The 1,153,433-nt window shown below is 38.9% G+C and overlaps 6 protein-coding genes and 7 long non-coding RNA genes across 27 annotated transcripts; 6 read left to right on the top strand and 7 right to left on the bottom strand.

The window, feature by feature from the left end:
* Positions 1-17,728: 17,728 nt before the first annotated feature.
* Positions 17,729-35,752, bottom strand: LOC311435429. Its single transcript, XR_014692134.1, has 3 exons — positions 35,126-35,752; positions 19,309-19,472; positions 17,729-19,036 (listed from the first exon to the last, which is right to left on the bottom strand). It is a non-coding gene; the product is annotated as an uncharacterized lncRNA (long non-coding RNA).
* Positions 35,753-36,064: 312 nt separating this feature from the next.
* Positions 36,065-38,364, bottom strand: BBS10 (Bardet-Biedl syndrome 10). The gene is made up of 2 exons (XM_084516360.1): positions 38,126-38,364; positions 36,065-38,044 (listed from the first exon to the last, which is right to left on the bottom strand). Exons 1-2 carry the CDS (start codon positions 38,341-38,343, stop codon positions 36,094-36,096), a joined length of 2,169 nt encoding a protein of 722 aa, XP_084372486.1. The 5' UTR covers positions 38,344-38,364; the 3' UTR covers positions 36,065-36,093.
* Positions 38,365-38,424: 60 nt separating this feature from the next.
* On the bottom strand, positions 38,425-127,945 carry OSBPL8 (oxysterol binding protein like 8). 6 transcript variants are annotated; one of them, XM_084516327.1, is made up of 24 exons: positions 127,844-127,945; positions 99,535-99,640; positions 94,870-94,906; positions 89,531-89,668; positions 67,841-67,911; positions 63,524-63,604; positions 62,541-62,642; positions 61,140-61,343; positions 56,512-56,596; positions 55,085-55,256; positions 52,998-53,232; positions 51,398-51,582; positions 50,787-50,868; positions 50,063-50,161; positions 49,590-49,686; positions 49,117-49,215; positions 48,070-48,167; positions 46,629-46,718; positions 45,934-46,070; positions 45,405-45,590; positions 43,763-43,850; positions 43,245-43,347; positions 42,544-42,649; positions 38,425-42,270 (listed from the first exon to the last, which is right to left on the bottom strand). In XM_084516327.1, exons 2-24 carry the CDS (start codon positions 99,574-99,576, stop codon positions 42,135-42,137), a joined length of 2,673 nt encoding a protein of 890 aa, XP_084372453.1. In that variant the 5' UTR covers positions 99,577-99,640; positions 127,844-127,945; the 3' UTR covers positions 38,425-42,134. The 6 variants fall into 6 exon arrangements, with proteins under 6 accessions (XP_084372453.1, XP_084372454.1, XP_084372456.1 ...); XM_084516328.1 differs by having other exon boundaries at positions 89,531-89,665; XM_084516330.1 differs by lacking the exon at positions 94,870-94,906 and having other exon boundaries at positions 127,844-127,879.
* Positions 127,946-129,569: 1,624 nt separating this feature from the next.
* On the top strand, positions 129,570-131,914 carry LOC311429853. The gene is made up of 2 exons (XR_014688414.1): positions 129,570-130,209; positions 131,176-131,914. It is a non-coding gene; the product is annotated as an uncharacterized lncRNA (long non-coding RNA).
* A 21,856-nt stretch (positions 131,915-153,770) lies between these two features.
* LOC311424630 lies at positions 153,771-157,423 on the top strand. The gene is made up of 4 exons (XR_014686138.1): positions 153,771-153,861; positions 154,425-154,501; positions 155,486-155,583; positions 156,151-157,423. It is a non-coding gene; the product is annotated as an uncharacterized lncRNA (long non-coding RNA).
* A 19,950-nt stretch (positions 157,424-177,373) lies between these two features.
* ZDHHC17 (zDHHC palmitoyltransferase 17) lies at positions 177,374-249,069 on the top strand. Its single transcript, XM_084516308.1, has 17 exons — positions 177,374-177,480; positions 196,205-196,308; positions 205,427-205,549; positions 210,720-210,797; positions 212,194-212,338; positions 217,521-217,585; positions 218,338-218,500; positions 223,065-223,190; positions 224,811-224,953; positions 227,159-227,261; positions 235,152-235,274; positions 238,291-238,353; positions 239,245-239,338; positions 243,236-243,319; positions 243,722-243,879; positions 245,979-246,073; positions 247,745-249,069. Exons 1-17 carry the CDS (start codon positions 177,418-177,420, stop codon positions 247,881-247,883), a joined length of 1,869 nt encoding a protein of 622 aa, XP_084372434.1. The 5' UTR covers positions 177,374-177,417; the 3' UTR covers positions 247,884-249,069.
* A 6,798-nt stretch (positions 249,070-255,867) lies between these two features.
* Positions 255,868-262,887, bottom strand: CSRP2 (cysteine and glycine rich protein 2). The gene is made up of 6 exons (XM_084516298.1): positions 262,775-262,887; positions 259,578-259,696; positions 258,106-258,274; positions 257,109-257,241; positions 256,300-256,393; positions 255,868-256,168 (listed from the first exon to the last, which is right to left on the bottom strand). The coding sequence occupies exons 2-6, from the start codon at positions 259,687-259,689 to the stop codon at positions 256,092-256,094; spliced, it is 585 nt and encodes a 194-aa protein (XP_084372424.1). The 5' UTR covers positions 259,690-259,696; positions 262,775-262,887; the 3' UTR covers positions 255,868-256,091.
* Positions 262,888-296,893: 34,006 nt separating this feature from the next.
* Positions 296,894-306,320, top strand: LOC311435374. Its single transcript, XR_014692088.1, has 4 exons — positions 296,894-297,008; positions 302,261-302,354; positions 304,329-304,437; positions 306,271-306,320. It is a non-coding gene; the product is annotated as an uncharacterized lncRNA (long non-coding RNA).
* Positions 306,321-322,953: 16,633 nt separating this feature from the next.
* Positions 322,954-341,733, bottom strand: E2F7 (E2F transcription factor 7). Its single transcript, XM_084505685.1, has 12 exons — positions 341,646-341,733; positions 339,472-339,747; positions 337,320-337,488; positions 334,823-335,104; positions 334,044-334,202; positions 332,876-333,013; positions 332,335-332,529; positions 331,604-331,688; positions 330,240-330,780; positions 329,097-329,367; positions 327,507-327,925; positions 322,954-326,240 (listed from the first exon to the last, which is right to left on the bottom strand). The coding sequence occupies exons 1-12, from the start codon at positions 341,730-341,732 to the stop codon at positions 326,064-326,066; spliced, it is 2,799 nt and encodes a 932-aa protein (XP_084361811.1). The 5' UTR covers position 341,733; the 3' UTR covers positions 322,954-326,063.
* A 37,884-nt stretch (positions 341,734-379,617) lies between these two features.
* Positions 379,618-382,515, top strand: LOC311431160. The gene is made up of 2 exons (XR_014689291.1): positions 379,618-379,726; positions 381,970-382,515. It is a non-coding gene; the product is annotated as an uncharacterized lncRNA (long non-coding RNA).
* An 18,377-nt stretch (positions 382,516-400,892) lies between these two features.
* LOC311436817 lies at positions 400,893-403,855 on the bottom strand. Its single transcript, XR_014693099.1, has 2 exons — positions 403,657-403,855; positions 400,893-401,565 (listed from the first exon to the last, which is right to left on the bottom strand). It is a non-coding gene; the product is annotated as an uncharacterized lncRNA (long non-coding RNA).
* A 28,736-nt stretch (positions 403,856-432,591) lies between these two features.
* NAV3 (neuron navigator 3) lies at positions 432,592-990,077 on the top strand. 10 transcript variants are annotated; one of them, XM_084516198.1, is made up of 40 exons: positions 432,592-432,619; positions 575,816-576,206; positions 798,353-798,470; positions 799,182-799,234; positions 826,590-826,662; positions 830,032-830,209; positions 844,106-844,174; positions 846,855-846,994; positions 853,343-854,381; positions 864,181-864,296; positions 878,151-878,259; positions 878,653-879,036; positions 883,858-883,977; positions 889,978-889,998; positions 920,855-920,993; positions 925,019-925,295; positions 927,347-928,052; positions 929,586-930,074; positions 935,565-935,606; positions 937,909-938,069; positions 939,947-940,135; positions 942,668-942,720; positions 947,833-947,856; positions 950,101-950,178; positions 959,365-959,448; positions 961,179-961,290; positions 962,595-962,716; positions 964,541-964,713; positions 968,482-968,635; positions 971,742-971,916; positions 975,441-975,538; positions 976,188-976,283; positions 976,610-976,778; positions 977,508-977,743; positions 979,706-979,860; positions 980,809-980,880; positions 981,284-981,480; positions 982,030-982,148; positions 984,841-985,044; positions 987,334-990,077. In XM_084516198.1, exons 2-40 carry the CDS (start codon positions 576,135-576,137, stop codon positions 987,451-987,453), a joined length of 6,936 nt encoding a protein of 2,311 aa, XP_084372324.1. In that variant the 5' UTR covers positions 432,592-432,619; positions 575,816-576,134; the 3' UTR covers positions 987,454-990,077. The 10 variants fall into 10 exon arrangements, with proteins under 10 accessions (XP_084372324.1, XP_084372323.1, XP_084372318.1 ...); XM_084516197.1 differs by lacking the exons at positions 432,592-432,619; positions 575,816-576,206 and adding an exon at positions 718,479-719,191 and having other exon boundaries at positions 929,586-929,740; positions 929,861-930,074; XM_084516192.1 differs by lacking the exons at positions 432,592-432,619; positions 575,816-576,206 and adding an exon at positions 718,479-719,191 and having other exon boundaries at positions 853,346-854,381.
* On the bottom strand, positions 437,968-453,988 carry LOC311435370. The gene is made up of 3 exons (XR_014692085.1): positions 453,860-453,988; positions 445,133-445,197; positions 437,968-439,398 (listed from the first exon to the last, which is right to left on the bottom strand). It is a non-coding gene; the product is annotated as an uncharacterized lncRNA (long non-coding RNA).
* Positions 990,078-1,153,433: the final 163,356 nt, after the last annotated feature.

Raw genomic sequence — 1,153,433 nt, 5'->3', positions numbered from 1 at the left:
TTCATTCCCATATTGTCTGGCCCCAGGGTAAGGCTAGAATTGCTGAAGAGAAACCCCAAATTTTTAGAAAACCGTACTAAAGTCATACGCTTCATCTGATCACAAGAGGGTGAAGGGAAAGAAACAGCAGAGGTCTGTCCTAACTGAACACTGGAGAATCAAGGGATGTTTGTTGAAATAGCTTTTCCTAGTGGTTATTATGTTCTCAGAATGGGGGAAAAAGCCAAAGAAAAATATTAAAAGAGCCTGAATAGAAATGTAGCTATTTCCATTTCACTGTGATGAATTTTGAAAAGATGTTTCATCTTCAGAGCAAGACTAAATTACAGACAGGATGACAGATGGGTTTGGGGCTTAGCACAAGGCTGCAAATCACTTAAATGGCTCTGCTAACATCAGACTGCAGGGATGCTACCAGTTTTGAAATTTAGAAATGTTACTATCCAAACAGCATTTATTGATTAGTTTGCATAAAAACATAGTTTGATAAAATGCCTTTTCTTCATAGATGAAGCGTGTGTGATTTCCTCATCAATGCTGAAAAGTGCTTAAGCAAATACAATTATCTAAACCTTGCTCTGGCAACACGGCTGCTTTGCTTCTCCTTCTGTGGTCTCCCCAGCTGTGCTTGCTGCTGAGCAGGCTCTCCGACCTGATCCCTTGGTTCCCTGCCACACCAGGGCATTCTCTTCCACCCTGGAGCAAAAACTGGGATGAGCCATGCAATGAACACATGAGCCCATCCTAACACATCAGTTACATCACGCAGTGCTTCAAGTTCAGGAGAAAGAAGCAGCCTTCTTGTTGGGTGCTGTGAGCACGAAGCCCCACTACCTGCAGCTGCTCACAGATCCTACAGGCAGCTGGGTCTGGCGTGTGAGGCTGTGGGTGGGAGCTGAAACCCGAGGACAGCACATACTTCTGCTTCCACGAGGCTCTGAGTCAAGAGACAGCTTTTGGCCGACCAAGATGGAGAGTTTGGTCTTCCCTACCACAGCCTTTATGCTATTTTCGGAAAGGTCCAGTGCTGAAGAGGTCCTGTTGTCATGTCATTCTGTCAGGCCTTGCTTCTTGCTGCTGTTCATCCTTCTTCACACAGACCTGCCCGTGTCACATTGGTAGGAGGTGGGGAACACCACGTTACCAGCGGAGCAAGGCGAGACAAGAGGCAGCAGAGCATGGTGCAGAACACGATGGGCTGCTGCCCGTCATTGGGCCATAGGCCACCCAGCCTGGCCACCATCCCAGCTGGGAGCTCCCAGACCTGAGACCACATGCGGTGGAATACAAGAAACAACATGAATGTTGTCTCTGTACTGAAAGGCCATGGTGATATTGCCCCAGGGAACACAGAGGGAAGGAAGATGCCCGCATCCCATCCCTGAGCACTGGGAGAGGAGGAGCCCTCGTGCTGAGAACTGAAGGGGTGCAGGAGGCTGTTTCTCAGAGAGCAGTGAAATCGCAGCCCCTGGTTATATTTGGGTAAACAAGGGCCTTCTTCATGTGGATCAAAGCCTGCAGCAATTTGCTTTGTCATCCGTCAGTCAGTTATTATAATAGGAACAGCAATATAGGACAGCGATATACAGCATGTATCCGAGATAATATTTTAATCATCTTAGACAGAAATCAATTGGTGGGCCCCAGACCTCCAGCTCTGTCATCATTCACCTTCAGGGTCTTTTTTTTTTTTTTTTTTTTTTCAAATGCTGGCAATTCTAAAGGAGTTCAGGGAACAAATAAAGGAGTTGAGTTAGCATGGAAATGCTCCGGGTTTGAAGCACCGGTTTAAGAAAGGCAGCCTGGTGATGAAGTTGCTATTTTAGGAAATCAATTCAGCACCATTTTCAGGTTCATAGATATTCCAGATGAAAAAGACCTATTAGGTCATTTGTCCACCCTTCCTGCCAAGAAAAGACTGTGGTAGTCATTGGCATCTGAAGCTGTGTCAGTCTTTCCAGATGCCCTCTCTGCGGCGTCACAAATATGTTGGCTGTGGATTGCTCCTGCCTCGCAGCTTCAGAAACGCACCCGCTAGCACTGCTTAGGAAACAGTGCCCACGGAATCGGGGAGCAGCCGGATGCAGCTTTCCAAAGGATAGGGGAAATCTGCAAGCAATAATTTTCCTTCCCCCTAATCAGGCTTGTATACTCACAGAGGAGAACGAGGAACAAGAAAGGCCCGATGGGTGACAGCTTTATGCTTCATTACCTTCCTGGTGCCTGCAAGACAAATCAGTTTTTTCCTGATGTTGGGAGGGGATGTGTTAGGATTAATTCTTGATTTTGTTAGCCAAGACAGATTTCCTGGACTTTTAATTCCATCCCTGCAGTTGAACGAAGCAGCAGCTATCTTGCCTTTACATGTTTGAACATCATTGCCTCCTGGGTACCGCCAGTGCCCGTTGGATGCTTCTTGAATTTGGTTCTTAAATTGCTTTTAGGAAGCACTCAGCTAGAGCTCAAATCGCGGAACAGAGTGTTTGCTTTGTAATGCAAATACTTGGACTGGAACAGACAGAAGCAAGAACCTACTTGCGAGCTCCTTTACACCCTTGTACGTGACTCATCGGAGACAATGAGGGTTAACCTGGCACAAGGCTGTTGGGAAGGAGAAGCTGAATGGGCCCCCCGTAGCACACATTTCTTCTTTTCCTTGCTGAGTCTTGTTTCCTTGTGCCAACTTTTCCTTGCCAGCAGCTAACTTCCCTTCCAGATTCCTCTAATGTTTCCCCAGCACAAGAAACCCCCAGCTCCTGACAGAGGCCACTGTGAGTGCAGCCTCCTGCCACCTCCCCAGCAGAGTCAAACTTCACTCACTTCCCCTCACTCCGGTGGGTCATAAAGTTTTATAAGATATCTTATGGTGGCAATGCCTTTAGCCCAGCAGCGTGGGCAGGAAGCCATAAAACAGCAAACAGGAGAGCTGTGAGTGTGCCTCCCCTCATGGAGCTGCAGCTGATGGGTGTGTGGTGGCCAGGGGACAGCCAGAGCCGGCGGGGCAGGTGAGACACCGCAGGGACCAGACAGGGATCCTGCAACGTGGGTTGATGTTGGTAATTAATACACTCAGACAAAGCAACTACAGTGAAAAGGCAGAGATTGATGCAATTACCCTGCCCAGCAGCAGCTCTAAAAGGACTAGAGGAGCACAAGAGGCTGACCAATAGCTTGGATTTTTTTTTTTTTTTATTTTTTTTTGCAAAAGACAAAAGCCCTTTTCTTTAATGAAATATTCCTTTAAATTGTCGCTTGGTTTATTCAGCCAACTGAACAAACACAATAGCAGATGGAGTCCCTGTTTCTTCTCCCAGCACGTTCACAGCTGGAATGTGCAAAGCCTCCATCTCCATTTATAAGAATATTAGTAAATATATTTGCATTCAGTGTTGCTATGGTGTCTGAACGGTAAATAATTATGATCTCAATATATTAAGGTGGTCGGCACGGTATTGGTGATCCGAGCTTCAGTATCTTTCTGTAATACTGTAGCACAAGAAGATTTCTTTAGGAAAATACCTGCTTGATTCATTAATATGTACAACAAAATATCGAATTTTACCAGAATAATCCTGCTATATAATCCTGAGTTCTTTTATATGGATTTAGTTTTTAGAAAGAACGATTCATAATACGATCCTTTCAGTGTGACAAGGCATAATTTGCCTTGCCAGCGGCCTTTTAAGGACAAGAATACTTTTAAGCTATGGTTTGGGGGACAGTGGCTATCTCAAGGTACTATAATAGCTTGAAGCTATGAATTATTAACATCAAAAACACTGCAGGCTATCAATACACCGAGACTGAGCACTGCCTCCAGGGTGGTGCTCCTGGCATGGCTGTGGCCACCTCCTGCCTGCAGGGACATCCGCCCGAAACCTACATCACAGCCCATCCTCCAGCTGAAAAGGAGCAGGTATTTGGGGAGCTGCAGGCTGCCTCATCTATTTCAGGCAGCTGCTTTGGGATGAGACGTAGCGTGCCCTGGAAGTACCCATTTCACTCCATCGCCAGACACCGACATCTGCTCGGGGGACTCCCACCTGCAGCCCGTGGCTCAGCCCTGCAAATGCAGCCCTGCTGGCTGCAGGGAAGTTTTGCTAGGCAAGCACATTCCTCTGCATGCATAACTGTCAGCATTTAATGTACAGAAGTATTTTAAAAATTCTATTTATTTTGGGGGAGGTATTATTTACTTTGTATTTTGTTCAGTGTCCCTTAATGGGCTTGGAGGGTGAATCTGCAGTGTTTGAATCTTTAAACTGCAAGTATCAGCTGTACTCATTTAAGTACTCTTGCTTTTAATTACTGGGTCAGTTTGTACACTTATTTTTAGAAAACTGAGAGTTTTCAAAAATGATATAATAATTAAGGGATTTCTCGCCTTGACCAAATAAAGCAAGCTGGCTCTGGCTTTGTGAAAATCCCAGTCTCAGATTTTGCATCTCATTTTGACTGAACAGCCTTCTTGCCAGTACGGCAACAACTGAGGAGAAGCCAGATTTTTGTACTGCTAGTCTTGGATTTATGCTGGCTACAGGAGATTCTGTTGCTGCTCCATCCATCTTTTGTAAGGGATTAAAGTTCAGATTTTGACGGAAGGTGCAGTGCCCACGTGCAGTCCTGATGCGACATTGCCTGTTGGGGCATTGGAAACCAGGTTTTCACCTCCAGGCAAATTCCCCAGAACAAGCAAAATTGGGAACAATCAGCCTGTCTATTGAGGACCAGGGCCAGGGACTGAAGACTTGCCTGTACTACCAAGAGAAAGCCACAGTTTTACTTGGAGAACAGGAGACGAGAGTGTGTGTGGCTTTTTTTTTTGTTTGTTTCTGACTGCAACCATGTCCCTCCATTTAACCATGTTGAAATGCCAGCTTTGTCCCTAAATGAGCAAAGCAATACTGAAGCATCGTGGTTTGTACATTAGCTTCACCATCTTTGACTCCCAGCCCTGTTTCCCTCCAAGCCTTGCCATCATTTTAAGGTTTCCACGTGTATTTAGTTGGACAGTTGCTCAATGTGAGTGGCGGTTCAGGCATGCACAGTACCTGTGGGGCAACACAGACTTCGTGCTTCTTGTGCTGGGGTCACCCTGTCAGCTGCTGCAGTGCCTGCTTTCCTTTCCCTCCCATCAGAGCAGGCAATCCCCTATTTGTGTGGGCAAACCCCAGTCGCTGAAGAAGTCCTGCTGAAGTAAACAGCTGCTCCAGCATGAGCAGAGGTTTATGCAACCAGGCCGATCGCTCTGCAAAACTTTTGCCGTCAGAAGAAAGGCTGCTGTCTGGATCCCTGCTTTTCATATTCATGAAAGACGTCAGAGCTGCAGAAGAATGAAAGTAAACACCATGCATAATTTAACAAATATTCACTGCAGAAATATTTCTAAGATCACCTGCAGAAGCCCCAGAAAGATGTAAATAATTAATGTCGTGTGGTGCTGAAGCCAGCAGAGCCCTCACTGCTTCCCGTGCTGCCCCGCTCTGACGCAGCTGCAGCAGCACTGCTGTGGGTGGTGTTTTACCATGTGCTCGTGGTGATTTCTGTGAGATGGCAGTAGTCGGGCTCACCAGCTCACCTGCAGCAGCGTTCCCACTGGCAAGCAGTGCCCCTGCCTTCCTCCGTCCTGAAATCCCAGCTGTGTGCTCAGTGGAAGCCAGGCTGAGGTTGGGTTTTCCCAGGATCTGCCTCAGTGCCTCAGGCGGCTGCTGCTCGCTGTGGCACAGAGCTAACGTGACTAGATGGATCTTCCTGATGGCCTGAGATTTGGGGTGAAACATGGGTTGGATATTTTAGGCTGGATATTAAGAAGAACTTCCTTACTGAAAGGGCTGTTAGGCATTGGAATGGGCTGCCCAGGGAAGTGGTGGAGTCACCATCCCTGGAGGTCTTTAAAAGACATTTAGATGTAGAGTTCAGTGATATGGGTTAGTGGAGGACTTGTTAATGTTAGGGCAGAGGTTGGATGAGGAGATCTTGGAGATCTCTGCTAGATGATTCTGTGATTCTGTGATTCTATGGATAGAAAGGAGCAAGAGTGAAAGCCCTGGCAGAGCACAGCATCTACCTTACACACCTGCTTTGACATAAAAAGGAAAAACACAGAAGGCAGAGTATAAAACGCCAGATATTAGCAAGGAGCAGAGGTTGAGCAATACGGGCTGGGACTGGCATGCCTGTGAGAGCAGTGTCCTCTGCCTAGCCCAGCTGCTCCCAGGGAAGCACAGGAAACCTGGATGCTGCTGTTGTTGGGTATTGCTCCAGGTAAAGCTCCTTCCATACTGCTTATTAAGTGAAGGGGTATTATGCCCTGAAGAGTGAATCTCAAAACTCATCTCATGTCTTTTAATTCTTAGCAACTAACAACTTCCAGCAACATGAATGGAAACAGGAACCTTTCTGCAAGCAGGTTCCTGTATTTCAGTCCGGGTATGTGGCTTATTTGATGCTCTTAGAGCTTCAGGTTGGTAAAAATAAATACTTGTTGTGAAACAAAGGCAAAGGAAAGCAGGCAAAGCTAAGGTAAACCCAAACGAAGAATTGTCCTCAATAATTTAATTTGAGACATGAAAGCTCCGTGCTGCAGCATGCAGGGAGGAGGTTGTGCCCTGCTGGGTCAAGGCAAAACTGGGGGGCACTGTGGGGGCAGCCAGCCTGGCTGCCTCCTGATGGCCTCCATGTCACCTGGGCGTGCTGCAGGGGAAATGCCGAGGGAGCACGCCAGGTTTGTTCTTCTGGGAAGAGCCACCGAGCTACGGAGAATAAAAAGTCACTTGCTGTCCTTCTGATGGGGTTGAAAAATGCCCCCTCGATGGCACGGGCAAAGAGCAAAGCTGGCATCACCCTGGGAGGGCTGCAGTGGTCCTGGGGGTGCTCCTCTCTTCCAAGAGAGGAATCAGAAAAATTAGCTGCGCTTTTAAAATGCTAACAGAAACAAGCACAGGGTTTTCTGTTTGCTTTATTGTAGCACTGGCACTCCAGTTGTTAGAAGAATGTGGAAACCGCCATGGGATTTGTAGGAAATTTGATCTTACAAGGCACCTCTTTCAGTAGTGCTGCAGGTAAATCCTCTGGAGCGCCATTTAATCAAATGATTGTAGCCATGAATTATTTTTCACTAGAAGCCAGACACATTTAAAAGAGAGAGATGCTGAGTCCTGAGCACTCCAAAAAAAATGGTGAACAAGAACTCCCCAGTTGCTTGAAAATTGCCTTGAGTTACACAGCTGTAATTAAAATTTCAATTTAGCAAAAAAAAATAAAACAAAAAAATCATTCTCCATTTACAGAGAGCTATTTTTTAATTAGAAAATCCACTTTCTGCTCAGCACGCTTGAGACTCGGCTGTGTGGAGTGCAGCATGATGGCCACCAAGCACAGCCTCTGTCCCTGCAGTGCGGCTCCTCCTGGGCAGGAGCTTGGCAAACGTGACTCAGTGTTTGGGGCTGAGATCATGAGGCAGGGCCAGCCTGACAGTTTGTAGGCAGCACAGAGGGCTGAAGGATTGAGGACTGCCTCTCAGCCTCCTCCGTGTTGTGCAATGGGGTGAGACGAGCACAAGCAGCACGCCTGGTGCGGCCAAGCGTGGCCCTTGTCCCAGCTTCTCCCCCGGAGCATGGGTATGGGCAGGTGGAGGGACCGTGGCACCTTGTGGGGCCAACGAGGGCTGGGAGAAGACCAAACCTGGTGCACGAGGAGGTGGCTGATAGCTGAGTCCAGCCCAGGACACCACAGGTTGCCTCAGCCACATGTTGCACAGCCCTTTTTGTCCTCCCAAGGAATGTGACTGGGCAAAAAAAATGTGTGCAGGGCAGAGAAGGCCTTTTCCCCCATTCCCACTGCAGGGGAATTATGACATATCCTTACGTTCCAGGCGTGTTGTCAGGCTAGGGGCACAGGAACCCAGGTGCCAGCCAAAACACAGGCCGCTATCCACACAAATACAAATGGCAGAGAAGGGCTCATCCCCCCCAAAATCTCCTGCTATGAAGAACTGGTCCCGCTGCACGTCTGCGATGTGGAGATGCACGTGAGCCCCGGAGGGGGAAGAGCAGAGCCCCCCTGGGAAAAGTCTTTTTCTGTAATTCCCACGTCATCCGTGTTTTTCTTCCAGCATCTATTCACTGTTAATTATTGTTTCAGGCTCTACCCAGTTCTCCTGCCTTTTTCCCCAGGCAATTGCTGTGAGGCACTCGAAGGTTAATGGGCCGTGGGTTTATTTTTAGCTCTACATCTCTTTAACACAGGAGAACCTGGCTGATGGCAAAATAAGCTCCTCTAGCCAGCAAGAGCAATTCCTGCCTCCAGTGCCCTTCCAGATATTATTTCATGATATTTTTTTTTTTCAGTGGAGCGATGGCAAACACCTGGTGACCTGCAGCACAAGGCACAGCACGAGGGGTTTCCAGCAGGCACCTTAACCAATGTGGAATTTGCCAAATGAAAGCAGCCTCCTGGTCCAGGCTGTGCATCTGGAGGACAACTTGCACATAGGGCTGTAGGGTGGCACAGGATCCATGGCACTAAACAGAGCCCCAAAGGGACACCCGAGCAACCTAGCTGTGTGCACAGTGGCATAAACCCCAGAGGTGTCCCCAAAACATGTGTCCCACCCCAAGGAGCCAGCAGGCGTGCAGGTGCTGTGTGTGACCTGAGGGTTAAAAAAGGGGAGAGAAAACATCCAGCCATGCCAGGAATACCAGGAATATAATTTTCTATGATGGGACATGAGTCTGCAAAAAATTGTCACAAAGGTTAGCTCTGAGTGACCGAGGTGCCACATTCCCAGCCCCTGCTATAGGTGTATGGGAAAGTCCTGAGTGCTAGATGGGACTTCTTTGAAGGTATCTGGTTGTCTGTTCAAAGGAACTACTGGAAAATACGTTACAAAGACTGAATCTGGGCCTTTCGATTTATTTTAATTTAATTCCTTCAATTTTCATAAGGAATTGAGAGGCTGGTTGGCTGCGTCTCGGTGCTACCACAGGCCTGGGTGCCTGCTGGTTTGCAGCACGAGCTGCCATGCCTGGCTGCTGGGGGTAGGGGACAGCAGGGACACCGTCCCCAAGGAGAGCACACGAGGGCACCCCAGGGGAGCAGAGCAACTCCCCTCCTCGGCCACCCTTGCCTGCCCCACCATGGTGGGCATCCTGCCGAAGTGACACCGTGGCCCGTTTCTGCCTGGCAAAATGTCTTGCAGTGTGCTCAACGTAACCCCAGCGTGCCCTGACCTCAGGAACACGAGCAGCTCCATGTCAACAAATATTAACGCTCTTTGAAAGCACACGTCAGACAAAAGCTGCACCAGCTGCATGTTTTCCTTCATGGCTGCTCAGCGCAGGGCGCTTTGGCCGGGCTGTGACAGGCCCAACATGGCCGTGCTCTGCACCCGCACCTTCTGACAGGGAATGCTCCTGGCCACCTGCCTTGGTGCAAGCAGGCCAACACCAAGGGGGTGCACTCCTTCAGCAGGACTGGTTTTCCAACCACAGCTCCTTGCCAATGGCAGGGACAAAGCCTGCAGGGCAGGAGCGGTGCCCTGCTCCCCTCTGTGGGGTGGTGGCTCTCTGCGGCTGGCCACGGTGCAGTGACCATTGCCCTGGGATGCCCTGGGATGCTCGGGGTGCTTGTGCTCTACAAGCCTGAGTGGTGGCCACAAGGAGAAGTGCTTTCTGGTGAGCTGCTGCTTCAACCAGGAACTCTACAGCCTTATCTTCTGCCTTGAAGGACTCTGAGAAAGGAAAAACACCACCTGTGGCTGGGGAGCTCCTGACTCCCTGTTTGCCTCTCTCAGACTGGCTCCAGATGAGAAAGGCAGGAAGGGCAAGGACTGCCTCTTAGATACATCTCAGTAAAGAAGGAGAGAGGATCAGGAGGCAGGGATATGAAGGAGTCTCCTTCTTTGGAGACCTGCAAAAGCTGCCTGGACTTGGTCCTGCTGGCTCTGCAAGGGAATTGGACCAGGTGAACATCAGAGGTCCCTTCCAACCTCAGTCATTCTGCAATCCTGCGACAGGAGAACAAACCTGTTGGAACTGCTTTTGTCCATAGCAAGGAGACCTGCATGAGCCTTGCACAGGGCTGGACATGGCTCAGCATGTCCTTCCCACTTCATGCCTGGCATGTGGCTGTGCAGGGCCTCTCTGAGAGGGCTTGGGCAGAAGGGGCAGCATGGGTTTGTGCCACCAAGGGTGCAAGCTCTGTCTCAGCTGGCACCTCTGGAGACAGGTGAGCAGAAGGGACCAGGACAGGGTACTGGGAGCTTAGGCTGGGGTAGAGCTGCTGATGTGCAGGGACACGGAGATATGGAGATGCTGAGATGAGGAGATGAAGAGACATGGAGGTGCAGAGATGTGGAGATGCTGAGATTAGGAGATGAAGAGACATGGAGGTGCAGAGATGTGCAGATGCAGAGATGTAGAGATGTCGAGGTGCTGCGACGTGGAGCTGCAGATATCACTCCTCCTGCCCCGGAGCTGGAATAGGAAGCATGAGTGAGCCCCATCCATTTTTGTTCCTGCAGTTGTGGGTTTTTAATAATGCATGATGCAGGAGAGCACTGCATACAACTATTACTCATAAAGTCCATCCAGCACATGTGAATGAAGACCTAAATATTAAGTTTGCCCTTAGCCCTTAATAAGGAACACGTTAAGTCCCATTTGTATCAGTGATTTCAAGTGAGAGTTCAATGGCAAAATGCTTTTGACATATTTGCCAGCTCCGTAGTTTGCAGAAGTTATCTGCTGCTGCTGTGTTTTCAGCTTGCCTTCTGACTCCGAGGGCAGAGTTTGCAGGCGTGATCTCCAAGAAGGGACATCCCCAGTTACCTGGTTGCTGGAGGCTGCTCCAGAATGGCACGGTGCAGACATTGGGAGCTATGTCCCACTGCTGGCTGCTCTGGGGAAAGCCCAGGGACAGGCAGGAGAAGGGCAGGGATTCATCCACTCCTGTTGATGCCAACCCATTTCCCATTTCAGGGTTTAACCTGTACGCTAGGAGGTCCTGGGTGCAAGCTCATGACTGCACTGACAGGACATGAGATTGAATGCAAAGCCCTTCCCTGTCGGGTGGAGATGTCACAGAACTGGGTGGCTTTGGTTCACACTTCATGTCCACATCTCCATCAGCTTGTGGGATGGAAGCTCCCTGCTGGTGGAGACCCCTTCACTCTGTGAAAGCTGCTTTGCCAGATTTCCCAGTGTGTTTTATATCTTTTTGCATTTTTGAAGCAGGAGCGCTCCACCACAGATACTCTTCCATTTTCTTGTTTTCCTTCCCTGCCGTTGACAGTGATTCAGATCCACCGAGGGCAGAAAAGCCACCCAAGAACATAAATTGTGAAACGTAACGCTCAGTAATTAAATAAAAACTTGCATGGAGATTAGCCAATTTTCTGTGATTAATAACAAACTATAAGCTTTATTAATGAGCATTTCAACCAAGGAATGCATTTTCCAAGTCTATAAAATATCTGCTATGGTTTCCTGAGTTCCTTCATAGTCCTATAATTATAGAAGCCTGACGTGTTTTTATCTCCATAATGTAATTGTCAGCTGGGATCAGGAAGAAATTTGTCCTTATGTTATACAGCCCTATCCCAGGTGTATTAGTGAGGGGGGTTTTGCTTCAGAAACATGCCACTGCTGAAGAGATATGAGACTGGTGGTGAGTTCTGGTATCACAGTTTGTTCACTCCTGTGTGATCAGGGCATGGATGTGGCTGTGGAGTCCAGGCCTCTGGGTCAATGGGATCTTGGTCCTTACCCGCAAATCTGCTTTGTTTGCTTTGTTTTCATTCTATGCACAGAGAGAAATGAGAAATGAGGAGCAAGTGCCTGACCAGAGGAGTATCCTGGGAGTTTCTGCTGGGGCAGGCCTGCACCAGCGGGCTGCATGGCTGGGCAGCAATATAAGGGGAGCTGGCTGACCATGACCAGGTACAAGGTGGGCTCAGAAGCAGGGAAGAAGGGTGTTGGTGGGTGAGGGGCTTCCACCCCTGCAGCAGCATTGCAGGGGGTATCAGCAAGGCCAGGGCTTTGCCAACAAAGGCCACAAGTCAGGTGGCTCCTGAGGGCCACCATCCTGCAGCATCAGCATCAGGGATGTACCTCTGGCTGGAGATGGATGGTGCTGTGAGGGGACACTTGAGGGCAAAGTCCTTCCCCCTGCCCTGATGGTCCCCGTCAGGTCATTGAAGGAGGCACAGCATCCGTACGGCCCAGTTCCTTGACACCTTCCCAATGGAAGCAAGCATTACTTAAATGGACTGGAGGTGTTATGAGGTGATTCCCCAAACTTAAGATGCAGATGCTGTAGGAGAAGTTAGTGATAAATAAATGATGTGACAAAAAGGAACAGGAGTGCGTGTGCCAGCGCTTCCCTGTCTCACACACACAGGCTCGCTCGCCTGCACAGCACAGATTTTCCATGCCAGCTCCTCACAGCCTTTCTTTTCTTTACCCTTTCTGCTTTGTACTCATACGACCCTTCCAGTTATCCCTTGCATTGCAGATTGCTCAGACTGACCCATCTTTCAGATAATTTACTTACGCTCTTTCTTTGCAGTGCTGATCTTAGCAGAAATTGCAAAGTGCCTGTTTTTCTGCCTGTGCAGCAGCAAAAGGGGGGCACAGCACTCACGGAGCTGTTCTCACAGCCCTCAGACACACAACTAATCCTGCTGCCTTCATGTAAATGAAAACTGCAGGAACAGACCCTTAAGGGCTAGAAAATACTCCACTCATGTTAATATTTATTCATTCTCATTTGGCAACTCAGCTTGCATGTTGATATGTAAATGCGGGGACGGAGGCATGGGGGGAGCAGAGCATCTTGCCAGCTTGGAGCTGGTGAGCACACAGACCAAGCAAATGGTGACATGGACATCTCCATCCCCACCTGATTTTCCTGCTTGGATTGCAGACTCCTTGGGGCTGGGTTATCAGCTGAGCACACCTCTGTTACGGCTGGGACTGGAGATAGCCGATAACAACAGGTGGTATCAATTGCCCTGAAAGTTAATTGCTGGATGTTCATCTCCATGGGTAATTCATTATTAATGGTCTCAGCATGAACATGGCTTTTTTTTTTTTTCCTTTTTTTTTTTTTTTTTTTCTTTTCTCTGTAGTCCCTTTTAAATTCACTTACACAGATATTTTTTTTTTCTTTTTCTTTTTTGTACAGACAATTTGTAGAAAAAGAGTTGCTGAATGAACATGTCACTGGCTTGTCACTTCTCCATTCTTCTCCCTGTCTCTGCCCTTCCTTTAATAGTCTGAACCAATTTTGGAAAAGTCTCTGATGCCATTGATGATACATTGCCTCAGAGAACCAGCTAATAGTCAACGTGGGCATGCTGCTTGCTGCACGGTCACTGCCAATGAAAGAGCAATGTGAGCATGGGCAGCACTGGCAAGAACCTGATTATGAGTTGTACATGCTGCCACTGCTGTTCAAAAAATCCCATTTTTAGTCCTTTTATTTTTAACCCTATTAAACTGACATGCTGCTGATAGATCCCACACCTTTTAAAGAGACATTTCAGGCTGCACCAAAGGCAGCTATCATGTACAAAGGCACTGAACATGTGACAAAAGAAAGAGGTGAATTTATTTTAAAAAATGGTGGCTTACAAGGAGAGTACTTCCCATCTGCTCAGGGTGGCCCAGCCCTGCTCCCAGCACTCCTGCTGGAGCAGGGGGTTGTCCTCACCGCATTCGCTTATGCAGCAGTAGCAGGGATGACAAATGGCCAGCCTGGTACCTTTGTCTCTTCCATCAGCTTCCATGAGAGTGAGGAAAAACTCAGGCAGGATGAATCTGCAAAATCCCAGGCTGCAGTCCTCTGTGGGTTTCAGCATTTGACGGATTGAGAAGAAAAATCAACACGTGAAACCTAGCCAGGCTTGAAAGATAGTGAGTAAAAGTGAGTGGTGTTACTTAGGGATTGTATTGGGTTATTTAACATCTTCTTTGCTGGTGACATGGGCAGTGGGATCAAGTGCACCCCCAGCAAGTGTGCCGATGCCACCCAGCTGTGTGGTGCAGTCCCCACGCAGGAGGGCAGGGATGGCATCCAGAGGGACCTGGGCAGGCTGAGAGGTGGGGCTGTGTGAACCTCGTGAGGTTCAACAAGGCCAAGTGCAAGGTCCTGCAGCTGGGCTGGGTCAATCCCAAGACACAAACACAGGCTGGGTGGGGAATGGATTGAGAGCAGCCCTGAGGAGAAGGTCTTGGGGGTATTGGTTGATGAGAAGCTTGACATGAGCCAGTAATGTGAGTTTGCAGCCCAGAAAGCCAGCCGTGTCCTGGGCTGCACCAAAAGCAGTGTAGGCAGCAGGGTGAGGGAGGGGATTGTCCCCCTCTGCTCTGCTCTCCTGAGACCCCACCTGGAGCCTGCGTTCAGCTCTGGGGCCCCCAGCACAAGAAGGACATGGACGTATTGAAGAGAGTCCAGAGGAGGGCCACAAGGATGCTCAGAGGGCTGGAGCAGCTCTCCTATGGGGGCAGGCTGAGGGAGTTCAGCCTGCCCCCATAGTGGGGCAGGTAGGAGAGCCATGGTAGGAGAGGCTCCGGCTGTCTGGAGGCAGGGCTAGCATCACGCTCAGTGCCCTCTGCTGTAGGCAGCTCCTTGTCCCGCCGCACACTGCAAGGTGCTGCTCAGGCCTCCTCACCGCAGGCTGCTCTCAGGCTGGCGCAGGAGGGCCACGCGCTGCAAACCTCGCAGTAAGCGTGCAGGCCTCTGCAGGGCAGCTGGCAGGGAGGCCTTGGCTCCTGCCCCATCTCGGAGCCACCCGACCAGTGTCAGGCTGTGTCACCTCACAGGGCAGGGCCTCTGTCACCAGCCTGGGGTGCCAAAACCCAGCAGGGGCCCTTCTGTCACAGCACCCACACAGAGCAACCCCAGGGCAAGCACGCGGATCGGCAGGCAGCTGGACGCTCTGCTTCAGACACACCCATCATAAACAAAAGCTCTCTATTTTATGGCCGACCCTCCTCATTTTACAACCGTAAATGGTAATTTATCTGTGGAGAGACTTATAAATTCGTGATACCAAAGCCATGGCTGTGGTTGGCAGGAGACACGTGGCAGCGGGTGCTTCGGCTCCTGTGCCTGGCGCAGTCGGGTGGCCTTCCTGCCCGAGTCACAGCAGGGCTCAGAAAAGGTAAATCTGAGCCCCAGCCCTGCCAAACATTTCCCCCTGATCTCTGCAAGAAGGCATATAAACACCTGAGCTGCTGAATGGATTAAAAATATGACTTATGCTCTGTCTGGTCTGCTTAGACTGACCAGCCACTTTGGGACAAGAGATGCTTCTGAAGAGAGGCTTGTATGTCTGCCCCCGAATCTGGATGAACTCTTTTCTCCATCTATGACCATATACGACAGCCCAGGGAATAAGTGGTGCACTCCTCCTGGACTGCATTCATGTAAAAGGCTGCATAAAACATCTCTGCAGGGCGCAGGGCGCAGAAGCCCTTCTGCCAAACGGGGCTTGCAGGCTGGGACAGGCACCGCAGGCAAGCAGCTGAGATGAAAACAGGCAAGCCAGATAGTACACTACTAGTAAGATATGTATGTATATATATAAAATTTATATTTAAAAAATATATATATATTGCATATGCTTTTATACAGCTGGAGATAAAGTTGATTGGTGATGGCTGTAGAAAACAATGAGGAAACAGAGAGCTTGCCTCTCTTCCTGCCCCCATGTCATGCCCTTATGCATTGCCAGCACCCAGAAACACGACGTGCAGCTTGCTCCTGCCCATTTACCTCCAGTACCTGATGCTGAGGTGCTGGGACAGCTCGTGCCAGCCAAAACTTCATCCTGCTGTTGCAAGCCGCAGCGTGCCATCGCTGCAGCCTACCCCAGGCACAGGGGAAATGGTGACACCGGCACCTGGCAGCAGGTGACAGCTCTGCTGGGTTTTAACGTGGCCTCCAAATGCAGCTGCTGAGCAGCTGCTGCACCGCCCTTAGTCAGGCTGTGTTTGCTGAATGTCACGTCAGAGAGCTTTGCTGTTTTGTCAGGTCGCTGATCCTCTGTGTAACAGTTCTGCTTAGTGCTTGCTTGCTATGTCAGTGAAATGCACTGCAAAACAGGCATTTGTTCTTCTAGGGGTTAGTGTGATCCAAACACAATCTAGCCCCATTTTATATACATTTTTTAAGAACATATCCACAACCTTCTGCAGAGCTGATAAGAAGAGACTTCTGGAAGTCATCAAGCTCCGTGAAAAAAAAAATCTTAAATTATTCCATTTGGGGAATTTCACTGGTAAGATGACACAGACTGATGCACTTCATTCAAGTGTCCTTGAAAATACATTTTTTTTGCATCACTTTCATGTCAGGAAAGTGCTGAGAGCGCTGCTGGAAAAATTCCAGTATTCAACCTGCTCTGCCTGAAAACAGAAGCTTTCCAGCAAGAATACAAGAGCAAAGCAAAAGCCTTGATTTTTATTTTATTAATATTTGCATGAAAATCCTCATCAGAAAACACTTAGGGGTGTGCTTGGAGATACCAGCAAGCTCTGTATGGGCAGTGGCCAGCCAGCGGTTGGGATAACATTTCCCAGTACAAAAAGGCTCTGAATTAATATTTTTGTCCCTCTTCCAAAGAAGCAGCAGCCCCTCTGTGAGCCAGCCAAAACTGAGGGCTGAGGCAGGAAACCTTCCCCACGTGTCCTCATGCAGGGTCTCACTGCTGCAGCCCCCTCCCGATGTGCCGTTCTCCCTGCCATCTCCGAGCCTCACCCGAGCAGGAGAAACACAACTCGCTTCTTTGTCTAGGAAGTGATTTTAATTAACAGCAATTTACTTAATAGTTCTCATTTGAGCAGTGAGAAGGATTAACGTCATGCACTGAGAACACACTCGAGTGACAAATGCGTTTCTGTTACAAGACAACATCTGACGGTGTTTCAGTTCCAGTGGGCACGGGAGGATCAGGCTCTAGTAAACATGGTCCTGACCCAAAGCTACCTGAAGCAGGGGAACGTCTGTTCACACCACTGAGGTATTAATTACCCCATTAGCCCCACTGAACTCTCCATCACCTCAGCCGATTTCCTGGCAGAGTTTGGGTGACAAGACACCATGCGTCCTGCTGAGGGGCATCTTCATGTTGATGTCCCCAAAGCCACGCTGCCCCACAGAGGCTGCCCGTGAGCCAAAATGCGGGTGCTTTAGCCATGGTGCTTGCAGGAGGAGGGCTGGAGGAGCTCCGAGGTGAGGAAATTGCCTCCTCAGAGGTTTTGTGGCTGTGGTCACAGAGCGTGAATGAGAAGCGAGAGCGGCACATGCTGCAGGACACAGCCCCGTGTCCACGTGTGCCGAGTGAGGTGCCATGGGCGTGCTGCCCACATGCTGTGTTTTATAGGACTGTGCCCCACCCCAGTGCAGTGTTCTGGATTTGCAGAGGCTTTCTGCTTAAATTCACATCTTGCTAGCTAGCAAACATCAACTGTGCATCTTCAAGCAGCAACAGCATCCGCTGGGCAGCGGGTGAGCGCTGGTCAGTGAGAACAGAACGGACTTGAACGAGGACGCCCCAGTTGTTCGGGCTTAACACTGCTCATTTCAGAGCAGGAACAGAGCCATTATCAGGGACAAAAATAAATGCCAGTTGTTGTTCAAAGCCTTCAAAACAAAAGCAGGAGCAGGGCACAGCGAGTGCCCTTCTCTTTCTGCTGCCATGAAGCAGGGGAAGACAGGCATGTGCACCCTCCGGACACATTTATTTTAGGAGCCAAACTCTGGGCTGAGCTTCAGAGATATAAAACGAGAACAAGCACAGGTGGCTGAGCTCTCTGAGAGCATGACAAGCGGTGTCTGCTGCCCCTTGTTGCAGGGGTGCTGTGTGGTGCCCGGTTGGACCTGAAGCCCCTCCAGCCCCATGAGGTGGCTGCGAGCCCCCTGGAGATGCAGGCACCAGGTCAGGGAGCTGCCTGTTGTGGGAGAAGGATGGGCTTGAGGAGCACAGGAGCTGCTGGGGGGAAGGCTTGCTCAGTGCCCACCATGGGACAGTCTCCAGGGCTGGCTTCGTTGCCCCCTTGCTTGCCCTGATGCGGAGGAGCCAGGCAGAGTTCAGAGCTGCAGCTACCCACTGACCATCAGGGTGGGCTTGTCTGATCCCCAAAAGGGTCCTCCTGAATCAACAGCCTCAGAGCACATCACATAACCATCTGTGGCCTCAAAAAAATAAGCCAGCTGGTGCATGGTCCTCCATGCACCTGGAAGGAAAATAAATCCCCCTGTGCTCTTATCAGCAGGAACATAAGGAGAGAGCTTGAGGTGACTGCACGACAGTCAGGCAACAGAAATGACACAATTCTTTAGAGATAAAGGGGGAAAAGAAACAAAGAAAACTTTGCCAAGGCAAACACCACTGGTAGAGCACCTGGGCAAAGCAGAGCAGAAGGCATCTGGGGCTCAGGATGGGCAGACAGCGGTTGCTGCTCGGCTCTGACTTCTCCAGGCAGTCCCTGAGCCCAGAGGAACCCAGTGGAGGCTGCTGGTCGCAGGTGGATCGTGAGCTCACGTTTCTGGCTGCAGAAAGCAGAGGCCGAAAGTACAGGGGCCAGGGAAGCAGAGCAGCTGTGAGGGGCTGCAAGGTGAGCTGCTCCTTTGCACTTCTGGGGTTTGAAGGATGGGATTTGTTCAGACCTGGCTGGGTTTCCACAGGAGAAAACCCCAAATGGTGCTGCTCCAGGGCTGTGATATACTGGAGGCACAGTTCCTACAGCTGCATTGCAACCCAAACCAAGGGCTCTAACTCGCTGGCAGGCAGGCTGTGGCTGAGTGGTGTCTCCACATCTAGCACCATGAGGTAGCAGCAGAAGAGGATTTTGGAGAAGTCCAGTCCTGAGGACTTGTGGCTGGAGCTGCGCCCCCAGCGAGGCTGTTTCCATGGGGTTTTGGAGCAGCTGGCTCTGCTCTCCTAAAGCTTTGTTCCAGATTCAGTTTCTTAGGATGAAAAAAATCATTACAGCGGCTGAGCTCCCAGAGCATAACATCTGCTTGTCATCTGAGGCCAAGAGAGATAAGGAGAGGAAGAGAGAAACAGAAAGCCAGGGGTGCACAAGGCAGGGAAAAAAAATAAAATAGAATTAAGCCAGTGCAGCACTCCCCTTTCCCAGCTGCCCTGTTGCCAGCCCGGTGCTCACGCAGGAGTCAGGTAGGCAATGCAAAGCCTGGCTCCTGAGCAGGATCTCTCTGGAGCTGCCCATCCTGGCGTGGCTCTCCAGCCAGCAGTGATGCCCCCGGCCAGCAAAGCAGAGCTGGATGTTCTCCTCTTACCTGCTGTAAGAGATCCTGCGTCCTCCGTCTCCTTAACTGGTAAAAGCTGCCTGCACGTGGGTGAGGCACCTGGAGAAACTCCCGCTTTTTGGGGAGATTTTTGGTTGCAAGCCACCCACAGGTGCCAGCTTGTGACTCCCAGCTCTGCCCTACAGTCAGCTCAGCTGGAAATGGACAGAAAGATTTACTCGTTTCACTCTATTTTCTCCGTTATTTCCTATTTATTCAATACAGGCAGCATTGCTCATCCTATAACATTTCTTAATGACAAGGGAGAAGGAGCATGACAGAGATTCATTCACGCAGAGCAAAATTTATGTGGAAGTCTCTGTTTATTTACTGTGAAAAGAATTAAATTAAAACCAGAAGGGAAAGAATCGAAACTGAGAAAAAAATTCTCCAGAGACTTTCTCCTCCCTCGGAATAGGACGCCTGACTGTCCTTTCAATTTACTGCTCCGCTCTAAGTGACTGCAGCAGATTTATGCCAGTGTAAGGGAGCTATTAATTAGCCCCTGAGATTTATTTTCCTCTGGAAGAATGCAGTGTCTGGCTTTGTTCCAAGAGGGACAGGCCTCCTCGCGGGTAACCAGAGGCTGATTACCAAGACGCGAGATCGGCTGCTGCAAGAGGGCCTGTCTGAGGGGGCAGGCTGGGGAAAACGCAGTCCTTTTGAATCAGAGCCTTGCACAAGGCGTCGTTGTCACAGAAATCCAGTCGAGTCGGAGGCAGGGAGGACAGGCACCGTGTTGGCTTAGCTCTCCCACCACCGGCTCAACAAACAAATGTTAGATGTTGCTCTGAGGCTCCTCGCACTGTCCACTGGCCACCGCACGCTCCCATCGCTCAGCTGCTGGTCCTGGTTTGTGGTGTCAGCCAGGGTGTTCCCCAGGGCTGATGTGGCAGCAGGACCAGGTGGGAACAGCCTAGGGGAGGGTGGACACAGCTTCACCTGAGCTCGCAGCGGTGACCCGAGGGACCTCAGCTGCGTGTCGCAAGAAGTCATTCTCCCAGTGCATTCGGTGCTGGTGCAGCCTCACCCTGAATGCTGTCTGGGCCCCACAGTACAAAAAGGGTGTTGAGCTGATGAATCTCTTTCAGGCATGCATTCACCCAGGATAAGGCCAGGATAAAGTCAGTGGAGGTGATTAAATAATAATAATTATAATAAAGGATAAACCCTTCTTTACACATGGCGAGAAAGTGGCTCTATGGACATCTTTAATTAAAATTTGGGAAGGAGAAGTGGCTGGAAAATACCTGTTCAAGACAGCCATATGCCTGTTCAATACCCGTTCAAGTAGACAAAAAGCCTAGAATACATGAATAATTGTAATTAAAAAAAGTTTAATTACTCTCCAGAAGCCACCTGCTGTGTGCTGGGCAATCGAGCTGTAGCAGAGAGGTAAAGCCTGTGGTTTTCTGGGGCCAATGCAGACTCCAGTGCGAGAGCTGGATGCGAAAGGACATTGGTGCTTCCCTCCGTGAATTAAAAGGCTCCAGCACATGGCAAGCCTACAGAAAACTCCTGTGCATCTGCAGTTCTTCCATCAGCACTGAATCAGAATGTAGGTTGCACCCCTGGTGTGATGCTGATCCCCTGCACCTCCCTGGCCGGAGCAGGAGCAGCACACAGGAATGGGGACAACCTGCATCTGGGAGAGCCTCTTGTGAAAGCATGCTGCCGGCTTCCCCTTCTGCCCCCACTCCCTCTCTGAAGCCACTGCGGGACTGCTGGCAGATTACAGGGAGAGAAACAGGGAGATTTTTCCCAATAGCTTGGAGGGGAAGCGGGGAGAAGTGGCTTTTGTTTTTTCAAAAGCTGCTGTGCTTGATACACACAGAGCAAAACCACACTAGGAAACTGGGTGCCTTTTTAATTTGCATTAGCATCGCAGGATCTGACAGATTAAAATGCTACAATAAACAAGGCAAATATACTTTAATACATTTGTGGTTTGGCTATTAAGAACGTCTTTTTGTGATGGAGAAAAGTCCAGAGTAAGAAATGTTTCCAGCAAGATGCTGCTTTATGCGATTCAGCAGAGTGAAGGAGAGCCTGGTTTGTGCCCTGCTGTTCAGTAACAACTCGCTTGCAGGCCCAGCTCGCTCTGAGCACAGCAGCAGTGCAAGCTGCTTACCCAACTGCTGCAAAATCCCGTGCCTGCGGTCCTACCTGAGGCAAAGCAGAGGCTCAAAGCCATGGTTGTGAACCTACTTCAGAAATGAGCAGGGTTATTCCTACAGGAGAACAGAAAGCAGCAAACAAACACCTCCTCCTACCCACAGCTACTGGTGGTGCAGCTGGACCAACTTCGCCTTTCCCGGAACAGCAGAAAAAGGCTGGGTTGAACAAATGTACGGGGGCAGGTTTAAATATCGGGTTGTGCTCTAAGAGACTGGCTGGGGAGAACAAAAAGAAGCTGCAATTAGGGAAAGGGCCAGTTTCTGCCTTCCAACTGGAGGATATAATATGCAATATTTTAAGACCATGAGTAGGAGTCCTTTTGTAGGATAATTCACAGGGACTGCTCATTACCTCCGCTGGAAAGCACAGCAATTCTTAGTCAAGCTACCGAGTTACTTTAGGACAGCACAGTGAAAAAAAAAAAAATAACAAAAACCCAACAAAGAGCCAGGTTTGCAGTATGCATCTCAAGAACTGGACACATGCCAGTCATTTAAAGGTTATTCGATCCAGCAGCTTACTCGATAATTTTGGGAGATTTGAAGCTTGCTGTTTCTCCGCTGAGGAGGGGCTGTGCAGGAGGCGAGGCACGAAGATGGCTGCAGCACCTGGCTGCGGGGCACGGCCCCACGTCCCTCACCCAGAGCCATCCCCGTTGTGGTGGTTTTACTCGGGTGGGCAGCCGAGCTCCACCTCAGCTGCTCTCTCACACCTCCACCTCAAAGGGAAATGGGGAGAAAATACAATGCAAAGGGCTCAAGGGTTGAGATAAGGACAGGGAGATCACTCAACAATTATCGTGACGGGCAAAACAGACTCAGAGTAGGGAGATAGTAAAATTTATTGCCTATTACTAACAACCTAGAGAAGTGAGAAACAAAGGAAAGAAACCAAAAACGCCTTCCCCCCATCCATGCTCTTCCACCTCCTTCCCCTGAGTGGCACAGGGGAATGGGGGTATGGGAGCTGCGGTCAGTCCCTAACGCTTTGTCTCTGCAGCTCCTTCACGGTCCCTCTCTGCCCCTGCTCCACGTGGGGTCCCTCCCATGGGATGCCGTCCTTCTTGAACTGATTCTGCCTTCACAGGCAGCAGCTCTCCAAGCGCTGCTCCCACACGGCTCCATACCATGGGGTCCATCCCCCAGGAGCAAACTGCTCCAGCACGGGTCCCCCACGGGTGGGCGGCAGCTCCCCCCAGACCCCCTGCTCCTGCGTGGGCTCCTCTCCACGGGCTGCAGCTCTGGCCCGGGGCCTGCTCCTGCAGAGGCTCTCCATGGGCCACAGCCTCCTCCAGGCCACATCCACCTGCTCCACCGGGGGCTCCTCCACCCATGGCAGGGCTGCAGCGTGGAGATCTGCTCCCTATGGGACCATGGGCTGCAGGGGGACAGCCTGCTCCACCAGGGGCCTCTCCACAGGCCGCAGGGGAACTGCTGCTGCCTGCCTGGAGCACCTCCTGCCCTCCTGCTGCACTCACCTGGGGGCCTGCAGGGCTGCTTCTCAATCCTCACTCTCCCAGCTGCTGTTTTGCAGCATTTTCTCCCTCCCCTTTCTTAAATCTGCTCTCACAGAGGGGCAAACACCACTAATTGGATCAGCTCTGGCCAGCAATGGGCCCTTACCTAACATGGGGCAGCTTCTGGATTCTTCTCATAGAAACCACCCCTATGCCCCCCCTGCTACCAAAACCTTGCCACATAAACCCCCCTACACCCATCCCCTCCAGGGTGGCCAAGCTCAAAATATCGGGGCAGCCCTTCCAGGGGATCCTGTGCCAAGCACCAAGGTCTGTTTTAAAAGGAAGCTGTGTGGAAATGACCGGCTGCTGGTGACCACGGGAGCTGAAGTGACACCCTACTGCCTCTCCAAAAAGGGACTTTTGACAGTCAGACAGTCACTGACAGTCAGACACAAACCCTGGCTGTGGGGAGGACTTTCTTCGTCTACTTCGTCTACTTTCTTCGTTCTACTTCGTCTACTTCGTAGAGCTTAGGGATATGGTTTAGTGGAGGGCTGTTAGCGTTAGGTTGGAGGTTGGACTCGATGACCTTGAGGTCTCTTCCAACCTAGGAAATTCTGTGATTCTGTGATTCTGCAAGAGCTTTCAGCAGATGACAGCTTTATCACGTAACACAAATTCATTTGCAGCTACCCCTTTTTGTACTTTGGGGCTTTTATTCATTACTTTTCTGCCTTTTAAAATTCAGTTTTCAGCTTAATTCTTAGCTATTACTCAATATTTTCATCGGTGTTAACTAAACCCAGGGAGCATTTGCGGTTTTAGCCCGGATTAAGCCTTTATTCCTCATTGTTCTAAATGCATGAAAGTCAGCCGGGTTGTTTTGTTTGATGCTCTCCATGCCACAGTGAATTCTGTGCAGCTAAGACTGTAAATGGGCCACATCACTCATGAATTACTAATCCCCGTCACTCACATTTTCTGGGGAATATATACTATATTTAGTCCTTAGGCTCGGAAAAACAAAGCTGGAGAAGTTTGAGGCTCCTTTTCTCATTAGGAGTCTTTCGAATGCTCCCTAAAAACTGGCAAGATAATTTCACCGCCATGTATAAGTGCAATTCATTAACTGTGGTGGAAATTAGACCCTTGAATTGAGAGGCTAATTAAGATAATTAGATATAAAGCCTGAAAGGAAACTACACAGACATTTCTTAAAATCTCATTTATACTTATGTAAATCTGGACCAACTCCACCGTCATTTTTTGGATTTATACCCCAGTAATTGAAATCACTACTGAGCTCTTTAAAGCTCTCAATATCAGCAAAAGGCATTGAAGTAAAACAATTAGTAGATAGGTTACGTTTTTCACTGTTATTTTTAGATGAACTTAATATCACAATGCTGTTATTTCCAAAGGTAATTTGCCATTCTGGTGGGTTATTTATTAAAAAAAAAAAAACAAAAAAAAAACCTTTGATGAATTTAGCAGGCCATCATCAATTTAAAGAGCTGCCAACTTTTACAGCATTAGCAAATGAAGAGAGCTGAGAGGTTTCAGCTTTGACTGCTGCCTCTTCCAAGATGGTCATTACTTTTAATCAGCGGCCTCTGCTGTGCTTCTTTCTGCCACCAACTGTACTGAGACCAGCGCTTACAACAAGCGAAAATACTGAGTAAAAGCTCTGCACAAACCACATAGAAAAGTGGACAAATTCAGCTGGGGGTGGACAATTTAGCTAGGAAGAGAGATGAAATCAAACAGCGTGCCTCTTTTGTGCAGTTGGCTGCTGTGCAGTCCCCAGGACCATGAGCCTCTCCTGGCTTGTGTTTAGCAGGGAGCACTGGGCAGATTTCTGACGGCGTGACCTGCCCTCCCCTCATCCCATCAGTGATATTTGGTTGCAGACGGAGCTCTGCTGGTCTGTCTTAAATGGAGCTGATGCGAACTGAAAGGCAGCCTGCCTAGCCAGCAGCGAAACACCGAGCCCGGCAGTCTGCCTCTCCCTTATGCCCCAAATCCAGATGACTGCATAATTGTCATGAGGAATATGGAGAGTTTGTGGCTTGAGGGCACACACCCCTATGCCTAAAACCTGGGATATAACAACAGGGATTCAAAAAAACAGAAAATCCAACCTCTGTCCATTAAAAAAAACAAATCTACAACAACAACAAAACACTGACAACAACCTCCCAACCAAATAATAACAACAAAACCCATGCTATTCCATGTTTTGGAGCTGTTTTTCCTGTTAAGCCAACAGCCTGCAGGAGACCAGATGCTTCCTTGAAAGCTGCTGGCAATCAGGTTACAAAAAATGTTAACAGCAAGGCAGAACAGGGATAGGAATAAGGGCAGCAGACCATAGCAGGACAGCCTTTTGCCTGTTGGTTTACACCCCCACAAATGTGGCTGCAAAATGTCTTGGTTCTTCAGGTCCCTTCATCCATTCCTTGGTGACATTTCAAGCAGACCAGCAGGGCAGGGAGCTGCACCACCTCCACTTGGTAACACTGAATGCTGTGATGCAGTGTCTGGGACAGTAAGGAGGGAAAAGGAAAAGGGAGAAGAAGGGAAAGAGGGAAAAAAAAAAAAAAAAAAAAAAAAAAAAGAGGCTTCCCTTCATCCAGGGTAAAAAAGAGGTAGAGGGGAGCCAGCTTTCTTTTGTGCAAATGCACCTGCACGGCTTTTGTATAGGTCATTCAAGAGCATCCAGGGCACGAAGCAAATGTGGCAGCTGAGGTCAACATCTACTTTTGTTACTGATATAAAGTGTTGCTTTTCTTTTTTATTATTATTATTTACTTTCTTTAAATTTTCTTCTTCACAAGCCTTTCCAGAGCCATTTGCAGCAACCGAAGAGGGGCTGCCAGTCCCAGGGTGGGGGCTGTGCCCCCAGCAGTGCCGGTGGCTGGCCTCTGAACGCCTGCCAGTTCTGGCTCCTGCGGCTTTGGCAGCTCAGTGGGAATGGGCGTCATCGCCCTGCAGACAGCAGATATCCTGAGCTGGCTCCACAGGCTCGCTGCTCTCACTGAAACCAGAGACGAACGCAAACAGCCCCCCTCGACCCAATCCCCACCTCCCCTTCCCGTTGCACATCAGTGAGAGCCAGAGTTAGATGTGTTGAGTCAATGCAAGCATCTTGTCAGCGTTGTGAGTTTAGGATCAGCCCTTCCCAAGTGTCCTTGGCCTCATGCACCTGAACCCTTCACACCTCTGCCAGGGAAACCTGCACTCTGAGGAGTATCTTGCATGTAGGACACAAAGAAAGAAAACATAAAACCTGAAAGAGGTCTCCTTTTCACCAAATATGCAGGGGAGTTTAGACTCCAGGATTGCATACCCTGTATCCTTTCCATTTGTGTCCTGGCATTTGATTTTTATTTATTAGGACAAACCACTGCACGTGACCCCTTTCAGCATGCAGTGAAGCTAGGCAGCTTTCCAGCTATGTGTAACCCAGGGCATGAGACCACTCTGTCCTCCTGTGCCTCCTGGGCAAAGCCAAAAAAACCCTTCCCTGCCTTCCCAACTCCATCAGTGCTCTGGCATTTAATGTCACCTGATGACACGCTGGCATGGCTGTAGTTCTCTGGTAAATCTCCTTTGCAGCAGCAACTGGATTTTAACCAAAATTTGTCATTTGTTTTATGAGCAACAATATGCATCAACCATTTTTTTGAAACAGAAAATAGGGGTTTCAGTTGCTAATGGCACATGATTCAGTTCTCTGACTTTCCCATATAACCTTCAGGATATTAGTCAGCTTTTTAATACAGTCATGGCTCTCTGTTCTTTTACTTGCTGCTAGGATGCTCTGTCAAGGTACCCGTGGAAATTAAAGTTCTGAACACATTAAACTCAGAACATGATGGCAAGCTGACTACACCTAACGTGTCCACTCCCATGAATAAACACACAACACCCTACGTGTTCAGGAGGGCTATAGAAGTGGCAGCCTGTGAATTATGGATTAGACAGCTGTCCCCCAACCAAGCTAAATCATCTTTGATACCAGAAAAACTCAATCCCCAAAACAAAACAAAGGGTTGGTTTTGGCCTAGTGGACAAAATCTGAACAAATTTGCTTCTTTCTCTTGTGTACATTAGGGCTGATGCATTGAAATCGAAGAATTGTGGATTAGGATCCCACAAAATATCTGGTATTATTTTGAACCAGAGGTTTGGGACGGACCTGTTGTTAGTAAAAGCACAGTGTCCGGTCTGTTCAATAAATGTGATCTCCAGTATCTAAGGGGAAAGAAGCAAAATTCCAGAGATACATGAGTAACATGTACATATTGGACGCATTTTAATGGCAGCAGTCTTCCAAAACGTAGACTGTTTTACAAGGACCATGAAGGTTTAGCAGTGAAAGCAGAATCCCAACACTTTTACCCGTGCTGGTGATGCACAGGAGCACATGTCAGAATTTCGTGACACGCACAGCCCACAAAACGGTCCCCATCCCTGCGCATTTAATTCTCACTGCCCTCCCGTGGGCCAGTGGGCTCACAAACCCTCCAGACACGATTCCTGACAAAACCCCGGCACCAGCACCCAGGTGTGGAGGCCAAACAGCGAGCTTGGAGCCCATGGCAGCACCTGGGGCCTGCTGCATGAGGCCTGCCCGTGCCCTGCGGCAGGCACTCCTGGCAGCCACCAGGCCATCTGCAGGCCCTGTGCCTCTCCTGAGGCTGAGGGCGAAGAAACAGGGCTTTGGCTTTGCTCTGTTTCTATTTCCTCGCCACAGCGAATGCCGCATGCAGCAGATGGGCGCGTTCCTCCCCACGGCTTGTTTGTGCCAGATACTCCACTCACAGTTTGTTCCCGGCTGCTTGCAGCTCGAGCCTTGTTTAGTGGCTCAGGGAAACGGGGGAACAAATGCGCGGCTGCAGCGAGGGAAAGGGCCCGGCTTGTTAAAAGCACTGCATTTTAAACATTTCACCGTACTGCGTGCAGAAATCCTTTATGAGGGTTTTTTTCTTTCCTTTATTAGGAAGAAAGGAACATAAGAAATTGTGTCAGCTTCCTTACTAACATCTCAGTTTTCCTACACATGTCAGAGGTAAAAATCAGAACAAAATATCAATCCGAGATCCCAGTAAAAAGTTTTCCACAGCTTATGAAGATAATTGAGACTCTGAGTGGAAGTCCAAATACATTTCTTTTATATTTTTAACACTCTGTGATTGCATACACAACCATCTTTGGATTCGCATATTTAAAGCATGGCCTGAAACCTTTATGAATACGAAGCCCACTACTATCCCGTGATGAAAATTTAATCACAGAGGCATTAAGCGACTCACCCTAGGCTTTGCAGTAAATTAGTGGCAGCTATAATAAAACCCCAGGGTCTTAATATCTGTCTCCTGATCAGCCAATGTCTCATCCCATGATATTTGACAACCATTCCTGCAGAACACCAACTGCTGGTTAGTCATTTCCCTAGAAATGTAGGTTGCTGTCTCACCACTGCACTAACTATACCAATGGCAAACTACTTATAGGATAACACTGAACAACTATAAAGACACTCTGGGAACTTTTTGGTAAATAAAAACCATTTTAGGAGAATCCAGCTATGATCAAGTCTAAGCCATTAATTACAGTGAAAAGTTTGAAAAGTTCTCAGGACTTGCCTTCTTTAAATTGAATATTCATACCTGCTGTTCTCTATTGAATCATTCAATGACTCTCGTACTAAAATAATTTCTGAACAGGGTAATTAAAATATATGTGAACAGATAAGTAATAAGTCAAGAGACATTCTGACATCTAAGGTTTTAACAAAACATGACAACGCTCAACCTTGAGGAAAAAAATATGCATAAATAATGGCCAGTGTCACGTGGCGCTTCAAAACAGCAGAAGGCAGGCAAATCAGAGAGGGAAAACACGACTTGGCGCATTATGGAAGCTGAAGAAAGGTGCACACACACACACACACACCTTCCTACAGATGTGGGTGTTTTTATGAGTGGAACAAATTTATTCAAAGCTGAAAACTAGAGCGTTTAGAAGCTCACAATGACAAGTGCAGTAACATTAGGAGCTGTAGAGGCAGCATTTCAAAGCAGGAGCATTTATTCTAACTTCTGATGTTAACACCCACTCGTTCTGACAACAGCAATCCAGAGGGCATAATGATGAGAAATTTATTTCTCTGCTTTTCGATATAGATTCAGACATTGTTATCAACCCGAACAGTACCAAAATGTAAAGGTAAAATTGTTGAAAAGCTTTGCAGTTTATGAGATACTAAACACAGCCTGCAGATGCTGCTGATCTGGGACCCAGTTCTAACCTCAGGCATACATTGTTATAAAACTCTAGAAGATAAAATTCATTGTTTTTTTCCCAATGGTTTGCAGTAATAGATTTCCAAGATATTCAGAGGTGTTTGTCACATTTTTATTTTAATTTGATCTTTGCAGCTAGAGTGTTACAGCCAGAGTCAGGCAATTCCTGAATCAATACACAGTTTTAAAAGTCAGATATTAGTCATATTTATAAAAACCTCCAGACACCATAGAATGAAAGGTTAGAACTGAAATATGTTTCATATAAAGCAAGATAACAATTTATGATCTTGTTTATGCATTTTAATATTTTTGTACTGTGAAAAACAATTAGAAGTATTAATTAGGAAAAATGTGTAGATCTATATAACATATAATACAATATAACAATAAAATATAATTAAAAACTGTACTGGTCTTCTACCCATAGGTTTGGTATCTTCAGTTTAAAATCACTTGAATACATTTGGATTAGAGGTTTGGGCATGAAGACGCAGAGGTAGATCTCTGCTGTTTTCAGCAGGGATAAACCACTAGACCTCTTTTTGTAGGTATGAGAGCCAGCTATTAAATAAACAGGACACTATCAATAAGAGAGATTGGTATATGAGTTGCTAAAAACCTGTGATTTCAGAATAATTTTTCCTCTTGAAATGTTTCAGTCACATGAGGAGTCAGAATGACATGAAAATATTTTTTTTTTTCATATAATTCAATAAGGAGACTAAAAGCACTGAGTTCATATATTTCACTATGTAAAATAAACTTAAATGTCCTAGACAGGCTTTCTACACCTAACACAAGTAAATTTAGATTAATTACCTAAGGCCTAGCAAGTGGCAAATTTATCAGATGATTTATGAGTTCAATAAGAGTTTGTGCAATTATTTTCAAAGCAATAAATCCGGTAGCTTCTAGGCTCCATGTCTTCCCATTTACCACATGCCTGTAACATAAGCTTGCCGAGCATTTCCCAGACACAAGCAGTCACACGAGCTCAAGCCAGGAACCCCTTGCCACTGAGGCCAGGGAGCAAACCCCAGTTTTACTGACGACTTCAGCGCGTATCTTGTAAAAACCTGAGGATCAAAACCATTCCAGAGGCTCAGAGCAGTGAGGACAAGCTGTTCTATCTCAACAAATCAAATCCACACCCAGCCATTTCTGCATCCACCCCTAGACTCCTTGAGCTTCAGTAATAGAAATCTGAATCGTTATCTCAGGGTGTTGCAAGTTTATGGCCCAGACTGCTCTGGTATACGCGGATGGGCTGTCTCTGGGGCTCCTCCCAATGCTTTCTGAAGGAGCTACTTGCATACTTCAGCACAGGAGAAAATTAATTTCAGGACTTTATTATTATATTTTTTTTTTCCAATTTGGCAACCATCTCTTGCCACTTTTCCAAGCAAGCAGAAGAATATGATGTCTTCCCCTTCTTTCTGCATCCTCAGGGAAGGCAGTATAGAAGCTGTGGCTGCTTCTTCCCATTTATGTCTACCACTATATTTTTCCTTCTATATGACAATCCTTGTCTATGCTATATTCGTCATTCAGTTTACATCTTCCCCTCTCCCTGCCTTTCAAACTGGGTCTTATTATCTCCTGTCTTCTCTTATTCTGGCCCCTCCCTCTCTCCACCCACACATCCATGCAATTACCCCTAAATTATACCGTCTCATGATCTCTACAGTCAAGCAGAGAGTAGAAGCAATGACCCAGTGATACAGGAGAAGGAATTTTCCCTTTTCCTGCCTGTTTACTAATCATCTCCTTCTCATTGATCCAAGCCATCTATCTTCTATTACACTTAGGATTACAGCCAGGATGGCGAACTTTTGAAATAGGATATGTCACTGGGACACAGTGATGCTGATAGCACTCGCTAATAACCATCAAGGCTCAGAAAGTGCCTCTATGAATAATGTTGCATGGTGCTAGAAATGACTCAGATTGCAGCGAACATACTACACATCCTGATTTCCAGTCCTTGCTGCGTTTCAAGCACTGGTTGTTTGGAAGTTCCACAAAATCCCTCCACTTACCCACACTGTAGAGTTTGTGAACTTTACTGAATTGGCCATATCCATAAATACTGTGGTAAGCTGCGCTGTCTCACATATAACTAAGGCACAACAGGACCCTTCTTATACACGTTTGTGAAGCTTTCAGATTTTTCAGTCACCAAAATGGATCAGGCAAGGAGACAGCCCAGCAGCACCTGGTATCAGACCCAGGACAGGAAGCAGGAAATTTGGCTTCAGATTTTTTTTGCTCCCCGGCTCACATCTCTTTCCAGCTCTCTCAACAAAGAAGAAACTGCAGAACAGCCCTCCCAGCAGTGAAGCAAGGGGACTGCAGAGAAGCTCAAATACAAGATCAGATGAAATTAAGATGAAACAAAGTATTTGTTTTGTTTTGTTTTTTCCTAATTCCTTTTCCTGAAACAATTGAACTGTTTGGCCGAAATTCTCCAGGTATGTCAGCAGGAAGCAGTCACTCCTTGCACAGTGCGGGAAAACTTCTGCCCAAGAGAATATCCAGGCTGAGTTACAAATGCTGAAAACTGATTTTTGTTATGGGAAGCACAAGTAATTGTAACCAAGAATTGTCCTTAAAGTATCACAGTTCTAAACCACTCTGGCTTTGATGTGTAAGTTATGATAAAAGGCTTCACATGTACAAAATCATCAATCAGAAAATCAAATAAGCTCCCCTTGACTTTGTTCTGCGAGCTAAGAATGCACTGATGAGAGGCAAACAACAGACTTCTGGAAGCTCCATGTACCAGCAAGGCTTAGAAGTGCAGCAGCAGCTCCGTGCTGGAGAGCAAGGCTGAGCTGCTACCCCCAGGAAGTGGGGGATCCACTGCCACAGCTGCCCCAGTAATTTAAACAAACAAACAAACACTCTTGCCAATAAACATCTCTAACACAGTCAACACCGACAGCAGATTATATTTTTTGCAGCACTGTGTAACTACCCTGCACTTTTTTCAATACTGCATCAGTTGTGAAGAGCCTCAGAGTATTTCTGGGTTTAGGAAATGGATCTGTGTCGTTTATTTGCCTCATGAATATAATCCAGCAGCTTCTACAATGACTTTCGTTGTTCCAAAAGCCTAAATATAATCCTCATACATGATACCAGACACGTATCAATCCTAATGGTAAAATCTCAAGAGACGTAACTCTCATCTGGAGCTGCCTTTTCCCCATGTACACACAGAAATCCCTGCCATGTGTTCACTCTCTGCATTTACATTTTAGGGTAATATTGAAGCAGATGCTTAGTCTGGAAAATGAAGACTCCCACTGAAAGTAGGTCATGATAATTACAAAAAGAAAGATCCCCGTGCTGAATTGTTTTACGGGAGATCTCAAAACAAGAACGGGTTTGAGATTCTGTTCTGTAAAACAACACATTTTTTAAATACCTTAAACGAAAATATTATCCTTTGTAGTGAGCTCTGCTGCAGGTGGCTTAGGACGCAACCACACAGGAAGCAATATTACGCATGTGCCCCTAATCCTGCACTGAATCAAAGCTTCCGTGTAATAGTCTTTTATCTGCTGGTGGTTTCATGAGAAATAAACTGTCCACTGAACCAGTGTTTTCTGTCAAAAAACTATTTGCTACTCATTCTGCCAGAAGTGTTTTTAAACAGAGAGCACAACTCAACTCTTTTTTTTCCCATCTACCACAGGCATAAGCATTACTTCCAAAGTGTTTTACCAATTTATGTAATAATGAAGCCACTACATATTAAACCTATTACATATTTGTGGTCATCGTTTTTAGTCTTGGAGTGCTAAAATTAAAATTCTTACTCCTGAAAGCAACAACAAAAAAAGTAATTTCTGTATTAGATCCAAGCATCTATTTCTAGCTTCATTAACGGAATACAAATACTGCCTTACACAGAATGCTGCAGCAGAATTATAATTGTGTTAATTGCAGCCAGCATATTTCCAAAGCCACTGTTTACAAATTCAGACATTACTCTCTTGATTGGTTCAGTCTTAATCGTAATAATGAAATAAATAGCACAGTAAATACAGCTTGTACTCGATCTTAGTTTTAATGGTGATTGAAAAATTTAAGTATTTCTTAGATTTCAAGATAATTCAAGTGCAAAAGTCTCTTCACTTTAATATTGAGCTAACTTCTCTCTTGAGATTTAAAAGAACATTGAAAATAATAGTAATAAAAAAAAGACAAGGGGACAGATTAACCTGAACACTTGTAGAAAAAAAAAATAGTAATGAGAAAGATAAAAAACAGAAATGCAAAAGGAAGTTTCTACAGCTAATAGAAGACTTGTTATATAACAAAAAAAAAAAAACAAACCTAGTACAAGCTCAGGTGAATACAACTGTAGTGCAATTCTAGTGCATATAACAAGGAGATATATGCAAGCGAAGAATTTAATCTTCCTTAATCTTCTCATGCGGTATGATTAATCACCCCCCTGTGGACTTTGGAAGACAGTTATAAAGATAACAAGAGAAACAGTATAAAAGTACTGCACTACACAATAAAAAGCAATTCACATTCAGGGCTGTTTTAAGATAACCACAGAAAGCTTTTGGTTTAGAGGCAACACAGAATACACCTTTGTAGCTAGCATACTTTAGACGTAAGCACAGTAAATGAAGAATGCAGCTGACTGATGATTACATCTTTAGTATTAAGGCACCCAGTGACTTCCAAACAGCAACTTTCATTTGGAACCAAATCTGCAATATCACCATGGTACCTATCTCCTATTTAAACCAGTGCAGGAGAAAGTATCTTACTGATTTTCTGAGCATGGGCCCTACTGTCTACCATAAGGTAGGTACCATTTCTTCTTAAAAATGGCTCCTGCGTTTTTGGACATTTATGCTTCACAGGATGAAAAAAATCCCTTATCATTTGATTCTAAACATATAATTTTCTCACAAATAAAATTAATCTTTCAAATATGTTTCAGTGACTCATAAGTTGTTACATATTCTTTGTGGCAAGTGCTTGTTATTAGCAATAACATATTATCTTGGCAAGGGTATGCCTTGCCTTGCCTTTCCTTTGCCTTACCTTTGCCTTGCATCATACTATATATCATCATGCCATATATAAAAAAGCATTGCTGCCAAAACACCTCAAACAACAGCAGTAGATACACTATCCTGAAGAAGCTCAAAAACAGAAACCAACGGCATAAACTAATGGGAAAAAAATCTGATTTCTAGTTGTAAACATCTCAGCTACAGCAGACAAAATTTTTTGCCCATGATTTTAGATATCCTCACTACATTTTACTGAATGGTAAATTAAAAAACAAAGTCAATAAATCCGTTATTGCAGATATTACACAATACTCTCAACGGGACACAGAGAACCACTGTGATACATCCATCAGCTGTAGCCCTTCATTTACAAACAACAAGTTTTTCACACAGCACCAAAAGAGGTAAATTCACATCCTGGTAATACGAAGCTTAGAGCAAATCTTACCAGGGTGAAAATGCTGTGTGAAAAACAAACAAAAACAAGCAGAAAACAGAATACTCCTAGTAATTAAACTTGGAACTTAAACACTATCCTAGGTTTTCCACACAAAACTGCATTATTACCTGTGTAAATATTCTCCACGATTACACAGCCTGCTTCTACAGGAGCACAATTCAGCCCAGAAGACCAAATACTTGTACTAAATAATGTCACGTAAACTAACTTGCCACAGCAAATGCTGGCCAGTCACTCAGTGATTTTCCTCTTTGCTACTAGTTTGGCTGATGCCAATGGAGCACAAAAACGCTGCATCTCACATGAGCTGGGCTGCCTTTGCTGGTCACCAGGTACCCACATAGCTGCTTACCTCACTGCCTTGCCTCAGCAGAATGGGGCAGAAAACGTGATGGAGAAAGCCTCGTAGGTTGAGATAAAGATGAGGAGATCACTCACCACTTCCTGTCATGGGTAAAGCAGACTGGGGTGGAGGAAGATTACTTTATTGTCAATTAATAACAAAATAGGACAATGAAAACAAACAAACAAACAAAACCCCTACATACCTTCCACCCCCCCTTCTTCTTCATAGACTCAAATTCAGTCTCAATTCTCTTCTACAATCTCCAGACCCCAAAGGGTACAGGAGAACCAGGGCTGTGGTCAATCCCTCACTTCCCCTCCACCTCTCCTTCATGGTCACTCTCTGCCCCTGCTCCCTGTGGGGTCCCTCCCATGGGATGCCGTGCTTCCCCAACTGATCTTGTGGGGGCTGCCCACAGGCAGCTGCTCTCCAAGAACTGCTCTCACATGGCTCCACAACACGGGGTCCATCCCCCAGGAGCAAACTGCTCCAGCACGGGTCCCCCATGGGTGGCAGCTCCCCCCAGACCCCTGCTCCTGCGTGGGCTCCTCTCCACGGGCTGCAGCTCCGGCCCGGGGCCTGCTCCTGCGGGGGCTCTCCATGGGCCACAGCCTCCTCCAGGCCACATCCACCTGCTCCCCCGGGGGCTCCTCCACCCATGGGGGGGCTGCAGCGTGGAGATCTGCTCCCTGTGGGACCCATGGGCTGCAGGGGGACAGCCTGCTCCACCAGGGGCCTCTCCACAGGCCGCAGGGGAACTGCTGCTGCCTGCCTGCAGCACCTCCTGCTGCACTGACCCTGGGGGCTGCAGGGCTGGCTTTCTCTCCATTTTCTCACTCCTCTCTCCCAGCTGTCACACGTCATTTTTTACCCTTTTACCTAAAACCAGATCTTTTCATTTCTAGCACTGAATTTTGAAACATGACCACTTCACAGGAAAACGCATCATGAAAAAACATTTTTTATTTATGTTTTCAGAAATCATCATCTGAGTCATTATCCTCAATTTTTTGTAGTGGCCGCTTAACACCGATTATTAAATCAATACTGAGAAGCTCTGCAACACAATGAAGAACTGAAATTACTAACTGGTATTTGCAATACACTGACTCCAAGCCTTTCTCATTCACAGGCAGGGGCTGATTTTTCCTGAGGGCATTTGTAGTGTTGAGATAAAATTTGGCAAAGCTGTTCCCTTCTGTGGTCCCATATAAAGACTTCGGAATAATTAACAAAGCATCAGCAACTACGCTGGATATGACAGTTACCGCTGACTGCTGAAGCTGCTTTGCGTAGTACTGAATATAATAATGTAACAAGATTTCAAAGTAACCTCCTACTGGCAAAACTGATCCTGCTTCTATGATGGAGCTGGAATATTTCTGAGCAGGACTTACACAACCCTCTTCAGTTTTGAATGGAATTCTACCACAGCTACCTTTCTCTAGATCTTTACCGACATCTAGGCTTTCACACACAGTAACTGTATTAGTGTTATCTGTTGTTAATACAGCAGTACTATAATTCTTATGATGGTCCACCAGTAAATCACTTTCATAGCCCTTGTGCATTTCACCTGAACACTTGCATTTTGCATGTGGTTCTTGTGCATTGCTTGAAGAGCCAGCCCCTTTGCAGGGAACACTTAACTCTTCGCTGTGTGAGGCAGGATTTGAGGGTGTCTGCAAAGCTGTTTGCATACCTGCTGGATTTTCACTTCCCTTTAGAGCGGAGTCTACAATTTGTGTCTCTGTTTCACCACTGTGTGTTTTCAGCTGATGTTCAGAAACCTGATTCCTGTTACAATAAATATTTTCTGTTGTAAATTGTTTCTGAGTAGCTGAAGAATGCCTGCTACAGACATCTGAGGCATCATTCTGGCTTTCACCTTTGGACCCCCATTCCTCCCTCCCATCAACTGTTTTAAACAGCTGTTGTAGCATCGTGAACGCCCCCTGTACGGCAGCAGCGTGTTGCTCATTAACACCATCCACCGGCCCACAAAGCACGAGGCAATGAGGCTGAAAGGCACATGTGCTGCTGGCAAAGCCGATGTGAACGTATCTGTTGGAGCCCAGCAGCAAGGGCCAACAAAACGTCGCCACTGCAGTGTCTGTGATTTCACCACACCCGTGATCACCAGAAGGCGAGTAGGGCGAGACTCCCGTCAGCTCACGGATAAGGTCAACTTCTTCTGAGGAGAGGCACTCCACCAGGGACACGCCGTGCAGCTTCGCGTAGTAGGCAACGGCATCGTGCTGCTTCACGCTCGACAGCAGCAGCTTCACGTTGCTGCTCCGCAAGCGCTTCACCACAGCTTCTGTCCTGGCCTCGCACCAGCGCCGGGCAGCCTCATACTGACCCTCGGAGCCCACAACGAGCTCGACGCCGGCTGCAGAGAGGGCAGCGTGCAGGGGCTCGCTGACCAGCACGGCCCCCACGGCCCCGCTGCTGGGGCTGTAGGCGGCGAAGTCCCTGCGGACGAGGACCCCGGGCAGCACGGTGGAGCCCTGGAGGGGCAGCCCGGGCACGGCGGCGTGCAGCGCCCCGAAATGGCGGCCGAGGAGGCGCAGGGCGGGCGGGCTGCGGGCGGCGCAGCGGGCGAGGAACTCGCAGCACAGGCGGGCGAGGCGCGGCCGCTCGCCCGGCCCGACCCTGCCGCGCAGGTAGGCGTCCAGCAGCGCCTCCAGGGCCGCCAGGTCTACCCGCCGCTCCGCCTCGCCCCCGGGGAAGGCGGACAGCAGGTGGCGGCGCAGCCCCAGCGCGGCGGCCGGCTCCAGCACCGTCCTCTGGAAGTCGGGCAGCGCCCGCCCGGCCCCGCCGGCCGCCCGCAGGCCCCGCAGCAGGGCGGCCAGCAGCAGCACGAACGTCTTGGCTCCGTCCCCCGTCGCGCCTCGGTGCCGGCAGGCGGCGGCCGCCATCGCCCTGCGGACACGCAGAGCCGGTCAGCGCCCGCCGCCCGCCCCCGCTCCCTCCCCTCCGCCCTTCCCCGTCCCCCCGCGGTACCTGGCCGTCGGCGGCTGCAGGCAGAGCGCCTCCAGCAGGCGCCGCCCGTCCCTGGTGAGCAGCGGCCGCCCGTCGGGCCGCAGCACCAGCGCCCGCCCGCCCCGCGGCCCCAGCGCGCCGCGCACCGCGCCCGCCATGGCCGCCGCCTCCTCCGCCAGCCGCCCCGCGGCCGCCACCGCCATGGCCGCGGGGGGTGCGGGGCGCATGCGCGGCGACATGGCGGCACCCGCCCGCCTCACGCAGCGGTTGCGGTCCTGAGGGGCTGGGAGCGCGCCGCGGCGAGAAAAGAGACACAAAGGGGAGTTTCTGTGTTTATTTCACTACGCGAGGGAAGCCGGTTCTCAAACACACAAGCCTTGACAAAAGGGGGGCGTTAGGTATGGCACAAAGTCGACAAACCGTACACCCGCGTCTCGGAACAGCGCGAAGCCCGTCAAGAAGGCACTGTTGACAGTACTCGAGTATCTGCGACATTCTCAGTGGTTTCAGGAAAACCCTTCAAAAAGGATCATTAAAATGTACAGAGGGGCAGAATCCTTGCGATACATCACTTACATAAACGGTGGGGAAATAACAGCCTTTAAGAAAATAGACTACACGTCGAATCCAAAGTCTGTTTCATAAACACTAGTCCGGCAAATAAAATAAAACAAATCCCAAAGGCACAGGAGGGCAACAAACAAATAATAAAAAAGAAAGAAACCACCATCATCGTATTTGAAAGGTAGACCTATAAAAGAATTTCTTTACAAGATTAAACTGGAGGCAAAAACCCCAGGCTATGCCCTCAGTAAGTAATGTCACCTACTTCAAAGTAATCGACATGTGAAATGCAAGGAACGTCACCTGCTGCTGAAACTGCTACTTGCTATGTTTCACATGGCTTATTTACTCTTTTTAACCTTAGGTCATCCGTACCTAACTAGGCAATCTGTACCTAAATGGCAAATTAAAGGCTTAGAGTGCGTTTGAAAACAAAACAGAACAAAACCACATGGCAACAAAGTCTGAAATACTTCCTGTACAAGAAACAACAACAACAAAAAACAACATTTGTAAATCAAATGTGGAAACAAGTGCTGTTTTAAACTTTAAAAACCAGTAGGAGGCTACAGCCCTCAAAAATCTGCAAACTGTACAGTCAAGGTAGCAACTCTGTGCAGAGCTCAGTGTTAAGTACATAATATTCAAGATCAGCCACACGTCATGGTTAAATGGTGATTCTCTAGCAGTGGTGATGTGCAAGAGAAAAGGCTTTGTGCACCAGGCCGGTGACCAGCTGTACTGTAAGAGTCAGGCAAGAAATTGCTTTATTCTACTCACATAAGGGAACATCATACAAAACCCTACCAAATGCTAGATTTCAATGTACTTTTTAAAATTTAAGAAATCTGACCATACCGTCAAGCAGAGGTCTGCAGTTTCAATTGTAAAAAGTTTCATCACGTCCTTTACCTTCCTGGACCATGATGAAAAACACTTTCACAACAGAAGTAACCTCTAAAAAGTAAGTTGAAAAGGAAAATAAGCATAGGCATTTTGTTTCGCTCTGTTCAAGTTTTTCTTGTCTTGAACCACTCATGAATTTCAGATATGGAGCATTTGTTTAGTCTGATGCTGTCTGATACCATACAGCCTGCCAGCTAGCTGTGTCAAATCCACATTCACTACCATGCAGTTCATGTAGAAATACATCCAGTCTGTGTTAATAACTGATCTTGAATAGACATGATTAAAATCAACATAGAAGGGCAGAAGGACATTTCTATTTACAAGGCAGATAAAAAGCTTTTAACTATCATTCAGGAGTTTCAGCACCACAAACTTAGCTGAGATATTTTAGCAGATTGAAGTTATTGCCCCAATTCTGATTTATTTTTTACCTCGCTCATTTCCTCTTATATTAGCCCCGTGTACAGAGGGACCTGACTTGGATTGTAAGACAGGTGAAGCTTTGACATTTGACCACTATAGTGAATGGTCAAATTTCATCCTGAGAAGATTACAATAATACTATAATATTAGTAGTTTGCCATTTTATATATGGCAAACAACTTCAGTTTCTGTTAGAGAGCTAACTTAGGGATTGTTTCTTTTTATTAAAAAACAAAACAAAACAAAACAAACACCAGAAAACGTAACAGTGAGGGACTTTCTACATTCACAAATTCTGTCTCATCAGTTGTAGACATAATAGAGTCCCCATGCCTGAAAAAGACTTAAGAACTAGCATTTCTAACATGAAGCTGTAAGAAATAAGCTGAAGTCGACTGCTTAAGCAAAGAACTTTTACATCACTGAGGCCCAGAGAAGGGGAAAGGTAAAACAAAGTGAGGTGCTGTGAAGATGTCAGCTGCAGGAATGTAAGAGCTTGAATGACAAACAGCAGTAAATAGTATTTTCACCAAATACTGGACAAGACTGATGCAGAACAGAATATGACATCACTTGGAGACTCAGTAAGGCTGTCCATAGCAAAGGGATTGACAGGACATGCCAAAAAAGCCAAAAATGACCTCTGAACTTTCCACCGTGCAGGATGGATTTGATTTCTGACAGGATCCACTGAAAACAAACCTGGTTGCATTTTGCGTTGTGCCTCCCATCCTCCCATTGTCTCATCTGGGTAGCTGAAAGTAGCTTTACAATACTACAGCTCCTTTCTGACTTTATACAAAGGTGGAAAGGCTTGACTTGTGTAAGGAAATCACAAGATAAACACTGGCACTGATTTTTTTTTGGATGAAATTTTACAAGTTCTATACATGCATCTAGTTCTTCAAATGAAATGTTGCAAACCCTGCTTCTAAACTGAAACTTAAGCTGCACATAAATGTGTATGGCTCAGCTTAATGAACAGGTGCATCGGGGTGTTCAGTTAGCAGATACTGTAGGAAGGACAAATCTAACAAGCAGTGTTTCCCTATTGTTTGTTCCGACGTGTGTTGTTAGCTGTCCCACAGTTCCTGAGGCTGGTTCCCTTGTAAACACACACTTCTCATTTGCAAGTGAGATGTTAGTGGCCAAATTCTGTTCTACACAGTCTTTCCTTTGGGAAGCTCAGCTCCTGCTACATACTATGCATAACTTTGCATCTTCACATTTTGTTTCAAAAATAAGAGAGTCCTGGCATCAGCAGTCTGTCTTCTTACTGTGATATGGCGATACACAAACGTAAATTCAGAGCTGTTCATTTATCAAGGCTTAAAAAACATAGCCTAAGTCCTCAACATGTGCAATTCATGAATATGAGCGGACAGTTACCTTTCCAGGTGCTGCACTAGTAGAAATGTGCTCTGTACAGGAGATGCAGGAATGTAATTATGAAGAGTCTGAAGTTTTAAAACTACAGAATTAAAACAGCTGGTTTATAAGCCACTACAGTTATTCAGGATAAAAACCGTCATACCTCCAGAACAAACTAAGGACATTAAATTTCACAATTCCCAGAAACTTCAGCTTTTTACTCAACAGTTCCTAACATTCATGACCTTTGTATAGTAACATATTTGTTTGACCTTAAAGAAAAGTTTACTTCCAAACATCCAACACCATTTACAAAAAATGTTGGTAAGCATGGCCGCTTTTGAAGTCACTTCGTTACAAAAATAATAAGTTGAAATGTAACAAAGTCTGCTTGTTTATTACTCTACCATACCAGGAATCATGTCCTATCTACAGTGCCTGACCTCTGAATTTTCAATTTGATCTATTCCGTGGTGAAGATTCATCAGTACAGCGTGTGACGTGATATAAAACACAAGGCTGATGTTGTATGTCTGTGAAACAGAGGCACAAACCAGGAGCAAGAGTGTACTGGCACTTACACAATTCTTACTTCAACTGGGTAGACGGAAGGATGATTCTGAACCATGGACTCTGAGGCAAAAGTTCTGTAAGTTGTTGCTACAGGGCTCTTTTAAATAATATTGCATCATTTAAAGTCCAGCTTAAATATGGTCCCCAGTAACTGATCATTCCAGTTCCAAAAGGCCCTTGTTCACACTTCCTATTTGAACAAGAAATTAATGATAAGCTGTAGCAGAACCAGGAGTAAAATGAAGATATAGTGCTTCAGCTGCAGAAACTGGTTGTCCACAGTCGGTGAATTAGAAGTGACTCGATTTCGTAGAGCCATAATGTCCCTGTAAGATACAGAATAATATCCTGTAAATTACTATCTAGACATTTTGGCATTTCTAGTATTTTAAGGCTCTCTATAGACCACAAACTGTGAGGAAAACTATGAAATACTGATGAGTGACACTTGGGAAGAAGTATAGTCGAACTACTTTTCCTACTCTTTCAGTGACATCAAGGCTCTAAAGCAGAAAGATAGATACACACCAGCCTCCCCTCAAAAAAAACAGAGTAGTAGTATTCTCTAAACCACTTTAAATCATTTTATTCAGTACTACCTCTTAATGTCTTCTTGTGTTTCCTTTATAGATTCAATGGCACTCTGCAGTTCACCAAGATCTGCCCCTTTTTTCCTTATTCTTGTATTATGCTTCATGAGTTGTGCTAGAAAAATACAGAAGACAGATGTAATTCCCAGAATAAGTCCTTAGTCCAAAACTGAACAAACAAGGACAAACTAAACGCTTTGCAAAAACCAGGAGGAAGCTTTCTAATCAAGTTTCTAGTGAAAACTAAAGCTTTATCCTAAAGTCCCGTATAGCACAGGGCAGCAAGTTAAGCGTTAGAAATATCTTACAACTCTCACTGTACTGTTAAATTTCTGCAAGCATTCTCAACAACAAAAAATCTGTCTCTATCAACATACTGATCTACAAATTGAAACAATTCACCTTGTTTTAAGAAAGAAAAGAGCTTACAAACGCAATTTGTTTTCCAGATACTAAATACGTGCAGCACTGAAGCCTGCCTTATACTACATATTGATATTTAAGAGGACAGGAAAGGCAATTAAGACCAAAAGCAGCCATTCTGCTGCTTTTGTTTTTCTAGAATGTGCTTTGTACTGAAGTGTTATCTAAAGCACATATTATTTTGTAATACAAACATCTTGAAATAAGAAGAGTACGTGTGACTACAGAATGCTGTTTAACTGTCAGATAAATGTATTATATTTGTACAAAAACGTATTTTTTCCTACCTTCACTTCCAGAGGAATCCTGATTATCAGGCTCAGGGGATGAGAAACCACACTCCCCCTTTTTCTGGCTGGTTGGTTTTCGCTTGATTTTTGGAACACTAACCTACAATTAAGCTTATGAATTATTTCCAGAGAACCAGAACTGTAGCAAAAGCAGCACATTCTGACAGCAATAGTTAAAAGCACAATATCTTACAGAAGTCAAAGCTAAGATTGTTGATAGAAACACAACCCGAAGTTTGTGCATCTTTCTGTTTAAGGGAAAGGTTGTATTAAACTGTCGAGTTCAAGTTTGCATTATTTCATATCCCTACCCAATTAAGTCATCCCTACCACTCAGGATGCATTACAGAAGTGAAAGACTATGGACCAGATAAATTACATTTTTGGATGGTAAAAACGATATTTTCTAACCCTCCCAATGCTCTGAGGACGTTCATACACATCACGCAATATATCCGAGCACTTGTATATATTGTGTGAATCTTTCTGTACTTGTTAACAGAACTGCTACATACCATTGGTGTCCGGTGCCGAACTTTTGTTTGGATTGTGCCATCTTTTTCAAATTGGATCATATCATTCAAAGGGTCCCATGGCCTGGTACTAGACAAGGTGAATACAAATGATTAATACCACAGCAGTTTAAATGAGAAATATTTTCTTGCTCAGAAACTAGTCAGTACGTATAGGTTAATGATCTTTTTCCCTAAGCAGTGTTACGAATACAAACCGTCATATTAACCAACCGTATTATTATGAAATCATCTGGCCAGAGCTATGTACTTGTCAACATGGAGAGGTTTTCTGCATAATGTAGTTATAATTCTAGAACTACAGGGAAATGAGGGAATTTTTTTTATTATTATTACTTTGGGCTGCTTTTTTGCCTTTTTTTCTTCCTTTTAAAAGAGCAAGGTAAAGCAGTGGATACTGTATATTATTGGCTTCCATAATAACTCTAACACTTTTGTTTTTGTGTTTGCCAGTATGCTTAGGAAGAAGAGATTAAGACTCAGTCACCCCTCTGACTGCTTACATTCTAAAGTGGCTAATGGTAATCAACACCAGCCAAGAGGCAGCACTGAGCTACATACAGTTTGCTTGTTCAGATTGTTAAGAATGTTTTTCCAGGTGCAGGTAGATATAAAAGGAAAAAAAAATATATCCAGGAAAAGACAGAGCTCATTGGAGAATGACAAGTAGCCAAAGGCAAAGACAGACATCCTCACTGAGCACGGCCTTTCCAGGACAGAAACTGCAAGTCAGCTGCATGGAGATCATTCTGATGCGCAGCTTCAGCAACTGCAGATTAAACATGGATTTACTTTCATCTCTTCCTGTATGCCTTTTAAAACATTTGCATCTGTTTCAGATGTCGTAAACATACACCTGCATTTACATCTCAGCTTAAGTTGGCTTGAGTTAAATGTCACCTAAAGTTAACTGGGTAAGAACAAGGCATTCCTCTCCCAAAGGTCTTTCAAATCTGCAATCCAGATACCTATATCCCTAATCCTGGCTTCTAATTCAGGTATCTTAAATTCCACAGCTCACTGAACACATCTTCACAGTGAGCATTAAAGACTCTGCTCTCTATATGGACCAGGTGGTGAGTTGGCCTCAGATGCAGAAAAAGAGTCAGAAATTTATTCCAGAGACAGCTGACAGCACAGACTGCTTTCTAGCACATTCTAACACTTCTGTGGCACGTACTTGAACCACAAGGCCACAAGGAGACAAGAAATATGCACAATGCATCCCAAAGCACCATGCCCTAGAAAATTCTAGAATATAGCATGAATGTGTAGAGGCACATAACCAAAAAAGAAAAATAAAATAATAATAAATAAAAAACAACAACACAGAAAAGCACATTGCAGTGATTACATGAAACATATTTTCCTGATTTAGCAATCACCGTCTTTTCAGCATTATTTATTAATGCCCTCTCTTTGGTGAAGTTCAGCCCAAATTCAGCCAAAAAATTATGGATCCTGGTTGAAGCATATTACTAGGAATATTGAGTAGCACTGCATATTTGTCGAGTTTAAACTCAGATAACTCCGAGTTGTTGTGCTCCCGGACACATAGCAAGAGCTTCAGAGGCACTACCCAGCATTTCAGTAGTAGTTTTGGTATAAGCATTCCAGCACTCACTCAGCGTATTTATAGTGCCATTCTCCTGTGACTGAATCCTGATCGAACAGCTTGCATGTCCACTCTTCACCCTTAACTTTCCTCTCTCTGGCACTCCTTCTCTGAGCTTCTTCCAGAACATATTTCTCTTGAGTAGCTTCTGTTTGGTCTTTATTATTTATTGCTTTAGTCACTTGCTGCCAAAGCCTGACAAATAAGGAATACAACGAGTTACAATCTGTTTATAATAAGTGATTGAAAACACTTCCCTAATTATAGGCTAAGTGAGGGGATCAACCTCTAAAGAAGACATTACTGTATTGTAATATACATTTTATCTACATTTCCAACAAGACCTTCTATGATTATAAGACTTAAAAATAATAAACTTTTAGTATTTAACACTATTGCTTTCTTGTTTAACAGCTCAGTATCAACAAATACATGAAGGAAGGAAAACAACTGCTACTGGCTGTTTTTTGTAATTTGGAGCAGACAATGAGTTCTATTTTGTAAAAAACAGTTGTAAGTGCTTCCGAAGTGAACTTACTTCTCTGACTCAAAGTCATCTTGCTCTTCGAACTTCACGGTGTATCTAGGTAACCTACGCTGCTTGACATCAGACGTTGGGTTCCAGAATGTCTCCGACACATCTGTTTTCTTGTCCCTAATAGTAACTTCACTGTCCTGTAACAGATCGAGTTCAGTTACCTTCACTGTAGTAATCTCAAATAGTGTCAAAATAATACAAACAGAAGGAATAGTCAACTATTTTTCCCAACAGAATTTCTTTTGTTTCAGATGCATGCAGTTAAAAGTAATTACATATGCTAGTTACAAAATTTAATTTCTGCACTCTGCGCTGGCTCTACCTTGGAATAGGTACACAATGGAACCATTAACCATGTCCAACAGTGGCACCACTGTCATCTCACCAGAACTAAAATTTAAAAATTTCATGCTGATGCTGTAACAATTCTTCATAGTACTAACACTTATATTAAAACATTTTACAAGTTGGAAAGTATTTTCATCAGGAACTACTCAAACACACTCAACTTTTCCACCTGTAAGGGCTGCAATTAACAGTACATTGAATCTAAGGTCATTCTTGAGAACCAGTTAAATATAAAAAGGTATTTTCAGTGCAACTTTTTTTTTTTTTTTAATTTAGTTACGAAAAAAGATACCTAAGTGTTATTTTCACTTGCCAGACTTTACACAGCACTATCACTCACTACTTACCCAGTGACCTTCCAAAATAGCCAGAACTTCTTTGCCAAGCTTTATTTTCCCTGATATTTGATTAACACTGTCATTGTTACCTAAAAACGGCTGCAAAACAAAACGAAATGCCTCCTGTTTATTTTAATAGCAAATTACTGGCATACATGTTGAGTGTTAAGGAACAAAGTGATTTAAGCAATCTGATGTAAACAGCCCTGATTGCTTTCAATATCACAACCTCTGTCAAATAATCCCAGAAATAAATTGTTCTCTCTGTATTTTCTCAAAAGCTTTGCTGAACAAAAGCATATGAATAGTCTAAGAAATCTGTAAAGAAAAGGGCAAATAATGCAGAAAACAGTGACGTGATGATATCTTGGAGGAAATTGTCATTTGCTATACAAATCTCACCACTTTGCCAAGGACTCTTTGTTACTAGAGATTAACTCTGAAAAAAAAAAAAAAGAGCAACAAGAAAAAATGATTGCCGGGAATTTTCTTCAGCCTTTATGATAGTCTGCACATGTATCCTGTGCGTGGCTGAGGCAAAACTTCCATTAATACAACCTCCTAACTTTTAAATTTCCTCTATAATCTCAGCCGAATACAGTTTTCCTCTCCATATGCGCATTTCTCTTTAATGGCTATTTGCTTAATTTTGAATCAGTTTCTGCCTCAAAGATGGCAAACATATTTTTCAGAAGCTCAAGCTATTTACATGTAGTTGAGAAACCTTTGTTTAGCCTTTACAACTGGGTGGGTGCTTCTATACAGCAAACAGAGCTACCAAAAATAGCGCGCATAACTCCTCCTTAACGCTGGGCATTAGGCTGATCCGAATGTTAGCAAAAACCCTTGCACCACCTTTGTTTAAAGTTTTATTCAGGGTGGATGGAAGAAGGGAACCTGAGTTTGAGCTCTCCAGATTAAAAAGACCCTGAACATTTTCAGAGAACTAAAAATCTCCATGAAATATTCACAAGACATAAAAAACTGAGCTGCTGATCAGTTCCTGTGCAAGGTGCTCCCCTGCTCTTGCACACTTTCCCAGACACACACAGATGCCACTGCTGGAAATGAGACCAACTGTTGCTTCCTCCTGCCCCTGCCCTAGCCAAGTTGTTCTTCAGTTTCATAGCAGTATGTTAGCACTGTGACAAAAGTATCCTTATGACAAGAGGTTAAGGCAGAGCTCTAAGTTTCAGTCAAGACCTTTGGACACAGAAGAGTACACTAAATAAACAGATGACAATATAATTCCCTTTTTAAATTTAATCACTATTTGCTAGATACACATAGCTAGATACATGGCAATTAATGAGAATTCTTCAGTTTCCAGAGAAGACAATTCCATATTAAAGACAAGGAAATGAGACTGTATTATCAAGCCAAGCCTTAGATATAAATATATTTAATATTCTAACACTTATTCTCATGCCCACTCGCAGCGTTCACTGACCTTGAGTTTGAATTCAATTGTTGCACTGTAGCCTGTTTTTTCACAGGTGATATTGACCGTTCCCCCAAGCTCTAAGGTCATTGTGCCATACAGAATTCCTGCAAGAAAAAGCCAACATGTAAATTTCTAACCGGACAAGATAAAAATTAGTTCTTTGGGCCCAATTCCTAGAGTGGGATTCTCCTACAATCCCACATCTGAAACACTGAGTACATTTTATATACAACAGATGCCTATGCAAGCATGTGCACGCTGAAAAAACATTCTCCCTCCCTGCACATTCTTCCACCTTTCTCCTTCTCTGTCAGCATTACTAGTCACATTAGTTCTTCTTCCTGTTTGGTTTGATTTGATTTGATGCATGTAAGGTGCTTTTTACCTGTTACGCATTATTTTCTCACCAAAACCATACAAAAAAAGAATCCGATAATGTTAAAACATCCACAAAAAATACAAAAAAAAGCCTACCAAAATAATGTCAAGTTACATAATTCTGCGAACTCATTCGCCATACATCTCTAAGAAATCTTAGAGTTGCTGATTCTGGCTTCTGAAAAACAAATTGTGGCAGAGAATGTGAAAGAAGAATACCCAGCAATGCTGCAGTGTATTTTGTACAACTACTCACCTTCCAGAAAGGAACTACTATTTCCCAACAGCAAAACTAAAGACAAATGGTCATGTTTTGCACTCAAATCACACAGTGAGGTGTAGATACTACAGACTTTTCTAATAGGAAAATATTGGAGAAACTCAAAACTATTATTTAAAAAAGAAAGCAACTCAAACAGTAAATTCTCATGGCATGACAGACAGCTATATATGCTCTTAATATTTATGAAAAAAATCCATTTCTATGCCAAAAATAGATGATTGCTTAAACTATATGGAAGCATAGAACGACCAATGTTGCCCGGGTTTAGAAGATTCTTCTAAGATGACAAGCTCGAATCTGACACGGTAATAGAATTTATAATAATAAACTATTGATAATGATAGACTTCTGTTCTCACAACTTTGCCACCTAGAGAATGAAAAAACCAGTACCTTTACAATGAGCATATGGCATAGTCATTACATAATCCTCTCCCCTGTTTAGGAATGTTAGCCGTCCTTCTCCATCTAGTATGGCAGATAATGAATTCCCTGAAATTCAAACAGAGAAACCCATTTCACACCCTGCAAGACAACAGTCAACATTTCCTAATAACTGAGCAACAGAATTAAGAACATCAGTATATTTAGCATTGCAATATATGCTGTCTGGTGAAGCCACCATAATATACAACATTACCAATTAAAAAGTAAAATACTGTAAAGTAGAAATTAAAATTCTAAAGATCAGTAGTAAAAACTTTGTAAGACAAGTATAATACAATAATCAAAACCCTGATTCTTCCAAAAGTCTCCCTTCATCCACATGACAGAACTCATTTGCACTGCTTTTATACTCCTCAGTAAGAGTACAACCAAAAAAAAACCAACCACCAACCAAACCAAACAACCCCCCCGTTACTTACCATAGAATTTCGATTTGGCCAGAATGCTACCACTAAGGCAAAAACCATCTTTGCGGTTGCTAACATAGAAGGCAGATATTGGAGGATGATGGGATACCTGTTGAAAAAAAAACACATTTGAGAAAACAACAGGCAATGTAATATAAACCTTGAGCTAATAAAGACAGAACGCAAAATTCAAGTTGTACCTAATAGAATACAATTAATATATGAGACGTGACTGTAATCTTACAGATCAATATCAATCAAACATTTAGTGAATTTCAAGAATTAAGAAAACTACCTGACTTATACTAGAGGAAGACAACAGAAATGGTAGAACCACCTTTCTCTCTGTCTAAGAACTATGCTCATCAGGAGAGCTTTTAGGATACTATGCATCCATATAAATACTGCCACATCATTTGTCTAGCACAAAAAGGTCTGACACATTTATTTTTCTTAAAAATGTTTGTGCTGGTTATATCAGCTACCTGTTCTGCAATGTAAAATGTCTTGCTATTCGTCCTGGGATGAATCCACATGCAGCGGAAAGTCTCACCAAGTATAGGATTGTACGGCTTTTTTAATCCCTAAACAGAAAGAGAACAGACAGTAACTATACAATGCAGGTAGGGAACTCACAGAACAATTTACCAGTCTGTCACTGAAGATTTAAAAAAAAAAAAAAAAAAAAAAAAAAAAAGCATAATACATCTGCTAAAGCACATTGTACTTGATTTTGGTATTTGAATATTATGCTCAGTTATTCTATTCATCAAACTAAGGAAACTAGCACAGAAATCCGTGTGTCTGCTAAGCCACTCCAGGCCAGAATTTAAGCAAGCAGAGTTTAAGAATTGTTGCAGAATTAATGTAGACATTGTCCCTGAAGTTGGGTAGTAAGCAGTCTTATCTTTCAGTACTATTTCCTGCCAACATAATTGTAAAGAGTATTTAGTATACAGCTATTTCCACTATAGTGCAAATATTACCCCTCCAACCACACCATGCTATCACTGAAGAACACAGAAATGGCTCAACTTTATGCCAAAATGTCCATGGACAAAGGTCCATGATGCATTTGCGCAAATGAGGACTTAACCTTGCTTTTAAAAAAAAATGTGTAACAATATAATTAAACAAAAACTCCAGCACATCCCCAAGGCCTCAAACTAGAGACAACCTCTAAAGACAAAATAATATGTGAAAAAACACCTTTGGTTTTTTGTAGAATCCGGACAGATACCACTTCACTACTTTTTTCATGCGGTTGTAAGCATTCTCTTCAAGAGCAGCTCTACAAAACAAAGAACAAATCAAATATCGGTATTGTTTCAATTATAACACTATTTAATTTATTAGCTATAATAATAATCTAATTTGTTATAACAATATTTAATTTATTAGCTTTCTTTAAACAGGTAAATAAATTCTAAATCTTAATGGAATTTAACAATTTATTAAAAAAAAAAGGCTAACTGATACTGATCTACCACTATAAATATGCATTCCAGAGAAAGGAAAGGGAAAAATAATAACAATTTTGAAAATTCTTCCAGTCAATCTCCAAAACAGCCATGTTTGCAACACAATTAGTATTAAATTACTAAGAGGGAACAGACTTCAAAATGTACCATATAAGCTCTTAGGCCATTAATTTTCAGAACAGAAGGGCATTTGACAATTGATCAGGCAAGCATTCAGACTAAGCAGTCCATGACATTATTTAAGTAGACCACACCAAGCAACAAAGACTTTGGTATCTCACTGGTCTCTCATTTGAGCTTAAACAAAAAAAAAGAAAACCAGAAAGAGGATTGACTCACTCGGAGAGGAAGTCTGCATGGTAGTAGTAATCAGACAGCTTGTCAAGGAAAGAACGAGGTTCCAAGATAAACGTAGGCAGTACAACCTTGGACAAGTCCATTCCTGGACGGACTTGCTTCAGCAATGTCCAGATCAGACTTTTGTTTTCTTCTGACACTACTTCTGTCTGAGCAGCCTCCCCCGCCTAGGATGAATGAAAAACTGCTTACAGAACGGACAATTAAAATAATCCTCCAAGAGACAGGTCAGTCAATACATTCTAAGGATGCAGTAAGAATGGAAAACATACTCAAAATGAAATGCTCAGAGAAGTAGAAAAAACAAGTTGCTATAAATATACTTCAGATGCATATTTAATGCAGGATGCTAGATTTACTATTCAGCATGAAAATCTGCATTTGTTTTATCAGCCCTGAAACAGAAAAAAATGAGGTATTGTTCAAAAATATCTCCCTTAGCCTTTTCCTAGACATCAACTACGTTTTTCTGTGTTCTCACACAAGGGATTTATATAGCAAAGGACTGTTCATTCTGTCATCTTTTCCCCACTGTAGAAGTTGTTATATTTGTGCTTTTCACTACCTTGACCAGTCAATAGTATCAGCAGTTTTCCTCAAAGAAAACCACTGCTTAGGGGTAAGTAAGCATAAACAGCAGCCACACAGGGATATGCTCTTTTTTCCCCAAGGAGATATTCTTCCTTACAGTCTCTGAAATGTAAAAACAAGGGCTGTAGGAAAAACACCTCTCTTTCCAGAACAGTTCTAAAAATGCATATAACAAGAATTCATTGTCAACTTGAACTCCTCAGCTTTTCCTAAACCACTGCTTTTCCTAGAAATAATACCGGAAAGCAACAAAGCACAAAGTTTATACATCCGGTAGATAAACGCACACACGCGTGTGTGTATATAATATATAAAACGAGGATTATGTAATAACTCATACTTAGCACTTGAGAAAAGGAGAGAGATTTTAAATAAGTTCATCTCAATTTCTTCTCCAATTTTTAGTACCTTTATAGCAAGTAAAACATTCAAATCTCTCTCACATTTGGCTGTGTAGGTGTGTAAGACTGTCTGCAGAAGTGGAACAGAAACTTTGGGCATCATAATAGAATGCAAGGGGAACATCAAAAACACAGCAAGCCTTCCACTGAATTCTGTAAACTCCATAGCTGCTTAACTTCCCTCTTGCAGTAAAAAAAATAGATGTGCCAGCTTGCATTAAACTTCAACTTGAATATTTTTACTTGAAGAAAAAAAAACAACAAACACAACAACAGGAGTTAATAAAAAACAGAAATAGTAACAAAAGTATGGGCAGATATGGGCAACTTCTGCTGCAGGTGGCCCTTTCAAAACGAGCTTCTTTTTTTCTGAGGAATACTCCAAATAATCTCATTATCTTTTTTACAGACTCAGAAGCACAGAAGTGGTGTAGTAGAGCAGAACAATGGTGGACAGATTTTTTCCCCTCAATATTGTTGAAAATATGAAAGGCAGCTTTCAAAGTCAGCTTTCAAATACAGTGTGCCCCTTAAAATATCAGCTTCCATTTGGCAAAGCAGCCTGCTCACTACATAAACAGCACTTTTACCTCCCCAAGTTCTTCATGACTTTGTTCCAAATAAGTAGTTTCCTTGATATCAATTGGTTCTGGATCAACATAAGAATCATCCTGTCGCTCTGATGTGTCGCTGTCACTTTCTTCGCTTTTCCCCAATCCGTCATTATCAGATTCATCATGATCATGATCATTTTCCTTATCAGATTTATCAGAGTACATATCCTGGTCTTTAAAGTGATGCCTTTCAATTTCACTGTCATTTAACCTACAAAAAAATACAAGCTAAATTAAACTTTCAGCTCCACACAATAATCTAATGTTTCCTGATTAAAACAAAACAAAGCAAACAAACAAAAAACACACACAATAAAAGTACCAATATTAACCCTGATCTGGCAGCAAAATCAAACTTGCTTTGCTGGAAATATACAGCATGCAGTGTTCTCACTGAACCGTTAAATGCACCAAGGTTAGTTTGCTTTTACACTTAGCTACTATATTCTTAACCTCTGATTAATAAGGAGGGGAAGAGACCCTCCGCTGGAGATGAAGAAAGATAAAGTGAAGAGGGGATTCCATAACTGAAGTGATACTTCACCCGAGGCACTAAGTGGTAGGTAGAGAACATCACCTCCCTTCCCACATTACAGCAGTATAAATAAATAATGATTTTCAATTCCTCATTAATTGCCCAGCATAGTTCCTTCTGCAGGTATTGCAGTTGTTCCCAGGAAGGCTGACGCACCCTCTGCTGTGACATCATCAACACATGCGAAAGGCTGAAGCTGAAGTGCTTTCACCTTTTCCCCCTCTCCTGTCTACCCTGCTAAAACTACGTCTGCAGTTTTTATTGCTTAGATAGTTAAGCACATTGAACACTCTTACCGTATGCTATATCCAAAGATCTGTTTAATTAAACTATTAGTCTTAATTAGACTTAACAGACGTAGCTAATTGCCCTAATCGTAATCTGGGCCATCTGATGATATTAAACTATCATTCACAACCAGAGACCTCCAGCTGAATTGTACGCAGAGGTTTTATTGTTTCCATGAGACGGGAGAAGGAGTAAAACTCGACCTGGGCAAAACACTGCATGGTCATCTTGACCAGGCCTTGAATCTGGACTTGAAGCAACAGTTTGCCTTTTCTCAGCTTTTCTAAGACTACCTATGCCAGAAAGAATTGCATTTCTCCATATGCATGCCCTTACTTTTGTCTCAGATACAGGAGTGTACTCTTCACAGCAGTACCGCAGTCCTGCCTGACCAGAACTGACATAAGCAGCTAAAACTTTGTGTAGGAGGGATTGTTCAAAGTGAATTTATGTCAGTCTGAAAGGATACTGAATTGGTGGAAGATCACTGAGAAAAACTGGGCAAAGTGCAAGCTTCAGACCCAATTATTTCAAATAAAGGACTAAATCTTTTATATTTTTCTAATGCCCTTTGGTGCTACAACTGAAGCGCTTAAAAGCACCACTCATTCACCATGCTTGTTGTTGATGTATTTTCACAAAAGCTTTTATTCCCCCAAATCTGGCTGAAGTCATGTATTGAAATGAACGGAGTTAGCTATTCATGGGCACTCAAACATTTGATACAGGTAATAACAGATGATTTCAACTTTTGTTTAATTTAATACAATAGGCTGACTGAAGCACGATTGATCCTTCTAATGATTCAAAGCTGAGACATAACTAAAACCATTTAAATAACTTTAGCATTATTCATACTTTAACCAAAGAACTGCAACTTATATTCACATCAGCCCACTTTTGTCACACAAACTAAACTTTTTTTTTTCATGTGAAGAAAACAAGAGAGACCGACTTCAGGATAAATAAAATTAAACTTTAACAGTTTAACTGAGTACTTAAACTTACTGATGTTATAAGCAACTTTGAGTTACTTGGGCAAAGCTGCCCTCTGTGTCTGCTTTGCACAAAATATATTTTATTTTTTTCATTTTATGCACTTATAGAAAAACAGTATAAATAAGGCATATAAAGAGAATTTAAGAGCAAAAGGAACTGCAGCCTTAAAAAGAGATCCTCCCTTTGGAGAAGTGAAGTTATTGCTGCCAGAAGAACCAGGTTTAGTAATTCATTTACTTACGGTAAGTTTTCTCCACTGTTTAAGTTGTTAGCACGAAGCAGACCATAGAAAGAGACATGAGCACTGTCTGATGAAGAGTTCAAATCATGTTCTTTACCTTCCCTAATCATTGTACGTTTAAGTAGACTTGAACATTTCAAAGCCAGCTCCAAAGCATCCATCCAACACCTGCCTAAAGAGAAATTTATTATTAAACAATGTTAAACTTCAGTTTCCTAAATTCACAATCCTTTTGAGTCTGTTTACTTTATCCTTTGAAGACGCACTTTGGAGCTGTTCTATGTTACGTGCACTGGATTTTATGATGTGGTAGGGGCACAACAACAGCTCACAACTACCCAGTTCTGGTAGAAGATATTTCAGGGCAGGCCAAGCAAGATAAATCATGATTCAGTCACAGCATATTCTAGCACTTCTTCCCTAATGCAAGTATGGCTCCATTAAGGCCCTGACTGTTGAATTTCTTCAAACTTGCCTGCAGCCCTGCTCTACTTTTGAAGACTAAGTAACTGTGTCACATAGCTTAGCTTTTTGTTAGTGTAATACAATAACAATATGGAAAAGAGTTTTAACAGTATATAAATACCATTTCAATATTGGATATTCTATTTTTTTAAAAGCATGTTTTATCCTCTCATCTCTTCATTTCCCCGTATGTAATCAATTTTCCAAAGTACTAGTTTTTCATAAACAATAAAAAATAGAAGCATTTAAAATTTAAAAATGAAGACAGTACAGTTTTACACTTAATGATAAATAGAGTATATAATCCCAAAATATTACTTCTATTTCTCTTCAATACACTACATTTAAAAATAATTATGTATTGATTTGAAGGCAAATAGTTTTACTTTTAAGGTCTTCAGGGACCTTAGGTTTAATTATCATTAGAAGAAAAGCAGCTGTTAAGAAGGTTATACAAGTCTTAAATTGTTTCCATTTTGCATCCTTTCAAGATGGTTGCACCAGTATTAACCACCACCTTTCCTCACCGATGGGGTTAAAATCCTATATGTAGAGGGAGCTCTTCCTACTAAAACTCTGCAAAACTGTTGCACTTTATAATACAACAAATACTTTCAACACAAAGAAAATACATCCACATTTGTGTTTTTGAAAGCAATCAGCTTGAATATTTAGAAATAAATTCATATAATTAAGTCTGAAACAACCTCTTCCCCCTCCTCAACCCAGCCACAGCTGGGGAACTGCAAGGAGCTCAATGACAATTTACTCAGTTCAGCCTCCTTAATGACTACGAAAAAACTGCCAGTACCAACACAACCAAAAGTACAAAGCTAAGGGAGACCTTTTGCCAGCATGGAACTGCAATCGCAGTGCTGTAACAGACAGTAAGACAACCGAAACAATCTCTTTCTAATAACTGCCTGCTGTCATGGTGGAAAAATACTGAAGTATCTATTTACCATCTGATTCTGAAGCGGCTCGGATGATCAAATAACTGCTGGGTAATGGCTGAGTTATAGAACCAACTGCTTCACCTTTCGGACCCTTGAAACACACAAAACAAGCAACAGCATCAGACATTTATATTCAGTTTTAGAGTTTATCATTCATGTAATAAGCCGACACACTGCAGGGCTATTTACTGTCACTCAGCAACATCTAATGAAAACATGAATGGAAAGATGAACAGCCCTCTTTTACTGGGTTTCTTCTTCAAAGACTTCATGCTACATCTAGCTCCCAATTCATCCCCATTTTAAAGAGAACAGTCGTTGGGATTCAAATGATTTTTTTTATTTTTGGTAAATTAGACTTGCCATAATAGCTTGGAAATGCTCTGCTGATTCCACTTACATCAAAAGGACTAAAGCATCAAAAGCAATGCTACAAGGGGTCACATTCTGGTGAACCTCACTTTCAAGGGACTGCAGATAGGTACAGAGAGATCACATGGGACAAGTTATTCCTCTTCAACTGTGCATTCCAGATGAAGAGGTAAGTTTGAAAACAAAAGACATGCCTGTGGGATGATTTAAGGGAGCTGATCTACAATCAATGCCGTCTAGCAAAAGACCCCACATTTTTAAGGTTGCTAACTCTTCCCCCTCTGATCCTCATTCCCTCTTGATGAGGGCAGAGAACCCCACCAATTCCTGAGAAGATGCCATGGTTCAGAAAATGTATAAAGACACAAGGGCAAGGCAAACCACTGCAGAGAGCAGGCAGCCCTCCTCCATGATTCGCTTCATGCTTATTTTACATGAGAACGTGTTGGGAATCTCAGCAGCATCCTATGCTCCAGCACTGCATGACTGTTGCCTGTCTTTAGATATGAGTCAATGACATTTGATGAGACAGATGAATCTATCAATATTTAAATAAAATGGAGGTAACTACTCCCACCCAAACAGTAGGCATTGCTACATGAACCCACTCTTCCTTTCTTGCTCCCTCTTTCCCTTCAACCTCTCTACCACCTGATAGTTAATTCCAAAAAATATTTAGATGCTTAAATGTATCTAGATGCCTAACTGTACACTTGGTATTTAAAAAAAAAAAAAAAAAAAAGATGATGCCCAGGCCCATAAAAGATTTAGATGGTTAAGTCCCTCAATAAAGAGAATCAGCAGGACATCGTGACATTGAGTTCAACCAAAAGAAACACAGAGGACGTCAAACACCAAAGTTTAATTTTCACTATCAAGTTTTTCACATTCAGAATTTAAAAGATAAATCCCAAAGACCCTTCTATTTTTTTTTCAAGCTTTGCTTTGAAATAAAATACTATGCAATCATTTTAAAGCCCCTTCAAAAACTTTTACCCATGGGAACATCAAAGTTACTGATAGGCAAAGAGGGCTGTACTGAACACACTTGAAGCTATTGTTGACAGCTGGGTTAAGCCTGCCTAACTCATGAGTTATCATACTTTGGTCTTGATTGATTTCCTCACAGAAGCCTAATGAAAAGCCAGTACGAGGCTTGGAAGAGGGAATTTGAAAGCCAGCAGAAGTTTTGAGCAAAAGCAGAGAACAGCAGATATTTTAGAAGCAAGCATATGGAACAGCCAGAACGTTTCTGAGGGTGAGAGGCAGCTAACGAGGAGTCTTGGTGGTGCTTAAATACCAATGCACACAGGCTAGCGCTGGTGTCAATGATGTTCAGATACTTCTGAGTAATACAGAGTAGAAACAACCTGGGTGTGAAAAGCGAGATGCTATGTTACAGTCTCCCTTCAGAGCGAGACGAAAGGTGCTCCTATGCCAAGTGGTTGGTGAAGTGGCAACGTGAGGATTAGGAGTTAACAAGAACCAGGAGACAACACCATGCAGAGCACGCCTCGTCTTGAGGGCGGGCCACCAAGGACCTGACATGCTGTGGGAGGCAAGGGCGAGGTTTCACTGGGCCCTGGGGGACAGAAGGGGTGGGAGAGGTCCTGTGGTGCTGCACAAAGGGGATGGCACGATCCTATGGCACCGCGCCAACGCCTCAGCCACCAGAAGGCCTCAGCACTGCCCAACCAGAGGGCAGAGGCACAGGGCAGCGCTCTGCGCCCATGAGAACTTTGTTTAGGGCTATACTGGGGGCAGACAGGGTGTGTTCCTCTGTAACAAACAACTGAAATTTAGAGATGAAGGCTTTTTTTGTTTGTTTTTGTTTTTTGAGAAACCTATACTCCCTAGATGCAGGGACAATGCGACAATTAAAACTGAGTTAATAATTTGACTAAACAAATAAGTAGGTTGACTTATTTTGGAGTAACTGCTTGTACATTATGATTTCCTTTGATTAATATTCCAAAAGCACTGGACATTTTTCTTTGGTATCACTCATCGTGATTTCAAAATCAATTTTCAGAATATTAATGTTCTGTACAAGAGAGACATTAGTTTCTATTTGTTAGGTGACTTTGTTTGAACTGATTGTACAACTACTCCAATGCCAGGTAATGGACAAGTCAAAAGTTCCACTAAATTAAAGGAAAACTTTGAAGCTTACTTCAAAATTACTTACAGAATATTCATGCCGGCAAAACTCAAGTGCCATGAACATTCATAGAAAACAGCAAAATCAGGTAAGCAGTCACACGTAACTAAATCTATTTATGAAAATTTACTTTTGGTGACTTTCTAGTTATTAATCTTAGAAAACTGAGATGGCATCAGGACTGGGCATGTGAGGAAGAAAGAACAAAGTACAGTGCATTGGGTACCTCAGAGCGCAGAAGGAACAGAAAGGCCACGACAATGAAGGGAGCACGTTCAGTGACTGGCTGCAAACTACTGCAGACGAGAATTTGCAATCTGCCAGAAGGACACACTATGGGAAGTGCATTCAAGCAAGAAAATCTCCTGCAGTACTTATGACTGTGTAAATATTTCTTGCAATGTCATCATCCTACACTGGTGGCAAATACATTTGTCTTAGACTCCTCGCTTGTTCTGGTGTAGCTACTCTGTAAATCAGCCAATTGCTATTATGCTCATCAAAGTTTGCCTCACAATAATAAATCCGTAACTAGGAAGTTATAATTGACTGAGAAAACAGGGCAGAAAATAGTTTGAAACTTTAAGGCCTCTCATCTAATTAAGTCCAGTAATTCTCAACTGCAAATAGCCATACCAAAATGAACAAACGCCACTCCAGCTCTCAGCACATTTAGAATGGACAATATCAACTTGTTCAGGTTCAAAATTTGACCTACCTTAAAAAAGTAAAAATCTGGTGGGGCATGTCCTCTAAATTCTAAATATCTAGTTAAAAAAACAAACAAATCCATTTCTCATTGCCAAACAATAAAGAAATATAAGACTGATTTGTGATCTTCTGCAGACAGGCCACCACTTGGCAACGTAAGACCATAAATAATTAAATCACAGTAACAACAAACCCTGTATTTTTGAAAAAGGATATGAAGTTTGTGTTCTGCGAATGTGAGATCACCACTACGTAGTGAAAAGTCTTCCTAAGCAGCATTGAAATTATTCAAATGGTACTACAAATGATTTGATGCAAGTTTAGTAGATTTAGATAATACTGATAATGAGAGTAATTCAGCAAGAACATCACAAACATCAGGAATAACACGATCTGACTTCCCAGTTTGATGTAAGGAAGAAACAAAACCAATGCAGCATATTCTCTAGATGTAGCAGCACCACATATATGATTCATAAGAATATCAGTCATAAGATACATTCTCACAACTAGTACTTGTATTATGATGTATGTTGCAGAGACAATAATTAATTTATTATGACAAGGATTCTAATATTGTACAGTAATTTCATCTGAAGCAAGATCTCATTTCAGGAGGTAAACACGGTCACTTGTGCTGCACTTCCGCACTCCCTCTCCAAATGGAAAATCAAAACAAGAACTACAATTGTTTAGCAAAGTACAAACAATGAGTAATAGTAAACGTTAAAATAAAAATGCTTACAAGAAATTGCAATAACTCTTTGCGGTGCAGAACACACCATGCTTTTCAACGCTTGCAGCTAATAGCTGCTGACAATATTACGCCATGTATGGCAAAGCAAACGGACATCAGAAGGGAAAGGGAACATTTATCTTTCTAAAATTTAAGCCCCAAACAAACACTACAATTAGATAACTAGTTGCAGTATATGTTGTTATTATACAAGGAAGCTATTTGAATTTCTACTACTATAAGCAAATTGAACTAGGCTGACATTTCATTACATGAAAATCAGGTTGGAAACTAGGAAATATTTATAACATATCTCGACTCTTCCATTTTTTCAATCACTTTCCTCCATAATTTCTTAGATTGATGCAGAATGCAGTATCATATTCTCATTCCTTCCACTTAGATGACTGTCAGTGACAGCATTAACTTCTTTAATGGCATCCCTCTGCACATCATGTCTCAACTATATGGAGCAGCAAAAATCAAACACTTTTTGTGATGAAGAGGACTACGTGTTAAAGTTTTATAGTCTGAATAAACAAACCAAATAGAAGTTATAAAAGAAAACTCAGCTCAACTTTTCATTAAGGTTGACTTTGCTCATTGTTGGCTAATATTAGTCACCCTTTAAGAACCATACATGCTACCACTAACCTTTATAGCCCAAATGGACTGCTCCAAAGGATGAAAAAGTTTGAAACAAAAGCCATCTTTTTTAGAAGGTCTCTCAATGAGTTCACAAGCGTTCAGGAGCACTGTTCCTACCCACTGCCCGTTCTTGGGGGTTTTGTAAACAAGCAACACTCCGGGTTTCAGTACACACCACAGTTTGGTCCAGCTCTTCAAGGTGCCACGAATCTAGAAGATAAATAGTTACAGCTCTTTAACCCAGTGCACCCAGTGCTAAAATCATGCCCTTTAATCAAATGGAAATTAAAATTGAAATTATTATTTTTTATTCCAAGCAGAGTTTACCAAAGTCTATTCAAGTTTATCCATTATATGAAAGACAAGAAAAAGGTATAATTTCGGTGCTCATTCTTCTACTCTTTCTTGGTGAATCCTTATTCTGCAGAAGGATATCCACACATCAAGATATGTGAAGTATTCATCAGTATGGAGATTCACCTGAAACCATCATGAGTTTTTCTACCTCAAACATATTTTATCACTAGTATAAAGATACAATAATCTTTGGAAACAGAGTTCCTCTGAAAACAGGACAGACATCTGATCAGAAAAACAGGATATTCACAAAATAAATCAGATATATTTAAATTTCGTAGATAAAATCTCTCATAAGCAGCTGTTAATATCATCTCATATGTGCTATGTAATATCCTTTCAAGTCCTTGAATTTGCACATCTGGTTAGATTGCTTGAATCAGTTTTGTCAACTTTGGGTTTTAGTTTCTTCTGTTTGTAGGGCAAAATGCCAACTTAACCTCAGAACAATGTTTTAACCTGTTTACGTAGACTTTGCAAAAACCCGAGAAACTTCCCAGACAAGCTATTGTTTGGAGCGAAGTATAAAATGGGTAAGAGATTATTTTTTTATCTTGTACAATTTCCAAGGAATACATCTAAGGAATTATGACTGCCATCTTTGACAAATTAATTTCTCACCTTTTGTACAAGTATTAGAGGACAGTTAGTTCTTAGAGAGGAAAGGAAAATTACCAGAAATAAATACAAAGAAATAGGTATTCATATATCTAATATGACTTAACCACTTCCACTGCTGGTAACAGATACAACAGGGCTTTAATTCAAATCGCAAAATAAAAATGGCATTATTGGAATTGTAAAGTTAACTTCTAAGAAGTTGATAGCTATACATTCAAGATGCATGTGACTATGGCGACTGCAATAAACAGGAGTAGGTTCCTCTATTATTCCCCTAGGATGTGAGGACAGAGACTCTGGGACGCAATTAGTATCTGCTGTGTTTATAGAAAAACATTAACAGCAACTAAGAGATCAAGCCTTTTCTATTCTGGTCAGAAAGCAGCAGCTGCTCGATCTTTAACTCGGGTTTCATGTTTAGGTTCTGACCTTCAGCCAGTCAGCCATAACAATGACTGATGGGTCTGTGATAGTGCTGAGTAATTCTTTTGTAGCTCTCTTCTTTTCTTCTCTGTAATTTTTCTTTTGAACCTGTAAATAGTAACAAAAATATTTATAATGCCAAAGACATAAGCAATTAATCAGAGCTCAAAAAGACATCTACAAATGCAAGTTGAGGTAAAACCTGCTAAATTCCATTTGCAAGAAAGATAGAGATAAGTAGCTTTAAAACACAGTATTTGATCCCAAAACGTAAACAACTATTCCATGCTCTATTTCAAAAGCTGCTACCAATGCGATCAAATTCAGATTCTTCTGCAATTTGCTTTTAAGACTGAGGACTGTGAAACTCCTATTAGAATCATGGGGGGAGGGGGGGATGGGATAGACCAAAACAAACAACATTCCCCTCTTCCTTTCCTGGTGTAAAACGCAAAACCAAATTTAGGGTCAGATCCTGATTTTTACAGGAACCTTATCTGATGAGTAATTTTTCTCCACCTCTTACTTTCCCTCCCCAGTAGAAATTCACAGCAACATATATTCCTCTTTTAGTGGCAAATAATTTAACGTTTCCCTGACATGGTATTTTCCAAACTGAAGAGTATGGACTTGTTACAACACAGGGGTAACAAGTCAGTAAAAAAAAAAAATAAGGACTGCATGCAAACTCTAACTTTGATATTACAGTTTGTCATTTCATTGCGTGTAGATGTCCTGAGGCCCCTGGCAACCTGCATTATTTTATAAGTTTCTGAGTTAACCTACAATTTTATGCATTCTCAAAGACTACGCTATAAAAGCCGATTCTCAAGTAACAGTCCAATGAGATTTGAAAACTGAAGAGAAGAAGCAACACTAATTCTCACAATACTTGGATGTTTCAGAGATCTCCTCACTACTAAGCATTTCTCTTCTCAATAGAAGTATATGGTAAAACTTTGTACACATATTTATGGAGATTAATTCACCTTGAGAGATTCTTTTTTGGTAAGCTTGCTTGAAGATAAAGAGATGTCCTTCTCGGAGCCATTGAAAAGCTTGGATTCAGACTGAAATTCACAAAAAGGCCAATAAAATAAATAAATGGCGACAGATATGAGGCCATATCACTGTTTCAGGCACTTCTTAAACTGTTTGAAGAGTATAATTACGTTTGTAAGTTCCCCATTCCTATTTACTCTTTGGCCGTTTCTCCCACTCAATAAAACAACAAAGCCAGTAACATGAGCTGTTCAACACCTGTTTGAGTCATTTTTCATAAAGGTTTTGGGGGAAAGAAGCCTGCAATTACTCCAGAAGCTGAACTATATACAGTAAATATTTAGGCCTTGATATGTCACAGTCTTGGCCAGGTAGGTATTATTTCAGCGGAGACAAAAGGTTTTAGGAGAATCCTGGTATTTAAACACAGGAATCGTTCCCATGTCTGACATGTGAATCCCATCATCTTCCTAACTTGCGAATTCCTCAAAAATCGATTGCTACAGAGGCACTTACCCTGTGACCCATGACGGAAGATACAGCCTCTTCAACCTAGAATTCAATGCTAAGTTACCAGAGCACAACTGACCACTACTGACACTTGTTTCCGCTCTTTCCTCCCTAATTCCACACTCTGGTTACTCTATAAGTCATCTTAGAGAAGCTCTCTGTGGTGATAGGCAGGGGAGGACGACTCAAGTTTATTTATGAAACCCAAGTCTTTATTCATGGCAGAACAACATGCTGCCTCAGCACCATGTGATTTCTGCTCCACAGCCTCTCCCCACATCTTATAAGGTTCAAAGTTTTATTTCTTGGCATCTGTTGCCCACTAGTTGAAAGGGAACTACCAAAGATTCACCCTGGGATACAGAGCTATTTTTTAAAAACAAGAGGAGGCTATCACAGAGTTATCACATGCCACTCCTCTTCCAACTCAGAGAACACTGTATAGGCATCCACTATACGTAAACTTCAGATAAATTACAGAGTTAAATTTCTTTGTGCGCTGAAATGTAAATCTGATGGACCCAAAGTCTCTGCCTGGTCAAAAAAATAAATCAATATAACCTCCTGAACTGTATAAATTCAAGGGTAGGTTTCTGAGTACTGCTTCTCAAGCTGTTCAACGTTTCTGACTAGTCATTTCAAGTTTCAGACTACAATGCAAAGTTAATTCACTGAATTCCTATAAAATGACAGTCAAAAAAAATATTGCAAATTCTGAGTATGGTTACTTTAATAACAAGAACAGTGCACTTGGGCACTCATTTTTCTTAATGTGCATTGCTCAAGCCAAAGAAATTAAAATTAATGATTGACAAATGAAATAAAACAATCTAACCTTGATGTCACACTTTACAGGAGTATATTTAGATAAAAACATTAATAGTATGAAAAAGACAAGTGCAATAAATGGGAAAAAGTAATTTTAACTCCAAATCATTTGTATGTAAGTAATCATTTACCCAAACTGTAAATAAGTAAATGTTCCCTAACTTTGATATTCATCTTGGAAGCTGGGGGCCATCTCTTCATTTTGTATTAAAGATATGTTTTTAACAGTCAAAACATTTAAGATGAGCACGCATCTTGAAATGTAATTCCTCTGTCTAGAAGTTAGAGGATATACAGAACTTTAAATGTAATAACAGAGGGGGGAAAAATGCTTATCATTGTCAAATAGGAGGTAATGGACTCATTATGCAAGGAATAATGGAGCAACGTAAGTAAAACATTCATAAATACTCTAGTTGCTCACTAACACAAAACTAATGCAATCTAAAGTCCATGCATACAAAAGCCCCAAAGCAGTGAGTATCACAGGTCAGAGACTCACTTCCTCAGTATCAGTTATAAAGCTCACAAGCGTGACACTGAGTGAAGGTCTGTATTTACCTGTCTAATGGATGATGAGACAGATCGGTGATGCGGTTATTTTAAGCTAACGACCTTCTCAGTGTTACATCCACACACAGGGAATAGGATCAAAATTTACAAGAAATCCTTATTTAGAAAGAAGGCTTGCTACTTCACCTCCACAGCTGGGACAGCCAGTTGCCATCTCCTGCTAGCCTGAAGTTTATTTGTTGGGTATAAAGGAACCACTAGTCTTAACAGGCCCCATTGAAAAATTAAGGATAAAAAATCATTTTTATTAGGAGAAGTAGGAATATCTCTATCTCCTCCTTAATAGCAGAAAAACACAAGTAGAAATAACAGCAAAAATCATACAAAGGCTTAAGACCCTGGAAAGAAAAGAACCAATAAAAATAAGGAAGAGAAAAAAATAGAAAGAGATGAATGAAGTTTGAAATATATGTAGGTTAAAAGAAAGAGTATTAACTTGATTTCCAAGCCAAAAATGATTTAAAGATTTCTGCACCAATGAAAATATTTTGATCTGAAATGAGCTGGATGGTAAAGTATGCTTCCTTGATCTCCCTGAATATGATGCTGAAAAACTGGAACACTCACAATTTTGTGATTTTAAGTCAGATGGATGATACCAACTACATGAGATGCTTGGCTCTGACATCGCAGAATCGCATCAGGCGCAGAAGCTAACCTGCTCTCCCACTGTGCAATTCTGATAACATGATTTTAGAAGGGGACTGTCACTATAACGTTTAAATCAGATCAATTTTCTTCAGTTTCTGTGTAACATTTCTCCTGAAGTCTCAGACACATGAAATACTGCAGAAAAATTTGTGTCAAGGCCTCGAGTGCACTCCCCCCTACTCCTCAGGCTGTGGCTGCCTGTACCTACGGCCAGCTCTGATGCACCACACTCATGATCCAACCTTGGATCGGGCTGCTGTGAAGAGAGCTGTGCCAGAAAGTAGCCGTCTCCCCCACCTCACCTGGGAGGTGGATGCAGTGAAGCTCGGCTCCCAGCCCTTGCTGCCAGCCTGATCTAGGCTACAGCTGTGCCTGGCTGAGCACCTTGCTGACCCACAGATTTCAGCTCCTGGCTTGGCCTCAGGCCTGCCCCTCACTATGGATTTATGCCACAAGCTGAGCCTAGTTCTCACCGCCAGCCCTGCTCTGCTCAAGGTGTCCGGCTGCACTCCTGGCACTGCTCCTGCCTGCCGTGCTGCCACTCCTGGCCAGCCCAGCCCTCCCTGCAGAGCTGCTCACTCCTGCTCCTCCCTGGCAATCTGTTTGCAGGGTCTACTATCACCTTTTTCCTCCCTGAAAGCCAAAAAAGCCAGTGGATGCACTAGCAGAAAATACTAAAACATGTAATTGAATGATTTAAAGCCTTTAAACTCTATCCCATAGTGATGCTAGAATAAGGAAAGCAATTTAACTTAGCTACTCAATTCAGCAATCAAATTATACAGAACTTTCTCCTCCACAAAACACTATCTTTCTCCTCTTTAAAGTCTTAGGGAGAAAAAGACATCTGTTTTAAAAATTAAAAATATTTTTCTGGAATTTCACATTCTAAATATATAGAAATAACTTGATAAAAAATTAGTATTTTGACATACCAGGCACTTTAAGAGTTAAAGGCAATATATAAAACATGTTGCATCAGAGCAGCCTATACAATGTTTTAGCATTTAAAGCTTCTGTAAGTGTAATGTATGAATTTAAAAGGATTTGGGAAAGGAACAGATAGGTAAGGTAGGTTTTTTGCTATATTACTACAATGACTTTTTACGTTATATGCATACTGTATGAAGACCATCAAAAAGAACACTTCATTCTGAATGAGAATTTTATTGCAATCCATTTATGTAGGTAAATGTGATCAGAACAAAATAGTTCTGGAGAGAAAAAAAAATGAGATCACTATGTAACAGGAGTCTTTTTGGTTACTGCCACGTGTCTCCCAACTCCATTTCATCCGTTCTTGGTTTTCACTGCATCTCAGCACATCTTTCTCATCTTGGGACTACAATATCATGATTATGAATTCGCATGGCTCCTGCTTTTTCCATTTCTATTAATAAAGACAATCAAAAAGCATAAACATGCACTACCAATTATATCTGCTTTAACGTACTGCTGATGGTTCAGCTGTACATTACATTTGGTGAGGCAACATCTGCACCACGATCAAAGTGAGAGGACTCCACGTTTCATTTTCACTAATTTGAACTGTATACTTTCATGTGATGTCATCTTGAGAACTACATTAAAGTTCATTTTGGTCTTTATCTACAGCCACATCTGAAGAGTAATCTCCAAGATTACTTGCAATGAAAGTCTAATGCATTTGCATTTATTAAAATAGACACTCAACTCCTTTGTATGCTGACATTTTAAACCCTAACCGAGGCTGCTTTCCTTACCTTGCTTTTTGACATAGAATGTGCTGTATCCTCTTTATTTTGTGACACATCATCCTTCCCTTTGTCAAAACCTTAAAGAAAAGACAGCATCATTGCAAATGATTTGAGTGCTTTACATTTTACAAGAGCTAGCCTTTGAAATAAATTTTCAAATTGTATTTAACATACAAAGCACAAGCAAATCAGATTTTCAAACATCATATACATACTAGATCATCACATCAATTGAAAATGTATCAGTTATTGCTGTATAGTCTAATTTAAAACCCTCCAAGAGGTTAGAACAGTCCACTGCATTTGGATGGTGCTGCACCCAAGCCAATGACCTGACCAGCTGAAAATATGATCAGCAGTGTCTGTCCTTTCAGCTCCCCCACTCCCCTACCCACACACACAACACCAAATAAAATCAGTTTGGGTTTGTTCATTTCTTTAGCTACAAATAATGATTAAAATCCACACATGTGAAAGCAAATCTACAACATGGATTAAGATTACCAGTCGATTTCTTACAAGTGCGTATCTTGTAAGTACATGAAACAGATTGCTCATATTAGCCTCGAATTTATACTTTTGCCTCAACATACCTTATATTTAAAGTTCAAAACCCCACACTAACGTGAATGACTCACAACACAGCCCCACCAGTTTCTCAGCACCCACAGAGCACAGTGAGTCACTGATGGTGGCCGGGACGTGTGTGGCAGCAGAAGGGGGCCCATGACCTGCAGAAATGCTGCTGTGCAGCCGCCACGTCCCATGGGACAGCACGCGGGGCTCTCTTTCCACATTCAGAAAAATAATCTGGTGCAGTTACCAGACGGAACACATCAGTGACCCATTTTCTTTGAGAAAGTTGGTTCTAGCATAAGCTCTTCCAGAGTGGAATAAAACAAATTCCTCGATGCATTTATTTGAGTCGAAATGCCACCGCTTGGATGCCCCCCAGCCACACGGCACAGCTGGCTGGAGGTGAGGAGCAGCCCAGGCAGCTGAAAGCCCGGAGGCCGGGCCCACCAGAGGGCACCACACCCGCACAAACTGCGGGCAGGAGGAGGCCCCAGGCCCCATCCCAGCTCCCCCTGCCCACCCAGGCCACAACCTGGTCGGAGAAATTTGCCCTAACTCCTCTGACATGACAGGATTCACCAGAGAGTTCACTTCATGTGCTTCAGGGGAGTGCATGCATGGGTATGCATGTGTGTGTAGGCTCTGTGCGGCTCACAAGAACTTAAAGTTTCTGTAGCAGTGTTGAGTAGTTTGTTTAATGAGGGATTTTTTTTATTATTATTATTTTTTTAATTAGTATCTTCACCCTTCCACCGCTTACACTACCCAGAAATGCTAAGACAGCACTAAAACCTCTATCACAAATACACATCTGGGGAAGTTTCAGCGAGTTATTGGGAAATCAGGTTGCTCTTCAGGTTACGTGAGAAATACAAGATTCCTCTTAGTTTTCATTCAGTAACCATTTTTTTTTCTTGTTATTTTCTTCTTTAATTTATTACATTTTGCAGAGATTCTGATGAAGAACAGACTTAACTATATATATATACTGCAATACAATTACATTTTATGTCTGTCTACACAAAACTTTACATGTCTTTACAGAAGCCCTTATATATGTACCCAGTTCATTAAACCCTTCCTTTTGACATGCTTTTAATGCATCTGTGAGGGCTTTGTTCAGCTAACAAAAATGTATAATGCAGAAGGCTATTTGGCCACAGGGAAGAAGTACCTGTACAGGCAGAAGATCTGTAGTACTGGGGAATATGGCAAAAAATAATAATACAAAAATAACAGAGGTGTCAAGATCCATAGCCCAGAAGACATGTTTCATACGTAAGACCAAATACTAAAGCACATTTTCTACAGGACCAGTAATTAGGTGCTGGAACAAAACAAAGGCCACCTCAAGCCTTAAAGGACAGGCCTACGTTCAGTGAGAAGTTACTGGATGTGATGCCAGTCTCAGGCAGTCATTCACGCACTAGAATCACAGTAATGATGTCTTATCCTCACCCCACACCCAAAACAAATCTCTAATTAGGAACCAAGTTCCACTGAAAATGTAACATAGGGACTTCCTAATGACCTTCCAGGTTTCATTTATCTATTTAAACACAGGCACAAAATACCTAGTGATGGGAATTGCCGAGGAAGTGCTATGTCAGGGTTGTGCTAACAGAAGAGAAGCTGTAATTCACAGCTTTCTTTATAAGCACAACAGCTTTAAGGACTTTATACATCCTTATCTAACATACACACATTTTGATTTTTATAAACAAGCTTTTCATCAGTATCACCAAGCAGAAATAGAACAGAGCAGCGTCAGAGGTGAAGACCAAAGCTGTGTTCCCGAACCTCACCTTCCCACTCCCAGTGCCTCAAGGCCAAGAGGTACACGCACTTGCTGCTTTACAAATGTGCCACCACACTTACTGATCCCTCCCTTAGCCACACGAACAGCAAAATGATGTCTGGGGACTTGCTGGTGAATCCAACTACTGAAGTCACAGTGCTGCAGACTCTGGATCACTTCGCTCTATCTTGTCTCAGTTATTAACAAAAATCCAAGCAGTCAGCTCCATGTCCTGATCTATCCTTCTTCTAGCTCCCCTCTCAGTGGAAGGAATAAACTAACCCAGAATACAGCAGAAAGCCTTTCTCTCCATGTGACAAAATATATGTTAAAAAAAAATAAAAAATCATTATTCAGGTGCTACTCCAGTCACAACATTCCTCAGCGTAACACACACTTTTGCCAGTGCATTTCTGTAAAGACAGGTGCATGTCCACGCAGTAAATAGTTTTGTTTCTTCTGAGAATAATTTGAGATGATACTTGCAGGGAAATCTGTACTGAAACATCACAAAAGGCTATATACGGGCCCAAACTGAGGACAATACACTCTGCTGGACAAATACTTGGTCAAGGAAACAACAACATCCAAATAATTATTATTGATTCTGTGTATATTATAAATACTGTTTTCTCCCTTCCTGCTACCAGTTATGAACTAGAAGGTTCTCTATGGATATCTGACAAAGATAACAGCATAGCCAAGAACACTGTGCCTCAAAATGATGCTTTGTGTTATTGCTCTTCTTGTAGTTTTGTTAGCCCCGGAGATACTAAAAGTTATACCTGATATTAATAAACACAAAAAAGTCATTGAAGTCACTGCCTGGAGCATAGGCTGCGAGGGCAGGAGGTAGTCTCTAATAAAAATAAAGTGTTTCAAGTTTTTCAGTGTTTATCATCAGTGGTTTGAGACTTAATATTTTAGTGTTCTTGCTACTTCGAGTCCTATACTTCAATAGGTAACTCTTTAATAGGGTAACCTTAGCCCACCTTTCACAATGCAGAACTTCAAGTGATGAAGTCCTTTTCTGTCACTCCTCACTATTAAATCTCTTGGATTTCTCTATCATTTTTTAATTTAAACTCATGAGAGCAATCTTCAGATGTAATAGCAAGCAAATGCAGTCTGAATTAGCCTTCAGAGCTGCAGATTAAGCCCCTAATATTATTTAAGGCACTTGCAGATTTATTTATTTTTAAGCACAAGTTTCACTACTGTAGCCTCTAAATCAATTCTGGATAACAGAGTTTGTGTTCAGAGCAACACTGTGTTTTAACAGAACCAAAACCCAGTGAAGTCAGCTATAGTTTGTGATATGATCTTAGAGTCCAATGAAAACTTCCAATGACTATGTTCCCATTGGGTGCTTCTAAAACTTGTAGGCTTAAATTTAGATGAAAACTGACAATGAACTTTCAGAAAGATAGGAGAGTCGGACAACTGCATGTCACTTGAACAACCAGAACTTCACATGTGCAAGATGATGTTTTTGAAACAAAAACCAAACGATGCTTGGCAGGGGGGACTGGACTAGATGATCTTTAAGGTCCCTTCCAACACAAACCAGTCTTAGAATTGACACACTGTCAATACCAAAACAAAAACAAGTTCCCAAAACATCATCTTTGACAAAAAATTATGAGTAGAAACACTGCAAGATTAGTGTTCAAGAATCTTTAGGATTAAGTCTATGGTAGGGTACATTTTCAAACAGAAGTGTTTGGTTAAGAAACTTTGATTTTGAAGGTACCATTCTTTGAATTCGTACCTGCAATCTGTCTCTTAATCAATCTCAAGGGAAGGGGAAAAAACAAGCAAACAAACCATGCAATATCTTCTGTATCTCAAATATTGCTTTTGTACCTCTCAACAAATATCACCTGCAGCTAGAATACCATAGTGAGAAAAAAAAAAAAGAAAAAAAATACTTCTTAATACTAAGTCTATTTTATCCAAAAAGTAAGAAAGAATTTCTACCCACTGGAGGTGTTTGTTTTTTTTTTGCTGGTGGTGGTGGTGGCAGCATTTCTTTTTTTCAATAGACAGAAGAACCAGTAAAAAAAAAATAAAAGCAATAGAATGCATGGAAAACCAGCAAGCTAAGCAACAATACTACTAACTTGCACATTAAAAACAAGGAACAGATTGATTTGCTTACTGGTGTAATGTGCAGTTCTGAAAAAACAACTTATTGAGCTGAAAAATGATACGCTTCTGGAAGAACAGAGTAAGCTAAACTTTCTCGGAGGTACCAGAACTAGTGCTATTTAGTGAACATTGAAAAAAATAAAAGGAAGATCTTTTAGGATTCAATCACAGGAGACAAGTATTTTTATCTGAGTGATTTTCAGAAGCTTATTTTGACAACCAGTTTTAAGAATATAATCGCATACTGACTTATTCAGATTCCTCCATGGATTTTGAAACTGAAGTAATCAGAAGAGCAGGCAAAGCCCTTTAACCTATCTTCTCAGTCATATTTCCTTTTACAAACACCATAGAAAATGAAATCATCATAACCAAAGAACTCCCTCAATGTTAGGCAATAACTACTCCTTGCTTAAACCAAAACTAAGAGTGTACCTTCCAGTATATTAATCATTTAAATTGCTCATATATATGGAAGATTCCAGGAGAGAACACATCTCTTAGTTATGTGTTAACACCTGATTTTATTAACTAAAAGCTCATTTCCGTTTGTTCTGCATTTTAAGAAGTCATTCATTGTTCACTTACAGACGCTGATCAGCTTTGATGTACAATCCCATACAGGAAGGAAATAAATAGGAAACTCATCTGTTTTTATTTCACTAATTTCCAGATTGCATGCATTTATTTTAAAGGGAGGGAGGATCTGTCTAGCTGCCAACTCCATGCTTTCAAGGTTTGAGACCTTTTATTTCCTGAGCAGCTTTAATAAGACACAGTGTTAGATTCCTGGTAGAAGGCTGATCATTTCCTGACGCAGATGGAAAGGAAATGTTATATTGTAAAACAGGAGGGTTAGGAGAATGTGGTCTTCCAAGGGACTGCCCCCAGCTGCCAGTGGCTGAGCATGCCGCTCTAGTGATTCTGCAAGCCACGAGCCAGTGGTTCAGACAACTCCTAAATTGCCAGTCCACAACCTCCTGTACACTCTGCACCCCAACTCTTTTCCACAGCTTTGGAGCCAAAACTTAGGAAGTCAGTGAGATATTCTGTGGGATGCACACAATAAGAAGTGAAAGCTGTTCTTTTATTCCCAGCATTCTGGACCCATGGGACTGCAACAAACTGTGCACGTGCACATGCACAAGACAAATCACACACAGAATCATTCTGCTAAGAACGCACAATTTTTACAGCGTGGCTTTTCAGAAAGAGGTGACCTTGTATGCAGTTTCAAGGATTGAAGTTTACTGAAGTAAACTACTGAAATTCAAGTATCAGCAATACTTATTATGGACAACAAACCTCTACATTTCACTTCAATATTCTAGCACAGACTTTCAGGAGACAGCAATCTGACCAAAAAGAGAATCAAGCCATTTCTGATGTTACATTTCTTTAAAGTCTTGCAGTACAGAGTTTAGCAAGGCTGTGGTTCTAGCCTTAATTCACTCTATCTTGTCATTATATGTCAAACCACTAATTACAGGCAGGCAGATTCTTCAGTAGCATAAAATCCTTATGCTCTGTCCTGTTATTTCAAGGAAAGTACAGGGAAGGAAGAGATTTATAAACCACAATACAGAACTTCAGTCATAAAAGCCCCAAAAATCAAAACAAAATACTCCAGTCAGCACCAAGTAAGCAGTACCCTTTCAAACAAATATTTGCTGCAGGGTAAGCAAATTTGTTTGCCTATCTACAACAGCTCTTGCTACTACAATGAGCTATTATCTAGATGCATACAAGCAATATTCCTTCTGATTTCTGTTAACGGTGTCTACCAACATCTCAGCAGATTACTTTCATTCAGGTTGGAAAATTTGATGTGGAAATTGTATTCACTTCTTTACATTTTAAGAAATGCAAGACCAAAACAAACCTGGTGCAGCAGGAGAGAGTTCATAATATCCTCCAAATGAAGCATTCCGGATAAGTTTTCGGCCATCAGCTCTTGGAGAAAACACAGATGAAATCCCAGCACATGAGGAAAACCTACGTCGCAGTGGACCCTCTTCCTTCATGAGTTAAGGTGTTTGTGTAAGGATTATGTTCTCTGTGAAAGCTGGTTAGCATTAGCTGGTTGGAACAAGAGTGTTGCAGTAACAGCCTTCTACCTCATATTCTGATGAGTAAGATACAAAAGGAAAGAAACAAACGAAGGGCACACGTGAAAAATGCAGCGAAGAGACAGAGGCTGCCAAATCAGCAGCAGCCAAGCAACATTACACTGTCCTCATCAAAGCCATTAGAACACTTAAAGCAGAACGGCTCTGTTTCAGCTTCGCTTCCCCACAACAGCAGCACGTCTCGTTTTCTTACATCTCAGTTTTGGTCCTACTCAGCTTCGCTTTCTAAGCGCATAAAAAGAATCATTATTTAGGTTTTACGGATTCATAATCTCCCTTTTCTTTTTTTTTCTTTTCCTGTTAGTCTTTCAAATCCCAAACTAATATTGCACTCAAGAGCTAAGGTGGCTTCCTTATTTGATATCTACTATGGGTACACTATGGGTACCTCAAAATAGAATTGATGTGTTGCTTTATCTTCCTTCTTTAGGCACTTGCCTAGCTAGTTTTCATCAGCTGATTGCCATGGTTTCTATATCATCATTTCTTATTTAATAGCTGAAATTATAGCTTTTTCTAACACTCTGCCATATTTATATACGCAAACTGTGTGACTCCTGGAACAGTTGCACAAAATAAGCTCCACAAAAAAAGCTTTTATTTTTAATGCCCCAAATGTTTTATGCAATGAATACAACAGTTAAACTAATCAACTTAAATTTTAAACACAAAAAAATCCCAGTAAATTGTGCTTCAAGAGTAGGAATCAAATGATCTAAGCAGATCTAATTGATCAGTGCCAGGATGAAGTCAAATAAGCTCTCCCTAACCCCCTTCATGCATTGCTCATCTGATGGGCTGTTTCTTTGCCCTGACAACTAGCGTGCACGACCACTTTGTTCTATTCCTTCCTGTCTCTGCTAATTCCACTTCCTCATCATACCACCTTTCTGATGAAATACACTTTGAAACCTACTCTGTTTGCTGGAAAGTAGAAAAATAAAACAATAAGAATATACTTGAAAACAAGACCTTATGCTCTCCCTTACTCCTACAAGAGGTCTTCTCTTCTTACAATGTGAAATGCATCCCCTAAATCAAATTAGTGGTAACATGAATTTGATTAATCCTTTAATAATACTGTTTACTCCAGCTGTTTATGTAAACAAGTGCACTATTTGCAGATAAATAATTTCAGTTCACATTGGCTAAAGAATAATACAGTACACTGAAATATTCTATAACCTCTACGAAAGGTTTTGACTGTGAAGAATGGGCGTTAGTACATCTGGTAAAGTACGTACAGAAACCACTGAAAGTAATTTTTCTGATTACGAAGCATAGTAGCTTCTAGGATGCTATGAATTGCTTGAATTTCTTCACGTCTCTTACCAGAAAAATGTTCCAGTATATGTCAAAGAATAGAAAAAAAAGGGGGAAAGATGCAGCTGAAATAACCAAATACAAGCCATCAATAGAAATCGTTACCTGTGACATGTAACCTTCACTTCTTTTGTAGGAGAAGTGAAAAATTATTTACTTGAGCACAGTATTGGGAGAAAGTAGATGAGCATGTCTTGTATTAATGCCTGTCTCCACTTATGCATCATTTCATTTAAATAAACACAGCACCACATCAGTTCTCCAAGTTTATCTTCCGGGCTACAAAACAGTGCAAACCACCATGGTATGAATTTTATTTTTTTGTAATTAAAACCAAAAGAAACCTACAATAGAAAAACTCCCCTTGCACACAGAAAGAAGTGTACCATCTTATTACAGACCTATCTTGCCCAATTAATGTCTGTGTTAAGCACTATTTTGACACTGGGGCTTTGACCCTGCCCATGAATACTGGTCTCAGAGGAAGCTTCCCATATCCTGCCCTGGCACAGGAGGGTCACACAGGCTGTCAGGAGACTACCATCAGCCCTCCAGACCACTTCTGCATCTCCAGCTGGCATGCCAGCTGGTTCCAGAGCCACTCCCCAAAATAATCCTACCAGGCGAATAGATTCTTTCCCTTTGTATTCTTCTCTACCACACTGTGTTCATTTTACTGAGAAGTGGCTAGACATCCAGGGGTTGGAGGAAACAATATAATCCTGAAGGTTTATCCCTCATTTCTTTCCATGCTCTCTCAGGTCCCTTGGCACTGTTCACGTAGCCAAGCTGTAACAGAGTACAGACTAAAAACCTGTTTCTCCTTCCTATGTCCCTTTCTCAATTTAGAAGCAAGCCTAAAATCTTTGGCTAGAATTCCAAGCATGATAATGTTACAGTCATGTTTCCCCTCTCTGAAGCTATCTCCCAAACGGGGCAGCTGCTGCTAAGAAACTTTTCCTTTATTAACAGCAATACAGCAGAGGCAGACTGTGCCTTTTGCCAAAGACGACTGTCTCACCATCACAATGAGAGGGGGAAAAATAATCTAATTTAGATTTTCTCCTTCATCTCCCTCTCCCCCACCGTGTCATCTTCGTATTTCACTTAAACCTGCAGTGGTAAACCAGTTCAGGACATGGTTTGGCTATGAAAATTCACTAGATCTGCACTTTTGCAACAGCTTGTGATTGATTATGCCCACTAGTACTTGGACACATATGTTCATTTCCTTCAGTTACTTCAATGCAGTACACACTGCTGGAAAGATAACTGATACACAACAGAAAGGCTGTTAGGTCAAAAGAAAGCTGAAACTTTTAATTAAATGTTTATTATGACTCTTGAGAATCAGCCTGCAATATTAAAGAGGTTTCTGCTCTCCATGCACTCGGTGTCCAAAGCTTCTAGATACCCTCCTCATTCCTTGCAACAAACTTGATTCCTGAAGCCTCCTGAAAAGGTATTTCGAGTCGTTTGGAATTGCTGCTGTTCGCACGTTCTACAGGTAACAATGGCAACGTGCACTTCATCAACCACCATATAAAGAAAAAAAAAATCCTTCTTCTCTCCAACCCCAACCTGAAAATAAATTCCTATGAAATGAACCAATCTATTGATAAAAATCAAACAGCCATCATTCATTAGTCTAGCATCACAGGAAAGCTTCTATTCTCGACAGATTTGGTTCTTTGTACCTTAATAATTTAATAATTGACATAGAAAGTGCGTTAACATACAAAGCTTGTAAGTTTACATGGTTTCAGAATATTCACAAATAGAACTACAGCCAAATCCAGCTGCAGAAGGCAGACTTATGTAAATGTCTGTGTAAACAGGAAAATACTTGCACTCTAGCATCCAGGTGCATGCCCCAATGTATCTGTGCATGAAAAAAAGGAAGATTCTTCATACGAAAAATTAAGTTCTTCGTAAAGGCAGACTTAAATGGAGAAAAAAAGTCTTCTGGTTTCTGCTTCATGTAATATCTACATCAGTAGAAAGAAGAAAACGCCCATGACTGAAATGGTTTATTTATCTCAGACAAAAAACAAACAAAAAGACCACAAAAACCAACCCCCATCATAATGTGTTAAACATCTCTTTAGAGGAGGAAAATTTATACCTTATATGTATGTTCTAAAGGACAGAATGCCTTTCTGCTATCAGCTACTCAATTCAATCAGGGCTTCTTTAGTAATAAATGCTGGCTGAAAACCAAATCATAATCCTGTGCTTAAGACATTCTTTCAGGATATTGCCTGAGGCAAAACATAAATCTCTGCACACAAATGAAAAAGACAACGCATGCCATTCCAACAGCATATGAACACTTTTGACAAAGCCTGGTTTTAGTTTTAAAACATTTCTCCAATTGATAAGTATTCACAGCTGAAAAAAAAAGCACAGGCTTATTAAAAAAAGACCTCTCTGAGCTGCACAGGTATGAGTCTCCATGCATGGAAATTGAATTCTAAAAATCAAATCACATTCTGAACTATCCTACTGAGGAATTTTAAACACTGTAAGTTTTTACATAGATTTTAGTAATTTAAAATGATGAACACTGAACAAACTGATACTGATTCAATAATACAACTCAGGAGTACATCTAGTAATGCAGAGTAAAAAATACTCCTTTTCCCCTTAGAGTTGTGCAAGCAAAGCCCAAAAACATTCATGAAACCAAACTCTGTACAAGCTAAAGGGAGAAGCACAAAGAAGGAAAACTGAGAGTGTAGCAGAGAGGACAGAAGCTTTTTAGACTCACTCTTCAAGTCTGACAATCATCTGCTCTGACATCTTGACAACACGTTTCCAGCAGGATCCTCCCCCCAGTTCAACAAACGAAAAGCCCATAGATAATTCTCTATGCGCAGTATACACATGTTCCATACAGTTTGCAGAAAGCAGGAAAAGCAAACTGCTAGGCTACCGTACCTACAAGTGGGTTTTATCCAACATAGGATTTTTGCATAGGGACTTTAAGCAAAAGTGTTTTTCTCCTATTTAACAGAAACAGATAGTAAAGATGTACTTGCCTTCAGACACCACTATTTGATTCACAGAGAGACATCTGAACCACGAGGCTACAGGTTGTGGTAGTTTACAGTAGCAAGTTTCTTTCACCAAATGCTCTTCTGTTGTCTAGTATTTCCGTGTCAAGAGCAGCCTAGCTGAGGAGTAATTCCACAGGCATGTCTGAGAATGGTTTATGAACTAACACCAAGGCTCCCAGCACCCCAGTGGCAACTGTACTTGCCTCCACCTCCCTGCTTGCTAACACTCCTGCTCAGCTCCACCCACCCAAAGTAAATAGGCTTGCTCACTGCTCAGGTTTCAACACTTTTCTTCTCAACACTTGCAAAATTCAAGGTCACAGTTCAGGTTCAAGTACGCCAGCTTTGCCGAGATTTACATGGAAAAAAAAAAGAACTTGTTTGCGAAGTTTCACAGTAATCAGCCCTGTTGTGCCCTTCCAACCCAGCACCACACTTTCACAAAGCCACACAGAAAGGAGTACATGTAATTTACGCGAGCCACAAGTGCTGGGTGGAGCAGCATTTCAGAAACAGCAAGTTTTAATAAATGCACAATGACTTGCAGAGGAATGTGCCAGAGAATGCATTACAGTAAGAAAGCAGGACAGCAAGATAATAGATGCAGAAGACTAACCACACACAGCACAACTTCAAACATTCACATTCGCAAGAAAGTCAGTCTGGCAACTCAAACTGAAAACAAATTATACAGGGTCAAACTCTTCCTTCTTTATTGTGAACAAACCTTATTCACATCCTATTTGACACAAGTGTCATTAAAGCTGTCCCAAGTAAGTCGCAGATTTACAGAACTGGGGCTTCACCTCTGTCATACTGTGGCACATGCATCAAAAGACAAAATAAGACAAAACAAAATACCTCAGCAAAAGAGACCAAGTAATAGGGGTTGCGAGATTTTAGACAAAATTCCCACATTGCACTCAAAAGCAAGAGTGTTAATAAGCCTTTCTAAGATGTTAGCTGCACTCACTCTATACAGAAAGGTGCCTAACTTCAGAAGTAACATTTACTGTTAATGTGGAATTGTTAAAAGGGGGGGGGGGAGGCAGCTTGACAGGGAACTTCAACAAACCCTCAAGCCGTTTCCTTTCTGGTGCTGAGTCAGTTTTAAGGGAAGATAAACTCAGGTAAAATCAGCATGACATAATCAGTAATAAGTGGCTCGTACTGGGTCAAGGTAATCAATTATTTAGCCATTCTTCAGTTTCTCTATTCAACAAACAGATACAGTGGAGTGAAACAGGAGATTGCATCAAGTTATTTGCATGATTAAGTCTGTCAGAGAAAAGTCAAAGGAAATGTGAGAAGAAACACAGAAATCATTATCAAAAGACAGTCATGTCTGCAAATATTGTGTTTTCTTGGTCATCACAGCTCCCAAAGGCATCTCATTCCTCCAGCAGTTAGCAAATTTTCTTCAGGAACTAATGCTTAGAAACACGTATTTTTCACTCTTCACTTTCTTTCTAATGCAAAAAATAGTTAAATGTGTATTTTCTCTCCAAATGCAGCATCTTACAGACCAAAATCTGTAGGATTTTAGTCCTTCAGATGTTTACTCCAGAATAAACACCCCTAGTAAAAGCTCCACACAACCAAAACCACCCTTATTCTCCCCCTCCCAAAGCACTTCAAACTTCTCCTTTCTATTCATTATGATTTCATGATCATTACTGGCAGACCAATCATTCTGCTTCCACTGTCACAATCCATCTCCCTGCATCTAAACCACTTCTGTTACTAAATCACATAACACAGCCTACATTTTCATCTAGTGCAAACTGAATTAACAGCTGCTTCTTGGAAAGGAGGGGCAGATCCTACCTCTTAGCTCAGCTCAAGCTCCTTCTGGAAAGACTTGCCCACTGCTTAGCCTTCTGTGATGAGCATGCACTTAGTCACACAGTAAGTCAGTCTAACACATAAAACAACCAAACCCTTAAAGCTGAGCACAAAGAGAATTGTGTTAAACACAGAGCTGTTAATTTAGCTCAAAGGTCTATGTTTCGATAAAATATTTTAGTCTTTGTCATCCTAACGTACTTTTGCCAGATACTACTCACGTTTTCACTCCCTCTGCATCTTGTTGCAGCCGTGGATAAAGATAGGAGATGTTCTGATGGTTGATGCATTCAAATTGATGAACTTGTCTGCAAAGGTCACTGTTCTCCACATGAAAAACAGAACCTAGAGCTCCAAAACCCTAATGCATTATCTGCTGAGTTGCCAGCTGTAAAGTATAAGCTACAATATTGTCCACATGAGCATCATTACTGTTTGTTCCACTGGTTTGTTCAGATCAGTTATCCTGATGGTACTCAGCCTCCTGACCTCAAAGTCTGGGACAGGGAGCAGAATAAACGCCCCACGATTCAGGTGGAAGCAGTTAGAAACATGCTACTCCACCTGAACTGTCTGGCAGACATGACTCCCAAGCCCCTTTCCATCATCTATCAGTGGTCATGGTCAACCAGAGAGGTCCCAGATGACTGGAGACTCGCTAATGTGATGCCCATCTATAAGAAGGGTTGTTAAGGAGGACCCGGGGAACTACAGACCTGTCAGCCTGACCTTGGTGCCAAGGAAGGTGATGGAGCAGGTCATCTTGAAATGCAATCACACAGCATATGCGGGACAACCGGGGGATCAGGCCCAGCCAGCATGGGTTCATGAAAGGCAAGTTCTGCCTGACCGACCTCATCTCCTTCTACGACCGGGTGACCTGCCAGGGGGATGAGGGAAAGGCTGTTGACGTAGTCTACCTGAGCTTCAGCAAGGCCTTTGACATGGTCTCCCACAGTATCCTCCTGGAGAAGCTAGCAGCCCATGGCTTGGACAAGCACACACTTTGCTGGGTTAAAAACTGTCTGGGTGGCTGGGCCCAGAGAGAAGTGATGAATGGAGTAAAATACAGCTGGCAACTGGTCACCAGTGGTGTTCCCTAGGGGTTGGTGTTGGGACCCATCCTCTTTAATATCTTTATTGATGATTTGGATGAGGGAAGTGAGGGCACCCTCAGTTTGCAGATGACACCAAGTTGGGGGGAAGTGTCAATCTGCTGGAGGGTAGGAAGGCCCTGCAGAGGGACCTGGACAGCATGGGTCAATGGGCAGAGGCCAATGGGATGAAGTTCAACACCGCTAAGTGCCGGGTCCTGCACTTTGGCCACAACAACCCCATGCAGTGTACAGGCCTGGGGCAGAGTGGCTCAACAGCTGCGCAGAGGAAAAGGATCTGGGGTGTTGGTCAATGCTCCTGAACATGAGGCGGCAGTGTGCCCAGGTGGCCAAGAAGGCCAACAGCATCCTGGCTTGTATCAGCAATAGTGTAGCCAGCAGAACCAGGGAGGTGATCGTCCCCCTGTGCTCTGCTCTAGTGAGGCCACACCTCGAGTACTGTGTTCAGCTTTAGGCCCCTCGCTACAAGGACATTGGGGCCCTGGAGCATGTCCAGAGAGGGGCTACAAGGCTGGTGAAGGGCCTGGAGCACAAATCCTGCGGGGAGTGGCTGAGGGAACTAGGGTTGTTTAGTCTGGAGAAGAGGAGGCTCAGGGGAGACCTTATTGCTCTCTACAACTACCTGAATGGAAGCTGGGGGGAGCTGGGGCCGGCCTCTTCTCACAGATAACTAGCGATAGGACTAGAGGGAGGGGCCTCAAGGTGCAGCAGGGGAGGTTCAGGTTGGAAATAAGGAGACATTTCTGCTCAGAAAGAGCAGCCAGGCACTGGAACAGGTTGTCCAGGGGGGTGGTAGAGTCACTGTCCCTGGGGGTGTTCAAGGAAAGGTTGGATGTGGTGCTTAGGGACATGGTTTAGTGGGTGACATTGGTGGTAGGTGGATGGGCGGACCAGATGATCTTGGAGGTCTTTTCCAACTTTAATGATTCTGTGATTGTTCCTGTATAAGTCTGGACGATGCTCCCATTATCGCAGCTTGCAAATTAAGAGTCCTCATTCAAATCCACAAAAATCTAGAGCAGCAAAACTTTCCTATATTGAATGTTGTGAATTTTGCACTCCTCTTCATGGATTTTCAGTTCCTTACACTCTTAAAAAATAAACTCAGACATTATATCCTGAAGAAATAAATACACGTGCATGCTATGAGCAAGTTTAAAACCAAAAAAGTATTTCATCATATGCACTTTGTAACATATACTCAAAGCACATGAAGAACAACAGCACAAACTCTCATTAATTAAAGCCATAAGGATACAACACAAATAACAATAAAAAAAAAAAATTAAATGTCTTATTATAGAACTTTTAATATTACAATTTGATTAGATTTCTGTCTTTTCCACAGGTACAGCTTATTAAACTAAGTTGTTTTCATAACAAGTTTGAAATATGTTTTTACTGCATATTTATGAGTTGGAAGATATTAAAAACCATTCCTGAGGAGACTGGTGAATTTTTTCATGTTTTCAGTGATCACTATTTCTACTTAATCCATTTTATCAAACACAAATAAAGTGATATTCTGATGTAAGTCTAAATTAATAAGATTTACAAGAATCCAATTTACCAGGGATAATTTCTGTAACAACATAAACAGCTTACATCAGCAAGCACAGTTCTGCTTTACAGCTTTTGAAAAATGCAATCTTGAATTCAGTATTTTTATGCTCTTTTTTTTTTTTAAGCTGCAATAAAATACTTTTGTCAAAGATTCGTTTTTGTTGCACTTGCATTAGGTTAAAAAAGTGATGATCTTGTCTCATCACCAAAAATAATCTCAATAAAAGTTTAGTAGTTTTCCCACTAATGGTTAACAACATTTTCAGTTATAGAACGCAAGCACAGAAAATGAGCTAAATTAACATTCTTCAATCTATGGGATGACTGCCAGAATTGAAAGTTGTTTTAGCAGTTCTAAAATCTGTTATGTGCTATCCTGTTACAAAAATATGGTCTTGGTGAGGTGGCAAGGCCATGCTAGCTCACTACAGTGCCTAAAAATTCAGTCCTCCAAAAGTACACAAAGCTCTGCTGCAAAAAATAACAATCCAAATCTATCAAAGTTTCCATCAAAAGGCTGCTGAACTGTTTAAATTCAATACCAAATCTGTCTATTCTAAAAGGAAGATTAAAACAGTATGATCACTTAGTATGTTAAAGGCACAGAGAACTAGGAATGTTTCATTGCCAATGCAGAGATCAAAAGAAAATGTATCATCTGAATATGAGATATAATGGAGGCAACATTTACATGCAATGTACTGCATTGATAAATTAGAGACAAGCTTAATTTGGCAGGTATTATGAAAGGATAATTACAAGGACTTCAAAAGTTACAGTTAAAGACCGTGTAGGGTAAAGTAAAATTTGCTTGAAAAAGTTTGATTGTGCAAATTATTGCCAAATGTTTATTACTCTTCAATCTCTTCCCACCTCAATCTGAGAAGCAAAGTAACACTTTTGAGTGAGCTGTTGAATGCGAGAATCTAGAAACTGCTGTCCTAAACATATACAATGAAAAGTGGTGGGGAAAAAAGTCAGTAAACATCTTCAAGATGAATTCAAAGTGGAGCTGCTCAAGCCCACTCTCAGAAACAGCCCCTCCTGAGTTTCAATGCTAAGGTCCATAATTGGAATGCTTTCCTCTGTGTATCTGATCTTAGAGCTCCCACAAAAAGTTGTATTCTTGGCTTTCTAGAAAGTCAGCTCTGTGCCTTTACTAAATCCTTTCTTGCATGCTGTGATGCAAAAGGCTAGTTTCTATGTTTGCTTTGATGTTTCTTGAATCTCAGCACATGAGTGTCTCAGTCTTAGCACTAGATGGCACTTGGGTTTTAGGTACTACCCAACTTAAAGCCACTGACATTTGCAGGCTCAATACATTTTTCTTACAGAACAAATTGTAATTGTAGGGTTATTATAAAGACTGGCTTATTCTGACACTCTGGATAACTACTAGATGGGCATGGCAGAAATAAATTAAGTCCACATTAATTAAAATTACAAGTCCAGCTAAGAACCAAAACTACACAGAGCTGAGCTGACTTCTCAACAGTAAAGCCCTGAAGTTGCTGTGTAAACTGGTGAGATAATACAGGCATAATCCCCACCATCAGTATTTCTAAAACACTTTTGTCAAAAAACCTTGCTGAACCTTTCAATGAAAGCAAGTCTCCACGACTTTAAAGGTCTGTCTGTAGCATAAATGATAAAAGAAAGGCTAGCTGGAGACATGAACTTTCGGGGCAGCCTTAGTGCAGCAACCATGAAATGGCAAGGTTCAGGATCTTATGAGGAGGAAGCAGGGCAAAAATAGGATCTCAACCTTGGACCTCAGGAGATCAAACTTTGGCCTCTTCAGGGACCTACTTGGAGGAATCCCATGGGATAGGGCCCTAGAAGGAAGGGAGGTCCAGGAGAGGTGGTCAATATTCAAGCATCACTTCCTCCAAGCACAAGATCAATGCACCCTTATGAGCAAGAAGGCAAGCAAAAGGGGCAGGAGACTTGCATGGATGAGCAAAGGATTCCTGGTAAATCTCAAACAAAAGAAGGAATTACATGGTGTGTGGAAAAAGGGAAAGGCCACTTGGGAGGAATATAGGGACACTGTCAGAGTACACAGGGATTCAGTGAAGAAGGCCAAGACCCACTTGGAATTAAATCTGGCAAGGGATGTCAAAGACAACAAGAAAGGCTTCTTCAAACATATCAATAGCAAAAGGAAGACTAGCAAAAATCAGTGACCAGGATGATGGCACAGAGCACACCCTCAGCAAGCTTGCTGATGACAGGAAACTGTGAGGAGTGGCTGATACCCCAGAGGGCTGTGCTGCCATTCAGAAGGATCTCCACAGGCTGGAGAGCTGGGAGGTGAGGAACTTCATGAAATTCACAAAGGCAAGTGCAGGGCCCTGCACCCAGGGAGGAATAACCCCAAGCACCAGTACAGGCTGGGGGGCTGAGCAACTCTGCAGAGAGGGACCCGGGAGTCCTGGTGGACAGCAGGCTGACCGTGAGGCAGCAAAGTGCCCTTGTGGCCAAACAGGCCAACAGTATCCTGGGCTACATTCAGAGGAGTGTTGCCAGCAGGTCAAGGGAGGTGATCCTGCCCCTCTATTCAGCCCTGGTGAGGCCTCACCTGGAGTGTTGTGCCCAGTTCTGGGCTCCCCAATGTAAGAGGGACATGGAGTACTGGAGCGAGTTCAGAGGAGGGCTATGAAGAAGGCTGGAGGACTAAAGCACCTCTTCATACAAGGAGAGGCTGAGAGAACTGGGCCTGTTTAGCTTGGAGAAGGCTGAGAGTGGATCTTATCAATGTGTATAAATATCTGAAGAGAGGGTGTCAAGAGGACGAGGCTTGACTCTTTTCAGTTGTGCCAAGCAACATAAGAGGCAACGGGCACAAACTGAAGCACGGGAAGTTCCAGCTAAACACAAGAAAACACTTCTTTATTGTGAGGGTGACAAGGCACTGGCACAGATTGCTCAGTGAGACTGTGGAGTCTCCTTCCCTGGAGATACTCAAAACCTACCTGGATGCCATCCTGCGCAACGTGCTCTAGGGGACCCTGCTTGAAGGTGGTTGGACCAGATGATCTCCAGAGGTCCCATCCAACCTCAGCCGTTCTGTGATAAACACACTACTCTTCAGCTTCAGAATGAACTACATTGCGTGTTCAAGGATCTTAAAAATATTACGTAAAATAAAAAGGCACAACTTCTATGTGCAAAGATTATGCAGAACATTGATAGTGTATATAGACTTTTGCTGACTGCTCACTGCCAGACAGTGCTGTACTCCACACTGGATTACAAAACGACAACAGCTGGTTTTGGCTTAGATAACATATTAAGTTCCACCTAAAATACCACATGCAAGTCAAAGCTAAAGAAAAATAATCTTCACTGAAAAAGTAGCAGTATCTTCTCCTTCACTCCTTCTGAAGAGATGAACATTGCTAAATCAAAATTGACAGTTTGCAGTATTTCCCTGAATTTAAAAGGGAAAACCTTGGAGACATTTTCAAGCATTCATTTTTTTTCAACATTTTGTCAGGTACAATATTTTTAAGACAAGGTGATTCGTTTTCCTACTGCACATATATACCAGGTAACGTGCTCAGAATTTTGTTATTTAATACGGAGCATAACGCACACGAGCATAAATGCACTTCATGCAAGTCTTTGAAACTAAAACAGGTGCCTGGGCCAAGCTAACTGCTCACTATGTACAAGAAGGAAAGGAGCAAAGAAGGAAGAATTAATGTTTTAAACCAAGAAAGCAAGTACAGGAAAATAGAAACTTTCTAAAAGCAAGAGCTACTTTCACATAAATAAAAACCCTGTATTTATACACAGAAAGACTTATGAAATACACACCACTTACAACTTCACAGTGGCATGCTGTATGGCTCACCCTTTGTTCTAAACAGGAAGCCAATAGCCCAACCTGATATTTGAACATTAAATTTTAATACAACAGAGTAGAGGTAAACATTTAAGTTCTCATCCACTTTCAATCGTACTTGTAATACTTGCCATTGGATCTTACTTAAGACATGAGCAGAATACACTAATTAACTTATTCCAGTAGATGAGCCAAGTGACAGATCTTTGCAGACTGTGTCATACATTTTTCAGTTCCAATCCTATTTTATGCTGTGTCTACTGTGCTTTCAGACTGTTTACATTACCCACCTCCTAAAGGTACATTCAGGTGCCCGTGACTAGAAGCATCTCCACTTAGTTCATAGTAAATGCCTTTAAATACTGTATCTAAACATTTCCCATATTTCGGCATATTTTCATCATACAGTACTATGGGAATGTTCTAAAGACCCTTTGCTCATCAGATGTTGTCAATTAAAACAGTCAGAGTCCAGTGCTCCACCATTTTAAACTGTGTTCCACTTCACGTTTTCAGGCTTGCACAGTGTCTTTTCATCCCTATGTAACAAGATCACATTTTCATCATCACTGTTATTTCCTTGTAGGAATAACCAGCACAGAATAACCACCCAACTTCTAAATGTGGGTCAACCAAGTCCATAAAAATCAAACTTACACCTCCCAGGTTGCAGATATGCTATAAGTCAGTAATTACAGGTTGCTGAAGCCTAGCCCCATATTGTTTCACTACTGAAATTGACTGTAAGCCAAATTCCTTGTTTCACAAAACTACAGGAACATTTCTAGTAGCATTCGTGGAAGACAAAGGCTTAGAGTGATGCTAAGAGTCACAGATACATTTAACATCCTTAAAATCACTTATAAAAGCCTTGGAATAATCAGAGTTAAAAATCAGAAGAGAAGAGTTAGTAACTACAAGGAGACTGACATAGTACTATCAAGTATATTGGCGATTATAAAGCCCATTTTCATGATTTTCCTGAATGAAAGCCCTTAAAAAGGCAACACTAGTTTGACTTCATAAATTAGTGGGAATAGCAACGTTAAAAGGAATGTGTTTGCCAGAATATCCAAATAAACTTACATAACTACATCCCTTGTCAAGTAAGGGATAAAACAGTACACATAATAACCAAAAATCCATTTGAATAACATAAAAGTTACAAATAAGTAATTTGTATATGCTACAGAAAATATTTCCAGACTAAGCACCATGTAAGCCAGAGAACGTCAAGCACTGTTCCAGTGAGATAACAGCAGCTTTTAGAAAATATATCAGAGCTAGCTGTGCACTGAAAACACTACCGTAATTCTTAAAATATGATAAAAAGACTACCAGATTCAACATTGTAACAACCATATTTGTATTTAAACCATTTCCCTCTTATTCGAACGGCACTGAATGGGAAAACAGCAAAATGATTCCAAGATGCCTAAGCAAGTGACTTTATTGCTATGACAGACTAATAGCATTACTTTGACAGTACAGACTACAGGAGTCAGGGAGGCTTGTACCAAACCACCTCAGAAACAAGAGCTAAAGTAAGCACAGATGATTAGCATGGTTGTCAATAGCAAAGAGGAGTATAAATTTTAAAAAGTTTTCACTAAGGATTTCAAACACTATGACAAACACCTACAGTTATATTCTAGGCAATAAAACAAACATTTTTAAATACAAGTAAGTACAAGGAGAGCAACTGCAGCTTGTTTTATTTTTGCCTTTCAAACAAACTATGAGCAGATCAGGTTGACTGGCAAATTTCACTTCGGATCCAATCGCTTCACACAGATCCATGTTTGTTTTCAACAGGTATAGCAAAACAGAGGACTGTTTGAAGACTGGCAGATAGTGCTGAGATTCTTCCCTTTCAAAAGGAGAACAATCTTTCAAGAGAAGTCATTGTCATTGACCTCTATAACAGGTTCCATGCTTAAGTGGTGTATCATAACACTTCTGCACAAACACACAGCTTAAATACTTGAGACGTTAACATGACCATCAATTACTGAATTATACACAGATAATGATTTACCATCTGGTGGACTGTTCTCTCACAAGTCATGGCATACTTTACTGAAGTAGTTTACCACACATTGAGCTTTTTTCTGTTTCAGATGAACACATGAGGATACAAAAAAAAAATTGCCTGCAGTATTTTAATACACTTTCTTCCTTACCTCTTTATCATGGAGGGCAGTGTTTTTGAACCAACACTTGAAATAGTAATTAATGTCAGCATTTAAGTTCTTTAAAACCTCTGTAAAAAATAGCTGTGTCTTACCATGGCTGTGGGTAGTTGCTGGGCTGAGAGATGGTTGGAGTAACTCTTTGGTTGGAGTAAAATAAGCTTCTTTTCCCTGGCGCTGGCTCATTTTTCCTGGAGTTAAAAGCTGTGATTCATCGCTGTTTGCTACGACTGCTGAAATACAAAATGGATGCTCAATGTTATGTACTTGTGCATAGATTTCTATTAACAAGTTCACTGCTATTTATGACACTGGTATTCAAATGCTGACTTGAAAAATTCTTTCCAGAAAGTGAGGATTTCCAACCAGAGATTTGCTTCGGAGGGAATGGCAGAAAGGAGCCAGAAAGATTGGTCTAAGATGTGAGTCAGAAGATGAAAACAAAAACTACTGTGTGTAGGAAAACTGCATGCTGCTACTGAATATCACAGTCACGGCACTGAGCTGTTACTTCGGAAATCCTGCTTTCTTTGCCACTTTTTTGACTTGGTTTAACTAGCCACAAGACAGCTAATCCAGGAAACAACTTGCCAGATCAAGCTGCACCACCACTCCAGAAAGCTAAAATGAATGTATACATGTACATCAAAGAAACGTGTCTTACTAAGGAAGATTACGTTGAGACTATACCAAGGAAAAGGTTTACATCAGAAGAGTTTTTCTCCTTGAACCTCATCAGTCTGAAAAGGACTTGTTTGGTCTCTTCTAGCTATTTGTAAGATCCACCTGTGCAGCCATCCTGCTTATGATGTTTGCGCTTATCCTTAAGCTGCACACAACAGAGCTCTTAACTTTTTTGATAGTGGAATAATGACTGCCTCTGTAACATCTGTCCTGTGGAAGTAGAGATATTGGCAAAAAAAGATTAGAAGGAAAACAGAAGATGCTTACTAAATACAGCCTGGCTAAAAAAATTGTAATTTTTAATGCTACTCACTTCAAGAGTTCTCAAGCTTTCCTCAAAATAGTTTTAAAAGGTCAACAGAAGAGTGAGTCAAAACAGACAAGGTCAGTTTTCTAGATAGAAACCGCAGGTACAGAGGCCCTGTTAGCTTCATTACTCCTATTATTACAGTAACTGAAACATTTTTTAAGCAATATCTAGAATAAACACAAGGTAGTGTGATGAATGCAAGGATGCCAGGATACCCGCCTGTATTATTTATCCGTATCAGACAAACCATCTAAAGCTCCACTCTGGACGAACTACACCATCAGCAGACTGGTGCTTAGGAAAAGTAAGAAAGGAGGTAAGACAAGCGAGGCAAAAAGCTCATTTCCCTAGCTCAGAGTTCAAATTTGTCAGTGACAGAAAGTCAATACTTCAGAGGCGGCTGGCATTGTTTTTCTTGTAGTACCAAATTAGATTTTTATTTTCCTACTATGTACTACAAGAAAAGGGAGGGAGGGTAGAGGTAGGGAGCAAATTTCTAACTTTGGGGAATGATTGCACACACACATTTTGGAGCTAGCGTCCAAAATGAAAAAAAATAAAAGGGGGAGGCTAAAAAGTGACTGCTTCACAGACTAACACAAAACAGGTCCCTGTAAAGGAGCGAGCTATACTGACTTGTTTTAAAAACATTCAGGATGCACTGAAGTTTCACCAAGTTAGCTGAAAGCTGCTTTTGGAAAGCCACCAGCCCTCTAACTGTGTCAGAACCGCCTTTCCCTGCCCAACAGGACGGGGTTCAGGGCACACCAGCAGCAGGCAGTACCCCGCAGGCGGCCTCTCTGCAGCACAGACAATGCTTCCTCAAGTGACCTTTGCAGAAGGATCTGTTCTCAACAAGCAGAGTGCAGTATTACTAACTTTTTAACCTTTAAACTTCGGAAACTGTGAAGATGTAATCATTTCTCAGACAGTATTTGCCAGTCACTTAGTGGAAGCAACCTCTCTACACAAGTTCTCCAAACTCATGAACTGAACTCAGTGATGTTAACTCAGTAACACCTGTAAGGGTTGCAAGCTTGAAATTCCCTGTTAAACTCATGCTTCTTCCTCAGTCTGCAGACTCAATTTGGGTCTTGAAAAGACCACTAGCACTGTTGGAAATGCTCCTTCCCTACAAAGAACAGGTTGTCTATCCCCCAGTGTATAGTATCTTGTGGCTGAATTTCTTAAATCAAGTGGGCTTTTTCAAAATTCAACCTGTAAAGCTGACGGATGAAGAGCAGGAGTTTTAAAATTTATTTGATACAAATCATTATAAAAGTATTAAACAAATGGAAATAACTCAGTTATAAACATAAATGTCTGCACATCTGTGCTGTAGCAGCCACCAGGAAGTTGTCCCCCTACTTGCAAATTCCTCATCCCAATGTTCCAAGACATTTGCTCTATGGTGAGGGGGAAGACATGGACAGGCAGAACACAGAATCACAGAATCATTTAGGCTGGAAAAGTCCTTTAAGATCATCAAGTCCAACCATTCATCTAACACTACAAGTCCAGCACTAAACCATGTCCCAAGTAACATAGTGGTTACATGGAGTATGGGACAACGAACACCTTTACTGAGGACTTTCATCTTTTTCTTCTACAAAAGACAGATTAATTATATGATTTTTAAAGATGCCAGCATAATTACAAATGTACAATCAGTAAGACCTTCAGATGGTTGGCAATCTACATAAAGATACACCTTAAGCATCTTTTGGCAGGAGCTCTGGAACCTTAGAAGACAGAAACAAAGAAAGCTATTTCAAGGAAAAAGTAGTTGGGAAGGAGTGAGGAGGAGACGTTATGCTAATAATGAACCTGAGTTTTTAAGGTGTCATTAAATCAAACACCTACCACTTGGAAGCAGATCTTTTATTTAAGAGAGCAGATTTAATTATTATATATTAATAGATAACAGCAATTTGGACAGGCTCTTTGGCTGCTGTTTATAGCTTCTGATGGATTGACTTTATGAACGCTATAAAAATTTATGGCACGTACTTAAATTATCCATTTGCTGACTAGGCTTGATGGTCCTGTAGCTAATTTTTAACTCACTTGAAGCGAAGAATGATTTTATCTGGGAATTTCAGTACATTCACAGAATAAAACCAAGCAGTTTCTCTCTCTGAAAGAGAGCAATGGTGATTTATACTAGTGGCTTTGCTCATTTGTGGAATAAAAGTTAAATTTGAATGAATAAATGATGCTCTTAGTCAAACATGTTTTGCTTCTCATTTGCAAAGATATCAGACTTACAGCTTTAAACTTGTGTGTCCACAGGTACCTGTAGTGAAATCTCAGCAAACTAATCAAATGTTATAAGCCTCAAAAACATCACTCGTTTTTTGACTGATCTTCAAAGCACTCACACTTGCCAGTGAGCGCGGTCTTAGCTTCCTCGTCATAGCAGTAGGTCTTTGTGACATGCACAATATATATGATTTTTCTAATGTTCCTGGGGAATGTTTCACTTAATTCTTAGGTTTCATGTGCCATCTTTGCAACTTGAAAGATGATTTAGTAGGTACACGCTTAAAATGTACAACAAAACCTACAAGGGCATTGCCAACCACTCCTTCCACTCGGTGGCCTCAAAGTGGTTATGTCCTTTTCGAATTTAGCTCCGGCTTCAGGGTGCTCATCCAAGAGAGTGATGATCTTGGTTCATCCCATCCTTTACCTGAGTAGGTTTAAACTCATATCAGCTATCTCCTTGAAGCTGAGCAGAGTGCTATTTTAAGGAAGAAACATCAAGCAGTAAACATCAAAGCCCCTTTGCGAATCTCCGGAGGGCACATTTGAATACCAACAGAACAATTAGAGTTGATAATTCATACTTTGCTCTATTTCTTACTACTAGCCATCAAATTAGTAATTATAGTTTGTCAGTAAGATTTATGCATCAGAAGAAACACAAATTGAGGTCGTTACAGCCAATTTATTTCATCAGATGAAGTTATGTAAAAAAAAAATCTCTGAAGTGGCAGGCTCCCAATTTTTCCACTCCATAATGAGCATGTTAACGAGCCTACCCACTTGAAAACAGCACAAGGACATGAGATACAGGAAAAGGTTTATTAAAATTCAGTTCTGCGTTACTTTTGACTGTCTTTAACTAGCAAGATCAGCCCCACTTACAGGAAAAAGCAGCAAAATGAGAAGTCGGTAAGTTAAAAGTATTTTTTGGGTGGTAGTTTTTAGCAGTCAGCTTTTAAATAACCTGCTTTTAGGAACCTTCCAGCACCTAGTATGGTTACTTTGTTCATCAAAACAACTTGAAAAAGAACTTCAGGACCTGGGAAAAAAAGGTTTCAGGAACTCCATGCATGAACATGGGTACACTCTAGTAATTGCTAGCTTTTCAGATTGCATATTTATATAGCACAGCTGTTGGATCTTTTTTTCCACAGAATCACAAAATGGTTGAGGTTTGAAGGGACTTCTAGAGGTGGTCCAGCCCCCCAATCAAGCAGGGACACCTACAGGAGGCTGCCCATTTTTACAACAGATTGTGAGCTTCCTTGCAATAAAAAGTTTGTGAGACTTCTTGTACCTCCTATCTACAGCCTACAAGAAACAGGACCTAGCAGTGCCATTAACTGTACCATCGATTCACTGAAGAGGCCAACAGCAGCCTTGAGATTAATCTGCAAGACAGCATTAAAAACCTCAACTAAGTTTGCTTTGTACATCTATTATAATGGAAAGGAGCAGGATGGATTAATGTGAATAAAAAGAATGTTTGAATGCTAATGGAAAGAACTCTTTCCATTAGAAAATCTTATTATTTCAACAATGAAATACCGTTTTAGCATTAAAAGTCTGTCTCATCAAAAATTGATCTTCAGAAAGAGTAAACCTCTAAGTGGTATAGGGTAATTGAACAGCCCGCAAAGACTGTTGAAGACCATGACTGCTGCACAGACTTCTCATGAAGGAAAAAATTTTGCCCGCACCTTTCCCTTCCTCGCATAAGCAAACTCTAAATCCCAGGCAAAATTATTCTGCCAGTCATATGATTACACTAGCACACATGAATCAATTGCACTAATTGAACTTTGACTGCATGTACATACAGCTGAAGTTTTCCCTACCAAAACACCAGAGAACATCTTTGAGTATTACAGTATCTGCACCTGTTGATTTCTGATGATGTAAATTTATTGAAATTAAGTGAACCATACAGTGCTATACACAGGCAAGCTCAAAAATTCAATTATTTCTGAAGAACTGCTCCCATGCCTTTATTACCTACATTACAGTAACATTTGAAGCATTTATTTTCAACAGAAGATTTTCACTGTATTTCAGCTTCTCAATTTGAATACAGAAAACCAAATATTTAGCCCAGTGGCCTATTTATAAAGAAATATGTTAGCTATTATGAATATATGTCCAAAATACTGTAGTAAAGGTGAGTTCACTTACTTGATGGTCCATGAGAGTCTCTGTTATCCCCATGATGCTGCATACACATACAATTGAAGAACAGCAAACAAAAAAATCCAGGCCAGGAAGAAGCAAGTGCACAAAAGCAGCAGCAGCAGCGGGAAAGAAGAAGGACAATGAAAACAGTGTTAGTTCATGACTAAAATACAACATGCACCTCAATACCAAAGGCGAGACCTCAAGAGACTTCACAGTTCAGGAAAGTCGAAGCAACAAAACTGACAAATACACTAATAAAGAAGCCAGCATTAGAAGCCATCGTCGTATATGGTTAGTGAACAGCAACTGCCCCAGCTGCTAATTCGGAGTGGAACCTCTCAGTGTTCCCATGGTTTGATACATAACATATCCTATGAAATTTTCAGCTGAAACATTTTCAGAAGACTAAAGCTCCGAAGAAAGTTGAAATAACACAAGATTCATTTCCAAAACTGCTCCACTTTCAGCCAAGTGCTTTGGAAATACGAAATATTTTCAGTGATCATTAATGTTCAAATAAGCACTAAGGCCGTATCAAAGCCTGGTGGGTTTGGCACACAAACATGAACTTAGAAGCCACGGAATCAGTTCAACAAAAAACAGCAGTAACATTTTAAATTGTTTAGGATGCAAGAGAAGCAGAGCAATTTTAAATGTAAGAAAACATTTTGTATCAAAGTATTCCCCAAGAATTTATTTGTATAAAAATAAATGTCTCCTTCCCATTGAAATGCATCAAATACAGGCACCATATTAGAATAATTGCATAGTTATAGCTTGCACTTCTTTCTGTTGTTTGAGTTGGAATATTTTATAAATCACTACTACCCAAAGCCACAATGGGGTTAAGATCCCACTGTGCGCAGCAGTGTACAGATACAAGGTAAGTTCCACCTGTCTCAAAAGGTTTGCTACATTTGAGACACACAAATAACAAAAAAAAAAAAAAAAAAGGAGAAAGCAAGCATACTGATCAGCATGAACAGACATTTCCTCCTTAAAAAAATAAAATCCAAACACGCTGTATCTTCTATACCTCAAACAAAAGTCTTGTGCTCCATTTCCATAAAGGAGAGAAATCCTTGCCCTGCTTTAAAGAGGATCCAATTTTGCCTGTGATCAGGACTAAACAAGAGGAAACCTGAAAAAAAAAATCTTAGCAAACAGGAATCTCGTCTTACACTCGTGACCTTAAAACATGGATTTTTATCCCTCACAGCTGCCTGGGGCATTACATTGTTATTGCAATGCGTAAATGTAAAAGATCGCACCAAGAATCCTGGAACAGCAGTACAAATCACAGGGAAGATGAGGGAACCCTTCTTTCATAATTTTGTACTTCGTGGAAAGGGACTTGATTGAACAAGAGAAGCTGAAATAAAGTGCACTTGGTAAACAACCTCCTGCCCCTTGCCAGGGACTCTGGGTCAGAGGGAAACTCTGCTAACGGAACTCATGGACTCACCGGACAGGCTTAGATATTAGCGTATGAAATGCTTTTTTTTTTTTTCTTTTTTTAATGTGTGGTAGTAGCATATTGCAGACAACGAGAACATTTCTGTTTGACCTGCCTATATTACCCGATGCTGTTTTAGACTGAAGAGAAGGACTGACGAGAGCAAGGAAAAAGAGCCTGCAGTAACTGCACAGAGATCCAGCAAGGGACTGAAGGGCTGGGAACACCAATGCTCAGCACTGGTCTGCTTTACTTCACACCAAAGTGGGAAAGCAGGAGGAGAGAAGTGGAAAAATAAATTATTAACAGGCACACAGGTGAGAAGTTTCTGATGCTCAGCATGTTCGCTAGCAGGGCGTACTTACACATTGAAGAAACACAGTGAAGCAGCAGCAGGCTCTGTCTCACTGCTTGCCTCTCAAGAAGTCTTGACCAAGACACAACGTGACACCACAGAGCAGGGCAACTGGTCACCCGAGATGATGCAGGGACTTGTATGTAAATATTTTAGCATTGCATGGGTAATCCTATGCACTGGTACAAACAGCTCCCATGCTGGGGACTGAAACACAAGCCTGCCTAACTCTGTCCCTGATCTCCCCCACTAAATATTCTGTTTACACATCAAACTGCATTCCTTGCTGGTCAACACCCCCTTCCCTAGAAAGATTTGGTCCTGTGCATTTACCTAAAACCAGCAGAATAGGTATTTGAATATGATGCAAAACATTAAAATACTGAAATTAAATTATTTAGGCACAAACAACCTCTTTATTTTCCAATAGCCTATTGCACCTCACGCATCTGCAATTCATATCACTGCAGATGAGGAATTCAACCCCCCCAAGGAAACAAAAAGGGATCATTTCACTACCTCGGTGTTTGCTCTGAAAAGAATGCATTCAGGGCCTTCCTGTTCATCATCTCCCACAGCTCTTACTTTAAATATACAGAATTAAGAGAAATAAATACATATTCCCAGAGACGCAACCCACCCGTATTTTCACATTTACTTAACTGATGGCAAATTTCAATTACCGAGTAAGTCCTCTTACAAGGGAGGTTCTCAACATTAAATGATTTAGTTAGCTTCTGCTCAGGCACATTCAATTAAAAATGTTTCTGCCAAAACATATAAAGCCTAGCCCTCCTTCCAGTAACATTTTAAATATGTAAGACTACAGAATAAAAACAGCAACATAATCCACCACATTAAACAGCAGCACTACTGCTGTTATCACATAAAAGCTGCTCTGTGCTTTAGAAAAACATTATTTTTAGATTTCCATTTCTCAGGGATAAAGCTCCTAAGAACTGCTACTAAACCTAAAATTACATCTGCCAACTTGTCCTATAGAACAAAATCCTTTTCCTGTCAAAGATTAGGGCAAAAGCAAGAAACACATGTCATGCTAGCATGTCTCAACCTCACACCATAAAAGATGAATTTGTTTAAAATGTTTATTAGGTTTCCAATCTAAACCTACAACTAAATTCTTAACAGAATTTGAATGCACATTCCAAAGCCATGTTAGAGTTTCTATACCCTGCTGAAGATAGACTTTTCCAGGGAGCACTCTTTATTACATATCAATCATTCAGTTTAATCATGTCACATTTAAATTCAGGACCACTGAGCCAGCCTTCAAAGCTTATACCAAAAAAAGGCCAATATTCTATGCTTCAAGCAAAAAAGGTACTTTTATGGCTGTTGATGTATTTAAATAGCAAGGACTGACTGTGCAAGTTTATACCAAAGGCACCTCATTTATAAAATACCTCTTGGTAAAATTAGTCAACGAGAAAGTCTTTTAAAAATAATTTAGAGAAAAAAATGGTTTACAACAAACATTCCCATGATATGTTTTGTATTTTGTGCCAATTAGGCTTGTTCAAATTATATTAGTATTTTATAGAAAAATAGTCAAAAGCTGTTTTCAAGCAAGAAGTTAAACCAAAGTATCTAGAGTATTTTGCACTACCTTAATAGTGTCAAGTCTGTGATAAAAAGTTTGTTGAGCTGTCCTAACATTTGTGCTCAGATACAGTACATTTCAACCTAACCACTTAGGATAAGCAATCCGTATAAAACTTTTCTCCCTAGATTAGATTCTGGAAAGAGAAGTCCACAATACTGAGTTCTGTGATCCCAGGTACCTCCTATAAATGCTCCAAAGGATTTAAATTGTGTAGCAAGATGTTGATCAATGCTCTTTGTGCATGTTCGCAGTTCAAGTATTTCATGAACTGGACAAACGGAACTTGAAAAAATAGGTATCAACAGATTGGAGCTAAAAATCTGGAATACTGAACAATCTCAAAATTTTAAGAATAAATCTGATCTGTGATTAATGTAAAAAACTTAAACTTTTTAGTAAAAAAAAAAGTCATAAAGTATGTATTTCAGAGGTAGCCTAGAGGAAAAAAAGGTATGGAACAGACCGACTCATCAAATGCAACTAAGCATGGTTTGAACTGTGAACTACAACTTTAAATTCTTTAAAAAATATCTTCACTAAGAACTTATTCAGAAGTCCTGTTTGTGATTAATTACTAGTTCTGCAGTAGACCCTATGTGTTACTCAATGCTGTAAATCATTAGCGGGTATGAAAGCAGAGGAAGCAAGAATTAACCTAAACCTAAACATTTAGAATGCTTTCCATATAACGCAGCTTGTGGAAAAAATAAGTTCATAAATAATTTTGGCAATGTGATGATGATGTGTCCCAGTATCCATGATCTTTTCCTGGTTTTTAACTTGTTCTTAGAAAGAGAGCTGGTAGTTTCACTACTTCATAAAGTTTATTATGTGCACAGATTACCAACTTTTACACATGAAATCATCCTAAGAATATATAATTACCACTCTTCCTTTTCTGCCTGTCATTCCACCAAGAAATACATTATTTTCTCTTTGTCCACGGCCAGTAACTAGTAAATTGCCGAGTAGTGAGACTGCCAGGAATATCTTTTTCTTTCGGGACTCAGAGGCTCCAAGTATCAAATCCAAGAACCAAATGCTTCTTGACATCCAGCCCTCTTACGATAAGAATCTATCAAATTATAGATGATACTACATAATGTTCCAAGTGCATTTACCAGAAAAGCAGCAGTTCAAACAGAAACAATTCAGGCTGTTTAACCCTTTTCCCCATAAAACCATCTTTGCCTTCATTTGAATACATGATGCTACATTTAAGTAACTCACTGAATTTCTATCCAGTTCCCCGTCAAGCAGAACAGTCTCCATACTGGAAGAGCGTGTTGCCTCTCTCTCCTTCAGTTACAGGTCTTCCATCCTGATACTCAATATCCTGGAGGAAAAATAAAATAAAATAAATAAATGAATAAGTCATTTCAGTGGCTGAAATCCACTGGAAATTTTCACTTTTGTAATCTCCCAAGAGTATGAAGAGTTTCCTACGGTACGTTATGGTTCCTTGCAAAATGCACACGCTAGCTCATAAAACTCAGCCTTTTAGGAATGAAGGGAGAGAATAACTTCCTATAAAATGGCCAAAACAAGAGCTATTCCACACACACTCAGAGGCAAGCCTTTACATTTAACCACACTTGCACCAAATGAGGAAGAGTTACACTGGAAAAAACATAAGCAAAAAAAAAAAGGGGGGGGAAAGACTACAGATCCATCCCCCCATCTTTTTCCCTTGGTTCAAGACCCCAGCAGCAGCACACCACTTCCAGCCTGTAGACACAAGCACACACGCATGAGCTGCTTGGGTACATAACAGTTCTTCTGGAAGAGGAAGAACGCAAAACTTCGTGATTTAACTTCGGAAACGGTCACCTTTTGATTTGTGCAGCTACAATGGAGAAATTACATTATTCACGCCAAACAGCACCCTCTGTGGCACTTCTGGACATTCAGCTTGTGGTCACCATGCTGGCAGCTGGAAAACAATGCCTCATTCTCTAGACACTTCCTATTTGCTTTTCTGATAGAGAACGGGAGCTGTAAGAAGCCTCAGTACTCACATCACATTTAAAGTCACCGATGAGACAAGAAAAGGGTTTGTCACCAAGCATAGCTCACTGGGCAGATGTGTGCCCTAACCATTCACTCAGTGGGTTCGAAGAGGAAAGCAGATGAAGGTGAAGGGAAAAGAAGATGGGAAAGGAGAAGATTGGAGAACATACACCAACAAGACTGTGCAGTTCAATGCCTGCCTCAGGAAATACATACTCATGAAAACAAATCTCACCATCAAGAAGAACCCACTGTTTTAAAAGCTCTTCCTACCCTAGTTTTTGTTCTTGTATTATGTGAAGTATATCAAAATTAAAATTCCCTTATGATGAACGGGTAGAATTAACGTACCACAGCAAGCTGAAACACTAGGTTACCAGAACCTGTACCACCAAAACACAAAAGGAATCATTAAATTTTTAAAACCGAAAGACATAGCACGACGTAGTGCTAAAGAAATCGGAAAGGCTAGCGTTCCCTGTGACGCAGTTAGGAGCAGCAAAGAGGGCCGTGCTCAAGTACCGGAGCAATTCCTGAGATGACACATAACCGGGAAGCGTATGCCTAGATGCTTTTATTTAAATTAGAAACAAGATGAATTTGAAGGGAGATTATTACGAGCCATTAATTCACGTTACTGAAGCAGAAGCTAACATTACCACAGGAAGAGTAATTCCTCGCAGCAGCTTTATTTCCAGGAGCAGCAGGCGCAGCTTCCATGCTAACAGAGGGGATGCAGAGCACCCAGGCACGATTAATGTCTCTTGGAGGCGGCTCCTTTCATCTCTTCACCTCCACTCCCATTTCAGGCTCTGTTATTAGCAGGCTATTCAACAACACCAGGATGGCTGCAGACACATTCAATTTACGGAAACACCAAGCTCTCTTTAAACAGGATGAAAAACGAGTGACACTGCAAACAGATGTATATGCTGATATCTAAAGCAGTTTGCTCTTTGAGTCACACGGACTTGCTGTCGTGCCCAGTTATCCAAACAAACAGATCTTTCCTGAAACAGGAACGCTCACCCTAAAGCTGTTTTCAACACATCTTTATTTTTAACAGGTATTTTTAACTTCTGATTTTTACTGGTAACGCTGCTGGTGGATTCTGGTCCTCTCTGTTCACGTAACTGCAGCCACTCCGTCCTTCCTCATGTCAGTCTCAAGGGCAGCATCGTGACAGGTACCTTAATGTCCAGTGCTCAGCATTCGTTGTCTTCCATGGTCACCAGGAAGCTAATAACCATCAGAGCCCAGTACAATACAGACAAGATATCTAGGAGGGGATGAGAGAAAATACTGCCTGCTGATGTTTGAACAGACACCCAAGAATAAAGCAGATGCAGAAATGGTTAAGGACTGCATCCCCTCATGTTGTTTCACTTATGAGAAGACGGTGAGCCTGGCTTATTTTACTTGGCAGAAGGAAGGCTGAAAGTGAACAATATTGCTGCTGAAAGATACCAAAATAAACACCAAGGAAGGGAAAGGGATCACTAACAAAAGGATACTGCCAGAAAGGACAAGTAAGTATCAGCTTTGAGAATAAATTTATTTTGAAAATTACAGACATAAGGAAAGGGAATTCATTTTTCAGCTGCAGCCAGGTCACTATCAGGGTGCTTCCAACAGTAAATAAGATCTGTTCTACAGATTCACAGAATTGTCTAGGTTGGAAGAGACCTCAAGATCATCGAGTCCAACCTCTGACCTAACTCTAACAAGTCCTCCACTAAACCATATCGCTAAGATCAACATCTAAACATCTTTTAAAGACCTCCAGGGATGGTGACTCCACCACTTCCCTGGGCAGTCCATTCCAATGCCTCATAACCCTCTCAGTAAAGAAGTTCTTCCTAATATCCAACCTAAACTTCCCCTGGCGCAACTTTAGTCCATTCCCCCCCCAAAAAGAAGCACTCACACAACCCCTAAGAATCAGCAAGAGCTGTTTATTGCCAGACAAGCCTGTGGGATGCCCGTGGTGTTTGGTGGCTCCAAGCTAATGCTTGCAATGGAGCCTGAGCACCAAGTAGGGGGCTCGCCGGGCACTCCTGCGATGCTGTCGGTGCTCTCAGATGGCAGAGCACAGAGACATGCCGCAGCAGTCCCAGGTCTGTTGTGGCAGAGGTGGATCCACTTCCATCCGTTCCTCCACATCTGGTGGATCCAGCTCCATGAGCTCTATGGTGTTGGGCAGAAGGCTAAGCCAGACCTTGCCCAGGACTGCCCAAACGGCAGCTGTGTTGGGAGCGGCCTAGGAGATGCCCTCACATGGACAGGGAGGAAGGTTGGGGGGGCTGAGGGCCCCTTTTCTGGGGCTGGCTCCCCCAGGCCATTTGGCTTGCCAGAGAAAAAGGCTGTCCCTCAGTCACAGGGACTGCCCTGCACCTCCCATCCTGTGCCCTGGGTTTATTTTTAACTGTTTTTTAGGTAATTTCATTCTATTATTTACGGAAAAGGCCAGAAGCAAGGTGCATCTTCAGCCCTAATTCCCATGTGTGCTTTGTGCTCCGAGTGAAGAATTTCTTCATCATGTCACATCTAACCTAAATCTCCCCCCCAATTTGTTCAAAGCCATTACTCCTGGTTCCACGGCTACCCTCCCTGACAGAGACCCTCTCCAGTTTTCTTCTAGGCCACTTTTATGGGTAAGGTTAGGCAGCAAAAATGCAGGACCTAGCAAATTGCTGCCTTATCTACCTCGTTCCATACATTCCACATGACGTTTGAAAACACAACCCCGACATTAAATTACTACCATTTTAGCTTTTGGGAGGCATTTATGATATGCCTTTTCTGTTCTTGCCAGCATTGGTTAACGTGGAGATTTGTTTGTCTGCCTCAGTGGTTGGTTTGGGGCTTTTACTTTACAGATGCTCCTACTCTATCACCACGACTCTTAAGACCTTAAATGTTCAGAAGGGCACACAAATTGCAATCCCCTGAAGAGAAATATATGACAATGATCCAGCTAATCATGCTTCTTTTATAAACAAGAGTTACAGAAAGGCACTTAGCTGTTGCTCATTTTAACGCAGCTGTATCAGTCAGACAAATCTTGCCATAAAATAAGCTATTTCTCTCCAACTGTGACGATAACCTAGGGCCATCACCTCAGAGGCATATATTTAAGGCAGAAGGGAGGTCCCACTTAGCACCTGATCAAAAACCTGTCCTGCTAACATCTTTATTTCATTCTCAATATGTTTGTTTTCTGTTTCATCAATGGACCAAGTTACTTGAACACTTGCAGACTGTATGTTATAGGTGGGTTTTAGCTTTGTCCCTAAGTATTATCACCCAGTCATCAGATACTCCCTTTGCACCATGCTGCTGTTTGTGATCTGTTGTAGCATCACGGCAAGCTCTCTTACAATCCAACACCTTAATGCAAGTGTACAGCCTTGTCTGTGACCTGCTACGGGGCTGCACTGAGGGCACGCTGAAATGGATACTGTGTGCTGCTCTGGCCTGTCCGAAAGGGAAGAGTTCTCCAGGGCCTTAAAATGGACCTGCTAAACTGGACGCCTGCCTTTTTTCTTTAAGGCCTAGAATAAGTGAATGCACTGAAAATGCCCAAGATGTGTATCAGCTAACAGTACACTCTAAATGTTGTTATGATGACACAGGTGCAATTATGCGACTTCTAAGTTCAATGAAGCAACAACCAGGGACAGGCACGGTAGCAGAAACAAAAGCCAGTTGTTGTTTATATTGGCATCAGGAAGAGAAAAAAAAAATCACTTAGATCCTTGCAGAGTCACAACAGCACCTGAGAAATGCTGCTCCACAGGCAAATCACCAAATCACTGATGCTGGCAGGGCCCTCAGGAGCCCACCAGGCCCAACGCCAGCCCAAGCAGGGCCACGTCCAGGCAGCTTCTGAAGGTCTCCAAGGAGCCTGTGCCAGTGCTCCTTCACCCACGTGTAAAGAAGTGCTTCCTGACATTCAGATGGTACCTCCTGTGTTCCACTTTGTGCCCATTGCCTCTTGTCCAGGCACTGGGGACCACTGAAAATAGCCTGGCTGTCCTCTCTCCACCCTCCCTGCGGGTATTTGTAGACACTGATGAGAGACACTGCCCTGAACCTCCTCTTCCCCAGGCTGAACAGGCCTCTGAGCCTTTCCTCCTAGGAGAGGTGCTCCGGTCCCTCACCATCTTCATGCCCCTTCACCAGACCCTCCCCAGTTACTCCATCTCCCTCCTGCCCTGAGGAGCCCAGACGCAGACACAGAGCTGCAGGATCCCCCTGCCAAGATGCTGGCAGATCTCCTCCCTTGCAGCCCAGGGCACTGTTCGCTGCCTTTGCACCAAGGGCACATTGTTGGCTCATGTTCAACGTGGTGTCCACCGGGACCAGCAGGAGGCCCTAGGTAAGCACTTCTCAGGTGTGGTTATCGGCACATTCAGTTCAGTAAGGTCTGTAAGGAAATTTAAGACAGTACCCTTCAGAAAGGTAGAGGTACGTAAAAAAAACACTACGTATTTCTTAAAAATTAGGAGCTAATAGGAATAGGACAGCTTTTAAGGGAGTCAAGAAAATCTAAATCTCAAATCTAACTAGGTTAATCAAACCAAGACACTCAAATAGTCTCAGTGTCATTCAGTCACACAATAGGGTGAAGGCACTTTCATTGTGGGAGACAAGCAATAACACCGAGCTGTGAAGAGGCAAGTGCCCTCCATCTGAGGATCCTGAATTCAGTGCAGCAGAGGACAAAATACAGCCCCCCGGCTGCAGCACAAGACCACACGCCACCTCCTTCAGCTCATAAATCCACATAGCCAGCACGGCGCGTTAACAAGCTACAGATCGGGCCAGGTTCTTGCCAGTGACACAATGTCACCTCATGCCAGGGACCGCGTGCTTGTGGAGAGCAGTTCTGAGAAAGCAGAAATTGAGACGGAGCTACTGGTAAAAATGGTGCCTGGCCAACAGGGTCAAAAGATTGAGTAAAAGACCTCTAGTTAAAAAAAATATATATATGTATATATATTTATAAGCCCCCAAGTACATAATGATTATGTCATGTTGTAAGCCAACAAATACACCCTTATGAAATGTTTCCTTCCCCCCAAATTTCATCACCTGCCTTCTCATTTCCTGAGTAAACAGCTCACATGCAAAGAAAGCTGTTTCCTCTGTTTCTGTATTGCTCTTTTCAGACAGAACAAAACAGGAAGGGTGAAACACTTCAGAAAGACTTGAAAAAATTTAATCTAGAAACAGCTTGGAAAGTAGAAGCACAGTCCTGATAGCTCAGCTATACTTTGAGAGCGATAGATGGCAAGAAAAAGAAAAGAAAAAAAATACCAGGCTTCTGAAAAGCAACTGCAAACTTTAATAAATTGCTGTCTTAAACAGGTGTCCCACAGGGAAACTCGTCCTGGTAAAAAAAGACAGTGCACAGAGAAGGTGGTGAAAGTCAACAACCCCCTCAAATTTGAAGTACTCTGGAGCCCTTTTGTGCTTTACAGGGCAAAATCTCCCCTCCAAGCTCCCCAACCTGTCCCAGTCTTCTGCAAGTTCGCTCCCAACATTCAAAGGAGATGTTGGTTTTAATGGTAAAAGTGGCTATTTCTTCACATAAGGGATGTGTAGTTATCTGGAGTGTTCGTCCCGTTGCCTCCACAAACCAGTTTTATCTAAGCTCCGTCTAGCTTTTGAGCATAAGAATGAGAGGCAGGAGAGCACACAATATGAAGCACCACAAAATATTAACAGGAGTTGTTCTGCTTTGTTGTGATGATGTAGGGGAGGAAGATTTAATCAGACCTTACATTGGCACATCTAGCACTTCATTTTTACATTCCAAGATGCTGCAGTACCAACCAGCAACATAACCAAGTGGATGCCAAACCGACCTCACCGCAGAGATACTTCTATCAATGCTAGCACTGCTTACACGAGGTTACATCAGACAAGAACAGCCTTTGTATAAAGAATAAAAAGAGGTGCTCAAAGCACCTCAAAACACCTTTGAAAGTGTTTTCCTTTCAGAACCCCACCCTGGGACTTGAGGGCATGTTTGCTATTTGGCCTTTGTTACCTTGGGCAGGGGAAACACAACTAGAAAAGGTTTAACAGAGTAACACAATAAATGTAATCATTTCAATTTAGGGAATCCTACCTTTCTTCTAACAGCGTTAGGAATTTCTTTTACAATTGCCAAGGTGCTGCTAATGCCACACACCCCCCTTAGCTGGTCAACTCAGGTTCATCTCATTAGAGGCTTGCAGCAGAAGCCAAGATACTCCAATTAATAACCCCCTGCGCTGAGAGGAGAGGCCAGCTGGAGCTCCCTCCAATTTTGGCACCTGTACAAGGCTGCAGCACCACGGGTGAGGCTGAGACAACCGGTCCTCTAGGCCTGCACGCCTCTCTGCAGGCTCCCTCACCCCCACCACCCACACTGCTGTGCTTTATTTGAAACGGACACACAAAACGCACAGAAACTGAGCTAGGGCAAGCCACCCTTTACCTGTTGTCCTGCTTGCAGACCTGGCACAGCCACGGTGCAGGACCACCGAGGGGCATCCAGCCTGCTCCAGCTACGCCAGTTTGTGCACGTGGGCTACGTTTACATCGAGCCACCGCCAGGGACTGCAGACTAGTGCAGGAAACGAAAGGAGTCAAGCCACGGGAAAAGGAAAAGCAATGTTTTTGTTAAAGGCTTTTTCAGAAATGAAAAAGTAAGATAAGTCAGCAGAGATGTTTCCAGAGACAAGATGGATAGGGGGCAGAACATTTCCTTCCAGTTCTGATGCCAAAGTGGAATCAGTTGCAGCTCCGATACACCGGGACAGATCCGAGTTTCCTTTGCGTGGAACTTTCCAAAACAAAATCCAACCTTGCTTCTCCGAAAAGGAACATTTTTCTGTTTTCCCCTTGGCAGACGTTACTGTCAGACACAGAGTCAAAGCATTAAAGAGGGTAAAATAGAAACTTACTATTTCAAGCCTATAAAAAACATTTTAGCCATACACGGTAGGTAATGAGATCTAACCCATCATGCTGAAAAAGCCTCAATAACGGGATGGTGAAAGTCTGTTTAAATACCTCAAATACCTCAAAGTCTGTTTAAATACCTCAAAAGAACAATATCCTCAGTGATGAAATGCTCTTAAACATCTGGGTTACAATACACTCATAGATACAAAGTCTCACCAGCTGTCCAAGCACCACTTCTGTTAATTTTTTTCATCTTTCCTCTGCACTGTGTTTTGCTGCCTCTCAGAACTGAAAAGGATGACAAACTCATTTTAACTGTTCCTATATTTTCAACCCTGTCAAAAATAAACTTTACATTCTATAAAAGTGGGGTGAGAGGGTGAGCAGTCAGTCCCACACAGGGAGAAAAACCTCAAAACGTGACTTGGTGCCTCACTAACACCTGCCTAAGGAGAATTCCATGTTTTGAACTCTGAGTGTGCTGCCATTGAACTCCAGTCATTTAGAAATAACACTGGGCTAGAGACTTCCAAAAATCTAACAATGGAAAAGCACTTTTTTCCCTTTAATAAGCACCGTTAAGGAATAACATTAGTATATAGAGAATAAAAGAGACCATCCATCTTTCCTTATCCAGAGCTACCAAAGACCTCTCAGCACAGAACTTCTATAAGCAGCAATTTGGTTTAACCAAAGAAAGAATTGAGATTATTTCTCAGCTCAAAAGAACCATGAACAGACCTCCACAGGGTTCAGATAAGAGACCAGTTACGATCCTAAATTCTGATCTGAGATGCATAAAATAGAAAATCAATGCAAGATGTAAGCCCTCTTTCATGCTTTTAGCCTTTAACAGAGAGGAACCAATCTCAGGTGAGCTGTGCTTGCTGCCCCCCGGATACATTGTGACCCGGAGGTTTTCATGAAATGGACATTCTGCAGGATTAAAGGTGGTGGGAATTTCAAACAGGAACAAAATGTTTATTTTCCAGTACAATTTAGTTTTCCGTATCTTAGCAGCAGTGGCTCTTCTTGATATTAAAATAGAGTTGGTGACATAAGAGGTGGCCTTCACTCCCATTTCTTTAAGCTAGTGCTGGAAGGTAGTTCCCACAATTTCAAGGCACAGGGTATCTGCATTAGGATTTAAGAGCAAAAGGTCAGAGAAGCACACTGAAAAGGGAAAAACCCTAAAAGTTCTAACTTAAAGTAGCAACAACTTTAAACAAGTAGTGATAGCACGTGGCTTACACATCCTGGTTTATTAAAAGGACTTTGTCTCATTTAGATTTCCATTGCTTATGCCAAGTTCAGTTTTTTGTTTGCCTAATTAAAATTGGTTGATGCACCTAACTTTGGCCTTTTTGTGTGCCAGTCCTTTTCTACGTGTTTGCAATTCAGGATCTTCCATACGGCTGCTTTGGTTTTGTTTTCTGTTCTATTATTATTTTATTAGCTATTTTATTTAAGTTGTGAACATATATATCAAACTCCCTACGTACAAATTTAGGGATGACCGGTGCTTTTAGTGCCAAGCATTCAAGCTTGTCTTTCTGAAGCGACTAAGTCACTTTGATTTGGAAGTGTTATGGAATCCCATCCAGCTTTTAGTTTAACAGGATGAACAACAGCAATTAAACAATACAACCTGGTCCGCAGGATCTATCAAACACCGCGGCGTTCCGGCCTTTGTCAAGTGATCCTGCACTTATTTTTTGGACACGTAACCTTCTCCTTCAGGGACCAGTGTAGAAGATATTAAATTCCTTCAAATGGAAAAGTGAGTATGTGCCATGGCCAGGACAACAGGGCTCTTTCCTTTACCACCAGAGAACGGTCATAAGGTCACTTTACACTGCACAACAAAGCCTTGACGCTTCCTTGGAAGTTCTTTGAAATGCTCCAGAGAAAACAAACAGAGCAAAACCCAGTGTCTTGTTCTAAGGAAAAACTATTCCATTAATGCCCAAGGAATGCTGAATGGAGAAGGCATCTCCGCCCTCCCTCCCACCTGTCTACTCACCTCCTGGGTATTCAGTTTGCCATAAAATGGATTAACGTGGTCATCAGAGAGCTTGAGCAGGTGATGTAAGGGAATGCTGTCCTCTGAACGGCAGTCCCATAGGCCGGGTAACAGGAAGCTTTGAATCCTGCTTGCCCATCACCCTCCGTCCCCTCAATAATCAGCTCATTGAGGGGCATCAGAACACCAAGGTCCAGGTTTAGTTTTCAAAACAAAACAAAACAGAAAAAAAAAAATGACATCTTTCCCTTCACAACATTACCTCAGTCCAACATGGTCACCAAACCCGACAAGACGTCTTATCAGTTTTTAATGGCATGCTATAGTTTACTTCCATATATAAAATTGCACCCAATAGTGAGATATCATTATCTTAACTACCAAGATAATATTAGCTGCAAGCAATTCGAGACGTGTCTCCCTGCCACGGCAGTTCAGCGCGCCCCCAAGCATCACGTTACATGCCAGGTTCCTTTGAAGGTCACTCACACACTTATCTCACAGCCTGGCACCCAGGCAAAGAATAAAACCCTCCCTCCCCTCCTGCATTGTGCAAATGGATCTGAGCAGTGATGGTTCAGGTGCCAGAGCCATAACAGACGTGTCCCTGACGTCCTCATGGTCATGCTTCCCTCTCCTTGGGCACGTACGGTCTCTGACACGTTTCCAAACACAGCACTGACACGTCAGAAGAAGGAAAAATGAATACATCGGTTTAGATTTCCTGCAGAAGTAGCTAGAAGAATATCTGGAGCTGTGTTTCCAACCACGAGTTATGCCAAAAGGGGCAACTGGAAAAATCTGGTGTCACACATTTTTACTCCTTTTCTGACTGAGAGCCCAGACTGAGTATTCAAAACCAGTGGTCAGAAATGCAAACCAGGGAAGCTCAGCAGATACACCACACTTATAACTAAAGGCTTTAAGTTTTAAAAGCTCTGATTTCTCTAAAAAGTCCCATAACAAACATGCTTTCTTTGTCTTCCCTAAAAAAAATGCATGAAAAATCATGCATAATAGTAATTTCAATGAAAGCAGCAGGTTTGCAGAACCCCTTAGTCTCAAAACCACCTTGGCATGCACAACTTTTCCTGCAAGAAAGTATTTCCTTCCTGCGTTTTGCAGCCCTCAGCAGAATTCAGGGAGAGGTGAGCTGCCTTCTCCTCCTAACAATCACAGCTTGGGAAGAAATAAGATAAATGAGTAGTTCTCAATGCAATGCCGTGTTTTACTTTCCCACGACAGCTTTTAGAAGCCTCTGACATTCATAAATTAAGCTTTTCATATCCAGATTATGTCAAATACACGTGAAATATAAAGTTATGATCTGATAACTAATGCTATTAATTAGGAATGCTATTAACTTCAGAAATTCCAGATCAGAACCGAAAAGCCATTTGGGTATTTCAATGCCGTTTATAAGCACCAAGTGTAAACCAACCAACAAGCTTGCCCGTCCGAGCCACCTACCCAAGACACACATAGAAGCATTCCAGTCACATCATGCAGAAATAAGCCACTCGCCCCCCCTCCACGAGAAGAGCACCGTGCCAATACGTGCTATACAATGGGGCTGACGGTTTTCAGATGGTGATAAGTATAATTAACCTTCCTAACCCTGCCTGTGGCCTTGAACGTTGAAGCTGAATTCATCTTGAAAACCAATTAAAATGCTAAGCAGTCTATACTCTTTGGGACTAGAAAATGGCATAGTGCATTCAATAAAGAAAGAAAAGAAGAGCACAAGTGTCTCCTTAGCATTGAGGATTTGTTGATTAAGTAAAAATCATAATTCTTAACTAAATCGCTTTTTTTCAATAACTGAAGAATTCTCCAGTTCTCTATTAAGACCCTGGAACATTTAAGGTTTACGAAGGGATTAATCTCTTCGATCCCAACACAACTCAAGTTTTAACAGAAAAAAATAGGCATAGAAACAAAGGATAAAGATAAGTTGGGTGTGTTACACAGCTGGATTCTGCCCTCCTGTGCCCATCCATAATGACAGACACTGGCTGTATCAGCATGGGCCAGCTCTCGTGGCATAGTTCACGTGTGGAGTTTAACTTCATTCAGCCCCAGCAGGGTGGCCGTGTTCATCCTCCCCTGCAGAACAAGTATCAACAAGGAAAGACATGTAAGATTTATGTTACTGAAATGGCCTTTTCTAGGGCTGCTGTATTAAAATTAGCAGAACAGCTAGACAGGTAGATGGATCTGGAATTTAATTTTTCTGGCTGCTGCCTTCAAAGATAAGAAAAGCATGGAAAATCTTGGCCTACAATACTTAATCGCAAACTAAGGTTTCAGACAGACCTCGCAGCCAGCTAAAAGACTACGGATTGAAAGTGTTTTTTTCTTTTTTTAAACTATGAAAGCACATTTAAGAATGGTACAGTCTCCTTGGAGATCACCTCTGTAAATCCAACTAGCTTTAAAATAGTAAGAAACGCCCCAAGATCATAAGCAACCACCCATTTTCAAGACTATTTCTAAGAGCTGCAGCATTCCTGTTTAGATGCACAGTGCTCTAAACTGGACAAAACCAGTTCTGAACTTTTAAAATATTTTATTGAATATTAGTGCTTTTTTTAATCTCATTGAGACAAAAGCGTTTTTAGGAACTTCACAATGGATATCATATATCCACTTACAAAATAACGATAAATCATGTTGACTTGCCAAGAAATTCAGAAGTTAATGGGTCTCTGACAGTAGGCTGGGTTTCTTTTTTGGATTCTCTTGCAGCTGGGGCAATCAGTATGTTATTCCATTACCACATCATGGAATAATGAATAGAAGATTACAGTCACATCCCTAACTAATGAAGGGAACAAAAGATTGCAGCACACCAACGTCCAGACACTTAACAGAGCATTTCAGAATACACACGCCCTGAACAAGTGCTATTTTGCATGTCAAAATACCAATACTGCCACGGGTGGAGAGCAAAAGCACTCTAGCTTTGCTTGAGAATGAATTACTATCATCATTTCCTGCTTTCCACCCTTCCTGATTTGAGCTTTGAAATTTTAAGATTTTAAACCAAGTATGAAATTTTGCTTATTGAGTAATGTCACAATTTTTCAATGCTATTCTGTACAGGAGGCTGCCGCATCATTTCAATGGAAGAAAAATCCGTGTATCTTTCTCGTTTCGTGTTGCATCCATTCCTTCACATTAATCATCATCATTATTTGCTCTGACACTAAAAAATTAACTCATGGTGTTGTTTTTTTGTTTTGTTTTTAATTAAAACACTAGGTAGAACCATTTTCTTTATTTAACAGAAAGAAAAGCACATAAAGTGATGTCTGATTCTGCAATGAACCTGAGCTGCTCACCAACATTTTAAAGTTAATGCTCAGTTCTCACAGCAGAACTTTACAGTAGCTTGACAAAGTGTCTAAAAGTCTTCCCAGAATCTTCCAAAACTTCAGTATCACATTAAAACCTATTCAAGCATTTAACCCTGATGAGGAGTTAGTTTGATTGCTGTTACCTTAGACTACTATCGTACACAGTTGTGCTGTAGATGGCAGTGTTTTATACAGCTCACCTCTCCACCTTAACTTCAATAGTGCAATACAGAGAACGTACTGCGAGGTTGTTGCACGAATCTTCAGTTCAAGCATTGGCAGAACTTACCCTCTGTAGTAAGCAGGTACACAAAATGCATCAATTTGAAAAAGCAAAACCTTGGTCCCTTCCCAGCTGGCTTGGTAAGGACCTTCACCTTAATTCTGATCAATCATAAACATTTCAAGTTAGTGCAGCTGACCGAAGAACATCCTTCAAAACAGAGACCCACAAACTGTTCATGTGTATGGGATCGGACATTTTACTTCAGCAGACCAAAATCAAAACAAGCTTTCTGTACTAATTTAAATCCTCTGCGTTTCCAGTTCCCCTGGAATCAGGGCACAGACTTCCCATAAAACATTGGCCTGCACAGCACTTGAGTTTCACTCTGAGCTTTCCAGCTCTTTGCTTGAAGATGACCCTGGCCCGTCAGCCCCAAGCTTTCCATGCAGAACTTCCCAGGAGTGACCACTGCTGTCTGCAAGTTACCCTTGCCCACCTCACGACCCATATGGCACAAGCTTTGCAGTGTCAAAGAAGCAATAGAAGTCAATTTCCTAATGGCTAGCAAAATGGATCAACCACCAGCCAGCCAATATCTAAGGAACCACCTCACCAACAATTTCAGTGCTCCCCAGCTAAAAATCTTCTGCTTGTCTGCATCCCAAATCCTGGAACAGGCCTCCCAGTGAGGTGGTTGATGCCCCGTGCCTGTCAGTGTTCAAGGAGCATTTGGGCAATGTCCTCAGTAACATGCTTTAACCATTGTTTAGCCCTGAAGGGGTCAGGCAGTTATCTCAGGCTGGTCTCTGAAGGCCTCTTCTAATTGAACTATTCCATGTGAAAGAGAAGTATTTAAATGCTAGCTCAAAGAGGTTCTCTGAGGAGACCGAATATGCAAGCTTACCAAAACGCTCCCATGTCAGAATTTATAACACACCATCACTTCCATTTCACATGAGAAAGGACAACCTGCTTCTCTTTAGATCAAAATTATTGTCATCTCTACTCAGCAAAACATTTGCAGGGAACTACAAGTGCAATGAGACATCAGGAATGGTGATGAAGGACGGGCAAAAGCCAAGACAATAAAATACCATCCTTGTTAAGTCTGCAATCATGAAGTCCAAGGCTGCACTGGAGAACAGACTGATACAACTGCGTTCTGCCAGAGTATCAGCAGTAGGACTTCTAGAAATGTTATTTTCTTAGCAAATATGTTTATGTTGATAGCAACCTCCCTGGACATAATGCACACTGGGAGGAGCAGGGAATTACTGTCGTTGCTTGTACAGCTCACATTTGTAGTAATTTGGCTGGAGAGAAAGGGAGGGGGCACTTGCTGACATAAGCACCTCCACTGCAGCTTCTCCCACAGAGTTACACCAGCATGATCTCTGCAATACAAGTTAAGCAGCAAAGATTAAACAGCACAGAATTCAGGCAGAAACTTTCAAAATCTCGCAACAGCACAATACACACGTATATTGCATGCACAAACCTTACATACACCAGTATTGTTCTCCAGAAGGTGATGAAAAGAAGGCAGAAGAATGCCACCAGGTGTCTGAGTTGCTAAGTCAGTAGGCCAGCAGCCAGGAAGAAAAACATACATAATATCATTACTTAACTGAAAGAAGAAAAAGGATGGTGCATGCATGGGCTTGAAGATAAAACTGCTACAGCCACGGATGATCTGAAAGAAGATAGGAAGACGTGGCAGTCGTGCATGGTGCCAAACAATGCGGTCATCAAAGCAGAAACCTGAGAACAAAGCTCAGACGGAGAAAAGGCATTTAAGAGTGCCAGACAAACGTGACTGAAACAGTTAACAACACAGGGCAAGAGTCTGAAAGAAGGCTACAAGACAAACATGGAAAATAAAAAAAAAAAAAAAAAGATTTTTTTTTAATCAAGAACATGAACTCCAAGCTCTCCTGACTCTGTAAGAAGGTGGAGAGCAAGTCCATAGAGCTGAAGTAGGCTTTTGTTCAAATAGGGATGGCAATAGTAACATCACATCACAAGAAGAGGGCAGGTGCTGAGTCAAGTCAGCAAATTCTGTCTACTACATCCTGAAGTGAAAATATAAATGCCCCATTGTCTCTTCTCTCCTCCTTCAAGACTCAGGTCTTTTCTAGGACCCCTCACACTAGAGGAAATGGGGCCTGGGGCAAGGGGAGAATTCAGTGAAGGCTTTCAGACTGAAAGTTAAAACCCTGGTAACATCCACACACATTCCTTCCTTCCCTCAAGATGTTCTCCAGCTTTTCATTAAGATCACACTTGCTCAGAAATTACTTCTCTGTTCTCTCAGATCTCACTACCCGGCCCGTTCAGCGCCAGCAGGCGGGGAGCAGGCTGCAGCGGGGTAGCTTATATCGAGTTACAAGTGAGGAAAACACCAGCTGCTCCCTGACAAGCACAAACAAACAAAACCAAACAAACCAAAAACCAGCAACACACCACAACAACGAAAACAAACCTCTCTTCCTTCCCTCCCACCAAGGGTTCACAGATAAAGGGGCAAATGCAAACATCACCTCTCTGAAGGCACAGAACTATATTCAGAAATGTGTTTTAGGAGTGAAGAGCTTGCTTCTCCAGCACTTCCCCCGACAGCGTTCAGAATTATGAATCACAACAGATGCTACTCGTCCTTCGAGACAACCTAAACTTCTCGAGTCCGAACTTAAGACAGAAATATCCTCTAAGGGAACAGTTTATGTTTCATTCGCCTACAAGAAACTAACAGTAAAAAAAGATAAATCATGAAATGAAATAGACTGTTAATGCTGGAAGTGAAAGCATTTCTTTCAAAGCCTTCACCGATGTCTACAAAGAATAGCCCGGACTATTGTCACGTCTCAGATGCTTCAGCTATCACTTCTGGACACTATACGTGGAGAGTGATGTCAAGTCTCTGTCACTCTAGCTTCTTCCTCTACTGGGAGCACCAGTACCGATGCTTTTGTACATGCTCTCTCCACAAAAGTTCTGCTGTCAGACAGTATTCCACGTCCAGATTTTAAAAGACAAAATTGAAAACTTTAGTCTGTAGTTGTCACAAACAACAGACAAACAAGCTACTTTACCTAAGATGCAGCAACCCGTCATTTCCTAAGTTTAAAATTAAAACCAAAACTGAAAGACCCCAAGGTTCAAGAGCCCTAAGCCTCCCAGTCCTACCCAGCAATACCACGTGCTCATGGTGCTGCAGACAAGTCACAGGTCTTGTTCCAAAAGCAGAATACACCATCAATAGCTTTATTTTTCCGCTGAGTCTTTAGTAACCTGATGAACAAGTTATCATTGCAAGTTGAAGAAGAGCTGATGTATTAAAAAGATATTGTTTTTATCTATCCACAGCATGAGAACCACAAAGACTGTAAGAATTTCAGAGGCATAGGCAATTCTTGTACATGTGCTAAGAGGACAAAAGACTCCCCAGTTTATCATACAGCTCAGCTAGGGAACGGAGTTCAGAAATAAAGAAATCCATGTAAAGGAACAAAGAAAAGTCACAATGAAAGAAGATAAGCAGAGAAAAACCTGCTATATCTATTTTTGAGCTTTCTGTTGGCAATGGAAGTCCTGTTCATAAGTGAATGGTAGTTAGAAAAGCAATCTGTCAATCAGAAGAAAAAGTAACAAGATGAAAAAGCAGTTTTGTTCTTATTTTAGTTGTACTTTCTTTCATTAAAAATAAATATCATTTGATAATAAAATACAGTCAAAAATGTGTATAAAATATGTTCTGGCCACTTTTTTAATTACTTTATAAAAATAGCTATTTATACTCACTATAAGCTGCAGCATTTATTCATTACTTTATAACTCTTGAAAATAATAACCAGCTACAGACCTCTACTCTTCCTGTTGGTATAAATCAAGCTCTGTTTGGGAAGAAAGTAGAAATCCACGATAAGATATACAAGGACAACTTTCAAAAGTTCACTGAAGAAAAATATTGTCTGGGTGCCAAAACGAGGAAAAAAGCACTAAAGCTTGTCTTAATTCAACGTAAACATGGCTCTTAAAAGCAAAGCAGCACAATTTGTAACCTTGTAGTGGGTTTACGTGGCAAGGTTTTGGTAGCAGGGAGCCATAGGGGTGGTTTCTGTGAGAAAGATCTAGAAGCTGCCCCATGTTTGGGAAGGGCCCCATTGTTTTCCAGATCCGAGCCAATAAGCGATGTTGTTTTGCGCCTCTGTGAGAGCATATTTAAGACAGGGAAAAAACGCTGCGCCAGACAGCAGCCGGGAGAGTCAAGGGAGTGAGAGAACAGCCTTGCACCAAGGTCAGTGTAGAAGGAGGGGGAGAGGTGCTCCAGGCGCTGGAGCAGAAGTCCCCTGCGGCCTGTGGTGAGGACCATGGTGAAGCAGGATGTCCCCCTGCAGCCCATGGAGTACCACGGTGGAGCAGGGTTCCACGCTGCAGCCCATGGAGGAGACCACGGTGGAGCAGGTGGCCCTGCACCGACGGAGGCTGCCGCCTGTGGAAGACCCCTGCCGGAGCAGATTCCGGGCCGGACCTGTAGCCCGTGGAGAGGAGCCCACGCAGGAGCAGGTGACCCGGCAGGAGCTGCTGCCCGTAGGGGACCCAGGTTGGAGCAGTTTTCTCCTGAGGGATGGACCCCGTGGACCCATATCTGGAGCAGTTCTGGAAGAGCTGCTGCCTGTGGGAAGCCCACGCCGGATCAGTTCATCAAGGACTGTATCCCGTGGGTGGGACCCCACAGCACAGGGGACGAGAGTGACCGAGAAGGAGCGGCAGAGAAGAAGCGCTGTAGACTGACCATAACCCCCATTCCCCCGTTCCCCTGCGCCGCTCGGGGGGAGGAGGTGGAAGAGGGTGGATGGGGGGGGAAGGTGCTTTTGTTTTTTTTTTCCTTTGTTTTCTCGCTTCTCTCGCTTGTTAGTTGTAGGCAATAAATCTTACTATCTCCTTATGCCGAGTCTGTTTTGCCCGTTACAATAATTATTGTGTGATTTTCTCGTCCTTATCTCAATCCTTGAGCCCTTTTCACATATTTTCTCCCCATTCCTCTTTGAGGAGGGGGAGTGAGAGAGCGGCTGTGGTGGAGCTCGGCTGCCCACTCGAGCGAAACCACGACAAACCTACCAGCTGAAATGGCAGTGACCAAAGCAGAGGCCTTCTACAAATAAAAAACAAACAAACAAACACCTTGCACACACCACAGGGCTCCCTGCCTTACACCTCCTGGCTTACAGAAAGCCTGTCCTCCTGTTCCCAGCTGAGCATCAAATGGCATTGGTGACATTGAGAGGAACTGACCATTAGGCTGAAAAGGAAATATTCTGGATGTTCATAGAGGAGAATATCAAGCACAGCTCTTTAAAGCACTGTAATAAACGTGTACCATTAATATCCACTGCAAGTAGCCAACACGATACAGACCTGTCTGTTCACACTCTCAGATCTATTTTCAGCAGTTTTTCCCCTCATTTTACAGGGCAGCTCTTCACGCTGTTTTCTGTCTTGATTAGCAAGCATAAGCTTGATGCTCAGAGCTTCTGTACCTCGACGAGACTTTCTCTTTTAATGGAAGGAGAGCCTTTCTCAAAGGAGGGCAATTCTTTCTGGTTGACAAGTTTGAAAACCTGTCTTAAAACTTCTCCTTACACTCAGTAGTTTGTGCATTATTCAAGGAGACAGAATCTGCATTTTGCTTGTAAATATCAGAGGCCTTAAAAGAGTTTCTATTGCTGGCATGTTAACGTAGCTGTTTGCATTACGATTTGTCCACTGTCTTCTCGTGGCAGCACAAGTCAGGGACAGCTCAGTGTAACTACAATCCTATTTGCAAGTGAGAACCACGGTACTTGGCTTTACAAACACCACGCAGCAAATCTTTACAGCTAGGGAAGCACGGGGTCCTAAATTTGGCTTACAAAACGAGATTCAAATATTAGCTTATTGGCTTCTCTCTACAATCACAGAGACTACATTTTTTTTTATTACTGATGAGAATTTCATTTGATCAGAAAAGAAACATCACAGAATTGTAATTTCAGTACAGGAGAAACGTACTGTTACGTGAATCTCTCAGCCTCTACCTGGCCAAAATAGCCAATCTAGTAAAATCTTGAGTAGAATAATTGAAGCCAGAATTACTGGCTTAGGATTGCCACTTTTCATATATTGTGCAAACTCAATTTAGGAAAGCTTTTTAAAGAGACACTAATCAAAGCAACGAGTTATCTTCAAAGCCTACAATTTGCATCTTCGGGATTATATAAAGTTGCTTTGCGTATCCATACAAAAGCCTCTTTTTCTAAAGGAGCCTGCAAGTAATATGAAGGACTTTGGGTCACATTAACCCTTACAATTGCATTAGCTTCAAGCCCTACCTAGCTGCGATCTCCAGGTTGATGATGGTCAGCTAGCTGTTCAATGAAAGTTATCTGCTTCTAGTATTACTAGCACAGCTCTTTTACACACACAAATATACACATGCTCACACACAAATTATGTTCTACAGGCTTAGCCTCTCCTTGCCGTAGAGCAGATGCTCCACAGGCCCTGTCTGTATCATATGCAGACAGCAGGTACCAGTGGCTCTATACCACCTGCAAGTATAAAACTAAAATAAATAAATAAATAAGAATCCACCACCTAACCAAAACACCAGAACCATGCTGTGACAAAAAAAATATCCTCCCACCCCAAACTAGCAGCCCTCCACAGCATCTGAGCTATCAAGAAGGAACACAAGGTTATGATCATGCCCCCTTCTAAAACTATTATCTTCTGTAGAAAGCTAAAGCTTTGATTAGTCATACGGTGCCCAGAGTTGCGAGGAATGAGACAGAAAATTCCCTGCAGCAAGTTAACCACGGTCTGTGCAGGAGACCAAGGCAGGAGAAAGATGACAAGGAATCAAGGAAATCAGAGTGGGCAGTTTAGCTGGAGTTGCAGGAAAAAGTAGGCAGGTTGTATATGACAAGAAAAAACAATCCCAGATGTCCTTTCCTCAATAAACTAACATGTGGAAGGTCCTCACCATCCCGCTCAGGCAGCACAGAAGAGAAGAAAACAGGCCACTTTGACTCTGGACAGGGAAGGTCCACCAGGTGTATGCACATCTGCTCTTCAGGAAAGCTGTGCAAGTCTTTTTCACTTCCAAGAGATAAGTGATGAGCACCCACCTCAGGCACCTCCCATGTCAGCCACTTGCAGCACAGTCAGGCACAGTCACAGTAAGCTCACCCTCTCACCCTACACGCTGCTGCAGTAAGGATTTTACAGCCTTCCTCAATCCTCCTTCTTCCCGCTCCTGCGTCGCTTTATCTTTCCTAGCTGCTCCAGCTAGAAAATAACACAAACAGAAAAAAAGTAGCGATACTGCAGAGAAGCACAGAGCACTGTGAGCTCTCCCCATAACAAAATCAAACAGCAGAAGAGCACGTCCTATTCCGAGACTACTATCTGGAGAGCTGGAAGACACCTAAGTCTGAGCATTAGTATTGATCCTGAAATTTCTTCCTGAGGACCTTGATCTTGGCTCCCCCATACAAGATCTAAATTCGACTCTTGATGCACCGACCCCTCTCCTCCCTTCCCAAAGGTTTTCTATATTGAATTCTGCTGGCAGACGACCGGTTACTCAATTCTATAGCTCAAAATGGCAAAATGAAACATTTTCAACAATTAGATAAAACCTGGCATGCTATACGCAAGACAGAGGTTGGCTTTATAATGCATGTAACAATCCCAGAGGCTGGTCAAAGCCAAATTATTACAGCATCTGCCCCAGGTTTGCAATGCAAAGGCTGTTAATGGTGTAGCTTATGTGCAGTACCTCACCGCCTCACTGCCAGCTAGGAGGAAACCGAACGGTCAGAAACCCTCAACTCACACCAAGGCAAAGCCCACATCCATAAAACTGTTCCGATTTTCCCTTCCCAATCACATGAGCCACTATTTGAGTCTTTGACAAGTCATGTTTGGTTTACACTTCAATTTATTTTTCCTTTTAATTTCGCTTCAGCTACTACACAAACTTTGTTTCATCTAGACTTGGATCAAGCACACTAGTAATAACTCAAAGATCAGTGATAATGTTTGCTAAACAGCAGGAGGTGTGGCACTTGTCTTCAGTTCTTGTCATTTTCATCACATTAATAATTCACCTCAGGGCTACTCCTGTATTTTTAGGACTAGTATATCAGGAAAAGATAAAACTTCCCTTTGGTACCATTCTCATACATCATCCTAATGTCCTTGGATACTTTATTTACACGTGGACTATGCCTTAATAAAAATCAGTGTTTTTCAAATATTTAAAGTACATACACTTTTTTTTTTTTTTTAAGTTAGTCTTCCAGATAATAAAAAACATTGAATATTGAGTGCTCAATAATCCCTCAAAGAGCAGAACAGCAGCTTTTAAGACTTGTAGAAAAACATGGCAATACTGCACACGTCTTTTACCCCCAAGCAGCTCAACTAATGGATTTGGAGAATGCTTTGTGGGAGAAAGACTGCACCTCTGCCCCTCCCATTAAAAGGCATTTATAACCTAATTTATTTTTCGCTGTCTTGTGAAAAATTAAGGCAGCGCAACTCCATTTTTCATATAAGCCAAGAGCTTACTCAAAAAAAAAAGCAGTTAATTATCCAACTTTGCCATTACAAGGCAGGACATCAAGCAAAACCCTTCCTTCCTGAGTAGCACCTGGGTGCACATGCCCAGTGTTTGGGGCAGACTATGCTACACCTAAGAGATTTGCTGCAGTGACATCTGTCGTATATTGAAGTCAGGAACTTCAGCAGGCCCCTACTAGGTAAGTTCATTGCTGTCTTCTAGGGTTCTAACTTACGGCCAATCTAGCTCAATGCTTTTGAAGTCTTCTTAAGAAAAAATAAAACAAAAAATCACATTTCACACTCTAGGAATTTCATTCTTTACTGGAACGATTTTCTGGTACATTATTTTCATCCAAAAAACCTACGCAAAACAAATCACAACAGGTTTTTTGGCCAGACAACAGAAATAAACTTAGCCCCGTTTTGTTTGCTTTTTGTTGTTGCTTTGCTTGTTGTTTTTAATTACACAGGCTGTAATCAATTGAAGTTGACTGAACTGACTACAGTGAAATATTAAAAACTATCAGAATGTCCTTGGAGAGCTGGATTTATTTCTTATAATAAACTGAGCTGAGTTATTTGAATACATATTTATAGTTCATTCATTACATGCACTATTCATGCAGATACTTTAATTAACATAGCGCAACGTTATGAAGCGTACTGTGGGGTTGGGAAAAAAATAGCAGAGGCAAGTTTTCTAAAACATGGAAATACTGAGCTCCAGCAGTAGCAAAATTGAAGCTCAAGGCAAATGGATTCAGGGTATTACATCAAAATCCACACAGGAGCAGCATCAACAAACAGGTACAAAATAGGCCAGTGGAGATAAATTGAGAGCTGTTTCACAAGCTAATTTTTCTCTCTTGTCACAGCTTTTTTTTTTTTTTTTTTTTTTTGCTGAGCACTCCAGAAGACAACTGCTTTGAAGATTTTACAGCTAATGTACTGCTTTATAAAACATGTGCCAACGGCAAAAAAACAGCCTTGGAAATAGCGTCAGAACGTAGCTTTGATTTGGACTATATGTCACGCGTGCCAGTACAGTTGTCCAACACATAAAATACATGGTTAAAAAGGTAAAAAACTTAAAGCTGTGATTTTTTTTTTTTTTGGCCATACTCCAAAAGCTGTCTCTGCTGTCGACAATAAGCTCCACCACCCAGTTTTCTACAGAAGTTCATTTAGCAATGGAAATATATCACGTAGATGCATCTTGCACAGCTTCTACAGAGATTATAACCCTTGGAGAGCGTGTGGCAGAGCAGAAGCCACCCTGGCACAGCCTTCCCTTCTTTGTACTGAAGCTCTATGGCTGTGTAAGAATACTACTGTATAAAAGAGAGTTTTAAATGTATAATTTAGAGCACAGAGCAGGTGACTTCTTCCAGAAAGTGAATTTGTACATCTACCTACTGAGGGGAAGAGAGGTCTGGAGGCGCCTGGCTGACTTCGCAGGCTCTCTGCAGCTGGATAAGGCTGCAGCATGAAAAAACTTTCCCCACTCCACCCATGAAGGGGCCTAGCCATTACATTGAGCTCGGATGCCACCTGTAAAGCCAGGGAGCCAGGGCTGAATAAAGCACACACACACGTGTAGCTTTGATGCAGCTGGAGCACGGATGGCAGCACAGACAAGGAGCAGACACCGCTGCCATCCTCCCATGCGAGCAGCACGCTCATCATCTGACCCTGTCTGCAGGCACAATGGGACACTCTAAAAGGGACAAAAAGCACAGTGAACCCATTAAGCAAATGAGTTGCCTCCATTTTATGCTACATCTGAGGGTATTGATAAGTGGGAAGAAAAACTTAAATGGTTGGCACTTTAGAGTCAGGCCCGAGTAACATACCTTACCTTCTGGCCATTGCACAGTAATATATTTGTTTCAACCAATACATTTCTGTGCATTATGTAGTTGATTGCACTGCTCTAACGGGATATCTAAACTGGCTCAGTTCTCAGCAGGACACCAATAAACTAATTCTTGTGATGGCTTCCCACTGGAAAAATACCAAGAGAAACATCACGAGAGCTCCTGGTAATTCAACAGGAACTCCTTACATAACGGAGCTCTTATCGGGCACAGGTAATGTCACGCGAGTAAGGAGAGCGGCCGTCTCCTAGGGGCACGTTAAATATTTGTTTTCAGGCTGCAGCCACGCTTAGAGTAGTTCTCCAATGACAAATAATGGGAAACCCACTCCCCTGGTACAGCACAGCAAGGCAATTTTTGAACCCCACAGTTGCAAAACACAGAACTGGAGCTTAGGCAGCCAAACCGTCTCAATGCCTGCAGGATGTCCCATCTATCCCTCCTGTGCTTAAGAGCTGCACCTGCTTTACGAAGGGTACAGGCTCACTGCCACCCAGACACCTGCACGGCGAAGGAGGCCTAGCAGTAACATCCACCAGCTCCCTCAGCACTCGTGGGTGCACCTCATTGGGGCCCTTGGATTTGGGAGTGTCGGGTTTGCCTAAAGGACCTGAAGTCCCTGACCAGATCTAATTCCTCTTTGCACCCCCACACGCTCTGACAACATTCCCATATTCCCCCCAAGCGACTTTTTCCATCTCCTAACTACAAGAGGGAAGCTGAGCACTCAGGTAAGCGAGTTCCTTAACTCAGTGCCACTTGATGAACATCTCATCACAGACTTAGAGCATCATCACACGCTTCTGTGAACCTTCACAGACTGCAGGAATGTACGACCTGAATGTGTTAACCAGAGCATGAGATCACTCGGGGCAATACTTGAGCTTCACCCAGAGGACTCGCTTCACCTGTGGAAGCATCCTTTTTTACTACGTCTTAACAGTAATTAGAAAAAAATTTCCCCATAAAATCTCAAGCGAAGGAACCTGCCACGTACCTGCCAAAAACTGTTTCACAACTCTTAAAATGAATCATTTCTGCTTTAGCACACAGCCAAGAGCCTTCAATAATTTATGAATTAGCCAGCCACCAAACCTGCATTTACCACACAAATCTCCCATTAATAACACTCCCACTACTTCACATCATCAAGTTTTGACTAATGTGCTGTTTGCCTCAACTCTCCAAATCATCTGTAAAAATACAACACCTAAGGAACACCTCTTCGTGGAAAACATGCCAGCTGGTGAGATGAGGCACTGTATAGGTGTTTAGAGAAAAGCCTACTGTACACGGGACAAACCCTGTGTTGGAATGATGTTTCTGCTGTTTGAAGAGTCAGGTAAATCATTTACAAGCTTTGTTGCTTTGGGGGAGGGGAGAGGGCAGGGTGGAGAGAAGAAGTTAAAAATGCTATTTAATTTATTAAATCTATTCCTGATAAAAAGATAAATAAAGCCCGAGCCACAAACAAGTATCCTCTTTGGTTTATTGACCACCAGCTTACTAGCAGTTTCAGACAAATGAATATTAAAACCAACGCATAATTCCTTAAATAGACACTGATGAAAAAATTACCTACAATACACATCTCCCTAAGCTGTGTTACAACACTGACTTTGATTAAAAAATATATTTTTTTTCCATGGGTTTAATGATGACCAATATAGTTCCCCTCCCAAACCCAAGCCTTTTAAAAAGCAATCTTCTGGTCTTCAAAATATCGTGGCTTCTGTCAGCAGGCAAGGAAAAGGTAACTCTGAAAGAAGCAAGCTGCTTTCCCTCATCTCACCAGAATAGTCGTATTACCATCTTTTGCAGTACTTCAATACAAACACTGGGTGACAGGACTATTGCACTGGAAAAACGTGTGAACATGCAGATAGGGCATGAACTAACCCAAGCTTAGATGCTGAAAGAACATTAAAACGAGATATGAAGGGAAACAGTTGAATGAAAAAACAGAGGAAGATCGGATACGCACACTCCAGCATCGTGTCAAAGTCACTGCAACCTCAGGAGCTTTCAGAGAGACAGATGTGACATTTTTACTGGCTGAAGGACCAATATTGCACACTGAGGGAAAAAGCTAACGGAGCTAAAACTCCCATCTACAACCAAGGGTGTGAGGAAAATGAGGATTATTTATTCATCTTGGACCATAAGTAAAAGCTACTTCTTCAAAACGAAAATCTCGCTTCCCAAATGCCTCTTACCATCTGTCAAACACTTTTAGCTGCTCTCAAGAGGCTTTTTATGCTACCATATACATTACATCTGCAACAGATTTTCTTGTTGTAGAGTACAGATGGAATAAAACATTGTTTTACAACAAACACAGCAAAACACTGCATGGGACTTCGACTGTGTGCAATCCAGAACCAGCCACGCCGAACAGAACCCTTCTGACTAACATCCAACCCTTCTGCTAATCAGCACCCTATTACAACAACTGTTTCCTAAACACCGCTCAGTTCACAGGGTTCAACACCTGACCTCTAAAAGGAAAGCATGCACATAATGGCAATCCTCAAAACACTAAGCTCCGTCAAGTCAACAGTACGAAATTATAAAAATGAATTGGCTGAGACAAACCAGTTGGAAAGCGCGCGACTTGCTGTTACCATGAGCCGGCCAAGTGTTTCTTTAAGATAAAGCCACGAGGAGCTGCTGCTATTCTGCTTCAACTGATGGAGTTTGAGGCAGAGAAACCATGTCCTTGAGCAAAAGTTAATTTAATAAAAAACACGTCCAAAATTATGCAGATCGTACAAGCTTGGGGTCAAAGTAAGCACAAAGTAACAACATATTGTCTCTACTAATTCCCAAGATTGTAAATGTTATTTTTTTCAAAGGAAACAACTTACTTTTTGTACTTTCTGGCTACAATTTAGACCTTCTGACACCTAAAAAACTTGCAAAAGCCATGCTAGTCTCAACATCTGCTCAAACATTTTCCAGGGAAGTCCCAAGAGTGCCACAAGGCCTGCTGCATTGCTCCAGCTGTAAGCTGAGCTCCACTCCTCATTGTGTATTAGTGGAGAGCTGTCAGCAGCAGAGGGAAGGAGGCAAACCCCGGGCAGGCTGAAGTTAAACAGAAAGGTTATCAACTTCAACCACAACACAAGACAACAGAAAAAGAAATCACTCAAGCAAAATCCAGCAGCAGCCCTCTAAAAGAAACTGAAGCCTGTGGGAAAACTTGTCCCCCTCACCAAGACTGTGCCCATCACCTCCTGCATCTCAGAGGCACTGCTGAACCATACAGCTGTCAACTATACGTTATAACAAAACCTAGCTGAACGGGCTGTTTAACAAAGTAGAAAAGCTTTATTAATTTGACATCAGTACAACCACGGAATGGGAAAGGAGGGGAAAAACGACGGTACCGTTCACTCAGGGCAGAGCTGCTCGACATCCAGCAGCTGTACTTCTTACTTCCTCAGCAGCGTGCCGAAACAGCCTAGGTGAAGAGCCATGGTATTTCGTTTCCTGTCATGACAGGGACTGCGCAAGCACCTGCCACAAAAACCTCTCAGCTGTTGCCCGTCTCTTCAACAGCACATCGGCCACGCAAGCGGGATCTGCATTAACAGCGTAGCATATTAAAAGCTACAAGTTACCTGACCAAGATTTCCGCGTTACAGTTTGGGGGATGCCATCAAACTTTGATGTTTGCAGGGCTTTTGTTACACTGAGCGCAACTGAAGAAAACCCCGCGCTTTGAGGCCGTCAGACTACCCGGTTTCCTCACCGTTTCTTCACTCAAGGTCCTTTCACGTTTCCTTTACAATTCTCTCGCTCGCTGAGCACCACACGTTGCCGTTCTGCTTTTAATCACAGACCTGATTACCTCAGAGCTTGATGTAGGCTCGTAAAAAAACGCTGCCTGGCCCACCCGGGAGCTTCAGCTCCGCGATGCCGTGCCACTTCTGCAACAAATTCATCTTCTGCTCCCTAACAAAAGGCCGAGAGACCGGCACCAGAAAGCACCGAACCCCCTAGCAGGCTTCTCGGTCACTTCGGCATGACATTTACAGCCCATAGGCACATCCCCAGCGCTTCGGCTTCCTCGGGAGCGACACCCCGGGACCACGCAGCAGGACCCCTGCCCGTCCCGACTCCGTTCCCTGCCCCAGCCCCGCATTTGGCTCCTGCAGCAGCACGAACTCCTCCTCGCCCGTACAAGTTACGGAGCCCGAACACCGCGGGGAACCCCGGCAGCGCATCTGGGGCGCCCCGGGGCTGGCAGCCGATGGCCATTTTCTGAAGGCGCCGCGTTAGGGCGATTTCACGGGAAAACGGGATTCGCAGGAGCTCTGCCCCTTACTGGGAGGGAAAAAGGGGTCTGTTCGGCACGGCTCCTGCATTCATTTTATTTATTTTTTTTTCCCCAAAATTTCCCCAATCGGGTCGGCACCGAACGCGAGTTAACGCCCCGCTGCCCAAGCCTCGCCCCCCGCACCCCGCTCACCTCGCCTGCACCCTCCGGCGAAGCGGCTCGGCTCGGCTCAGCCCGGCCCGCTGCGAGCAGAGCAGAGCGGCGCCGTGCCCGTGCCCGTGCCCGCGCCCCTTCCCCTCCCACCCCCGTGCTCGTGCTCGTGCTCGTTCCCGTCCCCGGCGCGGCCCCGCCCCGCCCCGCCGCCGGCTGCTCCCCGGCCGCGCGCGCGCACGCGTAGGCGCGCACCCCGCTCCCCGGTCGCCGCTTGATCCCCTCATCCGCCGCCGCCAGCGGGCGAGGGCGAGCGCAGGCGCGCCCCGCCCCGCCCCGTCACGGGGCTGCCGGCGGAGGGCCCGCCCCGCGGCTGAGGGGGCCGTGAGGGGCTGGCTCCGCGGTTGTTTTTTAAAAAAATCGCACAGAACCATTAAGGTTGGCAAAGACCTCCAAAATCATCTGGTCCAACCGTCCCCCTACCGCCAATGTCACCCACAAAACCATGTCCCTAAGCACCACGTCCAACCTTGCCTTGAGCACCCCCAGGGACCGTGACTCCACCGCCTCCCTGGGCTGCCCATCCCAGTGCCTAATTACTCTTCCTGAGCAGAAATATCTCCTCATTTCCACCCTGAACCTCCCCTGGCACAGCTTGAGGCCATTCCCTCTCGTCCTATCACTAGTTATCTGCGAGAAGAGGCTGACCCCCAGCTCCCCATCTCATTACAGGTCCCCTCATAGCAGTTTTAAACGTGTCACTGGCAATATAAAACCACAGTGAGCAGCTCGCATATCACATTCCCATCTTTAAAATAAAATGAAAATGTACCTCAGTTTTCATCACCTGCCAGCTGATACAACTGGAAGCAGCTGCAAACTGCTGAGTAACTTTTGGAAATGCTGAGCATCTTCTTTCCACTTATGTCAAGAGAAAGTAAATGCAGGGCATTCAGAAGCGTTTGGCACCATTGGCACTGCCCAGATAACTAACGATGCAGAAAGTTGTCAAAGGATTAATGTTTCTGACCCCAAAAATAAGACTTGCAGCTCAATCTATTTTTCAGAGTATTATCTGCTGTACCTCATTATGTAGCAGTGTCACCAGGAGTCCATTATCTTGGGCTAATGTTCCACTCACAATCTTTTCATTCTGTTCCTTGAATAATCCAAGTTAATTAAAAGGCTGAGTATCTTTCATCGGTGCCTTTTTTTCCCTTTCAAATACTTCTGTAGAAATGTCTTGTATGTATTCCTGGCTGCAGAAGATTGCTTTTTTTTTTTTTTTTTTTCCTCCCTTCCACAGCAATTAGGTACAAACTGTTGAAGAATACAGAGAACAATTATTTTCATTATTATAAATTATTTGAAGTTTCTTTGTACAAAGCTTTCTATAACTAAATGCTACTTCTCCCCAAAGGAAGGCTGTGGAACGAGATAATTCACTCGTTTAAGAGTTACCCATGCAGGTTTTCTCCCTGTAGAGCTTTAATTCATGAGTTTGGTTGTGGTCTGGCTAACGGGCTGAGCATGGCTTTGGGCAGCAGTTCTGGCCGTGCATGCAATTCGTGACTCATTCCCACCTTGCCTTGTGGCAGAGCTCCTTTCTTTAACAGCTACTTCCACTGTCACCAGATTTGCCCAGTAACACTCTGAGAGCTCCAGGAAAAAACGTGCTCTTGAAGTCGTCCTGAACAGCCACGGCAGGTCACAGTGTCCGACACAAGGAATATGACACCGGGCAGGGGGGGCAGCTAGGAGTCGGTTCACTTTGCAAGTGCGCAAGGTGAATCCATGCTGCACTTTTTGCTTCTCCTGGAGGTCACCAGTAAACTCCTATTACTCATTCCCAAAGTGCTTTCTTAGCATTACAGTGCTTGTATTTTGATCGGTGATAGAAGCGTGAGGCTGTCAGCACACCAAAACAGCAATCATTTATGGAGAAGCTCAGTCCTCTGCTCACATGGCTTAAACTGAATCGAATAAATGCTGACATGGGTTCTCAAAGGTTGCACAATGGTGGATTATACCACAGACATTTTGTTTAGGGACCTCTTATGGTGAGGGGAAAATAACCACAAACAATATTTTCACATTTGAGAACTTGGAATGCTAATAAATAGTGGGAGTTTGTTCCTCACGCATTTGGACTGTCAGGTGGAATAAACACTTAACTGGCACCACAAATACATTGAGTGGTGAAAACATTTGCCTACATTGCATGTGCCTGTGTAACAGATCTGCTGTGAAGCATGCCTGTGACCGGGTATCATGTAGTAGAGGGGTAACAGAGGTGGCAGGGCAGGGTCCGCACCAGCCAGGTTGCAGTTTCACAGCACCCAGACAAGACAGACCTGGAGATGGTGGCCATGTTCAGCCAAGCATCCAGGGAATATCACGGTGAAGAGGTGGGTTGAAGGCGAAGCCAGGAACGAGATGCCTAGGCCACAGCTGGATCAGGTCCAGTGACTGCCAGATGAAACAATAGCAGTAAGACTGAGGTGAGGTCCAGCGAGGAAGTCAGCTCACACGCTGCGATCTGTATCAAAGGGCTCTGTGACCAAGAATGGGCAAAGCTGTAGCTATCTGCAGAACTGCAGTCCTCTAACACAGCTCCCACAAAGGGTGGAGGCCCAGCTCTGAGCCTAAATAGAGATCCTGGGCCCATGGGTGTGGGTGGAGGCTGCTCAGGGCCATTAGGGCTTACTGGTGCAGTCAGGACACACGGGTCATCTAGCCCATTTCTTCTTTGCAGAATAAAAATTGCAATAATACGTTGGAGCTAGCCTTTCAGTAGCCTACAACTACTCTGGCAGAACTCTTATAAAAGAAACAGTGAAATGGTAAACTGGGGAGACGTACTATAAGCTAACATGATGCTCAAATTCAGGCATCAACAGCCTCTACCCAGAGTGTGGGAGCTTAGGACAGCGCTGCCATGTCATAGTTCCTTCCTAAGTTCGTGTGTTCTCTGCTGTGCAATCCGAAAACAAGATAAAGTGCTTTACAACATAAGCAGAACATGAAAAAGGCAGAGTGTTTTGCTTTGTGGTTGTGCCTATCTTTGTGGGCTATGCTTATGGCCTGCAGATGCTGTAAGAATACAAACAAGTTCTGTGAAGAAAAGAAGATAAGAAAATTTGCACTGGTTTCAGATAACATACTTGCAGAGTCACTAGAGGATAATTCATTGTAATCCTGCTAAGTGTTATCTTATTATCGAGTGGTAACACATACTGCATGGGGCTTTACTGGGAAAATAAAACAGAGAAAAACTACTAAAGGCAACGCTAGAGCCTGAAGTAAAGCGCGTTTTCTGCATTCCTGATGAGGGAGCTTTCTGCATGCTGACTCTTTTTTTTTTTTAATTCCAGTTTCTCTGAAGTACACAGCATAACTTCCTGCCTCATCTGGAGGTGCAGACAGCTCTGAACATTAGAGGAAAAGAAGAAATTAGCCCACATGGAAATGAACTGGAAATATTGTAATATGAATCATTAATATGAGGGATAGCAACAGATTTTTTATGTTTTCAGGGCAGCTGTTTCTTCATTGCTCTTCCTAGAAATTTCAGCTTCCAACATTTCTCAAAGAGAACTAAGGCTTTTTTTTTTTTTTTTTTTTTTTTTTTCCTTCTCAGCTTGAACACGTTTTTACAATAAAAGTTAAAATTGTTCTCTTGGTTATAGTTAAAAAAGAAACAACAACAACCTTGGTTATAATTAAAAAGCGGCTGGGATTGGATGGGGCAGAATAGCAAAAGCCTTCTAGCTTAATGTTCATTGAAAATATTTTCAGCCTCCTGCTTACGAAAACGACTTTCAGAGAGTCTCCGTTGCCCTCTACGGGAGAGCCTTTGCATTGCTTAGAGAGCTGTCAGCTCTGCAGCCACCGAGCTCTTCTTGCTTCGCTGCATTTCCCTGGGATGTTTTGGGGAAGTTATTTGCATTGCGACATTATTAAAATTCGAATTAAAATGTTAAAAGAGTTATTATTTGGTTCCCAGAAGATTTTTCTTGATAGAAGTTAATAGTACCATTAATAGTGCCATCTTTTTCACAGTGCTTGGTAACATAGAGTCATTTTAGAATAAATGTTTTGAAACTACTTACATTACTAATAACAGCTTTTTTTTTTTTTTTTTTTTTTTCTGATCAGAAGTCTGCACTGAAATTAGAAACAAGATGGCATTTCAACTTCTAAAAGCTGTGTTAGAGGTAACTGATGTGTTTCCAATTTGCATTACAGTAATTCTCATTGTCTTCAGTAGGCTGGCAGTTGTGATTGCTATCCTTGTGAAATGACTTTTGTCCACAGTAACCCAGAAATTACTCCACTGACACATGGAAATAATGTAAAAATCCCAACTTATTTTTCTGCCGTTAGATCACATTTTCATTTTATAATCTGCTGGAACTGCTCATTCTGTCATAGGCATTGGCACTCCAGAATGCCATTACATATGTTCCTCCTTCCTTTTGATCTGAGCTTGTCTCTGTGAAATATGTCAGTCCTGCTCTTCTGTGTTATATTTAGTTATTTAGGAGTAAATATTATTTTTATTTAGAACTTAATTATTTATAGCATTTGGGGGTGGGGGTATTCAACTAAGGCATTTTTCAAGTAACAGTATATTTTTATTCTTTTGCATCCGCAGTGTTCAAGTATTCTTAACCCTGATCTGGTTAGTCATTTTTGCAGGTTTCAGTATGCTCTCGTCTGACAAGTCCTCTTTAAAAATCTGCTGGATCAGCTCCTCTGCTGTCTTGGAAAAAAAAGCTCCTTCTCTCCACGTGGCTCTGTGGCTTCCATTTTCTTGCTGAGTGCAATTATCTTTTCTAGCCTCCAGCTTCCATGTGGAGAATCTCACATTTGTCATGCACAATGAACTGAGCCTGATAAGATTATATTTAGCTGTATGAGTAGGATTTTAATCCAGTAATCCTACTGAGAAGAAGTTCTTGGCGGCAAGGAGACCTAAGGCACCTGTTTCACCTGCTATTTAGTTTGTATACCTCTGTAGCCTGTTTCCTCAGAGCCTTTTGTATTAGTATTTGGTACTGTGACAAAATGGCTAAAGGTACAAAAAGGATGTAAGATGTAAAGGGACATTTCACACAGAAAGCCATCCATTTCCTGGGTTTGAATAATCCTTTACAGTAATGAACTTCTTAACTCCATATTATAAAGGTCTCTGCCACTACCAGGTGCCTCAGACTTCAGTGACACCATCAGGATAGCTCTTCTCCAGGTTCCAAACTTTTAGTTCATTTGTTTTGGGAACTCCCTATTGAGCAGGTTCTTGAAGGAGAGGTGGGGAGCAGAGAGGGAGTAGCAAAAAGCACCAATGCACTTGTTAGCATACAGCTGTATCTGGTCGACAATAGCATGGACTAGAACTTGTTCAGGCCAAGACTACACAGTCATTAGTGAGTCCAGATCTGAATTGCACAGCTGGGGAGTATGGAGCTGGATCTGCACCACCACATGTCATTGCAGTTGTTCCTAGGTGGAAACGTAGATAATTCTTCCCCTGCCTAAGAATAGCTATGTGATTAATATTGTCCTCCCCTCACCCCATCTAAAATTATAATCTGAAAGAGTTTTGCAGTGAGAAATCAAAAAAAGATCCTTGCTGGAGAAATAAACAAATCTCTTAAAATATGAGATACTTATTGCAGAGACGGAAACTTCTATTCCTTATAATGCTATCACGGGAAACCAAAGTGCATTTCAGAACTAGACTAGTGCAAGGATGAGATCAATCTAAGCTCTTTTCAGCAATTAGCTGATGCTGACAGCATGGGATTCTTGCAGGTGCTGTGTATGCCTCTGGAGAGTCTGGTCAAAGTCAGCTCTGCTGCTACCAAGGGGACTTTTCTGTGATGACTTCTCTGAGGTGCCAGTCTTCTCCTTGTCCAGGACCTAGACACATATCAGGTTCAGGCCACCACAACTGGATTTCCTCACAAAACATTTCCAAAGCTTACCACTTAGCCCTTCATTTACCTACCACACCCTGTTTCAAAGTCACTGGAATGTTAGAGAAATATAAATCCAGCACTTACTCCAAACTTGCATGGTTTGATAAGGGTTTATAGCAGCGGTTTATACAGAGATCTGTGGGATTGCTGGAGTACCATTGACACAATTCCTCCATCTTGTGCTAGCTTTAAGGAAAGATAGAAGACATGCACACATTTAGCTCCAGATGGGACCTTCTTTTCCAGAACTTCTTCCTTGCTTCTTTGTGTTTTCTTCTTCAGTGAACAGAACATGAGAAAACAAAGTCATAAGTCTGTTACCTCCTTGTAGGGGAAGAAAGGGACCTCCATAGCTGTGAAACTTCTTTCTGGTTCCTCATTGAATCAGTGGATCATTTAATCATATCTGCTGTTCCCCCAATAACAGGATTTTTATCAAGGATCTTGGTGTTCTTCTGTTTAGGGATAGCTTAGGGATATGGTTTAGTGGGGACTGTTAGCGTTAGGTCAGAGGTTGGACTCGATGATCTTGAGGTCTCTTCCAACCTAGAAATTCTGTGATTCTGTGATTCTGTGATTCTGTTTTTTTTTTTTTTGGTTGTTGTTTTGTTTTTTGTTTGTTTTTTGTTTGTTTGTTTGTTTGTTTTGTTGTTGTTTGTTTGTTTGCTTGTTTGTTTGTTCCCTGGGTTGACTCTTTCCCCCTGTTTTTTCATCAGATGTCTACTATACTTGATGGAATACCATCTGTGACCTAGCTCAGGACAAAAGTGTTTGTAAGTTGGAGTGAGTGTGGGCCCTTCCTTCTCCTAGACCTTTCAACAATTTCTGGATAAGCAATCCCATTTGGCTAGACCATGACAGCTACAAATACAGTCCCCTTGTGACTGGCTGCTGAGACTGATGCTTTAGGTGAAGCAGCAACTGCAGCTGATCCTTAGCAGATTGCCAATTCAACTTTCTATCTTGCTACAAGCCTCCCTCCTGACCTTAGATTGCTAGCTCAGCACATACCCATAATGTATGTATTTCTTTTGTGTTTATCTTGGATGTCCTTAATGCATAATTCTCAAAGCATACTCTATTTCCAGGCCTCATCCTAACCCTAGGCAAGGCTAGTCATGTCTCAGCCCCTTCATTTTCTTGGTAGATAGCTGAGTTCAGTTACCGTCTAAATGCTTGGTCCCTACCACATCATTACTGAAAACAAAAGTTGTTTATTCGTGTTCAGAGTGCTTGGGGGATTTTGTCGAGAAAAGTCTACTGCCACATTTGTTTTTTTCTTTCACAGACAAGCATTCATTAATTCAGAACAAAACACAGGCATCTCTCACGGTCTTGTTAGGATTTTATTTAGCATAGGTCATTGAATCAAGACTCCATCCACCTCTGCAGATGCATATTGTGATTATGCAGTCCATAGCCTGTCAGAAACATTTTCTAATCAGGGAAAGGCAATCAAACAATTTTTTCTCTATTTCAGTTCTTGTACCAAACAGCTCTTGTATTATCTGACACTTATTGCTGTCATAAGAAAGCCTGAGATGTAGAAAACTATGCAGAAGCAAATCATCCGATGAGTTTCCATGTTATACAAGACTGTTTTTCATTGTTCACCATGTTTTTGTTACCTTCTTAATATATTAAAGGCTAGTGTCTCGCATCTGGACCTTGACAGGCTGATGCTGATAAGCTGAGAGTTATGCCCTCTATTTTGACATCTGTTTAATAGCTATAAAAAAATGAAATACGTTGTGTATAGCTCATCATTGCCCCAGCTATAGGAAACTTCTTGTCATCCCTCTGTGCTGCAACCTTGCAGTCTACAAATTTAGTTGGAAGTTGCCTGGATGGTCCTGCATTTCTGTCTCATAAAATATCTGAACTGTCATTTCTTTTTAGGTGTTATCTGTGTGAATCCAGTTGTCATGAATCTTGCCTGAGAACTGCAGCCCAAAAGACTCAATCCCTTTATGTATTTGCAGAAGAAAATAGCTACAGAACAACTAATGATAATTCGGGTAGCCCCAGACATCTCAATATTGTGTGTCATATCTTACCTATAGGGATATTTGTGAAGGAGGTGATAAATTGGCCTTGCTATCACCAACTGTGTGTGCATAGTTCAAATCGCACTGCGGGAGCTAATGTATTATATCATTGAGGATGGAGGAAATTCTAGAGGCGTGCAAAATGGAAATCAAAGTGCCCATTTTTGAAAGTATAGATAGCGAGAAGAAGACAACCAAAGGAATTACACTTACTTCACTTGCTGTTTCTAGAAATAGACAAAAATAAATTATCTACTTGTAAGCACTAGAAGGCAACAGGGTAATGAGCAACAGCTGACATTAATAATTCAGAATAAATCATGTCAAATTAATTTCCTCTATGTGAGGAACTTTCTGAATAGGGGGACAATGTGATACATCTTAAGTATTACCTTAGTAAGTATGAAAATACAGTCTGAATAAAACTTCTGTAAAGGAGGAGTAAAAGGCTACCCTTAAATCTCTGGTTTGAAAAACAGGAAAGTTATCAGTGGTTCCTGTGGGTTCAAGAAAAAGGTTAAAGGAAGCATGAGAGTACCATTAATTCCAAGTTCTCTGTTGAAATGAATCTGTGAGTTCTCTGGTAGTGATAGTTATGCTGGCTTTAATTTTTCTCTGTCATTAAAATGTGGAAAGTAACAGCCCCGACTGAAATGAAATTATTCTTCCACAGGTAGCACACTGAGCAGGTGTTGTGAAAAACAATCTTTTGAACATATTAGAATCTGTGAGTAGACTGTTAATAGAAATTATTGCTTAGCTTGAATAGAGGTCTTTCCAAAAAATGTAATTCAGTGGGAATTGTAATTAAATCATCTAACTAGCACAGTAAGAACAACAACAACAACAACAACAAGCTATATTGTAAATTTCTGATAGTATCCCCTATATGATTTTTTTTGCATCTTTGGAACGGTTTAGAATATTTAATTGTTTCTTCACAAAGAAGTCCAACGAGAAACAGAAAAACACACAGGAACCCACCAATCTTAATTTAGCTCTGTGAAACTAAGACGGAAGAAGGCTGAAATCTGCTTACATGTTTTATTGAATTCAAGCATTTTGCTAATATAACATAAACCAATTTCTAATAATAAAAGTTTTCTGAGAGATGAATAAATGGAAAGAATGCAGAGGAAGACTGGGAATATCTGCCAGGCAGGTGGAGCTATGAAATCCCACACAATGCAGGCATACTATTCCTAGTTTTGAACAAACTCAACTATATCCAAGAAAAATGTTAAAAACACTCATTTCTCACTTGTGTTAACGAAAACTTCATGAAGCCAAGTCTGTGCACAGTGTTTGTCAGCTGAGTTTCAACTGTCTTCAATAGCCATGAAAACATAAAAAAAAAAATGCTCCATGGTTGGATACTTTTTTACGTGTTCTCTGGTGTGTGTTTGTAGCCTAATTCTGCTCTGTGACACTTCTATACCAAGGAAAGGAAACATCCCCTTCCAATTGAGTTGCAAGTGGGTCCAGGCTCAAGCTTACTGCATTCAGAAAGCTGAAAACAGAATTTCATGGCCTGATTTTGTGTGTGTATGTGTGTGTGTGTGTGTGTGTGTGTGTGAAGGTTTTAACTTATCAAATAGCTCCATTGAATAACGTGTCTCGTCACCAAAAATTGCTCTATCTGAGCCTAGATGATTACTTCCAGTAAATTGCAGTGGTCACAAACACGATCCTGCCTTCATGGGTAAGGATTCTGTTAAATCAGTGGGATGATCATTGCAGTATAACCATGGGCTGGATTAAGATAGACCACCCCTTCCCTGGCACTTCCCCTGCTCTCCTAACACTGCCAGCTAGGAGAATGCCTCCTGCCCTGGCAGCTCTGCAGCACCTTAGACAAATGACATGGCTGTAAAGTACAGAATGAAAAGCAACAGCAGAGGGAGGCATATGAATAGTTACAGGACAAAATACGTGGAAATGAGCCCTGAAAGCAAACGAGAGGAAAAGAGAAAGCTGGCAGGACAGGGGGAAAGAGAAGGGTAGGGCTGCACAAGTGGGAGGGGGAAGAGGTTACTGCACTTGGGAATCTCAGCAAAACCAATCCACTGCTGGGATTAATTAAAGGTGGGAAGACAGCAGTTCTGAACTTCCAGGAATTGCAGGCAGGAGGTGGGGAGGCTGAGTTTGGGGATTTTTCTTTGGGTCCTGTTGCAGGCAAAACACTCCACTTAAGGGAGTTTCACTTACTTAATTGCCATGGAATTTCTCTTTTTCCACTGTTTCTATCCTTTCTATTTTTGTCACGTAAAAAGGTAGCTATGAGGATACTAGTTTTGGGAAGAACGTTATGGCAGCTTTCCCTGTGTGGATTCACCATGGTTTCTGTTACCATTGAGGGAAAGAGGACAGCAGACAGCCCTTACATGTTAGGCTCCCTGGCTGCTAAGCAGAGCTGTAGCTTTCACAGAGAGAAAGAATCTCAAAACACTTGTGAACCCTCAGACTCTCTCACGTATTGATTACTTTCTAGTTCTAATACATCCACATGTTGTTATATTAGAACTAGTGTTTGCATCATTTTCTAATTTCATTTCTCATTGAATATTTACCAAAGCATGTACAGTCTGTTCATAGCAGATAGACCTGACAATGCTCCAAATCTACATGAAGCAGTGTTAAGGTGTAGTGTGAGCCATACCTGAACTATTACAATTTGGACCCATCTCTAGTGTGCATAACCAAAACAGTGTTCAAGCACGTGCTTCGTATGTCCTAAAATATGTCCCAGTGAGCTTTCAGAGTAATGTGCAGTCTATTGCACTGTAGAGTGCATTTGCCTGTTAAAAGCAAGATACAAAGATAAAAATCTCACAATATCTATATGAGGTGAACAAAGTATCTTTATTATTATTTTTTTATTGATGGAAATATTGAAGTAGGGAGTCAAGCAATTCGACCAGAGTTACAGAGGATAAACATGCCAGGATTTATGACTCTGTGTCTCAAGCATAGCAGAGCTTTGCCCCGATAAGAGCAGCATATCTGTGAGTCATACACTGGGCTATCACCTGCAGGACCTTCCTTCTTCAGCAAAAGATCAAGGTGAGCTGCTCTTCCCAGGCAGCTTAAAACTTTCATTACAGCTGCTCACATTACACCTCTGCTGTAGCTCCTTGCCATTTGTGTAGTGAGGAATCCTCTTGCTGGTGTCAAATCCAAATAAAATGAATAGACTGTAGAATCAGCGCATCCAGCTTGCAGATGGCTCCTATAAACACTCTCACTTATCTTCTGTTCCTGACTATGCATAAATCACTAGCTCCATCTGCCTGCTGCTTCTTTCAGTGTCTGGGGCATTATAACTCATTAGGAGGTTGCAGGGAAACTCATCTCAGGCTGCAAAGGTTTTTGCCAAAAAGCACAAGACACTGAACCCAATCCTCAGGAAAACACACGCGTCAGCATTTTGCTGATGATTCCTTTGCAGAAAGAAATGCCTGGTTTATTTTAAGCTCCTGTCAAGGTAGAGAACAGGCTATTTGAAAGCCTAGGGTATCAGGGAAGAAATCTTCATTCCCTATTTTCCTGTGCTTCACAGTGAGAGGCAGTGATGGCAAGCACATATCCTGACAGATTTCACCATCATTCTTCTTGGCCTGGAGTCACTTTCAGTCCCTCCTGTGCCTGTGCTTGCCTGCTTACTATAAATAACATGCTCTCAAGAAAAAAAAAAAAAAAAAAAAAAAAGTAGCTTCTTAGTCTGTTGCTGGCAATGGGAAGCTATTTTCATGCTGCTTGTCAAGTATTTGGGGCTCTGGCTTGGATTTCTATCATCATGCCAAAAATAAACAGATTGGTTGTGCTACATGTTGGGGGTGGTTGCAATACACCAGGTGAAGGAAGGACTTAAAAATGCTCAGCCTCAGAGGGGGAGCAATATAGGATGATACAGCCTGAGGCAGAAAGAGTGTAGGAAAAAAAAAAAAAAAAAAAAAAAAAAGAGGGTTAAGCAGAAATCCTTAGGGTTTGGGAGGAAAAGAGCTTGTGAGTGAGGGGAAGACATCTGTGATGGAGAGCGGCCAAGCACAGTGACTGTGGGTGACAGTGGCCCCAACACACTGAGATGGTAAAGGAGCTCTTGGGTGAGAGTTCTCATTTCTACTTATGGGTGGCTTTTTCTTATTAAAAACCTTCACAATTTTTTTACTTACTTGAACATGATTTGGAAATTGAATGAATATTTCCCATCTGAATGTTATTACTAGCATATGTAGCTTGTTAAAATGTCCATGTTTTGCCCTGAAGGCACCTATTTCTTACTCGCTGTTGCTCAGTGCTAGTCTATCCCAGGGCAGACACATCCTCTTTGCTGTGCCCAGCACAAGTTGGGATCTGAAAGTTTGGCTAGCTGCCACACTGGACTTGTCTCCTTGGTCTGATGGAGTAGCTCATGGCAGGGATATTCTCTCTGCAAAGGACAAGATCTAGCTGCTCTGGCATTTCATGGTAGTTTGTTGAGATCAGGTCACCATTATTCATTACAGATTTGCCTTTATTTATTTATTTATTTGTTTGTTTGTTTAAACTCCCTGTCCTTCAGAGACATGTGTTCTTACCGTAGGACTTTCCTCACCTAAAAGGTGGCTGAAGAAGCTTCTTCTAAGCAGTTGGTTGGCTGCCATGAGGTTGCACCCTCACTCAGTTAGTGGACTGGCTTAACCCAGGCCAAGAGGTGAAGCACGATCCTTCAGACAAAGTGACCATCTCACTGTGCCAACGTCTGAAGCCTCGGGGCTCGGGGTATGAAGCAGCCTATTCAGTCCCTGCCCTGTCAGGGCCGGTGCAGCCATGTCCCTCAGAGGCCTATAACCACTGGTAGAAAAACACATTTTTCTTTAGCTTCAGCTTCCAGAATGATGGAACTGATATAGGCACATTCCCCAGAAGTATTTTTGCTATTTTGATCAATTATGATGCAGTGAGATATTTTAAATCTTATCCTTACACAGAATTTAATAACAATTTAAGCAGTGGTTTAAAAATAACTGCACAGGTCATTATGTAGGTTCCCTTAGGATGCTCTACGTTGATTTTTCTAAAACTGGTTGTCCAGACTAACAACTGATAAAATAACACTGATAGCTGTATGGGAGTGTTACATTAGATAAAGTAATTCAAAGCATGATTTAGCTGAACCAGTAGGGGTGTGTCTAGTGTGATTTTTCTATCCTCACTCAAACATCATAAGAATTTGCTGTTCTAATTCTTCCAAGTGTTTGTTTGTTGTTGTTGTTTTTTTGTTTGTTTGTTATATTTCTACATCTTTTGTGCATCCTCCTGAATAGCATCTCAGAATTAGATACACGCAATTTAAATTATTTATCATATTGATCCTTTCTGACACTCCCTGAGAAAATCCATCGTGTTCTTATTTAGCCTACTTTATGCACACTGAAGGACCGATTTTGGTGTAAACAAATGTTTTTTTCTAGCACTTTTTTTTCATCCCTGTGTGTTTCTCTAGATCCAAAGAACGCACTTCCTGTAGAACCTAAAGCATCACCAAATTGCAGCCTTATAATCCTTTCTGGTTGTATGGCGCAAGGAAGGTACAGTCTACAGCTGTGGGAACAAGCTGATAACAAGAAAAACGTCCCGCCAAACGCCCAGCACATTTCAGGCAGGCTGGCTGGCTGCAGCTGTGCATGAGGTGTGTCTCACAAATATTGCTCCAGGCTGTGGCTTTGTAATAAAATCTCCCAGAAACCTTGTTCTCTGTCAGCTTTTACTTGACTTCCTTTATTTAGAAAATACCCTGGGAACCCGATGATCTGCCAGAGTGAGATTACTCAGCCTTTGGATGCACTGTAGAACTCATCTCGCCCTTCGCTTTTCCCTGGCTGCTCAAGCATCAGGCTTTTTTTGATTTTCACCTGTTCACAGAAAGGATTTTGGACCGTTAGATGTGGGTCCTTTGCACGATTTGGAATCCTTATTATAGGTGTAAGACACACAGAATCCAGAGCAAAGCCTACTGTTTTGTTTTATGTACTTGAAGAGGTAAATAATATACATGTATATGATCAAAGATACTTTTTCTACTTTCCTGGATTTTTATGTGCTCCTTTTTGTTTTACTGTTTCATAATGCAGACAGCTACTTATCAGGCTGTAATCATTCTGCTTCTTTTGATGGTGTTGCTGCATACACCAAAAGCAGAAAAGCAGTTCAAAATATAGGTCACTTTTCTTTTGGTTTCCTTACTTTACATATAGTAGAATGAATAAAATATGTATTTTTTAAAACTGTGACTTACAGACTTCTGGAAGAGCTGGAGTTTTATACAGTAAGATGATAATAAATAGTATTTGAAAACTGGGACTCTAGATATGTGTCAGACTTTGGGGTTATATATAAATATATATGAATTATATATTTTTTCACTAAACAGTAGAACTGAGGGAGGATGGGGGAAAAGCTTCTCTGTATGCCTGGTGTCAGCTCTGGGTTTGTTATGGTACCTCACTGCAGGAAGGTGACATTCAGCTTACCGTGCTTTAAGCGTATAAAGGGCATGTGCTCCACTCTGGGCTGGGGTCTGGAAGAAAAGTGAGGAAAAGTGCCTGCTGTGACAAGTGCCCTGCTCAACCAGCTCAGTTCACCTGCAACATGGGCTGGGATTTGACGTGCTGGCTCGAGTCGCTTCTGTGCCGGCAGCAAGGCACGGCTAGGCTGGCTGCCCACAGAGCTGCACCAGCCTGCAGCACTGCTGTTGGCTTACTGAGCTTCTCTCCTGTTCCAGTTGGCACGAGAAGCCTGCTTCCCAGAAATGCACTAGATCAAGTCACCTTTGACCTCAAGAAGTGATAAAAACTTGATGAAGTAAGCATTTTTCCCCCCAACATGATGCTTCTGAATGAGGTGAGGCCGTGTTTGCCTCACCGTGAAACAAAAACGGGAATTAAAGAAGGCAGGGAACATCTGAGATAACAGTGTGTGGGCGAACACAACATGACTTAGCTGAATCGTTGGGCACACGGGACTATTAAACCCTCGCCTTATTTCACAGAATCACAGAATCACAGAATTTCTAGGTTGGAAGAAACCTCAAGATCATCGAGTCCAACCTCTGACCTAACGCTAGCAGTCCCCACTAAACCATATCCCTAAGCTCTACTTGAAACAATAGGGAAAACAACAACAACAAAACATCATCAAACAGCAAAAACATCGAAGCAAAAATGAGACATGACCACATAAGATGTGGGAAGATGAAGTTACAGCTACAGAAATCAGAGCAGATTTTCTTCTCTCCAGCAGGTGGTAGGATTTTCTCAGCTACACGCAGGCAGTAGCAAGAAGAATCACTCGAATCCTAACCTCTGAAGAAGCAATCCCCTGCCTTTTTTGATTTGCAGATTCCTAAAAATTTCCAGTGGAGTCAAGGATAACAAACTTAAGCCATTGGAAGAGATTTGCATGCTGCCTGGCATGACTGCTCTCAGTAGTCCTTGTAACTGGGATTTAAACCATGTGATATGGCTTTTCCATACTATGTGTGAAAGCCCACAGACAGCATTTTCTCACACAGTTTGACATGCAGTTAGGGAGATCAGATAAAAAAATGTGCCCTGTAGAAGGTTACTTCAGCTTTTGAGTCTGAACTTTTCTGAAACCCTCAATGAAGGGCTAGTCTTTTGTTCTCTTAATGTAAGCAAAAATTAAAATAGATGGAAATTCAAGCATGTTTTCCCACTCTTCAAGAAGGTAGTAGAAGAGGATTGAACAAGGCAGTGTGGTTTCTGCATGAGTACACTCATTCTTTTCAAAATCAAGGTCAGTAGAACAGAGAAAAAGTCACTTAAAAATTGGCTTTTGTATTTTTCTTGTTCTTTTAATGAGCCAGATAAGATGAGGGTAAGGAAGAACCAATTCATCCCTACAGATGTGGAGGTTTTATTCATGCTCTTTGGTTTCTGGGTGAGTCTTACTGTCTGTCTTTTGTGCAGGCTTAGAATTTGTGGATCAGCAGAATTCAGGGGTTGCCAAAATACTTCCCTGTAATAGCCACTCCTGAATAAATAGATATTCAACCATCTGCCATGTACAGTGTTTAAGAGGTGGCCAAGTCACAGTACTGGCTCTAGGCAGGTAAGATGCCCGGAATAATTTTTCTGCTGCTTTTACTGTGATCATTTGCATCTATCTGCAGTCCCTGGAGCATCACGGATGTCCCCGGAGCTTCTAAATCTATTTTCCATCTGTTGCCTGCTCACCTACAACAGCACTAATATGCCCCAGAAGATTTTGCTGCTTTTGTTGACAGCAAGAGCAGCACTTGGAGCCTTCTGCTGCATGCTAGTGCTGCCGGGAGCTGGCAGGCAGCAGGAATTAACAGCTTCAGAGCCCTGCAGATAGGGTTAGGTGGAGAGTCAGACCGTGTTCGAAGCCATCTACTTGTGCAGGGAAATGAGAAGCTCACAAACAACCCGAAGGGCGCTGCTGGGACCTGACACCTGCATGTTCAGAGCTGTTAATGTGATTGTCCCCTCCTCGTGTAGCTGGGCTGAGGGCAGACTTGGATCTCCTTGCTGGTCAGAGCAGCCAACCCAGCAAATAAAAAGCAATTTACTGTGCTGCACCCAGGAAGAAGGAGGAGGAGGAAGGGTGAAAGCAGATTAGCTGTGTTTTCGGGGCATAAACATCCATACGACGGCTTGTTGTCCCCTCTGCTGCTCAGCCTAGCAGCTGCAAGCACAGCCGAGCTCCCTGCAAGGAGCAGGGGAATGGGGAACTGAGGGGATGCTTCCTCATGTTGGGGGGATACAGCTGGGGGCAAGAGGAAGGAAGGAGCTCTCAGAGCTAGCAGAGGGAGAGATTTGGGCATAATATCCCCCCAAAGAAATAATATCTACTGATTAATTGATCTGTGCTCTGCCCTGGGACACAGTTTTAGAATTTATTAATTCCAAACTAAATCAATAAATTCTAAACTATTAATTCCCCTCCTAGTGGGACACTGGAGGATGTTGCCATACTGCCTTTTCTGTCACAGCTGGATTTATGGATCCAGGCTTCACAAAGAAGCTGTTGGTCATGCACAGAAAGCAGCATTTGAGTGATCACTCCTACTTTTCCCAGGTACCAAAGTGCATCACCAAACAGCCAGACAGCTATTTCTGAATGTTACTTTTCTGTCTAAATGACTACGGCAGTTGTGGTATTGTGTGATTGAGATGATGTGATGGGAAGGCATCAGAAACATATTTCATAGAAGCAGAGACATAATGAGTGAGTCCGAGAGGCTGACAAGTCTACTGCTAGAAAGGAAAGGGATAAATGGAAGGGGAGCCACCCTTCCCTGGTTTCAGGAGCCAAAAGGTGAAGAAGTAAGAGTAGCTATTTAACAGAGCAGAGCTGAAAGTGCTGTGGTAGGGATGTATGACAAATCTTGTGCCATAACAAAGCAGCAGTAACTGTTGCCACCACCATTTGATTCAAGGTCACTTTGAGAAATAATCCAGCCCCCTGCTGTGATCCCAAGAGTCTCCCTTGGCAAACACTGATGCCCAGGTTATCCCGAAATTCAGGGCAGCCGCAGTGAGGCCTCCTGCTGCGGCCCAGCTGGTCGCACAGAAGCTCCTGGTCCTGGCAGCCTCTCCTGGCTCCATGGCAGTGGTGCTGTTCCGTACCTGCTGTCGTTGTGCCTCTCCTGGTGACTGTGGTAACACTTCCTACAGTGCTGTGAGAGGCGGCCTGAGGGCGAAGACGGTAGGGAGATGATGCAGGCTTGGAAGGCTTCCTGTGGGAGAGACTGACTCAGTTGGAGCCCTTATCTGTGCCTCTTGCACGTGTTGTACAAGTGCCTGCTTGGCATGGGATGAGCTCCCCAGGGGCATCGTTGCACAGACAGGTTCTCCTAGTGGCTCTCCTGAGACTTAACATCTCCTGGGGCCTGTCTCTGTAGGTGTCATCATGCTTGCTGACACTGACAGAAAGAGCTTACCAGTGTACACATATGTTTCGTTACAGGAGTCTCTGTGCTTTTTTAAGCCACAGTGAGAGAAAAACTTCATTGCTTTTGGTATTACTGAGGATGGACTAGTCTGCATGCATGGACTTAAGCCCTATGACGAGCAGCTGAGGGAACCGTGTTTGTTTGGTCTGGAGAAGAGGAGGCTCAGGGGAGACCTTATTGCTTTCTACAACTACCTGAAAGGAAGGTGTGAGAAGCTGGGGGTTGGCCTCTTCTCTCAGGTAACTAGTGATAGGACCAGAGGGGATGGCCTCAAGTTGTGCCAGAGGAAGTTTAGGTTGGAAATTAGGAGATATTTCTTCTCAGAAAGAGCAGTCAGGCATTGTAATGGGTTGCCCAGGAAAATGGTGGCATCACCATCCCTGGGGGTGTTCAAGGCAAGGTTGGACATGGTGCTCTGAGACATGGTTTAGTGGGAGATATTGGTGGTAGGGGAACGGTTAGACCAGATGATCTTGAAGGTCTTTTCCAACCTGAACGAGTCTGTGATTCCATGACTTTGAAACCCCGTTGTGGCCACAATATGTGGCAGGACCCATCTGCCCAGCAAGCACTGGACAGACATGCTGAGATCTTCACAGGAGCCACGTCCAGCTCCCTGACCACACGTTCCATTTCCAGGTGCAGCTTGCACTAGCTGGGCTGGCAACAGCCTCAAGAAACTTGCATATGTCAGCCAGGGACCAGCAACACTGGGAGAGCATTTGGGGTGACCAGGTTGGGGCACAGGAACCAGTTTTATGCTGCCTGAAGAGCTGGGGAGGTATTCCTTAGCCAGTTATACTCCTTTCTTGTCAAGAAGAACAAAAATGTAAGCAATTTCAACTGTACTTTAAAAATCAGCAAGATAAATTTCTGAAAACAAGAATAATGGAAAATACATTTTTGGTCCACATTAGAAATAAATTCTCTGGTGCTTTACTGCTTTAAAGATTGAAGTTGATACTTGGCAGGGGGATGCCCTCAAGTCAGAAATCCACTATTTTCTTGTCTCCTGACAATAGACCATTTTGAAAAGGTTATAAATCGCTGTGATAGCTCAGCCAACATGCTCTCCTTAAAGATTTGTCAGTGTTTGGTACCCATATTCCCAGGAAATCTGATCTGCAGCAAGCACATATGTTGCCTGAGCTGAGGTACAGGGACTAAAGCCCTGCAGCAGCTGTTTCTGGCTGATGCAGGCTTTGTGGTACTTGACACCAGGGCTGAGAGCAACAAGGCTGCCTTGCAGGGATTCCCAGGGCTCCTTCTCCTGGAGCAATCCTGGCAGCAGCAAGACAGGAACTGGAGAACAGCCAGGAGCAATGGGGAGGTGGTGGAGAGGGGCAAAAAGGTGCAGAGCACCCAGCAAGGAGACTGGAATTACTGGAGAGCGCTGACACTGGGACCTGTAAAGTGCTGGATAAAGCTACGGGACTTGACTCAGGTGCTTTGAGAAAAGAATCTGGAATGCAGGAAAACTGAGGTTTTCCCAAGGAAAAATAACCATAATGTGACATGATGAAAAAAAAAAAAAAAAAAAAAACCACTTTTCAAATGGAATGGAAGCAAAATTCACAATATTTCATTAGTAATGGGAATTAAAAGATATGGGAGACGAGAAACAGAAGAGGGAGTAGCAAGAACGCTGAGCTGCAAGTATGTTGCTGAAAGCATCTGGATACTGAGGGGGAGGGCAGAGAGAAGGGAAGAGGAAAGTAATTTAAAATGTGAGTCTGGTCATGGATAGGAAAAATAAACATGAAGATGCCAAGTGCTCTCATGAGTCTTTACAGATCAGCTTTACAACCTGAAGCAGCAAGCTCCTTCACACCTACAGGAGTGTGCCACATAAGTACCTTCTCCTATACAACTGCTCTTCCCATAAGACTATGCCCTCCAGCTTCCTATGCTAATCGTTGTTGTAGGACGGTTACATCCCTATGATTTCTTTTATGGTGTTAGCAATGTAGAGGAACCGGTAATGTTCAGTCATCAACAAAATCATCAGAAGCCTCCCGTTACTTCAGAGTGCTCCAGGCACAACGAACAAAGGAAGGGAGTTCAATTAACAGGGTACTGGTAGCTTCAGTACTCTTTCTACATAAAGTGCTTGCAGAAGGACTAAACAAAATTAACTGCGGAGATGGAAGCTGAAGTGGAGAATGAAAGGCGAAGAACAAAGAGAGAGGTGAAAATGGACTCTAGCATGTAGCTATCTGATCAGGCATTATGTTGTATCCTGTGTCGGACCAAAAGAAAATCCATCCTCACTGTTAGCCCACTGACTACCGGGGACAGAGCAGTACTGAACATAGCCCCAGCATTCTCAAATGTATATTCTTTTCACGGTGAGCATCTAATTGTGCCTATGTAGAAAAAATGTGGGAGAAAAATGAGGTCCTGCCAATGAGGTTCTGACTGGCCAGAAAAATGCTGTTTATATGGTTAACTTATATATAGGATTGCCTTTCTGCTGAGACTGTGTTCATTGTGCCAGGCCAAAGATGTGTGCTCTGGGACTCGGGGAGTCCAACATTGCCCTGTGCTGCGGAGCACAGAGATGGAGCGAGCTCTCTGTATGGCCCAAGGTCAGGAGTGAAATTTCAAAAGTAGAAGTGTTTGTGTTGTGAAAAAAGATCAGGGCACAGCACCTTCTCTTGCAGCTATTGTGTTTTGTTTCCTGCTGATAAAAGGGCTCTGTGAGAAACCACAAATGGCACGTGGCTCCACCACAGTTTTCAGTGCAAGCAAGAGCTCAGAGCGGTCCTTTTCACTGCCACTTCTGCACTTCACCTGTGCTTCATTCCTCCTGCCAGAGGAATACTGTATGGTCTCATCCATGAATGGCTGGAGCCCTTTGATCTTTGGAGGAAAAGCTTTACAATGACAACTGCTGCAATCCGATATTAATCTCTGGATGTCCAGTACAGCTGGGACAAGCATTTGTGTGCATTATCCAGTTTAATAAAGAGCAATGTAGTATTTTCAGCAGATCCCTGGATGACCTTTCTAGGCTTTAACAACTGATAGATACAGATTTTTTATGCTTTTGCAGCACCATCTTCTGCTAATATTTTCTCCTAGACGGGTAACCAAACACCACCTTACTCAGTCAGAAGTTTTATTTGTTTAATATTGCCAGTCCTGTCCTGTCCTGAGTCAAAATCTCATTTCAAATAGTAGACTTATATGAAGATGCTTTCACTTTTTTATTATTATTTTTATTTTTAAATGCTAACTTGTTTGGGTTCGATTAGGACCACACGTATTACTTGGCACTAAACATTTTGCATCAGCCTAAAGCGTCTACCATGTTCTTAAGACCACAGAAACCAGCTTAAATCATCAGACTTCCCTGGATGCTGTTGCCACTCTACTCTCTAAACAGAGAACATTCCTTTGGTCTCTTTGCAAATCCACACATGCAGATTTAGTTATGTACCTGCATAGGTTTCCAGGGAGAAAGAAAAATGTGATAGCTTGGAAAGGCAAACAAGAGGCACACATGCCTGAAAAGAACAATTATTGCTAAGTTAGCAGGAAGTGTGTGCCAAGGTGCAGTTGGTAAAGAAAGGCCACGTCTGCCAAAAGGATGCCTCACTACGGCACATGCCTGGCTGGGTGATAACTGGACCAATAGCAGATGTGACACTGATGGATAACTCGGTTACACCGCTGACACAGGTGAGGAGGAATATCAGGTATCTTCATTTACCTACAGATACAGGGCTAAGCCTGAGATGTGCAGGAGTGTGTCATGTAAGTGCAGAAAACCAATGAGGGTCTGCAAATGCATCTCTCACATTAACTTTTAGCCCTTTCTCAATTTGGGGTGTTTCCATAGACAGACCAAATATTTAAAAATGGGAAGTCAAGCTAGAAGACCCTTCAAGTTGTAGTCTAAGAAAGGGACCTGTGTTTTTTAGTCTTTCTGTTGCCTTACATTTAAAATGCTTAATTCAGGCAGGTTATCAGCTCCCATTCTCTCACTGCAATGTTAATTTTTCAAGCTCTTCAATAACATTTTTCTTCCCCCTGGTCTGCAAGCTCTGTACCACGCAGTGTGGATCTGAACAGAGCCTTGAGCAGACCAAAGGAAGCGAGTGCCCAGCTGTGTCGTGTGTGTGGCAGAGCGAGGCTGACTGCGTTACTCGGTGAAGGGAGCCTGGGAGCTGTTAGGTAATGTGATGGAGATGTTTGACTCCTTCTGAGGAGGAGGAGGGCACAATTGGGTCAGAACTGCTGGGGAGAGAGACGCTCGCAGAGGCTTTGTATGAAGTCATCAGGCAGTGGGATACTGACTGCGGCATGGAGAGCAAATTAGGACCCCGTCTGTAATTGGCACCAGTGAAGTACCGTAGCTTGTAAGTACGGGTAGTCACACCAGCTACTGGAGCAAGTTCATGCTAATAATTTGACCCTCTCAGCTCATTAAAAAGCAAAACACAAGGCAGAGAGCAGCAGAGACGTTGAATAAGACTGCTCATTACTCAAGTCAGTTGAAACTGGGTGAAGAGCTGGAATGTATTCCCCAGAAGTGACAAAGAGAAGGCAATAAGCATGACAGCAGATGTGCTAGGCACTTGCCTCCTTTGTAAGAGGAAATTTCTTATTCACACAAAGAAAACGAAATGCAGGAAATAATGCAAGAAATAAGTAGTCTGGGATGGTCTGAGAAATCTCTGTTCCCAGGTGGGAACAGTTGCTTTCAGTAGTTCTTGTATGTTACAAGGGCCTTGATGCAGTGTTACGTATGGCAGGATGGCCAAAGAGCATTAAGGTTCCTTCTTATGTGGCTCCTGATTGCTCAGTGAGTAAACAGCGTGCCATTTTTATGTATTTCTTACTGCAAAGATCCTGGATCCACAAAACTTAATTCCCAGAGCTAGATCCTCAAATCCATACCTGAAAGTAGGAATCAGTGCTTTCAGCATGGGGAGCTGGAAGTTCAGAAATGGGACAAAGAGAAGCCTGTGTGCTGATAAGATGGGCTGAAGGAACTAGCCACTAAAATACATACTGCAGGGGGTGTTCCTGAAATCCCAGCTTTCTCCTAATGCCAGGACTTATTCCCTTTTCTCACAGGTGCCTAACCTGACTTTTGGGCACCTTCCTTCCTCTTTACTCCTTTAAGAAGAGCATGATATAGATGAAAATTCAGCATTTTGGGGTCAAGGAAGAGCTTGGACATAGCTTAATGAGGAGAGAAAGACAGGGTGGGAAATGGGCTCCCATTTCTGTTCCCAATCAAATCAAGTTTTTTCTCACTGGGCTTCAGGTTCATGTTTTCTCTTGTTTTCTGGTTCCCCTGCCCTGGGTATTTTCATCTTTGCAGCAGGCTGGTCCAGAATTAACAACCACATTCAAGTCACCTTTATTTATTTATTTATTTATTACCATCAGTATCGTGGTAAACAGGCATGTAAACACTGCTAGCGATGAAAGATTATTTGCTTGGGACAACCCATCCAAAACAGAGACTTTAATAGAGGTCTTAGTCTGCCTCCCCAGCAGCTGAATTGCAGAGTCCATCTCTAGAAATGTCCTGACAAACTGATCTCACTCTAGTAAATCTTCAGCTGACTTAAGTGTATTACCTTACACCAAGATACAGCTCACACTTAAGTAAGTTTTCTTTGAAGAGTCCATCTTTGGAATCCTAATACAAAACACTGATTTTTTGTATTATTATTTTTATTTTTGTAACCTGCTAGCAGTTGAAATACCACTACAAAATAAATCAGTAAATAAATAAAAGTTGAGTTTAAAAAAATAATTGAAATACTGTCATTGTGTCATCTGGTACCTAACGGGTGACTTTGTCTGAATTAATGCACATTGGTGTTTTAATAACTACTCCATGACACATGTTCTATCCTCTGCTTGGAAGGAAACACTCCTTCTCTGTTTAGTTATTCATTTATTTTAGCAGGACCTCTAGCAATAAAATCAGCTGTGTATGTTTCATGCTGCTATAATCAGAGTTTTCTGTACTGGTTTCAGAAACTGTATTTGTGAAATAATGGCTTAGGGCTGAAGAATAAAAGGCACCCAGTCTTCAGAGATGACAGAAAGGGGGAGCAAATGTATTCTTACTTTGAGTCAAGTCCCTCAAACTGTAAGGATTCCATAACCTGATTTTCTTTTGCCCTGACTGCCCACAACACTTCTCAGCACAGCAAACAGAGGCGTACTTGGGCTTTAATAATATGCACATTAAACTGCAAGAGATCTGCTTGGACTGTTCCCTGGGAAAGCTTTCTCAAACAGCAGCCACTCTGGGCTGGAGCAGCAGAAGCTTTTGTTCGAATTCAGCAACACTTTGGGACATGTAAGAGTGGCTTAATTATGTGCAAACAGTAGCCACTGTGTTTGTAGTTGGTGGTAGCTGAATCCCCTTCCCACAGCCACCATCTATCACAATGTCACTGCAGCAGGCTTACCAGTCTGAGCTCTTCCTCTGCCCCTCCAGCTAGCAGCATCCACTTATACCAAGGTCACCTCCACTAAAACTGATTGTCAGCACTTCTTGCAGAACAAGACTTTTGATGTCCTCATAGTTGAAATGTTTGTCTTCTGCAACAGAAGCACAGCAGATCTGATATCATGCTACAGACAATCGTGGTTACATCTGTACCAGCACATCTGCGTCCCTGTCTGCAAACTGAAGGTATACAAAATAACAAGAGAAGCTTGTACCAAGCTTTCACAATATCACAGGGTATTATTCTTAATTATATGTGCTTTAAAAGCATTGGACAGTCCTCTGGATTTGTTCAAATGCATAATACTATTTATTTCTACTGATCAAAGAAATATCATTTTATTTTATTTTATTTTATTTTATTTTATTTTATTTTATTTTATTTTATTTTATTTTATTTAACCAATTTCTCCATCCTAGCAGGTGAAAAGCAATTCTGGTTCTACAGAAGCAGCTTATCAGTATTCACATGCACAGAAATATCTGGTGGAAGCAACACAGAGGCGAAAGATTGTCCAGAAGACTCTTTTAGTACAGAAAAAAGGAAAGATTATTCTGTGTGGCTGGAAGGCAGGGTTTTGTGTACCCAAGCCACCACCATAAAATAAATGAATTGGCAGCTGTTCTATACAGGGTGGTAAAACTTGTACAGTAATACCTAGAAATATTAATTGAAATACACAATTAAAATTAAAAATGAAAAAAAAAAAAAAGAACAATGCTTTGATGGTAGCTTTAGTGTTGTTTCTTTTATACATATCTGTAATGGTAAAGTGTCATAAAAGATTTTCAGTGGAATCTGTATTTGTTTGAGGCCATTCATTAAGCATCTGTTGCTCTGATTGCACAAAGGTGTAACTCCCCAGCATGCAATGAGACTTTTCCCTTGTGCAGTTTGCATTTTTTGTCTGCTTTCTATACTTCAGCACTTACTGCACATTTATCTTTTTAGATAATTCTAATCAGAAATCAGAAAGTGACTTCCATGCCAGAGTTAAATAAAATAACTTTTTTTTTTCTTTTTTTTTTTTTTTCTTTTTTCTTTTTTTTTTTCTTTTAAAGCAGAACTCTTTGCAGTGTCTGTAGTCCAACAGAGCACTTATCTGAGGTTTGTTTTGCTGGGTGTCTGTTTCTAAAAGAAGAGACAGTCAGGAAATGACAGGTAAAAACACACAAATGAGAGCAACAAGCAGAGTACTCAGAGATATCCAGACACGTTTGACATTGGCATCCACTAACAAGACTGTCAAGTGCCTGTCGAATTTCAGATGTTTTTGTTTTGAGGCTTGGCAATACCTATAAGCACTGCTGACAGTTTGTTAAAAATAACCCCAAGAGCGCACCCTTTCTGGGTCAAAACCAACTGTAAGCTGAGTGCACTGTAATTACAGTGCACTAAATGAGTTACAGCTTGAGATAATCACACCCCACTGCACTAAAAAGCTGTAATTACACAGAGATAATGTGAGCTTGGCAGCATCTCCTATGGCAGTCTATGGCTTTGAGTGAAGTTTGATGTCCAGGTTGCTGGTCACTGCAGGCTGAGCCAACACACAGTTCAACAGGTAGAATAAACTGAAGCTTGTGCTCAACTAAGAGGAAAACTTAATGGTGTTTACCTAGAAAAGTTGATATAAAGAAAAGTTGAATGGCAAATGTACTTGAAAATTTGCATCCAGTGAAGGATATTTCTCAAACCAGTGAATGTTAAGCTGGTTTGTTGCAGCAGGATGCTGTTCTTTGAAGGGAGCTAATATAGTTTACCAATGTATCTATGTAAAGAATTGGGGCTTCTGTACTTTTCTTGTATTTCACATTCTCCTCTTATGTTAAAGCAGGTGTCTGAATGAGTTACTGGATTTAGGGCTTCACACTTAATTTTTAGTTTCTTGGTTTTCCAAGTTTTGCTTTACCATGACTTTCTGGAAGGGTTCAAAATACTATTCAGGCAAATTTAACCTTGTGCTGTCAAAGCTTTTCATCATTGATTAATAAATTGATTACTTTGGCTAATTTGTAATTAATTTTGGCCTGTGTTAAGAGCAGAGTATTTGGCAGACAAGTCATCCTTAGCACCATAGAAATCCCAGGGAGAATGGTTTACAGAAGTAACTATATAAATTTTCAGTAAAATGCCAGATTGTTGGATTTGTTGAGAACCTCACGGTCAACGCTTCTTCCTGATGGAGTAAAGCCTTAATAAAGGTAAGTAAGAGTGAAGAAATTTAATTAATATTACACAAATATGAAGATAAGACAGAATAGAACATTCATTAATAAAACATTAGGTAGTTAACCTTGCAGAGAAATGGTGTACTGAAATACTGCACACGAGAGACATGGACATACTGGAAAGAGTCCAACACGGGGCCACCAGGATGATATGGGCCTGAAGCATCCCTCCTATGAGGAGAGGCTGAGAGAGCTGGGAATGTTCAGCCTCGAGAAGATGAGGCTCAGGGAGATCTTGTCAATAAGTAAAAATATCTGTGGGGAGTGTGCAAAGAGGGTGGAAGCCTACTTATCAGTGGTGCCCAGTGCTAGGATAAGAGGCAATGGGCACAAACAGGAACACAGGAACACCATCTAAATACCAGGCAGCCCTTCTTTATGTGCAGGTGAGAAAAGCACTGGCACAGGCTGCCCAGAGAGGCTGTGGAGTCTCCTCCTCGGAGACCTTCAAAAGCCACCTGGACGTGGCCTTGGGCAGCCTGCTCTGGTGGCCCTGCTGGGGCAGTGCTTGGGCCTGGTGGGCCCCAGAGGCCCTGCCAGCCTCAGCCCTTCCATGACTGTAAAATTACATTGCATGAGGTGACTCCTGAGCTTCTAGCTGGAATATTGCTGAAGACCTGGGAGACTGTGCTCTCAGTAGTGATGACTTGTAGTCTTCATCCACAGCTTCAGCTGAATTTAAGAGCTGAATTTAAAATTTGTACTCATTTCAAGTAGTATCATATGCAAACCATTCTGCTTCAACAGTAGCTACAGAAACTGTCTGTCTACTGCAAATATCACTGTTGCTGTTAAACACAGTCTGATAGCTCAGTCAACTAAAAGCCAGCTTTAAACACGGTGCCTGAAGGCACTTCTATTCACTGGGAGATGTTTCAGTGTCACGTTTCTCCTGCCCCCTCCCGCCCTTTGGCTGTTGGATCTGTGCAAGAAAGGTCACTCTAATTTTCTGGAAAGCATCACTTACAGAAAAGGACTGGATGTTCCCTGGTGCCAAAGAGCAGAGGATAATGCAGGAACACCAGCCTCCAGGAACAGCGGCTTGAGGAGGGCAAGTAGGTGCAGAGTGAGAAGTTCTCTCAGAGGGGCTTTGTGCCAGGATGGGTTCTGCTGAGTTGCCTCTGTTCTGTGGTTGTTGTAACCCTTCTCATTCTGTTTTCCTTTTTCTATAAAGGAACAACACAGAGATTGCATGTGAGGTAGGAAGCCTGTGCACAGCTGAAAGGCGATCACCAGGAGATGGTGACACTTCCTTCCTCTGAGTACTGCAAAATGCACTACGCTGGGTTTAAACCTGTGGCCTTGGTTTAACTCTCCTTTATCAGTGTTCATCTGCTGGAAATCTCTGACAGAACAATATCAGGGGCTTAGAGAACGTGATAAACCTGGGAAGTAGCTGGTTTCTTGAAGAAATTTGGACCAAGGAAAGAACATGGGGAATGAGAGCAAGGGTTGAGGGGGATTTTCACCACTGTCCCTCAGGAAATGAAACGAGTGACCATCAATAAAATGCCTTGCTGAGCGCTTTTCAATCTCACAGTATGGGAACTGCAGGGCAAGTGGGATGAGCTGTCTAGCTTTGTTTTGCCAATAACTTGAAGAATATTACTTTTTCCTTTCAGAATTGATATCATATCGTCTGGAGGATTTCTTGGGTGGATAAAAGTGAAGAATGCCAGCGAGCTGCAAGAGCCCTCTCCAGCTGGCTGCTGAGGGTAGCAGAGGGAGGGGAGGAATCCAGGCCACCGGATTCCTGTCTGGGCTGTTTGTTACCCACACCAGCAAGCAGTTCCTGCACCTGGTGGTGCACACCAGCTTGTGCCCACTCACTGCAAGCCTGGGGCCTGTCAGCCACCCTGGGGGAGGCTGCTCCTGCGTGGCGGGTGGGCAGACCCTCCACCACTGTGCTGCAATGGTTTGCTTTTTCCTGCCCCTGGCCTCTTCAGCATAGACCGTGCTTGTGTTATGCCTGAGATATGCATGAGACATAGTCAGACCAGCTCTCTGTATATGGGAACAGGCCAAAAGCCTGGTCAGTGGCTGCTCGATGCTCAGCTGCAACTGCAGTTGCAATGTTGCTCAGTAGTGATGCTTCTGAGGCCTGGCATTGACCACTGCCATCCTCTGAGGTGGTGCCAGATAGGCCTCTGCTGGGTACAAGCCATCCTGAGGGATGAATGGAGGTGCTTAATGCACAGGGAAAGATGTTTCCACCGCTCCCATTCTCCAGATTTAAGTCAGAATATGGTCTGTCTTGCCCACAGGAGGTTTGGGGCTGGGGGAGTAGTATCAGCTGGTTAAACTACATCACTCTGCAGCAGGGGATAACCAGCAGAGAGTAGGGGGGCCATGCTAAGGTCCCTGTGCCAGAATCCATGAATTATCTTACCAGCACCCAGGCCCAACAGGCAAAGGGCTTTTATGTGGAGTCACGCAATTATCAACTCTTACCAGCTGTTGAATAGTGATTTTGGAGTCATTAGGTTTGCTGTAGGCACAGAAGGAGTGATGTCTCTGGAAAACCTGCTGCAAATCCTTTGTCCCTGTCTTGTTCCTGGTGAAATGTATAGGAGAATAGAAAGAATTCCTTAGCTGGAAAGGATGTGATAATTACTGAGATTTTCATGATGCCTCAGTGGAAATGAGTGCCCATGCATTCACTTCCTTAGCAGAAATGATTGGTTAGGAGCTTGGTTCATTAAATTGAGTTTTTTCTTGTCTATATGTACTAAGGTAAAAGACCCAAGTTGGAGTCTTGAGAATGAAAAGCACAATATAAATACCAAATACCGTATGTACATATTGATACTGTATTTACATATCTATATTTTGTATATTGGATTTATCTATTTGTAAAACAAAGAAGGTAACAAAAGGATGTTTTTCTTAAAGCCACCTGCCTATGACTTTTCCGTTCTTTAATCTCCTTTAAAATATGTGGCTTCATTTGTGTGTTCTTATTGTTGTTAGCAAGGACTTCATCGAGGGAGCAGTGGTAACTTTGCGTTCTGTCTGCTTCTGCCTTCCTCGGGGGTAGCCTTTGCTGTTAGTGCATAGTGCAGCAGCCACCGGGAGCACCCAGGTGCTACCCCAGCAGCTGGAGCACTGCTGGCACAGATGGTGCAGGGTTGTCAAGGCAGCTCCAGTCACTGCATCACTGGGGACCTGCCTGGTTTTGTACGGACCGTAGTGAGAACAGTGCAAGATGAGATTCAAACTTCTCCACTCAGTCACAGCAACGCAGAAAGACTGTACTCAGCATGGGCTTTGAAAAGCTGGACTCCGAGGCTGAGGGCAGTCAGGCACTGGAACAGGTACATTGTGGGCTCTCGTCCTTGGGGAATTTCAAAACCTGATTGAACTCTGAGCAACATGCCCTAACCTTACCTTCCTCGAGCAGGCAACTGCACCAAGTGACCTGCAGAGGTCCCTTCAAGCCTGACTTGTACTTTGGTTGTACGACCTTGTCAGATAGTCACTCTACTGCATCCTCTTGAACATGCATGCAGATTTAAATTATTTGTAGGTTGCTAACGAAACATGCTTTTATTGCCTTATTTGTTGGGAATACTGTTGGTTTCTTGTATCCGAACTCTCAACGACCTACACATTTTTGTCTGTCTCCTGCTCAGGAGCTTACAGAGGTGTCTGAGATGCAGTATCAATATATATTGTTTAATTTAAACCCTGTACTTCAGGTCCTCTGCAGGGCAGTGCTAACTTTTCCAATTCTCTCCTTTACCAGGGCTTGCAAGTGTTTATGTCCTAGTCTACCTAATGCAATAAGCAAATTACTAGTTGAGTTTCTGAAGAAATTCCTAGCATTTTAACAGCAGTGGTCAGATTGGAAATGCTTTAGAGAATACAGCACACATTATTTGGAGTCATAGACCATTATGAGAATCAATGACATAGCTTTGAAAGCATTTTTTTTTCTTTTTTCACTTGCATATTCTTTATATCTACATCAGTAAACTATTTCCATTTCCCTTAAATGAACGAAAAAGTAAGATTTTGTGGTGTGTTATTTTAGTGGGGTTACATCTAGGGTGATGTTGGCCCTCTTTCACCATCAGCTGGGGAATATCTCAAACCAAGACCCCAATTAAGTACACAGTATTCATGAGCTATGTCTACATTGTTTACAGGATTGCACTTCATTAGTAAACACAATTTTGTGCTGCATTGTTAATGACAATCAACATAATTACCATAACTTGGTAGATGATTGCTTCTCAGTTATAATGACAGCTTTATAAAAAAAATTACTCCAAGATTTGAGATAATAGCTTTATTGGAACATTCTTCTTTTTTCCCCCAATCTTCAGTAAGATCATTTAAGCACTTCACCACAACGGTGCAATTTAGAAGACAGTAAGAAGCAAAGTGGAGGACTGGCAGGCTGGAGTTGGCTCAGATAGTGCTTTCAACACGCCCAGGTGTCTGGCTCATCCTTACTACAGCTGCCAAAGCATTACCAAAATACAGAGAAGCTCTGTGTGTGTGTGTGTGTAAACATATGCATTTGTGTATGTGTGTACAGAGTAGCATCGGGCTGATGTGTGAAACATCATGGCCAAGTCTCTATGTTCTATCTCCTTTAAATAAAAGAGTGAATTATTCATTGAAGCTGTTAGCAAAGGTACTTCGGTATCACTCTAAAGAACAGATAGCTTCAGCCTGGCATTTTACAGGAAAAATATGAGAAACTACTGACTATTGTATACAGTCATGACAAAATTCACATAGCTCAAGACAGTGTAGGCCCATCGATACAAGGACCACATCCTTTCTTTGTTCGTGTTTCTGTACCAGTCATGGAAGCACCACCAAAGGAAGGCAGCAGAAGTAATTCACAGAATCACAGAGTGGTTTGGGTGGGAAGGGACCTTAAAGACCACCCAGCTCCAACCCCCTGCCATGGGCAGGGACACCTCCCACCAGACCAGGTTGCCCAAAGCCCCATCCAGCCTGGCCTTGAGCACCTCCAGGGATGGGGCACCCACAGTTTCTCTGGGCAGCCTGTGCCAGTGCCTCACCACCTTCTGAGGGAAGGATTCCCTCACCCAGCACTACCCGTACAGGCAGGGACCTCACATCTTCAGCAAGCAGATCAATCATGTGCCCACAGCCCCAACCCTGGGACTGACTCATGCTCGTGCAGGTTTTTTTTTGCTTCTGCTTCTGCGTCTCACAGATCCATTTCAATCATCTCATTTTATCAGAACTATTTGTGTGATTAACTTTAATTGTTAGGTTATTTCACAAACTGCATACAAACAGTCACATTTAATTTCACATACTGCGATCCAAAGCTTACCCAAGCTTTTCATTGCTTGTTTCAATTTACAAAATAAATGATTTTTCCTGAAACCCATTTTCCTTCCTTCCAGAAAGAAAAAAACAAGCATGCTCCCCATCTCTTCCTTGTTACAAGGAAGCAGTCCTTAAACTGAGACCTTTGGAACTAGCATTAAGCAGTAAACCAAAGCCAAAGGTAAAAGTTCAATTCACTTTTTTATATATTCTTTGATGGAAACTTGGGCTAGATTCCCCTTTTTGCTTTAGTCAGCGTAGGACTTACTTGAGGATGATTCATGGTATGTTTTCAGAATATATCATGAATGACAAGCTAAAATTTTTCATTTCTTGTTAGTACACAGTCACTACAGCTTGTCAATAAGCAATTTGGATTTTTTCCCAATTCTTGTAATGAAATGCTGAAACTTCTTGTTTGGACGAAAATATTTACTCTGCACAAATAATGGTATATTAATTACATACAGATTCTGAGAAGTATGCTTGTTTTGGGTTGCATTAATTTTCTTCCCTAGCTTAAAAGTGGTTTTCGTTTTTACTTTTTCCTTCTTATTTACATTTCAGGCATATATTATAATTACTTCTTTACTGGACAAAGCTATCTTTTGAGCATGTTGTTCAGTGACACTTTGTAAACATTTTCACTTCCCCTTTGTTTGAATTTATGTAGTGGAAAAAAAGTTAATGATGTTTTTAAATTTTCTTGTCAGATCACTCAGGATGTTTGTAACAAGGACAAGCAAGAGAGGAAGAGTATACTCTACTTTGGCAAAGTTCTTACTGTGAGCACCCTCATGAGGAGATACTAAAAAATAAATAAATCCAAGGGAAAACAAAATAAAAAAGGCAACATTTCAGTTTGGAGAAGGAGACAAGTGGAGAGAGACGAGTTTGGGAGTGATTAGCACAGAGTTGATATTCAGAAAGTTTTCATATCTGGTTCTTCAAACTGGATGAGTAAGCAGAAAAAGGGTAGGAGCTTTTATTGCCTAAGGAAAAAAATCACACCAGCTTAGGTGTTGGAGACAATGTAGCTGCAGCCCGGTGCCATTTGCCTGGGATTTAATGTATCTGGTTTCTCAGCAGAGCTAATTAGCTGAGCGAGAACCATCAGGAAGGGAGCTGCGCTCTGCACAGCTGAATGCAAGTCAGCACTGGTACATCACGCTCCACTGGGCTTCGTAGACACAGGGGATGCATCTGAAGAAATATCTGAGGGATTCCCTTAGGGAATCTCTGGCTGAAAGCAAACGGTAAAAAAGATGATGCTCCACCAAAGGAGAAAGCAAAGGAACAATCTGGAAGGAAAACATAGCACCTACATGGAGTGAAGTGGCAGCATCTGTCCATGGGATTTTGAAGACAAGGTTACGTTTAGCAGCTCTGATGGTGGTACTTGCTAATTAGTGCCAGATACAAATATCCAACATCTGTGCATTCCAGTTCAGTGGAGAACAGGAGGAGAAACAGGCTGAAAAATGTTCACTCTCAGTGTAAAACAGGCAGCGGTCTCATTTGCTTGGTAGCTGGTCAAAGCTGAAAAAGCTTTTGAGTGACCAAGAAGAATATTCATGGAGAAACAAGGGGCTGTTTGGAAAGCACTGCACTGTGTGGCCAGGAGGGCAGCCAGGTGGAGGTCTGTGACCTGAAAACTCTTCATTACAATCAAGCAATACTAAACCTTAAAAAAAAAAAAAACAGAGATAAAGAGAGATTGCTAGGGTTGTACTGGCTATCTTAACCCCCTACACTGAGGGGAATAAGGCAACCAAAAGCTACCAAAATTCAGAGTATGGAAGTCAAACTGGGTGCTCCTGGTTGGTGAGGAAGAGGCACTTCAAACAAAATATAACTCTTCAAGTCTGGTGGCTCATCATCTGAGAGGAAAACTAGAGGAACAAGGACTCCAGCCCTGTACATAAATAAGAACAAAATTGTGGATCCTGCAGACAGGATGCTGCAGGTGCCATGAAGGTCCCATCTATGGAGGGGTTAGACAATTTTCAGCCATTTGGGCTCTCACAGGATTGTCTTAAAAGGACACAACTCTACTCATCATTTCTACTGTCACGTGGGAAGGATGTTCACATGGGAAATTGTTGCTGCAGTTTTAAAGGCGAGGGCACGCAGGTGGTGTAAGCGCAGGTACAGAGCGGGAGCTGCCATCAGGCTCCCCTCCTAAAGCTGACCATCTTCTGTTTCTCCTGTGGCCAGGAGATACATGCAGGATCTCAGAACTACGTACAGCTCAGGCAGACTCTTGTGCGGACCACTAGCTCCTTGAAGTCCAATGTTCTTCTGGTCAGGAACACTACGGTTGCTTGCTGCATCTGATTTCTCTAACTCAACAGCCAGCTTTAGCACTTCAGTTACCATATTTTTATGTGATTTGGCATCTTCTATGAGCAAACCAGAAGAACCATGACCACAAGCAGCAAATATTGCAGTTGCATGTTATATAGAGCAGGTATTTGCCTAAGTCCCGCCTGCAGTTTGCTCAGAAGGATGATGTATTCACCATGTGTGGAGAAGGAACTTTAACTGAACCATAAGGGTTGGAGAGGTTAAACATGGTTGCTGGCAGGTTTGGATACTTCTCTCTGGAGAACCTTTAATAAAAAGCCTCGTATATTGGTCTACTCATGCAGTGACAGCAATAAATATGCCAAGTGAAATGCAAGCTAATTAGAAAGCACTTATTCTAGTCCTCCAGAGTGTATTAAAATGGAGAGTTTCACTTTCAGGCTACAAATTCCTCCTTTCATATTCAGACCCATTCTTTTGCTGTTGTATTTCTGAGATTTTCTTCTCCATTCAGTGACAAGGCAGAACATCTTGCGGGCTTTCCAATGCAGATTTCTTTCTGTGCTGAGAAGAAGGGGTCATTGTCTGGGAGAGTCATTCACAAAAGTCCTTCAGGAAGTGTAGCATCAGCTTCTTTGTCCATCCCATCAATTACCCCTTGCTCCCCTTCCCTTAAGAAAACACACACACGTCTTTAAAATTCAGAACTGGTAGAAATGGGCTACCTCCAACTAGAGCTCTGGGACTTACCAGGCTCAGAACTGGTATTAAATATCCTCTAGTGTTATATCTTGCTCATCACTGGGGACCCTGACTCCCCTGCTGCTGTGTTAGTACTGCTCAGTAAATTTTATTGGTGAATTTGCTGAAGAAAATAATCTAAAGAGAGCAAGTAAATGTACTTAATGACAAGCAAGCTACTTGGAAATAGGATGGGGAAATTGAAACTGAGAAGAGTGACATGAAATTACAATATAGCTTGACATTCTTCGACATTGTTGAGATAATAATAACAAAAAATGTTCTCAAGTTTTTATAATAAAACCAACCTCTTCTACAGCTTTACCCTCACCTGTGCTGTAGTTGCTGGAGTGATATTTTACCTTAGGATGTGACCACGGCTTAAGTTTAAGACAGATCTACCTGAGCTATTCCTTATAAGTGAAATTTTGTCTCCACTGAAGAGGGTTGGCATTTTGCTGCAGATATACTTGGAAAATGGATTGTCTGTGTACTGATTCTATTTCTTTTTAACCAACCTTGTAACTAACGGCCCATCTCCCTTGTTTGAATTCCACCATTTAGGAAGCAGAAATTAGCCTCACATCAGGCTGTTTGAGTCTTAAACTTTCATATTTTCAAATTTTGGAATTGGAAGGGGACTCTGGCCTTTTTTGTTACCCTTGGTTGCAGTTGGAGCTAGAGCTGTTGGAGGGAGGTTTTTTCCAGTAGAAAGAGAGGACAGCAGCTTTTGAGCTGGACAGGCTTTGGTCTGGGTTCATGGCGAACAACAGCAGAATGGTCTACTTGGACAGACGCAATAGGCAGGGTGTGATGGCTGACCTTGTTTTATTGGGTTTAGGTACAGCACTGCTAGGGTTGGCTGGGGTTGATATGCAAGACAGGTTTTGATACCTGACTCAGAAATCTCCTGGGTATAGTTGCCATGCTTTAGTCTTAAAATATAGGTTGCAGAAAACTGTTAGGAAGTTTCGTGGCTCCCAAATACCCAGTTAGGTGATACGGGAAGGGTTACAGGTTCTGTGTCAGGTATAGGGATGATGCAGCAGTCATTGCATTGATCAGGCCAAGGTTTTGGGGCCGAGGCATAAATCTTCCACTCTGCTGCCAGCTTTCTGGGAGATCTGCAGCTCTCAGGTCTGGCCTCGAGCAGGAAAGAAGGGGAGAAGTGAAGGAAAGCAGTATCTTGCATACATCACAGAATTTCAGCTCCTTATCACTGATATCCCCTGTTACAGGGGATATTTGGTAATTGTGCTGCCAAGAATGGGCAGAGAGAAAGGTCTGCGGATCTGCTTTCTCTGACAAGTTATGGATTGTCCACAATTAGAACTAGACTGGGACAACAGTCTGACAAACTTCTTGGGTTGCTGGCTGATGTATCTTGCTTATATTCCCAGGGTTAAACTAACTGACAGATTTGGGGTTAATTTGAGGATTAATTTTTTGGTTGGTGTCAGATTGGCAGAGACTGAGCAGCTTTTGCTTTCCTATGGGGCATGATGCAGGATCCATCTGCTAGAAATTCTCCAGGGATGTTTCAGCTAATGGCAGTGCTGTGCATGTCTTCTGTTCTCTTTCTGTGCCATGGTGTAATTTTTGAGGCTTTTTGCCTTTTGTACTAATGGTCTTGCGATTGTTACATGCTATCAGAGACTGCTTTGTGGTACGTGATATAGATGGGGACGCAGATACTCTGAGGATCCATCTGAGCCTAATGTCAGCTTCGTCACAGCATGATTGCAGTGAGCTGCATTCAGGGACCCTGAGGTTCCTCTCCAGTTCCACACTCTGCCTCACACCATGTCAGCTCAGACAGATCATCTGTCACCCTTTCTGTCTCATTGTCCTCTTTCTCTGCTGCTCTTTAGTTTTCTCCTCTTTATACATGCATATATATATATCTGCTTATGAGACTACATCATAAGATAAAGAAAAGAATAAGAAATAATTAAATATGATAAATGATACCATCCTTTGAAGCTTTACTATTCTGATAATTCTCAACCTTATCTTTCAATCCCTGTGTAAGCTTTGGAGCCAATATTTCCACAAACTGATGGAGGTGGAGACCAAAATTTCCACCCAACTTGGAAGTTGTCCTATATTTTCCAATAAAGCATGTCACTGTTTCAATGGTAAATCATTTGAAGGCAGCAGCCATTAAAATTGGGTCAGAACTGAAATGGATCAATGTGAGCAGAGAGGATGTTAATGAAAGAAATGTGATTTTTATCTTCACAGTCTCATGAAGCACTAGGCCTAGAAAACAAACTGCTGAACATCTTTGGAGGGATGTAATGGGTGATGACCCTGCTTGTGGTGAGTACCATTGATTTCCATTCCTGGTGATCCCAAGTCATCAATAGTCAATGGCTTTTCAAATCAGGCAAACTTGCAGGTCTTTTTCTGGTCTGAGCAAGATGTTTTCTGCATCTCACATGCCTTGAACCACCTACTTGACATCATCCATGTGAAATAAGACTAGTCAGCAGGAGTAAATAGAATTTTAAATAAATATTTTTTGTTCTCCTAGTGTGGGAGAGCAAAAAAAAAGCAGACATACACGTATAAGAGGAATTGCCTACATGTGGCTTTCTTTTAAAAGGCTTACATGGGGAGTGTAAAGCTCTTTTTAACCATGCACTTCTCAGGAAATGGTACTAATTGCACACTGTGCACACAGTCTTCAGTTTTAATAGCATCTGCTTGAGTAAAAAGGAGGTCTATTGCCTGATTTTTAATTCTGTCTGCATTGTTTTTGGAAATACCCTTTCTGTGCAAAGCCCTGGGGAAGAAAGGCATTTTTTTTTCCCATTTTTTGAGTGCTTGGGATTTGTGAACACTAAAAACAGGCCAAAGCCTCGATGCTATTCTTGACATTTCAAAGTCAGCTAAGCTGAAAGTCAAATACTGCTTAGCCACAGAGAAAGAAAAGACTATGGCTAGTATTTCACTCCAAAGGTAAAAGATCCCATGGTTTCCTTGCTCCCTTGCCCCAGCCTGTAGGTTGTATACATTCTGTGGGAGAAGAATTAAAAAAAAAATACATCAAAAATTAAATAGCAGCAACTTTATGATTAACCAACACTTGATGAAAAAGAAAAAGAAATAGTTTCAAGAGATAATGAGTAAGAAATGCCCCTTTTCTTTCCCCACTCACCTTTTGCTTCTTTGATACCCTGCTTTCTCTATCTTTTACTGCCTGCTTTAGGCAGTAAATTGTTTCTCTGCTTGTTATTCTCCGTTCTCTAACTTTTTACTGACTCATATAATTTTCTTTCTACTTAGGGCTCTTTTTTTTTGTTTTGTTTTGTTTTGGTTTGGTTTGGTTTGGTTTGGTTTATCAGATATCCCTGTTGTCTACCCTTTCATTTTGCACCTTGGCTTAGTCTCTTCCTGTTTTTCCTTCTCCACCTATTTATTGAGATCACTGCCAACTTAACACAAAGCTATTGGCAAAGGGCAGGACCTGGCTTCACTCCATGGATGACCTCTTCAAGAAATAAGCAGTTTGGAAAGTCAGCAGGCTTCAGTAATTTTCACCGTGCCTTGGAGATGGAGTGCTGAGGTTCATTAGTGTCTAATGCAATAAGAACAAATATGGAGTGAATACATGTCACTGGAGCAAAAGGGGGGAGCAGACTCCAGATACAGCACATGGAGTGATGGAGAATTTACTAATTTTGTTGATATTCATGGACTTGTACTGCCTACTTCAGTGATTGCAAAGATACTCACAATAGCCACTGTCCCTGTCTCTTAAGAGATGATTCCAGCAAATACTGGACCTCATTCACAGTTATTTTTGCTAATAATGAAGTATTGCACCACCACAACTTTACTGATGTCAGCGGAGATAGGCCAAGTTTAGTGATATAAATGAGATCAGGAGAAGTGAACTTAGCCCATACATTTTCTCTGAGTGCTTTCCAAAGTCTTCTGTTGTGTTTTGAGAGTCTCTGCATTTCCACTCAAATTCAATTATTCATGTTTGACAGAACCTGCTCCAGCATTTACTGTGCTTTAAAAACTGGAAACTCCTCCAAGGTATAATAGAGAAAAAATAAAAACCTCTCTTGTCCTTGAAAGGAGCATTGAAAGGTTGTTGGTTCTGTTCTTTCAAGCAGACTGATAGATTTTTGTCCTATTGTGTCAGTTCATGGTTGCTGAATGTATTCTAAAACATCTCAATTACTCTCTACTTTACAGACGTTTTTATTAGATCTATAATCTCATGCCTCATATCCTCAGAGCATCCTCAGTGTTCTGCCATTGCTAAACAATTATCAAGAGGATGTATTTTCTCCCTGATGGATTCTAAGCTTTTCTTCCAGAGGCTAGATTTTACTGCAGATTTTATGTCAGGACAGCCGAGGCTCATTGCTTCTTCTTAATTGTTCCCACTAGAAGTCAAAAACATAAATACAGAAAGAAGAACCAGACTGATAATCCGGGCAAGAGACAGAGTGGTTTTGGGCATCCAAAATACTCATAAAAATTCATTGCATGTTCCTGCTGACCTCCTTGTTGATTCATGACAGACAAACAGAACGCCTCTCTCTTTTCTCCCCTGTTAGGATGCATCAGAGAGCCAGGCTCACCTCTTAGCCAGCATCTTTACTGCAGAGTAACAGGCTACTGGATGGCAGATAGTTTTGCATGTCTGCATACTTTAGCTGTTCTTTCTGCTCATGTCTATTAACTCTATTTAAACTTTAAAAAAATAGAAGATATTCCCAGTTTTCATATAAAAATGTCAAATTCATTAATTAGCTTTCTAAGTAATATTAAGTCTAACCTTCCATTCCAGTCTTCACTTCCTGCTTTTCTCAAGGCTTTACTTGAAAATAGGAATATTGAAAAGATGGCAGGAAAAGATTTTCTTTATCGTTTCAGTAGCAGTGTCACAGGGAAAGACCTTGGTAAGAAAGGTACTCAGAACTAGAGGTTTGAAGTGCTCAAGGCTGGTGCAAGACAACCTTCAACTTCAGATGATTACAGGTATATCGTGGGTCTCCCAGAGTATTGCTTGCTTTAAGGAACAAAACAGATGCAGCTGGATCCATTCACTGTGTTTTGCATTTCTGCTTGGCCTTCCACGTGGGTTTATCCAGGGTTTAAGGCAGGAACTGAACATTTGCAAAGGGTGAGCTACGAGCACTGAACGAGTTCCTAATCAAAGAGCACCATGCTTATGCCATGTAGCTGGCTACTTGTGCTGGTGTGTGGCAACTCGGCATTTCAGTACGTGAAGGGCTGGCTCCAGCTCCGTGTAGCCCTGCCCAGCAGGTGGCTGCTCAGCTCCTCTGCCTCAAGGTGCAGGAGCTGCATGGCCCCATGCTGAGCAGCAGCGCTGGGTTGAACACTGAGAACACCAGGCATGGGCTGTCAGGAAAAATGAAGACATTCATAAGAAGCTAAGCATATGGCTCTGTGGTCTGCATTATGCTTCATTTCTCCTTCACAGAATGACGCTCTGTCTCTCCTGGAGACTGGCGGGGTTATACAGGGGAGCTCGCATCCACCAAGAGCCAGAATAGGCTCGGTGCTGATCTGCAGCTCTGTAGATGAAATTGATGAGTTTTGCTCTCAGCCCTCTCCTTCCGTATTTTAATAGGGAATCCAATTTTATGGTGTGGCATTCCCTACGGATATTTTGTCGTTTGTTTCCCAGACATGCTGGAAGCATGTATGCGCTTCTAGAAAAGGCCAAAACCTAAACCAGACAGCTCATGAGTTAGCAGTGGCAGCTTACACTATAATAAATGGCTTAAGCTTTTGCTGCCGTATAATGTGTGATCACTTGTAACAGGTTCAAAGCCCAGCTATATACTCATATATTAAATACCTTTGTCTGCCAAACCTTTTAGTTCCACTGTATTAAAGTCTGAGCAAATCTTTTTTATTTCTTTTAGAGACTGATAAAAAAGTCAGCAGTAAATGAAGTCCAAGGGGACCAAGGTCTTGATCCCACAAGTTCCTGAGCATTGCTGCTTCCCATTAACATCAAGATGTGCAGTTAGAGTGCTGGGAAGTCTCTCAAGTGGTGGCACTTCTCAGGACGGGGCCTGAATGGGTCTTAAACTTCATGGCAATTCCAGGGAAGTCTGTCTTAGTACACTGTAGGAATCATCCATGCTATTTTGACAGTGTTACTTCAGCATATATAGAGGGAGAGAGGGAGATAACACAGTCCTTTCATTCAAAATGTCTTAGTATCTAAAGGGTCTTTTAAAAAATGTATTTATTTATTTTCAGAAAAGATTTTGGAAAAGGGGGTTTCCTCTTTCTGGAATTATCTTGTTATCCTAATTGTCCTATTATTCTATTCCTTTTTCTGGAGTTAACTGCATTCCCAACATACTGTAATGTTTCTGATCATGCATGGTTTTTGATTTTCATCTGCATTTTCTCAGAAAGGCAGCCTTGGAATAGCACATCTACAGATTCTCCTCCTCTCCTAACCCAGATCTTTGCACAGCAGATTAGAGCTGCGCAACAGCACTGTCAGCCTTAACGTGACAGCTCAGTTCCCTTGCATTTATTCTAAAAATGGTGCCACTAGCTCATTCCCTACAGCTTCATTATGCTGGCTATACATGTACACCTCCGATACATGTCCTCAGTGATTCCCAAGTGCACCGTCTAAACATGCAACTTTCCACCCTTCAGTATTCTGTTTTTTGTTTGTTTGTTTGTTGTTGATGTTGTTATTATTGTTGCTTTAAAGAATAAAATTTCATCATGCAGCAGTACTGAATATTAACAATGCATATGAACATTTGAATTTGCAGTTCGGATTGAACATTTTCATGCAAGCCTCCTTAAATTTTGCTCTGTGTTAGTTTTCCTTTATTATTTATTTTATTTATTTATTTTAAAGCTTAACTATGGGGTTTAATTCTTCATTTATTAGCTTCAATATTCTGTCAGTTATTACGTGAATGACTAATCTCTAATACAAGAAATTCAACCCTCAAACCTTGTCCATTTTTTTTTCTGCAGATGAATCAATGAGATGGTAGACATTGCTACTGCCTACGTAGCCTTTCTTCGTCCAGGGCAGGTAAATGTTGGTGCTACCACTTCAAACATAGCGTAGTTCATATCAGCACCTGTGAATAGAGTGCTTGCCTGTAAGTAATGATTAATGATATTAAAAATTAATTATTATTCACTACTAATTAAGCAGAAACCTAAATAAGATGGTGATTCATGCAACTTTTTCTGTCACAGTTTTGAAAGCTTATCATGAGTGGCATTGGCTTACTTTGTCCTTAATTCCAATGCTATGATAAATCTAAAGTATATGCATGGTATAATTTAAATACTTCAAACAGCCAATTAATTGTCCTCTACAGAATTAAATATAGAAATAAAACAACTCCCATTAAAAGAATGTGAACAATAGAAATATCAGAAGCATTCTGCTTTTAATCTTTCATTTTCTTTCTTACTACTTTTGATGAAAGTTTCCTTGGTTTATATATTGTTCCTGGTGCTATTCCTTGTTTTGTTTTGTTTTACATGTATGCAAACAATCTTCCATGTTCAGTTAATGGGCAGGTCCATCTCTGGCAATATGCTGCCTCTGAGAATGGTCTCTAGATGTTTATCTTGATGACTACCATGATGAAAATGACTGCAGTTCCTGAATAGGATTACAACACATTCTATCATCATGCTACTTATAAAAGTATCTTATAAAAATGCCTTATAAGTATGTTTGGGCACCATCTTAATCACTGAAAATTAATTCAATCAGGCTAACAGATTTTAGTTTATAAAGGAGAACAGTATAAACCTATCACGCTCCTCTGAGCTTTATTTTGAACAGAGAGAGGAAAATATTTATATCATTTGATTTAAATTACCCAAAATAATTCATTTATTGGCTTTCAGCCAAAGATGGTAACTTAAACTCCTGTGTTCTGTTTCTTATTTTGTTATTCAGCCTGCTTCAGATTCAGTTCTTGAGGAGCCTATATTTCCATGAAAGGGCACTGTAATTGAGTATTTATTGCTTTACTTTCATTAATATCTCTCTAAAGAAGTAGCATGGCTATTTATTTTATTTTATTGGTCTGTTCTTGCTTTTCAGTTTGGCAGTGAGCTACTCCCTCAGCAGTTACTGATGTTTCAGTAATACATCCTTTGGACATGTTCTGGACCTTCTTCAAAGGCAGTTGGAATAATCAGCCCAATGTATGCAAAGAGAGGTCTGGGAGAACAAATGGTCAATGAAAAATGGAAACAAAGTTCATGAAGTGTAAGCCAGTCTTCATTTTGAAGTCAGTTCATCTTCCCTTACAAATATTAAGCATAAACCAGAATCAGATGTTCCATGGGGCTGCACCACAGCAGTTGTAGGTTTGCCCCAGTTAGCAGAATAAACTGGTATATGTGGCAAGCTCCTGGACGCGTTAAAGAAAGAGCTCTAGGGCAAAACTCAAAGGAGACTAACGGGTACCTTAAAATATGTTTTAGTAGACCTGTTAGACATATTTAAGCATTAGGCAGTCTAAGTAGTGAGCAACCTAATAATAGTAACTTTGGCTATAATGAGCGTAGAAAGATGAAACTTGCTTTGACATTAAGTATAGCAGCAAAGCCTGCTAGTTATGGGTATAACATGAGGCCAGATGTTCAAATTAAGATGAGTGGGAAAGAGGTGCACATTGTCTTAAAGAAAAAAAAAAAAAAAAAAAAAAAAAAAAGAAAGAAAGAAAAAAAAACAAAAACAAAAGAGGGCATAAAAATGTTGTTAGATAAAGCCATTAATTTTCTGTACTTTTAAATCATTATGAATCATTGAAGAATTTGTCAGCATGTGGAATTGTGTCAACAAAAGTAACCACCTATAGAAAGAATCTGATTGTTTTATATTATTATATTATATTATTGTTTATATATAAGTTATACCTATTTGTTGGTAGTATGATTATTTTGACAGGAAAGAGGTACACAGTAAAGTTACAAAAATACCAAAAACCTAAGAGTGAGGTTGCTATGCTTAGTAAAAGCCTAAATTTAATGTTCACCTCTCTGGTTGTGTTCAAATGCTAAATAATGATTTTATTAAACAAATAAACAAACAAACAAAAAAACCTGTACTAAAACCAACCAACCAACCAAAAAACAAACACCAGAAAGTGAAAGAAGCTTTTCAGGAAGAGATGTTGTATTGACAGGTTGAATTCCTTACTGTTTGAAATCACAACTTCAATAGCAATTAACTAAGCCATTTAGGATTCCAGAAATATGTTTAGCATCTTGTGGTTTGTCACTGTCATATATATCCTTATTTCATCAACATTATATTTTAATGACATTACTGGAGAAGCCCCTTGCATTTAATTCAATGTAGAAATTTGGGGTTCAATTACACTGTGAGAAGCTACAAGTAAAAAAGCCTCCCTTCAAATGAAACGTGTAACATCTTTTAGTGTTGCAAGGGGCTTTCCAGCTTCCAAAGGCCAGATGGAGAATTTGCTCACTCTGGGAAGGTGAGGGTGAAACATCAGCAATATATTATTTTTCTGATGCTTTCTTTCAAACACCATACTGAGCCTTTTTTTAAGACACTTATCTCCTGGAGACTTTCTGCAGGAGAAAAGAGGCTGCGCAGGGGAAGAGCTGATCCTGTTCCATACCAATAGTCCTGAAAAACAGCTATCATCTACAGAGCAGCAGCCAAAATTATGGCTTGCTTTCTCATCAAAAGAAGCTTCCCTCAACAGATTTATGCAAGAGTAGTGAGGAAAAAGGTGGCTTTTTTTCTGTTAGTACCACTGTCCATTTTGTGTTTTACAATTTACAATGGTTGAGGGAGCACCCAGACATCAGATAATAGTTAAGCTGGGATTTTCCCACCTTTTTCCCCCTCTTCTAGGGGGATTGCTGATACTACATGGTATCTAAAACTGCCTGCCTTGATTTGTGGTAGTATTTGAGAAGTAGTAAAAGTAGTATACACACTGTGTCTGACTTTCCTCTCTTTACAGCAGTGTAAATCAAGAGCAATACTGCTGAAACTCAGAAACGCATCATTATAAAGCTGGAGTAAGAGCACTGTCAGGCTCTCTGATGGGATCCACAGAAACAAACTGCCTGCCACAACTGCCTAATGCAGCCACTGTGGCTATTTCTCTGTGCTGGCCGTGCAGAGCAGGGGAGCCTGGAAGTGCATGGTAGTAAAGCAAAGCACGTCACTCGCTGATCTCTCTTACTCACAGCTCTGCCTGACTTGCAGTGGCACATTACAGACACACAGTCACACACTGTCACCAGCCATCCTCATCAATTCACTGTCTTTGATTTCTGATATGAATTCCGCATGCTTAATATTCTCCTAATGTGCTTGCTTTGAGATCATTTTCATCTGGATTATATTTTTAAAGACAAATTCCATGGAGCTATTTGGGCAGAATGAAGCAAAATAAACTTCCGATTTCCCCACCAGCTGTGGCTCTCGGTGAAGATAAATGACTTGGATTGTTCTTATAACAACTGGCTCTAATTTGACTTCAGATATAATTCCCTGCCCAGAGTGGGGCAAGAGCTGTATGTCATTGGTTTAAGTATTTTTCTCTAAATTGTTAAACTGAGCATTTTGGAGTATCACAACCTAACTACAGGAAGGTAGGAAAGGAAATCTGGTAATGGTGTCACGATCCTGTCTCGGTTACATTCATATACCAATGGTTTCTTCTGAATGCTGAAGACACCTCTCCTCAACAAGAAAATGGTCATGCCGTACATTATTGTTTCTCCGTTTTTTTTTTCCACATTGGATGGAGAAAGGTCATTTGTGAATGAAGTTTTTTTTTACATTCTCCCTGCTGTTGAAATTGGCTCACTATTTTCATCTGAAATTTCCCTCCAGTTGTCTCCTGCTATGCAGAGATAAAATCTAGTGAGTAAGAGTTTCTAAAAATGCAAAGGGCCTACAGCATGGGATTTAAAATGAAATAACTGAGGCAAATTTCATGGTTGGTGGCAGCTGGCCTTCCAATAGCAAAGAACAAAATGTGAAACTTTCATGAAAATGCAGGGTGCGAGGCATGTTGTCAGAGCCAAAGGAGTGAGGTTCAACCAGACAGACATTAGAGCAACTAAAAGGTGCTGATCCCCACAGCGAAGAAAAACCTACACAGCCTTTAAAGAATGGTATGCTTCTGAGCCCAGTGTACACTTAAACGCCCAGTTACATGGTCATGCTGTGGTAGTTTGGCCTGCAGGAGCATGTTGTATAAACACTTCAAAGAAAAAGTGTCCTGAATGTACCCAGAAGGAGGCCACCTGGGGTTAGCTGTAGTCACAAGCTTTTGGCAACTCAAGCTGGTCAAAACCGTGTGAGAACCGTGTGCTCTGCATCTAGAAGGGAATGTGGAGAGTAAGCTCAGACTTGGATAAACCCAAGCGAATTACGTGCTTTGTGTGCTCATACACATTTAGACGGATGGATGCAATTACCGCTAGAGGAAGCGCAGAGTACATGAAGTAACATGATTAGAAAATGCTGCGTGGATAGCTAATAACGAAGATGTAAAACCTCGGGCCACAGGAGCGCTGAGGATGTCGCTCTAGCGGTATTTCATTTTTCTCTGTTAATTACATTACTTGTGCTGCTCTGCAAACACACCCAGAGAACAGGAATGTGATATGCTCCCAGGGATATTTCAGCCACTGTCACTGAAGCTACTTCTTAGGGTGACTAAGCAAGAGAAAATTTCAGAGAGGCAAAGTATGGAGGCAAATCCATTTCGTGGTGTTTTAATTAGAGTAGGATTAGTGAAAATTACGTAGGAGAAGTGAAGGACAAACACAGTTCCTTTAACGATGTTCATTCTTGTAGAGTTAGGAAGGGTATTTTTGACTTAGCGCTTATTTTTGTGCTAAGACGTTCCAATATTTTCACTACATGTTTTTGCCTGCCAAGAGCGCAAACATTTAGCTTGAATTGTAGCATTTAGTTACAAAGGTAAACATTGTGTAATTGCACTTTTAGACATTTTAATTGGTAACGCCATTATACAAAAATACTACTAAGACATGTATATCTTTTATTTCACGGTCACATTTCACAGTTTAGTAGAAGATCCAATCTAAAATAGCTGCAAAATAATCCTTTGTACTGAAACCTGTATATGGGTATATTATATTTATATTATGGGTATATATATGTATATTTTACAAATATATGATATCTTGTCTCTGCCAAAGGCCAAGGGTCCATGGTGTTGGTGAACTGTGCTTTCTTTTGTCAGACTAGAATCTAAAACCATTTTTCAGTGTGCACTGTGTTTAGCCCCTATCATAGGCACGTCCCTACTGCGTATTGAGTAGGAAGCACTGGATAAAACCTTTGGTCAATATGAAAAAAAATTCACACATCAGCTACTGATCATTCAATGAAACCACACAGAAGAGCATTTTCTGCTATTGATCAGTAAAAATCCTGGCATTTACAAGGCATTTTTAATCTGAGAACTTTACGTTGCTCTGCAGCAATAATAAATTCAGACTACCCCTCAGAACTAGGTGTCATAATACTTGATTTACAGATGAGCAAAGCAAAATGTAGAGGAGCAAAATAATTGTTCAAGGTCAGGTAACAATTTTCTCTCAGAATCCAGAGAAACATCTAACCTTTTTACATTTGTGGAAAATAGGTGCAAATGCATCACCCCAGCAGGTTATTAGGTTTGTATCTGCTGTTGGCTTACTCTGCACAGATGTTAAGTGTGTCCAAAGTGACGATGTAAGACAGTAAAGAATCATGTTTCCAAGCGATTCTGTTACGGATTAGGAAATGATTCTGAATAAAAGGGAGACTCCGTTCTGAAGAAGGAAATAATGGGCTGCACGTGAGCTATACAGGGCCTCAAATTCAACAGCAAATATTCTCTGTGCAGATGTCTCTCAGAACAGAGTCAGTTTCAAGGCGTGTGGACCTGTAAGGAACAGAGTATAAATAGGGAAATGGCAGGGTTTGTGCTTGCAACCCACTTCAGAGCAGAAACTGAATGTGCCAAGGGATGAAACATAGCTTGTTTAGACTTGTGAGGAGAAATAATGTGCATAGTAAAAATACTATAAGGACTTTTGGTTATTTTATGACCCTTACGTTTATTATAAATAAACGAAGAACTGCAGTGATTTACAGGATTTCTATTTCTGAGGTTTGCAGGAGGTTGAAGACTGTTCTTCAGGCAAATCAGATTACAAATTATATCTAAACTCTCATACGTTTAATAACATGCACAGTTAAAAAAAGATCCTCTTCTGTATACCGTGTGTTGTGTTCTGCTCTTTTAGCACTTCAGTACCTTAACATTTCAAGTCTGTGCTTTTGGACCTGCTCCACACTCGCGGTTTCTAAATCTTATGTCATCCTTCTTCCTGACAATTTTAATCTTGTATTTATTTATACAGCGAAAAGATATTTATGGTTTAACACTTTAATAATGCTGTAGTCAAATTTTATTAGTGCTTCTCTGTTCCATTTTATATGAGATAGGAGTGCAATGAAGAACATATCATAGTGGGTTTTTAGGCTTATGAGCTTAATGTATTACGATACAACACAATGTATTATATAAAGTCCCTTTCTCAGAAAGGCAAATGAGAGCACTATAGATATGACAACATAAAGCAGCAATCAAACCAGCAATAACACTCTGTAATTGGAAAAACATTTTTTATAAAAATGTAATTGATAATGGCGGGCATTTACATGAGTTTGAAATGAAGAGCTTTAGGATTGCTCATCTTGCCTGTGTGCATGTTACACGGCTGGTAAGAACAGCAAATGCAAACAAAACACGACAAAACCTGTTTTCCTCCCCAGAATCTAATCCGACCCCTAAATCCTCAGCATGCGGGTTGGCCGTTAGGGTAGTGCGCGTGGCAGGATGTAAGAAATCATCAGTTCAGTTAGGCACCAGTGCTTGGAATGGATCCTTTGTCGACTTTCTGAGCATGGTGATGGTTTACATATATATTTTTAAATTTATTTTTTATTTTTGAGCTGATAGTGGAAATGTTGGAAACCTCTCTTGCTCTCTTTGCTACTAGCAGGCATGTAGGTAACTTCCAGAGAACCGGGCAAGCGCTAGCGGGGAAATAAACCAACATAACACACATAGAGGAGTCCTCATTTTGCTTCAGTTCCAAATAATAACGAGTTAATTAATCCAGCTGAAATTTCTCAGAAACCACACGCCGAGAGCGGCATCCCCAAGCACCAACGCGCTCCCAAAGGGCATCGAGGCACGGATACCGCCCACTGCCCGTTAGCAACCGTTGGTGCCCGTTAGAGCAGGCTGGTGCCCGTTAGCACCCGTTAGAGCTCGTTGGTGCCTGTTGGTGCCCGTTGGTGCCCGTTAGAGCCCGTTACCATCAGCGCCCCCCCCCTCCCCTCCCTGCGCTGCCCTCAGCCGGCAGCGGGGGCGGGCGGGGCGGCGCGGCGGCGGCGCGCGCAGCACCCGGCATGCAGCGGGCGGCGGGCTCGCTCCAAGATGGCGGCGCCGCTGGAGGAGTACGAGAAGGAGGCGGGCTGCGTGCCCATCCTGCACCCCGAGGTCGGGCCGAGCGCGGCGCCGGGGCGAGGCCGCACGGGGCGGCGGGGCAGGGCAGGGCACGGCAGGGCAGGGCAGGGCACGGCAAAGCAGGGCAGGACACGGCAGGGCACGGGGGCAGCGAGGCGAGGCGGGGCTGGCAGCGAGCGGGGCGGGAGGTGCCCCCGGGCGGTGCCCCGCCGCCCCCCCCCAGCCCCGGGAGGGGGGAGGAGGCCGCCTCCTGCCGGCCCCGGCGCTGTGGGGCGGCTGTGGGTCTGTCCGGCCGTGTGTCCGGCCTGCAGGGGGGAGTGGGGGCAGGCACGGCGGGGGGGGCTCGCTGTGTGCTCCCGTGTGGGGCTGCGGGGGTGTTGGGGTGCGCAGCGCCCGCCTGGGGGAGAGGGGGGAGCGTGCGCCAGGCGCCGGGGTGTGCTGGGCAGGTGGCACGCGTTTTCCTTAAAACAGCGTCTTGAGGACACTTCGGGCTTTGCTGAGGACTGAGGAGGTGCTGTAGGCCGCTGTATGCGGCTGTGTATCCTACCCGCTCCGAGCCGCGCTTTCCTACGGCTTTAAAACAGAGACACATGTTCTGGAGGTTAAAGAGCAAAGCGTGCACCCCAAATACGTCCTGGTTATTATTTTTAAGCGATATGCACAGACAGACACTGCGTGTTTCTTCAGAGTTACTGGCGAGGCACTCTCATTTCCAGTGTCTGATGTTCTTCAGAAGTGACAGAAGTTCGCAGTAGCGACCCAAACTGAAGGCTCTGCCTCAAAGGAAATATCCCGGGCAGAGGGAAAGACAAAAACTGTAAAATGGAATAAAAAGCATCTGCACTCTCTTAGTCAACCATAGCATTTTATACGCTGTGTATTAGTATTCATTAGGTGAACTTTTGAGTAATTGCCACATAGCGGGTGAACACGTCTCAGGTTAAACGGAGGCGTTTTGCTAGCTGGGTGACCTGGTAGAGTTTATTACTTACTCAGCTTTGTGCACCAAAGGAATGTGTTTATGAAGGGTGAGGAAGGAAATTAATATAACGTTGTACCATAACACCAACCCAAATGTGTCAATTTGCAGTAAACACCGCGACTCTTGAGGTTTTGTAGTTGGATTTACCTGGAAGTGTTGAGTATCGGACCAGTCAATACAGTCAGGTGCTCTCTGGCTGTATATAAGGGCAGTGTTTGCGTGGATCTTAGTGGGTGTTCCCTCAGTCCTTAAAATTCCTTTATGCAAATCAGCTTTCACAGAGAAGGATGTTTTTGGTGTTGGTGGCTGTGAAAAGAGTGTTTCTGGAGCATCTTTAAAAGCATGAGGATCCTGTCCCGTGGGGGGCTGTGCTGCCACAGACCCTGTGGTCAGTGGCTCTTCTGAAGGTCAGCGGCCTTCGTGCTCGGTGACTTCCACCTTTTAAGAAAATAGCACCATGTCCTTATGTAAGTGGTGACGTTGGAGCATATAATCGGTTCTTACGTTTGTACACACAGAAAAGTGATGCTTTTTATAGGGCTGTCATAATCTTTCCCAGTTTCCCATGTTTCGTGCTAGTGTTATCTCGGTGTCATGCATCTTTTTCAGATATCTTTCTGTGCTTTTTAAAATTAGTTTTGTTTCTGACTGTCTTTTTGTTTGACTAATTTGAGCTACTTTCAAAGTTTAAGGGGCTTTTTGGGGGAGGGAGATGGTTGGTTTTTATGTGGGCTCTCCGGCTTTGTATTTGACCATGAGGTATTTTTGAATGCTGTCAGTGTGGATGTCGTAGGAAAGATGGTCTTAGAAATTGTGAAACAGTACTTAAGTACTAAGGCGCTGAAAGATTTATGTATTTGTTTATTTATGAAAGGCTCAGCATAAACAAGTGACCCAGGTAATTTTTGGTAAGAAGAGGTAAAAACTGTTCTGAAAATGTGAATGCTTAAGGAAGCTGATTATGCGACTGGTTTTTATGGTGTGTTTTCTGCTTTTTTTTTTTTGTTTTTTTTTTTTTGGACCAAGTTTGTGGGTCTTCTACTCACTTGAAAGCCAGCCTAATTTATTAATGGAAACTTGTTTCCGAGGGTATTCTTTCCTATCGAAGTTCAGTTTGGTAAACTACTGCTGTAGAGCATACAAACATCATCTTAGACATGAAGTGCAATAGCCAACAGCCACTTTGTGTCGTATGAGCACTGTGTGGTCTTACAGCATATGATAAAGTTAGCTGGGCAACTATTAGGTCTCCGAAGCAGTGGCTGGAGGGAATTGTTCCTGAAAGCCTTGCAGGAGCGAACCTACTAGACTTGAGGCGCTTTTGTGAATGATTTGGAAGTAATTACAAAATTGCCGTTAATAAAACTTGCAGATGAACAAGGTGGATAGGTATTAAGCAATGAGGACAGAACAAGTGTACAAAACCATCTCCCACTCACATGAAGGTGTGCTAGTAAAGCAAAGTCCACCTTTATGCAGCCGTATTCTTATGTGCTGAAGATAAGGAACGCAGGCATGGGACTGTATCCAGAAATATATTGACTGGTGGGATATAAATATGAGCAGTTCTGCAGAAGCTCAGTATAATTCTGTGACTAAAAATGTGCAGTATATTCCTTGATTATTTTTTTTAAAGGTGGTTTACTGATCCGGAGCAAGGAGATGATTTTTGGCTGAGCATGGGGTAATGCTAACAGTGAAGTGTTGCCTTGAAGTTTTGAGTCTTTAAAAGTGATTGTTGAACACTGGGAAGTGGGGGAAGAGTTTAAAAACTGACTTTAATAATGCCTTATGGTGAAAGGCTTGGAGAAAAACGTTCACATTGTTAGAAATAGTGAGAAGTGGCTTTTGGCAGCGCTGTTACTGGGATGCAGCGCTTTATTTAGGATATACATGACGAGATCCAGTGGCTGGAACGTGAAGCCAGATGGGACAGAGCTGAAATGCACAAGTGGTAAACAGCGAGGGTGACTAACAAAGGAAGAAGGGAAAGGAGGCATTATCCAAGCCCTGATGCTTTCAGCTGAGTTTGGGCACCTTTTGGGAGGCTAAATGCAAACTTTTGAACTGGGCACGCCTAGGGCGCAGATGGCATCGGCTGCCCTGCAGTGTGGTAGCTCTCCTGCAGGAGCTGGGGTGCACACGTGGAGCACCCCAGCGTGGGGCATGGCACTGGGCTGGGCAGTCCCTGCTGGTTTGTTTCCTCCTCCCACTGCTCAGGTCGCCCAGTGATGGCTGCAATGCAAGCTCTGCTTCCATCTGTTTGGTGTAGCACTGGCATGGGAATGCTGCTTGCCCTGTTTGCACTTGGACTAAATGGTCTTAATAGTCCTCGCCACCTTCCTTCAGTTCAGAAGATCTTCTAAACAGTTCTTCTGACGCCTTCTTGATGGTTCGGTGGTAGGTGATGATAGGGTTGGATGTTTCCTTTTGAAACAAAGGAGTTGTGGGGGAATATTTAGGAAACAGATTTTGTTTTTATCCTTCCTTCTTCTTGTTTGCAAAATATTCCTTGTGTGTGAGCTGATACTGCCTGACCTGCCGAAGGTATTTCAGCTGTTGAGGGCTGTGCTTCTCCTGACATGTGGAGCACTCTTCCTGGAGAGGGAGCTTTGCTTTGTTAGACCCATGGAGCCTGTTCTCCAGTGCTATGAGGCTGTGCTGGGTGGAAGGTGGAAGCGACTGGTAATTAGGAAAGTCTTGGCTGTAGGAGTTGATTTTTTATTTTTTTTTGGCTTACTCTGGTTAGAAAAATCTTCTTTTTAGACTTCAGAAGTGACTCTGGAGCTTGGTCAGGGTCTCTCCAGAAACTAAGCTTACATTTGTGATCTCATTCAGTTGTTATTTATTGCTTTATTTGAAAAAGGAGGATGGAACTGTGATGTCTCAGAGAAGTTAGCATGTTTGATATCGGAAGTTGAATCTTGTTCCATGTGTCATGCTTAGCTTCATAGGCTGTGAGGCCAGAGGGGAAAGCAAGTCTAAATTTAACCTGCCTTCTAATGCAGGCATGGAAGATTTTTTATGAAATAATTATTTTTATAGCCAGGATACTACTTCTACAGTAAAAAAGAAAATCTTGCAGTAACAGATACTACTGTATGGCTGGGCGAGTTGCCCTGAAACTTAATTATTCTGTTAAAGACTTAAACCTACCTCTAGAATGAATTTAATTTGTTTCAGATCATTAGGTCTTGAGAGATATCTATCCAAATAAATACATACAGATCTATAATATGCAGATGATTATCAGATCCCTACACTAGAGCTGTGGTCTGCAGTCATACTGAATCTTCTGAGTATCTTGTTGAGACGTTTTTTGTATTCTTTGCATGTTTTTATGGCATTATTCTGAGAGCAATATAGTAGCAGGCTCGAGAACAAGCTGCAACTTTACTGCTGCAACTGGCCCTGTGTGACTGCTACTAAAGCAGCTGGGAGGATGAAGAACCTCACACTGCAGGAGAAGATCAGGTTTGAGACCTCTAAGGAACCTGGCGGTGCACAGGTCTATGGGACCCATTGAGATACATCTGTGGGTCCTGAGGGGATGGGCGGATGTAGTTGCTAAGCCACTGTCCATCCTTTGTGAGAAGTCAGGGTGGTCTGGTGAAGTTCCCACTGACTGGAAGAGGGCAAACATAACCCCCATTTTAAAAAGGGACAAAAGGAAGACCTGGGGAACAGTAGGCCAGTCTCACCTCTGTGCCCAGCAAGATCCTGGACCAGATCCTCCTGGAAACTGTGCCAAGGCACATGGAAAATAAGGAGGTGACTGGTGGCAGCCAGCGTGGCTTCACTAAGGGCAGATCCTGCCTGACAAATCTGGTGGCCTACCAAAATGGTGTTAGAGCATTGGTGGATAGGGGAAGAGCAACTGACATCATCTGTCTGGACTTGTACAGAGCATTTGGTGCTGTCCCTCATTGTATCATTATCTCTAGACTGGAGAGCCATGGATCTGATGGATGGACCACTCACTGGGTAAGGAAGTGGCTGGGTGGTCACCCAGCTCTTTAGGAGTTGTGGTCAGTGGCTCGGTGTCCAGGTGGAGACCAGTACTGAGTGGTGCTCCTCTGGGGTCAGTACTGGGATCAGAACTGTTTGTTGGTGACATGGGCAGTGGATGTATTGGAGACATGGATGCATTGGAGAGAGTCCAGAGGAAGGCCATGAGGATGCTCAGAGGGCTGGAACAGCTCTGCTATGGGGGCAGGCTGAGGGGAGTTGGGGTTGTTTAGCCTGGAAAAGAGAAGGATCTGGGGAGACCTCATTGCAGCCTTCCAGTACTTGAAGTGGGCCTACAGGAAAGCTGGGGAGGGGCTCTGTTAGGGAGGGTAGTGATAGGATAAGGGGTAGTGGCTTTAAAGTTTAAAAAAAAAAAAAAAAAAAAAAAAAAAAAAAAAAAGGTAGATGTATATTATACATAAAGGAAGAAATTCTTCCCTTAGAGGGTGGTGAGGCCCTGGCACAGGCTGCCCACAGAAGCTGTGGATGCCCCATCCCTGGAGGTGCTCAAGGCCAGGCTGGATGGGGCTTTGGGCAACCTGGTCTGGTGGGTAACATAGAGGGTTTGGAGCTAGGTGGTACTTAAGGGTCCTTCTAACCCAGCCCATTCTATGATAACTTTCACTTTCTTACTCGGTGTTCTCCATATGTGCAGCCCCTTGTAGTGGTCTTGTTGGAAACTGCATCACCTTGGAAGCTTGTGCCCAGTTGATTGTCTATTTCTGTCTCTTTAATGCTTTCTGGCTAATTTCCTGGCTGGGTCCTCATTTTATACGTGACCTTACCTTTGTTGGTATTTAAAAAACCTTATCATGGCTGGTCCCGAGCTCCCCAGGAGATACAGTCTGCATTGTATCAGAAATAATTGTTGCCCTTTTTTTGCTCGCCATGAAAACTTGCCTCTACGCGGTGTTTGTTCCTAGGTTGTAGAGCAACATGAAACAGGACGGGGTCAAAATATAAGCTCTATGGGATGCTTAGTGCTCTTGCAGTATTGCTATATAGACACTGCGCTGCAGCTTTAGAACAGGAGCTATTGAAGAGGCTTCTTTTGGCCAGCATGGATAATGACAGCACGTGTAAGTTACCAAACCAATCATAAGAATGAGGCTTGTCTAGTTTGTGATACATCCAAGATAGACCACGTTAACTTTCTTAATGTTCTGATATCTTAATTAAAATATCAGACAATACTGAATGATATACTTAGGGCATTAACTCTGTACTACTTCCTTATGAGCTGAAAGTGCTGAGTTTGTTTTCCTGGGAAGCCGTGATATCTAGCATCACTAATCTTTGCTTTTTCTCAATAACCATTTAGAATAGCAACCCACGTTGTCTTTTGTGTAGACCACTGGAGTTTCCTCAGGCTCAGATGGAAAACAGCATTCACATCTTTGGGGTGACACGGCTGGCCTTAACATCCTGTACTTTAAAGGAGTTGGAGAGTACCTGTGATATTAGAAAGCATTTGTATTGTGGCAGCGGGATGCGATTCCAATTTCCCATTTTTTCACTCAGCTGTTTTTGTTTTGCATTTATTGAACAGTTGCAGATGTTGTGGTTTTGTTTTTATTATTGGCAATTCAATTGTTCTTATGTACGACAACTTTTGCCTGTCTGGCATTTTTGGGTATTGGTATCCTGTTTGCCCTTCTAGGGCCAGGGCTCTGCCGTCTCCTTCTGCTTGCCTTTCAGTTTTTCATATTTTTCTGACTTGTTGCATTCATTGCCAGTGCTTCTCTTGCAGTTTTTACAAATGTTTTTTCTCTTTTTTTTTTTTTTTTTTTTTTCCCCCAATTGTTTCCGGTCCCCTTGTAAACCATGCACTTTTTCATCCTTGCAGGCTTTTCCTTAATAGCATCATTGTGGCTTCTCGGGAATCTGGTAAAACAAACTGTAAATAGTTGAAGCATATTTTTTTTTTCTTCTACATGTTTTCTTCTGAAAATGCAACAGTAACTGATCTTAACTTTCTGAAGCATCTGTGGTAAATGTCATCTTTGACCTAAACTTGTGTTGACTCAGTTAACGTGGTAAGCACACACTTCATCTCTCTCAGATTTCACAGAAGTTTGCTCCTTCAACAGCATTTATTTCACTGTGTACCGTTGTGCTCAGAAAATCAATGGGGCATTAAAATTATGGAAGAGGGTACTGGTGACTTGTCAGAAGTTTAGTTTAAGGGAATAAAGAGGACAATGTTTAAAAAAAGTTTGCTAGTTGCTTTAAAAACCGGGTAATATTGTCATTGATGCTGATGTGTAGATGAGTGCAGCCTTGGGATTTTACAGTTCAGCATTCACACTGTCCTGTGCTGCTTTCCAGAGGCAGTGTGAGGTACGGATTTGACTTCCAGAGCATCCTTGCAGTTGGGAGAAACGCTGAAGCCTGTTACACAGATGCTGTTGGAAGCAGCAGGAGCGTCCTCTGAAGTCAGAGGAAGCTGAGTGGAGCCCTCAGGCTGCCATGCCCAGCCTGATGTAACACAGGCTGCAGTTCCTCTTGTGCAACTTTGTGATTCCTTCCTAGGATTTTAGGATGCCCTGAGGTCATAGAAGTGTTTCCTTGCTCCTCCCTGCAAGGGAGGAGGTACCAAAAGCAGAGGGTGGTGGCAATGTCAGAGCTCCCGAGGCTCCTTGAGGCAAGTCTGGAGGGAGATGGTGGTTGACTTGGGAAGGTGGGAGCGTGGTGTAAAGGGGAAGGGGACATCAGCATGCTTTGAAAGCATCGAGGAACCCAGATGTAGTCCCTTACCCTTCCTTGGCCAGTGCTTGCAGCGTGTGGCCAGGAGGTGACTTGGCAAAGCCGTGAGAGCTGCTAAAAGAGGCAGCAGGGAAGGGGTGGCTGGGACCAGGAGTGTGCCCCCCCCTTCTGATGGTAGGTGGCCATGAAGCCTAGCCTTAAACACTTCCAGCTGTGCTCATCTGCCACTGACACTCATCGCAGAATAGAGCATTAATCCCATATAAAAAAAAAAAAGTGAAAAACTTCCTGTGAGTTCACTAGACCTGCTCGTTGTAGGGTCAAATGTGCTGCAGTACTGAAGGGAGATGGAGGACGGGGTGCCATGACCAGCCGGGGAGGTCAGGAGTCGCAGAGCAGAGGTGGATGAAGCTGCCTCACATTGTGCTTTGCTGTGCACTGCTGCAAGTTGCATTAATGTTATTTTTTTTTTCTCTACTATGTGCTAAGGAAGAAGGAAAGGGTTCATGGCTTGGCAGACTGCTGGTTCTGTGATGCGCACTTGCCAGTTCTGTAATCCTTGATTGATTATTTTCCTACTGTTCCACAGAGATGAGTTAGTTGCAAACTCACAAAACAGAGTAATTTAGATTTGAAGTGTGTGCTGTGGCAAATACTTGTTGAACAAGGCAGAGCCCTTGCTCTGCTGGATTTCCATTCTTTGGAAAAAAAAACAAACAAAAAACAACTATGTGATATTAGCAGACTTTAAAACTGCGTGAAGAATCTTCACCATTGCAAATTTTCTGAATATCCCTTTCTGGGATTTTTTTTCCCTCCGAGTAGTTGAGTATCAGAATTCGGCTGTATACGTGCTTATGTGCGTTTCGTGGAAAAATAAAATAGCGAAATTTGCAGTTGGTTTTAAGTTTTTCTTACGATGGCTGATTACTAATGTGAAGTCTCTAAGGGATTTTTTGATGTTAAATGAGAGGTCTGCAAGCTCTCACGCTCTGAGACCTGGACCTGGTTAAATCACTTGGAAAACAGTTGTTTCTGTTAAAATACTCGGATTTGGGATGCCAGTGCAATGCAGAGCTTGTAAAAGAAAACAGAAAAAAAGATGTAGGTACATGTTGATACAAGTTGCTAAATTAAACCCAAGTTCTATGGACTTCCCTTGCTAGGAGGAGAAAAAATAATTGTGGAAGAAACAAAATCTCTAAGAAAAAGTGAGAAGAATTTCAACTAGAAAAATGTCAGTGCGCTTTGACTTGTGAACATCTGTAGTTATTACAATCTTGAAAGAAATTACAGGGTTGAGACACGATATGAAAAGGTTTCTGTGGACTATACAATTATTTTTGTTTTCTAATTTTTTTCTTATTGGCATGTGCTTGTGAGAATCTTCAGGTAGCTTCTATCAAGTCCTATAAGTGCATAAATATAGCAGGGGTCCAGAAAGCAGCCCCAAAGCACTCAAGTTCCTGAGGTGAGGGTTTCAGCGTGCTTACGCAGTGCGTGGCCTGGCCTGACAAAACTTTGGTACCAGCATTTCTGGTTATTATCTGTACTGAAAAAAAATTGTTACTACCATCGCATAGAAAATGCTCGTTTTGAACAGAGCATGTAGTCCATTTAATATTTTCTAGTGCTCAGCAGGTATGTTTTGCCTGTTTTGCTTTTTGTTCATGCTCCTAGGGGATAAATGGGATTTTTTTTTCTCTATGTAACAGCCTTCTCTCCAGCACGCTTCTGCTGCTGGGTTTCACTTTTGAAAGTACAGTTTCATGCTGAATACTTTATTGTAGAGTTTTCTGCTGCTAAATGACAAAGATGACAATTTTCTGTTATTTTAAATTATTTTAATAATTTCATTTGAAATCTGCTCATCTGAAAAGGAACTGAGGAGGTAGGTAAGGGTACAGGCACAAAATACCGTAGAACATAGTTCTTTAAATCTGGGTATAATATAATAAAGCACTTTAACTCCCACTTCTCAGTCCGCAGTAGTTCACCTGTGTACCTAAAGTATGAGATAGCTGCTGATGGATGGATGATACTTTTGTATTTATAAATCTCAAACTTGTATTTACTGTTTCTGAGAACCTTTTGCATGGAAATCAATGTGATTAGGTACGTTGTAAACCTTTTAAGCTTTTTATTGTAAGCTTTTAAATATTTTAGCCATTACAAATGCTAGTAAATGCATCTGTCTTAACGCCTGCTGGCTATACATGTAATGCATGTGCAAATAGAAGGCCTTCTGAAAGCCCTAGTTGTGAAGCTGGTATTGACTAAACTATGACACTCTTCAGTCCAGAAGCATCTGTAAGTACATGACGAGGAAGTGGTCAGTTGCTGTTGGACGCTTGCTTTGGACAAACAGGACTGAGCTGCTGCCAGCTGTTAAATCACCTTAATCCGCAAGATCTCTGGCATCTGCATGCAGCAGATGGGTGGAAGGCTCTGGCTGAGCATCTCTGACTCCTCGTTATGTAAAAATGTAAGTCTGCAGCGGAGTGTGCAGGGTTACTCGTGTTACGTGATGGCTGTCGCTTGTAGGTGGAACTCTGCCTCAGCAAAAGATCTGCTTTGTCATCTTTGGGATGAAGCCTTGCTCCATTGATCTCACTTCTTTTTAAAGAAAGCATTCTCATTTTCAGTTGTAACCTGCTTTCAAAAGAAAATCAGGAAGTTGTTTTAGGTGCCTTTTTTTTTTTTTTTTTTTTTTTGTGTGTGTGTGTTAATTCCATAATTAGCTTCTCCAGGGATTTTCATAAATTATCTTACTTTCGATGGGCGTGTGAAGGATCTATGCAAACAGGAGGGAAACCATGAAACAGACCTACTAAGATGCTGTCAAATGTGAAAAGTGATGGAAAGCAGTGACAGAATTGGCATTGGATGGAAGATTTTTTTTTTGTCAAGTCATACTCATTTTGTGTAAGCTAATGCTGTACTAGAGGGAGGGGAGAATCCCAGCATAAACTGTGTATGTCCAAATAAAATAAGTCTATGAGTGTGTATTTACAAGCCAAACACCAAACTTTAATTTTTTAATATTTTTTTAGTGTTTTATGTGACCAGCTAGGATTCAAATGGAGGTGGCATTGCACATCTTTTCCATGGGCAATGCCATCTGGTTTAGATGCTTGTTTTCCAGCATGTGAAAAACTGAAGGTCTATTTGCATCAACCCGAATCAGCACTCTCATGCTCATGGTTGTCTCCTGAAGCAGAAGAACCTACACAGCCCTGCAGGATTTCTTTCTATCTAGGACTTCCTCATGTGGATATAGGAAAGAGCGGACTGCTCCCATCTGACAACAGCTGGCAGTTAGGTTAGCTCTTTCTGATATCACCTGAAGCTTTACTGCTGTTTCTGGAGAAGAAAAAGCTGTTCTGACATGATTCTGCCTAAAATTAAGCCATGGTAACTTTAGTCTCTGTTTCTGTGGCTGTGCTGCAGTTAGGTGAAGGGATAGGGACAAGAAAGTATCATCAGTTTTAGAAAATGTTAACGTTATAAATGTGAACATAGAAACATGATCTTTTTTAGGAAAGTTATTAATTGTTTTGCTTTTAGTTTGTGAGTGCTTCTTTATTAATATTAGTTCATGAGTGGCTGGTGTATACGCTAATGGGGGTCTGTAAGTGTAATATGCAAATGAGTACAAATAAATTCATCTTCATAGCTTCTGGTGCTTCTTTAAAAGTGGGAGGAAAATTGCAAAAGCTTATTAAAAGCAATGCGCTCCACCAAATGAAGAACAGAGAAATTGAATGTAGAAATGTGGGGGAAGGAATTCTTTCATTCTTTTAACCCACGGTAGTCTGTTAAACATAACACACACATGAGGATTGTTTCATTATTTAGCTACCCCGAAATAGCACGCGTAGTTGCAGTCACTTCTGATTTTATCTAGATTCTTTGTGTTGCAGCCAGATACTGAAATAGTGTAGTTGTCAGTAAAGATACATATGTGTCACACTGTCTGAATGTTTTGCTTTTCCTGTTTTCATTAAGAAACACAGGAAATAGTGTGCGATATTTTGTAAAAGGTAAGGCTTTTATTTGTACATTTTTATCTTAGTTAATATTTCTGTTTTAAGTGTCTTTTAATGAACTTGGTCACCATTCAGGATTTGACAATCATGGTATCTCCTCTTTTGCAGCAACATTGCATAATGTTAAAGGAGAAGCAGTTCTAGCCATCTGGTAATGCCTACCAGAGCCATATGTAGCAGCTGTAAGCAGCAGTATTTTCCTCCCTTCCTTATGTCCAAGCAGGCATATTGACCTCTTCATATCCTTCTGCTATGAGAGTTACGAAATTGCTATCACAGAATAATTTCATCTTGGCCATCTTATTCTTTCATGCAAAACTTCCTATTTTTTTTCTATGAATACGGTTTTCAGAATTATCTTTAAACTTCTTTTATGTTTGGCTTCTTTGATTGGAAAAGATTAAGATTTGGGTACTGAGGGTAAATCAGCATAACTTGTGAATTTGGTTGTTAAGAGAATTGCTTGGGAATGCCAGTATTGTTTGTGCTTGGCAGTTGTATTCTCCTCCCCTTCATCCCCCACATTTCTTTCTTTCTCTTTTAGTCTTATTTTTCATCTTTTGCTCCATTTTCTGTTTCTTCAGTTTATTGGTCCCATTTTCCCGAGGAGGTTCCCTTTTCTCTTGCACCGTGTTTTCTTCTTTCCAAAATACATTTTTCAGCCTTCTCTGCGTAATTTTTTCCCTACCCTTCATTACTTCTGTGTCTGTGCAAGCAGCCTGCACAATTTGTGCCTAATGAGCAATGACAAACTAGCCACAGATGCATGTGAGTGATTAGGGCACTGTCAGAGGATAGTCACCGAAGTGGAAGCTCATCTCGAATAAGTAGTAATGAGGGGACCAAGTTTAATTATAAATAAATAAAACTCTGTTTCTCGTGCAGCCTTCTCAGCCAGCCAGCTCTACCTGTTCCTAGAAGCAGCAGCATTTTCTTCATCCTGCCAGCCTGGAGTCCTTCACCATTTAAGAACTTGAGTGTGGAACTCCACCATTGCTTGGTCAAATTGGCAACCAGCAGCTGCTAAGGTCTTGCTACCTTGTTTTCCCTCTGCCAGTGGCTGCAGAGCTTGTCTTTTTGTGGCAGAAACAGATTCAACTTGCAGCCCTAGTAGAAGAATCAGGCAAGAGCAGAAAAATTTCTTCTTTCTTCCAAGACCTGAGCTGGCTGACTGCAGCTGCAGCTCTCAGTACTGAGCCATGCAGGGGAAGCAGATAGCCAAGAGCAATGGGGGTGGGTGGGCAGAGAGATGACCTTTCTGTTTTAGCAATGGTCAGCTCTTCATTTGGCTCAAGTCACCCTTGGAAACGGCTCCTTGAAGCAGGATGAAGTAAGTAGAGATTTGGTGTTTGCAACCTGCTTATTTTAAATCGGTGAAATCGAGCTTCATCTCTGCTACCTTCTGTTTAACTTTCCTGGCAGCCAGGCAGGGAAGAGTGGGGAGATGGAAAAGCCATTGACCATAGAGATCAGAACATCAACATAAATGATTTCAGTTAGGTTTTCATCTTTGAATTGGCTGTTAGTGGTTTTTAACAGTCAGTCATTGTTATAAAATTAAATTTTGCTGAAATAAATCCTTTTCGTCATAAAGGGGGAAATATTTTAACACTTTAGGAGTATTCTTGAAGCCATTTGTGAACATGGTATGTGTTGTAAGCTCAATCTGATCTGTTGTTTCTTTACTACCGGTCTGTTGCCTATCCAGAAATAAAAAAAAATAAAAGGAAAACCATAGCAATTGCAAGGACTTCAACTCTTTTCCTAAAACTTGTGAGGGGACATGAGTTTAGAGGAGCTTCATTCTTTGCTATTTCAAGTGAGAACTTGAAACTGACGGTAAAAGTGATGCTAAGGTCTATGAAATGCATGTTGTGAACAGATTATTATTTTTCACTTTTTAATGCTTTGTCCTGTTCTGTTAATAACGGTGGGTAAATATTTCAGATCAGAATAGGATTTTTGAACGGAGCTTTTTCTTCCATCTGACAAGTAGAGGGAAGTAATCTGTGTTTTTGTGTGTTTTAATCTTCTGTTAAACCCCCAAAATAGATGTTGTCTGAATGTTGTGACTTAGGGTTTCTTTTATCTTAGCTGCTGGTGCAGACCGGCTAACGTTGGACAAACTCAGCCCCATACAGACCTGTAATCGGCCTTCCCAGGGACAAGCAGGACGTTTGCTGTCTAAAAAAGGAGGTTACTTAAACATTTTGCAAATTAAATAATGTACTGGTTGCTCAAGATGTCTTCATCCTTTTCAATCCTGTGTTTCTCCCCATGTTATATTAGTGTTACTCAGACTCGAGAGGCCACATCTGAAAAAAGCCTTTTATGCATGGGGCTATTTTTCCCTGACATTAGACCTAGAAATGGACTGGAAGTGAAATACTCCGTGTAGATTACAAAGTGGTAGGCTTGCAGTGAAGATTGTCTTCTTGTCAGGCCTGTTTATTTTGAAGGATTAATGTAGGTGTTCATGTTAAGTCCTCTTATTGTATCTCTTGAATGAAAATACATGGCTAATGTCTAGGCTGTATCTGAAGGATTTGCAGTTACCATGCATATTATGAAGGAAAGGTGCTCAGTGGCATCAAATTCTTATCTTTTTATAGAGAGATGCAGAAGTTTGCTTGTATTCTAATCAGTGTCTTTTACAGGGCTTTTAACAGGTGAATATATCCCAGCACATAGGGGCTTATGAGGAGTTCTGGTGTCAATACAGTTTTTATTCACGTGACTGAGTTGAAACCTTGAATATTCATGCTTATCTGTTTCCTTCTGTGTGTTGGGCTGTCCCAATGCTGAGTGTTGCAAATTCTATGTACAGTTGCAGTCCTTGAGAAAGAGGAGTTACTGTAATCGTGCTGGAAGAGCTTGTCTACTTTCAGATGGTTTGCAATAAGGTATAAAAATGAAATGAACACATTGTAATTTTTTTTTCTTTCTAAATAAGTACAGAGATATGTGGCAGAATTTGACTGCTGGCTAGGTAGTAACTGCAGGTTTTGTCTCTTCTCATTCAAGAAATAGACCTCTCAGAAATCATTTATTTGCAAGTGTCTGTATTACAAATTGCAGTTTTCAATTAGAGAACACAAAAAAAGGGCATCATCTGAACTTCTTTACGGGTCTTGGGAAGGTGCTGTTGGGTTTCAGTGCTGTGCATTGAATACCTAGGGAGAGCTTTGCACTTCGGTTTGAAGTGATGGTGTTAATAGGACTAAATATGTGTCGGTCATAAAGTTTTACTGTTTTGGCTGAAGTTATTTGATATCGGATTCTGAAGTTATTTGAAAATTAATAATAAAAAATTAATCTGAAGTTATTTGAAATCTGTTCAATGGACTTGTGTTGGCTAGATAGCAATGCATGGCAAGTCATGAGATGTGAGGAGGTGAACTGCGTTAAATACAACAGCTTCTAGTTTCCTGAGAGGTCAGCGTTTGGTCCAATGAGTGGGATTCTTTAGCAGAGACTCATACAAACCAGATTGCCCTCTGAAATCAGTAAGGCTGACAGTGACCGCAACATAAAAAGCTGAAGGTTCAGGGGAAGTGCTTCCTGGCTGCATTGGGTAAACTTCCAGGTAACCCCCTGAGCACCTGAGTCTGGTGTGCATTCACTTGGGGTGGGTCTTGCAGTGATCCCAGCAGTACAAAAGGAGATCAAAAGATGCACTCTTAAAAACTTAGGAATGCTGTCATTGAGACATGAGGACGTGCTTAGTAAAAGTAAGAGGTAAGCTGGAGGGGCTGATGAATTTCACCTCTCACTTCATTTTTTTCTTAATTTATATGGTTAATAATTAATTTTCAAGCTTCTGCTGTATTCCCATAAACCCTTTAGTGAAAGCATTAGTATCATAGGGCTGTGGTTTCATGGTCACTTTAGGCTGACATAAATACGCATCGCTTCTGAGCAGGCAGCTCTCCTGGCTTGCTAGCGTGGGCCCAAGGGAACAGGAGCCTGGTTTGTGTGCTTAAAGTGCTTGGGAAAATGCAGCTTAAGAGAAATAGTGTTCCCTAGTAAATTAACATCTGCCTGAAAATAAGTTTCTGTTTGCTTTTAATAGCTGCGAGATAACAAGACAGATCTCCCCTCCCTCCCCCTCTTCAGCAGCTGTGGCAGCCCAAGAAACACCCTCCATGAATGTCTCCTCATCGGGATACTCCAGGACACCAGATTGCCTTTGTTCTGGCCTCTGCCTGGTGGATTTTTCCCTTTAGCATCCCAGGGAATTTCCAATTTGAAAAATCCTGGTGTGATTGTGGAGTGGAATAACAGGTGAACAGGCTGTATGAAGTCTGTTTTTTTTCTAATTTGAGGGAAAGCAGCATGGCACAAAACCAAAGAATTTATTAAGCTATTCTATTTTGCTTTGTTTTCATTGTCATGTCATCTGGCACTTTTTTCAGCATCTTTACTCCAGACAGTAACTAGTAGCTGAGGTGGAGGAGGTTTGGTTCAGCTGTTGCCGCTTTCAAACCCAAAATGAAGCTGTGTTTCGGGATAGTAAGAGAATGGATTGCAGCGTGTGATTTGGATGACAGCAGATGCCCTGTTGCAATTTTAGGTTTCCTCCTGTAGAGATGGCAACAGAGAAGCCTTCCTGCTGGGCTGGCAATGCGTAATTGGTTAATCCAGTTAGGTTGTCAGGCTTAGAAAAACAGTGAAACGATGGAGCACCACAGAAAACATCGTGGTCATGAAAAGATGTGCTTGGATCATTTGGGTACTGAGTGAAACTGGGAAAAAAATCATTCCTTTTAAGAAAAGTCAGCATAAAAATGAAATTTTTGAAAGTTATACGTATGGGTAATTTGTTCTGAAAATGGTGCTGAAGAAGTGAAGGTGTTGAATTGCTTTCCTCGTGACTGGTCTGAGAAGGTTCCCAAAAGGCCAAGGATGGTTCAGAAGTGTTACCTGCACCTCCTTTATTTTATTTTTTTCTGAATGGCTTTGTAGAAATTTGTATTTTGTGGAATAAAGGAACATCTTGAAATAGGAAGTGAGCATTCAATGAATTATCTGCAGTCTCTTGACATACTCTAATGTCATTGAGTAAGACTGCTCGCTTTTAACACATGCCTTTCCATACGGAGATGCCGCAGCTATGTCTGCGTGCATAAGTGCAGCACAATATGGTTGGAAATGGAGACAGACTTGTTTTGTAGAGTTAGGCGTGTATGAGTAGCTAAATCTTGGGGTTCAGTGCTCTGTTCCCTGATTGTCTTAGCTGTGGTGGGTGGCTCAGGCTGTGTGTCATGGGGACTGGCTGGGTGTTATCCAAAGACGGGTGAGGCTGGGGATGAGCGAGAAGAAAGGGAGCACTTCTCCCACTCTTTTACAAGTGGGTTCCTGCTTTGTTCCTGCGGAGCCTTCCCAAGATGTCACTTAAATCCCTGCTATAAGTGAGGATGCAGGTCGTGCAAGGATGTCCTGTTGGGGTCGTCTTCAGGGTCTGCAACTGCCACCAGTGATCCAAAACCATAAGCTCCTGCTGTTTGAAGTAGAGAACAAGACATAGAAATTAGGTCCCAGATAGAGCTATCGCTTTTATCAAAAGCAATTTTACTCTTACACTTTGAGATGATGGAGAATCGAGTAATAGAGGATACAAAATACTGTTTTATCCCATAAAGCACAAAATAAAGTTTGCATTGTTTACCTAAATATGTGTTATAATCAGAAAAAAGGATGAGTGTGCCCAGTGTTCATGGACATCTTGTTTGTATGCCATGTTCTGTCTTTATTCTGGGCCCAAATCCTATTTTTTTGGAGGAACTACTTTTTATGTCAAGAACTTGGCAGTGCTCATAGATCTTAACATTCAGTCTTTGATTTTGACCGAATTTATCCTTCTGCATTTGTTTCTGAAGATTTTGCTTGCAGTATTGCTATGTTGTAAAGTTCTTGGTAAAAACAAACAAAACAAAAAATCCAAAAGCTTGAATCTCTTGAAAGGCTTTTTATGTACAAAATTTCTGTAGTCAATATTAACTTAGTACAATGCAGTGCTATAAAATGTACCGAATGCATTAAAATCCTCATTTTACTTTTTTTTTCTGATTGCGTTGTATGTAACAGAAACATTCAGCTTAAGTTATTCAGTGCTGATACACAGGCAATCAGCTACACAGTGTTTGTGACAAATGGAAAATTGTAGAGAAAACGTCAAATACATTCCATTTCAACTTGCTGAGTTGATTTATCTGAGTTTCTACATGCATGCGGCTGTTAAAGAAAAATGGTGCGTTGCCACCCGAGTGATCCGTCAGCGCGGTGTTTTAATGTAAATTCCACCAAGGGGAACATTAAGGAACATTGTAGCGATGCTGTTCATCAAAGTAATTAAGTAAATAGGAACTGTATCTGATGACGAATGTGTCATGCTGATGCTTTGTACTTTTGTGCTGAGGAGCTCTGACAAAGTATTAAATTCTGTTTTTTTTAAATTTTGTGCCAAAAAAGAGACGCATTGATTAAACGTATAGATCACCTCTGAAGCTGGGACTTGAGTTGAAGAATCAATAAAGTGTTAGTAGGTTCCAGCCACCGGTATTATCCATTCTCAAGTATTTATTTTACAGACTCTGTGATTTGAAGCGTAAAATTTGTAGTAGCGGTGAGACTTTCTCAAATTGTGGCCAATAGCTTTTTTTTTTTTTTTTTTTTTTAAGCTGTTACTGTATGTATTGCATTTATTTAAAATAAATTCTGTTTCCCTTTGTTGGCATTCTTAAAAACTTCCTCAGGAAAGGATTTGCCAGAACCCTGCTGCTATGGGTAGCATGTTCTGTAAGGTGTTTTCAGTCTATTCTCAGGAATACAGTGGCCTACTTTGCAAAAAGTACCAATATGACCAGTCAGCTGGTCACCCTCAGATTCAAGTAGCTTTATAGTGCTTTGAACTGGGTCCTTATATTATTTTTACTTACAGATTTGCATTTTTTTCTGAGAAACTTCAGTAATGCTCATTTTGGTGTTCTAATAACAAGTTTGTCTCTTTTAGGAAATAAAGCCTCAAAGCCATTACAACCATGGATATAGTGAATCTCTTGGACGGAAAAGCCACATTGATGATTACAGCACTTGGGACATTGTCAAAGCCACACAGTAAGTTTTTTTTGAGAGTCAAATAGCAAAATATATATATAGCAAAATGCAAATATATAGCAAAATATATTTTTTATATATAATATATGTATAGAAAAATGTATTTTTTTAATATGCAGAAAGTTGAAGGCTAACTGTATTTGTAGATACAATAACGCAAGATTTTAGAAGTGAGCCCTACAGTTTAAGATCATTTTATGAGCAATGTGAGAAACATGTAGGAAGCATTGTGATAAGTTGTAAATATAGGTGGTTGCTGGGCAGATCGTTGGAAGAGAAAGTACAGTTTTCCTCCAGCTTGTACTGGTGTTTATTTTCTCTAAGTGATGGTTAAGAGGTAAGTGGGCAGCATATTGATGAGCAAATGTGAGGATTTCCTTGATTTCTTGGCATCATTTATGGGTTAGAAAGACTGCATCTGTATGTAGCTTCCTCCATCATCTCTAATTCTGCACTTTCAGTGGTGCTATGAAACTGACTTTATTGCTGAGAAAAGAATTGTAGGAGTAAACTGTAAAGAAAATTCAGCTAATAATTGCTTTTTCAATACAGATTAATTGTATAGAAGACAAATCTGTGTAGTCCTGTAATACGTACTGACTCACAAGACTTTCAGAAGAATTGTCATAGAACTACTTTTCAACTTTATGTTGTTCACTGTTCAGAAACCACCACCATCCCTTTGACCCGTGGTTTTCAGTTAGCTGAGATGATACAATTTCATTTTTAAAAACTATTGTTAGTTTGAAATCCTACTCTATTGCCAAGCTATTTGCCTTTCTTTATAAAAGAAAAAAACAGCTTTTAGTTTCTTTCCTAAAAGTCATCTCCTTGAACTGAAGGCACCTTTGCAGCTCAGTATTTGACATAGGCCACATGTAGGTTTAGGAAGTATGTACTTTCCTTCACCTTTTGAATTCTTAGGGATTTAACTTCCTGATGTAGATGTTGACTGACCCTGCAGTTGTTGCTCTATAGGGTTTAATAGTAACACTACAACCTATAATCTTCTTATCAGGGGATTCTTAGAAATTAAAGCACTGGTATAACATTGAACTGGCTGCTTCTTAAGGGCATGGAACTATGACAGCAGAAGCGATGATTTTGCAAATTACCTGCTTTCATTTTTGTATGCTTGAAGCCCTGAAACACATTTGTCTCAGATAAATGTCTCTGTCATTATCCCTCAGATTTAGGTTGATCTGTGCTTTCAGCTGAGGTGCTTTAATTCTTTTCTGGTCTCCTCTGACAATTAGTAGGGCTGTGAGTTATGTGTTACATTCCTCCACAGTCTTTGTGTGATGCAGTTGGTGAGAAGTCCTCTCCTCTGTAAGAGGACTGCTGTTTTCTATCACAGCCCAAATGCTTAATAGCTCAGGGAAAGATGACTCAGCATGGGTATACGATCAAGTTATGCTAGTGGTATTCCTTGGGACCTCCCAGACTAGACGGATACCTCACCTTTATTTTAAGTATTTACTAAGTTTTGAAGACCATGTTATATAAGACATCAGGCCTTAAGGGAGAGAAACTAAGTATTATAAGGCTTGTAGTAAAATAAAGCTGCTAATATATTAATTCAGCTAATATATTAATTCAGCCCAATTAAAAAAAAAAATAAATAAGAAAAATGGTCTCCACATTACTGTTGAAGGTGAAGTTTCACATGATAAATAGCAATGGTGAAAGGGTGCATCACTAATGCGTAGTTCCTGCTAAAATGAACAATGTAGTTACTTCTGTAGAAATATAACCTCTTTAACCTCTTGTACATCTATAACCTTTTTACCTCTTTCTTGTTAATAAAAAATGAGTGATCTTATCCTCTGCCACTTGTCCTCAAATAGCATTGTTTACTTAGATTAAAATAACTGGTTCAGTTTACATTTCAGTTTGGTTCTAATGTAAGTTGGATGCCACAAAAAACTTTTTTTTTTTTTTAAAAAAAAAAGAACACTAATGTGTCTCCTAGAACTCCCCTCCCCAAGCAGTTCAGTAACTTCAATGACAATACAGAAAAACAGAATAAAAATTATATTCAGTCTCCTTAGTTTTGGCTTTTTTTCCCCCCAGAATTCAAATGTGTATTCAGCTAGGATTGGCAGCAAAGTTGTTTTGTTTTTGCTGTGTTCCCCCCCCCCCCCCCAGGACACTTCAAAACCTCCCCTGAAGGATCTAAGTTTTCTCAGTGCAATGATATCAGATGGCAGCTGGGGTGCTTACTGTTAATAAAATGAAATCCTATTGTTCTCAGGACTGATCTGAGAGCTAATTATAATAATAGTCTTGTGCATTTTTCTGTTTCTTTAAAAACCAAAACAAACCTGACACTTTAAAAAAGACAAATCTGTCTGATTGTGCCTTCCAAAATATTTGTCATTTAATGTAAGACCACTTAAATTGCAGGCTTCTTGACAGAGGGTGAATTTCACCATAGCCTAGAGTTGTCTGTTATCGTGTTTGTGATAACCCACACAGGAAGCAGTCAGTCGCATCATATGAGTACCTAGTCAGTCATTTAATCTTTTTCAGTCACTGTTCATGCTGTATTTCATGTACTACATTATTAAAAGCTTCTCCTGTGAAATCAACTAGCGTTGTTTATTGCTGCAACACATACTGAAATGGGGAACATAGCTTCTTAAACTTTAATGTTGATGATGAAAATGTTTAATTCCTCTCCACTCTCTACATGCTGTTTGATTGTAGAATTCCGCTTTGAGATGAAGACTTTATTGGCACATGATTACAGAGAAATAGAAGTGTTAGTAAAATGATGCATTTGCTTTTATGTTTCTCAGCAGGTCAAAATGATAAGAGCTTGCAAGCTCCACACATTTTTCCAGAAGAATATTTTGTTCTTTGTTTCATGCCACGTTGGACTGTTCATGTGCATTATCTTCTTAGTTTGTAGTTTGAGCACTTACTAAATTAACTTGCTTATACGCTGATCTACAAATCTGATAACCTCTTAAAATCAAATTAAGACTGTATGGAAAAGAGCAGTTCAGTCAATGTTATTGATGCAAGGAGTTCATCAGTATTTGTGTTTTTCTCCCACTATAAATGTATTCCTCATAAGTTGCATAAACTGGATCTAGGCATGATTTACACCAAAAATACTCTGTTTATTTTGCAGAAGCTTGTGCTGGAGTAAGAATGATAGTTTAATTTTAATACACATTGATGTGAAGGACACTTTCTATTGGCTATTTTATGTGTCCAAAGACATCTAGCTAGAGTTAAAAGCACTACTTTCTTTCTTTTAACTAGAGTTAAAAGCACTACTTTCTTAACCCTTCACATTGTAACATCTGCAAGATGTTTGTAGTCCCTTGGCACCTTGTATTCAATTATAGCAAAATTCAAGTTTATTCATGTAACGTTTCCACTGTTTTTGAAAAGTAGAAGCAGGCAGAAGCAGGCCACTCATATATTTGAAAATACATTTTCAATACACTGGTAAAAATGGGCCATTTTTGCCTTTGCTGTTGCAGTAGAGTAATATAAGTTTACTCCATTTTACTCAATTTAGTAAGTACTTCACCTGGAACTGCGTGGCAGGTCTTTGTATTTCTTCTGTCTCTATAAAATCCAAGGATGGGCTCTGTACCAGTTTAGTTTCTCTGATACCTGCTCTCACTAGAGAGGAGTGAATGGAGTTTCCTATAAACTAGGAAAAGCCATAAGCTGTTTAAAAGTGGAAGTGTAATTGGGGATATTTTAGGTCTGTTTATTTCCATTTCTTATGGATTAGCACTAGTAGCTCTGCTTCATCCAAGTTGGAGTCAACTTTGAACATGATGACCTAGGAGGGGTACCATGATAACATAGTAACTTAAAGCTCATTGCTGGCTGTTTTTTTTTTTTTAGATCTTTTAAGCCATGAAAATATTGAGAAACAGCTAATGTTCACAGGTGGAGAAGTATATGGTGGGTTATGACCAGAACTAACTCCAGAACAAGTTAATTCTTGCTTTGTGATTTTCAACTCTGAGTGAAGAGGCACCTTCTGCTTGCAGTGACCTTGAGCAAATTCCAACTGCTAGAAGTGTGTTAAATAACTATTATGAACATTAGTATTAAACATTAATAAGATTAATAACATTTGAGGCTTCTGCAGTATTGATTCTCTGTGCTCAAATATTATGGTTTTGTTATTGCAAGATTAACTTTTCTGCTAGTTTTATTAACCAGTATCATTAAAAATGAGATTTGTATGCATTGTGAAATAGTGCAACAAAAATATGCTGGATCTATGCTGAATCTTGCTCAGAAATAAATAAATTGGATACATTTGAGAACTGGCTTTTGTCCTCACCATTTCTTATTATTCATAGTGTACCAGACACTAAGGAAAGAAAAGATACATAGAAAATAATTCAAATTGGTCAGGGCTGGCCAAAGTGACGATTACTCCTGTTTTTATTTCATCCATCCATAGGGGATGAAGGTCAGATTGTGACAAAAGTATGTATTCTTTGCCTGCTCGATTCAGCCTCTGGAGTTTATATACATACCAGCTTTAGCAATATAATTTAAGTTTGAATGGAAGGGTGTTGTGTTTTTTTAACCACGTTTACAACATAGCCACAACCGTCTAGCCAATCTGGGGCTCTGGAGTGTATACAACAGCTGAAATTCTCTTGTCTCTCAACATCATTGTTCCAGGTCCGTTAGGCAGCTCTTGAGTTTGCTCAAGAGCAGTTTTGCTGTTGAAAACAAAGCTGTCTTACTGTTTAACACACCAAAAAAAATATATATGTGAAAGGCTATGTTAGTATTTAACTGCCATTGTTCGTGGGAATGAAACTTTAAAAGGTGAAACAAAAAAAAATCTTTGTATTAATTGCATTTCCAGTTAAAACAGCTTTGATTGTATTTGCAGTGATAGTAAGATAAGGGAGGAGGCTCCTGGCTTATATGCTGGTTGTTGGTGTGGTGATGTGCTCGCTGAAGAGAGAGACCTTCTTACTACTGTGACCAAATTTGATGTTGCTCCTATGGCAAAGCTGGCAGCGTCTATTTTTAAGACTGCGTGCTTGCAGACAAAAACCAAAGATTACAAATTTAAGACACAAAGGGATTCTAGGACACTATTATTGAAAGTATTAAATTAAGAATATAATTTACGGTGACAAGATACTATAGTTACTGAATTGGCTTAGACTGTGACAATGAAATGAACTTGCACAATGGGATTTTTGCTCTGAAAGAACTAGTCCCATTTTTCTCAAGAACAAGACAAATTCAGCAGTATTGACTATATTCCTAAATTATATTCCATTGATGCTTACCATCCTTCAGAATTCACCCAGATGCTGAATTTGTTGTACTAATATACTGATCTGTTGAGAGGATTTGTCTTCCTTCTTCTCTCTTGAAGGGAATACAACCTTTATAGCAACATTGTGAGTATGCTGACTGTCTGAAATAGGTGGCTTTCAAATGTTGTAATCTAACAGTGCATCACTAACATTTGGAGAAGACAAAGTGAAGTCAGCCATGGCAGACTAATGAAAGAAAAACTGTGTAGTGTGTTAAGAGAAGAATGCTACATTTCTAGGACGGAGCTCAAGAAACCATGGCTGCATCAGATTCAGTGTTTTCTTCTATTTAATTGTAGAGAGCATACTGTTTCCAGTAATAGGAACAAATTGCTGTAAATTCCTAACCTTTTGCCAGCTGTTTTTTGTCTATCTAGATCCTTACATCCTCTCATGACAATAAATTGGAGTTATTAAGTTATACCTTGTTACATATTTTATAATCAGTTACGAACTCCAGATGCTGTAATATGCCAATGTGATATACAGACGAGCAACTTTGGGAAATTCCAGAAGCATGTTGAAGATAATTCTCAAACATCAGATGTAGGAGGCCACCTTTCCTAGCTGGCTCACCAAGTACTTAGGACAGGAATTAGAGAAGGCCTTGTGGGAGATGTGACAGGAGGTGGCTGTCTTGGCCACAGTGATCATGAAGCAGTTCAAAAATTTTGGTATAATGTGAAAAAAGGTCTGCAATGTTTCCACCCTGGATTTTAAAAGAGCAAACTTTAAGCTACTCAGGGAGTTAGTTGGCAGTATCCCTTTGGAATTGGCTCCGATGGGTTTAGGGGTCTGTGATAGTGGGTCAGTTTTCAAGGACCACCATTTAAAAGCCTAGGAGCAGACAATCCCATTGCCCCTGCAAGTAAAACAAGTGGGGCAGAAGACAGGCTTTGTTGAATAATAAACTCTTCCTGGGACTAGGGCATCAAAATAAAATATATCACCTCTAGAAGCAAGGTCTGGTCTCCACAGGGAGGGTACAGAGCTGCAGTTTGGTTGTGTAGAGAGAAACCAAAAAATGCTGAAGCCCAGCTTGAGTTGACTGGCCAAGGTGGTGTCAGACAATAAAAAAAAGGCTTTTTCAGGTATGTGAACAGCAAGAGGCAGTCTAAGGAAAACATTAGACTGATACTTTATGAAGATGGTCACCTGGCAATTAAGGATGAGGAAAAGGCTGAGGCATTTAATTTCTTTTGCCTTAGTTTTTAGCATTAATGATAGATTGTGAGCTGCCTAGTCCTCTGTTGGAAGACCATGAATGGGGAAGAAATGGCTTTCCATATGTGGCTACTGAAATTGTTAGGGAGCAGCTTTATCAGTTGAATATTTGGAAGTAAGTGGGGCTTGATGGGATTCATAGCAGAGTGCTTGAAAGGGCTAGCAGATATTACAGCTGGACACCTCTCAACAATTTACCAAAGGACTTGGCAGTCTGGGAAAGTCCCTGCTGACTGGAAGCTAGCCGTCATTACACCAAATCTACCAAGAAGGGCATGAGGGAGGCCGCACGACACTACAGGCCTGTTAATCTAGCCTCTGTCCCTCAGAAGGTTATGGAGAAGATTATCTTGGATGCTACCGAGAAGCAGTTAAAGAACAAAGCTATTATCAGGCATAGTCAATGTGGGTTCATCAGAGGAAAGTCCTGCCTTAGCAGTGGCAGCGCCCCTGGCAGCCATGGGGACAAACTGCTTGGGTGTGCTGAACACCGCATAGCTGGCTGGTGAAACCCTTTTGATTCTCCCGCTATGTTTAGTGTTAGTGTGGCCTCACCTTGAATACTGCGTGCCCTTCTGGGCTCCACAGTACAAAAAAGGGTGTTAAGGTGCTTGAAAGCCTCCAGAGGAGGACGACAAAGCTGGTAGCGGGGCTGGCAGCCTGTCCCATGAAGGCAGGCTGAGGCCCTTGGGCTGCCTGGGCTGGAGAAGAGGAGGCTGAGAGGTGACCTCCTGAACTATTCTATTCTACATACTGTGTGGCAAGGTCAGAATTTGCTTTCTTGTATTCTAGAAGTCCTGCTTTCACTGCATCTCTTTTACTGCCTTGTCTCCTCGTTCTTGGCTGAGTTGCCCCTAGTTGTCCTGACTTGTTTCAGTGGCCCTTGCGGCTGCAGGGCCAGCCAAGAATTGCATCACGTTAACCCATTTAAACAAGTGTCAGAGATCGGCCGGTCTTAAAGCCTTATCACTTTTCCTGGCAGTTACATGTGTCTGACTGGATGTATTTTGTCTAACTGGTTGCATATTTGTGAGTCTTCATAAACCAAACCTCTCCTTCCCATCCTCCCCTTCTCCCCCCAGCCGCTTAAAAACAAAGCTTTATTGTCAAAATAATTCATGACTGCTGCATTTTTACTGAGTCTGAAGAACCAAGCTATACAGGCTTGTTTCCAGTTTGTATGTGCTGCAGGCAGCAGTCTTTGTTCTGCTTTTGTAATGCTTTTGAAAGATTACAGGCATGACAGCAATATCTAGCATTTTTCATAATTTCCAGTGTGACTTTCCTAAGAAGTAGAAAATATGATTTAAGGAGGTTGTTATGCATAGCACTTCTTTTTTTTTTTTTTTTTTTTTTTTTCCAATACTGTCCGATTAATGTGCTTCAAACCTGGAGTGGGCTTGGAAAGCATTCCTGAGGTTATATGACTTGATTCAATTGAGGCTTCACTACGGCAGGACTGTGTCTGGGTTGAAGAGCCACTCAAACACATTGAAGAAAAAGCAAGAATGGGAACTACCCTGGAAAAAAGGTCTGGATGCCAGTTTTGCCAGCTGACCCAAGGGGAGCAAAGGGGCCTTCAGTTGTCTAAGGCTGTGTCTTCTGCAGTGGAATATGAAAGCAACATAAGGAAAACATACTTAAATTCCAACTTTGAGAGGCTGTTAATCTTCTGTTATTGCAGAAGTCAGGTGTCACAAAGAGAGGAAGCATTGAACTTGACTTCAGGTTGTGCCTGGCACCAGTCTCCTCCTTGAGACTTAGGAAATTCTTGTGGGTTGTATATACTTTCAAATGTAATCTTAACAAGCATTTCTACATTGCTTTTATTACCACTAAAAATAGGAGTGAAACAGCATAAGCATCAGGACAAATGGTATTTAATATTGGAGTTAGTCCTATGTTAGATGCATACGCGATATTTATGATTCCTGAATTGTTTCAACTTTCAAAATATAGGCAATTTTTTTAATGAAGTTAGCTCACAGTTAATAGTTGTCTTTAATTAAAGCATTAATTTCATATTAAAAGAGAATTTTGAAGGGATATGATAAAACAGTACTAACTTACATTAGGCAAATTGCTGTTTGTTATCTGAGAAGGAAAATGCAAAGTGTCAGGGATCTGTTAATGTTTGTAACTGATCTGATGATCTTGTTATCCATTCTGATGATTTTTGGAAAATACTTTCAAACCAGTTGGCCCTGTTACTTTGGCCTTCAAGAGATGGGAAAGGAAGGAAAACAGACATGGGAGAAACAAATACAGCTGAGTCCCTGGGAAGAGAAGAATCCTGTTTTATACTAGGCATCCTACTGAGCTGTATTTCACCTTGTTCTGCTGTATAGTTTGCTGTGGAGACAATTCTTCTGTAAAATCTTGAACTGGTTAATACAACTTCTGCCAGTGAAACTTACTGTTGTAAGAGATCTGTATTCACGTAGTACCAGAAAGTCTCTGCTTTGTTTCTCTTCTGTTGAAGGTTGTGCATTATCATCATTACAGAGTTTGCCTTATCCATTTTTATGCAAGGTAACAGCTTTGAAAATCTGATTTTCTTCTTCAAGGTATGGAATATATGAACGATGTAGAGAGTTGGTGGAAGCAGGTTATGATGTACGGCAACCAGACAAAGAAAACGTAACGCTTCTCCACTGGGCTGCAATCAACAACAGGATAGATCTGGTGAAGTATGTATTACGCTTAAAGTGATATATAAACTAATTGTATCCTTGAAAATATTGTTGTTTTAAATGTGTTAGTCCTAATTATCTTAAAAAGTCAATTTTAGTTCTTGAAATCTGAGGGAGGGGATAGTAGACAGAAGATCTGATCTGCGTGTTTTACAGACACCATTTTGATGACACAGTTAACAAAAATAAAACCTGTTAAATGTCTAGTATTTGAGCTTAAGCTTTTCTCAGATGAGATGAACCTGTGGAATAGCTGTTCAGCTGAATGTGTAATTCCTTTATACCATGGTGGACTTGCTGAAGTGCCAACGTTTTTTTTTTTTAGGGAGTGAAATTTAATGCAAGGTAATAGCATGTATTTTAAATAAGTGAGATTAACATGATGGAAGGGGCATCCTTCTTCATTCAGCATTTCAAGAAGTTCTGAGTTTAATAACATTTCTGCATTTTACTAGGAATTACTAATTCTTAGTACTTGCTGTTTTATAAGTCAGAACTGTATACAGGACATGTTTGTTTTCTCTACCAGTAGCAAGATGATGAATTAAGTACATACAGTTATATCTAAAGACGCAAAATATTACTGAATCAGCAAGATTCTAGGATATTTGGTATAAACTGCACATCTTCAATCAGTCCACTTTTCAAAATATTTCTTATGAATGAATGTAAATGCACACAAAACCAAATGCAAAACATCTTCATTTTAAGCGGGGTCTCCCCATGTATTTCCATCACCAGTGTCTTCATCAGAACAGATCTTGAGTTTCTTGAAGTTGCCTGCAGATCTCAGGTTCATATTTCTCTTCTTGTTTTTAAAGGACTTTGTTCTGATGTAGTTCTTTTAAAAGAAGGTTAAAGGTAGATAAACAGAGGAAGATTTAGCTCTGCTGAGAAGGACCTTAGGGTCCCAGTTCACAGCAAACTGACCGTGAGCCAACAATGCACCATTGCTGCAAAAAAGGCTAATGTTATCCAGTACAAGAAACATATGGGTATACCTGGGGTGAGTTCAGTGCAGGGTCACAAAGATGATTAAGGGACTGGAGCATCTGATGTCTGAGGAGAGGCTCCAAGAGCTGGGGCTATTCAGTCTGGCGAAGAGAAGTCTCAGGGGAAAGGATTTTAGTAATGTCTACAAATACCAGATGGAAAAGGAATAAAGAAGACAGAGCCAGAGTTCTCCCTTGTCTGACAGGACAAGAGGAAGTGGGCACAAATTAAAACGTGAAATTCCATCTGAACATCATATTTCATTTATTTATTTACCCATGTGCAAGTGGCTGAGCGCTGGCACAGGCTGCCCAGCAAGTTTGTGCAGTCTCCCTCCTAAGAGATCTTAAAAAGCCTCCTGGGCATGGTCCTGGGCCACCTGCTGTAGATGCTTGAATGAAGGAAACAACAGCTAGTGCAGGAGGTTTTATGCCTTTATTGTGGGTAGGAACTTATCATGGAAACTGTAATTCTGTGTTTGGTATCTTCCTTTCACTAAGGATGGGTAACCAGCGTGCCTTCTGGCACACAGAAAGACAGCCTCTTGCAAAAGTGATGCAGAACACTGGTTAGCCAAATAACCTTCTTGGTGAGATTGTTTTAGACTCTATTGTTTTCTTCCTTTTCATTCCATTTTCCTCCTGGTTTCTCTTGGGTCTTTCATGGCTAGCAGCTTAGAACTTGGTTTGAAATAACTGCAATGTGTAGAATTTCTCAGATTGCTATTTTTCTTTAATACCAATGCAACTTATAAATGCAGTTGTGTTTTTTTTTTTTCCCTGAGCTCACTTTTTAAATCCAACTTGAATGCATAATTAATTATGTGCAATAAACTATTAATCTTATTTGAGCTGTTGCAATATCTGTAATATAAATGTCTTCTGTCTTATTTGATGTGTCTTTGTAAGGTCTGAAAGCTGAATGGCATTGAGACAACCATAACCATTTAAAAACATCATTGTACTATCAGGCATATGAAGAAAATAGGCCTATATTGTGGATAATGTTTCCCTATTAACTTACATATAGTTTCCATATTAGCTTTGTTATGAATCTACTGCCTGCATTATACTTGATTGCAACCTTATGCTTTAGTTCAGTAACATTTCATATAATACTCAGTTTTTTATTAAAAAAAAAAAAAAGCTCCAAACGCTTGAGGACTTTTCTTCATCCATAGCGTAAAATCAGACAAATTGTAAATTTCTAATTAGTTCTCTTTTTTTTTTTTTTTTGAGTGGTACTTCAGCGTGTGCTTCTTGTGTTGTATTTTGCAAGACTTTTTCCCTCCGAGCGTGTTGCTAATAATTTCTTGTTTTAGCGATTGTCGGACATAGAGACAGTTCAAAATCAAAATACTGGGTTTAGATAGATGGAAGTCTGAGCTCTAAGCTAAACCTGTATTTAGTTCTTTATTATATGACAGGGAGATCTCTCCACCTACAGTTGAGTGCTGACATCTCTCCCCAGGTCTCCACCATTTCTGTCCATTATGTGCAGTGGATGATTCCATTACATATGTGGCCAGTGAGCTTGGTATCACAGAGAAGGAGTCTAAGTATGGTCTCATGATCTTAGTGCTTGTCTTACTGGATATTGACTATATTGTGTTGTCATACTGATGAAGGAGCTTAGCAGCTCGTCTGTGGAAAGAGCAAACTTAGAACTAGACTCCTCTTGTTCTCAGAAGTTTGTCATCCATGCTGTGAAACTTCGGATTCAGCCTAGATACCAGTGAAGATGCTTCGTTATGAAAGCTACAGAACCTGCTCTTATTTCTACAGGGTCAGGGATAAATGTCACCCAAGCGTCGGACATACATAATGTCATTCTGTTTTCATCATGACACTGATCCGTTGCTCTGTCTTTGACTCAATTTTGTGAAAAGGCAAAAATTAGCATTGTACCTCTACAGTTACCTAGTGACTGCATTGCACTGTCCCTGTTTCTCCAGACGAGGATTTCCCTTCTAGTTTTTCTAGCAATGGTGACTGCAGGCACTTTAATTTCACAGCCCCTGAATCCAAACAGGGGCAGTTTACAAATGCATGACGAAGACTTAGTGACTGTAATGCGGAGATCAGTGGAAGTATTTTCTTCCTAAGCCGACCTCTTAACAGATCTGCTTGCTTTGAATGTAAGTAGATTGCTTAAATAGGACTTGCACACCTGTTATCTTCTAGCATGGATGACTAAGTGAGAGTCAAATCATTCAGTTCCTCCTTTCAGTAACATTCTTATGAAGCACAAAATTGTCCTATTTAGATGTTTATCTAGACCAGGAAATCAAGTTCTCAGACTACTTTTGCAGAAAAAACTCCCCATCTATGTGTACTGTAATACAGTGATAAATCTCAAATTAGTCTAGAACACCCTTAAGGAAACGTAAAGAGTTATTTCAGTGTACCATCTGGCAGGAGATAGTCGCCTTGTATTTTCCCAGTTGTCAAACTGCAAGTTCGTCGTTCTAAATAAAATGTACTAGCCAGTAAGTAATGCTTCTGCTCGGTAAAATCTGAACATATTCTGCGTTTCTGCAGGGACCAGTGTTTGAATGAAGGCAATCTGTTTAATGTTCACCTCTCCATGAGTGGCTGTCACATCAGTGAGATGGATCCAAGCTTTGGCTGTGAATGTCTGTGTTGTCTTTTTAATCTAGACAAGATTTCCTTGGGAACTCCTTCCTAAAATGGACTGAATCTGCTTCTCGGTATCTTTTGAAATTTGTTCTTTGGTAGCTGAGACTTTGCTTCACAGCAATGAAATGCTGTCCCTTTAGCTCATACAGGCTTTGCCTTTTCACTTACACAGGACCAAGACTTTCAGAAAATCTTCCTTGTTGTCTTTGAAAAGTCCAAACGCTTAACTTCAGCAGAGAGATACACTGCATTGCTGTTCTTGGGTGTCGAAGAGCAGTAGAGTGGACTGTCCTGTATTGATCAGGGTATTAGGTTTTTTAGCCTGTACATTGTTAGCAAATGCGTTCTTCAGGTACTGCTTCTAAAGGTAACTTGTGGTCTCTTTTTGAAGTTTCACTCTGTGAACAGATAAGCACTCGAGAAGAAGAAGGTAGTTACTTAGAGCAACGTTTTTCAGATTGTTCTGTTTGTTGTCCTTCTTGCCATCTGTCTTGAAACACTTAGAGGAAATCGAGGTGCCAGAAGCTCAATGCTGAGGATTTGAAGGCCGGTTTGTGTGGGCAGGAAAAGGAGGATCCATGTAATATTTAAAGGTGTTATGAAAGCAAAAAGACTGCAGGCACAGGTACTCAAAATTTTCAAGCGCTTAGAAATCTGTACCTAGCTAGTACTTTTCAAAGATCTTTTAGCTGTAACTCTTTGCCATTGGCATTTACAGTAGTGAATGAAGAACCAAATTTCTGTGCCTTGTGGGAAGACCTGGTTTTAAAAACATGAATTTTTGCTTTCACAAAGCAAAAATAATACTGCCAGCTTCATGTACCAAATAAAACAGCAAAGAAAGCAGTTAGCCAAAACAGTACAAATGACTGAATAAGCAATCCACATTTAACTACAACAATTTATATTTTGTTCCCATCTGTTTAAAAATGTTCTTGAGGAAAGGATAATCTCTAGCCCATCATTTAGAAATATTTTAGAAGTATTCAAATGTTTTTGTCCTGTATTTAATACTGTACTACAACAGAGAAACGTGTAAAATCTTACTACTTGGCTAAAATTGTAACTTAAGCAGGAGCTCTTGGAACAGTGATTTCAGCGGGGAGTTGCAGTGATGATACATGCTCTGAGATGAATTATATGTAGTTTTGTCATCTTTGCCAAACTTTTCTAAATATGCTAGTTTTCCAGCAGCATTTTCCTTTACCACGAATTCAGAATTCTTTTTAACCTAGCAAGCACCCCTACAAATTTTAGAAGAATCCATTTTATCAGATACTTACATGGTAGCACGGTCTGTATGTAGAACAACTAGGCTGTTTTATGTTGGAACCAACCTCGGAAGCAGCAGTGTGCTTAAAACACAGGAAGGGGTGTTCCTATTCTCCTTAGCCCTATCAAAAAGGCAAAAAATATTGACCTCTAAGAAGGAAGTTTATATGAAAGCAAAAGTTCTCACCTGTAATTGCCTGTTTTGTTGTGTCCTTTCTGTGTAACAAAGATGAGCAATAATTCTCACCTTTTTGTTGTACTAGATACTATATATCAAAAGGTGCTATCGTTGATCAGCTTGGAGGAGATCTAAATTCTACCCCACTTCACTGGGCAACAAGGTGAGGAAAAGTCTTCTATATATTTTTTCCTAGGTGTTTTTCTTAACCTGGTATCTGCTACTGATTGCTTTATGTGATTGCTGTATTTTATGGAAATACTTGCATAGGAATGAACTCAGTTGTTGATAACTGCACACACTATGAATGTTGTGTGTTTGAGCTTTGAGCTACAAGAACTTTCTGCATTAGTTCAGTTTTTGTCTGATGCAGAGAAAGACTTCTATGATAGGATAAAGAGTAAAATAAAATTAGAGTCTGTAGTCACCTTGGTTTATTCTTACTTTGTAGATCTTAGTTTTGTCAGTCTTCTGAAGGTCAGCAATGCTTGTGCAGCTGGGGCTTGGGATGATTTTGTATGACATTGACCTTGCAGCTTTCTATTGTGTGTGTGGATATTTTAAGATGCACTTAAAATCAGGTTTATAATGTTGAAAGTCATCTGAGAATGATGACTGGCTGGGAAAATTGAAGACAGCCTTCTGGTGTCTGCTTCTTCAGACAACTGCCTAGAAATGGACAAGAAAGCAGCACTGTCCATATTGACATTTTTAACTGCAGACTGCAAAAGGTTGCTTAGAAAATTATCTTGTAGAACATATAATGTATCAAGATAATTTCTTTACTAAAGATGACAACTTGGTTGTAACACTCCTTTAAAGATCTTAGCTTGTATATTTCTTGTTACAGATTGCATTCTATTTTGTGTATGTTATCAGCACAAATATTTGATTAAATTTTCTGGTGTTCATAGCTGTAATCTGTTGTTCTGTGTTTTCCAGAACTGTTTCTGACAGATTCAAATTTTTTTTTTTTTAGCTCATGTCAGAAACACTGTGGTTATAGTTGTACTCCTTATCAACTGGAAGGATGTGCCTATGTTTATTGCACCAAATAGATATCTGAGCTTTAAGTGTAGTATAGAGGAAAAGTAGGACTTACGTTTTCCTTTTTTTTCCTATTTTTATTTTAGTGCTGTTATTAATAGTAGAAAGTTAAAATATGTACACTACAAAATACAGGATTATATAGCCAATTTGGACATCTCTCAAACTGCAGGTTTCATACATGAATTTGAAGCAGGCACAGTAGAGACTTCCAAATTGAACTTGGGTGTTTAGTTGACTGGTATTTTAATTCACAACTCACCGAAGCCAATTGCGTGTGATGCATGCATTGGCTGCATAGAATTTGCTCGTGTTGAATGAGTGTGCATACTTGGTTGCAGAATCAAATCATGATAATCACCGTTTTCAAAATATGTCAGAGTTCAGAAGCTCCTGTAGTATAATTAAATTCTAAACATATTTGTTTTATTAAAATATTAACATTTTAATAGTTGATTTTTTTTTGCATATAGTTATTCAGTTGTTTGTTTTCTGTGTTCTTTTACATTTAGACAGGGTCACTTATCCATGGTTGTACAGCTGATGAAATATGGTGCAGATCCATCGCTAATTGATGGAGAAGGATGTAGCTGTATTCATTTGGCAGCCCAGTTTGGACATACTTCAATTGTTGCTTACCTGATAGCAAAGGGACAGGTAAACTTTAAATAATATATTTAAATAGATTCTACTCAGAATAAGAAAAGAGTTGAAAATTAAATCATTCAGGAAGTGCAAAATATTTGCCTGACTAAACCTCACTAATTCAATGTATTTTACTGTAGACTACTGTATTTTAATTGATACATATACCATCTGTTAACTTAATTTCCTGGAACAGAGGTTGGAGAACTTTGGCTTTAATTCATATCTTGGTATAATATATGCCAATTCTAGCAGATAGTCTTTTACCATTCTTTATTTCTACTGAAGTTAATCTTTAAATATTAACAGTGATGAATATAGCAAATATGTTGGAAATAAAAAATATTTTGGAAATAGAAACATTGAATCAAGCATGGGTAAAGAATCCACTGACAGAGTTGTCATAGGTCATTTCTCTTTTTGTGGATACCTCAGTCTGTAACTTTTACTTATTGCTGTTGTAAAATAGAAATTGGAGAGGAATGCTCTTTTACCAGGAACAAGTTTTGTATTTTGTTCACAAACTATGTAAAATGAAAACGCCATGCACTTATATCAGAAAAATCTTGCAGATGTTCTATATGTGCCAACTCATGTGAAGCACAGCATCAACAAGGTATAAATAGCCTTTAAAATGTTCTATCATGATTATGAAACCTCCCTGTGAGCATTTAGTTTGCCCTGATTTTTATATACAGACTTGGCCTATTTATTTATCTGAGCATATAATGCTTCAGTCCAAGAGAAGCTGCATGTGTGTGCATCTGTACATACATAGACATAAAAGAATTTGTTTTAAGATTTATTTAAAATTCCAACCTATTATCTTGGTAACAGATCTTTATCAATTTCTTTTAATGCGGATTCTTATCTAGTTGTGCTACATCTAACTACAGAAACTACTTAGTTTCTGTAGAAGCTGTAGGAGATAAATGATTCTACTTTTTATTATCCTTCAGTAAGTGCATACAAGGTCATTAATTCTGCTTTTTGGTCCCAGTGATCTTTACCTCCTTAGTAATACTATGATTTAAGTTTGGAAACTAACTGCTTTTTCCTACAATGGGCTTACTTCGCTACTACTTGCAAGCTTTTTTTTTTTTTTTTTTTTTTTGTCTTTTGCCTTTATGGAGATCATGTTCTCTTATATCCAGAGATTAGGCTTGCCTTTGTTCTCAACCCAGTTGAGAACTGGGTACTAGATGGCAAATAAGTAAGTTTCACAGAATCTCAGAAGGGCTGAGGCTGGCAGGGCCCTCTGGGGCCCACCAGGCCCAAGCCCTGCCCAAGCAGGGCCACCCAGAGCAGGCTGCCCAGGGCCACGTCCAGGCGGCTTTTGAAGGTCTCCAAGGAGGAGACTCCACAGCCTCTCTGGGCAGCCTGTGTTAGAGCTCAGTCACTCACATATAAAGAAGTTCTTCCTGATGTTCAGAGGGAAACTCTTGGGTTGCATGGAATCATAGATTATCCCGTGCTGGAAGGGATCCACAAGGCCAGGGAAGTTACTAAACCAGGCATTTACTGCCTAGGTCTAGCCTACAGCACATTAGTTGCAGGATTGTAAGGCCAGTCATGTTTCTTCTTCATGACTGTCAAAACAGACTCTGTTTGATGGACTAGATTATTCGGAACAGAGCTTTTGTTGTTCAGGAGAACAAGGTAGCTTCTGTTGTGTGCCTCACCTTGCTTGGTAAATTGCCTGTCAGGCTGCATTCGGTTTGTTCCGCTAGGACCCTGCCAAATCTCTTATTTCGGTGAATAACTAGCAAGTCTTCCCCAAATTAGGAAATGTTCTCATTCTTACATCCACCTTCCTGATAAATTTTCTTTACTGTTTGCTTTTAAATATGCTGTTTCTTTGAGAGCCCAAGTTTCCTTTTCCCTGGCTGACAGTCCATGTAAGAGGGATCTTTTCCTTGCTCAGAACCCTATTCTCCACAAGCGTGTAATGAATCTTTATACAAAGGTCTGTGATCTGTGAAATAACCAGCGATGTTTCTGAAGATGATCAAATTCCTGGTCCCTTTCAGCGCATTTCTAACTGGAAAGCATCCTTTGATGCTTTTTGTGCTTTTGAGAAGGCTGTATTGTAACACAGGGCTGGTCTGAGCGCTACTGTTCCATGCCCTGGTAAGCCTGAATGCTGCTGTGATCTCTGGCTGCTATTCAGAATTCAAACTCGTCAGCTAGATTGCTTCTGAAAAGTGGCTTCAAGCAGCAGAATAGTTGCCACAGCTCCTTTCCATGCAGGAGGCTGTTTCCTCCCCTATACTTTTGCCTCTCCAGAAGCTTTTTTTATTAATGTTGTAGGATTAAAATCTGGCTCATCTTTATGTGTGTGAAGTTGTTCCCATTCAGAGCCAGAGTTGTCCTATATAGGAAACAATTTTAATAATTTACCAATTATGATCTGTGTTCTCACACTTGAAATACATACACAAGGCATCAGTCTGCACAATTTTGGATTGTTACATCACTGTACTCAGTGAAATCTGGTTCTTGTATTGCTCACGTTCCTGTTCTAACAGCATAGATGCCTGTCTGTGAGCAGTACCAGGCTGACCTGTCAGCAAGAGTTAAACAAGAAGTTAATGCTGAGATGTCTGTTGGTACACACCAGAACAAAGAACAGTCTCCCGAGGTGTACAGGCTGTTGAAGGTTTACTTTTTTGTCTCAGCCCTCTGGTACAGAAGAGCAACATAAGTTTCTTTCAGAAATGTGCCCTTTTATTATGTGGATGTGGTAATGATCTGGCAGAATAACAAAGAATTTTTGACGGGAGCTTTGTTAGACACGTCTCTTCTATCCACAAGTACATCATATTTAGTATGACTATAAAACCATATGCAAGTGAATCTTAGTTTCCTTGTCTCTTGGTACAGTTCCTTTGAAGAGGGATCTGCCTCCATCCATGCTGGAGCTTAGTGGCTTATTATGAGTAATAGGTACAGCCTGCTTAGATAATCTGTGCAAGGAGTAATCTGGAGCTCATCTTTTCTCTTTTTCCCCCTCTTTTTACTGTCACGTAGTATGTGAAGTGTAGTTTTGATTTGTCAGGTGGAATCACTAAAGGAATCGTTTTTTTTCTACCTCCTTCCAAGCAATCAAGCATCTGTTGTTGGCCACAAAGCTTTGCATTTCTGTATGTAATCTAAAGATGAAAGAGTGATTGTTCACGTCTCAGTAATTCATGCATTTTTCAAAACGAGTTGTTCACGCAGTGTGACCTGTGAATCAAAGGCGTGCTTCTCAAAGATGAACGAACTTGAGGTTAGGCTGTGGTTCTCATTTCCTTCCCAGCCTCGGCAACAGGCGGCTGAAGGCAGTGCCAACAATTGTGCAGCCCTAGGAGGCTCAAAAGGCTACACGTACCTAGAGCCAGCAGGCTTGGATGCTGGTGTCAGTGCGTGTAACTTGTTTCTGAATACACTGTGCAATAAAGTAATGGTTCTCTTTCCTCCTTCATCAATCACTTTATTTCCGATATATTTTTCTTACATGGGGGTCCCAGGGTGCTGGGTGTTTGGCAGACACTGGAGCAGAGAAGAAGGTTTGGAAGGAATGGAGGGCAGGTAGAAAGCATCATCATCTACATTTTGGATTTCTCTCAAGGGTGTCTCTTGCAAATGATACTGAAACACTTTCAACCTAATTTTCCTAGTAAGGTGTCATGGTTTAACCTGGAAGCTGATGAGCACCACACAGCCGTTCACTGCCTTCCTCTCCCACCTGCCCCCCACGGGTTGGGGGGAAGAATTGGGAGGGGAAAAAAAAAGTAAAAGCTTGTGGGTTGGGATAAAGACAATGTAATAGGACAGAAATGGAAGATTAATAATAATGACGATGATGATAATAGTAATAAGAGAACATACAAAGCAAGTGATGCATAGTGCAGTCGCTCACAACTCGCTGACCAATGCCCAGCCTGTCCTGGAGTAGCAGTCCCACCCGCCCCAGACAGCCACCCCATATTAATTGTTCAGCACGACCCCTTATGATATGGGACATGCCTTTGGCCAGTTTGGGCCAGCTGTCCTGGCTGTGACCCCTCCCAGCTCCTGGTGCACCCCCAGCCCACTTGCTGGCAGGGCAGCATGAGAAGCTGAAAAGTCCTTGGCTCTGTGAAAGCTCTGCTCTGCAACAGCTACAACATCGGTGTGTTATCAGCATAATTCTCATCCTAAATCCAAAACACAGCACCATACCAGCTACTAGAAGGAAAATTAACTATCCCAGCCAAAACCAAGACATGAGGGCTGAGGGGAGTAGCATAGTACATATTGATATAGCTCTACTGCCTCTAAGTACAGTTGTTCAGGTCTTGAATTAAGTTAGTTTAGAGCAATATAATGTTGGTAGGCTGAGGAACTTGCCCAAATGTGCCTGAGAGTCTAATCTGGCTCTAAACGTTTTTAGGAATTCCCAACTTCCATGTTAGCAAGGCAGAACAAAACCCTGCAGGTAATTGATACTTTCCTGTCTGGTCTTAAAGAGTTGTCTGAACTCAGATGTCCTGGATGGTGCTGTTTTGTTATTCTGTGGCTAACTGAACATAGGTTCAGTTAAGCAAAATAATGAAATGGCGTGGCTTTTGTTTGGTTTTTAATTTTTAGTCATCAGTTTAGTCACCAGTTGATTACAGATTAGTTGACTGTTTTCATTAATAGCTTTTATTTTGGCATAAAAATTTTGTGGCATCCATTAAGTTGATATCCAAATATGTAAATACCCCTGGACCTGAGAGAACTAAGGAAAATTGCTCTGTGAGTGGAAAAATAGCTGCAGCTAGTATTCAGCCATGTAGGGTGCTAAGTCATGCTTTTAATGCAAATTTATCAAGTAGTTCATTAAATATTGATGCATTACTTTAGGTTTATCTTGCGTTGGAGTGCAGTATTACACCATCTATTTATGTGTTTATGTTGAAAGTGAATAGTATGGTTGACGTGACTAGCCTTAAATACCATGGTTGTTCCTTAGTTTCCAAGATACACTGCAATGGTTATGGTTTTGCAATGGTGGTGTTGATGTCTGTTTTCATTTTTAAATACTATTTTACTATGTGCTAAAAGCTTGCCAGGTTTGCACCAACTCATTTGGTTAGTCAGAAAATACTGCTTCTTATTTGCAAGCCTTGTATCTCTTGGAGCTTGAGCATGCTTGTTTATCTTACCAACATTTTTCTTTTTTTAGGATGTGGATATGATGGATCAAAATGGAATGACACCTCTAATGTGGGCAGCTTACAGAACACATAGGTAATATAAACTTACTTCAATTTTGACTTCGTTTTAGCATTAACTAAGTAGCTTATAATGGTGACTGGCTTTGGTTTTTGGCAAGTGCTTTGGTTTAACTAGCCAATGTACTTTTTGCAATTTCCACTTTATCTTTCTTCATTTATGACTTATTCCAGAGTGAAGATAGCATTCAGATGTACTCACTAATATGAACTTTAGATTACTAACTAAATCTTCCTGTGGAGATTACTGGAGAAAGTTGGTGTAAAAAGACAGTTCTCCAAAGAGCAATTTAGTCTCAGTTAGTTTCCTGCTTGGAGAGGCCTGTCTCCTTTGCTTGCTGAGAGGAGCATAAGCGAGCTTCTGCAAATACCTACTATTAACAACATTATCATCCTATTCTATTTTCATCTTTTGGAATGCGAAGTAGAAGTCTTGACATATTTAGAACTTTTTCTGTCAAATTAACAATCCTGTGCTTGCTTTTACAAATCTCTCTTAGTACTGTTAGTTTTTGAAAGAAATTAAAACAGAATTGCATACCAAATGTGTTTCATGGCATCCCAGAACAAGCTCCTTTTAAATTCAGCAGGAATGTGGTTTCTCTTCGGTGGGATAAAATTTGAGCCATTCAGAATCATCAGCTAAATTCTAAATTTCTATTACATATTGTACTCGATAAACATTCTTCATAGAAGCTGAACTCATTAACAAGAAGTTGGAATGTATTTGAGTTCTTCTGTAGATCTAACAAGACTTTTCCTTTCTAGTGTGGATCCAACACGATTACTACTTACGTTTAATGTTTCTGTTAATCTTGGAGACAAATATCACAAAAACACAGCATTGCACTGGGCTGTGCTAGCGGGAAATACTACAGTTATTAGTCTTCTGTTAGAAGCTGGAGCTAATGTTGATGCTCAGAATATAAAGGTAAACAGTCTGTTTTTATTGTAAGTGGTTTATGGCAGAAATAGCAGAGCCTATGATAAATCTGAAGAGTAGGTGATTCCTGTGGGTATGGGGGAGATCACGAAGATGGACCAAAAGTCATGCCACTGGTTTTTAATCTGGGAGTCAGTATTTGCTAATAGTGATGCATAACCATTCAATCTGAACATTCAAAAGTACCCACGTAAATAGTTTAACAGTGGTTATGTGTAAATATATTGGAGCTGGGGTGCACATTTAGGTTGCATGAATGAAATGCTGTGTATTTGGATTAAAAAAATATCTGAATGGCTTCTAGTGAAATTTTGGAGTACCTGTCTTTTTGTTGGAGTGAGATGTGAGACAGTCCATCTCCCAGTGGCAGCAAGGAAGTTTGAGACTGAAAAATATCACAAAGAGTGGAATAAGCAAATGGGCTCTTCTTCACATCAGAACTTTAAGTTGCCTGGTTACTCTGCCAGAACCTCTTAATGAAGCTAGATTCAGCACTTACAGGGCCTGTTCTAGCGTGTGTTAGACCAGCCACGGAGCTGTTAAAATTTATGCCATAGACCTGGCATCTTTAAGAGCTTCTTCAGTGGTGGAGGGTGAGCCTACTGAAGCTTTGCTCGGCAGTGTTCTTGTCCATTGACTCCAGACTGTTCCGTATAGCAAATGAGATGTACTTCATCGCCTAAGTTGTTTCTTCTGTGCTGTCAGAAGAATGCAATTTTAGAAAAAGGAATTTTCCGCTACTCCATTTCTCTTCAAATATTTGTATTTTTCACCTAATGTTATAGGTGGGGTGGATAGATTGGAAAATACTGCTGTACATCTACACATATAAAATACTAAATATCTAATTAAAATAATCTGACCTTTCACCATTTCGCCTACCAATTAAGATGACTAGGCCTTACTTCACTTGGCACAAGTGATAGACATATGCTTTAAACAAACAAACCTATTCATCCATTTTCTTAAACAGCATGGAACAGTCTTTTTAAGGGTGCAATCTAATTTTGCTAGTAACTTTATAGCTTCTATATCCAGTAGATGTGTACTGATGTGAATACGCGTCCTAGTCTGTAAGGTCAGTTGTGTGGATTAATTATGCTTCCCGTCTCACTTGCAAACTGTTGAGAAGCTCTTCCCTGTGCCACCTGGTTAAAAAAAAAAAAAAGTTTGTTTTTTTTTTTTTTTTTTTTTTGGGGGGGGAGTGGTGGGAATCATTGTGTCATAACTTGCTTCCCTTGCCAGACCGATTAGTGCAACTAGAGTTTGAAAGTCCTCACCTTACCTACGCTTCTGGACTCTTAGGAAATCTGTAATACAAATTTGTATGTTTGGCCAACTGAAATTCTATCAGCTAGCCTGAATGCAGTTCGTGGTCTCTCCTTCATTATTGACAGACAGCAGCATTCAGTAGAAAAATAGGCTTTTGAACCTGCTGGATCATAATATCCTTCCAGTCATACCAGAAGACGTGCTTGATTTCGTTATCTGCTGCCTGCCTTCTGCAGTGGAGTCAAAGTTTCTTGCATGCCTTCCTATAGGTTTCTAGGATCTTCAGATGTCAAAATCATTCTAGCAGTGGTAGTTTTGCCATACTGTTGTTGGATTTATAATAGATAGCTGATTTGGGTGATATATCTCACATTCAGCAAAAGCTCACAGTAAGCATAAAATTTTTGGTAGATTTCTGTAGACAGATAGATATGAATTCAGTTTTGTGCTTTGACTGTTCAGCAGAAAAAAAAAAGAAAAAAACATTTAAGTGGCTCATGTTTCCTTAGATAAGGGAATCATGAAAGGCTTCTTTCTAATGCAGTCATTTCCAAATTTCTGTAGCGGTACTTAGTGAAGTCCTTTTCTCAGCTAGTCCATGGAAATAACCAGAAATAATAAGACAGCTAAAGTTAAAGAAATACACTGGCTGATATCCCTTCATCTTTTTCCAGTTACAAAATAGATGAAATGCTAGATGTCCATGTTGCCCGTTCTGGTATCGGCTCTAGGCAGTGTGTGGTAGCGAAGTGCCTGCTGTGCTGGCGTTCTGGGTTTGGAACAGACTGGAACCAGTCATCTCAGTGAGGGGCTGCTTTCACATTGCATGACAGTTCAAGAGAGCTACTGGGGGCTACGTAAGAGAATAATACAAACAATTGCACTCTTTTTGAATAAAGCTTGGTACTTTGGAGAAGAAAAAAAGAGAGAGAGAATGCCCATCTTGGAAGTAAAATGATGTAAAGTAGCATCGTGGATTAATAACACCAGAATGTACATATATCACAGGTTTAGTTGTTTCAAGTTAATCATTAAGTGGGTTTGTCTTGTTCTTGTTATTTATCCTCTTTGCATTTTGCTGGACAAGAAATAACAATTTTCTTTTGGTAGTAAGATTTTCTTTTTCCTTTTCGAGACCTGAGTTACAGTTGGACATGGAAGTTGCTTTTCATTAGTCAAAGGAGTGTTGTTTTTTTTTGTTGTTTTGTTCTTTCTCTGTTTTGTTTTTTCATTTTTCTGTAGGTAAAGTATCTTGCCGTGCCAGTAGACAGACTGGGCAGGTGAGAACAGGATTTCACAAGGACTCAGTTTATTATTGAGATTGGGAGGGAAATCTATAAATTTTACTTAAATATAAGCAGAAACACCTATTTGTTTTTCCCTAAAGTGTGAAAAGAGCTTTTATCATTTAAAGAAGATATTTATTAGAAAAAAAAAATTACATCTGTTAATCATTGAATGGATTTTAGGTGTAGTTTCTTGATTATGCAGTGTATCTGTAGGTTTGTCTGTGCAAGTCCATATGTAAAGTTCCCTATGGCAATGACGCTTCAGACTATTCTTTCTGTCTAACCACTTAATCTTAAAATATAATCTGTTGAAGCCTTACTGCTTGCTGGCAAACTAAGTTGGTTACTAGACCAAGATCCCTGATACTTTTTGGTTTTGTTTCGCTTTTTAAGCAAATCAGCCACCCATCCCTGTGAGTACAAGGAAAATATTAAAATGGCCAGATGATTAGACACATAGTTAAAGACTTCTTTAAAGCTCCCTCAATTTTTTTATCTAGGCAGTTCCTAGGTGTCTCATGGCCCTCTAGTGGAAGGGATGCTCAGCTGGACCCCAAGACAACTTCAGGATTTACTTGGGAGATCAACTCCCAGAGGGAATTGCTTGTCCACAGGTAATCTTTACAGTCTGGATATTCAAGGTGATATTTAAAAAAAAATAAATTAAAAAGACATGCCTGGAGTTTTCCCGACAGTAGTGATTCAAGATGCAATTACGTTGGTGATGAAGCAGGCACCATAGTTTGATTTCAGGCATTTCTGTTGAGAATTGAGAAGTCTCAATCTGTTTCTTAATCATCTGGCTAAATAACTTTGAAGCCAAATTATGTAAAAAGGCTATTATTTTCTTACTGATTTTGGTAGTTGAATTCTTTGGGCAGGCATCATGCAAGATCCTGTTAGGCAGCAAAAAACTTCACTTCATAATCTATAAGCATGTGCGGTTTACCCTCCTTTTAGAGATTTGGAGCAAGAGATGACAATTAAATAGTTGATTCCCATTTTCTTTCTATGGGATGTAGGTAGCTAACTGTCCTTTTTTTGTCTTTGACATCTCTTCTGTCTATAGTAATTATTGCCCTTTGTGGGTAATTTCAGTTTCTGGTACCTGTCTCAATTTTTTTTTTAGGAGGGGGCCAAGCGATGGAGGACTCAGCCATTTTTCAAGCCTCCATGAATGGTTTGTTTAGGAGGGGATTTAACTCCAGTAGAAGAGAGGAGGAGTCAAATGCAAAACTGAAGCTGGAGGTACCTGCAATTGGTTGTCTCTTGCCTCCTCTATAATTTTAGACCTAGTCAGTAACTTTCGTTTAGCTCTCTTCCTAAAAGTTTAGAAAGCAATAAATTAAAATCAGTTTGGTAGGCACCTTTGGCCCTTGTATCTCTCTCTCTTTTTGCTTTGTCTGTCAGTCCTCTCAATGTAGGGAATGCGAAAGCATGGACCATTGCTGGCTTTGCACCCAAAGTATGTGAAGCACAAGCCAAGCACAAAAATCTGGAGTTTTGGAATAAGTCGAACACGAGCAATCAGAAGCATTCCGTGATATTAGTTACTTCTCTCTGCCAAGAAAGCAGAGAGTTAACCGAAGTCAGGCTTTAGACTGGGAGAGTTTCCATGATCCAGTGGGTCACGAGTTCTTTTTCTTTGCTTGATTTCTGCTGCCTGTCAATAGCCAAGGGGGAAGCACAGTCTTTCATTTACAGGCTAGTGGACTGTGTATAGAACAGCGGAGCACAGATGTGTTATGCCAAAGGCAATGATTATTGCTACATCGTGACATACATCAGCGTCACATCTTAATTCTATATTTGTCCACTTGTGTAGTTATGGGAGTGTGAAAAAGACCGAAAGGAATGAAGGATGATTGGTGTCAAGTAAGCTGCAAAGGAATAAAAAAAGCCAGAATCTAGCTTAATCTGATTTTGAATATATTTCCCTGAATGCATTTTATTTTTAAATTAGATTTTTCCCACTTTTATACTCCTGGCAGGGAGAATCACCACTTGATCTAGCAAAACAGAGGAAAAACGTTTGGATGATCAATCACCTACAGGAAGCAAGACAGGCTAAGGGATATGACAGTCCATCCTTTCTGAGAAAACTAAAAGCTGATAAGGTGAGAAGTAGAATAACACTTATGTAAATCAGTGTTACTGCTGATGTTGGTGGGAGAGGGGTCTTGTTTGTTTAAGGTAAGCAATTCCACACTGTGCATTCCCCACATTTTAGTTTTAGCAAACATCATTTTTTATGACAGAAGTAATTTCAAAATAAATTAAAACAAACAAACAAACAAAATGAACAACAACAACAAACCACCCACAACTTTATTAAAGGCAGGAGGAAAGAAAACCATAAGCCTCCACAATTACCTTTAGCTATTGTGCTGCCTAATTGTTAAGAAAGTACCAAGCAGTGGTACTGTTGAGCATAGCCAAGATTATTACAAAGCTGATTCTCGAATATCTGAAGGACGAAAGAGTTTTAGATAGCCTGAACTCTGATCTTCTCTCTATTATGTAGTATTTTCTGTTCAATGCCAAAAGCAGTCAGTCTTGGCAGTATTATAATGTCATAAGAATCTCTAAGTGGAGGCCTTTTTCTGCTCAGGTTAATATCTAATACTGCAGATAGGAGGAGACAAGAATAGACTATGTAAAGGGTAATGTATTGCTCTAGCATGAAAAACTGTTTGCCTATAGTGCTGAGGAATCATAGAATCAGAATTTTCCAAGTTGGAAGGGACCCATAGGGATCATCAAATCCAACTCCTGGCACCACACAGCTCTGCCCAAAAGTTTAGACCATGTTACTAAGTGCACAGTCCAATCACTTTTTAAATTCAGACAGGCTTGGTGCAGTGACTACACCCCTGGAGAGCCTGTTCCAGTGTGCAACCACCCTCTCGGTGAAGAACCTCTTCCTGATGTCCAGCCTAAACTTCCCCTGCCTCAGCTTAACACCATTTCTGCAGGTCCTATCACTGGTGTTTACAGAGAATACCTGTCACCTGCCTCTCCACTCCCCCTCGTGAGGAAGTTGTAGGACTTACATAGTGTTAATGTTTTCTTACCAGTGAGAGCATTGTGCTGGATATTAAGTGTTGCTGTCATTGATTTGTAATTATTTCTTGATTTAAAGATATATTGCATCTTGATGATTTTTTTTAACTGCCATATAACAATGCAACAAGTATGGCCCATAAGTGATTTATGTATTGTATTATTTGCATACTTGCACTGTGACTGTGCTTTCCAGAAAGAGTTCAGGGTGCCTTGATCAGGAATTGTAGCTACGTAATCTGAAGCAAAACAGGTCCTATATTTATTTGTATACTCTTCAGTATGACTTAATCTATTATTTACGTCACTTTGATTGTTAATGTTTGCTGAGGTTAACCTGACTTATATAGTCATTTATGCACTTCACAATGTTTTTTTAAAAAAGAACTTCTATTGCCTTTATTCTAGATTAATACCAAAGTCTCTAAAAGAGGCTTCTTCTAAAGCAAATTACTAATTTGTTACAGAATTTTAGGAAGATTATTTTTTTCTTGCATATACACTGGAAATACATAAATATAGGAAATGACAAAAAATCGTGACTATTCCTTCCCGTATGTCAAACTTCTTGAAAAATTATACAAGTTTTTGTGACTGTCCTTTTTATTATATAATATTGTTATACAACCTGTTCCTAAAAGTAGAATTGCTTATTGATATTTGTTTCTATATAGGAATTCCGTCAGAAGGTGATGCTGGGAACTCCTTTCCTAGTTATTTGGCTGGTTGGGTTCATAGCAGACCTAGACATTGATTCTTGGCTCATTAAAGGGCTGATGTATGGTGGCGTTTGGGCTATGGTGCAGTTTCTTTCAAAGTAAGTGTTTCACCAGGACACTGTCTGCTTAGCATGCACACAAGAAGTGTTTTGTTGGCATCATATTTATTGGATAAATAATCTGAAATTTCTATTTTTATGCAGTTTTTGGACATGCAACTTTTTTTTTTTTTTTTTTACTTTTTTTTTTTTTTTTTTTAAAAACTATTTCTGGGAAAGTTCTTGTGCAACTTTGCTCTTGGAGTGCTCAGTTGTCTTGCAGATAGACATTTAATTATCTTGGTTGAATGCCATTGAGCTCATAGAAGCTAACAGCAGAACAGAAATTCAGTTGTTCTCCAGAGGAGGGTGCTGAATGTCTGCCTACAAAGAGTTATCAGTGTGAATTTTGTAGAAAACAGTCAAGGGAAAGGCTACCACAAAGGGATAGAAGAAGGATGTGCAAGTAAAAAAAAAAAAAAAAAACAAAAAAACCCGTGGTTTTAGAATTTAAATACCCAAATGGTATCTAAAGAGACTTAAAGAGAGAAATAGTCATGTAGGATTTGTAGCTTCTGTTTTTGTGGAAAGGGATGACTAAAGAAAAAGGCTGCTTTCTTATAATGTTGATTTGTTACCTGATCATAAAGAACTTGAGATGTTTTTATGATTTCTTTAAATAACTGTAAACGTACATACGTATGCACACACACAGGTGTACTTCAGTGTATTTTCAAGATCCTTAGACCATTTCATAAGTGCTTTGCTTTTCTTTATTATGTGTGGCATGTATAGAAAAACTTATTATATCATCATACTTAGGAACTTTCTGCTCTTCTGGCATTGAATGTAGAGGAAAAGAAAATATTTCTGCCCCATAAAACAAGTTTACAGAATCTAAGTGATCTTTATATTTGCATATTATTTACCATCATAGCTCATCTGCCTTACAGGATTTTCTCAAAATACCTAAGCTTCCAGTAGAGGAGAGAAAGTTACTACAAGGAGTAATGGAGTAAAATGAAAGCTATTCAATGCACACATTAGTCCATGGCAGCCCTGAGGCACTATCAGGACAAAAAGGGAAAAGCTTCAATGTAAGGATGTTTAAACAGGTTTTGAAAGAAGTTTTATATCGAGGAATTGAGCAGTTTAGAGTGTGATATATATGTTCAGCAACTTTTTCTTGTATATAGAGTTACCTAGTCAGTAACCTAGTTTGTCCAGACTAAATTCAGATTCTGTGCAGAATATTCTTTAAAATGCAAGAGTGTGAGAAGGTGAAAAGAATTCCGATAGCTGCTTATTTTTTTTATTATTAAAGAAGTAACATTGAATCTTGGAACCTGGCAAATCTAGTGATGTGGGAAATCATCTGTTTTTCCTTTGACTTTCTGTTGGCAACTGTAACAGAAGCAGAAGATTCAAGAATCAGAAATATTTCAAAAACGTAGGCTGATAATACCAAGGTCTCTTAAGCCTTTTTCTTACTGAAGTAATTTTAACATGTAATTTCCATTGCATGAGTTTCCTAAATACCTTAGGATCTCATGTGTAAATATTGCTTGCAACTGCTATCCATGCTGTAGGTTAGGAATCTCATAGGTGCGTACCTGTTGTCAGTGTAGTTGCAGCTAAATATTTAAGCATTCTACATTTCTTGTCCAGGTCTTGACTGCTGTGGTGCTATTGGCTTGTGACTTATTAAAAGTACAATGGTTCACTGAGTATAAAAATAGCAATCAGGGAAAAACATGGGTTTTCTGATATCATGAACAATTTCAAAACAATCAAGCTGTATGCTTTTTTTTTTTTTTTCCTGTTGTGAGGATGGAACATATTTTTAAAGTGTATAGCAAAGATTTTTTTTATAAGTGCAGGAAACATTGTGAGATTATATAGAAAACATCAGTTTTTATAAAGACAGTTGGTTTTTTTTTTTTTTTTAATTCAGCTATTAATGCCTTATTTTCTGTAAAGCACATTTCTCAAGATCCACAGATTGTGTTTATCTCATTTTTTCTGCGATAGAACTTCAAAAGTGAATGTATAAATTTTAATTAAACACATTCTAGTCATGTCCATTCATCTGGACAGGTTGAAAATTGAACTCTGAACATAAAAGTGAAGAGTGTTTTTGTGACATATTTTGCAATATCCCTTATAGTAGTACATAATATACCAGGAATTGTATTTTCAGAAGCTGTAGTTTAGGATTTATGCTTTATAAGTTCAAACTCATGTGAGATTGTTTCTGCTTTACAGGTCATTCTTTGATCACTCTATGCACAGTGCATTGCCTCTTGGAATATACTTGGCAACAAAATTCTGGATGTATGTGACGTGGTTCTTCTGGTTTTGGAATGATATCCTTTTTTGTGTACAGTAATATTTCTTTCATGTTAGTAGTATGAGGTAATACTCAGAATCATCCTACAAATAACAGTAAGTAAACTAATTAAAATTTTAAAAAGCTGTCACCATTAAAAACATTCTGTCTTGATGGTAATTATTTTATTACTTTTAAAATGTGCATATTATTACTTCACTTCAGTAAGTAGAAGGAGGCAGTCAGCAAAATCTCCTGTGTTTTACCAGTTTCTTCAGTGGGGAAATGTAAGCAGGTCTACAAAGTACGCTGTGGCTGTAAGTTGACAAATTTTAATTTTCTGAAAAGCAGTAGGTAGTTTCATGATACATAATAATTCTAGTGGAGTTAGCTTTGTAGGTAGTTCTTGAAGATTTTGCAAATTCCATTCCATACATACTGTAGATAAGTTTAAGTTAACTGTATTTCAGTCTTTGAAGATTATTGTATTAACTACACTAGATTATAGAGACTGCATACACCCATGGTTTATGTTATTGACTGTCTTCCTACGTATAAACCCTACATACTGCTGGGGGTAGAAATTGATTCAGAGTTCACTGAAAAATATCAGTTATATCCCTTAAGGAAACAGATTTAAATTTTGAAACAACTTGGGTATTGTAATTACAATAACTTACTAACCGACTAGAGATTTAATGTTTTCTTAAATGTTTAATGTAGTTCTTGTAGCTGCAAGTAGTTCAAATGAACTTAATAAATTAGTACCCATCACAATATATTATAATGGATATTAGCTTGACTTTTCTGGAAACGGTTTTTCTGTTTCAGAGAAATTATACTATGAAATAAGGTAGTAGCACCCCTTTTATCATCTTCTTAATATGTTCTCCAATCTCAGCTAAATGAGCCTCATGTTTTTGGGTTGCGAACAGAGAGGAGATCCATGTTTACATGCTGCCTTGGGCTACTGTGTTTGCAAAGGTGCTGCTGTGAATAACAGCTTTCTTAATATATTATGAGACAACTGCTATTGCATACTTTTTTTTTTTTTTAATAAGAAAATCTCATTTCTGCTAAATACAAAAAATATTTGTATCCATACTAACATGAGAATGTCTTGAAATAGGCATTTAGAAAGGCTGATACTACTACCAATCTCTTTCTGGTCTGATTTTCTGTGTTTGTTTTTTTTTTTTTTTTTCAATTTAACTTACTGGTAAGTGCAGAATGAGGAACGTGAGTACAATATAAATAACAAAAATGTATTTAAAAAAATAGTAGTTAAAATGGAGATGTACTTTTCCATTTCTTGAAGGACAGAGTAATACTGTCTAAATATGTCATGCCATCAGACTGAAGTTGCTTTTCTGTTGTTTTTTTGTTGTTGTTAAGGAAAGAAGCCTGACTTCTGGCAAATTGTGCAATATAACTTTCTTAGGCGGTTTTAACAACTGCACTGCCTCATTTCTGAATCCTTGTGCTTCAAACCTTACAGGTTTTCTTTAGGAACTCATGTTTGTTTACACTGCTGCATGTTTTGGGTAGCAAATATTGAGCTGTTGTGAAATGCTTTCTTGTGCTAATGCAACATTATCTTGAACCAAATCTAAGTATGTGTTTAATTTTAAGTTATAGTCCTTGACCATGTTAAAATGTCTGCCACAGCCAGCACAGCATGGTGATAGCCTCTGTCTTTATATAAAAAGCTGTGCCTTAAGGCTGGCAAATTGAGAGATTTATATATATATATATATATATATATATATATATTTCTTTTTCTTTTCTTTTGCCTGCAGTTCTTTCATAGTCATATGAAAATGTATGTATTTCATATGTACTAACTTAGATTTTTATTTCTGGTAGCTGTCCTGATTAATGTAACTTGAAATTTATGTCACAGGGTAATGTTTATTGTCCACTAGAAGTAGTCAGCAATTTATATTAGTTACCTTAATATAAAAGTCCAACTTCAGAACATCAATAAAATACTGTACTGCTTTTGTGATTTAAGGTAGGTGTCACAAAAAAAACCCTTTGCAAGAGTCTTTTTGCATGCAGAAGTAGTAGTTTAAAACTTCAGTTCCTACTGATTGCTTTCATTAGAGCTGACACAATTCTGTGTGACAAGCAGCTTTAATGACATTACTTGAGGCCATCTTCCTTTAATTGATGATTTTAAATTGGAAGTCTTTGTAATAAGATTCCAAATTCATTCTTCTTCTTCTGGAAAATTGCCCTGTAGCTTTATTGGAAAAAAAAAGAAATTGCATGCCTGCTCTATTTTTATAGCATGAGGCACAGTATTGTGGTTGGGGAAAGGATTCTTGTATTTTTACAGCTTTATATGATTACTTACAGCAGACCAGAGTACTACTGCTTTATACTCTGTAATGCTGATGTAATGAAACTTGTCCTGGTAGTTTTCCTGAAAGCTGACAATATCTTGCTCAGGAAAAAAGCACTAACCCGAAACAATTGTCAAGGAATGCCATACTGGAACTTTAAGTGTAATATTATAAGTAAAGTGAAAGTCTTTACTGATGCAAGTGATACATTTAGTGTTCAAGTATTTATTAAGAATTCTCAAGTGGATATGTTTAAGGTGTCTGAAATATCATGTAGTCTTCTGGATTTAATCCTAATGAGGCAGAACAAGACAACGTATTGTAAAGAACATACAAAACTAACAATTAGCAGTGCATTTTCTTGAATTTCAGGGTGGTCATGTGGAAAATTTAAGTCGTAAGACCTAACGGTGTGTCTTTTAAAAGACCAATCTTGAAAATAAATTGAAATAGTTTATATGAATCTAATGTACTTAATTACGTGAATGTTTCAGTTGGATTGGATTTTTCCCTGTGGTTTCTAAGACTAATTTATTTGTTAAAATAGAAATACTGTTCTTGATGGGAATGAGAAATGTATGAGCTGGGTATTTATGTATGAAATCCAGGGTCCCACGCTTCCCTTCTGCTTTTTTGTGCATAACAAAGAATAGTTATGTCTTGCTCTTGTAGTGTATCTTCTACTGTTTGCAAAGCAGGAGTAAATAATAGTAATAAAAATCCTACACACAATCACTGTATTTTAATTGATTTTTAATTTTAAAGGGTAAAAAACAGTTGAACGTACACTTTCAAATAATGGAGTAGAATTTAACATTTCATTACTTTCTTTCAGCATTTATAGGTAGTATGTTCTTCTCTGTCCTGTAAAAGTTTAGGACATATACTGAGTTAGTATCTCCGTTGTTCATACAGTCTTTTCAGTTACAGCTGAACAAATAGATCCTGTTGTATCAGAGGTTCTTTTGCTGCTCTGCTTTTCTAAGGTGTCAGGGTGTACTGTAACCCAAAATATTCATAGGATAACGATTGTTGTTATTCTGCCCCTTCCATTTGATGCAATTGTGGGCATGTAGCTTTCATTAATTATGCTTTTTTGTCATGGCATACCACTTGCAAAGCTGAGGTAAGGAGATAGAAACCAAATGGTTTGTATGTTAATAATTTATTATTGACTGATGCTTTTCTGGTTACCTTCACAATATGACAAATACACTTCGTATATTAGTGGTATTTAGGTGAAGGAAAACAAGTACTGCATGCTTTTTCAATTAGTAAAAGAAATAATTTTTAAAACTGGTTGTAAGAGAATTCATGATCAGTTCCATGCTTTCACAAAGCTGTTACAATAGCATAATGTTTTAAAGACAGTAACAAGCCCATTGGTACAGCTAAGCAGTAAAAACAAAACAAATAGCATCAAAATTTAAAGGTTGCCAGCAGGAAAACAACAGAAAGTCTTGCATGGAGAAAGAAAGAAGGCAGTGGCTTTGTTTCTAGAGGAACTGAAACCAGGGGTAAAAAATCCAAACCCCAGTTCCAGCTGTCCGTGACTTACATTCCCTTGTCAAAATATTTTTTCTAACTGAAAAGTAAACATTTCTGGGGTGGAGGAGATGGTAGCGAGTCAATTACTTTTTGGAAACGAAGGGGTTTTTCTTTATAAACAGAGGATGGGGGTTAGGTGGAGAGCTTTTGCAGATCTTTAGTTGGTAAAAAAAAAATGAATATAGTCTAATAAATACCTATCAAAATGAGACCTCTCGTGTCCCTATCTTCTGTTACCTACCTGTGGGCTTGGATCCAGACGTACAGCTATTATGAACTGGCAGATTCATTAGCTGGTATTGATCTGGCATCTTATGTTAGCTGCAGATCTTGCGCTTTAGGAGAAAAGGACTTTATTACTGGCTTAGTGAGTGGAAGAGCCTATCTTGGTTTATAATGTGTACTTTGGCTTGGTTTCAGAGTTTGTTGCATGGTGTTGTAGCTGTGATACCAGGAATCATCATTTGTTTGGGCTGTTCTAAATAGGCTGCAAGTCAGGATAAAAAATTACTTGATCACATGTTTGCATTGCTCGTGGGGTTTGGGGTGGGATGGGGATTGCTTGTTTGTTTTTCTCTTTCTTTCTAATGAGATAGTCTCTTGGTTCCAACTGGTTTCCTGGAATAATTTTCAGCCTGTTGTTCTTATAATTAAAGGATGCTGATTGAGACTAAAAGTAGGAAACATTTCATGCTTGTTTCTGCCTTGTCCCTCACAGTGAAAACCCAGGGAAGCCTCATAAAAGACAGCAGATTGGTGATGGTGCCAAAGGTAAATGCCCTACCATGCTTTCTGCAGCCATTAATATGGTAATGTGGTTTCCTTGGTGTAGCTGTAAATGAAGATGTAAGGACAAATGAGGCACTGTCTCTGGAGAACCAATTCCCTCCTCTGTAGCTAACGCTAAGCTACACGGGTTTTTTTATGTATGGAGAGTTTTGAGAGATGTCTATGATACAAGTTGCAAAGATCTTTTTGAAAATAAATATCCGAGGGGAATTCATAATTTAAAATAATAATAATAATAATTGCATGGCACTGCTTGTCTGCCTTGAATATCTTAATGCTGAAGATGGGAAGTGGATTTTTCTTTATGTAGTGTCTGAAGGCATACAACGTGATTTAAAGTCAGTGAGGTGAATCTCAGAACTGGAGGTTTGTTCACACTAGATGCTAGAAATGTTCTGCAAAATACAATTCTAATCTTTCTTTCTCCTTTGAAGTCTGGATGGTTTTTATCCCTTCTCCCCAGCTTTGCTTCAAACTTTTGGAAAAAAAAAATATATATATATATCTTAAGGTATTGATGAAAAATGCTGTTTTTTAGTCTTCCTCACTTATGTAGTTATTGTTGCCAATCTATAAATATATTTTTTCATGTGGACTCTCAACGCCTCCCACCTGTGATACTTATCTGCCACAATTTAGATCGTCAGTGTAGCACTCATCTCAGAACACCACAGTAAAAGGCAAAACTTAAACTCTGCAGGGAATCTCTTAGGCTCTCCTATACTCTAGTTTATAGAGTAAAAAGTGGGAAGGGCACATGTAGAAAAATTCTGTGTACTGAATTTCTGCTCTGGTGGTTTGGATCCACAGACAGCTTCTTGATCACACATTGTCCAAATTTTAGCCAGTAAAAACAGAAAAAATCTAAAACCTTAAGGTTTCTAAACTGTTTTATTGGATAGAAAATAAATTGTATTTTCTCCTATCTTCTTTAGAAGTCTAGACATGACGTATAGTAATTAAGGAATGGTCCATGATTTTTTTTTCAGTTTTGCTGTTATTGTTTGTAGCAGATGTCTGATTAGGGTATTTCTAAAGGAAAAAAAAAATCACTGTTGTGGCAAGAACACCAAGGATAATGTAAATATAGCAAAGAAAATTGAATTTCTCTAAAGCTATAAAAATAAGTTGAACCAGCTTTCTCTTGGCAGCAGGTAGTTTTAGAAGAAAAAGAGGAAGAAATTAGATTGTATAAATACTGCAGTCAGAGCTTTTCATCTGTAATGTATGAAATAGAACTGTGAGTGTTTAGTTTGTAGTATAGCTGGTTTTTTTTGTTTGTTTGTTTGTTATTTTCCCTATTACAAACTTGCTGGAAGCAGCTTGTTAGAGGAAGGGTTAGCCTTTAAGAAGTTAGTAACAGCATTCTACTGTATATTGTACGTTATTGTAATTTTAACCTAATTTGTCAATATTTTTATTGGAAATTTATAGCCAATTTCTCCCCTCAACAGAGAAGGGAAACAAAAGTATTATGGGATGCACTTACAGTAACGGTTGGACTTCGTTCTTGGCGCTGGTGACTGGAAAAGGGGAAACATCACACCCATTTTAAAAAACAGTAGAAGGGAGGACCCGGGCATCTACAGAGCTGTAAGCCTCAACTCTGTGCCTCAACAAGAAGAGCTCGCTGAGAGCAGCCCTGCAGAGAGGGACTTGGGGGTTCTGGTGGACAAAAAGCTCGAACATGAGCCAGCAGTGGGTGCTTACATCCCAGAAAGTGATTTCAGAAGTCGTGAAGAGGCCTTGGTTGCATTTATTGATGATTCAGAGTTCTTTCACACCGTGAGAGTGGTGCAGAAAGATTTGAGAGGCTTACTGCCCTTACTTACTCAGAACTTTTTTGTTTTCAGTTAATATTTGGTTATATCTATGCCACGTAGGTTTATTTACAAATGGTTTATATGGTCTTTTTCTTCATGCTGTTTAATGCCTTTCTTAAACGTTTTTTCCAATAATACAAACAGAAGATAATAGATTTGTAGATATACAGTAGAATATATTTGAGCATCTGTTCTAGTTTCAAAATCCAATTTTTTCTCAAAGCTTGCAAAAATGTTTTTGTTCTGTTGTTTTTAAAGTGTTCTGTGCCACTTCCATACCGATTTTAGCGTGATATTTTTAAATCTTGTAACATATAATGCTTGTGTACAGTTTTGTAGCACAAACAAATCCATATTAAGCTTTAATTACGGAAGTCTTAATGACTCCCAAAGTAGAGAGGAATATTCACTGAGGTGACTCAGAATAATAATGTAGTTTGCGTGTGCAGCGATCTGTAACAGAGTAAGAAAAGTGTCCTTTTTGCACAGATAATTCTTTAAAGGCTTCTCCCATCAAAGCTTTGTCAAATATGGCATCTCTGCATTTATGCAGAGAGACTGGCAGCTGTAAGGTATCTTTAGTGTTGGTCAGGTCTTTTACAGTCTTATCAGAGTAAATACTCTGATTTTCCCATTGCAGTGGAAGAGGCACATCTGAAGTACTTGCTTTTCCAGCATCATTGCTAAGTAATGTCCTTATTCTTATTCTTAATCATTCGTCACAGGAAATATATTTTAAAGCGAATGGTTATTTTCTGCCTTTATATGGTAATTGATTTCATAAGCGCTTCCAGGTTCATGGGGTCCTGTGTTTTTCTAAGTATTAGCTGTATTAGTGTACTAAAAATAACTTTGTGGTGAGAAATGTGGGTATTGCCTTACGACAGGACCAGGTTTCAGATGGTACCTTTCTTGGAGATAAGTGGTGGTTGCGAAGGCAGCATTGTGCCACGTAGCACAATCCCTTAAAAGGCTAGAAACGGGCCTTTTGGTCATCCAGCTGGAATTTCGAGCAAATGAAGAGAGAAGCAGTCAAATGACAATCTTATAAATAGAACTGTGAAATGTGTATTGTGAAAACAGGAAATACTTCTCAGGAGATAAATTTCATGGAATTTAATTTATTTAAAGAGGAAAATAATTAGAAAACTGAACCATCATTATTCATTTTTAGAAGGATAAGTGTTTTAGAAGTGTCTCATGGAAAACAACATTTAAAGAAAAATAAGTTTGGAATTTTGAGCAATAGAAAATATTGAATACCGAAAAAGTTCTTCCAGCTGTGTTGAATTTTGTTAATTCAGAGCACTGACTCGAGAGCATTTATAAAAATTAATCTTAATTTCATTTCAGAATTATTAGTGGGTGTTTTCAAGAGGAAGTTTGATTTTGAACTTTAAATTCCTTGACTTCAAACACATCTCAATTTTTTCTTTATACACCTTCCGTTCCTTGCTAATAGTGTTGCACTTTTCTACAATTTTGGAAAATCTTGGAAATCTGATCCGGGAATCATCAAAGCCACAGAAGAACAAAAGAAAAAGGTAAAGCTGTGAGCTATGTCAAGGGTATTCTTCAGCTGCCTTTGCCAGTTGGTCACGGTAGCTTGCTGTTTAGTATGTGAAATTTAAATAAATTGTTGTATGACAATAGGTCTAAAATGTTGAAAATTTCCCTTTTCTTCCAGTTTTCTCTCTTCCATTTGGAATATATGGTCAAGTCTTTCTGGTCCAAAGTTGCATTTAGGTTGTTCTCAGTAAAAAAAAAAAAAAAAAGAATTGCAACTCAAGATTTTCAACATAAAAAGTTTTAAAGTAGCTGGATGAAAATGCACAGGTTTAAAATTTTGCCTTACTGAAACATACGTCCCATTATGGATTACGTGTTGCTTATTTGATTCCATAAAAACTTTCCAGACTTCCAGACACCTCCAGTTTTCCTTATGTTTGCATCTAAAAGTATTAGATTCACGAAGATTTTAAGTGTAAAATAACCAAAACCACAGGCAGTCTGGGGTGGTTGTTTGTTAAAATATTAGAGAAATTAGGGATGGTTTTGAGACGTTTCTAACACTTTTTAGTACTAACTAAAAATTTATTTTACTAATTCTTTTTTTTTTTTTTTTGATTTTCTAATATCTTTTAGTTATGGATTGTGCACAGCAGCTAATCTGAGCATTGAATATGCCAAAATTATACAAGTAGCAGAAATGTTTTTTATTTCATTCTAGGTTTACTAGAAGTTTACATACCACCAAAACTGAGTTTTGTGCTTCTACTTCATGCTTACTTGTGAAAACATGTGGATTAATGTCAAACCACTTGGAATTATGGCCTTACAAAGGGATAAATATATAACAGCCTTTAAAACATGGTTGTGATTGCTTAAACGATTTTTTCTCTGATTATTACTGAGTTTTGTTAGTCAATGTGCCGATTTACCGCGCAAATTCCCTTTCTATTATTGCAAATTTGCCAAAGTAGAATCCAGATCTAAATTCTCTTCCTTCAGTGGGGCTAAATTAAATAGGACAGTCAGCACCTGCACCTGCACTCAGACTCAGCAAATTGCATGGACGTGCAACTCATTTGATCTACGTGCACAGGTCGTTTTGTGTGGGTGCAAAAGCCTTGCTGAACTGGATAGGAATTATAAAATGCAGCTTCCTTGGTTAGATGAATATCATTGTGAATATTTTGGATCTCTTACGTTGCAGCTAACCCAACTGTAAAATGATCTTTTATCAGGGGCATAAACCACTGGTTGCAGTGCGGTGCTATCTCTTGTTTAATTAATTTGTCTCCAAAAATGTTTATGTTGAGTTTGCCTTTAGCTTTTGAACAAGTAACCAAAAAAAATTCTTCTAATTCCAGATGACCAAGTTAAGTATATTTCAAACTGTTGCAGTAAGCAGCATGTTTCAGATGTTTATTCTTTTGATATCTCATGTTCTTTTTTCATGTAGCATTTCTATGTTACAAAATAAGCTGAGTTACTCATAAAATAAGTAAGTTAATAAACTAAAAAAATCCCATTTTCGCAATCAAACATTAATAGTTTGAAAGCACAGAAAATTGACCCAAGGTTTATAAAGCACAAAAGTGTGGCTGTAACTCAAGTACTCGTGGGTCTTTGTCTTGTAAGTTTTACGAAAAATTGTATTTAAAAGCTCTTTATCCTGTTTGGCTCTGTTCTCATGAGCCTTGGGATCTTGCTTGGGGACTATACCGAACTCAAGTTCAGTAGGAGGTTCCCATGGTGGAGGTGAATACTGTACCAAAAGCAACTGGAAATACAACAAGCAAGGAGAAACAGTAGTCCAAATTATGGAGTTTATTTAAGAAGTGTTAGAAAACAGGAAAGTTGTTCCTTGTTTGCCTGAAATCAGAAGGGGAAGCAAGGGGAAGACACAGCTCACCCCTGGACTGTTGACTGTAGCTTTTCCTGGCTACTTGGAGGCAAAAATTGCCATAAACATTTCCTGACCAGTTAAGTGTAGTGTTGTGGAGGAAAACTTCAGTGGCTTCAGTCCTGTTACCCATCGTAGAGTTCATCATGTAATGAAGGAAGTGATGATTTTGTTGCTGTGGTGAGAAAATACTTAAGAACTATCTTACTGCTATAATATTAAGAATGATATTAATAATTAAGAAGTATATTACTGCCTCTCCAGTTAGAAACCACGTTGATGCATAAGCTATACGTGGTTTGAAAGGGAGCAATAGACTGACCTGTTTGCCATTAGGCTATTTGTGCTGAGTAAATTCCTTCTGGATCAAGGAAGGGTACTTTGGCAAAAGACATTTTCCGGATATTTTCCATATGTTGCAAATGTCATTTACAAGTCTCATGTGGGACAGATTTCAGCTGCTGAATTTTAAAACTTGTTGGAAGCCATTTAATGGAGTAATACGTTACTTCTATTCCAGCAATAAAGTAGATACTGAAGGAGTGCACAAAATAAAAGAGCTGTCATTTAGCGTGAAGGAATGTGGGGATGCTTTAGCTGATACCTATTTCTGTGCATTACTTGAGCCATGAGTATAGCATCCGTAAGAGGAGGTTTGGTTTGCATTATTATTCCTTTCTTCCTAGAAACTTCAGCATCTGAGAAAAGAGGTGAATATAGATGTAAAGTTTTTGATGAGGTAGCTGTAGAAATAAAGTCTGGTTTTTAGACTGGCTTATCCTGCTAGCTTCATGAAAGGTCTTAATTGTGTTCCTCTTTAGAAATTCAGCTGCATTCATTTTAATAAGCTTAACAATAATCTAGTCAAACTGGTGATAAGCAGTGTGTGAATGTATTCAAATTAATATAAACTTGCTTTTTCTCTAATTAAACCTAGATAGAGAGTAGGAATGAGTATAAACTAGAATCAATTTAGAAGTAAATGTCTAGATTGGTTTAAAATCAAATTTGGATTAATTTAATTTGTTCCTGTGTGTAGAAAGTACCTGAACTTACTGGAACTCACACCCTTGGTCGGATGTGCAGATATAACAGTGGTTATCAACATTCATTTGTGTACTAAAATCTATTTTTTTTTTCTTTTTTTTCAGACAATAGTAGAACTTGCAGAGACGGGAAGTCTGGACCTCAGTATATTCTGCAGTACATGCTTGGTAGTTGCTTTTTCTTTTTTTTTTACCAGTTGCAGCACTTTTTAAAACTAGATTTTCCTGTGCTGAACACACGCACAACCTTAATAATGCAATACCAGGGACAAAATTTATTTGCTATCTTTAATTTAAGCAGTATTTTCAATAAATAACTTATACAAAAAGCCTTTGCAACAATAAGGAAAAAAGCATTTGTAGTAAATGTAATGTGTTGTGTTTTTTTGGAAAGATAGCTAGTTAATTATTAAGGCAGTCAGTATTTCACTGTAATGCTCTGACCTATGTAGAACATAAATAATGTTAATATTCTTAAAATCAGACCTGGAAAATCAGTTATAAATGTGGCACTTTAAAATCATCTATGTGTATATACATATGTATATCTCAAAATACTTAACAGATCTTTTTCCTTCATTGCCATTTTGTATTTCTTTCAAAACACATGCTTTAAAAAAAATTGCTGAGAGTAATCTAGCATCGTGAGTTCCAGTTGTTGAATTGCATTCCTGTCTTTAGAAAATAAGCTGGAACAGTTTATGTACCAGTTATCAATAATACTGACAGAATTGTGGAACTCAAACTTGTTCTGTACTTTCACTGTTAAAAAGCTGAAATGAAACTGGTTGCTGTACAAAGCTCAGTATTTGGAGGGGATAGAAGAACTTTGGGGAAAAAAAAATCCTTTATATAAAAAAATGAGTGTAAGAGTCATTTAAAGTAGATTGCAATCTATAATTTATCGAACATAAACATATGCAGACTAAGTCTATTAGCTAAGATTGTTAAAATTGAAGTTATCTAAGTAGTTAACATAATAAGTTTTTTGCTTTTTTTTTTTGTATATAAAAACGACAGATTTTTGATGTTCTAAACAAATGTTAATAACCATTACAGATACGGAAGCCAGTGAGGTCCAAACATTGTGGTGTATGCAATCGATGTATAGCAAAGTTTGATCACCACTGCCCGTGGGTGGGTAACTGCGTAGGTAAGTAATTCTCTAAAATATGGTGCCTTCATGATAGACAATGAAGGGAAAAGCTTCTGAAACTGACCGTGCGTTGTATGGGATTTTTGTCTGTTCCAGTTTTATGGTGAAAGTGACTTGGTTTCTGCCCAAGCCACAGAAATACTTTTGAATACTTTTGATAGAAGGAAAATTGCTTTTAGTACTGAGCTTATCTTTTTTCTACATGTGATTCTCAGCATTATCTTATTTGTATTGTCTCTTATATACCCATCCTCAAAATTGTTTTAATTCAGTTTCCTGAATGCATATTTATATACACTTACATTCTAGTATTTAAAAGATAAAAAGCTTAACTGCATTTTTACTTTCCACAGAAAGAGCGTGTACTGATTTGACAACTATTTATCCATTTGCATAATGTATTTTTTCATATTTTCTAATAATTTTCTAATGGCAAAGTGTGCATATTCAGAAATGCGATGATTATAGTACTTACATGCAGAATGGCTTACTAATGAGGTATTCTTTTCTTTATGGCCCCCTCCTCCCCTGGCCCCAGATTCACAGGTATTCACTTATTCTCCCCAGCGATGATGTTAGGAACTGAATAGAACAGGAATAAAGTCCCTAAATGCTGATATTCTATGTCTTGCTTTTTGAGAAACTTACTTGAAATCACATTATTATGTAGGGGGAGCTTCACAGCCAGGAAGTGAATATAGCTTGCTTCATTTTCTTTAGGACACAATCAGAATTTTGGGGAGGAATTAGGACCTGCATTCATTGACATTGTAGTCCTTGCAAATAATAGATGGTCACTGTAGTTTGACTGTTGTGATGGTCAAGAGTAGAATGGTCAGTGCTGAAATTGGAATTAAAACAGCATCACTGAAATCTCACTGAGATGGACTTGGATCACTCCCTTCTATTTTACATTTCCTGCTACTGTCATTATCTGAGTTACTTTTGATTTACATTTTGGATGTTTTACAATGAAGAACTGAGGCATCCTTAATGTAATGACCAACAATAGCATAAAGACAGAGTGGGCACAGGCTCAGGTTTTGGAGACAATGCTGAGTGACAGCTTGTTATTTATTTTTTGAGTGCTGTGGAGTACTTGTCAGTGGGACAAAGATCCATGATTTTAATCGGTAACTTGAAAAAGCATAAAACAACATGGGGAAGGAAAAAAAACCACACAGAAACATTGTGTGTAACAAGAAGAATGTGAGTAGTAGGATTAGGTTAAAGGGAGGAAATGTGATGTGATTTGGGGGGATGGGAGGTTGTAGTGTATTTTTTTCCCCCCTCAACAACAGTGGTGATGAAAAAGCAGAATCTTCCTGGTCTTGAACAGATCTGGATAACTGGTGGTAAAAGTAAACATTAGGAAACTTGAAAATATGCTGGAAAAAAAACGTAAGAAATTACACTATGGGAACAGTCCTGAACTAGAGGGAATGATGGTCTAATGACCTTAAATGGCTTTTCTGCCTCCAATTTGTACATGGTGACTCTGCTCATAGGATTACAAAACAGAATCCATTCTTAAAACAGCATTCAGGGTATGTTTCCCAAAAAGGGAAAGATAAATTATGCCTTTCCCAGGAAGGTTGGATTTGGAAATGTTTTGTATAGTCTTCCTTCAAATGTGTTAAAAGGATAAGAATTTTACTAAAGATAGGATTGCAGAAAGTGTGTGTACAGCCACTCTAAAAATAAATCCTTTGGGGGTTATTTGCAGTGCAAAGAGAGACAATATTTTTACTGTTCTGAAGAGGTTGACAAGAAGTGCAGACTATTAAAGAAAAAAAAAGTTAATTAAATGGGGCAAATTATTTTCATCATACCTGCGAAATTTTAGTTAACATTTCAGTGAGCAAGTCTCTGGAGGTGATTGATTTATACCTGTTTTTAACGGAGTATCAAAAAGGCATTATTACAGTCACTTGTTTAATAACTTATTTTTCATTTTCAAACTTACAGTTACCTTTCAAACCCAAACTGTAAACTTGCAACAGAAATCTAGTTTTCAAGTAACAGCATGAAAGGAGCTATAGCCAAATTTTGTACTGTTATGTCACAAGTTGTGCTGACAATGTACTGAATTATTGTTTGGATAGCAGTAACTGAAAAGGTAGGTCTTGTGTAAGTGAGAAATTACATTATGGTTTAGAACAATGATTTCTTCCCAAACCCCAAAAAGGATTCTTCTCCAAGGGGCTAAACATAGGAAAAGAGGAGGAAGGAATGAACAAATTATACAAGTCATGCGTTGTATAACTCCATCAGTTAAAAAATAAAAAGTAGTTGTCTGTATTATATGTTATTACTTATGTATAATGTAAACAAAACCATATAAAAGTAATTAGCGACTATTCTTCCAGCATTATCTTGACTGTGAAGGATCAGTGACTGTGTTGCTGTCAATCCAGGGTGAACTTCTAGAAAACAGTGCTGTGTTTTGCTCAGTTTTATTTAAGATAAAAAAGGAACTTCTTTCCTTTACTGATTGTGATCCTTTCTGAAAGTTCTTTCTTTTCCAAAATAAAGTCCATTTTCCTTTTCTGGTGTCTTTTAATAGTTACCAAGGCTGTACCTGTCTGATTTCATAGGTTTAAATTCTATGTATATGTTTTCACCAAATACCTGGATTTCCTGTTAAGTAACATTTGGTCCAGGATCATTGGAGATGCTACTGCAAGGAGTGTTTCGTCATACACCTATCAGATGGACCTCTAGGTCACCATTTAAGTTGCTTTTTTTTTTTTTAATTTTTATTTTTTAATGAAACATAACTGTTCCAAAGCTTAGGATGCTAGTGGAACTAATACCTTAGGGACATTTCCAAACACTATTTCTGGTGTGCTCTTAGCTGACTGAAAGCAATGTTGCAACATATTTTACATCTGAAGGAGCTTGTTTGATTTTCAAGGAAATGTCGTGTTTAGTCTAGCTTGTGTTTGTGTATTTTTCCTTATCTCTTATTTATATAGCCTTTCAGTTCTCTTGCTAAAACCACTTGATTATTTTCTGCCTCCAGAGGATGCTCTTGCTTTAGCAGGCAAAAAACAGTTGACATAATGAAGAAGTAAAAGCTGTGCTGGTAAATGGTGACAGCCAAATCTTCTTTAGCCCATTACAGTCTCTATTGGTTTAGTTCACAGCCTAAAGCTGTTGGAAGGTTACAGCAGTGGGTACATCTTATAGACAGAAGGAAGGCTGAGTCCTTCAAAACAACGACATACATAAGAGGCATCTTCTTAGCTGTGATGACGTTAGAAATAGATCATTCTTTAAATAACTGATTTATTTTTTTTTAAATGCTGTTCATTATCTTAGCTAGCTCTTTGGGGCTGTTCTGTTAATATCTAACTTCTCTTGGATATTTTATTTTCATTTAGGCTTAAACATGCTTGATAAAGCTAAGTTTTGAGTTAACTTATTATCACGGGGGGTTGTATTTTTTTTTGTATATATTCCTATTTCTTTTAAGTAAGTGAACTCTGCAGTTTGGCTTTTTTTTTTTTTTTTTAATTGAATTCTAAAAATATACATATTGATGTGTAATTCCTGGCTGTTCAGGGTTCTGCAATAGCTGTTAACCAACATTTTAATAATTGTGTTGGCTCATGAAAGGAGCTAAAAATGAAATGTGTTTGTGTGAATTTCATCTGTAATGCAACAAAATTAAGTAAACAAGTTCTTTGTTCTCAGTAGTGGGAAAAATCATAGTGAAATTGGCTGTTTCACTAGTCTTTTAAAGTAATACTGGCTTAATATTGGAAAGTAATATTTCTATATGCAATAGTGAACAGTACATATAAGCAAGAAATTAAGCTACCATGTGTATTGTTGTCTTTCTTCTGAAAGTGGAGTAATTTGATTCCCGTTGTTCTTGTACAACTTTAGGAGCAGGGAACCATCGCTATTTTATGGGATACCTGTTCTTCCTCCTATTTATGATCTGCTGGATGATTTATGGATGTATCTCTTGTGAGTAAATAGTTTTGTGGATTTTTTTTTGGCTTTTTTTTTTTTTTTTAATTGCTTGTAAATACTTGTAAATTGCTTGTAAATCCTGGTATGGATTTTTAAGGATTTTTTGTCTTATCAAAGTTTTTGGTATTTTTTTTCTGGAATTGAACTGCATATTAGTCATTGCCTATACCAGGTAATTTAAGTTAGATGATGTTTCTCTTGTCCTAGTTTATTTTCATCATCATAGCATGTATCTGCGTATGTCATATATCCAATGACTTGGGAAAGGAAGTGAGAACTAAAACTCTTCAGTTGATTTTTTATTTCGTGTAGCATGTTCTAATGTGGTCTTTATGTTGATGCATAGTAAACATATCTTCAATCTTTTTTATGGTGTTTGCTCCCTTTTTTCTCTAGATTGGGGTTTCCACTGTGAGACAAGTTACGCAAAGGATGGATTTTGGACCTATATTACACAGATTGCTACCTGTTCTCCTTGGATGTTTTGGATGTTTCTAAACAGTGTTTTTCACTTCATGTGGGTGGCTGTGTTACTCATGTGTCAGATGTATCAGGTATGGAAGAGCACTTCCTTCATAATGCTGAGTCTTGGGAGTGACATAAGAATATCAAACAGTTGTCATTTACATTTTAATGTTCGTTATGCAAGACCAGGTGTTCAGTCTCTCAGCCACAGCTGAAGGAGGTATCTGTTGTCTCTGCACAGTAGAAGGCGTTGTTCTCTTCTTGTTCTTTTTCCTTTTTTTTTTTTTTTTTTCAAGAGGTTAAAATACTTACCTCCTGCTTTCCATTCTAAGAATGACAAAAAGGCAAAATAGACCAGAGAAAAGCAATAAAGACTAATAGAAGCCTAGAGGATAAAATCTGTGGATAGAAGTAGGAATAATGCAGTATGTCATTAGCATTAAGAGGGTGGTAACTTCAAATGGGATGCAGTAATTTCTTACACTGCTTCAGGGTAATTCGTCATCACATGACTTAACTGTAATCTCACCAAACCCAATTTTTTCTGTAACCTTTTTAATGAAAGACAAGTCATACTGGAAACCTTTCAGTATGACTTGTCATTAATGAACAGTGAGACTCACTGATTTAATCTGTCCAGAGATCCTGGAAATGAAAATCATCCTCTAAGGCTTAGGTGAAACTTCTTAGCAAATTTGAGTTTTGTCCTCCTTTCTCTAGCATGGTTATTTACAATACATGCCAATTTCAAAGTCTTGTGTAATTCGGTCTTTTAGAGGTCTTTCTTGCCCAAGACAAATGAGCAAAGGTAACTACTACATATATTTCATGTGGCTTTCAAACCAGTCTAAACCACCAGACTTCTCTGTAGCAGGATAAGCATATAACCTTCCAGAGAGCCTTCATTTGTGTCATGATCTATTAAGTTCCGCATTGAGGATTCCTGTTCATACACTCAGTGTGCAGGCGAATCTTTGAATTGCATTACACCTTGAAAAATACATCTCATAGTATTATGTATCATTAAGGTAATTAAGTGAAATAAGTATAGCACTTTAATAATTAATACATTTCCAAAATTAGTACACTTCTGAAGAGTGTTACATATAGAAAACATAGGATTATTGTGGAGAAATGTTTCTTTGGAGTTTGATGTACTGATGAAACTGATGTTCTCCAATTATTTCTTTTGCTGTGCAACTACACAGCCCCTGCTGTTGCTGCTTTTTTTCCCCCTCCATTGTCAAGTTCAGACTTGCCCTTCATATTGAACTGGCCAGGGTTCTTGTCAAAGCACTGCCTACAAAAGTAATTTAAAACCTTCACTTCCAACTTCAAAAGTTGGCCATTAACACCTCATTTATATACATAGAAATGAAACTCCACTGGGTTTCATGGAGGCAGAGAAAATGCTTGAGAAAATAAGTAAATCTAAATGAGGCAAGCAAGCACAAATTTAATTTTCTCAATGTTCTTGCTTTTCTACCATGCAGCGGAGTTGACTTTTCATATTCCACTAGGACTTAAAAGATTTTATCTTGCTGTGGTATAAGGCTGTTAAGGGGGTTCTCATATTTTTGTTTCTAATTACATCACATTACAGTAAGCTCCAGTTTTATATCAGATACCATGTTAGGCTAAAGTAGTTGGAAAGTTGTTACACAAAATCATAGTCTGTGGGCCAAATGATTGTGGTTTAAGACAAACAAGATAAAGAACCTTTTTCTAGTCGTCTTTTTATCTTGCAGACAGAAAAGTTATGTTACTGCAATCAGGACATAAATTGGAGGGAAATACACTACTGTTGTATACCATACTATAATCAGAATGTCAAGAGGAAAAGAAAGTGATTCAAATGCTGTGTGAAGAAACTCCTGAATCTATTATTTACAGCACACCTCAGCTGACAATGTATCAGTCAGTCATCTCTTTGTTATGAACTAACAAGTCACAGTTTGTTCAATGATCATGATTTATTTCCGATCACTTTCAACATTAAACCTTCTGCACAATCTGGTGCAGCTGTTGTATGTTGTTTTATGTTGGGATCTGACAATTTCTGCAGACAAAAATTGTTTTTAAAAGAAAGAATATAAAAAACAAAATCCTTTTTCAGTCTGTCTTGTGCAGGACTTGTCTGCCTGTTTTTATATGGGTTAAATTGCTTACTTTATTTTCCTATCTTCAGATATCTTGCTTAGGAATCACTACAAATGAAAGAATGAATGCAAGACGATACAAGCACTTTAAAGTTACAACCACGTCTATTGAAAGCCCATTCAAGTAAGTTGTAAAGTGTAAACAAGCATTTCTCGCTTGTGTAGCTGTTCATATGGCTGAATTGTGCAGCTTGGTGAAACAAAACATAGCTAAATACCTTTAAAGGATTTTCATTACTTGGAATGCTGGAGCTGTCAGCAGTTTTTATAGTAATGCATTCTGTCCAGTTAAAGGAAGTGGCAAATATTTTGTGGTGACTCTAGACAGTGATGTATAAACACCAAAAATAGTGCTCTCTAGCAGTGATCGTATTTTACAGCAGAGTTTATGGGGAAATAAACCAAAAATACTCTCTCTATAAATCAGGTGCTCAAACCCAGAGGTAGTTAGTTGCTCTGTGCACTAGCTTCCCTTTTTCTTTACTGTGAGAAAACAGGTAGCACTTTCTCTTCAGGAGGAAAGTCACTGATGAAAGCTGGTTGTGGGGCAGGGAGCAGGGTGTCCCGGGAGCTGAAGTGGGCGTTGTGTGGGTGAGATGCAGGCCTCTGGGTGTTGGGAGGTGATGTGAGGGTGCAAGCAAAGAGAAGAGCTCAGGGATGATGTAGCACTGGAATGTTAGTGTTTGTGGGAAATGAATACAGCTTGTGAAGTCAAAGCAGGAAATAAATGAAGGCATGAGGCTGGAATATGGGTGGGTTAAGGGTGTGTTATGGAAGGAGCAGCGAAAGGACAGAAAAACATGTCTCATTCCACTGTACATGCTGTGTCCTGTGGGAACTGCTCCTCTTTCAGGTAGCACCCAAGGGAACAGGAGATAAGAATGCTAGAAGAAAGTTTGTCTTTTTTTTTTTCGGTACAGAACTTCTAGTGAGAAACAGATGAGCTACTATGGTGTAGTCTTCCTATAGGTGAGAGTCATAACAAAATCAAGTAATTATTTTGCCTGAAGAAAGAACAAAAGTGGTGGACAGGATAGAAAAAAACTACTGTTTTTATCTCCAAGTTGATGTCACATTCACAAACCACTTTCATAAACTGAAACAGCTCCTATTGTAAAAACAGCTCCTAAAAATTACAGCAGGTGTCTAAAATAACTGACTTGGCATCACCTTGCAGATGAAGCATTGTCAGATGAAGCAGTAGTCATCTCCTTGTTGCTTTGATCTATTCTAGCATATTATAACATGAGCTGCTCTTCCAGGAAACTATGACCTATTCAGGCCACGTGTAATTTTCTTTAAAAAAAAAATAAAAAATGGAATTTTAATGTAGGCATTTTAAATGTATGAGAGTGAACTGATTCAGCATCAGGAAGCACTTGAACAGGCCATCTAATTCCATGAAGATAATGCTTTCTTAATTTTGTGTTGTCTAGGGGCTTAATTGATCTTAGATCTAAAGCTGGTGAGAAAATATTTATGACAGAAATAAATAAGTATCAATAAAGATGGATGTTATTCTAGGTGGATAGTGGATAGTGGAAGAAATAAGATAACAGGTAGTGAAAGAAAGTTAGTGTCTGGCTTGTGTCCAAGATCAAACATTGATGAGTCTAATGACGTATTTTCTAACTTGTTCATCAGCAAGCACTAAAGTATTTTTTAGGTGAGTCAGTTCTTTACAGGTGGGAACTTAGAGAATAATTGAATTTGTAAAAAGACAGAACATGTACTTGTACTTTGTTAAAAGAGCTATGATACTGCTTATTAACGTGTGGTTTTATTTTGTTTTTAGCCATGGATGTATAAGGAACATTATAGACTTCTTTGAATTCAGATGCTGTGGTCTTTTTCGGCCTGTCATCGTGGACTGGACAAGGCAGTACACAATTGAATATGACCAAACTTCAGGATCAGGCTACCAGCTAGTGTAGCACCACCTTCGTCCTGTGAGCATATCATATCTGAGTGGTGCCTGAAAATTTTTCTCTCTCTCTCTCGAATCCACATCCCTTGAAGAGTAGCATGCTATGTGTAGGGCTGGTGATGAATCTTAAGGTACCTTCTCTTCATCAGAGTTTTATTAACAAGAGTGAAAATGGACAGAATAAACTGCCAAACCTGATAAGGAAGAGGAGGAAGATCAAAAAGGGATTTTAACAGTTCTTAACATGAGAATTATTCGCAACAGCATATTCACAGTATTTGTTGTTGTTTTTTTATTTAAGATCTTTCACAATGGAGCATGAGTTTATTGAAGTATTGACATAAGTAGTTATGTTGTGCTGAGCAGAAAAATTCATTTCCCAATATGAATAACTCCACTGAAACAAGAATTTAGAATACAAAGCTAAATTTCATGATGCAGAGTTCACTGATCGCTATGGTGTAGTTCCTGTAATGTGATTTTTTTAATACAGATTTTCTGTAGTATTATGTACATTGAAAAATGTGCTTTTCAATACTGTGAAAAACATCATGTGGTGGGAATCCCCTGTAATGTGTTACGTTAGAGCAGTAGGGCACATCCGATAATGGTTTTAAAAAGAAGAAAGAACTGCCCACGTTTTTTGGTGAATGTTACTGTCACCAGTTACTGGTACAGCTAAATACTTGTAAAGGCCCTGTTCAGAGATTACATGGTCTAAAACAAATGATTGTGCAAGTAAGAAAAGCTCTTCTGTCAAAGTTAAAGCCCTGCTTATATGCATGATACACCCGTAAAGCTAGGTTATATAACGTTCAGGAAAAAAAGTGGAAAAACTTCATTATCTTTGAAGTAAATGTATAAACAATTTACAAAGTAGCAATGTTTCAGTACTAGGTTCGGTCCCCATACAGTACAGTGTGGTGTAATTGCAGACACGTTCAAAGAGAAATTGCATGGGGGAAACCAAAGGTGTGAAAGCAAAAATCTCAGTTATAAAATGACAAGATGAAATAGTTTTTAATTGACTGCAACTGCAGAAGAAGAAACTAGAGTCATCTGAATTACACTTACTTTGTTTGGATGTAAAATGATGGAACACTTAAAAAAAAAAGAAAAATGTCCAAAATAGCACACGCACATAGAAAATGTAATGCAGCATTCTGAAGAAGATGGTGTATTGGCAAGTGGAAATCACCCTTAATGTTTTTAAGTTCTCATGCTACAGATGTGTTTGGAAGGTAAGGAATGACCTGAAATTGCATTCCAAGGGGGCTTTTCTTGAATGTGATGCACTGATTTTCGTTATGGTGTTTTCATATACTCATAGTGAATTGTTCACTGCTTCCTTAACTATTGTTTACAGAGAGACTGAGAATCAGGTTAGTTTTCTTCTAAGTGCTGTAGCAACCCAGTGGTTCGAGAAACCTGTGAGGGGAGTACGGGGAGGGGACCTGAAAGCAGATGTCTGAGACCAGTGTAAAGAATGTGTATCTGTATATAAATAATTTATCAACTAGTTTTCTCTCTGTGAGTGTGTGTTTAGTATATTTAAAGCTGCTCATTTTCATTTTATTCAACCAAAAAGTGTAGGAAGATATCTAATGAGCTTTTAGTGATGTTAAATATTGCTGTTAATAGGCATTATGCCCTGCAAATTCACTGCATGTTTGATGCTTGGCAAAATTAGCGTTTTCTGTAATACGCAGATTACAGGTAATAAAGCAATCTAGTGGTATTCCCGCCCCTTGCCTTAGTCAGAGGAGCAGTGAAACTGTAAATAGTTGATGTTCAGTATTTGCAAGTAAACATTTCTTTCTGTAGTTGTTTGTTGATCTCAAGACACACGCTTAGTTTGCAAGTACCAGATATCAGGATTTACAGAAGTGCAACAGTAGAGTACTTGAATGTTTAATACTGGAAAAATCAACATCATCTTGGACACAGTTCTAGTGGGAGAGGTTTGGGTATAGGGGAGGCAAGAAGCTTTTGCTATTTTTGTCAGACAAAATTTGTAATCCCAACGAAGACACGTTCTATTTCTGTGACAACAGTTGACACCAGTTAGTCATATTTTTCTAACCTGAAAACAAAAAAGCATGAAGGCTTCACAATGTTGTTTATTTTATTTATCAGGAATGTTCTGCATATTTGTTCACTTTCCACATTTCTGTTGGGGGTCAGTTGGCTTGGACAACTTGAGTCCACTTTATGAAATGTCACCTAGCACCAGAAGAGCCATTCGGTTTGGTTTTAGTTGCCCAGTAGCGTTAACTGCCATGAATTGTGGCATGCAGTCCGCGTTAAAAAAAAGGTTTGCAGACAAGGTGATCTTTGGTAATATGTGGTGAATTCTGCACTATTTACTTTTAGTAGTTCTCTGGTGACAGTTTTGTTAAGACCTGCAGAATCTGAGCAATAGTAAATAGTTGTTACAATGAACTTGCATATGTGAATTGGGGATGTGAAGTTTCCAGTGCAGGTTGTCATTTGTCTTGAGTTATACTGAAACTTTTGATCGGAGTAGTAAAATCAAGCAGGAGGGGGGAGCCAGCTATGCAGCATTTTTCTGTCAAGTTATCAAACTTGCAATTCATTTGTTGAACCAAAACTGCATCGCTTCTGAAACTTCATGAAGCTGATCCAGACCCACAACAGATCAGACCAACTTAATCTGATATAGTTAGAATAAATGGAAATTTTGTCTTGGCCCTAAACATGTGCTGTTTCTTTGCAGGTTTCTGTATTCTTTGATGTCCACCAGATATATATTTTTTTTCAATTAATGTGTAAAACAGCATCACTGCATTTTAAGCTATGGATTTTTTGTATATTCTTTATTTATAACTGTGCCAAGTATTATTTTAATACTGTCAGGATCTTGATGTATTACATTGTGAACAAAAAATCTGTAAAATGTTTAATAAATTAGCTCTCCTTACATAAATTAAATCTGTTAAATTTTGTAAGTTATTAATCAAATAAATATTGACTCTTAGATGCAGCGTTTGTCTTGACTTCAAATGTGATTACACACAGCATCATTTTTATCCAACCTCAGGAGCCATACCTCGAGGAAATGCTGCTACCTTGCATCTGATTTTAGCAGTGTCAGTTTCCAGAAAGATTTACAGGTATCTTAAAAGCTGTCGGGCACCCAGTTCTGTGCCGATGGGAAATCCTGTAAGGCTTCACTGGGTTTCAGTGAAGTGCACTTTGCTACTACCGATTAAGTTACCGTTCCCCAATGAGATACTCCTTTCTTTTGAGTAAAGGATGCTGGCAACATAACGGCTTTCTTAAAGGGAAGGGGATTTGGGGGAGCATTTTAGGTGGTCAAATGTACATACATAATGTTGTTTGAGGTATTCTAAGGGTAAACAAGACACCCATGCAGGGCTAGTAGGTATGACCAAGATGTGCACTTCCAGGTGGCATTTGCAGGAGACAAAGTACTTTAATTCCTCTGGTCTGTGCTAAAGATTAGGTTTTATTAGAAACAAGGTAGCCATACAAGTTGTAATTTAATCAGGATATTCATAACCAGACTATACATTAAAATAAAAGGCTGGGAGTTGGGTACACTTAATAGGGGGAAATGTTTCTGTGCTTTGTGCTGGGTGTAGCTTCAGTATTGACATTGATTCAGAATTGTTGCTGCTGTTTTTCCCTTCCCCAGGCATTGGTTCTGGTGAGGCTGGGCCTGAGTTTGACTCTACCATCCTTTGATTTAGCTGGTAAGGATCAGGAAAGGCACTATTTTAACCAAAACCACCACCAAGAAGAACTTCCTGTGCTGATTTGAAGTGAAATCAGAAATCAGATATTTTTTTTTCTGGGAGAGCAAAGTCTGTGCAAACACTTGCATTGAGATTTTGGCCACCTTAGGCTGCTGAAGGGAGATCAGTAAAAATTGCACCTCCTAACTCCAAGTTAGGTTTATCTGCAGTTCCTTATAGAGGTAGTGCTATTTCCACATGGCCTCCAATGCTACACACAGCTGAGATCTCCAGCTCACTAAGTCAGAGTTCACGTGGGAACCACTCTCTCCTTGATCAGGGCTCCGAACCGAGAATACCTCAGAGCATGACTTCAGCCTGGGGTGAGCGCTTATTCATCGGCGCTTTGTTGCTGCTGGAAAGTTGACAGCAACCAAGTGAAAGCACTGCAGTGTGGGACACTCATTCCTCTTGACAGGTATATTGTCTTTATGGCTACAAGTGTTCTCTTTTCCTTCATTGCTTTGTTTTTGTCTTTAACTTCAGTAACTCCTTGGGGTGCAGAGCCATGTGGAGCTGAGCTATCACTAGGACCCCAGCACAAAATGAAAAAGAAAGCCCTGGATTTTTAGCCAGTTAAATCACTTCAGATCACTTCCGTGCTTTTTTTTTTTTTTTTTTTTTTTTTTTTTTTTTTTAAGAAGCGAAAGCTCTTGTTTTTACGTAAATGAACAATGTTCTGGATGCTGGGTTTTATCAGCACAGATTGCACCCACCAAGTGGTGATGTGGCAGGTTTATATCACCTACAGCAGCTACACCAGGTAACGAGGACTGGTCTCATCTGCTTGCTCTGTTACAACTCCAAGATGTCAAGGAATTGGTTTGGTTTCTGTCTGTGAAACGGTGCCACCCAGCTGCTCACGATGCCTTTCCTAAGAAGAGGAAGCACTTCCAACAGGTAATAAGGCGACAGAAAAGTGATATCGTCATTGTTGTCTCTGTGTCCTCAGCTGCTGGGGCCTGGGTACAGCTTCTGAGTTAGAGCCGTCCATGTCCAGGTTCGCTCTGTGGTAGGGGGAAGCCTTGTGCCTGGCAAGGAGCCCGCAGCTGTGAAGGCTGCATAAAACACTCCTCTGCCTCTCTCCCTTCCTCATTCGGCTTCTGCACAGTCCAGAAGGGAGCCAAAGTCTGTGCTGACAAATTGTCTGTCTGCCTCCCTGCAGCTATTTCTAAGGCAGCTGCAAGCACGGCAGGTGTTTGTGGATGGTCTGCTCATTGCTAGGCAGTGACAGGCAGAGCTGCTGTCTGCAGCTGAGGTAGAAAATGTCAGTCCATGTTTTCCTTTTTATAGCTTTTTTCCCCTAAGTATTAATAAGGCAGACTACGTATTACCTCTATGTTCTGGTTAGTATAGTTTCTGGTATTAGGTGCTGTGCTCTGTACGCTATTTTCTGAAATGCTCTTGGCATTGTGTTTGGTTGCTCTGAAAACCCACAGCTGTAAAATGACCTTGGTTGGAGATAAATAGAATAAAGATTGTAAAAGTCTTAGCGGTGTTGCATGATGTTAAGACGGAAATAAAGCGTACCCTCTATCGAGCTAAGATACAAAACTGCTTGTAGAGACTTCTGAAATAGGTGGATTTTGTGCAGCATTTCTGGCATGCTCAAGGTGATCAGATTGTTCTTTCACCATGTGTGTATACATAAATACGTTTAGGAAGTGTGAATTGATTAAATGTTCCTTTTTCATTTTGTAATTAGCCTAAATTTGCATGCAAAGAGTAGCTGCTTCCTTAGTGGCAAGCTATTCTGCACGTTGGAGATGACTGCATTGGATCCCGATGGTTAGAGTGACACAACCCTGCAGCAGAACTCGGTGAATAATGAACACTTCTGCTATTAAATGGTAATAATTTGCAAGAATTTAACAAACCTGCGAATGTGTTCCCTAAAGGACCCTCATTTTCTATCCTGAATGCAACATTTCTTGTGACTAGTGTATATATTAATGCAAAAAATCTAGTAGGAGCTTATCTTGAATGAAAACTTGTGATAAATTACCACTCCATTACATTAATTCATTCTGAGTTGCTCTGGAATTTGTATCTTGGCTTTTTTTTTTCTGTTGTGTAACAGCCTCCCTCCCCTTTTTCAGGAAGCCAGCTTCTCAGCCCTGTATTTATCTGTTTAGTCCAAAGGCAAACTTGTTTGAGGATGGTCCCAGAGGTGTAGGCATGAGCCTTCAGTGTGATGGAAGAATTGGGGGTGCTGGAGCCTTCCTGCACAACTGTCGAGTCAGCAAAAGAGAAATAATGATTTTTAGGAGAAAAGTATTAAATTCTGCAGTGTGAATAGGTTTCTGCCCAGGTTTCCCGGGCTGCACTGCTGCTTGTGGTCTCGCTCCCACCCCGAATGTGTGCTGCTTCCACATTACTGGTGTCTATTTCAGCTGTAATTTTTCTCTCTGTGTGAGCCGTGCAGGCTCTTGGCTCGAGTTTTGATCAGTCTGTCTGTTCTTCCTCGTACCCACATTGTTCCTTTATAACTCATACAAAATGCTCTTTGTGTATTATTTTGACTCGTACATATTTTTCTAATCAGGCTTTTGGCTCGCGCTGCCGCACTACCTCAGCCTGCGGTGGTAGATGCTGCTTGAAACCCTGCCTGCGACCATGCTCACGCCCGCGATTACCATTTTATTGTAGCGTTCCCAGTCGTCCGTGCGCCTCCATGAACTCGCTCTGCAAAGGCTTTTTTCCCCCAAAGGTATCATCCTGCGTCCAAAACCAGACTGCTTTAAACCTCATCTGTTCTGTAATGAACTTATGTCGGGCAGGATGAGGACACAGCAGCCTCCCACCTCCCCCCAGACCTCCCCTTGGGCCGTAACACGAGCTCGTGCCTCCGCACCCATGTGGCCCTGCTCTGGGAGGTTGCCCTGGTGGCCTGGCTGTGTGGTAGCACATCCTTCAGGGGAAGGGATGGAAAGAAACTCGTACAGCAGCCTGTTACCTGCTCGGACGTGCTCCCCTGAGCTTCAGTGTGTGTGTTTAGGAGCTGACTCCCAGATCTCGTGTGCTTCCTCCTAACAGTAGGCAAGAAGCTTTGTGAAAGGTTGGCCGAGCAGCCTGAGCGCACCAGTAAATGCCTGTTCCTGGCGCTCAGGAAACAAAACCAAACAAAATCAGATAAGCTGTTCGTACTAAATGCTGGTTACCTTGCCTCAAACTTTTTGCCTCCTGGTTTTAGTACCTCATTCTCACGCAAGGCCTCTGTGTTGCGCTAGACTTTGGTATCCTCAGGAGGAAGCGACTCCCACTTGCACCACGAGATGTGAAACCTGAGGTGCTGTCAGCTCGGGCCTAGCAATTTCATGGTGGAAGATGCTCCAGCCCCTGAAATAAGCCAAGCTCACCTGTGAGCTTTCTACTCAAGGTATGGCTACAGCACAAGCACTTTTCTCCAAACCTTAGCGAACTGCTGCTAATAAACACTTAGGTTAGCAGGTTCGAGGGCCCTGCCTGTTGCAGCCTTCATACAATTGCCGTGATGACATGGAGTAAGTCTGTGCTTACCCTTGCATCGACGTGTCTAATTGCTAGTGCTCCTTGCCTAGTCAAGTTGACTCCGTGTCCCGTTATCTACCAGAACATTTGGAGGCAGGATTTTGTTCTGCTCTCCTGTGGCACTACAACTGCCTCTGGCAGGTGCAGTCCTCAAATGGCTGCAATCCTCCACGGTTTTAGGAAACCGAGGGGTGTAACGCTACTGGAAAGAGGCCAAAAGCGTCTCTTAAGATTGCATTTGACATGTTAGTTGGGAGCTTGGTCAACTGTAAGTAGGGATGTTATTAGTCTGCAGCTGTATTGGTACGGTACTCCTGTACAAAAAGCAAGTCCTGTGCATAATAAAACCTCAATAGCAAAGCAGATGCGATCCCACAGAAAATTCTGGTGAGGCTATGTCCCCTCCCTAGGGGATCTACGTCTGGGACAGCTGCTCATTTATGCACACAGCTATGTAAAACCCACCTCTTCTGTGCAGCGGGTGGCTAGCCACTTTTCACACATGTGATGGTGTGGTAGTCACTGCTGAAGGCCATGGCCACTGCTGCACCTCTCACCTTCCAGTCCTGCTGGGCTTTCAGTGAAGATCTGAACCAAGTCCATGCCACTGTATCTTCACCCCTGCTCGTCAGAGCACCCCAATAACAGTCTCTTTAATTACTTGTTCATAGTTGGCAAAACAGGTGACACTTGGCTTCAGGATATGTCAACAAGCAAAGCTTTATTGAATCGATACACAGTATTAGAAGTGTTAAAGTGTGGTACATAAAGCAAGGAGAAAAGCAGTGCTTATAAAGGTAACTAGAAGTGTGGCCCAAGCACTACAGTAAACTACTATCGGTTTCACAGTAGTTAGTAACATTTTGGAAACTCTTTTCTTGCAGCAGAATCTGAGCAGAGCCATACAGGTTGCGTGCTGTGCCCCCTCACTGGGCATGAACGAGGGCACCTGCTCCCTGCCCGTAGCCAAATCCTTTGGGGCCGAAGTTCTTTGCGTAACAGCCTGCAAGTGAGAGGAGGGGTAGGAGCTGAGGCATCTGAAAGTCTCTTGAATCAGGAATAAATTCAGCCTCTACCCTTGTAACACACCACCTTGAACCATTAACAAATAGTCTTTTTTTTTTTTTTCCTCACCTTTACAGTAGATTTCTCCCTCTTTTTCAGTTAGGGTCGTAGATTCTAGGCTTTTCCCACACTTGGCACATCGGAAGCAGTTTTTGTGCCATGGCTAGGAGAGGAAAAAAAAAAAAGCTTAAACACACAGGATGCCTGAATTTGAAATAAATAAATAAAATAAAAAGCTATTAATTAGACGTGCTTGTATCAGTATTGTTTACATATGTTGGTGCAATGAAAACCACTTGGAGTGCACTAGTCGCCGATTAAGAGTGTCTGCATTTTTGGGTGGCACAAAGCCCTGGATTCCACACAGCTTACTGCTCAGGGAAGCATTTTGGAAGGCCTGGGCTTGCCCTAATCAATTCTGATCTTGGCTATCAGTCAGACAGCTGGCAGACTGACACACAGCTTTATGTGGTGCTCGCAGAGAATATGCCCTTTCTGCTGAAACATTCAGCCCTTCATGAGCTGCACACAAAAGGATCATTCTCTTTTCTGGAGGGAGAGGGCTCCTGAACTTTGGTTCAAGCCTCTGGCATGAGAAGGTATTGAAGCTTCATCTCTGAAATCCAGGGCAAGACCTTGTTACCCAGAATTTCCATTTCAAGTGCTCTTTAAAGAAGTAATAAAATAAAAAATAGAAACAAAAATGAAGACTAGATTACTTTGACCATTTCCAGTTTTGAAAAATGAAGTTTTAGGGTGACTGCCGCACAGTTGGTTCTTCACTACCTTCTAGATAACACACACAAAGAAGCCTTCATAATACACCTCAATCACTTTAAAGTCCATTTAAGAGATTAAAAAGAATCGCATTCCCTTACCTTTCCAGCACCTATTACTTTCTCTGCTGCATACACAGAATCCCCACACCTGGAACATTTCTCTGCGCCTCCAAACTTCTGAGCGAATTTTGAAGTGTTTGGATTTGTTGTGGGTCGGTGAGGAGAGGGCGTGCTGATAGAAAGAGAACATTTGTTTTCTTAGTAAAAGAGCTCTTGCTCTTCCTGACAACACTAGCAGTGCAGCATCTAACACACAGTACAGAATACAGTACTTTTCCAAAATTTTAGAGGTTGTTACCACATGTCACTTCTAGAGACATGATGAATTCCGAGACCTGTATTCCAAGGTGATTGTTAAATTCCTGTCATTTGGTCATGTCTGGAACCTGAGCTGGTCAGTGAACCTAATGGATTGAGCTATGTATCATTTCTAGATTTGCTCTGGCTGGAGAGCAGGCATCATATAAAAGTCAAGTAACAAACTGCATGAGGCAAGTGGCGAGGCATACCTCAGGTGCTTTTCACGTGCTTTGCTTTACAGCAAGAACTTAATCAGATTAGGACTGTTTACTCTTTAATAAGCCACTTGGTTTTGGCTGTAATTAAGCACAAATGGTTCTTCATTTGCCAATTAAAATTTCATTCTTGTAGCCCCAGATTTGGCGCTCCCTAAATCCTTCCCTGCACAAACCTGCTGAGCAACTGCATTTGCAGCTTGCATAGGAGAGCACCCCGAGACCCACCAGGGTGCTGACCTGCTGACGGCTCATCAGACCCATCATCAGGGCAGCAACCCCACCACATCCTAATCCATATAGCTTGCTTCTTGTGTCCTTACCTGTGCTGACCCCTGCTCTTACAGTGCCTACTTGGAGGCATTGTGGAAGGTTTGTGCACTGTTAGCTAAATGCCCGACATTCAGAATACTGCATTCGGTTACATCTTTTGCAGCATTCCTCTCCAAGTGACAAAAATCCACCCTGAACACCTCCTGTGAGGACAGTGCTGGAGGCACATCCCAGTCCAGTTAACTCACCTCTCAGGCTTGATACCTAGTCTCTCTCCCCTGTCCATGTTCAGCGTGCCTGCCCCTTGCCCGTATCCATAACCTTTCGGGCCGTACTTTTTCCCATAGCAAGACTTGCAGTAAACTTCAGCATCATGAATCGCTACAGTTGTGCTGTCCAAGTTTTTCCGGCAGACCACTAGAGGGAAAAAAGTTAAACAGCCTTAAGGGACAATTTCCAGCAGCACATGTAGTAAGCCAGCAGTGAAGGGAGAAGCGGTGGTATGGCTTTCCTTGTCCACAAGTCTTCCTATTAGGCCGTGGGACGGCTGGAGATGAGAGGTTGTCTTTTGAATCAGTGAATTATGCTTAGCCCTATTAAGGGCTCTCTTCCCTCCCACCTTTCCACAGCCATGACATTTAAAGTCTGGAAGCTTGCCGTGGTTTGATGAATGAGACCGCTCAGAAACCCAGATAGTGCCATCAGCGGTTTCCCTTGACAGATGCCGTATAGTAGAGAGCAAAGCAGTGCAGAAGAGTCCCTGTCCTGCCCTTTTGGCCAGGGAAGGAAAACCTGAAGGCTTCCCCCCTGCCTGGTTCTGGTTTGGGGCACAGTTGGTGCTGTTTCACAGCTGTCACCAGAGGGGCCTCGTTTTTCTGGCATTCATAAATCGTCCTTCAACACAATGTAAGCACCCTGCCCAAGGTTACAGCTGAAAGCAAAACTATTTCCTGCTTCTTCTTAAACCTGCCTTTGTAACCACACTGACATGTTCTCCCAGTCTGCAGCAGCACTGTGCAGTGATAAAGAATTTGGATGGGGGGGGGGGAGGAAAAAAGAGAGAGAGCTCTAAGAATTTTGTGTTCAAAAAGAATTTAGGGTCTTCAAAATACACAGCGACCTTTGCTTATGGCATTCATTAGCTCCAAGGCTCTTTTTATAAGACACAAATATCCAATAAGTAAATGAACTCGTGCACGTTTGTTAAAGTGTACAGACATTAACCCCAGCAGAACTATGCACGAAGCAAAAGCAAACACGCAGTCAAACACACTAGAGCCATTGTTTGCCTACAAGTTCCAGGTTTCTTTTAATAGAAACTCCCATAAAAGGCTGAAAATGAGGCAGCTGAGACATCTAATTTTTGTGACTGCTGTAGAGCTAAGGAAAAGGAGCGTAGGTGCGCCGGGGCTCCCGTGCCAGCACTGCACGCTGACATTGTGCTGCAGATTCATGGCAAACCAGACTGAGAGCTGCAAGTGTGGCTTGTAGAGAAGGCAAAATCCCAGCTCCGTCTGCAGGAATTAAATGCCAGCAAGACAGAACAATACCTCATGGCTGCAATGAAGTAAAATTCCCTGACTCGGTCAGGCAGGCTGCTGGTTTACAAAGTGTTCAAAGTAAATAATGTGACCCCCAACCAACAGCGTGGCCGCTGCCACAACCCCAAGCTAGGCGGGGTGGTTTTGGGGTGGCAGAGCAGGCCGGGGGCAGTACTTACTGCAGAGGAAGCAGCAGCGGTGGAAGCTCCTGCCGTCGCACTGCACCTCCTCGGCATGGTACACCGTCCGGCCGCAGGCGCCGCACTTGTTGCCTCCTCCCCAGTTGGGCATGGCGGTGCTGCAGGCCGCAGGGCGGCGGGGGAGAAGGAGAAGCTCGTTAGCTGCGCCCCAGCTCCCCGAGGGTTAGGGTTTTGGGTACTGACAACAAAATCTGCTGAGCTTGGTGCTCCAAGCAAGGAAAACAGAGACGAATCCACGAGGCACATCCTCCAGTGCCTGCTCAGGAGTTTCAACGTTACATAAACTGGATATGCACAAATTAGGCTTTCATGCACAAGGGCTTTACTGTACCTTGAGCGGACGCCCCCCCAGATGGATGTAATTTCAGTTTCTATGCTTCATTAGCGCTGGGCCTCTCAGCTGGTGGAAGCAAACCAATTGTGCCAACAACGGCATTTTGTTTCCCTGCAGGGCCCAACATTCGGGACGCAGCATAAGCCAAAGTTCAGCTCGCTGGAGAGCCATTTATTAGGGCTGTGGGGGCATTCAGAGCTCCCTTGGGATCACGCCTGCACATCAAGGCTGTTTAAGGGGAATTATTTCCCAGAGCTGTTACCACTGTTACACAAACTGCATCTTAACCAGACAGCTACAGGCACCAAACCCAACTGCTCAAGGACTGCAGCTGCCCTAAGAGGAAGAGGAACTCTCTCTCATGCATGATTTGCAGCAGGCCCTGAGAGGCTGGCACGGAGGGATGGCTATCACTAGCGATCATATCCAGCTACAGCCCTAGCAGCAGTCTCCTACCCAAAGCCAGAAGCAGCAGCTGTCCCACCTCGACCTGCCCCTGCCCTGCTGCCCTGTCCTCACGCTGTCACCCCCACCGAATCCCACCCAGCTTGGCCTGCAGCTCCTCCTGCTCCCCAGAGGGTCCCGTTAGCTGGCCTGGGCTAAAGCTTTGCCTTTGGCTTGCATGGGGTTTTCTTCCTCCGGTCACCACTGAGGGCTATGAGCTTTCTGCCTCAGGGCACTTTTGTTTGGGGTACACCTTTCTGAGGTGACTTTGCTGAACCCAAACGAAGCCACCCATCTCACCCATGCTGCACAAGTGCCTCCAGCCCACGCAACCCGAGTGCCAGCTCAGTGGTCCGGGGCGTGCAGCAGGGGCTGCACGGGTCCCCAGGGAGACACGATGCCAAGCCACGGCTGGCAGACCTTTGTCCCAGCCAGGCAAGCAGCCACTCATGGCATGTGGGAAAATAAGATTAGTTATTAACGCGAATTAGGGCATCTTTGGTACATTCCTACACAAAGGCTTAAGAAACTTCCTTGGAGTGGCTGAGCGGTGCCATTTACAGCACCGACACTAATTACTGAGATATTCCTTTGTTTAATGCTTCCACGGGATTAACAACATTACTGCTCATGGTTTAGCGCTAATACTCTGACCGAGCTCATAAAATTAGTTTTATGACGTTCACCAGTTTGTCTCTGTCATTCTTGGCACAACCATAGAGTCTAAAAAATTAAGATTCCATTTCTTTTATTCAAGTGTTTGGCTGTGCTACCGCACAGCAGCTGACATCAATCATGGCATACAGCGTCCTTAGTTAACGGGAATATAGGCTGCACAAAGCTTCGGAAAAGGAATGTGTTAACTGGAAAAAAAAAAAAAAAAAAAGAGAGAGAAGAGATTCCTTTCCATTTTGTACACTTTCCAAAGCGTAAGTGGTAGGTATTTGGTACGAGAACTACCTCCTCTCTATTTTCCTTTCGCCTTCCCATGCTCACGTCCTTTTTTGCGTTCACTTCAGCTTAAATTATTTTAATCGCTTTATTAGCAAACAGTTGTCTAGTTTCCACACACACTAGACCTGAAGACCTGGATCTGGTTTCCAGCTTCGCCCCAGATTTCCCATGCAGTATTGGCCAATACGGGGTGCAGCTCCACCCCTCCTTCCTCAGGGAGACGAAGTATTAGAGGATCTGGCAACCATTAGCTGACTCCAATACCCTGATAAGGGCTCTGGGAATTCATTAAATGAAAAGCAAAAAAAAAAAAAGGAGCTGAAGTCAGAGCTTCAAGGTGACCTCGCTCTCTTCCACAGAAGAGATTTCCATTTATCCTCCCCGCAACATTCCCATGACAGCTCGCGTGGGAAGCACGGCAATATTTCTTCAATTACCCGGCAGCGAGGGCTACCCCGAGGCGGTGGTGCCTGGGAGGCACCAGGGGAGGAAGGGCTGATGGTGTGGGGGCGCACAGGACGGTGTGCAGGCCCCAGGAGAACAGGGCTCTCCTCTGGGAGCTCCGCGGGCAGCAGCTCCCAACCCCAGCGCCCGCACGAAGCCTTCTCCACCCCCAGGAGGTTTTTTGGCCAGTTCAGGCAAGCCTCCGGGGAGCTCCAGCGCAGTAATTAAGCATCCAGATGATCTCACCAGCAGCACCAACAATTCTGACTTTTAATTGCAGGTTTGTTGGCAGCTCCTGCCCCCTGATAAGAGCACCCTGGCTTCTGCTAAGCTCGTGCCCGGCCGAGGGGAGCCTACGTTCCTCGGCTAGCGCTCTCCAAAAGGCCAGTTACAAGCCAGGGCAATGGCAAAATCCTTTCCGACACATTTGTTAATGGGGTTTCAACACCAGATACCCAAAGCAGACACAGGACAGACAGTGAGGAATTTCAAGCTTATCCCGTTATCCTTAAACTATACAAAATAGCTTTTGCAGTGACCCGTTTGGGGACCCAGACGTGATCCATGGGACAAGCTGAGTGCTGACAGGCATCGGGCAGCCCCACGCTGCTCTCCCCAGCCCCAGCCCCAGCCTCACTGCTCACCCACGGCCACCCAGCACAGGACTACCCACCATAACCAACACCAAGGGAACCCATAAACCTATGGGGCCGGGCTACGTGCTGCCAGGGGACTCCTCAGCAGCCAAAGCAGAAGAGGGAGAAATGAAGGGCTCTCTCCCTCAGCTCACCCCATGCCTCTCTGCACAGCTGGGCAAGCATCCCCCAGCCCCATCGCCGGCCAGGCAGACCCCAATGGGCGCCCCAAAAGAAATCCAGGGATGGGGTGGGATGGGATGGAGTGGGATGGGGTGAGATGGGAGGGGGTAGCTGCTGCTCCGACGCCCCCCCCCGTCCCGGTGTCGCCCCCCAGGACCCCGCTTCCCCCGGCTGCCACTCACCACGGGCTGGGCTCGGCTCCTCTCGGCCCGGCGCGGCCCCGCAGCCGCTTAAAGCGCCGGGGCGGAGCCTCCCCCGCCCGGCCCGGCCCCGGCCCCGGCCCCGGCCCCGCTGCCCCCCCCGGGGCCGCCCCGTCTGCGGGGGGACCCGATGGGACGGGACGGGGCGAGGGGGGCCCGAGGTGTCCCCCCGCGGGCCGTGGAGGGTAGGTCAGGCTGCGCTTTAACTCGTCCTGCTCCGTTTTAGGGGGTTTTAACCCCAAACGGCCAGGCTGCGTCCCTCCGACAGCCCGCAGAGCCCGCGGCCGGGCTCCTGGGGCCAAAAGTGGCTTCGGTGTTATGAGGGGCGCGGGTGGGGAGGGTGCAGGGATCCTGCCCGGGTCCTGCCCGGGTCCTGCCTCGCAGCTCGGCTCCAAAACCGAGCTGAGCACCAGCCCCCGGGGTGGCCGCCAGGCAGGCCCAGAGGCTCGGGGTGCTAGCAGAAACTCCCCAAAGTATTGGCCATGGTTGGTGCTCGGCTTGGAGGTGAGGTTAAGGGAGAGGAGCCCTCCAGTTCAGGAAACAAGAGGGTGTGAGTCAGAGCAGGCTGCCTGTGTGCACTGCACCAGGTACCTGTGCTCTCTTGCCCAACCTGTCCCGCTCCCAGCCCTGCTGGGACTGCGTGTAACGAGGCCGGGTTATTTACCACGTCTCCTCAGGTAGCCTCCAACGCGCTGAGATTTTCCCTCCCGATAATGTTTCCTGAAGACTGTAAAGAAAATAAACAGCGAGGATCCTGAAGGGAAGAAAGCAGCGCTGCAGTCCTGTTGAGATGTGAACGTATGCAAAGCAAGGAAATGCTCACTGTGATTAAGGGGCCGTGCTGGTACAAAATAAAACTTTCTTCAGCACTGCCAAGGGTGTTAGAAGACAGTCTGACATGCAAGAATTATTTTTCTCATGCCCAATATTGAATCAGTCTGTCAGAAGCAGAGTAAGGACAAAGGACTGACAAAAATATGTTAGTAAGTCCATTACTGTAGGAACAACGTTAAGGAATACATTACTGCAGCCCTCAGGAATCATGGCTTGGAATGAAGGAAAGCAGAAATGAGAGGGAAAACTTTCACCACATCGTTTATTTTTATTGATGAGTATTTCTATAATAGGATTTGTAAATATATTTAAATATGCATAAATATATATAAATTCATTCTTATTTGTATGTGCATATTTTATAAATATGTATGTAGGTATAACTCCACACACACTCATATTGTATCTCCTCAGCAGGTCTCTTCTCTGTCTCTGTCCCTGCCTTCCCCGAGGACACAGTCTGGAACAATTTAAAGATGAAGCCTGTATCTGACCCTCCTGCACCCCTGGCTGTCCTGCACACTCCCTTACCCGCTGACCCCAGCAGCCTCCCGGCCCCATCTCCCTCCTCACCACCCTCCTGACACAATCCCATTCTGCCCTATCTTTCTATCTAACACCCACTGTAAACTCCTCTTTCCAACCCCAAATCCCAAATGTTGACTCCCCTCGCTGCCTTGCAGAAGAGCTCCCATCTGACATCGCCACCAGGTGCCCTGCTCCTGCTCCCTGCCAGCATTTTTCTGATTCGTGCAGTTTTGAGCTCAGCAGTTCACAAACAGGTCAGTTTGTTCTGAGAAGCAGCATTTGGGTTCTCAACAACCACCTCTCGTTTCCTCTATAGGTTGATCAGCTCCAGCGTCAGCCTGTGAGCTTCTGCTTTCTTGTGTTTCTGTGGCCACCTGCACAAAACCAGTCCTCCCTTCCCTTGTAAAACTGACCTGAAGCATGTTTGTCCACTGCTTTCACCTCAAAACAAAGTTCTCTGGTTTTAGCTATTCTGTAATCTTACGTAAAAGTTGTTCTGCGGGTTTTGGGGACTGAGTAAATAACCAGGCTTTCTGACCTATTTTCTCCACTTGTCACATATCAGCCTCGGGCCTTTTACATCCACTAAATACCTTCCACTCACCTGGGATTATCTTATCCTTGTTTGATCTTGTAAGTATGGTCCCACATGTCTGCTTACAGCTCAATCAGTCTGCTCACTGCCCTGGTAATCCTTGCTGTCACTTTACGTACGTTTTTGTAGATGGTTGGGACTTTACTTTGCAGGGGGTTTGGTCATATTATGATACAGTGTTTGCCAGATGTATTTTTATCAAAATACTGGCATTACTGATAGAGCTCTCTTAAGTATGCTTTTGACAGAGCATAATTTAACTAATTTTCCTGTTAGAAGAGATTGTTTTAAAGCTCGTGTCAGAGGTTATCATTTACTAACCTTCGAGGTCAGACAGCTCTCCAGGTGTTCTGTTGTACCTTGGCTAATTTCTCACTGCTAAACCCACACTTGCCCATGGTAAAAGGTCTTTTTAAATGAGCTCTATGCAACATCAGCAAGTGAAAAACTGATTCTTGCTCAGTTACCCATATTTGCCCTGTTCTAGAAGGATATACCTATTTAGCTAATTGCTATAGCTAAATATTCTTGCATCACAATAATGCTATACATTTATTCTGTTGTAAAATACAACAATGATAAATCAGTGAAGTGTCCACAAATTAATAAAGATACAGCAGACAATTCTAGGGTTTATTAGAGCTGAGATTTTGAATCAGCTGTTTAAATCCAAAACAGGGATGTCAGAGACATCCAATATGAGCAGGCTGTGTTTTCAAAGCTCATTGATTTCTTTATCATTGCTCATATTTGAAAATTATTTTACTTCTAGGAATTTTAACTTCTAGGAAAAGTTAATTACAACATCCTCATTTGCCTAGAGGCTATAAGAAAGAGCAATTTGTATGTCCAGTAAACAACATGATCCAAGCTAGCTTAATTTTACAAAATTTATAGTTTCATCTTTCTTGACCCACACCTTTGTATCAGTGAGACTTCATATCAGTGAAGTCTCTTTTGGGCCCCTCGCTACAAGAAGGACATCGAGGTGCTTGAGCGAGTCCAGAGAAGGGCGACGAAGCTGGTGAGGGGTCTGGAGAACAAGTCCTACAAGGAGCGGCTGAGGGAGCTGGGCTTGTTCAGCCTGGAGAAAAGGAGGCTCAGGGGTGACCTTATTGCTCTCTACAGGTACCTTAAAGGAGGCTGTAGTGAGCTGGGTGTTGGTCTGTTCTCCCATGTGCCTAGTGACAGGTCGAGGGGGAACGGGCTTAAGTTGCGCCAGGGGAGTTTTAGGTTGGATGTTATGAAGAACTTGTTTACCGAAAGGGTTGTTAGGCATTGGAACGGGCTGCCCAGGGAAGTGGTGGAGTCACCATCCCTGGAGATCTTTAAAAGATGTTTAGATGTAGAGCTTAGTGATATGGTTTAGTGGAGGACTTGTTAGTGTTAGGTCAGAGGTTGGACTCAATGATCTTGAGGTCTCTTCCAACCTAGAAATTCTGTGATTCTGTGAAAGTGTGAAGGGATAACAATACCTTTTGTGGTTTAGCTTTCCAGTTTCATTTTATTTTCAAACTAGAACGTTTTAGCTTTTTGAGTTCTTCCCAAAGAAATTAATTCTAGACATGTGTAGGAGCAGTTTAATATTTTATGCATACAAGGGATTGAAGTGTAAATATGGCCTCATAGCTGAACAATGGGTATTATTAAGTTTCCATTGCTCTTTGTGGGAGAACAGCACACAGGAAATCAGCAAGAAACAGCTAAAAGATACTTCATCACAATTCGTAGTGGTTCTTAAAATTACATTTTATTAAGAAAAGTTCTTTTATTAAGAAAAGGTTACACATAGACAAGTTCATATAGCAAGTGTGGGGTGTTGCAGAATTCTCGTCCGCAGCTGATGGCACCATCTGCTCCTCTGTAGGACTGTCCTGTAGGATGTTGATGCGTCTCCAGCAGTGTGTCAAGGAGAGGCGGCCAGGAGCGTGGTATCATGGGCTCCTGTCCATGTCCAGCTCTAGGGCTAGCAGAGAAGCAAAAGCACTAACAAGCGAACCCCTGTGTGTTGTGCCACCCACCTCCTGGGCCCACCCTGTCACCAGCCCCACTGTGATGTGGCTGTGACATCAGTGGGGCTGCTGCCAGCAGCACAATGTGGGAAGGAACTGGGAGTTGACCTTCCTCAGCATGTGGCCATGGAGTCCAGGGATCTCTCCTGTAGAATGCTGACGTGTCACAGGCTCGCGTCCGTGTCCAGCGCTGAGGCTAGCAGAGAAGCAAGTACAGGCCACAAGAGAACCGCCATGCCTAATACCAGGCGTCTCCTGGGCCCACCATGTCACCAGCCCCACTGTGATGTGGCCTGACATCACCAGGGCCTGTGCCAGCAGCACAATGTGGGAAGATTGGGAGTTGACCTTCCTTATCATGTGGCCATGGAGTCCAAGGATCTCTCCTGTAGAATGTTGACGTGTCATGGGCTCGTGTCCGTGTCCAGCGCTGAGGCTAACAGAGAAGCAAGTACAGGCAACAAGAGAACCGCCATGTCTAATACCAGGCATCTCCTGGGCCCACCATGTCACCAGCCCCACTGTGATGTGGCCGTGACATCAGTGGGGTTGGTGCCAGCGGCACAATATGGGAAGGGACTGGGTGTTGACCTTCCTTATCATGTGGCCATGGAGTCCAGGGATCTCTCCTCTAGAATGCTGACACGTCTCCAGCGGAGTGCTGGAAGAAGGCTGTAGCCATGGTCTTGCTCTGTCCTTTTCCAGGATTCTATCTGTAATAATAAATAATAATAAAAAAAAAAAAAAAAAAAAAAAAAAACAGCTGGAGAGGAGCGGCCGCCCTTCATTGCCATGGAAGGCCTCTCCTCTCCCTTCTCAACCCAAACTCATCTGGCTGCTCCTCGGCCAGACTGGCCTGCTGTGGCCCTTTTATAGCTGCCAGGGCTGGCCGCATCACGGGCTCCCCCTGTGACACGGCCACCGCCAACATTCTGTCCCCTGTGACATGGCCATGGCATCACCAGGACCAGTGCCCACTGAGCAGAAGAAGCGGTTAAATAAAATAAAGTAAAATAAAGTAAAATAAAAGTATAACAACAAACAACAGCCACTTGTAATTCTGGGGAGAGAGATTCAGCAGCTGTAAGATCAGTTTGAAGATCAGCAGCTCAGCAAAGCTTAAAAGAGCATCAAATCCTGCAGGTACTGCCTACCCACTGCCACATTTTAAAGATTTGTGTGGTACTTGCTGCTGGGATTTGTGGGCTTGAAGGCTCAATTGCAGCAGAAAAATGTTTGCTGTCTGGAGGTGATACTTCACACTTTGGGTATGAAAGATGTCCAGTGCCCAAGCCTGTGTCCGCAAGTGCCTGACAGTGCTGAGGATGTCTCAGCCAGAGCTGTAGACTTGCATCTTTCTTTCTCTTATGTGAACCAAAGATTTTTCCATTGGCTGTCCTGTGCTGCACACTCGAGTGGGACTCAAGAACAAAACCTGTAAAGTATCTTCCATCTGCTTGATTCATTGCAGACCATTACATCCTCTATAGAGGATGGCAAGAAGATGGCAAGAGGCAGCAGGCACAAAGCAAAACCCGGGGTGGGGGGGGGGGTTCCTCTGAACATCAGGAAACGTTTTGGTGTTGTGCACGGGCTGCCCAGAGAGATGGCTCAGTCTCTGTCCTTGGACGTCTTCAAAAGACGGCTGGGCATGGTCATGGGAAACCAGCTCTGGTGGTCCTGCTTGAGCAGGGGTTGGCCTCCAGCCTCAGCCTGTCTGTGATTCTGCAATTTTGGGAAATATCCTAGAGACTCAAAATGCAGAAAAGATGCAGTAAATCCCTAGTGAGAATGTATGCATGCTGCCTTCAAAGAAATGTAGTTGAATCACTAATATGTTGACCTAAGTAGAAAATGTAATTACTTTTTGTTTCCCCGATGTAAAATTCTGTCGTGTTACAAGTAGTGAGGTTTTGTATATCTACGTTTCTCAGATTTTTAAGTATATATTGCAGCATTTCTTTTTATGTACTGTGTCTTCAGAGTAAAACCCAAACTCTTATTTTTCCTCTGACTTCTACTGCTGGGTTTTGTGTTGTTTTTTCTTAGAGGCGAGGGGGGCTATAGCGCTTATTTGTAAAGTAATAAGCGATGTAACTTGTTTTGGTCTCTTACAGCATTTGTTACTCTGTTAAATGGAGAGCAGGCTCAAAATGCGATTCAGAAATTTCACCAGTATTCTCTTTGGGGAAAATAAATATCCGTGCAACTCCAACCAATGGATGCTTTGTTGTGCATCACTAATTTGCCCATTTCGTTTACATTAGAAGAGTTTGAAGAACTTGTGCGTGCTTATGGCAATGTCGAGAGGTGTTTTTTGGTGTACAATGAAGTTACTGGCCATTCCAAGGGCTTTTAAAGGGGAAAAATATAAAAAGCATTGTATAAGTAATTGCACTAGGACATCTGATTTATGACAAAGAATTCTGTGCTGCTGTTAGGTTCAGGATAGCTAGGAATATTGTGTGGTTTTTGGCTCTTACAAAAGTGATAATTGTGTAGTGAGGAGGAAAGCATTGTTTATACTTGTTTCTGGACAACTGAGACTCCAAATTTGGGTGTAGAATAAGAAAATACGGTTAGCACAGTTTTCAGGCTGTGGTTTCAGACAAGTTTCTTGCACTGATCAGTACTGTTGCTGCCAAGTTGCTTCTTTTGCCTTTGGACCTTTCTACCTGGGCTCCTTATTTTTCTATCCTGTTCGTGAGTATCCACTGTGAGAGAAGTCAGGAGAGGCAAACTGGAAATGGAGAAAATTTCCTGCTCAGTCTTCAAGAGATGTAGGGAGAATTGATTTTACCCTGTTTGGATGCGTTAAGGTGGCCAACCTCCTCATGGCAAAGCTTGAGTGCTCAGGGAGGTTGTGGTCTGTGGGTACTGGGCTGTACTTGGCATGGCTGTGTGGTGCAAGCAGAGCTTTCCTGGGGTGTTTCTGCCTTGCATTAAGTTACCTGCAGGCAGGACTGTGATATTTATTCAGTGTGGCAGACACTTAGGATGGCATTTGAAGAGTTGAGGGTAAAGCCTGAGACAAATGGCTCAGAGGCTGGTGCCAGCACAGAAATCTTGTGTTTTTTTTTTTTTTTGACCATGGGATGCTTTACTCAGCACCCAGCCTAATGGCTGCAGACAGGTCCCTATCTCTAAGGGGAAAACAGCTCCTGGGCCAGGAGCTGGCGGGGCTCATTAAGAGGGCTTTAAACTAGGTAAGATGGGGGATGGGGCTGAAACAAGGCTTTTTGGAGCTGTGCTGGGGGAACAATGGCAAGGCCGGGGGATAAGGCAATGGCCCAGCTGAAGTGCATCTACACCAATGCACGCAGCATGGGTAACAAACAGGAGGAGCTGGAAGCCATCGTGCAGCAGGCAGGCTACGACTTGGTTGCCATCACGGAGACGTGGTGGGACCGGTCTCATGACTGGAGTACTGCAATGCCTGGCTATAAGCTCTTCAGAAGGGACAGGCAGCACAGAAGGGGTGGTGGTGTGGCTCTCTATATTAGAAAGTCTTTTGATGTTGTGGAACTCGAGGCTGGGAATGACAAGGTCGAGTCCCTTTGGGTTAGGATCGGTGGGAAGGCCAACAAGGCTAGCCTCCTGGTCGGGGTCTGTTATAGACCGCTGAACCAGGATGAGGAGTTCTACAGGCAGTTGACAAAAGTTGCGAAATTGTCGGCGCTTATTCTCGCGGGGGACTTCAACTTCCCTGACATATCCTGGAAGCACAAGACAGCCCAGAGAAAGCAGTCTAGGAGGTTTCTGGAGGGCGTGGAAGATATAGTGAACCTACCAGGGGTGGTGCCCCGCTAGACCTTCTCTTCACAAACAGAGAAGGACTGGTGGGAGATGTGGTGGTTGGGAGCTGTCTTGGGCAGAGTGACCACGAAATGGTGGAGTTCACTATTCTTGGCGAGGCCAGGAAGGGGACCAGTAAAACCGCTGTATTGGACTTCTGGAGGGCTGACTTTGAGCTGCTCAGGACGCTGGTTGGTAGAGTCCCTTGGGAGGCGGTTCTGAAGGGCAGAGGGGTCCAGGAAGGCTGGGCAATCTTCAAGAAGGAAATCTTAATGGCGCAGGAGCGGTCTGTCCCCACATGCCCAAAGACAAGCGGGCAGGGAAGAAGACCAGCCTGGCTGAACAGAGAATTGTGGCTTGAGTTTAGGAGAAAAAAGAGGGTTTATAATTGGAAAAAAGGGCGGGCCACTGAGGAGGACTATAAGGAGGTAACAAGGCTGTGCAGGGACAAAATTAGATAGGCTAAAGCTCATCTGGAGCTCAATCTGGCTACTGCCATTAAAGACAACAAAAAATCTTTTTACAAATACATCAATGCAAAACGGAGGACTAAGGAGAATCTCCATCCTTTACTGGATGCGGGGGGAAACCTTGTTACAAAAGATGAGGAAAAGGTGGAGGTGCTTAATGCCTTCTTTGCCTCAGTCTTTAGCGGCAATACCGGTTGTTCTCTGGATACCCAGTACCTGAGCTGGCGGAAGGGGATGGGGAGCAGAATGTGGCCCTCACTATCCACGAAGAAATGGTTGGCGACCTGCTACAGCACTTGGATGTGCGCAAGTCGATGGGGCCGGATGGGATCCACCCAAGGGTACTGAGAGAACTGGCAGAGGAGCTGGCCAAGCCGCTTTCCATTATTTATCAGCAGTCCTGGCGATCGGGGGAGGTCCCAGTTTTATTCCTGAGACACGGGCTGATACTGAGGGGTTCTCTGCTTTCAGGATTTTAGAGCTAAGAAGTGAAGAAGATTTAAACTCTTAATTTAAAGAACCTGCTTTGTTCTAAGTCATGGATGAGGGAGATGTATGTGCTTCAACACAGGTCCTCAAACTTATCCAGCTTTTGCTACTTCTGTCCTCTTCTCAAATGCAAAGATCTGAGCCTGGTTTTCATGTGGCCGAAGCAAGCGTGGCAAATACTAAGTTGTTGGGGTGATGGAGGCGTGCAAGCCTCTCACTCCGGGTGTGCTCCCAAAGTGTCCTGGAGAGCAGGTGAAGGTGCAAGGGGCAGAGGAATACCTGTCCTTGAGGGTCCCACTTCTTCGGGGGCTTTGCTTCAAGGGCTCTGAGCAGAAGCGGAGGCAGCAGTAGGTAATATGGGTGCTATGGGATTTTAGGAGACCGAGTTGTGGGGCTTCTAAGAAAATCCCTATAGTTCTCTGTTTTGGCTCAGAGGTGCTCAGATTCACTCCAGCTCAACAAAGCTTTGCACAGAGCAGACCCAGTGTGGTCCTAATCCCCCAGGGAGATAATTTGGGTTTTAGCTCACACAGGGCCCACGCACGCTCACCAGCTCACAACAGCAAGGCAAATTTCTTTTTTGCCTTGAAATGCGCCTGCAAAAAACTTGTCCTAATTTACAGCCTTCAGATGTGGGCTTCCAAAACGTTTTCAATTAAAGTCATTCAGGATGTAGGAGCTGATAAATGCTCGTGAGTTGTTCGTCTCCTCATTAAGGAAATATGAGTGGGGTGAAGCTCTCGCTTTGGGGAAGTCTTTATGAAACAGGGCAGAGAGCTCCCAGTCACACGCAAAGCCTGAGCCTCGTGTGAGACTTCTGTAGGTTGGCCTAAACCTGTAAAGATGAAAGGAGCACACGGGCTGTATGTAATCTCAAATACATTGAATGATGTAACACACGGCATAGGTTCTTGGGATTGATGCTATCAGGCGACAGCCCTGTGAAAACCCAGCAAAATATTGAAGTTATTATGTTCGGGTCCTGAGGTTTTGGACGGCGGTTTCTGAGAGGCCTAGCAAAACACGGCCTCTATTCCAGATGCCAGCTCAGCAGAATACTAGTACCTGCACCAGTAATGATGTCACCTTCCTGGCAGGATACATAATTTAGGTTGAAAGTATTGATTTCTTTAATAAAGCTTGATTTATTCACAGTACGCTCACAAGGCCGGATTATCCCTCGCGTCTTGCCATGGAAAAACCTGCAGGCAAGAGCTTCACTAATCTCCAAAACGTACAAGCTCCGCCGCTGACTGACAGGATTTCATTAGCACAGGACAAAATGTGAGGACGAACACAGCTTGTTCCAATAACGCTGTTCCTGACTTTGAGGAGGGCAGGGAAATGTGTTTAATATTAGAGGGGATAGCCAGGTGGGACGGTCTGACTTTGCTGCTCTCGGAAAGCTTCCCAGCCCCATCAGGCTGCTGGGGGATTTGCCAGGAAGATGTAACCCGGATAGCAGAGGGCAGCTGTGCTCGATCCAGAACGTGAACAAGCAGTGGTTGGAGTAGACAAAGAGCCCAGGTGATTTCTTTCCTCATCATCCCCTTTCTGGGTAATGGCGAGGACCTGGAGCCCTTCTCCAGCCCAGCACTGCTGTGTGTCACTTCTGGTCCTGGTAAGAGAAGCACAGAGGTGCGTTTTGCTAGGTGGGATGGTGATTTCTGCCTCTGGCCTGCCTGACAGGGAGCAGGGCTGCAGGATGGGTTGTGCCACCTGGCAAACCTACCCAGCCTCAAGGGAATGAGTATCGAGTATGGCTGGTCTGTAGCTCCTAGTTGCTCCTGTTCTCACAAAAAAGAGCATCAGCCTTTCTGCAGCAGGCACCAGCTCGGTGAGAGGCAGCAGCAGCACCAACACTTCTGGAGGTTTGAGCCCACCCAGTCCTGCCTCTGCCCCACCACCCATTTCCAGGACCTGTGGCTGCAGCTTCGGGATAAGGCCGTAACGCCTCATGCCTGTCTTTCACCGCGTGTTTTAGGAAGAGGTGAAGCTGAGCTGTTCCCATCGGCACTGTCTGAGGAGGAGAGAATACCTCACGAATTAGATCAGCTAATGCTGATTATTAGTTAATGCAGTTATCATCACCGGGTGGAATATTTTAATGGCCTCTATCACTAAATCGTTATTAGAACGTTATTTGTGGCACTGAGGGATGTGGCTTAGTGATGAGGCTTGGTACATCAGTCTGGGGGTTGGACTTGATGATCTCGAAGGCCTTTTCCAACCTGGATGGTTCTGTAATTCTAAGAACCAGAAAAATAGGCAATAACTGTACCATAGAAAAGAGGACTATGCACAGGGGCTCCAGCAGCAGCTCCCCCAGTCCCTTGGCCCTGCTTCTCCCCCCTGTGCCTGTCCTCAGCCATGCCCTGTCCCTCTTGCCATCCAGAGCATTAATCAGGGCACATATCTAAAATCAACTGTGCAAAAAACATCTATAGTGGTAGTACTGGCTCTGGCCGATCATACAGCTGCATCGTCAGCAACAAATCGTTGTAAGCACTCTGCTTTTCTGTGGTTTCTTTGGATAACAATTTACGACCTCCTTCCACAAATAGTGAGTGAAAACAAGCTGTGCTTAAGAAGATCATGTTGGCTAGTTACTGCACATCACGCAGTCTTGGCAATCATCCCTTTTTCTTGGCACAAATACAGAAGTGCTAGGATGCTGTAGAGTGTCAGGGCCTTTGCTGTATGGTGCTGATGGTCAGCTTTCAACATCTGGCTTATTAATTATCTTTAATGCTGCATTCGAGTTATAATAGCTGTGGTCATATGATGCTCAACCTGTAACAGTGTGCAAATGGTTCTTTAAAATGAAGCAGGACCAATAAAATACAGATCACTTTTGCTGGTGTAAAAAGACAATGAAAAGGCCTAGAGGACTTCTAGAGATCTCTTATCAGTTGGAAAAGAAAACCCAGCTTTAGCAAAAGGGAAATTCCTTGGTCAGGAAAAAGCCCAAACGAGTTACAGTATTTTCCTTAGTTGGATTACAAATGTCACCTTTGGAATACACCTAAAAATCAATTATGCTCTTCTCCTTGTTGTGCTGTCAGTTTGTTTTTACACTTCACTGAGCAAGGCAATGAAACAAGGTTGTTGTGCTTATTGATTCCACTTTATGTTCAAAGGCAGTTTGTCTTTCTAGATTTTGGGCAACAGTGATCTCTGTTTTCTAACATAGAATATGTGGTTATCTGCATTAACTTCAAAACTGTGCAAATTGGCATTGTCTCTCACAGGGTTATTTCCAAGCTGGGACATAGATTCTTCCATGCAATGAATTAAAAGATGCATTGCATGCAAAAAGAGGTAGCATGTATGCAGGTCAGAAAGACAGCTCACTTAACCTAGAAGTTAAAGTTGGAGAAGTCATACAAACAGAAATTGAAGAGGAGATGATTGAGATTGGTACATCCTAGTTGCTTCTGTTCTCATTTACACAAAAAAAAGCATCAGCCTTTCTGCAGCGGGCACCAGCTCAGTGAGAGGCAGCAGCAGCACCAACACTTCTGGTGTTTGGGGGTGCTACCACCATAAAGCTTTTTTCCCTAACTCAAAATAATTCATAAATGTTTCTTCAGAGATGGAATTCCAAGTCAGAAATGTATATAGCTGCATATATGTATGTATATGGAAACACACACATCACTTCAATGACGTGTGGGCCATTCTTAATCCTCAGTTACTCACGTTATTGTTTGTCCTCTACTATTTGTTCTCACATTTGAGCTCAGTGTGAGTACACACCATCAGTTCAATATAAATCATCTGAATCACCTTTCCACTTTGAATGGAGACACCCCCAGTTCTCACCTTCAGCAGTGCAGTTTAGCAGCGTGCTGTGCACACACGTAACAGCCTAGGTGACTTGGCTGGGGTTTGGGATGGGAGCAGCAGCAGCAGAAGGGGCTTTGGTAGGGGTTTTCTGGTGGGGCTGGCTGATGGTGCCCTACCATCAGCACCTACAACACCTACAGTTGGTGTTGTATCGTGATGACAGCTGGTGGCAACCATAGTCCTATCACTAATGAAAGGTCAACGCAGCGGACTGAAGACGAAATACTTGCCATTACTGTTATGGTGGTGGCCATTTAGCAAACAGCCGTCTGTCTCTCTGCATCACAGCTTCAGCCTTGTTTCTGCAGCTGGCCACGACACCAGTGTTTCAAACAGAAAACGCTCGGCTCAGCTCTTGCCAAACCCTGCAGAAACAGCAGCGGATCAAAAGTGCAACAAGCACCGCATGGTCTCAGCACGTGAGGTGCTGCAGTATTAAAAAGCCCTCATATTAATTTCACATTCCAAAACCCAACCTTTGTGTTTGCTTACATCAGAAACAAAAGAGCTTTGTTTCCAGCTTGTGGTTGTTTCGAGGGAACCAAGCCTCTTTAAGGTTCCTTGGCATTGTATGCATTTTTCCAAAACCAGCTTGTAATGTCCCACAAATAATTACAAAGGCCTGAAATTCACAACTAAAACTTGTTTTGATTTATTTCCATGTAAGTTTTGTCATGCAATCAAATCCCATTTTCAATGCAGCCCTATGTTCCTAGCAAAAAGGTTAACAGAAATCAGTAGCAATTAGCTCTTCTAAAAAGCAGTCATTTTAGGCAAAACCAAAGAGGGTGTATATATATATTTACATATATATATATATATATACATATATATATGTTAAATTGCACAAGGCATAAGGCAAAATACGACTGTTTTGCAGGTTAGTGCAATTTTTACTGTTTGATGGTCCTTTTAGTGGTCTTGTCTAAAATTCAGCGAAGGCAATGGGACAATTCCCCTTTCTGCAGTGCACTTGGACTCTGTTACCAAAACCAAGAGGGAAATTGGCCAAGACACAACAATTTAACCACTGGGTGACACAGCTGCTGATAATTACACGTTCAGGGTAATGAATGCTGGTGGTTTCCATCAGCCTGTGGCTGCTTTGTGTTCATGGAGGACTTGAATTCAAGGGCACGCAGTGGGAGACCTCTCACGCACAAATCGCCTTCTCTCTCCATATGCTCAGGTTGCTCTCACCCATTCAGTATTTCAGGAAAAGATTTCAAAGTGCTGGTGTGATCCAGGAGTACAGATCTCGGTTTGAGAGGTAAGAGGCAGACCAGCTAGACATCAAATTGGTTGTTCCTGCACCCTCTGTGCTGGCTCAGTGGGGCTGGCTCTCCAGCACGGAGGCCCAACAGCGTGGGGATATTTGCTGGGGGCTCAACACACCACGGGGCCCTGGTGTTTGAAGTGAGGCTTAATTATCAGGGACACAACGGGTTACCCAGTCAGCAAGCAGAGACCACTAATGGTTTCTCTGACCTCGGTGAGCTGCTCTTGCTGCTGGAGTCTGCACCACCCAGCAAAATCCTTCTCAAATGAGGAAAGCCAGTGGTCCTTGGAGGTATTTATTTTAGCTACTGTAACTCCATACAATGTTCAGACCTGCATAAACATAATCCTTTCCTGATGTTTTCTAAGCTAATTACTTCAGGAATATGTATGGAGGTAGTTTCTAGGGGTTACTTGTTTGCTTATAAAAACACTTCCTGCTATTCATTCTGCTGTCATTGCCTCAGCTCCTCCTGCTCTCACTGCATGGAAAATGCAGGACGCATCATGTAGCCTCGTCCTTCATTCTCCCCTTTGCCTGGCAGTCTTCTCTCTACCTCCACCCCAAAGTCCTCGTTGGCTTGTGTTCCTCCTCCCTGCCTGAGAGCAGATCCCAAGTCAATACCACATGGATATGCATATGTATACACGTGCATAGGTACCAATGTCTTGTTTTCACACGGTCTGGGAGCACAATATGGCTTTATTTTGGGGCAGCACGTGTATTACCAGCTGTGCTAGGGGAGTGCCTATGTAGTTCAGGGCCCGATGTGAGAGCACCCGGCTGGGTGAGCCAGCTCCGTCACCTCTGAACTGCACTCTCCTCTTCACCATGCTTTTCCCTCTGCATTTGTTAAACTGTGCACATTGTCTCTGCTGGCTCTTCCCATTTTTTCAGCGTCAATGTATTCTGCACATAATGAAATTGTTCTCTTGCTGGAGTTACTCTCTCTTTTAGCTCGCGTCCTTCTCCTCTTGCAGTAGACGCTCACTCAGTTCATCTGGCAGCACATCCTTGCCGTTGTTTCCACAGTTCTGAGTGCTTCTTCTGCTCTAGAGAGCACGCATTTATTGTCATGACCTTTCAAATAACTCATATCAAATTTCAGTCTTATGTTAGTTTGTCTTAGCAGCATGTTTACACTTGACTTTATATGGGACTTTATAGTTTGGTTCTTTTCTCCCTTGTTCAGCTATACTGCAGAGAAGAAATGTTGGAAAATTAAAATAACATACAAAGGAAAATTATTATGCAATGTATTACTCTAATGTTAGAATTTCATTGTTTTATAAATAATTCCATATATAAATAAGGAACAGACATTTGATGTACTACGGTCTGTTTGAAACAGTCATATATGGTAACTTTCTGTAAAGGGATCATATTCAAGCGAAGGTGTCTATTATTGTTGGCACTAAGTGATACGCTTTCCAGAGCTGCTAGACTTCTCATGGCACCGGACCAATTTGTTATTTTGGGAGTAGATAAAGTCTTCGTTTATCCTTCTGGCACTCGGCATAGCTCTTTAAAATGGTTTTCTTAGCTTTGCTTTAGGTTTTCTGTTGCTCTTAAATCTGCCCCATTCTATAGGGTTTTGTCACAGGGGAGCAGGGGCCTGAGTATTAGGTGTACTCTTTCTTGGATGGCTTCCCAGCAGGCTTAATTTGGGGTGGGCAGGAGGGGGACGCTCGCAGATAATGTACAATATTGTCCTTGCGTATTGCGGCATCAGCACTTGTGGTTTCATCTATGACCAGCAGCTCTCCTTGTTGGTGGTGTTCACCAGATGTCAGATATGATTCTTTATGTAATACTATAGCACCTGGACTGCTTCAAGCTTTTTTTTTACTTTTTTTTTTTTTTTTCTTTTTTCTTTTCTCTCCCCCGTTGTGTCTTAGCTCATTTTGTACAGTCTACAGGTAAAAAACTTGGAGTCAAATCTAGCAAGAGCACTTGGGCAGTTAGAGGAGAAGCATGCTTATACCTAGCTGCAAAGCCCCCTCAGTTCCCAATTTGGAGGCTTCCCCCTTGCTGGAGGTGCAGGTTTAGGGGACCCGGAGCTCCCCCTCCCTGGCACAGATGTCCCCTTGGGGTGGGGAGGATGCCCGAGCCCAGCCAGGGTCCTGAACAAAATGTTCCTGCCCACCACCATCGCTCATGCTTCACACACAGGCAGGATTGTTCTCACAGAAACACCATTGTCAGCTGCCCTGAGGGCAACTCGTGGAGCTTTTGTGCAGGATAACCTTGCAATTAGAGCCACAGACAAGAGTCTGGGAAACCTAGATTTTGTTCCCTTCTCAGGAGGACTGGAGGATGGCAGCCTGCAGCCCCAGGGACTGCCCTCCTCACCAGGCTGCTGGCAGAAGATGTCCTGGAGAGGCTTTCCCCAGCACAGGGTGATTGTTACCTGCTCTGCTCTTCCCTGTGCCCAGGGCTGTTGCAGTTTGCCATGCAGTCAGAGCTGAAGTAAAGTCCCTAGTAAAATGCGCTCTTAAGGGCATACATGTCCCATCAGCCTGAACAAAGCTTAAGTACGTTCCCAAAGTACCACTTGGTGGCTTTGCAGACATGGACTGTGGCCTCAGGACCTGATTTTTCTTTCCTTGCTCAAGCATGGGAGTCCATGGGAGGAACAGGCTGGTGCCACCATGGCATAGGCAGGTCCTGGAGCTGAAAAAAGATCTCAGGATCTTCTGTGGAGGATATAATCCATCATCTGGATCTCCAGCACAGAAACCAGTCTGTGCTCCTGTTCTGGGCTCTGCTGCCCTGCCATGTTTTCTGCACAGCTTGGCAGAGATGGTAGACTTGCAATATTTATGCACGTGAGGCTTATAAAATACCTTGTTGTCCTCAAGAATGGAAGCACTTCCATATTTTCTAAAAGCATTTATTTTAAACACCAATCAATGAAAATGTCTCCAGGAATCCAGTTTTCCAGGAGACAGCTTCTCATTCATCTTGAGTACCAAGATATGCTGCAAAAGGCGCAGCTCAGCAAACACAAACCCAGGAATTTACCTTAGGTCCCAGGGGACCATCACTGAGTATAGTCCTCGCAGGCATTAACACGTTTGAAGAGTCTGAACACAGAGACCTGATGTTGAAAATACTGATGGCAGTCTGAGAGCATTTGTTGGGAAATGTCACTCTAGCAGCACAGGGATGTCCTTCCAGCCCACAGGGGAGCAGTAAGTGGGTGTCATTGGTGCTCTGTGCCACAGGTGCTCTGATAATAATTTTTTAATTGATTTTTACAGGGATAAAAGAGAGAGAGAGCTCCAGACTTTGTTTGGATTCAGTTATATTTCAGCAAAAGGTAATATCTGCAAACGGTCTGTTTGGAGCAAGATGGCTAAATATCTGTTTGCAGCATTGCTTAAGATGTAGGGCTGTGCTAGGGCAGCCCTTCATCAGCTGTTGCTTGGAGCTCGGGCACCTGGGTCTCCTGAGAAGGCAGCTGAATGAGCTGTTGAGGATAGAGCTGCAGCACAGGTGCCTGCAGCGTCCCATGTGCCTGCTGTCCATAGGCAAGGGCTGCTGGCCCACCACCACCACCACTCTGGGGGACCTGGGACGAAGGATGTGCTCCATCGTCCTTGTATATAGCTGCTTGATCCTGGAGTCAAAACTCTGAAACCTCTGAGATGTCTTCTGGATTATTTATAGTTCAGAGGAAGTGACGGTACAAGGAACGTTGACATCTTCCACTTAGGATGGGAATAAGGGCAGTCATACAAAGAGCACAGAAATTAACTTATGCAAGTGGGCTGGTGAACAGCGTATAAATGAAGGTCTGAAAAGCACACATGCATGCTATTCCTGGCCAAATCTTGAAGGTCTCACACTGTTATTTGCCCAAATGGGCTGTGAACATCAGAGTTTGTCTGCATCAAGGAGTGGTATATACAGAACGAGAGCACCAGTGTTAGACATCTGATGGTGGGGGAGGGAACACTAAGGTTTACAGAAGAGTATGCTTAAAAAAAAACACTCTGAAAGGCAAAAGGGGGTGAGTGCTTGGGCAGGAAGGCAGCTCTCTTGCCCTGTAGCTAGAATGGGTTTTGACACAGAAGAGTACTGCGGGTACAGGGAGAGTGAAGGGGATGGGTTCTTTGTATTTAGTACAGAGTTCTGGGCAGCTCATTTGTTTGCTTGTTTGTTGGCTAGGCGGCTGCAGTGGCTCATTTCCATGTTCGTTGTTGACTCATCAGTTTTATTTAATTCTTTGGCATTTTCAAAGAGCCCAATTAAGGCCATTTCCTTCAACTTCATCATTAGGAACAGGGCTCAGTTGTGCGCTCCAGTGACATGACAAATCTGGTGCAGCCATCCCAGCCCTTAGGGAATCATGTGCAGCTTCCTTTTTTGTGGAATTGTTTTTTTTCTTTTTTTCTCATTTGTAGAAGTCTGCTGTCTGATTTGAATTTCCCCAGGCCTAGAGAGAGACCCAAGAGGAAACTGTAACCTGTGTTTCTTTTATCTTCAGGAGATCCTCATAGACTTCTGCCACAAAAAGGGCTTTGAATTACTAGGATCAGGGTCCAAACAGCATCCCCAGTGAGCACGCAGCAGTGCATGGGGATATTCAGTAATGAGCAGGATTTGGATCTTAAGTTGAAGTTTAACCAAAAAAAAAAAAAAAAAAGTCAAAATATTGATCTTTCCAAATTGTATGCAGCAAGTATGAGAGCTGGCTGTGCTGAAATTTTATTTCAGTCTCTATCAGTATTCCTGAGGCTGATACAAGTTACTAATATAAATATTACTAAAAGGTTCATTTTTCTCCTTTAATGCAGCTGCAAGTGGTCTGGAGTTCTTCAGTTTCATGTTTTTCCCCTGAATATCACTTTAAAAATACACTTTAAATGGGTTGCCTTTATGGCTATGTAATATATATTTTAGTTTTGTTGTAGTCAGTGGTGTTTATTGAAGAATATATAACCTGGTTCAAAGTCATCCCAATTTGCAAATCTGCTTTCTTTATATGCATTAACTGGAAAGTAATGTCGAGGGGATGTAGCTACTGTCCTGCAGTAGCTGTTGATGGGTGCAGTCCTCTGCTTGAAGATTTCCTAGCATCTTATTTTTGTGAGGGAATAGAAAGTATTGCATTCTTCAGATTGGACGAGAGGTATATGGAAATTTTCATCTTTTTACTGGGTATAAACATTATATCTCAGGAAGCTATGATCAAAGAGCAGAAAGGATGCTTCATCTTTGCTTTGTTGCTTAATGAATTAAACAAGTTATTGTCTCTTGTCCTGTGCTCTGGCAAACCAGAAATGCAGGAATAATGGATGTGGTCATGGCTGGTTTTCAGTGTTAACACTTCCCTTCTCTCTCTCTTTCTCTCTCTCTGGTCACCTATTAGTTTCTAATACACCTATATTTTGTCTAAGTATTTGTAACTAGATTAAATTGCAAAGTTCCCAGTTTCCAGATACTGGCATGTCTAGAAATGAAATTCAGATAGAAATGTTCAGCAGTTATGCTGTACAAGCAATAGCTATACTTCTACTACAGCAAGTCATTTCATTTCCAATGTTTTAAACAAACAGGGAGGCACAGTGATAAGCACCATCTTTCTACAAATACTCTCTGAGAATATATACAAAAAAAAAAAAAAAAAAAAAAAAAGAAGAACTAAAGTACTTCAGTTCAGTACCCACACATGTTCTGTTCTGAGCTGTGGACAAGCTGGATCCTGCTTGCATCTCTGCCACCCATTTATTTCAGCAAGTCGCCTCATCCAGAGGCATCTGGGGCTATCTCACATCGCTACACTGACATACGCCCAGGGACGTGTGTACCTTCCCCACGTGCTGTGTACGAGCACCCTGTGGTGAACAAATGCTGGTCCAACTGTTCCCATCAGATGCAATCACTGACAGAACAGGTTTTGGAGGAAACAATGAACCCGGGCTTCCTTTTCCATACATGAAACAAGCTTTGGGCTTTGGAAACTTAGATAAGAAGCAAATCTGACAGTAGATTCCCATGGTGAATAAATTAATGCAAGAAGGAAGGGGAAGTAAGCACAACAGCAGAAGTAGACAAGGGGTTTCTAGCCTGGAAGAAGCAATGAAAATTTTAGGATATGAACATTTTTCCCCACTGCAGCATTATGACCCTTATTTATTGTGAAAGGAAAGATGATTACACCATGGTTGTGTTACCATAGTGTTATAATGTGGATGGGATGGTGTCTTGCGTGGAGACTATCAAATGGTTCAGTGGCATGGATAACCAACTGTGGATTTCGCTGAATGACGAGACCAAGCCGTAATAACAGTTTGGGAATAACTGTGCTATTTTTTTCCATTAAATAAAGTTTTATTTGTGGAACATTGACCATTTTTTAAAGTAATGTAGACTTTTCTTACCACTAAAGCCCACATCTTTATTACAAAGCCAAACTGTTCTCTCTGAAACCACATTATGCATGTTGTAACAATACTCTCCCACAGATGATGAACATTTAGAACATATTTTTCCATGTGAATCATCCATTCACTTAAAAAAAATCTTTTATTAAACAAAATGCAGCCATGTGACAAGCTTTGTAGATCTGTATTCCACTTATCTTTTTATTAGACTATTAAAAATTTATTGTCATTTCAAATAATTTTCTGATGATTGCATAATTTTTCCTCCTTATTCTTTCCATTTCCCTTTCAACATAATATCAAGCATTTTCCATTGTCACTTTGTTGTAAGTAAAATAAATGACTGAGAGCTGATCCTGCAGAGGGATGAATACAAATGGATCTGCACTGCCTCCTTGAAACCAGTGGTCACACACCTGCCCATAACAGTGCCTGGCAGCATTTCTCTGTTGAGTAAGGCCCTAAAAGAGGAACAAAGCCATCATTACATCACTGATCACTGAAAAATTCAAAGTCCCTGCAATTCTGTGTATTTTCCTTTAAAACTAGAAGGTTATGAGGGAGCACGACAAGCATATGTTACTGTAAGGCTGGTAGTCTGGGTGAACATCCATTACCAGATGCTGTTTTGCCACTGATGATACTGTTTTTCATGGGTATTAGCTGTCCATTTCACAGCTCCAAATAAAAGGTAAACAAGATCCTAAGTTCCAGGAGTAATTCATTTCGATAATTGTTCTGCTGTTTTCTTTGTGCAATTTACTTCTATAAATATACACTAGGGGAATCATTTGTCTAGTGTACCATGGCACAGTAATTTCCTATATAATTTCATCCAATTGCTGCAGGAACTCATTTGAGCAATTGTTAATTAATCATTAACAATCATTAACTTTGGGTAGCAATGATTGCTAATCAAGATTTCCATGCTGCATTTTTAATCTCTGAAGATTCATCATTAATCAAATTAGTAACATTTTTTTTTGTTGTTGTTATTTGAAGAAAAGAAGCAGTATATATCCCATCAATTCAAAGGAACTGTTCATAATGTCTTTGCCTTTAAAATCGTTACATGCCTTTACTCAGGCTGTTTTAAAAATCAGGGATTTTTTTTGCTGCATAAATTACTTGAAAATATTTCGCAGTTTAAATTAACAATGCTTTCCCATTGTTCATGCTACTAGCAATTATACTGTTAGGAACAACCATGAAAGTACTGACAGCACTCCAGCTCTTTCCCTCATGGTTAATATTCTTTACCTCATGCCTTGTAGCACTGAACAAAACCAGCTATTCGTAATACTTTTAATGTTCTCTTTTTCTCAATGCTCTATCTAAAAATATATTTTTTTCTGTACCCTGGTGGCCCACCAGCACCACACTTGTGAACGATGTAGATGTTGCTGCATGAAGACTGCAGCTCCCCAACAGAAGAACATTTAATTCTCGTTTACTACCACTGCAGTGATTTCACAGTGTCTGCTTGTGAAAAGCAGTGATACAGACAGTGGATGGCAAGGAGGTAGATACCTCCCCTGAAGAAGAAAGGCCAACCAGGTGTCTCTGCACTCCTTCCTCCATGTCTGTACTTGCTGTCCTTGATCATAGAATCACAGAATGGTTTGGGTTGGAAGAAACATTAAAGACCATCCAGTTCCAAATCCCCTGCCATGGGCAGGGACACCTCGCACCAGACCAGGTTGACTTCATTCAACCTGGCCTTGAACACTTCCATGGATGGGGCATTCACAGCTTGTCTGGGCAACCTGTGCCAGTGCCTCACCACCCTCTGAGTGAAGAATCTCTTCCTAATATCTAATCTGAACCTACCATCCTTTAGTTTAAAACCCTGTGTCTTATGGGCTCTTACTGACAAAGAGTCCCACCCCAGCTTTCCCATAGGGCCCCTTCAGGTGTTTGAAGGCTGCTATAAAATAGAAATGGACGTAGGAAGGAGGCCCTCACATCTCCACTGGGGACCTTTGCCCTCTGTAGCTTGTCCAGGCTTCACTGTTCAGCCCATGGACCCCATAGCTGGGACTTGTGGTGTTCACCTGGGAGAACTGGCATGTGGGAAGTGAGAGATTTCCTTGCTCAGAGGCATGACACAGAAGCAGCCCGGGAGCTGAGGGATGTTTGGAAGCATGGGGCTGACGGCCTCATTGAACATCTGGCTCTCTGCCTCAGTGCTAGCACTCTGGCCTCAGGCAAGCAATTCTGACATGTGTGTCTTCCCACCATCCACAACAAAAACAGATCAACTCGCAGGGCTGTGAAGTGCCCGAAGCACGTCTGATGAGCAGCTCCAACCAGCTGAGCCTGCCCCAGCAGTTCCTGGGCACATGAGGCAGCAGCAGAGGCCCAAGAACTGCTGTGCCCACATCCAGCCCATATAAGTATAGGACAAAGCGGGCCCAGGCCCTGCTGCAGGCCTGCCTGGCCATCGCCTCCTTCTGCCGCCGAGTTGGAGCTTATCAGGCCGTGACTCACCAGCCCCAGGACTGAAGGATGAGCTGCTCCTATCGGCATGTTTACCAAGATAGATAAGCTGCTCACGGGCTCACCTCACAGGGAGCCATACAGATTAAGATTCGTCAGGTCCCTTGAAGGGGAAAATGCCATGAACGGCACTAGCTTCTTATCGTTGCTGCTTGCTAATACTTGCTATTACGTTTATTATTAAAACTCATTTCCCATAGAGCTGTGCGTTGCGGGGCCATGAATAGTATCAGGCTGAAATCAGGGTGATCTTATTTCAAAGAATTCCAGAGGAATGAACAATAATTTGCCACTAATTGCAAAGAAGCTTTGATAAAAACTCTGAACAGATTCCCAACAGCGCATATTTTCCAGAGCCCGCCTGGCAATTTTCAATAAAACCCAGGAACAATATGACCATTAACAGTTATGTTAAATGTCATCCAGATTTGTTCATATCATTCTTCACTGCTCTGCATCTTTTGTACGTGTGTTTTCATAATCTATGGTGTGTGGCCGCATTTGGGCTCGCTCAGCGATACATCTGTGGAAAAAATTAAAATGAAGTTCAAATGAAGCCCACGAGGGATGGGTGATAACCTTTCCCGCTTGACTTTTCCTTAAACTACACAGTTACTTCAGAAATGGAAGCCACTTCTAGCTTGTGGCTTCATTTGCCGACAGATTGCATCCACACAAAGCCCCTTGGATATAGAGGTTTAAATACATCCGCTACGTATTTCCTTGAAAGGGTCATCAGCAGTGGCAGCATTTGGATCGTGCGGTGAGCCACACGATGATCATTTGCAGCAATGTCTGCAGTACTGTGCGTGTGTGTGGCTTGCTAAGTGAGTCTGATGGGGAAGGAGAGGACAAGGGCTGATCCTTGACCACGCTTGCAGGCGGTTAAGGCATCTCCCAGCGCCTTGGCAAGCTCCTGTGCTGCTCTAGGGTGTTATCAGTAGAGGTCTGATGCAAGACCCACTTTGTCTGTGGAGACTTCCACTGACCTACTGAGATTTTTTAAGTAGACTCTCTTTGTTTTAGAAGAACACATTGAATAACATACTCTGCTTGTTGGAAAAAATCACCCTTTTGTGCTTGGCTAGAGGTCTGCTCATGTTTTTTGATGGTTTATAAATGTTCAGAAGATTACTGGTATTCTGAAGGCTTCCCAGTTGTAACAATATCATTTAATTATTGTGAGCACTTACAAAAGGGGCAGGTTGTTTTTGCTTAAATTTGTTGCCATTTTGTGTTCCAACAGCAGTAATCAATACCAGATGACTTAAGTTACCAGCCAAAAGAGAAGACTTGGTGGATAGTTGAAACAAACAATTTGTAATACCTCATGGGAAAGTTATTTGTTCAAATTATTCAGCAAATATTCCAAATTCACAGACAATTAGAAAGTCTTTTGAATATTTTGTCATCATGAAAGATCTATGTCTATATAGAGCATTATTTTAAATTAATATTTCAACTGGCTCATGTTTAATTTATTCTGTGTAGCTGGCCTGGTTTTGTCCTATTGTCAGAGGAAGCAACACATGTATGAATGTGCTCTGATTCCCAAACTCCCTATTTAATAAAATATATTAAAAAAATTAAGAACAAGCTTTAAGGCATGTCCCACTGTGCTGCTGGTTCTCTTAAGAAGATTAGCAGATGTCATGGCATCCCAGTCCTCACTGTGCTGGGATCTTGGCTGCCAGTTGCTGAAAGGCTGGAATCTTCCCCCATGTATGCACAAGTCATTAAAAATATAATCACTGGTATTTTAAGTTGCCTAAATTAGGAGATGTCAGTGCATGATATTCATTAGGCTGAACCCACTGCTGACATAAACCAACAGAAAAAAAATGGTATAAAAGAAACTAAAATTCTGACAATCTAAAAAAGCCTTCAGTACAAGACTTCATATTTCAAAACAAAACAACCCCAAACTGAACAGGTATAATCTTTTTTGTTGTTGTTTGTTTGTTTAAATGCCAAAGGACAGATCAAGTGAGAGTCTTTGCATCTGACAGTGCACTTGCTAAAAACCCAAATAAAGTTTCTCTTCTGTGCTCTTTTCTTATGTGTTCTCTCAGCTTCCCAACACTGGCTTGGCCAGCAGTGTGTCCAACAGTGTCTCAGCCTGAAGGTACAAAGGAGAAATTTGGGGTGTTTGAGTATCTTTCTAATAACATAAATGCACTCTGATTCAAAATGCTGAATACAGTAAGATACCAATATATTTTTGCTCAAAAAGAACCTGCCTAACAGTGGGATCAAGTCTCCTTGAAAGCTTTTGTACTGAAGAAAACAGATTTAACCCATGCAAAACTTTGCTGGAACTTGTTGGGCCAAATTCTGCTGTGGATGGAAAGACAAGCAGGTCCAGCACTGGCTGCAGCAAGGGGTAATGATGCGCTTTTCCCTGGGGACAGCTGCTTTCCCTCTGTGCTATCTGACAGGAGTTCCTGCTAGAGCTGAAAAGCCACAGCCCCACACAGCTTTCTGACATCCTGGATTTCACTATGCACTCACACAACTAACAGATAATTCAAGTTTCTTAAAATACCCCCAAATCTAGTGTGGATGCTCTCCATGTACTTGATTAAGATACATAACTTGCCCTTGGAAACAGTGAAACTGGACACCAAATGCTTGAAAACTGGTGCAAATGTGAGTGACTGTGGTGTTGTTTGTTGTTGTGATGTTTTTGTTTGTTTTGTTTTGAAGAGAAAATCTTCTGTGGATGAAGTTGCAGGGCCAGGTACAAAGTAAGGCTAGCAGAGGCAGGACTGCTGGACAAGCTCTGGCAAATATCTGGCTGGGAGAGCAGCTCGCATGCATCAGCTTCCCCCCGTGGCCTTGTGGTGTTTCCAGACTCAGCACTGAGTTCAAGAGCTGAGTAAGGTACTGATTGGACTGGAGTGCTTACAAAGCAAAAACATGTTGGTTTTTGTCAACTATAGTCTAATAACAGGAAAAATAAACTAAACAAAAATGCATTATAAAAACCACTATTAAACAAAAAGCTGGTTTTCATCCAGACAAATTCCAGATCTTCATCTGAATTCTCCTCTAATCAGAAAGCACGCAATTCAGAAAATGCTTATCTTTTCAAACATTTATGCCAGAAACCATGGATATCTTCATTTTTTATTAATCTATGTCTTTTTTTTTGTAATAAGATCTTCTCAAATGACCCCCTTCTGACATCACTACAGAATACCTATTCCTTTTCTCTCTCTCTTGCTGTGCGTGCGAAGTCACATTACACTGCAACCTTTAAAGCATGGATAGAACTTGACAGTACTTCATATGAAGTGTACTTTTCAAGTACAGAAATAGTAAATGCCCAGGAAATTGCTATTTTTTTCTGCCATTGCTAATTAAATCCACGGAATAGGAAAAAACACACTGAAAAGTTGCTACAAGACCCAGAAACTTTGGACTACAGTGACGTTATTCCTGCAGGTAGAAAAATTAGAAACTACAAAAATTTCATTTTGAAACCACTTTATAATAATTTGCAACTTTATTTATACATTGCCTTCTATTCTGTAAACAACTTTTCCTAAATTTTGCCTCTAGTATTAAATATTCCATTTCAACCCAGGCAGGCATTGTAAGACCAAGACCTCAATTACCATTATACTTATTAATCAGTTTTGCTGCAATAAGGAGCTTTAATAGAAATTAAACAATCTGATATTTCTGCTTTAGGAAACTCATATTCTTCCACATATTGGAAAACATTTTTTCAGTTGTTTAATTGATAGTATTCTGTTCTCCTGATTTAAATATTTTGGCCCTTCAGAATATCCTTCATCTGCCAATTAGTTTCCCTATTACATGTATAATTAAAGACGAATTAGATTATGGTGATTAGCATATATTATAAGCCATTTTACTAATTTCTGAGGGCATATTTCTACAAGGGATAACATAGAAATTAGAAGACTAATTAGGCCAAAATTACCTTTGCTAATGAATCTAAGCAGTAGTTAAATCCTCTAACAAAAGAGACATTTTTTGTGCTTTGGAGGCTGAAGGTGTGATTCTCAGGAATCAACATTAGCAATAAATTCATGGAGTTTCAAGAAGATTTGGGAAGGGCTCAGCTCCAAAACATCTGAATTAATTCTCTGAAAATCTGCTGCCATTAGGCCTGACTGTGATAGCTTCAGAAATTCATACAGCTGTGAAAGTCTGAGGGAAGAAGAGCTGTAGGACAGCTCTTTCCATTGCTCTTGGAGCTCACAGGGCAAAGGAGGAGCTTTGACAGGCTAATGGCAAATTTTGCATGCAGTGTGAGGGCAAGGTCAGGCAAGAGGTTGGCACAGGCAGGTTGTGTGGCCATGTACTTGCTCCTAGCTATTGCTTTATGGTGGTTTTATGGTGTTTGAGAAGCTGGTGCAGGGCCATGGCCAAAGCGTCAAAGGCAGAAGCCTGCAGCAGCAGCAGGATGCCATATGCCTATCTGTTCATACTGCAGTGTGTCCTTCCCAGCTGGGAGACAAGTCTGGACTGGGTAAATCCCAAACCTTTACATGCATTAAGCACTTGGCCCTCCTTTGAATTAGGAACCAAAATATCTCCGAGGTCCCTGATCTCAGTATCTCTTTTCTAGAGATCCTAGCTGTAAAAGGCAAAAATAGTACTTTCTACATCAGATATGCCAAGTATGCTGAAGAATGAGGGTGGCTCAATGACAGAAATGAAAGGGCATAAAAGTTCTTAAATCCACCAAATAAGGACTGCTGAAGCTATTGCAGGTGCAGTCTTTCCCCAGGCTCTGGTCCATAAGAAGTGGTAATCTCCATCAGAGAGCTCTTTTCCCCTGTTTCTCCACTGAGACAGATAGTGCAAGAGCTCTCTATTCCCATATGGAATAAAGAACACAGGAGAGGTAGGAAACCAGCATGGCTGAACAAGGATCTGCTGGCTAAACTTAGGTAAAAGAAGAAAATGCACAGGCAGTGGAAACAAGGCCATGTGCTCTGAGAAGAGTTTAGAAATGCTGCCTAGATACGCAGGGATGGGATCAGGAAAGCCAAGGCACTGAGAGAACTAAACTTGGTGAGGGATGCAAAGAATAACAAGAAAGGGTTCTACAGGTATGTTAGCAGCAAAAGAAAGACTAAGGAGAGTGTATCACCTCTGAAAAAAGGAAGACAGAGAAATGGTAATGACAGATGTGGAGAAGGCAGGAGTACTTAACAAATTCTTCAGTCTTCACTTGTGGTCAGGCCTCCCACATCTCTTGAGTCACTGAACTTCTAAGTGGGGGCTGAGGGAGCAGAGTCCCTCCCACTGTAAGCAAAGGACAAGCTCAGGACCTCCTGACACAACAACTACAAGTCTGTGGGGCCTGATGACATGCATCCCAGGGTCCTGAGGGAATGGGCTGATGTAGTCACCAAGCCGCTCTCCATCATATTTGAGTAATCATGTCAGTCAGGTGAAGTCCCTGGTGACTGGAAAAAGGGAAATACCACTCCCATTTTTAAAAAGGGCAGAAAGGAGGACCCAGGGAAATACAGATTGGTTAGCCCCACCTCTGTGCCTGGGAAGATCATGGAACGGATCCTCCTGGAAATGGTGTTAAGGCACATGCAGGACAAGGAGGTGAACCAAGACAGCCAGTGTGGCTTCACCAAGGGAAAATCATTCCTGATCAACTTGGCGGCCTTCTATGATGGAGTAGCTGCATCAGTCAACAAGGGAAGACCGACCAATGTCATCTACTTGGACTTCTGTAAGGCTTTTGACACAGTCTCACATGACATCCTAATCTCTAAACTGGAAAGACATGGATTTGAAGGGAGGACCATCCGGTGGATAAGGAATTGTCTTGATGGCTGCACCCAGAGAGTAGTGGTCATAAATGGTCTTAAACTAGAAGAGGATAGATTTAGACTAGGCATTAGGAGGAAATCCTTCACTGTAAGGGTGGTGAGGCACTGGAACATGTTGCCTAGAGAAGCTTTGGATGCCCTATCCCTGGAGGTGTTCAAGGCCAGGCTGGATGGGGCTTTGGGCAACCTGATCAAGTGGGTGACATCCCTGTCCGTGTCAGGGGCTTGGAGATAAATTATCTTTAAGGTCCTTTCCAACCCGAGCCATTCTAGGATTCCATGATCCGTATTCTGCCTGGAACAGAGTGATTCTTTTCCTAGTTCTTCACAGAGATATACACCTGGAGTATCACAGTCAAGCTACTCCTGGTAGCTCTCTATTTTCAGATGCTAGTTACACTCTGAAATCTTCAGCATGTGAGCTGAAGTTTTCCAGACTGGGTTTCTTCCCTGGGATTAATTTAATTTAAAGGTGCGAGTAACAGAGCTCAGTTACTCTTGCAGACAGGGAAAATATTCTCCCTTCATTTGAAGGGAGGGGAAAAAAAAAAGCAATAGATTGTTCTGAACTGCTCTGGTGTCAAAATGGGTGGGGGTAAGGAAAGACTGAAACTCTATAGGAAAATAGTCCTCAGAGATGCAGTGGGCCTTTTGGTGTTCCAGTGAAGCTAGCCAAGGTCTCGGAGTGATGGTTTCCACATGCACAACAGGTTTGCACAACTGTTTCCCCATATTCCACATAAAGTGAGGCAGGGTTGTGCATGGAGATATTGCTCTTTGTGCACACAAAAAATACTTTATGGTCCAGTGAGGTGGGCTGTACCTTCACCACTCTGAGGGCATGGGAGGAGTGAACCCAGGGAAGAGAACAAGCTTTAAGGTGCCAGCAAAGATGTCCCATGGGGACAATTTATTTTTTTGCCTATTCGACAGTGGGGTAGCTCACTGGCCAGTTGTTTAAAAAACAAATAGGAAAAAAACTAGTGTTTTAGTCACTGTGCAAGTCTGGGAGTATATGGGTGAGCGTGAACGTCAGCTGCATTTTGAGAACCTCTGAAATGAAACCTTGTTTTGCTTATTCCAGGCAATGTGCATCAAGATGTTGAGACTGAGGCAGTATGTGCTATCAGAGAAAATGAACTGTATTTTTCAGGAGGAGCATTTATGGACATAGAAACTGAAAGATCTGCAGAGAACAGAACTAGGCAACAGTGGTAAAGGGATTTTTGCAGGAACTGAGGCATATAAGGGACTTGTGGCTGTTTTTGAAGTATATCTTTATAAAAGAGCAGTGTTATTTTCAGAGCATGGTCTCTCATCAAAGGACTTTGGAGTCCCAAATAGACTGATGGGACTAGTTATAAACTACTGTGTAATGAAAAAAGCAGCTTGCAATGGGTATCACTGGCAAAACAGTCTTGACTTGGATTTTTTTTTATTATTTATTTTCCAAATTAGCATAAAATTTTAATCACTTTTTTTGATAAAAAAGGAAAAGAAGACAGTTGAACACTTAGGGAACCTTTCCTTCCCATTCCCCAGACTCAGCTTAAGCCAAGCAATGTTCCACCCCCTTCCTAGACTCTGCTCCCCTTGTTTCCACCACCCGTTGCACACAGTCCCTCCCAGCTCCTCTGGCAAGCCAGCAGGCAGCTCAGGGCACTGATTTCTTTGCATGGTCACCCATGGCCATGGTCTCTCAGAGGTACCTCCTCCAGCACATAGCACTCCTCACAAGAGAAAATCTCCAGCTGTGTCCCAGCAATGTTTCCCCATGTGTGTCCTCTGCCTCCTCTCAGCAATCTGCCACCCCTGTGTCTCCTCTTGTGTCTCCTGCCCGTTTCCTTAGCCATGCCTGAGGTTCTGGGCGAACTGGCTAGGAAAACAGATGGCACCAGCTGCTGGCCACCTCCCTTGCAACCACGGCTAGCAAAACGCTGCCTTTCATTGCTCAGTGCAATGAAAGAAATCATGAAACCTGTTGGGACAATGGTGAGTAAGATCCATTTTTCCTGGACAGCAGGGAGCGCCAAGGTCCTAATGGCAGCTGAGTGAGCTCCAGGGGTCTCTGGGTCAAGACCTGGGGGCACTGGCAGTTGGTGGGTGAAAAAGCAAGGTGCTGGGGAAAAAGCTAGGGGAGAAAGAAAGGTGCTGTTCTGATGCAGAGTAGAGGGAAAGCTGAGCCTGAGCCGTTAATGTTATCTGTATGCACAGGGTAGAAGACCACAGCAGATGTCTATGCTGTTGCATCAGGCGATGCTTTAATACATAATGCTAGAAGGAAAAAACATAAACATAAACATAAAACATAAACATCTCCTCACCCATTTAACAGACAGCCTAAAATAGCCCAGAGCAGAGGCACTGTCCCTGAGTGAGCAACGTGGCTGAGAGGGGCGAGCATCCCCTGCCTGGGCAGGGAGCTGTGGGAGGACATCCAGGCCTCAAGGAGCAGGGCTGAGGTTACTTAATGCACTTCCTCTCAGCATTTCCTTTTGGCCAGCTCGGGTTTCTGCCTCTTACTGTTCAAGGTTTGCTTAGTTAAGGGCTGTAAATTCCTCCCTGGGAGGCAGCCAGCTGCAAGCTGGACACTGCAGCAGCAGCTCCCTTTGTGGCTTCAGGTCTGCTTGGCCGAGCTGCAGAAGCTGCTGGAGGCCGTGCTCCCTGTACAGCAGCCCACAGCTCCAGGTTCTGCGGAGAAAGTGAGATCCCGGCCAGGAGCAGGTGAACTTTGGCATGCACACTGTCCCTGGGCAGGGACTGAGGGGCAATAAAATAAGACAAACTGTCAGACTCCTGGGGATGTGAAGCAAAATTGTCTGAAGTTGGTTATTGCCTTACATCCCGAGTGTTAAATGGATGGATCCCCTCTGTTTTCCCCAGCCATTTAGCACTTTGGTTTCCTGCTCAACATAGGGCTCTCCTAGGAGCCTGTACAACAATTTGCCTGCTGGTGCCTCTGTGCTAGCCCTCAGGCAGCAACAGGCGTAACTCAGAGCTCAGCCTGCACCCCCAGAGCAGCTCCCACTGCTCTCCTGCACCAGGCCAGGCTCCTGGCCACCAAAATTACTCTCTCCACGTGGGAAAGGCCTACATCGAGGCCTGGTTTGGCCAGCATGCATGGGCCAGCTAGAGACCTTTGAAGATGTGTACTCCCCAGCCTGGTACAGTCAGTACCAGGGGTGTGCTCTTGGAGTGATCTTGCTCTTAGTCCTTGTCCTCGGAGGTGGGCACCCCTCAGAGGGGTGTCCTTGAACTCAGCAGATCTGGTCTTGTTCACACTGACCATCCGTGGCCAGCACTGCACCACACATTTCATCTTAGTACGACATTTGCTTTATCTCAGGAATGCTTTCAGTTAAGGTAAGCCCTAGGATACAGCCTGATTAAGCTCAGGTAAGTGTTCTTTTTTTTTTTTTTTTTTTTTTTCCTTCGGAAGAAAGCTTTTTTTTGCAACATAAATTGTAACAATTAATAGCATTTTTCTTCCCTTTGGCACTTACAAAATGTGTAAGCATAAAGAATTATTGCCAAATATAGAATTGAAGATACAAAGAACCTTAATTAATTTTGCAGAACAATTTACTGTGGGGGAATCAGTGGGAGGTGGGAGGCAGAGCTTCTCCCTGCACTTCATTTTCCCTGGCTGTATGTGACAGTGGCTGTCTCAGTGTGACTCCTTCTGGTGAGCATGCTCAGAGGGAGCTGGAAGCTGGCTAGACTGCGATGGATGGTGCCAAACCTCTATTGTTTGGCTGAAGATGGGTATTTTGGAGTGGTTTCGCTTTAAAAACAGCCATGCTCCACACTTTCCACACTCTTTGAGGCCCAAGAAAAGTTCCTGGTGAGGCAGAAATCACAGGATAGGTAACCATGTACTGAGTGTAAATCTACCATCGCTCTGAGACAGCTTCTTCAGACTGAAAAATGGGAAACATTTCCAGGCCTGGGTGGGCATTGCAGGCGAGGAACAGTGCTGGAACATGATGCCCCAGGGCAGACAATTCGCCCTAGAGCAGACAGACGCCGCGGGCTGCGTACAAGCCCAGCCCGCCCAGCTCTCCAGTGAGGCTTACATTGGAAATGCTGGCTGCAGCAGGAATGTTGGCTGGGGCAGAGGCATGTGTTTCAGTACAGCGTATCCGTGCCAGCAAAAGCCGTAGCGTAGATGCAGTCATGCTAACAAAAAGTGCTCTTGCCAGCGCAGCATATACAAAGTACAACAGCAACAGAGCCCCTTTCCAGCTCTTGGCATCCACGTGGGGGATTGAACCAGGAGCATCTGCTGTTCCTGTGCAAACTGAGGAGCAGAAGCTTTGGAGGCTGTGTTATCCGCTCCGAAGGTGTAACACACCTGCCAGTGGATGCTGGCTGCTGTGGCTGAAGCTTGAGCACAGCTGCAGGCAGCAGCAGCTTTCAGTGGCGGAGCACGCTGCACTTCCACGTGGGGAAAGGCTTTGGGTATGCAAGGAGCTGGTTCCTGGTGGGCACTGGTGTGCCTGTACTAGTGTCTGGTCTCCGAGTGCTCAAATCAGGGCTAATCCCTGTTATTGATAAGTTCTCATAAAAACCGTGCCAAGAGCAGTAAATGTTAGTAAAAAGCCACTTGGCACAAATCATGACCAGCTGGCTCCTGCAGACTGAGCTAAACAGTACCGATGATTTCTTCAAACTGAGCACCCCCAGGGCACTGCAAAATACACCCACATTGACAGGTTCCTGGGGCTAGCACAGGGTGCAAGCCAAAGAGGTCTCAGGGAGATGAGATTTCATCTTTTCTTGGGAACCAGATACCCTGTAACAAGGGCTTACCTTGTTAGAGGCTACCAGGTGCCAGGGGGAGGGAATTTACATTCACTAGGCAAATGCAAATTCCAGTGAGGAGCTTAAACTCGTAAGGCTCTTATGGAAAATAAACATCCTGGATAGCAAGGGAGGCTGGAGAACCGGTGCTAAGTATAACCATTGGGCACTTAGACCTTGGACAGCAGAGACGGTGTTAATGGATAACTTGATACCCAAAGTGCTGGAGAAAACCTCAAAAGTCCTTTTGAAAGGAGGTACAGAGCTCTGTATGTGTAAGATAAGGAAGGAGGCCAACAAACACGGCTCTGTGTGTTTCTGTGTGTAAATCACTCGGTGTGATTTAAGAGATGGAAAGAGGATTCTGAAAGCCGGTAAGGCTGCAGGAGACACTGCTTCTAAGGGTAACAGGATTCCCATCTTCCTGACCTGAGATGCATGATACAAGAAGGACAAAAAGAGTTTATTCTTGCTGAACAAGTAACCACTTGAGCAGATAGAAGCAGAGGCAGAGCCCTTATTTCTCTTATACTCATTTTATACTCAAGCATTTTTCTGGCTAAAGCATATGCTTTTGGGAAGGGGGAAGATGACAGGGCAGAGCCTAAGTGTTGCCAGACCTTTATTTGAGAAGCTCTCACAGCAAAAAAAATATATATAAAAAAAAATATATATATATATATACATATATATATATATTTATATCTGTATAGATCTGGGGGAAATGAAAGACTGAACAACCTGGACAGTAGGACACGGACACTGCCTTGGTGCATCTGGTTTAGTACCACATCAAGTCTTTGCACAGCAAGCCTTGCGGCCTTCTCCTCCCAAGAGAGGGTAAGTTCTTGCTCCTTTTTGCATCAGAGATTTTTTTTTTTCTTGTACCTATTGTAAGAAAATGCATACATTCTTATATGTATATTTTCAAGTACACAGTTTAAGACAGTATAGGAGGCCTGAGTCGGCACTACCTTAGTGCTTGAAATCAGGGGGACACCAAAATGAATAAAGAAATAAAATGACTTTTTAGGTTTGCTAGATTTTTCACTTTTGTTGTTGTTGAAGTTGTTAAATTCACACAAGTGGAAAAGACTACAGAAAGTGCAAGGCCCCAGAAGCTGCAGTGCAGTAAAATCTCAGTGTTATGCCTGCACAGGACTCTATACTCTAGCTTTGCTCTAAAAATAAACCAAAACTTCATCATCTAAGCCCCTGACTGTGCTATGGCTCATCTTTGTTGTTCTCTTCATTATGCAAAAGTGAGCTTTGTAGAGGAAGCATCAAATCAAGTTTCTTCAGACAGCAGCAGAAGACAGAAGGAAGCAGCCTGATATAGAACCAAATTCATTATATGCATGGAAGTAGAACGGATGTATTTAGATAACAAACAGATTATGTATGCTATTAAAAAATGATATATTTTAAAAGTGGTTCCATGTCTTAGCATCTGAGAGGGATGTTCAGAAACCTTTCTAGTTCATGAACATCTGAAGACCATGTAGCTGAGTTTACAAGGAATTTTGGAAGGGTTACTTAGGGTTACTTAGCAGATCCCAACCTGTTAGTAACCCTTTTCTAATGTAAACTCTGAAAATATCCACTTGGGCAATTCTCTTTTTCTGTGCTGTTCCCAGGAAGGGAAGAATTGGGAGCAAATGTACCTGTGGATGGCAGCTTCAGGTTCAGTGAGCAACAGAGTTACCTGATGAGCTGTAACACAAAAAAGGGGTATACCAGGCATTAACACAAGTATGGGCAGCAAAGAGGTTGTATGAGACAATTGGTTTCAAGAAGGTCAGGCAGGTCAAAGTCCTGGAGCTAATATTAGTGAAGAATCTTAAGGACAGAAAGAATTCGTAGATTGACAGAGTGGTTTGGGAGGGAAGGGACCTTAAGGACACCCAGTTCCAACCCCCTGCCATGTGCAAGGACACCTCCCACCAGACCAGGTTGCCCAAAGCCCCATCCAGCCTGGCCTTGAGCACCTCCAGGGATGGGGCATCCACAGCTGCTCTGGGCAGCCTGTGCCAGGGCCTCACCACCCTCTGAGTGGAGAATTTCTTCCTAATATCTAATCTAAATTTACCCTTTTTTAGTTTAAAGCCATTACTCCTTGTCCTATCACTACATTCCCTCCTCACCTTCCCTGCAGGCCCCCTTTAGGTCCTGGAAGGCTGCTGTAAGGTCTCCCCGGAGCCTTCTCTTCTCCAGGCTGAACAACTCCAACTCCCTCAGTCTGTTCCCATAAGGAGAAGTGCTCCAGACCCCTGATCATCCTTGTGGCCCTCCTCTGGACTCTCTCCAATACATCCATGTCCTTCTTGTGCTGGGGTTACCAGAGCTGAATGCAGGACTCCTGGTGGGGTCTCAGGAGAGCAGAGCAGAGGGGGACAATCTCCTCCCTTGACCTGCTGGCCACGCTGCTTTTGACATAGCCCTGGACACGGTTGGCTTTCTGGACTGCAGGTGCACATTGCTGGCTCGTGTTGAGTCTGAATGAGATTTTCCCAAGTGAGCTGAGATAACTGGCCTATGTGATTTCCTAGTGTACTGCCTGTTAATGTCCAAAAAATCATGACCATTAGGAGAGGTCCATGCCAACAGGAAAATGGCTAGCAGTAAGTCCTTAAGAAGTGCAAAAGGGAGGGCCCAGGCAACTTCACTGCAATGAAGGCTAGTCAGCTTCACTGTAGTTCTTGGAAAGATCATGGCACATGTCTTCTGGGGATCCGTTCACAGATGGGATGGATAAGAAGGTTATGAGAAATAGTCAACATAGATTGAACATGTTGAATAACTGTGTGGAAAAGGTGAGAGACACAAATGGAATACATCTTGACTTTGTTATTAATTTTAGTGCCATCACTCACAGCATTGTCATTTGGAAACTGAAGAAAGGTGGTCTAGAGAAACTACTGTTAGGTGGATTGAAGAGCAGCTGATGCTCTGGGCTCAAAGTGTAGCTCATATTTAATTGGTAGCCATTTATGAGAGGAGTACTTCAGGAGTTTAACATCTTCATCAACAACCTGATTGATAACACAAAATGAACCATCAGCAAATTTGTACAAGGTATTTATTTAGAATGTTTGGCTGACAAGATGAGTGTTAGAGCTTCATTCCGAGACATGAGGACTGGGATAACCTAAAGAGCTTCAATGGTTTAAAAAGGAGAAATGCAAAGTTTTGCATCTGTGGCAGAATAATGGCTGGTTTAAGTTATTTACTTTATACCTTAGTAAAGTGATGCTTGTTGCTCTGAATTTTGATAGGTGGGATGGGTAATAGTCTTTACTTGTTTTCATTACTGCCCTGTATAATTGCAGTTAATAAAAATAATGATTTCTTAAAATGCACTTTGTGCATTGCAGCTGTCCTCAGGCAAGAGGACAGTATGTCTGTTTAAACACTCAGACTTTACAGCAATAGCAGAAGTCTGATACTCTCTTCTAAAACATGTAAGAGGAGAAAGAAGTATGTACCTTGCTGAGAGCAGAGTTTTGAAATTATATTCCCTCTCTTTCTCTGGTTTCCCTAAACTCTTTTGGTACATTCATTTATCCACCCACTCTCTTTCTAAATTGAAAAGAAAATGGAATGCTTTGGGCTTTTGGGTATTAGTGACTTCAGCTGAGCCACTGGGATGAGATCAAAGGCTTGTGGGAAAATGATGAGCTAAGCTTTCTCCAAGTAGAAGCACAGCAACAACCCTCACCAGAGTCTGCAGGTGTTGCAGTGGCATGAACGCTTCCGCCCAAATTCATCCCATCTCATTTTAGGCATTTAACAAGGCGCCTGAATTAAGAGTCTCATTGTCTTAAGCTCACTTATTGCTGCAGTCAAGGAACTCCAGAATGCAATTTAGTCCTCCTACAATCTGCATTGCTCTTTCAGGGTACCTCTCTCCCTCCTTAAGGAAGCTTTGTGTGACAAATGTAGACACTCCAAGACTTTTTGGTTTGGTTTGGTTTGGTTGGTTGATTGGTTTTGTTTATCAGCTTAAAAGTCAGTCTATTTTTTTTTGTCCATGTAAAGTTTATGAGATATGGTTAATTCTTCCGGCTGACTGCTTCACTGGGGTGAGTCAGCTCTGGCCTGACACATGCTGACACACACTACCCACACAGTCTAGAGGACACTACAGAGAAAACAAAAGAGCTATTAACCTAAGTGACTCTGCTGTGGACAGATGAGGTAAGCTAAGGGAATAAAGTTTAAACTTGTAAAACAGCTTCATGAAGGCTTTTTTTTTTTTTTTTTTTTTCCCAAGTGAGCCAGCACAGCAGCTAAATGCTGTCAAAATGCTGCAGCTGTCCTTCCTTCTCTTTCCTTCTCGGAGACACCGGAGATATCAGACCTCATACTCATCAGATCTCATACCATGAGAGCAATATGATTTGTCATGTTGGTTGTTCATAAGGAGCAGACAAACTTCCAAGATTTCCATGAGCTTCCTTGTGCAGCTATGTGCAACTCTGTCTTCACTGTTTTAGCCCTTTTTGTTCACCTCCTGTTACATATTTCCATAGCGAGTATTCATCTTGGATCCTCTTGGACTGCAATGTTTGAGAAGGTTTGATTCAATCGTTATTTCCCAGCATCAGGTACAGCATCTCCAAACACTGATTCTGAAAGATGTCACAGCCCTTTCTTTTGCCTTCTCCCCTTCCAAGTGATGTATCCCCTTCTGTTTACCACTCTTACTGTGTTTTGTTTTGTTTTTTTTTTCTCTTTTATTTATGTATTTGTGTATTTATTTATTTATTTTTCTGGAAGTGCTAGCTCTTCTGTACTTTAAAGTAAAGTAAAGTATATGTTGCCATAAGTTTATGGACGGAAACAGAAAGGGGCACTGTGAAGACAAGTCTCAGCTGTGACATCATGAAAGATTTTTCAGAACTGTGACCTGGATTTCTACCTCTTGACTTCAGGCACCTAAGCAAGGTGCCAAAGAGCCTGGCCAGTAGAGCTGCTTCCAGGTACTATTTTTTTTTTTTAATCTTGCTTCAGGTACCACCAGAAAATGCCCATCTTTCTCTGTTGTCCATCTTCCATAGGTCAGGTCTGGACCACGCTGTGATTCCTGAGGTGTTAGAGGTTGTCTGCATCCTGGAAATCCTCTTTCCCACTGTGAGCCTGGAAAACACATTCCAAGCCTCAAGAGTTGTTCCTATAAAATAAAGGTGTTGATACCCATAAAAGATGTTGGCTTTCCTGTTCAGATATCAAAACATACATTTAACTTTTGTTTCATAGTTACCCACTTGTTTGAAGTTGAAAGCACATGCTGGGTGTTAGTTTCCTTCTTTTCCTTTTTTCAGTGTATAGCGCTTGCTTGCCTGTATAAAAGCATCTTTAAGTGTAGGAAATCCTTTTTCCTTTCATTGTCCATCTATTGGACATGTCATTCATTTCTGTAAACAAAAACATCATTTTGAAAAAAGTGGAAAAACGTAAGTGCTTCATTGCATTAACTCATTTTTTGCCTTGCAGTAGATTGTGTTTACCTCATTTTGCATAGTGTAACACTCCTGAAACTTTCCACATGTCCCTGAGGTATCCAAAACCCCTTAGGGACTCCAGGCAACAGACTGATTGGTGACATCTTGGAGTGCTGTGTAAGCCTGGCAACAGAGGGAGTAGGTTCCTATTGAAGGAACATCATCTGGAAGATGGAAATTGTTAAAACAAAACAAAACAAAAACTACATGTACATAAATTAATAATTTATTTGGACAGAATTAATAATTTATATAGACAGAAATGAGTAGTACAGAAATAGTTAACTCTTGCACTACTTGGAAGAGCTATTCTGCAGGGCACGGGCTCTCAATCACCGGGACAGGTAGCTGGGCTGTGGGGTGGTCGGGGAGGCTGTAACTCCCCAGGTAGTGCTGCCAGCTGCAGCATCTCACCTCCCAGCCATACAACACGGGAAACCCAGAGAAGCTCTTCTGCCTCCAGCAGCTAGTGTGGGGCTGATCCAGCCCACAGTGGTGTTGTTGCGTAGGGTTACAACGACAACAAGGACTCTAGAGTCAAGTGTTCCCGCATGACTTTGAAGTGTATTTTTTCTTTTTCATAAGTAGATGGCTATCTCGTTTCCCTAGAGGAGAACAGATCATGGTTTCTCTTCCCAAGGACACCCATGTGCCTGTGTGCAGGAAGGAAACATCTGTGGAGGTGAGCAGGGGTGGTGGGGAGCCTTTGTTCTCTGCTGGTTTGTGGAAATTTATTGCAAGACACTGGAATGGTTCAAATAAAGAGAGAAATATGCTAATGTCCTGATACTCAGGAGTACTTCAGGACTGGGGTTTTCAATTTGTTTTACTCGTTGCTTGTTGAGAATATTAACTAGAGGGCTCAGAGCTGCACCTGCACTTCACCTGAGTGGTGGCCATCAGTCTCCCTGGAGCCCAGGCCTGTGTCTGATGCAGGCCATTTCCAGGGGACATGGCAGGACCTGGAAGGCATCAACACTCTGTGAGTGGCACCCACACTCTGTGTGACACCCACACATCATGCAGCACCACCAAGCCACTTGGCATGAATGGTGGGCCCAGGACCTCTGTACATTCCCAGCCTCTCCTCTCCCCAAGGACCATTGCCCTCATTATCCAATAGATTATGGAGTTGATCCAAAATGCTTACAGTGCCAAAGGGCCTATTCAAGATAATAGAGACCCTGAATCCTAGCTGTTAAGACTGGCTCTTAACAAATGTCTCCTTGGAAGTCAGAGCTATGGGCCTAATCTGGCAGTCACTGCCTTCGGGTTATTTCCTTGGAGAAGCCCAGATTTGTCAGTAAGAGGATGGCAGAAGGGAATTCTGAGGCATTTCTAATCCCAATTGCCATAGATTGTAAGAGGATTTGTAATGTTTCTGCTGTTTGAATATGTGTCTTTTTTTTTTTTCTTGTTCTGGCGTTTTCCCCATTTTTTTTTTCTTAGTAGAAATGCATATATAGGAAAGAATACTCTGATTTATGGAATTGATCAGAAAGTGAACAACAACAAAAGACAAATCAATTAGGGACTGACCCCATTCTGAAGTAATTCCAGGATTACAGATGTTCCCTGGTGCCCCTTTGGTATCTCTTTTCCAGTCCTGATAGCTCTATTACACGTAGGCAATTTCTTCATTCCCTGCATGTAATGTCTGAGATGAAACACTATTAAATATAATCCAACATGTTTAGGAGACACAGTCTGCCACAGTGCTGGTGTCTATAATGACGAAAGCATTTAAGAATGGCACTGAAAAACAGAACTCCCTTTTTCCAAGTGTGGCACACCAGTGATGGCTCAGTGATGGTTCTGTTAAAATGAAGCTCTGTGCCCGACTTAAAAATTAGGCATCTGGGATAGTACTCATTTCCAGATTTTTTTTTCTTTTCTACTGTCTGAAAATAGCCTCTAACTTTACTATGATGATTTAAAAATACACCAGAAATGTATTTTCCTGCAGAGCTATTCATTCTGCCTTAAGAATATAGAGAAAACAGATGGGACTCATTTTCTCTTACTTGGTCCAAACAATTCAACAGGTGGGTTATTTTCCTTACCAGCAGTTGGACTCCCCACTGTTCTTAATTGGATTATTTGGATAAATAAACTGATCCAGCTTTGGCCCTTTATTAATCATACACCTGAGGCAGAAAATGTTGAAGTTAATGGAAAGAAAGGATGGCTGGTCTAGTAAGAAATGAGCTAATGTTGCTTTACTATGAAAAGGCATCAAATTCTTCTTGCCTAAAAAAAAATGATCTTTTTTTTTTCAGCATAAATCTCCAGGTTTATTTCTGTTATGGTTAGATGAACACCAAAAAGTGAACAGGTTGGAATATAGTTTGGGAGGAAAAAAGAAGGAAGAATTATTATAACTACCTTAACAGCTTGCAGATGTTCAGTAGGCATATAGGTGTCTCTTGTTTCAGAGAGATCTCTGTACTATTTTGCCCATGTTAAAACTCATTTCTCCTTTTGAGGCTGTATCTCCTTAACTACAGTTGGAGGAAAACAGATTACAGTATAGCATGTAGGAAAAGAGGATAAAAAATATGAAACAATGGAACAAAATTAGTTTCCACTACAGAGGGGGAAGGAAATTTTTCAAAAAGTGAAATGATGAAACAACATTCTCTTTCTTTTCCTTCAGAGGTGAGTGAATTACCAATGCGAGGATGCACTGAGATACACAATAGGACTGATGCTATGATGGAGTGGAAGTAGGAGTGGGACTGAACCATCCCCTGATGATGGAAGGTGTAAGTAGCATCACTGTGTTGCCTCAGCATTCAAGTAACCATGCATTGCAAACAGATCATAGAATCATAGAATATCCTGAGTTGGAAGGAACCCACAAGGATCATTAAGTCCTACTTCTGACTCCACACAGGGCAACCTAAGAGTTAAACCATGTATTTAAGTGCATTGGCCAAACACTTTTTGAACATCAACAGGCTTAAAGCCATTATCACTGCCCTGTGGAGACTGTCCCAGTGCCTGAGCAGAACCTCTGGGTGCAGACGCTTTCCCTAACCCCCAGCCTGACGCTCCCCTGTCCCAGCTCCATGCTGTTCCCTCGGGTCCTGTTGCTGTCCCCAGAGAGCAGAGCTCAGCGCCTGCCCCTCCTCTCCCCTCGTGAGGGAGCTGCAGGCCGCCATGAGGCCTCCCCTCAGCCTGCTCTGCTCGGGGCTGAGCAAACCAAGAGACCTCAGCCACCCCTTGTACATTTTGCCCTCTAGACCCTGCACATCTTTGTAGCCTTACTTTAGACACATTCTAATGCTTTTATGTCTTTATGTTGTGGAGCCAAGAACTGCACACAGTGCTCAAGGTGGGGCTGCACCAATGCTGAGTATACTGGGGCAATCACTTATTTTGGCTGGTTAGCTATATTGTGCTTAATGCACCCCATGATACCATTGGCCTTTTTGGTCACCAAGACACTCACGTGTACCTTACCATCACCTAAAACCACCAGATCCCTGTCTGCAGGGTTGTGCTCCAGCCCCTTGTCCTGAAATGTGTACGTATATCCAGGACTACACAGCAGTGGAAGAAGGTATCGAGGGGTGGCTGAGGGAGCTGGGCTTGTTCAGCCTGGAGAAGAGGAGGCTCAGGGGTGACCTTATCGCTCTCTACAGGTACCTTAAAGGAGGCTGTAGCGAGCTGGGTGTTGGTCTGTTCTCCCATGTGCCTGGTGACAGGACGAGGGGGAATGGGCTTAAGTTGCGCCAGGGGAGTTTTAGGTTGGATCTTAGGAAGAACTTCTTTACTGAAAGGGTTGTGAGGCATTGGAACAGGCTGCCCAGGGAAGTGGTGGAGTCACCATCCCTGGAAGTCTTTAAAAGACGTTTAGATGTAGAGCTTAGGGATATGGTTTAGTGGGGACTGTTAGCGTTAGGTGAGAGGTTGGACTCGATGATCTTGAGGTCTCTTCCAACCCAGAAATTCTGTGATTCTGTATTTTCTTTTCTTTTTTTTTTTTTTTTTTTTTTTTTTTGTTTGTTTTTTTGTTTTTTCCTTCTTCTTTTTTTTTTTCTTTCCTGTTGGTCTGCTGAAAGCTTCTGTTTGCTCAGATCTGTTGGCTTGGCTACTCATGAACCTCTCCTCCTCATTTCAGTCCAAGCGAGTGGAGTTAACCAATGCCTACAAATGGAGTTGTTTAGACAAAGGGAAGTGGTTGAGGAGATGCTCCCCTGAGAAGTAGGGGAGAGTGGTGACAAGTGGTTGGCAGCAAGCTTAGAGCAGTAATCTCTTTGGCTGGCACAGCTGTGTTTGTCCTTGGTATCAAGCCCTCCTGTGAATTTGGCCCACTGAATTTATCACCCTCTTAAGGTGAAGCTGGTTCCAGCTGTGAATTTGAAGAGCAGGCTTACAATTTTAATGTTTGCCTGTTTTTTTTTTTTAATTTAATGCCTTCAGTTAGAACTGCATTAGAACAGTTAGCTGTGGCATGTGAGAGAATAGCCAGGTCTGTGAGAGCAAGTTTTGTCAAGCAATCATCTTATTTGATATATAAAGTGCTTATTAAAAATCAGTCAAGTTGTGGAGGATTGTGCAGGTAATTGTACTGTGCTATAATTTGTCTTCAGATTAGATGCTGTGGGAATCAAACTGAGCAGAGTGCCCTACTTGACAAAAGGTGGAGGAAATGACACTGTACAAGGTCATGTTGTTTCTGGACAAAGCATTTGTCACAGCTGCAGAATTGTTTTGTTTTGGATGAGAAGGGTTATATATATTTTTAATCAAATATTTAAGAAATTGTTCCCGATATGAATGTGTTCTAATGAACAATGTGTACCAATCTTTGCTAATGTTGACTGTCCCCACGACCTTGGGTAAATTATTACATCTCTTCATGCATATCCCCATCTATAAAGTGTCTTTCTTCTGGAGATGGAGTGAAGATTCATTAGCTAATGTTTACAAAGTGTTTTGACGACATAAATACTGTTATTACTTTAATGACTTTAAATTTAAAAAGATTAAGACGGCATGTTGCCCTTTGCATCCTATTCACCAACTGGGGAGTGCAGTAACCATCCCACAAATAAACGCATCATTCACATCAATCTTACACATAGCTGTTGTCAGCTGTTTCCTTTATATATGTACATGGTCATTGGCTGTCCAATGTCTGAAAGTGACTAATCTTTTATAGCAATTAATGGACATATTGTGTTCATTTTTACAAAAATTTTACACTGGAGAGGAAATATTTTTGCATGGAGCAAGTATTTGTTGCACCAAGCAACTACAGCATGATTTTTTTCTCAGTCAGGATTGATATATAATCTAAAGTCCCTCATTTCCCAAGCAAACAGCAGAATCTTATTTAGACCTGGGAGAACAATTAAAATGGCAAAAGATTGAAATATATGAATTTATTTTATGCTGAATCTCCAGAAGACATTGGCAGCTATGGTAGCTATGGTTATGTTGTTTCTGTGCTTCCAGACTAATATTCCCCAATGATGTACCTCTGTTTCTCATGCTGTGGTTTAATATGCTACAGGAGAACTCTCTAGCACTGCGAGGCAATAGAAGTCTTGATGAGAGCCATTGAGAAAGTGTAAATGCTCATAAAAGTCTGAAAATCCTACATACTGCTGAACCTCAGATTTCCACCAACTCTTAGTGTACTTTAACATTGCTTTGATTTATATCTTGATGTACAGTTCCCATGCTAATGTTAAATAAGTGTAGAGTTATTGTTCAGGACTCCATTTCTTCCATTTTTTTTATATTGACGTTGTTTCCACTGTGAGCAAGGGAAGGTTACGGGGAAATATGGGGAACAACTGCTGGGTGTCTGGCATGGCATGAAATCTGCCATGAAGAACTGGATGTCGCTACTTACCTTCACCAGGAAGGATTGCCAGGAAGGAAGACCAGGAAAACCATGAGTACAAGACCAAAACTGAAGAGACAGGTTTTTTGGTTTTGCTGCCATCTAGCAGAAGATAGACAGTCTGACACACACACACACAATGGGACAGAGAAGCAAAGTTGATTCCTGGAATAGGTGGGGGATAATAATGTGGGTTTGGGCTGAGGTCTGAGATGGATTTTTTGGCCTAAGGGCTCCGTGTCTTGCTAGGTGACTGCTAAAAGGCGGCTTGGTTTTGGAAGAGGAGGCTGCTTTTCCCTGATGCTTGTGTTTACTTGCCTTAAGAGGCAAAGGGGCCCTCAAGTGCAGGACCAGATGGCACTCACCCCACTGGAGGAGTGAACCAGGCTGCTGCCCCATCAGTCCAGCTAAGCTGAAGGAGATATGCAGACACAGATAAAGAGACCAAGAAGAATTCAGATATACCCTCTGAAGACAAACCCTCCCAGCAAAGGCCCTGTCTCTTCTGTCCAGGCATGCAGAGCACACACCATTCCCACCTTTACCATAGTCTTCACGGGCAGCTGTGACAGAGTTGCCTTATGTCAGTTTGTCTGCTGAGGGGCCTGGCAGTCTCTTGTTCTAACTAAGGATGCTCCTCCATAGCCTTTTGAAGCGTAGAGAGAGAGTGAATGCATTTCACTATACACCCCTGATCCGAATCAGATGACAGAAACCAAAATACCAGCCCTTTGTTGAGCCTGGTCCTTAGAGGCTTTTCTCACATCTTGACCCCACATTATTTTTTTTCAAGTACACCTACGGGTTTCTTTCTGCTGCAGGTACATCTGTGGGGAAAAAATCAAGCCCATTAGCCTTTCTCCTGGATTTCTGGGGAAAGGAAAGCACTCCTCATGTGTGCAGAACGCATTTAAAAATAATCAATTACTATTGAGTTACCTTGGACCAGGTTTGGTCAAAGCTCATACTAACAAATGTTAGCTTCTAAAGCATTTTGAGCAAGTCATTAGGTGACTCTCAGTTTATACCACTTTATTATCTGAATGATCATGAAGAAAGCTTAGTTATGTAATGACCATGTTAGGCTTCTAAACGAGTTTCCTTTCCTGTAATCATTAATCCTCCCGCTTCCCTCGTTCTTGCAATCTCATTTTCTCCTGCAGTATACGCTCCTCTCACAGAGGTAGATAACTAGATCTTGCAGACAGTCATTTATGGTCTCTGTTCATTAGTTCACAGGCAAAGGAAGCTAAGCAGACTCTACTCTGACTTCCCTTTTGTTCACTGGAAACTGAACATTTATCATGGTTTTGTTGCTGAAGGAAAGTTCAATTCCTAACGTAACACAGGCTAGAAATTCACAGAAAGATAAATGCTTCAGGTTTAGGAACAACTGAGCTCACATGTATTCTCAGGGGAAGGGAAAAAATGCTAAACATGAACTGAGGTTATTGCAATGTGCCTATGAAGCCAACATTCATTATGAGGGTCATAGAATCACAGACTCAGAGTGGTTTGGGTTGGAAGGGACCTTAAATACCACCCAGTTCCAGCCCCTGCCTTTGCAGGGACACCTCCCACCAGAGCAGGTTGTCCAAAGCCCCATCCAGCCTGGCCTTGAACACCTCCAGGGATGGAGCATCCACAGCTGCTCTGAGCACCCTGTGCCAGGGCCTCACTGCCCTCTGAGGGAAGAATTTCCTCCTAATGTCTAATCTAAATCTACCCTCTTCCAGTTTAAAACCATTCCCCCTTGTCCTATCATTATCTGCCTGTTGCTCTCCATCTTTTTTATAAGACCCCTTTAAGTACTGAAAGGCTGCAGGGAGGTCTTCCCAGAGCTTTGTCTTCTCCAGGCTGATGTAGGATGTTGTAGCTATGCTCAAACTAAGGATTAACCAGATCCCCCAGACTGAAAGTTAGGCTTTAGCGGAAACTGAGCTAGGTATAAGATGCAGGAATACACGGACAAATCACCCAGGTAACTGTAAGTCTACTCAGTAGTGGTGCTCATTGCATGATCAAATGCTCTTTTCTTTTTTGCTTTTTTTTTTTTTTTTTTTCCAGATCAGATTAGACCAAGGTGTTTTGTTTGTTTGTTCTAAAGGTAAAGTAAGAAGTTCTAGTTCAGCACCTCCAGAACCACAGTGCTTGTCAGAGTCCAGTTCATCAGGATGTCATTTACCAGGGCCACCAACACTGGTGGGTTACACATCACCACGTGAACATCTCCCTTCAGACTGACAGGGTGATGGGCTGGAGGAAGGTAGCTGCGGAAGGAGGGTGTCCAAGACACCACCATGGCCCATCAGGATGTGTGAGGTTACTGGAAGAAAATACCTGGGTGCCATGGGACACAAAACTGGGGATGCTGGGTTCACGGGAAGGAACTCACTGCCCCTCCTCTTAGTGCCCCTTTAATTTGCAGTAGGGTCATTCTTAAAACACGGTTTTATTGCACAAACCTGCTTCAACTATTTGTTTCATCAAGTCCAGTAAATCAGAGAGGAATGGTGTCTCTGCTCAGATGCGCACCAGTAACCTTCCCTGAAGTGCTCTCTGCATCTCATGTGGTGCCTGCAGCACAGTGACACAGCTGCCTGCTGTCTTACATGGGACTCGGTGGCCGTGAGATGTACCTTGACCAAAGGGCAAAAATTAAGGGATTCTGGCTAGTATGATTTATGCTCTGCAATAACTGGTGGGTATTACAAAATCATTTGTGCGCTGACTCCAGAATTTATGTGCCCTGTACGTCCCACTAATTCACACTCCACCTATTGTTCTCATCTTTGTTGGGCTGTGACTGCTCACAGAGACATCCCACTCCATCCTAGCAGAACTTCATGGTTAGCCTCTGCACCTTTCTCTTCGTAATTAGAAGAAAAACATTCATTAACGCTTAGGTAAAATAAATGACTTTAGCCAAGAGGGAGAATGAAATCATAATTTAAGCTTTAAAAATATAGCTTTCAAAATATGCTGTAACACCCAAGTAATTGTTTTAAGTCCAGTAAAGTTAAACCACATAGAGTTAAGTTTGTAAATACATGCAGGTCTTATGCTGCATGAATGTGCAGTTAAGCCACCCAAACAACACTGTCATGGCAGTACAATTATGATTGAAAAACAGATTAGAATAAATTGATTTTTGCATCAACCTACTTTTGCATTTGCAATCATTTCAGCCTTTCTAAAGTCCACCTCAGTGTGTGTTTCCTTTATAGACTGGGAATTCCTGGGAGCTACAGGAATTCCCTGCTAACATTCCTGTTTTATTCTCCCCAAATCAAGACTGGTTGAATTAGGGATATTTTGCAGTGAGAGAGTTGCTATCCAAGCATTCCCTCCAAAAGCAAAGGCTGTAAAACTAGATGTCAATCAGATTCAAAGAAGATAGATTTATGTACATGCTCTTTATATTATTCTGACTTACTGCTTCTTCCTATACTAAATCACTGAGTGCCCTGTAAGCGCTTTCTGTGATAATTTACTTACAGTTTGTTTAGTGGCTGGAGCTGAGCTCATCTATGCCCACACAGTCTTTTTAAGTGTAGGATTTTATTAGTAAACCTCTGAGTATACTGCAACTTGAATTACATTTTCAGGCCAGGAAATGTGTTTTCAGATGTGTGTATCAGGTCATGGGGCTCTTTTCCAGTACAGGATGCTTTTTACACAAGCAGTAAATGCAGTTAATTAGAGGAGACCCAGGGCTGTGTCTGTCCTTCTGTAAAAAATATATGGTGTTGCCAAAAAAGGAGTTTGTCCAACCAACACAGAGATAGCTAACGCATGGTTACTAAAATCCAATATTGGGTGACAGATTTATGGGCTACTGATAAGTGACCAAAAGCACAAAATAGTGAAGTTCCCTAAACCACTGGTGTCTGTGTCATAAATGCTTCTGCATCTTTTGACATACATTGCTAGTATTCATTCTCTGTTCAGTATGTCTTATTCATTCCTTTTAACATAATGTATTTTTCACAGAGGAGGAAAAGATGGATTTTTCCTATGTCCTCTCTGTAAGATTTTGCTTCCTCATTCACGCCAACAGTTCTTTATGTGCAAATAACAGAGTGGACAGTTTTGCTTCCAGCAGTGATTTACAGGTTCAGCAGATGTCAGCTAGGCATATTAATGGAGCGATGCCACACAAACTGCAGCTTTTGAGCACGATGTTACCCACACTCACGCTATTTAGTCTGTTGCACGGAGGCTGATAGCTTTGTGGAAGAAGTATCAACAGCTACTGAGGGAAATGCTGTCTCAAAATTCCCCAAAGCTGAAAGCTTTTTAAAAACATATAGAGAGAATCTAAAATTCTGCAGAAAACATGAAGGATGGCATATTTCTCTCCAAGATGGAAACCAAGAGAATAAATAGAAATGATTGTCTATGCCCCCCTGCTGTTGAGGTATTTCCACTCTCAATCTGTGGCTGCTTGGAAAAGCTCCTGTCTGGGTAGAACCAAAATAAACGTAAGCAAATCTGAAAGAAATGTCAAGATAGTGTCATCTATGTTAATCAAACTGTTTATTCAGCAAGTATAAAAACACTCTGTGATTTTAGCATGCATAGATTTAGTTTGTGGTACAACAAAGATGCTCAGTGCTCTTTGGAATACAAGTGCCACATGATGATAACTCTCTAATGCTGGGGAAAAGAGCAGGGGTACTAGATGATGGAGAATGGCATTATTTGGGCATCATAGCCTGAAAAAAAAATACATATACCTGCTATAATGGGGGAAAATGAGGAGTACTGGTAGATTGGCTGGACCCAGGGGCTTGTTTTGTTCACGTGGATGGCTGAAATGGAACTAAAAGTGTTTCTTGCTCAGCCATGTAATTGGTATTTGCTTAGAAATTAGCAATCTATTCATGCGGACAAAGCTTTGCAGAACTTGAGCAAGTCAGTACTTCTTGAGTAAAGGATGCTCCCACTTGCCTGTCCTCTGAGATTCCCATTATTCAGGGTATCTTGGGCTCTCTACAAACTGTAGGTTTCTTACAGACAAAATAATATATATGCTTTTTTTTTTTTAATTATTATTATTTTTTATTTTTCTAATGTTTTATCTGAAGATTGTGTTGGTAAGCTGAACCAGCTGGAAGTGCACTAAGAACTGTGACAGAATGGTGTTGAACAGACAATAAGGAACACCACCAGTTGTGCTGTTAAAGCTCTTGGAGACCATATCAGTTCTACCTCCACATTTCTTTTCCTGTAAAATATATCAGTCCCTGCATTGTCAAATAGTAGTTATATAAGGTAGTGGAATTTCTCTGACTGTTTTAGCTAGAAAGCCCATTTAGCACTTTTCTCAGCTCTTCAGATACAGTATGTTTGGTATGAATGTATAATATGATTTTCCTGGCCACAGTAGATAGGGTTTGGGGCATGGCAGTGATGTGTTCACAGCAAATTGTTGCTAAGCAGATATGCTGCTTAGTTTCATACCATACCAACTGAAATATTTTCCATGTGTAGGGCTTCCCTTTCAGATGTGCATTTTGATGGTTTGTATTCAGAGGGTATGGACATGGAGTCACCCTGAGCTTTATTTGATTCCTGGACAAAAATATAGATAGGACAGAATTTCAATGAGATAAATGCAGTGAAAAGAATACAATGTGAAAAAAACTTACTGTGGGCATTCAAAAATGTCTTGTAATGCAACACCTCAGCCTAACTAGTGTACTACCAAGATATTTTTCTCAGGCATTAGTTTTCTCAGCATCTCCAGATAAACCCCTTGTTCTGAATTTGTTTATACAAGTCAGTCCTGTTCTCCTCTTTTATTCTACTTTTTCTCCAGAAGTACAAAGATAAATCCTGTTTACCTCACTTCCTTAACTGAACTGTGCCAAATTACTGATGCAACTCCATTAACTTCAGCGCAGTCTCATACAGGATTAGTGGCACTGATCACCAGTTCTTAAGAGAAATGTGTCCATTTAATCAGACCAAATTAACAAGCTGCACAAACAAGACTTTTCCTTACCTTGAGGTCCACTTCCCCCAAAATGTCATGAAGTGGCTTAGGTACTCACAGATGCTTAAGTGCCCTCAGTGGTGTGAGTGATAGCCTCAGAAAATTGAAAGGCTCAGAAAGCAAAGATCAAAGCAAACTCATTTTATAGCTTTGCTCTCCGTGCAACAAATTCCCTCTCTGTAGTATGTCATAATACAAATTCTGATGTCTTTTAAGTGAGATTTAATCCAGGTCCCAAGTGGGATATTTTGTCTGCATATGGCATGATGGATGTTCCATATGAGTGACTCACTCATCCCCAAAATCTCCTGGAACTGTGTCACTATGCAACAGGATATTCACTGAAAAATCTGTTCCTGACCAACAAACCAAAATTGTACTGTCGAGTTACAGGCTCATAAAAATAGGAGGTGACTGTGGTAAGGTTGAATGGTGAAACTATTAAATGGAAAGCTTAAAAATGACCTCCACCATTTTATACGTAGGTATACATCAACATTTTACTCATGATGTAACTTTTACTATCTTGAAAGCAAGCACAAAAAAGATTTAACTCCTTTTTTAAACAGAAATCACAAATGTGATTCATGTATTTAAGTTAATTGATGGATTTCTGCTGATATACAAAGGAGTTCATCTAAACTAAGCTCCACCATACTGCAATAAGGACTCAATTAAAATGAGTCAGAAAAGCTTCTAAGAGCAGACTGGCACAAAGGCACAAAGTCATTTGATTCCTTAAAAAGCACCTATCTAGCATACAAACACTCTTCTGGAGAGTGCACTGTGTGGAGCAGCCCTTTGTTACCAGAGGGACAGGACTGAAAATGCCTTTAATTTTCCTGTCTTCTCCATTGATTTTCTCAAAAACTTCTGCAATGAGGGTAACTCCTTCTCCTCCCATCCAGGTGCTCCTCTCCATTTGCTGTTTCTTAGTATTGTTGATTTCTATATGCCAAAATAGGACAAGAAAACAGTGATATTTCCTATAGCAGAATTATTGGTCCATTTCCCATTTAGTCCCCATCTCAGAGGCTGTGACATGACATGGGAGACAAGCTTCTTGCCCCCTCAGCAGGCCAAGAAGGGTGGGTAGTCCTAGAGTAACTTCTCTCTTTGAAATAAGGTGGACATGGGAGGGCACTTGTGTCTCGGAGGGCTATGCATGAAGCACAGCACCACCTTCCAGTTTATGGATTTGCTTCCAATTGTAACATCTTTGCTATTTTATCATATTTATTGAGGGTGCCTGTCTGATTTTCAGTTTGGGGAAGGATGAGACCCATCAGGATACGTCATAATGTAGAGATACAGCAGGAAAACACCAGAAGAGCCCAGATGTTCATATGATGGACTGTTTTTTGGGAATCCAGGATGTCTGTCAAGAAGGTTTTCAAGCTCAGTTAATGTAAACAGGCAGAGGCAGCACTGTCTCCAGCTGTTGTCCAATGCTCTATGAATGAAAAAGCTGTGCCAGTTATTGCAATTCCGTAGAAGACCAGGTGAACTGTTTCAGGGGACTGTCATGAAAGAACGTCATCATGCAATACTCATTAATTGACTGCTTGGATTTGCTGATGTTGCTCATTCTCTGAAGAACTGCTTCCAAAAACCTGTGATCATCTTGCTGTTGCTTCACATTTTCCTAGGTTTAAATGGCAATGACCTAGCTTTCATTCTGCTTCAGCTGCAGTTGACTTCCTGGCTGGCTGTTGTTATTGCAAAGACTCCTGAATTGCTTTTATTATTCCCCTCCACAACATCAGTTTTAGTTTAGCATCTCGTCCTCCAAAGTGCTTTCAATATCTTTTTTTTTCTCTCATATACATTTTCAATCTGCTGTAAACAAGCTATATTGCTGGCGAGAAGAAATGAAACAGCTTAGAAGGATAGGAAGGACATACAAAAACATATAAATACCCAGCAGAACAGAGCTTGAGTATCTTCTGCTGTGCTTAAGCAGGTATTTGCACTTCTGGTGTGGTAATTAGGCACTTCAGTGTTGGGCTGTTGAAGCTCACATGCAAACTTCCTATAATATCTCTTCCCGATAAGATTAAAAAAATAATCCATTAATTCTAGCAAATGTTAGATATATCCTGAATCTCTTTGCTAAAAGGGAGCTTTAGCCAGATGTGACTGAGCACAATTCTCCTCGCACCCCAGGGCCCCTTGGGGCTGCCACTCAGTGAGGACTAGTGGCTGCTGCCATCATCCTAGGAAAGGTGCTGTGTGCGTATGACGCAGGGAGTGACCACATCTCTGGTTGGAAAGAGGTTTAATATAGCTCACTGTGCTGTTTGCCAGTCCTCTGTTTGATGTACTACTGAAAAAGGAAAGTTCTTTTTATTCCTATTTGGTTGTAGCTGATCTTGGTCAGGTCCTCTTTGGCCAAGGAGAGGCCCAGGACAAGCCACGAGTGGTCTATCTCCCTCCTAATTACAGGCTTTACCCTTTGGTCTAGCACAGGAACAGCAGCAATTAGTGCACAGAAATGCCAGTAGCTGGATGTGAACATGCAGTCAGTTTACAAGGTGATATGTTAAAGCTGATTCAAGCCTGTACACAATCTCTTTCTCATTATGGAGGTGTAATTAATCACTTTGTCTCATTATCACACTATTGGATTAAACACAGTCAGTTTAACCTTCCCCTGTACCTTGGAATCTACTCTGGCACAACAGAAGCCAATTTCCTTTGGAAAATGTGATTGAGTTTCTGCATCTGCATGGACATGGTTCTGCAGAGATCTTCTAGTATTAAGCTGACTTCAGCCTTTCCATTAACGACCTAAACTAGAAGAGCATGTTAAAGTTATTGCCTTCGTCCCTTCCCCAATAGCAAATCAAGCTGTCAGGGCCCTGAGAGCATCCATCCCCTTCCAGACATCTCGTTGGCTAAGCTGAGGAGCTTAGCTGCCTGACTCACAGGCCAGCTCCTTTGTTGATAAGAGCAAGAAAAAAAGCTAAAAGCCAGGGCCTGCCCTTCCTCTCCCTTGGGAGCTGCTTTTCAGCTGCGGCTTTGCCACTGGCCCCACCTGGGCTGCATCACAGCTGGGGAGCAGCTATGAAAGAAGCTTCACTGAGGGGTTAATGGGTAGCCCTGAAAGCCACAATCTGGAATAGCTCCAAACTCTTTAGCCCTGTGTTTTATTCTAGCAAATCAAGATTTACTGAGTCACTGGACTTGACATTGCCTTCCTGCTTGTCAATTCATTGCACATAAGTCTTGAGCCCATTACCCAATTTCTGGGCTGAACGCAAGGTACAATCTGGGCTGACCCTTCGCCTCCCTCCCAGATACCACAAACCAGTAACACAGCAGTTTGCATACTACCCAGTATCCATCATTTATAGCTGGATCAGAAACAAGAAAGTGAGTAGCTGTCTCCTCTAAATTTCACCTATTAGGAAAAGTTTTGAAATTAGGAGAAATTAGGAGATATTTCTTCTCAGGAAGAGTGATGAGGCTTTGGAACGAGTTGCCCAGGGAGCTGGTGGAGTCACCATCCCTGGGGGTGCTCAAGGAAAGGTTGGACGTGGTGCTTAGGGACATGGTTTTGTGGGTGACATTGGTGGTAGGGGGATGGTTGGGCCAGATGATCTTGGAGGTCTTTTCCAACCTTAATGATTCTGGGATTCTGTGCCAGAAAGGTCAGGGATACAGTGATGCCCTGCTGCAGCCTCACCCTGCAGTGGTGCTGAGCCTCTGAGCCCTGTGCCAGCTGGGTGCCATAGAGGAGCCAAGGTTGCAAGTGAGTGCTTTGAGCCAGAGAGACTTCCCAACAGCTCTGAGCAAGGAGGGACAGTGCCATGCTGTCAGGCACGTCAGGGAAGCAGGCACCCTGAGCTGCATGTAGCAGGAGCAAAGGCAGAAGAATCTGAGTTGTGGATCTCCTCTAGGAAAGAACCTCCTCTAAGAAAGACATTCTGCTTCCCTTGCCCTGATAGAAGATGGTTTAAGAGGTAGGAGCTGGTGCTGAGAAAAGACAACAGTGCTAAATAGAGACAGTTTGCAGAGCTAAAGGCAGAGGACAGGCTGCACCACGTTAGGTGGAAGACACATGACTTGGCCTGGTCTGTTCCGAACTGCCTACACCTTACAAAATGGTATCATGTTTCTGGAGATAGAGAACCAAGAGTTTCTTCTCCCCAGATGACCTTGGGAGCAGTGTAGCGCCAAGAGCTGTGCAAGCACCGTCAGTGTGCCTCAAAATGTAGACGGATTGGGGTCTGTGTCTTGCACGAAACCTCACAGCTCTGCTGCAGTTATTGCAGATGCATCAGTGTGCACCATCGGGGGCTGGACCAGCCTTTCTGTCTGCTTTAATCCATTCCATCATTTTAACTTCCTAAAATGCTAAAATAGCTTTTTGTTTGTTTGTTGTTGTAGGGCTTGGAGAGGTCTATTTTTGCTAATCAGCTGCCCCCTGTTGACTGATTCCAACACTATTTTAATGGGCCTGAGTGCAGCCCCATACCTCCACACGCAGAGAGATCTCAAGGACCAACTTCTGCTTCTTGTTATTTCATCTCTGCTTTTTCCTTTTAATTTTGCCATGAAGAATTCCTCCTTGAAAATTAAAAAGGGGAAATAAGTATGACCTGTTTTTGCATGGAATTACAGAAATCTCATTTTTGTACGCAAAATTATAACCCAGACCAAGATTTCCTGGGCTTTGACAGACTTAAAAGGTTTATGAACCTCCGGGATTTGTTTTGCTCTCCGTAATTAAACTAGCCCCATCCTGAGAAAGTCAAAGGGAGGCTACAGTCATGTTTGCCTAGCATAGTAAGTGGCAGGGACTTTGCTATACAAATGCTGACAGGCTGGTACTTTCTTTCTGCCCTCTGGTTTCTCCCAGAGATAACAACTCACTAGGATCATGCAAGACTTTGCAGCTTGTACTAGCTTGAAGAAATATCTGGAGAGACTTCTGGGGGAGGAGGGAGGCTGGCGCCTGAGCGAATCCTTTTATTCTCTGCAGAGACTCCTGGAGCCCAGCCGTAGTTGCTCTGGCAGGGCACCGCGTAGTTATCTGATTATAGTAAAATATATTCCCTGACTGCATCTGAAATGTTCTTTCCTCTTTAATTGTATGTGCTGGGAAGACTGAAAAAGCTTTTGCTCCCTCAGCCTTTTGAAATAATGTTTTATCTAATGCATTTTGAAGTATTTTTGTGAATGTCTTGTAGACATAATGGGCTCCAATCTATGTGATTTCAGCCTCACACATGTGAAGAGGAGTCTTAAATTAAAAATCAATAGCACGTAATGGTCAGACAGCAAGAGAAGGTCAGTCCAAGACCATCAGGCTTGTACTGTGGTAGCACAAGGGCAGGTTTTGATGCTCCACCAGGCTAGCAGGCTTTGACATGTCCTTAGGGACAGCCTCTAATAATGTGAGGACCCAACCAAGGCTGAGCAGAAAAGCTCTAAATCATTTTCAAATCAGTGAATGTGCTTGTCTGCCTGTTTCTTAAAGCCTGCTCAACAAGGCTGCCCATGTCCTCTCTCCAGCCTCACGTCTCTCCTCCCTTTCCCCCTCCATATCACCTCCACAAGCTAGGGCTTGTGAGGCAACGTGGTGTTCCTGGCTGATTATAATCGTTCTGCTTTTAGAGAAGTCAAAGACTGATTTGCTCAAGGTCACGTAGTAGATGATGAGCAGAAATAAGCTCAGAATCAGGAGACAGATCCTCCTCCCCTTCAAGCCAACATAAATCAAGAGCAAGTCCACTGGAGCCACTGGCATTGCACTAATATAAGGAGCCAGGAGAAATGTTTGACACTTAGGCCTAAAGTGTCTGCAGAGACATTTTTCAACATCTTCCAAAGGTCCCAGTTTCAGTGTGGCTGCAGCAACAACAGGAACCCATAGTGTAGGTCAGGGAACAGTGGTTTGTTTTATCTCGCCCCTTGGCAGCTCCCCCCTCAGGGCTGTGCAAGGTGGGAGCAATATCACAGGCCCCAGTAATGTTACAGTTCTGGGAATAGGAGGAAAAAGACACTTACATAAAAACACAGAACTTGCACTTACTTGGGAAGAAAATTAGCCTCATTTATCTCCTCTTACATTCACTCTGACCAGAGGTTCAGGATCTTTGTTATGTTCATTAAATTGCCTGTGCTTTTCAGGCACACAAGGATGCTTTCAGCACAAACTAGTTGTTAGCAGTTAATTGAGATTGTAAAGGGGTGTAGGGTTATTAAATCACATATTGGTTGCCTATTAGTGAGATACAGGAACTGTATCAGCATTAACGAACAGACTAGCAAAATAAGGGAGGTGGTTCCTTCTAGACAATTTAATGCTGTGCAGTAAAATCTTTATTCCTTTATCTTTTATTCTAGTCTTTAAATATTTTTCAGTTTCCTCCTGAAATATTAAAACCTATTCCAAATTTAACTATTTCAGCTGGTGTTGCAAGTCTGTACCATGTTGCAGTATTTCACATGTATTGCAGATGGGTCTGATTCTCCTACAGGGTTTCTACTAACACATTGCATCTAGAGGGTAAGTCTGTAAACTGTGGGTTTGCAGCCATCATTTTTGAAATTAGAAAGCAACTTCTGAAAAAAAAAGTTTTGTGCTCCCCTCCCACCCAAATGTGGAATATCATCTATTAAATTAAACTGCTGACCCATCCAGGGTGAGAAATACCCAGCCAGAGATGAGGGAAAGGCATAAAGTCTGGCATCTTGCATTCTCCTGCAGGATGAAAATAAGAACTTTGTTTATCTGGAGAATGGAGGAGTCCCAAGCTCTGACTGTGGCAGATCCTGCTGGCCCTGACTTTCCCTGGGAGGTCCTGCAGTATCAGATTTGGACATCACAGCATTTTGCCAAGAGGCAAGGCAGGCTTTTGCCCACTCACCAGCAGAGTTGTTGTGCCCTCCTAGGGGAGCAGGGGAAGGCCCGAGGCTTTTGGAGCCTGAGCTGGTGCTGACTGATACCATGAGAACACGCTTCAACCCCTCAGGAGGTCTTGGAGAAAGCCCTTGAAAAATAGACTAAATTTTCATCACGTTTCTGTTGCAGTCAATGAATTTGGAAAGAATCTGGATGATAATTCTTGAGGCCAGAGGGATCTTCTCAGAGGATTACGGTCAGCACAGTGAAGCCCCACTCACTCTCTCTGCCTAGCTGGCACACAGCTGCTTTGCAGACTTCCCTGTGGCTTTCTGCCCCCAAATGCCACAGCACACACACTTGCAAGAGGTCTCTGATGTAACCCCTGTCTTGGAAATCAGCCCCAGGGTAACCTCTGTAATTTTCCTCAGGACCTGCCTTTGTTAGATCCTTCCCATGCGGCACAGTGCCTAGTGGGTGGGTTTTATTGCTCTGGGTCTCCTACTCCATCAGGATGCTCAGTTACCTCTCCCACATTACCCAAATGAGGAGTGGTTAGGCCCTGGGGCTTCGCAGGGGTTTATGGCTGCCCGAGATCAAAGCCGTGTTTGCTGGCAGCGTTTAACACCTTCCAGCACCATGGGATTATTTCTGTCTCCCAGCTGGTCCTGGCTGCCCAGCCCAGGCTGTGGAGCAGTAAGACTTCCGCAGTGCCACCACTTTTAATTTTCCCTTTTTATAGAGAACTAAATCAGAGGGTGTTTAATGTTCCCCTCTAATTATTCTTTACTTCAGAAGGGAGTATTAAAAGCACGCCAATGAAGACGGGAACTACTCGAAGCTACAGCGCTGCTCTTTCCCAAGAAAACTGCAGCCATGGCACTGCTAGAGAAGCTGGAGCTGGGTTAGGGTTTGTTAGCACTCCTCATACCATAATCTTATTAAAATTACAATCTTTCCTGTCAGTGGAAAGGGAAAAGTTACTATTGGTGAAGTCACAGGTCAAAAATAAAACAAACAATATCAAGTGAGCTGCTGAGTTTTCATTTTAGAAATGACTCTTGAGGAACTCAGCCAGTCATAACTCAGGCATCTTGAAGCCATTTCTTGGTGATGCAGGATGTTAACTCACATCTCTTTAAATACAGAGGGAACAGGGCAGTGAGGGACTTGCTGAAATCAGCAGTGAAACCGCCAGTGATTTTAACAGGCACAAATTTAGTTTTGGGTCAAGCTGTGTCTTGTGTGCATGGTGGAGATTAAATTCCAACAGATTTAAAGGAAAGGATGCTGAACAGATACCACAGTGTTCACAAATATCAAAGCCTGCAGAGCTCAGGAGGGCCCAGGTGCATGTGACACGGTACAGAGGACTATGATACCCGGTCCCTGTTCAGCTTTTTCATGTCGTGGACTTGACAGAGAGGCCACGGGTGAGCGTGGCCCTGTCTTCCCTCTGCCATGTGCCTACGCAGGCCTTTGCAGACTATAGGCCACAAACTTAACACAGCAGCCCTGTCCCCAGCCACCTCAGCTCATGCAGCCCCACGAGCTAAACTCTTTTTTGTTTTTTTTAAAAGCAGTTTGTGGTCCATGAGCATGCACAAGCAGACCACAGCTTTCACCCATGGGACAATGGGCCTGCGTCAGGGCCTGCCTTGCTCCTCAGTGCCTGAGGCCCCGCAGTCAGGCAGGCATTGCTGCCATCCTGTGGAGACCTGGGGCCGAGGGATGGCAGTGGTGCCCTGGGCAGCCCCAGGGTGCTGGTGGTGGGGCAGGATCCCTGGTGAACAGTGCCCAGGCTCATGCCCCTACCCACAGCCCAGTGCCAGGCCCTCCTGCTTCTGGGAAACTCCCAGACACAGGAAAAAAGGGGTTCTGGGGTGACCAGGTGAATGATCGGCCACTTAAATGTCGTCCTGTGTGGTCCCAGGTATCCGCTGTACTGTTACCACTAGGAACAGTGCCCACCTTCATCACTGCTGAAAATCTTATATAGGGTGAGAAATAGATAACTACATTTCATTGTTTCTTCAGACAAGAAACTGAAGTCTGAACCAAAGCAAAGTTTACAGGTGTTCTCCCATGACAATGAGTTCAGGAGTGCCCTGGTATCACATCTACAACATGAACAATGCTTTTGCTAGACACCTCTGAGAAAATGCTTGCAAAAAAAACTTCACCCTGCTGAGAAACGTGGCTTACTGCCGTTATTCCTGACCTTTACATTGCATAGAAGCGAGGCTTTCATGCCAGAAGGCATGTGGGTGACAAGCCCCAGGCACACATTTAGACAACCTGTTACAGCTTCTGAATTACGATATCCTGGCACTGAAATCTCTCCCATGTTATAGAAGCAGAGCTTGGGGTCACTTTGCACAGTTTTGGGCCAGGGCCTTTCTCCTAGCCACCTCCAGGACTTTGGTAGTTAGCTTATTTTGCAGGGGTCCTTGTACTTGCAATAGCTTAAAGGGGATTCTTTTCTGTGCTAAGCATACAAGCTGAATGTAAAAGCAGGTAGGGTTACTTATTTGCTGTTCAGATTCCACAGTAACTGCTAATTTGAATGCATGGTAGACAGACATTTATTTTAAAGGATGTTCTCCACAGTGACATCACAACCTCAGCCTTGTTTTTAGTTCCATTTTATTCTGTAAAAGTTTAATATTTTGCTAAAAGATAGTATGAAAAAATTCAACTCAGTGTGATTGAGTAAAGCTATAGGAAAACAGCTAGAAAGATCGCAAGAGAGCAGGAAGAGCAGGACAGTTACAGGCAGCAATAAAATTAATATCTATATTAAACTAGCAGTGCAAAGATACAAACTGGAAGCAGCTTTACATTAAAAATACAGCTTTTTAAATACAGAAATAGCACCAATTTACAAAAGATAATCAGAAATGTAAACGTGGCAGGTAGATTCAAGTATAAGTTACACGCTCACCCTCCTTAACAACTGTCTTGAAACCAAAAGGTTTTATAAACCCTGCAGAACATCATGGGCATGCACTTTTTGTCAGTGCAAATACAAATTCTGCTTTTCCAAAGCTACTTTGCTGGTGAATTGTTACTAGTTTAATTTACATTTTCAGCTTTCAGTGAAGATAAAGATGGGAAATGTAAACTCATTGCCTCATGACAACCCACCCTTCTGCTTTGCCAGTCTAGCGCAGCAGCTCAGGTGCTGCAAGTAGCACTGCTCCCAACATCACCCAAAAGCTTCAGTCGTGCTGCTCCATCAACTCCTTTCAACCTACTCCAGTGAGAATTTTGCATTGACAAAAATAGAATATCATGTAAAATCCCCTTCTTCTCCCAAACCCATATCAGCTTTCACAACAGCAACCCATCAAACAGCTTTGATTGTGAGGGAGTTAATCCTCAATTCCAGGCCGTATTTACGGAAACTCAGAAGTGGAAGCAGAAATTGGAAACTGAAGATACATTTTCAGCTCCTGCATTTTCAAGTATAGTTAGGTTAGTTATGACTCAGAGTAACATAACTGACACAAGGAGGCAATTTTTGTGATGATGCTTCAACTGGAGCAGAGAGTGAATACTTATGCCAAATCCTCCTCTCAGCTCCCAGCTGCCATTTCATTAAAAGTTTGCACCATACTAGAGGTGAAGAGAAAAAACAAGGTTTGGAGAATCGATATCCATCATGTCACCCAGAACCCCAGCAGCCTGTTTCCAGACAGAATGGCAACAAATGTATGTTAGCAGAAATGCAGTGGCACCACTGTGCCAGTTACATGTTCCTTTTTCAAAATGAAATTAATTTAAATTGGCGTATAGGAAGAAATAATTCAGAAGCAAAAATTGTAAACTTTCACAACTGTAGTGTAATAATAATAATAATAATAAAAAAAACCCTAAAATTTAGCAGTCTGAATATTTCTCCTTACCACCCCTGAAATTTCCTATGATAATTCTGCTGTACAGAGTTTCTTTCAATGAGGGCTAACCAGCTCTCCTTATAAGACTGTTACTGGTCTGTTCTAAGATAAGGCCACATTATTCAACTCCCGGTTTCACTAAAATTCTTTCTTAAATTCCATTTTAATAACATTTCATTATAAAAATAAAAGTCCTTACCAACTCCCCAGCCCCCCAAACCAGCCCTAGCCTCCCTTAACCAACCAAGTAGCACATCACACAGTGTATTTACCCTTGGAAAACCAGTACCATTCAATGCAAAGTTACTGCTCATCAGAGAAGAGCTGACAATGTTGGCCCTGTGTTTGCTGAAAACCTGGAGTAACATGATGTCAACAGCAACACTTTGTCTTCCAAAGAGGAAACTGCACAAATTTAATGGCATCTGCTACACCAGTGAAAACATACCAAAGCATAAGAGCATTAACTCTTATGTCCTATATTATTAATAGCACCATCCATTATGTGAGGACCCTGAATGTTAAGTGTTATACATGCCCTTTTCTTCCTCCTTATCTTCTCATAAGGAGGATGGATAGTTTTCTCCCACTTCCAAAAATTTATGGCTCCCATTCTTTTTCAGCTTCTTTTTATGGTTTAAATAGGTATGTGCCAAAAATGTAAGATCTCCCTTGTCTTCCAAGTACACTCAAACACACTATTAACTAGTGACAAAATTCCCGTAAGTGAACAGCTAGGCACTTCAGTCTATACCCCTTAAGGGTTTACTTAAAATCGACTTAAGTAGGCACTTAGGAGACGTAAGTAGACTCAGGTTAAACTGAACCTAATCGTGTGGTTAATGACTTACAAGTGTTCCTCAGTCATAAAGACTAGAACATATATTTAATGGTAGATGAAATCTTAGCACTGCCCTCCCAGTGGCTTGGCGTTCTCAAATTAATTTGTCCAACCGATTTAAGGAATCAGGTTCTGTATTATTTATATCTACCTTGTACTTTTTGCTCAGATTAGGAGAAAGAAACCCAAGGAACACCGCAGTTCGTTAACATAACTATAAAAACGTTAACATTCACAGTTATTTTGGTCTTAATATTTTTCACATGTATACATTCAATCATGTTGTGTTATTATTAGGTTTTCCTAACCACAAGTGCTGGGCAAATTGTACAACAATCAACTGACATTCAAGTAATCCTACCCTGAGAAAATCTGTTATTCTGAAGCTCCCACTGTAACGTACAAAATAAATAGCAAGAGGCTGTACTGCGGAGGCAGGGTTTGACAGATTGGAACTAAGGACGCAGTTGCTCTTGCAACTGTAGAAGTTTATCAATTTCACCGCAGATTTACTCAGGGTAAGTAGAGTATATGTAAAAAAAAAAAAAAACAACGCTTACCCCAGATAAGTGCTAGACGTCTCACTTAAAACCATGAACAAAGAACCCATGGGGACTCCAAGGAAATCTGTTTGCATGTCCTCACAGCAACAGAGAGTTTTCCAAATTAAAACCACAAATACAATTTGATGCCCACAAGGCTGTGTGAAGCATAGCATCTGAATTCAAATCAGTACTGAGGAACAATTAAGTAAAAGGTTTTCACTACCAAGGATGATTTGTGAAGAAGGTTAACAGAATTGGGTGAAAAGATGATGGGGAAGCATGCCAAAAGGGATGACATTTTTAACATGCCCCTCTTGTCAGATAAGAGCTTGTTCTCTTGTAATGGATACAGTGTCCTAGGACAATCTGCCCACCCTTTGCAATGTCTGGGGTTAGTCACTGCTGCTACTAGAGATTTCTAGTCGCCTCTGCACAGAGCTGGCATTTCTGGTCTGGCTGCCTTCACCTTTTTTCCATGCACCAGGATCTCCAAGACTTCCAGGAGTTTTGAAAAATGTCTCATGACGCGCAGGACGAATGCTCTTGGGAGTGACAGGAGTTGACGAAGGCTATTTGTGAAACAAAACAAGAAGTAATTCAGTAATTATCAAAGCCTACATGCAAGCATGCAAAGAGGAGAGAGCTTGTAGACATGCAGCCCTGTACCCAGCTACTATAGGAAACCATGTCACACAATCCTTTCAGAAGCTCCACATGAAAGGCTATGGTCTTTGCCCCTGCTTTTTGTTCTGGGGTTGTCTGCCAGTACATCACTTCTGTGAAGCTGAAAGCCTCTATCTCATTTCCAACTTAAATGTATTCACAGCTAGTTCATACTCATTCATTCTTATGCCAATCTTGGCCTCTAGCTTAAATGGCTCTTTTTCCTCCTTATTGTTTTACTCACTTTTGTTATTTGCTAGCATCAAAACAGATCTAAAATTAATTTTCTAAACCCAGGCCACTTCTGTTTTAAGTGCCACTCTTCTGTTACCTTTAACGTTGGTATCTGTAATCAGATTGACTCCATTACAAACTTTTTGTAAACTCTAAATAAAATAAACATAAAATAACTGTCATAAAGCTTCCAGAACTTCGATTTGTCTCTGCATTAGAAAATAGGAAAACACATCACAGATCAAATTTAAGCTAAAGCAGTGCCAAAATGTCACTGCCAGTAGTTGTGAAGACCCAGGTAACAGCATGACATGACTGCTTTATGTCATCACTGTACCTCAGTTAGTTGAGTCCTTCATTTTTGAATTTCTCATTTATTTACTTAAAAAGTCTATTACCACAGTAGATTTTTAAAACTGTCATTATAAAAATGATACAACAAAATCCACAAAAATTGGTGTTTTCCCCCAATTCTGATCTGATGCTGGCATTAAGTTTCCATTCCTTGGTGAGCAGTGATTAGAACTGGGGTGAGGATCCCCAGCACACTACCACCTGGTTCTAGCCAGCTGACTCCTGAAATACGACAAACAATCCTCCTACAATGTGTTTCTTATACCTCCTGCATGATACACTTACAATAACAGTCTCAAACTGGAAAAAATACTCACTCAGACCTCTGGGAAAACAACCAGCAACTCATTTTTTACCCCTATTTGTGCCAGACTTTTTATCTTACAAAGTTCTTGTAAATTTTTTAAAACTCACTGCCCTCCAACCAGTGCAGGTGGATGTGTACATCACGTGAAAAACACCAGGTCCCAGCCTGCCAACCTGCTGCTCTGACACACAGGCACCAGCCTGCAGCACGAGTTGCCTTCAGTGCCGGTGAGCTGGAGCTGCTGCTTCACTGTTATTCAACCACCTTTTGGTCTTACCTGCTGCAGTTTCAGGAGGGTCACTGGATGCCCCATGCACACAGGGGAGTCCAGTTTAACAGTACTGCAGGACCTGGCCAGCACAGGACTCAGGTGCACAGCGGGGTGAGCTGCTTGCTGGGGATCCACCGAGGGGGGAGCATTTGGAGTAACCATTGCTGTGGTGCCGATGAGAACGGGTGCTGTCGATGCCAGGCCAGACATGCTGATATTCATGGGGGCAGCAGCTGAGAAGGAGCCATCAGGAACCGGAGAAAGAGGGCTGGGGATCGCAGGAGAACAGACGAGAGGGAAGGAAGCCAAGGCTGCTGATGGCACCATGACACAGGGGATGCTCAGAGAAGGTAACTGGCCTGCAGCCAACCCAATGGCACCGGGAGCTTGGTTTGGCGAGAAGAGGAAATTAAAATTGCTTAGTCCTAAACCAAAGAGAAACAGCAAGGCATTAGTACAGTTAACAAATATAGAATTAAGCTATTATAACTTCATCTAGAACAGGAAAGAAGGGTGAAAAAAGAAAGAAAGAGGCTGCTCAGGAAGAAAAAACTGGCTGTTCGGTCAACCCCCCTTTTCCTACCTACCTCCATGTCCCCCCCTGCTGCCTGTTCACCATCTCTGCATCTATTTGCTTTCTTCATATTAAGTACCAACTACACCCTTGCTGTTTTCTGCTTCTAACTCAAGTTACAAGTAACACCTTGGCTAAAGAAACTCTTCACTAACAGGAATCACATTCTATGCTGTACAAAAGTATATACACTGGGTTTTAACAAAAAAAAAAAATGCAAATGGAAAAATTCCACAAAGATATACCCCAAAGATGCTCATTTTCCTTAGAAAAGCTGAAATAATGTTTTGAATTATTTGACCTTCCAAAGCTCCAAAGATCAAGATTTTCTAACTGAGGTCTCTATTCTATAAACTTCTCCACATAACTGAAGTCCCGCAGACCCCATTCTGTGACAAAGGAATCAAATAACAATGCAGTAATCATGAAAATCTGCCACACACATATGCTGTTCCCACAGGATAGTCTTCCATGCCACACAAGCACAGTCACAAAAAAAGATGGACATGAAATTCTGTGTTTTTAGTATTTTCAGCTGCTTCCTGCCCATCCCCAATGTGTCCATGAACACTCTCAGTGCCTCAGTCTGTGTGGGATTATCCCTCTGATGCACATGACAAGAAAGTATGAAATTCACAGATGACCCCTTAGAGGAATGCTTTTGCACTATTCTGGCTGCCTTTCTGCCAAATCTAGTCTTCCAGCTGCCCCCAGTTTTGAATGCCAGATAGGCTTTTTTTTCCCCCCATATAATTCAAGCATAGAAAATCCACATTATTTATCTCTAGTAATGTCTGGGTACCTCAAAAAAAAAAAAAAAAAAAAAAAGCCTGCACTTTCAGAGAAGCAACAGTTCATACGGAGTCAAGAGAATTCAGAGCTATTAAACTGCCATGGAAAACCACTGACGCTTTTTGTGCCAACTATAGACTTACTGACCTATCTGTAGGTCTCCCTGTTTGAACAGCTAAGTGAACAGATAGAGAGGGCTGAGTACCTCTAGACCTCATGCCTGTCCTTACCAGCAGTAGGCTGAACATAAAGATACTGCGGCAGAAAAGGTTGATTGGCATTTTCTTTAGAGGGGTGTTCTTTTCCTGGAGAAGGTTCGTCGGGGTCTTTATTCTTAGGCCATTTTTCTTGCTCCTGAGAATGTAAAGGGCTCATAGACTTTTTGTCTTCAGTCTCTGGAGCAGCAGGACTTGAGAGGTCAAGATGAAAAGCTTCTAGATGTACAGCAGATGCACAGCTGCTCCCTGGGGTAGAATCTGCCTTGTGCAACTCAGAAGGCTTCTAAGGAAAAATAGAGGTAATGAGGCATCCAAACTGAAATACAAAATGATGTCTCTCATACACCTTCCTCAGCTAAAGAATAAAATGTGTTCTTGTGTACAAGAGCAGGGCAAAGCTGATTACCCAGTTACTGCATTAAAGATTTTGTCTGAGGGTTTCAAGAGCAATTTTAGTGATGCCTGACTCCTGTGCCCAGGGCTGCAGTTCACTTTCAGTACTTGGAGACAGTAGTTAAGAAGTACCTGAGGCTTGGGGATTCATTTCTTTCTATTGATAAGGAAAACTATCTGTTTCAGATGGCATATACTCAAGCACTGATACAACCTTGAGCCTGATACCTGTTTTCAGTAGCTAAAAGAACGGAGACAGACACAGTTCACCTTCACCATGATCTCCTCTCTCACCATTCTGCTGTGGGCAGCACTGGGTGAGAGAGGGATTCAGGATGGAGAGAGAGTAAAGGGAAAGGATTAGTCACGTTTTCTGTAGCTCAGTGGAGCAAGCAATGCTGCTGCTGTCTGGGAAAGCTGAAGCAAACAGGGGAAGATGAACAGTAATAGACATATTGATTTTGTCCCTTCTGCCAGCCTGAAGACAAGGATCAAGTCATTGATTCCCAAGAACAGCTGATCATCCTTTCAGCATGCAAAGCAATCACAATCCATTTTCCCCTCCAAGTGTGAAAATTTCTCCCAATTAATGCCTGTACTTGCTGACACAGCACCCATATAATTGTATTAACACGTGGGAAGTAGCACTTTTATCTGTAACAAGAGCGGTGCAGTGAATTTTCACTTATAAACATATTGTCTTGGGCAAAGTCCTTCCTCACTAACTGGAAGTGTAAGTGATAATATAATTAACTTCTTTACCTTAGGTACTACAAGTGAGAGAGGGCCATCACCCTGTTCCATGGTCTGCTTTTTAGCAGCTGGCTCTTCATCCTCTACAGGCGCAGAGGGCGACATGCACTCATGGGAGCTGCGTTTCTGGCAGCCAGCTGGAGGGCCAGCACCCTGAGCTTCCATGGGTGAGGCCTTCTCCTCTGCACTCCTGTTTCCTACGTCTCCTGCTGCAGGCAAGTTCTCCCTCAAGAGGTTTTCCTGAAGACCACCGCACAACATAAAAAGGGATGATGAGGGAAAACACAGGAAGGGCTGGCTGGGGAGCAGAGTCGGTTTTCCATTTTCTGTTTTGGAGGCTGCTGCAGCGGAGGGTTGTAGAGTTTGGTTGCTGACTCCATTTGGCAGCAAGACACCTGGCACATCTGCCTGAACCACAGGGAAAACTGCCTGAGGCAAAGGGTTAACACAAAAATCAGAGTCCCCAGGAACCGTAAGAAGGGAGAGAGGTGATGCTATACTTGGGTTCCTTGCTGAATTTAGTACCGTTTCTGTGGCACAAACTTTGGTCCTAAAACAAAGCAAAAAGAAAAAACATTTAGTACAAAAGTAAACCCATGTATTATCCTGAAAAGCAACTAGGTACATTCTTAAGAGTAAATGTGGAAAATTCACCAGAAAGCTCCACTTATTTTACCGTTTACAAGGAGCGTCTTTTAGTGTCTTTTTTAATTATTATTATATCAGGTTATACAGAAGCAGACTCCTCAATTTCTTGGCAGAACAATAATGCTTTCAGTTGCACTTGACAGGAAAAGAAAAGGTCAAAAGGGAGATATGCCTGGCACCCACAGATGAATTCAAATTAGCACAGGTATAGAGAAAACTAATATGACAAAGAAGTCTTCCACGGAATTGTGATTTGCTCAGCCTACCTAAATAATAGGTCAAATGAGGCAGGAATGCCCTATATAAACACACCTGAGACAAAGAACAACTGCTGAAGCTAAAGGACAGCGGCACAAATACATCTAGGTATAAACTGGCCACAAATAAGTTCATGAAGAAAGCTTTTAATTATCAGAGCAATGAAGTTGTTTTATGGTTTGACGGAACAGCAAAGAAACAAATAAACAAACAAGTTTGAGGTACATCAGTTTATAAATTTGCTTCATTCTACATTAAGACTTTTCGCATGTTAGAATGACTCTTGAAAAACAAACAAAAAACACACCAAAAACAAACAGACAAACAAACCATAGTGAGATGTATTAGAATTAAAACTGAAAATTGCTAGGGTCTCATTATTACTATCTTGGTGCCATTAATGGAATCTAACTAAACATGACAAGCACCAAGCTGTATCTAGACAGAAGTTTGTAAAACTGACTTACCTAGTATCTTCCTCTATTTTCTGCCTACAGACAGTTGCTAGATTTATCATTTTTGAGCAATACTCATCTGAATTCACAATGCAGGCTGAAAGAACAAAGGAGCACTCAGTTAGTAACAAGTAGCTTTACCAAGCATATTTTGATACTGGCCATATAAAATAACTGATCTAATTTTAATTCCCTGGTACATTTTTATAATATCCACTAATCACCTAGAGTCAGAACCTGCAAAGTACTCACAATTCTCAGTCCCACTGGAGGAGTGCTTGACATCATCATTTCCTTTAACAGGGAACTGTGAAAGGCCCTGTAATTGCTTTACCATTTTTACGAGCTTTCCATTAGATAGTTATAGAAGATTCCACTATATTACGAAGCATAACATAAAGCAAGCTTTTGTGTCTAAAGAATCCTTCTTTATCTATACCAAATTTCAACAGAAGAAACCACACAAAAGTTGCAGTTAGTGAAGAACGGAAATGTTTACCAGAAAATAAACTGCTGATTCAAGGCAGTGTCACCCAGATTCATCTCATCTAACTTTATGCACTTGCCTGGAAGATCCAGAACACAAGTCCCATCACCTGGGCAGCGGAACTATTGGCACCTCCCTAGGGTAATTCATATGTATTTTATTAGGCTGTTTCACCCAGACGAGAACCTTAAACTGGTGGGCCCACATTTGGGTAGATCCAGCAGGATATAAGAAAACATGCTGCCTTAGTAGTTACCTTGCCTCTCCTGGCGTGGGCTGCTGGGCTCAGAACTGACCTTCCTTTTGGTCCCTTCACAAGGCTGCGTGCCGTTAAATGATGCATGACGTGTAAACCTTTGCTTTCCAGTAGCACAGATCTGGTACGGGGCACAGGCGCCTCTCTGCTCCCCTGGCAGAGGATCAGATGTTCCATTATGCCCTCTTGGCTCATCTGAAAGAATACAGTTTTGTACAAGTCCCTCAAGGAACACAGATCACTATCTAGGCTTGTGCCACATTACCAAACTTTGCCATAAGAGGTAAACATTGCTCTACAGTTCTTACAATTATTCATAATTAGGTAAGGCAATGTAAGAATACCAGCAAGACGTTCAATATCCCTCAACAGCCTTCAAGCACTAAGTCCAACATGGGCAAATTTTGAGCTGGCAAGCAGTTAAAAACCACAGGGTGGACAACGAATGCCAGATCACTCTTTACACACAGAAAACAACCTTTTATAATTTGGAAGGGAATGTCAAATGAAAAAGAAAAGGGCTATAAGCTTCGCAATTTACCAATCTTTCCAGGGAATTCCACGGGCCCAATCCACTTGAAAGCCGGCTTGCGCCCCCGTTCCTCTGTGACGTGAACTTTCTTTATCAAGCACAAGCTGGTAAGAACATTGGCGATATCATACAGCCTTCGTACCTTTGCTAACAGGAAAGGCCAGAAATATTACAGTCACACTTACAATGCACACAGTACACATGTATGTAGTAATTTCATTCCAGAATATCACCACAGCTCTCACAGAAGAAGCGGTAAAATCAAATTGGGATGGACTTGAGCTACCTCCTATAAAGGTGCCATGCCAGCTCCCACTTCCACCTGTTTGTCACTGCTTCTTATCTTAGCTGCTCATCCAGTTTAGCTAGTCAAGTTTAAGCCAGCCTACCTCATTTTGATGGAAATGGTAAGGGAGGGATTACAGGGGGGATTACATCACCAGAAAAGGCAGCAGCCTCCATAAAGGGAAAAGACATGCACAGGGGCAAGAGGCTCATGGATGCGCACAGCTGATCACAAGAGGACTTGTATTTACAGTCTTAAAAGTGAAAAACTCTTAGGAAAAAGCTGTGACTCCGATAAATAACATGTTTGAGCTTCATAAGGTACCCAAATCCATTATTTAGTCGAAGTCCTTACACCCCTCAGGCATCTGGGGTAGAATTCTAAAACTTAAGTGCTAGTACTTTATTTTTACAAGTTCAAAATTATTTATTAATGCTGAGTTTTTTCAAGTTATCCAAGGGATCTAAGTACCAGATCCCATTGATAACAAACTCTGCTATCCAGCTATGAAAGATTTCCAGAGCGAGGAGTAACATCTGCAGAGGAAACATCAATTCCATTAAAGAATGCATTTCATTTCAGTAAGTTCTGAAACATCATTCAGAAAGAAAAAGGAAGCAAGGATAAAGTATAAAAAAAAAAATCAAGTCAGAGACCTGATTTGTCTTCATTCTAATTATCCCCAAGCTAAAACTTGGAGATAATTGTCAAATTGACTCTCCCTCCCTTCCCCCAGTATCTATTTACAGTATCTAGCGTTTCTGATTAAGAGACCAAGCCCACATTTCAGCAAAGATCCCAGACCTGCTCTTGCTGCTGTCTACTGGTGTCAGTTCAACGCCCCCATTTTCTTTTCTCACTGACTGATTTGTATTTTAAAAGCCAGCTTACTTTTGAATTTGCTGTGGTCCACTGTATCCTGGGTTTCTTCAATCAATATCTTTGCTGCAATGTCCAGAGTGACTATCTTGGTCTTGGAGACAAGGAACAGCATGACAAACTTTTGGCTCATTATCCGCAACGACTTGTCCTTTCTGCTGTTCGCAGATGCTGCGTTACAAACAACAGCCAAGCCTCTTAGCATATATCATCCAACACAGACAGAAAACTAGTAAGTGGGTTTCTCACACATAAAAGGACTACAGCATTTTCTTGTTGGGAAGCAGAAAGCTTTTGAAAGGCAGCAAATAACCGAGTAATGTAGACCGAAGTCTCCCCTCAAAAGACAGTAAAAATTAGAGGTTACAGAGAAACAGCCTTGACAAAGTCTGACTCCAAAGCTAATTCTGTTATGTTACACAGTGTCACTACAGTTTTGTAGCTTCAGTGGACTTAAATGCTATAAATTATACGGGCAGCACGTAAATAGTAGGGAACATGTCACCTTCAGTCACGACAAAGCATTTAGTGCCAGGTATGGGCAGGGAAGAACTGGAGCATCTGGCAGAAGTTCCTGCCAGTCCAGAGGGGAGAAGGAAAATCTGTCCTGACACCACTGCTAGGCATATGACAGCCAGTTCTGTGACCTCTACAGTGATTTCAGCACCGTTTTGCAAACTGTCTATTTTTTTACTATCTAATTTAAAAGCAAAGCAAGGGAGAATGTCACCCAGTGAACTGGAGGAAGAGACCCGTGCCTATATAGCACATCACACACATTATTATCTTACCGGAGGTGCAATCTGGTTCTGAAAAGTCAAGTAACGGTCTGTCTTGAGAATCGGGAACAGTTTCCTTTTTCCGCTCTCCAAGCTTATACTCAAAGTCCTGCTCCTTGTGCTGGAAGGTCATCAGCTCTCCATACTGCAGCTCTCCTGCCTCCTGAAGCGTTTTCAGAGTTTGACTGAGGTTGTGCCGGCCGTGCCAGCAGTACTGGTTCTTGGCCACGCGGCTGACCAGGTGCAAGGACTCCAGGACGTTCACTATGTCATAAATTCGTCTCCGCTCAACTCCTGTTGTAAGTGAGAAAAATAAGAGACATCGATGCTTGCCCAGTTTAACGTGCTTTTTAGCAGCAGCTGAACACAGGCTGTTCAATATACACTCATAACGTGTCTTTCAGTGTTTTCCTGGACACATTACATTAAATCCATCCCAATCTGCATGATTAAAGCTGACTTATGTATGACTAACCCCATGGTATGATGTGCTCTACCACTTAGCTGCTAGCCCTGCCGTAACTTCGGCTTACAACATCTATGCTGTGTTCAGAACCAGCAGCAGTTTGCTCAGCCTCACTCACGTCTATTCACACTGCCCTCAGATTTTCAGAGCACTCTGGCCCTTCTTTCCAGAGCTCAGGCATGTACCTGTCTCCAAGCATGTGCATAAAAGTGAGGGCAGGAAAGGCGCTGAGCCTGGCACTAACACAGGGCAGATAAAAAAATCTTACTCCTGCAGCAGAAACAAGCCCTCAGTGCCACCTAGGTCTGGGAAAATTGACAAAGTATGGCCAGCTAGGGTTCAGTCTGACCAGTATGAGCAAGGTTGGGGGTTGAACAGGAACAGGCTAACTGCTCACTGTCCCGGGTACTTCTTTCCAGCTCTGTTTGAAGCACGGCTATGTTTCCTAACACACTAACCTGTGTTACATATAACAAAATATGCTAGTATCAGCATCTACACCTGAAATCCCATCACTATTAACATCAGTTGAGCAGAACAAGTGCTGGCCAAATGGGAAAGTTTTGAAAGACTTCCCTGCAGAAGGCAAGGCCTTGATGCATCTGTTTAACCAGCTGGGGAATATGGATAACACTTACCAGCTTCAAATGCACATTAGGATAAACAATGCACGAGCGTTTCCAAGTGCACAGAGATTTCAGAGTGAAAAGATACTCCATAAAAACACTGCTACACATGTTCTGGTGTCCATCAGACACCAGCAGCACAGTCCTCTTTGTGGCCTTACCACAGCCAGCTTTCCAGTGAACACAGACCCATGCAGTTGCAGCAGCACTATCAGCAGTGAATGATTCTGTGGTCGCTGAAGCAAGTGGATGCACACAAGCAAGGAAGTGAAAATCAAATCGAGAAGAAGAAAAAAAGAAATCGCTTTCTTGGAGGTAAGATCCTCAGTACTAAGCTTTAAAGCAAGACTTCTATTCTTTAGGAAAGCCAGGTAATGCCACTCCCAACACAGGACAATGCACTAACTCATGGTTAGCTACACAAGGATGGGGTACTAGTATACATGCAAACATACAAAGGAATAACAGCCCCACTTAACAAAAAAAAAATATTACTTTTTAAAGGAATTGTTCCACTATTTACTTGATCTGAATCCTCTTCTATTTTCACTTCCCATTACCAAAGCACGGGAATGGACTTTCTCACCAGAGTTTCAGAGAACATTACACTTCTGTTCTCCTTCTTCCCCAAAAGGACACATTTCATCTTTGTTCATTCTTTTCTGTTACATAACGTTCTAAATATAAATGTTTATTTAGTTTAAGTCCAATTCCATAAAGCCTTTCCTCTCCATGGACCTGGATCCTTTTGTTAGTGCTGTAATCTGAGTCCTCTCTCTCAGGTTTTATTACTTCTCTCAGATAGTTTAAAAAAAATAAAAAGACCAAAGTTGACAACAGAGCCAACAAATAGGCTCATACATTCTCACCACCTGAACACATTTTCTCATTCTACATTTTAAGAACTCCTTGTAGCCTCCCTTCACAAGATAGCATTTAAAACTAAGATAACCTTAATGAACCATGAGATCATGGAAGATATAATGTCAGGCGTATTACTAATTCATGAAGTAAACCCAGCTCATTTCCTATACCTACTAGATGGCAATTGTTTCCCTAAATGTTCCATTTTGATGTAATTTGTTGCTTTAGTCCTCCCTTAGGAGAGCTTGTAACTCATAACTCTTTTAGTCTTCAGCAAATTGAAAAAATTAAGAAAGCAACAGCGTTGGTAGACAGCTGAAGGATTTATCTGTTTAGTAGAAAGCACTGTCAGAAAGCAGATTTCAAAATGGTAGCATTATCAAGACAGATATTAGGCATTATTAGTCATTTCTTGCTCTTGATTAGCATAATTGGAAGATCCTCCAGACCCAAGGAAAGGCAAACTTTGAAATACACTCGGCAATAGGACTGATGTTTTGAAGGCCATTTTATGGGGTTATCCCAGGTGATCAGTTTTTGCAGTTATACATACCAAGAATTGAAGCCACTTCATCCAGAGAAATAGTAGTTTTTTCTGTTGACAATGGGTAACTTGGATAGCGAGCTAGAAACTTTTGGCACAAGAGTCCTAAGCTTTTCTGTTTTCTGCTGGGCCTCTGCTTTTCAAATTCATCAACCGTGCTGTCATCTACCATATCATACTGTTAAAAAAAAAAAAAAAAAAAAAAAGTTAACCCTTCAGTACAGAGCTTTAGAGGCAAGGCATAGCCAAGTAAGGTGTATTCCAGATGGCATCAATATTCAAGCTCAGACTTTCTAATAAGGAAAACAACATGGTCTTCTTCCAGGCACTTGGGTGACACACACTTTTGCTTGCAAGCTCTTTTTAATCCAGTGTCAACACATGAGACCTCTATTGAAAAACTCTTACCTGCAAGCTTACGGAATAATGGTTATGCATAAGGAAACAAACCAGTAAGACTAAACACCCACACCGGCAGATGGATAGATCCTACTTGGAAGGAGAATTTCTTTTTGAGACAGGAGGAGGAATTTTCCCTCAAAAACCTCTTGATCTGATAAATCAGAAAATGTAAAAACCATCAGAGTTCCTGCAGAACCACTTTCAAGAGAGTTTACTGCCCTTCACAGTGGCCCTCTAACTTTAAGGAACTGGGCTGGTTGGGATAGGGAGGGGACAGTGGCTACAAAAGGCACCACCCAGCCTCTGAACATCAAACTTTGTCAAGCTGTTTAACTTAAGGCTGGTCTGAAGACGGTCTTTCAGCCCCTGCAGGAGAAAAAACAAACAAACAAAAATGATACGATGGCAAAAATGTGTGAAAAAGTATGTCTATGACACAAGTTGAAGAAAACAAGGTGTTTTTGCACTGGCAATTTTTGGACTTTAATTCTATGTCAAAAAAGGGAAAAAATCTGTCTGGCAAAGAGAAGTTGAGAGTAGTGACAGCTGTTCTAGCCCATATTTCCATGCTTAAGAGGTCTTAGTTGTCCTTTGCTGATTAAGTGACTTTACTGCTCTGATTGAATTCTTTGAGTTTTCTATGGTATAGAATTAGCAGTATTCCTTATGTGCTTTAATGTTTATACACTTTTACAGCAACACTTCCACATCTCTTCTAAGTTACTGTTTATGTTCAGAAACTTATTAATTGTAGGTTTTATTATCTAGAAAACATGAGAACTCTTTATAGTAGCCACCCTGAAAATGCTGCCTGACCTCCATGGGCATTTCTGTTATAACTGGCTTAGCTCAGTAATATGATTAACTTTTAACATCAACTATTTCTACTTATTTGAAGCTGTGTTAGGAATTATCTTCAGAGAACTGTTTGCTGCTCTGTGACTTACTAAATTAGAGAGATCTCCAGACTATATTCACCACAGATGCTGTAAAATCTGTATTTATAGCATGACCTGTACCTACCAAATGATGTTTCTCAGAAGAAGCACCCCAGAATTATCTTCCTCTCACTGAAATACCCAGTGAAGGATATTTTGTAAGAAGTTATCCAGGAGATAAAAGTCATTGAGGGAAAAAAAATGATGGAAGAAAACTAATGACCCTTATCATCACCCAACATCATCTCCATGGATGCACTTCCTCAAGCAAGGACAGAGATCAGCCCCACCACTACCTGAGTCCTGGCATGTACAAGTCTTCCTAAGAGTTGTCCATAACTGTTAGTTTGGGGCTGGAGTAAAAATATGGGAAGTGACTTTAACAGACCAGCATTTTGAAAAATATGCCTGCATCAAAGTCTGATTGCTTTTGGAAATGGTAGTAGAGTAGACAAGCACGGTGTCTATTTAAAAGTGGTGTGGCAGTTTTCTTTCTAATTTTTTTGGAAAACAGCTTCAGGAGCTGTGCTGTTTCCCCACCTGAAGCTCTGCTTCCTTCACTGTCCTCTCAGATCAATTCATCGTCAGGCTCTTGAGTGGTCTCAAGTCAATTATCACCAAGACAGCCAATTTTCATCTTTGAAGTTCATACTGGTCAGCTAGTTCATACTGGATGCTAGTATAAGCATCTGCCTTTGGGAATGATTTAAAATACTGCAATTTCCTACACGGAGCAAAGGACCACTTGCAAGAAAAACAAGGCAAAATCAAAGGAAGGTCAGAGCTGCGACTGAACATAAGGTAACTGTTCTGAGTCTCACCTGTAATGAATCAGATATGTCGTTCTGCTCACTGTTTTCTATAGGTCTGAAGAGCTCTTTCTTCTTTTCCCTGTCCCTCATGTCGGGGCTAGCAGCACTAACAAGCATCTTCAGGTTAGCAGTGGGGGTCCAGGGGTCAGGCTGAGGTCTGTCAATGAGCTTAACAGGTGTAATTGGATTTCTTTCCGGGGTGCAGCCTTTCTGCTTTGATAAATCAACTGGTTCATTCTTAATGGGAGTCTTTGGGGCCATCCTGGATCGATCAAATATGTTTTCCTATTAAAAACAAAATGTTGTTTAGGCACAACGGGAAAGAAAACAGTCCAACAATCAATTTCATTTGCTCTTACAGAGGTAATCATAGTGACTCATGCCTTGGCACTCAGAGCTATATTTAGCACAGTTCTTCTGCCTTTATCAGAAGCAGTGAAATAGTCTATATGCTAGTGTACTTGGAGACAGTGTGTATGAGATACTGCTGTGAATTATAGAAGCTGAGGTCAATCAGTCAAACTTTTAAATTCTGACTGTTATTACAAGACAGCACTGCCCGAGAACATAAATCACCAAACTGGACTGAATCTGAAAGAACACTTTGGTCACATCACGCTTGGCAAGAAGACACCGTGTTCTGCTTGAGAAGTCCCCAGTGAAAAGCCATGCTGGGAACAGAGCTTGGACCGTCACAAGACATCAAGCTAAAATGAAGTTAACTTCCTGCGTAAATGAAGCAAGCTTTGTGTCTGCACTATCTGCTGCTCAAAACAACGAAGAAAGATCTCCATAACAGTATTCTTTGACTACAGCTAGGACTGGAAGGAAAATCTTAATTCATAAGCTGATTTTTATCATTCCTTGAATGAAGTTCAACTCCCTCCAGTCTCTAGCTGCAGTCCAACTTTTTTCACCTTTGGGTCTAACAGGAGGGCTAGTCATTTCACCCCTCCCCTTCTTGCTGCAAGAACTCCCACTTTGATCAACAACTAATCTAAAGGAACTAATTCAGGAAAGCATCGGTGGTATCCTGTAGCTGAGAGATCAGTTTTTGAGCAACAGGAGATCCTACTTCACTCTAGCCTGTTAGTGCAAACAGTTCATGAAGTCTAAAGGGTCGAAGAAGACAGAAGAACATGCTGGTTTTCTTTGCAGGATGCAGGAAGTATGCTGGAGCTGGCACAGAGCAGGACTTCCAGAAGTGTCCACGCAGAAAGCAGCACATCTCCTTTTTGCCCTGGGAGCACATCCAGCTCTCACAGTCCCGTTATTGCTTACTTCTACTTACCACCCTACGAACAGGACACTTGTTCCGAGTTGAGCTTTAAAAGTCTAACATGCTAACTTTGAGGGTGGGTACTGTTACTACTCTATTTTGGACTGCAGTAGATCCAATTCTGAAATGGAATATTGCCTGAAATAGATACATTAAGTTACTGTAAGTAAGCTTGCTGTAAGAACTTTCCCGTGTTTTGCTGTTTATTTGGAACAATTCAGCTATCACCAGCAGATACACACATTCCAACAGGTGATTCCACCTATCATTTGATCAGGTGCAGCCTAGCTGGAAAGCAGAGAAGTTTTAGCAGGAACTGCGGCTGCCTTTCACTAGCAGCAGCCTGGTAGCGCTCAGACTGGGCACGAACTTGGTTTCCGAAAGCATCTTGTGCTGAGCCCTGGTATAATTTCTGCACACGCTCACCTATGAATAACCCAGGGGATGTAACGAGTACCTGCTTTTACAATGACCAGCAGCCAGCTGTATGGTACGACGCTGCGACAAATAGGGGTCAATTTGGAGGCCATGGTACCCCTTGGGATAGAGGTTCCCATAGCGTTGGCATGCGATCTATCCTTGCAACTGCACGCTGGGCAGAGGAGAAACCACACTTACCCTGCAGTGGAGACGGGCCACCTTGCCCCCAACTTCTGATCCCTGGGCTGGTTTTTGGGGGGTGCAGGGGGCTCAGCCCCGCGTTCCCCCACCCCAAACTCCCCCCTGCGTGCGGGGAGCACACGAAGAAGCGGCGGGGAGCGCGGGAGCCGCTGCTGCCCGCCACCAGCCTCCCGCACCGCGTCTCCGTGGCTGCCAGCACGGCGAGCGGCACCTTCCCCGCTCCCCTCCTGGCTCCCCCGGGGGGCACCTTCCCCCCCACTCCCCAGCAAGGCTCCCCGCTCACCTTCTGCGCCTCCTCGGGCTCCGCGCGGCCCCTCCGGCCCGGCCGGCCGGCCGGCAGCTCCCGCAGGCTGAGGACGCCGGGCTCCATGGGCGCGGAGCGGAGCCGTGCCCGCAGCCCTGCCCGCGGTGCCGCCCGCCCGCCGCTCCCGCCAGGCGCCCCGGCCCCGCGCTGGCGCCCTCCAGCCCGGCTCGTACGATCCGGCCAATCAGGCGCGGCCCGCCGGGGAGCCCCGGCCGCGCCAACGGCCAATCAGCGCGCGGGCGGGCGGCGCGCGCCAGCGCGGGACGAGGCTCCCGCCCGCGCCGCGCCTCTGCTGCGCGCGGGAGCCGGCGGCTCCAACCACCCCCCCCTCCCCCCTGCACCCCCCCTCCCCGCTCCCGCGCGGAGCCTCCCGACCGGCACCGCCTGTCCCGACACGTCCCGACACGGCACGGCCCGGGCGGCGGGAGCGAGGGCGGGATGCTGCCTGGGAGCCCGGCTCGCAGCTCACCCCCCTGCCCCGTCCTTGCCCTGCTGGCCGCGGGAAGGGCTCCGGGTGGTTTGGGAGATGGTCACCGGTTGGGGTTTTGGGGGGCACAAAAAATTATTATTTTTTTACATGGGAATATAAAGCTTAGGTCGGAGTTGTGAGGTTTAATGTACACACACACAGCCTGTTGTTAATTTCTGCCCAGCAGCAAGTTCCAGGACACCGCAGCTCATCAAATGAATGAAACACAAACTCACAGAGAACCTCTTCTAAATTAAAAAATTTTAAAAAGATCCCTCATCTAGAGAAAAATGAATTCCCCCGATGCAAAATGCACCCCCTTGGCACGTATTTGTGGCCGCAGCACTTGGTACGCACAAGCGAGCCGCTGCTGCCCTCATGCCCAAGAATGCATCAGAGGTGCGGGGCCCCAAAAGCCAGAGCCGCCCCGATGTGGCAAGCCAGTGTTGCTGGGACAGGCAGGGGAAGGCCATGGCACCAGCCAGAGCCCACCAGTGTGCCCAGCCCTGGCAGCACAGAGCTGGTGTCCATCCCCCTGCTCGAATGTGAATGGCTTTGGGAAGCCCAAAGCCCAGTGACCATGCAGGGTTGGCTGGTCTGGCTGCGTTCACAGCCGCAGTTATTTAAGTTTGCAGTTATTTAAGACCTTAGGAAGGCACTTGCTGAAATGCTGTACTGTGTTTCTGTAGCGGGTCAGCATCAGCAATGGGCTGTGCGGGCAGTGCAGCGCGCCTCGAGGTGTGCCCGGCCTGCAGCACTGCGGGACGGGGAGCCGGGGCTTCCCGTCGGCACTCATCACCAGGTTTCTGCCCGAGATTCAGGATGTCTCTGAATATAGGCTGCTAAGGCTCTCTGCAAGTCTTTACAGTGATTTGGGCATGGAAATTGGTGGGCCGGTGCCCACCCTGCTGCTTTCTCCCTGGCAGAGTAGGGAGGAGGATGGAGGCAAGGACACAGGGAGACCCCTCGCCAGTGACCGTCATGGACAAAATACACAACACCTAGGGAAGATTAATGTTGTTTATTGCCAGTTACTAACAGAGCAGGGCCAGGAGAACTAAAAGCGAACTAAAGCCACATTCCCCCGCCCCACCTTCTTCCCAGGTTCAACTTCAATCTAATTACTTCTTCAGTGAAATAAACACCCAAATGTCCCCTGTCAGTAAAATGCAAACCGTAGCTGGTTAACATATGAGTTAGAACAAAGCTATGACACTACATTTCCTTTTCTGCCTCTAGCAGCTGTAAGAAGCTCACTGATTATCAGATAAGATTAATTATTGCAGCTGTACACACATACATCATGCTCCAAGATGATTTGAAATCTATCTCTATATCTGATATACACAGAACGTGTAATAGACCTGGCAGGACTGAGTTAAAAATGAGACTCCTAAATTTAAGTACAAGTACCTGTCTGTAATGCTCTGCTTACATAACTTTGTGACAGGACCAAGAAAACCTGCCTGTTAATTTACAATTTCGTATGAACGATACATGGACAAATATATGCGTTTTTTCTATACAACATGAATATTATTAAGAAGTAGCACTCCTATTAATTTCATTCAGTTTCTTTCCAGACCTGAAAAATGCAGGATTTTATGCAAGGTGCAATTGGAGGTGCCAGTTCTTGGTGAGGGAACTCCAATGCCCTTGGTGGAAGAAATGGATAAAAACAAATCCTGTCAGAGTATCTAACAGAACTTTTCTATCACAGAATAGCAAATGGTTCTGAAGACATCAGCTGGGGAGCTGCCAGCCTGCAGTGACCTTGGGCCGCCTTGGATCCAGCTGTCCCTTGCGCCGGGCATGGGCAACCACCGTGGTGGCCTGACGTTCAAAAGCAGCCAGGAAAGGTCGCATTAGAAGCGACCCTATGAACATTGGTGTCTGTAGCCATCACTGAAGTACAGAAACATAGCTGGGAGTGGGACTTGAACACGTCAAGGCCCTTCTCACACCATGCTATGGTGTTTTGTGCTTTTGAAGTTTGTGTTCCCAGCGACACAGAGCCCCAGCTCTGACAGGAGGGGCAGATTAGTTTGTGGATTATATCTAAAGTCCATCTTTTACATACTTCAATGATATCCCTTTAAATGGATCAGCCATTCTGGACATTTAGGGAAAGAAGTAAGGTCATCAATTTATAAAATTATTTTCCTGTCCAATGCTGATTGGTCAGACATTGGGTCAGGCTGCCCACAGAAGTGGTGGAGTCCCCACCTCTGGAAATATTTGAGAGAGGTGTGGATGTGGCACTAGGGAACATGGATTATTTAGTGATGGGACTGGGTAGGTCATGTTGGTGGTTGGACTTGACAATCTTGAAGGTCTTTTCCAACCCAGATGGTTCTGTGACCTTGAGCAACTCCCATTGCCTAATTGAGGTGCAGTCTTGTTGAGGGTTGCGATGGCCATTTACAGGAGGTAGCAACTATCTGCCTAGTGGATAGTGTATGGAGGCACTCCAGTGGGTATAAGAAATCCCTTCTGGTATCCGGACAACTGGCCAGGCCAGGTCTTGGTCCTTTTATGTGTCTGATCCCAAGTAACCTGCCAAAGGTCACATAAGGAAGCAGGTAGCTTGCATCTCTTTAATCAGTCTTGCACCTGAAAATCACTTCCAGCTGCTGCTTTTAGAGAAAGATGAGTATTTCACAAAGGTAGCATTACACCTCCAGCAATTACTGGATACTGAAATTAAATTACTATTAATGGTCAACTCTTTGTACAATTACAATTTCATTACTCTACTCTGAATGAAATATAGTTTGCTTCACATCCCATGGCATAAACCTTCTTTACTAGGGTTTCAGGTAGATAACTTCTCAGCAAAAAGAAGTGAACAAGGAATCAGTGTTTAATTGTTTAACTAAGAACTAGTGCATAATGCAAAACAGTTTTAATAATTATTAAAACAATTACTGGAGCATTCCATGGTGGTACCAGAAAGACACGGTAATAGTTGGTTGAAGCCTTGTCTCCCTGGGCACGGTGTAGCATCTTTACTCTGCACAGCCTTTGATTTAACAGATCAGGGGCTATGGTTATGTTTCAGCTGGTTTCTAAATCACAGAGTGCAACCCTTTCCTCTGTCTTGCCACATTACCTTTAGTGAAAAGTGCCTCTGTACCTCTGCTTAGCTCTAGACTGACCCTAGGATGACTGAGGAGCTCCGAGTATAGGAGGCTATTTAGATGTGAGACCACACATCTCCCACACAGCTGCAGTCATCACTGAGTAAATTCTAGAGTTGTTTGTTTCTTCTTTGGAATATCAATAACATACCAATACACAACCATTTCTGCCTAAAATTCACAGAAGAAGATTTGTTGTACCATAAAGCTGTCAGTAGTTTAACTCGAAGAAGGATGCACTGTGTGCTGTAAATATTCAAAACTGCTCTCTAGTGATCATTTGCTACTATTTCATTGTACAAAATGGCTCGGCAGTGCTAGTTTCCTCCATGGACCTGCCACCTGAAAGTTTGGCTTTTTGAATTAGCAGTGAAAGAGAATGCCAAGTATCTTCTTACGGATGAACGGTTTTCCTCCTGATTTCAGTCCAAAACTAGGACGATGGTCCCCCCTCAATCACTTTAAAATTTCTCTTGAGACCAAACATGGAAAATATGGGTTTGAAAAACAGGCTCTTACCTGAAAATTATGATCATAAATGTTATAACAGAAGTCCCAGTATGACCCTATTGATATAATTCTGTAAGAACATTTGCAGTCGGTGGTGCAATCTATCCACAAAATATCCACTGATGGAGGAGCAAATCAAGAGATGGACAGGCAGGAAGGAAAAAGAAAGATCTGTACTTAGTTTTCTAGCACAGTACTCCTGGAAAAGGCTGCCATGCACACTCCTGGCTCATTTCATTACTCTGCCCTGTATGCTTTGATCTTATATGATTGTCCCTGGATTATACATCCAGAGGGACCATTAGATCATCTGGTCTGACCTCCTGGGTGTTGCAGGCTATTAAATTTCATTCATTACCCTTGTATTGATCCTAAGGACTGACTTCTGCTTGGCTAAAGCTTGTGTTCCAGAGAAGCCTGTGGTATTGATCTGAAGAAAACAAAAGACTGTGAATTCATCATTTCTACTATTACTTGTTTAAATATTATCTCATTCTCCCTATCATTTTTTCTTCCTTCTTGTTACTAATTGGATTTCATCTGATTTCAGTTTCAAGCCATCGGTCCCTGTTAGGATTTTCTACCCCAAAACTGCAGGACCTTTAAGTACTGCATTTTTCCTGTGAATACTGCAAACATAAGCAAGTCACCTCTTACTCATATTAACAGGCTCAGAATAAGAGCTTTAATTTCTTACTAAAAGCCATTTTCCAATGCTCTCAAATGACTTCTGTTTTTGTTTGTTTGTTTGTTTGTTTTGTGTTCAACTTCTCCAATTTTCCTACACATGTTTTAAAAATACAGATATCCAGGCTTTATATTATGTTACTGTACTGGTCTCGTCAAAATTTTATACAGGTGTAAAATCATTGCCCACTCCTGATCTGCACTCCTGTAGAAAACTGCATGCAAGAAGGTTCTCCTTCAGCAGAAGACAATTTAAATCATATATAGAGCTTTGTAATTTTCTTCTATTTGGGGGTTCTTAATTTTTCACAAAGCATATTGTCACACAAAATCTATATATCAATCAAAGTATATATCTTGATTTCTTCAACTGACCATCCTTTGAAGCTCTTGGACTTGATAAATTCAGCGTTTCAGCTGGGATGAAAAAAAAGACCTCTGCCCCTTGCTTCTGATGCAGAGATTGCACTAGCCCTGCTTATACCGGCACTGCAGCAGGAGCTCATTAATAATTGATTGTCGCCTATGGTCTCTCAATCTTTTGCAGTCAGCGCTCTGTAGCCCCCTAGCTATTCAAAGGGACCTGCATTCCTCTTATTAAATGAATAACTTGAGTATGTACAGAGGTTTTTCATTTGCAAAGGGCTCTTCTCATCAAACCATCCGTATTCCTGTATGACCGCTCTTCTCATCTGCAAATTTTATCAGTTTTTAATTTTTGTCTGCAAATTTTGCACCTGCTGGGAAGATAGCAGACTTGGCTGTTTGTTTTCAATGTGTCTTCAAAGCTTACTGCTTTGGTAAGCTACCACGCATCAGTGAAACTGTCACTGGACTCACTGCCCATCAACCTGATAGAGGAAGGAGAGCAGTTCCCACCGGTCCCTCATATTCCACATGTGCTATGTTTAAAGAAAACCGTCTGGTGCCAGCCCCAAAGGGCACAGATACCAAAACAGATAAAGAAACTCACTTCTGATTATGCAAAATCAGGGAAAATCTCATCTACCAGCAGGACTAAGGAAGCTCTTGGATATTTATAAAGAATTCATCAGATCCAAACTTGAAGTGAAAGAGCACCTTAGGCAGACTTCAGCCTCTGAGAGTAGAAAGCTGTTGCCAAAAAAAGTCTCTGTGTTGCGACCACCAAATCCCAGAAAATTAATTTGGTGGGGAAGAAGCACACCCGACTTCTTCACCTGCGGGGGTCCTGTCAACTGGGAGGATACTGGGCTGAAACTTTTCTTTCCTGGCACTTTTCTTTCTTCCTCGCCCCAGCTCTTCCTGTTTGCCCCAAGGCATCACCCAGTTTCCTTGGACCTGCCCTAGATCCGACATACTACACACAGCGGTACCTCTCTTCCTTTTCAATATTTTATTTCTTGCAGTTCTGAGCAAAGGCAGCTCCGTGGCCTTGAGGTGACTAACTGCAACCTGGCAGAGCAGTAGTATTTACTAGCTGGACTGTTTCCACATAAGTATTGCTTCCAGACTGCAGCGGGGAGCAGTACAGGTGCACTCATGCAGTGCCGTCCCTGGGGTAATAAACGAGCACCGAGCTGGTTCTGCACAGAGCCCCCCCCTCCCCGGGAAGGGTCTCCACCTGCAGCGAGGTTAGTCTGCAGTCCAGATAAATTGCCAATAAGTAACTGAGCAGAGCTGACTATATATCTGAAGTCCCCTACAACTGCATTCTTAAAAACAAATGACACAAAAAGAAAGCAACACTTAAACATTTTGTCTGATGGACAGCCAGGGCTTATTTGACCTGGAAAGGGAGAAGGCCATTTAGCACCTGATGGGAGCAGACCCTCTCGGTGTTTGTAAGGATTTAATATTATACTTACAATGCACTTGAAGGAAAATAGAAGCCAACTGAAACTTATGGTTGGCACGTGAAGGCTGTGATTTAATGAAATTTCCTCCCTGATATGAAAGGAGGCTCTTGGAAGTGGAATAAACTAAAATACCTATGTGTCCTGTCAGGGCCAGAGAACAGGATAACATTGTTATTGTCTAAGCTTTGCAGGCTATATTATATTGCAAAATCTGTCTTAAAGATTGTTCTAAATACACCTCAGTTTCTCTGATGTTTGTAAGCCAAGAGTAATATTTTCCTCCTTCTCTGATGTATGAATGTGGATAATTTGGCAGAGGCCAACCAATGCCATAGAATAACACCAGAATCCTACCCTAATGGACTTTAAAATGCCACCGCAGAGTACAGCTGTGAGTTTCTTTTAAATAAAAAAATGAGTATCTTTTGTCTGTTGTTCCAGACATGCCCTACAAGCCTCAGAAATCAACTGAGGAACTGCTAGGAGCTTGGTGCATTTTAGGACCTGACTTTCTACAACAGCTCAATCACAATGGAAGTGAGTGGATATGAGCCTAATTTAATATTAATTAAATTTTCAAAATTTTGTAACTTAACAGCCAAGTGCTTAAACCTGATGTAGGCCATATGAAACAAATGGGGTGAAGACTTTCTGATAGAGCATTCAGAGTGTGTTTTGAGCAATGCTTTACTATAAAGAAACTCATGGAATCAAAGACTGCTTTGGTTTGGAAGGGACCTTAAAGATCACCAAATTCCAACCCCCTGCCATGGGCAGGGACACCTCACACCAGACCAGGTTGCCCAAAGCCCCATACAGCCTGGCCTTGAGCACCTCCAGGGATGGGACATCCACAGCTGCTCTGGGCAACCTGCCAGTGCCTCACCACTCTCATAGTGAAGAATTTCTTCCTAATGTCTAATCTAAATCTATGCTTTCTAGCTTAAGGCTGTTACACCTTGTCCTGTCACTACACTCCCTTGTAAAGAGTCCCTCTCCAGTTTTCTTGTAGTAAAATACAAACAATGCTTCTTTTGGAAGCACAGATAATATTGCCTTGTCTGAAATATAACACTGGCATATGTCCAGATACTTGAAACATGCCTGCATTCAACAAACTGCTTTCGGTTGCATTCAGCTGCCCGTGGCAGGGAAACATTTTGTTCAGGCATTAAGGGATAACAGGATGATTTGATAAAAAGTACATTTAAATACAAAATCATACAGAATCATTCACAACAGTTCATCATATGCAGTAAAACAAAGATTTGTGCACTGCTACCTGAGTATGATAAAATAGGGGTTTACCTGAAGTTATAAAAAGGGATTTCGTTACTTAATGTAAACAAAATTATGAGTATCTTGATACGTGATTTGTATGCTTTTAAACTGAACCATGAAGTCATGCACCATAAAATCTTAGTGATATTGATGTGAACAAAGTCTCAACAAGTGTAATCTGTGGACTGCTTGCGGGAGAGGATGGAAAAGTGTATTGGCTCCTGAATTTCTTCATCTTGCTGCTGGATTTGCTGCAGTACGATAATAGAGTTCCTCTTTATTGAGGCTGCAGTGGCAATTAATCATTACATTTATTTATTTGCAGATGATTTACTAAATCAAGATTTCTCAGTAGCTTATATATTCTTAGAAACCCCAAATTCTTACTAATACAGTTCATGCATTTTACATGTATATTTCAAAGATCAGTGTAGCCACAGGTTTCACCATCTGTTTCTCAAGAATTTTAAAATGTGTTGGAGACAGCAAGTAATAGGAGGAAGGACAGAAAATGAAGTCACTTGGGTGGGGTTTGGTCAGGCCAGTTGGGTGGAATTCAAGTGTGTATGCACACTTGATACCCCTTTTATTAAAGACTGTACGACACAAAATGTATGACACAAAGCCAGTTTCAGGAAGGATACCAGGTGCAGGGAGGTTATCTTGAGCAATACTAACAGCATCCGTGAATTCATGGCTCTTGCCCAGTCACTATGGTTATTGCTTATGAGTGCAGGAGAACACATTGGCCACATTATAGAGAGGCAAAAGTCTGCCCTGCCTAGTATTCTGCACCCCACACAGTGGGGCAAACAGTGCCCTACAGAAAGTGTATGAAAAGGAAAGTGTATGAAATCATAACGCACAGAAAGCACTCCTTTCCCTGATTATTATTATTCATCCCAGGTACAACACCTTAGGGAACTTCCTGAGATGGCAGATGCATTTGGGCTGTCATATTGAGCAGCCCCTTGAAGTCCCTTCTGGCCACCTCCGTGCTCTGCAGTGACAGGTCCCACAGTGTCCTTATGCAGCGTGGAAGGTACTTCCCTTTGAGATATGCTGCCTGACTCGGTATCAAAGTTTTCTTTACATTAAGCTGCCCATTGAAACAGCAAAAATGAACAAATGAGAGGTCTGCTGTGGTATCCAGCTATAGGATTTATCTCCAAGTGTGCTAATGCTACCATTTAATTTGCAGGTGTGAATTGCGTATTTATGCGGCAGTGCTGCTCTTGTTCCCCAAAGCCCTCTGCAGCGTATGAATGAGCTGCTGTGTTTGAGCTGCAGTGTGTGCAATCAGAGGCTGCTGGTTCCTTTGGGAGTTCAGTTATAGCATGAAATTAATCTCTTTCAGCTACTCTGGTTGAGCAGGTGAAAAGTGAAAATAATTATCAAAGCTCTGTGGCCTCCAGTAATTGTTTGAAACCTCTGAATATGCCTGCGCTGTGGCTTGCTAACATAGTTTGCAATTGTCTGAAATGACATAGTGCTTAAAATAGATAACAGCACTGTTTTCTTCTTGAATGGCTAGAAAGCTGCGAAAAACAGGTAGTCAATCACATAGCTTTGAAAAGCCACTCATTTTCGGCACAAGCTTTGAGTGAATTGCTTATTCAACATATCCAGCGTTCTCCTGATGTGCCCTAGGTAGCTGGGAATGCAAATAATTAGGCTCAGTGCGGTGGCTGTCTTTTTAGATGGCATGACAAGAACTGATTTTGCTGGTGCTGCCCATACTATTGAGAAAGAATGCAGTTATCTCACCTGGAGAACTGGCACCAAACCTTGAACGAGAGCCACTGCTATTTGTTTTGGCTGAATACCAAGAATGGCTAAATATAAGCTCAGGGCTTACTTTCATTGCTTGGTAAAATTTGTTAATAATCCAGCTTATTTTTATTTATTTATTTATTTTTTTTACTTTACCCTTCTCACTCACTAAGGAATCAGAATGATTTCCAGAAAAGTCAATTACTGATTTTGCTCTTTTTTTTTTTTTCTTTTTTTTTCTTTTTTTTTTTTCTTTCTTTTTTTTTTTTTTTTTTTTTTTCCCAGTTAGTTTTGTTTTTATTTTATTCTTTTTTAAAAGTTCAGTACAAATGAGAAATTTAAAGATGTTCAGGAGGGTTGTGAAGGAGCCACCTGTTCTCATTCAACATAGTAAGGAAGAAATATTAGCAGATATATTCTGGCCTTCCTTACAATGGGTTTTGTTACAGATTAGGATTGATGGTCCTTTTGATCACTTCATCAACAAAAATAATAATGACTAGAGCCAGCGTAGGACCTGGTTGTCTAAAGGTTGCAAACCTCACCTGAGCAGACTCTGGAGCCCAGAGCTCACACTCCTGTGTGGAAGATTGGGAAGATTGGGTCTTCCTGGAATAACAGTGAGACAAACCTGCCCCTGAGATCTGACCTCCCCAGCTTTCAGGAGAAAAAGCCTGGTATCCACAATCCAAGAGATATTCTCAGTCTTGCATTTCTAATAGATCAGGACTGTGGGAAGATGCTTGAAACAGGTTGCAGAAGCAGAGGAGAGGTGAGATTTGAGATCATTCTGCTGTCAGCTGGGTTAGGCTTGTCCCAGACTCAGTTTATCGGGCGCTGAATGTCTAAATCTGTCCTTTCTGCAGCAGGACCTTGGCTTTGGGACCTGTCCTGTGGCAGGACCCACATACAGACCAGCAGTGCCCAAACTGCACTGTAAAACTGAGATCCAGCTCAGGTTCAGGTGCTAAACAACTCCAATTGTGTTTCTTCTGGGCACTCCTACATACTTTGGAGGAATCACGTGGAAGGTTATCTATCAAATTTTGGTTCCTAGGGGACTGGAGAGAAATGCCAGGTATTTGGAAGAGGGAGTTGCATACTACCTCCCGTGGGACAGCTTGGTTGCACTTAGCCCAAGAATAGCAAGTATTCCCAAGCATTCAGTTCATGCAAAAATGTCTTTTTGTGCAAACCACAGAACAAATGGGTCTGCTGTCATTGGTAGCACAGATTCAAGGCCCGAATCTTTCTACCATCTCTAGAGATTAATGCAGAGTATTTACAGGCACAGAATGTCCTTGCTTTGCTCAAAAGTTGTTGATACTTCCTCTAGCTGGGGATGGGGTAACACCTTTTTGCTTGTAAAGCAGCCTGTAATATCAGTCTCGCAAATGTCTAGATTGACTGGTTAAAGCTTCTGCATTCCCCTGGAAATTGGGAAGCATGCTCAGGCCAAATTATGCAGCAAGTATGTGTGCATGTACAGTGAACTTAGCCACATTAATCATAGACGTGCCTAATTGAAGCTCTCAGGGCTTTGCTTTTCTTATGCTGTCCATGTAGATGCGGTGATGCGGAGTATGATCTGATTCATGAAGATGCAGGTATTCGGAATGGCTGGCTGTCAGTCACTATTGATTCTGGAACTCGACTGTTGCTGGGACGAACCTGACAGAATAAAACGTCCAAGTGTGTACGTGTCACTACTCATTTGTCCTTTCTGTCTGTTTTTATAGGTGTGACACTGGCATCTAAAATGAAAAAGCATGTTAGTAGTTCAGAGGTGAAAACAGCAATTGATGTATGTAGGACGTGGTAAAAAAAAAAAGTCCAGTGGGCAGCCTTCTGTTTGCCAAGTGATTTTAATGAAAGTGCGTTGATATTCCATCTGTTCACTGAACAAGGTAACTCAAACTGAAGTGTGAAAGGCCATGTTAAATCAGAGGGAAGGACAGAAGGACACGCTTCAGTTACCATATTTAAGTCCTTTTAAGATTTCTGAAACAGCTTGTGACTATTAGATTCCTACAGAAAAATCCATGACTTGTACTGTGGATACCATGTAGGCAGAGAGTAAATCCAGTATGCTATAGACAAGAACTGTGAGGACTTAGGCGTTCATTTGTATCTGCCTGGTATACCTCGATCATTCACTCCAATTTATATGGTCGCCAGATTAGAGTTTAGTGTTTGTTTGTTTCCCTTACTGCAGCACGGGGTCTTTTTCTCCTGCTGATTTCTTTGGACACTTTCCGTTTCAAGATTTCCTTGCCCTCTTGGGGCTTCAATATTCAGTACTCTACCTGTAGCACTCCCACAATGTGCCTTTTCAGATCATTAATGGGAGTATTTACCTTTTGACATTTGGATGAGATACCCTATCATTTCAGAGCAGACACTCTTGGCTTTTGTTTCTGTGAATCTCCAAAAGACACAAGGAATTTGGACAAGTGTTTGAGAATTTCTCATATCATTCATATGTACTCACCCTGTATGTTAGTACTGGGAACAATAATTTTGATGTACATCTCTAAAAGACATCCCCTTTTCTTATAGAAGCACAATGTGTGTTTCTGCGGAGTATTTAAGAAGACTTTCTTGGAAAGGAGTGCATTTTGTAATTGTAGGAAACTACCTTTTATGAGCAACTGGACTTCCATGTTCAGTATGTTGTTCAATATACCTAGACCTGGACCCAGATTCAGACATCTGATTTTGACCAACTGCTTATCAGTAGCATAATTAAGGAAAGAAATGTGGCTAACTTGATTCAGCTTGGACTTTAGTCTTTAAATATACTTGCTGTTTCTTGTCATTTTGACAAGGAAACAGCAGGGAAAGAAAACGGAGATGGAAAAGAAGTTAGATTATCTATTAAATATTTGTTGTGACTGCACTTGAGGTGTAGTAATCGTCCTCTGCTCACTCCAGTCCCTCGCCTTTCTGGAGGTCACTGCCAGCTGAGTTGTTTGCCTGACTGCTCTTTAAATCTCCGGAGCGATTTGACTTGACAAGACACACGCACTCACATTCAGCTTATAGTCATTTTAAACTTTCTTTGTCAGATGTGCTGGTTCAGGAGGTGCTGCTCCTGGACACAAAAGCATTGCTTTTGACCCAGAGCATTTGCCTGGCCCAGCTCCCGGCACAGCCCCACAAATGCCAGGCACAGGGATGGGACACTGGAGAGGGAGCAGGTGTCTGAAGGTGGGAAGAAGAGAGAAGCAGGAGCTTCTTGGGGCAGGATTGACTCTTATGGAAGACCACATGAAGACCAAGGACAGGACTGGCATCCCGTGCATGTTATTTCTGCCTGCAAAGCTGCCTTCAGCAGCTGCTCAGTTTTCCATAGCCCTCCCTCCCCATCCCCATTCTGCAGTTCACCACCCTTTCAGTGTGCTGATGTAACTTCTGTGGCTGCCGTGTATGGCAGACCATGAAGCAAACCAGGCTTTACAAGCCTGTTTGTGGCATGTTTTTAAAGCTGGATCATTTTACTGATAAGGTTTGGAGCACTGTATGGTAAACAGCTGTGTCAGCATAACATTGGAGAAGGGTAAATGTCCTGAAACGAGGGAAAAGGAGAGGAAAGGTCTTCTAAATTAGCTTTGCAGCAAAAGAAAAAGATGGTAGTGCTCAAACTGTCTCCTAGAGAAAACATGGTAGGGTTTTGTTTTGGTGAGTCCTGGCTTAGCAAGCATCCTTCTTTCAGATGGGAACAGGGACAGGCCCAAAAAGCAAAAGCCCAAGTTCCCTCCGCAGCAGGCAGTTTGGAGGTCTGGCCTCTTTGTGCAGCTGCCTGTACTGCTTGGACAAGCTGCCCTGGATGGATCTTCAGATATTGCCATGTTAGACAAGAGAGGTACAAAAACTGGTGATGTACCTGTGCATTCCTTCCTGCGAGGTGGGCTAAAGACAAGGCTGAGAAGGCTGCAGGGAGAAGCAGCGGAGAATTGGTGGAAAGCCTTTTAAAGACGCTTCCTGTTAAGCAAAAAATGTTTCCCCGCATCTTAGCTATTGTAAAATGCAGACTTGGCAGAACTTATTTTTTATCTTGGCACTAATATGTCAAAGTTATGGGGTTGATTCAGCAACATCTTGATGAAATTTTATGGCCTGGGGTTTCTGTTGCTATTTTTGTTTTGTTTTTAAACCAAAAAGGTCAAACTAGATGAGCAGAATGGTGCTTTCCGGTGTTGAAGTACATGAAAGATTCATTTACTCTTATTCACATTCTCCTTTATAGTCATGTGGCATAAAATAACTACCATAGCAAACTTTATTAAAAGGGGGAGGGCTCTCAGAATTGGTCTTGTTTTCCTGTTAACTGTTAGTTGCTCCTCAACTTGGAAGTCACAAATTACATGCAGTACTTGAAACCATCCTATATTAATATAAGTAATTTGTAGGCAAAGTAGATACTGTTATACCACTTACTGGGCCAAAAATATGTCAGCTTTGAAGCTGAAGGCAACTCTGATGTGTTGCCAGTTTCAGTGGCTATAACAGCTTCTGCACAAGTTCTCATCAGTTGTAAGTTCTCCAGACTCCTGAGGCAGCCATTAAAAACCACGAAAATCCAGTAATCGTTCTGGTCAGGTGTGTCAAAACAACATTTCCTGATGGAAGATGCATGGAAAGTCACATCCAGCAAATGTATTTCAAGTCTTGACCTTAACCCTTCGTATTTATAAAGTGCTGATATTAGTTTTTAAAACAAGAGAATATGAGTTGGAAGCAAAATTGTTTGGTTTGGCCCCTTTCAGAAGCAGAGTGTCACGCAGCCTGAGAAAGGGTAGCCATTTAGACTGTTAGTTGATGTCTAGTTAGATTACACAGTATTTGAAAACTGCCTCTGTGGCAGAGGATTTTAAAAACAAATATCATGGTATTAATTACTGGAGAGCAGACAAGCCCTGGCTAGGGATGCACAAGATGTGGGCTCTGTTGTTGCTTAGTTGTGTGGCATGGACCCGGTCACTGCACACTTGTGTGTGACAGAGAGCAGAGGAGGCTGCTGATCTTGGTAAGGCATTTCAGAAATGTAATTATGAAAACAGCAAGATATTGGTAACTACTTATTCAACGCTTTCCTTGCGCAACCTTGTGCAGGTCAAATTTAGATATCTTGAAGCAAGATCTTTGGTCTGTCAAGGGGAAATGTACACAGGAAGGCTGCTGCTGATCTGCCAGACCAGAGGAAAAGCCTGAGCAAATGCCTCTTAATTCTACTGCATACAGGCTCCTGTTTGCCATTCAGCAACGGGTGAGATGATACATTTCTGCCTGAAAATGATTTGATTTTCATCCCTCTATTTCTTGGCATTTGTGCACCAGTCACTTTGGAAGGGGCATCTGTCATTTCCTCCAACAGTCTACAAGCCCGAGCTTGTTTTCACAGTCATCTGGTAGATGCTCCCAGCATGAGCAACATGTCACCTTCTGTCAAAGAGGAGGCAAGGTGGGAAGGAAAGAGAGACAAAGAAGGGATAATCAATTAACAAGGCAAAAGCTTAGAGGCATGTGGCAAAAGGTATCCTAAAACAAACAGATTTACAGCTGCTTGTCATTCCTAAAAAACACAGAAGGTTGTGTTACAACAAAATATAGTGGTTTTCTTGTGCTCTTGCACATACAACATCATAACATTATACAGTATTATAGCATTATAAAAGCTACTAATTACTGTGTTCAGAGTAATGCATGGGGGGGTCTGGGACTGAGTAAGGGACCCGATTGTTCAGCCGGGCAGCAAAATGTGCCTGCTTGGTTTTGCTTGCCAGTAGCCACATAACAACCCTAAGCCCACAGATGTGCTGTGAGCACACACTGCCCATCAGCCCCCGTGGTGAGGGGAAGCAGTGCATGTGTGGTGGGGCAGAGGCAACACCTTGGAGAGGGATAGTGACATGGGAGGTTATGATGATCATTTAACTGAACAAATTCTAAAGTCCAGAAAACAAATTTTGCCTACACATGGGTCTCATCCTCTGGAGGGACAATACCAGCATACTTGTCCACAAGACTACCTTTTTCCTCTTCTTCACAGCGGGCCATGTTCCCGTTTCTAGATGTCAGGTTTCTGTTCCAACATGAAGACAAGGATGCTGTGTAGCAAGAACCGTTTAACAGGAAGAGAACTGGGCCCAGAGCCACAAGAAAGGGATCATGGGGAGAGCACCATCCAGTGCTTGTGGAAAAGGGACTGTCATTGCCTGTGAGCTCCTGGCTGTTGCCGCTGTTGTTCAGACAGAGAGACCGTAGCAGTAGCTAGAAAGAGCCTGAGGAGGGTGCGGATGAGGTCAAATGCCAAAATATCTTGGTACAGCTTTGGGTGAGCTGATTAGTTTATGGCTGACAAAAGAGATTATGCTGAAATATTGGACTTCCATAGAAAGCAAGCTTTTCTCCTGGAGGATCTGAAAGACCTGTGTAGCTGGCAGTCTGCTGGCCCGGGCAGCCTGCTGTGTCTGCCTTCCCCCAGCAGATTGCCTTCTGCCATGAAGAGGAAATTTCAAGTGTACCGTGTAGCTTCCTGCTATTTTATGCTAAAAAGTAGCCTCTGCGGTCACCACACTAGAAGTGGCAACTCTCAAAAATAAAGGACAGGATACCAATGTCTTCCTTCTAGCAGTAAGCTAAACCTACCAGAAGACTGGACAAGGACTCCCAAGGTCTTCTTTGGATGGGTGCCCCAACCACTCTGTGGAGGCTGAGCCACTGAGGAGGGCCTGGGGTGGCTTCAAGGCCCTGCCAGACACACTGGAGCTGTCATCTGCAGCTCAGGATAGACTGTGCACGGCTGGAGCCATTCAAGCATGTCCCGAGTCCAAAATGACACTGTCACTGCGAGGAAGATGTTGACAAAAGAAGCGACAGGGAACAAAAACACAAATAACTGAAGTCCATCAGGCTCCCTTGGACAGACAGGGCCCTCCTGAAAGTGATGCAGTTTTGCTGTTTCCTTCAGATTCTATCACAATTCTCATAACATTTGGTCTTTCTACTGAGTAACTTTTTCTGACAGGCTGTGCTCAAGGAAATCTTTTGTCATCATCATCTTTAAAGCTAGCTTCCATGTTTCAAAGAAAAGAAAAAGAAAGATAAATCCTACAAAAAATATCATTGCGAAAATGATAAGAAAAAACAGTCCTTGTGATATACCTGGTGGTCACTTTTGATGTCAGAGTTGTGGCTCTCAACTTATTCCTCATCCTGAGCTTAGCCTTCAGCACAGAAGTCTCAAAAATATTTGTGCTTGTTCGTCACATCACTGGAGGAATGTTTTACATATGTACATGCATACAGTGTTTTACATTTAGCTCTCTTTCTGGTATATTCCTGAAGGAAGCTGGTGGTTCAAGGGGAGGCTGAATCTTCACCTGTTAGGCAGATGCTCTACCTTTTGAGGGTGGGCAATTATTTCAGGCCACGCACCAGATTCCTTGTAAAAAGGGAGCCTCGTGTCCTACCATGTGTGGTCCCCTCTGGCTGAAATGGTGATGGGTATTTTAGTAGCCTCTCTACCCACAAAACAGACATTTCCTCTGCTCCCAATCATTGCTTTTCCCAAGTACTTCCAAAAGCTATGTTTTTCTGTGATAAAAGGGAAAAAAAGCCTCCAACCAACAGATTCATGTTAAAAAAAAATATCCAAAAGATAGTTCATTTTATGATAGGTCATTTTCTTACTTATTTACTTAGGTGCTTCTAAATCTGATATTTCTGTTTCATAATTTCTGCACTGTAATGTGTGGGGATCATTTTTACTTTTTGGTCACTGTAATAGAAATAGAAACCTGCCCAAGTTGCACAAGTCTATCAAATAGGTACTAGAATCAAGGGATTTACTGGGCATAGGCATCTTTTTGCTATACATAAAAACATCAAATGACTGATCTTGTAAAGTACATACTGACTTCAAGGGAAACATTATAAAACTCTTTAGAGCCTTGAGAATGGCCAGACATGAATTATGCCGATATATGTCTACATTACTATTTTATTGAGCAAGATAAGGATAAAACAGAAAAATCCATCATATTCAAGCAATCCAGAACTACCAAATACATCTTCAACTGCATTAGGCAAATATTTTGATCCATTTATCTAGACAAATACTTTGGCTTGATCATAAACAAAATAAAAAGTGTGTTTTTATCTCTGGTCAATTTGAGCTTTGCTGCAGACATAATGGAACAAAAAGGCACAATAGCCTAAGGACACACGTTCTGTCTGTGTAGCCAATAATTTCTTTTCTTTGTGCCTGAGTGAATGTTTGTTTTGGGAGGAAAATGTTCTTTTACCTGGAAACAAAATATTTTTCAATATCTTGGCTTTGATTTTACTGCTGAACATATTTTAAGGAAGAAAGCAGTTAAAATAGCAGTTCTGGAAACAAAAATAGACTCTAACCTGTGAGCATTTAGTGATGTGAAATATGAAAATCTAAATTTGAAGTAAGCTTTCATGTAGCTGGAGTGATTTCTACCAAGAAAAGTTTAACCAAGGGCCTGAATCTGGCCATTTAAAAAACATTTCATGTAACCCTACCCCCGTTATGGAATTTTAATCTATTTCTAGAGGGAGCTGTGCTATTTAATTCCACAGTTCACTAAGATTTTGCTTCTTATTCAAGAACACTCGCTGAACCAAAGAAATCTAGGCTTGACTCAAACTAATTAAGCCTGTGAAGATTTACAAACAGAATCTTGCCAGCAAAATATTCAATGGGAAAGCCCAAACCTTTCTGCAAATTAAACAGCTTTCCTTGGAGCTCCAACTAGCAGTTTGAGGCTTAGGGAATATCTTTGATTTAAAGAGGGATTTTCGGATCACAAAATGAAAACAAAATGATTAGGGACCAAAATATTTTATAAACTTTTCCTGGTAGGCTGTACTGAATGTCCAAATGTATTAGTGCCTGAACAGATGATCAGTCTGCAGATGGAAAGCCCAATTGCCATACCTGGCCAGTGCATGCACTCGTAACTTGGTGCAGCAGTAGAGCAAAATATGTTAAGCTAAACTAAATATATAGGCTTTATTCCTCAGTTGCAGTGAGTCAGAAGCGTGCAGATGGTTAGTTAAAATTCTTCAGACGATGAGTCAGCTTCTCAGACCTCAGTAACTCGGTCGCTCGCAGTTAACTTGATTGCCTGCGATAGTCTGACTGTACCCTCACTAAACCATGAAAAAACAACAGTTCTAATTTTTCATTCTCTGAAGAATAATATTGCACCTGGCACCACACACACAGCACCTGGGTGTAGCACAGCCCAGTAATGGCACATATCCCCATCTTTTCCATCCCCGTGTTCTTGCAGGAAGGTGAAATCTTGAGTGAGGTGGGAGGGTTCCAGTCTGGGCAGATTCACGTATTTTTTTATCAACACTGAGTCAGCCTGAGAAGCCATGAGCACATTTAAGGCTTAGAGACACATCCAGTGTAATGGGCGTGTGCTGGTGAATGTCATGCAGACTTGGAGACAGGAGCCAGTTCCATAAACGCGAGCACGGCCAGCCCATCTGTTACAGGATTTGGGCTCTTTGGGATAAATCTGCTTCCTTCATGTAACTCTGCTTGTGCTGGGTAATATGAGAGGATCCCTTACTTATTAAAACCCAAACTGGCTCTGTTAGAAAGAAAGAAAATATTTAGTGAGCTGCTCAAGTTGGCTTTCTGAGCCACATTCTGTAAACCCATATTATTACTGACAGTGGCATTGAACTTTTCCAGCTTGCCCCACTTCTCACACATTGTGCTGCACAACTGAGTGGTAAGAGATGCTCAGAGAGTGATGGAGAACATGTGTCCAGAGGGTGAACCCACTCCTGTCTAGGAGAAATCCCACAGAGATAATTTTCTGACAGTGAGGAGTAGAAGGGGAGAGGATAAGACAGAGCTAGGCAGCCAAATTCAGTTGCCTGAGCAGAGTGTCCAATAACCTCTGAGAGGTGGATGGTGCCCAAGAGATGTGCATGGGGCTGCCAGATGTGACCTAGGACCTCTGGATGTCTTGCACCTTATGGAGAGGCAGCTGGAAGTGAGTAGGAACACCTTAGGGCATCAGATGTTTCTACTGAGAGAAATGAACCCATGATGCTCTCATTACCTTCGGAAGAATGTGATGGTGGAGAGGTATGGGGAGTCTTTTTGGTGGTAGGTTTATATGACAAGAGTTAGATTTGAAGGTTGCCTGAGCCATGGCATTCAGTGGTGTGTGACACCAGGAACGCCTCTGTTTTCCAGCTGGAAAAGTTCGCCTGCTGTGGGAGACAGCAGGAAGTACCCAGTCCAAGTTTGTCCAGAAAGAGAAGCACCTGGTGGGGGAACGGGCCAAAGGTGAAGGGTCTAGACTATACCCAGATGAGTCTCTGCCAGGGCTAGAGGAGTCTCAGAGGGAGTGATGGATCCAGGTTGGCAGGAAAATGTTAACAAGTGCAGATCAGCAGGATCTTATGTGCTTGCATCATTTTCTTCAGTATTTACCTTACATAAGCTGGTGGCCACACAACACAGAACTCAATGTTCCATCAAAAAAAATATTTTTCAGTAAAACCACCACAATTGCTGGCTGTCTAGCCTTTGTTAGGTGAGTCACTGTCTTGCTGCCAGTCACCACAGAGGCGTAAGAGATGGCACCATGATGATGCCTGAATGTCCTTCTCAGACACCACTGGGGATCCCAGTCTGCTCTGAGGAGCCCGGTTGCATTGGCACCATGATTAAGTAGAAGCCTTGATGAACTACATGACTCGAGAAAAGATTTACTCTGTGGACATCTTAACTTTCCCTTTAACAAACTCTTCTTCTAGACGTGTGTGTTGCTACATTTGCACCTGTTCTGTCTTTAGCTATACCTACGCTCGGACAGATAGTGAGCTGTAAATTTGGATTTAAAAGGCAAGATGATCTCATTCTGACAATATTTCTTACTCTGGCTTTATTGCCAGCTCCCTCCTCTGTCATGAAATAGCAATAGGTTGCAAGTGATTTTTTTTCTCACTGAGATAATCTATTAATAACAAGGGAAATAAAAGAAGACATTTTGTCTTAGAATATATTTTTGGATGTTGATGATGGATATCCTCTCTTAGAAAATGGAGATATTTAAATAACTTAATAAAACAGGCTATTCTAAGACTTATAAAAAGAATATTAAACAATAAATTTTATTTCATAAAGTGTTTATAAGTATATATATTTAAAATGCTGGTGCATTTTTCTTTCACCAAAGCTTGTATCTAACTGTATGTTTCTATTGCACTTATCAATACTTATTCACATATAGGTATTTTCTGTAAGGTTCCATTGCCCTCAGCATGGATTTCTTTCCCAGTGAAAATCTGTAACAATGAATACTCCAGTCCTACACCAGCTCAGATGCTTCCTGCCAAAGGATAATCCCATCCAGTGCCTACTGAAGTCACTGGCAGAGCTTTTTATTAGAATTGTATCAAACCTTTAATTTTATAGATTCTTTTGGGCACTGAAGCTTTTCAGTGTTAGACAAAAGGTACACAGGGGCCTTATAAAACTGAGTTGTTATTGATGAATAATACTGAAAGGTTGCTTGCTAATTACCATTTACTATTCCATTAGTTTCAGCAGCCAATGCCATGTTATTAATCTTACTTTGAATGATTAAATCTAAAGATGTTTCTCTTCAAAGTTTCCTCTTTTGTTGCACAATAAGCTCTATTTGCCATGTTTTACATGAGCTATTTTTTATCATCTGAGCTATTGAAAAAAATTACTAGCTTAGTAATTACTTCTGAATAGGAAATTTCCAGTAAGTCACATCATTTTATGTTCTGAAAATAAAAATGCAACACCTCTTATCCTTTGTTAGGATGTAATGGTTTACTCATTCCATAGTTTTTCACTTGATCTTTTTTTTGAAGGAGAGGGAAAGAGAGTTTTTGTTTGCTCTTGAAAGAAGACAGAAGGATGAGCAGCACTTTACAGAATCACCTAAGCTGGTATATAAACAAGCCTGTGTACATGAACCAAAAAAAAAAAAAAAAAAGATGTCTGCAAGGAAATTTTGAAGTAGACTTCTCTGCTTTATTTTTAACATAAATTATTCCACCAAGGTTAACTTGGAATAATGCTGTGTGATTAACAGCAGGGATAAAGGTGAGCAGAGCTTGACAAGCCCTGTGGAAAGGGCAGAGCTCCTTAAGGGTCTCTGAATGAGCAGTCAGTGGCTTTTGGAGTAAGAGAAGAAGTGAAGAAGAGAAGAGAAGAAGCTTTTTGAACCTACTAAACAGCAAAGGTAAGGGCAGAGGTGAAGCTGATATGATATGACCAGACTGAAGTTGCTGGTGGTTCGTGCATGTGAGAGTGTTAGGCTTTAGGCCTTTGCTTGAACAATAGCATTTTGTTACTAATCACGAGCTGTAGCACCATGCTATTAAGCAGCCAGACAGCAGGCAGCATCTACACACAATATATAATTTTTGTATTTTTTTTTTTTTTCCCCTGAAATACTTTCAGAAGGTTATTATTCCATACGGTTGATCACTTGCATAGATAAATGAAAAAAAATAGTTTAGTCTGCTGCATCTCTTTCAATTTTAAGCTCGGAGATGTGAGAACAGGGACCCAGACTTTTCAAAGTCAGGCTGTTTGAGGTGGGAAAACCTGGGTCACCATTCTGTGATCCTGTGTTTCTACTGTACTGTCTAAATGATGCCAGTGCCTGTTGTGCACACAGGACTCAGATGGCCAGGGCTCCTGCTAAAATATTCATTAGATAATTGAATTGAGTGCTTAAGGACTAGTATACTTGTGGAAACGTTCAGAATCAATTTCATCATAGCTATCACTTTTAAATGGCTTTTCCTGCTTCATGTCTCACCTTGTTGTTGTTCTGGTATTGGGACTGGGTGAGTTGCAGGAAGCTCACAGTATATTCAATACATCCAAGGTGTAAGAGGTTGTTAGTGGAAGGTGATAAGAAATTATGATTAGATACATTTTTAAGATGTGTAAGTGTTTCTTGCCAGATTTGCTTGTCCCAAGCAATACTTCACCCACAGCTTGCTTAATTTTTCTGTTATATAAAGAACAAGAGCAGATGACATAGCCATGCTCAGGTCTCTTACCCACATTAGTCAGGTGTCTGGGCTGGGTATTTGGGAACTGAATCACTCTCTTATTCTGTTTGCACTCACATTTCATTTACAAGGTGTATTTATTAAATCTGCTGGCATAAGCTTTTTGTCACCCTTGGCATCATATGTCAAACTAATATTCCATAATACAGATGTATGTAAAGTGTCTTTGCAGGAATATGCAGAGAGCATTTCAGAGATCTAGTCCTCTGCTGAAGGATTTTCTACTTGTAAGTGTACTTGTTGATCCACCTGCCCACACAATGTGCCCTACCCTCACAAGGAAGTAGATACAGCAGTAGAGAACACGATCAAATTACCAGAGGCCTGGAATAGCCCGTTGAGTGCTATTTACTATTCCACATCTCTGTTGCTGTTGCAGGTCTGCAAAAAGAAGAGATGTTACTGCCTCTGCATGTTGTGAAAGAAAGCCATTGCCAAGAAGAGTGAGAAAGACTGACAATTAAGACAAAGCAGGAACTGAACCACCCAAGATTGTTTCTTTTGTAAGTTCTAAAAGTCAATTTATGAGCCTTAGCAGTGTATGAGCTGTTTAAATTTCCCACTAAATCTCAAAAAAAATAATTGAAAAATATTATATTATGATACTGAAATTCATGGGTACTCACAAAAGGAAATTAAAAAGAAATACCAAATAGAAATTCAGCTTCTAACTTTTCTAAATGTCTGTAATGTTTTTAAATGCACCCACACAACTTAGGGCTCATGTGACGATTTGCCTTGAAATAAAATTATTACTAAATTATTCATGGTGGGACCTTTCTATATAGTGTTCAAACAAAAACCTGAAGCCACCTGTATCAACAGAACAGGAGGGGTAAAAGCAGTATTTCTCACAGTTATGTTTTTGCAAGTATTGGTAAGTAGTACATGCTGTGGGTTGACTGTAAGTCAGTTTTTCCTTTGCAGTCCTTCCAACTGGATGTAAACGCTGATCAAAGGAGCTGTCAGCACAATACCTCTCTGCATGAAGGTGAGGGGCATACTGAGCATACATCAATACAGGCACAGGAATCCAAAATTAAACGCTAAATAAATGGTCATTTGGTGCACCAAATAGCAGCTAGAAGAACTCAGTTATAGGATGAGATTTCTGAATTCCTAAATCACAAGAAAATAAAGCTTTGTTTGGTTCCATAATACAAAATTCATCCTTTGAGAAATTAATCTGTAAATCTTATTACCAAGCCTACAACCGCAGACATTTAGACTGTACATGACTCTCCCTTGATAGCCTGTCAAGTTTATTTGTCTCTCCAGACTGATCGCCAGCCTATTTTCTCCATGTTCACATACCAAAGGCAATGTAATAGAAATAGGTGAAGCATGGAGTACAAAAAGTGTGTACATGAAGACTAAGCCTCCCTGTCAAACAAGAGGATGCAGGTTTTTCATTGTTATTTGACTGAGAGCTTCATTTGCTTCTTTCTTACAGGTGCACTGTCATTATCCCTAGGCTGAAAAACCAAGAGCCATAGATGTCCCATTATTGTTGCATTGGCTTTATTTACTCCTCTTGCATGACATGCTTACCTCAATAGACAAAGCTCATGTTTCAGAATAAATGTTCCTTGGGATTTTTTTTTTTGTAAAACAACATCGTAAAACAGTAAACCCACAGACAGGGAAGTCATTTGTTGATGCCACTGCTAGCTTGTGTGAGATATAAAAAAGCACTCATGAAAACAATCCTCTGTCAACAGACAGAAGAAGCACTAGTTCCCAATTCACAAAAATAGGACATTATTTAAATATTAGAAAACAAAACAGGTGCGAGCCCACATTCTCTCTCCACTACCACCTGAATCTTGATATATGCACTGGGGACCACAGGAGCAGGTACTTTCTGCTCTTGGGGTCTGAACCTACACTTAAAGGCAGTATTGAAATGAGTAAAAGCAAAGGGAAGGAGGAGAGGTCTTTTGTTTTTAGAAAATCATGGCAGCAGTGAATCAGCAGGCTGCTAATAGTAAGTAAAACATCCATTCCAGTAGGATCACAGCTCTTTGGTTGTCAACCTCCTTCCAGTCAAGCCTATTGTTATCTACAGGACTAACTCGTAGACTTTCCTGTCATGCTTCTCACCAGGGTTAAGTAGGATCAGATCATGAGTAAAGATTCCTTTTAAAACTTGCTTCTTTCATTACAATACTCTGCAATAATTTTTCTAGCCTCTGCTCACAGACTGAAGCCTTACCATTCCTTTGCTGCCTAGCACTGAAGAAACTCAAATAAATCTCCTTGATGTGCTCAGTGCTTACAAAGATGCAGTCACTTACCTCCAGTAAGTCCCTGCCACTCATACTCACCCCAAGGCTTTCCAGGTGACAGCCACTCTTAAAATTGCATCCCTAAGGCTGCATTTTTTTCCCCTGATCCCTGTGATTTTTTCAGCGTGTGGTTAGTGAGCACAACCTTTTTGTGTTCTTCTAGAGATACCCTCAGCATACACAAGGGACTGGCTTGGATCACAGCTGACTGACACTGGATATCAAGGGTGCTGAGCTAACTAGGACCAATGTACCCAGTACCAGGCTCAACAGACCCTGAATTCTTCGTTCACCTGGAAGAAAACTGTTCTTGAACTGCAATGGCAAAGGCAGTTGCCTTTTAGGAAGGGTTGTCATACTACTGCTATTCTTCTAATAGCAAAGCTCCCACGCGCAGTGCTTGCAGACACAAGGCTGTCACACAAAACAGCTTTCATGGGGTTTGCTGCTCCCATCTCTGGGTCTAGGAGGTTCCTTCCTTTGCTCAGGCCAAGTGACCTCGGTGCTGTGGGTGCTGGATGGAGGTGACAGTCACTGAAGTTGTTCCAGGTCCTGTGACAGCTGCCGTGAGCAGATGCCATGACCTCTCCATAACATGGGTCTCCTAAAAGTCACATCTCAGTGCCTCCCTTTCCACCAGAGGGGAAAGGAGATGCAATAAGCATGTTCATGGTGTCTAAGGCTCTTGAGTTTAGCCTGTCCTGTGAGCATGAGCTCTGCTTTTACTCATGTTTATTGCTCAATCCTGCCCTGCTGGGCTGGGTAGCTAAGGTTTGGCTGGAGCCAACTTTTGGTTTGAGCTGTGTTAATTAATTTTGTAGCTCTTAGGTCACCAAGTAAGGATCCCTCCTAGAGTACCACACCTCAGATCTAAGTGAACTCTAACCCAAGCACGGAACATGCTTGCTGTAAGGGACTTGCTGGTCCAGTGCCTTCCGCTAGTCCATCAATAGATGGCAGCAGGCAGTTCCTCCGGGTGCAGCCTCCAAAGCAGCAGCAGCAGGTGATGATCTCTTCTGCTTGCAGTGGTTTGGGGTTTAAAGCTGCCGGCAGAAGCTGTTGCTTCTTAGGATGCTGTCCCATTTAAACCCAGAATGTGTCGGTTCTCAGGTAGGGTGTATGTTGTTATTGCTGTGTCATGGAAGCAGTAAATAAGGATTGGCTTCTAACACAATAGTATCCTAAGAAGATTAAATATTTGGAACCTAACAGATTTTGTGCTACATTCAGTGCATTTTTTTGGCAGTCTTGAGTGTTCACAAATCCCACTTCTTTCATTCCTTCCTGAATTGGATAATTTTGCAACAGTCAAACAAGGGGATATACTTTTCTGAGAAGAGAAAAAGACAGGTATATACAGAGTATTTAAGAAGATAGGGAGAAAAAAACAAACACACACACAAACAAACATGACAACACATGTCTTAAAGGAAAGCTGGGGCACTTCATGTGCTTACATGCTCCCTTTCCTTGTAGCCATTTAAATTGGAAGTTTTGCTTTGACAGACTTGGTCAGTCTGTGTTGAGCTGTGAGCAAAAACCATGGGATGTGTTGAAAGCAAAGCTCAGATTACATATGTAAAAAAAAAAAAGTTCAAATATCGTGTTCAGCCAAATCAATCCCCTACTCAAAAGTGTAAATGAATAAATACATAAAATAATAGGAAGGACTGGGAGGGAACTTCTGCTGTATCCAACACTCCTGGTGACACAGAGCTGAGCTAGTACCACTCACTGATGGGGAAATGCAGAAGAGGGTATTTCACTCTGGGTCCAAGCCAGAGTTGGTAAAAACCTCTTGTGTCTATGGGAGCTCTTGGAGTTGTGGTGTAAGGCACTCTGTCCACAGTTTGAAGGTAGAGCTTTATTTAGTTCTTCCTAATGAGCATTGCACCTCGGAATGGTTGTGTTGAAAATTACCTGTAATGACCAGAGTGATGGAAGAGAACATCACTATAATCTAAATTTTAATGCTGCATCTAGTGGATAACAGTCACCCCCTTAGGTGTTTTTATCCTGATGTGAGACTAAAAGGCTACGTAAGGTATCAAGCTTATGGTTAATGACCAAGCTTCTGCCTTGCAAATAGTATTAGCAAACCCTTAGCAAGGATGCTTAGTGTCTGTGAGCTGGCTCCACAGTTACAGGCATGAATTCATCATACTCATTTACTGTGAAAACAGCAAATTTCAATCTGCAGTGTAATATAAGGCTTTGCTTCCCAGACTTCTGCAATCTCCAGAGTAGAACAAAATAAATGTAGAGCCAAGCTTCCATGGGAAATGATGTAAACGTAAGATTCAAATAGAGTCAAGGTGAGCTGTCTCCCAAATTGCTGATCTCAACCTTTCAAAAAAGACCTGGAGGTGGTGTTCTTAGTATGAGCATGCAGGGTTATGAGTCAGGAAGTGCTGGGTGAAGAAATCCAACTAAAATTCATGGGACTACCCCTAAATGGAGGACTGTATTCTTTTGGGGATTTGAAAGTGCTTGATAATCTCTTAAGTCTCTGCCTTCAGAGCATAAGGTATTTTTATTTTGTATAAATAAAGCTGTGTTACAAGGTTTGTTGGGTGGAATGCAATTGCTTTTTAGTGTTTCAGTGCTGCTGTGGGCCTAGAGGATTTTCAGCATTCCAAGTATCTGTGCACAGTTTGAGTTTATTCACTAAAAAACTGTACAACATAAGGGGGAAAGAAGGGGAGAAGGAGGAAGTGAACAAAGGCAAAAAGTACTAGATGAAAGTATGAAGCCATTATTTTCTTGATAGATAAAAACCATGATGAATTCATGTATCTCAGAGCCTTACACACAATGCTTTGCCATTTCTCCTTTCGTGTAGGATGCTTTCAGAAGCACAGCAATTGAGGCAGAATTGCTCTGTATTCCCATAGTCCAAGCCTTGCCATAAGAATACAGCCTATTTAAGCATTACCATACTATTCTAGCTTTCTCCTTTTTGAAACAGAACCTAAATAGCAGACCAAACCCAGCTGCAGATATCAGCCATCAATATCTTTTCATTTTACATTTCACAAACATGGCAGAGCTGCTGTGTTTGTAGTTTTCCATGCAGCTGAAAAAGTCAGCACAGAATTACTCACCAGCCTCTGGAAGTCATTTATATGTGCTGGCTTCTCTGAGCTGCAGAGCACCAGCATTCACAGTCGAGAAGACTAAATCACTTCCTTCCCCCATCCCGATATATATCAGGATGTGTGAGTCTTTATGGTTCCTGGGTGATAAGCTATCAGCTTTACATCCTCCGTTGATTGTTCTGGAATTCCTTCATAAATAAGTGGAGGAAGCTAAAAAGATGAGCAAACAGAGAGTGAAAAATATACGTGATAAATAACACCACCTGATTCCTTTGCAAACAAGCACTTTTCATCTATGTTGCACTTGAATCCTGCTGTTTATTCTGCAGCAGTAGTCAGTGCCCCCCATCCAACAGGTGGGCCAGAGGTGGAGGAACACAATACCTCACCAGAGCGTTTGGTTAAAAGGAAGTCATGCTGGAAAGGGGCTGAGTCCACTTCTGGGGGTGCAGTTTGATGCTGCAGATAATGTCATTTAATAGCTAATTGTCCCTGAAAGTGGAATCCCCGCAGCTCTCCCTGTGCTCGGCGTGTGCTCCCACCACTTCCCTGGCACTGGCACTCGTCTGTCTGCGTGAAGACAGCTCAATGAGTGGAAAACTGTTGCCAAACGGAAAGAGTAAGGAAGAAGGGGAAAGTGGGATCATGCCTTTTAGCAACAACTAGCTCTCTTGTTTGCTTGGCTGTGTTATTAACGGCACCCCTGGGGCCTAGGAGAACATGCTGACCCTTGCAAATCCAGCAGTTTGTGTGGCAGATCCTTTGTGGTGCAGAGCGTTGCTGGGTATGGAGAGGAGAGGTTTTGCTCTTTGATTGCAGACATACACAAGTGACATTTCTCTTGTTATATGTAACGAGCAGAATTTGCTCATCTGTGTGGATGGAATAATTGAAGCTTGTATGTCCAGTAATGGTCATTTTAATGAGAGGTTCAAACTAGTTCAGCTGACAGTGCTGCTGTACCCATGAGCAAAAAGGATAGAGTAGAAATGTCTGCAGTTTTTCTGAGCGAGCTTTGACCACTGAGAAATTAACTTAAACCTAGCTGCAATAAGGTACTTCTATTGTAAGGCCAGCTCACAGTGTGTGTCCCAGTCTCCAGAGGAATTAAATCCATGATTAACATAGGCAAACAGGACTTTATTTAGCACTGAAGGACCAAGCTAAGCAGGAACACCCTCAGCATTTAAGGCAATCCTGACAGCCATGACAGGCTCACAAGGTCACAGCTCTACAGGTCTCAAGGAATTTTCTGAACAGCAAGTGGAGGGACTATTGGTTTGCTGGAGATATTCAAAAAGCACCTGGACATGGTCCTGGGCAACCAGCTTCAGATGGCCCTGATGGAGCAGGTGGGGGGGACCAGAGAACCTCCAGAGATCCCTTCCAACCTCAACCGTTCTGTGGTCCTGTGGTTCTGTGAGTGTAAATGGGTTGGCTCCAGTTGCCTAAATGAATAGTTCTTGTGCTGTCTGGGATGCTCTGAGGTAACCTCCAGAAGTGTGCAGATTTCAGGTGGATTATTATTTATTTTTTTTTGCCAGGCCCTTCTTGGACGTGCCAAGGCATCTCAAGTGCATGAGGAGTCTTCTTTTAGACAACTGTGACTGCTCTGTGACTGACCTGCTGAAAAGTCTAGCTTCAGGAGGAGGTGTACAGCTGTGAATTGCCATAAAAGCAGTGTGAGAAGTTAGGTAGCTTTGTAGTACTGTTTTTCTCCTCTTATTTCCTCCTGGCTAGATACAACAGCTCCTGCTGAGTGTGGTGACCTCTCATCATTGTCCTCCATGGTGGACTGGCTTTCCCTGCTCGTGGTGTGAGAAGCCAAGTGGCTCCATTGCAGCAGCACTTTTCAGTGTGGGAGCCAGGCTCTGTACAGCGTGACTCACCCAATTGTTTCTGTCTAAGTCACCTCCGGGTATGCGAGATGGGTAGATTTGCACCCACTGCTTAGTCAGGTCTCTGGGAGTTAGTAACTAGTGGACAGGCTCCTGTGGCACAGATGAGAAATATGTGAATGTGACTCCCAAATCTGACCTTGTGCATGGATGCTTCAGCAGATAGCTAGAGCAGTTGCTGGAGGAAGAATCACTCTGATCAGAAGCATCTTCTGGGTCACAGAGGAAAGGGAGCGGCAAAGAGGGAGCTCTGTCACTGTGCACAGGGGCACTGCTGTGTGCACAAAGTGGATTTGAGGCTCCTGACATATTCTGGTGTTTTTCCCCAGGAATTCAAAGCGTGGTTCATTATCACCATAGCCCCTCAGGAAGATGTATGTGCTGGTTAGAGAACAGAAATAACTCACCAAGTGCGTGTGCCACTGCCTTTCCATGTGGAAACTGATTCAGTCCCTCCCAGAGCTCTCAAAATAGCATATGGAAATGTGTTCTTGCTTTCACATTCATTTTGTTCTGCCTTACACCTGTTAGACTTCATATTTTCCACAAAAAGAAGCAGTCATTGCCTTTTTTTTTTCAGAAAACAACTTTTTTTTTCTTCTGCCAGAGCCAGCTGAACAGCTTGTGTTCCTGATCAATTTAAAAAAAAAAAAAAAAGAAAAAAAAAAAGGAAAGGAAAGGAAAAAAAAAAAAGCTGTTCACCTAAAACCACAGATAAGTGAATCATATTCAACAAGGTCATCTATTCCCAGCTAAATAAATGACTTTTCTTGTAGGGTAATACAATCTTCTGTTATATAGTGATTAAATTACCAAGTTTAAAAAAACAGAAGTCTTAACCTTTCAGAATATTGAATGTTTGGGAATTTGTTTTCAACAGTATTACTAGCAAAACAGCCTACCAAAGCAAAACAAGAAATGCTTCCTTCTGGACAACTTCAGAAAAATATGTGAAGTGTTCCAGGTTTCCCTTAGGTCAAGATTCATGCTGGATGTTTTTTCTCTACTGTCCCTAAACTGATCTATTTACTATCATTACTGCTCCAGATGCAAATGGCTTACGACTTCAAAAAGTCAATTAGGAGACTGGCTTTGAATCTGTCTTCTACCTAGCTCCTGTCTGCGGCTGGTGTGTTGCCAAGGGAGCTGTATTGTTTCCTAGTGCAGCAAACGAATAAAGTTAAATTTATATCTCACTATGTGCTAGGGAAATAGAGATGTAGTTATGTATGCATTACCTTGAATATAAATCATATAGAGATCTCCACCTCCTCTGTCTGCTGCAAGGCATGCATGAAAATATCCCTCTGGAATAGAAATAAAACCGTAAAACACCATGTCTGTAGCTAGAGATGAGTCAGATGGAGACTTCAGAAGTGGATCCAGATTTCAAATACCACCCAAATCTCGGCGTGTGATCAAAGGCTTTGGTTCTGACCCAACTCTAAATCACCATAACAGCCTGGATAAAACTCCGAATCCATAAATCTTTACCATTTCATACCTTCATTTAGCCATTTGGAGCTTCTTTCTCAAAGCGGAGCTGTGCAAGGACTGGGGGCTCTGCTGGCCAGAGCAAGATGTAGGTTGAACTCCCATGTCTGCTATGGAACTGTTTGTGGCCTTGGTTAAATAGCCTAATCCTGGCTCATGTTTCCTGAGTGAAGGAGCCCAGATCTGAGGGTACGACCTCCTCAGGGGTGCTGGGGAAGGCACAGCCATGTGGGATGGGGGATGTGATCTGTGGCCGTGGGGCCATGCCTCAGGCTGGAGGTGGCCTGCAGCGAGAGGCCTCCTGCCACACAACTGCAGGCCCTGCGCCATGGGGCTGAGGCAGTGCCTAGCATGTACTGTGGGACGAAGGGGAATAACTGGGCTCAGTCCTTTTTTAACACAACTTCTTGTCTCCCTCCCGCATTAAAGCTGCCTTCACCCTCTTAAACAGCCCACTGTCTCGGTGTTCCAGTGTTATCAGTGGGGCAAATGCTTCCTCCACCTCATAAAGTTGTAAATGTGTGCAGGGAAATATTCTCTAAATTTTGAGGCACTGAAATCTAGCACTCATTAAGGCACAGATAGACCAGCAATGGAGAGAGGACTGAGATACTTTGTGAATTCACCATCAGATGACCTTTAAAGAAGATATTATGGATTTTATTTTGGTGTTTTTCCTAAGTAAAATTTCATTTTGAATTAACGCTCCTTTCAGCTTTATTAAAATACTCAGTCTTTTTTATTATTTTTTCTTTTTCAAATTTTATTTGGGATTGAAATGGTTTGTCTCAAACAAGTCCCACTTAGAATGTAATAGGTAAGCCAGGAAATAGCTCGAAGCACATCTCTCTTAAAAGATGCTTGCATCCTCTCTTTCTGTACTTGAAGTGGTGTTTTCAGAGAATGCAGCAGCTGAATCAAAGTACCAGCTACCTTTCAGGTCAGACAAGGGTATCAGACTTGGATTTAGTCAAGTCACCCAACTCGCTGTGACTGATTGTGCTACATCCCCATATGTTACATCCTACTGAAGCATATGCATATATTTTGCCTTCCAGAGATGTCCTAAAATTAATTAATGAGCTATGAAAGTGTGATGTGAAGTGCTTGTATCTCCTTCACTGAGAAAAGGACCTTATGTATCACTGTGTAATGTGTCATTAGGCTTAACTGAGAATTATCCCTCTTGGTCATAAATAAACATGACAGCTTGAAGTTAGTATCACTCTTAAAAATCTGCAAATGGTTTTTGTTTTCAGGGCAGTGGAGGAGATGGGATGTGGTCTACAAGAGGAAAGGTCTCTCCATCTTACACACTGTCCATCCACACTGCACTCTGGTTTTCTCTTTACAGAGGGAATTACGAAAACTAAGAAGAGGATAAAAACATCTCTTGCCTACACTTAGGGAAAATGCCTGCATTAACATTTTTAAGGTCGAGACATGAAGTGAAAGAAAGCGTTACTTTTCAGCATACAGTAACAATTCCAACTCTAAATGAGAATGTTATTTCCAAAGTGTCACATCTTAAAGTGCAACCGTTCCACTTCTATCTCCTAAAGCTGTTTCCCATTTTCCTAGTAGAAAAAGAGAGAAAAGCTAAGGGGATGGAGAGGGTAACATTTCAGATGAGAATCAGGACAAAAATCTGAAAGGCCAGAAAAGTTCCAGATGCTTTTAAAAAATAAAAGAAAGGAAACCGTTAAATTTTTTCTTTCTTTTCTTTTGGTGGAATTAGTGTTGGCTCCTGGAGTCTTCCAGTTTGACAGAGACACTATTTCATTGCAGCAGCCCCACATCGAGAAAATCTGAGCTCATGAGCACTGTGTGGAGATGCCATATGGGAAGCTTTGTAAGCCTCTGGCAAATAGCTGTATAAAACATGCACTCATGTAGTGCCTTCTGCATGCAAAGCACAAAATGGCAAAGACGGAAACCTCCCAGCACCTGTGGGAGGCAACAAATCACCTTCTCCACTTACAGATGGCAAAATTGGGCCCACCTGTGCTGCTTGTAGCCTCATCTCTGAGGAGGAAGGTAGCATAAAATGTTGCTGCTCTAAGCCAGCATTGCATACCTATAGTTATCGAGAGAAAGCTGGGAAGCAGGAGTGATGAGCCCTGCACCTGGCTGGGATGAATATGATCTAGATCATGCTCCTAGGCCATCTCCCTGTGTATTACTGTCACCCCATAACAAGTAAGCATGAATGCTCTGCAAACACACAGATGCTGGTAACACATCTATTTGGTAACTCAAGTCTGCATATGTTTTTAAAATGTACGTGAGAAATACAAACGTAAATCAGCTCTGGTAGTGGAGCAATGTTACAGCATCCTTCAGCGCATGGGGGATTCCTCCTCCTGGCACTCCTTACCATCACGCTAATGTGCCACATTAATAACCTTTATCTGGGGGGCATTGGCTGGTCACGGCTCAGTGCGAGGAAGACGTTCTTCAAGGAGCAGTGAGCCAAACGATGCCCTTTATGGCGTTTGCCAAGGGAAGGCACATGCTGCAAGCATAAACGTAAATCAGTTATTCCCAGGCAGAATGTGAAACAGGGTGACTGCTTTTTAGGCCCATCCATAATAAAAATGAAAAATGTCAGCATTACTCTTTCCTATTTCGCATATATCTTTCCAACTCAATATTCTCCCTGAGCATGGAACACCTTTATTGAGCATTACAATATATCGTACACACCATTAATTCAGCTTCATAATGCCATTACCAAGCAAGCAATTACAACTACCTAAACTGAGCTTCACAGCAGGTAAATATGGAGAAGCAGCCTTCACTCACCCTATAGAGTTATTCTGTTTAAAAGCTCTCCTGTCCTGTAATTACTCAGGTGCCACGTAGAGTACTATGAATGCTTACCCCTGCACAGCAATTTTTAAGTGTTAAATTTTCCCCAGTCATTTCTACAGAGATACTACAACGATTCCTTCTACAGACTGTCATCAATAACAGCAGTCTCCCTCTCAGACACCACTAATAAATGCTGAATTTAGCAGCCACGTGCACGAGCAAGCAAATCTGTGTGCAGGACTGTTTATTGCATAGAGCATCCACCGATAACAGCAGACAGGATGCAGTCTGCATGGAGATCTTACATGCAAGCTACGAGAAGCACTAGGAACTGGAATTATGCATCCATACCTTAATTTAGCTCCCTTATGCCTAGGCATTTTGATACATTTGCTAATTACACGATCGCATACGGTGTTTTCCCCATTTAACTCCTGCTTCGCTTGGTGCATAGGATGCTCTGTGACGGGCAGCTGTTCAGCAGGCCTCTTCTGCCAGTTCTCTGTGCAGGGGCCCTGTGCTGCTCTGACTAAGCACCAGGCTGCATGAAATGGATATAATCATCTCCTTGCCTGCTCTTCTGAAGCGTGAGTTGCTGGGAAATCGGAGCGCTTCGCAAATATCACCGAATATCTTTAGAGCTCCCCTGTGACAAAAGGCATTATCCCACTTCAGAGGCATGGCTGAAGCCTGTGCAGGCCTGGTATCTTCTGGAACGTATGCCTGAATTACACCCACAGCTCCACCAGAAGTTACTCCATGTCTCCGCAGCAGTCTATGCTGAGAAATGAGAAGCAGATACTTGCTTTTCAAGGTGAGCCTGTGAAACCTTCTTCAGAAAACCTCTGAAATGCAGAAGTGGTTAGCAGCAGCTCCTGGACAAGCTCTAGGCTGTAACTCACAGCTTCCTCCAGCTCCCTGTGCAGATCACTCCCCAGAAGAAGGCCAAAGCAGAGCTGGCAGGTTTGGAGGGCATTGTGTGATGTCCCTCACAGCGGGGTATTGGATAGCCCCCCCCCCCACACCCAGTCAGCCAGAAGCAGGGACCTAGGTTGGGGAGGGGAATTCAGCCCAGCTAGTGACCCTAGCAAAACAGTGAGAAGACCAGTAAGGGAGCTAAGCAATGACAGCTCTGCCTGGAGTACATCTGAGGAGCAAAGTCCTCCTGGCTGTCTCAGGAAGCACAAATGCCTGCATAAGACCAGCACCTGCCTCAGCTGCAGGGCACAGAAGGTATCTCCATGGAGGCAGTTCGTATCAGCCCGGTGTTGCTGAAGTTAATGAAATTATTTGGCACGTGCACCTGCCTGGAAGCCACAGTTGGCCCAGGCTGTGCAACCATAATGTTACATTAATGACTTCATATGGCATTTCATCTCATTAATTTCAGCAAGCCTGTGTGTATGGGTTGCAGCCATAGGTAGAAGTGATCTTTCCTCTCTCTGTAACCATAGTGGAGCAGTGCAGGAACATCCCAAAAGAGACAGTCAATAGATTGAGACGAATTAAAGCTGGCAAAAGGTATGGCTGTTGACAGAATAGTACTGTGGTATGAAATTATTAGCTATCTTTTTCAAACAACCTTGACTTTCAAAGTGTATTATTGGATTTTGATACTTTCCACCCACAATAATGCTTTGTCTATATGAGGCAACATATAAAAACACAATGTGAGATGAAAACATTTGTTATAGACATTTTTATTCAGATGAAAGTGAACACAAAAGAAATGTCTGATTGTATAATGATCTATGGAACTCAGAGCCATAGGATGTCATGGAGGACAATGACATTCAGGGTACAGAGAGCATTCACTTATACTGATATGCAGAATAAATAAATTTAGAACAGTAAATAATTAAAAAAAAAAAAAAGTGTGAGCAAAAGAAAGCCTGAAACCTCATATTTTCAGATTAAGTGATGAGGGGCCTGGAAATGTTGTCCTAAGATTCTGTTTCATAGAGCTTCATGTGCCTTTTGAAGTGTCTTCATCTTCAAACTTAGCAGCTTGATCGACTATGGAGAAATCTGTATTTTGGCCTGAATAGTATCCATCTCCTTTTCTATTAGACCTATGTAAAAGCCCCTTCAGCCTCAATAAATGCAGCAATTTATAACATGCCAATGCTGACTGACAGCAGGAGAACTGACACCTCAGGACACGGTAGTTGCTGTATTTTTCCTGCTTGATACAGGTAGTATCAGCTGAAGCTTGCATTTCATGTAGTAGCCTAAAACTCCTGATCAGGGACTTGGAGGTGTGGGAATGATGCCCGTGTAAGGGTAAGGTAGGTTTAAACCTTTTGTTCCCAATTTTTAGGAGACTGTGCTACTCATTATGGCATAGTTGAGATAAATGGGAAAAAAGACTGTAGAAAGGGGAAGATAAGTTTATAGGAAAGCTCGGTATGGGTACCTGTAGCACTGCCAGTGGAAACAGTACAAATGCAAAAAGCAAAATTAATGGTCTAGAGAGCAAGAATTCAAGTGAGAGCCAGACTTGTACCCCAGTGAGGTGGGGACTTCATACTCTGGACTATACCAAAGTTTTTTAATGCATTTTTCCATTAATCACTGGTTAAAACTGCATGGAGAGAGACACCAAAACCAGTGGGACAGGGCTTAGATCCAAGTCTGGCAAAATCACCTCTAGTCCGACATACCAGATAGCTAGGGCTAGTTACACCGGAGGGCATCACTCCTCCATTCTTCTGCATGAAAGCCATCAAGTAGGCTGTGTTATTAAGAACCTAGCAGGTTTGTAGACAGATGCTCAGTTCCTGTAAATCTTCTTTGCATAACCTGGCATGAAAAAGTTTTAAATAAAAATGGATAATTTTCTTACTTGAAAAACTTGACAAGTGGTAACCATATTAAGTTGTGCTCTAAAAGAGATTTTTCTTGTTACTCCGAGCTCCTTTGATCAGCAATGCAGCAGTGACTAAATTAGCACTTCCAGTTTCTCTTGCCTTGGCTGCACACATCCACTGCTTTTTGCGCATGGCTCCTTGTAGGCACCTCCACATCAGTACAGGGGGATGCTTCCAGCTCCCATGGGCACAAGGGCCTGAAGCTGGGCACTGCTCAGGGGCCAGGTCCCAAACACAGGTCTGAGTTTAGTGGACAACAAGCCAGCATGTTCTGCTTCCAGCCCACCAGAATAACATGACCTCAGCACTGCCATTCTGGTACAGATCATTTTTATGCCTGGTTTGGCAAAGAACAGAGAAATTTCCATTCAATTCATGGCAAAAGCAGCAGTCACCCTCCCAGCTAAGCAGGGCTGGCCTTACATCTCTCTAAGGAAACAGCCTCCTTCTGCAAGCAACCTCTTGATGTTTATTAGCTGTGGAGAAGCAGGCACACACCCTTCCCCACAGGGCTGGGATCAAACCATCTTTCCTGGCTTTAGGGGCTGGAAGCACATTGAAACCTGCCAGCTCTGACTACAGTCCCTGGGCTGGGTCCCAGCACCTGCACTTAATTGTCCTTCAGAGCAGGTGGGGCCAGTCATATTTCTGCATCCTTAAAGAGGTTCCCTCTGTGTGTACCTGGCCATGCTGGGCATTGGGATATTGCATTTTGTATCAGGCCAGATGAGCAACGCCTGGGTGAGGCTGTCAGCCCTCTTGCCACTCTGAGGTAAAAAAAACTGTTTGTGGGTGCATGTAAGGGTCTGCCTCCTGCTCAGGATGGCAGTGTAACTAGTGCCACAGGTCAGAGGATGTGAAAAAAGCAAGGATCTGGGGCATTTTGCTATTTAAACAAAGTGGCATCTTTTTAAAACCTGCCACCTGCCTTCAAAGGATTATGGCAATCCGGCCTGGAGGTGTCCGAAGCCTCCGTTGGCTGCAAGGGGAATAGGACTGCTGAAGAATTGTAATGAGTAAAATCCTACTTCAGCTGCTAAACTAGCTAAAATAACACTGTAAAGTAGGCTGTAAAAGCTGTTCAGTCTGTATCGCTCTGTGGCTGTTTGCAGACTAATTTACAAGGGCTTTTACTCAACAAATATTTCAGCTTAAGCCCTATTCTCATTTACATCCTTGTAATTTCACTGAAGGTCGTGGGGTTGTATGCTCCATCACATAGAGCATTAAGTAGGAAAAGCGCACACACAAAAAAATCAAATGAGTCATACTAAAGAGGGACTATTCCCTGCAGTCTCCAGAATTGTGCTGTTAAACCCCGAGATGGAGAGTTTAACAAAGGCTGGAGACCATTATCTCGCAGTCTCTAACCGCTTGCAATTTGCAGTCAGGGTTTAGCTGTGTGAGCGCTGCAGGATTTGGCTACCATTGAACCTTTTTTAAATGTTGCATTCACTTGAAATCTGACAGGGGCGGATTTTTTTTGTCAGAAAGCAGATAAATGAAACACCACTGTCTGCTTAATATATGGATTGTTCAAAATTCAGAAGATTTACTGTGAATCTCAATTAAAAAGGCATCTTTTAATATTTGGCACATCTATAAGGTACTGCTAATTCCCAATTCTTTTCTTTGTTACATGTGTATGTTCAATGTAATTGCAGCTCTGTACAGTGTGCACACACTTTCTATATCATACACAAATGTGTGACCTTATGTGGGACCTTTTTGTATGGCTCATTCAAAATTACAATTAGGAGTCTCTTTCCTGTGCTTGTATCCTGAGTAGCAGCATCTAGTCCAAAAACACAGCAGTAAGGCAAAATGTTCCTAGGGCAAGCCAATCTCTTTTAGAAAACAGGAAAACTGTTAGCTGTTTTATGCACATGAATATTGCTTAAGTGTATAATTACATGTAGGAAATTATTTCAAACACAGAAACACAAGAAACATCAAATCAAGTGTGATTCAGTAAAGGCAGTCCTTCGCTCTGCTTTTCCATGAGGGGAAGCCGTCAATCTTAATCTGACATAGTGGTAGTTTCCAGAAATGAAAGAAAAAAGATGAAAGCAGGATTCGTTTCAGATAACTTTTTCATCTAAAACAAGGTCTATTGCACAAGCTGTTCACCTGGGATCTGAGAAGTAAGAGAGGAGAAGAAGAGAGAAACCCCACCAGGCACTTTGTCCCATCCTATACCAGGGTTTTCAGATGGCAGATTTTCTCCCAAAGCTACCGGTTCCGATCACTAGCTGGAGAAACAGAGGACTGAAATAGGGCTGAATCCTTATTTTTTCAGATGACTGAAACTATGTGAGTGAACCCCACCCCGCGGTCCTTGCCAGAAGCCTCGTGGGGCACCCACATAGGGAATCCCTGGAACCACAACTCGGCTTCTTGCCTTTTTCTGATCCTCTGGAAACCTCTTTGAACTCCACTTTTCAAAGTTTCTAGAGGACTTTATTCTTCCACAGGGTTTCAGTAGCTTGTGTTTGGACACCCGTCTTCTGCTGGAGTCCTCTGCTATTGTCTGTCATATGGGGTGCTGGTGTTACTGGCCAGCTGCTTCCCACAAGCCAGATGTGGAAGAGCTGAGCAAGGTGCCCTGCACCCAATAAACGCCATGCATGCAAACTTGTTTCCTATGGTGCATATCAGCCTTATACAACTCTAGATTTCTTCAGACCTAAAATATTTTCTTGCCCCAGCTAATTCAAGACACTATTTTTTTATTTTTTATTTTTAATCCTTATTCTTCATTTATGAAAACATTTGTTATCATGTATTTTTTGTTTGTTTGTTTGTTTCCCTCAAGCCTAAATTATCCATCACCTGTGCCTTATTTGGGATTTTGTTGCGGCTTAAATGCTTAGAAAGGATGCACTGTGTTCGGACCATTCGACCTCTAAACATACGCTTCTGATCAGCTTACCATTACTAACTACCCTACTTTCAAAATCATTAGTTATTTAAACATTATGATGACATATTCATTATGCTTGTTGGTTTATACAGAAGCCAGAAGTACACGCCAGTGGAAATTACAGCCCTTCAGAAGCCTTCCCCCAGCACCTCCCTCCTGGCTACACTGAGGCTGCTTGTGTAAATGCCCCGGGATAGCATAGCACAGCACTGCAGAACCCCTGGTTCCTGAAAGAGGAGCAGAAAGACCTCCCCTAAAAACAGAGCTGGCTGCTCTGGGAGGAGGCACGATGCCTGAGGGCCCATGGACATCAGGATATGTCTCCAGGCCCATAAACCAGCCTAATCCCTCCACCTTCTGTTTCTCTGAACAGCCTCAATGACACAGACCAATCCTTGTGGTAAAGGGATCGTGCCATCATGCCGTGCCTTACAGAGGATTTCTCCTCGCAGCACACATCCTTGTGGGTTCAGTCTGTGATATCCTCTTGAGAGGACCTAAGCACGGGTGTAGCTAGGGATCCACCCTCCTCTGATGGCATGTTGTTTCACTGTGATTTCTGGATATACTTTCACTTTTTTTTTTCCTCCCAGACTGTCCAGTATATTATTAAAGTTGCTTTACATGGTAAAGAGAAAGCAGAGCTAAAACAGTAATATATTTTTCTTGTTTGATGGAAAATATAGATTTATTTTTTTTAATCAAAGTGTAAGTCTGCAATCCCATAGAGTATAACCTCTCTAAAAGACTTTATGGTTATTTAAGAGGAATGTGGGCTGTAAATAAATATAAGTTTTTTATATACTTGGATGGAAATATTTAGATTTCCCTGGTTAAAAAATGTGCATTTAAAAAAAAAAAAAAGAAGCTATATATGCTGAACATTCCTTTGGATTTTCACACCAGGGTATACATCTGAACACAATATATTGCACAGGTAATATCAGTTCAGGATAAACTTCCAAGGATGCTTGAAGTTGGTGTCCAAACTATTCCTCTCCGCTGTATAAAAGAACTTCCCGCAAGCTGAGGTGCAGATCTCTGTGGGCTACCTGCTGCTTGTCTGGGAGCTGCAGGCTGGATAAATGTATTTGTTTTAAAGTCAATAGAGCTTCCAATGAGACCTGGACTGTTTCTGAGTTGGATCTTAGTGTTCCCATACAGGCTTGGTATAACAAATATTTTCACACTGAATTTTTCTTTATTTTTTTCTTCACAGGCATTTTCCAAGTTCTATATCATCTAAAAAATCATTTATTCTTTTTGCATGCTCTGCTCTGGTTCCATATATGTGATTGTGTGGGCTTATCTTCACTTTTAACTAATGAACAGACACAGGAATAACTTTACTGTTTGCTACTGCAATAAGCAGGCCCTACTCCTGTGCTCATGTTGTTCCACACGTGGTATTTCTGAGTTCTTCATTTTCATTACTTTAAGCCTACATTTAAGGCTTTTTCATGGCAGTAAGTAGGAAGAGTACTAAAATATTTATTAAAAAACATTTCTGCTTCTTGGCAAATTATCATGCTGCTTCCAGAATAGCAATCTTAAATAGGTTTGCCACTTCATCTAGTGAAGGAAAAGAGGAGACATCCCCTGTCACAGCAGCTCCTCCTCCCGCTTGCATTGATGGCAATGCATCCACTGAAATCATCGGTGCAGCAACATGTTCTTACATTGCAAATACAAACAGTCACCAAAACACATTACAGCTTGCCACAATGAGTTCAGGAGATGAGTGTGGCAGAGAACCCCTCTTAATGGTGAGGAAGCAATGTGTGAAGCTCCAGTGAGCTGACAGAAAAACAGACTGAAAGAAATTGGCAACGTTGCCATCTTGCTTGATTCACATACTTAAATATTCAAGTCCTCTGTGTTTTCTCAGTGAGAATACATAATGTAATCAGAAATAAAGTACAGAATTCTAGTTAAGGAACTTAACTGTTTTTTAACAAAAGGAACCAGGAATAACTAGTGTGCTGCCATGCTCGGACTGACATAAATACCTCTGGTTTACAGCCCCAATTATACTGCAATTATTTATTTATTTATTTATTCATTTTTGCATTGTTACTTTCATCTGCTCAATGTCACTGAAGCCAGGCTGCATTCAATGTCATTGCAATCTTTCTAACTGTTCTGGGGAAAAGCAGTGCCCTTTGTACATATAGCTGAGGGAGGCAAATATGAAGGATGAAGCAACAAACTCTGAATCTGTAGAAGCAGAAAACTTGCTCTGTGTATACCCCATAAATGCTTTAAGGTTTATATTTAGAAGGGTCTTGTCTAAACAGATAATGATATATGTTGATGTATGGCATGCTAGCTCTTTAAGGTATCACTGTCAGTGTCATCTACAGACATGGATACATGAATCAAATTCCCCTTGAGTTGGCGTGCTAACCAAAACAGAAATACCCAGAGATTTGCTATTAGATAATTGCTGTAACTGCCTGCCCTAAGAGATGTGTTCTTTCCTGTAGGGAATGAGGGTACCCTTTTCAGCCCCTTGTTTTACCAGTCTGGGACTGTGAAATGTTTTCTGAAATTGATACTGGGTCCACAGAAAATAATTACAGGATCTAAAAGGAAGCTCAGAATGTTGGCCAAGCTTTAGGCGAAATATTGCCTGGTTTAAAATGGATATCCTTCCAAAGCAATGGAGCACGCTGTCATCTCTTGAATGCCATTATTTATCTTGCTTTTCCTATAGCTACTGCTTTCTGGTCTGGCATTCCTTTTACAAGAGACATTCCTATCAAAGTTAATGAAAAAAGTGGGTATTCAAGGAAAGGAGCTCTATTTTAATGTCTCAGCATAAAGATGCAAACTAGGACCAGTATTAAAAACCTAAGAGAAATGGATGGAATTTTAAAGCAGAGATTGTATTGGATAGAAGTAATTTGTTCTGACGTTTTGAATAAACATTACAAATAAACCAGGATCTTCATTATACATACCACTTACTGTCAAATAATCTGCAAAAGGGTAGCCAGTATTATAGAATAGCTTTTTAGCTAGCACTCTCAGCTTTGGTTTTAAACTGAATTTAAGAATTTTAGTAGAACACACTTCCATGATGTTTGTGTAGAGGTTGTCCTGTGGGTTACTGGACAAACTGGGAAGAAAAGCTGGATTTATGTGTTTAAGTATGAGTCCAAGCTCCTGTCATAGTCAGTGAAGATCTAATTTGCATGCAGAGTGACTTTGTTCACCCAGAGTGGTCAGCTGAGATAACCTCTGGTGTCCACTGGCACAGCTGGCAAGAACACCATGGGCTAGCGTGGGAACTACGTCAGCTCCCTGAATTACAACCTTGAGTTTAGGTGTCACAACTGAAACTGAATTCCACTCCCAGAAGTTTTCTATCATCTGTGTGACCTTATGAAAGGGTAGCTCAGGGGACATTTCCAATTGGAAGCTGTGCAATACAATTAATGTTTTCGACCTTCACAAAATCAGTGCCTACTATTCCCTCCATATCTGTAGGGTTCAGTCTCTGCCTGGTACTGATTGCCATGTGGTGCTCTGCCTGGCTGCCACTGCTTATCTGGGGTCACTTCTCTCATTGTGTGGGCTCCCAACTGACCCAAGAAGCTGAAAGGAAGAGTACCTTTCTGTAGCATGCTATGTGTAGAGTTACTGAGTGTTTTAAAGCTTCACAAATCCCTGTTTTAAAAATTGCATCCAAAGGAAATAGAAGCTCTTGTATTTTACTTTGAAATAACTCTTGGAGACAAGCCAGGGTGAAGTAAATGGAAAAATAAATTATTAAAAAAAAAAAAAAAGCGAAATAAAGAAATAAAAGAAGTATTTACAAAATCTATTCTGTAAGTGGATTTTGAGCCTGAGCTTTTCTTATGTGAATTTAGCCAGGAAAGATAATATGTAAGTCTCAAGGGAGGTTAGTAATGTCAGCATGAGCCTGTCATTTAGGGCCTACAAAAATTATCCTCCATTTTGCTTTTGCCTGAAATACAATGATTTGTATAAAAATGATAGGTATGACAAACAAGGTAAGATATTAAGTAAGGAAAAAGTGAAAATGAATGAATAGTGATAGTAATGTGAGATGAGAAAGAGAAGAAACTGACTCAAAAACTCATTTGCTAAGAGGTTTTTCACTTATTTCATACAGAAGGACTTAAAGTGTAGGGAGATGGTCCCTGATAATGGATGCCAAAATATGCACGTGGACGTTCTCATAATACATGTGCGGGGAACCTGTCACTGAACCATCAGTGGTCCTCCCTGGTGCATGTTGCAACAAATACACTTTACCAACTTTTTTTGGTTCTGTGTCTTTATCCTAAGCACAAATGCTGCTGAAAGTACCAAAGCATCCCTTAGCCTTGCAGTTCAGCCAGCACTGGGGAGAAGTCAACTGAAGCGCCAAGTAGGAAGTACTGGAGACTTATCACGGAGCAGATCACATTTACACAGTAATTTTCCTCCAGGCCATGGCTTAGAAAAACCTCCAAAGGTATTCTTGGCTTCCTGAAACTCTTTTTGGAATCAAGGGGAATTTTATTGGACTATCCTCTCCCTGCCTAGGGGAAATTGTGACCACATTGAGGCCAATGATACACACATTGTTGGTAGTCTGTCCTGAACAGGTGACATTTCCCCTGGACCACAGAAAATGAGCTGTCTCCCTGAATCATGAAGTGAGTCTTCTTTTCAAAGGACTGCTATGAAGTTGGAATCAACATTGTCAAGGTCTCCCTTGGCTACTTCTGTACAGCTAAATGTTAAAGACAGGTAAAATATAGCTAAAGCATTAATGGCAAAGTAGCATATGTTTTAATTTGTAGATCAGACAGTAATTACATAATAATCACACAGCAGTCACAGTAAAATTGCTATAGTTCCATGCTGTCTGCAATTACTAATCAATATAAGCTGCTAGAACATGACTGTTATTACAGTATAGATTGAAAAGAGTTAGTGCATCTGGAATCTAAAAATAGGTGTTAGGTATGAAACTGAGTGATCAGAAAGTAACTCAGTCATGGAGACAACCTCCAGCTTTGAGAACTGGTGTGTTCAGGGTAGTAGAATCAAAGTTTAACTATAATGTATGTGCCATGTAAGTTGAAAACATGGTACAATATAGCTTTAAACCAAGGTTTTGCAATGTTATAAAATGGTTATGTAGCTAAAGGACATGGAAGTCCTTATAGTTGTATTTACTTCATGGCTAGAGTACAAAATGCTAGTACAATTAGCTATTTCCTTGTGTTTGGGAAAAAAAATAAATAAATAATAAAAAATCAATATCGGTTCTCTAAGTAGTCAATGTAGGTCTGCAAATTCAGGATTGAAAACCTGCCTGACCACAAAGTATATATAATTTGCATTTGTGCTTTTTCCATGTAATGCCACAATCTCAGAAAGGAAGAATGAAAGCCAAGAAGGATAGTAGGAGACTTACACATGCGTCCCAGGGTCTGGGAAAAATACCAAAATAACAAAGAAAGTGTAGAAGGGCCTTCTGAGGTTTGGTCTGTCTCTCAAATAAACTTATGCAGTGATTTCTCCTTCCACCCCAGCCTTTTGTTTGAACCATAGCATTTCATTCTGTGAAACGTTCACTCATGGTTTAAAAGCTGCAAGTGAGGGCTCAATTATTATTTACTCTACCTCTTGAAACAGAAGTTTCTAAGCTGTTTATCTGCTTATAGCTTCCTGCCCTTGAATTGTGTATCTTTTTCTGTTAGAGGTCCTGCCAGCTGCAAAATATCTCCTGCATTTAGGTTCTTTAACACTGTGATAAAATCACCTCTTATGCTTTTCTTTGGTAATCAAAATAGATGAAACGTATGGATTTTATTTCCAGAAGATATAGCCTTAAACATACCATTCTTTTCCAGCTCTGTTTTAATTCCCAAACAGTACAGCATCCCTCATCTCCCATCTCTGGACCCCCCCAGCAAGGGTCATCAGTGCCTATGGGTTATCCTGCCCATTGTCCCTAGGATAATGATCCTGGCCCGGCCTTGATGCTGAGGAATGGCACCAGCAAGGGAAAGCCAGGAGCTGTAAGGCTAGACCAGGCACCTGAGAAACAAAAGTGGTGGCTCTATTGACACTCATAGTCAATTTTATATTTTGAAGTAATAAACATCATGTACAACAAAATAATGCTATTTCCTTACCACCCTTTGGCATTTGCCTGTTTACATGGTGACAGACATTGCTTGCTCTTTCAGCTATTGCATTGAACTGCTTATTTACTACAGCTACTACGTCCTGCTAAAAGCCACTGCTTCCCCAGATATGTCCCCCACCCCCCATAAATGGGATTTATTTTCTCTCAGAGTATGACCTTACACTTGTCTGTGTTGAAACATATATTCAAATGAAGTCACCTTCCTGGGTGATCCAGACCTATGCCCATCATCTTTTCTCTCTTCATTGTTTTCTATTTTCTACAAATTCTATCAGCAATGATTTAATATTTTCTTCAAGATCATTGATAAAGGTATTGAAGGGGATGAGAGCAGCTCCCTGGAGACTTCTGCTTGATAAACCCTTAGTGGCTGCAAATGCCTTTCAGAGATCTACCAACTGAGCAATTCTTAATCTTTTTAAAAATGAATCTGCATTGATTTTTATGTACAGCTAATTTTTCTAAGAACATTATGAAGGACTTTCTGTAATGACTTATATAAATTGGGTAACTGAATCAAATTTGTGATGTCATAAAACTTTTGAGGTAGATTTAAAAAAAAATAAATACAATATTGATTGAATCACTTGTTCTTTTGACTCCTTGCTGATTGTTTTCCCTGCCAGCCTTTCCTGGATATTATCAAAGACCAATGTCAATCTAAGCTTGTCTGTAACCTTGCAAGTTGGATTTCTTTTTTAACAGTCTAGGATTTATTAAAGTTAATAATTCAAAGAGCTCCTTGGCCACAGTTTTTAATTCTTATTGGTGCAAATTATCCGGTCTTGCAGATTGAAAGATGTCTGAACAGGATGCATGGGAGACAGCATCCTCTCCATGGATCAGTCCTGGTGGCTGACTCCAGCTGTCATCCCCCCAGCTCCTTGCACCTGAGGGAAGCTCCAGTTGAATGCTTCAGCCTTCTGCAGTTTGTGATCAATGCTCCTGCCAACCCTGCCTAACTGTAGGTCTGTGTCCTTAATGGGATTTAATTTCATTTGCTCTTGATGTATATAAACAACAGCTCCTGGATAACCTTACCACAGCTGGCCATTGATGCCTCTTCTCTCCCTTAGCAATTACTTAAGTTTCCCAGCTCCTTCTTTCTGCCCACTGCCATCAGTACATTTTATTTTTAACAGTATTTCTGCCTCCATTTCACCACTGAATGAAGGGCTATATTTCTCCTCCAAGGAACTGAGGAGTCTTTGCCCAGATACAGATGATTAGTCACTGCCGTTCTGCTTTCTGCAGAACTTGCTTTCTCCTGACCTGAAATTGAGGAAACTCCCACCAGAGCACAGAACTGTGCCTTCCTAAAATGGTGCCTTTGGGGTTCACCAGCTGTGCAGTCAGCTCTGTCCCTGTGGTTCATCTCAGCGTTGGATTTCCTCCAGGCTTCTCAGTAGGACAGATAGACTGAACGTGGAGCAGAGCTGCTGCTGCCAGAGGAGGCAGAGGTGCGTTGGGACCTGGGGTCAATTCTTCCTTTGGCTCCACAAGAGGGGAGAAGAGGCTTCGAGGTGGTAATGGCTGTACATCGGGAGGGCTCATCACCACCCTGTCCCCAGAGCAGCCAGTGCCTGTGTGTTTGGGGCCATCTCCCCTCAGAGGAGCACCGCTGGGGAACAGCAGCCTTTCCAAACGTGGAAGGCCAGTGCCCTGGCCTACATCAAGTATGGCCCTGCACTCTCATACGAGCATGCCTGGCTAGCCCTGGGACATCCACCGTGTCATGACAGCTCATCCATAATGGCAAGTGCCAGACAACAAGCCCTAACGTAATTTAGTGGTATCACAGGTACAGTCACAGCCCCAGGCCATTGCTCACCACTTTCCTGAAGTTGATGTTGAAATACTTTCTCACGCTTTCTTTTGCTTCTTCTTTTTATTTTTTTTTTATTTATTTATTTGTCTATTTGTTTATTTTTAATTTAATACTTATTTTTGGAGAAGTGGTGTCTTTGATAAAAGCAAGTATATGCATACAGGTGAAGACTATCTGATAGCATACAGCAAGTAAAAGATCACAAGCGTTTGCATCTATGCTATTGGTTGACTGACATGTCTGTGTTCATATTTAATACAGATTTATTGCCAGATGTTGTAGAACATTTTGATACAGAACTCAGTAGCATTGTCAAATTAGGTACATTTACCTAACAAGTAAAGAGGAGGGGATTTTGGTATTGTGCAAATGCTAGATGTAATTGATACTTCATAATGCACTGTAGTATATGATAATGTTTGAATCTGGAAGGACAGATAATGACATTTGAATTGATATTTGCAGAATAAATATTGGCTGATAAACTGTCAGAGGAGGTCTCAAACAAAAATACTCTTAGTATTAAATAGTGTGCAACTTAATGCATTCAGCTTTACCTGACAGAGTCTAGCTGATCTTTTAATATATTAATTAGATTTTATAAGCAAATGTTCATAAATATTATTTTCCAGAAAAAAAGAAAAACAGTGCATAGACATGGGAGACACAAGATGCTGAAGTAACAAACTGATCCAATTTACCATTAAAATGATAAGAAACACAATGAAATAATTTGTCTTCTGCTTCTTATTTAGGGAAAAAATAAATAAAAAAGAAGTAAGGTAAATTAAATTGAGAAATCATTCATTATGTGCTACCCCAGACCATCTTATCTCTGGCTGAAATTTATTCCAGTGTTCCTCCTGCTTTTCTGACGTTTACTATTCAAAATGCTCCTGACCTTGCATAGCCATTAATGACACATGGTCATGGTAGTTCAGAGCGTCAGGTAACAGCAGAGCAAAGATGGTTTAATTGACCATCTCAAAGAAATAAAAACAATATTTCATCTGTCCATCTTGTGAAGCAAGAGAATTCAGCATAGACCAATGGAGACAATACGCTATTAAGCAAAATTCATTCCAAATCCATTAAAAATATTCTTAAATCAAGAGATGGAATATGGCTACAATGGAGCAACATTGGTCTTTCAATTTGTATTTGATAAAAAAGACACATGACAAAAATGTGAGTGCTGGGTGCTTCTGAAAACACCCAGCTCTATGCTCATGGTGCTTCTCAGCTGTGGTCTGACATGGCTTCAAATGGGCCCCCACAGCAGTCTAGTCCTAGTGGCATAGATCTTAGTAGATTACTTAGGAAATCGCAATTGTCCTGAGTTTTCTGGTAAGCAGTGATCACAGGTAACACACACAAACTGGGTGGTGGCAGAGGCTTGCACAGGTACAAGGCCTTAAACCAATATGTGCTGTTTCAGTTCCTCTTTCTCCTCAGATGCATCAGGGACCACTAAGGAGATAATCAAAATTATGCACAGGCACTGAGGTAATTCAAAGAATTTTACTATAAAATACCATAACTTAATGAAGTCAGTTTTACTGCCAGTGAATATCATCTGAGAGACTAACACACACTTTTATGCAAAGATCCGTCAGTTGCATTTACAGCTAAGAAGAGCAAACTAAATCCAGACTGAAAGCGATTGGTTAGCAACTTTAGATTTTGTTTAAGTTTCCCCATAGGACAACTAAACCATATGTGAAAATAAAATGCATGCGTAAGACTACATATCCCTGTGCACTTTGTCAGATACTTGACACCTCAATCAACATACTAATGTACTTCCTGAGACAACTCTTAAGCAGCTGCAAATATTTCGTTTTGATTGCTTTTGTTTTCTGCTTGTGAAAGAAATAGTTCTTCTTCTAGCCATTCCTGGCCTCTGGAGCATGTAGTCTGCCATGCCTGTCCTTGGCTCAGAGCTAGATAAGCACAGTCCTGTCTTCCTAGAAATGTGACTCAGAAATTTGTTTTCCGATGGCATCACACTGGGAGTGTCCATCCTCTCAGGAGAATCCCCTCTGGTGTTTAGCCTTGGGTTTTAAAAGAGGGGGCCTTCTAAGTACTGACAGAATCCTGTGCTGTTCAACTCACAGTAACAAAAATAAAAATAAAAATCCCTACAATCTGGCTTGAGGACTCTCAGTATACATTAATGTTGATAAATAAGTAGGAGGGTCTATCCTCTGGCCCTGAAGGGAAGTGGCAAACTCTGGGCTGTGCTCCCATAACAAAGCTCCCTGGTCCTTCTGGACGTGGTGACTTCATTTGTCCTTTCTGCCTTCTGACCCATATGACATTGTCCAGGGAGGTACCACTTGGTGTGGGTCATATCCATGCCAGGTACTGTGTTGCTTCAAATATTCAGTTAAATAGGATAAATGATCACAGGGCAATGGTCTATCTGCTGCCCTGCTTCGTTAGCTAGGATAGGCATATTCCCAAATCCCATTGGTAGGCTTTTCCAGAGAGCTATTTAGAGCATCTAGTCTCAACAGCTTGCTGGAGGGGCTGGTTGGAGAGATGCGGTGTTTTTATGGGGGTAATAAAGAGTTTATCCCTGCCAGCACTTGGCACCTGCTCCCCTAGCTCGCCTACTCCGGGGCTTGCAGAGGAGCCTGCAGGAACCCTGGACAGAAGGACAGAGGTCTTAGAGACCTCTTTTGCAGTGATTGTTGCACAAACAACCACTGTGCTAAGATGTAGACATAAAACCTTTGTGTTATGACATTATTCTTTCCTTATATATTTTTCTTGATCTATCATTCTCTCTCCCTCTTCCTCCATCTGTCTCTAGACATGGCTTATAAGAGCTGGAGTGTCACAGATTTTGAACACTGACAGCTCCCAAGCATGTATCAGGAGTATCAGGAATTTGCTAAGACCTGTTGGTTCAGTATATCCCCTGTCTGTCAAGGTAGACATTAGGTTTACATCAACAAGTAAAAATCCCCTAAACATAACAACACTCTATTTGTCCCTGTTGGAGCTCAGAAAGGCTCCACAAGATGGACTATACAAGCACAAGTTATAATGAGCAGCTGACAAAGACTTCTCTCCTCACCAGATCCTTTCGTTTAAGCAAATGCCAATACTACCAGTATAAGGAAACAAAGCAAAATATCACAGTCAGGAACAAACCCAGAGCCTAGAAATAACCCCAGCAGGAACGTCTCTCACATTGGTTGGAGTCAGTGCAGCATCTCAGTGACTTGAGCCTCAAGTGCCCTGATTCTGAGGGGACTCCACAGCCTCTGTGGGCACTGTGCCACTGCTCCGTGACCTGGACAGTAAAGATGTGCTTCCTGGTGTTCAGGGGGAACCTCCTGTGACCAGTTTGTGCCTGTTGCTTCTTGTCCTGGCACTGGGCACCAGCGAGAAAAGCCCAGCTCTGTCTTCTTTGCACCCCCCTTCAGGTATTTACAGACACTGGTCAGATCTCCCCAAGCCTTCTCTTCTCCAGGCGGAACAGTCCCAGCTCTCTCAGCCTCTCCCCACAGGAGAGGTGCTTCTGTGCCTGAACCACCTTTGATGCTTAAGTTCGCTTATTCCCAGAGGAGAAAATTCTTGGCCCTTTTGATTTACTGTTTATTTGTCCAGAGACAGGATCCAAAAGCGAAAAATAATGAATATGGATAATAATTCAAACATTTTAGTGAACTAGATCTGTACATCTGAACCTCCCAAGTGCATCCAAAGCAATGGTGCTGGTGGAGAAGACCACATCGTTTTTGTTTTGGTTCTACATTTGGAGGCTGAAATAGAAGAATATTGGTTTCTGCTGCTGCTACTACACTAGAGAGCAGGGATGCTTCACACTGACAATTATGAAAGCAGAGATAGGGAAAAATAATTGTTCTGCTGTTCTTTGTGCTTCTGGAATGGCCTGATAGGAAAATGTAATATTTGAAGACATTATAATAATTCTCCTGGTATTCTGTGGAACCAGTTTTTGTTCTTCATGTTTGCTACTAGCTGAAAATGTTCAGCTAGTTCTTACAAGCATTTCTGCATTTTTGGGAAGTTCTCTTTTTCAGTATCCATTCGTTAAAAATTGGGAAAGAGGGTTTCTAAAACTCAAGAAATGAAAAGTAAAATTTACTTTAAGCATATATAGTTAAAATGCTCTGGACCATCATCAATTTTAATTCATGGGATGTTCATTTAATGTTTCAAAAAGATAAACACATAGTTTGCGTTTTGTGGTGGCATGTTTAGTCAACACCATCGTCTGCAGTGTGATGAAAAAGGGCCTTCAGATGCTGAGGCAGAAAACTTGCAACCTATTTATCTCAAGTAGTATTTAGGTAGTATTCTGTAAATGTGTCTAGTAAAGATATATACATATATATATATATACATGTATATGTATGAGTGTAAGCACATCTAGCTAAGATTTATCTTTTGTATCTTTTTGGTATATATAAAAGACATAAAAAGTGTATTTAATAAAGAAGGAACAAACCGAAAGAAAGGGGTTAGAAAGCATGCAAGCAGTTAATTTTTAGTTCTGATTTTACCTTTTGCTTTCAAAAAAAACTTACCTATTGCTTACAAAAATTTCTGAATGGATGTCTGTAGTGCTGTGGTCCATGGTCCTTTCATGGTCCCCCCACACTGCTTGGTCCTGGTGCACAGGGCAGGGAATCGGTGTAGTTTGGTGGATGGAGACCAGGCTGGGATCTTGGTTCATGTCAGCTATTTCATTTAGTAAATTCAGGAAGCATGGAGATATTGAAGTTATAAGAAAACACTGTCTATTTATCTAACTTACAAGAGGCAAATTTTGAAAGGGCACAACCGTATAAAAGCCCACAGGAGAGAGGAGAGAGCACACATATTTAAACCCTGACAAGAGAGAGACACAGTTCTTCTGAGCAAGCCAATGGAGATGTTAAAGCTCAGAAGCCACGCAGACATCTGTTAACTTGAACACGCAACCGGCAGCTCTCACTGAGCTGTGCTCTCATATGTTTCTTGGCTGTTGCTTGCTTGTATTTTCTAATTCCAACATGCCTCCTCAGTGTCACTGCTACATGAACTGGCAGCGTTGTCAGAGATGATCATGTCAGTGCACTGCAGACCACTTTTTCCCCCGTGAAGAGGAAGTTAATTTGATGGATCTTGTTGCTCTAAATAAAAACGCAGATTTCATTTGTAGAAAGCTTTATATTTTGCACTGGGAACGCTGCTCTGTTCCTTTCTGTGGGAATTGTGTTAAGTAATCTGCTTCCAGACATGAAAAGAAAATCAAATAAAATGAAGGTGCTTCCTCTCACTCCAGGGTGATGAAGTCCACAAGCAAGTGCAATGAATATTCCCAAGGTTCAGAGGGAACAATACTGAAAGATCAAATTTCTCCAGCAGCCATAAAACAGGAATTATAAGACGCATATTGGCAAACCCCTTGGGCTCACATGAACTCTCTGTAGAAAGCTGAAGTAGGGTATAACTAACTACCAGGGATAAGCAAGCTCTTGCAGTCTGCTATTGACCTGGATCATTGGCTTTAAGTGAAACGTTGAGTGAGTTTTTGATAATGATGGACAAGGGTCACCATCAGCCCTTTCTCCACTCCTATGTGATGGGTAGAAGCACCTCTTTTTGTACCATCCTCTAACCAGAGTGGCACATACTATGGCTCCTGTTCTGAAATAAATGCCAGTAAAAAACTAATAGAAAATGCACTAGGAAAAAAAATTAAATAAAAATGGATGAATTGGACTCATGTGTTCCTTGAAACTCCTCTTGGAAAGGAGGAGCAGATGTGAGCCATAAGCTGTGGAAGCCCACATGGCACTAGGCAGCGGTTGGGGCTGTCCCATTGCTCTCCCCAAGCCCTTGAACCCCCTGTGGCTGCTGCCTGAGAGCCATGTGCAGCCACAGCTCCCCTCCTTGTTGCTGCTTGCAACCAACCCTGGCACCAGCTGGGTTTGCTAGAGCTTCCGTGGAGATCTTTCTCGTGACTGTCCCCACAGGAGCTTCTGCAGCACCTTCACAAGAAGTTAGTTCATGTGCTGGTGGTCTGTAAGTGAGTGAGGGTGGCAGAGGAGCTTGAGAAGACTTTGCTTGGCCTTTCTCACAAGGGGCTTCTGCTGTGAGCAGCTGACCCTGTGATCGGAAAGGCCTGGTCCTTCATTCTGGAAACTGAGTCCAGACCCCAGAGAGAAGTTCTGTGCCTTTCGTCTCCTCCTTTTCCTTTGAGCTCTTGGTGACTGGCAGTGAAAGGGAAAGCTGGCTGCAAATGTTTCCAAAACTCTGATTTCTTTCCTGCTGCATCATCACAATCTGCATGAGGCCACATCCCAGCACCTTCACACAGGCCTCCAGTCCCTCCCTGCATGTCTGGGTGTACAGGTGCTTCAGAGAGGCTCCTGGTCCTGCTCCTGCCCAGCGAAACTTGAGAGCTTCCCACTATACTGCCCTGGAGGGACTCCCTTTGACTTTCGGGGCAGGCCCTGCCCCATGGCTTGACCCCAGCAGCATGGCAGTGGTTGGTGAAGAGTTCCAGCAGAACATCACAGCCACCCAAAAAGGGAGCTAAAGAAAAGAGACGCATATAGGCAGGGGGAATCACACAGTCACAGGCCCACCTGGAGTTCTGCAACCTCCAGAACTGCCAATGTTTCTGCTGGTAAATAAGATTAATTGACATCAAGGGTAGAGATTTAATTATGAAATATTTAAGCACACGCTTAGTTCAGTCAATGGGATCTCAGCCAAGGCAGTGAGGTTTTCTCAGCACTAATGACAGGAGGCCAGAAGTTGTTTTTGCACGTTTCAGAAGGCCAGGACCCAGCAGCCTGTGTTGTTTTGCTGGCACTTGGACTCAGTGCTCACCTTGCAGCACAAGCCAAGTCTCGTCGCTACTTTCTGCAGCACCTGGAGGAGGCACAATCTCCGTGTTTTCTATCTCAGGGCTGATTCAGTCCAACTTCAGTAACTAAGAGAGGAAAACCTGTGATAACATGCCTGTAGGCCCAAACGGACTGATATTAAATAAAAACTTTGATGTCACTGTACATCAATTCTGGGTATATGGTTTAGTCTCTGTGCTGGCTAATAGCCATGTGTTTGGGGGCACTGGACAGCTGCATTTTGTCTATGACTTTTATTATCTTTATATCAAAGGACATGTTTCATGGCTTTGATTCATCTTCTGTCTCACCCTCTGTGAAAAAAAAAATGAAGCCTGCAAACCAGTGATCAGTTTGCTGTTGTTCTTTAAGCTAGGAGTAACCTTGCTCTCTTGGAGCCTACCCCATCCCTGGGTTGGCTTTTCAGATGAAAAAGAATACCAAAATAGATTTAGGAATACCCACACTGTTCAGAACAAAAGAAATGAGTCAAATGCCGTGTTGTAAAGAAGTGCCTGAAAAAAAAAACACACCCAAACGCAAAACTTGTGAGGCAGCCTCCAGCTCTGAGCCTGCAGCTCTGCCCTTTGGACACGTCTCTGAAATCAATGGGATGCACAGCAACAGCATTCAATTCCAGGAGGACACAGCTGCATTAATGCAGGAGGAAAACAAACAGAGAGGAGCTTGTCTGACAGCCCCCTGTGTGTGACTAGGAATCCTTTAGCAGCATGCCAAACACCTTTCAGGAAGGTGCAATTCAGTAATGAATATGCCAACTACTTGTGACAACTGTGCCATTCAGAGCTTCGTCACTCAGAGCTCCCAGATCTTATTTTCCTTAATATGTTTGCCTTGTGGATAAGATTGAACCTAGCAGTGCTCTGTGGCAGTCAGTGAGGTCAAATCATTCTAAAAAAATATACCTTATCAAGATAATCTTTTACATTTTTATCACTTCCTTTTCATTTTTACATCTGGCTAACTCCCTCTTCAAATACAGAGATGGCAAACTAACTAAGTTAAGTGATTAAATCGAAGATCACCATGCCTCAGACAAATCATGGCCTATGAAACTCCTTCCGTCTGCAAATCACAGCCTTCCCCCTAGCAGTTGGTGTCTGCTAATATAAATCCACTCAGTCTGATTAAACGTGACTTTGAGCAGTGGGCGTTTTTGTGCTTGTCTTTATGCGTAAAGGTAAATGTCAGCAAAATGAGCGGAGCTTTGGGTGTTACTTATGTATGTGGTGAACCCTCTATACTTTCCCCACCAAGTGTATTGTAAGAGCTTGACTAGATTTATCAGCTGCTTTATAAGGAGCAGCAAGAAACCCAGATTAAAGGTTGCTAAGTTACAAAACAGATAAGACATAGGCGTATTTCCAAATTTATACTAACTCCATGCCTAAATTCAGGAGAAGCATAAGAAGCGGTCTGAGTTCAAGAATAGGTTAGCGTGTAAGATGGATTTCTCTCTCTATTTCTCTGCATGGCTTTACTTCCAGTGATATTTTAAAGGGGCATTACAGCATTCAGAACCTATTACAAGATGCCAAGTATGAGAGAAATAATGCCTAATACCCAGCATGGGGGCTTTTAAATGGTAATACAAATATTATGCAGCAGTTCCCTCCCCAAGTCAAGCTGTGCTTGCCTTGAACACAATCCTCCTACAAACATACACCAACATGTACATCCTGGGTGCGCAGGCCCTCGTTACAATGCAGACAAAGTAGAACTGTCTTCACACACAGATAACACAGACATTAATCCGGCGATTGAAGAAATGGGATTTTGAACTGTGCAAATTCAAGTTCAAAGGAGGGATCCTTCTCAGCGTAGATGTCTTTGTTATCAGCCCGTGTTTAGCTAATAAACGGTTTATTAAAAGCGGCACGGCTGTGAGTGGCTTACACACACATTACTGGGGTTGGAGTGGACCAGAATCACAGCTTACCGCACCCGCTGCTGCGAGACATGGGCGGGCTGCCATGGGGATGGAGTTTTCCTATAGACAGCACTGCTTCAGCTATTTCAGCTCCCAGGTTTTACTTCTGTCTCTTGTTATTGGCAGGTGTGACCACTGACCCCAGCAGGAGCCTGTTGGTGTGACAGGAGTGCCACCAGGCACCCGGTTGGTGCTTTCAGCCCAGTGAGCCCCCTCACCACAGCTGCACCGCGGGAGAGACCAGGCCCAGTATTTTGAAATACATGGTAGAGAATTACCTCTGTATTTTTCAGGCCAGTTTTTGCCTTCAGACAGGCTAACCAGGGATATTTATCACGTGATTTCCTTCAGGTTTTGCACAACTCTAATTGAATTCCACCTATGCATGACTTGATGACTAGAAAAGGCTCCTGAAGGGGCTGGTTAGCTGGGGTACAGAAGCACTCAGGTTGCAGATCTTTTCTCATGCCCTTTTCCATATGCAGGCACAGAGTCCAGCAGAACTAGACAGAGACTTCTGCTGCACCATATTGATGTCTCCAGGGGATTTCCAGAGGACAGGTCTGATAGGTCTTCTGTTTTCATTCTGGTAGTTAAACATAGGCAAATCACCTGGCTCCCAGACCATGGATGATGCTCAGCCTGGCTTTATCACCACTTAGAGCTCCACAGTGTGACGTCTTAATAAAATAGAAAGTTGTTAGTCCAATGCATTTTTTCTCTCCTTTTCTTCTTCTTAAAGGAGCATTTTCATTTACATGAAAGAATACCCAAATCCAGCCTGAATTCAGTCTTTTCTTCTATTTAATTACAAGCTCTTATTTTTTAATCTGTTTTAAAGTGAGAGTTATTCTTATAAGAGGAGTGAGAAAGCATGAAGTAAGGCTTTTTTTTTTTTTTTTTTTTTTTTCCCCCCTAGCTGGGAGCTAAGAAGGTGCTTCAAAAGCCTTGGCAGGCCAGACAGTAAAACATGCCTTAATGGTATTCAGTTATAACAAGAAAAAAATTACATGGCCTTAGATCATCTAGCAGAAGTTATGAACATTATTTGGCCTATGAGCTGTCTGCACCTCTTGTCTGTTAGGAAGACAGAAAGTACCAGGGACCAAAGCCCTGCATTTGGACACTGATTTAAGTCCAGCCCTGTCACAGGTACTAAATTCACTTTAAACTCCAACCACAGCGACAAAATGCTGGTCAAAAACAGTGTGCTTTAATTTGGAAATGTTTTTGCCAGTTACACTTCAGAATTTTTCCTTCTACTTTCAGATCAGTCCTATCATACTCTGTAAAGATGCATTTCCCATCAGATTTTTAATTTGTTTGACACAAGCTCTGAGAATTGGATTCTACAGCGAATGATTCACCTGGTCTTTCCTCTGTATTTGTAGGTCCACAACATCTGCACCAAGGAGTTTGTCACTTGATCTACACTTGATCCTCACTACTCTGCATAAAGTCAAATCGATAATGTTCTCTAATTACTGTTGCTAGTTTTTTTGTAGACACGTGCTCTATTTTTTCCTACTGTTTCTTGCTCTAGACAAGACATCACTGTGAGAACGTCTAGTAGACATTAACCCTGCTGCAAGACAAAGATTTGGAGTCATTAACCTTACAACTAGGTGCTCATTTTTTCCTCCACGCATTTAGTGACATCTTACTGTCTCCCTACCTATCAGCCCTCAACTGCAAAATCCTTCAATCCATGCTCCTGAAGATCTCAGTCACCCCAACAACCAGTGCTACCGTTTTAATCATTTCCACCCCCTTTTGCACATCCTCTTTGGTGAGCAGATGAGAGAGTAGCCAGAAGAATAAATTTAAAGGGCTTTCCTACAGTCATCCTTTAATTATATTATGCTACCCCAGGCTTATTCTCTCTTTTCAAACTGAAAGCCATCAGTGCCATCAGTCTAGGACGAGGTGCTGCCTGAATGGATGGTGATAATCTTTTGTGCACTTCAAGTTGTGATACAGATCCCACAGCCTCTTTAGATAAAGATACCTGTTGATTGCTATGGGAGTTTTGCCTGAAGTATCAAATCCTAGTTGTCTATGCAGTGAGTCTATGTCATGCTAACTACAGATGCCACATGCCAAAAAAACTTTTTTCAGAACTTAGCATTTAAATTTACCAGGTCTAGTGAATAAAAGGAAATATATTTGCATTGTTGGGAGGCTGTTTTATACATAGGCCTTTATTTGGAGATCAATTTATAGGTACAAGTTCTCCTTGGAGCCTGTCAGCTTGCTCCAATTTGTCCTAAATAAGAAGGAGTACAGTAATATGAGTATGGTCTCTTGAGTCTCCTGCTGGTCTCTGGAGATAAAGTAAAAATATAAACACCGTAATACCTTGCAGGGACACTAGAACAAAGAGTTTAAGGACACCTCTGTATTTGGTTTATCTATATATCTATCGATCTGTCTGTCTACATACCCATTCATGAATAGGTCACTCATTCATTCTTACTGAGGTGGAACAATAATTGAGGGGACAACTCAAATTACATGCTCAGAAGTGGCTGGTTTAGTGTTATGACCGTAGTTTGGTTAACTCCCCCTCACTCAGAATAAGGTCCAGGTGAATTCTAGCAGGCCCAGATGACTTTTGACTGTCCATGAAAGTAAAAATTTCACAGCTTAAGTTGTTTTTGTAATGCCTGGACACCATAACAAAGTCTTTTCTACTGCCTTGGAAATAGGTATTTTATTTGTTGCAACCTGTGCACATTGCCTTTTGTCCTTTCCTTAGGTACCTCCAAGAACTGTCGTCTCCATCTTCTCTCTGCCCTCTCATTGGGTAATTGAAGATCTCTCTCTCTCCCTTCTTCTTTCTTCCATATTTTTCTCCTAGGAAAAAAGATTTAATCTCTTCCCTGTCTTAGGCCCCAGTTCTCAGATACATTGCCCTTATCTGGGGCCGTGTAGAAGTACATGAACTTCAGTGAAACTCTGAGCCCAAATTTAGTCACAGAACCATACAGCGATGTGTATAGATTATTCTTGAATTACTTTTTTACATTTTTCTTTTTGCAGTTCTCTCTCATCCCTTATAAAATAACCCAGCAGCTTTTAAACCTCTAAAAGATCAGTAGAGTAAAATGTTAAAGGAACATTGGCCTTTAAAACTCCCTTTGCTTTATGCCCATCTCCTCTTTACCACTCCCTAGAAAAACTGAGCCTTTGTGAAGGATGAAATTCCATGGGATGGCTGATGCAGGGATTATGACACCGAATTTAATGGGGCAGCCGCTGCCACTTCTGAAGTAAGGTCTGCACTGCAGCTTTTTATAAATCCCACGAGGACCAAAGTCATTTGGGGCTGGATTGATTTTGATTAACTGTGCTTGTCTAGCTTGAATTTGATGCCCAAGGTTCAGTCACTTATGGTCCTTTCTAATTCATGGTCTTTCTAGTGAGTCAGTCAGCCTGCAGGTTGCCTTCCTTTCCCATTGATTGCCGAGCAAACAGGCTGAGAGGAGATTTGCCATTTTTAGGCAGCTAACTTTAGAAGAGATGAATCACACATCTCCAGTGTGGTGGCTTCTTCCTGCCATGAGTCCTGTACAAGTTGAATCCCCACATCCCTCTGCAACTTTACTGGATTTTATGAGGTTTTCTGCAGGAATTGCTCCTTGCTGGCTTCAGGTGAGGGGCTGAAGTAACATTCAGTGCTACATTGGACCAAATATAAATGCATGTTTATGGAGCAATAACTATACTTCACATCCAAAGTTTCCTATCCAAATATACTCCTAGCTAGACTTTTATTTATAATTTACCATATCTTTAGAACAATCTCACAGTATTTATAAGTTATACTGAAGGTGACTGCACTTTGTGCACTGTAGCCTAAAGACAGATTTACAGAGAGATTGGAACTCATTACAGAAAACAGAGCTAAATGGAAGTGGAGAATGACTTCAACAAATGAAGAAAAGGAATAGGAACAAGCATGTATCTTTTCAGCATTAACCGTGATAAAATTGCAGAGACGTATTATAGCTGTGTTCTGCTTTCAAGAGAGGGATGCATGGATTTAGCTTGTACAGGACTCATGACAGGAAATTCCAAAAGACTACATTTTTGAAAGATCCCCAAACAGAACATTTGACTCCACGCAAACTGTGGCAAAATAGTGTCTGAGATCCATAGAAATTGATTTTTTTTTAGACTCACACTAAATGGGGAAAAGAAACATTTCACTGCATATTGTTATATACAGCCTAATTTTCCACCTAAGGTACGTTTTCAGACTCTGCCTACATACTCATACTCCACTTGTTATGCTTCTGCTGAAAGCAGAGAAGCCACAGACAGACAGACAGACAGACACTCCGGCTGTGCAGTGGGAGCTGCAGCCTGCCGGCTGGTCCCTGGGGCTTCCTTAGCAGGGAGCTACTGAGGGCAGTTGCTGAAATGCGTCTGCTGCACATGGGCAGCCGGGCACAATCCGCACATAATCAGGCCAGCAGGGACATCAGAAAGCCAAAACCACTGCACAGCATCTCCATAACAATGTCTAAGGCTCTGGTGGTTGCTAATGTTATTCTGCAGATGGAGAACCATGAGGGCTCTGGACCAGTGGGGAATCTGAGATAACTGGAAGTTAAAAAAAAAAGAAGTGATCTGTCAAACACGAGCAATTTGATCCAAGTGTGTGTGAGGAATAAAAGGCTGATATGAGTACGTTTGGTAACAGACAGACTGACTCAGAGGTTTATATTCAACCTATAAACAGCAAAACTCTCATGTGTTGTGGTAATATCCACTAGCTGGACAGCAGCAATGACCTCCTTCTTGCTGATGAAACAGATACAGGAGAAAAAAATCCCAGCTCACTGGTGTTCACTTTCCTCTCACTGTCACTGCTTCAGCCCCTTCGCTGCTCCTCTCCACTATTTAATTAAAACACATTAATGGCAATGCCTATCAACTCACGGCTTTGCATCTGGCATCCGTACTTCTCAGACTGGCTGCTGAGTCAATCCGACAGATGAGGAGGGTGCCTTGGCTTCTGCCATCACTTAGCTGTGGCCTCCAAGCGCCTGCAGGGTGATGCAGAAGTAATGGGAGCAGCTCCCCTGCCAGGGGCTTGGGTGCAGAAGCTTTGACCGAGCACTCACTGCTTGCTGTGCCTCTGCCCTGCTGCCCCAGCTAACTTTTAAGCAGCTGCCCTTAGTCTACACACAGGCTGAACCACTGATGAACTTCCTGCTTTGCTTACAGCTGAAGTTAGCAATCAACTTTCTGCTTTTTTAAAGCTGTTTTTAACACTACTGTCCTGCTAAGGAAACATATATTTTTTCCCCTCTGTTTGCTTTTCCAAATGTAATTTGCAAACAATGCAGACCACTATACTCCAGGGAAAGGTAGTTATGGGACAAGACTATAGAATTTGTGTATGGTTTTAAAAGGGAAAAGGAGGTCATAAGCAGTATCATGAGAAAAACAAGTAACAGTAGGTCTTTACATACTATTGGCAAAAAAATCAGGCCCAGGAAGCCAGTCCTGAACTGGGAATGTCCCATGCATGGGAACATTGAATAAATAAAATGATTTTTCTGTTTTCTTTCTTATTTTTTTTTTTTTTTTTTTTTTTTTCTTTTTCTGAAAGTGTTCAGTAACACCAAATAGCTACTTATGTCCAAGTAAAAGTGATATAGAGGGAAACTAGCTCTGGTTGTTTTATTTTTCATGTTGAGCTGTCATGCATTAAAGAACTTCATATACATCAGTGAAGTCTCCTGACACCACTCTGGGCAAATGAGCATTGCATAACAGATGGGTAAAATGAGACTTAAAGGAGCTGAACAGAAGTGGCCTCCCTGGAAACACAGTGCAGCAGCCTCCTGCTCAGATAAGCATCCTCAGCCTCTTTACCTCTCCTCCCATTTGCAGCCACAGCATGTCTGCAGCTGGCACCCTGAGATCATTATGCTGGGGGACAGGAGCAGGGCTGTGCCATCAGACGTGGGATCTGCTGCCATTGCCCCCATGCCACGGCAGGGCGCATGGTGTCCAGCCTCCTCTGCTCTCACCTTTGGCAATCAAAGCCTGTGCAATGTCCATCAGAAACAAGTCTAACCTGAATTATCATCCTGGAAGAAATGCTGAGAACCCCACTGAGCTCTGTGCCACACCGTACATGTCACTCTTGCATGCTTTAGCTCTCAGGGTATTTTCAGTTCTACCGACTACGGCCAGCTGTAAATGTTTGCAGTCAAAACCTAAGGTAACTTCTGCACAACTCCTCCCATGCACTCAGTTATCCAGACAGTGAACTCAGTAGCTGGCAGAGGGATGTGTTTCACTGTGGAACTAGTTCAGGATGCTGCAGGATTTTTAAAGGAAGCCAATTCATTGGTCTCACTGCAACCCTTTGAAAAATGACATGGTAAGAAGCAATTCTCACTCACAGAGGAACCCTATAGCGCACTTGAAATTGAAATTTTGAAATAGCTATCAGCAATAGCCATCTATCCAAAAAATGCTTTTTTTGCTTAATGTGCACTAGAAATACAGAGAGGCCAGTTCCAGTGGCAGTAAGGTAGGTTTGTCATCTGAATTGAACACCAAACTTCTCAACTTGAGAAATAATTTCAGTCCTTTGACTCAGTGTTAGAGAAAATATTTAGCTCTGTGTATAAACCTTATGGAGGACGAAAATCTTTCACTTATAAACTGCAGAGATTGCTGGAGTTACTCCAGGGCTGTATTTAGTTTATTCTGTTCAGAATTTAGGACCTGCTGTTTTTTGGACGGCCCAGGTAATTGTTACAGCTGGAACAAGATGGTATCTCAGCGTCCCCAGCCTCAGCATGTCCTGCCTCCTCTTTTCCAGCAGCAGAGACCAGAGCATCCCTCAGAGCACTCAGAGACAAATTTGGTGTGGATCCCAGTTGGGACAGAGCACATCGGGGATGTCCCTGTATGTCCCGCATTTGTTTTTCTGGCAGGAAAGAAAAGGTCAGACCCCACCTGCCAGGACAGCTTGAGGAAATACAGGAGATTAGGAGGCACCTGGGGGATCTACCCTCCCCTCTGGCAGCACCAAGCAGCAAGGACAAATCCTCCAGCTTGGGAACTTTCTCCTCAATTTCTTCATTTCCTCTTTCCCCATCAGAAGTTACTGATCTGGCCACAGGATGAAATGCAACTAAAGGCAGGGTCATTTTCCAAATATGCCAAGGTGAAAGCCTCTGTCCTGGAAAGCTTTGGAAGGAAGAGATAAAAAAGGGGCACTAGGGAGATGGTGTCAGCCAGGTTTTGCAGCTGGTGACCTGTAGCTCAGAGGTGAGATCCCCCTGGTGGTGATTTATGCAAGCTCATGATCTCACCCAGCCTGTTTTTTTATGAGCCAGACTCTTCCACAAAGTCCCGTCTCCATCACACTGGTACACCCATGTGGCTCCAAAGCCTTTTTGTAAGGGAGAAAACTGATTATATGTTCACAGAGAAGAGATGTCTTCCTAGCTGCAATCACTCCTTGAGAAACTTGTGAAAAGGGCAGGATCAAAAGGTGAATTATTGGATGCTGTGGTAAGAACAAATCAGCTGGCTTTCTGTTACGTGATTCTGTTGCTGCATATATACACGTGCTCACTCATAAAAACACACCAGCAATTGGATTTCCTTCCAAACAGGATTGTCTATGAATATATGTGACTCTATCTTGGATTAGAAAAATCCATTGGCTTCTCCTCTCCCTATAGGTGTACAGATACAAGTCTGTGCAGATATTCAGCTGTGGTGCAGTATACAGCAAACAAAATATGTAAATGAAATTATTATGTCTAAACCACTGCAAACTCGAGAGATACGTATCAGCAGTCCCCAAACTCCACGACCACCCTGGCTGAATAACTGCAACAGAAATTTTTGGACCTACTGTTACTAATCACTTCAATTTGCAGTCGTTCCCTTAAAGTGATTTTAGCCAGATTAATCTTATTTCTTCTTATTATTAAGAGCATCTTTCATGCCGAGTGTAAAACAATAATCCACTTGTAATGCTCACTAGCCTTGGCTCTCATCAAAGAGACAGGCAGAGAGCTGTGGTTAATGGCAATAATGAGAGCCTGCTCATCGGGTGGCCATTCCTGAAAGGGCTTTCTACCTGCTTGTCGTGGGACTTAAATCAATGATTTTCAAAGCTGCCCGTGTCTTTACAGTCATCATAGAGGAATCTCAGTCTATACCAATTAATGGCAACTGTGACATTTCATGAAATAAATTTCAATAATATCAGGATTTCTTGGAGAGACAAAAACCTGTGGACTTGCCTTCTGCAGCATGGTAGCTCCTGTCATTACAACCAACACAAAACCAGACCAATTTTTATCATTTAACTTCTTCCCATTCCGCCTGATTTTTTTCCCTGTATGTGTTGGAATATATGGATTTTGATGTTTTGAAGGCAGGATTTTTCCAGCTGTTACACCTTTTAATGGCTTGGAACCACCAGTGACCCCAGACTGCATGCTGTTCAGCCTGCTGTCTCTGAGCTCGGAAAATCCCTCATCTTCCCCCAAACGGTTGTGACCATGCAAATTATAGCAGTTGTTATGATCAGTCAAAAGAGGAAGAAAACCTTGAATTATACAATTTCCTTACATAAGAATAAATAAATGAGTGAACAATATATAGAACCTGGGATTTATCAGACAGACTAAAAGTCTATAGCAGTGAAACCATTTTTATATGAGAAGCAAAGGCACAGATTTCCCAACAACACCATGCTTCAGTCGCTGTAACTGAAAGCCAAAGCTAGAAAATAGTCCAATGTTTCTTACCAGGGAATGGTGGGTATTTTTCTTGAGACAGAAGGCAAAGTGTTCAGCTAACAGCAGTGGTATTTAGCCTGTGAACACCTGTCATAGATCAGTTGTTTCACACAGGCCTGATACTACATATTTGCAGGCACAAGCTTTAAAGTCCATACAAAGACCTTGCAAGTACTTTTCTACGTGTCTTTGCTGGAGCACTCTGGAATGGATGTGCAGAAATATAGCCATGGTCTTGTATAGATGAATTTGGAAATGAAGACCCAACAACAGAGAAACAACAGAGACTACAATAAATGTATAATGTTTGCCCTGTTTATTTAAATTAAAATTTCCTTTTTTTTTTTTTTTTTTTTCTGAATGAATAAGAAGCAGCCTTTTTTTTTTTTTTTTTTTTTTTTTCTTTTTTTTTTTTTCTACTCTGAGCTCTGTTAATGGCCATTTTAATGACTGTCTCCTCCAGTTTACAGCCAGCTGTCTAATTACAGAATGTCAATATTTATGAAAGCCCAGCATATACAGTGATAATGACACAACTCAATATTTATGGGGAGCACATTTTTTGTAAGTACCAACACTAAGTAATCACTGTAGCTATTGTCTTACTACTTCTTATTTCAGAAGACAATGAGCAAGTTTTCCTTGAAACTTAAATTCCATGGACCATCCGCCCCTTAACCTTTCAGTGCCTTCAGACCCAGCATGTGGTTGTAGCAAGAGAGAACTGCGACTCCTGATTCCTGATAAATCATGGCTGAATTGATGGCATAAGGGACATTTCTGAGATGCCGTGATTGGTGTGCAGGTGGCAGGGGTCCTGACACAAGGAGTGTCAGGGAAGGCACACTCTGTCTTTTGCACAATAGCTCTGTGATTGGAACAAAGTCTGGAGAGGGGGAGAAGAGGTTGGCAGAGCATCAGAATCCCTTTATCTCTCTCAAAATCCTCCTTTTCTAGCTAGCAAATTCTGAAGCCTCTGCTTAGAAAATTGCTCAAAACCAGAGGCTCTGCTTGATTTCAGGGCCTGTGATATTTAGCAGAGCAAAGTCATTCTAAGATGACTCAAATGCACCTACGCCGCAGTTTAGGTGGAATTCAGCCAGGCAGAACTGGATGCAAAAGCCTGTGAGGATGGGACAGGACAGACATCAAGGAGGGAGGGACCTCGCTGGCAAAATTCGTTTACATGTAGTAAGGGAAAGATTGTAAGTTTGGATGTCAGAGAAGCTATCCCTGCCTACTGCTGACACATGTACTTCCATGTTCAGGTCACAATTATATTTACCACATAATTGCAAACAGAGGAGGAACTTCAGTTTCATGTCTTATTCAAGGGAAAACTCTCTCCCATTGCAATGTTTTCTGATCCTAGGCTCCCTTGAAAGAAATGACGTCAGCAGCTCACACCATTTCCTGCAGAGCCTGCTTCCTTCAGACATGCTACAGAGCAATATTCATCCGAATGAACGAAAGGTGTAAATTAAGTTGAATAAAATTGAATCAAATTGAGGAAATATTCATTCTGCCTGGGATTGACCACACGGATATCTAATGCAGTTTAAATAATGTATCCTAAATGCTTTCCTTTAGGTAATTTGATTACTGGTCCTGACCAGCCCCATGTAATAATCAGATGTTCTCTGCTGTAGCATTAGCCAGGCTTGCAGCTAGGAGCCTGCTCTGAAGATGTGAAAAACAATTCCACTGAATCCACTGGGCTTTGCATCAGATAGCCAGCTTGCTGGCTGAAACGAGCCTGAGGAGCATAGGAGTAGCCTGCCCTGCTATAGCATTGCAACGTAACATAACACAGAGCATCCACATTATGTCACTGCAAAGGCTCATCTGGTCCTGCTTTCTCTCTCCCATACACATCATTAGGCGATGTTTGGGCAGGAACATAAGAACAAAGGAGTGTGCATTTGTGTGTGCGGGCACATGTGCACAGAGGGGAGGAGGTACAAAAGTAAAGTAGGGGGAGTCATCTCTGTATACCTCTAAAACAAATGGAGAATCCCAGGCTATAGCCTGCTGCTCATGCTTGGTAGCCACAGATAGAGCACTTTTTCATACATTTATTTTTCTCTTTAATATTTTCATATTATTAAACTATATGTTGTTGTTATTATTATTATTATTATTATTATTATTATTATTATTATTATTATTATTATTATTATTATTATTAAAATTAATAATAATTTTTATTTTAAGTCCATTACACTTTAGCCCCAGCTATCTGTTGTGTTCCTTGTCCCCTCCTGGCTTCCTGTCCCTAGGAACAGCAGTGGCTTCAGTACCTGAAATAACAAAGTAATAGAACAGAAATGCAGCTTTTTAACACTGTCATTTACGTGGGGATGGATGGGTGGAAGTTGTCAAGATGTCCATGATTAGTTGCCTGGAGAAAAGAGAGAAATCTGAACAAATTTTCAAGTACAGGGATGTGCAATGTGTTGAATGGAGACAGGAGCCTTGAGTTTCTGGGCAGTATTTGATCATCTCACTCAAGCTCTCTCAGTTTCTTTCCCCATAGGTTAAATAGAAACAGAAATGTGTAGCATAAATGGCAACATAGATTGCAATAATTATATAATATTCTAAAATATATTCAGTATAATAGTCTGAAATTTTGATGACACTGTAAGAGATGAATACTTTGGGGTTTCTTCATCTTTACTTTAAATGGATTGCTCTTATTGACATTTTCTTTACTTAAGTGGGTTAAATTACTACACATGTGTACATACCCATGTATAAAAATTGTTAAATTCCTATCGAAGGTACTCACAATGAATTGCAAAATAGCAGTTTCTAGCATTTGCAGATCCTTCCTTTCTTTTCTGGTTGTTTTAGGCATAAATTAAGAAGCTTGATCTTCCCATGGTGTAAGTTTGTCCTTTTGCTTGGTTTCACTTTTGTGCAGTGAGATGAAGAACTCATGTGACTGGAGCAAGCTCATTTTCCTGTGTAAGGGTATGAGAATAGCAAATGAAAACTGCTTTCTGTGGAACAAAATGTACCTATACTTATGGCACATATTGGAAAGCTTCATCAGCAGTGATCTGTGAAACTAGATTTTTGACATGAAAGTGTGAAGTAGACCCTGGAACAGAACACAAGGAAAGGGTCATAATTGCAAATACATACGAAACATTTGCTATCATATCTAAAAGTGTTTGCTGAACAACAGCACATGCAGATTTGTTTTGCTGTGAGAGGCTGCTCTTGCCACCACCTGATAGGAAGAATGACTGAACAGTTAAACAAAATGACCCATTAAGCAACTGTTATCATGAAACAGAAACTTCTCCTGCTTATTAACTTTAAATAAAAACTACTGAGCAAAAGACTGATATTTTTTAAAGTTATTTAGAAGACTGAATAATAACCTTGGATCTAAAATTTTGTCCTTATGATTCTTTCTCCATTCATACCCTCCCCTCCCCCTGCCCAAACGCCAAATGTTAGTCATAATTAATTTTGTTTTCTTATTAACCTCTTTCTTCACTTAATTCAAAAGAATTTATGTGGGTAGTTAATATCTTATTTGACTAGGCAAGCTCAAGTCTCTCTACCACAATCAAGTGTGTATATTGTTTTTGAGCCTTGGGTAATTTACCTAAAAGGCATCACCTTTCACCAGTTTTTTGTTCTTTGATGGAGGCTGTGGAAGTGCTGAGATGTTACCTAGCATGTGCGTCCTCATTATAGGAAAAACACAGAGGCAGTCTGTGCATTAAAAAGTTTATCGTCTACACACTCCTAAGTGTTTCTCCTTATTTGTGGCCTTTCTATCCAAGCCTCATCTTATAAATATATTATTATGTAACCGCTAATTCTGGGCGTTACACAGGAAAAACAAAGGCAAGTCTTGACACTGCCTGTGCTGTGTCTGTACAGGTAAGGTGCAAAGCCAGCAAGACACCAGCAGGATTATAACCAGGAGGTTTTGCTAATGGCTTGCTGGCACGGTATGAAGACCACATTAGATATTCACTGCTGACATGACAAGATACTCTCCCAACAGGGATCGTGGATTGAAAGAAAAGAAACATTGCCAGCCTGAAATCTAAGATGCCCAGCTACATACCCTGGCATGCGCCTACTGTCAGTCTTGTAACATGTGCCTACTGTCAGGTTTTGTGAAGTTAGCAAACATTTATCATTAATACTAAGGCTGTAAACAAAGTGGATGCATGGAATTAACTAAAAGGACAGGCCAAGTCATTGTACCTACTTCAGCCTTGGCTGTGCCCTTTTGGCAGCCACATCTGCCCTTTGGTAAATGTTCACTATTAGGAACATTGTTTTAGACAAGGATATAACTGCTATGAACCACCTCATCCCCCTTCATTGGGATCTTGCTTCAAAGAGAGCTCATGTGAGCTAAATGATGGAATGAAGCTGGGTCATATAGGCACAACACAATGAGACGCTCACGAGCAAAACCAATGACAAAGCACGTGTTGTCCCTAGCTCTGTATCTATCCCTCTCTCTCAGTAAAGGATGCACATTTTAAGGAAATTACTTAAAACTAACACAGATTTATCCCTTTGAAAAGATAACCCCATACCCCAAAGGATGTGAGGGCGTATCAGTTGAAGTACCTTTTAAACTCTTTTCATTATTCATTGGATGTCTAGGGAAACATTTTGAATGGTGTAATCCTATATGCCCAACAGGCTGGTGCCAGAGATTCCATTAAACTGGTGCAATGACTACCTGAGCTGCCTGGCATGAGGGGAGAGCCACAGCTGCGTATTAACCCTGATTGATCTGTGTGCGAGAGGTAAAACCATGCATGTAGGGGCCCTAGCCTGTCTGTCTGTCTGCACAAGGCAGGCTAAAACTTTCCCTTACAGTAACTGGAGCTGAAGACACTCGGGAAATACAGCCACTGAGGATAATTTGAGGACAGGAGGTCTGCTGCTGTTTGAAAATCAGACAGCACTCTGGTTCCCCTGTGTGGGATGTGGAGGGGGAAGGAAAGATTCTGCTGTGGTAAAGAGTCTAGAACTGGGCAAAGAAGAATGCATAAAGGTTCGCATTTACTATATATTTCTCTCTCTGCTACCATGGTTGAAGAAGCAGCCATCTTTGCAAATTAAATGTTGAGTCTGTCCAGATGCCCTGGCCCAGGTTGCTTCACCATTCCTGCTCACAGCCTCCTGTAGTGGGTTTACGTGGCAAGGTTTTGGTAGCAGGGGGCCATAGGGATGGTTTCTGTGAGAAGGATCTAGAAGCTGCCCCATGTTTGGGAAGGGCCCCACTGCTGACCAGAGCTGAGCCAATAAGCGATGTTGTTTTGTGCCTCTGTGAGAGCATATTTAAGACAGGGAAAAAAACGCTGCACCACACAGCAGCTGGGAGAGTGAGAGGAGTGAGGAACGGCATTGCAGGTGCCAAGGTCAGTGCAGAAGGAGGGGGAGAGGTGCTCCAGGCACCGGAGCAGAAGTCCCCTGCGGCCTGTGGTGAGGACCATGGTGAAGCAGGATGTCCCCCTGCAGCCCATGGAGTACCACGGTGGAGCAGGGCTCCACGCTGCAGCCTGTGGAGGAGACCACGGTGGAGCAGGTGGCCCTGCACCGACGGAGGCTGCCGCCTGTGGAAGACCCCTGCCGGAGCAGATTCCGGGCCGGACCTGTAGCCCGTGGAGAGGAGCCCACGCAGGAGCAGGTGACCTGGCAGGAGCTGCTGCCCGTAGGGGACCCAGGTTGGAGCAGTTTTCTCCTGAGGGATGGACCCCGTGGACCCATATCTGGAGCAGTTCTGGAAGAGCTGCTGCCTGTGGGAAGCCCACACCCGATCAGTTCATCAAGGACTGCATCCCGTGGATGGGACCCCACAGCACAGGGGACGAGAGTGACCAAGAAGGAGTGGCAGAGAAGAAGCGCTGTAGACTGACCATAACCCCCATTCCCCCGTTCCCCTGCGCTGCTCGGGGGGAGGAAGTGGAAGAGGGTGGATGGGGGGAAGGTGCTTTTGTTTTTTTTTCCTTTGTTTCTCACTTCTCTAGCTTATTAGTAATAAGCAATAAATCTTACTATCTCCTTAAGCTGAGTCTGTTTTGCCTGTTACAATAATTACTGCGTGATTTTCTCATCCTTATTTCAACCTTTGAGCCCTTTTCACATATTTTCTCCCCATTCCTCTTTGAGGAGGGGTATTGAGAGAGCGGCTGTGGTGGAGCTCGGCTGCCCACTCGAGCAGAACCACGACACCTCCGTCCCAGGAAACTTGAGTTGGTTTGTTGGTGGAAATAAAAAATGGGAATGAGGCTGTTCACTGATTTACATGGTCTCTAATAAGCTGGATTCATCCCAGATGGACTCTGGACTTGCCCCATGTGACCCCACAGCAGCTCAGAGCAGGGAAACATACACAGGCAGAGTGAAAGAAGGGTAAGACCACCTGAATTTCAGAGACAGTGTTTGTATCTTCTAGGGCTCTCTCTGTCTCAGAGAAGCCAAATATTTGTTTAAAATGCTGCTTTGTATGCATCCAGGGTCACTTTCATTAGGCCTGCTAATTCCCCAAAGTAATTTATATTTACCTATTCTTGCCCCTTCCTACAGCACTGTCATCACAGCTGTTTTTTTTAATTTATGAAAACACAGCAAAAAGACAATTGTGTATATAAACACAGAAACCTTCCAACAAAGACATGTCTCTAAAGCAGAGAAGTTCCCCGATTTTAATGTATTTAAGATCAGGACAGTGATGTGGCCTCCTTGACTTAATTTCCTTTGGCCATTACTATCTCTCTTAAATGATCTTCTTCACTTTGTTACAGAAAAAGACACAAGCAGTCTCAAAGACAGAAATGGTATACGCAGGTGTATCTTAGAGGAAGCCAGACAGTGCTCAGGTAGAACGTAGCCTGTTTGAATGCTGGTGTTATTAAGATCCCAATAGTCCAACTGCTCCAGGACTTTTCCTTCAACAGAGTGGGGCAAAGTCTCTCTGACTGCCATGGAAACAGGCTGGGTAGTGTTGTCAAATGGTCAATTGTACAAATAATCTGCAGTTAATGTGAATATCGCTCATTGCCAAGGTATAAATGTCATACTTTATAAGAAAAAAGTTTCCAGCAGATGTTTCTGTAATCCTCTTTACTGGTCCTGTATTATTACCCCCCCCCCCCCCAGTCACATAACATCATATAACATGACTTTTCAGTGTTTTTCATATGTTGGAAAAAGCTTTAATTAACACAATATAAGAACTAATTCGTCACAGGCAGAGGAACAGAGTAGATGACCTAAACAATTTGCAATTCCTACTGGTTCTTTGTTCTGTTAAATATATCCATAATTAGAGAACAAAACAACAATTATTCTGATGTAAAAACATCCATGTTATGTGTTATAACAGCAAAAAACAATGGTAAAAAATCATGCCACAAAATTAAATAATTATACCGTACAAAAACTGTGCATCAGCCAGGCTTGGCAAACAGCTCTCCATGTGGGAAGTTGAACTGGAGTGTGCCCTGGCCTCAACAAACTACATTTCTTTGGGCATTTACTGCATGATTTCCTGAAATATTAAACAAAATGTTGTTTCTCTTCCTTGCTCACTAAACACAAATTTAATCTACAAAAAGTACATCTTCTTGTATTTATAGGGCTGTAGCTTCCCTCCTTCCCTTCTTCCAGTCTGGGGTTTGCTTGGCTGTAATTTTTAAAAATCTCTTCCTGGAAAATAATCCTGGCAATAAAAAGAGAGAGAGAGAGAAGCAAGTAATGCAATGATTTGGCTTTTCTGAAAGAAAGCTGTAGTGGAACAAATAACATTTTAACCCTAGATGTGGTAGCAATCTTCATGAGCTTGTTTTGTGAAAGAAGCCTGGGTATTTTTGGCACTAACGCTCTTAATTTCCCAGCTGAAAGACAGAGGCAACTGCTCCTGATTCACTTATTTATTAAGACATGTATATCTTTCTGGAGAAAGGAGAACCAGTTCAAGCAGTGGTAACAGACTGGCCATCAGTTACATTTAAAGAATATAAAGCTACGTACAAAAGTTAAATTTGGTGTCACAATACACAGGAGCTTTCACTCATAATCCTTCTTATGTTGTTGAATTAAAAACTACCATTACAATACATATACCAAGTAGAGGGAGTACAGAAGTCATTTTGGCAATAAATGAGTCAAAGTTACCTATATTTCAACCAGACTTTATCGAGAAAGAGACAATTAAGCAGACTAAGAGTTAATTAATCTTCCTTTTAAGACATCATGAATTACCTTTAAAGAAAATTGACATTAAGAGGTGATTAATTTCCCTGGAAGAGGTGAAATTCTGATCCCTCAAAAAAAAAAAAAAAAAAAAAAAAAAAAGAGTAAGAAATGAGTCAGTGTCAGTGCAGGTTAGAGGAATGCTTAATGGTAGGTTAGCTTCTCCTGCAAGCACCAGCACCGCTAACATTACCCAGAAAGGAACAAGGATCCAGAGCAGGACATGAACCAGAGCTTCCAAGCTGAGCCACCAGTATCCCAGGACCTGAACTGTACAAACACTCCTAAAAACATTTGCTGCATCCTCTGCCATACCTAACCTTCGTACTCAGTAATTTGAAATCAGTGGGAGTTCCATGAAGAGGATGTCTGAGAGCAGATTTTGGTCCCTGGGCTATTTGTTTTTCGAGCTAAAAAGACTAAAGTGGTTGCAGTAGTATAATATACACATCACTTGTCAAATTTAGATCAAAGCAGCTTTAGTTATGTGAGAACAGAAAATGTCTTAACTTGGCAAACTCCTGTTTTCCTCCAGGGACGCTATACATTCATCAGAGCAATTTCACAAGACATACTTTCAGCTGCCACCTACTCCTAGAAACATTGCAGCCTCCCTCCTTACTTTTCAGAAAAGACAGAACTGGGCTTTCTGTGGCCCTGGACATCCCAGGAGTGGGCAGTGCAGGGGAGCGCACTGCGCAGTACTGGTCCCACAGCCTGGGGACAGGGAAAGTTGCTACCAGAGGGGCTCTGTTCTCTCCTGCCCCAAATGGTGAGGAGCAAGCTCACAGGCAGGAGACAAGAGCAGAAGTAGGAGTTCCTACTTTTTTTTTTTTTTTTTTTTTTTTTTTTTTTTTTTTTTTTTTTTATCACCTTGCAGCATCCCGTGATCAGTAAGCATGATTAAATATTTGGAGGGGTAATTAAATTTTTGTTCATGTTGTTGCTTGCCTGATTTTTTATTTATTTGTTTATTTTTTGCCAAGGCACAAATCTAACCAGCAGTAATCACTGTCTGTGGCTGTGGGAATTTTGATTTTGTTTGTGTGTGTGTTGAAAAAACAAACAAACACAAATAATTCACTCTCAACTGTAATATTTCAGTTGAAAACACTGTCACTGGATGTTCCAGCTGTTATAATTTCATTATTGCATGGATCAATCACTTATTCCAGACTATATCTCCTGGTTATGTGATCAAGAATTCCTGTTTATATAGTCAAATTAAGCAAACTGAATATGAGAGCATGATGTAGCCCCAGAACAATAATAACTTAAATGACTAAAAAAATGACATTTTTCTGGAGGCACCTAACGCCAAATCATATTATATATAGGTCAAATGTAGAGGATTTTTTTTTACCCTGATGTGTGGACAAGACAAAAGTACTGATGAAAATGCCAACAAACCTGCTAGGATCATGGTGTTAGCTTGTCCTGCCAGAAGCAGAAATATTTCTCTACTTCCAGTACTTTATTTTATTTCTAGGAAACAACTGTACCTCAGGTCATTGCTATATCAGATTGTACTTTACATCATGCCCATATGAGGTGCATTTTTCCCTTTGAATACTTCAAGAAAGCATTATTAGGAGCCTGCAAATTGATTCTATGAGCCGTGGCCAGGGTGCAGTCTTACTTAAAGAGCGTGAGCACTAGCTTTCCTTGGCAATAACTATTAAAATTTGTAAACCAGCATTTTAAAGAGCTTGAGTTGAATGGTAATGACCCTAAATTGCTTCTTAAAGATGGTGACAACAATACTTTAGATATTTTTCTCTAAGCTCATACATTCTCTGTCTTTGATACAGTAATAAATACCACCAGACCTGCAGAGACTGGGTCTCAGGGAGCTTGTCCACTTTCCCTAAGTGTTTCAGCTGCCCTAATAAAGGAAATGGCATATCCCTGCAAACCCCACCTTCCTTGGATCCATACCTTGTGATATCACCGTACTGAGATACTAAGCACTAACAACAGAAACCAAATTCTGAGCTAGAAAACTTACTGTACAAGGAAAACAGCTTGTGAAATGGCAATTGGTGTCAATACTACATGCAAGGAAAAAATATTTTCAATTCTTTACAGCTTTGAAACTGCAAGCTTTCTGGCTATTTTTGAATATTCTGATGAGCATGGTAAAGGCAGAAAAGTGCTATTCTGTGTCACTGTGTTAGCCACAGTGAGGCCCTGGTTCCTGAAGCCTGCTGCTTGTGGATGTGTGCAGGCAGGGGGTACTCACCTCCAGCTGCCCCACTTCTGCTTTGGAAGACCTTGAGAGACAAAAAGAGAGCTAACAAGAGTGTGCTTTACCAGGGGCAACTGAAACGATTAAATAGCCGCCTGCTGGCCTTGTTTTCCAGAAAACAAAGGGAAGATTGACAGCCCGTGCTGGCATTCAAACCTCATGTCATTTCTGAAAGTTGCCAGTGCATTCCTGCCAAGTACACCTTGCTCCATCAAATTCAGCACACTGAAGGTAAAATCAGGTCACATGCTGGGGATTAAATGTGGCCTGTTACTTTGAGACACTAACTAATTTATGTTTGGGGACTGAGAGGCTTGGTTTTTAAGTAGTTATTGCCAAGTTTTGCTGTCTGGGCAGGGGGAGGTGGGAAGTCCTGAGCGGGAGTTTCTCCTGGTGGCAGTGGTGTTGTGCCTCTGACAGCTAAGCTGAGTTGACTGCTGCCTTTTCCTGGAGCAGATCTTCACGTGCTGGAAAGACAGCTTCATGAGCCACCTTTCTTTTCCCACACATGTATATATATTTCCATTGCTTGCTATTTCTTCTCTTTTTGCTCCTTCTTTGTTCCTTGCTAAGAATAAATCCATATGCTAGTTGAAGCTAAATATCAACTGATTTGATGAAGACAGTTTATATATATCTTCTAATGACTTATTTTAATACCACAGGAACAATTGTGGGAGACTTGGGTAAACAAGCAATGTTTTGCACCTGCAGCCCCATGCACATGACTGCTTTAATGGCAGATGCAATGACAGCTTTTGTTTGGCTACAGATGGAAAGTGGATTGCCTTCTAGGAGACACAGCTACTTTACTCAAACTTGCTACACCAAATTGTCCGGAGGGTTATGGCACAAGTGGGAGAAAATATGATAAAAAGGGCCCAAGGGTTGAGATAAGGACAGGGAGATCACTCAACAATTCCTGTGACAGGCAAAACAGACTCAGCATAGGGAGGTTAGAGAAATTTTTTATTACCTATTACAAACAAGCTAGAGAAGCGAGAAACAAAACAAACTATAAACATCTTCCCCTCATCCACGCTCTTCCACCTCCTCTCACTGTGCAGGGGAAGGGTTGCAATAAGGACAGGAAAATTTCTCACCTATTACCATTATGGGCAAAACAGCCTTGTTGGGAGATTAATGTAATTTATTGCCTATCAATAACAGACTAGTACACTGAGAAGCTGAGAAGCTAAAAGCAGGGGAACAGGCAATGGGGGCTACAGTCAGACTGTAACCCTTCTCCTCCACCCCTCCCTCATGGTCACTCTCTGTCCCTGCTCCCCATGGGGTTTCTCCCACGGGATGCTGTCCTTCCCAAACTGATCCCACATTGGCTGCCTACAGGCAGCAGCTCTCCAAGCACTGCTCCCACACGGCTCCATACCATGGGGTCCATCCCCCAGGAGCAAACTGCTCCAGCACGGGTCCCCCACGGGTGGGCGGCAGCTCCCCCCAGACCCCTGCTCCTGCGTGGGCTCCTCTCCACGGGCTGCAGCTCCGGACCAGGGCCTGCTCCTGCGGGGGCTCTCCATGGGCCGCAGCCTCCTCCAGGCCACATCCACCTGCTCCACCAGGAGCTCCTCCATGTGCTGCAGCGTGGAGATCTGCTCCATGTGGGACCCATGGGCTGCAGGGGGACAGCCTGCTCCACCAGGGACCTCTCCACAGGCTGCAGGGGAACGTCTTCTAGCGTTCAGACAGGCCCAACCAACATTGCTCACTGGTTTGGCTCTGGCCAGTAGAGGGTCTTTTTTGGAGCTGTCTAGAGCTGGCTCTGATCTGACATGGGACAACTGCTGGGCTCTGCTTACAGGGGCCAGCCCTGAGTCCCCTTGCTACCAAACCCTTGGATGTGAACCCCATCTGCTAGTACAGTATCCATATGTAGTTTTTACTTAGAAGCCAAAATGTCTTCTAATCAGCTGCATCCACCAGGACCTGAGTTGAAAGATGTTTGTTTCTGCAGGAGGAATGCAGGAACCCAACTCCTTTCCTCCCATCCAGGGGCTTCTCCATTTACTTTTAAAACAGCTGTTTGCAGCTCTAGGGTTACAGAGTGTTTCCATCTATAAGCCTCTTTTCTGTTCCCCAGCTTGATGATGGCTAATTTAACCCACTGCCCATGGAGAAAGAGAAAGCATGTACTCAGCTCTGTTGCAGATTTCCATCTTGCACATATGGAGTCAAAGAAGAGAGCCTCATTTCTCTGAGGCTCCTCCATGTGAAGCTATGCCATTTATCATCACTGCTTTCTCATCTGCTAAGATCCTCCCTCATTCCACCTGTCAACACATCCAGTCTCCCTCAAAAACCATCCCCCAGTCCTTTGGTGGTCTCACAGAACTCAGAGGGAAATTGCATTTGTTACTCGAGAGTACACTAGAGTTTTACAAATCTACTTACCCTGAGGAGCCATAAATGAATTTATACAGACTTTAATACAGATAGGCAGTCACTCCTCTGTGGATCAGGTTTGGAGAGAACTGATTGGTCCCTCAACTTAGATATCTTAGGATATTTTTGAAGGTAGTCACTCCAGAGAACTATTTCATCTTCCTACCTTGAAGAAAACTCTGGTACATCTTGCTCTGCTTTTCATACCCTCATGAACCTCCTATTGACATCAGGTTATAACAGCCCACAGAGACACTGATTAAGTGTTTAGAAAAATGAAAACCATAAGTCTAGACAGCAAACTCTTGGATCTGGAAATCAAATGCTTGTATGGATGACTCATTCTTATTTTCCTGAAAGAAAACTGTATGCTTCCCTTTAACTAAGTTTTATGAGTAGAACCCTTCTGACTGTGTGTTCAGCACAGACTATTTGAGAGATCTTGAAATGTGTCATGTATTGGCAATGTATCCTGAGCAATAAAATATGCACAAATTCAAAGCCACCATCCTCTATTTCTGGCCAAATCTCTCAGAAATCAATGAAAAACCTTGACAAGGCAAGTAAAATAAGGCACAGTGCATCCTGAAGATAGATTTTCTTAATTACATTTTCCTTTGCCCCTCTGTGTCTCCTTTGCTTAGCTTAAAATCAGCCAGTGAGATATTTAGGCTGCACACAACTTTTGATAGGCTTTGGGTAGAGGTATAGAAGGGCTCACACCTCACATCAACAAAGAAAACATCAATTTTATTTATGAAAGGACCTCTAAGTAATATTTCAGATACACGAGCCTTTTTATTTTTATTTTTTTTATTTTTTCTTTCTGCAATCATACTAACCTGATTTTGATGTGTTAGAGTATTTGGACAGCCAGAGGAATATTTCATTGTGTCTCTTTTCAGGAACCATAAATTACATAGCATGTCTGCCAAGTATAAGATGCAAGTACTGGGAATTTATTGTCCATTTTCAGGCTCTGGCACAGATCTGTCATGTGAATATGGGTAAGCCCCCTTCACTTTCTGCCTCTCTTCAACTCATATACAACCCACTTGGATAGCAAACTTTGCAAGTCAGTGTTTCCTCCTGACAATGTGTCTACTTCAGATCCGCCCAATAGTTGGAGTAACATAAATTATGTAAACAAGTAACACATCACAATAATACACTTAATGGTTGTCTCATCCCACTCCAAACAATTTCATCGTGTGGCCTGCAGATATTATTTTTGTATTTTTTACATTTACTAAAAGTCCCTCCCAACTGTAAATGAAGAACAGGTTCAACACTGCTTAATGAAACTGAGTAGGTACAAGTATGTGGGGCCTGACGACATGCATAACAGGTTCCTGAGGGAAACGGCTGATGCAGTCACCAAGTCCTCTCCATCATATTTGAAAAGTCGCGTCAGTTAGGTGAAGTCTCTGGTGACTGGAAAAAGGGAAACATTACTCCCATTTTTAAAAAGAGTAGAAAAGAGGACACAGGGAACTAAGACCAGTTAGCCCTACCTCTGTTCCTGGCAAGATCATGGAACATTCTGGAAGCAATGTCAAGGAACATGCAGGAAAAGGAGGTGAGCCAAGACAGCCTCTGTGGATTCACCAAGGGGAAATAGTGCCTGACCTGTCTGGTGGCCTTATATGATGGAGTGTCTGTATCAGTCAACCAGGGAAGACTAATCAGTGTCTCCTTTGACAAGTGCTGAACCTGGGTCGGTGCAATCCCAGACACAAGTACAGACCGGGAGAAGAAATCTTTGAGAGTAGACCTGCAGAGAGGGACTTGAGGGTTCTGTTGGACAAAAAGCTCCACGTGAGTCTTCAGTGCAAGCTTGCAGCCCAGAAAACTAACTGCATCCTGAGCTGCACTTACAGAGGAGTGGCCAGCAGGTCGAGGAAGGGGATTTTGCCCCTCTACTCTGTCCTTGTGAGGCCCCACTTGGAGTGTTGTATCCAGGTTTGGGGCCACAAGCACAAGAAGGATGTAGGTCTGTTAAAGCAGGTACAGAGGAGAACCACAGAGATGATCAGAGGGCTGGAGCGGCTCTCCTACAAAGAAATACTGAGAGAGTTGGGGATTTTCAGCCTGAAGAGAAGACTGGTGAGACCATTGCAGCCTTTCAATACGTAAAGGGGGTAATCAAAAAGATGGCGAGCGACTTTTTACTTGGTCAGATAGTGATAAGACAAGGAAAATGACTTTAAACTAGAAGAGGAGAGTTTTAGATTCGACATTAGGAGAAAATTCTTGACTCAGAGGGTGGTAAGGCACTGAAACAGGTTGTCCAGAGAAGCTGTGGATGCCCCATCCCTGGAAGTGCTCAAGATCAGGATGGATGAGGCCCTGGAGTACCTTATCTAATGGGTGGCATCCCTGCCCATGGGAGGAGGGTTTGAACTTGACCTTCTTTAAAGTCCTTTCCAACCCAAGCTGTTCTATGATTCTGTGATTCTATGATTCTACAATTCTATGGTTTTTCATTTTTCATTGGTGAGAGAGGGGGATTGGGGGGGTGTGAAATGAAATTTACCTCCACCATTGCAGAAAGTTACTTTCTTGCTATAGATTTCCATCCTTTCTTGCCCCACACTTCTCACATCTACTGTTGTGGAAGGCATCTGCCCCTCCTTTCTAGCCTTTCTCACAATCAGTCCCAGCATGGCGCTACTGCAGGCTTCTTGGTTGTCAATCAAATTATATATTTTTTTCTTCTGTGGATGACATGGATAATAGATAGTCTTTGCCTCCTGACATTGATGCTTCTTCCATTATGTTGGTAAGATAATGTACAGTCTCTGTTAAGGCACGAATTGCAACTGGTAACATATCCATAGGTAAAGCTTTTGATTACCAGAACAATTGTCATGATTAAGTCTATACTGAATAAAGAAGGAGGACAACATGCAGAACATTATGTTAGTTATCAGCTTACAATTATCTTTATTGTTGGGTAAAATACTGGTGCATATTGTGCTGGTCAGTGCTCACGAAGCTCAAATTTTGGCAGCAAACCCATAGGAGGTCACATCATCATGAAAGCAACCAGGCTTAGTTCTATTTGTATTGTTCAAAATGTTCTCATTAATTGAAGACAAAAATGTATGAATGTTGCTATGATAGGTAAATGAGCAGCCAAAAACAACAAGCTGTCCAAAAACTTGAGGATGAGAGGTTTTTTAACAATCTTAAGATTTATGCATTTCAAAAAGGAGGAAGATTCTTAAACATGCTTTCCTCATCCCAGAACTGACTTCTCTGTTTTGTCTGGATTCACCCTAGTGTGATTATTTTTCATCTTGATACTGCTTTCAGCAGAAGACTGGAAAGGCAGGACTGTTCTCCATGGGGTACAGAGGAGATGGAGACCAAAGGCCACTGTATGCTTCAGGTATGCTCTCACATGGTTTGTCTCATACTCTCACACCCCAGATTGGATGTGGGACTTCAAATGGTGCTCTGCACCTGAAAATAGAAAAAATTGGGAACAGCTGTTGTAGAAAAGGAATAATAACATGGTGCCAACAGTTTTCAGATAATGGTCAGTCTAACAGAGGTGAGCTGCGTGTCCTGCCCATCTGCACCACCACTTTTCATTTGTGCAGGTAGCTGCATGCTCCTCCTGCTCTGTTAAATATTTTGAGACAAAACAGGCCTTTCTGCTGCTCTTGCCACTGTTTGAAGGGGCAAATTTGAGGTTTGGATGTATGCCTGTAGGAAGCTACTAAAGTAATTCTGGTCTCTTCACATCTACACTCACGTGAATAAGGACCTGGAGGTGGAAGAGCTGCCCCAGAAAAACCTTTTACATTTAGTCTCAGAGGAAGAACTTGAGACACTTCAGGGCATTTCTACTTAATTCCACTTTTGTGTGTGTGTATAATGCTTTTAATTAATACTACCAAGTGGGTATTTTCCCTGCTCAGCAGACAGGAAAAGAGCCAATGTTATGTCTGTACTATACTCTAGACAGAGAGGCACCCAAACTATAACCTTTAAAAGGCATCTGAGGAAAGGTTCCTAGCTGTCTCACAGCAAGTAAAAAATGTTCTTGGTCATAACTCCAATATATTCTTTGTTATAACCAGATTTGGTTCTACACTGTTATTTCTCCCTTCTTTGACTGATATAAGACAAGCAGTGAGAAAGTGGCAATTGCTCTTTCTTTGGTTTGATGTTGAGGTCTTCCCCCAGAATTCACAGATTATTACAATTTGTATCTTCTTTTTATTAATCCAACAGGTTGATTCTCTGGCTGAAAATGAAAGCCATTTCCCTGCTTTGCATTACTGCTGCATCCTCAGCTTTAAGAGGATTCATTCCCTTTCATATTTAGATCTGGTATTGCATTTTCTGCTTTATTCATCCTTAGAAGACCAGAAGGCCTCCCTCCACCCCTCCTTTTTTTTTTTTTTTTTTTTTTTTTTTTTAATTTACTTAGAATAAGCACATTAATTAAACGGTTGCATTTGGTTGGCTGAAGGTTATGCATGTTACTTATTTAGCTGGAGGTTTATCTGGCTGTCAGAATAACTCGCTGGAGACATCACAATTTGATAACAATACTGGTCAACCAATGTGACCTACCACAGGACCACCTGTGGTGGACCTTATGAGCCAGACTGTAGCTCTTATCCCTGCCTTTTCTGGCATGATTTTATATGCTACTGCACCTCAGGCACACAGTATGTAGCTTCTGTCAAGCCTTCAAGAGACCAGAAGTGTGATTCAGAAAGGGCTGGTAAACATTGAAGATATGACTCAGAGACGTCCATGTTACCTCTTCTTCCAAGATTTCCAGGGCTATAAGCAAGGGAGAAAAGGAACAACCAGACAATCAATTTATGGAACATTGAAAAGGTCAAGATATTGTAATATGCTGTGTAGCACTGAATTTATGAGATATTAAAATTCAAATGCTTCATTCCTAGGAAAATAATTGCTGTGGCATAAATACAGAAGCACAGACTTCCAGCCTGGTGGCAATTAAATATATGTATCTACTCCAATTACACCCTGAGAGAGAGATCCTCTTTGAGATCCTGTGTGATCCTCTTTGGAGGTTGTGTTAAGGTATAGTTTTTCAGCTTGGGCACAATAACTTAACCTGATTACAGTTTTGGATAGAAATTGTTCCTTCCTTCCTTCCTTCCTTCCTTCCTTCCTTCCTTCCTTCCTTCCTTCCTTCCTTCCTTCCTTCCTTCCTTCCTTCCTTCCTTCCTTCCTTCCTTCCTTCCTTCCTTCCTTCCTTCCTTCCTTCCTTCCTTCCTTCCTTCCTTCCTTCCTCACAAATGACATGATGAGTAGACATCAATAATCAGATCAAACTCTGTTAGCATTTTACCTTCAGCAGGTGAAGTGACAACCTCAGGACCCTCTGTTAAGATCTTTTTACTTCTTATTTTCTTTCAATAGTTTTGGACACTCAGTTTGCACTTTTTACTTGTTTAACTGGGGCAAGGAATTCTGCCACTGATAATTGGCTTTATTTTGACTAATTCATCTTTTGAATTTGGTATACCATCCCCTAAAACATTAGGTGGGAGCCATTTTGCTCTAAGAGAGAGACAAGGTTTCTGATTTGTGTGCTCCTATGTCTCTCACAAGCTTTTGAGAAAAAGCCCTTCATCACAGTCTGTGATCTAAGTCTCTGGTCATTGCTGTATATCAGAGTGACTAAGAGGTTTGCATCACTTTTTAAATCAGTACCCAAATCTGGACCCACTTCTACAGCTGAGGATGCAGCAAGAACACAGGGAGCAGAAAATATTCCTGTATGCGCACATTTCTGAATGTTTGCAGAGAGAAACCAGACATAACTGTAATAGAACATGGAAGGTGATGTTTGCCATTTGTTTTCAGTTTCTGAAAAAAAAAATAAATTCTGTCCCAAATTAAAGAAGAAATTACTGCCATGTTTCATTGTAACTATGAATAAACACAGTTGCAAGAGGCAGGTGAAGTGGAAAGTAGGGTTTGATGCCCAATAAGCTGACAAAGCTGGAATATCAAGTGCTTAAAATGATGCAGGGTCACACTGCTAACAAATCCACTTTCCTAAATTTAATGCAGAAGCTGTCTTAATGACTGGAGGTATAGCTATCTATACCAAGGGGATTTCCTCCAGGTATAGCCTGCTAGAAGTCACTCTTGGAAACCATTCTGCTCTTCACCAGTACCAAAACCTCAGTAGCTGCCAAATGAATATTCCTTGGCTTCTTTTGCTGCTTCAGCTTCTTCAATTCCCTTCTCATGGTTTGGGTGACAGAAATCTCATACTAGATGCCCAAGTTCTGGAACAAATCCCATATGATTGTGCTTATACGTGTTTCATGAATGTATGATTCGCCCTTATTTGCTGTGAGTTACCACTGACTGCAAGTAGCTTTTGCCTCCATACAGGATGGGGCTTCTGAAATAGAGTCAAGAACCTACATCTTGGGTGAGTGCCAGGAACACCACAAGGCAGATGCTTGCTGGAATTATAAACTATAGGCTACTCCATAATCCTCCTCTAGTTGCAAGTCACATTTCCAGAGATGTTAATATCTAAAAAGATGCAGGCTCCATCCTGCAGGTAGGAGCAATAGACCTGAGAGGTGCTCAGAAACTTTTGCCAGAATATTAAAAATATAGAATATTACAAGAGATCTCAGTCATCTGAGAACTTAAGAATTTAAGGATTAATGAAGTAAAAACATATCCATGTCTCCTCAAGATATTTTCTTATATCCATGGCAGACTGGTGAATCTGGCAGAAACGTGTTTATGTCTGCTGGGCAGATCCAGTTATAAGAAAAAAATTGCCTATGAAAGCTATTTTGCCAGTACGAAAGCTATAGAAGCTCATTTCCAATGCATGTAAGCTCTTATTTAAGCATCACAAAATCACTCTTCAGGGTACTTTTGGTCTTTGTTACAAGAAGCATATATTTTATAATGCCGTCTGATTGCTTTGTTTGGGTTATAATGGTTTTGCAGTGTTATTTAAACCTAAATAATTTGGTTTTCCTTCTGCTTTATGTTTAGAAAACTTTATGTTCTTGTGTTTTATGTTGGTTTTGTGCATGGGGCTTTTTGTTTGTTTGTTTTGTTTTATTTATTTATTTGCTTCTATTTGGAAACAAATAAACTAGAGAGCATTTTCTGTGCCATCTGAAGTTGAAAATAACAGCATGGAGTCGGGGCGTGCTATTCTAACAGAAAAACAGCAAAAATCGAGAAGGTTAATTTTTTTACAAATTCTAAAACTATAAAAAGTGCTGAGCATGCGGTTGAAGAAGCTGTGAATTTAGATCAGGGGACTGGTGAGTTTTCCCCTTCTTCAAAGTCAGATTGCAGTTCAGTTGCTGATATAACAGGAACTGCATGTTTCACCCACTTTTTCCTGTGAAAATACTGTTTTTAGGCACTTAAATTGTCCATTTCTGACCATTTAAGTTGTCTTACAACCATGGTATAATGAAAACAAAATTTTGTTTGAAAATTCATCTACAAGTGAAAACGAGGCTTGAGAAACTAATACAGCATTAAAATTTGTTGTCCTTTGAATAACTTTACCTTTAGAACACGCTTTTGGAAATGAGCAGGAAAGTGGTCTTTCCATCAGAGACATGTCTCTCACCATTCTACAGAAACCTGTCCAGTTTGAGCCCTTTTGTAAAGCGCAGCTGCACAGCAGAGTGCCTTCAGTGTTGACAGCTAAGAGTCAGGGCAAGAGTTAGGCTGAGAGTTTTCATCTTCCATGAGAAAACTCACTTCTGAATTTGCTTAAGTTACTGGATTTTGGAAAATCACATTTGCACAGATGCTACAAGGATGTCTTGAATTTTAGCAGCTCTGCTTTCTGAAGAGAAGACTCAGTCTCTCCAGAGCAGCTCCCACCTCCGTGGGCTGGCAGCCAGGCTGTGCCTTCCCTACGAGAGAAGAGGGCACAGTAATGAGGGGCATAGAAATGAACGCTTGTGCCTAAAATGCATGATATGCACAGTATTAAGACCATATCATGAGCAGTTAGGATAAAACATATAACTGAGGAAGGTGCTTCATTAACTGAGCATCATCCAACAAGTTCACCAAATCTAGTGAGGTCATGTAAGAGGGGTAAGGCAACCCAAATGGTGATCTGAAATGGCTTATCCAGCAACCAGTGCAACCCCCAGTTTTCATTCTTCTGATGGAGTCAGGAATTTTCTGTTCTTGGGAAAGATGCCTTCTTTTGTTGTTTGGAGTTTGGGCTTTTCCCTGGTGTGTCTTAAGGGTGTTACATCTCCTGAGTATGTTGTGCCTGTGGTTTTGTGATGCATGTGGTGTTTCAACTCAGAATTTCTTCTCCTGCTGTGCACATGGTCCCCTGGGGATGTAGTCTTGAGCTCCCATTCAGGTGCCTGTGGCTCTGTAGAGGGACAACACAGTCTCCCTCAAAGTTCAGTAGCTAAATGTCAAATTCCTAAGCTTTAATAGAGTATCTCATTTTTTTCCCCCCACATATTAAAGGTTTCTGATTAGACATAAAAACATCTGAAGCCCATGAAATCAGATTACAGAACTTCCCATGCAGATTAAAAAAAAGGTTTTTGCATTTTACTTGACCCCACAAAATACAGAGTTTGCAGCATGGCTTGATTACCATTTTGAGAGAAATATTAATGTTAAAACATTTCAAACTTTCAAATACTGCCGTAACAATAAACTTTTGCTTTTAATACAGCATACTTTTTGGATTAAGTACTCTTTTGCTACCGCTTGACTCCAGAGTCTTATAGCAATTTTTTGCCTGAGATGGGGATTTAGCATGTAAAAGGTGCTAATGTATTGGGCTCACAATGCAGTATAAATCTTTATGGTTGGCAGGAGAGTCCTTTATTCTTTGTGACAAGGTCACGTCACATACAGTGATGTAATTTTGAAAGGACTGAAAAGTACCCAGTCCTCAGGGATAATATATTAGTTTTTCTTTGTGAGGTTTTAATTGTTTTGCCATTCCACTTACGTGAGAGTATGGTAGCTAAGATAATTGATCTCATTCAAACACACAAGCCAAGATGTTGCAATTTCAAACTAGCATGTATCACTGCAGTTATCTTAAATATAATCAAAATAAATTTATTTTTAATTTCATTTAAGTGACACCAACACACTTCTTTTTGTCTCATATAGAGAAAAACTAAAACATAACTAATATAGTTTTCTATTTTATTTATTTATTTATTTATTTTTTATTTCCCAAATTTTGCAAATTAATTCACAGACAGCTTGAGGATACTTAAAACTACTTTTATACACTGTTAAATAAGAAACTGTGGAGTTTTACATATGAAAGGTATAACTATGCAGTTCATTCTAAAGCTGAGTATTGCTTTTTTATTTTTTTCACTATCCTTTGTTAGTCATATTGCAATAAAAGCAAAAATAAAGAATTAATGAATATTTTCTCTACAAAACTGCAAAAGTCATTGTAGAAAAGTCTTGCTAATAAATAAACCGCCTCTGGATACTTTCTTTGATGTGGAATATGTCTTTCTGGAGGACTAGAGGCCTGGTTACTGTTGCACTGTCAGCCACAGGCTCCTAAAACTGCTTGAGGCATGAGATGGAGTGGTGGAGCCTAAGAAACAGTGAAATACACTATCCAGGAGAAAAGTGCAAAACTTTTTGGAAAAACCAGCCATCACAGACCAATTGTGAGTGAAAATGAGGTGGGAGAGTTATGGGCACTGCTGTTGGTTTTGCTGCAGGGGACAGAGTATGGCATTGAGGGCACAGAGCAGATGTGGGTAGACCACTGGGGCTGATCTCTGGACTGGGATAATGGCAATACCTCACACCACGGTGAAAAACCTTCTGCTAACGAAGCTGTGGTTCTGTCAATATGAGCCACATCTACATTGGAGGCCTCAGCTGACACTTCTCTACTCCGTAAAAAATGCATCTCTCACCCGATTGACCTTTTGGGTGAAAGTCTTGCAGCAGAGATGCTGCCTGGATAGCTCGCTGCCCTGTGCCTTCTACACATGGACAGAAATAACCTCAGAGATATGCAGCCCATGGGCAGGGTTTTCCAAGATGTGTCTCACCTGGCATCTTCTCTCACAGAACTACCTCTGCTTTACTTAAACTGGGAGACAGTCAGCCTCCTTCATGTCCTGAACTTTAAGGAAAGATGGCCTCGAATGTCCCCTTATGTTTTATAGTGTTTTTCAAACTATGATCAAATTGTTTTGTGTTTTGTTCTGTGCAAAATATGGCAGGATTTGGAAAAGTGGCCTCTTGGACACTGTGGTTGTCCATTCCTGCCTTTTGTTTAGCCCTTTCAAATAGCCTTTGTTATTTCTTAACACTAAGCTCTCGCTAGACTGCTAGCAGCTGGATTTTTTACGCCTCTTGTTTTCTTAAATAGAAATGGCTAGCTGAAATGCCAGGAATTATTTGGAATGGGGAAATACCACACAGCTCAGTGGGAGAGTTTTTTGTTTCTTTCTTTTTTTTTTTTTTTTTTAAATTTTATTTTTTCCTCCTGCATCCAAACACAGCTCCACTGGCTGATTCCTCCACCTCCAGCCTCGCTAACAATTTAAGCTCTGCCGGAAAGTACAGTTTCAACCTCAGCTACACCGAGCAGCGGTGCAAAAATAAAGAGCTGTGAGGCCTAACCAGCTGATAGTCTGTAAAAGGAAGCATTTTCAAAGACCCACAGGTGTCATGGGGGCCGCTAACTGCAAACCATCTTCCCTAAACCTACCGCTTGCAACGTGTTCTCCCTCCTCTAGCTCTTGCAAGAAAATAGGAAAGAGAAAAAATAACAATTTTTATTCTGGAGGAGGAATTCTCTTCTGTCCCTCCTTATCTTGCCTGCTGTTCTGCAATAGAGCAGGGCTCCTTCTCCTTAAGGAAACCATCTGATGACTTTTTTCTCCACATTTCTCTTTCTCAGGAGTTGGAGCACATAGGGTGTTGCCTGCGATGACAGAGCAGTGAGGGGCCCGCTCTGTGCTCTGCCGCCCGGCTGGGTTTCCGAGCTGAAATAACTTGGAAGTTGCATCCCCCATCAGTGCAAACTTGAATGTGAGGGAAAACTGCGCCCTTGGGGGCTGAGCCAGACCCAGCAGTGGACCCGACACTGCAGGAGCAGGGAGAGGTACGTGACATACTGGTGGGACAGAGACAGCCAGCACATGAGGGGTCAGGGTGGAGGCTGAAGAGGTAGCAAGAGCTGCCAGGCTCCATCCATCGACCTGCTCCAAAGTCCACCCAGACCTGTGAGCGGCAGCTTTTGGCACAGCTCTGTCTTTATCTGGGTTTCCAGCCTTAAGGATGAAGAGGACTTCTTCAGGCCGGGCTCACTTGTTGGGACGTGTGGGGCTGAGGAGCATTTCACATTGTGAGTGGGGAGAGCAGGGGGGATGGCATGTTTCAGAACTCTTGGATTTAAATTTTTTTTTTGAGTCTTTTAATTGCCATTAAAAATGTGGAGGGGTAGGAAGTTTTCATCCCCGCCGATTACGTATTCTTCCTCCCTATTTCTATGCCCTGACAGCTTACAACACCAGCTCCCTGAGGCAGGGGCTGCCTCTCCTTATCCCCACCCGTGCAGCCGAGCCCTGCCGAGGCCTTCGTCTTTCGTCTCCTGCGGTTCCTCACTCACACCATCCCCAACACCCCGAGCAGCGCACCCCAGCCGCTCTCCCCGTCCCGTGCCACCCCCCCCAAGGCAAACTTTGGCCGGCCCGGCACACCGGGGCGGCGGCGGGCGGCGGGGGCAGCGGCGCACGGTCCCTTTAAATTCCAGCTGTGCGGCGGGGGGGGGGGCAGCACCGCTGGCGGCGCGGCGCGGGGCTGGGGCCGGGGCCGGCTGCCGGTGCTCGGCGGCGGGGGCGCGGAGCCCTGCGGAGCCCCGCGGAGCCCCTCGGAGCCGCTCGGAGCCCAGCGGAGCCCGGGGGGAGGCGGCGGCTGCTGCCGGCGCCGCGGTCCCTCGCGGAGGCGGCGAGGATGCGGGTGGCTTCTGCCTTCTTTTTTTGCCTCCTCGAGATGATTTCCATAGTAACCTGATCGAGCGGTGCAATTTCGGAAACTGGGGTGGCTTTATTATTATTTTTCCGCTTTTTTTTTTTTTTTTTTTTTCCGTCTTCTCTCTCCCCGCTCACGTTTTTCTCCGCTTCTTCCTTCACCACCCCCCCCACCCCGACACCCGCGCCCCCCTCCGAGGAGTGACAGCCGGCAGGTAAGGTGCCCCTGCCCCGCGGGGGCATTTCTGCGCCGCCAACTTCCCCGGGCGGCAGCGGCCAGCAGCGGGGTCCTGCCCGGGGGCTGCAGCCCGGGGCCGGTGCCGGATCCCCGCCGGGGGGGCGACACGTCGGGGCGGGGTGCAGCGGGGCCAGGGAGCCCCCTCCCGGGGTTACCCCCAGGAGAGAGCGCCGAGCTCCTCTTACCCTCTTTGTTTGCTTGTTCCCGGAGAGGGTTTTATTCTTCCCTTTGTTTCTCCCTCCTTTTCTTCCTCCCCCCCCTCCCCCCCCCTTCAACCCTCCCCTGCCTGGTTTGTTTCCTTGCTCGTCTTTCCTTCCTCCTCCCTTTTGTGCGGGTGACAAATCGCACGCACTTTACCTTCAAACCTGCAGCGAGCGAGGACGCAGCCACCCGGCTGCCCGCTCCCGGTGCGGCCGGCACCCGCCGCATCTCCGCTCCTCGCCTCCCCCCGGCCCCGGGGGGAGCTCCCGGGGCACCTCGGGGCTCCCAGGGGCCGGCCCTCGTCGAGGGGCAGCGGCCCAAAGCAGCCCCCGGGGGGATGCACATCGCGGAAACCTGTAGGCAGGTCAGTCTAGAAGCTTCTCCCCCCCCAAAACCTGCTCCTTGCCCGCCCGCCTGGGCCCGTCCGGAGAAGTTGAGGATGAGGGATGTGTCGTCTTGCTGCTGCCTTGGCCTTGGGTTGGCAACGGCACCAATGGTCCCATGGGTGCTGGGCTGCCAACTGGGCTGCCCTAAGGTCCCAGCCCTTCTCCTCTCTGCCTCCCCTTGCCTCCAGAGCCCAGCATTGCTCCCACCTGGGTGGGCTGCACGGGGCAGGCCCCACAGGTATAGGTTTGGTGGTTGGGGGCTTTTCCCAGTTTCCATCATACCCGGCTGGTCACTATTGCCAGGTTGTGGCTGTGCACCATCAGGTCTCTGCTGAAACTTACTTAGGGAAGGCTCGCTGCCTTCCCTGCTCCTCCGGGTTTCATCCCTAGATGGGCTTCCAGACCGTGACTCAGTTGGGGATGGGGAGGGGGAGTTTGTCATTTTTATACCGGTTTTTACTGAGCGCAATGAATAGATGAGTCTGGTCATGGCTTTTTGTTTCTGTCATAAGTGATCAATAATCATCTGGTGGTAAGATGATCTTATTACAGAAAAAGCCAAAGTGCACACTGAAAACAGCTGAAATACAAGGTCAATAACTCATGTGTTATCAATGTTAAGCCTGCTTTGCATATTAGAAGATGACGTATTCCTTTCAAAGTAAAGGCAACTTCAAGCTTTTGATGAGCATTATTTCTGATGTAAATAATGAGCGTTCGGTTAAGACAGGAAACCATCCTTGTTTTGCAGAAGGTTGCCCATCCTAATACACCCCCGGACCTTTTACAGTCTTCGTTTAGACAAGGTGGAGGAGGATTGCAGTGCTCTTAGGTGGGAATAGTTTTTGTAGCTGCCAGTACAGAGCTTGGTTTGTTCCTCGTGCCCAGCAACTGCTACAGGCTTTCCAGACACAAAAGAAAGGCGTAGTCTGTGGCCTGAAGAGCGTGCATGCTAAAAAGGCAGTCAGCTGGAGGGGAAAGCCGATCAACAAACAGCTCTGCCGCCAATTAATAACTAGCCTCATTTCGGGAGATGCGACAGGCGAGAGGGACGAGCAATGCGTGCTGGGGTGCCGGTGGCTCAGAGGGGACGGCTGTAACCTGCTGGTCAAGCCTCCGGTGGCAGCGGGATGAGGAGCCAGAGCTGTGAGAGAGGGAGCCCGGACAGGAGGAGGCACGGGGGGCAGGTGAGGAAACCTCTGCCGGAGAAGGAGCCAGGTACAGCGCTGGAGCGGGGGAAAGCAATACGAAAAGAGAGCAGGGCAGATAACCAGCAGGGGAAGAGGTTATGCAGGGACTTGGAGGCTGACATAAAAAGCTTGAAGTAATGAGTTTAATCTACAAAATCTAGTTCTTAAATTGTGTATGCCTGCCAATTAACTAACCATTCTGCAAATCAGAATGGAATTCAGATCGTATCTTGGTAAATGTATTGACTCTGAAGTGCTGCAAGGAAAAAAGAAATCTCTCCTCTTTCCCCTACTGGGGGCTTTAAATATGAACAAAAATCAGATCTGAGAATTGAGGAGCCTTTTAATATACTCACTTTCCTGAGTTCGCCTCCTATATAGCATATAGACTCCCACAGTTAAAATCAAAAACCCCAATGGTAATATGACCCCAGGGAGCCAAATTCAGAGTGGTTGTAGGGCATCTTCCCCAGTGAACGTTGCAGTGCATTGTGAGGAGGGGTCACCGTCAGTCACAGTGTGGGCTAGAGTGCAGGAGATGTGTGGCTCTTACCTTGCAGGGAGCATGCATGCATCCCATATAAAACACAGCACAGTGAGGGAAACTACAGCCCTCTTGGTCTTGTCTAGCAAATACTTTGATGTTACATGTATGTAAGAAAGAGTTGCAGCATTACCCCTATATTTAAGAGAGTGCTCATGTATGTATTAGTTAATGTGTGCTGTAACAGTTTTCAAAATGGCTGAATGCTATTGATCCAATTAAAAATACTATAAGAGAATATCTGAAATTAGTTTAAATTCCAGCTTGAGAGGACTGTAAAAATAATTTGAGTAGCATGTTGCTTGAGCAGCCAGCTGTAATAATTCTAAGAAATTGACTGAATCCTGCATAAAGCTATTGTTTCACCCAGATTGGACTGGTATGGACTTAGAAATACAGATGTAAATATTATTGCACGGGGTGCTGATCTTGGTGGCAGTTTCTGGCATTGATTCCTCTCTGCTTTTTCTGAGTCTGGGAATGTTTGCTTTAGATGGCTAGCATTAATGTGGTTTAAACTACAGAGGATCAAAAATTCATTATGTTTGATTGCTTGTGCAGAGATGTAATAATACAGATTTTCTCTTTTTCTTAGAGAATTGCTATCTACTTCATGATAAATTTTACAGCTAGTTTCCACATTGATCAGGGGTATATGGTTGGGATGTGTTTATTTTTAATAGGGACTTGCATCTATGCCTGTGCATCTTTTTATACTAGCCGCCTGTGGTATTGCCTGCACGTGTTCATGAAGCAATCTGCCTGAGAGCTGTTAAAATTTGCATGTACAGAACTGTTATGTCTATATGTAGATCAGTTACTACTGCAAGGATAAGTGTGTGCATGGAAAGTTGTTAACAAAGAAGGATGCTGGCTTCTGAAAACTGCCCCATTACTTTAAGATAAACTTTCATGTAATGCATCAGCAAAACAAGCTAGTCAGAGGCAAAAATACTACTGTGTTTTTGATTATGTCCTTCATCCAGGTTATGCTAGTCAGTATAATATACATTTGCAAGGACCCAACACTATGCTTGCCATTAAAATACTTAAGATTTTGTCAGGATAAAACCAGATGTTCAGCATTTGCCTGACAGTTGTTGAAGGAAAAACTATGACAAAACTTCTCTGCAGAAACATTTTGCAGAAGTATGTAATGGTAAATTACTGTATGTTTTAATTTTCATGTTCTACTCTTCAAAATGACCGCATGCAAAATAGCACCTCTTTACTCTGTTGTTTTCCCCCTCTCCCATCTATATTTAGAATAATATCTATTTAATTGTGTGACAAATAAGACATATTACTTTTTTTAACCCAGAAAAGGCAGATAGGATAATGGGTTTGGGAGCTGCTCTCTCTTAACTGCACATTGGTGGACCAGAATTCAGCTTGGGTTCCCATCCCAAAACATCCCTCAAGGCTTGCCAGTCCTGGTGCCCTGCACTTCCAAGTCCTCTGGATCTGGGCTATCACAAGGCCTCACTGAAACTCTGCATAGGGTAAAAGCATTTAAAAAGCCAGTCCTTCCTCTGACAACTCTTTGGTCCTCACCAGCTACTTGGACTGCTGATTGCTGTCTGCATGTGTGTCAGTTGTCCTGTGAGGAGTTCTATGTTGGATGGTAAGAGCATCAACGTTCCTGTCTGTGTAACTATAGACGTGCAAATCAGTAAAATGCACACAAAAGTGGCTTTTTCCAGTGGGAATTATGAAAGAGATCCATCTGATCCTAAGGCCCAATGAGCTATAATTTTGTTAACTTCTGTGGAAGGAGAAGATGTCCAGGTTTGTAAGGAATAGATCAGTGAGCATCATTTACTAGAGTGACTGGTTTACAGTATTTGTATTTAAGTGGAGTCTAGAGACCTCAGCCAGACTCAGGGCTCAGAGCAAATGTATTCCACTTGGAGATGCTTCAGTTGGTAGGCCTACTTCAAATGGGACAGCAAGGTTCTTTCAGATTAATTCAACACATCACGACTGACCAGCCAATAGACAGGAGAAGAATGTAAGTAGGAAAAACAAACTCATATCATTATGTCTGCTAATCTGTTGGTGACTTTCCATCTCTAAACTTCATTTCTAAAATGATAATAACTGTTATTTGTTATATGGCAATATAATCATCAGTGGTTGATGTACTTGTATGCATCGTATTTCAGCACCGGGTACTTACCTGGGCTTTAAAACAGAAGTTGTCCCTGGAGGTGTTTGAAAGTTACCCCACTCTTAATACTTTCAGATGAAAACACTGCAAACAATTGAGTAGTAACTGAAAGCCGGTAAAGTAATAGTGTTAGTAAAGAAAGTTAAGATTTATACTGAACTAGACAAACATTTGCGTAAAGTTAAAAAATGCCTAAGGGCTATGAAAGATCATAAAAAAGAATGCTTGACTGAGAGCTTACAGAAATAGAAGCAGTTGTTTTCTCACCAGATTTTAATGAATCTTCTTTCGGTAGCAGAAAACTTGAGATTTTTTGATTATTCGGAACCATGCTCGTAGAGAGATAAAAGTTAATAGTAGATTCCTTTTAAGTGGGATATCCTGCAGTGTTCTAAATAATTTGATTCTGAGGAAAAATAGATCAAATGTGTTTACATGTTATAAAAACAACACCAGGTATTTTTCATATTAGATTTATTACATATATACCTTCTTCTTTGTGGAAAAATTAGATAAATGTGCCTCTTCTCTCTGTGCTATTGACATTTTCATTGGCAAGTTGATGGATGCTGTTTAAAACAAAATGGTTTGCTGAAGACTAGAAGAATCACTTGTTTTATATTTGGGAAGAAATATTTTCAGCAAGGATTATGGGTTGATCTGTAAATTATGCATTAATCAAGTTTACGGTTACAAATCTGAATTTATGGAGCAATTACCTTTTTCAGAAATAGGTGCTGTATCAAAGGATTCTGTTTTGCTCATCTTTGGCTATATTTCTCAATGCTGTCAATTACTTTATACGGTGAAATGTTACTTTTCCTCAAGCATAAATGTAACATCTAGATATTTTGGCCAGTAGGCTCACTTCCACCTGGCTTTTAAGTATAGGTCCATATCTTCCTCTGTTTTATATAGCATCAGGTCAGTTAGAAAACTGATCCTAGGTAACATGGCAATTTGGAAGAGGATGTTGAAACTAAAATGGTCTAATAGTTCATTATGATAAATTTTGTTTACTGTAGATGATCAGATTTTATAGTCTAACTCCAGCCAGACTATAAAACTTTCATCCTTGGTCTTTGGATGGATGTCTTAATGCATAGTTATTATGTCTTAAAAATTAGTAAAGCAGGGGGAAATGGATAAAATTGGAAATACTTACAATAACCTTGACAAACCAGCAGCTAAAAAGTGGTGAAGGGACAGTTGATGAGTTTTTAGAAATACTTTAGAAGATATGGATTCCTATGATCTATTTAAGGGCACTGCAAATTCATTACACTTCTGGAAGTAGCAAATCCAAATATCCTTTACTGAAAGTCTTAGCTTGTAACAGAAAAAGCTGATTAGTCATCCAAACAGCCAAAAGAGTTAATGTAAGAGTCAACATATCTTATTTTGGAATATACACTACAGAATTGCTTTAGTTATTTAAAAGCATATCAATATGCATAAGGCATTGAGTTACATTAAGAGTTATTAAGCAATATAAAACTCTAGTATAATCAGTATTATTTAATTTTGAAGCTTTATCTGCATATCACAAATACAAACTCCTGTAGTGCTCATACGTTTTGGGGCATGATTTCTTTAAGACACTTCAGAGGAAGAAGTAATAAGTAAATGAGACCATTATTTTGGAGAGTATGGGAAGATTTCTTTCTTTTGCTAACACTTTGTTTATGTAACCTGTAGCCCCTTCCCTTGAATATCAATGCAGTCCTGTGGTTCTATGTCACTGTGATGCAGAGGTAATGAAGGCAAACCTTTACAGAGTGTCACAACATTCTCAATATTTTGGCAGTGCACTGGAGATAATTTCAGCATCGAGGCAAAGAAGCTCTGCATTGATAAGCAGGTTTCAAGTTCAACAGCTGGGCAGAAATAAACAGTGCCAAGTGGTCAGATACTAGTTTAAAACCACCCTGCTGAGATTTCTGTCATTTGCATAAAGACCATGAATGACTTCTAAATAAGAACAATAACTTTCTATGCATTTTCCTTCTTCCCACTGCCCAGCAATCAAAGTAAAACATTTAATAAAATTTAGTTTTAACTCTGGTTCAGTCTTCTTTCAAGACCATCATTGCCTGATTGATGCTCCATAGGTACATTGATGAGGTGTCAGCAGGGAATGATGGCAAGACAATCCAGTCACCCAAAGGGTCATGCTTTGATGATTCTCTGAAGTGTCCAATATTCCCATTTACTGCCTGTATTTGGTGCAGGTTCTTCCTCTTTTTCTTCTTAACTGAGAAAGTTCTGCAAATGGGTTACACACAACATGATAATAAAGTGTTTTCCCCCCCTTTCTTGCTTTAGTCCAGCCAAAGACTGTCTTTGAGAAAAGAGAGAGGACAAATGGAAGAGAAGGCAGAAACCTTGTCAACAGATGTGAATGAAATTGAAGCTAGGCCAATTAAATGAAGCTTGACTGATTCCGAATACTAAAATGTTCCATTGAATTTTTGCTTTTTATTTTTTTACATTCCAACAGTGCTGAGAAGAGGATACCATCATAGGATATAGGATGACTGGAACATTGGAAATCTAAAATATTTTCCTGTGTTTTTTTTTTGTAGTTTGTTTGTTTTGCTTTGTTTTGTTTGTTTAGAAGAAGCTGAGATAGAACAGGAAAATGATTTGTTTCTGGATGAATTTTTCATTTTGTTGTTTAAAGCCAAGCTTTTGGTTTCCTTGTCAAGAGCTAAAGACTGATAATGCATCCCACTGGCATAGATATAATTTTATGGACATTGCTTCCACCTGAGTAATCTCACTTTTCTCACAGCACTCCTGCCAATATGAATAATCAACAGTGATCTTGACCATATTTCTTTGTGCTACATAACCTGTCTCCAGCCTAACCTCTCTCTTACTCTAGTAAAGAGACCTGGGAGAGCTGTGCTCTACCACACAAATCACTAAGTGCTCCTTTTTGGCACATTTTGAACTGAAAAGACGTCTGTTTGGATGAGCATTTTAGTTACTTCTAATAAGTAGCTAAAAGGATTTGAATGGAAGGACTTACGTAACTTTACTTACTATAAGTGAAATACAAGAAATGGATGTGCTCTTTGATTCAAGTTGTTTTCTGTCACATTTTATTAATGAACAGATTAAGGCAAAATAACAGTCTGCATCATTGCCACTCTTGGACTGGATTTTGCTGGTAAATGGTATAGTGTTATGGAAGTCTTGAATATGATAGTGGTGCTAAAAAAGATGTAAGTGATAGTTTGATCGTAACACAGATGCACAATTAGTTTAGATGCCTGTGTACTGATGACATTTAAATTCACATTTTCCACATTGCAGTTTAAATGATGCTCATGTCCTTGTGGTCATTTTGTTACCTCTCTGTAACTGCTCGTTTTCAGCAAGAGTCAGTTTTAAAACACTGACTTTGACACTGAGTCAGTTTTGACTAAAGCTCCGTAATTTGTTTTTAAAAGGTTTACTGCATTAGAAACCAAAACAATTTTCTTTTATTTACAGTAGCTTGGCTGCAGGATAATTTTCTGTGATCTCATCCATAGATGAATCAATTAAGAACTCTTGCTACTTACTAACCTGTTCTCTTCCTATTCATTCAGTGTACTTTGATAGAAGATCAAGCTTGAACACATTTGATTTTTTTTTTTTTTTTGAGGGGGGGAGTGGGGTGGTAGTTTATAAATACCTCTTTTGTAAGAGATCTTTTTTGATCCATACCATTGCGTATCTTTTTCTTCTATAGCATATTGCAAATTGTTCACATTATTATGTGTATAAGGTGAAGTTTCTTAAGTGATCTTGTGGGCGTCAAGTAGCTAATTTAGGGTATTCTGACAGACTACCTGGGAAATCCTATGGAACACTGTCAGACCCTGGCTGTTCTAGGAATTTCTTTGCTTTGTTTTTTCGTTTCTTTTTTATTGTGTTCAACCTGTTTTAGGAAGGTAGGCAACCACACTGGATAAAACCTTGGCTGAGTGAAGGCTTGAATGCTGACTAGCAAAAAGTAGTTAACAGCTTTGAATTCATGTTTTATCAACCCCTTTCAGAGTCAATGCTCCACTGAAGTAAGGGAGAGAGCCAAATTAGTCTCTTGAAGCTATTGTCACTATTATCTGTTGCCACACTGAAGAAGAAAACACAAGGCTGATTCAGGTTTGACTGGCTGCATTCACAACTAAAAGGATTAACTACCACTGATTCTGCCAGGCATATTATTTCTATTCTGATTGCTTCTACTGAGTTTATTACCACGGAACGTCTCTTTTTTATTATTATTATTATTTTTTTTTTAAGAGAAAGAAATATAAAGAAGTCTGTGGAAATAACAAAAATTACCGATCACATGGCCTTGGATTCAGTTAGACATATTACATTTCATAGAATGATGGAATCATTAAGGTTGAAAAAGAACTCCAAGATCATCTGGTCCAACCATCAATTCATATTAGCTTCCAATTTTTATACTAGTCACCTGTGAACTGACCACTGGTAGACTCCAGAGAGAATGAATTTATCCAGTCATTCCTTCAAAAGCTTGTTTTATGGTCACAGTCAGAGCAGGGTAAAATAAGCAAAAACTTTGGATTCCCCTTGCCTAGACTGGCAAGCCAGCTCTATGAGGCTGTTGTAAGCCTATGCTTCTTAAGATATTTTTCCTATTTTATGCTACAGGCACCTGCTGTGTCAAAACATCATCCACAAGATAGAGTAAAAGATGGAAAAAGCTGTCTCAGTGCAGGCTGGCATTTGGAGTCAGAATTACTTTGCTTTTCTCCTGCTGTGTATTTTTCATTGTTACCATTTAACTTGATTCTTTTCCTCCTGAAATCAGGCGTCTAAGTGGTTTGCTGACTGGAAACAAAGTGCACTGACAGCACTACTACAGTATCTCTTACATAGTCCTTGGTCACTTTATTTCTGAATAAACCTGGAGTACTATGTTCAGCTCTGGGGTCCCCAGCACAAGAAGGGCATGGAGCTATTAGAATGAGTCCAGAGGATGATCATGGGGCTGGAGCACCTCTCCTATGAAGACAGGCTGAGGAAGTTGGAATCGTTCATCCTGGAGAAGAGAAGGATCCGGGGAGACCTTATAGCAGACTAAAGGGGCCTGCAAGAAAGCTGTGGAGGGACTCTGTTAGGGAGTGTGGTGACAGGACAAAGGATAACAGCTTTAAGCTAAAAGAGGGTAGGTTTAGATTGGATGTTAGGAGGAAATTCTTCACTCAGAGGGTAGTGAGGCCCTGGCACAGGTTGCCCAGAGAAGCTGTGGATGCCCCATCCCTGGAGGTGTTCAAGGCCAGGCTGGATGGGGCTTTGGGCAACATGGTCTGGTGGGAGGTGTCCCTGCTCATGGCAGGGGGTTGGAACTGGGGGGTCTTTAAGGTCCCTTCCAACTCTAAGAATTCTGTGGTTTTATGAATGACTAGAGTGCTTCTGGCATTTCTTGTCCTATGAAGAGATGCACTTCAGTCACTTATCTGTGGAAGTGTCAACAGATTATTACCATGTTTTCCTACGTTCTTTGAACTATGTTGTATATTATAATTTTTAAGCCAATAGAGTAAATATGTATATTAGAAACAGAAATATTTGTCCCCATATGCCACATTCTGAAAAATTTTCTTTTCCTATGTGCTAGAAGGTTTGTACTTAGCCCTTTAATGTGAAGCTTCTGAACAGTAAAGTAAGATCAGTTTCCCTAGTTTTTGAGGCTCTCTTTAAGATGTTGCTAACATCAGTAACGTGTTTAAAGACCTGATTTAGACCAGGTGTGGGCTCATTAAATTCTCAAGCGTACAAACTTATAAGAACTTTTTAAAATGTTGTGTATGATATAGCTACAGTCTGCTGTTGGAAGATCCACTCTTCCCTAACTTACCCAGCCTTTCCTCATGCTGATGAAAACTTCTCTTCAGTGCAGTAACTTCATGGCGCATAATTCAATGATGTTAAAATAGGATAATTCATTCCTTTCCCTCTCACATTTTATTTCTTTCTATTAAATAAATTCCAGGCTCAGAAGTAACAAGAGAGTTGAGTTCATTACATGAATATAACTGAGATTTACCTGCAGAATACTTGCATGTTGCTGCCATTTTCAAACTGCTACTCTCACTAGTAATATCACATTACTTTTTTCATGCAGAGATTTTGAGGTACTGAGTTCCAACCATCTTCATTTTATGATGATCAGTCAATGCGTGCAAGTCAAGTCTTAATTTATTCCAGCCATTAGGTGGCAAAGATTCTTGGATATCTGGACTGCAAGCAATACATTATGCCAGAAGCAGACAACTTTTCTGATGCTCCAGCTTGAACACCAGGATCTTCACACACTGGGAGCCACAGGACCAGAGTCTCCTTTCCAGAGCACAGAGCAAATGGGGCAAGTTGACTTTTTCTCAGGAGGGAGATGGAGATAGCCTCCAGAGGTCTAACACACTACATTACAGACAGGAGTGGTCCTAGACTGGTATGATGTTGACCTCAACATTAACTCTTAGCTTAATTCCTTTTTCTTGAAAGATTTGAACTATCTAACAGTTTCTGTGTAGCTGTGGTGTGACAGCTGCTCTTAAAAGCTGTTCTTTGGGAGGAGTGGCTGACATGCCAGAAGGCTATGCTGCCTTTCAGCAAGATGTGGACAGGCTGGAGATACGGGCAGGAAGAGACCAAATGAGGTTTAATAAGAGCAAGTGTAGAGTCCTGCACCTGGGAAGGAACAACTGGACATATCAGTACAGGCTGGAGAGGAGCTCTGAGGAGAAGGACCTGAGGGTCCTGGTGGACGACAAGTTGACTATGAACCAGCAGTGTGCCCTCGTGGCCAAGAGGGCCAATGGGATCCTGGTGTGCATTAAAAGGAGCGTGGCCAGCAGGTCAAGGGAGGTGATCCTCCCTGTTTACTCTGCCCTGGTCAGGCCTCACCTGGAGTACTGTGTCCAGTTCTGGTCTCCCTGGTACAAAAAAGACAGTGATCTCCTGGAAAGAGTCCAGCAGAGGGCCACAAAGATGATACGGGGCCTGAAGCATCTTCCTTATGAGGAAAGGCTGAGAGACCTGGGTCTGTTCAGCCTGGAGAAAAGAAGACTGAGAGGGAATCTCATCAATGTGTATAAATACCTGAGGTGTGGGAGACAGAGGGATTTGGCCAACCTTGTTTCAGTGGTTTGTGGGGACAGGACAAGGGGTAATGGCCACAAGATAGAGCACAGGAAATTCCACACCAACATGCGAAAGAAGGGGCCCTAGATTAGTTTATATATATATATATATATATATTTATATATATAAACTCCCTTCCACAAATTGCTGAAAGATCTGGTGTTTGTTTTATAAAATATGAATGCCCATGCCTAGCTGCACATGTGAGTGATGGCTTGTAGCCGTGCCCATGCTGTCCTGGGGAGCAGACAAGGGACACTTCCAGCATTGTATTGCTTGGAGCTTTGTCTTTCTTGTACCCAGTCCTCCCATCCTTCTCATTCACAGCCCCTATGAGATTAAGTGGCTGATAGTGTTCCATGACCCGTACCACTGCTTTCCACTTTGAGGGCCTGAAATAGATTTTTCTTGTCTCTGACAAGTGAAAATCCTGTCTGTGCCCTACGACCCATTGCCTGAAGTGTGGAGGAGAACAAGTAGCTGATATAGGGGCACTAGAGTGTAGGGCAGCAGCAGCAATCTCTTTGCAGAGCACACAGCTTTCCTGCCATATGTAGCAGAAGCATCTTCCACTGACCCCTCTAAAGACTTATAGAGTTGGCCACTGTAATCATAAACTGTACATGCTGCTGGACTAAAACCAGTACACATGCAGTGCCTTTGCTATAGGCCTTTACATCTAGAGCAACTCCACAACAGAACGCATTTTAGCAATAAAGTTAACAACTGTTACTAGTATGGTGGTTAACTAAGTCCAGAAGTGCTAAGGAAACATGTTCCCAACTAGCAAATTGTAGACTCATCTGAGGTCAAGAATATGACATGTTACCTGAGAGTATTCTCCAGCATGCTTGTATGGAAAATAGTCAGACAGTGGAATCCATTCGTATCTACCTGCAAAAATGACAGAAACTTGGTATAAGTTATTGTTGAAGAGTAGGTGTGAATTCTGTTTTACTTTGCTTGCTTTGCAGTTTTTTTTCTTTTTTTCTCCATGTGAATATCATACAACACCCATTTGAGATGAGCTATTCTGTGCTGTTTTCACCCCCAGCCATTTTTTTCTTACACCCCTGTAGATGGTAATTTTAATTAATTTCTGAGTTATTAAGAATATACCCACTCAGAGGAATGTGCTAAACAATGCAATTCTAAAGATTAATTGTACAGATGTAATTAGAGTCATGCTCTCTGCTCAAAAGCACTACTGAATGTCTACAGTGACATTATTTAAATCATTTGAATCTATGTTGGACAAATGCCATTATCTCTGAAATCTAAATCTGCTCCATAGTGCTTGATTATCCTCTTGCTTACAATATTTTTAACACAGCATGCGTGTCTTCAAGGTACTAGTGAAACTAGTTCTTTGTCCCTTAAAAACAAAACAAAACAAAACAAAAACACCTAGGCAAACTTCAGAGAAGAAATGAAACAATTGCTTCTCTTTAGTGGTCATTCCCTTCAGACTTTGCAACAGAAGGCGAATCCTGTGTTCTGTGGAGCAGTTTCCTGAAGATTAAGTGCAAAATAATTACTACTTTTCAGTTGTGTGAATCAGTGGGGCACAGGGCAAGGATAGTTGGGGGTTTGAAAGACATGAGGGAAGTAATGGTGTTAATGGAAAAGAAGTGGGTGGTAATCGTACATTAAAGACCCTGGGATATTAACCTTTGACTTGCACATGTTGTTTATTTCATGCTTGATTAATAGTTTTAAAATTTAGGAGGAAAGGCACCTTTTGGCCTTTTAAACAATGCACACCTTCAGTGAAACACTTCTCTTTGTTTTGTTTGCTTATTGGAAAGAGGAAAATCGAATTGTATTATTCAGCCTCGCAGCCAGTTTACTACATTTATAGCAGTTGTTGATGGCCTCTTATTTGGAGCCTATGCAGTTTCATTTGGAGTGCTACACATGCTGCATTTATCCAGAGGATTAACTGAATTCTCTGCATTAGGGGGGTGACCTTGGTGAACCAAATGTGTTTTTGAGAACGTACAGGTTCTCCTTGATTTTGGGGGAGGTGTTTTTATTTTATTTTATTTATTTATTATTATTTTTATTAATATCTCTGAGGTTTGTATGCTGACTTGTCCAAGTTCCCTTTTCTGTTTTTGAGTGAGTAATATAAGTATTGAGCAAAATTCTGCCTCTGCCTCAAGTGTAGGGTCCCCCTTGACTCCCAGTAGGAGCCATGAATGTGCTTGCAAGAGCGGAATCAGGCTTATAAATCTATGGTCATGCATTGAGACAGGCTAGCTCTAGTATGAGACAAGTGGGCTGAGTGCTATTCCACTATTACTATATTTCACATTTTAAATCACAGACTAGTAAATTGTCAAATTTGTATATGACCAAGCAGAATCAGTTTGATCAGTGCAATTTACATGGTGTGAATATTTTACACAAAACCAAAAAAAACTCAAACTCTTTCTCTTCAGTGTGAGTGAGATATTATGGATCAGGTTCTTTTAAGGCTGTTTAATGTTTTGGGTATCCAGTTCCCATCTAATTGTATAGGTTCCTTTTGTAGCTGGGCAATTCTAACCCTAATGGTCTTAGAGGGAAACAGTCCCTCTTTGCCTCAGATTCTGAGTCCAAATTTCTATAAACAATGTAGCATAACAATATGCTTATTGTCTTTTTTACAGATGTTTTCCCTTGCATTATAGGAGTGAAATGCCTCATACATATTCACCTACAAAGAGCTTTGAGTTGGAAAAATCAGCATAATAAAATGTTGTTTAATTTTGTAGACTTTACTTTGTTTTCATAGCAAGCAGTTTTATATCCATAAACATCAGATTTTCATATCTGTTATTTATGTAAATTTCTATGTCTGTTATAGATTTGCAATCCTTGCATATTCTCTATTGAAATTTGATTATGCTGTTTGTAAAACACAGACAAGAATTTAATGCCCATTCGTGGTGATGATGAAGCGTTTTCTTGCTTTTCAGAAGCACACTTAATTGTCTAATTTTATCAGAGGTGGAATTTAAATAGATATATCGAAAAAGCTAACAGAATGAGTGTATTTTTGTTTATTATGGAGCTTTGAGTAAATGGTATGTGACTGTGAAAAGAGCTGCAGTGTGTGGGCGTACTGGTGTTTGAACTGCTGATTGCTGCCAAAGGTTACTGGAGTGAAGACAAATGAATTCTTCAAGGCAATTAAAGGTAATGTAGTTGATGAAACAAAATCTTCAAATCTCTCTCACTTTCATATAACTTTAGATTTAGGTCAGCGTGCCAGTGACATAAGAGCACACAGAAGGTGAAAGCCACTGCTGAAACTTCTTTACAGACGGTCTGCCATGCTGTGTCTTTTGGGGAGGAAGGAGTACCGACAGGAGTGTTTAACATTAAAGCTAGGCACACTCCAATGGTTCCCATTCAACTCTGAATACACTTCAAGGTCCTGATCCTACTGTTGTTAATGGACTGGGGCCTGTCTTAGAGACTGCCTTTCCATTTTCATCCAGGATACACAGGTTTAACGAAGATGCTGCACTTATTATAGCCCTGTGTGAAGCAGGGATTCGGAGACAGAGTGCTTCAAGCATGGATTGAGCAAGCAGCAAAGGTCAGAGTGAGCCTGGACCTGCTTACAGCATGCTGTGAAGACCAAAGTTTTTCCCTATAAATCTTCCCTCAGCAGAGAGATCCAAATTAATTTAATTCTAATAGCAGGAAAGAAGTGGGAAGAGGAAAAGGGTGGAGTAGTAGGATAGAAGAGAACATGCGAATCAAAAAAAATGCAGGGGAATGTAATAAGCATGTGTTGTTCTGGAAAGAAGGTTGATCTAAAAAAAATAAAACTTCCTGCTATTAACTAAAATAATACAAATCCAAACAAGCTTAAAAATAGATATCTTTCATATCTTTCCATTAAAAAATAAAAAGGAAAGAAAACATCTTAGATTTAATCGCTTTTGTTTGTTTATTTTAAGATGAGACTTCTGTGTTGTCTCAGGTTCAAATATCAGGTTTCTGCACTCTCACAAAAAACAAATGCAAGCCCCTGGCTATTTCAAGGGCTGTCACTTAAGTTTGCTAGCAGCAGAGTGGTATCTCTGCTACCAAAGGAAGCTTAAAGGGGAAAAAACAGCTGCATACCAGCAGTCAGAATATCCTATGGGCAGAGATTGTTGGTGCTCTAAGCAGGTCAGCTCATCCAAACTCTTAGTATATATGTTTTAATTCTCTGTGCCACAGCTAGAACACTTCATACTATGCTTCTACTATATATCTATGCATAGTCCAAAAAAGATCGGGTTAGGTAAACATTTAGTGGGTAAAAGTCCCCGTAAACAAATCTTTGCTATCTGTTTGCTGCTTTAGGCTCAAGGAACTCAGCAAAAGATGGTGGACAAAACTGCCCAAATTGCTCTGCTTTCAGTGTCAGGTCAGTGGGACATGTGTCTTGAAGTCACTTTGAGTTTCTGAAATCTTACCTATTTTCACACTCAAAGAAGCATGTTTACAGTGCAAATTTTGGGGGAATTAGTTTGTTTTTATTTTTCCCCCTATGATTCAGCCCATTTTATTATAGATGACTCTGTGAAAAGCAAGTGTTTTTACTGCTATACATTTGTGCAGTGTGTGCTTCTCCCATAATATAGGGGTTCAGGGCATCTAAAACATCTTTATGGTAAAAAAAATATAATGTTTTGAGGGTTTCTAAAGCTATACTGAGAGGGAAGGTCACAAGGTATTCATAATCTTTAAAATGAAAATGTCTTACTCATTTAATCTTTAAATGAAAATCTCTTACTCACTTACTTCAAGGAATTTCTTTCTCTACCCACACAAATAAAGGCAGGGCCAGTACATCATATTAAAAATATATGTCAAAGCAGGAGTTCACAAGATGTCTTTCATCCCCATCCTGCTCCATCCTTTCTGCTCATCACTCAACGTCTTTTCCCTACTGAGCACCAGCCACATCATGAGGATATGTGCTGCAGCTTTGCCTTCTGGTCATCTGACAGTCACAGTACAGTTTAGGTTGGAAAGGCTCTCTGGGGGTAACCTGCTAGCTCCAGGGCTGTGGTGCCAAAATGGTGCTATCATGGGAAGTGGATTTTCCTGTTGCAAGCAGTTGCACTGATTATGGGCAATGTAACAGCTTCCGAATGCAATCTTCCTAGAAACCCACCCGGAAGGGTGTGTGAGTGCTCTTGGCTGCCATCAGTCAAGGCCCACTTTTGCCACTTGTTGTAGCTTTCTGTGTGGCAGTGGAAAAAGTGGGGGGAAGTCTGAGGAGAAGTCAGTGGAGAAGTCTGAGGAAAATACTTTATCCTTAAGGCGTGCCAAACTACATATAATAATACCTGAAGCAAAGAGGTCACATCAGCTTCCCTCAGCACAGCACTGCTGTGTCCCAGGGAACCCTCTGTCCAAACTCTAGCAGGGCCACCAGAACAGCATAAAATGAATTATGAACTAGGCAGGTGATGTGGGAAAGGGCAGGAAGTTTAGCTGGGAGAAAGGAGGAAGAAAGGGGAGCACCATATACTCCCCTGTGCTGGCAGGGGATAGAGTCTTTGTCACATCAGGAAAAGAAACAAAATACTTGATGGAGTGAATGGTGTCTATTTTTAGCAGAAAGAAAATACCTTCTGCATCTTTTGCACTACAGAAGGAGAGCATGTCTTTATTTCTGCTTGAAATAAGGGATTCGATCTGGCTATCCAGTTCAGCCAAAATGCCTATGGGAGTCACAGCTCTCTCTGGTGACAATGACTTGGAGACGTCACGCTCGCGTCCTTTCCATCAGGCCATTAATCACCCGGCAGCTGCAGCGTGTCTTTCTGCAGGCTCTGGGGAGCTCAGAAAGGGTGTGAGGAACCCAGGGAGAGTGGCAAACCGGCATGCCAAGGGGTCTGGCCTTCGCCATGGGGCAGCCACTGCCAGGCCCTCCCAGCAGCAGGTGCTGGGGCAACTCAGGGCGCGGATCCCCTGCCTGGCTGGGTTTCAGTACCCAAGGTGACAGCGATGGTTGTGTGCATCAAAGTTGTAATTTAGTTGCCATAACAACAGGGCACATCCTTTGCAGTCTGGGCACTCCACGCCTGGTGTACGATGTTCAGTGGCTGCTTTAACAAGCTAAAATTGGCTTTTATTTCATTCTTGTAACATCTATTGTTTTGGATAGAGGAGGAACAGCAGCTCACAGCCATTGTGCTTTATGACTTTTTTTTTTTCTTCCAGCTTGTCCTAAAACTCATGGGTACAAGGGAAGTGGAAGTCCAGGTGGCATCATTTTGCATTCTAATTTTGAAAACTTAAAAATAAGTGCATAGCATATATATATATATATTTATACATATATAAACAGAAAACACTTGCAAAAAAGATTTAACATACCTGGGAGTTGAATGTCACAGTGAGTTTCATTTGGACTTTTATTCATCATTAGCTATGGAAAATATTACTGTGATTTTAATAGCATGGTGTTCCCATCACATGAAGTACCAGCAAGTTGGTATGATCTATCAGTAATGTGATGTAGACTGTTAGTGTTGACCATTCTATAAACTTAAAAACAAATAAACTAACCAGCAAAAACAGTTGTACATTGGAAATTCATGATCAGAAATAATGTAAACAAACAGAAAAAGAGCCTTTTTTCCTCTCTATGCTCTCTTGTTCTGCTGACATTAAAGGGTCTAGGCCACGGCACAACGAAGTGCAAAAGAAGTTTTGTCATTCCCGCTGCTTGACTCATCCCTTAGCATTCAGGAGAACTTTCATGTGCACAGATCTTTATCAATAAGTCCCAAACTATTGTTTTATATCTGTTTACTACTTTGATATTTAGTAGACATGTAAGGTAATTTCTGAGGTAATTTTCACCCTAACTCTCAAAAAGATCCAACTCCTTTTAAGGTGACTTCAATCATGGCTTAACACCTTGTCCGAAAGTGATCTGAGGGTTATTGCACAGAAAGCCTAATAAAAGATTTATTTTTCAAAATAATAAGACCGAGACAATAATATTTTACTACACTTTCCTCAACTGGACAGGTAAAATATGTTTGTGTTGACACTTCTGAAGGACAATTCTTGTTCAGGAATGATTTTATACACAATGAGAAGCTGGAATAGCAACAGCAATCTTTGTAAATCCTAATCAAAATCATAATCCAGTTGAATAAGTCTGCTTTGTAGAGTTAAATCACTGTAATTGCACCTGTTCTGTCAAACCCATAGGCCAGTAGCTGCACAGAACTATCTCCCTGTCTAGATATACTGGAGTCAAGAAATTTTCTCTCTCTCTGCACATTTTTCACCCACTTGTGATTCCTAACTCAAGCATTGGCATCAGGAATTTAACCACAGTCCCTTGAGTGCAGATGGTCAGCATATTAGTTTACAGTTCAGCTCAATCTGCACCTCCTCCAGTTGGTTTCATAGTCCACCGGGGGTTTTCTGTGTGCCATTAAGTTAATCCTGGTTCAAATTATCCTAACAAATAAGAATGCCCTCCAAATACTTTTTGAGGGAATTTTATGAATGACCCACTTTGAGGAACTGCATGGATTTTATTCTTGTAATGCATTTCAGGTATTCAATATTTTGTGACTTTCTGAAACAATAGTTTCAGTGTTTACATTCATGGTAGAATAGCAAAGGGATGCCCTCTACATCACGTTGTACTTGTAAAATGCTGCCTTTATTATTAGCAGGGGGAATTGCACAATATAATATTTGAGGCCATAACCAAAACAAGTATAAATTTTCCATAACGGGAAACTCTATCTTTCTCCTCCATGACCAAATTATAGTCTGTTAAAATCAATAGACAATAAGGTAACTGAGTTTTGAAGACTCCTCAAGTAATTCTGCTGCCATAAACAGTCCAAAAATCAGCTGCTCAGTTATCCAAGTTTCCAAATGCTGACTCTCATCTTTCTTTCAGTAAACATAACGTTATCAGTTACATAGGAATATGCTTTCCAACATTGAAACTATGCTATTATGAGGTGCTTGAGTGTTTTGAACACTGAATGAAATATAAGTACCAAGTCCTTGTTTTGTGGTAAGCATCAGATAAAGGCCGTGTACTTGAAAATGCAGTGTATATTTCCTTTAATATTTACATAATCATTTGTTGTTTAAGGGTGGCATGGAGTAACAAAGTTACTCTTGGTAAAAAGAAAAAAAGGTGGGCAGAAAGAAAGAAAACGTGACTCATCAGTTTATTTTCATGAGAAAATTTAGCTAGGTTCCAGCCCCGGGAACAAGGAGAGTGGTTACACTCCTCCAGGCTGCTCTCCCACTACAGCTAAGAAGCTGTGAAAAATAGACTCTTTCAGGGCTTGAATGTGAATGAGTTGAACTCTCCAGCTACTAGAAAATCTTTTCAGAATCAGACAGAGCTGAGCAGGTTTTCAGTTAGTCGTATCCCATTCATTCCCTCACCCCTTATCCTCCACATACTGATTCAGCTTGTAGCAGCACAGGTTAAGGCTTTTGAAGTCTGATCAAAGATCCCACACTGGCTGCAGCGTGGTGGAAATGAAGGCACCTTGCCTGTACTGCTCTTCCTTATTGCGAACGTTATAGCTCCCTCACAGATAACACCGTCATCTAAAACAGGAGCAGAAACAAAACGAAAATGCAAATTGCTCTGTACCTTGGCTGGTATTTTAGCTGTTGAATTACGAATAATCCAAGAATTTTAGCTAGTGCTAAAAGATTTTGTTCCCTCCACTCACTGACAGTTGCTTCTCAAATCCTACTACCTCACCTCCCTGATGTAAACCATTACCTCTCTCTAAAACGAATTACAAATAATGTTTGGATAGAACTGAGTACACCTGCACCACCTCTCACCTGGGAAGAAAGAATTACTTGTGTCACATTTTACAGCAACTGCTTATGAATCACTGACACGTTTTTGACTTTTTAGAGTTCCCATTTCATTGGAATGATGAGGGAACTGGATAACACCTTGTCCTTAAACATTTGTCTTTTGAGTATGATCAAAAGCCCCATGCAGTGCCATTTTTACATGAGGTCCACATAGTCTAACTTCTTGTAAGGAAGGTCTGGCAGGGAAGACCTCTAGCTATGCTGATTCACATTTTGAAAGAAATAGAAGTATTTCAGGTCTCTTTATTAATAATATTAGCTTAATATCTATTTATAAAACAGTCATTGATAAACCAATAATAGTTTAAAGTTTTAATATTTAAAAAAAAAAACAAGCCACACATTTTTTACATTGAGTTCCAAGCTGGACAACTTCTGCTTCAGTTTTTCCAAACAGATCCTATTCTATTTATGTTGTCTCCTGAAACTATATGTACATTCAATTATAAATTAGAAAACACTTTTTGCTATTTTTTTAAGGTTGAAACAAAATACTGGGTCAGTATTTGGTCATGAGCTAGAGCAGCAAGTAACACCTCAGCCTGTCACTGTTAGCCTACAATTTTTCTTTGACTTGCTGGTGTTTACATATTTATTGCTGTTTTTTTTTTTTTTTTTTTTTTTTTTTTTTTTTTTTTTTTTTTTTTTTTTTCCCACCCCTTCCACTTACCTCTAAATTGCTAGACAGGATAAGGTTTTTGATTCTCTTCTCCTTTTGAAGTAAGTCTTGCAGTGGAGATGGGTCTCATGGCCATTTTCCATACTACAAAGCTTTCTGCAGGAACAGACCTTGAGAGGAGATTGTGAGATCCTTCTTGGTAGATGTGTGTGAAGAGACCTCTCTGCCTTTCTCTTTGCTTCTTGGGTCATCTTCTTCAGCAGCAACCTCCTCTCCTGCGAGGGAGCAATAACTCCAGAAAAGTTTATGAAGGATTTCTTGAACTGGCAGCTGGTGTCATTTTGTTGCCCAGTTCTTTTATTACTGACAGTTTCTCACTGTCCACATCTGATGTCAGTGCTGACATGTACCAAGCTAACCAAAACATTTAACTAGTCAGCAACATGATACCCACAAGCTAGCATTTTTCACTTATCTCAGCATTTTTTTTCTGTAGAGGAGAACGCTAATGGTTTCTGTATAGCTTCTGATTCAGTGCAGAGACTGTGCTCCACTGTCAGTTCATTTCAGTCCACATTACATCTTGTGACTTTTTTTTTTTTCTGTGCAATTCAAAAAAGTATTATTTTTTATTATCTGCAGTATGATAAATAATGTTTCAATGAGATTGCTGATCTACAGCAAGCTCTGAATCAAGCCTAGCACAGGGTTTTCCCAAGTCTGTGAAGGGTGGGCAAAGTTATGGACAAAGACTGGGGTCTACTGAGTTCTGTTTTCCTTCACAACCTCATTATTTAAATGGCTACTGATAAATGAGGTACAGAAAAAGACATTAAAATGACTCATGATATCAGCAAGCATTGCTGCCTGGAAATGTCACATTGCTGTCATTGCACTGAGATAATAGGACCCAATATTTGCTGCTGTATACAATCAATATGGTGAATTGATCCTGGATCCTTTCTTGCTCTTTGCAGAAGAGAGGTGCTGTTGGCCAGAAGTAAGGGTAGAAAAATAAATAAATAGTTGCATTTATGTTTGTTATTAATTTTTATAGACAACAGAAATAAATATTTTTGTGACTTAAAATACAGTGCATTGCAATGTTTCCTGGTGAGGGTGATTAGAACAGCATGTAATGGTGTCTGACTAGCAACATGAATTCATTGACTACCAACTGTTGAATCTTACATATTTGATCTGCTTCTAAACTTTATGTTTTATTAATGTCAAACTTCAGTTTTAATAAGTCCTGATTCTATGCTTCTCAGTCAGCTTCTGAGAAATGAAATTTTTGGGGCTCGTTCTTAAGGAAGAAAGGACGTAGAACTGAGCCTGTCATTTCTGCATAGTATTAACCACGCTTTGGTGTTCAGAGAACTCTTTTAGATCCTTCCATGCAATACACATTTTATAAGGATAATAACAGACAGAAAAAAAAAAATTCTGTGAGCTCTGTACTCTGTAGCTTTATATTTTGCTGCATTGAAATCTGGAAGGAGAAGGTCTTTAGGGTTGCAGGCAAGACTATGGGATTCTGGGGTGCATCAGGCCCAGCACTGCCAGCCAGGCTAGGGAAGGGATTGTCCCACTCTGCTCTGTGCCGTGCAGCCTCATCTTGAGCACTGTGTTTGTTTTTGGGTACCACATTATTAGTAGGACATAAAACTGTTAAGAGAGTGTTCAGAGGAGGGCTAAGAAGATGGTGAAGGGTCTAGAGGACAAGATGAGTTCCCTTGGTTTGTTCAGCCCAGAGCAGAGCAGGCTGAGGGGAGGCCTCATGGCAGCCTGCAGCTCCCTCATGAGGGGAGCGGAGGGGCAGGCACTGAGCTCTGCTCTCTGGGGACAGCAACAGGACCCAAGGAAACAGCATGGAGCTGGGACAGGGGAGGGTCAGGCTGGGGGTTAGGGAAAGGTTCTGCACCCAGAGGGTGCTCGGGTACTGGGACAGGCTCTGCAGGGCAGGTGTCATGGCACCGAGCCTGCTGGAGTTCAAGCAGCATTTGGACAATGTTTTCAGACACATGGTCTGATTTTTAGATGTCTTGTGCAGACCCAGGATTTGGCCTTCTTGATTCCAGGAACAGGGCTTGCTACTGGTAGAGCACACTGCTTCCAAAAGTCAGCACACAAATGGGCACACCTGCTGTCCTGCCCAAAGCCATGCAGCAGTTTGGAGCTGTGCAAGAGGCAGAGCCCCAGTTGTAGGATGCAGTACCTGCTTCAGTCATTCTTGTCTATGTAGAGTCATTAAAGCTATGCTGTTAGGAAAAGAAATGTGCAGGCAGATACTACGGCCTGACCTGACAAGCCTTTCATTTTAATGACTGCTTTAGCTACACCCAGGTTAGGCATGGCAGAGAGGGGTTGCATATATTTTATGGTGTTTTATTAAACCTAAATATATAATATATACTTTTTATTTTTATTTTTATTTTTATTTTTATTTTTATTTTTATTTTTATTTTTATTTTTATTTTTATTTTTATTTTTATTTTTTTTGAGGGGGTCAGGGGTAAGTCCTTCCATTTCAGTTTGTACTTGTTTCAAGAGATACTTGATTCAAAACTAAAAGATATGGGGTTTTCTGTGGATGTGTCCGTGAAGGCCCAGCAGCCTGGATGGGCAGCCCAAATTTAATTAAAATAAATTACATCTGTTCGTGTGTAACAACCTCTTATGGTAAACACTGTGTAAGGGTGTCTTGGTGTTTCTGTGATACAGCAAGCCAACCAAAATTTCCGCTTTATTTTTCTTAAATAGAATGAGATGATCCTTCTGGTAATGCCTTTTAAATTTGCCTTTAAAAGCAAATACTGAAGGGGGGGGAGGAGGGAAGGGAGGGGGAACACGACTACGTTTCTGCAGTAGAAAGCCCATGAGATTTGGACTTCATGGGAGTTTTTAGTAACAGAAGACTGTGAACCTTGTGTTGTTTGTCTTTGTGATGTCCTACCTTACAGTATGAACAGAGAATGCATTTGATTAATCAGATGAGTGTTGTGTCCTTTTCCATGAGCTAACTATCTATCAGGTATGCATCTTCCCCTGAGTTTTAAAAGCAATCTTAGCCTGATATTTTAACTGGTGTGCTACAGTATTGTTGGCATATATCTTGTATTCCTTCATATATAGTATGTTGCTCTACACAATTATTTTGTGTTCACATTGTAAAGTATATTTGAAGCTTTTCTGAAGTAAAAGCACATAACCAATGCTTTAAAAAATATTGCTTGAGGAAATCATTTTATTAATCCTACACACAATATCCTTCCTGTCAAACAGTGGAATTTAGATGGCAGAATCAATAATGTAGTATCCACATGGGGATTGCTAATACACAAATTAGTGCATGGTGCTTCTGCACTTGGTAAGAAAGATAGCCTGTATTCTCTCAGTCCTTTATTGTTGTACAATCAAAGAGAATTGTGGACACAAACAATCCAGTAAAATATAATGGAATATTTCATGAATTGTGATGTTTACTAACAGGAGTAGAAGTTGCTTTTTTCAAGGCATGGCTGAACAGCGTAGCAAACAATATTTACTGTAGTAATAAAAGGCAAATTATCAGTGTTTTCCTTTAAAACCCATCACAGAGGTAAACTAAAATCTAATACAATCTGTAACATTAATGCACACTGTTTACAGCATAGTATGTGAATATTGCAATACTGATGGTTCATCATATTTATTCAATGTAACAATATTTTTCTGAGTTACTGAAAATGTAAAGGGATGTAAATTACATATAATGAAATAATTTAATTTCTAATGATTACAGAATGATCTAAATATACTGAACAAGACCCCATGACTGCATACTCCAGTAATTGCTCAGTTGCATGCTTATTTTCATAATCAATGCATTACTCAGACTATCTTCAGTGGAATTTATTACCTCATTTTCAGTTTCACGCTACTTAAATATGCAGTAACCAGTCCCACAGAAAATTGTGATCTGTACAGCAAAGAATCATGGTGTCAGAGGTCAGAGTTCTTTGTTTTCATTCCTTTGAAATCACTCTTTAATATTCTAAAAAGGGCAAAAAGCATGTAATTTGCATTTAAAGCACTGCTTTCCTGCATTACATCCCCTTAAATATATCTTTTGGATAGTGGACATTTATCATAGCATTCCTCTTGACTCTAGAAACAGTGCAGAAGGTAGCTGAAGAACCTTTATAACCGTGCAGTACAAGGCAATAAATCCCAAACTGTCACATGATTACTATGGTAACCATCAAGCCTGTCGGGCTTCCAGCCGTACTGAAAGGTAGGTTCAATTTTCAGCTCATCAACTCTTCCTGGTGATTTACTTGTTGACACTGCACGTTTGATATAGTAGTGTTAATGCCCTCTTGCATCGCAAGGGACTAGTACTGACACCCCTTTTTATAAGATGTTGTTCTGTAGCGACCTCAGGAAATCATTTAAAATTGTAGAATTGTATTTCTGTCAGCAAATGCATAAAGTGGCATAAATTACCAGATTTCAATTCCTATTTTTAAGCTGCTGTAACTTTGTATAGAAGAGCAGACCTTCTTTATACAGGAGCATGAAGTATGAGTTTGGAATTGAGATGGAAATCCTGTATTTGCTTAAACATTTATAGTAGGGGATACATACAGGTCATCCCGGTGTGTGTATCACTGCGTTTGCAACCTTCTTCCATTCTTTGCTGGAGAGACTGAGACGGTTTTGGCACGCTGTATGGTGCTTTGTCTTTTTTGTCCTGGAGAATTCTCTATGGAAATGATCTGTGTTTCTGAATGAGTACAGCAAATGCTGTTACGCCTCAAACAGATTACTTGAAATGTTACGTTTTGCATTTACACACCCACTTACTTTCTGCCCAAGGCAGGCTGAAGCTGCATCAGGTGGGCCAAATAAATCAGGGATTGCTGACTAGCATTGCGTTTTTTTAAAGCTGTCTCTCTGCTTTCTGAGGTCAATCCAAGTATGAATGCTATATAAGCTTAAAATGTTTTTGATGTTGAAGAAAGGAAAGAAATCCATGCCAGTTTTTAAAATTTGAGTAGGTTTGGGAACAATGTAACTTTTGAAACATGAGTTACTAGAGAATTTGCATGTGTGTGCATGTGTCACTTGGAGTGTGGTTGGATCCTCTGGTATCCAGTTAGGTGTGAAATCTGATTGCCTTAGGGGTAGATAAAACCAATCAGTCATAGTATCTCTGTTAGGAGTGGATTACTCTGTGTGTTGAAAGCCAAAATCAGCACTTAGTTTTTCTCTCCGATGGGGTGTTGATCAAATGTAACTTCTCTACTCTGATACCTTTCTTAAAAAACACTGTAGAAACCTGGTATTTTTTTGCATTCCACTTTCTGTCAAACCTGATGGAAACTGACTGGTTGTTGCTAAAGGCAGCAGTTATGGGAGGGAGTTTGTCACGTCTCACACATGCCAAAGAACTAGTATATAATTTTTTTTTTTTGTTTTCCTCGGAAAAAATACAATGGAGAAAAAACCCTGCAAGGAGCAACTAGTATGTTGTTGGTCTGGTGCCTTTTAAAGTACAGCTTTTTGACCAGAAAGAGTGTTGCTTAGTTTGAAATAGTTTCTTCTACCAAGACATTTGATGCCCGATAGTGGTGTCACTCATCCCATCTTCCACTGCAAGAAGCCTTTAAAGATCTGCATCTTGAAGGATCTGTAGGTATCCCTGCCTTCCTTTCCCTAAAATAGTCCCTAAAATCCGCCTGAAAACACTGTATATGTCATGTTACAAAAAGAGCCAAAGCATTGCTGATGGTACTAGGGATTTGTAACAGTATATCTGGCCAGAAATTTTACCCTTCTTCAGGCATAGTTATCTGCTGAAAAATGTTTGTATTTGGTTACCTGGAAAAAATGTTGTTAATCTTTGAGACATTGAAAACTCTGAAAGTGGAAGTGTGCTGTTCATCATCCCTTCTCACAGCATAAGTTTGGGTTTTCTTCCAGATGGCAAAGGCAGAGGTGGGAGTAGGGCCCCATCAGACAGGCAGTGGTTTGGCACATTTTTTTGCTCCCATTCTCTGCTCACTGCTATATCAAGTTGTTTTCTTCCAGTATTATTCCAGGCAGGTAGAAGGAGATTTCATGGAAAATACTGCTACAAGGCCAGCCTTGACCTGTCAGACTTAACGAGGGAGACCATTACAGATCCCCAGTCCCAAACAGGCTGATGTTGGGTGTGGAGGTTGTATGGGATGTTGGAATAAGGGGCATTATGATATAGAGTTTCTTTGGGCCATTTCCCATTGGTGGGTTTTCTTCCCTGCTGTTGTGGTAGATTGGCCTTGGCTGGCTGCCTGATGCACATCTAGCTGCTCTCTCAGTCCCCCTCCTCAACATCACAGGGAAAAAAAAAGAGTTGAAAAAGGTCATGGCTCAAAATAAGGACAGGGAGATTTCTTGTTAGTTACCATCATGGGCAAAACAGACCCGACTTGGGGAAGATTAATTTAATTTATTGCCAATTAGAAATAGAGTAGTATGTTGAGAAACAAAGACAGAACTAAAAGCTCCTTGTCTCCATCCCTTCTTCCAAGGCTTGACTCAAACATTCATTCTTGAATTCTGTACCTCCTCCCCCTGAACGGTGCAGGGGAATGGGGGCTGTGGTCAGTCCCTAATAAGTTTCTCCCCCCAGATACGCTCAGTCCCTAATAAGTTTCTCCCCCCAGATCCGCTGATTCTACGGGGGCTGCCCACAGGCAGCAGCTCTTCAAGCACTGCTCCCACATGGCTCCGTACCACAGGGTCCATCCCCCAGGAGCAAACTGCTCCAGCACGGGTCCCCCACGGGTGGGCAGCAGCTCCCCCCAGACCCCTGCTCCTGCGTGGGCTCATCTCCATGGGCTGTAGCTCTGGCCTGGGGCCTGCTCCTGCGGGGGCTCTCCATGGGCCTCAGCCTCCTCCAGGCCACATCCACCTGCTCCACCGGGGGCTCCTCCACCCATGGAGGGGCTGCAGCGTGGAGATCTGCTCCGTGTGGGACCCATGGGCTGCAGGGGGACAGCTTGCTCCACCAGGGGCCTCTCCACAGGCCACAGGGGAATCTCTGCTGGCGTGTCTGGAGCAACTCCTGCCCTCCTGCTGCACTGACCTTGTTATATGCAGGGCTGCTTCTCTCACATTTTGTCTTTCCCATCTCTCACAGCTGCTGTGCAGTGTTTTTTACCCTTTCTCAAAGATGTTACCACTGAGGCACCACCAACACTGTTGATGGGCTTGGGAGTGTCCTGCAGAAGAAAAAATTCGTTCATGAATTTTTAACTGAATGGTGAAGACCAATACACCCGTTATTTAAGATTTCTCTCTAAAACATGTTATTTTTGCACTGAACAAGATCTTGCCAAGACCTACTTCCTTTTCTTTTACCATTTGTTACAGACTGTATGTATGGAAATTATTCATCTGATTTCAGTGAGGCTTCCTTTGAAAACAGAGCTATTACTTCTCAAAATTTATAGTGACCAGCACAGAAATGAAGACTCTATTCTGCATTTCCCCACAGGATAATGACTAATATATAAGTGAGGTGGTGGGCAAAAGAAGCTGTTAGCTTCTGGCTTTATGCTGGCACCACAGTAGTATTTCATCTAATGAAATTACATAGAAATGTTTTTATTTGAGAAGTCTGATACTCAAAAATGTGATATATTTCTTGTGTTCATTAAAATGATTACTCCATTCCATATGATGACTTATTCTCATCTTCAAAGGATCAGTAGAACATTGTCATGCAGGGCCATGGGCTTATGGGGAAAGAACAGAAGAAAGGGGACTTTTCATGTTATAAGGAATGGTGAGAAGGAAAATCTGAGAAAGAAAAAAGTCTGGTTTTGTTTAAACGTTTGACAGTGATAGATGTGGGTTAGTGTTGCTTTCCAGACCACAGTTGCTTGAAGGCAGTAAAGTTCACTTTTTTGTTCTGGCAGGTCATAGCTAGAGCTTTGTTTGAAACATTGGTTCTTGGCTATGTTGTTAAGCAGAAACTTATTAACTATCCGTATTTTCACAATCCTAAAGCTATATCTGGACTGAGATTTGAGTAGATGTATGTATCTTTCTGGACAAACACAGATGGATCCAGTTCTCATTGGAAAGCTGCTTATAATTTTCTCTGGGTAATTTATGCATATCACAAATCAGAAACGTGCCTAATAAAACTTGGTATCATTTTATACTAGGAGCTATGTATAATAATAATCTTTTCTTGAAAGGTGCTAAGACTGAAGAAAAAGCTGACTTTCTACCATGAACATGGTCAACAATTTATTAAGTCTTCTATTTTCTAGAATTCTGCATCTTCAAAATTCATAAATTTTGCCATAAAATTTGGTTCTGGAATCTGAGCTTTCATTTAAAGAGAAATTTATCCCTAACTCTTATTGCTGCAAAGAAAAACTTAAAAAGCATGAAGGGAAGTGTGTCTTCTTTCATGAGCATGACAATGTGAAATATGAAAACCTCATTTGAGAGGTTATTAACTCTGAAGCACAGTGCTTTGATAATTCTAAGGCTTGCTCAACTCCTTGAGTGCTGTCCTTTTTAGCAGATGTAGCTTCTTTGCTAGCCTGTAATATCATCATTAATAGCTGTATTGATTCGGTCATCCATTGTTATATTTAATTCATTGCAAAAGTGCAACCACCAAAGAGGTTACATAATCCAGAAATCTTAGTGCACTCAATTGGAAGTTGGAAGAAGGAAGCTATAAAATGCAAGGGACCTTTCCTTCCTCTTTATTGCATGAGTCATCCTCATCTTCTCGACACTTCTGACATATTTTACATGCTGTCATTTGGATAGCTTCTGAATTTCGTTCTTTCCCTACATCTCTACATGTTGCTGCCAGGAAGATTTTTTGTTTCCACGGTATTATTAGCTCTACTCCATCAGATTCCAGCAATATTACAATAAAAGGAAGCCAGTGACTATAGGAGTTTTCACTGTATTGGTGCTCTATTAAGACTATGCATCAGTGTATATGATAAAATGGATAAACACTGATAAAGGGCAGAGAACATAACTATTATCCATGTTTTTGCAGTTACAGAGCTCTGTGATGCATTCACTAGTGCTATTTATACATGTGTCACTGAGTAGTCAATAATATCTCAGTGCTTCAGTTTTAAAATAAAATATGGCTTTAAAACGCTATAATAAAATCCAAACGTACTGAAATGCTGAAAGATTTTTTCTTTTGTTTAAATATATTTATTTTCAGTTAAAAAGAACACTGTCTCCTGATGATAGAGTTGAGGGAAATTATCATTCACAAAGCAAATCAATGACAGCTCTGCATCAAAAGTGTAGAGCCTAGGAAAGGTTGGAAAGCTAAATTGAGGCATAAATAACTTAGGCTACTAACAGATAGGATGAGGTTTTAGAGAAGGAGGTCTGAAGGGAGGAGAAATGGGACAGGTGTTTCACAGGACATGCAAAAATGAACTGGTTCCCTTCCTGCTGTGGATGGGACTCACTGCTGTGTGGTGAAGGATGCTTCTGGCAGGCAGCATGTATGATGCTGAAACATTTTGCAAAGTGGGCATGTCGCAAAGTGCTGACATTGGTTCCTTGTGAAGGATCAACAAGGCTGGAAGAGTTTTGTTTTGGGGAGGTGATTACAGGGACACCATGGTGGATTCCCCATGGCTGAAACACAGCGGCTGTCTATATAATTGGAAAAGTGGGGAAAAATGCAAAGGTTGTCTGGGAATGGATAAGATCCAGCATGCTCTTGCTGTCATCTGCAGGAGATTTCAAAATAAGCCAGTAGCAGCCTTTTCCAGGAAAACAAAATTAATCCCCCTCTGCTAGAGAAGGGAGAGTATCACGTTGAGTATGCTAATTTGAGGTCCTCTTTATAATTTACTTCATTTGCAAATCATGTCATCAACTTTCCACATCATGCAGACCTAAGCTCCGGAGTGAAATATATTGTTTTAAGAAAAGGTGGACAGTGGCATAAATCAAGTACAAGCAGGTCGTTGTTCCGTGGCTCTTTCCCTTCAGCAAACATGCGGTAATGAGATTTAGAGAAGGTGGAGGCAGGGTTTGCAGTAGAGAAATATACGATGGTGACTGACAACCAAGGCGAGAGGAATAAAGGAACCCATGTTTTCAATTAACCATGTCCGTGATCAGACCTTGAAAAAATGAGATAGTGGCTATGTAAACCGTGCATAATTTTTGCCAGCCTGTATCAAAATGAGACATTATCACAGTGTGCAATGGAATAGATTGCCAGAGGCAAATGCTTATGTGATAACTTTCCCAGGGGAATAAATGAGAAAACTTGCATGCTGTCAGCTGTAACATTTTATATGTTAGCAGCCATTTTCCGTTTGGGAGCCGTCTTTGGCAAGTGGCAGAAAGATTCCCTTTACACCCAAGAAGGGACAGAGAAATGGTACATATTATACTACATGTATCTATCTATATATTCACAAACAATAGTTTTATAAACCTTTTTACTTTCAAAGGTCTTTATCACTCATTTGCATAGATTTTCATTAAGTTAATGCATTGTTAGTGGTCAGAGGTATGCAGTACTGTAAATTTTGAATTTGTTACTGAATTGATTTTTCTGTGTTATTTTAATTACCTGTTATAGTCATCTGTATATTTCTCCAATTGATGCATTTTTGTGGACTGAAAAACAAAGTATTTGATTTGTACCTGAATCACAGATGGATTCTGCTGATAAAGAAAATCCAAAATATTTCAATAACATATTGGCTGGTATAAGAAAAAAAAAATCTTGAACAGCGATTTGTGTGGTTTTATACCCAACTACGTACATCCAGTATGAACTCTGCTCACTCATAAAACTCTGCTGCTTGATAACTGAAATTTATACTCACTCATACACCCCATTCCTTTTATCAGAAGTAATTAACCTTGTGACTGATTCAAACCACCTCTGGTGTCTGTTAATAGAAGTCCCTTAATGACATACATTTTTCAGATGTTCCAAAAATGAAAATTAAGGTGACCATTTCACAAGTAACATGCACAGTGAAGTTTTATCTCTTGCCTGAACAAATGTTATTGGTTTCTTTTAGATTTTGTTCATTTTTGTCACTTTGGTCTTTGTATGTGCTTAGGCTGTTCTAATGCATGTTTGTCTTTTACTGTTTTTAGTCTCTTGTTTTAGCATGTCTCCATCTCTGATGAGTACTTTTAAATACTTAGTATTTCCCCTGGGTTTTTCTTGAGATTTGTTCTGTGTAGCAAGTTCACAGGGTGGTACTTTCAGAAGGATTTCCAGTGGCATTTGGCTGAGTGGCATGACTGTGTCCTGTGGGTGCTGCAGGCATCTCTTCCATTCAGACCCATGCAGCTGGTGAACATTTCTTGTCCTTGGAAACATGGGAGGCTCCTAGTTTACACTGAGCAAAATATGCTGACCTTGTGAATTAATGTACTGAATTGTGCCGGAGCAGTCTCCTAAAGTGTAATTAGTTTCTTAGACATAGTCTGCCAAATTTTTTGGGTTGAAGTGTATGTTAGCTTTGCATTGGGGCTGAGATTTCAGGAGCTCCATATTGATCTGAAGTCCTTGCTTTCTAACAGCTGTTAGACTGCAGACTCTCAGTCATGGTTGCAGTAAGAAAATGGCACTTTGATATAAAGCTCAGTTGTTAAATAGTTGCAGAGACTGCCTTATTGCCCCCTAGCCCTATGAGTCTCTCAGCATGCGGCTTGGCTTTGCACATAGTGTGGTTGGAGGGGCAGTCCTACGCTTCCTCCGCCTCATCTGTTTTGTCAGCTCATGTGCTGGATTGAGCAATCTGTGAGCCCAGTGAGTCAGTTCAGCCAACTGATCTGATAGAGAACCTTGTTTTGGCAGATCCATCTTCTGTCAGGCAGGTCACTGCGCCAGCTGGCGCTGCAGTCGTGTGGTTGCCCCTTCTGATGCTGGGGAGGAGCCTGGTGGAAGGTGAAGGTGCTGCTTTCCGGGGTATCGCCCAGCTTCACCAGGCTGCGTAAATTCAGTGTAACTTTACACTGAATTTCAGGATGGGTGCCTGGATTTTGAGGTCCGGTGAATGGATTTTATGCAGTTATTTGTTATGCAATTCATGCTGCACTGGTTTTCAGTCTCCAGAAACACTGAACTGTAACCACCAACCAGCTTTGAAATTGCATAAATCTTTATGAAGGGGGTTTTGTCTTCACATGTTTTGTGTTATTATGAGCTAAAGATGAATGCTGTTAGTCTGTTTACTTTTTTTTCATTGCTACCTGTAGCAATGTACCTTTTCCCATGGTTCTAATGTAAACTTTACAAGTCCAAAGTGTCCTAGATTCTCTGTGCATGTTCTAAATATTAGAATCAGAAAAGCTTGTTTGTCTGTCACTAAGGATTTTTTTCTTTTTTTCTGGTAGATCTCCTAAAGGTTGATATATTTCTCCTGATTTCTCTTGGATATTATTGATTTTTTTTGTGTGTGTGTGTGTGTGTTTGTTTGTGTGTTTTTATATGTTTCTGGCTTTTATTTTATTTTATTTTATTTTATTTTTATTTATTTTTATTTATTTTTATTTATTTTTATTTTTATTTTTATTTTTATTTTTATTTTTATTTTTATTTTTATTTTTATTTTTATTTTTATTTTTGTTATCAGAACTAATATAAGCAGGCAGCGATTTGTATTATGTGAAAGAAGAGAAATTTGTGCAGTCCACACCTGCATAAGCTCTCGTGCAGCCCTTTCCAGAGCAGCAGTCCCAGGATAACATCACCAAGAGGCACTGCATAAAGCACCGAGGTGAAAAGGCTGTTTGCTCAGGGCAGTTCCTCAGCCCAGCCCAGCACTTTCCTTCTCATCCCTAGGAAGTCCCAAGGCCACTGTTCAGGGCCTGGTCTGTAGACTCCAAGGCTTTCCCTGCAGGATGGATGATGCCTCAAAGTAACGGGGAGAATTACTTTAATCGTTGGTTGTGTTCTACCGCCACCTTGTTAGGACTTGTTAGAGGAGAGGTATCCTTTCTTCTCTCCTGAGAGGGCTGGTAATTTACTTTGCTTTATGACATTTACCTCCTTTGGAAATTAATTATTTTCTCTCTCTGTCTTTGCAATTTTGATTTTCTCTTCCATTAATGCTTTTATCGTTTGTTGTAGCATCTCTTGCAATCCAATTTACTTATTTGTATTGATATTAATTTATTTAATTTAATTTTAAGATGCTTCACTTTCCTCCCCAAAGCCTTCATAGTCTCTTCAAATAATATTTGTTTGGGTCTATGGATTATAACCTGTAGCATGCTAGCTGCAAGACCCCCTTGCAGAATTTTCAGATTAGCACTCAGATGTTTTTTTCCAGCCCTCATTTGGCAACAGTGTGCTATTAGGATCTGCAAAGCTATTTTTGTTGTTGTTGTTTTGTTATTGCTCAGATCCCACTGTAAAACCTGCTATATAATGCTATAAAATCAATGGCTTGATCATGTGCTGAGCTTTCAGCATGATCATTGCTATGTCTTTTCCTTTCTTGTGGTTTCACTCTTTCTTTCTCCTCCTTCTCTCTCACCTCTTCCCACATGTAAGGTCTCTAAGACAGGCACATTGATTTTGATTTGTTCTGAGAATAGTGAAGTCCAATGGGGCTTGGTCCTCAACCAAGACCTCTTAGTGACTTATACATGTGCTTCTAACTCTTATGTGCTTATCTCTAGCCCCTGGAAACTTTATCTCTAGCATCTTTCTTTGTTTATCAGACATATGATTTTTTTTTTTTTTTTTTGTCCCTTCCAGTATCTTTTTTTTACCCTTAATCTAACATCTATTTACTTTCTCATTTATATAATTTTGGAAAACACTCACAGGTTAAAAAAGACTAATGATCTCACCCAAAATGTGCTGTGTGAATTTGTTAAACAAAAATCAAGTTTCTTGTTTGTTCTTGTTTCCTTATAATTTTAATTAGCAATGATAACTTAATTATAGTTATTCTGATTAGAAGCTCTGGCATATGATGTTTACTACATGTATTTGCTGTGATAAATACAAGTGCATAATCCCTGAGTATGAAAAACTTGCTGTAGACCTTAGAAGCAGAATTTTGAAGCTTGTTGACTTTGTTTGAATAATCCTGTTGGATACATTACATCTCTCATTCTTGGGATGGCAGGTTTATCTCTCAAAAAAATAAGTCTTGCTATTAATTTTCATGATCTTGTTATGCTCCATAATAAGACAGTAATATTCTTGCCCTTCTCTTAGCTTTAATAGGCTGCAACTTTATGCTAATATTTTTCAAAAGTTCCAAATGGACTATTTTTAAATGTTCATTGCTGTTTAGCAAAACCTGTGCCAAACAACTCAAGGGACGGTTTTATTTTTGTTGTTGTTGTTGTTTGTTTGTTTGTTTGTTTCCTAATAGGTTGGTTTTTAATGCAGTTGCTAAAAACATGGGGAAAAAATAACACCTTGTGACTAAACATCTACTAGAGATTGACAGCATTGCTCTTTGTAAAATTTTAAAGATCGTTTTAACTCAAAAATTCTTTATTAAAATAAGAAAAAACTTCTAATTTGCATGTGTGTAATAGAGACCAGAACTCAGTTCTTAAAATAGGAACAATTTTGTTTCTAGAAAACAAAAAGTAATAAAGCACAATCTTTTCCTTTGAATGCAACAAAAACAACAGACCATGTTTCACCGCAGTTATGCTATTTGCCTTAAACAAGTACAGAAGGATTTTTTTTTTCAGTGAGTGCTGCTTAGATTCTGAACCTTGAAAAATCCCATATTTAACCTAAAGCAGTTACATAAGAAAATCTCAGTAATAAAGCTGTTTGTATTTAACTGATAAAAATGTATAAAAATGTATAAAAATGTAATTCTACATCTATGCAAAGTATACTGCTGCATTTAGAAGTACTTCTGGACAATATCAGATGATGCCAAAATACTGATCATATAACCAAGACAATGAATCATTACAAGATGACCTACTATCTGTGAGATACCTAAGTTGATTTCCTAAGGCACTTAAGCTTGTTTTACAAAGATAGTATTTGCTAAAGATTCCTATACACATGTGTATTTTCTATTCCTTTTCCTTTTCAAGACTGTATGGACAGTTTAGAATCCTTTGGGCTATTTTTATTTTTATTTTTGCTTTCCTCTTGTAATGTCTCAGTTGAATCAGGATGATAAAATAAACTGTGGATGCATGCAATGATGATTCCATTCTTTTGTGCAATGTGGTATTGCTTTTTTTTTTTTTTTTTTTTTTTTTTTTTTTTTTTTTTGGCACAATGTAAATGAAACATTCTCTGCTTTTCAAAGATTTCCAAAGGCCTTTCTGATGTGTTGCCTGCTATTCCCTGATGTTGTATGCTCTCTCTATGTAATGGTATCTGTTTCACTGCCCAGTACTATTTACTTCTTTTTACTGATCTCCTTGTTCTATTTGTTTCTTCCTTCCTTTTCTGGTTTTTATAAAGCCCTTCTTTTCCTCTGTGAAATAGCAGCTGCTTGAGATAGGTAATTAACTGATGTATACCAGATCAAAGGGCTGAAGATTGGTCATTAATCTGAAAGTTCATTCAAACACAGTATTTAAATGATTCCTTGAAGTTCTTGGATCAAAATGTTGAGATAGCTGTCTCATGCTATTTTTCATTGTACTTAGGCAGTTGCTTGTAAAGAGAATTCCATACATCTACACAAATCACCAAAACCAAGCATTTTTTTTGAAAAGAACAACAATGTGTATATCACTCTAGGGTTTTAATATGTACAGTGCTGGGTGGGTGATACATGTATGACATTTTCTTTATGAACTTTATGCCAGTGGGGCACCCATGTCTAACATCTGTGTTGAAAAACTGCCACTAACCTTCTAACCAAACATTGACTCTAACCGAGGCCATTTCTCCCCCTCCTGACACAGACATCATTGGTATAGTTTTTGGGCTGAAACTGATGGTTACCAAATAATAGCAAAATTTCAAAATCTTGTATGTGTGTGGGTGCTTTATTCCACTGGGCACCCCAAAAAGCACGTGTTGAAGTGCAGAGAAAGTTTTCAGAATGGTTCTTAAAGTGCAAAACCTCTCCAGCAAAATGTTCGTCATCATTCAATGTAGCTCTAATTGTGGTTTATGTTAGTAGAGGCTTCAGTCATGGCCAAGACTACTGTAATCCCTTTTCTAGCATCACCTCTGCAAAGCAAAGCTCTTCCCACCATTTCCTTCATCTTTAATGCAGTTTATCCATGTTCATAACCTATGAAATTCACTCCTGACTAATAATACCGATAGAGAAAAGACTATATTTAATACATTTTTCTGGTTGAAATGTTAGACACTGACATTTAGCTTCCAGGGAGAAACAAAACAAAACAGTGTTGGAATTATTTGTGACAAAGCAGGAAATGGCTTGGATATGCTTTCTTACTCTTGTCCTCAAACATGATTATGTTTTTCTGCTGATTGGATATTGACTTTTCAGCATCAGGATTAGACTTTGCAATGAATAAATTACAGAGGAAACAGTATATTGCAGTCCAAGAATAATCATCCTTATATGATAACATCTTCATGGGGATGCTCGAACTGTATTAGCAGTGGTTTCCAATACTTGCAGGTCATTGTCATAAGAGTACTGCCCTTCTGACTCTTCATGTTCTCCACTGTTACTGCTTTGTTCTTGTTGGTGCAAACCTATTGGAAAAGTCAAAGCCTTGTGCAAAGCACTTGCTAAAATTATTGTTATAGAGATAAGTAATTTGGGGAAGAATTTTAATGGATTTGGTGAAAGTGTGGCATGTGAAGTGGACATAGATTGAAGAGTTCTTTTAATACTAAAACATTTCTGTACACATGTGCTCCTGACGTGCCAGCATCCCAAAGTTGGTGGATGTGTAAGCTTTACTTGGATGTAAGGGTGTTGACAGTGAAGGCTTAGTCATGTAGCTGTCACTGGGAGCAGCTGGGCTCAGACATATGTGATGAGGCGACTAGGGACATGCCCAATGGCTTTGTGAGCTGGAGTCTACTGTGCTACCTTCCCATCAGTCATTTCTGTCAGTTGTGGGAATAATCTTTTTGTCCTTTGGAGAAAACTTTGGGAAGGGCACTAGAGTATTAGGTGTATTCAGGTGGTTTTGTTCTGCAGCTTCACTGAAATTGGGGCAGTTTGAGCGCTGTGGTTTCAGTGATGCAGCCCATCTCAGACATGAAGCAGTCCACTGATCCTTGCTCAGTAGACTGCAAGTGTTAAGGTGTCTTGGCTTAAACCCAGGGAAAAACAAACAAACAAACAAAACAAAACAAAACACATTCATTTTTGTGATGAGAGCTATCAGGATGTACATTTGGCAAGGGGAAGCAACCCTACTGAGGGCAGTGGTGAGTAAGGAATTGGACATGCAGTCCGTGCTTTGCTGTAACTGAGCAGCAGCAGGTACACTGTGAAGTTCACAGCTGCTATCTCTAAGTCTTGCTTGGGTTTCCCTGTGGTCCTCCTCTGGCACTTTTTTTCTACAAGCAGTGTTGACCCCTCTGTGGCTGCAGGGGGCTCCATTCATGCACACACAAGCAGGAAGAAAGGAAAAACCCCCAGGACGAGGTAGAAGCTTTACACTACAGCCTGGATCATAGCTTATGTTCTCCAAGAAGGAATTGTACTGGTGGCCCCACTTACCCCTCACCTGTCCCCTGGGAGCAAGCAGTCTATCTCCACAGATTTTAATTGTGAAAGGAAGAGACCCATTAATATTTTTCCTCTGTACCCTACAGCCCTCATGGAGAAGCCAGAAATATCATCTGTCCCTCAACACTTGCCCAAGCAAATTGAATCTATTTATTACTGCCAAAAATGTGTATTTGCTGTTTTTTACAAAATATGTATTTTCTACATTTGGAGAAAAGTGGTCTTAGATAAATTGTCATCCCTTCCAAGTAAAATACTCTATTCCTTGTTATTGCTTTCAAACTTCAAAGATAGACGGAGGGGCTGAAAGTGTCAATATGTTATTAATTCTCCAGTGGCAGGTTCCTGGCACCAGTCATTCAGATGAAGAGCCATGATAAAGTGAAGCAGTTTAAAATTACAACAAGTTCAAGGTAGATATAGTACCTCATTCTCAGTATCTTCAGGCGAAATACTGAGATGAAATTGGTGAACTTTGATTGATTGTTTGTTAATCACACCAGCGGACAGAGCTGACAAAACCAGCTGCCCTTACAAGATAGTGTGCAGCCATTCATTTCTACCCTGTCATTCGTGCAATTTGTGCAAGAAATAGCTTTTAAAAATGAATTAAAATTGATGCAAGTAACAGGTAGTGAGATGCAGCTGGTGTGGATTCCAGCAATACCCATTTCACAGGGGCAGTGGAGACAAATGCACTTTCATTTTTCCCCCCATAAAGGTTGATGAAGATGAACTAGATTAGAGTATGATTATAGACAGAAAAAATAGCTGTGAGAGAACAGTATAACCTTGCCTTGCCTACCAACCCCCCAGAGTGCTGGATTGTATTTGCTCCTGTCTGTGGAAGAAAAGAAGATACTCCTGCCATTGCCCTGTGGTGCTGGTACAGTGGGGATGTAGCAGGCTTCAAAGACTGCCCCTGTTCGTCCTTCTTCATATGCTGTAGGAAAGTCTTCTTACGCATATTAGCACTTCAGCAACACTTTTCACACAGACTTAACCCCCATCCCACAGCTGAAACAAAGTGATTTTAATGATTTATTTTTTTCTATGTAACTACCTTACATCTTTCGCTTCCACTATAATGAGCTTCCAGTTCATTACAGCTGTCTCTGTTCTTTCATGAGCAGCTGAACCACTCTAGTGACTTGACACTGCCTGGACTGACAGCCTTGCTCCTGCACTGTCCTGTCCTCTTCCCATGGTTACACTATCTGACCCTTCTGCATTGGCTGTGCTGCAATTTGACTCTCCTAGAAGACTATTTAATCCACTGAAATGGCAGGAAGTTCTAGGGTCTCCTGTGGGCCTTGCACTGTGACAGGTTGTACCCCTTCCTAACTCTTCCCTCCTTCCTTGAACATCAAGTACAAGCAGTAGCTTTTTTTGTGTGTATTTGAAGAAGGGCATGGAGGTGCTCATGTCTCTACAGCTGAGGAGGAAACCTCAGTGTGATGGTGAGGAGGGCGAGGCTAGGACATTGGAAGTGGGGGGAGCTCTGCAGCAGGAGGGCAGCAAAGGCAATGGGGCAGCCTTCCATCTCCTGAAGCATCACTGAGGGCATGGAGGAGTCTTACAGTCCTTAAGCAAGCTGAAATTGTTTTGAGAATCCATGTTGGATTTGCAGTGCTGGCAGCACAAAAAGCGTACTTTGATTTGCAAATGGCTGCATTTTATATGTAAATTACTGGAAAAGATAAATGTGGAACCCCACAAAGTCGCTTTTAGTTAACGTCAGAATGTAATCCAATTTTAATGAACACAGCCTAAACTTTTAAAGAGCATTCACTTAATTGGAAAAATGTTTATTTGTTGTGTTCATTTTTTTTTTTCCTTAACGAATATTTGAGATGCATTTGGAATATATTGCATAACACCAATAAAAATTTTACTAGCAATATGTCTGGGTTTGTGTGCATTTGAGTAAGTTTACTTTCCTATTTTTATACCAGATTGTAATGCAGGAACTCTATTATCCATCTTGCAGCTTGCTAAATAAGCAACAATTAAATGACTCGCTGGGACTAATTAAAAATAATTCTTGCTGCTCACTCTCTACTTTCACATATAGCAACTTGAAACTTTAACATCTTAACCATGTTTCCTGTCCCCTTATACTCTCCACCTGATTTGTGAAAACTGTCTGACCACTGCAGACCTTTTCAGGTGGGAAATTTTTCCTCCTTTTTATCAGACTGTTCAACCAGTATGTATCTCTTTGTAAAATGAAATATTCCTCTCCCATGTTGGTACGCCAGAAACTCAGGTAGGCTTTCCAGAAGGTGAGCACGATGCCTAGGACTTTGGCCACGTAAAGTGGCTGGACATAATGGGAAATTGCTTATTACAAACAAATAGATGTCATACTGGGACAGGGTGTTTTGCAACAATTTGGGAATACAAAGGTGCAAAGGGTAGAAGATTGTAGAACAGTATCTGTAGAACTTACCACCTAGTGAAATCCTAGGGCTATAGGTAACAGAAGAGGATTTCTATTTTGAAACAATCAGTCATAGAAATAAGGATCTACTGTTAGTTTTTTATTCACAAATCCTGAGAAAGACTTTGTAGAAATAAAACACAAAGTGTTAGAGCTGTGTGATGTGTCAGGTTCATGTTGAAAAAAAGGCTTTGTTTTTGTACATAAAGGAGGAGATATCAGTCTACACATCAAAAGAACTTGCTCTTCATTCTTTCCACCTGGTTTGGGATTTATAAAATTTCTAATTTTTGTATAGTAAGAATGACATAATGAAACAATCACAACAATGATTTAAATCAAACTTATACTACTGGAAAGGGATAAAGGCATAAATTTTAATTTAATTTAATTACAATTTTAGCAAGAATAATTCAAGTATTCTTTTATCCAAGCTTCCATTATCACTGAAGTTTAAACTGAATTATGTACTCTCTATATCTGCCAGTCAAATTCTATTATTATTATTATTATTTTAATTCAGAAATATTGTGGATTTATGGCATTATCTAAATTCTTATGGACAAATAAGCTATGATTAGGTAGGCAAGAAATTACCTTCTCTGCCAAATTAAATTGTCTTTCATGTTAATTACAGAAGCTAATACCTTCCGTTAAAATAAAAATTAAAATAATAATAAATGATGAATATCTTCACTCATTAATAAATTAAAATGTATGTCTGTTAGTTTAGCAACAGTCTGAAACACTTTGTGATTTTGTTTTGAACTTCAGCTTTGATCTAATTAGGCTCACCTCAAACCTCCACCTTGTAGTTTATACCACTGATGGAAAATATTGTACTGACAAGTAAGGAGCTGGTTGCAATGTCTTTTTTGCCTATGCCTATGTTAATACAGTATATTAACTTTGTGGTTGCAATCTGACATCCAACCCAAGTTCTAGCTCCAGCAAGCTTTCCCAGGGACTGTTTTGGCTCCTTGAAACAAATACTGAAGTCTCTGATGATAAGTACACTGACTCAAAGCTATGAGGTTTTATTGAACTAAGGACGTGATTGGATGAGGCTTTGGGCAACCTGGTCTGGTGGAAGGTGTCCCTGCACATGGCAGGGGGATGGAATTGGGTGGGCTTTAAAGTCTCTTCCAACCCAAACCATTCTGTGATTCTGTGATTCTGCTATTCTGTGATCCTGTGACATATATAATGAATTGTATGAAACACGGAAAAAAATATTTTGCATCCCCTCACCCCCCTAGACGGTCAATCAATCCAGAATATACTTTCTTAAACTTTCCAAATCATAGAATATTTATATTTCTAATCTGTTTTTTTTTTTTTTTTTTTTTTTTTTCCTACATGCATATGATCTAAGTGTACTAAATATATATTATACCTATCTTTTTAATCATTAACTGTATTTTTCCCTATAAACTTTTAACATCTTTCAGGAACTCTCTGTGTCATTTTGGTGTAAATGTCCATTAGTTCATTTACAAGAAATTAAGCTTAAATTTCTATCTGTTTTTGATGCCTCTCTATTTTTGAATGTTCAGTTTAGAGGCATACAGGGGTTGAAAAGGCAATGCAAGCTTAACGCCATATAACCTTTTCTTGAATGTGTGCTTCATGCACCCCATGTTTGATGAAATGCTTTGAGTGAGCGTTTCTCAAATGTACTTACTTCCAACTGTTTAGATGGTGTATACTAGGAAAACTAAGATATTCTTAATTGCTCCCACTGCTGAAACAGTACTGAACAGCACGTGCAAATGACAGAGGCTTAGTGTTTGTATATTATGCAGAGAGGTTTTCATCTTATCCTTTCCATTGTTGTTGTTTTGTTTTCTTTAAAGGGCAACACCTGGCTCTTGAAATCAAAAGTGAAAGAGAAATCAGAACACAGAATTGTGTGAATAGCAGAAAATGTTAATTTACCTGCAAAAGGATTGTAATTGGGAGCCACCATACAAATGCTTAATATGTGATCAAATAGCAGTATATGAACTTAAGTAAGCATTTTAATCTCTCAAAAGCATGCTATGAATGAGTCTCCTTGAGAACTAATCAGAAGGGGCTTTATGTGCTTTGTGTCATATTTAATTATAAAATAAATAGGTGTTTTCTATTGCTAATAAACTGTTGAAACGACATCCTCAATTCTGAAGAGATGTTAAAGTATCTATTTCTTGTAGAAGTCAATAGGATTTGGGCACTTTTTGAAGATTTGAACATTATAACTTGATATCAACACTCTGTTGTGTTTTTTTTTTTTTTTTTTTTTTTTTTAATTTGATCCTGAAACAACATAAAATTAAGATGTAATCTGAACACATTTGATAATGTGTTGTCCCTACCAGCTGCCTTCCTCTGTTAGCACATGTGTTTGCATGGCAGTTCCATTAGCCAGATCAAGGGGTTGATCCAGCTAGGGGAAAAACACCATATTTCTCTGATCTGATTCATTGTGTGCCTGTATAACTGGCTACACACAGGAAGAGCATGTAGGGATTGAAATTAATAGCCAAGGAGAAGGAGAATGAAGAGAGCAGAGAACTGCTGCTTTTGGCAGCTGTGATGATGAAGGTGTTTGCTGAGTACTTCTTGCCATGTTTAACCCACAGTAACTGCAGGCTGCCAGCAAAGGGTAGTCCTGCTCTGTCTCCATCCCTAGTGCTTTCCTAGTGATCATGGGCCAAGTCTGTGGAAATCCAACCAAACAAAATAGATATCCATTTGATCTGCTTATTCAACAAACTCCTCTTGTAGCTTCCTCATTGCTATACCAAGTGCAGGGGGGAGGAGGGACCTTACTGTCAAGGTGAGGAATGTGGAGAGGAAAAGTTATAGCCTCTTGTTGACAAGAGTCATGTGTACTGAGCTAGATAGCAAATCTCAGTCTTTATTCTCTGCTTTACTCTAGCTGTTGAAGCTGAGAATTTCAGTAGACTAGGAAAGTGAGGCTCTGTAAGATTTTTATTGGCATTTGTTACTCTGACTTCCTGGACTTTTTGAAAAATTTTCATCTTGGAGCTATCAAATATTTTTGAAGAACAGTAGGTTGCTTATTTTGTCTCTTTCAACCTTTAAATAGTACTGTTATAATTTGTAGCCATCAACATGGGCCTCCATAAGTTAGCTGAATGCACAATAAAGACCATCCATGCTCTAAGACTCTTGCAATTTAAGTAAGGGCAGAAAAAAAAATATTCTCCTAATTATAAGTAAATTGAATCTCAGTAAAATGAAATGTGAGATCTTCCAGTTGCAAAGGTGAGTCAAATGTCTGATTTTTACTGAGAACTTCCCCCTCCTCATGGACTTGTTTGAAGTGGTGAAGAGCAAAAAAAGGAAATTAGATTTTCTGAGTCTTAGGCCTGAATCTTAACCAGACATGCTGACTATCTTTCTTTTCTATATTCTATAAAAAAAAAATAAATTACCTTATTGAGAGTAGGCAGGAGTGCTTAGTTAGTGCCAGAGAAACTGATTTAATGCCTGATGCTGATGGAAAGGTCCATTGGTTACTGTTAAGCGAAGTGGTCTGGATGCAGCCTCAAGCTCAAAATATCACTAAACTAATGCCAGGACCTGCTAAAAGATGCTTTCTGTACTTGCCATTTTTGTAACATTCCTTCTCCATCCCCCCAAAACTAAAGCTTTTCCTAAAAAGGGGAAGAGAACAGGAAGAAAGAGAGGAATCTTGAGGAAAAACATAATGATTAAATCCCTCCAAATGACCCTCAGAACAAATAGGATGAGAATGAGGGTCGCTACTGGAATCAGGATACTTGTCTAAATTGCATTTTGGTTAGGAAAACTGAGGTAGGCTTTCTAGTTTTAATTTTTAATTTTTTATTTAAAAAAAAAAATCACAACAAACAAACTTTCACGAAGATGATTAGTAAGCCCTATGAGTTTGCAGGGGCAGGTCAGTTTAGCTTGCCTGACTTTCAGGAGGAACACTCTTGCTTCGTCTATTGACATCTGTAGGTAGAAGCTGGAAATCTCTCTTAACTGCTGAAGATTTATTTAATACCAATTCCTGTAGGTTTGTACCTGGTTATAAAGAATTACTCATTCCACAGCACGTGGGCAGCTCTTGGGAGGCAGGAGGAAGGGAAGAAAACATGTTTGACTTGGGTTTTTCCTCATAGCAGTCCTTTCAGAACACTGATGTCTGCATTTCTATTTCTTCCTGAAGGACAAAACTTGACAGAATGATGAGCTCCAGTATAAAAAGTGTTTTAAGAAAGTTTCTTGTCTCCATTTATTCATTATTTCCTTTGCTTCTTGCTGCGTAGGTTGTCTGTACTAGTGCCCTAAGTGACAACCTGCAGTAGTAATGAGGCAGCAGACTTTTCTCTAATTGAACCCTGTCAGTCCTTCTCATTAAGCCTGCAGAATGTGTGCTGGCTCTCTAATCCAAACTATGACTTTAATTTCTTCTTTTCATCCCCCATCTCACCCGCAGCATGGCATTTGTGCAGATAATGAATACCCCATTTTACACATCACGTGTAGGAGCAAGTTAATTGCTGCTGCTTGGCTGGGACCACCTTCTTGCTTCTCAGTCAGCTTGAGGGAGCTGAAGGACTGGGATTTTGTGATACCTGGTGGTCTCAATCATGGGCAACACCTAGGAAGCCCGTGTTGGTCACCCAGCATGAAGAAGGGAGGAGCCTAGTAGTCAGTTTGCTCCAGAGCCTGCACGGCATAGTTAAATTGTCATCTATCACAGTAGTGGAAAGACATCTCTTTAGAAAAGCCTATGCTTTTGATAGAGATCGCAGACTGTAAGCATAATTGTCTAAATTCCCTTGTGTGGCCTCTTTCTTGAAGATGGGCAGCTGGGATTGCAAGCACCTGGGATTCACCAGAGGTGAGCAAGCCTCTCTGGTCAGAGGTGTGATGGCTTCTCTGCTTCGTTAGAGCTATCTAATAATTAAGGCACTGTTACTTTCCATCCTTGTGAAATGAAAGTTGTTGCTGCTGTAATTTAATGCCACTCCATGTGTACATGCATTCATATCGACTGCTGTAAGGATTGTGGCATGCCTGGAGCTCTGCTTGAATGCATGCATTTGTAACAATATAGGGTGTGTGGCAAGTGTCCAGGTGGATGTGGGTTCTTGTTCTGTGAAGAAATGCTCAAAATACATACTTGCTTTTCAAAGGACTATTTCAGCACCTTTTTGCATTTTATTTATTTATTTATTTATTTACTCCAATGCTAGTACTGCTGGGGATGCTTCTTAGATTTTCACAAAGGAAATATACTGCTGTTTGTTAGTGTTTTGAACTGTTATTTTGTCTGTTGAATGTAGATAGCATTTACCTGACTTTGTGACCCTAATGCTTTGGTTGGCAAGTAGAGGCTCGTAAATCAGAGATAAGGTGTACTGAGACTGACCTGAAAATATGAAGAATATGTTTAAGAACTTTCATATTGGCACACAATATTTTTCTATTGATATTGACTTTTTTTTGTGCCATTTTTTTTCTACATAATACTTGAAAGAGCATTAAAATGGAAGTTAGAACAGCTTATAGATCAGAAAACTCTTTGTATAAGGTTAAACAATGGCTATGTAGCTGTCCAAAAGATCATATTTGCAATGAAAAAAATTTAATAGTCAATTTCATTTTATTGAAAATAAGCTAAAGCTTCAGGAATATGAGATTTTTCAACATAATGCAAATGTCTAGTGAGGAAAAAGAAAGTGTTTTGAAATTAAATAACCTATGTCTACAAATTGCTGCATAAAAATTGGAATGAAAGGCTTCATTTGAGCTTGGAAGTGAAAGTGCTGCCCCTTTAAAGTAACATTCTTCTTTGTTTCTTTACATTTTCAAGGATGACTGCAGATACTGTGCCAGCTCACCTTCAAGGTGCAGCAGTAGTACTCTGAAATTTGACAGGCTGAAGTTTTGAGTTGAATTATACTGACAACCTTGGTCCTTTATATCTCTCTTTAAGGTAGCAAGCCAGAAAACAATATCCTGTTAATAATAACCTTGTGAGTTGGCATAAGGCATAATCTTCAGAGAAAGGGAATAAGGTAGAAATGTCTTAAACAACTGTGAAATGAACTAGCAGAAATTGGTTGCTTAATAGATGTGGGTTTTAAACTACAGGTCAAACATAACCATCCTGGAAACCTTAAGGCTCTTTCAAAGTGGTCTCTTAAGATGATAGGCTGCCTGCTAGGGTTGGTGATCTGAGCATTTTGGGTATATGAGTCATCTGTCACCTAGGCTCCCATCTTCCAAAGGAAACAATGAATTGAAGCTCTCATTTTGTTGGTATGTGGAAAAATAACTAGGTAAATTGTTAATCTGCTTTTCATTTGGCACCTTTTTTTTTTTTTTTTGCCCCTACAGAAAAATTTTGTAAGACTACCGTTTGGGGAAAGTTATTTCGGTGGCAAAAGAGCAGCAGAAAAAAGTAAACATTGCAGAAACCACATGGCTGAGTAAAAAATAAAGTAAAAAATAAACATAAAAGCAAATCCAAGCTGTTGAGAGAATAGCAAACTTGATGTTATTCTTTTTGTTGGCATTTTGGTTCTTAGGCCTTTAGGGTACACTAGATTTATGCCTCTGTAATACATTCTTTTTTCTTAAACTATGACATCTTACCATTTCTTTCTCTCTATCTCTTTTTTTCTTTTTTTCCTCCTTTTTTTTTTTTTTTTTTTTAATGGAATTTCAGGAATGTTTTAAGCTACTTGTATTTTTATAATTAGAGGTGGTGGATAATTTGATAGCTGACTACTGTTTTATATCTAATATTACGTTGTCTAGCTTTCTCCCAGATCCATTAATTTGTCTAGACCCCCTATCATCTGTTTTCTGTTGATCCTGAAACACTTGAGACTGCTTTTGTTCTGCAGCAAGTAAACTGTGTGTGGAGAGCCGGTTGGATACGTACTCAGGCGCAGGAGTTACCTTATGAAGGAAGCTAATGTGGCTTAGCCAAATGTTCTTGTCATGTACTTTTAACAAGACATGCTGTCTGATAACTTTCAGCTGTAAATCCCTTGGTGAGCCCAGCCTCTCAAGAGGCTGCTCTGACTTGCACGAGGTGTTGCTCTGCCAGCCGGCAGCATCTGGAAGAGGAGGGTCACGCTCCACTTTGCATTAAAACTCTCAGGGACCGCAGGACTTGAGGGATGGTGTGTGCAAAAGTGGAAAGTACAGGGCTGTAAGCAGCTGCCTGCAAACTGACAGCACTTAGAAGTGTGAAGCTACTCATAGAAAGCTTTGCTTCTTACTGTGGGTGGTGCTTTTAATCTAGTTTCCTGTGTAAAACTCGGTGCTTATTTCCAAATGGGATGTAGGCATGATCAGAAACTTCATACGGTCACCTGCTTGGATTTCAGCCTAGAGTATTTCTTGTGTGATTACTGGTGTTTTTATTAAGCTTTTTATTATCTTTTGGAAGAATAAAGCCTAAACCAGCACCGAAAGAACATTGGGTAGACATTGTGTGTTGTAAAGTTACCTGTGTTGGCAGGGAGTTTCCTTCTCAGTGAGTGGGATATACTTTCTGTTTATTCCTGGTAGTGCATTTTGCCATACTCCAAATGTTTTGCCTTTTTTAATTTTATTTTTTTAAATCACTTAATACCTGCATACACTATGGTGTGAAAAATATATTTCTGTTTTTATCACTTGTTTAAAAATTCTTTTATTCATACAGAGCTCGTTCTGAACACACGATATACTTGAGGTCAAACTTGTCACCATTATGTGTCGTGTCCCCCCCCTCCCCTTTTTTGTGCCCTACTAAATTTAAAAGAAGAAAATTCAGGTTCTTTAAAACCTGTAGTGAATTCACAGGATTGTTAAGGTAATAGACACTTTGAGAAAACAAGTATATATGTAGAAAAGAAAAAAAAAAAAAAAAAAAAAAATCTGGTCAGAAATCTTACCTTCAAGCTAAGGGTCAAAAAGACTAAGGAAGGTCTTATTTCTTGCTCCTATAAAATATTCCTTGTTTAAATATTTCCTAGTGTTATCTTTTCTCTATTGCCCATGAGAGTGCAGGAAAAAATGAGCTAAAAATGTCTTTGGAACACTGGAGATTTGAGGTCCCTGAGGGAAATCCAGGTTTGCTTCTGCAAGTCCCTAAGCTCTCAGGTGGATGGGTCCAGGGGGATCATCTGTATTGCTACTTCAGTTTCGGATGTCAGTGCTGCCACTAAGTGAAAGTCATCCACAGGCAAAATTTAGATCAGTTTAGTCGTGTGTCATCTGGAGAAAGTCCATTAGTTGAGTTAGCTCAGCCAATTCTCCATGAACTCAGTCTGTGTGCAATAACCTGGACAGTGTCCAGCCCTTGTCCTGTCTCTTGTGGCCTTTCTCACTCTGAGCAGATCCTTCAAGTGAAGGCACCTGTCCAAAAGAACTGGCTGTGCTGCATCAGGCTGTTACATTTGGGAGTAAAAGTCAGAGGTGCCCTGACCTGTGTTGGAAATGTCTCTGCAGAAGTCCCTATGGATTTTGCTCCATCCTCGCATGAGTTGCTGGGAACAATGCCAGCCAGAAGTGGAATCCCTCGTTGAATTCTGATATTTCTCATTCTTTGATGGAGACCCTACAGCATAGTTTCTGTCTGGGGTAGAGGAGTTTCTGGGCTTAATGCAAGCTTCTAATGGAAATTTTGTTTTTCCTGTTAAAGCTTATGTGTTTTGTCATATTTTATGTTATACACATGACAGGCCTGACTTCATAGAGAATTTCCAAAGAGGACTTATTATGACTTTGATTTCACAATTTAGTGTATGATGTTTTGGAGTGCCTTTGGTCAATAGATGGAGAATTGCATGAGAGTTAATTTCTTTCCATTCCTTTATTGCCTTTGCTTTACGATGATAATCCACAGTATGTGTTATTTCTGGACATTCAACCAACACAGTTCATCAGATAACCTTTGAGTATAGTAACACATGATGAGGCAGGTACTTCACGGGCAATTTCATGGCTCTACCCAACAGAAGATTTAATCTTCTCCAAACAACAAAAATCACTCGGACAATTTCAGCATTGAAGACAAGTGGTTTTGACTGCTGAACTGAATTTAAAACAAACTAACCAAGAAACCAACACTGATGTGTTGATGTGGGTGCAGTGTCTAACTACAGTTATGTTGTGATAAAAGGGACTTGGACCTTCAAAATCAAAATTCCGGAAAGAATGTATGAATAGAATGCTTGGAGAACAGTAAGGTATGCAATCATATCTTTCCTGAAAAGATTTACATCTATTCATATGAATTAGCTGCCATTGTGTGGTACAAAGGTAAATAATCTTAGGCATCACAAATAGATGTACTTATTTCCCAAATCCTTTCTATTATAAAACTGTTACGTGTTATTATCATGTCTTAGGTTGTTTCAAGCTTTCCTGAATATTCAACTTTTTGAGTAGAAGCCTTCTCTGTCTCATATAGGTATCAAATTATCTTTGAGAGAGGGTTATACAGAAATTAACAAAAACAACTTGGTCATTGCTCAGAATCTATCTATGAAAAATTAACTGCTTTGTCCATGTTAGACTCATGTGAGAAGCTTAGGCATATCTGTTCTTTCATAGAGTTTTTTTTGTTGAGAAACTTTTGATAAACCATATATTTCTACCATTTTGTGAGTGCTTTATTGGGGGGTATGGGTGTCATTTCTAATAGTAGCTCAAATTTGTTTATGAACCTCTGGAATCTGCTTCCGCAACTGCTTGATATTACAGCTGGCTGAAACTTGGCATGTCTGTTTTCAGTGAAATGCCAACACTGAATTTTCCTCTTTTGAATGAGGATGAAAACAAACATTAATTTGTCCACAAAACTGATTTTTCAAAAAACATTATTTCAGCTTCATTGAGGAACTATTTCAAGGAAATCAAAACATTGTATTTGGCTTTTGACTCATATAATTGTTCCATGTAATAGGAAATAACATTCTAAATGAAATGTCTTAGAAAGAAACGCGGCTTTTAAAAATAAATTAAAAAAAAAAAATGTTTTGAATCCTATTATTTTCTTCTTGTATTTGTTTGTATTATTTTATTGAAATGCTGAAAATGAACTCTCTAGCTTCCAGTTTGCTCTGAATAGCAGTTTCCACCATTCCTTCTGAACCCAGTCAAACTTTGTTAGTATTCAGAAAATAACGTAGAATTTCAGCATTGTGAAGCAGTTTCAGTGCTGGAGCAATGGAGGCTGAATGAGACCTCTGTAATCGCCGGAAACAAAGAACACTGTCTTTAGATCTTCATTCACTGCTGTCCCTTGTTACTCGTGCCTGGGCAGCAGGAGAGAATTTAACAGTATGGTTGTGAAGGTTTAGAGTGCATTAGGAGAGCTGGAAATGGAGAAAGCATCAACTTAAATGCAGAGTAATTAAACTAGTAGCCAAGAGATAATTGGACAAGGTAAGGTTGACGAGCTGTGACCAGGTGTCATGATGTCAGTAGGAATCCTGGGTTTGTCCTCTGTCCTGCTATCAACAGAAATAGTAAAATCTGTTGAGAAATTACGCTTTACTTCCCTTTTGTGTCCCCCGTGAGAGGAGTATTTTTGCAAAATCAGCATGCAGAGCAATAGGATCTATCTATTGTCTCTGCTCATGTTCTACCTTAGTGAAGGTAGATAAGGAATGGGTATTGAACTACCTACAAAAAACAATGAGATACTTGGAAACTACAGAACAGTTACCTGTTCTGATGAGCCTTCATTATGTAATACAGCATAGAATTTGGTGCCAGTTGATATTTTAGAGGACAAAACTGTGCAGGATTTGAAAGGGACCAAAGCAACATAGTGGAGGAGCTCACCATAGTCTCTGGCTCAAATATAAAACAAAAACAAACAAACAAAACTACAAGCTCATGGAAGCTGTAGGGCTCCTAAGGAAAAAATCGTTCAACAAATGCTTGACTTCTGTTTAGCTCTCTAAATGTTAAGTACTGCTGGAGCCAGGGTCCGTACATCTTCTTCCTTGTCAGAAACGGTTGGTCTCAGTTTTGTGCAATATTTTTTTTTCTTTTTTTGGTTAATGTATGTTTTTTAAGGACCTGAAAAGCTATAAATATGGCATTAAGAGTTGATAAATCAGTAAGCTGATGTCATAAGTAATGTAAAGTCACATTTGAAACTGCCTGTATAGAGTGAATTGTCTCCTCCAGTGGTTCTGTTAATGGATCAGATCAAAAAAATTAGCAGACATTCACAAAATAACATAATATTTGCACATGAGAAATGCTAATTAAAATCGAATACTTAGCTTTGTAACTAGTTTTGTTTATTTATTTGTTTTATTTTATTTTTTTTTTTAAGTTAGAGAAATGTGAGAATTTCTATTTCACTTTATCAGAGGGTTTCAAAGTTGACATTTCTGAATTACAAGCATGGACATTTGGCATTTAATCTATAGCATGTACCAACAAGAGCAAATTAACATTAAGGACAGTGGTTTTGTTCTTAAGTGCCAGGTTTTTTCTTATCTTGAAATGGAGACAAGAAAACCTGCCTCACACTGTCTTACCCTTGCCCTAGCAGTTGTAAAGGGATGCCTGTGTAAGGGGGTCTTTCCAAGGATACCTGATGGGTCAACACTATGAGTATGGTCCTTAAAGGAGGTAAAGGAGGTATACCGTTAAAGAGGTATGTTAATGACTGTAATAATGCCTGCATCAGAAGTGATAACAGGAGGGTTCTTGCAACTGGTTAGGTAGGAAGCTTAGTATGTTCCCATTTGCTTCTTATTTGGGTACTATTAATACTCTCTTGAATGCAGAAATAGTGATTTTTCTAAAAATATGCATTTTTCTGAGATGTTCCATTCTTAGCTATGGTGGAATGGTGTTTATTGGGGGTGGCAACAGCCTGCCCATTGAACTTCAGAGCTTTGTTGAAGGTCACTAAGGTATTAGGGCTCTGTAGGTCACAGGTTTTATTTTGAAAATAATTTGGCAGCCCAGACACAGGGGCTCTGTTCTTCTTTTACTGTAGATTTCAGTTCCACAGAACTTCTATATTATTATTATTATTAATTATTTTAAAGAAGTTTCCAGTTTTGCACATCTAAAATGAGTAGTGGTCATGACTGCTTGTTTATTTGTTTTTTGTTTGTTTGTTTGTTTTGTTTTGTTCCCCAGTTTTGCCACTATTAAGTATATCATTTTGTTAGTAATGTTAATAGTGACTCTTACCATGTTTGGCAGAGTGCTCTTACAAATAGTGTTTAACTTCAATCTCAAAATGTTAACAGCAATGTTTGAATATAGAGCATTTGTTAAATGCATTATTATTCTCTTGTTTTCCTCAAGATGACATTTGCATTTACTTTTACTTTCATGCAGCATTCACTAACTGGTGAAGGAAAAAGAATTATTTTTTCCTGTTATATAAATATGGATTTTTTTTGCCAAATTCACCCTATCTTCTAGAAGAAACCCATACAAGAAATTCAGGGAGACATCCCTGTGGTTGACTTGAATTTCCTGCAGTATTTATGGCAAGAGTCAGTGAGATCCCATGGTCCTGCTTGTCTGAAGGAGTCATGGACAAAGAGTTCCCTGGGCTTATAGAGGCTTTGAAGAAGAGAGTAGTGATATCCAAGATACAACTACAATTCTTTTCCTTCTTAGCTATCATACTCTTCAAATAGATATTCTGTTGTTGACCAGATTCCTTGGTAAAACCACAAAAGGGATTCAGTGGCTGTTTCTGGATGGATGTCAACTATGGCAGTCGGTGCTAGTATTTTATAAACTACAGAAATCAGGCAAGTTTCTGGTTCACCTTCTGCAAAAGTTGCTGAAAATAATTTGGAGGAAGAAGAGGAAAAAATAATGTGCAAGACAAAAATAAAGCTTGTTGGAATATAATTCAAAATCCTCTATCTCATTAGTATTGAGATGAGATGTATTCGTAAATCAGTTATCTAAATGAAACTGCAAATGAGGCTAATAATAACATTTTTCCATAATATTAAGATAAGAACTAAATACAAGATTACAGTGGCAGTGGTAGGTTGTAGATATGTTTTTTTACTTGAATTCAGGTTTGTATCTAAGATTTTTTGAAAGGCAAAATGGTGTTTTTCTACACGAAAGCTACACAAACTTTGTTCAAAGGGTGCTGAAATAATCTCTTGGAAGTAAACCTCTAACTACATGGAGCTCTAGAATCATTATACCCTAGGCTATTTTTAATTAAGATTTATCAGCATTTTTCAACTGGATTATGAAGTGTAAAGCTCCTAGGCATGGTTATGAACAATGCATAGTAAATATGCTGCGACAGTGTTTTCCACTCCCTTCTTCAAGCCCTCCAAATCTTCAAGTTGAAAAATAGCATTTTATACATGTACTAGCAAACCCTTTGTTATTGAAATACGTGGTAGTTAGGGCTCTATTTTTCTATTGTTTGCATGTGAAGTAGCTTTGCATTTCCACAGAATTTGAATGCAATTTGTCATTATTCTCCTGCTTAGCAGCTGGTGCACATCACTGGATGCTGGCCAGAAGGAAAGGTGGGAGAAGGGGTATAAGCTTCTAAAGAAAGGGTATTGTTTGATTTTTAACTACCAAACAACCACCCCTCCTTTCTCTTTTTCTTTCTTTCTCTTTTTTTCTGTGCCAAGCTTAGATCTGTGCCAAGATGATGCCTCAAATTCATGTATCTCAGGGTTGACTGCAGTTTATGAATGGTACCTATATTAAAGCATTTATTTTACTTGTGAACAATGTGTCTAATTCCCGTTACAATCGATGAAAATCTAGAAAATTAATTTTCCTTAATAGGCAGCTAGTGCCAATTGAGTTAACTTCGGGAATTGCACGTTGCTTCCAGCTGTTTGTCCAGAGGCAGGTGAGTCTTCCATTGACCGTCTCATATATGCCATCCCTTGGGCACTTTAGGTGACATCGAATGCCTATGTAAAGATAACTGAATTGAGCTACAGGTCAGGCTCCTGGCTCCTAGGGAGTGATTCAGCTTTCCCTGAAGTAGGCACTTAAGTTTGTTGCCTTGACTAGTCACTATGATGGGAGCTTGAATGCTTTACAGAGACACACCTAAATGCAGATGTTTAAATCTTGGATAGATCCCAGTCAGAAGAATTACCTTGCCTCTGATAACAGTTTGGGATTTTGGCAGCCTTAGTTGTTAATTTACATCATGAGAATTTAATTTTTGTACAACAGCAGTTTTCTTTAATAATAAACCTTTAATAAGCTTGTTCAGTTTAATGCTGGCCGCCTTCATTATTTTGTACATAATTTCATGGCTAGAAGACCTATATATGGATGTGAATATGTAGCTGGAGAATACTTAGTTCAGTATTTGTTTGAGCTGAAAGTGGTTTGCTGGGAATAATTTGTATACAGGCATGCATCCACTCTCTCCATGCAAATATGAACCATGAGCAGATTTCTTATACAATTTGACTTAATTTTAAATGATCCTTGCAGCAGCTTGCATTATTTTAAAGTGTTTCTACAGAATAAATTATGCTGAAAACTACTTATTGATGACTTGTTTTTATCCAGACTTGGTTAAAAAAAGTGCATGTAACTGTAAAAATCTATCCAGGAAGGGTCCCTTAATCTCTTCATAACTTCCAAGTGGTAGATGAGGCATGCTGCAATTTCCTAGGCTGGACACCAAGTATTGCCTGGATAGTTGTGAATCGTGTTTTTAATGTCTCAAACAGTAATATCATAACAATCAAAGATAAAATAACAGAATCTCAATAGATGCATAAATATGTAAAACATTTTATTTCCTGTTTGTATTACTCTAATGCAGTGATATGAACAAAAGTACTTGAGTATGTTGTCTCAATTTTATGGAAAGGTTATGCTAAATTGGCAGTTGTGGCATTTGACCAGAAAAATGAGATTTAAAATTGTAACAATAGAATCTGAAAACCTGCTAACTTGCAATGTTTGGTTGTATATTCACTATCAAATAACTGAAATCAGTTTTATTAAGAAAGAGGAGAAAAATTTTAAATATTGACACAATTAGACCTACAGCTGTAACAAAGGGTATTTCAGTTTTTCCCAATATGTGATAGTAATACAACCTGAAGTGCTTTTGTTGTTGATTAACCCTTGGAGAAGGAAGGACTGAATTCAAGTAGAATACTAGGATTTCCTTATGAAATTCATAAAAACTAATTTGTGTGAGGAATTCAAAAATACCTGGGAGAATGGGTAAAATTATTTCTGTAGTGGTGATGTTGAGCAACATATTTAATTGCATACTCAACATGCAATGTACTCCAAGAAAATAAGAATTTTATTTCCACCTAAGCTCAAAACCTGAAATTTCGGATGCTCAGCTATCACCTGACCTTGGGGAGAACAAAGTTTTTTGTTTTGTTTTGTTTGCAGATGATTTTGGGGGGTGTTTTTTTTTTGTTTGTTTGTTTGTTTGTTTTTGGTTTTGTATTATTGTCTTTTTATTTTTTTCAAAAAAAAAAAAAAAAAATCAGCATGCTGCATGAGCTTCCAGTATTTCTTCTGTGGATGAAATAATTAAATGGTAGAATAATGGTACAAAACTGAAGCTGTTTTTACCTTTTCAGCTTTTTCACATTGTTTAGCTTTGGAAACTCCAACCCAGCATGAAGGCTTGGGGCCTGACTTGTCCCATTACACTGAATGAATATTTGGTGTGTAAATCAAGGTTTATGGATTAGACTATAGTTATGTTCTGCTAAACTGACCTTTACTTCACCAAAGATTAAACTGATGCGATATGTAAACTGCTGGGGTTTGGGTTTTGGGTGTATTTTTTTTTTTCTTTTTGCTGTTTCATGCAGCTATGTATGAGGTAGCTTTTTCTTGCTAGAATTTGTCATGCATGCTTTGTTTGTGTTTAAATGTTTTTGATTATAGTGTTCTTTCAAGATCTAGGGGGAAGGATGCATTTTCGTATAAATATACAAGGCAAAGCACAATAAAGAATTGAAGATAAATACTGGAAAGAAAACCGATCAAGTGCTGTTAGGAAAACCATTAAAACACTTTACAGAACATTCCATGTTATCACACTGTGTTGAAATGTGGCAAGTAGGAAGGTAACATTTATCACAACAGTTACGGATCATTCATTAGCCTTCTGTATTTAGATCCTATGAACCCTGAATGTGTATTTCTGGGCTTCCTGAGACATAAGGTGTTGTCACTGGCTGTTGATTTCTTAGCAAGAGTCAGGGTGTCAGGGCTCAGGCCTGATGTTATTAAGGCACAGCTGACATGCAGAAGTCTGAAGTGCAATATGTGTGTTTAACCTTCAGTTGGTGCGGGGCAAATGTAGCTGGTATAACCACATTTTGTTGTGGGCTAACTGAAGACCGTAGCCCAAACCAAATGCAATGTAGTGTGCAGAAAGAGCTGTTCGTATGATAAATATTGAGGTGGTAAACTGCAGTCACTTGTCTCATTAGCTTCCAAGTTTTGAACCCTCTCTGGAGAGCTGAGAAAGATGAGAACTTTTGACCTCCTCAGCAAAGCTCTGTGACCATTACTCACTTCTCCAAACTCCTAAGTAGATCAAGAATTGGATCTGGAAAAGTGTGTGATGGCAGGATGTGTCTTTATGATCACACAGTGAGGAAAGCAAACAGATGTATTCCTTGCAAAGGGTTCAGCACTTCTCATTTTAGAAAGTCCTAGATGTTTTTTCCATCCCCACCTCTCTGAAGGACTCTTTGGAAACTGGGCCAGAATCTTCTAAGATTTTCTTTCTAGATTTTTTGCAGATTGCTCTCTTCCCTCACAGAGGGAAGCTGACTTCCTTCACCTTAGATTTGTTAACTGTTTTCCACATGCAGTCTTTTTCTGAGTCTCTCATGCTGTGTGGTTGTTTATTTTTCCTCTTTCTTTTCCAGGATTCAGCACCTATACAGGTATGGTTCTATTTAGAAGAAATACCCACTCATTCAAAATTTTGCTAACATCTCATTCCACAAAGAAAGATTATTGTCCTAGACTTTACAAGTGCATAGTTCAAAATTGTTTGTCTTCATACAGATGCTAATTAAAGTTTGTGCTCTGTTGTCTGTCATGACCAGTTCTCCCTTAATTACTGTTCAAAGCAGCTCTGTGAGAGCAGGAATGCTGATCAATGTTGAACCCTAAATGAGCAGGATGCTCTGGGATGCTTTCATATACCTTTCTTGGCAAAGGCTGTGATTAGAAGCACAGTCTAGCTGCACAACAAATATTTGAGTAAATAAACTCTCCATTATGGTACTGTATCAAATTCATTCAGTATCCATAACCCATCACACATTCAGTGTTTCATGTAGTTGTCTAAGTGATGTTGATGATGGTCCATGGCTGGTTTTTGGTTTTATTGTTATTTCTTTTTTTTTTTTTTTTTTTTTTTTTTTAAAGTAGATTTTCCTTTCAATATTTTCACCTCCTCAAGGTTTATCATCTCAGATAAATTAGATGTCAAATATATTTTTAGGGCCTGGAATATGCCTGATCAATTCATGAGCAGAAACCTCACTCTCTTCTACCCAAATTCTGTTTTGTTTTGCTTTTGATACCCCAGTAAATGTTGGCTTGGTGATAAAATTACCAGCAAAGAGCCACCATAAGAAGGAAAAAACAAATAACACAACCCAGAAAACCAGAATTTTTCCAAAGGAGGTGCAGAAGGCAAGGAAAATATACTGTTAGTTTGCTTATAAATCAGGATGGTTTTATTTTCATGCTTAGCAATTATAACCATGTTTCTAAGTTTTCCACATGAATCATCTCTGATATTTGGTTAGCATAGTGCAATTGTGCTGTAGGTCAATAATGATGGGCTTAAGGAGTCAGAGTGCCAAAAAGGCCCTAACTGTGAAGAAATAATATGGTGGTAATTACTGACATGGTGACTTTATGTCACCAGACTTGTCGCACTCTACCATAGTGGGGATAATGACCATGTGGGATACTGATTCTACCTGATAAGTTACAGAATCAAGGACGGACTATGGGGAGGACAATTTTATAGCCCAATCTTGTTAAGCTGATATGAATCAGCTATTAATCCTGGTTACAATGTCTGAGATCTCTGAGTAGCATTGCTTGCAAGCCATGGATTTGGGCACATAAGTGATAAGGATGCATGTTTCCTTTGTGCTTTCTTTATAACCACTGGAAATGGAAAATAGACATGGTCCACAAAGACGAGATCCAAGCTTGCATACAGCTCATTTCTAAAAGTGTAATGAATGAAGGTTGTTTATGGTCTATCTCTTTTGTGCATTGGACTGCATGGTGTGTATATGTACAAAATCATCATTACTTCTCTGTGTGCTTCTTCAGCTGAGGCCTGCTAACTTCATAAAAAAATCACTTCCGCACCAGTACCATTAAAAGAATATTAATCATAAATTTCCATTGTTCTTGGTTACTCTGAAGTTATCCATATGACCACTTTTGGACGTCTTGCAATACAGCTAGTTCTGTACCGACTAGGCTTTTTCAATACCTCTCTACCCCAGTCAGTCATTCTAGCAGAGTAAAGCTAAAGCTAGTTAGTTTTATATAAACATTGGAGCCCACATGTCCCAGATGAGTCATGAAGAAAATTCTCTGAGGCAGTTCACCAAAAATACTGACTTTATTTTCTCAGATTCAAAAAAAAATAATAATAAAAAAAAATCAATCTGTGTAGAACTTATAAGACAGTATTAAAATTCAGCATAGCATACAAGAATTACATCATGTCACACATGCTCTCAAAAATAGCATCTTGTTGATGGCATTCAAGTAACAGTATTTAACTGTGCATTTTTCACAGTTTTCAAGATGTTTCATGGAAATTTATATATAACAAGAAAGCTAAAGCCTCTTATTCTCTGGCTACTACAGGAGGTAGACTGCAGTCCAAGGACCTGTGACAGGACAAAGCATTTCATTTTGCCCTGAAAACCCTATCTGCTCTATTTTAATTGAAAGAGCTGTGACCAATCTCCATTTCCCAATCTCTGTGAAACCTTTTAGATGGCAGAAAGAGTTTCATGTTGGAAGTGTTGCCCCTCAGAGCCAGATGGCACATCAACCAGTATCCACAATGGCTAAAATTACCACTTCTGAATGGAGGATACTACTGCAAGTACAGATTTTCTCTGACAAGAGCCAGGTTTTACACAGTGGGATTTCATTTCAACTTTAACTCTTCACATAGCTCTATGTCAGTGGAGTCTGATCTTTTAGTAGTTTCTTTCATGGGGTGGAGAACAAATATGTTCTTTGTTCACTCCAAAAGTGTTGTTCACAATGCAGGGCAGAAAAATGTTGAGACCAAAGCTTGGCATTGGCAGATGTGTGCTAGCACCAGCCAAAATCTTCTTCCTGAAGTTTGGCAGGATAAGAGCTTCTCTTTGCTATCTTGGTGTGAAAAGACAATTCAGCTTGGGAATCTGTCCCCATGTCATCTTCTGCATGTGTAGTCACAGAGCAGGTGGTGTATAGATTGTACTATGTAGATAGCAACACATGCAAATTAGAATGAACTAAAATCCAGGGTGACTCAAGGTGGGAGTGAGGTGTACCACAGACTCTGGAAATGTTATTGCTTCTTGTGGAGTTCTTATCTGCATGCTTTCACCTTCTTCCCAAACACAAAAATGCCCTTCTCAAGAAGCAGTTAAGCCATCAACTGTGGCATATTAGGAACAGATTATAAACTCATATGAACCTGACATTTGTTTAATGGTCCTTGCCTGGATTTTGAATGGGTAGTGGATAGGTTCTTCTGTTCTATAATGAAGTTAGCTAATGCTTCACATATTGAAAAAGAAAATAGTTGTAAAGAACAGGAGATATACCTTTTGATTGTGAGGCTTTTGTTGATAGCCTTTTGGCTGACTCCATGTTTAGCATATGTCTTTGTTAATGTTTGGGTTTGGGTTATGGATACACATTTGAAATCAATATTTCCACTTTGGTTCACAGAACGGTATTGGACCATGCCATACATGGAGGAAACAAAACCAGATGAAGTGCTCCAACCATCCATGTATGAATTTTTTTATTTAGTCTATGAATTTATTTAGAAATAGTTTATCTCCCATGCTATATGTGTACTGTCAATGTCACGTCCTGAACGCCAGCTCATTCACACTACAAATGTGCTGTTGGGCTGTGCTGCTTCCTGGTGCAGCCTGAAAGCACTGTCAAGAACATTGAGGGTTCCTCCAGACTCAGGGGACAATAGAAGGGGAAATGCCTAGATAAGCCAAAAAAATGGCTCATCTAGGGGGTGCAGTTTGGTTCAATTTTGGGGTCTAAACTAATAAAACATCCCTCTCCTTGTAGAGGAAGAGGTCTTGCTTTGTCACGAGTGCAAGTGATAATCACACAGTGAGGTCTGCAATGAATAGTCTGTTCATATCTAAAACACCTTGTGAAAGCCATTAGCTAAGGTCAGCAGCTTATACTTTTGTGCCTTAGCAGCTTAGAGATCCTTTTGCCTCAGAACTGCTATATGCAAATATGTGTCTAAATAGCACTGAAATTGCATTATCCGTATTAATAATCATAAGAGTAGCACTTGTAAGACCTGTGGCTTGCAGCACATCTGGTCCTTGTCATAATGTTTCAGAGAAAATGCTCCATGTAAAATGCTTGGTTAACCTGGGCTTGCAGGCTTGAGAACCTAACAAAGCTGTATTACATGCTCAGGTAGATAATAACTGGGTTTCAAGTTTGTAGAACTGTTTTGTGACCTTTTTCTTATTATACTTGTGCATATCACAGTTGAGTTCCTCTGTGTAGTCCATGTGTAGGGGTGACTCACCAGTGTGCCATGCAAAATCATGTGTATAAAGTACCCGTGCTCCTCTTATTCTTTCTCTCTTTTTGTACTTAGAGAAAAAAATGTCTATTTATCAAGAAGAAATTATGGTGGCAACAAGTCCCTAATTCAATCAGCTTTTATTTAGGTATTGGAAATCTTTATGATGCTGCAAAATGTACTTGTTCCCTCTTTCCAGTGCTATGTTTCTTGAGATCAAAGAAAAGTCGAATGAGATCTTTTCCTCTTACCACCATTGTTGAGAAGCACTGTGATTTAAAAATAATTTTAATTATTTATTTAATTATTAAGATATTTACTTGCAAAATGCCAGGGCCATGAATGTCCTTGTTCCAAGGAGGAATGGCTTCTCTGCTGTTGAGAGATATGTTTACATATTAAAAGGAGCTGAAGTGCAAAGATGATCAGATGACTTCTGATGACTGTGGCACACCTCCAGCCATGCCTGCAAATACCCCACCTGTTAATCCTGGGTGCTGTTGCTGGGTTGAGTTCTCACCTTTGTGAATGCCATATGAACAACGATGGGTAGCTCCAGACTGGGAGAAGGAGACAGTAATGCCATTTCCTAATACTGCTTTTTCCTTTTCTCTTGTTGCCATGTTACTGGTCTGGTAACTGTCATCCCCCTGTGCCTCACTAGTGCTCTGGTTTCTACTGCATCCAGTGGTAACTCCCTGATTGCTATCAGATATTGTAGGTTCTCTGAAAGTACAATTTCCACAACTAACGTAGAAATAATATTGATCTATTCAAAGCCATATCCCTTTTTATATTACAGAAGAATAATGATTTACATAATCGTACATTACTTTTTTTTTTTTTTTAATTTATTTACTTATTTTTTGTTTTGCTTGTGGATTTTTTTGGTAAATAACACTGTGAATCTGTGCCACTGCTAATCTCATATTCTCTTACCTGTTATATTTGTCATAATACAACCTGTTAATTGAATCTTGTCTCAATTTGTACTTTAAGTACTGTAAGCCCAGTACCTCATTAGCACCACAAAATCTTGATCACATAAGAACCTTTGTGTATTACTGCAATGAACATATTAAACTGAAATTTCCTCTTGAGATAGCAATAAAAATAATGTTACCAGGGCTCTTGAACTGCTTATCAAATAGAAAAATTATTTTAATACCTGTATATTAAATGAAGTGGAATACTCAGTGACCACCATACTGCTGTTTCCATGAAGGAGATAGAACTGGAAATGTAGGTAAAAGTGCTGACAATGCTTTGTATAAATGTTTTTTAAAACTTTTTGAAAGAATGTGGGGGGAAATACTCTGATTTGTGGTTTTGATATTGAAGGTTTTTTTTGCTTTTAAACAAGAGAAGCAAATCTTATAATTTTGTTGAGGAAAGAAAAGCCCCCTGGTTTTGTTTAAGCTCTGGGTGTTACAAGATACAATGATGCCTCCTTCCCTGCTCTACCAGAGTTTGTTTCTTCGGTGCTTGTCAGTGCAGGAAAGCTAAATGATGTTCACAGTGCTGTTGGATTATTCCCAAACTAGTTTCTTCCAGTAAGTGTATTATTTTAAAATATACTGTGGCCTATGACCACTGGTGAAACATCTTTTGAAACTAGAACCATCCTTCTTCCTTTACTGGCAAAGACACTGATGATGCTTCAAGTCTGTGGTCTTGCTCAGTTCTAAGAAACTAATTCATTGTGTCCAGTGGAAGCAGTCCAAAGGGATAGTCATTGAACAGTTACTTCTTTACAATTACTCACCTATTTCAGACAGTTATGCATTGTCTGTGGCAGCAACAGCTTTTCACTTTAATTCTCCTGCGGTATGAATATGTACAATTTAAATACTATTATAGTTTGATTCATATTTTCCCTGATGTATAGTAGAATAGTATTTATGGTGGTATGGCAACAGCTTTTATGAGTATTCATTGCTCTGGCTGTGCCTCAGTGTTTAATCACTCTGCCATGAGCAATATCCCTGAAAGGGTAACAGGATGTGAGCATCCTGGTTCAAGAAGAACAGCTGCAACAAGATTATTAAACAATTAGTCTCAACGTACCATGTTTTTGGGATATATTGATACATTTCAAGCATTTTGGGAGGTATCGAAACTACAGTAATAGATTTGTTGGAACAGAAGCATGGAACATATGTCTTCAATAGTAAGGTAACAGGTTTGCTAAATATAGTTTTTTTTTTTTGTCTTTTACTATGTTCTGTGAACCAGGGTGATTGACAGTAAGCTGTCCAGAGTAACAGTCTGACCTTACTCAATCAATGCTCTTACTTTTTGGTAAATTCTGCTTTAACATAAAGCCATTTTTTTTTTTTATGCATGCTTAAATTAAGTTAAATTTAGAGAAAAATTACTGAAGAATAATTAAAAAGAAGAAAACAACATTGTTTTCAGAGTTAGCTTGGTATAGAATTATGCTTACTGTGTATATATATATATTTTTGTATTTTTTTTTTGCCTTACATGTATGTAATTGAATGATATGCTTTCTGTTTTCCTCCAGAGCTTTCCAAGGGAGAAGAGCTCAGAAATCAATATTTTTTTTTTCTCTCCTGAAATACTCAGTATTTCATAACTTGAATAATGACCCTCTAAAATTTATATTTCAAAACGGTTTAAGTCCAGTAGTTTTAATAGGAAATATTATTAAAATTCCATTATTCTAAAGTGGTCAAAGTTCAACTTTCATTAATCATCATAGACCTTAAGTGAACAATTCTAGTCTAGAGATCTATAACTATGTATCATTTATTATTAAAGCTAATTGTTTGTTTAATTATTCACAGCACTGTCATGGATTGATTTCTCTGTGGTCTAGGGATAGAATTTGACTCCATTATTAAAATAATTTAGAGAAATATGTTGTACAATCTCTCTATTTGCAGCAAATGTAATTGAAAAAAGTTACTTATTTTTCCCAGAAAGTATTTTTGTTTACCTGTTAATAACAAGTCTAATTTTTGTACATAAAAAACATAATGACTTATGTTTTGATATTTTTCTATGTTTTAATTTGAAATACCATCTCATATTAAATACTGTTGAAAGATTATAAAACTTGCAAATTTAACTTCTATGGTTATTGCTTCCAAGGAATAATATTAAAAGAATTTTACAATGATGGTAAATTTAAGCAAAGGGGAGAAGTTGATATATAATTTCACCTGCCTGCTTCACTTCCAATTTGAATGTATATTTGTGTTTGAGGTAGTACTGCATATTTTACTTCGGTTGTTTTGGTGTCAGACATCAAATGTTGAGAACTATTTTTTCATAAAGTGTGGTATATTAGCTATTACTGAATTAAATCCTAAGAAGCTGGCGAAACTGGGATGGCAAGGGACCTAGCCTTATGACCATTGTGTCTTAGCACATGATCAGCCTAAATTGCTTTCTTCTGCTGTCTGAAGGTGGGTTTTTGTTTGTATGTTTCTTTGCTTGTTTTAGTAGCAGATCAATCAATTACTACATTTCTGCTGTTCACTTCTGGATGATTATCCTTAGTCATGGAAAAATTTCCTGAAGCTTGCTTTTCTTTTTTTTTTTTTTTTTCTTTTTTTTCCTGGATAAGAATCCCGTGGTTTTTTTTGTTTGTTTGTTTGTTTTTTTTTGTTTTGTTTTGTTTTTTTGTTTTTGTTTTTGTTTTTTGGTGTTTCCTTATGAGGTTCGGTTTTTAGATCCCTGAATGTCCTCACAGTCATTAAATGGGCTTTTTTTTTTTTTTTTTTTTGGAGGGTCCACTTCTTTATTGAAATTAAGTATATAAGACCGGGTGCTGAATAATGCAGGATTACTTCATGACTTTCATATTTTCAGTGTTTAAAAGCACTGGCATGCTTGATATGTGTTGTGCATTTCAATAACGGTAAGGATTTGTTACCTATCAAAAAAGAATTGAGTCGTGCTATATGTAGGATACCAAGTGATTTTTTTATTTATTCATTTACTTTTAAAATAAGAATGTATGTTCTCCATTTTCCTGGTGGACCACATATTACTGAGTGAGTCAGTCATGTAATCCTTAGTTTGGTTAGGTAGAAATTAATGTCAATAATCTTTATTGAAGACCTTTATTACGTACCTTGGTATGTAATATTTATGTTTTCTTCACTAGTCTAAGTGCCTTGGTCCCTCTTGATAGACAGCAATTAGATTGACCTTGCCTTCATATTGGCTGTAACTAACGTCATTGTTTTCTTCTAAATACTTAAAAGTAGCTCAACATTGAGTAACTTCACGGGAATGGGGTTTTAACAGAGTGGTATACAGTTTTTGCTTGTAAGTGCGTTTCCTACCCTATCCCCATATAGATGCTAAATACGTCCTTTCCAGGCATCTGGAAATTTGTTCTCCAAGAGTTCCCATAGGTAACTGATGGCAAATGTGGAATTACCTCAGACAGGTACTGATGGATATCATGAGGATAAGTATCTTGAGGATATAATGAGGCTTTTCTGGGTTAGGAACAGTTAGGGACTATTGCAATAGTTGTTAAGAACATAAGAACTGGCATTTGATCAATCTTCTACATTTTGCAAGTGACAGTGTTCACTAATGAACAATAAGAAAAAGTGTAAAGAAGAGATACATGACCACAACAGTTGAAACTATTGAATTATTTTTAGTTAGAAACTAAAAATAGAAACTATTATATATAAATATATATATATTCTATATATAAAATAGAAACTATTTATAGTATGCTCTCCCAGCTCAGTTTACAGGTTTCCTGAACCAAAGTCACTTACCTTAATGGATGCTTAATTTTAATCAATGTGTTTGCCTAAGTTCTTGCACCTATTTTAAGCTTTTAACATATTTTAATTCATGTGTGATCATTTTAAAAAATGTACTTTTTTTTTTTTTTTTTTTTTTTTTTTTTTTTTTCCAGACCCAGTGGTTTTGTTTCAAAATTCTGCTTGCTAATTTGTTAATTTAATTTTGATGCTTCATGTCGTATTGGAATTGTAGACTATTATTTTCTATGTACTTCTCTCGATCATTCATGATTTTACAGAATTTTACATCACTATTGTCTTCCTTCCAACACTCAGACTGAACAGTATTAACACATAATGCTGCTAATAGGAAAGTATTTTCCATTAATTAGTTGACTAGCTCTCTATTCATCTGTTTTTATGCTGAGGCTTTTTTGATGACAGTTTTTGAAGACACCAGAGCCCATGAAGTTACTCAACTGTGGGAACATGTGATGTATATAAAAAGTTACATATTGAAATTTTGTTTTTCATTGCAATCCTTCCTGATATTCTATATGGTACTCTGGACAGTCATCCAAAACTAAGTAATGTTTTTCCCTCTCAAATGGGACTTTTGGTGAATCTCAACTACCATTCCTAAATGGTGATGATAAATTTAGAGTCTATTACTAGCTAATGACAACCAATGTTAGTTTTGGCTATGTGACTGACTTTGACATTTGAATCTCACTTGCCATTTTATTGTCCATTTGCTCAGTATTGTAAGACTTTTCTGTAACTCTTTATAGCTTTATTTTTTTAAGAATCACTCAGGGTTACTGAACATGCTTTTCATTCATAATTCTTCTGTCTTAAAGAATGTATTAATCTGTGAATTGATCTTTCCTCCTATTTCAAGATAGCTGTGTTTCTCAGAGCTTTTTGTATGGAACATTGCTGCTTTTGTGACTACTGTCCTGCTTCCTGATCAAAGGCATTTTGTAAATTCAGAAGATGGCCTTTCATTCACCTGGTAGCTAATTCATTGAAAGAACTTTTAATATTTCTGTCTGCTATCAATTCTTTCACTAAAGCCATGCTGGTCCTTCTCTTGCATACCACAGATACTCGTTTATGTACTGATGCTTTATTGTATTTTCCAGCAATTAAACTGATTTAAGGGATAGATTGTACAAATGGGATATTGTACAATAGTCACGACAATACTTTGGCAATTTCATGTAAGAACTCTTTCATATCTCCTTGATGAACACCATCTGTCTTGGCAATTTGTTACCATTTTTTATCGATCTGTTCTACAGTTTCTCTTTCTATAGAAAGAAAGACTTGTTATGGGATCTTTCATTATCTCCTGGCGTAAAAAAAATTCTTACAGCCTATTTGCTATCTGTTGCTGGCCATGCAAGCTCTTTTGTAAGCTTTTTATTAATTTATTTTAAAATAATTAAAACTTATTATTGCTGATAATGCCCTTAGAAAACTGTTCTTCAAATTCTTTACAGATTAATCATTATTTTACATTTAACATTTTATTTTACATTTGGGAGTATTGGTGGATAGTCGGCTGAATATGAGCCAGCAGTGTGCTCAGGTGGCCAAGAAGGCCAATGCCATCCTGGCTTGCATAAGAAGCAGTGTGGCCAGCAGGGCTAGGGAAGTGATTGTCCCCCTGTACTCAGCTCTGGTGAGGCTGCACCTCGAGTACTGTGTTCAGTTTTGGGCCCCTCACTACAAGAGGGACATCAAGGTGCTTGAAAGAGTCCAGAGAAGGGCAACGAAGCTGGTGAGGGGTCTGGAGAACAAGTCTATGAGGAGTGGCTGAGGGAGCTGGGCTTGTTCAGCCTGGAGAAAAGGAGGCTCAGGGGCGACCTTATTGCTCTCTACAGATACCTTAAAGGAGGCTGTAGAGAGGTGGGGGTTGGTCTGTTCTCCCACGTGCCTGGTGACAGGATGAGAGGGAATGGGCTAAAGTTGTGCCAGGGGAGTTTTAGGTTGGATATTAGGAAGAACTTCTTTACCGAAAGGGTTGTGAGGCATTGGAACAGGCTGCCCAGGGAAGTGGTGGAGTCACCATCCCTGGAGGTCTTTAAAAGACATTTAGATGTTGAACTTAGCGATATGGTTTAGTGGAGGACTTGTTAGTGTTAGGTCAGAGGTTGGACTCGATGATCTTGAGGTCTCTTCCAACCTAGACAATTCTGTGATTCTGTGATTTAAGTTGCTGGAATTCAGGGTGTGTTATTTGCATGTAAGTTCCATCATAGTTGCTACTATTTTTTAAACAAGCACACATACAAAATGATTATTTTGGGGTGGTTTTATTGAGCTGTTTTTAGGCATCTTTTTTTGCCTCTTTTTCCTTCCCTTCAAACCCTTGTCTTTGATCTCTCCCTTTGTTATGGAACATGGGCACAACCACTGTCTGCATTCCAGCTCTCCTGGACAGGTTGTCCAGATGTATTGTGAGGTGCCACCGCTGCATCCAGCACAAGTCCCTGTGTGAGCCTCACTGGCATCACTGACGTGGCTGTCTACTTGCCTGGGATTTTGGTTTATAGAGAAGATAGCTCTAAACCTCATGCACAGCACAGTAAACCAGAAAATGTGTGCACTCTTGCTGAGCTTGTGTTCATTTCTGTTTGCTCCAAAAGATGTTGAAGTTCTCTGTTTTTTATCTGTTTGCTTACTTGCTCCCTCTCTTCCCCTTTCTCTTCTACCAGATTGCAGCTTCCTCCCCTCACCCCAATGTATGGATTTTTTTTTTCCTTTGTTTCCTCTTGTTTCCTCTTCTCAGATTTAGATGGTCCAATTACCAAAATTCATCTGTTCACTTGGAATGACGTGGCATATGAGCATTTTGCTTCTGAATGCTAACAAAAAATAAGGCATTATCATGTAAGTTTTACCTCTTTACTAGCTTTGAGGATGAAAGCAAGAATTTCATATGTACAAAGATTTAGAGGAGTTGGTAGAAATTACCTCCTCAGCTTGGAGGCTCACTATTTCTGTCCTTGTGAAAAAATGTTTTGTGTAGGTGGGTGTATTAAAGTATTGAAGGATTCTACAGGAAAGTTAGGTGATGCTTGCAAAGGTAACAAGTCAAAACATGACAGTATTGATACCCATGGTATTAATGGGTATTAATATTAACCCTATCATGAGTAGGGCATTGTTCTTCATGTTATAAATCATATTAAATATTTAACTATGATTCCTTTATGCTGTGATGTGGACTTACCTAAGAGCACTTCCTTTTTTGCTTGCAGTTCTAGCATTTCAGTTCCGGACACCTTTATTTTATGAAAGACTGGTTCTTCTTTTGAGACATCCATCAGCTTTTCAGCTGTTATTACCTTAAATATCATCTTCTGATTAGAAAGGGAAATCAGAAAGATGTGCATAGAAATTTAGATTTTTTATCTAGTTTGTTAATGACTTTAAATGCTAAAAAAAACACAAAAAACACAAAACAACAAACAAACAAACAAAACCCAAACAACTACAACCAACCAAACAAAAAACTACAACCAAACAACAACAACAAAAACTCACCTTATTTTAAAGCATATATATTAATTGACTTGTTATGGGGTAGTGTTGGGGTTTAGCCCAGCAGGCAGCTAAGTACCACACAGCCATTTGCTCACTCCCCACCAGTAGCATGAGGGAGAGATTTGAGGAAAAATAGCTAAAACACATGTGTTGAGATAAAGATGGTTTAACAGGACAGAAAAAGATATACATGTATGTTTAGAGGATTAATGATGTGAAGAATATTTTTGTATCTAATGAAGGGCTTAAAGGATACTAAAGTACTGTGAGACATTCAGATGCTCAGAACAATAGAAATTTGTTTTTTAAAAAAAGGAAGAATAGAAGAGAAAACAAAACCAAAGATACTTGGGGACATATAGCAATTAACCATGAATATATCCTATTGTTGAATTACTATGAAACATATATGTTATGGAAGGGGGAATCTGTAACACATACTACATTGTGAGCACAAAATGAAATATAGTTTACATGTTATTATCTTTTATTTTTATTTTCATTTAATCCTTGTAGGTTTTGCAAAGCTATTGGTCTTTTTTCTTTAATTTGTCAGGAGAGTTGTAGGGAAAAAATGGTAAGGTAGCTTTATCTGAGAAGATAAATGTGCTTTGGTTCTGAACTGAAACATGACTATAAAATTATACCTTTCTACTCAGGAGATCTGATCTCTATATTTTTAGTCTGTTTCATTCATTAATTTTAATGATAAAAAGTCATCTTTCACTGTTTTTTATCCCAGTTGGTTAGAAAAACCTTCACACTGCGAAGAATGTATTTTGTTTTGCCTTACACTTAATTATTAAACTTGATATCTGGCCTCACAACTGGGAATAAATTGTCCAAATTTAGCCAAATTCCACAGCATAAATGATTTATAATGTTGAAGATTACTGCTGTACTGCTTATATCTATATACATAAATTTAATATATGCATATATATAAATTTCTTCGTGACAGCTTCTCTATTGAAAGAACTCTGCCAAAGACAGAGAAGAATTAGCTTCTCCTTTACAACTCACCAGGCTGACTTTTCCAATGTTAGGTTTGCATCCCTACACAAATCCCTCTTAAATTAGGGAGACCCAGTCTAGAAACAATTGAGGTACACACATAACGTTGCCAAGAATAAAACCTGAGGAGAGACTTCTTGAAGTGGGACCAGTTATTGGCACTTTAGTGGGCTTTGGACCATGCTTACTAATACACTCTGAAGTTATTAAAGTCGTAAATAAATTCGCCTCATAGCAGCTGCTTGCTTGGGGTTTTCTTGGAGGTGGGAATAGTGGAAGGGTTGGATATTCTTACTTAGTGTTAAAATCTGATAGAGTTCTTAATGTCTACTGCTGTTTTGACCACAAATGAAAATCTACTATAAATTAAGATGTATCCTTGTTATTCATTTATTTTTAATTTAGTCCTTTAAAGCTTTTTTTTTATTTTTATTTTATTTTATTTCCTGATTCTGCTGACCTATTTTGCTAATATGCTTACCATCCTGTTTTTTTATTAAGAGGAAGGCCAACAAAATTTATACTTATTTATTTGTTTAAGTTAAGAATCTTGGGGAAAGAAGCCACTGTTTTCTCACAATGCCGTAAAGGACTATTCAGACACGGTTGAAGCAATGCGTATTATGGAGAAATGCATGCATGCGAGTGGTGTGAATGAAATACATTTGGGCTTTACCGGCATAAGTCATTCTCTTTAACTGTACAGAGAGATCATAGGTGAGGTGTCTGTGACTATGTGCTTGCTGCCTCAGCTCAGATGTATTGCTGTAGAAGACAGTTACAGTCTGGAAGCAAAATCTACAAGCTTACATGCTTTCTTGGAGGAGAGTACCTAGGTCTGTACTAGGTACTGTACCTAGGTCTGTACTAGTACTAGGTCTGTTGTTTAGATGGAGAAGGGGGATGAACCAGCAGCTGAAGTCTGTACATTCCCATTGCAGCATGGGATAAATGTGTGGTGCCTCCATCCCACTGCACCTTAGAGATCTTGGGCAGTCCCCAAGCATCAAGTTGTGTGACGACAGTTCTACTGAAGAGCAGGAGTATGTCCACAGAGGATGACACTGCTCTGAGAGCACAGGGTGTAAATGAGGATGCTCCTGGCTCTTGGAGGTCCTGAGTGGTGCTCTGAGATTCATATCAGCATATCAGCCAGCACCTGAAATGTAATAAGAGTCGTGTTGTGTCCCCCCCACCCCCAATTCCACAACTAGAAGTTGGATTTCCTCTCAATGTGAAATGTTCTGAGAAGTGAAGTTGTGGGTTGGAAGGGTATAAGGAGATAATAAGGAAGTCCCACATTTTCTTTGATATATTCATGAGTCATTACTTAAGTTGCATGGTCTGAAACGTTCAAAATCTCCTGTGAAATGGAGCACTGAGAAATGTTTCATCTGTTCCTTATTGGTATTTGGATTATAGAAAAAGGGCAAATCTTAAATTTGATATTTCTGTATCTCATAAAGATCAGCTGTGTACAAATTTACAAAAAGATCATATTGATTCTTCCTGGGTGTTCTTATGTTGAGTAGGGAACCTTTAACATGGAGAAACAAAGTTGTTCCTCAGTATTGTTCCATTTATTGTCCTGCAGAAAGGAGGGTTTGCAAAGATAATTTGTGAGCATGTGTGTAGTTAACAGGCATCATCAGTTTAACTTTTCTTGATACACATGATGTAATTATGCATATGTACAAAAAAGAATGGTTGTTCAACTAATACAATTTATCTATAACAAAGCCCAAATCAAATACAAAAATAATGTCTAATTGTAAGTATCTAAAGCAAGGAGTTACAACTTTGATGCATAGAAATTAGTTTCATTATATCACTGCCTAATGGCTGAATGCTAAAATAAATGCCTCAATGGCACCAGGGATTAATTAGGGACAAAATCTGTTCTTGACTATTTCTAGTAACTTGAAAATAACCAAAACATATTATGGAGTTGCAAGGGTGTGATTTATAGCACAAGATAATCTTTTGCTTTCTCTTTAACTAGCAAGAGGGTATCTGAAGTCTACATGTGTCTTTTGGGGTTCTCCAGTTGCTACCAATGTGAAATGTGTAATGAATAAGAAAGTGTACATATATGTGTGTGTGTGTGTGTGTGTATACATATATATATATTTTTTAACTAAGTAATAGCATGTTCAGTTTCCAGAGAAATAACAGCTTTTATCTGAAGTATTTTTACTAGTATGAAGAAAGTTTGGTGACATAGGAATATCATTCATATTTTCATAGGAAAAAAAAAAAAAGATTAGTTATTAAAATGACAGTTTCAGCAAATACCAAAGACAGCTACCCTATGCTTGTGAACTGGAACTCCATACTGAGATTGAATAGTCAGCTTAGCCTCAACTGATTTACTTAACTTGCTAATTTAAGCAGCAGCTGCACTCATAAATCACTCATAAATAGCATATCAGCAAAAGAAGTCAGTAGGAGCTTGGCTTTTTGGACTATATAAGGAAGATGTGATAGACCAGATTCATTCCTGCTCTTGAGCTACCTATAGAGCTACTCTGTATCATGCAGTTATAAGAACTGTTCCTATCTATCAAGCTTGATATACCTAGGTGCCTGGGGAATATTTCTGATAAAACTCTCTAAGAATGCCAATCTGTTATTTTGTTATGGAAACCTAATTCAGTCGGTAAAGCAAAACCTGACTGGGTAAAGTAACTGCCGTGGGCAGAGGGTGTCATGCAAAATGTATCCACATGCAAAATGTAGTACAAATCAGATAGATGGGGAGATTTATGCAGAGAGAGTGCCAGCATCAACTTTCACGGAAGCCTCTGGTAGTGAAGGGAGGAAGGGAGGAAAGGAGTTTTGCTAGTGGGAAACAAATGTGGTTTGACTGGATTGTGGATTGCCAAGAGGCAATCAGAGCAGTGGTGGTGCCCACAGTGGGAACAGCAGGATGGAGTCAGTGAGGGTCTGGCCAGAGAACCAGGAAGGCTTGGGAATTGCTTCCCATGTCCTTGCTTGTCCAGGTACCTCTCAGGAACTAGGGCTACAATCTCTGAAATCCCAGAAGTGGATATCATGTTGCTTGGCCTGTACCTGTTGTACATCTACCTTTGGCTCTGCATGTTCTGTAATTTGGCCTAAACTGTTTGAGTCTTGATTTATTTAGGCTAGAGAAGAGGAGGTGAAGAATTTCCCAGATGCTTCAGGTAGAGCTGTTCAATTACTGGCTTTCAACCTGGGTGTCATGTTATTGCAGACTGTGAAACTGCACTTCAAACTCATTTCTGGGGAGGGGTGCTTTGTCCTGTTGGGAAAACAACCTGAAAAATAAAAGGGTTGCAAATGGGTCATTGCAGATTTCTTTTAAATGATCAACAGTCCAAAGTTATTCCCCAAGCATAAATTGAAAATGTGACATTCGTCCACTATAATGTTATTTTTCAGTGAAGAAAAATTTCTGTGGAAACATTCAATGTTAGTGACTTCCGACATCCTAAAAAATTTGGGATGACAGATGGTTCTGTTGAAAGAAATACTCGGTGGTTATTGTCTGGCAAATGCCCCAGATACTTCCAAGTTCTCTATAGGCAGTTTGACAAAGTACTTGGTTTTCCCACTGTAATTCTATCTTACTGAATTCTGCATAATTCTGCATTAGCCTCCTTAATCTGTTTTGATATGTCTTATTGTAACAGCAAGGCAGTAAAAGCAAGACTTGAACCATTAGTATTTGGTTCCACTTGTCAGGAGGTTTCTTTTTTAAAAAATAAAATAATAATAAAAAAGTTAAATGATATGTAAAATGGGCAGGGTTTAAAAATAAATTCCTTCTTGAAGTGTAGGGTCTGGATTTTTCATTTGCTCAGTAGTTGCACTGTTTCAGATATAGTGTAATCCTTACAGTTTTGTAAGTAGGTTTGAGATGCTTAGTTTGAATGCCAAGGTGATTTCAGGGTGGCTTTCAGGCATCATCTTTTCATCCACAAGGTAGATCCTTTGGATGATCTGTGATGATCCAAGTTTTCTCTCCTCAGGCCACTTGCAACCCTGCCTGCGAGGGACCCAGGCATGGGACATGGACTTTTGTTCAGTCTTTTGGTAAGGAGGTAGGTGAATGTTACCTATTCCCCATGACATTCCTATGGAGAAAAGGGTGCAAACCAGCTCTTCTCCCTCTGCTCCTTGAGTGTAACTATGGTTTAAGGTGATTCTCTTTGTTTTCTGTCATTTTGTGAGTGATTTGAACCAGCAAAATGTTGTAAGTTCCATTCCAATGGGCTTTATGCGCTATTTGAAGCGTGTATGCATTGGGGAAAGGATCAATGTCTGTGTATCACCAAGACCACAGGGTCTTGATTTTCCTCCACCTTTTCTGTAAACTCAAGTTATTTCTTCTGCAAATCCAAACTAGCTGCACCTGATTGAAGGTTAGCATAACCTTTAGAATGACGATAGAAGGTGTGGAGCTTGTTTTCCTCATGGCTGGCTTGTTCTTGGAGCTGATGTCTCAGCAGAGAGATGTGCCTTGAGAGGTCAGGCATCTCCCTGCATTTCCAGTTACACCACCACCACCAGCATGCTAGCGTGTTTCACTCAACTGGTTCTGCTTTGCCCATTGCTTCCTCTGTGTTCTTATCATTGTGTCTTAACAGTATGGGGTCCTTGCAGCTTGTGGGTACTTTTGTTCCTGACTATAATTAAGTCCTCTAAAAACCTACATAGAGTTAAATGTGATTCAGGCAATATGTAGGCTTCATGAAAACACCACCTCAATGATTTTTGTCTAAGAGTGTAAGTAGTCTTGAGCAATTGAGAAAAATTGTGACTTGCTGCCCCCGCTTCCACCCAGCAGGATTTATTCCAGTCTGTTAAGAGAAAATCAGGTTCCCCGTTTAATACAATTCATATACTGTCTTCTAGAATCATTGTGCAATTTCATCCATTCCTATGAAATCTTTGTTGGAGGCAGAAGTTCTGTAAATAGTTAATTTGACATCATTCTCCTTAGTCAAGATCAGCTATAAATAGTATTTCTGAGTTGTGTTGAGTCTGAAAGCTCTTGCCTTGGATTTGCTGTCTTCATTCTGTGATAGCTGCTTTTTTTTTTTTTTTTTTTTTTTTTTTTTCATTTTTCCCCCTCATTATTGCTCTGAACATTTAAATATCTTCTTCAGCAGTGGAATACTGAGGTTACACAGATAAAGGAAATACTGCTTAAAAGGATTCATGATTAATTTCATAGAACATATATATTTTTTTCATATGCCAGTCAAATAGGTAATTATTAAAATTAAACATATGAATAATCTATGAAAAAAACAAAGAGCGAGCCAGAATTCCTCTAAAGGTGGTAGATATTGCTTTTATTAGCAGTGCATGTATTTCCTTAGCAAACTTATCTAGATTGGTAGGATCAGTAGTAAAGCTTGGTTGTGTATGTGTGATTAGCACGGGTATTTGGATTGACAAGGGGAATTTTTAGGAGGCAGTTCCCTAGGTGCTCCCTGTACCACTGCTGTATCTTATGTATTAGGGAAATGGAAGGAGAGTGTTCAACCAAATCTGGAGTTGTAGCTGGTAGTTATTTGTGAGCACCTCCACAGAAAAACCTCCAAAGTAGAAACCACCTTTATATGCAGTTTTGCCTCAGCTCAGCATAAGCCCTGCTTGAAAATAATTTCAAATATATACGGGGTAATATGCTTCAAATAAGAACATTTAAATTGTCAGGCTGCAATGTCAGGTAAACTATATTTTATTTAGGTCTTATGAATATCAATGCATGCACCTAAGCTGGTGTAGAGTTATGGCCAAGAATGTGAATGCAAGAAGGAGGAGGGGCAGGGGTAGAAAAAAAAAAAAAAAAAAAAAAAGTCAGTAAATTCAAAGTGATGGTTACCAAAGCAACTATGATTCTTTCCCACTTGTACTGTAGTAGTGCTGTATACTTATCAGCACTGCTGAGCTCTGATGTGTTAATATATACATGCAGTGTAGCTGAGTAACTGTGGGAACCAAAGTTGTGGGGGTTTTGAGATGTAAGTCTATTGCAGAGTGCCAGAGATGATAGAGCATTTTGATTTATTTTGGTATTGAATTCACTTCTTTGCAACAGTCATAGAAACAAGTGTCACTAAAGACAAATAATGGAAAATGAGAACATATAACTGTAACAGAGCAAAATGTGTGCAGATTTTCTCCCTCAGCAGCCAGACAAAATACAGGGAAGGAGGAGAGGAATAGACTTCTGTATGGCAAAATGTGATTATTTTCTTGCTCCTGGGAGAGGAAATGAGTTAAAAGATTAGATTAAAAACCATAAATTAAAAATTGTGGTTACAGCAAATGGGAAATACTTTAAAGATAAGGAGCTAGCTGGAAGAGTTATATACCCTTCCCACTGCCACCAGGCTTGCTGAAAGGATGGCACTGGGAAACTGCAGGAGTTGCCTGGGTTCTCCTGATGGTCAAAAGCACCACTTCTGCCCTGTTTTTCTTCCTACATGGTGCAGTGAGAGCTCCCCCTCCTGTTTTCAGTCTTAGTTTAGCTTCTAGATAATATCAATAATATTAATTAGCATTTTAAAATGAGTATTTAAGAAAATCTGCTAGGATTCAGGAATGTTCTTGCTGCCACACCTGAGAAAGGCCTTTCTCTTGTGTGACCTGATGGCATGTTGTACTTCTTGGCTCTTGGCTCACCAAAGCAGAATTTCTGTTGGAGTGCTTGAGCTGAGCAAATACAAGGACTGGCTGTGACATTTGGTAGAGCAGTTTATTGTGAGGTTTTGTACAAATATACAATTACTGCGGCCAGGAGAGAAATACTTTATGATTTGTTACCAAGTAGAGTGGCAGAAAGCTTTTTCAGGGTCCTTGCATTTGTAAACCATCCCCAGTCAGTAGTCGACCCAGTACACCAAAATGCTGTTTGTATACCAAATCCAGGAAAAAAAAAAAAACATGTGTGTTGTAGTGATTTGAAGAAAATCAGGAGTTTGCAAGACAAGGTATTTTGCCTGCCTGCTTGTATCTCAGATGTTTCAGTGACAGTTGTGTTCATGCAGACACGTTCCTATTGTATTAGTAAGAAAATATGATTGAGGTTTATTTTAGCTTCACGGTTTTATGCCAGATACAGCACCTGATAAAGTTAGAGTATTACAGATACGGTGATACCTTATCTGGTGTAAAGCAGCTGTACAAGTTGAACTGTCAGAATTGTTTGAGCTTAGATTAGATCAGTGATTTGTGTCAGGCAGTCCATGCAGTTTGGGTCCAGGCATTAAAGTCAGATTTACTATCTGATTCAAAGTTCTGGAACAGCCATGACAGGATATAGGCAACTTCAGCTTACAGGCTGAGCCAGAGTTCTTCACAACTTTGCAACTCAATTTTGCTGTAGGCTAACAAGTTGGAGAATCACCTGGTGTGCAGCACATGGTCTTTATTATCATGAAGGTAATAGGTTTCATTATGTGTTGAAACTAGTTGTCCATGCTAACAATCCAGAATTTATATAGCCTAATTTGTCAAATTCAACTGTAGAAATTCAATTTGATAAAGAAGTAGCAGACACAGCTCTGCAGCCACCCTTACCCTTGCCTTTTTATCTGTATCTGTGGCTTCTCAACAGAAATTGGAAAAAGCAATACTGAAGTTGTAGATACCAAATAAGATCTAAGATATCCATGCCTCCTTTTAGTTATTTCTAGAAAGAGATACCCAAGTAACACTGTATGCTTATTTGACCATGGTAAGTAGATTGAATAGTCTGAGAAAGGTAACAAGCTTTGTAGCTGTGATGGTAAGTTAAGAACTGGTTCCTTGTCAGTACATAAGTGAATTGCTGAAGGATTCTTCACTGGAGTGACATAATCGCCTCAATGCTTCCAGAGTCAGCCTGGGATATTTTCTTCAGAGCTGCTCTTCATGCAAAGTGGATCACCCATTGCTATCCACAGTTAGAAAAAATATTTTAATAACAGTTGTTTGCTGCCTTGTGACAGGTTTCCCTCCTCTTGATTTATTTTTGGCACAGCCTCAGTCTGTTTTTTCTTGAACATTGCAATAGAATTAATTCCATAAATAACTCAGAGCTTTTGTGTGTCATATCTAGCAGACTTTTTTTTTTTTTTTTTTTTTTTTTTTTTTTTTTTTTGAGTGGATGTATTCTTGTGTAGGTTGTCACTTTTTTTTTCCTCCCTTGTATTACTTTTGAATGAAGCCACCATAATCTGATGTTAATTTAAATGTCAAATTAAGAATGCTTATATGGAAGTCAAGGATCCTACCCCAGCTAATTATTCACTAGGGCTTCTGCATTCTATGTTAATGAGGTAAAACATGCAAGAGACCAAGTAGCTGAACATCAAAGCTGCCATAAGTGAACATGCAAGAGACTTAAAACTAAAAAAATACCCAAACAGCCTTTTCTCAACATGCCTAGATAAAAAGAGGAGGTATTTATTTGGCTTAAAGCAATAATAAAATTCCTAAATTTTAAAGCAATAATTCAAATTCCTAAATGATAGTCCAGTGCAGAAAGATGTCATCTATCCACAAATCAGGAGTCCATGCACACAGCACAGTCATAAAATTGATGGAGCAATGCAAATATTGGGGTGCAGTGTAGTATTATCAGTTTCCAAGGGGGGATGGGTCAGTCTTCTGAATGGGCAAGAAATTTAGACAACCATGGTATGTTAAGGACACCTGCAACAAACCTGCTATTAGCATCCTTGGTTTCATCCACTAGTTAAGTATTTGCGTTGGCAGACTTTTGGATAACTACTGGAACAAGGACTGTGTATCTTTTGTCTGCCTAAGATAGTAAGTTAAGTGCTGTCATCTGTTCAGCAGGTTGACTGTACACTGCTCCCGCATGTCTGTCACCTCACAGACCTGTTGCTCTGATGTGCTAGGTAAGGGCAGCAGTTTTCCAGTGGTCTCAAGGAAAGTCTGCCAAAATCAGCAGCGCCTGTGCCTGAGGAGTTGTGCTCAAAATCTGCATGTTAAAGTAAGATCCTTGTGTGGTTTAATTTACTGTCTTTTATTATTATTAACATAATGGTTTGTGACTTGGTTAAGAGGGCTGTTTCTGATAGTAGTAGCAAAGATGAGGGGACTTGTAATTTTGGATGAGATAGGGTAGTTATTGTAGTATCTTTGTGAAAGCCTCTCAAAAATTACCAGAAAAGACATGGGAGTGTTTATGTTCCTCCAGTATTTTATTTTGCTTGTAGATCATTATAAGAATTGTTTAGTGAGCACTGAGCAATTCTGTTTACTGCAATGATATTGATAAGATTGTGGAATTGGATGTTGCAAAAGATGTTAGAGCATAGAAAAGGCCCCTCCGGAATGGCTGACATCATCTATAAATCTAAAGAAATAATGAAATTAGAAAGTGTGTATTGTGCCCAGAACACAGACAATAACAAGTCACCTGGGAAATACCTTTTGACTGATTCGCTGATTGGTAAATGGCTGATGGGATCAGAGAATAGTCAGGAACAGTGGTTTAGAAAAGGAGGAGTTTTTCTTCTTTGGACTTTTAAATAATTGTCTCTAGGACTACTAGCTAGTAGACTTTTCATGAATCAGAATTGGTTGCTTTCTCTCTGTTTTATACAAAACACAACAGATGTTAATGTTTATTTTTGTTTCCATTTATCTCTACTCACCCTCTACTCTTTCTCACCTTGTCCTTTCATCTCTGTTGCAAAGACTGGAGTTCTCACGTACTCTGTCCTCCTCCTTTCTTCTCTCCCTCTATCCTTCATTTCTTCATAGCTACTAAAAGGAAAGAAGAAAAGAATAAATCATGTTCCTGCATTACATTCTCCTTTCAGTCTCTAGTGACTTTTAATCCTTCTTTTCCTTTCAATCCCTTCTTAACCACTTCTTTATTTGTCTTCTTGCATCTTTAAATTCTTCCTCCTCATTCCTGCATTTTCTCTCCTTGTCAAGATGTTCACCTGTTCTCACTGGATCCAATCTTTCCTGTCCCCTCTTAATGAACTTTGTTATTCCTCTCTTCTCTGCAGCTTTCCAATATGCTTCCAGGTGCATCTAAAGAGAAGGGAAAAAAAATGCAATTCTTTCAGGGCTGATTTTGAACCAACAGTAGCTTCTACTCTCATGGGCACTGTGTGCATCTGTGGAATTGCACAGAGCGACACAGATGGCTAATACTCTTGTGCACATTCTGATTCAAACAGCAAATCAGATGCATATTGAGGATTGAAGGGTTGGGGGAGGTGGGCTCTTTTTTCCACCTCTGACTTTGAAATTATATCTAACCTTTTTGGCTTCCTCTGGTAATAGTTCTTGAATAAATCAGAACAAAGGAGAAAAGGTTAGAAGAAGTGAGATTGGGTAGACATTACAAAAGAGGATGAATAAAATCCTGTTTGCTACTGAGACAATACTTGACCAATGGTTAGCTTCATTTTTTTTTTTCTAGCCTTATGAGCTGCTTTGAATGAGCAAGACCTTCAGATATTCACATGTATATAATATAATACAATAATTCATGTTTGACTTCCATATCTACTTAGCCCCGTGTATGTCCTCTCAATGACTTATCTCCTTTGTCATCCCAGTGAGCATGGAAGAAGAGGTAATTTTTTTTTCTTTTGATAGAATTATATTTTAGTCTGTGTACTTGTGTAGTCTAAATCTAAGTCTGTTCATTCAGAATAATATATTTCAAGGATTTAAAATCATGTGAGACTCAAAGTTAGGCAATTGAACCAAAATCTGTGATTTTTATTTTGAATTCTCAGGCATTTCATACTTGTGTAATTAGTTGCTCCAGCATACTGGACAGATCAGAAATATAAATGGCCTCAAGGGGATTTAGACTTACCAACCAAAATTTAAAATGGATGCTGTTACAATTGCTCAAATGTAAACTTCATTTTGGAGGTTTTACTTAGCTGGAGGTTACTTGAAGCTGGCAGGGTGAGTTGGATAGCTTTATACTTGCACTGTTCTTTTTTTTGTGAACATCTGTTATGGGACTCTAAATTTCAATGAACTGTTCTTCAGCCATTGTATGTGGTGTATCTGGTGGTTAAAATATATTGATGAGCCTGTTTTTGTAGGCTGCAAGATGACACAGAAGCTTTCCCTTCCATATCTGTAGTTTTCCATGTGCCTATGAGGTGGACTAATTCCCATCACAGATCCTGGGATTTAGGAGAAAACAGGAGAGTTGGCAGCACTGGGTAAAATATTGGTCAATCTGACTTTCAAGAAATATGAACAGTTAGTGGGTCTGGCTTTCCAAAATTTTAGTCTTTCGTGTTCTATGGTTGTGCTGGATAACACAAGCTAGAGGTTGCACAAGATGCTCTGATGTGATTCAGCATGCACTTCAAGCTGCCAGTGTGTATCGACCAACGGACCAATCGACCAACTCCTCTTCACGGAGTGAATTTTGTATTCAGAGCTTCTGTGGGTGAAGGTGTAGCTGATTGACTGACTATGATGCATACAATTTTTGATCATTGTGTTCTCTGTAAGCATTGGTATGCAATGCTGATCGTGCTTGCTTGTTTGCTAATACCTTTGAAGAAAAGCGAGGGTCCCTTGCCTCTCAAAGAGTCCTAGATCTTTTTGTATTGGACCCCTGTGTGCCAACCACAGATCTTTGCCTGTGTAGAGAAGAAAGGCTGTGCTGGCCTGTAGCAGGGAAGCCATGGAGATGGCAGCCCTGGGTCCTTTGCAGTGCCATTTGGGTCCTGTCACAGAATCTCTTATGCACAGGATTCAGCTGACTTGAGCACACTCCCACTGCTAAGCATATTTTTAAATTGCCAGCACCACCTGCTCTGGTACTGATATGGAGTGAGGGTAAAATCTCCCACTGGTACTGATCCAAGGATGTGATGCAGCCTATGAGAGGATCTTAGCCTCTGCTATAATTATTAAACCCTGTGAAACATGAAATAGCATTTGCTTTCTGTGCTACAGGTATCAGATGGTGTATCCTTCTTATTGCTGTAATGGGATGATAAACAAATAACTGCATTTCATAAATTGGCATTTCCAAAGATATCCCCCTTGTTGAACTGCAGCCAATTAACAATAAGTTCAACTAGCAATGTCTTATAAAATTCTAAAGCTAATTAATTCTAAAAGTGAAAACCAGGCTTAAGAATAATTTGGAATCTGGTGCATTAATAAATCATATGGCTTAGTTCAATTTTCTGCAGTTCTGCTTACACTAGAGAATATCAATTTTTGACCTTTATTTAAAATGAGATTACTTAAAGGTGATCATTAGCTGAACATAGGCTACATAAGGGATGTATTTAGACAACCACCTCTTCAGGAAGATGAAAGAACTGAGGGTCTGCAGTAGCTGGAAGATATACCCATAAGCAAATACAAAGAAAAAGTAATGAATTCTGGCTTTTAGTTGCTTGATTTTAACAGAATGATATTTTAATAGACTAAGAAGAAATAGGAGATCATTGTGATAATTTGTTTGTCAGAATTTGAGACAATGAGCTTAACCTTGGACAAAATCCTTAGCATTGAGCAAACTTTCCAATACTGACAGGTTTGCAGGATTTCAATACTGTGGTTTGAGTGACACTCAGCATTCAGTCCCCTGCCTTTCAGAAAATGCACTTTTGAATTTAAAATTACTTCCTCACTTTTGCTTAGGCAATGACGCTGCTAAGGGCATTTCATCAGCAACCTACCTATTTTTTTTTTTATTTTTCCAGAATTCCCCATTGTCAAATCTAGGTAACAGAAGGCTATTTGAGTATCTAATACATGCACTGTATATGCTTGCCTCTGGAGGAAGCCTAGTTTTGTTTCAGCACAGAAATCCCATAACAATAAAATCTGATGATCTAGTCACATAGAATAATCTATATACATAGATTGCATGAGGTTCTGATTTTGTCTGATGCTTTCTTTGTTACTTTTCTGTTAGCTTTACTTACATTTCTTCCAGTAAATCAATTATTTAAGTTTCAGTGAATATTCAGCAAATTATTTAACTTTTAGTATTAAAGCAATATACAGTGAAATAACTTCCTAGCTTATTAAATTTCTGTAGCTTGAATCCTTCCTTTTTATACAGTATAAGGCTTATTGAGATGATTACATTAATAATACATTACTATAAAAATTAAACTGCATCACAGAGAACATGCTAATAGGTTTCATTGATTTAAACTTGTAAATGGATGCTAGCAATCAGAAACCAGGTGCAAATTTGGCTTCAAATGTGATAGTGATAACAGTACCAAAATCAGTGGCAAGATTCCTAGCTCTGTCGAGGAATAAAAATAATGAGATTACTTATATTTAAGCTTGAAGAAAAATCTGAAGTGCATGCTCTGGACTTTTGTAGAAATGCTATTTTATTCTTGTTATGAATATAAAGTTTGATATAGTATTCTTCACATTTTCATGTTCTGTTTCTCTCTGAATTTGTTTTCATGTTTTAGGATTTAAAAATAATGGTGGGGTAAGATTAGTTTTAACCTAAGCAGATGGAGAAAGTATTTTTCTTAAGAATGAATTCTGATTTCAAGGGATCAGAAAAACTGTGAATACTTAACACCACTTAGTTATTGTTAGCTTTACCAGTGTCTAGTTGCAGACAGTAGTATTCTCTAAAAACAGGAGGAAAAAATGGTAATAATCTTAGGAGGAAAAAATGGTAATAATCTTTATTTTATTTTATTTTATTTTATTTTATTTTATTTTATTTTATTTTATTTTATTTTATTTTATTTTATAGAATGAAAAGAATAAAAAAACAAAAAAGCAAAAAAGCTTGGCTGTCATTCAAGGATTATTATATAAGGATTATTATTGTTATTATTTTTAATAATAAATGGAATTGTATTGTGCTTTCTTGAAATCTGGAGTCATGTTCTTATTTGGGTTTCTAAACCTTGACTTAAAGATGCACTGTAAAGTGACTTTCCACTTTTAAACTTGCATATCTGCTACAGTTTAAAAATTGGTCTCAGAGACCAAATCTTTAAGTAAATTAAGTTTGCATCTTCAAATACAAAGTTTACTGCTGCCCATTAGATTTCTTTAAAATTTTCCTCCTGTTCAGTGTGGGTCACATTTCATTTTATATATGAAAAGCTGAAGTTTGTGATCTGAAAATGAGACCATTACATGTTTTCTGGTCACTTCAGATACTGCAATTCAAATGCCTTTTTTTTTTTTTTTTTTTTCTCTCTTACAGATCTCTCCTACAGCTTCTGTATCACATAAACAAGTTTAAGAAGCATACTTTTTATCAATGATAAATCTTGATTTGGATATTCTTTTTCATAGAGAGATTTTGATATTGCCCTTGTCTCTGTAGTAGCCTACAGCCTAAGTTTCTGAAAACTTACCTGTAACCTCTGCAGGATGCAGGGAAATACTAATATTCTTAAGTAAACAGACTTGAAGATGAAGAGAATTTGAGGCTTGTGCAAAATCCCAGAGGAAACTGGTATCAGATCTGGAAATTGAATCCATATTCTAGCACATAACTGTAATAATATACATCATCTGGCTGCTCTCCATGTCTTTATTTCCTGTAAATTTAAAGTTTAGGTGGGGAGTTTTGGAGATACTGGGCAAGATCAGGCTGTTGAGATTCTTGTGGCTTTTTTTGTAAAGAACTTAAAGCCTATAATACATCACCCTTCCTTTTTACAAGGAGAGAAGGAGTAGTTTGAAACTGCATGAAGGTCTGTGAACTTGCCAAGTAACTGAACCAGATGTTCAGATGCCTTTCTATGTAGAGATAAGAGAAGAACCTCCTGGAAGAGGGAGTGAAATAATAAAAAAAAAAAAAAAATAGAGAAGAGAATCCGGCAAAAGCAAATATGGGAGTGGGCATGTTCTATGTCTTGAAATACGGTGGTTCATGAATAGTTTGTTTCTTTTTTAGCCAGGACATGGAAAAGCCAGGAAAAAAAGGCAGGCCTCATATATGGGACTGACTTAGTGTGAACTTTCACTGCTTGTTTTGTGACTCTACAGTATATACATATTCCCAGGGTCAAATCCACGTGTGCTGTTGTTTAGATAGTGGTCTTGGAGTGAAGAGTTGCTAGTTACTGTTCATCACTGGGGGGAGAGGGCTACTGCTCAGCCATCCGCCCCCCACTGTATCCACTCTTGCAGATTGCCAGCCCAAATGTAAGCACTAAAATGTAAGAATAGCCTGTGCCTGGCTTTCTGCCATCAGGGGACTAGTTGTCTCTGTGGTGTTTTTTTGTCACTTGAATTCTACCAGTTTATGATCCTTTTCTTTTTTTTTTTTTTTTTTTTTTTTTTCTTTTTCTTTTTTTTTTTTTTTTTATTTTCCTCCCCCTCCTGTGTGTATGTGGTTTGGAAGTATCTAGTGGACGTGAAACAGCATGCATTGTAAGCCTGGCAATCTTTTGTAGATTTAACTGCCCTGGAAAATAAGACAAAAGAATAAATGCAAATGACTTGGCTTGTCTGCCTGCTTAATTCAGCCTTTGTGAACTGTCTTGAAGGCTGTATACGTGTAGGGGGAATTGCAGATTGATAGCAAAGAGCATGGACCTGTTAAAACTGGCAATGAATGCTGGGATAATATATTAACTCTAAAGTTCTCCAGTCCTAGTTAAATCATTCATTGGTAAAGGAATACTGTTAAAGAGTCATGTCTGTTAAAGAGTCATGGACATATAGCTACTTATTCTTTTGTTTGTTCTCTTGGCTCTGTTGGGGCTGCAGGGAAGAAGACCTGTTTGCCTTGTCCTGGTTGTAGAAAGAGGATGAAGGTTTGTTCCCAGAGGGGGAATGTGAATGTGTGGGAGGATGAAAACAAACAAACAAACAACAAAAACACACCAGCAAACAAACAACACTTAAGACTTAAAGCCCTTTTGGTTTTCTTTGGGGTGCTGAGAGTAAGACAAATAGGTCATGCGCACCCATCAGACAAAGGCTCCTTATTTTGGAGAGCTGATGGTGTGCAGTTTACTTGTTCCATCTAAAGTCAGTCCCAAAACATTTGCAAGTGGTGGTGACATTAGTAACTATAGGTATCGTGCTGTCAGTGGACAGTCAACTAAAATCATATTTTGATTTTGCTGCTGTATAAATTATTTCTCTAGAAAGTCACTAAAAAAAATGCATCAGGAAGCAACCTTTATTTATTTATTTATTTATTGTCCTAGTATGGATTTTCTGCTTTTTATTTTTTTTTCTTCTGCTATAACTGAGGTTTGTCTAAACAGGAAAAAAACAAAATGTGTTTGAGAGTTCATATTAGAAATCCGCGTGTGTAATGGAAGCTAAACTGAGGTGGGAAAAGACAAAATAGTTAATTACATTTGAGGTTATGGTAGTGGTAGGAGACTCTAGAAAGTGTTTACCAGTGGTCTCTTGTTTGCATGTCTGCAGTGCATGAGGAAAAGAAAATGGAAATGGAGAAAAATATTCCATAGGCATTTTTTTTTCTCCCCTATTCTCAAAAGCCTGATTAATTTCTAATACAGTAGTGTCAGCCATGTTAAATATGCTCCATGTGTCTCACTTGTCTGTTTTGTCTCCTGATGTTCAAAGGAGAATTGGTAACTCAGTCATATATATATATATATATTTTACTCAAAATATTCATGGAAAGGAAGTTCAAAAATATGAACGCTAGTCATGAATTCATCATTATCAGATTATTCTCCTGTGCATTCTGTTTATGGTACTGACAGCACGGAATAACATTACTGTCTTTCTTAAGCAGCACCATATTATTGTTGTTATTGTTGTTGCCTGGTGTATTAAATTGTGATGTTCATTACAGATATGATGAGGTGTAGATTAAACATAAAAATCTCTGGAGTTGAGCTGCCAATAATCATGCTGAGGGTTTCAATTATAGAACAATTCCTCCAATTATTCTGCTTAATTTTTGGAAGCAAAGGTCAGAGGAATAAATTTTCTTTGTGTGAACAAGCACTGGGGAAATTATTGAGGACTGAACTATTATCAAATGAGGTGACAGTCTTTTCTGTCAAGTTAGATACTTGCAGGTCACAGTGATGACAAATCTCTGTGCAGTAGCACTGATGCTAGTAGTTAGAAATTTTAATGGAGAAAATGCTGCCTGGGAATTTGGCTGCCCAAGGAAAGCCACTGAGAGATCCACTGGTTTTGCTGTAAGCACTGGTAGATCAACACTGGGTGTTTATGTGAATTTCATCTGTTTTGTTGGGATAGGAAGAACTGGACTAGTGAATGTTCCAGATACAGATGTATGAGAGCTCCTGCAGCTCTTTTGCTGTCTCCAGTGCAAGACTGCAGCAGGAGTGGCTGGTTGGCTTTCTGCCCTACTTTACTCATCCTTGATTTAGGAATAAAAATATTTTCCCACTAGAAAAATAGGGAGGGTTGCTTGATGCTTTTAGTTTTTTGAGCACCTCTGAGGAATGGCTACGATATATGAATAGAAAAGGTTATTACTAAATTTTAGTATTTTAATCACAGGGTCATGGGAAATGAAATCTTTGGGAATTTAGTGGCCCTCCTATGCTTCTGTTTCACTTGAATGTTAAATAATCTGGCAGACATTGTACTTGCTACTTGTAATTTCCACAGTCATTAACCACACAAATGTAATGTGTAGAGTGCCATGATGACAGGAGACTCTCTCAGTGTTCTCTTTAGATGGTACTGCCATGCAGCTCCGCAGGAGCTGGTGGCTGCCACAGTGCACGAATGTTTCTGAGCCTGAAGCAAGCAGGCTGGGAACCTCCAGAGGTCCTTGAAACACAACTGGGCAGGACCTGAGCAGCATCGTCTGACTTTGACATTAGCAATTGGACTAAATGGCCTCTGGAGGTCTCTGCAATCTCAGGCTTTTTATAATCCTATAGTTTGGCCTAGAACATACTTTCCCCACTCTTTCTATTTCCCTGCCCTATCTTTCTGTATATTTCTTACCATCTTTTCTTTGCAAGAAAAGTATGTACATCAAAGCCCATAGACTTCAAGTAAATGTATAACTCTTAGTTGTCTCAATTAGTTTTTCAATGAATGCTGTTTCAGCATTGTGAAAGGATATACAGAGATGTTTTTAATGGCTAATGGAATACAGCTGAATGAATATATGTGATATTATATAAAGACTGATACTTGGGAAAATGGAAAAGGATAGGAAAGATAAAATACATCCACTTTTTCAAAAGAAAAGCTAAGTGGACTGTTAAGAGGAGACCTTTGGGTGGAAAATGAAGAACAGTTTTATTTCTGTGTATAAATAGAATTCAGAGCTCTCAGACATAGTAAAATAAATAATAATGATAATAATAAAAGACAAAGATTTGTCACTTGGATGTAAAGGAAGCAGGGGAGATTTATGTCCCCATATTAAAAAATCTCATATATAAGCCAGCCAACCGTTTTAGTTTTGTCAAATGAGAGGGGAATAATTATTCATTCTGGTTGATGTTCTATAAAGGAATGCACTTATTCAAAGTCGATGCCTCTGATAGAAAATGAAAAGCTTTGCCTTTTTTCCTTTGTAAAAATCTGGTTCCTTTATGATGACGATGAAAAAAAGCCTTCTTTTACAGAGCCAAAAAAAAGTCATTGTAATTCATTTTAACTTCCTAACAGGGAAAAAAATAATAAAAAAAAAAATAACAAAAAAGAAAGAAAAGAAAAAGAAAAGAAAAAATTAAAAAATGGAGGAAAATTAAAAAAAAAAAAAAAAAGTAGGGAATAAAAATTTCAAGTGAAAACTTACTTTAAAAAAGATTAAATTATTTGAGACATACTAGGGATCACCAACAAGTTGGGCTGGAGATCTTTAAATGATTACTAATTCCTGTGAGAATTATTCAAATGCGAATCCATTTACATGTACCTAAAATGAAAAATGGGATCTTTCATAAGATTCTCAGAAGACTTTTTCCCCATTTAGCTCATTTGAGCAGTCAGACTAAAGAAATGCATGATATCAATTTGCATTAAGTGGGAAAGCAGATCACCAGAAAAAGATGATTTGGGAAAATATGGGAGACATCTGCTTTAGTTTTATGAAATATTATTTCATTCAACTTATCAATTTAATTTAGAATCATTTTATCCAACCTGAATGGCTTTATTTCTTCCTAGAAACACCTACTGTGAATGAGACTAGGCAATCGGTGTTCCAGACTTTGAGTCACTGAATGTGTCTGGGTTGGGTGTTTTTGCTGTCAGAACTAATTTATTTTTGAATTCATGCACCTGAACAGTACTAAACAGTACTAAACACACTGGCAGGCCAAAAACACAAATTCTTAACATTATGAGAGGAAAATTTTCAGTCTTTCTGTAGCCATGGAGGACAGGAGGAAGGAGGCTAATGACAAAGATTATATGTGAGCACGTACCAGAATACTTAAATGTGTCAAGAGAAATGAAATAAGGAATAAAAATATTTTCTTTTTTTGTTTGAGTGTGTGTTATCTCCAAATTACAGCTGTGACAGAAGCCTTGACTGATGAATTTTAACTCTTATGTATTGTGAAGAGGTAGGTAATGGTACAGAGGTAGGTCATACCCATAAGACTGGAGTTTTAGATAAGAGTTTGCTTAAAAATTGGTCTCTGGATAGCTGATGGCATGTTATGGTTGGCTGGAGCCATGGCTTCAGGTCTTAGAGATGATCCTAACCTGAAATCTACACCCCTGAAAGGTGGCTAGTCCCAGAAGCAGAGGTGATAACTATACTTTAAACAGGTGCTCCAATATAGCTGCTGGTGTGGTTGAGGCTGGAGTCTAAACTACCTGGTGAGAGCCCAGGAAGTGGATCTTTAAATTGAGAGGTTATTGCTTCCCAGTCCCAAAATGTTAATGGCATCTTGTCAACCATTGAGTTTTTCTTGCTGGTCATTTACATTTCAATTCTGTTATGTTTGTTTGAAGGAGAGGGTTGCATATATTAAGCATAGAAGAATTTCGGTCTCTCTGAAAAAAAAAAAAAAAGCTTTTAATGTTTATGGGTTCTTCTGTTATTATTGAGATCTCTACACCTTCATATTATTGAAGCATAACTTTCAAATACTTTCAGGGATTTTACACAATTTCTCTGTGATTGTGTCTGACAAGTTCTAGCTGATTTTCCTAGCAAATTGTTTGTGTAGCATGTTATGACTTTGTATCATGTAAGAGGCTTCTTAGAAATGAGACTGCTCATTAACAAAGAAGCTTTTTTTTTTCCTTCTGCTTATTCTTTTAAAATTTCAATATGTGTGAAAATGGATGTTTTTCAAGGTTACCCAGAGATTACTCCTTGAGGTGGTAATATGCACTATGCACACAAGACAGAGATTAGATATTACTGCATGTCATCAGAACAATATAAGTTCCAAGTATTACTGATTCCTCATGACATTGGCTTAGTTTAGATTGTATTTCTTCTGTACTACTTGAATTGGGGCCTTGCTTTGAAAATGAAGTCTATGAATTGGAAAATAAATAGCCTTGAAACTGTTTATGAATAGAAGGCATCAAAAAAGTTGGTAATAGCTGTATTTAATACTTAATATATATTAAAATATCCTTATGTGTGAGGTTATCTGTGTTTTATTGACCAAAGTCCATTGCAACCTCATTCATATAAGAAAATTTAATGAAGAAATTTGAAGAAGAAAGAATTTTAATTAAAAAGTATTGAACTCTTTTACTGTTGTGAAATACATGATAATTATAGTTAACTTTGTACATATAACCTCTTTCTTTGACTGTTACCGCTTTGAAAGTTCTACAGTAGCGAAAAAGCGAAAAGAATCATAGCTATAGTTCAGTGTCAGAGTTCACTTTAATATTCTGTTAATAGTTGACATGGGGCTTTATATATATATATATATATATATATATATATATGTATATAAAGCTATATTTTATTCCTTGTAATCGATAAAAAAGTTGAATTCAAATGGATAGAAGCTTTTACCTAGGGGGAGTGAGTTGTGCAGGTAACATCTGAGACTAACATTTATGAAATGTCTTTTCTGTCTTGTGCTTCACTTGAGAAGTCATTTGCTGTCATTTTCATGGCTGTTGTGATCACTGTTATCGAAAGTATTTCAACGTTCTCAGTCTTCAAAATATTTCCATGAATCTGACAGTTGGTATCCAAATAAAGTCATTACCTAAAGAAGAAGCAGAGAAGAGAATTTGCTGCTATTATTACTTTTGAAGAGAAGACTTATTTTTAAACTGCTCAGCCTGCTATTATATGCATGCTGTTTTTACCTTGTTATTAAAATATCACAACAGAGATCAAATTCAGCTGTGATGAGGAACACACCATCTGTATGTAATTCTACTGCTTCAAAGTATGATATGGTAAGAGTCACGTGGGGAAAAAAATCAGTCTCAATAGGAGCTTATTCAGACTGTATAAAGACCAGGAAGGACTTAAATATTCAATATTAAATATTCATTTTTCTTCATGTTTGTGTCACTAAGAAAGAATTCAAATACAAGTATTTGGGCCAAGTTTTCAGATGCATGTAAACTGTACTAAATGCAAGTGTTTTGGGACGATACCTCACCCTACATGGGGCAAAGAGGGATTTGTTCAACTTTCACACAGCTTTCACAGTGGTTGAAGACAGCTCTAATTTACGCTAGTAATAGCAGACCATCAGGACTTCAGTATGTACATGGAGTTAAGATAGCTTTGTTTCCCATATAAGTTTCTAGAGTATGAAAAGGGACAGAATAAAAGGCCATGTCTCAGTCCTGTCTCTAGGCTCTGTTACACAGATTTGTGTCTCACTGAGCTCCACCAAAATGTGTAGAAGTGATCTAGTCTGTCATTTTATAACCCAGGAAATGACCATCTACTTCAGAATGGGGTGTGGATGTGAGAGCAGGTAGGAGATAAGGAGGGTGATGAAGTTGTAATTCCTAATTGCTGTTGCAAGTGGCATCAGAATAGCTGTAGTAATATAGTAAGCAAAGCAATATAATACACCATCTTCTGTGTCACTGGGTATTGTACTACCTTATTTTCTTGCTATCAGTAACGCAAAATCATAGAAACTTGATTAAGGTACATGGCTGTTTAGTACCTTTTTAGTCATAAAGTGGGAGGACTTTGTTTTTAACTGAAGACATAACAGATATACCAATAATGAAACATGGTTGCCTTAGTCTTCAGAAGTTGCATTTGTGTGTGGGTAAAATATGCATTGCTAAGTCAAATATTCCCACATTCTTCCTTGTGACATGTGCATGTGTAAATGTCCTAGTGAACTGGGAAGAATGGAAGGATCCTTACAGTAGGAAAACCTTTGCTCTAGCTCTTCTTCATGAAGTCTGTAGAAAGAGTCCAGCTTTCCTGGATTTTAAAAGGTGGATGAAAAATGCAGCTAATGGGAAGCAAAGCTATTGACTTTTCCTTTTCAAACTTAACTCAGACTGATTAAGCATTTCCATGCTCTAATTTTCTTCAGAGAGCAGTAACTTTTGTCATACTACTTCTTCCCTCTTCTGCCTACTGAAAATCTGTTTTTGATGGCTTTTTTTTTTTTTTTTCCTTGCAAGTCTGATGATGCAACATATCCCCACTTTATCTGAGGGGTGACTCTGCTCTGTTTAGATGAAATGGCCTTATTCAAGTTGTTATGCAGGAGAAAGTAATTACACAAACACAGAAAGTTTGAGGTTGGAAGGGAGCTCTGGGCGTCAGCCCTCCTCCCCCCTCTCCCCCCATTTTTTTTTGGGGGTGGTTCTCCAGAGACCCAGGATTTGGACTTGATGATCCTTGTGGGTCCCTTCTAACTTGGATATCCTATGATTTGTTCCAACCCCCTGCCAAGCAGGGTCCCCTAGAGCACATTGCACAGGATCACATCCAGGTGGGTTTTGAGTATCTCCAGGCAAGGAGACTCTGAGCCTCTCTGAGCAACCTGTGCCAGAGCTCTGTCAACCTCACAGTAAAGAAGTTTTTCCTTTATATTCAGATGTACTCCCCTGTGTTTCAGTTTGTGCCTGTGCTTCTTTTCCTATCACCAGGCACCACCAAAACCAGTCCAGCCCCATCATCTTGACACCTTCCCTTCAGATATTTATAGACATTGATAAGATCCCCTCTCAAAATTCTATTTTCTAAGCTAAATAGGCTCAGCTCTCTCAGCCTCTCCTTGAATTAGGGATGCTCCAGTCCCTTATCAGTTTTGTAGCTTTATATCATCTAGACTCTCCCCAGTAGTTCCATGCCCCTCCTGTACTGGGGAACCCGGCACTCCAGGTGTGACCTCACCAGGCTAATGTTTGCATAAACTGTATATTCTTTTCTCTAGAAAAATAAATAAATAAATAAATAAATATATGGCTTAAGACTAGATTTGGATTTGCTGGTTCTAACTTTGTTGAGGAAGAGTATAGTCATTCTATTCTATAGAATGGAATATAGGTAGAATTAAGGGGACTGAAGGTGCTGTTTATTGTCTGAAAATGCATTTTGTGCCTTCATGTAATAAAGCTAGGAGCAAATAAAATCCTTCATTGTCAGGAATATGGCACTTCGTACAGTGGATACAAAACCTACTGTTGTCTTCCTAGTTGAGTAATTCAGGCCTGAAAATGTTGTGGACTGCTGGCTGGATAGCTATTTCAAGTGTATGTTTACGCTGCTTTAAAATGCAGCATAATTTCACATCTCTGAGATGAAGGATGAGGTGGAGCAGGATGAATGCTTGTCTGTATTGGGCTAGGCACAGGCTGGGCAATCAAGATCTAGTTTGTCAACAAGCTGTTGAGCTATTCCCAGATATCATTATCTGAAAAAAGCAGAAAGGGAGTACAAAAGCCAGAAAAATGTAGCTGTCCTTGTTGACTTTACTTTTCATTGCTGTGAATAATACATTCCTAGAGAAAGCAACGAGGACGAAGGGGAGGGCAAAAGGTGTGCTTTCTGTTTGGTGTCATTAGTAGGTCAGCACCAGGCAGGTGGGTGAGGAAAGCTCTCAGCCTCAGAATAAAAAATGTCTGGCATTGTTGTTAGCACTTGTGTTTCTTAAGCAGAGAATAGACATACTTGTGTGAGACCTTCTGGTTCATCAGAGTCCCAGTCTTTGCTGGCCCAGGGCCGAGAGCACTGAGTCTTATCGTTCCCTGGGCAACGCGGTAGCTGGTGCTCAGTATGAGCCTGAGCCTTAGCAGACTTTGTCTGTTGCCAGAGGTAAAATTAGATGGTTTCATTGGCCATGTGTGTGATCTCGTTCATATGCAAGATACTGAGCTATTTGCAGATATTGTACCTAGAAAGAATTGGGAAGGGTGAGTGCCTTTGCTGGGTGAAAATAAGTGCTCATTCTTGACCTTCTCTGCATGCTGTTTTTTAAGTCACAACTCAACAGACTGATTTTCTGTAAGGTTTTCTTATGCTGTAAATTAATTACAGGGAGAAGGAGGGGAAGCACCAAATTTCAGCAAATGATTTAATGAATATTGCTGGGCAGCTCTGTGAATAAGACAGTGCTTGAAAGTTCCTGTTTCTTACTCCAGGGATCTTAGTGAGCCTTTCCCTTCTTTTCTTGTTGAGGCCTGGATATTTCTTTTTGCTTTCTGGAAAAGTCACAATCAAGAACATGTGATACTGTAACTGGGTTTCTACTAACAGCTTCACATTTGACTTACAAACATGTTCGTGAGAGGAGAGATAGCAGCTGTGAAGAGGCCAGTCCTGGAAAATGATCCATTGTGATTAACCAAATTTTGTGTGTTGACTAGCAAATGTTTCTATCACCTGAAGTCTAGGGTGCGTTAGGAACAAATGATAAATATTAAATGATGGACAAAAATACCTGATTGGGCCTGACAACAGATTTGTTAAATAACTTTCCTTGTAAAGATTTTGCTGGTGCTATTTGACTTTTTTTTTTTTTTTTTTTTAAGTGTATAAAATACAAAATACAGTGGTAAATTTGGGAAAGGGGCAATTCTTTAACATCCTCTTCTGTTACTTGCATGAGGAAGGCTAGCAAAAACAGTAAAAAAAAAAAAAAAAAAAAAAAGTGTGGGAGAAATAAATACATCATCTTTGATCCTGGAAAGGGGAATTATCTCATTTCAAACTTCTGGGGCATCTTCACCAGATGGATTTTCCTTTTTCAGACTGATGGCCTGGCTCTTACAAGGGCTTTGTCTAGATTTCTCTAAGCAGTTTCACAGGAGGTTTAGAGTTTCTTTAAAGTTTGGCTTAAGATAACCCCTGGAGCTGCTGATTAGATGTTGGATTTTACTGTAGTTTAAGATTTTAACCACAAAGGAACCCACTCAGTAGTATTAAGAAAGGTAAAATCACTTTTCACCAGTATGCTTAATTTTTATTTCACATAAAATTATCTGATAAGTTCTGAAATAGATAATATGACTGGGGAAAAACAAAACAAAACCACCAAACTTGTCTGTGAACAAAACTATAAGATATATCCTCAGGCACTCAAAGCAGCCCTCAAAATGTGAGAATGTGGGGGGAGCTGAGCTGTGTCAGCTTATGGCTCTCCACATAAGAGACAGAAAAACAGTATTGCTTGCATTAACTATGCAGTGTGAAAATGCTTGCCAGGTTTTTGCACAGTATTCCAGTTTATGAGAATTTAGTGGCAGTTTGCTTTATAGCCACTTAAGATGAGGTGAAATAGTATATTTGGCGGGCAATTAAGGAAGGTACTGTGAGAGCAGCAACAGCTTGAATGGTGCAGAAGTTATAGTCAATGTTGTTTGTTTGTAGTCTTTTAAGTTGAAAGCTTCTGTTCTTAAAGAAGTATAGGAAAAGGCTAATGATGTTGAGCAACATAGCCAGATGTAACCGGAAGCACTCTGAGAGTCGTGAAAATATGATGTTGTTCTTGTAGTGCATACACATGTCCTTTTTTTCATTCCACAATATGATTGGGATCTTATCTTTTTATACAATATAATATATTTTGGTTATCATATTACTAACTGTGGTGCTTTTTTTGAAAGTGACAATAATGGGTATGAGGGGCACTTGATCTTTATTTCACAGAATCACAGAATTGTCTAGGTTGGAAGAGACCTCAAGATCATCGAGTCCAACCTCTGACCTAACACTAACAAGCCCTCCGCTAAACCATATCACTAAGTTCAACATCTAAATGTCTTTTAAAGACCTCCAGGGATGGTGACTTCACCACTTCCCTGGGCAGCCCGTTCCAATGCCTCACAACCCTTTCGGTAAAGAAGTTCTTCCTAATATCCAACCTAAAACACCCCTGGTGCAACTTTAGCCCATTCCCTCTCATCCTGTCATTAGGCACGTGGGAGAATAGACCAACCCGCACCTCTACAGCCTCCTTTAATGTACTTATAAAGAGTGATAAGGTTGCCCCTGAGCCTCCTCTTCTCCAGGCTGAACAAGCCCAGCTCCCTCAGCTGCTCCTCGTAGGACTTGTTCTCCAGACCCCTCACCAGCTTCGTTGCCCTTCTCTGGACTCTTTCAAGCACCTTGATGTCCCTCTTGTAGTGAGGGGCCCAAAACTGAACACAGTACTTGAGGTGCAGCCTCACCAGAGCCGAGTACAGGATACAGTCACTTCCCTAGCCCTGCTGGCCACACTGCTTCTTATGCAAGCCAGGATGGCATTGGCCTTCTTGGCCACCTGAGCACACTGCTGGCTCATATTCAGCCGACTGTCAACCAATACTCCCAGGTCCTTCTCCACCTGGCAGCTTTCCAACCATTCCTCTCCCACAGCTGTAGCTCTGCTTGGGGTTATTGCAGCCCAGGTGGAGGACCCGGCACTTGGCCTTGTTGAACTTCATGCAGTTGACCTCAGCCCATCAGTGCAGCCTATCCAGATCCTCCTGCAGAGCATTTCTACCCTCAAGCAGATCGACACACACACCTAACTTGGTGTCATCTGTGAACTTACTGAGGGTGCACTCGATCCCCTCATCCAGATCATCGATAAAGATATTAAAGAGGACTGGCCCCAGTACTGAGGCCTGGGGAACACCACTAGTGACTGGCCTCCAACTGGACTCCATTCACCATGACTCTTTGGGCCCGGTTATTCAGCCGGTTTTTAACCCAACAAAGCATATGCCAGTCCAAGCCACGAGCAGCCAGTTTCTTGAGGAGAATGCTGTGGGAGACGGTGTCAAAAGCCTTGCTGAAGGCAATATATATAATTGGAATACCGCAGTCTACTTAAAATGACTGCAGTCCTACCTATCAGGGAGCATCTAAACTGATGGTTCTTAGAGGCTGTCTCACAACCTGTTTCACACTTTGTACAAATTAAATGATTTTCATGTTTTGTTTCATCTTGTACATAGAATTCACATGCATTTAAGTGGAATGTAACCTCCGCTCAAGAACATTAGACAGATATGTGCATAATTTTCAGGGACTAAAGAAGACGATTGAGTGAGCAAAATCTGCAGTATTTGTGGATGACCTTATCCAAAGTAAACACAGATTTTATTACTGGTTTCAGCTTCTCTTTATTTTCAGAGTTAGGCTGCAAATTCTGTTTGAACTGAGGCTTTAGGGCTTTTCTTAAATGCAATACTTTGAATGATTTTTAGAAATTAGCTAAATTGTTGAGAAGCTAGTCAAAAATCAAATGCTTACATTTGACCCTACTACTTTTTATACCAAGTTTCTCCTACTATAAAAAGAAAAAAAAAGAAAAGAAATATAGTAAGAAATAATGCCCTTAAGTACCCGAGCAGAATTAAGATAAGCTTTGTTTTCCTTTTATTCTACTTAGTATATTTTCAAAAGCACACAGTGACATGCTTATTTACAATATATTGAGTATGGAAGGCAAGGAAATTAATGGAATAATCTTCCAACCACTTGCACCTTGCTTGGATGCCTATTTCAAAGTGGGAAAGCAAAAGGGTTTTTGTCAAGTCTAAATTGAATTATATGCATAATGCCTATTTATCCTGAAACCAATTAGTGTATGTGCTAAGTACCCAAGTAATTTTTAACAGTAGAGCAATCTTTGTATAGCTATGTCAAAGCAGATTTCAGGAAGTTTGCCTGAGCATTAAGGCTTACAGTTTAAGTAGCATCGGAGACTCTGGATTTGATGGCGAAGTCATTTTAAGAAATTCCTGTTTGCCCTGGTTCCCTCCTGCATAAAATTTTGCTATTTATTCATTGGCATGGTAGGAGTATATGTGGAGCTGCACTATAAATGATCTCAGTGGAAAAAAGCTGGGTAAAAATGTGGCATATGTCCCCATTTTCATCTATTTGAACAAAGTTGCATCAATTTAACAAAACACATCAGCTTAAGCAAGAAGGATGGAAGTGTCTCCATTCATATTACTGTACATTGATTCTGACTTCAGTGTCAGTGGGAGTACATAGTAAAACTGTCAAATGTAGTTCCATAAAATCATCTGTTTTAATGAGCTGCTATGTTAATTTAAAACATATTCACCATGACAAAGGCATGCCATGTAATTGTTGAATGTCTTTTGTGCTTCTTATAATTGAATATTTAATTATAATTTTAAAATGATAATATAATTAGCATAATTTATTTGAGAAATCCATATTACTATCCTTAATTACATTATTTTTAACAATACTGCACATTAAAGATAACCTGATAAGGGCTCTCATGCTTCTATTCCTTGGTGCTTGCCCTCTAGACATCCGATGGTAATCCTTACATTTGAGGAAAAATCTATAATTTCTATCATATGATTATGGAAATGTATGAAGTCTAGCAAATTAATCCCATTAACCTCTCTTACCCCAATGGCTTTGGTTATTCCTGGCTTTTTGCGTGAAACTGTAAAAAGCATAAAACTAACAGTAGTGCATGTTTAAATACTTGCAATGTATTCCACTTTCAGTATGATGTTTGTATCAGTGCAGATGTTCTGAAATAATGCAATCCAAGGTATGATGTGTTCGGGGTGTGTGTGTGGGGGAGGATGGCTCATTTTCAAAGCTTTGTCTTTGAGGAAATATCTGTTCAGTAGTATAAACTTTTGATTGAGTTAGAAGTCACAAACCTTAAGATGAACCAGTCCAATACCCTTGCCTCTCTATATCACAAAGGTGGTACCCATGAGATATCATACTAAATGTATGGGGCGGGAGTGCCTTGGCATATCCTGCCTGTGGCTCTTGTCCCTAAAGGTGGATAGTCTTCTGCCATCTAATTAGAGCTATTGGTAACAGGGAAGAAAAAAGTGGGGCTCTTCTGATACATGAAAGGAATTCATGTATAAAATCTTTATTGCAATTAAATAAAGAAATTCTTCTGTGTCTTGTTTAGCTGCTCTCTGTGCTCTCTGTACATCTTTTCCATTCAAAGAAAAGCTACATTTGGGGCAGCAAAAGAGGGAAGTCAGTGAAGTCTAGATGAATACATCACATTGTCTTGGGAGTTTAATAAATTTGACTGTGGTAGGATTCAGACTGTCTGTCTTTGGTGATACTGGCAGTCTAATCCAAAAGTAGTTGTTATAAAAATGGTTCCACCCTTAAAAATGGCTGGTAATTTTACCTGAATGTCATGAACTTAAAAGCTCCACTCCTTTGTATTCCCATACAGTACAATAGGCTTTTCTATTTTTGTGTTCTGCTACAGATGGAGGTTCATCAGGGTGCAACAGGGAGGTAATATAGATTAACATATACTATATGTTACTATGCTATATATGCATACAACCAATTGGAACAAATCATTTCTATTTCTGTTTTATGTATTTTTGTACACTTTGTAATTATCGTTGTTTTTCTTTGTTATACCACACAAAGTGACAGCTCAAAAGACTCATCTAAAGCCTAAGCATTAAACATGAATTAAATATAAAAGAAGACTTGAAACATATTTGAAGAAAATAAGATTAGAGGCAAAACATGAAAAGAACAAGGTTTATTGGGCAGAAAAGGAACTTGTAATTCTATGCACTAGAGAGAGAATGAGGTGAAAAGCACAAAAGAAGAGGTAATGAGTGTGTGGAAAATGGTGTGCTTAGGTTGGGAAAGACTGAGGTTGTATGCAGAGGTGGCAAATAAGGGATTAGAGGGTGAAATAAGCTAGTTACTGGATCAAATAGGGAGGAATCTGGTTCAGTACAAAGGGGTGAAAATCTAGGCTTCTTGGGAAAGGATTAGTATTGAAAAGTGATAATTGCAGTTGAAAGGGAAGACAATAAGGCTTGCACAAGAGGGAAAAAGAAGGATAAAACTGAATCTGAAAAAGCAAAGTTTTAAAAAAGGATTTAGTGAAGCAGAAGTCTGCCATGTAATAGAAACCTCTCATTTAATGCAGGAGGGGATGATGATAACACAAATGAATAATCAATTTAGTTTTAGTTTTCCTCACATGGCGTGTGCCTCAGAATCATAGCTTGAGGACAGAGGCAGGGAGGTCACGGTTGTGATTACATGAAGTGGATTTGGAGCACTTACCATTTTCAGCTGCCAGGTATGCTCCGAGGGGTAAACTTTCAAACCCACAACTGCAAGATACACGTACAAAAGCTAGGGTTTGTTTGGATGATAATAGATTTGGAATGCACCTCTCCCCTACTGGATTTGTATCCCTAAGTCTGTCAAGAGACCTCCCATTCCTCCCCAGAAATATTTATTTATTTATTTTTGTATGTATCTGGATAGCAGTAGGGAATTTTTAGATAGGCACTGTTAATTTTTGTCCCTTTTGTTCCACTCTGGTGCAAGAATAATTTTAGTTGCTAATAATAGTAGAGTTTGGAGCAATTTGGTCACTTTTCATGTGGAATTCAGTGGAGCAATAATGAGCAGAGTTAGTCCAACACTGATAAAATGTCTTTAAATCATTCTGTGATTGATTGGAGGAGTTATCATTGAATGAATTACTAATGAAATATTTTTCAGACATAGATTAATACAAAATGCATTCACTCTTTATTTGAAGCAATATGGAAAATTAATAAATAATTGTAATTTATTAATCTCTGTGTGGATAGGCATTGTTCGCAATGATTATTGCCTAAAATATGAAAAAGAGTAAGTCTGATATTGTGATCTGAACTGAAAATGTCCGCTTATGCTTCAGAGTTGATATTTTCCAAGAGAGAAATCACTGAGTTGCTTTAGAATGTTGTTTTAGAAATATTCTGTAACATTTTTTACTCCAGTGTCTGAAGTTGAGGATTCTGTTGGTTCAATGTGTCTGTTGGCCAGTTTTACTCCTGTGCAAGATCATGGAGCAGGTCCTTCTGGAAACTATGCTAAAGCACATGTAGAACAGAGAAGTGATTGGTGACAGCCAACATGGCTTCACTAAGGGCAAATAGAGTTTGACAAATCTGGTGGCCGTCTACAGTGGGGTTGCAGCATTGGTGGATAGGGGAAGAGCAAGTGTTGTTGTCTACCTGGACTTGTGCAAAGCATTTGACACTGTCCTGCACAACATCCTTGTCTCTAAATTGGAGAGACATGAATCTGATAGATGGACCACTCCGTGGGTAAGGAATTGGCTAAATGGTTGTACTCAAAGAGCTGTGGTCAATGGCAAAATATCCAGGTGGAGTACAGTGGTGAGTGATGTTCCTCAGGGGTCATTTAAGGACAGGTTGGATGGGGTTTTGGGAAGTCTAACCTAGTGGAAGGCGTCCCTCCCCATTGGCAGGGGGCTGGCACTAGAGAATCTTTAAGGTCCCTTCCAACCCAAACCATTCTATAATTCTTTAATTTCTATAATTATTATAATTCTTATAATCATTCTATAATTCTTTATTTTATTTATTTATTTATTTATTTATTTATTTATTTATTTATTTTGTATTGTGAGGATAAGGGCAGGACTAATAAAGTTTCTAATAGGAGAACTTAGAAACTAAAGTTTCTAATAGCAAATACCATCTTCTGATGTTTGTGTCAGGAAAAAATGCATTTGTTTCTGGAGGATAGTTTCCCAAACAGTTTCTAGATTTTTTTTCACTGCCTAAGGATTAAATTTTTATGATTTCTACATTTTATTTAAATTGTGCCTTTGCCAATGGAGTCTGAAACTGTGGGACTGCAATGAACTGTGTCAACGTGTCTGGGCTGGATCAAGGTGGGATACATATCTCAAAGGTCTGTGCATCACAAGTTACTGTTTTCAATCCCAAATATGGTGTCCCTTTCTGTAGGGCTGCCATACAGTAAGCCAAACTAGTGGACCTGATCTGGCCTTTCAGTCTTGAGTTATACATGTATGAATCTGTCCAATGTGAAGGAAGGGCATAGGATAGACTATCAAATTATAATTACTTGATAGAAGAATTTAGTCTTTATCTCTTAACAATCAGTTTCTATAGTTATTAGAGGGATCAGCTCTCATTGCTCAAATTCTTATTTCTTTGCTACAGTGCAGCAAAAGGCCCAGATCTAGGGATACTCCACCATTCTACTTTGTAGACCTCTTCATCATGAAGGTAGAGAAGAAACTAAATACTTTGACATGTAATGCTCATTGTTTTCAGTGTTTTTCTTGTAACCTTCTGCTAAAATTTGGATTTTTTCCACTGATCAAAACCAATTAAATGTTATAGATGTTCAGAGAAAAGGATGATTTATTATTATTATTATTATTATTATTATTATTATTATTATTATTATTATTATTATTATTATTTCTCAATAAACTTCCTTAGAAGATCATTGTCTTATCGAGGAATTTCTGTAAAACTGTCAAGATTTAATAAGTACCTGTAAGTCACTCACATCATATACTTAAGCATCAAATAATAAGCCAGGGGACTAAAAACTGCTTGGGGTAGAAAATCATGTATGTTTCTGACAATTTAAGTCTGACTGCTAGGCTGAAAAAGTGTCTGAAGTAACTTCAGGTTTCTTAAAATGTCACATTTGTAACCAACATCCTTAATTCATAATGTAAATCTGAATTTCTTAAATAATAAAATAAACTACCCCTCCCCCACTCCCCAAAGGGAGGGTCATTTACTCACTTAGGAGTGATTCCTGTTAATTGAATAGGACATGAAAGGTCTTAAGAAGTCTTCTTGGGCAGGCTTATTCAGAAATAAGTTTAATATTATCACAGGAGTTTTCATGTCATTGTCAGAAAGGTGAAAAACATATCAAGGGTTACTTGAAATGAGGGGGCAGACAATTTTTGGCTTTATCAAAACAAGATATGAAGCTTAAAAAATATATGCCAAGGAACTGATTAGGAACAGCTAATGCTGTTCTGGTCAGAAGAGCTGTAAAATCTCCATCTCCTGTACTTTGGACTAATCTTTTTTATTTTCCAAACCTCTGTTGTGAGTGGAATTGATATAAGAGGATTTATCCACAAATATGTTGTCTTTGAAAGGTAGTTAACAATATATTTTTCTCTAATGATATATTTACTCTACTCCCCTGGACTGAAGATCCATATCCTTCAGGGAGATGCTACCTTTGCCCACCTCAGCTACAGAATGAGCCTTGATATTTTTTTTTTTCCACCAGAAGTGTGATACCGAGCTCAGCAAGAGACAGACATTTCCTCTCTACTGCACAATCTACTGCACAAGATGTCTCACACAATCTCTTTAGAAGTTGGCATGGACTTCATCTGTGGATCAGGCTTATTTTTTTCTCCTGGCATTATTATGTTTTTGGCAGTGGCATCATTCCTACTTCCACTACCAGACAGTTACAGAGCATTGCAAAAACTTCAGAAAAATCTGAGGCACTAAATAATCCATTGACTGATCAGTGACAAATGACATTACCCACTTTCTTTCCCTCTGTTGGGAAGACTTATGATGCCTGATGTGGGGTAAAGGAAAGTACCTCAACCCATGATAACATGCCTGTTTTCAAAGCTAAAGATAATTGGAAAGAAATGTGAATGGGTAGAACAAACATGGTCTGGATGCAGTTATATATAGTGAATAAAGTTCAACTTCATTTGTGACTTAATGACTCACTAGACTGCATACCAACTTCAAATTTTAAAGCAATGCAGATGTTTCAGGGACATGGGATTCCATTTCTTAAGTTTCTTGTAAACTATGGAAGATCAATTAAGCAGCAAATTTTTTGTAATGAAAAAAATATGTTCTGTGATCAGTGTCTTTCAAATACAAAATCTTCCTTTTGCACACTAGATTGCAAAATCTCTGTGAAAGATCTTAACAGAGAAAACAATAAAGTTTAGTTCTCCATTTTGTGCAGTGGAAATAGTAATGGGCCAATTATTGGTCCAGGTGACTGTGGTAACAGACAATTCATCCATGTAATTTTTTGTAATTTTTGATTTCAATTCAAAGACTAATACAGACTTACTATATTTTTACATATTCCCTTTAATGTTGCAAGAGAGATAATACATGTTTATCTATCACAGAACAGATGCCCACCACTGAAATTTTACAAAAAGGTTTACACATCACAAAAACAACCCAAACATTTTAATTAAACGAATAGTAATCTATGATATCAAAGTTTGAAGCTAAACGTAAAAAAAAAAAAAATATGGATTTAGCAGCTACAGGTTATTCTATCTGTACTGAGTGGTGTATTGTATGATGTCTTATCTTTAAGTAAGCAGGAACTCTCCTTAAATTCAATTACTAAATGTGCATGCAGTCTGCAAATTCAAGGATTTAAAATTTGTTTGGCTTTTCTCCCTCTCCTGTGTTTTTTTTTTTTTTTTTTTTTTTTTTTTTTTTTTTTTTTTTCATATTTCTTATTTGAGGATTACAGAATTTGTGAACTCTTCATTGTGGAATTTGGTCTCTTCTGTTTTTATGGTAAAACACCATTTCTACTGTTTCAATGACTACAGGTTCATTAAAACACCTGATGCATAAATTAGAGACTTTGTCACTATTGTTACTGTTGGGGGGGGTAAGAAAAGTACTGGAGGCTTAACCTGAAACCGTCTTACACAGTTTCTTGCAGCAACAAAGAATTTCTCATGTCTTCACTTTGTGGTGTATTGATTCCATGTTAATCAGACAATACTTATCCTTTTTTCTTCGAAGCTCCATTATAGTACTGCTATATGCTTTAGTTTAGAATACACCATTTACAATGTTCTAAATCTTTTGGATTATCTCGATGTTTAATTGTAACCCGTGATGAGAGTGAAGAGAAAACAAAAGATTATCTAGCACTTTAAAAGATTATTAAAGTAAAAATTCTGACCTGAAAATTTCCAACTGTACTCTGGAAACTTATACAAGTGTTTATATGTCACTAGCATAAGATAAAGGTCACCCTGTTGAATCCAAGCTGGTGCTGAGATATTATTTTTTTTTTTTTGGTAAATATTTGAATTTTAAAGAACTCGGGGCTTTACTGTGGGCCTAAATTCACACTTAAAACTAATAGCTGATAATTGTAGAATACTAATTGCCTATGTGGAATTTCAATGAATATTGGCTGGATAGCTTGATGGTCACACCTCTATTTGCCCAGGTGCTTGAGAGTTTCCGTACCTAACTGAATAACTTGCTGAAGGAAAAATTGGAATTTACCTTCCTTTTGTATATTGAATTATCAGCTTTTCATGAACCACTTTCTTATAGAATAGTTTGGGATTTTGCTTGACAGAGGAGCTGAGGAAGGAATGATGTGGCCTGTCTCTTTAGTGTTTTTGCAGAAGGAAGTAAGAGCAGGTGACTTGGGGCAGACAACAAAACATGATTGCCCAATCCAATGTGTGTGCTTTAAGTGCTGTGAGATGCTCAAATGTCTTCAGATGTATCTACAAGAACACGTTATTGCATGTTTTTCTTTTAGTAAGTCACAGCTACCAAGGTGACATATATTTGTAGAAATCAAACACTTTCTGTGTTCTGTCTGTAATTTGCATTAGAAATGCCTGCCTGTTTTTCAGCCTTTTGGGGCTGGGTGGCTAGTTTTTTTTGTTGTTGTTGTTGTTTGTTTGTTTTTAAATCTATAATTCATTCTCTGGTCTATAATTACATGGCATTTCCTTCCAGTAATTAAAAGTTAGGCTTCTTAACATACCCATTTTAAACACTTGTTGGGGGGGCGGAGTTGGGTGTGGAACACAAATGAGAAATCAGCAGATATTTCTGTCAGCATGTGATTAACCTGGTTTACATGGAATTACAAATGCTTATGTAGCAAACATCTAGTCCACATATTGTAAGCTAAACCTATGTGATTAAAATCTTTGTCTGAATCTTTGTTTTTAATCACAGAATTTGTACAGGTTCCTATATGGTCAGAGTAAACAAATGTTATTAGTTTTGTGGGATTTGCCAGTCTTAACAAATACCCTTGAATAACTTGTACTATAAAGGCTATATTGTTATTTAGTTCCTCATGGTAATGAAATGATAAAGCTGAACTGGCATTGGGTATACCTAGGTTAGCTTTGTAGCCTGTATTTGGCTGAATGTCTAACCACAAGAAAAATAAGTAAACAAAATTAAAAGCAGGGATAGTTTGATTTAAAGAAAACAGAACAACAAAACTCTCACACACAAAACAATAAAACACCACCCCAACCTCCTGCAACTTTGTTTTAGTTTCAATCAGCATATGAATGTAAATGATCTGAAACACTTCCTTCTGGGGAGATATTTATATTAGGAATGAATGCTGTTTTTTCATTTATTTCTCATTCCATTATTCTTATGTTTCTAATTTAAATGATTCACATGTTGACTATGAGAAGGATCAGTTCCTTTAAAAAAGAAAAAAGGTTTTTTGAATTTCGGTCACTTGAGGTATTAATTTGGTATTACAGTGCAGCATTTCAAAAGCAAAAATTTCATTAGTTATAAGCACCAAGCTGTCACAGTAAGGTGTGACTTTACTGTGATCTCATTAATAGGATAAAAATTAGGCCCCAACAAAATGAACTAAATTAATTCCCGTTGCTCCTTTTCTGGACTAGTGGGGAAGCAGTGTGTCTACTTCCTTGCAGCCACAGAGAAAAGGAAAAGCCAATTCCAGCAGGACAGCACTTTTCACGATGCTGCACAACAGGAAAAAAAAAAAAAAAAAAAAAAAAAAAAAAGAGCTCAAAGCTGGAAACTTCAATCTAGGTCTTATTCTGTTGGACACAAACAAACAAGCAAGAGGCTAATAAAGGGCACAAAGAAATGAAAGACAAAGTGGTAGTAGATGTGGGGGCCAGCAGGCTCTCCACAAGCTGCTGGAGGAAATCATAAAATCATTCAGGTTGGAAAAGACCTCTAAGATCATCTAGTCCAACATTTCACCTAGTACTGACAAGTCCACCACTAAACCATGCTAATACGTTCTACATCTACATATTTCTTGAAGACCTCCAGGGATGAAACAGAACTGAAGAGATCCCACTGTCACTGCCCACTTGGCTTGCAGAAAAGCTTTCAAAGAAAATCATCATCTGTAATTCTCTACAATTCTCTACTCCCACTGTCAAACATACTTCAGTAATGACGCTTTTCATTTTGCCACAGCAGGCCCATTGATGGCTGGTGGTGGCAATTAGGGGGAAAAGCCATTTTGTCAATGAGGTGTGTTGTCCTGTTGCATATCTTCCCCACGCAAGTAGCGGCAGGTGGTGGTCAGGCCTCTCCTCCACCCTATGGACCATCTGCATCTCCTGTTCCTCTGAAGCTGGCTCTGTTAAAACAGCAGCAAAAGAATAGGTCTTGGAAAGCCAACATGGCTGGGCATGGGGCACAATGCAAGGCAGGCCAAGTAGCTCAGTGCAAGCAGGGAATGAGGGCCTGAGGCAGTGTCACTGGCAGCAGCTCCCCAGGGAAGGCCTGGCCCTGATGCCTTCTCTCCTTGCCTCCATCCATCCCTGGGGCTTGATAGGGCTGACACTGATGTGGTCCTGCTTAGAGGCAGCGGGCCCAGGTTGCCGGGTGATTGTGCCCAGCTTGGCCCTGCGCCATGTCCCTGCTCTTGCTGTCATGGAGTGCATTCAGCTTGTATTTCGCCAGGTAGCGATAGAGATGGGAGAAGGGGATGGGGAGCAGATGTATTTCCCCTTCTGGTGGAAGGGGATGGGGAGCAGGATGTGGCCCTCATTATCCATGAAGAACTGGTTGGTGACCTGCTACGGCACTTAGATGTGCACAAGTCGATGGGGCCGGATGGGATCCACCCAAGGGTACTGAGGGAACTGGCAGAGGAGCTGGCCAAGCCACTGTCCATCATTTATCAACAGTCCTGGCTATCGGGGGAGGTCCCAATCGACTGGCGGCTAGCAAACGTGACGCCCATCTACAAGAAGGGCCGGAGGGCAGACCCGGGAAACTACAGGCCTGTCAGTTTGACCTCAGTGCCAGGAAAGCTCATGGAGCAGATCCTCCTGAGAGTCATCATGCAGCACTTGCAGGGGAAGCAGGCGATCAGGCCCAGTCAGCATGGCTTTATGAAAGGCAGGTCATGCCTGACGAACCTGATCTCCTTCTATGACAGAGTGACGTGCTGGGTGGATGAGGGAAAGGCTGTGGATGTGGTCTACCTTGACTTCAGCAAGGCTTTTGACACCGTCTCCCACAGCATTCTCCTCAAGAAACTGGCTGCTCTTGGCTTGGACTGGCGCACGCTTTGTTGGGTTAGAAACTGGCTGGATAGCCGGGCCCAAAGAGTCGTGGTGAATGGAGCCAAGTCCAGTTGGAGGCCAGTCACTAGTGGCGTCCCCCAGGGCTCGGTGCTGGGGCCGGTCCTCTTTAATATCTTCATCGATGATCTGGACGAGGGCATCGAGTGCACCCTCAGTAAGTTTGCAGATGACACCAAGTTAGGTGCGTGTGTCGATCTGCTTGAGGGTAGGAAAGCTCTGCAGGAGGATCTGGATAGGCTGCACCGATGGGCTGAGGTCAACTGCATGAAGTTCAACAAGGCCAAGTGCCGGGTCCTGCACCTGGGGCGCAATAACCCCAAGCAGAGCTACAGGCTGGGAGAGGAATGGTTGGAGAGCTGCCAGGCAGAGAAGGACCTGGGAGTGATGGTGGATAGTCGGCTGAATATGAGCCAGCAGTGTGCTCAGGTGGCCAAGAAGGCCAATGGCATCCTGGCTTGTATCAGAAACAGTGTGACCAGCAGGGCTAGGGAGGTGATCGTCCCCCTGTACTCGGCTCTGGTGAGGCCGCACCTCGAGTACTGTGTTCAGTTTTGGGCCCCTCGCTACAAGAAGGACATCGAGGTGCTTGAGCGGGTGCAGAGAAGGGCGACGAAGCTGGTGAGGGGCCTGGAGAACAAGTCCTACGAGGAGCGGCTGAGGGAGCTGGGCTTGTTCAGCCTGGAGAAGAGGAGGCTCAGGGGTGACCTTATCGCTCTCTACAGGTACCTCAAGGGAGGCTGTAGCGAGGTGGGGGTTGGCCTGTTCTCCCACGTGCCTGGTGACAGGACGAGGGGGAATGGGCTTAAGTTGAGCCAGGGGAGTTTTAGGTTAGATGTTAGGAAGAACTTCTTCACTGAAAGGGTTGTGAGGCACTGGAACAGGCTGCCCAGGGAAGTGGTGGAGTCACCTCCCTGGAAGTCTTCAAAAGACGTTTAGATGTAGAGCTTAGGGATATGGTTTAGTGGAGGGCTGTTAGCGTTAGGTCAGAGGTTGGACTCGATGACCTTGAGGTCTCTTCCAACCTAGAAAATTCTGTGATACAGGGATTCTGTGAGATGGCAGATTTGGAACTTCTTTGTAAAAGACACGATGGTAATATAATGTATATCTATAGCTTAATTTCTCCTTCTGGCAAATTATTCATCTTTCTTGTGTGATGAAACTCCAAGACAGTCATAGCAGTGCTATTCCTAGGAAAATGTGACGGTCAGCCTGCCATCAGTAGAAATGACCCTATTGCCTAATGGCAGCAGGAATTAGTTTCTCTTCCATTTTACAACTCATACTTTTTTATCTTACCTTCTAACTCACTGCTGTAATCTTAAGGGAAATAGATTATTTGTAACCTTTGAATGGATGGATCGTGAAACCATGTTGCAGACTGTTAATCAGCTGGTTTACGTACTGCATGTACCTTATTTATCCATCTCTCTTTTTTTTTTTTTATTTAAAAACTGAGGGTCATTTTAGACTTTGACACAGAAATAAGTGTTTGCTGTTCTCTTAGGTACTGTTTGTTGCAGTTCAGTGCTTTCATACACACTCTTTCATGATAGCAAATGAATGCAACGAAATTTGAGGTAGTTATCTGCCAAATCAAACATTTTTATTATTTGAGATTTTTATAAGTTCCATCTCTGTTTCTGAGCTGTTGTATCTGCTCTGGAGTTCAAGTGGTACAATAATTATGGAAACCATTTCTTCTCATTTAATTCAAAATGGATCTACATACGAAACAGAGGGAATCCAGTAAAATTTAATTTCTATTCTTGTTGCTTGTGGACAGTAACACTAAAAGGGAAGAAAATTAGCTGCTGTAAAGAGGTATGGTAAGAGGAAAAGTAGCCCTTCCCAGTAATGTACTGTTGTTAAACAAAAACATATTTAGTGACTCGCTTTGTTAAAATTACGTGACTACAGAAAAAGACCTTTGAGAACTGAACATTTTGTTCCTTCTCTTTAAGTGCCTCCCATATTATAAAATACAAGAGCTATATTGTTAGTCTTTAGCTTTAGGAAGTATTTTTCTAAGCAACCTGTAAGGGCCTATGGAATTGTTTTTAAATTTGGGATTGTCCTGGATTTGGGTGAATACAATATTTAAGCATCTGTTTCTTTTACTCTTTTTTTTTTTTTTTTTTTCTTTTTTTTTTCTTTTGAGTTTATTTTGGGGACTATGCCCATAATTTAAAAAATGACGCTATGAGGTCAGAATATTTTATGAAATAAGCCATTGATGGAAACCGTTTAAGATGAAGCAGCTTTTGTGTAGGCAGCACTAGGAGTGGATTTTGGCATAGAAGATGCACCCACAGCAGCTGCAAAGATAAGTGTCTTCCATTTTGCTTTCTTTTGCTGTCTTGGAGCATCTCTTGGTAAGGGGATGTCAGTTGGCAATGATGGGGTACTTACACTTAAAAGATTCATGGATTTTTGATAATGAGAGCTTAACAAATGTGTAGCTTTACTTCCTGCCTTCTGTAAAAAGCAATCTTAATGAGAAGTTGTTAGACTATATATTTTCCCATGTTCTTTATTCTCTTTGTTAGCAATAGAAACGTGTATTTGTTGAAACCAGATTGTGATTGTGAAAGAGTAACATTGTCTACCACTAGTGTCAGTCATGCAACTAATGACAGTTGAATGGACATCTTCTAAATATCCTGCATTTTTGTTTTAAGAAGTGAACTGGCTTGTATCAAGCACTGGTTGCAGTGTAGATGTGTGGTTGTTATTTGAGACACAGGGCTACTCAAGTACTTCAACTTTGGAGTACTTTTCCTAAAAAGAAAAGAAAATAAAAATGCTTTAATATCACTCTTTGCTTTTGTGGACAAGACCTTTCTTTGGGGGGTGGAATGGTGTTAAATTTTACAATCCATTCAACTTTCTGCCCTTGCCTGACCTTTCTTTCTGATTCTTTCCATTGGTGTTTGTTACTGTGAAAACCGTTTTCTTATTTCATATAGTTCTTATAAAGAGGCTTGGTGGGGTTAAGTCTATACTTGCCAAGATTAATCTGTATGATTTACTTGGTTGCTCTATTTTTAGATCGCTTCCTGCTCTGTGGGAGATGCAACAAGCAGAACCCTCATTTCTATGCAGAATCAGAAATTCTGTAGCATTTCCAGTGCATATGCTCCAAGTCAGGCAGAACAGGGAATTGTACCTTTGCCTACTATATTCAAACAGAAAGTTTAGCTCAGCAGGACATGCATATTATTTCCTTATTTCCCCAGCCACCTTTGAACATAGGTGTTGGGTGAATATAGCCTGCTTCAGAATCTGAGAAGCGTGGAGACTTAGCTATGTTCTGAGCACTTTCTTCAGAGCTGAGGCTATCTTAAAGAGGTGTGTTATGTTTTTATTTTATTTTATTTTATTTTATTTTATTTTATTTTATTTTATTTTATTTTATTTTATTTTATTTTATTTTATTTTATTTTATTTATTATTATTATTTTTTAATCCCAGAAAGCAGCAGAAATTATCAAAATGTGGGAGGCCTTGCAAATGTTGATGGGAAAACTGAAAAGCTCTGGGGACTTGAGCAGTAACAGGGCAGGATCTGCACAAAAATTTGGATGATGTGTTGAGTCTGATTAGGTACTTGTAGGTCTTTGCAAATCTAGATCTACTTGTAAATGAGTGTCTTTAAGTAGCATGTGGTGATGAATATGAGCATTGATAAGATCCCTGTACGTTGAGTGGATTTTGCCATGACTCTTATTGGATACTGCTAACATTTTCAGGAAAGGGACTTTTCTCTTTATTAGGCAGCATTTAGCACAGGAATCGTGGTCTTGGCTAGGGTTTCATGGCAATACCACAGAATAAGTTTTGAATAATAACTCTCTACCAGAGAAGCGTTGTACTAGATGCTTTCCAGACCACTGTAGAAAATGAAAACCCAAAATGAGGCAGAGAAATTTTGGTGTTTCCAGAAAGAGACATTTCTTGCCAATGCCACTGAGAACTACAGACTGACAGCTCCTTTGAATCAAGTTGTATAGATACAGTTTTAACTTTTATTAATGGCAGTTCTTTGTGCCTGGGCACTTGCAAAACTGCTGGACAGCAAATTATTTTCTGGCTCTTGCTGTGGCCAATTAAATGAATAGTCACTTGGGCTTCCAAAACATTCATCAGTCAACCTCTGAGCTATAGGAAGGTATTTTGAAAGGGCTCAAATAACTGGGGGAACTAATATTCATCATAGTGAAACCTCCTTCATATCAGAAATTGTTCACAAATCTCGGCATACAATTGGATCTGTTGGGGATGTAGTTTCAGTTTTCTTGGCCAGTGTTGTCCTAAGGGAATGATGCAAATCCAGATTCTGAGTTCTAAAAGGGGACTCTGCTTCACTATTACTGCTTATTGTGGTAGGAATTACTGGAACCTGTAAGTGTATGCTTTTTGAGTCTTTTGAGTACAGGTTTCTATTTCAAGCGTTTACAAAACTGTTGTCCAAGTATCTGACAGGATGAATTCATGACTAGACATGCTTCATGACTAAGTGCTGGCTCCAGCACTTGGTGCACAACCACCTCATGCAGTGCTACAGGCCGGAGGAAGAGGCTGGAAAGCTGCCCAGTGGAAATGGACCTGGGGCTATTAGTTGATAGCTGGCTGAATGTTAGCCAGCAGTGTGCCCAGGTGGCCAGAAAGGCCAACGGCATCCTGGTTTGTATCAGAAATCATGTGGCCAACAGGAATGGGGAAGTGATTGTCCCCCCGTACTTGGCTCTGATGAGGCTATACCTCAAATACTGTGTTCAGTTTTGTCTTCTTACTACAAGAAGGACATCGAAGTACTAGAGCATACCCAAAGAAGGGCAACAAAGCTGGTGAAGGGTCTAGAGAACCAGTCTTATGAGGAGTGCCTGAGGGAGCTGGAGTTGGTTAGCCTAAAAAAAAGGATGCTTGGGGGAGACCTTATCATGCTCTACAACTACTGCAAAGGAGGTTGTAGCGGTGTGGGGGGTTCCGTCCCTTCTCCTGAGCAACAAGCAAGAGGAAAAGGACAAGAGGAAATGGCCCCTGCACCAGTGGAGATTTAGGTTGGATATTGGGAAAAAATTCTTCACTGGAAGGGTTAAGTTATCATCTCCGGAGGCCTTCAAAAGACATGTAGATGTGGTGCTCAGGAACATGTTTTAGTGGTAGACTTGGCAGTGCTAGACTAATGGTTGGATTTGATGACCTTAGAGGTCTTTTCCAACCAAAGTGATTCTATGATACTCTGATCTTTCACAGTATTACTAGACCTTGGTCATATCCAGGTAACTCTTCTGTACTTATGATGATATCTTTCTTGTATCTTTTCTTTTATTAAAAATTCATCCTATGTACATAATGAAAATTTGAAAGTGGGTTCTAGTTTTAGATTTTTTGTTTCATTTTATTTTTTTTCTGTCCTTGCAGTGGTACAGCTGCTATTTGAGTATGACTGCTTTTAGTCAGACTGGTTCTAGACCTTTATTTCTTTCTCTTCTGTACAGGTAACCACAGTTAGAATAAGAGTAATGTCTGCTAAAAACAGAAGGTAATTATATTGTGATCTTGAAAAAATAACATTGTTTTAGTGCTGCATGTGGTATTCTGTCTATGACATAAAACACAATCAAAGTGAATCAGCAGTGTTGCAGAGTGCTTTTCTCCTTTTCTGTTTTTGATTGATTATTTCATTTGGAAGATAACTCTGTAGTAAGTTAAGTGTTGTTTTTTTCCTGAATATGCTGCTTCATGATCCTATCAATCTCATTTGAAAGGAGAGCTATATTTTCTTCAGTCTTGATGTGTTAATTCAAACAACTGTTTAAAGAACCAGTTCCATAGCAAAGAAAAGATTAAACTTTTTGGTGGGAAGCAAAATGAGCAAAAACAAAGTTATCTGCAATAACAATTGTGATCAATTTCTGTTCCTGCTAAAATGATGAAGGTTAGATAAGCATTGAGTTCTGGCACAAATTGAGGCTTAGTATGCTTAGTATCTGGTGTGTATGTGTCTATCTATCATAGTATTTGATACATGTCAGACTCTTGCATAATCTTTTCCTGAATAAATAGGGCACTTCAAAATGTGCCAGAAAGAACAGGCACTCTTCACACAGGCAGAGTGATGAACTTGATGAGTTATTAACCTCTTTCTATTGCTGTTTTTATTAGACTGTGATTGCCCTATATGTATGTAGCATTACTGTCAAAATAAGCCACTACAGTGTGCCGGCCCAAGAAAAATTACTTACAAGAGAAGAACCCTCTTATATATGTCTGCATTTCAACAATTATCATTATGAAATGCTGCTATTTGGTTTTTACAGCTCTTGTTTTCCAGCTACTAGACTATATTTACATTTCTTAATATATTTTCTTCCCCTTTGAACAATAATTCTGCTTTTAAATTTCCCTTGTTGTGAATCATTCAAATTTTAAGTGACTTAATACCCATGTAAAAAAGCTGTTTGTCTCCCTGTTCCACAAAGAGAAACTTTCAAACTACCTTGAAACTTTTTTTTTCTTACATATAAAATTACTTCCAATTCACTTTAGCCTGTGCTTAGTTTTAAACGAGTTTCTGTTTGCAGGTGTCACGATGCTTCAGTCCTGTGAAATAGTATTTTGCTGGCTGCAAAGTCCACTGGAGATTGGTCTCTTAAGGCCTTTTTTACTCTACAAGTCACGTTCCGTTTTGTTAGCTTCTTGGCAGATCAATTCATTCAAGTGACACAGTAACAAACCTCCAGGTCCTAATTATGGTTCTATCAGTCGAAGGGGTGATTTTGAGAGGAGTAGGATGCAAGCAGTGGACCCTATTGTGTGCAGAGCCACCATCCTGAGCTTTTTGTTTGTGCAATTGTATTTATTTATGTGTATCTGTTCATACCTGATTGTAGAAGTGGATCACTTATTTAAAAATTAAAAAAAAAAGGGCTCCAATATGAATCATATTTTATGGGTGAAGTTGATTTGCATTAGGTTTAATTTTTGTTCACTTACCTACAATTATCATTGCAATTTCCTGGAAATTACAGTTTAGTCATGAGGGACTTCAGAATGAATAATAAAGAAGTGAATGAATGCAGCATGTATGTTGCGGTTCCAGCCATCTGCTATATGTTTATCCTGGGAGTTTCTACTCAGATGTAGTCAGTACTGCAATGCCATACAGTATCTGAGTACAGAAGCACAAAGAGAAATTCTGCTTTTACATACTCCTATGGTCACTTGGGTTGGGTAACCCTGGTGTTTTATGCTGAAGCAAGTATCAACTGTTGTACCAATCTGGGCTGAGAAGCTGCCCTACGTGCTTTATGTCTGTCTTTTAGTGTGGGCATTCTCTATTTAAACGATCTTTTAAAGTTTCAGTGCTGATTCTTCTCTTTGGTAGGGATTAATAGTGAACTACAGTGCCTTCAAAGAAATCTACTGATAAAATGTAGGAGAAGCAGGCTTTGCTAAACTGCTTGTGGCAGGGTACACCAGGAAACTGATAGGCATTCCGTCTCTCCTTGATTTGTTTTTGAGGAAAAACATTGTAGCTAAACAAAATATGGAATTGATTGTGAATCCCATATTTACTGCAGTGGTGTTATGCATTTTTGTGAGGAATAATTGCTAGGAAGTACTTCTGTCAGCAATATTGCTGTGTCCACAGATTCATTTAAACCTCTGCTGGAGGTTTTGCAGAAAGTGAACTAGCACATCATGATTGAGGTGAAAATCTGGTTTACTGCAAGCAGCTTCCATCTGTGGGGTAGGGGAATGAAGGAATTCAGCCATACTAAGTCCTACAAAACCAAGAAGCCTATAAATATACTCTGAAGTCTGTAAATATTGAGCATTTAAACTCAGAGTGAAGTAGTTAATTGCTTTGGATTGTGAGCTCATCTGTAAAGTTAGTTATGCAGCTGCCACATACTTACAAGTTGGCTATTTTCCTGTAACATTCATTGAGAAGTGTGCTTTGTAATTTTTTTCAGTCTATCAAATGTTTAGATGCAATATAAACACAATTAAGTTGATTTCTCAAACCACATTTAAAAAAATATTTTTTGCTTTTTTTTTTTTTTTTTCAGTTTTAGGCTGCATAATATTTACTCATTTCTTCTTGTGAGAGTCTTTCTTTTCTCCCAAACTGTTGATTTTTTTTAATGTAGTTAAATGTTTTCAAAATCATGTAATGGAATTCTATTGCAATAGAAAATGATTATCTCAGTTAAAATATCTGATCAAAATATTTTCTTGGTCTTTCAGTATGTCTGGTTTCTTAAACCTACAGTTTTTTTTTTTTTTTTTTTAGTTTATAAATCCTCTTTTGACTTCTCAGCTCACCTTTTACATGTACAGAAGCTCTGTGTAATGTAACAATGATGACTTCAAGTGCAAATACATATTTTGCAGTAAAATGTAATATTTTAAAGCTTTTAATTAGAAGAAAAGAGCAAATAGTCTGTATTTTGCAAATAGTCTGTCATATGTGTATATGACAAATAAGTGTTTCAACTTCTTAATCCTTACAGGGTCATTTTCCAAATGGGGCTTGGTTTACTTTTATTCTTATAAAAAAAGTAATATTATATGCTGTTTTCTCAATCCTTTAATATTTCTTGTTAATGATGTAGCTGTTTTTCTTCGGTTATATAAAAATCCTTGTTGCTTCTAGCACATATGCAATTGATTCCAAATAAATATTATCATAAAAATGGCTTATAAGATCAAGTATACTCAAAAATCTTGGTGGTGAATAAAGTGTTGAATCATCAGAAAACCAATGTTATAAAATGTAATACAAAAGCATACAAAAAGGCAACCAACTCTTTGAGTGAATACTCACTTTGTAGTTTAGATCCAAGTTCCTAAATGTAGAAAATAATGACAATCTTTAGACTGAACTCTTAAAGTTCAACTTCAATGGCTTTTTAAATACTTATTCAGTTTAATTACTAGACTTGTCCTGTTTCACATCTTCTGGTGAAGGAAAGGTGCAGAGTGATGATTCAAAACCCAGTCAGGAACTGTTGACCCGTGTTAACTGTAATTAATTCTCATGTTGCCTAATTGATTTTCTTTTAGCTTGTTCACAAATGAGAGCACTAATCTAGATTTGGGGAAAGCTCAATACTGTGAGAAACAAAGTTGTGTTTTTGCAATGTAAAATTCCACTAACCTTGCATATTCAAAAGTGATTGTGCAGGCATTACAGTGGGGAGTAAGCTAAGCAGATAAGGAAAAGGTCCCACTGTCACAAAATAAGGAGGATAGCTAGGGAAAACAAGACAAGCAGTGTGAAGTCAGCAAAAACAAAAAAATCATGGGCCCTCTAGTCACAAGAGAAGAAGGAAAAAGAAGAAAAAGGAGAAATTAACAGTTGTTCAAATAAAATTGTACATATATGTATAGTAATAAGTGTTGAGTAGTTTGTGAACCTGTAGCACTCAGCCAATGAGGAAATGAGAGGAATCAAGCGTCAGGTAATAGGGGATATAAGGTATACAGTAATATAAGGTGGCAGCAGTGGCCCCTGCCAAGCAGTGTCATCCTATGAGCACCAGTCCCAGTTTCCGTAGGCTATTGCGGTACTGTGCTGAGTGAATCCCGTACAGTGGTTTGTTCTGCACCTGCAGGTTAGAAACCAGCAAATCTGGGGTGTGGGTGGTAAACCTGTGAGGTGGGATGGGAAGGCTTCCATGGCTGCTCTAGGCTTAGTGGAATATCTTTGAGAAAGTTCTGTCTTTTCCTTCAGTCTACAGAAATGAGGCTACTTGTGTTCAGAATTCAATAGGGAGTCACTGCTCTGTCTAGCCAGCCTGAAGAGCAGAGGTGACTCAGCAATGTGGTCTATCAAACTTTTCTACAGAAAGAAGAGTCCCCTTTCTTTACTTATTTGCCTTTGTCACTTGGTCAGTGTCCTCTTGCCAGCTGCAGAGGATTCAGTACCACCTTCTTGGTGAGGAGAAAGGGAGCTGTTGTGATGTGATCCTGGCAGTGCCACTCAGTTACCACCCTCTTCTTCACCTGGCTTTCCCTCTTAACCTATGTATTTGAGGATGTGATGCTGAGAACTGTTTCAGACTCATGCCCTTTCCCCCAGACAAATGCAATTATTGGGGTGTTAATGCTTTCTGCACCAGCTTCTGATAATTGTCCTTTCTACAGATCGGATCTTCCTGCAAGTGTAAGATTTATTTGTCCATGACTGCTTGTATTATCACTTCTGAGGTAGAGAGATAAGTGAGATTTTGTGATATTCTTTTTGTGTGGATTTTTCTGCTTTCCTTTCCCAAAGCAAGCCATAGATCTGTAATACCATGGCTTTCTGAGAGCCTCAGATCTCCCCTTGATGTACCAGCCCAGACGTTGCTCTAAAGTTTGTTTCATAGCCCAGAAATACAGTTGGCTTCCTGCTTAGCAGCCCACTCATCAGTGCTCATGTTAGCACTCTTCCAGTATTTCTTACTAATATCAGCTTAAAACTGAGTTTCATTTCAAGGCAAAATGAATTCTTTCAGAAAGCTAAAAATACTAGAAGCGGACAAAGTATATTATGTTAACGTGCATGCGTATTTTTTATATTTCTGTAGCTCAATACTGTTCTTGTTGAGTGGATACTTCCTTTATCATCACTTAAACTCACATTTACAACCTAGCTTTATCATGTGGAGGAGGCCAGGTTTGTGATTGCAGCACTTGTTTTTTGCTTCTAACAATGTTATTTTGGATGTTGTGTTTTCTTTGTATTTTCATGCAGTGTGGTTAGGTACTCAAGCATACTTCATTTAATACTGTAAGAGAGTTCTTTTATTCTTTAATGTAATGTTGTGGGTATATAATATAGTGTATTTGTAGTCTTCTAATAGTTTGGTTCTCCATTTGGTTCTCTCATTATGCTTCTCCATTTTTCAACTGCTAATATTCCTTATTCATGACCTCTTCTTGTATGACTGACTTCCATATATTAACAGCTTCTTATAAAAGTCTCCAGCCTGCCAGGTGGTAATATGTCGCTAATTTTTTGCCTCAGTAACAATGTGTTTGCATTTATTAGCAATTTGACAGGTCTTTTTTTTTTTTTTTTTTTTTTTTTTGGAAGTATAATTATTTTGATATCTCTTAAAATTTTAATTAAAATATTTAGATGTTACTTTGTGGGTTTAGTTGGCAGTTGCATACATGTATATTTTGGATGTTTGCAAAACTGCTGTTACATGTTCTTGAATTTTATGTTTTTGCATGTTATTACTTTGGGAGCAATTCACAGCTCTGGAATCTTGCCTTCATAATTAGATGCCAGTGGCAGTGTGTGGCACTGCTTTTTTTTTTTTTTTTTAATATTATTATTATTATTACACACGGACAATGTAGATTTCTGCAAATAATCTGTCAGAAATGCACATACTCTTTTCAGGGACCTCATACAAAATTAATTAGCTGACAAATGCTATACTGTATGACAAAGAAGTTAAAGACATTTCAGTTTTGAGCTTTTAGTCTGTGTCTGTGATGAGTGCTAGGGAGAAATATACTCTCTTTCCACTTAACTGTTACATATTTATGTATGTATGTATATTTGCAAATGCTAATTTACATGTTAAACCTACATGGGATCTATTCTCATTTCAGGACATATGCATTTGATTATGGGTCTGTCTCTTTTGTTGGAACTACTTGGTCCTGGAAACATCTTTCTGATGTTTCCAAAACTCTTAAACAAAAGAAATTCTGTAGTATAAATAATAATAAATAAATAAATAAATAATAATAATAATAATAATAATAATAATAATAATAATAAAGTACTTTTTTGTTGTTTGTTTAAGCAAAATTAATAGGAAAAATGGCAATGTATTCCTGACATTTATGGTATTTTTCATTACATATTTAACTTTTTATGGGCTTAGGCCTTCAGGTTTGCACAACATATGTACAAGCTTTGAGCATTTGAAAACAACTGTCATGCCTTGGGGCATTTTAGATATATGAACTGCAGATGGCAATGCAGAAGAATATGGAAATTTGTTTATGCCCATATTTTTAGCTGATTGCTGGACCTCATATCCTATGTGAACAGTAAAAGGAGTCCTCCCAAAGCACCAACTTCAGTTTATCTTTCCTGCAAATACCTGTGCAAACATGTAGTGATTTCAAAAAAAAAAAAAAAAAAAAAGACAGAACGATCATTTCTGACAGTAATTGCTATGTATAGTTATTTATGAAAGCCTAAGAAATAAGTTTTCAGTTTATATGTGTAATTATATAGAAGTAAAATGTTGAAAAGTGTTTTCAAGTTTTAGTTTGTAGTTGAAGCATATAGCTGGTATGGAAATGCAGTAATATCTACAAGCAACGTGTTATTAATAAATCTGAAGATTTATAAAGAACCTCTTGTGAACAAATGGATTTCTCTTAGTGATTTTGTTTTCATTTTTGTTCTTGGATTTTTCTCTAGTAGAGATCATGGGAAAATGCACTGTTTTACCCTAGGATGAAAACCACTGAGTACATAAATGCAGCTTTATCTTATCAGAAATTAAAGGAACAACTCAGCATTATACTCTGTTTAAAAATTCTTATTAGTTGTGCAGTGAACTATTAATGTCTTGTAAGAACATAAACAGATATTCTCCTTTAGAACTATGAAGACTCATCCAGCCAGTGTGTAATGCACAGTAAATGAATAACCTCTTTGTCAGCCTGTAGGATGATGCCATTCTTAACAACTTTGCCATGCACTACATGTTACTGATTCCCCAGTAAACTGTCACAGGCTGCCTTTGAAAAATTAGTCTTTGTCTATTACGTGAACATACATTATGAGAAGACACAATTCTGTCCTGGCAACACATGACTTCATTGCTAGGAGTAATTTTCTGAACATACAAGACAATAAAGAGCTGTCATCTTTTTAATTTTGCTATTTTTACTTGAGAAGCATCAGATAGGTGTAGTGTGTCTCTCATATTATATTCTTCACTACTTGCAGTAATATAAATTGTTCTGCTATTATATTCACAAAACTATGAGCATCTGTGATGCTGCATCGCATCTGACTTTTCTTGAAAATAATTTTCTTTAATTTTATTATCCTTTCCCAGTGGAGACGGGGGGGGGGGAGGAGGTGGGAGGGACAGACTGAAATTCAGCAAGTCTTAGCGTAGAAAAGGGTAGGCTTTTAATTAATTTCCCATGAGAATGATATTGCAAAAAGAATGGAAGAGAAATGCTGCTAATGGCCCCATTCCTGACTCAGGGGAATATAGTGCTGAACTTACAACCTGCAAACAAAATATTGAAGTCTTTTGTTAGGGATGAGCTACTTTTTGGTTGCTGAATTTTGAGTTTGCTAGAGCCAAGAACACAAATAGACAAAACATTCTTATTTCAGCCTGGGGCTGGCTACTCTGTCAAAAAAGCAGACTCACTTCATACCTACCGCAGCTAGTGGCCAGGCAATAGGTGTTGTACCTGGTGAGAAGACAACCTATAATCTATCAGTGCTGTCATGGTGCTGTCACTCATGCTGGTGGAGGCAGCAAGGAACCATCCTTGGATGCCCTTGGATGGGAAGAGAAAAGTAGGGACACTGCAAATCAAGTGCATGTTACCTAGCAGTGGTGGTATCAGTATGTTGTTGTGAAAATAAATTTGTGTGCTTTAAAATAATCTGTCCCATGCTAACACAGTGCACAGCACAAGCTGGTAAGGGACAGGTATAAAGAAGTTCAAACAGTAACTCAAACTGGGTGAAGATTTCAGCATTTCTTGAAAGTGCCTCAAATAGGGTACTATCCTCATGTTTTATAAGAGAGATGAATGGAGTAATGCCTCATTACATACATATAAACCACTAAAAATATGTTAACAGATATTCAGTGAGCATATATACACGATGCAAATAAAATGGCTTTTATAATGACCAGGATAAAAGGACAGGACAGTATGCAGGAGGGTAGTGAGCCAAAAGAGCGAGCTGGAAAAGTAGTCTGCTTTGTGCAGTTGAACAGAGCTCCAGTGCAATGTGGAAGTGTAGAGCATGACCAAACTACAAAGCAAAGAATGGGGAAAAGCTTGATCCCCAGGACAGCCTGTAATTCATGAAGTCAGAATTGAATAAGTTCTGCATGCAGCAGTAAACATGATTGTTGAATTATCATGATGGTGTATTTTCCCACCTTTTCTGAAGAAGCAACATCTGAGAATGAAACAAAGCATGTTAGGCACATATATGATTTATATGTAGCCTGGGATTCTGTACGTGTAGTAAAAGACACTAGTCCAAAAATTCCAGTCTTCCATTATCTCTAATTCTCTTCATTTCATGTGCTTTGGTGCAGTCATCATTTCACTGTCTGAAGCTGTATTTTCTTTTTTATCCCATCACTGATTTGTTTTGTTTGGCCTTGTTTAGACAGTAACTCATTTGTCAGTTCCAATTCCTCTGCTGTCTTACTAGCAGAAAATGTAGTAATCCAGAGAGGCAGGATGTTATTAGTTAATATAGTCTTATTTAGTATAACATATAGAATCTGTATTTAAAGCAATAATGCAAGCCTGCTGGTCATGGATTTACTAATCAAGTACCTTAAACCTCCTTTGGAACAATTCTTGCTTCCTTTCTCACTCAGAATTGATGATCTTCTGCTAGTAAAGATTTTGTAATGCCTCAACAAATGATCTGTCAGTTGATTTAGTAGAAACCAAGGACAGCTAAGTTAAAAAAAAATTTCTAAAGGCAGGGAAAGAACAGGTGTCTGGTAGAGAAGAGACAGGGCTTTTGGTTAGACACATTTTTTGTAACTGATTTTTCCTCTTTATTATTATTATTATTATTATTTTCTTCTGTATACCCTACTACTAGATGGCTCTACTCTACTTGATCTTTTATTTGTGCTAGTATAGCTTGTTTGTTTTCTTCTCTTGGGAGGTTTCTGATGTACTGAAGTCTTATTCAGCAGTTGCAGCCTGCTTTGATACACTTTCTTCAACCATAGATACTTAAACTTTTCTGATCTCAGATGAGTCTTGTCCTGCCAATTTTTGATACAGAGTACTCCAAAAATAGTCCCATGTATACTCACAGTAAAGCCACCTTTCTTTAGTCGGATGTTAGCTTTTATATATATATATATACACACAATTTACAGTTGTCAATAGTTTAGTCATCATTGTTATTGCACTTTATCATCTAAAGAAACACAGTACCATGAGACTTTCACTTTTTAATATACATTTTGGACTTAGCATTACGTATGATAGCATATGGTTACTTGCAAGCCCAGTTCTGTTCTGCTTTCCAGAGATGGGAGATCCATTAGGACTTCTCTAGCCTTGTAGATCCATCTCATCTCCAGCCAGGACAAGGTTTGCAGAGAAGTTTTAGCAGAATGGGACTTCTGGTGAGACTGTACCTTTACTTTACAGTTCCTTGGCTGATAAGCATGTCTCTTGGATTTGCACAGAGATGACTGTAAGTTAAAACAGCCTCTAGGCTGCCTAAATTTGCAGTAAGGATTTTTTGTGGCCAATGCACCAGGTATAAATGTGAATTTACCCCTTTTCTTCTGTTTCTGCTGGACTACATTGGCAGATTTAGCCTCTGATTTAAGGATGCTGGAATTTCTAAGCATCTGTTTTGAAGTGAGCAGTTTTAAAAGGGACATATTCAGTACTGCAAACTGGCCAACATGGTTAGGATATTTTAAGCCAATTTCCGAACATTTATTCTAACTACATGAAACACAGATAAAGTACAATAGCACTGCTGAGCAAATGTAAAGACAAATTAAGCCAGCTATTACGGTGCTCCAAAAACATCTGCTAAACAAAGTCAACTGTAAAGATAAAACAATTGAGTTCTCTTTTCAGTTGTCAACCCAACTTTGAAAGAGCTATAAAAGTGACCTATACATTAGTATTCAATTTATGAGCAATTCAGAAAACATTTTTCTGAACTGTAACAATTAGAAAGCAGGCGGCTTTCTAATTTTCCTTCTTCCCCCAACCTGTCTGATACTTGATGGCCTGGCTGGAGTGCAGGAATGCATTGCAAGGATTTTGTCCCTGTGGCTGAACTTTAACAAAACTCTTAAGCGGAATGTAAACCTCATGGGTCTGTGTTCATTTTACATCTTTCATTGCCAAAGGGCAGACTAAGTGCTAACAAACAATATGGAAGAAGGCGTAATAAGTGGATGCAGCATTGCTAGTGATGGTCTGCAGATTTTGATGCAGAGTGGTAAAGCCTCTCTTAGTAGTTCACAACAGGCTGGAATACATTTGGTTCTCCTTGAGCAGAAATGTAGCAATGTAGAGGCATCCCAACAGTTGTTTAGAAAAAAAAATAAATAAAGGATAAAAAGAGATGTGAGATTTATGTAATAGCTAATGTTATGCATTAGAAATTTAGCATAGTGATAAAATGAACTTACAGAAGAGAAATAAGCTGTAACTAAATGTAATGAATAGGCACTGAGGGATTTCATTTGTTTGTTTTTCACGGTTTATCAGAAAATGGTGGAGACAGCCTGAGTCATCTAATCCTTCATTTTAGTAATTTTACCTCATTTTTAGTAGTCTTTGTTTTACCAGTATAACCTTCTTTCTGGAAGGCAAAACTGTAGGAGATAGACTGATGAGGCCATGAACAGATTAGCTGCCTCAGATATTCAGGAAATAAATTACATTTGTTGGTGAGATCGTTACCTGAAATGGCATAAGAGAGTTGGGTAGCTAAGCAGGAGAAGGCCAGGATGAGATGAAACCAAAGTGGACTTGTTGAAACAAAAGTATTATGCATATTTGAACATTCTTTCATTAGCTGTTACTTTTTAGATTTTGGAAACCTGTTCTCAGACTTGTGAGTGAAGTTTCTCTAGGTTATGTTTACTTTTGCTAAATTTTGGTTTTGTGGAAAGAGGAGGAAGATAACATAATATCAGGATGGTGGGCTAGTTTATATGCATGGATTTATTGTTGATTGAAGGCAGAAATACTAAGATATCAAAATGATGACACTCTCACTTGATTAAAAGCCCACTGAGGGCAATAGGAAAAAAAAAACAAAAAAATCCTAGAATTATGAACTCGTGGTCAGGCCAGAAGTCTGTGCCTTGCTAGCTTGAAACCCAGATATTTTCCACTGACCTAGTGCTAACAGATCTGTCATTACAATATCTCAGCAACAATTACAGGGGTTGTTGGAAGTATTATTGCTCTGTTTCTATTGCATGTGTTATTATCATATGTCAATTGTGGTATAATCCCCTATTCTCATGCATCATCTAGTAAACCATGGTGATCTATGTGATGTGGGATAATTGAAGGGAGAGGAAGTCCTGTGAATCAGTGGTAATAAGCATTAACAGATTATAATGTTTTATTGGCTCCTCATTAGACAAGCTTTGAAATCTGAGGAAGACTTCCTTCCAAAGGCAGGCTGGTGGGGGGGCAGGGAGAGAGAGAGGAGGAACTGCATTTCTTATCCTCTGCCCTACCAAGCTTGCCTCAGGCCAACATATTTGCTCTTTTTTTTTTTTTTTTTTTTTTTTTTTTTTTTTTTTCTTTTATGTGTGCATGAGATATCTATCTATTTACCTGCCTACCTTTCTTTCTTAGAACCTGGTTAATTTATTTTTCTGCTGTGCCATTATTAATTTGTACCTTTTGGAATAATTTGAATTTCAAATCTCTAAAAGTAAGGCAATGAGAGACAGTTTTTATTTCTGGTAAAACTCTTTTGCTGTTGGCGGATGCTTTAAGAAAAGGCATCGTGCTAAACATTATACATCTTAATTCTTTTGCAACTTACTTGTATCTTAATATCCGTTTGCCTTAATTGGCCTTTTAATTAAATATGACATTTTAATTGGCTATTCTACCAACTTAACTTGGTTATTAGCATTAGCTATTCCTTTCATCATTGATAATTTTATATGCATTTCCATGTCCATACCAGATATTTTCTTTCTGGCTGTTTAGGAAAATCTGAAATCCTTTTCTATTGCTCCTCCAATGCACTTTCTGGTGCACATGCTAATAGACATTTAGCAGCAGCGTTTGCCATTTACAAAAGTAGACACAGTATATCTAATATCACAGAGAATAAGAAAAATGTCTTAACAGCAAATGACTTTAAATTAATTATCACTGTTAGCATGTTAAGTATTTTAAGCACAAACCAGCTTTGTATTACTTACAGTCTACCTGCCAGGTGATTTTTCAGAAATTTTAAATAAAGCGTTGAAGTATTTTCCTTCATTGTTCCTAATCCATCCTGCTTTAAGTATGATACTCATTTCAAATTTTGAATTTTACATGAAGGAAAACAAACAACAAAAATACTGCCAAGTCTGAGGCGTGGTAGTAGGTTATCATTCTAGAATGTAGAAGACTGCCAAATATTCATAGTGGAGCAAAGAATATATCAAAAGAAGAAGAAGAAAAAAAAAAAGACAGCACAGGGATGGTGCAAAGATGTGCACTTAATAATAGGGTTTAATAAAACTGAGATTTTTTTGTTTTCTCTTTGAAAAAAAGCACTTTGGATTCACTAGCAAAGCTAGAATCAAAGGAGCCCATAGGAGTCCATTGGGGCCTTGAATGAAGCTTTGAAAATCTGAGCTTAAGACAACTTACCCTAACAAGCTTTAGGCAATCTATTATTATATTTTGCTCTTTAAGACGCTGTCACATAGTGCTACAGAGGATAGAAGTGTGGGTGAAATGATCGTCTCTATTATTGAAATGCTATATAGGAGCCTTTTGAGAATTAATTAATATTAGCTGCTTGAAAATTGCCTGGTGGAAGGCACAATAGAAGTGGAATATATGGGGAAAGTCATCACGAAAGCAGCAAGCTATTTTTACACATTTGTGCGAGAGAACTTCGGGCTCAGCTGAGGTGCCAGATTGACAGCACTGGCTGCTCTGCTCCCCACAGAACATATGCACCGTGGGCAGTAGCACTGCAAATTATCCCACCGGTGCTTCTGCCCTGTCCTAGATGGCTGGCCTCCAGCTTCCAGCTTGCCTCTTGGCTCTGCTCAGGCTCCCAGTGACTGCCGGCTTCCGTGATGGAAGGTTTTTTGATGTGGATGGTTGCCTGCTGTGAATGGGATGGAGACTTTCTCCATTTCATTTTTCATTCTGTGCTTATGTTGAACACGGTGATATTTTAAAAAACTTTTGTTGAGCTGGACAAGTCCTTTATGTCAAAGAAAGTAAAAACCCACAAATGAAGGTGCTAAACTGTGAATCTGATGGGCACCACTACAAATCCTTCACCGTTTGATGTGGAGACAGAAAATTGTGCTCTTGTAGGTGCAAATGGCTGCTAAGATGATTCTTAGCCTGATTATAAAGCTGGAAGAGAAAGTGGCTTGCTTATAAAAACATTGGCATTACTTGTGTTGTTTTGTTTTTGAAAATATTATGCAGAGAAATGTCACTACCTAATGAAAACCATTTCAAGTCATATATTATAATATGGGTCCCTACATTTTGACTTTGCTATGCTACTAACACCTGTGCCAAACTGTAAAGATAAGTTATTTCTACTATTATGAGGCAGCCATGAAAATGGGCTATTTTTAATAATTTTAATTTTATAGAGGTTAAGAAGAAAAAGGGGTGGTGGAGAGGAGTCATGTCACTCTTTCACTCTTACAAAAGAATAAACATACTGGGGTAAACAAGTGCATTCATATTACAGAGACCCTGCCAGTTTAACCTGATTTTATACATGTAATAATAATAATAAAAAAAAATATTTATTTATTTATTTATTTAATCTTGTTAATAGCAGTTACTTTTGTGGCTCATGAGGAGAGAGCCTGATACTGCTCTTAGAGATGTTTGCTTGATGTACTGATTCAGATAAAGTAAAAGCAGGAGATAACTTCCAGCTAAGGTACTGATGTTTAGCTTAGGTGTCTAGCGCCTCATGGTAGTGTTAGTAGCATCTTGTGCAGTATGGTACGGTATATTGAGTTGAGCAAATTAATGCTGATCTTCTAGCAACAGGAATCAGTTCCTCCAGACTGTAAATACTAGACTACAGTTTGAGGCTTTTTGTGTGTGTGTGTGTGTGTGTGAATATTTATTTACAGTCTAGTGGAGTATGTCTTACTGCTTTTGAACTTGCTAACCTGTCTCATCCTGAAGCTCCTATGAAGCACATAGCCTTTTGCTCGCTTCAGTTATGTTGACTGACCAGGCCATGAATTTTCATGATGATTCTCACGCAAAATCCCATGTTCTGCTTTCTATTATCTGGGAATGTTATGTGTGCAAATGCATAGCTGCTGAGTTAGGCTGTTTTATTTTCTGCTCTTGTTTCAGAGAAAGCTTATTCAAACGCTTCTGTAACCCTAAATACTTCACAGCTTTCCCTCACTCCTTTTATTTCTGTACTCAAGGGTTCAACATTAGAGACCCAGCTCCTGAAGGAGGATGTCTGCAAAAAATATCCTTGCAGGCAGTCAATGCCACTCCTCATCTGGCAGGATAATGCCCCGTAGTCCCCTCCACTGCAGGGGGCTGCCTCGGTGACTCCCCACCACCTGCCAAGGACAGACCCGACTTGGCTCTGTGTACAGTGCTGTGGGGAGTTAGGCAGCGGGCTGCCAGGCTCATAGAGGCAAACACACTCGAATTAAACAGATATGCTCTCGATTCATGTTGCTAAGAAATGAGAGAGAGGTCTCTGTGTGTGAATCGCAGCATCTGAGCTTAGCTTGGTAGGCTGCATGGTAATACTTGTCCCTGATGACAGCAGGCATCTAACATTGCTGTAGGTTTAACGTTCTCAGGCAGCGCACTTTCTTCCTGGTATTGGTTTCTGGGAAGGATGAGCTGTCACCACTCTTGATGTGTGTAGAGAACAGAGGTCTCCTGAGATAAGGTTGTTCATTATGCTTCCTGAAAAACCATTAAATTTCTATCAGTGCAATGTGATCCACTCCTTGGGTAGAGATATTGTTTTCTGAACCTTTTCTTCTATCCTAATCTCCACTTCTGTGAAGTTACTTATTTTTTTTCCTAAATCTACAATCGGGAAGAATGTAGAAATATGTAAGTAGTAATAATGCAATATTTTCATGCAGAATCTTACAGTGACAATATGAAACAAATTATGCATTCTTACTGCATTATCTGGTATGTATTAGACTTTATAAAATGAGACATCATTCATATCATGCTGTTTTGTGTACTTTTGTTGGATTTTGGATGCAGTGTTCTATTAAAAATACATCAATATTGTGCCAATATTTCAAGGTAGTTGGTAGTATTACATGGTAAGAACTGTGACAGTCTATTTTGGTTGAGGTTGTTTGGGCTGATTGATTTTAACAATTAAAAAAAAAAAGTTGTTTTTAGTTGTTGAAAAGCAATTGAATTAAATTTAAACATTAAGTTATATGCATCTGACGTCTGTGTGCATGATCTACTTATTTGTGACTGCATTAAAAATTTGGAGAATTTTTATGCATAACAATAATAATGTGCATATACTGTCTATATTTTAAATGAAATAATATGTTCAGAATTACTCCTGTAGTCTAAAGTGGTTTTGGCTGTAGAAAATTAAAAGAGCTGGGGATCTTTTTTATAGGAAGCCTTTATATTCATAGACAACTGTCTAATGCAAATAATTGCAGGAAGTTATTCAGGTAGGTAACGTGTCTTTATTAAAGTATGTAGTGCATTTTACAGGATTGTTTCAATCTTTTTGCCAATCTGAGCATTTGGTGAAAAAATTAATTAAACTTGAGTTTATAATTTCAGAAACCAGATTTTCTTAAAATACATATTCATCCCAGCTGCTAAATCTCTCTTTCTGGGTTATTTCACACATGCTTTGTGATTAATAGTAATGCTAATGGTAAAATCAGACCATTATACAGATGAGATGCAGCTTAACACTGTTCACAGCCTTTGTTAGACTCTGTATGTGTGTGTGATCACATGAAGTAATTGTACTTATTTTGTCAATGCAGATGATCTCTGACCTTCACATTTGTATATCTTTTGAGTGAAACATGTTATGTGTGGTGATTACTAATCATCTCTGCGAGACCGACAATATTTAGATGTAAATACATCAGTGCAAGCAGTGTAGGTCTGTGGTCTCATTCAGCAGCGTGTTTGTGACATGAGTCACGTTTTAATAATTGGGAGGGCAAATTACTTGACAGCTGTCTCAACAGAGGAAATAAGGATTGTTTGCATTGTTAATTAGCATTTCTTTTTCTATTTAATTTTCACATTTCAAACATACTTAGTTAATTTTTTGGCAATTTTCAAAGGGCTAGAACGTGTTTGTCCAAAAAAGAGGAACATACCCACTGGAAAGCTTTCCGACTGGGTGAGTTTGAGATCGGCACTATACATGTAGCCATTGTGGTCCTAAGAGCGAAGGGAAATTTAATTGTATTGTTCTGAGTTATCGTACTCCTCAAGGAAAAGCTGCTAAGGGTACTGTTTGTTGCTCTGTACGTTTTAGCGCTTATGTTTCTAGAAGTTTTTATAGGCTTAAGACTAAAGTGTAGTCATTTGATAATATGAATCTTCTGGGAAAGGCTGTTTATGGTATTTTTAAGGGAAGACTAAGACATTATTCCTAGAATGCTGAATATTAACAAAGCCAATGGAAACACTGAAATAACCAACTATAGACTGCATAAAGGTATTTCTTGAAATCAAAAGTGATTGGATTAACTAAACTCCTCATCATTGATGCGGAGGTCTTGCACTACTCCTTTTCACAGGCTGAATTTCAGCCTAAAGCAGTTCCTGAGTCCCTTTTGACACTAGTTCTAGCTTTTAAGAGCTGTGGAAAAAATGTGCATTTTTCAAGTCTGGTTATATATATATATTTTTTTGTATGTGTGTGTGGGGGGGATAGAAGGGGGAAACCGGGGAAACAAAACATGAGTAAAGTAATACTTTCTAAACAAGACAACCTACAGTTAACTTTGATGAAGGTGGATAACAACCAGCAGCAATTCACTTACAGGTCCACTTGCAGGCTCTGAGCAAACTCTGTGGTACTATATGCTAACAGGATGTTAAAAAGTACTTAGAAATGGGGAACAAAATAAAAACAAAACAAAAAACAACAACAACAAAAACAAACAAACAAACACCACAAAGATAACATAATGCATGCATTAAATAGCACATTGCAAGTGCTATAATACATGTTTCACAGTTTCTTTTACTTAAGCTTCTATAATCTCATTGTGTGGCAACGAACCTCTAAATATAAAAAGAGGATAGGGGTTAGGAGACAGCTAGGTCTGTGTTACTGATAGCTTAGGACAGTAATAGTACTTACCTACACAGTTAGAAGACATAGGATTGGCACAGTTGTTTATTGCTACTTTTCAGGGCAGGTAACTTGTCTGAGGGACAAAAAATTTTTGTGAGACTCTTGAGAGACTGTTTTCCAAGTCTAACTTCAACTCATAAGGAAGAAGGATAGAACTCAGTTTATAGGAGACAACTTGGGTGTGAAAGGAGCAGATCCATAGTTTCCCTAGAGTAGCTCGCTTAATGGAGCAACTAAACTCCTCAGCTGTGACAAATAAGTAAAAATCAGATGTTCCTGCAGTGAAACACACTGCTCTCTGTTTTGAGTTAAGAGATGCTAATTGCTAGTAGATTACTTATGTGGAATTATTTCAGTGGGGCTTTATTGGATGTTTTGGTGGGTTTAAGCTTTATTATTATTATTATTATTATTTTTCCCCATCTTCTTTTTGTACAACTTCCTAATCTTGGAATTTGTTTGAATGTGTTGACTTCATGTATTCTGTCCTTTAAGAAGTGTGGTCTCATGGAAGAGATTCTCCTCACCTGACTTTATACACCAGTCATCAAAGATCTGTGCTTTATACAGTTACCTTGTTGTCTTTCTGCAGTCAGTGGAAAGGGGTAGGAATTTTTGATAATGATTCATCTGAGATGTTTTTAGATGAGAGGAATCACATTCCAAAAATGCCTATTTTTTTTCCAGAGACACCGAGTGACTTGTGCAGATGTGTGTTTTCAGATGAATCCCACCCAAGATGGTCTCACAGACACCGGGTACTTTTTTTTTTTTTTTCTTTTCTTACTCTCTTTAGGCATGTTTCAGGATATCTGGGAGCGGAGGTGTGCTTTGCTCTAAGCAGACACAAAGCCATATCCTTTCCATAACAACAAAGCACATGCCAGGCAGGTATTAAAATTTAAAGATTATTTTCCATGATTTACCTTAAGTCTTTGTCATTCCACATTTTCTATGAAGCTTTGGAATATATGGATATTCCTGTGTTTCCAGTCCCATGTTGCCTCCAGCTATGTGGGACTTTTAAGCTTTTTTAAGGTAACAGATTTTCAGCTTTGAGGTGCTCAGGTACAACTGACCAAGTGCCTTGACATACTAAAATGCAGCTGTATATTTGATGTTCTCAAGGTCTATTGAGTTTTGTTGGAATGGACTGAGAACTAGGTAAGCCAAACTCAATCCTAAGTAAGAGTTTTCTCAGATACTCATGATAACAGAAGAAGCTTGAATGTGGATTTAGTCTAAAACTGTGAGGAGAAAATTGGTATGTAAAAATTCATGGAGTGAGCAATTGTCTGCATCGGTGAGGAGTGATATAGAATGCTTGAAAAATGTAAAGTTCAGCTTAAAATTTAACTCTGTATGCCTAGCTTTTAAGAAACTTCTTAGAGTGTTCAGATCTATTGGGTTGTTTAGTATTTTCCTGTGAGAAACACTGTGAGCTGCATCACTGGGGAATTTAAAGTCATGCCAGAATAAAGCATTAGAAAAAACACTGTAGAAATGTATTCTGCACTGTCAGATCAGGAAGCTTACGTACATAGGTCTTTTCAAGCTCCAGTTTAAACAAGATTATTGTCCTGTGCTTGTGAAGATGAATAAACCTCTACCATTAAGAGTCATCTTTTTAGCTTGTAGCTAAGATGGACCAGCTACTGCTTTTTTTTTTCCCTTAAAAAAAAAAAAAAGTCATTTGGATCTATTTCTGTAAATATATATATATAAATATAAATAAATAAATAAAATATATAAAATCCTTTTGCATGTTCCGCCCCCCCAACCATTTCACTTGCTCAGCTGTCTTTCTGCTCAGCCATCCCTAGGAGCTGTTTGTTGATTCAGACGCTTATTTGTTTGAATCAATCAAATTAACTGCAGCAGACTAGTCTGGCCATGTATAGAGTACTGAAGCATAAAGAATAGAAGAATAGTGAAGCACTGCTTGCAATGTTTGATCAGCACCCATATGTAATTTCTTGGGGTAAGCATGGGGTTCACTTGAAAAGGCTGCCACTAAACAGATTCTGAAGGAATTAATTGTCAACTTTTGAAGCACCCATGAAATTGTCAGAGACATGTTCTGCAAAGGTAGGTGTGATCACTTGCAACAGGCATAGAGTTAAACATACTCTGAAAAAGCAGCTAGCTTTGATACAGTAGAGCTATTTAGCAAGTCATGGTAGACCAACAGAGGCTGTGTGGCTTAATGGTATTTTTTAAGATGTAAGGATGAAGATTTATCAAATTTGGGATTGTATGTTCTCATTTTCAGTAGCGTAGGTGAAGTGGACTTAGCTATTATGCAAAAGTGTAACTGGAGAAGCTTCAGAAGGCTATTTCTGTCATTGAGTATATAAATTGCTCAAAAAAGGGATATATGTGAATCCTTAGTCTGTCTGTTTCTTTTATTTGCAGCCTAGGGACCAGAAAGAACACACTTCCTGTTGGACAGCACTGCTGTTCATGGGGTGGTAGCAAAATTTTGAAATACGTGGGGTATCAAGAAATACCAGATGTATTAGTTTCCATAAACCGACCGTATATCTAGGTATTTCCCAAAGCATATTGCCTTTTTCTTCCTAGAGATTGTGTAAAGTGGGGGCAAAAATAAATGTTTAGTAATTTGTCTGGGATTTCTGGTGTCCTGGTAATCCAGTTGGATCAATAGCTGTAGATGACTAGAAGGCCCAGAAGGATGACCACTGCTAATGCACAGATCATCTGTGTCTTTTTTTTTTTTTTTTCACAGAAAAGAAGGTTTAATCACTCCCTAAAAACACAATTTCAAAGGTATGAAAGCTCTACCGTTTTTGATTAGCCTTTCTTTTTCTTGCAAGCCTCATAAAATTCTCTATCCCATACACTTAAAGTCTCCTTATATGAGAAAGCTATTTAAGATCCATACAGGTATACTATTATTTAGTAATTTTTGATTAAATTATATTGTCTAGCCCACTCTTTCCATTATATAACTAGATACTTCCTATCTTCCCCTTCTAGCTCAGTATGATCTTTTTTTAGATCTCACCTACATTGTTGGTAGATTCTACAGAGTATGCCTCTTCCTTCTTTTTCAGGGTAGCTTTTTGTGGTGCATGCTGTGTTACAAATAACAATACAAACATGCTAAGCTATTGAGCATGTACACAAATAATGAATATTAATTCTTCCAGTTTTTCACAAATGTTATGTATGCAAAAATGAAATTGTACCCTTTTTATGAAGAGCTATTGTCTATTTTAATAGGATAGAGGAACACTTTTTGTGTGTGTGTGGATAAAAATGCAAAAAAACTCACTGAAATTAGAAACTGTACATAAGGAATTGAAATATCTACTCAAGCTGGAATTTGGCTAGTGCAGCAGTTCAACAGAAGTGCTGTAAGATGCACAGTGAAATGTAGATGTTTTAGATATCACTGAAAACTACTACATCTGTAGCAGGACAGTGCTTGGTAAAATAACCAAATTTCACTTAGGCCTTATGCTCGGTCATCTATCTTGGCACAGAGTACTGTGCATACAGCAGTCATCCCTCACATCAAATCTATTGAAGATCATCATAAAAGGCTGGAGTAGACTCTCTCTCTCAAAAAATATATACTTTGTTTCTTTATCTCTGATACTCAGTGGCCGAAGAATTGGGTGATGGAAGAGATAAGACATTCTGTCTGGTGCTGATTCCAAGACTGAAATAAAATTGATGCATAACAGCAGTTCTAAGTTCTGTGCATAGCATTCATCCTGTTTGATGGAGGCTGCTATGAAAGATAAAAAGGATATGAGAAATCCAAAATAAATTAATTTGACTCTTGTTATAAGACTGTTATCAAATCCAAGCCAACTCCATTTTCGAATGGATCTGCAACTGCTATATGGAAAAACAAGGAGCAGGAATTGCTGCACCAGCTGTAGTAACAGTTTCTGAGAATATTGGAACCTGGCTGTTCCCAGATATTGCTAGGGGACGTTCTCTGTCTGTCTGTCTATCTATCTATTTATTTAACTTTGCTAGCTAAATTGCTATGTGAACCAGTGTTAACTTGTACATTTAGTCTGAAGTAGAAGTAATCAGCACCCTGCTTTGCAGAACAGCAGTGCAAGAAATTAAGTATTAGGTTCCTCTTGTATTGTTTTCTTCTTTTCTTTTCTTTAATACATACAAATGTGAGGATATATATTTCAGTTTGCATTGCCTTGAGCCAGGAGCAATGCAGACAATCGTTTTCCTATCCTTGCTGGTACTGTAATGATTCTGCCATAGCATTTTGTGTTGAAGAGAAAATTTTGCCTTATGAAGAAATGCAGAGGATAGGATGATACCAGTAACAGAAATACATCAGATAGGATGATACCACTAACAGAAATAAAACATGTTTCATCCTCATGTGAACTTAACAAAGGAAGTTAAGTATCATCTCCGGACTTGTCTTTATGTGGTTGCTTTTCATCTGAATAAACAGGGCTGCATTGATTGGGAAGAGCTGTATACACTGCAGCTATTTGTTCTGCTCTGAATCAGTATATTTGGACCAGTTTTACTGCTGTTGGAACCAGAACTGATTTTGCATTAGAAGAAATAATTTTGTAGGCAGGCCTCACTGCTTAGAGATATTTTTTTGGCTTACCAGCTCCTTTCCTAGACTGCTTTTATCTGGTGCAGACAAGCCTTTCCATGGCACTTCTATCATCCATGTTTGCACAGAACAGATACTGGCTTCTCATTCTAAATGCTGGCTGAAAGCAGGGTTCTTCAGTACTGCTCTCAAATACACCAAGAGTCAACTTCATCATCTTCTCCTGATAACTCTTTTTGTGCCTGATCATTATGCTTGCAGTTAGACCCGTACAGAGGTCCTAAATGCTTTCTCTCTGTGGGAAAAGAACAACAAGAAAATTAAGAAGCTTTCATGAATGGAAATAATTTTTGATACCATTATGAAGCTGTTGCTGTGGATAAATTATTAGGGCTGTATTTGGGTGTCACATTGCCTACGGGGTTTCATGGAAGTGTGTCAAGCAAGGATGGAAGTTATGTCTGGTATCCCTGAACTGATTGTCTGCTCTACAGAGCTGAGTAACTTTTATAAAACACTGTAAAATGTTAGTGGTGAGTCTCATTTTATAGCACTGAAGAATCAGTCCTGGAGACAGTGGGGCAGAGGACTTCCTGCAAGAGAACGTGCCCCAGTACTCATCTCACAGGAGTCATGGAGCCATGCCAGCTTGACCTGTACTCTAGCATCCCGGCTGCCAACCCTGGCAACAGGAACTAACCTGGGCTGTATCTTGTATTTAGTCTATATACTGTGATTTGCAGCTGATATTTGCTTATGCAAATAGATGATGTCAGGTTTGAAAGATATGAAGAGGCATAATATTCAATTTCTGCTCCATCCCAGCTCCCAAATTTTGCATGAAAACAAGGGCTACTCAGTATGATCGGTGAAGGTGCCTGTCTTGCTGGTGTCCTCCCTCACCTTACAAATTGCATGCCCATGTATGCTTTACTTATCTGTTTCACAACGGGAGTCCATCTGTGTCCACTACTTGGCCTGATGTCTCCTCACTCCTAACTCAAGCTCTGTGCTTCTCTACATTTCCGTGCTGGTAATTGTGGCCTCAGTTCATTTTCTGAATGGAAAAGAAATACTAAAAAAATAAATAAAAATAGAGCAAGTTCTTTGAACACCAACACCATTAATACCTGCATGTAAAGTAGAAGCTCCATTTTGATAATGAGTTATTAACACAGGAAATGGACATGCTTTCCCTCTAAAATGTGTATGGCCCTTTCAGCATACTCAGAAAAATATTTCTGTATCAGTATTTCCAGAAATACTTTAATAAAATCACACCTCTCAAGTGCTTTTAACAATAAAGTCCAATCAATGCAGCTGATAGTGCTCAGTATGCAGCTCTGTGGTTTACCCTGTACACAAACAAGAAAAAATGAAGAAAAAGCACAAATTGCAGCCACGTTTTCATACCTGCACCTGCCTCAAGCTCACAGCAAAGTAGCTTAAATGCCATGGCAAAAACTGAGAATGTCCACGTAGGGCATAAAATCAGATTATGGAAAAATAGTAATATGTGGGGGGTCCTTGCCAGCAATGAGTACCACAGAACAGTGTTTCAGTGTGCAACCTATATATTGGGTGGGGGGAGGGGGTGGGGGAAGGATGGAAAGGATAGGACATAAAAATGAAAGAGGCCTTCAGAGAGCCTTACGATTCTAACTACTTCCTAAAAAATCCAGCCAGTGTAAATTCAAGAACTACTTGTGTTGGTAATAAGGGGAGTATAGAAGGAACAGCTCTGGCTATATCTCAGAATATTATCTATGTTGTTCCCCCCCTAGTCTAAAGTAACTTATGGCTTGTAGTGAAGTAAAACAAAAAGTTTTTTTCAGGTGTGTTTCATCTGAATTAAGTCCATCTGAATTTAAGCATGCAATAGGGGTACCTAAACCAGAAGCTTAATCATCCTGAATGTCTTCCATGGCATGTCTCTAGAGGAGTGATTCAGTAACCCACAGTCAAATACTCCTGCAAAATATTTTCCTCCTTGTGTTGCTTAATGGACCTAAACCTTGCATAGCTTGCTTGCTTACTTTAGGTCTGTGTTTGCAGTGCAAAATGCTTATTTTGCCAGACTATTTTATTATGAGTATCTGCAAATGATTAGAGATTATCATTGAATGACTGTTATGTGTCTGTTAAGGGAATAGAATTATTAAAAAGCTCTAATTCTTCTTGTCTTCTATATCTGTAGATTACCTATTATGCTATCTATGTTATCTAGCATGTGATCATCAGGGTTTCTAGGACTCTGGATATTTTATTCTGTGATTGTGTGTATGTTAAGTATCCATGTAAAATGGTGAATAAGAAATTGAGTGCCACTGGAAAAAAAAAAAAAAAAAAGCTAGCCAAGATCATTTAATTACAGCTGTTTATTTTGAAAAGGCTGAAGACCACTGGACAATGTGCTGAATGGAATGAGTAAGAATTGCCACCCTGTGCTTTGCATGTTAAAAGTAATGAGGGCAGTCCAAACAAAATTATTTGCATTCTGTCCAACTTCAGCTTGAAAGCACCATACAGTTCCACAGAATAGCTTAATTGCCTAGTATAGCATAATTGCCAGGCATGGGGAGTAATATAATTTACATGTCTGACCACGCAATGAACCAGGGAAACTGCTTGGTTTTAACAGCTTGGTTTTGACTTATCTGAGCCTCAGAATCATTACAGTTTTAAATCCCTGTGCTGGTGCCTGCAGCAGTACCTCGTGTTGCATCTTCCTGCATCCTGGCATTACAGACCTGTGGATTTTTTGGGTCCCTCAAACCGTCAAACAGGGAGGATATGCATCTTGTGCCTGAGAGGCCCTGTGTAGCAGTGGGAAGGGTCTGTGTCTGTGAGTGATTGGCCCCTTGGCTCTTTCCTGCTGCACCTCAATCTCTGCAGAAACAGGGTGAGAAAAGCTGGGTGCACATGCTGGGGAGGGTTGTAACACACTGCTGCAACTAAGCTGCAGTGTGTTACTAACTCGTATTAATCTAATACGAAGTTACTAAGTTACGTTACTAAGTGTGTTGATAATTCGTATTAATCTAATATGAATTCTAAATCATGGGAAGTTTTAAACAATGCACCATTATTGACTGCTTGTCAGTAGCAGTTTTGTTATTTATTTCACTGACTTCCCCAGGATGCTCTAAAAAATGAATAGAAAGGTACTGCCCAAGCATTTCAGCCTACTTTGTCAAGTGTACTTGCCATACAGTGCTCACCTTTGCCACCTGCAGTAGGAGGCGATTCTCAAAAGTTAGAACAGCAAGCGGTAGGGGTTATGTGCTTAGGTAAGGCCATGTTTGGGAACAAGCTTCTATCTGTCATGTAGTAGTTTCTTGTGCAATTGTTTATGTTCCTATAATTTCACATTGCCAATGCATCACCCATTTGCTTCTATTTAAATTTTTGAACAGACACCCTTATTTTGTGATGAGTCTTCTGTTGTTGTATTCAAATATATGTAAAGATCAATATGATTAAGAAATAGGTGCCTTAAGTTCTAGCATTGAGAATAACAAAAAGTTTATTCCAGATTTGAAGCGTAAATTTTATCTCAGATGGTAACATGTTGTCAGTGTCTCTTTGCATCAGCACTGATTTTGTTTTAATTTTAATTTTTTTATTTTTCCCTCACTGTTGGGTTCATCATATCCAACACGTGGTGACAAGTTATATCTATCATATTATAATCCAGTTATAAACAGGAGAAAGCTTGTCATTTTAGTAGTGGGACTAGGCCTCTTATGTTATTAATTTTGCTTGTTTGTTTGTTGCTTTTTGGGGGATGTGGTGGTGGTATTTAAATTCAAAGTTATCAAAAAAGGAGAGTCATCTGTAGACTGCAGCATGTTTTGCCTTTAAGGTTTGGGTGGAAAACACAAAGATGAGTATGGAAATAGCCAGAGAAATCCAAGATCCTACCAATAACCAAACCAAAAACTAAGCAGTGGGTGTGTTTTGGCATGGTGTGGGCTAGGGTAATTTTCACTTATGAAACAAACAAACAAAAAAACCAAACATGACTTCCACTGCAAGTACAGAAGGTTGGTTCAGATCCTCCTAGAAACTGCTTTCAGACTTGACTGTCACTTCAGTCTTCGTATCTGAATCTCATATTTATGTACCTTGCTGGGGAAAAAAAAAATATCACAGATGCCTATATACAGATTTCTTTGGAAGCAGACTTCAGCTGTCAGGTTAACATTTTTTGGCCTGAGTATATCAGTTACAGCGATAAACTTGCACTTTAGGTCTTACTAAAAGGTAGTTTAAGCTGATAGTGATATTGGCAATGACCCCACTGAATTTTGGATTTATTTTTCTCGTTAAGAGAAAATCTCCTTTTAATGTAATTTTATTAGAGACAGATTGCATGACCTAGTGTGTACCGTTTAATACACTATCTACACGTTTCTTATTCCATATGCAATATTGAAGGCATTGTGAGCATATATGCATTTAAAATGAATTGAAATGGAATTCAAATTATTTTTTATGTAGACTTCATCTACTCAGTTAATTCAGTTCAAACACAATTGGCTTTCAATTGCACTGAGGGCATGAATATTCTGTGCTTTTATTACCAAAAATTACAGAAAAGGTACTTTGGTGCTTTCTCTAATTGTTGCTAGTAAAAGTTTAACTTTCTGGGAGATAAATCTTATTTGTAATGACCTTTTTTTTTTTTTTTTTTTTTTTTTTTCTCCTTCTCCTCCTTCTCCCCCCTCTGGTTGCAGCCTTCAAGAGAACTTCTGGGGACAGGGAGGGGCTTTTTGTTCATTTTTCATTTTTTTTTTCTTTTTTCCTTTAAGTCTTCTTAAGGACTAGGATTTATTATTTTGACTGCAGGTTTTCCCCATGTGACCTTATCAGTTTTATATTGACTGTTGCTTTGTGAATGCACTGAGGATGTATCAGATGATAATGATGCAAAATTTTCATCAATGCTGTCTTTATTCAAATAGTTTTTGCTCTTCTCTTTCCTCGAACTTTTCTTGGATAGCTATAGGCAAATCCATTATCTATTTGCAGTGAATATTCTGTATGCCATCTGTGATGTGAAGGGGGTCAAGTGGGATCGTGTATCAGTTCAGCCTGCCAAGTATTATATCGCATAACAGTATTAGTTCCTTTCAAAAACAAACAAACAAACCAACAAGCAACTAACCAACAAACAAAAAACTTCACCAAATAAATGAAAAGGCTAACAAACAAAACCCCATGCCTGAGGAAGACAGTCATCTACAAAAATGACAACAAATTGCAAATAAATCTTATTCTTTTTTTATTTTTTTCCTCGACAGGTTCACAGTCAGAATGTGACGTTATGTAAAATGGAAACCTGTGAAGAAAGGCACAGATAGCAGTCGTGGATGAATTATTTCCCTTCTTAAGCATCAGCTCTTTAAAACACTATGGTGATTTGGAAAGTCCCAAGAGTGAACTGTGAAGTTTTCTTCATCTCAATCAATGGGTTTCTTAAGCATTTCTCCAAATCATTGATGTTCAGAGATGATGTGTGATGGAAAAAACACCCTGTCTGTGTGTTTATAGCCCCTGTTTTTTGGATTAGTTTGCTGTGTTGCTGAACCGAGTTTGTTTCGAGGGCAAGGAGTGAATGTGATGGATTTATCTTCAGAGATGAACAAACATGGAAGGAATCCAGTAAGTCACAAACTAGAAGATCAAAAGAAGGTAAGATTGTTTTTAATTGGACTTAATTATATTGCAACTGCTTGCAAACTCTTTGGTTTTTAGTAAACTGAAAATTAATGTGCTTTTGAGCAAAAAGCATGCCATCATACAGAAAGTGAACTGCTGTTAGGGGAATGAATTTCTTTATTGTCTGGTAATTTTGTTTCTAATACTGCCTGATCGCGTGGTAATTTGTGTCAAAAGCTCCCTGAATTTGTCTGTCAAATTGTTTGGCAAAACTGTTACTCAGTTGCTATCTATCAGTGCTGTGTTAGTGCCAGAGACCTGCTGAAATAAGTGTCTGACATCAGCCTGACACTGTTTGAGGTCTTTGTCCTTTGAATGTGTGGATAGACACTTTTTGTTGTGTCCTATTGGTAGTTTTATATATTTTGGTTTTCAGATACTTACTTGTTGTTCAAGTTTCATCCTTCAGTACCCAAGGCAATTTACACATGTAAATTCACATTTCCATATTATGGGAAATCCTTTTGGAAATCCCGCTTCCGTAATGGACAAAAAAAAGATTCACTTTCCTGGTTCATCTATTTTACTCAGAGTATGGTCTGGAAACTTTTTTATAATGATTATTTCATAATCGCAATCTGATGGTTTTTAACATCTTCAGGTCTTTCTTCTATTTCCCCATGCTTTATTAGTCTTTTGATGTGCCAGCTGAGGGGTTACAGACTTGGAACATGTTCTTCCTGGTGTGCCTGGCCTCTAATGGGAGCTCTGCAGCCAGCAGAGAGGTCACTCTGGGGCAGCATTTGTGGCTGTTGTGCACTTAATACTGGGCCTTAAAATGAGATTTAGTGGCCTTTGAATTACTGCATAGGTTGAATGAGGCTGTTAACATCAAAATAATGTATTAAAGTACATATTATGTACTTTATTATTACACAGGCTTGTTACAGTAAGTGCTGCTGGTTTTGGCATGGAATATTGGTATGAAAGCCACTGTCCAATGTTTCAAATAATTTTGATATTATTTGGGAAAAATACAAATTGGGGAAATTTATGAGCAGCATAAATGAAATTGTTTTAAGTCCTGGAAAATTAAATACTTGGTTTTCATGCCTTTGAAATTTGTATTTGTTAATCTAAGTCATTCAGTCACATCTGATAGCCTTTTAAAGAGTGAATTGCTGGAAATATACCATGATAACACATACAATGAAATTATTGGGAAAATATATTCAGACTTTGAGAAGGGTCTTGGTAATGGAAAAGACACAGAGGTACATGATAGGAGATAACTGGTTTAGAGCATGGGACTTTCTCCAATTCATAATTCCCACCCTTTTGTTGCATAAAAGAAAAGCTGTGAAATATTAGGGTTAATCTCAACATCCATTGGACTGCTTTCTGAACCACGGTTATCTGACCTGAAATTGATTATGCTCTAGGGGGTGTGTTTTTCTATTTTTTTTTTTTTTTCTTTTTCTCAAAAGAAAGATGTTTTTTCATCTCTAAGTGCATTTTGCAGATTCATGTATAGAGGCTGATTCTTCAGATTGCTTAGGAGGAGAAAGGTTGTTTCAAAGAGGATCTGTGGTACCTTGAGGTCAATTTTTTCTTTGAGCAAGGATATTTTATCCAGCTGTAGAACTATGAAAGAACCACTGAAGACTCTGTAGCTGCTAAAAATATCTGGTCCTGTGGTACAGTTCATGCTGAAGAACTGAATTTCATGATCATAAACAGAAGTCTGGTTAGTTTTCATTACATACTAGTTAGTATGTAATGAAAATTACATACATAATTAGTATGTAATGAAAATTACATACTAGTAGTAATTTAGTAATAATTCTAACTAGTAACGTCAAACCTTTGGTGAGCCAGTGTCTGCTTTTTTTAAAGAAGGTTACTGTTATATTTTAATAAAATGAGGCTTCAAAACAAACAAGAAACACAAGGCATTGTAGTAATTTGGCTATTTCTTTCCATTAAATTGTGTGTAAAGTGTATTTAGAAATAAATTAGACAAGAATAAGTGAAATAAAACCATACTGTTTTGGAAAATATTGTCTGATTCATTGGCTGAAATAGATGCCTTACTGCTGGTCTACCTGGATTAGGCCAGGCAGAAGTCAAGCTGAATCTCTTAGTTAGCTTGTGTTCTCATAAATAAAGGAAAGATACCGTGTTCTGGAAAGACTCAACTGTTTTGTTGCTGCAGAAAGTACTGCCTCTGGAATGTTTTCTTTTATTTATTTATTTATTTATTATGGGGAATTTAGAAAAGAAAAAAAACACTCTTTATGCTAATTAAGGGTATAAAACTTTGCAGGTGGTTTAAAAAGTGTAGGCATTTGGCATTTAGCTTTTCTAATAATTTCAAAAGATAGGACAAGCTATATAGCTGTTTTTCTTAGATCTGTAATTGGGTTTAGAGGACTATATATAATTTTCATTTTGTTAACTTATGAACTGTCAAGTTTATAGGGCACTCAGATATGTGTCTTATCTCAAAACACATCAAATGCTATCACTTGCATTTTAAAGAGGTGCATACTAATTTTATGGCTGCAGAACTATCAAGCTCCTTAGTCTTTCCGTAGTTCCAAGACATAATGTTTTATTGATTTCTGTCAATATTATGCTTGTTTTTGTGGGCCTGGCAGGTGTCTCTGGGCTCCTACTCATGCGTATGAGCCATTATGTATAACACAAGGCTCAGCCAGAGAGTGAGAGCTTTTGGTGCCTGAGTGGAAGCAGTAGTCCAATTTCTGTGGCTGAATAGTTGAGGAAATAAGGGAGGCAGGCTAACAGTGGGCAATTCAGAGAGGAAAAAGAGTTCAGGAACATCATAGGAATTCAAAGCAATTGATTTCAATACAGCACAGGGCTTCCATCTGCAAAATTTTCTACCTGAGAGTGAAACCTCAGGGAATTGGTAATGGGCTTGAATGTGCATGTCTGGGATGTCCATCACCCTTATCTGCTTGAAGACCATGTGTCCATTGTATCTCAGTCCAAAACATGTCCTTCCTTCCTCCCATGCTCCAAGATGGACATTTCAGGTTAAATGCAGTGCTTCTACATCTAATTGTTATTCCTACAGTGTACTGTAATTTCTTATTTTGAAGGTATGATAATATTCAAGGCTTTGGGACATGAATGCCATTAAGAAGCAAATGCATTTATCACTGTTTACAGTGGGATGTGCAGATACATGATTTCAGTGCACAGTAAATGACAGAGAGAGCTATGAACTACTAGTTCAAATAACAGGTTTCAATATCCAACTTGCTGTAAATAATCATTTTAAAATCCAGAGAAGACTGCTTAATCTGTATTTCATCATCTAGTGGCATTATTCTGTTTTCAAAATCCATGGAAAAATTTGTAGTCTGCTGATACATGCATAGTCTATGCTAGCCAAATCTGTAAAATACATTTCCAGAATTTCCTGTCTACTCTAGTCATTTAATTATAATATTTTCCCCCCCAAAGAAAGTCCCATCATGGGCATTTCTTTGACACACTATCCAGGTTATTCGGTATCTTGGAAAAACACCTGCTTGCTTTAGGCAGGCAAAGCCAAGCCTTTGAACAATGCTGCAGCTGTGGCCTTGTTTAACTCTGGAGCCTGACGGTGGGAGCCTGAGAGTGCACTTCACCGTGAGCATACAGATATGTGTGAAGCAACAAACAGGCAAATAACACAGGTTGCCATACCTTCAAGTATCATTTATCTACTTGACCTTGTTTAAATCTGTAAATTTTTTTCAGAACTACAGCAACATACAAAATGGTTCCTGGTGACAATAGTACTTCATTTCTTAAAGATTTGGCACATCTGCTTCATGGGCTAACTAATTTACTGCTTTCTGATGTTCTACATTGTCTAAAGTGTTTTAGGAAATACAAACCCTCCGTGCTTCTATCCTAACTCACACCAGATGACGTGTGTCTAGATTCGTAGCCCATCATGCAGAATACAGCAGTAACAATATTGCAATACTGATAGTTCACAAACCAGGAATCTTTGCATCTCAGTTTACACCACTCACTCCATGGATACACAGCCTGCACTGTTGCACGTCCAGGATACTTACTTCTCAAAGGGGTATTTATTTATTTATCTGTTTTCCCCTCATATTTTCTTGTAACATCTCTCAACCAAAGCCTAAGCAATGAGAAAGTAAAGTCCGTTTGTCTTGTATATTTGGTTTTTGCTCTTGATGTATTTTTAGGACAGGTGAATTCTGAGGCCTTGGTTCTTCTGTTTAGAGGCTGATCCAAACTGAATTAAAGTGAAAGGAAGTTTAGCAATTCCTAATCACCACCCGAATATATACTTTAAAGTTAAATAACAGAAAGTATAGCAATCTTGGTTACATTATTTCCATCAGTCTTTCTGTATGCAGATGAGCCACTGAGCTCAGAGGATTTTTTAAGAGATACCATGACTCTATTACTGGGCAGTAATTAAACATAATTAATAAGCAGGAATACTGAGTAAGCCTTGTCTACTATTGGAGGTTTTGGACTGAGTGTGTGCACAGCCCTGCTGTTTTCCCCAGTAGCCACTTTAAGATTAACTAAATGTCTAATAATCATAGAGCTTTTGGCTGATGGGATAAAAAAAAGATTTTACCATCAAAAACGTTAGGCAGTCTTGTTATGCCTTTAAAGATCAGATCGAGAGGTTTAGAAGGGACAGATGAAATGGGAGTAATCAGCATGTACAACAACTCTTCCTCTATGCCCTGCCTACTTTATCATTGTCAATATTCAACATTTCTGGAAAATTGGATGTCGTCATCATGAGACAGTTGGGCCACCAGTACAATTTGTTCTCGCAAACATGCTCACACTGCTGTGTCTGCACTCCCCATTTTCATGTCTCTGTTCTCATTTTTATGACTAATGTAGTCAGCCAACAACTGTTTTTCAACAATAAAAGCATTAAATTAAACCTGGGTAGGCCAGGTTTATTGCTTTTGCTGCTCAGTAGCTCACTTCTGTCTGAGAACCTAGGATCTGGATGGTGTTGCTTCTCTCCCTGAAAAAGTTGATTTCTCCCTTGCTGATTTTACTTCTGCCTCCAAGACAGCTCTGAGTTTTCTTTCCCACCCCCTTTTCCTTACCCAGTCCCTCTTAAACATATACATATATATACATATTTGTGTCTTCTATGTTGTTTTGTCCATCTGCCCATCCATGTCTATGTCAGGAGATGCTTTGCAAACAACTGCAAGTCAGAAAATCTAGCAAAGAGCCACAGAACCATTAAGCTCAATGTTCACTGTTATCCCTTATCTCAAAACAGCTGGTGGTTTTTATTTTTCAGGATATACATTCAGGGTTTTAACCAAGAATAGGGTGAGTGGATAGGTAGAACTCTTCAGGTTTGGAAGGAGAGGATTGTTCTCTTCTAGTTTTGCTGTTGTGTTTTCTTTAATACTTCTGAATTAGGCAGAGATAGGAAGAACCCACCCAGCTGATAAGGAAAAATGGGCTGTGGGAATAAAACTGTGGTTGGTTTCCAAATTCGTTGCTAAAGCAGCCTGTCACATATTACATCCTTCTTTCCTTTAAACTGTCTCCCTCCACACACCATGAGTTTTCTGTTTCAAAATTTATGCTATAAAGACGTGAATTATTTCCTTCACTGTCAAACCTCCCTGGGGCCCCACCACCTGACTCTTGCTCTCTGAAATTGTTCCATGCACTCTGCTGGTGCAGTTGTTCCAATTTAAAAAATAATCTTCACAGGCTAAGTACATTGTATTAAATATCATTTTATGGAATATGAAACTGATATTTAACAATTCTTAAAGTTCACGCCCTCTGTTTGCAGGTTTTGTTTTTCTTATTAGAGAACTATGATATAAATGAGTACCCATTTCTTTTTCTGCTCTTTTTTTTTTTTTTTTTTCCTTTCCCTTATTCTTTGCCTTCCCTAACCCACTATCTGCAACAAAGTCTCAGTTGCAGAGCAGTATTTTGACCCGATGCTGAAAATAGCTAAGATATTAAGTACTGGTTCATTGTTTTTATTAGATACCGACTGATTGTATTTTATATTTTAAGAGTATGTCTTGGTTACTTAGTCGGCTGCTTTTTTTTCAACTCACTGTTATTATCTGTAAGCTGTCGCTGTTAATGCATGACTGATAGCTGATAAAAACTTGCTTAGGAATACCAGGTAAAGGCTGTACCAGGGTATCCCCACCGCCTGGCTGGAAGAAGCTCAGCTGCTTTGCAGTTGGTTGTGCTGGCAGATTTTTGCGTAATCAGATAGCTGAAATGAATACTATTTTGTACGTACACATACCACATAAATTTTGACATGCACTACAGAGTGAGAGGAGGAAGGTGGCTTTTTCCTTTGGCTTAGTTACTTTTTTTTTTTTTTTTTTTTTTTTTTACTAAAAGTGATAAAATTACTTACTGGCCTATAGGTCTGGTAGTCCTATTAAAGGTAAAATTTACTGTTTCTACCAGTTCCTCTTGTATACGTACTAATAACAATGTAGATTTAAGCATTTTGTTTCAAACTGATTTGCCTAATCCAGAGTGAGATACAAGGGCTAGGAAGCAGAAAACAATGAAATTTGTGGAGGCAATATCTCATGATTACACTGTTTGCTGTGGGAAACCTTGATGGTTACAAATTACCTGTAATGTTTTTATTTGTCAAGTATATATAATAAAGAAAGAAAGAAAGAAAGAAAAAATGCTAGAGGCTTTCCACCATAAATCCTTGTTTTTAATTGCTGTTCCCCCTACATTTTCTAAAGAAAGCTCTTAGCCTCAGGACAAAACAGTTGAAGTGATACTAAATAGCTAAGCTAGTAAATAAGATGGTAAATAAAATCACATGGCTTTTTTTTTTTTTTTTTTTTTTGTACTGTTTTATTGCAAAATAAAGAAATCACTGTGGTAGTTAGTATTTTATTGTTCTTCCTGTTATTATTTTTAAGAAGTGTTACTGAATGATATTTGCTTAGCTGATAATGGTTGGTTGCAAGCAATATTTGTTTTGAAATTTTCTGTTGCTCTTTGAGTGTGAAATGCCAATTAGGAAAGGGTTGGGCTGCTGAAATAGTGTGCGACCCAGTCCTGTGTTTTCCTTCTGAAGAAGGAGCATGAGCTTGAGAAGCACTTGCACAGAGGTTCTCCACCATTGCTGAGGCTCCTATGTGATACCTTGCCTTGCACTGTGACATTGGGGATTTTTATCATAGAACTGCATGGAGATCATAGCATCAAAAACTTCTTTTGAGGCTTTTGCAGTCTGAAGCAAGAGCTTAAAAGTAGGGATGGTCTTATAATGTGTTTTAGGGTGTCAACTATCCTGCTTGCCGACTTTATTTATTTAATTTTAAGTATTTTATTAAATCTTGTGGACAGTCCTGTATCAAAGTGGATATTCAGAATAAAGACCTATTTTCATGTTCCCCTTTCCATGAATTTCGAACTTTCCATGGGATTGTTTTCTACTTTAAACAGGCTCTTTACAACAAAGACTAAAAACTAAGAGCCAGAATTCCTCACAAAACATTGGAAAGAGTAAGTAGAAATAAGTTCAACTTTCTTCTTACCCCAGTTCCAGACTAATATTTGAATGTCTGAATGACCAAGAAGGGGAAATTAAGTAAATAAATAAATCGCCAGACCAATTTTGATCTGAATGTAACTAACAACACTTTTTTTGTTTGTTTGATAATTGTTCTAGTTATAAATGAACTGAAACTGTGCTTATGAAGGGGTTGGGAAAAGTTGTTGCTGTCGCTATGTTTGTTTGGCTACTTTATCTAAATCATTCTGTGCTGTTACCTTGAGATTTTAACTGGATCCTAGGATCCAGTGCAGGTCATGGATTCTGCATCCTGTCTGGTATCTCTTCATTCTTGCAGTGCAATTGAAGCATTGCAAATGCCGTAGAATTTGGGTCTTCTGGATTGCAGTCTCATCTACTTTCTTCTCTAATTCCCCCAAAACTGTTGTTGAAATTGCAAGAAGCAGCATCTTCTACTGTTGCTATATCAGAAGAAATAAAGCAGTGTACTGCAATCTGCTTTTGTGGGATATAGAGACTTTTTTTAGACTGCATTTGGTATGTACTAAAGCAAATGTCTCTTGTGAGACTGTTGTGTGCCTGCTTGTAAAGCAGAGATTTAAAAGTCTTTTACATTTGTTCTAGATAGGTCTAGCCTTAAGCAACGTATGAGAGGACACCTCTATCTGCTGTTGTGTTTTTTTAGCTCCTGACTAGCAACATATGGTAGAATTACTGACTGATCACCAACAACAATTAATAGTCTCACATCAAACCAGATCTCGTTTTCCTGGATGCAGTATATAAATATACACTATGAACAGGGAGAATTGACAAAGCTTGGTACAAATGCAGAAGTGATGCACAGAAAAGTTTAAAGCCTAGAAGCCTAGCTTCCTTAAATAGCTTTTTTTTTTTTTTTTTTTTTTTTTTTTTTCTTTTGGATATTTCCTGAAGGAAATTCATGTGGAAGAAATAAAAAGCAACCTGCAGAGTGGTACATTGCTGAAGCCACATTTGTGATAATGTGGGCAGCCCATACTCAACATCAAGACTCTCTTCTCAAGAGAAGAATCTTGAGAAGAGAGTCTAGATGTTGTCACAGAGTGGATGGCTATACTTTGTTATACCGTGAACTTAAGAGTGCATTCCTGCTGCATCCCAATTAAAGGATACTGCTGGGAGATTTTCTGGTTCTGTTTTTTATTTTTCAGTTTTTAGGTACTGGTATTAGCTTTTCTGAAGTACAAAAGAATGCAAAGGTAGGAAGGAACTTTGGAAATGGTTAGAAATTTATTTTTAGTGCAAAATTTATTTTATTTTATTTTATTTTATTTTATTTTATTTTATTTTATTTTATTTTATTTTATTTTATTTTATTTATTTTATTCTATTTTATTTTAATTTTCTCTCACAGCTGGTTACCAGCAAGCACAAGCATATCCATGTTGATTTAGATATAAGCATGTGTACATGTATATATACAAACTAGCATAGTTCTACTCTATGTTTGATGCAGTAAATGAACAAAGCTTCTTTGCTAAAAGAAAAAAAAAAAAGTTGTTAGAGCTACTGAGTTTAATAGCACTCTACGTGACAGCTGCATTTTGGGAGGAGGGGGAACAAAGCAAAGCAAACCCTCCCACACACAGAACAATCTTTCAGGGTACTTCCATGTTAGTAAACTGAACCTTAGAGTGTTACTTTGTTTGTCTGTAGTATCTTTAGATGTAATAAATTTTTGTCTCATGAGGCAAACTGCATGGAAAACCCATACAGTTTTTAACATTAAAATTTCTCGATATCTTCTAGAATGGTCAGGATCAGGCAGAGCTATTTCCATTAATGGCACTTTCACTTGAGTGACTGAACAGGGACAGCCCCTGACATTCTGAACAGCAGGCATTACCTGAAGCTGTGGTGCAGAGCACCTACGGTTCCAATTTAATGTTATCCTTCTGGAAGGGAAAATAGGCCTGTGGTCGAAATGCAAGTCAGCAGGCTGTCTTTATAGGTTGGGCTCTTGATGGTTTTGTTTTGTTTTGTTTTGTTTTGTTTTGTCTGCTCCTTTCTTTTTGTTGTTGCTACTGCTGTTGTTTTCTCCTTCCTGTCAGGTGTATTCTCCTTACCTGTCATCTTCCTGCTATCCTTGCCACATGTTTTTTGCCCTCTATCTCTTTGTCATCATTTTCCCTCTCCCCTTGCTCAAGTTAACTCTGCTTATCATTTTGTTTTCAGCATGCATGCACACATACATATACAGAAGCATGAATGTATATGTGTACACACTCATAATTACATGAGTATTTTGAGTGAGTATATAAATATGATATAAACATGTGAGCATATAAACATGTAATATGAACAATCATGTATAGGACAATCTCTAGTGTAATCATACATTAAAATGTTTTGTTTCCTCTTTATTCCATTTGTTCCTTGATTATCTATTTATCAATTTTATTTCTGGAAAATAGTGTCCTTAGGTCAGAGGTTTTGTAACACATATGTAACCCTATGTATATACACACACACACACACACACACACATATATATATATAATTGTCTGGTGTAAACACTGTGTCTATAATTTGTCATTTGGAAGGGCTGATTTCCATCAAGTGCTCTTTTTGGCTCAATTACCAAAAAGGCGGTCAGATGACTTTGTATTTATTGTTGGCATCATAAATGAGAATCAAAGGAGAGTACAACACACAAATGCAATAGCCTCTAGGACTCCAATGAGTATCTGCAAAGCACTAATACGTGCTGTACCCTGTGATGGGCATGATTTTAAACAGATTCTGCTATGGTTACTACAAAATTTGCTTTGATATCTTGAAGATATTTCTTACTTGATGTATGGTGATTGAGGTACATACTGACTTCTTGATGGATGATGATCTTTCTCCTTTTTTTATTTTTTTATTTTTTCCCTGAGTGTGCTGACTTAAACAAAAATTACTTTAAACAACTGTCACTTTTAACTTTAAGGTAACAGATCACTATTGAAGTTAAAAATTCTATAAGATGGTTATTTTGATTGCTTGAATCTACTGTGTTTGGAGTAGAACAATTGCTTCTTTGTGAAACACCATCTCTGTCTGTGTTATGCAATAGTTTATTAATAATTTAAATATATCTGTTGCGGCTGTATCCCTTTAGGAAGGATCCCTTTAGTAAGTAACGCTTGAGGCAGAAAGGCTAAAGGTCTGCTTCTCTTCTAGCTTCATTGGTTTTCTTCATACCCTCAGGGAAGTTGCTTAAACTTGGTTTTACCCATCTGTAAAATTAAAAGATCTGAATCATTGACCATTGATTTTTCTCAGAGCATTAAGATCCTCATATTGAAGGCCAAATATCCTTGGCTAGTATTTAAAATAAATACACTGCAGTTAGAGCTATTTATTTGCTTTGCGGCAGAAGAAAGGAATTCTGGTCATGAATCGGAATAGACTTGTGCTGGTGCTGTACGAACACAGAACAACAAGGCTTTGTCTGGCTTAAAGACCTTACAGTTTGCTGGTCACTCCCCTTGATTCCACTCTTGTTTTTAGTACCCAACAGCAGAATACACCTTTTTATGGATTCAATATGTTGTCTGTACAAAATCATCCATCATCGAGGCATTAGGTTGTACTATGAGTGGAACAGAAGGGAGAGGTTTGTGTACACAAAGAAAGACCTACACAGGCTTTGTCTTTCTGATATGCTCACCAAAATAAAATAAAATAAAATAAAATAAAATAAAATAAAATAAAATAAAATAGTGCCTTGGCTGTTAATACATTATATCTATATTTTCTTCTAATTTTCATATTTTCTCCACTGTAGTCATCTAAATGTCATCTCAGAATTTCAACGGTCTGTTTGGCTGTGCATTAAACAGGGACTGTGTTCTTAATTCATTCAGTACATAACTAAAGTAGATGTCACTTTCCTGTCATTGTCAACTGTCACATGACTGCTTCTTACAATGCCAGTTACTCATTCTATTTATTTCCAAATGACCATTTAAACAAACCATATAAGAGGAAGAGATTTAAATGGATCAGTAGGGGAGATGGAAGAAAGAGGTTCATAGAAGAAAATTACAGAATTTTCCAAATGTTTTCCTATGTCAGTCTAGACAACTGGGATTTTGTTCTTTTCTGAAAGCAGAAGGAGCTGGTAACAGCGTGCTTTGGAGTAGCATTAGTCTGGGTGTAAAAAGAGCTTTCTGGCTCAAAATCTCCAGGAAATCCCTTAAATATGTACCAGTAATGCAAGCTGATTTGCAGAATTGTGCAACCCACAAAGAAGAAATAAACGATGCATAAAAACAGCACTCAAAAGTCAAAGCTGTCTGTTAAGGAGTTTACTTTGGTGATTAACTGACATCTCTTGGAAAAAGACTTCAATATTCTACGCTATCCCATGCTTGACAGTAATGAGCTAAAATGGTATGTAAACATTATAAACAAAGATGATCCCAAGAGCAAAATTCCTGAGTGGATCTGTATTTCAAAAGTGCCAAAGAGTGACTATGGAGATATCAGAGCTGATTTTAGCCCATCATGAGTAGAAATAGTGAATATCTTCTGCTTTGCTCCCACCCCCTCCTCCCTAGTGTTTTTTGTTCACTTTCAGTTTGTGTTGTTATAAATAAACTATTAAGCAGAAAAAGAGTTGCAAAACACCTTTAACAGTAGTTAGCCTTTTTTTTGTTCTTGTTGCTCTTTACTTATTTGTTTATATAAATAAGATGATGAAAGGAAATAAAGTCATTCTTCCACAATGTGTGTCTAATAACTGTAGCCAATACAAATTTGATCTGTCAAAAATCTTGTTGTGTTATCTTGATATGTCAGTTCATGGCATAGCTAGAAAGAAAGGCGGAGTTGTCATTTGTTAGCAGAACAGCTGGCGTAACAGACTGGAAGTTGTGTTCTCCAGGAATTAATTTTTTACCAAGGTAAGTTCAGTCACTGGTTTTAAACTGTTAATTTTACAGCTCAGGCTGTGCTGCTTGCCTGTGTAACAGTACAGTTTCAGAAGAGGTAAAAGGAAAACCATGGAGCATATGTTGGGGGTGGGGGTGGGGGTGGGGGTGGGGTTCCTTTTTTAATTTTTATTTTCTTTCCCTGTAAAGGAGGGTTCTCAGACTGAGGTTGATTGCTCTGACAGCTGCCCAGGGAAACCAGAGACTCTCCTGTATGGGAATCAGAATGTGTATGCTATATATTTGTTTAGTTTGTCTCATTTATTTTATTCTCTTTCTTAGCAGGATTTTTTTTTTTTTTTTTAACAAAACAACAAATTAAACCTCACTGGGGAAGAGGAGGTGAGGTGAATCCCTTACTTCTATTTAATATTTGCAAAATATACTCATTTGTTCTTTTCATGGGATACTGCTTAAGAAGATGTAATCTGAGTATGTTAAGCTCCATTTTTTTCCTTTCTTTAATGCAGTATATGTTTAGGAATGTTGTGAAGATAGTATTCCTACAAGTGCAGCACTTGAGTTTTAGGAGTTGAAAAAAGGAAAAAAAGAACGAAGGGGTAGGAGTTGTGCATGGCAAAAGCCTTCTTATATTTGAATCTTTATTTCTCTGGGTGTTTTTAGCTTTTAATACCATGTGTGGTGATTGCATGCACAGGGAAGGATTCTTTATGTTTGCAAAGTACTATGTGACTGTCTTAGTACTGTATCTATAAACACATCCTGTAGATGTTCCAGGGATGTGTCATGAATGTTTGTCACAACATATTTCTTCTAGTAAATTATGCTGTGACCCAGTTCTCAAAATCAGATAAGTAGCTCTGTATGGACTCTTTAAAGAGGAGTAGTATTGGTGGCAGTGTCATGGTTAAGGTTGTGTTCAGATTTATACTATATACTTCGTGGTAATACTCTAAGCTATCATAATCCAGACTTCTTAAATAAAAGTAGGAATTTTTCCAGTGATCTTGGCAGGCTTTCTGCAAAGCCTTTAAATTTTTTGAGGGTTTCTCTATTTTGTGATGTAACATCTTGTTGCAAAAATTGTACTTGGAAATTAGGAGAAATTTCTTCTCAGAAAGAGTGGTCAGGTGTTGGAACGGTTTGCTTAGGGAGGTGGTGGAGTCACTATCCCTGGAAGTGTTTAAGGAAATGTTGGACGTGGTGATTAGGGACATGGTTTAGTGGGTGACATTGGTGGTAGGGGGATGGTTGCACCAGATGATATTGGTTTTTTCCAACCTTAATGATCTTCTGATTCTGTGAAGTGATGTGAGCTGGGGGAGGTCTGTGCTTGCAAGGTACCTGTGCTCTGCATGTTCTGGGGTGCCCCAACTGGTTGTTGCCCTACTGGCCATCTGCCTAGCCCAGTGTCTTCGGGAGGTGAGACCAATGTCTCCCTAAGGAGGAGATGGCAGCAGGGTAGAAGAGGAGCAGTTTTCATAGTCATTCCTTCTCTTAAAAAACCCAACTGTTTTCTTCATAGTCAAGGGCAGCTCAGCCTTGTAGGTGGAGGATGAGGAAGATGGATGAAAAGTTCATGCAGATGAGTTTTCTGTTTGCTTTCACAATTTGTGTGGAAAGACCATTGGAAAACTACTTATGGAATTCCGGGGATTTCATGTAGCATAATGAGACTTACTTCCTTAGAGACAACTGCAATCATTCTTGAATTTCTTAATATTGGAGCTTTATTTGCAAAGTATTTTTATGAGGTCCCCTCTCTCCATGCTACTTAAATTTTTGTGCTTGCTGTATGTCGTATTAGCTTTTAATAAATATATTGACTTTGAGCAGTATAGAAACTTCGCTTCTGAGTAGTATGGAAATTTACTTCTTGAACCAGTTCATGTCACCAGCACAGAATCAGGTGCTGTCTTATTTTTCACATGCACATGCATTAATTACATGCTAGTCTAAAAACCCAGCTGCAGTAAACCTCTGGTACTGCAAGTTGTTCTCAGAATGAAATTACACTGATATGTTAATATTTCTGTCAGTTTCAGATAAATGCAAATGTTGGGTTATTTTTTTCTGCTTTCATGGAGTTCAGTATTTTTTGAAAGTTATAAGTGTCCAGTCTTTCTTTCATATGGAAATATGTGCAGAAGATGAGAATATAGTTCTACAGTTTCACAAGGCTGACCTCCAGTGAGGATTAAATTAGATTCTTCAGACAGTGTAGCTCTAAAGGTTACTGAAAAGAAAATGAAGCACTGGATTATGAGGGAAAAATAACAGATTGTCTTCCTTGAATGAAATTCTGCAAAAAGTGTCATTTAATGTGTATTTAATGTGTTTATCTACATCCTGGAATTTTCAAATTAGCTTTTTCTTTATATTCTTGGCACAAATAAAGAAGTATCTATTATCTGGTTTGAATAAAATTTTTAAGGCAGGATCATGAAAATAAACTTGTTTTAAGAAGTAACGGATACTTGCTTTTCCTTGCAGCTTATCTTTGTTTGATTTTCTTGTTTTTTAATAACTGATGTCTACAAATAAGCTTAAAAAAAAAAATAAGGAAAAGAGAAAAGCTTGCAGTATTGCAGTACTGATTTTAACCAGTAATGATGATATTGTTGAAAATTTTTGGTATCCAGTATTGCCATTGTTCATTACTTTGACAGACATGATTTGACAAATAAAATGTGTGGCATTTCTTCCAAAGGATAGGAAGACGTATATAATAGAGGAAGAGTTAGATTTTGTACTCTGAGACTTTCTAAATGAAAAGTTAAAGTAATAGGGATAAAAGTAGCACCTGCGAGTCTGTGCAAGTGAAGTATACTTAGGACACAGATAGAAAGGGAAAAGCTAGAAATGCCTGTATGCTCCCACCATAGCCCAAATACCCTAAAATTGCTGTAATTGTGATAATAGTTGTGACCTAAGCTTGTCAAATATACATATTTGGCTGACTCTTGCTCATTTCAGGAGTATGTCTTTTTTTTCTTTTTTTTTTTTTTTAAACATTCTATATGCTTTCTCTCACTCTTTATTATTATTATTATTGTTATTATTATTATGTTCTTCTTTTTCCTGTAGCCCCTCCCATCCTCTTCCTCCCCATGGTATTTTATCACAAACTCAAACTGCAAGCTCTTTGGGATGGTGACTTCATTTTTACAGCACATCCATGCAGTGCTTGTTTAAACTAAGCATTCAACATAATGTTTCACGTCTAGGTTATTTATCCTAGTTTTGTTAAAGTTTAGAGAATAGAGTTTTTTTTGGTGGTGTTGGTGGTGGTGGTTGTTGTTTTTGTTTTTTTCTAATGCTGCTAAGAGTGTACAGGTGGATCTGGCCCATTCATTGCTATAACTCAGGGTGGAGATCCTCCTCCCTTAGTGCTGTCATTTTGCAGGCAGGCACCGCTAGATGTTTGTGTGCCATATGCAAATACTTCTCTTTGGCCTGGCCTTGCCAGCAGCTGCCCAAGGGAAGAATAAGTAATTATTAGCATTCTTTTTATTATTATTTTTCCCCATAGTAACTTATATTCAGGAAGCTCTTTTGGAGTTATAGTCAGGGCTAGGAAGTCCCATGGTGGTAGATACTTTTTGTATACATACAAATCATAGTCTGAAATGAAAAAAATGCAGTCTACACAAAAGTGAGCGGCATATTTCTGAGTGGTTAATCTGGAAGAGCTTTCCAATACCAGGCATCTTCATTTTATTTGCCCTCACTAAACACAGGCTTACATGCTTGTAAGTGTCCTGAATAAAATGTGGTATTTGAAGGCTGTAAATCTAACAGTAAACTGGATATGCTCTAGTGTATTTTTAGTGTTAGAACAACTTGACAATTAAAATTATGTCAGAGATTTAGAATGCTACAGAATGACATAATTTGGTGGTGTTAGTGCATGTGTAGCTGTGCTTTCTTTTAGAGACATGGTCAAAGTAATGTAGCAGAAAAGTCGGTTTTCTCTGGGGAAGAAAAGATGTCATGTTCAAGACTTGATCTTACCAGATTCGTTTTCACTGATATGGTTATTTCAAAGGCTTGCCTGAATGTTTTTAGTACTTTCTCTACTTGTTTTAAACAAAACAAGTGCTTAATGAGTGTCAATTAAAGTTTTTTTTTTTTTTTTTTTTTTTTTCCTTTTGTGTTTTTTTTCAAGGAACTCTTTAGTATCTACTTTTTGTTTTATGTTGCACAAAAAAATGTAATGACTTTTCCTGTGAGTATTTAACATTAGATAGCCTATTTAGTTACAGAATAGATTTTGTTGGTTTTGCTTCCAAAGAAATAAATGTACTGAGGTGTCATATCTATCTCAAATATCCTTTCATGTTTGCTAACTGTCGTGCTCTTAGTTCATTTTAAGATGTCATAAAAAGTATTATTTCTGTTCCTTTTCCCCTGATTTAAGTGAGGATAGGTGGTGATGATACAGGAGCAGACTTCTTGAAAGAGAAAATGGTAAACCCAGGAAGGCTTATCTGCCTTTTTATTATTTGTATTTCACCAGTAGTGTTTGTCTTACACGGATATCTAGTAGCCTCTATCTAAAGTCAGACCACATTGTGCTTGCCACCTTACAAAATTATATGGAGAAATGATTTCTGCACTGAAATCAGTGCATCAGGACAAAATCTGTGTGGGCAGATTGTAAAGACAAAATTCATGTTGTTTTTATTTTTTTTTGTCTTCAGTTAATGGATTGTCTTAGTCATGATTCAAAAGGGTGGCCATAGTCAGAATTTGTCTGATAAGTGAAAATGCATGGGGCCTTTAGGCATTCCTGGCTTTGCAAACAGTAACCATGAGATTCTTGAGCTAAGAGGGAAGGGAGGAGGGAAGGAAAACTAGATGTCATGAAAAGACAACATACTTGAATCTACCAAAAATGACCTTTTCTTTTAACGTAGTACAGGGTAGTAGTACAGTAACGTAGTAGTGTTTGATGTCTGGACCTCATCCTCATGACATTTTCTCACAATTAAAGTGACATCTGTTAGAATATCAGCAGGTTTGATGAACTTTTCTCTGTACAAATAGGCAGTTCTTACGTCTGAAGTGAGATGAGCCCTGAGTTAGATGCAAGTATAAAAGTTCAAGTGAAATCAAAGTTCTATAGTTAATAGAACATGCAGTTAATAGGAACATGCAGTGATGTTATGCATTCTCAGCATAATAGTTTATATAGCAAGAGAGAACCATCTTGACATCAGTTATATTATTATCGTATAGGTGTTTCTAGTGAAGATTTCTGATTCCTCATCATTTTATGGTGCATATAGTCTCAAAAACCTTAATTTAATTTGGCAAATGGCATTTTACTTTTTTTTTTATTATTATTTTATTTTTTAAAGGAAGAATTTTGGTGGTTTGGACTTGCAGCAACTTTGGTCAACAAATATTTTTTACACCATTCTTGCCATGTTTCCTTCTCACTATTCTGAAGACTGGCAAATGAAGTCATAATGTTGAGTAACAAATCATGTGCAGTTGAATTCAGTGCTGATTAGGACAAAAGGATCTTGCATAGGATAGATCACAGTGTGGTTTGGATGATTGTGAGAGAATCTGCCCTGGTAATAGAAGACAGAGAAGCCATTATAGTTATCCTTGCTTGCAAGTGGCTGCATCTTTGCCACTGCAGTGTGCTACTACAGTTTGTATGACTATTTATGGTTGTACAAATACAAATTAAACTATCTTTACTGTTTGGGGCTTAAGTGTTATACTTAGTGGCTCCTAAATCAATTTGCTCTATAGAATTATTGGTGCAGCTTTGATAAAACTTTGCCTTTAGCTAAATCTCTGCAATTACATTGGAAGATAAGAGGCTGCTGTCCAAGAACAGCTGAAGTCAAAATGTAAAGACCTTTAAGTCACACATATGCCTCAGAGAATAAAATTTGATCTGCGGAAGTTATTTTCTGCAGTTGGTGTTTCTTAAGCTAACATAAAAAAGCGCCCACTTTTCAGCTTCAAGGGGGAGTGTAAAATGTTTCCACACCCAAGTACATTTGATGTGGATATCATAGTAAAAGTACAAAATGCTTTATATTTAATATTCAAAACAGTTGGTAAAGAAGCACTATGAATGAATATAGCTATGCATTGTTTTACATGCAATATTTTTCATTTCTAGCCTTTCCAAATGGATATGGTCTGCCATCTTGCACTACCATAATGGCATTGGTGGTTAAAAAGCTTGTCCATATAACATATAAAAGTCCAAGGGAGAGCATTTTTGGAGGATGTTTTGTCTTGTTTCTCAAGTAATCCCCACCCTCACAACTAGGAAGGTATATACATATGCATATATAAAGATTACGTATTATCATCTATCAAATAGCTTCAGGAATAAATAAATTTATAATTGCCTCCTATTCCTATCCCAAGAAAGGAAGAATAAAAAGAAAATGGAAGCACTTACCCTTCTAGTGTAAGACCCTAGTATTTCGAATAGTGTTTGACCTTTGAGCAAAAGAAACAGTATTGATATGTATGCACACTCATGTATTTTAATAGGATTTGCTTTTGATCCCAGTGAATTTATGAAATAGCAGTGAGAGCAGGCTCCATGCATATAAATTAAAAGTTTACTTGGTATTTTTAAGCTAGAGATGTTATTTTCATTTTTCATCACAAAATTCAGTCTTTCGAATTACAGAGGTTTGTGTTTCTCAGTTTATTTTTTTCCCTAGGGCTTGATAGCTATAGTCCAAATTGTGTTTCTTAGATGAATTTAGCTATCTACTTTCAATTTTCCATGCTTTACACTATATTTGAAACTTGTCTGTATTTTCAATGAGCATTACTCTAGAATGTCTCTTTCTAAAAGGATACTATGTTAACAATCTCTTTCCCGTACTCCTAATCTAGTTATGTGTGGCTGGAGTCTCAACGAAAAGGAATGATTGTCTTTCTCTTTTTTTGGTCTCTGCTGATAGCCTTTTTGATATGATATTTTAAAGTTTATCTCATTTTTAAGCTAATAGTAACTGAGGAAATATAGATTAGAATTGCAACCATGCAACTATTAATTTAATCTTTCTGAAAAATTCACTTATAGCTTTAAAATGCTTTGTAAATGCAGCAATTGCTGTAGCACTGTCAATGTTTGTGTCATTTCTTATCGTATTCTGTTAACAGTGTACCTGTTTTCATATATAAATATAAATCTATGTAATTTTTTTTATTATTATTTTTAATACTGCAGTAAGGTATGGAAGTCCGTCTTTCAATGTAATCATGCTTCCACTGCTGGTGGATGATGTGGTTAATACAACACAAGTTTTATGATTTAATTTAAATGTACTCTTTGGAAACAATTCAATCAGACCTCAAAAATAAATAAGTGCCTATAAAGAACAAGAATTGACAGGAAAAGAGACATTTGGAAGGCACTGAAGGAGAATGAATCAATTTGCTGATGCATTATTTCTATTCTGATCTTGTTTTTTTAATGACTTTCAAGCAAGTAGCTGATACTGTGGGAAATTTATACGGGCATATCATATTAGACTTATTCACAATGTACTCATAAAATTCACAAATGATAAGATAAGACTTGAGAATTATGCCATTCAGACAATATACAGTATTTTAATAGACATGCAAATGGGATTGGAGGTGTTCAGGATCATTACTGTTTAAAACCCATGAGCTGCAGTAGATAAGTGGTAGCATCCTTGCCTGTCCTGGGCTGTGTCAGGCTGTCTCCTGCCTGGAGCCTTTAGAGAAAGACCTTGCTGGAGTGAATTGTAACATGGTGCCACTAAATTTGAGTCATTGGGTCCTTTAAAGGTGTAGAGAAGCTTGTTTGTTTGTTTTAAACTGAAAGATGTTTAATTTGGGCCATATAGGTTGGGAAGGCAATTAGAAAGGGGTTGAGGAAGAAACCAAGGGAAGCGTTGTAGCTAATCCTTATGCCTTTAAACTCCAGATGTGAATCCTCAAGAGAAAGGGGTTATTTTGTTGTAGCCTTGGTTTCCAAATAATTGTAAGCACTGTAGGAAATGGATTGTGTCAGTGTAACATGCCTTCTGGATCACTCTGTCTTTTCTCTGAGAAAAATGATTGCAATCAGGGAATGAGAGGTAAAAATCAAAACTCTTTCTAACTGGCTGCGCTTTGTTAGAGGAAGATCTAATCAACCCATGTAGAAGTTCCATGCTTTCTACAAGAGCTGATATGATGCTCTTAGGTACCAATTCTTAGGTTGGAAAAAATCATTCCTTTGATATAAATTGCTCTACTTAAGATTGTTTAGCATTTTTCTTGCAAGTCATTTTCAGAAGTGAATGAACCTTCATATTGATTTATTCTAAGCTAAGGTTTGGCAGCCTCTAGCCCTGGAATGGATGTTTGACCAGAGATAATTTTTCTGAGTCAGGGGTTGATTTAGACAGTATGGCTGAATCATAGGTTTGCTGTTTAAATTCTAGAAATAGCTAATTTTTCATTATCAAATGCCAAATATGCATGCAAGCATTGTAAAGTATTGTATAATATTGAAAAGCATATCCCTCATCTAGAAAAGCATATGATTTAAATATACATTATTTTCAGTGCAATCAGCTTAAAAGAGAGGGATTTCCACATTTTCACTCTACTTTTGAACTTTCTAATCTTTCTAAAAAGTCACCTTTGATTATATTGTTCTTTTAGTTGATCTCATGTTTAGTTAGAAGTTCTTACACTCTCTTTTCCTTTTCCCTTTCCATCTCTGCCATCATATTTCGATGTTTACAGTGCGAGAAGCATTGCTGAAGTTCATCAGCTGGGCCCAAGCACATAACATGAGTACAGTCAGCTTAGTATCATTATTGCAGTAAGGCATTAGTTTGCTGTTAGCACCATGCACCTCCATGAAGCCAAGAAATTTTCACTTTAAAGTTTTAAGGTCTTCAACAGTTGAAGACAGTGTCACATATTGGTGCTGGCAGCTTGTTGATGTCTACAGCCACACACACTTGTGTTGTGAGCAGTGGCACAGCCTCCCTGTATCACAGAATCACAGAATCACAGAATTTTCTAGGTTGGAAGAGACCTCAAGGTCATCGAGTCCAACCTCCAACCTAACGCTAACAGCCCTCCACTAAACCATATCCCTAAGCTCTACATCTAAACGTCTTTTGAAGACTTCCAAGGATGGTGACTCCACCACTTCCCTGGGCAGCCTGTTCCAGTGCCTCACAACCCTTTCAGTGAAGAAGTTCTTCCTAACATCTAACCTAAAACTCCCCTGGCTCAACTTAAACCCATTCCCCCTCGTCCTGTCACCAGGCACGTGGGAGAACAGGCCAACCCCCACCTCGCTACAGCCTCCCTTGAGGTACCTAAAAAGAGCGATAAGTATCGTAGCCACCAGCTTTCCAAAGGCATAACTACATTTTTGTTTATGCTTGTACCGGGCAAGATACAGCTCTGGATGAGCATGGCACTGTGCCTGTGCGATTATGTCCTGCAGGTTCCTAAATGCCATCTGGCAGTACTAGGGGGCCGGCTGTATCAGAGTATTGAACCAAGGAAGAGGTTGCACAGTAAACTTGCTTCACCTGGTTTTTGTGTGCCGTGTGTGGAAACTCCACATAGATTGTCCAGCCTGAACATAAGCATCACATGTAGGTGCATGGTGAGCTGGTAAGCCTGCCAGTGTAACCTTTAGCTTTAGATATGCTCACTTCTGAGATTAAATTCACAATTTAATGTTGCTGTTACATGGATTTATTCATTTAATTCCTAATTATTTTTTGAAAGTACTGTATGCCTGAAGACCTAAAACCTCCTGTCTCTACTGAAGCTGGTACTTTCAGATTCATTGAAAACCTGAGCCATGGCATGTGGTTTTTGAAGTCTTTGAACTGCATATAGCTGTCGTTTGAGCTCTGTCTACTTCAGAGGGAAAGGAAACACTTTCCTATTCTGCTCACAGACAGCCTGTGCTGGAGGGCTGCTGCCTTTTTTCTCACAATGACTGCAGCAGCTAATCATGTGTAATCCCTGTGTTACTGCTCACAAAGAAAATCTTTGGGCATTGGAAAAGCATAAATTGGTGGATATACACATTTTACATGGATAGATACTTATATTTTATTCTGTAAGTCCTATCATTTTGGATCCACCATTACTCTGCTTTTTTTTTTTTTTAACGTGTCAGATTCACATGGCAGTCATGATTTCATTTGTATTGCCTTGCTCTTGTGAGTTCCCAAAATCTGTAACTTGTAATGCTTGATAAAATATATATATATATATTTATTATTATTATTTTTTTCTTTACTGAGATATAAATATTTTGGGGTAATTTTCAGTTCGGTTCCTTAGGATAAAATGCTGTAAGTTGTTCAACAATAGAGCTGTTACATGTCTGTGTCTTCTAGACTTTTTTTTGCTTTTTCCTTTTTTATCACATGAAAATGCTGCTCCTGGACAGGTCTTTGCTGGGCTGCCAAACATCTGGAAACCTTGGACAAACAGCTCTTGCACATGGATAGATTCTATTGCAGTGAGTCCAACACATCAGGGTTTGTCCGAGTTGCTCCATACAAGCTATGTAATGCATATTTCCACCTTAATATACATAGTTTACTAGACAGAAATATGGATCCTATTCAGTGTGATGGATTACACTTTGACTTACAATATCAAAGATTTGGATCGCTTTATGCTCCTAAGCAAACGTAGGTACAAATTTGCAACATTTTCATGTGGTGATTTAGATTATTTGTTTCTATAATTGCATTGAAAATTGAGCAGAGCACTTTTTTTTATATATGTATATTTATATATATAAAAATATATAAATAAATATATAAATATATGTATATATTTATATTATATTTTTATATATATATTAGTGACTTGATAATTTAGCTCACGGATGGTATCAAAATACTAGCTGTGAGTTGTCATGTAGGTATACACCCCTGCTCTCTGTGGATTTCCCATAGAGATGCAGAGAGTTTGTTGGCTTGATTAAATAGTTGGGTTATCGTTTATTATTATTATTATTATTTACTAGTTCATTCTGGCATTGAGTTTTAACGTGTTCTTTTGCTGTTTCATGCTCTTTCATACATCCAGGTTTGTCAAGTGTGCTCCATGGAATCCAAATATGTTACTAGAGGATTCAGACCTCTCTCTGAGACGTAGATTTCTTTGAGGAAAGATCCAGTACCAAAAATCTGAGAACATATACATTCAGAATAAACCTTATGTTGTAGAGTTGGGGATGTTAACATTATAAAGCTTGGCTGTGCACTCAGATACTTTCTTCAGGAGCAAGATAGGAGTGATGCCAACTTGTAGTTCATTATTACTGCAGTTTATGAATACCTCCATAGGTTCAATATGTTTCCTCTACTAAATATCTCTCCTCTACTAAATCTGTCAGCTGCCTTTGAAATGACAGTGACCTTTATTATTATTATTATTCAGGTTTTTATTGTGGTTCTGAGTTTTAGCAAGGGGTACCAGAATGGTGATTACATTTTTCTATCCTCTTCCCTTTGAAGGAGTTAAAAGTCGATGGCTTTTCTGTTCTACAAGCACTATTATACTAATTCAGGATTTAAATTTTAATGTCTTCTAGTGACACCATTAGGCCAAGCGTGTTTCTGCCCATGATTACACATTTAAAATTATACATATTGGAAAGATTTAAGGTATGATCAAGAGTCTGTTAAAGTTCAAATCCCCTTCTGCCAAAACAGACTTCCCAGAATATATGTTTACTGTCATCTAAGTAAATTAAGATGGAGATGAAGATTGATACTTACTCTAAATCACATGGAAGTATTTTGACAGGTTACAGAAATTTGCAAATGACAAGAATTGTGTTTGTTCTCTTGAAAGATTTTGATCAACCATTTTCAGTAAGCTGAGCAGCTTAGAAGTCTTGATGAACACTCCCCATATTTTTTTCCCAAGATAGATACTTAAAGTATGTCCTTAATTGTACTTTATCTGTAAGGGTGACCTTTTCTTCCTGATCAGCGTTTACAATGTTTATCTCAATATTTGTCACAGACAGATTGGATTATAATGTTGTAGCCTGAGTTTAGCAACATCTAAAGACCATTCAGAAATTCTGTTTAAAAAAGAGTAAGTCATCTTTCTTGCTTAATCATGTCTCATATAGATCCATGTTCTGTAGGTAATGCAGCTGATAATTCATTTACAGCCTTTCAAATCTTCTGGTAAAAGAGAGAGAAATCTGATCTGCTGAGATTCATTATAACAGCAACTAAAACCACTGAAAAGAAAAGAAAATGAGAAGTACACTTGGCATGTATTTGTTTACAATTGACTGTGCTATTCTGGGTAATAAATGAGGTGGGATAAGGAAGATAAAGCAAACCCACAAATTTAAAACATATGTAAAATAGCTACAAGAACATTCTGTACATAATTTATATTTAAACTTGAAATGAAGATATGTAAGGTTAAAGAGGAAAAGGAAAAAGTCTCCTGTCTTTTCTGCTTGTATTACGGTTAGTCTGCAACCTGGATATTTTTTTCCATGACTAATTGAAAATTGGCTATATTTCACATCTGTTTTGGTTTAACTAAAGTCTGCTGATGACTACTTGCACTCAGTACAAAAGTTACTTGTATCTCATACAGAGATGTGCTTTACCTCTGCCATACTTGTTCTATTTTTCAGGTTGGAGTTCTTTCTCCTTTTCTTTAAATAATATGCATAACCAAAATTCTTGTTTTAACTGCAGTTTTTGCTCTGTACTTCTATTTTAACTACAGTTATTCTAATATCTGTTATAAGGTACTAAAGGAATTCTGGTTTTCCTATTAAGGCTATTCTTACATTACAAACTTCTTTAACTTGCATTAACAGGCAGATCATGCAAGTTGGTTTTATTAATTTAATCCTGTCTGTTTAAAATCACCCACAGTCTACTTATTTGTTAGATGCTGCAAATAATGTAAAACTGAAAGGTAAAGTATGTTAAAGAGTTAGACTAGAATCTTTTCTGTAATATTTTTGATTTAGTATGTAATCTAATTTAATGTGTTCTTCAGATGCTTCGATCATAGCCACAATTAATGTTGCTATTGTTTGCTATTCAACCAATATACTGGCTTTGCAATACAAAATTCAAGCAGTTCTGTAGATATGCTTTAGGATACACAGAGTAAATATCAGATTAAAAAAAAATAATAAAAAAAAAACAAGTTGTAGGGGATTTTTTTTAGGGTGAATTTCAGTTCTATTTTAAAAAGAGCCTTATGCTTTATGCAAAGTTTCAGAATTTGGAGAAAAGGAATGATTAAAGCTGTAATTGCTCTACTTCAATATGTCTTGCTGAGATGTTCGTTCTTTTATTCTGTGTAGATTAATCAAGTTCAATATTTAACAGTATTCATAACTTTTCTGAGCTTTGACATAGTTATCTGGTATTATGTCAGGTTATGGTAGCTTCTTTGCTTATTGAACATCATTTGCTAGAAACAGCCATAGCTCTGATTGCTAGGGAACGTGTATATGCATGCATATACGTCTGTGACTTCAAGCTAAATCTGCAGGGAAATGTGAATGAGCTGTCTAAATTAATCATCTCTCAGCAACTGTTGTATCTCAGACAGATAAAATGTTTCTGAAAAGGTCTAGAGGAAGGGGGCGGAGGGAGACTCAGACGTTAATTGCCTCTGCTGTGTCTTTAAGTAGGGTGCAAAATCAGCATCTGTGCTCCAAATCTACTTCAAAGGGTAGAGGGCTATTGTAGTTCACTGCTGTTTTATGGTTTGAAGAGGAAAAATGGAATCTCAGTTTAGAGGTGAAAATTAAGAGAAAGTGGGTTATTCTTGTTCTGCTCTTAATCCACCCATGCTCTCAGAATGAGCACACCAGACCCACCACCCATAACACGTGCCTTCCTCTCTAGATCCTCATCATCCCAACAGGGCTCAGGAGAGTTTATACCTGAGGTGAAGCAGGAATGCCCAAGGAATGCCCAAGTGAGCTCAGCAGTTCTCCAAGGCAGAGAAGAGACAGTGAACTTCCTCTTCCTCATCATCTTTGCAACATGGCAGGTTGTGACTTTGATTTTGGTCTGATTTCATGGTAGTTATTAATGTGCTTCTGTTACTTTGGAGGTAGAGTTAGGTGAACCCTACTGGCTACCAGCATTAGGCCTTTACAGTTGCAGGTGTAAAATCTTTTTTAATAGAAGCTTGAAATCCACAGAAGTTAATGTTCTGCACATTGCTTATTCATATGATCTTGGGGCCAAGTGCTACAGAACTGCTATTTTCAGAATGTAGAACTAAAAGGCAGCTTAACATCTCAATTTGGGAAGTGCTATGTAATTAATTGCCTGTCTTTATTTTGGAAAGATGGTATGTTTCAAGAAAAAGAATATTTTAAATGGGCAATCTCTGAATTTATCATCTGTTTTTCTACAGTATTGGAGCCACTATCTTCCCCACACACAGATATCTGTTGCAGAAAGTTTACCAAAGAGACAAGGAGGGAATGAACTGACAATGGCATTAATCTTTAGAAATTTTTAACGTCTTTTTCACAATTATTTAAAATTAAATCTTTCTATTTATATAACAAATCTATCCATAAAGATAGAAGTTAGTTCCTCATGAAGCTTTTGTAAAGTTTATCTTGGGGACTTTTCTGATGTTGTTAAGTGGAGAGAAGCAGAAGTTATTTTGTATGGGTATGTGTGTATCCAGCTGCATAATTTACATGAAGAGAAAAAACTGTCTTTGAACGAAACATGTTTTCAACCCAAGGGGGTCTTCCATTAGGCAGTAAATTCAGATTGCCAGAGACACAGCTGACACCAAGTACTCTGCTCTTTGGGAAGTTCAGGCCATTTGGACATGCAGACATTACACCAATGCAAAAATCAATGCAAATATATTTTGATTCAGACAAATCCATATTCAGCACTGACACTATAACACTACAACTATCATTTCTCTCAAGCTAAAATTGCTTTGACTGATGAGAATGGAACAATTTTCTTCAGGGACCCTTCCTCACTGAGATTAGATGTTTAGGGAAATTTATTTTTATTTCTCTTAATAACACATAAAACAGTTTTGTGAAAAGCCAAGGTTATTCAGTGTTCTGGAACTTGCCAGGAGGAATTACTGAAAAGAAACTGGACCACAGCACCAGCTGAAATAGCACAACAGAAAATGCCACTTTGCAAGTCACAGCTGGAAGAAATCCAGGGCACAGAGTCAACAGCTGTCTTTGGTTGTCACAGTACTACTTCATGTAGGGTTCAGAATAAGACTTGTGATTTTTCCCAGTCTCAGTTTGGGAGAAAAAGGTTATCTGTAGTTTTAGTAGGAATGCTATAGATGGACTTTTTTGATGCTAGAGAAAATCATAGTGTAAGTCATCTTCGAACAGAGTTCAGGTCACATGAAGATGGTGGTGATCCATGGGAACAGTCAGCACTGATTTATCAGAGGTAAATTATGACTGATTAAACTTATTACAGTCTATGACAAAATATCTGGATTTGCGGATGAGGGGAGTGGTGGATGCCACTTACTTCTGTTTTTAGCAAGACTTTTAAGATGTCTCATTCAGCATTCTTGTGTGAAGATGTTTGTGGTCTGGTGGATGAAAAGATGGTTTGGATCTTTATCTGGGGAGCAGTAGTTCATCAGTTAGATTCTGCCTGGAGGCCAGTATCAAGGGAAGCATTTCAGGGTTCATTCTTGTTGTGTTCAATATCTTAACTTGGAAGAGGTGACAAAGTGCTTGCTCATAAGGTTTGCACCAGATTAAGTGGCACAAGTCAAAACAGTCAAGGAGAGGGTTGCTGTCCAAGGGGATCTTCAAATCAAAGTAACGGGCCAATAAGAGCTTTATGAAATTCAGGGGTGATAAATGTCAAGTCTTGCTCCTGTGAAGGAATGAACCACAGTAAGGATACATGCTAGAGGTTGTCTGTCTGGGGAGTAGCTCTCCAGAGAAATCACTAGGGCTGTGGTAGGCAAGCCAGGCAAGCATGAGCCAGCAGTGTGCTCTGGCAACATCCTCATTTGTATGAATGGGTACATACCTAGGCCAACTGAAGTGAAGTGATAAAGACCTGTCTGGATGTCTACGTGGGCAACCTGCTCTAGGGAACCTGCTTTGACAGGGGGGTTGGACTCAATGGTCTCTTGAGGTCCCTTCCAACTCCTACAATTCTGTGATTGTGATTTTCTTCTTCACTCAGCACTCTTGAGATCCCATATAAAATACTGCACCTGGTTTGGGGCCCCTCTGTCCAGGAAAGGTATCAGTAAACTGGAGTGAGTTTAACAGATGGCCACCATGATGACTGATGCTGGAGCATTTGCCCTGTGAGGAGTGGGGGCTTGTTTGGTCAAGAGAAGGGACAGTTTGGGGAGGAACCAGAAGCAATCCCCTAGCACCTACCAGGAGGGCATGAAGGAGACGGAGCCAGGCTCTTTGTACATATTGGAAGAAATAGAGAAAGCGTGAATAATCTGAGACAAGAAGTTGTGTTGATGCAAGGAAGTGTGTGTTTGTTTGTTATTTATTTACATATGCATTTTTAAACCAGGATAGTCGAGTACTAGAAGATGTTGCCCATACAGATTGTGCAGTTGCTATTCTTGGAGATTTTCTAGACCTGCCTTGGGACAGCCCTGAGCAACCTGATCTGAGTACACCCTGCTCTGAGATGTAGGTTGCACTACAGCACTCTTGAGGTCTCTTCCACCTTGAATTATTCTTTGATTATCTGGAAGGAACAATTAAAGCAACTAATGGAACAGAGGAATCCTTTTCCCACTATAAAAATAAAAATAAAAGAAACAAAACCACCAATCACAACTGGAAGGCAGGGACATGAATAGAACCATACATCCCCAGAGCAGTGGGGAGCCTATTCCCCCTCAAGGGCAGTTCTCCATCCTGTTGCCAGTCTTGCACAATGAGAAGCAAACACAGAAGAGCTCTGTTTGCAACATCTGAAGATATTCCACAGGCATGTCCCTTGCTCTGCATAGATGTTTTTTGTTTTTGCCCCTTTGGTTTTTAACTCTTATTTTATTTCTTTAATAACTTTGATCATTACCATTTGATCTATCTGACAAGAGCTCCCTCAGGGCCTTTTCCAGGACCATGATAGTGTATTAATGTCAGCCCTAGTGAAGAAGGAAATTTGTGTATTACCTTCTGGACTTTTTTTTTTTTTTCCCCGACTGGGGCTCTGCAAGTTAGGGGTGGGGGAAGAAGAAGGAAGAGTGATATAGTGATGTAGTTACTGGATCTGTGAATAAGAGAGACAGTTCTAGGGAAGTTGGTCATGGCCTCCACCAAAGATGCATGTTCAATCTCATCTCATTGCAAAAGAATGTTAAATGAAGATGACCATTAGAGAAGACAAGGAATGTCCCAGAAACCAAGATCCAGCTCTTTGTGAAGCATATTGGGAATGCTGATCTCATATGCAGTCATGTGTTATTGAACCAATGTTCCCATGCAGCCCTCCTTGGTTTTCCTGCTACCCCTTGTGTAGCTTAAAGCATTACATCTGTTGGCAAGGTCAGGACTGGTAAATGCAAACCCAGGAGATCCATGTATTGGTGAATGAGGGAAAGCAACTATTCTGCCAGAAGCTTGCTGTGCATGGTGCAGCTGAGGTGATAGAGGTGCTAATAAGAATTGCAGGGACAGAGTACCAGTTAAAGAGAGAACAACATGTGCAGTGCTTTCTGCAATGCAGGGCATTCTTTATTAGGAGTTGCAGCTTTGCCCTGGTAAAGATGGTTAAGAGACATGAATTAGTAATGTAGAAAGGGTATGATCAGATTTCTCAAGCAAGAAACAAAAAAATCCCAAATGCTTCTTGTCTGGATAGAACTAAATTCTTCATTACTGTGCATGGTTTGTCAGCTATGTGATTAACACAGGTACCTACATATTGGATTGTAACTAAATCTGCACCTGAAATTTTTCTCATTTCCTCACAAGTAATTTTTATAGTTTCTTTCCATATGGCAATGATAATAGAGTACCTTGTGGCCTTCTCTAGCCATCATCACTGAGAATACAAATTGATGGATGATCCTGTGATGATTCTTTTGGATGACGTATATATTTTGCCTGCATACATTTTGTACTGATCCTAAGCAGTTTACAGAACATAAGGAGAATGCAAATCACATGTTCAGGCCTTTTCATTTTGTTGGGAAAAGTTGCTGTGGCAAAACACATTCAAAACAAATGAGCAACTGCTCTTTGATAACACCATCTACACTCAGAAGTGAATTTTTCAACTGGGAATTTTTCTCAGGCTAGGTCCAAAGTTAAGCCATCAATTCAATAACATAGATCCCACTATGGATGAAGGTAATTTCCCAATATAAATTCAATGTATGCTTTTCTTTCTGCCAGTTTCATACTGTCAATATTCAGGTACAAAAGGTCATGTCACCAGAATGAGGTCCTACTAACTGGTTCTATGTTAGTCACACACATTCATCAAAATCTCATATAGGTCACCCGATACTGACCGATATACAACGTTTATGGCAGACATCCTTTCTTTTCTATGTTACTAGCATTTTATGTACCTCATTGAGACTCTTAATTACATCCTCTGATTAGTAAATGAACAGCTATTCAAGTCCCATTTTAACAGTTCTGTAGAGCATAGCATGGTGTATGTGGCTTTATCTCTTTGATTAATAAAGCCCACTGATATAACCAACCCCTGTAAAAAAATGTTTATCCAGAATTGATACCCAAGTAATTATTTGTTTTAATTATGTAAATTTGCATTCTGCATCAGGAGAGAATTCTCTTAAATGGATTACTGTGAGCAAAAAATATTACAGTGTTTTCCAAACACTGAAAAAATATCTTTCTACCAAAAGAAATTTCATATATATCATGTCATTCCTATTTGTCATTGAAAGAATGATTTCTGCCCCTAAGTCCCAAGGAGACTAGTGTGTCCTCTGTAATTTATGTCTGGAGTTTGTAACCTGAGGAAAGCATTTTCAGGTAGTAAAATACAAATATTGCTGTTGTGTCTTTACATGAATCTTAAAAAACTCTGTTAAAAAAAAAAAAAAAAAAAAAAAAAGAGGCACAGCCAAAAGGTTTGGTTCGTATATTTTGTATATTTTTGCAAATTTCATTTTTAATATGTTAAATATTTTCTTTGTTTGTCTAGATTGCTCTCGTATTCACCTAGAAAATACATCATTATCCACAAACCCTTAATCAGAACATGAAAGGATCATTTTATCTCCTGTACTACTTTTTATGCTCTATTTCCCGAGGCTTCTATTGATATATATATATTTTAATGCAAATAACTTACAGAGGTTTCATTTTAGTTGTTGCAAAGCTATTACCTTTAGTTTGAAGTCTTCTAATTGGGATTTTCCTTGATTTTTTTTATTGGACTTTCTTCTGGAAAAGAGCTTCTGTGTTTTAAATTAATTAAATACATGTGCTTAAATTAGCCTTTCAACCACATAAAAAAGCTTTTTATTAGATATTATTTTCTTTGAATATTATTAAGGTTATATTTGAACTGTAGAAATTCCAAAACTGTCAACTGCTTTTTGATGAAACTTCCAACAGATGTACTGAATGTTTCAGATGTACTTTTTTTTTTTTTTTTAGTATAGAGATAATAATAATATAGATAAATATAGAGGTAATAATAATTAACATTAAGTAGTCTGAGAATAAAGGCTCTAAGTATATCTCTATATAAAGGTAGAAGTATGCAGATTTTATTTATTTTTAAATATACACATTTTCATAAACTTCTTAGACAGCTAGTCACGTCCTCTGGCATTTTGCAGTCATAGTGCCTGATTTGCAGGGTGATGTTTTGTAGCTATTGGTATACCAGTTTGTGAGCACATTTGGTATGAGCACATTTTAAAGTTATGTGGAAAGCTTTCATTGCACCTGCATGAGGATCACATTTCTTAGCCAAATTATGATCCAGTAACCATGTTTCTTTTCACATGGGTGCTCTCATTTGCCTTTTCAGCTAGATGTAATCTCTCAAATTACAGTTTATCCTGTTGTTTTCCAGAGTTTTCATTTCTACAATGCAAGAAAGCATGAACTTCATGTAGGATACCAAAGGGTTTTAAAATTGTTCACTTATGTTTGCATAGACGGAATATTATCAAGCACAACTCTAACACAGTTTTTGGTATTTCAGATTTTTCTGGTTTTACTTCTGAAATTCACTTATACAGGGATATTCCCTTATAGGAGAGAGAATGTCATTGAAAAATATTCTGCTATATGGAGAAAGATACAGAGCTTGTTTCTTTTCATGTGCACAGTTGACATCCCTATCTAGTACTGAGGAGCTCTGAATCTTGTACAGACTAAGGAAACATACAGATCACTGGAATCCATGGTATCAATCCATGTGGTATGCAAAGGGGATGATTGCCTCGTGCACAAAAACAAAGGAGCAGTTACCACTGTGCTTGCCATGGTAAACAGGCAGCACAAACAGAACATTTAGCAGTGGTAGGCCCTCTGTAGAAGTCTCTGCCACTGACAATGGGCGGGCACAGAACCCATGGGCTGTGCTGTGCAGGAGGATGGGATCTCTAGGAGAGGATGGAGTGCTGAGAGCTGTCACGTCTGAGATCACCTCAAGCGTACATGCTTCTTTCGATAACCAGTCACTTGACGTCAATCTCTGCCGGATGGTCAGCCTTCTGGGGAGAGGCACCAGGGACAGGCAAATTCCAGCCTATAGAGCTGCAGATACATGGGACTGTGTCCAGAGCTAATTTAATTTTCTGTGCGAGATTGGCAATCTTTAGTAGGTGACTGGGGTGGGAGAAGAGCACCCAAGTGGGACTCACATGTGCGAGAAGAAAATGATACAGTCTTTCTAGTGAAGGATTTACCTGTGTGGGAAAGTGAAGAGCTTTTGACCAAAGCTGGTTATTGCATCCTTTAATCCATAAAGCAATTGTGGAAAAGCAGGAAAGCAGTTATGGCAATGCGGTTAATGCCCTTCTTCAGAAATACCATTCTTTAATGACCATAAATCACAAAGGCTGTATTTTGTGGCTCACTGTGAAAACAGCATGCACTGGTACAGTGCAATAATAATAGTCTTGGGGCACAGGCTCATTGTGGGCTTGCAGTCAAGAAAATGACCTGCAAAATCGTGAATATTTGAATATTGATTTGGGGGTGCTCCAGACTTTACCCAAAATGTCTTGCAGCCCAGTACTGCCTAGATGCTGTCTTATTTTATTTATTTATTTATTTATTTTTTTCCACAAGCATTTTTTCCAGTGTCCCCACAGTGTCTCTGGGTGACTGGTTCTTTCAAAATCACAAGCAACAGCAAGATGGAGGGGCACCTGTACAGGAGTTTTTTTTTGTGTGAATTGCAAAGACACTTTGGTAAGGCTTCCTAGACTGCCCTGGACATTCCCTGTGCTGAATCAGATATGGACAGGCATGACAGCAGTGCTATTCTACAGTCTGCTCCAGGAGCAAACCATCCAGTCAGAGCTCCAGGGCAGATTCTCACACTCATACCCGATGGATGGAAATCTAAGGTACTTTTTCATTCTCCCTCCCTTGTTACAGATTTTGTTTTGGAAGGTAGGTATTGCTTTTGTACTACAGGTTTGTAGTCAAGGCTCCAGGAATCCCAGTCTTTGTACTCTGTCCTTCTTCTCTCTGTCCTCCCACATAGTTCTGCTCAGACATGTTCTCCTAAATGTCCTTCCATCCTTACAGATGAAAGGAGTCCCTAAACCACACAGTTCTTTTTCAGAGTTGTGTCCTGCGCTCTGTACATTCAGGGACAACTTCCTCAGAATAAGGTAACATTTAATTCTAACTTGTTTTGGAAAAAAAAAAAAAAAAAAGCCATATATATATATTTACACAAAAATATTCTCCAAATATTAGTTTGATCTGAGCAGTTGCATTCTTGGTGAATCAATCATCCCTTTAAAAAACAAACAAACAAAACCCAACAACATTGTTCTTTTCAATACTAAAAGTGAGACTTTTGTCTCACTTTCTAGCTGTTCTCGTTCTCTTGTATTTAGAGACTTTGACAGTATCAGTGGGCTCAATGTTGTTTCAAAGGCAGGATCTTACAGCAAAAGGCATCTTACTGTTTCTGAAGAGTAAGCTACTGTGCTAGCTGTAGCTAACATTTATTTTCCTGTTTAAATGCACTTAGCCTCATATTGAAATGGCCTCATGTTTTCATACAGCAGTCTCCTTGACAAGAAGCAAATGCATAGCACATACGGGATTTATGGAATCCCACAGAGAAGGTCCACAAACAAATAACTCCCTTCCTAACTCACAAGCAATGAAAGACTGAAAATTCATCTATTTTCCTTGTTCCTGCATTCATCTTCTGCTAAGCATACTGTAGTACTGAAAACCTATAACAGCTTAAATAGGCTTGCAGATCAAGACCTCCTGATCCCAGAAATTTTTATTTTAATACTTCTTATCCTTAGTTATGAAAGTGAAATGTAGAAAACTGAAATGCAGACCGTTTGTGCCCATATTAGAAAAGGTATAATTTCTCTTTTGGTTGTGTTCATAATTTTGCTTATGCTCCATGGAAGCATATTTCATGAAACCCTGAAAGGTATTAAGGAAATGTCTTTAAAGGTGTGTGCATGTATTGGCATCAGGAACTTAAGTTTCTATTGCTGCTTGTCTTGCATGCGGTGATAATGTTATCGTGGAGAGAGGATAACAAGTTCTTTCCTTCTCTTCTGTAGTCTCATTGGCTCTAATGCAGGGGCAGGGGTAGAATTTGCTTTTTGCATCTCTTATTTTGGTCTCTACACTGAAAATATTTGACTTTTTCTAAGCAGATAGAGATGCAATTTGCAGGATATGCATTTACTGAAATTCAGGTATACTGTAAGCATATGCTTGCATATGCTTGTCTGCTTGTAGCACTGTTTAGGACAGAATAGAATAGTTGAGTTGGAAAGGACCATCGTTTCTGGCTGCCTGACTACTTCAGGGCTAGCCAAAAGCTGAAGCCTGTTATTGAGGGCATTGTCCAAATGCCCCTTGAACACTGGCAGGCACGGGGCATCTGATTATGTCAAGATATTAATACAGATGTTTTCACAGAAGTATTGAGACAAAGGTATCTTCATGAAGGGAGTGAAGTGCAGAATGTAGTTGTATACTAAGAGATGATTACATCGAGGTAGAAGCATAGGAGTCTAAGTCTTTATTTTAAATTATATCTTGCTTGTTTACAAAATGTTGCTTATGTTCTACATTAAAATTCAATTGGTGTCATCTGCTTTTCTGAGTGGCTGTGGTATAATCATTAAATACACAGAAGAACAGCAACCAACTATAATAATTTGCCTGAGGAAGGACTCTGCAATGAAGAGTGTTTAGAGCCAAAAACTGTCTGTACTGACATCGTGGGAATTGCAGTCTAGGCTACAAAATGCCACTGATCATAAGGTCACGTAATAGAGATTACTTATCTGAAATGTAGCTCTTAAATCTCCTTAACTCCCAGTCAGCTTTATAACTGCAAATTACATTATTTTGCTTTAAAATCTGAAAAAAAAAAAAGATTTCCTGCAAGCCTGCAGATAAAAATTTTGGGTGAGGAAAAAAGAGCAACTGCAGCTAAGCTCTACTTAATAAACCCGACAAGTCCCAGTTTAGATGGAAAATCATAATTGGATATACAAATGTATGTATACAAAACTGAACTCGATAAGAATGTTTAGTAAACTGGATATTGGGAAAAGTTGGGAAATGTGTTTATCTCTGACTACCTGACCATGCTTCTGTTTTTTGGTGTCTGTTTGTTTGTTTCTCAGCATCTTGAGATATAGCCAAAAAACCCTCATTCCTGTACTGCACACTTACCAACATCCAGAACCTTATACCATCTAGAAGTCTGTTATTTTATGATATATAAAAAATGTAATAGCTAAAATAAATCTCTTTATCAACTTTCTAAGTATTATTGTTTTATGGTGCTGTACATAGCAGGTAATGGTTGCATCCATTGAGTCTTGCTCATTTTGTGCCATCATTAGTATCATCCATTGAGTCTTGCTCATTTTGTGCCATCAATAGTATCATTCTTTGGATACTATTTATCAGTCAAGCATTTTTCTTTTTTCCTTTTATTTATTTATTTATTTATTTATTTATTTTCTTCAGACTCTACTAAACTGTACACGTAATTTCAAAATGCTGATGTTACCATCAGGAATACCTTATATTCCTGATGGACAGGAATTCTTAATCCAGTCTCTTGAAGCTGTTTGAAGAGTGGGATTCTGTAGTGGGAGAAAAAAGAAATCCACACATGCTTCATGGTCTGTCCCAGTGGTGAGAGGCAGATCTACTTGTTGGTCTGGCAGTAGCTGAAAAGTTCAGTCAGTCTCAGCCTTTCTTTAGACTTTTCCCCATAGTTATTATTCCTAAAAGGGTAAGGAAATTTAGGATATAATCAAGTGGATTCATAATTTTAAAGATGTGCTATATCATTGAGTAGGTTTTGAGTACTTTGATGATCGACCCTTCAAAAATTCTTTAAATAATCACACCTTAACTTCTGTTCAAGCAGAAGGCAGGTTACACCACTATGCTTATTTAAGCTATAAGGCAGACCACATATTGGACCCTGTCAGTTTCGGTGGGTGGCAGTCAATTCTTTTAGCCCATTTTAGATAAAAATGGCAGCTGCTGTGCTCAGCATCCATGAAACAAGGAACAGTTTCAAATTATCTGCCAACATGTTGAAAGCTTATAAAAGAGCAGGTTTTCAGGCTCCTGGAGGTTAAAGGAAAGTCAAACAAAAGGTGGAAGGTAGAGAGTTTAAATGTAAATGGATGTCTTTTTCTTAGCACATTAGTTTGAAACAAATAAACTATGCATGCAATAAATGATAGGATGAAACATTAAGCAATAAGATCATGACTCAATATTTGTCAAACAGCAATCCAGCTGCATTCTGCTTGCTGCTGTGCCTTTAAATGCAAGAGACGTTGTTAGGGCTGACTGACCTTCAAAGAGGAGAAAGCAAGTGCACAAAAACAGCTAATAACACTGACAGGGTGTTCTGCTGCAAGACAGAATATTGTCTGTTGCAACCCTAATGGGAAAGGAAGATACATTCTCCTTATTACTATCTGGGCTTCATGCATCTAAAGATCTTCATTTCATATTGAAATCAATATTGAGACACCTTTTTTTTTTCACCCTATCAATTGCATCTGTGAGGCACTGTACTGTTGAAATCAGACCTGTAGTTTCCTAATATCCTAATATTTACAAATAAATAAATAAATATTTGCAAATACATCAGTCCTATGGGCTTTGCTCACTGACGTGTTCTAACTCTCTCCTAGTATGCGATCAGCTAGTTGTCATTTTAGTCAGAATTTTCACCTTTGTAAAATGGCACAAATCCAGTCATTAACTAAACCAAACGTCCAAAGATACCATATACAAAAGGCAAAAAAATACCATTTGCTTGGTGATAATTACTAGTGTTCATTTTCTCACTTAAGTGATAGGGCACGTCACACTGTTGCCATAGCAACCCCGATTCTGTCCCATTAGCTGCCTAATGTGAATTTATGAATGCAAGTTTCAACGTGTGGAAAGTGGCTTGAAATAAGGAGTGATTCATCATGTACAACACAGACAGCTGAGTTGCATGCTAAGTCAGGGCCATTTGATTTGGTTTTCAGCGTTAAAGTGGCATACTGTTGTGTAATGGTTAAATAGCTGTTTTAATTTGGGGATGTTTGGTGCTACATTGCAACATTAATTTTTTATTTTATTTTTTTTTAATTGGCATTTTGGTGGATACTGGCTCTATCATAATGATTTTATTGAGATATGAGACATTTCAAAAGTGCATGCATTTTGAGTTAGGTTGCCTCTGGATATGCTTCTGAATCCAGAGATATAATGGGTTCAAATCCTCAAGTTCTTGTAGACTTCCTATGTGGTTTTTGGATAAACATTTAGATCTGTTTCAGTACATTCTTTGCTCCTGTAAAATAAGCAGAAAGAAACAAACAAAAACAACAACTAAACATTTTTAAGTTTTATTTTCTGGTTCACAAGTTATTTAGTCTTTATTCCTGTGTCTACTCACAATTTTCACACCTGTGATGAGTCTTAATAGAAGTATCAGCAGTGGTGTAGGAGTAATCTTCTATATAAAATAGAAAATGTCTCTACTTACAGCCAGTCTGCTCCATGTCCAACACAAGGAGGCTGTACCAATCGTTAGCTGGGACACTGATGCCTATTTTAGAAGGAGAAGTACTGAATGCTGAAGAATTGCATTAAGGGAATGGAATCACAAATATAATGCCAATGATTTAGAGTCAGAATTAAGGCAGCTCATGCGATTCTATTTTGCATCTGTGCATTTGCATTATGGTACAGTCCTTTATTACATGATTACATACTATTTTTAGGAAGTTTGGAGTTAAAGCTGTGCTATAGGTCTTTCTTCGAAAAGCCCTGTTAACCTATTCATTGACAAGTATAAAGGAACAAGAATAACTGTTTAAGTCTACTTGGAATAAAAGAAGTACACTTCTTTTTATGTAGCCACCTTTCAGAATTAAATTAATACTGCAGGAATATATGCTCAATCTATTTTGAGTAATGCAGAAGTGGAGTCAGACTCCAGCCTTCATTTTCATGTTTTGCTTTCCTGTGTAGTGTTACATTGCATGGAGATATTCAGTCCAGAAGAAGATTTCTGCTCTATTGTAATTCAGAAGTTCACTTTTCAGGGTTATTCTGTGAGGAAGTGGAAGACACATTATATGTGTTATCATGTCATGAACACATTTGGTTGGATACATCTCCCTTCCTCTTGCCATTTTCCATGATGAAGTTTCATGGTTGTTGCACTGCTCCTGTGTGTATCAGCTCTTCCAAACACCACAGGCTGGTCGTAACACTTGCTGTTGAGGATGATCTCCCCAACATTACATGTCTTCTAGACAGAAAGGAAGATTTTGCTCATACATCAGTAAAGGACAACCTTATTTTGAAGTTAATAGTACCTGTATCGGAAGGAATAAAGACCTTTTGGGAGCTGATGGTGACACATGGTGTAATAAATGTGTGGTTAAAACAAATAAGCAAACAAAAACATTAAAAACAAAACAAACTAAACTTTTAAAAACAATCTAAAATGCTTACATGGAGGTCAAAGACACAACCAACATAATCATTTAAAATCTGATATGAAATGTGCTTGTAAATTCATAATATACTAGCAGTAGTGGATTTTTATCAGAACGGATGCCCATCCAGTAAATTAATGAATGTGAGAGAGTTAATTGCAGCAACAAAACTTGGTCTTCTTACGTAGGAATAAGCAGGGGTGTGGTAGGCAGGGGATAGATGTTGGCTGATGTTCAGCTCAATGCAGAAAGGAATATGAAAGACAAGAAGATCCATTTTTTCTAATGTTATCTCCTCTTCTGCTGAAACTTGATTATTTCTTCTGTGTCTTCAAAAACAACAACAAACACAACAAACAGACAAAAACACAACAAATGAGCTCAGATCTCCAGCTGATCTGGTAATTATTTTTCTGCCTTGAAAGATAACTGCCTATAGGTCTTTTGTTCATTCAAGTGGGAACCTGTAAATTGAAAAACAAGGAACATTTCTCTTTATGGGATCATTTGACAGAGAAAGAGAAGAAAAAAGTACCTTGAAATCAGTAGCAGCAATAAATTATTAGAAAAAAAAAAAAACACAACAGTTCTCTATGCTGGCTGACTGAGCCTAGTGAAAAAATCATCCAGTTGCCAGAGAATATACAAAATAGACATATGAAAATAGTTGCCTTAATTCATAAAGGGAGGAAGAACACATTAATAGCAAACTACTCAACTGTTTTCTCATGGTACCACTTAACATTGCAATTGAGGGAGACTTCTCACATGAAGTATGATACTGGACAGTCTCCTGATTCCCACAAAACATGGTTATGTCTGCATGTTGGTCTGTATTCTGGGAACCAGCAAAGTCACTTAAAACAGGCAGATGTTTGGGGCTTATAAAGTGCTTTCTAGGTATGAAATACTGCGTTCTGGGCTAGTCAGATTAACTGATGCCCTAACAGTACTTATAGAGAGAACCAGGTGAGACTTATTTCGTTGAGCAGTAAGGTAAGAGAAAACTGAAATTTTGGCTTGGATTTTGGTCAAAAGTTTAAAGTTGATAAAGAGGCTTTCTTTTAATTTATTCACTTTGAAAAAGTCAAAGCATTTTATTTCAGGAATGGCTTAATGATTCATATATACTTTTAACAAGGCTTTTAAAGTTTTTTTGTTTTTGTTTTTGTTTGGAAGTATAGTTCTGCTAAAAAAAAATAAGAGAATTAGTTGGCTCCAAGTCATTCTAGAAATAGAATCTGCCCTAGTTTGGGGGGTTTTCCATTTACCAGTAAAATAAACACAGGAACATATCCGTTTCGAAGAAACCCTAGCTGAAATCAGTTTGATACATGAGTCTTTAACTCTTATTTAGTGGTTTAACCATTGAATGAAAATGATATGTGTTTTGCTTTGCCCTTTATGTCAACATCCTGAATCAGCTAGAGCTTTGATGTAGCTGTTCCTAGGTGTCTACAGAGTGGGACAAAAGACAAGTTTAAATAGAATATAAATTAAAATTGTAACTTTTAAAATAAAGTTCAAAGTTAGTGTGTCAGAAAATTGAAGTGAAAAGAGTAATAATATTCTCTCCATCTGGTCATCTTGTTGTTATAGGATTCAGCTTGCAAACTTACTTTCAGTTTCCTTTGTGCCTTTCTGAGATTCAGCAAACTCACCCCAGTTCCCTGTGGGTGCAGGAAGTTACTTCCCCATCTCTGAAGCCTGCCTGGTGTTCACTACAGCTCTGGCTCTTGCAGCTTCTCATTTCAGCTCTGATATTTCTCTGTGCTTACAGACTGCTTTCACCTACTTCGTGAATTACATACCTAGGGTGTATCACAAGTGAACAATGTTCACAAATCAAAAATAAACTGTTTTCCCAAATATATAATTTACAAATACACATATATAATTGCCATCCGTCATGTCATCATATACCTTGTGATCAGCTTTGGCAAACATGTAGTGGGCATTGTCAGTGGAAAGGACTTTGAAGTATTTGTTCCCTGGCGGTACAAAGGGTGGGAGGGACTGCATGAGAAGAGATGCAGTTACTACAAGTTCAGCTCATTTCAAAAGTGGTGCCTTGGGAAGCCGTTTTCTGTTATATAGGAAAGGTCTCATTTTCTTTAACTCATAAGCTAGGAGTTGCAGCAAGTGCTTTGAAACCACCTCTTGTCAGGATATGCAGTGAAAACATATCATTGCTTACAGGATTAGAAAGTCACGGGATCTTAAGTGGCTGTACGGATTTACATATGATAATTAGGAAAGAGTGTTTATAACTTTGGAAACCTGCTGCACAAAAGCCATTATATTACCAGAACACAAACATATATGGCATGTTACACCACATACATTAATGTGTATAGCTATTAACATATGATTGCTGACAGGGGATTAATACTGGTCTCTTTTTAACAAAGAAAGAGCAATTAATTTATGTAAGTTTATTGACTTTGGAATGTGAAATGTAAAGTTTAATCCCTAAGCACAAGTGGACGTTCAAAATATTTCAAAGGTGATCGAAGACATTAAAAAGAAACCCACTATTCATACAAAGAAAACACATCCCTTTAGTGCTAGCTGGGTGGCCTTCTGCAGTGTGTTGACCCCATAACTAACATCTTGACTGAAGCCAGTTTATAATACAGCAACACGAGGAGTTGTTGAAAGTATATTGGAGTTCAAAAGGTGGGAGGGTAAGGAAGTAGGGCACACTGTAAGAAATGTCAGAGAATTTTCTGAATTTCAGTTACTGGAAATTATCTAGAGTTGGTTAATAACAATGTCTAGGAATATATGTTTTGTGTGGGTTTTATTAATTTTAGTTATTTGAATTGACATCATGGAAAAAACAAACATTTAAATACCTGCTAGTGCTGTTGCTGCTAAAGAGTAACGAATTGGCAAGTTTTAGAGAGCGTATTTTCTGCTAAGTGTATGTATATGCAATGTAAAAACTCATGAAAAATATAGCAGTTGACTGACAAAAATTTAGAAAACTATTTACAGCATATGGAAAAATTGTCAGGAGATTTTGTACATGATCTGAATAATTATGAATTTGAAACTTGATGTTTGAGGCTTTGAATTAGTAAAACTTAACTATACCTAAATATCAGTTACTTAAAACAATCTAAAATATTTTAAAATTTACGTTTATATTAAATACTATTCTGACTAGGAAAATACATACCTAAGTACTCTGCTTAGAGATTGTAATACAAGATTGTAATAATTTGTCAATGATAATTATCAAGTTTGTATTAGAAGCATGCCAGTTAAAAGAAATACCATTTGTTTTTATTTTTTTCCCACTTTGAAAAGCACATCTGTTTATGTATCTTTGAAAAGCACAACTGCTTATTTTTTAAAAAAGCTATGAATACTACCAAATAAGGGAATTTCAGTTTAGAAATTCATAGGCCGAACTGGGTTTTACACAGGATTCATATTCTGTTCATCATTTCTTTCACACAGATAATGTTTCCTTTGCTGCACATGCTTGCCTTTTGACAAAAGATGAAAATTAAGTGTTTCTATTTTATGCAATTTAAAATAAATATTTAGTTCTGTATCTTAAAAACAAACAATAGAACTGAAGAAATAGTACATACATATAAGTATATGTATGGAACAATATATATATATTGTTCCAAATAATGATGGAATGACACATATCATGCATATTCCCATTGAAGTATGTTTCTGATGGCTAACAAATTGCTTACATATATAGAATTTTTATCAGGATTATTTTCTCACCCATTCTTTTTGTAATATAGATGACATCTTCAGTAGAACTAAGTGAGGTTGCATAGATGAGTGCAATAAAAATCCATGACCTCTTCTGGGGACTGTTCTCATCAGTCAGTGTGTTCAGTGGATTTATGTCATCTTTAGGAAACAGTAACAGTGCTTTTGAAAATGGCAGTTATTTTTCATGAAAATTTTTCCAAATTACCTTTATGCCCGTCAAGAACATCTGCACCTTTCAGCAATTTTAAATGCAGTGTTCTCTGTTATTTTAAATAGAACATTATTTTTCTCCTGCTCTTGAGGAAGATATTTTACACCATCAACAAAAATGATAGAAAAAAATCTTACAGTTAATTCTAAGAACTTAAAAACCTATCTGCTGTAAATGGTACACAGGGGGATGAGGAGAGAAGGAGACAGCAAGACAGGACAATGTAGAGGTCAGGACTGGGAGATAAGATAAGACAGCGAGGAATTGTCAGCATGAAAGTTTCAAAAAGCACTTTGCATGCAATCCAATAAATTACATACTCAATATGATATATGAGGACTAATCCTGAAGGTTTTTATATGAGGTAGCAATAAAGACATCCCAACCAATACCTGCTTTGAGGAATGTTAAATCTAAAGTGTTAGACTTGGTGAACGTGAGGCTGTAAAGGAGAAAAGTGGGAAGTGCTTTCACTTGGGTTTCTCTGAAGCTGTGAAATCATATAAGCACCTCCTCCATCAACTAGCTCTCATAGCTCTTCCCTGGCTGCCTGTTGCACTTGAGCTCCCTTCTTAAAGGGGGAAACATAATTTTAAAATTTACCTGTTGGGAGCCCCATTGATGCTACAAATAATTAGAAGAAATAGGATTGCTTGGGAGGTTATGCTAAAATAATGATAACATTAATAATATAATGACATAATGATAAAAATAATAATAAAAATAAATAATAAACACGTCAGTCCTTGCAGAGACCAGGAATATAGCTCAACATTACCAAATTGAAATTATGCCCAGGCAAGATGTACTGGAAAGTCGGTGGATATCTGAGTCCTCTTCATGCTCGGTATGGGGCTGCAGAGAGGAGGCTCACAGCTGGTCAGTTGTGTTCAGCCCTTCTGATACTTCTGTAAGTCACTGATGCTAGTATGATGTTGTTGTGAGAGCTCTGGGTGGCTCTTATTTTCAGCTTGAAGTTGAATTTCAAGAGGAGCCTGTAATATTTTAAATCAATATACTAGGGAGTAGCATGTGTCCTATAGATAATTATCTTTTTATTTAAAAGACTGTACAGTAATTTTAAATTAAAATTAGTAAATAAGAGGTTTTCACACATAATAGGTTTCCTGTGATAAACCAAGGAGAACCTTTGTCTCACTGCTTTTTCAGCTTTTGTCAAGTTTATTTGTGTAGTATAGTGTAACATAGACTAAGATCTCCTCAGGGGTTTATTCAGCTAGTGACCATTAATTGAAAAACTCATTTCAGATAATCCCTGTGAGTGAAATTAATCTCTTGGTTTCGATGAAGTCATACATGACCAATTTCATTAAGAACACATATTTTAGATTTATTTTTAAATGTAAGTTTTGGATTTTTTTTCATTAATTATATTATCACATTCTTGATTTTTTTTTTTTTTTTAAACAAATTATTTTATCTTAATTAAAACAGAAGAATAATATAGTTCTTTGTGGTCATACTGCATCACAAGCTTTACAAAGACTATAAAACCGTCCTCGGTAATTTTCCATCCCAGCAAAACTATTCCTGAAACTGGTTGGCTTAGTTCTTATTCTGTTTTAATTGAAACTTCCTTTTTCTCTTTTGTACATATATGGAATTAAATCTAGAGTCATCTTGGATATATCCATTATAGGAAGTGAGTAGTGTATCTAGGATCTAGGAGGCTCCCTCTAAAATCTGTAGGGAGAGATGGTATCCTGAAACTGTTCATAGGCACGTCATTATTTTGTAAAAATGAACTGCAGTAATTTCTCTTTCTTCTGTCACATTTTTGAATGTCTCAGATGCTGTGCTGTATGCATACTCCAATACTGTATGTGTGGATTAAGTCTTCAGTACGGTGTCAGATGTCTGCTCTTTAGAACCTTGCAGATGACAAAACAACAAAATTGACATTTTTGGTGGTATGCAGTATATGTATAAACCAGTACCAATCTATATACATATACAAATTGCCCTACATTTTTTATATAAAATCATATGTTTACACATATGATTAAAAGACTTGTGTCAAAACAGCATTATCAAATAATCAGAAGTTAGAAAACAGTAAAAGCTGATGATTCCTCTGAAATGAGGAATGATACTGTTTTCTCCAGTATCCTGTATCCCTCAAGGCACAAGATGCACATACTTTTCTCATGACTTATTCTCTGACATTTATCATTACAGCAGCTGAGTATTTGCCCTTGCAACCTACCTTCGTAATATTTCTAGTGAGGCAATGTTTTTGTTGTTGTTTTTCATTTGTTTTTTAATATTTTATGCATCAGTACCTAAGGGCCTCTAAGGTCAGTTTGGGGTAATTTTAGAAGTCCAATTAGAGATACTTTGCCCCTGATTTTTCTCAATATTTAGAATTATATAGGAGATTCAGAGCACAGACCTCACTGGCTTCCACTACTGCTGTACCAGCTGAACACTTCTGAACAGTAGACCTCAGGACTTCATGTGTGCATCCAGAAGACAAGGGACAGGCAACGTCTTACATGACTAGCAACATACAGAAACATTATGGCACAAGGAAGAGTAAAAATCTATTCTCCAGACAATGCTGAACTCCTGTAACCACAACACTGCATTTTCTCTTCTTGCAACTCCTCGCATTATTTGCTACCAGAATACAATTCAGTCATTGGATGATGCCAAGGAAAGTGAAAATCAGTTTATGTCAGAGCATGTGTGTGCTGTGCACTTCATCCTTGACCTACTTTCAGGAATTTCAATCTTAGAGTGCTTGCTTTTCTTGGACTTCCCACATACCCTCCACACAATTCAGTCACCATTAATTAGTTTGTACACAGCAGCTTATGACGACATGAAAGTACAACCCGTTTTCCCTCATCTTCTTCTCCATATATTTCAAAGCTGATTTCAGTGGAGAGTCAATTTTAACCTCTAACGTCCTAACGTACAGCATGCTGTTGTTTAGTAGGCAGTGCGTAAATTTCTTCTGTGCTGGTGTTATGAAGAAGTGAGTCTTGGTAGGGCTAGTATGTTCCAGAAAGGATGAGAGCTTAGTGTAAAATTCTTGCAGTGTTTGGAGCAGGTGTGAGGATATTCAGTGAAAATTTAAGAGTGTTACTGGGTGTGTCAACATTGTTGTTAGTGCACAAAAAAAAACAAACTGATTTACCTCATTGACTTTGAATAACAAATTTGGGCAAATTTACACACAGAAAATGTACAAATAAAAGTCAGATTTTATATTCAAGCTCACAATTATTAATGCTATGGAGATTTTTCCTGAAATTAGATTTTTTCTTCATGAGATTTTAAATTATTTTTATTGGGAAAAACAACCCTGTCATTTAATGCAGAAAATAAAAAAGGAAATTTTCAAGCCATATAAATGAATTTTGGAAAAAATAGAAACTGATGAAATACAGATTTGCTAACAAAGTTCAGGCAATACTAATATTATGCATATTAATTACTAATATTATGCATATTATTAATATTATGCATTATTATTACTACCATACCCATGGTTTTTATCAAGTTCTATTTCAACCAGAAACTTCTGTGAGCAAGACTATTTGGGTCATTATAACCAGATGTTATATTGACCTAAAAAGTAACGCTGTGCCCTTTGAATCAGAGGCAGAAGGAAGAACCCACAATTAGCTCCTTACTGGTGTGTGCTGTTGCCTGCACAGAAGCACCTGGAAAACGGAGATTTTCCACTTAAGTTCAAGTATTAATATACATCAATCTGGTCACAGGCTGTAGTGATGATATGATATAACACTATACACTGCCAGCTTTGTTCATAGATTAAAACATATAGAAATTGTTCTTCTGATTTTATTATGCTTTTCTAGAGAAGAGGCTGAAATAAAAGTGGAAAATATGGTCTCTCTGGAAATATTTTATCTGTTTGTAGCTTGCAATAGGAGGTAGTTTTGCTTATGTATAACACTTTTTGACCCTGTAACAAGGAGGATTTTCCTCTTCCAAGAGGAAAAATTAGTAAAATATTATCAAGTAGATTACTATTACCAATAATGTCAATATGACTTACCTACGACTTACTTTCAATAACTTCAAGGCTTGTAAAAAAAATGGAACTGACATAACTGTCTTTTCTCCATGAATGAGAAGTGACCATGGTGCTCTTGACATAAAATGGTTTTGATTTTGTGGGAGTAAGGAAGATATCTAATTTCTTTTCACTGCAAAAGATTGTCGCATTCCCACCTTGCTAGCAGTCAGAAGACAATATGGGCCCCCAGTCAGTAAACCTAATTAGAGGGTTATTCTGCTCCCATATCAACTGCAACTGCGAGGGGCAATCTCATTAGAGTGTGGCCTGCTGAAGGCACTGTTTGTGCCTTTTCAAGCTGGAATGCATTTTTGCTGATAACGTACTCCTGGCAATTATGCTTTTCTCCATCAATTTTGTGGGTGTCTAGGGCTTTGGAATATTACCTCTCCTTTATGTCTGTCACTACTAGTAACACTTTAGAAAAATAGAGCACACCAACATTTGGCTCATATCCGGCTGATGCCAAAGTCACTGTCACTATCGAGTCAACCCATGCTGGCAACACAGATGTTCATAATTTGACAAATACAGTGTAGGTGTGTGCTCAAGTTTTCACCATTGATGGAATTCAAATGTTGTGAACTCCCTTCTCCAGTTTGTTTCTGGACACCTAGGTTAGAAATATGGTCTTGGAATCATAGTATCTGTTATTACTATTGAAAACTGAGACATTTATTTCTAATTTTGACTTCAGACATAACAGTAGCATTCTCTGAAAGCACCTGATTTTAAAAACAAAAACAAACCCCAAAATTCTAAGCAGAGTCATTTGTTAACTTTCCCATAGCCCTAACAGCACCATGTATTAAATTGAACATTTTTGACACACAAATATGTGCTTGAAAGAAAAAAAAAAAAAAAAAAAAAAAAAAGGAAATACTAATTTCCTTTCTTGTATATATTCTAGGAGCTTCTTATTATGGATATTATAAAGAAAGCTTTCTTGCAACTGAGACAATAAATTATTTTATTTCTATTATTTGATTTAATGTACTCTTTGCAATTTTCTTTTTAACTGAAGTACCAGAAACTGGTATTTACAGAGCTAATTCAATTAAATAATCAGTCCTTCTTAGTGGATTAGAAAAATGCAGAAATTCAAGGATTTCAGGGAAAAAAAAATTACTCTCATAAGTAATGCATAAACCAAAGGGAATTTTATTATAAAGTTTAGGTAATTATAAGATCCATATGCACTGCAAGCAGCAAAAATTAGTTTCTTTTTCTTCTGAAGCCTGCTTTCATAGCAGCAGTTGTCCATTCCTCTGAGCTATTGGAGGACCAGTTTTGCTAACAAGGTATTCCCAGAGATTCCTCCCTCATATCATACAGGATAGCAGCTGTGCTAAATGATCTCTGTTGGTCCTCCTATGTTCAAAACTTAGTGGGTTAAAACAGCTACATACTAAAAAGCACAATTAGAAATGAGAAGTTTCAGAGTTGTTTTTTACCTGTTAATGCTGATCAGAAAATTTATTTTTAAAGAAGCACTCTTGAAGAAAATAACCTTTACATTTCCAATCAAAACATAGATTATAATTTAAATTCTTTTTAATTTGACAATACTGCTCTTGGTTGTCAGTAATAAGGGAAGGAATATTTATAAACAGCAGTTTTGTTCTCCTTAATTAAATCTCAATCTTTTATAAAATTAATTGTTACTAATGCAGCAGATACATCAGTGGGCATTTTATTGTGCAGTGGAGAACAGTCCTCTTAAATCTTGTGTTTATTAAGGTTTATTATATTATTATTTTTTTTTGTATCTAGCTGTAGACATAACTAATTTCAAGTTAGCTGTGTAAAAGTTAGGCTTCTAGTCCATGTTAGTTGCCTAGGATTTCCATATGGCAAACAGAAAGATGGAAATCCTAGGAGGGAAATTTGCTCCACCTCCCTCTTTCCATTAATTGTAAGAAAAGCTAAAGCATAAATGCTAATTTTTAGTTGGCTGAAATTTGATTAAAAGATTCTGTCATTAGTGCTGAGCTCCCCACATTGATATTTTCTGCTTTTCCTACTCAGCCTAAATGAACACTGAGTAGAAGTAACATGATGCACTTTATCTTTTCAGAGCAGACCACTTCCCATGAGGATTTCAGGGCAAATAGAACAGTTTCGAAGTTCTGTTTTCAAGATTTCTTATGATGTTAAGCCTTACTTTGAATTTTGCTTGGTCTGTTTTTGCTTATGTAGTGGAGCTGAAGACATATGCTGGGGTGGTTTACAGACTGCAGTTTTCTGTTCTTTCTTCATCCTGAATCAATGTGAACACCATAAAAAAGGAAAAAAGGATGCTGTGTTATTAGAACCACTTTGAACAACACTGTTGACTCAACAAGAACAAGAAAATAGTGCCTAAGGATTCAGATTTTTCACTTTTTTTTTTTTTTTTCTCTCTCTCTCTGTTCTGGAAAAATGACACGGTTCAGGCAGGTTTGCTTGTCTGTGCTTTTTTTTTAATACCTGAGCCTGCTGCTTTGCTGTTGTAGCTTATGGTGAATTGTAACATATTTTTTAATACTGCTTTACTCTCTCTGAATATGACATTTAGAAAACGTGTTTTTAACCTCCCTCCCATCCCCCCCTCCCCGGTTCAAAATGTTACCCAGAAGTGTATGTATGACTTTAGAATAGAAAGTTCCACACTACTTTCATTAAGACCTCAAACAGGGGAAGATTTTAGGTGGCCTAATAATTAGTTTGAGATGTTTTCTAATGAGCATGTCCTTTGAAACAAGTATTAGTGAGACTGAAGTTCTTCCTGAGACAATATTCCTCTTGCTCTATGGGAGGGATTCATTGAAAAGGCTTGTCTGAAGCAGTTCTCTGAGCACTCTGGTGCTTCTGCCTCCTTTCTGGGATGCAGAGGGCAATCCCTGAAGGTAACACTGCCACCTTGGGCTCCAACACTGTAAAAGCACAAGGAGAAAGTTCTGCCAAGAAAGTTGTTTTCTTACACTGGAGAGCTGCATGTTACTTTAGGATAGGGAGACCCAACCCCCCGATGTTTCTTCTCAAACACAGAGATTTAGCCTTTCTCACAGATAGCTGAATTATGACTCATTACAATGAGATTTTCTTACTCTTACTTTAATGGTTTCTTCTCGATAATTTATGGTAACTTCAGAAAATTGCTCCTCATTTGATGCCTACAAAGCAATTCTAATAGATTATTTTTCCCCAGTATCTCTATAATTTAAGATTATAGTAACCTTCTATAATCTGATGTTTTAATGATTAAGAACCATACCTTGTTATACACAGGTAGCTTGTTTGTCATCAGATTTCATGATTTGATGTTACACACAGCAAATGGTATGTATGTGAGTGTAACCTGATGCTTTCCAAAATCTGATGCTTGAGACTACAGTTTCAACATACAAAACAATATCTCTTTTTGAGATGAGCTGTCCAACATATGCCCTTTCTTATACTGATTTCTACTAATTTATTTGACTTTGGATGATATATTTGTGTGTTCATTACATGTACTGAAAAGAAAAACAAAGTAGGTTATCACATCAAGATCCCGGGATGATGATGATTTGATAGACTCTAAATTATGTCCTGTGAAAATACCTCTGTAGCTAAGGGAACAAATGCTACTGTATCTCTAATTACTGAGGGGACAAGGGAAAAACAAGGAAAAGCTCCTCCCTCTTTCTCTGCCAAAAAACCTACATGTGACTAGGCTGGAAAGGGGTGCATCACCTCTATCCTATGCTGAAGAGGTTGAAGCATCAAAGCAACTTTGTTGGTTTAGCTTATCTAATTTTTGCATGCATCTTGTCTTACCACTCGCTGCTCAAACTACTCTGGTTGTAGTTGAATGTGAATGGTCAGAGACATAAGGTGAGCTTTCTGCAGGGAAAAGTAATTATGAGAGGGACACCTGATGTAGTTGGGGAAAAAATGAAATGTTAAAGCTCAGATGTCTAATGAAACATACTAAATGCCTCTAAAAAGGAAAAAATGAACACCTTTTTTCTCTGTGTACTAATGTTTTCTCCTCAACAGCTCTGGAAAAAAACAAAAGCAAAACCAAAAACAAACAAACAAACAAACAAACAACACCACCAACAAGAAAAACAGACGTGGTTTTTACACACTTTTTTAACATCCTTTGAAATTGCCTCATTTGGTTTAAAAATGTATTGTAATATGAAAAGGTTCTGAAATTAGTTAAATCATGTTAATAATCTGTATTCATATTCTACAGAATAAAATAACATAATACAAGTACAAAAAAAGAAAAAAAAAAAAAGAGAGAGAGAAAAAGAAGCCTTGCATAAATCATCTTACATTTATATGATGTGTTGGTTATACCTAGTTGCATATTAGTAAAGAAAGTGAGCTTCACCATTGTAGTTAGCATGATATGGTAAGAATACATGTCAGAAACAAGAATTGGTTAAATCTGTTCTAAAGAAATAGTAAGCACTAATAATGAAGTAAGAAAAACGTTACCATTAGTTGTTGTTCTGTTTTGGGAGGATTAGAAGAAAAATTCTGAATTAACAATGGGGAGTTTTGAATGACTGCTAGCAAAGTCCTCATGGGGGAGTTAATAATCCATTAATGTGAGTCCATCGCTCCTCTGCTGGTCATCTTTTCACTTGAGTGCCTGAGACAGTCTGCCCCTATGTCACTTAAGTAAGTCATATGTTTTATTCATTCTCTTAAAAAACAGCTGTTATGGTTACTCTCATGGTGTAGTGGTGATATTTAAACAGTTTTTTATGATGATGGAGATGTTTAGTCACAGTTACGTGATTAGGCAGATACAGCATGACATCTATCCTATAGCCTGAGACAAGTTATGTTCATGTGTGGAATAGCAAGTTGCAGCTCATATTAATTGTCTTCACTTGCTGTATTTATGGGAGATCAATTCACAGTTCTTATTTATTTCTGCTCTTTTAGAGGAGACTGACTTATGTTTATGGCTTTTGATTTTGTTTACCAAAGGGGAGATTTAGTTTCCTTCCCAAACATCTCAGCATAACCTAGCTTTTCCGTGTTACTTTAAATTTAATCTTATACCCACTGCTGAAAAAAAAAAAAAAAAAGGTTAGCTAAGTTACAGATACAGGACCTATTCCTCTCTCCTTTGAAAAGCTGCAGTAAACTGGCTTTCAGCATTTCTTTGCTTTGCAGATAAAGGGAAAAGATTACTCCCAAATGCTGTCTGCAGCAAGAAAATCCGTTCTGTAGTTGCTATTATGCTTCAGGAGTTTCTGCACCCCTTGCTGTGGCCTCAGGTCACCCAAAGGCTTGCAGGAATGCTTACATCTAGTTTCAGCAAGGCATTTAATTGTGTGCCTAACATTAAATTCAGCAGGACTTATACACATACATAACTCCAACACTTCCTTGCCATTATCAGTAAGAGTGGTTCGCTCGATTAGGATTACAGGAAGGAAAGACAGATTCTCCTGATGAGGTAGATATCTCTGGATGCCTGCATCTATACTGACATCAAAGGGATATTTTTTTCAGCTCAGAAGCACTCACATCAAAACCACAATGCTTCCTTTCCAATGATGTGGTTAGCAAAGGAAAGAAAGAAAGCTCTTGCCTCTCTCTGAAAATAGTCCATATCAGTCTACATCCTGGCTGCTCCATCAGGACAAGGTAGGGCACTTGGAGCTGCCCTTCAACCCCCACCCAGCTCCCACAAAGTAGCTGGCATTTAGACATGATCCTTGCTATATTGACTGATGTCTCTTTTCCCTTGATGTTGACAGGTGGGGAGGAAAGAATAATCTGTGGAAGGAAGGCTGTAATGACCCACCTGTCCTGCTGTACGAATCACCTTATGTCTGTTCTTTCCTTGGAAAATGTGAGGTCTCCACATTGCATCCATCTCTTTTCCATCGCAGCTTCCCAGATGCTCACCTGGTGCCTGTCCATGTCTCTTATTGACCTTTGTAGGATAGCACCTACTGCTTCATTCATTACCACAACACCCAAATTAACAACAGCCAACCTCTACTGATTTACAGTCTAATGCTAATCTAGCTCAACTGCCACATTTGTGCTTAGGATCCACCTGAGATGCTGCTTTAGTCAGCTCCCCACAGAGCATGGGAGTCCATATTCCGTAGATTTCTGACAAGATATTTCATTAAAGCTTCCAAAAGAAGATAGGGTAGGAGAGGTTTAGGACAGATCTGCTGAGAGATTAGCAGTTGGGATGGAAGCACATAGCCATTTTTATAATAGACATGGGCCACCACCTGATTCCAATGTCTCTGCTGCTCGTGTTAGCTAGGTCTGTAAATGGGAATTAACATTCAGTTCACAAAGTCTATATGTGATACAACGTTATATAGTGTGAGCCCTTGCTGGTAACTTATTTTCTTCTTTTTATTTACCATTGGCATAAGAGGCGCATTTGAATGCATCAGGCATATTCTTACTAGCAGTAATGTTAGCTTTTCTGGCCAGCAAATGTCCTTTATGAGTATGAATTTGATTGAAGCCTGGAAAAGCCTCATATTCTAATTAGAATATTCTATGATTCTATGCATCAGAATACAAATTTGTTTCAGTCCATGTTTGGAATCCCAGTTCTTCAGAAATTATACCCAAGCCAATGTCTTTCCCACTATATCACACTATATTACTATACACAGAGATCTCAGGAGAAAATTGTCCTGTTGTTTTGCAGCTCTCTGAGGAGTAGGCTTGAGTTCTGGACAAGCTGGCACCAGAAAGCTGGAAGGAATTCAGAGACACCCATCAGTGATGATTAAAGATTTAGATTTCATGAAGACATATTAAAAACTAATTATATAGAATTTCTCTAAGTGATGAAATAGCAACATGTCAGTGGAGAATTATTCTCACAGGAACAAGATAATGAAGAAGAGAGGATCGATATTCCTCAAAGTATAAAGAAAAAAAAAAAAAAAAAGTACTATGTACTTTACCTTTGCTTGGCCACTATTCAGAAAATACATGCTAGAGGGTGGTATGATTTGTAGCTGACAGACCCTTGTCTACATTACTTTATATGATTGGCTTAATGTTACTTAATTTATAGTTGTGTTCTCATGCCAGTTGCTGTTTTACACTTCTCTCACAAATTCTGAGAGTGAAGCTGATGGTAGATTGGCCAATCAGCATACACTGTGATTGCCCATCATATTACACAACCTGACACTTAATTTAGTACAGTTTTAAGCAATCAGTGGGAATGTGGAAGTTGATATACCTTGAACATTGCAACTGAATTCAGGTACAAAAAGAAAAGAATGACCCTGTGCAGTATTAAACATCTCTATCATAACAGGACTTGATTCTGATTAGGTGAGACTCACACTCAGAAATATTGAGTGCTTGTGCTCTATTTTGGTGGATTAACCTAACCACATGGGATCTTGAAGGTAATAGTATAATAGTGTTATATCTGGTTTTGACAGGAAGAGCCTGCAGAAAACAGATAGAACATCCTATGGGTTTTGCTCTTACAAACCAAAGGTGTTTTTTTTTTTTTTTTTTTTTTTTTTTTTTCCCCTGGTGACATCCTGTGCTTTAAGTCTAGGGCTTTTCCCACTCCACTGAGGGGTTCTCCACCAGAATTCCAAGATAGGTGTGTGGACCCATTCAGCACATAAGTTGTTTGTTCTATACTACTTAATCAAAAATGACATCCTTGTTTTAATTTCTAAGAAGTTTTTTTGGTTTGTTTTCTGTGTGGATATATGTGAATGCATTTTAATATCTCAGAGCTGTGGAAAAACTTGCACTGATATGCCCTTGAGAGAGCTCATTTCACATTTCTGTGGATATGCAGATCCACTTCTCAAGGGATAACTCTTTTTAATGTTTATATTACAGTGCTGATCACAAGTCCTAATCAGGATCAGGTATCTGTTCATTTATTTATTTATTCTCTTTAAGAAGATAGTGTCATGGAACGTAGCAAATAAAAGATGGGTGATGAGGACGGATCATTAGCCTAGATGTCTTTGTTGATGCAAAATGTGGCAAAAATAACAAGTCTTAGCTTTGATGAGGTAGTATCATGTGCTACTCTTAGCAGCTGTCATTGAAAATTAAGGCAGTACATCTGTGTGTGCAGTAAGATTTACAGGCTTGCACTCCAGGTTGGTTTACATCCAGCCATCTACCTCTAGTGGTCCTATTAGCAATGTGGATCTTTATTTCTGTTTAGCACTCTTTGAAATTGCTGAGCCATGAATTGTGTTTCCTAGCTTCTTTCACTGTGAGTCAATTCTGTCAAGATGTCCTGCAAGTGGTATCACAGATTTAATGTCATGTGTAGTTGCTCAGAGGTGCAGAAAAAACAGCACAATTACATTGCTCATACTTGGATCTGTGTTCTGATTGAATCTGTGATTGACTCCTGGGCAGAAAAAATATTAGACAGCTGAATGATTTCTCAGGGACTTCCGATTTTAATTCTTCCCTCCTGTCTCCATTAATCCTCCTTTGGTCTGACCAGCATTACTTTGACCCTTGAGAATTGGTCCAATAATAAGCAACTAAAATAGACTTGCTTTAAGAAGTGGAAAAAATTTCTGTGTGCTTTTTGGTATATGCGTAATGAGAATGATAGCAGAATATTGCGTGTTCAGGATGCAATTTTAATCATCACAGTCATACTTTGGTTTTGAAATCACCAAAATATCAGGCAGGAACATATTGTTCCAGTTGCCATGCAAGTGAGCATTCTTATCATCCAACGCAAAATATCTGGTGAAATTAGTATTTTGGATTACTAATAAATCAATAAATGCCATTTTTTCCAATATTTAGTATAATAACTTTTCTGAGCTTGTTTTTTACACCTTCTGCCAGGATAGTAATGGAAGTCTCTCTATTTCTGATTCTAGACTACTGCTTTATTGAGACAGATTCTTACAGAGATGCTGAGGCCCAAAAGCTGGGGTTCGTCTCAGGGGCTGGGGTTCATCTCATGCATGTAGACAGACTTATTTTGATTATTTTGATCAAATTATTTATTTGATTGACAGATTATTTTGTTATTTCAGATGGAATCTCATACAGTATGAAATTCTTAGTCATATGCTTAGTGTACACTTTTTAGACACGTGCCTCAAGTCAGCACTGTGGGCAGGGTACTTTGGCTGTTTGGTGAGAAGGAAAGTCTTATGTTTTCTCTCGTTAAATGTGAAGCAAGTTGTGTAAGAAAATGATAATAAAACAGCATGGGGAAGTGAAAAATTTCAATGTTGAATTTGATGATAGAACTAAAAAATGATTTTAAAGGGGAAAAATGCAATGAAGAAAGAACACAGTAATAAGCTTCCTGGCAGTTTTACAGAGATTTTCAGAAGCATATTAGGAATAGCATAACTCCTGCATACACGTACCAAATTCCCTCTTGAGCACTGCAGATGCCCATGAAAACAGCCATGACTGCAAAACAAAAGCCAATGAAGAGCTATTACAGGAGCATGGAACAATCCAGTTTTTACTAGTTAAGTGAGTTAAAGCATGACAGAGGGAGATGAAACTATAATAAGGTGACAGACGTGCATGAAATAGCAAAGAATATTTTAGAATGCTAACAGTGATGAGTGGGCTACGTGTTTGAATAGTTTAAACAACAAAAGAAATAACCTTTAAAAATCCTTCTGCTTAACATGGTTTACTGTAATATTTTGTTTAATCTGACCAAGATAATCCAGTCAGCAAGTCCTCACCAAATTGCAGTTAAAATAATGTCAAAGCCAATTTAAATAAAAAGGTTAGTCATGATGTTTTTGACATTTTTTTTTTTTTTCATACAGAGCTGCTGCAAGCTACTCTGAATTTTGAATTTTCTGTCTGTTATGGTAGTCACTGATGCTACCAGTATCTTTGGAAATCATTAATTATATACTCAAATTGTACAGTGCTTCAGAAAGGGGGTTTGTTCCAAGCTCCGAAAACAGTTTTGTCAATATATAGATATGAAAAACCATATGTCTGTGATTTGAAGTAGTGTTTGGGAGACATGAATCAAAGAGAAATCATAAATCACACTTGAAGACTTGCTTCTCTTCTCCCTCTTACAGTTTTCCAAAGACAAAGAAGCACCCTCCTACAAATCAAACAATCTAGCAGCACTGACAATACACCTGATTAAAACCTTAATATCTAATTCACTTTGTGAGAGAGGGAGAAACTAACTAATCTGGGTTTCTGAGTCTTTAGATCTCCAGATCAGTGCCTAGCTGTCAATGTGAGCTGCATCTTAAACAGACAGGGATGACTTGATCTATCTACACTGTCTGCTTTGTATGATAAAAGAGATCATTTGACCTAGCTAGAATGTGTTCCTAAGCCATAGAAGATGAATATTGTTTTAATGGCCTTCAAATTTAAAAATGAAATAAAAGTGATGTGAAAAACACTGTAGCCTTTGCTGTCAGTAAGCTTTCAATATCATTATGTTAGACAGTTTTACTTAAAAAAGAAGAATACTGGAAAGCTAAGGTCACAACAAAAAATAAGGGAATTTACAAGTCCAGCATCTAATCCTAGAGATCATAACTACAGAACGTGAAGATGTAGTTGGCAGTGCAGGCTAATGAAACAGCTTGTTTTTCAGGGACTTACAACACTAAATAGCAGGAAAGCTAATGCCAAATGGAAGTTCTGTGCAGTGCATGTTGTATCCTCTGAAAAAGTCCCTATGTGGAGTTAAGGATAAAATAATTTAGCCTTATATGTGACATATTTTAAAAACTTGGAGATTTCTGTAACCTCTCCTCTGGCCATCTCTATAACCTATAATCTCTTCTGTGAGAAACTGCCACAGGGATGTTCCTGACTTTTCTTGTGCAGTGATTCAGCTGCCTTGTTTTTCCAGTGACATCTTCTCACCCTCCTTTCAGGACTAACAGCTGATTCTTTAAATAAATATGTGCCTCAGAGCTGCTTCCAGCCCTCACAGACCTTTAAATCTGGGTCAGACTTAATCCTTGGGTCAGACTTTCTCTTCTTCATTTACCAGAATCATATAGGGATCCCAATTAAAAATGGTTTTCATATGTTCAAGCTGGTAGTGACATATAGTTAAGATGCTCTGATACTTTGTATTGGTGCTTCTTAGCCTATCTATTTAGCTGATGCAAAATTTTTTGCATTTCACCACAGCACATAGTGAGACATGGCACCCTTGTATGACTGTCATTAAAGAACTTCATTCGTAGGATATGCTTGGCAGGCATAGAAATAATGCTTAGATCTGTTAAATTTGTTCAGCTGAGCGTGAATTTTAAATGCTTCCTCTCTCTGAAGCCTTTGCTTGTTTGTCAGGTACCCACTGTATTTTACTTACACAGTTGCTCCCTTTTTCCATTTTTACTGTATACTGTTAACTCTGTATTTATATTCTCTGCCCTTTATTTTCACTGTTATTCAATCTGTCCCCTTATATTTTAAGAAACAATTCCAGCAACTCTCAACAAATCTCCAGCATAATATTTGAATGTTTAAAATGAGACAGAACTTCTGAGTACTAGCTTATTTTAGCTCCTTCCTCCATTCATTAATTTACTTAAGTTGCTAGTCTTTTCATTTCCCTTTCTTCTTCTTATATGTTGTTCCAACATCTGTCACGGTTTACTATTGTGATGGGTCCTTGTCCACTTCAGGTGTGGATTGATGGTCCACAGTCACCACATTCATTTTGAGCTACAACTGTAAGAGTCAGTTCTAGCTGGCCAGTGGATATATCACATTAAGAAGTTCAGCAGTACTATCTTCTCTTCTAGCATTAAAGGGCTTAATTTAACTTCTTCCACTGCAAAATTTGGGCAGTCTCTTATTATTGCCTAGTGTCCTAATATGGAAGAGAGGAGGTAACATGATTTTTTTTTTATTGAGTAGGCCTCATCTCAGATCACAAACTAACAGTGCTGAATATGGTAAAAGCAGAAAACAAATGATGGTTATATGGCATACTTGAAAAAGCAGGGTAGTAAGCCTTATTTATTTATTTATTTATCTATCTGTCTTTCTACCTATTTATTTATTTATTTTGTTATATCTTTTCAGCTATATGCAATGTTGAAATTAAATAAACAACATTCTCTGTAACTGTGGCTTTAGATTATAGATGTGGCAGTGTGGAAATTGTCCCTCCTAAATATGGATAATTAGGATAAAATTCTCCCCCCTCTCCAAGCCCATTCCATTATTCTAATGTAAAAGATCTCACAGAGGCAGAGTTGCTATAGTGTCTTTCCTTTTATGAAGAGTTCATTGATTTATTTGTAAATGTGTAGCTTTGTTCTTAGCATGTTAGCTCTATATGTCTTCCTAGCTTACTTCTCTTTGAGTGATAATTTTCTGTTTCAGAGGTTGAGACATTTTAATGAACTAGACTTATCAACAACTCTAAACTGAAACTGTCATAGCATTCAAATACAAACCTCTGGGCAAAGAAGTGCTTTACTTTGCTGTTGCCAGTGTCTGCATTTTTGAGTTGTACAAGGAGTGTTCAGCCAGGCTGTCCTCCACTCTCCATTTCCTAACAAATAGTTAAGTGTTTATATTAGATAAAATCTTTGACATCTTACCTACAATCAGTGTGAACCAATATACATGTAACAAGGGAGGAGAAAAAAATAACAGATAATTCTTCAGGGCTTGCAGGTGTTAGAAATGTCATTGCTTGTACGTCCATTCTACATACTCTAAATATCCTGTGCAGATTCACACTTAAGAACCAAGTAGGTTGTCTTGTGAAGATAAAACAGAGCTGAGAAAGAACAATATATACCAAAAATATTCATTTTCCTCCGGCGATATTTTTTTTCCTTCATTGAACTTGGAGAGACTGATAAATCTCGTTCTTCCTGATGGACATTACACGGGGATATGGCAGAATCCAGTCAGCTGAAGTGAGTTTTGTTACCTGCAATTTCCAGCCTAATCTGCAGAGCTGTACTTGGATAAGTGCAGAACCACACAAAATACTGAAAACTAAATAAATAGCAGAAGGTACAGTTTTTATGAGCAGATATTGACCTCATAAGTATCACTAAGACAGAAAACCCATTGATATTATTGTCTAAGACCAAATAAATTCCTAAGTTCTGTGTTTCTGTAAAATAGTTCTTCATGAAAATTTAGTTATATCCTGCATGACAGTAGACACCTATGTATGTGAAGAAAATCAGGTTATACATGTACACAGCTTGTGGTTTCCTAGTTACTGTGGTAAATATGGGCAAAACTAAAATACTGGTTCACAGTAAGAAAGTGTTAATCTATGTAATGCACTGATAATATCTTTTGATATTGATCCACAAATTCACATTCCAAGTTAGAATCAAATTGGGATTGTAGGAGAGCCCTGACAGAAGACAGAAATCCAATCTGAAAACAAGGGAGTGATGTGTTAGTTTGGAAGATCCATAAACAAAAGAAATAGGTCACAAGGCTCAAGACAAACAGCTCTGAGAGCAGAAAAGGCATTCCAGGCCATAACCTTGAAGGCCTTGAAAGGGAGGGAGGAGTTAGAGGGAACCACAACACAAAAAAGTAGATAGAACAAAAGTAATCTGCCAGGCGCTTTCCTCCGTACAACCAATATAGTCTGAGTCTGATCCAGGCTGAACATAAATCAACAGGCTTTTCTTTCAGCCTATAATTTAGCTAACAAACATCTGTCCTATGCTTGTCATAGACTTTGCTTTTCTCTGCTTTTTTTTTTTTTTTTTTTTTTTTCCCCTCAGGTTCTCAGTGCATGGTCTTGTTGAATAACTACCCACCCCTCCTGCAGGGCATCAGAAATAAAAATAGAGGTTGAAAACTCAAAGACTATATGGGTTTAAATCTATCTTGTTCACTATTTTATTTTTCCAAGAGAATATGTGAAGATATATCCTCAAGGTACATAAACATAATGTTAAAGATTAAGAACAGGCTACCAGGAAATAAAAATGGCTTTTGTCTCTTTTCTTTTATATGTTCTTTAGTGTTCTTCTTTTCTGGGCTGTTATTGCTCTTCATATGCAATTTCTGTTCTTTTTTTGAGAAACTTTATTTTTTTTTTCTCCTTCTACCATAATACACCAAGCGATGCACATTTCCACTCTAGAATGCATGGCACTGCTGGAAACACATTATTTGCTGTGTAACAGTCATTAACCACTAGCATTGATTGAACAGGGGGGAGAGAATGGGAGGGATTATTGCTTAATGTAAAGATGTGAATGCTGTAGTTTGACCTGATGGCTATAAAATTCTGAGTCAAGCATCTGACATATTACTATTTAGATAAAACGGCCCACAGGAAGACTTTGATGATAGTCACAATTTAATATGCTCTTGCAAATGAATTCTTAAGACTGTAGTGTAATTAACTTGTCAATGTATAAGCCTTTACATTTACTGCTTAGAGTATTATCTGGAATTATGAAATAAAATCCTGTTATGGTTGGGGAGCAGGAATTCTGCATACTGGAGGTATTGCCTAGATGAATTCAACATTTTATGTCTTTGAAGTACAACATTGTAAGGTCACAGATGAATTCAATATCTCAAGAGTAACCTTAGATTTCAGAATGCACTGCTAAGGCTAAGAAATTTAGTAGCATATAGTTTCCTTTCTTATTCTAATTTAAGATTTCTTAATCAGTCAGATATGATCAACCCAGATATGATGCTGAGTTTTTTTCCCATCTTTTGGGAACATCTCAATTAAATAATATAATTTTTCCTGCATATTAGATATGTGTATAATATAAAATCCTTCATTCTATACTAAGAATCAAAACAAAATCTAAAAAGTTGTTAGTAAATTAAATATACATGTACAGGATAATGGCCTTTGTAATGTTACACAAATGTTTGCCATTACACAAGTTTGAGTAACTTAGATTCTATCTGAAGATCTGATACGTAGATGAAATGTAATATATTTTTTCTATACACAGATGGATCTCATTCTTAATTTCATTCTGCAAGCAGTATTTAATTATTGAAAACATGTTCATCAGCTTACTAGTGTCTCAATTTTCTCTTGCCCTCTTTGCTTGTTTTTTTCCCTTCCATCCCTCCTCCCTCAAACAGTAAAAATAAATAAAGGATGAGCTTCTGGTGCTTTCTGGTGTTTTCTATAGAAAGTTAAGCTTCGATGACATTGAGTAATTTATTTTACAGCTCACATGCACTTTGAATTTAAAATTTAATCTGTTCAAATCAGCTTGCATTACCAGAGAATTGTGCTTAGCATGTTCCATGAATGATTCAGTAGATCTTAATAGCTACCTTAGTAATTTCTTATGAATCATTGAAAGAGATCACATTAGTAAACATTAGTGGTAAGTACTAAGCACATTTTTCATGAAATTGTGTTTCATGTGTACAGTTGATTCCAAAATCTGTGTGTAGCTGTCAGATGAAAAGTTGTATGTTGCATCTTAGATTTATTCTGCTTAAAGAGGGTACTTGATTTTTTCCCTTTATGCAACTGATCTGGATAGCATATCAATGCAGCACCCACAGTGCAGTGTGGTTGCCAGCTCACAAATAGTGCCATACGCCATGGACCAAATGTAAATGATATAAATGCACCTTTGTCTTCCATGCAAAGCTTTTCTTATATTGTACTCACTTATTATGTATGGTAGTTCTGAATTTCTAGGAAGACAAATATTGTTAATAGCATCTGGAGGAATCAAAATAGCTCATAGAAATAATAATTATTAAGGGAGGTTGATGTTTTGTAAACTTTATGTCCCAAGGACTTTTAAATAGCTCTTAATTCAGCAGTAAGCAAGTGGAGTGCTTTCTTCTTAATTATTGTTCCCATGAATGTTTTAATTATGAATGAAGAATGCCATTGTTCCTTGAAAGGAACTTATTTAAATTCAGTTCCATTTGAAAAAAAAAAAAAAATAAATGAGAAAATAAATATCTTCACATTCAAAAGCTTCATTAAGCTGCATAGTTGCACTTTCCATCTTCTGCTTGTACTTACAATTTTCCTTTTTATTTTTAGTTTATAAAAATACTGATACAGGCAACTTTTAACAGTTTCATTTATTTCAGAAAGGTATACGACACTAAGAAAGAATCCAGTAGGTTTTAATATAATATAGTATTTTGATGTTTTCATTAAACTCTTTCAACTATGATTGTTTTATAGCATTATTATGATAGTAACTGAATACACAGGCCATAACGCTCCAAATCAAAGGGTGGATAATTATATACTAAATCTTCAGAGAGTCAGTATAACTACTTGCTTACCTTTTGCACATTTGTTATTCAGAATAATTGCAATATAAATTAAGTATGAGAGTCCTGTTTCTCTTTAACATTTGAGATGGAGGACCAGTAACCCCTCAACACTCAGCTGAGGAAAGAGCTGCATGCAGCGGAGCTGCTGGGCACTCAGAATGACATTTGGTCTCCAATGATCAGCATCATAAGACACACATTATTTTACTAAGAGACAGAGAGTTTAAAAGTTACTTTAGAAGTTACTGAGTGTAGCAGACCAAAAGGTATGGAGACAAGGTGCATTATTCTAAAATTTAATGCTGATTTCCTCTGGTGTCAGAAAGTTTTATCTATACTTGTCTGTAACTGAAATGATAAAGTAACCTTGATTTACCTTGAGTAAAATAGTACTTCAAAATTGCTTAGCATGCCTTTCACTGCAGAGCACATTGAACCTCTGTCTACGGTACTATGTGGCAACAAAATATATTAATATATATTGCTATTGTTGTAGTCCCATAAATATCCACCATTCAGAACAATCCTAGTTTGCATTGTTATAGTTCTTTTAATGTTATAGCATCCCAGAATGCTATGCAAGCATAATGTGCTGAAATGGGTGCATAAATGATTCTGACACATACATGCCTACCTCTGGTGTATAACATCCTGCACAGATATGAAGAGGACAGAAAATCTGGCAAACAATTTTTCCAAGCTTCTGAAAAAAAACAGCATGGAGAAAGTACACATGTCAAGAAGTACAATTCCCTTCTTCTGCCTGTGGAAAGTTGGCCTGTAGGTAGAGATGACATAGTTTCACAGAAGTCCTGTTCCACATGACTCTCACTGAAGTTTTACTTGATTATAAGTGCTGTTTTAGTCCTTGTGATAACGCCAATGTGTAGGGGGTTGTTAGTGGGACTACATCTGGTAATAAGCACTGTACCTGTGGCGTATGGTTTGGAAGATCTTGCTCTAATTCATGACTGCATCAACTCCTTCTGCAAACAATGAGAAATGTTAACTATTTTGTGCACAGAGTGTAATGCACATACTCATCAGGCTGCATGCTTGTTTTTAACAGCAGGCAACAACTAGATACAGTTTGCTTCCTCTCTTGTAAAGCAGGTAGACTGAGAAGGTAAGAGGGCTGCTGCCACTAGGAGAGGTGGGCAATCCCACGGTTCTGGGCGCTGTTTCCAGGACTGTTTCATATTAACAATTTAATACTAAGAAAAAAGCATGAAAAAGTATTCATGGTGCAGGAATTTAATTTTAGTATCTAGCTTAAGGCTGAACTTCCCTTTCCTGCTCTTTTCTGGCGTCAGCTTCGTCCTGAATTACCTAGAGCATAGTGGTCAAGCACTCTCCCAGCATGCAGCCTGAGGAGGGCTGGCCTCCAGGGGTGCTACTTTATCCTCAAGTCTATTATGGGAAACGAGGGCAATGACAGGGCAAAACCAAAGCAAAGCAAAACAAAACAACCTGTCCAGCTGTCCAACTTAGGCATCTGCTATCTGAAGAGGGAAAAATTAGTTCGATCTTCAGTAGAAGACTCAGATACTTAGTTTCCAGACCCGTTGGACTACAGCTCTGTTAGGCAACCTGCAGAGGTATTTCCTCCTTGCCTCTGACTATAGAGAGATCCTTAGAAGTTGGTTCAGTAGGACTTTTTTATCATCTTCTCTCCCTTTCTTGTTCAAATACTTTGATACTCAGATACTCTATTTTATATTTATTTATTTATTTATTTATTTATTTATTTATTTTACAGCACAACAGGAACAGAGACCTCCCTGCCTGTTGACATGGGCAGATATTAATAATGGAAAGTCTATATAAGACAGAGAATGGAAAGCAGCCACTGCATAATCCTTACCGCCATTGAGATGATGCATCTGGGGTAGACCACAGCAACTAGACAGAAAATCATAAGAAGGAAACTTCCTTTGCACCTCTCAGCTGGTGGATTGCATATTAGGACTGTCCACTGCCTATATGGCAGTATATGGCTTTTATTTTTATCTTTGATGTCAAGTTTTTATCCTATTCTAACAAATCCACTTGATACAGACAAGACTTTCTTGTAAAAGTGCTGAACACTTAAATCTACAAATTAAGTTGCCAAGAGATCTGGTAGACACTTAAGTCTTAAGATTTAAAAGAGAAGTAGGACATTAATATCCCAGATTTGGCACTCTGAAATCTAGCTTAATTTCTCTATTGCATTGGCTTTTACCAATAAAGTAGATTACCAACTCGCAGAGAAACAGAATGTTATCCAGTTTACCCAGGGTATTGCTAGGAGTACACACATGAAAGAGTGAATTAATGAGAAGCAAAAAGTCATAATTTTGACATTTCCCAAAACTTTTAGTGTTTGGCTTTGCAACTACAATACTTTGTATTATATTAGCCTTTGGTATGTCGTATCATGAATAACTCAAAATAAAAAGAATCTTAAGTGAAAATCATTGGAAACTGTTAGAAAACACTTCTGCGTGTCAGGTATGAACTTTCCTTATGAATGGGAACTCAAATTACAAGAGCCAAATTTGTTCTTAATTTTGATATGTAAATAGTGATTTGAGTAAAATGAACCGTATGTCTGTTGACACGCAGTTAAGTCTTTCTTTTTCTATAATAGATCCATTGTGTTCAGCTTGAGAACAGGTGTTAAGTTTCATCTTTATTCAGGAATTTCCTAATTTGTCACTTTCTATTATAATTCCAATTAAAAAAAAAAAAAAAAAAAAAAAAAGAAAAGCATGCTTTTCAAGTAAAATTTATCATGTAGCTATATAAACAGGATTATATTTAACTTTTTCTTTGGAAGTGTTATATTGGAGATCATTGATTTATATAAGCATAATAAAGGTTAATGTAAACAGGAACAAGATTTATCTCTGACCATAAGGAGTCATCGCTTTCTTTTATAACACTATATACAAAATTATTGTTGATATAGTAATAAATCAAAGACTTCAGTAAGAACTGGATTGGAAAGGAGAACTATAATGGAGTTAAGGTGATGTTTTGCCATAAAGATAAAATGTAATGATTGTACAAGGAAAATTGTTCCTTTTGGAGGAAGATACTTGAAACTACACAGGTATAATTTAACTGTGTGACCAGACATCTTTTTTTTTTCTCTGTTCCTATTATTTCAGCCATTGCAGAAGTTTTTATCTATACTTGTACTGTATGGAACAGTACAAGTTATGAGTGTTCTGGTTTGAGGCTGTGTGAAGAAAAAGAGAAAACTAAAAGAAGAAAAACTAAAACATTTGCTTTAGTTGAGCAAAAATGATGTCAGTTTTCCTACAGCTTTTTTTTTTTTTAAATAAGATCAATCCTAAAATGAAAGTCTCTTTTCAAAACAAAAGGTTGAAACTTTTTTAAAAAAAAAAAAAAAAAAAAAACCAAAACTCTAAAACCTATTCCAGGATTTTCATCCAGACAGAATTCTTTGCCAAATCTGCCTGGAAACTGTGGGTAATTTGGCCATGTGTAAAAAGGGCATTTTTAGTCAGACTTACTCTCTGCCAAGAAGAAAATGTCCTTAACTTTGTCATTGTGTCCCAACTTTTGCCAGAATGAAGACCTTTAGGATGAAGAAAATTGGGTCTTTCTGTCTTCTAGGTCATTTAAAACACGTGGGGCACCACAGCCTACCAAAAAAAATAAAACAAAATAATAATTTTATTTAAGGTACAATTATAATTAGTTTTGATTACTGTATATAAAGCTAATCAGAAATACTGCCAAGAGAGAGCTTATACATACACAAACCTTTTCAGTGTTTCAAATATGCTGAAGTTGGCATGAAAAGGAAGAAAGATAAAGGAGAATTTGGGGAATTTTAAAACCACATTAATTTTCAGAACAGATGCAGGAGTTTTTTGTTTGCTTTTATTGAGGATGTTTCATCTACAATAAAAGAGCTGATTGTGCAAGTGATACTTTTGCAGGTAATTAGTCTACGGCATTTCTATAGTTCATGTTGGTATTTTGGAAATATTTTGAAATAATTCAGCATTTCTTGTTTTCAAAGCACCAAGTGTATTTTTTTTTCATTAATCTATTTCACAGTAATAATTTACATGTGTTACATTACCAGCATATAAATTATGTTTCATTTAATTGGAATGACTACAAACAATGTAGAATTAAATGCACCTGCCAATTTTTCTCTCTCAATCCGTTATATGTGTGCTCATAATTTGCACATTGTTATTATTCATCATTGATAATAGCAGGAGTAACCAATACCTTAAACTCTTTCTGCACATTCAGTGCAGGCTGCCATGCGGTATGCTGTGAGAAAAGGATGACAGCGCTACAGCCTTCACTTGTGACGACTGAAATGTCATGGTAATCAAATAAAAGGAATGGGTGCAATCCCTGTGTCTAGTTACTCTGGGTTGTTACCCAAATACTTTGTTATGGCCAGTGGGGCTCCTACATTGCTAGGAAGGAGTTGAATTCATGGTCCACTGAGCTGGCAAAGTATAGCACCTGCATTCCGTTTATTTGTCAGACTGTAGGGTGCAAGAGAAGTATGAGGTATGTCTACATTATTTACTCCCCAGACACATCACCGGAGTATTTCTGTGTGTATTTAAGTTCCTTTTGCTGTAGCAGAATCAGAGTCCTTCCGTCCATTGAGTGCCTTGAGTCACAACCCCTTCATTTTGAACTCCTGGTGGCACACGGAGCCATGACATAGGAGCAGCTCCTCCTCACAGGGAGGAAGGAGCCCTTTGGGGGTGCTGGAGTCACGTAGTGGCCCTGTGCTGGCAAACAGAATGTGCCCCTAAAATACTAATATCTAGTGTTTTTATCATTTTACCTGCATTTTACCTAGCCTGTACTGCCCATTTTCAGTTAGATAGCTTGAGGATTACTGTAGCAAAAGCAGCAGTACACAAGATTTAAATTAATTTCTTTATTTTCAAGAGGAGCATATGCAGCTATCAGCCTGAGCTGCACTTTGTAAGACAATGTTAGAAAGAGCCTGACATTGGGAAAGAATATGCTCGCGTATTGTGTCTGAGATTGATGTTACTGATAGGTAATGAGCTGGGTGCTGCATTTTCAAAGGAATAACATTCATCTCTGATATTTACTTTAAAAATGTTACATGTCATTCCTTTCACAGCTCACAGAGCTCAGAAATAGAGAGGAGATGTAAGGCTTGGAGAACTGTAATTTAATTGTGATTGTCGCCTCTTATTGGAAGGAACACCAAGCTGTTAGCAATTGGAAATTAATATACCTTGCCAATGGTTTGCCCTGTAGAAAATAGTTGGCGATTGCACTTCAGTTCTCAGTGGCCAGGTATCCCCATAAGAAACATATTGTGATGACAGTGTGTACAAATTGTCAATATAGTTTGGATTTTCAGAGGAGAGGAAACAGGTAAAGAACTGACTTAAGGACAGCACTATAGTTTTGTCATCTGTATTCAGCATGGAAAGTACAAGATGTTGAGGATTGGGCCATTGCTATCTTTGAACTGATCAGTGAAGAGCTTCCTAGTTTTCCTAATTTCTTAAACAATTTTTATTCTATTCCTTGACTGCTCATATTTATTCAAAAAAAATATATATATATATTCAAAATATTCAAAAAAAAAATAATATATATATATATATATATATATATATATTGTTTTTTTGGTATGCCATAATAGATGTTTATGAAATGTCAGCATCCCCAGAAGATGCTATGCTACTTTGTTTCTGGGCTAATTATTTAGTCATGTTGAAAACAAAGAGTCTTACTTATTAAAAATAAAACAGATTTATCACTGATTTCTGTTTGCTGAGAGATCATAACATTGTATTTTTCACTGAAGAAAACATGCTTTATTCAAACTTGATTTTTATTACCCTGTAGCAGCTAAGAAACATCAAAGCTCTTTCCATGAAACTGGAACAGCGGTTTCTTTAAAAATATAACTTTATGTAGGGCTGAAAGAATATTTAGAAGCAGAAAGAAGGGGGGAAAAAAGATACAGACAATTATTTTAAGGCCTTCCCTTCAAAAATGCTTAGGCGAGTTAAACGTGTTTTATTCTCATCACCTGTACCCACAGCTGTATTTCCATTTCATGAACAGGACAAGAGGTGAGCTTCTGGAATAGCACATAAGTTCTGATTTCAGGCCTTGTTAAGCGCTATGAATTTTGTATGTGATACATAAAAGTAGATCTTTGAAGAATCTTGATAAAGATGATATTAGAAACCTAACTTGTAATCTGATCTATGCAGATTCATACCTTAAAGAGCAATTTTGTTATTGTGATGGACAATAACAAAATAAAATAAAATACATTATACTGAAATAATTGGATTAGTGTAAATAGAAGCCATTAACCACATTAGCTGAAATAAGGTAGGAAAACAGACTTTTCTTAGTACTTAGATATTTTTTTCCTCAATAATAATTTTTATTACATTAATAGAAAATAAGCAACATTGGCAAATCAGTTAATGTATTAAAGATTCTTTTTAGTATTACAGATACTTAGATACACTGCCAGAAATTCATGATTCAAAAGAGCTTTTGGAAGGTTCTTAAATTTAGAAAGAGGGGATTTATCCTATCTGTTCAGTTGTGAACAGGGACAGGTGGTAAGGAGAGTCAAGTGGGATTTGAGAGTTATGAAGCCTGATCACAAAAGGCCATTAAAAACTCAATTAATGTCATGAGTCATGGTTGGACAATTCAGTTACTGCCTGTGACCTTCCCCTGTTAATTTCATCAGTTACTTCCGCCCACGTTAGCAGAGGCTACATCTCCAGCTATTAAAGAATGAAATGTTTCCACTTCATATGGAAAAAAAACGTGACAGATATCACATTTTGGTACATTCCATAAGGCCAGTGTACCTATTTTTACAGAGACAGCTGCATAAAGTAGTACTGATAACCTTTATACCTATTTATACTTGAAAATAAATGAATTTATAATTTTAATGAAATTTCAACTCTTACAAAAATTGGTGTATTTCATTATATTTTTAAAATATTACAAGATCCTGAAAATTAATATCAGGCTTTATAAAAGCATTACATAATATATTTTCTTACATTACATACAGCACATACAATATTTTCTTAATTAAATAATTCTTCGATATAAAGAATGCACATGAATTGTGATGCACTGGAGACAATTCATTTTTAAGAATGCAAAAAAGGTGGCTTCTATTGTTTGAAACAACTTTAGTTTTGCGTTTCAGGTTTGCATGATAACAATATTGAGATTCGTCCTTCAGTAATTTACACAATTAAGAATTATGTATGAGGACATGTTAACTTTTTGCAAACATCGCCAGTATTTTTCAGGCGGCCTTTGTGAATTTCTTTGTATTGCATGTGGCCCCTGCCATCTTCTGGATATTGTCGGAATTGCCAGCTGTTTGAATGAACGTGAAGGTAATGGAGAGCGGTTTCTTCATCTGTATATGTTACAGAAAATGTGTACAACTGGTATCCATGCACAGGTTAACGTATCAGAGGAAGTAGCCCACATTTTTTGGCCAGTCATTTTAGTGGTGTACAATGCTTTTATTCTGGAGTCTGGTGAAGTCTTAAGCAGTGTTTCTATACCCTGCACTGTTCTCACAAATTTATTCTTTCCCTGAAACAGCTTTACATTTTTACCAGGCCATGAAGCACAGCAAATAAAAGAAGTAAGCTATCAAAAGGAAAAAAACAAAAACAAACAAAAAAAAAAAAAAAAGAAAAGAGAAAACAAAACAAAACAAAACAAACAAAAAAAAAAAAACAGAGAGAGAAATACACACAGAGCTGTTCAGATGGAAGAAATGTACGTTACAGAAGAATCAAGGAAGTGTGGTGAAATGTTTTTGAAACTAGGTAATTTCATCTACTTAAATATTCTGGAGAGAGTTCTTGAATATTATGGGTTTCTGGTGGCATGAAGGGGAGTTTGATTTATTAAGTTTAAAATGAGTTACATGCCCTATAATTTCAGTGCCCTTTAGTCCCTGTCACAAGTCAGCCTCTCTTGTACATGTATTAATTTGCAACAACCTTTTCCCAAATAGAAATATGCCTAGCCTTGTACATTGCCCTTGACTCACAATCTTCTGTTGTCTTTGAAGTCTTACCATTCTCACTCTGCAGCTCAATCTCATACCTACAAAATCACCACATGCTGTTTTGTTGGCTTAAAATGGCAAATAAGAATGATTTCAGACATGCAAGAATACTTGGACCTTGTTTTGAAATTAAGCTGCTGCTTAATTAGAGCTTGCAGTAAAGAAATTACAATCCCAGTTTTCCTAGTCCACAGAACTCCATCAGTATTTCACTGTATGTAAATGTGATCTCTTGCTATTTCAGCTTTTTGGTTATTTTTGTTTGTTATTATTAACAGGCTTATTTTTGTCTTTTGTCTGTTTTACATTATGATCTGTTCTCTTTAATAACATTTGAGTTTGAAACAGAACTTTAGATTTTATATGTGAATTATATACAAGCTTCAAGATAATTGGAAAATGATCTTCTTCAGATCTGATGATGCTGAGGAAGGCTGAAGGTTATAGCAAAGCTTGCATTTTGACATGACACAGCAGAAATTTCAAGCGGAAATGCATGAAAATTATATCAAATCTCAAAGCTGTCCTTTCAGATATTCTTTCTGCAACTGCTGTTTCTCTTCAAAAGATGCTCTGTGCAGGCTGTCAAAGTCCTCATGGCAGCCAGCAATTGCTTCTTTTAAATCTTTTCCAAAATATGTCTTCCCTGGGGAATTTCAGCTTCCAGTTCAGAAAGGCAATTTTTAAGTTTTATTTATTAGTTTTTTTTTCTGAATTCTCTGGTGGCAGTGTTCTGGCTGATGAGATGAAGGATTTTTACACCCTATTAACTGCAACAGAAGAAAAAAAAAATCTGCCCTTGAGATTTGTCTAAGTGAACTCAGATTGTTATTATTATTATTGTTTTAAATGCAAAATAGAAAGCTAATGAAAGAGCAAGTGCCTTGAAGCCAAGCAATGTGTGCCTCTGTTAGTTTAACCTTTTAAAACTTATAGATATACATTCTGTATGAAGCATGAAATGGAAGAAGAAATTTGAAAAAATGTATTCTAGAGAATAGTAGCTTTAAAATGATTGGTGTGTAATTGGAGCAGAACAAGTAAACTATATGAAAAGCCTCTCTCAATACTCAGCAGTTCATTTCAGGGCATGCAGGCAGTGTTGCTGCAGTTAAAGAGGTTGTAAGTGGAATCAAGAAGAAAATTAAGCATTGTTCCATGAGCCCAGAACTAAAGTAAATATACAGCAAACAGTATTCAGGTCAGGTTACAAAGCACTTCCCAGGCCAAATATTCCTTTCAGTTTTTGCAGCACAACTTCAAGGGTGTGGTCTCCAGAGTCCTTCCCTTCTTATTCTTTGGGTGGAGTCCTTACACTTCAATAACTAGAAGGTAAAACATTCTTCCTCAACTGAATAGAAAAATCTGCAGTACATCCCCTCTTTCTAACATGCAATTCCTTCATGCGTCTGCTTCTCAGATGCTAGAGCTGGTTGGGTGTACATTTTCCAGGAGGTACAGTTGTATTCTTCACTCAAATGCAAAACAGAATTAATCCAAAGTACTGTTAGACAAGAAATGCACAAAAATGAAATCCAAACATTTTAAAAGACATAAGTTAGGGGGAGAAACTAGCAACATGTCAATTCCCAAACCACATAAATAGTCTTTCCCTCTGAGGGGGGTGAAAAGATCACTCAGTTATATTTTGAAATCCTCAGGAATAAGAAAGCAACTTCAGAAAAAAACAAACACACACAAAACCTGTTTTAAGAGGAGTAGCCAGTAAATATATTTTTATATAGTCAACTCACTTGCCATTAACACTTTTGATGTACCACATCAAAGCAAACATATGGAATTAGGTTCACTTTCATGTTATATTTAACTAGTATTTGCTTTAATGGGAATGTTTTCTCACTTACCCTGTAAAAGTTAAAGGAGTTTATACTTGTCTCCACTTCAACTCTTTCTCCATGTTGTAACCAACAAACACAATGACCAAATGAGGTTTGATTCAGACTCCAATATCATATAGAGAGACATTTGCAATTAACTTTGGTGTAGCAAATCTTTATGAAATAAGTCTTTCTTATTAGATGGCTTGATAGAAGGGGCTGTTGTGATTTTACCTGTTGAAATGTGCACTAAGAGAGAAGTTAATGATAAGGCCTAGAACTGGAGTAGTGAAAAAGTGCAAGCAGGAGTTGCTAAAACTGGATATTTAGTTTTGTTTCATCTGAATTAGATGTAACTTCAGAGAAGTAGATTGTATCTGATGTCACTCAGATTAAAAAAAAAAAAAAAAAAAAGGCAAGGTAATGTCAATTACAATTTATGTAAAAAATGTGGTACATACACAATTACCAATTATATAAGCTTACACTACACTCACAGAAATGTGTGTCTTCACAGTGGTTTGACTAGAATACTGGGTTTAGCATGAATAAAAGTTTTAAAACAAAGTGGAGGAAAGAACTCATGTAGTCTCTTTACCTTGTTTTTCTAAGTAGAAAGGTGACAATCAGATGAACAAGCAGTAGGTTTGACAACAAGCGGCAAAGGTAAAGAAAACAAATTTTTGGGGGGCTCTCCTGGTAAATGATACAGATAATGAAAGGACCATAGTGAACATGGCCTGGGACTGACAGTGTTCCACAAATCACAGCTCAAAGAATTGTACCTAAATGCGAAAAAATGTGTGTGTGAATTACTGTGTGTGAATTAATGAAACTGGGTATTGTGTTAACAGGAATGTGATTGAGGAACTAATACAAGTGGCACAGATTCTGAAGGGTTACGTATATACTATGTTACAGACAACAAAGACTGTAGATAAAACAATTTTATTTGGATCAATATCACTTTCAGGAAAGGGATTGAATTGAGATAATGCTGAGATACAGATTTTAATGTAGAATCTGGTATCGTCAGAGTTTGTAGAGAGAAAATTCTTCTGATAACTGGGTCATTATAGGAGACCAGTCGCCAGTTACAGACCTGAGAAAAATGTTACTAACAAAGGTAGAACCTAATTTTCTCAGAAATGAGAACATTATTTCACCACAGAGCAATAAACAAGAAGAAATGTTTTATATTTGATTTTTGTAAGTCATGAAGATATATGAGAGCTGTTTGCAGAAAAAGTCCTTGGTTAATGTGGTCACACAAGCTTTTCATTTAAATGAAGTGTAGATTTATAGCAGCTTTCATTTTTTTTTTTTTTTAAAAAAAGCAAATTTTGAGGAATTAAGGAAACTTGTTAGAAAGCTCAGCTAGACTTGAGACTTGGAGAACTTGGGATTATTTTAAGTCAAAAATGTGTGAAGATTCAGAACTTGTACTCCCTATCCCCTTAAAAAAAAAAAAAAAAAAAAAAAAAAAAGTCTTAAGTGGATAATTTTATATTTCATAATTGATATTTAGACATGTAGAAAATATCGAATTGAGAAGGCAGTAATGTAAGTTTGTTTTAAAAGTCATTAAGTACAGTGAAAAAGAGAGCTTCCTAAAGTGAAGCTGTGTTAATCTTATTTTTCAAAAATATTTGAGACATTGCAGTAAGTTCTTTATAAGTATGAAAAGAAAATAAAAAGGGAGTAAGGGAGGAGAGAAGGGAGATTGTTATAACATGACTGTAATATAAAGATTAAAGGTAAAGTTGGGGTGACCTCACAACTAAATGAATAGGTTGGCATTGACTAAAGAGTATTTGGTATTGAGTATTCAGTAAAGATATTGATGTTCAGTATGGGGTCAGAGGTTTGCTGACTAAATAGTTAGAATGAGTGCATACAATGGAAATTACCATATCCAAGAGGCAACAATTTACTAATTATATTAGTAATTAATTCTTAGTAAATGGGGATTAGTTTTTCTTGGTCCTAGGGTACTGAATGGGGAAAAAAGTCTAGTATGTGAAACTAAGGTCAGATATTTTAATGAGTATTAAGTTAGGGATTGGAGGCACAGAGTAGCAAGAATTTTATAAATGTTTAAAGAAAAAAAAAATAATCCAAGGAGCTATAAAACTTTTTAAAATGGTTCATGATATACTTTGAAATAAAGAATGTGGAGGTGAACAATGAAATAGAAAATGATATAGTAGTTTATAATATTGTTTTGAAGTTTCCCTTCTTGCTAAAGAAAATATAATAGAACAAAATCATATAGGATCATAAAATTGTTTGGGTTGGAAGGGACCTTTAGGATCATCTAGTCCAATTTCCCTGCCATGGGCAGAGACACCTTCCATGAGACAAGGTTGCTCAAAGCCCCATTCAATCTGGCCTTGAACAATTTCAGGGATGTGGAATCCATAGCTTCTGTGGGCAACCTGCGCTAGGGCCTCACCACCCTCACAGTGAAGTATTTATTCCTTATATCTAATCTAAAACTAACCTCTTTTAGTTTAAAACTGTTATCCCTTCTCCTGTCACTACCCTCTGTGGTAAAGAGGTAAAGATTCTCTCCCTCTTTCCTGTAGGTTCCCTTTAAAAATTGGAAGGTTGCTATAATGTCTCTCTGAAGTCTTCTCTAGAAGAAACAACCCCAACTTTCTCAGACTTCCTTCATAGGAGCTCCAGCCCTCTGATCATCCTCATGACCCTCCCCTGGTTCTGCTCTAACAGAACCAATATACTTATTATGCTGGGGGTCCCAAAGCTGAATGCAGCACTCCAGGTGGGGTCTCATCAGAGTGGTGTAGAGTGGGAGAATCACCTCCTTTAACCTGATGGTCACACTGCTTTTGATGCAAGATTCTTCACAGGCTGCAAGTGCACGTTGCTGGCTCACGTCAATCTTCTTATTAACCAACACCTCCAGGCACTTCTCCTCAACGTTGTTCTCAATCCATTCTCTGCTCAGCCAGCATTTGTGTTTGGGATTATCCCAGCTTGTCCCAGGACCTTACACTTGGCCTTGTTGAACCTCATGAGGTTCACACAGGCCAATTTCTCAAGCCTATCCGGGTCCCTCTGGATGGCATCCCTTCCCTCTTGTGTGTTGACTGCACCACACAGCTTGGTGGCATTGGCAAACTTGCTGAGGGTGCACTTGATCCCACTGTCCATATTACCAACAAAGATGTTAATTTGATAATATTCAACTGGGGAAACTATTTATTAAGGCAGAAAAAAAATAAAATCTGAATTGTAACATGATTAGAAAGATGTGTACAGAACATGAATGAGGAAATCCTGAACTAGGGTTGGAGGCAAGTTGCTGGAAGACTCGCTCTAAGATTAGTTTGGGAGTGGATCTTGTTTAACACACATTAATGACTGCAGCACGTTTTTGCCAATGGCATTTGTAGATCAGGAAGCTGAGATACATGAAAAAGTATCTTTGAAGTCTATAGAGTAATAAAAAAAATAAAGTGGAAAAGATATTGTAAATCAGCTTGCTTATAAAATAAGGGATGCTTCATTTAGAAATAACAGAAGAGAAAATTATATTTGTCCATCACAAGTTGAATACGATGAGCTCTTAAGTGGTTTGATAAGCCAAATTTGATCTTGTAGGTGTTGGACAAAGTACGTCCAGGGAAGGGAATTTTTCATTTCACTATCTATAGTTATTGGTAACATGCTGTCTGGAATTGTGTTCTCAGTTCTGGACTCTGTAGAGTACATTCTAAACATGTTGGAATACAAATACAGACTTTCTAGGATGGTGAAGAGAATGCTGAGTTTACCTTACATGTTACAGGAGAGCTTGCCTAGCCAAGTGAATCAGAAGTTGAGAGAGGATATAATTTATGTTTATGAATGCATTGGGTATGATGGGGAGGAATGAACAGCAGGGAAGAAGAAGAAAAAAAATATATATACATAAAATGACCATGAAAAACATTAAGGACTGAAATTAGAACCATCAGAGAAGTGGTGTCATGGAACAGTTTTCAAATTCAAGTACTTGGGGAAAAATGATGTATTTCAAAACAGAGTATGGTAGAAACTTATGACAAGAATTATATCATGTAATTTACTATAATAGGAGAAGACTGAATGTAATGACCTAGGTCCTATATGCTACTCACCTAACAGAAAAGAAAATCAAATATCTATTCTGTTAAGTCATTGTTAGATGCACTTCAGAAAAATAAATAAATAAATAAATAAATAGATTATTTCAGTAGAACTCTATGCCAACGTATGCAACCTCTTTTGTTGCTGCTGCTTTTATAAATGAGATTCTGCTTGGAGTATTAAAATGTCTGATTTTCTGAAAAACTCAGAAATCTTTCTGTTTCTGGAATCCTACTTATGTCCATAATTCTGTCTGTTTCTGTAAGCTCCATTTCTGTTGTTTAAGTGTTTACAACTTCAGATACTCTAACAGAAAAACTATCTAAAACTCTGACATTGGAGAAGAGGCTGGAGTTATTTTGTGTTGCCCTAGGAAAAAGCTGACAATAGCAGGAGGAAGCTAGGCAAAGCAACAGAGGCGAATACCAGAAAGCAGAGAAACCCCCATCACTGAACCATGTAAAACTCCACTAGAAAAATCCCTAACATAAAATGCTAAGAAGAAACAGTTAATCCTATGGAGGTGAAAAAACACCACCTTATTTTTCAATATAATCCTGATTTTTTTCCACACCATCTTCTTCCTTTCTCTTATCCATGCATTTTTATGGTATTACAGAGCACATTTCCACACAGTGAATGTACATAACAATGTAAGCACTAAGATGACTAAACACAAGTGACTCATAACAAAATGTGGCAGGAAGGGGGGAATCATAGTGTAAGGTCATCAGTTAAGCTACAATCAGGCTTACTGTTTCGACCACCCTCTTTGTGCTGAAACATATTTGAAGCATTAGGCTATAAATGAAACTGATATTTTTCCTTAAAATCTTTGAGTACATGGGTCCAATAAAAAGTCATCAGTTGTTTGTTTTACCCCTAAACCTTCATTACTTATTTTTCAGGGCCATTAGTACTGCATTCCAATGCTACTGCATGCCACTGTTGCTTTGCTCCTGTCTGTACACTGTCCTGTCCTTCTATTCTGCTCTATTTCCTTTCCTGGCCTAATTCAGAATGAATGGATAAACATAAGCTTAGTGGACTTTTGTTTTGTATTGATGTGGATACTTCTGGCAGCTATTTCCATCTTATTTGAAATATCTTGGCTTCATTCTTATTTGGATTTTCTGTCTTGGCATGAATATAATACTATTATACTGGTTAGCTGATTTCCAAATGAAATGGCTTATGAAATAACCAAAGTAAAATACTCTTTTAATTCTGCACTACTTTGTACTCCACAATGAAATTTAAAATGAGCATAATTACCATTTCTGAAAAATCCTTTATTTTTGGATTTATTTTTTTTTCACTATAATTATTATAAAGCAAAGTAAAATTATTGGAACACTAGATGTTTTTAACTTAGCATTGCCTATCAAAAGGAAACTTGTATGGCAGCAACCTCAGCTTCCTGGGGTTATTCTGGTTTGGAAGGAAAGCTCTGGTATCCGATTGCATGGGTGTTCCCAATGAGACTGTTTCAAAAGAGCCTAGAAGTTGTCAGTGTTCTTCCCATCGAAGCATGTTATGAATATCTGAATATTATTGCTTCTTAACAATTTAAGCAAAAAGCTCAAAATAGCCAATACTAGCAGTTCAGTTCCATCTCAGCACTCATCCAAATCCCAGCAAGAGAAACTACAGTATAGAGAAGAAAGAGCCTGAACAATGCCATGCAGATAGGGCACTCTGCAGAGAGGTGCAGAAGTGCTGGCCTTTGCTCTCTGGGCCCTTTATATGTTATTTTTTTTAATGTTTTCTTCTGACTAAAATCTAAGCTAAAATACATGCTCTTTCCAGGTAGCTGGATCTGTTCTCACAGTTGAATGTCCTCATCTCACCTTATTTTATCTGCTCTTCAGCTGATGATGCAGGTTTTGACTGCACAGAAGCACACCTGCACTGGAAGAAGAGTGCTGTCAGCTACTGCATTTGCTGGTGGCCTAGTTGTTGAGGGTAGTCCTCTGTGTTGCTGGAGATCTAATTTTATTGCTATGAAAACAGAGTACATATAAATCCTAGATCTGCTTCAGGGATGAGTCCTTTAGCCACAGTACTGACCATATCTGCTTTGGAGGGACCTTTCTGTGCAACTGAGATACAACTCGTGCTTGTCTGAGTAGACATTGACAAACAAGAGCTTAAGTTGGAGAGAGGCCCTTGTCCTCTCAGAAGAATTATCATCAGATATATAAAGGGTGGAATACAAAATTAACTGCAGTATAATTACAGGTGAAGAGTTTCCACACTAGTAAACAGTCCCAGAAAACAGAAGTTTGCTGCAGGAAAAGAACAGGGTTGATCTTAGGTCCCTAGATCATGAGACAGGCCATATACATGTATACCACTCCTTATGCCTACATCATCTAACTGGCCTAAACTGTTGCTCTGTTTATTTATTTTTATTTTTATTTTATTTTTATTTCTACTTTTATTTTCATTATTTTCAGTTAAGAAATAATGCAGCCCTATACTCTCATGCCTAGTGAACAGGGATGTCTTGCCACTAAAATCACTTTGAATGTTTTCCTGGTGTTTGTCAAAAAGAAGTCAAACTGCGTTGTAGTTGAAAATTTTTAAAATGCATATAAATATTTTTTCCTCTCCCCATCCATAAACTATTAACTAATGCAACAAAGCATTTTATGTCCTAAGTATATGCATATTTTGAAAGTAGTGAAACTATTGGTATCTTTAATGTTAAATATGGGCATAAAGCTCTGCAGAATGCATATGGGTTAGCCAACATCTAGCAGTCTTGAGGAATGTATCCTTAAGAATTTGACAGAAAATGAAATTGGCATTTTTAAAAACAACATCAAAACAACAAAACCCCACACCTATGAATAGCTATTATAGACTTTTTTTTTTTTCAGTTTTAAAAAAGCCAATTTACCTTAAAAATGCTAAGCTATTTTACAGTATCATATGTCTTTCTAAGAGCATTATGGGAATTACAGTGAAGGATAATACAGTACTCACCTCGAGTACTGTACACAGTTCTGGGCACCACAGTACACAAAGGACATTAAACTGCTGGAGAGTGTCCAGAAAGGAGTGATGAAGATGGTGAAGGGCCTAGAGGGGAAGACAGCTGAGGGCACTGGGCCTGTTCAGCCTGGAGAAGAGGAGGCTGAGGGGGGACCTCATCGCTGTCTACAACTTCCTCGTGAGGGGGAGTGGAGAGGCAGGTGACAGGTATTCTCTGTAAACACCAGTGATAAGACCCGTGGGAATGGTGTTAAGCTGAGGCAGGGGAAGTTTATGCTTGACATCAGGAAGAGGTTCTTCACCGAGAGGGTGGCCGCACACTGGAACAGGCTCCTCAGGGAAGTAGTCACGGCACCAAGCCTGTCTGAATTTAAAAAGTGATTGGATTGTGCACTTGGTAACATGGTCAAAATTTTTGGATAGACCTGTGCGGTGCCAGGAGTTGGACTTGATGATCCTTATGGGTCGCTTCCAACTCGGGATATTCTATGATTCTATAACAAGAAAAGGTAAAATGTGGCAGTTATGGTACAAATATTTTGTATGCTTGCACTTTACCTCTTTGTTCATGTTTAAATATGCTGTTTTCATATAAACATATTTCTTTTTAATGCCCAGATGGTTGTGAGTTCATTGACATTTATGTTGCCATCAGATATTTTTCTCCTTCATCCTTCATGTTGCTTATGCTTCCCTGTGCCTGTGTAAATTCTCCCCTTCCCCCGCCCCCCCCCCCCCAAAAAAAAAAAAAAAAAAAAAAAATCTGGCAGAAAATGAAAGCAAATGTGACCTGAAAGCTTCACCAAGTGTGGTATTAGTTTAGGTATCTCAAATAACATAATCTTTCATCTTAACATATAGCTTAGAATCAGATGTACTCTTCTCTTCTGGGACAGAGTTTACATGATTTTTCTATAACCATTTGATCAATGCCTTTGTCACTGTCACACAGGTCAGTATGCTTGGGGAAGGATACAGAACAACTGTATTTCTCATCACTTATCATTCACTTGCAGCTCTTCATATTTATGAATTTTATGAATGTTAGTGGTAAGAGAGGGTATAAATTTCAGGCAGCAGCTGTCATTTTAGAGGTAATCAAAGGCAGCAGAAGAAATTAGGCATCATAAAAGTATAATTAATGAATTGACTTTTACCACACTCACCAACAATGAGGCAGAATAAGGGCAAGATGACTGATACGCAGTAAGGGCAAGGTGCAGCTATTCTATAGTATTTCTCTAAATGTAAATAATCACATAGGTCATAATGAATAAAAAATAAAGCATAGCAAAGATTTATGTTGCAGTTAGCGTGTCACAACAGCAAGCATAGAGAGAAATGTCATAAACTTTAAGTAAATAAATAAATAAGGCTTATGCCCAGATGCATATGAATGTATCAACGTACGACAGATCATGACATCAACTACTTCTCTGTACTGCTTAGTTAAAGCTGATGAGTGCTTTAATGAATATGACCTGTTGTCATGGAAGCATCACAACCCTGCCTTGATCAAGTGTTGAATAACAGAGTATAATGAGCCATGCCTTTTTTCTTTAGTAAAATGGAAAGAAATTATTGCTGTATAGAAAAATAAGAATGTTTTAATAAGTGAAACAAAACCTGCCACTGTCAATAAAAGGTTTGTTTATTTATTTATTTACAAATTATAGATGAGTAATGAGATGACATTCATTTTTTCCATTAGCTTTTGTTAACCTTCACCAGGGTATATCATTAACCAAGCTCAGAACATATGGTCTGAATATCCTATATTTGCTGACATGGTTATATTCATTTCAAGTATTTCTGTTAACACCCATGTGTCAATTCTGCTGAGAATGAAGAAGTGAATTATGATAAAGCTCAGTCAATGTTCCTGGAAGCCTCAGTTTGTTTACATCCTGACAGCGCACAGTTATGCCAAACAACTTTTGTTTTACAGGACCTATTTTGACCCCTATAAGGCAGAATATCAGTAAGAAAGTAGTGCAAAGTTTATGAAGGGAAAATAAAGTTTTGTGTATTCACAAAATATAGCAAAATTTAATAGTGTTTTATAGTTCAGATTTAAAATGCTGGTCTTAAACTTACTGCATTTTGAAACACTTTTCTGTGGTGATACAAACCTCCATGCAATATATTTATCTTACTTTTCTTTGTTGCCTCTTCAAAGCCCTTTAGAAGCAATGCAGAGTTCCCCTGAGTTTCATGGACTTGCTGTTGAAAGCCACTGCTTAGAAAACTAAGCCAAACCATTTAGGAAGAAAAGATGTCTGCCAGGAACTAAAATCATTCTCTGTATAATAGCACTGGTAATATTTGTATTTATATAATGACAAAAGCAAAAGAAGGTTTTATTCTCAATTTATATGATCACATCAAAATATTGAGGCTTAAAAAAGGGATTTGAAAGTGAACCACGTTGTACACTAATTACAGATGAGCAAATTAGCAAACAAATAAATATCACAATTGCAAAACATATTTCATTTGCATCTTTGAAGATGTGCATGTTGCTTATTTATGTGACAGTTCCAAAGTGTGGTAGCAAACAACCTATACAGTCAGATGGGTTGAAGTTCGTATGATGTGACCTCATGCACGTCGTGCTGAGAAGTGTTTGACTGAGAAACATGGTGAGAAACCCACTTTTTTTTTTTTTTTTTTTTTTTTTTAATGCATGGTTTATCAGTGGTGGGATTTGCAAATAAGAACTCTGCTGTAAATTCCCATAAAGTTGGTGGAGAAATTACACTACATGTTTTGAGACCCCTCAACTTTTGAACTTTCTAACAGATTATACAGAAGCCTGGCTTGCAGTGATTTAACAGAAAGGATACCTTCAGGTACCTGTTATGCACTTACCAATTGCTGTGACAGCTATTCCATTTGAGGTTTACATCTCCAGACATCTCCAGCATTTTGACTGTAGACCATCCCTCCAGAGAAGATCTGTGCTGAGCTTCAGAATTTTTCTTTCTAATTTGCTTTTGAACAAATAATTTCCATAGCAGTATTTATTTGATGACTTTGACCAGAGCACCCTGACTAGTAGAATGTTTTCACCTAGCCTTTTGAAATCATTTTGTTCTTTGAAAATTGCTGAAGATATTTGTAGAAATCTAATTTACTCTTCAGGATGTCAAGACAATCTTTGATTCACAACAGTTTTACACTGTGTAGCTTAGACAGTTTCAGTGATGCCATTACTAGTACCAAGAACTCTTCCTACAGTTTGGGAAGAGCCAGAGGGTAAATTATGAAGAAATAAGATGTATTTTCCTCCAAATGTATTTTCAATCACTTTTAGATAAAAAACAGATGGACTCTCCCTAAGGAAATTATTTCATAGCTAATTCTTGACCTCACCTATGTGAACACTATTGTGTTTTAGTTTATTGCATATGTTAATACAATTGATACATGATTAGGTTGTAAAGAAATAAAAACCTCTAATTAATGGAATTTATGTGAGAAGATGTAGGAATCTGATATGAGAGTCTGTAACAAACTTTTTGCTGATTACACTAAACAGATAAATATCTGAAATATACTTCATATTAATGATGCATTACATTAGGTTTAGATTAGGCTTAATGAGATTTACTTTAAGTTTCCAACAGTGCTCAAGTTACATCAAAAATTACAGAAACGGAATAAAATGAAAATACTCTCTTTCGATTTGGTTGAAATGGCCTTAATTTATATTATTATGCAGCCCACTGAGTTCTTTGAAGAACATCCAAACTGTTTCCACACTTATTTTTATAAGGATATGGTTTAAATAAAAGAACTATCAGAACTGTTCTTATATGCAGCCACATACATTGTCATTACTGGCAGAATATCATCTCATTCCTTTGAAATTAGAAATGTTTGTCAGATATCACAGGTTTCAGCCACGTTTCTCTGTGAATTCTAATTAACACACTGTGTTTAATGGGTTGCCCTGAAGCTTTTTCCTCATTTTTGTAAGGAATGTTTCTAGTGCCTGCTTTAGGATTCAAAGCCTTCATCAAGGGTTTTGCTAAAATCCTTCTGATTTTTCTTTTGTCTCAAGCCTCACTTTTTAGTGTTTTTATTATTCAATATTACAGTGGCACATGAAGCTCCAGTTCATCAGTGCTACTTGTACCAGATACAGTGTTGTCCCATGGGGAGAAAACTGTAGCCCAATCTTGTCTCTAGAATAAGAATCAAAAACAAATTATATATTTCAAAAATAAAATAAAATCCCAATAAAACCCAGCAGACAAGTGGTAGGAGAACATTAATGCCTGGACTCCCAAGGCAGCCTAACTACAAAATCAGCCAGAAGCTCTGATCTCCTAACTTGCAGATTGGATCCAGTTCACTGCAATACTTCTTTGGGAGAGGCCCTGCAGCCATTGGAAGGGGACGGGTCCTGAGCTCCTGGTTCTGGTACCCCTTTTCTTTTAATTTCACACAATTATATTCCTCCCCAGTACCTGACTAGGCAGATCTCTGTTTTGGACCTAAAAATGGTCTCCGGTCATCAGGATGAAACTTGTTTATCAGAGGAGAGGACTTGTCTATGCTATGGTGCCTGACTAGTGCACATCCAACGCGCTGGTGAAAGGCCTCTGATACCTTAGAAGTGAATCTGGGAAACATTCATTCTCGGAGAACCTAGTGGGTTGTGGGTCAGGAAACAGTCCTTCCAAGGACACTTCCAGCCAGCAACTTTGACTAATCTAATATACAGATCATGTTGGAAGGGTTCTTCATTTTTTTTTTTTCACCTGTTGCACAGTGCTCTTCGTAACCTTGATTTTTAACTGCAGGGTTGGGTTTCTCTGTCTCAGAGCAATTACTTGAAAAGACCTTTTCCATTCAAACTATTGTGGATTTTGTTTTATTTTTTCAAAACACAGCTTACCACATTTTCAGTAAGAGAATAAATAGTTATTTTGAATGTACCTTCAGTAGATTTATTTTTCATTTTAACCAAAACACTGAAATAAAGCTGCATACCACCTAACAAAATCAAATGTTTTCAGCAACAATCACATTTTTCTTAGAATTTTGACTTAAATTAAACCATATTTTTAGTCATGAAAGCTTTTGTAGAGAACATGTTTTCATCAGCTTTCCCTGTGCACAGAACTTTCTGAAGAACAGAGTGTGATTTACTCTGAAAGGAACATCTGCATCCACATGGGGTATGGCAACCTGTCAGTCCATGCTGGCTTTGATTTAGCCAGCATGCTGAGGAAGATTACAGATGTGCCAAGTTGTAAACAGGAATATGTTGATACAATTTGCCTACTAAGGGGCACTACTTAGTCCAGAGGCAGCAAGAGACTGAACTGAAATTGTGGCCTTATAGTTACATGTAATTGTAGACCAATTACTTGTCTTTGGATAAGGAAGAATGAAGTTCAGCCACAGTGTATTCTCTGGATGTTAACAAAATGCTACCTTCTTGTTTTCTTTATCTACAACATTCAGTTAAAATTCAATTCCTGCACTGAAATCAGAGGATATTCTTTTTTTAAAATTCACAGGCTTGTAGGTTTGTTTGTTTGTTTTACTGTTATGCAGTAAATTAAATTCACTTCTATACAGACTAGAACGGAACCTGGGAAGTTCATTGGACTGCTAAAGCAGTCCAATTCATATTCATATTCATAGCAAAGAGGAAGCTATTTCCGGTGAGAAAGTATTGGATTTCTGCTGCTAAAAGCAAATCCTCATCCTTTTAATACAATAAAATTTATTCTGAAATTCTTCATTTTCATGGGTATGATCCAAGTCCAGAAGATTAGTTGCTGCTAATTGTATTGGCTGTGTGCACCTATTCTATCTTATGATATGTCTACAGTAGTTTTTTACACTGCCCAGTAATTGTCTGCCGTTTTGTTGTGTTTAAGTCTTCTTTTACAGTAGATATGATGGTGTCCAAAATGTGATCAATAACCACTACAACTTGCATCATTTACACATCTTTTAATTCTATTTAAATATAAAATAACATTTTATACTGTGATGGTGGTCAAGCACTGGAACAGGTTGTCCAGAGTAGTTGTGAAGTCTCCGTCCTTGGACTCAACACCCAGCTGGACCTGGTCCTGAACAACCCGCTCTGCTTTGGGCAGGGGAATGGGCTAGATGAACTGCATTGGGCTAGGTGATCTACCTCAATCATTTGGTGATGCAGTGAAATTTTAGAACAACTGTAGGCCATTGCCTCTTTCATTTCACTCGTTAATATGATTTTTTTTTTCATGATGAAAACTACAAATTAGATAACCAGCAGAATAAAATCTGTGCATTTCTTAGCTCAGTAATTTCATGCACTATCTCCTCTTCATGACTGTCTCAGCATGTTTAGTCAGTTCAATCTAATTTTTTAATAGCTTGATTTATTACTTAGTGCTAAAATATAGCACCTTTCAGTTCTGTTTTCTATTTGTTTGGCTATATACTCATCTTAAGGTTGTTCTTCGCATAAATATCCCACAGAATGGAACTTTTTTTTTTTTTTTTTAATGCCCTTTATAGATACTGAATTATTAAACTTTCAGTATGCCAGTATGTTAAAATGGGAAATCCTTTGGGAATCAAGTACTCAGATGTCCTTAATTTGTGGTGTATTTTGTGTGTGTGTGTGTGTGTGTGTGTGTGTGTTTTATTTGTTTGTTTGTTTGATTGATTGATTTGTTGTTAGGTTTTTGTTTGTTCAATTGAGTATCTCACTTGTCCTTTTGATTTGCAATATTCTGAAAGGTGTATACATTTTAAATACACCAAAACTCAAGGTCTTAATTTCCAAGTTTGTTAATGTGAATGATATATACAGCATTTATTTTATTTTTATTTTTTAATAGCAAGATTACCGCTTTTTAAACTGGTGATATTGGTGTTCTTCTCTTGCAGCTATTGCTTCTAGACAGACATTGATAAAAGAATGTGTGGAACTAGCATAACATCTTTACATTCCTACTTAGCATATAATAGCAGGGTCAACATGTTGTCTGCTGATGACAGCATATCTTCTCTTTTGAACTTTTAATGAGTTCAAGGGGGGAAAAAGAGGAAAAAAAATGACAGACACTGATGGCAAAATATTCTTCATTAGAGCAGTGAGGCAGGCAACACATGTTATCAAGCCACCAGACATCCAGGTACTCAGAGAACACTGAAGCAGCGAGAGAATTTAGCCAAATTCTGCTTAATTTGAATGAAATCTGGCCTGCTGATCTTTTATCTGAAGTTATTTTTTAAAGTTTTAGTCAAAACAGCTCATGTGTTTAGGAAAAACAAGGGAAAATCATATTGTTTTGTACTGCTGAAATAATCCTGGTATTGTTTCATTTTAAGTAATTTAAAATATGGTAGCCATGTGACCTCTGTATCAAATATATGAAATTTTTGTCCTTGTTAAAATCTGTCCAAATATGGCAGATTAATAAACCTTAGAAGATCGTTAGCAGTCAGGCATGTTCAGTAATGACTTCCATGGCCTATTCTTTGCTGGTACATGTTCTCTGAAAAATTTGCATGTGTCCAGGTTGCATATGAACTGTTTGCCAAGAGTGATTGCAGCTTTTCAGTCTAGGTGGGTAGAACTTTGTTTTGTGGGCCATGTAGGACAAAGCACTATCCAAGACCAGGCAACCCATTATTCCCGAATTCTTGACAATCGTTCCATTCTTCCCCTGCCAAAAGAGAAGTTAACTTTAGCTACAAGGCTGAATGGGTGGATAAGGTAAGAAAGCATATTTGGGTAGGGAAGAATGAAGAGACTGGGACTGGTGGACAAATGGAAAAAAAAAAAAAACACACAACAAAACAAAACAAAAACCACAAGCAAACAGACATTAAAACAAACAAACAAACAAAACAAACAAACAAAAAAAAACCAACTGTGCTGGGAAATTGAGGGGAGGCTTTGGGAATCAGAAAAGGTTGTTGGAGTTTCAACATGGGACCTGGTTTCAACATGGAGCAGAAAGGAGGGACTTGCAAGCCAGCCACTGGTGATAGGCATGGAGATCAGCAAACTAGTGGAAGGTGAAGCAGACACGGGCTAGACAAAAAGGCAGAAGTGATGAAGTTAGCTATGCTTGAAATATTCTTTTACAGCAATAATGTGTTTCTTTCTTACTCCCTACTTCACTGTACATTGTATATATAGTTATTAAAAGTCCCCAGAGTCAACTGTAGGTACCTAGGCTGCCTTTTCCTTCCTTTGCATTGCACATGTACATTTACAGTTGCACATGCACATGGAAGCACATGTACATTCTTGTTTTCAGAATTGCAGTGTGCTTTTTTTTTTTTTTTTTTTTTTTTAATCATTGTTTGCTTAATAATGAGCAATTTTAGGTTGAAAATATATTCTTTTTGTATTGGGGGGGATCAAGCAAACCAGAAAATAATACTAAGTCCTTTTCACCACTGCCAGCTTTTTCAGGTCTCTGTCTATTCTTTCTTGTAGAGAACTCTGTGGCAATATTTCTGCAACGTGAGATTTGTATGTTTGCTGTGATTTTTATGGGTACTTGTTTTAGTGATGCATCTTTAAAATGTCACTATTTTTCTGAAGCAATCACTACCCTTTTAAATGATTCTGTGAAAATATATTTTAGGTCCCCTGCAGCTTTCTCAAACAAATTCCAGCAATAACAAATTAGCCCCCTTAGTGAGTGATCAACATTGTAAACCTACTATTCAAAATAATAGACTTTTTCCTTCTGTTTTTAGCTGCACAAATAAATACCTGTCTTGTCTTTTCCTGGGTATCTCTTTATTCCAGAGAATTACATTTTAGATACATGTACAATAGAAATAGGCTATGTCCTCAAAGAAGTTTCCTAAGTTCTAGCTTTATATTAAGAATTTATATTACTGGTAATTTCCAGTAGCAGCAATTAAAGTCAGAGTCTGATGTGAATGAAAAACAGAGTTTTAGCAAGATCTTTATAGATGGTTCTGCATCATTAATATGCAGTATTACTCATTACATCCCTTTCTGCTCCTCCAAGAATAGTTATTCTAAAAAAAAATTGTAGTGAAACCATCATTCCCTAAAGTGAGGAAATTTTAAGAGCTAACAAAGGTCACTCAGACATCCTGATTTCTTAGAATATCCATTATTTCCTTTTTATTTTTATTTTTTTGGATACTAATTCAAATAGGGAAAGTCAAATAGAATTAGCTTGGATTCCTACCATAGTAAAATCAACAAACACAGTTGAAGAACAGAGCAATATTATTTTTAATAACTGTTGACATTAAGAGGCATAGATTTTTTTTTCCAGAAAATCTGTATCCATTTTCTTTTCCTTACAAAAAAAAAAAAAAGTATGTATTTGCTTTTCAGATCTTTGATGTCCAGTTATGAACAGAAAGTACAGATTTTTTTAACACCCTTAAAATCAGTTTATTAGGCCAAAGCAGTCAGATTTACTCTAAAATTTCTCATGTGAAAACTTCAATTTAGTAAGATACTAAATTCTGTATTTTTAAACAAATATCTTTAAACAAATATACAATCTAATTTCTTTGCTTAAGCATCTATCTAGTAAATTCCTTGGGACAAACACTAATATGTGTAAATATGCGTAATTACTGATCTGGATACAGAGTTCTGTGCTTTTCTTGACTCAGACAGTAATTGTGGAAGGTAAAATAAATTCAATAGGATATTACAATAAACTCACTTAAATTATTGTTGGAAGTAATATTATAGAACAAAACTGTAGGTGTTTTATATACATGAAAGTGAAACACACTGATCAGGCAATTTTGTATTTTTATTTTTCTGTGAAAAAAACTGTTAAATACTTAGTATATTTGACTACCTATAAATATTAGGGAAACAGATTCCAGTAAGATTTTTTTTTTTAATCTCAACATAATTTAGATGTAATATTTTAGCAGAAATAATTTGCTAATTATGGTCATAGTTTGAAAAGATGATTAAAAACTAGTCATTCACCTGCTAAAACCATCACTTCTTTCATCTTTATTGCAGCAGCTTTTTGATGTCTATCACAGACTTTAAATGACTTTTTTTTTGGTAAATATTACAAATCACTCCATGTCCCCTTGCACACAAGAAAGTTTTAGCAGTGTTGCTCGGCTTCAGAGAAGCTTCAAATTTCTCTTTTTAGTTCATGTTTATATTTACTTAAAACTAAGGTGTTAATGCCAATATTTTGAAAGGAAAAATACTGGCTTAAGTGAAGCCTGACTCTGCTTATGCATGTGCATGAGACAAATCTGACTCCATCTGGTAAATGTCAAGGCTGTCACAGACTAGTGACAATTCAAAGGAGAGTGAAAGAATCAGCCATGCTCCCTTTCCTTGCAGTTCTAATAGTATGTTGGTGTGTCCTTGTATTTTTGAGAGTCTCCCTCAAGGTTGACATGACAAGAATGTGATTTCCAACTTATCCATCTTTATAAAAATATATTGTTCCATTCCTGTCATTGGAAGAATATAAGAACACTAAAATCAGCTGCATCTGTTAACTCTTACTGCACTGTCTAGATCCCAGTGGGAGGAGCTGATTAAAAACAGAGAGAAAATTGGCAATGAGTTTACAAGCCAAATGTGATGAAGGATATGTATGTATACTATATTACACAAGATGACTTGGGCATGGCAGGCTGCCATGTTGTTCCTCCTCTGTTCTTCCACCTCTGTTTTAATGATCAGTGGAGGCTTGAGAATGAATTTTCATTTCTATCATCCATGAAGCCTGAAGATTAAATTGCCTTTTCTCTGTACATTTAAAAAAAAAAAAAAAAAGAAAAGAAAAGAAGGAAAAAAAAAAAAAGAATCTGTACAAAGTTAGAAAAATATTGCTGGAGAATGCACAAAGTCGCTACATGATTTGGTAGTCTCCACAGAAATGATAAGAAGGACTTATTTCCCAACTCTTTTTACTTTTTCAGGAGGTTTACATTTAGGAATACATAATGGAATACATTTATTCCTTTATTAAATATGAATCCGTCTGTGCATTCTGAATGACCTTTCTGTAAGAGGGTGGTGAGGCCTTTGAGACCCTAAATGTTATCGGCCATTTGGGTGGCAGTGTGCTACTTCAGTTGCTGGAGTGCACATGTCTATGTAGGCACCATTTTCCTTTCTGAGCAATAGCTCAGAAAACTTGCATTACAATATTTTGGTATGGGTTAGTCCTTACCCACAGTTTACACATTTGCATTGCATAAGCAAGTATGTAAGCAGAGAATCAGAAGAGTATTTAAGATATATAGAAATTAAATTCAGTAGAGAAGAGGGCAAAATGTGAGGTCCCCTCTTGTCTTCTTGCGGCTTTAGACTTCAATTTTACTGTCTCAGAATATAAAAGCAAATGATAGCAGCCTTCAGGAAGAAAACTGAGGTTAAGGTTGAACTATCAGAAAGGTTGGTCTGTTCCTTCTGCTAGTGTTTTTCCTCCTTTATAGTCATAATTCAATATTCATGGGGCCGTGACATGAACAGAATGACTGTAATCCAGAAATGGATATAAAATTATTTCTTCAAAATGAAGCAGATTTCAGAGGACAACATGGCAGATTTCCCACAGGTATTTAGATGCATATTGTATGTTATCTATAAGTTACCTAATTAAAATGTATGTTGTCTTATCTGCCTTTCATCTTAGATGTGCTCTGTATGTCCCTCTGGAAGAAAGAGGAGTCAGTGGAGAAAGAGCATCTAGTTGTCCTTGGATATTGTCTTGAATAATAACTCTCCACATGCATATATAAATATTTTTTGGCAGTTATGTAGGAGATTAGGAGATTTTCTACATGTCCAGATATAACACCAAGTTATTAATCTCAGAGGCAATGGCCTTGGTTGCTTAATTATCAACCGGGAGCTCAGTTTCTGATGTACCTGGTGTAAAAACTTGAGTCATTTTTACAATAAATATTAACTTTAAACTTCTGACAGAGAATAATAGAGTGTTCTCCACTGTGTGCTGCAGCTTCAGTCCAGCCCTGCAACTTGTACTGAAATTTTGCTCAGCGGTAAATGAACTTTGGGGCACAAATATTTACAAAACAGGTTTCCCTAACCACAGCCTTTTGATGAGCCATCAAAGTTTGAATGGACCTCTGACCTCCAGTTTTTATTGTTATAAGCTGCCCATTTAAAGCCAAATGTGTGCATGGTCAGGCCAACGTTTGTGAAAGTAAGAGTCACAGTGTGCTTGTACCGTGAAGTCTACTACATCTCTCCCTGTTCAGGCTGAGCATCAACAGACAAGTGACTATCTATTGGCTGTGACTATCCTGACCCTTAAAGATTTAGTACTTCCATTCTTAAATACTGGTGGAAAATAAATAAATAAATAATAATAAAAAAAAATAATCCCCAAAACTACAAAAATAAGAGCAAATCTTAAACCGAGAATAGATGACTACAGATGACTATGGTTATTTTATGTCTCAGAAAATGACTTCTGGATAAAATAAAAGTGGACATCATGGAATATCATATCCAAAGTGTATTTAGTAGTCTCTATTTTGTTTCCTATCATCTCCTGGCCAGGGAGGTGGTTGTGTTTGGCTGAGAGATTTTCATACATCAAGTTTCTTCTTCTCCAATGTGTGAATTGGTGTGGGCCCTGCAACCTGACAGGGGATACTTCTGCTGTACGCAAGAGGTAGCCAAGCCAGAGGCATCAGCATGAGGCTTTGGGGGGTCAGCGTCCCAGTGGTTGGCAAGTCTCTGGGCACACTGCAGCAGCCATCTGGTTCCAAATGTGGTGCATGCAGATCAAAGTGCCTCAGACCAATAAGGCAGATCAGAAATTGTGGCCATGATGCGTGGCTATGTGTTGGGTATTTCTGTGGCTCTGTGGGAGCCTTTGGTTAAGTTGGAGTCCAGGAGATGGGGTGGGCATGTGCAGTAGAGGGAACTACTGCAATACCAGCATGGCACTGATGGATTTGGGGAACTAAAAGGAAATGAGATGTTTCTACTCTCTTTTTCTTTCTTCTACAACCAAAGTTGTGGAAATACAAGTGTTTATGTCAAAGCTTTTTAAAAATCTTTAGACCCATTTTTCCTCCTAAACCATTCCAAACTATTTAGGAGATGATACTTATTCTGTCCTGCTTTGTTGCTACAGCAGTGAGAAGGAACTTTGATGTATGAATGTTCACTGCAGTGTACAAAAATGTTATGAATCATTACATTTATTTCTGCTTCCTAGAGTACAAAGATCTTACTCAGCCCATTTCATACCAAAATATACTATTACTCACATGTTCAGCTGAGACCGACAGTCTCAGCTACTATGAATCATATTTCCCTTATTAAAAGGTGACAGAGCTTCTCTCACAAGCAAGTTTAAAGTGTATTGCAAAGTATCTCTATTTCATTTGGTAGCTGTGTATGTTATGTAACTGTACTTGTTTTATTCAGCAGTAAAATACATTTAGTAATCATTATTTTTCTGTGTGATGGTGGATGGGAAAACATGATTTGTTCTCTATCGAAGAACATAGTGATGAAATTACTTTGGCTCTATAAGCGATGTTTATGGATAAATCTTACCTGGTTTTGTTTAGACATTTGCAGAATCACAAAGGCTTCTCAGCATGTTTCAGTGAAACATAGCACCAACATATCACTAGATGAGTAGAAGTTTGTTTAAAATTGTCCTTACTTAAATATACAGGACTGTATTTCACAGCACATTGTACTTCAGTTCTAAATTTAGTCCAGTGAGAATTCTCCAAGTTAGTAGACTCTCCTATGTAGCCTTGAGTTTACTGAGGTAGAAGAGAGCATAAGAATTGTAAATACAGTTCAGACATAATCTACTTCTTGCATTCTTTGAAAGAGAAACATTAGCTAAGACTTTAGAGTGGTTGTTCTCCTATCAGAATGCATCCAGCATACACTCTAAACTTTTTACAGTGACAAAAGTCCTGAGTCATCTGTGTAGGTTTTTTGTTTTGTTTTGTTTTGTTTTGTTTTGTTTTGTTTTGTGTGTGCAGGGAAGGAAGGATCAAGAGTCATCTCCTGAAAGGAAAAGTGTTATTACAGGGCAGGAAGGGGCATAACTCATGAGTTGGAGAAGCTATGTTTATTACCCTCTCACAATTCAAATTGTCATGGTATCCTTCTGTCCCCAAGGGCATCACTGTGCTCACAGCAGAGCTGTGAAAAACTGCTGTGTTTCTGCCACAGACCCTTGGAATTCATTGCCCCCTTTCACTTGTGGTTCAACTGCTACACCTATCTGTGAACTACAGTTGCTGACATGGATCTGCATGTTTGCTTCTGTCCTGCTGGTGTGACAGCTCATGGCAAAGGGATGAGGAAGACAACAGTGAGATAACAGGAGGTGTTGGGGTTACATAAAAACAAACTACTACAAAATTACCAGGGCTGTCAGAGGTGTAAAGACTGTCAGAGAAGTGAGGAAGGATGTGCTGGTGCTGGAATGTTTCCCTTTTCCTGACCTGGTTCATGGTACTGAGTTTCTTACTAATTTTATTGAATTTGATATTTTTATCTTGCTTCCAGGTAAATGAGTAATAGTGTTTACAAATAGCACCCTATATGCAAATTAAATAATAATGATAATAATAATAAAATAGGAAGAAAACAGGAAGAGAAATAAAATCAAACATATATTAACAATAAATAAATAACATAACATAAAACCTCTGGAAAATGTATTTTCCTTTAGAACTGTTATTACACTCCTAAGAATAAACTCAGTATCTAATGTGCTCAGAGTTGAGACCTCTTTTCCTTTGTCCCTTTCTCCTTCTCCCTATACTCCCTCTCTTTCTTCTCTCTCTCCCTCTCTTCCCATTCTCTTTCTTCCTCTCCCCTTTCTCCTCTCCCTCCCTTTCTATCTCTCTATCTTCTTCCCTCCCTTTTCTCCCCTCTCCTTTCCTTCCTCTCCCACTTTCTATATATATTCTAATCATTTGATCTCAAACACATATTACATCTCAAGGCCAGCCATTTCCCTCCTATTCACAAAGCAGTCAGCTGTTCCATGACATCAATTATTTTAAATGATTCTTCTGCCTGATTATTTGGTTGGTTATTTAGGAGTAATATTGGAAATATTAGACTTCTTTGAGAATATAAATCATATACTGCCAGACAGATGGAAGTTTGTGTTGTCCAAAAAATATAAAATATAGATGACTCATTCTTATCTTTGGTTTTCCACTGTAAAAAGTGGGTGTCAGCTTCCTGTGTAATTTTGATTTGTTTATCCAGCAGTTTTGTTTGTCCATGCAGTTTTCTCTATGCCAATTGTGGTCTATATTTGGTTTTCATGAAAGGTATGTTTTCTTTGAGGCTATCTTTTTTTTTTTTTTTTTTTTTTTTTTACCACTGCCAAAACCACAAGTGATGCACCATTACTTGGACTTTTGTTCTTAATTTAAATTTGGCATGCTGTCTCCCTCTAGTGTAAAACATGAAACAAAATCCATTCTGATATAAAAGCGAGGAGATAATTCCTTTGTTTGATATTTAGTATGGACTCTGTTGTGAGCTTTTGTTCTTTCCTTGTACAGGGGTGGGGAACAGATCAAGGATGAGGCTACCTGATGGATGAATATTTACTGGGGTCAGTCCTTATGGAAAGTACAGGGGTGCCCGTCATTGAATAAAAAAGCTAGAAGTCAGGGAAGCAACTATTTATCTTGAAGAGGGTGTTCCATCAGAGAACAATACCAACCCTTTTTTTCTGTTTTTCCTAATCTGAATTACTTCATTGTCTTTGAGCAAAATGGAAATTTGTGAAAGTGGAAAAATAAGTTTCAGTTGCTAAAACGTATCACATGTGGGTCTGCCCAGTAGGAGTTGTAATAGTGAGTTCTGATGAAAAACACTTGTTAGATTAAGATGATGGCAATTGAGGAGGATTCTTTTGCTCTCTCTGCTTTTTTTCTTTCCTTCCTTCCTTCCTTCCTTCCTTCCTTCCTTCCTTCCTTCCTTCCTTCCTTCCTTCCTTCCTTCCTTCCTTCCTTCCTTCCTTCCTTCCTTCCTTCCTTCCTTCCTTCCTTCCTTCCTTCCTTCCTTCCTTCCTTCTTCTAACAAACTTAGGATGCCAAATCAGTGTGAAGCTGATTTGAAAGCTTTGAAAGACTGCATCACAGGGAACTGATAAAAATGGAAGCACAAAAAGCTCCCTGTGTTTCACCAGGTATTGTAAACAATATTTATTTATTTATTCACCCTGCAGAGAAAGGAAATTATTGTATGCTATGTTGCATTATACAGTTTTAGCCAATGAGATCCAAAGCAGTGTGTGAAGAAAACATACCACAAATTCAGTGGATGAAACTGAGCTCGCTGACCTACTGTGGGCAATGGGGAAGTGTTACCTGGTCGTGGCTGTGCAATTGTGGCTCTTCGCAGTGGCTCTTCTTTACCTGGATCTGAAGTGGCAAATGTTGCTGTTTCAGCCTTCAGATAAGGAAGAAAAAAAAAAAAAAAAAAAAAAAAAAAAAAAAGAGCTTGTCTTCCTATTTGTTAGAGCAGGTCAGTTCAGAAGGTGATTAATAGTGTCAGCTTTAAGGGATTTAAGACAGATAGTTCCATATTTTGCAAATTAAAAAAAAAAATAGTATTTCAGTCAAATAATTTGAACAACTCACCTAATTCCCCCTTCCCCAAAAGGTAGCTCAAGTACTCTGCTGTTTGTTCTTGACATGTAAATGTGGGTCTCCAGGTATATCTATATCCTTATTATTGTGAAATTTGATGATGAATGTCATACCAACGTAATTCCTACTGATACTGACCTAGTGCTTTTCTACAATTTTCAAAGCAAAATACACAGGATATCCCAGTACTAGCTGCACTAGATTTAATATCTGGATCTACATGTAACAACCAAATTGTATCTGCTAAAAAAGTAAAACTTCATTTTGTAGTGTACTGATTTTTTCATACTTGTACAAAAATTTTCGGACAGCTACAGTTTGCACTATAACTAAAAGGAAGAGATCTCCCATTTAAGTAAGGACTCTGCTAAATAGTGCTTACAACATTCTGGGTATGATTTTCCAGTGTTTGGATCAAGATGATAAAGAATACAAACATAGAATTCAAAATCCTCCTTTCAATGCACGACAGCTAGAGGAGCATGCCTGAGGAAAGAGACCCAGAATGCAGTGTTCTGTTAATTATAACTCTGGCTTGGGAAGTCTCACATTTGGTGTCACTAATTTCTGTTGCTTTGGGGTTTTCATCTCTAAAAGTGGTGCTTTATTGCCTACATCACAAAATACTGAAATAGCTCATTTTTGTAATGATACCCTTCAATAAAAGACTACTGATGTCGATGCTGATATTATTAGTCTAATGTTACAATACAGAGCGACATATATTAAATAGCAATTTAGATTTTTAAAAAAGTCCCACAAATGCTTTGCTACTTCAGTTTGTGTGGGATTACCAGCTGTAGTTCATTGCAAAAATCACATATAAGCCACAGTTGTGTAACATAACTTATTAAAACATTTGCTTTTTTGACATATCCATTTCTGCAAGGTTTCCACATGACTTATAAAGCAGATTTATTACAGTCATGTTATATCATTAGTCATTTCCATACTCACTTAGAAGAAAAATATAATTGAATTTTGCTTAACAAGGATCAATTAAAAAAATAAAAAGGATAAGACTTTAAGCACAAGTCAGATGATGCTGAAGTCAAGTGAACCCCTTGTGTATTAGATGTCTACTTAGTTGCTCTCAAGTTCCTTGTTTTTTCTTTCTCCTAATCCCATCCAAGATGATCAGCTATATGAAATGAACTTTTGTTTTTATGCTGTTCTCAGGGCTTAGTTGAGAAATAGGAGTGCAGCTGTGATGGCCTTGGCTTTAGACTCTTTTTTTTTTTTTCTCCTGAAACACATTCCTTTCTCCTTGCCTGCATCACTGGGCTTTCATCCAAAAATAACTAGATTGTGTTTATATTGTGTCCTCCTTTGCTTTAGCTTCGTTAGGATCCTGTCATGCTCAGCCCTCACACTATGTCACATTCATTATGGTGACTCCTTTATTCCCCTTTCCCCAGACTATATCGTGAGAACTGTGTCGCATTACTTTGTGCTGAGCACATTTCACATTTTTTGTTAGAAAAAGGACAGACAAATGCTTCTAGGGATACCACAAAATCAAAATGTCTTCATCAGCCAAAATTCTTAATACTATTGGTAATTTTAGCTGCAGCTTGATTTTCTAAGAATGTTCAAGTTCTGTCAATCAGAATTTCTAAAAGATCTAAAGCATCAAATGCCGGACTGTTATCTTAGACTTTTGTTTCTGATTGCTCCATTCCATTTTCCACACTTGGTGTTTGACATTCAGTGTTCTTCAAATTAAGCCATTTGTTTCTCACTGTTAGCAGGACGTATACAGTTGCTAATGCAAAGGCTTTTTCCTGGCCCTACAAATAAGTGAATATAAGTCCACAGTCAATTCCCTCTTCAAGTGTCCTTGAACACCTTCTTAGACACTTTATTCTTAAAATGGAAGATGATTTCTGAAAGAATTGCGCAAACCTTTCAAATCAGTTTGCAATGCAGACTCCTTAATAATATATCTTGTTGCAAAAGAAAAGCTAGTCTCATTTTCATAAAAAATAACTCTTTCTCGGAGGGTTCATTTTTGAATGAATATTACAGTTCAGTATTTTAGTATTGTGAAAAATAAATGTTTCTCAAAAGTGGAGAAAGCAAAACTGCAAAAAGTTCTTGGTCAAAATCAATATAATTTGCACTGCTCTACCATTTAGTAAGGCAATGATGTGCAGGTGATTGAATTAAGTATTGAACCTTTTTCTTCCCTTTCCCAGTCCCTTCCCTTCATTTCTTTTCTCTTCCATTCCCTTTCTATTTGGTCAAATAAAAATATAGTAATACATTAAAAACCAAGTCTCCCTAGAGTATCGGGTCACATTTTGCTGCTAAACCATGAAAACTAATGATATGCTCAAGGAATATGGGTATCTCCCTGAGGTCCATTGTTAAAATTTTGTATCCACTGTTTATCAGTGTGATTTATTTGTCTCTCACAGAGTTCTCCATCTCTAGATGCTGCAAGCATCCCTTCCACAGCTGACATGTCTCTTGGCTCATAACATTTTCTCTAAATGAAAAATATTACAGATCTGGCCACACTAAATAGCAGGAAAAGAATTTCCTAGTGGAGGTTATCCATAAACAAGTTAGCTACCACGTCTTCCATCAAGTAACACAAACTGAGCAGTGCATTATCCTATCTACATATTCTATGTGTTTTGTCAGCAACATATAAACACAGCCAAATACCACTTGATGAACAAACTCTTTTTTATTTTTAGTTAGGAGAGAAAAATATTTCCTCCAGTCTCTTGCCAATGATAAATCACCAAACTTGGGAGAATTTATTTTTCTCTCGCTTTCTCTCTTTTCTTATCCTTTTTTTTTAATTTTAATTTAAATTATTATTTATATTTTTTATGTGGAGAAAGAAGAGCATCTAATGTTTAAGTATCAGTGACACATCATGACAAGTGTATTTAGTAGAGGATTTTATAGAATAAGTTTCTCTAACAACTCTTTTTTTTCTTTTACTATTTCAAATCTTGAGATAATCATTGTAAGACCAGACAATTTTAACAGTCTATAAGCATTTAACTGTCAAGAACTTTGAGTTTACCTGAAGGTTTTTGCAACTAAAGTGAAGAGTTTCAAAATCACAAAGAGCAAGTAGGTACCCAAATTAAAAGCCCCTGATGGAAATCATCTACTATACACTAGAGATGAGCCAGCCACTTCAAGCCAGTTGTGTGGGTGTGTCTGTGTAAACCTAACTGCATGATTTAGACAAATGTGATTAATCCAAACTCAGCCTGTGTATCAACATCCAGGAAATGTGAGTGGAGGTTTCATATGATTTTTTTTAAATAGAAATTATGCATAAGTAACATATCATTTAGTGAAGAGCCTGATCTGGTAAACAGTGTTGGTAAAACACTTGGCCCTTTACTATCCTTTACTGTGGCCAGTATGTCACTGTATTGGTTTCACTAATAAACTAAATGTGATCTCATGTACTCCTAAGTACAATTCTACTCCTCCTTTTTGTGTGACTTATGTTTCCTGCTACAACCACGCACAATGATGCTGTCAGCTATTAAAGCAGGCTTTTACAACTTGTAAATTTACACCGTGAGGGTTTGCAAGATGGAATTTAAAAGAGAGATGGTGAAGATGAGGGTAAAGTTTGAATTAGGCAGGCACAGATCTTTTGGAAAACAGTCTCAAGTCCCTGAAAGTTCTCCCTGAGCAAAAACTTACACCAGCTGCTATAATATATTCTGTTGTAGAACACCATGCTGTAAGGTGCTTGCCTAGCTAAATTCAGACTCCTACTAAATAACACTAATAAAACACTTAAGTATTTTCTTGATAATTGCAAGGAAGGAACAAAGCTGGGCCATCCTTACTGTCTTTCAGTTGGAGTTCTCCTACTGGACCTACTGACAGCCATAGCATGTTTTCAAAAGGTCATCAATCATGGAGCCAGCAAGGTTCAGACTCAGGTTAGGAAATAAGGGAATGTCCTATTTCCTAGGTTTAAGCTTTACCCATGGGATTATAGCTATCTGTAGAGGCCAGTCTGTAATAGGTGTTATTTGATTTAAACTTAAGCAAAATTCAGGTGTTAATTTAACTCCCTTTTGCACATAAACAATACTCAGAACTCTTTGCATCCATGCATATATATCACACAATTTTTTATTATTTTCATGTGCATGGAATAGTACAATTTTCCAGGAAATTCCCACTTGAAAATAACTTCAGGCTGCAGATCATTCTTCAGATCTTTCTTCTTCTCATGAATTTTAAACCTGCAGGAGATGCATTCTGATACAGCTGAGGGCACAGAAGTAATTATAGTTTTTCTTTGCTTTGGACAAACTTATTTCTCTGGAGGTTGGTTTCCTAAACGTAGAGTATAAGAACCAACTAAATAAACCAGGTGTCAGAAATTGATTCTCACAATCATTTTTATAGTGAACTGAGTAGCTGAGTCTTCCAGACTCCTGAACTCTGCAAAAGCCATAAGAATTCTCCTGTGTAAAATTAGGATATAAGACATTTAGCATTTAAATATGTATATATTATATATATATATAATATACTTACTTAAATATGTAATATTTATAATATTTATAATATATACATATTTATAATATGTAATATATATAATTTTTTTTTTTCCTGTGAAGTTAGGCCCAAGCATTGCAAGGTAAGTTCATGTGTGTAAGGAAAATTGATGTTTCAACCTACTGTGATTAAGTAGATGAATAAATCATTTATTTTCATTTTACACAGTCTGTTTGTTGACAGTCATTAGATGCTCAGGTGGAGTTAGTTCATTAATGAGCAAATTACTGAAGTTCTGCCCTAATTCTGTTCCAGTTTTTCACATCATAATTATGAAAAAAATAAATATCTGGGGCATTACAGAAAACACTGCATTATTCTTATCCCATGAAATAGTTGCTGTCATATCAAAACAAAGCAAGACAAAGCAAAACAAAACAAAACCCAATATTTTACACGTAAAATGACATTTTAGTCAAGGACTAAGATGATCATTGTGTGAACTTTAGACAATACTATGCATACAAAAACTTATCCTGCTGCTTTTGAGAGCAATGGGACCATCACTTGGACTTGGAAAAGTAATTCAGGGTCCTTTTGACCCATTCATGGATATTATTTCTATTATTACCCATAAAAGAAAGAACTTTGATATAAAATACTCCTTCACTGAGGTGATGTCTCAGGTTGAAATAAATAGCTAGAAAATGCTAGAAGGCAGACAAAATGATTTTCACTTATTTTATAGTTTGAATGGGAATTTTAGAGAGGATTTTCTTGCCAATAGCAGACTGCAGGGAACAGAGCTAATAGGGTGTGTGGGTGGGCAGGACAGGAACTGTCTTTAAGGATACATTTCTTTATTTCCAGTCTGCTTCTCAGAAACAAGGCTCTGATTTCCTCAATCCCATCCTGTTTTTCCCACTACAGTTTAGCAGTGATTACACTGAAATATCTAACATCAAACTTCTGGGTGATACTTTCTGCTTTTGAAGAGTATTGACATATTGACCCAATTACAGACATTTAAAAACAAGATCATTTTCTGGTTATCAAAATCTGTGTAGTAGTCCTATAGTTGCTCGGGAGAGTTAGTGAAAATTTTCTAGTGTTAGTGTAGTATAGAGCAGTACAGAGCTGGTGTGGTTCCGCATTGATGCAGCCTGCACTGACTGCATGTTTATAACATGCGTTGAAGAAAAGGTATTCAAACTCCGAGCAGTGGAAGTGTGTATGTATCAAGGCAGTTGGGAACATTTTTCCATTACTTGAGGAACAGTGGTGTTATTGAACTTTTATTTTCCCAAAGTGTTTTACTTAAGCAGGACTTATGTTATACAAAGTATTTAAAACTGTTTTATGAAATAGTTTAATATAAGTATAGTCACAGGTAATAGATTGTTCTGTCTCTGTTGAACAGTGCTTGTATTAAACTTCCTTAGCAGTATTGTAAGAACTATAAAGGGATGCTGATTTTCCAAACTCTTTCTTTCTAGTAAAAATTTAAGTGAGTCCACAATGTGTCTCTTTATTTTAAAAAGTCACTGTATAGAGCAATCAGTAAGCTTTAGCCCTAGAAACTAGGACATAAAATGCTACTCTATTATTAGAACCTGTATTATTATTTAAGAAGCAGGAGTAGCACAATCCTATTGCAAATTATGTGTGGGAATTAGAACTCCTAGGTGACTGGGAGTAGAAATCCAATTAAAAACCCAAACTCTTGCGATGGTTTGAGTATCTCATCTTAAATATACAGAAAGCAGTGATGATCCTGTTGTTAAAATCATGAAATTAACTGTAGGGCTTTAAAATTTCTGGCTCTGACGTAAAGTGTCATGTTTGGTTTCAGAGAAACAGTTTTCTCTGTGCCCAATTTCCACATCTCTGCAGTGGGAATAATGCTGCAGTGACAGGCAGGAGTGTGAAATTAATTGGTTTTAAAAAAGAGTTCCTATGCTGAATGAAATTAAATATATATATATAATATTTATATATTTAATATTTATATATTTATATATTTAATATATATATTGAAAGTCCCACCAAAAATAAAATACAGTGATATTCAATTATCTTTCTTTTAAAAATTAGTCCTGACATAATGCTGCTGTATATTGGCTTTAATTTACTTTTTTTTTTTTTTTAATTCTTTGGCACATAAAGGGTGCTTGTTTGCCAAGAATAATCAATTTATAGAGAAGTAAATGGCTTCCAGAGCTGTGAATATTAAATGATGTCTTAAACATTTTCTGTAAAAACATATTGGTAGTTATGTTTGAATGCATTTATTCTGCCTGCTGCATTCATTCAAATAGTTACTTGGTAATGTAAAACTCCTCTACCGTAGTTCACTCTCTAAAGACCAAATACAGTTCTCATTAGCAGGAACGTTAGTGCAACTATTTTCGACTCTGCTTCAGTGGAGGTTAGTGAGGATCCTAAGTTAAAAAGATAGCTAAATTGCAAATATGAAATCAAAGACTGTACTTAACCACTTGGTAAAAATCAATAACATGTGTGAAACTTTCAGGAGTCCCTACAGAAAAGATCTTCACAACTGTCAGGGCCTTCTGCTTCCCTCCTTTTAGTGTTTTTTATACACCTTAATGTTTTGGCGAAATTGGGTTTAATTGGTATATTGATAGCCCAATTTACAAGTCAAGGCTAGATTTTCCAAGGTGTCTAATAACTATAAGCAGGAATTCATTGAGTTTTTCTTTAAAAGTCAGTACACAGGAACTTTTAAAAATACTTAGGCACTTATCAGCATATTCAGCAAGTAATGTCTTTTAAAACTAGATACTAGTGACTTCAAAACTAGGATTAAACACAGATGTTCAAAGTTGCTGAGATGACTCAGTCCTGTTTACGTCAATGGGAGGTAGGTATTAAGTACCTTTCCAGATTTTACCATTGGGATGTAAGAGTGCTTTACATGTCTGAGTCTGGATCAACATGCCTGTACATAGGCATGTAATTATCCGTCCCTAAGGAATCTGCGTACTTCATCCCATGTGTATTCAATGGATTTGCTTGGGCTAAATTTTAAGCTGCATTTGGATTTCTAGCTTCTAGTACTTTAAGGGATATTAGATGCCAAAAGATGTTTGAAACCTTTATCTAATTGTTGTTCTGTTTCAATCTGGATTGCAGCATGTATCAGAGGTAAATGATCAATGCAGGTAACTGAGCAATGTAGTTAAAGTGTTGGGAGCGGGCAAGCTGCAACAATACCAAATTCTACATGAGCTCCTTTGCTTTGCAAAATATGTTAACCCATAAACAGATACATACTGCTCTGGATCACCTACAGCTTCTGAAGTCTTTTTTTGGAAGAGATTTCAGTGGTTTGTTTTTTTTTTTTTTTTTTTTTTTTTCATATTGCTTATGCACTACAGTGGTGAATGTGATGTAAATATCAAAGTATTACACAATTAGTAGAATCACTCCCAAATCAGTTTTATGCCATTGTAAATGGAAATAATTATTTGTCACTTCTGGGGTAGCTAAAGTATTGGCTGAGTATTTTTAGTTCTTATTCTGGCTAAAACGAAGAGGGCAAACACCATCTGTACCTGCATCACCAAGGATGTGTTAACAACCTAAAATGGTAGAGATTTGTCCTCAAAAACTAGAAATGTGACCAAGAGAGGAAACTATTACTGTCTCATTAAGGAAGACTATTAGGTGTTCTGAACAAAGACTTTTCTATTTCAGGAACAAAAAAAAAAATGCCCCAACAACGCAGGAGGGACCTAAAATCCAAAGTCATATTAAAAATGAAGAATTGATGCTGCTCCAGAATTTCTTACTAAGGAAAAAAAATGATATAAAACATGAAACTCAGCCTTGCTAAACACAATACAAATATATCAGAGGGTCCAGATTCTGCACATATTTATGCATAAGCTTAACTTAATGTAAGTGAAAAGTCCTGTTGGGTTTAATGGGCTTGCAAATGGGTTTTATGCTGCTAGATCATACATGCTTGAAGTACTGGATAGAAGAAATTCCTGTTCTTGGAAAAGAGCTAATGAAAGCAATATCAAGCAATACTCTGGAGAATCACACAGACTATGTATGTGAGTGAGTGTACAAAGACTTGTAGGATAAGGACATGGAAAAGTAAATGATGTGGCTCTCCAGTATCTCTATGTAAACTCAATTTATATGTGAAGTTTTTTGTTTCTGTTGGCCCTTCTCAAAACCTTGCTTTGTTTTAGATAGGTTTTTGAGTGTATTTATTTTGGTTTTAGGGGCAGTAGTTGAAAGTGGAGAAAATGTAATTGTCTTTTCTTTTTTGCTTAACATTTTAAGTATACAAAATAAAAACCATAATTGCTCAGTTGGCTAATTGCGTATTTTTTCTGGCTCATTGTTGTTATCAGTGGACAGTAATTTGTTGTCATAGATGGTCTTTTGGGAAAGAGATTTAGTCTAGTCCAGTGGTGATAGGACAGATGGGAAACTTTGAATTACTGAATTACTTAGGAGCACATTTCTTGACTTGCTTAAAGCTTCTGTACTTGTTTCCCCATTCCATAGAACAGCAAATAATTCTACTTGGGTAAAATAGGTGAAAAGTTGTCCTTCAGTAAAGCCAGGTTTTTACTCCTGATGTTTATCTCATAGTGGAGCTGTTGCAACAATCTTAATGTACTTTAAAGGCCTACTTTTTAATAGAAAGTGTGATATAATTTGTGTATATTAATTGGAACAGCTGTCGTACGGAGAACTTAATTCTTTGAACATTTTACATGACAATGTTTAATTGTTGCAGATGAGTGATTTTCTTCTGTGGGCCATGGTTTCTTGAGGTGGCCTCCAATATGCTACCAGTAAATCTACAATATACTTCTAGGTGGTCCATAAAGATGCCGTGTTAGCAAAGGAACAGTGTTCAAATCTCTTTTGGCTCCATTTGTAATGTTTTAAATTCCAAAAACATTTTGGGTTAATTGAAATATTAATATTTCTTCACCTTGCTTCAGTATTTTTTTTTTGGTCTTAGAACATGAGGGATATCTTGAGGGTCCCTGCACATCTTATTTCATTTTTTGAAGCTGTTGGTGGGACCTAAGTAGAGACTGCATCTTACACTGACCTTCTGTGCTACAATGAATTTCACCCTAAATGCCTATTTTGGAATGAACAGCTTCTATTTCCTCAAAACAAAACCAAGTTGTTTCTGATTTGTTGAAACCCAATAAAAGCATCCAAAACCATTCAGTTATGTTTCTTTTGGGTTTTGAAGAAAGCCTTCCTCCCAGCTGGGTTCATACTGCAATTTATTTTATACGGACTTTTTACATTAGGGAGAAGGAAAGGGATGTGGAAGGGGTAGATAACCATGTTAATTCAGAAGCAACTCTTTTTAGAAAAGAGTTGAGTTCCATTTTCCATAATTAGCAAGGTTTCTAAACTGCTGACAGGGCTGCACTGCTGCTTATTATGAATCAAAGCTGGACATGGGCAAAGTTTGGCTGAAATCTTGCCAGGAGGGTTTTGAAAGGAGAACTATATTTTATGTTCAAATGTTATATTTTTATCTTAATTTTCTGTCCCTTTTGACTACTATTATGAGATTAAAGTTAGATGGATAAAGTCATTTGAGAAGCTGGGTTAAAGTTAAATTGCCTGAGTCAGTTCAAACAACCAGAAACAAAGCTGCATTCTTCCTGGGTTTTTAGGATTACTTTTGATGGCTAAAATGGTCTTTTGTGACATTGAGATGAAGCAATGTTACATGATAGCTCTCAGTCTTGATTCTCATTTGACTGGAGTAGTCCTCTTTCCTACCAGCTGTTGCTATCATCAATTCATTGTTTTCAGTTTTGCTCTAAGAATCTCCTTTCATAAAAGAAACCTCAAACTGATCCTTCTGGGCATTTCAGTAGTATCAAGATATCTAATAATTTAATCAGTGTCATAATAGGGAATGTTTTTCTGTAGTCTGCCTGAGTAAATATGATAATAAACAGAATTGCTGTAACCATATGGAGCTGCTGTCAGTCGGGCTTGGCATATGGTGGCACTAGGGTGACGTGTGCGTGATTTTTATCTGAATGCTAGTGGTAGCAGTAGCAAATAAACATCTGGCAGTCTTCAAAGCTTTGGTCTGCTCTTTGCTCTGTGTTTTCGCATCATGTTCCTGCAGTTTGAAGACTGAGGTAATTTGTTTTCTATTCTGTAAAAACATGTTTCTGTTTCATCAAAAACTGTTTCTAGCAGTGTTCAGGTGCTCAGTTATAAATGTATTTTTATCCCTATTTAAGTTGTAAAGACAGGAACATTTCAGGCTGTGTCATAACTAAATACACAGGAGACATGGATGCCTTTACTGAATATCTGAGAAAATGCTGCAGTCCTTACATGCAGAAGTGTCCTCCAGTCTTTTCATTAGTTCAGCTGAAGTGTTTCAAGTGGGTGAAGGTATAATAAAAAAGTTACATGTGGAGGTACAAGTAAAGGACAGTTTGTCATCCCAGGGAGGATGTGTCATCTCTGCAGACACCTCCAGGGACAGGGAAACCTGGGAGATACAAACGAGGAATCCTTACATCAGTGCCAAGCCAAGGAGAAAGTGGGTATCATGGGGAAACCAAGAAGCTCCTAGTGACTAGAAAGTGAATACCGAGGAATGCTTTTCTCAACTAGAGCAAAGAGAACATTAGGTTGACGTGGGGACCATACCACTATTCCAGTGGTCGGGACTGAAATCCTGAACATTTTGAAAGTAGTGGGGATTTTATCACTGACTCTGCCTGTGCCAGTTTTACAACCCAAGAGCAGGCCTGGTTGCTCATGCAGAGGTTTCTTAGCAGCAAGAGCTACTGGGGAGACGTCTTCCCCATGAGTGACCATGAGCAGCTCGTCAGGAAATACCAGAAGAGAGAACAGACAGTGGTGCTCTGGGGCTGCCAGGGAGGAAAAGGGCACCACTAAGTTGCCTGTTGGGCTGCTTTTATGCCCTTACTGCACTGTGCTGCCCTGGGCTCAGCCCAGTGGAGTATAGCACAGTCCTGTTTGCTGGTAAGTAAGTATTCAGACTCCAGAAAATGCAGCTAACATTTGAGGCATTGATAAAATGCCTAGTAGTGGCATAGATGGAATGTAATTTGTTTAAAGTGTCACAGAGTTGTCAGAGTTGTAGCAGGAATTCAGTCCCTATCTCAGAGCATAATATAGATTGCTTAACTTCACTGCAGCACAAGAATGAACTTCCAAAGTGCCAACATGAAAGGTGCTTCTGGGATGATAAAGGATATCACCGATGAAGACTGAAATCCTGACATTCTTGAAGTCAATAGGAGTTCTGTCATTGATGTCACTAATTCTGGGATTTCAATCCAAAAGATGTTGTGATTGCCCATGTAGAGAGAAAGTGGAAATGTACACGTGGAAATGTCACCCTAGACGAGACAGGAAAGTGCAGAAAAATAAGTGTTTTAAGATTGCTTTTACTGCTTATTTTTCTTAATTAACTTTTAACTCCATCTATATTTCCCTATTTTGAGGTTTGTGTTTTCATATTTCCCCCTTTTATTGCTTTTGATAACCTTTTCTTCTGACTTCCATTTTGTGTAAATGGGAGCAATACTATTTCATTGCCAATTTGATATTTCAGTCCAGATGACATATACATTCCTGTCTTTTCCTATACATTCTCTGAGATGTTGAACACAGATGTCACAAGCATTTATTTGCAATGGTTAAGTTAGGCAAGTCCTTAGAGCTGTGTCGCCTATGTGTTATGCATGGTGCTACCTCTTCATAGTCCGTTTGGTAGATCATCTATCTAATAAAACCTGGGAGAACTATATTCTTGGCCATCTTAGGAATGAAAGAATGGTTGTCTTAGGAATGAGTGGCCTATAATAAATTTTAGGAAGTGTATTTTAATGCTTGTGTGAGATAAAATTTTGAATTTTGGGTCTTGTCTGTATGTGTAGGTGTGGGAAGTGCAAATTCTTACCAAATTTTGATTTGAAAATGTCAAAGTGCATTCTGATATTTGTAATGGGTGCATCATACATAACTGTAAAGATAACAAAATATTCCTTGTACTTTTGTTGATATAAAGCCTTGCTTTCAGCTCTGTTCTGTAATGCTCTTGTTTGTAAGGGAGCTTGTCACAGAGAAAAACACTCTTGTCTTTGGGGCAGACTCCCATAAGGAATAATGTTTCCATGGTGCACTCAGAAATCTAGGTGAAATTTAATTTTCTGCTCCTAGTATAAAACACAGTGTTTTCTCAGTAGGAACATACACACTGTGCGAGTAAGGCTCACAGGCAACATTACCACAAATAACTTTTGCAGTGTTTTTTGTTGCTGCTTCCCTACAGCTCCAAGATCCCTTGATCTCACCATCTGCCTCTTCTGCCCATGTGTAATGTCAGCCCTGATGCTGATGCACATGGCTCATGTTCTGCATTGCTGGAAATGCAGTGCTGCAGCAAAACATGCCTCTTGCGAAAGTAGCAGTTCGACTTCCTCCATGCTCTTGGAAGGTGCAGCTCAGTGGATTTTGGTGTAATTCAGTGCACTAGAGCTGAACCAGAGAAACAACATTTTATCTCTATGTCATTGCAATGTATTTTTCTAAATCATCAAAGCTGCACTATTCCATGGAAAGTCAATTTTTGGGGGAGCATGCCTTCCGGAAGGCGTTTGAACAGAGTGTTTCCAATTGGAAAAAATAATAATAATAAAAAATTAAAAACAGCATGTCCCTAAATTCTGCATCTCAGTAGTAAAAGAGTGGAAAAATAAGTATTTATGTAATGCATGAATAAACTCCTGCATGAATTCTAAAATAAAAATATTCATTTTATTTTCATTCTACTCTACTGCAAGAGAAGGCTAAAATGAAAAAACACAGGATGTTGTTCAGTATTCCAATAATAGTCGCAGATTAGGAGAAGATTAGAGACCAATAGAGTAACCATGAATTATTCTAACAGTGACTGAAACTTGTGCCCATATTCATGGAAAATGAAGGATATAACTATGTTCAGATTGAAGAGAAATAATTATTTATTGGTTTTCCATCAGGGTCAGGGTACTGAAGGAAAAAAAAATAAATAAAAAAATTACATGCTTGGAAACAGGAAATATACAGTTAACAGTTTGAGAAATATTTATGACAGCGCAAATTTATACGCTCTTATTCCAAAAATGGGACTAAGTGAGACATAAAGAGTACACAACTCTTGTGCCAGCACTCTGCACAGGGGTGAATTTCATCCGGAATGAATAAGGGTCTTTTACTTATTTTGTTTATTTTCTGCAGTTACTGTGCCCAATTCCGAACAGTGCGTTTTTCAAATGGTGTTTTCAGACAGCAAAGCAACATCTTTAAGTCAAACACTGAGGGCAGTTTTTATCAGAAAGTTATTATATTGCTTGAATTTAAATCAGCACTTTGCTTTAATGCATTACTCAAATGTTAAGAAATCCACTGATACTTTTCAAATGCTATAGTCCAGAACAAGTGCTTAACATTTATGAACTAAACCACATAAAAAAATAAATGTTTGGCAATGTTTGGAACATAACTGGATTTTTTCTCCATCAGCTGTGTAGTTTGTGGTACAGCACCTGATAATTACTGACATTATTTATTTTATAAGAGCATTTTATATGTGTGATATACTGTTCATTGCAACTTGTGGCTGCAAATTTTGTCACTGTTTCACCATTAGCCATGTTTGTGAACTGTATTTTCAGTCTAATGAACTGTCAATTCAATCATTTAAACATTTTAAGTATAAGATTTCTAAATGTTAATGGGAGAAATATGCTTTCTTTTTAATACAACAAACTATAAATTGTGATAACATGGCTAATCTTTCTTTTAACATTATTTTTCTAACGCTTCTTTACTGATTTAGAACCTCTGAAAAACATTTGTATTGCTTGAAGGCAATTTGCCTTTTCATCAATTTTTTTAGGTCTTGTGTAAGTAAAGTAGTCTGCACTGAAAGGACCTCAGAGGGAAGTTTGGATTTGTGTGGTTTGAAATCATTTGTTCATTATTATTATCAAAAGAAATATAATTGTTTTCAGTAATACAGTCAGAACATAATATATTTGTTTTCACTTTTATTTTTTGATGTTTAATGTATTCAGCCAGACAGTTACTGTTTTTAATTACTCATCTATGTATGTGTATGATGTGTTTGTATGTGCATGTGTGTTTGCATTTGCAATTTATCTTCCTATTCAAGCATAATTTATTGGTAAATACGACTTTGTAAAGATAGAAGCTAAAATAAATTTAATTTTATCCAAAGATATCTGGGATTGGGATTCTTTCCAAGATACCAATAGATGCAAAGACCACAAATATTTGTAATAATATTTGTAATGTTTTTCTTGTTTTTGTTTTGGCATCAGACATTTATTAATAATTCAGTCGATATTAACTTAGGTTACTCTTTTGTATATTCTTAGAGCCAGACTCAGACATTGTTTCAATATATGCAATTTGTACACATTTCACGGGAAAAAAAAAAAAAAAAAAAAAAAAAAAAGAGCTGTATTAATACAATCTTATTCTGTAGTACATGTGCAAACAATCTTACTGTTGAACTCTGAAGATTAGGTCTGTAATTTTATGAGGACAGTCTCATGCAGGAAAGGTATGCATCTGCTTTGCTTTCAAATATTGAAATGTAACTTGACTTTATGGAAGTTAGAAATCTTATTGTAAACATTTATCTAAGCAATAGTAAACTCTGCCTCAAGTCCTTTTTTGTTTTGTTTTGTTTTGTTTTGTTTCAAAGTAAGTTATTTTTATCCTACAGGGATGCCATACATTTAAGTCAACACATACAGCTGTTTGTCAGGAAATCTGTATGCAGGAAGACATTTTGTGGCATTAAAAAGCTCCTAGCTTTGGGATTATTTTGTATTCACCTCAATGCAAAAAGTAGTGTAAAACTTTTCTTTCCATGTTTTACAAATACTGTGTAAAATGTCTATATGTGGGTATGAAATACACTTACTCTCTAGCTCCTTCACAGAGGTTGAAATGGCCCTGAAAAAGCCATGATCTTTGACTACTAGACTACCACATTAAGTAATAAATAAGAAGGTACAGGCATAGTCGTGTAATGGATGCTTTTTGAAATTCTTTATGTTGTGAAATTCCTTGTATTGTAAATTTGCAGCTGCATCAATACCCTGTGATGCATGTAATGTGTGGTAATCCCTTATACTTTAATGATTAAAGACAAATTGGTAGCCTATTAAACCATAATATTCTGAAACAGTACCTTTTTTTCTGTTGTCAATGTATTTTCAAGGCTCAGGTAATTACCAATTCAATAGCATAACCAGATTAATATTTCAGGAGGTGCCATTTTACTCAACCATACTAATCCATCTGCCAAAATTTACAAACCTCTGAAAGCAGGAATTTAAAACAAAAGCAGTGATACATCATCTCTAATGCCTGTTGTGTCTTGAGGCAGCTGTGTCACTGTAGTGCCCAGCTGTGTGTTGTACAAAACAGGGTAGTCACATATTAGTGACCTTTCATGTGTTCATCCTTGTGTTCACACATGGCGCCATTTTCTTTTGGTGATCTTATATCACAGTTAGTGTTTGGAATAAACTTCTCAGATAAGTAAAAGCTAAAATAAAGGGCAGTAATACATGTGTCAGAGTAGAACAAAACTGCAATGCTAGGTTTCGTACTAGGTCAAAGGAAGATGTATATTTACATATATTTATGAGCAACCTCAGAGAGGCAATTCTGTCTGCTTCCTCCTTCCACTAATCTTATGTCCCCCATCTCTTAAAAAATGTGTAAATTATCTTTCATCTCACTATGCAAATGCACAACTTCTAATCCTTTCAGAAAACATACTGTCAAACCACCTAAATTTGATGGGATTAATAGGAAACCAGAACCATCACAGGGGGATAGCATTTACTCAGCTTCTACCATTTGGTGCCATAATAGCTATTCTTCACTGCCCCCACTATTTCACAGGAATCCCCAAATGATTTCTCAATAATCTAATTTATTTTCTTTCTGGTGAACTTCATGAGACATAGAAGAACGTTTGCTTCTCCATCTTATTTTGCTCCCTAAAAATAGCCTACAGAGATGGGTGTAAGGCTGTGATGGTACTCCTGGTGTCCATCTCCTTTTCCTTCAATCAGATGACTGAAGTGATGTTTCAGAGACTACTTTGGAAGTGGTGGAAAGGTGCTTTGCTGCTGGAAGGCAATCTCAAGCCATTATCAATGGGGAGCAGGTCTGACTTGTGCCAGATGGGAGTTGAGTCCCTCCCTCTACAGACTGTGGAGAGATGAATTGGCCACAGAATCACACACTGACTACACATCATATTTTTCACACATTTTAATATGCGTGTGGCTTAGGTCCAAGTAAAGCATCAGAAACAGTGTTGTTAATATGCTGTGTTTCCTGGCTTGACAGGCCTTTGTGGCCTGGTGTCTCAATCTGTACTGAGTACTTCACTCCGCAAACACTGTTGCATTTGTAAGGGGAGAAAACATCACAGGGAAGCCTCCATTCCTCCAGCAGCATGTTGTTAGCCACTACACCCTTTATTTGCCCAGGGCCAGACTGCAACCAGCTCAAAGCAAGCAGAAGCTGGGACCAGACAAATCAAAGCAGACAGTCAGATGTCAGCCTGGGTTCCACTTGAACATATTTTCCTTTGTTACAGCTTTCTCTTTCATTTTGCTTCCACTGTAAGAGGCATCTGCAGTCTTCTTGCTTTTTAGTTTGCTGTTGTTGTTCCATGAGATCTCATAGAGATGTTGAATACCCAACACATGGTTCTTTTCAGCCTTTTGAATCCAACGTTTGCCTTTGTCAGGGGGAAAATGGTGCTTTCAGCTGCAGATATTTCAGCTTCCATTGATGAAAGGAGAGCTTATCATTTGTAAGGAGATGTGTTATCTTTTATTATAACAGCTGATACAGCTGAAGGAAAAAGCAAGCTTTCAGGCACACAGCCCTACTCAAGAATAAGTTTGTATGCAAAACTTAGTGCCTGATCCATATTGAATAAGATGTGGATGACTATAAGCTAGGACAATCTTTTGTAGTAGTTCTATATACAAATATTATTTCAGTCTAGCCTTCTTGCTTTTAACAGGTTATATGAGAAGTGGTAATCTTGCTGTGTTCACTTACAGTACGTTATTTCCCTTCCACTTCTCCAAACTTTCTATATAGAGCAACCTCTCTATAAATAAATAAATAAATAAATATATTTTAATGTTATGCATATTGTTTAGATAAAGAGAGAGGTGTAATATATAGATGTGTAAATGACGTGGTTATGTTGGCCATCTTCAACATTTAGAAAAAGCAGCCTCCTCAGGCAAAGATTTGTCTGTCACACCTCACAGAGTCCCAAAGTGGCTGAGGCTGGCAGGGTCCTCTGGAGCCCACCAGGCCCAAGCCCTGCCCAAGCAGGGCCACCCAGAGCAGGCTGCCCAGGGCCACATCTAGACAGCTTTTGAAGATCTCCAAGAAGGAGACTCCACGGCCTCTCCGGGCAGCCTGTGTTAGAGGTCAGTCACTCACACATAAAGTTCTTCCTGATGTTCAGAAGGAACCTCTTGTGTTCATTGTGCTCTTTGACTCTTGTCCTGGCACTGGGCATTGCTGGGAAGAGCATGAACAGATTGGTCTTGCCAATAAAACCACCGAGTCCTGGGATGGAAGTCAGCCCCATGGCACCTCTACCCATGCTAGAAATACTGAGACATCTCTTTGTAACGGAAGTGGCCCTTCCTTGAATCGATCCAGATCTCCTCTGTGTTCAAAGCTGGAGGTGGATATTGTTGCTTGCCTGTCTACCTCCAGTCATCCAAAACAATGAATAACCAGCTTAGGATATTGTCTACCATGTTCAGAGGATTAAGAAAAGAAAATACCTGTTTTTGAGGGGAGGAGCTCCTGTCTTTATTTCTACTCCGTGGTACTTTGGGGGAATATTTCATTGTCAAATCATCTTTTACTATTCTGCCTGGTCTAGCTATATTGTATAAAATGCCATTTTTTTTTTTCTTACTATGAAAAAGCTGAGGCTGCATTTGAGTTCATAAAGGTCTGCATTGTTGGCTTTATTTCTGTCTGAGAAAAATGCTGAATGCATGCTTAGTTCCCAATAGCTCTCCTTTACCTTTAGATTTGCTGATTTTCTTCATAGCTCTTTACAGACAGTGTTTTTTATTTTTTTTTTTATTTTATTTTTTTTCCCCCCAGAGGTTACCTGATTCATTAGATGATGCAAATACTCTGCCATTCTGCATTTCTGAGTCAAATAATCTCCAACAACCCCTATTATATTCCGTCCTGTAGGGAAAGATTTAGTATTAATTCAAAAATTCTCAGTGATAGAGAAATCACCACAACTGTCGATGTTACACTCTTCCATTGGTTAATTGTTGTGAGAATTAAGAAATGTGCACCTCTTTTCTAGTCTTAATTTGGAGGGCTTCAGCTTTCAACTTTTTTCTACTTCACAGTACTGCTATCTCCAGAAGAATTTGTGCTAGTACCTTCAGTTGCCCACTTATTTGACTTTTGTAGAGATAAGTGTGGCCCGAGGAAAAGATGTTTTCTTTTTTTTTTTCCTTTTTCTTTTTTTTTCTTTCTTTTTTTTAATGTTCTTTGTTTGTTTGTTTGTTTGTTTTATTAATTTTATAGATATATATATCCAAAGCATCTCTATCACTTTAGGAATGATAAAAATTATGACATTAAGAAAGGAGATGTGGTTTGCTTTGGTTCATTATATGTTGGAAATTGCATGTCTGTTGATCTAGACCTTAATACTGGGAGAAATTCAGCCTATTTTTGAGATTTATTTTTCTTTGATCTCATTTCCTAGGGGTTTTCCACAACTTCTGTGTCATAAAAGCTGCTTTGCCTATTTGACCTTCTTAGTAGAAGTTATATAGCAGGCTGTCTCCTTGTGTTTGCATTTTTTGTTGGGTAATCCTTGACTACTTTTATTCTTAAATAAACATTTCGTAATATCTATCCTGAATATCTCCCTCAAAGGAATAAGAGTCTTCTTGTCTTCATTCTTCTTCACTAGAATGACACTCTCAGTTCTGTATAGTGCCAGTGGACTACGGTTTTGTCCAGATGGCGGAAGGTACTGAATGATAGTAGGCAAAATTCTAGTTCTTTTAAGCCTAGCTGGCACATATGAAAGCACCAAATCCATAACATTTGTTTTGGGGTAAGTTCTCCAATTATAAACTGTGTATTCCGGACCATGCTATTTCAGACGATCCATTGCTTTGTTTCTCTACATATTTTTTTTGGAGATAACATACATGTTCTTTACATATACATTTTATATATTTTAGAGGAATATGGTGATTCTGTTGTCTTGAAATAAATTCTCTTTGTGTGTGTGTGTGTATGTGTGTGTGTGTGTGTGTCTCTGTGTTGGAGCAGTAAGTTCTAGTGTTCGTGCCGTATTCTAATTGGAAGAAAGGATACCCGTATAGCTTCTACTTTCTTCCTGCATGAATAACACAATTATAGAAGACAAAAATATAAATAATTATTCTTTTTCTGAACATATGCCAAATAATCTTCAGTAAAATTTGACCAGAGGGAGAGTTCTGGACATGTGTATGCTTTTGAAAAAATGCAAACATCCTGAATGAGATAACCAAAGAGGTCTTTTTGTATTCTGCTGGAAAATCTTGAAATGAAGCACAGCATTATTGAGCACTGTTGCTGCTGTGTTTATAGAGACAAAGTGCTCCTCTGGAGAAAATATGTAGGGGTAGTCCAAATGTGTATCTCCATGGTGCTTCTGTGTGCACACTTTAATAAACTTTTCAGGAACCGCATCATTCCTTTGCCCAGGTAGCATCTTGAAAACTGTTATGGGTAGATACAGAAGCTCTGTACTAATTTATAGCTTAAAGAAGGGGCAAAAATTCTTTTTCTCTCCCTTCTCATGCCTGAATTCACACATTCTTGCTCTCATGAGCCTGAGTGTGCTGCGTTCCATTCTTCAGCTTATGAAATAAATGAAATCCAAATCAAACAAAGTTTCTTTGCTCTAACTTTTTTTTTTTTTTTCTTTTCATTTCTCTTTTTGGACTCTATTGACCAAATTGGATTGAAATGTTCAGTCCCATTTTATAGCAAAACCACAGTTTTGTAGCTTTTTCCATGGTGAATTACAGATCAGTTTTGCTTTCAAGGATGACAGACACAGACTTGGTTAGATTGTTGTATCTGTCTTAAGTTGGGTTCCTTATGTTCCACTATAGCAAAAACTGACTTGCCAAATATTTTTATTGGCTTGTCACCTTTGCTGTTATAAAAACATGAAGTAGAGTATCTATTAAAACCAGATTTTAAAATGCCTGAAAATCTTAAATATGTATTGCAGTAATGTGTATGGGGTCATTTTAATGAATGTCTGATTCTTCATTAATTTTTTTTAATTCTCAAAATGAGCTTGCCTGATTTAGAAGTTCCTTAGGCACTTTAAATACTGCCTTTCATTGTTTCACAGGGGAATTGGATAATTAGTCTGAAATCCATGAAAAGTTTCAGCTAAATTTTCTCTCTAAAATGTCAGGGGAGGACACCGAAGGAAAAAACTGTCCTTGGAGAAGATAGTCAGATGTGCCACCTAGAGTTCAATGCATTTGGTGGAAGACTCTAGTTCAGAATTTCAGCATGGGAACACAATTCTAAGGAGCAGCAAAAATCTGACTCATTTGAATTGAGATGGAAGTTACTGAAACAAATGTGCAAAAATATGAGACATCTTTGTATTTTCTGTGGTATGTAGGGCTTCATAAAGTTTTGGAGAAGTTATCCCCATTTGTAATAGCTTGGGATAAGTTTGCCAAAACATTTAAGGCATATACAGTATATTAAAATTGTGCCTTTGGAAAATAGAAGTGAATTTTGATTTGCAATACTCTCATTTAAAGCACTTTGTAATAGATAGATTAAATAGGATATGCTGTTACACCTATGCAGAGTTGTTAGTAGTGCTTTTTCTTCCTGCCATGGAACAATCTCTAGGCCTCCAGAACCGTTTTTCTATGTATCTGCTTACTGTATTTGCTATAAAGTGATTCATCAGCCTTGACCTGCACTTATCTTTTATTGCTTCATACAAGTCTTTAGATTTATTGTTCTTCTTTTAAAATGGCTCATGACTGCATGAGATGTTCTGATAATAATTTCATGAAACCAGATGCATGCACTTCTGTTTGCAATGTATTCAATGTCCAAGATGTTGTATATGGAAAAATAATAAAATGAAGAGTTTAAAAAAAAAAAAACAACACAAACATTAATTCTTGGACTAGACTACAAACTGCACCTCTGGTCCTTCTTTACAGCCTTGTTTTCTAATTTTGTTTCTTTTGGAATACTTTACATTTAGAAATACTGAGTGGCACCATGGTTATCCATTTTTTCCTTCTGTTTCCACATGCAAAAAAAAAACAAAAATCATGTATATGCATCTAAGAGTTTTCCTCAAAATCTGGCATGCACTGGAAAATAGACAAGAAGCCATACAAAACCATTGAAAATCAGTTTTGTACGATGCAAAATATGCGTTTCTTAGGAATACTGTTGAAATCCATATTTATCTTTTTTCTTTTTTCTTTTTTTTTTTTTTTTAAATAAAGGAATATTTCTTTGAATGGTTATTTTTTCTGAGTTTTGAAACAATGCAATGACACAGCATTATCAACTATTTATGAGTGGTGTAAGTACTGACTTTACTTGTAGATTTAGAAAGTCAGTCTTCATGGATTTTGCACCTACCTATGAACTGACACACATCAGATTAGGGCTTCAATTAATGTTACCTTTTATGTTGGGTGAACATCCCACTGTTATAATTATACTAAAATTATAGTTTTCTACCCAGTATCTTTTCTAACTCATGCTGGTTTTACATTTGTTCAATTCTAATCACTGTTCAAATGTGTGCATTACTTTGGAGTGCCTGGGTATACTCGTGTAGTCAAAATCAAGACTGAATTGCCCAGGACTTAAATAAGAGGAAAACTAAATCTGAGTGAGCATTAGAGGTTTATTTTATTTTATTTTATTTTATTTTATTTTATTTTATTTTATTTTATTTTATTTTATTTTATTTTATTTTTTATTTATTTTATTTTATTTTATTTTATTTTATTTTATTTTATTTTATTTTAAAGTAGAAAATGAAACCAATCCATATAAAAATGTATACATACTTTCAATCTCTTGCTGAAATACAGATTTAAGAAACACAATGAGCTTCTTGCTTGTAAGCCAAATCCATTTAATTTGATATTGATAGGAAGCCAAACACAACCAAAAATTGTTAGGTATGATTTCTGTAGCAGAAGAGACTGGTGTGGATTAACTTTGGAACATATTAGAAGAAGCTGAATAATCCCATATCATTAAATGATCAGAAAATCTCTTCTGGTCTGCCATCTGTATTGCCTCTCTACTTCATGGAAAGGTGTGCCCAGAAAGCCATTGCTCCCTTTTTATTTGTAACTGGAATGACACCCTATATGGTGCCTGATCAGTACAGAGGATAAAGGTGCCACAATTTGCTTTTTAGGTAACATCCTAACCTACCTGTGGGTGTGTGATGTGCTATTTTCTAGGATTTTGCTTCTATTGATATCAGGAAATGGGATTTGATCAAAGTGCATCTGAGGGAAAGGTGGGAAGGTCAAGAGAGAAGCACCATTGCTTTGTTGATATTGTTGATAGGAGCCTAGGACAGTGTGGCATTGTGTAGGACATGGCAGTGGATATGGTTGTTCCCAAGGACTCCATGTTTAGCTACATGCAACCGCTGTCCCCAGATCTGCATTTGGAAATGTCTGCTCCTTCACAGGAAATCAGGAAAGGTATACTTTATCTGTATATATATAAAGTGGTTAGAAACTAACACTTTCACTTGTGCTCAGGCCTGCCAAGAAGTGAAGGGTATGGTGAGGGCTGTGCCTGCCTTGTGTGAAACCAATGAGGGATCTATCTGAGCTACTATGGCACATAGATGTTTCATAGTAGTAAGCTGCCAGGGCTACCAATAAAGTAATTTCTATTTTATAAATTATTTTAATTAATAAAATTAACTTTTAAAGTTTATTTATTTATTTATTTTAAAACCAAGTTTCTGAGCTTTGAAATATTATAAAACAATCAACAATGTACATGTGGTGTTATTTAACAGTCATGGAAGTTTATTTATTTATTGAAGACAGCCTACCTCTCTGTGTAAAACTGATGCAATTGTATCTCAAAATATTGCCTCATCAAATTATTATTTTTTTCTTTGATATGAACCTTTAGGAGAAATGTAAAGGGGATTTTAAGAGCCCTTGAAAAGATGTAGTTATTCAATTCTCACTAATTAATTGATTTTGCTAAAATTTGCCACTTTCAGATTATTAAAGTTAAATATGTTTACAAAACCAGGGACTTTGTTTTTAAAATGTATGTATATTTTAAAGCATATGTTTTTGTATTTGAATCATATTTAATGTATCATATTAAAAATATTTTTCTTTTGATGTGCTTTCCCTGTATGTGGGTATGGGGAAATAGTCTGTTGAAGGGAAGGTAATGATTGGATAAAATGGAAAGTGATTAATGTAGTTTTTTGTTGTTGTTGGTTTTGTTTTTGTTTGTTTGTTTGTTTGTTTGTTTGTTTGTTTTTAATCCTTTGGAAAAAAATAATGCAGCATGAGATGTGATAAATCAGTAGCCAAAGATTTAGACTTTTCAAAAATACAATCAGTGACAGAATAAAATTTGACTAATTTTAGGGCACCTTCCCAAGTTACAAGAGCAACAACTATGATATTTCTTGCTGCCAAAGGCCACCCCAGTACACTGACTGCCTTGTCACCCAACCCCCTCCAGAACCAGAATCATGCTGGTACCAAAACACAGGGTGCCAGGAAGAGTTTTCTCTATGCTTTAAAGTCAAAATACTGGAATGGGTCATTCTATACAGGTAAAGCTGTATGGGAGATGCTGAAGAAATTCTCAGGCAGTGATCTGGTGTGTGTGGCCCAGGTACTTTTTCCTCTCCATGCTTGGGGTTGGTGTGATGCCCTTTGGGGAGCCCTTCTAGGCTACATGTTTGTGATGGTAAACAGACTGACATCTACAGAGCTATGCTTGACCTGTGGATTATTAGTGTCAGTGGAGCTGAACCAATACTTGTGTTAATTGAGAAATACCCCTAGAGCCCTTAATGTAAACCTAGTTTGACTTGTAAATCAATAAACATTTATTTTAAGGAAATACACAGTCCTATGGTCCTTAAATACTTGGGGTGACATGAAGATAAAATATCCTTCTAGTTAGAGAAAGGAATTTCAATCCTTTGGCTAGACAAATATGGGTATATCCTATCAGCAAGTTTTGCCACCAGTTATGCCAAGCTGGCTGAGGGCATATGAATTGCAGTTGTAGTGCAACACATATTTCAGATTGCTCTATGCTACTTCTGGGCTAATATTCTTGGACTATTTGTATCCTGAGGGCAGAGGATAAATCAGAGAGGAAATCAGAGTGAGTTTGCAGGACTGAGCCAAAACACCATACTTATGGATGGTCCTTACCATCAAGCACTCTGAAAGATAAATGTGTGGTGAGAGACTTCGTAATGTCATCCTATATGCCTGCAAAGGCGAGAGTTTTTAATGAGTGGGATGTGGGCAGAAAGAATTAAATGACTAAAGCACAACCACAAGTAGAAAAACAGTCATTTGATTGATTATTAAGATGCTTTTTATTTTTCCTGCTAAATACATATAAGTTATCCCCAAGATAAAATGAAGTTTCTGGTTTTGTATATAAATACCTTTGAAAGTGCTGTAATGATATTTTCCTATAAACTGGTGTACTTCAGTATAATAAAGTACAAACATAAAATGCAGATGTCATTCTGCTCTGATACCTCAGAGCTGAAGTACTCTAAAGAAATCTTACAGATTTTACAGATTGTTTAAGTGCAAATACCTATTGTTGAGTTTGCTCAGATATTCCTTTTGTACAGATACTCCTTTTGCTACCTTATTACTTTGAGAAATTTTGAAACTGTCTTGGATGTGCATACCCTCTTACTATGTACTTAGTAGTAGATTATCAAAGGCATAAAGGGTTGGATTGGAAGCACTTGGGGAACAATTTTCTGTATCAGTGAAGATGAGAATTGGAGACAGATGTCAGTGATGAAATGTGGGACTTTGTTTCAAGCTGCACTGGGACCAATTATTTACCTGCCAAAAACCACATTCAAATTTGTGGGTGCACACAGAAGTTGTTGAGACCTGAGGATGATTTTATACTCTATGAGACTAGTTTTTCCTCCTCCGGAATTTTACAAGGTACAATTCTGTTATTCGACTACTGTTATTTCCAATGGTATTCAGCTTTTGAATGGTCCTAAATCTATGATGAAGAATTAAATAATATCACTGTCTTTTGTATTTCTGTTTAGGCTTACTATTGTGCTTAAGTGAAACAGGTCTCATCATGATATAGAGCTACAATTCCTAACTACCCCGAGGTTCCAGCAAAACCAGGGTGATGTTCAGCACTGGCCTTTAATACACTTATTGTGTTCTGATTCTTAGTTTCATAAGTACATGGAAGTACATGGAAGTCTAGGGCAGTACTATAGGCCAAGAATTATTGAGAAAGTTTTGGGGGCATCAGTTTGGAGGTGTATAATATGAGCTATAGACCTAAAGAACTGGCAGTGCAAGGGTATGTAAGGGACCCCGTGTCTGTGGCAAAGGGGACCAATTGCTCCCATCTCAGCTGGCTTTAAATGAAGTATAGTCTCTGTCTGTACATCTGGGACCAGTGTACAGTCACAGCCTCTGTGATGACTGGTCATATGGCATGCTTCTGCTTGGGACACCAAAATTAAGACTTTGCTGGATAACTAGAAGGTAAAATGGAGCTTATTAGGTAAAATGCCATTTCATATTAAATCAGAATATACTTAAAGTCTTTTTTTATTATTTTTTTTCCCCAATGCAAGAGGAAGAAAACAACAAAACCACAAGTGGAAAAAAACAAAACAAAACAAAACAAAACAAAACAAAACTGTTTTTCTATGTTAGAAATGCTCAGTCCCAGGAGAATAAAACTTTTGGTTTGGACATGGATAATTAAAAGAAAAAAAGAATTATAATTAGTTTCATCAAATTGCCAGTGGCATGGGAACTCTTTTCTAGGTAGATCCCAGGGCTTGGGATTTTTGTCCTAGTCCTGGTTAGTCCATATTTATTCTGTCTTCTACACGATCTGAAGCCACATCACTTGTCATCCAGTATAACTCCCTCATCAGCCTGCTAGCAGTTATGCTGCGATGTGGCTCTTTCTCAGTGATACTATTACACTGTGTGCAAAATATGAAACACTCACTGACAGATACCGTCTGCCAGTAATTCCTACTCTCTCTCTCTGTCCCTCTGCCTAATATATTTCAGTATTTCAAACAAAGTAGAATCAAGTAAACTAAAATAAATCCATTGCAGAATGCACTGTAGACTGCTAACTCAGATGTTGATTCTCCAATAGTGAAATCAGATCATAACACCATGGAAAAGTGCGGGTTTGAAGGAACTTGAAGAAGTGATTTATTCCAAAGCAAGGTTAAGTGCCCAGTCAGACCAGGTTCCAAGAACTTTTTCCATTCTGGTCTTGAAAACTTCCGAGGATGGTGACAGGACAGCTTCTTTGCACCTCTGTTTTAGTGCTTGACATTCCTCATGTTGAAAATCTTCCCCTTTATGTCCAGTCTGAACATAGCTGTTTCAACTTATGTCCGTTGTCTATTGTTCTTCAGTCACATACCACAGTGAAACTCTTGGCTACTTCTTCTGATGATGTCTTTGCACATTCTGTCTGACTGCCATTAGCTTAGTCATTTTCTTAGTCTTCAGCTTAAACTCAGGTTATCTTGGTCCCTCAGCCTTTCCTTACCAGGCAAGTGCTCCATTCCCTGACTGCCATGTTAAACCTCTGCTGAACTCAGCTTCAGGGGAATTCATTAACCCTGGAAACTTTGTTGTTAAAGAGCTCTTTACAAGTCTCATGCCAGTCAGGATAAGTTTTGGCAGCTTTAACAGAGGTCATGGTCTCACAATACAAAATGTTCAGTGTCAATAATGCCTTGAGCTACTCACATCTCCCAGTTCTTCAGAAAAATATGTGGGCTATGCTGGAATCAGATTAAGTAATTTTTTCTATCCTTACAAAAACAAACAAAATAAAACAAAACTAAACCAAAACCAAAAACAAACAAACAACAACAACAAACAAACCAACACTTGGATAAAAAGGTTTTATTTTGTTTAAAACGAAATCAATTCAATTTATAAACATAATTAGCACCATCAAAGGGTAGAGGGTTGTTACATGGAGATAAGTATGAGGTCAGGGGCAGAAGGACAAAGTCATGAATGGTGTAATTTGATGTTTCTGCTGCATTCTTTGTAACTGGAAACAGAAACCCTGAGTGACTGAAATCTGGTCATATCTAAGAGAGAATGTGTGGTGAGTGGAAGGAAACAGCATCTCAAAAAGCTGATTATTCTCATCCTTGAACTAAACTCTAGTTTCTGTCTGTTGAACATATTTACTCATGTACTGGGTCTGGCTGGCATGGAGTTAACTTTCCCCATAGCAGCCCATACAGTGCTGTGCTCTTCACGTGTAGCTAGAACAGCCCTGGTATCTCACCAGTGTTGTGTCTACTGCTGAGCAATACTGGCATAACATCAGGACTCCCTCTAACTCTCTCAAAGCCAGCAGGCTGGGGGTGGACAAGAGAGAAATAACTGGAATTATTGGACTGCGTGCATCCAATGGTCTGGCATACCAGAACCTCAGGAACACGAAGCTGTAGTGGACACCAGCGCACAGTGTAGCCTAATGCCACCAGGCTACCAAGGGACAGAACTCACCTGTATCTCTGGAGTGATAGGGGGATCCCAACAGCTAACTGTACTGGAGGCTGAAGTGAGTCTAACTGGGAAAGAGTGGCAAAAGCAACATATTGTGACTGGCTCGGATGCTCCGTGCATCCTTGGCATAGACTACAGCAAGAGAGGATACTTTAAGGATCCAAAAGGGTACCGGTAGGCTTTTTGCATAGCTACTTAGAGCACCGGGAAGATTAAGCAGCTGTCTACCTTGCCTGATCTCTCAGAAGACTCTTCTGTTGTAGGATTGCTCAGGGTTGAAGAACAGCAGGTGCCAATTTCTACCACAATGATGCACTGACTGCAGTGTCACACCAACTGACTCTCTGATTCCCATCCATGAGTTGGTTCATTGGCTGGAGAGCCAAGAAGTGATCAGCAAGACTCACTCACCCTTTACTAGTCCCATATGGCCAGTGCGAAAGTCTAATGGAGAGTGGAGACTAACAGTGGACTATTGTGGCCTGAACGAAGTCACACCACCACTAAGTGCTGCAGTGCTGGACATGCTAGAACTTCAAAACAAACTAGAGTCAAAGGCAGACAAATGGTACACCCAATTGATATTTATAATGCATTTTTCTCCATCCTGTTGGCAGCAGCATGCAGGACTCAGTTTGCTTTCATTTGGAGGGAATATCACAAGGACAGCTGACCTAATCCGACCAAAGGAATATTCCATGTCATTATGGTGTCACACTCAGCAATGAAAGGTGGGAAAAGGAAGGAGAGAGGAGGGGTGGGCTCTCATTGTGAAAACTTCTGTCCTCCCAAACAATGGCTATGTGTTTTGAGGCCCTGCTTCAAGGATGTGGTCAAGCATTGCTTGTTCGTGGGAAGCATTGCTCGTTTGTGGAAAGTAGAGAGTAATTTCTTTCCTCTGTGCTTCCACATGGCCTTTGCTTGTATTTTTTGTTTGTTGTTGTTGTTGTTGTTTTCCTTTTTCCCTTTCCCTTTTCACTTTAGTTAAATTATTTAAATTTCCCTTAATAATTTTATAATTTTAATTAATTAATAATTTTATTTTTCCTTTAATTGTTGTCCTTATTTCAACCCGTGAGCTGTTTCTTTCCTTTTCTTCTTCCCTTCTTCTTCCGAGGGGAAGTGAGAGAGCGGTTGTGGTGTAGTTTAGCTGCCTAACAAGGTAAAACCATCACAACAGTTGAGGCTGGTTTGCCTAGACTTAAAAAAATAATCTATAAAGATGCATGGAATTAATCCCTGCTTGCATGTGTCCTAGAGTAGGCAAAATCCCCTCTGCCATCTTCATCCTCTTACTGTTTGGAGTGATTCCTTTCTCTAAGTATGGACCAGGTTATAACTGTGACTTTTGCTGATCTTCTCAAACTCTCCCTTGAATTCAGTTGTCTTCCTACTGTTGGCCTGCCTAAAACTGAATACCTATTTCATGGGCTAACACTGGTGAAAAGTTGAAGAGAGAGGCTTTGAACTGCAGTCTCAATGGTTTTTCAATGTTACTCTTCCACTAAGATGTCAAGCATATTTTGCAGGAAGGGCAGCTGTCTGGGAAGTAATTCAATAGGTTTGCTTTGGGCAAGTTTAGACATGTGTTTAACATAATACAAAATGTAGTTCATAATTTGATAGAGACATGTTCCTTTCTGTAACGGATACAACAGACAGATGGGGGAGCACAAGTTTCAAGAGAGACAATTATGACTCTTGCAAAACATGCTTGTTGCACAACAGCTGCTTGCCAATATCAGCTATTCTTCTCATGCACTACAGCTGTGCAAATTTATTTTAAAATTTTTAAATTGTTTTAGAATGACAAAAGTATTTTGTTATATATTATATTTTAGATGCTTTTTTTTTTTTTCCTTTTTTTCTTTAGTCTTTTTTAACATTCTGAAATAAAATATCTGGAAATTTTGAAGTGAAACACTTTCAAAGTTAAGAGTTAAATATTTATTTAGAAGAAACATAATGTAGGTAAGTTTTTCAGTACATTTTTCGCTGAAATGAATCACTGAAACCGATCACTGTTTAATTTAGAAACTAATTTAAACAGGCCAGTTTGAAAGAGAATTTTGAAAAAGAACAATGTTGTTTAGATGAGACAGTAAAAATACTTTAAGAAGTAAAGTAGGAATAATTTAGTCTTCATAGTTTTCAGGCTGAAATGTAGATTTTCTACATATATTTTAACTAGCTTTTATTTAAACATTTATTTTGTTGCCATCTTTATTTCTACATACTATATTTCTACTATATTATAAATATATTATATATATTATAAATATATTATAAATAAATATTTCTACTCATATTTCTACAAATTCTCCTTGTTGCGCCCCACTCTAAATTTTAAAATATGATGTCTCTGTGGCTTCAAAGTACAATAAATATTTAAATCAATTTCCCATGGAAATTGCCATTGTCTGAAGTATAACAGCCCATGCTTATATAGGTGTTTTTAGCGATCAATATGTATTTTATTGCCCGGTGGATAAGAACTGGACATGCACTCTGTTGTTAGAATTGAAAGTGGAAAATTTATTCCTTCTGTCACAACTTTCCTAGCTTTCTGGGAGAACTAATTAGCTTATATTACTAATTAGCTTAGTAGCAGTTTTTAATTGTTTCAGAACCTTCCTGGTAAGATGGGATGATTTAATATTTCATGTGGCTTCCTTTCCTGCTTTTGTGCTTCAAAGAGTGGTGAACAAATCAGCAAAAACTTCAGAGCCAGCTTCTGTCCTGTACCTCCACTACTCCCACCAACTTCAGTTTACAAACTCTGCCTAATGGCTTGAAACGGATATGTCCTTATAGGCCCAAATCTGCATCTGACGATTGAGCTCTTTCTGGTGGCAGTGAGAACTGAGCAAGCTGCAGGATCAAACCCTTCAGGGGTACATTAAAGTACAGCTGAAGGCTGCTTGTCTGCCCTGGCTTCTTTGACTGTAATTGCATTCATGTATTTTAATCTGTATCTCGTCTTCTTTGACTTAATGTGAGGAAGAAAATTAAAAGTAGCTCATTAAATACAGTAATTTATGCATACATCCAACAAGCTATATAGACACACTGACTATGTTTAAAAATAAGTTGCATTACAAGCAGAAAAATGTCTGGTGACTTTCAGCTTACCTCTGTAAGAGCAGCTTGTTAATAGAACTTTGGATTTAGTGTAGAATATTTAAAAGTTAAAAAAAAAAAATGATGGCAAGTATGGAATTTTTTAAAAAGGGAAAGAAATCTAAGTATTAATTTCAATCTGGGCACATAATAGTTATAGGGTGCATTTTCAAATCTATATAATTAAGGGCTTTAGAAGGATTAGAAGGCAGCTTAAGTCACAGGATTTTTAACTGAAGTGTAGTCATGGGCTATGCATAATAATCTGGATTTTTTCCTACACTGATCAGCTGAAGGATAGTAGAATTGGTAATGATGAAACTATTATAGAATCCAAGTGTGACTCATAAATGTTCCTTACTGTAAGCATAAGAATACAGTGGTACTGTTTGCTTCTTCAGTACAGAAGTATAGGAATAAAATGATCACAAACATGATAACTACTATGTAATCTTTTCCCAAATATTTTAGACATTGGCAAGATTCTCATACCATTTTCGCTATGTATGTATGGATGGATGGACGGATGGACAGATGGACAAATAATCTACCATTTTGATTTTCCTACTATAGATACTTTTTCTGAGTATCTACTCAGCTCCATCTGCATTTTTGCTATGTCAGAATCTTTATAACTGTTATCCACAACTTGAAAGTGACTGATTTTTTTTCTTTCTACTGCCTGAAAGGTCATAATGACTCACAATCATTTTCTTTGCATTCAGTTGTAGCAGCTTACTGATCTGCTGTTTCATAACTGAGATTTCTTCTAACAGACTAGCATAGTAGGTGATGGTGAGGAATCACCGAAAAAAAAAAAAAAATGGATGGCCCTTCTCACCTCTGCCCTGCCCCCATTCCTAGGCAAGGCCAGAATCTTTTTTGCTCTCTATACAGTCCTTGGGGTCCTGGTCCATGGCTATGACTCTTAGGTAATACAGAAACACACTGAAAAAGAGAATCCAGGTTTGCTACTGTTTTCCATTGCTATTATACAGTCTCATCTGTGTAAAATCAATAGTGGTAAGAAGGTTTATAGTAGACTTCAGAAAGGCCCTTGGACTCCTACTTTTATGGTCAAAACATTGGGATATTGGGAGTTATACGTTTGACAATAGGAGTTCTGCTTATATTGAGTGTCATGGCAAACATAAACTGCTATTCTCTGTGACTTTCAGTAAAGGATAAAAGCAACTTGTTTATATCAATTCAAAATAATTTAAAAATCATCTGAGGCTTTCAGATTCTAAATTATTTGCTCATTTCTTAGACCAGCACTTTCAATATAACATTCACAGATTTAGTTCTGGGCAAGAAGTTTTAGTTTTTACACAACCCACTCCCCTTCAAATGATTTTATTCCATTCACAGATGAATTTTGACTTCAACCTGGCTGCCAATTCTCTTGCCAGTAGAAGAAGAGAATTTGAATGAATAAATTTTTAAAACCTACCTTGATAATTTTTTTTTAATCAGTTCATAAGAACTTCTGCATAAGCCGGATTTGTTTCAAAGAGTTCAGAGAAGTGAAGCCGAATAGTTCAGCCTGCCAATTTAAGCAAATCTTATAATGGTCATAAAGTTTCTACCATTCCCACTAATTTATACATTTTCTTTGAACTGATTTACATAAATGAATAATATAATCCCAACCTCAGAATACTTGAATGAGAACTATTGAGCACATGTGGCCATTGAAATGTATGGAACTATTTCTATCTGTGGAAAGATTTTTGTGGAAATTGGGCTTGGTTCTTGGGTTCCGTGAGACCATTGCAATTTGGGATGTTTTTTTCCCCTCTGTTTCATTGAAAGAAGTGAGAATTAGGTACTCAGAGACTGTTAAAATTCTGTCCTTTCAACAGCTTTGCTCAAACTCTTGTTAAGGAATAGTTAAAGTCTGTAAGATTTTGCTTTCACATGTACAATGTAAATCCAAATATAATTAGTGAGAACTAGAGGTGGCCTAAGCTGAAGTCTGAAATGACTGGGGATATTCACAGCCTGCTGAGGGTATGATCCAAAAGGTATGATGCTAAGGTCTGACTCATTTTAACTCTGTTTCCTGTTGGGTAAGTCTCCTAAAGTCTCCTATTGAATGTTTTTATTTTTTTAATTGAAACCAACTGTCTTTCATCAAAGCAGCGGGAAGTGTGCAATTCTTGAAATCACAGATCAAAGAAAAGCAATCCTCTAGTCCCAGTTGGACAATGTAGATTCTTCTAAGCTCCAGGTACTGCTGTGTTATGTGGACAGATGGGGCGGGTTGAAACCACTAGTATGCTCAGGAATACCTCTGTTACTCTACTGGCTTCTTTGTACAGTCAACAAAGGGTGGCTTAAAGGTAGTTTTTAGCAAAATTATTAAAAAAAAACCCACAACTATCAGGATATACTTTTAAACAGAAGTCATCAAACAGAAGTTCATAAGAAGGATTTTTATTTTGTTTAATCAAAAAAAGAATTGGCATATAATGCAAAACAAATGAAATAAATAAATATTTTCTGCTGGAGAAAAACACACTGGAAATAATTATACCAGGGATAAAGTTTACTTAATTAGTAGAAAGTATATTTTATTGAAATTATTATTATTTGTAATGAGTTGGATGATTACAAAATAGTTGTGGAGCAGTTTTAAAGACACGTGTTTAGAGAAATTTTGAGCTGTCTGCTAATCAAATTCACAGCAGTCTAGAAATAAATTAATAAACTAATAAAATGTTCTGAAGCCTTGAATAAGAGCTGGGTAGTCATGCCTGCTGCCTGTGTCAGCACTGAAAAAAAAAATCTTTCTGTACAGTTCTTAAAGATCTGGGAGGGGAAAAAAATCTTACAAATGTTTTTCTCTTGATATTTACATTCTCAGTAGTTACATTTTCCCTTGATTTGGAAGTAAAATATTTCCAAATAGGATTCATGTTGAAAATACCAAATATTTATGATGTCAACTTGTAGAATAGCCTGAAGGGAAAAAGAGGGTTAGGGTAAAGAACTGGAATGTTCACAAGTGTGTTGGAGGATAGAAATCTTAAACAGTGTAATATTTATGAGCAAGCAAGAGGCTACATTCTGCTCTCAATTACCCTGGCATAAATCTAGAATTACTCATTGGAAGTTCAAAGTTTTTGCTGCAGATTTACACCCATATAACAAGGAACAAAGTTCAATTCTGTAAGGGTGGGAAAATCAATTTGGCCAGAGTTAAAATAGCCTGAAACTCAAGCTCTCATCACAGAAAGAAACCTTTTCCAGGTCAAATTGTGCATTATGTATCTCTCTTTTTCTTACTCTTTAGCTAAGATATGGAGGCAAGCATGTACCCCTATTCCTTGCAGTAGCATCCCATGACACTAGGTATTGGACTGCTTTTTATTGTCTAAGGCAGTGAAGTGCTCAGATATAGTAGAATTGAGAAGCTTCACAGAAGACCAAAAGGAATCGGGACTACAAGAAGTATTTTCTCTCATAACTTGAAGGAGTAGAGTGCAAAAGGTTGAAGATGTAGACTTGCAAAAGATTAGTGCTCAGGGAACCACAGGAGAATAATAAGAGGGAAAAGACAGTTAGAATCAAAATCCCATATTATGTGATACTAGGAAAGGAAGAGGTCTTTCCCAAATTGAAGTAAGTTGCAGAAAAGACATGAATCCTTTGACAGGTTGTCAGAGTCCACTTTTGAATATTTGCTAGTGACAGATCCCAGTATTGCTCAGGTGGTTTATCCTGCAGAAATTGTAATGCTGTGCTATGATGTTTTCTGAAAAGAAAATAAATACTGCCTACACATCTTGTTCTTATTCTGGAGAAGATTCTTTCACTGGGTGCAGTGAAGGGAATGGAATGAAAAATAAGCCTTTGAAAGAGAGTAAAAGAAAACAATGAAGGAATAATGTATGGAATCTAATTATACCTTTTCTAAATGTAGTGAGTGAGACTGTGTAGGTATGACTTATGCTTGGCTGACTGAGATAGCTAGAATAATGCAGTTTTGTACCAGCTGAAAATCTTTCTGGGTCTATCAACAGTTATTGAATTATAGGCTGTGATGATACACAAATTTATAAAGAAGACATTTTCTGTTGATAATGGTCTCTGACTTTGTCACCATTGAATATTTGCATGCCACTGTTGACATTTTCACTAGTGGCTGTTAACTTAGTGTTTACCAAGTTTTAGTTGACAGTATGTGTTTAACTGAATGCTCCAGCTAAGTGACCAGTTTAGTCTCCCTTCTGTTTTTGATAAAGCTGTTCTTTGTTCATAGCTCATCCTCGGCTTATTGTAGGTGGAACAAAATTATTTTGGCTTTTTTTTTTTTTTTTTTTTAATTTAATTTGTGAATGCTGATATTGCTTTTATGGCTGCCATATGCTTGTTACATATGTCAGTTCTAAAAGCCCCGCTGATGTATGAAAGCTGGGAGAGGAGTTTTATCATTTGTCTCCCATCTAGCACTTTTCTTGCACTTGAAGGTAAGTCCAATATAATAAATAGCCAAAGCCTTTTTTTTTTTTTAAACATGTCACATCTGTAAGGTAATATTTATTTCTCCCCAGTATGTTGAGAAGCAGGAAGGAAGCATCTAACATCTGCAGGATTTGAAGTTATTTTTGACAGCTGTGTGTTATTCAGTATTACTTTTGGGGGAGAATGATAAAACAACCCAGGTGAATTGCTCAAAGGACATTAACGTCTGTCAGACATGTTAAACACATGTACTCATATGTAGATAAAGATATACACAAAAGATAAAATTATGTATCTATATACAGAGTGGTGGTGAGAAAATATATTTTGATGACCTGAAAAGCTGATATTTTAATGTACAATCAGATTTCTGTTAAGTTGGAACAAGGTATATGGTATACTATAGATGGGAGTTGTTTGGTAATGAGAAACAGCAGTTCATCCTTGACACCTATTGATCAAAAAACTGGCAGGTTTGGTCTAGAGACATGCAGGATCCATTTCAACATTTGGCCTGGAGCACGCTCTGATCACAGAAGAACAGAGTAAGGCATGAGCTTTCAAGGCTAAATGTAGGAAATGTTCACATATGGCCAACAGGAGATAGAATCAGACAGCTGAGATTTTTAGTATATGCATAGGACCTGTATTTAGTGCAAGAACATTCACTTATAGCCAAATAGTACATGGTCAAGATTTTTAATTCATATGAATATTTTGTGGGTAGAGATGAGTGACCTATCTGATGGAGCTCCAAGTTGGCCAAGCAAGACACAAGCCACAGCAAGTGTGGTGATGGGCCCTGGTGAAGAAATGTTGCTAAAAACTGTGTACCTTTATCATAATTTCTCGATCAGAACAGGCCTATAGCCCAAAGTCACAAGCAGAGAGATCATGTCTGTTTCCAAAAAAAAAAAATAAATCATCCTAGTGTGACTTCCAAATACTTTATGATATTTGATATTCACCTAAGAACATAAGATCTAAAATGACAGTACTGACAATAGCAAGGATCCATCACTAAGTATATTGCTTTTCACCATTGGAAGTAGAAGACGTGCAAGAAAAGTGTATGGAAACAGGCATATGGGGAGTAATGCTTCTCCCAGAATACCCATCCAGCATCAGAGTAAAGCCAATGCTAGATTTCAATTGGAAGTGTGGCAAGGAAGGTAATGTAATGGTGGTCTTGTATGTCTCCACTAAGAACGACAATGTTTGCCTATACTAGCACTCTTGCCTGTAAAATGCCAGCTGTTATCTTCAGAATTAGGGCAAATGATAGAGGACTTTTCCAACCTAAATGATTCTGTGATTCTACAAGTTTACAAAATGCAATATACATGTAAATATGAAACATTTATGCAGTTAAATAAAATGAAGTTGTTATTGTAAGGAATCTTATTTGATAACAAAGTAATGATGACTATTTTCCAGGAGAACAAAACTAGTAACAGGAAATCAAAACCATGACTTGGATCATTCAGCTTTAGTGATAAGCAGTGAGGACTAACAGGTAATATACAATAATTGCACCTTGATCAAGGTATGTGGAGTTAGAAGGGTAGAAGCTAGCACAGTAGGTATTATAAATTATGGGTGATGCAAGCCAGCATTAAATTACTACAGGCTCAAAGTAAGAAGGAAGTAGACAGTAGGCTGTGAGTCAGAAGTGCTCCTCCAGCTGCAGTGCAGCTCACACTTGTTTAAGGTCAAATATCAAAGCTAGTCCCTGAAAATCTATCTTTGTTTTCAAGAAGTATTCTTTATGTATTAATGTAGTCTTTTTTTTTTCTTTCTTTTCTTTTTTTCTTTTTTTTTTTTTTTAATACCCATTCCTAACCTTTTGCTCCCAACCATTTTCATGATTATTAAAAAATTGTTCTTTTCTTCACTGCTGTCTATATTCACTTCTAGCAGAGCAACTGTGCTTCATATCTCTCTGAAACTCTCTGTGCAGTAATTTCCACTGACTGCAGGGGTATCTGCTAGTGATAGTGAAGCTGATTGACTTCAAAGTCTCTCAGTGTTGTTGCCGCACTTGGCCAAGAGTCTGCTCATGACTGTAGCAGATGTTTTTTTTTTTTTTTTAATAGACCAATGAAAACCTTATGGAACAGTTTTTTTACTTCAGTCCTGAAGTGAATGCCAGCATAGCTATGATTTTGAAACCCTCTATCAGAACAACAGTGCTTGTAAAGTTTCACGGATAAAAGCATAGGTTGGCACTCCTGCCTGCTACCTGATGGTAGCTAATCATCAGATTGCTGTTTAGTCTTAGTTGGTTTATATTAATGGGTTATTTTTTACAGTTTGTTAGAAAATTTCACAGTAAGTTTATTGTGTGAAGAAATTTTGGATGAAAGTACAGTTCACACTTCTTATTAAGAGTCAGAACAGCTTTGATTAACTCACAAACATTGCCAGTTTCCTTCTCATCCAATTGGGACTTATAAGTGTCTCTTTAGAGACATAAAATATTCCACTGAGATTTTAGGGTGTATATGCGGTGGAAGAATTTTGTTCTACTGTTCTGTTGAGATCAGTAGTGATTTGAGAGAATTTATATGGACCAGTTTTGGGGGAAAAGAAAGATCATTATGACCTCCTTCAAAATGTCTAATAGAGCAAAACTACTCCCGTTGATAACATTGATAAAAATAGGTCTGTTCCTTACCATTTTCACTGAAACTAATGTTAAAAAATAAGAACTTAATCATGAGTTCTAAAAAAAGTGTCTGCTTTTGTGTTGTCTACCTTAGATATTTCTCCAGTAATTCTGAAGAGAGCTGGAACACTCCTAAATGCCCTCAGAAGTGATGGAAATGCTTCTTTGGTAATGTGGCAGTGAAGTCATGTAACACATTCTAAGACACAAAGATATAGGGCATGTAAGAGTTGAAATCAGTGAGTCACTATGGCACAACAAAGATGATACAAAGTCCCTTCAGAGATAGCAAGCTGGATGGAGAAGACTGGAAATTTAGGAGAGTGGAGAGACAGAAAATGCCAGTGGCCAGAAGGATGCTGGAGAAGTCAGTGTGCCTGCTATGGACACTGCTGCCTGGAGAGAGTGTGTAAATGGGAAATTGAGGATACAAGGAAGAAAGGAAAAAGAAAAAGAAAAACAAAAACATAATACTTTGATTCTTAGGATGAATGTAATCTTTCAGACTAGTTATGCATAATGAAGTTACTGGAGGGTTTCTTTGTTAGCTGTACTTAACAGCAGCTTTGGGAGTCTGCTGCTTTTGTTATTCGGTTCATGTACTTAGAAGGGAAAAAATGGTTTACTTTTTTTTTTTTCTTCTTTTCTTTTTCCTTTCCTCTTTCACCTCCCAAAGAGGGAAGCTGATGCTTTCATTAAGCTTTACCAGCTGGCCATATGGAATAGTCAGTAGGTCAGTATGTAAATACTTACATAGTGTATTCAGTTGCTATTAGTCCTTTCTTATTCTTACAACATTTTTGTTTACACTACCCAATCCGATAGTATTTAAGCTTGATTCCCTTGAGCCAAACACTCCATGATTAAATACAGTGCATAGCAACAGATAAATAATTATCATTTTTAACTCACACAGATGTATAAGTGAAAAAAATCTTTACTTAAGAAAGAAGGCATTGAGTTCCCATGTAGACTTCTGAAGGTCATCTAGCCTAATGCTTCCACTTGACTAGATTTTAATGTATCTAACATATTTTGCAAGGATGTGTAAAGGTTTGATACCATCCGATGGAAGATGATGCAAATGTAAAGCATAAGTTTCAAATGATCTGGTCACTTACATCAGCTAATGCATTCAAAACCATAAACTTCTGGCGGAGCTTTGAAGGGCCAAGTTGCTCAGAGGATAAAACGATATCCTTATTTAAATGTTGTCTTCTTTGAAAAACTTCCCCAAACATTCAGCCAAAGCAGAAGGATTTCCTTTAGGAAGCCGGATGCACCTTTTTCTGTGACTGTAACAGGGCTTCGGATTATATATCTTTTTGAATTCCAAACTGTTAAGAAAAACAATAGCAGCTTACTCAGTAGCATTACACACTGTGGATATGATTAAATACTAGTTATGTGTGTTACCTCGAGACTAATAGAATCACCTAACTTTTGTATTAACAAAAATAGCGTAGGTAGGATTACACTGTGAACATGAGTAAGAGCTGAACAATTTGTCTCATCATTATGTGTTAGATGTAACATATATTATTACACCAAACATGGCATGCTTCTTGTTTTAAGTCAGCACTAATATATTAAAAATGTTTAAACCTGAGTTATCTGGTATTTTAAATAAATCATAACAAAGCTGTTTCAGATACCTTTACTACTTCAGTATCATTGGTTGTTCTTTCAAAGGTACAGTAATTGATTCCAAGAGTTCTTTGTCGCCAGCTGTTTCTATTTGGTGAAGAACTTTCTGCTCAACCTGAAATCATTGCACACAAAATAGTGTGATCATATCGGCGCATTCAAACTCCTTCAGAAGTTGGCCTGGCTCATGTAAGCTATAGACACAGCTGTTACAGCAGTGGGATGAAGCAGGGAAACAGCTCAGAACAGACCTCTGCAGTCTCTGGACCCCTGACATTTCCTGTTTGACCCAGGACACATGCAACAGCTTCCTTGTCGAAGATCATAGACCAGAAGGAGCAAACAAATCTCTTGGCTCCACTTTTGAGGCAGGTGTCCCCTCTCTTGATATTTCCTGTGGTCTGGGAGACATTGCCAGCTGTCTGTTCAGTTCATGCAAGCAGTTTATCTGAGGGATGGGGTTAGAGAAGGGAGCAGCCTTCATGGGACTCACTCTGGTATCAGATGTGATGAAGCAAAGGAAATTTATTCTGGGGTGTTGCACTGTGAATGATTATTCCTGTTAAGTCTTTAGAACTAAAATTCACCTTAATAGTACAACTGACAGATACCATTTTTTATTAAGTTAGTTGAATTTCAGGTGTGTTTATTCTTGTTTTAAGAAATAAATACTACAACTTTTTCTGGAATGTAGGAATAATCCTTAATGCATGCATACTATCTTACTTTGATGTATAGATAATTTATCTAACTCATATTTTCTGTTAAAACATTGATTGCCTGATGCTTTCAGAGTCATGCTTTACGGCCGGTTTGTCATCATTTTCAGTCTTTATTAGAGAAAGAAATAGTTCTGCCTTCAACTTCTCAGTGGAACTGTCACCGCAGTTGACGAGGCTTCTAAGAATTGTGTTATGACCTTTGTTCTGTTTTGCCATTTTTTGGTCTCTCTTTCCTGTTTTAGCGTCTTACTTGACATCCCACTTGAAACATTGTCCTCTCTCTGTTTCCAAACCTCAGATGTCTTCCAGTTTCCTCATAACCCTCTAACCTTGCCTGCAAAAGTTCATCATTTCCCTCATGACAGGGCTTCAGCCATGATCTGTGTCCATCCTGCATCCTGAATCTGGGTAATGTCCTCTACCTGCCTGGCTTGAGGATATCTGAGGATAAATACCTAACAGAGTAAACAAGAAGCCTACAGGTCCTCTCTCTGTACAGTGTGGTTAGCTTGACTCGTTTCTTTGCCATCCCTTTCTAGAAATGTCTCTATCAGCTTCACACAGCCAAGTGAAGGTATGTGTCCCTTGTTTCTATCTGCCAAATCTTTCTATTAACTTCTTTCTCTGTCCTGCCAACAACACTACCGTTCTTCATACCAGGCAGTCCAATAATCTGGTGCTGTCTTGGACTTCATGTAAGCCCAGGTCACAGGTACTTCTAGCAACTTCTCCACCACTGGTTTCTCACAGATAGGCCTTCTTTCTCTTTGAGTGCTATTCACACATATCTAAATTAACTTCATCTCTTTTTTGGATTCTCTGTGGCAGCCTTGACTGATGGTCACTTAGCTCCCTCCCTCAGAGATACCAGGAACAATCCCATTAAATTCATGAATTCAAGGACACTTCCCTGTGTGGTGCAGACACATTGTATCTGAGGTGCTGTGCCCTGCCTAGCCATCTCCCCTGACAATACCTACACATGGTGCAAGTTCGTATACTTTGTCCACAGACGTTTTATGCTGTGCTTTCTTGTTCACATGGAAACCATTAGTGAAATATAACTCTTAAATATTCTTTTCCCCTGATATCCTTCATAAAACCTACATTCAGGCGTGCAAGAGCCTTTAGAATGAAAAATGTAGGTAAGTGATTTCTAAGGAGAGCAGAAGTTTGTTTATTTATCTTTTGCCGTGAGTTAGAATGAAAGAGAACAAAAAAAGGAAAACTAGACTCATAACCACATTCTTACCTATAGAGTATCGTTATTGTTTTCCTCTATTACCTTTACTGATTCCTGCAGATAGTCGATTTTGTAGATTTTTCTTTGTATCTTCAGCAGACCAGAAGTGCTTCTGGGTTTTATTGTTGCAAAGATCTAGAAAAATGGGATTCTGAAGTTGACAGCAGTGAGCTGGTAGTCATAATTAATAATTATTTTGAAAGAGTAATAATTATCTTGAAGGAGTAACACCAGCTTTGCATCATTGTTTCCAAACCCTTTTGGTTATGCATTGCAGATGACTTTCTCCTGGTAAGCTTGCTTACTTATTACTTTTAGGGTTTCTGTGCTGGGAAAATGGGTTGCAAAAGAGACTGTGGGTATCATGACCTCATCATTCGTATTCAAAAGAAGAACAGCAAGATTACCATAATACATTACTTTGTAAAATTATAACCCTGAGAAGTAATAAGATTAAATTACACTTTTTTTGGCAAAGTTGTGTTTAAGAAAGTATCTGTCTCATGACTCTAGTTTACTCTTTGTCTTGATTGTTGGTCAGCAATCCTCATGAGGATTTTTCATCTCAAACCTTGCAAGAGATAAATCCCTCTTTTCCTGTGGTCTGCTTCAGCCCTTGCATATGTGCACTTTCTAAAGTGTTAACTGTTAACAGTTGTGTCTCAGAAACCTAAATTCCTTACACAGGCACAGTGCTTTATGGTGCTGGAGAACAAATGCAGACCGCACAAGGAGCTTTTTTTCCCCTTTGCTCTGCACAAGACTTGAAACATTGCACTGAACACAAATATTCCTCCCATTGGAGCAGAGTGGTGGATCCAGTGGGCTCATCTCATCTAAATTGCAGAGCCGTTACCTATGTACAGTCTTGCATAAAGCCCACTGTTCCCACTGTTAGTGGTGGCAAAACCCAGGTGAAGATAACCAGAGGATGCTGAAATGGGTTTGCTGATCCTCTGTACACATACTTCAAAATGCAGGAGATTCTTAAACTAGGTCAGATTCACTCCTATGAACTACAAACAAGAATAGCATAGTCAATGCAGAGAGTTGAATTTGTAACTGATAAGTCATCATGATCTTTGTAAATGAAAGGTAGATGGCAATACTGTGTAACAGTTTTATTCTGCAAAATAATCTCAAATGGTGGCTTAGGAGATTTTTTTTAGTCAGCTTCTCATTTACACTGTTTTCTTTTAAATGCTTTGTGTAACTCTTACCATCCTCAACTTGAAAACTTAAAAGTCCAGAAGACTCTTATTTCCCCTTGGACTTACATCTTAGGGTGAAGACTATGTACTTTTCAGGTAGAGCATAGTTAATATAATGTAGGATAGTAGTGGCAGAGTAGCAATCAGATTATCCTCTCTCTCTCTGTTTTATTATGGTAAAAAATAACAAGAAAAACATGTAGCATTTTTGTCCACAATACTAAGCAATAAAATCCCATAGGAGTTTAATGGTGTGGCATTTTTGCACATTTTTTTTTCCTTATATCACAGTTTAAAACGAGTTTCCCTCCTATAGGTACTCCAAGGAATTTACAATTGTCCTTTTAAGTAAGCATTTATGTTGCTTAGCAGTTTGGACTGTCCATTGTAGCTCATTTTACAGCTTCCTCTGTCTGCCTATATGCCTTGTGTTTCCATGTAGAAGGATTTAAAGTTGCTAGCAAGAATATTTCTGTGAACAAGAAGCAGAAATGATGCTTTGGACATGGACTTCATGGAGCTTTAAATGTTTTTAGAAAGGGAAGTGTTAAAACTGAATAGATGACGTTAGCACCACCACTAAGAAAGAAAGAAAGAAGTGCCCTGAAATGCTGTATTGACTAAATCTCCTAACAATGCTCGTGATTTTCCTATATCCTGCTCTGTGTTTTTGTATGGATTTTTCATAGCACAGGCAGACGTTACCCACGCGGTGATTCAGCGTCTGTTCCTAGCCACGGTCTTGCACGATTTTAACCTGATTTCACGGGAGGAACAGGGAATGAAACACCGTAGCTCATGGTTGTCAGCAGTGAAAAATAGCCAGGAATCAGACAAACAGCTTCATTGCTGAGATTATTTCCGGGATAAAAACTCTTCCAACAGCTGTTTGCTTTGGCCACTGCTCAGGTCCTTTTTTTTTTTAATCAGAAAAAAAAAGAGGCTTTTTTTTTTTTTTTTTTTTTTTTTTTTTAAGATGTGGGCTGGTTATTTATGTAGTCAGGAAGAGGTCTCTGCTTCCAGTGTTGTGGTCTCGGAGCTGTTTTGACAGTTGGAGTACGGAGAGATTTCATCTCCTCTCTCCTTCCTTCTCTCCCATCCTTCATTCTCTTAACACGCAGACCTGGAATGCTGTAGAAAGAAGAGAAAGCAAATTTATGAGTTCTTTAATCCCAGACAGGCAGCTTTGTGGCAGTTACCTTCAAGAAAAGTTCACGCCCCAAAGGAGTGTTTAGTCTTACGGAGCCACTGACTCACTGAGCAGCGCGTGTGAGTGTCTGTGAGGAAGAAGGGCAGAGATGAAGGAGAAGTTTTGCTTCCTCGTGAAACTTGTAATATTATTGTTTTAAGGAGTTTTTGAAAAGATGACTGCTACTTTTGTTTAAAGTATTTGTTCTGGAACTGCTGAAGCTGGAGTCTACCAGACTGAAGTCAGGAGCATTTTCTTTGGCAGAAAGAAGATACATTTATAGAAGCCATGCCTGTGCTTGGGGTTGCATCCAAGCTAAGACAACCAGCCGTAGGGTCAAAGCCTGTTCATACTGCCCTCCCGATACCAAACCTTGGCCCCACCGGCTCACAGCAGTACTCACCAAAGTCCTTGGAGCTTACTGGGGCAGAGAGCTCAATGCTTTCCTGTCAGCTCACGTTAAAGTCAACCTGTGATTTTGGAGAGAGGAGAGCACTTCAAGGAAAAACCCAGGAGATTGAAGATAGCAAGGTTAGTTGTAAACTTTACCTGCAGATCTGAATTCTCAGAAAATGTTGATTTGCTTAGACAAAATCTTATAGAAACCTGCTGCATGTGGAGCTCGGGTGTAATTGGGTAAATGATACACTTTTGCTCTCACCAGTGAACTTACATAGCAGCTTTGTAAATTTGGGGTTGCTCAGTGTTGTTGTTTGAATAAATTTTCTGCTTTTTAAATAATGCTAAGCTACTGATAGTATAAACTTCACAGAACATTTTGATAAGTATCAGTAGAATCACAAGTAGAAAATAATCATCCCAGCACCCAATAAACAGAGCAATGAAATGACAGCATAAAAAAAAAAAAAAAAAAAAAAAAAAAAAAAAAAAAAAAAAAAATTGGCTGCTTCATGTTATATTATGAAGTTTAAAAAGAGCTCTCACGCTCACACCTATTCCCACAGGGAAGCTCTTTTAAAATAAAAACAACTAATTGATTTTCTTTTCACTTTTCAAATTAGCTGGCTACACTTGCAGAACTGCTGAACAAGAAAAACAGCTTCCCAGTGAAAAGTCCCTGTGTTTTCTCTTCTGCAAAGTAGCTTCTTGCTAGCCCCCATCTAGCTCTGACTCAATTGTGATTAAATTATAAAAATAAAATAAAAAAAATGTCTGAAGTAGGATGCCAAGACACTTTTAGACTGCTTAAGGTTTTGATTATTTTCCTTTTGTAAGGGGGTACTTTTTGACTCATAATCATTAAAAAACCTTCTGTTTGATTTTCTTTTAGTCTTTCTGCTGTAGTTGAAAACATTTTTCATATTTTGAACATGAGTATTAAGTCCCTTCTTGTCATTCATGTATATTCCCATAGATCTTTCAGTACATTATGGCTGCATGTGTAGTTTTGCAGCTTCAGCAAGCAGTGTTATGTGAGTTTGCCTCCCCTTGCTTTTCTAGTACTTTTGGTTTGTTGAACTGATTTCCAAACTGTCATTAAACATATATTTGTAGTTGTTTCATATTTAATCTAAGCACATTTAAGTGTAATCAGAGCTGTAAGAGTGTCAAGATAGATATAATATATGTACTTGGTTTTCCTTTGTTTTTAGTTACTGGGTTAATTCAGTATTAGTGAAGAAAGTTGATTTTTTGGGTTTTGGGGGGAAAGCATAGGGTTGAGATCCTGAACATTTGGTCTCCATTTTAATCCCTGCCACATATTTCCCATAGGATGTTGGTCATGTCACTTAATTTTTCTCTCAGAGTTTTCTTTATCACCTCTCTCTCTGCCTTTCAAAGATGATGAATTGGAGGTCTCAAAGGTGCTCTATAGAAACATAGAGAATGAACAGACTGTTCATCTCTTGATTACCAAAAGTGATGAACAACCCTCTTCTATGATATGAGTGCAACAGGAAGATAAGAATAGAACTTTTTAACACAATATAATTCCTGCTTACTTGTTTATTTTTAATAATAAAATTTATTCAGTGGATATTATATGGCATGTATTTTAGATTTGAAAGTACTATTTTCAGAAGAAAAAAAATACAGCTTACACTGCCTTCTGAGAGATTTCTTGATTCTTTAAAAAAGTTGTAGAGGAAGTTATAACATCTTGCTTCAGTGTTTAAACTGCTTAGGAGCTATTAGTGATTAACTAATAGCTCCTAATGGGAGTAAATTCCTCTCATGTTCCACATTTCCTTCCAAGGCATCTGGTCCTGAGTACTACTGAAGTACTAGTGAATAAAGTAACAGTCTGGATGGACCCAAAAGGTGATCTCAATTTGGAGATGTCATGTTTCATGGGTTTGCCAATTCTTTTAAACTTAGAGGATGTTTTTTTGTTTGTTTGTTTGTTTGTTTTTACTTTGTTTGTTTGTTTGTTTTTATTAATAATAATAATAAATACTAGACATTAGACCTGTCTCTTTCTTCTCAATGGAGGCAGTTGAGCACATTTAAAAGATGATCCATAAAGATTAAGGTCAGTTTGTGCACACAGTGGTCTGAAAACCTCCCCTGGTCACCTGGACTTATAGAAGTGTTGACCATTCAATAGCTTACTAACCTCTGCAGCTTTTCTGTATTCCCTTTTATAAGTCTTGACACTCCCAGCAAAGCTTAATGGAGGCCCTTGGCCAGTTTCCTTCCAGGCATACTTTTTTGAAGGATGCTCTTTTATTCACCTTTAAAGCACATTTCATGAAAACATTTTTTTGAAAAGTACTTTGGGCTATGAGGTGGGTGGTTGGTGAAGAAATCTATTTTTAGTCTTTTGTCACTAATAAACTTCAAATGATCAGCCTAAATTACCGAATGATATTTTCTTTCATCAGTGATAGAGATACATGCCTCCCTGATTCCCATTGCCTGTTCCCCTCAGTAGTTTGTCTAGATTATTTAAGTAGTTCTAAGCACAAATTTGAATGAGTTGTTAGTGTTGATGTCCCATCAGGTTTGCTGAGCAGATGCAGCTTCTGCATCTGCTCATGTTGTCCTAAAGCTTAACCATATGTGAGTGTCCATAGAACTATGGCTGATTAGCACAGATATTAATCAAAGATGATATCCCTACATGGCTCTGTGGTATACTGTGCTGCATATTAGGAATGTTTCTATTATAATGGTGATCAGATAAAAAGGTCTTTCAATCAAAATGTAATGAATACCTAATCAGAATTTCTAAATGAGAGTAAAATCTGCTTCTGTTTTATATTGCTTATATGCTTGTGTAATATCACTAGATATAAGGCATCACTGCTTTTTGAGAGAAAAATGATGAATATCTATCTGCAAAAGACAATGGAACATATGAATTAATCATCTGGTTAACATTTGCCCTTGGCTGCTGGATTGCAGGCATTGACTTTGCTTTCTTCTATATTTTACACATGCTACACTGCGGACCGCCAGCTTTCTCATCCTGTCTGGAAGGCATATAGATTGACACATGTAGCCTCTGTGACACATCCTGTTGCTATCTATAAGTGCTAAGGATTCCAAGATAAATTTGGGTTATACAAGTCAATACAGCAGGTCACTGCCACCCAGCTGTTTCCTCTATGGCGTTGAGTCTCACCACACCTGATTGTTTGAGACTTTTGACACTTGTGTTGGCTTTCTCACACAGTTCCATTGCCAGGGCTGGCTAAGAATACAGCTGCAAACATCAGTTCTGCTTTCCCTAGGTATTTCTCCCTTCTCACATGATTTTGCTGCTTTTGCACATGTAGTCTTGGTGTCTTTCTGTGGATGTGATACAGTTTGAAGTTTGATAAAGTGATATTATTTTAATAAAAATTGTGTGATAAAAAAGTTTTGAGGTGATTATATTCAACTATATATTATTTTAATTGGTTAGAATATAGTTAAACCTAGGAAAGCAAATAAGGTACCAACAATTCAAATAACTTTATGTGTAGTTAATTCAAATACACTTTTGTTCACAATTCTCCTAATTTGTGCTTTGATATGTAAGTCAAATACAAGTCCATCTGCTTTCTTGCTAAGCCTGCTAAAGTTTAAACTGACTGCAAGAACACTTATGATATGAATAGTCATGCAAAATATTTGAACACAAGCATTCAGAGCACATTCTTCTTCCCTGAGTATCATATAGACAAAAGTTTATTCCTATATATGTACACAGGAAAGGAATCCAGCTGCTGGATTCATGAGGTGAAATGCTAGCTCTCCTTGAAGCAGATGGAGTTTTGCTGTTCATTTCAACCAAAGGTGTGTTTTTTTTTTTTTTTTTTTTTTTTTTTTTTTTTTTTTAATGCAAACCCACTTCTGAAAATACCAATATATTATATAATATTTTTCTAAATGTATGTAGGGTATTATTTTATATTTCTGTGCCCATACTTTTATACTGCTTGCTAAATTAATGAGACCAAAATTATCAGATCATGCCAGGCTGCCTTGTGATACTCTTATTGTTTTAGGATGTTCTATTAAAAAGTAACAAAATGAAAAAAATAACAATTATATTGCAAAAAAAAAAAAGTAAGTTAAGCAATGGCTTAAAAACAAAGGGATGTAGAAAGACTTTATTTGCAAATACTACTTTTTTTGGTCACGAAATGATAGTTTTGTATTATGCCTACCTGTAGCATAGTGCCAATAGCATTTCACTCCAGGTGAACATAGTTGCTTTCAGCTGCCCTCACATAGCTGATACTGTGGTTACAAGGACACTGTCACAAATCCACTCTGGCATAAAGCTGTGCAGATATTCAGCTAGCACACCTAGGGAGCTGGCACACCTGGTGGGAGCTGGTACCCCTGCTAATCATGCTGGTCTCCTGGCCTAGCTGCCCAGAGCATTGCCCACAGAGCATTGCCCACAGAGCTGCCCAGAGCATTGCCCACGTGTGCTTTGCTACACGTTTCCCAGGTTTTCCTCCCATCATCAAACTTTTCTTCTTTAAAGAGCACTGCAGCATCAATTAAATTTGCGAACTGAATTTTCTCTGAGCTGAATCTGATATATTAATTGTAGTGTTTTGGTTATAAAACCTCAAAGATAAGATTTTAGCTTTCTTTCCTGAGTTAATTAATTCCCATACTGTAATATTAACTTATATATAATTTTTTTTCATGTTTTCAGTTTCTCTTTGTCTGTGCTCTCTCTTTTGCTGTCTGCTTTATCTGCTTCTTCCTTCCTCTTGGCAGACATCTTTACAGGCTTCTGCATATGACTAATTTTTCTCTGTATCCACAAATCAGGTTCTTCTGTCACTGTGACATTTTTTGTATCATTATTCCTTACTGGAAAGTGTTAGTCAGGTTCTACAACTGATCCAATGCACGTATGTAAACCTAAAACTTTTCTAGATGCATCAGTTTTTAGGGATTGTGTTAAGATTCTTGTAACATGGAGATACTGGCATCCAGAAAATATATGGTTAGTAATTTGTCATCTTTCTTAAAGGGGTCTGGCCCCACCAAGCTCATCACAAAACAGTCTAATTTTGAGACAGGAAATGGATCTGCTGCAAGGTCTTCTGAAAGAAATATGATGTGTCCATCTGAGTAAAGACGCATGAGTGGTTTCTTCTGTAGAGCATGGAACCTGAGCAGTTGGGTTGGGGAAGTGGTCTTTATAGCAGCAGAACAGAGAAGATTTGATGTACTCTACATGGGGAATATGGCCAACAAAGATTGGGGTCTGAAATTCTTAGTTGTACCAAGAAAACTTCATTAAAATAATCTAAAATAAAATTTGAAGTCCGTGCCACAAAACAAAGCTAAATGCTTTGGTGTGATTAGGCAAAAACACATACTGCTGCTATTAAGGTGACTTCTGAGACCAATTCCATTTAGTATCATACTACTGCATCTTAGTCTTGATCTGAGGGCTTCCAGAGTCATTCCAGCCAACACTGTTGCAGTAGGACATTTGAATGAGCATGGAAACCTCCCATTTTTCCCTCATCGACTGTCAGCAGTTTTTCAGTGATGTGGTAACTCCTACCCATTGCCAGATACCAGATTTGGAGGATGACTAGGCTTCTCTATCCAGACAGATCTTAAGAAAAATATTTTTGCTTTCCACACAAGGGTGGAGCTCCTGTTCATGCCAACGGGAGTACTGTGCACATTGGAAAACCAGATGTGTGCCATGAACAACTGTGATATCTCTGTCTTTCCTCAGCTAACCCTTCCACACCATTTACTTAGGTTCTGTGAGACCCTTTCCCACCACTCTCCAACTCTCTGAAGCACGGCATATGTTGCAATCCCACATCTCTTTGACCTTTCAATTTCTTGGATACCTTTTTGTCTGGTCTCACAGGGCCAAGCTTTACCAAGTTTCTTGACATACTGAGTCTAGGGAACATAAATAAATGAGTTTATTTCTCCACTTTGTCATACCCTTCCTTTTCCCAGTGCTAGTACACTGGAGATGTCTGTCTTGTGGGTTGGCAAGAAAGGAGACTGCACATTGTGCCGAGTATTTCATTTATAGCACTACAGCCAAAGCAAGAAAGAGGACAGCAGAAGCAGCCAGAGACTGCCCTTCTTCTCCCCATAGTGACCGCTAGTGCTGGGAAGCCAGCATTGTTTCAAAAGCACTGAACTAGCTGCCAGAAATTTCAATCGGCACTGCTGACACCTGGGACTATGTGTGTTTGAAATTCACAATTGGCCCAGTGAAGCCAGGACAATTGGCAGGAGTTCAGATTGTCAGCAGTTTCAGCTTCTTGCCTTGTTCTCTGAATTATTTCTTTATCAAACAGATAACAGCATCTTCAATGTGCTTTGTGCATCCAGAACCATGTGTCTATGCTCTATTATAACTGTTTTAAGAGCCTCACACTGCATGAGCTTGGAAACAACTTTAGTGTTACGTTTATTCTCTAATCATCTGCACCAATCACGTTTTCACATAGTTGATATAAATGTACTGTAAGACTACTAAGTAACTCTCAAAGATTTTGTATTTATGAGAAGATTGTACTGACTATGGGTTGAAAGAGGCATTTTGTTTGTAATTTGCAATTGGGATTATATATAGGAGGTTATTTACTGACCCTCGTTTAAGACCTTTGCCTACCTTTCTACTGCTTTTGTTTTATTTCACAAAAGGAGAGCTAAGAACTCAGCATATTTCATAAAAGTTTGTGTGCTGAGAGTAGATACTACGCATCAGCAGAAAAACAATTGCTTTTACTCTTTTATATTGCATCTGTGCCTAGGGAAGCTGCTTGGGGATTTCCTGATCAAAAATAAAAATGCATTAAAAACATCTTCTTTTCTTGAAAGTGGGAGTGTGTCTGAGTGCCTGTGCACAGACCTCAGAATGTGTGAAACCAGCAGAGCTCCAGAACCTGAAGCAACACAGCAGCATTAGCTTGGTGCAACACTAGAGCTAATAAATGTGGCCTCTCAGGGTAATCTGTTCTCTGTGACCATAAATGGAGATAAGTGGTCTCCATCTCTAGATAAAAATAATGGGCTTATATTATACCCCAGGAGGTTTTACTTAGGCTTTAGTAAAACTTTCCAGCAGTAATAGTAGTTAAACAGAGGAACACTTTATGTTCAGAAGGTATACCATCTCTGTCACTGGAGGATTTTAAAAAACAAACACGTGTACACCTGCCATTCATAGCATCATTAGCACTGACCCTCCACTGTGCAAAAGCCTATATGGCTATCCTGAAGGTCTTCTCTTTTTCTTTTCTCATTCATTGGTTTAGCTGAATGCAGGTCTGGGGTAGTGAAACTGCTACTCTGAGAATCTGAGAGGAAAGCCCTGTGGCCCACAGTACCATCAAGACGTAAGGATTCCATTTTAAAACAGCTTTACTACCATACAAAAAATGCCAATGTATAGTACGGGTGTTTCCAGAGGCATTCCACTGAAATACTATGGTTCCTGTTAAGTTTCCCAAAAGCATGGATAGGTATCATTAGAGACCAGTGAGCTAGTTGCTTCCTCAGAAACACTTGTTTCCATGGCATATAGGATGTTAGCATTGGAGTGCCCTCAAGCCCTCATAGCCCTCAAGCCTCAAGATCCTGCAAGGTCTGGCAGTAGAGGGGCTCAGAGACTCTATTCTATAACAGGTATCCTAGAAGGCTTGTGTACACAATTCAATTTAGAGCTCTGAGACCTTTCAAAATCACTTCAGTGAATTTTTCAGCCTGTTGCATTTCACAGGGGCTGTTCCAACTGCTACCTAGGATCCAGGAGCATCCCAAAGCACACAGCAGAATTAGGGGTTCCACTAAAATTATGAAGTTCAATTCATTTGAAACACATATTTTTCTTCAAGTAAAAACATATTCTTATGTCCTCTCTGTGATTTTTTTTTTTCATTTTCAACCAGACCTTGAACCTGGAAACGTTTACAATATTGGTTGGTCTTTATTGTAACAGGTAGTGATGCACACAGTAGAAGTTAGTCACAGCCCTATAGGACATATGGCTGTGTTTGATTGCATGAGAAAGGGAAAAATGGTATGCCCATGTAGAGGTAGAGAGAAGATTAAAGGAGAAATGGATGATTTTCCCACACTCGAGCTAGGACTGTGTGGCAGGACTTTGAATCTCAAGTCATATATATCTTGAGTCCCAGCCTTCACATTATAACCACAAGAGCAATCTTTGTCTTTTCAGAGGAATCAGTTAAGAATGACACAACCAGATAATGAGTTATTTTTCCTGCTTACCTCACAAGGAGAGTTTTGGCTCTCTTTATCCTGAAGTCAGTGGCAAGCATCAGCTTGGACCCATTTCCGAGCTGGAGCTGGAATTTTACTCTAGTATCCACAGTATTTGATTTTGATATATCTGATCAACACAGGTTTTGACACAATTTATTGGAGATGCAAATTATGTTGTCCCCTTTGTAGAGCGGTATAACACTCATCAAAAGGCCTGTGTGTAATGCTCTTCATAGGCTTTTCACTTATTAAACATGGTGTTGAAAGTATAAATAGTTATGGAATAAAACCAGGCCCTTTTTTAAGGAGAGAAGATTTTGGGGGGTCCTAATTTCTTCTTTTGTATGCACTGTCTGGTTCCTTTGTAACAGAAAATCTTCTATTTACAAAATAATAAGGGCATCAGTTGCAAAAGAAAACCACTAGCTTTTTTTTACTTTGTGTTAATTCTAGCCTAGGTCAAGTCTTTTTTTCTCTAGTACATTAATTATTTTAGTTGCATAGCATTTCTTACACTTGCATACAAATCATGCAAAGAGTAGTTCATTTAAAGCAGTTCTGTTTCACTTTGACCTGATTCACAGGATGTGGTCTTGGAGGAAGCCCATGCTTTAACAATAGCCTTTTGACAGCTAGGGTGTTTGGGGATTAAGCTGGGAGAGGAGGGAGCATCTATCTATTCTCAAACCTACTAGTGGAATATTTTGTGTGAATCTTCACTTGCCCGTGATGTTTTTAAGGTCACAAACCTCACTTTTTTGTTTTTACTGGCAGTAGAACGTTGGCTGAAAGACAGCATAACTTACTTAAAATTCAGAAAAGGAATGCAGAGTGTTTTGTCTGGTAAATGCAAAGGGATAATTCCCCAGTGTAAGATGTGCAGATTTCTGACGGCTCTTTTGTATGTTCTGTGTAAACCAGGCTGAGAGAACTTGGAAAATAAGAAAATCAAAGGGAAGAATAATTTCAAAGTGGTTAGGACAGGATCATAGTATTTTGGGGTATATAAACTGAGAAGGTGCCAGCCACTAAATGTCTGTACTAACTCTGCATAAAACATAAGAAAAGTTAAGCAAGTACAATATTAGCATTGTCCGAACCTATTTTCAGTGTGACATTTGGTCTGACTTATCTATTTAGTTATGTTTATTTTCCTGTAAATCTTCCTTTACTGCCTTGCCCCTCTGATCATAATACAGTGGAAAGTATTTCATCATTCTATGTATCTCTCAACACTAGTTTAAAATATTTTATTGAGGTGAAACTCCCCAAAACACGAGTGAATTGCAGCAAGTTAGAAAAGGTAGAACAAAAATAGATGTTGACCCCTCTCTTCTTTATTCCATTTCAAAATATCTGCCTTTGACAATTTTAACACCTGGCTTTGTATCATGTTGATGCTGTGTTAAACTCCAAAAGATTTGGCAGTGAAGGCTTCCTGTTGTGCATCAGGATTTGATTTAGAGGGCATGTGTAAAACCAGCACGACTTAGTAATCGAGTGGTCATGCACAGAAAGATGACTTCCTAGCAAGTGTTGTAAAACATTTGACCACTTTCATTAATCACAAAAGGCTGCTTGGCTCATACATGATTTAGGGTGACTAAGACATAAGTCAGGGTGCAGGACTTTTACTCACCACTACAATAATGGGATTTCCTGGCACCACATCTATGCAGTAAACAGGCTGTTTTCCTTCTTTTTCTAAACTTTTTTTTTTTTTTTTTTTTTTTTTTTTTTTTTTTTTTGGAAGCTGTCTCTGTAGTGGAAATAAATAGGCATTAAATAAGAATGTGAAATAACAAATAAAAGTTCAAAAGGAGTTTAGAAATATCCTCAGCTGATCGGTCTGCCTGCTTTAGTCATTGCTGGCCAGCTCAACAGCCACAGACAGTGTGCTGGAAGGAAGAATTGAGGGAATCTGTTTCTCATGAAGGAGCAGCACAGATCTGAAAGCTTGAAAGCTGTAGGTTCAGGTTTGCTTTTGAAATGCTTCTGAGCAGGAGCAGGGCCTAGCAACTAGCATGAGAAACCACAAACTACTTTCACTTCTGGTTTCTATCAAGTATCTCCTTGAAATCATTTTACGTGTAAAATGGTACAAATGCCATTATTTGAGAATAATATGTTTTGGTGGCTAAGCACTATTTCATTTTAAGTATTTTTTTTTAATATAAAAGGAATAATTACCTATTTTTTTAGAGTGTTACTGATGTTACTTGAATGACCTTAAATATTTTTTTTCCACCTAATCTGTTACCGATATTAACAGCTTCCTGTCTGACAATTTAATAATGCATATATTCTTTGTTCTTGTTTGTAATAAGAAGACATAAGTAGAAGACATTTAATATAAAACTTGCATTTGTCCTGTGGAAATATGTAATCCTGACAAAGGTAAGAAGAGAATAATAATAACTCCAATAACTTTGCTGTTTTGTACCTCACCTAAAGTTCTGTATTATTAGCTGTAACCTTAGAAGCAGGGTACTCAGCAGAGAAACTATGTGTAACTGACAGTAAGTCATGGACAATATCACCATTGCTTCTTTTTCTTTGAATAGAATCTCATTAGGAAAACCTTCATGTACTGACTGCTCTTGAGCAAGAACAAGGTTTCTTCAGCTTGGTGTCCACAATGGGTTGGTGTTTGAATAAGCAAAGAGTGAAGGCAAAGACTCCCAGTCTAGGCCAGCTATATCAGTCACAGTCTTCAAGAATTTGGGCCTATAAGATAAGATATTAGCAGAGGGGAGTGGAGAATAAAAAAAAATTGTGGAAAATAAAACATGGATTGCCTCCCAGGGTGCTGTAGTGTCAATGTGGAATTTGTCTGGGTTATGCTCCCTCCTCTGTGGGCATGGTGCAGAGGAGGTGCAGAGTCCCAAGGAAAGATGAAAAACCAAACCAAGGAGTTTCAGAGAAGGAAGTGCACAAGAGTGAGCATATTTGGAACTAGTGTGTCAGAACAAACACTGTTATTAAAAAAAATTAATAATATATATATATATATAAATACTTAAAGGGAATTTGGCAACGGAAAAAGAATATAATACAGGAGCTTCAGATCAGCAAAAGAGATACTGGATAACTCAGACTCCCTAAAAGCAAGGGGATTAAGGATATATTTGCATGTACGGAAAATTTGATCCCTTCTCTCCTGAACACTAGAGATGATCTCATTTAATGAGAGAAAATGTAAGATCTCATTGTGAAATACTGATATAGATGCCAACAAAGGCAGAGTGATAGTGGTCACATTTCAGTCCGAAGGGACAAATGTTTCCTTCATTTCACATTAAAAATTTCAGCTTGGTTGACAATAAAGTTGGGATTTTCAACAGTAATTTTCACTTGGATATATACATGCCGTTAAGGATCTCAACAGCCTTTGCACACAGTAACCTGTGATTCACAACATGATTACAACATAAACAAGTGTTTTGTCTTAATGGATTAGAAAGAAATAACATGTATCCTCATCAAGCCATAAATCAATGGCATATCCAAGAATTTGACTTTTGGGTGGTAAATACTGCTTTCTGCTATCAAACTATCTTTGTAATTCAGTCCATTTCTTGCAAAATTCTATGTAGATCCAGTAGTTAACCCATTCTGATGACAGAATTTAAGCTCTTAATTAGGCTGATTGTCTTAGTAAGGCTTGTAAGAATGATATTTTACATATTTTTTGATAAAATATTAGGTGTTGATTTAAGACAATATTACTTTACGATTACTTCACAATTCTTTTTAGTTTTAGAGATCATACTGATATCTTCATTTGAGTGCAGTTGCAGGGCTTTTCCCCTTAATGGTTATATAAAGGTTTCTATCCTTCACAAGTGTTTTATTGCTTCTGTGCTCCACTACTTAATTTCATTTCGCCATTGCTTTTAGGATACTTTCAGATGTGTTACAGTCTGCCAAGCATTGGTGTTCCATGATGTTTTCAGAGCAGCAGAACACAGATTGGAGATGACTAAAAATGTTAATACTGCAAATCTCTATGTTGTTACAGCTCCTTTGAAGCCACTGTATTGTATCATATCTGTAGGTGAATGCAGAGAAGGTAGATAAGATGTTTAAGCTATTGAGGAGTCAGCTTCTGAACAGACTACAATTCGTTATCCAGTATTCACACGCTTCTGCAGCTCTCTGCTTTTATCATCTCCCCAATGTCCTTTAGGGAGATGCACTTTGTTAGCTTGATCGTTTCTAAATGTCCCATTTTACAAATGTGTCAAAATCTGCCCTCCAAAATCAGAACTCACTGTGTTTTGTTGACATCAGCGTGAGTTTCTCCGTTTACTTACTGGAGTCAGGATATCATCCCGTTTCACTGTATCTAGAAAATTCCTAATTTCTTACATTATCACAAGATAGAATTTCAAGCCATCCAGGCTTGGATACTGTTTGCTTCTTCCACAAACCAGCATGGTATTTTTTAAACAAACAAACTGCATCCTGTCTTGGAGGGTGTTATGTCTGTAACCGATTCTCATTACTCATGCTGTACTAAAGTGTAGTTAATGTCATGATTATGTACTTTAGGAAAGTAAAATATAATAGTGAAATAGCATATTCTGTTATTGTGAAGAAAATAAAAAATAAAAAATCTTGCTTTCATGTTTTTATATTTTTTCATTTTGAAATGCTTCATAGATGTTCTTGGAGTACTCCAGGCTCAATCAAAACCAAAACTTCAAAATATACATGATTAACATCTTTACACTCAGTTTTCTTCCTAGCTTTCTTTTGAGAAATCCATACAGCAGTTGGTTAGTAACTGAAGTTATTTTTAGTGAAGTTATTTTTAGAGAAATCTGATTAATATCTTGGCCAGACTTTCTTTAAAGAGGTCTTACGGGTAAACTTGAGCAAATTGCCATTGCTAGTGCTGCTAATTTACACAGAATTTACACAGAATTTCTAGGTTGGAAGAGACCTCAAGATCATCGAGTCCAACCTCTGACCTAACACTAGCAGTCCCCACTAAACCATATCCCTAAGCTCTACATCTAAACGTCTTTTGAAGACTTCCAGGGACGGTGACTCCACCACTTCCCTGGGCAGCCTGTTCCAATGCCTCACAACCCTTTCAGGGGGAATTGGTTTGTCTGTCAGTAGATGTATCAATGTAGCCTCTTATATAGCCATTATTCTGTGAGCATCTCGGTGCCTGTGTGCAGAGCTGCAGTCTATGCCCGTGTCCCTAGTACTATGTGGGGAAGGATATTCATATAATAAAATGCAGTGCATTGTAGGTCCAGGACAAAGGCCTCATTTTTGGCAAAGAGTGGTTATTTTGTTACGCTGAGCTATTTTGTTACTCTGAGCTATTTTATGCCAGGTGACTAGTATTTTCTTATAATCATGTAATCTGAAATTTATATTCATGGAAATTATCGATATATAAATTATGGATATATAAACTGTGGATACATAAATGAAAAAATATAGAGAGATATTTGTGCACTGAAGCCATTCAGTATGATTTTTTTTTTTAAATGAAAAATAAACACGTTACAAGAAAAAATAACTCTTCCCATCTCTCTGTTTTTTTTTTTGTTTTGTTTTGTTTTGTTTTGTTTTCTTTTATTCTGTCTGTTTTCTTTTATTCTGTCTGTTTAGATGATCTATTGCATTTAAGTTATTAAAAAATCCACAAATATTTAGGCTATGTTTGTTGCTTAAGTATTTGGAAATACAGATTTTTATTATGAGTGATATCATTTTGTGTTTTCATAAAAAAATAAAAATAAAAAGCATGATTGGCATGTCACTGCCTTTACTTTCCTTGTATGGTACAGTATGCAGCTCATGTCCATTTCTGCACTGTATAGCTGAATTGAAACATGCACAAACAGTATGAGGAAAGGGTAATCAATCTGACTGCATGAAAACTCTGAGGAAATACTGATAAGTAAAACAGCTCATAAATTCAGCATAGAGAATTGTTCAAATTCATGGCTCCAAAGATTAAAATTGAGGCTCCTTCTGTCCCACCCATAAATGACTTTTGGCAGTAGAAATGTGCACAGTAAAAATCTGCTCACAATCCTAATTGCCAATCTGTATTTGTCTCCTCTGTCCTGTTATAGGACAAACCAGAAGATTCCAGTCCTTGTAGGTCATTGTTCTGAAATGTTGTATTTCTTCAATGAAACCTTTCTTTTCAAGTTTAGTAATATTAGGTCCTAATAGCTGAATACTGCTATTAAGTCAGGATTAAGTGCATGTGATAAACGTTCAGCACGAGAAGATGGGGAGCACAGGGGATAGGCTGTTTAGGACTGCTTTTTCCTGTCTGCAGATAACTTAGGAGTCAAAAAAATATTGGTGAAGTTCAAGAGTATCTGTAGCTATTTTTGCTGCATCACAGATCAGTGAAGTCTGGTGTCAACATAGAGTGGGGAGTATAGAACAAAGAGTATTTGAGAAAAATCTGTTAATTCTGTCCTGTAATATTTGCTGTTATTGAAAAATGATGCAACATGAATGATAGCTTTCAAACTAGGAATCTGTGGAGGACACTGGTGGAGGTAGAAAACAGACAAAACACAAGTGAGGAGTTAGTGTCAGATACTCTCAGCAACTGTATGGAGCCTCTGATCACAATAGGATTCATTTTGCCTTATTATAGCCAGTTACAAGTCTCGTCTGAGCTAGCTACCTGAGCTTCTACGGTAGCCAGATGGTAGAGATAAATACTTCTTGAGGGCACTTTCTTTCACTTTTCTGAGATGTTTATGTAAAATGACTCACCCTGTAGAGGTACATATATTTATTCCTTAATTAAGGAGAGATGAACCATCTAGTTTTTTACACACCTAATTTTCAGATGCCTAATATTAGTTGAGATTAAATTTACTGTAGTATCGAACTTTTATTGGGAGGATACTCTAATTTCAAGTACTTATTATTAATGCTATTATTATTATTACAGATTATATGTCTGTGTTCCAAACTACATTATTTAAATCTTATGAGGCTACTTTGAAAGCTAGTACAGACATAGTCCTGATAAGGGTGATGGATGTCAGCCTGCTTTATTGGGGGGGAGCATCCTTTTTTGATTTTTGAAACGGTTTGGTGATACAATTATTGGAAGTCCCTGAGAAGTGCTGAGGAGGAGTGATGGGCATGCGAAGATAATACTAAAATGAGCCATATACATAGGAAATAGAGATATCTCTATGAAGAAGACATGTTTCACTTTGATATATTCTTGCAGCTATCTTTCAGCTCAGTGTTACAGATAGTAGAGATACTGAAATGAATCATTGCCCTGACCTATTGCAATAAATTAGTTTATTAAATATATAGCAGTTAGTGCACACACACATAGGACTTACATGTACACACAAGGAGAGATATTTAAAAAGTCGGTGGGCAATTGATGTATTTGCACATATATTGAAAATATTCCACTATCTCAGCAGCATCTCACCACAGATTTATACAGCATTCACATTCAGCCCCAACATTAGACTCCCTCCTTCTTAATTTGTTCTCATGTTGTTGTTTTTTTTTTTTTCTGAAGAGAAGGGTGACAATCCAGAGACTATATATATACTTAAAGATACAAGATTTCTGAAAGCAAGTTATAAAAAAGAGATGTTCAATAAAGTGCTCTCATACTTATGTTGAGTATTTCATACATCATTTTGGGAAAGTTTGTCTTGAGTATTGCAACCTGCCCATGTGTTACTTTTCTTTGTTTTAGGAGTTGAATGATGTGGCTGTAACAACTACAGCCATTGTTTATAGGGACAGACAACATTAAGGAATTTTGGTTGCTGCTTAACAACTTGACATAAGTGGGAAGGCTTATAGCAAATGAGAGGTCTACATGCAGCCTTAATCAAATGGGATATGTACTCTGTGAAAGGGTGTTGCTTGTTGGCTGTATTCACCGAAACCTCTCTGGTAAATCCTCTCTTGAGCTGTGAGCTACTTTGTTTAGCAAACTGTCTTATACTAAAGATGGTTGGAAAGCACTGGAGCTGTCACCTGTCTAACCAGTCTGCTTATTTTTACTTTGGTCTCGGTGACTGATGTCTCAGCTAGATTTGCAGATTGTTCTGAATATGCCCAGCAGCTATGTGTTGATGGTGACAACTTGATTGCTGCCCTTCATATTTCAAATAAGGCAGATGTAGAACCTTATAGTAAAGTCTGAAAGAGACTTCAGACAAATTAGGAGAATATTCTGCAAAATATGGCAAAAGATGGCTAAATGCACACCATCCAAAAATATAAACACTTTGGTGTGTCAGCGTTTCAGGTATATGGGAAACAGGGCTGGTAAAGCAGTGACTGATTTGCACATCTCGGTGTTTAAGGTCCTTACAAAGTACAATGTTTTTCACAGAAATTATTTTCCTTTCAAGTTGGACAACTGAAAATGTGGGACTGTCAAGTTCATTAGATACATCTAAAAATCTAAATCCCAACCTTTTATATATACATACATATATATATATATATATTTGCTAATTTCTTTTAGGGGTTCTGCCTGTTTCTTTCTTCCCATCCTCACCTTATTCATTTCCTCTGAAACTCCCAATTTCTAGGTCTGAACATGAGCCTTGGTTCATGCTACCAATGAAATGGACCAGGTGCTTTTCTGATGAACTTCATGCAATAGCTCTCACTTCAAACTCATCCACAGACAGTAGAGGAAGACACGACAAAAGATGCCCCTAAACTTCAATCTCCAGGAGGTCCTTTCCTCTCCATTGTGCATCTGAATTACCTGTGGTAATTTAATTCCCAAGGTGATACTTACAGTTAGGTGAAATAAATTTGGAGCTTTGTTCCTAAACATAACATTTGTTTCTAGCAGCTCACCTTTTTTTTAAGGATTATTTATGCTTCCATTCAGTGCCATCAAACTATTGCTGAAGAGTCAAATATGAAATATCTCATGAAAATAATTTAATTTAGGGGTACTTTGTATGCCCAAAGTACCAGTATCAGTTTTGATAGAATAATCCATAATTTTAATATTAATATTTTTAATACCTTACCTGGCAGTAGGTGAAGGATAATCACCATTTGTATCCAACAAGCTTCCACTTGTAGATTTTTAATCCCACAAAACACTATTGATCATCCTAAAGAAAGTGCTTACTACTATGCAAATTTTCTTTTGTCTCTCCCATTACATTAAAAGTGAGAATAAAACAGTACAATAGTGTTTTAACATTATTTTAACAGTATTTTCAACAGTTCAATACTATTTTAGTGCTCTTTGGAATCAGTTTTAAACCACAAACTTAATTTAAATCGATACAGGCTGAGCTCAGTGCTTTCTACTAATTTGCTGATTTGTTGATGTGAAACTAGTGATGTGAATCTTCACTTCCTGTACTGTAACAGCTGTGGTATAGCCAATGTACATCACAGTATATTCTTATAGGACTCATCCTCTTGGATTAAGTATTCTTGTATTGGATCTCTTTTGAGGGGCTTTCTTAATTGTTCTTCCAAACTCACTTAAGGCTAAAGAACCTCTCCTCTCTCTTTTAGCTTCATTTGAGACTGTCTCAGAAAAAAAAAAAAATAATAATAAAAAATTGACATATTGTAGTCAACGGTTTGATTAAACATAAACTTACATGTTCTACCATTCTTATGATTTACCAGCCATTAAGTCCAAGTGCTCAAATGAGGATTGGGGCCCAGTGATACTAGATGCTGTAGAAGTGGGACAACAATACGGATTCCATTCTAAAAAAACTTGTGATGTGAAAACATCCTCAAATAAGTGAGGAGAGAGGGAAGCAGCTCATAGATAAATAGAGCTTTTTATCTGTGTTTATGTTATTGCATAAATGTTTAAATTTTGAACTTCTTGTGGCCTTGTTATGCTAACTTACTATGCTAACTTTTTTCTAGTCAGACATTACAGTAGAAATTGCTCCTTGAAAGGAGCAATGAGAGCCTTATAGACCTTCACCATCCTGAGGATGGGGGTGAAGAAAGCATGAGTGTTTGGGAGAGGAGTGGATGTGTGAGCAGAGAGGCCCTGCTACTGCTCTACAGACAGTACATCAGTGTTAGTAGTTGATAGATATGTAAGGGCTGTGTCTGTTTGAAAGAGCTTCAAGTTAAAGGCTAGAAATTTGAAGTCAGTTCAACGAATCAAAGAAAGGATGTTCAGAGAAATGGGCAAAAAAAAACCTTCACAGCTGTCTCTATCTGGCATGCACTAATTGCTATGATTGTTTGATAAAACAGCACTTTGATGATTAGGGAAATGTTTTCCAAACAAAGTACACATTGAGGCTGATACTGAAAAACTATCTGGAGCTGCTTCTATGAAAATGGTTGCAACATGAATGCTATAGTCACTGCATTCACTTTCTTGACCAGGAAGCCAGCAATTTTATTTTGTCATTGAAAGAGAGCTTTTCTTCCTAGGAGGGAAGAAGCAAAGAAAGGAGAAAAATAGTATAAACTATCTTATCCTGTGTCTTTTCAGGAACAATAATCACATATCCAAATATTCTGTGCTGTGGCTCATTGTGCTTAAAGTTACCATGTTGCTCCAAAACACTTAGCTGACAACCTGTAGGACTCAAACCAATAAAAGAGGTGCTATGGGGACCCTGAAGAAACAGAAGAGGATCACAGCTCCAGAGGATAGGACTGTGTGTCCCAGTGCTAAACAGAAAGGCTCACATGCATAGTCTGGGCCATGAGACTATGCATAGACACAATCCAGCAACTTTTTTAGTGATTCCACGTGCATATAAGATTCCACCCTTTCTATATGACTACTTACAGACCTTATGATGTTAATCTTGAAAAATGCAGTGTAGACATTTGAAAAGAAAATTAGAGCTTGACTCTTAACTGATTGTGGATCAGATCATTTAGTGGAGTGTTTTACACTTGTATAACTGACCAAATTAGAGTCAAGACCTAACTTAACAAGGAGACTAACACCATATCTTTTGATCTTTTGCTGATTCTGCTCCTCCATCTTTCTTAAAAGATTCTTATCAAATACCTTCTCAGAAAGACACTATGAAACACTTATCAAAATATAGCACCAAAACAAAGAAAAAAACTTTTTTTTTTTCTTTTTTTTTTTTTTTTTTCTTCTGGCTGATCTTTGAGATATGAGATGACAAAAACTTGCTACTTTCTTGATATGTTAAGGAGCTGTGCTATAACATGCAGAGTAATGAAAAATGAGGTACAAAGCAGCACTGGAACTAGCCATTCTGTCTTTGATGCCTTTTCTGGCTGTTCATTTATCCTTACACAAAAGACCCAGATTGTGGTGCTATCTCTACCACTCTGGAAAAGTTTGATGGGGCGGTTTCTGAAGCACATCAGCAAACTCTTGGTTTGGCTGGTAGGATGGCTTGGGAACAGCATCAGATGAGTCATCCTCCCTCCCTGCCTTCAGGGGCTGAACATTTTCCTTACACAGCACTTCCAGTCCCTGTTAGGTTTCTCCTGACAAGTAGGGCACTGGGAAGCATTGCTGGCATGGGATCCTCCTGGATTTGTATCTTTTGGAAAACCAGGAATGCTATCAGAATAGATTCCTTTTCCTGAGGCTAGAGAAAATTTCTCCATCAGTATAACCTGTATGTGTGGGGTCTTTATCATATGAGAAGATGACTGCTTCCAAATCTTAGCAATTTGTGTCATTAACAGATCGGTACATAACTACTCATTGCCATTTTTCTAAGTACTGCCATAGCAGCATCAGTGACATGCTGTGTTCGAAACAGTAGTCAGAGAATATAGTTTCCATGTACATTTTTAAAACACAGTTTCAGCTACAGACTAACTTAACTGTGAACAGTTAAACTAGCAGGGCTTGAGATTTTCCAAAGCTCACAAAGTAAGTTTGAAGATTATGATGCTAGTTAGCACCTTATCCCCATTACTCATTTCTGTTGCAAATTGTCGTGGTTTCTCTAACAGTGATATTTTTATAAGATATATTGCTCATCAAAACAGCAGAGGGGTTTATATTCTTAATATTTTGTGGCTATTTGGATATTTGTGGCTATTTGATATTTTGTGGCTATTTTGTGGATATTTGGTGATCACCTGCTAAGATTCTTTAATGCTGAACCAGAGGTGAGCTCACACCACAGCCTTGCAGCCTTCATCGAGGGTCTTCTTCTTCATGGCTGGCTCAAATAAATAATTAAATAAATAATATATATATAAGATACCATAATCCTATTTACATTAGAAAATCAATTTAAAATGTGGTGTCAGAAATCAGAGTAGTCTGTGTGAAAGTAGAAGAAAAAAAGCTATATTATCCTTTGCCTTCATAAGTAGGCCGTCTTGTCTATACACCACAGTATCCACACTATATATGGAGATGTATATGCATGTATATGTATAACCATTGTGTAACCATATACATATAGGTTATATATATAGTATCCTCAGCTTTTACAGTTCATTTTTTTTTCTCTCTTCCTCTCAGCTGCTTTTTTTATTAGCTTGCTATTTTTCAGGTTTCCTGAAAATGTCTTTCAAAGGCTTTGTGTATATTCTTATTTATGTGCTTGTCATAGAGTAAATTTTATTTAGTGAATCTCAAAGATCTTAGACTTCATTGAGGGAAAGATCACACTCTAAATTTAGCTACACTTCATAAAAGTTAAGAAAGTGTCTGGCTTACGGAAAGTAGAATATTTTCCAGAAAAATAACAAGAGAAAACTCTTATCTGTAAAGTGTACAACACTAACCTACAAGCCTCCTTCTTTCTGTTTTATTTGTCTAATTCAATAGCAAATTCCTTATGCAGTCTGAAACCCAGACAGGACAAGTGAGACAGAAAAGGTGGCTAGGCAAACCTGTCTAATTTCTCTTTTCTGTTACCAGGATAAACCTAAAATACCAAGCAAGCATTTTATTTTTGTGTTTTCCAACATAGATACACTTTTTTTTAAGTATTAATTATTTTTCCTACACATAGTAAAAAGTTTTACATGATGTTTTACATACTTATCTAAATAGTCAGAGAACAGCTTTTAAGGACAAGCATAAGATTCTGAATTTAGGAATACAAGTTTTAGTTGTTCAGTCACACAGTTCCTGTGTTTGAATACAGCAGCATTATGCAAGAAGCCAAGAAAACAAAACAACATTAACTGTTTGGCATACTTCTTAGAAATTCATTTGGGGAGGAAGAAGAGAATTTAACGGTCAGAATATTAGAAGCAGCTGTGGATACCTCAAGCAGGTTTAAAACTTTAAGAGGAGGTCATAAGGCTTTAAAAGCAAGCAGGGAGGAGTGCTGGCATTGGCTCATACAATTTTTGAATGGCAAGGAACATAATATTTCAGTAAGTCTTAGTCAAACTGTTTTAATTAGGCTACAAAAGAAAAAAGATCTTATGAACCAAAAACATCTTGCACTGAGTGGGTAAACTTGATCAGTTTAGTCTGAATTATTTGGCTTCAGTCTACATGTCTCATTTGATGTTTGTTGGCCTTTGTACAACTGCAGAAGAGTCATGTAGGAGAGAGGGGTTGGAAAGTACTGTAGACTGTTCTTTTCAGAGACATTTGTCCCTCAAATTTGTGTACTTGAGCCAGAGTTCAGGGTAAAGCTTTGAAAAATAGTGCTTCTTGAAGCACAGCCATATTTATCTGGCACGAATTCATATACAGTGGATACAACACTGGCACAATTACAAAAAAGGAACTGATTACAAAAGTGTATGGAGTGGTGGTTTTAATAGGGTCACAGTTTATTAAAATCATAGCAAACAGAAGAGGAAAGCTCTTTAGAAAATATTATCTTATTTCTCCTCCCTGCAACCTTTCTCCTATTTATCCAGCAATCACTATCTATTTGTTATAGATCCAAAGAGGAAAAATTATAGTAGATTTTAAGATGATTCATCTCTGTCAGACTCTTCAACGATGAATATTTTTTAATTTTTTTTCTTGGGGGGGTGTGGTGAGGAAAGGGAGCATAGTGGTGAAGGTAAATTCTGGAAGATTAAAAGGAAGAGTCTGGGAAATTTTTTCTGTTGTCCTTCCTCAGAATAGCATAGAGAAGACAACATTCAATGCCTACTTAAAATCTGGAGTTACTCTGAAGGTTAACCAGCAGATCCAGCTTTTCAGGGCCTAATTTAAATTGTCAGTGAACTGAGGCCAAAAGTCAAATATATATACATACTTATATATATAGGTATGTACCTCTGAGTTAGAAAAGACTGCGGATGTCTGCAAGTGCACAGAGACTGTCTGACTTGAACTCTTCATACATCAGCCACCTGCTGCATAAGCAATAGGATGAGTAAAATACAGTTGCAGAAGCATCCTGTTCTTTTTACTTTCCAGACAGAAAAACATTTCAGCCAATTTTTGAAAACTGAGCGGGAAACAGAAAGGAGGCAATAAGAAAAGCCCTCAGAGATTTGAAGTGCTTTTCCTCATGGTTGTTTACTGTATCATCTAGACATATTATTTTGTTCTTACAAAACAGAGTAAAACTGCATTCCTCCAAGCCATTAGAAAAAATGGTTACTTGGGCATAGACCAAATATTTATTGCAAATTAAGAATCATCTAGGTGTGAAATTACATTAAAATAAATATCTCTTACTGGAAATTATAAAGTAATTCACTCTTAATTCCCAAATACATTTATATGACTTGAAGTTTTTTATTTATTTATTTTCATTACTTTTTTTTTTTTTTTTTTTTAGTCTTCTTTCTGGTATTTTCTCTGTAGAGATTTGGTATTCCTGCAGGGTTTTTGTTTTTGTTTTTTTTTTAATTTGGCTTTCTGTAACTCTTAAGGGGCTTCTCCAGATGTTGGATGCTCATTAAAATGAATTCTGTTCCAGTTCAAAAGTCTTTGGAGAAGCACCGAGTAAGGCAACAGTCCATTGATTCCCTCATATTAGACCCAGTATTGGGTTCATTTCATGTACTTAAGTTCAACAAGTTAAAATGTGCAGCTGTTAGCTCATTTCTCAGTGCTTGTGGCCACAGAAGGCTTTTATGTGCTATTGCAAATTTACTTTTTTTTTTTTTTTTTTTTTGGGGGGGGGGGGAGGGAGGATAAAGGGTGCTCATTGTTTCCTTATTGTTCTGTGAATCTGATGCACCAATGACAAATTGCTTTTAAGTCCATAATGACAACATTGAGTTTTCTGCCATTGGTGAAAGAGGTTAGAAACAACAATATAACCAAACTTTGCTGAGTCTGCTGAGTAATTTGAGCATGTTTAAAATGGCTTGTTTTTATGTTTGGGAGAAGGCAAAAAGAAAACAAGAGTCAATTTTTGAATTCATTTTAAGATCAGGGTAATCCCACATAAAGAACATGTTACAATGGAAGGAAGTAAATTCAAGAACACAGAGGTTATATCCTACTTCCTCTGCTTTTTACACCAGTACACAGTAATTTAATAGACTGTTCTAAAGAAGTGGATATGGGATAGTGGATAGTCTTCTCCCCACTCCCCCCCGCAACAGGAAGATAAATAATTACATTTTTCAGATTTGATTGCTAACTGTAACTATATTTTTTACCTTAAGCATGTACTGTTAATTGGGTGTGTAATTTTTGGATTAGCAGGTTGGATTGGGACTCCAGTAAACAGCTTTATTTTTAACCTCGATGCTTTTTCTGCCTATTAAAACAAAGTAGTTCCTATTATCTTAGTGAGACACAACAGTGTCAAGGCAAGCTTCTACAGCATAGAACTAAAGCATGACAGATTTGTAGTGCTATTTCCATCAACTGGAAATAGTCATGAAGGATTTTTTTTTTCCTTTAATTACTGAATTTTACCAAGGCAGTTTGTTTATCTTTGCTCACCAAGACATTTGTTATTGTAGCCATGGTATTTTGGATAGTCAGTATATCTTTATTTCTTACATCTTCTAATATGCTAAATCTTATTTCATTATATATATTTTTATATATATGTATTTATTTATTTTGGCCTAATTCCATTGAAAGAAGAACCTTCAGATTTACTTATTGGGAAAGAATACAAATTCTCTTGAAATGAAATATACAAGATGCTTCTGGCTGGATGACTATAGGCAGCATTTGAGGACACTTTTAAAGGCCTATTTGGCACAAAGAAAGTTGGAATGTGTACAGAAGAAAAATAAATTATTGAACTGAAAACAATTACACTTAAACAACATAAAAAGACAGTGTGACAAAGTCACCTAAAATAAAGACATGTAGCTTTAAGCTTGAAAATGTGGTTTGAAAAGAGCTTTCCTATAGCTTACCACATTTTCATGGTTTACTGGGGAAATTGTTTGATTTCTCAATGAAGTCTGTGATAAATTCTTAAGGCCTGTATGCATTAGACCTGAAAGACTCTAAACATTTATCTATACGAATAAATTACCACAAATCCAAGGGTTCTGATTTGCACTTTATAGTTCTGTTGAATTCCATGTGCACATCTTTTGTTCTGAAAGAAATGCAAGGAACATTTACCATTGCCTTACTTTACACTCTTACTTTACAATAACTGTTTCTTTTTCCCAACCCTACTTACAAGTATTACTTTGTTTTTACCGGGGCACACATAGAGTGGACTAGAACCACTGTTTTCATGTAGCTGTCACTGATATCAAAGGTATTTTTGCAGTGACTTTGGAGGGTTGGGTGGGGTGGCTGGGTTAAAGCAGAAGTGAATTGGTGCTAAATTCACACCACACCTGACATCACTTTGGGTTGAGTGTTTTATCTGTGAGTACATCTGTGAGCCATGCACATGCTTGTCCAAGGACAGAATCTGGTCCTTTAACTCTTTGCCAGAAGGTAAGGATTTGAAAGTCCCAGTGGCCTTATGGTTGTTATTCATTCTAATGAAACTATCCTAGCACTGAGAGAATTTATTTGTAACATATATTAGGAGTTGTCTTTTTTTCCTCAGAAAGCTGCACATGTGCACAGCAGCAGTCTTATGGTGGTTGGCAGGTATCCTTGTCTCACTCAAGCATCAAACTTGCTTTTTCAGTTGAAATTCCAGAACAGGGAAAGATTATACTCACGCTTGCCATCTGGTTGGACAAGTTCTTTTGTTTTCAGACAGCAGAGAAAATCTATATCAAATGGATAAAGACAGTTTTTGAAGCCTGATTTGACAGTACTGATTGTTGTATGCACTTGTGTTTTAAATCCTTATTGTATTATTAATAAAAACAAACAAACAGAAAAAAAAAATAACTTATATTTCAAAACACATGAAACATCTTAACAGAAAAGACCTGAGCATGAATATACCCTTTATAGATCTGTTTAGAAGATACAACTTCCTTGCAGCCTTATTTTCTTGGAAAACTTTCTTTCTTGCTTTGGATGAGCATTTTTTTGTTGTTGTTGATAAATATTCGAATATTATCTTCATACTGTTACATTCACCTCTGTTTCTTCTTGTAAAAGCACTGTATTTCTGCAGTGCCTAAGACTGAAATTTTAGCTCTTCAGGTGTTCTTTTAAGGGCATGATGTTTGGATCAGCACACAACTTTCATTAGCCAAATGTGTATTCTTTATGGCATCTATTATTCTTCCTCGAGTACTGTTGAAAATGTTTATGTCATATCTTGCTAATGTTTCTTTTCAGATTTTACCTCTCATATTAGCTTTGATTTACCATTATATATATATATATATATTTTCCTTCACTGTCAGTGTATGGCATCTACTTTAAGGATATGATTCAATATACTACTTTTCTACAGAAATCTCTACATCTCCATGATTCTCTACTTATTTTTATGGAGAAAGTGTTGGAACATGTCTTTGCAGGCATCAATTTTGCATGTGGATGTGCATCAGGATGTCAGGAAATGCAGGTTTCTGTGCTGAATGGCACTCTTAGAACATGGTCATTTCTATGAGGCCCTGGTGTACATGATCAGGGTACTGCAAATTATGTTATCTTAATAACTCATAACCCTTCCTAAAAATCTTCTCCCTTTCCTGAGCCAAAGAATAAAACTTTATTCTTAACACAGTTTTTGCATCCTTTCCTTTTGAACAGAAGGAAAATTGAAAATTTCACAGATTGCAGTTGCAGCAAAAGTAGAAGGACTGATGCTCTTTGATCCCTGTAGTAGCCTTGGGATGGAGCAGTAATTTAGATTCTTATTACTTCAGGCCAAATTAAAAGATGGTCTACCTCACCTCAATGCAGATGGGAAGATGAATGACCTTAGCAGGCATCAGGCATTTCAGAGTTCCTGTGTGCTTATGACACGAATCCCTCTTCCCTACCACCCACTCACATCTGTTTAAAGATTTGGTATAATTCCATATATCATCACAACTCCAGAGACTCTTCCTACCTCCCCTTCATGGTGTCTTGTGAGCTAGAAAGAGTTACTTTGGCACCTCCTACACTTGCTCCCCACTCATCAGGAAATACAAGAGGCCTCAATAGAGGTGTTGGCTGCTTTTTCTGGCTTTTGTGTGAAACATGCTGAGAGCCTCTGGGGAAGCTGGTGTTGATCTTTGAGTGGAAGCTGGTTGTTTGGGTCACTAACCCTAATTTAAACTTTCTAAAGAAGAATTCCTGAAAAGCAGTACAAGGCATCATTATGGATTATAAACAGCATGGTAATACTGTCTAAAACAAGCAAGCTGGTATGCTTTGGGTTGAGTCTGGATGTCTTTTTTATGTGAAATACTTACTATTAGATCAATAAAGTCATGCTTCCATTTAATGCATTTTTATTTTACATCTTTTTCTTACATAGAATGGGACATAACGCTGTCCATTGCAGAACTATAGACCCTTAGTGTTGTTTTTTACATGCTGTTTAGCTAAACTGTAAGCTGTTTAATGTGTAGTGTAGATAAAACACAGAAACACAGCTAAAATATTTAACAGGACACAGGGAAGCATGATTATTAATCCCAGATTCCAAATTTCCTTGTTCCAGTTTTTTAACACAAATGATACCGAGTTATGGACAGTCTTCTTGAATGATTATGCTCTTCATTTTCTTAAATGGGCAGGTAAAAAAGATGATGTAATAGACACCAACTGGTTATGCTAAACCTTCCATTAGTGTCTGTCATTATAGTATTTGTTCAGATGTAACAGCTGAGGAATATATGGGTTTGACCATTTTGGTCAACTGACATTTTCTACTTGATACGTACTGCTTGTCTCATACTGTTGTTATATATATGGAAAGGATGCTTATAGACTGGCCTCATCTAAACATTACTGATAGTTCTAGTTTTAGGGTTTGATGTGGAAAACCACTCAAGCATTATCATATTTTTTAAAACTGATGGGTCCATCTGATTTTAACCATACTGTGCTGATGCTCAACAAGATTTATCGAGGAGCTTCCCAAAACTCTTTTCAGCCCCACAGGTGTTTTACACCCTATGGTCTCACTGAAGTCACTGTCAGGATTTCTTCTGCACATATGAAAATCACAAAGGCAGGAACAGAAGATTAAAATTTTGGATTGTTCTACTCTTGACAATACTACCAAAACTTTTAAAAAGATTGAAAAGTCTGTGTATGTTCTAGAAATCTGACTGACATTAAACCTAACAGTTTTATAAACACTAATCTAGGGTATTCCTACCCTAGACTATGTGTGACTCAGTATGGTTTTTAACTACCAGATTATACTGGTTATATAGCACATCTAATGTTATCAAGAAAGGGTATCGTATTTTTATTTCTAAAATTAACATGGTACTGTCCTCAGTAACATTTATTTTAAATGTAAACATTGGCAAAATTGTTTCATGATCAGCCTACAAAACACATCTCTCAAAGACAACCTAGCATCAATATTGCTTTGAATATTTACTGAAGTCATGTGCAATGAATAATGTGGTAGTGCTGTTCCACCTGCATTTTCTGGGTAATGATTAGCCTTCAGCCCGTCTTTTGCAAACACTTAAACATGACTCTTACTCTTCCCCAACTCCTCGTGCCTGCTGTTTTGTGCTCGCTTGTGTAGCCATGAAGATAAACAGATTAGAATTCATAGACTTCTACTAGAATATTAAATAAATAAATAAATAAGTAGACTTAATCTGGATATGTTCTCTGATACTGTTCACAGGCTTTTGCAACAGGAGATGAAGAGAAGAGTAAGCAGTGGGTGTACAAATTGGTTGGCACTTTTAAAAGAGTTGTTATTTTATATCAATTTAAAACATTACTGAGGCTAAGACTCAATAGGTTCAGATTAAAAATGAAAACACCAAAGATAAATATGGGAGGCTTATTTATGTCACGGATGGATAGAAAGTTCTACTTTTTGAAAGTACTGTGGCTAGACTTAAATTACTCTAGTATTATTTCTTGAATATATCTGCTAATCAGACAGTCTGAATCCGTATGCCCTTGATAAAATTAAGCATGAGATTTACACAAAATCAAGCCATAGGAGAGGGAAGCCATATGATGCAGGATACTGAGCATCGCAAGTTTTTCACAAAATGATTGCCAAATTTAAAGTGTCAGGAGTTAATTCTATCTGTACTGATTTACCTATCAGCATATCTAAGTAGCCAAAGCCACCTTTGTATGTTTTTTTCTTGGGATGGCATACATATTTTCATATATGCATATGAACACACCAAAAATACATTATCTACATATATATTAGTGATTGGGCTGAAGATCTTTTAGGGAATTGCACTCATTGATAACTTCCTATCACTTGCAGACCCTCTGTAGTCAGCCCAATTATGGATGACATTTGCCATGCAGATGAGAGTTGCACCAGTTTGGATTACCTCTATAGCAGAACTACCATCCTTTATTCATATGCACATACATTCATGGTCATGAAATCACTTAGGGATCATTAATAATGAAATGGCTTAGATCACCCATATGTGTTGTATTTGAAGAATGGCATTTTTGCCCTCTTTCAAACCAATCCAGTTAGATTTTTTCTTAGAATATATTTCTATATCTTTTTATGGGCTTTGCAATTGCTATATAAGTATGTCTGATGGATATGAATGTAAAAACATTCTGAAAGAACAAGACAGCATTATAACCTTCACTTGATGAATCCTTCAGTAATACTGAATCAACTGAGATAGTTACAGAACTTCAGTTCTCACCCTGAACCAGCTACCCACAGAACTGTCATTTTACCAGAGGCATCCTGTATGATAATTAATTCCCCTTCCAGCAGCTTCTAAGCTTACTTTAAATGTCTTCTGTCTCTCTAGCCAGTTCCAAATGCACTTTTGCATAAAGACTGATGACAGTACAGACTTTAAGACTGCATAAGTTTAAAGGAAAAAATGTACAAAGTAGCCAAGAAGAAAGAGGGAGAAAATGAACCTTCCTAAACATTTTTCTTCTCCAGAATACAAATTGCTATATGTGGCTGTGGAGTCCACCCCTGAGAAGGAACTTTAAAATTGGGACCTTAAAAGGTAACAGAGTCAGAATGAGCAGAGCTGTTTAACATGGGATTCATGTCTCAAATATTAGACACAAATATTAAGAAGCTATTTATAGTATGCTAATATAGATGATTTAAAATGAATGTTTAGGTGTATAATGAAGGAAAGCTGCTTAATAAAGAATTCTATTACTTTTTTTTCTTTTTTTTTTTTTTTTTTTTAACTAGAGTTGATCTTGTGCTAGCTTTCAGAAATTAAGGTTAAATTTGCCTATGGAGTTGACATATTTAAGTTAGGAATATAATATTCATACAGTTTCGTAGGAAGCCATGTGAAGAAAAGATGAATGTAAGAGCCTTCTTTAAATAAGTAACATAATGATGCTCTAAAGGAAAAATACAAACATATTTAGAAGGAAGTAAATATTTTAGTTGTCTAACAATTTATCTTTTAAATTAATCTCAACCAAATAGAATGAAAATCAGGTATGTGCTTTTGTTTGGGAAAATGAGAGGAATTATGTCTGATCATTAAGAACAGATCAGAAATTTCCTTGGCTCATCAAATTTATCTTCCTTTTATTATTATTATTTATTTTTTTTTATGAGGGTTAATAAGCAGACTTATGAAATGAATAATTCTTTTGAACTTTTATTGCTAAATCAAGTTGAGATGTTTCCAAAGACAATACCATTATTATTAATATTGAGTTTGTGTCATCTGACTAGAGACCAGCTCATTTTCTTCAGGTTTCTTGTATTATTTTCTGCTTGACTAACTATTGGCCATTTGAGCTTAACAAAACTTTCTTGTCTGTTTTCTTCTCAATAAATCCTTGCATTTTTCAAACTACTTGATTTTTCATTCACTTCATTCATTCATTCTCTTTCTTCCCTCTTTGCATCCACTGTTGTTTCTGAAGTATTTTCTGTATACATTCTACATCATTTACAATGTCCCTTTCTTTTCTCCTCTCACACTTCTCACCATTTTCTCACCTTCATGGTGTACCTGAGTGAGGAAGAAAGATGGGGAGTATTTATAGACATGAGCCTTGAAGGGAGATAGAGTATTTCTGATTCCATAAGAGCTTTAATATTTGTCCAGTGTGTCAGCCATAAAGGAAGAATTACTTGGAAGTCATTTTTAAAAATATAGGAGAGCACAAGAGTATTGTGGGCTGTGGCTTGTTCAGATTTTTCCCAGTTGAGTTTGTTTGGAGTCTCCTGTAGTTGATATGTGCTACCCTTTTGTCTAGCTAAGTGAAGTATTCTATTCCACTCCCTTCAACAGAGACAGAAACTGCATGACAAATGCCTTATGTAATAAAATAGTTGTCACTTAAAAAATACAACCCTTATTAGCATAAAAGGATTTTGAACAACCAAATAATGCTCTGTAATGTTCATATAAATATAAATATTATGCACTGTCAAGAGGAAATATCATTAATTTATGCATCAATATAGCTTTTCGCATGTATATGTTTGCTTAGATTGTAGTAAAAATAATGAAAACCCTGTGTGAGGTTTGGGAACAGAATGTACTTACTTTATTTTATTAGAGGTATGATTAGAAATCATAGAAAGGAGAGAAGAAAAGTCTGAAAGAGGAACTGAATAAGGCAGAAAGTCAATCAATTACAGATATTTTTTTTTTCCTGGAGGTGGAGGAGACACTGTAGAAAGGGAATTAATCCCATTCTGTGACAACACAAAGAAACGTATTGGAAAAGAAAGACATCTGCTAGCTAAGGAGAATATAGATTGGCAAGAGATGAAGTGGGACAACTGAAGGAAAGCTTCTTTAACAGCTCAGAGGAACATATTTTAAATACTATTTTGGAATGGAACAGACCAAAGATTTCAGTGCATTTTGATCTGAATATGGAAAGATGATGCCAAATTAGGAAAAACTGAACTCTCTGGAGTGGGATTTAATCTTAAGGAATGAATATGTTTGAGATGAACAGTGGAAAAGGGCATATAGGTTTTTTTTTTTTTTTTTTTTTTTTTTTTTTTTTTTTTTCAGAGCTAGGCACACACTTATTAAAGGGAAAACCGAGCAAGATTCCAGATTTAAGCTCAAGACCCATGTTCTCAGTCCCAGGTGCATGGAAGTTGGATAAGACTCAAGGAATTTCTTTGGCTAACAGTATTGATTAACAGTGACATGATTACTAACTGATGGGACAATGAATTTTAATACAATAAGCAAATGTGAGGTGATAAATCTTGACATGAGTAAAGTGGAAAGAGCCATAAGGTAAAGGAGTGTATTTTCTACCTCTCTGAGAAGCTAATCCTTTAAATAGTGGGCTTCATCCTAAGAGAACTATTTTGGAATAAAGTCTAGAGGTAGATACAAAAAGAAAAGTAGCTGAAGCTGAAAGACACTACATTAGCAGTTGCATCTGACACTACATTACAAGTTGCGTCATCCTCTGGGTGATGACAAGAAGACAGTCCAAACAATTTTGACTAATTTCTTTAGCCAGTGAATGGCATGTTTTTCCTCAAAGTTTTACTTAAGTGAAAAGTTCTATAACTGTGGAAGTCTTGAAGCGGTTCCCTTCTGGTTGAATTTAATATGTTCCTGTTTCTTCTTTGGGCTTTCAGGGATTTGCCTTAGTCCCCAGAAGGTCTCAATACTTTGAGCAAGCTGCGTGCTTACAACACACTGGCCACTGTGACTTCAATGTGGAGCTTCATTTTCTTTTTCTTTCAAACTATGACAGAAGGAGGACTTTTACACTTTTTGCTTAGTAGATGTATTGTGCCTGAATTTCATACTTATGCAAAGAAACAGCAGATGTGAATTTCAGGTTTTTCTCAGTCTCAATGCAGAAATCCCCATTTCCGTGAAGAGTGCCCTAGACGTGCTGCTTTGGAAGGGGATATCCATCAGTCTCTCTGTTGAAGTGCAATAGAGCCAGGAACAGGGAATACTGGAAACATCTTTCTGACAACATCTGGAAAAAAAAAAAATCTATATTTCAATTCAGTGAGTGAATGAGAATACGTTTTTTTGGCAGGCTCCACCTGTAGGGACAAGTGTAAAGTAAACTGGATTTTATTAGATTGCTGGATGAGAAAAAGTTATGAAAGAGAAGGGACAAGTCTCCAGGCAAGCTGCATCTTACTGGGCTGAGGAAAGGGAAGGTGGTGGCTGCTGCAACTGACACAACACAAACTGTGCAGCAGGTGCCTTCTGCTGTGGGTTACTACACAATGCACAGCTTAAGTGGAGAGGGGTTTGGTAAATAATTAAAAGATAAAGACATTCCTTTTTACATTTTCTCTTCAATATGAAAAGGAGAAATTAGTTTATTTGAACTTAATTTTAAATAATATGATTCCTAAGCTGCTAAATATTTTTGTTAGAAGCTTTTACAGATGGTAAAACATGTTTCTGTAGACTGAATATATTTTAAAAGTCCCCAACATAATAAATATGTCTATGGAGAAAGAGGTGCCTGAAAGCCAGTTATATGAAATTACAAGATAAGTGCCCTTAAATATTAATCCTTGTGAAAGCTGGCTTTGCACAACAAAAATGAAGGAGTAGACTTGATTTATTATTAACAGTGAAATAGAAAGACCACCAATGAACATCTTGAGAAGATTTATAGCAAACATTACTTTTGCAGGATTAGATAACGTGATAGTTTTTATAATACTGTGAACTTTGTAAGAAAGAATAGAAAGGGACAGCTTTCTTCTTGAGAACAGAAATTTCCACAAGCAATTCCCAGGTTTTCCCTTTTGTTTTTCAATAGGGCAAAAGGGATTTAATATTAGAAATATGTTTCTTTCTGGATCCAATTTCATCTAGGCTACACTCTTTAAATATGAATCTATAATCCAACTTACCACTGTTGCAAAGTTTCCTCTAATATATCTGTAAAGCAAAATATGTGTGCAAACACAGACTGCATGAGTTTAACTAAATTGGCTTGGAGCACACATATTTTAGCTAAGCAAGTGTAGGATTTTGTTCAGACAATGTCTATATCACCTGCCTATGAGTTCTGTTTTAGTTAGGAAATATCTGAATGGAATGTCTATGAGGGAGGAGAAAATTCAGTTATAATCAGTTATTAGAACTCTTAATGCAAGCCACATTATGGGGGGAATAATTATCATTCTTCAGCTGGTTACTGTGAAGGCTACTAAAACACTACTGAGGCTTCTGGAAACAAACAACAACAAAACAGAACAAAAAGGAAAAAATCATTTGCTGGGAAATATATTTACACTTTAATAGGGGAAAAAAAAAAAAAAGAAAAAAAAGAAATATTCATAGACAAAAAGAGAAAATAATATTTGAGAGTTTAATACTTAAAATTAAAATTAAAAACATTTCAAGAAAAAGAACCAAAATCTGCTCTTAAATATACATGACTTTCAACAAGTCAAAAGAGGGTAGCACATGCATATCCAAAGGATAGCATTCAGTTCATGGACATAAGGAAAAAAAGAGACTTGAGAAATTGCGAACTCCATATAGCATCATCATCATTATTGTAATAACACACGTGGTTGAATTTTAGAAAGTATTTGCAATTGTGATGACAAATGATAAATAAATCAGAACAAGTGACAGGAAATGCAACTGAAGATTATTGCTATTCAGTAACAGGCACAGTGCAAGGTCATCTGCAAATTTATATATATACAGAGAGAGAGAACTCATAAGTTTCACCATAAAATCTTAAAGTTTCTAGCATTAAAAACACTTAAAAGTGTGAATTTGGGTATGAAGAAAGTCATTGTATAATCATAAGGACTGTGAATTTCTTTAAATATCGTATTTTTCTAACTCATATTGCACCTGTATAATTTCTGATTGAGAAGACATTGCTGTATGTGTCTGGTTGTGCTTATGACTCCTGAAATGACTAAGTGTCCATATTGATAATTACCAAGCTATAGTAAACTGGGTTAAGAGCTGTTGGCAAAACTGTTCTACTTCCTTCCACCACCTGCAAATGCAGAACACAAGAGAGAACTAAAATGAAATAAATAGCAGCTGTTCTTTTCCCTGCTTGATAAGTTGGTCTTATACCAGAAATCTCCATGAGAGTTCAAAGTATCGGAGACAGGAAGATAGGAAGGCGTCATGAGCTGTGTTAACTTGAAATAGTTCATACAAGGGGTCATGTGAACAGAAGGGCTGTTGATGACTAAAATCTTGCAATCTGTTTTTGTGCCCCTAAGGGAAAATTACAGTAGTTCATCTGCCTCAAATAAGGCTGGATACTTTATAGTGATGTTTGGTAACTAAATAGTGTGGGGCTCTTTGTAACTTCTAGATAACAACAATAACAACAAATCATTTAGATGATAAAGAATTATATTCTAAATTCTTATGAAAAACAATACTGTCTTGCTTTAAAAGCACAGATGCATCTGGTTCAATGAACTTCCCATAGAAAGGCAAAGCTGGGCTCTTCCATGAAGCTAAGGTGAAGATTTATAATCATTTGGCTTTCCCGATATAATGTAAATGTTAGTCCTGCTCTTCAATAAATCCTGGGTTTCTTTTTAATGCAAATATACATGGAAATTCTCTGCATATGCACATTTGGAATTTCAGACTTGTCAAGCAATATAAAAAAATATCTTATTCTGAAAATATCAGAAATTAATATTTTTATTTTTAATTTTGATTTAAAATACTTGACACAAATATATAATGTCTTCCATTATCTGCATTTTACACTACTCAGATTATGCACCTTACAAAACAAAAACAAGATCTGAATTATGAATATTATATTGTCTTCTAGAAAAATATGGGAATTGATCTTGAGGGTTAAAACTTCTATATTGGACTAATTTCTTACTGAGAAAAATTGCACTGGAGAGAGAGCTTCTCCAAAAGCTGTTTTGCTTTTCTGTCCATCTCAGTCCCCAGTGAATTTTAAGATTAATCCTGATCTCATCTGCATTCACTAAAATTCTAAATAGGTTTTGCCAGCTCCATATGCCTAACCTCTAATATAAACATGTAATTTCTTTTATTTATTCCCATACAGTTTTTTATATATCTCTATTTTGCTATAATCCCATTCATCTGAGATTAATCCCAATCCTGAGATTTAAGTAATGATTTTTCCTTTATATTTTAAAGCAAAGTGAATAGTTACTGGTGAGAAGGAGAAGGGGGCTTCTATTGATGATTCAGAACTCAAAAAAACTGGATGTACCAGTGGCTAATCCTCCATACTTCATACTATTCTTTCATGATTTCAAGTGTGCTTAATATACTTGAAAGGAAGATCAGAGGTTTGGCATGGAAAAGAATTTGAATATACATTTCAAATATACTAGAATGAAGATACCAAATAATAACCACACCATCCTTAACTGCAGTCTTCATTTTACAGAGCTCTCTAGTTGCTAATAACCACAGATTTTAAAATGCATTTGATCTTTGGATGCACAATGGAATGCCCCGACTTGGATCATGTCTGAGACTTAATTTTTGCTAGAAATAGACAACACTGATAGGAAATTCATGTCAAAACTAAAACCAAACAAACACTAAAAACAACAACAACACAACTATATGCTTGAAGAATACCAGTTGCTGTTATAAATTCATTTGTAAAATGTTCAAAGAATGAGTCTTCTGCTCATTATCTGTGCCAAGGATAAATGTTGGCTAGCTCTGTTGGCATGACTGCAGGAAACACAGGCCCCAACAGAAACTGAAATGTCCATTGCTATTATTACTCCCTTTTTGGAGTCAGATCTGCATATGCTTTTTCACATACTATTCACCAAGGCCTACATTTCCACCCTTGCATGTCTGGTTAAAATGCCCATCATAGCTGGGGACACACAGCTTTATATTTTGGATGGTTTGTACAGTAAAACTGCATTGGTTTGGCCTTTCCTAGTGTCAAGCATACTTTTTCCACTCAGTACAATATCACAATGTGGCAAATAAGATACTTCAAAGTATTTTTCCCATAAAATTAAGAGCAAAAGTTCTGGAGAATATTTCTATTGGTAATAAACTTTGCAACCCCCCTGTCTTTAAGGAAACAGAACTGTTCAGCCCAAGCCAAAATATTTGGCATTATCCTTATGTAGATAAAAACACTATATTTTTTACCCGAATAATTATTTAATGTATCATGGTAATTTAAATTATTAATATGTAAAGAATTTGTAAACCTATTGACCTTTTTTTTTTCTTTTTTTTTTTTTTTTTTCAGTTTTGTAGTTTTGCAGGTTTTTTTGCAGGTTTTTTTTTTTTTTTTTTTTTTTTTTTTTTTTTTTTTTCAGTTTTTTGCAGTATTAAGCTGAATATTGTCCTCATGCAGAGGATATGTATATGACAATAAAGATAAGACCTGGAAAGGCATAGTAAGCACAGCTCATTAAATTTTGCTTGGGCAACTGCACAAAGGGAAGTTGATCCTAGGTGAAATTTATAAGTCTTATTCACACTGAAAATTGCTTGAATCATGCTAGATAATGATTCAAATGAGCCAACGTTCATAAGTACTAACAGCTGAGAAAAATAAATCTGCAGTTCTAATAGGTGTTATGACTTCTCTGTCATAATTGAAAAGTAATGCTGAAGTTCCTTTCCATTTACCAAGTGGGTTTGAATTTGGTTTCATGAGAAACGTGAATACGTTATTTGCACACACAGTCACACGCATACACACCACTTTAAGTAAAATTTAAATAATTGCAAATAAAATTAGAGGTATATTAATGCTGATGATAATAATTACATCTCTCTGTACAGCCAACAGATGGTCAAGGTATAAAAGAAGTGTTCAGAGATGTGGCAGAAAAGCTATGAAGATTCTAATTATCCTCTGTTCTGTGGAGAATGCTGGTGAGATACCAGAGCCCTTCTCTATGAGGAACTCATATGAATCTGGTGTGACTCTAGAAACGATTACTATGAATGAAATGCATAACAAGAACAGTAGAAACTTCCCAAATTCAGATTCTCGACAAAGTTCTAAAGAATCTCCTGGAATGGTATATAGTGTCTCCCTTAAATGTGCTTGTGAATGAGAGGACTGGAGGGCACTAAGTAGTTTCTAAACAAGGTTGCAGGAAGAGCTGAGGTTCTGACATCAGTATTGGGAAGATTAGCAGAAATGTGATGCATTTGGACTCAGCAAGAAGTCCAGCTTCCCATACCTTCTGCAGTTCTCTGAAGTGGTCAGAAAAGGTGGAGATAAAGTAGGTCTAGCTGACAGTATACCTCAATTTCCAGAAGATTTCCAAAATGCCATAAAACAAATAAACAAACAAACAAATATAATACACACAAATACAAACAAATAAACAAAAATAAACAAATAAAATAAAGAAAAACTTTTGAAGAAACTAAGCAGCCATAGCATGAAAGCTGGAATTCTTACATTTTGTAACATGCAGTTGTTTAAAACAGGGGTTAGGAATATATGGTTAGCTCATTAAATGAATGATTATTATTAGTGAAATTCTGCAGGGATTTGTACTAGGACCATATTCATAAATGACCCAAAGAAAATATGAGAATTTACCTGACAAAGTTATGTGTGCTACAACACTATTCAGACAAGGGTTAATTGAAAAATTGCAGAACATCATAAGACTGAGTGATTGAGCAAAGGAAAAACAGATGAAATTCTTCACAGATTATTTTTTTTTAAAGGAAGGTGAAGAGTCACCTTAACTTCACACATGAAATAATAGGGTCTATCATTACTGCCCATGAGTAAGACCTTCAGGTTATGATAGATACTGCTATGAAAATGTCAGCTCAGTGCTCAATATAGTCAGAAAGGCCCTCTAAATATTAGAAATAATTAGGAAAGCAATTGAGAAGAAAGTAGAAAATGTAATCTCAACATCTGTGCTGTTTTATGCACAGATGTTAGGCAGGATTATCCTGCCATAGTTTGGCAGGATTGCCAATGCATTAGGGAAAGGCAACAGCCGTTCTCTTTCTCTTCCAATAGAGTAAGTAGAAGGCAGCAAATTAAGCTACAAAAGCCAAACTCAAAACAAACAAACAAGGTAATTCTTCATGTAACAGGTATTTGAGCTATTGAGCAGCTTACTGCAGGACGTTGTGGATGCTGAAAGTTTACAAGATCAAGAGGAGACCAAAGAAGATGAATTCAGTAAAGTTTACTAAATACTTAGAAAATACATGTGGCTAAAATTCTTCAGCTGAGAGTGTTTGGCAACTGCAGATATAAGGAAGAGATATCATGTATACTTACTTTTTTTTTTTTTTTTTTTTTTTTCCCCACATACTTTCTTGGGTATCCTCTTTTGGCTTCTTTTTGGAACTGGACTAGAAGATCTGCTCCTATGAAGAATATGGTCATTCTTATGGTCCTACTGAATTTTAAACTACTTTCTTTTTCTAGAGGGAAAAAAAAAATAATAATAATAATTTTCTCGGTGTATTATGTTGTTGGTGGTTTGTTTGTTTTTAATACAGGATTTTCAGTCTGTCTAGGCATCTCTTGTGTTGATTAGTGAACCTGATGAAAATAAACATCAGTTATATCTTAAGGAAGTTACATTTTGTATATGCCTTTCAGTCACTTTCCCACACTTCTGGGGAAAACTGAACAAAGTTTCTGTATTCAACCAGAAAAAAAAAAATGGGGGGGCTCATTTGTCTCTAAAGACAATGACTTCAGTAAAGATGAACCTTGCAATGTCTGTTTTACAGATGCAACTCTGAGAAATGTTTGCAGCATTCTATAAAAGAAATCAGAATGACTAATAGCATAAGATTTTATTTTTTTAAGTTTCATTCCATTTGGGTAAAAGTTTTCTTTAATTAAAATTCAAAATACAATCAGAGTAAAAGGAAAAAAAAAAAACAGTTGATTGATTTTGTGTCTTCCTTAGTGCTTTGTGGATTACAGATGAGTTCTGCTCTGGACAAGATGAATGAAAAAGTTCCTAAGAATTGTTTTTCAGATGCCAGACATGAAAAAATGTGGACTAACAGAGTTTAGCATTGAAAAATTGTCTTAATCTCTCAATTTGCAAAGCAAAACAATAATTCCTTGCTGAAATTGAACATAGAATCAATGTATATGTCAATACATGTATTGACAGGTTGATTTGGCTTGAAAAATCAAATGAGAAAATTTGAAGTGTGCATGAGTGAACAACAAAGCCAGATTCTTAATGAACACAAGGAAATAGCCTTCAGTTTGTTAGTAAAACATCACACAATGGGTTGATTTTGTCAGGCAAGGAATTTTTCCACAGAAAATGGGAAGGCATGCCAGGATAGATCAAATAAAGAATGTAAGTGTTTACATCAGGGTGACTGAAGTCTTTCAGCCCAATATCTCCTGACACATTACCCTTTGGTATCTTAAATTTACCAGATGTGTCTCAGTGTAACTTGAGAGTCTACTAGGAACGTGGCTTGTGGCTGTGGAACATGCCCAGGCTGTTGTAGTCTTCTGTCTGAGACTGGCCAGAGTTCAGTCAGAGCAGAGGAGTGTGTGCACTTTCTGTTGGCCAGAAACTGTTCCCACCACTTCACTAATACGGGCTTTTAAAATGTTTGCAACCACCTTGGGTGGGGGTTGTTTTAAATAAAAAGGCATTCAAATTGTCATATATCTTTTTTATAAGTATCTGGTGATTATAGCACCTCTCTGGTATGTCCGTGAGATGAAGAGTAAAAAGTTCTCTCTCATACCTAGGGAGTCAAACCCACCTTTCAGACTTCATTCAGGAGAGCTGATATCACCCAACTGTGATTGGGGTGATACTGTCCTACCAACAGTAGAACACGGTTAATCTTCTTCCATTGACTTTGAATCACTTTACTGATAAGTAATGCAAGATTTAGAGAAAAATGTTTCACTGAGTCAGTCCCTCAATTGAGAAAGGTGGGTCCTGACTTCCAGTGTTGGTTTAAAGTCTACTCACTGTCTGTTTAATGTGCAAAGTCAAAGACATCCAGGGAAAAGTAATATGCAAATTTTTTCAACATACTGAGTACAGAGGTATACACTGTCTTTCCTCGGCCACTCAAACTGAGGCAGTAGAGTGTAAGTCCTGTTTAGTACACAAATCCCGTGTGGATCTCAAGATCTGAACAGAGATCAAAATTTTCTCAAGAACAGAGGTTTCTCTGAGCCATTTATCTGAGATTCAGCCTTCAGACATGCTCCTCTCTTGAGTATTTCTGTAAATAAGTCCTATTCATGTGTGTGTCTGATACATGGATCACTTAGATTGCTTTGAGTGATGTCTGTTTTTTTCCCAAGTTGAAGAGGCAGAGACTGAGAGCTTAGATGCCTGAGAAAGAGTCAGGAATTCTACTTTCTAGCAAAAGGTTTAAAGTCAAAGAGTTTAATAATTGATTTTTATCAAGTCATGTCATGTCATTTATTGAAACTTCTGTTGACATGCTTTTTTGAGACTCTATATCTCAGCACAAGCACTTCTAATGCGTTGCTTGATGAGCATTCTAGGATACTGTACTCACTGATGTGTTCACACCTGTAAATACGATGAAAGGTATGGTTCAGCAAAAATGACAGTTGGAAATTCAGTAATAAATTATCCAGATTTTGTTTGTAGTTATCAGATTTCCTTGATGAGCTCCATATAGGACAATCATTAAAATTCCTCATACATATTGGTGGATGTTGCCTAGTGTATGATAATTGCTTGGGACACTAGGAGTTGTTGATATTTCAGTTTATTTAAGAAAACTAGTTGACACAGGAACATAAAATATTTGTGTTAGGATATAGTGTGGAAAGGAAGGTATAGCAGATTTCTGCAGTGGGATATGATGTGGAAAAAGACGTGCAGCAGTTTTCTCCCTTCCAACTGTTATGGTGATTCCTGGACAGTCTGCAGCAATTTGAGCTATAGGCCACCCAACTGCCTTAATGAGTCAAAATCCTGTGATCTGAGAAGCTCAGGCTGTTCTAATAGGACATTTTACTTCTTAATGAGTCTTTACTATCATGTTCTCCTTTCTCCTCACTCCAGTTTATCAGGGTTGAATTTAATGTCTCCTCGCTCCAATTTATCAGGGTTGAATTTAATTGCTGTGATCACTTGAGGGAAAAAAGAAAAAAAAAAATAAAATAATTTGATGCATGGAGTTCTAGGTTATATCAGCAAATGCATATTAATTAATTGCTTTTGTAATCAAGCTGATAGTGACCTCAGACCCTGCTAAATATGGCAAAAGCCAAGTAAAACAGAGCTCTAACAATTCTGCAGACAAAGTGTGGATGTTCACATAATATAAGAATTCAATTTGGGGCCTATTTATTTTGGTGAATTGTCCTGAAGAAAGGAAAAACACAGTATTTATATAAATAAGAATGTTTTTTTGTTGTTTTTTTGTTGTTTTTTTTTTTTACTTTAACAACAACAAAAGATTCTTACATGATTTAAAGAAAACAATAACCTTTTCAAAAAGATAATCTTAGTAGTTCTGACAGTCTCAAACAAAGCAAAAGAAGATCATGCTTGGATACTAATTTATGACACAATTTAACCCATAGTTTCAGGTTGTATGCTTTGTACAGGACAAGTGTGACAATTTTGTGGTTTTGAAGTGAAACTCATCTCTCCCTAAATACCATACTTAGACAATATCCTGTTAAAACCTATAGTGAAACAGGATTTGCAAGAGAATTTAGTGGATGGAATACATTTATTCCTAACTCAGAAGGCATCTGCTCCTGCAGCAGATTATAAAGCACCAGTAACATCTCTGCTGCTGAACATAGTATTAATTTGTACATCTACTATACATATATCCATTCATTTCTGTATGCAGATCAAAGCATGTAAACAGCACAAAAGGGTATAGTTAGGATATATTCTACAGCCTTTTAGTTTCTGGTCAACATGATCATTAAAAAAGTCTCAAGAAGTCTAAAACTTCATATTAGTATCCAGATATGGTTTGAAAACATATACCATTTATTAATGACAATTTCATGGTTCTAGATATTCTTATGTCTGACTTGGCTCAGTTTAATCTTTCTCATTTGTCTGGCGCTTTAATTATCTTCCTAACTTTGTTTAAAACACTCTCAGAGAATGTGTAAAAAAAAATCCCTCTTTAAAGACATCCCAAAAAATAAAAAATAAAAAATAAAAAAAAAGGATGATTTTTAAATGAAGTTAGAAAATAATACAAGTTACTAGATTAATGCAAAGCAGTAATTAATGGAAACACAAACTAATGAGAACTGCATAGGATCTTTTACTTCTAAGATGCTCTGCTTCAGTTTAAGTCCAGATCAGTAGTAACTAGCTACATGAGGCCTACACAGAATAAGTGTGTGGTCTTGCATGTGACCAGATGTTGATGTTTCAGAAGTCCACACTACAACTGGAACCAATTAATACCCTGCTGGAGATCACAGAAAGGAGGCCAGTGACTGAGATAAGCTTGGAGACTAAACTGTCCTCTGACCCAAGTGGCAGTTTCTCAGTGGCAGCTAACGTAGCTACCATTAACAAATTTTCTACTTTAAATATTATATGCATGCTTTGGGTAAACAGAAAAAATCCACATTTGCAGATGTCAGAGGCCTTTGGTGACTGTTAGAGTTGTTTAAAAACAGAATATGTAAAACTGGTAAACTCTGGTGTCCTTGCCTTGGTTTTATGTAGTAGAACTGAGGTTAACGGTTTGCATCTTTAGAGTAGTGTTGCAGGATCTTGCCAGCCCAATTACCTAAAAAAGTTTACTTGTAATGATAGTGATAAAAGTCCCATCAATACTTCAGTTGTCTTTAAATGCACATTACTTTTTCACCCCCCTTATCTGTACAGGGAGGTGTAAAGTGCAGAACCCTAGTAGAAACCTCTTTCTACCGAGACACAGAGAAAGCTGAAATTATATGAGTGGAATACTTGCTCTTTTTTAAGAGAAAAGTCTCCAGGCGTGTGAAAGATTTTATTGTGAAGAAATTAAGGCACTTGACTGAACCATTTGTATACAATTCCACATAGTGACTTCCCTATATTGGACCCACTTCAAAAAGCACTATATATAGCATAAGTACAGATAATAGTTAATTGTTCTTGCCAGCATGTTAAATTCCAGGTTGTTCAGTGGAACCTGAAATAATTTGTATCATTTGAAGGGTTGTGAGAAAGTCTTCATCTGTCTCAGTTTTACATTTATGTGAGATACAGTCAGCCAGTGGAAAGCAGACATATGATAGCAGAGGGGCTGGTTTTCTATGTCAAATTTAGAGTTTCTCCCCACTTAGGGCATTGACTGTCTTTGTTGTCTCTCAGAGCTACAATATTTCAGAGGCATGGGGTAACAATGGGTACACCTGCACAGACTGTCAGAGTAAGAGATTTAGTTCTGAACTCTATGAGACAGCAGATATGTATATGTAAAAAGTAAATGTGGTAAAAGTAAAAAGAGTAAAAACTACTCTTAAAAGTAGTTTGGAGTATGTTGAAGTGACTTTCTGAAATCTTGAACAATCTCAGTTCTGACATTTTAAATGGGATTCTAGGATCAGTTGAGAAAATACCAGTCACTGTATATGAATTATGCCCAAAACTATAACATTATTTGATTTCATAAATAAACCCACTAAGCCTTATTTTCTTCTGCTGTGAAATGTTTCTTCAGTCACAAGATCATAAAGTTGTAGCTGCAAGAGATGTTAGGTCCTTAAGCCCCTCTAACTGTCCATGAAAAAGTGTTTTTTAATATTAATAATATTTTGTTATTTGGACTTTAAATGTCCGTGGGGGAACGTGCTTTTGCATTTCTTTCACACAGTGATTAAAGACTATGTATGTAAACACTATTACTGGTTTATACTGCTAATATTGAGACATGAATACAGCACTTCCATGGTCCTACCACCACTGAGGTCATTATGATGTTTCTTACCGCACCAGCTGATCACTGGCAGTCCTTTTGAATTCTGTTAGAAAATCCTTTAAAGATAGAGAAGCTTGTAATCTGTTTGACGTTCTGTAAGTGGGAAGAGAGAAAGTTCTAAAACAGAGAGATACCTGTGTTAAGACATGGACTATATTTATTGTGCAGATCCCTTTTAAATTCTCTTGGAATTATTTCTATCATCACTGTAAAACATTTGTTCTCTGAAGGAAAAACTGGGACAGCTACTAATGAACAATCTTATCTTTAAACCTTGCTTTCCTAGCAACCACAGGGATCTTCAGGCAATTCTTTGATGCAAATAATTACAGTAAAACTGTTTTAAGAATTAGAAGGCATAAAAGCATTACTTTTCTGTGTGTTTAAAGTTGTAATCAAATTTTAAAACAGGTTAAGATATCCAACACAGGTGGATGCTTTCAGTTGTTCTTTCTAGTGCAAACTGTGAGGAAGCAGCACAGAGGCCTAAAACCCCATTTGTTTGTTTGTAAAGATGAAGTACCAGTTGGTAGATCTGTGATCTTACAAGCTTATTGAATAAACATATAGTCTGAATATGGTGTTATATACAACAGTGCAAAAATAATACTTCAGTTCACATGCCAGTGGAATGCTTTAAGAAAAACTGATAGCAATGGACATACTGGTACAAGAATGTTGTTTTTATGGTAGGTTCATCTGTAAAACCATCTAACGGAAAATAATGCTAATTTCAAAACTCTGCAGAATAAATTTTAGATGTTGAATATTGCCATTACCACTTCTCATATCAAATTTTATAACCTTGTTATAAAATACATGCTGGGCTGTTTTACTGAAGTTAGATCTGACACTGTGTAAGTTTGGGTAAGTGCCATACACCTGGCTTTTGCATTATTATAAGCTTCTGAGCTTTGAGATGGAAACCAGCTGAGTATTGTGTTTTAGGGTACATCACTGTTTACATGGTATATGATTACTAAGTAACTTTTAGTATTTCTTTCTGGGTATCAAATGAAGCCCATGAAAACAGTTGTTTCTGATCCAAAGCTCATTACAATTCTTGAAAATATTCTTATTAACCTCAGTGTGCTTTCAAAGAGTGACCTTATCTAAACATTGAACAAAATTCTACTATTATATTTAGGAGACAGATTGTTGCAGAGAATATTTGTATATTGAAAGTGGTCTTCATTCTGTTTCACTCACTGCAGGTTGTTGTTTGGATTAAAGAAAAAGAGGATACAGAGGGTTTTTTAATACTCTGGGTCACTGCAGCAAGATAGCTCAATGACAAGGGTCTTTAAGATTCAGAAATAAGATATGGCATTTGCTAGAGCTAAGCAACAAAATGTGTTTGATTGTACACAGTCATCTACTGGGTTACATCTCATGCTTTCTAGTGGACGAGCTAGAGAGAGAACAATTGGTTGGAATAGATATAAACAAAGGAGTTAGAAATGGCCCTGAGGCTTCCCCATTTAATTGGTGTGTGCTTTTTGGATATTCATAGAAGCTGTTCCATCTTGCTTGTGTGCATTCATTGTGATATGTTTCATAACATTTAATCAACTGTGATGACTACGAGTTATGGTGCAAGGAACAGAAAAGGAAAGGTAACATTTTTGTCCCTTCCAGGTGCTAATTGGTTTACAGAAGTTGCATTAATTGTTTCTGTTAGCTGTTTTAGATTTTTCTCTCATTTAAATAAAATAAAATAGAATATCTGAGCAAGGTAAGTGTTGTATATCTTCACTACATTTAATTGGAAAGTAAGTGTGGGCTGAAGGCTTGTGCACAAGTAATAGTTCTGTATTCTGAAATCCTGTATATAATTATTTGGCAATGAAGAACTGAGAGCATATATATAATGTGAACATTTTAAATCTTATTCATAGAATTCTTTGCTGCTTACAAGGTTTTATAGTATTTTCTGTGTTCTTATTTTACTTGCTAATGCATCATTTGCTAATGCTTTTCTTAAAATTGTTTGAAGACCTAAGTTTCTACTTTACAGTGTTTTACTCTGTTGTCTTGACCTTTAATTTTGCTTCAGGGGAATCCTGTAGCTAGGAAGAAAGGCAACACATACACAATACTATCCCAGAGAAGCATTTAATGATAAAGCTAAGCAGATCCAATGCTTCCACACAGAGAGGTCATTTTCCTGCTCCCCCTTCACCTGCTCCCTCTATATCTGTACCAAGCCACATGCCCTGTTCTCCTGCCTGGGACCAGTTCCAGGGCATGACAGACTCTTTGCTGAATTGATTCAACTTGTTCACATTTTAAATAATACATACCCTCTATTTATCAGTCTGTTTTCCACAGTATTGAGTTACAGCAAGGTGAGCAATGGTTATCCAAATTTGGAGAAGGCTAGTACTAGCAAACATGATTGTAAGGGTATGTGATAAGAGATGGATAGAACAAGACATCATTTTCAGCCATATCACATAACTTCAGTCTTGATGTTTCTCGATGAATCCATGTAGTTTAAAAGCCACAATTTAATTTCCTATATGTAAAGTTGGTTATTTGCCATATAACCTAAAGAAACGTGGAGTTTTCTCAGTAACAGTTCATACACACGTATATGAAATACTATTTATGAATTTATTCATAAATCCAATATATATAGATGCATTTAATAATTCATATTTTCATTTTATGTTTTTATGTACATAAACATGCCAATTTAATATTAATTAATTGTAGTATTTTTCAGTCTAATGTTTCTAAAAGAAAACAAAGGAAAAGTAACTGAAAAACTACCGTGGTTTTAATAATTTAAACTGAACTTTCAGACCGATTGAAAAAAAATATTACAAATAACAGTATGCTGGGAGTAAATTTCCCATGTTGGGGAATAAGAGAGCTTTAGAATATACTTTGTGCTTTAATGAGATATTTTAAGCTTCTTTAAACATAGCAATCCTACCACAGCACTTTGTCAAAACGTACTATTTAGGACTGGGACTCCAAGCTGTGGTGTGCTCATTGCAGTGGCACGCACGTGCCTTGGCTCCTTAAAACTTGGTTTTGTATACAGATGAGATTTTTCTCTTTCTATGGGGATTTCAGTTTTGTCTTTATGCTCATCAAACTCTTCTTCCAGGGGAGTTTTAGGTTAGATGTTAGGAAGAACTTCTTCACTGAAAGGGTTGTGAGGCATTGGAACAGGCTGCCCAGGGAAGTGGTGGAGTCACCATCCCTGGAAGTCTTCAAAAGACGTTTAGATGTAGAGCTTAGGGATATGGTTTAGTGGGGACTGTTAGTGTTAGGTCAGAGGTTGGACTCGATGATCTTGAGGTCTCTTCCAACCTAGAAATTCTGTGATTCTGTGAAATTCTTTCCACAAAACTGAGATCAAGAATATATTGAAAATGAGGTGTTAAATGATGGCTTTTCTCAAAGATTCTATAAAAAGTCAGGATTGAGGAGCTACACCATATGATCTCATACTGGTAGCTTGTACTACTGAGTATGATGTAGTTCTCTTACCCAGGTAGAGTTTGATGACTAATGAAATACGCATGCATAATAAAATTATATATATCCATGTGAGGGGTGACTAAGGTGAGAATATCTGGGAGTAGGGCATTTGCTGTTCAGGTGGATTTAGCTGACCACTTGGAGGTGATACAAAGGGAACTTGTAGCTGAAATTGCTGTAGACACTGTCAGAAAGGAGTTCAGAAGTAATCCTAAATCAGGTTTCAAACAAACAATTTCACTGTGGTCATACATTCCTCTAAATGTGCTCCCTTTACCACCAGCATCTCTTCCTGCTTGCTCAGGTTAGCTTCATCTGAACTATCTATGCAATGGAGCATTTTTGAAACAACAGTGTAATTCATAGTTAATATAAATGTGTATAATATTGCTGGTACTTGTGTTCATATTATGTGACAAGTGCACCTAGATACTGCAAATGTGTAGCATCTTTAAGTAGGCAAATGGTTCAGTTTGGATTTTTGTTGTTGTTATTTTAAAAGGCCCTGCTTGCCTCACTTTTCAGAAGACTAAAATTTTCCTATTTTCAGATTCTTATGTATTAAATAAAGGGAATTATGCTCCTTGTCTGAAGTTCCCAGCTTTGTATTCAAATTGTGCAATTTTTTGTAAAAAGCTTTTTATATACATTTACACGATTGCATCCTAAGAGAGACAATATGAGGGAAGAAGTTATCAGTTTATATAACTTGTGAATAACCCTAGTGAGTTCAATGCCTTTAGATTATTATTTTTTTCCGTATCATTAACTCAGTTTTTGAATGTCTGTAATTAATTTGTTTGGTTTGCTATGTTGTATTTAACAGAAAATGCTGATTTCTTACTTTCACGTTTCTTTCAGCATTGTATATGAAAACTGGAGCAAACCACAAATCTTATCTCTGAGCCCACTTGGATATAATAATAATTTAATGGCTAAGGAATCCAACTTTGGAAATTAGTAATACACTGTTATTTCTGTATTTTAAAAACCTGCCAGAGTATTTGTTCAAAGAGAATAATCAAACACAGATTCCTTTTACTTGTTGTTCAGAATAAAAAGCAATGTGTTTTGAGCTCTTCAGATGCTGTATAAAAAGCTGACTACGAGTCTTTCTAATTCAAAACAGTATCCCTTATATTATCACTTCCTCCAACTTTCCATCAAATGTAGACCTCTCTTATGATGTCTCTTGCTTGTTCTTACATACCATCTACAGCTGTTGTCATCAAAATACCAAGTTAAGCCTGTACAGGTAAGTTAAAACTGCAGGTCAAAACTTCTAGGCTACTGTTTTTTCTTTCAGTTTCAAGACTTCCGTGAGGAAACCACATTCCAATTCCATCTGCCATTTCTCCTTTTCACCTAGGTATTTATTATAGACAAGATATAATTACAGTAGATGTTGCACTTTCTGAGGTATACGTTAATTTCTGAGAGAATTTTCTAATGAACATCTCAGTGTCAGTAGGTATTAATTACTTTTCATACTATTCTTGTATCAATTAACAATGTGTTAGGTGACTGTGTATAAAATTTCACTGTTCAAGTCCCAGAGGACTAATAGCTTATCTTATATGCAGTCCTAACAATGTTAATGAACAGAAAATGTAAAGATTAAGAAAGGACAATGCTAAAGCAATAACGAAGAGTGATTTGGGGGAATCTGACTCATTTCTCTCTTAAATCACCTTTAAATTAAAAATACCTAGTGTTTAATACAACACTGCATGTTTAGCATCCAGTGAATAAAAATTATAGGAAAGAATTAATGCATTGATATTTGTGCAGTTTCCATAACAATATCACTTACAATTCCCAATAATAAATCAGGCTGAAAATAATGTTTTCTTGACAGATTTTCTACAGCAGGGTCCTATATTTAATGCTATCCAGTACTATCCACTTACGCATATTGCATTTGTGAGTATTAAAAACACACACGTACAAGCAAAGGATTATTTTTCTATTTCTGTTAAGGACTATCATTTGTCATATGATGTCCTTAATTATTAGAAAGTGTTATTTTCTATGAAAATTACTCAGACTATTTTCTAACTGCTTGGTGATAATGTGTGCAAAAAGGGCCTTTATTATCTAAAGATAAGGCCATTTTCCTCCTATTTGCATGTTTATTTGCCTTTTCCTAGTATGCAAGGATGAAATTGATATTCAGTAGTCTTTTTTTTTTTCTTTTTTTCCACCTTTCTCAGCTGTGAGCATCTGCTATGCACGATTTCAATGACACATTTGCAAGATTATTCCCTGAAGCTGGTCTCATGCCAGTTGATCATGCCTCAGGCACACAGATGCCTTTCTCTTGAATATTCTTAATCACTTATTTTATTTTTTTCCCAACCAACTCCATCTAAGTTAGGTTCACTGGGAGAAAGGGAAATTGGGGATGAAAGAGAAAGGATTAAAAATCTTTACATTGTGCTGTGATGCAGAGAGAACTAGCAGCCTGTAGACCACCATGAACATCACAACATTTGAAGAGCAACCTCTAAAGCTTTCAGCTACTGACAGAGATTATACAACTGTTATTATTATTATTATTATGCAACTATTGAAAATTATATAGGAGCTACATGGCAAAATTTTTACATCAGTTACATCACTGTAAATGTGAAGCAAAGCTCTCAAGAAATTAACCTCAGCTATGAACCCACATTAAACCCACACACCTGAAGAATACAGTCTCTTATTTTGAAAAGTCTTGAACAAGGACTGACACTGTATATGATATCCCTAAAACAGTTACCCACATAAGGACAATGAAAACAAATTTAATTCAGGAAATACAGTCTTTTTTTTTTTTTTTCCATGAACCAATAAAGCATTTAATTGACTTCCATATGGTTTTGTGGCTCTCCCTCCCCTCTTACTGTTGTATGAAAGAAGACAGCTTTTATGGAATTTCCGTTTTTATTGCTGTATTTTAAAAATTGAAAAGCAGTTATTACGAAGGAAAAGCGTAACAGGAAAACAGATCCCAATACTCTGATCCCAAGTGCTGCTGCCACTATTTGAATAAAAACAAAACCCAAACCTTCCTGTGTCTACAGTCTCAAGCCTGCTTTTGCTTTAGTATTGTTTAAACTCCAAGGTTAAAAAAACTGTAAAACAAATGATACCAACGACGTGACAGTATATTTTTTCTGAAATATTTCTCACTCACTGTTGTTCGCGTCTCCTAATTCCTTGTAAATCCTAATTCCTGTAAAAAGTTAATGACACAGAATAACTAATGGTGCTTTAGGATCCTCACAGGCTTCATGTCTGCTGACAAATGGCTTAAGTGAGTTCTCAGCAATAAGCAAATACTTCTAATGTATATCTTGGGCTTTTGCTAACTGCTATATTTCCTCCCCTGTGCTTTCAGAAGAGTTCAAAATGTACACTTGCCCAGCTCTGCTTCCATTTTCAATTTCTATTCATTTTCCTTAAGGGTGACATTCTTTTTTCTTCAGGCCACTTTGTTCATCTGAAGTTTGCACACAACAATTACAACAATTTACTTGCCTGTAACATCTTTTTAATTTTCATGTAGTTTTTGATGCTGCAGGCAATCTACATCATATAAAAAGCAGATCTTGTGGTGTCTTCAACGTCCCAGTACAGGACTGGAGACTACATTTTTGGGGGGATTTTTTTTTTTTTAATGAATACACGTAAAATAAATACTTTTTGGACTGGAACCTCTCTGAGAAGGCTACTTAGGCAATCGTTTAATTTATAGGCCTATTTTATAGTTCTTTGCAAAACTAAAGGAAGGCCTATTTTTGGAATATGAGTTGTGGTGTGCTGGGATTGGGAGAAAATTATATCTTTTATTACAGATGGAAAAAAAACAACACTCTAGATACTATGCGTTTAAAACATAGTGAATAAAATACTCCTGTTGAACTACGGATTGCACTTTGGGATTGTGTCACTCCATTTCTGAGTGCCAGAGACTCCATAGCAATGGGATATGTTGTTACTCCTGCTCGGGGGCCTGGACTGGGGCCTCCCTGAGCCTGCCTGGCAGCTTCAGGGTGCTTCTGCCACATCTGGCTTCCGACTCAAAGGCTTATTTATTATTTCTGCTCCTTTCAGATAGCTAATTAGCATGCTGGATGGTTAGTATGTTGTGGATTTTATTCTGGTTTCTATTTGTTTTTCAGGCAGAGCTTTTACAACTGTGGATAGGAGATACACACATTGCAGTTAATAGATTCAGGAAGGTTAAGCTAGATCAAGAAGATCAGTGATGGACTTGTGCTAACTCTCCTTAGTGAGTTCTGCTGTGCTAGAGGAGAGACATCTGGTGATGGAGGCTCCCTGAGGGTTTGTAGGAAACTGTTTCAAGGTAAGAGGAGAAGTCTCCAAAAGACCAGTACCTCTCACCAACTTTAAAGATAACAACCCTTTAAAGTAGGCTGCAGAAAGGAGATGTGAATTCTGTAATCGGTCTCTTTGTTTTCCAGTAAGGAGATAGTTATGTTCCTTGTATGTGCTATGAGAACTCCAAAGAGAAATAAAGCTCACCTGAAGTTTGTGAGCAATTTTTTAAAGTGATTTAAATACCTAGCATCTAGGGTTCAATGAAATTCATTGGCAATTAAATGCTGATTTCCATGATGTACTGAAAGATGTAAGGATATCATCTCTTTCCATCACAAGGCCTTGTCTTCAGTTGTTTATAGGTTTGTCAAATTCAAACTATGGGTTAATACTCTTTTTAGGAGTTGGCTTTATGTAGAAGTTTTAGAAGAATATCTATAAAATTATGTACATTTATTTCTAAGAAGGAAGTTGAAGTGGAGAGAAGAACTAGTGTACAGGGTAAAATAGGAAGAGTCTTATGACTATTTCACTAATGGCTGTGACAACTCTTTTTGGAGCAGAATCTTTGAATTTGGTGAGAGAATGCTGGAGGGTCAGGAAAGTGCTTTTCACTCCTTCCCTGTGAAAAATCTTCTGAAATTTGAACAGGATGTGAGTGTTGGAAAGTTTCAGTTCACATAAACTTGCACTGAACATGCTCCAGCCCTTGGGCTTGAAGGGGTCTGGGGCTATAGTTTAGAGCAGTGCTGAAGAGGGAAACCAGGGGAGAGCTGAGGCTGGGAGAAAGCTAGGGCAAAATTGTTGGGTAAATGAGAAAAGGAACAGGCGGGGGCTGGAAACTTGGATGAGAAGACAGAGGGTGTGCCACAGGTGAGAACTGGGATATTATGTTGATCTTAGCCCTTTACAATAGTGTTGTGCCTGATGAGGGAAAGGAAGCACTCAAAACTAACATTTGAGAAACCAGATTTGGTAGAATAAACCTCCTGAGAGCTTGTGATGTTGGGGCAACTTAAGACATTGCTAGGAGTCCATTTTATTGCATGAGAGGCTGATCTATGGAAACAAGAAGGGTGGCTGAGGTGAGTGCGGCTGGGGGACATTACCTGTGGCTCCCTGTGGTGCTTGCTCACTGTCACCCAAGCTCCAAGTCCTTTTGGCACCACAGGACTTGAAAGCCTTACAGTTTGCTGAACTGGCAGAGCTGTTCAGGGAAGAGTGTTGGTCGTGTGGTTGTCTGCTCCTTGGGGTCGCCTCTCCCCAGCACTGGCACCTGCTGCCCCTAACTGCACAGGCAGAGAAGTTTCTCTGCTCAGCTGAAAAGAAACTTCCACAATCAAATCAAAAGGACCGCTATATTTCTATCAACATCTGATTGAAGCCCTTGCTAGAATTCATAGGATTTTTTCTTAGTCGTGTTGCTTTAAAAATTGATGAGTGAAAAGTCTGAAAATTGTAGGAAAATGTAAACAAACTTCATTGTACAGATAATTTTTCAGTGGCTTCAGGCACAGAGTCCTGACGTTGTTTCCTTATTAAATATGAATCTAGTTCACCCAGCTGTTTCTATATTAACACGCTAAATAATCCAGTGCTTCATTAAGTCTGGTCACACATCCGTAGAGTTCAAAACACCATAAAACTTTTCCCCTTTGTGTAGTAATTGCCTTCACTTCTGAATGATCAGCACATCCGGCTATAGAGACTAGCCTCTAATGACCAATACTGATAGCAAAGCACATTCAAGCTTTCTTTACTACCTTGCTGTATTATAAAGGGTTTTTATTTTCCCCTCAGAAAAGATATCTATTGATTTTACACAGCAGTGTATTTTGACTGTTGCATTTAATTTTGTGACTGAGTCATGAATAATTTGCCTTTCAGTTAACCTCACTCACTGTGTGAGTATTGCAAACATTTTCTTTTGTAAACTGTGCATTTGTGAGAGGATCTTGAGGCCCCTATTGGGATTCATTTGGAGCTGTATGTAGAGACTAGTGATTCAGAAGAGCGTAAAAATAGGGTAGTTTGAACAGCTCTCTCTGCATAAAACACCACTGGGATTACATCTTGTAAACAAAAGGGAGGAGTTGCAGAAAAATAAAAGCTCCCTTGTGGCTATTTAAATCACTGCTTTTGCCCTTTCTTCTTGCTTTGTTCCCTTAATGCCCTTTTCTACTGTCTGGTGCCTAACACTTGTTGAAGAGTGCGTGGGATTCCCTTTTCTTACTGTTTTGCATTTTTCTTATTCCCCTGCTCGTTACGTACAGTCCAGTCACTTGGATGCTCAGAGGCCTCACCTCCATTTCTGGACTCGCTAAAGATCCTCTACCTGCTAGAGGAGAAGAGAATCAGGCTTCTTGCTGTCTTGCAGTTTTCTGGCTATTGGCAAAAATTCAGAACACAGTCACAGTGTGTCTCAGCTTAATTCAGAAGTATGGAAGAGCTACAAGGATGAACAGCTGCATTGGAAGAAGGGCAGTAACATGTTTTAGATGTCAAATTGATGGAAGAATGTAGTGCTTTCTGAAACAGTTAATCTCAGGCAGTCATTCTGCAGGCAATTTGAGCTTTCTCCCTGTCTAACGCCCACCCACTCACCTTCCACAAACATACAAAAAACAACTAATAATCCATTTGAGAAAGAAAAAGGGTTTGTTTGTTTGTTTTTTCCACACTGTTGATAAACATCTGCAGTGGTGGTTTCTCAGATGGTGCACCAGTTGGTGTATTAGATTTAAGACAGCCACTGGAAGAGGAGAATTTCCTCAGAGTACAGCACCTGCAGAAATTTCTTATTCTTTAAATTTACTGTTTAAGGAAGAACACAGTTATTTTCCTCATGCATTTTCACCCTTGCCTTTTATGGCATTGGCTCAGACAGTGTTGATTTTTGCTAACAGATTATAAAAATAATATATCTATATCTATATATTAAGTAGATTACATATTGGTGTTAATTCCTTTTCTGGCTTCAATTGCCAATATTTTAAAAGAATAATTAAAGCATGTTCATTGCCAGGCCACTCATGATGTGAGAGTTTGAAAGAAGGAAATTTGAAAAGATGAGGAACATGGTCAGAAAAACTCTGGAAAATCTTTCTCAAGAGGGCAGGGTAGCATGTAAAAATGGTTGAAAAATAACCTAAAAGAAGTGAGACAAAATGTGAATGAGATTTGGCAGATCAGCTGACAAGATTAATATGCTAAAAGATACATGGTAATTATTCCTGTGAGGAATATGAAAAAAATGTAAGTAGAAGACTCTTAGCTAGAAATATACTATACATTTAAGTCCCAAAACAAAATAGGTATGCAGTAGCTTCCTTCCAAACTCAACAGGGAACAAGAGGAGAACTTCTTGGACTTGTGTAGGAAATAAGATGTAAGCCATTTGGAGTTTTCTTATATTTATCATAGTTGCCCTGAAAACTGCCTTTTAAGCTGGCCAAATAAGCTATAGGGTCTTCATTAAGCTTCCGTGACTTGAGCATTAAAACATGTCAAGTATGATGCCTAAAGTAAACCTGATGTTCCCAATGCTGCAGACGTGCGGTGAGTGTTTGCTAAAGTGACCTGTGTTACTTCACCGTGCATGTCCAAGTGGTGCTGTAAACCCTGTTCCAATGACTGGACTCCGTACGCCTACTTTGTGCTGCGCTTTGCTGTAGGGTTTAATAATTAAACACACAAGCACAAACACACCACAGCTGGAGACTAGGGTTTATTCCATTAGGGGCAAGACATGTATACAGCATATTTCCAAGGAAATATGATTTACCTGAGTGTGCCTCCACTTGCAATTGTAAACATACTTGCTGTTCTCCTGAATATATATATATATATATTTTTTTTTTTCCTGTCCATCTGCAATACCTTATCTTGTAACTACATCTTATATTGTCAAAAGCAAGACATGACTCTTATTACCCATTTATACAGCTGCATGGAGGATCCCAGAATATTCTAGGGCTCCTTGATGCTTTAGTAGTTTAATTAATAATACATATAGTACTTTGTTTAGCTGTTTCCGAAATATTTTGGGATCTTTGGCATGGGGGATGCTATAGCTTAATCTAAATCATTATAGCTGCTGCTGTTTCTGAAGTGCATTTCAGGGCTGTTTGAAGTTGAAATCCTCTAGTTATTTCTCATCATTCTCATCAGAGTGCTGCACTGGCTCTAGGAGCCATTTGGAAAACGTAACCAAGGTGCCAAAAGGAAAGGACTTGCTGGTGTAACTGCAGGGATTGGGTAGGATACTAAGGGGCAGAGGTAAATTTTTGTGTAAATTTCAGGTGTCAGAAGAGCATTAAGTTTCATTAACTTTTTTCCTTCTTGCTAAGCTAAGAGGCTTTGGACCGTCCCATGTTCCTCTTGCAGGAAATACAATACTGAGATTTCATCTTCATCAGCTCCTTGAAAATCTTGATCAACAGTGCAGTATGATGAGTAAGGAATTTGAGTATCATGTCAGACTGTGTACTCTGGCAGAGTAGAAGTAATGTATTTAGCACTTTTTTTTTTTCTGCCACTTTATTTTGCTGTGATTCTAGTATAGGTTTCAGAGAGTTTACTTTGGAAATAGTATGATGCTTTTTCCTGAATGTTATGAGCTTTCCCAAGATATTGTTTGCCATGTAGGCTCCCTCCCCAGCACTAGTCCTTATTCTGTCAGCCTTGCCTCAAGGCATACAATGGGAATTGCCCAAAATAAGCTTACAACCTCCTCACAATAGAGCCTTCATTAGCCTTCAACTCCCATTCAGTTAAAATGAATGCCATGCCTCCATGATAAAGGGAAAGCATGGAAGAACTGGGTATGTTCAGGTGGTTTCCAAGTAGAGGATGTGGGGTCTGTCCCTAAACTCAAGGTGGTATGCTGCCAATGCTAAGTGCTGTTCAGGGCAGTGTCATGCCAGTGGCTGCTTAAGGAGCCATATCGTTCAGCTATGCAAGGAACCTCTTCCAGCTGGGAGGTGATTGATGCAGTGCGAGGGCTATAGGGGAAAATGCCCAGTTCAATGAGAGGAAGAATGGACTAAAAGTATATACAACACATTGTTAATTTGCTCCAGCCAACATCTGGCCTGCTTTGAGAGGGGTTTGAACACTGCCGTTGGATTAAAACAGGAATAAATTTTTCATCAAAAACACATTCCTGGCATAGTGGCCTTGTTTCCTCCCCTTGGTCTGATTTGTTTTCTTAGTAAATTATGAAACTGGTGATGTGGGTGGGATAAGAGGCAATAGCAGAATAATTAAGATTTGCAGTTTTACTTTTGCCTGGTTCACTTCTGTCTCACTGTTGTTTTTCTTGCACATGTGTATACATGCAATTTTAGAATTTTTCTGCTTTGGTTAATGCATTTTGGAAAGTATATATATATATATATATGTATTGTCTAATTTGACAGTTATTTTAGTATTGTAGTTTTATGGATTTAACTTAAGTTAGTTTTATCAGTATAATATATTTCTGGTATTTCTAGAGCAAAATTTCAGCTCAACCTTTACTGTAGTACTTTGAATTTCCGTGATATTGCAAGAGAATAAAAGCAGTGTGTTCACCTATTACATGTGCAGCAGGTATTTCCTCATACCCAATAAAAACAAAATTATCTTTTTTCTATATCTGGCAATGGCATAATATTTTGGGCCTGTAAAGCACCATGCCTAGGTTCAAAGACTGAGGTGGGTGTTGTTTAAGTGATAGATCAGCATTGATTGTTTTTTTACCCAGGTTTTGACAGGATTTTTCGAAGGAGGCATTTCACAATGTTTATGCTTCTCCTTCACTTTTTCCACCAGTATATCTCACTTGTTTGTTTCATTATCAACATTAATATTTTGTGTTTGTTTTGGTTTTCATCTCCTTGTCTGCAGCACTTCTGTCATGGAGTTGGAAACATTCCTCATTTCATAATATCATGTTACTTGCATAACCAATGTAAAAGCCCATCTACATAGGAATATAGAATTGAACTCCTGTATGCTTTATAATTGTCAGTGGATGTTGCATTCCAAGGTATTAAGAATTAAGTTTCAGTCTACCATTGATGGTGATTTCTAGCATAGGGAAACATTAATTTAAAATTAATTTATAAAAGATCACTGGCTGGCAGAACAGTGTCATATACATCTGCAAGGTCTTGCTGTTTTTCATATTACCAAACAGAATAGCATCACAATAACAAGCAGTACAGAAAAGACAAAATAGACGGGGGTCTGCCTCTACCTACTGGTAAAATATCTTTCCCTGTTAGCTGTGTAGGTTGTCAGAAATTTCATGTTTACTATAAGTCAGTAAAGGTTTTGAAATAAAAAATATATATATGTATTTAAAAGCTTAACTTATAACACTAGTGTTTCTTCATGTGTTGAAAATGTAGCACAACAACACTGCTGAATTTCTGTTATGAATAAGCAAACTTGAAATGTGTTTCTTATTATATACACTTTATATACACTCTTCAGAATCAAAGAAAAACCTGTTTATTTACAGTGGTCCTCTCATAGTGCAAGGTTAATTTTCTGTTTCACATTCAAAAGGCAGGAGCTGAGAAAATAGTTCTGACCTGGTTTGGGGCAATTTTTCCTTTCTCTGGCTGTTCTGCATTCATATCAACATTTTCCGATCAGAGAAGCAGGTGCTCTGCTAAATTATAACACGATCTTTAATGAAATTCTGGTTTACAGACTGTCCTGGGAGGCTTGTGGATGGATCTATTCATATGCTATTTAGGTACTTTTATTAATCCTTTAGCCTTGTGAAACAAAGTTGATTATCTCATTTTACACTTGAGTTTTTTTTGATGCAAAGACGGATATTAGGTATCATAAATAAAATAGATTGTTTTATAGGATGTCATGGGTTATACTCCACATTGTTTAAGTTATAATGGGAAATATATGCTGTTGGCTAAAGGCACCTGTTTAGAATGTGCTATGGCTCTGAGTTGGTTGTGGATGCCACACATTTTATTTACATACAGGTTCTCTTGAAAGAGGTTCTTAGAGTTAATAATGTTTTATATCCTACATATAGTTCCATCTGTGGCTTTGAAGTGCAAAATGATTCAACCAAAAGCGCTCTTGAAGCAAGAGTGAACAAGGGTGTGCAGGCAGTAAGGACAATGAGAGTCCAGTGGTGAATGGAGTTGTTGCTGCTCAGAGGACTCCATTGTTTTGGAAAGGAAATTGAGGGTAGGAAAAGGCTACAGCTGCACTTCAACAAACCTCTGCAAATGTCAGTAATTTACCTCTTCAGTATGTCTTGGGATAATAACACCTTTCTTTCCCACAACCTGAAACATTTCAGTTGTCAGTGTGAGTGGATGTCAACATTGCATACATCTCCTTGGCTGTGAGCAGTCGAATATAGTTCTTACTTCATGCGAAATGTTTTCCAATTGAAAATATATATGGAGGCCAGATTTTACCAAATAAACATTTCCATCTGCCAAAAATCCAAGCCAAGAAAGTCAACCACTCCCATGAAGATACCACTTAATAGTGGTGTTTATTACAGTTTTCACTCTCATTTAGGCATTTGAGTGATTCTTTCAAGAATCAACCACAAGTTGTATGCTGTTTCCTTCTACACAGTGTAACAAACACACACACAGCAAGAACCGCGCAGTTCCAGTTTGTCTACAAAGCTAGCATTTTTTACATATTCATAAGTGTTTTGCCTTCTGTAAATAAAATGTGTTTGTAGGCCCAAACAAATGTCCTAGAAAACCGATCTAGGAACATTTCTTTCAGCAAATTATCGATTTGTTTGAAAAATGGACATTGATATTTGAACTGATGGCAGGTAATTGTACTGATAATTCCCTTCCCTTTCTCTCACCAAAGATGTAAATAGAAATAAATCTTGCCAGCATCTCTAGGTATTATGTATACTCTGTTTAAATTGAGCTGAAAATGCTGCATTGAAGTATGACCATCTCCCTGAATATGTTCCCTCAGTGCAGACTCTGAAGAATGCGTTATTGTGTCACCAAATGAGTAATGATATACAGCTTAAGTTGGGCTTTGCATGATCCAGAGCAGCACTAATACCAGATAAGGTGGTTATTGCTCAGAGGTTGCCCTGGGGAGGACAGCCAGTCTAATAGAAGCACTGTGTCTGCTGGTGTGTGAGGTAGGGCTGTGGATCGTCAAAGCAGGTGTAACTGGGCATTGCTTGCAGCCAACTTACTCATGAAAACTGCTGTGAATGCTGTAGAGGCAGCTGGCACTAGCTGGAGCAGTTTTAAGGCTATATTAATTAATGCCAAAATATTGGCCTGATGCAGATTTGGCTGAGCATCAGGGGAGAATGCAAGCAATTTATTGTATTCATCTGTATGTCCTCTGTTTATGTCATATAAATGCATTAATGCTGCTTGACATGTTTATATTTTTGTATTGAAAGGATGCATAGCTCTACAGTAATTTACTGCTGTTACTTTATTTCTCATTTTTAGTTTATTATTTCCATAGATGGAATAAATTTATCTTGATAGAAGCAATTCTATCTGTTGACAGTGTGACTTTTGCTGCAATGTGGTGTTTTGGCTGTAAGATTTAATATCAGTGTTTCTCGAAAAGATGGTCTAAGTTTAATGCATGCCTATAACAAATTATACATAGGAATAGCTTACTTGTGTTTGTCCAGAACTGAGTTGACCAAAAGTCTAAAAGGGAAACAGCAAACTAGGCTTTTCCAGTAAAATCTGGAAAGTTGAATAGGATATTTTTGTGTCCATAGCACACGTAACAACTTATTATTAACATCCAAGAATCGGAATGTTTTATCTTATTAAGAGTAAGATTTTTTTTATGTCTGTTTTCAGAATATTTTTTTTAATCCTAAATTTTTAAATCATTTTAAGTATTGACTTCATACTACATATGTTTATTTTTTATTTTTTGTTTTTCTTTTTTTTTTTTATTATTTTTTATTTAAAGAGCAATACACTAGTTAGAAACTCTCTGATGTTTAGTAAAGATGAGAGCATGCATTATATCTTTGTTACCTTGTCTTTTTAATAGAACATGGTAATACCTAATGTAGTTATGTGGTTGGCAAAAAAGATGTGAACAGCTGTGCACCTGAGGCCTCTGCTGGAATAACAAGAAGCTATTGTCATCAGGAAAGGAGGGAGCTATTTAGGAACTGAATTGTTAGACATCTAGTTAGATAGGTATGTTTTACCACTTCATTAATCATCATACCACCTCCTTCAGTGTGATAAGCCCCAAAACAGAGCACTTGCCACGGTATGAAATCCTATTCTCAACAACTTTTCCTGTTATTTTATTCTTAGCCTTCAGTTCCTACTAAGGGTTGATACACTTATTTGGATGCGTGACCAGCTTGTATATATCAATATATGTACTAGGCTTGGGATGCTTTTTGACTGTGCAGTTAGAAAAACAAAAACAGAATTGTAAGGTGTGAATATTTAGGCGGTCACTGTGTCCCTCTCAGAATATTTGTGTCTCTAAAAGCTCCTGCTTTGCAAATTTGTGCTGTTTCTCTCTTCAGGAACAATTTAAGCCAAAAAAAAAAATGTATACTGTTTTCAGTTTTGTCCAAGTACAAATCAACATACAAATTGCTGCAGATTTCACCAAAAGTAAAACAGCCAGGATCTGCTGCACACTTTTCCTTTCTATAGATCTCCCTATTCCACTTACAGATATTTTGCCAGATGTCTCCAGATTCAACCACAGAGTCACTAACTTTAGTCATGCAAAAAGTAGAAATTTAATTTAATTTAGTTTTCTACATTGCTCTTCTGGTTACTGAAAGACATCTTCAGAGATTAATTAGTTCTGCTTGTAACCTAATACAATGAGTTAAAATGCCTACAATGTCCTGATCTCTGTGCCTTGCCTGCCCATGGAGTGTAGATGCACACCTCAGGCTAGATGCCTGCGTTTTGGATATCCTTTGATATATTCCATTGCAATTAGTTGATATACTGATTGATCTGAGTTACCCAGGTATGGGAGCAGTGAAGGGTATAAGAAGACTGAGCTAGGAATATGTGCTGCTGCTGGATGTAGCCCTGCTTTTCCAGAGTTCCCTTTCTGTGAGAAGACCTGTTGCTGTTGCTCACCTTCATCTCCTTTGTCATTAAACTCCAGGATGAGTGTCTTGCATGAAGTGGGGCTGGGAAGTGACCTTACTTCCCCACCATGGTACCTGCAGCTCCAGTGACCACCCTGAGTCACCCTGTGGCTTCAGTGCCACCTCCAGAGGTCCTCTGCCCTGCTCCAGCTCTTACTGCACTTCTGGGGTGCTGGGCTTTGCCTGCCTTGAACTGATGGTGATGCCTGACCAAGATAAACATGTTAAGGAATTCCACCTAACTCCATATCAACAAGGATTAGGGCAGTACAAAGTTTTGAATAGCATTAGGGAAGCAATAGATCCAATGTGGAAACAAATCAAGTTTTTAAGCATCTGTAAACAAGACATCATCAGATAATACCATAACATCATTAACATAACATAACGTCATTAGTACCATAAGCTTACAATAAGCTGTGATGAACACTTCCATTTGTGTAACAGTGCCAAAGGTTTGTTTGGCACATACAAAGGTGTGGTTTGTTTGTTTCTTTGCTTGTCTAGCTCCAGGCCCTGGCTCTTTCCCTGCAAAAATCCTTCTGTTTATACGTTGTCTTCATCAGAGCTATTTCTGATTTCTTGTGGTACAGGTGAAAGGAGGTCAAAACCCATGTACATGTTTGACTTGAACAGCTAGTAAAGAGTTCGGATCTTAGTTTGTTATTCCTAGCAGAAGGAAACAACAACAACAAAAAAAATAGAAGTGGAAATTTTAATGCTATTTTCTATCTTACATGAACATGAGAAACTCTCCTATCTTACAAGGGAAAAACTAATAATCCAGAGCAATGTCCTTGCCCATATCTCTGTGTGTTTATTCTATTTTTCTGCACATTGCTGTTATTCAGGCTATTCTGCTATTTTTGTTTTTCTTGATTTTTTTTTGTTGTTGTTCTTGTTTGTTTGTTTGTTTGTTTGTTTGTTTTGTTCCTTGGTTTTGTTTCTGCTTCTTTTAGTCATCTCTTTTAGTTTCTCTTTGTCCATCTCAATGAAAACAACTCTAACAAAGTCATTCTGCCAAAATTATTTGAATTTCTGAGAGGTCTTGCAGTCTTTGCTTCATGCAAAACCATATGCTTAGCCATCTCTTAGAGATATACCTTATATAATAATTCAGTTATATCTTAAATGATACACATCCATCTTTCATAAGGGAAAAAAAAAATAAAAAAAAATAAAATTGAGGAAACCTTTGATACAAGGATTTTTGATTCAAGGATCTTCTTTCGTAATTATTTTCTTTCTTGATATTCAATAACTGTACATTTATAAATATGCATATAAGGCTATATAAAATACTCCCTGTTTGTGTTCAGATTTACTATACTTCATAGATCAGTCCTACATGAAGCAGTGAACTGCTTTTTAAGGCATCTGTGAGAAGTAGCTGAACAAAATGTTTATTAGTAGGCTCACATTACTATATAAATGATAGAACAGTTCTACAAGAAGATGTTTTGAGATCAGCAGTGTTTTTTGTTGTTGTTGTTGTTTTGGTTTGGTTTTGGTTTTGTTTTTCTTATTTCAGGTTAAAGGTAAGACCAAATACAAGTGCTGTCCTCACTGCAATGCCACAGCTCCTGAAATTTTCATCATGCAAGAGTATAATGAGAAGTATTGCCTTTTGTTTGTTTGCTTGCTTTTTTCTTATCTCTTAGGTGCTTTCTATACCTATGTGCAGTTTATAGCTTTTACTGTGAGCAGGTATATCTGCTGCCAGATAGTTTTATGACGGTAAAACTTTCTATTTAAAAAGGGGACTTTTTAAATACTTGTCCCTCAGATTACGTGAACACATTAAAGGAACCAAGTGATAATGGTGAAGTGATAGCAAAAATAGTCTTTTATGCAAAAACAGGAGAAATAATTACTAGGAAATATAAAGCAGGAGAAATATTTACTAGGAAATATTTTCTCTCTAACTTGGTTCTCTCCAGGAGGAAGACAGTTTATTCTTCCCAAAGGTGAATGAAGACAGTAAGACCAAGGGGTATCCTAAAGCTTGAGGATGATGGTATTAGAAAGGAGCAGAATTAGTAAAAGTTCGTGGATATAGAAGGACACGATGAGGGTAACTACTATTTTTGAAAGGTTGCTGAGGCTTTTTTGATGTGGTGCTCAAATGGACAGAGCATTTCCAGTCTGTTTGCTTGAAAGTACCCCTGAGGAGATGTGAATGTCGAAGCCCTGCAGCCCCAGGTTCCCCCTGGACCACTTTGGGGTTTAACAGCCTGTTCCCCTCATGAGGAGCATGTGGGCAGGTTCAGAGCAGGCTAGGCTGCATTGTTCCTCATGGGCCACGTGACCACTTCATGGTCACAAATTGGCCATGCAAACTCAGTCAAAGAGCTGGCACCTTCCATCCAGGAATAGAGAAGAGCCCAAAATAGCTTCATAAAGGCTTTAAAGGAACATTTACAACTTAGGCAATGGGAGAAAGAAAACTGTTTGTTTCTCTAAGCCTTTGTTCTGCCTCCTGACTTTGAGTGAACTCATACATGACGTTTGTTTAGAAGTATTTGGGCTTCCCTGCAAATTAGATTCTGACAGCTTTCCACATAAAACACTTGCTTGTACCAAATTCAGATGGCCCAGTCAGTTTAATAAAACATGTAAGAAACTGGGCAGGGCATAACTAGTCTCAGATGCTGGCACTGCATGTTCCTGTGAAGGGCACAGCATAGGAGTTGCAGAGATGTCTTCAGGATGCATCTGTGGCAAGGCTTGGCCAGCAAAATCCATGGTCTAGTTTTGGTGAAAAGTAATTGAACATAAAAATATATGTATATATATCCTTAAATGATTCTGATGAATGCCACCATACTTTTCCAAGTTTTGTCAAGTGTTTCACATTTTCTATTATTTTATTTTTTTTTTAATTTAACTTCTCAGCAAAAAGATCACCCTGCTTATCCTGTACAGCAGAGAACCAAATATCAACAAAGTCCTGCCTGAATGTCACCCACCAACATGCAGAGAGATTCCAGCACAGCTTCTTTCATGCCTAGCAGCAATAGGTTAGCTGTGCACACAACAAGGAACCTGCACAACTCTACGAATTGTGCTCCAGCATCACACCTTCTCTGATTTTTGTTATTTCCCTGCACATGGGCTTGCTATTCATTCTGCTGTTAGATTCATTATGAACTCTGTTTATATAGTGTGTATGCATTGATTGCAGTATACACACTTAAAACGATCAGATGAAAAGCAACCTATCTGTGAATTTAAGAAATTTTCTCAATTTTTGGCTTTCATCAAGTTGACAACATGCAGTTGTATGTGTATGCTGTCATGATGAAATGTGTCCTTTGCTTCATATCAGATAAATTTGGAGGAGCTTTTTATCCTGCAGATAGTTTTTTGGTTGAACTTCATTGGAAGTTGAGTGTGCAGTATTGTCATGTCCCCTCTATCATTGTGGTTCTAGTGTGATTGGAATTTGAAGTATGCTACCATAATTAATTGAAATATCCTGTTCTTAAGATAATTGTTTACAGGACTGTGTTGTATCACTAAGTATGATTGTGAACATTTTAATTACCATTTTTAGGACATAGTATCTTATAATGGCTTACATGACAAGACCCTTTACTATCCATATACTGTATCTTATCTTACTGCAGTATTTTCAGACATTTTACAGTGTTACTTGGGGATCCAAATCCTGCAAGTTTGTTTTACTTACTGTTTGACATGTACCAAAGTCACATAGTCTTGCAGTCTTGTATAAATAGCTGTTTTTAAGAAAATACTTCTGTGGATATAACCCAGTTGAAGAAATGCAGTACCTGCATCTATACAATACACAGAAACATAATATTTTGGGAGAGACTCACTTAAATCTCTCTAGCTGAGTTGGGATTGGTTTACTATAAAACCACAGACTAGAGAAGCAATTTGCCCACTTTAATTCTTCTTTTAGTGTTTGGAACATCTTTTTCAGTCAGAGACATAGATGAAACTTAAGTGCTTCAGCAGATTCTAGATCAGAGCTTGAGACTTAAGAGTTTTACTGCTGTGACTCCGGAATAATTATTAGACAGATAATATCAATACCATTGTAACCTGCAACAAGATTATGACAGTAACATAAAATGAAACAGTAATGTAAGTATGGGATTTTATTGCTGATAGTGAAGTAACATGAACCTGCCTAAGGAAGCTGAAAGCAAAGCCATCTGGTGTAATGTTTGAGAAATCTTTCTGTGGGACTGCACAACTCAATATGTACATCAGTTTATAATAAATTCAAAGTTCACTTTCCTCTCTAATGTGTGGTTCCCAAATGTACAAATTTGTAAAATAAAATAAATAAATAATAATAATAAAAATGAAATAAAGAAAAAATTCATTAGGGTTCTAAATTGTTTTCAGGAAGTTCCTTCAAAGCATTTCTCCTTATATTTCCATATTTGCATCAGAAATGAGAGACATTCAGTGGGTCATGGTAAACAAGATAAATTTTTGTTACCAGTGGTTTTCAAGAACAACTGTGAGAATAGAAGGAAAATTTTGTTTTAAAGACTATTCAGTTCCATACTTATTTTATGCATTAAATAATGTAGTAAACAGTTGAACTTCTAACAAAGGGTGTCCTTTGCACAGTAATTCCTGAAATATGAGATCTCCCCACCTCCTCCAAAAAATTTATGTTCCTATGACCCACCTCACTTGCATTTTAGGTGCCTACATCCATCATTCTCATTCTCAAAACTCTCACTCAGCAGCTGCCTATTTTGGCAACACTTGTAGTCCATCTATAGACATCCCAGGTTTTTACATTAAAGATCTGTACAGACTTGAAATTGTACTTCTGAGAATTCTCACAACCTGCGTTGGCTTGACAGAGTCAAGCACCTTACCAGCAAGGTTTATTTAAAGGGCAGGTGAAATAAGCACCTGCCTACTGTAACAAATGGTTACAGTTGGCCAAAAAAAAAAAAGACAGTGTGCCACAATTAAATATTCATTGTTCATTGACTGTTTATTTTTAAAAAATAATAATAAAAAAATACACACACTCAAAAAAAAAAAAAAGAAAAAAAAAGGAAGCAAGCATGATTAAATTATTTTTATATTAATTTATTAGGGAGTTGGAAGGTTAATGGCAAGGTCAGCAAAATCAGTTTTGCTTATCTACCAGTAGACTAAATGCAGAGCTGTCCACAGAAGTCCTCAAAGTGATACTCTGCATGCCCTGTGCAGCTGTGTAGGCTATCCTGCAGTGCCAGCCTCCTCACAGACAGAGCTACCTTGGGAGCTATTGGTGCTGATAGTGCCATCCTGCACTATTACGTCCAAGAAAAATACTCAGCATTTCTTGGGAAGGGACAAAAGATGGTAGGCTACTAGTTTAGGCAGTCCTTTGGGAGAAGACCTGATGCTCCTTTCACCAAGGATCATTTCTGTTTCTCACATTAGTGAGACAAAATACAGAAGGGGTCTTGTAAGGAAAGGCTGGAGCACAATCTCTTTTCTCCAAAATGAATGCTGTAATCTCTAGACAGCAGAGTTATTTGTTTGCGTTTTCATAGAGTTCCTTTCTTCTTCATCCTCTGCTTCCTGCTCACAGCTTCCCAAATCTTGAATTATTTTCTGCATAGTGGTGTGGCTGCAATGTGAATATCCCTTCCCTAATCCCTTACAGAAGCCTTTAGTCCCGGGGTACCATTGTGTGGGAGGTAGAAGTTATAGATTTAATTAAATTTAAAGGCAGTGACCCTTTAAAGTGAGCCAGTCAATCCCTATCCTTAATTTCTAGTCTGTTATCCAAGAGTCAAGGGTATCACTTGAGTGTATATTTTAAAGAGAAACATGGGACAGTGAGTGAAGAGTTGCAGATGTGGAGCACAGTCCCTTGAGGATGATGGTAGTGTCCTGTGTAAGGCCAGTCACGAGGACCTGGAGAACAGACCTAAAACTCAAAAATACCGACTATTTTGTGGTATATGAGAAATTGGCTTAGCTTTGAAGTTAAAAATAAAATAAAATAAAATAAAATAAAATAAAATAAAATAAAATAAAATAAAATAAAATAAAATAAAAATAAATGTAGAGATAACTAAAATTTGTACTTACATATCAGGCAGTGCCTATAGTAGAAGAAAAAAAAAAAAAGAAATATGTCAGGTAATTGCTGGGCTTCAATTTCAGATAGCTCTCTCAAGACCCTTGTTTTCTTCAGGTAATAGCCTCTTGCCATCCTTAAGATGTGATAGACTGATAGACCATCTGATTTGCATTCAGTTATACGACACTTGTGTACCTGGAGTCAGCAAAAACAAGTCCTAAAAATCCTGCCATTCAGTTTGTAAATACGTCCAGATCTGGAAGTATTTTTCAACTTCAGTCTCACACCCTCTGGTCATTTCTCTTTGTGCCTTGAAATTCACATCATATCAATGAGATGTAACATTAAGAAACAAACAAACAAACAAACAAACAAACAAAGTATTTTATTTGTAGAAGGAATAATACAGATATCATAGTTTGGATATTAGTTTGAAGCAATAGTGTCCATTGCTTACCTAGAGTTGTCCAGATAAACCTTCCCTACCTCAAAGCCACATTAAATAACTTGGGTGTTCATTTCTGCCAGGGTGGATTTTTACATAATATCTAAGCTTTGATCCTTCATAAATGGCTTTGAAATATGACAGAAGGTGTTACATATAAACTTCACATCATTATTCATTTTAACTATTATCCATTATTGAAACCTCCTTGGTGTCCAGAATTATATATCAGAGTAGTAATATTCAGCATATGAATGTGCTAGTTTATTCATTAAAAAAAATGCTTTAATTTAACTGGTGCATTTATCTGTTGCTAGATTTATTTTGTATTTTTTAAATATGTATATAAATATATGTATCCTGAAGTTGCTGTTTTAATACTGAACTAAGAGGGATTAATTTCATACTGAGCTAAGAGGGATTTTTTTTTTTCATTTTCTTCAGAAGTAAATAGCAGGTGAAAATCTTTTGAATCATGAATTGTTGATGTTGCTTTGGGGGGCAGTGTACTCCTATATGGTGTGTAGCAGAACACCAAAAAGTGGGTATATGTTGGAAGATTTCTATGGGAGATTTCAGGTAGAACATAGAGGAAGAACAGGTACAAGGCCATAGAGACATCCCTTCTTGAGATACTGCCTTTTTCCATGTGATGTGCAGCCAAAATTCTCACTAAAGGTGTTTAGGCAAATCTCCCCTTTTATAAAAGAAAACAAGCGGGTTCACAGTGTTTTGATTAGGAGCCTAGACTCTTTTACTTTCCATAGGATGATCCTGCTAGATCTCATTGTGTTACAAAAGCTATATATGACACAGGGCTTTTGGAAATAAATGACGAAGAATATAATGTTGAATCCAACTTAGGATGAAAAGCCTTCTATTGTAAAATTTATGATAATATTATTATATTCCCTTTGTTATTTAAGGTTATTGTCTGGCAGAATTTACTTCATACCTATAACATATTGCGCTGGATGATTGCTAATTTAAATATTATTATTATCAGAATGGGCAGACCTTTATTTTGGGCGATGCTTTCAAAAGTGATTAAAGGGAAATAAATACTGTAGAGGTATTCCTATTGTATTGAGCTGCATCCTTAGTCTTTCAAATCATAAAACACTGATTTATATTGCTTAAATTGAAGAAATATGCACGTAGTCTGTCATTTGTGTATTAATACTTTCATTTTTCTAAGTTTCAGCAAGGCAGCAATGCTTGCATACTGATCATTACAACTCACACATCCACCAGAAAGACCTATTTCAACAGAACTGAATGACAGTGAGAAGAGGCCCAGACCACTTATGCCTGAAGCCATTGACATATTTAGATGATAGTAATGTTGTGTTACCTTTAGCATCTGATAACTGTGCTGAATGTGTATAATGCATTTATTGATATTAAAATGATGGAGTTAGTGAGAAGCAACAGTCAAAGACCAAAGAAAAGTTAAGCAGAAGTTAAAGTGTCTTGTTATGAAATATGCAGCTTGGAAAGCAGAATTTATTTTGTTTATTTTGATTTGCAAAATCATTCTTCCACATGAGAGAAAACCAAACAATTCAAATTACTTTCTAAGCCTCAAAAAATACAAGCTGGATGGAGACATTATATTTAAAATTAGTTGCAGTCTTACTTGCCACTGTTTTCTTGCAACAAAAGAGCAAAAGTATTTCTTCATATTTTTGCATTTTTATATATCAGAAATTTGCCTTCCCACACTTAAAAAGAAGTGCTGGAAAAGAGGGTTATTTTGATCCTTGGGCCAAGTTCTTTAATGCCAAATCGCAGCGTGGAAAGGATGTCTCCATCCAAGTTATAAATCCTTAAAATGAGCTTTGATGGAAAATCTGGAGGAGTTTCACTGTGGAATCTCTTCAGCTCCATGTGAGGAGCCCTGCTGCTGCTTCTCTCGGGCAGGTGCCCCCTCCCCCTGGGAATGCTCTGGTGGCTTATTGTTTTTGAATAGGGAAGAGCAAGGATGTTTTTATTTGCAAATTACTTTGTGATTTTCAGGTAGGTCTGAGTATTTTTCTCTGCTCTTCTCTGTTGTCTTGATATTGGTGAGCCACAATGGAAGCCTATGCCAATTCAGTTCATTTTTGCCTTTATAGAAAACTTAACTTTTCTTACTGTGCTTTTGTTTAGTGAGTGTAGGACTAGCCATGAAACTATCCTAGAACTGACAAGATATGTATCAGACCCAAGTTTGATGCAAGCTTATTAAAAACAGTATCCCACTCGGCAATAAAATGAGTCTTCTGGTGCAGAGAGCCATTATTGCTAGCTTGGATAGCCAGAAAAGTAGAAATAAGGAGTGCTTTTTTCTTTTATTTTTTTTTTTTATTTTTTATTTTTTTTTTCTTTCTCTCTCTTCAAGTGCATGTGCATATACAGGAGAAAGGAGTTTGATTTCATTTATTTATATTGGAGAAGGCAATGTCCTTTTTGGTCAAAATAGTGTCTTCACACTTCACCACTATCAAAACCGAAATATTTCCTCCTCTTGTATTTGTTGCTTCTACAGCATTACAACATCTTCCAGAAGCATCTAATTGTATGTCCCACTACACTGGACAGTCAGCTCCGTTTTCCATCACGTCCTCCTCCCTCTTCCCCATCCCTTCTGGGACACACATATGTCAAGAAGGGTTGGCTTCTGGGGGAAAACACTTTGGTTCTAAGAAGCCTGCATCTCCAAGGTACACATTTGAGGTTGGAGGGCGTTTTGTTGCATGGACTGAATGCTGGCTAGTGAATGGAGTGCATCCAGCATGCTCTCGAAGTGCACCTCACTTTTTTGTTTCAAGTGAAGGGGACCTTGCTCATGTGCTTTGAGAGTGCTCTGAGAGCTCAAAAGAAGTGGCAAGTCATTACCTTTAGAAGCACACTCCGTATCTGAACTGACATGCTAGGACACACTCACTTTCTGAGTGTTGTCTCTAGGCCTAATACTTAGGCCCAGTAGGGAATCCCGGTCTTCTTCTCTTTAATAAAAGTAACTAGTTTGAATCAATGTCTTATGTAAAAGCACTATTGAATAACAGGTCCTGTATTTTGTTGTACTTTCACTAAAATTATGCCAAAATGTACTTTAAACTTGAAAAATATAGCTAAGTAAGGGGTACAGGTAAGTAAATGGAGTACTAATCACAGGATTGGCTGTTTTGGAGGCTTGCTCTGCATGGCACTTAGCATCATCTCCTGTTAATTCAGGAAGCTCGAGGCCACTATTAATAACTGTGGTGGTGGTGCTCTCTTAACAAGTCTCTCTTCACCACAGCACATGTCTGCAGAGACCCAGCCGTCTGGCTGGGGTCTCTGCAGCTGTGAGTATCTGGCTCCTTCCTGTGGCACTTCATTGCTATTGCACATTGCTATTGCTGACGAGTAGCTGCAATGAACTAGTAAACTAGACAATATGTCTAAACTATAAAGCAAATTGGTATGATTCTTTTCGAAGGTTGAGCAGGTTATTTCATTCTAAAGAGTTAGATTTTGTTTAATTTGCAATATACAAATCACTTAGCAAAACTTATGCACACAGACACACAAATACACACTCAAAGGGACCTACACTGTTGCTTTTCACCTGGCACAGACACATCACAAGCCTTGCCTCAATGTCACTGGTGAATATTGGCCTCAAAGACATATTAATTCTGAGTAATTCTGAGTTGGAAGAAATGTGAGGAAAGAGAGAACAGTAATCAGTGCAAATATCATTTGGGTGATTAGATCACAAACTCTAAGTGAAACTTAGAAATATAAAACAGCCTTGCAATAGCTGAATAAATATCTAAAGATTGCCAGTGATTGTTGAACAGTATTCTGTTCATTTTCTTTGCTGGTATTAGCAAAGTTTTATTTCATTTAATTGTATTTTTATATGAAGATTACTGGATATACGATGCTATTTGCAACATAGAATTGTACTATAGGGATTCTGACATTTTAGTTAATTTCTATGTATTGCTCTAAATGGTTTCTATTCCTCAAATTGTAATTGTTCTCATTTGCTCACTGGGATTCAGAAACAGGGTTTCTGGAATGTCATTTAATACTCATTTCATTCTGTTAAATGAAGTGCATTGTCTATCACCTTGCCTATAAATTAAGTCATTCTAGTTATATTTTCTGTCCATATATTTTTAATTGTGTAAATATTTTTCCTTGTCATGTAATTTGCTCAATGTTACAGAAAGTGCCACCCCCAGCCTCCCAGTTTTACTTTGAAGCACATGAGTTGGAGTGTGTCTTCTATAGTAAGTTAAGCCTTGACATAAATCAGATGCTTGATCTGTCTCTTATGGCAGTCTAATTGTGTGCCATTGTTTGCAAAGTTAGCCCTTTCCCTTGTTAATAGCAGGAATGAAACTAATAGATCAATCTTTTGCAGCCCAGGGAAATAACCTTCAGTAAGAAAACATTTAAAAGGTCAGATTCAGCTTTCCAGTTAAGTTTTCCTTAGTGAAGAGACGAAATGAAGGCATCTCTTTGCAAAGATTTCCTCACCCTCTTCTAACACTAGCCCAGCTTCTCTTTATAAATGCAAGCAGCTTTGGGGACACTCCAACACATGTTTTGTTACCCACAATTTATTGGCCAAGAATAGCTCTAAGTAGAGTTGTGGTCATGCCCTCTACCCTGGCAAGTCCTCTTCATCAGGGACTCTGGGACTGTTATGTAGGCCCTGTTGGGTATTCAACATCCAGTTTAGGCCACACACTGGAAAACAGCCCAGGAAATAAATATACAGCTTTTGCAGCCCATTTCATAGCATACTGGAGAAGAGCAAAAACAAGGCATCAATCTCTTCTTGTACAAGCATGACTTCAACAAGTGTCTGTGGGTGAAAAGCTCTAAGTGCAATCAACAATCAGTTGTCTCCGATGACCACATTTTAAGCAGAATAGATACACTTGTAATTCACATAATACATTTATTAAGTTAACAACACCATATTTCCACTTTGGTTGACTGCTTAATTTCTTATCTTATTCAGATTTTTATTTTTATTTTTATTTTTTTAGAGATTTTACAGATTATCAAATATATGTATATAATCTGAGAACAGAATAAAAGGCAGAATCCTGCTGTGTTAAGAAGTAGCATTGTATATTGCTATGAACCATTGCAACCCAGGTATTCTGCAGCAGCTAGCAACATTCTTTGTAATAGCTAACTTTTCCTTCCATTTCTCCACTTCTTGTTTGCTACAAGATAAAGGAATAAAAAATGACAAACTGCGGGAAGCTTGCTGATGCCAAAGGCATCTATTTGGGCAATGGGGTTCTTAAAAAGCATCCCCTCCAGATGACAGAGACATAAAGTTGATAATGTACACAGAAGAAAGTGTCAATGGACAGCATTTCAATTCTTTTTTACTAATGAATGAGGATACAGTTGTCTTCTACATCATTTTAAGGGACAAATGCTGAGAAATGGATACTCTCCATTGATTCCTAGATATCTAGGAAGGAAACTTTTTCATATAGTGGACAAATATTTAAATATTGCTTCAAACATAACCTATCCTCCTAAACGGCATGGAAATCTGTCACAAGGTCTTGGCATAACTCAGCTGGCTGCAACTGTTGTTCTTCCCAGCAGCAGTGGCACATAATTGAATGACAGTGGAGCACACTAAGTATGGAAAGCTGTCTTCTCGATAGCAACAGGAGACCATTCTCAGATCTGAAATTCTAGAGTCTGTAGCAAGCAAATAAAAATATGCAGAAGGATCCTGATTCTTGAAATATACATTTTTGCACCGTGCCTATTTATAAAAGAGCTTGATAAATAAATAATATATATATATATATATATAAGAAATTATTGCAACTCAGAATATCTGGGTTGTATTCCCAGCTCGGCTTGCTCTTGAGAGAGCCACATTCAATAAATAAATAATAATAAAATGAAAGAAATAAAAGAGAAATCCACCAAGAAAGCCTTTATAACTCAGTTTCAGTTTCCCCACATCTTACAGAAAGTCTAGGGAATCTTAAATAATAGGGGTGATCTCATTTTTGTCTGGAAAGTATGTTGAGATGAATATGTGGAAGATGCTTACAAGTGTCATGCATTATTATTGTGTTAGGCAGACTGTATGAAATCCATTTGACATTTCCTTCTTAACATTGATTGTGGGTGGTAACATTTCTGTATTAATTTTCAAGAGGATTCATTATAGCTCTGCCTGGTGTATAATTGTCTGCTTTATCATTAAAGAATCTTCTAAGAAAGTCAGTAACTTTCCCCACTCTTTTCCACTCGATTAAACTAATGTATCATCAAGTGTTTTGTTTTATTATTGATCCTGACAAGTAGCTCTCCTGTGTTCCTTACAGCAGCATATGAAGTATTGAGGTGAATTTCATAACTATATTTGGGTATTGGAGTTTATTTTCTGTACTTTTTGGAAGGTTAGCATGACATGCAGTTGAGGAATGCTAGGGGAAACCATTGTTAACACGAGCAGGCTGTGCCCAAGCTCAGATTGCCCCACTGAATTCTGCTTTGTGTTGCAAGTAGTTAAATCATCCAATACCAGGATGCAGCTTGGATCACACAAACTCAGAATCATCTCTCTTCTGTTATCACAACGTTGAGACTAGTCCTCTGCATTGCAGATAACGGCAACTCTCCTGTATGTCACCAGTGGCTGGAACCTAGCGCTGAAGTCAAATACTCCCCAGTTGGATGTGTCTGTGAAGCGTGGTGGTAGGGGAGGAAGTTTGGGGAGGAAATGAGTAAGCCATCAGCCCATCCCAGCCTGTAGCTGTAAGGCAGGGACACTGGGCCAAGCAATGAATCGGGGAGGAAGTGTTGCAACAACTAACCCTCCTGTGTGCCTTCTCTGGAACAGCTCTGAATAATAAATAAAATAAAATAAATAGAATAGAATAGAATAGAATAGAATAGAATAGAATAGAATAAAATAAAATAAAATAAAATAAAATAAAATAAAATAAAATAAAATAAAATAAAATAAAATAAAATAAAATAAAATAAAATAAAATAAAATAAAATAAAATAAAATAAAATATAAAATATTTTTGGGAAATGTTACTGAACAATTAGTGCAAGAAGTAATGATATATTGCTAGTTCTGGAAAAGGATCATGCACAGCTCTTCCTTAAAGGTGCTCAGCACCCAATAACAGGGGAGCGCTAATACAAAGAAAACCATTGCATGAAGTTACTGGTTTTTTTATCTTGTGGTCTGTGTGACTTCTCTTGGCAAAGTGAATAATGTCAGTCATGTTTAAGATAAAATTACAGTTACATTGATACTTAAAAACTGTGAAGGCGGTTCTCTATTTCCCATGGTATTTGCACTAGAGTATTTCATGTAAAAAAAATATAGTGGTGTGCATACATTCTTATAATTTCATGTGTCTGTCTACATGCTTCTCATTTTTTGCAACTGACTCCTGAGCAGTTGGGTCCCTGGAAGAATGAGATGAATGAAAAGGGTGTCCTATGGGGAAGGGGGCAAACTGAAGCAAGTGGTGACCCTATGGAAAGAGAGGAAATTAAACGTGACATTCCCCTGCCAACTGGGTATTGGTTTGCTCTATGGTCTCTGTGAACAACTCTTCACATTTTATTTTTCTTTTAAAATACTTTTGAAGTGGAAGAAAAACTCTTTTACCACTGCTTCCTCCCACTCTTTTTTTCCATCATTTCTTAACTGTCAAAGTACAGGCCATCGATAATTTCTTGTGCCCACTGATGTGATGTAGACTATCAACTTTTGTGTACACACCACCCTTATCTATGACATTTAACTTTAATCTCTGGTATTTACATTCTTTATGCTTTCCACTTTTAAATATATGAAGAAAGAAATATATGAAGGGTGGGTGGGTGAAGTCCATTCTTTGAGTATTAGATACTTGCACAACAGCTGCTAGAATGAAATTTCCCTGGCTGTTTAGTGAGAGAATAGTTCAAATTGTAGTCAAAATTAGGATTGGTACACCAGATTATGTGTGGGTGTGACAAATGAAAAAGGAAATGCTTGGTATTTATATTTGTAGTACAAAACTAACCCAAAATAATATCAGTGGGTATTAAATTCTGTATGTTCCAGTGGGTCAGTTTCAATGGAGTACAGAAAATAGTTCGGCGTATGGTAGTTCAGAGAATTCTCATGAGACTTTATTTTAGAAGAATGACTGAAGTTGAAACACTAGTAGTAAGGAATACATGATGCTATGGGTGTGGTATGTGCCTTTTATCCTCCTGAATTCATATTGTTCTAAATTTGTGTTAATACCATCTTTAGAGATTCACAGTAGCATTCCTTATATTTATTTATAAACACTGAAGAAACACTTTCTTAGCTTCAATGGTTTTTGAAAAACATTTTACTGGAGTCTTTCATGTCACTCACCTGTAAAAGTGAAAAAAAAAGTTTCAGTCAGTGAAAACAGAGGTGACCAAAGAAGACTTCTAGGTGCAGTAGGGAAGTTTACATCCCCATCTAGCAGCAGAATCCTTTGGCTATGGGAGACATGAATCCTCTTCCAGTTTAATACTATGGAGTTATTTAAAGTCCTAAAACTGTCAAGAAAGCTGTGGCAAAACAGTTGGTGATCTACCTACATGAATTTGTGAAGAAATAGGAAAGACCAAACCAGTTGCAATTCCCTACGAATTTTACTGAAGAAAACCTGTGACAAAGGGACTCGTGGCAAATGAGTCCTTCTGATATGAACATGGACTGAGCAGTGATACCTTCACTGGCTGGAAAGTGAATGTTGGTTCTCTGGGTCAGACTTGGGACTGGGAATTTCATCCACTTTCCCATAACAGTCCTGCCACAGATTTCCTTGTTGAACTAAGCAAGTAGTTAATGGCTTTGGCCTCTGTTTTTACTGTTCACAAAATGGGATTCTGATCCCTTCCTCCCAAGGGTCTGTGAGGTTAAGTAAAAGGATGTTTATAAAGTGACCTCATATTGTTCTTATGGAAGAGGTGCAGTTTCAACAATTTCAAACATAATCTCAGCATAGAGTGTAGCATGGATATTACATTTACTTACACAGCAATGCTGCCATGCATATATACTTTCTTTCAGTGGTCACATGCAAGGGTAGCAGGATGGTCTGTGCAAGTCCTTTCTTGGAGGATAGGGAGAGGCACCACAGGCACCTCACTGATAGCAGTCACCCCTTGCTGCACTGATGCCCTGACACTGTGTGAAAACTGGGTGAAGTTTCACTAGTCCACACTGCCCCTGCCTGCTGGGAAACCTTGGGGGATGGTGTGAGCACCTCCTGGTGAGCACTGTTCCTTCAGTGCACATGGGATGGTGTCCCTGCCTCTCCTTCTCACTTTATGTGACCATGGTTCCTGCTGTGCACACCCCTCCTCTGTTAGCAAACATGCTCCTTGGGCACATAGATACCTCCATTCGTAACTCTTATTCTGCTTTCAACCTCTCTCCCCCTTTGCTTTGGTTGGTGTAGTTCAGATGGTACTTTCTAAATTTCTGTCAATGAGTGCTGTCTGTTGCAAAGGCTTTTGTGTTACTTGGTCTCACCATTCCCCCCTCCTGTTTTTGCAAAGAAAGGACGCAGCATATTGCCAGAATATACTCTCTAATAAGGCTCCTGGACAGTTGTTGCTTTCAGTCTCCGTGCACACTGCGACACACTGAACCATGGGCAAGGGAACAAATGAACTGTACAGAGCAGAAGAGTGTGACTACTGCAGAAAGTGTCATAGAGGCACTGTCACAGGCAGGATCATGAGAGACAAACCAATGAACTCCCACCAAAACATAGGCGCATGTTTCTGCTCTCACTTTCTCTTAGGCAGGCTCCACATGTAGAGCGCGTGGAGGGGCGTGCGTGTAGGTAGGAACACGGTGGGAGGTGGAATTGGAGCAGACATGACTGATTTATGGCAGGAGTTTCCTTTACAGTCATAAGGGGAATTTTGCTTGGTCACAGCAAGCTTGAACCCTCATGAAACAGAGTGAATCATTTGATGTTAAAATAAAACAGAAAATGCAGGGGGAGGGGCATGGCTGTTTTTTTTTTTTTTTTTTTTTTTTTTTTTAAATAACGTTAAAATTGTTTCCTTTGGTGCTGGCTTCTTAAATTGGAATGTGATCCAGAATAGTTCTTGTGTGCAAGCCAACATTTGTTTTAAGAATTTTTATTGTCTTCTTTCCCGCTCCCCTCTCTCCCTCCTGCCCTCCCCTCTGCTCTGCAGATTTACACTGACTGGGCTAACCACTACCTAGCAAAATCTGGCCACAAGCGGTTGATCAAGGATTTGCAACAGGACATTGCAGATGGAGTTCTGCTAGCAGAAATCATCCAGATCATCGGTAAGCTCAGGGTTCAGAGAAGCACTGAGAGCTGACTCTATGCATGGGGGAATATATAATTCAAGTTGAATGTATTTAACAATAAGATGAACCCTGAATAATACAATTTGACTGGGTCCATATGTCTCTGATATTTGTGTGGTTCATCCTTGTCTTAATTAAAAAATATGTTTATGTGAGCATGTTTGGAAGTGGCTGTTTAACCATACTTTAAATGGCCAGAACTGTATCTTACACACTTTGAATTGTCAGAAATGAATGCTCCATTAAACCATATGTCTCCCATGTGTGCATTTTGTTAGTTGGAGTGGTTCATACTTTCTGGGCTGTCTTGAAACTGTATCCTGACCCTGCAAAGACAATTGTGGAAGATTTCATGTCAGCAGTTATTTTGCAGGGGCTGAAGAATTAGCAGCGACCTCCTTCGCACTTCCCACTTTGCATGATTTGGCATGTGGAAGCAACTGCTGCTAACAAGAGTGTTGTTACTGTGCGACTGAGCTTTACTTAGAAAGGAGCTCTGTGTCAACAAAACCCTGTGCACTTTATTGCTGTGTCTTTTCTGCTCTTCCTTTTTTTTTTTTTTTTAATTACTTTTTTATTTTTGTGTGTGTGTGTGTGTGCTTTTTGTTTTGTTTTGTTTTGCTGGGGGGTGGAGAAGAAAGTTTTATCTCCTGGTTTACTTCTTTCTCACCTCGCTGTTTTGTTTAGCAAATGAGAAGGTTGAAGATATCAATGGCTGTCCCCGGAGCCAGTCTCAAATGGTAAGAAAAAAATACATTTTTAGTTTGTGTTGGCACTTCTACAGTTTTCTAAAATGCTTTTTAAAGATTTACTTAAGCTGTGCATATTCTGTCCCATATTTAACATACAGTCCTAATTGTTACATACTATTCCTGGAACTTGTTTTTTACACATATACTTTGTGTTTGTATCTTCATTTTTGTGTTAGCTAGCTTTGGGAACTGAGGTAACTCAGCAGCAAAACTTCATGAGTACTAATTAATCCAGAACTGCTTTAGCGAACCTGTTCTTCTCCTGATTATCCAGATAATTTCATTTAACTTCATTTTTAAGGGCAATAAATCCAAGAACAAATTTCTAAGTGGAGTCTTTGTGTCTGGAAAACTGGTTTGATGAACAAGACTTGCCAAATTATTTCTGAATATAAATAGCCTTTTGGATTGTCCACTGTAAAGTCCAGTTAGATGCACTGACTCCAAGACTTTCAGAAATAGCACTTTAGTCATATAGCTTTCTGAGATATAGCTGGCAGCTGCTTAAAGACATTTTAATATGCTCGGGCAACAAGCATTTTGTGACTGATTCATATGGAGTCTGACTAATCTTGTGCTGTGTTTATGGTTAGTAAACTACATTTAATAAGATAAATCCTCATTGGAAAGCTGTAGAACTGGCAGGTACAAAATCTGAGCATCAGTAACATCACCATGCATTTACTGAATCATTTACAATTACAACATTCTTCCCCATGCTGTGGACTTTGCCTGTCTGTTCACATCCAAATGCTATATGAATAAGGTGTGCTTATGAATATAGTGTAGCTGGCAAGGATTTCAGAGTATCATGGTTTGGAGGAGTTTGCATAATAGCAAACTGCTGAAGGTTGGCTTAAAAGTGGGAATGGAATACAAAAATGTTGCATTTATTCATTTATTCAGTGCGTTTTTAAAAAGTGGAAGGTGTTTTCTGCAAAGCTGTGAAAGGAAAAAAATAGAATTCCAGCAAAATGCATGTCTTTTTTTTTTTTTTTTTTTCCATTCTTACTTTTCATAAAATGTGGAGGTTTAGAATAAGTTTTTTTTCTTGCTTTTGGGCTTTTTGAAAGTCCACAGTAAGAATATAGGCAATTTCCTTAATAATAGTTATTATTTTAATTACTCATATTACAGCAGCACCTAGTGGCCCTGGCTGAGAACTTTGGGAACGCCAGTGTGGAACTCTAATATTACACACACAGATGGAGAGATAATCACTCCTTACTCTAATCACATTAAAACCTGCCATTCCAGACAGACAAGACAAACAAGAAGAGACAAAAGCACAGAAAAGTGATATTATTTCCCCAGGTTGTGTAACTGGTTAGTGACCATCTAGGATTGCTGAGGGACCCACCACTCTGATATCTATCTAACTTCATTTCCATGAGACAAAGCCAAGCTACAGGGAGAAATATTCTCTCAATAATAGTTTGCACAATGTTTGCATCTAAAAAAAAAAAAAAAAAGGCTCTTCCTTCCTCGTTGACCAGAAAATCTTTACATGGCGTATGGGATTCTTGATTCTATCTCTATCTCTAGTGCAGTATAGGGAAGCGTGGTTGCTGCAATAGTACCTGAGTACCTGCAGGGTTCTCTTTGGTCTGTATTCTGCCTCCTGCAAGCAGAACTCTGAACTCAGCCAGACCACAGAATATGTCTCAGTTGCTCTGCCTCTCAAATAGGGTGCTTTGAACACTCCTCCACACCATCATGCATCAGTACTCGCACAGTGCTAAAGCATCAGTTCAACTACTAGAAATAGTAATTTCTAGTAATTCAGTCACTTTCTTTTTTTACCTCTACAGTCATATCAGATTATTTTCCTGCCTTTTGAAATACCAATTTTATCCTGCTGATTTCTTTAACTGTGATAGAAAAGTTAAAGTGTACTAGAGTACACTTTAAAGTAGTTAAAGTAGCTCAAATTTGTCAGCTTTCTTCCAAAATCTCTCAAAGACCCCAGGTATTAAGTCTGCTCTTCATTTGTCTCATTTGGATTGTGAACTGATGAACTGATGTGGCCTAGCAGAAAGCAATATTTTATCACATTTTCAGGTATTTCCCATGGCAGTTCTCAATTTTGTTAGCCTATTAGACAATGATAAACCAAATCTCTTCTTGTAGCAGTGGACTCTTGCGTATTTGTAATATTCAGAAAAAAAAAAAAAAGTAAAAAAGTTTTTTTTTTAAAAAAAGTAACTGTTCTAAGCTAGTTCTAAGCTTATCTGAAATAGGCCAATATGTAATAATGTGCCCTATTGGGATTTTTCAGAACATCAGCCATCAAATCAGCAGTAATCAAGCTATTCCTATAAACATGCTATCCACTCATTCAGTGCTATGATACTCCTGAAAGTATGTTAGCCATTCATTCATTCGTATTCCTATGCATATTAGCCATTCACCCACTGCCTTCATTTCAACCTTTTTAGTTTATAAACCTCAAGAGTCCCACCACCCTTCTCTTTCACATATGTTTTCGTGATCCTTGCTCTCATAACTTGCAATTAAGAAGAAATGTTTTCTGTATTCATTTGCTATTTGATACCCTTCCCAGGAGGTGATGTCTAAGACATTTTATTAGCTTAAGTTAGAGAACACTGACATGGATTGTCTGCTGCTGGGAATACAAGATATGCTCTGTAGATTATACCAATATAAATTCATAATTAATCATTACCAATATTCCCAAGTTCTGTTTCACTCACCATTTGGTTTTCCTCTTTCCATTAGCTTCATCTTTCAAAAGATTTTTGAAGTATCTCAGTTCAGCTGTTAGCAAAATTCATAAACATATTTTCATGTTTATTTTAAAAACATTTTAAATGTTTCTCTTTTAGTTTTCTTCTAGTTAAGTCTGTTGTAATGTCTTGCACTCTGCTCTCATATTGGCAGCAATACAGAAAAAAATTGTAGACCAGTTGAACCAGCTCCACAGGTCCAAGTTCATAAAAATTAAAACTTGTAAACTTCAGCAGCATCCAGTTTTTATATAGTTAGCTTTACCAGAATCCTCATGGCTGTCATTAACTTGTGAGATTTGAGATTTGCTTCTCTGCTGGATAAATACGCTGTGGTAAAATGATTTTGGTATTTACTATTAAGGATTAAAATAAAAATAAGGATTTAGACGTTTGTTTATTAGAATATACATATACAAGCTTTTTAAGATTATTTTTTTCTTCACAACTATCTCATTCAAGGAGGAATATGTCACTCGAGACTTTTTTTTTTTTTTTTCCAAATCTCTTTCCTTCAATGGAAAAAATGATGCCACATTAATCTTTTCGGAAGTCTATCAGTTAATGAAACCTAGATTTTTTTTTTCTTTTAAAAGAAAACAAAAGTCTTTCAATGATTTACATTTTGATGAAATAAAATTATAATTCCTTTCTGCTTGTTTATAATCAATTTGTTTCTTTAATTTCTGTTGAAAATCCTGCTATCATTAGAAAAAGCAGGAGAGTATTTTGGATAGAAAATACATTGTAAAGCTTTTCTATAATGGTCCAAAAAGATAGAATTCATATATATTTCTTCTGAACATATTAAAAAATGTACTGAAAGATCTCCAGTGTTTTTTCTCTAAACAGATCACATCAAAGATGTTTCAAGAATATGAAATATCGTTTGTAATCCATTTTAGAAAAAATGCAAGAGAATTAAAGTGTTGGACTGAAAATCTTTTTGTGGTGACAGTACTGTCCCTTGACAGTTTTGAAAAACTAACATTGAATATTGCTGTTCTTTCTTCATGCAGTCTGTGGTGCTTTCAGCTGCACAAATAGTAAAATAAAGCGAAAGTTGCAAAAAATTTTGAGCATATATATATTTTTTTTTCACATTGAGTTTTTCTTAAGATGGATGTTGTTTTACTATCATTTTTTCTTCCTTGGAATTAGCTCTTACTAATTCCCATGGGAACTGTGTTCCAGTACACATCTATGTAAAAAAGCATTCTTAATTGTAGCTGGTAACAGGGCTTTTCTAATATATATTGAAGGGCAGGAAAGACCCTTTTTATGAAAAGACTCCTAACATAGGAGACTTTAATGCATTTAATGAAGACTATTTTTTTTTTTTTCATTTTGTCAATCTTAGCTTTGGCACTGTTTCCTACCAGATTGTAAAACCATGCTTCAAAGACAATTTTTACAGTTTGGGATACGCACATACTGCAGTCCAACAGAGGGAGTTGTGTTCAATGAAAATACAGGTCTTGCTTACCACATCCTGGATATCAGAGTGTTAGAAAAGGTGTTAGAGTTGTAGCACATTGCCAAGTGGATATGAACTTTTAGTAAAAATCTGTAGTTATCAGAGCTGACACTTTCTTTGGGGAAGTAGTAGTGTATTTGATACAAATGGGAATCAATGGGACCATGTGCCTCACTAGTAAGATTGTTTCTACAGTATTGTATTTCATTTCATTAACAATACCTTTTAAGAGATGTTAATAAATTGAAAACGCTTCAGTAAAAAGCTACAAGAATATATGTAAAAATTGTGTAGTTTAGCAGGAAGGTGGTGTGAGGTCCCTGCTTAAGCAGGGAACATCTTTGTGATAGAGAGAACTTTCTGTAACATAAAAAGTGTATGAAGTCTGAACCTGAAGTAGGACAAAGTGAACATGTCTATACAGGTAAATGTTGTTTGGTGATGTATTGGGTGCTTCCTAGTGTTGCTGCAGTCCCGCAACTTCTATCCCTCTCATGCCAGCCCCCAACTCCACCCCTCCAGCTCCTTTTTTGCTCACATGCTTAGGTTTTCCACCAGAGGAAGCCAAGGTTACAGGTTGATGAGGTGCTCGCAAATCACTTCTTAGCAGAGTCAGAGTGTGAACAGGATAAATAGGAACTGCTAAATTGATGAACAGGAAACTGAACTGCTAGATGTGCCACAAAGTATACCTGCCCTACAGTATGTACACTTTCCTTAGTATTCTTAAGTATCCTGCTGTCACACTTCCTCAGACAGGGATGTGCTGCGCAGACACTGCTGAGCAGCATCCCGCAGTATCCAGGAATGTTAATATACAAGGAGGAGAATATTGTTATTGTTGTTATTGTTATTATGTCTAAATAAATAAATAAATAAATAAATAAATAAATAAAATTGTTATTGTTATTATGTCTAAAAATTGTTTGTAAAGCACAGCACCGTTTGGTATAAAAGAAGTGTGGTATGTTCTAAGGCCCATGGAATTTTATATGAGATTGTGTGGGTTTTGTTACGTGGAGCTCTATGAGGACTGGGAAGCTTGGAAATGTCATCCCTATTTTCACTGTCAAGTGGGCCCACATGTGAGCTCTTCCTCTCTGCTCAGTGCTGAATGCTGCAAGAATCTTCTGGCTTTGCTAGGCCGTTTTTGGCAAGATTGGCCGTACAGGCTCAAGATGTATGACCCAAGATATTCATTCTATGCTTTCTAGCAGATCCAGGTGAGCGTTCCACACAAGTGTAACACATACAAATATATGCAGAAAGTTGGCTGTATGTAGAAATTGTTTCATTACTAATGGAAGTTCAGTATGACTTTTAAAAAGTAATCCCAGCTCCTTTATTGTGCGGGCCAGTTTCTTCCCCCAGTGATCTCCTTCTTTTAAAATTCTGACTGTTGCCCCATGACTATCAATGCATCTTCACAGATTTCACGACTGGCTGCTGTAAAAGTCTTCTGAAAATACAAAGGAATGAGAGACTCAAGTTTTGTGTTTTCCAGATTTGGTGTGCTTAAATGAACAGAACACAAGTTAGTAATCTATTTCCCGTATTTCTGCAGTGCCTGCTTGTGCACTTAGTTTTCAGAAATGAAATGAATAGCCTGAAGTGTATTAATCAGAGTGTATATACCTCCAAGTAATCGGGTCTAAAAAAAGTAAACATATTTCCATGTTAAAAAAAAAAAAAAAAAAAAAAAAAAAAAGAGGAGAGTAACATTTTCCTTTCAGATTTTCAGTAATTTGTTCCAGAGAGGCCAGGGATCACTCATAAGTTGTTTCTTGGAGAATCCCATAAAATCCAGTAACAACTTTTCATTAAGAATGAAAATTGAGGAAAAACAAGGAATAACTGAGTTATTGTGAGTAAAAACAGCTTTTAAAAATACAGACTATAATTCACCTCCCCTAAAGATCTGTGCTTGTAAGTGACTCATGATGTGCAAAAAGGAAAAGGGATGAATAGTAAAATGAAAAATCTTTCAAACTGTTACTCAGGATAATGAAATCTAAATCTAGTGGTGAAGTTGCAAAAGGATCTTGCAATTCAGAATAAAAAGGTGTGATGAACTTCTATTCTTCTTTACCAGAGAGGAAATGCAGTTTGCATAAGAGAAAGGACAAGGCCTCAGCTGGTACAAATCTCTGTTAAAAATAAATAAATATATATATATAACCAAAAGGAATGGCATCTTGCAACATTGTCCGGATGGTTTCAAAAGTTTATTTCCCTATCCTCTGTGATAGGCGAAGGGAATCTGGGATTCAATAGAGTATCTCTCAAAAAGGGTAGAAAACCAAGTACTTTCAGGTGATAAGTTCACAGCATGTTGTCTAGGTAAGCGATCTCAGTAAAACTTGAGGGAATGAAACAAAAACAACTACAACAAAAATAAAAACAAATAAAAAAAAAAAAAAAAAGGAGTAATTAAATTCTGAACTCCTGCAAGACGTTTCCTGTGTTTAAAAGTAGGAAAGCCCATATTTTAGCTGTGTTACATAGAAAAAATCTGTAAGATAAAATTATAGCTTGGGAAGGGGGAGGTGGTGCGATGCTTAAAGGAGAGCAAACAAAGAATATACAAAGGTGTTATGTAAATGACTGCATAGAAAGGATGAGAGGAATATTAAGAATTTGGCTCAGATAGGCAACTTGTTAGAAAGGTGACTTTAATTTGCATGAGATTATTCAGATCTGGAATAGAAGAAAAATAACAACAACAACAACAACAGCAACAACAACAACAACAACAATAATAATAATAATAATAATAATAATGATTCTCCTTCCCGTGACACTATATGTGTATTCTAGATCATTCGCTATTTAGCATGACCACATTGGGAATATACATACTTTATTCATTTTGCCAGAGAAGTTTTCCAATGTACAATATCAAAAATAGCACCTAGGGGCCTCTACCTTTGCATACAGCCATGAAAAAGCTGGTAAGCGTAATTTCTTCTCCATTTGATCAGCTTTCTGGGAACACCATTATATATATACTGTATATTATATTATAAGCTGTATAACATTAGCATGGGAATTTCCTTTATCATCTTAGAATTCCCCTCTGCTCTGCAAGTCTTCTGAAATTTCTTCTCTCCTTCTGAGTAGATGTATGTCTGTATAGTTATATAGCTTTTTCCTCATGGGATTCAAGAAATGAATGACAGAAGGAGTTGTTCATCTCATAGAGCCATTGTAGTATCCCTACAGTTTGAGATAAATATAGTTCCCTAGGATGTTGAAAACCCTGGAAATGAGGATGTGCAGCCTTATTTCCAGCTGATTGAAAGCGACAGCCGCAGCTCCAGGGATGTCTGCTAAGTTCAGAAGTTTATCCCAGCTTGGAAGCCTGTAGTGGCAAACTGTCCCCATGTGTCATAGGAGGATTCCTTGTTCTCCCTGCATCTTTAACAAAACAAGCCTGTATTGTACAATGCCACAGTAATTAAGAATAGCTGTCATTTTTGCAGTGGTTCCCTGGCTACACCCTCTGCAACTAGGGAGCATAGCCATTTTGGTCTCCCTCACACCATCTGATCTTTGAGGCATCTTTTGACTGGTAAAAATAATTTTAGCAAAGAGACAATAACGTCAGTGCTGGCTAAAGTATTAACAGTGTATGTGCTCCAGGTCAAACATCCGAAACCATGTAGTTTACCCCTTCATCTTGATATATTTCATGAATCTGTCTCTTTTCCTCTGGTTCCATCTGTGTCTACAAGGATCCTGGGGCTGGCTCCAACTGTCTTCACAGCACTTTATTCATTTTCTTCTCCTTAGTGAAGAATGGTCTGGAGTATTCCCCATATTGCCTATTTGCTTGCTGTAATATTGCTACCCTTCCTACTTTCACCTGTCAGGTGCACTATAAAGGACCTGGCCACAAGATAAGCAGTGGTGTCCGTGTTACAACTGAAACTCTCTCATGACCTTCCACCATCTTGGAGATCTGTTACTTCTCAAGCACACCTTGATCTGCATAATTAAAAGTCCTCATTTGATTTTTGTTCCAATTAATTATACCAGAGTTTGGACAATGAAATAGACCAAAGGGCTTTAGGTTGCTCTTGATAACTGCCCAAGTTGTCCATGCCTTCATGTGGCCTCAAGCTGGGATGTTACCAAGAAGTAGAGGTGGGGAGGCTGGTGGTGGTGGTATGTGGGCATTTTGCTTTCAGTATAGCTAAGCCTGTTCCTGCATGCAATTCTTCCCTGGTCTTTGTAAGCAGTGGTTGAAGTATCATGCTCCCCATTCCCTGGGAAGAATTTGTCATGGTAATGCACAGCTTATACATACTCTGGCGTCCCTCCTACCAAGGATTTACTTACCACTTAATTCTGCATTTCTGAATCTAGCTTTTGTGGTTTGGCAGAGCACAGCCTCATGCAATTCTTATTTTAGGATTGTGGGTAAAAACCATTGGAGTCACATTGGTGACAAATACTTCTCCCAGTCTCCTTTCTCTTACCTTATAACAGTGGCAGTTCTGGATTGAAGCAAACAAGACTGATCCATCATCTAAGCAGGTTCTAAACAGATACTTATCAAAGGAATGACAACATAATACATTTTCAGAGTTCCTATTTTCATAGAATCATAGAATCACTGAATGGTTAGGGTTGGAAGGGACCTAAAAGACCACCTAATTCTAACCCATTCTGCCATGGCCAGGGATGCCACCCACTAGATCAGGCTGCCCGGGGCCATGTCCAACCTGGTCTTGAACGTCTCCAGGGATGAGACATCCACAACTTTTCTGGACAACCTGTTTCAGTGCCTCTCAGCCCTCTGAGTGAAGAATTTCCTCCTAGTATCTAATCTGAATCTACCCTTTTTTAGTTTAAAACTGTTTACCCATATCCTATCACTATTTGCCCATTTAAAAATCCATCTATTTTATAAGCTTCTTTTAAGTACTGAAAGGCTGCTATGAGGTCTCCCCAGAGCCTTCTTTTCTTCAGGCTGAACATCCCCAGCTCTCTCAACCTTATAGGAGTGGCGCTACAGCCTTCTGATCAGCTTCATGGCCCTCCTCTGGACCTGCTCTAACAGGTCTAAATTCTTCTTGTGCTGAGGGCCCCAGAACTGGATGCAGCACTCCAAGCAGGGCCTCACAAGGGCAGAAATCAGGGGGACAGTCACCTCCCTCGACTTTCTGGCCACTCCTTTTTTGATGCAGCCCAGAATGCAGTTGACCTTCTGGGCTGCAAGTGTGCACTGCTGGCTCACGTCAAGTTTTTCCTCCACCAGAACCCCCAAGTCCTTCTCTGCAGTGCTGCTCTCAATGATTTCTTCTCCCAGTCTGTACTCATGTCTGGGATTGGCCAGATTCTGATGGTAGCTGATGAACATTTGCATGTGTTGATGCAAGTGTTGAAGACTGAACATTTCCTGGTGGTAGTTTCAAGTAGATGATTTTTAACTTAACCAGCAGTGCTTTCTGAGATTCTTCAATGGGTAGGTGGTGTGCATTAAATGTATATCCTCACTGGAGTTCCCAGGGAAGCACCAAAGACTGTTACAGCCAGAAGCATGCCTTAGCGGTCCTTCTGAAGACAGCTGGACAAGTCCTCTCATTTCAAAGACGTTCAGACTGTAAATCTCCTCTTCGAGAATTAACCGCATTCCCATCCCCTTCTCCAGTGACTGGCCTCACTGATCCAGAGAAGAATTTCTTGGACACGTTTGCCACATCCCATCAATTGTAATGCTCTGTGCAGTGTGCAATGTACAAGATAGTTTCCAAGTGTGTACAATTTGTTTTCCATACACTGAGTGTTCAAACTGACTGTCCCATTTAAATCCCCAGTATTTCTTTGGTTGATGATAGGAATGTAGCCACTAAGATGCATTTCCATTTAGGAATACTGTCCAGGTTTATAGGTCCCTGAAGCTTATTTCTGCTGTCTGAGAATTTCTATGGCATACCATTCATACATCATTTTTGGGAGCTCAAAGCAGAAAGAAATGATTTTTAAGACTTCCACACTTGTATTCATGTCACCACCCAGAAATAACGGAGATGATATCAGGAACAAGCCAGGAACAAACTTCCCTCTCCTCTGTGCAGGGAATTGGCACTCTGCTAAACCAGCACAGTGAGCATCAAGTTATACCTCACTGCCTTTAATTTGCTTTTGTTGTTGTTCATTTGTTTTTGTTTTAGACGTCAACAAACCCTTTTGTATGAACTTTTGTATGCCTTAGTGGAGGGTCAGGGTTTTTTTGTGTAATCCTGTATTGCTAACAGTAATGCATATAGGTATATCAACTATCTAAATATACAAATAAACAATGCAAATTGAAAATCAATTACAGTAAATAACCTCTCCTTCAGCAGTAGAAATTTAAGCTTATCTTATGCTTGCAGGTGCAATTACCTGGACATAAAGACTAGAGTACAAATAAAAATTAGAGCACTAAAAATAGAGCTCTGTGGCACCCCAAAAGAAAAATTAAAAAGTGATCCACCTGAGGGTCCATCTAAGGATATATTATAGGTACAGATATGAATGGTGGAAATTGAGGAAGAAGAGAGGAAAGAATTTCTGTAAGGGTAAGGTTAAAGATGCTAATGTTAAAGATGACTGATATTCAAGGAGGAATGTGTTGGAAGTCTGGTTCCAAGTTTTGCTGAAAAGAGATTATTAATGGCATTAACATAGCTAATTTGAGTTAGATGAGAAGCAAATTCATTTAGCTCAGAACTGGCAGAAGGGAGAATTCAAACTGCTTTTGCAAATAGCTCTTTAAAAAAAAAAAAAAAAAGACCAAGAAGTTGAAAGTAAATATAGATGTGGTGAGAGCTGTGCACACAAGCAGTGTAACAGTTGACCTTGTTTGGGAGACCAAACGTGCCTCTATTGTAAGGGAGAGAGGAAGGTAAGGAAATGATGGTAGAAATTCTGCAAATTCTGCATCTAGTAGAGGATAAAGGATAGGAAGCTTCATCTATCTTGCCTAAGGATGTTACAGACATGGAAAGGAAGGGGAGGAGAAGGCAACCAAATCATCACTTTTGTAATATGATTTGATTCTGGTTTGGCTTTTTATTAGACCTCTTTATTCTGCACTGAAACAAACAGTTCTCTCTACATCCAGAGAAGATCTGAGAACATTAAAAGAACCACAGGATTGATGACAACCTCTCTTCACAAAACAGCTCAGAGTTACTCACTCACATCATTCAATGAGCTGCATATTCCTCTGAGTCGCTCACATTTGACTGTCTGAAGTCATAAAAGAAAATGCCACAGGAACACATCCTGGATATTATTTTACTGTGCTGGAAGAAGTACATTATTCATTAAAAAAAAAAAATAAAAAATCATATGCAGGCATAAGTCTTCTTGTTTATGCTTAGAAATTCCCTGTCTTATTAATGCATGGAGTCACATGATGTCTAGATATTAATGTAATAATCAGGTCATAAGACGTATTTATATTGTGATGGTATCAGTCTCCATTAAAACTAACAAAAATTTAGACTAAGTTAGGGATGCTTGGTTAGGGCCAAGATTAAGTTTATGTACAATTTGCTTTTGCAGACAAAGACTGTTGAGAACAGAGAGATCTTTTCATTCCTTAAAATAAAAAATGTCCCCTCACAATTTTTTTTTTATTTTTTATTTTTTTTCCTCCTAGGAATTCCTTGAACCTCCCTTCCTTTAATCTGTTTGTCAGTACATACATGCCACTGATGCATGACTATCCATCTGTGCTCATTTCTTCTCCCAGCCCCTCAGCTATGCTTGTCAGGAATATAATTTTATCAGAGAATCATTGCGTTAAACTGTATCAGGAAGATAAAACAGTGGAGTAATTTATGCCTGAAGAATAGTGGCTGACATACACATTGAAGTATTTATTGTTTGAAGAGATGCAGTTGACAATTTTGCCATTTTCTCCCATTTGTAGTTATCTTACTCCCCTCTTCAATCTCTTCCCCTCAAAAATGTCATGTGAACATTACCTGAAGTATCATAATTGATCAAATATATACTTGTGATACTGATGCTTAGACAAAGAGATGTCCGTTAATAGAAATTAACTGGAAAATTTTAACACAAACATCTATTTCAAATACATACACACTAATTGACTATGACATGCATTTTAGAAAGCACCTGTTGGTTATATTTGTTAATACATTTTTCCCAGGATAGCAGCAGCAGGATTACAGTAAATATGTGTGCTTCATGATGGTGTATTTTTATCATCTTCTATAGGGAGATTATGTTATAAATACTAGGAATATCTAGAATGTTTACTGGATTTAAAAATAGAGAAGAAAGTGCATGATGTTTAGCTGAACAGCAAAAATGCATATTTAATCTTTACAAGAAAATAAACAGTCTCTGAAGTGGTTTTCTTTTACAGTGTATCCAAACAAGACTTTTTGGTAATTTTGAGATTTTGTCAGCTTTCTAGATTTTTATCAAATGTCTGGTTATTTTGGAAATGTGGCAAAGTGCCAGTTCTGTTATGGCTATAATTGAGGACTTCCTTCTATTTAAAGATTTTCTAACCACTCCCTTTACATTACTTCTGCTTAATAATTTTGTGTGTTGTATGTTTTTTAGGAAAGGTTATTTTTCAATGTCTGTGAAGCCTTGAACTTCATCAGAGGTAGACTTTTTACATTAGAAAGTATTATTAACTATGAAGAAGAGTCTCAAGATCTCTTATTCATTTTTTTCATCCAAAGATAATTTGCCACTGCCTATCATGGAATCACAGAATGGTTGAGGTTGGCAGGGCCCTCTGGAGCCCATCTGGTCCAAGCTCCCTGCTCAGGCAGGGACACCTGGAGCAAGCTGCCCAGGACCATATCCAGATAGTATCGGTGGTGCAGTCTGCAGTTTCAGTAACATGCAAAACTCTCAAGAAACTATGTGGGTGCATGTTTTGGCATGTAGTGCACACACATGGTCCATAGGAAGTACCCTGTGTAATTCTGATAAAGCTCTTTAATTCAACTGGAGCTTATTGAAAGGCATTTACGCCTTTCTTGCTCTCCCTGCCTGTCACTGGTGAGTGGAAGATTGTGGGAGCTTTGACATTCTGTGTGTTTTATATTTTCTGGACATCTGTGGGAGTCTAAGATGGCCATTCTTCTCTAGAGTTGCCAGAGCTACTTTCTCTGCTCCTAGGGTGAATCCAGACTGAATTTAGAAAAGAGGTACTGAACACAGTTTTGAGATTTAAACATCAAGACCCAGAAATAATACATGAGGGCACACAGCAAGTATGAATATCGTTATCATTTATTCAATTGGACGGGGAAATCCAACCAATAGAAAGATTTTTTAATGGAGTTATAGGAACTGCACAACTGTCCATAAAATGCTGTTGGTGATGTAATGTGTAAAAAAAAAAAAAAAGCAGTGGACCAGAAAGCAAGTTGTGGCTTCCATTTTAATGGAATTTAATGGAATTTTAATTTTTTAGGGATTTTAACTAGCACTGTTTTGGTGGAAAAGAGTTTGAATTGTGAATTTGGTTGTGGGAGGGGAGGTAGAAAGCACACTCACCTTCTCACGTGCTTAAAATTACAGTAAACACTATCCAAAAACAGTCATGCTTTTGGAATTATTGTGTATTATATCATGCCTAGATAACCATGCTGAATCATCTTGTTGAAGCTACACATACCCAATATTTCAAAGCTTGACACTATAGCAGTAAGGCTGCAAGAAAGGAGGGTAAATAAAGTACCGCAGAATGTCTTAGTGAGATAGTGTGTTCATTACAAATCAACATGATAATAAAAACAACACTGTCTTGCAGTTGTACAAAAAAGCTTGACAACATCCTACTGATCTTCTGTTGGAGAATAAAACACCAAAAACTTGATGCCAGATAAAGTTTTTTTGGCAATATTGCATTACTTCCAGAATATAATATGATTATTACGTTAGAAATTTAGGGGAAAGAACAGAAAGAAGTTGGATAATAAAACTAATATGACAGTCCAGATGTATTTTCTCACTCTGCTCTTGAACTTTCCTTGAACAGGAGCTGCCTACATCTACTGTACCTAACTGCTAGTCTGTTTCATGGAAAGAAAGCCCACTCTGCTTGATTTTATGATATCTTTTACGGACTCACCATTTTGGAGCACCTTGTCCTTTATGCACACTAACCATCTAACCATGCCATCTAACTTTGCTTTTTTGTTAGGCAGTAATTATACCCTCAGAGTATGCTATTCTTTGAACTCTGTTGCAAATCCTGTCCACCTAAAGTCTTTTCCCAATGCCTTATTGCTGGCACATGGGAATGAACATGAACTGCTGCATCAGAGCTGTGGTCCATCAGGGGTCAATGTTCCCTTTCTGAGAGTGCCAATGTGACAAATATTTTAGGGAGAACAAGTGACCTTGCCAAATCTGTTTGGTGCATTCCCATCCTCTTTCCCCAGAATCTTTGCTAATTGTATTATGGAGATTAGAAGCAGGAGATTCTCTGCTTGCTTTTTCAGTATGCATTTATGCACTATCGTGATCACTATTTATTCCATGATGTGAAGCATGCAGGATTTCTCAGAAATAGAAATAAATAAATAAATAAATAAATAAATAAATAAATAAATAAATAAATAAGATTTTTCTCCTATAGTTGTGAACACAGCCATGGGACTAGATGCAGAGTAGGTATATTTCTTTCATTAACTGCACTCAGTGCTCTGTCAACCCACTTTACCCAGTCCCTGATTGTCAGGAGCCTATGGATGTGACCAGTCTGGAATGGCTTGAAATACCATCAGGAAGGTGAATCTCCGTGTTTGGTGAACACTTGTTAGTGAACTTGACTTATGCTAATTCTGAATACAAACTCTGTTACAGTATTACAGCTCATGACCCTCTTACAGGCAATACTGTTAAGGTACACAAAGGTAAATTGGCTTTAGTAATTGGCTTATGTTGGCTAGAAGTAGAACAGGCTGCTCACAAAGGCTGCTTATTTCAGCAGCATTAACAAATCCCTTTTCATGTAAAGGCTCTTGATCAGCTTAATTAAAAAATTAACACAATCTTTTTTTTTTGTGTGTGTGTGTGTGTGCGTGTGTGTGTAACTTCTCTGTTTAAATCCACTGTGACTGGAACCTTAATGCACAAATCATTAGAATACAGTACAACCAGTTTTGTTTCAGTATAAATAAATAGCGTAAGTACAGTAATCTATTTGGCAGCTTTCTGATGTGCAGGAATTATTTAAAACACAGTCTGAGGAATCTGCTGACCATATGATCAACAGATGATCATATGACATAAGTCAGAGCTATACTTGTTTTAAGTTGAACTTGTTTTAAGTTGGCCTTGTATCCAGATATGAATTAGTCCATGCAGTGTTCAGTTTCAGTCAGTCCAAAATACATTTTTTGTTAGGACTTGATTGTATTCAACCTCACAAACTGATCACAAATCACTTTTGCTTTTTGAAGAGTTGATATCAAGTTAGACTATATGTTTACATATGCAGGTCTTAGCAGTTCTTTCTGGTGGTATCCTGACCAGAACCAAACCTGTAAAGTCCAAAAAGTTGAATCTGAGAGGTCTTCCTGAAGTATAAATGTGCTTCTATTTTAGCTTCTAGCTTTTGGCTGTCTTTAATTCTATAATAATTAGAATAGGCTTTGTTTAGGCTTGTATTGTTGGCTGATTGGAACCTTGTTTGAATTATTCATACCTCTTGATTTATCTGAGTTTATTTGGAATTACAATGGGAGCGTACCGATGGCATTTCCCTCTAGGGAAAAAAATACCACAAGAATTTTCTTTGTCCCAGGGTTTCCACACTTGAGTGCTGAGACCTATTTGCATGTGAAATAAATAATAGCTCATGAAGTTAAACAGCAACAGTTCTATGTATTCTAAATGCACACATAGTCAGCTCACCAACATCCCAGTCTTGTGAGCTCTTTGGTCTGTCATTCACAGACTTCTTCAGTAATTCTTCCCAATAATGACTTTAAATTGGGTTTTTGTATAAGCTTTCAGTTTATAGACAGATCAGCAGCAACAGCCCACAGCAAACGTATGTGCCAGGGTGTCTTCACTGTTCTTGTGTATGTAAGGCTTCCATTTGAATTTCTTAGCATAGTTTTGAAAGATTTATATTGTTACATTGTATAAATTAACTTATTAGAAGATATGTGGCTCCTCCAAAGCTCAGTAAATGCTTGTTTTTCAAATAATATTGTCTGCATTTTGGAACTTGCAAACACTTGGATAACTATTTAAAACACTGCTTCCTCCTACACTTGACGTTTCATTGGCTACAACTAGAAGTGAAAGGACAAACAAAGTGTCTGTTCAGACCTCATTTTACAGGGTCAAGCACTGCTGGTGTTTGTATTAAAACATTTAGCTAAGAATTCAAGAAAAATCTTGGTCCTGTTGAATGTAAGAGCAGATATCCCATTGCCTTTTGTGGATCCAGGTGCTTTTATTTTCCTTGACTGAGCATCTAGACAAAAGATCTTGTGAAGAGTTTGGAAAATGCTTCTCTTTGGTTTGGTCATATACTGAATCATATAGTATATAGCTAAGTAGGCTGCTTATGGGCATAATATTAAAATATATTCAGTCCCAATACTTCTTTGTATATCATTCTAAGTATGGTATAAAATACAATGTGTAGGTGTACTAGCCAAAGTGAATGCCTGAATCCTTCATATGCTTTTTTTAAATTATTATTATTTTTTTAACACTAGGAAGCATAGAGATAAAACCGCATAGTTTTTATCGATTTCTGATTTAATTCTAATAGTTTTAATAACCTGTGACAACAATTCATCTTTGATTTTGTTTCTTTTGAGTTTTATTTTCCATAAGGTTTAGATCAATTTGAGTCAGTAAAATGAAGACTAAACATAAAAGAAAATCAGTGACTTATGTTATGTTCTCACATGCATGTAATTTCCCAAGGACTTGAAGTTCCAGCAGTAAGACTATATAACTTCAGATCAAGTGAAACCACTGTTCTGCACTTTTAGAGTTTGTTAATAACAAGTATTTTTATCACTTTTATTCTGATGAGATCAATCTTCTATAAATATTTTTCAGGGTAATATGCAAAATATATCTAATTAAGAAAAACGTGAGAATGTTTATAAAATCAAAAGGCCAGGAGTATAGGAAATTTGTGCCTTTCCCACACGTGCTGTAGCATTATGGCTTCTGCTGTACTCAAGACTGAGGTGTAGTCTGAAAGCATAAAGTGCATCAGGATGGACTCCATTTGCAAAATTCAAGAGATGCATTGAAATACCCCATAGTTTATCTGTTTACTTATCTTTTAAAGAATTCATCCTGTCATTGGTTGTAATTACCTTTACTTCTAAAAGCTTTTTTTTTTTTTTTTTTTTTTTTTTGATGAGCTAAATGAAGTTGCTATATACTAAGTTGTTCAGAAGGAGAGAATTGGAATGCTTTCAAAGGTTTAATTAAATCTGGTAAATGAGTGCTCTGTAGTAGACTCTCTTTTGACCTAATGGAGAGAAACTACTCTGTTTTAAAGAAGTGTGCATTTTCATGTTGCCCTCTAATTTTCTGAAGCTGCCACACTCCATAAATATTTAGACACTGGTACCTTGCTGACTCAGAAGCGTTGCATAACTAAAAAAAAAAGATGGTAGACAGACTCACTAGAGTGATGCATTGCTTTAAAAACCACTGTTTAAACAGAGTCCCTTTTATTGCTACCTTAAAAAAATAAAAGTCCTCCAGGGGTAGCATTTATCTTCAATTTTGTGTTCTTAGTGCATGTGTAGGGGTCTTTCACAGTGTTCATGGACTGTGGAGATGAGAGCACTAAAGCAGGGAGCTACTTTGAGACTTTAGAAGAGATTTTTTTGCCTAGTCTTTTATTTTGATCCAGGTTGTCGCAGAATCATGTTTTAGTTCTCTAAGAATTTCATGCAAGATGCTGAAATACTTTAATGGTTTTCTGAATCCAGAGCCAGGAGTTTATTCAAGGCCGAGTCCAGCACTGTATTCCAATCAAAAAATCAACACTTTCCTCTAAAAAATTCTGTAATAGGTTTCTATAATCACTTTAGAAATGATCATTGTTGCATTTTGTGCTTTACAATGTCTGCTCTAGAGACTGTTGTAGAGCAAATGTAAGATAACACATAGAAAGAAGAATGGGTAAGAAAAGATGAGAAAAGCAAGAATGCACCACTGGAGATAAGCAGAGTAAAAGTCTGTATTCTCTTAGTTTTGTTTGTTTTAATGTGAGGATGTCAAGATGATGTTCATAATCATCTGTTTGGCTATCCTAAAATTATGATTAGAATTTAAACTTTTATTGAGAGTAACTGCATTGTTCATTGACTTTGTTCTTTGTTGGCATATACAAATACATACAATACACACACACACACCAAAAAAATTGCATTTGACATTACAGAGACTCTCTCTCCTTCACTCCAAGTTTTCCAAGCACCAGATTAGGGACTAGGTAAAATACCTGCGACACCAGCTGTCACTTTCATGTTCCTGACAGGATTGACAGTAATATGTGCCAAAAAGAATCTGTTTCCCACTGCTGCATTTTCTTAAAACCAATACACACCCCAGCTCATACTCTAACCTTAATAGTGACCTCATACATTCTTTTATCAGCATGTCAGTACATATGTATGTTGAATTTTCCAAGTATTTGGGAAGTTAACTTGCTTTACATTTCTGAATTTACTGTTCATATTTCATGTTTGGAGTGCATGCTGGAAGAATTTGGTGTGCGTGTTTCTTCATACTTGTTGGAAAAAGGAAGTGGAAGGTATTTCAGTTTTAAATAACACTATAATCCTTTTCTGAAAAACAAAACAAAACAAAACAAACAAGCAAAAAAACCCTAATAATTAAATAACTCCAGCATCATTTCCTAAAATTTTTTTTGCCTGGGAGGCCTTCTACATACCAATAGTTATTATCCTCCAAGGTAAAATTTCCCTCAAATGCCTCCAGTAAATCTTTTTTTAATTTGCATATATGGTCAATGCTGAGTTTGGAACAGTTTTTGGACTGCTGTTACATAGTTCACTGATACTTATTTTCATTAAATGATACTTAGATTTTTGTACTGCAAGTAATTAGGAGTTTGTTAGAAAATTTAAGCTAAATCTGTGTGCATGTCAGTGGATTTTGCTTAACACCCTGAATTGTATTATAATTTCCACAGAAAAATGGAATGTCCGTTGCATCTGGGTGAGGTAACCGGCCACGTACAACAGCAAGTCAGCAGAACACACTTAATATCTCCCAGCAGGACTGCTAACACCTGTTTTACTAGGGTGGGTTTTCAAATTTACGCCACCCGGTGAAACTTGACATTGCCTTCCAGTACAGTTACAAAAAAAAAAAAATAAATCACAATAAGCTATCACGCTAAATGCTCGTGGGAAATAAACAATCAGAAAAAGAAATAATATAATTTTTTAGTCTCTTCTCTTCTTTGCATTTCTGCAGATTTTGCTGGTGAGTTTGCTTATCTCACATTTTTCCCTTTCTTCAAGTTTCCCTCATTTCATTTGGCTTCACCCCAAATGTGAACCAAGAATTCATGGCAAATTTAATCAAGTCTGAGTAGTCATAGGTCAAGGTGACAGTGCCACATTCAGCCTGCCATACCAGCATCTTGCACAGAGACTACAAATATGAAACTAAAGAGGTTCCTAAGTAGGGTCAGTAGGTAAGTTTCCTGTTACTGCAGGCCACATTTATTTCCATCCCATTTCCATTTGGAAGTGTTTGGGTGTATTCTCTGCTCTTCAGACTGTCCCATACTGAGTAGTAGTAGTAGTAAAAACCGTCTTTTTCTTTACAGATAATAGTGCATGCAGTTTCTTTACAGGGAATCTTGATAAAAATGTAAGACTTTCAGATAGTCCTGCTCAAGAATCAAGAGCTTTTATTATGAACATATTAACACATAACTATGTTGATAAGCATGCCCAACTTTAAATGTAAAAGAGACAAGAAAGCAGATGGCTTGTATTCAGATGTGCTAAACTAGTTTAACTTGTGCAATATCAAAAGAAACCAGTTTGCTTATGTATGCTTATACTATAGCTTATGCTATGACTATAATACTTGTAAAATGAGACCATAGGAGTTTACTTCCCATTGGACCCTTTGAAAGTCTTAGACCCTATTTTTTAGTTCTAGTTCTTATAGAGATACATCTGAATAATAATAATAATAATAATAGCAACAATAACAAGAATAATAATGTTTCTGTAACAAGACCCTCCCCTTTGGACCACATAGGAATCACCTATTCACATATTGTGGATAACATAACTGTGTAGTGAAAATCCTATACAAATTTTTCAAATACGATTTAATGACAACTTTTCTCAGAATACAGGTAAATCATCAACAGTGTCAAATTGAACATAATGAATGCATGGCACAGAAGGATTTTTTTTTTTTAATTTTCTCTTTCTGAAGAGGTGAGAAGACCTTGAAGTGTGCTAAACATCTGTTTTCAAGTGAAGAGCAAAAGAGAGTTCTCAATGCCAAATATTATTTCTGTGATCATTTAAGAATCACCCAGACTTCCAAACACTATTGGAAATGTGGCATTTAAAGAATGGATAGGCAGATGGATAAAGATATTGGACTGGGTAATCCATTTTGGCATACCAGTTTTAATCTAGGATGATGTGTTGGCTTCAGCAGAAACTCCTTGGAGTAAACTGGCTAGCAGGAATGTGTGTTTGGGCCCAAGTTGCACTGTGTGAATCAACAATGAACAAAAACTGAAATAAACTTGTCTTTCTCCATCTCTGAGGTGTAGCTTTAGGTGTAGCAGGCTATTCAAAATCATAAATTTGGCCAAAAGTAGATATTCCAGGTAGTGGAGTTTTTTTCTTTGTTTGTTTGTTTTGCTTTTTGTTGTTGCTGTTGTTGTTTGTTTATTTTTACTTTTTGCTTCTAATAAGTATATGTGAGAATGTACGTGACCTAGTCTCATACTGCTCCCCAATGTGCAAGTGAGCGTGAGAGTTTAGGCCACGTACCCTGAAATATGTTTCCATTTCTTCCAAGTCATTCCATATAACTAAGTCTACATGGGCAGTTTCATATTCTTTCTGGCTCCAAAATGTGCACAAGAAATGCTTTTATCCACACATGAACATGTCTCGGTTGCTTGCCTAAATCTTTGTTCTTTTTAGAATCCACAATTAAGACCAGAGCTAAAACTAAACCAGTAGCCAGAACTCTAAAGGTAGTATTTCTCTGTCCTTGTGTCCATGTGAAAGTCAGAAATACAGATAGGATCTGCTCTTCCATTTTTCATTTTATTCATTTTTTACAGGCTATGTATTGTGAATATTTAGAGTCCAGGATGCTATCTTTAATTCCTGATTTGTGTTTTTATTTGGTTTTGATTCTACTACCACTACAGAACTTGAATGAGAATACATAATTTTCTGCTTTTTAATTCATTTAAATCCATTAACCTCCTGCTCATCTTAGTGATGAACATCCATACAAAAGCAAAAGAGTGAAATACAGCCCTCAAATCAGGTTAATACTCTGGGGAAAATACTTAAGAATAAATCTTGCTGGTAATGTGGATTTGAAGAATATCTCGTAGCATAGTTCTAATCCCAAAAGACGTCTATTCAATATTAGTTAAATAAATAAATAAATAAATAAACAGCCATCACAAACATTGGTGAAATTTTTACAAAGCAAATCTTTTACCAGGTTTTATTTGGGGCTTTGTGTTGTGGTTCAGAATGTCAAAAGACATACAGAGCTATGGAAGATAGTGCAGAATGATGTGCTGACAGAAATTACAGTTTTACATTTGATTCCAAAATAATCAAGAGAAATTTAGAAGCATATATGTGTAGAGCGTGTTCTGTTCTTCAGGACTAATCCTGCCAGAACTAGACAAATCTCAACTCATATATATGTTCTCATAAACTATGCTGTCATAAAGTTAACAAAAAAAAAATTAGTCAAGCCAAGATATTTTTCAGAGCTTCTTACAAATACAGAAGAACATACTGTATTAGTCATCATTACTTGTCTTCTGAGTAGCCCACAATTAAATTGATGCTTGGAAGTGAAGAAAGTGTTGTCTGCCAGACAAAAGAGATGAAAGCTAGTCTTGGTAACAGCAGAATAATTATTAAAAAAAAATAGACATATTCTATATGTTGAGTCACTGGTGAGTACGATCCCACAAATGAGCTCTTCCTGTAAGTCTGCAGACTGCTGGGTATTAAGTACTACTGTTTATCTACATGCAAGTCCCACAGTCTGGTTTAGTGATTTATTTCAGTCAGTAAAAATTCAAAAAGCTACCAGTCAAAAGCAGATTACCCAAAACTGCAGGATGTAATATGTTACAGTAGTTTTGCAATGTATCTTCTTTGTATGCCATATAATGTAATAATAGTGTTGCAGTTGTGATATTGCTGCTTATTTGTACATAATTGTTTTAAATATAATCCCCTAAAATGTGGGTGTAGAAATATCTTGGGACTCACTACTATTTATGGTGTAAGTATTTCAGATGCATTTTTCACAAGGTTATGTGTACGAACATTAAAAGGATTTGATTTACACAAGCAGCTTAATACTTTAAAAGCATAATTCAGTAGGCGTAATTTAATAAGCATCAAATGATGTTATCTGATGATGCCTACAAATATAAATTCCTAAATTATCATCCTCTTAGCTGAGTTTATTTGCACCCATGAAGCTGGAACTACATTTCAGAATAGGACAAATTATTTTTCATTTTTGATAAGGAAATGGTTATATTATTAGAGATGATAGTTTTTGTTTACCTCTGACAGGCAGTCTCATGTAATATTGATTGGCTTTCAACATTGTTATTTGAATAGCTAGGTGGACAAATACCTACATGGCAATGAATCTGTATTATATCATTATTTATTTTTTCCATTTTTAGGTTTTAATATTTTTAATGTGGCAAATCTGTTACTCAACACACTACATTTCCTTCAGTCTTTTGAACCTTTAGTAGAACCTAAGTGGTTTGAAACATAGTATTTGTGAGTAACAGTGATGTGAGTTCAGCAGCAGTATGTTCATAGCAAGTAAGCAATACAAGCAATGTTCTTATCAATACAAGCAAATTTGATTCACTTTCTGTGTCTTGATATGTAAGATTTGGAACCTGTGTATCCTGATTTATGTACTGAAGCAAACTACATCTGCTACAACACTTTGTATTTCTTACGATACTGTTCATTTAATGGGAAACATCACCTCTGTTGTGAACTTGTGCTGTTTGAAAGTAAAATTCATTACTAAATTGTGGGCATATTTCATTAAAATTGTCTGGCATCTATATGAAGTATTACAAAGCAAAATCCTTAGTCCTTGATGTTTAAGCAGGTAGATTTCTATATATGCAGTGTTAGCACTTGGAAGAGTTTACCCCAGTGTATAATAATGCCACCACTAACTACTTAAATAAACATGGGCTTCAGGGATTCATACCACTCTTGATTGAAACAGTATTGAGGAGTAGAAACTGCTTGAAATCTCTTAGAGCTTTTGTAATTGAAAAATTACTCTCATCTGTTGGTAAGTTTGAATAAAAAGTGTTTGGGGCTGCTAGGGTTTGAGTTCAAAGAATAACTGTGGTTTACCAAGGCAAGAAGTAGGTAATTAAAGCAATGTTTATAGACACACTGAAAGCTTCAAAATGGGACAACTTTAAGGCTAACTTCTAGACTGGAAAGGAAAGAAAGTGAAAATAACCCACAAATGTATTAATGGATGTCTTATTGAATCTTCTAACAGTTCCTGAGAGTTTTACAGTAACTGCAGTTATTATCAGAAAAATGACTGTAAGAGTTATGTTCTGACATTTTCTGTGTATTATGTGGCTGTGAGTTGCCACACCAAACTTGCTCAATTCACAAGCCAGAACAAGACTTTATTATAAACCTAACACTGCAGCCACAGTCTATTGTCTGAAAGTTGGCCTCTATTAATTCATGCAGCACCACCAACAGGAATGACTTTGGACTTAAGGTTTGTGTTACAGTTCTCTTGGTGAACCATGAAGCAAAACAGGATGTTCTTTGTAGTTCTGCAGTATATTAAGTCATTGGTGTTAATAGTAATGACTTGATTTGTCTGTGAGTTTAAGAGATGTGATTTCAAAGACATGTACAAGTAGATACATACATGTAAAATAACCAGGCGCCATTTCTATAAGATAATTAATTTTAATTATTTTTCATCTGGAATGTATGTTAAGATTTAGGCTTATTATTTTCTAAATATTTAGTATTGCAGGTAGATATTGAGATGTTTTCATAGCACTTAAATGTTTAAGTGGGCCCTAGGAAATTACACGTTGTTTAGTGTTATGGCCTCCTGAATTACTGCAGAGAACACATGCCCATTATGAAAAATGTCTTGGTTATTCTAGGAGATCTGCTAGGAAGTATTGATTTGGTTATTTGGAGGTAAGCATTAATTACTTCAGTTTGTTTTGTTTTTGTTTTTGTTTTTCCCCTTTAGCTTCTAGTACTTCGTGTCAGAACAAAATTTCCCATCTTTGAAGTAGTTTCAAAGTAGTAGTAATAGTTTGAAGTTCTACATTAAGGTTGATTTGAAAGTTCACAGAAGCTCTCAGTTATACAGCTTATATCCAAACAAAACTTAATTTCTGTTAAATTCTTCGGGACAGGAAAATTTGCATTTGAATTGGTTTCTTCTGTAGTTGACGTTGTTTAAAGGTCAAGTAGAGATATTCTCATTGTGTTCTTTATTGTCATGGCTGACCAGGTGTGTAGTTGAAGGTCAGGACAGAGCCAGCCCTATTCCTTGCTGTTGCCATCAGGAGTGGCTCAATCTCCCTGTGCCTCCTCCCCATCTTCCACATCCTCTCCCAAATCATGCCTTTCTCAAGTTTGGACACACCCTGTCCTCCACTGACTCCTGTGCTCATCTGACTGCATAGGAAACCAGAGTGACTAAAATACAATTGCCTGTTTTGCTGGGTGAGTTTTCTGCACTGAGCCAGCTCCCAGTGTGCTCAGAGAAGTGTTGAAGCCCAGACAAGGTGGCAGCAGCAGGGCCCCACGCCTGGGAGGAGGAGGTGAGGAAGAAGCGGATCATCCCATTTTAGCTGCAGCCAACTTTCAACTCATTTGGCTGTGCCACATCACTATCTCTTATGAAATGACCTACTTTGTCTGTTTATTTATTTATCTATCTATTTATTTATTTATTTATTTATTTATTTATTTATTTATTTATTGTGATGTGAAGCTACATAAACATTTAAGAAAATTACAATTAATGCCTGAGTATCTGCAAGTACAATGCTTGGCCAGAGCTGAGATGGAGTAATCTCATTGATTTAGAGGAATGGTTATACCACTTTCACAGATATACAAATTGGTGACACCAGCCAAACTGATTTATGAAAGCTTAATTGTGAACCCCAACTTAACAGTAAATTTAATAAGAGTTAGCTGCAGAGTTGTATTTATTTACTTTTTAATTGATTTAGGAGATTGTTTATTGTTCCCTATATATAGTAACAGGTTCTTAAAAACAGTTAAATAAGTGTAGGAGAAGACTTTTTAAAAGATGTTGTTACTACTGCTTTGGAGTTTATTGTGTTTAACAAGCTCATATCTAAAAGTTTTGTAGATGCTTATATGTCTATAAAAACTAGCTGTGGGTCAAGAAAGTCTGTGTAAACTCATAATATATACTTATAGGGTCAGTAGTAAAAAGAAAGTTTCTTCCTTTTAGCTACTAATATTTGCTAAGAATAAAGGCAGAACTGCAATCATAGAAAGACAATAATAGTTAGGCCCTCCTCTCAGGCTAGATAAGATACTGTCAACAATAAAGAAGTTTTCATTCCAGGAATGAAATTACCCCTCATGTTACAAGGGTCGAAAGCTGCTCATATGATGTTTTGTAAAATGTGTAAACATTCAAATAAAATTAAGTCCTTGGACTTGACCTACTCCAGGTTTATGGTTTTAGTGCTGAATTTTCTTTATTTCTTTTAATATTTTTTAATGACAATAGGCATTTAAATTATATTGTTTAATTTTTGTATGTGTGCGTGTAGTCAAATTGCCTTAAAAAATCTGTCAGTCTAAAAAAATGTAATTTAAAATCATGTCTGTTGAAGCCACTTGACATAGGACATCTCTTTACACACCATTATTTTGTGTTGGTAAGAACATTTTTTGACATACAAAGTTGTTAACTGAGAGATGTTACATTTTTACCTAGTATTTGCTTCATAGAATGTGGGAGGGAGGGGGAAAGCAGGAATGGAAATTGACTCAAATGAATGTTTTTGAACATTCTGGTTCCCTAAACTGAAAATTAGAAACATGAAAAGAGTTAATTTAATGCTGTGACTAGTCATTGTACAGGCAGAATTGTGATCCTTTTATTGCTCTATATTTAGTCTACAGCTTTTTCTTCTCTTCCCTACAGCTGTCTGTAGCAACTGTAAAATTCTTCTAAACCACCAGTAGTAGTGCAACATGTCCTTTACTAAGTGAACGCCTTTCAGGGTATCATAAACTTTAATAAAATTAAAATTTTTTAGCATCAGATTTGAAGGACAAAAATAAAGAATCAGTGACCACTGTGACATCATTTTCACAAAATTCTACATCATTCCAAGGAAATACTTTTGCTAAAACATTTGTTGGATGTTTTTACTTTAATTTTTTCAACTCACTCAGTCACCCATATTTCCAGACATATATTCAGTGTCTAATCCCTTATGGATGCTTTCACTACTGTTTGTTTGTAGTGTATCAAATCCAGTTTTATGTTAAGTAGGTGGGTTGCTGATTTGCCAGCATGCCATTCTGGATTGGGCATTTATGAATTGTTTTTAAGCACCAAAGTGGACAATGAAAGCTTTATATCCGTTCCCCAATTAGGAGTAATCATTCTTGCTAAACTTTGGTAAAGAGCTGTAGTATGCAATGAATGTAAAGTATTCATTCCTGAGCTGTTTCTTTTTTCTTTTTTTCTCCATTTTCACTTTAGTACATTTTGTCAAATAGTCTTATGCAGCTTGTTATTTCTGTTCATATTGCAGATTGAGAATGTTGATGTCTGCCTTAGCTTTCTGGCAGCCAGAGGCGTAAATGTCCAAGGTCTTTCTGCGGAAGGTAAGAGAAGCAGATCATCAGAACAAATAATTGGATTCTTTTTTCCTGAAAATTTATTTTCATAATATAAATTATATGTACTTCCATTCCAAACTGCAGCTGTCTTGAGTGGAATTCAAACGTAGATTACTATATTGCAGTGAGAGAGCGAGAGAAAAATTTAGATTTCCCTTTAATTTTCCCTTGAACCAAGAAATTCAGTATGTTTATGAAACCTAAGGCACATTTTAAAATAATATCTTTATTTTCAAATATATTAATCTTTTCATGTTACCTCCACAACATTAGGTAGGTAGTTTTTTCCATGCATACATTTATCATGTATGGGTTTGTGTATGGGTTTCAAAACCACAAACATTGATGTAAAAATTTTGCTCAGATGTGTAAACTCATGGAAGACTATTTTTTTAAGAGCATTTATTACCAGTAGTAATGCTATAAGGATGCCTATGAAATTTATCGCATTACTTTGATATAATGCATTAAGTGAATGAGCAAATGGTCTTGCTGCTTATATTATAACCCTTTTAAGGACTTTTATTAGTCCTTGCCTGACACACTTATAAATATATAAAATCAAAACCATTGAAATACCAATAGTTTTAATTAATATGTAATATTTGCCATATTAATGTAAAATTAAGCCAGGTGGATACTTTACCTTATAGATTAATACAATGGATACAAGATTTTGGCCTGTAAAGGATTAAGTAGATCTGCAAGGTTCTATGCATCTTCAAAATCCCTTTGGTGCAACTAAAAGATAGAAGGCAAAATACTTTTTTTTTTTTCTTTTTTTTTTTTTTTTCAGAGATGGTAAATCTCTGAAAGATCACAGATCACAGAAGAAAAATCTTGAATGATATAGCTACTGTTTGATTTTAAAATTAACTCACCATTGTGATCCTTCAAAATCTAGTACCTTTCTAGTATCTTAACAGAAGTGGATCATAACCATAACATATGTACTGTCTCATTTTCTGTACTTCTCAAATTATGGAAAGATCCTTAACTAATTCAAAGGAACCTCTGGAAATCTATACTATAGATATGACGATGGGTGAGAATACTGAATAAGTTACATGTTGCTATTCATCTCAAAGCTGTTTAGAACTCAAATTTTCAGCAAAGACTATTTTTACTTGTACACAAAATAAGAATCAAATGTATGAAGAGCAGAAATTTATTACGTGAGAATACTCTTCGTTGTTTGATACCATGACACAATACAACACCCACTTTCTACTTCATAAAATTAAAATTGGATTGCATTCTGTAATACATGCCTTCATTCATCTCCTTTTTTTAGCTTTGGAAAATAATTTTTTTAAAGATAGAAGCTTCAACTGTTTGGCATTAAGTGCAAATACTACCAAAAGCAATAACGATATATAGTTTTAAATGCAAGGTCTATTTTAAAAACATTTTTATTAATCCTTAAAACAGAATTTTAATAAGGCAGACTTTGAGTTCTGACATAAGATTAAAACAAGTTTTGCTGTTTTGCAGTTGGTCATGACTGGTATAAATCTAATGTCTTTGTACTGATGTTAGTGCAAACTGACACAGAAGTGTGACTCCTTTAAATATACCATTTCTAGCATGTACAATCCTGAACAATTTGCTTGAGGGGAAGGAATTGAGAAAAGCTGGCATGATTTTTTATCATTAAATGATCAGGTTACCTTCATAATGTTTTGTCAGCACATTTATGTTTAAAATTAAGTTTAGAAACAGGTAAGGCTGTTTCCCATAATAGGTTTTGGTGAATGTGTCTTGTCACATAAATTGGGTCATTTATTAATGCATGCTTCAGACAGTTTCTGGAACAGTAAACAATGATCTCAACAAAGATTAAAGATTTCACAGCGAGTTTCCCACCTCATTTTGACATTTGAGCAAGGAGGTCTAGAACCAAAGTTGTTTTCCAGTCTTGACTGCAAAATCTGTACTGGAGAACCCAAATGATAAATAATAAACCAGTTGCTACTAAAGAAAATACTCCTCTCCTCTTCCACACAAGAGTTTAGTACATATTCGAGTTTTCATCTTCACAGGGAAGAAGAGGAAGTATGGGTACTCAGAACAAATTTTCATTTTGTAAAGTGCATGGTGATGTCCAGGATTGTGTTTGCTTTTGAGAACAGATTGAGCATCTAAGGGCTCCAATGTTTGATGATCTGTTCTTATATGCATTAACATTTCACATAATTTTATTAAAAATAAATCAATATGGTTTAAAATACATTAATATGACAGTGCTTGTTTATAAACTGTGTTTTAAACGTTACCTCAGAAAGGCTATGTAGCACATACAACACAATATTTAGATTTGCAGGAAAGACAGAAAGATTGTAATGTTAGGTTACAAGTCTACTGACCTAATGAAAACCTTTCACAAGAACCCCAGTGCCAAAGAAAATTAATAATGAAGATATGAACTGACCTAAGTGCTTCAGATAATTTAATTAAAGCCCCCTGAGTCGTCTTTTTCTGACACACAGATCTGTTATGAACAAAGAATAACATTAGCCTTTTTTAAAACCTGTATCTCAGGCTGGGCAAAGACAAAGAGAAAGGAATGAGATACATGAGGATGCTACTTTGAGTCAACAGACTTTCATATGGGAAGATATTTTAGCCTCAAGTGAAAGCCATAGTTTTGAAGTCTTTATTAATCAGTACTGGCAGTCTGACATAGAAACCTAGAAAATCCTGTAATTGGAAAGTTCAGAGATGTAATTACACACCTTATGGTCACCTCTTTTTATTGTTGTTTTCCATTAATCTGCATTTCTTATATTCCTTACTAATTCTTGGGAATGCATATACACTTATGAATGAGGTTATTACCATCTCTTTCCATTTTTTTTAGCAGTCATTATTTACTTCCACTGTGCACAGAATTTTACCAAGAATCCAGAAGAGGAATTGAAAGCAACTAGTTAGAAGGGGAGTGTTCCTAAGCCAGAAAGAATTCAGATTTTACTAGGTGTAAAAGAAGGTTCTCTGATTCCCAAGGATCCTTGTACTTTGTTGAGTCTGTGTATTCATTTGAGATTATATATATTATATAAGGTTAGGTTTAACCTTCTTTATGACCATGCACATTTGACTCATCATGAGGACATTATGGAGATATGTGTTTCTTGCAGCAATGACACATAAATAATTAAAGATAACAAACAATAACATATAAGTGACAGTTAACATGTCCCCGATTGTAGAGATAAATGCAGAAAGGCATAAGCACGTATAGGTTTATGTACATAAATGTTTGAGTATAAAACTGTTACAAAGCTGAAAGTGTAAAACCACAGTTTTCACTCATTTCTCTTTTTTTTTTTTTTTTTTTTTATATATATATAGAAATAAGGAATGGAAATTTGAAAGCCATTTTAGGGCTGTTTTTCAGTTTGTCTCGGTACAAACAGCAGCAACATCATCAGCAACAGTACTATCAGTCTTTGGTGGAGCTACAACAGCAAGTCCCTTCACCTTCAGCTGAAAGCAGCCAGTCCAAAACACACCAAGATATGCAGTCAAGGTAGGTTAAGAAGTTAATTTTCTTATGGGTAAAAGCTTTTAATTTGTCTGTTCAAAACAGAGATGTTCTTGTGGGGAAAAACAAAACAAAACAAACAAACAAACAAACCTTCACCTAAAAAAAGGCTTAAAAGACTATATTTTTTAATTCTTATTTTTGTACGAGTTATTTTTGCAATAGGTGTATGAAAACAACATTTATTTAAATGTCTATTTGGTATTAAGCTTGCATTTCTTGAGAGTAAAGCTCCAGTGAGTGTAGAAAACCTTCCCAATTAAATTTAGTTCAATTTTTAGTTAATTTCAAGGCATTCTTCATATTTGTTTCTACAGTCCTTTGCAGGATAAGAGATGTTAAGCACATCTTCAGGTTAGAATAATGATTATTTTCATGTTTTCCTCACATGGGGAGGCAAAATACATGAGGAAAGACACAATAGTGTCATTTATTTTAAAATCATTTTGTTCCCATGCATTCTATTTTTGAGTGCCTAATTCTATTCATGTATTGATATTCTCATCAATAAAATATTTTTTTATTTTGAAGAAGTTTTTTGTTTCTTTTAAGAACCCAATTTAAGATTTAGTTAGTGAAGCAAGAAATTCAACAGAAAACCATTGAATTACATTACTCTCAGACTGAAGCTGAACAAATATTTTCAGAAAGTAGTTGCCTATTGGCTATGACAAAAGAATCATCTGAGTACAAGTTTCTATTCAAATGGAAAGAGTATTATCAAAGTACACTTTATTGAGGAAGGAAGGAACAAAAAGCTATTCACACATAGGGCTATATAAAGTGAATTTTTAATTCAGAACTTTATATATTGCTCTGTAGGTATTAATACTTGTTTGTACTTGTTTGATTTAATATTTGCTTGTTTAGAAGATTTTGCATACTTCATTAACATGCATATCTAGCATGTGATAAATCCATGAGTAAAACATCAGACTACAATAATTAAATTTTGGTTCTTGAGTCCTTAACATCTAAAATACACTTTCCTTTTTATAATAAACAGTTGAATAAACTCTTCATTTTTTTCTTCAGTTGAGTAAACCTTTTGCACTTCGGCCCAATAGGAATCTTTGCCTTGAAACTAAGAATGTTATAAAAATAAATTTATAGCAAAATGGTTTTGGTAGCATTTCTGATTACCTCATTTGATACAAAAATTAAGAAACACTTGCATTTGCCTGGGACACTACAATGTGAGATGCTTTTTTTTTTTTTTTCCTTTGCTTCTGAAAATTAATCTCTTTGAATGCTTTTTCTGTGAAGTTTGCTATTAACATGTAATCTAAGGAATTATGGCAGCATCCGGGAAGACTCTGAGCACATTTTCTGAAGTTGATTTTCTGCTTTCTGTAAGACATTTAATACTGCACAAGAGGAAATAACATCTTCATTCAGAAATCAGATGTTGTTTTCTATCATAAGGAAGATATTTTGATTGTGGGTCTAGAAGTGTTCACTGCTTTAATCAGTGGAATTAAGGGCTTAGCCAGCTGTATGCAAATACCTTTGGTTATTGGGTTTTGTTTAGAATTTAGTAAAACTGAAACATTTCCTGCTTTTCCAACTTAGCCATGGTGTATTTTTAATAAAAATAGTTACCGTGTTCCTTTGCATATCACCACTATTGCAAGGAATTCTGTTTGTCCAAAAAGCTTGGAGCAAAGCAGTTGTTTATGATTTGGAAGACAGCGATTACACACTAGTCCTTTGTCTGCTCAGGAATGATTGGCAAAGGGGGGATGGAATTTTATAAAGCTTTCCTTTCATTATAATTTCCCAAGATCTCATGGTTCTTCAGTGCCTATTTCTCCTCTTCTCCTTTGCTATGAACATACTTCATTATGGAGAAAGTCAATCTTTCTGTGTCCAGAATCTCAGTTTTCATACTTTCATAAAGTGACATCCCAGGATGGTTTAACGGGATTTCTACTTCCATCAGTGTGCTTTAGACTTCCTACTTTAATGCTGGGAGTCTAATATCACCTCATTCCTTTATATTTATATACATATTGTTGATAGTTATTTATAATCATATTTCTGCTACAAAATTTTTCAATCTAAAAAATTGTTATACCAAGATTAATACTGTCTTTCTTATTTCCTACCTATAAACTGAAAACAAGATTTTGTCTGTTTCCCTTCACATATACATAAACTGAATTTTTCTCACCAGAAATTTCTGTACTGTCTCAGAGAGTAAAATTTTCTCTACCCATACATTTTCCATAAAGGTTGTAAAGATAAAAAAGGTCCCTAGTTCTGAAAAGTGTCTGAATGAAAGATTTTTATTTTCTGTTATAAATGCTTCTAGTATTCTGAGCAGTTAGCAAAACAAGGAACTCCAGAACTTAGAAACAAACAGAAATAATAAATATATAGATAAATATGGATTTTTTTTTTTAATATAAATTTTCTCTTCCATTTGCCATTGTTTTGAAGTGATAATAGGAAATTACAATTACATGTCCACTTCTAAGAAGAAATTAATGTATTTGAAAAATATGGTCTCCTCAAATACATGTGCATATACAAGTGGCTTTTGATTTAAACTGTACGTAGAAGACTTAGTAAGCCTTCCCTTCATAGCAGTCATATAATTTAACTCTTTTTTTTTTTTTTTTCCATAAAAGCACATATTTTGGAAAATCAAAATGATTTTCCAAACAGCCATTTTAGTCTTAAGCTGGTAACGAACAAATAGAGGATTCCATTTAGATTCCATTATTTCTAAAATATGAAATTAATAGAAGACAACTCCTTTGATGGGATTTATCTTGCCTGCCTTTTGCTGTGGACAGGCAGCTTACATGACTCACATTCTAAAATATGATTGCTTTCATGGCAACCATATCTCAGCATTAATTACAGGGGTAACTAGATGACCTTTAAAGGTCTCTTCCAAGCCAAACCATTCTATGCTTCTATGACTGATTGATTTAAGAGCAGAAGTTCCAGAAGGTCCTTGTGGACTCATATGACTTCATTTGACACTTGAGACTTTTAGATATGTTTGAGAAAAAAAGTATTGTTATACAGATTCTTGGAACTTCCTCTTTCATTGAATGAAGAGTAATGAGAAGTAGTAAAACCTAAGGTGTGTAATAGTCACATTTTTTTTCCTTTGTTGTTATACATAATTATTAACTCAGTAATGGATAATCTAACTTCTATCAATAATAGAGTAATTGTGCAATTTTTTTCTAAAGTAGTGTTGATAAAACTAGCTATTTCATATTAAAGACAATTTATTACAAGTTTATAATGTAACAATGACTCCCTTTCTCTATTAGCCTGTTGCAGTTCTAAATGTGCCTTTAAAAATTCTTAAAAATTTCTGTTTTCTTACATTTCATAGTGTGAAAAGTATACAGTGTATATATTTGGGGAAAATTATTCAGGAAATACACATAATGGAAATTATTTTCCATTAATTTGGTCTGTGGTCCTTTATTACCTAGCAATAACTCTTTAGGATTTTCCAGAGGAGCAAGTAATATCACTTCATTAGTAGGGCAGAAGTGAGATAATGAAGACAGTAGACAATGGCACATTTATGTTTACTCAGTAATAGCTTAGTTTTTCAAAGCTATTTTGACTAAATTTTAAAATATTTTGTGAAAATTATATTATGGGTACATGACAAAAAATATTTTTTAACCATTATGTAAATTTAAATATGCTTAGTGTATACCTGTTCATATGTGTATGCACATACAGGCAGAACCAAAACAAATACACTATATATTTTATAGACTTCTTACTTTTTATAACCCTAAGTTTCACATTTCATGTTACGATTAAATTCTTTGAAAGCATGTCTTTATAATTGTAGATATTTTTAAATTATATTATTCTCAGGTCCTAACAAATGTATCTACATTTGGTCAGTGTGACAACACTTTTGTGTTAATCCCGTGTAATCTGTCCCAAACCAAGCTCAGAATTGTGAAAAGAATGCACAGAAGCATGCAACATTCTGGATGTGAAAGAGTATCATTGGCCTATGTAATTTTAAGCACAACAGCTAAATTTCAAATTAAAATGTAAAAAGAAAGAAGAAAGTTGATTTATGGTAAATGGAATTTCACTGCAAAGAATATGTTTTATATATTGGTAACTGTAATTTTTTACTGCTAAGTAGAAGAACTCTTAAAATGATTTAGACAATTAGTGGAAAAGTCTGTGGTAAATAATAAGTGGTAACTCAAGGGAGAGAACAGTTTTAAATAGGATTTCTGATTTCTTTTTATCCTAAAATTTCCTACATTCTTGTATGACTAACTGTGGAAATTGAATACTTCAAAATCTGAGGTAGGCACTTCACTATTTAGTTATGACTTTGTTGCTGCTTTGAGATTTTGTTTTAAAAAAATACCATGCTGGTGGCCTTATTTATATCTGTCAGTACAGATACATGACAACAATGGTTACATTATATTTTTATGCTTCACTTTACTAGTGGATTCCATTATCACAGCAATACATCTAAACTTTCTGCAGTGATGATCTTTCAACCACCCAGATACTAAGAGAAAACACATGTGGATGAAAGAAGTTCTGTCTCATTTATGGATTAGGCAGTAACTGGTTTCAGTAAGCTGTCAGCAAAATTCCACAAGACGGACAAACTATTTTATCACGTACAGGAATGATGAGCACAGCTTGAGGTCCAGATGGATTTTGTTAAATTTGTTATATTAAAAGAGCACCCTGGTTTTCCTAAGCGCATAAACAAAGTTAGGTAGCTGATTTCTACAGGCAGTTGCATATAAAACTAATGTAATGAACTCGGTTTCATGTTGCCTCCTTCTTAGAAGTACTGGGGAAAAAATGAAGCATATTGGACACACAGCTTGTGCTGTGTGAAACAGTAATGCAAATGTAATGGTTATGATTATGAATTTAAATAGCTCCGTGCCAGAATACTAGCAATCCCTATGCCAATCTTGGTTCCACCACTGTCAATTTAGAAAAAGGCCTTTATTTCAGTATTCATGAGGTTTAAAATGAAACCTTAAGAGTCAGTGCAAAGTGCATTGCACTGACAAAGGCTAAAAAATGAAATGTGTGAACAGTCATTTCTCATGAATCAAAAGCAAAGTAATGAACCAAGTCTCTTCTCTGTCCTTATCTCTTGTCATTACTAGTCACTTGGTTTTAATGAAGAGAATCAGGTATGTTGTTCCTGCTTTGTCAGCTAAACGATCATTATTCAATGACTGCAAAGAGGAAAAATCAGGAAAAGGTTCATTTCTTCTTTAACTAGTAGGGTTTTGAACAGACAAACTATTAGCCAAATCTGATGTGTTTTTCTGCATCTGGGAGATAATGCAGAATGAATTTCATTGCTTAGTGTGATTGCACAGGTATGTGCAGCAGTTGACCTTCAAATGGACCTTTGGCCTTTCATTTTACCTTTTCCATTTGGTCCCATTCCATACCTAAAAGACACAATCATTACAGTCCTTACAGTTTCCAATGAAAGGAACTTCTGATGCCTTTACAGACCAGGGCATGAAGTTCTTGCATCCTTGTTGTCCTGATAACAGGTAACTAAACTATGTAGTATCATTGTGTACTAATTAAATCAGTTAGCTGTGTGCCTAAACAAATAGGTTATATGTAACAGTGTTGAGTTGTGTAAAGTGGAGATTTATTCCTGTGATAAGTGCTATGTAGGTTATCGTGAAAAGTGATTCTTCTTGCATATTCCATTTGTTTACCTCACACAAATATCAAAATAATTTACACATTTTATATGACTCATTGCATGCTGGAGATTATTGCAATTTCAGGAGTTCTCTAGGCCACATCTATGATATGTTGGCAGAGCAACATCTAAAACATACACCTTCATTGCCTCCTAAATATTAATATTTGTCACAGTTTCATTTGCAACTATTTTGATTTTTTTTTCGAAAATGGTTGTGTTTTGACACAATGCAAAGAAGCATGAGCAGCATTTGTAGTTTCATAATAAACCCTTCTATTGCAGTTGAGCAACTTAGAAATTACTGTACTCAAAAGGGATACTTTCTGATGATAGCATATTACCGTTCCTTCTGATAACCTTCATACAGAAAAGGCAGAAAAATGCAATAGCAACAATGTATTTTTCACATACTTCTTCCTTGTATCCCATCCTCTCTAAGATAAGAAGATAAGATATTGCTAAATTTTAACATAAGGTAAGAATCACAGAATCACAGAATCACAGAATTTCTAGGTTGGAAGAGACCTCAAGGTCATCGAGTCCAACCTCCAACCTAACACTAACAGCCCTCCACTAAACCATATCCCTAAGCTCTACATCTAAGCGTCTTTTGAAGACTTCCAGGGATGGTGACTCCACCACTTCCCTGGGCAGCCTGTTCCAGTGCCTCACAACCCTTTCAGTGAAGAAGTTCTTCCTAACATCTAACCTAAAACTCCCCTGGCTCAACTTAAGCCCATTCCCCCTCGTCCTGTCACCAGGCACGTGGGAGAACAGGCCAACCCCCACCTCGCTACAGCCTCCCTTGAGGTACCTAAAAAGAGCGATAAGGTCACCCCTGAGCCTCCTCTTCTCCAGGCTGAAAGAAAACACATTTGAAAGGGATTTTCAATTTCTGAAAGAAATGGTCTCTTTTATAGCCATAAGATAATATAGCACATAGTAGAGAGGAAACATATAAAATATAAAAATGTAAATGTTAAAGGATTATATATCATCTTAATAGCTTTTAAGATTTCTTTAAACTTTTCATCTCTTATTTAAAGTGATCTCTCAGAAAGTGATCTTTTACCTTCCTACATAATTCTATGGGCTGGTTCCTGAAAATCTTGTTCTTTATTGGTTATGTTATTTATTATGTTCTGCAGTTCTTCTCTGCAAAGTATCTGATGTTTTTCCGAATATCTGTGTTAGAAACTTGTGACATAGTTATTCTGATTTCTCCTGTTAATAAATTAACTCTGCCACCTGCTCATTTTTTTCACTGTTCTTGTTTTGTTATTATTTCAAAATGCAAGTGTCATCCTTTCTCGTTTTCTGTTCTTGCAGTTTTCAAAATAATGTTTTAATTCAGTTTAGCGACAATTTCCATTCTGTGCACTTCAGATATTTACATTGTCTGGCACTTTTCTCCTTTGCTTCTGATCACTCATTACTTTTTATATTTCGAGTTTGATGCTCTTTGGCTGTAATTTTCACTGCCGCTAATCCTGATCTTGTAGAACTTAATTGGTGTTTTTTCATTTATCTTTGTAGCATAAAAATCCATTTTAAATATATAATATACACACACATAAGGAAAAAAAGACTTAGAATATAGATATTTTCTCTTCAAACGTTCTTTGTTGCTCTGCCTTCCCTCTCCTTATAAATCCATTGATTCTCCTCATTCTCTGAAAGTGGGTTCTGCTGAAATCTTGTCCATGAATCTTTTTCTTTTCCTGGCACCTCTGTAATTCTGATAGCTTGCAAACATTTGAGGTTTAAAGCAACATGTTTTTATTTATTCCTCAACAGATTCCTTGCTGGCAGTATACAACTTAATCTTTCTCTTGCATTCATGGAACCCTGTTAGTCAGTTTCACGTTTGTACTGTTACTTTCTTTGCTACTGTCAGTCATTTCTGTCCAATTTATCTCAATATTTTACAGACTGTGCTGCAACTGTGATCTTCTGCTATTGTTCTTTGGCAGTTATCAGTTATCAGAAAGGACATTAACTTTTTTTTTTTTTTTTTGCAGCTATGGATGAGTTTCTCTCCTCTCTTCATTGCCAAAAAAAAATAATAAATAAAAAGTAAAAAAAAAGTAAAATAAAATTTAAAAAATAAAAATAAAAAAGTAAAAGTCCATACACTTCCAAAGAAGTAAGAAGTGAAAGCAGTGTTGTTTATATAAGTAGTATCCATAGAATATTGGTTAAAATAGAAGTGAAAAAATGAGCTCACTTTATATTTAAAATTTACCACATTTAAAAGAGAAACTTCATCATCTTAGGAAAATTGCTTGTATATGTGTTTGTTTTCTGGTATGTGTTTTTGAAAATATTTATACATAGCTAGGTGGAAGTTTTTCTAATTTCTTTAGACCGCATAGATCTTAACTGTATTAGAATGAATGGGGAGATCCCACAAAATATACTCTTGCGTGCACTTTAATACCTTAAATAAGAACAGCCTTAATTACATGTTAATTGGTTGATTGATGCAGGTTTATAGCAATCCCAACCATTCTTTAGGATGTGTTGATGAATGCGGATTTTCTGGAAATCTGTGAAAAGTTTCAAAAGACAATGGTTGCAGATTTGAAAGTACAATAGTTTCAGGCTTTGTGGCAGCCCCTTCTTCATCCTCTTTAAGAGAAACCTCTGTTACAGTTTTATTGTGTTGAACTGTGATACAGAATAGTGGCATATGTTGCTGACATATGATCATCTGACATATTATTGTTCAGGATCATAAATGGTATGGAGATAAGGTCACAAAAAGGTAAGCTGGATCCCTAAGTACATAGCCCTAATTCTGGTAGCAGGTAGCACACTGTTGGCTGATTTGTTCAGATTTTTGTTTTGTTTTGTTTTGTTTTTGTTTTTTAAAGATTTTTTTTGTGCTGTTTGAGGTGAGTTACCAGTCAGGCTAAGCACGGTAGCTAACTAGCACATTTTCCACTTTGTTGATATGCTTTTAGGTTCTTTAAGGTTCTGATTTCACATATTCTTTTAATAAATTCCATAGAATTCCTGCAATACAAATACTGGGACCAGGGTAGAAATTGTGTAGTTGCTGTGATGGATGACTTGTTCTTATTACAAGTCACTGTGTTCTGTGGGAGCAAAAATGTTGATGCAAAACTGGTTTATCTGAGTTTCAGTTTATGATCTGTGAACTACAGGCAAACATTGAAAACACAATTTTACTTCTATCTCCAAACCTGAATCAGATGCAGATAGACTTCTTGTATAAGATACCAGAAGTTCAAAGAGCGGAAGGGAGAGATGCTCACTTAATGCAGAACAGATGACATGGTATGAGCTAGAGTTCTAACCTGAACCATAGACATTTCCTCCCATGAATGAAAAAAATAATATATGTTTGTGTGTCACATGTATATATCTCAGTATTATATGTATACATAATACCCAAATATGTATTTAAATTATATATATAATTGTATATATGTATAATTATATTACATGTATATAAATAATAAATGTATAATTATATATATGTACCTTTTTTTTTTATATGCATACATATAGTATATATACATATGTTATGGCACAAGGGTTAGGCTAAAAAAGGAAAAGGAGTGTCAGAAATATATTGTTCTTTGGAAAATCAGTTTTTTGGTTTCCTCCTGTCTTCCTTGAATGTTCATTTAAGGAGCCAGAGATCTTTTCGCTGCCCAGATTGTTTGGTATAGTGAGGAGCTTAGAAACTTTTGTATCCTGTGGCCTCTCTCTCAGCAGGCTTGGGATTTGGAATCAGGTGAACCTTAGAATATTATATATTCTGCTTTCTGCCAGGCAGGCTGATGAGAAGTATACATTCAAAGAGCTTTTTTTGTTCTTCTTGTTGTTTTTCTTTTTGTTCTGTTTTGTTTTTAAAAAGATAAAATATTTACAGCACAATCAATATCTTGTAGGATTTTTTTTTTCCAATAAAAATCCTTTATTTAAACTAGATTTATTTTTCATTATTATTATTGTTTGGAAATTGATAAATCACTCTGATAGAAGAGTCTTAAACAGTTCTGGAGTGCAGTCACTCTGCTGAAACAAATGCACTTTATAAAATCAACAGCATGTTAAAATTCAAGTATGCAAAGGTGGAACTTTGATTACATACTGCAGACCCCTTTGCCTTTTAAGAGATTGCATAGCTGGCATTTTAGAACCACCATGCAACTCATTAGAGGAAAGCAGCTACACTGCTCTGACAGTGTGATGTAATGTGATCCTTTTGATCTTTCAAAAGACTGTTAATGAAAAGTAGATGATATGCAGGCTGACACTACATGGGTTACTTTTTGAAGAAGGAGGTTAAAATATTTTCAGCTTTATTCATGCTTTGTATCCGGGTTCATACAACCTTAATTCTTCAGCTTTTACATGCTATAGACACTTTCAAAGAGCTTCTTCTGTCCTGCTATGCCATGCTATTTGTACAGCAGAAAGACACTTTTTCTGCCATTTTAGTTGAGAGTCCAGCAGTCACTTGTCTTCCCTCTTCATCTTGTTTGCTCTTATATGCCCATTTAAGTTGAAGATTTCACTTCACTTTTAGTGGGAGGGCATTTAAGAACCTTTGGTATTGTAGTCTATGTTGACTCCCTAGGTTCCCCTACATCTTTCATGACCATTTCTTAAACCATTTTATCCTGCCTGCAACTGCATGCCCTCATCCAGGTCCCCATTTTGGTGGAACACAGTGCATCTCTCCTCAGAGTGACTGACTGTGCAGCACAGCCTGTGTGCAGTGCTGAGTCCTGGTTCCTGCAACTAGACTGGCTGTGGTATAGCTCTAGGGCTTCCCATTAGCACCTCAGGGTAACCACAGTCTGTAACATCTGCACTGCTTCCTTCTCAGTACTTCTCCAGCTACCTCTGTGCTGAGCTGCCTTTCTGGGCAGCCTCAGCATGTTTATTCCATTTTCTCACGGTTTTTCACCAAGGAACCAGCAATGTCCAGTGTCACCATTTCATCTCTGATGTGGAAGCTAGAGTTTTCTTTGATTGTGAGAGAAAATATGGGTGTTTGATTTCCACATGGAAGCCGGTGTTAAAGAGTCCAGTTGATTTCTAAGAATTTTGGATCGGATGTATTTATACAATCTTACCTCTTTTGAACAGGATTTGCTTAAACGGAAGTATTTGCCTGCTCTTCTTGTGTGTTAGAAAGAAGGGGAGAGCTAAGCATGTTGCCAGAGGCCTCCAGGCCTGTTCCTGGCCCAGGCCCGGGGCCGTGCTGGCCCCAGCATCGCAACACTGAGCCCCAGCGCTGGGCTGTCTATCCAGGAGCAAACTGGTTGCCTGCAGGCTCTGCAGACAGTGTTGGTCTCTGCCATTGTTCCCATGTCCCCTTCCTGAAAATGGGCCACAGCTGGGCTTTGCAGGCAACTGCTGTGGCTTCTCCTGGGAGTCAAAGCTGACACTGGGTTGGGGAAGAATGCTGGCAGGAGTATTATAGCAATGGAAAGGGTCTTGGGAGCAGAAAGAATAGAACCAGGGGCTTGAAAATCCCCCTTTCCAGCCCTCTGACAAGTAAAGCCTCCCATGTCCCAAATGCTGTGACACTAAATTTCTGCTGTCTGGACTACTAATATGCATGTGTGATGCTTTAGTGCAGGAACATATTTATTGTACCTTTGAGTGAATCTGTAAGCATAAATAATTACAACTTTAAACAAAACAGGTTTATTTTCCTGACTGCCAGATGTTACCCACCAACAATTATCAGATAGGATGAAAGGCAACAGGTAAATATTTGTTCATACATTTAGAATAGCTCTAAGAGAGACTGGACTTTAGATGTGTTGCAGTTCCCATTTGTAACATTGCAGCCAGAAGTTGGGAAACAGGCATCTGTGCAAAGCTTTAATTGGTCCAACACAGCAAATGCTAATTGTGAAGGAAGACCCAAAGTCATCCATCAATGCCTTTCAGGGCTGTCTGTAAAATTTGAAAACAGTTTATAGGCTGACGTTTCATGAATTTGCTAGTGGATGGAGTCCCAGGCAACAGGCATGGAAGGAAAGAGATTTTTCTAGCAAGTTTTTCCAGGTAGATTATTCATATATTAATTCTGTATTTCACTTATATATAATTCTTTAATTCACTTATATATATATAAGTGTTGTTTGTCTATGGGCTAGATTGTCAACAACTCAGCAACTGAGTTCATCACTGAGATCAAGTAATTTGCCTCTTTGGAGTAGCATTGTTTGAAGCAGGAAAGCTACCAGGCACTAGGCAGATCTTTCATCCTCTTCAGGCAGTGGTTAAGATGCATCCTATTCTCTCTGCTTTTCCAACTCACTGTCTGTGTTGATTGTACTATGTATCATTTAACCTTCTACAACATAAATGCACTAAAGTTTTATTTGACATTCCATTTTTTCTCACAAACTTCTTAGTTTAGTCAATGGAGATAACCAGATAACCTTTTCTAGATTCCTTCATTTTAAATATGTTGAGATGGGCTAATAATTCAAGCAAAAATTTAGCAACTTTAGTAAAACATCCTATTTCATATTTGTAGCACGTCTAGTTATTAAGAAAAATAGCTGTAAATGAAATACAAAGTAATATACTAATGGCTAAATAAAAAAATAAAATATAAATAGCAATTATTATGATATTGCAGTTTATTACATTTTCCACAGAAGTTATAGTCATATGAAAGAGTACTTTGTCAGCACTACTGTGAAGATATATATCACAGGATTGAATGATGCATTTATATGTTAAATGATTGATTTGGTTTTGCCTTCTTAAGACTAAAGTAGCTTCCCTTTTATTTATTCATCGAATGCACATGTGCCATTTATGATTGCCAGGCACAGAGGCAGTGCTGAACCCGTTACTAGGTAATAAATTGGTAAAGTAACAATAATCATGCAACACATTCAAGTGTCACTTTGACCCTTGGTTTGTGCCTTTGCCCTACTCCTCTTCAGAACAGCTATGCCTGTATGGGAAGACTTCTTTCCTTTAAGCTTCTTCCATCTGCTCTACACTGAGTCTATCCAATTCAGTGGGCCAGCAGAAATTGCTTAATGCTTTTCTGGTAGAATCAGTACCACCATATTTTTCATATAAGTGCTGCCAGTCTACAAAGTTGGGACTAAATTATTATGGTTCCTGCTACTGCTCAGAAGAGTTACTAGAAGATGCAGAACTGTAAGAGACAAGAGCACTATGTGACTGTCAGAGCTCCTGCTTAGTCAGTTTCCTATCACTTCCTTAAGAATGTAAGGAATTTGATTTTGTGATTGCACCTGAGTATGACCTTAGGCTGTGTGGATCCCAAAGGATGCACCTGTTTACTGTATCTGAAATTACTTGGCAGGAGGCCTTACCTTAGCTATATCTTTTACACATCCCCTATGCAAAAGACTAAAAGAATAAAGGCATCAATTTGCTGTTTAGCAATGACATATTGCTGGGTGTTACAAGGAACATATAGTTTTTTAGCTCTGTAGCACAGCATATTTTATGTTGCAGAAATACTACTTGGATGTCTTAAGAGACTAAGGTGCATTTTCCTATGAAACTTAACAATGAATCTAAGCACGTGTGATGGCTTCCTTAATGGAGCCTCTGATTGATTGCCTGGGTAATGCATCACTTACGTATGTGAACTATGGGGCAATACCAGTAATAAAAACTATGATGGGATTCTCCTTCTGTATAGCTCTACTGTCAGACAGGTCACCTTTCTTTAGTACGGATTCTTCTGTGTCCATGCTGGCTCTGGTACAGCAAACCTCTTCCTATCTGCAGATTGTGAACCCATGCAATTTGCTGGAGGTGCTTTTAGCTGTATATTCACATTTCGTACTTTTCATGGGTGCAAAAACACCAACAAAAAGTTTTAAGGTGCACTAACAGAGCTAGAATTCAGTCACTATGCCTGAATTGTTTATTCCTAAAATAATTTCTAGCAGATGACAAAATATATAACGATATACATTATTTCATAATCTGTGCATTGCATCTCTCATAAAAATCTGCATGTTACATTACTTCATATTTTTGCCAGTTAATTTGTGTTTTCTCTCCATGTTCAATTTGCATTCATTAACTCATAAGTGTGGTAAGTGTGTTCTTTCTGTACATGTTCAAAGAAATCCTTTAATTCAATTTCTCTGTTTCTTCTCATACAGTCTCACAGCCAGATATGCAACTCAGTCTAATCACAGTGGAATTGCAACCAGTCAAAAAAAGGCTTCTAGGTCAGTTAAATATCTCTAATTTATTGCTTATTAGCGATAATCAAGCAAGTCAATGTCCATTGGAAGTTTATCCTTTGGACAGAAGTGGACATTAAAAAATGTGTATTTATGTTATGCGTGCAAGCTTTGCAACAATGAGCTTTGCCATGGGAAAGCCTCGTATGGACTGGAGGGAGCTGATTTTACTGTATATTAGCAATATTTCTGGTTGTTATGTATCTTGCATCTTGGTATCCTGCATGTAAAATATCAGGTGGGGAGGATTAGTTGGTGATTTTAGTGCTCTCTATTTTCTGGCTCAAATTCTTTGTTTAGTTACAAGCCAAAAAAAATGTCTGGGACCCCATCCCAATTCCCAGTAGATGTTCTTCTGCATGTATTGCAAACCCACCTGAGAGGTTGAGTTCACAGAGACAAGATCTCACAGAAGCAAAACAAGAGTGGAAAAAAGAAGCACTTTCAAGAGTTCTGCTCCTTCAAGAGTAGCCCACACACAGTCGCTGCTAGAGAGATGCTTTGTTTTGGCTGTGATTTGACAGAACTGTGTGTAGGAGCTGCCCTGTTTGAGATTTCATCGATACTTTTAGCACTATGAGCACTAAAATCTACAAGCCAGGTTGCAGAAGAAAGAAGCTGAGATCTAAAGCTTACTCTTGTTTCTAACATATTTTTTTTGTGTGTGTGGTGGGTAATTAATGTGCTCATTAATCTTTTTTTTTTTTTTTCTGTACAGTTCATTGGTGAGAACAATGAACTATAAATTGTGTAATCTACAGTTAAGATTGCATTTTGCAATGTAGTGCACTAACATGAGTTGCTGGTGATAGCTTGGAATGAGCTATACCACGCTCCAGTTGCTTTGCACCTGCATTTATAGGTCTTCAGTTTTTCTTATTGCTGATGCTCCTGTCTTGTCCGCATTCAGTATGTCCAGGTTAACAGTCTTAATGTCTAATACTTTAAATCTGTGGCAGTGTTTCCGAAGCCTGTTCAGAGGTATGTGACTTGTCCCTTATTTGTTATTCTCCTCTTTGCATTTCCTTAGCTGCTTAACATGATTCTGCAAGAGAAATTTAAAACCTGAATTCAATTAAAAAAGACAGCAAATGAGGTAAACTGGAAAGTGTGCAGAGCAAATGGCTTCATGTATAATGTGCTTACTGTGGCAAGTTCTCAAATTCTGGCATGCATAACTATTTTATATTTTAACAGAACAGATGAGTTTCCAGCGTTGCACATGCCTTCTCATTGCTTTTTTCATTACCTTTGACAAATGATCTCAGGGCTCTCACTGCCTGTCAAATTAGGGTAATGAGAAGGAGCAAATGGATTTTTAAGTTTGTTTTAGTGCATTCTTCAGGGAACAGAAGATCACTAGAATTCATGGGTCACAGTAAAGGTTAGCACGCGTGCAGCTGCAGAGCAGAGACAGTCTGCTGTGGGCTCAGCACAGAGGCTAGCAGGGCAGGCTTGCGGCCAGAAAGAGACATGAAAATAATGAATGGATTAGCTCTCTGAGTCTTAAATTGGTGAAGCAAGAGAACGTGGAGCTGTTTACATGTGTTTGCTAATGAAAATAAAATTCGAACATTTTTGTTATACCCATTTTCAACAGAAAAAGTTCAGAAGAAATCTAGAATTTTGCAATTCTTTGTAACCTGTTTTTTTTTTCTTTCTCATGCTGTTCTTTCATCATATAGTGAAACTAACAAAATTCAATATGCATGATTTGCATTGACACCATTAAAACCATTATATCACCCCCATAAGTGAGAAACAGAATATAGATATTATTTTCCAATGGCAAATGTATCTTGCTGAGTTAAGCATTTCATTTTGTCTGTCAGAGAACAAAAGTGGAAAATGAAGTGGCCCACAAAGATGCTGAAGAAGGTTTTAAGCAAGCATGTATTACAGAATCTTTCATAAGAGAACAAATGCAGGCAGATAAAAAGATGCAGGCTTATACATGCCAGGGACAACAGGGTCCACATTTTTTTCATAGCTTAGCCACACAGTAAGGTACAGATGGTGGCAGCAAATACTAACAAATGAACTGTATAGCCTACATTGTATCCTTGTATCGAAAAGGTGTACATTCATCTGTAGCATCTATCTAAACAATATATTTGCAATATTTTTATTTAAAATAATAAGCTCACAAGCCTAAAGAAGTAGAATTGTTTAAACCAATAGCATTCTGAAAATAACAAAAGAACAAAATTATAAAGACAGCTTTTGTGCTGACCACAGCTCTGGAACAGTTAATAGAGAGTAGAGTAAGAAAAATGAAATATTTCTCAATTATGTATTTTTGTGCTTCCAATCAATTTCTGTAAAATTTTCTCCTTAAAAATGACTTATTTAAATAAAAGTTGATACTACATATTAATGGTCTGTTAGGGTGAATCTGTTTTAGCAACATTAATGGCAAATGCAAAGCATCTTCTTACATGTCTTGTGAACCCAGAAAGCATCTTTTTCCCCCTTGTGTGAATAAAGATAAGCTTTTCTTTTAATTTGTTGAGTCTATCTAACTTGAATCCTTCTGTTCATTGTTGCTTACATGAAATCATTGGTTTTGGTCATTGGTTTTAAATTCCAATCTGATATTTGCATACTACCTCTTCTATGTGTTGCACTGCATACAACGAACCAGTCTCTGATTATACCATTCTAGGCTTCCAGGACCCTCAAGGGTGCCAGCTGCAGGCAGCAGTACCAAAGTCCAGGGAGCTTCTAATTTAAATCGGAGGAGCCAGAGCTTTAACAGCATTGACAAAAACAAGCCTCCACAATATGCAAACGGAAATGAAAAAGGTAAGTGATTAAAAGTTAGTGAGATTACTCTACAGAAGTAATACATAATGGAAAAAGAAAAAAAGGCACCTATCCACAAAAGACAAAGAAGTGAACGTAATACTTGGTGAGGAAGCACTATGGAGACAGCCCTGTGAATTAGGGTTTGTAATTGAGTTGAGGTAAAATTTCAGAACTGAAACCTTTCAAGATGTTACAGTGAGTGGTATTTTATCTGTCTTTGATGGAAATGTCATTGACTGATACTTCTGAAGTAAAAATGAATCCATATTGCATGCCTACAGTCTTGGTCTATGCTCAAGTCCGCTCATACCCATAGGAAGACTGCCATATTAAAGGAGATGGATATTACATTTGCATGAGAATATTACATATGTTTATTCTTTCAGGACCTTACTAAGTATATGCATTAATCCGAATAAGGGATTGGAAATTAAGTCGAATGTAATGAAGTTTTGCAGGGATTTGAATTCAGTGTTCATGTTTTATTGCCTCCTTTAACTACGATCTTCAGTTTCACAAAAAGGGTTCTCTGCGTCCTCCTATTTCTCCAACCCTCTGATTCTGTTTTCCCAGAAAATGTGCCTCTTCAGGCTTTATCTTAGAAATAATAATATAAAAAATCAGCCTTCCAAGTTGTGTAACTAATCCAGTCCTTCCCTCCCCTTCTTTCTCCCTTTGTGTAATGAACAGCATTTTATTCATATCTCTGGGTTAGAATACAGTTGAAAATGATACAATATACATAGTACCCATTCGCATCCTTGGGGTCTGTGGGAGGAACAAGTATGCAGTGAATGTTCTTCATCCAAGCAACAGGCAGCTATCCAGATTTTTTTTTTTTTTTACAAAATTCTGATGAACACACTTTGCCCCTAGCTGTATCTGAAGATATAAACCCATCCTTTCAATAGTTATTTCTGTATTTTTACTATCAGTTGAATGTTTCAGATAGTTCTGTACTGCTTTTTATTTTATCAAGGACTTGTTTATGGCAAGACAAGCAGACTAAAAAGAGATCAGAATATAAACTGAGCAGACACTGTATAGTTCACAAATATGATAGTGATGTTATGAAGTAGGAGATGGGACTGCTTGAGTGAAGGTATGTACAGCAGTTCAGGCTTTAGAATTACTTCATAATGTTGACATAAGTTTTCTATTGAAATATGTGAAAGAGCAAAATGATTTAAGGTGGGGCATGCTTGTAGATACTAATATTCTTAGCTCATTGCTTGAAAACTGTCTTTGGACTGCTAAGGTTTACACTGCATTGCACATTTACATGGCTTTTTGCATGATGGATTTCTTTACTTACCCGTTTCTTCACAGCAGAGAATGAGAAACTTGATGAGATTTTTAGTAGAGTCATCACTTACAAGAGTATAAGGGGTGGCTTTCTTTGTATACTATCATTCAATTAGTTTTACAGGATATAGAAAATGTAATGTTGCATAACTACATTGAGTATTGTATTTTAGGTTATTCTATTTGATTTTTTTTTTCCTTTCCAAACAGCAAAATGGATTTAAGAACATTGATTTTACTTATGAATATAAGATAAATACAAGTTTATTTTAAAAGATATGTATAAAGCAGAAGTTAGAGAATATGAATACTACACATGCAAGTGTGTAAGTTTTTTTTTTAATATTACAATGAAATTTCCAAGTAGTCTTTGAATTATTTTTTTTTATGTACCTGTGGGTGTTCTATGACCTGAGGATTTTTAAAAAATTTGTTCTGAAACAAACTTCAACCCTTACATTAGCAGTAGTAATAATAACACCTTTTTAAAAGAAAAAAAAATAATAAAATAAAATAGCAGCACATGCAATAAATGCATTTTAAATTTTGCTTCTAATGTAGATACTTGGAGCAAGAGAACTTTAACAGCTTGTGTTGAATGGACATACAGTCCATATACACTAATTTCTGAGTCTTGGATAGTATAGCAAATAGCTAGTAATTTTGCATTAGTGCTGCATAAGCTGCATAAACTGAATCAGAATAGAGGATGACTTGTACTATGTCAATAGGCATGAGAACTGGGGATCTCCAAATCTCAAGGACAGACCACTTTTGGTACTTTTTTTTTTTTTTTTTTTGCTAATGTACAACTTCCTGTATGTATGCTAAAAAGAGACCTCAAAAAAGATATACAGCATAAGTTTTTTTCTTTGTTTTGTTTTGTTTTAAATCCAGTTATATGTAATACTTGAAATCTGCTCTTGTATAGCACATTTTTCACCTCAGTCACAATACAGGCACAGATTTAAATACATTTTAATCTGTACCTGGATATACAGGCACAGATTTAAAGGAGACCTCAAAGTGGTCCAAAATAAGATGCGATAGATGTCTTTTATATATTGTTTTATTATTTAGAATGCTATTTAATACTATCTATTTTGAAAGTTGCTTAATGAATAGTTTAGACTGCAAGAAAGCCACGGACCCCTAAGTGAAAACAGTTATGCTACTCATTCAGTACAGGACAATTTTCACCTATAGACCCACTCCATTGTCTTGACACAGGTAAATTTATGTGCCAGTGATTAAGTCAGGAAAACAGAATATACCAAAACGGTAAAGATGCCATGAGCTGAAACTCATCTGTGGAATCTGTGGAGCTTTAGTGAGATATATATATATACTTTTAATATATATTTGGACTTATGGTTGGGTTCCAAAGAATATGTGAGTTTTCCAGGTCATATCACATCCATCTCTTTCACACATAATAAAATACAGAGGAAAATAAAACAGTGAAAATGAAAGTATTTGAATAAAGTTAATTGTCCATGTTGCTAATAAGACAGATACCCAGGGCATTTTGAGACTAGCAAAGAAATAATGTTCTAACTCCAGCCAAATTAAAAACAAACAAACAAATATTTACACTTCAGAGCTTAGAAACACTGTCTCTGAACACTGATAAGGACCTTTATGTCACAGAGTTTAATTGCACGCCTTTCAATGTCATTTCATAATATCAAATGTCATTTGTGTATTGTCCAGAGTTTGTTTCAATTCTCTTTGGTATTTTGCCCGTAAAGACTTTGAGAAACTCTGTTCTGGATCCCAGTTGTCTAATGGTTGCAGATCATTAATCTTCGTGCAGTATGTGTGCCCAGTGCCAGTTTGTTTGTGTTCATTCTAGTGCCAGTCTGCTGCCAGTGCTCCCTTGTGGTGTTCTCCTGTGCTGACAAGGGGTAGATAAATTCTCATGTTGGAAGAGGACATTTGAGCAGGCTGTGCTCTATTCATCTTACCAGACAGACTTCCAGTTCCTCCAAGCATCCTTACAGCTTTCCCTTACAACTCTTCCTTTTTTTGTTAACCCTTTCAGTATGAGTGACTAATATTGGATATTGTAATCTGGGCACCTGGTGTGACAGTATTAATATGCCTTATGGAAACACTTTGTCTGCTCCAGAATACTAAGAAAATCACTACCTGACTATGCTGCAACTGGGGAGCTGTCATCACAGAACTGCTGTCCTCTCCAACAGCACCAACTACAGAAAAGGTCATGGACAAGAAGATTGAAGAGGATTGTTGTAAATTGGTTTCTGATATCTTTTTTTCTTTCTGCGGTGCGCACCCAGGGGTGTTCTGCTTTCCCAAAGCAGATTGGGCTGAACCCTGAAGCACAGTACTCTCAAGGAGAATGCAGCATTTTTCTCACCAGAAGTTGATTATGCCTTTCAATTGTAAAGGGATTGGGCCCTACAGAGAAACCTGTCTCCTTGTAAAATTCAGTTTATAGAGATATGACATCCTTGTCATATCCTGAATCCATAGCTTCGATTCAGTCTGTATCGAAAGCACCACAAGGTGGGGACAGATTTCATATAATGAACAGCTAAAGCTAAATCCAACTGAATGAGAAAAAAGCAATGAAAGATGTGCAGCTTCAAGTAGTACATTTGGGCTAGGAGGGGAATAAATCTTTTTATTCCACAACTTTAAGCATACAGGCAGACTCTCACTATTTCTTGAGAGTGTGCAATCCACATTCCTTGTGGGAACTTTAAGGATGCACTTTAAATTGAAGGTTAAAGGCAAGTTTTGTGTTTGTACCTTTTGCTGATGTTTGTGGTTTGTGACATAGGGATCAAATAAGCATCAGTGGTTCCAGGAACCTGTGTATTTTGCTATATATGTGGAAGAATAAACTGTTGTTGAAATAGTGAATATGTTCCTTTTTATATTTTTTTTTTTCAAATGAGTTAATATTATATAGCAGGAAATATGGCAAGGCTTGCATTCTTCTTTTCAGTCAGAAAGCTTCCTCCCCCCTTTCTTTCTTTCAGTAAAATGAATAGCCTGAAGCCATACATATTTAACAGAATTAATACAAGAGAGTGCAGTGGCATCTCACTGTGCACAGATTGTTACATGTATTCTGCATTAACTTTGCATATTCTTAAGGTGAATTTTCAACTGCAAAACTACTGGGATAGCAAAAGACCCCAATCCTCCTGTGTAATTAAGGCGTGTTTAGTGCAAAGCAAGATATGTGCAGGAAGGTCTTTGTGCACACCCAGTCCTGGGCTATCAGCCATGGGGCTGATCCCTGGTATAAATTAAGGAAGCCTGAGGGCTGCAGTAATATACAACAGCTGCTGTTGGCCCTAGGCTCTGTTCCAGCATCCGAGACTCACCAGAAAATAGCAGGGGCCCAGCCACAAATCCTGCCTCATTCACAGATGAGGGAACAGCTCTGCAGCTGCCAACAGAAGCAGCTCCACATTAATAATGCTACCTGGAGCAAGGGGAATAAGCTATCACCTAGCCTTTCCCAAAAATACTCTGAGGCCACCCGTATTTTCTTGACTCAGCAGAGATGCTCAAAAACTTCTGTGAAGATCATTAGATCTATGGGGTTTGCACACTGGGCTGAGAGCACACAAAAAAATGTAGGGCAGATGGAGTTTACAGCATCTGCTGAAGATGGAAGTGATTGGGCTTCTGGAGTGCAGTTGGTAATAGTGTTAAGCAAGTTAAGGCTGTTTGTGTAACACATTTCTATTGTATTACTTTTGTTTGGATTTTTTTAAATTTATTTTTAAACAAAAAATTCTTACAATCTATTTAGAGAAGTAGATTTTGCTTGTAAAAAGCAGATTTTTGTTTGTTAAAGAAAAAACACCTCTCCCTCCAGGATGCTTAAAATCTCCCCTTCCTTATTTGTATTAGTGGCCTTCAGACTTCCAGGTGAATAGTCTAATTCATACGAGGGCCTTAGGGCTGAGACTGCAAAAATGGAAATTGCGCACAACTTCAAACTCTGTGCTGAAGGGCAGAAATGTCCTCAGCTACTATATTATTTAGACATGGGAGCTACAGGGCATGACATTGGCCTTGTGTGTATGTAACACATCAAGTGCTCTTTTTTCCATTATGTGAACTGTATTTCCATTGCATGTTTCTAGTAGCACGTATTTCGTAGCATAGACACACTTAAGCCTAATCAGTGGGAGCCACAGAACTCTGAATATCAAGAAAAGACAGATAAACTGAGAGAAAATATGTCACCTGCTGAAATAGCTTTGTACCACATATATGATTACCATTAGTACTTCATTTCTCTGATGCTCCAGAGTAATAGCATTTAGATACTCAGATAAGTCTTGGAAACAGGAGCTTCATATAGAAGAGCTCAGCCCTTTCATGCCTCGGTCTGTTTTGCTTAACAAGGCAAAATGAGTGTTTTGAAAATCATGGATGTCAATTAAGATAGTTTGATTATTGCAGAATGCCTTATTCTCTTTCATTCTGAAGCTTTGCTGAAGTTTCTGGAGAATATAAATGTAGTGAAGGAACCTGAGAGATGTAAATGAGACTTATGTACCTTTTGTTAAACAGTAAAAACCATAATCTTTTTCTGTTTTGTTGTCTTGTTTTGTTGTTTTGTTTTTCTTCTGGTGTTGCTTTAGTGCTGCTTTTTTTTTTTTTTTTTTTTTTTTTAGTCTCTCAGTGTTTTGTTATTAGCAACTGATTGGAAGAATTTCTTTATGAGTTATTAATTATAAAATCTTTACATTGGAAGGTTTAATTTGCATAATGAAATGGTTGCAACAAAGGTGTCTCCATGTGCTCTTGAGCTCATAGAAAGAAGTATTGCACAACACCATGATGGAAGGGAAAAAAAGGCATTTTTGATTAGCATTCTGCATATTCCACACGTGTATATTAAGCTTATTATAAATCACATTTACACTGATTTTTGAAGTTTATATGTAACTGTATTTCTCATGCTGGGGTGGGGGGGTATGCTGTTAATCTTCAAGTAGAAGATGTGAAAATAACTGTACCATTGTGATTCTTTCTATTTTTAAGCAGATTCACCAAAAGGCCCTCACCCATCTGCAGGCATGAATGGAAACGTGCAGCATCCCACCAGCACCGGGCAGCAGCAGGTCTCTGCCATACCCTCTCCAAGTGCCAGCAAGCCTTGGCGCAGCAAATCCATGAATGTCAAACACAGCGCGACCTCGACCATGCTGTCCGTGAAGCAGCCTAGTCCCGCAACCTCCCCTACTCCATCTTCAGACAGGCTCAAGCCACCCCCATCTGAAGGCATGAAGCCACCTTCATCTGGACAAAAATCTATGCTGGAAAAATTCAAGCTGGTTAATGCTAGGACTGCTCTGAGACCTCCTTTGTCATTGAGCTCAGGACCCAGTGATAGTGGGAGAGAAGATGATACCTTTTCAGAGTGTGGTGAGACAGACATGTTAAGCGGTGGGGTGAACAGCGGCGGCTCCACAAGTAGCAGTCCTAAAGTATCACCGAAGTTAACTCCTCCGAAAGCTGGAAGCAAAAATCTCAGCAATAAAAAGTCTTTGCTACAGCCAAAGGACAAAGAGGAAAAGAACAGGGACAAAAATAAAGTTTGCACTGAGAAAACAGTCAAGGAAGAGAAGGACCAAGTCACTGAAACATCTACAAAGAAGAGCTCAAAAATTGCAAGCTTAATCCCAAAGGGAAGCAAGGCAGCAACAGCCAAGAAGGAAAGTTTAATACCGTCTTCTAGTGGAATCCCAAAACCTGGATCGAAGGTGCCAACAGCAAAGCAGAGTGCTTCGTCTGCGTGCACAGGAAGTAAGGAGGTTGAGAAACTGAGGACTACAAAAGGAAACCAATCCCAAACAACACCAAAATCTCAACTCAATGAGAAGGCTTCTCCTTCCTGTGGACTTGCTTCTTCTGAAGGGAAAGAACCAAGCTCAGCTCTTGCCCCGGGCTCCTCTGCAGCTCTCTCGGGCTCCGTGGCGGCAAGCAGCAGCCAAGGCACGGGGAACGGCATCGTCCAACTTCCTCAGCAACAGCAATACAGTCATCCCAACACTGCCACAGTAGCTCCTTTCATTTATAGGTAAGGTCACCAAGGGAAATTGGGTTTGTGTTAACATTTAGAAAAGAGAAAGCTAAAAAAGCCAGAGCAATAGTGGTCACACTGTGTCTCATATCTCCCAGTTTCCACGTTCTGTCATGGCATCACATATATTTTCCAGATAATATGTTTTAATTAATATTCATGAATAATTTCTTTCAGGAACACTGACTCTTTACCTTATATAAATGCAATCCATTGCAAATATTTGCCATTTAAAATTCAGGATTGGATTGATTTGGTTGGATTGGAAATACAAATCACGTGTTATGTTCCCTGTGCTGTTTTTGAAAGGTCATGGCAGAATCAGGATTCTAGTGAGAATATTCCTGTGTGCAATTTCAGACCTTCAATGTTTATTTGTTATTATTTGATAATATTTGCTTAAAACACACTGCTTTCTAGAAAAAAAAAAAATCCTAAAATACACTTCTGACATTTTCACAGTATGTGACAGCACTAGTAGGATATTAGAAGAAAAGTCATATACAAACTTTTGCAAGCATTCAAAAGTATTTCCATACTTTGAGCAGAGTAAAAAGGATGCTGGCCACAGGTCCTTTTTTTTTCTGTTTGTTTTTATACATGAAGTAGGTATAAATTAACTCTGTAGAGGCAGCACATTTTTACAGATGGTGCATACTCTTCTGATGGCCAAGAACAGGGGAATGATCAGTTAAACGTATTGATCTTTGTCTGAATTTATTTTGCTGCGTGATAAAGCAACTGAAGAGAAACTGAGAGATTGCATTGTTATACAACTCAGAAAGCAGAGTAGGTGTAGAAAGACTGGCAAGCTGCTCTGAGTCATGATTTCAGATGTCAGATATTGGAGAGCTTTAGCTACATTTGTGGGTAAATTTAACATCTGATAAAATGACAAATATGTTATTAAGCAAAATATACTGGCAGTTTTTGTTAGTGAGTAGTACTGTAGATAATCTTGGCTAAAGATTAAAGAGGTGCTGAAGTAGGCTCTGAGGGAGTATATATATCATTACACACAACTAAACATAGCTTCAAAACCAATCTGGATGAGTGATAAACTGTTTAGGTTGATTCTGAACAAAAGCAGTTCTGAAAATTGTATGGGAAGGGAAAAAGCCATGATGTGGGTTATATTTATTCTAACATTCAGTGAGTAGCCTTTTGAGTTTCAGTTAAATGTATCACTGAATGTGTTTAATATGTATGTTTCTGTATAGCTGTCTGGAATATTTTCAGTTACACAGCCATTTGCAGTGTCATACATAGGATGGCCTACATATGTGTTAGGTTGCGTAGATAAGAAGAGAGAAAAAGAGGCTATGCTTTGCCTTCAGATGCATGTGCTATATAATGGCAATTTTACCACATATTAATGCCATTTCATTGCATGATGGAGATATCTTATCACTCTTTTAAGCTTCATCATGAAGCAAAATATATTTGGAATTTTAAAGGGCATTAGAAGCATGCATCTTCCAGCAAAATTTGGTATTAATAATCATCTGTTTGCTTCAAACAAGCAGCAAAGGAGACTGTATTTGATGTTAAATCTCGCATGAAAGTAAATTTCTCAGAGCCAAGGTCTGATCTCAGAATGCTATAAACCCAGGGTAATAGGCTGACTTTGATGAGGTTTCTTCAATGTGTATCTCTGTAACTGAGAGACAAATCTGACCCACAAATACACAGTAAATACATTCCTTACAGCTCTCAAGGGCTTTGTAATAGTACACATTGATTTCACAGAAGAATATAAATATAACCAAGGATAAAATATCCATATTTCCAAAGTCAGCAGATTTATTTTTGTGGATATATGGCAAGTAGAAGTGTACAGGAAGATAGGGTACTGTATTTACATTTTTTCTGCTCTTAAGCGTAAATGTCTTTTGAGTAGTCACAACAATTTATACTGAGAATTTCCACGTATTCTTGTTAGCTGCTAAAACAGCTTTATAGATCAATGAGGTAGTAAACAACAGTTATCATTCAGACGAACAGGTTTATTTTTTATACCTAGTGGGAATGTCTAGGCCCTGTGAGTTGGTATTGTAGTCCTTGTAAAAAGATTCAATATAATTCAGTAAAAATACAGTACATTTTATCCAGAATCCTACAGAATTCTTCTTACTGCAATATACTACTGTGATCAGTTTAGGCTGTTAACACGAGGGTAAGTGTTTTCTCTGGTTTGTTGCTGATACCATGTATTTAACAATTTTTTATTATTACTTAAGAGTATATTAGTGTAGATTTGTGAGTAAAAGGAGTTATTTCAAAGAGTTTCTTTGAGGCCAGTATGAATTTTGCTTGGAAAGAGACTGCTGTGCTATAACAGTTATCAACACTCATGTTTACAAGTGGTAAGTTTTTACTAATAGGCAGAAAAGACTGTTTCGCTAGCAGGTGCTGAAATGATACATTGCAGTATTCAGTTCTGCACTTTTGGTGCTTGGTTGCTATCTGATACCACGTTGTATTTATGCCTCTTAAACACCATGGCATGGAAATTTGTATGGGTTTATTATTTCTCTTCAAAGATTAGCACCAAAGCTGAGATTCACATAATTTAAATGAATATAATTTAATTTTTTCCATCCTCCTCAGCAAGTGACTATTTATTTTCAAATGTGGTTTTGAATTTACAGCGCCTTAAATGTTCTCTCTGAACTTGACTGCAGAGACCAACTGATTTACAAAAGGCTGAAGTAGATGTAATTTGGTTGCCAGAAAGGTTGTTAAGAAAGATGCAGCAGGCAAACAACTAAGAGCAGTATGTAAGAGACTGTATAATTGTTTAAAGTGTACCAGCCACTATTTTAAATTACACGCTCTTCTACACAGACAAAATTAGTGGAAGATAGAAATGACACCATCTGCCAGAGTTCCTTGGACTCAAATCAAAACTGGCTGTAGATTTTAGTTATCTTCCTAGTGGTGCTTAAGTTTCAGATGGAGAAGAGTAACACAGAATTTTAGTGCTTACTAGGTTACACTGAAAACAAGGAAGGAAGAGACAATAATGGGGGAAAAAAAAAAGTCTGAATTTTTCTCCTAAAATCCTAGCAGGATAACAACAAGCTTAATTGCTCAGTATATGGAATTCTTAGCTTTTGAATGTATTGCTCAAAAAGTATAATATAACCTGTACTTTCAAACATTTTATTGCATAGATAAGAGCCTGTTTTATCTAATTATAGTTTTTATTTATTTGTTTGTTTGTTTTGTTAGCCAAATTGTGTAAGATTTCCATGAAATGCGAAACATAACAAATAGTTCTAGAAGTAACGCAAATGTTATCTAACTCCATGGGATAAATCCTTAGTTGATATAAATCATCACAGCCCCACATGAAGTATGTGATATGATGGCAATTAACATTTGCTGTGGACTTGCTCAAATACTAAAGGAATATTTCAAAAAGAGAACTTTAAGTTATAACCTGACACATGAACTAGTTTAGTTTTATTTTATTGACTCCTGCCGTAACTGCTGCAGGAATTTAATGGGTCCCTTTCCCATGGTTAGAATCTGAAATGCTCAAATCCCTGGGGCTGCAGTGCTCAGGAAGTGTTTATTGTCTGAAATGATGAAAGTACGGAAACTGCTGAAGAGATTTAGCTGACCGCTTATTATCCTGAGCTGTACATCTATGTAGTTCATCAGTTAAATTTCACTCCTTCGGGTAAATTTGTAGTTTAATGATAGAGACATCTGGAATAAGCTTCATTATTGTCTGAATTGAAACCTTTCAGAGATGCTCTTTCAGTGTCAAGAGAAAGAAACTGGTAACTTCACTACCTAATAGGTTGGTATAGAGAAGATAGGGCTAGACTATTCTCCAAAATGAAGGATAAGAGGTAATGGGTACAGCAGGGGAAACACTGATTTAATATTTTCACCATGAAGGTGGTGAAACACTTGAGCAGGTTGCCCAGGGAGATTGTGGAAGTTCTGTTTTCAGACATTTTCAAGACTTAACCAAATGAGATCCTGAGCAACTTCATGTAACTGGACTTGGCTTGAGCAGGATGCTGGATGAGATGCCTTCTGGAACAATTTTCTGATCTAAATTATTTTATGATTCTGAGAACACTAAAGTGTTCACCAGATAGAGATAGACCAATGGAAATATTAGTATAATAAACAAATGTTACCAGCTACTGAAATATTCTTCCTATCTCCTTTTCTATATGGTGATTGCAACAATTCTATTACTAGACCATAGCTTCAAGGGTGAACCTGCAGAGCTATGACAGATGGGAAGGAGGATATAATCTGGCTGGAACCTCTGGAGACACAGTGAAATTTAATTCCAGCTGCTTGTTCAGGATGTTTTTATACTGGTTTATAGGGTAATAATTGAAATAGTCTTCAAGGATCCTGAAAACACAGAACCTGTGGGTCTTGTTGAAGCCATATTTGTGTCTAGTTTTAATGACTAGAAGCCACAGACTGTGGAGTAAAAACTAACTTTTCAGTAAAAGACATTTTATGTTAATTGTTTGTTAATAATAGATTGTACTGATAAAAGTATTGCAACTCGTTCTTTAAAAAATGCAGTGACTCAAAGTTATACTGTAGTGCTTTGCTGCTATTTACATTACTGTTGTGAAATTAAAACTGCAGTTGCCACCAAAATTTTGCAATCGTAGGTAGCACTAGACATTGCCACCCACCAGTTGTAACAAAATACAGTGTTTTAAAAAATTATCCCATTTTCTTATGCTTGATTTTCAAGTAGTTGTGCAAGAAGGTCTTCCAGTATAAAGGTGTTGGCTTCAGAGTTGTGAAGAAGGATAGTAAGTGCATAAATCATTATAAACATATACATGATTGCTGAGTTAAGCCTTGTGTGCTGAGTTAAAACTGTAGCCTGATAATTTGATTGCTTCCTGTTTATGAGTTGAAGTTGTTCTTTTAAATTGTCATACAGGCAAGTGTATATTTGTTCCTTTGACTAAATAATGAGCAAAATGTAGGATAGAGGACCAAAAAGGTTATTCTAAGTCCTGTTCAGTCTTCTGCCACTGGCAACCATTTAAGACCTTGTCATAAAGCAATTGAGCTTTATCTTAATCTAGGTAATCTCCACAACTCCAATGGGAAGGTTCCTTCAGTAACTCATCTCATTGTCAGAAATTATTTACAAGCTACGTGATCAGAATGTATCCATTTATTTTGTTAATATTATCCTTTAGCTTAAAAAGGTTTTTTTTAAACTCTTTTCAATCTCTCTTTAAATATGTGAAATAATAATTCGATGCCCATCCTTCTCTTTTGCAAGGCTAAACCGAATTGTCTCCTTTCCTTTCATTAGAGTTTCCTCTTCCCCATGATCATCCTAGTAGCCTTTTTCTGCAGCTGTTCCCAATTTAACTCACATGTCTTGAACATGGGTGATCAAAACGCTTATATACCAGATGTGGTCCTGCCAGTCTGTTACACTGACAGTGATACATATTCAAGACAGCTGCACCTCAGAGTTGTTTGGGGAAAATAAAAAAGCGGCATATTCATCTGATATCTTGTGGAATGTCAAGCAATAACCAAACAAATCTTTGATGTTATCTCTGTTTATCAAAGGTTGGCTATTTCGTTAGAGACAGGAAATTACTGACTGTGTTAAAGATAGCTTATTAAGTAGTATTTCAAATTCTGTTCTTAATTACTCTTGTATAGGCTCATTTTAATCAAACTGAATGATCTTGTGCAGGTGTGTTTGAGAGCAGGATTTGTCCCATTAAGCACGTCTTATGCTCTTACAAATAAGTAGCATATAACTAAGTGGGTTGGGGTTAAATATATTCTCTGATAGCCATTTTTAAAATAGAAAGCAGGTAGTCCTGTTTCATGACAGTTGCTTAAATTAACCTACACTGCAGATGCACAGCACTGGAAGAAATATCCACAGGGGAGCTTTTACAAAACTGAAATTATTTTCACTTTCTTCAATGTCAGAAGAGATGCAAGGATTTAGATTTTTTTTATTATTATTTTTTAAGGCAGTGGGCTATGAACAGATAGAGGATAGAGAGTCATTTATTAACGCCAGTATTTAAGGTTAATGAGAAGATATTAACTGCTTGCTTGCCTGGAGCATGATCTGTGCAGCAGTCCTGCAGAGATCACTTGAGTCATTCATAGGATTAATACAGCCCAGACAGATATAAAAAACAGTATAGGGTAAGGTGAATCTTGCAATTTCATCTTCCTCTTTTTTTTTTTTTTTCCTTTTTTAAAATAAAATAAAATAAAATAAAATTGTTGGGCTAAGCAAATAGGCATCTGCATGCTTAATCCAACGTAAATCCCTATGACAGACTTAGAGGAGCAGGACCTCCTTGCTCCTCAGAAGCTGGAGCTCCTACATGGTTTTGCATGGTAGTGTTTTTCCACTAGACCATTCTGACCCCATGTGGGCTAAGATTGACTCCAGAAAAAAAGAGCAAGGCCTGGGCTATCAAGCACCAAAAGCAGGGCTGCTTCAGAAACAGAGGTGTTGGTTTTGTAGGGCTGTTGGCAACCCAGGTGGAGACCTGGTGAGAGAAGGGCTGTTGTTGAGGGCCCTGTTACCAGGTTTCTCCTTGGGTTACTCAAGCACAGCTGCCCAAGGGCTGAGCAGGTACCTTTTGCCTTTTGGCCAAACACTTCCACAGTAAATAACCAGTTTTCTCATGTAAGCAGAACTTAAACTGCTGCAAAATCCATAGTCCTTTATGAGATTTCTATTGTCACCTCAGATAATGAGAATCACTGATATTTCTACCAAATTAAACAAAAATGTTGAATGAAGTCAGTAAAGCAGTTTCTTTATAATTTGTTTTGCTAGCAAATCAAATTTATTTTACATCATATTTAAATGTTTAAGTTTGAAGCAAGATAAAAGGGACATTTCATGCTTCTTAGATCAGTTATTTCAGGCTGCCTGTAAATTTAAGAAAGCCACATTACATTTACATTTGGTTTATGTTTCCATGGTTATCTTTCTACAAATTAAAGCAAACATCTTTGAATTATTAGTGTTATATGATCTTTTTTACTTTAAGGCTTAGATTCTTTTGCTGTTTTATGTCCCAAAAACTGGCTTTTGTGCTGCAATTATCCCAACCAATCAGATTCTAAAATTTTGAATGGGAACCTTTGCAAGTACGTCTTCCCACAGTGTTTTTATCTTTTTATCTTCTCTTCCTGATTATAGCTGTATTTTTGAAAATGAAAATAAATAAATAAACAAATAAATGCCAAAGAATTGAACTATGGTTTAACTGGTATTTGGTATATCTCTAAAAGGTTTGATTTGACATGCGTAAGCAAAGCCCAGGACAAGTGAAAGCTTTTATTCATTGCTATTTTAGGTGAACAGATTCACTCATCTTACTGAAGTTTATTTGCTACTGTAGATCACTCATTACTTGCCTGTACTCTTTTTACTATTAGGGAGATCCAGTCCTTTTAACATAAGCTGTTGCGTACCATATAGTCAGTAGTGAGTTATGTATTTGTCTCTGTTGACTGTACAGGCAATAGTTACTGCCAGAGGGTAATCCAGATTGTTGAAGTTTTGTGCTTATCTTTCCCCATTCACTAGATAGAGAAGTAGTGCAAATGTCGGGTATTGGTGTCCACTGAGGGTCCTTAATCCTTTTTTGATGATACATGTACAAATAAACAGTGATGAATCCTTTCAATTCTCTCTTAGCTTATATATAAGCCTCTTGGTCACTCACTGAGGGGTTTGTATCTCCTGTCTCGGCTGATGCAGTGATTGATGGTTAAACAATTACACAATCAAGAATGCAGTTCCATAATGTCAGAAGGACAACAGGTGAAAATGATCCCTTTCTGTTTCTACCCAGAGGTGAACTGACATAAACTCCATATACATTTGTGGAGGAACCTAGGAATACTTGAACTGTACCAAGCTAGCTGAGGGCCCTTACTGCAAGACCAAAAGCAACATGTGTGTTTCCAGTGTTCCTCGTAACTAGCTCCGGCCTTTCTCTGGCTCCAGCCCTTTCAGCATAGTTGTTTGGGCTTAATACAAAGAGTGCAGACCACTTCAGTTCGTTTTACCATTACTGTAAGAGCCTTTTTCTAAGAGATTTTGGGCTGACCTTTTGCCCTGTGCTGATCCAGCACTAAGTCCAGACAAGAAAACTCATGAGCATTCATGGCCTCTCAAAGTTACTTTCAGTGGAAGCAGACATATCCTTTTTTTATTTTGATGATTTCAGGCAGTACATGAAAGCAGGTGGGACCACAGATTTCAGTTTGTTACTGAGGACGCTGTCCTCAAACACCCAATGTAAAATCAAATTCAAGGACAGTAGTTAACCTTATAGCATGTGCTGTGATTGTGTTTCCAGTAGAACGTACCAGACAGAAATGGTAGACAAGAAGCAAAAATAGTGTTCAGAGAACAGTTTTCTGTTTCCAGCATCCCCAAAGTACATGATCTGATGACAGTGTATTAGAGTAACATTGCTGTTTCTTTTTAAGTAGAGTCCAGGTTAAATGATTCTAATGATTCTAATCAACAGATCCCTCCATGACAGGACTTGCTCTGTTTGCACATGCATATATCTGCTTTCTCAGTTACTGTCATGAATTACTGAACAAATCTGTTCAATAAGTAACTCTAAAGAAAATATTAACTGAAAAGTTATTTCATGAAGTAAGTTGCTATCAAATTATTTTGAGTGATAAGTCATTGCTTTTGTTGGTTTTACTTATAAAATACACATTCATCACACAGTTAAATGCTTGTTTTCAATTTAGTTGGTGGTTGGAAACGCTATGGTGAATTTTAAGAAATAAACTATATATATAATGTTTTAAAATCAGGATATAAATATTTCAACAGTCTTTTAAGAAATCAAAAGACTGTATTATTCATATCATCAAAGCTGGAGAAACTTCATTTCTAAGTGAATATTTTTTCATTTTATTCTGTAAAGTGGCTAGAATAGCTAGAATATCTTTAGTTACATTCTTTTACTGTAAACAAACATGGTACAGGTTGGCATTGATGTCATCATGTTTGAACAGTTCCTGAGTAAGTTAGATGCTACAGCTGTTCCTTAGGAAGGGAATAATTATCTATTTCATATCAATATCCCATGTCTTTGTGTATTTCTTGCTATTTATCATTATGTAATGACAAATAACTGTATCCAACAAAGTGTACCCAACATAATTTATCATTGATATCCATAGAAATACACCATCACAGGAAATACGGGCTATTTATTAGTAAGTTAATGGAAACACTTTTATTATTCCATTTACTGAGAGTTATGTAAGGGGCATTATCAAAAGAAGATACACATAGATTTAAATATCTGAGTCAGATTTCCATTCCACCCTTGCATAAGCTTCTTCACACATGGCCTTTCTCGCCTAGTATTTCATGAACCAATTGCAAGTTTTCGTTTCCCTTAAATATGTGTGGCCATGTGACGTAACCAGTTCAAATGGATTCTGACTATATCTGGTTGATACCTCCTGCTCTTCTGGAGAGAGAAAGTAAGGAAACAAAATGGGTCTGATTTTCTCAGCTGAAACTCTGGGCTGTTCATGAAGAGATGGAGTTCCTAGTCATTTGCAAATTTGGGTAGCTGGAGTCAAATTAACTCAGTAAAAATGTGACATTCATGCTATTTTCACCATATGGCTTTTCCTGAGATGTGTATAGTGATGTGATTTTAGTTGGAGCTTCAATTAAAGTTTGTCTCCATTAATACCTTTATGACAGATAATAATAATAATCAATCTTCTTGCTTGTTTTCAGAACTCTCTCAGAAAATGACAGTACCTCTTTACCACCTGCTGACTCCTGCACCAGTCCTACCAAAATGGATTTGTCGTTCAGTAAGACTGCCAAACAGTGCCTAGAGGAGATATCTGGTAAGTAACAAGAATTCAGGAAAAGCCTAAGTTTAGGAATTATGTACTTTGCTTACATCTTTATCTTACCAGGAGCATTACAGTGTATTGAAATACTCCTGACTTCAGTTCATGAGTGGTATTAAATATGCAGACAATTTGGGTCATGTACAGTTAGTGCTTCAAATGCACAGTTCCCTTATCTGAACTGGTTCCTTCTCTTTGAATATACTCTTCATCATTTTGCAGAAACAGCACTTTCATAAATGAGGGTTTCGAGACGTGTAATTGTTAGTGTCATATTGAACGTTCCAGGAGAGCCATGGAAAATCTACTTCAGGATGTTTGATACTATTTTGCATTTAAGGCCATCAAATTAAGTCATAACATCAGAATTGAGACACAAGAGACAGAAGACATATTTCGCTTTTGTAAATGGATCTTTATTCAAAAAATGGGAAAATGAACAAGTTCTCTCTATTGTACCTGACTTTGAAGTCACTGCTAAAACTAAGCTTCTGCAGGCTCTGTCCTTCAATGCCTTGTAAAACTGGGGCAAAATCCTTATTAGGTTACAAACGTGAGGGGACTTTTAAAGTCATATCAGAATAGTTCCTTTGAAGTCGACAAAGGCATGCTGATTTACATCAGCCGAGGATCTGGCCACTACTCTGCCTGTAGACGCAAAGCAAAGTGTGTCACAGCTGACTTCCTCATCAGGATTGAATTGCACGGCAGGCTTGTGTGGGAGTACTTTCAAAGGGTCTTTTAGACAGAAATGTTCTTTCCTTTAATTTTTTTTTTTTCTTTCCTTAATCAGCATCCTTATTCTTAATATCATTTTTTTACAAGAATAAAAGGTGAAATCCTGTCCCACTGGATTCAACTACAGTTTTTCCATCTTACTCCATATCCCTAATGTTCAAACAAATTTATAACGAGTCATGCGGTTCTTCTTACACAGAATATAACTCGCTTTAAAACACTCATTTGACACATCACTCTAAAATTATCTCTCCACCAGAAGGGAAATCAGCTGCCCAGGCTTTGTGGGACTGCCTTGGCATTTAGCTGATTCATACTGAAATTGAGGTTTTGTCCTGGTTTGTCTTAGTCGCTTCAAAAGTTTCCTAAGTCTAACATCTCATATTTGCACAACCATCTTTTATGATAAATGTCACACTGAAACCTGGTGAAGCATTCCCTGGAGGCACCACATGCCTGTTAAAGTTATTTTACAATGGTATTTCTTAAAGTAAAATTAAAAAAAAAATAAATGTTGAACTAATCCAGAAGACAGATTCTTTGTTCTTGAATGTACAAAGAGTATAAATTGAAACACTTATGCAATTCAAAGGATGCTTCAAGGAATTATCTAAAGAGATGATAAAAAAAAAAAAATCAGTTCAGTACCTGCTGAAATGATCAAAAAGAATATCATGTCTCCTGGCTTTTTACTGTTCTGAACAGAAATGGAACAGCATCAAAAAGGAAAAAATGGCATAAAGGCACTAGGCATCAGAGATGTTTCTAATCTGATTATTCAGACTCTGGCATTAGCAGTTGACTGACACAACAGGCAGCAAAGCAGAATCACTGGAAAAAATGTCAAGTTTTTGTGGTATGCAGAGGAAAACATGTGTGCCACCTGTAATTGGCTGTTAGCAGCACAAAGAATAAATGGATCAAATACTACATTTGCTGAATAGATAGTTGTCTGCATTGGTGAACTATCACCAAGTCACTGGTGATGTTGCCATTGGTGAACTTCTGTGGAAAAAAAAAAAAGAAACAACAACAACAAAAACAAACAAAAAAAACCTCTTTCACATTGATACTATCTTTCTCAGAACACTTCCACTGCTGCATAATTTTTGTACTGATGGACATAATTTTTGCATTATCTGAAGCTTCTTTTGTGACTTTGTAGCCAAACATACTAGCTCAATATATTGGTAGTCAAACATGATGAATAAGGATCATGCAAGGGACTGAGCATCTGTGGAAACCACTGAAAGGCTGAGAGTTTGTGAAGTGCTGTCCCACATGTATTGTATTTATATTTCTCCAAAACTTGGATGGGGACAAAATTATTAAAATTCTTAACATTAAAATAAAGCTAATTCCCTTGCTCCAGTGGTGAACCAGCTCTGTTCTCTGTGCCCAGCAAGGCCATTCACATTTCTTTGCCACCATCTCAACAACAATGATGGGGGGAAGTAGACGGGGAAAGTGAGAAGCTCTAGGGCTAGTTTCCAGCTCTCCTCTGCTTTGTCTTCCTCATGGTTTCTAAGGGAGCTGTTTAAATTAAAAGCAACTCCTCTCTTCCATCTGAGAGCTGGTGAAAGGATGGGATAGAGCCCTAGTGCAGCTCATTGTTTCTATTTATTTACTGCCTTCTACTGGGCACACGATGACTTGGTTTTACTTGCAAAGCCATGAGGGAGGATGATGGTGCTGGACGGTAGGGGAGATAGCGAGGCTAGTGTAGACATGGATCCAGAGCTTCTGCCCTGATAACCTGAATAGTCTCTTGTTTGCTTGTCCCTACAAGTCTGCTGCCCTAGATAACTTCCCACATGGCTTATGCCTAAAGCTAGTTCTGCCTCTTGGTAGAGCTACTGTAAATCTGTGTTTCTCCACAGTTCCTCCATCTCTGCTTGGAATTTGTTCCATCTGTGATCTGAAGTGCTTCAGACTTTTTTTTCCTGCCTTTTTTTTTTTTTTTTTTCTGAATATTCCACAGTCCAGCCAGAGCAGCCCCAGATGTTTCCATGATGTGCATGCAAATCAGCAACACAGCACACACACAGTAGGTGTAACAACCTCCTGCGCACCTTGGATCCCCTCTGCAGGCACTGTGCTGGTGACATCCTTGCACAGCTGAGCCTGCTGTAGATTTGCAGGTGTGGGTCACCCATACAGTAATTTTAGTGTATTCTGCATGTGTTTGCCACATTGCACATGTGGCACACAGATGTGGAGACTTCTGTCCAGGAAATCCCAGACAGAAGTTTTGGAGTCCTAACTAATGTCCTGTTCGGGAGTCATGTATGAACACTCTTGCATGTACTTTATGTACCAGTTGCCTCAATAAGACTATTATTATTTTCTGCAAAACAAGAGTATAATTTTTGCAGACAGGATTTGAAAATACAAATGAAAAGGAAGGCTAACAGCAGTAATCAAGTTTGACTCTTGATTTTCATGATATGATTAGGATCAAAGTGGTTAAACTTTCTTATCTAGTATTTGTGTTTCTGCTGCAAATTTATTGGAAAAGGATGTCAGGAAGCTAATCGTTTAAAAATCCTTTGAAAACTGTATATGTCTGTAACTACAAAGTGTGATTTTATGAAATCAGTGATAATGTTTGGCTTTAACAAGTGCTTATATGTTCAAAGAGATTAAAGCAAAGTGTTAGATTAAATAATTATTCATGAATTTACAAATATTGACTAATTATAAAAAATCTGAGGGATGAAGCAGAAATGAGAATAATTTTATGAGTTATATGCCAATATCAATGGCAGAATTAGCATAACAATGTTCTTTTTCAAACTCTATGTTTACTGTGCTTCTTATATTCTCTATGAAATAGAAATAAGGAGAAAAATAGAGAAATAGAAAAACAATAATGCATGGAAATATTTTACAAATTTGTTTTCAAGTGAGCTTGGATGAAGAAACTCAGAATGTTATAAATTTGCAGTTCTATTACATAATTCATTTGAAAATCTCCAAACTATGTACTGAGACTTCAAAGAATGTTTTATCTGACAGCAAAATTTGTCCCTAGTTTACTAGCTGTTATAATTCCTTTTATGAAAGAGACAGTAAAAATAATGTGATACATTACACTGATAGTGATGGGTTGGGGAAATTCCCATGCTGTTCTTTATTTAGGCGTATTTCTGTGTGCTGAGTGAAGAATACATCAAATTGCAAGGTAGTTGGGGAATAATGCTCCGTTGTGACATTTGCTCTCCTCTGGTCTCCTATACTGTCTGGTTAGTTTAGAAAGATTTATTTGTTCATTGCTACTTCATACATTTAAAATAGAAGAATGAGTTTTGCAAAAAGTATTTTTAATAAGGAAACATGAGAATTTTCCACATTGCAATTTTATACCTTCCTGAATAATAGCCTGCAGAGATGGTATGGTAAAGCAGGAGGATAAATTCAGTGCTATTTGTGCTGAGCACTTGGTCCAAATATACGTATGTATCTGCTCAAAGGATGATCATGATGATCTGTATACCAAGTGAGGTAGTGGGATTCATGGAAGAAAAGTTCATATAATCAAAAGCTTCATATAAGAAATTAAGGACTGTAGTTTATATTGTTTGTATACATGAGGGCTGAAGGAAGGTTTTGTGAGTAGCCCTAGTACCTCCAGATCCCAGCATGTGACTCATTGTGTTTTTAACATAGGTACAAAAGGAAAAGGTAGCTGCCAGCTACCCTTGTGTGGCTCCCATATAGCACAAATGTCATTCCTGTCCCTGGACAGTGGCTCATGACCTGTGTCCTGCTGAAGCAGGGCTGCAGAGGATAGCTCAGGTGGGGAAAGTAAGAGGTCAGCAGTCACCGAGGCCCACTGAATGGCCCAGGACTCAGCTACACCCCTACCCAAGATCCTGGCAGCCTGGAGTGGGGTGACAACATTGTACAGGGGGTTTGGTGCAGCTCACCAGGTGAAGATATTTCATCCCTTGCCATAAGTTTTTCTGCTCCCTGCTAGAAAGAGGACTAAATATGCCTGGCTAGTTCTAGCAGACTGGTGTCTGGTTGTCCATGCTGAGAGCTGAGTGCTGCACCATGCAGTACTTCCTTAGCAGGGAAATGCTTAGTCTTGTCTGCAGAGCTAAGGGAGGCCAGATCTAGCACTGTAGTCACGACTGCTTTGTGTGGTCAGGCACGCTCAGCATGAAGGCAGAACATGGCCACCTACAGCTGGCCACAGAGACCAGCCATGGGTGGTAGCTGTCCGGGCAAGAAAGGGCAGGTGAGGAAGTTGCTGTTCATTTATTTGGAGTATCAGGGAGATTCAGCCTTGCCGTTTATGGAAGGAAAAGACCCTGCTCTTTTGATTCTGCAGTGCTGTGCAGGACCACTTAATTGTCCTTCCAAATCATTTGAAACATAGTGACTGTGAATGGTGTATTACGTGTAATATAAACTGAGGTTTCAGAAGCATTAAGTGGAAGAAGAGTGAGTTTGCCTTTCAATGTGCAATTTCCATCTTCCAAAGACAGCCTTTCAAGGACTTTCTGACATTCTCAAGTGTCCTTCTCAGCCATCCCACAGGACTTCCTGCCACGACGCCAGGATGTGTGCAGGTAGCGTGTTCCAGCACAGGAGTTTTTGGGCAGTGCTGGAGCCCTGCTGCCAGAGCCTGGGCAGGATGAGCATCCCCTCCAGTGCATGAGGTTCTTGCAGGCACACGCATGGTCATAAAAAATCTTTTAAGAGCCCATATGGATGGCAAAGATAGTGAAGGGCCTAGAGGGGAAGACGTATGAGGAGCGGCTGAGGTCACTTGGCCTGTTCAGCCTGGAAAAGAGGAGGCTGAGGGGAGACCTTATCACAGCGTACAACTTCCTCGTGACGTGGAGTGGAGAGGCAGGTGCCGACCTGTTCTCCTTAATCACCAGTGATAGGACCTGCAGCAGTGGTGTCAAGCTGAGGCAGGGGAGGTTTAGGCTAGACATCAGGAAGAGGTTCTTCACCGAGAGGGTGGTTGCACACTGGAACAGGCAAGTAGTAGTCACTGCACCAAGCCTGTCTGAATTTAAGAAACATTTGTTCTGTGCACTCAAATTTTGGGTAGACCTGTGTGGTGCCAGGAGTTGGACTCAATGATCCTTATGGGTCCCTTCCAACTCGGGATATTCTATGATTCTATGATATGCCACCATGCCCAGCAGACCCAGGGAGTAAATTCAATGGTGCAACCATTCAAGTGTTACATTTTGTTTCCCTGCTGATAAAGTGGCAGACATTTAATATTTGGGACTATGTTATACTCGGGGGGACAGCTTTCTTCTTCTCCCCTCTAACTTTGACTTTGTGGGCAAGGTGAGGAGGAGGAGTGGTATCTCATCTTGTTGTGGTCCCTGTCTTTCTAGGAATGTGTCAGTGATTCAATATGGAAACTCATCGTTGCTTGAGACTGCTGTTTTTTTTTTTTTTTTCCCTAGATTAGTTCTGTGTTTATGAGGGTTTTCTAGGAAAAAATATACATTTCCTTTAAATGTTAACATCCATTTATTCTGTTAACATCCATTTATTCATTCAGGGTATCTGCGTAGTCTGTATTTCTTAGGGTGGCATTTTTAAAGGTTACTTCCCTGTCAAGGTTTCCCAGGGATTTGAGACAAGCATATTTTAATGCTGACAAAAGCAGTATATTCTTGTATAGCAATTTTCATGTTTGTAGATTTCTCTATAACATTTTATGAAATCAGTTGCCCCTAGATAAAATATTTGCATTTAGAAATTAGAAGTCAATTCAGGTAGTTCTTTATTATCTTTTTTTTTTTTTTTTTTTTTTTCTGGAACTAATATCTTTTTCACTGTGAGAAAAGGTATATACTTAAAATCTTCTTTCATTCTTGTTATATTATTTAAAAACAAAATTTAGATCTGGAGAACTTAGTTCAGACATTATATTGAATTGTTTTATAAGAAAAATACTATTTCTTTTAATATGTTTTTATTCAGAAGATTGTGAAGCAGTGATTTTTTTCACAGCTTTTTAATTCTGTACTAGCCTCTGAATCTCACAGAGATGCAAAAAGGGTATATTTCAAGCAGAAAGAAACAAAATATTTATAAATCACCTTACTGGGTAGGTGCTGTTGTGTTCCATTTATTAACTTCTTTATTATCTTAAATTATATATTTTTTATTATTTATAACAGAAATTGCAAGGCTCAAGGTCCATTTGCAAATCTGCTTTTAGCTTCCTGCACAGGGAATAGCAATGATATGGAATAAATAGTTCATCATCCTTACCTTTCAGGGAGAGAAATATCATTTGACTGTGAGCTAGGTCTATGACTGTAGTATCCCGTTCAGGTGGAGCTGTTTCTTGAAACCTGTGGCACTGTAAACTGGGCAGAGGATTCTGTGTCTCCGGTTTAATTCACCAGGATGTTTGCTGCCATGGCAGCCAGCAGCTTTCGCTGCAGTAGCAGAGAAGAGTCATATATCTGGGAATGCAGGTTGAATACTAAAATGCAAGGAAGCTTGTGCAGAGCTTTGCTTCAGTGGTTAATTTTGGCTCTTTATTGAGCTCTGACGTGGAGGCTGTACTTGCAATTCTGTGTCAGCCCATCTGAAGTGAAGAGCCATGCGCCGGGATCAGTCATGATCTGGTGAGAGGGGGGAAAAAACACCCGAGAGCACTTGTGCCTACTTTGGATTTCAGACCTCAGCAGCTGTAGACAGAGATGCAGGCCCACCACTCTGATGAGACCGGTGATTGGATGGAGAGGGGAAAACACAGTTGGCTTTTGGGATTACTTCTGTGCTGGAGCAGAGTGTTTGATCAACTCTCTTCTGCTTGAGAGAAATCCAAGTGAAAATGACTGTAAGTACGGCAGATTAATGTGACGGGGGAGAAGTGGCTTAGCAGAGACAGCAGCATAATTTTAAAGAAAATGACTGTGTCTGTCTCGTCATTTACACTACATACACTGTATGTTTGAGCTGTGCTTTTCATTATGAGTGTGAGGATGTTCTTCCTGGGATGTGCAGTGTGCAGTACTGGGAGGGTCACCTCCAGACCTTGCTGAAGAGCTGAACTGCTGCCTGTCTCTGAAATATGAAATCTGACTGAGGTGAAGCCACAGCCCGAAAGATGCAGCGATCTGCTGAACTGTCAGTGTTTAAAGGCAAGGAGGTTAGAAGAGGGTGTGTTCGTCTACAGAAGCAGAAGTCTCTAACCAATCTCACGCTCACCAGTGAAGGGGAGAAGAGGAGATACTCATACAGGGAGAATTGGTTTGGGAACGCCTCCAAGTCCGGCCAGAGTTACCATCAGCGGGAGGCAGAAGCTGGGAACAAAAGCTCACTTTCCAAGGCACTCTCACACTCGGTACACTCTCTCTGCCACTCTGGTCTCACCACACCCCAAGCGTTCCAGGTGCTACCACCAGCTGGAAACAGCACATCCAGGAGGTCAGGAGATCGGCATACAGATGAAGGCTTTGGGACTGATAATGAGGAGAGGGGGAAATCAGATGATGAAAATGCAACCTGCACGTCCCATTTCCCCAGCAGGAACTGGGCAGAGGAGGAGGAAGAAGGCTGCTTGCGTGAAGGGACTGCACATCTGGATGAAGATGTCATAATAACAATGCTGGGGGACCTAGAACAGGTCCTTTATACTGATATTTTAGGTAAGTTAACTTTGACTTGAAGTCAGAAAGGGAAGGAGGAGACCAAAGTATGTGCACATATTCGCATGGAGCAGATTTTTGATCTTGACAGTGATTTTATGAGACAGAACTGGGTTTGTTTGCCATAGTATGCAAAAATAGGGTCTAGTCATTTCTTGCTAGCCTGCTTACTCTTACCTCTGAAGACTGCATGAAATTAAGATGAATGCATAAATCACTTTTGATGAGTGCATGGACAGTAACTGTGTGTGAATAATTGAGTGAGTTTTCTTAAGCTGTTTGAAAAAATAAGGTGAAACACTTAGGTACTATTAGTTCACTGTAAAATAATTTAATTTTCATGACATTCATCCTCATGAATTTTAAATTGTAATCTCAAATTCAAAGTTCGGTTTAGATAGAAAATGTCTTGGCCTACCTACAAACTGTCCATTATTGCTTTCCCTTTCCCTCTGCTGATAATTTCATCCATATATGTGGAATTGTTAGTGCCATGGTTTCACAGTTTAGCTGTATCAGTACATGCCAGTGATCATTTGAAGTCCAGCGTCATAGGTGCTTCAAAAGGCTTCTGTGTTACTGGCTTTACTTTTCATCTCTCAGTCCTTTGTAAGAGTGCTCAAAGTGTTCATTTCCAAAGCTTTGTTCTTCAGCCAGTCAAATGGTTGAAGTGTCTGCTTGCTTTTCCAAGGTTATATAGCACGTCTAGCCTGGAGGTTCTTTTCTGGTGGATGTGTTAGCCCTGAGAGTGTTTAAATTCAGGATAAAATTTTTGCTCTACATGTAATTTAAAAAGCTATCATCTCTAAATAACAAAGAAACAAGTATTCTCTTTTTATGTCTACCTTTAAACTATATTAGGCTACAGTTGTGTGCTAGAAAGGGTTTCTTCTAGAGATTACTGTTAGCAAAGGCAGCTGAGCTCTCCACCTTCTGCTCCTCTTCAGCTGTGTCACAGAACAAATCCCTGTTCTCTCGTGAGCCTCAGTTTCCCCACATGCAGACTAATATTGGTACTCTACTTTGTGAGTGGAGTTAATGTCTAAGAGCAAACAATTCTCTGGGAAGCTGGTTATTGTTTGTAAATTCTTTTGTGAACATCACAGAATTAATGGAATTATTATCCTCTCATTTTCTGCTTTGGGCTGTAATTACATGCATGAAAGTATTAAAATGATCATGAACGTTATTCTTAAATGTGCAATTATGGGTAAGCTTCAGAATATTGAATGTAAAAGTTTAACCTAGGTGATTAGTGATTTCTGTAAGATGTTTATTTTTGATTTCCTGTGTATGTACCTCACACAAAAGAAAAAAAAGGAAAAAAAAAAAAAAGAAAAAAAAAAAGAGGAGTATCTTCTCTAGAAATTTACTGAGAGAACCTGTAGTGTTTCACTGCTTATAAGAAGGAATTTGGGGACAATATTTTGGAATGGTTATGTCTAACACAAATGATGAAACTACAAGTGATTGAGCAGATTATATGTCATGGGGTCAGTAAAATATTTACATTAGACTTTCTTGTAAGAGGAATGGAATTCTGAAAGAAAGTTTCATGGTGCCCTAGTTTTAGTCTTTCTTATCCCATCCTCTCTATGCATGAAATAGAATGAATTTTCTTCAATATGCAAAACAGAGTCACTTGAGATAACAAGCCATTTCTGATATATGAGTGCCTGCAAATAAGGGTACACTGTATGATGGTAGTGCTTTTTGCTATAAGAGAGTGTTGAGGAGAGTCTGGGTTCCCTTTGAACCCATACAATGAGCCTAAATCCTGCTGCAATAAGCACCATAGTGTCTCTTCTGGCAGACAAGATTTATCTGGCTTTCAGAATAATGTGTGTATTCTTCATCCCTATGGTCCTGTTGAAGAAGGCTTGATGTATGTGAGGAGCCACAGTGCTGTCCTGAAAATGTAGGTAACATCAGGTGCAAGTCAGGTCTGAGGGTCTTGCACTCATTGCAGAAAATTTCTCAAGCATCACGTTCAATTGTTTATACTTTCTGACTTATTAATCAGTGGTACGTCATAACCCTATCAATATAGCCTTAAGAGAAAAAGGGAAAGGAAAAAGAACAGTTATTTTGAAAACACTTTATAGTTACGGTAATTAGTATTTTGTACATAGTACCATATAGTATTTCAAGATCATAAAATTCCAGTAATATTTTTTGGAAAAAAAAAATAGTGGAATGGTTTTGAAATTACCCCTTGTGTCGCTCAGAGATAAAGAGATTAGACATCAAAATTCCCACCTTTCTAAGATAGAGGAGTGCTACTTTTTCATGGTGTTATTTGTCTAAAGATGAAACATTATTCTCTCTGAAAACATATTTTGTCAGTTTGCCATATATATGTACCTATTTATTATTATTATTATTGGTATTGCAATTATACCTTAAGGCTTTGTTATGCTAGTTATTGTGCAATATATATTAAAAAAGATAGTTGCTGTCATTTTTGCTGCAAGAATTTACAGTGTTAACATACAACAAAGGACAACTGGCAAAGATAAACAGGAAGGAAAAGGCAAAGTCACTGCACATATGGATTATATTTAGTTCCTCTAATAAGTATGGAGGCAAATGGTTGTTTTACCTTAATTCTGCCTGCTCAACACCCTGAAACTTGTCTTTCAACAGAATATTGGTTTATACCTTGTATGCAAGCTACTGTTTCACCTCGGGTTTGAGGAAGGGCAGATTAGCAGGTCTTTCGTGTCCCCGATACAGGTATTGTGGCAGGAAGATAATGTGCTCCTCTCCTGAAAGTGAATTTGAGTGCATTTGTTGGAGGGGTAATGCCATGACAGTGAGGAACTGAGCACACCATAGGCAACTGCGTGGAGGTAGTCATGGACAGTCTGCCTTGGAACTGTGTGAGTTACCAACAGCAGGCTCAATCTAACAGGATTTAATGGTTTCCAGCACAGCCTTGGTACACAGCTTCTGCCCCATGGGAGTTTCCAGGATGGTGTAGAAACTTCTGTAAATAGCATATGGGATCCATGCATGTACATGCATGGCAAGGTGCTTGGCCAAGTACATGCCTATCTTGAAACAGGAGCAAGAGGGGTAATTTCAATCTGACTGTGAACATTTGCCTTCTTCAGGGTATTACATGTGAAAATGCACACAGACATCTTATTTTATGGAGCAAAATTTTGTGGATGGACATGCTGCCAGGGTGTGCCTTGACAAGATAGATAGTTTGGCAACAGGGTTGGGCCTGTATCACCATTTGTCTCTACCCACACTGTCAGTTCCATTGCTGCCAACCCAGAGATTTATGGACTGTTTGACCATGAAACCATAGGATAATTGATTCAGAGCAATAAAACAGTCTAACAGCATTTCCTGAAGACTTCTGGCTGCAGCAAAGAGGACAGCAGGCATAGACAGTGGTGGGGAAAACCTCAAAATGGCATTGCCACCAAAGCTAGCTTGACATTGAACCACCACTGCAGAGTATGTTGACTAGTACCACGCATCCTTGGCCTATCAAGGAAGACAGAAAGTGTATATGGAATCTATATGGAGTAACTTCTTTCCATGTACTGCCAAGAGCTGAGATTTTCTTTAAGTACCTGCACAGTGATCAGGCAATCACAAGGCTGGGCTGGAGGGGAAGGTACAGTAGCAATTCAGTTTGTCAAAGAGCTCAAAGACCTCAAAATTCAAAATTGAAAAAGCTTAAGTGAACCATTGTTCAAATACCATTTGCTTCTGCAGGTTCTCCTTTATATTTGAAATAAATGTCACTGTCTATATTAAACATGCTTGTTGTAAACCTATGCTAAACCAATGCTTGTGTTTCTGCTGCAACTTAACCTTAGTGTGTTTAACATTTGCCCTCAAACAGAGATTGCATTTAGATACTTTGTTTTATTAGAATTTGTTTCTGTAGGACCTTTGGACTTTTTTTTTTTTTTTTTTTAACATTTCTAGAATACCTTGACTATTCCCCAGTTCTCTTGTCCCCTGATATTCCCTATCTGTCATTTGCGTGGTAAACGATGCTTTTCCTCAGAGACATCACCTTAGTTGAATTTATACTTGCTTAAATTTACACACAAACATGGAAGGAAGAAGGATTGCAACAGAATAAAAAATACAGTAACTTGAAGATGTATATCTTCATTTGTGTTTTACATTTTACAATACTGTAATACTATAGTGCTATATGGTATTTTGCCCGTGCGTGAAATTCTGATCTTGATTTTTGTATGATGTTGAGTTTAACTTCACAAGTGATGGTGAAAAAGTGAGTTTAACTTCACTCATGACAGATGTGTTCAAAGATGAAACAATTTCTCAATGTTGTAAATAACTTAGAAGCTTGCTCTGGATGGGAGTGCTGGAATATAGAGTTAAATATTGCAGATATGTTTAGTGACTGCACAACATCATTATTGATGATAACTTTTGAGAATTAGCAGTAAGATTAGCAAGGTGAGGTATGACTTGAAATGTTTCATTGATGGAATTGAAAAGAAATTTACACACCATGTTGAGCATTGTACACATAACTATAATAATAATGCTTCTTGCTAGCTTTCTTTCATGCAACATGTATGGGACACAGCCAGAATAAATCAGTTACTTTGTCACAGTTTTTGTTTTGAAATTCCCTAATTCTACAAAAGAAGACTGAATTAATATTCCTTGATATATGAATATGCTAGAAAAGATTCATTTCTTTATCTTCATGTATGACTTCAAAATCTTTATATATGTATGCTTCTTTCAGGATTATGAATTTCTAACATGATATACATATATACATGTATATATTGGTGATTGCATGAAATATACATGATTCAGGATGTCTCAGGTGAAGTTTTGTGGGCTCTTCTTTTCAGAAAACCAGACTAAATTGTCACAGTGGATTCCCAAAGAAAGCTAAATTCCATAATTGTATAAACGATGCATGTGTTTGGAGTGTTCTGAGTTTTATCTCAAGTAAAACATTATCTCCTACTTCAGTTCAGGAAAGATGCTTTATTAGGTGCCCAACTTAAGAGTACTCTGAAATAGCCTGGATGTTAAGTGCATACTGAAGAGCTGTTGTAACAGTCATCCCAGTTCTTTCCAGACACATATTTACTGTGGCTTTATTTCTTACCAAGACATGTAAAATGTCAAGGAGTAAAAAAGGGTGTGTGTAATGTATTAAGTGGTCTGGGGCTGCATTGTGCCGTGATTACAGTGGATAAAAATCCCAACACTATAAATCTGAGTTTCATTAACAGATTTGGGCCCTATCAGGGATTCATTGCTAGGGCTTTCTTCAGTGTAGTTTGTTACATACCAAATTCTATTTATAGGTGGATATGTGTTTTATTACAGAGGTATTTACAGTCATGTGTGTGTTTTCTCAGCTGTGAACACATACATGCACTGTATTCAACTTTATATGTTTGTATGCACTGAGATTTATGCTGCTTTTGTTGGTTTCTTCCAGGGGAAGACCCTGAAACAAGAAGAATGAGAACTGTAAAGAATATAGCAGACCTGAGACAGAATTTGGAAGAAACTATGTCCAGCCTTAGAGGGACCCAGATAAGCCACAGGTATATTGCTTATGTGTAGACTGCTACAAATGTGGTCTATAGAAGAGCATTATTACTTGCTGTATGAATTACAGATTTGTAAGGAAAAATTAACTATGACACCACACATGTTGTTTTCTAGAGTCCCTCAACCACTTAAAAATGTCTTCAATGTACTTTTTTTTTTGTCAGTGTCTTATGCAATCATTCACAAAAATGCTTGTTGCTTCCTATACATCTCCATAAAACCTTTAAAATTTATTTTAGGTTCTTTTATAAGTGAAGGTTGTTATATACCCAAACGTGTGCGCATACAGACAGACACACACACACAATTTTCCAGCCTTTGCTTTTCCTTCTTTCTCAGGAAGAGAGAAAGCACAGTTCACTGACTTCTCCATTTTGCTTTGGCAGCACGTTGGAGACAACTTTTGACAGCACTGTGACAACTGAGGTGAATGGAAGAAGCATACCAAGCTTGACAAGCCGGTCCACCCCAGTGACTTGGAGGTTAGGGCAGGCCAGCCCTCGGCTGCAGGCAGGAGATGCCCCATCCTTGGGTGCTGGTTATCCTCGCAGCAGTGCAAGTCGCTTCATACACACAGACCCTTCTCGATTCATGTACACCACCCCGCTTCGCCGAGCAGCAGTTTCTCGCCTTGGAAATATCTCTCAGATCGACATGAGTGAGAAGGGAGGTAGTGATTTGGACATGTCCTCTGAAGTTGACGCTGGTGGCTACATGAGTGATGGAGACATTCTTGGGAAGAGTCTTAGAACTGATGACATCAATAGTGGGTAAGCACTTTCTTCCATTTGAAAATATGTGTCATTGGCAAATTCATTAGGATTTTCCTGATAAATTATGGCACACGTCGAAGCATTATGGATGCCACATAGAAATATACATATTAAAAATAATAAAATTAACCCCCTAAACACCCAATGATGTTAGAATATCCTGAATTGGAAGGGACCCTTAAGAATCATCAAGTCCAACTCTTGACACCGCACAGGTCTACCCAAAAGTTCAGACCATGTGACTAAGTGCACAGTCCAATCTCTTCTTAAATTCAGACAGGCTCGGTGCAGTGACCACTCCCCTGGGGAGCCTGTTCCAGTGTGCAACCACCCTCTCTGTGAAGAACCCCCTCCTGATGTCAAGCCTAAATTTTCCCTGCCTCAGCTTAACCCCATTCCCGCGGGTCCTGTCACTGGTGTTAATGGAGAAAAGGTCTCCTGCCTCTCGACACCCCCTTACGAGGAAGTTGTAGACTGTGATGAGGTCTCCCCTCAGCCTCCTCTTCTCCAGGCTGAACAGGCCCAGTGACCTCAGCCGTTCTTCGTACGTCTTTCCCTCCAGGCCTTTCACCATCTTCGTAGCCCTCCTCTGGACACTCTCCAACAGTTTCATGTTCTTTTTATACTGTGGTGCCCAGAACTGCACACAGTACTCGAGGTGAGGCCGCACCAGCGCAGAGTAGAGCGGGACAATCACCTCCCTTGACCTACTAGCGATGCCGTGCTTGATGCACCCCAGGACACGGTTGGCCCTCCTGGCTGCCAGGGCACACTGCTGGCTCATATTCAACTTGCTGTCTACCACGACCCCCAGATCCCTCTCTTCTAGGCTGCTCTCCAGCGTCTCATCGCCCAGTCTGTACGTGCAGCCAGGGTTTCCCCGTCCCAGGTGCAGGACCCGGCACTTGCTCTTATTGAACTTCATGTGGTTGGTGATCACCCAGCTCTCCAACCTATCCAGATCCCTCTGCAAGGCCTTTCCACCCTCATTCGAGTCCACAACTCCTCCAAGTTTGGTGTCATCAGCAAACTTGCTCAAAATACATTCTATTCCTACATCCAGATCGTTTATAAAAATATTGAAAAGTACCGGCCCTAAAATGGAGCCTTGAGGGACCCCACTGGTGACCGCCCGCCAGCCTGACTCAGCCCCATTTACCATAACCCTTTGGGCCCTGCCCGTTAGCCAATTGCTCACCCATCGTATGATGTTTTTATTTAGCTGTATGGTGGACATTTTGTCCAGTAGGATCCTATGGGAAACCGTGTCAAAAGCCTTGCTGAAGTCCAAAAAAATCACATCAGCTGGTTTCCCTTGGTCCACCAGTATGACTTTTTGATGAATTTTAATAAGAGCACAGGTATTTCGTTTAGGAATTTCATAATTATCTGGTAAACCATCATTTTGCTCCGATTGGTCTGAGATGGGTCACCTGTCAGTATGTTTATTTTATTTGAGATGATAGATATGGTATTGGATGCAGCTAATGAAAAGCAGTTGGGGACAGGCCTGTCTTTCACTGTTACTACTTTAGACACTGTCTAGTGTATTCTGTGTTCTAAACAGCTACCTCAGTTTTTCAACTGTGCATATCATCTGAGCTGGTGGAATGTCTTTTGATACAATAGATCAGTTCCTGTCCTAGCTTACCAGGAGGAAGAGTAACAATTTTTTTCATTTTTGTTTGCCTACTGATTGCCTTTGGCATACTGTATTCCCTGTGATAGTGAGAGGAAGTACTTTTTTCATGGGGAAGTTGAGTTTCCTCTGTAAAATAAACTTTGTTGTCATTGTTGTTGTTTTAATTATTTATATTTGTTGATGGTTAAGTTTATGGTTGATCTGTATATATATCTAGTATAGGCCCTTTATGTTGAGATAACAGAAAAAAAAAGTTTCAAATTACTATTTAACAATTTTTGTGTTGATCATATTAACATGATTATTCACTCCTATGTGAGTTAAAAGTTCTAAAGCATCATTAAAAAAAAAAAAAGTATTACCATTTTAACCATTTTACTTAAATTACTGTTCAGTGCTTCCAAAAACATTATTTTAGTGGAAATCTTGTTGTCATCTCAAGGCTCCTGGGTGTCTGAGGTAACAATGGCTTGAACAGAAGTCTCACTGAGACCATGGCTATGTCACACTGCACTGCTTGGCTCTGTACATGTTTAGGACTCCTGCTGTCAATCTAATCTTTTATTTTGAAGTATAGCTATGATTAAAGAATGGTGGTTGATGAATTATGATGCATTCCTAAAAACAAATATAAGTTTGTGTTCCAGCCTCTGTCTAGAGTATTGTATTACCTCAAGCAGCATCCAAAGACAGATCTCTAGAAAGTCTATAACTATAAAGAAAGCAAAGACGTCTGTCTCCTTGGTGCACTGTCTCAATGATCTGTAAATGAAGGAGTGCTGATAAGCTTATCAACTGTTCAGCACAGCATTAGTAGCTGTCAAGTAGGATGCCATATTCATGTGTGCTAGAAAACACAGTGAAATTAAGAAAACAAGGAGTAAAGAGTAAGAGGTCAGAATCACTTGTCTACAATGCAGAAACAGAGAAAAGTAATATTGAAAATGTAATACTTTAATGTCTGAATACCTTTAATCATAAAGAAAATATAAATTCTGCTGTTAATGGATGCATGGGTTTATTAAAAAAAAAAAAAAGAAAGAAAGAAAAACGGGGAGGGGGGAGTCCTTTGCAGTGCCTGATGAATTGTATTAATTAGCTTATCACTTGGGAGAATGAATATAGTCATCTTGCTGTGTGACTTTTCTTTGCATCAGTAATAAGGATGACTCAATAGACAGTAAGTTACAATGTGCTCAGTTAACATTCTTAGGTGTGGTAAATGTTAAAAACAAGTTAATAAGGTCTGAAAATTCGGGATTCATTGAGGCATGTAAAGTCTTATCTCCTTTATTCCTCTTCCATTTTCAGTTTAATTACTTTAAGTACCTGGGGACAGGAATGCAGCAGTAATTAGAAATTAGTGTGAGGAATGCCTGTTGCACTTGCTAAGTCTCTCCATTCAGGCCTTATTTATAGAGGATAAAATCTGTATAGACTGGATTGCATTCACACCATGGCCAAGTTTAATATGCAATTTAAGAGCCTTGGAATCTAGTGCATAATTCACCCCTGCTAAATAATCTCTCAAAAGCTATAAATTTTGTCTTTACTAAAAGAATAAAACTAGTGTGCAAGATTGATATATATATATATTTTAACATTTGAAGACAAATATGAAGTTATTGTCTACAGACTCCAGATTTCACAGTTTCAGAAATCCCTTTTTGAACTGCAGGCCAGATTTTACTAGCAGATAAAATACCTTAGAGTTTAGTTAAAAATAAACAAATCAACCCTTTGTATTTTAATGCATGTGAGGTTACCTTCATCCAGATTGCCATCCAGGACACAATGTAGTCCCAAGCTTTTGCTGTCTCACAGATCTTGCCTACCACATCTTTGCACTCCAAATCTGGACCAGTTCACATGCCCCACATTGTGGGTATGGTGATGGATGCTCCTGAACTGCTGTATTAGTCCTGCAGTCTCTTGGACAGAAAGATCAGTTGATTTAAATTAAATCATCTCCAGAAGGAACTGCAGGGCGAGGGCCAACACAACATCTGGAGCACCAATAGTGCTTGTGTGCCTTGGCCTGTGCTTCAGATTCTGTGTGGAATTACTGAAGTTAAGTGTTCGTGTACTTGGACACAGATTTCGGATGAAAGATGGATTTGAAGGGCATCATTTCATGGTTCTAGGAGAACTTGTGTTAAAGATTGTTTGAGTTGGGAATGAACTCCAATAGATCATTTTCACCATCCTTCCAGCAATGGGACCGTGCTTTTTTCACTAAGCCTGTAAATTTTCTTTTTTCACAAATTAAAAGTAGGCTTGCTGGGGTATGCCAACATTTTTCAGTTATCAAAAAAGAGCAAGAGAGCAGGAAAAGACAAACAAACAAAAAACACACTAAAACAGGAACCTATGAGGAAAGACAGTTTAATGCAAGGTACTTTAAGAAAATAATGGAAAGATCTTGAGAGTGGGACAGGCTCATGGTACTGCTCAGTTATAAGCACCAATTTAAACAGCTCACAGAGCTAACTAAACTGTAGGTAGACATTCCATAAATCATTGCTGCTGCTTGAAATTCAGCATCTTTTAATGGTTCTCTAGTGAGTAAGCAGCACTCTTCTCACTGTTGAATTCATTAGTCATTTACTGTAATGTGAAGTGGTAAGAATCAAGAAAGGGGAACACAGGTAGAAACAGATTCTTAAATACCATTGTAAGGGCTTCAGCAGCATCTATCTTCATATATAAGCAATTGTATCCCAGTAGGGACTGTGGATTTAGGTTCTCAATTTCTATTCCCATTTAGATGTACGGTTTTATATGTTTGTTTGTGTTCTGTTAGAGTTATGCTTTTTTCATCTAGTCCTGTTCTTTGATAAGACCGCAGCACTTACAATGTACTTAAAACGTATGAAGGTAATTTGAGGGCTTCAGTCCTCAAATGTAAATAAATTTATTTTGGCAAATAATAAATATATTTTAGCAAAGCAGGTTTCCATACAAGCCTTCACAGAAGAAGGTAAATGATCCCAGAAAATGAGCATATACCTGATCTCCCTGCACTGGGTACATAAGCTGAGAATAATATAAGTCTACCATCCAACAGGGCAGCCCTTACCTTAAATATCTGAATTCCACAGTCCATTAACTTTAGAGTGAAACATGTTTGGCAGATGGCTGTATTTCCCACTGATTGACCAAACATTTATTTTCAGGTACATGACAGATGGAGGACTCAACCTATATACGAGAAGTCTGAACCGAATACCAGACCTAGCTGCTTCTCGAGATGTCATTCAGAGAGGAGTTCATGACGTGACTGTGGATGCAGACAGGTAACGGTGCTTTTCCTAGTAAAAAGCTGTCTGAGCTTTCTAGATATTTTTCATCCTTCATACCTGCTAATATATCACTGTTCTGTTCACAAGAAACAGCAAGAGAAAGCACTTCAAAGTGCTTCAAAGACTGCTAGATTTGTGACCACTGAATATTCCAAATACCACAATGGGCAGGGAAAAAGCAAATTTCTCACAAAGAAAGGGGAATTAGAGGAAGAATTTATTATTGAATATGTGAGAGAAAATATTGAGGAGCTGAGACCTTGCCTGCAGTCTTGACTCATGAATTTATGGGTTGCTTGTCAGTAGATGATCATAGGGACACACAGTCCCTAGGCAGCAGAGAGCCTGATGAAGTGGGTCAGAACATATGTTTGGGATTGGTTGGAACGAGAGCCTTGTTTTCTGCCTGTTTTGCTCATGAGCAGTGGGAAGCGATAAGTGGGGTTTATATTCCACTGTTTACGCAGTGTGAAAAGAGATAACACTATCATGCCCTCATACATGTATATGTAGGTGGGAGCATAAAAATATACTCCCATTTCTGCAGATTAGACAAGGGTTTTCTGTTTCTTTTCCTTGAGCTGAAAGTAGATTCAGATTTGGTGGCTTGTGTCCATCGCTGAGGAATACAAATCCATAACCCTACTTTTGCAGAATTTAGAGCTGTCAGCTCTGAGGTTTTGGTAAGACCATCACAAAAATAAGCAGCAGCTGTGAAATTTGGCATTCTTGAGTTTTAGGGGTTTGATTTCAGTCCCATCTTTTTAAAATCAATTTGTTTAATGAGGAAAGGACAAAAAGTTTGTGGAGCAGCTTTGGTTTTACAAACCCAGCAAATTATTTGAAGAAGTTCTGGGATAATAATCTAGGTATGATGTTACTTTCATTTCTCACAGTTTTCCAGTGAAAAAGGTGAAAACATACCTGTGATGTGAGTCAGATATAGTCATCATTAATCAAACAGTGCATGCAGTGCATTGGGACATAGAAGGTAATTTTCATCTAGAGATTCCAAATACTTAAAAAAAAGGGGGGGGGGGGGGGGGGGGGAGGGGAGGAGAGTGATAGTTTAGCTGACTTATTAGCATTTGTTAACCTGCAGAAAAAAGTCAATTTTAGATAGTTTGGGTTGGTTATTTGAAATGTAAGTAATGACATGATGCAAAGACCAGAGCAAGTGTTAGTAGGCGTTTAAGAAAATAATTTGGATGGAAGTCAGGCAGTAACAGAAGGAGAAAATGAGAAATGAGATGTGGGCAGGAGGGACCTTTGTGGAGCTCTGTATGTGAGAACAAGAACCTTAAGCTTAAAGTGGGAGAGATGGTAGAAAATTTGGAGTTTGGGAATCATATAATTAAAGACAGAGAACGTTGTTAATATAGTTTTTTTGTTTGTTTGTTTCTGTATGCCTTTTTTTCACCTGAAATGTGAATTTGTTAGAGCTCTTTCCACCTTGAAATATTCACACACATATTTCAAACTACACATATTTTCTCTGGAAAAAAAGGAAGTCCAAATTTAGAGATTTTAAAATTTTCTTCATATTCCTCAAACCCTGAGTGCCACTCAAAACCTTTGTGTTTGCTTTGCTTCGATGTGTTATTTAGTAACGTGTTAATTTGTTCTATAGTGTGTTGGTACTTACATGTTTTGCATGTGAAGCTACGTATAGGCTATCATCTCTAAATTAATGAGCTTGTCCAGCATCTCCCAGTACATAGATCTGTTTTGGTTTGTTTATAGCTTTGTCAGATTGGCTAAAAATGTTATGCCAAAAGCTACTGTGTTTCTGTCTATCATCTCTGAGTCTGTCGCTTGCTACGTTTTGAAGCAGGGACTTCAAATTTGTCAGGGGGCTATTTTGGGTCTTTAGTGAAAAGTTGGCCAATGTTATGCAAGACACAAGGCTTTTAAAAATTGAAATTCATTCGTATTCATTAACTATTTATTTGATCTCAACAACTAAAATCTACATATATGCTATCTTCACTGTACATTCTCGTACTGCTCTTGACATTAGCAAACTGCATGAATGAGCCCCAGCACCATTTCTGAGCTTAAAGTCTATTATGGATGTGAAGTGGGATTTAACTTGTAATGACTGTTTTCCTTTATACAAAGAATGAAAGCCTGTGCTTTTCTGGACCTCTGAACTGGGTGCCGTGGAACATACTATGTGCTATCATGTAATTAAAAACTTTATCATAATGCACAGGCATGACAGATTTAAATTATGGATTAGACAATTCTAGCATTTTCTGACTTTTCAGTGCTTGATTTTTGCAACCTTAATGGTGCTTGACACTTTTTTGTGTGTGTGTGTGTATGCTATTCCTTGAAGCAGCAAGAAGGTGTTTAGGAAGTGGGAAAAAATCAAGAATTTTTATGAGTTCTGATGACAGCAAAACGCATCTTTGCCAAAATGGGTCACAAAGAAAAAATGTTCTAGGTCACTTAAGAGAAGAAAATTGTTTATCCTGATCTTCACCAAAATGTGTCAAATTTATGATATGATATCAGGTGTCAAAAGAAGCAGTGCAGAGATTGCTGAGATTCTTTGTTTGTCAGAAGATGTTTTGATCCTTCACAACAATGTGGGTACCTGAGATTTCATCTTATCCCATGTATCATATATTAGCTTTTTACTCAAAGAAAAAAAAAAAAAGGAATTGTCAGGGTTTCAAGGTATTCCTTGCTATTGGCATGATGAACTTCTGTGGAAGAGCATTATTCTCATTTCTGCCAGCCCTGTAGATATGACAAGGACATATGCATTTTCTCTATAGTATCATTATTATAAGTCGTTTTCGTTATTGGCATGATTTTCCCAGGCCTTTCTGTTGCAAAGGATTCTGCTGGCATCTCTGTGCAGGGATAAAATAAATTATAAGCCTCAAATATCTGATTTACATTAAGAGGCACCCAAGGAGAGAAGCTGTCTGTCCGTCAATAGAGCCAGCAACTTTTGCTGACAGCAGCTTCGTGTTCTTCATGAAAATTAAACTTAGGTTTTCTCTGACAACCTGAATTACAGCTTTTTTACAACTTTTTTTTTATTTTTGTGATCTGGAGGTACAGTACTCTTAAGATGGGTGGGCTGATGATACCTCTAAGAGTAATGCCATTTCTGGAAAATATAGTTTTTCGGTGTGATTCTCATTTCATGGATAAATCAGGAATAATTCATTAAAATTAAGGGCATGGTACCGGTGTAAAAAGACAGTCAGGTCCCCAGCTTCATTTCACTCTCAACTAATTTCTGATGGCACCTGCATTTCTTCTTATTTGCTGAATGTCAGAAAGTGAAGTGTTCAAGGATCTCCTTATGTAGTCTGAAAGAGTTCATCCAAATAATAGTATTGAATTGCCCTTTGAACAACTTCATAAAAAGTTAAATACGTGAATGCAACATAAGTTAAGGCTTGAGTGTTGCTTGCATACTGCTCTGGAAAGCATATTGCTATAGAAAGGAATGCAGCATAGTTGCTTGTTCTGGGGAAAGAATTGTAATGGTTAAGTGAAAGGATGAAGGGATGCTGGCAGCATCAGATGTCAATGGCTATATTGTTCTTTATATATATATATATATATATATATATTTTAATTTGGACACTTTTTGTCTATAAATGCCTCTTCCTTGTGAGTTACCTTGCTTCAGATACCAAAAGAAATTAGTTATAGAACAAGATGAATTGTTTGCAGCAGAGATGTGGTTGGGCGAATTCTCAGTGGCATATTACTTTTCATTTACTGTTCTGTCTTCCTGCTCTACACTCCAGAATTTGCCCTCCGGGACTCTTAGAGGGAGTATTTGAGGAACATTCTTGTAGTTCAAAACCTTTTTCAAAGTAAGATGAGCCAAAAGAGATTAAACATAAGCACACAGAATGAATTATGTTCTTGGAAAGAGTAAAGTTTATTGAAAAGTTAGTTGCAATCAGTCCAAACCACCCTGCATTGTCCATAAAAACTGTTAAGCAAGTCTAATGAAGCCCTTTTGAGAAGGTGATGTAGATCCACTGAGTTCAACCAGGTTGTCCTTCCATACCCTATACATGTTAAATTTAAAACACTGTATCTTTCACAACAGTAAATATAAGTTGTGCAATCACTTTCCCTTCACACCTCTTGACTGCACCACACCATTCTTTTCACCTTTTTTTTCTTTTTGGACAAAGCCCAAAGCTGTACAGGTACTTGTGCTGCTTAGTGTGCTTTTATTGCTTTTATTACCTGCTTCAGCTGCTTTGCTCTTGCATCGAATCTGAGCTCCATTTGTATGGTTTCAAAGTTCTTGTGCACAGGGAGTTTTTAAAATGCTTCTACCATCTGTCACATGTGCAGAAGATTTGGCAGTTATCTCAGATTCACTCAGGATGGCCTGTTTGTTCTCAGCCAAACCATAATCACCATAATACATTATTAATTATAATTATAATAAAATAATTCCAGATTTTGCCTGTAATTTATTAACTAACTTCCTGCATGAATGACTATATGTCTTCTTCCGGTGTTTATTTGAGTAGATGAACCTTGAGCTGGAATATGGTACTTCTGGAAAAGGAACATTGGGATATTGAACCGAGAGCCCTGTTTCATTGTAGTATCAGAAAAGGCTGAGAGAGATCATGAAGACAAACTTAAAATCATAATATAATAAGATGCCTATTCTTGTACTGGAAAGTTTTGGCAGTACAGTGGAATTGCTGGTGGTATTTGGAATTGGACCCTTTGGGATAATGTTCAGTGGACCAGCATACTTTATTTTCCTCTCCTGTTACTTTTGTGTAATGCCATGTGTTTCAGTAGTGTGCTAACAATTTGCTCTGCTATGTGTCCCTGCAGTTTGGTGTTGATGTGATCACTGTTTTACTATGTTGCAACCATTACCTGTTCATTTTACTGCTTCCAGAATTTACTATAGATAAAGGACTATCTATAGTCCTTATATTTATACATGGTCGCTACTCTGTGAACACATTCAGCCCTCCATCTCCCAATATTTTAGCTGTATTCAGCTCTGGGAATACGTGTCGATGGCAATTATACAAATAATAATATTTGTCCTGTAGTTATGAAATAATAAATAATAGGACATAAAATCGATATATACACTGCTCGCCCTTTATGACCTTCTTGGTCAAAATGGAGTTTTGCTATAAACAAGTTTTGCTGTGGGAGGCTTCCTATACCTTTGCTGCACCTGTCTTCAGCACAAAGGATGCCTGGGATTGCTGTTCTGGGGTTCAAACTAAAAAAAAAAGTCATTAATAAAAAGTCATTAATAAAGCTTAATATTACCTTGGTTCATCCAGTCGTGTGATCTGCTGTAATTCTCCTGGCTGTGATTTGACGGTATTAGTAGATCCTTAGGATAGTGAAATAATTATAAATGTCTATATCTCACTGTTTTTGCAATTATTACTCAAATATCTCAAGAAAGCATAATTAAAGAATGTCTCTTGTGGAGCAATTTAAATTTAAAACTCCGTTTTTACTATTGTTGCTCTCTTCTATACTTTTAATCTTCCATAATTTCTTTTCACAGCTGTTACTGTTAACATTTCCCACCATTTACTTTTATTATTCTCAAATGATCCTGCATTTTTGTAATCTCTGATGTAAATCCTTCCTCATTTTGGCATCTGTTATACTATCAAGAAAAGTTTCTAGTGAGAAGTATCTATTTCAATGTGTAGCTGATTTTCTTATTATTTTTCTTCAAACTAAGGATGCTAAATTTAACTACCTAAAGCATAAATATGTGTGTATCCATGCATGCAGAGTAGAATAATTATGTCAAAAGGAGCGCTCCAGGCTTTTTGGCTCATTATGTCTTTAAGTATTCAGGACCCTTTGAGAATAAATTCCGTATTTTATAAGGCATAATGAAAAGTTAAATTCTCAGTAATATGATTTTGTACAGCGTTATTAATATAGAAAGAATTGCATTTGAATTGAGTATGACTTTATTTCTGATCATGCTTCCAAAAGTAAGGATTTGGACAATATAAGGTAAGCAGAACAACTGGACTTTGATGTAATTTTGTAAGGTTTCCCCATTGCTTGGTTGCTTTAAATATCTATGGAAATTGCTCACAGAAACACAAACCAAAACAAAGAAACATTTAACAGCTGTGTAAGTTTTTAGGTTCAGATATTTTTATTAATATCAGTAACATAAGCAAACTGTGTTGTTAGCATGCTGTCATTAGTATGTTTAACTGTCATGATTCTGCAACATCATGTCTGCAGAAATATTTATTTGCATCCAGCATACATAAGGAATGACATTCAGAAAAGGCAAGAACAGTGCATGGCAGATGTTTACTTTAAAACAAGAATGAGCTGCAAGTGATTATGTGAAATGAATGACAAATAAAGTTTTATCTTATTCATTTTTTGTCAAGTGACAGAAAAGGACACAATATCAACTTATTTCAGTTTTATGAAAAGGAAATCATGGAAGTAAGTTTTTAGACTTAGAAGGAATGGAAGTGAGTTACATTGTAATTTGCTGTAGGGTCATTAAACTGAAGGGTGTCTGTTTGCAGCTGATGCATTTAACTTTCTCACAAATCTACTTCTTCAAAGTGGGCTGGGTGGAGCTATGTATTAATGTCATGCAGTCTATTTGCATTCTTTATTTCTGTTTATCTCAAAGTTTGGTTTACATACTTCAAAGTTATTTGAAGTGAGGCTGGACTTAATATATTTTAACAGATTGCTATACTTCCCTTCAGGAAAAATGCAGATGGTTTATTTTGATTGTAATCTACTTCTGAAGAGAGTATCAGTATATTTAATAACAACTACCTAAAATGCACTTCACAGTTTCAGTAGCATCATTTTGGTTCACTACTTCTCCGCTGTCAGCAAAGACTAACAAGCCTCCCTCGTGTTAGAAAAATATATGGGTAGAAAGATTTAAATCATTACCCAAAATACCCTAGGCTGAAATGTAAAATTAAAGAATTAAAATCTCTTGTGTGATGCATATTTGAGTCTTCAAGTCGAGAAACATATGAAGTTATTTCAAACGTCTTAATTTGGTTGATGGCTGGAGGAAATAATATTATAATTTTATTCTCCTGCATACCTATTTAAAAAATCAAAATCATACTGAAATGTACAATAAAATAGGTGCAATTGATATTACAGTCCTAACATTAACAAACATGGCATGTTTTAGGCATGCTTCATGAAACTGAATATAAAAATTGTGATTTTGAGGATTTAGTATTGGAAATGTAGTGTTGTGTGATCAATAAGTTGTCTTTTGTTATAAATTGCCTCAGAGAGACCTACTTCTTTGTGGAGTAAGCTATTCTTCTTTACTACTTAAGTAATTTATTGAAGAACTGTTTTTTATGATAGCTACTTAAATAGATTGAGGTACTTCTTGGTACATATATATATGCGTGTTAGGCAAACAAAACATAAGAATTATGAGAATGTTCCCATTAGCACTTTCATAGAAACCAATTCTTTTGAAACATTATAGAAATCAGTCGCTTTCAATTTATTAGGTGTAAGTTCACTTTAAAGAACATTTGGATTTGGCAGCTTCAGCAGAACTCTAATATGATGAGAAACAAAACAGAGAGCACTTTTTGCACCTAGAGGAGGTAATGAGAAAGGGACATAATGATCCACTCCGACTTCTGCTGGTTTTTTGTACATTTGCTATTCCACCTGGTTGGCAGTTGGACAAAACAGGCAGGTGAAAGGAAGGATAAAGTTAAATTAAGTATAGCGTCTTAAGGATGTGAGCGCGTATTTGCCACTTCAGTTGTGGGGATGCTTACAGTACAGCAGAGAAAAAACACAAGGATTTGACGCTTTCCCTTTCAGTGTGCTGCTCTTAGAGCAAAGCAGTAAAGCTCTCTGTCCTAGGATGATGTTAAATTCATTTTGTATTGGCAATTGCATTGCAAGGTAGCTTCATCATTAGTGGCTAGAAAAGGAGACTGGAATCCAGCTGAAATCTGGTCATGGGCTGTTTATGATCACATAAAATGAAAAGAAGGATATGTCTAAAGTTGGACAGGTTAAAAAAATAAAATAAAAATGTGGGAGCCTTTTAATTTCCAGAGAAAGAAATGGGCTTTCATCCCTGTAAGCTGTCTGTTCAAAAGGAGAGAGCATGAAGGAAAAGCTGGAAAGGATGCATCGTGGTAGCAAAGCTACCAGCCAGGACAGAGAATACCCCTTGCTGCATAATGCCTGCTGCACAGTGAAGCATGTGTTAACCTTTATCTTAAAAAAAAAAAAAAAAAAGTCCCTCAGTTTGCTTGTATCAACATTTTACTTATAAATCTTAACTATGTCACCTCTGAGTTTTCTTTTGATGGGGAGAGGCAAAGACTATCCTCCCTTTTCAATCTGTTCATTGAGTGCCATTGCGAAGCCTTCCTGCCCCTCCTTGAGTCCCTGGTGACAGCCTCAGCTGCTTACAGGGAAGTGTTTTGTGCAGCAATGTGCTTGGAGTTTGTTTTCTTTTGAAGTTACAGCACTAATCTCATCTGTATCTAATTGTTAAAATATTAAGTCTTCAAAGATTTCCTTTGTAAACAAAAGATTGTCATAACAATTTAAGCAGAATCAGATGTATAAACTGAAGAGTGGAACCCTCAATGCAGTTTGCAAATTAAGCTTTGTACAAAAGGATACAATATAGTTATAATTCGAGCCTGCTTAATGGACTGAATAATCTAAAATATTTTAATGAAATTAAAAGAATAGCTTTTCCTAATCTGGTACCTGTGTGCATCAACCTTAATTTCCAGTGTCTTAAATTTTCTTATATATTTCTTTGGGATGTATGATGCTTTAGATCTGTTTCACACTGCAGGACAGAATGTAAAATGGCTGCTAAACCTATTAACTACTGTGTAGGTAAAATTGGGAAAGTAAGAATTGCTTTACTGAAACTTAAAAGCATGTGTAGCTTTGAAAATAATTGTGTTGCCCTGGGTAGTAAAATAATTGACAGATCATGCATTTTTCATTCCTGAAGGTGTTTTGTTTAGGAATAAATCTTGATTATACATGTTAAATTCTTTTATATGATAATAAGGTATAATTTTTACCAGTCCATCAATATACTAACTAAAAAGTGAAAATACAATATTTCAAACTGATAGGATTTGAACAGTGTTCTTGAAAAGAGACTGCAGAGACAGAAAATATTATGTATTACATATCTTCCAACTGGTCATTTGTAAACAGACTAATAGCCATTGCTTGAAATCTAAAAATGTGTTAATTTAAATTAAAAATGCAGGTACATTTTTAGTAGCGAGATCGTGAACCTTAGGAAAAAAGCCATGAGGATTGACTTAATTTTTCAAGTCAAGTCTCAGTCTTTCTATGAGATACTTATTGCCAGATTCAAACACCAAAGTAGACAAGATGTATTGAATGGTCTGTGTCTGGGGTAACAAGGAAATATAATGCTTTTTGAGAGGCAAGTGGTCAATAAAGGTGTATAATCTTCATGACTCGTGAACCACCATCTGGAGGCTCTTATCTATTGACTGTACCAGCAGCATAGACAGATAGCTTTTGGTTTATGTGGTTAAGATGAAACTCCCTTGTTCTGAATATATATATATATATTTTTCATTTTAAGTTTTGTATTTGTTTGTTTCTTTCATTTAACATAAAAGAAATTCTACTGGATCACTGTAGCGAAGTGACACACCTATACGTATTTACATCAGCCATAGCTGATGATGTGACATACTGTCATCTAGAGGTCATCCTGTAGTGGAAGGAATTGCCTTCCAAGGGGTTTTAGAATTGCTCTATGTTAGGAAAACCAGCTTCTGTACAGCAAAGCTATTGAAATATTCAGCATGTTTCTTTAACTTCAAAGAGTTATTCTTTTTCCTCTTTGAGTTACAATCTTTCCCTTCATGAAAAGAATTGCTTTAGTATGTCATGTATGACCTAAATCTTTTGATACTTAAAAAGAAACAAACCAAAAAAAAAAAAAAAAAAAAAAAAACAGACAAGCAAACAAACAAACAAAAACACTGAATAGGCTCTATTTTACAAGCATTTTCCTTTTGTTCAGGATAGAAGGAAATTTATGATATCCTGTTTTGTACATCTTTCTCTCTCTTTAATTACTTAAATTAATGATACAAAAACACTCTTGAGAAATGGGTGAATATAAAATGGATAAACTCAGTGGCAAACCATGTAGGAAAAATAATCTTTTTGTTTATTCAAAATAAAATATGTCAGCAATGTTAATTTAAAGCCTACCAGATAAATTATGAAAGCAAAAAGTCCAACTAGATTTTCATTAGTGCTGTTTTCCAAAATATTACCCATCAAATATTATTTTGGAATGATTCTATTGGATTGGCAGTGTAGGAAATTTTAAGACTGGACTTTGTATATGAGTGTCATTTTAGTGTGTCATTGAATTCCTGAGTAGTGGTAAGTGAGCTTCAAGAAATCAGACTCCATTTCTGCAGATTTCCAGTGTGGGCAGTAGTAGCAGCCTCCATCACAGACAATTTACAATAGAGAGTTTATTAATTTTGGATTGCTTCTTTGCGGTTATTTCTTGGATATGCTGCAGCTATCTGGTACAACCCAGCACAATATTGAAGGTCAACAATACTTTGTGCAGTATTGGTTGTTAGTGGGCTTGGCTAGCACTTACAGAATCATTACTACTTCCTAGACAAAAGCTCTATTTCTCTCACTGGTCATGGCGTTGATAGAAGGGGGAACTGAATAATGTAGTGCTTTGTAAATGATATTTGTTCTCCTGAAGCTTCAGAAACATGGCAAGCACTTTCTCTGCCATGCCCCATTCTGAAAACTTTAGCTGTTGTCTTTCCTCCATGAAAACAGGAACAAAACAAAACAAAACAAAGCAAAAACAAACAAACACAAAAAACACCAACCACTGCATTCATTTTGCTAAGAATTGAATTGTTTAAGGAATAAGGGTTTTGAGCTTCTCTTTCAAGAAATCAGAAATTCACTTCTGGGTTCACAGCTGCGGCCGTGACATAGGTAATTATGATGTCAAATTGCTATCAGCACTTTTCAAGCTACAACTTCTTGTAAACATCTAACCAAAGGGAGCTCAGATTGTTTTGTTGATGGTCTTTTTGCAAAGTGAGTGTTCCTCATAAAGCTGGCTTTAAAGTGTGTCTTTTGCTTTTCCAGCCTCTGTCCCCACCCTGCCTGTATAGTAGGTACCATTAGAGAAAGAAGCATAATGACATATATCCAAATATTCATTTAAGCCTTGAAAGGAACTTCTGTAAAATGTACTAAAACAGTTTAGTGACTACCCTGTACTACACAGCTAACCAGGCTGCCTCCCATCAGTCCCCTGCTTGAGGGAAACACAGAGGATATGAAGTATATTTTCTTCATCTCTGTCAGCTGTGATGTTTTAGGACAATGTCTTAAAAACAAAGATTAATTATCAGTGCAATGAAGAGATTTCACTCATATAGTACAACACAGAAAAAAAGGACAATGTAAAGGTAATGTAAAATAATTCCTATATTTGAGAGGAGATTAATTAGGAGTTCTACCTCAATTTTTAGGAGATTTTGCCATTTGTGTTACTGGTTGCTGAGAAAACACCTTGTTGTTAAAATGACAGTTTATGTTTTTTAGAGGTAATAGTTCCTGGTGTCTTGGTTGCATTTTTCTAGGTAAAAGCCCATTATAAATCCTAGGAAAGGTGAACCCAACTTAAATATGCCACAACTGGATTTGCAGGATTTTTATTCTAACATGTGAGCCCAGCCATCAGGAAACAAATAAGCTCTAAAAAGGAAAAAGCAAGAAAATTTAGTAGAAATAAGTAAGATCATTTTCATTTTTAAAAATGAGAACTGTAATCACTCTGATAATTTTACTATTGCTTGCACTGTGAAGGTCACAACACTAAATAAAATAGTTTTCAGAGGACAGTGTTAGGATTTTACATGTTTACTGTTGATCTTTTAGGCAAACAGAAATACACCTGAATGATCTTAAAAACAAATGAATCTTCCCCAGTGGTTTCCTATGTCATCTCCAAATATATATAAAAAAAAAAAAAAAAAAGTTTCAAAAAAACCTGTTTGCAACAGTGTGCCATAATGTAGAGATTATGCCATATGTGTGGTCAGGTCTTCCTGAACGGTATGTGATTAGATTCAAAATCTGGATGCTTAAATTGTAGATTGTAGATTTAGCAAATTGAAAAAATGAATTTGTCTTTTCATTTGACCCTGTAGAATTCCCTCAGGAGAAATTTGTAGATTAATGTATATGTCAAAGAAAGCCTTCACTCTTTAAGGAAATTCAGTTAGACACAAATCTTACTGTATTTCTGTGTCTTTTTCTGTTCCTGGTAGAATAAAAGCCGGTCTGTTGAACCAGTATGATTTTAGATGTGTGTGTATTTTTGCTGTGGCAGTCTCATGAGTATATCATGGGTCTGTGATATAATTAATTAGCCTAACATTTATTATATGTATTTTAGTACTTGGCTCCTCTAAAAAAGATGGAGCAGCTCCTACACTGGGCCCCCCATGTAGTCGGCTTTCTTGTGGGTCTCCAGTGCATACAAGCAGGACTATTTGCCATTAAAAACTTCCCAAAAAAGATTGTTAGCACACTTTAAATTTTCTTTACAGTTAGCCAGAGAGTATTCAGAATGACTTAGTACTTTCCTGAGCAATTTTTCAAAAGGAACATATGTGAAAAGGGCAGCCAGAAAGCAAGATGTTGGCCTGGCTGAATCCAGAGCAGGAGGCTCCTAAAGACACAGCAGAGAAGTGACTTCATCATGAAGAACAGGCAAACTGTGTTGCTAATTACGTACCAAAGGAAAATTACCATGTGTCTCCTTAGCACCTTCTAAGTTCTTCTAAAGAAAACTCCCGAGGCTGTGCATACAAGATATTAAAAGAACACTGAAGAGAACACTATTCCCAAGAGCATATGTGCCATGACAAGTATAGTGTCACATATGCCTATGGGGCTGCCTTGGCTCTTACTAGTATGCCAAGAAAATAGAAGCACGCAACATCCTTATCCAATTCAGCCAGAATGCTCTGAAATGATTTTGTATGGATGAAAAGAATGCAAGTATTTCTGTTGTCTCTGTTTTTGGCACGGACGCAACAGATACTTTTAGTGGAATATTCTGGGCCCTTTGTTGCAGAGGAGGTTGGCCAGGTGGTACAGAGAGAGCCCTAGGAGTCCCTGCAATTCTGCCAGCAGCTCAGTGACCTAAAAACCCAGCAAAGGTGGTGTGGTTCTCTCAGCTTCATGCTCTACCTATTGCCAGATACTGCACATAGCCAAACGGTCACTGAAGAACCATTTGATTAATTTAAATCAATTTTAAAAATCATTCTGGTAACTTGCATTTAAATCAATTACAAAAATCATTCTGGTAAATTCCATTTGCCCTCAGGCTATAGGGATCCTGGTGTGGCCTGGAGGTATTGATGTTGTCAAGGTACAATTAGGATGAATGAGGGAATTTAACCTGCAATATATGAATGTGCAAATTTTTAGCCAGATAAATGAGATAGAAGAAAAACTATATTAAATACTAGATAAAGGAGTGCTATATTATGTCAGAAAATATATTTATCAGCATAGTACTTCAGAGTAGTTCTTTGTAGTAGCAAAAAAAGTACTGATTTTCTCTCTGCTGTACTTTCTAAGTTCTCTAATAAATATTTAGTTTCCAATTTGTAACAAAGTCTGTGTGCCAATTCCATCAAGACTTTGTGCAAGTCCTAGGAATCAATTGGCTTCATATTATGATTTCAGTAAAATCTTATGAAGCTAATAGCTGAGGCACTACAGAAATATGTAGCAGTAACTACTGAATACAAATAAATAACTGAATGTGTGGTAGGTATGCAGTGAGATTTAGTACTTGTAGGATCAGTGTGCTTTACACATTGTTTCACTTTATATGCTCAGATTCCTTTAATTTTGCACCAATTGAACAAGCATAAGGCTTTTTTTGGTTACTGAGTATGTATATATATTTTTATTGTTAATTGGCTTCTTTTTGGCAAACACAAAATAATGTGTTGGATGAGAACACACGGAATCATTCATACATTTCCTGAAAGTTAATGTATATTAATATTTCTCCATGAAGTTTTTCTGTCTGCTGTTTTTCTCTAAAGTTTAGAAAGATCATAGGAAAAAAAAAAATCACTGATAAAGCAAGGATTTTTTAAAGCCAAATTTTTGCCAGAGTTTTAATTTCTCTGGTTAAACAGGGATTTCTTAAAGGAAAGGCATTATCACCATTATTTCTGAGTTACTACTAATTTAAAATACACCCTTCATTAATGGGTTCTTCTTTCTACTGCTAGTTTTTTTCCTCTGATATTTTTATAAAAGCCTTCTGTATTCCCATTTGGACGGCATTACTTCACAATGCTTCTTCTCAGGCCTTATCTCTCTCCTGCAAGACTCAGCTGAAGCCATCTTATTTAATTGGTTTCCTCCCCTTTTTCATTTTACAAGAAAGGACATCTTTAACCTTTGAACTTTAAAATCACACTGGTCATTTGTTTCTTCTTGCATTCTTCTTCTGAAGCAGTATTGAATTCCATTATACCTCGTGGGGTGTCTTTTAGGTTTAACCAGCTTTCCTGTACTCTGGTAGTGGTTTTTTTTGTTGTTGTTGTTGTTGTTGTTTTTTTCATTTTTTTTATATATGTTTTTGTTTGTTTGTTTTTGAATATTTTTGTTCCTGCTCCTTTCATTAAGATGTTTATTCTTATATTCACCATTGCTGGTTTTTTTTTCCTTTTTATAAAAGAAAGGAATATTAATCTTATTAATAATAAAGGTAGTCCCACCTTTCTGAAGGATAGATTATACTTCAAAATAAACTCTGATTTGCCTTGATATATATTTGATTGCATGAGTTACCCAGTAGTTAGCTAGTGCTTTCTTTTACGTATTCCCATAGTCATCACCTCATTTTAAATTTATCACCACTGCATTTTTGATGGTAGCATTATAGCTCAGAGATGGTACTATTCTGAAATCAAAGTTCACTGTTTCATCCCTCACTTTCTTCAGTAAATATGAGAATGTATTTTTGATGTCCAGTTACATGTATGAAACTTGTATTCAACCTTATGCAATTGCCCTTCCTTTTTAGGTTTGATTTCATGGTCTCATGTTTGTCCAGTGTACTGTTTTCAACAGCATGGTATCTTTTTCCAGCTTCTCTTTCAACTTTTTATGCTGGGCTTGCCACACTCACATTCATTCTGGTACGCTTACTTGTGTAATACTGCACTCTGTGTGGAGCACTGGCTGGGAGTTTGAAGACAGGATAAATAGGCAAAAATGAGAAAAAGTAATAGAAAGCTGTTGCCAGTATTCAGTTTAGAAATAAGCCTTTTACATCGTGATGAATGCTACTGATGTGGAACATTCAAATAAATTACTTCAGCTTTGCAATGTGGATGGTAACAAATGAGACAGCCAAGAAGGCTGAGACATGGGAGGAGGACAACATCTCCTAAACTGCCAGGGGTTTTGTTAATTGCAACACACTTCAAGTGTTTTTGCTGTTTGCAGTTATGTTTGTATTTCATCTCTGACTTGCTAGTCTGCTCTCCAGCTTAAGTGTTGCCATCATCTATTAGCGTAGAAAGAGGGAAAGGATTTATTTGTAATGAACGACTATTTTTGTTTGTTTTTCAAATGTTGATGCCATTTGAGGCTATCTCCAGCTGTATGTTAGTGACCTACTGGGAATGGTGGTTAGTGACAATCCTGGGAGTCTAACTGGAGTAATTCATAGGCTAGAGGAGATGTACACTCTTACATCTTTCTGAAGCTTTCAAGCTGATGAAGGATTCTTTTATTTTCCTTTGTTTATTTTTTCATTAATTTTGGTTTGGTTTTCATCTTTTCTTATGTAGCTTCAGCCAAGCAGTAGCCCTGCTTTTTGGTCCATTCTGGCTTTAACTCAAGATGACATTTACAGGAAATGAGAATGCTTCAGGATCCTGGGGATGGAACAATGGTGATTGGCTGCTGTTCTGGCAGTGATTTATTAAAGCAGCTCCCCTTATCTCCCTGACTGAGATTTTGGCATAAACCCAGCTATCCAGAGGTCTTATTACCTTCTCAGCAGAAGTTTGCTGTGTCATAGACTTTGACATTCAAGTTCAAAGCTTAAGAATGATTTCATTTTTTAATATAAAAATGTGATGGGTTCCAAATAAACTGTGTACCTTCCTTGTAGCTACCAGCCATTTTGGATGCATGTTTCCCCTTGTGTAATTTAAATGACAAGTTAACTTTGCTTTCTCAGAAAAAAAAAAAAATATATATATATATATATATATATGTTTTGCAGTGTTTTTACAAAATGGTGAACACTCCTGGGTTTAAGACATATTCTTTGTGTAGGTGCTTTGGGCCTTAATAATTAGGAGACCTTCTAACAGAATAATCAGAGAACAAGGCAGGAAAATTACTGTGATGTGGGTTGTCTTTGCCTCTACATAAAAAGAACATCTTTCCACTGTTTAGCTAATACAAAATAGCAAACATTCATCTGTTTTTCAGCCCATAATTATACGAAACACAATACAGAATTGATGGAATTGGTATTAAGTAGGTATGCTCTATTTCACGCTACCTTGGTTTAATTGCTCTACCTATAAATAAATAATAAAACATAAAAACGAACATTAACTCCCAATTGAACAGACAAGTTGGGCAAAAGTCTGAAGTTCCTCACTTATTACTATGTCACTTTTTTTTTTTTAATTTTCTCAATACAGAAAATTTGCAGGGACTGATTTTTGGAAAAAAATATTTTTTTCCAAGGAGGGACAAAGAAATTGGTATCTTTTTGTAGTAGGCAAATTTGCAGTAGATGAAATCTTGTTTTGTTTTGTTTCGTTTTTACCATGTCCCATCCCTAAACCATACAAGGTTTGAATTAACTTAAATATTATTTTTCTGTTCTGCAGAAAGCCTATCTTGGTAAGTCACCTGTTGGAATACTCTTATATGCCAGTGGGACTGCTGGGAGGTGCCAGGATAGGTAGAACATATCTTTCCAAGAAGATCACTGATATATGCCTGCGTATATCCTGCCTGCATGAGTCTGTCCAAGTGGTGGGTGTGTGAACACACATACAGACACATATGTCAGTGCCTCTGTAGAGTATACAGGCATGTTGTTAGTGGTGGAAACCATGGTGCTTCACAAGCTGCGCTACCTCTTTGTGCTGTCACCATCTGTGCAGGTTCCATGTTCAAAGCTGTTTGACTTTGAATGTCACCTAGTAATATCGTGGGAGTTAAAAGCTAAGAGGATGTGACCTTAAATGGTTGGCACATGCTAAGTTTTTAGCTCTTAGAAGATAGAGCATAAGAAGGGTCTTAGGAAGCTAACAGATAAAGGATGACACTATGAGCCAAGGGCACAAAACCACAGTGAAAACATTTTCATAGTGAGTCCACATAGGGTAAAATTATGAAAACATTTTGTGAATATTCATCAGGCTCCAGAAGCTGTTTAGATTCCTACAGTCTGTTGAAATAGATAATTAAAAATTTACCCTGACAGTGTAGTTCAGAACTCCTATTTATTTACTTATTTTTGCTTGACAGTGTGGTGCTGTATGTCAGAACTATTTGACATTATCTTACTGTATACATCAGAAATAGAAATGGAAAAAATCTGCACAGTTTCTTTTCCTTTTTTTACAGTGACAAAAGAAGGAAATATTCTATTACTATACTCCATGTCATCAACATTTTTAGGAATTATCCAGTATTTAATTATTTTGTTTTATTATTTTTGTCTTCACTTACATGTATTGATACTCCAAGCATCCCATTACTATGAGATGTTCCTTATTCTGGAGTTAGGAAAATAGAGGGAACAGATTATTTTTGTTGGTTTGATTATTTTTTATCATCAGATGACTATATCTTCTGGTTTCTAGACTAGTTACCCACTCTTTTAGTCTCTCAGTGTTAAGTTTTCCAAAACCTTGTATCAACTTTTGCCTCAGAAGCACCCATATATTTGCTGTGCTTTATTTCTGCACTGGGAAAATGTATTCTTCCTATTAACTGTGATAAATCTGCCCTTTGCATCTGTTTCTCATGATATTGATTAGCTTCTGGCTGGCTTATCATCTGCTGCTTTGCTCTGTTCTGCATCTGGTTACTACAGACTCTTCTATGATCACCCTGATTGTTTTCTCGTCCTGTCCTGTCCTAAATGCCATGGAAATTGTAAACTTCCTGAGGCAAAGACTTATTTGCATCTTGTTCCACTGCACAGTATGTTCAAAGTATTTTATTATTTCTCAGAGATACCAATAATCAATGTTATGGTAATCACCCAAAGCAACCTTCACAAAATTAACTTTACATCCATTGTTCAAATTCAAAACCATCACCAAATGCTATTCCTTGATGATTCAGTCACACTCTTTTTTCAGAATACTGTTCTTTTCCCAACAGAATTCCTCCTTGAAATATCCTACTTAAAATATGAATGAATAAAACAATGTGAAAAAGTTAATTGAGGCGTTTTGTACAGAGAAGGTGGGGCTGTGAAATTAAAGATTTGGATAGGAAAGCATCTTTGTTGTCCATCTGTACATCTAGTGTAATTCTGAACTGTTGCTGGATAGTGATTTCTGGTTGCCTGTTCTTACCTTGAATATTTTATTTCCCTGAGTGACAATTTTATGGTCTTCCATAGCAGATTGCTTGGAAATTGCCTCTTCTTACTGGGTAGGGTTTTTATATAGATTTTCTCAAATGCAGTAATATAAAAATAAATAAATAATAAAAACAGTAGATAGTAGAATGGAGGAAATGTAAAGAAATACAAGTGAGATAGCTATCAAGAAAGTAAAAAACTAAAAAGCAAAACATAATAATTCTTGAACTGGGAGTCAAAGGAAACAAGAAGGTAGTCAGAATTCAATGAAACCAATAATAAAAAAATTACCATAGAAAAAGAAAAGTGATAGATTTCATAATCTTTCTAAAACTGAATTATAAAAGATGGTTTTCTTATAGCAATGTTTGTGTCCATTTTGATAAAGCGTTCCACTAATGTTCTGTAAGGCAGCAGTTAGGCTATCAATATACAGTTAGTACTTAGTAACAGTGACAGGTAGAAATGTTCTTTGATACCTTTATAATGTGAAGTATAAAGCATCCAAGCATTTTAAAATGAAAAGCAAGGAGAAAACTTTCAAATAGTGCTCAGTTAATTCTGGAAGGTAGGAAGGCAGTATCAAGTGATTAGAGAAGTTAAATGCAGAACTATGCCATGAGAATAGGATTCATGGGGAATCAAGAAGTTATTCCTTAGTAATCCTGATGCTAATATATATATATATATATATATATATATATATATATATTAAACTGAAATTAGATTCACCTATTTCAACATTCTTTTTGGCACGTAAAACGAGGAAATGGCAGAACTGCAGTATTCTGAAGGGATTGTTCTCATTGATAATGTTTTTAATATCCATATTACTATTAATATGTCATTAAGTTAATGGAAATGTTATTAATGAAGAATGTTCACTGTATTAGCAGAAAATGTTTAAGAATGTGTTCATCCATCAAATATCTGAACATCAAATTAAATGAGAGCAATTCACAGTAAACTGACTTGAAAATAATGAGATTCAAGTTCAGTAAAATAATTCAACCTAAATTAAAACAAGATAAATTTTCAGGGTGCTGTTTTCAGATTCCATTTTTCTGCAGGCATATTCTTGAAAATAACTGCCACCACTTCTTTAAAATCTTTCCTCTTAATCAATATTTTTTACAGCAATTGAGATTAGGTTATTCATTGTAGTGACAACAATGTCAATGAACTCATTTGGCCTTAATGATTTGGTTCTGGCAGCAGCTACTAATTCTGCTTACTACGAGACCAAAGGTTTTTGTACAGTGGTTGCTGAGATGGCTGACAGGGTGGATTAGTGCTGCTGAGCCCTGTAGGAAAAGGTCACTGCAGCAGTACACAGGGGAGGTTTGTCACTGGGAGAGGTGAAACCTACAAAGAGAGGTTTGGACTTGAGCAAGCTAGTCATTGGCAGGTATAAGTAGGATTTTCTTATTGTGTCCTGCTTATCTTTGCCTACCAACACTGCGCTGGGCTTCTAATCACGATTGCCAGGCAGCTGTCACCTCTGCAGGGCTGTCAGCTCCTCTCCTGCCTGCTCCCTGTGTTATTTGTTGGTGCCGTTTCCAAAAGGAAAATCTTGAGCAAAAATGGCACTGCGGGTTTAGAAGGTGAAACTGGAAGACCTTTATCTACTGACAGAGGTTTTTACGTTATGGAAAGCTCCTTTAGGTCTTTATTCTGTTTTTAAATTTGCATGCAGTATTCTGCACGTATCTATATCTCACTGAGAAATCCTGTTCAATCCAAGTAAATTTTGCATCTTGTTTAAATGGGAGTAATTGCATTCATCTGTGAATTATTGCATGCTGGGGTGCAAGTTCTATAAAGATTCATAGAAAAATGTAGCATATAGTGGTCTTAAGAGACAATTTCGCTTACTTGCACTAGGTAATACTGGCTATGAAATATTGCTTGCCTGCAAAATGATGGCTCAGCAGTTCATGCTGAAATGTCACGCCATTTCAAAGATTTATCTTTCACAGTGCTACATGCTGAAAAATCACTAGGCTGTATATTGAACCCTATATATACGATATTTTATGTAAATGGCAGTGCATGAGAAAGTAACTGTTTGCAAAATGGCAACTGAATTGTAAGAAGTAAGAAGTGATTGACAGCTTCTTATTTACATTTAACAATACCGAGTCTACCAAGCCTCATCCACAGCAGCATTAATGGTGCTAGCGGAATTTGGTAAACTGGTAGTCTGGATCCACTTATTATGAGTAACTTTATTTAATACTGTGCTAGGTTCTTCTGTCTGGGTTATATTTTTCTTACACCAACTTCATGCTATGTTATCTTTTCTATCATTGAGAAAGTCCAGAATTTGGATTTTTCACTAGTTCTGTATACTGCTGTATTACTGCAGTACTTTGTAATGTGAAATAGAAACTTTCTTAACAGCTTGGAGAGTAACTGAAGTTTGTTACAGATGTTTCTCCCAATCCCAAACATAAACTTCAGGGTAAAGAGTGCCCCCACACCTGTTTAAGACATGTATCTGAAACGTCAATGATTTTAATGGCATTGCAAATACATATGACACATATGTAGTTTGCAGATTGTAACAGGAGTCCTCAGGACTTGTACACAGCTTCTGAATCAATTTAACTATATGCTCAGTTTAGGAACTAGTCTATTTAAGCATTTTGGTGGATCCACATATATTTCACTACAGAACAATACTGCTTATTTCAGGTGGGAAGATCCAGTTTCAAAAAGGTAATTCAGTGTTTATACCTGTTGTTTGTCACCCAATTGTTTTGCAAGGAGCACTTAATAGTTATTACAAAAGATAAAGAAAACCAAATGACTAGTTTGAAGAGCTGGGAGGCAACGATTTTAGGTTTGGGATATGAATATTCATCAGATCTAGCTCACCTAAAATCATCAAGCACAACCTTTCTATGAGTAAAGCTGTCAAGTTTGATGTACTGTGCATGCATAACCTGACTTAGAAATTATTAACTTTGAGATGGAAGAATCTTTTCAAGCAGCATTAAGCAGAACATTTTACCAGTTTCCTATTATTATTTTTTTTTCCCAGTATTTGTAAAGTTCATTGATTTCAGAGAAATGAAAAGCAGCAGTGTGTAAAAGAGAGAGACAGTACTCTGGAGTAAAGCAACTCCTCCTCCTCCAAACTTCAGAAATAAAAAGAAGAAAAAAATGCATTCAGATAATGTAAAGGGGTAAATTCATCTGTCTGTTGTGTGGGAGTACTAGATAGAAGTAAAAGCAAAAGAAGTCCTTCCTGCTTTCCCTGCTCAGCTGCATTATTTGCTATAATTTTAGGCAGGCTGTCTCTCAACAGATTGAAGGGTGTGCAGTATCTTGGGAAAATCAGATCATTTAATCATGTCCTTAACTGCCTAGATGTCACATTTTTAAGCACCTATGCTTGAGAACTTTGGTCTCTACCCAAATTCTACACATCATAAAGAAAATCAATGCTACATAACATCATCTAATTTGTTTTTTTGAATCACTCAGGAGTAAATGCTGAAAACACTATAAGTTATGGTTTAATAATAATGGAAATCTCCTTTTTCCAAGGGAAAGTCCTAGGACAATCCTTATCCTAGGACAAGGAGGTCTAGGGTAATTTATACCTCAGAATATGATGTTTCCTATGCTTATTCTAATATAAAAATATTCCCTGTATTGTTACAAATCCCTAATTCCTTTAAAAACACTAGCTAGGCTCTGGCATTTAATTGTGCACTACTTTATGAACTATATTTCTTTTCTGTCCATTGTTGCTTTTTAATTTCATACTTATTTTGTCAAGCCAGTTTATATCTCAATTTGTTTCATTTCTTCCCAAAGAGATTTGTGCTTTTGCAAGTCCTCCCAAGCAAAGGATTTTAAAAGAAATGAGTTTTAGCAACAGTACTGTAAATAAAATAGTGAAGATTTCCTTCAGACAAACTCTGGTAGAAGTTTGTCTATTACACAAACAAATAAACAAAAAGTCAGCCAAAAAGATGTGTTAGGAAAAACTAAATTGAAGTACTTGGTAAGATAAAAGAATGCAAAATAGAGAATCAAATATCTCTAGATGTCAGATTGTTATTTATTTATTTACAAGCAAATGTCTGTCTTGACTTCTACTAGCAGATTATTTTGGTAGTGGAAAGAAAGAAAGACGCAACAAGATGGACTCATCCTGCACAATCTAGGGAAGAACCTTTAATAGCTTGTTTATTTTACATGGTTGTACACTCCAAAATTCCCAAGTGTAAGCCATCACATTTGACAGATTTGAGTATGACCAGAGGCCTGAGCCAGAAGCCTGTCATGTTCAACAATGCCAAATGCTTTTAATAGCAATGTTGCAGCAAAAGAGCAGAGGCCAAGCAGCATCTTGGTCTCAGGAGGCTCCAAGACATTGCTGTGTTACAGGCAGACCATGGCCAACTGCAAGCCATATCTTAATACAATGAGGGACAAAACAACCTTACATTTCCTCAAAGAAAAAGCTTGAATAAGTGAATTTAAAAAGCAATAGGGTGTTGGAGTCTGCCTTTTTGTCATAAGAAGCAGGAATCCCATGATGTTTTTTGCACATACCTGTAGCAGTCGACTTTCTCTTCTCTGTATGTGGAAGCAGCTGCTGACATCTTAACCTTGTAAAAGTCTATTTGAAGGCTCCTGCAACTGGCTTTGGATTTAGGCTTTGGTTTAGGACCATCTTGTCTTATTCTTCACAAGCACTAATTACAGTAAAGTTTTGGCTCAACACCTATGTTTCTGAAGAAAGAACCTGAGGCCAAAAGCAAGCATATATTTACTCCAGTGCATGAATCAAGTCCATCAGCAGGGGAAAATCACCACTACCAAGCGAGGGAAAAGTCACATACCATGCTTAACTGGTGAATTTAGAGTATTCTGTAGCTACTTTGCTTTGGAGAAGTATGTATGCATTCCCTCCAGTCTCCAGTTTTTACATAGTTATAGAAAATAAATCCTTAACTCATTTTTATGATCAGGTTTGTAACAGTCACCTGTGTCCAAACTTCTCATGATCAGAAAATTAGAATGGGGTTACTTGAGTACTACCTGATGTTCACAGCAAATCATTCAAACTGCTCTGCTAGATGCAATGGAAACATTAAGAGGTGCCAACTGAAAAGCAGAGCTTTGAAGGAAGGATGAGAGAGCAAGTGTCTTTATTAAGCTGGTGAGCTAGCAAAAAGTGGAGGAAGGTCAGAGGTCTGGCTCTGTTCTGTTTTTCTACTTCTTTGGAAAAAGTCACAAAACATCAAGATGATTGAAGAACTGCCTCCATGATACTGCTGTGCCTTTGCAGTGACTGAACCAATGTAGTCAAGAAAAGGGAGCAGTGTTTTTGGCAAGGGTCTCTTCTGGACGAGGGAAAATGGTAGTCTTGGTTTATATGTTAACGATTAAATACTTGAATAAAAATAACTCCTCTCATAGTTATTCCTATCTCTCATATTTTTAAGAAAATACATTAGCACAATGGTTGTGATTGTTACCAAATATATTAGGTGTCTCTTTATCCCTTACTGTATTCCTTCTAAACCATTTTGTGCCATTTTGTGATGTGTTTATCCCAGTTAACCTGTACCTTTCCTGGGTGTTAAAATTTTAGAGCCTACACTTGAAATTTAATACTTCTTATAAGGGAAAAAAACAGTTGCTAATATACACAATGATTATCTCTAGAAGAGCTGTGATCAGTAGCAGTACATACTGTATATGCTGGGGATTTTAAGAAATAAGTTTCCAGCCTTCTATAAACTTTTCTCTCTATTCTAGTAGCCTCTGCCCTTTAATATCCCCTGCCTCTGAAAATTTCATCTGGTCTAACAGAGAGCAAAGATTGTCTGAAATCTGGGTTCAATAGGAGAGAACAGGTCAAATACAGGTGAAAAATAAGCATACAAAGTACTTGTGTGAAGACACTGCTCTTTCTCTACTAGAGTTACATGGGAGACACTCATTGCTTCAGGCCATATGCCACTGTCTGTAGTGCACTTTGTCTCTTCTGTCTGTGCCTAGGGTAGAGACAGCATGGCAATTTGATTCTCCAAATTCTCTGCTCCTTGCTAATGTTAAGAGCTCTGACCTTTGTAGGTAACATCCATCCTGTTTTTGTGCAAGATGTGAGTGTTGGCATCCCTCTTCACTGCAATACATCATATTTCCACAATCTTCTGCTGTCTGGTCTTTTGATGTCTTTCTTGCATTCTAATTATTTCTGCAACATCACAGAGTATTTTCATTCTCAGTTCTCTTAGCAGGAGGTAAAGAGGATGCTAGTCCTTTTTGTTCTGTTTCCAGCAGAACTGCAGGCTTTATGCCCATCCATTATTTTTTTTTCTCTCTTTCAGATGGAAAAACTGCACTGAAAAGCTCTGTCTGCATTGTTTTGTTGGCTTTTTTTTTTTTTTTTTTCTGATAATTTTAGATTCACTTCCCCACTTTCATAGCTTTCCTGGACTTATTTGGGCTTTTTTGAGGTGGTAACAATGCACAGGAATCTTCCTTTTATTATTACTAAAATTATTTACAAGTTCACATAATCACAAGGATAAGTTGCACTGATGTGTCTTGATTGCAACCCCTGTAATTTCAACCACAATGTTGTTATCAGTTTGGAGAGAGTTTTAACGTGGCTCTGATGTGCTCTGTCCTACGCAGCGAAGTGAGCTGGCTGGAGGAGACCAGCCAGCAGTTACCCTGCAGGTAACTCTGTCCTGGGCAAGATGCATTAGGCGTGGCACATATGGTCCAGTGGGTTGACAAGGTACGTCAAGTGCCAAAGTCTCCTCCATTCACTGTTTGCATCTGCTGCTACCATTTACACAGCTGCCCATGCCACCACGTATACAGCTATGGTGAGCTGTGGAGGGCCAGCCAGAAGGCTTTTATCACCACTTCTCATTTTCTTCCATCACCAAATCCACTTTCTGCCCCTTGGTGCTGATCTCAGTGCACATCCTAGTCACCCTAGTATCCCTGAGAAAGGTCTACAATCAAATTAATTAAACACTTAGTAGATCCTGACACATTAGGGAAGTAAATATTCTCAAGCAGTAATTTAATAATAATAATGTATTTATGACATACCTACAGGAGTATCATTAATTATTTTTCTCCTGCTGAAGATGCTTAGAAGGCAGAGACTGAGAGGGGTCCCCTTTTTAAAACCAACAATCCAAACCATGCTGATAAGCTGTGTCAAGAGTACCATGAATTCATGCGTACCATTTTTCTCTTTCAGTCGATCTGGCAATAACAGTAATTTTGGTACTTTGTCCATGTGAAAGACAGAACTCATAGTGAGATGCATTAGTGCATCACCTTTTCGGCTGAAAGAAGGAGGAGGGAGTGATGGCTTTTAATGGGCTGTTTCTTTGAACTTCAGGTTGAAAACAACCAAGAGAAATATTCTGTTATCCAAAAGAAGGACTTTAACCTTCCAAAGTGTTTGGGTTCTTATTTTTTAAATGGAAATTGTTTACAATACAGAATACAGAAATGCCTCCAGGAAACATCTGCCACTGTACTACATGACACTGTAACTAAAAAGGATGCAGAAAAGTTTAGGATTCATGAAATATCACAATCAATTATTGTTGGTTGCCCTTCTATATAGATTTTATCAAAAACTGCCCTTTCCTGTTAAGGGAACTTTTGGTATTTTGGCTCTTGTTTTACATTAAATTGAGTGTCTTTTGTTTGTTTTGTTGGTTGGTTTGCTTTTAAATTGTTGAAAGATATATTGAAATATGTTTGATTTAAGAAAAAAAATCTTTTTACAGTTTTATTTCTAGCATTTGTTCTTATGTTCTACATTATTTTCATATCTATACTTTTTTTTTCCTATGACTAGTATATGGTAAAATATTTCACTGAAGATGAATTTAGAAAAGGGTGGTTTTGTTCAGCGTTAAGTGAAATTTTCCATAATGATTTGGAACATCAGTAAGATAAATTGAAACATCTGAAATCTAAGATATGATAAGAATTTTTGCAGTCTCCTACTATACCTGTTTTCTCAGTGAAAAAGATGTACTATTTCTGACTAATATAATATAAGTACAGAGTGAAATTTCAAAATGAGTTCCTGAATCAAAATTGAGCTAATCTGGCTTTTTAAAATATTGTGAAATGTTTCTATTTCTATTAGCATAGCAGTACTTTATCGAATATGTTTTGATTAGAAATTTCTAAATATCTAAATACATCAATGATATTTTGCCCTGTCAAATTCCAGAAGCCTGGTCTGCAGTTCACTTCCTCTCTTCTCCAGACTCCTAAAAATTGGATAGAAATTAGGTTGAATCCTGAGGTAGTTGTTCCATAAATGAGCTCCCTCTAATCTCATTGGCAAGATGATAAGCACATGACACAGGAACTTTTTAAGAGGTTAAAAGACCAACAAATACTGGGTATCACTCACATATGTAAAAAAAAAAATGTATGTTTGGAAATTTTCAGAGATATAATTGATCCCAACTGTGATCTCAGAGCAGAAAAAATATTATGGATCAGTGGCTGCTGTTAACGGTCATGTGAAAGGTGACAATATAACATGAGGCACAACTAAATAATATTTAAAATTGATGCAAAAGTCTGGCATGTGACAGAATTAAAGATAACATTAAACTCTTCAAATAAAATTTATCTAAAGCTAACCAATTTCAATAACCTGGATGCCCTAATAGCTCTTTACTGCAGAGAGAGAAAGTCTTAAACAATTGGGGAATGGAAACAATATCAAATAAATGCTGAGATGACTGAACATCTGCAAACAAGAATCTTACTTCTGGAATCTATGTTTTCTGAACACAGCAGCCTGACCTTCATGGAGAAAAAAGAGGCTAGAAAGAAATAAAAATCATGAGAAAAAAAAACTCTAAATCTCAAAAATGAGTAAAAATGTTCCATGAAACAGTTTATTAAAAAGAGAATTAACGAAAAGGAAATGCCTACACAGGATTAATATATAATATTAATATATATATATATATACATATATATTATAATATATATATATTTATTTTGGTAACAGCAAATTTTAAGCAGTCTGGTTTTCCTTGTGTGAAGAATCATGCACATCTGGTATAATTAATTCACACTGCACATTTCCTCTTAGAGAGCCTTTTACTCTCTCTGTCTTCATATGGCTGCCTGTTTTCATGTGAATTACAAACTACAATGGTTTTGAGCTGTTATGTTTTCTGCAAAGTTTAATTAAAATCAGCCAGCAGTTATGACCAGCCAGCAGTGATGAGCAAGGGCCTGAAAACCAGATGTGCACAGAGCATGAACATTTAAGTCTTTGTTGCTAAAATGCTAAAAATCAGGTTATGCAGAAAGAAGAGAAAGTCCATTTCTCCTTCATACAGTAATCTGGGTCTTTACTCAGCAAAACCCAGGAAAAGAGCAACAAGTATGAGACAGGCTTGACAAACAAAAACAGGAAAAGAAACAGCTTTGTGTTTGGCTTTCCTTGTTGTTTGTTGGGCAGATTGTTGTCATAATTCTGGCTATTAGCGTGTAAGCCCATTAGGCTTCAGATAATAGGCTTACCCTCTTATCTGAAAATATTTGTGTGGATCAAAAGCCCCTTTAGGCATCAACCTAGAAGCTTTTCCCACAGTTACAATTTGTTGCTTAACTCAACAAACCCTTTCAAAATGTCACTGTATTACATTGAATGTAGGAAGGTGCCCGTTGCTTCCAACTTTCCAGGTAAAATTCACCCCATGCTTTCAGAAGTGCTGCATTTCCAACTGTGCTTTCCTCATGCCAGTAGGAAAGCAGACTACCAGGGAGTGCTGCACAGAGGTGACAAAGGGAGGAGATGGCCAGCACTAAGATGTTACTTAAAAGAAAGAAATTACAAACAAAATGTAATGCTTGTCATCCTCTGCAAAGAACTATGTGGGGTAAAAAATGCCTGTCCCAAGCCAGAAATAATGCACAACCTTGATTTGCCCCAACAGCAAATCTGCATAAAACTGCTGTTTTTAAGTGTTGATATTTCATGGAGTTTTATGGGATGAATATCATGACAAAAATAAACAGATATTTATGTCTCGTCATTCTGCTAACATAGTTACGTGTGTTTTTTCTTCAGATTGAATTTAGTCAATTATTAACAAGAAAAATAAATCCCTCTGTTCTGCACATAAGCAAAACCAGGATAGATAGTTCTAGCAGATACTTCTAACAGATAGTTCTAAGAGATAAACATGATAGACTATGCACAGAGAGGAGGTTACCGGTAAATCAGGACTTTAACATCAGCCAAATAATTACTGGGAAGAGTAAATCCTCTGAACAATTATCAGGAGGATCTGTTTGGTTTCCCCATGTACTTAAAAGACAAGGTTCAGTAAAGATGTTTGATTTTTTTCTCAGTGCTTTCTTTCTCACCCGGCTGAACCTGTGACTGGCAGTTTACAAAGGTGAATGGCAAATTGGGCGTGTCTCAGGGTGTTTAAGGTTTCAATATGATTTTCCTTCACATACTAATATGGATCCCATGAGATATTTCTTTATGCTTGTGGGATTTCATTTCTCTTAATTTTTGGGGGGGATGCAAAGTGACCATATACAAAGTGAAGAACGACATTTTTACTTCTTGACTAGGTAGCAAGGAATAAAGTTGCTTTTATATTTTCTGAAGAACCACAAAGACACTGTAAATTGTTTATTTATGTCCATTCAACTGATGTTAATTAACTTGTCTGAATCTGCATTTTAAAAATTTAAATATATCTTGGATCCAAACAGTGTATTAAAAGCACAACAAACAGCAGTGGAAAGATAAAACCATCAAAAGCTTTCCTCCCTTTGTTTGTTATGATATTGTCAACAGTTCTTGTTAGAATTATTTCCTTACATCTTGCTTCGGCCCTATATTACTATTTTCCATAAGCTGTTTGAAATGTAATTAAAAATGGATGCTGTTTATCTGCCCCATGAAAACAAAAAAGGAAAAAAAAGAAAAAGAAAAAAATAAAAAGAAGACTGTACATTCCAGGAAAAAAAATCTCTCTTTTATTATTATTATTTTTTTTAAGTTGGATATTTATTATTTTATTGCAGTAATACTTCAATGTTTCTGGCACTTATTCAGGTCCTGAGTTGTGGGTTCTACAAGGTATATATAATTATCCTGAGAAATATAAATCTTCCATCAATTCATTTTTCTTCCTGCAGGCTTTAAAACCAAATTAGTTCTTATAGCACTTATTAAATGCTTGGAAGAAGAAATATGGAAATACACTGACCTTGCAAAAAAAATGCATTTTGCTCAAATTGTGCTCTTGGGCTATGGTGGGATAGAATTTTCTGACTGTATCTTCTAGAATTTTTTTGAACGTGAAATAAAAATCCTCCCTAAGTGATGCTGCATGAAAGCAGATCCATAAATGCATTTTTATTCTTTCTAATTGTAAACAATTTTCCTTAGAATATGCTAAATAAATGCATTTTGAAAGGAACATGACACTATTTTCTATCATTGAACCCAAAGTAATTCAGGATTAATGCTTCAGTGGTTACCATGTTTGGATATGGCAGGTAATGCATTACACTTGCTGAGGAAAAGGCAGTGAAGTATGAGTCCAACTGACTACATTTTTTTAAAATTTTTTTATTATTTTTTTTTTTTAGCTATGAAGATAGAATAGCTATAATGAAATTTATAGCTCCAGTAAGTTTCTAGTTTGATTCAGGGCCTGGGTTTTTGCTCTGGCAGCCTGTGGCTTGAAACAAAGTATTGATTTTATGAACTCTGTGCCATCTTGAATCTGTCAGTGAAGGGTCAGTGTAGCTATTTTATGAATAATGAACAGCTGAGCTCACAGTAAAAGATTTAAAATGGATTAATTCATGATGAATTGAACTTTGAATGAGAAAGTTTGCCAGCTGATATATTGGCATGCTAGTGAGGAATTGCTTTGAGTAAAACAGTCCAATTATTTTCTTATCTTTTCTTCTTAATGAGCTAAGAGATCATTTCTGTTCTCAAAAGTCTATTAAGGGAGTAGATATAAAATCCTTATTTTAGGCTGAATCTTGCCTTACTCTCCTGAAATGGGTTGAAATATGGGCATCAGAAAGAATTATGGTTCATGGCAGCAGCCTGGACTGCATGTTAATATCCATTTTTCTGGTATGTGGTAGAAAAGCAACATGCGCCTCTGTGTTGTGGAGGCTGATTTATGCATTTTTTTTCCCCTGCTTTATGAATTTAAGTGTATGGCATGGACTGGTGGTAAATGAGTTCTGTCTTCCTTTTGCAAGGCTAAACTTGTACAGGTAGGGTAAGGAAAGATGTACTAAGTTCAAGTTTTTTTCTCTGGACATCTGGGTTAAGTCATATCGTTCATATACTTTCAGACTTTTCTACTTACCCATTGTATGTATCTGACTAATTAGTGATGTAAATGCCAACCTTTGATTCCTTAAGTCACATGCAATGTAGATACCTTGAGCATCAGTTACACAGATCTTCTTACACTATAGGTAGCCATTCGCCCCACAGGTGGCTAGATTTGGGGATTTTGCCTTTTTTTTGTTTGTTTGTTTGTTTTTAGGGCACTATTGTCTAATTTAAATAACTATCCAGTTTAAGTGAATGTGTCCTGATCCCAGATACTGCAGTGGAACAGTGTACTAGCAGCCCATTTGGCAAATACAGAAGTAGGCTATACAAATGAAAGCAATTGTTCATATTTCATTTATCATACCTATGCTGTTTGTATGAATTATTGTGTAGAACCATCCAGTGGCTCTCAGAGAGAGGCATGGAGACCTCCGTCATCTTAGGTTGCAGTCATTTAAATCAGTCGGCTGTGTGTAGCCAAAGAATCACAAAATCACAGGATGTCTGAGATTGGAAGGGTCCTCTGGAGGTAACCTGATCCAACCCCATGTGCAAGCAGGGCCACCTAGAGCAGGCTTACAGGATGCTGTCAAGGTGTCTTATGAAGATCTTCAAGGAAGAAGACTCCATAACTTCTCAAGACAACCTGTGCCAGTAATCTGGCACCTTCATGTAAAAAAATATTTCCTGATATTGAGGGAACTTCTTGTGTTCCATTTTGTGCCCATTGTCTTTTGTCCTGTTGCTGAACACAGCTGAGAAGAACCCAGACCTTTCCCCTTTTCACCCTTTATTCAGAAATCTGTACACATTGGTAAGATGCCCCCTGAGCCTCCCTTTCTCCAGACTGAACAGTCCCAGCTCTCTCATCCTTTCCTTATAGAAGAGATGCTCCAGTCACTTCATCATCTTTGGTGTCGTCCACTGGACTTTCCAGTAGATCTATGTCTCTCTTATACAGTGTTGTACTCTTTTCATGAGCAACTCTGTTGCTCATCCTCGATCTCTCTTAGTGGGGATTCATAGATCCTCAAACACACAAATGGAAACACTCTAAACTCAGGAGTTAAGTTTCCTTTTATTCCTGAGTTTTACCTTTCTATCACAATCTCAGATCTTTGATTTATCCTCTAAGATCATTTCCCCTAACTGAAGAAATACACGTGGGCACTGTTTTACTTATACCCACTATGACAATGAACAATTTAGAAGTGTTTAAAGGCCTTCTGCCACATTTTGAAAGCACAGAGTGGCTCTAAAAATCAAGTAGAAGTAGTTTTGCTAAATGTGTTTGTTCAAAGTCCCTGGACCCCATATCCATATATTATGACCTCTACATAGGTCTCCGAGGTTATGTGAATTCCTCTTGCATCAGCAAGTATGTGACTAAGGATTTCTCATTCTTAAGGAAGACATGCCAGGATCTTAGGTCTAGTATTGTGCTCTAAAGTCCTTCATATGCAGTACAAAGCACGTGACTAATAAAGTGTTATTTTTAATTCAGAGTTACAAACCTCCCTAGAGAGAACATTTTTTTGGCTTAAATGAATGCTTTAAGAGAAAGGGGTTTTGTTTTGTAGAGCTTTATTCAGCAAGCAGCACCTCCTGCATCTGCTTGCAAAAATCAGTAATGAACCAAAGAAAAAATGTGAGCAACTTGTCAAACTGTGCCAAAGGTGCACTGAAGCAATTAGACTTTTCTAGCAAACTTGATAGCACATTGATTGGAGTCTTTCTGCCTTCATATGTCTGATGATCTGCTTGTGAAAAGCTCTTTTATTTGCACACGAAGGCCACTTTGACTGGAGGCAATCTCAAACATTAATGAAATATGCCACTGTTGAAATAAATTCCAGGCATTGACTCAGCTTGTCATTATGGTGGACTTCTTTGAGCAGGCAATTTTAAGGAAAGTGCTGAAAATAGAAACGGGAAGGGTGAAAGGAACAGTCATTGTGGTTGTGCCCTCCACCGTGTCTTGTCTGCAATTAAGAGACTGCTTTGATTTTCTACAACAAATACTGTAAAAGGAGAATAGTTTTATGTACCCATGGAGCTAACAGTTTGTTAGTACTACTTCTTCTTATCATTTACCTTCAGCATTCATCTCCTACCTAATTGCATTCTGTACTTTCAGCTATCACTGAAAACATCCAGAAAAAATTGTTGCAGGTTTCTGCGGGTCTTCATTATGTAGGGTAAAAGAAAGTATTTTCTGGATTGTGTCATTGCTTCTTTGCCCTGGAGATCTGTTGCTTATCCACCTGTTGTGTAAAATAGTGTCTTATCCCATATAAAATATTCTTTATTTGGTTCATGTACTTCAGTGTGTGAAAATTGGATTTTGAGTTCACAGAGCGGACCTCTTATGAGCACTAAATTAAAGAAGCATTTCTAGAGAACAAAAAATAGGATGTGGTTATGTTATCATAAACTGTTACATGCATTCACAATGAGAGTAGTGGCTGCTGGATTACTGGCTTGCTCTCAGTTTGCTGATTAGAACCCTGGACCTCAGCAGCTCACAGCAGGTTGAGGTAAGCTGAGCTGAGCTGAGCTGCCACGTGTATAGGTGGAGTAGAGGCTTTGGGCTATTAGCTGAAAAAATACTGAAAAGTCTCTGCCAGGCATATTCAAAGAGTGATTTTGAAGAGATTTATAAATTAGCCAGATTTGAGATGATTCCTCACAGGAACAGCAAAAGGTACATCCTTGATGTGAAGATTATGGCTTGCTAAATTTCAAGGCTCTTCTCCAGTTCCTCTTGAGATCCAAGGGTTTCTCAAAGAAAAGATTTCCAGAACTTGTCAAACAAGACATTTTTCTCTTAGCCTTAGTCTCCTAGATAGCAAAACTGCATTTGCTGACAACTTTTTTTTAAAGAAATCGACCCAAGGCTAATACCCGACAATAACAAAAAACAGGTTTTGCCAAAGTTCTAAGTAGCTAAAATGTGTTTTGATGAAGGGAAACGGCATCAGCCATTAATAAACAGCAGTGAACAGCCTTACTTGTCATAAACAGTGTAGGGTGCATGAAAAAGAGACAAGTAAGTGAAAGACAAATCTTAGCCAGTATATTAAAAGCCTGTGTTAAGTCCCTTAGGTATACTGACAATAAATAATGTCAGTATTGTTTTGATGAGAATTTGCTGAAGACTACCAAGAATGGGTTTTCAGTCTCAAGGTGATGCACGTATAATTTTACCAGATTTTTTAGCTTAACGGAGAAATTAATATGCATGTGGTGTTACAAATTATAAATGAAGCATCTTCATTATTCAGAAAATATATTAACTTATCTGATAGCAACTAAACTATCTAGAGATGGGAAAAGAGGTCTGTAAAGGTGGAAATGGTGTGTGACAAAAGCAAAGAGATTTAACTGCATGGCCACATTAAAATGACTCAGGACAATGCACTAAAGTAAGCACAGTACAATGATCTTCATTGCTTCATGATATGTTTTGTTGTAGCTTTCATTTTTTACTGTATGTTATCAAAAGGACAATTTAAAAGATTGTGTCAAGTAAGAATCAGTCCCTCTAATAGTCCTTAGAAAAGTGACATACAGAAAAGAAAGCAATTTGGGATATTCTTATTTTTACAGGCATACTGTATTATCATACATTTGTATTAAATATATAAATTATTAGAAATCTGGGGGGGATGAAAGCCCTCAAATTTAGAAAAATTCTGACCACTTATCATCAGAGAAATAATTACAGACAAATATAGTGATGGCTCTGAAAGGTCAGTAGTGGAAGTGTCAAAGTAATCTTCTTTGTATCTTACAAGATGGCCATGAGTGTTGCCAGAACCTGCTAATAAGCCACTGGTGAGTGAGGTGTGATGAGTGTGAAACACAACAGAGAAGATATAATAGAATGTAAGCATAGTCATTTTTATCTGGCAACTTCAGTTGTAGAGAACAAATGTCATATTTATATTTTATGACTCATATGAACTATTTCAGAATTTAGGAAATCTGAATCTTCTTACTGAGAAAAATGAGAACAAATGAAGTAGCAAACAATAATATAAAATAAAATAGTGAACAAACGTGCAAACAGAACTAAATGTTGATCTTTGTTCCCAGGGCCTTAGACTCAGGAAACTGATGGTCAAGTATTAATCAACATGAATGATCATACATTAGAAGTTCACGTTGCTTGTGCAAGTGCCCAATACATAGGATCTGGCTTATGATTGTTAACTTTTTTTTTTTTATTAATGAAGGCATATTATCTTTTCTAAAACCAACCTGCATTTTAAAATATCTATTTTCTTATCGGTCTTTAAGGTTCTTGGTTTTAATAGTTATAACAAGGTATATTCTTTTGTGGTGCATACTGTTTGAATCTGGCATTTAGCATCACTGAAATTCCATATCACATTAGACAGTGAAAAATGTGGACGGTATAAATAACTAGTAAATGAGAGAGGGTTCTTAGGTGCATGTGGGAAATCTATAAGGTTTGATATTCTAATTGCTTAGATATGAAATTGCATTTTAAAATAACTTGAACGTATATTACCTGGCAATGTTGCAGAAGTTGTATTTATTTCTAGTCATTGTACTCAACAGAGGAAAGCGTAGCACTGTAATAAATTCTTGCCCTCTGAAATACATTTACCTTGTCACTGGAGTGACTTGTAATGTGATTTTCTACCGTTCACAAAACCAAAGTAATGCTTGCTGCAGTTGCTATGATACAAGACTAGTGCACTGAACTTTCTGGTGCAGCACAGCACACATTTCGTAGCATGCAGTTCCCTGTCACTGCTGTTAGGCCTTACATGAACAAGTGAATTTAACCTCACAAAACAATATTCACAGATATTTTCCTGGTTTGCTCTGAACAACTGGTAGTAATAGTACGCAGCTGTAATCAGACTGTAGGACTGAATTTTAGATTTAAGGGGGGAATTGCAGAATATGACCTTAAAGATGGCCCATGACATAGGTTAGAGCAGAACAAGGTGTTCTTTTTCTTGTGTTACAAGTATACTGCTATAATGATTTATATTGCAATAAACTAATAGTCGTAATGTAACACTATGGAGAAACACTGACCAACTTCAACTTCCATGGAAAAAAACAATACTTTTGTGAGACTAGGTAGATGACATTTCTGTAAAAGTAGCTTTTCTCTCATTTACATCTCTGCCTCAATCTGCCAAAGCAGAAGAGTTGACAGCCTGTGTTTCTTGAGAGATGTATAACGTGTTCTCTGTCAACCCTGGTGACTGTATTGTCAGGGATCCTATTTTGATGACATTGCACCCATGAGACAAAGGCTTAAGACAAGAAAATAAAACTTTTGGAAATACTGGCTTCCTACTGACAGTTGATTAGGCTGCAGAAGAAATGCTCCTTTTATTTTTCTGTAGCCTGGAAATCCATCAGGTGTTTTCCAACCTATTAATAATGCTTTGGCTAGCAATACCAGGTAGGTTTAATGGATTTCCCTGCCAGTGTACTGAATGTGATTGCAATGAAGCATGAAACAACATTTTTAATGACTTACTCTACTGCTTGCTTAGAGCTGATGTTAAATTTTTAAAAGACAACTGGGTCTTTCATTAATTGTGAGTGAATAATTAATTTAAAAGTCTGAAAACTAATATTCACCATACATTGGGAAATAGTACTGAAAATTTTCTGGTTAACCTCTCGAAGAATAAATAATTGTGTCTATAGATTTTGAGACACTTTCTTCCTATTGATACACAGTACGTAAAGTAGATGTGCTTCTTTCTCTGCAGCTGGGATGACAGCAGCTCAGTAAGTAGTGGCCTCAGTGACACTCTTGACAACCTCAGCACAGATGATTTGAACACCACCTCATCTGTCAGCTCTTATTCCAATATAACTGCCTCTTCAAGAAAGAATGCCCATGCCCAGGTAAGTAGCTTTCCATTGCCATTTCTTGCAACAACACACAAGCATGTGGGATGACAGGAAAAAAGTAAGAGGGAGAAAAGACGAAAGAGAGAGAGAGAGAGGGAAAAAAAAAAAAAAAAAGCTTTAGAAACAATATTCCAAAGCAAATGAAGTACTCATATTTTATAAGTTCCTCTATTACAGTTATAGGTGAGAAGCTCTGAGTAGGGACCAACGCTAACCTGTGGGCTGATGTCCCAGTTTCCCTGGCCTGCCCTGCTCCCTTGCTGAGGGCAGACAGGGCAGGATCTAGCCAGGCAGGGCTTGTCCCACCCATGAAAGCTGTAGGATGGGCCCCAGCTGGCAAGACCCTGCCCTGCCTGTCCTGGGAGAGTCCCTAGTGCACCTTAGCACCAAAAAACCCCACATCATTACTGAATCTGTGTTGAGTGCATTTCAACTCACTTCATTGCATTTGGAATGAGTATCTTTTGCAACAGACAGCACAACGTAAAGTGAAATAGTTTTCATTTTTCATGATCTGACACATATCAGAGACAAACTGCCTAGGCTGTAATGTTCTTTCCCTATTTCTATTTTCTCCACTGGGAGATAAAAGCCAGAAGTAGGGAGTCCATATTTTGTAGAGCTTCCTCTCCCCAGTTAGGTACAAGAATGGAAATGGCCTATGGGAATGTCATCTATAATTTGCTTTCTTTGAGGTTGCCTGCCATAAAAAAATACCCATCCTTCTGCTGGGTTTGCTTGGTTCTGCAGGAATTTCAGGCTAAAGACTCTAGATGGTATTGTGCATACCCATACCCATGGTGTTGTAGCTCTTGTAGTATGGACTTGCTTACTTTAAAATATATTTCAGCCCCTGCTCTGGCTGTTAACCTGTCTTTTAAACAGGAACATGGACCAACACACCTACTGAAGTCTTGTCTAACCATATTTTCCATAACCCCACAAATAAAATATTAAGTACTTTAATATTACTTAAAGTTTAACAGATTGGTTCCCTGTTGCAAACACTACAAATGAAAATGTTCCCATGACCTATTGTCTGTGACACTACTGATTCATAATTTTTTTTTCCCTTTCAAATCATGAACACCAATCCAAGTGTTTTAGTCCAAGGTCTGCACACCATCAAAATAGAGCTCTGAGAAGAGTAGAACCACAAGCCATATACGTAACATATATTGTATATGGTGTAGAAAGATAGAAAGATGGGTGGATGGATGGATGGATAGATAGATAGGTAAATAGATAGATAGGTAAATAGATAGATAGGTAATGTCCCTTAGATAGATACCTGCCCCTTGTGCCAGGCATCCCGATATTTCTTCCCAGCTCCCCTCTAAATTGAAAGTGATGAAAAAGATGATGTAGACTGCTTACAGGACTCAGTTTATGAAAACGAAAGAAAGGAAAAGAAAAGAGTACCACTAGAAAAGTATTCTCTGCCATGGCATCTTCAGTTCATTAGCAAGGAACTTCAAGGCTGAAAACTCAGCATAGGGGAAGAGTTTGTGCCTTCAGTGATTTGATGTCATATATCCAGGATTCAAGACTGACAACCTAAATTCCATTTAGACTCTTGCAGGCAGGCAGTGTCAGAAATTCAGAGAACTGTTTTGTAGATGTAAATTATGTGAGAATATGTCAATATGAGAAAAACACATCTTTATCATTTCCCCCAGAAAATGAGAAGTAGAGTCACTTTGGGAAGGAAAATTACTTTAATCTGCAATAGAAGCTCCAAGATGAGTTTCAGGCTGATGTACTTGTGCAGTGATACTTACACAAGTTCCAGCATTCTTCAGCTCCTACCATTGCCTTTGCCACTCTATCAGGGTCTCCCATGGTTTCTAAACTGGAGATCTGCCTCTTCCCTTTCATGTCAGTTGCTGATGGCCAGCTGGTCCTGGCTGACTTGTTCCACTGCATCATCACCATCACCACATGGGAAATCTCAGGCTGACTATTTAACTCTTTCTGTGTTTTCCATTTGAGTGATCTCATGTTCCAGATACTCAACCTGATAATATTTGCAATTTGTTCTGTGATAAACAGAGATACAACATGTGTTCAAATATTGCTTTCTTTTGCCAGAGCTGCATTATGTTATGACAGCTATGAACAGACTTTTATTAGTTTTCACATCAAACAGATTAATCAGAAAGCAGAGTATTCCATACTAGCTGGAATTTCAGCCAGAAGCTGAGATGACCACAATATATGAGGATTTTGCCAGCTGCTCTCCAGGTGTAGGACATAACAACAGAGCTCCCTTTTGCAGTCCTTTCAAGTGATCATAGCAGTGCAGGCTGGCTGTATCCTGAAGCATAAATTGCATATTTTGTTACTGTTTACATACTAAAACAGGATTAACATTGCTCTTTGGGCCGAATAATGGTGAAGAGAGGCTTTTAAAAAGTCTTGTACTTGTCATTTCTGGAGATGATGCAGTTTTCAATGATGCTTTAAAAAATGCATAACTATGTGTTTATAACCATTCATTTATGAGAAAAATTCTGGGAACATTACATGTGTTGTAACAATAGAAGCAATGAAAACTCTCATCTGAAGGACCCTGTGATATATATGTAGATGTTTTCTTAGGCTCTTTACCCACCAATCCTTACCCAAAATCTGTGCAAGCCTTCCCAAAGCACATATGAAATTTTGAGAGTATAGAGAACCTTTGCAGTTTGTATGCCACAAATGACAGTAACTGATTATTCCATCGGTCATCTAATCAGTATTAATCCTACTTATGACAGCAGTGCCTAGGAAGCAACCACAGAGGGGTCTCTGTGGAGGAATTGTGGCAAAACAGAATAATAAATAGCTCTCCTCTGAACAAGATTCATTTTGTATACCTGCTTAGGGTGTCTGTATGGGGTCAGAGCTCTCCTTACATCAGACAAAAGCAATGAGCTACCTGACTGGGGCACCACTTGTTATTGTTAAAGAGGAGTAAGTAAAAAGAGGAGTTAAAGAGGAGTAAGTAAACTAAATGAAAAGACAAAGGAAGAAGGAGGAAAGAGGGGAACAGGACTGATGAGATGATGGCAGGTGAGGCTTGAGGTTGAGGTAAGGAGGCTGCAGAAAAACAGAGGAGGAAATGTTACAACAAACAGGCTGTCAGCACACAGACTGCAAGTCTTGTCCAACACAAAAGGTAGGATCAGTCTCTAGTATTTCTGTTTAAGCCACATTTTAGATATCTAATGTATCTATTTAAGGTACGTTGCCCTGTCTTGCTGAGCTGTTCCTTGCAGCACACCCTTATCAGCACGGGCTGTGGGAAAGCAGATGCCACAGGGGTGTTAGGTCCCCCTGGGCATCCTCCACATGGGACTGAGTCTCTGAGCGAGCGTGACCCCAGCTGGTTACCTTCATCCTGCTGATGGGGTAGTGCTTGCAAAAGCTGCTCTTCTATCAACTAGAGCCACTTTCTTGTTCAAAAATGATCGGTTTTAGAGGAGACAAACCAGTGAAAAAGACATTTACTGCAACACTGATCATTTTGGTAATGTTTTCATTTTTCAGTAGTGGTACAACATAACCTTTACTGCTGGAGCAATAGTCCTAATTTGGTCAGTGGAAGGTTTGGGTAGGTAAAAGCAAGAGACCAGACTGTGGTGATTTTAGTAATATATTTAGGAGTTTCCACACTGAAACTTTTAGTACAACTTCTCAGCACAGTGACTCACTTGTGAAATTCAGAGGGGGCTTACAAACAATAGGGTATTTCTGCTGACGATTAGAGTAAGTTATGTTTTACTTCACTGCAGCTTAGCTATGAAGGGAAGAGTAGAAATCTTCTGAAAATAAAAAGGAAAATATCTTCCCAAAGTAGGAGTTTTAAAATTTTTATGATCAAGATGCTAACATTTTAGATGGGAAGTTTTCATTTCCCTCAGTACAAATAAATCTTATTATAAGTGCTTATTCTCCTTCCTTCCTGAGACTTAAGAAAGCAGTGAGTATTGAAGATGCTGAGACTGACCACTTCTCATGCAAATCTCTTCTAGCTGAAGACAGACTCAGAGAAGCGCTCAGTTACAGACAGCGAAACTTGGGGCAGCACTGAAGAGCTGAAGAAACCAGAGGAAGACTTTGACAGCAGCATAGACAGCAGTGGCAAGTGGAAAGGCCTTCCCTTGGGGCTGTCTGAAGAGTCAGAGAAGGGGGGTCAGAAAGCATCCCTCTCTGTTTCACAGACTGGATCCTGGAGGAGAGGCATGACTGCACAAGTAGGAGCAACTCAGTCCAGGCACAAAGCAGGAACCAGTGCTCTCAAGACCCCGGGTAGGAAACTTACGTAGTTCAGTTTGCTGTGTTAAAAATTAAGCTTTAAACTTTGACTTCATTTAAGCATATTGGTATTTATTCTCACAAATGATTCCAAGCCAAGATTGCCAGAATGTACTAAACTATTCATCTTTATAACCACTTTTTTACTACACTGCATACCAATAATTTATTAATTAAATACAAATGTATCTATAGCATAAACTGTGATTACATTTTGCTTTCTTATCATATAAGTACATCAACATCTATTATGGAATTCTTAAAAGAATTTTTAGATTTGTGTTCTACATACAGTAGGTATTTTATAGTCCATTTTTAAGAAATAAAACTTGTAAAAATATATGTGTTTTATAGACTTTATTTAGTACTAAATGGTTTCTTACCTTCTGAAAGGTCTCTCAGAAGTAACAGTCACTCTTGTAATCTACTTTGGCAGCAAAAGTCCAAAGTTAGTGGAAGCCATTGTTCTTAAGACCTTCTAATCCATAATTTTACTAGGACAGTATCAGTCCTTTGTAGGACATTTTCTAGCACTTTTTTTTTTTTTTTTTGGTCTGACCAAACACTTAATGAGTGTGTATTAACACCTGGTTGTAACAGTAACTGACCAGGAGCTCCTCCCTTTGTAAGTCACTTCTGTTTCTTTGCAATTTGGAACTACTAAATATTGGTTATTCTCTGGTCTGAGAGATCTCCAGGGATCAATGCAGTGGTCAATGTTACAGTAGTTACACTCCATATTGGCAATTAAACGAAGATATCCTACAAGGGTTGCCAAAGCCAAGCTAAGTTTTCCAGGTCTTCCGTTTTACTGAAGATGAGCAGCCAGTGTGCACAACAGAACTGAAGCCTTAAATTTGTAAGCATATCCTAATAGTCTGTGTGTTTGCAGTGTAGATGTCTGATCAGTATCTTGGTAGGTGCATGTATTTGTGTGGCATAAAATGTGCACTGTATAAATACACAAGTGGATTTATTTCTGACTTGTAGGTGTTGCTCTTCATTACAGTTTGGTTCCTTAAGATAAATCAGGCCATTTACCTCCAAAACTTTGTAATTGTTTGAAGTATGAATTAAATACTTTGTTGTGCTAAGTATTTGTGCCTTATTTGGAGCATACAATAGATGCTTAAATAGAAATTAGACTATTTAATAGAAAAGGCATTTTTGTCTACCATCTTCTTTTAAGATGGAAGAGGGTATCTTATTTAAACCTTTCTGAATGCCTTATTAATATGTTAATATTAATAAGGTATTAATATGTTATGTAGAACATACATGTATGGTACATGTATATAGGCATATAGAAGACAGCCTCTCAGAAAATTAAAAATTTTGAAAAGACATCAAGAATATGACAAAGACTATTAACTCCTATAACTGATATCATTATAGATCAAGAAGATTCATACCATGACAACATAATCTCTCTCTGGCAATTTTTATAACTAACAACAGAACAAATTTAGTTACAAGCTAAAAAAATATATATATCAATGACAACCAAGGAATTCGATAAGTACCATTAATTTCTACATGCATAATTATTCTTCTGCAAATATTAACTATATTTCATATTTTACTTTCAAATAGTATTTCTTTTTACATATAGAAATACTATACACAATACAACACAATGCACAATGCAACACACATACACTATATTTTTTTTTTTTTTAGCATTTCTTACATATAGAAATACTATTAATATGAACAACAACAACAAGTAATCACAAACAACAACAAAAAAACCCACAGCAGATAAAATTCCTTGTAGTCCATTCTGGAATATTTTCTACAAGTGCACTCTCTTCCTATGCAAGAAACTGGAAATTCTCAGGAGAATGTCAGGCTTGTAATACTTAATGCTTACTTTAATGTATTGTACCTGTTACTGACTGCTTATGGGGTACTACAGAGTCCTAAGCTGGTCTGTTTTCTTAGGGTAGTATTTCTGTTTATTTATTCTTTTCATTTTGAAATAGTAAATATGGAGATGTTACAGCTTCAACCAAAGTGACCTTTTCAAATATACTTTTATTTAGGAAAAACAGATGATGCTAAAGCTTCAGAAAAAGTGAAAACTCCCCTGAAAGGAGCCTCCATTCAGCGCTCTCCATCAGATGCAGGGAAAAGCAGCGGTGATGAAGGAAAGAAGCCTCCCTCTGGCATTGGGCGATCGACTGCTACTGGGTCCTTTGGGTTCAAGAAGTCTGGGATGGGCTCTTCTACCATAATCACCACAAGTGGCGCCACAATCACAAGTGGCTCAGCGACTCTGGGAAAAATGCCAAAATCTTCAGCCATCGGTGGGAAGTCCAACGCAGGGCGGAAGACAAGCTTAGATGGTTCCCAGAACCAGGATGATGGTGTCCTGCACATGAACTCAAAGACAACACTGCAGTATCGAAGCCTGCCTCGCCCGTCAAAGTCCAGTGGCAGCGGGATCCCCGGCCGAGGCGGACACCGCTCCAGCACCAGCAGCATCGACTCCAATGTCAGCAGCAAGTCTGCGGGTGCTGCCGCCACCAAACTGCGGGAGCCAAGCAAGATCGGGTCTGGGAGGTCCAGTCCCGTCACTATCAATCAGACGGACAAGGAGAAGGAGAAAGTGGCCGTGTCTGATTCCGAGAGTGTCTCACTATCAAGTTCCCCCAAATCCAGCCCAACTTCTGCAAGCGCCTCTGCCACACCGGGTCTTAGGCAGCCAGGATCCAAATACCCAGATATTGCGTCACCCACTTTTCGAAGGTAAGTGTTTTCTATGAATTCCTGGAGTTGCTGTAGATAAAGGAGGGATTTTCAATGTATCAAACCAGTATCCACTGGGCAAAAAGCTTTTTCAAGGCATATTTTCCCACAAGCAGAGATCTGAGTATAAAAAAGGCAAAAAGGATAATATGTCTTTCCACAAGACAAATATTTCTGTAGGCCTAAAGACCTCCCCAGACAAGACATGGCTGTTGCTTGAGCTTTGACCATTTTAAGTACATTCCCATAACAACAGTTTGAAAGCTTGAATAAGTTATTTACTGACTCTTCAGGCACATGAGAAGTTCTTTCTCAATATTCTGATTAATCCCCAAATAGAACACTCATTCAGGTGTGGTCTGTCACCTGAACAGGTGGTGGTGTAGCCTGTTCGGAGAACTGACGAGCTCTGTAGGTTAATAAAGTATTTGCTTTCATGTTGTCAGCAGCTCCAACTAGAAAAGTTTAATTATCCAAGCAGCTTTGTTACACCTTTCTTCGTATATATTAATCGAGACTAAATTTCAATTGGAGATGCCCTATGTAAAGTTTTGGAATGTATAAATCAGCATTCACTTTTGGATGGAGCAGCTCCACTGTTGGAAAAAAAGCCAAGAGTGCCCTCTCGTGCCTAGCTACCAAAACAGCATCTCCAGTTACCATCTGCTGCAGGAGCTGCAACTGAGTTTTATGGGCTTGTTTATAAGTAAAATGGATTCTTACATTATTAGGCATGCTTACTTCACATCACGATAAGCTTTGCATTTATTTCTCATTAATTTATGAGCTGCACTTTAACTGCAGCTTAAAACATTTCCAGTAAGACATTAAGTCATCCCATGACCTTTATTTCAACAGTTTTAGGGGATTTGGTTTTCTTCTCATCATCAGAGTAGAAATTTTCTTCTATAGAATTATTGGGAACAATTATGTGAAATACACCTCTGTCATGACTGCTCGTAGAAACAAATGGAGCACATTTAGCTCTGGTGCAGTTTATTCTGTCTCAATGGTTACCACATGACTGATGACTACATGAGTATCTGCGCAAAAGAAAAAGGGGAAAATTTTATACAAATACTAGATGTTTTTTAAAACTGTGTAGAGTTTTGCAAGCATTTGTTGCAATTGTTTTAGCTGATTTGAGAAGTGAGGGGTTTAAAAGCTAATGACTTAGCTGTGGGAATGTTATATTCCTGAATTTGGGTGAAAGTGTGATCTGTTTATGCAATAAGACAAAAATGTTCCTATTTTACCTCTCTGGGTAAAAGGGTCTGCATGTGCAAAGAGCACATCTGAATAGGAGAAAATAAGAGCTGTTGCTAATGAAGAAAAAAAAAAAAAAAAAAAAAAAAACAAAACGATTATTATGATATGGTTAAGAGAATTTAATTTTGAGATGCCATTGAACAACTAGGTAGGCATGATTTTAGTAGCAGTAATTAAAAATGTGTAGTTTGGCTCTTAGGATGTTACGCCATGAATGTTTGATGTGGCTATCAGTTTCTCTAAAGCTATTTGTTTTACATTTAGGTTGTTTGGTGCCAAGGCAAGTGGTAAAGCTGCCTCTGCACCCAGTACTGAAGGTGTGAAACCCACATCGGCAATGCCCAGCCCTAGTACCACCTTGGCACGGCAAGGCAGCCTGGAATCGCCATCCTCGGGCACAGGCAGCATGGGCAGTGCAGGTGGGCAAAGTGGTAGCAGCAGCCCCCTCTTCAGTAAACCTTCGGACTTAAATGCAGATGTTGTAAGCTTAAGTCACTCCTTGGCTTCCAGTCCCGCCTCAGTGCACTCTTTCACATCAGGTGGTCTTGTGTGGGCTGCAAACCTGAGCAGCTCTTCAGCGGGCAGTAAGGACACACCAAGTTACCAGTCCATGACTAGCCTTCACACCAGTTCCGAGTCTATTGACCTTCCTCTTAGCCATCATGGCTCTCTGTCTGGACTGACAACAAGCACTCAGGAGGTTCAGAGCCTGCTCATGAGGACTGGAAGCGTCAGATCTACTCTTTCGGAAAGGTGAGCTTGCCTATAGATACAGTGACCACAAAACAAGTGAGAGGCAAAAGGACAGGAGCCAAAAAAAAATAAACCCTCCATCTGTTTTCCTAAAGGGACACTGTTTAATTAGCAGCCTAGTTCTGTGTGTTAAAAAAAAAAAAAAAAAAGGAAGGAAGAAAAGAAAGCTGAAAGTAACTGCAGGCATTGGATATACAAGCAATTGCCTTCTAAGGTTTTACAAGCGCTTTTTCTGTCTTGTTTTTTTTTTTCCTATTTTTTTTTTTTTAATTTGGTTCCCTTGTTCTGGGAAAGAACCAGAAAAAAAGGGGAAAATTGTCTAATTAACTCTAATTAAAGGCATGGCACATCTACACAGCTACACAGTGAGTCCTGCACGCTAGCTCTACCTGCCATCCCAGTATTCAGTAGGTGCCAAGCTATCTCACTGCCCTCTAGCTAACAAACCTGATCAAGATGTGGGACCTCACCAGTTTTCTTCCCCCTAGCTCAATGCATAAGCAAAGCTGGAGGTCCTCTGGCTTCAGCTGACCACACAGTCTTGCCTTAAAATATCCAGCCCTGACAATTTTTTCTTGTATAGAGATTATTACACAAACATGAAAATGCAGTTGCACTTGCAGGGAGACAGTTTGAAAGATGATATAAACACAGTCCTGGAAAGTGTCTGGAATAGACAGACAAAAGCAAGAAAGGGGTTTCCCCTGTTCCATCTGTTAAAGACATTTTTGACATGAAGACATTTTACCATTCAAGTTATGTAATAAAATGATGCAACTACCCTGAGAGAAAGCACAACAATACCAAGATTTTTAGTTTTAGTTTTTCATTGTATTTTCTGTGGAACATTTGTTTGACTTTTGTAGAGGAGAAAAAAATAAACTCTGTTAGGTAGTAAGTAATTTTTACTTCCTGTGAAAATTTTCAGGATTTAAAAATGAAATTCTTAATTTACATGGGGATTGAAAATTCAATATTAAATATTTCATTAGCCTTGGATCGAGAAAAGAAAATTATGCTGAGTCAGAAATATTTTCAATATTTTAGGGTTAAAATTAGTTGTTTGGATAATGCACAATTATTTAAAGGAGAAAAAAAAATTGTTTTTGTCATACATGTGAAAAATAGACAGGGTTAACTTTTTCCCCTTTATGTTAAACCGGAGATTATTCAGTACTAAGCCTTTCCATGAAAAGATTTCACTTTCAGTAAAGCAACATTAAACAAACAAAACAAAACAAGACATCTCTTGGTCAAATCTATATGGAAACACTCCTCACATTTCATTCTCTTATGTTGCAGTCATGAGTATTACTATATCAGCTAAAATCACACCTCTAACTAACGTAATTACAGTACTATAAAATGTGCCTACCAATATAGTCTATGATGACAGCAGTAGTTAACAGTACATTGATACGAGTGATTTGTAATTTGCACTGTGCCTTTAATTTTTTTAATAGTAGTTTGCATTGTGTGCCATCAACTGAATGTGACAATAATTCTTAGAGAGTTAATCTTTAATATTTAGTTTAGAAAAACAACCACTACCTTTTACTATTGCATATATGGATGGTGAGGTCAATAAGATGATGTGGAAAAGTGTTGAATTTATGCCAAAGATCATATTTATGCAGAGGATGTTAAACATCACATTTAAAATATTAACAGTTTGGCATTAGCTCCTGAGCAACCCCTGCTACTAATACTTTATGTATTTGTTCAGTGACTTAATTTCCAGTGGTTCCAAATACTTTGCCTTTGGCAATATTTTAAGTTTCAGATTTGTCCATATGGGGATATAATGATTGAGTCCAGAGAGAACCATTTATCATGTTGATCTGGCCTCAAAACTAATATATGTACCTAGAGAAAATGGTGTCATTTCTGGAATTATAGCCCCAGTAGGGTTTCTGCAGTTTTATTTTTCTCAAAGGTCTGTTACAAGTGCTATGTCATTTCTAAACTTTTTAAAAGAAAAACCTCCACGTAGGAAAGTATTTTCTCACAACAAAAGCATTGTTTTGCAATGTTAAAAGCAGATATAGTAGGCAAAAGGTTATGTCCTTATTCCTTTGTAAACTGTTGTGGGGGGACTCAGATTATCTTTTAGATACCTGTGGTAATTCTTGTATTCTGGCAAGGCATAAGAAATTATCTTCAGAGAGGCTTAGTCTTTTTCTTCGGTCACTCTACAGCATACACAAGATGGAATGAGTGCTCTATATAGTGAGATATACTAACATAATATAGAGACAAAATCAGAAAGACCAAAGCACAAAATAAGACAGAACTAGCAAGCTACATATATTCTATGCAGAGAAAAGTCTAGGAAAAGAGAAGAGAGAGCTAATAATAAATAATACAAATAAATGATGTGTTGCTTTTATTCTTCTTTGTTGAAGCACGGATTGTGTTTTGATAGCTAAACATCACTAACAGCACACATGCTAAAAGGGAATGAAAAGGTTAAAGATTACTTATAAATTTCTTACATCTTCAATTCACTGGTCCCGATGAACTCTTCACTTATTTGCTTCAGGCAGAGTCTGAATTAGCCCTGTAGTCACAGGGGCTAAATAAGTTTTGAAGGAAAGTGAGGAGGTGGGTTGGGACAGAGAACAAGGTGATTATGGGCAAGGCTTGCTTGACCTCACATTCTTGGAAGGATACAGAGGATGTTAAAACAGATTAAGTAGCAGATGACACGAGGTTTGTCATTAATGCCATTTTAAATAATACTAAGTTGACTTAGTTGCAGGAAAAGAGATTTTGTGAGTCAAGGAAAGGAATGGTCAGAAATCCTGAACTTAGTAGAGCTTTATGCTATTTCAAATAATATTCTCATAGGTGCCTAAACAGGTTGGAAAAGAATTGTCAGAGAAGTGAGAGACAGTTTATTAGATTGAAGCAATGTAATAGGGCAGGATATATTTTCACATATACTAAGTGGAAAATGATGAGGCGATGTCTAAGGGGTTCTAGGTTTAGGTTAAAGACTTTGGGACATCAAGTTTTAAGAAATATTTGTTGCAATTGGAAAGAATACAGAAACAAGGCCAAAATCTCAAGGCACATCTATGTCTCCTGCTACCTCCAAAACAGCCATTACCTGCCACAGAGACAGCAAATGTACAAGTTCTCTGCCACGTGCCCACACACACCTGGCACATCTCAATCCCTCCAGAGATGATCAGATGATGTCACAATGTTGGTCTTCAGGCTATCCACAAAGTAATGCTATGGCATAAACACAGTAAACACAGGCCTCCTGTCAAATGCTGTATCCATATAGCATCAAAGTCTGTTCCAGAAAATTTTTACGTCATTCCATGAAGATCTATTGCTTTGTAATAAGCAGAAAATAGTTTCAGTAAACATTGGCAAAATATTCCTTTTTTTTTTCTTTTTTTTTTTTTTCCCCCCAGCAAAATGTGTATGTCCTTCAGGACTTTTGCCAGTTTTGCACCAGCAGTATTTATTTAGAGAAGTCTACTTCTACTTCCATTGTTATAGCAATGTAACTCCTTATGTGAGAGGACACTTGTATGTCAGTTTACATCAATTTAGAAGGATTAAAATAAGCCAGAGTTCCTCATACTGTAAAATAAAGCTCTCTGCTGGGGTTAACTGGTGAAATATCATTGGTTTAATTGATAAAATTTTCCATGTGGATACATCATCATTAATTAATTCTTTTGATCCTTAATTGCCATTGAGCATTACAGATTTGTATCTTTTTTTCTGCTTGGTCCAAGTGACACAGCAAGGGGTGCGTAAGAATGCAGAAATATAGGACTTTGCTGTGGTCTCATCGGCAATAATGCCTGCATTTTAAGATTAGCAGAGTGGCAGTAGTTTCTAATTGCATAACTGGTTGGCTCCGTTCTACTTCATTAGAATGCAGTTTAGTCTTGAGGACCATGAATATGCATTGAAATCCACTTAAGCTCTTCAAGAATTTCAATTGTTTTGAATTATTGGCAGAGTTGATAGTTGTGTTTTTAAGGTGTGAAACAGCACATCATGTATCAGATTTTGTGGTGTGCTCAACCACTTACAGAAACTCACCTATACGTCCCATATCACCTTGGCTCTGGGTATTCCTTAGCTTGCATTTATTTATTTTATTCCATAGCTTCTCTGCCCAAGGACATTGTACCATGGCCATTCTTTGCCTTTCCCAAGTTGAAATCCACAGCAGGGGCAGGGAACCAAGAACTGTAAGACTTCCTGTATTTCCACCAAGAGAACTTGCAGATGGTTTCAGCAGTGCAAAATAAACAAGGGAATGGAGATAGAGTGGGCTCGATGTTTGAAGTATTTGCAGAAGGAGCTGTTTCACTTATAATCATCTTTATTTGTTTTGAAATTTAGAGATGCGTAAAGGTACATAAAGGAACATCAAGGCCCTATTCTTCTCTGTAAGGAACTAAAAAATACAGGAATGATGCACTGAAATTTACGTTCTGCTTCTACCAACCCTTCTTTGCTCCTGCTTGTTATCTACTGGTGAAGGCAGTCCAATGAAAGCAGGGCACCCAGCACCCCTGGTACAATATAAACAGACCTTTAGCAACAGTGTGAGAACTTTCTTGGGTAGGAAGTATGGTCTTAAGTTACTGTTGCTCTCAGAGGTGTGATTATGATATGTAATACAGAAACTTTATAAAGCCATTTTGTTATTTAATACATACGGTGACATGACATTATGTTCTTACAGGAAAAAAACATTGCCAAACATACTTGATGATAACAAGTTCAAATTCAACCTGATCTGCTAAGTCTTTGAGGGAATGCCCACATTACATTCAATCATGACGAAGACTAAGGGGATCCTTTTTAGGCAGCTCTTTAATGGTGATAGGGTTTGAATTAGGAAAACTCCAGCTGTAGATCCCTGATAATCAGCTGCCCTGCCACTGTTTGTGCATGAATATGGAACAACGTTGCTTTGGTGCCACTTTTCATTTTCCAGACCATGACCTCACTCTGTGAGCTCCACAGCAACAGAAAGCCAAGGGTCTGTATATTTAGCACTCATTTCTTCAAGCTGAGCTGTCATTTGGCTTCTGGCAAGGCCATGCTGTCTCCTAGCAGGTGCCACAACCTTCATCTCTTTTGAAAATCTACTGGTGCATCATAGGAAACTGTGAAAAATAAAGATTCATACTGTGACCATATGATTCTTGCACAGATTGTGGGGAGAAGCCGCAGGAAGGATAGGAATGGTAGGGAAAGACTTCCTTCTGACTTGGACAGTCTCCAAATTGCTATTGACCCAGCTTAGAGCTTGTCTAGTTGAAAAATGAACGTGTGACAGTCCGTGTCCTCTTGTCCCCTTCAATGAGTCAGGAATTTATTGTGAAAGATACATTAAAAAGCATTAAATGACATTCTGTTATGCACACATATCTAGACCTTTAAAATTTGTAATTCTGAACAGTCCTGTTTACTGTATGTCCTTAGGGATTTTTTTTGTTTTAACAGCATGCAGCTTGACAGAAATACACTACCCAAAAAGGGATTAAGGTATATACATTTTTTGAGCATGACTGCTGCTTCTCTGTTTTACTGTAACTTTTTCTACACTTTCACTTTCTTTCTCATTATATTAATTCTATTTAGAACAGTTCATCATACTTAGATTCAAATCAAAAACAAAACAAACAAACAAAAAAGCATAGATTTTGACAGTGGACTTTTTCTTTCCAAGTCTGCTTAGTGAATAAATTTCCTTCTGAGATATATCTTGGAAAGCAAATACTGTTAAGAACACTTTTCTTATGGGATGAATCTTAGGAGGCATTTGATCCTGGAGATCTAAAAGAAAGAACAAGGTATCTTTGCAATTCAATGTAATTATTGAAAGTATTGAGAAAAGCAAAGTTTAACAGGTAGATCTGAACTTGAACTCTGAAGGCAAACACTCATGCAATTTGAATTGAAGACCTACTCAAGTGTAAATCCAGAAAATATTATTTTTGTATCCAAGATTTGTAAGGACAAAATGATCCCTACTCCAATTACTCATCTTGGTCCCTACCTAGCAATGTTGAGTCCCATTCTGCTATTAATTCCCCAGTAATTAGAGCCATCTTCAACACAGAAAACAGAAGTCATCTGCCCACTTCTGTTCTTCATGTTTAAAATAGGGAATCATTAGGTAATTTATCTTGTCTCATCAGGCATGGGAGCTTATGTCCTTAATCCAGGAAGTAGACTTGGCAAGCAAAGGTATATGTGCATGCACACAGACACTCTGCAGCCTTCCAGTCACTGTAATTACACAGCTAAAATCTCACGTTATTAAAAAAAAAAAAAAAAAAACGGTATTTTTTGAAAATTTAAGATAGTGCTCTTCTGCATTGTCCTTTCCTTATAAATAATTTAATTGATTTTCCCATTAGCCCTAAACAATCACTTTGGACTAATGGAAACAGTGGTTGATATGAAGAAGGCATAAAGGGGACCCAACAAGGGTACAGTGGAATGACTGAGGTTTGTGGCTATAAGACTGTAATGGTGGCTGAAAGCTGAAAGTGAAATGGAGTGGAGAAACAGTTTATAGCCATACAAACCTGATCAGTAATTCCAGAAGGACTGTCAGTTTGATTTAATGTACAGAGACCCCCGCCCAAGACCTAGATCCTGAATTCTCCTTTTCCCATCTCTCTGATCTGATAACCACCAGATAACTCTTCTACACCACATTTAGAAGCAAAGATCATTGCTGTCTTTTTGAAAGGAGAAATGAAATAAATATTTAATCAGGACAAGATGTTTTAATGCATTAGAATACTGCATAAAACCCCAAGCACAACATGAGAACTAGAATGTTCATTCAATCTGCTTTCTAAGCAGAAATACTTGTGCTTTATGAGCCTGAGGCCAGAATATCAAAAGCCCCTTCTGTTCTGCTGTTTGGGGAACACTGATATCTCATGACAGTGTTGAAGAAGGTGCTCATTTCTTTGCAGGATATAATGCTAATTGACATGGGCTATTGCAGACATTTCTGAAAACAGTCTCTTGGTTAATACCCACACTACCTGCCCATTTTACTGTTTAACCACTGCCAGAATTGCCCTTCTTCCAGCCCTGCCAAAACAGTCTGGGGCAATGAGTTATCAGTTCTCCTTCTTAGCCCATGTGGCAGTTGCACATGTTTTATTAGATTTTCATAGGAAGCAATCAATCAGTGCTTTGATTTCCAGATTTCTTCCTTCCCAATAGCTTGTTTCTGCAAATTTTTCCTGTCCCTTTCCCTCCCCCAAATTTGGGGCAGGACACAGTGTCAAGCAGGCCATGCATATGAACACAAGTGCTTGTCATTACCAATGCAAACTGCTTTTTCAGAGCTGTTGATCTGTTTCACTCCCTTCATTTAACCAACTGCCCACCTGATGTGGCAGGTATCATTTCATAAGCAGCTACTCACTTTTCCTGGCTTCTAGTCTGTGCATTGCCCATCCTAGCCATGCAGCTCCTAAGCTTTTGCATCACCCTATATACTTCCGCTAGCTTTGCAGTTCTCTCCTGCCAGCTCAGTTGTCTGTTTTCTATGGTTTATCATCATATCTCTTCAAAGAAAGGGAATACTGTTTTGGGGAGGGGGTTGAAACTGAAGGGGTTTCAAGTCTTGTATATTTTTCTGTTCTAACAGGACAGTAAACATTACTTTGGTAAAATCCCTGGTGATAATCACTTCACTAATTAGACTCAATACATTCCAAGGGTTCTGTTTTCTCTAACCAGTAAAGTATATGTATGTCACACCCATTTCTTTCCAAACCTCGTCGTTGTTTTGAGCATGTCAGCTGTGGTTTTTCAGATACACTCCATCGTCCCGGCAGACGAGTCAGGAGGAAGGAAAGGAGTGGCTACGCTCCCATTCAACTGGAGGCCTGCAAGACACTGGCAGTCAGTCCCCGCTTGTTTCTCCTTCAGCTATGTCTTCATCTGCAACTGGAAAATATCACTTTTCCAACCTGGGTAAATGCTATTTCCCTTCACCATTTCTCCCACTTCAGAATAGTACCATAAAATTCAACTGTTCATATATCCTAGTTTGTTAAACTAGATCATTCATTTTAACATCTCTACTGCCATATTTTGGTACTCCAGTAATGGAGAGAAACTCACCAAAGTTTTCATGGAGTAGGTGAGGGTACCTCCTATTTTGTATACAGAAGAAAAAAAAAGAAAGAAAAAAAAAAATAAAAATATTTTCTGTGATTTGCTCAAGGAGACAAAAATCTGAGGCAGAGTAGGAAATTAGCCTTTAGATCAAAGCTACTCCTCTATTAGCCAATCTGAGGATTCACAGAGACAGTAGGATTCTTCCATTTATTTTAGTGGATTTCAACCCAGATGCTAAGCATTGTTTTTCTTCTTATGTACAGGTTTGTTTTGAGGCAGGCTTTTCTAATTTGTTTCAGTGGCTGGACCTAGCTATAGCATTAGGTCCAGTTTAAGTCCTATCCTTTAAGAGAATGTAATATTCTAGGATGTGAGTCACACTTTAGGTTTATTTGATTGCAGGTTAATATTTAGATTTGGTTATTCTGGATCTTACTTCAGGCTAATACAACCCAAATCTAGTTTTATTAATAATTTTATTTTTTCTGTAATGCTTTATAGAAAACCATTTATTTGCACAGCACTGGACACAAACCTAAGTTCACAAAGAGCTATTGTGTTTTAGGTCCTTGCTGTGGAAGTTGCTGCAACCTTTGAAGCATTCACACTTCTGTCACAGCTTATAGCATTTGTAGGTTACAATCACTTGAAAGCAATTTGATCATCCATACAAGCGCTGGTCTTTATTACATATGGGAAAAAGAAGTTGAACAAAGCCACTTTTAAAAATGAAATTGGATGCTGTCTAAGCAAGCCACTGCTTTGGATTTTTTCCATATACTTGCAGGAGACACAGCTGTCTTTGAGCAGTGATTCTCTCACTCTATCATTTTCTGCTTATTACTACCTTCTTTTTCTTTCTTTTCATAGTTCTTGCATTCACATCAGAGAGTAATAGGATATGCTTTTTTAAAAATTATTATTTATTTTGTCTTCGTCCTTTCCTTCTCACCATTATTGTAGCTCCATGGAATAATTGTCTCTCACAGCACAATTTCAGGCACGTCTTGAATGATCTAAAATAAAACTCCAAATACTTAGGTTGAATTTGGATAGATGATTAGCTGCTTCTTCTTGACGCTGTAGTCCAGGTGAACTATAACCTGGCTTTCCTTCCTATGACAAACAGACTTTGTGAAAGCTTAAAGTAGATTCATCAATACTGTTCTGGATTAGAACTATGAGTGACCAGACTATTCCTATTTATTTTGATGAGATTCAGCTGGCCCGTGAAGAATTTTAACTTGATATGGCTATTGGTGCTGCAGAAAATCAAAAGACAGATATGTCCTCCTTATGCCAATAAAGCTTTGGTCTTTACAGTATTTGGTAAAATATTCATACAAGAAAAACTGAAATGCAAATGCTCATTTATTAAAATAGCTGCTTATAAAAAATACTAACAACTTCTTATTCCTTTTTTAACTTTTAACTTTTGAATCTCTCCCATTGATTTTTCTGTCTTGGGCTGTCAAAACGAACAAGTGTTTATTCAGACACCAGCATTACTGTTACCACATGTTTTACAGGATTAGTCTCATATAACTCCAGCTCCTTGGAGATCATCTCTTTCACCTTTCTGTGGCGGCTTTGGATATGGGAATAAAAGCCTTTCATTTTCTTAGCCATGTAAAGTCAGCCTAACCATGCTCTTCCTGCATTGCAACTTTGTGCTGAACCAAAGTTCATTTAATGGAAATGTACTTCATTAATAAAGCCTTGTATTCCAGTGAGCCCAACCAACCTGTCTCAGTTTAACCTTCCTGGACCAAGTATGATGCGTTCAAACAGCATCCCTGCACAAGACACTTCTTTTGATCTGTATGATGACTCCCAACTGTGTGGCAGTGCTACATCCCTAGAAGAGAGACCACGAGCCATTAGTCATTCAGGTTCATTCAGGGACAGCATGGAGGAAGGTAAGACTGATTTATTATTTGGATCAGTGAATAGGCCCCAAAATCTCCAAAGTGTAGTACAATGTTCAAATACTTCTACTGCAACGTGAAAGTTTAGATAATTTTGTGAAACTTCTTTGAATTCTCTTGAGCTAGAAGAAGTATACTTCCTTAGCGAACCCCACAGTGTACTTCCTTACCCTAGAGCACAGTAGATAGTTATTTCCCACAGTAATATGTAATACAGAGTACATCATACTATACTACTTCATGTGTCCCAGAAATTTGAGGGGAAAGGATGCCATTCTTGGAAAATTATTTTGTTCCATTTGCACCAAAATTTCAAGTGTCTTAGCATACCTTGACTACTGTGATTCCATGCTTTTTTAGTCCTACTTCTGCTTTTTTTTTATGCCTTTTTTTTTTTTTTTAAGCCCGTGTCACTTACAATCCCTTGTCTTTTGTGGTCATTTAATTTCCTTACTTCCCTGCAGCCTTCTACAGCAAACACAATGAATTTCTGCATCTAAACTCCGCCATTTAATCTAACCAAGTTGCTGCCTTTATGCAGATCATTAGTCTTTCTTGTTTCTCTAATACTATACAACACCTGGAATTTGAATATTATTTTTTTGGATTTGTTTTGTGTTTTGTTATTGTAGTTATTTTGTTGTTTGTTGGTTTATTTTCTTTTTTAACCCCAGAGCATTTAACAAGTCTTAACTAAATGCATGGTAACATTTTCTTCTAACATTTCTGTTAAATCTGATCATCTGCAGGATTCTGTTAAGTACTAATTTCTCACGTCCTTTAATTTAAAAAAAATAAAATATAAAATTTCATGGAGATTCATTCTCTCCCGTCTTGCTTACTGCTAAGCGATGACAATATAAATGGTCTTTAAAACAAGCAAATTAAAAATATATATAAAAAATAAATCTTCCGCTAACCCAAAGCTCATAGCTATGGGATAAAGAGGAAAAAAATGAGTTGTAGGTGAAATAACGGACAAATAACACTTTTACTTTTCAATTTTTTCTTCTTCATTTCAGATGATATGTCAGGCAGACATCTGGGTATGTAATACTAGCAGTAGGGTGCAGGACAGATCAAGCTGTGAGTTGTCAGCACATCCTCTGATGGCTGACTGCACAAAAGCATATCACCTAATTCAAGGACAGAGGTGACTACAGACCCTTTGCTGAGGAATAGGTGAATTGTCAAAAGAAACAGTGAAAGAGTAATAGAGAAAACAAGGGAAATAAAAAGGCATAGAAAAAAAGAGGTATTAAATGTAGAATTTCAGTAATGGGTCATCAGTGACTTTGAAAAAAGCTTTTTCATTGGTCATGTCTCATATCCAGCTAGAATGGATAACCGCAATCAACCACGGTAAATGGAAGTCAGTGCAGCAATAATAAACGGTTTTCAGGACTTCATGGTAACTAGAGATTATGAAATTATGTTGTTGGAAGGCCAAAAGTATTTTATTTAAAATATTAGTTCTAAGGAAAATTTTAGTAAAACAAATCTGGTAATGGGTAGAACCACTGAGTACAAAAGCAGAATGGGAACTTAGCTGAAAGTTTAAAAGCGGAGGATGAAAACCTGGTCTTGACTGCAAGCAACAGGATTTCAGGGATGACCACAACTTTGTAAATAATTACCCAGTTACCAAATTAGATTTAAAGTCTTTTTGACTAATCCAAGTATTCTTGTATTGCCAGTTTGGCATACAGACACCTTGACAGACAGAGAGCTATCTCAACAAAATAGTATATTTGTCATACAATGGCAGAGTATAAATATTAAACAAGTTTCTTTTGAAACAAAAATTAAAAGAAGTAATGAAATAAATCATATTTAAAGTTTTCCGTTAATGTGTCTGTCCTTAGAGTGTTATAAGAAGCAGAAGGGGCAATTTGGTCTTAGTTTAGTCTTCACTCCACATTTTCAGAGAGGCCAGGAACAACTTTTTAAGGTGAAGTCCTTCAATCTTCACTCTGGTCTTGAGGCAGACTCTACAGGTGATTAATGGATGTATGTCACCACATCTTGCAGTATCCCTTCACACAAACTACAAATGCCAGCATGCACTGGTCTGTATTGTGCTGAAGAGGGAAACCTGCTGAGCAAATCCTGGGAGCTCATCCTGGGGAATGTGAATGATTTTGCTAAGCATATTCTTTTGTAAAAGCAGTTTGCTGAGCTTTGGACAGGTATATAAACAACTCAATTTTTGTTTTCTATAAAGACTGTATTTATCAGATGATTTGTTGTCAAAACAACAAAAGAGATGTTTGGTTTGCTGGTAATAATGCTGAATCTCACTGGCTCACTCTCCTACCTAGCATGCATGAAAGTGCTTTTTCTGTATAAACAATCTTTTCAAGTGCAAGAAAAAATGTCAATAGCTTTTCCATACCGATAACTTATAACTACTCTTTGTGGAAAATTGTTTCTCATTTTAAAAATATGTTTAGTTATTGAGCTACATGGAGGAAGTTTTATGCTTCCATCAATATTTCATGTTATTTTCCTTTTTTTTTAAAGTACACGGGTCCTCATTATCACTTGTCTCCAGCACATCCTCTCTCTACTCTACGGTAAGTATTGACATTTTAGAAAGAAGTTCTGTCTGGCGCTGTGCTTGTTCGTTTTTTCATAAAACTTTTAATAGTTTGAGGTTTAGAAGGATTAAAATTGCACTGCAATAAAGCAAGAACATTTGGTATTATTGTTATTCTATTTTAAAATGTTATTTCCATCTTTTTAAGTGATTGATTTAAAACTGCTCAAAATTGCCTAATGTATATTTTGAAAGCTAGAAAGAAGGTAATAATCTAGGACTTTCACTTCAAGGGGGACCTTATGTTATTGTAGTTAATAATGCTGAGTGCTTTTGCTCATTTTCAGCTATTTTTCTAATTGCACAATTTACAACGTGTTTTTGTCTTGCTGCTGCTTGAGGTGCATTTCTTTAAAAATACAAGATTGCTTCAGGATAAGGGAGATAAAATGTTCAGGTTAAATGTCTATTGATCTTTGTTGAAAATGACAGCATTATTTCTAAAAAGGAGAATGTCTTAAAAATGATTAACCTTAGTTAATTAGGTAATTAGACTAAGTAATTGTCAACTGTATTCTCCTGTCTCAAGCAGAAGCTATTTTTTCCTTTTTTTATTTAATTATCTTTATATATATATATATATATATATATATATATATATATATATCTTCTGTGAAACTTTTTGTTTCTGTTCTTCTGCTAACAAGAAATCATCCAGATGGGATGAGTTAAACACATTTTGCCATTCTCTTGCTAATACATTACGGCTGCTTTACAATCTATTTGCTAACCACAATTACATGCTGTAGTTACCCTTTTGTCATGAGAGAACAACCCTCTTATACCATGTGTTCATAAATAGTTTTCTCCTCTCCATATTTTTAGGTGTTGAATAGTGTCAGTTGTCATGTCCAGGCCAAAATCAGTTCTTGCCTGAGAATACCCAATCCATGCAAGCTGATGCCACTGTACCACTTATACACCTGATAGCTCTATGTCTATGCTAAACTTGTGCTAGCCTGGAAAGAGGGTAGTCAAACATCTACCACAATGGTTTCCTGAGAAGAAGGGGCAGGGGAAGGGGCAGGGGAAGGGGCAGGGGAAGGGGCAGGGGAAGGGGCAGGGGAAGGGGAAGGGGAAGGGGAAGGGGAAGGGGAAGGGGAAGGGGAAGGGGAAGGGGAAGGGGAAGGGGAAGGGGAAGGGGAAGGGGAAGGGGAAGGGGAAGGGGAAGGGGAAGGGGAAGGGGAAGGGGAAGGGGAAGGGGAAGGGGAAGGGGAAGAAATTATGCAGATTAATTTTTTTAACAAAAAAAAAAAAGGAAGGATGAAAAAAATTAGGAATATAGCTATATATGGGAAATGCCTCAATAAGAACAATACAGTTAAAATTGTTATGCATGCAGTGTCTAGGATCTATCCCTTTGCTCTGGTGTCCTGCTCATGCTTCCACTGCTCCTCTGGGTCAATGGCTCCAGTCTGGGAAGAGTGGGGATGGCAAGGTGTCAGCATCCCAAGTTCTTTGCTGGGAGGAGTATGCTTGCTTGTGGTTTCTTCCACCATGTGTGATAGGACAAGGGGGAATGACTGTAAACTAAAAGAGGGTAGGTTAGATTAGACATAAGAAATTCTTTACTCAGAGGGTGGCGAGGCATTGGAACGTGTTGCCCAGAGTTGTGGATGCTCCATCCCTGGAGGTGTTCAAGGCCAGGCTGGATGGGGCTTTGAGAGACCTGGTCTAGTAGAAGGTGTCACTGCCCATGGCAAAGGGGTAGAACTAGATGATCCTCATGATAGTAGAGAATGGTACTTTTCCTGTAAAATAAACTTCATACTGCTTATCCAACTTCATGATGTAAGCCAGCAGAATAGCTTCTGAAACTTCTGGCTGTAAATTCACAGTGTAGCTAAGCCTCCCTCCTAAAATTATGGATTATGCAGACAGGATAATAAAAGTTATAGAAAAATCTTTAAAGGACAAGGAAATAATTAATATGATAAAATGGCTACGGTTGATTCTCTAGGGATGATTTTTGATCAGAATTTCTCCTGCTTGATCCTTCTGATCCTGTGAAAAATGTTTAAACTTTTCAGCAATTAATCAGGAGATGAGGCAGAAGTGGAGCAGAAAGATGAAAAGTAGGCAATCAGTATCAAATCATCTGAAAGTATAATAGAAATACTTAATTTTTCAGTGATGCTGTGCAGTGTCCCATTGCCTCCATGAAGGGATAGCTTCATAGCATTATGGCACACCTAGCCACACACGTGTCCACATTCAGCTATTATTGGATTCAAGAAAGAATACAAAAGCTGGGTGTTTTATTTTGCTTACACAGGCCAACATCACTCAGCAGGAACTCCAAAGTAGCTGCCTTTCCATAAATGTCTCAGTCAAAGCCATTTATTAGGTTCCTCAAGCATTACCTTAAGCCTTAATGCTAGTGTTTTTCTGCAGTCTAATCACTGGAGGGTTTCAGACAAAGTACAAAATAAAGATCTTTACATATTATTATCAGAGGATGGCTGAAGAGCTTGAAATTACACTCAGAAGATTGATTCTTTGGGAATTAGGATATGAGATTCAGAAAAGACACTTCATGATTTGCTGCTATTGCAATGAGTAAGTCTGATGAGACATCTTCTGCATTCACTAGTATTTTCTGAATGTACTGGCTTTTTTGCGGGGTTGCATTTGGGTTTTCTAAACGTACTTGAATAGACTAGGAATCTAGCTAGCGGAGATATACACATACAGAGACATACATTTAATTTCACGAAAAAGTATGCTATGTAACTGGACATAGTAGACTCCAGGACTGAAATACTGATCCTATTTTGGCAGCCATCTAGCTCTCCAAGAAGTTGAAAAAGCTGTGTGGTAGTGTAAATTATGATAGGTTGTCTCCAGTTTTAATCTCCTCCTGCTCAGTAGGTGAGACACTGCTATTTGCATATCTTTAGTTAATTGCTCTATTTCTTACACTGGCTTTTCAGCATTAGCTACACTTAGAATCCCCAGAATTCATTAGCTGTGCTAAGCCAAGCTCAAAGGAGATGTGTAAGGACATGTCATTTGTATGCTAATACTGTAAGACTTCAAAAAGAGAAAAATATATTGCAAGGATTGGATGCTTAGATATGATAGAGAAGTAAAGGGAGGAAAAGAACATGATTTCCTTTTAGAGCAAATTTCTAAAGTTGTGAGCCAATGACTAAGTGCTGGATTACAATGGTGTCAGCATGAGCTCTTAAGTGAAAACTTCTCACTTGTATTTGGTTTTCTGATTTTATTTTTTAAGTTGAAAATACACCCAGCAACCTCTTATTTCTTTTTCATTTACTTCTTCCACTGTCCACAAATGATGTCTTGTAGCAGCTCTCTCTTTGACCTCTAGGGAGAGTGGCAACACTTCCCTGTATGCTGAGGAAGCCATCTGCTAAAACATGCAGCATTTCCTTCGCCAATGGAGCCACAGTGGTCTGAGGATGAAGGACAAGTTCTCTATGTGGCAGTTTCAGTAACAGAAGACCAAGTCTTTTTATTTTATTTTATTTTATTTTATTTTATTTTACTTTACTTTACTTTACTTTACTTTTTGCTTTTCTTGGCACAGTAGAATTCATAAAGATGCATAGTCTTTCTTGATCCTTTGATGACTTTTCATACACTACATGTTTGAAGTAACAGTAATGAGAATAGATTTTCAAAATTTTCTGTAGGCAGATCCCATTTCTGTGAATATAAATTAGAAAGCTAATGTCAGTAAGTGTGTCACATCAGTGCTGGCAAATAATCACTATTCTAAATTGTTCCCATTTAGTGATTGTAGGTGTTAGAGTAGCTTCAGCTAAGTGTTGCACAGAAATATCACAGCATCTCAGTCTTTTCAGGAACTATTAACAGATAAACATTTATTGAAAGAGGCATTTTCTAAAAGTCTTCTCCCCCTGCATCAGGTTAAGAAATTAAATATTTCTGTAATCAGTTATTAAAATTCTAACAACACAGATATTGTGCTTAACACTGGCTCAAAAACAAACCCCAAAATAGTTATTTTCATTTGTAATAACACAGATACTGACTAACGTGAATTTTCTGAGGAACTCATCTTTTTCTTTTTACTTTTTTTTTTTTTTTAAGTCTTTCTAGCATTATTTACATCTAATTCTTTTACATATGTTTTTCTTTCATTGATTACTAATCTTCCAGACAATGTCAGACTGTTTCTTTGAACTTGGCCCACCTCAGATCATGGAGTGCATTGATTTTCAGTACACTCACTGATAATTATTTTATGTTACCAAATGGTTTCTTCTCATGCCACATCTTTCCTTTCCACTAGAATTTCACTAAAGCAAGATTTTTTCTGTCTGCCAAATGCCTCCTAAATTAGACTACTCCCCTGCTAACAAATTAAATTACTTTTATCTTAGCAGACATTCAAAGGTATGCTTTGTAATGATTTTGTTTTTTCACTTGTTGAAAAAGACTAATGAATAAATAAGAAGCTTAGCATCATTATACGACACATTACATAACAAAGAGGAAAATATCTACAATTATAAAATACTAGCAAATTTAAGTTAAAACTTTAACGAGCCCTGAGAGATCTTAATATTTTGGTCAGTACTCTGGAATACATTACTTGAAAGTTCAAGTAGCCCTCTCCTCCCACCTTCCTCCGTATATGTTTTCCTGGTATGCTGCCAACTTCTCTTAGCAGGGATTAGTCGGTTAGGATTATTGTTCGGTATACAGTTAAGCAAATATAGTTGTAGGAGCTGTAATAATCATTACGGTATAAAAGTTCACTTGTACAGACTAACGTACATGAGTGACAGCATAGCAAATATTCTTTCCTATCTTAGAAATGTAGTTCTAAGTAGTTCCGTTGCAGTTCTGTTACTGTTCCTCCTTTATCCACTGTTTTGTCCTGTCAGTATGCTGGCAAACTCTTTGGGTTTTCAGCTGGAGCCTCTCTGAGTAAGTTGAAAGGAATTCCATTTATTGTTTTTACTGCATACCTTCCTTAAATGTAACAGATCTGTGAAGCTATTCATTTCACTTCAGAGCTGCTGGCATTTATTATCTATTACCTCAATTATGTTGCACATTATTTCTAAGTCATTTCTTCTTTGTTTTCTTGCAGGCAGAAGAAAAGGCACATTCAGAGGTAAGAACTTTTCTTCATTTTTACAGTTGTGTATTTTTATGATGTTACTTAGAAGTTTACTGTGTATCTGATATGGCTAAAATTCTGAGATGCTGGTAAAAGGACACCTCATGTAGCAGCTGCACTAGAAGTTATTTTCTTAGTGTTGTGCTGATACTTCCTGGCTGAGGATCTGGAAAGGTGAAAAGAATCAATGAGGATTGGGCTGCTGAGTGGAGGAGTTGTGATATGTCTGATCTCAGACTTAAATCAACTCTGTACTGGATCTAAGAGACTAAGCAGTTCAAGGTAATGTGCTGCCTTTCAGGAGCGAAATACTTAGAAGGTTCACTTTGAACTTCTATCACTTACATTTTGCTTTATATTAAATTTCTGAAACTGACCACTTCAATGTATTTCAGAGAAACACAGATTGATTTCAGATATAAATCAAATCTGACGTGGAAAACAGCTCACAGTGTATAAGAATGGGTGACAGGAGTGGGTCAGCAGCTGGATACAATTACAGCCTTTCTCAAAATGAAGTACTGGTTGTATTAAAAGGGCACCAAGGATTAGAAACAATAAAATGCAGCACCAAGTGGTGCACTTCCACTTTACCAAGCTGTATGCTTTCAGACTCCTGCATTTATTCTGCTCTTATTTTAACTATTCTGATCACATAAAAAGTCAACCAAAAGTTACCTTAAGAAGGTTGAACAAATAAACATATTCTTCCTTAAGCAGTCTATTTCAATATATTTTTCCTGAACTTTTTTAAACTGCTTTCTCTGAAAGTTAAAACAAATGAGCTAAAAAGGTGTGTCATAGCTCAGTAGTGTAAAAAACAATTCCTTAATTCATTTGCCTTCATAAAGAAGCAACACATGGAACATTTATTTTTCATATTCTCCTACGTGGGGAGTTTTTCTAATATCTAGATGTGCTCTGTGAATGCTCTTGCAGGAGATGCTGAATAGCACTTCTGAGAACTGACTTTGTATACTTGGAGGAATGTGATGAAAGTGTAGCCTAAGCAGGCAGCTCAAATAATTGCTATTGAATACCAAAAGAAATCTTGGAAGAAAAAAAAAAAGGGGGGGGGGGGGGGGGGCAGACCAGGAGAGAGAACAGCTCAAATATGTCTCATTTACTTTGAGACAGTGTAAATGACATAGGCATTTTTGTATCACAAATGTACAGGAACTATTTCACTTTTAAAGTGTATGAAGTATTCCCTGTTGATTTTCACAGGAATCATAAAGTCAAAATACTTAAATAGTCCTTATTAGTGGAGATATTAGTATGAGAATGCCATGTGCTCCCTTTGTTAGGCTGGCTTTAGACATTTTCCTTCACTAGTCTGCAGTAATTCCTTTTACGTCTGAGTATGAAAGGGGTTCAAAGTGAAACGCTATACTGTACTTAAGTTTAGTGCAATGCCTGAAGTCCCAGTAAGATCTCAAGTAGGGTTAAATTCACTTAAAATGATGTGCTAGTTTCATGCTTCATATCTACCCTGGCTGAAATGCAAATGAATGTTTTTCTTAAGTATTCTATTGTTCATAAAAGGTTACAGGATCTTTGAATTTAGTTTATTTTTATGTCATCATGCACATCTAAATCTATATATATGTATTTTTTTAAGTTGGCCAGAGAGTTTTTGGAAAAACAAAACAAAAACAAAACAAATAAACAAACAAAACAGACATAAGCTTTAAAGAAGCTATATGTTTGAATCAAATGTAATTTGGGAACTATTGTGTTAGAAAAATATTACTGTACCCCATGATCCATGAAGTAAAAATCTGCCTGAGATTGCCATTGAAACCATCTTCATACCAGGCAGTGGAGGAGTAGCTTTTGCACTTCATCTGCATCTAATGCAGACATTTAACATATGTTATTGAATAATATGTCTACAGTCAGACAAGGTGAACTTCTTGCAAATTCCTTCATATTTCACAATTTCAGGCCTCAGCCAGTGCTGCTGTTATTGGTTGCACTAAGAATATGTTTGGAACCCACATGATTTGGTAAAAAAAAAAAAAAAAAAAAAAAAAAGTGACATTTGCATATGTAAACAAAACAGCTGGAGCAGAATTAGGTCATTACTTTTATTAATTAGTATTTTTTTAAGTTTTGTGATTAAAACATGTGGAACTAAGGTATTGTTTCACATGTTTAGTGATCACATATTAGCAGTACAAAAAATGCAACAAAAAGAAATTCCTGAAATACTGACAACAGCATTTTTTTATCTAGCAAATTCAGAAACTACGGAGAGAGCTGGTTGCATCACAAGAAAAAGTTGCTACACTTACATCTCAACTTTCAGCAAATGTAAGTATTTTTGCTTTTGATGAAAAATATTTTCAGATGGGTTAATTACTCTTATTTAATTCTTATATCAAGATGTAAGCTGGCAGACTTCTGTTTATTTATCTTGGTGTTTTTGAAATTAATTATTTGATTTAATATATACACAATGGAAATAGAAAATAATGTTCTGCAAAGATCAATGGTTATAATTTTTTTTTCTTTTGTTATTACCTGTCCTCTAAGGAGGAATTTTAAGTGTGATAATTGGTGTCTGGCAATTTTCACTGTATTCTTTACAAGTAAAAAAGTGGCAGACTCATGCTTAGTGACAGAAGCACCAACCCTTTTTATCTGGGTCATTTAAAATCCTTTTGAAAGGTATAGAGATGCACTCACTGTGGATCAGAGAGAAATTAAACACTGTGACTGAACAGTAATGCTGAAGTACTCTGTTCCATTATATGTCATCCAAACTATCAAGACTCTAAAGCTTATTACAGATTTTGAGTCACAGTAAAGATTCTGTCAGTTTTGTGGGTATTAAACTGCTACAGCCAGTATGGTACTGCATTTTTTAAGTTGAAAAGCAACTTTTCCCTGACATATGAAATGTTACAAGCACCAAAAATATAGCTGTATCAGTTTCAGTAAAGGTGATGCAGTTTTGTACAAAAAAATAAAATAAAAAAAAAACAGGAAATTCTAACAAATGCTTTATTAAATTTTATTGAAAAAGAGACTACTGGAAAAAAATCTCAGTGTGAATTTTCCTTTATTCAGTGTCTTCAAGATTAATTGATTTGATTTCCACTAAGATGAAATTTCTGTTCTCAGATATGAACATGCAAGGTTTCATTCTGGTATTGATGAATGTAGAAAATTATATATAACTTAATAAGACACACTCTGGATAGCAGCAGATTTGTCTGTGCCTGTAGAGTAGGAACGGAGGACTAGAGAAGAAGGTATTGGACAGCGAATATAGTCATGTCATTGCAGGAAACTACACATTTTAATAGTAGTATCTAGGACTTTTTCAAGCTCTATCTTAACAAAACAGACTGGAAGAACCTCATTGATGATTTAGAAGCCTAGTTACCAATCAAAAATAAAATAGAGCAATAATTCTTACCTGCTTTGTAAAGCATGTTACAATTTATGGATTAGACCTTGTTAAAATATTAAAGAAATGCCATTAGTATTTTTTGGTTTATGGTGCTATAAGAATCTGGGACATGTAGCTTTCATAAACTCCACTTGGACAATTGCACCAAGATAAACTGCAGTTTGTGTCACATCTAGTGTGTCCACAGACTTGAATGTTGGTTAACCTTTGAACTGTAAATTACTAGACTTCCTTAAATTCTCAGTTTAATATTTTATCTTTACTTTTCAAAGTTGTCAATGATTTGTATAAACATAAACTTCGTCAAAACAAAGTGAGAAGCATAAGAATGGGTGCATGGCCACACAAATGCATTGATCCTACCTGTAAGAGCAAGGAATGATTTTGTCACTTTGTCACTTTGTATGTGACAATAATTCTGTAGTTCTCTCCCATTCAGTTCCAGTCTTTCCTCAGAATCAAGTTTTTTTGTTTTGTTTTGTTTTGTTTTGTTTTAAAAAAAGAAAGCAAGGAGACACAACCAACAAAAGAACAAACATGAATTGAGCATGAATTGGGCATGAATTGAGAATGTTGATAGAATTCATTATAGTTACATTTCACAAAGATAAACCCTGAAAAATATAGAGTGATGTGAAAAGAAAAACAATATACAAATGTATATAGAATTCACATGCTACAATAACTGTGCTGATATAGAACTCATGAAAACTGGGCTATTTCACCAAGAGTTCCCTGGTGTTCCTTCCAATTGTCATACATTAGTAATATGAGTTATTGAACGTATCAGAAAATAATGCCAGATAGGTAATGCGATCTACAGTTGTGCTTGGTTGCTATGGCTTCAGATGAAGTTACCAGCCAGTTACTGATCAACTGCTGTACAGCGATTTTTAAATGTGATTCAGGATATAACTATAGTTATCATTCCCAAGGAAAGCAGAGATGCAGTTGCAAGAGAGCATCATTATACATTTCAAGAAAGCAGGTCCCTGATGTCTTGGGCAACCTGTAGAGCATCTTTCTTCATAATGTAGATGTACTGAGTATTTAGCTCTATAAATACTGCCATTATTTTCGAGCAATTATTTCAGTCTGTGTAGCACTGTGTTCATGCTGGGGGAAAATAATTTCTAGTTGTGTGAAAGCTGCTTAATCCCTTTGGACTGCCACACTTGAAAGTGAAGAAGAGCTATCTTAGCCCTTTCTGCTGTGGTCAGGTTGCTGCAAAGAACATTTGTATGTCTGGAGCATTATGGATTTCCAGTCTTTTCTGACTTCTGAGGATAAATCAGTGAAGCAAACAATACTGGAATCCTGCAGTATTCGTAAATTAAAAAAAAAAAAAAAAAAAAAAAAAGATTTGGAGCTGGGTTATTCATTTGGGAATTTATAGCCAGCATGTATATCCTGGGTGTGGGGTTCTTTCTCTTGTATATTTTAGAACTAAAACGTCGATCACATTAATCATCTTTGCCAGGCTAGGCAATTCTTCATTTGCCCATCCTGAGATCAACAAACTAAAGCCAATGCTGAACAATCAGAAGAGCCTAGCCAGCGTCTTGTGTAGTCACTAGAAAACCTCATGCTCTCCACAGGGTGCTTTTCCTTCTACCAAGAACACATGGCTGCAGCAGCTCTGCCTTGTGATGGGGAGCATGGGGAAGAGGGCTGTGGAGGTCCTGTGCTCAGGTGCCTCTACTAGGGCTGGTCTGAGAGCCCCTGTGCTGGTGGTAACTCAGGGCTCTTGGTACCATGCCTCATTCCACTGTGTGGGCAGAAAACAGATTGCACTTCTCTCCTTCCTTTAGTTCTGAACAGAAAGCACCAGCAGATTCTTTGTTGCTGTTGTGTTGAAGTTGAAAGATGATGTTTAGGTGTCAGATGTTTAGGATATGTCCTTCTTCAGCAATGCTGTAGCTTTTAATAAAGCAACAAGTGCAACAGGATAAGAGGATGTTCCCCTGTGCAGCTGAGCCACTAAGGCCATTGTTCAGTTGATTTTGCCCACTTATGTCCAGTCTCCCTGGTAATACTTAGAAGTATTGCCTATGTCTCTGGCTAGTATTCCTTTGTGTGGAGTAAACACTGTGGTTTCTAATAACAATACCATTTCAGAGAAACTTAGTCAAGCTAGAAACATGGATACATTTTGGATTTTGTTGTGGTTATTTTTCCAAACTAATTCTGCTGCACATGTAGGAAATAAGATGGGCTCGATCTGTTGTATTGGGTGGGGATGTGGTCCAATGGACTTCCCAACATGTAAGAGGATTACAGCCCATAGCTTTTCCACCAATCTAAATTAAAAGGTAAAACTTTCAACAGGACACTTAGAAAAACTGTATGCATGTGCATCTATTTTTACCTATCCAGAAGTACCACATTTGTAAACCTGAATGTGCTTGTGTGTATATATATACATGCATGCATGCCATATGTTGTGTAAAAGTTAACTTAGTGCTGTTCTTTTGAATGTGTCATCCACCTTCTAATCTATATCCATGGAGACAGTCCTTAAATTCTGAACCTATAAGCAACTCTAAATCTGATCCTGTTAGCACGTGGGTTTTTTAAACAGTAGTGGAGAAATCTCTCCTTCTTCCAAATCCACAACATGTGGAATTCCCTCAAAATTAAACTTCTCAGGAGCATGAACCTTCAAGGCTTCAATTTGTCCATGCATGAACAAGGGATTTAAGAACCTTCACAATGAAAACGTTCTTTAAAGAAAAGTATTGCTAGTTATCATATGTAAATATTTTGGGGATGTAGTCATGAGATACATCCTTTACAAAAGCAAAAACGTAAAAGCTTTACACAATAAGCCTAGTTCTGAGTTCTTTCCCTGTTATTTCTGGTACAGAAGATGTAAAGAACACTTTCATGTAAGTCCAAAGGATCAAAGGAGACTATATACATTTGTTAGTACTAATTCTGTCAGTCCTTTGAGCACTTTATGTAAGTAAATCCAATGAAGTGTCAATAAAACATCATGAATAAAATCCAGCTTGAAAACAGAGTGTATATACAACCTTTTAATTGTGATATGCCCTATGAAATTCTGTCTAATTACAAAATTGATATTTCAAAGCAAGTGATTATATACTTTTCATAAAAATTATGAAAGTAATTAACAAATATCTGATATAATATGACAAACAGAAAAACCCAGGTGGGCTTTTAATTTTCATGAGCTCATTCTGTCTTAGCAATTTTGTCTATAAAATAGATCTGGTTTACTAGCATATCATTTATCTCCTAATCTAACAGGCATATTTCATGAACTCCTGGCTTTTGAAAGAGAAATAGTTCTAATTAAAAAAAAATAAAAATTCTCAGAGAAGAAACAGAAAACATGTTTTACTCTCTCAGCTCTCTCAGTGGATAATACTGTTGCGATCTTCATTTTGAGATGTTTGTGTTTCAGTAGGCTAAAACCTGAATGAACAGTAATTCTTCTGGAAAAAAAAAATTACTTGCTTTCTGTCTTTTATATAGCTACATCCATCTCTGGCAGAGAGCAAGGTATCTTCTGCAGTGTCTTTGCTGAACAAAAAGTTACTCGATCATTTCTGATGCCTTTGATATAAATCCAATCATCTCAGCCTTAGTCCCAAACTCCCCCAGATTTGTGTACTTTCACTGTCTGGACATAGGCACCATTTTTTTCCTCACTGCAGCCTGGAGAAAGAAACTATTATTATTATTATTTTTATTAATAATAATTATTATTAATAATTATTATTAATAATTATTGTTAATAATTAATAATAATAATAATAATAATAATAATAATAATAATAGCAAGAAGTTGCGTTACCTCAGAGTTCATCTCCTGCTTGAATTTGTTATTACCATTTCCCTTTTTAAAACTAAATGAAAGTATTGTAGGCAATTAAAAATATAAATAAAAATGAAAATAAAATAAAAATAAAAATAAAAATAAAAATAAAAATAAAAATAAAAATAAAAATAAAAATAAAAATAAAAATAAAAATAAAAATAAAAATAAAAAAGAGCATCTATTTCATCTCAGTATCACACTATTTGTGTTTTTCCTTGCTTTGCCATAAAAGACATTTTGTAGTACAAGTGTCATTAAAAGACCATCAGAATGAAATTTGACCTGTTTGGTCAAGCCTTTCCTCAATGTATTATTTTATATTATTTTATATCAAAATCTGACAAATGGAATTTGTAGCATTTCTTAAGCATTTGAAAACCTCTTCTGAGACTTTTCTTACTTGGATACATTAATTATTCAGGCGTTGTTGGCTGGACTCAAGTACTATGCTTGATTTCAGCAGTTTATTTCATTTGATTAACCCCAAAGTGTTTTCCCTGCATATGATTAAATCCATGAAGGTCCCAGCTGTTGTTTGGATGCTTAATTTACTTTTTTTTTTTTTTTTTTTTTTGAGATTCTGGCTTTTTCCCTGGTGCCTGTTTTGATGTTGCTGAAGGGCAAATCTCAATACTAATTAAGAAAGGGCTGTTTTCAGTGCTGAAAATGTCCAACCAGCAGACTTCCAACGTGACTGACAAGGGCTCAAATTCCAGTGAGCAGCCTGAACCCAGCCTGTGTGGAGGGCCTTTGATCAGTGCTTTGTACTGTATGAAGCTGAAGGGTGCATGCTTGTGAATTGTAGTAGACCCAGGATGCCACTGGAAAGCAGAGAGAGTTTGCTGGCTAATGCTCTTGTTTGGCCAGCCCTGAACCACTATCCCGCAGCCAAACAAGAAGATAATAGCAGCCGGCGAACAGAAAAGGTCAACAGATGTACAGTCACTTCTTTCAGTCAGCCAGACCCCTCCTGGCCTCTGACACCTTCTTTTCTTCAGCTGTGTCAGGTGGGAGGACATTTATTTATTTATCTTTGTTTTATAGACCTGGATGCAGCAAGTGAAAGGCAAAGTGCATCAGTAAAGAGTCTTCAGATATGTCAGTAAAACGTTCTAGACAGGCTGTAAATCTAAGAATTGAGGCATTTGAGATTTGGGAAATGTTCTAAATCAAATCTGTCATCTTCACACTGAAGTCATTCCTTGAGATTTATTGCTTTAACTGTTTCCAATGGGAATCTCATAAGTTAATAGAAGTCAAAATTAATTCACATATGATGGACCTGGAGATTAAGAGCTGTATATCATCTATTTGTCTGAGATGTATACAATATTAAAGACAGATACATTTTGCTGCAGACATACTTCCAGTAGTGCCTAGTTACATAACTAACCCTAGTATATCTCCTAGTAAAAATGCTACATTCAGTTATGAAGATGTAAGTTTATCTTTAGCAATGGGTATTATTAAAAGGACATTTAGTCTGAATGCTATATTATATGGTATTCAAATTATGTATTCCATGAATGCAACTGCCGTATCTAACATAGACTTCTGAGGTGTGAGAGATTGACTGTAATTTATGAAAAACAAACAAACAAACAAAACTTCTAAATATTTTTTGCTAGAATGAAAGAATGGATGTTTTTGATAAAGTTAACAATGCTCAGATTCAGAGGATTACCAATTCAATCAAAAAAATACCAATTTAATAAAAGTAAAATAAGCAAACAATTTGAATATTTAATTTCTCATTTCCATTTTTAAAGTTAAAGTTACTTCTTTCTATTTGTTTCAATTGTTTTCATTTCTGAGTTACTTTGCATTTCACTGTTTATATGCAAAGACTGTTTATATGCAAAATAACTGGGTATATATACATATCCACATTTTATAATATCCACAGTCATATATAAATATACAGTGTGTTTTTTGTTTATGTTTGGTATGGTTTTTGCTGTTTTTTTGTTTGTTTGTTTTTTCAAACGAACATTTATTATTTTTTTACATAGTATGTCTTTTGGGACAAATATGCATAAAAATTCAACAAATAGGGGTTCTCTAGACTGCTGAATAAATAAATATTTGCTGCTATGGGGAAAAGTAGCACAGCTTATTGCGCTGAATGCAAAAATAATACCTTGTATATATTATATTATAAAATAATACCATAGAACCATATTATTTTGTAATAAACATTTAAAGTGATGAACAAAGTAATTGAACTTTTTTTCTTGAGTAGTTTTCAGTCAGTGGGCCTTTTAATTATGCTTCTTTATTACTAGCAAATGAAGACCTAAAAGTCTTTATATCAAATGACTTAGGAAAGATCTATTATCATCTTGATCCAATTACATTTAGGATGCAACACTCATGGTGTGCTTCTCCAAGATAATATAGTCAAGGTTATATATTCACTGGCTGAATTTTACTAAGAATTCATAATTCTAACATGGCTATCTTTCTCTAAAGACTATCAGACAATAACTTGATAGTTTCAGTGACCTTTGCTGACATTTTCAATGATGCTTTTTATTTCTTATTTTTTCTTATAAGTTCCTTGTGGATTATGCATGTACAGCATAAGCTAAAGCTATAGAGCAGGAAATTACTTTGCACAAATATCCATAGTTATGTACCAAAGAACTGCAGTTGTCACAATATAATTGTAAGAAATCAGAAAAAGCAATGCATAATTAAGCAAATGATTCTTCTTTTCAAGCCATCAGTACCCATTGTTGGTAAAGCCATCCACTGAGACACAGATTTTTTTTATGAGGCAGTGAAGAGAGCTCCATTAGTTAGCTTCCTGTTAAACACATGTAAAAAAGGGAACATTTGTCTGTAGTTCTGTGATAGTACATCTACCGTGTCTCTGACTGGGCTCTGGGACATTGATCATCAACTTCAGCATTAAAACACCATGAATTAGTCTGGATCTTTTTTAATATTCAACTGATTTTTCAAGTAAAAAGTAAGTTTAAAAGCTAGTGACTTTTATCTTCTCAGAGTAAGAGCTGAAGGCCGTAGTTTTCAAGCTAGCTAGAATAACTGATATTGACTGACAGATTTCAGACTTGTATTTGACACATATGCCAAGTGCATTTTGTTAAAATTATAACTTTAAGTATACAGCCAAAACTATGTATGTTAAAACAGGCATTTAAATAATTACAAGGTAATTCCTAGGAAATTGCGTATTTATCTAGTCTCATGTTTATTTTTTTAAGTTAGTCCCTAGGGTGCATATCCTTTATCGAAAGAGTTATCCCTAAGGCATACCTGCAGAAAGCAGGTGGTTTGACCAGCCTACCCATAAGTAAATAAATGCATTATTTGTCAATAATATCCTTTACGTGATATAAACTCCTTGTAATAAGGAGTAAGATATTGAAATCTTTATTGCAATCAAAAATAATTTTCAAAACACAAAACCCACATACCAGCATAACAGCTCTGAAGTGGAGGTGTGGAAATGAGACACTGTTGTATATATGGTAATCATTTTTTATTTGAGGAATGGATATACAGAGCAAGGTGGGAAAGATGTTAGAATTCTCAAGATTGTCTTTTATATTTGCATGTATATGTATAAATGTATTTATATTTTATATACGTTTTATGTTATTTTTCTACACACATACATACATATGTATAATCAATATAAGACAAACAGACCAAGCAATGACCTTTTATAAAAAGAACTGTGATGTTTTTTGTTTTATTCTCAGGATTACTTTGGAGTGTTTTATTTGGGAACTGAAAATTTATATTTTAAGATAGAGTACCTGAATTCCTCTATTGAAGTGTTCAGTAATTGAAAATAATCACTCCTGGGCTTCTGTTTGGGAGCAGTCTTCTTCTGGTCGATATATCAGTGAACTCCAAACAGGACTTTAAATCCATAATTCATTTCCAGGCTAAGCTAGGCTCCTTGGGGGCTAAAGAAGCCTGAGGAGCACTGGCCTCACTTGACTGCTTCACATCTGTTCAGTCTGAGTTTAAAATTAATACAAAAGCGTTGGAGAAGATGCGCTTGGAGGGGAGAGAATATTAAAAAAAAAAAAAAAATAGGTCTTTGAGAAAGCCCAGAGTGAAAGTGCTGGATTTTACAAAGGCCGGATATTGTTTGTCCAGTCAAAATGTATAAAGCCTCCTGTATAAAACCTGAAAGTTTCACAGTGCATTGAAGACCCAGTCTAACAACAAATGTTGTCTTCTGTTACTTTCACAGGCTCATCTAGTAGCAGCTTTTGAAAAAAGCTTGGGAAATATGACCGGCCGGTTGCAAAGTCTAACAATGACAGCTGAACAAAAGGTACGTTTAGCAAAGCAGACGGAAAGCAGTCAGCAGATTATATTAGAGTTTTGTTTAAAAAACACTGAAAGGAAACAGGGACAGCTGTGACAATAAGACAGACAGATCTTTCTTTAATGGCCATTGCTATCAAATCTTCATAAAGCTCCAGTAGAATTAAACTCTGCAGCATCAGGTTTTCCTAGACAATATCATAGAATTGTTTGAAGATAAAATCTTTGCTTAAGATTTTAATTAAACATATGCGACTCTAGGTTTAATCCATATTGAAAGATCCTGTAACAAAGACATATCATAACCTACTGGACTGCTTAATTCCAGCCTGACAACATTGTCAGAATAACATCAGTAAATCAGTACAGGAAGGGAAGGACTGTACTTAAAGTAGACAAAAATGCCTCCATTCAGTGTAAATGCAGGTTGGGTATCCTATTTGCTTAGAAACAGTTTTGGTTTTCACTGTGCTGTTGTGAGCGTTGGGGAAAAAATCTAAACCTGATAGCTAGTAAATTTAACGTGAGGCTTTGTACCCTGCTGAGGATTAAGAGGGCGCTTAGCACCTACCAGGATTGAACTACTGTAACTGTTTTCTGCCCTTAGTCATTTTGAGCAGTATCCTGTAAACAAGAAGGCCTCATTGAGACAAGCAATGAAAGAAACTGTATATCTGTGAGCTATTTCACCACTAGAGTCAGTGTAGCTGTGTATAAAAATAAAATTTCACAGTGTAGTTGATCATCAACAGGTGAAAAATGGCAAGACTAACTGTGAAATGGATAGAAAATATTTTTATTGCTCGTGTTTTTTGCTGTTTGTCGTTGTTGTTGTTTTGCATCTCAAGCAAAATAAATAAAGAGGAATTAAAGAAAAAACTTGACTTTTTACAAAATATAATTTCCCTCAGAAGATTTTCTTTCCAAAAGAGATTAAAAAGTGACATTGAAATAAATCATCTCATAAGCAAGCTTGTTCCCCAGAAGACTTGGAACATGTCCCTTCCATTCTCTTCTCTACTGTTGAGGTTAAATTCCTTTAGTCTTCATTATATAAACAAGGACTGGAAGGAGAGTTTTAATGATTCAGTAAAAGAAAAGCTATTTTTAAATTAAAATGATGTTGTATTCTGGTACAGAACTCCCTGCACTGGAGTAGTTTTTCTTTAAACTGCAAGACAGTCACTGTTAAACAGTTATGGGTTTCTTTTGTTTGTTTGTTTTTAATTGAATTATTAGTTAATGTTATTTTTTTTTTTTTTTTTTGAAGTAGACACACACAAATTCAGATTGGGATTCAGACATTAAACAGTAGCCTTGAATACTGCAGGATGCAAGTCAAATGGTTATATTGTCTTTTGGCACTTTTTTTTCTCTCTCTCTTAACTTTATAATGAATATTAAATTGGGACCCCTTTAAAGTAACCTTTTTAAAAAAAAAAAAAAAAAGAAAGAAAACTTGGTTTCCATACAAATATCATGATAACTTTGCATAGAATAAATACAAAAGTAAATATGAGTTGAGTTTAATATCTTCATAGAAATTCATCTTCAGTGTAGACTGAAGTAGAATTTCAAGTAGAATTCATTTTAAATGAATTCTACTTGAAGTTAGTGTTGCCCTTATATTCACCCAAGCATTCCCATGAACTTCATTTGGACCACTCTTATCTTTTTAGCTTAGACATACATTGTTCTTGTGCCATGTATTTCAAGCTCTCTTTGTTCTTCCCACAGGAATCTGAGCTTATAGAGCTACGGGAAACCATTGAAATGCTGAAAGCCCAGAATTCTGCTGCACAAGCTGCTATTCAAGGAGCCTTGAATGGTCCTGATCATACCCACAAAGGTATGCTTTTGTCACTATTAAAATAAGTGCAGAGTTTCTCCCTAGGAAAAAAAGGCTAAGTCACTACTTTTCTGTTGTTTTGATGACTCTGTTGCAAGGGCAAGTACATTCTGGAGTGAATGGTAGGCATTCTTGTGGGTTTCCACAACTGGAAACCTTGCATGTGCTTCCTATTTGCCGCAGAGTTCCTGGAGCTTTGTCTTCTCAAAACTGGGTGGCCAGGAATGAATTGTTGGGTGTAAAGAGTTAACCCTGTCACCGTAGTTGGGTATTGAAGTACTCCCAAGTCACTAGTGAAGTCTTACATCAAAACATAGTTATACCTTAGAAATCCAGTGTAAGATTTAGCTCTGAAAGTTGTAATCATTAAGAGACAGACTAATTACAGTTTATTCACTTCACAAAGTGCCAAATCAGTACAGGAAGCGAACTTTTAAAGTTCCAGATTCTGAATTAATTTTTCATTGCTGTTTAGTAAATGTTATATTATAAACATATATTTCAAAGTGTCTGTTGATAAGCAATAGCAAAGGAATTACTTGAAGAAAAAAAGAAATAACAGCCTTAATTTCTGAAAGTGCCATTGATCTTTCTTTAAAGAGGTCATTATTTAAATTAGATGCTCACCCTGAGGTCATTTCACTGCATGACTTAAGTATAGCAAAGCTAACTTCTAGGAAGTAGAATATAGCCTAAAAAGTAATTTTCCTTGGAATATAGTGGATATGTTTTGCAAGAATACTTGCCAGTGATTAACTTATAGTTATTAGAGACTTAAGAAATTGCCTCACCAATCTTTTTAAATATTCTCCGCTTCTTATTTTGTTTCATGTGTTTTTAATGAACTCTTGCCTGCTTATTTCCATCATGGTATATTAGAAAGTAGCATCTGAATGCTGATAAACCCTGCTACAAGTCACATAGTGCCTATACTCCTCAGGGAAAACAAACAAACAAACTGTAGTACATATGATGGTAATAACTCAACTAATCCATCTGTAACAGAAGCTACTTTGCTCTGAGGTTATGCCTGCATAGATTGCTGTGTGGGATCACTGCTTTCTTGCCTCCCAGTCCAGAGGAGCACATAAGAGTTTTGTATAGATTCCCATTGACTCTGATGTGGTTTCTCATGGGCTGCAATATCTTGGATCCAAGCCACAAAAAGAATCAATACCATTTATGTGCATTTAGACTCCATTTGAAGAGTGGGACCCTGTATAAATATAAAAAATGATTATTATATTCAAGCAGAGGCTGTGTCACCTAGCCAGATAGCTTGCAATGTATGTTGTTTTCTTTAGATTTACGTATAAGACGGCAGCATTCTTCAGAAAGTGTTTCCAGCATCAACAGTGCAACGAGCCACTCAAGCATTGGCAGTGGTAATGATGCTGACTCCAAGAAGAAGAAAAAGAAAAACTGGGTAAGTGCTCAGCAGGTTTTAGCCTGTCTTTTAGCTATTATGTCATTTCCTAGTGCCTGAGTAGCATAATGGCCCATTTCATCTACAATATTCTTGTGGGGCCAGACAGATGCAAAGCAATTCACTTGTACCCATACTGTGACACTATCAGCAAACTAAAAATTGTTGAATACCAGTTGGGAATTCTTTGCATAAATCAGGATAATTTAAAATAAAAATAAAAACTGCAAATGGCCTTAAAATAGCTGTTATGACCCAAAATATCTCTGGGCCACATTGAAAACCTGTTTAATTTTAATTCAGCAGGAGTGATTCAAAAGCTTGAGTCAAATACTTTACCCAGCTTTGAAGGGAGTTGAAATCTGTTATGAATTCTCGTGTAAAATTAGTACGGTGTTTAAAGAAAGGAAGATGGTTCTCAAATGGAACACACAAATACCACATAGTTCCAAGGGTTTAATCAAATACTTACATTAAATAAAGACGAAAATATGTGTTTTTTGTTTGTTTGTTTGTTTGTTTGTTTTTATATTACCTGCATAAACACTTGTTTTAAAATACTTATCAGCCTTCATTCCCTTGATTTGTAATTCCACACTCTTTCATGTTTCTGCAAGGTGAACTCTAGAGGAAGTGAGGTGAATATATACCATGGAAAATTTGGCATGCATCTATAAAGAACCCTATCTTGGCATGATTGCTATTTATTTTGGCAGTAGGCTTTTACACCTTCTTAAAACAGATTATCTTGTATGTCTTCTCAGTTTGCCTCTATTCATTTTAATCTCAAAGTTTAGACTATAGAAAGGGGGAGTGTAGCCAAAATCCATTTCTTTCTTGTTAGATATCATGATCTGGAAAATACTTAATGTTTCTCTGATCAATGGTCACACTCCCCACTCTCCAATTATATCATGAACATAACATGTTTGAGTACCTCATTTTTATAGAGGTTTGTCATTGACTTCTATTCAATTTTAAATCAGAACACCTTTCTGAAAATAAATAAATTAAACAACACATTTTTCCTAAAGATGACCAACTTATGTATTTAGACAAATGTATCAAAGAATGGGCTAGTTAAAACTCACTGCAAACAAAACTGATGTCATCTTGGCTCCTGAAATAAATGGCTCTTTGGCTATTCTGTCCCTTTTCAATACTGGTAAGAGCTTCTAGAGAGAAAAGGCAATGCTTTCACATTCAAAGATCTTACTACTCTAAAGGAAACTGCAGTGAAGAGTAGATACTTTTCAGCTAACATTCTTCTCAGTAGTACAGCAAAGCAAGCCTCATGTCCCAGCTTAAGTCCTCTTGCTTGTGATCCAAAACATAGCATTGAAATAGTTTGATCAATCAAATTTTTATCTGGAAAGCTAATTGGCAAACCCAGTAAATTGGACTTGTCTTTTCATTTCAGCATTTAGAAGGAGCAGGTTCTGCCTGCTCTAGATGTGAAGTGGTTATTTAAAGCCAGCCCTGGAAGGGAATGCCATGGGAATGGGATTCCACTGGGGCTTAATGGCTTTAAATGAGCACCCCTCTGCCATAGCTGCACCACTCAGTCCTGCACCTTTTCCATAGACTTACGTTTGCGCTGCGCTGGATTAATAAATGAAAAAAAAAAAAAAAAAAAAAAAAAAAAAAAAAAAACACTGTATCATGTTTTTAGAGATACTGTGTTGCATATGTTAATACCTTGCTTCTGTATACTGACCTCAGGCAGTGGCTAGGATGGCATCTGCAAACTAACTCTTCGAAACATTATCTGCATGCAAATCGCCGAAATGAGGAAAATTATCTTGCTCTATGTTTGTTTTCCAGCTAAGAAGCTCTTTCAAACAGGCCTTTGGAAAGAAGAAGTCCACCAAGCCTCCTTCCTCACATTCTGACATAGAAGAGCTGACAGATTCCTCTCTTCCTTCATCACCCAAATTGTCCCACAGCTCAGGAGAGTGTGGGGCAACATCAATGAAACCATCACAGTCAGCATCTGCGTAAGTTTCTCTCTCTTAGCAAATGTTTCTTCCAAAATGGGATGGACTGTAGGACAGGCCTCCTCAAACGTGTTGCAAATTAGAAACCATTGTCAACAGCTGTGATCTTTTACTCCCTTGCTTCATTCATTTGCTAGGTTTCTTGCAATTTTCACTCCATTTAGACACTGGCAGCGTTTTCTTAGCATTTTCCTTTCTTTCACAGCCTTTATCGAAAATTATCTAGCAGTACAAATTTCTGTACAAATGAATATCCAAAAGCTCATGTTGTACTCTTCCTGCACCATTAACAACTTGATCATATCCATTTAGTAAAAGCCAAATACTAAAGTTGCCTTTCTCCACAACATGCTAAAAAATGTTATTTTATTTTCCTGCTAGCTTTGGATTTTCACAAAATGTTCATCCTTTCGTTCCTAATTTCTCTATTTCATAACTCCTTTTTTATTTAAATCTTTTTCTTCTTCTTTTAGAGTTTGGAATTCTTTGCAGGATTTTATTTTATTTTTTATTTTTATTCAAATCAACATTTGCTGTGTCAAGGCTGAGAACAAGTCATCAATCAAAAGCTGTCTCATTTTGTCTTTATGAAATCATCTTTTTTTGTTTGTTTGTTTGTTTGCTTGTAGTTTGTGGATTTTTTTTCTTTCTAATACATTCTTATAGATTTCTCAGTCCTCATTCATATTCTTCCACTTTTTTTTTTTTTTTAAATTTTTATGAACTCCTAACTTTTTCCAGTGTGTGGAAATCTGACTCTTTGATTGCACACTCAAATGCATGTTACTGGTGCCAGCCTTCCTTTTCTTGTCCTGACTGAGAATAATCAGAGCATGACTATTCTTCCTTAAAGTACTCAGGGGATTCTATTGTAGTGACTAATTGCTGAGGTTTCAAGCAGAATTTCCCTGTGTTAGGTCGGTGCCTTTAATGATCAGTTTTTGATAGACCTTAAGGATTTTTATTGCTAGGTTTAGGAATTTGACAGCAAATATTCCTACAAAAGGAACTTCTCCACAGTAAAAGTTTTTCTTTCCACACATTCCGTGCAACCTACTAGGGAGTATCTCATCTAGCTGTCTAGTTTTATTGTTTCTTTTATAAGAAACTTTTATTATTTCAAGTATATGTATGTTCTGGGGGGAGGATTTCTACATGTTTGGTACCCTCAAATCTGATTTGTTATCAACTTTAAAATCACTAGTAAAAGCCTAAATAGAAAGTGCCTGAAGTTAAACAGAACACTGTTCATCAACTACATTGTCTATTAATGATTCACAGAACTGTTTTCATAACCTTAAACTGTTTTCTTTCTTCCAACCCTGCTTTCTTCTCTGTCTCTTGGATTTGCTCTCTAGGTGTGCAGATCCCTTGAATTTATCAAGGGCAATACTACATGATTAGTCTTTTATCCCAAGCTCTTCCCATTGTTGTCTCTGAGCCTGGACTTCCTAATCTCCACACAGTTCATAGACTTCTAGTTCTTCCTCTGTAACATTTCTGAACACAAAATTTTCTGATCTTATTATACCACCCCTTTTATTTTTACTGCGACCTTTCTACATAGTAAAACATAGGTTCCTTTTCTTCCGTGGGGAGATCACATAAGTTGTATTTATTTAGATTAATTTCTTTGTATGTTATACTGATAACATTACTTTCTTTGAAAGACTGTTTTCTGTTGCATCATTTAAAATTCTGTTTCTTTCAAGAGTTTTTGTAATCAACAGCAACCTCTGCTTAAAGATGATGGTTTAGCTCCCTTTACCCAAAATAACCTAATTATTTCTGAATCCCAAGACTGTCATAAGGTAGAAAAAATAAAATTATTTATTTTGTACTAATCTGAATCATTGTCTGAAGTCAGATCAAGATTCTGAGCTTCTTTCTGTGACTGCTCAGGAATGCAACCTTATCTTTTTGGTTTTCTTCCTTTTGATGAAATCCGAACTTCCTGTTGAATTTTACAGTAGCAGGAGCTGAGTGTTGACAAGCTCCAGAGTTTGCAAAAGAAAATTGTATTCATACTTTCTGCTTCCATTCTGCTTGTGTTAGCAGTCTACTCATCATCTTCCTGCTTCTTCCAGAACCAGAGCCAGGCTTTCTGCTTCGTCTTCTATGAAGCTGGCTTGTCAAGTTATATTTTCATTCGTTTTCACCCCCAAAATGCAGTGGGGAAAAAAAATTGCCAACAAATAGATACATGACTTCCCAGATGTCCAAGTTGTTATATAAGCTAAAATATGCCTGTAAAGAAATTTTCATTTCTTACTTTGTTAGTGTAGTTATGGGCACTTCAAACCACGAATTGTACCATAATACTTGGAAAATAAAATCCTAGTAAATGCCTTTATTCATTTTTACTCACATTTAAAATATTTGTACACGTTTTGAATAATATTATTTTTTTCTTCAATTTGCCATATTTTCATTTGTCCTGAACTCATCAGCTTCCCCTTGCTTACAGTTTCTTTATATATTTTTTCTTGCCCTGAATCTCATATTCTAAAACATTACCTTTACTTTCTTCCAATTGCATCTGTCCAATACGTGTGTATGCAGGTCCTCTCTAGGCTGGCCACCAAAGAAAAGGCATAACGGCCATGTGATCTACAAGCATAGATCCCGGTAAAATTGAGTGTGGGGCATGGAGTTGTATACTCAACTGCTGACCTGAAGAGTGCTGCATCTTCTTTCCAAAAATACATTTGCATACATTCTGGCAATTAAATTTGAGCTCTGTTTCTTGTTTGTATATTAGTAGTAATAATCACAATAATAATACTTATTGTTATAAAATGTTTTTTATATTTAAATTGTTCTGCAAATATTAACTATTTACAGTGACAGTAATAAAGAACATGTAACATTTAGTGAATTGGATGAAAATATTGCATAGTATAACAATTTATTCAAAATTCAGTGTTTTATTTTCTACTGGTTCTGTTATGCAGCAGATTTGGGTCTGATAGACACATAGAGGCAAAACAGTCTGAAATGGGAATTGGACAGGCTGGATGCCTAGGCCAGTCATGTTTTGATCTTTTCTCAGAATTGAGTGGTTTCTTCCATTAAAATTAATGCTTACAAAAATAATCACATGGAGATGGCTTTCAATCCTATCTTTCAGTGGAAAAAAAAAAAAAAAAGGCAATGAAAAAATCCTGTTATTTCAGACACTATACATTTCCAAATGGCAAACCATAGGCAAAAGGCAAATCAAAACCAGTACAGATAAAATCTTCCAGATCACGATGTCAAGGTCTGTCTCTTTGTGTACTGTTCAAAACAGAGAATATTGTTATTGCCTAATGATCTGTACTGCATACTTCAGTTCTCACTATTGCTACATAGGAAAACCATAACCTTTGCACCAAAGCAACAATACAGATATAAAATCAAGTTATAACCCATGGGTGATGCACAGTCAAAGAAAGACTTCTGACCAAAATTTAACAGCTTTTTTTTCCCATAGTGAACTATCCAATAAACTAAAGAGGTATAAACCAGGCTTATCATTTCATCTGGAGAGGTGTTTCTTTTCCTCTTTTTTTTTTTTTTTCAATTTAATTCCTTTCTTTTATTTATTTATTTATTTATTTTTTATTTGCAATTTGAGCCTTCTCATGTTTCTTTGATAGGATTCTCTCTTCACTCTTAGGTTTCACCAGCAGCAAGCATTTTCTGTACTTTGATACTTAGTAATGACACTGCTTTGGGGGGGAGAACCTTCCTTTAATCTCTTGCCTGTTTCCTGCTCCTCCTTAGGATCTGTGAGTGCACAGAGGCAGAGGCTGAAATTATTCTACAGCTAAAGAGTGAGCTGAGGGAGAAAGAGCTAAAATTAACAGACATTCGTCTTGAAGCCCTCAGCTCTGCACATCATCTGGATCAGATTCGGGAAGCCATGAACCGCATGCAGGTCAGTGCAGTAGTTTAAGTGATCATAGGGGCACACACCAAAGGAATGTTTGGTATATTTTGTTTTTGTTTTGGTTATCAAAAATGTTGATACAAAATAAACTGCTATAATACAGTTGGACACTTCCAACAGATGGGTATGATAAGTGTTCACTATTAGAATGATAACAATGGTCTTAGCATATATTAATAAATAAAATGTTTAAGAGTGATAGAAGAAAGTATTATACCTGCCCAGAGGATATGTGTTATCTAAACCCTATGGCTGGGGAAATCTACATGACAGACAAGCAAATTTCTACAGAACTTTAATGCTTCAGCCATGGAGGAAATATGTGCATACCCTCTCATAGTGTCCAATTCCTAACCTACTCATGGCTTGAAGAAGCAAACTATATGAAACTTAATTAAATTATTGTATCCAGCATCACTGACTTTGTTGTCAGAAGATTTTCCCCTACACGAGGCTGAAAAAATATAGAAAGAATGTCACTGTTCTTCTCTGTATCATGTAGCTTTATGGGACTCAGCTCTGTTGCCCTGTGGTGGTTCAGCTTGAGTGGGCAGCCAAGCTCCACCACAGCCACTCTCTCACTCCCCCTCCTCAAAATGGAATGAGGAGAAAATACGATGAAAAGGACTCAAAGGTTGAGATAAAGACAAGGAGATCACGCAGTAATTATTGTAACAGGCAAAACAGACTCAGCATTGGGAGATAGTAAGATTTATTGCTTATTACTAACAAGCTAGAGAAGTGAGAAACAAAGGAAAGATACCAAAAGCACCTTCCTCTCCATCCACACTCTTCCACCTCCTCCCCCCAGGCGGCGCAGGGGAACGGGGGAATGGGGGTTATGGTCAGTCTACAGCGCTTCTTCTCTGCCGCTCCTTCTCGGTCACTCTCGTCCCCTGTGCTGTGGGGTCCCTCCCACAGGATGCAGTCCTTGATGAACTGATCCGGCGTGGGCTTTCCACAGGCAGCAGCTCTTCCAGAACTGCTCCAGATATGGGTCCGTACCATGGGATCCATCCCTCAGGAGCAAACTGCTCCAACCTGGGTCCCCCACGGGCAGCAGCTCCTGCCAGGTCACCTGCTCCTGCGTGGGCTCCTCTCCATGGGCTACAGGTCCAGCCTGGAATCTGCTCCAGCAGGGGTCTTCCACAGGCGGCAGCCTCCGTCGGTGCAGGGCCACTTGCTCCACCATGGTCTCCTCCACGGGCTGCAGCGTGGAGCCCTGCTCCACCGTGGTACTCCATGGGCTGCAGGGGGACATCCTGCTTCACCATGGTCCTCACCACAGGCCGCAGGGGACTTCTGCTCCGGCACCTGGAGCACCTCTCCCCCTCCTTCTTCACTGACTTTGGTGCCTGCAAGGCCATTCCTCACTCCTCTCACTCTCCCAGCTGCTGTGTGGTGCAGCGTTTTTTTCCCTGTCTTAAATATGCTGTCACAGAGGCACAAAACAACATCGCTTATTGGCTCGGCTCTGGTCAGCAGTGGGGCCCTTACCAAACATGGGGCAGCTTCTAGATCCTTCTCACAGAAACCACCCCTATGGCCCCCTGCTACCAAAACCTTGCCACTTAAACCCACTACATGCCCACATAAAAGTATCTAGTGTCAGGGAGGGTGCCCAAAATTATCCACAACATCCACACAGAGTGTGACAGAAGTCCTTCAGCAGATCTGTGCTCTACAGTCTTAAACCAGGCTACAAGGACCTAAACCAAGTGAAATCTCCAGAGAGGTTTGCTCTAGTCACATGCCACCAAAGTTTGAATTTCACCAAAGCTGGGCAGAAGTGACTGCTTCAGATGGTGTCACTGGTAATCACTTCTTTTCAAGTTTTCCCCAAAAGACACATCCACCTTGGATATGACAGACTTGGTGACATTTTGGAGAACTGATGGGGACTGGGAAGGGAAAAAGTTGGATTGTTAAGAAAGAAAAAAGAATACTGTGTGTATTCAAATCATCTTAAAAATCTAAAGCACAGCTGAATGGAATACTGTTAAGAATAGTGTAGTTAACCAGCATACAGTGCAGAGTAGATTAAGATTACAAACCACGTTTCATTGTAGATCCTGATGTGAACCCAAGGCTAAATTTGGGCTTTCACCTATTTTTTTCTGTCAATATTTCCTTATTTGGCCCTTCCCTTTCACCTTCTTCTCACTTTTGCCTATATGATCTAGTCTTTTTGTAGCAGTTGCATTTTGTGCGTGTGTGTAATGCGATCCCTTATGATTTACTTCTATAATGGGCCAGCCAAACAGCCTTCATAAAAGAATAGGACTTTTAGCAGAATGTTAATGAACGTGGAATTAAATGTGATGTGCAAAACGGTCTGCAAGAATAAGCAGTTGCTTTGTGCTGCACTTCATGAAGCAACTGAAAGATAGATCTAGCTAGTACCAGGCTGTTCCCAGGCTGTTTTCATTTTATTATTGTACATCCAGTGATCACTTGGCACCACAGAGGATTTAGCTAAAAAAATTTCCTAGTTGTGCTGATTCATCTGTCACTGTACGTTTTCATCAAAGAGGGTTTGCTGGCAATTACATGAACGATCTCATGTTTGAATGATCAAAAAGTCTTATCTGCTACTAAGGAGGGTTTTGAAACTTAAAATATGAATTTGTATTTTTAATTTTTTTTTTCTCCTCTGTGATGTTGTTGCTTAAATTTTGCATTCAATGGCAATAATCATTTCTGTGACCTTAGGAACACTGACACATCTAATATTTTAACAATAACTTTAACTGACCTAAGATATTTGGTGATTAAAAATAACTTCTAAAACTGAGGATAGCTGAGGAATTTCTCACACTTGTACTGTGGTCAACTGTATAAGAAGCACAGAAAATTGAAGATTGTGGTGTTTAGGAACCGTCTCAAGGCAAAAGGTAGAACAAGGTCTTAGGGTTTTTTCCCTTCACTTCAGAAGTGAAGGCTTTCGCTCTCTGATACAGTGCTGCCTGCTGCCATGAAACTGCTAAACCACTTATCTCCTGCAGGTGAACAGCAGGCACCAGGATAAGCACTGCCAGTGGTTTTCTGAAAGAGTAACCTCCTGTGCTTTTATGTTGATTTCTTGTGAATACAGAATGAAATAGAGATACTGAAAGCTGAAAATGATCGTTTAAAGGCAGAGACTGGAAATACTGGAAAGCCTGCTCGGCCGTCCTCAGAGTCTTCAAGCAGCACATCATCTTCTTCATCACGGCAGTCACTAGGACTTTCTCTGAACAATTTAAACATCACAGAATCTGTTACATCAGGTAAACATAATTTGAGCACATGCATGCCTCAGCAATTAGTAAGAATTTATTAGTTTTCATCCTTTTAAGGGGCCATGTACCAGAGGCATGCCTGAAAAGTGAAATGCCTCGTATCACTCGTGAACATTAGATATATATTCACTAATGGAGATGAAGAACAATCTTGGCAGACATTTCTGAAAACTTAACTTTTAGAAGGCTCTGAATGCTAACAGCAGAGTGTTCATTCTATTTCCTCGGTTTCCAGCAGTGATACTCTCTACCTACCTAGTTTACAATACTATTTTATCATCTATTTTACAAGTGATTTGAAAAGAGTAGTATTTTTTTGCAGTATATGACAACTGTGTGTGTATATATATATATATATATATTTTTTTTTTTTTTTTCTTGTCCATATGGGACAAATGAACATAGTACATGAAATTTTCCTTCTTTATTCTTATTTTTATTTTTATTTTTATTTTTATTTTTAATTATTCAGTTAGCCCCCTTAACTTCTTCTCATATTTGCATCTGAGGCAGAAGGTTTTCTCAGCTTTATCCTTTACACTTTTTTAACGCAGTAAATCTAGTTAGCCTATGTTGGACCAAATCACCATTCATGACAGGAGCCAAACCCGCCTGCTTTATTAAGCACTCTCATTGTCTTCTGTGAATGAGAGCAAGCAAGCAAAACTGTGATCCACATCCTGAGCATTAACATTTGATTATTTTCCATGTCATATAGTTTATGATAATAAGCCTTCTACACTTGTTTTCATAACGTAGCCAAGAAACAGAAGTGCTGCCTCTAACATTAGAACCAGAAGCACAGCAGAAGCAGAGCAGCACTCATTAACGTAGACTCCACAGAAAGTATAATGCAGTCTCTGGAAGCAATAAAAATGTGGGTAATAATTGTAGAAAGAGTCTAGGCAAGACTACAGCTGAGAATGTGCCAAACTGCCTGACTGTAATTTGGGTTGGCAGTTAGTTATATTATCTTGCCAGTCATTGATTACATGCGTATTTGAATACTTCTGGCTAATATCAAATTTTATATGAAAATCAGTATGTATTTATTTACATCCCAACCTTTTTTTTTTTTTTTTTTTTTAACCAGTTTTAACTTTTAGAATGGATGAACTCAACTTGGACTGTGGTATACAATAAAGTGTCACAAAAACAGGGAGAAAACATTTATCTATTGTCCCTGCTCACACATGTGCACACATTAAAACAAATAAATAAATAAGCAGAGTAGATTTTTTTAAATGGTAATTGTAGAAACTCTTTTATGAATAACAGCTATTAGCACTTTGTCTCTTGGCTCTAACTCTGTCTAGATATAGGAATAAACATAATATAAGCTTTAATTTTCTGTGTTATAGGTTCAAAATGTTTTTCTAGCATGCGAAGTAATTACATTTGGTTATAAGAAATTAAAGAAATAAGGGTGCCTAATGAGGAGTGGAGGATATCATTTGATCATGAATCCAGACTTTTTGGTCATCATGAGTATCATTTTGCTGCTGTGCCAGAGAACTTGGAAGGGTGACAGCTTCCTACCAAGTCCTGTGGGGTTTCTGAGGCAGCTGAAGTACTACTAATCAAAAGTCCCTGAGATATGAAGAGGTTAAACATGCTGGAAACTAAGCTGAGAGAGATAACGAAGGCTTTTTATCATCACACTACAAATGCCATGGCACTTACTGGGAGACCAGTGTCAACTAGAAATGACCAAAGCTATTCATTGCTTCCCAGAGGTATGGCCAGCTCCTCCAGATAGGTGAAAGAACAGCAAACAAGAACCAGTACAGGAGTTTCTCAGTAGTGTTTGATAAAAAGTTTGCCAGAGCTCTAACAAAAGCTCCCCTGGGGCCACCATAACATAGCTAGGGATGGGGCTGAGCAAGAGGTAGTTAAAACAATTGGCACTCCCCTGGAATTAGAACCCCTTGGACATTTCTTCTCAGCCCCTTGTGTCAGTGAGAGAGAGCTCTCAGTAGTAGAGGGATTTTTTTTTTTCTAGCTAAAAAGTGGTGCCTCATTCCTATAGACTTACAGAAAACTGCATTTGAAAGGCTACCTGAGGGTCATTTGGAAATGTTTCAGAGGAGGATCAGAGATATTGTAAATTGCTCTCAGATGAACTGTGACATTATGGAAACTCTTAAGGTTTGTCATATATGCCAAAATGCAAAACAAGTGAAGTGAAACATTTAGCGTTGGGGGCACAGAAGAACTGGCTTCCTGGAACAAAACAGGCATAGATTTGATTTGTTTAAACTCACAATAGAAATGTTTCTTCATCTGATCCATTAAAAATAAATAAACAATCAATAAACAATAAATAAACAATCCAACAGAATCTGCTTTCTAGATCTATAGTTTATAGGTCTGATGGTAGATTGTCAAAAAATTTATAAGGACCTACTTGCTTATAATACATTAATTGAACTCATATTGATAAGCCTTTTTTGGTTTTGCTTTGAGCAAGTACTTCCATGACTAAATCTCACTGACACCTTCTTTAATTGGGATGGTATCTAACCTTGTGCAAACAATGATACGAAGTCAATGTGTTTCTTCAGTCACCACGATAAGCATGAGCAAGATTCAGGGTAGTGGATTACTGTGCTGACCTTTGAAGAAAATGCAAATCTGTAATCTCTCCTAATTTATTAGTTAGTTTAAACGTCTAACAGTAAAATTGCTGAGAGAACTTCTAGAGGCATCAGTTTTATCCCTTGCAATAAAGCTGCAGGCTCAGTCTTCAGTAAAAAAATATGTCCATAATTCTCATTTTAGGGATTAGTGAGCAGATAGAAGAGCTAGAAACAGAGGCACAACACAGATCAGAATTGCTCTTTACCTCCAAGAAAACAAAAAGCTTTTCTTAGAGGAATGGCTAAATACAGAGTCACATATTCTGGACGAATGTGGTGTGATTTTCTAATACATTCTCTTTGTAAACCTGTACTGCAGGGGAAAAAGAAAAAAAGAAAAAAAGAAAAAAAAAAAAAAAAAAGCCTTTGTCCATAGCATGTGTACAGAAGGTAAAGAAATCAGCTGGAAAGAAATTAAAATGCTATTTTACTGTAGCAGCAAACATATTGGTGAAAGGATTTGTTGTTTTTCTCCTGACAGCATTCTAAAGGGCACAATGAGTGCCCAAAGGTATAAACTCAATTTAGGTTTTAAACAACATTACTTTGTGGGTGTATGTTTATTTTGAACAAATTCCAAGAAAGAAAGCAAAGGCAAAATTGTGATGCAAGTATTCATTTCTTTCTGGTTTCCCAATTCATTTCTACATGATTAAATCTCCTAATATTGCTTCAAGAAAAATTAGAAATTATAAATTGCTGTCATCTTCAAGAGAAGAGGAAAAATAAGAATTAATACAGATGAAAATGATTTCAAGTGGTGATGTCAAGATTTCCTTTTAACCAAAAAACCTTTGGAGCAAGTGTTGAACTGATGAGGTAAGCATAACTGTGTGATTTGTCAGGTTGATCTTGTCTCTTCTTTTATTACAGATATTTTGTTGGATGATGTCACAGATGGAGCACTCCACAAAGAAGGCCACAGTGTGAAAATTTTAGTTACTATAAACAAGGGCTATAGCCGAGCCAAGGTAAGTTCATTATCCAAAGGTCTAGTCACAGAACTACTTCTCTGACAAATCTTGCATTACAGTAGCTAAGATCCTTTAAGTATTTTCAGTCAGGATCTCAGTAAATATTGGAAAGACAGCAGCTATTTCCTTTGTCATCCATGCTCAGTACAGTTACACACTCTCCATAGACTACTGTCATATGGCCTCTTACTGCCTTTGTGGTGGCTCAGACACTACCAATTCTCAGTTTAATTAGTAGTAAGATGTTTTGGGACTTGCTAACTCTATTTTAAAGTGGTTATAAATTAGATTTATGCCTTTGGCCTCTTAGTCTGCAACTATGAATATGCTACTAGGTAATCAATTTGGAATTCCATTGTATTTTCATGTTCTGTGTTGCAGAAATATTCCTAATACTATGCATCTTTTATTTACATTCAACTCTCTATAAATGCAGATCAAATTTTAGAGAAGATTAAGATACTGTGTTTCCTTCTGTATAAAGAAATACCAAAGTAATATCATCTATATATATTTCAAGCACAGAGACGATTAACAAAGCTATCACATTCCAAATAGTATTTTTCTTTATTGGAAAAACAATGAATCTTTATAGCAAACTAATTGCCTCCATTTTTAGTCCAGTTTTCAAAATCTTTCTTTGTAGGATCAAAAAACACATGCGTATCTGATAGGATCAATCGGAGTCAGTGGAAAAACAAAATGGGACGTTTTAGATGGTGTAATCAGACGTCTCTTTAAGGTAAGGCATTGAAAAATTAGCTCAAGTATTAATTCAATAGTCTCTCTCACTTAAGAAAAATCTGTTATATTTTGGTTTGTCTTAACAAGTGGTTTTTTTTTGTTTGTTTGTTTTGTTTCTTTAACATATAGCTAGTACCAGTATTAACCTTTATTATTAATGTTGCTATACTTTTTACATCATCATAATCATTTTCTATTGAATATGACTGCAAGAATCTCCTTGCCAAATGAACTCACCTGTACCAAAATATTTTTCAAACTCCTTTCATTCAATAACCACATATCTAATCTATGTTTATATCTTATACTTTAATATAATTTCAGGAATATATTTTCCGAGTGGACCCAGCTACTAGCCTGGGTTTAAGCTCTGACTGCATTGCTAGCTATTCTATAGGGGATGTAATTAGAGCCCATAGCCTAGAAGTGCCTGAACTGCTGCCTTGTGGATATCTGGTTGGAGATAATAACATCATCACTGTGAACCTGAAAGGTAAAACCCTAATAATACTAGAATATTTTTGCAGACACTGTACAGTCCATCACTGAAATCCCCAATACTTTTTTCTTTTCCTAAGTCCTAACCTTTCTGTATTTTGTCTCCAGTTCAAAGATGCACTTATCACACAAACTCTTTGTAGAGTTTAGGTATTGTACAATGTTATTAGATATTGTACAATGTCTAACAAAGTAGGGCATTTTAAGGCAAATACAAGAATATCCCTTTCATTTTCTGATGGCCAAATCACAGCAAAATACAAATTTCTGAACAGTAGCCAAAAACAAAAACAAAAAAAGAGATTATGATCAAAATATTTATGCATTACCCAGTACTACAGGAGAAATTTGAGACATTTAAAAAGCTGTAGGGATCTGCTGTTGGAGGGGGGCCTTCAGAAGAACTGTCCATATATTGTTATGACAACCAGCAAGCCTTGAGGCATTGACCTCTTTTTTTATCTTGGTTGCCTATAGTGTCTGAAACACACACCTTTGCCTTGCTGAGCCTTCTTTGCACATTTAACTTGATTTCACTTCTCCCATCTTTCTAGTCATACCTACATTGACACTATTTAATATTTTGACCCTGTGGAAGGGTGTAAGCATTTCCACAGTAATGAACCCCTTGATAGGAGTCTGATTTAGGAAGATGCATCTCACCTTGCTTTAGAGCATGGCACCAAGGATGAAGACAAGCCATTTTTCTTTTCTTTTGTTCCAGGAGTGGAAGAAAACAGTTTGGACAGTTTTGTGTTTGACACATTAATTCCTAAGCCAATTACTCAGCGTTACTTTAATTTACTAATGGAGCATCGCAGAATTATTCTTTCGGGACCCAGTGGCACAGGAAAGACCTATTTAGCTAATAGAATGGCTGAATATGTTATAACTAAATCTGGCAGGAAAAAAACTGAGGATGCAATTGCAACTTTTAACGTAGATCACAAGTCAAGCAAGGTAAGTTACAACTGAAATGACACCCTATTGCCTTCATATTGTTTTTAGTGAGAATATAGAGTAGACCCTAATAATTGGCATATTGTTGTATTGCTCAGTTAGCATCTTTTTCTACAAGGATTCAGTCTCCAATCCCAGCGAAGACTAGAGACCAGATCATTCTCTTGTAAACAAATTACTGCAAAGGGAGTCAGAACTTTTCCTTATTTGAGGAAATTCATCTTAAGGATATATGCAGAGTCACACATCTATGTAACTTTAGTTCTTAAAGTGTCTGTAATTCCTTTGTCAGAAGGGTTGGATATATAAAAAAGCTGGTCTAACTTGCTTTTCTGTAGTGGTAATAGCAGTTTATTGTTAGTGAAGGTTTGAGAATGAGGATTTTGAACTACTCTCTTGGGTGCTGCTTCTTAATAAACACTACATAAATATGACTGCTGCCATGGTTTCTGACATGAATTGGTCAGGAAGCTGACCATATTAAAATGACTTCATGCATCATGTCACACTCAGAGTGATTTACACAGCTCAGATTATCAAGCTTCTAATATGACTACCCAGATTATACTAATGACTTGCTATCCTGAACTGAGTATACTCCTAACTTGGTACCCTAGGAAAGAAAAGGAAAAGTTTTGCCCAGAGCTTTCTGATTTGCACAGAAAATAACGAATGTTAACATAGCGTAAGAAGGAAGCATACACAGATCTCAAAGGGGTGAGAGGACCATTCCAGTAAAAACATCACTTTTCTCTGCCTTAATGCAGAGCATTTGTGTTGCCTTTTTCTTTGGCAGTGAATGCGTTCATGTTTTATTGCTGTACCATATATACATTCATAACAGATATTGTCCTGTGAAAGAGCAAACTTCTGAGTTGCTGGAAAATTACTTGTTGTATGTGGTGTATTTTTGTTTGTTTGTTTTTTGTTTGTTTAGTTTTAGTTTTGGTTGGCTGTTTTTTTCTCCTTTTCCTTTGTTTCTAAGACAATTTACATAGAGTTTGTAGTAAAAAAAGAAAAAACATCATTGTAAAATGCCAAGTGTGCTTGAATAATACAGATGGTACTTTTTGGAAGAAAACCATGATGCTCCCTAAAGACACCAGAGCATAAAAAGCCAAACAAGTCTTTCTTGAAATAAGAAAAAGGTTGCATATTCTCCTCAAAGAGAAAAAAAAATCTGCTATTCCTGATCCAGGAAGTGAGATGGCAATAGGAACTTTGCCTGTAATACTGAACATTCCTAACACTGACAAAATTAGACACCTCTAGGGATACAGCTGTAAAACTTGACTAACCCAGACCCTCAAGGGCAACAAAGTGTCAGGGAAAATATAAAAGGTTTTGATTATAGAAAGCTTGCTTTTACTCCAGCAATATATGGCAGCCAAACAGATAGCTGACAAAAAATATTTACACAAGGAACTTTATTATGAGGTGTAATAGAGTATCCCCAAGAGGTTGAACAGATTTTCAGTGAGAATAGTAAAAGGAGATATCTGAGGAAGCAGTTCAATATGCCTAGGTTGTGTAACAATTTGGGGCTGGGTTGCTTCTTTGTTTCTTTTTGTTTTGTTTATATATATTTATATATATATATATATATGCATATAAATGTAGCATTGATAGAAATGTATAGGATATTTCACTGCAACCTGTTTTCCAATGGAGATAAGATATTTTGCCAGCAGGTTTCTAAGGACTGTGTCCACCAAATGGGAATGTATATGCTTCAGTCACTTGCCTTGAATTTAGTGCCTTTGTTCATCTTAGCATGTGGCTTCAATGTTGTCCTGTCTAAGAAGCAGGTCCTCCTGCATGTGCTCATCCAGCTGAACTGTCCACAGTGGTGAAACTCTGTAGCAGCCTCTTTATCTTTCTGAAAATCTTTTCCCCTGAAATTGCATCTATGGTTTAATTGTTTTTTTTTTTTCTTTCTGATTTTCATTAATCCTACTGAAGGATCTGCGACAATACCTAGCTAACCTAGCTGAACAATGCAGTGCTGACAACAATGGTGCTGACCTCCCTGTGGTCATAATTCTGGATAATCTCCACCACATCAGTTCACTAAGTGACATCTTCAATGGTTTCCTCAATTGTAAATATAATAAATGGTAGGTAGAAGCTATTTTCTCCCCTTCCACACACATTTTGCAATTAAAATGGTAAAAGCTGTTTGTTACTTTGCAAAATAATATATCTCAGGGAAAAATTAGACTCCCTTAGGCTATGACCCTATGTGGGTCTTTTAATTTAGCGACTTCAATAATTTTGACCCTCTTCAGCCAAGTACTTATGTGCCTGCTTTATATATATGACGTACGTGCTTCTCAGCGAGATGTAAATGTGTCACTGAATTTAAGGGTGTACTTACTTGACTGAATCAGGGTCTTATCCCTTTTGCCCTGTCAGATCACACAAGCTCATTAGTACCCTGAAGACAGTTTATGAGAGAGTAAAAAGAAATGTGCTTTATAACAGTAGAATGTGGGACATGTGTGAACCCATGAACCCATGCAGAAGCAGCTCTATACCTGGTGGTCAGTTTTCCTGTGAGCTGTAGTAGTGCAGAAGTGTAAAGCTTGATGACTGTCCTTTATTGCCAAGCAAGAATAAAAAATAATGTTTTCTGGGACTTCTGCTGGTCAAATACATTGGCTATTTCTATTGTAAAAGCACCATCAAAGGGACTTCTCTTCATAAAATCACTGCATGCTATGTCCTACTCATGAGATTCACTGCCTTCTGAAATTAAAACTCTAAGCTTACTACAAAATAATGAGGTACATGAACACAGGGTTGCCTCATTTATTTCTTTATTACAGATGAGTGCTAGTAAACTACAAATGTGCAGAGAGGGAAATCATGCAAGAATAAGCATTAAAAAAAAAAAGTACTACATTAAAAAAAAAAGGAAAGGTACTACAGAAATATTTTAAATCTAAAACTACAACATATCCACGTTTTCTTCAAAATTAGCGTAGTGCAGCTAAGAATAAAGAATATTCTCTGAATATCTGAAAGGATTCTCCCTCAACAAAACATACTACTTCTCTTTCCAGTCCCTATATTATTGGAACTATGAACCAGGGAGTTTCTTCTTCACCAAATCTGGAGCTGCATCACAATTTCAGGTACATTCACTCTGTTTTTACTGTGGCCATGTTTGCACAGAACTTTCAAGCTCCCTGCTTCTCAGACCAGTTCTTCAACAAACATTGATCTTTGTCTCATCACAGCAAAGTGTTTTAGCTTCTGTGGCTCTTCTGTGCTGATATGGTGTTTGGGATAAGATACTTTCCAGCATCTCTATAAAGATGCTGAACATAATGGCATTCTTGCATTCCATTTGTTTTCAGCAATGCCTTGAATTCCTGATGGAAAGTGTAACAGTGAATAACATGGTTTACCAGAGCAGTTTTGTATGTGCTGGCTCACGAGACTTCGAAGCTTATGACATTATCATCATCTGTATGTTTAAGAGGAAATTATATACTTGCTATTCATTGCTACTTGACATTTATCGTTTCTACACAGGTGGGTGCTGTGTGCTAATCACACAGAGCCTGTTAAAGGCTTCTTGGGCAGATATCTGAGAAGGAAACTGATTGAGACTGAAATAGAAAAGAACATACGCAATAATGAGCTCATCAAAATCATTGACTGGATCCCAAAAACATGGCATCATCTCAACAGCTTCCTAGAAACACACAGTTCTTCAGATGTAACCATTGGTGAGTCTTGGTGGAGTGGTTTGAAATAAAGATGTAGACTAACCATTTTAGAGATCTAAAGGTTGAAGGTTGAATTCTCTTTTTAAAAGTTGTCATCTCTCAGTGGTAAATACAGCCTAAGTGTGGGGAACGTGACTGGTTTGTGTTGCCAGCAAGGTTGAAATGAAAATGGAAAGACAGTATATATTTCCTGTTATTTATGCCTTGGTTGCTAAAGACTTTCAAGTAAATTATCATCATTTAGCAAACTAGCAAGTGGGAGACATATCTGTACCTGAGGTCTTCTGGTGGAATAGCTATGCTAGCAAGAAGTCATCTTTTTACATAACTTTGCCATTAAAACTTTCAAGTGTTAATCAGGCCTTAGAATTGGATAAAGTGACACTATTTCATTTTTAATAGAAGTTTACTGATAGATCCCATACTGTAGCCCTGCATTAGTATTCTCTATGTTTGAGCTTACTCCAGTGTTCCTTTTTTAATTCTGTGAGGATTATTTTCAGTATGCTCCCTAATTCTTCTCTTTCAATACACAATTTGACTTCTCAGGTCCCCGCCTTTTCCTCCCTTGTCCTATGGATGTTGATGGCTCCAGAGTGTGGTTCACAGACCTCTGGAACTACTCCTTGGTGCCATATCTTCTGGAAGCAGTGAGAGAGGGACTGCAGGTATGTCATTTGCTTCCCTGCATTTTTTTTCCTTAGTTTCATAGTCTTTCTCCAAGTTACTTTTAACCAACGCATCCAATTGTGAATGCTGTTGCATTTACAAGAAATCTGTGGTGGGATTATAAAAATCAGTGTTGGGCTCCTTTTGACTTGCTCATAACCTGACGTACAAAATTTGTCTTTCTCTGCTCCAGCAGTAGCATATCTAATATTTTATGAAGAGGGTTTCACCTCTTTGACAGGTGGGAGGTTCTTTTTCCTCTGTTTAAATAGAGTTCATAGCAATGCTTAATAAAGCTTAGATTGCCTCCCTGTATAAGGCAGTCTCAACCAGCCTCTACATGGGAGAGTTAATAGCCCTTACCCTGGTGTAAGAAAAAAGCATTGGTCTGCCTGATCCTCCCCAGACTATGTACATGAATATGTTTGCAGGCATATTGAAAAGCTTGTGAACAAATATCCAGCCAGACTGAGATCGATTACTCCTTGGTCCCACTGAACATGAGGGTCTGTCCCTTTTTACCCTTGTATCTTGCATTTCCATTTATATTTCCTCAAGTTTTGATCTCTCCTTTTTTCTTCCTCTGTATGGGCAAAGGTTTTCTCCTGACTGTAATTCTCATTGTGGATATTAGTTCATTGTGCTATTAGTTCACCATTCCCTCCATCCTTTCTTCTCCAGGCATTAACACTAGTTCTACTCTCTTAACATTCTCCATTGATTGCTACTGAACTAGCAAAGTTTAATAGCAATTTTGATAGAAGGAGGGCTACAACTAGATTCACCATATAAAGGACTATAAGATGTATATATAAGATATATAGGTTAAGATTTAGGACCATTGCACATCTTTCAAGTAAACATAAATCTTGAAATTAATCCAGACTTTTTTTTTTTTTTGGCTTTTCCCTGTTTCCTTTCCTTTCATGTAGTGCAACTCTGCCCTCTGAAAAGATGCACTGTGGAAAAGCTATATTTTTGCCACTCGTAACAGTGAAAAAATTACTGCACAGTGCAGAGGGGATTGTTTTGGAATAGTCAAAGAACTGTGTAAGCAGCTGCAGTTTCTTTATGGCCTTGTATTGACATAGTGACATACTGATAAGATGGAGGTTTCAAATCTTGCCTGTTGAGTATCTCATGCTTTCCTACAACTGTTTACCTCTCTGGGAATTACAGTGTGTTTATGCCTTGTGCAAAAAACTGCCAAACATCTGATAGAACAGCCACAGTGAGATTAACAGCACTTGTTTAGATCAGCTATAAAAATGAGGTGATATTCTTCATGTTCATATTTTTCCAAGCATACAGGGTAGGTACTTAAATGGAAACTTCAATTCTGGAGCAGAAGATGGCAGCAGACAGAAGAAAATATGTTGTTTTGTGAACCATTCCAATTTTTATATGCTTTGGATGCCTTCCATAGAATAGTATTATTAATAATAAACAGAAATATTTTTTATGGTATAGTTAAATGTTCCTGGTACCAGAGAAGGGTAGAAACTGACTTTCTAGCATAGCACTTTGTAAACTCACTTGCCAGGCATGGAGTTTACAAACCTTGCCCCAGATTCCAGAAAGGATTTAGTTACTGTTCTTCTCAGATGAGGGGAAATGCTGCCTACAATCAGGAGTTAGCTTTCTACCTCCATGAGAAACACTTCAGCTTATTTAAGCAGATACTTGCTAAGCAGCCGAACCTCTGTGTAGGGCAGAAGGAGTCTGAGTATCTCTGTACACAATATAGGCAGTCAGTTTGACTGCCTAAACTGAAGCTCTGGATTCAGCAAGTGCCTGGGAGCAGGTGTTACAATGATAAGCACAACTCATCTCTCTGGCTTTAGCTCTAGAATCCTTCGCTGTTTAACTCCCATGAAGAGTACAGCCCATCTCAATGCCTCTGCCAATGTTACACTCATTCCTGGACTGTGTGAAGCTGCTTGAGCTAGGAGAAATCATGGAAAGCTCTGGCGGCAGGCTCCCAAGCCCCATGTGTCATTGTCACTATCACATTGTCACACATAACACAGCTAAAGGAAATCTGTAAAGCAGCAACCAAGGGTCTCTCAGTTAACATGTTGCTTCTGAGCAGCACTACAGGGAGAGTGCATTTTAGTGAGGAAGCTTGTGGGCCTCCTTAATTTTCCTTCCTCCTGTCCTTCCAGATGCATAAGCCTTTTCATGCTTCATGGTAGGGAAAATCTATCCGTTGTGAATTTCTTCTTTTCATTAACCTCATGAAAGATCTCAAGGTGTGGACAGATGTCTGCTTCTGCATCCTGTTTTGCTAGGAGAAGAGAACAATCAGTTCTGGCACTTCCTAATTCACTTCAAACAAAATCCAATTAACTTGAATGCTTTAGATAGGTCTGAGTTAATTTCACTGATATGCCTTAAGCAAGTTACCAAAAGGTCTCATTGCTTATTGTGTCAAAAACTTGTAACTCTCACTATTGCCTACAAGTATCACCAGTTACAGAGTGCTTTTCAACTTGCAGCTACTCTGGGTATTGAAGGAGCACTAATGGAGATGAGGTCTTTTGAATGTTGTATCATATTTGAGTGCTGAGCATGTCTAAAAAAAAAACATTTACTAAAATGGTTTAGGTATGTTTGATGACTTTTGTTTGCTATTACAACTGGTACTGGAAGCTCTGTAGGATACTTACCCGTGCTTTATCCATACTACAGATGTACGGTAAGAGGGCACCCTGGGAGGATCCTTCCAAGTGGGTAGCTGATACCTATCCATGGAGCTCTGCAACTCTGCAACATGACTGGCCATCATTACTTCAGTTAAGACCAGAAGATGTTGGTTATGAAGGCTATGCATCAGCAAAAGAAGGAACAACCTCAAAGCATGTTCCACAGACTGATACGGAGGGGGATCCCTTGGTAAGATTTAAACTTTGGGAAAAATGTTTTTCAGTATGTATTTCACTGTCACATGTTAAATTCTACACTGTACAGTAAAAAATGTACTGTGTACCTGTTCCAAAGTGTGCTTTTAGAATTAATCCTACTACAGTTTATAAGAAGTAATGAAAATAACAGAAAAATCTAGCAAGAGGGCAAGTATCACCATCACATTAATATGTCCCTAAATAATATGCATTTTGCATCTGCCCAGAAATCTTTATAATGTTTGGATACCATTCTTAAGCAACTTGATTAATCAGCTTATTCTGAAAACACCTTTTCCAGGTTGGACTGTTTGTCTTCTACATTCTATAAATGAAGCACTGAGAAACTCACATTATCTAACTTTGCTGTCATAGAGAATTTAGTGGAAATGCAAATTAGACTGTTATCCTCCCATTCCCCAGAACATTTCAAGATAACTGATGACTGTATAGCAGTCTCAATGTAAAAGGAATGCAAGTATAGTGGCATTAAAAGATAAGAGGTTTATTTCCCTAAGTGCCAGGTATTGTTTTATTTAAATATGATCCCAGATGCTTGGGTTTACCATTGCCTCCTCTGATAATGGAATATTAAATTGCATATATTGAACTGCTGTTTCTGTATAGTACTTTCTCTATAGACAGTCTTTATCATAATTCATAATACTGTTTTAGAGAATTGAACCTCTGGAACATAGGGAGCCCTTTGAAAAAGGGAATATTTGAGAGGAAAATGTATTTAACTCATATCAGTGCTAAAGCAATGACTTCTCAGCCTCCCTGAAGTGTTTGGTACTCATACTCAGACCTTGAACCCCAAGGAAATGTGGGAAATCAAGTCATCTGATCTCTTGTCTTCCAGAACATAAGCCTTGGGGTAACTGACCCTGTGATTCAGGCTGCCAGAGGTTTTATTTTCCAGGCTTCCAGCAAACATGCATCCCCTTCCTCTAAGGTGAAAATACTTGGGCAGGCAGAGTTCAGTGTCCAGCCACCATTGCCCCCTGCACACTGTGATCAGTTGCTTACAGCTTCCTCTATCCAACTAGTTATCAGAAGCCTTGGGGCTTGAGGTGGATTTCACCAGGAGAGAGACACTGACACGTGTGGAGCACAAGCATATCCAAAGACTATCCTTGAGGAAATAGGGCATTTCACAAGTAGGCTGTGTTACACACCCACTGTATATATCCAGTATGTTCAGGCATGGATACTTACATAAACCTCCAGCAAAAGCTTCCTGATTAAACACTCTTCAATTCCAGGAGAAAGCTTTGCAAACAGTGTGGGTTGAAACCATAGAGATGTAAGGATTCATGAGCAAACAGGGAAAAGGTGCTTAACACACACACACAAGGATATCTTTGCCTCTTTGGTATTTCATTGTCTTTTTTTGTTTGTTTGTTTGTTTTGTTTCTTTGTCTGTTGTTTTTTTTTTTTATTATTATGTTTTTCTAAAGACAGATCATTTGCTCCTTTAAAAACAATAAAATTGTGTTCACAATGTCAACAGTGCTTGCAGCCCTGAGTATGCTGGCAGAAGTGGATGTTTTACAAATAAAATCCTGATGGTTATATACAGTTAGGCATTGAGCATCCAAGTAATTTTCTGGGACTTAATGCTGCTTTTTGATGTGTTTTGTTTTGTTTTTTTTTTCAGATGGACTTCAAGTCCTAATAATGCCCAAATTAATTTTGTGGGGGCTCACCCTCTCTCAGGAAGGAAGGTCGGTTGCTGTTCCCCTGCTGCAGTCAGCCCCTCAGCAGCAGATGGGACCGTTTTTGGAAGTAGCTGGCCTCAGTCCACCCTGTGCTCTCTCCCTCCCCATCTCTCTCCTGCAGAGGGTATATGTTAGTGTGATTATGTTTTCAGTTGCATTTTCAATATGGTGCATCTACACCATCCAAAAATTATCTGGAAGCTTGACTGTCTCCAAATATGGGCCCAGATGTCCAGCTGTGATATGGCTTCCTTCCCTTGCTGGTGGTGCAGCTGCAGCCGTTCTCACCCCTGAATGAAAGAGAGTTATCAGGCAGCTCCATTATATCCCTCTGGCTCTCTGGACCTTTAAATGCACACTGCTATTTAAAGACCAGAAGGTAGGGAAAAGGGTGCCAGGAGAAGCCGCTGACACCCTGCCCTTTCCGAAATCCTTTTGTATGGTCCCCTCAGCTAGATACCAGCACACCTTGTACAGCAATGCAGCTTAATTAAATTTTAACACGGCCACTGCAGCATTAAATGAGACAAGATTATGTAAACATTTCTTTCTTCTTTCAGATGAATATGCTAATGAGGCTTCAAGAGGCAGCCAACTATTCGAGCGCACAAAGCTGTGACAGCGATAGCACCAGCCACCACGACGACATTTTGGATTCGTCCCTTGAATCGACTCTCTGAAAGGGACAAACCTTGGTGGAGGATTATGGTAAAACCTGTTTCCACTAGACCACTGCCAGTATTAAAGCAGCACGCCGAGGTCCCTGAATGAGAATGGTGTGTTGTAGGTAGGCAGGAGACCTAACCCTGCAAAGTCAGGAAGAAAAATTGAAGTGGAAAGCTTGAATTAGTTTAATTTCAAGGCATTGTGATACCTACGGAGCCAAGTGAGACTCCATTTGTCAACTGGAAAATGCCCTAAATCAAGGGCATCTAAGCAGATTGCACACGTGTTAGCCAAACTGGAATTTTTTTTTTCTTTTCGTCTTTCTCTCTTTCTCTGCCTCTCTCTCTGCATCTCTGTTTCTCTGTACGTTTACAGTGCAACTTGGGTTTTTCTTGTTGGTTTTCTTTTTTTTTTTTTTTTTTTTTTTTTTCCCTTTAGTTTACCCTCAGGCACTGCATGAACAATGCAGTCTTTTAATTCTCTTCTAACCTCTGTTGTGCCGCATGGTGCTGGTCACAGGACTGCAGTGGTGTTTGTGTTGTACGCTACTGCCCATTCCAAAATGAGTCAGAGATGATGATAGTAACTCAGAAAGCACAAACAGTATTGTGCAATCACCAGAAAACATGACTGTGATATGCTGGATAAGTGCCAATTTAATTCTAACTGCCATGGTCACGGTGATGCGCTCCATCAAGTTTTTAGTATACGAGTCACAGATTTTATAAAGTTGTTTTTACCACAAAGGTCTTTTTTAACCACCTGCCCACTCCTTAACAACAGTTTTATACCAATTATTAACCAACACTGATTAAAGGCTTCTTAGGGCTTCATTTGTTTGAGCCTTTTCAGTGAAAGAAGGAACATTTCTTATGGTGCTGTCTCACTGCCTTAAAACAGATTTCTAGAACAGTTTTACAGTTGGTTTAGTTCCTAAACCATTGGTAATTTACACTGTTTTTTTCTTCATTTACTAATGAAAAAACGTCAGTTAACACAGTAGCCTCATATCTGTATATCATGATTTTTTAAAGAAATGGATAGGAGAAAGAACAGTTGCTATATAATATTTTTATCTTGTGAATAGATTGCTCTGCCTACCCTCAGAAAAACACAAGGAACCCAAACCCACTTCCACTGCCACCTAAATGCTGAGAAAATAGGCTCAAATCCATTTGGTCCCATGGAATGGAGTTTTTGGAGGATAGATGTTTTGAATTTTTATCCAGCAGAGCTGGATGCACTTGATGCAGCATGAGCACAAATATATGTTTTTTGTTTTTTGGTTTTTGTTTTCCTTTTTCTAGTTTTAGCATGTTGTTTTGATTGCTATTGTTGTACATGAAAAAATCAGCATAAAAGAACACTGAAGCAGTGATGTCCACTGTGGAAGAGGAAGAGTTTATACTGTAAAAGTGGGTTGGTTTTGCACAGTCTACTGGGTGGGTAATGTAAATATGAAAAAAGAAAAACAAACAAACAAACAAAAAAAGCCTTGCACAAATCAAATCAAAAACAAGCAAACAAAAAATTGTATTTTATTCTGTTGGTGTTAAGAGATGTTTCACTTGCTGAGATTTCCTGTATGTTGCAAACAAATACAGAATGCAAACCTTAAAAGCTGTTATTACCTGGTGTGTTTGTCCTGTACTTACAGTTGTTCTGACTATGCAGGAGCTATCAATGCTACAGTGAGCATGTTTCAATATCTATATGAAGCCAATACATTTTGGGGGACAAAACATCTGGAAATGTTTAAGTGCATATGTCATGGCAGGCTACAACCAGATTGCATTAAAACTGCTCAGAATATCCGGGAGTGCTCCTTTACCACAAGAGGCATCCGGTTCAAATAGGTGCATATAAACCAGAAGGTACCTAAGGGCTTTGGCATTGTGTAGACATATACTGTACACCTCCATGGATGTTATCTTCAGGATGTGTATTTGGTGCTATTAACTCTTTGTGGCCACCCCGTGGTCACTCGCTGTAAAACAAAGATAAATCAATGCAGTTTTCAAATGGCACTGAGCTGCATCACTGAATCTAGAGGTTCCTACACGGTGCTATTGCCCTAATAAAACTCCAACTGATGTTATGCATGTAGGATTCAGTCAGACCAACATCATGCCCCCAAAATCTGGATCCATTTCTGCTGTACAATGTCAGTGCGTACATCCTGACTGACTCAAAGAACTAAAGGAAAGCTGCTCTTTCCTGTACCTGTGCTCTGAGCAAACCTGCAGATCTTTTCCTGCCATATTTAACACACAAACACACAATATCACATATACAAAACTTCCTGCAATACATCTCAGTGAGTCCACCTAGTTTACAACTCAGAAATTGTTTGTGAAACATTTGTCTGTATACATTTTATATTTTGTACATTTTTGATGTAACATATCATGTAAATAGACAGAAACAGTGAAATAAATCATCTGAAAAGTTTTGTAGTCTTTGTAAAGCCCTAATAATAAGTATTTGGTGTCATCGGACTTAACTGGATGATGTATTTTCTATTGGTTTATTGTTTCTCTAGCTTGTAAACCAGCTTGCGTATATTTTTTTGCAGGTGTGCGCACTGTATCTGTCTAAATTATTACTTTGCCATTAAAGTGGAATTATTTATTGAAAACACAGTCTGGTGTTTTTGCAGTCAGGACCACTTAACGGTTAGATATTATGTCAAACAAAAACACATAAACAAAGTGACAAACTGAAGGATGTAATTTTCTGAATTCGGCAGAACTAATCTGTGTAAAAACAAAATTAGCTACTCTTTCTAGTTCCAGGGTTTTGATATTATTTTTGAGTGCCTGTTTCCATGGTGAGAACAGGTTGTGGAGTTCAGAAACAACTTTAAAGGCTCCCCATTTTCAAGATTATCTTCAAATGCAAATATATTGATTTCAGTGGTGGCAAACTTGTACAGAACTGGTGCACTATTATGGCTTATTTTCAAACCTGAAAGATTTAGGGCCACTTCCTCAGAAGGTATAAATCAATATAATTTAATAGAATTCAATGAAAGCAAGTTCAAATATGTTAGTTAGATAATCATAGATTTTGAGGCTGGAAGAGATCATTATGCTCCAGTGAGTGGTAGCACCTCAGCTATAAGTCTCAGCAGCAGGTCTGTAATTTCCCTGAAATTGTCATATCCTTGGAAAAACATAACAGTATGAAGTAGAAGCTCTAGCACATCACTGTCAATGAAGCTAATTATTCAGTGGGTTGGTTTGTTTTTTGGTGCTTTGTTTTAGATAGATCTTACAAAGTTCCTACTTTTCAAGACAAAAAATACCCCAAACTGCTTTCTGTTATGCCTTTTCCTTCTGTATTAGGAAGCCAACAACAATCAAAACCATAATGTATGTTAAGTAATAGTCTTCCTTGCTTTTTTTCTGGAGAGGCAAGTAGCTTGCTCATTCTTATCTTTTTATGTAAAGACATGCTTTCCAGACCCCAAGATATTTTTGCAAGACTTTTTGAACACTTCATTTTGTCAGAGTCCTTTCTGACATGTGGGTATGAGAATTGCACATGGTATTCCTGTGATGGCTTTACTTATGCTATAAACAGGACTAATATCACCTTCCTACTCCCACTTCTTATTTTGCCTGCTTAGGCTTCAGTGGTGACATTCACTCTCTAATTGTATCATCCTACTGGAGGCTCATGTTCAGTTAATTATCTACCAAGACCCTGAGTTCTTTTCATGTTGCCTCATTTCAAAATCACTTTGTCCAATCCTGCCTGTATAAACCATGCTCTTTGCTCCTTAGATGTAAGATTGCAAATTTAACTGTATTAAAAGAGGATATTCAAATTAGCCCAACCTACCAAATGATTCAGATCATTATCTACAACTGTCATCTATATAATTTACCACTCGTCCGGCTTCCCTGCTTTCCCAAAACTGCTACCCAACCAATCAGTTTTCAGATGGAGGTAGCAAGTAACATCGTGTCAAGAACAAAATCCTGATGAATCCCATTAGGAATCTCCATGACAATTTCTGATCTACAGTCACATTGCTGGGTTGCATGTCATTGGTGTATTTGCATTCCAGTTAACATGGGTATAAATATCAGAACATCACACAAAACCATGCGTGCATAATGCTGTAGGAACTACTGGATGAGTTGCATGGCTTCTCCATCACTGTTGGACTCCAAGGATGGATTTAGATTAGTTGCTGTTGCAATGACATACGCAGAGCTGATCTTACAAGGGAAGGGGAACAGACTAGATGACTTCAGGGACCCCTTTTAGTGTGACTTTCCTATAATACAGTGTTGCAATGTCTGCATGTTACCCAGCTGCCATTACGTAAGGGAGAAGGTATGAAATTTGTCAGACACCTGTATCCACTGTGTCCGCACATCTACTTGTGCTTGATCTGAAGATCTGATGGTGAATGCCCAGGTGCCCAGGGTGGGATCAGGATAGCACAGCCTGGGAGAGGAAAGTGTTTTTAGCAAAGTACTTGAGACATTGCTCTTGCTCATAAGAACTCATTTTTTAAGCTATCATTAAATAGCCACTGAGTTTCTCAGCATGCACTACTTTTTCTTGATAGCTGAATAATGTCACACAAATTAAATGCTACCACGAAGTTTGGCAATGCAAAAGCTACAGATGCACTATCATGGGAGAAATGTATTGCTGGGTAATAATACCAGTAGCAGAAAATAGGATCTGTCATGAAAGATAAATTAACTAAGACCCAGGCCATGTGACCTTGCCTTTCTACAGTAAATTGCATTTACTGTTCTTTGTTCAACTGCAATCATAAGCAAACATTGATAAATAGCGATGAGTGAGCGCACAAAGTGGAGCCCTGTTTTTAGTAACAAATTTTATAAATGAAATAATGTTTTGTCTTTGTCAGTGTATTTACTTGTTTTGTAAGCAGTTTTTTATTAAATCAGTCTACATAATTTAGGAAACTAAAATGCATCTTGACAATTAAATGCCAAAGCTGAAAGAAAAGGCACCTGGTAACTGCTATGTAACAAAATAAAACATTTACATGATGACACATAACCAGCAGTAATGATTTTATCACACCATAAATGAATGGCTCTGAAAGAAGAAAGAAACAGACAAAATGCTTATTAGCTCTATGACCAAACCCCGGGGACTTAGCAAAGTAAGTCATTTAGACTAGTGAGCTCTATTTTAGCACTGATAATTCAATGCATCTAAAATATGTTCTGATACTGTGTTCTGTACTTTACAAGTGCAATGAAGACACATACACAGACTGAAAAACAACAACAACAACAAAACAACAACAACAACAAAACTTCTCAGTGCAACTCAGTGCAGGTTAGTTCTTCCCCTCAGTTAAGCTACATACAATAAAGAACTACAGCAGTCCCTGAGCTACAAGAAATAATTGACTGGCAGAATGAATAATTTAGCTCAATCATTACTGCACACTTTGTATACGTGGCACGATCTCAGTGAACCCCATCTCTGCTTATCCAGGTCAAACTAATGGCAGTGTTGGACTAGTGGTACTGACTCCAGATTGTGTCTGGGGATAGTCAGGCTAGAGGCAAAATCTTACATCTTAACTGAACTAACATTACAGGGAAGATATATTTCTCATTTAGTAGAAATAAGAAATCTAAAAGCTATTTGAGAAAACTTTATTGCCTTCTTAGTAATTGCTGTGATTAGTCTCATTATTACTTAATGTCTCTGTATTACTGCTTTTGTACTGCCAGTATGTCTCAGATATGTTATTAATAGCTTCCTTGTAAAAACTTCTGCCATCAACACATTATCTTCTGAACTTGAAATAATACTGCTTATTCAAGAGTTGGTTAATACCTTGTTTCAGATCACCAGCCTATTTAACACGCTACATCCAGATGGTATGTTTCATCTCTAGCTTAAGTGCCTCTAACTTTAAAGAACAAATTTAGTCTTACTATGTGTTCAAATTGAGCAACATTCTTTAATTTCAGCCCTCGATAGTGTTAAGCATGTGTTTAAGTGCTTTCCTAATTCAGACTTCAGTGCCTGCAACTCATTCTTCCATAAACCACTGTCTTTAGAGGATAAGATGGTCAACTAACTGCTACAAGATTCAGCTAAACGCTGTTTGTAGAGACTGTGCAGAATATTACATGCAAGAATTATAATTTAATTGCATGCTTAGGCACAGCATTTAGTAGGATGCCTTATTGCCTGTTGTAATGATCTCTGAAGTTGAATAAAACCTTCAGACTATGTTGCGAATGAGAATGGAGGGAAGCTTCCTTTTCTGGAGTGGAGCAGCTGCTAGCAATAAAACCTAAGTGCTTGTTTGCAGTTGCAGAACAATAGAAAGGTTTCTCTACCTCAAGGATGACAGAAAAGCTGCAATATGTGTTATAGGACATGCTGGAAGAAGTCTTTCATACTGGAAAAATATCAGTACTGTTCAACTGCTCCTGTTTCTTTCTGTATAGCAGAATTAATCAGTTAACTTTTATAATTAATTAAAATATTATGTTACTGGATTCCAGATACTCATGGGTTTTCTGAGCTGTTCAGTAATCAAAATGTTGAATATAGGGCTGAGGCTGAACATGAACCTTAAGCATATACACTCCAAAGGCTGTTTTATATTGGAACTATCTGCCTAATATCAGGGACATACTATGGCAAGTAGAAATCACAGCTATATTTGCAGAAATCTTTGCACTTGGTCAAGAATGCTGAGTACTGCTTGTTCTCTGAGGGATGTTTGGGGGATCAGAGAAAAGAGGGTTTCTGGTTCATCTACCTATTTATGCTCACAAAAATTTCCCCTGCAGTTAGTTCTCTCCCCTTAGTTTTGTTAGCAGACCTTCTGAGTATCAAACCACAGTTGGTCAGGAAGTTTCCAACTAGACAAGCTGTCCTTCCAAGCCAAAATGATGCATCCAAGAATGTCAGAGTGAACAAACTTCAGCTGCACCCCAAGCAGAAGATATTTTTGGCCTTGTTTTCTGCTAGCTTACTGAGCAGCTGCTCCAGAAGGTCCACAAGTGCTGGTGAAGCTTTGCTTGGGACCCAGAGCGTGAAGCTTCTTGCTGTGGAGCCAGAGCCTCTGTTGTTGCAATGCTTCAGCTCCAAATACTGCTGATGCTGCAGGTGGATGTGGAGAGGGTCTCCTGGCTTCCCAGAGTGCCCCTTGGATGCTAGGGAAATACCCAGGCCACCGCCTGCTCACATGGAAGAGTGGAGCACCCCTCCTGAAGCTGGAGGTGGTATAGAAACTGTTAAGATGTGGGAGAGGGGACAAAGTCCATCTTTGCTCTGATCTGTTCCAGCCAATATAAGCAAAACCACTTATATACTTTCTGAAATTAAAACTTCACACATTCTAGCTAGTAGATTTTTTTTTTTTTTTTTATTATTATTATTTTTTAAGATAAGCTTTACTGATTATTATTTTTTTCTTTCCAAACACAGAAGAAGGAAATCCCTGTAAAGGTCATTCCTATATGAAAACAGCTTTCTGGTGCTAACACAAATTCCTTAACAGTTCGTTTAGACTGCTTTTGCAATGTAAATGTATGTTAATGCAGAGGCTGAGTGGGGTCTGATTTGCCTTGCTAAGGCAGCCGTTCCTGCTGACTGTGGGAATTGCCATTCCCAAAGCAGGGAAGGCATGTGCTCAAAGCACTTCAGTTTTAGAGCCTTCCTTTTTTTTTTTTTTTTTTTTTTTTTTTTTCCTCCTATTTCAGATTTCAGATAGGAAATAGCTCTTGGTGCTGCCACAGGTCTTTCCTCTGCATTTTGCCCTCTCGCTTCTCTGTCCTTCTGACATTTAACACATCCCTTCATCCCTTTCTGCCTTTCTTCAGTTCCTCTTATAACTGCTGTTCCCATCACTGCTCAGCTTTGCTCCCCTTCTCTCCCTGGCACGTTTCACTTGACCATCTCTTTGCTGCCCAGAAGGCTACTTGCTGCTCAGAGTGTGCCAGGACAGCATCCCGTCCTTCTCTGGCTATGAACACCGAGCATATGCTGTCACAGCTGAGCAGAGCACAGCAATAGCCATCCAAAAGAGCGATGTCCCCTCCCTCGGGCTCACTGCCTGAGTGCCGGCGTTTCTGCATGTGCCATGGCAAGGCCTGCTGCAGCAGTGGGTGAGAACAGCAGGCTCTGGGAAGAAGCCCCATGCTTTACCTATAGCAGTATGTTCACAGGGAAAAAGCTGAATCACTTCTGGGGTGGTGGCTCCCCGGTGTTCCTCTTTGTTTACACATCCCACCCTTTTTCCTGACTAGGGAATACTAAGTTAAAAGCAGCCTTTCACTGGTTTTCAGTACTATGCCAAAAATAAATAGCTTGCATTTTGTAGCCTAGAGGAAGACTCCATGGGATGTAAAACAGGCGGCATGCAGTGAGTTAGGACATAGGAAAGAGGAGTAGAAGCTCTGAAACTTCTTCTGTTGTCAGACAGTCTGAGTCTTTCCAAAGGAGTTTTATTTCTTTTGCTTTACTGCTTACCAGAGGAAAAGAGGGAAATCTATACCTCTGATTCTGTGGTGCTTCACACACCAAAAAAAGGTGAATTTTCAATGTAAAAAGTGGTGGAATTCTGATCATTTTAGAGAGAACAAACAAAAGCCTCTCATCTTGAAAATGAACCAAATCTGTCTGGCATTTTCAAAGAAAAATGGAAACAGTCGTGTTACTGTAGTGATATTTGTTAAGTAGTCTTGAGCTCTGGGGAACAAACAAACAAAAAAAAATCCCCACATTTTTCCATAGCTGTCACTGGAGTTACAATAATCAGATAATATTATTTAGTACTTGCTTAGTGCTTTTGATGCCTCATCCCAAAGTACTTCACAAAGGTCACAATAAGCATTATTGTTAAGGAATGAATGGGAAAGAAATCTCATTAACGGCAGCAGGGTGCAGATGGCAATATAGCACAGCTTCATGCATAGACCTGTGCCTTGAGATGCTGCTAATGAAGAAAGCCCTAGAATTGATTAACATACTTATTGTCTACTCTCCTTTATTTGATAGGGGGATATATATGCAATTGTTCAGAATATTTTGTGAACTGTCATCGCAGAAGATGCTTTCAACAAATGAAAAAGATACTATTAAAATTTTTTAGACCCATATGATTGCTCACAGAAAATAAGAAACAATTTGTTGCCTGTGTGAGTGTATGTGAATGTGCACTCACATATGGAGAAAAAAAGAAAAGAAAATAATCATTGGATTTTTGGATTTTAGAGAAGGAGATGTCAAGGGGTGGTTGAAATTATCAAAGTGACTAAGGAGTCTGAACTCTATTTCCAACAATGACTTAAGGCTGCCTAAGTAGTCTTTGTGTTACCCATTGGTAGTTTTTAAATCTATAGTAGTTTGTGATAGTTTTACTCAAAATCTTTGTGCTTACAATTAAACATTACAAGGATAAACATTTCAGCTTAGATACCCTAAAGCATTTATGTGTCTGGATTCCAAATTTCAGCTCTCCCAGTTAGTTGGGCTTGGAGGCCTCCATGGTTTAGAGGAGTGGCTGTTTGCCTTTGGGAAACAGAAGACTAATTGCCTCATATGCAGTAATCTGATGTTGTTTGCAAATGAGATTTCCAGGCAATTGCTAGACATGTATTTTTGGATTCTGTATTTTTACAATATATAACATTCAATATCAGTAATCTTAGATATCACTCCTTTACAGAGTAGACTGGTCTGGCCACAAACCAAAAGACTCCATTTTATTAGGACACGGTTAGGCACAACTTCTGACAGCAGTGCCTATAACTCTGTTAAACATGCTCAGCCTATCTTTTCTCAGGAGATGGCAGCAGCAGCATTCCTGAGATGGCTGCAGTCACTTGCATTTACTTTGGGGGCTTGAGGAGCAAAGCTGGATTGAGAAACAACTCTCCCTTTCCCCCTAAAAAAGTCCCACCTGCAGCCATGTGGAGTGTCATGCTCAGAAAAACACAGACACAAGTGTTACATGCAATGTGAGCGATGGTCTAAAGGGTATAGCTAAAGAAATATTAAAGTCCGAGTTAACTAGCCCTATCTGAACATGTTACAGGTAACCCAAAGCAAGCGTTACCTTTAGAGCCAGTTGAGCAAAGGCACTGTAAGCAATGCTGTGTCAGGATAGCATAACTGCATATCACAGCCACCGACTTCCCTACAAATTTCTCCTCTGCAGATAAAGCAGAGGGCCAAAGAGGAAAGGCAAGAACAGGCAGACAGTGTTTGCATTGGGTGCCGAGCAGGATTTCATTTTGCCATGGGAGATGTTTGGGAGGTGAGGAGTAAAAGTGAGGAGCAATAATATGGGAGAAGCAGGCAGGGAGTAGAGAAAGCTCTTTTGTGTTTTAATCTTTATGTTTTCTGATGCTACAGTGAAAGCACCTGAGGACTTGCATATAATGTTGAACATCTGTCATGTCTTGTGTTGTAATCCTTACCCCATGTGGAGGGGCAGGGGAAGGTTTTTGTTTTCTGAAGACATTTTCACGTGTCTGTCCTTAAATGCATGTTCTGCTGTGAGGATGAAGAAGCCAGAAGTGGCTCTTGGGCAGCAGGAGGTGGGGGCTTGCCTGGCAGGACCCATGCCTCCCACAGAGCTCCTGTGCACCACACACACTGATACGCTGATGACTGTTCAGCCAGCTGCAGTGTTCCTCACCACCTGGGGCTCTCTAGGCCTGTGGACTTCATGTTCAGATATATCACAGGGACCTTGTCCAGCTGACATGTGACAAAGCAACAACAACCATCGCTCTTGCTCTTACTCTCTACTTACTGGCTTTGCTGATTTTCATTTGTGTTCCACTTCAGCCTGCCGCTTTTCATTATCACATCCAAGCATGAGGTAGTATTGGTGGCAATATTATAGTTACCTGTGATAAAAGATGAGCTGTGTGTGCTGTTCACCTCAATCCAGACCATTATCTAATTCTTCCTAGCTAGGGAAAAAAAGATCTCTGATCATTAACATAATGGCTACTTAAAAAAAAAGAAAAAGAAAAAAAATCTAAACAGAAATTACTCCATTCATCTCCCCTAGGAGGAATCTCACCCAGAGAAAAGAAGCTTTTCAGCAAAAAAAATTGCATGTCTCAGATCCGTTGCCAGTCCCTCCGTCTATTTCTGCTGTCTTGAGTAGGCTGCAGGCTGCAGAGGTAGTGCGTGGGAGAGGCAGTCCTTATCTAAACACTGGGGGAGTGTTTCTTACTGCCTTTCCCTTAACACTCTTCTGACTTCAGACGGTTAATGGTGTGGAGAGATGAGTGGTCTCTGCTTTGTTGTTTCCAGGTGGCACAGCTGGAACCTGTCTGGATCTAGTTCTTTCACTGCAGCTGAGAAACAGAGGTTACTGGTAGCAAAGGAAAGATTTTGAGAGATTAGTTTAGAGAAATCTGAAGTTATTATTACAGAGCTATTCTCAGCTGTGAGAGTATTTTACATTCTTTTCTGTCTTTAGAAGTAAAAACTGAGCAGGGAGCAAAACGATGTTTCTCTTCTACCTAAAATGGTAAACTGTAGGATAAGACAGCTGAGTAGGAATCAAAATGAGGGTGGTGAAACACTGGAAGAGCTCTCTAAGAGATGCTGTGGGATTTCCATCGTTGAAGATGTTTGAAACTTGAAAGGATATGACCACGAGCAATCTGCTCCAAAGCAGGTCTGCTCTGAGCAAGAGGCTTCACCATGTAACATTCAGAAGTCACTTCCAAGCTCAATTATTCTGTATTTCTGGGAAAGAAGGGTCAGTAAAGAAACCAAGGCTACCCGCCCGCCCCCCCCAGCAACAACAACAATAAAATGCCCACAATTTAGTAAATATGAAATACTAGAGGTAGTGGCAGCCAACTGAAATTCATTTGTAAAGAGAACAAGCATGACCAGCAGCAGCTCCCATGTATGCTGCTCTTCAATATCTCTTTATTACATTCCAGTAAGAAAAACTTCCAGATAATCCTCATACGTTCCGAACAAGTGTCTGCTTTTTGTTGTAATTCACTATCTGCAGGTCAGGAATTTTCTCTTTCTTTTGCAAATTTTCAGCTATACTGTGAGACACATACTAATTGCTCCCTGAGGTCAGAGCTATTGATGTTCCTTGATTATTTAAAGGTGTGTGAGATAGATGAGTGAACCTCTAAGGGAAATGTTTAACATCAAGAGTTTACAGGTAAATTTAGTGAATGATAGAGATGAGAGCATGACAGCTTTATAGATTGAGATAACACTCTGCGTCTAGGAGAGGTAGCATCTAGGACTATCACTGTCTGTATTGTGATTATTAACGACCTGTAAAACAGTTTGAACTTTGAGATGTCAGCAATTGCAAGTAATAGCATTATTTTGATTGTATTGTCTGGCGGTGTCTCTCTCCAGACTATGAAGGAGGTAAAATTTGTGGAGTTTGTTTGTTTGTTTGTTTCTTTGTTTGAAGGGGGGACACTATGGCAAATGAAAAATGCATTAGCAAATGTAAGTAATTCAGATTTTAATGAATATGTGGAATTATTCATACAGTTTGCTAGGTTCTCAATTAATTATAAACATTTGGCCATCTGTGAAAAACCTCTGCTTACTTCACAGTGGTGATTCAAAAGGCATATGGATTGCTGGGAGATCTGAAGAATGGAACTGAAAAATAATACTTGGGGTATTATATGAATAAACAGTTTGCATTCAGCTGACGCCATGAAGATCACAATTCTAAAAGGGTATTAGAAGAAGAAAAAAATGATTAACAGTGCATGAATGGAGGTGAGTTCACCAGGGAATTCTTGGGGAAGAAAAGATCAATAAAAGGGTAGAGGCCTATCATAAGCCACGAGCACTACAGAGAACAAAAAATTAAGACTTTTAATTTCCTGTTGCTATAATACAAGTGAGGAAGGAGGAGGACAACTAGTGAATCAAATTATGAGTCAACAACTTGACATTGTTGAGAGGCAGGATATATTATACAAACACAGCTGGGCAAAGGAACTCAGCCACATGCATCCAAGGGTTAGGGTAAGGAAACGAGTCTGAAAGAAAGGAAGTTCTCAATTGCAGTAGGCCCATGTACAATTATTATGAAGTAAACTGCTGGAACATAATAGTCCTCAAAACATGAACACCGGGATAAGACATTTAGCAGAGTATTGACATGTTAAATGATACTCCCTGACACTTAGCATGGAGTATCTTTTTATTGGTTTTGATTGAAAATGAGTGGCCTACCCACTTTAGAAAACAGCAAGAAAGTGCAAAGCTAAAAATGAAAATGAAAGATAGGTAGATAGATAGATAGATAGATAGATAGATAGACAGACTGATCTTACCTCTTACCCTGGAACCTTGTAAGTATGGCAGTGCATAGCTCTTACACAGGCCCTGGGATCCTGCCTGGTGCATTAAGGAAGGCAGAGCCTGCTTGTGTCTCTGACTGCTGCTTCTGGACCATGTGCTCCACAGGGGAACTGGTGGATCAGTGGAGGTGGTTTCCTCCCAGCTTTGTACCACCAAAACAGATCAGCAGAATATAGATAGACACAGATGATCAAATCTCCTCTTACTGTGATGCGGCACTTTTGCTTTTGTGGTGCAGCTGATTTAAAGGGGGGTAAAATTAGTCTGACATTGATGGCACAAAGGCAGCCAAGACTCTCACCATCTGTTTTCCTCTGGTGCCTTTTGTGTAATGTTTGACTGGGTAGACTTTGGCAGCAGAAACACACATTCCTTGACACAGCAGGTGGCTTTAGCTACAGTATCTGACTTCATCTAGTTGTTATCACAGAAAATCAGATTCACTATGACTTTGTGCATGTAATATTACAGGAGTTCACCATAATTAGACACAGAAACTAACTTTGGACTCTCTTTTGTCCTCCTGGATAGCACAATCAACCAAATGCTTTCTGTCCATGCTGGTTATTTGAGATTTTATTCTATTAATTTCTTCAGTGTGGACATGAAGTCATATGTGCATGCAGAACTGACTGCAGGCTGACTCAGGCTTGTTAAAAGTTTCACAAATAACTGATAATGACAAAACGGATGGATGCTAAGTTGTGCTTGACATAAGTTCATGTTTTTAAAGAACAGTTGTCTCTTTCTGGACATACTTAGGCATTCTTCCCACTGCAGAAGCGCTTTCCTTTCTCAGAAGTCCATTTTTTCAAACATGTTCTCATGAACTGTGACTATGCCATCTCCTCTTGCTCATTGGTAGAATTCCTAGAACCTTTTATCAAGAACTACTTTTTTTTCACTCCGTTAAACTGTATCATGACTTCTCTGGCCCAGTTCTGATTCCTTCTTGAAGCCTGAGCTTTGGAACAGGACAATCTGTTCCAAGCACAGGGGAATCCTGTGATACCTTCTAAATGCATATACTTGACACTGATCAATATCACTTTGCATGGACAGCCCTTCTCATGTTTCTAAACACATCTAATGTCATTCATATCACTGTTTATCTGGTACCGAGGTCTTTCTGTGGACATGGAGTTATTCAGTTTGCTGCATTTATTGTTTTTAATGCTAACACAATTTCTCAAGTGTTCTAAGCTTGCTAGAAATTTCTAAGAATGTTCTTCACACAACTCTTCAAAAAAGTCTTGCAAACAAGAATTTCATTATTTGTAAATTGTTCCTATGGAATCCCTGCTGTTCAACAAAATCCTAAATTATTCTGGGGAAGAAAGCATTTTATCATATGATGTAATTATATTATTTGTTGTATTTTCCAGTGGCAGACAAACATACTTTTCTGCTTTGTGTCTATGATTATTGACAGTTCTCTCATTTCTGTTAATTCTTAGAGTTTTCCTTGTTCATACTCTACTTTATAAACTTGTATCTCAGACTTTCTTGTAATAGGCTGCTTATCCTTTTGACTTGCTTCTCAGTGTTACTCCATTCATTGTTTCTGATTCATATCAGTCTAAATATCAAAAATGTCTTGTGTCTGTGTGTCTATAATATACATACTAGAAGACATACATTTCTAATTTATGGTTAGATAGATAAACAGAGACTTATGAAAAGCATTTTATTTTATTTGTATAATTTTCCACTTCATCGCTTAACCAGATTTTTATGTCACTGCTGTTTTAATCTAAGTAGACACATTACAGTTTTGGTGTTGATTTTAAGTTTCCAGTCATGTTCACAAGGTTCACTTAAATTACTTTTTCCAAATGATTTGTTTCTTCTATTTGATTTTTAGTTTCATGAACACAGTTCATTATCAACAATTATTTTATTTCTTAATCTGTTTGCACAAAACAAACACACATCCATGTGATCATATAGATCACATCTAGATCCTTTCTGCAATGCCAAAACATCACGTGTTGGTGGTTTGTTTTTTGTTGTTGTTTGTTTGTTTGTTTGTTTTGGCTCTGTGACCCAATCCCTAATTATCTGTAAAGATGAGGCCTTATACACGGTTTCTTCTTGTTGGGTGAACAGACTTGACCTAAGAAACAAACACATGTAGATGGGTTGGTACTGGCAATGTCATGCAGAACAAAAGCCCACATAGTAATGCATTATTCCCTCATGACTCTGTTTTTAGGAGATATGTAAGAATATGTGTATTCTGTTCTCTAGTAAGCTTTTTTGTGAACAGAATTAAACACCAGTTATTGCTGTTAATCTTAAAATAGTTGATGCCTAAAAATCCTAGACTGTGTGTTTCTCAGATATGGAAACAATAATTTTGACTTTGTCAAACTTCTGCCCTTTGACTCACTTAATTCATCTGAAACTGGACTAACTCAATAGTTCCAACATGTTGGCCATGCAAATCTTCCCATGACATCCCAGTTATACCGGCTAGGTGAAAAGAATGCTCTTCAATGAACAATTCTGATTTCTTTCGTTTATTAATCAAGTCTCTAATACTGCTCTGTAGGAAATTAGAGGTGTCATTTTTTGTTGTTATTATGTGTTTTTTTTGGGGGGAGAGGAGACATTTTGCTTCTCACATGCTTTGATGTCTTAATGTCTTAATTTTGTTCTCAAATCTTATTGTGGCACTCAGTTCCTCTTTTCATCTTTTCCTTTTTGTTAAATGAACCTTCGGATTTACTTAGCTAGACTGTCCCCTCAGATTTAAGTTTTCATTACATTGACATATATCCCAGCCAAATCATGTAACTATTTTACCGTGTGGAAGGCCAGTCAAATGCTCTAGCAGAAAAGTTACTAGCCTTACAACAGTTACCTAAGAATCAGACAAAACAAAATAAAACAAAAGTCTCTCTTCAAGTGCTAGTGAAAAAAATGAACAAATTCCAGGAAGACCCACCTGTCTGTGCTCTTCCTTCAGCCTTCTGATTTTCTCTGAAACAGTCTATGTATAATGAAGATGATACAGTGCAGCATCATTAGGCCACTGTCTTCACTGTATCCTCATTACTGATCTCATGTGCCTATTGAACTCAAAATACAGTACAGGCTACAGCATAATGTACAGGTTCCTAGCCAGCCTTAAATGAATTCACTTGGTATTGCAGTGTGCAATGGCCATAGCCCTACAAGTGTAATTTATTGGAGAAGGAGGAGACAATTAGCCTGCTTTGAATGCTATGCTGCTTGCTTCCCTGCTGCCAGGACTCAAGAAAGCCTGACCTTTGTTTTTACAGTATCTGTTCTGAAAACTGGTGATGATGCTGCAATACCTCACTGCAAACCTACTCTAAGCTGTACTTAAGAGAGTGGCACCTTGTGTCTGTGCCTTGGGGAGATAGCACACCATCTGTTGTCTCCTTGTCCTTTACAGGATATTCTCTCCCTTCTGTTTAGGGGAGAAGGCATCATACCAAACTACATCCTAATCTGCAAACTTGTTTGAAACGTTATATCCTTGAGCCAGAAATGGATCCAAACTATTATTAAACTTGACCTGAAACTTTAGAATAAAAGACCATTGGATCACAGCTAAATTCAAAACAGACTGGACTGTTTTGGAGAAGACTGTCTGACTTTTCTGGATAGTTGGAGCCCTCTTTTATGGGTGTAGTTAGTTTTCTTAAAGGTCAGAATTGTGCAAATGTGTCTTGCTTCCCCATTTCTTTACAGTAGCTTTCCTTCCTGTTTCACCCATGGCACTCTACAATATCGACTGCAGCTGTCATGACAGTGACCTAATGATATAATGTGAAATTATATATATTATATATATGTGTTTTTTATTTTTTTCTTTGATGACCAGAGCACTACTGTGCCTCTCTACCTGCCTGTCCTGGCCCTGGTCTTATTTCTACTGGTTATGAGATAAAAATTTCTCTCTGCCATTTCTTGGTTGTCATCTCTTTCTCCTTTGAAACTTTGTTTTATCTTAAACTGTGTGTCATCTGTACTTCTTGTTTTAACTTATCCCATTTTTAGAACAGCCATTTGCACTTTGTATACAGGTTTCTTACAGCTTGTGGTACAAAGAAAAAAAATACCAAACTCCAATATCAGAAATAACCAGTGAGGTTTATGGTTTCTGAACTCTCTGGTGAAACCTCACTGCTAACCATGGCTTTAAAGGAAATATTTTAATATATGCAAAAATATGCAGATCTATTATGTAAACCAAGGGCCTACCTAGCCTTATGAAGAATCTCCTTTAGCTGTTCTGCTTTTATAATTCATCAGATACAATATCTAAAACTATCTAATAGCCACTGGTAGAGGAAAAAATACAGGTTAGGCAGTATCACTGCCTAATGTAATGTAAGGAAACTTCTAATCTCTGTGTGAAACTCCATAACCTTGACAAGTCATTATACCCAAAAGTATTTTGAAGGGGTTTCCAAATGAGTTGAATATGAAGCATGCATTACAATTGTTATTTCTTCAATCTCCTCATCTACAGCAGTAACAAGTAATGGCAAATATGAAAACATTTTAATGATATAGACAGCTGGATAGAAGTCATCAGCTAACTTCATGTTGTCATAAATGATTTTACACAATTTTCAGTTTATGTAAGTTTATTGTTCTATTACAACTCAGAATTAATAATCAGATGAAACAGAAAAGATTTGCTAATAAGTATGCTTTTGACAAAAGAAGAATAAATCTTTGAAGACAAGAAAAAACATTGCAAAGGTACTAACAAAATAATGTAACACAGTTAAAAATTCAAATTCAGTTGTATTATCATCTAATAGTGTAATAGAACTGCAGGAAAAATAAGGTGAGTTAAATAAATAGCAGCCAGGATTTAAACTCCCTGTTGCATCTCTTTGTGTTGCAAAAGCATGGTAGCAGTGATGTGGAACAGGACTGCCCAGGCTTACTGGCTCTGAGGATCTACTACTCATAAAATTTTAATAACCTTTATAACATGCAGCTTTTCAGAGATAAAGAGCCTGGCTGTAAAATTACAACCAGTCTTGTAGAATAAGAGCTAAAACTACAGAAGAACATCTGGACTAAGATGAGCTAGAAGAAAATACATGTGTGCACTTCAGCACTAATCAGGAGACTTTCTATATGAATTAACTGGAAGAGGGGATGTTGTTGGGTTTTGGTTCATGACACTCATCTTCACAAAATCTGATTTCTGCCAGGTCCCCCTACGAAGCTCAGACGTGTTGCTATTAAAGCCATATTCCTATTTTAGTACTCTAACTAAGCCTTAACTTCAATTATTTATAAGTATAAACAAATTGTACCTGAAGGACTTGTATTCTTTAAAACAGAAACTTTTTGGGATAATTTCTTAGTCCTATTCTTCATGATATATGCATATTCATAGCTCTTTAGAATAATATCTTAGCCCTATCATTTGTGATGTGTCATCTGCATAGCTTTAATTCAGAAGTAAAAAAATGAAAAATCAGCCATAGCAGTTATGACAGAGATGAGAGAAAGGTGATATTTCTGAGAACGAGTGACCTCTTCGTACTGTGTAAGCAATACAGAAGGCAAAAAAAAAAAAAAAAAAAAAAAAAAAAGAGAGAGAGAGAGAAAGAGAAGAGGAACCAGAGAACCAGAAGAGTGGAAGTCTTAAAGAAGCAGGAGCACTGGTTATGAAATGTGGAAGGGCAAAGCAGTTGGTAAAGTACAGATCTTCATCAAAGATGAGGCAGGAGCACTCAAATAACGGGAAAACCTGAGCTCACCAAGAGCATGCCTGACAGTGGAGAAACTGGAAGGGAAAGGAGAAAGGAAACTCACATCTCATAGGATTTTGTTAGACAAAGGCTTGCAATGAAATGAGAATTTGTTTGGCAGACAGTAAGTCTGCATCACTGCTAGAAAAGGTCAGCCAAGATGTAAAAAACTCTTGGGTTTGGTATCAATTCATTGCCTCTCTAAGAGGGTCTGGCCTTCTCTTTCTGTCCTGTAGCTTTCAGCATGCTGAAGCTAAAAGTACTACTCCCCATATAAGGGCATTACATAAAATCCATAAAATCTTATTTTTTATTTTTATTTTTTTCCTGTTCAGTCTCCTACAGTGTGCCAGGTGGCATGGCATGCAGCACAGTTGCACAAAATGCCCTTTTTATATCAGGCAATGTTTAGATAATATCGCTTGTTGAGCGCAGTCCTGTTCCCACTGAAGTCAGTGGGTGCTATTGAGCAAAGGTACCAGATGAGATTAGGCCTTATGCTTTTGAGGCACTGCCCTGTTATAGTCCAAATCTCAAATAGGATCTTTCCTCTAACAAACAAGCAGGGATGGATGGGAGCAAGCTGCTTCCCTGGCTGTTTCCTGAAGCACTATTTTATACCCACCGTCTGCCCACCCATCTGTTCAAACCCTGTTACAAAAACTGGAAACATTCCTGCTTTTTAAATGGGGAGAAAATGCCTAAAAGAGAGGAATAGGTGCTGTGAGAATTCCATAAAATTAGTACCCTGATCTTCCCAATTAAGTATAATAAAATCAGGAAATAAAGAAGATTTTTATTCATTTAAAAGTACAGTCTTTTCTGAGCATTTTATGAAAGCAACATCTTTTGTTAAGGAATTATCAACAAGTCAGTGGTTACCTATGGTTACTCAGACTGCATTTGTGGACTGCCAGACAGACCTTGAAGTACTTCATGGGGCAAAGCTGTGGGCCAATGCGTTTGGAAGCCTTTGCTTGTAGAGGGAACTGCAGAACTGGGACCTGAGCCCACAGAGCAGCCCAAACATCTGGAAGCAACAAGTCCCATGGAGTACATTGCAGCCAAACTCTGTTTGGTGGCACCACCTGTCACTAGGTAGCTCCAGCCGTCTATGGGCCTGGCTTTAGCTGCAGGCAAAGGTTTGGAGCTCATGACAAGGCCACGGTGAAATGGAGAAATGAGGGACAGGGAAAGCTTTGCTTTTCACTGGTGCTTTCAGGGCTTCTGGTCCTCTGTGGCAGCTGCTGCTCATACTCCTGCCCAGACTCCTGAGCACCATTACAGGCAAGCCCCAGTGGGCAGCTGTAGGCATTGCTGTCATGGGGTAATGTTGGCTTTACTTTATTATCAGGGACTGCCTCCTTTGAGACAAGGATATTTCTTGCAGTGACTGAGGCCAGAGCCTTAGAAAGCCATCTTCAGAAAAGTCAGCAGATGATGGTAAGCATGCTCTCTTTGTGAGGTGGTGGTTCTTGTATAAGCTAAGAAAAGAGAAAAGGTTTTCAGTTTGCAAAGCAGGAAAGGGATTTTCCACAGCAGCCAGATAAGGAGGTCCTTGAGGATGCTCCTTGCAATGACGAAGTAAGGATGGTTGGCATTGTGCCATGGCTCAGAGAGGCATATCAAGCCAGCAAACATTCAGCAATGCTCCTAGAGTGGGGAGGGAATTTACTTGCTTTTAGATGTAGTCAAAAGTATCAACTTTAAATAATCCAAACTCCTAACTTGAAGTTTTACTGGTGGCTTTGCAAGTAGCTGGGTAATAATATCTAAGACAACTCCAAAAGGGAAAGTCATAGCTGGAACCAGGTCTCAGGATGCATGGGGTAGCAGCTCATTATATTTTATGGCCCCTAGTTTTTGCTTTCCTGGAAATTAAACCAGTTTATTCATCAACCATTCAGAAAAGGGGAGGAGAAAAAAAGGCAAAATGAATTAATACATAAATAAATAAAATGGGTAGACCAAAGGCCCTCACCATGACAGGACAGGACACTGCTGTCAGGGCCACCTCGGCTTATGCACAGGTGGAGGTGGGTGGAACACAAAGAAGTGCATGTGTGGAAACAGACCCAGCTGGAAACAGTCACTAGAAATTGTGTAGTTCAGAGCTGTATTAGCTTTATTAAAAAAGTAACTAAGTTCAAGCAACATCTATCTCATACAGCATCTTTTTAGAGGGATTTCGTCTGAGATGGGGGACTGGTCACTAGTCATAGCTATTCATTTTCATTTAAAAGAAAAATAAAATAAAATAAAATAAAATAAAATAAAATAAAATAAAATAAAATAAAATAAAATAAAATAAAATAAAATAAAATAAAATAAAATAAAATAAAATAAAATAAAATAAAATTTGATATTCGCTGTTTGCCAGAGAGGGCTGGTACTGAACTTCATCTTTTCCTGAGTTTATAAAGCCAAGAAAGCTAAGTACCTTGGCTGTTTTTCATGCTGTGACTAATGCCAACTAGTTTTACTGAAATCAAGGTTTATGAAAGAGTCTCTCCAAACATTCCTCTTTGAAGCTAATGGCTTAGGCTCTTATCTGAGCAAAAGGAGCTGTACAGAACACAGAAATGAATTTTATCTTGAATTACTGAATGTGGATTCAGATTCCAATAAAAACTAAGTCACTGGGATTTGGGATATTTCTAAATGAGGGTTTCAAATCAAACTGCTTTCCCTCTGTTGACAATCTTTTCCACACCACAAGCATCGTGGTGTATTAAAGAAAAGGCTTATCAACAAACAGTGTATTGCAACAAAACAGTCTTTTTCACTTGACTTGGCACCAATTAGAAAAACAAATATTAGAAACTGCTGAAGAGCGGTAGTGAGTATGAACAATTTAGACAAGTTTCTAGCTGAGAGAAAATTGACTATCATAAAATTGGGGATGGAAAAAGGCTGAATACAGCCTATGGGACAAATGATGCTAATATTAATCTTAAAAGATTGATCCAATGGCAATTACTCTCATTTCGTTGTCTTCTGAGACTACAAGTCCCACTCTGCAGTGCTCCACTGTGCTGCAGGGCAAAATACAGCTTGTGAAGCATGAAGTTGAATGCTGGGAATTGTAGTCAACACACAATGAAGCTCCTTATTAAAGATTATTACAACAGGACTATTTTCTTCATGTAGATTATAATATTTCTGAAAGTTTCTAGTCTTCAGTAGACCTAATATTACAGTCTTCTGGTGTTTAGTTAAAAGACAACATTATTCTGCAAAAAACAAAAAGTATTTCACAAAAAGTGAAATAATTGAGTGTTGATGTGAGAATTTCTATTCCTGCGAAATAAATTTATTTTTAGGGAAGAAAAATGAGATGGAATAAAGCTCACTGCTCGTAAGCTCTGTCTAAAGAGTCCAGGGTTCAGTCAAATGCATTTATTATTTTCTAAACTTAAATGCCCCATCCTAAAAAAAAAAAAAAAAAAAAAAAAAAAAAAGGCAGTGGGAATTTGGGGAATCTGAACCTGCTCCTCTGATCCTCTGAATTGGACACTGAAGGCAGGGTATCCTTGCTGGGTTGAGTCTGGAAGCCAGAGGCTGGTGCGTACCAGCACAGTCAGGACACAGTCAGGACTCAGGCTCTTTGGTGATGAGGGCACACCTTGTGCCACCACTGCACTTCCCAGGCCCCTGCATAACTGCTGCTCACATTCACATCCCACATGGCTTATGTAATCTGCAGATATTGCAGCTCAGCAGTCATTACAGACCCGGAGGCAAGAAGTTTCAGTCCTAGGCTCTGGGGTGCATTATGGGCTAAATGAGATCTTGTGCTCTGTGGCTAACACTGTAATTGCTGTTTTCAGTGCTGTAGGACTGCAGCTACCACCTATCTCCAGTACATATAAATATATGTGAAGAAGGTAGTAACAAAAGTCTAAATGTGCATAGAGTAAAAAATAAATAAAGCTGGAAGTCTTTAAAGAAAGAGGATGATATAGAAGCTCCTGACTCCTATAGCAAATAACAGGTCTTCAAGATGGTTTTCTGCTCTCCTGTGTTGGCAGCCACTTTGTTAGATAATTGCTGTGTTCCAGCCAATTGATACTGCTACACAGCTTCTGGAGATTGTCTGGTGCTTATTAGGGCAGGGAGTTTGCCCATTTTATAAGGGATGCAAACAAAATAATAGGAAACTTCTAGCATTCTGTCTTTACTGCTGTGCATACCACTGGGACTTTGAAATCAGTTTTGCTGACAATATGTCTGTTCTGTAGTATCTAGCACAAGTGTTTTTGCTAGACATGTATTTATTTTCTTCTGGATGAGAAGGATTCATTAATTTGTCTTTGTTACACTTATTGAAATTGGTTCTCTCTGTTAAGAATGCAGGGTAGGGAAGAAGCAGTGAAGCAATTTTCTTCTAGACTAGGAGACTGTGCAAGTAAGTAAGGAACTAAAGTGCTTTTCTTCTGCTTACTGATCTAATGCTACTTATAATTAGAATGAAGAAGTGCAGTCTACGTTCTTTCCCCAGGCACAATGAGTGTGTTATAGGAAGCATATAGTGTGGAGGTGGACAGGCCATACATTGTATTTGCCAAGTTGTGACATGGTAGCAAAGAACAAAAGTTTCAGCTCTTTACAATAGACTCCTAATAACTCCACAACGTCCTGGAGCGAGTCAGGCCATTATCTCTTGTAAGAGTATTTTAATCAGCTGGTCCAAATGCCAAAGTAAATCTCCACAAATTTGCAACATCCCTATTTAAATGCAAGCAGTGCTTAGTTTGCTCACCAGAACAATTCAAAACACCACAGGGTGAGGCAAATTTGTCACCTTTTATAGTTATGACAAAGTTTGGCACAGTAGCTCTCTACCTTGACAGGGTACTGAGGATGCCAGGTCACATTAGGCTCTGGTCTGAAACTGCAAGTGGGCTGGGGCAGAATTTTCTTCACTGCAGCAAAGCAGTGAAGTGAACACAGCCTGGATTCAGCTGCTCAGAGCATGTTTCAGATTTCTGTGCTCTTGACTCGAGGTCAAATCTTGAGTCCCTGTGTAATGCATGCTAATGTGATCTTCCCTTGTCTGATTATACAAGGTCACATGAGAACCTTTTGATAAAATGACATGTGGTAGGTCATGGTCAGTGGCTTCTTAGTGTGGTTTGTAGACTAAAGAGTTAAGGATTTTGAAGGGCAAAGAAACTGAGTTTCTAGTCTATTTTTCTGAAAACTGAAAGTATTTGCTTCATTCTAATATAGAAAACCAGCCAAAGTAACTTTCTTCCAATGATAGGTTATTAAAGTTTTGATATCTAATTTTAAGCTAGCTAGCATTGGCTCCTTTTATAGAAACAAGTTTTTCTGGAGCACAATTCATCTCATCCAAAGAAAGACATCTAAGGTAGGTCAAATGAATTTCTCTTTGGCGGCATCTATTTTTCTTACTTGACTATAAAGGGAGCCTGGGATGAGTAACTCAGGTGTCTGAAAGTGAAAGATTTGACCTATGGGGAGATGAATCTCACTTGGAACAGCAAGCCAGAGAAAGCTGTGTGGCATGAAGCATGATAAACCTTGCCAGGAGATAGATCTCCTCTGCCGGTGCAAATGCTCACTGTGTATACAATTAATAATTATGTCAATGCTAAATTCCTCGCTCTCTGCCTTTATAGTGCCTCGATTTCATCTCTCTGCAATTCTGGATGATCTCTTTGTTTCTGTGGTGGTTCCGCTCGAGTGGGCAGCCAAGCTCCACCACAGCCACTCTCTCACTCCCCTTCCTCAAAGAAGAACGGGGAGAAAATACGATGAAAAGGGCTCGAAGGTTGAGATAAGGACAAGAAGATTACGCAGTAATTATTGTAACGGGCAAAACAGACTCGGCATAGGGAGATAGTAAGATTTATTGCTTATTACTAACAAGCTAAAGAAGTGAGAAACAAAGGAAAGAAACCAAAAGCACCTCCCCCCCCCCTCTCCATCCACCCTCTTCCACCTCCTCCCCCCGAGCAGCTCAGGGGAATGGGGGAATGGGGGTTATGGTCAGTCTACAGCACTTCTTCTCTGCCGCTCCTTCTCGGTCACTCTCGTCCCCTGTGCTGTGGAGTCTCTCCCATGGGATGTAGTCCTTGATGGACTCATCAGACATGGGCTTTCCACAGGCAGCAGCTCTTCCAGAACTGCTCCAGATATGGGTCCGTACCACGGGGTCCATCCCTCAGGAGCAAACTGCTCCAACCTGGGTCCGCCATGGGCAGCAGCTCCTGCCAGGTCACCTGCTCCTGCGTGGTCTCCTCTCCACGGGCTACAGGTCCGGCCCAGAATCTGCTCCGGCAGGGGTCTTCCACAGGCAGCAGCCTCCATCAGTGCAGGGCCACCTGCTCCACCGTGGTCTCCTCCACGGGCTGCAGCGTGGAACCCTGCTCCACCGTGGTACTCCATGGGCTGCAGGGGGACATCCTGCTTCACCATGGTCCTCACCACAGGCTGCAGGGGACTTCTGCTTTGGCGCCTGGAGCACCTCTCCCCCTCCTTCTGCACTGACCTAAGCGCCTGCATGGCTGTTCCTCACTCCTCTCACTCTCCCAGCTGCTGTGTGGTGCAGCGTTTTTTTTCCCTGTCTTAAATATGCTCACAGAGGCGCAAAACAACATCACTTATTGGCTCGGCTCTGGTCAGCAGTGGGACCCTTACCAAACATGGGGCAGCTTCTAGATCCTTCTCACAGAAACCACCCCTATGGCCCCCTGCTACCAAAACCTTGCCACGTAAACCCTCTACAGTTTCCTGTCTAATAGTTCCTTTCTTCCCTCTTCCTCGATCTTCCTTTTATGAGTTTACTCCTAACCTTCTCTTTCTCCTGACCTCTTTCCCAGACAAGGCAGCCTAGAGGTGTCTAATGCAGGACCGCATGAGCTCACAGTTCAGCCCTTGCTGAAGGACTTACAGTTACACAGAGGAGCATCTGGAAGTTTAAGCACTGCTGTCCTTGGCATTACTGGCAGTATCCTTGTTTGAGTGGGGCTTCTTTCATTTCTTGGCTTTGTGGTGGTGTTTTCTTTTTGTTGTTGTTGTTTGTTGTTTGTTTGTTTTTGTATTCTATTTTTCTGTCAGAGGTACCTATACTTCCTGCTTCTAAGAAACTGACTGCTGGAGAAACAGCCAAAGACCGCTCTGAGACTAGAAGAAGCTGAGTCTTTTTAGCAGACTGGCAACAGGGACTGAAGTAGGTGCATTTTTAAAATTTTTATTTTATTTTTTTTTTCAGACCAGGGACTCATTTAGAAAACCACTACATGGGACAGATATTTCTCTTATATTGCAATTACTTCTTTGGTAGAGTTTGAAGTAGTGAAACCTGTTTGTACTTTCACTTGCAAGTTGATTTAGTAGTGACTGTGCCTACTGGGTCACTCATTCCCTGTGGATCACAGGTTCTCCTGGGGACACTTTCCTCAGGGTCATCTCTCTTATTTGTAAAGCAATCTCTTTTAATCTACTGAGTGATTAAAGATATTCTAATTTATATTCTTTGACTTAACCTATTTGTCACCTCTACCAGGGCCCCATATTTAGAACAAATCAAATGCAGCATTTTTCCCCTAGGACAGCAGAAGAAAAGTACATGAAAGAGAAAAGGTCCTATTATGTCCCCTGTAATACATTTGTAGAATTGTTATGTGTAAGTCCTTGGAGTGATTAAATGGATGATAGTTGTATTAAGTTTTAATTGATGCTGCCTCCTAAGAGATAATACAGTCATGAGAGAGAGCTAGATCCTTCTGTTGTGTAAATTTCTGTAATTTTGTTGACTACCACAGCATCACAGACTCATACAACCTGAGGATTAGGTCCATCAAATCTCACTGAATCTTCAGAGTTAACTGCAAATAGATCCTGCTGTATTTAAGACCGGTATTAAGGAAGTCATTTGTTGTAGTGGGAGCCACATTTTTATGATTTTTAACTTCTGCTTTCTCTGTTCTTCCCTGGTCCATTAGTTTATTTTTTCTTGCCTCTGTCTTTGTTCAGTGGCCTTAATTTTGCTTATTAGTAAAAACTGCACTAGAAGATGTTGAAATTGGGGGAAGAGTCTTATGCATATTTTTTTATTATTATTTGCTACAAATGAAAAAAAAAGTCTCTTGTTTATTTGTACTGCATTCACTCTTACAACCTTAAATGGGTCAGGGCCTCACTGTACCACAGGGGTATGTCATAAAAGAGAGTCTCTGAAGCAAAGGGCCTAGACCTGTGGAGATAAGAAACAGCAACTGAGGGAAACAAAAGAACAGGGAGGACATGAAATGGTCTAGATAGGCATGAAAAACAGATTCTAATTTCTATCTGCACAGCTCCTGTGTGTATTAAGCTGATCAGTAGCAATGATAGCACCTCTGTTATTTATTCTTCTAGTAAGGCTAGGCTGTACAGAATTTAAATTTCAGAGCACTGCATACTAATTGTGTTTGTATTACCCACTTGTCTTTTTCCTTTTTTTGTTTCTTTTTTTTTTTTTTTTTTGTTTGTTTGAATGCTTTTATCACAGATTTTGTATTAATTAAAGCTTTTGGCTGAATGTGGTTGCTTGGCCTGGACAAAGTGGGATTCAAAGATCAGCCTCTTTCACAGCATCAGGGAAGCCAAGGCCAATTGTTTGGATAATGACCTGCAGAGTAAGGTCCTCCCACCTTTTTGGTGTGCAAGTTGATCCTTTGCTCTTCCGGCACCAATGGCTGGATCGGCAGCCAGTCTAAAGCCATGGTAATCCAAAAGATATTTCCTATTGCTGGTATATCACTAAAATATAGTTGTTCCTTTTGTCATGAGATATACAGTGCTCCATGGTTTTAGTGAATGAAAATAACATCTTCAAAAACAATATATAATAACAGTTGAGTAGGATACCACATTTAACACACTGTTTAATTTCTTAAAGTATGCTGAGAGATAGGGCAGAACTAGACTTGACATAATTAACCTCATTTTAACATTCAGGAAGATTTGTCCACAATCTCTTCTCATTTTTACTGAAGCCACCTGCTAATTCCGTTATTTATTTCAATAGCTGACCATTTTCCTCACCATTAACCTAATAGACTTCTACTCTGCATGTTTCTAGTAAAAAAAATATTGAGGTCCTGGGCTCTAAAGTCTATATCTATTCCAGCATTGTTCTAAAAGAAACAAAATACTAAGCAAGTATAAGAATTAGCATCACAAACCTTATTTGTAATTGTCTGTTTGAGGAACTAGAAAGTTGTGAAGGAAATGTGATGCCTAGTACATGTATATGAGAACACTAAATTCAAAGTAATTTTAAGGTGATGACAAAGCATAAATGAACTAAATTACAATCAGTGATATCTCCATGATTTGCATCTTAGCCAGCAGTTGCAAACAGCATGACCTGTTCATACTTGTGCTGTACTCTGTGATATATTCAAAAGTCCATACTGACTTTTTCCTTGTAATGTTACCCCAGCCTGGTTTTCAGATAGATTGCATTTTTACATCAACACATTTGAATTTGAAATGTGTCTCACATGACAAGGTACTAGCTCTTTTAGCCTGAAACTATGGCTATGCAGAATCTCTGCATCTCTTCTACCGATACAGGTCTTTAATGTGTTTGTATGTAAATGCCTGTGCCTCTCACCAGTATCTCTGGCAGACCACAGCACTGTATGGAGTTTGTATTTATCAGGGTATAATATCTACTGATGTTAGTGTTTCAGAGGAAAGGCAGGTTTCTTGGCTAAAGAGCTAGCATCTTAATTTGTAGTTTTGACATACGTGAAGATGCACCACAGCAGGAAAGTGAAGGAAAGATGATGCTTGTGCATAAATAACTGAATCACCCAGACAGATATCTTCATAACCGTAGCTGCTGCAAAACCAAATTTTTATTGTTTGTTTGGTTGTTTTTTTCATTGTCTATAAATTAATATTTTTTTTGGCTGATGGTGAAGAATTCAGTATTCACATATTTCCAGCTTGAAAAACTCCAGAAACTAAACAGATTCCTTACCTTAGCTTCACAGAAGGAGGTTTATTTCCTTCTTAAATATATTTTTTTAAGAATGCAAGGCCTTACATACTTCTCCATGGAAAATAATTGCTTTGCTTCAAGATATGTGAACACAAGAAGTATTAATTTCTACAAATTTAGTGTGACGCTACAGTTTAACTGGAGCTCAATCTGGCTACTGCTGTTAAAGATGATAAAAATATTTTCATAAATAAACAAAGAAGAAAAGGAGGACAAAGGAATGTCTCCATCCTTTATTGGATATGGGGGGCAAACATAGTGACAAGAGGTGAGGAAATGGCTGAAGTGTTTAATTTGAGCTTCGTCTCAGTCCTTAGCAGCAAGGCGAGTGGTTCTCCAGGTACTCAGTCCCCTGAGCTGGTAGATAGGGATAAGGAGCAGAATGAAGCCCTCATAATCCATGAGGAAATGATTAGCAACCTGCTACTCCACTTAGATGTATGCAAGTCTATAGCGCCAGATGGGATCCACCTAAGCATACTGAAGGATTTGGCAGAAGTGCTTACCAAGCCGCTTTCCATCATTTATCAGCAGTCGTGACTATCAGGGGAGGTCCCAGTCAACTGGCAGTTAGCAAATGTGACGCCCAGCTACAAGAAGGGTCAGGAGGAAAATCTGGAAAACTACAGGCCTGTCAGTCTGACCTCAGTGACAGGGAAGCTCATGGAACTGATCATTTTGAATGCGACCATACAGCATCTATAGGGCAACCAGGTGATCAGGCCCAGTCAGCATAGGTTTATGAAAGACAGATCCTGTTTGATGAACCTGATTTCTTTCTACAACAAGGTGACACATTCAGTGGATGAGTGAGAGGCTGTGGATGTGTAAGGCATTTGACACCATTTCCCACAGCATTCTCATGGAGAAACTGCCTACTCATGGCTTGGATGGGTGTACACTTCATTGGGTTAAAAGTTGTCTGGGTGGCCGGGCCCAAAGACTAGTGGTGAATGGAGTTAAATTCAGTTGGAGTCCAGTACCAAGTGGTGTCCCCTGGGGATCAGTATTGTGGCCACTTCTCTTCAATATTTTTATTAATGATCTGGATTAGGAGATTGAGCACACCCTCAGTAAGTTTGCTGATGACCCCAAATTAGGTGCAAGCGTTGGTCTGCGTAGGAGGGCTCTGCAGAGAGATCTGGATCGGCTGGACCAATGGGCTGAGGCCAACTGCATGAAGTTCAATAAGGCTAAATCCTGGGTCTTGCACTTGGGGCACAACAACACCATGCAATGCTACAGGCTGGTGGAAGAGTGGCTGAAAAGCTACCTTGTGGAAAGGGACCTGAGGGTATTGGTCAATAGCTGACTGAATATGAGCAAGCAGTATGCTCAGGTGTCCAAGAAGGCCAACAGCATCCTGGCTTGTATCCAGAAATAGTGTGGCCAGCAGGACTGGAATGTGCCCAGAGAAGGGCAACAAGCTGGTGAAGGGTTTAGAAAACAACTCTTAGGAGGAGAGGCTGAGGGAGCATGGGTTTAGCCTGGAGAAAAGAATGCTCACGGGAAATCTTATCATGCTCTACGACTACTGTAAAGGAGGTTATAGCGAGGTGGGGATTGGTCTCTGCTCTCTCCCAGATAGGAGGAAATGGCCTTATGTTGCAGCAGGGGATATTTAGGTTGGATATAAGGAAAAATTTAATCACTGAAAGAGTTGTGAAGTATTGGAAGTCACCATCCCTGGAGACCTTCAAAGAACATGTAGATGTAGTGTTTAGTGACATGGCTTAATGGTGGACTTCGCAGTATTAGGTTAAAGGTTGGACTACATGCTTTTAGAGATTTTTTCCAACCTAAATGATTCTACGATTCAGTCATGTTTAAGCATCTAAAAATGTGAGCATTTTTTCTCTGTTGGACTAGTATTTCATTTACAATTCCATTTAATGGATTTTTTTTCCATATATATACTTTTTTTTCCTCTGTTTTTTCTTAAATATACGTTTAATAATAACTCTAGAAATATGACCAAATTCTTACACAAAAATGTGGTTTTCAATATCATACTGTAAGTCAAAGCTAAATATAAAATAAATGCCTATATAACGCTAAAACTGAATGGCCAACCTTTTCTTCTTGAGTTTTCTTAGAGTGATTTTTTTTTTTTTCTTTTTGAAGGAAAAATCCGTCTTATTTTGGGGAATTATGGCACATTTTATGTTACATTTGGTCTAGCCCTAGTACCTCGCAGGAGTACACCCTAACCCATGTGGAAAAAAGGAAGATGAAGGAAGTCTGGTTTGTAACAGATGTGAAGCATGCTAAGGAAAGTCTTGCAGTTCCCCTGAATATAGAATGACATGTACTCTGATGTTTCCAAAGTCATTCTAATTCCATGCTCAAGTTCAACTATAACACAGTTGAAAAAATCTTTTGTATTTCTTGCAGGTAGTCTAAAATGCCCCTAGGAGGATTAAATCAATGTTTCAAAAGTAATTCACCAAGACACATTTTTTGTCAGACCATTCAAATGTGCAATGTTGCTATTGTCAAATCTGTGTGCACATAAATTCTATGAATTCATGCTTTGATTGCAACCTTGGCCATAGCATGTGGTATTGTTGGGGTGCGACAGTGGGATTATAACAAAAATAATTGATAACTGAAAATGAGAGATAGGCCATGAAATATCCTGGGTTGTTTAGGTGAGCTGTACGGGTTGTGCTTCCAAAATATATACTTGGGAACAAGGGTTTGATCAATGAGAAAATGAAGATTGCATACTTTTATCAAAAGTCAAACATAATTTGTTGTAGTCAGAACAAATCTCATCTTCATTAGATTTTCCCCTTTCTTCCTGATTCTGGCTTTTTATCAGCCCATTGTGGAGTAAAAACAGTTCTCCTGGTCTTTCAGGCTTTATTATTTAGCAAAGGCTTAAGAGGAAATTAGAATCTGTCCTCTTGTTTGGAGAGTGATCAAGACAGGACTTAATTCATTCACTCCTAGTTAGGGCCTCCCTGAGAACATTTTGTCACAGTACTCAGGAGAGTTACATTAGTCAATATGCAGAGAAATGAAAAAGCAATGGATTTCAATAATTTTTCCTTGACCTTTAAACACAGAGGGGTTCTTCTGCAAAATATTAGAATATCCACTCTTCCCCAAGAAGCTGAATGAAGGTTTCAGGGACAAATTCCAACACAATCTGCAGGAATATGTGCTGAGACTAACCTTTTATTTTCTTTTCTTAGTGGCACAAACATTAAAACAAAGTCTTTATGAAAGAAAAACCTGGTTAAAAAAGGTTAAGAAAAAATTTTGCACTGATAAAATGATAACATTTCAACTGATAACTGACAATTGAATCCTTAACTATAGATTTTTTCAGAGGAAAATTTCAAGAGAATATATATATATATATATATTTAGATAGTTACAAGCATATACCTTCGTGAAAAAAAGACTTGTGAGTTCCAATGCAGCTTCCTTAGTGAGATCCCGGCTTTTCTTCCTCTCCAGGACCTCTGCCTAATGGAGGTATTTGTCTTTCTTCGTTGAAAGAATACCATCATTCTGTTAGATGTAAAGTCAAACAATTGATACAGACCTGACATTCTTGAGTGTGAGTAATGCTTATGGCAAAGGTTGCCACATTTGGGCAATTACTAACATTTCCTTAGGCAGTAACCCTACTGGATACAGGAAACTCTTCAGCCCCTTTAATTGTAAAAGAAACAGTAAATTAAACAGTTCCATGCCGTGCACCAAAATGGCAGGAACTGTAGCATTGGATCATAAAATTCTTAAATCTTCCTTTCAGCAGGGAACACAATGGATGGAGTTGCTGAGGGGTGCTCATAGCTGGGCTGGCAGGAGCTCTGCACTCTCTTCATTCTGCAATGTGCAGGAGCTGGCTGCGCTTTACTGGACCTGCTACTGCAATGGAAATTTTAAAGTGACATCAGGGAGGAATAAACAAGCAGTCTCAACAGCATGAATTCTTGCCATTACTTTACTTAATGAGGGAGTCTGCATGTGAAGTACCTGCATGTGTCTAACTGGTAAATCTCCTCAGAGAAGCAAAGCAAGCTGTGGCACCCATCTCCTATGTTCGTTCTTTCCCTTCCTTCCTTCCTTCCTTCCTTCCTTCCTTCCTTCCTTCCTTCCTTCCTTCCTTCCTTCCTTCCTTCCTTCCTTCCTTCCTTCCTTCCTTCCTTCCTTCCTTCCTTCCTTCCTTCCTTCCTTCCTTCCTTCCTTCCTTCCTTCCTTCCTTCCTTCCTTCCTTCCTTCCTTTCCTTCCTCCCTTCCCCCCTTCCCCCCTTCCCCCCTTCCCCCCTTCCCCCCTTCCCCCCTTCCCCCCTTCCCCCCTTCCCCCCTTCCCTCCTTCCCTTCCCTTCCCTTCCCTTCCCTTCCCTTCCCTTCCCTTCCCTTCCCTTCCCTTCCCTTCCCTTCCCTTCCCTTCCCTTCCCTTCCCTTCCCTTCCCTTCCCTTCCCTTCCCTTCCCTTCCCTTCCCTTCCCTTCCCTTCCCTTCCCTTCCCTTCCCTTCCCTTCCCTTCCCTTCCCTTCCCTTCCCTTCCCTTCCCTTCCCTTCCCTTCCCTTCCCCTTTTTACTTTTCTTTTTCTTAGCCCAGGAAATAGGTAAATGGCATGTACCTTAAACACAGTGCATTTACAGAACCGTGACCTTAAGAGCTTTAAATGACTACATTGTTTAATGTGAAGGAAAAGAATACCACAGATCAGTGGAAATGTCAGCAGTACTTTTAATGAATCAAGTTTGTTTTAATCGATATTCAAGTCTTCTTTCCATTGCCCTGAGATTGTCATGCTTTGCAAAGAGATAACAGTAAATGTCACGCTCCAAAAAAGCAAGTGCCTTCATTGCTATAAATCAATTGGAAACATTGTTCTACTAAACGTGACAGACACAAGTGACAGAAATGCTGTCTTTCCAAGAAATCACTATTTCTATATCTCATGTAGAAAAGGGTTTGAGGGAGTATTGCTTAGAGCCTTCTGTCAGCGTAAACACGGGACACACTGGAGGCTTAATCTGAGTGGAGAAATAGCCAAACCAGTCCAGGAGACATGCAATGCTTTTTTGTTTGTAGCTTTGTATTGTTAGGTTTTGCAGTCCAGATGAGGGTCTCTCTCACATAAGAGCTGAGAAATAACCTTGCTTCTTTTCTTCATTTAGCTGAAATCTGAAACTGTAGAATTATACCGCAGGGTTTTCCCATATAGGTGGAAGAAACTTATCTCTAAGGGCAAGTTTTCTTGACTCAGGTTTTCTTGCTTTTATTTTATTTTTTTTCCCTCTCTAGTCCTTATGAGAATGGCTATAACTTTTTTTTTTTTTTTTTTTTTTTTTTTTTTTTTTTTCTTAATAGTTAATTCTATCAAGTTTTTCTGGGGTATAGTTAGGACTAAGAGTTTGTAAATTTAATAGCTAAGCATACAGATGTCTGCCTTTATAAACTTAGGCCAGCTGAGGCCCTGGCGGTGAAGTAAATGACAGAAACAGTCTGTCACCTAGTTCAGCTCAACATACAATGACACGAATTAATTACTTCAATATCCAAGGCAAGCAAAATTATGCTAGAGTATAAACTAAAGTGCATTACAGTTGTTGTGGACCTTGAGACTCAGGAAATTTTGATTTTACGTTTACTTTCTTGAATTTATACCTCTGCAATTTTGGCAGTGGTGTGGAACATGAATGGGCACTGTGTGCCTAGGTTTGTGCTCCAGAAGCTTCATGAGCTTTACGAGCACTTGGAGTGAGCCCCTCTGTGTGATAACTGTGTCATTTGACTAATACTCTACAAGTGTGTTGCTGTGTATCACCAGGTCATTCCAGAGTTACAGCAAACTGGCTGGTGTTGGCTGCCTCTGCTCTCACTAGTGTTAGCAACTCTTCTTCTACTTTCTCCAACATGCTCAGGACACTATCCCAGCAGAATTACTCCTTACTTACTTCTCTCTTGCCTGAGAACTTTCTAAGTATCCTTTACTGCATGTTTTATTGATGTTTGTGAAACCAGCATCCTCTCTGCTTGATGACTCAGCCCTTTGCACTAGGCTTTACACCAGAGCTTTTCCTACAAAAACAAATCCTATTAGGAGTAAAAACATACAGATGGGTGGAAAAGCCCAGAGCCCAGTAATGAAAATAGTATCTGTATGCACAGGAATGGTGCTATTCCCCAGGAAACAGGCCAGTTGTTTGAACTTCTTGACAACTTCTTCAGATGTCCCTGCCTATGCCTGTGTTTATCTATAGTGGCCTATACTGGCTCAGATACCAAAAGCTCCAGAGGAAAGGGGAGCCTGGGACCAAGACAGGTCAGATGCAAATGAGCTGCTTGTCTGTGCTGTACAAAGATCTGTAATGTTAGCTTTTAAATTTAGATTTGAACAGAATTTTTTGTCTTTTTGAAGAAGAGAGCTGCTTTTGCTGCAGTGAAAGGATAATAAGGACCCCAGGCAATGCAGCTCTTGCTGACCTACTTCTTTAAGTATAGGACAGGCATCAGTTCTGGAATGGGATGGGAAAACATTCCTTTAAAATTTTGCTGAAAAAACATCAGGCTTCACCACGGTGTGTTTTTTGTCCTTGTCTGCTAGCAGGCAGATACTACTGATATGGTTAGTACCTATCAAAAGAAAGAAACGGTGGTTTTCTGGTTTGTAAGTAGTGTAGTAATTAGAAATAATTTGTGGAGCACATTATATAGATGAATTTGTAAGACTCTTTAGATAGGAAAAAAAAAAAAAAGCAAAATCATATGACAACTTTGACACTCTGAAAAACTTAATTCCTACATTTTATATAGAGCTGGCAGAATTTCAAGAGATGACTTCAGTAGTTTGGATCTTACTGTAAAATGCACAGAATTTCCTGCTTGAATAGATGGAGCTTTTCTTGTTTGGTCTTGCCTTATGAAGGCTGTAGAGCTAAGAGGCTTCCTAGAGCTATGAGGATAATTCTACCAAGTTATAGGCCAAGCCTTGACCTCTCTCTGTGGCTTGTTTGGGATGCTCTGATTTAAAAGATATACAAACACTTTGGGCTGGCATTTAAGGTTTGGTTCTTTACAAGGGAGGGGGATTACAGGAGGGGGAAGGATTCCTGCTCATAGACCTTCTTGGTCTTCGTAACTCCAAAAGAGCTTAGAGACATCTTTTCATGCTAATTCCTTCATGTGGGACACCCAGATTTATGCTGTTTATGCTGTTCTACTTCATTTCAAGCATGGGTGAATTTCATGGTTTTCTTGAAAATTTATTGTCCTGATGCATACTAATGCCATATGTCCAGAGCAATTGCTAATAACATATATAAAAATTCCACAAGTAGCTTGTTCCAAATATGGAAGCAAAAATACATTTATGGTAGAATGAGCATGACTGGCATGTATTCCATAGTGTAAGTAAAGTATAAATACCACCTTATATTTCAGGTAGTTGAATCTTTTTTCTGGTGGACCCACACACAGGCTCTCACAAATGATAGAAATTAAGGATTTTAGAAAAGGCCATGCCTTATAGTTTGTTACATTTAACTTGAATTATATACATCTCATAATAGAAATCTGGCTTGTCCTTGTACACTTGCAAAGAACTGTTAGACTACTGAAGTAAGAAAAAACAAATTACTAGCACGCCATGAAAGGATAAACATGCTGAGGTGCCCTCTGTGCTATAATTCCATTTGGATGTGTTAGATGTTTTGCTGCATGCATTTGCTCAGAGCATGCCCTCTGGATAGCTTTTTCTGTCAGCAAGTCCCATCATGTTTACAGGAGGCTCTATTAAGGGTTCTGGGAAAGCTAAGAAATGTATTTGCTTCAAGCATAATGCAGGGGGGGGGGGTTGTTAAAGCAAATTCCCACATTTCTACAGTATGCAAAACTGGACAACAAGATTACAGTTGGGTTAACGTTCTGAAATAAAATAGTTCACCAAAGAAGAGAAAAGGCAGCTTTTTGAACTCTAATAAATTGGCAAGCTTAATGCAAAATAAGAGAGGCATGTAGCATTCAAAGTTAGCTTGTTAGAAAGGGGGCTAATTTTCTCTGGCAGTTATATATTCATCTATGTCAGTGCTTTGCTAACCAGCTGTAGATGTTCAGTTCAGGATCAAACTAGGCAAAATAGGGATTTGCCAGATATAAAGCACTATATAGCAAGTAGTTTTCTGGGACTCTTGCCAGCTGACTGCCAAGAGCTAAGTGAGGTTCCTAAAGGAGATAGGCTGCTGTTGCCAATCCATGGGGAGGCTGTCAAGGCTTCATTAGTAGCCTTGACTCAGTTTCCTCCCCTCTAGACAGCTATGCTGACTGATTCTGCCGTCAGCAGCTCTTATAGCTTTTCTGACTCATTTGTGACCAAGTCTTTTGCTCCTCGCATGGCTGCAGAGGCTGTCTGCTTCCATACACAACTTCTTGCAAGTCTGCTTCATACAGGCTTTTCAGGGTTATTCTTAAATCAGATCTCTGGTAAGAGAAGGAAAGGAATATGCTGAAACAAAATATTTTAGTGTAACAAGGCATAAAATACCTTAATAATCAGTCCCCGCCACCCCCCCCCCCCCCCCCCCCCAATTAAAAAAAAAAATAATTAATTAAAAAAAAGCTGTCTCAAATTTTAAGCATATTTGTGTGGTTGTAACTTTGCACATACATACTGAGTCTCAAAAAGAAAGGTCAGAAGACCCACAGAAGTGGGAGTATCATTGCATCTAGCCACCAGATATGGCTTCTACTGATTGCCATTCTGATCTCTGATGTTTGAGTTGTGATAGTTGAACAGAACAGGCCAGAAGAGGAAGTGTGTTACCTACACACCAGTGTGGGTACAGCTCCTGCTGACTGTTACAAGGTGAAACTGAGGCAGTGTTGTCAATACTAGTTAAACTCATAGAAAAGAATGGCTTTTGCTACTGCCTTTTCTATACTGTTGGACTGTGATTGTGTCTCTGGATGTTTCCACACAATAGGATCATATAACAGACAGCAGTAAAATAAAGGATCTTTTACGTGGAGCAGATACAATAAACTGTAAACAGCATATTTATACTAAACTTCAGAACTATGCACAGAGATATTTAGGAGTACAGTCACTGTTAAATCATCTGAGTTCTAAAAAATAATACTTGAGGTTAGCATTCAGCGTATGCCAGAGACTGTTTTCAATGCAAGCCTCTTGTTTGTTCTCATGGCAGTGCCTGTATTTATCATCTCTGTGTTACCCTGTGTTTCTCAGTTATGTAGGCTCCACATTCGGGTCAATTAAATCTGACCAGGAACACTTGCAGAGCATGGCCTGTGCCCAGACCTCTGAAATGAAGTGCTATGAGCCTGCTACTTATGGGGGTGTTCCCCAGAGCATACACCATCCCATTGCTTGGGGTAGCGATAGTTGTTACAGGCCAAAATAGTGCAAGGCCACATCATACCAGTTGGCTGATGTAGGTGACTGAATTGCTGAATGTTCCTGAATACTTTGATTTAGTAATGTACCTTCATCTGTATTGTACTGTGAGGCTCAACTTTGCTTTTTATACATCATAAATATATTTCATAATCTTTAGCAGAGTCAGTTGAATGCAATATAGTATATAAATACATTGCTCACTTCATGTTAACTCAGCAAATCACCTCAAATTTAGAGATAATTTCTTGATTTTGCCAAACTCATTATCGTGTTTATTACCTTTTCAGCTATATGCCATGTTTAATGATAGAAAAAATTAAGAACCAAATGTTGCTTATGTTTTCTTCTCCACTACTCCTCTGCAGTACAGAAAAAATCTGTGTTGCCTGAAACAGAAAAGCTTGTCCATCCCTTATCTGATGGAGAGATTGAGACTTATGTGTAAATAAATATACCTGCTTCTGCTTAAAAAAAAACAAACACAAAACTATTTTCAATAATCACCTGTTTATTGGGAGTTTGAAGTAAGAGCAAAGGGGATAAAATCAGCTGCTTAATCCTGTTAGCTGATTCTGTGACACCAGATCATGATGCATTTGCCCTAGTTCACTGTCCCATTGAGGGCACACTAATGGAGAATCCCACATTCATTTTCCTATCTGGCAAATGGTTAATCATGAAACCTTGTTTTATGAGATACAGACTACGTTGATGTGGTGCATCTCAAAATGGTAGTATGATTGTACATGTTGTATGGGGCAGCAGTAAGCAAATAAAAACTTTTATTTTGGTAAGGAGACAACAGGAGAGCAGACCTTCTTGTATCTGATCTAGCTGGCTTCTTTGCCAAGCCTTCAAGACCTTGCAGAGGCACTTTTAATTGTGCTACAGCCTGGGTGTGAGCACTGTTGCTGGTAACCCTCTGCAAATCTATTTTGGATATATTTGCCTGTATTTTTCAAGAATAAGGCACACATGATTTATTATATATATTTTAAGAGCTCAAACAGAAGTGTGAAGAAATGCTGCCCTTAAAATTGTGAGTAAAGGAGATTCTGTCTGTCTGGTTGCTGGTGGTGTATTCACCTCTGATTTACCATACCTGGGACTTAGAGGACTGCAATTTTTTAAACAGCAAGAAATTCAATAAGACCCAGATAATTCCACCTGCAAGCCATAACTGCTACCTTATGTAAGTGTTATATACCAAATGCGGCATACTTAGTAAATAATACTGTAGCATTCTAAAATAGAAAAGGCTGTATGTGCTGAAAATATTTCATACTTCCATTGGTCACATCATTCCACATTAACAGAGTCTGACCTCTGGTGTAGAAGTATTTACAGAATTCTGTAGCACTATGTTAATTGAATTTCCAGTAGAGTATTTGTACTCGTAGAAAGACTAATTTTGTTAAGAGCAGAGTCTACTATATTTCTGATATTTCACCCTTCATAAGTGTGCCTTTTGAAAGAATTAATAAGCCTCATCTCCCTAAAAATGAAATACATTGAAAAGCAGCAGGGTATTTTCCAAGTAACCTAAATACTATAGCAATAAAATCAAATTTCTAAAACACATGATCCGTAATGATGGGCAACAACTGTTTCATGCTGTCATGGCAACAGGAAATCTTAGGGTTGCAAATCCATACTTTAAAAAGATTATCTTGATAGCGCAAAAGGTTTTTATACTGCAGCTGCAGCCATAGTATACACAATATACAATTCCTCACTACTTCACAACCTGTATATAGCTCGTCCTGCTTTTTACAGTTTTTTAAACCTCATTGATTTGTGTGATGTTCTGTTCTTTAAGGATTTGTTTCTCTTCCATTTCAGCATGAATTTTATATTAATCTGATTTCATGCTAGTTTATAATATGCTTTTATGAGATGTCTGGGCATTTGCCCATCTATTTATTTTGTGATAGCAAATTCATCTGTTTGTTGTTGTTGTTGTTTTTTAAGAAGTATGTTCTTTGTGTCAAGACTGTTCTTTGTTTTTATGTTTTCACTGCATATTATATTAGAAATATTTGTATCTATACTCTCTTCCCTTGAGTAAAATATTCTTTACCACAAGCACGGCTCATTATATAGCTATGGCTGCTTTTTGTTGCCTGTCATGCTCTCCCCCTACCACTCCCCACACTACTGGCAAGGTTTGGTAAGGTGAAAAAAAAAAAAAAAAGAAAAAAAAGAAAAAAAAAGAAAAAAAAATAGTAAAGAGGTTTTCACATTTTCCCTCAAATAAAATTAACTCTGTGATTTCAGGAGGTGGACTTTTCCAGTGCCTTTATTTAATGCTGGGTAGCCATACCACTAGCCATACCGTATTTGGATTGCAATATATAATACAGTTGCATTTTGCTGTGATCAGTGACAGAATTCCCACAAACTTCTGTGAACCTGAAATTTTAAAGTAAAAGGATGTTTTGTTCTGGGCAAAGGAGTCATGAACAAATTATGTAATTTTCTTTCTTGTTCTAAGATGCAAGATTGCTCTGCTAGTCACATGGAAGAGAATGTCTCCCCATCCTAAATTTATCCTTAGATAGCAGTCATGGAGGAGGAACATTGTCTGAGTAGCTGTGTCTTGTTAGCACATTTCATAAGACTGAAGGGAACTCCTGGAAATATGCCATCACAAGAAACTGTGCCATAAAGTTAATAAAGCTTTATCTTAAAGCTATGCAAGTTGTTTTCTTCTTCACTACTGTTACTGAAAGGCCATTCCTGTAAATACTCCTCTAACTTCCCGCCTAAACTGAGTCATACCACATACCTATTTGTTCTTGTGTTGGTGTTCTTTAGCTTTAATAGGTCTTCTCTCTTCCTGCTTTCACCCACTAATGTATTTAGAGAGAACAATATCTCCTGTCAACATCTATGTTGAGAGCCAAGCTCTTAGTTTTTAGAGCCCACCTTTTCTTTATCGACCTAGTGGCCTTTTTTTCTGCATCTCTTACCAGCTGAATTCAGCAGTCCTAAATAAAGGGAAAAAAGATCAGAGTTCTTTATGTGGTAACCGCTGCTATGTTGGGTCCACATGGCAGGACTTGTATGAGTTCCATATCTCCAGACCAACTCTGTTTCCAAATCTGTTCTTGTGGTATACATCACAAAGTGAAATTTACTTCTTGTATGCTTATGACTTCATCGCCACTTAGAATTTTGTCTCTTACATTATAGTGTCACTGTGTGTAGAAATTAGAGGAAATCATTATTACCAAGAAAATAAAACTCTTGATACATATGAAGAGAAGTTGTGGTCCCATATTCCCATGTAGTCAACAGATACTAAAGAATAGATTCTTATATAGTCTATCCAGTGCATTGTATGAGGTGTTAACAGTGTGAAACATTCAGTCCCCTTCAAATTCCAGTATGGCATGGTATGGACCTTAAGAAGGAAATTAGGTTTGTTTCTCTTTATGTAATACAATGCAATGGATGACTATTCTGACATGTTTGGCTGAAAATAAGCCTCTAAATATTTCTTTATTATAAATGTCTCAAAATGTGAACAAAATTCTTTTGTAGCTTTATTCAAATAAGATCTGAAGAGCTCATATTTACAGAATGATTCCAGCTCAAAGAATTTTGTATATTATGAAATACTGATTTTTTATTTTAAAAAGGTGACTGAGTTAGAAGGTTACAGCTAGGTATGCAAATCTAAAAGTCTTAGAAATGACTTACAGCAACACTCTGAAATAACAAATATTGTCCTAAAATCCTTAATGACTAGAGGCTAGATGGGGCCTTATCTTTCAGTTCTTATCTGAATAACACATACATACAGAATACACAGATAGACACTGCCTGATTTTTTTGTAGATATGTTATTTCCCAGTGTTGGGAAAAGTTTTAAATTAGTCCTTGAGACTTCAGGGCTTTTCCAGAGCTACGCTGAGATTTGCATAAGGAACACATCCTGAGCTTTTACTCCTGTGGCGTAGCTACAGCTGTAAGATCCATGCAGAATAATGGACTCATTTGGGCTACAAAGGATACTGGGAGGTCTCTTAGCTAAATTTTCTGGGTGAGTGAGGCTTGGTGAACCCAACACTGAATTCAGCACAGGTTGCCCAAGGCTTTATTTACAGCTCCCCTGGGCAACTTTTTCCAATGGTTAGTTTTACTTACTGAGTTTTATTTCTGTCTTTTTTTTTTTTTTTTTTTTTTTCTTCATTTCTCCATGTATTTCAAGCCAGAATCGTTGTCCATCATTCTCTCCTCATACAGCTCCATAAAAAGTTTGTCTCTATCTTTCTGGTAACCACCTAGGTACTTGGTGGGTTGCTATTAGGTCCCCCTGAAGCCATCTTGTTGCAAGACCGAACAAGCACACTTCTTTCAGCCTCCCCTCACAAGGCAAGTGTTCTAGTCTCAAATAACATAAGCAGCCCTGATGATCAGATGAAAAGATTGGTTAAAATTACTTATTTCTGAACAAAGAGTTGTTGTAAGAACTACATAGTTTCTAAGTGATCTTTATTTCTGAGGAATTTCATATTAACTAGTATTCACCCTCCAGAATGCCAAACTAATGCTGAGATGAAGGAGACTGAAGTGATTTCACTTTAGAGCCCATAATAGCATCAGTGCGGTGAACAACGTTGTCAGATTAGTAAAGAAAAGTGTGGTCCCTGTGGTCCTTTGGCGACTCCTTTCTGAATCCTGTTTAGAAAAAAAAATCGTGTGCACAACAGTAAAACGTAAGATGCCCGTCTCTGACCAAGCATCACACCTGTCATAAGGAATGCCTGGCTTTTTTCCTCTCTCTGAGAGCCTTGTCCAAGCTCTAAGTGCAACTGGACCAAGGCTGCCAAGAGTGGACCATGAGCCCAGCCCTGTATCTCACTCCCTGAAGAAAAGCAGGGGTCTTTATAGTGGGTATCTGTAACGCTGGTTCTGATGTCAGGCTTCAGTTTCCCTTTGCTTCTCCTTCCTTGCTGTTCAGTGTTTCAAGGCTGTGTGAACTCAGCTGCTTGTCTCTTCTGTTTCTTCAAAGCCCTGCTCCTGTGGCTGCTCAGTTCTGTGCAGGGAAGCAGAGCTTTGAAATCAATGCTGTGTGACCACAGCATCCAAGTAATGAGTATTTAAAAAGAAGATATGTGAGCACTGGGGAAAAGGAGGAGAGGCCGGGATGAGGGAAATGCTCATCTGTTTAAAATGTCAAGGCTTAAAATACTGCTCCCCAGGACTTTCAGGGGGCTTTGAGCCCAGCCAGAACCTGTCTGCTTGTCCCACTTCAGGCACTTTGTCTTCAGCAAGCTATGGCCTGTTTAGAATAGGGATACTTTTTCCACTTGGTTTGGATTTGCATGCACCTTAACACCATTTGTTTGGAAATTCTGATTTATTTCTTTTAAATCATGAAAACATTAACACAATAGTATACACTCCTGGGTGTATATTTGTCAAACTGTACATGAACTTATGTGAGCTGCTGAAGGCACGAGGTATTTACATATCTGACGGGTTCATAACAACCTTGAATCACTGACTGTCTTCCCACTGGATATAGCACAGTTTTGATCCCCCCCCCGCTCCCCAATTTACTGATGAATGCATTGTGCATTATTCCTTGTGGTTTGTAGTGTTCATATTAATGCAATTTAATTAAAACAATTAATATTCATGTAGCAATAAATGGTAGCAGCAATTTTGTGAACAAAATGGTTTTGAAAATACCCTATGTGCATACAAATTGTTTAATTTAAATAAATATTATAATTAACATCTTATTTGTACCATAAATCAGGAAACGCTTACAGAGCTCTGTGCTGTGTAGCACTTTTGAAAGACAAAGCTGCAGGTATTTGCAAACATGTAAAGAAACAGGGGTGAGAGGAGGAACAGTACAGCCACTGTATTGTTTTCTACTATTTGATCTTCCAAGCTACATATAATCATATAATAAAAAGCAAGAAATGGGTTCAAATAAAAGGAAGGTAAAGATGGAAAACTGAAAGACAGAAATCACACTGTTCTGACAAAAAAGATTAAACTGAAATTACCATGAGGAGGTGCTGAGTTTGGTTCCTCTCACTTGTCATTGCTTTATTTTCAGTGGAAAGCTCAATATGAAGCCTTTGCTGGGTGACAAAATGCACTGTCTTCCTGCAGACATTCTGCCACTGTGTCAAGGTGGGAAAGCACTTCAAATATTAGTTCTGCATCCTGGCTTCCCTGTAAAGATCTCATCAGAAACATCAGAATTATTCTCAGCTAACTATGGGTCCAGCTACAATGTTTTGCTGTTTGAGGGCACTGTTCTGCATTGAAAATATTAGAAAGCAGTGCTGGGGACTGGGAGGGGGAAAACCTTTTCTGGTACATTCTCTCCTGCATCAGCAAGGCTTTCTGCTGATTCTGTTTCTCACCTAAGCAGAGATGGTCAGTAGAGATTCTTCTCTGCTCTGTGCTCTTTTCCACTAGAGTAAAATGTCTGCTCTCTGTGTGGGAGGGTGTGTTTTTTTGTTTGTTTTTGTTTTTTTTTTCTTTTTTTCTTTTTTTAATATCCTTCAAGTTGGTCTTTCCAATTGCTGTCTGTTCTCTTTCCTTCCTCCTCCTTCCCTCCTCTGCCCACTTGCTTCTATCTCCACCTCTTTCATATCACATCCAGACTTTCAGAAATAACTGGATGGGTCCTCCCATATGTCCACCAAGTTTCTTGAGGGACATTTAGGCACCTTACCAAGAAAAGGAGGAGAATTTTTCCCTAAGTAGATATTTCAGCTACATCACAATATTTCCTGAATGGTCATAGTTGGAGTTGCCTGCTCAGTAAGCAGTGTTGTACTGCCTGGATCTAGAAAGGATCCCTTTTACCTAGGGATCTAAAACAACTGCACCCTGCAATATCCTGATTATCCTCAGCTTTTTGTCCTACATAGCAAGCAGTGCAAATGCAGATAGTTTGCTCTTACTGTTGTGTGCATTCTTCTATGGGCAGAGGCTGCAGAGTACTGGGGATTGTCTTCCTATCATGTTGACAGTCATATTGAGGTTGTGCTGCACTTTAACCAAGCTTGAAAATTCAATCAAGACACAAACAAGTAAAATCCAGTCTAATCTGCAGCCCAGCAATTAGGATATTCATGTTGGAAACAGGCTAGGATTCTACTCCTTCCTTTCTGGCCTTTGTCTAATACTATTTTTTGTTAAATGGAAGAGAAAAGCCTGTCCAGCTCACAGTCTCTGCATCACTTGATAAGAGGTAGCAATTATATCTGAGTTTTCTGTAATTAAGTAAACTAAAGTAGACTGATAGGGATATGCCTAGAATTTTACATAAGGCCTGCTACTCATCAGCCTGAAAGATGCAATTTCAAGAAGCTGATATTTTGCTGAAAGGACCATTGCATCAAATGCGGCTGTACCCATATTCTGGTTCATTATTATTATTTAGATTGAGACTCTGTTCACCTGTGTCAGAAGTGTATGCTTTCAAAATATGTAACAGGAACCAGTTCATTTCCTGAGAAAAAACATGCAGAAGGAATTGTAGAAAAGATACAAAGATACTCAATAAGAGTGTATAAATGAAACAAAAAGGCATCTAAAAAATTCTCTTTCTACAAAATATATTTCATATGCAAGTTATTCATCTTTCAGGGTAGTTTCAGGGTAGTAGTACTTTGGGTATGCTTTCAGGTTATTAGTGTAACTTCAGTTTTAATTTATTTTCTACTGGATTTACACGCTGTTAAGAAACATTTCAAACTTTGCAAAATACTTTCTCGTTTCCAAGCTAGTACTCTTGTACGATGATAAACATATTGGCAAGCCTGGGGAATTTGAGGGCAATATTTCATAAAGTTGGATAACTGGCACAGAAGTAAAGAAGGTATAAAAGAATGTTGTGGTAGACCAAAGAAACCTTTGGAGTTATCACAGAAAGGATATTGGATGAGATTAATTTCCCAGGAAGTGTCTTGTTAGAAAGATGGTATGTTTTTAATGCTTGAACTATTGTGAAGCAATTTGTATGTTGCAGTTTCTTGCTCAAGGCAAGACTTATGTTTAAAGCATCAGTGTGAAATTATGAATAGATTTCATTTAGAAGAAGGCCAAATGAAAACAACATGTCTGTTTCTTTCAAGAAATTCTGATGCATTTATATTTTGTCTCATCAGGATATTTATTGACCCAAGGAGAGCTGCCAAGGTTTTATTTGGGTGAATTTTTTCCTTTTTTTTTTTTTTTTTTTTTTTTCTCCTGTAAAATGGTTTAGCAAGAAATAATAAATTGCTATCTATTTTTTGTTTCTTTATTCCTTTGCTACATACAGGATTCAGTTATATTTCTGTAAAGTGTTACTTTTTAGTAATAGTAATTTCTGTCATAGATGTGGTTCAGGTTTACCTTGAATCACACTGTTTCTTGGGTACCAAAGGGAGCTCTATTAATGGTCTTCCAGAAGTATATAAGGAGTTTGGCAAGAGAAAGAAATTTATATGTTCATCATATAAAAATGCTCATGTGAATATCCTGGTGAATTATTTTTTCTGTATACCAAATCATTAGTAGACTGTTCTGACTTCTATATTCCAGTAAACTGTACCATTCATTGTAGCAACTTCTTCACAGCAGTTTGACTTTTGCCCATTCTAGCAGAGAAATACTTGTAAATAAATCTGCAAATCTGTTATACGCAAATCAAAGTGGAGTTTGTGATCCTGTGATAAGAGAATGAAACAGATAACGGACAGCTTATTCAAAGTGTTTCTCTTGCTGGGTGGATGAAAAACATTGGCTTAATTTTTAAAAAGAAGAGCACAGAAAGGTAAAACCCAACCAAAAGTGTTTGAGTAAAGAAGAGGGATGAGCACTGCAGGCAGTTAGAGGAAATTCGATAGTGTTATCTGAGAAGACATCAACCAAAAAGGAGGAAACAGGCTGCAAAGCTGTAACACACACAGACAAAAACAATTTGGTACTCCCAACAGATCATATGAGCCATGTTTATCCCATTAGCTGCATTTTATGCAGTAGTAGTCATAAAGACCATGCCAATGAGAATAAAGGTTAACTTTTCTGTAAAGGTGCAGCACTGAACTTCCTCCTCCTCAGGAGAGTGGGCTTAATGTGGCCTGATACAATCTTCTTAACTTCTGAGTCTTAGTATAACTTCTTCTAGGTCCTTGCCTCACATACAGAAACGGTCATCAAGGTACCTATGGCCCAAAGCACTGTTCAGGGTTGTTGCATCAGTGCCCAGTCTTTCTTCTAACCATTTCCCTGGAGTGCTCCCCTCACCTTCCTCCCCATCACTAACCTTGAGGGCAAATTTACCTGTTTGCTGTAAACTTGGAGGCCGAGGGATTTTTCTAGCTCCCACAGGAGTCAACGATTTCTTAAACCCCTTCTTCTTCAGGCATCATTTATGTGATTACAATGTTTACTAGAGTAGGACCACTGCCATTTTCCTCTACAGCCTTTTTACAGACATTTCAAGAATTCTTTACAGGCTTTCAGGCTTTCTTCTAGCCACTTTCTGCTGCATGAAGAAAGAGCTGAAAAGGAGAAGGCTGGCCCATGTTTTGTTTAAAATTTAGCCTTCTCAGGTACCATTCTTCTCTGGGTCTTCCAGTGCTTCTGTTTTAAAGTTTTTCTCTCCTGTGCACCTTTCACTCTTGATAGGTAGCACCAAGGTTTGAATTTGCCTGTTCTTAAATGTTGTTTTGTGTAGCAGTCTTTTAGTTCTCTAGAGATTGTGATTAAATAATTTGTTGTGCTCCTATCACGAAAGGGCAGAAGGCTCCATTAACACTTCCTGACTTAACCCCAGGATTTTCCATTTGCTTGAGACTCAGTTTTGTTTATTAATGATAGATCCAACTGTTGCATCAGTCGCTCCATAGATACATTGACAAAAATGGTCCAGTGAACATTGAGATTGTAATACGTTGAGAAGGTAATAACAAAAGTTGTAGAAGCACTTAAACTAAACACTATGAAAGTAATATAGACATTATGAATAAAGTTATTGGTTTTCTTGTTATGATATTTTGTTAGGCTCTACTCTTAACTCCCTAATATGCCTCTTAGGATTTGATGGAGCTTGTTCAAAACCTCATCTTACATAGTTTCCAGCTTTTTTTTTTTTTTTTTGTTTGCATCAAGCAACATAAATAGATTCTCAATATAGTTTAAAATAGTTTAAAAGAGTATTGCAGTTATACCCATATAATTGTGTAATGTACTGTAATGACACAAACAATTACATGAATATACAGAACAAGATAAGACAATTGGCTTTCCAAAGACAATTACAGACATTGACTGGATTTCAGTGGTATTTAACCACATAATTTTTGTTTGAAATAACAATGTTCCATTAGTCCTTGGTGGACTCTGTACTAAATGAAGAGATTTATTTTAGAAGGTGGAGGTCATAACAATATTCACTGTCTTTAAGTAGTTTGCATGTTATGCTCAGATGTATATGCTACCTCTCTCAGGAAATTTTCTGTACCATCCCAGGACCTCTGTTATGTGAAGAGGAGGTTGAATGAAACTGCCTGGTTAAGAGGAGATTCTTCATACAAGTGCTTTCCTACAACTGGAAGCAGTGAAATACAGTGAGAAGGCAAGGCATGAGAGAGGACCTAATAGTAATGTGTTAATGTCATTTTTTTGGTGTGTACATAAGCTAACAGAAATTAACCTGTGTCAGTAGAATTAAGTATAAAGCGCTTAAAAAAAAAGAAAAAAAAAAAGGTAGGGGTTTGCCTTTTTTTATTAATCCTGTTAATACCATACAGGAGTCCATCAGAGCAGTAAAAGCAAATAAGAGGTCTTTTGTTACCATGATGTTCCCTGTGGTACCATAAGATGTGATTCATAAAGGGGAAACAAACAAACAAACAAACAAAACAACAACAACAACAACAACAAACAACAACAACAACAAAAACTTGACTCATTTATCACATATCCAGGGACAGCAATCCCTTCAACAGGGCAATGATCCTGCACATGTTGAAAGTACGTTCTATCCCATCTTCATCAAATAAATGGTATAATCTGCCTCCTCTTGGAAGACTTTGTTTCTATCCAGCAAATGGTAAGAAAATAAATCTGTTGGATCTTACATAGATTCTCATTAGATCTCAGTCTTTGGTGTCACATATACCAGTTGAGAGCTGCAGCAAATGAAAAGATAAGAGAGAAAGGTGACTATTAATATGACATTTGCTTTTAATTAGTGTCCCTTAGTGTTCCTATTATTGTAATTTAGAAAATAACTTACAGGTGATAATTAAAGACAATATAAACATATTGTCTTTAATACATATTCAATCCCTATCTAGGGCTCTAGGAAAAAAACAATAATAATTAAAAAAAAAAAAAAGTATTTTTATAGTCAAAAAATGAACTAGAAGGAATCTTTCATATTAAGTTTATCCTCATCACTGCCACATCCAATTTTGTTCATTAAACAATAGTTCTTAAGCTCCATCTTAAACACTAGTCAAATTTCTAACCTCTTTCTTCCTATTATAAAACTGCTTCACTCCTATTATGGCTAGAAACATTTTTTCATTTCCAGCCTAAATGTATTCGTGACTGCTTTATACTCATTTATTCTTGTGCCAGTACTGCCTTTGAGTTTTATAAAGTTCCTGTGTCTCTGCATTTATTCCTTCTTCCCCCAACCTATGTATTAATAGATAGGAGTCTTATCCACCCTCAGTCTTCTTTTAGTTTAGCTTAACAAGCCAAGTTCTTCAAGTCTCTTCCAATAGCTCATTTTTTGATGCCTCTGCCAGGCTAGGAGAAACATACTACATCTGCGTGATCTGCAGCATTTCCATTGCGAGTCAAGTATCTTGGACATGCAGAGACAAAATGTCTGCCTTGCACATGAGGTCCCATTATGTAAATGTATGTGAAGCTTACAGAAAAATCAAATTGTATAAATTATCTTGGTCCTGCAGTGGGTTTTGTCTGTTTGTTTGGGGGAGTTGTTTGGTTTGGTTTGGTTTGGTTTGGTTTGGTTTGGTTTGGTTTGGTTTGGTTTGGTTTGGTTTGGTTTGGTTTGGCTTGGTTTGGCTTGGTTTGGTTTGGTTGGGGTGGGCTGGGGTGGGGTGGGGTGGGGTGGGGTTTGTTTGTTGTACCCCTCCACCACCCTCCCCGGGATATCTTGTCCTATAGGTTTATGTGGCTGTGTAAATTATAGGTTATAGTTTTCTGATCTCATTGTGACAGCTTTATTGTTTCTTTGCCAATATTTTTCTTTGCCTATTATCATCTATTCATTTCATCATAATTTTATTAACATTGATTATTCACTTCGTACATACTGAACAAGCAGAAAGTGATACAAAGGACAGAACTGTTGTTCCTGGGTTCTAGAGATGATGGAGCATTCCTTGAGGACTAGTTCACTGTCTTCTTAATGTGAGATCATGGGTCATGTTTGTCATTTTTGATTTGTTTTGCAGGTCTTCATTGCAGAATGATCAATTCATGTACTTTGCTTCCACCTTGTATCTGATGCTTTCACTTCCATGCCCTCCAGATCTCCCTCTAGGCATCTGTAAGGGTTTCTCCTAGGAAGAAAGGTTGCCTCAGAGATTCTTACTGTCCTTCCCTAAAGGGGTTATGACTCAGACAAAAACCTTCTTCACCTTTGTTACTCATTCTTCACATCTCATTCACAGATAATGTAATGACATTATAAACACAGGTTATGTGAGCACCTTCACCTTGATTTTTTTTTTATTTCCTGGAACATGTATGCTTTGGCAGGTGTGTTTCTCACCAGGTTTCATTTATTGCTGTAACAGCAAATTTCTAAACCTGAGGCTAGAGTTACCCCTTGCGATAGTATCCTAGGAGCCCTCCCATACCCACTTTCCTTGGAGGATTAGCCATGGCAGTTTAATTTACACAGCTATCTATCTGGCTTCTGCTCTCACCCATATGGATACCTTCTGCTCTTTTCAGAGGTTTCTGTTCTTCTCTCATTAGAAGCCTGAATCAAAACCCAGGGCTCTTCCTTTCCTAGCTGAAGGGAGTGATAACAACAGGGACATAAAATGAGATCTACATACAAGCACAGATGGAAATTTTCTGATAAAATAACAATTGTGATTAATCTGCATTTCAGAATTTGCCCCTGTGACAGTCACCAGGAAGTTGCTACAGCTCCGCACTACTGTTCTACTGTTCTGCAGCTTTAAACAACAACAACAACAACAAAAAAGTGTGATCACTAGCTCAGTTAAAAAGAATTTGGAGGAGAGTTGAGGGTTTGCCTGCTTGTGAGCCAGACAGCTCATCTCATGCAATGAGGCTGAACAACTTCTGTTTGATGATCGTCACGGTTGGGTGAAGTGGAGCAGGGAGGGAATAAATGTCTTTCAAATTAGATTGCAAAACTACAGGGGGAAAATGCTTGCCTTGAATTTTTAACCAACCACAGACCTGATTAACTTGAATCATGTCTTTATTTAATTTGATAGCTGCTTTCCTAATTTAGGTTTAAATTATTACAGCCCAGACCTTTTCAACAGGGCTCTGTTCTGAGGCTGTTTGGGTCTGCTGGCATAGCCATCGGTGGGTATTTCTAAGGGCAGCTTTGCCTGCTCTCTGCTCTCTGCCTTCCCCAGATCTCTGTGCATGTAGTTATCTCAGCAGCTGTGAGCACAGAGCTTCTTTGGGAGTCCCTGGCAACATCAGAAGACAGCTCGTGGCATCCTAAGCCACTTAAGCCTAAGACACTTTCAGGCACCTGGGGTGTCAGACACTTCAAAAGGGGCAAATTCACAGTCAGAACAGCCTGAACATCATCTTGAGAGTCAGGTGGGGGCAGCCCTTAAAGGACAGGGTAGATATCACCACTGAATTTTGATGGAAGGCTGCCTTACTGGCTTGCAGATTGGCAGCCCAAAGGCTTTATGCAGGTTTTGTTTGCCTTAGCAAAGTTTAAGAATGCACTTGAATTCACTGTTGAATCAGGACCTCTCCAATTCAGACAATAAAAATGAATAACCAGAATAAGAGGTGAATTTTGTGTGAACTTTGCTTCCAGCAAAAATGTTTCTATCCTATTTCTCAGATGGTAGCAGTCAATTAATTTGCTTCTGATGCTGTTCTAACAGATGAATTACAAATGTGTTTGCTTTTCACAGTAACTTTGGGTTATGCTGAATACATCACATTCACTTTTGATTGAGCAAAGTGGATGCCATGTTGCCAGTCATTCTGTTTACATGAAACTTTTCATCACTGAAATTTATGCTGTGCTCTCTATTGGTGATGATTTACAAGGGTGATACGTGTAAATATTCACCTGATGGAGGCCAGGCATCTATCCACAGTGGCAGTGAAACCCTTTTTTTAAAAAAATTTGGTGAGGATGTGACTGCTGTTTTACACCTTTTAACAAGCTGCCCCTCCAATGTTAGCATGGGGGAACAATAAATTTTTTTGGAACAGCTGTATTTTAGGACCAATGTTCCTATCTTCCTGATGCTAACCTTATATTTGTCATGGTTTCTCTGTCAGGGAAAAACAAAACAAACAAAAAAGAAAAACAAAACAAAAACAAAAAAGGTACATGGGTACATAAAGCTGCCTCTGCCATCAGTGAGGGGTGCTGGGAGCAGTGTGATGGAATGATGGACAACTTGTAAAACCGCTGGGGACCTGGAAGAAATCTGTTCAGCTCCTACCACTGCAAAAAGATTTAGAGTAAAAGAAATAATTTACCCCATACAACTTAGGCTTCAAAAGAATAAAGCTGCCAGGTCAGCTTATTTAATCAACAGAATGGAGGAAGCCAATCTAGTGGAAGACTAAATGCTTTTTCCAAGACTACATTTGCTTCACATTTCAGCTTTGCTGTAGCCAGTACAATTGGCACAAGATTTAGTAACGGTACTGTGAATTTTACTCCTCTTTTCTTCAGCAGCTTTTATAAAATTCACAGTCTAAGGTAATCCTTAGCTTATGATTTGCAACAAAGTAAATTGGATTTTTTCTTTGTTTGTTTGTTTGTTTGTTTTTGGGCAAAATGCCACAATATGACTGAAAACTACTGTGGCAGCATAAGCTAGGACAGTTTTACAAATAGTTGTGGTACAGGCATCTGCAAGTTGCTCAGAGTGGCTGGGAAGAACTGACCTGGCCGTGCATCGTGGACGCAATACACGTGAACCTCAATAGCCCTGTATGAGGTTCACCCCTGCATGTAGGGTCTGTGCCTGGCCTCATATCTTGTCTCTCCTTCATCTGTCTTTAGAAGATATCCTGTTTGGATTTATTTCTGCTGGACCAGCCATACAAAAAAATTGAGCGTCTGGGAGCAGGAGGTGGAGGGGTGATATGCGTGTGAACAGAATTGAATTCTGCAGAGACTGCATCCGGCTGGTGGAGAATGGCATTTTAACAAAGCTGGGCCAGTTCTTTCCTGCAGGCTCCCACCGTGGAGCAAGTTCATGACCCTTGTTCTTTCTCAAGCAGACATATTTTCAATTAAAGCTGCCTCCTTAACAAAAAAAAGGATATATATTAGAAAGGGCAGGCTGGGACATGTGATGGCTTCTTAAGGCTCTTCCCCTCCAGTGTGACTAGAAGAATTGCCTCAGGCCAGGCTCCTTATGAGAAGGGGAAAAAAGTTTCTCTTGCTGCCTTTCAAGATAAGGGAAAGGTAGAGGATTTTTTTCCTCTGTGATCTATTTTTTTTTTTTACCTCTTTATAGCTATCCCCTGTTACAGTTCAGGCAGTACCAGTGTGTCCATTATAAACCTGTTTGTGTGAAACATCCCATCTGTTTTGTACAACATCTTTAAGAGAACATAACATAGTTTAGCAATGTGGAGTAAAGAAAACTTTTGGTTTGGAACACAAACAAAATAAACAAATGAAAACAAACAAAAACAATCAGAAAAGCTGTAACATTTCTTTCCACCCGGTGTCTCAGTGATACCAGTTGTAGGTCCCTTGTTAACCAAATTACTGGCTGTGGACATCAGTGTTCTGTCATCAGTGCTCTTGAGTCTTGCTTGGTCTGAACAGTCTGCAGAGCTGGCTTCTTTTGTCGCCTTCCTGTTGTACTTCCTGGGATAGACCAGAGGGTAATGCTCTCTAACTCTTTTCTAAGACAAGACAAATTGACTTTCCTGGTTTCTCAAGAACTGACCCTGTATTTTGTATTTAGATCAAGTCCCTTACTGCACTGGTTTCTCTGAACTCTTTAAAGACCCTCCAAGGTGAACAGAAGTAGATTCATCCTCTTTGTTCTCACTAACTAATACAATATGCAGATCTTGCTACAACACTAAATGGTAAAAGAACAGCTGTATAAGGTACAAGGGCCTGTCAAAGCCTATATGCTGACCCTGACCATTGTCAGTGGCCAATCAGATGCTAACAGAGTATTAGATCCTAATACTATGACACTCTCCAGTCTCCAATCATTTCCTCACCCCTCTCAAGACAAAATCGAAGTCCATCTTCCTTCCTTTCTCACTTCTGGAAGCCACAATGTCCTACAATATGCTGTCTGCCATGGCTGGGACTCAGGTGCAAAAGCAAAGGACCAGAGAGGGTGGAGGATGTACAGAACTAATAGATTAAGAATGGTTTCACCCTGAGCCAAAACAAAATCTTCCTGAAATGTAATGTAACTGTACTTTGAAATAGATAGCTTCCTCTGGCTTTGATTGTTTGAAAGTACAATAATATGGAGCAAAAGAGAGAAGAGAACAGGTCCTGTGCTATAAAATGATAAGGAAGCAGACATCTAATAAATCTTTGAGTCATAACTCGGGTTATTATTTTATAGTGGTTATAAGGGAACAACAGTTGTATGGACTATGAATAACGCAACCCCTTATGCTCCCAGTGTTTGCTTCTAGTCTCTAGCAGGAAATGTTCTTCCACTCTGCAAAACTGCAGTCTCAAGAGCTGTGCTGTCACTGTCTGTCTGCAAGCTTTTATTCTGGTTAAAGGGCCAGAATGTTGTCAAATGAAAATGAATGCTATCACAAGCAAATTTAATATCTGTGTTTACAACAAGCAGTTCTTCCAGTGCTGATTAGAACATGGCTCCATCTGTCTCTGGCTGGTCACTCCACCATATTTTTTGGAAGGCCTGTGCAATTTAAAGGAAAATCTAGATTTGAAAGCAAGCTCTGATTTCTTCCTTGCCCAGCTTTATGTCTAGACAAAATATTTCTATTTCTTTTGATTTCCTGATTCCCCCATATTAGAGAACATGAGGCTCTCTTATTGTCGATGCCTCCCATTTAAAATGAAAAAAAGTGGGTTGTTGTGTTTTTGTGTGTGTATGTTTTTGTTGTTGTTTTATTAGTAGTATTTCCTCTTCTCAGCCGTTAAAAGCCTTCATGTCTTTTGGCTTGCAATCCATTCTGAAGTCATTCTAGTGTAGAGCTTTCTTATTGTAAGCCATACTCACTAGGTTGAAGCTATAATTCAAAAGTACTAGAGGAAAAAAAAAGTCTCTTTCTGTTTGGATTCCCCTCAGTAGATAATGATGGTTAAATCTGTTTTAAAATATGAATATAAAAAATGAGACACACATCATCCACTTCCATATGTGCTACTGCAGTAACTTCAGCAGGCAAGAAAGAATTGGCTTAGAGGGATGTAACAGGACACAAGAAAACCAAAAAATAGAAAGATTTGTGTGCTGATGTTCTTAATTTTTTTTTCTCTAAATGTGGACTAGATGACATTTAGATATGTACCCACGCACCTGTATTTTCTTGGTAAATCTAGTATTACTAATTGTTCTTATGCACAGCACTGTTTTCTTTGTGAAGCTCTTCACATCAGCTCTTAACTCCCAGTTCTGTGCTTTAATAACAATACCATCTGGCTGAGGTTTTCAGACTTGCCTCTGGGGGTTGAAAGCCTGTTTTTCCATTATAATTAATGAGATTTGGGTGTCCAAAACCCCTGGGCAACTTTGAATACATCACCTGCATCTTCTTGGGTTCACAAGTGCTTTGAGACTTTCAAAAGAAAAAAAAAAAAAACAACAGCAGCAACAACAACAAAAAACATTAAGTTGACCTGAGATTATAGGATACTATGCAGCCTTGATGCACTATGTGCCTTTACACATTGTAAAGTATAAAGTGGTTAAAGCTTGCTCTACGGCATCTGAAGGGGAATGTTGTTGTCTTAGCTAACAGTGAACAAACCTGTTGAAGATCTTACCAATTACATTTATTTTTTATTCATAACAGTTAGTTAGAAGGCCAGAATGGTACTGTTTGTTTTTCAGTATCAATGCAACATTTTAATGTCTTATATTAGAACAAAATTTGGTACTCATAAAAGTACATAAAATTCTGGCGGCTGTCAGTAGCAGCAGGTCTGTGGTATGACAAATATCCAGTAATTTGCTTCATGATGCTGTGGGCCAAGGGTGACCAACCTTAATGTCAGGTCCCCAAGTCTTCACACAATTACAATCAACAAAACCTCTTCCATTTTGGCAGAGGTGAGGAAGGGGAGCAAGTAGCTGTTTCTTGAAGGTTAGGCTTTAGCTGAAGACTTTAACTGTCCTTCCTGTCACTTCTTGCAGCTGAGGGCTTAGGGGGCTTCCACAGCTGGAACATCTGGGTCCAGCTGTGAGGTGATGTCACAATCAAATTGCTTATGACTCAAGAGCTACTCTCTGGTTACTTTATCCTTAAGCAAACTGCCAAATTGCTCAAGAACAGAAAAGCTGCACCAACGTCTATTCTGTGGGTGAGTAAAGTCTGCCTGATGGCCAATGAATTTCATGAATGTCTGCACAAGGTGGTATTCAGAATTTAGCATGAAGCATTGCTCAATAAAAATTGTGCAAAAAATGGAGGTGTGTAAGACAGAATTAAAAATGTTTTCTATCTACTGCAGGAGAATCTTTTCAGAAGAGGTAGGATAGATAGGTTCACTAAAATAGTAAATGATATAAAAAGAAAATGGTTTCATGCAGAAGGCAGTCATTTGCACTTAAATGGCAAATAAAAAATAAGTAGCAAGTCAGTTCAAATAATATTGTTTGTGGTAATCCATTTGGGTGTGCTGATATAATCCATTTATATAAGAATCTACATAAAAATCTCTGTCCGTTCAGTCGGAAGAGTCTTGTTCAAATGTTTTATGTTGTTTTAGGTTTATAAGAAAGATCCTTTCTGTATGCTTTGCAGACATAAAATAATGGATTTGTTCTTTAATAAAAAACAACTCATGCACTATCTGAATTTTCATGTGATAATCTTCTGCTGGACTTACACATGCTACCTCAAATATGATTCAATTTTTTGCAAACTGCATACGGAGGACATGGTTTCATGCTCGGTGTAAGCAGATACATAGCTTGTACCACCTTTCGAAATAGCAGTCTTGACTGCAGAATCTCAGCTTTGCTTTGTGCCAGTGTTAGCAGGGCATAGACCTGGCTGCAGACTAACCTTTTTTGAGATAAAAAAAAGAGGATGACACAAAGTTTTCAGCTGAGTGAGCTCACTAGCTCGGCTGTGCCAACATGATGAAAGGATGGAAGCACAAAGCTAAGGGCAAAGCAGGATCTGGAATCACCCTTCTGGCCTCAGTGTGGTCTCAGGTCAGCTTGTGCTCCCTGTGCCATCACACTCTGAGTCAGTATGAACACGCCTATGCAGAGAACATGCAGTCAATTTAGGACATCAGAAGCAGCTGACTGTATGCCAGAATATCATGTTTGTTGCTGCTGGGCTTTGGATTTTTTCTTTTTTATAATTGTTGTTTTATTATTATTATTATTTTAAGACTGATGGCTTTATATTCTACAAGGACTTTAAATCAGAGGAATAATTAGCTATGTAAGTATGTGCAGCAATTTCTCTATTAGTGAAGCAGAGGGAAATCCTGACAGACCTAGATGTGAGGGATGAAAGGACAGCAATTTTTCCAGGAATAAGACACACATTTCAGAATAAATGCTGTGTGTAAGGAATATGACAGTAGACTCGGTAGGATATCAAAAGATATGGGTATGATAATGTCTGCATTATTATTTGTTACAAATTTCAAAGACCGCAGACCAGGCTCCAGAACGGTTTATTAGCTGGGCTCAGCGAATCACCTCTGCCCTTGTTTACTGGTATAAGTGAGTAAAAAGGGAATAATACTGTAATTTAAGGAAATACAGCGAATTTGTTATAGAGCGTTTGCACCACATAGCCAGTTACTAAATGATATAAACATTAAAAAGGCAAGACCCCACTTATGCTTCTGGAAGGGTAGAACCTTTGTATTAAAGTGAAATATAATGTTACCCAATTTGAAAGCAATAATCCAAGAGGGTATTGTTGATTCATGTATACTGCAAGAAAATCATTGTGAGCTACTACAGGCTTCTATTTATTTTTCTGTGTGTCATGTGTCCCACCCCCAGTACCCCACCCCCTAATACCATAGCTGAACTGTGGCTGAAATATTGCTTTTCCATCCCCCAGATGGCAGTGCTGCCTTCCAAGATAATAAGGCTCCCTAGCTCTGGGAGAGAAATGTGTGCCAGTCCCTGTCTGGCTTATGTGCCATGTTTCTCTGTTTCAGAGGAAATATGATAACAAATTCTCACATAACAAGGCTAGGGTAATCAGGATGGGTTTGCTTGTCCAAGTCTGACACAGCAGCCTTCTTCTATTAGGGGCACCCACCAGGTCACAGACCATTCGTAATAAATGATGTCCGCAAACATGAGTTGGAATTTCTACCAAACTTTATTTTAAATGTTTATTATATCATCTAGGTGCACTAGAGAGGAAATAGGTGAGATGGCCAACTTGGCTCTTAAAGGATCCGCAAAAGAAGAATGTGTGTGCTAGTGTCAGTCCACAGATCTTTGGCACCGAGCCTAATCCTGCCTCCATTTGCCTTACCTGAACAACCCTTGAGGTCCTTAGCAGGGTGGGTGCTGAGAGGTGTTGCAGATACCTTGTTAGTCTGATAAATCTCCCACTGGCTTGTGGGGTGAGATACTCGCTTGATCTCTCTGTGCATTTGTGCAGTCTCTTCAGAGGCCTGAATAAGAACCAAGATCAGTTACACACACGCACACACACCAGTCTGCCTGCACCTCTAAGTGGGTAATCTTTAATAGGAATTAATTAACTCTAGGTGCAAAATAATGGGTGTAATGGAATACGAGAAATGTAGTTTGTGAAAGTGGCTGCCAGCTCCAGTGGCACGCTGAAGAGGGAATGAGGAGCACTCAACCCCACAAGAGGTCCTGGGAGAGTAAGCCCAGTTGTTGCAGAAAGTGAAGCTTTTTAGCAATTGAGAATCCAATCAAATGGTCTGGCATGTTCTCTTCTATTTTGACAATAATGAGAAAGGGCCATCCAGGTTGGGAGGGTGTGATCTTTTTCAAGGATCTTAATTCTCATTACAGCTTGTTTTGTGACTGGCAGGGAAGAAAAAGAACTAGGACTTTGTAGTGGTGTTTGCACCCTGTTTCTCTTTCCTTCACTGGAGATGTTTGTGTGTGTCAAGCCCTCTCCAGAATTTCTGCTACTTCTTGAACATCCAAAATCACAGGTGGCAAAGAACTGCTATTAAAGATAACCCCCTTTCCCTGGCCTCCCATTTTATGATTTGCAATTCAGTAAGGAGAGGCTTTTTTTTTTTTTTTTTTTTTTTTCACCTTTTCTGCTCTGGTGACAGTCTGTGATGAAAGGTTAAATACAAGCAGAGCCCAGACACACATTACCCATCCCATGCCAAGCCCCAGGATGCAGGGCCCGTGTTGGAATGGGACTCGGATGAAGGTGGGGAGGAGGGCAGGAAGTACACAGGGAGTCTGTGACAAAGCCAAAGGTTTCATCCCCAGTCTCTACTGGAGCTGTTGCTTCTCTGTGTTGCTCTTTAATTGGAGCAGGCAGTAAATATAACCTGGTCTTCCCGGTTAATAGGATAAGAGAAATGCAGATTTAGTTCAGAGCAGCTACTGTGTTGCTAAGGGTGCTTGGGTCACAGCTCCCATCTTCAAGCCCTCCTTTATCCTCTTTTATTTCCTTTGTAAGTCTACCTGAAAAAAAAAGAAGAAGAAAAAAATGTACATCTTATTTTCAGGAGGGAAATGTATCTCTTTGCTTTTCAGCTTTCTATAATTTTCCCCTCCTCGCCCCAAATTTCTATCTCAGAGTCATGCTTTCTAACCCCACACCCTCATGACTGCCTCTTCCACTGACCTCAGGAGTTACTAATTCACCTCACCTAAAACAAAGAGCTATCAAACATAAATTATGCAATCTCAGTTATCATTTGGGTCCCATGGAAACTATCTTTCAGAGAATATTCAGAACTACACTGCCTTCCTTTTCTCATCTGGACACCAGTTTATTAATAATATCAGGACATCTAGGGAGGGATGCCACTTACAGATGGGCTCGTGATCGAGGGGTGGGCTCTCGTTGAGAAGACGTCGGTCCTCCTCTCGAACACCGGCTGCGTGTGTTGAGGCCTTGCTTCAAGGACGTGGTCAATCATTGCTCATTTGTGGGAAGTAGAGAGTAATTTCTTTCCTCTGCACTTCCATATAGCTTTCATTTATTTTGTTTGCTTGTTTTCCTCCCTTTTTCCCCTTTCCCTTTTATTTCCCCTTAGTTAAATTGTTTAGTTCATGGTAGTCTTTATTTAATTATTATAATTATTTCCCTTTAATTAAATTATCCTTATCTCAACCCGTGAGTTGTTCTTTGCTTTACTTCTCCCCCTCCTTATCTAAAGGAGGGGGAGTGAGAGAGCGGTTGTGGGGTTTAGCTGCCCAGCACGGTAAAACCACCACAGTCCTTTTTGCAGCTGGAATTTCTCTTCTGTTCTCTGATAGCTGCTTATTGAAAAATCAAAACAAACTAAAAATAATAATCATAAAATCAAACCCACAAACAATATTTTATTTTTTTTTCTAGTGGGAGCACTCAGCCCTCTAGCCTACCACAAGTCCAGGACTTCCTTATCACACTAACCCACACATAGCCCCCAAAATAAAAATATTTGTTAATAAAAAGCAACAGAGATGGCATTTGAAACGGGGAAAAAGCTGTCCTTCCAAATGTGGTCTGGATTTTGCACTGTTTTCTCAGTCAAAAACCCTTTCCTTCTAAACATATTAGCAAAGATAAAAAAGACAGTTTGGTTTAAAAGCTGTATCATCAAGCCCCTAAAATATCTTCCACCTCCCTCTACTCCCCCCAGATCTACATACACTGAAGAGGGAGAAGGAACTCAGCCATTTAAAGACACATCTGCTCATCCCCAGAATTTGATTTCAGCTGTCACCAACTCACCTGAAATGATTATATGGGAAACCAAGCTTATCAACTCCGGTTTCCCATTTCCAGTGATTACAGCACTTTGCAATTCTGATATTTTTTTCCTGCAGAATATGGCAGGCTGAAACATAATCTAGGTTTATTTTTTAAGTAACCAGATTGTTACGTTCAGAAGAAAACCAACACAAAATAGAAACAATACTTCTGCTGCTTGAGAATAAAGATTCTTCCATCTTTTAGAAAAGGTTTGCTGCCAAACTGATGATTTTTCCATGGCTAAACACATTTTACATTCAAAAGTGAAATATGTAAAGTTTACTGAAAACAGAGACATTTTATCTGAAATATAAAAATCCAGAACAGTCTTTTTCCACTAAATTAGAGAGAAAGCTTGTAAGTGCTTTGTATGATTTCCTTTTTTTATATATATATATAAAAATATATAATAAAATATGATAAAATAAAATATAATAAAAAAAATATAATAAAATATATATAAAAAAAAGTTTAACACAGCTTAGAAATAGAATCTCCCTTTTGTTTCCTTAAAAAAAAAAAAAAAAAAAAAAAGAGCATGTTGCTATGGTTGTATTGAATCATCCTGACATTAATATTACACATCCTTCATTATTAATAAGACATTATAAAAATTAAAATAAAAGAAAAAGAAAGAAAAAAGAAAAAGGAAAAGAAAGAAGCAGCAACCTCTGGTATCTTCTACTCAAGACAGAGGTGGTACTACACCACTACACCATCTGGGATACAGCCATCCCTGGGATACTTGAAAGAAATGTGGATTAAGGGATATGGTTAAGGATTTCTCCTTTTGTAGGGAAATATGTGTGCTTTTCTGTCTCTGTGTGAAAAACAACAACAGCAACAACAACAACATTACAGATAAGCAAAAGAAGTTGTCAGAAGAAAACAAAAAAGATGAAGTATTTTAGGAGAGAGCACTAAACTAAACAGGTCTCTGAACTTTCTACAGAGATCCTTATGCCCAAGTTCTGTTCTTGTTTTGCACAGCGAACCTTAATCAGAAATACACAGGTTGCATAGGAGGAATATCTGTCTAATCTTATATTTTCCTTTGAACCAAAATCCTCTGTCCAACTGCTTGGGTCAAAAAGGGCAGCAGTGTTTTACAGCTTAGCTGGCAGAACTTAGTTAAATGTCTGTCTTCTGACAAATCAGTATTTTTAAAAGGAGAGGTGACTCAGAGACATGCGGGGCAGTCAGGCTGTGCACCTCAACAGCTGTCAGTTACTTTCCTCTCCAAATCCTCTCAGGGAAAGCAAGCTTGTAAGGTATTTTGATTCAGTGGCATCTGTTGTAAATATGCATAATATTAAGACAAGGGCAAAGAATAGGTACATCTTATCAAATTTTCCTGGGGTGAGAAAGCAGGAATTTGCTATAGCTCCTCTTTCATAGTTAAAACTGAAAGCCTTCCTGCTCTTGATTTTGTCTTTTGCCATTGACTACTATACAGCTGGAAGATGAGTTTTATTCTGGCCATTTTAATTGCAGTGTTCATCAAGACTACTAATAAACATGAACCACTGCAGTGGCACTTTGTGCTTCGGAGATCTTGCTCTGTCTTGCACAGTGCCAGATTTTGTTTACTTTGCTAATGTGAAAAATACCTGATTCAGCCAGTGAGCAACCACACAGGTTTCACTGGATGAGCTTGAGATAGAGCTTGAGTTAGGACTTCAGCAATGGTGAGGGCAACAGCCTGACCCTGGGGTCCCTACCAAGGAGTGCAACCATTATTGCACACAGAATTGCATTTCAGCCAGATACTGTCAGTTCTTATTAGCTTTAATTTTTGATTTATTTATTCACAATTACTACCTAGAATATTCAACCTGGACCAGATTCTGACATTTTGAAGTCCTAATTACCAGTCTAACAGGAAAGCCTACATTAATTGTCAGTAAGATAGTGTGACTGTTATCAAAGTAACTGCTGACAACATGCCCAAATGCCTGTTATCAGTAAAGGAGAAAGTCTGCCAACTTTATGCTAAAGTCAGTTTTCACTCACTGTTTTTTTGTTCTGGAAGTTACATCAAAATGCAGAGGGTGTTTCCAGAAAGAATTATTATGAAGAGATACTGAAAGAGAAGGTGAAGGAGGAAGAATGAGAAAGAAAAGCTGCATGGGGAGCTTTGCCCTGGATAAATAATTCAGTTGGTGCAAAACAGAGGATGGGAAACAAAAGAAGAACAGAAGAAGAGGCTTGTTTTGTGTGTGTTTTTTTTGTTTTTTGTTTTTTGTTTTTTTTTTTTTTTTTTTGGTTTTCTCATTTAATGTATTGGAGAAGAGACAGGTTGTTAGGAGTGTTACTGCAGTACTCCTACTGCTTCTAGAATTTCTCAGGGGTTTGATTAGTATAACTCACAAATGTTTAAACAGACTCATTTATGGGAAGGAAAGAATATTTCTACAGGGCACATATTTGAGATTTGGCCTATTTCTTTTTTCTTGTCATTTCTTGACATTACCAACAATAATGCAGGAATTTCACTTAACAAATTCCTTCCTATTGCAGGGACCCTGATGTCTTCTGCTCTGTTTTGTAACACATTGTAGCTACAGCTTTTACTGTTTAACAGTAAAGCCCTTAAGACTGAGAGGTTCACAAAAGGTACTCCACGTTATTTTGTAGACATGTTTATGACGTAAAGTCTAATAAATGTCTCTGAACAAAATTTGTATTGTGTCTGTCTGTGCCGGTGAGGGAGATGGCACCTAATGCCATTACACACACAAGTTTGCCATGAAATTTCATGTGGGACACTGAATGTGCCTTCAGGCAGAACTCATATCCCTAGGACTTCATACCATACGACAAGGGCAAATATTTATCTCCATTTAAGTTGTAGATGAAAGTAAATAGGCATAACTGGTCAAGTCCAAAGAGGAGGAAGAGGAGGAAAAAAACAAACAAACAAAAAAAAAGATAACTTGAAAGATGATCACATTTTGGTACTGACTAACAAAGTCATTATTGAACTACAAGCTGCTTGGCATCTTTTCCTCATAAGTGATTTAATAAACCACCACTAAATAATATGGAAAAGTAGAATAAATAGACTGTACTGGAAAGTAATCAATAACTCACTCCTCTTACCTTTGAGATGCTTCTTTCTGGAGTAGATGCCAGAGAGATCTCTCTGTGGTACCAGTTATTTTCACTCACTGAGGCAAGCTCAGTTGTTTGAAGATGCTTACTCCTCTGGGAAATTCCTTTGTCCCACAGTCTGTGAAGCTTTATTCCATTTTGGTAAGATCTTAGGATAGCCTGGGTAGGAGTAGTAAAAATGCTTCCCATAGGAAGTGGTAAAACTTCTTTTTAGAAACCCATTTTTTGGCCCATCTTGGGTAAGTTTTAAAATATAGACAGTGTTTAGCAAATCCAATTGAGAAACAATTAATATTTCAAATTCATGGGAGCAGCTGCAATAAGTTGTAAGTTGTGAGTTTGGTTTTACAGGTATTAACTGTGCAAACTGACTATTGATGTTGGACTGAAATCCTTTTGGGAAAGAGGAATTTCTATGTGGGCATCAGTGTTCTCCTTGCTTTGAAACTCTAGCTATACCACCAAGAACTCTTCAGTAACTTCCTGCATTTCACATGGAAACAAGATCAACCCATCCTCTTAGTATTTTGCCTTTACTGAAGAATCTAACTGTTTTTCATTATTATTCGGGGTCTTGCCTATTAGAAACTCAAGAGCTAGTACAATCCCATTCTGTCTCCTTAAGTGTTACGGCTTGAGTTTCCCAAAGGCAGTTTTAACTTTCTTGATTGCCTTCCCTGCTGCACAATCTAACACTGAAGTATGATTGCAACTATCAGTTGACCCACTTCTGTGTTCCTAATCTGAAAAATAATCCTAATTTAATTTGTAAAAGAAGGTTTGTTCATTTCTTCTTGGCACAGGAGATTTGGATTGAGAATTAGGATTTCTCTGTTGTTGAAATTCACAATATTTTTCAGTCATGCTTTGAAATACATTTCTTCCTTTTTCCATCATGACTTGGTTACATTTTGCTAATGCTAATTTGCTGTTATGACTCTATAGCAAACTGAACAAAGTAAAAAGAAATGTTCCCCTTGGCAACATCTGACTGGTTCAAGGCCCCAAATAATGTCCAGGTCCAGCTTGAATTTGAATGGCTTTTCCTTCAACAACCCTCCCACATCTTCACGACACAGTGAGAGAAGGAGGAAAGCTAACATTGTTGTAATATCCTTTGCTCATTTAGAAGCAATGCTTTTAGAAGGAAATAAATATGATATTGTGTACCCACTTATAACAGCCATGGGTAAAATTATGCTGCATTGGTTATTGTTCTTTACATATATTACCCATTGAAAAGGAAATGAAATTTGAATTAATGGGCCCATTTGTAAAAACATGATTGTTAATATTAATATGCAGGATAAGTCATTTGGCAAGAGCAGAAATAAATTAGTGGGTGTCTCAAACACAGCATTTCACTGGAGACCAACTGCACAGATGCTGAAAATACAATCCTGTAGTTAAACCAGTGTGCTGGGAGACTTTGCTCAGAATTCAGGGGAAATATCGGAGCACAGATTCTCCGCAGTATGCTCTTATTGTCCAAAAGTCTACATGCGCTGCTGGGAGATTATTAGTGCTTACTGAGAAAAAACACTTTGCTAGGGAAGAAGCTGGTGGAAGTAGCAAGCTCCCCGATTTCCTTCTGCGGCTACTGGGCTCATGCTGCGACTGCAGAGTATTCTAGATGGATTTCTCCGTTGGAAAAAATAGCCACGGGGAGTTTGTTTTTGTAGGCTCAGGCAGAACTGAGTCCAAGATTTTGAACTCAGCCCTGCCTGTCTCAGTACTGCTCAGGCTATCTTCCACATGCCTCCAGTGTAAAGGCAGACATCACAAACAGAAAGACTGCAGATAACTTTTATTGCCCTCAGACATTCAAGCTCACAGGATGACACCTTGTCCTTAGTAAAGAGGTAAAGCTTTGGAGAACTCACTGGGATTCCAATTAGTAGATTAGAAATTTTGCTAGTTGATTATTCATGTTTCTAAACTATTCATCTAAAAATACTCAATTTGATCTTTCAGCAGGATGCTGAAAGCCTTATTTGTGTGCACCAAGTCCAAATTTCTCTTAATTATTACTTATCTCCCAGTAACTGAGCTTTTGGTGAAATGAAAAGCCACCCACCATAACTATGTGCTCTTGTTTGTAATATTCTTCATTCTCTCTGATTCTTTAAAAAAAAAAAAAAAAGGTATTGGAGTTTTGCTTGCCCATTTCAGAGCCAAGTACAAATTACCTCACTGAGACAAAGCTATCAATCTCTTGCCCTGAAGAAGCTTTGGAGATTAATCAAAAGCTGCGTTTTGTTTGGTTCGGGGGCAGGGGTGGGGGTTGGGATTTATTTATTATTATTTTTTTATGATAGGGAATGACAACTTTTTCAGAAATCAAAGAATCCTCACAGAAATGGGCTTTCTTTGTTTCTGTGAAATACTTCACATTTTCTTTCATTTTATCCATTCATCAAGCTTTTCAAATGCAACAGTGGAATAACAAAGTTCGAAAAAAGCAGAACAATCACTAAAATGTTACATTCTGCATCTGAATACTAAGAATCCCATTAAAACGCAACATTAAAGCATTGTTTGCTGGAAAAAAAAAAAATCGGGTCTTTGATAAAGAAAAACAAAAACAACCTTGGCTTTTCCAGCTTTAATCAAGTAATTTGTGCCCTAGTAAAGGCTCTGAACTGCTGAGTTATTTTAGGAGCATTTATCACAGGTGTTTCACATGTGTTCAGCACATCCTGATTCTAATCCTCTTAATACGCTTAACAATAGTAGGGCAGCTTTTGAGAACAGGCAAACTGGCTCTCCCAGTTATTTTGGACCGTGTTCTTACACAAGCACTATTTAATTGGGATTTGAATCCCTGTTCCAGCACTCATTTCATCCAAAAGCCAACTCCATCTGTGCAGGAGGTTCTTCTTACAATGCATCATTGGGCTGAACAATTCCTGCTGTATGGAAACAGTGACAAGTACGTGGGAAAATAAAATCCTTAGGCCAGTTCCTTCCATGTTAATTTAATGTTCAGTGCTCTGGAAACCAGCCATTTGAAGGAACTTTCATCTTCTGGGTTGCACACTGTCTGGAGTTTTCTCAACCAGTTAACTGGCACCTGGATTACACTGTGGGCTTATATTGTGATGCCATGCAAGCAGTAGCAGAAATAACCCATAGTTCTCTAATTAGCCTCATTAATTCATTACTTGTGAGAGCTCCTAGCTTCACTGATTGTGTGATAGATTACAGCAAGTGCAATGTGTATCCCAAGCCAAAGGTGAGGGCATGTAAGAGAGCAATGTCCATGAGATGATCTTCAGATCCATCAGGGAATATTTCTGTTTAAGTATTTAACTTTTTTTTTTTTTTTTTTGTAAGTACTACAGGTCATTTTTCTTCAAATGATTATGCTTTTACTGTGTGATAAATAAGATTCTGCCTGAAGATACCAGAGGGTATGTGGCACCAGAATAATATCTCTGCAGCATATTTTGAGTGGTGATCACACCATTTCTAGCTCACCATATGGCTTGGTGCAGATGTCCTAGCATTAAAATGACCTTCTTCATTACATAAAGGCCACAGAGGCAGAATTCAACATTTTGTAACCCCTGGCACAAGTACAGGCTATACAGGGAGTACACCTGTTGCTTTGCCCACAGTTCAGAATGCTGTCATCCAATACTTGACTAAAATACAGGTATTGATTTCTACCTTATATTGATGTTGGTAACATCAATTAATAAACTTAGATGTCATTAAACAGTTCAATTGCTGATATTAACAACAAACAAACAAACAAAAAGTTGAAATGCTAGAATCATTTTCTGCTTAGGTTTTATTTTGGTAGCTACAGTAACAAGAAGCATCACATTCTTTTCTGAATCTCTGTCAATGGCTGTTTTGTCTCTTTAGCAAAATGAAAAATAAATAATAATTAATAATAATAATAATAAACAGGAAGTTAAGGCAAGGACCAGGGGTTTCGGTACATAAATGAATGAGTACATAAAATTCTACTCTGATCAAGAAAGGCTTTTTCTGCATCTCGCTCCTGGAGTGGGCAGGGTGGCCAGCATTAACCGCTCCCCACCTGCACTGTTCTGCAGAAGTGGCCCTGTTACAGGTAAGCTGAGCTGGGTTCCCCTGCCTTTCTCCCCAGCCTCTGCACCATCCTCTGTTTCTCTGACATAAAACCTTGAGGTGTCCTCGGAGTATTTTTTTCTGTTGCACGGTGCTGCCTCAGTCGAGCAGCATGTTGAACAAGACAGAGTATGTGGCCTCTTAATTTAACCAGGGTTGCAAAGGTCAATAAATGGCACAAACAGATAACAGAGACATGCATCTTTTCTTCCCGGGTTGTTCAACAGCATTGTCTCTTGCTGGTTATTACTAGAAGGAGTTGCAGTTTACATGCAGCTCTGAAGAATTGCTATATATGGTATTTTAAGCAGAGTACTCAAAAATCATGCCTGACGTTGCTCTTTCTAGCTGACCATCCAAAAGTACTTTTACACAGCCACTCCACCTTCAGTAGTCCTTTTGGAGGGATTTCACCAGTAAGATGCTGATAAATTCAGGAAATTTGAAAATCATGTTCTCTCAGCTAGTCTCAGAGCACCTTGTCAGGCACACTCTTTACCTTCTCCATGCATCTTCCTTAGCAGTGAGCTTTCATGAATGCCACTGATTTAGTATGTTTGGGATACAACCAAAACATGCTCCCTGACAACTTAATTGAACTAGAAACACCTGACGAGGGAACATTTCATTAAAAACAGATAACAGCCAGTAATCTGGGATGTGGCCTTTTTTTACTGAATAGAACAAAATAAAAATAAAAAACTCTAAGGCATATGAAAAGTTGACCAAAACCAAAACATACACACATAAAAAGAAAAACCCAGAACTGCATTTTATTCCCACAGGTAAAGGGACAAAAAGAAGTGAAAAGGCACAGAAGGTAAAGTACATGATGCTCAGTGAGATTGGCACAGCATTATGAAGCATCTAATTTCAGCTGCCAAAAGGGCTCATATTGATTTTTTTTTTTCCATTCTCTGTGTGTGCTTTTATAGAGACTTGAAATAGAGTCTCCATTTTGCTCTTATGAAAACCACGTTTCTTGGAGGGCAATGTGGGAGAGAAAAGAATAGCTTTTTTCCCTTGGAAAAATAGCAGCCTACTTAGCACTTACAGGAGGATTATACACCCTAATGTTCTGTTTAGGCACAGTGAGGGGAGCTGGATGCCTTAGGAGTATTTAGGAGAGAGATTTTAAATCCATGCAGGCTGCAGTATGGTTCCCCATTTGTACACCATGGGAGAGATCTAGATTCCAGACATCTCTTTTGGGTATATAAAATTGCAATTAAGGGCAAACATTACAGAGCAATTCCAAAATACCCCCATTTGTAGAATCACAACTGAAGTTATTGAAAAGGTTGTTATAAAGTATATACTCTTTCCTCAGGATTGCCCCAGCAGATACAGTCAGACTCTGACAGACAGGGAATTTAGAAAACTCCAGTTGTGTTGCAGGTCCAACCAGTAGAAAGATAACTCTTCATACTGTGAGTCATTTCTGACAGTTAAGCAAATTCTAAATATTTGTAGGATCAAAGGAAGATTCATTAGCAGCACAAATAACTAAATTACTTCCTTTTTATGGAGAAATTTTTATTAATAAGTAGGAGATACAAAGGTCCAAGAGATGTGTAACACTTGACAACTTCAGCATTACTGCATGAGGAAGGGAAACAACTCACCTTTCCTTTCTTTTTCCCATACTTGCTTGTTGTAGACAGTCTCTCACCAGCCCCCCTCCAAATTTACATTTCCTCTGTGCCTTTATAGCAACTAGAAACTCTCCAGCCTTCTGTAGTCACACACTTATTTGCAGATTTTTTCTGCACTATGGTTAGGAGTTTTAAAATGGCCAGAGGCTGTAGTAGATGTATGGCTTGCGGTGGAGCCCTGCTGCAAGAGAATTCTTTGATTGATTTTTAGGACAGCAGTTAAAACAAATAAACAAAAAAAAATATTTTAGAATTACAGCAAAGGAAACGTTAAAATACTGAAAGCAGTTTGCATCTATTGCTGCAAATGTGAGCTGCCTCTTTCTGTTTGGCACTGCAGCAGAGCAGAATTCGAACCATCCAAATGACAGTTTTAGAGAAGCGAGGAGGAAGGAGAAAGCAACAAAAAACCTCTCATGACTCAAACATTTTTCCTTTCTCCCCCCACATTATCTGGAAGAATTAAAAACCCAGCAGGAAATTAAACATATACACCTGACAAAGAACTGCTGAGAAAATGTGATGTGTGATTATAGATGACTCATTCTCATTTGGGCAGACTGGTCTCCTTTAAAGATTCTAGCATGCTCTGTTCTCTTTATTATTTATTTATTTATTTATTTTTTCAAAAGGCATTTTGCAACTCAATTTTCTAAATAGGATTTGTAGTCACTGTTTATTGCATACAAACTAGGAAATGTAACAAGCTTCTTTTAATGATGCATTCTAACTAGTCGAGTTATCATGAATTTATATGCTGAGTTCACAAATAAAGATATTTTAGCATCCTCTTTTCACATGGAAGGGATTCCTTTTTATGTTCCTGTGAGCTGTATTTTTAAGCTGGTGTGGTTCTAGCTGGAGGTTCTACCATGGGGTGGAGGAGGCAGAGGCAGTGTAATAATAGCAATGCAAACTACATAGTAATGCTTAAACTTGCATAGCACTTTCTACATGAAGGTCTGCTGCGCCTTTACAATGACTTAAATAAATTTTCATAACACCCCTAGGACATGGAGAACAGATATATAATGAGCATGCAGTACAGGATGGAATCACAGGAGATGATTACGTCTGGACAACCGCTTCTTAAAGCCTTCATCAATAACAAACATTTTAAACAGTAACTTGGTTTCTAACACTGAAACTGTCTGGGGATTTGAGTTTTCAGCATGCTGTTCCTGAGCTGGAATTTGTCCAGGACATCCGGGTTAAGAGGCATACCATGGCTTTCAGAAAAATTGCTATGAGCATTAAACGATCAAAAGGGGGTCACATCCCAATTGTAGGTCCCATCAAAGGATTAGACCTGTATCATCAGGGTGCTCTTTAATAAACTCTTATTGGCTCAGTACAGTCTTAAAAGGAAAACTGCAGTGTAGTGAATCACCAGCACTGCTTAGTGCAGCCTCAGTGTAATGTCACTTAACTTGAAGAATTTGACATGATGAGAACACAAAGTGGTGAAATGTACAGCCTACAACAACCAAGGACTTGTGCTTGCAGAAAACACATCTGAAATATTGTACTAAATTTACAAAGTCTGTGTTCAGCTCCCTACTATACCAGGCAGTCATTAATAGGGTAAAAAGTGCATCTAAATGACTAGGATGAACCTACACTCTGTACTTTGAGATCCTGATATTAACTGCCTGTAATATTTTACATCTTAACCTGTTCAGAATAGTATTTTTCCCACTCCAGTGGATAATTTATTTGTTTGTGAAAGTTTAAGCTGTTTCCACAACTGAGATTGCTGATAAAAAAAATAAAAATGATTTTCCTATGTTAAAACAAAAGGTAAAATTATAACAGGCATATGACTTCTATCATTCCCAAGCCATGGAGCAACAAATTGTAACTCCTTAGGCTATTATGTTGTTTGCAAGAACAGAGGCTCTTGTTATTTATTTATTTTTTAAAATCATCTACATCTGGCCCGAATGCAACATGTTTATTTTCAGTAGTAACTCCTGTCATGGTAGCAAAATTCTCACAAGTTCCTGAACTGTTCCTGTCAATGGCCTGAACTTGACATCCCAGCTCCTTCTTCAGAGAACATCTCATCCACTGTCCCCTGAACGCAATAAATGTTGACATCCAAATGACACCTTTCTGGTTGATTACAGACCATTTCCCTGGCTCCCTGTAATAGTGCTGGACCTGATACTGCTGCAGGATAACTGCAAACCCTTGCATGTACAAGTCAAATCTTACTAAAGTGGGGTCCCTCATTTAATTCTTTGACCAAACAAAAGCCAGAAACTTGTCTGCTTTGCCAAAGCCCTTCTTAATCATGGTGTACCTCTACTTGCAGGCAACTAATGAGATTTATAGATGCATAAAACCCAACAATATCTGACGGCAGACTCCTCCTTGTATCATCACCATTGCTGGGATGCCTTTCAGCATCCTGAGGGAGAACATGTCTTTCCAGTCCTTCACTTGCTCAGCTCAGCCTTCTGATGTGATTGGTGATTCGTCTCTTTTTGTTCTTCTTGAAGAGCCTGTCTCTTTGATGACAGACTTTGATGTTCCTGTTTCAGATTCAAAGATACTGCTTTTTTCTACCACAAAAAGGCAGTTTTAAAGCAAACCAGAGGTCAGAGTAATAAATAGAGTTCATAAAATCAAACAAAATTAATTAAGATTGCATAGACAGATTCCTCAGTCTCTAGTGCAGTGGAAAATCACAGAATGTTTAGGGATTTTTCTGTGTATGTTTCTGATTTGTGTATGTTTCTGATTCTAGGGTTGAAGGCTTTTTTTTTTTTTTTTTTTTTCTATTACCGTGTGTTTACACAATTTGGATAAAATATAAATGACTGCAATTTCTATGAATCATTTCACATGGTATTCACTACTTTACTGCAGTCTTTATGACTACAGTTTAGTCTCTGATTGATGTAGCTTACCTTATTGGAAAGCATAATTATTACTTGAGAGTATATGTTTAGAAGGAGGAGAGGTCTCCTAACAGTATCCCCCAACTTTTTTCTCCCAGCTCATTCCCTTGTGATGTCTAGAAAGTTTACCTAACCTCTTCTGCAGCTGCACAATAATAATGACAAAATGAATGCTGGTCAAAAGTAGGTACCCCCAGAACCTGTCATTTCTTCTATTAAGCAGATACTGTCAGCTTTGGACAAGGTCTAATAATAATATAATTCAGCTGTGGCAGCACAGGAATTTACAGTGATCCAGATTGAAACTGGACTCTGTACACAAAACTGTGTTGTGCATTAGCTTGGCTGCTGGGCTTCTTATTCCCTCATTATTTTTAAATGGTGTCATACATTGCCTCTTTTGAATTTTAAAGCAATGAAAGATGCCAGTAATATAATAGACTCCTTGACTTTCTTGACTTTGAATGATCAGAAAATTCATTACCCAGTAGGGAATTTTACACTGTAATGAAGAATTAAAAAAGTAGCTGAATGTCAAGGAACCTGCCAGACTTTCCCAAGCTCTTTCAGTTATAAGGTAGGAAACAGCAGAGAATTCAGCTGTTAAAAGAAATAGTAGAGGAGAGCTAGAACATTACTTAATGGTTCTGGCTGAGCTTTACACAGGCCAGTGTGCTGTAAACAAGCAAATAAAATACATGCTTGGAAAAGACAATACATTCATTATGTCACTTCAGATGTTTTCCACTGAGAGCATCAAATTAAGATTTCAACCATTCTGACCAGTATTACCACAGAGGATGAATAAGGGGAGAATACTGGAGTAATTTTCAGAAAAATAGGGCTGTCTAAAGAAAGTTCATGGCTAGGTTCACTCAAAGTAAATTGAGACTAGCAATTTCTATGGCAAAAGAAAACACAGCTCTTCCAAATAACATCAAAAAGTGGAAATCTTATCCCTGAGGAGTCTGACACAATTGTGTAGGGTGTTGGGAACATATTAGCTATTAGCCATAGTTCTATTCAGAGTCTCACTCTATAAATAATATTGCAACAGCTTTGTTCAGGAGAAAAGAAAGTAAAGATCACAATTCCTACCTTAGGATTCATTGAAGAGAGCGGGACTTAACAATAAAGCCTCAACTTGCCTGTTACTTGGGAAAATGAAGTATCCGTTTAAGTAAAATGCTTTTAGGAATGCAAATGCTAAAGTTCATATTAGTTCTCAAACAATGTGGATTATATGGGAAATGGATTATATGGGCAATGTGGATTATGGGCAATATGTATAAATGTCTGTGAACAGTAACACTGTGATATTAACCCTCCTGAGACCGTTATCCCAGATATGCCACTTGTCTTTGAGTGTCTTTGAGAATTTGGGTTGGGATTTCTAACAATTTTCTAACAATGGAGGGTATGAGAAAAGTCTTATATCTTTACCCAAGTCAAAAAAAGATTTTAAGGGTAGTCTGAGGCCTGCTGGATCAGCAAGGTAGATTAATAGGACCACAGAGATTCAAGTGAGTGCAGGGAATACCAAGTGATGAAACATGAGTAGGGGGAGTCCAAGAAGTGAAAAAAGGATTCTGGATTCTGGACAGGGACACCTGAGGTCGAAACCTGATAACATTAATCATTCTTTATGCAAGCTGGTGACACACTACTACATACTGTCTTCTTGCTTCACTGTCAGCAGTACCTCACAATGCTGGTTACAGCTTTCCCTTAACTTCCTTTGAACTGATAATCACAGGCACAGGACCATTTCACTTACAAATGAGTGTTGCAGAAGCACTTTGCAAATGATCCTCTGTTCCTCAGGTAATGTGGGACAGGGAGACATGAGAAATGGGGTAAAATGAGATCTGAGCATGTGTTAGAAGAAATGGAAAAATAGATAGACAAGGGCCTGCTCCTGTGCTTGTGTGTTGTGTGGTAATGAGTGTGGCTACCATCACCCACAGCCATGCACCCATAGCCCACAACTGAGTCCCAGTCAATGGTGCTCAGAAAGTGGCTTTAGATGATCCATATTCCAAAACTCCCACTTAATAGCAATCAGATACATGTAACGTCTGGAGGTGTCAACAGGCAGAAAAACAAAGAAGGTGTTGGAAGGAAAATGGGAGATGGGAGCAGCAGCCTAGAGATGGAGTTGGGGAGACAGGACTGGGAGCCAGTACACTGGTGGGAGAAGAAAGCAGGAAAGAGACAGGCAGACTGTGCTGATGTCTGCCACCTTTCCAACCACTCACCTCTCTCTCGCCTTTACCGTGCACACACACAGCATGACAGACTCTCTAGTTAAAATACTAGTGCTACTTTGCTCTAACTTTCCTGTGCTTCACTATGCAACCTTAATGGGCACTTTTACAATGGTGTCTGTAATGCTGAGAGAAATTGTATGAGGTAAGTTGTAAAGGCACTAGGTGAAGATCTACAGGCATGTAAGCAGTTAATTTTCTAGTTATCTCAGGTGCAGGTTTTAGGAGTAAGAATAACAAAGCAGGATGGGCCAGGGCTCACCAAATAAAAGAAAAGCAAGCAAATCCGTAAGAAGGCTTCCTGGCAGCTCAAAAATACAGTTTCTAAGGTGGTAAAGTAATTGAAGCATATTTTCTCTTTGACTGTATTTCTGTTACTTTCCTTCCAATTCCTGCAATTTTTCTGGCAATTGCATAACAAGGAAACACCTGTTTCTAATTAAAAAAAAAAAAAAAAAAAAAAGTAAAAAAAAAGTAATGTATTATCTTAAAAATATTGCAGCCTGAATTAGGAAAGGACTTTTTAGTAATGTTATGTTTAAGTGTTATATTAGGTGTTCTAGTATTTTCTTTTTCCTTTTTTGTATCCCCCAGCCCCCCCCCCCAAAAAAAAAATGTAGAACTTGAAAGTAGGAAACCCCTTGCACATTTATAACAACTATTTGTTGGACTTGATTCTTCAGTGTTATCACTTGGAGAAACAGTGATCTCCTTTATCAGCTGCTTATGAGTAAGTATGTTGTGAGCTATCTGTTCTAGAGGTATGTAGTTCAAATATCCCTGTTGTTTAATGTTAGGTTTGTTATATAAAGACACACCATACTTAATCTGAAAGGCCAACTTCTGAAAGCTAGGATGTTCCAGTAATGAGGCTGTCTGTGTAATCTTAATTTGCATACACAAATGCATGGACAGCTACAGTTCACACTGCTATCACCATAGGAGCCAGGTCTTGGTAACAAATGCATTCTGCATGCAAAGGCGACAGAGCTAAAGAATCCTAGACAACCATGGAAAAGGTATTTTCCAAGCTATTAATTTTCAAATCCTGTGGAGCAGACAGAATTCATAGTGTATATTCAGAAATTTCTAGTCAGAGTGAGATATAATGGATTTCAAACACCAAAGTGCTCATCACAGGTTTTCAAAGAGACCTTTGGAGACCATTAAGTCCAACTTCTCTCCTAAAAAGTAGGAGAGAACAATTGCTAATACTCAGGTCAGCTGTGGCTTTGTTTTCTTACATCTTAAAACCTCCCAAAGATGGAGATTTCAGCTTGATGCAGTGCTGAACTGCAACGTTTTTCCCCTTCACAAAAAAGTTTTTCCTAGTACCCACTCTTAAATTCCCTAATTACAATTTATGGCTACTGACACCAATTTTAATTGTGACAACCAGAAAGACTTGATTTCATGATCTTTTTTTTTTTTTTTTTTTTTTTAACCATCATTCATGTAGCTGTTGCCTGCTGTTAGATCAGCCTTTAGCTGCTTCAGCAGATGAAAGACCTCTCAAACTTTTCTTTTGGCCCCAGGCCTATGAACATCTTCACAGTTCCCCATGAAAGTCTCTCCAGTAGGTAGTCCCGAATTAGATTTGCTTTTCTACATACAGCTTCACAAACACTGAGCAGAGTGGGATAACAACTTCCCCAAATCTTTAGGCAAACTTCTTTTAGCACAGCCTGATCTGCAGCCTAGTTTATTCACAGTGAGAAAGAATATTTAGTATATCGTCCATCGTACGTCTTATTTTCAGCAGGGCTGCTGCCTATCCTTTGATTATGTGTGGGTTTACACTGTCCCAGGTGCAGAAGTTTGTTTTTCTCCTTGTAGAATGTCATAAGGTTTCTGTTGGCATAATTCTCAAGATTATCAAGGTCCCTGTGGATTCTAGTTCTGTCATTCATTGTGCAAGTCTCCCTTTAGCATCATTCATAAATTCGCAGATGGTAGATTTTGGATTATCAACCAGGTCATTGATTAAGATGTTAAGATGAGCAAAAAAGTTTGGCCCTTCTGGTACCCTACTTGTAGCAAAAAGATGCTGAGCTACTGATTGCCGCTCTTTGAGTCCAGAGATACATGCAATTTTCAGTGCATCTTATCATCATTTCTTACAGTCCACACTTCCTCAGAGGGTAAAAGTGAATGCTGTGAGAGACAAAGTTAAAAGATTTCCTAAAACTGACGTAGATCACATCCACAAGTCTCCCCTTGCTCATAGACACAGACATTTTGTTGTAGGAGGCAATCAGGTTGGTTGAACATCATTTGCTCCACTAAAATCCACACTGATAGATATTTAGAAATCATCTTCACATATTTAGAAATGTACCCCCAAAAGACAGAGATTGTGATCTTTACAGGCACTGAGGTAAGGCTGTCTGGCCTATAAATCCCCAGATCTTTCCTCTTGACTTCTTAGAGTTGGTACCCAGTGCTTTTATGCATACCATCCCGGGAAAGCAGATGGGAGCCTCAGGGAAAATTGTGTTTTCTCTGTGAAGGACAAGGTATCCTGGAAATGGTTTTCCTGGCAGAAGGGTCTGAACCTGGGAAAGCATCGTGGTCCTGGAAGCATCCAGTGAGCACTTGCTGATCCTTGAAAACCTATAGAAGCAACTGCAAATCTCATGCCAGGCCATGCCCATATGTGCACAGGTATTTATCCCAGCTGATTGTGTCATTTGTGTGCAGTCATATTAGCTGTAGGCCTCTAGCTTAGACATCTGAATTAACAGGCCACCGCATACAGAGTAATTCCTCCAGAAGATAATGCAGAACTCACAGTTCAATCAGCATTTTAACTCAACTCCATTCTCACTGTTTTGCTGTCTTGAGGGAATATTGGTTATAAAGGAATCTAACTCAGTACCCTGAATTAAGGAATCACTCCTTCAGGCAGCGTGACTTAGTCCTATTGAGTTCAACTGGAAATTTATTTTGTTATATAAACCAGCAAAATATGATTCATATACTGTGAATGCTCAGCTGAATGTTTGCAATTTGAGCTCTTAATGAATTTCAGTTCAACAAATTAATTGCCAGTTTAGCCTGAAAAGGTTTCAGAGGTACTTGGGAATAAGAAACACAATTCAGTTCTGTCCTCTCTGTGAAGCATCACATGACCTCTGCAGCTAAGGCTGTGTTTAGAAAAAAATGTTTTGCCTATTCAGAATTTGTTTTGCCTATGGTCATCATCAAGCCAGAAAAAACATTCCATAGGTGAAGTCACACACCATGGATGTTTGTTTTTTTTAACTATTGATAGAAATTAATTCAAAGATGACAATTCAGATTTCAGCCACAGCAATCAATGCTCTACTTGAAAACAGTCACAGAGCTATAAAGTTCTGAACCTACAAAAGCCTTTTAAAAGATGTTTTAGGAAAATATTTGAAGATTATTTTGTTAAGAGATAGTTGTATCTGGAAGCACCTCAGCTGCTGGGGTCTGCAGTTTTGTAGTTCATACACTGTGAAGAGCTTTTGGCACACCGGAGGCTTCATGTAGTGCAGGCACTGAACTGCTCATCCTTGACCCTTTGGCTTCACTGATAGTATGGGGGATATCCACACAGAGAGCTCAACAAGCAGTAGCAGGCTGTGTTGTGAAAACACTATGTTTCAAGCTTGCCCATGTTAACAGAACAACCTTGGGAACCCCCACAAGATTTGGTTGCTTCTAACAAGCAACCCTAAGAACTTTCTTCTTCCTCTTTGATAATATCCCTACAAGGGATAAAAAATATGAAATACTAATAGAGATTTTTGGAGAGTGTCTCTGAAGGGCCGAATAAAAATTGTGGGGAAATATTGTGTAGTTTTGTGTGCCCTTAGTTTGTGACTCTGGGTCCCATTAAGGGAAATATAGGAAAAAATCCTTTCTAGCATGGATGACACTGGAATAGGGTTAATTGAGGGCATGGATCATTAAAAATATTGCGAGCTCTGTCACTTGCTACAAGCTGTTGATTTATATGGGAAATGAGAACTACGAAGGTGTGTTTATGGATAAGCATACATGTTTCTCTCCCAGTATAAAGGGCTGAGAATAGAGGTGAAAAAGTCAAGGAATGAGAAGAATACAGAAGATATCCACACATCTAGTGATTACTATCTTGTTCAGTGACATGCTAATTTCCTCTGTGAGTATTATATACTGTGCCCCTGCTAAAGTTTATTATCAAGTAAATTAAACTGGAACTTGCAGCCTTTAGTATATCAGTCAGTCCAGGGAATTAATGTATTTCATTATTATTTTTTTGAAAACAGAAAGGAAAACTGAATTTGTTTTCAAATAAGTAGTAAAGTAGAGAAAAGTGTGGTCTATATGCTGTGTTTAAGTGCTTTACCATGCAATTTCACATCTCTGTATGAAATTGCTTAGAAATTAAAGCAAATTAGCAAAAAGATAATTAAAATATTCCAAATTTCTTAAAAGCTTGTCATTTCCGTTGTATATCAACCAGCTCTTTAAATAAAGTGAAGTGAAGGACGCAGGAGAAATCATATTAACTTTGCCCTCTCGTCCCTGAGCTACCATATGAAGATAAAGTTCTGTTTTTAAAGTACTGATCTCATTTCAAAGGAATACAGCAATGTATCACAAAGCTGTGATCTAAACCTTTAGCTTTCACATGTATTTAATGACTTCAGTAGAAAGCAAAAAAGTATGTTCTTCCCACACTAAAAGAAAATAGTTTGGTCACCGAGAGTTCATAGTCTTTATGCAGAAGAGTTTCATATACGTCTTACAGTTAGAAAACCAAAAGACCGAGACAACGGATTTCAAAACCAGCAATTGCACTTCCCTTTTTTGCAGCCTGATTGCAAGTCATGCTGTTGTCTCAGTAAGTTATATATATATACATTACTTAGAGTTCCTTCAGTAATGATATTTTTACGAATTCATTTGGACTTCATCCAAGATAATGAATACTAAGGAAGGCAGTAAAGTGTTTGGCATAGGGGAGATGCCAATTATCTAGCTGTTGTGATACTCAGCCTTCCTTATTCTGTATAAATCTGCCATCAACGTGTTATAATGAATTTGATACCCTAAAATTTGTAAGGACTCAGTAATTCCTTAATACAAAATCTTTTGCAGTCTTTCAGAATATCTCCTAACTGTTCAATAGGCTATGCAAGAGAAGTTTTCTCCAAAAGGAATTTAAATAGTCCTTGAAAACATAATATTGAATGATTAAGCCTGTGTCAGGTATTGGGTTTTTGTTTGTTTGTTTTGTTGTAGTTGTTGTTTTTTCAAAAAATGTAAAATTTCATAAGAAATAAAGAAATTGTTTGCCAGTGCCATCGCTGAACTGATGGCTCTGTGTGGGTGTTCCTTATTGTGGTTATGCAAAAGAAATCACGAGTCAGAGGAAAGTGCAAGAAGGCAGGTATTGTAGTCACTGTCACCAGACTGTGGAGTGGCAGAGTGCTGAAGGCATGGGGGATAGTTGCAGTTCCCCAACATTTTGGCTCCTTATTCTTCCTGCAGTCTTCCATCTGACATGCAGTTTGAATGGCAAAGAGAATGGCTGCAAATTAGAAAGAGTTTTGACTAAGCTAGAAGAAAGGGCAAAAATAAGATGGATTAGGTAGAATGAAGAAACAGAAACTGAGGAGCATGCAGGTAATGATAAGAGAATTATAGTGATATTTGATTAGGGACTAGATTATAGCCTCCCAAACCTAGTCCGTGATGTGCCCACCTGCAGCAGCAGTGATGAAGGATAATGTTTTCCCATCTCCTCTTCATTCAAGTGTGACAAACAGGATCAACTGCAAAGCTGTCTTTAGGAAAAGTTTCTCATTCCAGTAATTCATCAGTGTTATCTCCTGAGCTGCTTCCTCCTCCTGTGAGTCTGCAGTAGATGTAGTTAAATTACAAAAAAGCACAGAAATCACTTTGCAAGTCATCTCTATCAGTAATCATCTCTATCAGCTCACTTAGGAAATGCACCCCTGACCACTTTCACTGAGTCTGAGGCAGACTCTCCCTCTGTCATAATGCATGGTCAGTGAGGTATCAGCAATGATAGGTGTCAACACAAGAGAGAAAAAGACTGCCAAAACCCAAGGACAAAATTAAAAAAAAAAAAGAAAGTAGCCACTGAAATGCTTTCAAAATAAAAGGCAATAGAATTAAAACAGGAAATGAAGGAACACAAACCTTGCAGTCATAGAGATGTGTGGGGAAGAATCAATGGCTGAAGAAGGTAACTATTACTAACCTTGCTATTGAATGAATATATAAAATGAAAGAGTTTGGATAGTGCTACAACTCTGATGAGGATTTTAAACAATACAAATATGGTTATTCTAGGAATGCTGAAAATCCAAGCATTATGAAGGAATAGTTCTGGCCTTCATCCTGAAATTACTGCAACATTTCTGATCCTGCAATGGAATAAAAAGTAACTACTACCAGGGTGCTCAGTCCTGTGTGTTAGGGATCCAGAAATATAACCGAGCAATGACATTGATTCATTACAGTACCTAAAGAAATCAGTCACCTTCTGGATTCTGGTTTATAACTCTATTTGTTCTAGGATTCATCAACACTTATGTTTATCTCTTTGCAAATCATCTGATATCACTGACTGGAATGGTAAAGCTACCTGTTATTATTAGCAATAATGGTGTAATTTTATATATATATATATATATATTATGTTTTGTCATTACAAAAAATACAAGTTCTCTTGGACAGAATCATATCTGTTTCTGTTTTCATACTCGTCATGAGTATTTTGTTTCTTATAAAAGCTGTATTTGCAGATCTATATAGCCAAAATTTAGTTAACAAATAGAGAAACGTGAAGCCTTTTGGTGACAAAAAATCATTTAACTACAGAGCTATATCAAATAATCATAAGGCTAAATTCTGCCCTCTGCACTGCTTGTGGCTGGCTTCTGCTCTAGGCAGCAACTAATAGCTTGCAGTTTGGCCTTGACTTTCTGGAACAGTGGAGCAGTGCTTAAAACACATTTCAAGTAGAACGAAGAGGCTTTAAGACACTGACGTATACCCCTGAATCTCAGGTAACAAATGCCAGCCTGTGTCTGTGAAACACATTAAAGCAGCTTCAGGGCTGCTGTCGCTCACACTTCTGCCTGCTCCAAAAGTGCCATTAGGGTTGTTGAGAAGAAGATGAACAGAGTGATTCTTCAGCAATTTTTGGTGACTTAGTATTGGAGTGGAGGCATGGCATAGGAGTTACCATGGCTCTTTTTTGCCTTGGTGACAACTTGGTTGCTTATTAAGCCTTTAAAAACTGGAAACAGAGGCTCATCATCTGGCTGTCAGTGTCTAATGCACTCAATGGGTAATTGCAATTTAACAGGACTAGTGTCATGATTCTTTCACAATAAGAATAGTCCTGAGGTACAAAATGCATGATTTTCCCTTTTCTTTTGATGAAAGGTTAACATAGCTGGAAAATTTGGCTGTTTTGTGATGAAATATGTCACCGATACTCACTCTGTCACTATAGTCTTCAGATTTGCTAATTGTATGCTGATTGGGACCATTAAGTTAGTGGCTGATGCTCAGAGTCTGAGTTGTCTGAAATCTTGGAATCACAGAATGGCTCAGGTAGGAAGGGACCTTAATGATAATTTAGTTCCAACCCCCCTGCCATAGGGATATCTTCCACTAGATCAGGTTACTTCCATTCTTGCCACCCTACTTTGTTCAGAGGGAGTGTCAAGGAGATCAACCTGTGTTGTGCAATATTCTTCAAAAGCAATGTGCAATTCTAAATATATTGGTCTTGCAGTTCTCTGACAGCACTCTTCTTGATGAAATTTTCCTCTTAATTGCTGCCAAAATCAGAGGTCCCCTATTAGTGGTGTGGTGCAGAACTCACAAGGCAGGATGCTCTGTACACTCAGGGCAGCCTCAGCTTCTATTATGCAGTGTTTTCTTTAATCCTCCACACCTGTACAAAGCAAGGTTTTCTCTTTAACTGCAAATGGAACCTATGTGCATTATTTTGAGATAAATATGTTCTAGAAAAACTGAAGCACTCTAACGCTCATGTCTATCTAGGTTAATTTTCATGGCATGGCAATATTTGACAGACAGAAAAGATGTTTCTTAGTTAAGAACTTAAGTAGTGAAAATATTTAAGCTTACACCAAAACTCATCTCTGAAACTGGATGCTGCTTGGGAAACTGACAACAGAGAAAGGTGTTAACTGACTGTAATGGTGTATGCTGAATGTCTGCAAATTCTGGGAAAACAGGTATGTGAAATTCAGCAAGGAATAAAGGCAAAACTAATGCAGCATTTCAAACTACTTTTGCAGTCTATAAATGTTCCTGTTTACAATCTCTTTTACATAGGTGGTGATCTACAGTTTTCACAAATTGGGATAAATAACCACAGTAAATAACAACAGAAGTCACTAAACATCACAGGGCAAATATTTTCTCCATCCTTGCATATACCTGGACACTATGTATATATACACAACCTGCTAGCAATGACAGTCATGTGATAAATCACATCCCTATATGACAATCTGTATAGCTATGTAATTGCTACAAGCAAGTTTCACTACACAGCTTGCACTATGACTTGTTTCTGCATCTCCTTAGGCTGTGTTTCCACCATTCCAAATGTGCAATTGCAGATATAGTCCCAATCTGCCAGTTGTTTTTTTTTTTTTTTTCTCTCTTCTGTGTGAATTAACATTCAAGGAAAGCATCTTTGTCACAAAAAGAAAAAGGAAGAAAAGGTAACCTGTCTGTAAGGAGGTTCCTTTTCTTTTTTTTTTTTTTTTTTTTTTTTTTTTTTTTGTATAAAAATAATAAAAAAGGTTTTAATTTTCCTTACTGTTTCTTAACCAGATTAAAAAAGCAGAGTGCTAATCCATCCACGATAGATGGCAATGTGTCTATGTTTCCAGATTTATAAATAGGAATTTATAATGGAAAAGTTGTCGTAAAGTACAGTTATCTCAGACACATGGTTCTAATCAACAATGCATTAATTAGCAGTACTGAAAAATGCATCAGAAGAGATATCTTCATTTTTCTCCCAAAATTTTGCTCTTGAAGTCCCTGAAATCAAATTACTCTACAGGATAAGCAGCAAAGCAGACATTAACCCAAGTTTCATGGATGTGTGATCCATCGCGGGCATTTTTTTTCTAAAAAAATAATGAACTGAACATTGCTTAAGCCATTAACTTTCAGGGAGAATGGTTTGTTTCTCATTAAAATAAATAAATAAATAAAATAAAATAAGCCTTTAAAATCTCATATTTCCTTCTTAAGGGTGTAATCGTATGATTTGTTGCTAAAAAAGACTGAGGCATTCAGGTCTACCTTGCCCTTTGGGCAGCTCTTTATTGACCACATCTGAAGTGTCTATCCAGTCATGGGAGATGCTGGGATGTCTGGACTCTACTTTTCTGCTTCAGAGGTTGTTTTTTGACATAATAAATGGGGGTCATTTTTGTAGCCACCATCTTTCAGTCTCCAGAGTTAGCAGCAAGTCCTTCCAGGCATATTTGTAGAAAAGCAGGGCATTTAGAGACAGGCTTTGTTCATTTGAAAATGAACTGAATTAGTCAATGTGCTCTCGATGTTTGTCCCAAAGGCTAGTATTATTGCTATTTAACCAATGTCTGTCATTTACTGAAATACCAAACCACATATTTAATTTTAATGTTACTGTCACATCTGAATTGATAAGTTACATATGTAAATTTGATTTCAAATGAGAAATTAAATGGCTAATCAGCTGATCATTACACTCATAGTATGTCATTAGCATTTTAGGTCTTACATTATTATTTATCTTTGACTACTGGGTAGTTTTATTTTCACAGCATGTTATTTAACCAAATTGCTATTTTTCTTGTTATATTTAATTAAAACTTGTGAGAAAATATTTGCAAGGGAAACAAGCAGAATTCTTTTTTTTTTTTTTTTTTTTTTTTTTTTTTTTTTAAATAGTCTAGTGTATCTGTTAAAGAGGTAGAATGTTAGATAAACATGTCTGTGGATGTAAGACTATACATATTGTTATCTATATTGCCATCTGCATGCAGTTTAGTCTATTCAAGTAGAGTATTAGGATCTGCAGTTATTTTTGTGCTGAATTTACATGAATGGTGTAAAACAAGTCAAGGACAAGATTGATTTGATGTTTACTTTTCCAGTGTTTATTTGTTGGATTGTTTTTCATTGTTTGAGCATTCATCACACTTCCATATCATGGGCTGGTCCATTTAAAACATAAGAGGCTACTCCAATAGGTATTAGGGGAGGTTTCTGCTTCTATCTAGTTCTCTGGTTTGGTCATCAAGTTTCAATCTTCAGATGATTGTTCTCTGTGGGAGACATTAACACATACTTGTATGTTTTTTTCCTTTACCTTTTGTGTGTGTGTGTGTGTGTGTGTGTATTTATCAGAATGCTGAGAGGAATGTTTAAGATTCTTATAAGCCAATAACCTCTTTTTTTTCAAGAGAGAGAAGTACAGATGAAGTTTGAAGTGAATATACATTATCAGAACTGTCTTTTTCCTTAGAAATCCCAGCAGTTCCTGGCTTGGAGTTGGATTTGACATTTACTGAGGAGTAACTTCTTTCTATATGAAAACCCACACATACTTCATAAGTCAATGTATATAATTCACACATGCCTAGAAATTTCAGCATATAATTGCCCTGAAAGTGTCATTTTCTCTGAATTTGGAGCTGAGCAGAATTTATTCCTGCCATTGCAGCTCTGGGCTGCTGTGATTGTGCACGGTCCACACACCCACACTGGATGGTTTTTGTGTTTCTCCAGTTCTCTTCCTGCCACTCAGCCTGGCTGTTTGCAGGACTAAGCTACCCAGCTCAAATGCACAGGGGCCAAGGCAGATCTGTGACAAACACACTGGAAAGGTGATTGGCAAACAAAGTGGGGAGCTAGGGTTGTAAGTCATAGTGGGGAGCAAAATTGGGAGGGTTTAGCAAGGAGCCCCTGTCAGAGACACTGAAGTGTCTTTGAGCAAAACCAGGAACAACAGAGAGCAGTCAGTGTACTTGGTCTGCCAATGAGCTTGGGGAGTGGTTTATTATCTGGTGAAACTGGGGAGGAAAAAAAAAAAAAAAAAAAAAAAGGAGGGGGGAGGGGGGGGGAGAAGAAGAAATAAGTCTGGAAAAAAAAAAAAAAAAGCAACAGCTGCTCAGGAAGCAAGACTGCAAGACTGAGGTTGAAGGAGATAACTGGAACAGACACAAAGTTCAGAAGACAACTGGAAACATGGGATGGGGTGGAGGAGAATGAAAATGTCACTGAGCTGAATGTCACAGAAAGATAACAAGATTGGGAGAGGAGGATGTGGTAGAGGGCAGCAGTGCAGAAACAGTAGATGAGGGTTGGCCTTGCAAAGAGGTCATTAATGGAATAAGAAGCCTGTGCACTTCTGGGACTATCAAAGAGAGGAGATGTGTCTTAGAAGCAGCCAGTCCCAGGGCAGGGACAGTTTGAGGAGTGTGGGCACAGTGAATGAAGTTTGGAGTTGGTGGTGATCAAATTGTCAAAGTCTGTTCACATTCAAGATCACCATTCTATAGAGTCTGGTGCTGGACCTAAGATTCCAGGGTCTCTGTCTGGATCACAGAATCACAGAATGGTTGTAAGGGACCTCTGAAGATCATTTGGTCAAAGCTCCTGCCAAGCAGGGTCTCCTAGTGTGGGTTGCACAGGATCACATCCAGGTGAATTTTGAATATCTCCAGGGAAGGAGACTTCACAGCCTCTCTGGGCAACCTGTTCCAGTACTCAGTCACTCCCACAGTAAAGAAGCTTTTCCTCATATTCAGATGGTACTTCCTGTGTTTCAGTTTATGCCCATTGCTTCTCATCCTATCACTGGGCACCATGGAAAAGAATCTGCCTCTATTGTCTTGACACCCTGTTTTAAGATTTTTGTATACATTGATAGGAATCCCCCTGATCATTCCCTTCTCCAGGCTAAACAGGCCCAGCTCTCTTAGCCTCGCCTCGTAAGAGAGGTGCTTGAGTCCCCTCATGATCTTTGTAGCCCTCTGCTGGATGCACTCCAGGAGCTCCATTTCCTTCTTGTACTGGGGAGCCCAGAACTGGACACAGTACTCTGGGTGAGGCCTTACCAGGGCTGAGTGGACTGGGAGGACTTCACTTCTCTAGCACTGCTGTCAATGTTCTTCCTATAACACCCCAGGATATTCTTGGCCTTCTATACTACTTCTTCCAAAGATGGCTGGATGTACATTTGCTTCCAGCATATGCTACTTATGCCAGTTTACTCTATTTGGGCTAGGTAATACTGAGGATATGGCAGCATGGTCTCCTTGTCAGAGGCCTGGGAAGGGCCTAGGTCATGCTAAGACCACCGGCACCAAATATGCACTAGGATCAAGTTAATGTGGATATTTTACCACTACCATCAACATACATAAACATGTGGTGTTCCACACTGGTACATGGCTGACACACAGTGATTTTGCTGTCTGATATGGATGGTCCCACTTCTCAGGCAAAAATGGTCATAACTACACCAGAAGCCAAAAGTTTGGCTGGATAAAACCTCTCACCTAAACAGTTGGGATTGTTTGAAAATGTGATTCCAAGAAATTGGGAAGCGACACAAACATACACACACAAAAAGAACCTTAATGCATAAAATAAACCATAAAGTGAGTACAGTGCCATAGGTCTAAAGGCTGTGAGACAGGCTAATGTCAACCCAAATATCATGTTGAACTTGCCTCTTTCCCACATTCTTTGGGGGTGACCTCACCACCAGTTCCCAGAAATCTACACACGTGCCAGTAATTTTCCTACTTTTGCTAAGTCCCCTAAGTCTTAACAGTGCTGAACCTATCTATCTTAAAACTAGGTCTTGTGGAGATTCACAAATTGCCATTCTCTTCCCTGTCTTTTTTGATTAGGTACCTATTTCAAAGCCTACCTACCAGATTGAGTCTTGCACAATGCAAAGCGCCACTGCCAAAAACTATGCCACCAGTATTTTTCCATAATTCCAGTGTCTAAAACATGCACTTATGTATGGGAAACTTGGCTTAAATTATCTAACCAGTCAATATATGAAGAGCATATACTTTAATGAAGAGCATTCTTTGGCTGAAATAGCTAACTGATTTCTCCTGAATTTGCTACATTTTGACTAAAATAGTTAAGCCATTCATCTGAAGTAGGATCAGAAATCAGCTCCCTTGATTTTGCACCTATTATCCACAAGTGTGTGTCCATGAATGCCCATCTGTTAAGTTGGAAGCTTTTTCTGTTTCTCTCATTCAGTGAATAAGTATTTATTTCATGCAATGTGAAAAAGGTTCCACTGGAGAGTTTGTGAATGAGCAAGATTGTGAATCTTGCTCTTAGATGTTGTACGGGGAGCTTGAGGCTGTGGAAGCCTGTAAATGGACTGAGGCCAGTCTGTGGAGTCTGGGGTGTTGGTTTATCCAGGTTTAAACCAGAGCTTTGTACTTGCTCTCACTGCTTACATGCCTTGGCTTCTGGAGCTTGACATGGGATATGTGCTTTGATTTGCTGGAGTACTACACACACTTCACTGTAATTGATGCAGTAACAGCTGCACTTTGGATGGATAAAGTAGTGCATAACACTGCATACGTTGTACATTTAGTGCTCTTGGGGTTCAGACTGAGCACCCAAATGCTGGGAAGACTCCATGCCTGGACTCTCCAGCTGTCAGATGGAATTAACACTACTCCCGTCAGCTCCCAAGGGTGCCCTGAGCACAGTGCGTGTAAAATAGCCAAATGGTACTGTGAAGAGCACCAGAGAAAAACTTGAAGGAGATTAATCTTGAGTTGTTTTGTTGTGCCTGAAGCTAAACCCTGGAAAATGAGGAGAAGGCAAAACAGCCGTGGTCAGCTCATTAAGTGAGTACTGCCCAGTCTGAATAAGACAGGGTCAGGTAGGGAAAACCAGTAGTACGTAGTTGTTTAACTGGAGAATATACCATCATGTAGATGTACATAAGGTTGAGTACTCTAGTGTTAATTTCCTGATTTCTGAACTTTGGAGTGTTATACTCCATGACCTTTCAATGTAGGTTTTTATGTAATCTTTATATATGACTTTTAAAATCTGACAGATGGCAAGCTTTTGCAGTCATTATCCCTTTATTTCTTCGGAATGAGATCTGGTAGACTGTAGAAAAAAATCCTAAGGGAAATGATTTCTTCAGTGGTTGTGTCAGTTAAAACTGGAGTGTACAATGTACTGCAGAGGACAACTCAGCAGTGATAAGTCAGACGACTGTATGACTTAACAGGGCTTGTTCTGTTTGTGCTTTTTGTGGTTCTGGGAAACAGAGCGAGCTTGTCTCTGTATTATGCTGCTGCTCTGCCTCAGGGAAAGACTGGGTTTGAGCAGGATAAATTAATTTTCATTTGGACTGTCTCCCTCCCTTTCTCCTGGCATCACATTTGAAGTTCCTGTGTTGTGTGATCAAAAGGCATGGGATGCGCAGAATCAGTCAGCTCTGCTACCATCAGCAGGACTGTGTACAACACAGAGTATTAGGGATTATGGAGATACTATCTAACCAGTAAAGAGAAGAAAAGCATCCAGTCTTTAATAAAAGGGTTGTATCAGTGAGGGTGGAGAAACACTTGATCGGGGTAGACAAGGTAACATTTAGTAAAAAGCTTGAGGATTAACTTTTAAATTCTACCTGATGTGGAAAAAGGGAAAAGGAAAATGTTTATCTTCTGAAATCAAACACATTCTTTATTTCCCAGGGCACCGAACATGACTGTACAGAAAAAGCTTCATTTAATTTACATTCACAGCCTTACTCCTGAAATATTTCCTTAAAACGAATGAGCCAGAAATAATCGGGCTTCCCAAAACTTGTTGCTGCCAATTTAGTATTAAGGGAGCAAAACAATGTTATTGAGAGTACCTAATGTAGACTAGATTTCTCCCTTCCCTTCCCTTCCCTTCCCTTCCCTTCCCTTCCCTTCCCTTCCCTTCCCTTCCCTTCCCTTCCCTTCCCTTCCCTTCCCTTCCCTTCCCTTCCCTTCCCTTCCCTTCCCTTCCCTTCCCTTCCCTTCCCTTCCCTTCCCTTCCCTTCCCTTCCCTTCCCTTCCCTTCCCTTCCCTTCCCTTCCCTTCCCTTCCCTTCCCACACTTTCTCTCTTTATGTCTGTCTTTCTCTCTCTTCAGGCAGAGTGCTGCCCATCAGCTGCAGCCTCCCTCTAGAATCTTCCTGGGCCATTTTTTCCTCTGTAAACTCAGCCCATGAACATTCAGGTTTCAGTCCGGCCAGCAATAATGCTGGCACATGAACAACTCTCAATCCTCCTGATGTGCCTGGAGTTGTCTGAAGGAAGGAATTGTCGCTGTCTGAACAGGGTAAGTAACAAGGGATAATCTTGGCAAATATAATTGCTACTAGCATTGTGAAATTTGACACGATTTCTTCGATTACCTACTCTAGAAATAATGTATTTCCAAATTGCAGTGATGTGTGTAATGCCTACTCCAGTTGAGTTTGTAAAACACTTATCATTCTAATTTTGTTCTCAGGTGCTTATAGCTTCATTGAAGTGTTCAAATTTCATTCTTCAACTTTTTCTGGAAGCTGCCCAACCCAATATTTTTTCCAAAAGTAAAAATGGAACAAAATCAAATTATAAAAGTTTTAACAGCATATCATTTCCAACTACTGGATTAGTTTTCATCGTCATCTCAGATAAACAGTCTGAATAACTGATAAACTCCTCCTATGCTACAGAAAACTATTTGTTTTTCCTTTTTTTTTTTTATGTCAGGAAAATATATGTATATATTTTGTAATAAAATAGGGATGAAAATAGGGATGCACTGAAATGTCAGCCTGAGCAGTACGATTGCTTCAGCCTCTCTATAAGCTAATAATAACAGTTTCCCAGAAGGATACTAACTCCAGAAACTCCAGAACTATCTAGACTGTTGCAGGGAGTTAGGAGAGTGAAGGTTCCCAAGGAGAAATTGAAATTTGATAGCTAATACTTAACTTAGTGGGCATAGACTGTTTATTCTTGTCCTATTCACTATTAAAGAAGAAATATCATAGGTACAGCTAGGACTAGGTCTCTACTAAATAACTAATGACAGATCAGAGCTCTGATTGTCTTTCTAACCATATATCCACTACTGTGTTCTGCCCACTTATGACAATGTAAAACTTGTCTCCACAAATACGGTATTAAGATGAAGCTAATGTGCGAGAGTATCTTTTGTTGTTCTAGAACATCTCTACATTTTTTGCAAAAACTAATTTATTGGATTTCACAGTTCCTTTATCCCAAGACACTCTTTACCACTGAACATCTCTCTGCCATGTGCACGAGAATATACTCTGTCTGTTCTTCTTTGGATTCCAGGAGGTAGAAGGGAGGAGAGGAAACAATTTCCCCTGAATGGACCATAAGAAAAAGTGATATAATGGCTGATACTACTCAGTTCTGCAGGCATCAAAACAACATTTGGTGATGGCTTTGTAAAATTGTGTTTATCAGGTAAATTTGGCCAACAGTCAGCTTTCTCAGAACTCATTTTGGAATTATGTATTGTGTGGCCTTGAGCAGCTCACTTCCTGTTTTTAATCTAGATGACAAATGTCTATAAACCTTCTATACATTTAGTTTAGTATTCCTGTGAAAAAAAATAAAGCTAAAATAGGAGAAATATTTTTTAATCTCTATTTATTAGTAAATAAATTTATACATGAGAGAAGCACGCTTCTGCAATTTTTCCTTTTTTCCTTTTTTTTTTTTTTCCTATTTTCCAATTTACAGCAAAGTTCAGACTTCATATCACGTTGTTTTGGAGGATAGCTGTTCTAACAAAACCAGAAGCTGATGCTTGGTTCTTAGATGCTATTTAGTTGTATAACAAGCACTGCCCTTGGCCAAGGGAAAGAGAAGCTGCTTCTGCACAGCATAACATGAAATGAAGTTGAAAAATGATCTGCCGCTTGTGTGAGTGGTACAAATTTATGCAAGCTTTGTCATGGTCAGCAGGGAAGATTAATGGAAAATGGGACTTGAGTCAATCAGTGTTGAAACAAACTGAACCAATTAATTAAATGGAAACACTTAGCAGAGCCTGTATCAATAAATACAGATGAATATTGATGCAGATCTGTAAGATTTGGGGCAGAGGGGGATGAAACAATGTAGAGAGTAGAAAACACTTAAAGGGAAAGAGTTTCACAATGTCTCTGCTGCTGATCATCCAGAAGGATTAGGTACTGATGGGAAAAATGCTCTAGGGCTTGCACAGAAAAGCTGGGGCCATATAATTTTTTCTGTAAATATATTTTATCTCTCTATATAATATAGAATGGTCATGAATTTATGCTTAATCATATGATTATGCCAAATCCATGATCTGAAATTAAAAATGCACAACCCTAAAATGCTGTGGGACAGAAAATATATATTGAAACTGTGTTTTTCCCAGATCTATTATTCACACAGTCATGGTTCGTTATAATTGTGTATAAAATGACCACCTCTGTGACTAGGAGAGATTCTCTAGAGCTTCTCATCTGCTGGACGTCTCCAGAGTGTCACCCTATAAACAAACAAAAGGAGTATATTGATGATGCTAGTAGTCTTAGTACTGATTAGGCAGGGCTTAAGAGATCTTTAGGTTTAACTAGTGGTGTAGCTTTGTGTTTTATGAAGGGGAAATCATGGGCAGTGTTTGATGGGGTTCTGATGGGGGCAGTAAGGAGTACAGTAGTGCCATATGAATCGAGTATTAGCAAGAGGTATAAAAAGACGTTAAAATACTTACATCATAAGAAGAGTTGCTTAGAAGTAAATTCTACATTCTAGTGTTGTGCAGGAAAGACAATATCTTATTCAAATTGCAGACTTTGCAGAACTCAGGAAAAAATTGCTGATAAATATATTGTTTCGTTTGTTTGTTTGTTTGTTTGTTTTTCTCTTTCAAAAGACTGAAAAGGGCAATACATATCCAGATGAAGAAATCAAATCATTTGCTTCTTTCTCCCTTACTTCCTGACTACAGCATTAGTAACTAAGACATATACAAAAATAATAAGAAGAAGAATTGAAAAAATATGAAGTTGTCTTAATAACTTCATTTCTGCATGGCAACCAGTTACCATTGAGGCGGAGGCTTTTTTCATAAAGGAACACTGCTGGAAGGGCTATATATAAGATTCCTGGTATAGAATCCAAATTGAATTAAAGTGTCCTTCTGAGCTGGGATCTGTCCCTGAAAGATAGAAGAAACAGAACAGAATAACATCATGCAGCTTAAATTCATCTTGCTATATCTCAGCTCCAGGAAGTTGGTGGATGGTATGACCTCACACTGGTTCTTCTGACTGCTGAAGGGAATTGTTCAGCTGAATGAGAGCAGTCAGGGGAAAAAAAAAATAGAAAAAAAAAAAAAGTTTTAAAATGCTGTTTCTAATTCCAGACTGAACTGGAAAGGATCAAAATTGACTCTCTGGGCCTGATGCAGTTGCTAATAAAATCATATATTCTTCAACTAACACAATTGGGAACAGGTTCAAATTTCATTTATCTTTTTTATTTTTAAGAAGCCCCCTTTTATTGCCTATAATTACATGAACATTAAAAATGCTCAATATTTTTAGAAGTTGAGTAGGAAAATAAGCCTACCTTCCCCACTTTCCCAGAAGGGCAATGGAGCTGCTGCGTATAATTAATAACACAATTTTGACCGGCATTGTCAAATTTGAGGAAAATGCATCTGTAACTTAACAAAGAAATAAATTAAATCTAGTGAGGTGGCAATAAGAAAATTGACCATAATAAATATATTAGTGCAAACATAGACAATATATCTGTTAAATTTTATCCCCTTCTTCATCTTTCAACTTGTTTCAAACCATTGTAGCCCAACAAGACCATAAACACAGGAAATTGTAATGTTTCTGTTTTTAGATTGCCTATGGTTTTGAAGTTTGGTAAGTTTTATCAAAGTAACCATTTTAGTAAGGTATATATGTACATAATGCTGCTGAGAAAAGTCAGTGCAGAATCGTGCATTAGACCATTCTCATTGTGCACCACGGACTTGATATGAAACTATATTGGTATGAACAGTTGCACAGCTGCATGTATGGACCTCAGGCTGGGAAATGGACTTCTCAGCCACTCCTCAGTCCTGCAGCTTCCCTGCCTGCTTATACTTATTACCATCAGAGAAGAGCCCTTTCTAAACAAATACTAAATAATTACTTGTGATTTTTCCCATGAATTGCATCCATGTATATATCTAGGAGGACTTTATATTAGTTAACATTTACTTTTATATAACAGATAAAAATAGATGAGAGTCTCAACTGTTTTACATGTGGTTGTGTTTCGTGTGTCCCTCCCTTCTTCCCCCCCCCAAAAAAAAAAAAAAACTTTGTCTATCTGTTGCCAAGAATTCCTCAGAAAGTGAAGGTGAACTACTGAGAGTAGGATTTGTAAAATGCTACAGTTTTTCTTTACTAAGTCCCCACTGTAAATTGATGTCAACTGTAGAATTCTTAATGCATTAAAAGAGTGTCTAGATGGTGAAGGATGGCTGATGCAGAGTGACACTCTTGTAGACATTATCAGTTTCTTTGCTCTATTGAATTGTTTGCTTCCAAGAAAGAAGACGAGAAAATCCCATGTTATTGCCACCACAAGAGCAAAGCACTAGTGAGGATTTTTTTTCTCTTATGCAGATGAAAGAACTTCTGCCCTGGGTGCTCTTAGGAGTAATGGAGTTTGGGCTGTTTACAATGCTGTGTCTCCATTTGAGATGCCTGTTATTAGAATTTCTGGTTCCCTTATGTCTCATAAGAAAGCTAAGCTGAGCCAGTGGGAACCTACATAACACAGAGACACATTAACAGTCAAGAATTTATAATTCTAGAACAGTAGCAAGCATGCCACTCCCCACCTGAACCTTATTTTTAACATTTTGTTTGCTCACAGGTGACTGGGCTGTCAAAGAGTCAAAGTAAGGTTCTTACTAGTTAAGCTTCATAACAGCTAAAGCAGACAGTTCAATCCGATTAGGATGTGAGAGGAGTTCTTTCAAAGAACTAACTAATTAAATAAATAAAGCCCATGTTCTGATCCCCAGTCCTGTGTCTGGCAGAGCAGAAGTACTCCAAGGGCTTGCTACAGCATGTGACAATAAATGTTGCTTCTGTTGATTACCATAGTAAATGAGACAGTATTTTTCTCTCTTATTCAGAAACACTTTGCTAAAGCGTTTGGAATAATTAGTTAAAAACATACTACTTTCTCTTTAGGAGAACATAGCTGATTAATCTTCTAGGTTAGAAGACAGGTGTGTGAGGATAAGAGCCTTGTTTGTTTGAATAAACAGAAAGTGTCTCATAGCTTTGCAAATTACTTCCTGTAAAGCAATCTAGGAAAATGAAGACAGAAATACCTGTTCAATATTTATTCACTGAAGAACAGAGAGGTTTCAGTTACATTTTGTTTTTGAAACAATGTTAAAAGCTGTTCTGGTATAATTCTATTGAGCCTAATGATTTGTCACCGGAGATGAATTTGGTCCTGGTATCTCTGTTTTCACCTGCCAAGAAAAAAAACGTTTTTCAGCTGACTTTACATATTCATCACTTGCAGGCAGGAGACAAGTCCTGGAACAACTCTCTTCTTTATATGGACTTTCTAATTCAGTTTTTCTAATGAGTTGGGAGGGAAGTCATGATCACACCATTTTTTGTTATGATTTTGAGTCAGTTTCACAGATTTGATCATGTTTATCCCCAAACTCAAGAATTTCTTGATGGATTGATCAAAGGCATAACTTAAAAAGTATATTTGTAGAAAGAAAGGAGTAAAAACAGGGCTCCTTTGGAGATTTTATTAACTGACCTGTATGCCAAATGTTGCGTCAGATGAAACTGGAATATATTTCAGATATCTTAAATATTCTAACTTTCAGAAAGATTGGAAATGTTCTGAATTCCCACTCTGCCTGGATGGGCAGGACACCTCTGACAGCACAGAGTGGTCCCACAGTGTTTGGGCAAAGGGGCCCAGGAGTGCTGAAATGATGGAAAATTAATAAATTGTATTTTGAAAGCAGTTACCTTTCATCTATACCTACCCACTGTCCAAGATTTTCTTTGGAAATTTTATGTGACTAGGGAAGTGGTTGTCCCTTTATACTTGGCACCAGTGAGACCTCACCTCAAGTACTGCATTCAGTTTTGGACCTCTCACTACAAGGACATTGAATTACACGAGTGTGTGCAGAGAAGAGCAACATAGGTGGTGAAGGGACTAGAAAACAGGACATATGAGGAGCGGCTGAGGGAACTGAGGTGGTTTAGTATATGAAAGAGGAGGCTGAGGGAGACTCTATCATGCTATACAACTGCCTGAAAGGAGGTTGCAATGAGGAGGGTGTCGATCTCTCTTCTTAGGTGACAAATGACAGGAAGCAAGGAAATGGTCTCCAGATACTCCAGGGGAGATTTAGATTAGGTATTAGGAAGAATTGCTTCATGGTGAGGGTGGTCAAGCATTGCAACAGACTGCCTAGGGAAATTATAGCGTCTCTATCCCTAGAGGTATTTAGGAGACCTGTGGACATGGCACTAAGGATCATGGTTTAGTGGTGAACATGGTAGATCTGGCTGATGGTTGGACTTGATGATCCTGAAGTCATTTCCAATTCTATGATTCTGTGATTCAGTCTCATGGCTTCCAAGTTCAATGTCATTATCATACAGCTCCTGCAGAACTTTAGTTTACAGATAATTCTGCCAGGCAGACTATCTGGGAAATTGGGTTAAAGAGAGGTTTCTTAATTGGTAGAACGTTCCTCATTAAATAAAACTTGTCTTTATCAGATACATTGACTTGCAGATCAAGTTGAAATTGTTTGTTGGGTTTTTATTTTAGCTTGTTCTAAAAACATCACGTTATGTAATGTAGAATTTAAGATATTGTGATTTCAAGAGTGATGTATTTTAGTGACTGAGTTCTCTTTAAATAGAAAGAGTGCTTTCTCTTCCCAAGCCACAATGGAATAATTGGTGGGCTAGCATGAATGAGTCGTGAGCTGCATACATCAGGGCCACTTGAGTCAAGTTAAAGTCCTTCAAACCTCAGTTTGTAATTAAAAATGAGAGTATGGGCATGGTCCCTAAATCCTGATTATAAGTCACTTAAAATAATTACAGAAGCAATGAATGCAATTTGAGTTATTCTTTCCATGGTAGGCAGTAGCTAATCCTAGTTGGTGAACAGATATCTCCATAAAATATTCTTGAAAGTGATTATGTAAAATTTCAGGTAATGTGTGTTGTTTTTTTTTTAAAAAAAAAAAGTCATTACTTGGACACATAAAACTAGTCTAGAGTATACAGAGCAAAATCTCAACAATATGCTAACAGCCAAACATGTAAATCATTATCTATTATATGCTATTATAGTCAACATAATTGCTAATATTACATTGTATTTAATATTTTATAAATTACTTTGATATATCAGCTATATTTCCACATAACTGCTCTGACTTCGTTATCATTCATGCAGTTCACTTGCAAAACACCCATGTGATTTTATTATGTGAGTTTATTTGGTCCCTCATTTCCTTAGATACTAACCTGCATTTTTCCTCATGTATTTAATTGTTTCCTCCTTTTATTTCTCCTGTTTTGATTTGTATTTTTGTGATACTCTGACTGAAAATCACAGCTGTTTGGGAATGAGGTTAGAAGCACAAGCTTGTGCTCACTGTGATGTTTTGTTTTTGTTTTTTTAAAGCCCCCTTGTATTCCCCAAAAATCTTCTGAACATTAATACACACATTATGGAGTATAGTTGTCATCTCAAGGCAGCCTTCCATAAAGTATTGACCATTAGCGCACTATCTGTTCTACCGCATAATTCACATGATTCATCAAGAGCCAGGAAGGAACAGTTGCTTTTTCTGGCTTGTACACAATCATCCTTAATATATTTTCTGAGATTCAGATTCAGTGCTGAGTATTGCAAGGATTTCAGACAATGCAATGCCATTAAAAGCTTTTGTACTAGCAGTGTCTTCATCAAGAGCTATAGTTTAATTTATATGTATCTTACAGCTTCCTATTAAGATTTTTTTGTTGTTTATTCCCTCCGCCTCCTACTTACTTAGAATCCACTTTCCCTTGGGAATAGATTTGCAGCTCTGTCCTGTTCTTGTCATTGTGTAGGTGGTATGGTACTGCAACCATATTTTGCTTTCATAGTAAACCAGTTTTCACTTATCCAAGTCTGTGAGCTATTCATGATTTAAAAAGAAAAAAAATATATTTTTTTAAGTAACTCTTTCTGTCAACAGAAATGAGACTGGCAACTTGTGTTCCTAGTTTATTTTTTACTATGTTTAGGTAGGACAGGATGAGAGGAGTGCTTCTGGAAGTATCTAGAGAGTCACATCCATCTGTAGTGGAGGTTCATGATGCTTCTTAGGATATATCCATCCACTGAATTCATGTGCATTTCCATCATCACAGCCGTTGCCTGTTGCAGCTTGTGCTAACCCATTTTACTTCATGTTGCAGCAGACTAGGAAGTCATGGACAGGGTTGTAATGAAGAGAGCCAAAGTTGCTGCTTTAAACATATGCAAAGGTTGTGTGCATATGTTTAAAGTTCCCTAAACATATGGAAGGATTTTAAAATATGTGGATTTTGCAGACCCAAGAACTAAACTAACCCTGAGAAATCTGCATGTTAAGGATGTCAAAACTGGTCCACTGACGGTGACTGTGAAAGGCTGTGGCTGTGAAGCTGGCAGCATTCATTACAGCAGCATGAAGAAGAAGCTTTCCAGATCAGTTGAATTACCTTTGAAGATCAGTATGTCAGTCCTGCAAAGGAGCACATGAGAGGAAAATGTCGTAATATTTCAATTTGGTCTTGTTTAAGGTTAGATTAGCTTATTACCATTCTATAATGAAATCAATGTGAAAAGAACAGAAAAAAAAAAAAAAAAAGTCCATTTCAACATACATCCCAAAACTTCTAGCCATTTGTATGCTAGTTTGCATTCACATCCCTGACTGATCTCAGAACTTAAAAATGTACCACAGATTTCCTCAGCTGAATCAGGTGAGGTCACATTTAGGTGTATTAAATAGAAATACATGTGTTTATTGGTAGACAATGCTGGCTTTATATTCATGGATCTTTACAGCACTGAAGTACTTTTCCAGTCCTTGAAAGTATATCTGCTCAAACTTTTTGTAAAACATGTCCTAAAAGGAGAAGTAAGCAGGTGCTTAAAGTCTTAAAGATTTTTATTTTATCTTTAATATTTTATTTTCCAGTTAACCCCAACTTTTTTTTTTTTTAATTTGTTTTGGGTTTTTTTTTGAGAGAGAGCTTTGAAAAAAATATAGTGATGTGGGAGTAGTATAACCTACTTTAATAAATTTATGGCTTTTTAAACAATAAGTAGATTCTCTATTATTCTGTGAAAGCATCAATATATTTTGACCATTTGTTCTCTTGTTATGTTAATTTGGAAACCTTGGGATAAAATGTCTATTTTTCATGTAATTTCCAAGGCTGTCTACTTTTAGGAAATCCATGCTCAAGTCCCATAAGGGCTGTTTCGTGACAAACTTCTAATTATTTAGTCAATGAATTTCTGATGCATGATATAATTAAATGTATTTTCATTCTTGATTTGTTACAGAAATGAGCATTGAATGAGTTAGTTAAAGACTGATAATAAACACACAAAAATGTCCTATAGTCAGATGAAATATTGAAATTGAACTGTGAGCTTGAATTTCTTTCCCCTTAACTCAGTGGATATAGTGAGCACTAAGGGGATCCATCAGAGCACAGCACCTCAATTTAATAGGCATACGGCATAAGATCAGCTTTTGAAACTGTCATTCTCACATTGCATCCTTGCCAAAATATTGCTACTGAATTTTAGAAACGCTCATTTAGATTTTTAAATAGAGAATGACAGAAATATATCAGAGAACTGCTGGGATTATTGTTGATGATGCTTTTGTATAAGATCTTTTATAGCAGAGAAACATTGCTTACTGCCAGATTCTCAAAGAACACTTTTCTTGCTGAGTCAAGTTTTAAGCTAAAGCCCCTGGTGCTGGCCGAGTGACATAATTCCTAATGGAGATATAAGGAGGAACAGGGGGAAGAAAAATCCCTGCTCCACTTTGTGCCCAGCTGCTCCCTCTGAACTTCTATATGGCAGTCACCTCACATAGGTTTGCTCCTGGTTGATTCCTCTCTCTAAACTCTCTCTGGAAGACTTTCCATAGATACATGATTTTCTGCAAAAGGCCTCAGTCTTGTTGCTTCCACTGTGCCATCCTAACACCAAGTCACACCTTTCCTGCCCTACAAACGGGAGATGACATTTACTGGGTGACCTGAGTTGTTCAGCCAGGAAGCCAATGTCAGAGGTGACCAGGCCATCAGACGCTGGTGCGTCCACCCAAAAATGAGCAAGATATCCATGCATAAAACCACACCTCCAGTCTAGGCACACGGATGGTGGTACAATGAGACACTTGGTACAGAAAGACAACTATCACTTGCAATATCCACTGCCATCTGCAAATTAATTCTTTCTAGTAGAGACTGCTGCCACTTACAAGGCATTTCTGGAGCCTTGCCTGTAGGTATGTGAAGGTAGAGCAGTGCTTCAGCTGCTCCGCTGAATTGTTCAAGCACAACCAGGCACCAGCTGGAGCCACCTCAGCAGCCATGACTGACTGCTTCTGTACATCCTTTTATTTGGATCAGAAGTGGAACGAGGCGGCCCAAGACAGGCAAGCAGCAGCACTCATTGAAGCAAGCAAGGAGAGCTCCAGCCCAGAGATATCACTGCCCTCTGGGCTGTGTGGCCTCAGGTGTAGTGCTACTTGTTGGGGCTCTTTCTGTTCCCCCATTCTTCTTCCACCTTGGTGACTGCAAAGGACCTCACATAAATGTGTTTTTTTTGATGTTGTTCTTTTTTTTTTATTCCTTGAGGTCCATGTAAGTACTTCCTAGGATTCTTTCTCCTTCCATTTTTTGAGTCTTGAGACCCTAATCTATGCACTTGTCATTTAATTACTGACTTATTAAAAATATGGTCAGTACTTGTTGACAGAAATGTGCATTTTCATACATTGGGGCAGGGGTGGGGAGAGGCATTTTTTGTGCTGTGTACCACCATTAGAGATTACAAGATGTGAACATTGTAGTAGTGCTCCACAATTAAAGATGATTCAGCAGTGCATCTCTCCATGACATTACATGCTCAAAAAGAGGAAAGTTCCAAATAAACAAAAATTACTGAGGAGTTGAAAATGCTATCCACTATGCACAAAGCTAGCATTTAAAATATGCTCAACTGTCTACAAAAATTAATGAAATGTTGGTTTGAGAGCTGGAAACATATTGTTAGATTATATTTTAATTTGGGCATGCTAAGAGGAAGTACATTCCATGTAGTGAAATAAATAGAAAAGTCTGCAGCACTTACTTGCCAAACATACTTGCAAATAAATGCATTTTAGTTGAAAGGGTACAGTATTTAGGCCAGCTGAAAATTAATACACTGTTCAGCAGGATGCATGGGAAACTGCATATACCTCTTCACCTGGAAGATGCATTATTATTTCTATATGAGCCAAAATTATGAGGAATTACTGAGAGAGATTTCAGCACCTTCTGTTAGGAACAGCCTGATGAAAAAGTGTGCTAATGGAAATCAAACAGTATGTGGAGAGAGTAGCTGTAATCTTCATGCACATTAACCGTCCTAAAATTGGTGGCATTAACTGTAATAACGGTTTGGCCAGGACAGAGTTTAAGCTGTTGGTGGGTGGCTGAGGGTGGAGAAGAGCTGCATTTTCTTTGGAAATTTGGATGTGATTCTGTGCTTTGTCTTTCCTACTCTCTCACTGAAAAGAAATCTCAACTTTTTTTTTTTTTTTTTTTTTTTTTTTTTTCCAGTTTCAACCACATTTGGCAGAAAACTAAAGGTCTCAGGGTTAATTTACTTTCTCAAGACGTATGCAGCCATGGCATCTTTCCTATAGCCCTGGTAAGGAAAGGACTGCTGTTAGTTCAGTAAGCAATGGAGAATTCATCCTGGAATTAGAAATGTGTATCTTGTACTTCCTAGCACACCAAAGACAATCAGCCACAAGACACTGACCTGCAGGGAGTCAGATCATTGGTTTCAGTGGTTGCTGAACTATTTCTTTGGTTCACAGGGTGGGTGTTACTCAGAAATCCTGAGCTATCAGCAGAAACAATGTGTTTTCAGTATATCTTGTGAAATGTCTGACTGCTGGTATTACTTTTATTTTAAAGTAACGTTATCTTCATAATACTTCTGCTTGAACAATATGCATGCTCAACAACTCTTTTCTCTCTAATGAAAGAAAGCAAGTTGCTACCTACTTAGTCTCTACCTGAAGCTGTAATGCTGGCTATGTGATCAGAATTCTGTTTCAGATAGTGATATACAGAGATAAAATGGTGAAAGGAATAAAAGCCATGACTTGTGAGGAGCAGCTGAGGATGCTGAAGTTTATTGGTGTTCAAGAAGCATGGACAACACTCTTAAATACATGGTGTAACTCCTATTTTGCCCTGTGTGCAGGCAGGGGTTGAATTCCATGATCCTCATGAATCCCTTCCAACTCAAGATATTCTGACTCTACAATTATATTTCCATGGAATTCAGCAGTAGAAGTGTTAGGGAAAGAAATGAGGAATAATGCAGGATGTTAAGCAAAATTGTTTCTAAGTAGGGTGGCTCTTTAACAGTCTCCAAAAGCTGGTAGATGAACTTTAAAGGTTGTGTACGCTTCAGCAGGCAGAAGCTATGCTTGAGCAAACCTGAGACTAAGTGACGATAATGTTAAATGCATATTGCCCACTTCTGTAAAAAGAGCAGTGGGAAAAAAAAAAAAAAAAAAAAGAAAGAAAAAAAAAACTCAAAATCACGCTTGCCTAAGGATTTAGGAAAAAAGGTGACTTGTGGGTGGATGAGATTTAAGCATCATATAAATAAGCTAAGTGTTCTGAGGCAACTAGAATCTCTTTAAGAAATGGAATTGACACAGAGGAATCAACAGTTATAGCAAAGCTTATAGACACTCTTCTGGAATAAGTAATGAAAAAATATTATTTCCAACTTGGCAATTGAATACCATATGCACTCTTAAAGATGCCAAAGGAACAGCAATGCTATATGTCATTGCTAAGCTAATGTGGCCTTGTGATATGTGTTTATTTTTAGGGAATTCTTGCCTGAATGCTCAGGTATTTTAGTGAAAATTACTTGTGTAATTTTCTATTTTACCTCTCACAGAAATTGCTTCACAATAGTTAAAAATAATTAATTAAAGGTAAAAAATGGAAGGTTTTTAAAGATATACTAAATATTACAGAATTAGATTTTAATAACTGTTCATTTAACCATGTATAAGCCTTAATTGATATACAGTTTATGAAAATGTTCATTGGTACAGCTTGCAGGATTCTTGAAAATGTCAAGCAATTGTAGTTGTAGACGAAGTTACTTTTCTTCTCAACATTTTCAAAAAGCATTTTTCAAGAGATGCTGCTTTAATATTTATATAAGCAGTTAGAAAATAAAACCTTGGGTACTGAAAAAATATGCATGTCAGTGGCTTCTGCTTCAAATTGACAACCTGTATATCTTTTCAACAATCCTTGGATGGTTTGTAGTTAGCTGGCCACATTAAAGATTTAAGCTCCTGAGGTTAGTGTTTTCACTTTTCAAGGGAAGATAGTTTACTATGTCTTGTTCTCTTGCAGACTCTCAGTGCATCTTTTGTCATGACAAATGAAGCTGATGCTGTACTAAGGTTTCAGCTCTGCTGTCCATCATTTTGCTTTCTCATAAACAGGAGCAATTTACTTGGTGACCAGAAGCATACAGTGTTCAGCTTTGTCAAAACAAAGATGTGACAGACAAACAACTTTTAGTGTCTGGAGCAGTGTGTGCTATCCTTGGTCATGCTAAATCATGAAACTTTTTCCCTGCATGTGTTTGGTAAGTTCAGTACAATTTAGATCTTCTTGTTTCTGATGTGGAACCACAAGACTATTCCTATAATATTTAGCTGATAGCTAACAGTTTCTGTTGCTAGTTAGCATCTTTCTTTCAAGTGTATGCTGATGGAAATACTAAGGCATAGACCTAAGAAAAAATAGCCACATGAGCCTGGTTGGAATCAGGAGTGAGCATTTCACAGGAAAAGATAATTTAATCTCCCTTCCCTTTTACCATTTTTAAATTTTGTTCTGCCATCCAATGTAAATGAAAATAGGTAAACTGAGGCACATAACTATTCATGAATAAAAAACCTTTTGCACTGTATATTCCACTCTTGGATTGTACTTCTTTCTTTAAACCTTCATTAAGAGGCTTTAAAAAATCCATTTAGCTTGACTCGATTTGAAATATAAATAGCAAGCAGATCACTGTCCCAAATATCATGTGTGCGACTGTCTTTAGCACTTAAACAGCATCCTGTAAGTGCCTGGCACACACACAGAGAAATGAGTCTCTGTAGAATAAGCTGATTTAAACACACGTCATGAGACCTACATGTCAGTAGTGGCCAGTCTACACACTGCAACTTCTGGCAGACCTAAGAGGTCTTAACTGATAATGAAAGAGTAAAATAGGAAAATTAACAATAAATTGCCAGAGAGTAAGATGTACTGTAGATCATAAGCATTTTTACCATGTTGCATGTTAACTCCTTAATGCATCCTTCAGTAAAATGTTCACCTGTCTGTATCTGAGTATCAGGATTTCCCTGGAAGGAAAGGATTTTCTGGAAGTATCAGTATTAAAGTAGGCATGTTATGTACCGGACATTTTATGCAGAAAATTTTAAGAAGGAAATGAACCAGTTACCTGGGCTTTTAGGATACGCCAACCTTGTTTCTGTGCTACAACATGTCTTAACTTATTAAAAGTACAAAAATACTATCTGGAGTAGAACATGTATAACATCTTATCCCACTGATGCCTTTGCATAGTTCAAGATGAGGTCACCACCTGCCTTGGAGATGTAAATCCTGGCTTGGAAACATGCATGCTCAACCTTTTTGTGTCGATATCTTGCTTACCTATGCAGATATATGAAAAGCTTATATTTAATATTGATTGGACTCAAACATTTTTTTATATCATAATTTTATAACAAAGCACAATTTCCACCAAATACATAATTTAGCAAGAGATATACATTTACAAAATTTTATAGTTGTGTTTTCCAAAAATGCCTTACATTGCCTTATTGAATGACTTAAATGTAACACATGATCTATACAACAAAATCACATGAAGGAAACATTTTCAATTGCTTTGCCTATTTGAGTAAGACCTTTTATATTTTTATATTACGTTTCTAAGTAAATTTGCCTATCTTTAGTTCTAATTTTTGAACATGTAAAGACATCACCATTAATATAGGTTGTTTCTTGCCTCTGTCATGAGATGTCAGAATAAAGAAGCAAAATAAATTATGTTTAAAAAAAAAAAAAAAAAAAAAAGTAGTTCTTTGGAAATCTCTTAATCTCTGCTGTAACTTGCATTGTACAGTGTGCAATGTGATCTCTGCAGTGTGATGAGAATTGGATTTTCTTTCCCTTCTTATATCTTCAAAGCACATTCCACTGCCTGAAATGCTTTGCAAGAGTCAAGTTTGGGTTTTGTCCTCAGACCTCTGGAACAGAAAAAGTGAACAACTAGCAAGGCAGGCAGGGAGAGATGGAAAATGCAGGCCCTAAATTGAGAAACTGGTAGTTGATTTTTCCAATAACTTAGTCCAGTTAGCTCTTCATTTTTCAGTATAGCAGACACATTTACTCTCAATTTTCTGACGGTCACACTAAAGCACTGCATAAAGATTTATTATGATGGTGAAAAAATGCAACAATGTGACTTTTTTTCAAAATAGGTCAAGAATTTTGCAGTTTTCTTTGTTTGTTTTTGTTTTATTTCTTTTTCCATTTTATTTTTTGTGTGTCAAACTTCATCTTCAGAATTCTGAAGTTATTTTTTTATGTAACATTTTATGTCTCTTGAAAGATGTTATGTGTAAGTGTGCCTTATCATTCAAGTGACTATATGCTTAGCAAGACGTGTTAAGAAGATATACTGCATCAACACCTTTGAAATTTAGAATTATAGTCTATCCTACAGTTCATGCAGGAAAATGAAGAAAGCATATTATCTGCTAGAATTTCAATTTCAATTCCAGAACTTCATTAAGTGTTCTTTTTTTTCTGATCACAATCCACTGAATCATGAAAATAGTTTTTATCAGCATTAATGTTTGTTACAGCAGGTAAAGCAAGAAAATATATAAATAATGGAACATAAAGTAGGATTAAATGCAATCTCTCCTCAAGGATTATCACAGAGCCTTATATCTCACAGAGCCTTATATCATCACATCATGTGGAAATAGCTCCTATTTTATGAGATTTTTTAAATTCCTAACCTTCCGCCCCACCCCAATTTTCTGCACGCACATTTTCTTTGATCTTAGTAGGAATGTTTAAACACTCTGTATTTTGCTTTACCAGACATTTTAAATTCATACAATTTTAAAAACTTTATTTACATTTTAACATCTGCATCATGTTTTTTGCTTTTGTCATTTTTGTTTGTTATATTTTTATATTTAAGCAATACTTACCAGTTTCTTGCCCATCCATGGAAATTAATAAAGCTCTTTTAACATGACACAGTCATTTTTTGATAATTACACTGAAGTCAGTTAGTTCTTTGTTTGTATTTATTAAGATACTGCAATGTGTCCTGCATGCTCACGATCCAAAATTCAAGAACATACTTAAAAGATCATCTGAAAGAAGTATAAGTATTGGGTATTTTTTGATGTGCACATCAATTTTGCTGATAGAATTTTTGGCCCAGATGGGTGATTTTTTCTGTTGTTTCATTAGTCTTTGAATAAAAGAATACAAAACCCATTTATATGTTTGTACCTGTGATATTAAAAAAAGTGTTGCGATTCTTAAGGAAGTGCTGAGATATAGGAGAATCTAAGGGGGTTGAGAAGAGGTTCATGAGGTAAACATTTCTTCAGTATGGCAGAGGGCTCTGATACTGCACAGACAAGATAAGTCTTAGTTTATCCAAGATCAATTGTGTCTTAATTCTAGATATAACACAAGGACTACGTGTATTACAATATAATGCTTTATCTGTATGCTCAATTGCTGATATTTTCAAAATTAATCAAGGCTGCACATCTGTTAACTATAACAGTATTCTGAGTTCAAAGTGCTCCTGCGTAATAGAGAATACATGATCCTTACAGATCTGTCTGTCTGTCCAAAGTTAGGATTAGCCACATATGTAATTACTAAGAATCTTCAATTCTGACAGCTCAATGATCTCCCTAAGCAACCTCTTTCATTGTTTACTCCTTCTTAGATTTAGTTTCCATCCTCTCCCACCCTAAATGTGCAGCCTAAACCCTCACTTTACACATTTTTCACTACTACATCTTTTCAAACCAGTGCAAAGGGAAAAGGTGTGGGGGCTTCCTAGATTAAAGTGTGCAACAAGTCTAATCACAGCTATTAGAGCTAGGAAGCCTCCACTCATTCAAGCTCTGCACAGCCAGAATAAACAATGAAGATTACAGTGTCAGTGTTTTCAAAACAGGCACTTTTACAGAAAATGACTTTTCTTTTATTTAATAGAACTGCAGTTGAATGTAATTTTGTCCTTTAAGTAAACTATTCTCTACAAATGATACAATTACAAAATTACAACTCGCTCTTTAAAAAGACAACGTTCAACAGGTTCCAAGAATTAGAGACTAGATTATCTTTAGAGTTCTTCAAAGCGTGCTTACAAATGACATTGCTTAATACCAATTGAGAGTTGCATTCCCCATACATAAATTTAGTCCTTTAAAAGTTGCTTCAGTACAGCATAAGATAGTCATCTCGGCTTCCTTTGTTGTCAGCAGAAAGAAGCAGATGGAGTGACTTGCTTTGTGGCTGTTCCTGTCTCTCCACTGCGTATAGATAAATCCTAGACAACAATCTCTGACTGGCCAGCACATTTTTTATCTTTTGCTAGAGGAAGTTTTGCAAGATCAATCCTATTTGTAAAGTTACCAGCCTCTGGTGAATCTTGAGAGGATTCCAGCTGTTCCTCCAATCCCTGAAAAACTTCAGAGCCTCTCCAGCTGATTCTTTTCTTCACTGAAAGAGGATCTTTGCCCAGTCTTATGGGGTTCATACGCACTTCTCTCTCCTCATCAGTCTCTACTCAGTTCATATGATTCTTTACTAAAGGTCTTACACAACCCAAATTAATGGGAAGTTCCTCTCTGATTTCACTAGGCTCTGAATAATACCTTCTGCTTGCACTGTGACTCTCCAGGATCTTTCCAGACTTCACTCTTTTATCGCCAACTCTACCCCTCTAAACTTGATGATAAGCTTCTGGTTCAAACAACTGTCAAATGCCCTGCTGGGCACCAAATAACTACTGCTAATTTCAAATTCCATACATAATGAAGCCTGGCGCACATACCCTACAGCACGTGAGATTCAAATTCAGCTTTCTAAAGCATACTAAATGAAGGCAGAAATTCACTGTAAAGTCACAGTTCCTTGTCTCCAACTGCAGAGCAGATAGAGCTTAAAGCTATTACAAATCCTTACCATTTATCGTTTTGATGCATGCTTGGTTGCCCCCATATCCCATTAATACTAAAAGCAGTTGAGCATGTTATTGTTGCTCACAAACACACCCTCTGTGCCTTTTTTTTTTTTTTTTTTTACCAAAATATTGGAATTTTCATTAATGGGAGCACTTAAGAGAGAGATGGGAGAAAGAGCACCTCAAGGCATAGGCTCTGCTTTCACTAGCATGAGCAGATGAGAGGTCTCCCATGACAAGAGCAAAGCACTGCAACCACCTCTCTCCAGCTTTAGACCCACAAGAGCATCGTCCCGCTTTGCGCAATGGCTCTGCCCCTGCTCTCTCAGGAGGCTACAACAGCGAGCTATTGCCTCCCTCATGAAGCTCTCCATTATTCTGCCACACAGCTGCTGCCAATGTTTCCAGAGTGAGCCCAGGCTGCTGTTGCATGGCTCTGCTTTGCCGTCTGTGTGACAGATGGTGCGCAGTGATGCAGCGGCCACAGCTGAGCGTAGATGGTGGAGGTGTGATTCCACCATAAAGATCTTCCAGTGCTGCTGCTCAGGAAACCTCCAGTGAGGGAAAGGAACAGTTTAAAATTCTATTATGTACATAAAAGTGTTTATTCACCCCTCATTGCACACAAGGCTGGAGGGTATTGCTGTGCCTGTTAGCAACATTTTGCTTTACCTGAGAATCATGAAGTTCTGCAGCATCAAAACTAGACCCATTGTATCCAGACTTTCTCTATCTAAGAAACAGATATAATTTTTCAATAGCTTTGACTGATTTGGATATTGGGCCTACTAAAGCCCGGGCATTAGAATGGCATGGGCCTGAGAAGCCGTGCAGGTCAGAGCATGGTCTAACAGTAAGAGCAGTAAATGTTTTTCATCTGGGGCCATTGCACATTGTCAAACTTTCACACAAGAAAACTGCAAAAAACAAACAAACAAACAAACAAACAAACAAAAAACCTGCTTAGTAGGCTTCAGGGGTACAGCCACAACTTTGGGGGCACAGCCACATTAGCACATTTACCTGCCCTTGGCACTTCTCACATCTGGCTCACAACACATCTGTCAGGAGATGTGCATGAGCATCACATGGAAGGGTCTTGTCCACTATTCAGTGTGCAGAAAGCTCAGATTTTAGACGGTTTTAAGAAAGGCCAGGATGGTGTAGCCCAAAGAGTAAAAGTTCTATCACAGTTATTGGGAGACGTAAGGGAAACTGGGTAGGACAGCAGCCCAGTAGTTGAAGTAGGAGACATTTTGTTTTCAATAGGCTCTCTGTTCTCCAAGAAAGTTAAAACTGAAAATACTTTTACTGGGGCCCTCTAAAGGGAAAAGATATTTTTGAATACATGTATTTTCCAAAATGAACACAAAAATAGTATTTCTGTAGAATAATCGATGTGCATCTCACATCTGCTTCCTCAGACCATAATAAAGTTACTTTGGATACTGTAAACTATAAGGCTCCTCAGTAACAGGGGCAGTACTGCCAGTTATACTGCCAGTACTGCCAGTATAGATATGCCATGAAAATGTAGGCTAGCAACCTGGTTTTTGCATTAGAGCATCTTACAATAGGAGGCAGATGTTGAAGTTTTGTCTAAAAGGGTTATAAACAGGCTTGGGCTTTCTGTCTTCCCTACCCTGGCTCTTGCTGTCTCCACTTCTTCACTGATTTTCTTCACTTCCATGATTTCTTAATCTGAGGCAGAATGATTGCTTGTTGTCAATGAATGTTCTGTATAAGGTGTCTGCCTCTAAATTGCTTTCAAGCTGATAACTCTTTCTAATAAGCTGCAAGACAGCACTCAGCATGTTTAATGTTTCTATTATTTTTCTACAGAATTAAAAACCCTAGCCAATATTTTTTTTCTTGTTTAAATCTTTTTACCCCCAATCATCTGGAAGAGAGAGAGGACTTATGCTACAGGTGCACAGTTCTGAGCACAGCTGTCTCTCTTGCCTGTTCATGAAAGCTTGTCATAGCAAACAAAACCACTGCCAACCTAGCTACTAACAGGAAAAATATGTATTCAGTGATTATCATTTTTGTTTGTATTTTTTTCCCTCCATAAAACAAAAATATGAGTATAGAGCTCTGTATGCAGTTGATTCTGATGCCCCTGTGGGCCTTGCCATAGAAAATAATATATATATTTGCTAATTTGTCACTATAAAAATTTTAAATTGCGAGATTAAAAAAAAAAAAAAAGCATCAAAGTGACAGTCTCTTCATAAGTCTGGCAACAACGGGGAAAAACAACTTCACAGCCTGATGTTGCTGCAGTTTGCCAGCCAAATGGGTATGTACAGGCTGTTGCTGGCAGCATTAGCTGAGGGTCTCCTTTCTGGAAAGATAGACTTGAGCTCTCAGGCGTGGCCGTCCAGTCTGTGCAAGCAGGGCTCACTTGTCCTGCCGAGCTGCTCTCCTGCTGGGCCTCTCTCCCCAAGCACAGCATTAGCCACAATTCTCTTATAATTATGGCACCCCTTGGAAAACTTTTAAGGATATTACCTAGCAAACACTTTAACTTCTGTGAAATTCTTTTATGTTTAATTCCTTATTTCCACATTTTTGGCTATGCAAGCATCTGAAGTGAATATTCCCTCTCCTGTAATTTTCCTATATGAGTCAGTAACAATTTTGTATGGAAGTTTTGGATAAAATAATATCTTATATTTTATGGTCTTTAATTTTGTCTTTTTTACTTAAAAAGAGATAAAATTATTCTCAACCTCCTTAAATATTTGTGTTTAATTTATATGTTTGATCTAAGCTAGGCTTCCTGTTCTGTAATAGCAAGCATAAAACATGATGGCAGGGCTTTTCAGCAAGGAGAACTGAGTGACATTCCTGTATTATTCAATTAAAAGACAATGCTAGTGCAAATTTCTGTTTGTATTTGAGCTCTGTTTGAATTATTAAATGTAATTAAGTTTCACATAGTAAGTTTGATAAATAAAACTCATCTAGGATCACTATAATGTTCATTGATTATCTTTGGTAGACCTCTCAAAATAAAAAGTACTTGTAGAAAAAGAAATCTGTACCATTACCGATCAGATTATTATTATCCTCCCAATGCATTGGTCCCATGACTGTTCCCTAACTGCATAAGATCAGAAGGATTTAGCTCTCCTTCCTTTAGGTTGCCTAAATAGAAAAAGGAAACTATGACTTCTTCCCAGAGTGATAACACAGAAAGTATTAGTGATGGTGATGGGATTCTTTTAAAGTAAAGGCAATTACTGATATGATATGATACGATATAATATATAAATATATTTTTCACTTGAGTTAATATTTGAGCTGGAAAATCAGGCTTCTGTATATGAAGGGATAAACTTTTAGAGCTGCAGTGACATTTACTCTGTATTACTTTTGCGTGTCCCAGGCTTTTGCCTCTGTAGTCACCTTATAACATGCATAGAGACCAACCCTCTATATATGAGAATAGGAGGGATCTCCACGAAATAGCAACTTAGTGTTTTCTTTCCAGTACTTCATGAGAAAGGAAATTTATTCTATCAATTAGGGTCAGGAAGAGTTGTTCCAGGGTCAGTGTTCAAGCTTCTCTATCCAGGCAGTCAGAATCACTACTGTATCTTAAACATGCCCATAATACAGCATTGTATTAAGACAATAATTACAAAAAAAATCTTAGGTATTAGAAGTTCTTTGTGTGATTGAATAGCCAGGTGGTATGTAATTACTGCCCCAATGTCTGGCTCAGTAGCTGTGCTCTGGCAATTCTTTTACTGTTTTGTTGCTTGGTTGTGGAGTTTGCTTGTTTTTTTGCTTGTTTTAAGGGATGGAAAGGGTTGGTTGGTTGACACTGTTGTGTTTTTTTTTTTTTTTTTGTTTTGTTTTGTTTTGTTTTTGTTTTTGTTTTTGTTTTTAATCTGTATGTGTGAAATAGACAGGTTAGTATAGAATAGTACTTAGAGTGATACAGCTGAGGACTTCTTTCTGGTATTGTCTAAAATGCTCCCTTTGTTGCTATGAACTCAATGAAATCTCACTATATCAAGGTTAAGACCAGCCAAACAAAAAACACATATCTCTGTATCCTTTGCCTGCATTTTTCAAGTAGCTATAGAATTCTGTCTCCATTTAGTTACTCTTTGGCTTAACTACTGTTTAGCCCATATAATATTTCCAAAAAGTCTGTCTTACAAGAGAATTATCACTTCTGGTTTGCTACCCTGGCATTCTTCCAATCTGTCATTGTCTCCCTGTAATGAGATGTCCAGAACTGCTGCAGTTGTAGCTGTATTTATTGCCCCACGTAGATGAAATACCCACTGTAGACTGAACGCTGTTTAGAAGGCTATGGACTTCCAAAATGCATTGCAAAAGCATTTCTTGATTGTTTCAACACAACCACTCTCTCTCTCTCTCTCTCTCTCTCTCTCTCTGTGTTCAAGGGTGGGGTATTAATTTTGATCTTTTTTTTTTCTTTTTAATTAATTGAAATGACTGAAGAAATCTAATCTTTCCACTTCCATAGAAATCTGAGGCAGCTAAATTGATTAGGCACCTACCTTTTACCTGGCTTAGGTTAAGTAAGATGTGTCCTGTGTGAAATAGTTTGTAAAAAGTAATTGTTACAGCCTGAGTGACATGAGAGTGCAGTGAAGGGAAGGTAAATGTGAATATGTGAAAGGAAGACAGTTCAGTCCGTGCTCACACTTTCTGAGACTTAAATAAATGATAAATGCTACTCTTTCTTGATTGACTTATTATGTAGAATAAGGCAGAACTAATGCATAGCTATCTCATATATTAGCCATGCCCTACAAAAGACCGGTATAGGCATTTCCGTGGATGTGCAGACTCAGAGAAGTGAAGGAGTAGCAGTCAAAAACTGCAGTCAGAAATGTTGTTTTTTTCTCAGAGCATATTTAAAATTCAGCTGGTCCCTTGATGGCTGTCAATGTGTCTGTTTGTTTTGGGGAAGAAAAAGATGAAATGTTGCTTTTTGGTAAGGTCAAAACCTTTTCTTTTCAAGGTTACCTGGAATGTTTTGATTGTTTCAAGCTTCATATTCTTTCTTTACTATAAATAATAAAAATGTAGGTTTGCATGCTCTAAAACATTTATCTCCTACCTTAGGAGACTAATCAAAATAAAACTATGTAGATTCTTGGTAACTGTATAGTTAAGTTGACACTGTTGTCCCCACAACTAAAACAAAGACATCTGAAGCTTTTTATTTCTGTTTACTATTAAAATATGTTTTGTTTTGTTTTGTTTTGTTTTTATGGAATAGAAATTGCCATGTTCATTTTAGCTGTTGAGCTAGCTTTGAAACACAGAATGTATCAAACAAGGACAACGTAGCAAATGGCTAGGTTTGGCTGCACAAATGCAAGAACACAATCCCACATACCACTACTAGTTTACAAGCTGGGCTTCACTGAAGAGAGAAGCTCTGCCTCTGTTTTTACCCTGTGTCAGTACCCTGTACAAGATCAAATGATCATCAAACTCCTGCTTCCTATAGGAAGGCTCTAATACAGGAGTTTTCAAGAATTTTCCTCTAAGAAGGATCATTTTCTCCTAATGAGAACATATGGTTTTGGCAGCACCAATCTTTAAGGAATGCAGTCAGCTTTTTTTTTTTGTTTTTCCTCCTTTAGAAAGTATCAGCCTAAGTACTGAGCTCATTTACCAGTAAATCACCAAGTAGAATGAAGTATTCCAAATGTAATCATCACTATCCTCACTTGAAGGCTTGGACTGATGTGAATCATAACTGTGCTTCATAACAAAGACAATATTGTGTAAATGTTCCTATCCAGAAGCAATGAGTCATGCTACAATGACCATCACTTAATCATTCTGACTAAACAGAGGATCAACATTTACAACTGAGTGTGTTAACTTTTAAAATATTTTGGAGAGAGAGAACTATGACAAAGTATAACAACTTATAAAAGCTACTACTGTATATTAATTCATGATACTAGTTTTACTTGGAAAATATGCCATCAGTGAGCTGTGAAAGGTGCTTATGAATTCAACTTGTTTGCAAGAAAGTAAGGGGGGGTAACACTTTTTGCAGTATCAGAAAGAATATTCCACTTGACCCTTCAATATGCTATCTATCTCCAGACAGCACAGTTCCTTTTACAGTAGATGAATGTAATGATAAATGCCTAGTATAGCTGAGAACAAAACAGCATAAACTATTACAAATGAGGGATTTTATGTAACTGTCTTTGCTATAGTTTAACTGTTGATGAAAACCTATTATGGAGTGGCAGTTTGCTGTCAAATGGCCCTTTAAAGGACAGGTTTGTAATCCCACAGCTAACGACCTTGGATTCCTCTTGGTATGGTAAAGATTTAATAGCTTTCCTTTACAAAGTCCTTAACAAAATAAGGCTTTTTTAAAAATAAATTCAACTTTAAAAGTCAATTTCTTAAATACTACTTTTTTCCTGTAGTGCCAAAGATTGTGCTTGAGCCAGCAATGTGTTTGTGTGGTAAAGAGAGGTAATGCTGTCCTAGGCTGCCAGCAGGTTGAGGCAGCTGATCCTTCCTTTCAGCATTGGTGAGGAGGTAGGCGTGCTTGTGGAGCACACCTGGAGTGCTGTGTCTAGTTCTGGGTTCCCCACTACAAGAGAGGCATGGAGCTCCTGGAGAGAGTCCAGCAAAGGACCACTAAAGATATAAAGGGAACATTTCTCCTGTGAGGACAAGCTGAGAGAGCCAGGACCGTTCAGCCTGGATAAAAGAAGGCTCAGGGGAGATCTTATCATTGTACATAAATAACTGAAGAAAGGGTGCAAAAAAAGTAGAGCCAGGCTCTCCTCAGTGGTGCCCAGTGCCAGGACAAGACGAACATCAGGAAGCACTTTACCGTGTGGGTGACTGAGTACTCACACATGTTGCCCAGAGAAGTTGTCCAGAATGTTGTCCATTCTAATTTGATATTTGATCTCTGCTATGCCTCATAAACTCTGGGGAGTATCTTTGCTCTGACTTATCTCTGTGCTCTGTTCTTCCCAGTCATATGGCATAACATCTACATATGCAACACTTATGGCTTTGCCCAGGCATTACCCTTCCATTTTGGAGATGCTCAGCCCAACCATTTCTAATTTACTGTTCTCCTCCAAGTCCTTGCACTGACATGACATCTGTCTTGTGCTGTTGTGCTGTAACACCATGACTCCTGCTGAACAATATTTTCGTGCTTCCTTGTAGTACCCCATCTGCATCTGTCCTTTGAAGCAGGGAACATCTGGGTGTTTTTTTGTTGTTGTTGTTTGTTTTGGTTTGGTTTTGTTTTATTTTGTTTTGTTTTAATGCACTGACTAACCCAGAATGAAGACTCCTGAGCTCTCATACTGTACACATAGTTGACAAGGGTAACAATACGATGTGACATTCCATCTTAGTGTATTGATTTCACATAGATATGAACCTCAAATTTTGGAATAAAATCTGATGCCTCCAAGATAGTTTAAAGCTCCTAAGGGTTTCCATGGAACTAGGACTTTTTTTCTTAGCTAATTCAAAACTGAGACCTTGAATAATTTCAGGTTCAGCTTGCACTGTAAGTTATACCCACTGGATCCAATTGAAGAATACTTTCTATACATAAGTAAAGCACAGAAATCCTTTCATAGATTACGAGATTAAACTTTTGTAAACATATAATGATATACCAGGTGAAGCACAGAAAGCCTGGAGGTGTTTTTTTTGTTTGTTTTGTGTGTTTGTTTTTTTCTTCTTTTCCTGAAGCAGAGAAAAAAAAACAAAACAAAACAAAACAAAAAAAAAACCATATATTTGTTTATTTCATGAAGGCATCATTAAAACCAATGTAAGGAATTGAGTATCCTTTCTTTCCTTAAGGAAAAACAAATAAATAAACAAACAAACAAAAAACAACCAGGAATGCATCCAGTAAAAGAAACTTAGCTTAAAACTTAAAGAAAACATACTTTTTAAGAAAAAAGAGGGATCTGAGCTTTTTGAGAAAGAGTTCTGAATGCGAAGGACACAGCATATTCTTAAATGTTTAAGATAATATTATTTTTCTCACTTATATTGGTGGGCTTTTCCATCCAACAAACTTTAGATCCCCAGTGGAAGTACATGAAAGAATTCAAATGATGCTAAAGATTGATAAAGGTGAACTTGGGGGGGAAAAATCACAGGACAATAAATATTCTTCTTTAGTACTAATTCAGCCAAACCATAGGTATCACCTTTTTAGAAACAGTTTAAGCACAGCATGGCTCATTCCCTTTCTAGAAGCAGGACTAAATCATTACATGTGTAGTAGGACTGCAACAGGGAGGTTGGATACTCAGTTTCTTATTTTTAATCTTCTCAAGACCATATACTCTAACTTTACATGTGTAATGTAAATTGAGAAGGGGAGAGTAGTGTTCATAAATAACGCTGAAGAATTAGGTATTTGGCACCATTGCTGGCTGCTATTTTTGCACTACACAGGGAAATAGGCACTATTAATGACCTCTCATAAAATCCCTTCTGCTTGAGGTCACAGGCAGGACCTGCAGCTTGCACATTCTTTTGTATTAAACCAGCACATGTGGCTGTGTTACCACCTCCTTCCACCCTTCTCTAGGTCCTGTCACGGCTCAGGATTTTCAGCAGGGTGACATAGACAGGTGGTCTCCCTGGCACACAGAAAAGCCAGAACTCCTTTCTGAAAACACCAGGATGGAGATCAGCCCCTCTTGTGTCTCCACTGCAATACTCTCTCTCACAGCTGAGGGGACCTGAATGTCCCCACCCTTCCTGCCAAATAGAGTCCTGTTTGAGAGCATTGAAGCCAACGTCAGCCCAAGTAACATGGAAAAACCACAAGTAACTGCAGTGTTTTCTTTCATGCACAAGTTCAGTAACAATAAATTCAAATATCGCTATAGGAGATAAAAAATTGAGAACGATAAGTCATCAAGACGGGATCTTTTCTGAAAGTAACATTGCAATCTATGTTATTCACAGCCCATCATAATAGAAAAAGAAAAGCATGCAAATCTTGGAGAGTCAAAGGTGGAAAGGTGTCTGTGGAAAAGACATACACAGCAAAAGAAAGGAGCCAACTGGAGATTGTGTAATGTTGTTGTTGTTTATTTATCCATAGATATTTTAGGTATCTCATTAAGTAATACAGAGAATGCTTTTGTAGATCTTTTGTTCTGCAGTTGAGTTGTAGATGCTTACACAAAGCCAGCATCTACTTGGTGTAGCTAAGCTGTAGCAAATTAAGAAAAAAAAAATAGTTGCAGAAAAGTCAGCAGGGATCGCAAAGTTCAGCATATCATGGCCTAAATTTAAACTATTTTTGAGTGGTTGTAAGACAGTCTTTATTCTCGAGCTCTGCTAGCTAGAATCTGAGTTGTACAAAATCTAAATTCATAGAGATGGAAAGCCCCATAATATCAATCAGACTCTTCAATACATAGCAGTTACATATATATATATAAAAAAAAAAAAAAAAAAAAAAAAAAGATTTCATGAACTAGAATGTCGATAAACAAATCCTGTCCCTCCTTCACCTAGTCACAGAAGCAATGATTCAATTTTGTGACATGGAAAATGTCAATATATCAATAAACTATTACTTCTGCTTTTTATTTCTTGTTTTTAATCCAATTAGCTTCATTTAACACAAAAGAAAAGTTATACTCCCTATTCATGGTTACCATAGGGAATGGAAGTACACAGTGTAACTTCAGCTCTGACTCTATTAATACAAAATCATCAATTTGGTTATGTCGCAGTTATGGTACCAACAGTAACCATAGCAAAGGAAAGAGAAGAGGACCTGTATGTTTATATCGTTGTCATGTGATCCTTACCACTAAATGATATGGCAACTATGTGGCTTCTTAATGTTTATTAGAATATTCTATCATTATCATAAAAAGTAATAATCCAAAAATACAGAAAACCTATGTGCATTCAGAATATATTTAATTCTCTGTGTTTTTGTTTTTGTAGTCATATTTGCACCACATCTTTGCTCTGTAAAGAGATTGCATTACTGCAAAGTCTTCTTCATAGATGACTGGATTCAAAGTTTTCAGCCCTCACAATTCTCAAAAGCTTCTACTAGCTTAAATGAAATGACCCATCCCACTTGTATTATATCATGGAAGTCTGTCAAGTTGTGTCATGTGACTTGACTCTGAATTTCTCCTCTCTTGTAAAGACCAAATGGCTGCTGGTGGGCACTTGTAATTCTGAGCTACAACTGCAGGTGAACACTTAACATTTATACTAGACAGAATATATGTAGGCAGAAACAATTTTTGGTTTTAGTCTTGAAAAATGTAAATTTATATTCTGCCAGGATAATTCAAAATTTGCTGAAGTGACTGTCTTGTGCTTTTGCAAATCCATTTTCAAGAGAATCAGTTTTGAAAGTCTGGAAATAGAAGACATTTAAAAGTAAGGAAAATAAACTTCTGTAAAGAGAAAATGGAAAAGCTTATCAAGTACCTGCCACATTCTGAACACTAGACTTTCTTTTATGGACAGTCATGAAGAAGTTACATGCAACTAAGAGAGCTAGTGAAAGTTATTTATGTTTACATCTAGAACTATGGGAAATGTAATAGTACTGAATGTACTCTGAATTGTTCCTTTTCAATCTGTACCCTAATGCATATTTCAGAGTTTCCCACTCCAAGAGGCAAATTATCCGCAGGGAAAAGAGAATATCCTTCATAATCTAAAGCTACAGTCATGGTGCATCAGTGGACTCCTCACCTACCCTTTTAAATAGGAATACTCTAGAAAACAGTTAGGTAGGGCTGATGGTGTGATTTCACACAGAAAATTATTTCACAAGAGTGGCAAGATTGTTACAGCTAGCACTCATGAAGGGAGATCAGAGGATTCAAAAGATGTCTTGCAATCTGTTTTGAATATACATCTTTTACATTTTTTTTTCACTCTTTTTAATTTATTTTTCTATTTTAAAATAAAAGTTTGAGTCAAGTAGCATTTCATTTTATGTTTTTATTATGAAGAGAAGGATCAGCAACAGTAATATTATTTATCCATCTCTGACTTTATTTTTGAAATCCTATTCTTTTTACATTAATTTGGATACAGACATGTCTTCTGACTTTTATAGTTTTTAGATTATAAAGGCACTTTAAATTTTCTGTCTGAGATACAATTAAGCATCATCCTCCTGACCAGTAGGAATGAAAGTGTTCAAAGAAAAAAAAAGAAATCATTGGATTTTGCTAAACTACTGAGAATTGACTCTATGTAATACATAGCAAAATTGTACATAATGTATAGCAAAATTGCACAATGTTCAAAGTCATTGTAGGCCACTTTCGCCACTTTCTCTATTTTATGCAGACAGAGCAAAAAGTCAGGTGATGAGCTGAAAGATTCAGTAAAATATGGAATGAAAATCGCTTAGATTTAGATATGTCTGTTCACAAGAAGAGAGGATATGTCACATCAGACACCTCTTAATTTCTTGATTGAATTTGGAATAACGTCTTCTTTCTTTGAGAAGCACCAAATACACACACACACAAATTAATGATTTAGTAGTAATTGTAAACAGAAATATTACACACAACTCCACTTTTTAAGAAGGTAAAAAAAGACTCAAAGTACATTGACATGGATAAGTATCAATAACATTCTGCTGACTTGGCTGGATATTAGTTGAGGTGCAAAAAGTAGACCTTATTCATAAAAACTCAAACAACAGTCAGAATAACTTACAGCTTATGGGAAAAAAAAAATATATCAGTGGGAAAAGCCCATTTATTTAATTAGTTCCCACTAAAGTTCAATTTGAGGGCACTTTAAAACTCTTCCTGAAATTCTCTTTTCCATTCCAGTACTCACATGTTAATAGAAAGAGTATAGTCTGATTCATTTCTGCCAGGTAAAAAGAAATATTTCCCAGGTAAACAAGAAAAAATCTCCATACCAGTGAAAGTCAAGCAGAAAAAAAATATTTCTTGCTTCTTGCTCCAGATTGATACTGCAGTGCCAGCAGCTTCAAAATATTTCTGAGTTATTTGAGCAACTTTCATATGAAATTAGTAAACAACATATCCAAACAGTACAGCATAACTGAATTTTTGTTATTGTATGTGTTATAAAATCAATTATACTGAACTTTCTCTCTTCCTAAGGTGAAATAATCATATAAAGCACTAATAGGTTCAGTTCTCCACAAGCCTTTAAAATCCAAGGAAATATTGACACTTTTAAACAAGGGCAAGCCATATAGCAATGCATAAATCTACTGGCTTTTTTTCCTGGCTTTTGGATTTTGAATAAAATATTACCAGGGCTTTAGTTGTTGATAATTAGGGATTTTTAAATGTAAAATAAAGCCTTTAAATCTATGTCCTACATAGTTTGTCTTAGTTTATAGATTGCTATTTTCGTCATGGCCTCAATTAGTACATGTTACCAATCTTCTTGCTGTAGTGCTTGCACGAGTTAAAACTGAGGCTAGCTAAACACATTGTTTTACACCTCTTTAGTTATATTTTCACAAGCTTCATATGCTTCTATACAACTCCACAGCATTCATCCATTTCCCATCTGCTTATCTGAAAGCAGTAGGATCAAAAATACTCATAAGTACCAGACATACAAATCACGATTACTGGCTTTGTCTGGCAATCTTAAAAATGGTAGCGTAAATGTGCATACCTATCATCTACTGCTTACAGAGAAGTAAACTCTTACTAAACAAGATTTTTGAAGCTTTTTTTTCAAAATCAAGGCTCCAGGAAGTTTAACTAAATTCTTTAACATGACGGTTGGGTCATGTAATGAGTGCTAGCCATTATGAAGCTAGCCATTATATAGTCCTCAATCTGATACAATGCAGAAAATGGCACTCTACATACAATTAAAAGAGATATTAAAAACTTCGATGTTATTAGTTAAAATCAAATAAGCTAAATGACTTAAAATGTATTTAAAAATTATTGTGTAATTATATCTATTATGTAAAAAGAAGTATTAGTAAGAATCAGAAAAGATAATTCAAATGACAGAGGAATGGTGAGCTGAACATATATAGGCTGAATTGCACAATTAGCCTTCTGTGTTGTGATTTTTATTTCATGGGTTCCTCCTAGGAATCAAAAAAAATGCCAAAGCTAAAATAAAAGTCATATTGCTCTTGAGTTAGGGGAAAAACATTGCTGGAAATGTTACATAAGGGTATCTCGCAAGGGTATCTCACAACTTACAGGGTTTGTAGACATCCTTATTTTTTGAAAATAATCTGATATCTAATGCTAACCCCATCTGATAGTGCTTGGACTTGACAGAAGGGAAGGAGATTTTAAAAATCAACACATGTTTAAGTTTGTATAAATTATGTATTGTTTCATCTCCTTTTTTCTCTTGGAGTCAGGAGTAACAAAAAAAAAAAAAAAAAAAAAAAAAAAGAGTTCAAACAGGGATATTTTTCTGCAAATAAATGACAATGATTTGACACAGGAGGAAAAACAGCAGTCTGAGTCCTTACCTTATAGAGATGCTGACTGTCAGATTCATTCATTCTTCAATCATAGGATTACATAGGAAACTGCTATCTATAAATTGACTAGGTATTTGAAAGCACCTGAATCTTCTAAATCTATCTGGCTTCCTTAGGAGTCTGATAATTTCACTCTTAGGCAAGAAAAAATGTGATTTTTTTTTTCCTCTCCCTGAATGTAAATTTAGATAAGGCCAAAGAACAATACAAAAATTATGCTTCTGGTGCTTCTGGGTTCGTCCTTCTCACTACCCCCTCACTTTGGGCTGAGGCATTCAGACCTGCTATCTCTAAACTGTAACTGTGTGGCATATTAACAGCTCTGTAAAGATACTAGTGAAAATCTTCTGGATTCAGAATGTTTGTTTTCAACATTTTTTCAGAATTATAGCATATTTCTAGCTGGAAAAAAAAAAAAAAAAAAAAAAAAAAGGAAGAAAAGAAGGAAGAATTCTTTATATAGGTAGAGTGACAGGTCTGTCACTCTATTCCTCTTCTTTGTGTGTTGTTATCAAACCAGTCACCCCTGGAAAGCATTTTAAATTGTCTCTTGATGCTGGAAGTTCAAAATGTTTCAACTTCATGTTTATTTGAGAAGATTGTGTGGGAATCAAGCACAACTTTCTTTCTTTTTTTTTTTTTTTTTTTTTTTTTCCTTTGGATAAGCAGAGCCTGTTTTCCCACCTTCAGAAATGAAAAATTTCAGCTTTGACCCAGAGGACGCAAAGTTTTGATGTTTTAATTTTACATTACAACACCATCCTGTAACACACAAACAGCGTTAGGGTACACATCTCTAAAGTGGTGTGCTAGCAGCAGTGTCATTATTTCAAAATCTTTTTTTTTTTTTTTTTCCAAAAACCACACAAGACAGCTTCAGAAAACAGAACCTCTCTGATTTAAGAAGGAAAAAAAAAAAGATACATGTCTAAGCAGCACATCGGAATTATTTTTTCAAGTACTTTATGGAGAGCTCTCAGAATGAAAGAAAGGCAAAGTCTGAAATTAGCATGGGCATAGTTAGTCCAGCTTTATCTCTAGACTGGCAGCTAGCTGCCTGTCAAAAGGTTTTAAGTAAAGTTCTTGATTGTAGGTCACTTCTCTGTGGATAAATCACAGAAACAGCCACAGATAAGACATATGATTGGCTATTCTCCTGCTGAGGAGAGACTGCATTAAGGTAGACTAATGAATACTGAATCATTTTCTCACCCTCCGGGTGGACGCCCCTGTCAGGGCTGAGTCACTGTGAAAGCAGTATGCTGAAGTGATTTAAAATGCAGCAGCTTTTAGTGCTGGTGACAGATGGATATAACTTGGGCTTTATACATACTCATTTTTAGGCCTTCACAAGCCATGAGTGCAAATATACGAGAAAATGAAAGGTAAACTGTGACACAAGTCTCCTGTCTATGCACACTTTAGGAAAGTGCAAAGTGAAGACCTTGCCACAGACGTTTAAAATGACCTCAGGGGACTGTCTTCTATGGTAGTTAAAGATGGATATTTTATTCCAAGGTTTCCTCATTGCTTTTTTTTTTTCTTTTTTTTTTTTTTTTTCTCCTTAACACTGAAGAATTTCCTGGGATAAACAGTGTATTACCTCTACATAATGAAATTGCATTTTTACATTTTCTGCTGAAAATTTGTTCTGATGTGATCATCAGTTTACCTAGTCAGCTGGAGGTGTTACAGCATCAGAAGTGGAGATATGAAAAGCTTGAGGTACATTTCGTCAGTTGCATTTTAATTCGAAATATGTGTTCTTGTTCAAGAGAGAGGAGATAAAAAGGTAACTTTAGAAATATCAAACACCCTGACAGAAAAGATGGATTAACAAAATGCTATTACAGCCTGAGTGAGAAATTATGCAATTGTTTCCAATTTGGCTGAAAAATATGTCTTATGGCCTGGAGTCTGCCCTGAATTATGACTTCTGTTTGTATAATCGTGGCTTTTGGCATCAACAGACTAATAAGGAGGGGCTTGTGGTGGTGAGCTCTTCGAGGCCTCCCGTGGCTGTCATGACCACCTTGGGGACCAGCCAAGGAGAGGTGTTTGCTCACACTATGAACAACTGCCTTTAATGCTGCTAGGGGGAGTTTCATAAAGGTCTAGCTGCTCAGTATCAGAAGGTACTTTCCCCTAACTCCTTGGGAAAAGCCATAACTTTGCACAACCCTGTGATCTCTCTGTGGTGAACCCTTGTTAGCCAAGTAGCGCAAATAAGGCTGCTTGTGCACAGCGTAGACACAGAATGTATCCCGCAAGGAATGCTAGTAATATAAAAATGGATAATGAAACTTCATAGCGTACATGCATGAATTCTTCTAGCTACTCAGTCAAACCGTAGTCTATGGAAACCTAAATTGGAAAGCTGCTTGGGAAAGGAATCACGTGCAATGGAGGCTATGAATAGTCACTAGCAGAACAGCTTTATGAAAACAATAGCTCTAATGCTTGCATGCTGTTCTATGCCATTTAAAGCATTGCTTCTCGTTGTAGAAAATGGGACTTTTAAGCTGACCTTCTGTTTTACCTTTGGGGAAGCTAATGCTTGTATTCCAAGGGGGAAGCTGGTTGGTTGTTTTTAATATGATATGTGCCACAAATGAGAATGTCAGGAAGGTCTGAAATTTCATCTCATCCAAATCTATTAGTGTTAATGTTCTTTTCATTATGATTTCATCAGGATTAATTAACAGAATCTGTGAATAATATGCTGCACATATTTGATATGCAAAACCAAATCAACTGTACAATTTATGTTTCCTTACAGCTGGTGTTTCACATATTGACAGTCAGGAGTATAGACTACATGCATTAGTCTACACCAGCTGTCCATGACTAACAGCTCACCTTCCTGAGCCATGAGGTGCCCTGGATCTCAATAAAGCCTGGTGCCAGCAGCTGACCCTGCTGGAGTCAGGGCTTCTGAAGAGGAAGAGTTCTGACAGACAGCCCAGAAAGCAACAGAATCATAAGGTTTAACACACATTTAGATTGTGCTGGTGTAAGTGTATATTTGAAAATAGTTCAGGATAAATGTATGAAATGTCCAATATTTGTTTTCAATGACTTGTCCAGTGCTTCCTCTGAGAACCCTATAAATTACCTCGCCAACATGATTCACCAGTAAGTGGGCACAGCAAATATGAGTGGGATGCTTATAATTCTCAGAGAAGAGCTCAACATTTATCAGAGAGAAATTTCTGTTGATAGCAATGGTAGTGTCCAATTAACCCCCCTCTATATAAATATCTAATTTTTAACAGGAGAAGACATTTCTTAAGTGTTGTGTTTTGTGTTTTTTTTTTTTCATTTATTTTGATGGCGGATCACAAGATAAAGATTTGAGGTCTCCTGTACCTTTTTTAGAACATGATAAACCATCTTTATAGGCATCAAGATCTGGAATATTTTGATGCATAGAACCAAAATAGTGCAAATCTGTTTTCTGCTTTCACTGGGCTTGGCACAGGCTCCTGGATATTTACATCTTAATTTCTTCCACTCAGATGTGATATTTGATGTGAATGTTTGTGAAAGCTACCAATCTGACAGTCCTGCAGACCAAAGCTTTCCATTTATTTTCCTTTAAGTACAAAGTTCAAGTTTCCCTTTCCAATTAAAGTGCCTCTACCTGTGCTGGCCAGACCACCTCGAGGGAGGCATCATTTAGATTCCAGCCACACACTTTCCCCTGCCTCACTGTTGCAAATGCCAGCAAGAAGCTGATTTATGCCAGCTGTTGCATATTTTTAATGGGCACACTTGTCTATAGGGAACAAAACTATCACATAACCACAAGATAACAACTTTAGGCTACTACCAGTCTGGACTGGATTTGAATTAATACTCTGGAAGAAAATTACCCTCTCTCATTAATTATCCAGATCTGTTTTGGTGTTTGTGTGGGGCTCTGAGAAGTATCTTAACAGAAGATATATTTTCTGTTTCTGATATTTTCAGAATGTTTCTCTTCATAAATAGTTGGATTCCAAATTTCAGGTTGTATTAACTGCACTCAAATGTGTTTTATACTTAATAGATGAGGAAGTTATCTTATATTAGAAATGCAGTACATGTATATTATACCTGCTGCACATTTATCTAAACAGTGTCAGGTTTGGAAACAGCTTACATTAACTCTGCATCTGTGCTGTGAATCCAGAAAGAAGTTGAGGTTTGCTCAGCTAAATCCTTTTTCATGGTGTTGGCAACTGAGAAGGAGTTTGTCACTGATATGCTTACTTTTTTTTTTTTTTTTCATGTTTCATATTTCTGAAGAGTACAAAAATGAGAATAGATTGACTCTGAAGTAACAGAAGGAACAATGTTGAGACGATAATGATGAGCATGTTCCAGCTGTATGGATTATGGGAGAAGCTCAAAACCTCCAGGTTCTCATTTTCTAACAAGAGAGACAATGATGCTTTTATACATAGGCATGGACAAGCCAGAGGGGGAGAAAGAGGTGTTTCATTTCTATCTGCTGTTGAAGCTTGGTGGCTTTGATACTTCTGGAACCATGCTATGGCAGATGAATTGAGAGCCCCACTGTTTAGAGGAGAAGGCAGAGAGGGAAGTGGTGCATTACCCAGAAACTGTTGAGCCTCCCATCTGTGCTGTTGACACTAATTTGGGATGGAAAAGGGTTTGGCTAGGACATCAGCATGTTGTATGCAGTGCACTTGGACCTTGCTGTGTGACCCCTTGCCCTGTTTCAAGGAGACTGATCCTCACCATTCCTGTTACAGAGGCAAATGTTTCTGAATTAGAAAATTGATTTTTCTCTTGTTTTCCACAACTTTGAATGCCAACCAAAAAAGGAAAAGAAAAGAAATATAAACTTTTCACCAGTAGAGAAAGTATGAATGGAACATGGCACTGCTAGCATGTGCTTCAGAAAACAGCACAAAAGGGGACCGGGGCAAATACACTCATGCAATGGGGACATGTGCAATATATAGCTGAAGCCTAGGAACCAACAAATAATTGTGTCACATAGGCAGCTTTTTAACACCAAATGATTTTTGCTTGAAAGCGTAGCCAGATTAGTTGCTCCCACACACAAAGGGAAAGAAGACAAGAAACAAAGAGAACCTGGCTTTGGAGAATTTCTAGTCTGTATCCCACTTTTGTAGAGGTGGCTTGCCAGAGCAATATACAAGATGAAGCCTCGACAAGAACTTGATTATATTTTACATCAGTATCTGCACCTTGTAGTGTTGTATTTGTTTGTTTGTTTGTTTGTTTTCTGGCACTGTCTTTCCCTTTAGTTTTCATCTTTTAACCTGGAAGAGCCCTACAGACCCCAGGAAATGTCATACGTGGAGACAGAGACCAGTCTGTAGAAAGTAAATCCATAGAAAATGAGCCGGAAAATGAGATTCTATTTAGGAGATATGAAGCTAGATTAGATGACGTGTTAAGAAGCACTAGGAGGATGTTATTTGGGGCAGGAATTTCCAAGCATGCTTAGAAGATTGAGATGCTGTGGGTGGTCATCCCAAATCACTTTATGGACTATTATACCCCATTGCTCAGCTTAACATTTCTGGCTTCTTTTACAGTGTATATGTCACTTACATCCATCTACTTCTATCAAGACCCTCAAAGCAGGTGGCAACTCACTAAAAAATATAACATTATGACGATTGGGGCCCTTTTGGTTTACGGTTTATGTATTTCCTGCACAGCTTCCGATTTTTCAAGGAGGCTTTATCATCATGCATCAGTAAGAGATTAATCTTGCATCCCTCTCAAAAATAGCCTTCCTTGTCTGCCAGGAAGAGACATTTAATTCTCATCAAATTCTCTTCCTGTTGTGTGGATGATGTGCAGATGGTTATTCTTTCACCTTTAGATCCTATGGTGGACAGCTTGTATAAGTGGTGGTAAGTATGATCCTTCTCAACCTGCAAAGCACTCTTCCAAAAACATTCATTTCTTGAAATAAATTAATAACAAAGTGGACCTATTTACCTATGCTTTTACTTTTACAGTTCCAAGCCATCTCAGAGTTACAACAGAGAAACCTAATGGAGAGTTAAGGTTGCACAGAGTCATTAAAAAAGCCAACTTAAATCTTGATGTCTTCCAGTCATAGGCAGGTCAGGTACTGTAGTTTTTAATTTTACATCCATAAACACTAAGTTTGGAATAAGATAACTTTTTTATTTCTCTTTAGTTAAAGCATGGACAAATGTATTCATTACACTAAAACATTTGCATTAAAAGATTTCAGTGAACACAAAGCAATTGCTAATCTGAAAAGGCTATAATTATTTTTGTCTAGCCATGAATAAATATCCTTTTTGCAACATTTGTAGGCTTAGGTTGTCTATTTCCCCTTGTGTATTTGTAAACTTGTATGCCAGTTGAGTCACCTGGATCAAAGCCACATTTTAATAAGACATAGAAGAAACAAAGTGTATTTGCTGTCAGCTTTCTCTACTGGAACTACAAAAATAATTGTAATCGATTTTACTTCTTTGAAAAAAAGATGACCCTTCATTTGCTTGGACAAACCAAAATGGTTGTTAACCATCTTCAGTGACCTTTCTCTTAGCTGACAGTTGGTTTGTGACAGATGAAGCTGAGTAATCAGCTGACTCTTGTGAAAACTAAAGCCATATACCCGATGCAGTCTTGATTTGAACTATCATTTGTGGTACATGGGATTTGTTATGAAAGCTTCAGCATTTTGAATATTTTTGTCTTTCTGTCAGGATAATGAGCAAAAAAAAAAAAAAAAAAAAAAAAAAAAAAAAAAGCTCAAGCCTGTTTCTTCATAGGAAGGGATATTTCTGAATTTACAAAGCTGGCTTTAGTGGCATTCCTGTTTTCTGTTTTCCTGGAAACTTTTCCTTGGTAGCTAGGGGAATTTCACATATGCCCAGTGTTAAATATTTCTCCTACAATGAGTTTTCTAATGTTTGAAGGAACTGTCATGAAAAAAGTGTGACTGTCATTTGAAAAGGTGTCTTTGCTGCTGAAATAGAAGGAGACGAGAAACTCTAGTTGAAACATGGTTATGATTAGATGTTAGGATTAAAAAACAAAAACAAACAAACAAACAAAACAAAAACAAACAAACAAACAAACAGTGAGGGCATGGCCCTGACCAACCTGACCTAAATTGTCCCTGCTCTGGGAGCAGCAATAGAACTTGAACTCAGTGACTTCTAGAAGTCCGTTCCAATTTGAATTATTCTACATTTCAGAACATTCCATATGAAAGATGACAGGAAGGTATTGTTTATGATCATTGTCAGTCCTCAGATTTCAGATTCAAGACCTGATTATCTATACTGGTAAATATATTGCATTGAATTCTACAGCAAACTGATTCACTACCTATATGTCACAGACCTACAACCATTTGTTCCTTGGAAAACTGTTCCTCATCTAGTGTATTCCTAAAACTTCAGTAACTATCATGACTCAACTTTTGAGTTTTGTCTTGTTGGAATATTAGGATTATATTGTGCCTGCAAGCAAAAGAGACAAGTGAAATATTCTCCCTTATGTTTCTTCTGAATGCAAAATCAGAAATACATTTCATATGCAAGCTGAAATACATTAAAATTCAGTTACTGTTATTTACATTTAAATAATTTGAAAACTGGGGGTCTTTGGAAGTCAAAGTAATGATAATGGAAGGAGCCTTCATGTTTTCCTGTCACAAGCAGTGAAAGAATCAGAAGTGGCCGGGGGGGTTCAGACATCCTTACTGTATTATACAACTTCTAGGTGATGTCTGCTGCAGGCAATTGTGAAAATGTCTCAGCAATTGAAGATACAAACAGATGAGCGTCTCATTTGAAGCATATATGTTCTTTTTTTTTTTTTTTTTTTTTTTTTTTTTTCTTCTCTGCTATATTTTTAAGTTGTTGAAATTAGTATGTTGGAAATATTTAATTTCTGTTTATTTTTCTTGCACAAGGAAATAAGTAAGAAAGGTATCAGATGATGTAATCAGCAATATACTCACAAATGTTGGTATTTGTGGTCTCCCAGCTTTACTTGGCTAATAAAGCACCCTTTGGAATGGGCAGAATGAAGAAAAAGCATGAAAGTGACTGATTACATTTGCAATCAGTTGTTTTTTTCTATACCCTAGCTTCCTTTGTCACCATACATTTTATTAAGCAAAAGTTACAGATAATACATTAACTGGAGATCTTCTGGCCTACAGTTTAATGGTACTAAAGATAGGGACTTCTCACACTTTTTAAAATAAGATATGGAGTTGCTGGAGCTTCTGAGAATATAAGAATTCAGACTCTAGGCTGTAGTACCACACATATCATTACTAGTTTAACCAGTTTCAGGCATGCCTAGAGATTAGTACACAAAGTACACGTTAACTACTGATTGCTGTCATTCCCTCACGAGAGTCAACACTATCATAGATAAAGCATGAGAACCCGAACTAATGCATGGAAATCATTCACATGAAGAAGATATCCAGCTTGCTGCTAGGACCATATTTCCAACAGGCAAAAGTGAGAGAGTGGAAAAGAATGGACACAGTAGACCTGTGTAGTGGCAGACTGTAATCCTTGTCTCAGTTATGCTTGCTGGGATATTTTCCATTCAGGAATGAGATGCAAGAGCCTGTTTCAGTAAAAGCACTTATTCTGACTTTATCTATGGATAGCATGGAAGACAAAGCAGTTTTCAAGCAGCCAAAATAATCAAAAAAGCATGCCTTTCCTGGGGGTAAGCCAATAATCCACAAGTCATCCCTGCATCCAAATTTGACTGGTAGCAAGAAGGAGATGACAAGGCAGAATAACGTTGTTTTGTTTCACTACTAATTACATAAATCATAGTCTCTTAATTGTGTACCTAAACCAAACACTAAATAACATTGTCCATCACAACACAGCTCACTGCAGAAGAGTAGGACTCATTGGCTGAAACTTCTTGCTTTCCTCCTTCCTCTTCTAACTCAAGAACACTACTTCTCAGCAATTTTCCAGGGTGCACACACAGATCAAGATTTGTTTGTTAGCTCAGACTTGTGCATTTTCTCATCTGACTTGTGCCTTTTCAGAGAGATTGGTCACAGTGGCTGAGAAAGTTTCTAGTGTAAGAAAGTAGACTTAAATGAACTTGGTTATAGAATTTATTTAATCTAGGAACAAACTCAAGAAATAAGCTATTGGGCTCCTGCAGCTCCTGGACTAATGGCTCTGGTTCTGCCTGAAGTTATGAAAGCAGGCTGAAATACATGCTACGTTGGATCTGTGAACCTTGTTATTCAAAAGAGAGTATGAGAATGTTTTCCTGTCCTGATACCTCTTATTTTCCTTTAAATTGTGTGTACATTCATGGTTAAATCCACTTTATACCAGTTATTACCAGCACTAGTTTATGGTGTGTAATTTATTAAAAACACAATTCCTTGTTTGTTTTCTTCTAACTCTTAACTAATTTCTGGCTGAGTTCCTGTTTCTTGCTTTTCATTATATGACTCAGTCTTGCAAAGGCAATTGTTCCACTAGGAAGATAAGGTGAAAAGGCAACAGAAATAACACAATGTGTCATCAAAATAAAATGTGGTACAATTTTAGTTTATTGTTACTGAGGGAATTCCATTTCAGTATCATTCCCTCTGTGCCCAAAAGTAAGATAAAATAGTGAGCTTTTGTACTTCTGGTCAGAAATTTTCAGTTATACAACATACTGTCATATATGTGCTGTTTATATATAACAAAAGCAAAATTTACTCCCTGTAGACATAACACCATTATCTTTAAGACTTCCATTATTTCTAGATTCATGATATCATGAAGATAAAAGCTTGTACTTTTTTTCCAAGGGGGGGGGGGGGGGGGGGGGTGGGGAATGAGTCTCTACCAGAAGACCTTGCAACTTCCTCACAGTACTGAAATTTAAAAAATTGTCCTACTCAGTGCTTTTGGTGCAGCTACATAGTACTCCGTATGTTTCTGAAACCTTTGTAACAGTCAGTTTACTTGGTTGATGAACGTAAGAAATACCAGCTTTTTTGAGAAGAGGCATTCAGTAGTAGCTGCTACCATTACTACAGATCTATTCTACCTAGCTTCCACAATGATGGTTTGAGAGTTTGATGCTTTTGACTGTAAAGTTATAGGGCAGATTAAGCAGTCTTTCTGACAAGAACTCAATACTTGAGCTGAGATAAGCTGAATTAATAAGTGTAAGAAATAATAGGAAACAGAAGGAGATGAACATGAGGCAAGCTAGGGTGTTTTCTTCAATCAACTCTTTAACAAACTCTCAGACTTTCCAGAAAATGTCTATGTAGTCAAAAGAGAAGAGAAGAGAAGAGAAGAGAAGAGAAGAGAAGAGAAGAGAAGAGAAGAGAAGAGAAGAGAAGAGAAGAGAAGAGAAGAGAAGAGAAGAGAAGAGAAGAGAAGAGAAGAGAAGAGAAGAAAAGAAAAGAAAAGAAAAGAAAAGAAAAGAAAAGAAAAGAAAAGAAAAGAAAAGAAAAGAAAAGAAAAGAAAAGAAAAGAAAAGAAAAGAAAAGAAAAGAAAAGAAAAGAAATTAACCAGGTTCAATTCCAGAAAGTATATTATGCTTTCTGCAATGTGGAGTATTTTTTCAAGACTAAGGAATGGCTTTTGTTTTGTTTTTAAGGGTTGTTGTTTAATCTGAGAGTTTTGTAGAAACACAAACTGAAGGAAAAACATGATTTCATGAAACACCATTAACTGGGTGGAAAACGGTATCTCAAAATACTTAGTAGACATTGCATTACATGAGTGGGGAGATAAAGAACTCTCATGTAAATAAAATGATCAAAAGGTAAAGTTAAAACTAAGCATCTATCGAAGAAGGAATACCTAATTATTCCTTATTTTCACAGAGTCATTGCAGTCAACTGTCATAAAGTATTTTTTGGTATTTAATGATATTTAGGTAGCTTAGAGCAATGCAAACTTTGAATAAACACCTTAGCAGTAGTAACTTTTGTGTTCATTACACACACAGCTACCATGACAGAGGTAAGAGCATGACCAGTTCCCCTGACCATGGGCCCAGTTCTGTTACATTCAGATCAGCATAATTTTAGAATATAGCTTAGTTGAAGGGAAAGAATTTGTTTCAAATTGATACTAAAGAAATTCAGCGCAAGCATGGACTCAAAATAGGTAGATCAGATAAAGAATTAAGACATGTATGCAGGCCTTCACTCACCGATCAGTGAATAAAACAGCTTTTTAATATATTAAGTGACAATTAATTAATTTGTTTAATGCTCTATCCATTGATAAATTAAATATCACTTGTGTTGACAGCAATTGTACTCCTTGCTGTCTTGCTCTGCGCTGCTGTGATAATTATTATTTCAAAGAAAAAGCCAATCCTTTTCTCTCATTTAAGAGATAACATGCACCATGTGAATTGTGGATTTTATCTAAAGCACGCTGAAGTCCACTGGAAAAACACCTACAGCCTTCAGTAAGCTTTAGATCAGGCTCTGAACAGGTCAGGGTTCTTGTGGAAAATAATATCACAAGACCTTGTAATTATGTTTGAATATATAATGACTGTACATAGAAGACATATTTGAAGCAATCACAAACTCTCAGAATGTCTGAGGTCAGAAGAGACCTCTGGAGATCAGCTAGTCCTACCACCTTCTCAGAGCAGTGTCAATTAGAGAGTGTTTCCCCAGAGCCACACTAGAACATATCTCTAACTTTATTTCTTTAGTTTTAAATGAATGATTTTCTCAATTTAATGTTCTCTTACATAAAACTCTGTACTACATTTCACTCTGTAATTAAGGGATCGTTTGCCAATCTTTTATGGCCTCTTATCAAGAGAGTGGAATCCTGTTGTGCATTTTACATTTAGTATTATATATTTTTTTTCACTGAACAGGGCATCAGGATTTGGAGTTTTAATGTAATCTTGAAAATTATAATAATGTGCTAAACTAATTCTGACCTTTTTAAGGTTCTATATTTTGATTGCAAAGCACTCCACTTTAGCATGAGTTAGTGAGACTGCAATCAATGGAGAAAAGAACTAGACAACCAATATAAAATGGATGGTTCGGAACTTAAGAATATCTTTTGGAAAGGTAGGTAGAGAGACCTCCAAAATTTTGTCAAAAGGTGTTCCAGAAATAGAGCACTCTGAGCCACTTTGCTGTCAGACATTGCTGTTGAGCCTTGACCAAAGTTGGACACTGAATACCCACTGAGGTTTCTGTACGGATAATGCTCACCTCTTGTCTCACTGATTCCATTGAAATTATTCCCACAAATTGTTATGCTAATGGACATTTGCACAACTGTTCCAGTGAATCTTTACACCATTTCCCTGGACACTTGTAAGCTGGCATCCTGCAACATCCATGTTCTTATGAATCTGCTTACTTTCTAGATTGAGAGCTATATGGAAATAAGCTGACAGTAAGACCAATTACAAGTGATTGATTGATGTTGCTTATGTATACCTGATACTGATTGTTGATAAGAGTTACATTTTAATTAAAATTACAGCTTTTCTTACTGTATATTAACATGGCTAGATGAATATAAATTAGAATAGCCTTCATGCTATTATGTCTCCTAGGATATGAGAGAATATTTATATATCAGATATACTTCAACTATGAAATTAACACAAGGTGTGCAACAGCCAACAAAATAGAAAAATTGAAGGCCAGATTTAATCTTATGTACCATCTATATAGGGGTTTAGATTCAGTACAAAAATCATTTAATACCTGCTTCTCAATATTGTCTGCAGGTATCTCATTCATATTGAAAACATCACCAGTCTCCCACCAAGAAACCAGCACAAGAAACAAATCAGAGGCTGTGCAGTAACTCACCCTGAGCACAATAATGAGGGTCAGCCATGAATATCACAGAATCACAGAATCACAGAATTTTCTAGGTTGGAAGAGACCTCAAGATCATCGAGTCCAACCTCTGACCTAACGCTAACAGTCCCCACTAAACCATTTCCCTAAGCTCTACATCTAAACGTCTTTTGAAGACTTCCAGGGATGGTGACTCCACCACTTCCCTGGGCAGCCTGTTCCAGTGCCTCACAACCCTTTCAGTGAAGAAGTTCTTCCTAACATCTAACCTAAAACTCCCCTGGCTCAACTTAAGCCCATTCCCCCTTGTCCTGTCACCAGGCACGTGGGAGAACAGGCCAACCCCCACCTCGCTACAGCCTCCCTTGAGGTACCCATAGAGAGCGATAAGGTTGCCCCTGAGCCTCCTCTTCTCCAGGCTGAACAAGCCCAGCTCCCTCAGCCGCTCCTCGTAGGACTTGTTCTCCAGGCCCCTCACCAGCTTCGTCGCCCTTCTCTGAACCCGCTCAAGCATCTCCATGTCCTTCTTGTAGCGAGGGGCCCAAAACTGAACACAGTACTCGAGGTGCGGCCTCACCAGAGCCGAGTACAGGGGGACGATCACCTCCCTAGCCCTGCTGGTCACACTGTTCCTGATACAAGCCAGGATGCCGTTGGCCTTCTTGGCCACCTGAGCACACTGCTGGCTCATATTCAGCCGACTATCCACCATCACTCCCAGGTCCTTCTCTGCCTGGCAGCTCTCCAACCATTCCTCTCCCAGTCTGTAGCTCTGCTTGGGGTTATTGCGCCCCAGGTGCAGGACCCGGCACTTGGCCTTGTTGAACTTCATGCAGTTGACCTCAGCCCATCAGTGCAGCCTATCCAGATCCTCCTGCAGAGCCTTCCTACCCTCAAGCAGATCGACACACGCACCTAACTTGGTGTCATCTGCGAACTTACTGAGGGTGCACTCGATGCCCTCGTCCAGATCATCGATGAAGATATTAAAGAGGACCGGCCCCAGCACCGAGCCCTGGGGGACGCCACTAGTGACTGGCCTCCAACTGGACTTGGCTCCATTCACCACGACTCTTTGGGCCCGGCTATCCAGCCAGTTTCTAACCCAACGAAGCGTGCGCCAGTCCAAGCCAAGAGCAGCCAGTTTCTTGAGGAGAATGCTGTGGGAGACGGTGTCAAAAGCCTTGCTGAAGTCAAGGTAGACCACATCCACAGCCTTTCCCTCGTCCACCCAGCGCGTCACTTTGTCATAGAAGGAGATCAGGTTCGTCAGGCATGACCTGCCTTTCATAAAGCCATGCTGACTGGGCCTGATCGCCTGCTTCCCCTGCAAGTGCTGCATGATGACTCTCAGGAGGATCTGCTCCATGAGCTTTCCTGGCACTGAGGTCAAACTGACAGGCCTGTAGTTTCCCGGGTCTGCCCTCCGGCCCTTCTTGTAGATGGGCGTCACGTTTGCTAGCCGCCAGTCGATTGGGACCTCCCCCGATAGCCAGGACTGCTGAGAAATGATGGATAGTGGCTTGGCCAGCTCCTCTGCCAGTTCCCTCAGTACCCTTGGGTGGATCCCATCTGGCCCCATCGACTTGTGCACATCTAAGTGCCGTAGCAGGTCACCAACCAGTTCTTCATGGATAATGAGGGCCACATCCTGCTCCCCATCCCCTTCCACCAGCTCAGGGTACTGAGTATCCAGAGAACATCCGGTATTGCCGCTAAAGACTGAGGCAAAGAAGGCATTGAGCACCTCCGCCTTTTCCTCATCTCTTGTAACTAAGTTTCCCCCCGCATCCAGTAAAGGATGGAGATTCTCCTTAGTCCTCCTTTTTGTGTTGATGTATTTATAGAAACGTTTTTTGTTATCTTTAACGGCAGTAGCCAGATTGAGCTCCAGATGAGCTTTGGCCTTCCTAATTTTGTCCCTGCACAGCCTCGCTACTTCTTTAAAGTCCTCCTTAGTGGCCTGTCCACTTTTCCAAAGCTTATAAACCCTCTTTTTCCTCCTAAGATCAAGCCACAATTCTCTGTTGAGCCAGGCCGGTCTTCTTCCCCGCCAGCTTGTCTTTGGGCACGTGGGGACAGACCATTCCTGCGCCATTAAGACTTCCCTCTTGAAGAGCGCCCAGCCTTCCTGGACTCCTCTGCCCTTCAGAACTGCCTCCCAAGGGACTCCACCAACCAGTGTCCTGAGCAGCTCAAAGTCAGCCCTCCGAAAGTCCAATACAGCGGTTTTACTGGTCCCCTTCCTGGCCTCGCCAAGAATAGTGAACTCCACCATTGCGTGGTCACTCTGCAATATGGGTGGTAGGTGCCTGGCAAAGGCATACCAGTCCCCTAAGAGCCCTTGCTGTTGGGGCTGGGAAATTGCAAAGCCAGAAATACATGTAGCATGGGAATGGGAACAGCAAATCTCCAGGGATCCTGACTTCTTAACAAGGGTATTTTCCTTGATTCAGGAAGTAGGGGGTACTAGTTGAGCCAGGATTTTAAGGTTGTCCTAATCTTGATACCTGTCTCTCATTTCTTTACAAAAAGATAGAATTACATGTGTTCCGTGGGTCTGTCTTCTTTCTTCTGTTCTTTTATTTTGATGAGGTCCCTAACTGAAGCACCTCATCAGTTTTTCCAGCCTTTGAAATTATCGTAATGTTTTCTATGTTGAAAGTATATTCTTATATGCTTGTAGAATTAAAAGTTTGAATTTGCTTTACTTTTTTGGTGTCAAATAAAAAATTTATTGAATGAAGAATTAATGTATGTTTTCAAACAGTAAAATATGATTTATATACTAAAGACCAGAATATATCAGTCTGAGTAGTGCAAAGTGGAAAAGTATCTACATTTTAGAAAGAGAGCTCATGAAGCTACTTTCTGGTTTGAGGTGATCCAGTCTCCTATATTACTGAAACATTTCTGAATTTATTACATTACTGAAACCTTTGTGATAGGAAGAATTAATACACTGGTAAAGAAAAGGGACTGTCAGTGAGGGAAAAGAAAGCAGTGAGGGACAAGGTCTTTCTGATCTTATTTGAAATGGTGCGTCAGACTTCACAGCTTGCACTGAAGCTCTGTTATCAGCCAGTGACCTTCTTAGCAATCACAGTGGGCTGACTAATTAATGACATTGTTTTGCATAGGTTTGGGGGATGAGTAGGAAGAGAATACAATATAATTAAACTATTGTAAAGTTTCTTTTGAACTATTACTTCTAAAAAATGTTGGTCGATGTATTAGTTTAATCAAAGATAATAAACATGCGTGGATTTATCTTGCATCAGTTACCTTTTGGAGCAGAGTCCCAATGACAGCTTTGTGTCAGATGCTGGTTTTGGATGCACATGCTCTGTGGTGAGCAGCTTTTCCTACAGCCTTTAACTTATGGGGCAGAATGGGAACAAACTTTACCAGCTAGGGTTTCCCAGTCTGTCTTTCACTGGGTGCCACAATAGTAGTCAGCACAGCATATCAGCCACTGTTTCAGGCATCAACATCCTTAGGAGTGTGAAATGCAGTGCTATAGGCCATCCCCTCAACAGGGTGGATTTTTACATTAAATGCTGCTGTTGTGAGGAGTATCATACTTATTTGTTTTGTTGTTGCTTAAATTAATTTTGTAAGCAGGTCAATATTTTTACCTTAGTACTCACAGTGTTACTTTTAGCTGAATTGCTCTGACTTTAATTTTCAAAATGAGTTAAGTTTATTTTCAGATTTTTCAGTTATTGTATGTTAGGCTACAGGAATAAGCTATATATTGGGTAGAAAAATACAAAATTCCTTGCATATTTTGAATTACATATGCTTTGCAGTTTGCATAGCAACAAAATGGAAGTTATATCAGTTTCCAGGAAAGATAATGTGCATTTAAAAGAAATATGATCTACAAACATATGTAGTAAAACAGCACCTGCCCACAGCATAGACCATGTTAGTGTTCCTGTTCCAAATCTCTGGCTTCAGGGGCTTTGGTATATTATGCCAAACGTTGTGTTTATCAGTGTGATGATACCTTGCCTGATGGCACAGGGATAATCAAATGAGGATTTTTACAGGAAGCAGTAAGGAAAAAATGAAAAAGAAAGGAAAAAAAAAAAAAAAAAGAGAGAGAGAGAGAGAGAGAAAGGGAGATTAATCTCCTTAGTGAGAGAGACACTGTTAATTGGCCAGTATCCCTACCTGGCTGCTTCTAAGCTAGCGATATTTAATCTTTGCAGTCCTAAGGCTAGGATCAAGGATTCTGAACCACTTACCTAGAAAACACTAAGGAAGCTGAAACAGTTGTTTGTAAGTACTGGAAGAGACTCTCAGGCATACAAACAGCCACAAAGTGCTGCAAGGAGGTCACTTTCTCACCTTCTGAGTCCCTAGGATGAATGAAACTCATCAAAGCTTGCAAAGAATGAAGAATTTTCAGGCAAAAGGTGATAAAACTTGCCTGTGGCTCCTGCGTGAGCAAATAATGGGTGTTTTTATCTAAATAGATGGGAAAGCCACAAAATGTGTCCACCAAAGAACACAACAGAGAAAAGAGTAAATATCACTTATGGTAGTAACCATAGTAGCTACCTTTTTGATTAACCCAGTGCCTTTTGAAGTTAGGAGATGAATATAGTAGCTAGTTCTTTTGCAGCAACTTGATTGTTCTAGATGCTCTGCAATCTAAGCTTTTCCATTATGTTGCATGGACTGTATTTTTTGCAGCAGAGCTCTCAGACAGAAATACTGGCTTCAGAGCAATTCATGGCTGAGGAAAGTGGTGCATACGGCCAAAATGGACTTACTTAGGAAAAAAATGCCTGTGTTTAAACACAAGTCTGGGACATACTGTGCCCAAATGTAGTTCTCCAAGATGCAGTGAATCTTAAAAATGTTAGCCATACTGGACAAAGGGATATGATACAACTCTAAAAAATTTCACTTACCTCCAATGTTTTATAATGATTTTTATCAAGCAATCTGAAGCTGCAGACAGCCCATCAACAAACTAACCATGCGACAAGCCTAGAGGCAACTCCAGAGCTTCCAGGGGAGCCTGCCAAGGAGCCAGATGTCACTAGAAGTGCTTCTGTTACTACTTAGCTGCTGGTCCCTGTGGCTGCCACCAAGCAAGCAAGGGAATAGGTTAATGTATTGTCTTACTTTTCTTAGCCTACATCAGTTTACTGCAATTCTGCCTCCACTTGAGAGAGAATATTGATGTGTGTTTGCATTTTTTTCTCAAGCCAAAGCATGTGTATGCATATAAGGGAGTGGATTTTGTCAAACTTGAAAAATATGATTATTATTGACCACTACTGCTGCATATTCTTGGCTTTCAGTGTCATGGTTTGAAATGAAACTTTCTATTCCAGATGTTTTCAGATCTCATAGTTTAGTAATTCTTTGGTTATCCATGAAGATGAGATAACTAGACCTTTGAGAGGTTATGGAGTTAAGGCTCCACTATGACTGACCAGTGTGAGGAAGTCATTCAGAAACAACCAAGATCACATTGTCAGTGTCCAAAGAAGGTCTGCTTAATTTACTGTGCATTTTAATCAGTCAAAAGGCAACATAAATCAATTCTGGAAAGTACCAAATTCTTTTTGATCAAAGATGACTCATTCCTGTGTAACACTATTAATTCCTCAGCAACAATACTCTGTTTATCCTTATTTTTAAAGTTACCATTCACTCTTGTATTGTAGATAACTATAACTCAAAATACATTCACCTATACAGCAGGCCAGTCCTAAACATTAGTTAGAGAAAGGCCTAGTCTCTATTGATACACTGCTTGATTTCTCAATCCTGCCTTTAGATCTTTCTTAGAAAGCTTTTCTCTTTTGGTGCATGCAGAGGTTAGACTGTAGATGATGCAATGGAGACTTGTACACTACCAGTTAAACACAAGTCTACGCCCATTCTGAATCAGATATTTTTCTCCCTCCCCGCATCTCTACAGAGATGCTGTTTAAGTATGGGATGAGGGCTGCCACACTTTGTAAGGTGACACAAGGCACTCTCTGTGCTGGTGCAGCTTCTGAGTAGGACCTGATTGCTTTCTAGATGAACAGAGTATCTCAGGATATACCTACTCCTTTTTGTCTCCTCTTTTTTTCACCAACATGCTGTTCCCTTGCTATATCTTAGTATATCTTGCTTATCTTTGTAAAATATATAAATAAAAGTGACAGATTCTGATCACTTGAACTGAGCATTCTATATCCCACACAGTAGAATATTGCTTGATCATAGGCACCAAACAATGATACCAAATTAACAGCCTCTGATTTCCTGAGCTTGTGTCTAGAAAGAGAAAGTGAAGTATTCCCAAAAGGCAGCTGGGATCTTAGATTCCCAGGTCATGAAGGCCAAGTGGATTAAAAGTAGGCCTTTATGTTTTTTATAGAAAGTCAACAAGCCCTTAGGATGCCACAGGATCTTTCCATTCACCTCCAAAGAGGGAACACATCCTTCCCATCAAGGCTTTGCAAATTTGTCTTCTTTGTTTCTTTGATGGTTTTCTACTTTAAATATTTTCATCAGGAAGGAGAGGATGGAATGATCAGCAAAGGTGCAGGCCAGAATGTCATGAATGTGTAAAGTAAATGAAATGGAAATTCACATTTCATACAGGAACATAGAGAGTTTTTGTGAATTGTAAGTTCCCTTCCAACAACCCTGGGCACATTACAGGTTACCTGAACCATCATTCTCCCCCATTTTTCCTGAATTTTGATTTTTAAATGTTGGTGCATCAGTAGCTCTTCTTATGAAAATCTATAATTTGCCACTTATGACAAGTTGCTGGAGAAACAGTCCTGGGATGTAAGTCATCTTGCCTTCCTGCACCTTTACTTTAAAAGAATTTTTCCACAAATAGGATGTCATGAGTTCTTGTGATCATTGATGGAGCCTGAGATAATGCACACCAGTGTTTTCCTGAGGGTGTTAAGTATTTCTTTGCTTCAAATGCAAGCTACCATTCCTGGTTTGGGTTTGTTTGTTGGTTTTGTGTTACTGGTGCCCTCCACCACTAAAATACAAAGTGACTAAACTTGGTGGTCCTTGATGCTTAAAAGGGGGAGAAATAATTTTTAATGTCCAGGCAGGTGTATTTTTCTACCTCTACGGCATCTGTTGTTCGCCTCTAAGGTTTTTAGTACAGTGATTACAAGGATCTGAGGTATCAGCATCTGTAGCTCCTTTGTTCCTTCTTTTTGTAAGTTCTGTGTAGAAGAAAGCGTGGAGATTCATTTATGCTTGCTTAGCAAGTGTATCCTTTTAAATTTAAAAGAAAGAAATCCGAGGCCTGTGTGAGCTTTAAATGAGAACTAAAAGAATAGAATATGGCCTTTATACACTTATTTTAAAGTAAACACAGATATTTTTAAATAAGGGAAAAAAGCCAGTAATTCTGATTCATCTTATTTCTTAAACATATCATTTCTGTTGGCCGCATATGGAGGGAAAAAATAAGAGATTCATTCCCTGGGAATAAGGGAAAATAAGTAGGATAAACATAGATACATTAGCAGAAATCAGTATATCCTTCTACAATAAATATTCCTTATTGAGTTTTTGTTGTTGTTGTTGTTGTTGTTGTTCTTTGTTTGGGGGGTTCATGTGTCTGTACTTTATATTTCACTTCCTTCATTTAAAAGATGTTATCACTTTTCTATATACTATTAAGCATATGTTGTTTAATACTAACTAGAATATTTTTGGACCAGCTAAGCATCAGTCAAATTCTTTTATCATAGAAGTCTATTCTGGAAAGATCACCTTATTCTAAGGTTACTAAAATGAAAGCAAGAATCCTTGCACATCAGACTTTTTTTTTTTTTTTTTTTTTTTTTCCAAAAAGATTTCCATTTTCTCCTACAGACCTGCCACTTTACTTGCTAGTTGTATTATGAAAAGCTGTGCTTATAGCAGACCTATTGTAGAGTGAAAAGGGAAAATGCTTTGCTACAAGGCAGTAGCTAATTCACTATTCTTCAGGGACTGATATTCATCTATCCTTCAATAAAAGCTAATGGTTAAATAGACCCAATGCACTCAGCTAATCTAGGAAGAAGCTGATGGCTGGGGGCTGGGATTCAAAGTTCATGCTGAAGTGCTATTCCTGAAGACAAAGATATTCTTACATTTCCCATAGAAAAAGATGACAATGCTACAAAAAATATCAGATGGCTTTCAATCTCAAATACATGGTTTTATAAAAAAGTACCTACTGCATCTGAAAGTTATATTTTATTATTTTTTTAAAATGTATTACTTTTTTCTTTTTCTTTTTTCTTTTTTTTTTTTTCCTCTTTTTCTCTTTCTAAGGGATGTGAATATTTAAACAAAGGGATCATATTTTAAATAACCTTCTGACTAGTCTTGTGCTACTTGAATTCCATCACCCTTAAGAAGACACAATGAATTTTTTCATGAAAAGCAATTTTTGTAAAGCACTCCCAGAAGGAGGAGAGATGACAATAACACGTTTTCCTCTGTATAACTACTATTCCAGTTAAAAGTACTGCTGTGCTGTGCATATCAAACAGTTCAGTGCAAGAAGGAAAGCTCACTTGAGAAATCAACAATGAAAAACAAAAGCCCACAACTAACATGGCAGACTACACAAGGGCAGAGCAGATAAGCAAGGTTATGACTTAAAATACAATATATATATAAAAAACCACATGGTTTCTGGACAGTTTCTGCAGTGGTATGTAACTACATATGTGTCACTGATTCTTTTGATAACCTAAAAGTATTTTTTCTGTATTCTAGTACATTTAACTTAGCCATACTGTGAATGAAAGCAATGACCTAAGCATACAGATATGTTATTTAAATGCAGGACTCTTGGTGGTTAAATTCTGGTCCCTCCAAAAACAATGGCAAAGCTCTCCCTGACTTCACCAGAAAGAGGATGAAACAGTAATAAGGAGAGGCATTGAAACTGGTGGCTTGTGTCCTTATCAGAGGACCTTCTCCTAGTACAAATGATGAAATGTTATATACTGTAACAAAATGTCACACCTCTACACACTAGGAAATCAGTGTCTGAACAGCTGTTTTCTCTGTGACAAAATTGGACACATTTCTTGTGAGAGAGCTTGAAGATTTGTGTCTTTCTGCAAACTCAGTACTGCAAATGTTTTTGTTTTTGTTTTTGTTTTTGTTTTCTCTTCCCTCATCTTCTGCCTTATTTATCAGTTAGAGAAATACACATACCTACACACATATTTTGTCTTGCTGGGCTTTGTCCACTTTTTCAGTGTCCATACATTAATTCCTCCTTTAAGGGATGTTTGCTAAAAGGTGATAATTCTTCTATCTGAGGCCAAACTATGTCTCTTGTTACACAGAGAAGTATTACAGTGCTATGACCTTCAGTTCTTCAGCATGCATCAGTGGGAAAAGATGTGGACCAAGCCAGTCTTGCAGTAATATGAAAATCAACTGTTTGCCTCAAAAAGCTGAGAGGAAAAGGGATTCCATTTGAACAGTACATTGGCACTGAGTGGCATGAGCTATTCATGGGCTTGTTCACTTAACAGTTCTCCCACATAATTTTTATGCAGGCCTCAGTTCTTGTTAATCCAGAATTGATGCCATACTAATTCACCTATGCAAAGTACAGGGGAGTCCAACTTGTCAGTGCTGGAGTTACACTTTAGGTAATGCCTCAGGCTGATGGAGGCCTTAAGACAGCAATTGAAGGACAACATTTTTAAAGAGCTGTGCAAGAGCTTTCAGATTATTAAATAAACTAATAGTGGTTGGATCATGTATGAAAACAGTAGTGCGTTTTGGTAGATATATGAATTTCCTTCATATTATTGCCTTCATCTGAACACAATCTCAACATATCTTTAAGATAAGGGTTAACGTCCATTAACAAAATAATTCGAGAGCTATTTACTTTACATTGTTTGATATTCATATAAATTATTAAAAGTATATATGTTGTACGCTTTACCCTCATAAACATGTCAAACATAAATAGGAACATCATGAAATTGGTCCAGACACAAAATTTCCCACGATATTTCTGCAGACTAGCTACATTCATAGTTCCAAAAGTTTGATAAAAATAGCAGCTTACGTAGAGTAGAGAACCTCATGGAGTAAGTACTGCAAGGACAGGCACTTACCAGGCAGTATAGTCCAGTTACTCTACAGTCAAAAGTGTGGACAGATTCTGGTTGTTTCTGCTGCCATCTCCTGAAAAGTAAACCTAAGCAGGTATAGTAATACAGTGATAGTGGCACCTGGCCCCTGTCAATGCTGGTTGTGTAAGACAGGGACTTATTATTCAACTGCATTTACATTCTTGATGTTCTCAGCTCTGGCAGGTTTTCTCACTCATACTGTCATTGTAGTCTCACTGACACACATTTCTAACACTGTCATCAGAAAGATCATTCACTTATTTCTTTTTCATTGTACATTAGTTTTCAATTAGATGTTCATTATAATATTTCATTCTGTTGTAGCTTTCTTAGTGAGTGTTGTTTCAAGAAAGGCTGTAGTAATGGTATGTAGTAATGGCCCACCCAGCATAAGTTCACTATGGAGAATCTAGATTACTGTTTCCCTCTGTTAAAAAAGCCTCGCCTTTCAATTTTTCCAAGAGAATTTTTAAGGATGTTGGAAGTGAAAGATCTTCCTCTTCTGTTTGTTAACATTTAGAAAGTCAATTCTTTTGAATCTGCTTGTGAGACAGACTTGTTTAAAGAGTAATCACTGAGGGATGTGATTGATCTATATCACAGCAATTTATGAGTACGTGCCATTTCATTTTCTCAGGGTGTCATTTTTTGCTAAATTTAAACAACTCTGAAGAATTAAAATGTTTGGAGGGTTCTCTGACTCTGTCTTCTCAATCAATTATACTGAGTGATTACAAGTGGAAGGACCTGGGCCATTCAAATGTACTGTTTTCCAATGAAGAAACACTGAAACATGCAGATGAGACATTTGATATGAGACAAAGAGGTCACAGTCCTCTTGAAAAACAGAACCAGGAGTACAAAATAGTCAATATATGATGAGAATACATAGTGGAAAAACTATTTTTTTCCGTAAATACATATTACATTTCTCTTTCCTTCTTCTGCTCTTGTAGAAACTACCTCCTCTGCTTTTTAAATGTCATCCATATTTATCAGACTGCATGGTTCTTGACATTTAGGAATATTTTTTCATCAAACTATAACTGAAGCTTTGACAAAGGGTACTAATTATCAAGGGATTTTTTATTTACTTATTTTTATATATTTATTTTTTTTTAAGGAGCAGCAGGCTACAGAGAAAGTGTGAATTATCAGTCACTTCTAATGTTCTGGTATCAGAGTCTCTCTTCCCTTGCTGTTGCAACATAGTTAGAAATAAGAATTCTAATGTTTGACGAAGCATGTACAAGAGGTAGTGAGAGTCAAATAAGAGTGGATTTTAAATGACAGAGAAGTCATTAGTCTACCTACTCAAGTAGAAAGAGTTACCACCTGTTAGAACTGCACACAGTCCCTACTGAAGTATATTTTATGAGCATTTTCAAATGTAAGTGCTGAGTAAAATGCTCATTACTCACCAATGGTGATTTCATTGACTATGGGATGCATAACTTGTACAATATCATAATACAGCAAATGAAAAATTAGAGCAGGAAATTGTATGAGAAAATATTCTGTTACTAAACAGAAGGCTGAAATTAAAAAAAAATCATACATGTTGTGATTTTTATCAAAAAAAAGTTGTTCATATTGGAGATAATCTATTTTCTTGTCCTTAGTAGTAAAGACCCTGATCAGAAGCATAATGTTTGCATTTCACATATCCCTTTCACAATTCTCCAAATGAAGCCTAGTGTAAGGGTATAGATATATATCTGAAATCTATTATTCATCCATTTTCAGTTGCCTAGCAATGGCACATCAGCAAAGGAAAGAACAGTATGTGGTTTATAATACATTTTTTTATTGTTGTCAATAGTTCTGTGTCCATACTTTGCTCCTTCACTATGATCTTGCCTGCCATCACATATAAATGATTTGATTTCACTGACTTGTCAAACCCAGGCCATTTAGCTTGAAGTGAGAATTTTACCTAAGGAAGGAATCCAAGACATTGCCATTACAAATCAATTTTAATTTAGTTATGATATCAAAGTCTGCTTTTAGTACATGCCCCATGAATTCAGCTGTGCTAATAGCAATGCTTAGGTGAGACTATCTGAATCAATTTTATAAGAATTCAAGGCTAAGCAGAACTTTTATGTCTGGCTCAGCCTTGTTTTAATGTCAGTAATTGTAAAATGACATACTTTCTTTACCAGCTGGTTATGTAACTAGTTTCTAAGTAAAGAATGAGGCCAGTCCTACTAAACATGTACCCTCAGAGGAGACCAGTTCCAAACAGTTACCTATGACAGCAGAAAAGAAATATACATGTAGACCTAAGCATTCCTAAGACTCAGCACTTTCAACACAGTGAGTGCTACCTCTTGTCACTCCTTTCTATCCTACATGCAATTCTTATTAATGTCTTCATGTTGCAGCTTTTAAATCATCATATATTTATGAAACAGAAAGGAAAGGAAGCAAGTATTGAGCTGTGCCTGAAAAGAATGCACAACAGACCAGGCCAGAAAGGCTTTCATGCAATTTTATTACTTATTTTCTTTCCCTAGAAACAATGCATCATACTGAGCTAAGGCAAATAAACAAACAAGAACAAACAGAAAAAATACTTCCCCCCCCCCCCCCCCCCCCCCCCATAGGCTACTGAAAACTAAAGCATTCTTGTCTAGAGCATCCCTCTTCCAAATCAGAGTCTACAAAACACATTGAAATAGACTGGATTTATATCTTACAGCTCCACATAAATTTGGAATTTGGTGTGCTTTTCCTTTTTTTCTTTTTTTCTTTTTTTTCTTTTTTTTTTTTTTTTTTTTCCCTCAGCATTAGCTTAAAGAAACTCTCTGGACTTTAGAAGATCAAGGTGAAATCTCCTACCTCCTGACAACAAGATTTCTAACTTTCCTCTTGCTATATTTGTTTCCCTTGTAATTTTCCTGTTCAAAAAAAGTACTGAGAACACCTTCATGTTAAATTTAACAGGAAATCCCTAATGGCTATAGGGGGAGGCAGTACTATGAAGGACATACATCTACTGGGCTTCACTTTTTCCATCTTATGGATTTCAGGTTCTGCAGAATGTTTGGCAAACTAAATTGTGGTTCAATACAAAATGAATCGTTCACTGATGTGGTACTTTGCCATTTCCCCTGTGGGATGGTGGAAAGGATGATTTGATCCTTCTCTCATACAAAATGGCATCTTTCCTCTAGAATTTTCAAGTAACTAGAAAACTTAGAAATAGCTGTTTCTCCTGTCAATAATTTTAGCAGAGCAGTATATAGGAGAAATATTTGTCTCGGTAATGAGAAAGATCTAAGGAATTACTAACTTGTAGTGCACTGTTGTATAAAGTCCTGAGGACATACAATTTTAAACAGGATTTGGCTAATTTGTGTTGCACATATATGTATAGGTAGGTAATTCACTTGTAGAGCAAAATGGAAGTGATGCTATTGAAGTCATATAGATGAAAGAGTTTGCCCGTTTGCCTGTATGGTAGACAGTTCTTAGGGGTTTCAGGAAGAAAGTTCTCAATGTATCATTCTCTGATGCATACTCTGAAGAATGGTGTAAATAGGAAAAAATAGAGAAGTAGACAGGATTAAAAAGCAGCAGGCTCCCTGAGAGAAATTATTGCATGGTAATTTAGAGTAATTTCCATTTTAAAGTAGTCCTTGTAAGGAAGAGCAAGAGTCATTTTCAGTCTAGCACTTGAAGATTGAACTAATGGAGAAATGGAAAACTTTGCAGTGGCTTTGGCAGAAATCCAAAGATTTTTTTCCAGAGAGACCTTTTCCTGCTCCATATTTAAATTAGATTCATCTTAAAACTGCTTAAGTCTATTTTAAGGTAAACTAAGATCTCATTTATTCTTGTGGTATTTTCAAGCTTCACCAAGAAGCTGTGACAGCATGAAGAGATCAAAATTGTTATACTCTGGTGAGAAACAGTTTTGGAGAAAAGGAATTGATAAACTGACATTAGAGCCACTGCTTTAATAAAACATATACCACTAGTACTTCAGCTGTCTTCCATTTTTAAAGAGCTCCTAAATCTCCTACTTGAAATACTTGAGTATGTCCTGGAGGCTATGGACGTACTGAGGGAATCATCTGCCTTAAACTGCGTGTCTGGCATCAGTAAATGGTAATATCTGTTCCTGTGCTTCTCAGTAACCTCCTTTAGAGTAGACTGATTGCTCCCACACAGCAGACAAATTGGCCCAGGCCTCTTCTTGTACCATGATTGCAATCCCAAGGCATATGCCTATAGTTATATATACTTGTGTCTTTTGCTTTGAAGTGTGTGAAATGAAGTGGTCCACAGAGCAACATATTTATAGACTGATGGTGGTGGTATATGTTCCATGTTCTGAGGTCTGCCATGAGTTTATGGGAAGGCCAAGAGGCCCAGCAGGCAAGGTTTGGGGTAATTTGCAAATCTCTGGAGAGGGAAAAAGACACACCTGGCAGGATGGCATCCCCATTGATTTTTGGAAATAAGGCCAGTAATGAGCTATCACAACTCAAAACCCAGGTTTTGTCTCCTGGGTTCACTCTAAGGACACACAAGTCTGGAGGACCCCTTCATTAGCAATGTGGATTATCAGAGCCCAGCAACAAACCAAGAACCTTGTTATGTTATGTTGTAAATATATTCCCAAGTCAGGCAACTCAGATGCTGAAGATACCATACTGTCCTGGTTGAACAGAAGGGTGTTTAGATCACTTAGAAGCCAACTTCTAAGAGACTTTCAGTCTCTGAAATTGACTGAAGAGAAGTCACAAGATAAGTTTTAAGATGTTTTTAATTAAATGTGTGCTTTAAATAAATGGGATTTTGTTACAACAATCTGGGTAGCAGACCTGGGTAGCTTTCTCATAGTTACACAGGAGTCTGAGGAAGGATAAGTGACTTATGAATGCCAATATTTCTAACACTTGGCTAACAAAGGTGAAAAATCTGTAACACAACCAGGTCACTAATAAAGTTGTCCCAGAAGTGGAGATAAAGAATCTATTTAGCCAAATAAGTCAATGACCAGCTCACCTTTCTCCTTCTTCTGAACAGTTTAGGTTAATATTTTTGTTTAAAAAAGCTGTTTGTCTCTTCCTACTTGATGGATTTGATGTGGGAATTGCTCACATTTCTAGAGACACATGCTTTTTAAGAACATGAAAAAAAAAAAAAAAAAACCTTATTATTTTCATGTATAAAAAAGTTTGAGAATCTGGATTTTAGTTGGAGGTTATATTTTAAAATTCAATTTAAACCAGGCAATCACTGTGCACAAGCTGCTTTGTGCTGGGACAATGCATAATCAAGCAGTAATTTTGTGAAGTTTGGCACGAAACGAGTAAAAATAAGCTTTTCTGGAGATTGTGAGCATCTTCAAATCCATTCTAAAAGCTTAATTAAATAGCCTCCTGTACTATTCCTCTTCTTTCAGTTAAAAGTGAAAAAACTTCTTTTCATACAATGAGAGCTACTGTACCTATTTTGGTCCTAATGGATGGAAATGGGGAACAGTTTTTCTGTTGCAGTCTGAAGAAGTAAAATCACATTTCTGTAGCAGGACTGCATCACACACAAAAGAACAGTGTAAGGATGCCCAACCCAACGTAACTTGATGCAATCAGTTTAGCCTGGCCATGCACATTTATTGATATGGTAGGGAGCTACAGAAGATCTGAGTAAGGGCAATTGAAATGATTAAGTGGATGGAGCAAGTGACTACAGCAAGAGATAAAAAAAAGGCTATAATGTCTCAGTTTAGAGAAGGAAAAAATAGGAAGGGGTTACAATGAAGTCATGAAGGCGCTGCTGAGTAATGTGAAAGCAAACCATTATTCAGCAAATCCCACAGTAAAAGAACTAGAGGGTATTCAATGAAACCATTAGAAAATCAGTAAAAGAAATGTTTTACATAGAAGATAGTGAACTTCTATAATTAATTCCTCAACAGTTTGTAGGGACTTACAATGTCAGCAGGTTCATAAAGGGATTCAATAAATTCATGGACAAATATCCATAAACAAATACTAAAGGAATACTCTAGCCATCACCCATATAATGATTGTGGATGTTGAGAGGCAATCAGTGGAAATGGTCAGGGTTGCTTGTTCTTCCTGAGTAACTTTACCCAGTAGCAGACAGAACAGTGTTCTAGACAGACCGTTGGTTTGATGTACTGGGTGTTTCTTATATTCACGCTCATGGATATATATGTTCTGATGTAGCTGAAATGTACCTACACTATGTTCTGTTCTATGGTACACACATATGTTTGTTTTGTTCTTTTTTTCTAGAAAATACAACAGTGATCTAGATTTAAAAGATGTTTGTAAGGAAGCTGTGTGTACCAACTAAAGAGCAGAATTAACACATTAACATTTTACAAAGTGCAAGCCCAAACACAAGTTGCTGGACTGACCTACTGGCCAGGTTAATTTAAATTGGCTTGACTTCAAAGAGACTGTCCATTCAGAATAATCCAAGTTAAGACTGATTTTTGCCCTAAAGAAACTAAACCCAAGTTATAAAACAATTTTTATACATACAAAGAGTACACTACCTGTTCCAGTGGTATTGCTATATGTGAATCCCAAGACAAAAGTTCAAATAGAACTTTCTAGTGACACTCCTACTGCTTATGTGTGACTATGAACATCATGTTTAATTTTTAAGGGTGCATCTTCAGCAGCTTCAGATCTGAGCCCATTAACTATGGATTCACATCTTCTGTTAAATTTAATGGGAATTTTCGCTATTCTGTAATAGCACAAATTCAGCAAAGCTGTCTTAGTAGTATCTAAGTAGCACAACTGAGAGCTTAGACCATAACTTTTTCTATTCCTCACTTTCTCCTATCAGTAAAAAGGAGACTCTAAAGCTTACAGAACTTATAATGTTACTAATGTTTGTACAGTGCTCAGGCAAAAAGACACCATACAAAGGCAAGATCACATTGCTTTAATAAAAGTTCAGGGCTGGGTTTCATTTTATTTATTCCTGTTTGACCTTTGAAAGGAATGAAACCAGAATTTTCTACTTTTCCTAAATATCATTCCAGGTCTTATGATTTAGAATGTTTAGCCTCTTTGATTTAGCTTTAGGTATCATTAATGGCTGAAGCAAATACATTGTCTTTGATGCTTTGATATTGAGGATTATATATTTTAAAAATAATAATGCCTAGGAAATAGCCTTGCCTTAGTATTCACACTGTTGGAACACATTGCTTGTGATAACTGGATTTTAAAAGATAATTCCAGTGAACTCCTGTGATATTAGTAATTCAAAAGCAACATTTTCCTACCTTGACATTTACTGTGCTCATCATCTCCTTTCTTCAGTCATCAGCAGAATCATGCTACAAAGTCAATGCAGTTAGGTAGGAGGCCTCGGATATGTATGTGGGTTTATGCAGTACCCTGTACACTTTCATAGTTGAACAATGACATAGGAGCTCCCAAACTAGAAAACATCTTTCTGGAAAGCACGATCTTCTAATAAAATATCACATAATCACAGAATCATCTAGGTTGGAAAAGACCTCCAAGATCACCTAGTCCATCCTCTGACCTAACAACAAGTCCTCCACTAAACCATATCACTAAGTTCAACATCTAAACATCTTTTAAAGACCTCCAGGAATGGTGACTCAAACACTACCCTGGGCAGCTTATTCCAATGCTTAACAACCCTTTTGATAAAGAAGTTCTTCCTAATATCAAATCTAAACCTTCCTTATTGCCCATTCCCCCTCGTCCTATCACTGGGCATGTGGGAGAGCAGACCTATCCCCACCTCGCTACAGCCTCCTTTAAGGTACCTATAGAGAGCGATAAGGTTGCCCGAGACTCCTCTTCTCCAGGCTGAACAATCCCAGCTTCCTCAACTGCCCCTTGTAAGACTTGTTCTCCAGACCCCTCACCAGCCCTTCTCTGGACTTGCTCGAGCATCTTGATGTCCTTCTTGTAGCAAGGGGCCCAAAACTGAACACACTACTCGAGGTGTGGCCTCACCAGAGTCAAGTATAGGGGGACAATCACTTTCCTAGTCCTGCTGGCCATGCTGTTTCTTATACAAGCCAGGATGCTGTTGGCATTCCTGGCCACCTGAGCACACTGCTGGCTCATATTCAGTTGACTATCAACCAATACTCCCAGATCCTTCTCTGCCAGGCAGCTTTCTAACCACTCATCTCCCAGCCTGTAGCACTGCTTGGGGTGCATTCTGAGGGCTGGGGCTGCAGCAGATGCAATTATTAATAACTGCAGCTGCAACAGTTTTAGAATACTATGTTGTTTGAAGATAAGTGGTTATCTGGCAGTGCAGATGTTTGGTTCTCAATTGGAAGTTAGATAAACAGAATGTTTAGGACTGTCAGATCTCTTTTAAAAAATAATAGGATGATGACTGAAGAAACTTGTCTTTGGAGCTGAAAAGAGACTCAATGCAAACTGTTGTGATATCATAAGACAACTTCAATAAAGTTAGATACATAACCATGACCATTTTCAACAGACATGTTTAACATGAACATTTTTATTCTGAGTAAAAGGAAGATTTCAGGAGTGAAATGTTGGTTGTGCACATCTTTAGTGGTCCATAAAATCATATTCAACTACATAATATATGTAAATATATATTTCTATACAAAGAAAAAAAAGTTCAGAAAAAAATCACATAAAATATTTAAATAACCACTTTGTTGATAGCAATTTTGAAAGCAAAATATGAGTGTTATTTTTAGAAGAACTGGTGGGTCTCATTACATTTCCCATTGTAGATAACTGCAAGGTGACATTGTCTTTTGAAAGAATCCTTAGCATCAATTATATTTTTCAAACTTCTAGTCAATATGTAGGAGAAATTATTTCTTCTGGAGATTCCACTTGTATAAAAGTCACTGTATCTTGCTATTAGAACTCACTGACAAATATGTTTAATTTATGTTCAGTGTAATTGAACTACTCCATCATTCTTTCTTGTTTGGACAGTTATGGTCACTTAGGAGTTTTACATTACTTTTAAACTTGGTTGATACTGATTTTTCCTTTTCATGGTCTCTGGACCAAGAAACATATGCTTTTGGTGTTCTCTCAGCATTTTTGTCTTTAGTGTCTGTCTCCTTCATAGTTCATTTATGTATTTCAAAATGTTTGTTCAATATAAACTCATTTAATAGAAGTAATGGAAAATTTCCATGCCCTTAATTACTTCTCTCTTTACTTTTTGAAATAGTTAAAAATTTTGCTATCTTTTTTTTTTTTTTTTTTTTTTTTCCATGCTTACACCTTAATTTTTCAGCAATAGCTACCATATTATCTCTTTATTGTCTCATATTTGGACCCTATCTTTTCACATCCACTGATTCATAGAATCATAGAATCATAGAATGGTTTGGTTTGGAAGGGACCTTAAAGATCATCTAGTTCCAAGTCCCCTGCCATGGGCAGGGATGCCACCCACTCGATCAGGTTGCCCAGGACTTCATCCAACCTGGCCTTGAACACCTCCACAGATGGGGCATCCACAAGCTGTCTGGGCAACCTGTTCCACTGCCTCACCACCCTCCAAAGGAAGAATTTCCTCCTAACCTCTAATCTAAATCTACCTTCTTTTAGCTTAAAACCATTCCCCCTTTCCCCGTCACCACCTTACCAAGCAAAAATTGCTCTCGATCTTTTTTTAGAGACTCCCTTCAAGTACTGAGAAGTTGCAATAAGGTCACTCCGGAGCCTTCTCTTCTTTACGCTGTACATCCCTAGCTCTGTCAGCCTAGCTTCATAGGAGAGGTGCTCCAGCCCTCCTATCAACATCCTTCTTGTGCTGGGGACCCGAGACCTGGACACAGCACTCCAAGCATGACCTCACAATGGCAGAGTAGAGGGGCACAATCACCTCCCTCTACCTGCTGACTCCTCTTTTGATGCAGACCAGGATGCAGTTCACCTTCTGTGCTGCAAGTGAGTACTTCCAGCTCGTGTTAAGTTTTTCATCCACTAGAACTCTCAGGTCTTTTTCTGCAGGGCTGCTCTCAATGAACTCTTCTCCCAGTCTGTCCTCAACACAGGTGTAGCACCTTGCACTTGGATTGTTGAGTCTCATGCAGCTCACGTGGGCCCACTTCTCAAGCTTGTCCAGGTCCCTTTGAATGAATATACTAATGCATCATAAAACTGCTATCTTTGTATGTAACTCATTTATAAAGCTTCTAAAAGATGCATATTTCCTGTTTTACATGTAAACTTTCTGGCTTTTCCAGTTGGTATCTTCGGTTATTCTTTGTCCTGCAGGTTGGTAATGTCATTTTGAGGGAGGTGAACATACAATCTTACAGGCCTGGAAGCACCTCAGGCATAATGCTAGGAAAGCACAAGGATTTACTAATAGTGCTAAGCTCTTATCAGGTCTTAAGTTGGTGAGATGATACAGTAATAAAACAAACCTGACTTTATATATGGGACAAAACTTCAGTAGTTTCAAAAATATGTATAAATGTGTACATATTTAGAATATTATGTGCTCTTCCAGCCTGACTTACTGAAATTTTAAGAATTACCTGTAAGTAATCCTGACTTACATTTTGTATAGTTTGGCTGTTCAAATGCAGAAATTGATTGTCCAGTGAAGAAGTACTTGCAGTCAAGTTGGAGTTATTTCCTTATTGCATGTCCCAAAGAAAAGAAAGACAAAGATAAAAGGGAAAGGGAGAAGGGAAAGGGAAAACTTGTACAGATGAAGAAGCTTTTGTGGTGAAAATAAAATTCTTAGCTATTATTTGGCAGACAGCCTGGGGAAGATGACTACTTGCTAGCATTCTAACTCCACTCTTTAGTCATATATCCAAGACTGCTCATTAGCATTCCCAAGCATGCATCAATTTGAAAATGTCTTTCTTTCAACTCGTCAATATGGAAGCCCCAAAGTGCACTTTATTTGCTTAATAGATTCCTTCAAGATGTTCAAAATCAGTTGTGACTCTTCTGGTTATATTCAAGTGAAATCCACTCAAAGAAAAAAAAAAATCACTAAATAATAAAGGCAGAAAGTACAAAGAAATAATGCATTTTGGGCTGATTTCTTTGAGCAGTGGCAAGAAACACAACATATTCTCAGATGATGATATATAGGATAGTACTGTCATCTTAACCAGCATCCTGGTTCTTATTGAATCTGATTCCCAGATTCAACAGATAGCCCCAAGAAAAGCACACCTACTATCATATTATTTTGCTTGCCAAGGGATATTTTAAAATGCTCAAATGATCACTCAGTAAATTTATCAGACAAACTTGCAATCAACCCAGAGACTAAGCACAGTTTTATTCAGAGTACAAAAATTTTCCTTTACATTGTAATGATTATTATAATGATATTATCTTTATTTTCTGCTCTACCAGGAGCTGTAAAAAGTTTCTTTCCTCCCCAGCCCAATAACTATTACCAGTGTAAAAGAATGGAGCTTTAGAAGGAGAAAATTCAACCAATTTTTGTACAAATACACCAGTATTTGTACCTCACTTGTTCTGTGGTGCTGTGTTCAGACGTCAGGAATTTTATTTCATCTTGCAGCATACTTCTCAGGAGTTAGGAAAGACTGAATACCTTTTTACAAGCAAGTCAGAGACTTCCTTATACACAGATAAATCTCCTCCCTTTGCAATGAAAACTGAAAACAACCCTACTCTTAGTAGGTTTCCAGAATATAGCGCATCATGTATTCTGAGATAAAACACTTCATGTCTGAGAAAGTTAACAAAACTGTAAAGCATTGGATAAAATAGTAAATACAAAGGTTCTGTAGCATATAAGCTAGAATTGTAATCAGCTGTATACAGAAGTGTATAAACCATACTTTATAAGGCACACTCACAGTATATTACTGCCTAATTTGCTTTTGTTTAACTGGTTAATGGCATTTTTTATAAAACAGCAGAAATCATCCCCTTCATATAACATTCCTGTAAAACAGGATGGCAATATTTATATCACAGAATCACAGAATCATCTAGATTGGAAGAGACTTCCAAGACCACCGAGTCCAACCTCTGACCTAATCTCCCAGGGCTATGGCAAGGATTCACTAATTAGATTGATTTTTTTTTTGATAGACTGATTTTTGAATGGGGAGACCTAACTAGTACTCAGTCTCTCTCTACTCCTGATCTAGCAGAATTAGAGCACCTCCTGCTTCTGTAGAGTCTCTCTTCCAAGCTTCAGTGAAATGGTAAAGTAGGACTTTGAGATAATTTGTTTTGCTGTACACTGGGATGTATTTTAATTGAATTATTAGGTTATTTAACAATAATGTTACAATACAGAAAAGGAAGGAACGTGTTTAGAGCTGGCATCTTAGTTGTGTGTTCAACATGCAGTGCATGAGGCCCGAGTACAAATGTGTCCTCAGAGGGCGTACAGATGAGAGGAGCTTTCTAGTAGCTTTCTCAGTGTTTCCTTTTGGGGAACTCAGGATGTAGTTTTCATCCAAACCTGCACTTCCATGATGTCTTCTAGCCTCTCAGAGCCTTCACTCAACTACTTCTGATGCACACTGCAACAGCTTTTCCTGGGGAATGTATAGCTACACAGGAGATTCTGTACATCTGTAAAGTGTAAAAATTAAAAAATGGCCTGTGTATCTACCATTACTTGGAAGAGAGAAAAGGTAATCTTAGAGAAGGGACCTATTGAGGGAAAGTTTTAAATACATAGATTAACGCATTTCCAGCATTTTTTTTTCTTATGCATTTCAATTACTCTGCAGCTTAATTAAATCTAGGGCAATCTTTTCACAGAATCGCAGAATCACAGAATGGCTGAGGTTGGAAGGGACCTCTGAAAGTCTTCTAATTCAACCCCCCTGCCAAGCAGGATCACCTAGAACACGTTGTGCAGGATGGCATCCAGGCAAGAAATCCGTCACATCCAGGATTTCCTGTCTTAGGGAGTGGAATAAAAAAAAAGAAACTATCATTTTCCACACACTATCCATATGCAAACCTATTTCTTCTCAAAGTCTGATACAAGAGGAAATAGTTCCTACAGTTTCAGAATTGCACATTTGTACAGTTGTGAATCATTCCTGCCTTTAACACTTGACAGCATGTAAAGTAGATGGACTGTATTTTGCTCATATTCACTACATATCTGCTTCCTCCTGACAATACAATTTTGGTTTTGTAATAAATCGCTGCTGCAAATCATCTCAAGTATTCTTGTCCCATAATTCACCTAAAGATTTTTGACCTTGTTAACTGCAGATTTTAGAGCAGAAGTTTAAAATAAATGTCATTCTTGTTGATGCAACCTTATTGTTTTCTCCCAAGAAGACAGCTTAATAAGTTTAGACAATGGGAAGTGACAATTCCTCACAAATTTCAAAAAACATCACAAATTTATTTTAATAATGAAAATCAAATTGGCGTGTATAAACATAACCTTTGTCCTAAGGTTATGTTTACTAAGGAAGCTCTAAGATCTGTAACGAAACACTGTTAAGTATAAAAAGCATAAAAGAAGAAATTGGGACAAAGGTATATTACTAGTGATTTGGTGTCATTGCATTGTCATTGCTGAGCTTGTTCTTAAAAAACAAACAAACAAACAAACAAACAACAACAACAAAAAAAACAACAGTACTAACCTAGTAACAATGAAGGTAGGTATGCTTTTTTATTTCATTGCTGCTAAACATAAAAAAGATGCAGCATGCATCTATACGAGATACTCCATCAAAGGCTTGCTTTTGCCCTGCTAAATTCAATGGGCAAATTTCTGCTATCAGTAAGAACAAAAAGGTGCTATACTGAAGGATTTAGAGCATTTGGACTTGAATGAAAATAGGTAGAGGGCAACATAAGAACTCAATTCTACCGTTTTTTTTTTCTCTCCTGTATGCCATTAACAGAACAAATATTATAGGGGAAGATATTTTCCTTTTGTCTACATCACTTTTTCTTAGAGGAAATAGAGGATGGCCAGGAAGGCCAATGGCTTTCAGGTCTGCATCAGAAATAATGTCATCAGCAGGACTGGGGAAGCAATTGTCCCTCTGTAGTCAGCTCTGGTGAGGCGGCACCTTGAGTACTGTGTTCAGTTTTGAGCGCCTCACTACAAGGATGTTTAGTTGCTCAAGTGTGTGCAGAGAAGGGCAACATAGCTTGTGAAGAGACTAGAAAACAGGGCTTTTGAGAAGCAGCTGAGGAAAATGGTGTTGTTTAGTCTGGAGAAGAGGAGGCTGAGGGGAGACCTCATCATAGTCTATAGCTGCCTGAGGGGAGATTGTCAGTGTCTTTTTTCAGGTGACAGGTGATAGGATATGAAGTAATGGCCTCAAGTTGCACCAGTGGAGATTTAAATTGAATATCAGGAAGACTTTTCACAGAAAAGGTTGTTATACATTGGAACAGGGAAGTGGTGGAGTCGCCATCCCTGGAGGTATGTAAGAGGCGGATGTGATGCTTAGGAACACGTTTTTCCAGTGGACTTGTAATGTTGGTTTGATTGTTAGACTTGATGATCTTAATGGTTTTTTCCAAACTAAATAATTCTGTGTTTCTGTGATGTGAGTACAGAAGCTGTAGCCTTGGAAGGACTGTAGATACTTGGTGTCTTCAGTACTGAAATGTCCTACAAGCATCAACAGCTATACTATCCCACCTGTCAATCACATTCATAGAACAGCCACAAGCATAAATGAGTGCCACATAGGATTTTACAGATGATAAATATGATAAGAGTGTAAGCACTAGGGATACTTTAAGGGACAGTAATCAAAAAATAACAAAATAAAATAAAATAAAATAAAATAAAATAAAATAAAATAAAATAAAATAAAATAAAGTAAAGTAAAGTAAAGTAAAATAAACTATGTAATCATGGTACAAGCCTGCTGACTATAGAACAGATAAGATCTACAGTCTACAGTCTGTAAGAAATTACCCATGGCTGTGGCTGCATAATGTGGAGTATAAGATTATAGGTAAAAAACTTTTGTTCTTAGGAGATTGTAGGTGGTTTTGATGCACAGTGAATGCTGGAGGCAATACACCTGAAGAAAGGGAAAAAAGAAGTCTTCCCCTTCATGTTGTATGAGATCAGATCTTTGGCCTTCTCCTGCTAGTTGCAATATTAATCTCTGAACGTGATACTGAACAGAGCATCTCTCCAAGATTTCAGTGTGTTACTTCTGCAGGATTTAAGGGATTCTAAATGAGTTAAACCTCGCCAAGGTGTCTCACTCCCTTTTGGCAGCAATTTCATGCAATCCTGAACTTTGTCACTTGTTAAGTGAAAGTGATTCACAATGCACTGAAATAGAAATTTTAAGAAAATGTTTCTGAATTTAATGCTCGTGAGAGAAATGACCTTAAGTGAGACATGATACAAACAGGAGCGAGATGGAACAAACTGTTTCAATAAGTTCTGGTCAACCTACCTCTCTTTGAAAAACAAACTCCTATATAGTTAGACCATAGGTGTCTCTTGAATAAATCCAGACTCTCCCTGCATTTGCCAAGGCTACAGAAAGAGGGATTGTATCCAGTCTTTGTGTACAGCCTCTTTAATCAGTTTAAACCTATTTCTTCCTGTTAGATTTGCGTCAGTGAATTCAGAAGCACTGAGTTAACTGAATTGATTTTAAAACAGATTTCAATTACACCATATAATTTATGACTTTAGAAAAGGCCTACTTGGCTCTACACATAAAGATAGGCATGGTAAGCGTGTGTCATTAACACAGAGCTTTTTTTGAATGTATATGACAGGTGCTTTAAATGTCTAACCTGAAGGTGTGAACAGTCGCTCTGTTTTTCTGACTAACTTTCCAGAGACAGAGCTGCAGTAGCACCACTGTATCCCATATAATTCTTGCAACTTACTTCACCCTTCACAGTTCTTTTAGGTAGACTTGTGCTTGAGTGGACACTTTTCTTATGCCATACAGAAAAGTTATTCTGTATCTCAGATTCTACATAAGAGGAGGCATGTTTTATGTTTGATCTAGGCATGATCACTCAGCTGGTCACAAGGAAATAAGAGGTCATAATGGTGGCTCAGCATTTTGTATTTTTCCTTGAAGCTTAGATTGTAGCTTTATTTTATCTAGAATTATACATTTATATGTAGCTCTTTTCTCTGAATTTGCTGCTACACTGAGCATGGAAAAACACAACTTCCCTTCTGAGTAAAATAAATGGTGACAACATGTAATTTTCTTCTTTGCAGCCCTTGCTATAATTTCTTTCCTTTCAAGCAACAGAGTAGTCATTTTGATAAAACCTTCTCCATTAGTCTTGTCAGTATCTTGTTACTTGTGTGTAACTGTTGTATGACTAAACATCCTAATTTTTTGGAGAGGTACAGTTTGCTGGTGTTTTGTACATAAAATAAATATTTCCCAAGAACATGTTATGGAAATAATTCACTGAAGCACTTAACTTTCAAAGACCAAAAAGAACATCCTCACTGAAAATATGCTCAGTGTTTAATCCAAAAATTACAGAAGACTTAGATTCTTTTTGGCAAATGGAGAATAGTTTTTCTGTTTGTTTTGTTTCTTTAGTTGGCTGTTTTTGTTTTTGTTTGGGAGGGGTATTGTTTTCTCATTAATAATACTAATAAGCATATGTGTAGTTTGCTTTACATCAGATCTCCTGGTGCTTTGACCACCCTCACTGTATTTGCTTGTAACTCCTCCCAGCCCCTATTCTGTGTTGTCTGTGATGCTTTTGGCCAGTGATCCTTTGCTGCTGGTTTTCAGTAGTTTCCTAATGGCATTTCTTCTCCTTTTCCCAGCAGCCAAAACAGGAGGTACCACATTCAAATTTTTATAGTCTCCTGTTCCTTGCCACACTAAGTTGAATTGGGCAGGTGGGAGAAAGAGGGTCATCATTCTCTCATTTTCTCTCTGGTATCTCCCTCTCTTCTTGTTTTCCTTTGTCTTTGCATCTCCATCTTTCCCTACTTTTTTTCAAACCACTTGATTTCATTTAACCACACTTATCATTCCTAATAGGCTGCTATACAGCATTGTATCTCCGTGATGTACAAGTGGGACACTGCAGTGGCCAATAAAGATACACTGTGACACTTGTTTGGATAATATTCCTTTGTTGTTGAGAGCAGCAGACAAGTATTAATTCTTCCTTAAAGCAAAAGGATAGGAGTCTTCAGCCTAAAGAAAATGGACTGATAGAAGGAAATCGGGCTGATTTATTCTTGCATAGGCTGTGTTGCTTTCAGGATATCTGCAGTAACCAAACAGCCTCACAGTTTGGAAGGATGCACAAGAAATAACTCTCTAACCAGAAAAGCAACTTATTTCAGTTTAAAAAAAAAACATTTAAAAATGCTTCAAATACTTGAGGAAAAAAAAAAAAAAAAAAAAAAAAAAAAAAAAAAGTTATGTAATCTCTCCAAATTGTTTGCCAATTTAGAAAAAAAAAAAAAATATATATATATATATATATGCATACTCACTAATTTTGCCCTTCAAAAAATTAGATTATTTTTTTCTTCTTAAAAATTCCAATGGCTCTTGAAACAACTAATACAGTTTTCCTTACTGTTTACTGGAACCTACAAGGTTCAAGTATACTGCAGATAAGTTTTTAAGTTTTCTTCCTGAACTTCTCTTCTAGCCCTAGCATGGAAGAGTACAAAAATATTTAATTTCATGTTGCTGCTACATAAACATTAGCTAACTTTGGCAACTCCATAATTATCAGTGGAGGATGTTCATTTACAACCCTAAAGTCATTTCCCAGAGCATCAAGGTTCTTTTCAAAATATGGCTTGGACTTCAGTACATTGACAGCATATCTTCAGGACATCATAACACAATAAATTTTCCTCTTGAAAGTCCACACCAAAATAAAGAACACTTGTTTGAGAAGTACATATAGCCACTGTTACTTTTATCAATAAAGCACACCAGGTGGTCACATTTTGGGGGGTATGAACTTTAGCCTTCAAAGCAATAAAACAGAAAAAAAAAATGTTCTACATGGTGTTCACTTAAGCAAACTCTTTAAAGAAACAGAAATGAAACTGCAAGTTGTGGAATGAAAAAACAATCAACAGCAAGAAAATGGCACATCTCAGTGAAGAAAGGTTGATTTTTTCTTCCTTTCCCACTATTATGAGACTTAAATTTGCAATTTTCTAACATAGAGATTGGACAACAGGTGGAATCCAACAAGTCTGATTCACACTAAAGCAGTGTTTTGACAGAAAAACACCATATGAATTAGTTTGTGGTATAAATATCCAGTAATCCCCTCCCTTTTAATATCCCAATTTGAAAATGCTGTGAACTATAACAAATTGAGAACAGAGGCACTAATCCTCCAAGTTCATTTACAGAGTTACCACTTCACTAGTCTTGCTGGAACAATAAAGTAGTTTGAATGCAAGCTTCTTTGTTAAAGTCAAGCTTGCCTCACTTCCCAAGATATTTTTGATTGCTATTAGTTCTCTCACTAAAATATGCGTGAGTATTATGGTTAGAAATCACCAAGAGAGAAGCTTATGATCAGCAGCCAGACATTTTGAGACCAATAATTTGCTTTCTTTCAAATTACTTACTTTATTGCATTAGGGGTTATAAATAAATGAGGTTGCATTTGCTAGACAGATTATAAATGAGATGAAACTACAGCTGTGCCTGTCTCTTCAACACCAACCAACAGACACCTCCCTCTGCCCAAAATACTCCAATTTCCACCCATGAAGAGTCTCTCAAACTGACCACATTCACAAGAGGCAAAATACTTTATACTAGCAAGCTCCAGATGGAGGGGCTGAATTCAGTGTCAGTGTGAAGATGACCACCTCTTGTTTTGATTCCTTTGTCAGTGGAACAAAAGCAAGCTTAAAACTCATCAAACACTCAGTCAGACAAACATTTGCAAAGCAATATTAAGGAATGTAATTGCTGATTAAACTTTCTTCCCAATGTAAAATTAATCCTGTGGAAACATATACATTTAGCAAAAGCTAACCACAAAAGCTTAAAAGTGATTATTCTTTTGTATTGTTCTAAGACTGAGCTAAATTTAAAACCTGGAACACAAAGCATTGCAGTAGCTTCATTTGGAAGAGTTTGCTTCTTGTTTATGATTCATAGGGGAATTAGTATTTCTTATTGGCTGTGTACTATGTTAAAGTGAGAGCTTTGAAATACAGTAATAAGCCATTTTCTTCTGGCAGACCCTGAAAGTTTATAAGTAGGGACTATACTGGGACTCTTTGCAAATTTTAATCCAGTTTGCATCCTATAAAAATATCAGTAGTTCACCCCTCATGAGGCTTTGCTGTATTATACAGCTTGTATAGACTGTGCTGCTGAGGAGAGTGTTTAAGTAGAACCATTTAGTGCAACTGGAAAGAAAAATGTGTTTTCTCTGAATTGAGAAAATGAACAACTTAAAGACAGAATATATAGCCAGAAAAAGCAAAGAACTGAGAGTGACTAAGGTAACTATGAATATTCACACCCCAAAGGGACTGCTAAACCTGCAGTATCCATACATATCTTTATTTTTATATTATTGTAACATTTACTACTAAAGGAACTAGTTTCTCTCATGAACTGTAAAAAGAAACTACTTTACCTTCCACTTGACGTCATTTGAAATCATGGAATCACAGAATCATTGTCTACTTGATAATTTTTTAATACAGGAGGAAGTTGTATAACTAATATTAAAAGTGTGAGAAAATTTAACTTTGACAGCACAGCTCAGATGATGACTAACATTAAAAGAAGCTATGTTT

The sequence above is a fragment of the Aythya ferina genome (assembly GCF_964211825.1).
Source record: "Aythya ferina genome assembly, chromosome: 1".
Lineage (NCBI taxonomy): Eukaryota > Metazoa > Chordata > Aves > Anseriformes > Anatidae > Aythya > Aythya ferina.
Note: the sequence above shows the minus strand (reverse complement) of the source record. Positions and strands in the feature narration are given on the sequence as shown.

Bases quoted from the DNA above. Each gene is read 5' to 3' on its own strand.
- ZDHHC17 (XM_084516308.1), top strand. From the start codon at position 177,418: ATGGCGGCGCCGCTGGAGGAGTACGAGAAGGAGGCGGGCTGCGTGCCC. The intron at 235,275-238,290 runs GTAAAGCTGTGA...CTTTTTTTTCAG, and splicing joins CAGAAGAACAAAAGAAAAAG to ACAATAGTAGAACTTGCAGA. The intron at 243,320-243,721 runs GTGAGTAAATAG...TTTTTTCTCTAG, and splicing joins GATTTATGGATGTATCTCTT to ATTGGGGTTTCCACTGTGAG.
- E2F7 (XM_084505685.1), bottom strand. From the start codon at position 341,732: ATGGAGCCCGGCGTCCTCAGCCTGCGGGAGCTGCCGGCCGGCCGGCCG. The intron at 332,530-332,875 runs GTAAATTGCGAA...GTATTCTTTCAG, and splicing joins GGAATTCCCTGGAAAGATTG to ATGAGCCAAGAGGGCATAAT. The intron at 327,926-329,096 runs GTAAGGACAGGC...TCTTTGGTTTAG, and splicing joins TTATGTTCAGCCTACTGCTG to GACTAAGCAATTTTAATTTC.
- CSRP2 (XM_084516298.1), bottom strand. From the start codon at position 259,689: ATGCCCAACTGGGGAGGAGGCAACAAGTGCGGCGCCTGCGGCCGGACG. The intron at 257,242-258,105 runs GTGAGTTAACTG...TCTTTCTATCAG, and splicing joins CTAGGTATCAAGCCTGAGAG to CACGCCCTCTCCTCACCGAC. The intron at 256,169-256,299 runs GTGAGGAAAAAA...TCTCACTTGCAG, and splicing joins GGGAGAAATCTACTGTAAAG to GCTGTTACGCAAAGAACTTC.
- OSBPL8 (XM_084516327.1), bottom strand. From the start codon at position 99,576: ATGGAGACTGTTCTGCTTGACGGGGAACTGGATAGAAATTCA. The intron at 46,071-46,628 runs GTAAGTAGTGAG...GATCTGTTACAG, and splicing joins CTATTTTGGAAGGTCACTGG to GACAGTGAAGTTACTATTAG. The intron at 43,851-45,404 runs GTGAGTGCTGGA...CACCTTGTCTAG, and splicing joins TGGCACTATAAATACGCTGA to TACCAGGCCATGGGACCCTT.
- BBS10 (XM_084516360.1), bottom strand. From the start codon at position 38,343: ATGTCGCCGCGCATGCGCCCCGCACCCCCCGCGGCCATGGCGGTGGCG. The intron at 38,045-38,125 runs GTACCGCGGGGG...GCGTGTCCGCAG, and splicing joins CTGCAGCCGCCGACGGCCAG to GGCGATGGCGGCCGCCGCCT.
- NAV3 (XM_084516190.1), top strand. From the start codon at position 718,949: ATGCCTGTGCTTGGGGTTGCATCCAAGCTAAGACAACCAGCCGTAGGG. The intron at 719,192-798,352 runs GTTAGTTGTAAA...TCTGCTCTGCAG, and splicing joins AGGAGATTGAAGATAGCAAG to ATTTACACTGACTGGGCTAA. The intron at 947,857-950,100 runs GTAAGAACTTTT...TTTTTTATCTAG, and splicing joins AAGAAAAGGCACATTCAGAG to CAAATTCAGAAACTACGGAG.